Below are 1,153,433 nucleotides of genomic sequence, written 5' to 3'. Positions count from 1 at the left end.
TTAATCTGGAGCGTTATAGTCAACAGTTATTTTGCTTTTTAGCCACCAGATACCTCTGAAAAAAGTGTCCTCCATTGGAGGAATTTCCTACCCTTAGCTTCACCTCCCTTGGGCACAGGCCAGCCTCCTCTTTCGCAGCCTCCCTTGCTGCTAAAGCCAAGGGATACGACCCAGGCTTCACAATTCAGATGCACCGAGATGAACCTATGATTTAGAAGAGGGCAGGGTGGAACCGATCCTGGCATGGGGGGTATGTGCCGTTGGCCTTTTGGAGGCAGTAGACACAGGGTTCCTAGTGATGACATCCCCGCTTGGCATCCCAAAGAGAACAGCAGCACCGCTGCTAAGGGCTGCCACAGCGGGCTCCCACCGGGGCAATCTGACGTGTCCGTGGACCTGTTTCCGTACTGTGGGCTTCCAAATCTGCCTCTTTGCCCTGTCTTGAGATTCTATTCGACTCAGAACCCTCTCATAGCTCCCTGTTATGCATGTCTAAACCAGCTAGGACAGAGTCCATATTTTTGCAACTAAGAACACCAAGAAAGTTCAAGGAAGTGTTGGGTTCTGTCCTTCACTCTCTGATGATCAGAGGCTCCTCTGAGTGTCTTGGTCCATTTGGATCGCTGTCAGAAAATATCATAGACAGGGGGCTAAACAAAAAACACTTATTTCTCGCAATTCTGAAAGTTGGGAAGTCCAGGACTGCGGTGCTAACAGATTTAATGTCTGCAGCAAGCCCTCGTCCTTCTTCAAGGGGCCACCTTCTTGACATATTCTCATGTGGCAGAGAGAGAGAGAGGGACAGAGAGATGGTCTCTTCCGCTTCTCATAAGGGCACTAATCCTATCACGGGGGCTCTCCCCTCACAACCTCATCCAAACCTAATCACCTCCCAAAGACCCCGCCTCCACAGAACATCGCCCTGGGAACTAGGACTTCAGCATATGAATTTGGGGGATGGACACAAATAGTCGGTCCATAACACTAAGGAAAGTTTTGCACTTTTGTGAACAAAAAGACATACTAAGATGTTCACGGCAAGCAGAGAATGGAAAAATTAACTGTGTCATACTTACAAAATGGAATTCTATACAGAGGTTAGAATGAATGAGATATATATGTATTGACATAGATAAGTCTGAAAATAGAATGGTGCATAAAAAAATAGCAAGTCTTTTTGTACCATTTGAAAAAGGTTCAGACATGCAATGCAAGATTCTTTTTGTTTGCTAGGTAGCAATAATAGTCTTAACATATACACACTAAAGATACGTACCAAGTCCGGGCAAATGGCTACCTGTGGGGAGGGAAGACAGAATAGGATTAGGAAAGTGTCTTAGGGGAACCTTACTCTGTTTATAGACAAACCTTGTTTTATTGGGCTTCACTTTATGGGGCTTTTCAGATACTGTGTGTGTGTGTGTGTGTGTGTGTGTGTGTGTGTGTGTGTGTGTTTTAATAAATTGAAGGTCTGTGGCAGCCCTGTGTGGAGCACGTCTATTGGGACCATTTTCCCATTTGCTCACTTAGCGTCTCTGTGTCACATTTTGATAATTCTTGCAATATTTCAAACTTTTTCATTATTATTATTATATTTGGTATAGTGATCTGTGATCAGTGATTATGACTTGCTGGAAGCGCAGATGATGGTTGACATTTTCAGTATAAAAATACAGCATTTTAAAAAAAGATTTTATTTATTTATTTGACAGAGAGAGCACAAGCAGGCGGAATGGCAGAGGGAAAGGGAGAAGCAGGCCCCCTGCCGAGCCGGGAGCCCAATGCAGGGCTCGATCCCAGGACCCCAGGATCATGACTTCAGCTGGAGGCAGACGCTTGACCGACTGAGCCACGCAGGTGCCCCCAAAATAAAGCATTTTTTAATAAGGCAAGTACTTCGTTTTTTAGCCATAATGTTATTGCACATGTAATAGACTGCAGCACAGAATAAACATGAATTTTATATGCACTGGGAAACCAAAAAGTTCATTTGATTAGCTCATTTTCCTTATTGCTGTGGTCTGGAACCAAACCCATATATCTTGGAGGTGTGCTTCTATGTGGAGCTTTATTTCTTTTTTTTCCAACCATAGATAGTTGAGATAACGTTGGGTAAGTTAAGACGTACAATGTAATGATTTGATACACATGTATTGCATTATTTATTTATTTTTAAAGATTTTAAAGTAATCTCTACACCCAAGGTGGGGCTCGAACCCACAACCCTGAGATCATGATACACATAGATTTGCAAAATGAGCACTACAGTAGGCTTGGTTAACACCTCCATCACCGCACATAATTACCATTTTTCTGGTGAAAACATTTAAGATATACCCTCTTAGCAATTTCCAATTATACGGTATCATTAGGCATAGTCACCATGCTGTACATTAGATCCCCGGAGCTTATTCCTCTTGTAACTGGAAGCTTTTACCCTTTGACGACATGTCTCCAGCCACTCTCCTCCTCTTCACCCCAGCAACCACTGTTCTACTCCGGTTTCTATGATTTTTAGAGTTCTGTGATTTTTTTAGAATTCATATGCAAGGGATATCATACAGTGTTTGTCTTTTTCTGTCTAACTTACCTCACATAGCATAATGTCTTCAAGATCCATCCATACTGTTGCAAATGACTGAATAATAGCCATATATATGATATATACTATATAGTGCATATATGATATGTACCACATATATTACATATGATATGTAATATATGACATAATATTATATGTAATATTATATATGCTAGATCATATTACACATATGTGATATATAATATATAGTACACATGTATGGTATATAATATATTATATATGTATATCACATCTTCTTCATCCATTCATCCATAGACAGACACTTAGGTTGTTTACCTATCTTGGCTATTGTGAATAAGGCTGCAGTGAACACAGGAGTACAGATGTCTCAAGATCCTGATTTCGTTTCCTCTGGATTTATAACCAGAAGTGGGATTGACAAATCATCAATTAGTTCTATTTTTAATTTTTGAGGAACCTCCATATTGTTTTCTATAGCGGCTGCACCAGCTTGCGCTCCCAACAGTGCATGGGGATTCTCTTTTCTCCACACCCTCACCAACACTTGTTCTTTTCTTTGCCTTTTTTTTTTTTAAAGATTTTATTTATTTATTTGACAGAGATAGAGACAGCCAGCGAGAGAGGGAACACAAGCAGGGGGAGTGGGAGAGGAAGAAGCAGGCTCATAGCGGAGGAGCCTGATGTGGGGCTCGATCCCACAACGCCGGGATCACGCCCTGAGCCAAAGGCAGACGCTTAACCGCTGTGCCACCCAGGCACCCCTTCTTTACCTTTTTTTAAAGTTAGAACCATTGTAACAAGTGTGAGATGGTATCTCCTTGTAGCTTTCACTTGCATTTCCCTGATGAGGAGTGGTGTTGAGCGTCTTTTCATACACCTGGTGGCTATTTGTATGTCTTCTTTAGAAAAATGTCTATTCAAGATCTCTGCCTGTTTTTAAATTAGATTGCTTGGTTTTCCTGAAATTGAGTTGTTTAAGTTCCTTATGTATTTTGCATATTAACCCCTTATCAGATGGTTGGTTTGTAATTATTTTGTCCCATTTGGTAGGTTGCCTTTTCATTTTGTTGATTCTTTCACGGTGCAGAAACCTTTTAGTTTGATATAGTCCCATTTATTTACTTTTGCTTTTGTTGGTGGTGCTTTTGGTGTCATATGCAAAAAAATGATCGCCAAGACTAATGTCAGGGACCTTTTCCTCTATATTCTGTTCCAGGAATTTTACCATTTCAGATCTTGTGTTTAAGTCTGTAATCCACGATGAGTTAATTTTTGTGAGGTGTGTAAAATAAGGCTCCAATTTCATTCTTCTGCAAGTGAATATCCAGTTTTCCCAACACCATTTATTGAAAAACTATACTTTCCCCATTGAGTATTCTTGGCTCCCTTGTCAAACATTAGTTCACATATATTCGAGGGTTTATTTCTAGAGTCTTGATTCTGTTCCATTGGTCTATGCGTCTATTTTTATTTTAGTACTATACTGTTTTGAAATCAGAAGTGTGATGCCTCCAGCTTTGTTCTTCAACTATCTTGACCTGGCTATATTCTTGCCCTTTGGATCTCAGCTTAGAAATAACCTCCTCGGGGCGCCTGGGTGTTTCAGTCGGTTAAGTGTCTGACTCTTGATTTCAGCTTAGGTCATGATCTCAAATAAGGTCATGATCCCAACTCAGGTCATGATCCCAGGGTCATGGGACAGAGCCCCGCATCTGGTCCATACTCAGCGGGGAGTCTGCTTGAGATTCTCTCTTTCTTCCTCTCCCTCTGTCCCTCCCACACTCATGCTCTCTCTCTAATAAATAAATAAATCTTAAAAAAAAGATAATAAATCGTTGAACACTACATCAAAAACTAGTGATGTACTATATGTTGGCTAATTGAACATAATAATGAAAGAAAGAACCTCCTCTATGAAGCCTTCCATAATGCCCTCTAGTATGTTTAAATTTACTGTCATGCATCATACTGTATGTACTTGCCTACATAACCCCTCTGTTTCCTTGAGGGCAAGATTTATTACTTACTCATTATTAAATGCCTGGATCCTGGAAGAATGCTGAGCATATAGTAGATAATTGTTAAATGAATGACTCTGGCTCAGTCTTTTATAATGCCTGAGTATTATTTTATGTTTGCTTTACGAGGCACTCACCACTCCACAAGACATCTTATGCCAGATTTAGAGGGTTCTAAATATCAGAGAAATAAGTCTTTCTTAAAATGGACTCGCAGCTGCCTTCGTGTAATTTCCACACATTGGCCCTACTTCTGCCTTGCAAAGCTGCACAGAATAAGCCCAATGCCTGTTTCATCAATCACTCCATGAATGTTAGGAGTCATACTCTCCCTTTCCAGACAAATCACTTCTTTAGTCTTTAGATCAAGCATCTGGATACTTATCAACACATATGAAGTACGTATTTTCCTAGCCAATGCTGCTTATAGGAAACCAAATAGATTTCAGACCCAAAAGAAGTACGACATTTCTCAAGGCCAAGAACTTTAGATCTTTATATCCACTGCCAGCACTCGGTAGATGCTCCAATTAAACTATTTTGGCTATTCTTGTCCTTCCCAGTACAAAAGTGAAAAGATAAGCATGGCTTCACGATGTCTTCCCTAACACCACGCTTCCTCTTCCCCACCCCCAGCACTGACCCTACGTGTACTTCCGCAACACTTCCTACAAACCTATCTAAAAGCACCGCTAGAGATGTGTATTACAGTGAAGTTTCTGTGTCTGTTTCCCCACTGGACCATGAACCCCTGGGGGAAGGGAGGGTCTCATTTGTTATTATTGTATCACAACATCCAGCACAGTGCCTGGCACAGAAGAGATAGTCAACGTACGTTGTGAGTAAATGCAATAAAGTATCTAAAACAAAATCACCTTCTTTGTACACAGGATTCTTATCCTTTCCATTTCTCCTCAGGGACAAAGTTCTGCTTTCCTGGGTCATTTTGTGGCAAGAAATGATGACTGTACCCCTATTATACTGTTCGGATAATTCGGGGATATCAGAAGGGTGTATCAGGAAAAAAGATACATGTTTCATGCTTCTGCGTAGTAAATTTGCAGAGCGCAGGGCGTCCCCGGAGCTGAGTTTAATTGCAAGATTGCTTCCTCGAGGGCACTCTGAGGTTCCAAGGCCCAGGCCTAGAGAATGAAAATAATCCACGTCCCTTCAGAACAATTTCCACGGAGAAACAGGCGTCTGAGCCAATAGTCTCCCAAACCTACCCCTGGGGCGTGAAAGCTTTAGAAGTCAACCTTTACAATGAAATTTTTTCTTTCTTTTTTTAAAAATTAATCTCCATCATCCCTTTAATCCTCTTTGGGGACCTAATGGATTGGCGGGTTAGAAGTCAATAGCCATGACAGAATTTTCCCAGGAGGTATCTTCATCAGCTGTTATGAACTGGGAAGTGTGTGTGCTGCGTGTGGGAGTGGCAGACATGCCGGGGGTGACTTTGGTTCAAACAGAACCAGAGCTACTGGAATTTTGTGGAGATGCCCCCAAGGACAGACACTCAATCTACAAAAGTGGAGTGCAGAGTCCATGGCAACCATCGCTAGGAGGTAAGTGTATAGTGAGAGAGAAGGCAGCGAGGAGCTACTGATCGGTTTTTAGCTTGTAGCTATTGCAAAGCACGGAACTGGGAACTGTTCTTTTCCCTTTGGCTGTTAAGGGAACCAGATCTCCCCCCCCCAAAGCCACCGTGCATTGACATTTTGTGCCTCTTTGCCGACCCCATTTTACATCTCTACCTTATTCTTTTTAAGTCCTCAAAAATTAGTTTGGAAACCAAGTGACAAATAACGGAAACTCTGTGTACCCAAGGTTTGTTGCCTGGTGGGTTTCTCTGGTAGGAGATCAGTCTAGAGATCATTAATTCTTTTCCCTTGAGATGCTTCGTTTTACCAAGCGGGTGAGAGGGAGAGAGCGAGAGCGAGAGAGCTCACACTGTGCTTGGGGTCTGGGTCTCTTTTATTGACAGCTGTTAACAAGGGGGAGGAATATTCATTAGTTTGGAGAAGTGCTGGGAGCAGGGTTTCCAGCTTTTCCTTCCTTGTCGGGCCAGGGTTTTCCGGCCTACTTTGTCAGCCATCTTGGGCTTGCCTGGTTTGATCTGGCTTCTCGTGGCTTCTTTCTAGAGTGCTGCCAGGACAGGCCTTGGACTTTCCCGAGAGCCGACCGGCTGGCCTCCAGGCACCCTGTTAGAGCCTAACTAACTGCCCCTAACAGTTTGGGAAGCTGGGAAGGTTTGGACAGGCAGTCCATTCTGTGCTAGGCACTGTGCTACACGCTGGGCATACCACAGGCAAGAAAATGGGGAAAATCCCTGCCCTCGTGGATCCTACATTCTAGTGGGAATGACTTAGAGCTTAAATTTAAAGGCAGTAAGACCAATTTTAGGAAAAATATACCTGCTCGTTCTAAATTGATAAGAAGTGATTCATTTAGGCTTTTAAATCTTAAGAACCTCAAAAAGGAACAGAAAAGGAGACAAACCATCAGACTCTCTTACTCTAGGAAACAAACCGAGGGTTGCTGGAGGGGAGGTGGGGGAGGGGATGGGGTAACTGGGTGATGGGCATTAAGGAGGGCACTTGAAGGCATGAGCTCCAGGTGTTATATGCAACTGATGAATCACTTAATTCTATCTCTGAAATTAATAATACAGTATGTGTTAATTACATTGAATTTAAATAAAAAACTTTTAAAAAGAAAAAAAGATTCTCAGAAAGAGTACAGGCAACGGAGCCCTGGGAGCAGAATGGTGGGTTAGTGGCCTAGCAAGATTAGGCAATGTTTTCTGACCCCCCTTGAGGTCTGGAGTAGATGTCCCTCCACACCCATTGCAGAGCTGGGAATCTAACATCCTAATTTCTAATGTCTGCGTTTTCTCCATTAGACACAGAAACACATGTAAAGTGCTGAACACAATGCTTCAGTGCTGACAGGGTAGCTGCTGTAATTAACTGTCTGCCTTTCTACCTTTTGTTGTTCGAGGCTGACAGTATGCGTGTACGTTCCCACAAACATCCTTCTCGTCTGAGACTTGATTCTCCAAAGCACTTGGATTTACACTCTAGATAACATTTCTCATACAACCCTGAGCAAAAACACTGGGAAACTTGAGCTCTCCTTTTACTATTTAGGGAATTATAGACCTCTTTCGTTATCTTAACGTGAAGGGTTTGGGTTAGGGTTAGGGTTAGGGTTAGGGATTGGGCAGGACTGGTAATGGACATTTGTTGATTTGGGGTCATCCAGTGTCCACTCGAGCTGCTTCCATGAGCAGGCTCTGTTCTCCTTGACTTTTAGGAATCCATTCTCCCTCGTTCTTATGGGGCTCAGATGCACACTGCCCCTCTCTTCCCCCAACCCATCATCCCCCTCAAGTCCCCAGTCACCAAGGATGAAACGCGTGACTTCAGCCAAGCAGCTCATTCAAACTCCCCACAGCGGTTGGTCTGAGGTTTCAGCATGTTCTAATTCGAACCAGGGAAACACAATGAGACCTTTCGCAAAAATGCTAAGAAGAAGCAAGAGCTCTTTCCTGGTGAATTTGAAGCTTAGACATCAGAAGGTCTAGGGCCACAGCCATCTTTGAACCTGGTGGGCAGGAAACAGAACTACAACTGAGGGGAATGAAGCTGAGCGAGAGACACAAAGGACATAAAAGGAAAGAAGGAAGAGATTTGGGAATTTGGTAATATTATTTGAACCCTCGATCAAACCGTGCTAGCAGCTGAAGTTTTCAACCAGGTGAAGCAAACATCTCCCATTTCTGCTTAAGCCGGTTTGCATTATATGTACCGTCAAGTTTCGAAGAAAGAAGCCAAGTTGATGAGCTGACATGGCTACCACCCGGAGGAGGGGGTACGGACGCCTCGCCCACGTGACTTGAAGGAAAACGGGCCCCGGACAGCAGATCTGATGGGAGACAAGTGCAAAGCAGCAGACCCTCCTGGTCGTGCTCCGCAGTGGGGAGCGCTGAGAGCTTGGGGGGAGGATACCGCTGTCTGTGTCAAGCACAACCGCTCCTACACATCTGTAAGTAAGGGGAGGACATGTGATTGGAGAGATGCCATTAGAACAAACTGCTTACTGGGGTGGATTTCCTGGATCTCTCAGATTTCAGAAAGGAAATGACTCTCTTGGGGCGCCTGGGTGGCGCAGTCGTTAAGCGTCTGCCTTCGGCTCAGGGCATGATCCCAGCGTTCTGGGATCGAGCCCCACATCAGGCTCCTCCGCTAGGAGCCTGCTTCTTCCTCTCCCACTCCCCCTGCTTGTGTTCCCTCTCTGCTGGCTGTCCCTGTCAAATGAATAAATAAAATCTTTAAAAAAAAAGAAAGGAAATGACTCTCATAGGGTTCTAACATACGGAGTCATCAAAAGATCATTGAGTCAAGAGACAGCACCCAGTGTCTGCATTCTAAACCCAGAACACCTCTTTTTAAACAGAAGTGCAGAGTAAACCACTGTCAGCTCGGGCTGTTGGATCAAAACAGCACAGACCGGGCAGCTTAAATGCACATATATCTCTCACAGTTCTGGAAGCTGAGAGGTCTCAGATCAGGGTGCCAGCACGGTGGGGTCTGAGAGCCCTCGTCCTGGCTTGCAGACGGCTGGCTGCCTTCTTACTGGGTCCTCACTGGATGGAGAAGGGGGCAACTCTGGAGTCCCTTCCTCTCCTTACAAAGACACTACTTCCATCAGGGGGGGCTCTACCCTCATGACCTCACCTAAACCTAATTCCCTCCCCCAGGCCCTAGCTCTTGCTACCATTACTTTGGGGCTTCAGGCTCCCGCATAAGGTGGGTGGGGACAAACACAGGCTGTAACGGCCCCGCGGTGCTGCTGAGTTTCGGAGGGCTCCTGACATGCTCTTTACCTTTCTTCCGGTTTTTCAGAGGCTGCCGTGGTGATTGTAATTGCCGAGATTCCTGGCCTAGCATCCCAAACCAACGTGCCCCAGTTCTCATGGGGGGACGGCAGGCTTCCTCTTGTGTTTTCCTGCATTTCCGAGTTTGGGCCAGGTTTCTAAAATGTGGTTGATTATGGTGACCTTCTAAAGGCGCTTAGCCAACAGAGGAATCCTTGCCGTTATGTAAGCCCCCTGCTGGGAAAGCTTAACTTAAACCACATTCCGCAAATCACAGCCCCCCACCCCCAAAAGCCTCCATTCTAAGGAGATGATTGCGCTTTAAAGTAGACTCGAGCTCCTGTACATTTCGTCGGGGATTCTCCATGGATAACGAGATTTGGGAATAGGATTAATACCAGAGTATGTATCCCCAAAGTTTCTCAGAATTACTATTATTCAGATCCTGTTTTTCATTTTGCTAGAAAATGACATTAAAGGGACAGCAAATTACTTGTTGGTTGGTGTGTTAATTAAAACAATACGGAGCAAGAATGCCAGCTTTGGTCAGCTCGGACAAAGCAGTCTCTATCCAACGGATGGACCCCTCCAATTCCAGAGTGTGATTTCTATCTGGTCTGAGCCAAAAGGTATAAATAAATAAATAAATAAATGAGAAGGAAACTAGGCAAACATTCTCATCATCTCTATTATAGAGGGCACACTCACTATTGCAACAAAGAACCCTAATCTTCGTGACTATCACATGAGACAATTTTATTTCTTACTCATGCAAGGCTCAAGTGGCTGCTGGACAGGCAGCCTAGTGGGGGCCACCATCTTCTAGGCAAGCCTTAGGGTCACCCCTGGACCCTCTGCAGCTGGCCAGCAGACAAGGAGGGAAAGAGAGCAAGGAAAAGCATGCACGACGATTTAGTGGCAGAAGTCTCTCTAACAGCAAAGGAGGCTGGGCAATGCAGATTCAGTCTGTCCCCAGGAAGAGGAGGCATGGGTTTGGGGAGCCCTAGTTGGTTTCCACCACTCCTGTTATGCCCGTCCCTCTAAGTCAGTATGACAGCTTGTCTTCTCCTTCCCTCCGTCTTCCATGTAATCCTTGTCAAAATCACAGTATTTGCATAATACTCTACACTGTATAAATCCCTTGCCTGTGCATTCTTTCAACGAATCCTCCCAACCACTCTAGAAGGAGCAATCATTAATCTCCATGGGTTTTGAACCCAGGTCTTGTGGCTCCCACTGCTCTAGTTCCCTGGGGAGGCAGCACAGCCGTGAGGCTGAGGGTCCCGGCTCCGGTGCCAACTGCCTGGCTGACGTCTGCGCTCTGCCGCTGGTGCCCCCTGGATCCGGGGCACAGTGTGGACCTCTCCGGCGCCAGTCTGCAACACGGGACAACGGAGCAGGGCCTCCCTCCCAGGGCTCTCGGGGGGGTTATGGCTGGTGATGGCCACGAAGTCAGCAAAGCACCAGACTTCTAAGAAACATCCACGGTGACTTGCCAACGGCAGCCGTGGGAAGAAGACTGAAAGCGTGCAGACTCCGCCGTGGGGCCCCTGCTTAGACCCGCAGGGTCTCCGAGTGCTGAACATCGTCACACAGTTCATTTTAACCTAAAGAAAAAGCTTTTCTGGGGCGCCTGGGTGGCACAGCGGTTAAGCGTCTGCCTTCGGCTCAGGGCATGATCCCGGCGTGATGGGATCGAGCCCCACATCAGGCTCTTCTGCTATGAACCTGCTTCTTCCTCTCCCACTCCCCCTGCTTGTGTTCCCTCTCTCGCTGGCTGTCTCTATCTCTGTCGAATAAATAAATAAAATCTTAAAAAAAAAGAAAAAAAAAGAAAAAAAAAAAGAAAAAGCTTTTCTGGGGTGCCTGGGTGGTTCAGTCAGTTAAACATCTGCCTTTGGCTCAGGTCATGATCCTGGGGTCCTGGGATGGAGCCCCAAGTCAGGCTCCCTGCTCAGTAGGGAGTCTGCTTCTCCCTCTGCCTGCTGTTCTCTCTTTCTTTCTCCGATAAATAAAATCTTAAATAAATAAATAAATAGATAAATAAATAAATAAATAAATAAATAAATAAATAAATAAAGCATATCTGGCTGCATTTTCTTTTTTCCTCACCACAAAGGGGTGCCCCCTGTCACTTGGTGAGGGCCCCGGGGGGGGGGGGGGAGGGGCTAGGATCCTCTCTCCAGAGCGTCAGTCACGTCCATCCCTCAGCAAGCGCCAGGAGGCGCTCCACTGAGAGAGACAGGCTGCAAACCTGCAGACTGCTTCTGAGGGTCCAATGACAAGGATTGTCATCAAGGGGCCCCCAGGGGGCCTTTGAACTTGGGGTGTGCAAACACTTCAGCTGTTCCAACACCACAGGTCATTTCTGATTCTACCAAGGCTCCGCAAGTTTCTGGGGACTCTATCACTCACAAAGGCGTTTCTCATCGGCTTGCCCCACGCGTCCCCCGAGAGGGAGACCCGGCAGCTGTTATCACTCCCCGTTTCGAAGACTAAGGAAACCGAACTTCACCGAAATCACTTTTCCCAAGGTGATGTGGCTATTGAAGGCAAGGTTAGTACTGGAATGTGCCAGAATGTGAAGTGTTACTGCCTTTCTCAGGATGGAATCCTCAGAAGCAGACTCTTGAGACAAGGTTTCGAAGGCAAGCAGTTAATTTTAGAGGCGATCCCAGGAAGGGGAGAAATGAGGGACAGAAGGGAAGGAGGCCCGTGAAGTGTCCCCCGTGGTGCAGCGCTGGGAAGCTCTGGGAGGCCGTGTAACACCTGCCACCGAGGGATGTCCCTGGCTGAGGGATCCTCCGAGGGCATTAAGTCCCTGGCCTGTCAGCCTACCTCCCGCCCAGACGGAGAGCAAACCTCTGCGTGGACAAGCCCCGCGGCTGGCGGTAGGACACTTCTGCCGTGTGTCTGGGTGCGGAGGGCGGGGGGGACGTGGGTCGGCACCAACAGCACCTGCCAGGCTCCCGTGTGAAGCTGAGGCTCCTGCCCCCTGCCCGTGCCCCTCCCTCACCCAGCCTATCGCCACCTAGACCAGGTGGGGGGGGGGTTGTTTGCTGCCACCTGCGACCTTCCCAAGGGCAGCACATGTAGCCTGAGAAGGAGGGGATCAGAAATAGCTTATGATAGGGATGTTGGTTAAAGAGTGACTCCAGCTCTGCCATTTCCTGAGGTAAATAGCCCTAACCTATTAGAGCCTGTTTCTCTACCAGAAAAATAATATATATTGCAGTGGTTTGTTGGGAGGATTAAGGATGTCAACACTAAAGGGTGAGCCCAATGACAACAGGAATCGCGCGTGTCTTAATCATCAGTACGTTCCCAGTGCTTAACACAGTGCTGGAGAGGGAACGGAAGGGAGGAAGAGTGGGGGGCAGGGAGAGAGGGGGGAAAGAGAGAGAAAGAGGAAGGAGGGAAGGAAGGAAGGAATAGAGAGAGGGAGGGTAAGAAAGAGAAAGAGGAAGGAAGGAGGGAAGGAAGGGAGGAAGGAAGGAAGCAAGCAAGGAACTGACAAATGTCAGCAGCACAGAACCTGGTCCACTGAACGCTCTCAAGAAGTGTCAATTCCCATCCTGCCTTGCACTTTCTTGGCCTGGTGATATACTAAACATCACAATAGCCAAATCAGGGAGAAAATGAAACTTAAGTACTGCTAAATATTGTTTCCTTTTCAGGGGAACCATGAAGTTTAGAGTTAGAAAAATATTTCCCAAAAAGAGGCTCACTGTCTCTCTAGCTCGCCGTCTGTGAAGCATGGTGTGGACTTGCCCTCTCTCCTCCCTCTGACTCCATCTTGTTGTTCCCTCTCCTACTGGGACTGGGAGTTTATCTGCCCAGGACTGCCGGGTGCAAAAGGCAGGGGCAAGACCAAAGCCCTAATGTTCTTGCTGCTTTTTGTACCTTTCCTCTTACGCCCCTCTCCCCTGCCACATCCCACCTCTGCTTCTCCCCACCCCAGCTCATCATACACCAGCAGAGAGCCCACAGGAGATCTCGTATCAGATAGAATCTTCCACCCATGTTGGGTTTCAGTGAATGTTACTGTGAATGCCCATATATCATGAACCGCAAAGCCAGAAACATGCTGTGCCCTTTAATATGGTCATAATGAAAATGCGGAGACACCACAAGGCAAATCCTTCGTCCCACAAATCTTAATGGAGCAATTGCTATGTGCCGGGCACTGTGCCCAGCTCTGGGGATACGGCGGGAAATACGGTAGAACCTATCTACCCTCTTATGGAACTGGAATCATTGTGGGTAGGTAGACACCAAACACGTGATCACCCAATAAATATATACAGTTGACCTTTGAGTAATGCAGGGGTTGGGGCACCAGCCTGCTGTGGAGTCAAAAACCCACATTTAACTCTTGACATACCCAAAATTTAACTGCTAATAGCCTAGTGTTGACTGGAAGACTTACCAATAGTATAAATAGTCCATTAACACGTATTTTATATGTTACATGTATTATAAGCTGTATTCTGACAATAAAGTATGCTAGAGAAAAGAATATGTTATTAAGAAAATCACAAGGCAGAGAAAATACATTTATAGTTCTATACCGTATTAATGGGAAAAAAAAATCTGCATCTAAGTGGACCCACATGTTTCAAGGTCAACTGTAATTACAGCCATATGCGAGGTAAAGGAAATGCATAAAGTCCTCTGAGATTCTATAATGAGATGTCACCTCAACTGGGAAGTGTCACCGAGGACGTGGCATTTTGTGTGTAGATGCTGCGTAAGAGAAGAGGTCTGAGAAGGAGGCGCGGCTGCCCAGCAAAAACCCTTCGGGAAGAAAGCAAGCCACCATATGCAAAGACCTGAGAGGTCCAGTGTGGCTCAGGCAGGTTGAGCAAGGGAGAGCAGGACCCTGGATGAAGCCTGAGGACTTCAGTGATTCTCCCCAAAGTCACACACATGGGGGGACTGGATTAGATCCGAGCTAGAGTAGGCGAGTTTTGCTTAAGTCATTCATTCCAGGGACATGTATTGAGCCCCTGTCATGGCCATGCACTCTTTTAGTCATCTAAGTAGAGAAGAGAAGAAAAAGAAGTCTCTTCTCTCAAGGAGTTTGATCTTCGTGATGGTGGAGCCCTGGACACCTGTGGAAGAATTTTCGGCAGGAGGTAGCATACTTGGGCATGGCGAGCACAGTGGGTTGCCTGCGGTGCAGTGAGCGGGTGTGCAGAGGGCACTTGGAGGCTGCTGCAGTAGGGTGGGGGTGGAACCAGAGCGTGACAGAGGGCTGGCAAGAAGTGGTACGTTCAAGAGGTATTTCGAAGATAATGTCTATGGCCCGTGAGCTTAACTGGATGTCAGGGTGAGCGTGATGGGGACATCACAGGCAACTTTCAGACCTCTCCAAGGATGCAGGGCCTTCTGCATCGTCAATGAATGAATAGTTTATGTGCAACGCAGTTCACATATCTGGATTCCTTAAAAACATGGGTATTGCTGTGGGACACCATCGTTAACCAGAACCTGCCCTTTTCCCAACTATGTGTGACTTCGGATAAATAAAGGGCGAGGGTGTGAGGGAGGGGTGTCATTTGTACTGGCAGAAGTAGAAGATCTAGGTCTACACTGTGACTTTTTTCAGTTTCTGATTTAAAATTATTCGGAATGTTTTTTATTATCATAAGTGTTATAGGGGTTTCCTAATAGAGCCACAACAAATTATCACAAATGTGGCAGCTTAAAACAAGAGAAATTTATTCTCTCACAGTTACAGAAGCCAGAAGTCTGAAATCAAAGTGTGGGCAGGGTTGGTTCTTTCTGGAAGTTCTGAGAGAATCCATGCCCCATGCCCCTCTCCTAGGTTCTGGAAATCTCTGCTGTTCTCTAACTTGGTGACACATCTCTCCAAGCTCTACCTCAGTCTTCACTGGCTTTCCCCTTGTGCCTGTGTCTCCTTTTCTCTCTTATAAGGACCAGCCCTTGGATTTAGGGCCCACCGTACATCCTGGATGATCTCATCTCTAGCTCCTTGGCTGATTATACCTGCTAAGACCCTATTTCCAAGGAAGTTCACATTCACAGATACCAGAGGGTTAGAACTCAGACACTTCTTTTTGGGAGATACATTCAACTGTCTACCACTTATTTATATTAGAATATATATATTCTATTGGAATAACCACTTACTTATATTAGAAAATATGATTGCAGGAAACTGATTTAGAGAGTTTTTTGGGTTTTAAGGATGTACATAGAAAGACACCAGCTTTCTCTTTGCTGCTAAAAATTAATTACTGTACTCTTTTTTCCCTTCCTGAAATGCCATAGAGAAGAGGAGAGATTTCAATAGTTACAACCCACAGTTTATATATAAACAGAGGAAACAAAGGATTTGTTTCATTGTGCCTGGCCTTGGAGATACATTCAAATTCCTTCAAGCTAGGACTAATTGTTTAGTTTAAAGGTTGGTAATTTATTTGCCAAGGAGTCAGAAAATAACCAGAGATTAAAGAACAGCTGTGGATGAATTAATTTTATCCCCAATCACATGAACGAGATCTGGAAATGTACCAGGAGGAAAGGGAAATAAATGAGTTGAAAACCCTCGCCATGTACATCAGACTTAAGCTGATCATTTTCAATCTATTTCCCACTGCAAAGAATAATAACAGCTCAAAACATTGGACATTTACTTTGTGCTTGCCGGCCACTGTTCAAAGCACTCTGCGGGTATTAGCTCATGTGATCCCCGCAACAGTCCAATGACAGTTCTCACCCCCACAGTGCAGAAAAGAATATTGAGGCAGCAGGGAAGTCAGTAGCTTGCTCAAGGTCACAAAGTCACTAAGCAGTAGAGACGCCAGGATTTGAACCCAGGCACACATCGGAGCACCTATTTTTAATCAATATGCAATTTTGAAAGTCTTTTTTATTTCAAAACTATACATATCATAGTGGTTATTTTTCTACTAAAGGCAAAATGTTGGGTAAAACCCTGCCAGTCTCTACCAAGCACCCACACTTCTAGTTGACCCTCATCTTCCTACCTTCCAAAATGATCATTGGAGTGTATTTAATGTCTTTCTCCAAAAAATGATAGGTGTAAAAATGTCTCTTAGGGCAGGTTGTCTCTATTCGCATAGCTAGCCAGGATATCCGGGACTCCAGGCATTGGGGCAAGGTCACATGAAGGACACCCTCCAAGATCAAAACCAAGAAAATCCAGATTGTGGATTTTGTTGGGGGCGGGGGGTGGGGGGGAGAAGGATAAGACAAAACTTTAGATTAAAAGAGCCTGGAAAGACACAACCATTTTTTAAATGATGAAGAAGAAATAAACCATAATGCCCAAGGATACACACCGGGTAATAAAACGATTGTAAAAGCACAAGAAAGTAATAGCAGGAAAAGCCAGCAGAGAGGCTCCCTCTGGGAAAGGAGGGACAATGATAAGGATGGGGCACATGGAGGCGTGTCTGGGGTGTCTCAGAGAGTTCTGTTCCTTGTTTTGGGTACAATTACAGGAGGTCTGGCTCACTGTACCCCATTACTGTGCTCATTGACTTCGTGTGATGCTTTGTACTGGTACTTTATTTTACCTTAAACACATTTTTAAAATTTTAATAATCATTAAGCATATTATTTACAAATATAGAGGCGAACACCAAGAGAAATGGCTAGAACAGGTGAGGGGCGATTGCTTCTGGGGGGTTGCATGACTTAAGGGTGATGAGCGCCTAGATTTCATTATAAATCTTTTGACACTGAGTTCTGCTTAAAACAATAATTTTTTACAAGATTTTATTTATTCATTTAAGAGAGAGAGACAGAGGGGCGCCTGGGTAGCGCAGTCGTTAAAGCATCTGCCTTCGGCTCAGGGCGTGATCCCGGCGTGCCGGGATCGAGTCCCACATCGGGCTCCTCTGCTGGGAGCCTGCTTCTTCCTCTCTCACTCCCCTGCTGTGTTCCCTCTCTCGCTGGCTGTCTCTCTGTCACATAAATAAATAAAATCTTTAAAAAAAAAAAAAGAGAGAGAGACAGAGAGAGCAAAGCAGGGAGAGAGGGAGAGGGAGAGGGAAAAGCAGACTCTCCGCCGAGCTGGGAGCCTGACACAGGGCTTGATCCCGGGACCTGGAGGTCATGACCTGAGCCCAAGGCTGATGCTTAATCACCTGAGCCACCCAGGCGCCCGAATAAATTAATTTTTAAAAGGAAATAAACCAAGGGTAGTAAAACCTTACTCACCGGACTGTCCAAAGATTTAATTATGAATCCGGAGCACCCAGAACCCAGCGTCTAGGCTGCGACAGGCAGTCAGCAGGTGGGTGTGGTTATACTGACTCTCCGGTGCCAAACTGCAGGCTGCTGAAATGCGTGCATGAATCCCCAGCCCTGCCTGGCACGTAGTATGCCCTCGCTAAATATCTACTTATTAAATGAGTATGTGGATATAGAGGTTTCTTTAAAAAATTAAAAATATTTCAATATAAACCTCTTGGCAAAACCTTCCTAGTTCTGGTTATGAACCAGCTGGGAAATGCCACATCATATTAAGGCATTTGCAATTAGCATTAGGGAAGTATTGAAGCAGGGTCTGATTACAACACTTCAAAAGAACATAGCCCCTCTGCCCCCAGAAGTAGTTGAAAGGAAAAAAAAAATTAAATTCTAAATTGCAAAACGAGCGTGTACACTGAAGTTTTTAAAGCTGCTTTTGTCTCCCCACCCCCAGATGTGAGCTGGATATAGTGACTTGTTTCCAAAGAATGGAGTATGGGATGGGAAAAATAATGTTACAGGGGCGAAGTCTGCAGATACGACCTTAACCAAGAGACCAAGATTCACACGACAGTGATAAGTCCTGGGGTAGCATGCACCCACTGACTGCATGCAATGAGAGGACACCTCACCTCTGAGGACTTCTTTCCAAAAATTCATATCCTCAATCCAAGTATGAGAAAAGCATCGGACAAACTGAAATCGAAGGACATTCTAGAAATTCTCTGACCAGTCCTCCTCAAAACTGTCAAGATCATGAAAAATGTGATGACTAATTTGATTGTGGTAATTCTTTCACAATGTCAATATACATTAAGTCACTATGTTGTACACCTTAAAAAATAAAAATAAAAGTTTGTTGAATGATAAAAAATAATAATAATAATAATGAAAAACAAGGAAGAAAGGAAAAAGTGCTCCAGACCAGTGTGGACTTCGGACACATGATGACTAAACGCGATGCTGTATCCCAGATGGGATCCGGGGACAGAAGAAGAACGGAAGTGGGAAAAGAGGCAAAATTGGAATAAAGTCAGGAGGTTGGTTAATAATAATATGCCAGTCTTGACTTCTTAGCTTTGACAAATGTGCCAACGTCATGTGAGATGTTAACATCAGAGGGAAGAGAGGAGGGACTTTACAGGAACTCCGGAATATCATTGCCACCTTTTCTGTAAATATAAAGTAGTCTACAATTAAAAGTTGCTTTTAAAATGCTGCCTTTTAGATTCTCATGTTAAAAAAAAAAATCTTGAAAAAACCCAAAACACCCAAACTGAAGCCTGTCCCTTGGAATTCGGGTGGCACATCAGAGTAGCCAAGTCCCAGCTCTAGCTCGCCCTGCCTTTGGGGCAATCCGGCGTGACAAGATGAAGCAAAGAGAGCAAAAGACAGGTGGCCTTAGGCAGGTGAAATGTTTTTAACAAAAATCATTTTGCAGTGACTTCCATTTTCAAAATAATGGCAATTCCTTAGTCTAGGGCTCTTTTGTAGCTGAGCTCCTGGATCGTCCAGACGGGCCAGCTGCAAGTGGAATGGGTGGGAAGAGCTTCCCAGGGACCGGGTTGACCAGCTGGAGGAACTGAAAGAAGCCCCGTGTGGCCAGAGCGCAGGGAGAGGAGGAAGAGTGGGTGGGAGGAGGTAAGGTTGAGAGAAGCAGCCGCCAGGATGTGCCTGGCTTAGCAGTCAGGGTGTGGAAAGGCTTATTCAGTGAGATGCCCCTGGAAGGTGACTAACCCCACAGTAGCACCATCTGACTTATGGTCCCTCGGGCCCCTGATGTGATGCTCGGAGGAGGAACCCACCAAAAATGAATCACCTGCATTTACTCGTGAAGAAACCTCAGACAAACCCAAAGGGAGGGGGGTGTTCTGTAAATGACTGGCCTGCACTCTTCAAAAACCCCAATTTATGAAAGACAAATACAGTCTGAAGTTAAAAAAGGCTAAAGATAGGACCACTAAATGTATGTAAATGAATCCAATCCAAATCTAAGAAAAAAAAATTATGAAGGATATTTTGGGGACAAGTGGTGAAATTTAAATACGGACCGTTCATTAATCAAAGCGTTGAATCAACGTCAAATTTCCCGAATTTGATCATTGTACTGTAGTTAGTATGTAAGAAGATGATCTTGTCCTTAGAGGATACAGATGGAAGTATTTATGAGTGAAGGGCCATGATGTCTCCAGTATGCTCTCAAGTGGATCAGCAAAAATAGTAATAATAATAATAGTCATAGCGACAGTAGTAAGACATACATATATAAAGAGAGAAAGCAAATGGGGCAAAAAAAATACAATCAGTAAATCTAGGTAAAGGTATACAGGTGCTTATTATTCTATTCTTGCAACTTTTCTGTAGTTTTGCGGTTTTTCAAAATAAAAAGGTAAAAGAAATCCCTCAGGCTGCTGTGCCATGAATAGATTGGAGAGAGCAATCAAGAAGGTTGGTGCAGGCAAGACAGAAAAGTGGCTTGAACAAGGCATTTGACAATGGACACGAAACGACGCCTCTGTGGTTGACGTATGTCTCGGAGGTGAAGGACTGGGGCTGGGGCATGAAAAGACAGAGGTATCAGATTTACATTTGTCATTGTCACAAGTCTATATGTCAGTTTCTTTCAGGTTGGTCTATTAGCATAATATTGTCTTTCAATATATTACGATCATCATTCAAATCACCATAAGTGTAAATGGAGTGTTTTCGTTAATGTAATTATTACAGACTACGTACTAATAACTTGTTTCCACTGATGTAACAAATGTTCGTGGAGGAACTTTAACCACTCCAGAAGGTGTGAGTAGTTCAACGTGGGCTACGTGGGGGTGACTGTGCCACGGAAAGCTTCCGCGGGCTCCGAGGCATGGTCAGGTGGGAGAGCCACTGCTCCGGCGTAGTCTGGGTTTGGATTCCTGTCTCTGACTCCTGGTGCCTTTGCCTCTGTCAGTATTTTGAAGCAACCCTCCCCTCAGGCTAGGTTTATTAATCACCGTCCCAGTGACTGTCTGACAGACAAACAAGATTATTCAGGAGACTTTAAAGTCAAGGTAAGGAGTGAGGGCATCACTTTCACGAAGACTTTAAAACAGTCGCTTCTGAAGTCCTACCTGCTCCTTTCCAAGTCCTACCCTTCAAATTTCACATCTCTACATTTTATCTCAAGACTAGCAGCAGGAGAATACGTTTTTGTGGCATTTGCAATTTAAATCATGTGACTTTGGCAACTGTTAAAAAACAATCCCAAATCAAGGGAAAAACACTTCAGCAAAAAGGCAAGTTTCACAACTGAACTGATTGGAAATTCGAGACCCTGGTGAAAGGGTAACAATGGAAAAACACACATTATCAACTTCTAAGCCTCTCTTGGCTCTAGGATACTTGAAAGAATCCCAAACACTAGACGAGGATAGACATCCAGTGCATTTTGCACTGTCTTCCAGCAAATTTAAAATCATGTCTCCAATTACTCCCCTTAGGTGATGGCTCCAGGGTCTGTGTGTGTTAAACACACGTGAAGCTAAAAAAATCTCTTTGGGCGTTCGTAAGCCCAAGGAGTTCTGAAGTTCAGTGTCAGCTCTTGTCCGAAAGGTTTAACAAAGGGCACCTCTCTGGCTCCGTCGGTCGAGCATGCAGTGCTTGATCGTGGGGGTCTGAGTTCGAGCCCCATGTGGGGCATGGAGATTTCTTAAAAAAAAAAAAGTTTCATGAGTCCCTTGCAAAGACACTTACTACAAGGTTGCTTATAATAGCGAGTAAAGAACCTCAATGTTCTTTAAATAAGTTTATGGTATAAGTACGTTTATAATCCATGTTATAGAATTATATGCAATGATTTTTTTTTTAGTGAAGTAGCCGTGGTATAGAAAGATCTTCAAGACAACTGAGTTGGCGGGAAGCAAGCTCCAGAATAACATTTAATAACATTTTTAAGTTTTAAAAATCAAAAGTAAACACCCGTGCGTGTTTACCCGTCTACATGTAATGCAAGAAAAGGTCTGGAAGGGCCTTCTACAACTTTTCATTACTAGTTACCTTTGGGGAAGGAAATGCAGTTGGGAGAAAGGGAAAGGGGACTTTCGGTTTTTACCCTATTTTCAGGGGTAGTTTCGAATTTTTAACTACAATCGTAACCTGTGTATCACTTACGTAAGTTGAATGTGCAAAAAATAAATGTCAAATGCTCTTTATTTTGAAAATAATGCAAAGTATTTTTTCAAAGAAAATATAAACACGTTGTCTGACTGGGGCTAGGGAAAGCCTGGTGCTTCTGGAAAACAAACCCTCCAACCCAGGCGGCGATCCCTACGGGGCTCAGGAAAGGGGCTGGAAACTGCTACAAATCTGCAGCCGCTGGGCTGCTGGGCCAGTCTTCAGCGGCCGGGCAGGCAGCGAGAAGCTGTCGCCGCGGGCCCCGCGACTGTCCCTTTGGGCCCAGGAGAGGCTGCAGCGTCTGTGAGTCGGGCCACCGTCAGGCCTGCCGAGCCCACGTGTGCGTGCGAGGCAGGCCAGCAGCTGGCAAGCCCCTTGTCCTTCCGTCCTTTTGCAAGGGCGGAAACCGCGCTTTTGGAGAAAATGCTGACTGATTTAGACCTCAGCAGCAGGAACGGCTCCCAGGGGGCACAATTTGTCCCAAAGCTGCTTAGGGAAGAAGTTCACTCAAAGTGCAGGGAAGATGACTTGATGGTCTCAGCTCCTGCTCTTTCACTGGTTGGCAGGAATAGCGCACACCTATGCCAGCCCCTGATCTGCTCACTTCGTGGCCCTAAAGCAAAAGAAGATATGAGGCACTCATCTTATGTTCTCTGACGGGAAGTCTCTGCTCTTGAGGCTTAAAATACAAGGGGCTGGGGAAGGCGGGAGTGGGGGTTGGAGGGGGCACGAATTCCTGCCCTCAGTAGTAGCTTCGCTGTTAATCTGTTTGGGCCTAGAAGTGTTCCTCATCTGTAAATGCAACTTAAAATCTAAGCCATGAATGTTCTGTTTATTAAAACAAAAGTTTTCCATGAAAAACAAAACCAACACACATACACTAACCTTAGAACCAGGTCACAGCAGACACCCAACATGAGCTAGTGTCTCTCAGAGAATCAATCGGACCTCAAAAGCATAAAAGAATTAATCTAAATGGTGTTGGGGTGCTTGGGTGGCTCAGTCGGTTAAGCATCTGCCTTCGGGGCAGGTTAGGATCTCAGGATCTTGGGATCGAGCCCCGTATCAGTGTCCGTGCTCAGAGGGGAGCCTGCTTCTCCCTCTCTCTCCGCCTCTGCCCCCCTCAACTCATGCTCTCTATCTCAAATAAATCAATAAAATCTTAAAAAAAAAATAATCTAAATGGTGTTAGCATAGTCTTACTTCTTATCTTAAATTAATCCAGGCAGCTTCATTTGTTCCTATTCTAAATAGGTAAGTGGAAGATTTGACTGGTACCGTTGTGTTCAGCTAGTCCAGACCTATTAATGAATTAATAATGACAAAATAACAACTAATAATTTCTGAACACTTATAGCATCGCATGTATTGAATGCACTGAACACAGAGGCGAGAGTTGTGCTACATGTCTGATATACTTCATCTCATTTAATCCTTATAACACTTACACGTAAGTACTGTTATCATCGTCATCCCCATTTTACAGATAAGGAAACTGAGACTGACCAAGAACACACCACGGGTAAACGACAGAGCCTATATTCTAGTTCATGTTCATTTGATTTCAAAGCCTGTGTTCTTAACTGCTGTGCTACTTATGGAAAATCTATTCTTTCTATGAACAAAAGCGGGGTTCTAAACCCCCTCGTCATTTGTGCCTGGAATTCAACCCAGGTAGCTTTGGTGGTACCAGTACAAAGAGCTTCAGAACAGCAAGCTTCATAAGTGCCAGCCTCCGTTTCCCCATCTGATAATACTAGACCCCATCTCACAGGGTTGTTACAGGAACCCAAGGAGATAACTCATGTAATGTGCTTAGCGTAGTATTTCGCACACAGCAATTGCTCAATAAATATGTAAAACAAATAACTAGTACTTGCAAAAGACTACGAGTAGGTATAGCAGCTGAACTGGTTTACCAGTATAGCCAGCAAACACCTTGCAGAAATAGGTTCTGAGTCATGGGATCCCGAACAGAGAGGAGGAAATCTTGATGGAAGGACTGAAGAAGCCATGAGAATTAAGCCCACATACTTGATCATTTTACTTGGCACTGGAGCCCCCCCAGGCAGAACGGGCTGGCTACTTTATCCTCCGTTCTATCCTCTGACCAACAGTGCCATCTTAGTGAAACAGAGTTAAAATGAGCTCCACCTTATTTGAAATTTGCTAAAAGAGTAGATCTTAAAAATTTTCGCAACAAAAAACCAAAACACTCTATCTGAGGTGACGGATGTTAACTAAGGTAATTGTGGTAATTATTTTGCCACATACATGCATATCATATCATTACCTTGTACACTTTAAATGGATACAATGTTATATATCAATTATACCTCCAGAAAGATGGCAAAAAAAATCAGCTCAATGTGCTCTCTAAAGGGGGAGAAAGCCATGAAAAGGGCAGCATTAAAGGATGAAAGATGTTTGGGTAAGGAAATAAAGGAAGCCTTACTTTTGAGATTTATTTATTTTAAAGAGAAAATGAGAGCTCGAGCATGAGGTGGGGGGGGGGCAGAGAGAGAGGGAAAGAGAGAATCTCAAACAGACACCCCATTGAGCTTGGAGCCCGACACTATCCCAAGACCTTGAGATCATGACCGGAGCCAAAAGCAAGAGTCTGATGCTTAACTGACTGAGCCACCCAGGTGCCCCATGGAAGCCTTACCTTTTGAATACCAGATTGGTAGTTTTCAAACTGTGTTCCATGGAACCCTGCTTCAGGGGTTCCAGAAATGTTTTCATTAGGATTTCACTTTTTAAATGTAACTTGGTTTAATAACCAACAGACATACTCAAGTGTGTTATAAATCAAATTTAAATTCATTGGAGACTTCCAACTGAGTTAACTTGGGAGGTTAACTTACTTTTATGAAGATTTCAAAAATAAAAGATTCCCCACTCTCTTTCTGTACTGAAAAGAATCCCAGAATATATAAGACAGTTTTTTAAAAAACAAACAAAAAAGTATTATTTATAATCATATATATATAGATCCGTGTGAACTTGGATTTTCTTAATCCTATGTGAGCAAAACAAAATTCATAAAGCTGGGTGCTGAAACCAATAAAACACTGTCACTTCCAAAAATATCATGGTCATCAAGTAGCCTCATTGTTCTCATTAACTTTATAAAGTTAGCTTATAAAAAGAATGTATATTAATAAAATGTGACATCAAACACTGTATACACCCACAGTAAGGTTCTACATAAGATTTTGTTTTTCAAAAAAAGATTGTGCTACTAAATGAAAAATTTGAAATCCTAAGCCTTAGCTCATTTGGACGATGGGGTGGGGAGGGTGAAGTCCCATGTGTAAGACCCTCAGGTTTCTGCTCTACTCCCGATTGCTAAAACCACCTGTTTCTCTGTCCCTGCCCAGACCCCTGCAGTTCTGAGTCCCCGACAGGGGACAGAGGTGGAGATGAGATTTGGAGAGCTAACACGGAGCCTGCAGCCCTTTCCTGCCACAAGGATCCACCACACACACTGGTGGCCCTGCTTCAATGCCAAGGCGACCTCTGCCAGCCCCTCCTTCCTTACTCTAGGTCATACCAGCTTGGAAAGCAAAGCAAACAAGTCTTGCTAAGATCTCAGGGCTTCCGGTTCCTTGTCTCAGCTTTGGGAAATTTGTACTGTTACCTGGGACCTTCCTCTCTGCTTTGGCATTCTTCAATTTCATCTATTAATCAGTGAAATCTGTTCATGACATGCCAGGAGGGAAAATACCAACAGGAAAGGGTGGAGACAAACAGAGATATTGAGCCTGGCCCCATCCCTCTGGGAAAATTCCAGAAAGATAAGGGGTACATGGAAAGGTGAAGATCTAGAAGAGAAGACATGTGAGACAAATATGAGCAGTAAAACATTGCACTTTTCAAAAAATTTTTTTAAGGTAGGCTCCACACCCAGCATGGAGCCCAACTCGGGATTTGAACTCACGACCCTGAGATCAAGGCCTGATCTGAGATCAAGAGGCAGATGATGCTTAACCGACTGAGCCACCCAGGTGTCCCAGAACTTTGCACTCTTGCCTAACCATTTTTTTTTAAAGATTTTATTTATTCATTTGACAGAGATAGAGACAGCCAGCGAGAGAGGGAACACAAGCAGGGGGAGTGGGAGAGGAAGAAGCAGGCTCCCAGTGGAAGAGCCCAACGTGGGGCTCGATCCCAGAACTCCAGGATCACGCCCTGAGCCGAAGGCAGACGCTTAACGACTGAGCCACGCAGGCGCACCTGCCTAACCATTTGTTAAGACTATATTCTATAATCTACATTAGCTTATAACTGATAGAAGAGCCATTATTTTCATTATAATTTTCCAAATAAATGTGGTCACCCTCAAACCCTGCAGCTTCAGTTTCATATATTTCATGTTATTTAGCCAGTATGCAAGTTAAGCCTGCTTCAACTGTAAAACCTCTGTATTGCAAAATGTTTCCACATTTATGCAGAAGCATTTCAGGTTCAAGGAATGACACATTATTTCAAGTTAGAAGAATGACAAAATAGACAGGTAATCCCTTGGAACGGGTTGTTCATCCGAACTGTGCTAACACCTCATATATTTCGCCTTTATGTATTTAGATACACAGAAGAGTTGGAGGCTTATGAGTTTTGGTAACTTTCCAGTGCAATCCCCCGAAGATTCTATCAACCTAAAACAAGACCAGCCGTAATTAACTGTTGAAGACGAGTCATGGGTTCATGGAGGTTCAATACTCTATTCTCTCTACTATCTTATAATAAAGTTTAAATATGTACATGTGTATCTATTTACATAATCTGCTCTCCCCGAAATCTATTTTAGAATAGATCCCATCAGTCCGCTTCATCTAAATCTTAGTGTGACAGAAGTTATGCACTAACCAGCCATCCCTGAGAAGAATAACCGCAATTTCTCTCTGTTCCCTTCGGCTCCGCTTTGCAACTTTTCTTCGTGGATGTCCTTCTCACACGTACCTCATTCCATCATTCCCAGTTCCTGTTCTCGAATGTCACTATAGACTTTCTGTCCGTACATCACTCCCTCACATATCGAAATGGAGAAGAGAATAATCCTGAGCCTCATGTAATTAAAATTCTGTGATATATCCTATAGTTTGGAGTCAGCAGACATGATTACAAATAAACGCCTCTAGCAAGAATAATGTTAAGACTGCTCCAAAATGCAAAATGATTTTCCAGAAATTCAAAAACAATAAATGAATCCCTACCCCCATATCAGTCTTGCAGAAGTCTTACAGTCTGTGTGCACAAAAACTAACAGCTTGCAAAGAATTTTAACCAAATTGTGGGGGCGCCTGGGTGGCTCGGTTAAGCACGTGCCTTTGGCTCAGGTCATGATCCCGGGGTCCTGGGATCGAGCCCCACCTCGTCGGGCTCCCTGCTGAGTGGGGAGTCTCCTCCCTCTCCCTCTGCCCTTCCCCCTGCTCCTCTGCATCCACGATCTCTCTCTCTCTCAAGTATACATATAAAATCTTTCAGAATTTTAACCAAATTATGAATAGCAGGGCGAGGGTGGGGGTGGGGAACGACAGTATGTTTGCCCTTGGGCAAAACTGTAAGGATTAAAATTATGCCTTGTCATCTTAGCTGGCTTGCTGTGGGGCACTCTCCCTGTTACCTTCCAAAATAGCAAAGTAGCTGTCAGATGTTTCTCTTAACTTCCCTTTATAACAGTTCCTCGGTGATGCCATTCCCCCCCCCCTTTCTTCTTCTGTTCTTCTCTTCTTGCCTGTAACACTACAAGCTAAATGGGACCAGTAATCAATTGTCCTCTCCTCTTAGGCTCTTCCCCTTATGCTCTAGCCTCATCTGCAGCACGTGGTTTTCCTCGAAGACCTCTTCCAGGCATGAAGCTTCAGACAGGAAAGGGACAAAGGAGAGAAGAAAATGATCACTTTGAAGACAGACAGTATGGCTTTCCCGTCTGAAGCTTCATGCCTAGAAGAGGTCTTCGTTAATGTTACAAGACCTCCCATACTTTCCAGCAGTTTCTGCATATCGCAGTCCAGCTCTAACTTCATTTTACAGGTCAGGAAAACCTGAGTCCAGATTTAGCCGAAGTTACTTGTAAGAAGCCTCTCTCTGCATCTAGACCAACACCACCATCCCTTCTGGGCAGGAGTTCCTGTGGACCAGCTAGGTACCGGGACACTAACGACAACCTTGAACGCGTGTGGCTCATTTCCCTTGCAGCCACGAGAACAGCCCATCCAGGCTGACCCCGGGAAGTGGCTGCTCTCGGTCTAGCACACTCCTCTGCGGCTCTCTCCAGCCGGACGGAACAGGAACACAGCTGTGGCTGAACGATCGCGTCTGATGCTCGCAGCAGCCAGACCGCACACGGTGGGGAAGCGGGGGGCAGCTCAGTAGGAGCGTGTGAAAGAACCTATGGGAGTGGGGCTTCGGTTGGGTCATTTGGGGGAGGGTCCAAGGAACAGGGGTTCACTCTGGCTTGGGTGCTGTCCAGAAGTGGGGACGATTCTTGGATCGTGGACGACGCTCAGTCTCACCTGGGACAGACGGCAGCACGGTGAAGGCCGTGGCTAGTGAGGCGGCAGCCGTGAGTCAGGTTCATGGGACGGAGGAATGTCTGGCAGCTTGTGGCTTGCAGTGACCTTGTTTTTGCCTGTGCTTAGATAAAACTACGAAGGGGTCTTGTTTTTGTGTCACTTCATCATGGTCACAGCGTGACCCTGACTGAGGCTGGTGTTCTGTGACACTGTTTATGTCCAACCAGACAACGCCGAGGCCCCGCTGGAGCACCGGGTCAGCTCCTACCAGAGCCGAAACGTGCCTGTCGGGCGCTACTTCCTGCCTGTCGGGCTGTGCTGCTCGCTCTCCGCTGTCTGGTCTTGCCTCTCGGGCCTGGAAGATGCGGTGAGGATTCGATCAAAGGAAGCAGCCTAGCATGGTGCCCCACGACGTCTTCCTCATTGACACCAGCTCCTCTAGACCCTCCAGTTTTCGACGGTTGTGTTTTTATGCCCCTCGCGGCCCTGGGCAGAAGGGCCCCTTTGCCAAATACCATTCGTGAGCCCGCTAACCCCAACATCATGTCCAAGATCCGACCGAGGCGACAGACCTCTAGCGCCCTTGGACCAGCTGCCCCGTGAGGACTCGAACGCAGATCTGGCCGCTCCCGAGCCGTTGCTTTCCCCACGTGCTCTGCTGAGAGCACCTGCGAGTGGCCGGTCCCTGTCCTGGAACCCGAGCTGAGCCCAAGTGCAGCGGGCTTTTCCACACTATCTCTGAACGGAGACCGAAGCTGTCCCGCCAGCGATCCGGCTCGGGGCCGTGACGGAACTGGCACGGCAGCTGTAGGCTGTCCCTCGGCTGGAGGGGCGTCCGGGGGTCGCTGGGCTTCACCTAACCCTGCACGGCGCTCCGAGGTTGGGCCCCGTGCAGCAGCGCCACCCAGGCTAGAAGCGGAGCGGTGACGTTAGAAGGGTCTTAACCCGATCCCCCGCCCTTGTTCTTCCACATTCTGTACAAATTGCCACTTGAGGGCAGATTCTGAGGGAAGCTCGTTCCTCATAAACTTTTCGACTTCTCACAGGACATAACTGAAAGCCGGGTCAATCAGTGAACACCCAGGAAGAGGGATCCTCTCCACTCCGCAGCCTTCACCCCTGCTTCTGCTGAAGCCTCGAGAGTCCAGACGACCTACACAGGCTGGCAGCTCATCCTCACCTTTGTTCTCCGGGCTTGGGGCTTGCAGGGGTGGACAAATAGGCAGAAGCATGTTTGCAGCATTTTTCAAACAATTTATTCTGGGGGAGGGGGAGGCAGAATGAGTCTTCACACCGGTTTCATAAGCATTAGAAAATATTTTTCTACCCCTCAGCATGGGATACAGGCAATTCTCAATCTGGAGACGAGCTCTCTAGTGAAGAGACTTCGCTTGCTTCCGGAGGGATGAAGGCTCATTCTTCAACGGTTCCTGTGTTTATTTTCAGTTATCTTAGCACAGAATGTTCTCTCAGGCAAGGTCAACTAAGAGACTCTTTAATACAAACACGTTTGAGTTGGATCACAGGAGACCTTGGTTAAATACACAAAACGGTGGCTTCAACTATCAAATTATTTTGCCTCCTGCCAAGTCAAATCTACAGCTCTGTTTTCTTCTCCAAGTTCCGTACTACGAGGCGGAGGTAAGAACAAAATAGGGTTTCAACCCACCACACAGGTGCCCAACCCTCCCACGGAGAGCCTCGGTGGAACCTCGCACCGTCTCACGAGAACCCGTGTGCTCACTCGAGGCCGGGGAGAAAGTGAAGGCCGCGGAACTCACAACATGAACAGGAGACCCCGGGGTCGTTAATAAAGACTTTATTATGAATCATCATGTGGGAAATGAGCACAAAATTAGGAATTCGTTTTACAACATTTAATGTCATTTCTGATTCTGGTGTCTCACAACCAAAATGAAGATGAAGCTTCTCGTTTGTAAGCTCCTCGCGTGCTTTGTTCAAAGCACTTTTAAAACACAAGGGAACTCATAAAGGGGAACACAGGTTGATAAGTCAATGAAGTCATTTAGTCACATAACTTAGAAAGGCTCATGCCGATTGGTTTTGCTAACGTTTGGACAGGCTGTTAATTATTTGGTAATAATGTAAAAGGACTGATTATTTTATTCATAAAACCCTCTGTTAAGACTTTCAATATTCTGGCTCCTATGACATGAAATTAAGAGGCAAAATGCTCAAGGCCATTTCTACAATATAACAGATTTACAGTTTTTAAAAACGTGTTGTCCCTTGGAAGAGCAGGCAGGGAGGCAAGTGGGGCTCCAAGAGGGGGCCCCAGGGAAGAAAGGAACCGGCCTGCTTTATCTAACTGCCCATCTGCTCCCTGAGACCTAGACCCAGGCCAAAGGCCAAACTGTGCTCAACTGTGAATTCCCCTCAGGTGCATTATTTCCACAATTTAAATTTCTTTTCCACGGACTTTTTTTTTTTTTTCCTGAGGTAAACAATGAGAAAGGGGGTCCTCTCTGCTCCCCTTCGTTGTCCCCTGACTCCCAAAAAATCTGGTGTGTAATAGGTGCTAAAGGATCCCTTCTTTAGAAATCTCTCCACTTGGGGCATCTCTAGGACAAGGCTAAGTGGTTTGTCTTTAGTACCATCCCCATAGCCAAAATCTTCCCTCAGGGGGAAAAATGACTTCACAAGGATTTTTATCTTTATGTAAATAGAAGAAAGGAAGGCTTCGCTCTGTCGAAGGTGTTTAGGTATCAATGTACAGAAATGGAGGATAAATGCAGAACACATCTCATTCCCCAGAAACGGGGTTCTGCTGGTGGGGACCCACCTATGCTGTATACCCCATTTAACAGATGGACAAAACCAGGCCTAGAAAAGAAAAAGACTTTCCTAAGGTCTTCCCCTCCTACAACTCTCATGGCGGCTCCAGGTGACTTCCCAGTTCAGTCAGGTTCAGCTGACTTGCCCCGAGAGAAGATGGATGGAAACTGGTCTGTGGATTTTTATTTCCCATAACTGGGCCCAGGCAAAGGCATTCAGATGACAATCTCCTGCCCACACACAGACCCCTTGAAGGGACTGGCTTGGGGCGGGGGGAGAGCGAGCCTTGAGCACCTTACCAGCAAGCCTGAGTCTTGGGAAGGAGGTCACATGCTGCTCCCACCCAGGCAGGTCTCTGTAGGGAGTGGTGTGCGCCCTGCTGGGGGCGGGGGTGGCCCACAGCTCAGAAACCACCGGAAGCCTAGGGCCGGCTGTCAGTACAGGGGGGCCAGGATCACATTCCTGCTCAGGCCTAGAAACCAGATGCTGGAAGCCACAGTCTTATTTGGGGAATGGATCTTTTCTTTCATAACTGGTAAAAGGAGATTTTTATACGCAGAGTCCCAGCTAAGGAATTGACTGTGATATCTAATATACCTGACCCGAATTTTTAATTTTTTCCCCCCACTGATAGCCTCAATTTGCTATTCCCCAAATATAGGACTCTGGATCACTTCTGTTGATCTATTTTGTAAACCCAAAAATAGGACTGGGTTACCTTCAGAACACTGACTTTATCAACCTTCACAGCAGCCCCACATTTATCTATCACAATGACCAGGAGGTTCTTGACATTTCCACTGCTTCAAAATTAAGTTTGGAGTGATGACCCGGACGTGAGACTGGCCCTAACTCACATTTTATAAAAAGGATTTTAAGTCCATGTGTGTAACATTACCAAGATATAATTCTCTAGGAAGAGAATTCCTATTTTATTTATTTATTTATTTTTTGCAAACAATTTTAGAGGCAGGGTATTAAACTGATTGAACTTTCACAAGATTGACGTTATTGCTTAAAGTGCTTGAACTGGTTACATTAAAAGAAAATTAAGGTACAGATTAATTTAAACAAAAACTAAACTTTTTTTTTTTTTTTTTTAGCAACAAAACCAAATGAATGCCACACAAATACAGTAACTATTTTGGTTACAAAGAAATGGAAGCCAAAAATAAATTAATGTAATACTGGAAAACAAATTTAATTAGGCAGAAAAGTAGGAAATAGTTTTCCCTGACCCATGCCATTTACATGAGTTATTCACAATAGTGCTGATAAATGCCTTGACCGTATGAGAGCAAATGAGGGCAAAACATTTAGTGCACGATATTTTAATACACGTGAATATACAAAGTTGATCAAAATGCAATGTTTAAAGATAAAATCCATCTGTAATAAAGCTACACTCCAATATCTAAAATAAGTCCTAAGCTCCAGTTAGAACATAGTTCATTGTTAGGCATGCCCATGAAATTAAGCATATCCATGAAAATAAATGCATAGGGACCAGTCCTGTCATTTCTTCCCCATTTCATCTGAAATCCAAAATATGCCAGGCCGTAAATCCAAATACGACTGGCTTCCAATCCACACCAACACCCTCTCGTATTGTTCCTTGGCTCTCTGCGAACCAGCCCACTTCACGCTGCCTTGGAGTGGAAAATGCATCCATGTAACAGGACTGGATGTTAGCATTTTGCCAAAATTGGCTTTAAACAAATGCCTTTTCAGCAAACTGTACCCTAATCTAGGTGCTCAGCTAGTAAGTAACGAATAAAGTAAATAGATCTTCTCTCTTTTAAGTGTAAAACACTGTACCTTAGTGTAAAACCCGCAGCAGTTAAAGGAATACAGCAGGTCTCCTCACTCCTGCCAGAAATAGACACGCAAAACCCCTGCGATCGGAGGGAATATTGCCGAGCCTTTGTGCTATCGTTGACCTCAGAACGGTCTCACACGTCTCACACCATTCTCTGCTTTACAAGATGAATGAGGGATGAAAAATCAAGTGTTTGCGTGCTACTGTCTTTACAAAAGTGAAATGATTCAGGGGAAATGTAGCTGCCTTGTGTCTGTTTCATTTATCGAAGAGGAAAGAAATGACCAGATAGCTCTAACGTTTAAAAATCTGATGAAGAGCATGTTGGTGGATATGTGTGTTTTAGTCTTTCTCCAATCTTCTCTTCCTGCATCACACAACCAGTTTAACGCCTTTGCGTTACCTTTCATACTTGGTCTTTATTCCTAACCTCTATCCAGGAATACTGATTTTTAACTGACCCTTTCGATTTCTTCTGTTAAGTCACTGGGAAAAACTCTTTACACATACAAAAAAATAATATTAGTAATAATAAAGAAAATGCACTGAATCTATGACTTAGCATTTAGATATTACTTCTGTAGGCTTCCAATTGAAACTTTTTTTTCTAATAAATTAGCTTCAAGAGTCATTTCAAAGATAATTTTAATAGTTTTTCTTATGAATCAGTTCCAAATATATTAGATAAGAACCATTATTCTTTTTTTAAGCTTTGCAACCTGCAGTCAAATATATGGGTTATATATAGTACAAACAGTTCCTTGTATCAGTCACCTTCAATTGCAAAGTGTCTCTCCTTAAAAACAGAATAAATACTCACCTTCCAGGTAAGTGATTACTGCATGTTTCATGGAGGAAAAAAAAAGACAAAATATTTATAAATATGAATTTGCCTCTAAACAAGGCAAGGTATATTTTCGTCACTTGTATAAAACAATAACGTGAAGATCACCCTGTTTTTGTCTTCTCCAGTGAAAAGTAAAACATTTCACTTCAAGCATGAACAAATGAAGTGTTGGCATGTATTTAAGTTCTGAGCAATAAACAGTTCAAGATATCTCAAAGACAAGAAATCCAGTTTTCATCTAGATAAAGTGCTATGCTCTTCATTGTTACAAAATGGCCGCTAACATTTTCAATTTCAATTTTAGTTCACATTATGCCAAACATCTGCATGTTCATTTGCTGATTTATTAGGTAACAAAATAATACGTTCACAGTATATTATAGTGTATGGAAGTCAGCTGACTTCCCAAAGGAAGCCAAGATCTAGGACTCATAGTTATTTGTAAGAATCCAAAAACCAGCTCAACAGCAAAACACCAAATTGACCCTTTTAATAAAAGGTACCAATACTCAAATGATCTAATAAATACATATATAACAAAAGTGAAAAAGGTAAAAGTAACTCTAGTGAGATGAGGTTCTTCCAAAAAACTCTCTTGTCAAGCATTCTGGGAGTCTGAGCCAAAGAGACGCCACCATTTTGTTCATTCCTCCGCCCACCCACTCACACTTCCTCTGACCCACCTTCACACCCAGCTAACTCCAGTAATCCCTCTACGGAAGGTTCTCCATGAGCCCCGGGGCTCGCCAGTGCCTCCGCGAACACACGGAAATGTGAAAAAACCAACAGCTGTAGAACGCGGCCGATGGTGGTGAGGGCGCAGCGCCACTGTCCCTCCTGATAGAGGAGGATGTGGGTGCTAACCGGCCAAGGACAGCTGGGCCGCAACAGTCACCGCAGTGTCCCAGCCCTGCGACCACAGACCGCCAAACACCAGCAGGCCTGGCATCACCCCTGGGAAAGCTCAGCAGTGCCAGACAGAGGACAGGGACAACTCGCGGGACCTTGTGGAAGTAGAGGGTCACTACAAACAGCATAGGGTTCTTTTCCTGACACGTGGTTTTGGTAGAAAGATAAGAAAAGTAACTTGTCGCGGTCCACGCAAGCTTCCTCCTCTTGGCTTCGCCTGCCCTGAGCTGCCTGCCTTCCTAGCCTCGGGGGGATTCTCAAGGCTGGGAGAGCACAGCCCGGGGCAGGCCCGAGCCCCCAGGAACAGCTTCTCTTCACCCTGTTCCACCTGGACGATGGTTTCAGTATTGAGGTTACTCACTTTTACACGTTTTCACTTGCACACACTTAAAGCTATAGTTGCAGCCCTAAAAGGTGAACATCTACCCAATTCTTCTGTCCTTCTGGCAGAAAAGACGCAGAGCAGCAAAACCGGGGTAGCAGTGCTTCCAGGGACAGGTTAAAGGAATGCACTGAGCCGCGATCCCGGGAGGCATTTAGGCCGTTCAGCAGAGACCCAAAACAGACTGTAGACATTCGCAGGAAACGTCACTCGGATTCGGCCAGACACAACCAGTGCTGGAGCGCTTACCCGATCCTAAAATTAGCAACTGTTACTCATATAAATCTTACTACAATCTGATTGCAGTTAACTCTACCTCAGACTCAAATAAAACCACAAGTAGTGCTGCATGTAAAAAAAAAAACGAAACAAAAACCAAAGGGGGAGAAAGTCTAACACAGCCAGACCATCGGACTTGGCGTCATACCACTGGTGGGCCGCTGGGGAGGAAAGTCTGCAGGGAAACCGCGGAAGAGTGCTTGGAACATTTCCCCCCATCTGAATTAGTCCCGCAGGTCTTTAAGTTATTCTCTTGACTGATAGAATAAAATATATCCAGATTCTGAATTTTTTGATATGTCTGACGTCAGGCCATAGAATTCCTCAATAGCTTGGGCATCTATTTTCTGCAACAAAAGAGAGACGGAACAACAGCACTGTTTAACATGAGGACCGAGAGAAGGAAAGAAAAAGGAACGGACTACAGTAAGAAACACTGTTCTAAAATCACAACCGGGAACTCTGAACAGCAACCGAGCAATGCCCCAGCCCTGACAAAGGGGCACGAAAGCCACCCTTTAATCGACGAGGCCACCGTATGTGGGCACTTTTTGAAGAAGCCAGGGCTTCTGTCTTTCAAATGGTAAACTGGGGGGTCTTGGGAAAAACCTTAATTCTTTCTGGTCATCAGAGTTCATTCCCTTTAGTGTCACCCTATGAGTTAAAATGGACATTGTGTGAGAGTGGAATTCTCTCCAGCTAGTATTTCTTTACAACAAAATCAATACACGGAATGCTTGAGTGTGATAGAACGATTTTCAGGTCCAACAGACTGAGAAAGTATTTTTAACAATCAATACAAGGAAAATTTGGTATAATGAAAGAATTCTAATAGAACTTTTTAAATTTAAGTTAATTATTTGGTCTGTACCAGAGATGGCTTCAGTCGTAGTGGAACACAGGACTGACATATAAATATGATTTCAGGTGACACAGAGATCCCGAATCTATGGCTGATCGGTTAACAAGAACACGGTATTAATGAGCCCCCATCACACTCCTTTCTCCCTTTCACAGAGAGGGAAGAGCAGCAGAGTTGAGCTTTGAGAGAAATGTAAATTGTTTTCAAGCCAGACTCCAGGGAAACAGGCCTGTTTTAGGAAAGGTCCACACACACACATTCCCCAAAATACAGTCTGTGCCCCGCCCTCTGGTAGAGTAATCTGCACACCAACCTCTACAATGTCATCGTCAAACAAAAGCCAGAAGCCATGACTCTTCACGATAGTAATATAATGGCCACGGTTAGGACCACTGGAAAAGAGCAAACAACAGTTACCAAGTTAACATCTACTTCTTTAAAAAAAATAAAGAGGTAGCTCTTTATAAGCAGTGAATTACCAGAACAAAGGCTCTCGTCAGGACAGAGAACTGGCAGAGGTCCTGTCTATGCCCACATTAGTTTGGCCACACGTATGGAGGAAGACCCGCATGGCGGTGTTGTGCGGAACAAAGACGCAAACGCGTCAGTCTCCTACAGACCCCGTGCGGCAAGCAGATGTTCGCACCCAACAAACACAAACAGCGCCCGCGCACCTACTAAGCGCCAGGCTCTCCTCCGGCTGTCAGACCAAAAAGCAGTGACCACAACAAAGTTCCCGCTTTCCCGGGGGGAAGGCCTGGATGGGCAATGAACACGCTAAAATACAAATACATTTCAGGGGGTAACAAGTGCCATGAAGAATCCAGCCGGGGTGAGCATGGGGAGAGAACACAGACCCGTGCCACCTGAGCGGGGGATTACCAACAGGTGCATTTTCAGGGGGCTTTTCTACGCTTCTAATTACAGCTATGGAATAAAAAACGACTTGCTCAAAAGGACTTCCAGCAAAACACTACGCATCTCTGTATCTAGGGGCCTTCTCTCTTACTCTCTTTTTTCTGATTGGGTAAAGACGAAAAACGGCATGAAGAATATTTTTAAGAGTACATTAAAAAAAAATTTTTTTTAAAAAAAGAGTATATTTTAGATTTACTTTATGATGATAAATAAGAGCTTGGGAGACATTCTCAAAAGCACCATGACCAGCGAGTCTCGCGGCCCAGGAAAGGCGCGGCTGGGTCTCCTCGGGCACGACCCCGCTTCCCCGCCAGCCTCACCTGCCGCAGTGCACCACCACGGCCACCAGGTCGTACATGCGGTCCAGGTTCACGGCGTCGCTGGACGTGTTGAAGAGCCGGAGCTCCAGCGGGAAGACCACCCGGTAAGACAGCTTGGTGTATCTGTGCAGCTGCTCCATGTACTTGAACCGCTTCAGGTGCAGGGCCAAGATCATGGGCAGCTTTTTCACTCTCATCCTAAGAAACCACAGACAGACCATCAGTTGTCCCCCGCGGCTGTCAGGGGGAGAGAACACGCTGCCGCCACGCGAACGGACAGCAGAAGGGCTCGGACGGGCTTCAACCCAGCCTACCACACACCGCTCGCAAGCCTGAAGGGGGGCGTGCTTGCGGAGAGCTGGCTTCACCGACTTTCTCGGACAACAGGGGGCACAGCCAGCGAGAGCCAAGTGCCACCGCAGGGCGCTGTTTTGGTTTGGTCAAAGGAGACCGTCCCGAATTTCTGTACCTATAAAAAATAGGACGTGCAATTGCTCTCCATGACCGCCTGCTGCCTTCTGGAAAGGAAGAGTGTTTGGACAACCACACCCCCTCCATCCCACCTGGAGATAGGGGAGAAGAGGGCTGACAGCTTTTGAGAAAAGGAAGCTGGAGGGGGGACAAGCAGAAGGCTGAAGGTTGCGCTTCCAGGTTCCGAGGCCCGGCGGGGACGCTTCCCACACCGCAGTGCTGGCAGTCGGGGAGCCAGGCACGCCAGGCTCCCGCTCGCTCACTCCGGGTGAGGCATTCCCCGGGTGTGGCTCTCCGTTTGGTCGTTGGGAAAATGCAGGGGTTGGCTCACGGCTACCCTCCCCACACTGGGCTCGCTGGAGCACTGGCAGTGTTAACAGAGCCGGGGTTTCTGGGGCCCGTTTGGACAGGGTTACTCTCTATTCTGAAGTTCCTCCCTGCGCACTTGGCACACTGAAGGTTTTGAGAAATCCTACGGTGAAGGAACCATTCATTCTCTTTTGTCGGATGCAGCCTTTCCCAAACTCACATGAACACAGAAAGCTTTTTTTCACTAGGTGACCATTAATATTCCTCGGTAAAAAATTCCCCAAAACAACAGTTCATGTAGGTAATTCTGCTAGAATAGAGGGTCTTTAGTCACCTTCCAGGACCCTCACCCTGAGTCAGGGTCACTGCTGTGCAGCTTGTACACGTTTTCAATGCATATTATTTGAAAACGACAAATTTTAAGAGACTATTGTTCAGGAATCTATGGAGGTAAAACCCTGTTCATAAAAATAACCAAAATAGCAATGTCAGCAGAAACATAAGAATCATGGGGGAGCCCCATATTTTACAATTTCTCAAGAATTGTGGGGAACCCCATATTTTATATTAGTTATTGTGTGGGAACCCCATACAATATTTTAATCAATAAAACCTCCAGGGCGGAACAAACATTCATGCCACCCAGGAAGGCCTGGGCTGGCCTTGGGCAGGCTGAGATTCTAAGGACAGGGAGCAGAAATGAGCTCCCCTGATCACTCACAACAGTTAACCACCTCTGCCCTCTACTCCCATCTGCCAGATTGACTAACCTTTTATGAGTTTTGATGCAGTGAGGGAAGATGTACATGTCTGGGGCAGGCGGGGAGGAGAGCTGGGGAGGCTGGGCAGGGGAACTATTTCCACCTCCCAGATCCAGACCCCGGAAGGTTTCAGACGGCAGTAATGAGCTGCTGTGAGTTATTCTGAATATTATACAACCATGGGCAGGGTGAGTTAAACTCACAGTAAGGCCTCACGGCATAATTAAAATGTCAGTTTCTTGATTTCTGGGGCAGAAAGCAGAGAATCCCTGATTATCGCACCCTGTCCAGAGGCTGTAACCGGCTAGAGCTGGTAAAAAGATAGGCAAGCATGGATCCCGTATCAATTCAGAATGTGGTGACTTCTTATCACCCACCCATATAACTGATGTGTTATTGAGTTCCTCGTGTTTCCGAATCAAATTATTAACTTTTTTAACCTCTTGTGTCTCTGAATAAGAGGTTCCAATATTTAGGCAATACCAACAATATTACTAGATATCTACTATGTGTTATATGCTACATCCTTTTTATAATTTGCCTTTCATCCCAAGAGGACAGTAATTATATCTGATCACCACTCGTTTACCCAGCAAAGTATCTGGCACGGCACGCAGCATGCAATAAATATGTGTTGAATGAATGAACGAACAAATGACCCAACAATCAGAGAAATGGACAAGTCTCCAAGGCAGGCATTCTTATCCTCATTTCTCCAGGAAGGAAGGCAACTGACTTCTCCAAAGCTACTTGGCCAAGAGCCCATGGAACTGAGATTCAAAAGCAGACATGGTTCTTTCCTTCAACACAAAGCCACCCTCTGGGCTAAATCCTGGACGCACCTTTTCTGGGCCTCCTGTTTGCTGCAGCATGTTTCACAATAATATTTCTGTTCACTACACAGTGTTTCTGTGTTGCTGAAGTCTCTGCAGAGAAAAATATTTTCAACTCAAAACACAGTCCAAAATGTATTGCTATACCATGTTTTAAACCCTTTATTACCTATAGGGTAATTTTAAAAATTATTTCAGAGAGAGAGAGAGAAAGAACACAGAGGAGAGAGAGAAGCAGATTCCCCCGCTAAGCAGAGAGCCTGGCTCAGGACTCAATCCCAGGACTCTGAGATCAAGATCCGAGCCAAAGGCAGACACTCAACCGACTGAGCCACCCAGGCGACCTGCAGGGTAATTTTTAAGTGAATGTGGGGGAAAATGTAATGAGAAGAGATCTCTCTCATGAGTAGGTGCTATGACTGCCATTAGTCCACGTCTGCTGGCCTGGGCTATGACTTCACCACTGGAGATTTTCAAGGAGGGAGAACTTCATTTCATGGGACACAGATATAAATTAGGGTTTCCAATGGATTCAAAAAACAAATCTCAAGGTTTAACAAGACTACCTGTACCCTGGAGATTAAAAATTGGAACAGAAAAATACTCAATTATTGTAACAGCCCATTGTTACACTATAAGTCAGGTCCAAAAAAAGTCAAGCACAGAAGATGCAAGGTAACGTTACCCTGTAATGAAAACCAGTGTCCCTCAGGTGGTCTGTATTTTCATAGGGCACAAAGGTAAAGACAATGAAATTTCAATCATATACCATTGCCCTTAGATTGAACTAAGAAAATCCCTCATGACCAGGAGATGCCTGCTTCCTACTATCCCCTGCTCCCCACCCTGCACCTTGGCTCCTTTTGAGAACAAATGCCATTGTGATGTTCTATCTGTATTCACCCCTCTCATGAGGTTTTACTGCACTACTTACAGAGTTTCCATTTTTTAAATGTCACAGCTTTTCATTCTTTCCTGGTCATTGAGATTCTACTTAACATTCCTGCGGTACTGCTTCAAAGGCTAAGAAGAACATCCAGAATATAATACCCTAGAGTTTGGAGAGAGCCTGTGATATTTTTTTATTCATAGGGAGTGTCCTAGCACCAGAATGATCAGATTTTTATTAAACAGAAAATGTTATTTACATGGTGTTATTGACTCACACACTCAAACAGAGCTTATCAAAACAAAACGTAGATTGTTCATTCATTCACTACTCAACCGTTAACCGACAGTCCACTGGGTTTGGTGCTGGGGGTTCATTCACAGAAGCACCTGCCCTCACGCTGCCCCCGGTCTAAGAGACCCGGGCAAGTGAGCCATTTACAACAGGCAGTGTTCCGTGCAGTTAAAAAAATCATTTCACGCAATTCTCACACCTAAAACCCTCCAACCGTTCCCCAGTATGCTTAGGAATAAAACCAAATACCTTGCCAAGGCCGACAGGCCCTCGGTCCTCAGAGCCTTGACTGTTCTGACCTCACCTCCTACCCTCCCTCCGGAGTGCCACCCAGCCTTTCTGCCTCAGCACTTCTGCATGTGCAGCTTCCCAAAACAGCACCTTTCCAGATGCTTTCATGGCTGGCTCCGCTCACTGTTCAGAACTCAGCATAAATGTCACCTGCTGGGAGAAGACTTCTCTGTCCACCTTCCGCAAATCCACCCAGCCTCTATCCTGTTTGCTGTCTTGTTTTCTGCTGAGCACTCAGCACTAGCTGAAACCATCCTCCTATTTGATTACTTGCCTCCTCTCTCTGTGGGCAGTGGTTCCGTCTATCTCACTCACTGCCACATCCCCAGCTCTGAGAACAGGCCCAGTGCAGCATGGCACTCCATTTGTTGGCTGCATGAAGACAGAAGCAGGTGTATCAAGTCCAGGGGAAAGCACAGAGGAAGGAGAAATGAACTTGAACTGGGGTAATGCACATCATTTCCAAGGGCTGATGCTGAAGTCAGGTGCTCAAAGAGGGAAAGTGCGCCAGGTGGGTAAGAGTCAAGGATTCCAGACAGAGGGACTGCTGCAGCACAGGGACATGGAGGCAAGGGAGGGAGTGTGTCTTAGAAGCTGGCATGGACCCTTTGCCTCTAGAATCCCACTAACAGGTCTCAGCAAGGAAAAGACATAATTAGACAGTGCTTTTGAGAAATACCATTTTTGGTGGCACTATGGAGAAAGGATTGGAGGGACCGAGAGGCAAGAATACAATTCAGAAGGTGATTATACTCAACTCTCAGATCTCAGGTGCTTGGTGCATAACACAGACCCAGACTTAGCTGAATGAACACAGGCTAACTCTTTAACGAAGTAACTGACGTGAACGCTTTTCTTGGCCTACGCAAGACTGGGGTGGAACTGGTGGGGGGGGGGGCGGGAAGAGGGGGAGGAGAGTCTGGGTGACGATGGAGATTCACATCGTTGGCATGCCCACCACAGATGCACCTCTTCATCCGGCTGAAGAACGACAATGGTCAAGGCAAGCACAGCAGTGGAAAAGGATTGAAACACTTTCTACTCTTGTTTTTCTGAAGTATTTGCAGACCCAGATAGGTGGAAATATACCAAAGTTAGTGCTTAATTTAAAGGCCCAATTTATAAGTAGCCACCATCCTGCCCCGCCCCTGCTGGCTGAAGGCTCATCCCCCGCCCCCACCAAGGGACATGGTAATGCTTCCAGCGCCTCTGTGGGTGGAGAATGGACAATGCGGCTAGTTTAGGAGAAGGGGCTGACCCCAGCGTGCAACTAAGGTACAGCAGGTCTGTCGGGAGATACTGCACAGAGGCCCTGCGCCGCCTCCTAGGAGCCCGGGGACCCACACACACCTGTAACCTCTCCCCTGTGGCACACCAGTTGGGAAGCTTTGTTCTAAGGATGACATCAGCATCACTGGCAGTTCTCCAGGCCGCCCATTAGAATTACCTGGGGAGCTTTCAAAACAATCGCAGTGCCTAATCCCTCCCCTTGGTCCCCCCTCAGTTACATCAGAATCTCTCCAGGTAGAGCAGGTGGTTCCAATAGGCTTGGAAGTCTGAGAGCCACTGCTCCCAGGGCTTTGTCGACCTTAGCACGCATTTGCATCACCTAGAGATCTTGTCAAAATGCAGATTCTGGTTTGCTCTTTCGTTCTTGGGGGAGACCTAAGATACTGTTCTAATGAGCTCCCAGGTGATGTCAATGGTGCCAGCCCATGCACCACCGTCTGAACAGCGAAGATCCAGAGCAGTGGATCTCCAACGTTGGTGGTATTAGAATCACCTAGAAAATTAACTAAAAAGAGAGGCCCAGGCTCACTCAAGTTAGATATGGCCAGGGCCAAATCATGGAAGCAGCCCAAGTGTCCATTGATACATGAATGGGTAAAGAAGATGTGGGGTGTGTGTGTGCGTGTGTATTATTCAGTCATAAATATTACTCATCCATAAAAAAGAATGAAATCTTGCCATTTCCAACAACATGGATGGAGCTAGAGAGTATTATGCTAAGCAAAATAAATCAGTCAGAGAAAGACAAGTACCATATGATTTCACTCATATGTAGAATCTAAGAAACAAAACAAAGGGATAAAGGAAAAAAGGAAGCAAACCCAGAAAAGACTCCAGAAACTACAGAGAACAAACAGATGGTCACCAGAGGGGAGGTGTGTGGGGGGAGGGGTGAACTGGTGAAGGGAGTTAAGAGAACATCCACCATGAATGAGCACTGAGTAATGATGTACAAAATTGTTAAATCACTATGCTGTAAACCTGAAGCTACTATAACACTGCACGTTAACTATACTGGAATTAAAATGAAAAACTTAGAAAAAAAAAAGAATATGATATCCAAAACAAATAAATCATTGTTGGGCTCTGGAAAGAAAAAAAAAACAACGAGGCCGAGGCTCACTGAGGTCGACTATGGGCTAGGCCCCTATTTTTGCCAACTTCTGCAAGGTGATTTTCATACACACCAAAATTTGAGAACCACTGAGAGTATTAGAGAAGACTGAAAAAAGAAATGCATGAGAAACACGTGTCAAATATTAGAAAATACTACACATCAGTAATAAGCAAACACAGGTCAGAGAAATAGAAGAGAGAAACCAATAGATAAGCATGTGGCAATGGATGGGTGGTGGTGGGGGCATATGAACTTTGTATACAGAAGTTTCTCAGGGGGGCGCCTGGGTGGCACAGCGGTTAGGCGTCTGCCTTCGGCTCGGGGCGTGGTCCCGGCGTTATGGGATCGAGCCCCACATCGGGCTCCTCCGCTATGAGCCTGCTTCTTCCTCTCCCACTCCCCCTGCTTGTGTTCCCTCTCTCGCTAGCTGTCTCTCTGTCGAATAAATAAATAAAATCTTAAAAAAAAAAAAAGAAGTTTCTCAGGGACGCCTGGCTGGCTCAGTCAGTAGAGCACGAGACTCTTGACCTCGGGGTTATGAGTTCGAGCCCCACATTGCGTGTACAGATGACTTAAAAGAGGTTTCTTAACATAAGTAGAAAAGGAATTCATTTTACGGAAGATAAATTTTAAAAACAGAGCTGCGGGAGAATGACAAGCTACTTCCCTTCCAGCTGACCTCCCCAGCACCGGGAGAACGGGCATTTTGAATGAGAGGAAGGCAGCACAAGGGAAAGTGGTTTCAGAACGTGGAGCTTAAGGTGAAGGTTTCTGTGAAGGAGCCACGGGGAGGGACTCAGGCACTGAAGTGAAAGGCAAAAAAATACCCAAAAGACCATAGAAGGATAATTAAGATAAACTTCACGTATTTGAAGTTTTTGCCTGAGGCCATCCCTGAGCTTTTCAAAAGAAGAAAAGAAAAAACTTTCCCGGTCTTCACTTGTGATACAGACGGCTCACCCTGCCTGAGACGCAGGACTGACGTTTGAAATGTGAGGATTCTAGTTCAGTTACAGTATGGATTTAATGGTTTCTGTAGCCTGGTATCCTGAATGTAACCACTACTTATTTCATCATTCCTCTGGGACAAAAGCCGTAAAACAAGACTGGAATTAATCATCTGGAAGGAGGTGGCAGAGACCTTACATTCAAATCCCACAATTTTAGCTTGATCTGTAACTTCTTTTTGGTCATCAAAATGAAAGAAAGATAACATATCGCATCAGAAGACAGATGCAGACACGGTAAGAAGAAAACCCAGAGTTCTAATTTTAAAAACAAACCCTTAAGAATGCAAACCGACCTGAACGATGAAAGGGGCCCAAAAGATTGTAATCATTCCTTCTCTTTAGCCTCAGATGGGAAACGCTAATGGATTAGCTGGCATCATTGATTCCCTGGGCCTTTCTCTGGCACTTCGTTCTTTCGGGATAGGTTCAAAAGCTGCCACTCCCAGCCCAGAACTCTGGGAGCGTGAGGGTGAGTGGCAACAGCCAGCACAGGCCTGTCTTCCTGGTGGAGAGGTGCGATCTCAGGCACGTGTGAGGGCAGGGATGGGTAAGTCAGTCAACGTCTATTTTAGGGATGATGTAAAATGGGGGGTAGGGCAGGCAACGTGGAATCATCAGCCCAGTCAGTCCAATCAGATGCAAATCTAATGTTTAAAGGCATCCAGGGGCACCTGGATAGCTTAGTCCGTTGAATGTTCAACTCTTGGTTTTGGCTCAGGTCATGATCTCAGGGCCATGAGATCAAGTCCCTTGTCTGCACTTGGGGGAACTCTATGAGATTCTCTCTCTCTCTCTGCCCCTCCCCCTGCTCAAATGTGCATGCACTCTCTCGCTGGAATAAATGAATAAATCCTTAAAAAAATAAAAAATTTTAAAAATAAAAGGCATTCCAAAGCTCTTTCATACTCTCCCATCCCAACTTTAACATCTCCAAATGCCCTCCAGCCTGCCTTCCTCAGGTATGCATGACCAATACATGTATTTCTCAAGTCAATCAATCAATCAATACGGGTAACATAAATCTGAGTTATATTTCTTCATAAGTTTCCCCCAAAGATTAAAATCATAACTCACCAGTAAGCCCTCTACCTGGCTGACTGAGATCTCAAGGCTACAGCCACTGCCATTTGCCCTTTTGAGCAGCCCAGGAATTTCTTAGAAGGGAGGAGAAGCAGTCAACCTAACCCAAATCTCCCTAACTCCAAATCATGAAAAAAAAAAAAAAAAAAAAAAAGGTAGGGGAATAGGCAAGTAATATCTTTCCTCCTATTCCTTCATCTGTAACTAAAGTTGGCAAAACCATAACTTTTTCCACTCCCTGTGATCATTAGACCTTGGGGAAATCAAATATGGCTTCTTGTCACAGGAATATTAGGAACCCATTCCATACACAGAACCATTCAGAAGAACACCCTGGCCTACAAAACACTTTGCAAACAAAGAATTAACACACTCGTCCTACGCACCTGGACCTGGGGCACTTGGACGCACGGGCTGGTGCGCCAAACCAACAGGAAGTGCTGTGTAACTAATTCATCAGTGCGGGGAGCGGAGGGGGACCCGGGGCCCTGGGAAACCAGAAAGCAGTCAGCGCCCTCACCACCCACTCACACAACACACGACAGCTCTTTCATGCTGGCGTTGGTGCTGCCCCCGCCAGATGACTTTCTAACAGCCAACCACCACCGCCAGTCCCCTTAATCTCTTTTTTTTTTTAAAGATTTTATTTACTTATTTGACAGAGAGAGAGACAGCCAGCGAGAGAGGGAACACAAGCAGGGGGAGTGGGAGAGCAAGAAGCAGGCTACCAGCCCAGGAGCCTGATGGGGGGCTCGAACCCAGAACACTGGGATCACGCCCTGAGCCATAGGCAGACGCTTAACGACTGTGCCACCTAGGTGCCCCTTAATCTCTCCTTCTAAAAGGTTCCAAGTAATCTGAACTGAAATAACACTTCTGTCACCCAATCGCCCTTGACAAATATGCACGCTGCCTTGTTAGACACTGTAAAATGTCTCTGAGCTATGGTACCCTAAACAACGGGAGGCCTGCCCTGACCATGAGGTCCACACTGGCATCCCCACAACCAACTACTCTGGAGACCTATCTAATTTCCTTCAAAGCACCAACCGTTGCCTGTGGATTCCCCCCAGAATGTAAGTGCTGTGAGAGATGGACTGTGTCTGATGTTCCCTCTCCACACTCAGTGTCTACAGCAGCACTGGGCTGTTTCTAAGCCCTCACGACCCACTGAAAGCAGGAGGGGGAAGAAGGGTAAAGGGAATCGTGTCTGTGTGTGGACTCCCAGGCACATTTTCAACGTTCAAGTCAATACACAATATGCCTGGAATCCCAGGCATGTGCTGTTCTGCGCTCCGGGCTCCTTACCTTCGCTCAACCCTAACAAGGAGGAATTTCTTTCCACCACTCATCTCCACAGAACGCTGAAAGATGGAGGAACAGACGGTTCCTCACTGGCTCTCAACTCAAAAGTACATAATTTTTCAAATTAGCTTAGACAAAGAGTAATGTTAGGAAAGGGTAGCGTGTATTAACCATGTGTGTCAGAGAGAGAGAGATGAGAGAGAGAGAGACTGATGAAAGCCAAAGCTCACATCTGTATGAAAGATTAAAACTTATTTTTCAACTTAATGACTAATGACTTCCACTTGATCCTCTTTCTTCTCAGCAGGATCCTTCTTCTCTAGACCACATACACTTATTTTTAATCTCTCTTGGGAAAGAAGAAATAGAAAATAATAGGATTATATGGGTTTAACAGAAAGGAAGATTACCTCCTGAGGAAATACAGTATCCCCCCCCCACTTACTCACTAGCCTGATCAAAAGCTCAGATCATTGTCAGAATTCACGAGGTTACCTCAGACAGTGGGTAATAGATGTATTCTGCTCCACATCGACAGAAAGGTCAAGAAAATCTTCATCTTTGCTACTAACCTGAAGCAAAGAAAAAAAGAAAAAAGTATTAGGTACAAAATACATAACAGACATAGGAGATAAAATCTTGAACACTCACCGGTAACCAAAACCCCAAACTGCGGTCATGTGCGGTTTTGTATACTCGCTGACAACGAGTCACACCAAAACCACCCCAGTCTAGGGAAAATCCCAAATTCTCAGTTTACCTGAATTCCCATTCCAGCTTTAATTCAGAACTTTTAATAATTAACACGCAATCAGATTTCCCTTCCTCTTCACTCATTCTCCCCCTCCTTTCAAAGTAGGAAGCATCAGACAAAACACCCATCTAGCCCAAACTGGCAGAATGAGAAAAATGGAAAAAAGACAAGAGACTTCTAAAACTCACTACTCAGCTGGCCAACCTCTGGGGGGCCGCCTGCATCTTCTGCCAGTCCCCTGACCTCACTCGCTCCTGTGCCTCCTCATCCAAACTGTGCCCGGGGCCAGGGCGATACTGGGTGCTGGGCTGGAGGGTTACACGAACCGCACGTGCACCTGTCCCTGAGCTGGGGAAACGGCCATCATTGGCAGAGGCCTGGGCTGTCTGTGATCAGCTGGGCCTGGAGCTGGCCTGCAGCCCTGGCTCACACAGACCCCCATGCCGGCGGACTGCTCTCAGGAGCTGGCTCTCTGGCCCAGCTGTTTCTCGGCCCCTGCCGTTCATACCACACCAGTCCTGGCTCTCGTACTTAGTGAGGTTCATGGAGTGAAACTGCTTGCATTCCAGCAGTTCGCGGGCAAGCCTGGCATTTTACTCTTGTGCAGTGGGAGGGACAAACTAGCTCCGCAAACACCTTGACGTGTCCAGTCAATTGGCAGCAAAATGAGAAAACACTCCTTTAAGTGGGACAACTACCCTATGACCCAATACTCCACCACTAGGCCATTATCTGAAGAAATATTCAGAATGTGGACACAATCTTTTACACTTTTATTAGTATACACCAGAAAGGGTGTGGAGACAGACTTTCCAGTTCCAGATCCTGTCTCTGCCACTTACGCAGTGGATGACTGCAGGCCGGTTACTCAGCCTTGGTGTACCTCAGTTTCCTCATCTATAAAGTGGGGACAGTAAGAGTATCTATTTCATCAGGCTGTTACAAAGATAAAATAATACATGTAAGGCGCTTTCAAAAGTAAACACCCAGTAAGTCGGGGAGGGGTATAAAAATTGTAAATGGCCTAGGGGCGCCTGGGTGGCACAGCGGTTAAGCGTCTGCCTTTGGCTCAGCGCGTGATCCCGGCGTTCTGGGATCGAGCCCCACATCAGGCTCCTCCGCTATGAGTCTGCTTCTTCCTCTCCCATTCTCCCTGCTTGTGTTCCCTCTCTTGCTGGCTGTCTCTATCTCTGTCAAATAAATAAATAAAATCTTTAAAAAAAAAATTGTAAATGGCCTAAAATGAGCAAAGAGCTGGGAATGGTTTACTACACGGTGGGTATCATATCATATTAAATGAATGAGAAGGCTACACATCCTTATATAAGTGAATTCCAGTTTTGTATAAAAAAGGCATGTATATATTTACACACATACACATGCCCTTACACATATACACACACTCCACCATTCTGCCTTTTTTTTTTTAAATGGCACTTGTTACTGCTATGGTAAAATGCAGGAAAGGCCCAGATCTTCACCACTGCCCACACTGGCTTCTTTGCTGTATGACTTTACAGATCCTCTCATCAAGAGATATGCTTCTCATCCTTGATTCTGAATCCAGCCATCCGACTTGCTTTGGCCAATGGGATGTTAGAGGACATGTCATAAGCAGAAGCTTGAACAAGCACTTATGAAATTACTCTCTTGCATTTCTGTCATCACCATAAGAAGGATAAGCGCAGGCTAGTCCACTATTTTTTTTTTAAAGATTTTACATATTTGAGAGAGAGAGAGCATGCGTGAGAGGGGGGAGAGGCAGAAGGAGAGGTAGAAGCAGACTCCCCACTGAGCAGGGAGCCCTATTTGGAGCTCAATCCCAGGACCCCGAGATCATGACCTGAGCCAAAGGCAGCCGCTTAACCGACTAAGCCCCCAGGGGCCCCCAGGCTAGTCCACTATTCCCAGGAAGAAGATGAGAGACCCATGAAAGAAAGCTGTTCTCACTAAGGTGCCCCAGCCAAGCCCAATCTAGAGCAAAATGCCTAGCCAGCCTGCAGATACAGGAGTGAGCCAGCTGAAATACAAACACACGAGCTCAGCCAGGTCCAGCCTAGATCACGTGACCCTCAGCCACCCCAGAGTTGAATGAATTATAATAAATGATAGTTGATTTGAGTCTCAGAGTTTTGGGGTGGTTTATAACAAAGCAATAGATAACCAATACAATGACTTCATATTATAAATGTTTTATTTGCATTTTTTTATTGTCTGACTCTCCCTCACTAAAATGAAAGACTGGCTCCAGGAATGACTAAGATCTTGCCATTCCTACACTCCTCCAGAAAACTATAAAACTCAGCTAACTATGTCCCCCCCAATGTCCATCACCCACTTAATGGGAGACATTCTTAAGACAACTGAACCAATCCTCAGATGATGCAGATATTGAAATTAGCAGACAAGATTTTTTTTTTAGCAGGTAAGAAATCTCAGCAAATAGGAAAAAAAAAAAAAAAAAGGAAGAAGAAGAATCAAATGGAAATTCCAGAACTGAAAAATTAATACACCAGATGGACCTAACAACAAACTGGAGATGACAAAGGAAAGAAAAAGGGGATTGGAAGACAATTCAACAGAAAATTATCCAATGAGAAGAATAAAGAAAAAGAAAAGATGAAATAAAAATTAACAGATACTCAGAAAACTGTTAGAAAATATCATACATATAATTGGAGTCTCAGAAGGGGAGAGAGAATAGAGCAGAAAAGCTATTTGAAAAATAATGGTGAAATATTTCCTCATTTGGTGAAAAACATAATTTATCGATTTATCGATTCAAAATGCTCAACAGACACCAAGTAAGATAAATACAAAGATGGTTAGCCAAGGCACAGCATAATCCAACTGTAACAAGTCGAACGTAAAAAGCAAATCTTAAAAACATGGAGATAAATGACATATTACAAAAGAATGGTTCAGTTGGAAGCTGATGTCTCATCAGAAATTATGGAGGGCAGAGACAGTAGAACAACATCTTTAATGTGCTAAAAAAAAACAAAAACAAAAACAAAACCCCAACCTGTCAATAGCCCATAAATAGATCCTTCAAGAATGAAGGCAAAATAAAGAGAATTCATTATTAACAGACCTGCACTGCAAAAAAGAAAAAAAAAAAAAAAAGGTTAAAGGAAGTTCTTCAAGCCAGAGGGAAATAATACCAGATGGAAATCCAGATCCTCAAGAAAGAATGAAGAGCATCAAGAATAGTGACTTTGACATTGCCCTGTGGGGTTTATGATATACGTAAATGTAATCCACACGACAACGACAGCATAAGGACAAGGCAAGGTGGGGGCAGGCAGAAGGAATACGCACCTGGACAGTTACAAGCCTTCTGTTTTATATGAAACAGTGACATTATTAACTGTACGTGGACTGTGAACAATAATTAATGTATATTATGATCTCTAGAGAAACAGCCAAACAACAACATACACACAAATACATACTAAGATGAAGATTAAAATGGAATCGTTTATACAAATATATATGTACATATAACTATATATATATATATATTAAAATAATTTTTTCAATAAAAGCAAAGGAGGAGGAACATAAAAACAAAAAACTGAGGGGAAATAAATAGAAAACAAATAATAAAGTGGGAGCCCCAAACCCACCCCTACCAGTAATTACATTAAACATTAATGGAATAAACATTCATTAGTGGTGGCCTGAGGCTGGCAACAGAGATTAATTGCTGGGTACAAGGGATCTTACTGGTGTAATAAAAATGTTTTAAAACTGGATTATGGATTCCAATAAAAATTAGGAAAAAAAACTGGATTATGATGATAGCTGCACAACTCAGGAAATTACTTTAAAAATTACTGAAAGGATAAACTTGATGGCATATAAGCTATACATCAATAAAGTTGTTTTTTAAAAAGTAAACAAGGGGCGCCCAGGTGGCTCAGTCAGTTGAGCGACTGACTCATGATTTTGGCTCAGGTGCTGATCTCATGGGTTGTGAGACTGAGCCCTGCGTTGCCTTGTTAGGCCCCACACTCAGAAGGGAGTCTGTTTGAGATCCTCTTTCTCCTTCTCCCTCTGCCCCTCCCCCCAATTCATGCTCTAAGATAAATAAATCTTAAAAAAAAAAAAAAAAGTGGGGCGCCTGGGTGGCTCATCAGTTGAGCAGCTGAGTCTTGATTTTGGCTCAGGTCATGATCTCAGGGTCTCGGGATCAAGCCCTGCATTGGGCTCTGTGCTCAGCAGAGAGTCTGCTTGAGGATTCTCTCTCCCTCTCTCTGCCCCTCCCCCTACTCTCTCTCTCAAATAAATCTTTAAAAAAAAAAGTAAAAGTTTCATGAAGCAAAAACTGACAGAATTAGAGGAAGAAAATAAAATTATCCCACAATTAAAGTTAAGATTTTTTTTAAAAAAGATTTATTTATTTGAGAGAGAGAGACACGGAGAGCATGCACAAGCAGGAAGGGCAGAGGGAGAGAGAATCTCAAGCAGACCCCCTGCTGAGCACAGAGCCCAACAACAGGGGCTCAATCTCAGGACCTGAGCCGAAACCAAGAGTTGGATGCATAACTGACTGCACCACCCCAGTGCCGCTACAATCGTAGTTAGGTATTCTAACACCCCTTTCTCAGCAGCTAATAGAAAGACTGTGGGGAAATCAAGGAAAACATAGAAAATCTGAAGAACTCTATAACTACAAAATATATATTCTGTTCCACCAGTGGTTCTCAGCAAGGGGAACTTTTCCTTCCAAGGGATATCTGGCCATGTCTGGACACGAGTTCGCTGTCACCTGCTGGGGGCTGCCACTGGTATCTAGTAGGTAGAAGCCAGGGAGGCTGCTAAACATCCCATGATGCACAGGGGGCAGCCCCCACAACCAAGAATTATCTGACTTTAAATATTAATAGTTCCAAGGTTGAGAGACCTTGTTTTAAAGTACATTTACTGGGATAAACCATGTGTTAGGATATAAAACATGTCCCAGTAAATTTTAAAAGACTGAAATAACACAGAATATATTCCCTAACCACACAGAATTAAATCTGAAATCAATAAAATTAAGGCATCTAGGGAAATCTAAATAATTGCAAGTTGAACAACTTACTTCTAAGTAATACATGGATCAAAGGGAAAAAAGCACAAGAGAAATTAGAGAATATTTTAAACTAATGACAAAGAAAAATCAGAATTTGTGGGATGCGGCTAATGCAGTGCTTAAAGGGAAAAGTATAGCTTCAAATGTGTATATTTAGTAAACAAAAGAGCGGGGACTATCTTTTCTGTCTGTTTTAAATGCTATATCCTTAGTACATAAAATAATTTGCAGCATTTAGTGGGGACCCCATAAATATTTCTTAAATGCATGAATATATAACTGAACAAATGATTTCTAATAGCCAGTGGTGGCATCTGGATAGCAGAATTATAAATGATTTTCTTTTTATACATTCCCGTGTCTGATTTGTAAAAAATAATCCATAGGTATTATATCTTTTAATTAGTAAAACTTTTTAAACCTAAATGGTCCTTCTCTAGGGGAAAATAAAACGATCAGAGCCAACTGAGATCGTATATAATTTAGAGAGGGAGTATCAGATCTAGGAAAGCTTTTACTTGAAGGGTGCAAAGACAAAGAAATATTGTCTCCTGCTGGATGCAAATCATTTCTTAATTATTTTAGGGAGGGGAGAAAGGTACAAACCTAATTAACTAAATGAAAAAAGTTACTGTAACTTCCCCAATTCCCAGTGTAAACTGCTTCCAGAATTTAGAGTGTGAGAAAACACTACTCAGATAGATCAACCCTTTGGGGGATCTGAATACACATTGCTCTAAACCCTTCCATTAGGGTTTTTCTCTCCCCCGACTCAGAATGAAACAGTCAAAAGCAATGGGTGATCAAACAATTTTTTTCCCTATTTTTTTTGCCTTCCTGTCTCCCCAGAAAGCTGCCAGATAATGAAACCATTTTCTTCCCACACGCAAGGATCGCATTTTGGTCTAAGTGAAAATACAGCTTGTCTCCAAGGAAACATATATGTCACTGAGACTCCAATACTCCCAGCAAGCACAGGCTACATCTTATTCTTTCTTCTCCCCAGTTCTGGGCATGGAGTTACCCCAAAACTGGCTTAAAAGATATCTAGGAAAATTAAGTGACCCTACCTGCTCTTCTGTTTAATTGATTACAAATCAACTAACAGGACAAATTAATATGTAGGCATACATATAAATCATGAGCTTTCCAAAGGTCCTGAGTAATTAACATCATACTCAGATGTGCTTCGAACCCCCCGACTCCTTTCCTTGGCTTAGCAGAAAAGGTGGCCAGGCGGCTCTTCTGCAATGATCAGCCAGGAACTGAAAATGTGCTGTCTCAGGGCAGTGACAGAGCCGCGGGCTTAGGACAGGTGGTAACGACAGCCCACCCCGAGGGACTCAGAATCATGGCTCAGTGATCTCACCTGGCCACATCTCCCATCCCCACTCCTCCTCTGTAAAGGGCTCAGAATCTCTACTGAATCAATTTTAACCTCTGCAAATGAAGCAAGAAGGAGCCGTGCAATTGGTACTTAATAAAGCAGTTCTTTAGACAACCTTTTGGCTCCAGTGACAGATATAAATGTGCCTTAAAGCCCCCAGGAAGCACTAAAAACCACAGGTTTGCAAAGCAAAAACTCAACTTAAATGGAAAGGGGGGAAATTAACAACAACAACAAAATTAAGCTCCAAGTGGCCCCGCAGATCTTATGAACCAAGCAAAGAATAACCAAAGGAGCCCTAAGGCTAGGCTGGAAAATCCCCAGGCCGCAGTTCTGAAGTGCCTCGATCAAGGTTATACGGGAAAGTGTGCACTGAATTACCCCCCTTAAAATAGTCTCTCCAAGTGTATTGCAGGGTGAAACTGTTTGTCTCCATAAATCTCTCAGTTGACATTTGCACTGCAATCACAAGCAACATTTACAACGGGTGAGACCAAGGGGGGAAAAATCATATTTTCTGAAAGCCAGAAGGAGGGCACAAAGCGTTTTGCGCAACTGGAGGAACCAGCGGCTGGGGTGGCTACAATGGCAAGGCTCCCCGCTCCCCCGGGGGCTAATTTGCAGCAGAGGATCTAGCAGAGCTGAATCCCACTGTGAGCTTTCACAACGGTGACTGAAGCACCATCTAAAGGCTGCTCGCCTGCCTCGGGCAGAGGACAGTACTCAAAGGGGGCCCCATATTTCTCATCCTGGGAAAGAAAACTTAAATGGTAGGTCTTCTTTTACACTAAGTCCTCAAAAACAGCCTGCAGGCTATGGATTTTCTTAGAAAGTAGAGGGCTTTTCTAACAATTAGAGCTTTCTAAAAATGGAATGCATCGCCCAGAGAGATTGAGTTCCCCATCTCTGGTCAGAGGCCAGCAGATGCTGGTGACCAACTGGCTAGGATGTCACAGAAGGGACGCGGGCACTGGCAGGGAAGGATTGGATGACTCCTAGGATCCCATCCAGTTAAAGGATCTAAGAAATGGAGGTGATTACCTAAGTAACACCAGAGAAAACTCCTGCCTCAAGTCTAATCACTTTAAGAAATAAAAAATACAGGGATGCCTGGGTGGCTGAGTCGGTTAGGCATCTGCCTTCAACTCAGGTCATGATCTCGGGGTCCTGGATCGAGCCCCACATTAGGCTCCCTGCTCAGCGGGGAGTCTGCTTCTCCCTCTGCCTCCCCTCGCTCGTGCTCTCTCTCTCAAATATATAAAATCTTAAAAAAAAAGAAATAAAAAATACAGGTTTTTCAGAGCATGCCATCCTCCATAAAGACAGACTCATACATTCAGCTTTTACTTCCACAAACCAAGTATAATGGTTGGAATCCTGTTATAACAAACTATGGCATCACCCAAAAGTTTTTTTTTTTTTTAATATTTTATTTATTTATTTGATAGAGAGCAAGACAGGACAAGCAGAGGGACCAGCAGAGGGAGAGGGAGAAGCAGGCTCCTCACTGAGCAAGGAGCCCAACACGGGGCTCGATCCCAGGACCCTGGGATCATGACCTAAGCTGAAGGCAGATGCTTAACCAATTGAGCCACCCAGGCATCCTGCCATCATCCAGAAGTTTTGAAGGGGATCTCTGGGTACAGGCGTCACATCTAATGGTAACCCTCCAGGAAAGTAACAGGCTAGGTGATAGTTTCTGCCATACAAATATTTGAGGGTGCATTATTTGCATTTTTTGGGATCGAATAACCCGTTCATAGATAAAGAAACTACAAATGTGACTAAGCCTATCATCTGAGCCTTCCTGAAAACTCCTACCGAGTTTTCCACAGGATGGTTTTAGTAACTGTGTTAATTTCAAAGATAACCAAAAGGACCAGCCCAGCTACACCGTCTGCTGCAGGTTTCCCGGCTAACCGTAGAAATGCACCACCCCACTGTTCTGGTTCCTGTGTCATAAGCTCATAGGGTACTCTGTACTTCTCCTTCATAGCATTTTACAATTGTCATGACAAAACTCATTATACACTTTGTTACTAATGTCTGTCTCCCATGTGAAAGTTCCAGAAAGGCAAGGCTCTCACTGTATCCTCAGTATCTGTGCCTTTACACAGCAGGTGTGAGGCAGGGGGAGGTATTTACGGAATAAAATAATACTCAGTTACACAGCCACTATATTACCCAAAGTGAAGCCATCTAGGAAGAGTAAGTATAGACAGCAATGTGGAGAAACGAGAATGATCATACACTGCATGTGTAAAATGGGACAAGCACTTCGGGGATTTGAAATTTTCTGATAAGCATACCATAGGACCTAAAAAAATATAGAGAAAAAATATATATAGATAGATTTATGTACACTTGATTGCATGCATTGGAATGGTCACAGCAGCATTGCTCATAGTTGCGCCAAACTGGAAACAACCAAATATCCACCAACAGTGAAATAAACTAGTGAACTGTCACGTATTCACGCATGGAATACTATACGGCAATGAAAAAAATGAAAGCATCATGCAACAACACAAATGAATCTCACAAGGGATACTCAACAAAAAAGCAAAACCAAAACACAGTACACAGAGGAATACACATTGTATTATTTCATTCATATAAAGACAAAAGACAAGCCAAACTGAACAATGTGTTTTAGGGATACAAAAATAAGTTGCAAAAACTACCAAACAGTCAAAGAACAGACAGATTGCTATTAGTTGGACCGGATAGTAACATGGAAGAGGCAAGCGAAAGGGCAGAAAATCCAGTAAGAAGTTACTGCAATTTAGCAGAGATTGCTAGTCAAGAGCTGAGGGGCGCCCTGAGCCAGGGTGTGAGCAGTGGGAACTGAGAGAAGTAGAGGATGAAAAAGAGATACGACAGACAGAACTTTGTGACAGAACAGATGCAAGAGGAAGATGAGGATGGTGCCAGGAATACTCCCTTATTAAAAAGAGGGAAGAAAGAAAAAAAAAAAAGACTATAAATCTGCAAATTATAATATTTACAATATGGCCCTGATTTTGATGTTTAAAAGGGAATTAAGTTATTCTAAAAATACATTTGGTATCAAGAAGAATAAAAAACTGCAATGGATTTAAAACATCTGAAATGTTAAAAATTACGAGTTTATCACAAAACAATAACACAAAAGAAGGAAAAGGAGATGAAGTATTCCATAAGTTCCAGCAATGTTGGGAAAGTGGTAAAAAATTAACTAAGGCAAAGATGTATATTGCAGTCTCCAGAGTAACCTCTAAGAGAATTTGAAACTAACAATACAGTAGATGCAAAATATTAAAAAATTATTTCATTGGGGCGCCTGGGTGGCACAGCGGTTAAGCGTCTGCCTTTGGCTCAGGGCGTGATCCCGGCGTTATGGGATCGAGCCCCACATCGGGCTCCTCCGCTATGAGCCTGCTTCTTCCTCTCCCACTCCCCCTACTTGTGTTCCCTCTCTCGCTGGCTGTCTCTATCTCTGTCGAATGAATAAATAAATAAAATCTTTAAAAAAAAATTATTTCATTGATACAAAAGAAGGCAAGAAAGAAAAAAGAATAGAAAATAGGGTTAAATAAAGACAGAGTAGGATGGCAGAAACATACTGCCATTTTACTGTACCTGTTAACAACACAGGATGCTTCCAGAATGTGGGAAATTCTACAGGACAAACATGATTTCTTCAATAACGAAATTGCAAGGAAAAAAGGAAGGGAGGGGGAGCAGTGGGTGGTAACTTATAGACTGAGACATAACTGGTTAAAGGCAGTCTGTGGATGATGTTTAGATCCTTACGTGAATTAACCAACTGCTAAAAAAAAATATGACATAATCAGAGAAACCTGAACACTAAGTGAATAATGATTTAAAGGAATTATTTTTAGGTGTGATAATGGTACTGTACTTTTGTTTAAAAAAAAAAAGATGTCCTACCTTTTAGAGATATGTAACAAAGTGATGAAGAAACTATAAATGAAATGATAAGTTATTTGAGATTTGCTTAAAAATGACCAGGTTGGCAAGGGTGGGGGAGAAGGCATGAAACAAGAAATGATCGAGATGGGCCGACGTGTTAACAAGCATAGTAATACCCATATGGGATTTACTCTACTCTTCTACTTCTGTATTCATTCGGATTTTACCGGAATATAAAATATAAAGGGACAGAAGGAGAAAGGGAGGGAGGAAAGATCTCTAGATAGAAAAGTATGTGTAGAGAATGTTTTGGCAGGATATATTTCAAAATGTTCAAGTGGTTCTCTCTGGGCAAATGTGATCACAATTTTTAGAAAATGTTTCAAATTTATCATCTCTGGGTGGGGAGATCACTGGTAACTTTTACTCTTTTTTCTCTTTTTGCTTAGCTATATTTTCTAGTTGTTTCTACAATGAACAAATCAGAATGTTGATTTGAAAACTGTTTAAAAGGACAGGAGAAAGACTGCCAAAAAACAAAGAGCCTCCCACTTATATCCACATCTTAATCATTTCTGGGTCCTAGTTCCTTTGCAAAAACTAATGAGAGGTACTCGCTCTCTCTTCCAGAAAAATGCACAATCCTACAGAATTTTTCCTATGATGTAAAGAAACTCTGAGACTGCTAATGAACTCAGAGATTTGCTATGTTGTTAGTAGTTATAGTAAACAGTAATAGCTGACATTTATTGCATATTTGCTACGTGCCAAGCACGGCTCTGTGTGCTTTCCAACTGTTAACTCATTTCATCCTCCCAAACGACTCTATGACATAGGTGCTCTCATCGATCCAATTTACAGATGAGGAGAGTGAAGACAGAGAGGTTGAATAATATGCCCAGTCACCCATAACTAAGGCACAGGAGAACCGGCATACAAACTCAGCAGCCTGGTTCTAAAGCTGGGCTTTTTTTTTTTTTCTTTTTTTAATAAAGATTTTATTTATTTGACAGAGAGAGAGAGAGACAGCCAGCAAGAGAGGGAACACAAGCAGGGGGAGTGGGAGAGGAAGAAGAAGGCTCCCAGCGGAGGAGCCTGATGTGGGGCTCCATCCCAGAACACCAGGATCACGCCCTGAGCCAAAGGCAGACGCTTAACGACTGAGCCACCCAGACGCCCCTAAAGCTGGGCTTTTAAGCACCAAATTATGAGGCCACTCACAGAGTTAAATCAAATATACCAAGCAAACGCGACATCCTGAGTCATGCTCCAGAGACCACGTCTTCGAATTCAACTATAGTAAGTGCCTACTGTGTGCCAGACTCATCCAAACACATGAGCCCGCCCAGCCCTGGCAACAGCACCGTAAGGGACTCGCCAAACGCCCAGCTAACTGCAGTGGAATCAAAAGCCAAGCCCGACTTCCAACTTCAAGTTCACCAACCCACAGCTGATTCCTTTAAGTTGGGGAGACGGTCTATTCTACGTCTCGCATGAGCAAAATCCAAGACAACTGGTGGAGTCCAGTTTAACAGTTCAATTTGTGGACCTTCAAATTTGCCCATGACTCAAAGCAATCCAGTTTTTGAGACTTTCCCCTCATCTGTCTGCTTTAGCCAGCAGAGACACCTTGGATGGAGACATGCTTCCAAAAGTTTGCCCCTGGGGCTCCTATACATCAACAGAATCATCCGCATATACCGTGGACGACTGCTGGGCGCTGCAGACCACAGCACACTCATGCAAAACAGAGCCTGTACAAGTACGCACAAGCAAATCACACGAAAGCCCTCTCAGTGCTTACAGTTTCACAGTTCAAGCATCGAGTTTCATTGGTCAGCGTTCCCTGAAAAATCTCATGGACCCAGGTGAGTTCTGGTTTGTTATTCTCTGCAGGTTCATTCATGTTGCCATTTTTTAATTTTCCGTTTTGTTTTTCCTGTTTCTTCTCTTCCTGCAGGATGTCCGCAATAGTGTTTAGCAAATAATTTAAAAACTCGTGAGCATCCTGCTGCATGTAGTTATCAAAGAGATCTGGAAAAGAGAAGGTCATTATTTCAACCTCTGGTTCTTGAAAAGCAAAGAAAATGCTGAATTCTACGTGCCCACTTCAATTTTTATATTGAAATGTCAAGTGGACAGGTAGCACAGATAATATTCATCTCTATTTTGCAACTTTAATGGGTACACTGTAGAAGAATTTTTGTTCATTATCCTTTTCTCTACCACTCACCAAGAACTACACTTACCCTATCTCCCTAAAGTCATCACGTATATAAAATGCAACCAAAATTTTTATTTATCCTACAGAACACCCCAGAAATGATTTCACGGGTTCGCTGATAAAATATCAATATTTAATATGACGTGACTGCCAACGATCAATTATTCATTCTGCAATTTATCTAGAGCAACTGGGGTCTCTTCCCAAAGATCATATTAAACCCCGGACCAGACTGGAAGCAGTTTAGATGAAACACACCTGGGAGATGGGGGATACGTGTATCTATCTGATGGTGTTCTGAAACCAAATACAAACGACTCCAGAAGCCTACTGCTGTTCCCTGCCATAAGGACAAACCATCAAGAGATGCGTGCAGCTGTGAAACGTCATTATTAATCATGTTCGCCACGAGGCTCGGGAGTGCTCTGCTTCCCGCTCACATTATTTTTATTCTGGTACGTATAAACTACAACAACTTTAAAAGACAGCAATCAAATTAAATGAGACTTTATAAAACAAACATCTGATTAACTGTGCAAGTCTGCTGGAGTAAGGCGGAAATCTAGGATAAACACAAGTTGCCATATCAACTACTTCTAGTCGTAGAAATTACCAACGCAAAGCTTCTGGAATAACTGAGTCTCTACTATCACTTTTCCCGAAAAAGAAGATAGGAAAACCAGAAATGGAAAAAAAAAAAAATCAGGTGACAGCAGGGCATTTTTATAATATAAAGATATCAATTTAATATCTTTCAATGGTCGTAGGCAAAAGTCAGAGGTATTACTCTTAAAACAGCAAAGGCTCTGATTAGAGAATATACATTTACTTTAATCACTTATGACAAGTTTGTAAGAGTACTATTTTATTCCATTATTGCACCAACCTATTTATTCCAATCAGCGTTCTGCTTAGAAGGCTGCCTTGGGCAATTTCTCTCGCGCAACGGTCCTACCCAGAAAAAACTCCTCCCAATGTGGGGCAAATAAAAGACCATTCCAAAATGGAATGATAAATCTGAATTGATAAGCATGTTTTTTACCCAGCTTTATTTTATGTTTATGAGGTGGGAAAGGAGAATTACAATTTCTTTTTAAAAAAAGTGATTTTCGAGTAGTTGGCCAAACTCTTTACCCCTTTAAAAAAAAAAAAAAAAGGAAGAGGGGAGAGTCATGTGGCGCAGCCACGGAACTGTGCATTCTTACTGCAGACCCTTACACACATTGCTCACCGTTCTCCTTTCTCAGCCGCGAAATGAACTTCTTTGGTGGGATCACGCCAACCTTCTTCTTCTGTGTGGCGATGCTGTGGAAGAGGTCTGCCAGGCACGTCAGTAAGTTTTCCTTCTTTTTTTGCTGGGCCTTGTATGCCAGCACATTCTCCCGGAACGGCCGGCAGAAGTACAAGGCCTGAAGCACAGAGTTACAGTAGCACGTATTTCCGAACTGCCAAAGGACAACAGGGATGTTTCAGCTCGTGGTCCGGAGACGTCCAGCCCCCAGGAACCGGCCCAGATTTCCCAGTAGCAGCATCCTGCCATGTTAGAGACTAGTAAACCACTTGCAACGCCAGGGACTATCCGAGCAACAGGGAAATGAATACAAGTTTACATCAGCCAGGGGCCTCTCCGGCCCAATAAAAGTCCCTAAAATGATAAGCACTGAGCCTTGATTTAAAAAAAAAAAATCTAAGGAGACCTTCTGGTGGTTAAAAAAGAGAGAGAAAGGAGAAAAATGGACATAATATGGCGTCCCAGGAAAGTAGCTGTCTAAGAGAGGTCACAATGCAACACATGGAAACTCCTACAACAGAAAATAAAAATCCAAATCAGAAAGAAATCCAGGAACCAGGAACCACTTGCCTTAACTACACAGGAACTTGTTTTAGTTTTTCTCTTTCGAGATTAGCTAGTGCCCCTGCGCGTTGCTTCAGAACGCATGTCCTCACTTTCTCCAGGGCAACGGAGGCAAAGAGATGCCCCCCCGAGGTCATCCCACCGGCTTCTTCCCCTCAAACTCCTCAGTCACCCTCCATCTCGTTTCTGCCAAGATGGCAAGCGTCCCAACACAACAGCGCTCAGTTCCTGGTCTCCTACATAATCCCATTAGGGCCCACACCATATTTTGTTCCTCTCAAAAACCATGGATACTCAGATTATGATGAAAGAGATGTCATCATCTCACTGGTTTCCAACCAACTGTGACACCAACTCTGGGGAAGAACACAGCTGCGACGATCCCTATCCCTTTAGAATTTTCCACACACACGAAAATGAAAAGGAAAAAATTTAAAGAAATCACAAGATTAATAACATAGCTTTCAAAATGCTGTGTAAGATTAAAATAGAACCTGAACATCTTCTCAAGACTGGGTGTTGGCTTGTGTGTCATTTTCCCAAGAGTGAGACAGATGCTCCGCCATACTTAATGTGACATTTCTACGCATGCTAAGACAGAACATTTCCTATTTTTACATATTTTAATCTACTTTGACACAATTATGTAATAGGAGACAAACCTCTTTTTAAAGAGAAGCTGGAACTTTCATGAATTACCATTGGAAGTGAACATAAATGAAGCTATTAATAAATTTAATCTCACAATGCTTCCACAAACTAGGAAATAGCCTTAATTCTTTTTTCTCCCCATTTGTATTTTCCCTAGCTCAAGCAGAATTTCTCACAACTTGAGTGACTATCTTCATAGAGCTAAGCAGAGACCTGTGCATAATGGCTAAAAAAACTATTAAAATTAGAAGTCAGTATTTTGCCAACACAATGCCCTATATTCTAGTACTTTAGACTTCCTTCTTATAGCCTTTTCCCTTGGACTCAGTGTCTCCACCTTTACCTAGACACCCTTTAGTAATGCCTGGCCTCGATCCAGGGAGTGACTCCTGGGAAAGAAAAGGAACCAACATTCACTGAGTGTCCACAGTGTGCTTCAGCCTCACGTCAGGATCTTCAACAGGAGCTCTCACAGATCCTTCACTATAACCCAAGAGATAGATGTCGTACTGTCTCCATTTTACAGATGGGGAAACGAAGGCTCAGTGAGGCCAAGTGACTTGCTCCAGATTACACACAGCTAGTAAACAGCACGGGCACAATTCAGACTTAGGTCTGCATTACTTTAAGGCCAATGTTTTTTCCATTAGCCACAAGTGGCATTCACTCGCTGCAAATATTTTTCTAGCTTCCCCAGTGGAAATTACTCCCTGTTACACTTGGGTACGGACAGATTCTGCTCAGAGCAGTTATTCCAGAAAACCCGGTACTTATGAGTTAACACCTGATGCGTGGAAAACCTTCGTGCCAGAGGGAAAGGATCAGGTGAGGAAGAAAGCGCGCAACAGTACTGGATAATACTTCCTTACTACTTAGTCATAGCCAACTTACCAAGGAAGCAGAGCCTGCTTAGTGTGGCCATACACAGGGGAGCCACTGCTGAGCACAGATAAAATGAGGCCAAGGAATTCTGAGATACACTGGTCCTGGTTTTCCCCCCACAACCCACCCGTTTTAAGCACCACTGTCAAGTTATATTGTTAAAGAGTTGCTGGTGATGAGCTGGTAACACTGTTGAAGTGTACTGGTTGTACTGATGCATACTGAAACAAAGAATGCCCAAGGAGCTCGTCCAGATGATACAAGCAGATCTGGCCATAAAGTCTAATAAAACTGCTCCAAAAGTTATATGTACAAAGGATATCTCATAAGCAGAGAGGGGCAAGTGAGAATCCGACCCAACAATGCAGTAATTAAATCCTTTTTTCTGGGACAACTGACACTTTTAAAAACTGGACTAAACTTCTCCCTCCCCAACATTTGCCATTCCTAGGAACTAAGGCACGTGAACAATTACTTAAAAATCGGTAATAAGGAAAACTGTCATGGAGTTGCTTCAAGTATTCTAAAACATTCGATAAAAATAATACATTTTTGAATACTTACGTTGACCAATCCAAAGTAGTGTTCATTGATTGGAAACTGCTCTGGACCAATGTCTTTTTCCAGAGCAGAGGCATTGGTGCCCTAAAAGAGAAAAATAAAAGTTCTGTTGTAGGTGAAATGGACAACAGACTCTTAGGAGAGTCCACTATTGATCCCCCCGGTCCTCATGGTGGTTGGTGATGTTCGTGCTAGGAAAAAGGTGTCAGAAGTAAATCAGTAACTGAGTTAATAATGTCAGCCTTATTCTTCTCCTCATCCACCTTAATCATCCCTTCAAACCTGTTCTACTTGGCTTCGATTATCTTCTACTAGGAAAGCTGGTTTGAGATACGCAAATAAGCAAACTATCATTAAGAACTTGTGAATAAAACATGTATAAGCTCGGCAGATTTTGTAACAGTGGTATAAAGATTCATGCCCCCACTCTCTAAGTCAATTTTCTCATCTGATGAAGATTTCTTGTGTACCCACTATGTGCCAGGCACCGTTCTAGGCACGACACTGTAACAGTGAACGAAACAGACAAGGAAGCCCACTCTCATGGAGCTCACAATGCGGCAGATGAAGATGGCTGGAAAGAAAAAGCAAATACGCCAGACAGTACACTGGAAAGTGGTAAGTGCTGCGACGAAAAATAAAGTAGGAAATGAGGGTGTGGACCTCAGGGAGAAGGGGTGGAGGAGAGGCATGGGCGGGCTGGAGAGTAGATAGTTAAAGCTTTAAATGGGATAGTCAGAGAAAAGCCTACCCGGGAAAGTGAAATGTCCAAGGAATATTGTGAATGAGGGAGCAATACGCTTTAAAACCCAACACTTCCCAAATGCATCAAATTGGTAAGTCATGTGAAGCCAAGTTTAATGCTCCAACAAGATGGGGGAAGTTACTGGGTAGTCCCACTACGTGCCGGGGACTGCACTGTTTATTCTCACAACAATCCTACAGGTAAGTACTATTATAATCCCCATTTAACAAACAGGAACATAAGGTTTACGACAGTTAAAAATTTGCCCAAGAACCACAGTCAGTAAGTGGCAGAGCTAGGACTTAAACCCAGGAGTCACAGTTGGGAGCGCACGATCTTAACAAATGCTATGCACAGCAACCGTATCGAATAAACCGCTAAAGGCCAAGTGGCCACAGCAATACTATACCGATCACCACTGCTCCCCAAAGGCCCAGACAAGTCTGCTGGGATGAGGAAAAGTGACCAAAGTTCAGTCCAACAAGGTCAGCAGTTTGGGCAGGGGGGAGGTCAGGCTCCACATCAACCCATGGCTCTGCCACCATTCCACAGCCTTCTCACATCCTCAGGCTATCACAGAAGACCCAGTTCACAGAATCTCAAAGATGAGGGGACAGGTATTATAGAAAGGAAGAGACACCACTATGTTTTATAAAATATAAATCTGTTGCTGCTACTTATTCTTGATTCGTATAACTGGCATCTCCTCTCACAGGAAGAGAGGGCCGAGAACCAGTCAAAATGGTCACTTGTCAACAAGAAAATGTTAAATAGAAAATGACCCAATTTTAAGTAAACAGAACCACAGCAGAAATGGCAGTTCCATCCCCTTGTCATAATATCCTGCTTTCCCGTGTCTTCTACGCCCATTAGACGGCCCACCAAGCTGAACTCCTTTTCCTGTCGTCTGAGACTTTGAGTCCAGTGGTCACCTGTGCGTTCGACAGTTTCACTATCTTTTCGTGTGTGTGTGTGGTTTTCATCAACAATAACGCAACCCCATACACAACACTGAATCTTTTAAATAATACTTACCATATTATAGCAGGATTTTATGGTATAGACACAAATCACTAAAATCTTCCAAAAAAGCTACATCTCAATCATCAATCAATATAAATAATGCATATTAAATACACCCACAGCCATATCTGAAGCAACATTAGAATATATGGCTTAGAGCCCAGGAGGAATGTCAGATATAAAAGTATAGCACATGGAGACAGAGCTCATTAAATCTCTCTTTATGAGGTAGCCATATATTCAAGTTAATCCATGATTTTTGCTATTCAGGAATTCTTGGATCGAGTCTGCTTTTTTCTACCTATCTGAATACGTTCCCACTGGAGGGGGAGTTGGGGACGTGATTACTCATATGAAAGGCAATGTTTAAGAGAAATAACCTGTTCAAAACACCTGCCCTTCTGAGGCCCACGTCTAGCAGTGCTTGCAAGGCCCTTCCTGTCTCCTCTTCTTGGCTGCCCTCCAGTCACAGAAGTCCTACCTTTATTCCCCATCTCCTGCCATCATCTGGGGTGGTCTCCATCCCCATGTGGAAGAGCAGTCCCACAGCCTGCTCTCTCAGTAGCTGGATGTCCTATTTTCCAGCTGTCTTTTACTCCACTCCACTCTAGTGCCTCACTCCCAAAGACGTACTCTGCATCTGGTACTGCCCTGAAGTCGATCCAGGCTCAGCCCTGCCTGCTGGATTCCTGAAGCATCCCAACACCCCAGCTCCATTCACTCCCCAGAACCTCTCACTCCTTTCTTATTCAGCTTAAGAGTCCAGGGATCATGATTTCCGCTGCTCTTACAAACAACCCTAACCTTGTCCTTTGGGCACACCACCTAGCAAAAAACCAACCCAGTAGGAACCAAATTGTCCACTTTCTCTGAACATATACACCCACACAGATGTGCAATGCTAAATGGAAGTCACACAACCAAGTGGACTGGATTCACCCGAATTCACCGAAGTAGACCTGAATGTGTCTTGCTCCCGACAATGTCTCTCCAGGGCACTCATGCACTCATTCTCCATGCCATGATGACTATTTCCAACTTCCCCGGAGCTCATCAAAACTTCCAGTCCCCTAGATCTCCTTTGTGTCTCTCACTGGCATCTGACTCAAAAGGGAAAATTTTTTTTTTAATTGAATGAAATTAAACCAGCAGAGAAGAACTCCCTTCATTTCACTCCCAAACCTTCCAACCTATGTCCCTCTGTTAAGGAGACCCCTCTCTCGTCCAAACCGATCTCTCCTCTATGGTTAGATCCTTCCCATCAGAATTGAACGTACCTGTCGTGAAGGCTTGTGGCAGGTGCTGACACCATGTCATTTCTGCCCAGTGCTCTGACTGTCAAAGTGAAGAATTTAGCATGCCTTAGTGCCCCTCCCACTAAAAATACATATGTGCACACTCTCCCACACCTCTCCCCCAGTGACCTCCCCCAGTGTCACTGTCCCATCATAGCTCAACTTCTTTAAAGAACTCTCTACTCTGAAACAACTACATGTGAGTCAGATAACTTCTAAACTTTGTTTTAAATAATCCAGTGGTGAGGGGCACCTGGGTGACTCGGTTAAGTATCTGCCTTTGGCTCAGGTCATAACCCCAGGGTCCTAGGATCGAGCCCTGCTCAGCGGGGAGCCTGCTTCTCCCTCTCCCTCTGCCACTCCACCCTGCTTGTGCTCTCTCGTGTGCCTGCACGCTCTCTCAATCAAATAAATAAATAAATATCTTTAAAAAAAATAATCCAGTGGTGAGTTGGGGAGAAGTGAGGACACAATTGCGTTGTTGAAGCTGAATGCTTGGTACATGGGGCTCCTTAAACCATTCTGTTTACATTTTAACACGTTCGTGTAGAGGCAGGGTAATGGTCCTCCAAAGATGTCCATGTTCTAATCTCCAGAATTTGGGGATTACCTTGCATGGCAAAGGGAGATTCAGGTTGTAGATGGGATTAATTTGCCAATCAGCCGAGCTTAAAATAGGGGGACTGTTCCGGGTTCTCTTGGTGGGTCCAATGTTATCACAAGCATCCTTAAAAGTGGGAGACAGAAGCAGAATGACAGATCAGAGTGATGACGTGTGTGAAGGACGTACCCGGCCTTTGCCAATTTCGAAGATGAAGGAAAGGGGTCAGGAGCCAAGGAACACAGGCAACCTCTAGAAACTGGAAAAGGCAAGACAGTCTCTGCTAGAGCGTCCAGGAAGAACACAGCCCTGTACTGCCTTCATGTTAGCTCAGGGAGGCCCATTTCAGATCTCTGACCTCCAGAACTGTAAAATGATAAATCTGGATGGGTAAGGCACAGAGTGAATGGTAACATGTTATAGCAGCAATAGGAAACTAATACAATTTGCTAGAGATTGTCCATGACACTCTGTAAGACTTGTCTCTCTTTCTTCACCTTCACATCTCTCACCTGAATTCTACCCCCACTTCATCCCTGATGTGCTCCAAACACTGCCAACTCCAGGGGGCACCTTGAGCTGCTGGCCTTCTCCAGGCACTGAGGCCCTCATCCCTCTTCTCCATGCTTCTCTAGGGTCCAGGCAATAACCACTCATGGGGCCTCAAGCAGCAGCTACCATTTCCAACTTCATCTTCATCCCAGAAAACTTACTTCTGAGCTCATTCAGACTGGATGAGTATTAACATGGCTTCTCTCACAGGCCCCCAAAACCAGTCTATTCCAAACTAGAGCATTCCCTTCTCCTTCCCCCCAAATCCAACCTTTTCCTGGTGTTTCCCCACAGAGTAAATGACAATGCTGCCTCCTTCCTGGCCAACACTAGATCTAGCTTGGGGGTCCTGCCCAACCCACCCACCACCATGTCTTTGGGTTCACTCTCCTTCAATCTCTCAGGGCCATTCGCTTCTCTTTAATCTCCTGTCACCACCAGCAAGGCCAGGCCACTGGCATCTCTCACCTGAATTATGACAGCCTCCTAAGTGGCCTCTAAAACCCATGTGCCCACCTCTAACCCCACGTCAACATGTCAGCACAAGTCAGCTGTCAACATGGCAGCACAAATATTCTTTGTAAATACAAATCTACTCTAAAACCACCAGCGACTCCCCCTGCTGTCTCCATAGTCACCTCTTGCCACCCACTGCTTGGCCTGTCACAGTGGCCTTCGTGCCATTCCTCACACACCCAGGCACACCTCAAATTCCATCCCACCCACTACCTGAAGGCTCTCCCCCAGCTTCTTCACCTAGCTGTACCCCATCATCCTTCTCAGCGAATTCCTCACTGACCACCCTGAGGCTCCGGGCGTGCCTGTCACAGAAAGAATAATGGCCCCTCAAAGATGTCCGCACCCTAATCCCTGGAGCCTGTGAATCTCTGACCTTACATGGCAAACAGGACTGTGCAGGTACGATTAATTTAAGGATCTTGAGATGGGGAGATGACACTGGATTATCTGGGTGGGCCCGGTGTAACCACAAGGGTCCACACGGGAAGGAGGCAAGAAGCAGGAGTCAGTGAGGAGACGGGCCAACAGAAGCAGAGTTCCAAGGGGATGTGAAGGTGGAGGAAGGGCCCTGGGCTGTGGAATGTAGGCAGCCTCCAGAAACTGGAAAAGGCAAGGGAATGCATTCTCCCCTAGAGCCTCTGGAAGGTGTGCAGCCTAGCTGACACCTTGATTTTAGGACTTCTGACATCTGGAGCTCTAAGAGAATGAATGTGTCATTGGAAGCTACTAAGTATGTGGTTATGTTTTTACAGCAGCAATAGGAAACTTCACCCACACAACCCCCGCCTCCCACCCAGGGCACTTGTACGGCATCTATACCTAGCTGCAAGGGAGCCTGGCAAGTGCGGTCTTCACCCGAGCAGCTATGACTACCGAACATTAGAAATGGAAAATGGAGGGGCGCCTGGGTGACTCAGTCAGTTAAGCATCTGCCTTTGGCTCAGGTCATGATCCCAGAGACCTGGGATCGAGCCTCCTCCCCTGCTCGACGGGGAGTCTGCTTCTCCCTCTCCCTTTGCCATTCCCCCTGCTGTTCTCTGTGTGTGTGTGTGTGTGTGTGTGTGTGTCAAACAAATAAATAAAATCTTTAAAAGAATAGAAATGGAAAATGGATATTGAGAGAACAACCAGCAGTCAATGTCTCAGAGGGTCCTCACGGCAAGGTTTGTAACAGAAAAAAAGTTAGAAACAACTTGAATTGGTTAAAACGTTATAGTAATCCATATGATGGAATACCATGCAGCTATTTAAAAAAGTAAAGTTGCGGGGAGCCTGGGTGGCTCAGTTGGTTAAGTGTCCAACTCTTGCTTTCAGTTCAGGTCGTGATCTTGAGGTTGTGGGATCAAGCCCCACGTCGGGCTCTGCCCTGAGCTCATAATCTGCTTCAGATTCTCTCTCTCCCTGTCTCTGCCCCCCTCCTGCTCCCTCATGCGTGCTCACAAATAAATAAATCTTTAAAAAAAAAATAGTAAAGTTGCCACACAGGTACTGCTATGAAAATCTGTCCAAGATACAGTAATAAGTTAAAACATGTGAGAGAATGACAGTGCGTAGGCCAATACTGGAAATGTCATTCATTAATCAACAGACAGTGAGCCCTGCTTTGTGCCCAGCACTTGACCCTGGGACCCACGTGGGAACACAGCAGACCAGGCCTGCCTGCATTCACTGCCTCCCTGCTCACGGAAGCCCCTTCAAGAATCCCAGAGAAATTATTAACACTATCACTAGGGTCTAGAAGTGGGGCTGGGAGATGAGGAGGTCACCAAGGGGCTTCTCATCTTCTCTTCCCAACATTTATGTGTTTTACTCTGAGCATATATTATTTTTGTCATATAAAAAGTTTAGTAAAAATTAGCCAACTAATATCCTGCAGACCAGTTATCTAAAGCCCACAGCATGTAATTCAGACTGTATTTGGCCATTTTCTTCCTCCCAGTAGGACTTTGCCTTTGGTTCTGGTCACTCCCCTCTCTTGGCCTTGGTTTCCTGGCTGCGAGGGGAGGGTAGCTGGTATCCAGCCAACCTACTGCTCGCAGGGGGCGGGGAGAATGAAGCAAAACCCAGAATGTCATCAGCACGATGTAAATTGCAAGGTACACTACAAACCCGAGAGCCTACACTTCTGCTCGCCCCCCGCACAGAAGCACAAAAGGCGAAGTGGAGGGCACAGAGCATAACTGCTCCATGACCAGATGCTGAACAAAAAACTCCTCTGTGGTGGTAAATCACAGGGTCTGGAGGTATAGAAACACAGAGATCTTATTTCCATCAGTAAAAAATTTGGTAACCTTTGAAAAACAATGTGCCACGCTTTATTAAAAATAGAATCTGGGCTGGGACAAGTTCCAACAAGAAGACTGTAATGTTAGCTCTTCAAAGCCCTTCTGAGAGCAATTCTGTGACTGCCGAGGGGGGCTACAAAATCACCAAATAAACAACAACAACCGGGAATGATGAATCATAAATGCCTCCGATGGATAGAAAAAGGCAGTTCTTTTTAAAGCGATTTTAAAAGCAGTTTATAAGGAAAGCATATTAGAATTTCTTCCATGGGGGGATAAAAAGGACGTAGAATCTTGCTCAAGAGGATGATATAATCAGAACAAGAGCACTGCAAGGTCTATAAAAGCCGATGAGAATATTGCCATAATATGGAAGTCCCTGCAGAGACCAGGAAGCGTCCCTGGAGATCCGCTAGACCCATTTCACAGACAAAAAACACCAAGGCCCAGAGAAGTAAGCCTCCTTGCCCAAGATAACCTCAGGACAGCCCATTTTTTCACATCCTAGGAGAGGCAGCCTCTCTTTCGAGTTTGTACAAAGAAGGGACACACACAAAAAAGGCCGAAAACGACATGTAAGGATTCCTAAGTACACAGAGAACGGGTCATTAGTTATAAACCAGGAATTAAAATATATGACAGGCGAAGTGAATGTTGTTGCTGAAAACACATTTTTAGGTCTACGTTCAAAAGCCCATTCTACTTATCAAGTTAAGTTTTCAAAGTACAAACATACATAAAGACCTAGCTTTCACAAGGACTACTATTCCCTGGCTTCTGATGATTCAAGGGCATTCCTACAGCCTTACAGAGAGAGTGAAACACAAATGAGGTGATGCAGCCCAAGATCTCAGGATGAGTCAGGAGCCACTTACCAGAATTCAAGGATGGTTGAGGAGGAGTTACGGCCACCCATCCCCCAGCTGTAATTAGTGATGATAACAACAATAGATAACACAAGTCATCCTTACTGGGTCCAGTCACTGACACAAGGACGTGATGTGTATTTTACTCCTTTAATCCTCACCTCACAATTTAACTCTCTGAAGTGAATGCCATTATTGTCCCCATTTTAAAGGTAAGAGAACTGGGACCCAGACAGGGTATGTAACTTTATCCAAGTTCACACAGCCAAGTGGTGGAACTGGGTTTGAACTCACGCCAGTATGCTCCCGACCACAAAACCATACTGACTCTCAAGGAGGGTTGGGAGAATTCCATAATGGCAGAAATTGAAAACTTGAAGAGGTCACAAAGGTGTACAAGCAAACCCCTTACTCCAAGGCACCCCTTGAAATAGCCACAGTGAGCAGCACACCTGTCCTTTTCTGTAAAATATAGGACACTGAAACCTGTTTAAAGGAAATGTAAAATTGAGGCTGGAAGTCAGGAATAACTCAGGATGTAGTCAATAGGAAAATGGATTTTTCCTCCCCAAATGGTTTTAAGCTCTATGAATCTTTAACCAAACAGGAAAAGAAAGTAATATTAACTTTAACAAGGCAAAAAGAGAAAACAGTATCAAAAAGCAGAAATGAGGGCACCTGGGTGGCTCAGTTGGTCAAGCATCTGCTCAGGTCATGATCTGAGGGTCGTGGGATCGAGTCCTGCATCTAGCTCCCTGCTTAGCGGGGATCCTGCTTCTCCCTCTGCCCCTCTCCCCTGCTCGTGCTCTCTCTCTCTCTCTCAAAAATAAATAAATAAAATCTTTAAAATAAAGTAGAAATGAGTTCTAAGGGATAAAACATTTTATACCTAATAATGAAATAATGTGCAATCTTACTGCTCTAATTTCTAAATTTTTAGATATTGACAGTAATATAAGGAAAACAATGTAATAGAATAAGAACCTACCAGAAGAATGCATAATAAAATATATTTTTTTAGATTTTTTAAAAATTATTAAGTAATCTCTCACACCCAACATGGGGCTCAAACCCACAACCCTGAGCCAAGAGTCACATGCTCCAGGGACGCCTGGGTGGCTGAGTCAGTTAAGCATCCAACTCATGATTTTGGCTCACGTCATGATCTCAGGGTTGTGAGACTGAGCCCCCCATCGGGCTCCGTGCTCAGTGCAGAATCTGCTCGGGATTCTCCCTCTCCCTTTGCCCCTTCCCCACTCATGCTCACCCGCTCTCTCTCTCTCTCTCTCCCGGAAAAAAAAAAAAAAAAGTTACATGCTCCACTGACTGAGCCAACCAGACACCCCAAAATGTGTTATTAATACAGCTCACTCAATTCTTAGTGTTAAGATTATAACACGGGTGAGGGGGATGGGGAAGGGGGAGAGAATTGGTATGAATTATATAACAAGAGAAATTTTCTATTATTTTTAATCTAAAGCAAGCTGCAAACTATCTGTTATACCTCTAAAAAATAGAAATGCAGGCTGTAATTCTGAGCAAACTATCTGTTGTACCTCTGAAAGATAGAAATGCAAGCTGAGAACTAGTGTGGCCAGCTCCCTGGCTCCGTGAGCTAGCCCTCCCCCCCCCCGCCCCCACCTTTCTTTCTCCGGCTACCTTCTCACCATTTTGCTTCAATGCCACTTCTTCAAAGCTCCCTTTCTTGACCTTTTTCTCTCACAGAATCCTGTATGTAACTTCATAAAACCTACCATGATTTGTAATAATATACTTGTGATTATTTAACATGTTTTTTCCCACTGAACCACAGGTTGGCAAGTGATGGTCCATGGACCAAATCTGACACAACTACTTTGTAAATAAAGTTTTATTGGAACGTGGTCACAATCATCCATTGATTTATTGTAGCTACTTTCACAATAGTAGAGTAGTTGTGACAGAAACATCATGGCCCAGAAAGCCCGATATATTTACCATCTAGCCCTGGACTGGAAAGCTTGCTAATCTCTACACCAGACCATAAACTCTATAAGGACACACTCTATTAAGTCTGATTGGTTTGCCAGGACCTAGCAGAGCATCTGGCATATAATAAGGCACTTACCTAAATTTGCTAATTGAATATTTGGCAAACAGGGGGGAAGGGTAAGTGGTATGTGGCACTCACTCAGAGACTTCATGTGTCTATCTTCACTTCACCTTGTCCACTAGCCCACACCAGATCACACTTATTATCCCCGTCCTACTCGTGAAGAAATGCAGGGAACCTGCCCACAGTCGCTCAGCCTGTACAGGCAAAGACAGGACTCAAATATAGGTCATTCAGATTCAGAGCCCAGACTCCTGACCACCAGTCCGGGGAGATGAACTTTTCATTCATATTTTTAGTAATTCCAGAGCTGCTTCTGAGCGTGTGCTCTTGGCTCTCGGTCACACATCACTTCATCACCTAACCACCAGGTGCGTGATACCCCAAGGTGGCTATGAATGCCCGTTCCACTCAGATAGCAGAGGGGTCACCCAGTCCCAGTGAGCAACACTAAACAAAACTCTCCCTCCAGAAAAAAATCACTCCCAGGGACTCACTAGCCCCAGTTCACAGCTAAAGGAAATGAGGTGAATGGGGGTTAAGGACCTTGCCAAGGTCAGGTGTTCCTACGAAGCAGAGGTCTGTTGTGAACCCGCGATCTAAATGCCATCACACTGCAAGCCCAACTCCGGGTGCAAGAGCACTCACCCGCCTCCCGGGCCTCCCCAGGCTTTCCCCGGGGGCCGTCATCCACAAGAAGGCACTTCAAGTACATTTCCATTCTGCACCATGGTAGCGTGTCATTTCCATGCCTTATAGGATATTGGGTAGGGAGAAATAAGCGAGAAAAAAATCTCAACATGACTTCATTTAATGATCATAACATAGAAACAAAAATGTCTGCTACTGAAGAAAGATGACCCTGGGATACATAATGATTCCAAGTCATCACGGGAAGGGACATTAAAGAGCAGCTAGAGACTCTGGTTTGTAAAACAGCTCTCCACACGTCTAGCGACAGCGTAACAAAGTCCTCATGCAAAGAGAAAATTTCAACTCAAAAGCAGAACAAAAGATCCTGCTCTGTGTCTATCTTCTGGCTGAGGGGGTTCGAGAAAAAGGAAATTTCACCCCCAGTCACTGAACTCAGGGCACTAGAAGCAAAAACTCCTTCCCAATCCAACGTTCTGCAAAGCCACCAAGAATGCCGCCTTGCTTATGAGGTCTCTTAAGCTCCTACTGTACCCGGGAACCCCTCCCATCACATCACGTACCAGAAAAGCAGCGCAGGTGGCACGGGATCCTGGCAAAGCCCCACGTCAAAGAGGACAATCTGCAACTTTGACTGATAGGGGCGTTTTCCACCCACCCAACCCCCACTAGTAATTCAAGCTCGAGGTCTTCCTCAATGAAACACCAGGACACCAGCATGCCATCACAGCACGGGAGAACGGAAGGTGTCCGTGTACCCGGGTGGGTCTGCATGGCACCCCTGCCCTCTGGATCAGTCCTGCACCATCAGACATATTTTACCTTAATGGAATGAAAGCATCCAGTACTGTGAAATAGAAAATATAAAATTCTGTACTTTCTTCTCTCATCCCCAAACAGGGTGGCAAGGAGAGAAAAGAGACGAGTAAGGAGTTCTTTACAGCAATATTACTCAAGGTGTTAATTCTGCCATGAGCTAAGTTCAGAAACTAAGAACGGGCAAGATCAATGGATAGAGTAATTTTGTATCTGTCAAGTTTAATTATAAAAAAATAGGGGTTTGTGTGCTTACGTATCTTTGGAGTTTTTAACTTCATTTTGCTAATAATTCTTTTTTACTGTATTTTACAAAAATACCAGTCTGTGACAGATTGAAAAGAAAAGTAAAACTGGTCCTTCCCTACAGACTTGGAAAATAATTGCCAACAACCAAAACAGTTAAATGAAATTGAGCTTGTTTTCCTGAACATGTGAATAGCTGTTCAAGATCACTTTTTTTTTTTTAAAGATTTTATTTATTTATGTGACAGAGAGACAGCCAGCGAGAGAGGGAACACAGCAGGGGGAGTGGGAGAGGAAGAAGCAGGTCCCAGCGGAGGAGCCCGATGTGGGGCTCGATCCCGGAATACCGGGATCACGCCCTGAGCCGAAGGCAGACGCTTAACGACTGCGCTACCCAGGCGCCCCTCAAGATCACTTTTAACAAGAGAAACGCAAACTAAAAATATACTAGGACACCATTTCCCCCTCCCCCCACGACTGGCAAAGACCACAAGGTTTCTGGAGAGCACAGTGCTTTGGCAAGGCTGTGGGTAACAAGAGTCGCACATATTGCTGGTGGAGGGCAATTTGGAAAAATCCATCAAAATTACAAATGCAAATCCATTTCTAAGAAGTGAGCCGACAGCTATATTGCCACACATGCAAAATGATACATGGACATACGGACATATGTTCCCTACAGCCTTGTTTGTAAAAACCAAAGACTGGAAAACTACCTTTACGCCCATTAGCAGGGGCCTGGTTAAGTGAATGCAGTACATTCAAGCAACTGAATACTCTGCAAGCCATTAAAAAAGAATGAGGATGCTCTTCACAGACCAGCACCCGCCCACCTCCAAGGCACAAAAAGCAAGGGGCAGATCAGGAGAGATCAGCACATGCTGAAAGTACTATCTGTGTTTTTAAAAACTACAAGAGAAATAAACATATCTGCTTGTACATGCATAAGATACCTCTGAACGGAAGCAGAAGAAACCGTGAAGGGTAACCATGCCAGAGACAAGAATCGGACGGTGCGTATGTTGTCAATATTATATCCTTTTGTACAACTGGAAATTGCTACCATGTGAACTCATATTATCTTTCCGAAAACTTAAAGTTTTTTAAAACTTTTAAAACTTAAAGTTCTTTTTTTTTTTATTAAAAAGAAGCGGAGCTTAGGGCTGCCTGGATGGCTCAGCTGGTTAAGCATCTGCCTTTGGCTCAGGTCTGACCCCAGGGTTCTGGGATCGAGTCCTGCGGTGGGGGGAGCAGGTGAGTCCCTTCTCAGCACCTTCTCAGTGGGGAGTCTGCTTCTCCCTCTGCTCTCTCTCAAATAAATAAATAAAATCTAAAAAAAAAACAAAAACAAAAAAACCCAAAAACCTGAGCTTTGCTACTTCACGTATTTCTCAGCTAGGAACACCAAACCTTGTACGCCAGGTAATACAAAAGAGTTTGTTAGATGCCTATTAGATGGCGAAAAGTCTTTGACTACATGCTGTGCCCTCATTATCAGGAAAGGGAAAAACACTGTATCCTATACAGATGATTACAAAAGTTTTGCCACACATCATTAGCACCATGTCTACCATAGACATTTCGGTGGGAAATCCCAGCTTCTTCCTCCTTTTGTCCCCTCTGGGCTTGCCCCATCCTAGTCTTGTCTCTCATTGGCAGCCAGGCTATTTTGCAATGTGGCGCTCCTCTTCTCACCACTGCTCACCAGCAGGAATGGTTCTTAACATCTCAGACCCGGAGAGGCCTAAGTCACCTGCCTGATTGATGTCTGGAAAGCTACAAAGTGGCAGGGTCAACAACTGGCACCTGAGACCCTGGATACCAGGGCACTTCCCATTACATTGTTTGGACTCCAGGCTAGTGGAAAAACCAGGGGCACTAGAAGAAAACAGTAAAATGGTCAGGCCCTGGGCTAAGCTCTAGACATTAATGATTCCATTTCAGCCCCACAAGGCCCCAGGGAGGGAAGTTCTCTGGTCACCCCCATGTTATGCGTGACAAGCAGCGTCTCTGAGAGTGGGAACAATGGCAACTCTCACACCCAACCAACAGCTGTGTGGAACGTCCAACCAGATCTCCTCCACGAGCTAACCTGCCTCCCAAGGAAGCCGACCAACCTGTAATCTCCAAACTCTACAAACCAGTTTAACAATGTTCCTCCAGGGGCGCCTGGCAGGCTCAGTCAGTAGAGCATGCAACTCTTGATCTTGGGGTCGTGAGTTCAAGGCCCACAGTGGACATAGAGATTACTTAAAAAAAAAAAAAAAGTGTTCCTCTAATAGCCAGTTATTTGAACCACCATAAAGAACCTCTTATCTGAGCTAATGCCCAACCAAAACTGTAACCATGAATCCCCGAGGGAGGTGAGGTCATCTTAGGTGGCACAAGTATGAACACTTTCAACTCTAGCAATTACGTGGTTTTTTAATTGAGGTATAATTGACATACAGCATTATATTAGTTTCAGATGTACAACATAATGATTTGATATTTGCATCTATAGCAATTATGTTTTTGATATGCATTAGAAAAGCATATAACTAGCTCATCAAACCCATTACTTCACAGATGTCTTCACACAAAACGAGGCCAAATTAAAAGAAGTTGAACAGATTTAAGGAAAAATACTACATTCAAGTGGTTCAAAGACATAGGGAAAACTTGGGAATAAAAAGACAGAGTGAAGGTTGGGAATAAAAGAAACTGTAGCATACAATACACACTAGTTCTGAATGTCGCGTTTTAATTTTATTTTTACTTGCCCTCCTCTCTGTATACCACACTGCCTCTCTCAGGTGGATAAGGCAGTGTCCCCAATAAATAAAGTACCCTGAAATGCTGCATTTAAATGGCAGTGTCCTTTGGTGGCTTAACCCTGGGTTGACCACAGGCCTGGTCTGTCCTGAATAACTCTGATTATACCTACAGTAGATCAGTAATACCCAATAACTATTTAGAGCACATCCCCCCACATTTTAAGAAGTGCCTGACTTGGGAAATAAATCAGAGAGCCTCCCTACTGTCCCATCATCTGCTACAGTGCAGAGCGGAGTGGGAGAGCGCTATGGGCCTCTCTCTAGCCCCATTCCTTCCCTTCCTCCCCCTGCCACAAACCAGTGAGAAGGGAACCCCCACTTCCCAGCACCTGCAGTCAGAACCACACCACGAGGTGAATTTTGCCTCTGCTCTTGCCCAACCTCCCCTCCCATTCCACTCCTCCCAAAATGCCCACGAAATGTAGACAGCAAGTCAAAATGAACGCAGAATTCCAATAAACCAGTGATTCTCAGATGTCAATGCGCTCTCCCTCGTGGTGTTTGGTTTATCTGTAAACTACCTGAACTTATTAGTAGCTTTCCCTAAATCTGTTCAATTTTTTTAAACAATAGCTCTGTGCTTTGAGCAAACTGAAGGAAACCATTAATTCCCTAAAAGAATGAGAATTACAAACCGTAATGTGTGTGAGAGCATCACAGTTCACAAAACGCTCCCACAGGCAGCAAGATCGCCTTTGATTCTCCCCAAAACTGCTGTGAGAAAGGTATTTTATCATCTGCCTCTTCGTGTTATATAGAGAGGAGGAAGCAGGCTTCGAGATCTACCAAGCAGGATTCCAAATCCCAAACTGGGTTCACTTTAAAGCTGTACGGAAGAAAGAACTTGCTTTCTTTTCCCCGCCTAGGGACGTGCTGTTCTAGGTGTGCTGCCCAACCCAGGAGAACCTGGCCAGGCTGGCAATGCAGAATCTCGGCCCCACTCCAGACCTACTGAATCAGACTCTGCATTTTAACAAGATCCCCGGGTAATTCCTGCGGACAATGAAATCTGAGGCGCACTGCCTTCTGCCACGGCACTTCTTCCATTCCAGCAAGCTACAGCTCTTCTCTCAGTTCTCCAATAATCGTTTGTTGAGCACCTCGCACAGATGTGCCGGGCCCTGTGCTGAATGCTGAGCAATCAGCAGCGAAGAGGTTAAACAGCTCCTGTCCTTGCGGAGCTGTCCATCTAACACTGTGGTTTTTCAGCTTTGGAGGCTTATCAAAATCAGTTGTGGAACCAAAAAAAAAAAAAATTACAGGTGCCTAAAACCCACCCCAGACCTACCTATACCTCCGTCCGGTCAGAAACTCTGGGACTAGGGCCACAGAAGCTAAACATCAAAAAAGGTCCGTGTCATGCAACCATGCTGGGGAGCCACTTGGCAACATCCAGGAAAGCTGCAGACAGGCACATCCTCGGAGCAGCTTTTCCATTTCAAGGCCTGCATTCTGGAGAAATGAAGGCACGTGTGCAAAGAAGACAGGAGCAGGAACATTCACTGCAGCACCATTTCCAGAGAAACACACTGCCTTTCTAAAAGAACTTCAAAAAGCAACTGGGTAAACAGGAAAACTCCTGAAGTCCGGTCTTGTGGGTGCTCTCAACAGATGAGGCCCCGGACACGATGTTCACCAAAGCCAATTCCAATTCAACAAAGCACGAACAATGTAACTGCAGCGGAGAGACCTGGCCAGCACAATAATGTATCCCAAATTTACTCTCAACATTCAGTAAATGTATCTTCTCACTTCTAGTCTGTAATCTTTTCGCTACACCTTTTCACCTCCTTGTTATCATTCTCTCAAACTCTAGCTTCCATTCCTTCTCTACAGTTCCGGACTTGTTCTTTGGTCTCCCCAGTTTTCCCCCCCGCATCCTCCCTTTCCCTATTTTCTGACAAAACCAACACTGCCATCCTGACTCTCAAGCCCTAGAAAACTGCCCCAGAGTCCCTGGATTAAACACAACCCAGCCCCATAAACACACGAAAAGATGTCCCACTTCGTTAGTAAACAGGAAAGTAAACATTTTAAATCACCGAGATACCATTTCACACCCATCACTCTGGCAAAACATCAAGACTAACAGTATCAGGTGTCTGCAAGCCTGTGGAGCACCTGGAACTCCCCAACGCCGCTGGTGGGAATGCAAATTGGCACAACTGCTCTGGGGAGCAATCCGGCAATATATTCAGAGTTGAAGATGCCCATTTCCTTTGATCCAGCAATTTCTCCTCAAGGTGTATACCACACAGAAACTTTAAACATAGGCATGGGGAGACAAGTTCAAAACTGTCACGACAAACACAGAACGTGATAAACCCATGTGCTAATCAACAATAAAATGAATACGTGGTAGCATATTTGTGATGGAATATTATACAGCAGCGAATAACCTAGAAGTACAAAGCCATAATTTAAACAAAAACAAACTGCGAAGGAGCTGTTCAGTTTCAGCATGTCTAAAACACAAGAAAATGATAATATATCTGGCTGATGGATATATACATATCTAGTAAAAGTCTATAAACACAGGATAAACGTCAAATTCGGAATAGCAGTCACTGTCTGGAGGAAGGGGGAGTGAGATGAGGAAGGGTTCGCTTGTATTTGTAGTATTTTATTTCTTCACTGGGTGGTGGATGGAAGCACACAGGTATTCCATTATTCTCCATATTCCTCTGTGTGCCTGAAATTTACCACCACCCAGAAAAAGAGTCCCAAGTCTAAACTACTTTAAAGCATCATCAGGCTCTGAAAGTGGCATCAGAACTGGATGGACAGGAGAAGACTGGACCAACAGGTGGAAAGTGAAGCTTTGAGAACCAACGGGGTTTCTTCTACACTCTTACAAACATCCAGCACAAACAACCATTCTTAAAATTGTAGTAAAATTTCATGTCGAGGACTTACGACATACCCCAAATTCCTGGCAACGATCTCAGAACAGAAACATTCCAAAAAGCCTTTAATGCCAGGATTGATTGTTGACACAGAATTTATCTGTCTTAAAAAAGTATTTGCTCCTTCATTCTGGGGTGGCTTTTTCTCTTAAAAGATCAACAAGGCCTTTCAAACCCTAGATCAGATTTGGTTTCACCACAGTTGAAGATATGTTATAAGAATGTGCATTAAAATATTTAGGCCAGAAGCACTGACTACACTCAAAGACACCAAACTCTTCCAGTCCATTTGCTTCAGGCTGGCTCCGTGAGTAGGCTAGAGATAAAACCACCAGGAGATACCTTTCTGATGATACCACAGAATCACACACTACCATAAAGCCTCAAGTGATTTAAAGGAACTAGACACACCAGGCTGGGAAAGAGGGATATGTGAACTACAGAAATCTCTCTTAATTGCTAAGAGGACCAAAATTGAAAGTTACTTTCAATTACAAACCCAAAATACCAAAATTCCACATTCGTTAAAAAATAAATAGGTTTTATTGTATGGGTGAACTGGAACAAAAATTTAATATCTAGCAAATAATATTACAATCTTTCATGCTAACTAAATATTGGCATTCAACTTTGTGTTCCTCTAGGAGTCCAAGAAAAAACAGAGAAAAATCTATAGGCCTAATTGTCAGGTCCTGACCCAATACAAACATCTACATATTACACCAAGAGACCAGAAGAGAATTTTTCTTTAAACATTAGCCCACCCCACTCCAGGCTGCAATTTTTAAAATCTGACAACTATCACAGTAGACCCTGACACATGACTTTAACCACTCCCAGTCTCCAATTATCTTTAAGAATGGAAAGCAACAGTAACAATATTAGAGGAAGAGACAATTATGTCTTCTCTGGAATTATAAGATGTACATTTTTTTAAATAGTTTTAAAGAATTTTTCCAACTAGTCTCAAAATACTGCCTCAGGTGATTGACTTAGCAAGATAAAACTATCTATAAAATCCTCTAGCTTTGTTTCAAATTTTTATTAATTCTGTTCCTTCATATCAGAGAGACTTCATTTATTTAAAACAATTCAAATATGGCACTCACTGCAGTGTCCAATAATACCCCAGGACTGTTCAAAGAATACTAAAATGCAAATATTGGTAAATTCAACAGTTTTAAATAAGGTAGTTAGGTCCTTAAATGGTTGAGAGCCAATTAAGAAAAGGATTTTTATTTACTTTTTTACACTTTAAATATGTGCCAAGTACATATGTCAATAAAGCAATTAAAAAAAATAAAATTATAGTGCTTGGTTCATAACATACTGTGTTGAGGGGTTTCAAAGTGAAGTAGTGACAGGTCAGTCCCCATCTAGGGGCTGGTACTTCTCCCGCGGTTTGCGGTGCTGGTGAGGCCAAGGCCCACCCCTCCGTCCCCACAGGACATTTTGCCTTCCACAAGACTTCCCATCTGTGTGCTGGAATCTTTGGTCAGTCAACGGTAGGTAGGTGCCACTGGCCCAAAGAAGACTGAGAAAGAAAGTGAACCCACTGGCCATAGACCAGCCCTTTGCCCCACCCAAGGTAGACCCTCTTTTGTGGAATTCTCAAAGCGTATATCCTTCCATGAGCTTCTGACAGCAGCATTCTCAGTGATGCACTGTAGATCAGCTTGTTGACCTCTGCAAAACCTGGTCCCTCCCTCTTCATCAGACTTTCCACAAACTGCCTTGAACTGATCTTTCAGAGGCTTGCCCCATCTTGGGAAATAGATTTTTTTTTTTTATAAAGACTCTAAGAAATACTGTTCACTAAGAAACTTTGGACAACCCCCCAAAAATGTATCAGCTTTACAAGGTGAGAAAGACTAGGGTCCCAAGAAATACAATTTATCAAAAGTTACCATGACACTCATGCTTAACTGCAGAGACAACCACTGGGACAGATGCCAGTTCTAAGTATGATGACTAGAATCATGTCCTCACATAAAACAAAAAATAATCAAACTTTGGTCAACTGCAAATTATATTAAAGAAACATCCTGCTGTGTTCATCAGTCTTTTCCTTGTATTGCTTCTGAGATTCTGTTCAACCTTTATCTGTGCATATAACACACCATATTGAAATTGTTCAGTCTTTACCAATGTTACGCCCACAAAATAAGAAACTGCTGAGCTCCTTAGGCACAGGGACTCACCCCATTTGTTTATGAAGCACCTACACACAGTACATGCCAACGTGAACACAGCAGGTCCTCAACAAACGGGTGCTTATGGGAATGAAAACGCAGTCTGACACACAGCATTTTCTCTAGGGTACATCTTACAGCGCTATTAACAAATGAAATAAAGATTCGATGATTCAGACCAATTTGCATGGTACAGGTCACATTTCTAGAGGACACATTTGGTTTCTCCCAACAAATGCTTGCCCTTCAGAAAATTCCTCAAGCTCTTCAAACCCAAATCTTACTGGGAAGGCGGGGGGGGGGGGGGCACTTTGTATTTGTAGGGCCATAAAAATACACAGGAAGTTAAATACATTGATCTGGACAAAATCAGAGGATTATCAACAAGGGACATTTCCTCGTGCTTGGTAGCAGCTAGTGTATTTTAAAAATTACAACACACCAGCCCGACAAGCTTTCCTCTCTCTGAAGCAGCCACGGTGTGCGGCGAAGCTGACACAAGCAGGCTGATCAAGAATCACTGTGGCAGGAGTTCACAGGAACATAGAAGTCAAACAAAGAGGAACTAGCATTCAACTTCCAGGGGACAATAAAACCTCAGTGCGTAAGGAGGCAAGCAGAGGGATGTGGACAGTCTCTAACACCCTCGTCTCTAAAGCACGCAGAAGGGTGAGGGAAAGAGAAGGTGTTCATTCCTCAATCACCTAAAGGATTTGCTACAAGTTCTGTAAATTCTGCTCTGCTAGGTCCTTTCTTCTCCGGTAGAGGAAACAAGTCTGCTTTTCAATGCTAGGTCGTGTCTTGTTCAAGTCTTACCTGGGAGGATGGTGTCTTTTATCACCCTTTCTGGACATTTTAAACAGTTTAAATATGCCAAACAAGCTGCTTAAAAGAAAATGGAATTCCCACTTGCTCTTACTACAGCTATGGAAACCAGCGAGGACCTGATCATGTAAGGAGCGGAAAGATCCATTAGAGCCCCAGAGAGAAACTGAACAGTAAACGGAGATTCAGAGAAGACCTACCTGGAAACAATTCATGATTCAGTGAAGACTCTAAAGAGGGGTCTGGTGAAAATGTACATCTGATCAGGTGAAAAGACAGCAGTCTCCTCATCACCAAGCCTTCTCGAGTGGGAAGTGAGACTGGGCGGGACACGGGTGACCTGAGCAGTCTTTTATAAGGGGCGGGGTTAAGAATTCCCAGCCCAGCCTTTGTATACTGCCTCCCTCTTGGCTGGGTTTGCATAAATGAACTTTGCATAAATGAACGTGGGCTTGTTTACATTAGTGGCTGCTTCTAAGAGCAGATCATCTTCATTGTTCTTTAAACCACTGGAAGGTGACATAATAATGAGAAAGATGTTAATAATAACAGCTGGCTCTCACTGAGTGCTTGCTATGTACTAGGCCCTGGAGTGCAGGAGCTCATTGAATACAACAGCCTAATGAGGTAGGAACCCCTGTCATCCCCCTTTCCTAGGTAAGGAAAGTAAGACAGCAACTTGTTCAAGGACAAAAAGCTGGTACGTGTTGAACGAGAACCCGCACTTGCTCAAGACACAGCGTCCAAACAGGAACAGAAAACTCCCAACTTAGGAATTATGAGCTCCTTACTTCACCTGCGTGATGGGCCTACCTTTGGTGCCTTTTCAGGGACTCCACGTGAGGTGTCAACTCTGCAGACACGGTACTGATGACTGCCCTGCAGCCTGCCTGTGTGTTACTGGAACCTGGTTGTGACATTCTGCCCAGGTGTGCCAAGAAGCCCTAGCCGCCCTGAGGGCCGGCGGGGGGGGGGGAGGGCGCGGAGCTGGACGCTGGCTTCCTCTTGGGACATGTTAGCTCTCAAGTTCCCAGGCTAATTCACCACAGCGAGGCATCACCACACACAGGCAGGAGGGGAACACCACCAAGAGCTGGGACCGTGCCTCACTGCCCTGTCAGCCTGAGGCCACACAGCAGGCGTGAGGGAGTATTAGAGCTGCTCTGGTCTCACGGTGCCCCTCAGGGACCGGTCTTAGCAGAGAGAGAAACCCAGAAGAAAGGCATCACCTTTTCGCTGCACCAAGCCAACGTGAATGCCACTGGACAGGAAGGAGCAGGAGACCTGTCTCTGCGTGGAGAAGGAAGGAAAGGAGAGGAAATGGAACTGCTCCAGGAGCCACCCACCCCCTCTAACTGGTCCTGCGCCAATACCTTTGCCGCTCTCACTCTGGGAAGCCTCAGCATTTGCTCCTCGGGCCACCGCGGCAGCAGGCGGCAAGGGCCAACAGTGCTGAAAACTGAAGCCAGCGCTGGTGGGTCTTGATTCCACTCCTGAGCTAACACATGGCTCCTTAATGCTCCTTTGCCGGGTGTGTTAATCTTGCAGGAGAATGTGGGACAGAAGATTTTAAAAGCTGTGTGCTGGGGGAAGGGTAGTCAGATCACCTTACCCCAAGGCTTCTCAATCAAGCCTGCTCAGATTCCCTTCAGGGGCCTGTATTATTAGCTTCGAGGGAGGTTTTCCCCAAACTGGCATTAAATGAACACATGTTCCAGCTGAGGGAGGGGCCCTTTGATGGAGCGGAAGGGGACCCTGGAGAGTGAAGGCAAAGCACACACTCTCTCACCCTGCAGAGGAAGGCAATTGCCTTATTCCGGGGGCAAGCTGAGCTTCCCAGAGCTCTGACAAGTGGGGGTGCCAGCGGGGTGCACCCTGGGAACCCAAGGGCTGGAGGCTGTTCCTGTAAAAACTGAAAAGGAAGGAAGAGCAATGGGAGAAACCCAAGTTAAAGTGAGCACTACATCATGGACCCTGCCCCACCAGAACCCAAAGATGTCCCCTTGCTGCCACCACGCTCACCAGCCTCTGAGAGGTCTACAGTAGATCAGGCAAGGTAACTCACCTCCTCCACGCCCAAAGACTGCCCCACCCTCAGGGCCTCCAAACGTTACTGCCAAATAACCCTGTCCCTCTTTCACAGGTGGGGAAACTGAGGCATCCAGAACAAATTACCGTGCTTCCCAAACCAGGTAGAAGTTCACTTCTCTAACCACAATTTTGCACTTCTTTACAGCTTTATTACATTTCAAATTTCTCCAGATACTCCGATTGCCTTTGCAAAGTGAATTTTAAATATAGTTTAAGGAGTGAACTCAAAATGAGGCGAGGGCGGTCAGGCAGACCGGTAGGGCTTTATCTACCGCAAGGACAGGATGGGTGCCCCCCATCCCCAGCTTATCCCCCACCCCCTCCTCCGCCAAGACGCTTCCACCGCAGCCCGAGGGCGGAGGCACCGCGGCGCGGCCGGGCACCGGCGGGCGGGCTCCCGGGTCCCGGGTCCGGGAGGGGGGCGGGGGATCGGGCCCCTCCTCCGGCCGCCCCGGGGGCTGCGGCCCGCACGCCAAGCGCGGGGGCCGGGAACTTCTGGCCGCGCGGCGCGAACCCCGCCGCCCGCCGCCGCCCGCCCCCACCCCGGCGCCCGGCGGGTGTGCGGCTCGGGCGTCCCTTTCTTCGCCTCGCCGCGCCTCGGTCGCGACCCCCGAGGCGGCGGGAGCCGCCACTCACCATATTACAGATGGAGGCGATGTTTCGGACAGTCATTAGTCTAAAGGTTGCAGCGATCCCGCACCGCCATCTTTATAAGGTGAAAACAGGACTGTCCATGGTGGAGAGCTCGCGGGGAGGCCGGGCGGCGGCGGGGCGGCGGCGGCGGGGAGGCGGCCTGGGGTCCGGCTTGCAGTTTGGCTGGGAGAGGGAGGCCGGGAGGGAGGGAGGAGGAGGAGGAGGTGGAGGAGGAGGAGGCGGGGAGGGCGGGGAAGGCGGGGAGGCGGGAGGGAGAGCGGAGGGGCGGGGAGTGGCGGAGCGAGGGAGCCTGGGCCGCGGCCGGCGGCGCGGGGAGGAGGGGCGGCCCGGGCGCGCCGCGTGCAGCCAGCGCTCCGAGCCCTCCCGCCGCGCGCCCGGCCCCGGCCCGGGCCCCCGCCCCGCCTCCGCCCGCGCCCGCGCCCACCCGGCCATCCGGCCTTTCTCGTCGCCTCTTTATTTCCTGCTTCACCCTCTTTGGGCTGGAGCGCGGGGCCAGGCCCTCGCTCGCGTGGCTGCAGCAGCCGCCCCTCGGGGGTCCCCCGGACCGACCCCGACGCGGCGGCCACTGCCGCCAGAGGCTGGCGGAGAGCCAGGGACGGCCTTGGGCGCTGGGCGACTGGAAGGGCCGCGCCTCGTTCGGCCCGCGGGTTGGGGAAGGCGGGCGCGGCGGAGAGGGCCGGCGGGGACCCGAGGCCGCTTCCCGTCTAAGCTCTTTCCTTCTTGCCGCTCGTTCCCCAACGGCCCCGGGTTTTTCGTTTGCGGCGAGTGAAGAAGGCAAGGGGCAGGGATGACTACATCCAACTTTTAGTTTCTCCCCGTGGTTCCAGCCAGATGGCACCGGCGGGGACGCAAGAAGTAAATGGGGTCAGGACATGGGGTTGTCGGAAAGCCCTGGCCGGCAGCGGGCCGACTGCCTGGTAGAGGGCGCCGGGAGGAGAGCGGAATCTGGGTCTGGGTGGACGCCAGCAACGGCGCGCTCGGGCAATTTGTGACATTAGCAGGTACAAAAGACAAGTCTGGGTTCTGGGTGAGGGCTAGAGACTGTCCAAGGAGCGATTTGAATCCGAAGAGACGGAGAACCAAACTTTTCCGCATCAAGAAAACAGACCTCTCTCTCGGGGACCCAACCTCTTTGGGTTTGGAGAAGGGTGCTGCGTCGGTGTATACACATTTCCTAAAAGGTCGTGGCTTCTGGCTCAAAGCGCGCATCTACACGGTTTAGCCGATTTGATCACCTGAAATGGAGAAGCCCATTTCCGAACGTGAAACAATTCTACAAAGTTGCAGTTCAGTGCTTTCAACAGAGGTTGTACAAGTAGAACCCGTGATAATTCTTAAACCGATGTATTTAATGACAAATTGAATTAGAAGAGAAACTAATGTAATTGAAGGTAGCTTTTTTCTAACCAAGGCTCACATACTGGGAAAATATCATGCTTCCTATCCTCCCATGTTTAGAAGTGTTACTCGTGTCAGGTGTGCGAGCCATAGATCGCTGATATCTCCAGAACCTGGGGTGTAAAGAAAGAAAAGACAACTGCTGAGTGATGTTCTCTGGGATCATGGTGGCTCTGTATATTTCAATGGATTTAGGGAATAATACTCCTGCTTACCTTAAGTCATTCAGACAACATCTTCTTTCCAAAAAGAAACTGATGGATAATAATTATTAACTATGATTTCTTACCATTGTCAGTCGTGATATTCTTTACATTCATGACCTTCAATCTCCACCATAACATCAGATGATTATTTTTGTCTTTTGCAGATGGGTAAAAGACACACACACCCCCCCTTGGAGGGTCAGGCGTCCTACCTCCACTGTGTGACCCACATGTCACAAATGAAGTGGGTCTGCTAAGCTGGCAGCGCACCGAGGGAGAGTAGAGCACAGCAAGACACCCAATATGGCCGGTGGGATAAGAGGCCTAGAGAGGTTTTAACACTTGAAGAAAGTCACAAAACAAGCTCAGGAGCAAACTTGAGTCCACAGCTCAGGCCTCAGGACTCAATTTCACAGACATTCCATTTTAAAGGCATTAATCCAAAGCTTTCAATGATATGGAAATGTTATACCATAATAGAGTTCAGTATTTCTGCCAGTATCGGCACAGTGGCTTGCAAAGTCCACAAGACCGAAAACACCACTGACACGATGAAAATTGAACACCATCTGATTACTGAGTGCTATATCAGCATGTTCAAAGGATCTTTTGCATGTCTTCTAACAGCCTATAGCCTAAAACTGAAGTGTTCAATATAGACAAACATCCAGATTGAAACCCAGGCAGTGAATTACATACACAACAAATCAATGAACACAGCAGATCTTGTCAGATTCATGAATAATTAAATACATTTTTACCCTACCACAAGGTTAGTATTCACAGGTCTAAACTGGAAAAGGCATCAGTTGAAGAAGAAGCAGCCTAACCTCAGCTTCACTCCGTGAGGAAACATTTGGAGGAGATAAGAGGTAAAGTCATAAAAACGTTGACAAGTTAATGACAGGACTTGGAGGGAAAATATCTCACACATACGGGCCAGCTAGTATAAAGGTATAGAGTCAAAACTGAGAAAAGTAGGCAAAGGGAGGGATGCGATACAGGCTAGCACTAAACAGCCTAAATAAATTTGAGGGAGGCAGTCACTCCAGGTGGTATGCCCCTTGATCCACAAAGTGTGGTCCATGAACCAGTAGCGTTGGCCTCACCTGGGAGGCTGTTAGGAGTGCAGACTCTAAGGTCCCCCCCCTCCCGCCCCGACCTACTAAAGGAGACTCTGCCTGTCACATGTGGGGAGCACTGCCCCAGCCGAATACTTGTGGTGGCGTTCCCAGTTTTTGCCTGCCCAGTTTCCAGATTCTTCTTTGAGCAACTTTCCCATTTTCAGAACTTAGGGTTCAAGTATGGCTGATCCTGCCCTCTCATTCCAGAGGAAGGCACATGATCCAGGCCTGGCCAATGAGAGCACCTCTCATGGACCAGCGACAGTGATTGGTTCAACAAGGAGAACGTAATATAAGCTGAGCCAATGAGAATCCACGCGGGGCCTTTAGAAAAACAAGTACACCCCCGCCCCCGGTCCTGAGTTTGCAGAAGTGATAGGAGAAAATCTAGAGCTTCCATATTTCCACGGCCTGAGACCCAAGCCAACATAGAAAAATGGAATTGAGGAATGGAAGAGAGATCCTAACAACATCATTTAGCTAGTTGCTGCCAGATCTATATTCTGGACTTTTCAGCAACTCAAGCCAGGAAAGTCGGTGTTTTCTCTGACCAGTTCAAATTGAGTGCCTGCTACTCGCAATTGAAAGAATCCTAATAACCAGTGTCTTCCTGTGCCCCAAATTAATTAGGAGTCTGAGTTCATGATGTTTCCTTTTCCTATCTTCTCTACAAACTAAACCAATATTTCAAGGTCTTCCCTCAAATCTGCTTTCTCTATGAGCCGTTCCAGATTCCTTCCCCTACCCCCCACCACTACCAATGAACCACTGTATCCAGGTAGTTCCATACACTCCCCTCCGTTGCTACCAGTTTTCATGTCTTTCCCTCTCCCACTACCCCTCTTTGCTTGGTTGACACTCCTCAGCCTTCAGACAAACCAAGAAAAACTGAGACGCCCTCGTTAGATGTTCCTATAGCACCATCCAGCCTCCCTTCATGGACCTCATAAATATATCTATGCCACGGAGCACACAGCATGGAGTCTGGTTTTAAAAATGAACCCTGGATCCAGACTGCCTGGACCAGCTGTATGACCTTGGGCAAGTTTCTTAACCTCTTTGTGCTTCAATTTCTGTCTCTATAACATGAAGATGGTAAGAGCACCCCTCATAGAATGTGACTGCATTAATTCATGTAAAGTACTAAAAATATGCCTGGCACCTACTAGCCACTCTGTAGAATAGCTGCTATTATTATGCATCTGATTATTTGATTAATGTCTAATTCTCAACCCTTATCAGACATAACAAGACTGAGAGCCAGTCCTGTTTTCACTCACAATTTTACGCCTAAAGAAAGGCACAGTGCCTTATCCAGAGGAGGAGCCAAGAGAGTGAATATTACATTTTTGGACAATTGCCTCTCTCCAAGTGGCCTGGAAGCTCCTGGAGGGAAAGAAGCTTGTCTTGTGCATTTGTAAAAAATCTCATCCGGTCTCAGGCACTGTGCCTGGCACATTCTTTCCTTTCTTTTTTTCCTCATTGCCAAATAGGTTATTGCAGCTCATTTGATATGCAAATGCTAGTAAACATTTGGCTGTCCATGGGGAAAATATTTTGCTGGCTGTAGAGTTTGCAACCAAAGTGGTTTCTCTGGATTATATTTCAATTCTGTAAGGAACTTTATGGCAGCATTTTTCCTTTTCATCATGTATCAGACACCTGTTTACTAAAGACATACCTTGTGTCAAAAGCTGTGTGAGTCCCTGGTGATCCTTGGATAAAAGACGGCAGTCCCAGTATCTGTACTGCTTGATTTCTAATGCAGTATTCATGGGCATTGTTTATGGATATCTTTGCTACTTTTTGCATGCAATTAGTATAACATGAGGATAAGCTAACTTTGGACTGAACATCAAATTAGAGTTCCTACAAAAGGGAAACTACATCAAAGATCGTGAGTGTATTTATGGGTGGTTAAGATTCCCTAAGCCTTCGGAACAATTGGCTTATTTTGAAGTGCCAATTGAAATGCCATGGACAGATTTTTAAGCTAGGTTGGAACATGATTAGATTGTTATTTGCTTATACATTTTGATTAATTGAAAGAAAGCTGGCTACCATCCGGGGAAAGAAGGTTGAAGGAGCAAAAGCACTCTTTGTGAGGCCAGTTAGAAATCTGTGGTGAGAGAGTCCCAGAGTTGTCAGTAGCCTGGGTTTACTTAAGAAGCAGCTGTGGGAAAACAGAAGTGGACAGATTGAAGACTTTTGGGGGATATTCAGCTGAATTTGGTGATTGACAAGGAGAAGCCGAAGATGAATCCCAGGTTTCCAACTGGAATGAGAAAGAATGTCCTTTTTTTTTTATGGGGGGGGGAGGGGCAGAGGGAGAGGAAGAGAGACAATCTTAAGCAGGCCCCATGCCCAGAGTAGAGCCCCAGATGGGGCTCAACCTCACAACCCTGAGATCATGACCTGAGCCAAAATCAAGACTCCGATGCTTCATGGACTAAGCTACCCAGGCTTCCTAAGAATGTTATTTTTTACCATAGGGAATGCTGAAGGAAGAGGTTCCGGGGTAGATGGTTGGAAAGAAGTGAGACTGATTTCACAGGTGTTGAGTTTCAGATAACCATGAAGAACCTGAACAGTTACATCAAGTACAAATCAGGGGCTCAGAAGAAATGTCGGATTGGAGATACATCTCAAATTAATTAATATATAGGAGATAATGCAGGACGTGCAGTTGTGGATGGAATTGCCTAGGGAGAGGGTGTAGAGTGGGAATGGACAAGGGGAAAGTCATGAAGAGCTCCACCGTGGAAGGATCAGGTGGAGGAAGAAGATCCAAAGAAAACTAATACAAAGCTTCTAAAGTGGTAGAGGAAACGCAAACAAATGTGCAGCATTGCAAAAGCCAAAGAGCAGTCCACGTCGGAGGGGGTGGTCAAATGCATCACGTACAGCTAAGAGGTCAAGGAAGATAAATAATAATAGTAACAACGTTCAGTTCTTGAGCAAGGCTTTAAGATGTATTTAATCCTTCTGACAACCCTTTGAGGAAGGCAATATTATAATCCCCATTTCAGAGACAACTGAGGCTCAGAATATTAAGTAATTTGCCCTGATTCCTGTAAGTATCGTCTCAGCAGAGCCTATTACTCAGGGGTCCTTCGAATTCTCTCTAGGGCAGGTCGCAGGGGATGGTTAGGATAGGACGCCTATGGGGACAGTTAGGATAGGACGCCTATGGGGACAGGTGGGTAAGTCAAAGGGAAGGGAGAAGACAGAGTAAAGATGTTTGGCTTTGAAGAGAAAGCGATGGGGTGGTTGAGGATAGAAGAGCTCCAAAGTACCTTTATTTTTTTTTTTAAAGATTTTATTTATTTGACAGAGATAGAGACAGCCAGCGAGAGAGGGAACACAAGCAGGGGGAGTGGGAGAGGAAGAAGCAGGCTCATAGCGGAGGAGCCTGATGTGGGGCTCGATCCCATAACGCCGGGATCACGCCCTGAGCCGAAGGCAGACGCTCAACCGCTGTGCCAGCCAGGCGCCCCTCCGAAGTACCTTTAATGGCTGCCTCTCTGCCTGGTTTGCAAGGACATGACTAATCTGGCTCCGCCCCGCCTCTTCCAAATTTTAAACCAAATGAGTACATCATTCTCATTTCATGCTTCCGGGTCCTCAGGCTCGTGACTCCCCTCCACCCACCCTCAACCAGTTCTTCTTCCTTGTATTTCAAGTCCACTCATTCCTCAAAACTCAGCTCAAACCTTACTTCCAGGGGAAGTCTTCTGAGTCTCATCTTCCCTTGCTAAGTTTTTATCAAAGGTCACTTTCCGTATTTCCCTAGAAACCTCAAATTCCTGGCACAATGCCAAGCACACAATAGGAGGCTCTCGATTAGCAGGTAATGATTTTACCTGAAACACTTGGCTCACTTGCTCAGAACCATTTTACTCACCATCCTGCTTTCCTGGTGGTTTTCTCTCTTCTCCCAGGTCTGATCTGAATTCTATAGAACTAGCAGCTTTCATGGGTAAGGGGAGGGCAGGGCTTGAAGGGAAGTGCACTGTAAGGAAGTTGAAGCAAATGAGCCCCCCTTCGAAATGAGATTTTTCTAGAGAAGGGCGCCTGGGTGGCTCAGTCGGGTAAGCATTTGCCTTCAGTTCAGGTCATGATCTCAGGGTCCTGGGATCGAGTCCTGCATCGGGGTCCTGCACAGGGGACATCCTGCTTCTCCCTCTCCCCTCCACTTGTTCTCTCTCTCAAATAAATAAATAAGATCTTTAAAAATTAGAAAAAAAGAAATGAGATTTTCTAAAGAGATTTGGTGATAAAGAGAGATCTCAGCAGCTTAAGGGAGGCAAGAGAATCAGTGGAAAGTTTTGGTCATTTATTTGTCCCTTTTATCGTGACTATTAGAGTGAGGAGACACTGAGTATGTTTGTCATCTAAAAATGAGGGGCTAGTGAACCTAGCAGTGAGGCTCGCTGAAGATAGATATTAGTAGGGTAGAGGGACAGAGCAGGAGCCCTAGAGCTTTGGGAAGGAAGAAGTCCATCCATTAGGTTGAGCAAATTAACACAAAATAGCATCTATCTTCTCAGTAAAGTAGGCAGGAAAGAATATAATTTCCACGGTCACTCCTAAGAGGTTTCGACTGCTTTGTTCACTACTATATCCCTCAGAATAGTAAGATATGTAGTAGGTGCTCAATAAATACTTATTGAATGGGGATATGATTGAAAGTGTTTGAAAGAAGATTGGAAGACCTCCAAGTACAGACTCTAGGTAAAGTGAGTAGTTGTTCTATGGCCTGATCAGCAATAGAACAGGCTTTCCTTGGGGGCTTTTACATTCCTTCCATATCCATAAACACTATTTTCAATAAAGGGAAAGTAGGTCTTTTTGCTAAATTATACCCTCATGCCCTAGCAGCCCATACGTGATCATCTCCATAGCTTTAATAAACCCCATTGCCACCTGGTGGGAGGGCAGGGATTCACATGTGGTGCCTGGAATGAGTTCTCCTTCAGAGCGCAGTACCTATAATTCTCCTCTTTGGTCCTGCCCTTCTAGAAAGTCGGCAACCATTGAAAACAAGATACGACTGTCCTGAACTCTCTAACTGTTCAGCTTTGTCCCCAGTTGGGGGGGAGGGGTTGTTAAGGCTCTACTCTTCCATTTCTTCTTAGGAAACAGAATCAGGCCAGATTAAGGATGCCACTGACAAGGCCACTTGACTGGCATCCTCCTGGTGGTGGCCGTGATGCTCTGTACCTTGTAAAGCTCTATACACATCCTATCCATCACTCACCATCAGGATAATCAAAAAGAGGTAGACTGTAAGCAACTGACTGGCTTAGAATGCTGTATTCATTGACTAAGCCTTTTAAGATCTGCATGAACTAGGCAAACAGATTCAAAAGTTTCAAGAGTAGGCAGAGGCTGCTGGGAAGATGGCAGAGTAGGAGGACCCTGGGCTCACTTCTCGCCCTGTGGCCGCCTAGAGAACACCCACACCGGTATAAATAACCCAGAAAGCAACCGGAAAACTGGCAGAACAGACTCTCCACAGCCTGACATAGACAAGAGGCCACAGCAAAGCAGATCCACCCCCCCCCTCCGATTGCTCTTGGCAAGATCCCATCAAAGCAGTGCCACAAGCCTGGCGGTGTGCACGCAACCCAGACAAGGGCCAACACCACTCCAAAGTGAGTCCTGCCCCAGGGAGAGGGGAAGATAACCACACACACCAGTCTGACTGTGACCCCAGCAATGGGCTGGGGGCAGGCAGCTGGTCTGACTGCAGGCCGCACCCACCAACAAAAGCTTCTCAGGAGACAACCCAGGGAAAGTGCCAGCAGTTTGGTGCTACTTTGTCTCTGGCAAACACCTGGTCTGATTCAACTCGAGCACAAGGCAGCCCCCGACTGGCCCCCTAATGCTGCAGGCACCAGACTCTGCCCACAACAGGCAGAGAGTCATCACAGACTGGACTGAAGGCAAACACAGGTCCACCACAACAGTAGGACAACCTTGTAGCAACACACGGAGGAAACACCCCTGAAGCACCATTTTCTGGTGAAAAGGAGACCTTGCACTGCAGGACCTCTTCCTCATAAAGCCACTACTTTCACGTGAGGAGACATAACTGACTTTCCTAACACAGAGAAACAGACAATAATAGACAAAATGAGAAGGCAGAGGAATATGTCCCAAACGAAAGAGCAAAACAAAATCAGAGCAAGAGACCTAAACAAAATGGAGATAAGTAATATGTCTGATAATGAACTTAAAGTAATGCTCATAAAGATACTCGCTAGAACTGAGAAAGGAGTGCAGAACCTCCATGAGACCCTCCACCAAGAGATAGGAGACGTAAAAAAGAACCAGTTAGAGCTACTGGACTCACTAAATGGAAATAAAAATAGACCACCTGGAATAAATAGCAAACGAGAGAAAGTAGAAGAACAGATCAGCCACCTGGAGGACAGAGTAATGGAAAGTAATCAAGCTGAGCAGATGAGAGGGGAAAAAATACACAAAATGAGAACAAATCCTGGAACTCAGTGACACTGTCAAGCATAACAGTCGCATGATAGGGATCCCAGAAGGAGAAGAGTGATTAAAGGGGGCAGAAAATCTGTCTGAAGAAATAATAGCTGAAAACTTCCTGAATTTCGGTAAGGAAAGAGAAATCCAGATCCAGGAGGCACAGAGAGCCCCCAACAAAGCCACCCCAAAGCAGTCTGCACCAAGACACAAAGTAAGTAAGAGGGCCAAAAGTGGTGATAAAGAGAGAATTTTAAAAGCAGCAAGAGAAAAGAAAGCAGTGACATATGAGGGAAACCCCATAAGGCTATCAGTAGGTTTTTCAGCAGAAACTTTGCAGGCCAGACAGGAGTGGCATGATAAATTCCAAGTGCTAAAAGGAAAAAAAAAATCTGTAGCCAAGAATACTCTATCCAGCAAGGCTTTCATTTAGAATAGAAGGAGAGATAGAGTTTCCCAGAAAAACAAAAGTTAGACGCAAAACCAGTCACATCCCTGTCACACACGATGGGCTGTGGGTCCCAAATTCACAGTCCAGCCACCCTCCTGCCCAAGTCAGCATGCATAGCCTGCCACCTCCTCAATGCCAAGTCAACACGCCTGGCGGTGCCTCAGATTGCCAAGGGCTCAGACTGACACTCTTCCCCTCAAATTCCAGCCCCTGTGCTCAAGTCTGTGCACAAAAGTGGGCATAATTATAACAGCAGAATGAAGCAACCCTAACAGTGACACTAATTCCGTGGAATATATAATGGATAAAAGGAGTGTGACAGACTGAGCACATCTCCAACAGGCATATCGAAGGACAATACATACAGCATGATTCTGGTTAGTAAGATAAACCCGGGAAAAATAAAACAAGATGAAATCAGAGAGGGAGACAAACTAAGAGACTCTTAATCATAAGAAACAAACTGAGGATTGCTGGAGGGGATAGCGGTGGGGGGATGGGGTAACTGGGTGATGGGCATGAAAGAGGGCACGTGATGTAATGAGCACTGGGTGTTCTAAGCAACCGATGAATCACTGAACTCTACCTCTGAAACTAATAATACACTATATGTTAATTAATTGAATTTAAATTAAAAAAAGGACCCCCCCAAAAAAGTTTCAAGAGTACTACTTAATTCAAATAATTACAAATGGTTTATGCTGTTTCATTGGTTTTCTGGTTCAACTGGAACCTTTGTAACAATGATACTGTAGATGTTTTCATTTTAGGCACACTACACTCATTGCTGTGTGGACTTTTTAAAAAAATAAGGACAATTCAAGATAGCTTACCTCCCCTACCCCCCAGGGAGAATTATGAGCCATTTGGTCAAAGTCAGTGTTATAAAATAATGAGTTTCAGCAGCAGCTGTTACTGAGTCCTATAGATTATTATAACTTTTTAAAGAGCTATTATTATTTTGACTCAGCACAAAGCATCAAATTTTTCTGTTTTTAATATTTTTAATTAAAACATACATTCAGAAAGGTGGAGAAGTCTTAAGTGAATTGTCACAAAGCAGACACACCTGTGCAACCAGCACCCAGGTGAAGGACTAGAACATTACCAGCATCCTTGAGCCCGTCCCCACGCTCCTCCAGATCCCTGACCTCTCTTCACCAGGCGTAAGCCCTATCGTGACTTCTAACACCGTAGCTTAGTTTCGCCTGGGTCTTTTGTATGTGTGTGTTATGTAACCTTTTTGCCTGGTTTCTTTTGCTCAATATTATGTGTATGAGACTCAGCCCCGTTGCTCGGATTAGCTGTAGTTCATTAGTTTTTGTGGCTGTATAGTATTCCATCATCTGAAGAGCCAACAATCTGTTTACAAACACAACGCCAGCAGATACTTGGTTTTTCTCTAGCCTAAAGCTATTACCAAAAATGCTCCTGTGAGCATTCTTGTCTGTGTTCTTTGGTGTAACATACACACATTTCCGCCAAGCATATATTAAGCCACAAAATGTTCAGTCATGGAGCTTGCACATGTTCGACCTGGGGAGATAATGCCAAACACGTTTTCTTTTCCTTTCTTCTTTTTTTTTAAAGATTTTATTTATTTATTTATTTGTCAGAGAGAGAGAGAGAGCACGAGCAGGAGAAGCAGCAGGCAGAGGGAGAAGCAGGCTCCTCTTTGAGCAAGGAGCCCGATAAGGGAGTCAATCCCAGGACCCTGGGATCATGATCTGAGCCGAAGGCAGATGCTTGACCGACTGAGCCACCCGGCTGCTCCCCACTAGGTCTTGTTAAAGAACACAGTTCAGCTGAGTAAATTGAAAGATCTGATTGGCTTTATTTAAGACTTAGGAGTCAGCAGCATCCCATCTAACAAATAGGAGGCTAGTCCAAGGAGCTGTGTAAAATGGACGGCTTTGATAGGCAGAACGGGGTGGGACAGGGAAGTTAACTAGCAGAAGAAAAGAAAGGATGGTTTCAGGCAAGGTCACCTTCCCTTTGGGGGGAAGGGCAAGGGGTCTTAGGCAGATTACCTCACCTGAGCTGATCTGGAAATTCCAGCCCAATGTGTTTAAAACCTAGAGAGGCTGAAACTGCAGTTAGGTTAGACACGAAGTCTTGGTTACTCCATTTGGGGCCTGTTGTTTCTTTTATAGCAGTTCCCCTCTTTTAATCCAACTCTCAGCCTAACTGAGAGATGTGATCGAAATTCAAGGCATTAGCACCACTCTCAGCTACCGCTCTAGTTCTCGAAGCTTTCATTCAACCTGGGTTTTGCTGACTCTCTGTGGCACTCCTGGGTCATGACTTAAGGCTCACAATTTTTTAGTTGGTTATTCTCTTTGTTCCTTTTTTGTCGTTCCAGCCTTAGGGAGATCATTTGCTTGATATTTAGTGGCTGTAAACATGCATTTAAAGCTCTCAGGGGAATACAGCACACCAGGGAGATTACTGTACCTATAAGCAGGATGATTCCCAACATTTGGAGTGCACTTCAGAGCCATGGTCCCCAAGACCAAACCAATCAAAGAATGACCCCATTGAAGGAGTCACCCTTTTAAGCCAAGTGCCTTGCTCGGAAATCTTAGGTAACTGAGTTGCAGCCTCCCCAGAAGCATTCATCCATGTGAAACAGATTCTGTTGGGCACAGCACAGACATCTCCTCACTCCGAACAGCTTTGGCCAGAGAGTCTTAGGATCTTTGCTGGGCAGCTGGTGTCTTAGCAACAGAATCTGCAGTGTCTCCAAGAGTTGAGAGGTTTCTAATCATATTCTTATTTGTGTTTACTCCTAAACCAGGGGTCAGTTAGGGTTTCAGCATGTGCAGGAAGAGAATCTCCAAACCTGAATTGAAAGTCATCTTAATTGCCTTACAAAGATGGGTGCTGATGGTGAGCTCTCTCAGTGAGTGGGGGCAGGTCTGGTCTAGATAATCATGGGAACAGTAGGGTCCGATTGTGGTAAGATTCACATTGGTAAATGTGTCTAACTGGGTACGTACTTCTAAGTGGGGGATGGGTGGGGGATTTGACATTGAGATTTAAAGAGAAATTGGTCCCAGGGAGGCTCTCTTGCATCATGACAAATCTAGCAATCTGAGAGTTTACCCCCCACCCCACCGCCCCACACCCTTAGCGATGGCCTCAGGGATACAAGTGATGGCATTATCTCTCCAGGCCAATGCCAGAGTAAAGAAAAGAAAGGAGAAACGGTTTCATGTTTAGTTATAGTATGAGGTCTTGATACAGCATCTTGGGTGAAGGCAGTCTACTTCGCTGTCAGCTACTTCTCTTCCTTGTCAATCGGATTTGTAGGTCTGCATCATCTGCCGGGGCCACATGTCAGGTGGAGCCTTCTTTATCCGTGAGACATGTACCCAAGGGTCAAAGTGTTCTAGTTTTGCAGTAGGGTGTGGTCAGGAGCACTTGGGAAGGTCCCTTCCAATGAATCCCAGTCCTCCTCTGATGACACTTCCAGAAGACCTGGATACTAGGCTCTAGACTGCAACCAACAGGATTCCTTGAAATGGGATCCAGAAAAGCTTCTTTAATCTGCTGATGATATGCTTAAGCAGAAGACATCAGCAGAAGACTTCCTGTAGCTGGTCATCCTAGCCTGAAAGTTGTGTCTTCAGCAGAAGATTATATACCAATCAATAGACATTGATCTGCCAGCGACTATCTTGTATAGAGTGACTTTCCCAAAGGGAATATTGTGAACAGTCAGCAAGACCAAAGATAGTACTGTGAGGCATGGAAATCCAGTGGTTTCTGCAAGTTTTGATATTTTAAGTTTAAGGATCTCGTTAGTTCCCTCAACTTCGCCTGATGATTGAGGGTGATAGGGACAGTGGTAATCCCAAGAGGTTAGCAAGGTGTTCATTAAGGCTCATATGATTTGCCCAGTGAAGCGGGTGCCTTGATCACTGGAGATTATAGAAGGGTATACCCCAAGTGGGAAACACATTTTCTTTCCAACAGTTTCTTGGCCATTGTGAGGACATCAGCCTTGTGGCAGGGGAGGCCTTCAGCACACCTAGAAAATACGCATTTGGTAACAAGAACATATTGATAACCCATATACCAGTGGTAGTTGAATGAAGTCCAGCTGCAGGCATTCAAAGGGTCCCAAGGGAGGAGATCTGAGGCTTCTCGGGACAAAAATAGTTTGCCAGGATTATGGCTTTGGCAGGTCAGACATGGCTGGTAGACTGTTTTTGCAATTTTACAGAAGTGTCCCCACCAGTATCTATTTATAATTTGGGTCATCTTAAATGCCTTAAGGTAGGGGAAGGAATACGGAAACCGAAAAATGAAGTTAGGTTTAGGTCCAGCTCTTTGTTTCATTTACAGCCATTGTTCACCCATCTTAATTTCTCTGACTCAGGAGCAGATTGTTGCCATGTCACCAGGATATCAGGATAGCAAACAGCTGGCAATGAAGCGCCATTTTTCGCAGAAGCAGAATGGACTTCGTCCACGTGTGCCACAGTCTATAGAATCCGTTGCTTCCACCTTTGCAGGAGAGTCAGCCGGGACACCCCTGGGACTCCGTGCTTTCAGGGTGAGCCTTCATTTTGATGATAGCAATTTCAGAAGAGAAGAGCCATAAGATCATTTACTTGTTGCCCATTTTTGATTGGGGTCCCAGAGGATGCAAGAAAACCCCTTGGTCTCCATAACATTCTAAAATCATAGATGACTCCAGGGGCGCCTGGGTGGCTCAGTCGGTTAAGCATCTGCCTTGGGCTCAGGTCATGATCCCAGGGTCCTGGGATGGAGCCCCTTATTGGACTCCCTTGTCGGTGGGGAGTCTGCTTCTCTCTCTTCCTCTCCCTCTGACCCTCTTCCCCCGCTCATGTTCTCTGTCTCTGTGTGTCTCAAATAAATAAAATCTTTAAAAAAAATCAATTTAAAAAATAAAATAAAATCATAGATGACTCCAAAGGCATCCCAGCCATCCGTATCGATATTAACAGTATGTGTTTCTGATAACTGGCACGCTCAGGTAAAGCATGGAGCTCTGCGCGTTGTGTAGATTGAGCTTGTGAGAGGTTTCCCCTTTCCAGCATGTCATTCAGAGTAATATCAGCACAACCAGCCTGAAAATTTCCTTTTTCACCTCTGCTGTATGACCCATCAACAAATCAGAGTAGAGCGGGATTGGTTAAAGGGGTATCTCCTAAGTCGGGATGCGGTGTCGTGGAACGGAACTCCCTACCTCGGCTCTGAGGCTCAGCTTCATCAGCGAGAGGTAGTAACAGAGCCAGATCAAGGGTGTCGCAACATTTAAGATGTAGATTAGGCGGTGAAAGCAGAAGGATCTCAGGAAGTTAGTCTACTTGCCGAGAAATGTGGCGTCCGTTCAGAGTGAAGACGACTTGGGACAAAGTGTGAAGTTTCCAAGTAAACGCCGTTCCCTAGGGTCAGATCCGCAGACACTTGGGCTCACTCCACAGCTGTGGCTCTGGCTTGAAGACAGCTGGGCGAGGCACGAGCCGCTGAGTCACGCTGCACGCTGGCGTCAGCGCGTGCGCACAACGTTCCGGCGTGAGCATTCCCAGGGCTTGATTATCCCCGCCCCGCACAAATAAGGTGAAAGGTTTTCAATAGTTAGGTGGCCCTGAGGCAGGTGGCTCTTCCAGCGCCTGTTTTACAGTCTTACAAAAATCTGCTCATGTTTATCTTTCTAAGCAAAGCATTCGGGGATTGAGATTTTAGTAAGTTTACCGACTGGAGAAGTTAATAGAGAAAAATTAGGAACCCATAGTCTGCAATAAATCCACAAAGCTGTCCATCGCTTGTAGGTCTCAGAAATTCCTGAATTCGCTTAATTCTTTTTGGAGACAGCTGAACTGCTTCGCTCATGACCCAGGTACTGAACAATGTCTGGAGATTGTTGTAGTTCTGCCTTAGGACTCAGTGTCCCTTTTCAGCTAACTGTTAGAGCAAATAGAGGACCCCTCTTTTGTAACTAAGCTCAGCAAAAGGTCATCTACATGTTACAAAAGGTTCGGTTTTGGAACTGGAAGATACTTAAATCTCCGTGAAGTTACTTGAGAGAAGTAAGAGGGGGTCTCGGTGACCCTTTGAGGCATAACTAGGTACAGTGGCGATCGTTTCAGGTAAAGGCAGATAGATATTGCTGATGATGTCTCCACTGAACATAGGTGCACAGCAGTGACATGTGGGTCGAGTGGAACTTATGACATAAGGGTGTTCGGGTTGGGAATGACTGGGAAACCGGAATAACCATCTTATTCATAGCTCTCAAATCTGGAGCAAACTGCCCTCCCTGCCCATTAGGTACCAGGATTAACAAAATCGATAGGGACTAGCTCAGGGAATAATTAGACCCCGGGCAGTAAGGTCATCTACTGTGTATGAGTATGAGGCCTTGTATGGCCTCAGGCTGGAAGAGCCATTGAGGTAATGTAGGGAAACGGTTACTTGTATCTGTCTGAATCTTTATGGAGTCTGTACTTCTTATTCTTCCAAAGTAAATATTAGAAGCCCACAGATTTCCGAGCTCCTCCATTAAATTCAGGGACTTTTGTTGGAATTCTTCCTCTTCTGTGTCAAGGACAGACTCTAAGGAACATAAAAGATCAGGTTCAGGTTGGTCAGGAAATTCTAAGGTGAAGTCTCCATTGGAGGCAAAATGTATTAGCCCTTTTAATTCAGAAAGGGAAGCCCTACCTAATAGATGGACTGGAACTGACACAACAAAAAGGAATGTTTTTCCGTAAAAGGCCTGAGTCATTTGTACTGGTAGAGAGAAAAATTCTCTCTGAACTTTATCAGACAGCCCCCACCCCCAACAATGGAAACCTCCTATTTACTTTGAGGGATTTGTCATCTTGAGGGTGGGGTGTAAGGTAGAATGTGTAACCTCGGTATCTATTAAAATTTGCCAAGGTTTCCCATTAATTTTAACTTTAGCTTTTCTCTTGGCAATTTAAGGGAGTTTCTAGTAATAGTCTAGCAGAGAAGCCCTCAGGGTCCCTGCCACTGTGTGAGGGGCTCTCCTTTGCAAGTAAGTGGAGGGCATTTGAGAAGAATTTACATAGGACCTTTGAGGACGACCTCTTTCCCGGTGCCCCAGTTGATGACAGCTGCGACCTTGATCTTTGGACCAGCGTTTTGATAATGGACCCCTAGGAAGGTGTAGCGCTGGAGGCCCAGGTGTTGTTTTGGGTCTCTGGCCTTGGAGCTGTAAAGCTAATAGCTTGGCAGATTTTTGTTTGCAATCTTGCTCCAGGGTCCTTTCAAAATGCTCAGCTTTAGTCACGAGTTCAGTTAGACTAGTGGCCTCCCATCCTATTTTCTGCCTTTTTATTGATCCGCTAATCTCGGGAGATAATCCATGTACAAAGAGGGCAGCCAGAGCAGGCTGGGTGACCTTATTTATTGCGTGGAACCCCAAATGCCGCAGAGAAAGGACTATACACAGGCTTTAAAGTCCGCCAGAGAGTCATCTTTCGTTTGCAAGTTTGTATAACAGACCAATAAGGACCGGCAGGGAAGACTCTAGGAGGGGCTTATAAAAGTTTGGCTGCTATTTTGTGAGCTTTTGCTAGTTCCCGAGATGTTGAAGGCCAAGATCTCAAATATCATCTTTGGGAGTTTGCCATCTTGCTTCCTGCATCCAGTTTTGAGCTTCACCGGTCGTACCAACATCTATACAAGCTGGTAGAGAAACAGGTAGCCTCGGGGCACAGACCCTAATAATGACTCTAAATTCTTCAAAAAAATGTTGGGTTCCTCCTTAGGTGTCGGGCATTCTTTAACTCTGGCCCTGAGTTTCATCTTTGGCCAAGGTGTGAAGGGTGCCTGAGGACGTTCACCTGCAACCTCAAAGTTTTCTTTTAAAAGGAAACTGTCTCTTGGTGTCTTCAGCATGGAAGGGCAGTTCAGACAGACCATCAGTAAAATGTGGGTACTCAGATAAAAAAGGACGGGGGAGTGGTAGGAGTCACGTCAGTCTTATTATTTTTTTGTTTAAGGTACCTCTTGTGTCTTTAATTTTTTATTAGCCTTTTGTAACTAGTCTTTTAATGAATCTACTTTGGAATCTTAAAACCTTCTGGAAGCTTCTGCCCACCAATTAAAGTAGGCATCCCATTCCACGTGTCCAGCTTGGGATCGCTTGCTCTCAAATGTGTTTCTTAAGTGAGCAATCTTGCCTAATCAGAACATTCCCCGTCACAGCCGTTGTAGTTCTAGGTTATCTTTAGTAAGTGTTTGCCACTGTGCTAGATATGTGCAGCTCCCAAACTATAGATTTTATTTATTTATTTGTGAGAGAGAGCTCCCACGAGAAGGGGGGGAGGGGCAGAGGGAGAGGGAGGAGCAGACTCCCTACTGAGCAGGGAGCCCGCTGCCGGACTCGATCCCAGGACCCTGGGGTCATGACCTAAGCTGAAGGCAGCCGCCTAACTGACTGAGACGCCCAGGCGTCCCCGGACTAGAGCTTGTAAACATGAAAGTATCAGGTGTGCCAGAAGGTGGCGTGCTCAATTCTTTGGATACAAAGGATCCCATTTCTTAATTTAGCTAGGTCTTTGGATTTGCCGGAGCCAAACTAATCCCAAAGAGGTCCTATCATGGGAGTCTTCTTGCAGTGGTGCACCTACAACACCCTTTAAGTGCTCTAACTGTGCCACCAACTCTTTTGACTTCTGAGATTCCCATTAGCAGCTGGCCCTTATGTAATATTCACCCAAGGCCTTCCACTAGACCCTGTCTAGCCCAAACTGGACCCAGTCTGACCCTGGACCCAGTTCAACAACCACCAATACTGGGTGGAGTCTGGGGACTGGTGAAAGATTTGATACCCCAAAGAACTGCAGACTGATTGCAGACAGCTGCCACCAGCAGTCCTCAGTGTGGGGTCTGGGGACGGAGCCACAGGCCCGGGTTTCTAGTCAAATAGGGAACTGTGGAGAGTCAGATCAAGAGCTCAAAGCAAAGAGAAAGGAGCTCAGAACTGAGAACATATCAACAGCCCTTGGGAACAGGATGAGAGAACACGAAGGGTTCATGGGTGCCACGCCTGTGTTTCTTGTTCCTAAAGCTTCCAGAAGTTCTCTTCAATTCACCACTGCCACCAAATCTGTTAAACAACAAAAATTCAACTGAGTAAATGAAAACATCCGATTGGATTTATTCAGTGTTTCATGAACCAATGCAGCATCCAACAGAAGGATGTTCCAAGAGACTGTAGAAAATGGAGTGCAAACTGAAGGCTTCAGAGGGGAGGGGGTGGAGGAATGGGATAGGCTGGTGATGGGTATTAAGGAGGGCACATATTGCATGGTGCACTGGGTGTTATACGCAAGTAATGAATCATGGAACTTTACATCAAAAACTAGAGATGTACTGTATGGTGACTAACATAATAAAAAATTATTAAAAAATGTATATAAAGAAGATAGGCTTTTTCAGATTTTACCTTAAAAAAAAAAAAAAGAAAAGAAAATGGAGTTCTTGGATATGCACAACTAGGACAGGACAAGAGAGTTATTTGCAAAAGAAAAAAAAGGATTGTTTCAGTCAAGGTTACCTTCCCTTAGGGGGAGGAGCAGGGGGTCTTAAGCAGGTTACCTCACAATTGCTGATCAGGAAATTCCAGACTGAGGAATTTAAAATTCCAGTCATAGGAGAGGCCAAAACTGCAGTAGGTATTAAGGTATTAAGTCTTTGTGGGGCTTAACATAAGTGACTCCATTTTGGACCTGTTGTTTCTTTTGAACAGTCCATATGCTGTAATTAGATAGCCATGCTTTCTGTCTCGGACTAATTAGCAGACAACTTGACACTGAAATCTAATCCCAGCAGAACATGTTATCTGGCTATCACTCCTCAGAAAAACAAAAGCAGTCTGTCTCAATTCCTACCACCTTCTTTTCCTGCACGTCAAGCCTTAGAGTTTTCATAAAGCAATCCACATAAATACTCAACTCTGTTTTCCTCTGAGGATTCGAGAAGGGGGGCTAGCTCTGTAATGTGATAGCTTCCCTGTAGGAAGATGTCACCATTGACCCGTAATCAATAGAGCGTGAAGTTTGAGTTATGGCTCTGCGCTGAACCACACGCATCCATCCCGAGCTTCTAGGTGACCAATGGCACCCAACTGCAAACTTCTAGCCTCTGGCCAGTGACCAGAATAGAGCTAACTTATCCCTGTAAGGTTTATGGCTTGAGTCTCTGCTAATGGCATCAGCAAACTGGCTTTAGACTCTAGCTTTTACTCATCTTGACCTGGGAAATATAAGATCTCTTCCATTTCGTTGTGGTATTAATTTACAGTACAGGATCCCCTAAATCAGAAGCCCCAAAATGGTGGTCCCCAGACATATTTAGTTTAATAATCACTGTGTTTAAAATCCGTTTGAATTAATGCCCACATTTGAAATCTAGAGAGTTCGCATACGAATTCAGATTGTTGGCCTCTCTTGGAATGTCAAAAGCTCTCTCCATTCACGGTCCACATTCCTGGCCACAGCCAGAAGGGACTGAATGGAGGAACTTGCTTCAGTAGAGATCTGGCTCCCTCACTCACCAGTCTCCTACCCTGGCCTCTTCACTCCTTTATGCTACCTTCCTCGCCCCCACAGACATTGGAGTTTATGACCGCCTGTTCTAATCAAATGGCCTCAAGCCCGGGTTTCTGCCCGGAGGCAACAATTCCAGACAGGGGCAACAACTGGAAGAATGCACATCTGGCTCCCTGCGGGGTTGCTCAACCGGGTCTTCTGCCATGCCCTTTCCGTTGGCTGGATACTGGCACAGCACAGGGCTTCGCTGGCATACACTGCGAATTTCATTCATCCAGAGAGATCTGGGATTTGTGTCATGTTCTAGGACCCTGAATCCCATTCTCTCCTCCCAGGTACATGGGCAAAAAATGCCGAATGATAGCCTTTAACTTTCTCTGACCTGCAAAAAATTCCAATTGACAGGCAAGTTTGTTTCATCTTTCAAGCACCTGTATTTTTCTCCCCGTGTGTGTCAGTGCATTCGACAATGCTATTTAAAACTCATAAATAAAGGCAAATGAAATTATAAAAATGGATCATCATTTTTATGGAAAACCAGTTAAAAAATGTTTGGCTTAAAATGTCAGGCATTAGGGGACTTTAATAAAATACTGAAAGTGAGTTCCCTAGAGGAGATGAGCAATTCAAAAATAGAACATATGAGAACAGTGCTAATTGATACTTAAAATACGAATGGCACTCCGTGTCCTAACGGTTGAGGAACCATGTTACCTGATCAGATGACACAGATCATGCGGTGGGAGTCTCTGGGGCCCCGTGAACAGCAGCTGTGTGGGATCTGAGGCTGTGGATGTGAACAGCACTGGTCCATGAGAATCCACAGGAGAAATTAGTTCAATGCCATGTAGAACCACACCGTGCAGGTTTTAGGGTTGTTAAAGTTTCCCAGAATTCTAATAACAAGTTGTCGTCAGAACCTAGACCGTCTCAACCACGGTATAGCACTGCAGAGAAGCCGGTGGTCTATAGCACTGCTCTTGTCTGCCGGGCCCTTCTTGTAGGACCTACGTGTTTGTTTGTTTGTTTTTGTTTTTTAAAGATTTTATTTATTTATTTAACAGAGAGAGAGAGCAGAGGGAGCAGCAGGCAGTGGGAGAGGGAGAAGCAGACACCCCGCTGAGCAGGGAGCCCCACGTGGGGCTCGATTCCAGGGCCCTGAGATCATGACCTGAGCTGAAGGCAGGCACTTAACAGACTTAGCTACCCAGGCGTCCCTTGAAGAGCCTAGTTTATCCACCTTCCCTTCTCCTGAATTATCAGTGGTTAATCTCATGCTCTTAATTTACAGTAACTGCTTAGATGTGTCCCCACTTGATGCTTTGTCCTCAAGCTCAGACGAGGTGGTCCCCAAAGGCTCTCCATTCCAAAGCTGTTTGAGAAATCCCTGGAGGGAGTTTCTTACACATGCCGATTTCAGGGCTTATTCCCAAAGACTTGAGCCTGTAGGTCTTGGTGGGGACCAGGAATTCACTACGTATCAACCAATGTTCCAGGGGATTCTGATGTATGTGTGGCCATGGCTGTACCTTAAGGAATTTGTTATCTCAGAAGGCTGATGCTAACATTTCACGATTCCATCTTCAGCAACAATTTAAAAACTTACTTTTGATGAAATGTAAAACATATAAACGTTCTGAATTCATAATAATATGAAACCTCCCTGTCATTATTGGAGGTTGTATTACTCTGAAATTTGAAAAATAAAGGAAAAGTATGAATTGTTCCAGAGGTAACCAAATCATGTTTGAGGGAAAGTTGTTCTTTTTTTTTTTTTTTTAAGATTTTATTTATTTATTTGAGAGAGGGAGGGAGAGAGCACACAAGCAAGGGGAGAAGGAGAGGGAGAAGCAGGCTCCCTGCTGCGCAGGGAGCCCGATGTGGGGCCCCTGAGATCATGACCTGAGCCGAAGTCAGATGCTTAAACGACTGAGCCACCTCAGTGCCCCAAGGGAAAGTTGTTCTTTATAGAAGTCCAGCTAATAAATGTAGAAGAAATGATTTTTAAAGAATTTCTAATTGCTATTTTATAGCTACTAATGGGATGAAGAGTATAAGAAATGAACGTAAGTGGAAGCCGAAAACATTCAGTAAAGGCTGACGGCTAACTTCATAATGCAGGGAACACAGGGACACCACCGGACCCACTAAGGAAGCCTAGAACAACGGCACACTTGTGCCATTATGTGCCTCGCGATGTGATGCACTAGCAAGTATGACGTTTTCTTGCTCCCAACATTCAATTCAAATCTCATCAAGCCCGCTTATAGAAAATAAAGAACCAAGCTGAGTGACTCCAAAGGGAAGCAAGAAGACAAATCCAGAATGTAGGTCATTTTCCAGGACAAATGACCCAATTTCTGTAACAAATCAGTGGTCAGGTGAGTAAGAGGATTGTTCTAGAATAAAAGAGACTTAAAGACATAACCAAATGGATCATGTTTGGATTCTGAATAGAAGAAGCTAAGCGTAGGGCACTTGGGTGGCTCAGTTGGTTAAGCGACCAACTCTTGATTTTGGCTCAGGTCATGATCCCAGGGTCATGAGCCCCCTTGGAGTCAGGCTCCATCCTGGGAGCAAATACCGTAAGATTCTCTCTCTCCCTCTCCCTCTGCTCCTCCTACCATACCCCTGTCTCCCTCTCTTAAAAAAAAATGCTAACCATGAAAAGACTGCTCTGAGACAATTGGGGAAATCTGAGTATGGACCTGGTATTAGATGACAAAGAAGAATATTGCTAAGTGTGGTGGTGGCATTGTTCTGTTCAAAATGTTTTTATTGAATAGAAATGCATATTGAAATTTTTTACAAGTGAAATAACACAATGTCTGGAATTTCCCGGAAAATGCTTGAGAAAAGCTAGATCCATTCAGGTGAATGAAATGAGATTGGCAAAAAATGGCCAATTGCTGAAGCTTGATGTTGGGTATGTGGAGCTTTATAATATTCTTCTCCTTGTTTGGGGGTGTGCTTGAAAATTTTCCATAATACAAAGTAAAAAAAAAAAAAAACAACCTTTTGCTGTAGGCACTCACTCCTTAGTCAGGCTAAGAAGTCGAGAAGCTGAGGTTATTATTACTGGGGAATTAACATGCCTTTCAAATGATAGCTCCCCTATAAACACCCCAGGAAGGGCATTTGAAAGTCAAAAGTCTGTTTTCATCTCCAGAAATCTTTTTTTTTTTTTCCTGCTCAAGGCCCAGAAATCACCGGTGGTTTTTCGTCGGCCACATTACCCTTTCTATAATAGCTTAATGAGATGCACAGAGTAAATGGAACTCCATTTGCTGCTTTGGCTGCTTGAGAACCATTAAAAGACCCTTAAAAGCATCACTCATGTATTAAGTGAAAGAAAACTCGTCATTAAATTAAGGGAAAACATCTCTTCCCACTCAGGAGTTTTTGGTGTTGTAAAATACACTAGATAATGAACAGCGTTGAAGCAGAAATGGTTATGCTGTGTCGCAGCGTATTTCTAGAGCACGGGGAGAGTCCCCTCCTCTTTGCCACCTCCCCCCCATGGCTTCAGATTAAGAATTAAAATTTCCTGAATCAAAAAGTACTCTAATTAATGATCTGGGCATACTTGTCCATTTTGAGCTCAATACTGTAAGGACCTGTGCAGTCCTTTAATTTGGCTCTCCGTACTTTTAAAGCTAAATTTGGCAGCTTCCCTCACTCTGGGGTAGCTAATTAACACCCACAACACAATTCTCTTGGCCAGGATTCCTTCAAATGCCTATCTCCAACCCACCAACATCGGCTAGGATATTAACCTAGGCTGTTTTGAATAATTCTATAATACTTCCAACTTTATTTTTAAAAAGTCTTAGCCAGTCACCGACCATTGCTTTTATGGCTTTCCTGTGGAACGTCAAGTGCCATTGAAGTCAAGGTCGAAGGACACCCAGCAGAGTTTCTCAGAATAGGTTCTGGTAATACCCTCAGCAGAATCACCTGGTGCGTTAAAAATACAGATTCCTGGGCCCCCCCTCAAGTCTACTAAGTCAGACTCTCTGCTGATAGGGCCTAGATTTCTGCACCTTAAGCAAGAGCGCCAGGTGGTTCTTCCACACACAATTTGACAACCAAGTTTTCGAGAATGGGGGTTTCTCTCAAGTCTATGAGAAAAACAGGATGGAGCAACAAGTGAACCAGCATTAGGAGGAAGCAGTGAGCCAGCGTGTGGAACAATCTGCAAGACAATGGGCCTGGTTTCTTCAAAAAGTCAATGGCATATCCATCAGCTGATAAAATAAAAAAATGTGGTATATTCAATCAATGCCGTATTACTCAGCCCTCAAAAGGAATGAAGGAATCCAGCACTATATAGCACTACCCTTGTCCACTGGGCCTTGAAAACATTATGCTAAGTAAAAGAAGCCAGACACCAAAGACCACATGTTGTGTCATTCCATTTACATGAAATGTCCTAAATAGGCAAATCCATAGAGACAGGAAGTTGATTGGCGGTTGCCAGAAGACATGGGGGTGGGGTGTGGGGGAGTGACTGCTAATAGATCAGTTTCATCTTGGAGTGATGAAAATGCTCTGGAATTAGATAACGGTGATGATTGCCCAAGTTTATGAATATACAAAACCCCACTGAATTGTGTACCTTAAAAGGCTGAATGTTACGGTATCTGAATTGTATCTCAAACACTGTTAATAGAAAAGTTGAAGTTGATAAAGTTAATTCCCGTATCAGGACTCACAGAATGGAGGCCACCCCAATGGCCTGGCCCTCGTCACGAATCGAAACCTAGGTCAACCTGTACATACAGGAAGCACCTGTCGAAGAAACCTTACCCCAGCATACACTCAAAATACACCCACTGCTTATGAGACATTGTACTCCCCCAATCCGTGGACTGTTTTTCCTTGAATAGAGGACATCGATCCTGTTACTCAAGTGTTTGGGTTTACTCATTTGATAAAGGTGTTGGGAAAAAAAAAGGGCATTTTTTTCTTGACTAAAAGAGGCTTAAAAGAAATGGGAAATATAACCAAATAGAGGCGTTAGATCTTGTTTGGATCTTGATCCAAACTGTAAACTAAACAATTTTAGGCAATGGGAAAAGTTGAATATGGATTGGAATTATTGTTTCTTTTCTTAGCAATCATACTGGCATTGTTAGGTATGATTATATCTTTTCTTTTGAGATGAATACTGAAATATTTAGGGGTGAAATAACATGATATCTGGGTTTTCTTTAAAATAATTTGACAAAATAGTCTGCACAATAAATGTTTTTGGTTGATAGTTGTGGGCTGAAAAATAAATACACAGGGATGTGTTGAATTTTATCTTGGTGCATAGTTGGATATTTTCATGATGAAAGTTAAGAATAAAGGGACTCTAGGGGCGCCTGGGTGGCACAGCGGTTAAGCATCTGCCTTCAGCTCAGGGCGTGATCCCGGCGTTCTGGGATCGAGCCCCACATCAGGCTCCTCCGCTATGAGCCTGCTTCTTCCTCCCCCACTCCCCCTGCTTGTGTTCCCCGTCTCGCTGGCTGTCTCTATCTCTGTCAAATAAATAAATAAAATCTTAAAAAAAAAAAAAAAAGAAGAAAGGGACTCTAAATTATCTTCATTTATTTTGATTCCAAAAATTTCAGTTCCATTTGTATGCTTAAACACTACAAGTGTTAGGATGCGATTGAAGGGCAAATATTAGAGGTAGGTCTTTAGTTTTGAGCTTTTCAGCAGGAAAAGGCCAGAGGGAGAATTTTGAATACTTCCTTGAATTCAGAGAAATGAAATGGACAAAACAGAAAGGCACTGGGCTCAAAGTTCCTTGGTCTTAGGAAAAAAAGAAAAAACCTATTCAAAGTCTCTCCTCAAAAGCATCTTGAAGTTCTAAGAGGATGACATTATTGCTAACTAAATATGCAGTTGATACATTAAGCAACGAATTAATTTCACATCAAAATACATTTGTGTCTAATATATCGGGCTCACCATTTTATTGTGTAGGACTTCCTGTGGTGATCTGTTGCTTCAGAACTGAATTTTACTCTTATCATCTTACTAGAGACATTAACTTGCCTTAAAGATCTGCGACTGTACACACACACAACTTAATATTATATAAACTTATATATGTATGCTGAATCTTTGACCAGGGAATTCACCCAAATTATCACATCTTTCTTAGAGGAGTGTGCCGTCTGACTTCAGCTATTGATTCTGCTTCAAAATCCGAATCCCATAGTCTTCTCCAATGTCCTCTGGCTTGACTGATCACCCTCTTGCCTCATGATAATGAGGATTTGGAAAAAACATTGACTAGGAAACATTCTACCTGGACGTCAAAAATCTTGTGGACGCATAAACATTTGAGAGATTCTTTTCAGGATATTGATACTGAGGAGGTTGGTGGCAGGGCGCTCTTTATGAAGATCCATGGAAGAGTTTCTTAGAATATTTGTGTTTCCCTTGAGCATCTGATTGGTTTCTATTTTCTAATTTTTGCATCAACTGCCAGGCAGCTCTGAGCAAGATTCTTGGTCTTCTTCCAGCAAGTGTATAGAACCTCCAGGATTATATTTTGTGTACTTGCCCCCCCGGCTCCAATTTCCTGTCTTCTTAAAACTCATTGCAATGTATTTTTATAGACTATATTTAAGTCCTCTTTGAACTAAAATGGAGGTATAAACAATAAATAAATAAACAATAAGTTATAAATAAGCAAACACAAAAACAAATACATTAAGAGTTGCTTTCAAGTACTTGGTTAAACCATTTCACTTTTAACACATACTACTTCCTTCTTCCTCTGTGCATGGGTGTCTGGCTCTCTTCTGACATTTATCACCTGTGAACAAGCTGGGTTTACCACAAAACATGAGGAAGGGAGAGAGGGCAAGCCTCAGAGGGCTTTGGTGTGTCATTAGGACGTTCCTACATTGGAGAGCAAAAAATGTGGCTTCAGAGATGGTCTGAGAATAATGCGTTTGTGCGCAAGATGGGAAAAAAGCAGACCATGTGAGATATGGTCCATCCCAAACAGGGTGGAGAAAAGCAGTGTCAGACTGTTGCCTGATCATTCCTAGCAGCCTTTTTATCAGAGGGCTTGGTGGCTTTTCAGAGAGGGCAGGCAATTGACCTTCTTCTTTTTTTTAATAGATTTTTGTCTTTTCTAAAAGATTTTATTTATTTCATTTAGAGAGAGACAGCAAGCAGGGGAGGGGCAGAGGGAGAGGAAGAGAATCACAAGCAGACTCCCCACTGAGCAGGGAGCCCAATACAGGGCTCGATCTCACAACCCTGAGATCATGACCTGAGCCAAAATGAAGAGTCAGATGCCTCGTGACTGAGCCACCCAGATGCCACTAGCAATCGACCATTTTTATGTTTGAGGTTGTGGCTCTCAGGGAACCTTTCTGTAGGTTGACCCATCATTTCTGAGTCTCTAAAACCAATCTCATTCTCTAAAGGGGAGATTCCTGGGTCTCAAAACCAAGCTTCTCCACACCTGCCCTCCAAACTTGGCTGAGACCTTCTGCCCAGTTCTGATAACTGGGTCCATCTTCTAGTGACCTCTCTGGTCACTTATAGTCCTGCTCATTCTTACCAAGCTCTTCCTAGAGCCACCGTCACGTGGTGGGTCCCGGCACGGTGACCAGGCCCCGCTCTCCTCCACCAGTCGTAGAGTCGGGCAGAAAAAGCACTGTGGCAGGAATTCAAGAGCTGGAAACCTGCTTCCGCCTCTCCCTGGGTTTCATCTTCTGGGGCAAGTTCTCACCTGTCCGGGTCTCAGTTTCTACATGTGTAAAATAATATCATAACATTACATATCTCTCAGCATTAGTTAGTATGAGGATTCAAGGAGCCAACACATGTTAAAAACTCAGAACGTCGCCCGACACATAATAATGGGCGTGCAGTGAAAGCCCACCATTATTCTGATGAGTCAGCAAGAAGGCTTTGCTGTCTGAATACGGAATTTTCTCCTTAGCTATGCTGTGCTGGAGATGTTACTGACCTTTCCCCCAGCCACCCAAGCAGCACGACGGATTTATAATGCAGCTGCTGGAGTCCAGTGTAGGTTCCAGGCCTGGGAGCGGTTCTACAGCGCGTTCACATGGTTGCGTATTTTTGTTCGATACATAAAAGTAAGATGTTTTTGCATTCTTTTTCAGAAGAACGAGCACTCAGATCAGCTGAGCTGAAACCTCCCAAAGTCTGGCCATACCTGGTAGCAAGTCATTACATCTCTGGTGCCCCCCACAGGGCCAGACGGGTGCTGGCAGCAGGTAGGTTGATTGGCGTACAGTCATACGTATGACTGTACACGTTACAGAGGCTGATTTAAAACACTGTCATTTGCTGAGATGAGCCACCTTTTCTCTAAAAGAAAGAATATAAGTGTTCTGATCTGTCTTTAGAACTGCATGAATGCTTACATCATACCCTGAAGGGGTAGCTTCTCTCCAAAAAAACGCCTTCACCTTGCTGCCTAATCAAATTGCACACCACTCCCTGCTTTTGTAGATAAATTGCTGTGCGGAATGTTTTGGCCCCGGGCTATGTTGCCTCCTCTGTGTGCGATGGTGGCCTTTTGTGGCCCTACCTTACAAGGACCCACGGGTTCCGAGGGCTGAGCCCACTAAGTCTTTGCAGAAATTGCATTCCACGGCTCAGCGGAACACATTTTGCCACGGATTTAAAATAGCCTCTATAGGTAACTGTCATGCTTTCTTTGGTGAGGAAAAAAATTGCCAAACCTTAGAAAAGAATGGAAGGCAACAGCCAATATACAAAAACACTGGTTCTTTATAGAGCAAATCCTTGATGCTTAGGGCCAACTGAGACACCACCCAAGGCGTCCGAATGCCTCTGCAGTTACCTCTGATGAGTCTCGGTGACCCTCTTAGTACACCTAACCCCCCTTTTAGTCTACAGCTATAGAGAGGAACCCAGACAGGGGATGGAGAGCAGATTGTCAACAGTGTTAGGATCTTGTCTGTCGGGGGCACAGGGTAGACATGAAAGAGAGCACCAAAGGCATCACAAGGGAGATCATGATGTTTTCTTCATCTGATTTCAGTCAGTGGTGGCCAATGCCCAGGCTGCCCCTAGCCCTTAATGCAATGAGTGTCCCTAACTGTGGGAAGTGTCAGCTCTCCTTTTTGAAAAGCGCTATACAGTTGTCCCTTGACCAACACTGGTTTGAGCTGCCCAGGTCTGCTTGTATGTGGATTTTTTTTTTTTAAATATAGTACAATATTATGACTCTATTTTCTCTTCGTTATGATTCTCTTAATAACATTGTTTCTCTAGCTTTATTTTGAGAATACAGTATATTAACATATAACATACGAAATGTACATTGACTATTTATGTTATTGGTAAGCATCCAGTCAACAGGAAGCTGTTAGTAAAGTTTTGGGGGAATCAAAAGTTATATGTGGATTTTTGACTGTGCCGGGGTCAGTGCCTCTAACCCCCATGCTGTTCAAGGGTCACCTGTACTTTGTTCTGATATCATGTTCATACAACTATTTACAGAAGGGTAAAAATAGGCTTTCTTCTAGTTTCTGTAATGAAAGTGACTATTATTTTATTTTCTGATTATAAATAATATAGACTCATTGTAAAGAATTTGAATGATAATTCAGAAATATTTAAAAGAAGTAAATACATGAAGTCCTACCACCTTGAGAGAACCACCATTAACAGTAACCATCTTTGCATGTAGACACACAGACTATAATATGTATATATATATGGATATAGATACAGTATACAGATACAGAGAGACTTGGGATTACAAGATACATATGGTTTTATCATAAACATCTTCTCTCTCCTTCTCACTCCTCCCCACCCACCCTCTGTCCTCCAGATAATCATACGAAGACTATGTTTTGCTCGTAGATGCTGAGTCTTGAGGGATAAACACGAGTTGAGGAGCAAAGGCAGAGAGGTGACAGGCAGTCCAGACAAGGAAAACAGCACATGCAAAGGCAAGGAAGCAAGAGCTCTCTGAGCAGTGCTTCCTGAAACCTCAATGTGCATACAAGTTACGTTGGCTGACATGCAGCTTATGAATCAGCAGATCAGGGGTGGGGCTGAGATTCTTTACTTCTAACAGGCTTTCAGGTGAGGTCCCTGCTGCTGGCTCACACTTGGAGATAAAAATTGCTGTGCTATGCAGTATGGTATCTACCAGTCACTTGTGACTATTGAAATTTAAATTAAAGGTAAATAAAAATTAAAGATCAGTTCCCTTGTTGTATTAGTCACATGTCAAGTACTGACTAGCCACATGTGGCAGCCATATTGGACAGCACAGTTACAGAACGTTCCCATTATCACAGGGAGTTATATGGGACAGCGCTAGACAGAGCATTCGGGGAGCTACAAATAGTACAGTATGGCTGGATCATAATAGGTGTGTGGGGTGGGAGGAAGTAGAAAGATAGGGAATTGGTGTTGGTCTGGGTGGCAGTGAGGAGCCACTTAAAGATTTCCAATGGAGATGACAGCAGTGAGGAGGTTGTACTAGGGGAGGGAAGGCTGGAGGCAGGGAGGCTGAGTGGAGGCTGCCGCAGTTGGCCAGAAAGTAGATGATGTGAGTTAGAACTAAAGTAACAGGGAATGAGGAGGAGAGGGAAGACCCACGGGATGCTCTATGGAAAGAACTGACCAAATAGAAGGAGGTGAGGAAGCAGGATGTTGAGAATGGGAGGAGGAGGCAGAGAGAGGACATCATCTGGGCTGAGTTCTGGACAGCTGGGCTGAGGAATTGTTGTTAATCATCAAGAGGACACAGAAATGTGGGGTTGGAAGAAGAGCATGAACTGTGCCGAGACAAGCTGATTTTGTGATGTCTCTGGGTCTTCCAGATGAGGACACGTGCAGGACTTGTGGGGATTTGGTACTTAAAGCCAGGGAGAGTGGTTTAGGCTGAGGGAGCCCCTCTGCCTGGGAGGGGGGCGCGGTGGGAGAAGGAAGGCAGGCTGGGAGTCCAGCGTGGGCGTAAGTTGTGCAGTCTGGAATAGTCATTCAGACTTTCTCGGCCTCAGTTTATGATCTCTAAAGGGATGATAATGGTATTTTTATGTAAAAGACTAAATTCTATGACTGGTTCATAAGTGCTCATTCAGTGTTACTAATGATATTCCTGTTATCTGCCTTGCAGAATTATCTTATTTTTTTTAAGATTATTTATTTATTGGACAGAGAGAGAGAGAGAGAATAAGCAGGTGGGGCAGCAGAGGGAGAGGGAGAAGCAGACTCCCTGATGAGCAGATAGCCCGATGCAGAATTTGATCCCAGGACCTTGGGATCATGACCTGAGCTGAAGGCAGACGCTTAACCTACTGAGCCACCCAGGCGCCCCACAGAACTGTCTTATGAATTAGGGATGGCCTGTGTAAAGTGTCTGGTACTCAACAAATGACTTTTATTATTGTCATTCCTGGGAAGTTGGTCAGCCAGAGTGTACAGAGTAAAAAGAGAAGAGAGTTGAGAAAAAATGTCACCAGAACCAGCACTTGAAGGGGAGGACAAAAGAGGAAGAAGAAAGGGCCACGGGTGTAGGAGGAAAAGCAGGGATGAGCGGAGACTCAGAAACCAGAGGGAAGGAGGAATCAAGGAGGGACTGGTCAGTTATGTCAGAGAAGCTAGGGAAGATCAGGAGTGTTGGATTTGAGAGATTGCCGGTGGCCTCGGAGAGTAGTTTCAGGGGAATGGGGAAGAGGAAAGTCAGACTATAATGACCCGAGGGCTGAATAACACTGACGCAATGGAGGCCTATGTCCGCATGGTCTTTCCAAAGGTCTGTTAGGAAGGGGAGGACAGTGTGGTATCTGGGGATTGGGGCACATCTGATGGAGGGAAGGTTTATTCAGGTTGAAATTGAGACAGTATATATAGAGAAGCTAAGAGCCAGAGAGAAGAAGTGAGAGACAAGACAGAGAGGGAAAAATACCCCCAAATAATGGATAACTTGTGAGGCTGAGGGAGGCTGGTAGGAATGGAGCCTGGAGCCCAGGGGCTGGGATTTATTTACTGGTGGTCCAGGGGAGACGTACCTGTGTACAGAGGCAGGGGGTTTGGGGAAATAGGAAGACAGTACCTGCCTAGCAGTTGTCCTGTGCTTTTTCACCCGGCTCTCTGGTCCTCTAGGTCGAGCTAAATTCTCTCGTGCTAGACAGATTTCTCTCAAATAATCATTCTATTTTCTTTAAACTGAATTATAAGCATTCTTCATACCAAATACAGATTACCCTGAATTTAACTCAAAAAACAGTTATACAATGGGTTAATTTCACTCCATCATCTCTGTATTAATTTTAATTATTTTTTTAATAGTTGAGAAGACATTTTTCCTCTACCCCAGACAAATGGTTTTTACCATTTCAAATGAACGGCAGTTGTCATTTGCCCAGAGGCCTGATGTCTTCAGATTGAGGCAGATTTCTCCTGAGTTCAAGTGAAACCCTACTGTAATTCTTTCATAAACTTGTTCTGTTTTTATCACCTGGTTCAGGAGGAAAACATTCTGCACAACTACTTCCAACCCTACTAGGTCGCCGCTGAATTCCTACATTAGTCTCTTGGCTGAGGTTTACATCTCCGTCCTAAGATTCTTCCCGAGCAAATTATCCACATTCATTGACATAACTGAACGAAAGGTAATACTGTCAGCTATCCAGAGGGACTGTAACAAGAACAGATTCAAAACTAGAGACATGTCTAGAAGATTCTGAGGTAAGAAAGGTAAAGGGACAGCAAAGTGGTGTTCCCTCTGTCACTTTAACCCATTTTACATTCATCTTATGAATATCTACAAAGTAGTGAGTGGCTGGCTTCCAGGATTTATTAATAAAATTTACTCCGTTTCTTCTTCTCAGCAAAAGCATCTTAATGACTCCCAAACCATGCCGTACGTCAGATCCTATCATTTCCTCTCCTAAAAACTGTTTGAAGAGTTTTGCATTGTTCTTAGCATAAAATACACACTCTACCAGGGCCTCTGGCTTGGTCTGGCCCCGTCCACCCTCATCTCAGGCCACTCTGTTCCTACATCCTTAAATTCTACTTACACTTTTGGGTCCTAAAAGGGGTCAAGTGCTTTCCTGTTCTTTGGGCCTGTTGACCCCCAATCAGCTGGGAGATGGCCTAGCTTGATCAGACAATCAAATATAAATGCTATTTGTTTCCCTTCCCACCCCACACACGTGAGGGGGGGCGGTGTGGGATAGTGTTTTGAGGGGCTATACTTTCAGACTTTTGGGGTTGAAATCCCGGGTCCACCACTTGCTAGCCACTCTGTCACCTTGGAAAGTTACTCCACGTGTCTGTTTCCCCACTTACAACGTGGGGCTGATAAAAGGTACTTAAAGACTAAATTTGTTAACAGATGGTAAACTCTCAGGGCTGTAATACAAGTCCTCACTTTAGCATATTCTCCGATTTTACTCCACTTGTGTATCAAGTTTGAGTCTGTCACCTAGGGAGGGTTTACGGTGCTCCCCAAGCCCCTGCCGATTATGGTCAACTTACTGAACTCGGCTAATGAATGAACAGCGGTCCTCTCAGAATCAGGAGGGGCCCTGGGTGAGCGTGGTCAGAGAGACGAGGGCCGGCTTCGCTTTGAGCTTACAGTTTAGCAGGTCGGACTCAAACACACGCCGGACCGGTCTAGTTGGAGGAACGGGAAGCTCTGGGTTGCAGCCCAGCCCTAGAGGAACCGCGACCCCGCCCAGGAGGGGCCCCGAGGAAGGCACGTTGCCTGCGAGAACCAGAACCACAAGGGCCAAGGGGAGGCGCCAGAGCTCCGGAGGTTCCCAGAAGGATGCTCAGCGCAGGCCTAGCTCGTCCTCCTGCCGCGGAAGAGCCAGAAGGACCTGGGCGGGCCGAAGACCGCGGGCGCCAATGGCCGGGCCCGCCCCGCCCCCGGCCGGAGGCTTCCCGGGATAGGCTGCCCGCCGCACCGCCCCCTTGTCGCGTCGCCGCGCCGCCGTCCTTCTCGCCGCGCCGCCGTCCCGATCTCTGCGCCGGAGTCCCGCGGAGGTGAGCCGCCTGCGTGGGTGGGTGCGGCGGCGAGGGCGCCCGGCCTGCGGGCCCGGCTGGGGCTGCGCTCGCCCCGCGTCCCCTCGAGCTTTGCCCGCGCGGAGCTGCGCTGCTCCCGGCGGCCAGAACGGAGGGGTAGAGCAGTCCTCGGAGGCCCGGGGGGCGGGCGGCCCAGCTCGTCCCGGGGCCGCGCGAGGCACAGACATAGCGCCGAGCCGCCCGGTGGCTTCCCCGCGCCCAGGCCCGGGCGCCCTAACAATCTCGCGCTTTGCTCCCCCAGGGCGCCGCCGCCGCGACTTTGTAGCGGGTTCAGGGCCCGCCCGCCGGCGGCTGCGCAAACCCCGCCCGGCCCGACCCGGCACCCGGGGAGTGTATCTCCGACGTGTGCGGGGCTGCTGCGGCCCGAGCTCTACGCGCAGGTAGGTCCCCGTCCCGGAGTGAAATGCGAGGACCTAGGCCCGGAGCACGTGGCCGGTGGCGACCGGGGTTCCCACGTGCTGGGTTCTAAGGGCCCCAGATTGTCTGGCCCTCATAGGGAATGCACGTTCCCGGGCTCCCCCCGCACAACAGCTGCTTCGGGTGGGTTTTCGGACTCGTGCAAGAAAGCGCTGAGATCCAGGGGATATTGACGAGGGAGGCGTCAGGGATCCTAGAGAAGCCTGTCAAAATCCCAGACCGCCCTTTCCTGTGCCCTTTTAAGGCTGACGCGGTGCCTTGAGAGGCTAACACAGAAGGGTAAAGGAAGTCTCCATAAAACCCAGGGAAGAGATTGTAAAACTCCTCTTTGGATCCTGTCTGGAGTCACAGCTGAACCAGAGGAAATTTTTCTTTTGGTTCAAGCACCTTGTGATATTTTTTAAAGATTTTATTAGAGAGAGAGCACGTGCACAGGATAGAGAGCATGGGTGGGGGGGAGGGGCAGAGGGAGAAGCAGACTCCCCACAGAGCAGGGAGCCCAACTCGGGGCTCCATCCCAGGACCCCCTTTGTGATATTTTTTTTTTTTTTTAAAGATTTTATTTATTTATGTGACAGAGAGACAGCCAGCGAGAGAGGGAACACAGCAGGGGGAGTGGGAGAGGAAGAAGCAGGCTCACAACGGAGGAGCCTGATGTGGGACTCGATCCCGGTACGCCGGGATCACGCCCTGAGCCGAAGGCAGACGCTTTAACGACTGCGCTACCCAGGCGCCCCCCCCCTTTGTGATATTTTTATACAGTTCCTAGCCCAGTGACAAATTTAAACCTAGCCTTAGTTTTGATGATACCTTATCTTTGAGGGAGGGGAAAAAACACAGGTATACACTGTCCACGAGGCGTTTTGTGGACATCCTTTGAGACAAACTGAAAAGAATATACCTCAAAATTGTTTTCTGTTTGAAAGGTCATTTGGAAATGTTTCTTTTTTATAGGTTGAAAACTACAGGCACAAGCGGTGGAAGCTGGGCTATCGCAGTGCGGGTACTTTTACGGGCTTCCACCCCCTCTACGGTTTACAGTACCCACAAGCCTCTGAGGGGGAGATATTCTTCCTTAACTTGTAGCAGCCGTGTGTCCAGCGTGCCCTTCACAGGCGTTAGCGGGACAGTGCTGGTGGTGACAGGGCGGCATAGCAGGTATTTTATTTTTCATCCTGTCGTTTAGTTCTGACAGCTCTCTGAGGTCGGTACTATTCTCTCATTTTACAGATGAAGCAACAAACAGGTCAGGTACTGACTGAAGGTCCCATCACATGTGTAGCCCTGAACAAGGCTCCTCATGTAACTTTCTGGCCATGTGACCATGGAAAGTCACTTCTCTCTCTTGGCATTTCATGTTCTAGTGGAACCGTAGTAATATTGAAACAGGTGAGGCCGTTTGGTCAGGGGGACCACAGCAGAGCTATTAAGAATGGAAGGTCTTCATAGTATTTAATTATATGGAACCTAAAGAAGTTACCCCAAATTTGGCACCAAGGGGGCATCTGTCAGCATGTTAGGTGTTTTTGATGAATGAGCATAACGAGCTGTGAAAGGGGATTTAAAGGATACAGTGGTGCTAGATTGTTAGAATATGAAAATCTTGAAGGTGATGGGGAGGTTTTCCTATGGGAAGAAACAATACAGTGTAGCAAGAAGAACAGAGCCTCGTATGTGCTAGTTTTTCATGCTGACCAGCCCCAAATGTCTGCAAATAACCTCATTTTCCAGAAGTTCTCAATAAAGATATTTAAATAATATTCGCCTTGGAATCACACTGAATGCTTGTTTCATAACATTGTTCCAGCCTTTCCTTCTAAACTTCATTTTACACTTGCATATTACACTGTAAAATCCAGCCTCATCGTTTTTTTGATAATTTATTCAACAAATATGTGAGAAGGCCCTAATTGCTAGAGGGGAGAAAAGAAGGGAAGGGGAAGGGGAAGCACATGTGTATGCACTGTGAGTAGAGGACATAAGCTTAGATAGGGCTGGCCAGGAGGACCGGGGACGAGACCAGGACATGCTGTGGTTCTATATGTATTTGGGTGAAGAACGTTTCAGGCAGAGTGAAAACAAAAAGCCCCGAGGAAGAAGCATGTGAAGGTTTGGGGGAAAGCAAAGTGAAGGTGCAGAGAAATGACCGCTTGTATGTGGGGCTAAGGTGGATATTTTGCACTTTCTGGCCTCCCAGATCTCTGAATGCTGTAGTTTACCTAGGAACGCTCCCTAGCACCCGGAGTGTTTCCTGCTCTTACCCAACTTTCCTGTGGCCACTATCATCCCTCCCCTCAATCCCCATAAGTGCTGTTGTTCTGGAATTCTCTAGCATCCTGTAGTATGCCTTGTCATACTTAGAAGTCTCATTTGTGGTTGCCTGACTGCCCTGCCCCTACTTCACTACAGTAAAGTCCGTCTTGGTTTCCACCATATTCCTAGGGGCTAATCAAGCTCCTGGAATAATATTGATTCTGGTATATTTGAGCCCTAAATCCACCATGACTGTGATACAAGGAGCACTATCATTTATAATGAAGCATAATATCAGTAATACGGGGTTGATTTCTATATGGCGTCCAAGGGAATGGCTTACAGCCATCTATTCTTAGAAGCAGGAGAACACTAGGTTCGAACCCCCACCCTTCCATGTGATCTGAGACCAATTACTTCTTAGCTTCAGTCTCTGGCTAATCATAGTTACTAAAGTTGAGTCTATACATAGTAATTACCTGGTGAGTAGTGAGCACTCAGTAAATGTCATTCATTGGTAGTACCATAGGGTCATTTTTATAATACTGTGTGGTCCTTGTAATATTAAAATGACAATGCTGGTGTTCAGTATTTATATACGAAAAATGCTGGCTTTAATTTTCATTCAATAAATGGAGCGTGTATTACGGACCAAGTACTGCTCTAGGTATTGTGACCACATCAGTGAAAAAAACCCACAAAAATCCACGTATATGGTTGCAACTGATTCACTGATAGTCTTCCATTGTAAAGACCTGTGAGGCTTCCTTGCTCAGTGTTGGAACCAGTTAGCAAGGTGGAGGGTAGGGGGTGGTTTGTAGAACAAAAGTTCCGTATGAGGTGACTCCAAAAGCTAGGTAAAGGGAAAGAAAAATGGAGAGTCCTAAAGCCGACAGGCTGCAGCAAGTCCTGGCAGAACAAGGAATTCATTAAACACTGCAACAGCGGTCCGGTGATCGTAGGCCAGGAGAACGACTTCTCTAGCTACTGTGTCAAGTGTAAAACTACAAGTGTTCAGGTCTGAAGGCGGCAGCAAACAGTTGCCAAGAATAACCCCTGGTCTCAAATGGCTCTGCTGCACTGAGTCCTAGCGGTGGTTTCTTGGCCCTAGAAGTTACCTGGGCTGGGTGAACAGGTGGGGACCCTGGGCCTGGCATGGATCCTCCTCCCTCTCCCACCACTGAACCTCAACCAGGACAGCCCAATTTATACTTCGGTTTTCCAATTTTTTTTTTTTTTAAGATTTTATTTGTCAGAGAGAGCATGAGCAGAGAGCAGCAGGCAGAGGCAGAGGGAGAAGCAGCCTCCCTGCTGAGCAAGGAGCTTGAAGTGGGACTCGATCCCAGGGCTCTGAGATCAGAACCTGAGCCGAAGGCAGCTGCTTAACTGACTGAGCCACCCAGGTGTCCCTGTAGAAAGGGTTTTGATGCTAAAAAGTTTGAAGCGCACTAGACTGAACAATAGCCGGTGAAAGATGGGAGCAGTCTGAGGCAGTGAAACATGCGGGGGGAAAAACGTGAACGTTTTTGTTTGTTGTTGTTTTTGTTTTTAAGGGGCCTCAGAGTCCAGAATTTAGAACTATAGACACTGGAACTGCACTGCCCAGTATGACAGTCACCAGTCACATGAGGCTATTTAAGGTTAAATCAAAACTGAATAAAATGAAAAATTCAGCTCCTCAGTTGGATTAACCACGTTTCAAACGCTCATTAGTCACATGTGGCTCGAAGCTACTGTCCTAGACAACAGATAGAGAATATCTCCATTACTACAGAAAGTTTCGTTGGCAGTACTGTTCCAGAGATTATGTGGGGTTTTGCAGAAGAGAAAAATCTATGGTATAGTAGACTGAATAATGACTCCCAAATCTAGTCAAGTCCTAATTTCAAACCCATGTTACCTTATTTGGAAAAGGGTCTTTGCAGATGTCAAGGTTCTTGAGATGGGAAGATTATCCTGCATAATCTGAGCCCTAACGCTAATCACAAGGGCCTTTAATTAATCTATTAATTGGCTCTACGCCCAGCTTGAAGCCCAGGATGAAACCCAGCACGGGCTTGAGCTCAAAACTCAGATTGAGACCTGAGCTGAGATCGAGAGTCCGACGCTCAACGAACTGAGCCACTCAGGCGCCCCCACAAGGGCCTTTATAAGAGGGGAGCAGAAGGAGACTCCATGCTCAAGGGAGGCGGCCATGAGAAGACAAGCAGAAAGAGATCTGGTTTTGGCCTTGAAGATTATGGAGCAATATGACTTCAGGCTGGGGGAAGCTGGCAGCCTCCGGCTCTGGCTCTGGAAGATTCCAGAAATAGAACCCCCATCCCCACCTTGAGAGTGTGCACTTGTTTGACCCCAGGAAACTGATTTCTGATTTCTGGCCTCCAAAATTGTGAGAGAATAAATTTCTGTTTTAAGCCACCAAGTTTGTAGTAATTTGTTGCAGAGCCTGGTAACTAATCCAGATGGAAAGCTTAAGATCACAGATGTAGCTGGAGCTGGAACCCCACCACACTGCCTCCTACACTGTTTTTATTAGTGCGTTATGGGTGTGGGGGCGGGGGTAGATCTTATCTGTTCATTAGTCAATTTTTAAAAATTTCAGAGGTATGGCAATGAAGTTAAACTTCATTTAGATTTAAATCATGAGTGACATGAGCATGTGGCTAAAATACAGAGGATTAGCACATTCCTCATAAAACAACACAGATGATCAAAACTAATATAAAAAAATCAACTTATGGTTTATTGGGATGTCAGTTTATGGTTTATGTATGTATACTTCCAGTAAATTTCATTTACACAGTACAAAGCATCTCCAAAAATTAAGTTGTAAAAATTGAGTAATGAAAACAAATTGAGACAATATGAACACCATTATTCTAATTACAATGTTTGCCTTGTGGGCCATACAGCTTTGACCAGCAGGGTCCCAGAGGTAATACAGACCATTAAAATGAGACAATTTTTCCATAACAACCTCAATTAGTTTTGGCTCATGTTCCACAAAATGTAAACTTGGATTTCTGGGAGTCTTTTAAAATAACAACAAAAAACCTTAAGAGTAGAACTAATAAAACTAGTCTTTTCAGAGACACCACCATAGGGCTCTGACTTAAGTCCTATGCAGTAATTTTCGTGTGTCTAAGTTGCAACGTACCAATACTGAATGATGACAGCATCCTACTGCAGACTGGGAAGGAACCTGGGGCAAAAACACAAGTTTCTGAATGAGAAGTTCATTCTGCAAATTTCTTATGGGAAGGCACATGATTCAACTAGCTCCTTAAGCTAAAATGCTAATATTCATGGACAAAAATATCTGAAATTGTTTTCTAGGTTTACCAAAATTTATGTGAAATAATCTTTTACCTATTATTTCTGTATCTCAACTGTGACATGAATTACCAATGCTTTTTTATTAGTGTTTCGGCAAAACTACCAGTTGCCTTGACCATAATGTGCTTAAAGCAGTTGGTGGCCAGCTGAGTATGCACGGTAATGCCTTCCCTTTGATGAATGCTTATTAGAACTGAAGCTTAGGATAGGACCGCCACGTTCAGTCAGTAGTACACATGGAAAAGGTGAAGGTCAAAACTCAGCTCCTTGCTCTTGATGAAAAGATTGTGTCTGTTCATGTTTTGCTAATGGCAGTAATGCCTTCCAAAACTCTCTCAATGCATGGGACCTTATTCTCCTGATGAAAGAACATAGGAACAAAATTGAGCTCTATTTGTCTACCCTTTGTACCAAATTCCAGACCCAAACAGTTTACATATAAAAATCTATTGAAAATTGAGATTTAGGGGATGCCTGGCTGGCTCAGTCAGCTAAGTGATACTTCGGCTCAGATCATGATCCTAGGGTCCTGGGATCGAGTCCCACATCAGGCTCCCCGCTCTCTCTCAAATAAATAAATAAATAAATAAATAAATAAATAAATAAGATCTTTAAAAAAATTGAAATTTAGATTATGTAAAGACTAGAAAGTTTTGTGGGCTTTGACCAAAATCAGGTTCTTATTTGGGGAACTGGAGTGGTGGTGGAAGGGAAGAGTATATTTTTACTGAAACTGCCCACTATTCCTTACAGCCTGTTCTGTTTCTTTCTTGATGACAGATTTGAACACCTATTTCCAATGTCTGAGCTCAATTTCCCACTACAAAAGTCTCATTATTACAAGTCTGAGTATCTCTGCCTAAAGATGGCCATTCTTCTCTGTTTTGAAATATCTCCATATAGAGTAACGTTGAACTCTAGCGTACTCTTGAAAGTTTAACTGCCCAGCCTGTAGGTAACCTAGTATTTATTCAAATGAGCTCACCCTGAAGAAACGAGGTAGAAATTTAAGTCCTGTGGTAAGTTTGCTGGGTTCCTAATAAACCTCGAGCTCCAGGCTCTCTACTTTGTCACACTCAACTCGACGGGCTTGACTCTGCTCAACTCATATACCTACAAAGCCAACGCAACATGTCTGAAGACGCTCAGCTCATTCTCGATTCAGACAGAAGTTACTCCAAGACCAGTGAAACTGAACTGTAGGATTGTGCCCTGAATATACACCCAAGTGGCAGATTCCCGAGCAGCTCTGTTTTTGTTTGGCCTCTGCAGGACCATCAACCACAACGGAATGAGATATAATCCTCCTAGAAACTTTCCTAATGTGCAAGTTTACTTTCAGCATGAGTCGGTTTGTCTAAATTTAACTTTTCGGCCATTTTTCATAAGTTAATTGGCTGTGTGAGCAAACCAAATTTCTGACCCTCTCATTGTTTTCATGTGTTCTGTGGCTAACGGGACGGCCACTTCCCACATCATCATGGATATCACCTCTGCCTTCTTTAAACTTCTTGTGCCAGTCAAAAACTCTTGCTCTTGACATTACTTCTTCACCATAAACTACTGTTAACATCTCAAGTGTCTCACTTGCAGATTTATTTAACTTTACAAAAAGCTTAATATGACCTCATTGCTCTAAATAACAGTCACTCATTTTTATGGTGGAAAAAAGAATAATTCTACTCACATCTACTCAAAGTTAGCTGGCAACCTTGAAAGCACCGTTGTGGGCAGCTAAACATATTATAATTGGGCAACAATCACTCCTCCTCTGATTTCACAAGCCACACATGAAAAATTAGTTAAAATTAAAACAGAAGAGTGCCAACAATCTTTGGAGGAGTTGCTGAAGGTTTCAGCATCATACCACCTCAGCTTGAATGTCTTCTATTTTCTCATCTACAAAAGGGGAGAAAATAAATCAGCATTTTCTTCCTTGTCGAATGGCTAAGAAAATGATCTTTGAAATACATGAACTATATGCAATAAACATTTACCCTCCTCATCTCCCCCAAACCTCCCCCCCCAAGATAAAATCCATCCTAATAACCATATGGAAGCTGCCATCTATTTTGGCTGTATGTTTAGAAAGAGCTAGTTTGAGATTATATTTTTTTTCTAATGAGGTTTATGGATAAGGAGCCCAAATGCAAGATACCAAAATAGTTTATTTCCAAATATATAACAAGAGAATGGATGCTGTTGTCTCCAGTCTATATAATACAATGTATGCAGTTGGGTGTCTAGGAGTTCCAGACACATACTACCTAGTGTATTCAGAGCTTAAAACAAACACACATACAGTGAAAAATAGCATCTTGTAAGCTTTGAACATGAATTTCTTTCATCTAGTTTTCAAATCAAAATTTGAATAGTTTTTCACAAATTATGTTTGTACAATGCAGATTCTGGAATTAAAACAAGGCTTTCCCGTGACTGGTTGCAACTTTAGGTTGTATTTATTGATGAGTTTTGCTTCTTGTGTGTGTGGTGAAATATACATACCATAAATGATTTTTAAGTGTATAATTCAGAGGCACTACTTACATTCCCAATGTTGTGCAACCATCACATTTCCAGAACTTTTCCATCATCCCAAACAAATTCTGTACCTATTAAACAGTAACTTTCCATTCTCTCCTCTCCCTAGACCCTGGTAATTACCCTCTATTACTTTTTGTCTCTATGAATTTGACTAAGTACCTCATATCAGTGGAATCATACAGTATTTGTCTTTGATTCTGGTTTACTTCACTTAGCACGTTTCAAGGCTCCCCTATGTCGTACCAGGGACAACAACACCCCATTGCACGTATATACCACATTTTGTTTATCCACTCATCTCTACAGTTATTTGGGCTGCTTCCACCTTTTGGCTATTGGGAATAATATTACTATGAACACGGGTGTAAAAGTAACTGTGTCCCTGCTTTCAACTTTCTGGAGTATAAGAAGTGGAATTGATGGATCATATGGTAACTCTGTGTTTAATTTTTTGAGAAACCCATCCCACTGTTTTCCACAGCAGCTAAACCATTTTGCATGCCTACCAGCAATGCACAAGGGTTCCAGTCTCTCCACACATATCCTCGCCAACACTTGTCATTTTCTACGTGAAAATTCAGGTATCTACAGGATGAGGTATTTGCTTCGGGATTCTCCTTTGCCTCCCCCACCTCCCCCTCCCCCTTACTTTTCTGGCAGTGCTTTTTCCTTCAGTGAAAACACAGACTCGGGCTCAAGACTTTTTGTATTAAGTATAAAGTACTTGAAGCTAATTTTGTGGTTTTTGACAAGTGCAAGAATTCAGTGTATATCGACATGCCCCCTTACCGGAGGAATCTGCATTACCTTTTTAGGAGGTGAAAAGGGCAGCTTTAAGGGTCTGCATCAGAAACGGAGTTCAAAATGTAACTGTGGCGCCACTTGAACGCTCTGTAAATCAGCACAGTAAGCACGTGCCCCAAACGGGCTGGCACCCTTCGGTAAGGCGGTTAATCCCTTGCAAGCATGGTATACTGTAGGTACTGCACGCACTCAAGGCATGTTCGCAATAGAACCGCCAAGTTCACTATTTTTAATCCAAAGGTTCACTTCAAGGTTGCATACAACACAGGAGTGCGCGTCAGTACCTGGCAGGGCCTAACCAGGTCGCGCTTTCCTACCCCAGGGTCCTGCCAAGTGACAGCAGAGCCGCTCCGCCGGCCAGTCTCCGCTGCTGCGGAGGAGAAGGCGGGTGAAGGCGAGGTCCTGCCCGAGAACCCCAAGCCCGGGCCGCGCCTTACCTCCGCCTGGGGCACGGCGGCTGCAGGGTGGTCCGGAGCGGCTGGACGCTCCGGGTGTCGAAGGAGCCCGGCCACCTAACCACCTAACCACCTAACCAAGCACCCTTGAAACCCGCACCCTCCTGAGACACGGGAGAAGCTCCGACAAAGCGCGAGAAGACGGGGAGACGCGTTGTGCCAATCAGAGGATGGAGGCGGGCCCGAGCGCATTCAATTGGTTAAACACGGGAAACCTCGAGCCGCACTGGCATCTTTTGTGGCCCCAGCTCCACCTCCTTGGCCTGGATCCCCGCCCCCTTCAGTGGCCCCACCTCTGAGCCGAGGCGGTAGGGAGGAGGCGCTGGGTTTGGGTGCTGGAGCTCCAGCCCCCCAGTAGCCTTAACCTCTTCCCCGTGGCCCCGTAGGAACAGACCACGCTCAGGTTCTGACATGTTCTGTCGTGTTCGTAACCGTGGCCATTTACTGTGTGATCCACAGCACCCAGTCTTGGGCAGGGAGGTGATTTTACCTGTGCTTGAAACAAGGCAGGGTTGCGTGGGCCTTGCCAAGTTAAGATGTTTCCTTGAAAGCTTCCTAATCTGAATACTTTATATCTTGCTTTGCATCGTATGCAATGAGCATTGACTTTTTGTTGTTTGTTTGATTTGGAACAAATCATTAAGTCATGGAAATAGCCAATGAAGTAGCTACTGTTACTTCCAGTTTTTTCAGTGAAGAAAGGAGGCACAGGGGGATTTAGTGACCTGTCCAAGTTCTGTCTGTTTGTTTCCTAAATATCAACTATACTCTGTCCTTGTCAGCCCTATTGCCCTACTTTATTTCAGGCCTTCATAATCGCTTGCATGGATTACTTCTGTAAACACCCCCTTAGCTCCTCTCCTTGCTATCCTCTCCAAAGCCAAGGATTAATCTTTCTAATGCAAATCTAATCCTGTCTCTCAAATCCTTCTCAAGTTCTGTGTCCCTGTATTGCCCATAGGTTCTGGCAGAAGCTGCTTTTTATTGAAATATTACATACTTCCAGATAAGTACATAAATCATAAATGAAATGTCACAAATGGATCACACCAGCAACTAGGTCAAGATACAGAACATAGCCAGATCCCCAAAGTGTTTCCTTCCAATCACTAACCACTTCTCTCCCACCCCAGGATTATCCACTATCCTTAGAATTCTGAGTAGTAAGTAGAGTAGCAGCGTTTGTACATGATGAATGGGACCATCATAGCACATACTCTTTTCTGTCTAGTTTCTTTAACTCACTGTTACGTTCGTTAGGTTCGTCCATATGTCGACTCCATTCATAGCTTGTTCATGAGGATGCTGTACCGCATTCCACCGTGTGAATGCGCCATGTTTTATTTATGCAGTCAATTGTAGATAGACATTGAAATAGTGTATATTTTGGACCTATTAAAATATTGTTATGAACATTGTAATAGAGATCTTTTGATCAACATGATGAATGATAAATGCATTTCTCTTGGATATATACCTGGAAATGGAATTGCTGGGTCATAGGTGGTGCCATGTTCAAATTTGGTATTTCAATAAGTTTTCCAGAGTGCACCAGTTACACTATCAGCAAAATACGACGGTTCCGGTTGTTCCATAGTCTCATCAATACTTGGCGTTTTCCATCTTTTTTCATTTTGGCCATTTTGGTGGGTGATAATTGTGTCTCTTGTTATTTTAATTTGCATCTCCCTGATGATTAATGAAGTTAATTAATTGAGCGCCTTTTCACATGTTTATTAGTTGTTTAGAAATAACTTCATGAAGTGTCTGTTAAAGTTTTGCCCATTTTTGTGAGCTGTTTTTTCATTTGTAGTTTTCTTAACATGTGATTATAATAATTTTCAAATATTTAGCAAAGTATTTTAAAGATTTTATTTATTTATTTTAGAGAGAGAGAGAGCGTGAGCATAGGGAGGGGCCGAGGGAGAGGAAGAGGGAGAAAGAATCTGAAGCAGACTCCACACGGAGTGCAGAGCCCAACGTGGGGCTGGACCCAGGGCTCAACCCCACAACTGAGCTGCACAACTGTGAGTTCATGACCGGAGCCGAAACCGAGCTGGATGCTTAACCAACTGAGCCACCCAGCTGCCTCAAATATTTAGCAAAGTTTAGAGAATTTTACAGTAAACACACATAATCTACCATATAGATTGTATGAATACATTTTATAAAACTTGCTGTTATATTTCTATTCCTTCATCCATCTTAATATTGTTGCATTTCAAAGTATACTGCAGATAGCAATACATGTCCTATGAGTAATTTAGCCTGCATATCACTAACTAAAATTCAATGTCTAAGGTTTCTTTTGATGTACAACTTCAATGAAATTAAATCCACAAATCTTCATTGTACATCGGCTGAGTTTTGAGCATGGGAGTCTTGAGTTCCATGCCTCCTCCCAGTCAGCCTTCATTTCCACTTTTCTGGGGGCTACCCCCGTTCTAATTTGTTCTCCACTGTCTAGCTTTATGTGTTTCAAAATTTCATATTCCTGGAGTTATACAGAATGTTCTCTTTCGTGTGAGCCTGCTTTCACTCACATACTGTGTTTCTGATTCCATGTTTCTGCATGTGTCAGCAATCCACTTTTTTATTGCTGAGTTGTGTTCCAGTGGGTAAATCGCTCAGTCTGTTTATGTATTACAAGAGGGTTGCTTTTTTTTTTTTTTTTAATGTGCATCCTTTGTCAGGTCTATATGTGGCAAATATCTTCTCCTATTTTGGGTTTCTTTTCAATCTTTGAATGAATGAAGTCTTTTAAGGAAAAAAAATCTTAATTTTAATATTCCAATGTGTCCATTTTTATGGCGAGTGTTTCTGATTTAAGAAGTCTCTGTTTACTCCAGGTTATTAAGATTTCTCTTCTGTTTTCTTCTAAAAGTTTTAAGAACAGTAATCCATTTGGAGTTGGTTGTTGGAAACGGTGGGATATAGAAGTGGACCCAGATGCCGTTTTTTCCATGTGGATATCCAATTAACCCAACATGTTAATTTAAAAGATCATTTCCCCCATTTACAGTTATCATAAACCAGGTGGCCGTATATGTGTAGACCTAGCTCCCAACTCTATTCTGTTTGATAGATTGGTTTGGTCTATCTCTGCGTCAATACCAGTCTTCATTACTATTTGTTTTATAATAACCCTTGATAGTGCATCACTGAACTGGATTTTGAATTTCATTCCATTTGAATCTAAGAAGTCATTAGCTAGTGGCCACCAAATTAGACGGCACAGATGTAAAACATTTCCATCCTCACGGGAAGCTGGTTGACAGCACTGCTTTAGAAGACATCTAGAGGCCAATGCCAGATACTTCGTATCACAGCTACAGGCCAACTTGAGTTTATCGCTGGGCTGCTCTTCAAAAATATCTGTGTAAAATCTCGTTTTAGAAATTCAAAACACACCTTCCCACGCATACGTAAGACACCCAGTTCTTTTGACCTTACACTGTTAGCAATGAAACTATTATTTCAGGTGTGGGAGAGCTTAATGCTTCGGGAGACATTTCCTATGATCAGACGCCATAAAATACGTAGCCCCAAATCACATGAAAAGATTCCTGCTGTAGGACCATTACATGGAGTTTATTATCTGTTCTGGTCCAAGTTCACACCGAATTCTCTTTTAGAGGCCTTTCCTGGGGTGTCACTCGCTGTGTTTGAGCGAGTTTGCACTCAGACCTGCGGTCAGAAGGCTCAGTCGGATCTGGCTCCTGTGCGTAAGGAATTCTTCAAACCATTTAGTCCTGTTTATTCCATCAGAGACATTGAAGTCTTGTGCCATAAAATGACACATATTATTATATACTTATTATTACGATGTACTTCAGGGGTTACATATTATCAGTATTATTATTATTATGTACTTCACATTACTATGTATTGTATGTATACTTTTTACATTAGATGTATTTCTCCCTATCATACTTGAATTTGATAACTGTTTCTTTTTTAATGTCTTGTGTTTTATAGTATTGCGATGGCTATTTTAATTTATCATTAATTTCTAGACTTGAGTATAGCACAGGGCTTTTTAGCTGTGATCTAAATTTCCACTGGGGCAATAGATATGTATTGAGCACCGACGCTGCAAGGTGCCCTGAGCTGGGCCCTGGAGACACCCCAGTTCAAATCGCAGAAAATACTCACCACTGAGTAGCTACTGTAGCCTGCACGCTCGCACTTGTTAGTTTTTAATGATCATAACGACACTACAAGGTAAATATTGTTACCTCATTTTTCAAGTGATAAAGCTAAAGTTTTTTTTTGGGGGGGGGATCAAATTTCTACAGCTAATAAGTGCTGGAGCTGAGATTTAAGCTTTGAATCCCCAACCTCCCGCCCACCTCTGTGAGACCCATCAGACCTCAAAGGGGCTTTGTTTCCTCTCAAGGAACACCTTGTCTAGTAAAGGAGATAAACACACAGTGACCACAACCCACGGGAGAACAGACACTACAAAAGGGAAAGGGAGGTAGGTGAAGCTAACCTGTGGGAAATGAGCCACATTGCCCAGCAACTTGGTCTTGTGAACGAGCACTGCAATCCCTTATTCTTCCCGAAGTCTTTCTAGAATGATCTGGAAAGCAAAAGCCTTCCCTCTCCCTGTCCTCATTTCCTCTGACCCTAGGTCTGAGAAGGAGGCATTGCTAACCTGTGGTCAGTGCCCTCTTTAGCCATACAATGCTCCAATGATCACCTCAGAACCAGCATCTGTTAGCACCTCCAGAGCAAACAGCTGAGTCCATGTGGAAGAAGGACCTCCAAGGATGGGCCCTTTAAGGAGACTGAATGTAAACGTGGTGACTGGGTCTCTATAGCGGTTTTGGCCCATAAGGATAAGGACCACATCCTACATGTTATGGTTGAATTCTGTCCACCCTCTGCCCCAAAAACGTATATGTTGAACTCCAAACCTCCAGTATCTTAGAATGTGACCTTCTTTGGAATGTGATCTTATAGGGTCACTGTGGAAGTAAATGGGTTAAGATGAGGTCATACTGAAGTAGAGGAAGCCCCTCATCTAATACGATTGATGGCTTTACAGAAAGGGGAAATTTGGACCCAGAGCCACACGCAGGGAGACACTACAGGACATCAAGGTGAAGAGATCCCTCTATAAACCAAAAAATGCCAAAGACTTCTAGAAACCTACCAGAAGCTGTGGGAAAGGCCTGGAACAGATTTAGCCTTACAGTCCTCAGAAGAAACCAGTCCTGTCAACTCCCTCATCTTGGATGGCCGGCCACCAGAACTGTGAGACACTGAATTTCTGTTGTTCAAGCCGCCCAGTTTGTGGTACTCGGTATGGCAGCCCTAGCAAAGGGATATACTAGAGATGGAAAGGGAATGAGGTGACAGGAATCTGCACCCCCGAGGGCTTTATGGAGCACAACTTTCCCATCAGCCTTGGTGCAGATACAGATAAACATCTGCCTTGTTTTAGACACTCACACTGGCCCTCTGTCATCTGCATTCAAACCAATCCTAATTGACACTCGGGATAAAGTCCAAACTCCTTATCATGACATACTCTGCCCATCAGGATTTGGCCCCTGCCTTTTTTCTGCCTTGCCCCTTCTGATCCCACAGAATTCAGTCATATAACACGACTCCCAGACCCCTCTCTTAACCTCTTTCTTCAGAGCACGCTTCTCCCTCTCCTGATACTTTCTTACCCCCTTCTCTCTGCCTATATTCTTTCTTACCCTTCGTGGCTTGGCCATCGCTTACTTTGGATTTTACGTCCTCCAGAATTCCTTCCCCCTAGGGTCAGTTTAATCTCGTGCTCCCACTGCTTCCTGTTATCATGTGTATTCATGACGTTGCAGACTGTGACCTACTTTTAGAGTTCAGTGCCTGGCCCGTCAAAAATACTCATTAAATCTTTGCTCAATGGTGAAGAATCACTAGGAGTTTTCCTCATGCTATCTATGGGGTGATAGGTTCCAAATCTCTAAAAAACAAATTTATGTAGTTTTTTTTTTTTTTTTTTTTTTGAAGAGCAACAATAAACTCAAAATGGCTACAAAATGAAGCATCTGCTTTTGGCTTTTTCTTTCCTTTTTAGTCATGAGTAGCTTTAAACATCTTTTTTATTATTTAAGCATAGTTGACATACAATGTTGTATTAGTTTCAGGTGCACGTGTAGTGATTCAACAATTCTATACCTTACACGGTGCTCACCGTGATCAGTGTACTTACCATCTCTCACTTCAAATGTTATTCACATTACTACAATAATAGTGACTATAGTCCCTGTGCTGTACTTTCCATCTCTGTGACTTACTTATTTTATAACTGGTATTGGCTTTTAGACCACCCTAAAGCAGTGTGGTCTATAGAAGCTCCTGTGAATTTGAAAATCTTCTGTGTCTCTACCGTCCAAAATGGTAGCCACTAGCCACATGGTTATTTAAATTCAAATTTCATTCCATTCAAAATGCAGTTCCTCAGTAAGGTAGCTTGAATAATGGCCTCCAAATATATCCACATCCTAATCTCCAGAACCCGTGAATTTTAACTTATATTGCAGATGTGATTAAACGAAAGATCTCGAGATGGAGAAATCCTGGACTATGTGAGTGGACTGTAATTGTAGTCGCAGGTGTCCTTACAAGAAGAAGACCAAGAGCGGTTGGACAGCAGAACAGAAGAAGCAGTGCTGCAGCTGAGGCTATGCTGCTGGCTTTGAAGACGGAGGAGGAAGGCATGGAATGAAGCTCTGGAAGCAGGAAGAGGCAAAGAAATGGGTTGTTTCTGGGGCATCTGGGTGGTTCAGTCGGGTAAGTGGCTGCCTTTGGCTTGGTTCATAATCCCAGGGTCCTGGGATCAAGTCCCACATTGGGCTCCCTGCTCAGTGGGGAGCCTGCTTCTCTGGCTACCCCCGAAACTCATGCTCTCTCTCTCTCTCCTCTAAGTAAATAAATAAAATCTGAAAAAAAAAAAAAAGAAGAAGAAGAAGAAGAAGAAGAAATGGGTTGTTCCCTAGAGCCTACAAAAGAAGCAGGGGCCTGCAGACACCTTAATGTCTTCCCAGGGAAACTGGTTTCAAACTGTAAGACAGTAAACATGTGTAGTTTTAAGTTACCAAGTTTGTGGTCATTTGCGACAGCGGTCCTAGGAAATTCATACACACAGTAGCGCTGGCTGCATTTCAGGAGCACACTTCTAGACAGCGCAGGTCTAGAATCCTCTGCTTGGGGAGCAAGTATATGTGACAGATCTCCTAGCCACTACATCTTTCAAAATCGAGAAAAATTCTAAATATGAGCAGTTTGCTACCTGCCTCCAATATGAATTTATGATACAATTCTCTTGCATAGGAAAACCAAGCCAAGAAAGCTTACCTAGCTTGTGCTAAAGCAGGTGATCACAGCAACAGTCACTCAGAGCCTTCCTCCGATCCTGTGATCCATTTCTCGCAGTTGAGACAGTTTTTAAACGGCCTCATTCACTTCATGAAAATTGATACCAAACAGAGATGCTTCCATTCAATTTATCTTTCTCTTTGGAACACCAAAAGCATTAGGAAGTCAGATACAAATGATACCTCTCTGGATAAATGTCATTTCATCATTGTCACGTAATGACAATGGTGATTTTGGTGTCTCAGTTTTGTCTGGTGTGTCCATGGGCGGCCCAGGCAGGAGCACGTCAAAGGTGCGAGGCGGAAGGAGGCACATGTCTGATCCCTGCTTCCGAAGGCCCCACACGATGGGCTTCCCAGTGCTGCGCTGCCCACGGCGGCTTCGTGTCTCCGCCTGTCTGCACAGGGGGGAAGGTTTTAGGACAGCCAATCGTTAGGAAGGGAAAAGAGCAACCTTCTTTGCAAATGGCGCAGGGGGAAAGAACCACTACCAGGCAAACTCTATTAAAGCAATTACGAAACCACCCTGTCTTCCTTCACAGCAACGCTCCAAACCTAGTTGGAGACGGCGCTTCACAGCCCACCGCGGCAACCGTTTTTGTTTGACTTATTTTATTGTTGTAAAACATACATAACACAAAATTTGACCATGTTAACTGTTTTCAGCATCAGGACCATTCACGACGTTGTACAAGCATCACCACCAACCCTTTCCAGAAATTTTTCATCTTCCCACACTGAAACTCTGTACCCATGAAACAGTAACTCCCCATCCACTTTCCTCCCAGCCCCTGGGAACCTCTGTTCTACTTTCTGTCTCTATGAATTAGACTATTGAAGAACTTCATACAAGTGGACTCATGCAGTGTTTGTCCTTTTGTGTCTGGCTTACTTCACTCAGCATGATGTTTTCTAGGTTCATGTGTGCTGTGGTATCTATCGGACTGCCATTCCTTGTTCAGGCTGAATAATAGTCCATTGTGCGTATGCAGCACATTTTCTTTGTCCACTCACATTCATCAGTGGGCACTGGGTTGTTTCCATCTTTTCACTACTGTGAGTAATACTGCTATGAAAGTTGGTGTGCACAACTGATACACACACACACATATACACCTATACATTTATGGTATATAGATACCTATACATATATGATAAAATAGTTCATTTTTTTCAGAAAAAAATATATAGATTGATGTGAAAAGTTGGGGTTTGGGAACAAATGGTCAAGAAAGAATTCTTGAGACGCCTTTGGTGTAAAAAGGTGGTTTTATTACACCACACGGACAGGATCCTTGGGCAGAAAGAGCTGCATGGGGTTGTGAGAAGTGGCTGATTTTTTACCTTCAAGTTGAGAGGGGGTTAGGGATGGCGTAAGTCTCTAAGGAATTTGGAAGCAAAGTTTCCAGGACCTTTAGAGGCTAGCTGTTGTTAGGAAAAGATCATTTATTACTGTCTAGTAAAACCTTAGTCATGAGACCCTTCAGATGTGTATCAGTGGGCCATATGCTTGGAGAATGATTGCTAAAATTTATCTTGGTGGGGGGTTGAGATAAAGAAGTTTCCGAAGGGATTTTTACAGGATCCTGGAGGTTGGGCTAATGTCAAGCTAAGGTGGCCTTTTGCCTCTAGGAAAGTAGTAACAGTGGGCAGCTAAGCTCGCTGGGGAAGGTCACTCAGCCTGTCCCAAGTACTTGTCAATGGGCTGTAAGTTATAAGGAAGTTTCATTTTTTCTGTATTTCTTTTGCCTTTGTGCTCCACATCATAAATGCGTTGGGGAAATCGGTATGATCTAATTTATTTTACTATATCTAGACATAGAAATATAGGTATGGGTGTGTACACGGATTCATGTCCACAGCTTTCCTAGCTTTGTCCACCAAGGGTGGACACCCTAGTAGCAGTGCCAATGAGCACATTTTGTGCCAATTTTGGTCTCTAAATAACATTATCAGTAAAAGGAACCATGGTTCCTTAGAAAATGACTCATTCTAAGATTGTGCAGGAAAGATATAAGATGAGGCTGGAACATCTCTATGTTCCAGAAAGGAAGTGTTAAAAAGAAGTCAAAGGATGGGCCTATGTCAAAAGGTTGTAGGAGCCAACTTCAAAGAGCTCTCAGGGGCCCAAGCCGGGACAATTTGAGCACTAGTCGAAATGACACATCGCGTTACAGCCAAAGAATACTGTGTATGTCTATGCATCCATACTCATAAAAATGATTGAAATCAATCTTCCATACAGTAGAATTCAAAGTAATAAATGGAGAAGTAGAAAATCACCATTTAAAGACCATGGTAATAATTGCAACGGGCAAGGTCTACTGTTGAATGCTACAATTTTGTGAGTTAAACTTTCATGAGAAACAGGACATTTGCATAATACTTCAATTTTGCTGTTTTTCATTCATTATATCAAAACTTCTAAAATGGTATCAATTTGCAAACAAAACACTTAAAAAACAATGTCTTTTGGAGAGCCATCATAATCCTATTTGTAGGTTAAGATGTTCAAATCACTTGCCATTGTTAACAATCATTCAAAGGATTACTCTTAATTCAAAAAGAATTGATTACAACGGCCCTTGATTTGCGGCATTTTTCATTGCGTCTCAGTAAATGTTGATAAATAATTCAGTGATTTGCTAAAACACCCAGTGGGCCTTTCGAGCTGGCTAATGAATAATAAACACTTTTCCCAACCAGTGTATTGTGCTCTGTTGAATAAGGACAAAGATATTTTTCCCGTAAGTTTCAAATATAGAAAATGTCTTTGTGTCCATCATTAGTAACTTGAAACTATTTTCTAGGACTTTCCATCCCTTACAAACTTTACATATGGAAGCAGAAAATCTTCTTATCCTTTAATCTAATACTGTAGGCCTTAACATATCTCAAAACCACTCATGCTCTTTGATAAGAATTCATCCTCCCAATAGGCATCTCCTAACATTCCAATGACTGCACTCTCATTTCACTTTTCCTCATAACTTTGTTCATACTTGACATCGTGGAATTATGGGCTCAATAAATATATCTGCATGTATGTGTGAGGTATCTGATAGACCTGAATACTTGGAAGGGAAACAAAGTAAGCCAGGACAAGAACTCCCAAATCTTTTTTTTTTTTTTTAAAGATTTTTTGAAATTTATGTGTTTGACACAGAGAGAGAGAGAGAGAGTGCGAGCGCACAAGCAGGGGGAACAGCAGAGGGAGAAGCAGGCTCCCCACTGAGCAAGGAGCCCGATGTGGGGCTCGATCCCAGGACCCTGGGATCATGACCTGAGCCAAAGGCAGACACTTAACTGACTGAGCCACCCAGGTACCCCAAGAACTCCCAAATCTAATTATCAACTTTATTCAAAAGTTTTCAAATTCACACCTGACAAGAGTCAATGCAAAAGTTCCAATCTGCCAGAGATTCACATTGGCTATGGGTGAACCCCATCTTACCTGGAGCTAAGCAATGCCAATGGTCAACCGTGAGGGCTTGACCTGCATTCTTTCATCTTTACCGCACCCTATTCATTGTGATTCAACAAATACATCTGTCTTTGTGAAGCTTACATTCTAGCAGGGAACAGACAACAGGCACACAACAGATAATCGAGTTTGTCTTAAACCTCTTTAGCAGTGACCGTGAGCACTGAATCCATGGGCCAGTGGCTATCGACCTTCTAAAATGAAATTAATAAGACTCATTTTTATGGCCAAAAAAGAGGAGTAAGCCGTATTGGCCCTACCCACCCTTTACTGCTTATGTCCATTTTACAGAAGAAAGTGGAGGTTATCATGAATCCAGATGTCTTTCCCAGCATTTTCCCTCAACGGCGTTACCCTTCTGCACTCTAACACAGCAGCACCCTGCACCCTCATCGACCATATGACCCGCACACCACACTCAACACCCAAAGCTGCGCGCTTTCTTTAATGGCTTCTCCAGTTTCAATGCCGAGGGTTCAGCTGCATTTGGTTTGACATACACAGGAAAGCAACTGATGCGGGTCTTATGCCCAGGAGGTTTTATTATGCTCTGAACCACTGGACTAGTCTGTTTCTTCACTCTTTTGACCACATTACTACGGGCAATAATCCCACCTCTGAGGGCGTACCCAGAATTACTGGATTATTTTTGCATAACTTGGAAGAACCATTTTCTCTATGTAAGTTGTTAGTTTGCTAAAAGGTTCATCAGTTTGTTTATATTCAACTTTTAAAAAGGGGGTGGGACTCTCACTGCCCGTGCCCCTTAACATAATCACTTCCATTAGCTTCTGGCCTACCCTTCCTGAGCTGTCTGTTTGCAAAACGGAGTAACCACACGTACGTAGACATACACGTTCTTGCCTCTGCTTTATGAAAGGCGGCACACCAGACACTCTGTTCTGCATCGTGCTCTTGTTTTTAGTAATGATGTAATCTTCAGCAGTTATCTACCCTTTGAGTTTATTCACCGGCCAAATGGGAAGGATTCAATAGAAAAATGGAAGGACCTCACCACGGGCCTGGGGAGATGACGTGCTCAGTACAATAAGTGCTACCTCGTCCCTACAACCCTACCCCTCCCTGCTGCTGCCCATGGGGCATCAGATGGCCACGCCTCACACCCGACACACTTCCCCCTTAGACTGGAGATGACATGCATACAAATGAGCAGAGCACGCCAAACCCTCCGGCTTCAGTGGTTTATAGCTTTCTCCGGAAGGGAAGTAAAGAGAGTCTTCAGTTATCAAACATACATACAGGGTCTTAGGTTCAAGTGGTTGGGGGCCTGTGAATGAACAGATTAATTGGAGGAAAGTTTATTATATATGTATGTGGGAGTAGGCTATCAAGGGCAGCTGTCGGAACAGCCGGGGATTCGGTTTTATCTACCAGCTTAACGGCAGAGGGGACGGGGTAGTAAGGCTTCAGTGGGGAAGTATGGAAGGAGCAGATGGGACTTACTGACGCAGCTCTTCGGGATGCCCTGATACCAGGTCAGTCTCCTCCCTTACAAAAGGCTCCCTCGGGGAGGGGTTCATGACAGCTGAATTCTCAGGAAGGCCTGCTTTACTCATCAAAGAGAAGTTTAAAGCAGGCCTCATTCCGCAGCTGCTGTTTGTTCAGATGTTCTCAATTTAAAGGGGTCTTTACGCCCTCCTGGTGGGGCTCGCCCCGAGCTCCTTGTCTGAAACCTGACATGAAGCTTCACAGGCAAGCAGCCCGGCGTACTGCTGTGAAGAGGAGACTCGGGCTGGAGGAGGTCTGTGAATGGAAACACAGATCAGGACGAGGATGAATAAGCAGAGAACAAATCCAAACACACGGCCCCATGGGCCACTGGACCAGTCTCCCACGCCTGAGAACAGGTCCGCCCAATTAAATGCTCATTTACTCCTTCGATGTAGATTGTTGCCAGGCTCCTGCACACGGCTCGGACGAAACACAACTTCTTCTGAGTTACATACAGGCAGCGCTGTTTGCCAGTGATTGTACGTGTCCTTCCCTGTTGAGCAGCCCGTACATCAGACGGCGACCCTGGAGTGCAGAGAGTAAACGGCTAACTCTCGACTGGTGAGCTTCCAGGTCTACACCACAGCAGCGAATCCTTGTTCTGGTACTTCGGAAATGTTTCGTAGAATTGTTTCTTCTAGGTGGGAAGTTCGCCGACTTGGAGAAGGGTCCTTGTTGAATTGGTGTTGTGATAAATGGGAGATTGTCTATGATGTGGTGCTACTTTACGTATTAAGGAGCTTGTGTCTGTGACTTGGCTAGCGTAGAAAGTGGGATACCTGGTGACGGCAGGTGCCCCGTAGCCAAGTCCACATCGCCCTGACCATTTCGGTGGGAACTCCTCATACGCCTTACTACCGCCTAAGATAAAAACACCAGAGTTGTCCATGGACAAGGTCAGAGTGGAACGTGTGACCCACCGGGCTGGCATCTGGTGCCCATCATGACCTCTGTTGCTAGTTATGTTGGCAGCTGCACATCTCCATTTACCATGTGCCTCTGTCAGGCTGGAAGAGCAAAACCGGTTGCGGAGTACTTGCTACAGAAGACCTTTGGTTTGATTTTGGCAGCTGTAGAGATGGGTGTCATTACCTAAGCAGGTCATTTCAGAGTTTTGGGCCACCCATAGGTAGTCTTGGGTATTGGGCAGACCAACCAGGGGAAAAGCCAAGCTATTCCAGGTCCCACTTGTGTGGCCTGCAAATCAGGAATGTTGTCCAGTGACTAGGCAAACATCTGCATCATAATAATCAGTCTTGGACTCATTTACAACAGCTATAGAAGGTCTGAAGGTGCCATCTGTGGAATCAAACCGTAGTGCTGGAATACAGTATTGTTTGGGTACGTTACCTAGGAAGGGTCCAGTGCCATTTTTATTTTCAGTGCAAAGAGGAAAATTTCCCTCCAAAACCTTCACCTGAGTAAATGATAGACATTGAGCTTCTGTAGAAGTTTCCTAATGCCAAGAAGAGTGATTTTGTCCTCTTGTTTGTGGATACCGTTCCCTTTTACACAGCCACTGTACAGAATGGGTCCAGCAGGTACTTCCCTGGGCAGGAACAAAAACTGGTTCAAGTTCTTGTGTGTTATATAGATGTTGCTTAACCAGCAATCAGATAAATTAGCTAAGGGGCCAGGGTTTGGAAGAGTGGTGGGAGTGGGTAATGGGGTTTTGCCATTCAACAAATAGAATTGTTGAAAGAGCACCAAGGGTTAGTTGAAGCAAGACACTGTTTTTGGAAGGGAGACCATAGTGGGGGGACAGAGGGAGAATAGGTTAAACAAGCAACCTCCAGCCAATCTTTCCATAAAGAAAAGAGGAAGCGTTTTTTAAAAAAGATCTCTAGGTCAGAGAATTTTCCAGGTCAGGGAGAAAGGTTTCAAGGGAAGATAAATGAAGACAACATTCTTGATTCAAGATCTTGCACAAAGCTGCTTACTTCACAGTGTCATCTGCTTCTGGAGCCTGAGTAGATCACTCATAGGGACAGCCTTCTAACTGTTACGGGGTGACGGTCTGGAGCTAGCTTGGGTGTGTCTCATGTGAATCCTGGAAGATTTTTATTTTGATGACAGTGTAGATGGTTAACAGTATTGAAGCCTTTCCCAGTGAGCTTTCCCAGATGCATATTTTCTTCTAAAAACTGATATATGCTCCATCTCCTGGTAGAAAGGTATGGCAAGGCTTGTTAGTAGCTGAAGATCATGGATTTTTTTCACCTGTTCATGATATGCTCCAATAGTTCTTATATATAACTAGTCAACATATTGAATTGTTCACTCCAGGGCCCATATGCTCACCCAATCCAGGAATGGAAGGTTTAGAGATGTCAGCAGCCATGGGGTGACCAAAAACTATTTCCGAATGGCTCAGTTTCATGTATTCTGGATCTGCTGTTTCTACCCAGGGAAGTCTGGCTCCAGAGGCTTTATGACCTTTGTCAGCCAGTGCCTTCAGATGTTCTCAATTCACAGTCTTTATAGAGTCATTCTCGTAGGTTGTTTCCGCCTTCAGTGACAAATGCCAACACTTTCACTGAATGTACCATCAATGCTAAGGTTAAGTTTGATTTCATCACGTGTGCTCTGAGCCGTATTAAAATATCACAAGGTGCTTGAACCAAAAGAAAAATTTCCTCTGGTTCAGCTGTGACTCCAGACAGGATCCAAAGAGGAGTTTTACAATCTCTTCCCTGGGTTTTATGGAGACTTCCTTTACCCTTCTGTGTTAGCCTCTCAAGGCACCGCGTCAGCCTTAAAAGGGCACAGGAAAGGGCGGTCTGGGATTTTGACAGGCTTCTCTAGGATCCCTGACGCCTCCCTCGTCAATATCCCCTGGATCTCAGCGCTTTCTCGCACGAGTCCGAAAACCCACCCGAAGCAGCTGTTGTGCGGGGGGAGCCCGGGAACGTGCATTCCCTCTGAGGGCCAGACAATCTGGGGCCCTTAGAACCCAGCCACCGGCCACGTGCTCCGGGCCTAGGTCCTCGCATTTCACTCCGGGACGGACACCTACCTGCGCGTAGAGCTCCGGCCGCGGCAGCCCCGCACACGTCGGAGACACACTCCCTGGGTGCCGGGTCGGGCCGGGCGGGGTTTGCGCAGCCGCGGGCGGGCGGGCCCCGAACCCGCTACAAAGTCGCGGCGGCGGCGCCCTGGGGGAGGAAAGCGCGAGATTGTTAGGGCGCCCGGGCCTGGGCGCGGGGAAGCCACCGGGCGGCTCGGCGCTATGTCTGTGCCTCGCGCGGCCCCGGGACGAGCTGGGCCGCCCGCCCCCCGGGCCTCCGAGGACTGCTCTACCCCTCCGTTCTGGCCGCCGGGAGCAGCGCAGCTCCGCGCGGGCAAAGCTCGAGGGGACGCGGGGCGAGCGCAGCCCCAGCCGGGCCCGCAGGCCGGGCGCCCTTGCCGCCCCAAGGGACCTGAGAGCTGAGCCACACTCACCGCCCAGATCTGCGAGACAAAGAGGTTCGAGACGCCCGCCCCCCTCCGACACCTCCCTCCTCCTCCATCCTCAGACCCCCCGGACCCCGCCAACGGCGCGGGGCTGCAAAGTGGGTTGGGAGGGTGGCCAATCCCGGGGAAGGGGGCGGGGCGGGGCGAACAGCCAATCCTTGTAAAGGCAGGGGCGGGCGGCGGGGAGAGCAGCCAATCCTCGGGAAGGGGGTGGATGGGGGCGGGGCCAGCCGTGGGCTCTCAAGGTTTCAGCTCCAGGGGCTTTTGGCTCTTGCTTTGGTGGGAAGACTAGTCCAGTTGAGCAGGGCATCATTTTTGGAGCCTGAGGGCCCAGGCGGGATAATGGCGTCCCTCAGGACCCTCTTGGATCTGGTTCTTTCAGGCCAGCGTTCAGGCCAGCGTTCCTTCCTCGGGGACTCCCCTGGCGAGGATTCGCTGTTATGTCTCCCCAGCTCAGCACTGGGCCACAGCTCTAGGTCATACAGCCCCCTAAAATGCGGAGCTGTTCCTTCCCGTGCCACATTTTTATTCACATTTGAGTACCTTTCTAATCCTGAAATGGATGAAACAAAGGCCTTAGTCTGACATTCTAGTGGAGAAGAAAAATCAAGGCGTAAATAACCAGTATGTTTTATGCTAAGGAGAAAAACATAAGTATTTATTACAACTTGAAAAACTGAAGGTAGCAAATAGTCATTCCCGTGAACAGTCATCCCCTCTGACTCTAAGAAACAAAGAAACAAAATTCATCATAACTGGTGGTAGTGGGCTCTTTTGGAAATCTATTTCACTGCAGAGATAACTAAATATGATAAAAGACTCTTTAAGGAGTGATGCTTGGTTGGCACCCTGCACACCGGTAGGGTCCTATTTTGGTCACTATTTGATAACGCAGAGGAGACCAGGATGGACAAGGGCCATTGCCCTGGGGCACACAGTTCTAGTGGAAGTCACTAGTAAGAGGAAACTTATGAAGAAGATTAACTGTAGTAGGGATGGGATAGGGTCTTCAAACCCTTCAGCTTCCCAGTCCTTCCGAGCCCCAGAACAGGCCTGCAGTAGTGGCTTACCCACTACTCATACTGCTCCTTGCTAATGTTGGCTCCCCGCCCCATTTCTAACTATGTTTATTTCATTGATCTCTCTTTTCTTCCCTCTCTTCTTAAACTGAATCTTGCATTTTATTTTTCCCATGCTATTTTAACCTACTAAAATATGTGTATTTTCATAGCATAGCTAATACCAGGTGTGAGGGGAACAGGGATTATGAAATAAAGTGGAAAGAGAGAAATGCTCAGTCCTTGAGAGTCATAGCCTCATACTGGGCTATGCTTTTGTGTCTATAGAACCTATATGTATTGAGAACCTAGCATATGCCAAACACTGTGGTAGACATGGAGGGATATAGGTAGTGAGAAAAAAGCCCAAAACATGGACCTTGCCCTGTTGGAACCTTTAGTCTAGTGGGTAAAGCAGACATGAATACAAGAATCACATCAAAAATACAAAATTAGCACTTAAGAAGTGTTTTACAATGGAGGTCAAAGACTCAGCTTTCTGATTAAGCAGAAAACTGCAGATGAGTTTATGGGGCAAAGGAGAAGACCCTGGAGTACATACAGTTCCACATAGAGGGGAGTGCATGTGCGGGGTGGGTATTCTAGGAAGGAGCTCAATGCTTTCATGGACATGCAGGAAGGCTGCCACGACTTCTGCACAAAAAACCAAGGGGTGGGGCATGGAGAGAGATATAGAGTGGGCTGTAGTGGGGGATGTGGCAGGGGATGCTGGTGGCTGCCAGACCACGCCAGACCTTGAAGACCATGTTAAAAATGTCCATAAATGATGCTTATTGATAATGTGTTATATAAATGCATGTCAGTAAAATGTTGCTGTTTGCAAGGCTGGCATGTGTCAGGCCAGTGTGTTACAGATAGAAAGCGCTAACCTTTATGGAGCACTTACTACCTGCTCTGTGCTTACGTTGCTCTGTGCAGATGATCTCATTTAATCCTTTCGGCTACCCACTGGGTCCAGTAGGCATGATGAAATTCCTCCTTTTGGTCCTGAGGATCCCCATTTTGCTAAGATTTTGTGAGAACTATTCTATTCCCAATCTAGTAGTATAGATGGCTGGTGGTCATGTTAGGGTTTCTAAGCACATTGAAACACTGTAGCACAATGACTCAAGTTCCGCCCCAATACTTGTACATAAATGCACAAACGTAGGGAAGGAAACTGAAATCATAGCTGCAGTGGCCAGATGGTGGACACAGGATGGCAGCATGGAATTCTCAATTTCTGAAACTTTGAAGGTGCTTTTCCTTAACAGTGATTGTGGGATTGAATTTAGAACCCTTTAAAATCCAGAATTATATTAAGGCAGCCATATTAGAGTCCCATGTTGACCAGTTGACCCTAAACAACAGTTCGCTCTCCTATAATTGTTGATTATATTGGATTTTAAATATTGCTCTTTCTTAGAAGAATTCCTTAAAATGATTACATGCTACCTATTATGTTTAGCATCCAATGTATTCTATGAAATTACTGTATAAATGATACTTGGTTGGTCGGTTAAATGAATTAGCATAAGGTATCCAGTTGAAAGCATAGCCAAAATGAGCCACTTACTTCCATTAAGGAAAATTGAGTGAAGAGGTAGACCTGCGTCTTCTGTAGCACAATTTTAATGAGATTGCTTGAGTTGAGTCCTGTTCTATATCAAAAAAGGAACATGAATGCGTTCAGGTTCTATTTCTGGCTCTACCACAGGCTTTGCTATTATACCCAGTGCAAGATGAAACCTGTTAACTTCTTTTCCATTTGCAAAATGTAGGCAGCGCTTTTAGCCTTTTTCACAGGAGTGGCAGAATTAATGAGCGCCACAAATGACCTTGACCTGTTTTGTAACTGCAAATGCATTTATATTGCCATATTTTCATGAAAAATGAAAATCTGCTAGCTTTTTGTTTCCCTGCAGAGTTGATACTAAGTTAAAACTTTAAAGTCTGGAATATGTGCTTTATCAGCTGCTCAACATTCCAGTTTCCAAATTTAAACAAAACGAGAATAAGATAAATCTTGCAAGTGATAATCAAAACAGTAGAAAGGAAGGGAAAGAGTTGCCTTGTAAATGGAAGTCTATTTGTTTTTTCCAAATTGCACTCTTTATTTTCATTAAGATAGGGGTCAGTGCAAGATGGTGGAGGAGTAAGGAACCCTAGTTTCGTCTGGTCCCAGGAATTCAGCTAGACAGCTATCAAATCATTCTAAACACCTGTGAACCCAACTGGAGACCTAAGAAAAGAATAGCTGCAAGTCTACAAATAGAAAAGCGACCTCTTTCCACAAGGTAGGCGGTGCAGTGAAGAGAATCCCAGGTGTTAATATGGGAAGATAAAGGGCAGGGAGAGGGAACCTCTGTAAGCTGGCACCAGAAAGTGATACAGTAGTGGACGCACAATCAGAACTTTGAGAAGTCTGCTCTGGTGAGGGACGTCCCTGTCTGAAAGGTGCTCAGGTGGCGAAGTGGGGTGGAATCCTAGGGAGGACAGTGTGGTCTCAGTATCCTCCAGGGTGCCGGGGTGTGGCAGAGCTCCCAGGCATCAGCGCCTGGAAGCGGGCTGCAATCAGCAAGCCCGGGAGTAGCCTCCCAGCTCGGGGTTGCCAAATACTGCAAACCGTGGGGCGGTCAGGTGACCACTGTCTGAGCAGGGGCCCAGCAAGCAGCAGAATTGGGGAGACCCCCACTTCCTCCCCTGTTAGGAGTGGCTTTGGAGACTGGAAATGGGGTTGCTTGCCTGGTATACAAATGCTTGGTCACCGGCCGGGTGAGCACAGAGTGCAGATGGAGACCAGGGAGACAGGAATGATTGACTGCTTTTCTCTGAGGGCTCACAGAGGAGTGGGGGCCCAAACTTTCCACCCTGGGGCCAGAGACTGGGAGGCAGCCATTTTTAGTCTTACCCTCTAAAGCAGCTTGGAAAACGTTGGGGAAGGAAAACCACAGAGAGCAAACCAGAGCAGATTACTTAGCCAGGCCCCTTGGCAAGGGCGGTGCAATTCTGCCTGAGCCAAAGACACCTGAGAATCAGTACAACAGGCACCTCCCCCCAGAAGATCGGCAAGGACGTCTGCCCGAGACCACGTTGACCAATCATGGAGAACAGCAAAACTCCAGAACTAGGGGAAAATAGTATATAGAATTCATGGTTTTCTCCCCATGATTCTTTAGTTTTTCAATTTTAATTTTTTCTTTCCTTTTTCAACCAATTTCTTATTTTATCAACTCTTTATAAAAATCTTTTTTAATTTTCATTTTCAACACTTACATTCTATCCTTTCATTGTATTTAATTTTTGTATATATATAAGTTTTTCTTTCTTTACAATTTTAGGATGCAGTTTCTTCTAACAAACAGACCAAAATACACCCAGAATCTTGTGTATTGCTCTGCGCTCTTCAGCTGTCTGATTGTATTCTTTCTCTCTCTTTTCTTCTTCTTTTCTCTTTTTATTAAAGTCTTTTTTAATTTTCTCTTCACAGTTACATTCTATCCTTTCAATGTATTTAATTTTATTTTTATGTATACATATGTTTTCCTTTCTTTACAATTTTTGGGTGTAGTTTCTTCCAACAACAGATCAAAATACACCCAGGATATAGTGAATTGCTCTGTTCTGTTCACTTGTCTGATTATATTCTCTCTCTTTTTCTTAATTTTTCTTTTTTCTTTTTTCAGTTTTGGGCCTCTTCTGATATGTTTGGTGTATATTTCCGTGGGGTCATTGTTGCTATTTTAGTATTTTGTTCTCTTGTTCATCTATTCTTCTCTGGACAGAATGACAAGGGACCTAATCAGTATGCATATAAGTAAGATGTCAGAACTAGAATTCAGAATAACGATTATAAAGATACCAGCTGGGCTTGCAAAAAAGCATAGAAGACACTAGAGGATCCCTTTCTGGAGAAATAAATAACCAAAATCTAATCAAGTCAAAATAAAAAAAGGCTATTAATGAGATGCAATAAAAAACGGAGGCTCAAACTGCTAGGATAAATGAGGCAGAAGAGAGAGTTAGTGACACAGAAGACCAAATGATGGAGAATAAAGAAGCTGAGATAAAGAGAGATAAACAACTACTAGATTACAAGGGGAGAATTCAAGAGATAAGTGATACCATAAAGCAAAACAGTATTAGAATAATTGGGATCCCAGAAGAAAAGGAGAGAGAGGGGCGCAAGGTATATTGGAGCAAATTATAGCGGGGAACTTCTCTAATCCAGGAAAGGAAACAGGCATTCGAGTCCAGGAGTCATAGAGAACCCTCCTCCCCAAATCAATAAAAATAGGTTAACACCTCGACATGTAAGAGTGAAACTTGCAAATCTCAGAGACAAAGAGAAAACCCTGAAAACGGCTCGGGGGATAAGAGGTCTGTAACCTACAAGGGTAGAAACTTTAGACTGGCAGCAGACCTATCCATGGAGACCTGGCAAGCCAGAAAGGATGGGCATGACATATTCAGGGTACTAAATGAGAAAAACACACAGCCAAGAATACTTTATCCAGCTAGGCGGTCATTCAAAATAGAAGGAGAGCTAAAAAGCTTCCAGGACAAATGGAAACTAAAAGAATTCGTGATCACTACACTAGCCCTGCAATAAATATTAAAGGGGATCCTTTAAGTGAAGAGAGAGCCCTAAAGTAACAGACCAGAAAGGAACAGAGAGAAAATACAGAAACAGTGACTTTATAGGTAATACAATGGCACTAAGTTCATATCTTTCAGTAATTACTCTGAATGTAAATGGGCTAAATGCCCCAATCAAAAGACACAGGGTATCAGATTGGATAAAAAAGCAAGACCCATAGACATGCTGTCTGCAAGGGACTCATTTTAGACCCAAAGACACCTCCAGATTGAAAGTGAGGGGGTGGAAAACCATTTATCACGCTAATGGACTTCAAAAGAAACCTGAGGTAGCATCCATATATGAGAAAAATTAGATTTTTAACCAAAGACTGTAATAAGAGATGAGGAAGGACACTATATCATACTTAAAGGGTCTATCCAACAAGAAGATCTAGCAATTGTAAACATTTATTCCCCTAACATGGGAGCAGCCAATTATATAAACCAATTAATAACAAAATTAAAGAAACACATTGATAACATACAATAATAGTAGGAGACTTTAACACCCCACTCACTGCAATGGAAGGATCATCTAAGCAGAAGATCAACAAAGGAAACAAGGGCTTTGAATGACACACTGGACCAGATGGACTTCACAGATATATTCTGAACATTCCATCCTAGGGGCGCCTGGGTCGTTCAGTTGGTTAAGTGTCTGCCTTCAGCTCAGGTCATGATCCCAGGGTCCCGGGATCAAGTCCTGCACTGGGCTCCCTGCCCAGCAGGGAGTTTGCTTCTCCCTCTGCCCCTTCCCCCTGCTCTTGTTTTCTCTCTTGCTCTCTCTCGCAAAAATAAATAAAATCTTAAAAGAAGAACATTCCATCCTAAAGCAATAGAATACACATTCTTCTCAAGTGCACATGGAACATTCTCCAGAATAGATCACATCCTGGGTCACAAATCAGGTTTCAACTGGTACCAAAAGATTGGGATCATTCCCTGCATATTTTCAGACCACAGTGCTTTGAAACTTGAACTCAGTCATAAGAGGAAATTTGGAAAGAACTCAAATACATGGAGGCTAAAGAGCTTCCTACTAAAGAATGAGTGGTCAACCAGGATTTTAAAGAAGAATTAAAAAAATTCATGGAAACAAATGAAAATGAAAACACAACTGTTCAAAACCTCTGGGATGCAGCAAAGGTGGTCCTAAGAGGGAAGTATATAGCAATACAAGCCTTTATCAAGAAACAAGAAAGGTCTCAAATACACAACCTAAACTTACACCTAAAGGAGCTGGAGAACAAGCAGCAAATAAAGCCTAAACCCAGCAGGAGAAGAGAATTAGTAAAGATTAGAGCAGAAATCAATGAACTAGAAGCCAAAAGAATAGTAGGACAGATCAAAGAAACCAGGAGCTGGTTCTTTGAAAGAATTAATAAGATTGATAAAACCCTGGCCAGATTTACCAAAAAGAAAAGAGAAAGGATCCAAATAAATAAAATAATGAATTTAAGAGACGAGATCACAACCAACACTGAAGAAATACAATTATAAGAACATATTATGAGCAACGATATGCCAACAAATTAGGCAATCTGGAAGAAATGGATGCATTCCTAGAGATGTATAAACTACCAAAACTGGGCTCCTGGGAGGTGCAGTCAGTTTAGGATCTGCCTTCAGCTCAGGTCATGATCCCAGGGTCTTAGAATTGAGCCCCACATTGGGCTCCCTGCTTGGCAGGAGGCCTCTTCTCCCTCTCCCTCTGCCATTCCCCCTGCTTGTGATCTCTCTCTCTGTCAAATAAATAGATAAAATCTTTTAAAAAAATAAAATAAACTATCAGAACTGAAACAGGAAGAAATAGAAAACCTGAACAGACCCATAACCAGCAAGGAAATTGAAGCAGTAATCAGAAATCTCCCAACAAACAAGAGTCCAGGGCCAGAAGGCTTCCCAGGGGAATTTGACCAAACAATGAAAGAAGAATTAATACCTATTCTTCTGAAGTTGTTTCAAAAAATAGAAACGGAAGGAAAACTTCCAACCTCGTTCTATGAGGCCAGCATTACCTTGATCCCAAAACCAGACAAAGACCGTGCCAAAAAGGAGAATTATAGACCAATATCCATGATGAACAGGGATGGCAAAATTCTGACCAACATACTAGCCAATAGGATCCAACAGTACATTAAAAGGATTATTCACCACAACCAAGTGGGATTTATTCCTGGGCTGCAAGTGTGGTTCAACATCCATAAATCAATCAATGTGATACACCACATTATTAAAAGAAAGGACAAGAACCATGCAATCCTCTTAATAAATGCAGAAAAAGCATTTGACGAAGTACAGCATTCTTTCTTGATTAAAACTCTTCACAGTGTGGTGATAGAGGGAACACATCTGAATATCATAAAAGCCGTATACAAAAAGATCAAGGTGAAGATCATTCTCATTGGGGGAAAACTGAGCACTTTTCTCCTAAGATCAGGAACACGGCAGGGATGTTCACTACCACCACTGCTGTTCAACATGGTACTAGTAATCCTACCCTCAGCAATCAGACAACAAAAAGAAACAAAAGGCATTTGAATCGGCAAAGAAGTCAAACTCTCACTCTTTGCAGGTGACGTGATACTCTATGTGGAAAATCCAAAACACCCCACCCCAAAATTGCTAGATCTTAGGCAGGAATTCAGTGGAGTGGAAGGATATAAAATCAATGCACAGAAATCAGTTGCATTTCTATACATTAACAATGGGACAGAAGAAAGAGAAATTAAGGAATCAGTCCTATTTACAATTGCACCAAAAACCATAAGTTCCCTAGGAATAAACCTAACCAAAGAGGCAAAGGGTCTGTACTCAGAAAACTACAGAACACTCAGGAAAGAAATTGAGGAAGACACAAAGAAATGGAAAAATGTTCCATGCTCATGGATTGGAAGAACAAATATTGTTAAAATGTCTATGCTACCTAGAGCAATCTATACATTCAATGAAATCCCTATCAAAATACCATCACCTTTTTTCACAGAGCTGGAACAATCTTAAAATTTGTATGGAACCAGAAAAGACCCCGAATAGCCAAAGGAATATTGAAAAAGAAAAACCAAGCTGGTGGCATCACAATGTCAGACTTCAAGCTCTATTACAAAGCTGTAATCATCAAGACAGTATGGTACTGGCACAAAGATACATAGATCAATGGAACAGAATAGAGAACCTAGAAAGGGACCCTCAACTCTATGGTCAACTAATCTTTAACAAAGCAGGAAAGAATATCCACTGGAAAAAAGATAGTCTCTTCAACAAATGGTGTCAGGAAAATTGACAGCCACATGCAGAAGAATGAAACTGGACCATTTCCTTACACCATAAACAAAAATAGACTCAAAATGGATGAAAGGAAATGTGAGACAGGAATCCATCAAAATCCTAGAGAACAGAGGCAGTAACCTTTTTGACCTCAGCCGCAGCAACATCTTGCTAGATATGTCTCCAAAGACAACGGAAGCAAAGGCAAAAATGAACTATTGGAACTTCATCAAGATAAAAAGCTTTTGCACAACAAAGTAAACAGTCGACAAAACCAAAAGACAACCGACAGAATGGGAGAAGATATTTGCAAATGTCTTATCAGATAAAGGGCTACTATCCGAAACCTATAAAGAACTTATCAAACTCAACACCCAAGGAACAAATAATCCAATCAAGAAATGGGCAGAAGACAGGAACAGATATTTCTCCAAAGAAGATATACAAATGGCCAACAGACACATGAGAAAAGTCTCAATGTCACTCGGGCATCAGGGAAATACAAATCAAAACCACAATGAGATACCACCTCACAGCAGTCAGAATGGATAAAATGAACAAGTCAGGAAATGACAGATGTTGGTGATGATGCAGAGAAGGGGGAACCCTCTTGCACCGTTGGTGGGAATGCAAGCTGGAGCAGCCAGTCTGGATAACAGTATGGAGGTTCCTCAAGAAGTTGAAAATAGAGCTACCTTATGACCCAGCAATTGTACTACTGGGGATTTACCCCAAAGATATAAATGTAGTGATCCAAAGGGGCACCTGCACCCCAATGTTTATAGCAGCAATGTCCACAGTAGCCAAACTATGGAAAGAGCCCAGATGTTTATTGACAGGTGAATAGATAAAGAAGCTTTGGTATATATATATACAATGGAATACTACTCAACCATCAAAAAACGAAATCTTGCCATTTACAATGATGTGGATGGAACTAGAGGGTATTATGCTAAGTGAAATAAGTCAATCAGAGAAAGACAATTACCATATGATCTCACTGATATGTGAAATTTGAGAAACAAGGCAGAGGATCATAGGGGAAGAGAGGAAAAAATAGAACAAGATGAAACCAGAGAGGGAGATAAACCATAAGAGCCTCTTAATCATAGGAAACAAATTGAGGGTTGCTGGAGGAGAGGGGGTGTGGAGGGATGGACTGGCCCAGTGGTAGACATTGGGGAGAGTATGTGTTGTGTTGTAATGAGCACTGGGTATTGTATAAGACTGATGAATCACAGACCTGTATCCCCGAAGCAAATAATATATTATATGCTAATTAATTGAATTTATTTATTTATTTTTTAAAGATTTTATTTATTCATTTTTGAGAGAGAGAGAGAGAGACAGCCAGCGAGAGAGGGAACACAAGCAGGAAGAGGAAGAAGCAGGCTCCCAGCGGAGGAGCCTGATGTGGGGCTCCATCCCAGAACGCTGGGATCACACCGTAAGCCAAAGGCAGATGCTTAACAACTGAGCCACCCAGGCGCCCTGCTAATTAATTGAATTTAAATAAAAAATTTAAAAACCAGTAAGTTGGTATATCAGGATGTGGTATCCACCTGAGTTTACCAGTTGAGAAGTTTGTGATAATATGCTTTAGAGTGATTGCTGACCCCTCTGCGATCGATCTTTCCATCAAGTCCAAAACCGATGTTGCAGGCCTGGGGCTGACGGTACGAAAGTAAGAAAACACTCCTACCCAGAGCTCCACCTGCTCAGAAGACTCCGGTATCCTTCCTAGGCAGCTCTTACGGGTCTACATGCTGTGGGCGGGGGTGGTTCTTAACCGCAGCCATAAGGTCAGACACACATGTGATTTACTTGTTTTTGAAAGACAGAATCTAGGTCAGAATTGCAAGAAATGAAATAGATTACTTCGAAATACTGAGCAGGTTAGTGGGAAGAGCTCGAGTCCCCACTCCTATAGATTCCAGGTAGAGGTATTTCCAGTAGGAGAACGTGCCTGGCTGTCTCTGCTCCCTTCCTCACTCTTCTGCAGGGAGGAAGGAGCTGCTTCTGTCACTGGTGAAGAAGGACCAGAGCCAGGGAGCGGCAGCCTCTCTCTACCCCCATGCCTCTGAGCCTGGCGGACTTGCAAGAGATGATGTGAATTCTGTTTTCTGTAACTGAGTCCATCTAATATATTTGCTTCGTGTTTTGGCTGTGTGGATAGTAGTGTTTGTTATTTGGACTCTGGCATGAATTTTACATGAAAAATGAAAATAAGCTCTATTCATAAAATTCTTCCCAATCAACTCTCACTTCATTTCAGTGACTCAGAGGAGGACGTGCCCTTTTAATCTCTGCTGGAATTGAGATGAAATTGGAAATAGTGAATTTTCTGTCTCTTGCTCTTGCTCACATTCCTCTGTGGCTGTAGAAGCAGAGTGATGTGAAAAGGGTGATGTTTTTAGATTTGACCAAGGCTACTCTTATTTTAATTAAGACTGTGACTATTATCCTTGGACCTAGTGCCATCGCCAACATGTTGTCGAAACTTGACACATGTTTGTTGACTAACGAACTACTAAATTCAGGGTATTTTGATCGAAAATGTTTAAAAACCATTCTAAGGTATCTCATAATGCCCCGAGTCCAATCCGACAGCATAGCAGGTTGCTCACAGATGATCTTTCCCAGCTGGGGGTGTTGTCAAGCTCCCACTGGGATGTGCTGTTCATGGAGGACAGGGGTGTGCAGAGCCGAGGAGGCTGTTCAGCACTTGTCCCACAAATGAGGGCACTGCCACGTTAGCCTGGACTTCACCTAAATGCATAATAAGTAAATACAAAGTCCCAGCCAAACCCTTCTGCATGGGAAGAGTTAAAAAGGATAGAGTCCATCTGGACACTGATCACATGGAAGATACTGTCAGCCCTCTGGGGCCCAACGCTGGAGCCCAGACCCCACAATGGCTGTATTATCATCTCTGTCACCTTTAGCTTGTGCCTAATGCACTCCTTTCTAGTAAGTGTACTTCCTCTGACTCCCTGGACCTTTCCACATCCCATACTCCCACTGCCCATCCTTTTTCCAGTTGACCTGTCCCCACCATTCTCATTTGAAGGGTGGTCTGTACTTCCATCCATGCACTTACTATGTGTTGGGCACTGGGCTATGTGTCTGGGATGCAAAGAAGATCCAAACAGGGCCCTGGCTCTCTAAGAGCTCATAGATGGTGCCATACAGTAAGTGACGTGGTTGAGGAGGTTGTCCTGCGCGCTGTGGGACACCAAAATGAGGCATCGGACCAGCCTGGGAAGCGTGCCAGGAGCAAGGCCTCCTTCCTCAGGTCGCCATGTTCCTGAAGAGGTGGAGGTAGAAGCGAGAATTTCAAGTAAGCCCCAGACCCAGATCAAAAGGCTCTGTGAATTTCAGCATGTGTACTCAGGAGAGGAGGATGGAAAGGAAAACTGCACACAGCTCAGAAGACGTTAGGTCTTTAGATCCCCGGCTTAGAAAGAACACCATCGCTCTTTATGATGGGGCTCTGTCGACACCCTTTTAAAATTGGTGTTGGAGGGTCAGGGCTAAGAGGTAAAAAGAGTCCATTTGCTAAATTCTCTTATAATACATCGGGGCACATCGTGTGTGTCCTGTAGGTAGTTTTACTGCCGGTTTAGAGGAGCTTTATTGTTTCCTAACACGCTTCATTCATTATAATGCGCACACGCGTATCAACAAGTTGAGGAACAACCCGATTGACATGAATCTCAAAGGTGTTGCTAGGAAGGTTTTTTGTCTGCTCGTCTTTGAAGTGCAGATCAGAGGCGATTCTTTGCCGCCCACAAAACTTTGATGTTTTCCTGCACTACCGCTCACAGCCAGGACGTAAACACCAACATACGCAGGCAACATCCATAATCATTTTATGACCACGTAAGAAATTTGTGGAGGGAAATGTAATTTGTTACTGCTCAGTGTGACTTTGAAATGTTCCTGGGTATTCTGGAGGGAAAGCTAGTTCTAGAACAGAAGTGTTAACGTCCATTAAGAAGGTCTGCATAAAAACCGGTTTAACTGACGACAAATGAATATACCAGAGTGGCAAAGAAAAGCCTTATGTAGGACAGCTGGTGTGGGAGCAAAGTAGGCTGTGGGTCCCACTGCTGGGTTATTGGACACAGCTGAGGTTTTGGAGCTGGACGGGCTCGGCTTGGACTCCTGGCTTTGTTATTTACTAGCTGTGTGCCCTCAAGAGAAGTACACCCTCCCCGCTTCCTCATACACAAAAGGGGGATAGTAACCTTGTCAGGATTAAGTGCAATTACATAGTTAAGGTGCTTAGTATGTAAGTATGACTCAAAATTGTAGATATGTGGATCGTGAGCAAAATAGTCCTTTCGCACAATTTTAACTCTGAAGTCTCAAAGGATATGCCTTAGTTTTCCATGTACTAAATGCCCTGCTTGCTTAGGTCTTCTTGGTGTGATATTGGCTTATGTCTTTCCTCGTGGCCCTAGAAGGCTGAAGGTGCCAGACATGACTCATCAGAGGATATGGACGAGACCTGGTAGAGAATCTGAGGACCTGTGTATTCACACATGTAACTACAATGATTCTACATGTTAGAGTAACCGAGGCATAGATGATTAATGCTCTCTGTTATAAATATTATCCTCTCCTTAATTTAATTTGTCCTCTCTTTGATTTACACATAGAAGGAGGTGAAAGTATGGTCCTCCAATCTCTGGGGAAGCCCCACTGTGCCTTAAAGCCTCAGGAGAAGAGAGTAGGGGATTGAAAAGGGGAGGAACTCTGTGTGGCCCGTCAGAACCACCAGATTCATCCCTGCACCCATCAGCGCAGCTACCCATGCATCCATCCATCTCTCCATCCACTGCCAAGTTCAGACGCTTGCCCAGCATCAGAACTACCTTCCTGTTTGGGGAATTCCCTAGTGTATGCATCTTGGCTGAAGGCAGGACCTGTCTTCCATTGTAACAGTTCACATGCTCAAACATACACTTTCCCCCGCCCTTCAGCACCTAGGACATGGGAATATGCTATAGGCTCAGCTAATGGGGCTCTTCGGCCCAGGAGTTTAAGTCTGGAGCAAATCAGCAAAGAACCAAGGATGAGAGAGAGAGAGAGAGAGTGAATGCTATGAGAAACAGCATCAAATGCCCACAAATAGCAGTGTCTGTTGGTATGGTGTCCCCTCTAGTTATGGCGTGATTTTGCCTTGGTCTGCTCAACTCCTCCCCTCCCCCAACTTTGAGGTGAGTCCTGTCTTGGCTTGCCGATTTCTGGGTCTTTGGCATTTGACATGGAGAGAATGTGTATGAGTGACAGGGCAGGACACAAGGGAGGCAAGAGTACAGAATAAAGCTTTTAGGAAAGAGGGAAACATTGAGATTCTGAAGCAGTGTAAGAATATGTACGAGTACAGCCCTGAGATGAAAAGGAAGTGTTGCCGCAGTATCCGACTCGGGCTCCTGTACTGGCCTTTGAACATACAGCTAGTGGCTATGGTTACTTTGATGATGATGACGATGTCCAATTAGCCAACATAGAGTGCGTCGGCGGTTCTTAATGTAGTGTTCTATGATGCATCAGTTGCATACAGCTACTTTTTAATTACTTTCTGGTTTCTAGACTTTCTCTTTGTGTTCAATATTCAGTTTGGCAGGATGAGCCCCAGCAGACAGGCTACACTTGAACGATCCCCCCTTTCGTTGACTTGGATCATTGACTCTCCTCTGTGACTAGTTGAGTCTGTTCCTTCTTGCCCAGGGGAACCGGCCAGCATCTTGTCACAGGTTGAGGATGAAGCTGACACAGAGGAAGGCAAAACCAGTCAAGCCACAAGCAGACAGCATCACAGCCATTGAATTCAGATAATCCTGAATGGGTTCTGCCTCTGGACTTTCCAAGGAAGTGTGCCATTCAATTTCCCTGTGATCTTAGTAAGATCAGATTGGACTTTCTGACTTGCAGTTGAAAGCATTTTAAACTGATATGGCCACATGGTGGAAAGAAGGCCTCAACATGCAGCAGAATACTTGGTTTACTCCCAGCGTGCTCCCAACTGGCTGTGTGACCATAAGTAAGTCACTTCACCTTCCTCATCTGAAAAGGGGAAGCTTTTAAACTAGATCAGTGGTCTTCAACCATGGGTGGGTCTGCTCCAAAGGAGATATTTGGGAAAATGTGGGGCATTTTTCATGATCACAGTAATTGTGGAGATACTATGGATATTTGACAGGCAGGGGACAGGGTTACAAAATGTCTGCAACGCTTGGGATGATCCCATGCAATGAAAATTTGTCTCACCCAGATTGCCTCTTGAGATACTGCTCTAAATATTCTTCTTATCTCCTACTTCTTTTCTGACTCTGCGGTCATTTATTTATTTCTCTTAATTTTCTGCTTTTTTACTCTCTGAAATTTGCCAGCCTCTTTTTGGCTGTCTAGATAGAGCCTACATATCAGTGTTTCTCAGTTTTGGTCCCAAGGACAGTATGAATCACCCTAGGGAAATTGCTAAAAATTCAGATTCATGGTCTCACTTGAAAACGACTGATTCAACACCACGATCTCCAGGTGAGGTGTGTGAGGTCTCTAATTTGCTTTACTTGCTTGTCCATCTCACTAGGCCATAAAATGCTGACAATATAAAAGTTTTCTTATAAAACTGTTAAATCACAGATACAGAGAAGAGATTGGTTGGTGCCAGAGGTGGTGTGGGGGGTGGGGAGGTGGGTGAAAAGGCTGAAGGTGGTCGAAAGTTACAAACTTCCAGTTATAAGTCCTGGGATGTAATATATAGCATGGTGACTATAATCAATAATACTCTATTATATTTGAAAGTTGCTACAAAAGTAGATGATTGAAGTTCTTCTCACAAGGAAAAAACTGTAGCTACTTGTGGTATGGATGTTAACTAGACATTGTGGTGATCGTTTCACAGCTTATACGAATATCAAGGCATCACATTGTACACCTGAAACTAATATAACTAATATACTGTTATGTCAACTATATCTCAATAAAAACCTTATACATCTTATAAAGTCATTTATCATATTTAAAACATGTAGTCATCATCCATCTTGGTATTTGAGTGCCTTACATAAATTATTTTACTAACCCTCACAGAAACCTAATACAAAAGGTAACTGTCCTCATCTTACAGATAGAAACACCGAACTTCCTATCGCCATTTTGCAGATTAAGGAAAGCGCTTCCTTATCATCACAAGCTAGCAAGTACAAGGGATAGGATGTGAGCCCAGAAATGCTTGACCCCAAAGCCTGAACTCATGCCCCCCCATACTACGCAGTCTCATGCTGGTCCCTGTCTTTGTGATATTAGCTACCAAATAGACACACCAGAAACGCATTGGCTGCTACTTGCAGCCATGCTCTGTTCACACAAATGATGTGCATCTAAAACACACGTGACAGGTGTATGAGTCGATATATTGTTAATGAAAAAAATCCAGTTAATAGAACAGTATGTATAGTATTTCTTGGCTCTATTCCAAAATGTTAATAGGAGTCTTTACAGAATATACTTTTTGATGTAACTGCATTACTCAAGCATGGCAGAGATGGCCAGCTAACACTCAGGTTACCCCTTTCCTTAGCTTAGAGTTATCACTTGGACACAGCTCCCCACAGGGAACTACATTTCCCAGACTCCTTTGCATCCAGAGCAGGACATATGGTTAATTCTCACCGATGGGCTGTGAACAGAGTGGTGTGTCACTTCTAAATTGGGACTTTTAAGAAATGGGTTTTTTTCTGCTCGCCTCCACCATCTGGTAGCCAGGTTCAGAGGAGTCTGAATTTACGGGCTATTGAACCCACAGTTTGGAGGGAGTCCAGGTCCAACCCCAGCTAGTGGTTGAGCAAGACACCTACACTGAACCGTTACATGAGCAAGAAATAAACTTCTGTTATGCTATGTCACGGGAATTTGGGGTTTATTTGTTCCAGCATCCTACCTAATTCAAGCAACAGAGTTAGCCTATGTAATACAAGTCACACATACTCATCAATAATTATAATTTTGCTCTCTTCTTTTACACATGTGTGATGAAAACTATAACACTTCTGGGATTCAAAGATCTACTTATGGGATTGAGCCTCCTCACAGGATTTTTAAAATTTATTTTTTATTTTTTTGAGAGAGAGAGAGAGAGAGCATGAATGGGGAGGGACGGAGGGAGAAGGAGAGAAAGAATCCTAAGCAGGCTCCATGCCCAGTACAGTTCGATCTCACAATCCTGAGATCCTGATCTGAGCTGAAACCAAGAACTGGCCACTTAACTGACCGAGCCCCCCAGGGCCCCCTGTCCTCACTGATTTTTACCGCTCTAAACTCATATCATACAAAGGATATTGTAGGAACCATAGTGGAAGGAGTAAGAAGCCAGCAGATTGACTAGCTGCCTCTGAACAGTTTCTCTCATATGGAATCTGACCATATACAGAAAGTCACTGAAACATGTTTGAGTTATTACTACACCAGACGGGTGAACAGGTATCACAGATTCTGTAACCAGTCATTGAGAAGTTTGCTTTTCCTTGATTTGAAGGGCATTTCTTACATGATAAGTATGTATAAACATGGGACCACAGATTGCAAAGTGCTATTAAGGGCATAAAGAAAAATAGATAAAAGATCTGCCTATCTTTTATCGTGATACCTTGAATAAATAAAGGAAGCTGAATTTAATACCTAATTGACTACAAAGAATCAGGGGCTTTTTGAAAAAGCTCAACAGGACGTTGGATTTGGTTTCCAGGGGGTCACGCTGCAGCATCTTACCCAACGACTCATAATGAACTGTGGTGACATAATCCAAAGGCAATAAAGGCCAAGTGGACTTCGCCACGAGGCCTGATAAGAACCTGAACAGTACATGTTGGCCGCAGTGTGGAAGGGTTTTAATATGTTTAAGATTTCATCAAACATTTGACAGATGAGCGGAAGATGTAATTTCTTGAGTTAACAGGAGAAATCAAAATAGTTTAGCTGCTTAGAATGAGAATTGAAGCACAGAATGAAGATTTGGTGAAAGAGTTTACCCCTAAGTACATGGGAATATTTATTTTCATGGACAATATCAAGGTCAAATGGCGATGACATTTTGTTTCGTGCGGTTCCACGATTACTATATTCTTTCCCTAGTAAGGGCTTCCATGAGGATGGAAACAGTCCTTTTTGGACAGAGGCTTGATTTCAAATGGGTCATTCCCACTGCCTGGCTCTGTCTACACAAAACCAAAATACCTAGATAAGGAGTAAAAGCTTTTCAAATGCCAAATGATGCCAAGGTTTCTGAGGTTTCCAAATATCCAAGTGTTTGTCCAGATGTTTCCAAATATGTAGATGTTGATGTCGGCTGCTTAGTTGACAAACTTCAGATAAGGGCTGGGACTTTTTATTTTTAGCACAACTATTTTTAGCAGGAGTTTCTATCAGTGTTCAGTAATGGATAATAGGGTAACTGCTGCAAATTCTTGACCCCAGGAAGGGCCCATGTAGTCAGGCAAGGCTTTGGAAAGATGCTTACACTTCAGGCTTCTATGGGGATCATTACCCTTGTCATTTGAAACCCTGTAAGTCCACTAAACATTCCTGAGTGTTTCGGAGAGGGGAGGCATGCCAATAATTGAAGAACCTGGTAAAACGACCTGACGAACAACCTAGTGCCGGACACCCAGTAGATGCTCGATAAGTACTGAGAGAGCGTGGCAGCAGGAAGAGAGTGTTCACGGACTGCCTCTGCCACTTACCAGAGCCCAAAGCCACGTGTTAGTGTAGATGAATTTCCTATGTGTCAATCTAACGTGGATTTTTCCACCTTCCATTCACTCTTACCTACTCAACATGTTGTCTCAGCCGTTCTGCTCTCTCCCACGTCAGAAAGTTTTCTCTCTCTTTTCAGGACCCTTTCCATTAACTTGCACACATGCCCTTATCTTTCCCATTCGGAAACACACACACACACACACACACACACACACACACACACACACCACCTTCATTTCATTATACTTCCTCAACCAGCTACTGCCACATTTATTTTAGAGCCAAACTCCTCAAAATTTTGTCTGTACTCGCTAACTCCAAGTCTTCTCTCATTTTTTCTGAAACCTACTCTGATCAGGCTTTTTATTCTGCCTGCTGCCTCAAATCAGCTCTCAGCCAAGCTGCTGACAAACCCACAGATTCTCAGTCCTTGTATTAAAGATTTTATTTATTTATTTGACACGGAGAGAGCGAGTGAGAGAGAGAGCGAGCGAGAGAGAGAGAGCTCACATAAGCAGGGGGAGCGGCAGGCAGAGGGAGAGGGAGAAGCAGGCTCCCTGCTGAGCAGGGAGCCTGATGAGGGACTTGATCATGACCTGAGCCAAAGGCCGACGCTTAACCCACTGAGCCACCCAGGCGCCCCTCGGTCCTGTGTTAACTTGATCCCTCCCTCCGTGGCTGTTGACACTCGGATCTCTCCTTCTTTCTTCCTCCTCCTTCTTGCACATGGCTTCCAGAACATCAGACTGACCCAGTTTTCTGCCTACCTTGCTGCTCACCTCTTCTCAGTCCCTTTGGCTGTTTTTCTCTCTTTCTCTCATCTTTTAAAGTTGGAACTCCCACAGGGCTCAGTCCTTGATCCTTCCCTCTTTTCTATCTAAATACATACCCTCGGAGATTTTATTTAATCTTGTGGCTTTAAAATCCCCAGGCATATGCCGATGACTCCTGAATGTAGATCTCCATTCTAGCCCTCCCTCCCAGACTCCAGACTTTCATGTCTCCGGCTGCCTTCTCAGTATCTCCACTCGGATGTCTGGCACACTCCTCAAACTTAGCACCTCCGGAGCTCAACTCCTGATCTTCCCTCCTCCCCACCAAAGGCCACTTCATCCTCCAGGTGCTCGGGTCAAAGCCATGGACTACATCCTCGACTCCTATTTCTCTCCTACCCCACACTCAAGTCACAACCCGCGGGAAATCCTACAGGTGTGATCTTCATGACATGTCTAGAATCGGACCCCTTTGGTCACCTTCATGACTCCCACCCTGGTCAGAGTCACTATGACCAGGATCCCACTGCAGAGACCCCTCACCAGGGTCCCTGTTTCCACACTTGACCCTTGTCGTCTATTCTCAACACAGCAGCCTGAGTGATTTTTACAAAATGTGAGGCATCCTGTCACTGCCCTGCTCAGAGCTCTGCCATGGCTGCTCACTCCACACAGAGAAAAAGGCCCGGCCTGCTCGGCTCCCCCACCCCCTGCAAGACCTACATGGTCTGCCCCTGCCACCTCGCTGATGTCACCCTCTTCTGTCCTGCCTCTCAAGCCCTTGGTGCCACCCACGCCGCCCCTTGCTTGTGACGGAGGCTCCAGGCATGCTCCTGTTCGAGCCGTTCTTGGTTATCTGCTGCTCTAACCCTCTCCCCCACTTCAAGTCTTTGCTCAACTGACACCTTCTCACAGGCGCCTATTCTGATTACCCTTCTTAAAATTCCAGCCTGAGCCCTCCGAATTCCTGGAAATCCTTACTCGGCTCTGCTGTCTTCCCCAAACCGTGCTCATTGCCTTCTTACCAGGCTATATAATGACTTTTTTTTTTTTAAGTCTGTTTGTTTTTATGTAGTTTATTGTCTGTCTCTTCCCTCCCCGGACTAGAATGTGAGCCCCACGAGGGCGGTGATCTTCCTCTGTTTGTGTGCCCCGAGGGCCGGCCACGGAGCCGGGCAGCCAGAGGAGCTCCGAAGTGTTCGCTGAGAGCATTGCATCACAAGCGGAAGAATCTGGACAAGAATCCTGAATGGCCTTTTGCAGGCCAAAGCCCTTTATCTCATTTAATCCTCAAAACAGCCACATGACATACACTAGCTCCTCCACGTTTCCGAAGTCTGAGGACTGTCACGTGACTGGAGGGGCGCGGAGCCAAGCTGTGAACCCAGAGCCTGCACGTTCAGCTTCCCCACTGATCTCAGACGTTCGTGGAGTATGAACTGGTGCAGCTTTTCTGCGGGTAGTTCAGCCTTGTATAGGAACAGCTTTACGAACATTCATACCCTTAATTCCAGAGAGCGGATCACAGATATGCCCAAAGGCCTATCTACACCATTGTTCGTACAGCGATGCATAGTGGGGAACTGATTTTAAAAAATCATGGTATATTCATTCAATGGCAGACTAGGTAGCCAATGCTGGTGATAGTTTGGAGAGAGCATGATGACATGGGAAAACCTCCCCAGCCCAGGTTCAGAAGAAACAACAAGGACAACACACCGGGACATACAATTGTAGACACATGATGATGCCCCAATTTTTAAAAATTACATTATTTATGCAGAGAAAAGGCTGGAAGGATGACACCAGAATGTTAATAGTGGTTCTCCCTAAAGGTGTGACTATGGGTGATTTTTATTTTCTCTGGACATTTCTGTGTAACTTTGTATGTGCGTATGTGTGTGTGTGTGACTTTTTATAATAAAAGTTACTTTTAAAAGGAACCTCTTTCTCAACATTTAAATGGGCTTTTCTATTTATAGGACACATTAATAAATTGTACGACAAAATTAAACATACCTGAATAGCTGAAATGAAGGCAAGGACCCTGTGAAACACAGAATGGGTTCTGAGAAGTCAGAATGTTACAACTGTATTTCATATATCCAAGATAAAGTAGTTTCATTGTATTGTGATATCTTTATCTAGATCAGCCGTACGGAGCCATTTCATTTAAATATACTAGATTTTCCACGTTTTAGTAAGGCTTAGTTTTTCTTTTCCTTTCTTTTGGAGCTATCCCCCCAAATAGGCGTTATGTTCTCTCCTTGCAGCACTTGGATCTCTTGACTTGGAGAGAAGTATCTCATTCCATAGCACAAAGTACCTTGATAAGCTGTTTCAAGATCACTGCAAGTAAACCGAATTTGGACTGTGTCATCGCATTAAGAAATTACTGTACTGAAGTGCATTCCAAAGCAATTACTAGGTAATGTAAGTTTCTCTCTTAACTCCATTCCTGGAGAACTGTATTCTTTAAAGTCTATCTTGGAGAATATAATTTTTTTTTTCTGATTGCAAGCTGTTTTAAGAGCTGTCAGAAAGCTACATAATGCAAGGAAGTACAGTGGGGGTTTCTTAGCATCAAAAATAAGGACAAGGCCAGAATGATTAGTTAACTTACTACACAGAGAGCGAAAAGGACACATTTAGATTTGCTCATGAAACAACTTGAAAGATTCAAAAAGGGTAATGTTCCCAGATTAATGATCATGCAATTCGAAGTGACTTTTTAAATATATAAATCCTGAGGCCCAGATAGAATCTTAACATTCTTGTGGGTTTAAAGATGAAACGTTTCAAAGGATTGGGGATCACCGTATTTAAAGAGAGGCTAGGCATAGAGTGGAAGAGCTAACAGAAAGAGCCACACTGGGTGGGAACACGCATGCACAGGCGTGCACACATATCCATTTCTGCACAGATGCGTGCACGCACGTCCACACGCACACGAGCATGTGTGCACACACGCCCAAGTATTCACACAGCCCCTACAGCAAACTGAGCTCAGTTCTGAGAACTTGAATATGAGCCAAATTCCCACTCAAGAGAGTGAGTTCAGCACAGGCCGACATAAGCTAAGAGAGAGGGACAGCTATTGAAGAAAGAACATAAGTGCCATCAACTTCAAAACTGGGGACACAGGTGCCTGGCTGGCTCAGTCAGTAGAGCATGGGACTCTTGATCTCGGGGTCATGAGTTGGAGCCCCATGTTGGGCATAGAGATTACTTTAAAAAAAAAAACAAACAAAACCAAACGGGCTGCAGAGCTCCATGCCAGGAATATAGGATATAAATGCGTGGAGAGGTGCATTGTTTTCCAGACTATCACAGAGCTATCCACAGGGATAAGAGAAGAAAAGTAATTAATATGTGAGAACCCAGTGGACCAGGGATCATCAATGAAATGCCTGTCCAGAGCCAGAAGCCTGATGGTCGCCTACCGCAGCTCGATTTCCACCCACACTTCACCCACACGGTCTTACTACTTCCTGTGCTGTCAGCCTGGCTGTTCTCACCTTCACCAGCCCTCCCCCTGGGCTTCAGCAGCTAGAACTGCCTTCCTCGGAGACCTCTCTCACCGGGTGACTGTAGGGAGCAGTCTGGCCAGGCCATCAGGTTTTCTGATCCCGCAAGGGAAGGAAAGGCCCACCAGGGTCCTCTCAGAGCCCCTGCCTGCAACCCACAGACCCAGGCATTTTCGCCTGCACGAGGGTATTTTCATACCCATTGCACTCAGGAGGAAACAGACTTATCCTAGGTCACCCAGCTAAGAAGCAGTAGCAGTAGGATTTTAAATTAATTTTGCTTTCCTCCAAGACTGAAATGCTTTAAATCACACCATCTTGGAACACAGGAGTTCTCGTCCTAATGGTAAATGTTGACAATTTTTCATAGAATGTGGATTTTTAACAAATGGTGGCAAGAATTTCTGACAGAAGCTGATTAGAAACCCTGGTTCTCAACTTTTCTTTTTCTTTCTCTCCCTTTTGTCCATTCATTCTTTTCCTCCCCCTCTCCCTTGATCTTTTCTTTCTTCTAACCTCAAAGGAAGCCTGCAGCTCCTTCCTCATCACGCTCAGGCTGCCATCTTTTTTTTTTTTTTTATAAGATTTTATTTATTTGAGAGCGAGACAGCCAGCGAGAGAGGGAACACAAGCAGGGGGAGTGGGAGAGGAAGAAGCAGGCTCCCAGCGGAGGAGCCCGATGTGGGGCTCGATCCCATAACGCCGGGATCACGCCCTGAGCCGAAGTCAGACGCTCAACGACTGAGCCACCCAGGCGCCCCTCAGGCTGCCATCTTTGACAGCCACCAGTGATGGTTCCGCTGAACGTCAAGTGCAGCCTCCCAGCAAGTCCTCTTGCCACGCCCCTTCCGTGCAGCCGGGCACCACTGCCGCCCACTGCGCACGTTCTGTGCCGGGCCCCTGTTCTAGTAAGTACTAGCTGAATATCCAGAATACCACACCTCTCAGGACGCCAGGCCAGGGACCCGGGCCGTCTCTGGTTGTTCCTGGGTAACCTTTCTGGATCTTACCTTCTTGCAACGGGCTGGAGTCCCGGGCTTTTCATTTTTCTTATCTTTCATTTTTCTTACCCCTGTGAGAAAAAAAAGAGAAAGAATATTCAGACGGGTGGATGCAGGACATGGACACGTCCATGTGAGGACCCTCAAAAAAGCAATGGAAAATTGAACACATGCTTTCTTTCTTTCTTTTTTTTTTTTTTTCTGTTGCAAGGCTTGTGTTTTTCAACAGAACAAAATGCTCTCCATGGAAACAATGTTTGTGGGGATAAAAGATGAGAATGAAGGTCATAACTGGCCCGTGGTAAGGAAGTGTGAGCAGAAGAAAGGATGACCTGGATCACACCAGGGAGGGGTGGGGCAGGGGCAGAGGTGGGCCTGGCCTCTGTCATCCTCTGAACTCTTAGGTGAGGCTGCCTTTTGCTCTAAAATCTGCTGGAACCTAAAGTGAAACACCTGAGCCATAAAATAGGTGGGCTGAATTTCAGGTAAGCCCCCCGCCCCCACGCCATCCTAACTAGTGGTAACTGCAGCTCTGTTTGTAAATAAATTAGGAGGATCAAACTGATGGATCAAAAGGAAGTAATTCTAAAGCAGTATGTGTGTGTGTGTGTGTGTGTGTGTGTGTGTGTGTGTGTGGCACGTATACTTTTTCAGACACATTCAAGGGTGTTTGAATTGGAGACATCAGACTCAGTTCGGGGGTTGCCTCCTCCGGGAGCCTTCCCTGATTGCTTCTGGCATGGCCTCCAGGGTGGGTTAGGCTTTCCTCCCATGTATGTGACAACCACTCAGCATACCCAGCAACATGTCTACCCCGTGTGCCTCTTCCCCAGCTTGTGAACGCCTTGTGAATTCGGACTGTGTCTTTTTTGTTTCTACGATAGCAACACCCAGTCCAGAGCCTGGCACATAGGAGACCTTTAAGACCTGTGTGCTGCATTGGAAGCGAGGCATCTTAAGACTTTGGGTAGTTGGAGGCAGGGTAATTACTGGTTTCCATTCAAGGGTTACAGAGCCAGACTTCTGGGGGCAGATCCTGCCGTTAGCCTGGAGTCACTGTGGCTTCTTGGACCCCAGTTTCCTCATCTGGAAAATGGAGGTGTGATTGGTGCCCGCCTCTTTGGACCGTGGAGTGTTGAATGAGGGAATTATTTGAAGAGCTTAGCCTAGAGCTGGCGCTAGCTTAGTAGGCTATTCACACACAATAGCTAATCTTATTATATTATTGGGTAGTGGGAGCTTTTCAGCACGAGAACAAATGGACCCTCGTTCTGTCTCTACTTCGCCTCTAATCCAGATCTTAGAGACTAACTCATCCAAAATCCTGCTTCTCTCTCTGTGACATGTGAACACATCCGGCTTTACTGGAAACTATATTCTGGTCATTTATTTCAGGAATCTGAGCTCTGTGACCAGAGGCTCATGGCTGCCATCTGCTCAGGGAGCCGGTCGGGTTAACTTTGGCATTTCTGAGGAAGCTGGTGACATCAGCCCAGTTCTGTGCATTTAAGGACTTCTCGCTGGTTGCCAGGTTACAGGATGAACATCGGAAAGATGGAGGTTTGTTTATTTCCAAACCTTTAAATAGTTTGTAGATGAGATAAAATGAAGATCCTCCCTAAAGCTGATGACTTCCATCCCTGCTAAGCCCTGTTATTATTACAGCCTCATTAATTAACATAACACTTTTATGGGCCATGGAGAGGATAACCTCCCTTTGCAGATGAAGATTGAAGGACCAGAGAAGTTAAAGGAATTCTCAAGATCACCAGAGAAGAGTTGTGTGGGTTGGAGGGGCCCTGTAGAACTTGGGACCCTTGACAATGAAACCAGTGTCCTATTTTGTGACACGTCTTGGCAGAGAAGAGACTGCTGTTCATCCATTCTCCCTGTCTGGCTTTATAATAAAGTATCCAATTTTTAACTAGGCACATAGACACCTTCCCTGCACTAGTCTCCCCAGCAGACAAGTTTGGTCACATGATTAAGTGATTCAGTTCTGGCCAGGGGGAGTTGATGGAAATGATGTGTATCCTGAAAGGGAGAAAAACATCCTCCTCCTTTCCGTCCACTGCCATGTGGGTGTGATGGCTGGAGTTCAAGCCGCCGTCTTGAACCATGAGGTTTAGGGATAAATTGTGTTCTGAGCTTGGCAGATGGAAGATAGAAGGCACTAGTCCCTGAAACTGTGGACAGGCATCCTCGCCTCTGACGGATTACACACAACTTGGTACATGTGAGAGAGATATATTTTTGCCTGGTTTAATAGATTGTTATTTTGGGTTTCCGTCACTTGCAGCTGAACTTAACCTAAACAAAACAAGTGTTTTCCTTTTGTACCAAGAAACAAAATCCCAGATTACTCAGCGAGGGCTGCCAGGCCCTACAGGATCCATCCCTGGCTTACGTCTTCAACCTCATTTTGCACCCATCTTCCTCTTGCTCCCTACACTTTAACCCCACTCATTTCTCACATGCTGCTCCTTCGCTTAAAACGTTACTCACCTGGATGACTCCTGCTCGCCCCTGGGGTCTCAGTCCATGTGTTCCATTTTTAGAGGAACATTCCTTGACAAAACTCCTTTTATTCTTTTCCTTTCTCATTGTTCCTTTCCCCGATAGCTTTTCAATGGAAATATATATTTTATTGTACGGTGATTCGTTTACTGTCTTCTTTGCTTACTAGATGCTAGCTCTAAGGACTAAGGAGCCCTCAGCACTATCCCCTGGCTGTACATAGCGCTCACCTGTGGCAGACCATTGTTTCCAAAGATGTTGGCAACAGTATTTCCCATCCCACACCCCCCTTTGCAGTGTGGCTTGCCACTCTCCCATCAAGAGGTGGAGTCTATTTCTCTGCCTCTTGGAATCTGGGTAGGCCTTTTGAAAGCTTTCACTCATAGAATGTGCCAGAAGTGACATAGTACCTGTTCTAAATGTGGCCCTTACCTAGCCCAGCCCCCTTGCTTTCCACCTTCGGAAGCTGGTTGCCGTGTAAGAAGTGCATGGACCCTGAGGACACCATGCTGGCCAAAGCCCAAGCCACGTGGAGAAGCCTTAGGGGGTAAAAGAGTACATGAAGAGAGGGAGAAAGTCCATGGAGCACCAAGGCTCTTGCAGTGGGAGGCAGCCCCTGGGGGTTCAGCCCACATGAGCCTTTGGATGATTCCAGGCCCAGCCACCGTCCACTGGCAACCGTAAGAATCTCGAAGCAAGAACCTCCCAGCTAGCAATCGATAATGTGAACACTGGCAAGGAGTTGGCAGTCGGTAAATATTTGTTGAATGGATGATGGCTGGGTTTCATTCTTTTCATTATTTGATTGTGGGAACGAAACATCCGCAGTAATTCTGCAGAATATCTTCCAGGGTGGAGCTCTGGCAGTGGCCGGCGCCGTCCTCCCTGGAGGCTTGCCATTTTTATTTATTTATTTTTTATTTAATTTTTTTAAAGATTTTATTTATTTATTTGACAGAGACAGCGAGCGAGAGAGGGAACACAAGCAGGGGGAGTGGGAGAGGAAGAAGGAGGCTCCCAGCGGAGGAGCCCAATGTGGGACTCCATCCCAGAATGCCAGGATCATGCCCTGAGCCGAAGGCAGACGCTTTAACGACTGCGCTACCCAGGCGCCCCTGGAGGCTTGCCATTTAATCCTTGCAAGACAAATGCAAGCAGAAGATGACTTGTCCTGCAGGAGCAGAGCCGGGAGTGGAGGACACAGCATGAGAGAAGAGTCAGGGAGTCGGCAGGCTGTCACTGGTTTGTTTGCTCACTGTGGCATGTGCTGTCTTTAAATCCCCATCAACACAGCTGAAATACCTGAACAAAGAGTAAGCTGGGCAGGAAGTGAGGAAGGTCACGAGATGCAAAAAGATGGAGGTGGGACACAGCATGAGAGATGTCCACAGCTGTCTCTGGGCAGTGGGGTTATAGGCAATTCGAAACACTTTCTTCCCGGTGGGTGCCTGGCTGGCTCAGCCGGTGGAACATGCGACTCTTGAGCTTGGAGTCAAAAAACCTAAAACCCAACCCACTTTTTTCTCTTTGCTTATCCAAATTTTCTTTCTTTCTTCTTTCTTTCTTTCTTTCTTTCTTTCTTTCTTCTTTCTTTCTTTCTTTCTTTCTTTCTTTCTTTCTTTCTTCTTTCTTTCTTTCTTTCTTTCTTTCTTTCTTTCTTTCTTTCTTTCTTTCTTTCTTTCTTTCTGATTTTATTTATTTATTTGACAGAGAGTGAGACAGCCAGCAAGAGAGGAAACACAGGCAGGGGGAGTGGGAGAGGAAGAAGCAGGCTCCTAGCAGGGAGCCCGACGCGGGGCTCGATCCCAGGACCCTGGGATCACACCCTGAGCCGAAGGCGGACGCTTAACGACTGAGCCACCCAGGCGCCCCACATCCAAATTTTCTAAACATCCTTCAAAACATTTCCTATTTCTTTATTGAAAATAAGAAATAAGCTTTTATTTGAAGTCTTCATTTGTGGGGTGCCTGGGTGGCTCAGTCAGTTAAGCATCTGCCTTCAGCTCTAGTCGTGATCCCAGTGTCCTGGGATCCAGCCCCACGTGGGGCTCCCTGCTCAGCTGGGAGAATGCTTCTCCCTTTCCCTCCATCGCTCCCCCTACTTGTGCTCTCTCGCTCTCTCTCTCAAATAAATAAATAAAATCTTAAAAAAAATTAAGTCTTCAGTTGTGCTGTGAACTTTATAGAAGGTGAAAATAATCAAACCAAATTGAAATAAAATAATGCAACCAAACAAAAACCTAAGCTCCCAAACTGCATTCTTAGCAGCCACTAATTTTATTTTTTTAGTCTTAAAGGCCATTATTTCAGGAAATAAATACGCACATCTCAGAGTAGCTTATAGAGGACAATGAGGGTGAGCAGGAGTGGGCTGCCAAGGGGGTGGCAGTGGTCCAGAAACCAGGCACAGAGCATGCTCCCATCTCTAGCGTCCCCTGGAATATTTGATTTGCTCCACTTGGGTCATCGATGCCTCAGCCAGCAGCATCTTGGATTCATCAAACCCTCTGATTTATAATTATCCAGCATTAAGTTGTTCTTTGGAAACTATTTTTGGTCAATATGCTCATTGGTGTAATTAATTACCTCTTATTAAGAGACCAGAATTTATTCTCTGGAAGTGTAACCTTTTCTAATTTGGGGGGAGTAATTTTCAGCTCAGCCGGCTCAGAACTACTTAACACTGACTCACCAGTAGAGAATCATGGCTCCTAAAGGGGGCAGCTCAGGATTTGGAAATCTGATGAAGAAAAAAAGTTAAAAACTACGTAAGTAAACTTGGGAAGGGGATAACTCTGTTTTTCCAGTTAGGATCTCCCAGGGTTCTCCTAAGGACATTCATTCAGTAGGTGTTTGTTGACCTCCGCTTGTATGCCAGTAGCTAGTTGGGCCACTGGTTTCCCATAACATGTGGCATTCATTCATTTATTCAGTAAGAGTTTAGTGAGCACCTACTATGTGCCAAGCATCACTGTAGGTCTAGATTCTTGTGTTACATCGATGAACAAAACTTATATTCTAGTGGTAGATTACATTCTAGTGGGAGGGGAGAATAACAATAAACCTATACATAAGCAAATGATATCATATGTTAGAAGGTTTCAAGTCACTAGAAAGTAAGAACAGGAAAGAAGCATCAGAAGGACCATTTGTGTGGTTCTGCAATATGGAATCTATAGGATTCCAGAATCTATAGGAATAACTTTGCAGTTATTAAATAAAGTGGTATAGTGGGTTAAATAATGGTCCCCCAAGAGGTTTGTCTGAGTCCCAACCTCTGGAATTTGTGAAAGTCACCATACTTGATAAAAGGGTCTTTGCAGTTAAGGGTCTTTCAGTTAAGGGTCTTGTATTAGGATTCTCCAGAGAAACAGAACCAGAAGGATGGATGGATGGATAGATAGATAGATAGATAGATAGATAGATAGATAGATAGGAGATTTATTGTAGGAATTGGCCCACGCAATTATGGAGGCCAAGAAGTTCCATGATCTCTATCTGCAAGCTGGAGAACCAGGAAAGCTGGCGGTGTAATTCAGTCTAAGTCCAAAGGCCTGAGAATCAAGGGGCTAATGGTGTAAATCCTGACGTGAGTCCAGAAAACCAAGCACCAGAAGCACAAAGCTCAAGGGCAGAAGTTGGATGTCTCAGCTCAAGCAGAGAAAAAACAAATCTGCCCTTTCTCTGCATTTTTGTTCTATTTGGGCTTTCAGTGGATTGGAGGATGCTCACTGGTGTTGGGGAGGGCCCCCTGCTTTTTTCAGTCCACCAACACAAATGCTAATCTCTTCCAGAGACACCCTCATGGACACGCCCAGAAATGATGTTTTACCAGCTTTCTGAGCATCCCTGAGCCCAAACAAGTTGACACAAAAAATTAACTATCACAGGTCTTGGGATGAGATCATCCTGAATTATCCAGGTGGGCCGTAAATCCAATGACAGATGTGCTTAGAAGAGGAAAGACAGAGGGAGGTATGAGATACACAGACAGATACAAAGTCCACAGTGGAGGTTGGCAGCCCCAAGCCAAGGAATTCTTGCAGCCAACAGAAGCTGGAAGACATGAGGAAGGATTCTTCTCTACAGCCTGTGGAGGAAATGTGAACCAGTCAACACCTTGACTTTGGACTTCTGGACCCACAGACTATTAGAAAATAGATGTTTGTTGTTTTTAAGCCACCCAGGTTGTGGTAATTTGTAGTCCTAGGAAATGAACATAGATGGTCAGAGTGGTTTTCATGGGGTAGTGGCGTTTGAGGAAGTCTTAAAGGCAATAGGAAATCAGTTGTGTGAATACTGAGGGGGAGAGCTATTTGGACATAGGGAATGGCCCACTATCAGGGGAGGGTGCCTGGTGTGGGGAGTGACATGGAGGCCAGTTGGCTGAGGCAGGAGAGGTGAAAGGGAGAGGAGTAGGGGGAGACAAGGATAAAGAAGTAACAGAGAAACCAAAGGAGGCTGACAGAGCATGCAGGGCCTCTTAGGATGCTGTAAAACAAACCTTTGGAATAATGGTGCATGTGGAATTAGCCACAGAACACGACTACTGAGCATCTTTTACATGACTAGTATGTAGCAGGATCTTCAGGGACACAATCTCAGCTATTCCTCACAAGGCCCTTGTGAGGCAGGTTTCATTACCTTAACTCCACGGATGGAAAACTCTACTCCACCATATACTGTTCCATAACTGGAGAGTGGTCAAGCTGAACCCCAGAGCCAGTCTCCTCTGCCTCAAAACCCACACTCTTTCTGCCCCTTCACACAGCCTTACAAGCACATGCAAAATAAAGGAATAGAAAGAAAATTCTTCAGTCTGTTAAAGGCCATCCACAAAAAACCAAACCAAACCAAAACAAACAAACAAAAACTACAGCTAGCATCATACTTAATGATGAAAGACCAAATACTTTCCTTTCAGGATTGAGACCAAGGCAAGGTTTTTCAACCTCTATATTCTCTCCTCCCCACCTCTATATTCTGGTTCAGCATCACATTGGAAGTCCTAGCCAGTGCATTAAGGCAAGAAAAAGAAATGAAGACATACAGATTGGAAAGGAAGAAATAAAATTATCCCTGTTTGCAGATTACATGAAAATCCAAGGAATCTGATTTTTTTAAAAAAATTCAAAAACTCAGAAGTGAGTTTGGGGCAACCCTATAGGGACCCCTATCACTCCTGAGAACTTTTTCTGTTTCTTCACTTAATAAACTTCTATCACTTTACACACACACACACACACACACACACACACACACACACACAGAGAAGTGAGTTTGGTAAGATTGCAGGATACAAAGTCAACACCAAACTTCATTTGTATTTCCATATACTATCAATAAACAATTGAAAACCAAAATTTAAAACAAAATAGCACTTATAATAGCTCCCAAATTAAATACTTAGTTATAAATCTAACAAGACATATATAAGATTTGTATGATGAACACTAATGGGTGAAAAAGAAAATTAAAGAAAACAAAACAAAACAAAAAACCCAGGGAGATATATCATGTTCATGGATTGGAAGGCTTTCCAATTGTAAAGATGTCAATTTTCCCCAGATTGATTTAATGCAACTCCAATCAAAATCCTAACTGAATTTTAAACATAGATATAGATAAGCTGATTTTAGATTTTATATGGAGAAGTGAAGGAATAATATAATCAAAATAATTTTGGAAAAAAGGAGAATAAATTTGGAGGAATCATACTACACAATTTTAAGACTTATTCTAAAGTTTATAATCCTCAAAGCAGTGAAGCAAATAGCAACGTGTCTATTTCCAAAGTGAAGGACACATAGGTCAACAGAACAGAATAGAAAGTCTAGAACTAGGCCCCCACAAATACGGCCAATTGATATTTTGCAAAGCTAATTCAGTGGAGAAAGAATAGTCTTTCAACAAATGTGGTTTAGACAAGTGGACATCTATATGTCCCCCCAAAATAAAAATAAAGTGAAATTCAACCTAACCCTTACAGCTTATACAAAAATTAACCCAAAATGGATCACAGATGTAAATGTAAAACATATGACTATTAAGTTAGACTTCAGTGAAACGAAGTCACAGAATGAACTGGAAATTGGGTCCTTTCTGGTCACTACATTAAAAAAAACCCCAGAAATTTAACAAAAAGGCAATATCTCCTTTAATTTGGAAGGACAAAAGGGAGTGGAAGAAAAGATGCTAGGAAAGAAATTGGTGCCTCACATGAAGGAATGGTCTGAAGGATCTGCTAGGGAACACAATCCCCCAGAAGAGCAATGTCTTGACAGTCAGGCTTTGAACCCAGGCTCATTCATTCATTTGTTCAACTGCTAATTATTGAGCACCTCCTATATCTGAGATGCCACATATACAATGGCCAACAAAATAGACACCATGTTCTGTAGGTCATGAAGATTACACTGAAGGGGGAAAAATAGACTTGAAACCAATAAACACGCTAATAAGTATATAACAATAATTTGTGATAAATGGTATGGAAGAAAACAACAGGGCATCCTGCTATAGAATAGAAGAAGGGAGACCTACTTTAGGCTGGGTGTGGGTCAAGGCAGATCTTTCCAAGGAAGAGTCAGAAGATGAAGAAAGAGCCAGGACAGGACTGATGGGGAAAGGACCCCAGGCAGGGGAAGGCTCATACCAGGCCTCATGAGGAAGCAGCTGGGTGAACATCAGGAACAGAAAGAAGGCTGGGTGGATGGTGGAGAGTAAGGGAGAGAGTGGCATGAAATGGTTCTGGAAAGCACATTGAAGAGTTTTTTTTTATGCAAGGGAGTGACATGCTTCAGGGCACATTCAAAAAAATGACGGTGGTCATGTAGAAAAGTGGTCTGGTCCTGGTAGGGAGGAAAGCAGGATAAATAGCTGGAGAGTCTTTATAGTGGCCCATGGTAGCCTAAAAGGTAGGATGTCAGCAGAGAGGAAAAAAGTGAACAGGTTTGAGAGAGATTTTGAAAGTATTAGGGTGAACTCTATGAAAATTTCAATATTTGGTTGTTTTTTACTTATAAAAGTAGCAATTTCATATGGCTTGGTCTAAAAGAATTGACAGGACTTGGTAATGGATTAGATTTAGAGGGTGAGGAAGAGGGAGATGTCAAGAGTGACACCCATGTTTCTGCTTTTAACAACAGTATATGGAAGTTCCCTTTACCCAGATGGGGAAGTTGGAGGAACGATAGGGATTGGGGTTATGGACTTGAGTAGAAGAAGTTCAGTTTAGAGATGTGGGGTTGGAGATATCTGTGTGATCTCCAAAGAGAGATGTCACCATGGCAGTACGATTTGAGTAATCAGGAGAGTTCTGGCTGAGATACATTTGTAGGATTTCAGCATATTAGATGATGATGATACTTAAAGACACGGACGTGGATATGCTCTGGGAGAAAGTTCAGAGTGAGAAGAGAAGGGCCCAGGACTGCTAATATTTAGAGACTAGGGAAAGGAGGAGGAGCAGTAAGAACGTGGAGAAGAGGTCAGAGGCACAGCAGGAAAACCAGGAGAGTTCATGGCTGGCTGCCAAGAGAGGAGCAGGTAAACAAAAAAGAAAGAATGATCAGTTGTGCTCAGTGCTGTTGGGGGCTGTCTAGCAAGATGAGATATTGATTATTCATAGTTTAAAATCCAGGTTGAGAAAATGTGTCAGCTTTTTCCAAAGAATAATTTCAAAACCAGATCTCAGTGCACATAAAAAACCAGAATCATTACCACCACGGAGCTGGAGCCCTGCAGCTGGTGTAAAGGGATATAACAATATGAACACATACAAAGTCTTCGCTTTGTGCCAGGCACTGGTCTAAGTATTTATATATTCACTCATGTAGTCTTCATAACCGCCACGGAGGTAGGCAGCATTACCCCCAATTCATAAACAGGGCAAAGGTGAACTTACCTCAAACTATGGGACTAAATGTGGGAAAGCTGGATTTGAATCTGGGGATTCTGGCTCTGAGGTTAGTGCTGTCAAGTACCATACTCTCATCCATGGTTGACGATGGCAGATGGACAGAGATTCCTCAACAAACCTGAGAGCTCTTAGTTGAAAAGAATTAAAGAGTATCACAGTTGATGTAAACAGCTGCTGAAGGTGAAACAGATTTCAGTTGTGAATTAGTGCATTGTGTGTGTGTCTAAATTTCTTTAATCTTGAGCAGATCTTCTGCCATATGTGGCAACTTGTTTCCATGATGGCTACAACAATATCTCCCATCCAGCCTGCCCTTTCCGTCCCTTTGAATCTGGGCTGCACTTGGCAACTTGCTCCAGCCCATTAGAAGATGATGGAAACAACATCTAGAACTTCCAAGGCCAGGCCTTAAGGTGCTTTAGCTTTTGCTTTCACTTGGGGAAAGCAACCGTCGTACAGGGAGCTCGGGGCTATTCTGCTGGAGGGAGAGGCGTCCTGGAGAGAGAGGCCCTGGAGAACCAGACAGAATGAACCCAGAGAAGCCAGAGGGAGAAAAACCAGGGCACTCCAGCTGAGAGGCAGCACTGAGGTCCCAAACAGCTGGGTGGCGCCATTTTGGACCTTCCAGCCCAGATGCAACATCAGCTGAATGCAGCTGCAAGAAGGAACTAGCTAACACCGTGGGAAGAAGAGTCTTCACGCTGAGCCCTGCCCAGATTCCTGACCTACAGTATCACCAGCTATAATGAAGAGTTGTTGTGGTAAGTAACTAAGTTCTGGGTGGTTATGCAGCAATACATAACCGATAAACTATCCAAATTCTCTCTCTCTTCCTGAGGAGTGTTAGAGGTCAAGATAGAGCCTCGTACTTTGACTCACAAATCTATGACAGACCTGGAATCTTCGGTTGAGGACCCTCTCTGTCTCTACTTGGCCTCAGGTACCCAGGAAAGGAGATCTAGTTCCAGTAAAAGCTACTTGTGACACTATTCGTGTCACACTCGTGACACTATTCTTTGGATAATGTAGTTATAGGTAATTTCCTTCATTTGTTCAAATTTTCCTAGAATGAGTAAAAACTGCTTCAGTAATGAGGAAAGATACAGTATATAGTTCTCTTCTGTAACTGCGGAAGCCACCGTTTCTCCTGGGGCATCCTCTCCCTCCAGCAGAATAGCCTTGAGTTCTCCACATGGCAGCTGCTTTCTCCAAGGGAAAGTAGCCAGTTTGGTGGGCTGCACAGCAGCCACTCTCAATCCTTTTCATCTTTTCTGTTGTGTCTTAAAGAGACAGATACTCATTGGGGCGCCTGGGTGGCACAGCGGTTGGGCGTTTGCCTTTGGCTCAGGGCGTGCTCCCGGCGTTATGGGATCGAGCCCCACATCAGGCTCCTCCGCTATAAGCCTGCTTCTTCCTCTCCCACTCCCCCTGCTTGTGTTCCCTCTCTTGCTGGCTGTCTCTCTCTCTGTCAAATGAATAAATAAAATCTTAAAAAAAAAAAAAAGAGACAGATACTCATTTTCCTTGTTCCATTGCAGCTGGAGGGAGCAGGCAACAAAGTGCCATCCGGTAAGATACACAGGCAAGTGTGCTGAGGGGATTTGGGGCAAGAGTTTTCCTTTCTGGGAAGGAAGGAAAGAAAGAAGGAGAGAAGGAGAGAAAGAGAGAAAGAGAAAGAGAGAGGGAGAGAGGGTGAGTGGAAGGAAGGAAGGAAGGGAGGGAGGGAGGGAGACAGGGAGGGAGGGAAGGAGGAAGGGGGGAGTGGAAGAAAGAAAGGAAGGAAGGGAGGAAGGAAGAGAGAAAGAGCTACACAAGAGATCATTTCTTTCCCCCCCCCTCTCCTCCCTCTGTTTCCTGCTTTCGGACATGGTCACATGAAACTGTGATGTTCTGGAGGTCCTGCAGCCATTTTGTAACCATGAGGCAACATGGTCACAGTTTAAAAAAAAAGTCTGCTTAAAAAAACAAAAACAAGGAATAAGGCACCTGGCTTCTTGATGTCATCATTGGCTGCAGAACCAACCCGGAGACCAACTGTTGACTACTTGTTAACTAATGACAAATGTATTTATGGCAGCTGAAAGCATTCTTAGATCACACAATAACCCTGTGGGTATTTAACATTTTCTTATTAGTACTTAGTTTTTCCATGCAGCTAAATCCAATTTCTTCCACTGTAAATTAATCCTTTTCCCTTTTATTTTGTCTTAGTGGAGATGAAGACTTGTTGGTTACGCATCTTTGCATAATTAGGCCTGTTAGACATGTGATGGCTGTTGTAAAGTCCCTCACAATCCAGTTTATTGAATCTGCCTATCTTCAGCTGTGATGGTGATAATGTCGCTACTCTGCCAAATCCTGGTGGTTTGGGCAGAAGTGGGTGGGTGGCATGTGTCCTGGTGCTTTTCTTCTTGGCCTCAGGCCATCATATCCTCACTAGCCACCATATCCCACCATAGCAGAAGACGCACGCGGGAAGGCTGTGGGTCTGCACAATTCTATCAAAAGCAAAGATAAGGTAAAATTCAGGTCAGTCTCAGCCACATGACCTAAACCAGTTTTCTGTTTTTATTTTAACTTTGTATTATGGCAATTTAAAACATATGCAAAAATGGAACAGTATTACAAACCCCCATGTACCTAGCCCTCGGCTTTAACAATGAATAATTCATGACCTTTTCTTATGCTATGCTCCTACCCACTTAGCTAGCCCCATATTATTTTGAAGTAACTCCAGACATCGTATCATCTACATACATTTCAGCTTGCATCTCTGAAAGCTAATGAGGCTTTTAAAAGTATGACAACAATATTTACTAGCATATTTAATAATTCCTTAATGTCATCAAATATTCAGTGTTCATATTTCCACCAATTACCTTTTAAAAATTGGTTGTATGCTATATCATTTTTTTTCAACTTGGCACAAAAGTAGCACAACCTCATGGAAGAACTTTTGCAAAACATGAAAAAGCACAAAGAAGAATATTTAGGCTCACGCATGATCCCTGGAGCCGATGTCAATCTATTGGTGTCATGCATGATTAGAAAGTGATGGGCCTTCCCGGCAGGCACAGCCCTGTGCCAAGATGTCAGCCACGGCTTGTTCTCTCAAGGGGATGCCCTTGTGCCTTGCGGAACCAGGCCATTGCACTCCCACAGCCCTGAGTAGATCATCGGTGTCTACATTTTGGAGTAGAGCCTTCCAGATTTTCTATGGATAGATGCGTAATTTTTACATAATTGTTTTCATACTGTACATTCTGTTTTGTATGCAGCTTTTTTCACTTAATAGAAGACCGTAAACATTTCCCCGTGTCATTAAATTTGCTTCCAAAGCATGACTTTCTGTGACTGCACGGGGTACCATAATTGATCTAAGCAGCGGCCAATTGTTGAGGCCAATGGGCCTTGGAGTGTGGTGCCTGCCTTTGGTAGATAAAACTCAGGCAAGAACATGATGTCCTTCTTGGGAGAGACATTTAAACACAGGGGAGTTTCTGCACATGCATTACAAGGGCTTGAGGTTTTAAATTGGTTCCACCTGTTGGTTTGGGAAGAAAGCAAAGGTATGGTTCCACTTAGTTCAACTCGTGCCTTGAGGGGCAGGGAGAACTGTCCCTTGACGTGTTTTGATTCCGAGGCATTCCGTAGTAAACAAGAAGCTTCAGGGAAGAGCAGTGAGGCAATTAAACGGAACGTGTTTGCTAGGCTGGTCACTCCCAAAGTTATGCAACTAGGACATTTGGGTTTGGGCAACCAACCCCAGCCAAAGTCTGAGGTTCACTGAAGGCAGCAGGCGGCAGGGCTCTCTGGATCGGTTTTGTTGGGTTTCCGGGCGTGAACACAGCTATCCTTGGATGCAAACCTCCGGGGGACGCCTCGTGAGCAGTAACTCCACAGGCTCCAGGAGTTGGCCGGTGGTTCTCAGAAAATTGCCAGTTCATCATCTCCATCTCCTGAGAATCAGGATAAACATGAAGGTTAATTGCAAAGCATCCGTTTGCCCGAACCCACAACCCACAGTCAGCCCTAAGCTGGAGCCACAGTATTTTCTACACTAGTTCTTATCTTTCCTGAAGCCACGGAACTAAATGACTCAGTTTAATGGAGTCATTGGGGCAGGGTGAGGTCAGAGGGCAGATGTAAACCAGACATTCCTAACCCCAGAGGCCACTCCCCGTGGGTCGTGGGTCGCAGAGTTTGGTAAGTGGCTTGAAATTCCTCAGATGAGTAGGCCACTTAAATGCAAATGATCTGTATTATATGTTGGGCGGCCTAGAGAAGGATTTAGAAGGAAGGTCCCTCTGATTTTAAAGCAACTCATAAAGCTTAAACATTGATAAGGAGCGCGTATCATTGGGCCTTGAGGGAGGGCCTGTCTCAGGATAAGAGAAGGCACGGAGTCTGGAGTCCTCCCGAAAGATGCCGGGCACGCGACACGTGACCTGCTAGGTATTCTGAAGTTCTAAACCCGTAATTGAGCCAGCTCTCGTTAGCTTCCAGAATTTCACCCAGTTCTCATATCAGAAATGTTCTGCTGGGAGGTGTGTTACTTTCCTGGGGCTACGATGACCGCGTAGCATAGACCGGATGACTTAGAACAATAGCCATGTGTGCTCGCAGAGCCCTAGAGTTTGGCAGGGTGAAATCAAGGTGCTGGCGGGGCTCTCCCAACTCGAAGCCTCGCAGGAGGCCCCTTTCCTGCCCTTCCCAGCTTGGGGTGCCTTCCTGCTGGTGTTCCTTGGCCTTGACTGCTTACCTCTGAGCTCTGTCTCGTCTTCACGTGGCCATCTTCCCTCTGCGTGTGGCCCGGTCCACACTTCCCTCCTCTTATAGGAAACCGGTCGTACTGAATTAGGGTCCACCCTAATCACCTCCTCTCCACTCGATTACATCAGCAAAGATTCTATTTCCAAATAAGGTCATATTCATAGGTGTCAGGGGCTAGGACTTCAACGTATCTTTTCGGGGACACGATTCAACCCATAATGGATAGATAGTCAAAGGTCTGCGATCATAGACCCAGTTTTATCACCAATGGCTGTGTGACCCTGAGCAGGTCACGTAGCATCCCTGGGCCCCAGCTGCCCTCGTCTTTCCCCCATGAACCCTTGTGGCCGCAGATCCGATGTAGTTTGAGCAAGAGCCTACTTTGTTCCCTATTAGTCAGAGAATACACTCACGGTGGAAAGGGTCTGCCAGCGAGGAAGGAGCATCACAAGTCAGGGGCAGTGCCAGGACCGGGGTAGTGTGTCATGGGCTTCCTGTCCTGGCAGGTGGGGTATGTTGAATGGGGAACGAAGGGCGCAGGATCCCGCAGGCAGTCCCTGGCAGGGCCTCTGTAGTGCCAGCAGCCAGGCCCCGAACTAAAGAGCAATCAGTCAAATGGCCCTGCTCCTTCCCCCAAGTGCCACAGCCTGCCAACCCCCTGGGGACAGCACTGGTGATCATTGGTCCTACAACCCAAGAAGCACAGTCGGTGGCCCTCGGCTTCCCAAGCCCATCATGAGGCCAGCACTACCAGGTGAGACCGTCTGGGCTCAGACTCAGCGGAAGGCGTTCCGCGGAAACACGGCTTAGCCCAGCTTCAGTGTGCAGACGGCTGCGTGCCTGCGTGCTCGCGGCCAAGCCTGGGAGTAGGTGCGAGCATTTTAGCCCTGGTGAGACTGAAGGAACTTGACATGTTATTGAATTGCCAGCCGCAGAAGGTGAGGCTACACATTCCAGGAATGCGGATGTGGCGCTCACAGTGTGTATCTGAGGCTGACAGGGTTTGACAGTCTGCATCTGGGGACAATAACCTGGGTCCGCGGAGCAGGCCGGGAGGAGGAGGGCTGCTCTGCCTCCCGCCTCTGCCCCCTCTTCTTTCCCTCTGCTCGGAGCTCTCAGGGAGCCAGGGGGGTGGTGGGGAAGTGCTTGTCCCCCCAGTTTCAGCTGCACTCAGGAATCTTGGAGAAGGCAGGCCTGGGGGGTCGGCTCACCGAATGCTTGCAATTCCAGGAGCAGCAGGCTGAGGACAGAATCCATTTCCCCCCCTCCGGGAGACCCGGGTGGAATGCCATGGGGGGAAGGCAATTGGGGTTGCCAGCCGATCACCCAGCCGGCTGCCTGGGGCCCGCGGTGGGGCCCGGAGGTGGGGGGGGCAATGTGTTTATGTCACGTTTAATACCTCGGGATTGCTTTGTGCGAATGGGGGAGGGGGCTTTCATCTGTGAAGTTCAAAGCACCCTCGCAAACTTCCTCTGCTAATCCTCACTCTGATCTGAATTTTGTTGTGTAGCTGAACTGATTACAAGAATTTGGTGACTCAGGCTAGGGCCGTGCGGCCGGGACAGACTTCCTCATGCTTTGCCCCCACATGGCTTGCTGGCCCTGGGGCGAGGCGGTGAGGCCTGTGAAGCTAGTTTATGGCACAGAGAATGTTGGGGGCAGAGAGGTGGCTCAGGGACCACATCACACAGCCTAGCACTGTCCTGTTCTATACACCTGACCCTGAGGGCGGAAATGGACAAGACATACCTGTGAATCCCACTCTCTTCCGTGGCCCACAAGGACATCTACATCTCTGACTGCCTTCTGCTCACGTCCCCATGTCCCTCAAGCACAGCCTGCCCAGAACTCAGCCCAGGATTTTCCCCACCTGACTCCTTCCCTGCAGTGCTGTCCTTAGACTGTCCTGGGCTCTTGCCCTAGGGACACTTGGAGCCCTTCCCTCCGCTGTCTTCTGGCTAGGCCCTTTCCCGCAGGAACGTAACCACCCAAAGCCCATGCTAACTCCTGAACCATGCTTACCTTCCAGGACCCCAGATTTCCCTGCCCGAACAGCTCTGAGCTGCTCCCAGGGCTGTGCAGGCCTCGGGTGCTGGTCAGTCCCGTGGAGGGCACGCTCCATGGCAGGGGCTAGAGGCCGCCGTTCCTGCGGGAGGGCATGGGGGAGCCGGGCTGTGCGGGCGGGGCTCCTCATGCTGCAGCTGGCCTTCAGTGGTCCTGACCTGGCCCCCCGTGCTCTGGAGCTCCAGGACACCTCACCATCCGGAGTTTCTGAAGCCAGACACCCGCCATCATGTTTGAACCCCCCCTCCAATCCCCAGCTGATCCTCCCCATCAACCAGTCACCAAGTTTTCTGGGTGCCATCTCCAAAATCTCTTGCATGCCTCCCCTTCTCTCCACCCAGCTGTCTCTGCCTCTCTTCTGCTCTCCTGGATGAAGCTCCAGCCTCATCTCATTATGGGTCTCTGCCTCTCCACTGGCCCCTCTCCAGTTCACGCTCTGCATTCTGGCTAGAAGGACCTTTCATTCTCTGATCTTGTGACTTCTTTATTATTCACACTCTGAAAAACCTCTGCTTGACCTTTGGCTCTCAGCTTGGAGGTCAGCTCTATAGAAGCTTCTGTGACTCTCCCAGGTAGGGTCAAGGATGTTGTCAGTGAACTACCCACAAGCCTCACACTTGGCACCTCAGCACATCCCCACCATACATTATAGGTGCCTATGAATTTTCTAGAAGCCCCACGAGACTGTGAGCACTGGAAGGGCAGCAACATTGCATCCATCGGTTCTGGGGTCCACAGGACCTAGCACAAAGTCTCAGGTGAGTTAAATGTTCAGCAAATATTTGGTGAATGAACGAGGGGTCCAGACAGACAGCGTCATTGCTAGGACTAGGACCTATGTCTTCTGAGACTTTGGAGCACGCCTGCCAGGTAACTGAGACCACTGGTTTTTGAAGAGAGTTTCAACATTGCTGTTAAGCTAAAGCACCCTTGGAAATGTAACAACATGGAGCAAACTCAATTTACTAGAATTCCTCTGGAGGAGAGTACAGTCTAACACGGTTGGAAACGATCTTTTGACATTCTCTAGGGGATGTTTGAGTAACAAGTAGCTATGATGCTTCACGATGTGTTTTTTTGCTAGGTGGGCGTGCAAGTTTGGGGCCAGAGAAGAATTGCCTAGGACAGGAAACTGGAGGCGAGCAACTAATAACAGTCCTCATTCTCCTCCTTCCGGCAAACCACTCTCAGAGTCTTCACGTGTAACACGGCCTCCTCTGTGGTCAGGAGCGGCTGTGCGGCTGGGCTCTGGCCATTGAGATGTAATCAGAGTTGCTGTACGGGACTTCTGGGAAGGTTCTGTAAAAAGCAGAGGGTGTGCATACTCTTTTTTCCTTTCCTTGGTTCCTCCTTCCTGTTGCCTGGAATGGGAATGTGATGGCTGGAGCTCCCAGCAGCCATGTTGGATCATGAGGCAAACTTGAACGATACAAGCAATTTACTAGGACAGTGGAGCAGAAAGCTGCAAGGAGCTTGGGTCCCTAATGAGCTTGTGGAGCCACTATAGAAACTGTCTAGACTGTCATGTGAGAGAGGAATAAACCTCTTGCTCAAGGTGTCATGGTCAGGTCTCTGACACTGGCAGCTAAATATTATTTCTAATTCAGTCAGGGGCCAAATGATTAGCTTGCCTGGATTGCTGTCTGCCTCAACTGGGTCTGCTCCTGGCCCTTCGCCCAGAACTCTCCTTACTCCTCCTTCCTCTGCTTCCTCTTGGTTCCCAATGGTTCCCGTGGCTGCCCCTGAACAATTCCCTCCTAGCTTGGCAAGGTACGCCCAGTCTCAGGTAAAGCGTCTGCATGCAACAGGAGACTGGAGTGCCAAGGGAAAATTTAACCATGAGAAAGACCCTAAAACGTTGTAAACAGAGACTCTCAGAAGGCTGGGCCTTTTTGTTTATCATGGAACCTGTTTTCTGGAAGAAATTGATGAGATGCGATTGTTTTCTTGAAATTATGGACAGGAACAACCGCAGGATAGGCTGGTCAGAGCACTTTTTACAGCTCTTCCAGGGATCCAGGGTGCAAGGGGAAACACAGAAGATACCCTTCTTCCAGGGGGAAAGGAAGACAGAGCAAGAGATGGCAGGCGCGCCGGTTCCCAAATCCCTGGCCTTGTGACGGCGCCTTCCTGTCGCCCACACACGCACCTCATCACCACTGGCCCGCCCACATGTGCCCAGAGGGTTTGCCCCGGTCTCAGACCCTGGAAGGGTGCCCTTCGCCTCCTGCTGTGGGACCCGTGAGCGCCCGAGAGGGCGGGAGCCCAGGGCGTGGAGAAGGGGATCACAGAGCGATTTGACACAGTCAGCTCCAGAACAAGAACAAGAAAGTCGACAGCACTAAGAATAACTAAGGGCTATGCTGTTAACGCACAGTAAAACAAGACCTCATTTTGTGACATCCGTCTTTGTCCTTTAATCCGCAGAACAACGGCACGGGACATCCCGAGTCCCCTGTCATGGGTGAGGGGACCAAGATACAAGGAGGTTCAGCACACTCCCAAAGCCACCCGGCCGGGTCATGGCAGCACCCGGGCGAAGGGCCCTTCGGTGCGGTGCTCTTTCCATCACGCACAGGTGCTTTAAAAAAGGTTTCCAGCGTAGAACAAGTTTGGAAAAGGTACTTCTTTTCTTTAGTGTCTTCCTGCAGCAGCGTGTTTCCATCAGCGTGTGACCGGAAGGGAGAGGCTGCGGGGACAGGCTGGAGTCCGCATGGTGCTGGGGGACAGACGGGGGGATGGCAGCAGGGAAAGCTCTGCTTCCTCTGTCCCTGCTCTGTCCTCATTTTCTTCCCAGGCAGGGAGGGCCTTGACGGGTGGCTTGGCAAGTGGCATTCCCCAGGGGTGGTGTGAGCAGGTGACCTTTGCGTATCTACACCTGGGGACAGGTGACACTTCAAGCAACAGGTGCACTGATAAAAGGCTGGTGCGTTATTTTTACAGGCAGGAGCCTGTTTGAAATGCTTGAGAGGGCTGTGTGTGCAGCTTGACCGAGAGCCGCTCAGTGGTGACTCATTTACAAAACCTATTATCAACTGCCAACCTCTCCTTTATCTTTCTTGAAAATGTAAGATTTGGATAAAAGTATTGTTTAAATTTGAAAATCTCTGTCTGTATGATTCTGAAACATTTTCTGATGCTCCAAGGGTAAGGGCTTCTGGGGACCGGGAACACACCTCGTGACGTCAGCACACGTGGGTGTTCTGGGGACATGAACGCGGATGGGGCCTAGGCCGATGGCGACACACTCCTGTGTCTGGCGGGATGACCACGCTCTGCTGTGCTCATTCAGCACACGCTAGTGGGTGATTTTTCCGTTTCGTTTCTGCTTGCTCCCTGTGTGATCTCCCTGCTTTGGTAGCATCTTTTGGCTTCTGACTCCCACACTGATGTCCAATTGTCATCCACTCAGCATCTCGCCGTGGATGTGCAGTGGACACATGGAGCTCGACATGTCCAAACAGAACTTCCAATCACCCCCTTTCTCGGTGAGCTCTCCCTGTCCAACCTATCTAGAATTTTGCCTTCCCGCACCCATTCCTGTCCCCTCCCCCTGAGGTAGGTGCCACTGTTGCCTCACCCAGATTCTTCTAGCCCATGCTCCCACCCCACGTTGCTGTGAACATGGGCTGCCAGGGGCTCCCAGATGTCCTGCTTCTCCGGCGAACTGCCCTCGAGGCACAGGGGCGGCCCTGGCTGTGAAGTTGCAGCCCCTTCCTCCCTTGCCCCTGGGCAGCCCAGAGCCAGGAATGCCCTCCTGAGCAGCAGTCTTAAGCATTTGCTGTTACTGAAACCAAAGAACATGCACTGACCAGAAACCAAGCCCAGGGAGGTAACTATGTCATTGACTGCTCCCTGATCTGAGCACCCCCTGGACGGTCTGACTCCGAAGCATCAGCCCTGTCGTTCCCCCCCCCCCCCCCAGGGCTGACAGCAGCGCTGCCTTGCTGGAACACACCCCGGGCACCCCCTGCGAAGTTGTGCCCGAATGGACCTGCAGAATGAGTTAGGCACCGGCTCTCAGCCTGCTTTGGCACGGTGACAGCCCAGAAAATCGGGAGCTTCCCCCTTGCCTTTGGCCATTTCCATCTCTATCACACATTCTGGTCGCTCACCTCACAAGGAAGAACAGCCTCGCCTGGATGCCTTCTGCCTCTTTCCCTTCCTCCTCCATTGAGTTTTCAAATCGCACCTGCACGTGGGCGGATGGGTTTCTCTTGTTTATCATCTGAGCGAGCCAGGAGCGGGGAGACTGTGAGAGATGTAGTCAGTCCCCAGAGGAGCTGCCCATGACTTTGGACACACAAGCAGGGGTCTGGGTCCTGGGAAATCCCCCCGATGGGGAAGAGGAGACCCCTGGGATCAGAAGCCATCTTTACGAGGACGGAGGAAAAGTAGATGAGAAAGTGGGCAGAGGTTGTGGGCAACAGTAGGAGTCCAGGACCCCAGCGTGATCAGCGAGCGCGGCGTTTGTGCAAGTCTCAGACACGTGGAGGAATGCGGACTCAGCGTTCTTTCAGCTCACGGTTACTGAGCACCGACTGCAGCTCTACACCGGGCACTGTTTCGGCTCCTGAGGCTGTAACAGCGAAAAGAGCAGACACAGCGACCGCCCTCCCGGCCTGACAGTGAGTGAGACAGATGGGTGAGGTGACACATACAGTATGTGGGGTGAGCACTAGGAAAGAAAAAACAACAACAAAAACTCTTAAGTTGAGCTTCCCAGAAGCAGAGACCGAGACAGGGATTTGGTGCAGACGGGTGCCTTTTTTTTTTTTTTTTTTTTTTTGGAGGGAGAGCTCTCTCAAATGAAGGGCAATGAAGGAAACAGGTAGTGAATGGGAAGAAGTCAAGTGAGAATGGGGTCTTAGGTCTGATCCATAAGAGACTCTGAAGTATCCATGCAACACGGCAGAACTGGCTTCACCTTGAGGCGAGGAACACAGCCTTTTGTGTCCCCATATCTTTTAGTCATTGGGGAGATGAGTGTGGGGGAAGGTAAAATTCTAGATAGGATGGACAGGGAGAGCTCACCGAGAAAGCACCCAAAGGAAGTGAGGGAGCTGGTTGTGTGGCCAAGGCAGTGAAGGGAGCAATGGGTTGGGGAGAGATTCAGGAAGAGGATAGTTTCAGTCAGTGCAAGGGCTCTGGTGTGGTCGTGGCCCCAGGGTGCTGAAGGAGAAGCAAGGAGGCTGGAGCAGAGCAGCGTTGGGGGCTGGGAGCGGATGAGGTCTGCCACGTCATGGAGAGGAGGGGGCAGATTGTAGGGATGCTTGTGGATCCTGGCAAGGACTTTGGCTCCCTTCTGAGGGTGAGGAAGCCACTGAGGCCCAGTTTTCCTGGCTTTCCGTCAATTCTGTGAGCACCCAATATCCTTTAAGAAATTTCCTTTTGCTTCAGTTAAGTACAAATTCTGGAGTAAAAAAACCGGATCCAAATCCTAGTTTCACCACCGGCTAGTTCTGCAATCCTGGGCCAGCAGCTAAAGTATTCTGTAGCCCTATTTTCTCTGTTAATATGCGTGTAATAATAGTGCATACTAGTACCTACTTGACAGGATTATTGGGAGGATTAAGTATGTTAATATATACCAAGCACTCAGAGTAGGACAGCCTTATTCCATGTGGGTAAGGACTACAAGAGATGGGACTGTCAGAAGTTGACGCTCAATGGGGCCATCTTGCAAACCAGTTACTAGATTCCTCATGAAGAATCCGGAGTGTGGTTAGGAAGGGGTAACAGACTCTGTAAAGCCACAACACAACACAACACAACACAAAACAAAATACTGCTACCACCACCACTACCACACACACACACACACACACACACACACACACACACACACACTCCCCAGGTAATCTACTAGTTTCCTACAAGTCAAATGGGGAAAGACTAGCATTTTCTTCCCAGGGTTCTCCAGAGAATTAACGCTGTGCTGGATACTTGGCACATGGTAAGCAATAAGCAGATGTTAGTTGGTGTGGGGGTGGTGGCTTGTTATAGTTACTAACTTGCTGGTCACTTTCTAGCCTACGGAGCCACCCAGTCAACTTTCCGCTGTGCCTTTGCCCTGACCGGCAGTGTCTTTATTCACTTTTCCTTGGCTTCTGACCCCTGGGCTCTCTGCACCTACTGAAGCCTGGTGTCGGGTTCTCTCGCCCACTCCCCCCGCACCTCCTCTTTCCTGAGAATGTGTGAGCTGCCCCATGCTGTCTTGTCTTTTCTCTCTTTGAATCTCTCTCTACACTATTTCTCATCTTCCCCTTCATTATTTCTTCTTGTGACTGAATGGTTTAAACCATCACCTGGAAATTCTATCTGTGCGCAGATGTTAACAGGTCTTAAAAACACGGAACCCTGGGGCACCTGGGTGGCTCAGTTGTTAAGCGTCTGCCTTCGGCTCAGGGTGTGATCCCAGGGTCCTGGGATCGAGCCCCACATCGGGCTCCTCTGCTATGAGCCTGCTTCTTCCTCTCCCCCTCCCCCTGCCTGTGTTCCCTCTCTCGGTGGCTGTGTCTCTCTCTGTCAAATAAATAAAATCTTAAAAAAAAAAAAATAGAACCCTAGGGGTGCCTGGGTGGCCCAGTCGGTTGAGTGTCTGACTCCTGGTTTTGTCTCAGGTTATGATCTCAGGGTCATGGGATCGAGCCCCCAGCCTGCTTGAGACTTCCTCTCTCCCTCTGCCCCTCCCCCACTACTTGTATCGCATGCGCGGACATTCTTTCTCTAAAATAAATAAATAAATAAAATCTTTTAAAAAACTCACACAGGGGGCGCCTGGGTGGCACAGCGGTTAAGCGTCTGCCTTCGGCTCAGGGCATGATCCCGGCGTTATGGGATCGAGCCCCACATCAGGCTCCCCTGCTATGAGCCTGCTTCTTCCTCTCCCACTCCCCCTGCTTATGTTCCCTCTCTCGCTGTCTCTATCTCTGTCAAATAAATACTTTAAAAAAAAAACAACTCACACAGAACCCTATGTGATAATCATTACTATGATGTCTAACATTAATACGTCACTTTATGGTTGATGAAATAACTTCAAATTTATCAAGGGGCAAAACCCTGTCCTGGTAACACAGTAAAATCAGTTTAAATTCTAAAATCCTACCAAAGTTGTGTGAGCTTGAGCTCTCGGAGGCCAGCCTAAGGGGTCGGGTGGGGTAGACCTCACAGAGGTGAGGGGAGCAACGTGCTACTGGCCCTAGTTCTAAAATCCTACGTGCTGTGCTCTGGGAATGTGTGGCTTGCAAGACGGGCAGGGCGCATCAAGTAATTCATTTGATTATTTTTAACAAATATTTTCAAGAATCAACTATGAATCACTTCCTACGCGGGTGCTGGCGATTCGACAGTGACGAAGGCCACTCCCCCCCTGCCCTCATGGAGCTCAGAGTCTGGGGGGCTGGGGTGTGGTGGGGGAAGGAGAAAGAGACGTAAATGGATAATCATACAAATATTTCATTCTGTGGTTTGATTCTGGTTGTCGCAGAGGGAAGAGCACAGGAGCCAAGGAGAAGGTTCTACAGACTATCTGACCCTATTATTCTGCCCCACTTGCCCTCCCTCTGTTCTCTATATGGCAAGGGGCTGACTCCGGCAGGCTGTATCCCAGGAGGAGAAGGAAGGCTGGGCAAAAGGAGAAAATCTGAGACACTTCTGTTCCCTTTCCCTCCCTGCCTGGGCAGCGTCTTCCCCACGGCTCCTCCATGGCCCCGGGTCCCAGGAGACAGGTCTGCCTGGGTTATGGCTCCCATCTCAGGCCTCCCGCCTAGGCTCTGGTTGTACCATCTCCCTTCATCTCCCTCCCCCCGCCCCCCACGCAGGTGCAGCAACGTCCTGCGGTTGCCAATTTTCTGACCTCTCACCACCCCCTGTTTGGCTTCTCGGCTCTTCCATCATCTGTACAACCAATTCCCTGTTTTCAAACCAGAGTCGTTTCCCTTTTTCTAGTGGGACTCAGACTAATGTAATGACTCCTTATTTTTCAGCCCCCGCTCCGGCGTGTGCTGTAGTGTCAGCTTCTGACAGGGAGCTGAGCTCTTTCTCCCAGACCCAGCCGGCTGCCCCCTGACTTAGGTCACAGCCTAAGCATGCAGCCCAGGGCTGAAGGCAGTGACAGCCAACAGAGAGAACTCTGTGGGGATAGCAACGGACGGGGATAGCAAGGGTAACATCCTCACCTAGAACCCCAAGTTGCCTGATTTGAGTACATTCCTTTTTTTATTTTATTTTTAAAGATGTATTTATTGCTTTAGAGAGAGAGAGAGAGAGAGAGAGATGAGTGGGAGGGGCAAAGGGAGAGAATCTTAAGCAGACTCCCTGCCCACTGAGCGTGAAGCCTGACCTGGGGCTCAGTCTCACGACCCCGAGATCATGGCCTGAGCTGAAACCAAGAGTCGGACGCTCCACCGACTGAGCCGCCCAGATGCTCCTGAGTCCCTTCCGTTTAGAACCCACTCGTCACCTCCGGAGTTGCCTCCCATTACCCAAGCCCACGTGATCATTCCACACACACCCCAAGTTCACCTGGCTTCATCCCCACCCCAGCAGGAATTATGTGCCCACCCCACGATCCATACCTCCCAGCCCACAGCGCGTGGTGCCTGTGGTCTCCCGGGCTGGTGGGGGGACACGAGGTGGGCTGTTACTGAAGCGCAGGGAGCGCAGGAGGCCAGGAGAACAGGGCGTCTGCTAGCATCGTGGTGGGAGGCAGGCTGGGGCTGACGATGAAGGGCAGAAACAGGGTGAGATTTCCAGGGGTGACCGTCTTCGTCTCTTTGCCCCAGATCCCCCCGGACGAGCTGGCCCGCCCCAAGCAGCGGCAGGTTTAAATCTACTCACGCAGCCTCTTTGTCCCGAATTGGCGGCTGGAGCCCAAGGGAGGGTGAGGACCAGTCAGCATTTTCTCCCACAGACAAATGTTTCTCTCATCCAGCCCTTTGCGCAGAAAGCCTGACCTCCTCAGAAATAGCAGCCAGAAAAATCCACACTCCTCATAATCCTACAATTTCCCACTAATCAGATGTCTAGACAAGAATGGGCCCTGCCCCCTTTCCTGCTTGCAAATCTGCTTTGACAGGTCATATCCTCCTGACGGTCCCATTAAAATGTTCTTTATTTGCTCTGTGGGCCTTCTGAGACTCGGTTGCTGGAAATGCTATCAGTCTCTGGATCAGCTCACTTCTCTTGAAATCACGTTCTGATATTCCTCTGCTTAAATTCCACTCTCTTGAGAGGAGCTCTGTTAACAAGGCAATTAGTGCTGCTTTGAGTCTAAGTAGAGTACTGTGGGCTTTGCGGCCAGATGGCCTGCCGGCTGGGCTTGATTCAGGGCTGTGGTGACTTTGGAGAGAATGCCATTCTCACCACCGCCAGGACCCGGTTAGACGGCACAACGTGCTTCTTTACTGCGGCGGGGAATGCGGTGGTGGGTTTCAACTTCCATCCATCCATGTGAGACCACGAGAGGCTCTCCTTTCATTTCCTTCTCTTGGTAGGCTAACATAATGGAGGCTTAAAGCAAAACCTAATTTATGTATTTTTAAATAAGCAAAAGAATAATGGGAATCAAAGGCTGTGAAAGAATGAATCCCCAGCTGCTTCTCCGAGGAGCCGGGGAATCTGGGTCCTGGGTTCACAGTCCTTACCGCTCCCACCTCCTTCCAAGACCCACCCAGCCCTCCCTCTACCTGTTGCTGGGAACTGGACCTGGCGGTCACGGACGAGGAATAACATCACCCCCGAGGTCAGAAATGGCTGCAGCAACTCCTGCTGACATTTAAAAAACGAGTGTCTTGACTATTTTTCAAAAGCAGTACATTGGGGGGCGCCCGGGTGGCTCAATCGGTTAAGCATCTGCCTTCAGCTCAGGTCATGATCCCAGCGTTCTGGGATCGAGTCCCACATCGGGCTCCTTGCTCAGCGGGGAGCCTGCTTCTCCCTTTGCCTGCCCCTTCCCCTGCTTGTGCTCTCTCTCTCTCTCTTTGACAAATAAATAACTAAAATCTTAAAAAAAAAAAAGGCAGTGCATTGGGAATTTGCGGTACCTATGGTATTTGGAGCCTCTCTACTTGGGATCAGATGACAGCTCTACCACATACTAGAGGTAGAATCTCTCTGTACCTGTCTCCTAGTCTGTAAAATGATCATAACAACAGTTCCTATCTCTTAGGGTAGAGTGAGGATCAAACGAGTTTATACATGTGAAGCGCTTAGAATAGTATCTGGTATGTAATACGTGCCAAATCTATGTTAGCGATGGGAAAAATATTTTTAAAAAGCTTTGCAATTCAAATATTATAAATGGGTATAGAGCAAAAACAAATTTTTTTGACCTCTAAGCTGCAGGCCTCTAGTTTCTCTCTCTAGAAACAACCATCATTGCCAGCTTATGTCCATCAAGAGATAGTCAAAGCACGTGCATGTGTATAGATATTAACATAGATACACGCAAATGGAGAGAGAGAGAGCTATAGATACGGACAACTTCCAATTAAAAAAAACAATAGATACTACATATTGGTCTGTACTTTAAAAAAATATACAATAGAGGGGCACCTGGGTGGCTCAGTCTGTTAAGCCTCTGACTCTTGGTTTTGGCTCAGGTCGTAGGATTGAATCCTGAGTCGGGCTCTGTGCTCAGGGTGGAGTCTGTTTGAAATTCTCTCTCCCTCTTCCTCTGCCCCTCGCTGCTGCTCTAATGCATGTGCTCTGTCTCTTAAAAAAAAAAAAAAAATATATATATATATATATATATATATATACCCACACTAGAAAGATGTGTTGTAAACTGAAAAACAATCAGAAGATGGTTCTTCATTAATCCTTGTAGAATTAGCTCCTATACAGTGGAATAGCCTCCTGTGTCCGAAGTGCAGGGGTTTCTTTAATGGGGCTCTGGCTGGGGGGCATTTGCGTTGTTCTGCTCCCTGTATTTTGACTGCTTTTGCTCTTCTGCTCTTTTCCTCCTCTTTTCCCAGTTAAGCATGAGACTCCTTCATGAATCTTTTTTTTATTTTAAATTTATTTATTTATTGTAGAGACAATGTGAGCAGGGGGAGGGGCAGAGGGAGAGAATCCTCAAGCAGACTTCCCACTGAGCTTGGAGCCCAACGCAGGACTCGATCCCACGACCCCAAGACCATGACCCAAGCCAAAATCAAGAGAAAGACGCTCAACAACTGAGCCACCCAGGCACCCCCATGAATCTTTTCTTTTCTTTTTTTGTTTTTAAAGATTTTGTTTATTTATTTGACAGAGAGAGAGACAGCAAGAGAGGGAACACAAGCAGGGGGAGTGGGAGAGGAAGAAGCAGGCTCCCAGCGGAGGAGCCTAATGTGGGCCTTGATCTCAGGACTCTGGGATCACGCCCTGAGCCAAAGGCAGACGCTTAAGGACTGAGCCACCTAGGCACCCCCTCCTATGAATCTTTTCATGAAGAAGTTGAAGCAGATCCTTGTGTCCCCCGAAATGGTCCAGGCAGCAGGCTCCCTCTCTGGGTGGCAGGCCCCTGAAATCCATGAGAAAGAAATTCAGGACGCCTGGGGCTTGTCAGTGTTCTACAAGTTTGTTAAGTTTTAAAATAGTTTTAGGCTATTTTCAAGACACCATCGCAAGAAGATATATTTGGATGTATAATTAAGTGTAGATTACAGACCGATTATAGTCCGCATATGTATTCGCACATCAAGCCTGTGTTTCTGGTGTTTGGGAATCCGAACAACAAGCCATTAACCTTACACAGCCGTTTATCTCACTTTCTGATTTAATTGTATTTTCTCTCCCTGTTGTTCTGAAAGAACATTTAATTTTAGCACCGCATAATGATAGCTCCAAGAAATAGTCTCCCTTCCATCCCAGTGGACTTTGCAGTGCAGTAACTTCAGGTAGAAATAACAATGGGCAGGGGCGCCTGGGTGGCACAGCGGTTAAGCGTCTGCCTTTGGCTCAGGGCGTGATCCCGGCGTTATGGGATCGAGCCCCACATCGGGCTCCTCCGCTGGGAGCCTGCTTCTTCCTCTCCCACTCCCCCTGCTTGTGTTCCCTCTCTCGCTGGTTGTCTCTAATAAATAAATAAAATCTTAAAAAAAAAAAAGAAATAACAATGGCATATTAGAGTATTATCCAAGGATTAGTAAGACCGAAAGAAAAAATTATGTCTCAGTTTCTCTCTGGAACAGGAAACAGCTTTTTCTGAAAGCTAAGCCTTGAGGCAACATTTTGAAGGGTAGTAAATTTGTGTGAAACAACCGAGAGGTCGTCTGGGCCCAGCTCTGAATAATGGAAGGACGAGCTCTCCAGCCAGAGGGGCCTGCGTGGGACCCCCAGCTGGCCGCCGGCCACGTCTTGGCCCTGTAACCTTGGTTGTGTGACCTGCACACCTCCCAGTCCTCAGCCTGAAGCGGGAGTAAGATGGAGCGTAAGGATCCGGGGAGGGGAACTGGAACCACTGGGGGTGAGCCTGGCAGGCCCCGCGCCGCCCGGACACTGCGGTCCTTTAGAGAGCCCGACGCCACCCGTGGAGCAGAGATGAGGGACAAGAGTCTGGCAGCCTTTCTTGTTTCTCTTTCCTTTTTAATTATGTCTTTGCGGAAGGGGAGCGAGGGAGCCAGGGCCCCCCGACCTCACTAAGGGCCAATGTCTGTGGGCTCGGGCCGTCTGGAAAAGCCCATTAGGCTGATGCGGGGCTCCGCCAAGGTCTCATATGGTTTTCATATTACGGGGCGGAGCTGGTTTCTTCGTGCCTCCTCACCACCGTCCCTCTGCGATTCCGGCAGAAGGGAAGGAAGGGCAGGTCGTCTGCAGGGAGGCCAAAGGTATGGGGAGGAAGGGGAACTGCTGGGGTCGGTGCAGAGCCTCTGAGAGCAGGTGCCCCCAGGGAGCCCCTGCTTCGCCCCTTCCCACCCCCCGGCCTCTGGCACACCTTGTCTTCCCCAGGACTCCCGCAGGCCTCGTCTGCTCCTTTCCCAGAGGAGCTCTGGTGGGGGACCTGGCAGGTGAACAAAAGCCGTTTGCGGTGTCTGGTCGGCCGGAGCGGCGGTCCGAGGGCTCTGCGGGCAGATGGGGGCTGCTCCCGCCGCAGCCGCCCCCCGACAGCTGCTCCCCAGGTCAGCTCCGAGCAGCAGCAGTCATCCAGGCCCCCCGGCTGCTGTGCACAGGGAGCGGGTTGGGACACAGCGTGTGAGTCCCGTGCGAAGTCCACGATTGTCCTGACAGTCGTTAACGACCAAGTCCACAAATGCTTACGGAGCTTTCTATTTCCTGAGCTCCAACTACAGACGCGGCGTCGCGCTAGTACAAAGAGCCGAAGGACATCAGTAAGAGCCCGGCTTCCCGCGTCGGCCTGGGTGAGGAGCACTTTCTACATGTCCCCGTAGTTGGTCCGCTCAGTAGCCTCACGAAGCGGATGTTGTTACGAGTCGAGTTCTTCAGATGGAGAAACTGAGCCTCCGAGAGATAAAGCCGCATCAGTGGAACAGAAGCCACAGGTAAGGTGGTGATGAACCCGGGACCCTGGACCCTGGACCCTGACAAGCGTGCAGTGACCGTGACCATGCGGGGTAGACCCCCTGGAAGGTTCACCTGGAGACTTCTGTGCAGCCGCATCTAACTGTAACCGCTTCCCCCCCAGAAAAGCTCCTTCCAGGCCCGGAGTCCTGCTTAGGAACACAACGCCCCACCCACCCCACCCTTTACGGCCAGACACAGCTGGACCCCAGCCAGCTTCCCCACCACTCGGACTCGGGTCGCTCCCCAGCCTGAGCGACAGGTGGGAGTCTCAGCCCTGGAGAACACCCCCAGCCTGGGAGGCCTGGCTCCCCCTCATCTTGCAACTGCTTCTGGCTCCTGAGCCCTCACCTTGTTCTGACACTAAGCCTCCGTTTCGGTCAGGACCACCCTGCCCTCCGGAGCTCCTCCGCACCCAAGGCCCTGTCCTGCCGCTCTTTCTCAGGCTGGGTTCCTCTCATGCCAGGCTCCTGCTGCGAGCTCGCCAGTGACCAGGGAAAGGGAGGAAAGAAGAAAGGTTGAGTTTTTTGCCTGCGTGTTTGGACAGGGGACACTGCATTTTATGGTATTCTGGTTGAGACCAGCAATGGTACCTCCTTCTTCATCTGCATTTCAAGTCCCCCCTCTGGCTACCTCCTTCTACTTTTCTTGCTCCGTTCCTCGAACAGCTTATGTCAAACTGTTCTCTGTTAAGTCTAGAAGCAGTTTACTGCCCCCACATACCTCCTTTTCCTAATTTCCTCCATCTCTAGCTCAGTACCCACGGTCCGTGTTTAGAGTCACTTCCTGTAAAACCCCTCAGCCCCTTTCCTTCTCTCTTTTCACTGTACTTTCCCAGCAACACACGAACCCTACTGAAATCCTGTTCCACGTCGGGATGCAGGCCAATGAACAAGGCTGGAGAAAAGCACTCCTCCACGTGGGCTACCTTCAGTGTTCTTGACCACTAACCTCAAGTCAGCCCTGAGTCTGCTCAGTCATCCGAGGATGTGTCGCTAGGACCTCCCCCTGCTGCCCCATGACTCACACCGTCTCCCCCCTCCTCCATTCCCCAAGGCCTCCTTCCCTGTCCTCACTCTCAGGTGATGGCCTTGCTTCCCTCCTCACTGCAGGAATGGAGCCATCCGAAGAGCACTTCTCCAGGCCAAGACGAGGGGTGCATTATTTCAGGCCTTGACTTCCCAACCTCAGCTCGACCTTATCGACACTCTAACTACTTCTTTATCAATCTCTCCGTCCCTACGACCCAAACACGAGTGAGTGGTGGAGTTTTGTTTATGTTTCTTTCCTCAAGATTTGTAGATATTTCCTCTTATTCCTTCAACTCCTTATTTATGTTGGGAATTAAGATTGGTTTATAAAAAAAGAACAAAATGCGTTGAAACAGTGAACTGATTAAAGCAATGACGAGAGAACAAAGGCTTAGCAAGGAAGGTGTGAAATAGTTACACCGGTACATCCAGAAGAAGGAATATGCATTCAGTGAACCCCGAATCTCACAGCTGAGCTTCCTAAGAAATCTAATCTCTAATCGTGTGTGGTTGTCATTAAAGAACGAAAGGGTGTCTCACCAGTCCATGGACGTGGTTCAGAAAATAAGTTTTGAGATCCGTGTCTTCGAGATCCTTTCTGTCATGGAAACCCCCGAAGAAGGGTCGTGGCGGTGTCTACTCTAATTGCTGTCATGATCAAGTCATGGGGCTCAGAGGCGCCTCACTGGAGACCTGAGGTAGGAGGTGATGAAGGGAGTGTGTGGAACCATTCTGAACAATAGGGAATGTTCCTTAGGTGTTAGAAGAGGCAAACACCAGGCACCCCAGGGACATTGTATTTGTCACAATGCCAGTGTGGAAGAAGAGAGAGCAGGCACGCCCGCACCAAGGTGGGTGGGCAGAGCCCCTCTGGGTGTGCCAGAGAGGCCTGTCTCAAAGAAGACGCTCAAAGGCCCATTGACCTGCACCAAAGGTCTTTGGTCAAGGAAGATACTGAAGAACCCCTCTCATGAGTTTATTTTGAGCAGTATAAAAGGATCAAATAATTAAAGTCAGAGAGATGCACAGGTTTGGTAGCCTTCAGTGACCATTATTCCGTCAATCCAATTACTACTCAGAAGGACCACACCGTGAATGGCCACGGAAGTACCACAGCTGTGAAGTGAGGGGGCATTGTCTGAGGGATGGCCAATGCTCCGTCCAGCCCAACGGGGACACTTCAGTGGTGTTTGAGTTTTGGTTTTGATGGAACCCACCGTGTTGATAGGCAAAAGCTTCAGTCGTTATGGTGGATTTTGTTTTCGTTTTTATTATCATCTTTATTTTATTTTTTTAAAAGTTTTTATTTAAATTCCAGTATAGTTAACATACAGTGTAATATTAGGTTCGTGTTACGATACAGGGATTCCATACTTCCATACATGACCCGCTGCTCATTTCAGTGGTGACGGTTGTTTGAATGGCTGCCGTGGGGAGACAGGATATGGGGGTGGTAGAGGAGGTATATGGACGTGGAAATGATGGAGGTGGCAAAAGCTACAATGTCTCTGGCAGTTACAATTAATCTTCCACGTTTTTTTTTTCAGGAAAGGCCCAGGATGTTAGAGGCAGAAACCCTGGCTCTTAGGGTTGCGGAGATCTTTCTACTGGCAAACCACATGACCAGGTTGGTCTGGTGGCTCCAGGCAGTGGCAGTAGCTAGAGTGGGGGCAAGAGATTTTAATCCGTGCTGCAAAACAGTCCTTGGCAAGAGTGGAGCCGGGAGAAGTAACAGAGAGGCTGCCCTTCAGTCAGGACTGACAACCATCCCGTGTGCACCGTGTGGCCGCCACGGTCCCTTCTGACAGGTCACTCTGCTGGCTCAGGTGTTGTGCTGTAAGGCACGTGAATATTTTCAATATCACTCCTGGTTAACTCATTGCCACTGAGTTGTCTTTTTATCCTTGTGCTTACTGCCTTCTGATCACAAAATGGTTGCCACAGCCCTGAGCGTTTTGTCATCACGTCAGTATTTCAAGCAGAAAAGAATGGGGTGGGAGGGGGCAGGAAGCAAAACTATATTTCTTTCATCTAGCTAGAAGGCGATTCCAAAAAGCTCCCTCAGAAGACTTCCCGTTGTCTCTCATTGGCCATTCTTTGCAGCAAGGGAGCCTGGGAAAGTACATCGCTTGCAGACAGAAATGGGATAGTTACGGTTGGGCTAGAAGAATCATGATGCACTCTTTCAAGTTGGGCACATTTCTACTCAGAATAAAATAGGATCTTGTTGGTCAGGAAGAAAGGATGGTGCGGGAAGAAGATCCTGTTTAGAAACAACCTACAGCATCTGCCACAGGACCATTGAGCATGGTGGAGGGAATGTAGGCTTTGGGGTAAAAAGACCTGGGTTCAAATCCTAGCTCTGCTGCTTACCAGCAGGGTGACTGTGGCTAACTCATTTTTCTGTCAGTTGCAGGCACTGTAACTCATGTAGGTATTGTCTGACACATGGCAGGGGCTCAGTCAATGGCGGCTATTGTTGTTATTACTAATAATCCATCCAGTATTTCTCATAACTTCAAGTGTTTATGTTCTCACCGGTCTTTGGGGTAGGGAGTCTACAGTAATTCCTAGACTAAGCTAAGATTGCATGGGGAGCAGGTGGTAGGGGGCCAGCTTAGAGCTGGAGGTGTGAACAGCTCCACCCTCTCACTGGCCCCTGCAGTTTTGATTGTCCTGGAAACGTGGGCCAGCCATTAGAAATGCCCTCTAATTCCCTTTTTCTGTCTTTCAGAGACACAGCTGAATGCCAGCCAGAGAGGCCTAAAGCTCACTGAGGGCTCCGGGGCAGCATTTTCTGGCCTGGGCAGGCCCCGTTCTGTTTCACCATCGTGAGCCAGGCCCCATGTGGGTCAAGACCCCAGCAGAGATTATTCATTTATATGTAGAGGAGGGCTTACCTTGGCGATCTGCTCTTTTACCCGTCTGGTCCATCCGCCGTACCATTTATGACCAGCAGCGTTCTCACCCCTGATGGTGCGAGTAGTTCAGGGGGGCTGACCCTACCCACAATGCTCCAGGGCTGGCGGGTGATCTAGACTTGGTCAGACAGCGTTTTCCATCCTCTTGAGCAAGACGATTGACTTTAGGTTGGGCACGTAACCTGAGGCAGGCCAAATAGACTCCGTTCTGGAAGTTTTGCCAGAGTTCCTGGGACAGAGGTCTTCTCTTTTGGCTGAGAGTTGCTAGCTATGTGGCTGATGGAAGCCTGGAGCTTCCAGGGACAAAACCTTGGCCAGAGCCTGCCTGGGAAGGAAGACAGGCAAGAGAGAAGCGGACCGGACACCTGTGGGCCCATGGATGTTGTTGGAGCCTATAAACCCAGCCGTGCTTGAAACCACCGAATCTCCTTTTGGATTTTCCAGTTACATAAGCCCAGAAATTCCATTTTGATCCTTTAGCCCGTTTGAATTAAGTTTCTGTCATTTTTTTCTGCAGGAAGTATCCTGACTACTTTGAAAAGAGACATTCTTTACCTATCCTCCCTAGACAAAATGAAAACCACTCCAACTAGCTTCGTTGCTCCTCTGCTCCCTGGCTGAGACCAGTCCTACTCTCTTAGCTAATGGCATCCTGGATTATTCTTCAGCATCAAAGGTTGACACTGTGACTGACCCCATCTCCAACAATGACCCAAGGATTGAGGGATTTCGGTTTGAGTAAGAGACAGCTGTGAGCACAGGCTCTCTGTGGAAAACACTCAGGCTTTCTATTGCTTTGCTGACTCGGGATTTCTATAGAAATCTCTTTTCATCGTTTCAAGCAATTAGACATCTGCCGTGACATTACGGCCAGTTTACTGCTATATTAGCCGTCAACGTGACATTAGTATCGACTTCCTGAAAGCATCCCTGTGCTCGTGGGTACCCGGCTCGTGACCGTTAGCTCGTGTTCAGGCAGGCAGCCAATGAGAATGCGAAGTTGAAGAGCTGCAGAAATGAGGGCAAGGCGGCCCCTAATGTTTACCGACTTCACCTTTCTCAGTCAAGCAAGTGTTTAATGGGGTAGAGAGAAAGGTGTCATCACAGGTCTGAAGTGACTCTCCCCCAGCAGCCTTCCAGAGGGAGTAAAGCCATTTCTCTACCCCACGGCACAGGCTGGAGAATGGAGGCCTCTCAGGCGTCTGGTCTGTCTCTGACCTGTCTGCACACATGCTGACCTGTCGTCATGGAAGGAAGGCTGCCCCGGCTGGAGGCTCTGCAGCCGAGAGCTTAAGAATCGGGCATCTGGCTATAAATACTCTTCACTTTTCACCTCTTCCTTAGGCGCCTCCCTGCCTTGGCTTTCTTCACCTCTCCTCTCAGGGGGAGGACAGGAGTGAGTGGGCACAGACAAGAGCTGGCCCAGTGCTGGGGTCTGGTGGGATTGGCCTGGGGGGCCTTGTGCATGTGTACCGTGCTCTGTTGTCTATCTGCGCCCTTCCGACCTCCGACCTTGGCTCGTTGGCTTCTTCGTCTTTTCGGACTTACTCCTGAACCCAGATTTCTCTGCATCGACAACAGGGCCAGGCACACAGTAGGTATACAACCCAGCCTCCCCGGTGCATAGCGCCAAAGTCACCATTCCTGTCTCCTCTGCATGGTGCCCCACGGGTGCCAATTACATGGAAAACAACGTGAAAGGGGACTAGAATTGGGCAACTCAGCAACTGTACTTAATCTATTTTGTTAACGAACAGAAGGATGAACGAATGATCGAACGAAAGAAATCCTGGCTGGTATGCTTTGGCTTCCCCGTTTGGATACCCAGGACTCTCCTTTTTACCAGCTTGCCTTTCCCTTCTGTTTGTAAATAGTGGCTACATGGTATCAGCCTCTGGATTAATTCTGTTCCCATATCTAACTGCTTTGCAGGTGAGTAATCTCACAGCTTATTCCAGCTTCTGAACAAGTTCTGCTCAAGCAGCCTATTCTTTAGGTTCCTGGTCCTCATCATCCTCCTTCTCCAGATTTGTGGCCACTCTTTACCCCCCTCCCCCATCTTCCTTTTACTCCTGCTTGGAACATCTAGGCACCAGGATGAGCAGCGTTAGCTGCTTTGTTTCTCGTGGAAAAACACATGTCAGAAATGGACCATGATTCAAGTCAAACACTGAATTGGGTCCATTTCTGACATTAGCCTGGTCACAGTGTTTCTTTTCTTAATTCCTTTGGTCCCTCAAACCCCTTGATTTTAGCAGCCTCTGGAGCCCACCTCTCTTGCCCGTGGGCTCCAGAGAGGGGGGAGCTGGCTACTATGAGAGCCCCTTGTGCCTGCTGGAAGCTTGGAGTTCCCCATTGAGTTCGGGTCTTCCCAAGTACCAAGCACCAAGACTCCAGTGTAAAGGCCTTGCTTTCCAGCTTCCAAATCTTTCCATAATCTGGTGAGATCTTCTGCGTCCATCTGAGTTCCCAGTCCATCATCACACAATTCGTTCTGTCCGTGTAGCCTCTTCCGCCCTTGCCCGATGCCATATTGATTCCTCCATCAAATGCACTTCCTCGTCCATCCCTACTTCTCCTTCAAGGTCCATCTCAACTTCCAGCTCCTCCAAGGAGCCTCCTATGGCCACTCCATCCTTATTGATTTTCCTCTTTTTCCTTAGGTACAATTTGGCATGATTTTAATGCACCGTAATATACCGTCTCTTCTGCCCTCTGTAGATCTTGCCTTCCTAACTAGACTGGACATTCCTTGGGGGAGGCGGGGATCAGCCATCTTCACATGGCCTCACACACATGTGCCGGGTAAACAAATCCGCTGGACTAACCCTCCTTCATAGTTAAATACCTAGCATCTCTGGAGTACCTTATTGTTATTATTTCTTAAATGTTTGCAAAAGCACCAACTTCTGCAACTTTTTAGTGTCATGTTGATAAGGACAATTGAAGGTAAGTAAGTTTGCCGGGGAAGCAGAATGAACTTCCTGTCCGAGACAGAAATAGAATCCTCTCCTCCAAACCCCTGCTGGAACTCGTGTCCTATACATAATGGTCACATGGGCAGAGCAGAGGAAGCAATCGAAGGTTTTGTGGATCATTAAATGCGCAAGTGGAGCTGTGGCATTTGTCAACAGCCACCAGCGTTCAGCAGATGTGCTGCTGGTCACGGCGCCAGGCCTACTGTGAAGCATTATCCTTGCTCTGAATGGGGCTGGTGTTATGTAACAGAAACACAGAAGGTGGAAAAGCAAAACACTGAGACACAGACCAATGCCACGTTCCCTTTCTTTTTTTTTCAAAGCACTTTGCAGAGTACTTTGCTTATGGGTGGGGTTAAATTGAACTCTACGCCACAGACTCAATTCCGAGTGATTTCTTTTTCAGGCCTTGAGACTTCTGGGCAACATGAAGAGGTGATTGAATGGAATGCTTCAGTTAAATTCAGGAAGTGATATTCTTTTCTCCTCCCCCACTGGGAATAAGCTGACAGTCTTGGTTTTAGCATTGCTTTCCTGGGTAACTTGTCCTAAACTTCCTATACTCACCTATTGACATAGGTGACATCCTGGTCAAACCATGGTCCTGTAGCTGTGATCCACACGGCTCTGGGGGGAACGGCTCTTACCCTGACAGGTTATATGCAGGGTCACTTTTAACCAACGCAGCCCCTACACCCCCCAGCCTGCCCCCTCCACACAGAGCTGGGGACTCCTGTCTCCCCCCGACGCAACCTGCTGCCGTCTTCATCCTTGCATTGCACACATTCCCTTCCAAGGACCACCTGCTCCACCGGCCAGTTGCACACAAGACTAAAAGGTGAGATAAGGGCTGAAGATCGCCAAGGCTTTGCCCAGCGTCGCTAGAGAAGTGGGCAGCGGGTTGTCAGCTGTGGGGCTCTGGAGCCAGACTGTGTGGGTTCAAACGCTCCCTTTCCCTCTTCCCACCTGTGTCATCTCGAGCAAACTGCCTACCTTTCCTGGGTCTGGTTCCACATCTGTGAGCGGGGATGACAGCAGTATTGGCCTTGTCTTGTAGGTTCGTGGTAACGATGAAATGAGTCCGTATGTACGGCGCACGTGGAACAGTGCCTGGGACACTGTGTGTGCTTAGGGGAAGGCACGCAAGTCCCCTAAGAGTCCGGAGAAGACCCATGTGAGACGGTGAACCATAGAAAACCATGTCTGCCAGTTTGTACCCGGAATCTGCTCTGTTCATTTATTTTATTCAACAACTACTTATGGAGAGCGAGGATACAGCAGGTACCCGCTAGACGCAGAGATGCAGGGGTGGAAAAAAATCATAGCACTGGCCCTTGTGAGCTGCCAGTCCAGCCTGTTTGTCCATTTACAGATGGTCTTGGCGTGCGCTGCACAGCCACGGGTTGCTTGCTGTGAGCACGGTGCTGGCCCACAGGAAGCTTCGGGAATGACTTCCCAGCGCTCTCCCTCCAGGTGGGCTCCCCATGGACATCCTTGATTCCCTCCCCACTTAGATTCCAGAATCAGCCATTCTCCCAAATTCTGGATGAAGTCACCCCCTTGGCTTTCTGAGACACCACCCCCTTTCTCTTCTCTTCCCCAAAGAGAATGTGGGTACCTCAAGCCCCTTCCATATTCCTGTCCCATCATTTCAGCTAGCGCTTAGCTTCTCCAAAGCATCTTTAGTGGATGTAACCTGCCTGTTTGGTTCTCCCCAAGCCTTCCCCTCTCCCACTCTGCGTCTTCCTAGTCCTACCCCCCATTCTGTGCTGGTGACCTAATTCTACTCCCCTGACACCCGAGCCAGCTGTCAGCAGCACTCTGTCCACCTTCACCTCGAAATCACCTAACTGCAAAGCCAGCCTCTCGGTCCGTTTCCCGGCATCTGTGGCAGGAGTGAGGCAAGAGTGAGCCAGTGCCCAGAGGAGCCTGAGATCCTGTCTCACCTCCGTGTTCTCATCCCCACCCCTCCGTCCCCTGGTCCTTCCCTTCCACGCTTCCAGCTTTCTCAGGCTCTCAGCTCTACTGCCTTTCTCGAGGCATAGGAAATGCACACATTCATTCATTCATGTTTGCACAAACCCCTAGTAACTGCTGTTATGTGCCCTGCGCTAAGGACTTCTCTAGGTTCTGGAGCTAGAGCAGAGAAGGAAACATAACCTCTACTCTCACGGAGCTTACACACGAGCGTGGAGAGGCGGAGAGTGAAGGAACAAACAATGCCGCCTGTCAAATGGGGAAGAAAACAATGAGCTTGAAGCACACATCCACGTGGGCTGGGCCTGGGGGTGAACTGAAGAGGAAGGAGGGAGGGAAAGAGCAAGGGGGCCCAGGCTACGAAAGGGGCTTCCTAAGGGCCAGGCTGGGTCATCATGGGGAGGGAGAAGCTGCTAAGGGTCTTAACGCTTGGCCAAGTTGTTGAGAAACTCCTTGAGCCTGAGGTGGCACGGCGGAACAGTCTGGACGTTGTTCTCCTCCGTGTTCCTGGGCCCCCGCGGTGGGGCTGCTTCATAACGCAGTGCCATAGCCCGTCGGGAAGAGATCATTCCGTCTCTTGCCTGCGGACGGCGGGCAGCCGAAGGCCCTGGCTCTCGGCTCTCCTGCGTGTTTTGGCAAATGAACACCAGAAAGGCTCCAGCTCAGTCTTTCCAGCCAAGCTCTGCATCTAGGCCCAGGTAAGGAAGAATTTGGGAGAGGACTGGACTGAGTTATAAATACACGACTTCCCATAACTGATTAAGGGACAATCCCGGCTGGAGAAATAACTCTTCACTTCGTTCTCATACCGAAGATATCAAAGCTGTACAATTTACAGGGCATTTTCATATGCCTGATGTCATTAGATAGTTAACATATCGTATGTCACAACATCTGTTAGAATTCACTCACCCTCGAGCTAAATATATTTCCAGTTAGCACGGACGTACACATTCTGTGCAAAAGAAAAAAAAATGCTACGTTTTTGTTGTTGTTTGCTTTTCGAGCCAGTTAGGAAATATCTCAAAGTACACTGGGGTTTTCCTATCTTGAAAAACGTAAGGTCCTGGATCGGACAGCTTTACATTCCAAATGAATCATTAACGGGCTTCACGGAACGCCCCCAGCAGAGATGCCCCCGCATACCGACCTTCACGTTCCTCGTGCTTGGGATGGACAAACAACTCCTCTACGAGCCACATTCTGCTGTGTGCAGCTTCTATTTTGGGGCGAAGTTGTTTCTTTATATAGAAACCTTGTCAAATCAAGCAAGTGCATGAGTCATTTCCTAAAAGCCATCCCATCAAATTTTTCTCATCTGCTATCCATTTTCTTTTTTACTCGAAAGGCAACTGCATTAACAACACAGATATCTTGACGAAAATCCTAAACTTCCGTAGACTACAGTTAGAATGGGCACGCTTTTTGGTGGTGGCTGAATTTCATTTTCCTCTAGGAAATGATCACATCGCTATCTATAGTTTCACTAACCAAGTAACTTGCAGACCTCTGCCGACTTGGGACTTCACTTCTGTACTGCACACCAGGGCCTGCGATGCTTCAGACACTAGGGAACGGCCTGATACAGCGGTGCTAATTAGAGCTTAGAAAGAACTGGATGGTCGCTGTAATTTTGAAAGGTAGATAAAGAATGAGAATCAGTGGCTTTGCCTTAATTCCTCTTAACTCCGCTGTCCAGGGGGTTTGAGGAATGGAAGGGTAGTGAAGCTCGTGGTCTCCTCGTAACACAGGTGGACAGTTATGAAGAATTGTGATCTCCTCTGAGTTTTTGTATATTATGCTAAGGAGAGAGGCTGTGGGGAGAGGCTCTGCCCTCTCTGCATAGACAAATAAGGATGCCTAGAGTGTCCTTTGGTGACCTTTAAGGCACCCTTAGGGGAAGTTAGAGGGCAAATATTAGGTGTGTCCAATCTACTTAGGAATTTGAAACCCCAGGTTCTGTCAAACAATTGGCTCAATCGTCTGAATCTTTCTGAACCTTTCTGCTTGGCTTATTTCCTGATCATAGGACCTTGTCGTGTACCCCAAGAGCACTCATTCCTGGGGAACCAGGCCTGATACTTATTTCTCTCTGTTCTTTGTCTTCTGCACAGACAATGAGTGAGGAAGGGCAGGGGTAGACGGCCATGCTTGAAGGAGTCTTCCCACTGGAGGAAAGAAGAAGGAAATTACCTCCAAGAACATTAGCACTATCAGGTTGCAATGTTTTTCGACTTTCCATTTAACCGAGGGAATCCCTAACAATGGGTTTATTAATAGTGCAGTAATGTCCATTCCTAATGTGTTCCCTGTTCTTTGGGACAACAGGCACTGTGAGCTTTCCTCCTCTCCGTGAAAACAAGAGGAAATTCACTCGTTGTTCCAAGTAATGTTTAAAACTCGAATTTAGTCTGAGTTCTGCTCATCAAATTGCTTATCAAATTCATCATCCGTATTTCCAGAAAAATGACTTGGGTTGTGAGAGGACTTGAATCACTGAGAGGAGAAGAAAATATCAGATTTTGCCCTGAATGAAAAAGAATTATTTTCACCTTTTCTTTTACCTTCTCTTTATACCTTGCATTGAAAACAAGAGAGAGGGTGGAGAAAACCTTCCAGAATAAGAGAGATAAAAATCTGATAGAGAAGCAAAGGGACGTAATTGTAGAACACTAGTGCCTCTTTTTCCCTGAGTGTGGAAAGGGGGAAATGTGGGCCATTTGCTACCATAGAAACCAACCAAAGTATGTGGGAGGGGGAGGGAAGGCCCGTTCCAGGAACTTAAAGATCTTACTTTTGTCAAAATTAAAGTGTGCTGGTTAATAGGTGATCTTTGTCACGGCAAGAGGGGTGTGTGTGTGTGTGTGTGTGTATCCTTTTTATTTAATTGAGTTCCAACTCGCCTTCCCTCCTACTTTGCCTTTTGAACCCAGTGATTCTGTCTTTCAGTACAGCTTCGACTAAAAGGAAAGTTGACAAAAAAAAAAAAAGCCATCGAACACCCACCGTGTCCCAGCTCTATGTCGTGGAGACACCTAACACACATTGCAGAGAGCCCTTGGGCGAAAACCTCACGTTATGCAGATAGTTCTGAATATTCCCATTTTCACACTCCGAGATCTCTTAGAAAATGAGTAGTTTAAAATTAATTTCCACCCCCTTGAATCCAGTTCTTTTTAATTTTTACAATCGAATGCTGAAAACACTAGTCATCCTCAACATGGATGCAGGACACATGCCCCTGTGTTTGCAGTTTCTTTACAATTCCGGGTCACAGGCAACCCCCTTTCCTTTCCCCTTCCCGGTCCTTTAGTCCTTTCCAAACTACCATGAATGACAAGGGAGCAGCAGCCCCGGTGTTTGGAGAGCTGCGGAGTGGATCGCCGTCCGTCTTCCTGCTAGGGTCAGCCTAAATGGGCTGCTGTGGATGGTGGGGCGTCCCCGTCACTGAAGTATTCTTGAGTAGGTGGGCAATCTCTTAGCAGGAATATTATAAAATGGAGTTGGATTACAAGCCCTATTTTATATATGTATAGTTTTAGGATCACAGCAGAATTGAACAGAAGGTGCAGGTTTCCCATACGTAGCTCCTGCCCGCACGTGGGCACGGCCTTCCCACCATCACCACCCCCACCAGCGTGTTACGTGTTTCCATTGACGAACCTATATCGACACATCGCTATCACCCAAAGCCCAAAGTCTCTATTAATAGGGGTTCACTCTGGGTGTACATTCTGTGGGTTTGGACAAACGCACAGTACCCCACAGAGTAGCTTCACGGCCTTAGACATCCCCAGTGCTCCGCCTGTCCATTCCTCCATCGCTCCCCTCCTCTGACGACCGCTGATCTCTTTACTGTCTCTTTCGTTCTGCCTTTTCCACAATGTCATATAGTCCGAATGTACGGCATGCAGCCTTTTCAGATCGGCTTCTTTCACTTGGTAATATGTGGTTAAGCTCTTCCATGTCTTTTCATGTCGTGATAGCGCCTTTCTTTTTAGTGCCGACTGTTCCATTGTCTGGATGTACTGATATCCTTTTCAATCACGTGTTTGTTTCCATCGGTCGCAGGACAGCACTGACAGGGTAGCCGCAAAGTGAGATGAAAAGGAAGGGACGGTTTGACAGCCATGACTTCCCGTGCTGGAGGGACTGCTGGGCTTCAGAGTTCTGCACGAGAGATGCTGCTGATGCCAGGGGCCAATCGCAGTGCGGCCAGGGCAGAGCCCAGGACTCCACACCAACAGGATGTGTGTGGGTTTGTCCAGTACGAGGGACAGAGATCCAACTCAAACCAGCTTAATCTCAAAAGTGACGGTGTTGACTCTTGTGACTGGGAATTTCAAGGGGGTAAGTCTGGATTTTCGGGCATGGCTTAATGCACGGCTGGAAAAGATGCCGTCAGGGTCCTGGTCCTCTCTGCCTCTCAGCTTGGCTTTCTCCTCGGTTGGCGTCATTCTGAAGCAGACTCCCCCACAGGGCTGCCTCGCGATGGCTACTTGGAGCTCCAGGCTTACTCTCTACCAGCTGATCACACTGGGGCAAATGAAACCTCCTTTTGCCAGCAAAACTCTCAGGGGGGAATTTCACTGGCCCAGCCCTGAATGAATCGCAGGGACTTACTGGTATCCACTCCTGGAATTAGGGACTGGTATCCCCCCCACTACCATTACCTGAGCAACAGGGGAGTGGAGGAGGGGATGTATCCAGGGGAATATTGGGGTGTTCTCACTAAAGAATGGAAACGGATTCTGTGCAAGTGAAATTAATAGACATTCCCTGTGCCAGAATAGAGGAAAACAGTTCTAAGAAGCAGAGCTGGTGTCGACACATTACAGAGATGCAAGGAAAATAATGGTCTTACACAACGGTTTCGAAGCAATCCATCGAAAACTTCATTTTATTCTTCTATAATTGAAAATTAAATGTCTGGTGGGGCCTGATCTCTCCTTTTCTGGGCCTACATGTTCTTTGGGCTGTTGGAGAAGTAGGGAGGCAATGCTGGGCTCACGGCTTCATTTCTATCCTCTCAGCCGAGACTAGAGAGCTAAGCACATTTCCCAGGCTCCCTTGCACCTAGGGTAACAGATACAAATTAATTCCGTTAACTAGATGTACTCCGATAAGATTTGCAAGGCAGAAACAGGGAGGACTCCATCTTTCTGTAACTTGGTTGCTTTCGGCTGTCGGGCTCCATTGTGGAGATACTGGGCTTTTCCGCCATGTCCGTCTCAAGCTTTGTGGGTTTTGAGGGACGGCAGAGTGGAAGAGGGACAGCTCCATGGGTGGACCAGTTCTACAGCTCTGGGAGTCATTTCTGCATTTCCACAAACACGCATGCCTGTACGCAATTCACAACATTTTCAACCACTTGAATGTTTTCACATTCTTCCTTGACTCCCGTAATCCAGGTTTTTCAATCTATCATGTAGTCCTCTGGCTCCTGAATTTTCCCTATCAAAGCGTTTTCCCGCACTGTATTGAAATTGCTCATTTATTTCTATTTCCCACGCTACATGGAACGGTGAAGACTGTGTCTGTCCTGTTTGCCAGTGTAGACCCAGGACCTAGCACAGTGCCTGTGATACCCCTGGCCCAGACATTCAATGTTGAATTCATATTCTGCTACCTTAAGGGCTTCCAGAAACTGGGTTGTCTCCGGAATTTCTCAGATCAAAGATTAGCTCTAAAGATCAAAGGACGTGATAGAAACGCCAGGGGCTGAGGCAAAATCGGGACTTGGCAAAATATTTTTTTTTTCCTCTCCAAGTCTCTCATGTTCCCCACCCTTGTCCGCATCTCTTTTAGCTCAACAACAACAACAAAAACAGCAAAAATAGAGGGAGAGAGAGCAGTTCAAACCACTTTTGCGGCATGGTATCACAGGACACCATCTCATTGTGAACCTCCTGGCTGTTTTCTATGCTCTTCGTCCTTCTCGGACTTTGGTCCTGTCCCTTATAGCATCTGTAACCTGGGAGGAATTTTTAACCTAAGTCTTTGTTTTCTCATTTACGAAATGGAAGTGTGGTGCATTACAGATGGCCACAAATTCTTTCATGCTATTCCCATCACAGGGTGGGATCTGTGTCTCTGAGCCTTGACTGTTCCTCTGGGGGGGCTCTGTGATTGCCTGACCGACGTCAGAAGTCATGCTGTGTGCATTTCCACACACAGGCCTTAAGAGGTTGGCAGCTTCTGCTTCCTGTCTTAGAATACCCACTCTAAGGGGAGCTGCCCGCCATGCTGCGGGGGGAGCCTGAGCAAACCACAGAGAGAAGTTGGAGAGTGAGAGAGATGCTGGCTAGTCGCAGCTGTCCCAGCCTTTCCAGCTGAAAGGCAGACATGTGGACAAAGAAGCCATCTTGGATGTCCAGCCCTGATGAGCCCTCCGATGACTCCCGCTGAAGCTGCTGTCTGACTACAACATGAGAGGCCCCAGGCGAGAACCACCCAGCAGAGCACAGTCAGCCCACGGAACTGGGAGCCTCCAAGGTCTGCGGTGGTTCACTGAGCACAATATATCACTGCAGCTGCAAGGAACGGTCATATCTGCCTCACAGGACTGCGGCGAGGGTAAAATGAGATTCTTGTATGCTGAATCCCCAGTCAGCAGCCTGGACTAAAACAAGCTTTCCGTATATATCAAGTCCCCTGCCCCTTCCCCTTCTTCTTCTTCTTTTTTTTAATTGTATGCATTTCCAAGAAGGGGTAACTCTCAGTGTTATCATCCAAAGCAGGTGGGGTGGAGGTGGGCTATTTGCTAGGTGTTTTGAATTTAAAGAGCTCCCTTTTCTTTTTTCAACTTTCTCTTGTGTCTTTCTTTTCTGTGTTCTTTAAAGCACAGCCAGATCATTTAGACCTAAAATAGTAATACCAAATTCAGCTTTTGTGTGTGATTTTTCAGACAGAAAAATCATAGGCTTAGTACAGGCTCATGGTCATGAAAATCAAGCTCCAGAAATGAAAATGATTCCAGGCAAAATTCCCCTGACAACTTTGTCATGTCTGAGTCTGAGTCTGAGTCTGAGTGTGTGTGTGTGTGTGTGTGTGTGTGTGTGTGTAAAAAGCAGTTAAAAACTTTAGACCGCATAATTATTTTACTATGTAAGCATCATGGAATTACAGGCTTGTTTGGGGGGGGAGGGTTAAAAAGAACATGATTACCTGTAATTACAGTCTTGCTTAGTTTGATTTTATAGAACAACAAAATTCAAGTTTGATTTGATCCATGCAGAAAGACACGGTGCATGTTGGAAATGCTCTTTTTTTGTTCTGACTCAAATGGCTAAATTTATTTCATTCTTGTGATCTTCCTAGAAGTCAACCTTTTATTATGCTTATTGCCAAGGTTGTTTGTATGTCTTGCTAGTTATGTTTCCCCACCTAGACTTGCTACCAAGTGTCAAAGCTTGAGATTACCCTTCTATTTCCCCTTTAGTTCCTGTGGATACCTAAACTGATAGGCAAGAGGGTTCATCTCAGAGTCTGAAGTGGGTCAGCCTCCTAAATTCTGTCAGATACCCAGTCAGTTAAGTTCAGAGCATCAGGGGGAGCCAAACTAGATGCCTGACACGCGTAGATAAGGGAATTGGTTTATTTTACCTTTTCATACATCCATGTTTGATGTGGATGTGGACACAAAGCCACAGTATTGATTGCCATTCGCCCCCAGGATAAAAGCCTCTGGAACACGTGGGTGACCACAGGGTTAGAAGGTTGGGGAGGAGAGTGGTTGGGCAGTGAGGAGTTGGTCAGCCCCAGTGTCCAGTGACACTCTGCAGTCAGTTCCAGCTACGGGATGTTGCTTGGATGGGGCCTGCCGCTGAAGCCTTTCCCCAATGAGAACCTAAGGGGCAGGAGCTTGGGATTTCGTGAAGTGCATGCCCATGTCTTCCTTGGCATCAAGTCACGTAACTAAGTCTTGCCATTCCTTAGAACCAGAAACTAAGTGTTGCGGACCCTTTCCGGTTTCTGACTCCCAATCAAGTCAGCATCCAGAGACAGCTGGGGTAACTGTTTTCTTTCCAGTTCACAGCTCTCGGAGGAGGTGTGACTGTGAGGCGCTAGAAAGCTTGTTCTATAATTACCTCGCGATTTGCCTCTGAGTGTGCAGTACACCCACCCGACCTTCTGTGTGTTCATGTGAGCTAGTCACTAGAGGCTGAGTGATCTGCTGCCCTGGGTACCGGAGTCAGAGTAAGTGCGTCTAGAACAACATGGGTGACATTATTTTGCCCCAAAGGTAATTATCACATCTCAGGGGAGGGGATATGGGGTCTTTGTAACTGACTGCCAAATCTATGATCGGTCGCACTCAAGTCAGTGCAATCACATCCCAAATGAAGCAGCTGGGCATGAAGCCAGGCAGCGGGACGCGCGCTCCCGAGCCTGGGTGTTCACACCCTCGAGGCCGTGGCCGGCAAGTCCCCCGAGCGTGGGCGTGGGCAGTCAGGGCGCAGGCCGAGCCGTCAGGGTGCCGCGGGGAGCAGGCGCACGGGATGCGGACCCAGAAGGCCCACGGCCGGGGACCGCTCTTGGAGGGCCGCCGCCGCCTCTGCCACGCTCGCCCCGAGGCCGAGCCCCGCTTCCCGGACCCCGAGCCGCCTCCAACCCCGCGGCCACAGCATCGGCCGCGTGCCCCCGCAGCGGGACCCCGGGCGGCACCCTCGCCTGCCATTGGCTGCGCTTTCGGCTCGCGCTCTCACGTTGCCCCTCTCGGGCAGGTAGCCCCACTTTCCCTGCGCTTCACGGGGCCCAGCACTGCCTCCGGGCGCCCCCAGGGGCGCGGCGCGCGCCGAGCGGCGCCGGGGGCGGAGCCTCTCGCGGGGCGCCTCGGGATTGGTCGCGGGAGGGAAGGGGCGGGGCCAGCCCCGGAGAAAACAGCGCGCGCGCAGCCCGGCTGCAGTCCCAGTCCCGAGCCTGAGCTAGTTTAGGTTACCGCGCAGCCGCGCTCCCGTGCCTTTTTACCGCGGATCTCTCCGGCCGCGTTCTCCAGCTCGCTCCCGCGCAGCACGAGAGTGGTGCCGCCCCGCAGGTCCCGTCCCGCGTGGTGCAGCTCGGGCTGGAGCGGCGATGCGCCTCATTCAGAACATGTGCACCATCGCCGAGTACCCCGCCCCGGGCAGCGCCGCGGCTTCCGCCGACTGCTGCCTGGGGGCGGCGGGCCGCCGCCTGGTCAAGATCGCCGTGGTGGGGGCCAGTGGCGTGGGCAAGACCGGTGAGTCTTCGCGCTCGGGCGAGAACCGGCTAGTCTCTGGGGCTGGACGTGGACGCCCCCCCCCCCCGGGAGTTGCGTATGAGCGAGGCGTGGGGGAGAGGATGGGAGGGCAGCTGACCGCCCATCCCCTCCTACTGATCTGGTGCCCCTCCGCGAGGACCTGAGCCAGCATCGCCTTAACCCCCTTCTTCAACAGATGAAGGAAACTGGGATCCAGGATGGCCAGGCCTCCTTCAGGGCACCGCCGGCGCAACTGGGATTAGAACTTTGGGGTTCTTGAGCCTGTCTGGCGGTGCCTGGACCCGAAGGGGAACTTAGGGAACGGAACCCCTCCTGGAGGTCTTTAAGGGTAGGAAAGACCTTTGTCTCCTGGAAGGTTTAGGTGCGGCTCAGCCGGGCTCAGGAGGCGGGTGGGCCAAATGACCCTTCCAGCTGGACAGAGCCATAATTCACGAGGCCTTCTACCCCCTCTCCCTTGTGTCTGGAAGAAGGGTCAAGAAGCTGCAGGCTAGGAATTTCACTTGGTGGCCGCCCGGCTTGCTTCCTCTGTGAGAGCGGTTTCCCAGGCTGGGGGTGGGGTGGACACCAATTTAACTTCTTATGCCAGAGTTAACTCTCTTTCCTTTCTCTTCTCTGACCTGCAGCTCTGGTGGTCCGGTTCCTCACCAAACGATTCATTGGTGACTATGAAAGAAACGCAGGTGAGGAGGCGCATTTGGGGAGTGCCCTCAGCTTGCACAGTACTGCTCTTAACCATTTTTCAGTGTCTCCAGGGGAGCCTGCTTCACAGTGACAGTCTGAGTATCAGGATCCTGCCACTTCCAATTTTACTTGCCCCCTCCCCAGCTCCCCCCTCCCATAACTGCCATCTGGCCTCATTCCATTCCAAGCCCCATTCATCATTTTATCAAGTGCCTGAAAGTATTCTCCTTGGTATGTTTTAACTATAGGGACCCCAGTTGGAAGCACCCTTTGTATTCAAGAGCCTCTCCCTTCAAAACACTCCTGCAAAAGTCATAAAAAAAAAAAAAAGATGGCCAGCTCCTCCCCCCACCCCTCTGCCTCTCTGTTGGCAGCCTTTCAGAGGTGACCTTTTAAAGCAAAGGCCAAAGGAGAGCCGTTGTAAACCTAAAGTTCTCTTTTCTTAACAAAGAAAAAATAACTAGATGGTAGAATTTGAGGAGGGGAGCTCCCAAATAAATGAGAGGACACTATTTCAATCTCTGTGATTAAAGATGGCCACGGGGGAGGCTTAAGGGCTTTCTACCTATGCTCTGTTAGCAAATTGCTTAAATCCTCAGACCATATTTAGTACCTAAGGGGATTATTTGAAATGTGCTATATAAACCATCCCAAGATAAGGCATGACAGCCTTCTGCTTTGATGTAGATTCGGCTACCATTATGTCACATTTTTATTCCAACTGATAATGTTGGCTGTGCATTTACTAACAATAGTTGCCTACCAAGTTTTTTACACCGAATCACTAAACTGATGTCAGAGAGTAATGAAGTACTAAATTAAAACACATGCTGAACAAGAAAATTTACTTCAAGGAAATACTCTAAATATGGGAGAGCCATTTAAAATGAGAGAAGTCAGTTTCCAAAAACTTGCAATCCTTGCCTTGGTTTTAATAAATCCCCTAATCTGGGGTTAGAATTGCAGTTGTTTAAGAAAACAGCCGAAATACGCTCATTAAATAGAATAAACCATAGTTTATTTGTGTGTATTGGTTCAGGTTATATATTTTTTCTTACTTAAAATCCCACCATGTTTTAAAAGTTGTATAAGAAGGAAAAACATAATTTCTCTCTCGCTCTCTCTCTCTTTTTTTTTTTTTGCCTTTATAGGTAATCTCTATACCAGACAAGTGCAAATAGAAGGTGAAACCCTGGCTATACAGGTTCAAGACACGCCAGGTGTTCAGGTACGAAGCTCTGAGATTTGTGACTAAGTCAAGGGGAGCCTACTTGGCTTTGGAATTGTTCAGTTGTTCTCAGAATAATACCTTAGGCTGAAGAGGAGAGAAATTTGGGGGGAGTCAAAACTGGGCTATTACACGTTACTTGTCACTTCAGTTGTCTTTGGCTGTTGGTCAGTCTTTCCTGGCTTTGTTTGGGAGATTGGGCTGAGGGGCAGACATTTTAGGAGGATTCTATCCGGCAGGAAAGACCAAACCAAACACACGTGGGATTAGCACAGTTGCCTTGCCATGGTTAAAAAGATCAGTTTTTACCTTAGTGTATTTGGCATTGAAAATCAAACATTTAGGTATAGTCATTAAATCCGTGGGCTCACTTTAATATCGTGGAAAGTTACTCTATAGACAAAAGAGCCCCGCTGGTGTGTGTGTGTTTTTTCCCTCTTGAACTGGGCGGTTATCCAGGTTTAAATGCTTCCAGCTCCTATCTTTACTTCCCCAGACTTACTGTCTAGCCAGTTAATTTCCCATTTTGTGCAACTACAAAGTCTCTCTGCGTGGAGTTCTCTGCAGGTCAATTTTCCACTTGAGTGTGGTGAGCTGCACTGTTATTTATTCCAACTCCGTGCAGCTGGGTCAACATATTGTCCAGAAAGCTGAAGCGTGTGGGGAGCTGGCTTGTGTATGGCCTGCAACCTGGCGTTACCGTCCAGGGCTCCTTGGACCTCGCGGTCCGGCCGAGCCAGGGGCTCCCTGCGCCCCCCCACCCCCGGTGCTCCCCTCACCCTCATCCCCCTTCTCTGGCAGGTCCGCGAGAACGGCCTGAGCTGCGGCGAACCGCTGAACCGGTGCATTCGCTGGGCCGACGCCGTGGTGATCGTGTTCTCCGTCACCGACTACCAGAGCTACGAACTCATTGGCCAGCTCCACCAGCACGTCCAGCAGCTGCACCTGGGCAGCCGGCTGCCGGTGGTGGTCGTGGCCAACAAAGCGGACCTGCTGCACGTGAAGCAGGTTGACCCGCAGCTGGGACTGCAGCTGGCCGGCATGCTGGGCTGCTCGTTCTACGAAGTGTCCGTCAGCGAAAACTACAACGACGTCTACAACGCCTTCCACGTGCTGTGCAAGGAGGTGAGCCACAAACAGCAGCCCAGCGGCACGCCGGAGAAGCGGAGAACCTCCCTCATCCCCAGGCCCAAGTCCCCCAACATGCAGGACCTGAAGAGGAGGTTCAAGCAAGCCCTGTCGGCCAAAGTGAGGACGGTCACCTCCGTCTGAAGCGGGGACGCCCACGGGGGGTTTGGTCTTCCCAGGAAGGGGGCCCGAGGTTCTTCCCGGGCAGGAACGTTGAATGCTGGCAGGAGTTCATGGTTCCAGAAAGGGCCGGAGCCGAGGGGCCAGGAGGGCCTGTGGAACTGCTGCAGAGAAGGACGTGTTCTGAGCAGGGGGACAGAACTGAGGCTGGAGAGCCGGCCCACTGGCTGAGCCGCTCTGGACGCGTGACCCGGACTCGGCGTCTTTTCCCCTGGAGTGGGCAGGGCGGCAGAACCGCTCGGGATTTTGTTCCTTCCCTTGTAAATGACAGTCAGTGGTAGTAGTTTCAGCAACTTGGTGGGTGTGGTTGACAGCGGGAACGAAAGAACAGATTAAGCACCCACAGGCTGTCCCCTTTTTCTCTCTCTCTCTTTTCCCCTTTCTCCCCCCAAGAGGAAAAATTGCTTTTTCTCTTACACGTCTGATTTGCGTCTCCGGAACACTGGTCCTGACAGAATGCCTTTCTAACCTGAAGGATACCCAGATTTCTTCTTTAAGGAACAGGGACGAAAGGACTCCCCCCCACCCCCCAATAGAGGGTGGGGTTTATGGGCCAGATGTTCTGTAGCTGGATGGACATCTGTAAGCTTCTGGGGCCTGACCCAGGACGAGGACGCTTAGTCGAGCATGTGTTAAAGGGCTGAGAACTCAAACTCTTTAGCCCCAGACTTTGAATAATTGTGAGACTATAATTTTTTTTTCACTGTTGCATCAGGTACAGAAAAAAAAGATGTGTTCATTGACTTTGGTGTGATTTGTATAAATGGCTCACAGCAATGACGTCGGGTCGTTTCCTCGGCCTGGCCGAGTCGTGGCTTCAATACGAAAACCCTGTCTGACAGCGAGCAAACAGGTCCGGGGCGCCCGCCAAGTCTCCGACACAGATGCACTTTAAAAAGCCACTCATGCTTTGGCTTAAACTGTAATTAATTTATTTTATGTACAATAAACCTCATTTTAAAAGAGCAGACCCCTGACTTGGTCTTTATTGAAATGTTCACATTCTGTCCTTCACACAAGTGTCGCTCGGTGTCTGGTACTTCTCGGTCGCTTGGCGTCAGGCGCGGTGCCTTCCTGGGGTAAGTCTCGGAGCAAGCCGACGAGGTCCAGCCTCTTAGCCCCGTTTTACCGATGAGACAGGCTCACAGACAAGCTAACTCACTTGTCAAGGGCCCCCGCCTGTGAGCTCTGTGAATTGTAATTCGCCCCTTTACGTTCAAGAATAGTGCATCTCCTGTCCACTCCCTTCGGGATCCTCCAGGTGAAGCCAAGACAAATGTCCGGCTCTGTGTTTTCTGCTGTTAAGACATCTCTCAGCTGAGCTTTGAAGATATGCTTCCGTCCGAGATTGCTGCTTCTCTCTGTACACGGGGCTTTGGCACGCCTCTTCTTTGGGTATGCTGCTTTCAAAAAGTGTGCTCCATTCTCATGTAGAGCTGGGGGCTGGTGACCGGGGGCCGTCCAGGAGCCCCTCCCACGTAGCTGCTGCCGCCAATGTGTGTTCAAAGTGCCAGGCCTCCCGCATCTGCTTCCAGGAGAGACCTTCCCTGCAGGCCACGTGAGCCACCGTCTTCACGGGCAAACAACGACGCCTTAGAGTAGGGCTTTCACGGAGAGATCTCCTTTAGTCCTCAGGATAACCCTGTGAGGAGGGCAGGGGAGGAAATCCAGCCACTTACAGGTGAGAAAAACAGACTCTGAGTTGGAGTGAGGGCCTCAAGTTCACACGAAGGACAGGAATCCACGTCTTTTTTTTTTTTTTTTTTTAAAGATTTTTTATTTATTTATGTGACAGAGAGACAGCCAGCGAGAGAGGGAACACAAGCAGGGGGAGTGGGAGAGGAAGAAGCAGGCTCCTAGCCAAGGAGCCCGATGTGGGACTCGATCCCGGAACGCCGGGATCACGCCCTGAGCCGAAGGCAGATGCTTAACCGCTGTGCCACCCAGGCGCCCCAGGAATCCACGTCTTCTGACCACACTGTTATTTCTTTCTAATGTTTCGTATACGGGTACCGCTTGCTGCACACGCAGGGCCGCGGGACCAGGGAAGCAGGCCGATGACCGGCTACTGATGGCTGCTGTGGGACGGTGCCACGCTCCAAGTCTGTTTTCCCACAGGGTAGATATCCTGCCTGCGCTTGACAGGGCTCCTGGGGATGTCCCAAACCCTCCTTATATGGAGGGCAGTTTTCTACGCTTACGCCTGACCTAACCTCTGAGAAGCGCATGCTCGCGTGCGTGCGTGTGTGTTGGGGGCAGGGAGGGAAATGGTATTCACATGAGAGTCTCAAAACATCTCAGTTCAAAGGCACTAGCAAGTTTCTCCAACTAATTTCTGCTCGTTTTTAGTTTTATTCATTCTGTGTGGTTATATAAACAATGTCCAGTGAATATGAGGTTAAATTTTATGTGCTTAACAGTAGTCTTCGACCCATGTTCTGGAATTAGAGAAGACACCGAGTTTTCCTGGGGACTTTATCTCGGAAAGGTGCTGAGCCGTGCTCTACCTCCATTAATGACTGGTAAAGGCGCACTCGTTCGCTCCCCTCCAGTCCATCTGCTCTCCAAGCCCGCAGACCCCCGGGCAGGCCTCCCCTCTCCCTTGTGAGCCTCACTTCCTCACCTCCTGGCACTTCATGGTTGCCCCTCACTTTCCCACTGTGCTGGACCTGCTCTCTCCTACTTCGCCTCAGAAGTTTACGTGGGTAGGGGGCTCAGAGCTCTCATCCAGCCAGTGGAATAAAGTGTCTGTGGGGGGGGGGGGGGCCCTGCTGGAAACCCCCCAGGTCCCAGTTCTGTCCAGAGTCTCAGGCTAATTTAAATATTTATAGTTCTGGAATCCACCATATTTTCTTCTCACGAATTTAGCTTCATGTTTCATTACCTTTGCTCACTCTTTCATTATTAGTATAGCTTAATCCCTGTGTGTTTGTTTTAAAATTTCTGAACTGCAACCATAGGGTACAGAGAAACAGCCCTCTCTGGCCTAGGTAGGGGCACGCCTCCTTTACCACCAGGGGAAGGAAGGGGGGGGTGGAGAGAGGAAAGGAATTAGAATTTACAGAACATTTATAATGTGTCAGATTGTGCACGATCTCCTTTAATCTTTGAAGAATCCTATGAGGAAGGTAATACTACCACTCCCATTTGAAAGATGAGAAAACTGAGGCTCGGATCACATCACCTGCTTAGGGCCACACAGGAACAGTGACTGTTTCTGTTTATTGAAACTTGTCTGGCTGTACGGGGTATTTGAAATAATGATGTTCTCCACACCAACCCCACAGTCCGTTTTTAGTCCCTTCTACAGACAGGGAGAAGGGAGGCTCCAAAGAATTAGGGAGCTGATCTGCCTCCTAAGAGACAGATTTAGTCCCCCTGCCCCCACGCCCAGGCCTGTCTGAAGCCACAGCCTAGTCCCTGGGCAGCCTGCCGCAGCGGCCCAGCTCCCCTCCTCCAAGCCAGGCGCCCCTGGGTGCTCTTCTCTGTCTTGCAGACGCTGGTCCCCCAGGCCCTGGCCCCCCGCGCCCTGGCCCTCCGCGCCCTGGCCCTCTTTCCTCCATCCCACCGTGGCATCCGGGGGTTGTGGCTCCTCCCTGGCCCCAGGTCTCCTGGCCTCCACATCTGCTGTTGCCGTCAGCCTCGCTCACTGGCCTCCGGTCCCAGCTCTGTAATAAAGGTGCAGGCAGGGGCGGGGGCCCGCATAGCCCACAACCCATAGGCCTCACAAGCGGATCCAACTCTGTCTTGGTGTCTGGCTTTCCAGTTTCCTCCCAGCTGCAAATCAAAACCATTCGCAGTGCTCTGCAGCCTGCCCGGCTGTGTGGTGTGCAGGGGTGGGGGAGCCTTCCCGCTGGGCTCCTGCTAGCCCCAGGCCGCTTGGAAGCTGGGCGTGTTCACAGTGTGCCCCTTGTTCTGGAGACACAGGAGATTTCAACATTCGCTTTACACCCCAAGAGGGAGAAAACAAGTGTGTTTTCCGAGCAAGCTTGGGGACAAATCCCTCACAGATGAGCAGTTGGGTAACTCCGGGTCCTGCCTCTGCAGGGGTGGGGGGGCATGGGGGCTGCCCTGCAGAGTCTCTGCCTGTAAGTCAACACAGGGCCCTCAGGGGATGGCCCAGAAGGAATTATAGGGCTTTATTTATGACAATGAATACATCAGGAACACTGATGTTTTCTGCACTCCCTTTAGAGTCTAAAAAGAGAAGTTTCCAGAAAGTTCTCACTATCCTCATTACTTTACTAATTTGGTGCGAAGAGAACAGGATTAGGGTTATTACTGATTGTGGCAAGATCCCAGCCACCCCACCTCCCTTCTCAAATACCCTCCATCATCTGGTTTTGTCTTTTAAAATCCCCTTAAAAGACAGATGGAGTCTCTTAATGTTTCTTAGCAGGGATGGCGGACAACATTCATAATACTGGCTTATTTGTTATTGAGACTCTGTTTCTGGTAACCAGAGTAAAATAAATAGTAGTGGTCTTGAGGGGAGCTTGATGGAATTCTTTGTTGTTGGGATAACATCGTATTGGTCGGGGCCCTGGTGTAAACAGAGCCAGTTCCATTGCCCTGGCCCTCCGGGGACAACCCTTGGCCCACGCAGCTCCGGAGCACCTCCAACCACTTTGCTGTGCCCGCTCTGTTTGCCGGGATGCGGGCTCCGGGAGGAGGGTTTACAAAGGCAGAAGTCAACCGCACAGTATTTACACCTCTATCGACCGTGTTCATAGAGAGTGGCCTGTGAGGGCCTTGGCACAGGGCTGGCATGTGTGTGTGCCTGTTTCGGCTCTCGGGCCGGCCAGAGTTCAGGTGGTAAACACCCAGAGCCAGGCCCGAGAGACGAAACCAGCACGAGCACTCAGTCCCTCGGCCTTTCAAGCCACCTGCAGGTAGCCAGACTCCCTTCAGAACTGGCCTGTGGTGGAAACAGGTGTCAGTCTCAGGAGGCCCATCTCAGAATCCACACAAACTGCTTCGTGGTCAGCATTAGTGGCGGCGAAATGTTTCATAGACACAAGGCCCTGCGTGAGCAATCATCAGACAGTTACCACCGAGAAAGGTGATTCCTATACTCCCTTGGCCAGCTTGCCCTGTGCCGTGTTCGAAGGACTTTACGCGGATTTATCATTTTCACTCTCACAGCAGCCCAATGAGGTAGGCCCTGTGATTGTCCAACTCCGCAGCCCACCGAGCCCAGAAGAAGGGAGCTGCTGGGTGGAAGAGCTGGGGCTGGATCCCAGGCCACTGGCTCGGGCTCCGGGCCCTACCGTGGGCGTCTGGGCTGTGCTGCCTTGGAAGTCTGTGGGACCGAGGTGTTTCCCCTCCCCTATCTTCTCCTCTCCTTGTGGACCCCAGGAATGCCTCTGAATTTTCTCTTCATTTGGCATTATTCTCCAGTTGAGGCTTGATTGTTTTGGAGGGTGACCTGCGTGGCACCCTGGCTCGTCAAAAGCCACAGCCCTTGGCGTCACACGCTAGCCACTGTGTTAGGGATGGCGGCCCCCTGCAGCAACGTCTCGCATGAGGTTTCCAGATGGAGGCACTGAGGCCTGATGAGACCCACGCTGCCGTCTGGAGCGCCGTTCACACCTTCACAGGAGGTCAAGAGCGTGATCGGTTTCTCCCTCATCCTCTCCGGCTCCTGGGCAGTGAGCACAAGAAGGAGACAACAGCACGGAGGGTTTAGGAGGCCCCATCAGGGGGCCAACATGCCACTTCCCGAGTCCCTTCTTTTTCCTTATCTCAGGAAGGCCCTTTGTAGGATTTATACCAAGTTTCCATTATGCTCCTGCTTTTAATTCAAGGAGCAGTGCTCTGTCCTGTGTCTCCTACCTCTACTTCAAAACGAACTCCAGTCATTGTGAACCTTTTCTTTTGTCCAAAGCCTTCTGCTCCCTGATTGTCTGCCTAGCTCAGCTCCTCCTGCCAGCGACCACGGAGATGGAAGAAAGATGATTATAAGCCTAACTTGTGACTTTCCCCCCACCACACAGAGACCACCTTCGGGGGCCCAGTAACTGCTAGATGACAACATTTACAAGCAGGGACTTCTTGTGTAATTCCAGATTAGAAGCTTTGGAGTATTCTTTTTTAAAAGAAAAAAATTAACTTGTAAAAATACATAAAGCCACAAAAGTAATACACAAGTACAGGTTTGCCGCGGAGAAAATTCAAACAACACAAAAGTCTCTCGAGAGCAAGACTCCCCCTTCTCTGAGCCCTCCCACCTACACTCCTTCCCAGAGGTCACTACTTGTTAGCAGTTTGGTTTTTACATTTCCAGAGAGTTTCCTATGCATAAGACTTTACCTTGAGCAGTCACACAGGGCCAGAGCACCGGAAGAAGCCCCAGCTACTTAGGGAGGGAGCCAGAGTCAGGGCCGCATCCGGCTCCCTCACCAGCGTGGCCAGAACCTAGCACCGTGCCCGGAACGTGCCACTCATTATGTGGAAATGAATGAATGCACTTTCACACAAGTAATGGGTTATTATTATTATTATTTTTATTTTTAATTTTAGAAAAGGTGATCTCTGCTTTAATTAGCATTTCTTTTGGGCTATCACCATTTCTTCCCTTACTCACATTCGAACTTCCAGATTAGGGGAATGAAAGTAGCACGTGGGCTCTCCAGTGTCAGCTCCCCTGGTGTTAGGTGGAAAACATACTCGGACCCCCCCAAAAAAAAAGGAACATTGGTGTCTATAAAACCTGCTTTGATTGTGTCTCAGAATGATTTCCAGCTTCACGGTTTTTTCATAAAATAACATTATATTATAGGGAACTAAAATCCAAGACACAGGACTGTTTTGATTTACATTTTACTTCCCCACCTGTTTAATCCACTCTAGAACTGTTTTTCAGCTTGCTTTCTTCATTACACACATCTTGTAGAGATGCTAGAAATTTCCACAAACCATATACCTATAAATGTGTGGGTTCCAAGCACTTCATTTTTGCCAGAGTTCTTAAATGATTTCACTAGTTGGGTCTAGGTTTTTCTGCTATAACCAGAAGAAAAAGTGAGACAAACTGAAAAGAGGGCTTTTTATTTCAATAGAAATGCTAACTCATAAAAGTCCCAGGACTTGGGGTTCCCATCTAGACTCCCTGGACCAGACACCTTTACAAGGCCTTCCTTTGGGAGGGGAGGAAAGCTTTTATGGGCAGAGACAGCCCTCCAATCAACCTCTCTCCCACTACTGTTGCAAGTAGACTGGGGGCCCTGCCTGGTGAGCTCGAGGGGACAATGCCACCCTTTGTAATGACAGGACGAGTTACGAGGCAGGCGGGCTACCAGCACGGCCCTAACTGCTAACCCTTTCCTTCCTTGCCTTTTCAGCAAACTCTCAGATCCAATTTGCAATGTTCCCTCCCCAGTTACATAATCTTAAGGAAAACCAAACTTTCTTCACACTCATAATTCTAAAGCATGTCTAATTTCTTGAGCAACTGTAGATCAGATAGCTTGTAATCTGCCAACACTTGCCAACAGGCGTTTATGCAGAATTCATGAGCTTGAGGTTGGAATTGGGAAGATCACAAACAGAGGGTTAAGGAGAAATGAAAATTATGTCGAATGGAGCCAGCTGAAAGAAAGTTTGATACCTTCAGAAAAATGAATTTTTTTTTTTTTTTTTTTTTAAGAATCGTGGGCAATCCAAGCAAAGGACTTCACTACATGGTTGCCAAGACCTTTGGGGCGGAATTCCGTCCTCCCCACAATGAGCAAGAGGACACTGGGTTTGGAGGCGTATCTTGAAGGGTGGCAGGCAACAGGATGCGTATTTCCACCTCGGGCAGGTCTCTTCTTAGCAGCCGCTCAGAAGCCAAGGTCTGGATGCAGTCGGTCAGTGGCAAATAACAGCTCAGGAATGTTAAGTGGCTTCAGGAGTCGCGTGGACAGCACGATGACCTACCAGCAGGAGGGGATAAACACACCGCCGACAATTAGGGAAGCCGATCCCAGGTTGTCGGAGGACAAGAAATAATATGCACTGTGTTTCTCTGGGGGAAGGCACAGAGTGGGGCACTGGCGAGAAAAGGCAGAAGGTGGCAGCTTGAATGCCACCAGATGCTAAGGGTCCTGGGTGGAAGGAGGGGTGCACAGGCGGGGAGGGATGGCCTGTGGGACAGCGGGGCTCATTGAACTCCTGAACCGTTAACCAGTTGGCACTGAGAATGGCCGCGCCCAGCCACCGCCTGGCTGCTGAACTGAATCCCATCATACTGTAGCTTTGGGATCCAGTAATTTGACCTCAACCTCTTCGCCAGGGAGCCTTTGCTCCTTCGGGGAGCATGAGAAGTCACACCCAAGAGGCAGATGGCATCGTGGGTAATGATAAGGATGACTGTGTTAATTTCCTAGTACCCAGAACTGGGCGGTTTAAATAACAGAAATTTATTGTCTTCTAGTTCTGAGTGCCACAAGTCCAAGATCAAGCTGTCGGCAGGGTTGTGAGGGAAAATCAGTTCCACGCTTTCCTCTCAGTTTCCTTGTGTCCTCACACTGTCTTCCATTGATGCATGTCTGTCTCTCTGTCCAAATTTCCCCTTTTTATAAGGACACAGTCATATCAGATTAGAGCTCACCCTAATGACCTCATCTTAATGTGATCATCTGCAAAGACCTATTTCCAATAGGGTCACATTCACAGGTACTAGGGATTCAGATTTTAGCATCTTTTGGGAGGGGGTACAATTCAACCTGTAACGATGATGGGGTAAGGATGGTATTGGCTAACATTTATTGGCTCCTATGATGTGCCAGGCGCTGACGATGATCTTACTTAAAATCCATGTAATCTTCATCACAACCTTATGAAATGGGTATATTTATTATTCCTATTTTGTAGATAAGGAAAATAAAGTACAGAAAGGTTAAATAATGTGTCCAGGGACACACAGGAGATAGCTGAGTTAGGATTCCAACCCAGGCAGGCTGACTCCAGCATCCAAGTGCCTATCTGGTCACTTCAGTCATGTCAAGGGGCCTGGGCAAGGCTGCTTTATTCCCCTAGTCCACGGAGAACTTTGGGCCTCTCTGGCCTATTGCTGTGGTGACCCTTCCTGCTTCCTTCAGTCTGGACCTTTCCTCTGGGTTAGATTTCTCTTTGTAGCACCAGAACAATTTGTTCCCTGGGTCTGGGCTGGGTCTGTGATGTGCTGGGTAAGGGCTAAGGGCTGGTGAGGTTTTGCACAGAAGCTAGGTGAGAAGCTGACTCTGGGAATGGAGAAGGAGGTCCTAGAGCCAGAATTCCGCAGCCCAGAGCCCGGCAGGGGCGACCGCAAGGCAGGCAGCAGGACCGGGCTTCCCCTGGCCATACTGCTCGGGAACGTGCATGCTGACACCGCACACTTCACCGTCTCCTCCTTCTGCAACTTCCCCCACTGCTCCCGCCCCGGCCACATGGTTCCAGGTGTACCCAAGCCAATGATGTAACCACCTCCCAGCTCCCAGGTCAGAAACAAGAGTCCACACTCCAACGTGGAGGAAAGGCAGATGGGGCCGAAGTCGAAGGAGGACGGAAAGAAGAAAGCAATTTTATAATTTTCTCCTCCTCCTCCTTCTTCTTGTTAAAGAAGTTGGGGTTATTAAAAAGTTTTCTGTCTCAAGCAAAAATTAGCCCTCGCAAGCAGCTATTTTACTTTTTCTCAAAAGAGAACGATCTTAAACAACATATGGCTAATGTCAGCCAAGTTATATTTTTGGAAGAAAAAGAAATACTACAATCTGTGCTCACAGTGGTCCTTGAATGCCAGGGGATGAGAGTTTGAGGGCAGCAAGTGAATATTAGCATCCCCTTATCATCTGCACACACTGCATAGACATCGTTTGAACACATGGCTCTGGAGAAGGTCTCCCACGCCAAGCCTAACGGTTGGCTAAGAATGGTGGCACCCAGGCCAGCACACTGTTGGGAGCCCTGCAGAGCCCAGCTCCACTGCAGACCGGCTACGGGCCCCAGGGCAAGCCACTCCCCTTGGAGCCTTATTCTGCGTGTCCCAGAAGGAGCACGACAGCCCCGGGCTGGCAGCCTTGTGGCAAGCACTACATAAAGTCAGGTGCGTAGAGCACAGGAGGCGCTCAGCCATCGTGAGCTGCTATTTTATTGCGGTTTTGTGATGGGGTCACAGGTCTCCTTTTGAATGTTATAAAAGCTAAGAACTCTCTAGAAAAATGTATGTCTGTTCACACACACAAGATTCTGAATATAGTTTTAGATGAGGTTTGTGTTCAACTAGGAATCATAGACCACAAGGTAAGAAACCCTTATTCAGATATTTTTTAAAATGCGTGCATAGGAACAGAAATCCTTCACATACTTTCTAGCAGTTGACTCTTGTGAGGCAGTAGAGACCATGTAGCTCCTGTGCCCCAGGCTCCTCTCCTGCCCTTGTGACCTGCGGGTCCCTGCCACCACTGCCGGCCCTTGTGCTCCTTCCTGAGTCAAAATGGCAGATTCCTCCCTGGCTGAGGTGAGGGCAAGCATGAGGGCTAGTGGGAGCCTCCAGGATGTGTAAGTTTTGTTGGCAGGACTGAGGAACTTGGAAAGAAAAGGCTGTAGACTCAGTTGATGTCAACACTTCTAGAACAGGGAAAACTGAGCCAAAAGAATCCATCCCTCAGATTGTGTGCTGGGCTTCCCGCCACGGCCGACAGAGACAGTGAGTTCCATGACCTCCACTGAACTGGAACCAAAGACCAGGCCCGTCCCGTCTAAACAGGCGGGTATTTAGCAGGAGGGCTGAACCGGAGGGTGCCTGGGACATGCGTGGAGGGCTGAGAAGCAGCAGATGGGGAACCAGGGCAGTGTGTGGAGGGAGCTAGGGGGTCTCTGAAGAGGCGAGAAAGCAGAGACCAAGGACTTTTGCCCGATGGTGCAGTGGGTAAGAACACAGACTCAGGAGTGTCTGATCCGAGCTGGACCCCAGCTGGGCTTCACTTTCCTCATCTGGAAAGTGGGAATAAGGATCTCCACCTGGCATGATTCTTATGACGCTCACACATGAACATGTAAATAAAATACTGAGCACAGCTGATAGGCTTTTGAGGGGCTGCAAATGGTACTTGTATTACTGGCTTCGTTATCATCCCCGTCCCGACTATTTTCACCCTCTGCTGCGCTCCCTCTGCCCAGCTCACGGCAGTCCCGCGGCCAGCGCAGGGGGGCTAGGGTCACCAGAGCCTCTGCCCCAAGTGGAAATCTGACTGTATCACTCCTTGGTTAAAATCCTGACTGCCTCCTCCCCGCCCTTTAATAAACCCAACCCTCCTGAGAGAGCATTCTAGGACTTCAGAATCCAATGGCTGCTCAGCACTCCACACCCCGCCCCCTTGCCACCACACCCCCTTCACCAGCAGTTGCACACTCTGGCCCCTCTAAACTATTTGCACTTTCACTTTGGGGATGCTTCTTTACCCGGAACATGAGTTCCCCTACTCTTTGCCTGAAGACCTTCAACAATCTGCTCGGGCATCACCACCTCCAGGAAGCCTTCCAAGCGCACCCCTCGCAAAGTTGGAGTGTGTTCCCATGGCTGTTGGTATCACACTATATTCCTTGTTGCCTTCCCTGAGTCCGTCCGCTGTTTCTAAGCACAGTGCCTGAAATACAGCAGATCCTTGATATCGTGAGTCAGTGAATGATGAAAGAGTGAACAAAAATGGTCAGACAAGAAAGAAGGCAGTGAGTTTAGCAATGGTCAGCAGGAAGTTTTTCACACCGGGAGGCTCTAATAAAAGATGGCTCAAATAGCTTCGGGAAAATTTTTTCAAATCAGTTCAAAGATTTGTCTAAATTTCCTGCTGGGAAGCATGAGCAGGACTGCAGGGCTAACACTTCATTTACACTGTGCGACTTGAGGGTCCTTGAGCATTTTCACACCTTAGGCGTCTTTTGGTCTTCAGACTCACCTGAGCATTTTTAGAGGTTTTTAGCCCATTCAACTAAGGCATTTCTGCATTATTTGACTAATATAGTTCTAAAAACTCTAAAAAATTTGCCAAATGGAGGACAAAAAGGTGGTCAAAAATGAGAAAGAAAATGTTTGAAAGCGTCTGAGATTGGCCTGTTAGATATAAAATGATGATTTTATGAATAGCCATCAAGTGTGTGCTAGTAGGCAAATCCAGCACGGGAGAACTCCTTTTAGGGAACTGGTCTCCGTCCAGGCAGCCGAGGGCACTGATGAAGACTTCCATCTGTGAGCCAGGGGTGGAGGACACCCCGCTCCCCTGGGTTCCCCAGAGCCTCTGAACAGGCCTGGAAGCGGCCTGGGGGCTTGGGGCTGGCCCTGCGTGCCAGCAGGACGAGGGACGGCTCCGTGTCTGCTGTCAGCCGTCCCAGGGCTCCTGCAGGAGCAGGTCAGGCTCGGACAGCGGCCCAGCCCTCTTGCCTTCTTCCCACGTCCGGCCTCTGCAGGCCATCGCTATAATTTGTAGGTGCCAGCATCTTGCTGTTCTATTTCTGCCGAACGCAGAGGAAGCAGGCCAGTCCAGGATTTAGATTCCAGATCCATCTGATTTCTAACATTGTGAACTGAAAGGAGCAGGGGACAAAAATGGTTTTTCTCCTTTTTTCTATTAAACTTGCAAGATTCTTCCCAGTGAAAGTAGCTATTCAGAGGTATCGACATGCATATTCCCCCACTTGGTGACCGGGTTCGGGAACACATCTATTCGAGGCTGTGCCCCGAATATGTACACACACACTCATACGTGTGTGTTAAACGTGGAAGGTTTGTACTGCAGGCCAGTGGGATCGTGGATGGATTACAGGGACTGGGAAGCTCGCTGTGAACTGTCTGACTTGCTTTCACATCGCCTCAGGTCGGTGGACGGTGCTACCAGGGTCTCCCAAAGAACCATAAGTGGGACATTTCAGATCACTTCCTCACCTTTGTCCCTCTGGGGGTTGTTTAATAAGAAGTCACCAGGAGAAAGAAGAATGAAACCTCACCCTGTCCTGACACAGGAGTGAAGGACAGAGCAAACGAGAATACTCGGAACACATGGGCTGCCATCCAATACCCTGATCTGTATTTTCTCTAGAGTTTCTAGTTCAGATTATAAGGCTCTAAGCTAACTCAGGCAAAAAGATAAATTTAAAACCCCCTTGATGTTTTCCTCAGAATAAGAAACTTCAGAATAAAATAAATCTAGGGGCACCTGGGTGGCTCAGTGCGTTAAGCATCCGACTCTCAGTTTCAGCTCAGGTCATGATCTCACGGTCGTGAGATCGAGCCCTGCATGGAGCTCCACGCACAGCGTAGAGTCTGCTGGAGATTCTCTGCCTCTCCCTCTGCCCCTCCCCTGCTCATTCTCTCTTTCTCTCTCAAATAAATAAGTACATCTAAAAAAAAAGAATAAAATAAATCTAGACTGAAAAGAGAAAAAAAGGAAGTCACTGGACTCCTCTCCTTGGGCCTTTCAGTCAATTTTAGAGTAAACTGGAGCCAGGATTTAAGTATCCTGAACCCTTAAAGTTATGCAAAACTGTGTGTGTACGAGCATATTTCTTGGTCTACTTTGTTTTTTCTATTACATTCTCACTAAATATTCAGCTCCAGAAACGCAGAACTGCTAGAAAGTGTGGGTGGGAACATGAACCCGCCTATGAAAAGTGGTGGATGTCCGGGCCAACTTGCCCACATGGCCTTCCTCTGTTTCCTGAGCTGGCCTTTCCCTGTGTTCTCTGGGAGGGTCCCTCCCTGCTATTTTCCTCCCACAATCTCAGGCTTCTGCAGGCCGCTTGGCCCCCATCCAGCCACAGAGTTGAACCTGCAGAGCCATCTGGGCATGGGGCCCCACTACAGGCAGCAAGTGAGACAGGGGCTAGTGCCAGGCACACACCCTCCAGAGCGAGGGGAAGCCTACAAAGCTTCCTGCCTCATGGTTGGGGCAGTTTGGGGTGGGGTGGGGGGAGCTGCCTCTTCGATCCCTTTTCTTGTAGTTGGGACAAAGGGCCTTGTCCAGCTGCCCACTTTTTCTCATGGGCACATTGGCCAACAACCATGGGCAGAGAGTGGAGGAACACGCCCGTTTTAGAGTATGACAACAGTCCTATGAGACTAGCGGGTGTGGAGGTGGTTTCTGGATTCCATGTTTCATGCTACCCTTGTCACTCTCCGTGGAAGAGAATTCATTTCTGGATGGGCCTTAAATGGGTTCTCTGATTTGCCTTTCAAGAGCTGGTCCCTGAATGCTTTTCCAATTCGTCTCGTCTGTGAGCAGCCCGTGCCATCTGAAGGGATGTCTCCTCCACTTATTGCCACCATAGTGCCGTCTGTGTTCCTGGCACACTTCTCTCTGGCTGCAGTTTTCATGCCTAACGTCAGTCATTCACGATTAGAATGTAAGCTCCACGAAAGCAGGCACGAGTCTGGCTCGCTCACTACTCTATCCTTAGCACAAGAACAGTGCTTGGCATACAGCGGATATTCAACAAACATTTACTGAATAATCAACGAATCCAATTATAGTAGAAATGATTGCAGGCTCCTGTACTTGGGTCTCAAAAGCACCCATGTGGATACAGAGAAGATGTGGATTAATAGGAACTGATACACAAGTCAGGCTGGTTTTCGTTGCCCATAATCTCAGGAATGAATCAACAGGTTGGGGGATTCTCCAAAAGAGCTACTTTTATCTTATGCTACAATAATATAAGTAAAGTTCCTAGTGTTCAGTATTCAACATTCAATGAACATTTATGACACCCAGCAATCCTGACCCTACTTGAAGGGCTGGGCGGGTCTTTTTTTTAAATTTATTTTTAGAGACGTGGGGGAAGGGCAGAGGGAGAGGGAGAGAGTCTTTGCAGACTCCGTGCTCTGCACAGAGCCCGGCGCAGGGCTCGATCTCACAACCCTGAGATCAACCGCTTAACCAACTTAACTGCTTAACCAACTGCACCACCCAGGCGTCCCGAAGGGCTGGGAATAAAAGAGTAAAAAAAGCCCAAAGTCCTGAGGGTGGAGGGGAGCAAGCAAGCAGAAAAGACCCGAAGGCAGCAGTTGACTCTTGTGAGGCAGTAGAGGCCATGTAGCTCCTGTGCCCCAGGCCCCTCTCCTGCCCTCGTGACCTGCGGGTCCCCGCCACCACTGCCGGCCCTTGTGCTCCTTCCTGAGTCAAAATGGCAGATTCCTCCCTGGCTGGGGTGAGGGCAAGCATGAGGGCTAGTGGGAGCCTCCCAGGATGCATAAGTGTTGTTGGCAGGACCACGGAACTTGGAGAAAAAAGGCTGTAGACTCAGTCAATGTCGACTCTTCTAGAGCAGCAAAAACTGAGCCAAAAGAACCCGTCCCAGACGGTGTGCTGGGCCTTGTGGGCCGCGGTGGGGATGAGGAGGAGGGGGCTGCCTCTGCACTGGCCAGTCCGCCCCGAGCTGTGGCTCTCCGTTCCAGCTGAGCGCCAGACGGAGAGACAGAGTGGGGCTGAGGAGAGCCACCACCCCCGTCACTCTCAGACACATGTCATGGGACTGACGTAGCGGGAATGACTCGGTTTGGAGAGGAGCAGACCCAGGAGAACACGCGGGAGAGGGACGAGCCTGGTTTGCCCGTAAATTCTGTGGGGCCCAGCAGCTGGAACAGCACTAATGAGCGAGGCTCCAAGGAGGCAGATCTGGACCCTTCTAGGGGAGACAGTGGTAAGAGTAGGGCCCTCCCAGGCTCAGGGAGGCTGCCGGGGGAGGCGCGAGGCCTCCCCAGAGGAGATGTCCCCGAGGAGGCCTGCTAGCGAAGACAGAATGCAAGGGTTAGTCCCCGTACTGCCGCCGGTCACATCAGCCGTCTCGTCGGAGTCCGCTTCTTGGTTGAGGGTTTGCTGGGTACACAGTCAGAACCTCTGCCTTTCAGTTAGTCCCCCTGTGGCCTCCAACACATGTGGCAGTCTCAGCCAGTCACGGAACCGGTACGCGTGCCATTTCGTGGCCCGCGAGAGCAGCAAGGCCCGCGGCCCGCTGCCTGGGGCAAGAGCAGCAGCTGCTCCCGTCCCGGGTTTGCGCACAGGCGGCTGCAGACCCCGGGCAGTGTGTCTGCTGAGGCCTGAGAAAGGGAGCTCGGCCTCCGCAGGTGCCACTCCACCAACATCCGGGGAATCCACCTCCTTTCAGAAGCTTGGAGATGAAGGGCACTATGGTCAATAACTCCTCCACTGTTCTTCCCTGCTGCCTTTGGGGTCTTCCAGGGGCCCGTTCGCTCTTCGGGAGAACTTTCTGCACCATGGACACATAGCAGTTATGGCTGCTCCTTAAGCCCCCAAATTCTCTGAGCAGCTCCCTCTGCAGATGACCGAGCACAGGGTCGGGTTGTAGCAAAGCCGCTGCAGATCCCAGGTCTGTGTTGTCAAACTCCGGTCACGCAGCTTTGAAATGTCTGCAGTTTGTCGTTTCAGAGTGGGGATTAACATGTCTGTCGGGGTGGCACAATGCAGCACTGTTCCAGAGAGCTAAGAATTTGGTTCACCTTGTTAGGGGCAGCGAGAACTGTGCTTTCTGATTAAAAAAAACTGTCTTGCTCAAAAAGGCGACTGCCCACTGAACAGATCCTTGACACTGCTGAGAGGGTGTTAGAGGAGGCAGAATTTACCACTGTCAGAAATTTCACCAGCTATGGCCATGACAGGTGGTAGTAAGAGCAGAAATGGTCACAGCCAATGACTGGTCATTCTCCTGTCCAAGAGCTCACAGCAGCTGCCTAGACACTCACGTCCATTCCTCGGCTGGGAGTCTGGAGACCACCAGGACCCAGGCCTTCTCTGCCGCGCCAGGCCAGACTAGCTAATCAAGCCAGCAGACCAGGCTCACAGAGCTCCTGCCACGTGCTCAGGCCAGGGGAGCCCCAGCCTTTGTCCTTATGGACTCCGTGTCTGCTTGAGGAGAGCGGGCAGCGAACAGAGGCAGTGGGCAGGCAGTCTAGGGTCGCACAGCCAAGTGCAGAGTTTGGATGCCAGCAGAGAGGTGGAAGGCCAGAAACAGGCCGAACTTCCCCGAGGAGGCGACAGAGGCCCCCTGGGCTGACGGAGCAGGGACACGCACAGTTGCGAGTAGAGGTGGGAGCCAAAGCACCAGCGCCCCCCACCCCAGGCCTGGGCTGGAATCCCTCTGCTCGCTGTGCAGCTCCAGGGCACGGTCTCCCGCGTGAGCCTGCGTTCCACCCAAGGCCCTGCAGCTGCCTCCTTTTGCTTTCTCCACACCATGGAAACTCGCTCAGCGGTCTGCAGAAGCCGGAGATAAGCCCCAGAGGCAAGCCTCCAGTGGGGGCGCGGGGTGAGAGTCCATGGGAAGATGTATCAGGCCCCCCACCCTGTCTCCCAGCAGGACAATTCTGAGGCATGTCGTCCGGGCTCCTCAGGCCCCCAGAGCACAGAGCCTCGGCTGCCTGCAACAAGGCACTCTTTTCCGACTTTTCTCTCTCTCCTGTCTGTCTTCTCAGGTTCCCTCACTTCTGCTTCTTCAGCTCATCTCCAGGTCAACCGCCTGCTCCCATGTCCCTGTCCAATGGCCTGTTTTGGGAGCCTGCTCAGGCAAGGACTTCAGGTCTTACTGCGTTACAGGCTCTGCGTCCCCACCCGGATTAGAACTTGACGAGACAGGGGCTCTCCTTCTCTGAAGTCCCTGCTCCCCTTGGGCTCCTGCTGCCTCATGCCAGCAGCTAAAACCCTCTGGCAGAGCAGGGCGCTGACCACCCAGATACGGCCGACACTAAGGGTGGCCACCATGTATGGAGCGCTATGGGGCAGGCCGGGTGCTAGAAGTACATTCTCTCCCCTTATCTGATCTAGAACTCACAGCCACCCTAGCCCCGTTCCCTGAGAAAACTGAAGGCTTTGCTCTCCCGGAACGGCGGGGTAGTAAATGACAGAAGTAGGGTTCAAAGACAGACCCACACAGTCGAGAGGTCTGTGTTCTCGACCACCGGGCCCCTTCCAAAGGGAATGAACGGGCGCTGGCAGGAGGCGACAAAGGAGAGAGATACTAGTCTGTCATTGTCCTGACGACGTGCCTTCCCAAATTCCTGCAGCCCTCGAACTGCCACGGTGGGGGCATGGTCCCTGGGAGTCACCCTCAGTTATCTGGAGCCTGGAGAGCCCGGAAAACTCTTGAGTAGCTAAGAGCTGACCGGACACAAGAGAATATATGCCCTTCAGGAACTGGGACAAGAGCAGCTTAGCCCTTGAAGCCCAGAGGCAGGCAAGGACTGTAAGGAACAGCTCTCCTCCCTGCATCCCCAACAAGAGGACAGCTGGTCCGGGAGCAGCTGGAGGGGGAATGGGACAGGGCAGGAGTGGGTGGGAGAAGGAAGGCGGGATGGAGACCGGGAGAGGCGCTGGCAAGCCGAATGGAGGGTCCCCAGCCACCCCCCCACTTGTGTGTCAGGACCCTCCTTCACCCTTCACACAGGCTGAGTACCTGGGTTCCTGGCTTCAGGGACGGCACGAGGTCTTTGATCATCTTGGCTTCCGAGACTGTCACCCCGCCCACCACGAAGAGGATCAGGAGAGGGTGGTCGCTGGGATGGGGCCGGCTCACCTGCAAAACAAACCACCGTGGGCTCAAGCGGCTGGTGTCGGGACAGAGCACCGTGCAGCTGGGCACCTGCTCCCTTGCCCTCCATGGGGACCCCGGGGCCGCCGCCTCTTAGTGCAGGTGGCATACACAACCCTTAGAGAGACGGTGATTCGTTAAGGATCGGATGTGTTAGTGGGCTATAAACCCACTGACCAGGAAAACCCATACCATATCATCTTGTACCCCTCTGAATATTTTACTGAAGGAAAAGTTAAGGTAGTGGGGTTATCAGATAGGAAGAGAAGGCTGAGGGGCAACTTATTTACTCCTTCCCTTGCAGCCTTCGGGTCTGAGCATACACATGCCCCTTATTCATTACAGAGCTCTGTTTATTTCCTTCAGAGAGCTTGCCGCAGCCTGTGGTCATCGGATTTATTCTTTTGTTTCCTTATTGGCTGTCTCCTCTTCTTCTAGAACCAGGGATCTGGCTCACTGCTGAATTCTCAGCTTAGCTAGTGCAGTTTCTGGCAGCTAGCAGGTGCTCGGTAAATACCTGTGGAATGGCTAGCTGGTCAGAGCCCCAGGGAGCTGGTGCGGGAGGGGTAAAAGATGCAGGAGCCCAGCACGTGCCCTGGGAGCTCATAGCCTAGTGCAGACTTCATGCCCTTATCTTCTGCGAGCAGCCTTAGCTGAGCACCTACTCTACGTGGAACGGCCACTTGATGTCCTGGGGAATCATCCTGATGCCTTATGATTTCACCAATAGGCAAAATCTTACATACCAAAATGAGAATGACTCACAGAGCCCCTCAGGAAATGCAAAATGACCCCCACACAGTGACGAATTGAAGGGCACAAGAGGGAGTTTGTGAAGACAGGATGTTTTGAGCCCTACCTGGAAGCGAGAGCAGGTTTGGAGAGGAGTGGGCAGGAGAAGAGGTGTGACCCAAGTTCTAGAGGCAAGTTCTCCCCTGGGTGGAACAGGCTGGGGGAAGGGGATGCAGGACACAGCACACATCGCATCACTGCAGGAAGCATGCTGCCAGCTCGCCGAGTGGCTGCCTCAGCCAGAGGTGGGAGAAACAGGCTTTGACTCCGGGGGGTCCACAAAGGCAGGGAAGGCGCTCACTCATTCACACTAACTCCCAAACCATCTTCCACGCAGACAGTCTCCAGGAGCAGCAGGGTGGGCAGCAGGCCCACAGGAAGCCCTTTCTCCTGCCCCTGTGCCACCCCCTTTCCCAACTGGCTGCTTCCAGCTTCCTTGCCTGAATATACCCACTTCTCAACATCTTATTTTAAAAACGCTTAAAAAGGTAATACATTCAGTGTTCCCAGTTATATAAATTACTCTTTGGCTTCTGGAGAAGAAACTCAGAATGGAAAAAAGGAAGGAAGGGAGAGAAGGAAAGAGACAGGGAGGGAGAAGGAGAGAGAGAGAGAGAGAGAGAGAGAGAGAGGGAGATATCTAACCTTTTCCAAAACAATCGGTGGTAAATACTGGAAACTCTGATCTTCAGGAAAAGACTGACTCCTCATTCTCCTCTAGCTTCTTGCCCTGGATGCATTTGTCAGCTGCTTTCTTCCAAGTCACGTAATACATACCCAGGACAATCCTGCTTGTGTCCCACTATCCCCTGGATTTGCTCTCACTGAAGTCCCCGTGGCCATCATAGGTAGGAGTCAATGACCACTACTTTGTCTTCATTTAGCGGATCATTTCTGTGACACCTGTCACTGTTGATGACACCCTGCTTGGCTCCAATAGCACTCTTGTTCCTTCTACCTTTTCTGATCACTTCTCAAATTTCTTCACAGGTTCCTTTTCTTGGTCTGCCCCTTTACATGTCCATGTTACTTTGGGCTCCATCTTTGGCCCCTGGCTCTTCTCACTCAATAATCATTCCCGAAGGATCTCACCTACTCATTTGTCTTCAACAAGTTTTTACATCCTTCCCAAATCTATGTTCTTAGCTGGACCACCTCTACCGAGTCCCTGTGGACAGGCCCACCTGGGTGTCTCCCAGGACCTCTAAACTCAACAGATTCCAAATTTGATGCATGATCTTGCCAGGTTTATTCCTCATGTCAACTTTCTAACAGCATCACCATCTTCACGGTGCCCCGAGCCAGATATCTGACAGTCACCTTGGACTTTGCTCTCTTTCATTTCCCAAATCAAGCCTCTTAACTCTACCCCCTCAAATTTGTGGGTCTTTCCTTGATTTCCACTGTCCCTACTCTGGTCAGGCTCTCGTTCTGTCTTCCCTAGATCACTGCCACAGCCTTCTGGTTCGTCTTCCCGTGCCAGTCTGGCCCATCCCCCGTCTGCCTGCCTCCTTCCTGCCTGAGGAAGCTTTCTAAAATGCAAACATTTATTGTTGACTCTAGTGAGCACTCTGCAAAATGTTTCTGTGCGCTATCCTGTTCAATCCTCAAAATAGCTTTCAGGGGAAAATGCAATCATGGCTGCATTTTGCAGGTGGAGAGTTTTAAGTTTACACCCAGTAACTCAATTGTGGCATGAGGGGCCAAGCTTCAGACGACGTGCTCTGAAATGCCCCTCAGCTCCATGGCATGCTTGCTCGCTCCACGAGACTTTGAAGATGAAGTTCAAACTCCTTAATTCAGCATAGAGGGCTCTTTCAGTGTGGCTTTGCTTCATGTCTCTATTTCCATCTTCTACGCCCACTATTTGCTGGAGCCATTCATGAGAATTTGAGCCATGCTCGACTACAGGGTATTTGAGGTTTTTTGAAGATTTTGGTAAACATACGACGCTTGATTGAACATTTGCATGGAAAATTATATTTATTACAGCATTTGGTTTGATATACTTTCACGAAGTAAATAAAGCCATCAAGAAACAGAAAGCTGGCACCCTGGAGCCCCGCTCGCACCCCACTCCTGTCACAACCTCACCAAGGGTAACTACCACCTTGACTTCTGATACTCGACACTGTACTTTGCTTTTTCTACTTGTCTCTAAGCCCTGGAGATTCTCCACACGAGTAGGAAAGATCTGTGGCCCACAGGCATTGGTTGGGACCACACCGGTGTGCTTTGGTCTCTGCCCGTGCCCTGGCTCTACAGTTATTCAATAGTTAAGGACCCTCTCCTTCACTTCTTTACCTCCTTCCCTCTTATTCTCTTTAAAAAGCATCCTCTCCTCTGGAAAGTTGTCTCTCCCTGTCTCTTGACTCCTGCCCTGTGACCCGAATCTGATCACACCTTGCCAAGGGCTTGTCAAACCGGACTGCCGCCTGGGTACCTGTCTCCTCTTCTAGACTGAGAGCTACTGGAGGGGAAGGATGGATCATATTTATCTGGGGATTTTGGTATTTCAGGCTTTGAGCACAGACCTTGCTCATGGTAAACATTCCACAAATGTTACATGAATAAAATGAACGGGTGGATGAATGAAGAAGACCCACAGGCTAACTGGAGGTGCCCTTCTTTTCTTAGAGTTCTTTTAGAAACTCTTTCTTCGCTGCAAGTGTGATTTTTCCTGGCTGAGTAGCTAACCTGAGGTTCCTTCCAGCCCTGCAAATAACTGCTTCTCACTTGATCCTGGAACAGAAATACAACTGGCTCCAGAACTTCAAGTGGTACAGTATGTTCTCCAAGACATATGCTTTCCATAAGGGAGGCTGGGCTCTGAAGTACACAGCGCGAATCTTGGAAGGATGTAGCGAAAGATGAAAGGGAGACAGAGAACAGTACCAACAGAGAACGATACCCTGGGACCAAGGAGGTGAGGGTCCCATTAATGCACGTTGCAGTTTGCTATTTTGGTTTCTGTTTAGATTTACATTTTGATACCAGACTTTCCTTCTAGAACATGTCCAGAGGGAAAGCTTTGGGAGGTGGAGTCTTTTAAAGTCTTTTCCATCAGAACAACACATTCCTTATAATCAGCCCCACACGCTGCATCGCGGGGTCTGTGAACTTCCGGTGTAAGGCGTGTTGAGGATGAAAGAGGTAAGCATCCTGACCGCCGTCGCAAATACACAGATCAACAAAGCGAGTCAGACTCACTGCTCTTTCACTTCCCAAGGTTTCATTGGCTGAGATTTCAGACACGGGTTCTGGTCAGAGAAGACAGTTTCCCTGCGGGAACCTTCTCTGCGGCTGTGGGCCCCGAGCACTCGTTGATGTCCTGATGGGTTTCGATGAGCAGGGTCTCCTCTGCTTCTGGTGTCTCTGGCACCCTCCAGGAGTCCTGGGAATCCTGCTGCCGATTCTCCTCCGCTCCGTTTCTCTGCATGGTGACCCCTTGTCCCCAGCCCAGGCAAGGGTCAGGCCCCCATTCTCCACCCACAGCAGAGCCTTGCAGAAAGGAGAGAGTGCAACAGGAACTTTGGCCACAAAGGGCACTCGGCCCTGAGAGCAGTGGTGCCGACTCTGAAGACAGTTTGGCAATGGCTTTTCTCCTGACAGAAATTAGCAAGAGCACTGCCACCGCCACCAAACACTGCGTGTCGAGCATGGTGCTTTTTACTCAGTTATTCGTCCAGTCAACAAATATTTAGCGAGCAACTACTACAGGGCCCAGCGCCGCTCTAGGCTTCAAGGATGTCAGGAAGGCAGCAATGAGCAGACCAGAGCAGACTCCCTGCTGGTGTCAGGTTTCTGTTGCAGTCAGGGAGGATGACAAAGTATGTGAGCAAACTGGTAAGGAGGCAAGGTGGGAAGTGCTCTGGAGAAAAAGAAAGCAGGGGATGGCGTGGCGTGAGCAGGACACGACGTGACACGGAGAATCTGCGAAGTGGGTCAAAGCTCTGTTTTACAGTGAGAGACAGGAGGCTGGAAGGGCTGAGTAACTCGCCCCCAGTGTCCCAGTCAGTGAGCTGGAGGGTGGGGACTGAAATCCAAGTCGATCTCACTGGACGGCGAGATGCATTCCACTCTCCCCCCCTTACAAACAGACTCTTCAAACTGAAAGCATTTTGCTGGCTGTCACCTCTTAAGGCCGAGCTTCTCATCCATTAGCAGTACCGGTCAATTAGGATGCTCCTGGGGGAACCTCCTCACTGAATCCCATCGTAGAAGGTCTCCACTTGGCCAGTGCCACTCTGTTGTTTAGCTTGAGCTCCCTGCCACAGCTGCTGCAGTAGATGGTTTCTTCTTTCTGGAAACTTCCCCCACTCCCTCAGTTTCTCTCCTGTGTCCCTGGACTCTCCTTAGAGGGCTCGGCCTGCCTGACCTGCTCCATGACAGGCTGTGTCCCCGACTGCTCAGGCCTCTGCCCCTGCTCTGCTCCCAGACACCCTTCCGGGGTGACCCAGCCCCTGCCCACGGTTCATGGCTCACCTGCCCCCGTGGCCCCAGACTGCTCCCCCTGGCCCTGGCTCTATAGAGCCGCAAAGCTAAACTCTCCAACACAAGGTCTCTTGCTCTCCATTTCTGTTTCTCAGAGAGAATGTTAACACCATTCATGCAGTCACCCCACACCAGGCCAATGACCCCAGGTCAGAGCAACATCCCGTCCTGTGGAGCGCACCAGCACTGCACCCCTGCCCTCACGCCCCAGCCCTGCTTGAGCTCTGGATCTCCTCCTCTGCTGGCCGTCCCGTCTCTCTGCAGCCCGATGTGGGTTTGGCCACATTACCCGCCCCCACACACACTTGCCACTGCCGGGGCCACCTTTGTAACACATAAACTGCTTATAGATTCCCAACGACCATTCGATGGCGCCTCCATGCTCTGGCCAAATTTCACACCGCTAGCCCGTCCTGATCTGGCTTTTGCTTATCTCGATGTCCTCACATCTTCCACCCCCGACAGGTGCCCTCAGCTCCAGCCACCGGGAACCACCTGTAACACCTTGGACCATGGCATGGTCACTCTGTTCCGCACTCCCGCAGCTCTGACAGCACTCCCCTCTTCTGGAAAGCTCTCTCTGACTCCCAGCCTGGCTCCCCCTTCTCCATGCCCTTGCATTCCGTCTGGCACACCACTTCTCTCTCCTCCCCGCAGTCCCCCGTTTTCCCGTCCATCTCCATCACCAGCTGCAGGCTGCACGAGGTGAGCTGGGCCAGGGCAGGTGGGGATCTAGTTTGTCTCTCTGTCCTCTCTGCCCACGACAGTGGCGAGCACCCACGAGAGGCTCTCAGTAATAGCGCACAGGCAAAGTTCATAGACTGCCCAAACCAAGTTTTTGTTTTTGTTTAATGATTCCAACCGTGAGACTCCCTCTCACTAGAACCAACGGATCATTTTTAGCTGGTGGTAGACACAAATCAAGCCTCACCTCAGGGGATGGAGCAGAGTTAAGAAGAAGAAAATCGAAACAATGGTGATAAATAGTGTTGCAACAGGAACTCCAGGACGTGTGCTGAGCGAATCAACAAACGCCAAATGCTGACCTGTTTTCTTCTTGTCAGAAATGCCATTAAGTAGAACGGGCCACGCCAACAGATCTCTCTCCATCTTGTTTGCTTGTGAACAATGATGAGCTGGACTCGATGACCCACAGGCGTGTCCAGCTCTTACAGTCCAAGGATCTGACCTCAAATCTCCCCTGAGGCTCGCCATTTTTGCCCTTCCTCCCCACGGCAGCTTCACCCCTGCTCTATGTGCATCCAACCCACATGTGCACGCGGCAGTGTGATCCTGCCCCTTAGCCACGGTCGACCGGTTCGGGAATGGGCCGCTGACCTCAGGTGCGCCAACTCCAGATCCTTCCCTGGGAATCAAGACTTGACCCAAGACAGATGAGCCTCCGTCAAAGCTGAGCTCTTAAGCAGAACCAAAGGCTGTGACATCACGACCTAGCTGTTCATTCAAGGGTACTTACGAGCACCCGCGCTGTCCTGGCCACAGGTTTGCATCTTCTGCAGGCCAGGGTGAGTCCCGGAGACCAGTCTGGTTTCCCGATGGCTTTTCCACTTCCCCGTCCCCATCCTTCCTGAGGCCCACCACACGGCTGCCCCAAGTTCCCCGGGACCCTCCTTGTGTCCCCCAGAAATGATTCACGAGAAACGATTATGTCGTGCCCTTTGTCGGCATGTTCACTGCAAATGAGAGAGTTTCAGTTCCGATCTCCTCTCACTGCCAGCTTCTCAGGGCCTGCCGAGCAGCTCGTCCATCTCCCCTGCTGGACCCAAGGCGAGGGGTCCAATACCAATTCATACCAATTCAGAGAAGGGCCCAGAGGCGAGCACTGGGTATTCTTGACTCTTTTTCACCAATCTTTGATTTTTTTCCAATTAAGCATGGCCACATGGGAAATAGAACAATAACAACAAAAACCTTCTTAAAACATATACATACAAGGGGGTAAGAGGGCCTCATGCAATTTCATTAGATAAAACCCACCCTCCTCATGCCAATTCCAGCAGAGAAAACATCTTGACAAATCATGTCCTTTAGTCAAAACAAGTTGGGGGCCAAACACATGGAGTAGATATAAAATATATTATTTTCAGGAGACTGAAATCCAAACCACAAATTCCAGAAATGCATTTTAAAAGTGCTGCCTATTAGACATGCTAGTTTTAAATTAAATTAACGTTGAAGCGAGAGGGGTAAGGTATGTTTCAATTTCTTTATTAGATCACTATCAAGCTTTCCTGTAAGGAGATCAAGGTGCTCCGTGCACAAGCATCTTGGAGACATGCTTGGTTGTTTGAAGAATGTCAGGTTCTGCCAAAGCTGCTTCCCCCAGTTTGATAGCCCCCTCTCCCCCCAGGGCATTGCCCTTTGAAGCCCACAGCTTTATGTGGCTAACCACAAGTCTACCCTCTGCTTGAGGAGTGCACGTAGCTGACTCGAAACACTGCCTCAGAACCATCCGAAGAATGGTCTTGTGAGTACACTTGCTCTTCTCCCCAGCTTGTCTGCTTTACCTTCCAGGGCCTGACAACAGTGAACCTGGGAGAGGAAAGTCCTGTGGTGTCTTACCATGCAGGAAGGTTTTGTTTTTGTTTGTTTGTTTGGTTGGTTTGAGATTATATTATGAAAAAAAATGACGGCAAACAGGCAGGTCTTTCATTATCCAAGCTTGTCTGGGAGCACTTATTTTGAAACCAGGTCAAGATTATGGGTGGATTTTCTGTCCTCTAGACTGGAGGGAAAACCCTTAGAATTTGCCATACGCTGCCCTGTCAGGCTGGACAGCCAAGGGCATATTCAGGCCGAGTGCAGATTGTGTTTTCCAAAAGTGGCCACAATAGTCATTTCTGCTTCTCATGTTCCTGCTCCTTTTCCAAGAGGAAGGGAGTAAGTCCCCTCTCCTGGAACCAGGTGGGTATGGGGGTCTGCCTCGATGAACACTGCACCATGGAGAGGATGCCACATGACTTCTGAGGTTTCCATCTGGCTCTCTCTTAGGACGCTTGCCCTTGAACGCAGCCGCCATGCTGTGAGGAAGCTCAGGGCGATGGAGAGAACTGCGTCCCTTAGCTCACGGGCCAGGCTGGGCTATCAGCTGACGGACAGCATCAACGTGCTGACATGTACGGGTGCCATTTTGAAGGCGAATTGCTCTCTGTTGAGCTCTGCCCACAGATTCAGGAATAAAATCAGTGATCAACAGTATGTTAAGTCAGTGTTTTGGGATGGCTTCCTTCACAGCCAGAGATAACCAGAACAGATGGGGATGGAAGACTTCTCTGGACAGTCTTTATAGAGGAAAGCACACGAAAGCAATGTGGGAAGGAGATGGCAACAGGTTGCCGTAGGCTGCAGATGAGGTTCTGGCTTTAGTAAGGGCAAACTCCAGTGGCCTTGGCTTCCCTCTCACAGAGCTCTGGTTTGATGCGGAGAATCTTAGATATGCATCTTGCATCCTCTTCTCTCCATGGGCCTTAAAGCAGAGTAGAAGACGCTTTCTCCCGATGGCCTCCCTCCATCTCAAAGACATAGCTCCTTGGGAAATTGCAGTTATTCCTCAGAGCCCTACTGACTGTTCTTCTCTACATTTATCCCATTTATTTTGTTCAAGCCCCAAACACATGAGCCAGAGGTAATGTTCCTTTTCAAGTTCTACGGTGTTGTGGGAAGAGACAGCCATGGAAGCCCATATAGAAACAGAACAAAATGACTCTCCATTGGGGTGGTGGGGTGGGGAGGGCTTTGTGGCCAGCCCGCTGAGACTCTTCCCACCCCCTGCAGCAAATGACATCTCCTGGCAACTGAGAGCAGACGCCTGGCAGCTGGGGGCTGAGGAATGGATTCTGACAGCTGCTGGGAAAACACAAATTTCCCCTTTTTCTGAAATGCATTACTTGGAAACCTCCCTTTGAGATCGGTCTTAAGGGGCCAGAGCATCTTTTCATGAGTCCTAACCCCAGGGATACAAAGGCAGAGAAACACAGCAGCCCAGGATGGCCCCAAACATCTTCCTAGGCAAAATCCTCCTTCAGACAGTGAAGCTTCTGATCACAGAAAGAGCTGCAGAAAACACTCTGCAGAGTGCAAAAGGGTAGTTTAAAAATGTGATGTGTCACGGTTCATGAAACAGTAGTGGAAAACGCAAGCCGATCGTCTCTCACAAGGGAGGCTCCATATTGGCCTGACGCTTGCCAAGTCCATCAGCATATTGAAGGCACCGTGCCCTCGGAAGCAATTTAATTTGTTGTTTCATCCAGTGTTTCCCAAATGTATTTGGTCACAGGATCCTTTTGCTAAGGAACAGTTGTTTCTGGGGGACATCGCTGGACAAGAGTGAGACAGAGTCCTTGTCTTGCCTGCCCTGTGTCTCTGCAAACTGGAAATGCATCCGGTGCGCAGAGAGCAGGCAGGCTGGAGCCTTCACTGTGCCCCCAGTCAACCACGGAGGCAGCGGCCTGCCTGGGGAAGTGCACAGGGCCTGTGGGGCCGGCCTTAGACCTCACCAACCTGGGCCTGAAAGCCCACACTTGTTATTTTAGCCCCTCCTTAGGGCGACGTCCAAGCTGGTGAAGGAAGGGAGTGCTCAAGTGGAGAAGGTTTTGGAGACCACGTCTAGTCTGGAAGTTTCTACGCAAACTAGCCATTGTGAAGGGCTTCTGGGTAACCTTAGGCTTACATTCAACAGAGGAGCCCCCCCCCACACACTTTTAAGAAGCTGATCTGTAATACTTTATTAAAAAAATAAAGAGGGGGAAAATCCAGCAGCCACACGGAATCAGACAGTGCTAAGCGGAGGCAGCAGGAAGGAGACCCCGGGCGGCCCCTCCAGCCCATTTACTGCTTTGTCTAGAGTCTGTCTGGCTTCTGTCCTCTGGCTGTCCGAGTGGACCAGTTTTCCTGGCATATGCATTTACTGAACTCTGAAAGGCCAGATCTTCTATGTAGATTAATTCGTGATTTCAAAGAGGCTTTGAAGTGGGCAAAACATTCTGTTATTTCCAAGAGTTATTACAACTGAAATCCTGGCACAGACCGGGAGGCCGGTCTGTAATTTTGTTTAGATCCTTTTAAATTTAGAAACTTTATAGTGCGTTAAAAATAGATCTCATTTGTGTACTTTTCCTCCTTTCATCCCCATGGCAAAGGCTGTTCGGTCATTTTGACCTCTCTTTGATATTAGCCAGAGAAAGTCAAGCACTTGAACCTGGGAGTCCACTAGGCTAAAATGAAAGTCATTTTCAAATAGATTTGGGGTGATGCTAGTCATGTGACTGAGCGGAATTATTCTTTATTCTACATAAGTTCTAGAATTAAGAGCAAGAGACCATCATTAAGACACGTGAATAGTATCTGGATTAAGTGAAAATGTGGGCCAAGGAGGAGAAAAGTTTTCACTCGTGTTGTCCTGGGGGGCTTGTATCCTCACATATCGATCGAAAAAAAGACCATAGTGCTTAGGTCAAAAGAAGGTGGATAAGGCTGGAAGGTCAGGCTGCTTATAACCAAAGTTAAATAAAGATTACACCTGATTTCAGAAAAGCCAAAATCCCGGGTGTTATCTTACGTGGCCCTCCCCAGGGTGAACGGAGTGCCGGCATTTTCATGCCCAACAAAGAGGGCAGTACAATCAGGATTACCTCTTCATGGTTACTTTACCTTCATAAACATGCTAAATCCAGTTTTAAGGAGATCAGTGAGGCCTGAAGACATGTGTTCAATATCCACAGGATCTGGCCTCTCGGGATTAAATATTTCTTCCACAACCTGCTTCAACAATGGCTTATAGCATGCCTGGAAAGACAAAATATTGTGCTGTAAGTTACAGGGTTTGTTTGGTTTGTCTGGAGAGACGATAGCTTTATCTGCACCGAATGAAGCAAAAACAAGTTTCTTTTGACACTGAGCAATGGCTATAATTTTGTGTGTCTGAAAAGACAACTGTAACAACATTGTTTTTTGGGGTAAATTTCACCCTAATACCCTAACGCTATTTTTTGTTCTTACCCCCTTCTACCAGCAAATACCTCTTACTGGAGCTGTAATCCTAGTAGGACTAGTTTTTAAAATCTGGGTTTAAAGCGACAATTTTATATAGAAAGAATACTGGAAAGCAAAGTATTGTCATTTGAGACAGACATGAAGATGGTCTCCAGTTTTCCTGAACATTCTTAGACTTATGCTTCCCTCCACTAGGAACTGGAATGTTTTCATACGATGTACTGTCACGATCCAAGCCTGAAGCATTCCCTTCTTCCTCTATAGAGCTCAACTCCAAGTAGGGCTTGGCCAGAACACAAAGCCAAGATGCCAAACAGGAATGTGACCAGGTCAGGGCTTAGAGAAAGCAGGCCCCATGGTACCATAAGAATTCCAGTAGAATGAAGCTGATGTTGACCTGCTGCAGTGTGATAAATGGCACATCTATGCCTGTTCAGATAGTATTTGGAGGCAGCTGTTTCTGACCAGTGCACTTTCTAAGCATGTTCCCCACTCCTCTTGCCTTGTTCTCTTTCCTACCAAGTTCTTCCTCGTCCTCTGCTCTTCCCTTCCCACCAGCTGACCACCTTTCTCCCAGGCCTGTTGCTGTCTCTGCTCCCCAGTCCCACAGGGCACATGAGTTTGGAGCGTGATCGCTGAGAGGAGAATGAATGTCTCCTCTATGCATGCTCTGGCGATTAGTACAGACTTGGAGAAGCCAGGTTCCGACACAGTCCTGCCCAGGTGTTTTGAACTCTTTGGCTTTTTGCATTGGCCGAGTCTGTGACCTGCCTCCAGCAAGTGCTGAGCTATTGGGTGGACTAACTTCATCTCTGGCTTCATCTTGCTTTCCTTACAGTCATTTTTTGACTCTTTGCTCCAACTTCCTTACTTAAAATATTTTAGAAATAGGGGCGCCTGGGTGGCACAGCGGTTGAGCGTCTGCCTTCGGCTCAGGGCGTGATCCCAGCGTTATGGGACCCACATCAGGCTCCTCTGCTATGAGCCTGCTTCTTCCTCTCCCACTCCCCCTGCTTGTGTTCCCTCTCTCGCCGGCTGTCTCTATCTCTGTCAAATAAATAAATAAAATCTTAAAAAAAATATATTTTAGAAATAAAGCAGGGTACAAACCATCAAAAGAATAAGCAATTATTTAGGGGTCCCTGGCTGTCTCAGTCATGAGGCTCTTGATCTTGGGGTTGTAGGTTCGAGCCTCATGTTGTGTGTAGGGATTGCTTAAAAATAAAATCTTAAAAAACACAATTGTTTAGCTAGAATGTAATGTGCATTGTATGCAAGTTACAAGGGATAGGAGAAACAGCAACTGTTCAGCTGAGGGGTGTAGCTTTCCTGTTGATGAGTCCAACCGACTACTGCATACCCAGAGATCTCACAGGGAAATACTCAGGAAAGGTAGAGCACTGGGCAGGGATACCATTAAGGCAGAAATTTAAAAAACAAATAAAAACACAAAAAACAAAAGCAAACACTATGATTCAAACTTCCCCATTCTAAAGCTATATTAAGATAGATTTTAAAAATCTATCATACAGGCAAAAACGGAGAGGTTTGAAAATATGCACTTTTGATGAGGCTGTGGGGAAACACACTCATATATTGCTGGTGGGCGTGCAAATTGTGCAATCAGTGTGAAGAGCCATTTGGCAGCTCCTATCACAATTACAAGTGCATTTGACCTGACAATTTGGCCTCTAGGGATTTATCCTATAAATATGTTAACATATGCAAATGAGACCTATAAAAGGCTGCTATTGTTTGTAATAGCAGAAGACGGGAAACAACTTAAGTGCCCATCAGAAGGAGCTGGTTAATAAGCGGGATACCGCCACCACCGGAAGAAATGGCATGGAAGGGAAGAGAGAGGAAGGAAGAGAGAAGCTCTTGTGTTGATCTGGCCAAAAGCAGAATAAAGTGTGGGTGGAAACAGCAAGGTGAGGAACACTGTGTGTGCGGGGCTGACATTTATGTAAAATGTGTCAAGGGGATTTGGAAGTCTGTAGCTGCTGAAATGTATAAAAGATCAATTGTGAGGTGATTTACAGAGAGCCGTGAGCAGTGATCCTGGACGGGAGAGCAGGACAAGGGACAAAGGCCGGGGGGGGGGGGGGAGGAGACTTTTCAATATATTGCTTTTCCAAAAACAGTTAAAACGCCACTACAAACAGCAAGAATGATCTATTTTTTTTAATTTGTTAAAAATTAACAAATTATTTATGCACGGAAGAGACTGAAGTATAGTACACCAGAATGTAATTAGGGCTATCTCTAGGTTCTAGGAGTAGGGGACATTATTTTTTCTTTTTCCACATGTTCTAAAGTTCACAGGTATACTTCTGGAATCATAACATAATCCAACAAATATTATCAATGTTAAAGAAAAATGAGGTCATGGAATGGCCTCTGGAGTTTGCACATCATCTCCTCTTAAGTAAACTGTCTCGAGAGCCCTTCTGTCATCTCAGCGTTTCTGGACATTGACTCTCAACTTAAACTTTAATCTCTTTAAATTGCTCTCCAAAGAGAAGTCCTTTGATCAATATTCTGCATTATCAGCATTTCATCAATATTCATTGACTTCTTCCTTAGTAATAGAATCTAGTTTTTAGCAGGCACATTATCTGCTGGCTAAAAGAGTCCATTCTCCAGCCTTCCTTGCAGCCAGGTACAGCCACGTAACTAAGTTCTGGACAGTGAGATGCAGGTAGGAGGGTAGTGGGTCTTGCAAATGCTCCTTTTTCAAAAGGGAAGGGTCTGCTCTTTCCCTTTCTCTGTTCTGCTGCTCAGAACATGGAAGTGGTACCCGAAGCACGGCGGCCACGGTGGGAAACAGGGCCGTTCCTTAGAGATGCTGGAGCTGAGAGCTGGAAGCAACCTTGGCTGGTGATGGCTGGTGGGGCCGCCAGCACCCTAACAAGAAGAGACTAAAGCCATCTACTTGACATGACAATACAAACCCTCCTATGTTTAAGCCACTAGCTCTCAGATCTTTGTGACTTGCAACTGAATGAAATTCTAAGGATACAAAGTGCAAAGGGAAGATAAAGAAATTGAGGGAGCTGGGGGGTTCAGTCGGTTGAGCATCCAACTCTCCATCTCAGCTCAGGTCTTTTTTTTTTTTAAGATTTTATTTATTTATTTAACACAGATAGAGACAGCCAGCGAGAGAGGGAACACAAGCAGGGGGAGTGGGAGAGGAAGAGCAGGCTCATAGCGGAGGAGCCTGATGCGGGGCTCGATCCCATAACGCTGGGATCACGCCCTGAGCCGAAGGCAGACGCCCAACCGCTGTGCCACCCAGGCGCCCCTCAGCTCAGGTCTTGATCTCAGGGTCGTGAGTTCACGCCCCGTGCTGGGCTCCATGCTGGCCATGGAGCTATGTTAAATAAATAAATAAAGGGCCATGCCTTCCTTCCAGGAGCTTACATTTATTTATTTTATTAGCCTCTATATGGTTATATAGAATAACTTGAAGCAGAAGCCCAGAGAAATACACTTAGGCTGTCATGATTAAGGGAGGAGAGAGTATGTCCCCCAACCTACAATAAAATACAACAAGGTCGTTGCTCTCTGAAGGATGCACTTCCTGCAAAGAGGAAGAGTGGTGGTGGTCGAAGGAGCTCAGACACAGAAGTCTGTCATCCAGCTAAAATGCTCGACTCTGACCTCCTCAGGAGTGCAGGGGGCTGTGGGCCGGGGGTGATGGTTCTCTCCAGCGTGGTCTGGGGGAGCAGGGGAAAGAAGGAAGTGTGGAGGGACTGGGGATCTTGTCCTCCCCCCTGCTCCACTTTCAGCTAAGCTCTGGGCAATGAAGCACCCAGGACAAAATACCCACTGAGCTGGGGTTCCCCTTGGGTGTGAGCAGAGCTTTGGAAGGGCTAGTCCCTTAATACCTTCATTCTTGGGATTTTGTAATCCTTGTATGCCATTGCGGAAGGCTGCAAATCTTTTCATTTTTTTAAGTATGTAGGTAATGTTTATTGAGAGTGAGAGTAACAGATAAACACATCACGTAATCTAGAACAATAATATAAATGCTTTCATTAATTAACTGCCTGACTTAGCTCCGTGATACTCATTTCTTAGATTTCTTGGCTGCGTTCTTTCTGATTATCTTTTCGTTTGACAGCAATTTGGAAAAAATCATTTTCTATTGAGATGTGATTGTCATTAAGCTGTTCTCTCAACTCCAAAGCCTGTCTTCTGTACTTAGTTATGCCACGTTGGCCTGAGACTCTGCCATCTAGACCTGCTAGACTCTGCCAACAGGGGGCACTAGAGGGATAGTGGAGGCAGGAAGCGCAAGGGAGAATGTGCTCTTCCCCGTTGATTTGCTGTTCCCACCAGCATCACCCTAGCAATGGCTCCTCACCACTGGACACTGTCCCTTCTCTTGACTTTTAAGTCATGGGATCCAATAAATTACTTTCCTTGCTTAAGCCAGTTTGAATTTTTTCTTTTATTTCTGTTTTTACGTTTAACCCAAAGCACACTAAACCATATATTTTACTGAAGAGATGTTGATATGTTTTCCCACTTAAATATATAGAAGAAGACCTCTAATTCTTTACTAAAACAGCTAAGCACAGAATGACGAAATGACACTGTCCATTTAAAAAGCACAATTTGGGAAAGACTTTCTCAGGCATTAAAGCAGTACTGGCCTCATGACTTCTTAGCAAACACATTTCTTAGTTTTTACAATTAGGGTTTTTAATGTCGAGAACCTTTGGCTCCTTCCTCTCAGCCACTTAGGTTGGATTGCTTTGTGTCCCAAATCATGTCACTGAAATCTGACTGGAATGCCCGGCTTCAGCAATGGCTTCTTAGATGAGAAGCCTCTGACTGTCATGGAATTTTCTATTTAGCCAGAAGCCACCCATTTCTCAGTAAAGAACCACATAGAAGGTGGTGATAGGGGAGAGAGATGTCTTCCCCTAGTGCTCTGCTCAAAGTTTTCCTCACATGTTAGGGTGGGCTGGAGGGGAGATCAGTTGTGTGGTCTGCTCCGACATTAAGAGAGTTGGGCAGAGTAATTTAATTTTCCTGATCAAACCTACTCTGTCAGTTCACCTTTGGAGGGTGGGGAGGAGAGGAATCAAAAACACAGACAAACTGCTCTTCCCTTTCCTTGCTGGTCATTTATTTCTTGTTTATATCACGTCCTGTGTGTGCTGACACTAGGAGGTCTCTGCCCCACACAACCGTACAGGTACCCAGGCTCCTTCTATCAGTGTCGCCGCACTCCCCAGGGCACTGGCATCCCACTCGGAAGATTTACATCTCATCAGCGGATGAAAGAGAGTGAGCATGGAGGATTTCCAGAGAGATTTTATGGCCTCAGCCTGAAAACGATCTCTATCACTTCTACCCATTGTTCATTGGCCAGAATTAGTCACCAACCTACATTTACTCACAAGGGAATCTGGAAATTGTGGTCTAAGTGTGCCTGGGAGGAAAAGGAAATGGACTTTGGGGAACATACATTGTCTCTGCCACAGACACACGGTAAAGTCCGTATTGAAACATTAATATAATCATGTCTTTAACTGGCAAGTTGCAATGTTATAGGCAAAGGATTATTAAACCCTTTCCCCCTCTTCTGCATAAGAATTTGACCTTTGGTTAACTTTCTAGCTCTGTTTCCCTGGAAACCTGATAAGAGAAGAATGTCAAACTGTAGCCAGGCAAGATGGCTTATGATAAAAACGACCCCTGCTTAGTAAATTGCATTAGACTGGAGAGAGCTCGAAATACCGGCCAGAGAACCAGAGCTTTGGGCTTCTCTGAGCACGATGACTCTTGTATAACTGGGCATGTCCCTTGGAGGAACGCTGGAAGCTATGTCCGTGGACTTGTTCCGGAGAAACTGGCTCCTAGAGGATATGAGGAGACTCCTTCCCCCACCCCTCCCCCCATGTGAGTCTAGTTCCCTCACTTCTGAGCTGTTACTTTGGGACCAAACTGAGTAGCTCCTGGGTGAGTGCATCACGAATGATCTCAAGGACTACTCCAGAGAAGAGACACGCCTGCGGCTCCCTCATGGCTAGCTGCGTTCCTGTCCTAGGCAGACTGGTGCCAAGTGGGGGCTTTGACCCCACAGCCGATTAATCCATTAGGCACAGAAGGCACAGTGCCCAGAGCCCGCAAGACTTTTAGGGGCCCATGGAAATGTATTAGTTTAAAATCAGAAGGAAAAAAATGAACTTTGAGGTCAAAGATAATGTTTTGATATATAATATTGTCTCTGTACCAATGTAATTGTACAATATAATTTTTAATAGTTTTTATAAAGGAAGAGGTCCATAAAGGCAAAAGTGAGTAGAACTATGAAAACCATCACGTGGCCCTTTACGACAGTTTCATGAGGACAGAGCCTAATGAGATCCCCAATTGGCATTAAATGTGAAAAAGCTGAAGTTTCAAAAAAATTGATCTTATACCAGAAACGTTCTCTTTTTCCTTTAAATGGCCAGTATCTCTTCTAAAACAAACTAGACTTAAAATACTATATTTAATCAAAATATGAAGAATAAAATATTTATGTCTATGTCTCTGGTTACTTGTTTGTGGTGGATAAAATGGGAGTAGGTCTAGAAGATTCTTTTACTGACCTGACTCTAGTTCTTGAACAAAGGTATTGAGTATAGCAGCAGTTTCTGGCATTATACATAAGACAGGGACAATTTCTAGAAACTAGTCTAACTCCAACATCTTCCTGAATTTGGTGCACCTTAAAGATGGTCCAAGATAATCAGTTTCCAAGAAAACCTGAGTTGTTGCCACCATCACATCCCCATCAGTCAGTGCTGCCACCCGTGGCTTTGCTGATGGGTGTTGGTGCAGCCACGGGCCCTCTCAGTCCTAGATGCTTCTCCCTTTTCCGCAAAATTGATTCTAATACTCTAGTCGAGAGAGTATTCATTTTGTCTCAATCCATGACTGTACAGAAAAACATCTGTTCAAAACTGCTGACGGCTTGGACTGTTCCACGGCTCATTTCTGTTTATTTTTTGCTTTACTATCACTGATTTTTTTCCCCTTTCATCTTCTTAAAGGAAATGGTTTGCCCTGCTGATTAAAAAGTGGTTCATTTGCCTATCTGTTCATCCATCCATCTATCCATCCATCCTTCCATCCACCCATCCTTCCTTCAAACCAGAAGCAGATTACTTTGTAACATTTTAAGTGTAGTCCCTTCAACTTCAATATGAAAAAACCCCCCCAACAACCTAAGCCCAAAGCTATAACTAATTTGCTTGAGTTGACACAGGCAGTTAGAGGCGGACTCCAGGACAGAGCCAAGTCTCCTAGCCCCAGTTTAGTCCCATCTTGTGTCACTGCTTTCAAAAATGGCACTAGCAGGTCGGGAGTGAGGAAGATAGAATCAGGAGGAAGGAGAAGAAGAGAGCTTAGCACTTGGAAAAGAACAGCCAGGGCTGGGGATTGTCGACAAGGGCACTGGGGCTGCAGACTGTTCAGAGAGCCGTGTTTCACCAGGCGCCGGTTGAGTCAGGCCTCCTTGGGCTAAGTACTCTTGTGCAGCCTGCCGGAGGCACAAGACAGTACGCATGTGTGCGAGGTTCTCCCCAGCAAGCGCAGCACTTTCAGACTTCTGCCAAAGCAGGTCATGCAAGAGTCATACAGTACTTTGTCTGAAAGGGCACAGAAGCTCTTCGCCCTGAGACATCGGCCTAACCGCCTCCTGATGCTGCCGCTGAGCAAGAGCAGTAAGAGCGGCACATCCAACATGGCGGCGTTTAGGGACGAGGGTAAGCCTCCCATTAAACTGGAACATTCGCAGGAAGAAACAAAAGCATAGGAAGACTTGCTGCACAGGCAAAACTGGGGGCTTAGGTTTCCACTCAACAGAGTCTATGAGCAAACACAACCTTTCCAAGCCAACGGACGTCAGCAATAAACTCTTACCATGCACAGCAGCTAACGGTACAGTCAGCTTGAGAATGACTCCCCTTCCATGTGGCCCCTCTCCTAGCAGAAGAAAAGGTAAAATGCTACAAAAAAGGACCAAAAAAAAGGCCTATTTTGTCCTTCACTGCAACTGTTACCGCAAATGCTTACATAGTGCTGTCTTTGACGGCTCCTGTCCTAAGAGCTTTGCATGTATTAACTCACCTAATCATTTGAGCATCTTTACGAGGGAGGAACTATTATTATTAGCTCCTTTGTACAGTGGAGGAAGTAGGTACAGAGAGGTGAAGTAACCTGCTTAAGGTCACACAGTTGGTAGGGCTCTGGACCTATGAACTCAATGCTGCTATGCTGGGCTCGAACCCACGATACTGCTATTTAGCTCCGGGCTAACCTCGGTCTCACTAAAAATTACTAGCATAAGAAATGCCATTGTGGATAAGACTCACCGCCCAGAATCCTTTAATTCATCCATCCACCCATGCATCCACCCATGCATCCATCCACCTAGCCATCTACCCACCCACCCTCTAGGAGGCGAGCACGGAGCGAGGCTCTGCAGACACACCACAGAGAGCACACAAGGATGTGCTGTCCGGCTTCGGCAGTAGGTTCTGGAAGTCAAGAGCTTCGATGGCAGCTCGTGATCCCCATGATGGCACTCGCCTGGCTGCAGCGGGGCTGGTTCCCTTGGACGGCCAGGTGTGTGAGATCTGGATCATTTCTAGAAATGCAGTCTAGATCCCAGTCCTCCAGCCCTTCCAGAGATTTTATATGTGGTTGATTTCTTGTATGAAATCATGTTCTCCTTGAAATGATGACAGTGATGTCTGCTTTCTGGGCTGAGGCTGACACACTTTCCCAAAGGGCTAAAGGATGGAGGTTAAAGAAGAAATGCCTCAGACGCTAGCAGGGGTAAGAGGAGTGGCTCTGAGAGGCAGCCTGTGCTCCAGAGTAGGAAAGAGGGGTGCAGGAGGGAGTGTGGGGCAGGCAGGTAGGGGCCCTGGGATCCAGGGGAGAGAGCCTAAACTCATAGCACTGGTCAGAGCTGGCACAGGAATCTGGAGCTGGACCAGGTCTAATGCTTTCCTGGGTATCCCAGGGAGCCCAGAACATGGCGACTAGATGCTGTGTAGAAACAGCACGGAGCTAGATAGAAAGCATGGTCCCCACCCCCAACCCGACCCCACCACCCAGGGCCTCAGGGCTGAGGACCCAGTTGAGAGAAGAGATGACAGAAAGTTGCCCGGTCAAGGCCCATCTTCAAAACTAGACACAGGGGACTCTGAATCTAGTCTCGACATTTGTCTTTTTCTCATGATACATACTTTGCATGCCACCAAATCCTCCGATATATGATAAAGCTATGTGTATTGCATTCAAGATACCCCCAACAAATACTCATTAAGCATTCACTATATGGAAAAAACCACTCTAGACACTGAGGATATGGCAGTGAACAAACCAGGTCAAAATTCCTGTCCTCACTGGGCTTACACCTATGATTGAAAACTTTAAATTAAAAAATTACCAAAAAACCTGAACAGGTAAAAATCACCCATAATCCCATCAAAAACTCTCTGTCCACATAAGTATAAAGTAGGAAGTCAGAGTTCCTCCTTGTCCAACCAACCCTGCCCGTCCCCCACAAGGCAACCATTATAAAGTTTTCCTTAATTTTTAAGGACTTATTAAATATACATACCCATATACTTTTTATTTTATTTTCTAAACAAAAATAGAAAAATGCTTGACGGATTCATCTACAGGTGGTTTTTTTTTTTTTTTCTTAACCTAACAAATCAGAAACGTCTGTTTCAGTTTGAGTTCTCTGAGAAGCAAAGCCTGAGCCAAGGATTCACACACAGGCCTGCTAAGCACATTTGGAGTTGTCTCAACCATTTTCATGGTTGTACAACATTTCAGAGCATGTGTCTGTATCATTACTTACTAAATCACCGCAAGATACACATACTCCCCACCTTGCCCCTACTTCCTGCTTACTGACATTCAGGATTTTCAGTGCATGGGTCAATGTTATTGACTCACTGTAAGAGAGTATATACTACAAAGGAAAGTTCATTTTCTGAAGGCAATGGCCGCAGGACAGGGTTCGGAGGTCTGGAGAAATGACAGTGTTGGCAGCAGGGAGATAAAGCCTAGGAGATAAAGCCATTTATCACTGTGCTTATCATGCCCAGGATTTATAGCTAATGCATGTTTATGTGAATTTGGCTAAATTAGTCACAATGATGATCATAAAACTGAAACGAGCTTATTAACTTAGTGGTTTATTTGCACTTTGTAACTATAGCAGCCACTTGCATCTTGACATTCTTTGGTCTAAAGCTCATCATAAATCACCAGTTCTATGTCTTCTAGAACTAGTCCATACTGCTGTATTTAAGATTGGTGATTTTTTTAATGACCAAACTACATACGATGAATGATCTGAGGGCCTTTATCTGTATTTTGTGGTGGTGGTGTTCTCAGGACATTGACCAAGGGATGGGAATTTGCGTACTAAGTGGAGAGCCAGCTTCCAAGGTCTTTCATATGTTGGTGGGTGATTGCAGCCGCCCAGCAGCACCATCAGTCAGTACTTCCAGAGCCTCACGAGATCCATGGTAATAGTGGGGAGGAGGTTTGTAGCGGCAGCCAAAACCTGGCATCTGGCCCTGACCACCTTTGGCAAGTCACGTGGCCTTCCTGGATCTCAGGGTAAAAATGCTTCCCTGGCTTACTTCCTGTGAGGATCAAAGGACAAGCCCAATGTGGGAGCACTCTTCAAGTATCAGCTACTATCAGAATACATGGGAGAAAGAGTCTGGATTTGGCCAGGCTACTATCGCAGATAACCTTAGCTCTTGTCTACCTGCCCACCTTAAAGGGTCAGCATTCTGACACTGAACCCCTCACTATGGCAGAGTCCCTACTAACCGCCCATTCAACTCCCCAAGCAGCCATAGCAAATAGAGTGGATTTTACTGAGATTTCAGGGGGAGACGAAGGAGAAGATGCTTGCACATACTCCGCTAATGATCTTTCCTGTAGAAACATCCGTTCTTCCCTCAAAGCTATCTTTGGCCACCAGGAACCTTAGTTGTGTCTCCATCCTTGTCCAACAGAGACAGCCCAGCCTCCATGACTCCAGCCTTTCTTCAGTCCTTAAGCTTCCTTTTGGGTCTCTCGGGGGGCCTCTCTCTCAATGAGTTTATAATCTTGGATTCCCATACTATCTTCCTACTCACTATTCAAAACACCCTTCTAAAGTCCCCCACTGCCCTTAGGAGGTGGTGGGGGAATTTTAAATAACAAAGGTTTTGTTGTCACAAACTTCTTTTTTCCTTGCCATAGTATTATTCGGTAATTCTGTTCTAATTGTTCAGAATGATTAGGGACTGCTTAGATCTCAAAGCTTGGGAATCACAGAAGGCCAGCCCCTCCCCTGCACCCACAGAAAGTAGGGCCCAGTGAAGTAAAGGGATTTGCCTAAGGTTACAGCATATGGGACAGCTATAGAGCAGTGGCTGGCCCCCAGGCCAGTGCTCATCTCCCTGCATCAAGCCTGTAAGTGCAAACGAATCAAGAGGCTTTCAGATTCAGGGGTACCCAGAACTCTGAACCGGAAGGGGGCTTGGACTTCATCTAGAACAAATCCCTCGTTTTAGAGAGGCTAAAATGGACATTTCTTTTTGCAGTCTCTGAATCCTAAAAATACAACACAGATTAGATGGTTACTTTAAAACATATGTACTTGCCTGGTGGGTATGATTTCCAGGAACATACACAGACTTAAACTGTTTCATGAGATTCCGAGCTCCAGCGATATCCCGAAGCGAGGTGAAGAGCTCATCTGCAGCAATTTTGGATTTGGGAAATGTCAGCTTAATTGAAGAGTCACAGCCTGAAACAATCCAGAGAGATTTTCTTGGGTGAACACATCTTTAAATTAAGTTTTAATCATGACGGCTTGAGCTTGATGTAACACGGTTGGATTTTTTTTTTTAACCCTATCTTACCCTGGCTGTTCCCCAATTGGGCAGTTTTAACCATCCATGAGCAATGAAACATACCAAGTGTAAATGTCTTTGACAGAATTAGAACTCAGAGTCACCTGGAATGGCAGCCACTGGCTTCAGTCCCCACACTGTAGAAGCTTCACGGAAAGAAAGCTCCCCAGCGTCTACTATGCTCAGAACATAGCTTTGGGAAAACAGGGGGAGACACAAAGAAAAGTACCAGACAGTGCTGTGATGAACCTCTCTTGCTTGAATCCCAGCAACAGTTTCCGGAAAGCAGAAGAGCAAGACTGAGAGATGATAGAGCTGCTCCGGGAACAGATCTTGCTGGGATGGGCATCTGCCTAATGTGCTCACAAAGCATATGGTGCCTTTCAAAAGGCAGCTATTCAAAGCTGGTAACACACAAAGAGGGCCTAATAAGAAGACTATTCTCGGCAATGATTCTATTTTTCTTTGACACTTATAATAGCTGGATTTCTTCTCTATCTTGTTAGAAGCCCATTCAGAAGAGAAATGATCATGGATAAGTCAGAAGTTTAAAAAACAAAGATCCAAGATGTGATTTTTTGGCTGTCTCGAATACTCAGATACGTTAACTCATTCATCCGCACCGCACCCTTATGAGACAGGAGCTATTATGTTCCCCATTCTAAGGAGGCAGGCAGCAAGGTACAGAGTGGTTTGGGAACATCCGCTGGGAACAGACGCTGGCAATGCTTGCCCACATCTGCTCAGTCACCCTGGACATCACTGTAGGTTTGGGGAACAGTTCTTGTGTTCTCTGCTTCCGACCTCAAGTACCTGCAGCCTATCTCCTGTTTGTCTCTGTGTTTCTGTCTCTGTCTCTCTTCTTGTCTGTGGGCTTCCTCTGGTTGTACGAGCACACTTGGCCTTTGTGTGGGGCAGGCTGGGTGTCCTAGGAAGTTGGCATTTGTAGGAACAACCTAGCTTTCTCATTCCCTGAGGGCACAATTCCGAAGTGTGGTCTCCAAAGCCTTTGCTCAGTCCCAGAAGGATGGAGCCCCAGCTGCCCACAACAATAACAAACTCCTTAATGCCCCTTTATTGGCTTTCCTTCCTTCCCTGGCTCACTCTTCTACTTCCTGACTATGCTTCCAGAAATATCTTTCCAAATACAGTACTTGCACCCAAATCCCTGTCACTGGACACCAGAACTTCCACAGGCGTTCAAACACAGACGTCCTGGATCCAGAGCCTGCATTCCTTTTTGGGAATAGCTTTATTGAGATATAATTCATATACCATACAAATTAACTACCATATGATTAAAGTGTACAATCCAATAGCTGTTGGTATATTCACCTAGTTGTACGGCCATCATCACCACAATCCATTTTAGAATATTTTTATCACCGCAGTAAGAAACTCCAGACTTGTGAACTGTCACTCCACTTTCTACCCTCCTCCCAGTCCCTGGCACCACTAAGCTGCTTTCTGTCTCTATGGATTTACCATTCCTGCACATTGCATATAAATGGACCCATAGAACATAGGATTGCTTGGGAATGGCTTCTTTTACTTAGCATAATGTTTTCAAGGTTCCATCCAAGTTGTAGTATACATCACTACCTCATTTCTTTTTATTGCTGACAAAATTCACTGTATGGATATACCACATTTTATAGATGTGTTCATCAGTTGATGGGTATTTGGGTTATTTTTACATTTTGGGTTCTATGAATAATGCTGCTAAGTTTTATAAATTTTTATGTAGACATATGTTTTCATTTCTCTTGGATATCTATCTGTCTACGTATTATCTAGCTAGCTAGCTAGCTGGCTATATCTGGGAGTAGAGTTGTTGCTGTAGAGTTGGCAACTCTGTGTTTAACCTTTTGAGGAACTGCCAGGCTGTTTGCCAACGGGACCCCGCCATTTGACACTTTCCAGCACCTAGAGGTGTTCACTAACCCAGAAGCTCTTCCACCCCTATTGTTTAAGAGTTTTTATGGAGGTTCCATTACATAGGCATGATTGATTAAATTACTGGCCATTGGTGATTAACCCAACTTTTAGCCCCTCTCCCTTCCCTGGAGGTTGGGGGGTGGGGCTGAAATCTCAACTCTCTAAACATGTCCTTGTTTTTCTGGCAACCAGCCCTCCATCCTGAAGCTGATAGGGGTCCCAACCACTAGTCATCCCACTAGCCTACGAGACACTCTCATCACTCTGGAAATTCCAAGGGCTCTAATAGCTGTATGCCAGGAACTGGGGACAAAGACCAGTATGTATATTGCTCACTGTATCATAAAAATTCTCTGACTAGTCTTTAACTCCTGGTTTCCAGAAATATCCAACTTGAGTCATTAAAAAAAAATCAGTGTGGTCAAGCACAGTGAGAGGAAGCCTCCACATTCAGTGAGCTGTGGTGGGGGGGGCATGGAGGGAAGTCAGGACCTCCTGTGACTCCCCAGAATTCTATGTCACACTTTGTGGACGGGAGAAAGTGTGTCATTTTCTGAGGGCCCTGTCCATAACTGTGTCTTGATTCTTGCAGAGGCTCATAACCCAAAAGAGTGAAGATCCACAGGTACAGGGTATGTGCTGATCTCACGCCATGCTTACCCTTGGCATTGCAGCCCTAGCTGACAGACCAGCTTGTGCGTTAGTCAATAACCAACTGGAAGAAACCCCGGAAGGTTATGGCTTCTCACTCATTCGTGTAGTTTCTTTCTTTAAACTCTCAGCCTGAGCCATTTAAAATACGGGAAATCATATCAATTATATCTAAATGTTGGACATTCTGTACTAGTCTTTCAAGTAAAAAAAGGCATGAAAATAAGAAGACATCGCTGGTTCTAATACCACGCACGATGTTTCAATTCCTCTAAAACGGGATTCAGCTAATAGGCTAAACATTTTTTTTGAGAGAGAGAGTGTGTGTGAGCATAAGCAATGTTGGGGGGTTGGGGCAGAGGGAGAGAGAGAATCTTTTTTTTTTTTTCTTAAAGACTTATTTATTTGAGAGAGAGAGAGAGAGAGAGCATGTGAGCTTGAGCAGGGGGAGGGACAAAAGGAGAGGGAGAGAGAGAATCCCAAGCAGACTCCCTGCTGAGCGTGGAGCTGGAGGTAGGACTTGATCTCAGGACCCTGAGATCATGACCTGAGCCGAAATCAAGAGTCAGCTACCTAACCGATGAAGCCACCCAGCTGCCACTAGGCTGAATTTTTTATTTAATCTAATTCATTTTCTATCAAATAGAAAGAGTCATCCAATCTTTCATATGGTCTATTTCAATTTTTTGGAAAGTAACATGACATTCATCCATTAGACTGAGTGGAACAGAATCATCTACTGGATTGTAGATTACTGAAAATTATAGATAATTCATGGAAATTGTGGATTATGCATAGAAATTAATGTGTAATTGCAGAGAGTTAGGTCAACTGTGGAGCAGACTGTTTGACGGAAACGTTTACAGATTACCGGTAAATTAAACTCAAAGGAACCCAACAGAAAAATAAGGCTATCACATTGTTGGAAGGAAAATTAAAAGTCCTAAATTCACAAATAAAGTAAAACTTTCCTGAAAAATAGTCAATTATTTTCATTGTTCAAATAAACTGCACGTGAGCAACTTCTGTCCAAAGCATCACCTCTTTCCACCATGTCTGATATCCTCAAAGCCAGTGTTCCACAGTGTACATGGTTCTGGGACACCAGGCCGGTCTCTGAGCATTATTCGTATTTACATAGATCTTTACCAAAAGCAGGATTTACATTCACTTACCCAAATCCTATAATGAAAGTTTCGCTCCCCCCGCCACCACACACTTTAGAAATGTGGATCAGAGAAGATAAATGACCTGTGCAAGATCATATCACCATCCTTGGCAAAGTCAGGGTTCCAAATGTCCTGCTGATCACAGACCTGAGCTCCTCCATGTCCACTGCCCCCCACCATCCAGAGTCTCCTCGGTGAATGTGGCCCAGTCCAGATTCATACTGCAATTAATAGCTAAAGCTGATGTGGGCCCAAAAGCTCTGAAATGGGATGAATGTTTTCTGCAACGAGAGTAGTAGCTCTGATCACTGAACGCTCAGTAGACCATCACCTTGCCGGGGGCTATGCTAAGACGTGTGTACGTCTCAGCTTATTGAATCTCCACAGAAATACAGTGAGGTCGCTACTAATAGCAGTCCCACTTTGCAGATGGGGAAACTGAGCCCTTAGGAAGTCAACCAACACAGTGCCACTCAACGAATATAAGTGGCAAAGCTAAGGGTCAAACCCTTGCAGTCTAACTCCAAAGATGGTCCTGTTAGCCACCCCACTCTGCTGTCTTTCAAATGTGCTGAGACCACATATATAAAATATCAATGAAACTCTTAATTCAGCCTTCATATTGAAGAAATGCTTTTAAAATGGAGTAAGTAGCAAATGCCTTTCTTCTTGGGAAGACCTGCGCCTGTCCCTCGGGGTAGATGCTAACATTGCGGTTTGCAGTCATACTCCAGGCCTGTCTTTCGCAGCCACAGAAGCTGTGAGGTCTCCCAGCCAGGCTGTATACCCTTCTTTGGATCTTTGCTCTGTAAGGCGCTGTATTCAGTTACTTCTAATAAGCCCCTGACAGCCTGTTCCATTAAGCCAGCTTATGAGATAACAGTGTTTTGTAAGGGAACTCTAAGTGTACAATTCCAGTCAATTCTCATTTAATCCACTTAGTTAAATAGATAATAAACCAGAAGCTGATCCTAGCCTTTAGTCAAGCACGATCTGTGTACTTCAGTTGCCTACGCCTTGATAAGGGAGGCCCCCAATCCCCAGGGCACCCCTGTGTTCTTCTGAAATGGGGGATGACTCATACCCCTGCAATTTCTTTCTCTGGAGGGCTCGGGGATCTCTCGGGCAGGGGTCCAGTTACTCCTCAGAGCAACAGAATAGAGCTCTTGTGCCCGCACCTCCCCTCCCTCTGCTCTCCTCTCCCCCGTCTCCACTTACTGAAGTCCCTTAACTTCAGCAGGGAGAGAGAGAACAGTGGTTTCCGTGGCTCTGTACCCGGCAGGGAGCCACGTTTCCAGCCACAACAAAGCGCAAATGGAGTAAGGCTGAAGAGCTGCCCATCCTCCTGGGATGGCTGGAATGAAGCCACCCTCCTTACTCCAGGCTGCCGAGCTCTCCTCTGTTGCTCTCTCGGGGAACAGGCTGGAAAATTTCTGGTGCTTCGGAACCTTTTCAAAATAACCTATTTTTCCATAAGTTTGGTTTTGTTCCTTAGGGACTAAGGAAACTAAAGTGTCTCCTATCAGGAGGCTGCTGTGTCCAAGGCCTTTGCCTGGATTGGAGCTGAAGCAGCCCTCACAGGAGGCCTTCCGAAACACACACGTGAGCGTGCGCGCACACACACGTGCACAAGCTTGTGCACACATACTCACTTAAGCAGAAGCATGCCATTTGTGTGGCTCGATACTGGGCGGCAGGGCTAAAATAGGATTTGAAATGTTCCCCTTTCAGCAGTATTATTCTCCTCCCAGGTTGAAAGGCCCTTCGCATCTGACTGGGAAGAGCTAGGGTCAAAAAATATTTGAGCCTCGTCAAGAGGCCCTTTTCTCATCCAAGTTATCCAGGGCTTGCCTCCTCATCCTTCTGCTGGTCCCGAGTTTGGGAACATCAGGCCGCTTCCCAGCTTCCATCCCTGGCCCCCTGCCGCTCAGCAGAGCCCCGGAGCAGGGGTCGCCGCTGCAGTGAGAGAAAAGGTCCGCTGGGAGTGTGACTGTCCAGAAAGGACGGAGTTCTGGGAGGTCATGACCTCCCTCATCCATCCAGCAGTCTGACGTTGCCCTTTCTCTCTCTCCAAACCATTGTTTCTAAACTAGGCTCTTTTCTCATGGCTCTCAATACATGTTTGACAAATGAAAACAAAACCAAGCAAAATAAAAAACCAAATAAACCTTAGCAAGTGCCATCACACCTGAAACCTTTCAGGGAGGTTGGCTGACGGTATAGAGACCACCCTTGAGTAGGGCCGTCCTGTAAGCGTGTAAGCACAACAATAATAGAAGTCTCTTTTACAAACGCGCTGGGGACCCAGAGGTGACTGTGCGTCCTTCAGAGATGGGGGATCGTGAAAAATCAATCTCTCACACACATAATTTACATTATATGTTATATATTCATATATATGTATATATAATTTTGTTTAAAATTAAATCATAAATGTCCCTTTATTCACTAATCTTCGAGGAAAGGCCAAGGTCTTCTCTGTGAGTCTTGTCTGCTATAATGACTTTAAAAAAAACCCATGATGTACCATGTACAATTTCCAACTTGCATCCATTTCAAGTAGAACGAGATGCTAAAGCCATCTGTAGCAATCTGAGAGCAGAATTCTTCTAGATTTTAACTTTTTTCCTTCAATCTTCTACAGTCACCTTGTTCATACCTAACTCAAAAGCATTTTTAAAGTGACTCATCTTGACTGAGTCTTTCAAAAGCATTCCATCTGGTTTTTACAAAAATGATTTTCTTTTTGAATTCATATTTCATCAAAACGCGGAACGTTTAATTAAAGTGTGCAACTTAATAATAAGCACCACTGGCATAAGCAGGCTGATGACTCCTGGGAATCACACAGGCAACCAGGACGAGCAGATGTGCCCGGCACGTGGAGACTGCCCTAGAGCTTCGAGGGGTCAGAGTGTTGGCATTAGTCCTTGTATTTTATAGAGGGACTGAAGAACGTCAGTCATTCTGGTGAATGGGTCCTGTGGAAGCTGGTCGAGGAAACATGAATGATACGTATATTATTTGTACTCTTTAATTTATGTTATATCATATATAAATCAAAAAAGTATATCTATAAACATATCTCTGAGGCCCCATGTTTATACACAGGCAGCTGTATCAGTGGCGTCTAATGCTTGATGGCCTCGTGGAACTTTTCAGTCCTTCTACCATAAAGTCACAGTCTGGGTTGTCAGAGTCTAGCACCTACCGGGCTCATTTCCTCTCTCCTCATGGAGTCCTGGATCTATATATATACCACATGGCAGGGCCTCCTCCGCCGGTGTGGAGCGAATGGCATAACTCTGCTGGCAAGACTGTGTTGGGGAGGCTGGCCTCACAAAGAGATCTAGAGGCAGAAATATCCAGGTGAGGCCACAGAGAGCCCAGGACAGGGCCCAGGGAGGCTGACCACTTTCTGGAGTCCTTCCATAAGCCTCCCTCCTCGGGCTCCCAGCCCTCACTGATCCCATGGCCTCTCTGTTCACTGAATCCTGCTCAAGGGCCTGGAATCTCCTAGCCTGTGGCCTAAGTTATGGCTCACATGGTACAGGAGGAAAGGAGAGGAGAACTGGCCATAAATCCCCAGTGGGGACATGGGCTCTGCTTGGTCTACTGCTGAGCCCTAGCAGAGCGCCGGGCTCCGAGAAGGCACCCACTACCTATTTTTAAATGGGTGGGGGAAATAGAGAGGGGAGAGGAAAAAGAGAGTTGGATCAGGCCACACGTGGCTGCAAAGCGACAGCGCTGATTCTTGAGGTGATAATAAAGGAGCTCTGGTGGAAATTTCAAACAAAGAGCTCCCTGATGGTCTTGAGCAATTGCAGGCCACACGCCTAAGTGGCTCAAGTCCCAGAAGGGCTACTTCAGAAGAGCCACCTCAATTGGCCACATAAATTCTGAACGTTGAACAAGCAAGACTAAACTCGACATGGTTGAGATACATGCAGAGGAGAGAAAATTGTTTTAAAGAGAACAAGAATGATAAATACAAACTTCAGAGAAGTGGGGGGTGGGGGTAGGCAAGGAAGCAGGGGGGTGGGTTCATGGGTGTTATCATATAATTACGCTTTATACCATCTATCATACAATCTCTTAAATGGATCCACTATCATCTTAAAAAGTCTAGCAAAACAAAAACCAGTCACACCACTTTTTCAGCCTCTGGCAAATTGGGTTTTTTAAAACTGTTGACAAAAGGAAGGAGTGACAGCTGCGATCTTTGATCCTCAGGCAGGTTTGGGATGTGTCGTGGACCGGGAAGGACTTGTACAGTCACGAGAGGATGTGAGCGTCCAGGATTCTAGCCTGAGTACTTAGGCTGTCCCAGGAGAAAGCACGAGGTGGGGAAGCCTGCAGGAAGAACTGTCCGGAATATGCTTTGGAACTGGCATTTTTAATGGCAGGGTGCAAGGTCAAGTTGGCAGTGAGGCCCAGAGAGCAGGATGCAGGCCGTGGGTCAAGGAGCCCTTGACGCTGAACCTAAAGGCTGCTGCAGGAAAGGCCAAGGAGGCAGCGAAACAGACCATCCTGGTTCATCGCTGAAAGAGGAAACGGCCCCTCCTGTTTTGAAACATTCCCTCTAAGCTGCCTCTGAAACATCTCTCCAAGGCAGTTTTTCTGACTGCCTCACTATAATCATAGATTCTTCATCTTAAGATTATGTGGTTCCGTGAGGGAGGCACGGACTTCGTAAAAACCATGTGATGCTGTCTCATATTAAATTACACAATTTCATAGGCTGGGAACATAGGATCCTATTAAATCGAGCCAAGTCACCTTGGACAAAGAGATCCTGAAGTTTGGCACTCAGAGTAATGGAAATACCCAATGTGCGAGGCTGTTCCTTTAAACTGGCAGGCATAGATCGGTTAATCTCCTATGATCAGGCTTATCACCACAGGAAAATCAGATCTCTCTCATATCACTTTGACTTTGGGCTCCTTTTCCAGGAACAAAACCTGCCATAAGACCCAGAAATGCCCACAGAGCCACTTTCACCAGAGTTCGTGTTCACAAACCTTCCCATTTCCGAGGAGGACGGCACACGGGCTCCTCAGTGATCACAGACAAGCTCTCAAACGGCATATCTCACCGTGAGTGTCTCCCAACAGGTCATTGTTTTTAACCTGTAGAATCTGTTCTAGTGAATGATAAACTTGCCATTTCTACTATAAGTCCCCTTTCAAAGTGTTGATGTTTCTGGTGGTTTTGAATGGCTCAAATGGCTTGTTGGACTCCCAGAGGGGACGAGAGATTATCTGCATCTGGTCGTTTTCAGAATCTGTCAGGTGGCAGAGAGTATCTGGGAGCCACGCTGCACCTTACAGGACACTGTGACAAAGGACTACAGTTGATCTCGTTTTCTGAACCAGGAGGAAAACGAGTCTATATTACACGTATGCAAAGGTGTCATCAAAGCACACCCGTGGGTTACGCACAGTTGACAGTGTTTGTGTTAATATTTGCTTGCCTCCTGTTTGTTCTCTTTGGGCGCTACAAAGCCGAAGCAGCAACAGAGGTAAGAAAACACAGGGATATAAACCAACTGTGGGGAAAATTTGATCTGCTTCGTTTTTCTTTGCATTGGGAAAAGACTGCCATGATTTTATTTTAGCAGTAAAGTGCATAGTTTTGGAACCAATGGGCCAATCTGACATTTCAGAAATAAAGGGAAAGAGAAGTCCAGAGCCTTCTTCCGTGGATGGTCTCTCCAAGACCCACAAGAGGCTGAGCCATCTGTTCTCCAAGAAGCATGCCTAATGTGCCACCACCTGTGGCCAGCCCTGTCCCTTGTTACCCTCCACACTCCGTCCCTCCCTATGCTTCAGCGCAGAGATGTGTGTATGTGTATGTGCTGGGGGGGAGGGGCTGCTCTGATGGACCTGATGTGGAGGCAGCTGATCACCCGGAAGGCTTCCTGGAGGAGCAGACCAAGAAGGAAGCGCTGGCAGACCATGCTGCAGTGCGCTATTTCTCTCCTTTCTGAATCTTAGCCCAGGTCCAGTCTTGTTGCTGGTTTTAAAAACAGTACCACAAGAGACTATGGACTCTGGGAAACAAACTGAGGGCTTCAGAGAGGAGGGGGGTGGGGGATTGGGATAGGCCGGTGATGGGTATTAAGGAGGGCACGTATTGCATGGAGTACTGGGTGGTATACGCAAGTAATGAATCATGGAACACTACATCAAAAACTAAGGATGTACTTTAGGGTGACTAACATAACATAAAAAAAGTTATTATTTAAAAAAAATAAATAACCCAATTATGTGCTGTCTACAGAAAATAATTAAAAAATAAAAAAAATAAAAACAGTACCAGAAGTCTGTTTCCCATGAAGGATTTTTAAGAGATAAGGTTGTACTTTATTTTAGGAATGCTAATAAGATTGAGAGTGTGGGAATAATGGGGTGTCATTTCTGGCTGTAATGTGTCACTGGGAAACGCTCTCTTATCCAAGTTATGATGAATAAATCACTCAGGGTTTGGCTTGCCTGCTAATTACACAAACCTGTTCTATGGCTAATTGTCCATTTGTAGGAGAGGATGAAATCAAAAGTCGAAATCATGGCGCATTTAAAAGCTTTTCCAATTACTATCTGACCCTCCTTGCCTCTGTTCTCATCGTCATTCAGAGGAGTTTTTTAAAAACCTACGTCTTTTCTTTTCCATTCTGTTTCTTGAGCTCCAGCCTTGCTGAGCATGTTATCATGAGATTTTAAGTAGGGAAGAACACTGGTGTTCTTTTAATTTATATTTTAAGGGAAGGTTAGGTGGTTGATAATGTGGGATCATTTTCTGATCTATTTGAGAAAAAGGGAAGAATAAAAGGGAAGCTTATTGGCCTAAAGTTTCTTTCATCTCTTTTGTTTCTTAAAAGAATAGCAGAGCAAATGGAGTTTAGTTTTCTTCCAGTAGCAGGCAGATCAAATGAGCCCCCTACCTCTCCCCTCCCCCAACACACAAAATCCTTCTCTGCCTCAGTCTCAGCTTCCCCTGCACCTGCTGTTGTAAATCTCCATTGAACCGAGCCAGCATCCCCACGCCTGAAATTTAAGCTCCCGCTAAATGAGGCCTCTGATCTATCGCTTCTCTGTACTTTCTTTTGGAGGCGGTGTGGATTAGCGTGTGGGTTAGCCGCGCCCGATTCAGAGATGGGACAAAGTCCAGAGAGGGCTGCCAGCAGTCCCGTGGCATCAGGGAGAAGGGGAAGTATCATCTCTCTTGGAGGCAAGGAAAAACCTCGAGGGTGGACCCCAGAAACACATGCAGGAACTCAGGCAAGTTGACAGGCAGATGTCCGCCTTCTGAAACTCGGGGTTCAGGTCACACTGAAGTTTGAGGGATCTTGGAAGGAGCTGCAGAGAAGGCGGCTGCTACTCCTCGCTTCCTTGACCCTGAGGATGGGGCCAGGCTTCCTGCATGGTGGAGTGGGCCACCGTCTGCGGCCTTCTGGGGCCTTTGTACCTGTCCCAAGCCCAATCCGGTATGAGGCTCCCACAGTGTCTGTCCGCCATCCCCTCCAGCATCTGAGGGAGACAGCGCAGCTCGACTGCAAGTCTACAGGGCAGCAAAAATGAATGATCACCAAGTCTCAGGGTTTCTGGGCTTTCACTTCCTTCTGGGCAGGGACATTCTTGAGTCCGCAGCCGTTTTCACAGTGACTCTATGTCCACCACGTGTCATGGAGGGTGAGGGAGGAGGGGCTGGGCTCAGAGGCGGTGCTCTCTCCCCCTGAAGCGTGGGGATGGGGAGGGGCTGAAGAGCTAGTGAGCTAAGCCATGGCCAGCTCTGTGATCTGAAGGCAGAGTGTGTCAGCTTCCCCAGCCTCGAAACAGCAGGGGAGTTGGGAGTTAGTGTAGAAAGAAAACTCCAAAATGGTTACCATTTCTTTGGGCCTCCACTGGGGAAACAAAAAGCAAGCAACCCAGATCGTCCAGCTTGGTAACGTCTGAATGCGGCCTTCCACACCACCTCACAACTGCCTTCATTTCTACACCGACGCTGGCCTCTCTCCAGGTGAAAAAACAAACAAAACAGAACTGTGTGGATAGCTCCGAACCAGGTTTAATGAGCAGTCACGTTGTCACAAAGGTTTCATTGTGAGCTCATAAGACGAGACGGTTCTCAGAACTCAACGGGCTTTACGCCTCATGCAGAGCCAGGTACCCAGGAGGTGGTCAGTAAGTGCGACATGTGACATGTGGCTAGATCCAAAATGTGTAATTCTTTTGATGAGAACAGCAAAACCTAAACAACAAAACCGAAACTCTATGGAGGATTGTTGGCTATGGCCTCAGGGCATCGCATTTCCGCACTATTGGCTGTGAAAAGCCTCAGGGCCTGATCTCAGGGAGCAGCAGCAGCTCCTGGAAAAGGCCACCGCAGGGCCTTCTGCAAAGCCTGGCGCAGTCACACCTGCGAGGAGCGCTCACCGGGTGCTCTGCATGCCGCGTGAATTGTCTCAGTCCACCTCGCGGGATTTATGTTAACAAAGGGTTGCGGAAATGTACACGGATGTAAGTTCCAAGGGTGGTCACAGTTATATGGCTTATGGTAGTGAAAAACTGAAACTAAACATCTATCACTATGAGGATGGAAACTGATGCGTTTGCTCTGTTATTCACTGATAAAGGAAGATGCCCATAGTAGATTATTAAGGGCGAAGAGTAGGTTTTGGAACAGTAGGTACAGCACATATGCTATATAATACATACACTGCCATGGGGTGCTGGGTGGCGCAGCTCATTAAGCGTCTGACTCTTGGTTTTGGCTCAGGTCATGATCTCAGGGTCATGAGATCCAGGCTCATGGAGGGCTCCATGCTCAGCGCAGAGTCTGCTTGAGATTTTTTCTCCCTCTCCCTGTGCCCCTCCTGCTTGTGCTGTCTCTCCAAATAAATAAATGAATCTTCAATATATATATTAATATGTAATATATATACACACAATCATATACCTAGATATGTTTATATATATATACACACATGCATACATGTATACACATAAATACATATACACACACGTGTATACATACACACACACAAGTATTTTTATAAATATATACCCACACAGGCATACATATATACATAGGTACACACATACATACACACATGCATTTACACACACACAAGTATGCATACGCATGTATACATACATGTACACATATGTGTACACACGGGATATATATACATGCATACGTATATACACATGCTTATATATACACGTGCATATAAACACAAGTGTATATATGCATGTGTACATATACACATATGCACACACACACACATCTATGTATTTGTGTATACAGGTCCAGAATAATATACAACAAACTGTTAACAGTCACTAGTCCTCTAGGTTATCATTGTCCAATAAAACTTTCTGCAGTGATGGAATGTTCTATATCTGTGTTGTTCAGTAAGGTGGCCACTAGCTACATACAGCTATGGAGCACTTGAAATGTGGCTGGTCTGGCTGGGGAATCTTAATGGTTAAGTTGTATTTGCTTTTAATTAATTTAATTGCTCCATGCGGGGAGCGGCTACTGTATCGGACAGCACAGCTCTGCGATGTAAGCCCAATAAGGACAAAGATCTTTGTTTTAATTATGGAGCATGTGAACCTCCTAAGACAGTGCCTGTGCTGCCATTCGGTAGGTCTCAGGAAGCAGCTGTCGAATGACACAATTTCCTGTCAGGAGTTGTTACCCACGGGGGCCCTTGACTTCCCACTTTGTGTACTTCGGTATCATTTTGATTTTTCAAAGAAGCATATAATTTAAGTTTCAAATTAGCAAAACAATAAAGATATTCCAGTTCTGAAGAGCAGCACACATCAGTTCCATCCTTTTCTTTTTCTTGGCTGCCCAGAGCACCGCTCTCTTTGGCTGGTGAGGAGGAAGGCTGGCCCCTGGGCGGTGGTGTAATTTATTCCCGGCTACCTGAACTGACCTCCTCTGAAAGAACATTCCTGGGCTCCATAGCTCTACCCGCCTAACCTCGCCCCCTTGTCCCTGACGCCTGGTAGAAATCATATGCTTAATTTCATTTTTCACCCTTCAACGCAGTCTTCAGGGTTACCCTATCTCTGATGAGGTCAAGAGCAGGGTCTCTATTTCTACTGGGGAAGAAAACCTGACAGACAAGACCGTCTCTGCCAATAAATGTGGGCTCCGGCACATTCTTCTTTGCTCTTTACAGGCTCCGCCATAGCCCTGATTCAGACTACCTTTCTGTCAATGGACATCTTAGAAAAAGACCCTAAGATACTTCTTTTCTTCCCCTGGGCACAATCAGGTCTAGCTGCCTTTCCGGGTCCCTCCTGCCAAGACCCACTCGGTTCTCTCTACAAGCTGTGCTGAATGCCGCTACCTGGCTCCCGTGTCAGGCTGGCCCCTTCAGTCCACGCCCTGCGGGTTCTTCTGCGAAGTCTGACTCGACAGAGCGACTGAAGACCACTCTGCTCGTCGGCCTCCCTCGGCTCACAGGCCCTGGGTCTGTGGCCCCCTGTTTCCTGAGTGCCAGCCAGTCCTTTGTCACCTTCACTTCTGCTGCTGCTGTGTGCCGCCTGTTCTGTTAGTCACTGTCTTTTCTCATGAGTTAACTTGACTTTGTTCTTTTTAAAAAGATTTATTCATCTATTTTAGACAGAGAGTGTGTGAGTAGGAGTGGGAGAGGGAGAGAGAGAGAGAGAGAGAGCAAACCCTCAAGCAGACTCCCTGCTGAGCGCAGAGCCCGACGTGGGGCCTGATCCCAGGACCCCGAGATCATGACCTGAGCCGAAGTCAAGAGTCAGGCGCTTCACTTACTGAACAACCCAGACGCCCCACTTGTGAGTTCACTTTAAATCAACTTCTTTATTCATTCTAGGTAAGCTGATCTGATGTGCGAACATTTACTTATTTTAACATGCATCAGAGAATATGTAACTATGAAAAAAAATGTCCATCTGCATCCCTCTGAATTCCTCTTGCAGACGCACGCGCCCTTTGGATACACTGCCCCGGACGGGTGGCGCCCACAGGCGTGCTGTGGACAGTCCTCTCACGGGGCTCAGGAGCACATGTCCTTCCGTCAGACGCTCCTATGAGACTCAGAGGCAGGGTCCTCTCCTCCTTCTGCTCCCACCACAGCACCTGCACTGAGCACTGCGTGTGGGAAATTTAGAGCCCCCCCCCCGTGGTAATGAGGCGGCTCCCAGTGCTGGGGACGGTGCTGACGACAACCAGAGTAGGTGTCGTCATGTTCCCTGTTCAGACGACAGAACGGAACCTGCGATGGCTTGAGGAAGGCTTATTTAGTGAATAACCAACACAAAGGAGCCCCAGAAATAACCTCGTGGTCTCCGAAGTCCACGGAGGCAGGGGCCTTCTTTGCAGTCTTGTTCTGCTTTCCCAAGTCTTCTTCATGACCACCCGGCCCCTGAAAAGTCCTGCTTTGCCACAGACTAGCCTCATCAGGGCTGTCACCTTGTTACATAACCGTGATCAGGCCCAGGCCTCCCCAGCCCACTTCTCCGTGGGGTTCCAGCTACTCTGGCCTTCTTGTGCCCCAGCAGACCTCAAGCTCGGGGGTCCCTGCACATTCTCTTACCTCTACCTGCTCTGGTCTTTACCCTATATTAAGTCTCAGCTTTAAACAGCATCTCCTCAAAGAAGGCTTTTCCATCTCCCCATCTATATTAGGTTTACCTTTGGTCTCTCTTAAAGTACTTTATCAACATTTATAAGTACATATAAATTTATTCCGTTTTTGTTTGGTTTTTCTCCCTCTTTCCCTCCCTTCCTCTTCCCTTCCCTCTTTCCCCTTCTCCCTTCCCTTCTATTCCCTTCCCTTCCCTTCCCTTCCCTTCCCTCCCTCCCTCCCTCTCTTCCCTACCTCCCTCCTTCCTTCCCTCCCTCCTTCCCTCCCTCCCTCTCTTCCCTCCCTTCCTCCCTCCTTCCTTCCCTCCCTCCCTCCCTCTCTTCCCTCCCTCCCTCCCTCCCTCTCTTCCCTTCCTTCCTTCCTTCCTTCCTTCCTTCCTTCCTTCCTTCCTTCCTTCCGTCAATAAATACTAATTGAGTGCTAACGACTTGCCAGGTACTCGAGATTCAGTGTCTGTTCTCATACAGCCTACATTTCAATGGGGGAGACAGATGATATATAAGTAAATATGCAAGTAAACAAATCATAACATGTCATTAGAGATAAATGCTCAGAAAGAAAATGGAGATAGGAGCTATTTTAGACATGGTCAAGAAGGGCTTCTTGGAGGACGAGGCATTTTAGCAGAAACCTTTCTGAAGTGAGTGGGCCGGCACTGCAGGGACCTGAGAAAGAGCTTTCTAGGCACAGAAGCAGCAAGTGCAAAAGGCAGACATGTGCTTGGGGGTGGGGGGTTCCAGGAGAACAAGAAGACTGAGTGGCTGGAGTAAAGAACCAAGAGGAAAAGGGAAGCAGAGGAAGTCAGAGAAAGGAAAGGTCGGAGAGGCAGGCAGAGCCGGAGCATGTGTGGCCTTCTCCGGACTCTGGAGCCCATGGTAGAAGGGGGAAGAGGAGACAGCATAGGCACATATGAAGATTAGGAAGGAAGGTCCGTATTTACAAGCCTGGATACCTTTCTTGGGCTGATGAGTGGATTTGGGTGGACTGCGTGGGCCTGGGGAGCGGTAGGTCATCTGGAAGGGCTGCTGGCTGGGGGTCGAGAGCACACAGCTTTGAACTTGACGCACCCAAACACTTTCACTGTCCCCTCCATTCCTTCTTCTTTTAAGATTTTATTTTTTTATTTGTCAGAGAGAGAGGGAGAGAAGTTATCACAAGCAGAGGGAGCAGCAGGCAAAGGGAGAAGCAGGCTCCCCGCTGACAGGGAGCCTGATGCGGGACTTGATCCCAGGACCCCAGGACCATGACCCAAGCCGAAGGCAGATGCTTAACCGACAGAGCCACCCAGGCGTCCCCCTCCGCCCCAATTCCTTCTTGACAGTAAGGACACATGAACGTCGGTGGGGCAAGCAGTTACATTAAATAACATCACAATTGTCCAAACTGCCATAGCAGGAAGGTGACACGTTTGCGTCGCCTCATCGGCACCAGCTTCTGCAAGGAGAGGCTCAATATTTGATGCCAGTGTCACCAGTTGAGGGTGTGAAAAAAGTCAGCAACACTCGAGATTGGCCTTACCGCCACAATGCATTTGAGTGAGTCGGCAAGTGAAGGGGAGGTTCAGACCCTCAGTCAGGGAGGTCAGGGCTTGGTTCCGACTAAAAGCTCAAGGCTGGTCAAGATAGTTTTATGAGAAGGGAGTTCTCTTATTATCCAAGAAAGGAATTAGGCTGGCTTTTCAATTTCATGAGGTTAGAGCCCATTCATTGATTCACTCAGTAAATACTGAGCGCCTGAGATGTGACTGTTCTAAGCATGGGATACAACAGCAAACAAAACATAGAAAGTTCTGGCTTCATCAAACTTCCTTTGCGTTTCTCCACTGTGCCTAAAAATGATGCTAATAGTTAACATTTATCAAGTGCTTACTATGTGGTATCAAATGCTTTTCTAAGTATTATATGTATTAATTGATTTAATCCTCAGAACTATCCTATGAGGTATGTGCTGCCATCATCCCCATTTCACAGATGAGAAAAATGAGGCACAGAGAGTTGAGTCACTTGCCCAAGGCCACAAGCCAATGGCAGAACTGTAATTTGAACCCACGCAGTTTGGACCCAGAGCCTAGACTCTTTAATGTCGCATTTTTACCATAGCAAGCAATCAATAAACAACTGAGTGATTATGATAAAAAAGTATGACATAAACGTAGTAAAATAGCCCAAAGTTAAGTAAATAACAAGGAGAAAACTCAGTTTAAATTACGAGCTTACGCTCCAGGTTATTTGGAAAGAAATGTACTTTTATTACCTACAAGTGCCTCGCGACACCAGGCTAATTGGCAATCCAGTAACAAGCAGAGAGCTCGCGCCCGCTGGGATGAACAGTTAAGACTGGATTGCAACTCAGTGCCCCTCCTCATAATGAACACTTAATATCCTGAAAGAAGCTTGTTCTCTCAAGAAGGCATCACCGTCGCCATGACAATCTTACTGATTTGACTCATTTGCTCAAAAGTTCTTACTTTCAAACTAGGTCAAAGTAACTTGAGATTTCATTGTCCTTTGAAGTCAACTCATCTGAGATATTTTTGGGGTCATCAGTGGTGTTCAACAACATGCCAGTTCTCCTCTGTCTGGCACGTGGTGGGATTACGTGCTTTCCTAAGTGAGATGCGAACACGGGCTTCACTGCGGGCAGGAGAATGTGAGTGGCGGAAACATCTGCCATTTCCCCGCAGAAGCCTTCAAAAGCCAGGATGTAATTTACCACTGCCCCTTCCTCAGTGACCCGGGATGGCTGTGTCAAGAGGAGGGCTTTGGCTGTTGGGCAGAGCCCCCACAGACCTGAAGTGGACACAAAGCCCAGAGAAGAATCTAACCATTGGTGTTTTAAGCCACAGAGATATCTGGGGTGGTTTGTTTTTAGCTCAACCTGGTTCAAATACCAACTCTCCAAATTTTGGGTGAAAAAGAGGAAAATAAATAAAGAATCTATATAACCCATCAGAAGGGAAAGGAAATCAAACACTGACCATTACTATAGTTTAGATATTTACATGTTACCACAACAATCCTCTTGGCAACACTAAGAAGTAGGTTTTGTCTTCACTTTGCAGACATGGAAATTGAGGGTCAGAGAGGGAAGGGACTTAGCCAAGGTTATATGGCAAAAAGTGACAGAGGTGATTTCAAATTCAAGTCTGTCTGAATGGTGTGATTACGTTATGCTGTCTATAAAAAGCACACACAACTGTATCACTCTAAGAATGGCCAAAATAAAAAAAAAAACAAACACAAGAAATAACAAGTGTTGGAGAGGATGTGGAGAAAAAGGAACCCCCGTGCACTGTTGGTGGGAATGCAACTTAGTGCAGTCACTGTGGGAAACAGTATGGGAGTTCCTCAGAAAATTAAAATAGAACTACCATACGATACAGTAAATTCATTACTCAGCATTTACCCCGACAAGACAAAATGCTAATTTAAAAAGATATATATGCCCCTGTGTTTACTGTAGCACTATTTACAATAGCCAGGATATGGAAGCAGCCCAAGTGCCCATCCACAGATGATGTATAAAGAAGAGGTGATACACGTGCGTGCACGCACACACACACACACACACACACACACACACACACACACACACACTGGAATATTACCCAGCCATAAAAAAGAATAAAATCTTGCCATTTGCAACATGGATGGACCTAGAGAGTATAATGCTAAGTAAAATAACTTAGAGCAAGACAAATACCGTATGATTTTACTCGTATGTGGAATTTAAGAAACAAAACAAATGAACAAAGAAAAAAGAGACAGACAAAAAGCCCAGACTCCTAAATATAGACAACAAACTGGTGGTTGCCATGCGGCGGGGGGATGGGTGAAATAGATAGGAGGGATTAAGAGTACATTTATCTTTTCTTTTTTTCTGAGAGGCGGGGAGGGGCAGAAGGAGAGAGAAAGAATCTGAAGCAGGCTCCACGCCCGGTGTGGAGCCTGACGTGCAGGGCTTGATCTCAAGACTCTGAGGTCATGACCTGAGCTGAAATCAAGAGTTGGGCACTCAGCTGACTGAGCCACCCAGGCGCCCCAAGAGGACACTTACCTTGATGAGCACCGAGCAACGCATAGAACTGCTGAATCATTATATTGTACACCTGAAACTAACATAACACTGTATGCTAATTATACTTCAATTAAAAAAAATAAAAGCCACGCATAGGAACAGTCGGTGGGAAAGGCATTCAGCCATTCGCCGAACATAGACAGCATGTGGACGTACTGCGGGCCAGGCACTGTGGCAGGACCCTCGGAATGAATGAGACAGTGATGGCCTCTTCTGCCCTTGAGGAGCTGACAGGGTAGTTTCAATCTGTGTAACAAGAGCCATTTGGCTAGGGTAAAAATGGGTGGGGTTTGGGGGTATGCTTGAAGCCATGGAAGGAAAAAGAAATTGGGGGAGGGAAACAGCAGAGAAGGGAAAGCAAATGAGTAATAATGGCCAAACAGAGAAGTGTCATTAACGCAATCCCAGTCCTGCTCAGGTTGGCACACATTTGGTAAGAACATGCCAGATGCCTCATGCTGGCACATGCGACTATGGCGGCACGCTGTCACTGGCTGGTGACAGCAAAGCATCCTGGAAAGCCAAGACAGGCAGCTCCTCCTTGCTGGTAATCCCAGCCCCCTCCCCCTCAGCTGGCTCAGGAATTCAAACCCAAATAGGCAACACACATTCCCGGGGTGGCCGCAGCCCAGCTCCGGAGGACGGAGGTCAGTTTGCTCCTCTGTGACACGTGGTCAGGGTCACCAGACCTAGTACCGTGCCTGACAGGCAACAGTCGCTCTGTCAGTGCTGATCGGGCGCCTGACAGAATGAACAGAAGCAATGGAGGTGAACAGGCCTTTAAGGAAACCGAGAGGCCACTGAGCACCAACAGGTCTGAGGCCCTTGACAACCAGTTACCGACGTCAGAACGGCTCAGGCGCCTCCTGCCCATCTTGGCAACACAGGTCTGAATTCGGAGCCTGAGAAGGCGGTCTCTCCCATTTGGAAATGAAGATGTCAGTGGCTCTCCTGGGTGCTACATGTCAGGGTGGAGACTGCGAGGCCACAGTCCAGGCCCACGGGACTGAGGGAGAGAAATAAACCCTCCTGTGGAAGTTAACAGTATGGTCTCTGTCTTTGGGCAATTTAAAAATCCAACTAGGGAGGGGTTAATGCACTGAGAAGGAGACTAAAGAGAACCTGGGAGGGCTCTTACAATGTGGAGATTCTAGCTGCCGTTCGAAGAGGAGACATGATGCTCTGCTCCTGGGAGTTTAAATTTCAGAAGGGCACCTTCGTGTCCCCAAGCCTCATGATCTCTGAGGTCTCAGACGGGGGGCTGTCTGTCCTGAGGCAATGGGCAAGAAGCTTCTTGCTGCAGGACAGAAGACTAAGGAGAAGAAAACATACACTGATAGAAAATTCGGGAAGAAAGGGCACTCACATGGTAGCAAGAGTACACGGGTAAGGATGAGCACATTATAGTGGAGCTTTAGGCATCCTCTTCCTCTATTAGAAATGTCCTTCTGAATCCTGTGCCTGGTTAACTCATCTTTTCCTTGATGTCCTGGCTCGGATGTCACTCTGCCCATGCAATTTCCCTTGATTCCCCCCAAGACTGGGACCACAATTTTATAGTCTGGGTACTGAGACCCTCTCTCCAAGCCCAGAAAGGACATTGCTGCAACCTGGCTTTTTATCCCTGCGGAAGTGGGAAGTAGCCTCATACCCCTTCTTACCACAATTCCAGAAAGCCACTTGCCAGTGACCAAAATTCAACACGTGTTTCTCTAGTATTACGTACTGGGACAGTTTCTAGGAGATGCAGCTATGAATACGCACAGCACTCCTGCTTCATGGAGTGCTCTTACATTCTGGTTAACATTCTGTTCGGTTACGTTCTGCCACATGTTAGAATAGAGTAAGTGCCGTGAATACAACACAGCAGCGCCCAGCAGACAGGGTGGGTTGCTTTTCTGACCCCTCTTCCCACTTCCTTTGCTGGATTTTTCTCTAGAGTAGAGGCTGGAAACCTAAAGGTTCCACTTCACAGGCTTCTTTCCCAGTAGCTTAGATGCTCCCCCAGGAGCTCAAAGCTCCCAGAAATGCTCTGTTGGAACGTTATCCCACGGTGCGGAACCCAACTGTTTCCATCACCGGACGTAGAGTTTCTGGAAGTCAGGCTCTCACACTGGTTTGCTTATCTGGCACAAAGAAGGCACACACCAAATGCTTGTTGAGTAAATGGCTTGACAGACTGCTGGCTTAACCAGATGACCTGCCTTGGTAGGGATGAGGGAAACTCAGAAAGTTATGTCACAAGAACAAGTTACCCACTGGATGGTGAATGCTAGGAGGCCGTGCCAACACTACGGATTAAAGAGAAGCTACTGCTCATTCTTTGGCGGGGTGGTGGTGGTGGTGGTGATGAAAATAGTATGTGACAGGAGATATTTCCTAGTGTGTCTGTGTGGAAGGACTAGAGTACACAGAAAGTGGAGGTGAAAGGTTAGCATACTGATTCTAGATGGTAGAAAGTTGGTAGCCAAAGAAAAAGGAAAGCTGCAGATTTGCAAGAAGACTGGCTTCCAAGCTCTCTCCCTCAGGGGCAGGAGGGAGACGGAGGGGCTGCAGAGCCTGACGGAGAGGTTGCAAAGTGCGTGCTAGTTTGAGGGAGGGTGGGAGTTCTGATTGCAGTGCTGAGGTTATCTGAGAGTCGCTGGGAGCTGATGTGGAGAGACAGCACCCTCTGGACGAGACGTGCTGAATTAGGAGAGGTGGGACTGTGGGGCTGCTGGGAGCAGGTGCTCCAGTGCCAGGGAGGCCAGTGTGATTCCTGGGTCTGCTCAGCGCTAGCAGCGTGGGCCTGGACGGATTACCTGACCTCTCTGGGCTTCATCAACCAAACGTGGGCAATCATGGCGCCTCCTTTGGAGGGCTGTGGAGGGGAGTGAATGAGTGAATATACTGAAGGTCTTGGAACAGTGCCTGATGCTCAGCGAAAGGTAGCTGGCTATTGGTAATGTCTTTAGGCGGTCCTCAGTGAGTGATGCCACAGTTCCAGAAAGCTACTCAAAGGTGAGCAGCATGGAAGGGAGAGGGCTGAGGTGCAGGGAGAAAGCATTTCACACTGTTAATGACCACTCAGAACAAGTGGGCCAGTGGTGTGGCCTTGGAAATACCGTAGCTCTCCTGAGCACTTTGATGGGAGAATATTCCTCATCAGAATGAGATGTGCCTGTATAGCATAGCTTATGGACAGCTCAACATACGACATATAAATCTACCATGGGAGGGAAAAGCCAAAAAAGGAAAGCATGAAGCAGAAGGGAATTTGGCATTATTTGAATTTGAGAGTAACCTGCTGCTCCTAAAGAAAATCTTCTAAAGGAGTGAAAAATAATTAAAACAAAACAAAGGTGTGGGAATAGCTCAATGATTTTAGATGGTGCGCCTAACACGAGAAGGCAAGCTGCCGCCCCGGCTTCTCTGGCAGTGATCTGGGGTGTGCCTGATGGAATGTGCTGAATTCTAAACATCGGATATGAAAGCAACCATGCTAGTCACTCACAGTTTTCTTTTTTAAAAAATCCCTGTTGAAGATAGGCTTTGGGTTTATTCACTAGCCCAAACCTAGCGTCATAGGGCGGGGGTGAAGAGGCACCGGGGCTCACAAGGCAACAGCTCTGCATGACCCCTCTCAGCTTCCTGGATCTTTCCAACCCTTCCTCGTGCCCAAAATAGAACCACGAGGGAGGGGTGAATTCAGACACATGGTACACCCTTATTTTTAGCCTACCGAGGACATTTTATTTACTAAACAATATAATGAAATGAGAGCTTAAACATCAAAATTCCAGGATGGCAAGATGTCAGTGGTGCAGACAATTTTTCAGCAGACGAACCCTAGACACTGACAGAGATCATGCGCACTAAAAATATTCTGGAAGCACGTTATTGAGTGACAGATAACACTTGCCATTTTAGACACACTCTGTCTCTTTTAGTGGTATCTGGGTTAATGTAACTAAGCATGAGACCTCTCAATACTTATTTTATGTCCGTGGAGACCAAGACTGAGAATTCTTTTCTTTCTTTATTCATACAAATGATATATTACTATGTATCTCATTTTTAAAAGATTTCTATGCTGCAACAGTGTTCCAGAACTCAACACCCAGAAGGCCAGTGGGGGAGGGCATTGAGAATACTGCTTTATAAAAACCATGTCTTGAAGATGCTAAGCTCGCTCTCATGCCACATACAGCTGGGATTTAAGAGTAGAGCCTTGACAAATAGGGTCAAACTCTGAAGGAAGAGACCATAAAGCAAAAAGAATACCACCAACCTGCATTCTTCCTATCTTTCAGGGTCTGTGCCAGAGAACCCTGTAACTCTGGAAAGAAATAGATGCTGTGACTCTTCAGTAAAAGAAAGTCTAATTGCCTATATCTGTTGCTCTAATGACACATTTCTCATCTACATTTTTCTCCAGTGACATCATTTGCTGGCCTCACTTCTCAGGTGTCGTAACTGCCAACACAGAAGAGTTCTTTCGGCACCTCCAAGATACATTTTAGCTGATCAGCTGGGTGGTGTCACCTAGTGCTTGACCAGGTGCACCCCGCTGAGCAGAGCTACAGGCAGGGGAGGGAACGTCCAGGTCGAGCGGTGGACAGGGCCAGATGTCCTCCTGCTGGTGTTCCTCGCTGAAGTTACTCCACGCCTTTGAGCGACCCAAAGCTCATCAAACCTTGTGTCTGCCCCAGCTGTAGATATTTGCTGATCGCATCCTCCCTCCTCCGTCCCACTCCCTCAAAGCTTCGCATATTCCCAGCAACTGGCTAATGTCAAAGAGGAATCATAGAGCTTTAGAGCTGAGAGGGACTGGGGACGCCATCCAGTACTCTCACATCGCAAACCAACTCCTTTCTGTTTTACAAAGGGTCAGTGCTAAAGGGACCTGTTTTCTTAAAGAAATTTCCAGGCATCGATTTGCATCAGCAGAAAGGATATTTTCTAGAGGCCACTGTTGCCTCCCCTCTCATCATGGAATGGTCACCCCTTATTGCAAGCATCTAGCATGAAGCTGGTTTCCATAGTAGATACCTACTCTGTCTTCAAATTGGGCTCTGGAGGCAGTACTGACCTCAGGCTCTAACAAGACATATTTACAGTGAAGTGAAACATGAGCATATGGGCAAAGAGTTCCTCTGTGTGTGTATGTAAATTTATTAAAATGACAATATTTACAAAGCATTAAATACTAAATCTCATGAAGTCGGAATACAATATAGTTTTTTTTCCTTCACCATGAATCCCAAACATTTTATTTTTATTTTTTTATTTTTTATTTTTTTGCTATTCTTTTTTTTTTTTAATGATTTTTTATTATATTATGTTAGTCACCATACAGTACATCCCCGGTTTCCGATGATGAATCCCAAACATTTTAAAGCTTGATAATATCAAGCATTGATGGCATGGGGCAGGGTTGGTGGAAATGAAGATTAGTAAAGTCACTTTGGAGGACGATAGAGTGGCACCTACTAAAATTACAAATATGCAGGCCCTTTGACCCACTGACTCTACTTTTAGGAATCTACCCTAGAAATAATCTTTTTTGGGTACAAAGAAGCAGGTAGAAGTGTGGTCATTATGCAAGAGACTATAAAAGAGAATAATTAGAAACAATTATTTAATATGAACATCTGTGGATTATGAGTAAATTAATAACATGGAATATTATACAACCATCTAAAAGAGAATGAGGCAGATGTATGTGTGGTGGCCTGGAAAGAACCCTAAGACATATTAAGTGGAAAGGGAAAGTTGCAGAACAGTATGTACACTACAACACTGTGTGTACTTAAATAGCCTATAAACTTCTAGGTATACCACTGTACATATACTTGTATGTGAATACTTGGAAAAGTGTAGAAGATTGTATCTAAACTGATGTCAAGGGCTATTGATGGGAAGATGAGTGGAATCAGAAAAAAGGGTCATCAAGGGGGCGCCTGGGTGGCACAGTGGTTAAGCGTCTGCCTTCGGCTCAGGGCGTGATCCCGGCGTTATGGGATCGAGCCCCACATCAGGCTCCTCCGCTATGAGCCTGCTTCTTCCTCTCCCACTCCCCCTGCTTGTGTTCCCTCTCTTGCTGGCTGTCTCTATCTCTGTCGAATAAATAAATAAAATCTTAAAAAAAAAAAAGAAAAAGAAAAAAAGGGTCATCAAGAAGAACTTCTACTTTTATCTATATTTAACTTTTGTTCAATGAGACTGATTCATACATCACAGTGTTATGAATGTTATTTAATTATACACTTAGCGTATCTTTCTTTAGAGAACTAAAGGCCTCACCCAGAAAAATCTGGTTGCCTCCTTATTTCGATAGCCTGAGACCCCACTTAAGATTTTCTTACTTAAATCCTCTTCCCACCTCACCCCTGCAACACATACATTTGCAACTTAGCAAAATCATCCTGTATCCCTGTCATGGAAATAAATATGAGGATGTAACACTGAGCTTTTCATAAATGCTTCTTTTTTCATCGGTTTTTAGTGTTAATCCATGAGAAAATGAGTTGTGTTTCCGCTAAAGGCAAGGGCAAAAATCTCAAATCCAAATACACCATCACCAATAAAAACAAAACCGAGCGGACAGAATTCTTTATCAACAGAAAGTCACAGCTCCCACTAGAACATGGCCTTCTTACAGGCTTCAGGAATCAGATATTCCTGGGCATACTTTCCAAGAAATCTATGATTACACAGGTTTCAAATGGAGTGATTCCTTAACTGACTTTAACTCTCGGGGCCCCTGGGTGGCTCAGTCGTTAAGTGTCTGCCTTCGGCTCAGGTCATGATCCCAGGGTCCTGGGACTGAGCCCTGTACTGGGCTCCCCGCTTGGCGGGAAGCCTGCTTCTTCCTCTCCCACTCCCCCTGCTTGTGTTCCCTCTCTCACTGTCTCTCTCTCTCTGTCAAATAAATAAATAAAATCTTTTAAAAAAATAATAAACAAATTTAACTCTCTCTCTCTCTCTTTTTTTCCCTCCAATCTTCCCCTTATAGAAAGACTCATGAGAATTGTAATATTCTTTTCTCTCTTTTCCGGAAAGAAGAATGACTCTGGGATTTATGCATCAAAGATTTTTTGTTTTATTCCTCTCTTATCATTGAATTAACTGGATTTCGAAAGCAAATACTGCATCTTTTAAAATCATCTTCCAGATCTCATATTTAAGGAAAAAAATAAAAGCCTGTGACTTGGAATGACTAATTATAGTGGAAAAATGGAATATGTTACTTGTAAGAAGTTGAGAGAATAAGAGGCTTGCTTCAAAAGCATAGAAAATTGTCCTAGATTGCCTGCAGAATCTCTTGGAGTGGGGCTTGGGGACCTGTACTTTAGAGCTGCAGTGGGTTCTGATGGTCAGCTCGGTATGTTTTCCTTCTTGGTATAAAACACATCTTCCAAAGCAGTCATGATCACCCATGGATACCGTAGGTTATCTCAGAAGGATTCCAAAAATACACTCACAATCTCATAGCAAAATATTTAAAATTTTTCCATTTAAAAAATAAATATATTCTGGGGCACCTGGGGGGCTCAGTCAGTTCAGCAGTCGACTCTTGATTTTGGCTCAGGTCATAATCTCATGGTCCTGAGACCAAGCCCCCATCAGGCTCCATGCTTGGTGGGGAGTCTGTTTGAGATTCTCTCTCTCTCTCTACCACACCCCTACTCTCTCTCTTTAAAATAAATAAATAAGATCTTTGAAAAATAAACATATTCTATTGAGTACTTTCAGAAGGACAGGGAATGCCATGTCTCAAATCAACAAAGGCTGCAGTATTCCAACTCTAAAGAGGCTGGAAATGTCTGCCTCCCCTTACTTTTCCTAAAAAAAATTTGATGTCCAAACCTCAAATTTGTTATTCCTTCCTGAACAAAGAGAAGGCAGTTATTACAGTTCTTATGGGATTTGGAACTATAAATCATTTACTGTGACAGGGACTAGGATGAAAGTTATGAGCAATCAGTTTTTATCCTCACGTTAGAAATACTACGTGTGTTTCTGTAGTTTCACATAATACAGCTACTTATTTGATTTTTGTGAACATCTTAAGATAAAAAGAAATAGGCTCTCATCCTTTAAAAATCCCCATGCAACAGTATGAGAGCCTTCCAGAATAGAGGATCGGCATTCCTCCTCTTCAGAATTCAGAGACTGTTTTTCTTTCTATCTTAGGTATTTATGGTAGGAAGGCTGGGAGGAACAGAACAGTACTCATCAGGGGAAAAAGGGTAATAATCTTTGGAAGGAAATTGGCTGGGACATGAGAAACTCAGCAGGCTTGAAGACACCGTTCTTGTTTCCCAGAGTTCTATTATGAATCCCTGTCTTGCTGGCAGAGTTGGCAGCCTGCGAGGCCTGTTTGCTGTGCCCTGGTGTATGTGAGCGCTCTCTTGCGAACCACCACGGGGGTTCCGCTATCACACAGATCCCTGCACTGTTCTTCTGCACTCCCTTCTCCCTAATTACATATATTTGATCACTCAGCTAGAAAAAAATCTTGGCAAATTGCACTAGAATAATCATTCCCCACCTTAGTTCACCATGGAGAAAAATATCTGTTGTAATGCACCCAAAGTTCAGGCAAGGATGGCCATTTGGAAAGGACTCTCCATTCATAGGGAAACTGCCAGACAGAAACCAGGCATCGTTTCATTATTCAGAACGAGCTCTGGCCTTCCTGTACCTGTGGCAGACCAAACTCAAGTTCCAGTAGGGATTAAGACTGTAAAAATACCACTTCTCTCCAAATTAATCTATTAATTCAGTACACTTTCAATGAGAATCAAAAAAAAGTGAGTGTGTGTATGAAATTTAATAATTTGATTCTAAAACTACTATGGGAGAGCAAAGGGTTAAGAGAACTAAGGCAAATTTGAAGACTAACAAGGCTCATTACGCATACATAGTAATTTAAACAGTGTGGTCCCTGCACAGGGAGAGACAGGAATGAGACAGAAGAGGGAGCCATTAACAGTGCCACACAGGTACGGACGCCTGGTGAACAGCCAAGGTGATGCTGAAATCTAGTGCGGAAAGAATGAACTACTCAAAGTGGTGTTTGGATGTAATCCATGTAAAATTTGATCCCTAGCATAAATTGTATGGGAAAAAAAAAATCCCACAGTATTAAAGACCTAAATGTGAAAAAACAATTTAAAAAAATTTTTACAAACATTGAAAGATACTATAAAAGCAAGGTGAAAAGACAAGCCTTAGGCTAGAAGATATTTGTAACATATACAACCAACAAAGGATTACAGAGACAAATGACGAAATCAATAAGAAAACCAATGGGAAAAAGGCAAACAAGTAGAAAAATAGGCGAAGAATCCAAACAGGCATATGACGAGAGGAAGTCATGCGAACCATGAACAACGTGCCCACATAGGCAACTTTCCGCAGCATCAGGGCAAGAAGAAGGAGAGACTGAAAAGCCTGGTACAGGCCAGGTCCATGCAGGAAGCCACAGAGGCTGTGCAGTGCTCTGCACACAGAAGAGAGATCAGAGGGTATCAGCGCACTGGACACAGGACGCAACGAGGGCTCCGGACATGCCCTCCCCCCGCTCTCACTCCTGCCTCCCTGGCGCTCTCATGCAGCACTGTCATCCCTAAAAGACTGAAGCCACCACAGAGGCAGCCACAGTGCCACCAAGGAAACGAGGGGCTTTGAGCAGAGGACCTGGACTCACTGTGGACCTTGGTACAGCTTCTCTAACTCTGCATCTGTTTCCTCTTCTGCAGCGAGGAAACTACAGTGACCTTGACGATGCCAATGAGCTAGTAGAAGTGCTGCTTACACTGGACCGAGGCATGCAAAAGTGAGTCAGCACAAATGCCCCACAGGTGGGGGGCTCATGCCAGGTCTCCTCATTGTAACCAATGGTTCCTGCCCGGAAATAGCATCAGCCTTTCCAACCCCTGCTTACACGGAGGAAGTTAGGACCCCACCAGCACAAGCAACCGACAGGAGAAAATGGAGCTCCATTCTTCTTCCTGCCAGTGTGTAAGCTTCCTGGGGGTGGACAGGCTAGGTTTCAAACAATGGGCGGGTTGATTCTTTCTACGTGCCTATTTCCAGAGTTGTAATGTATATTCTCTTTCTCCCACATCCTGCCTTCTATTTTCTTCTTGCTACAAGGCATTTTTAATACCGATTTATTAAAAACAGGCATTTTAAGATACGGCTTAAAAAGATTCTCTTGCATCATCAGGCTTAGTTAAAATTCTGAGCATAAAGGCTTCTGGAGGAGAAACACAGGACAAGCAGCCAAAGGACTGGACTTTGCTAGATGCTGCTGAGCCAACAACTCCCTGTGGGACCTGAGGCAAAGCCACATGACCTTGGGGCTCCACGTTCTCATGATAAGTTCTTACAGGACACGGAAATACCCTCAGAACACTAGTTCACTGTACACACACACATGTTTATATTTAACACTTGCATTTATGTGTTTACATTTTAACAGTGGGATCTTTGCCAGTATGTGCATTATGAAACTCTGGTGCAGGCTCGAGAACCAGGGGACCCGGGAGTGTGCAGGGCTGCTCTTTATGGATGCACTGTCTCCAGTCTCCAGCCACCACCTGCATCATCAGCTGCTTCCCAAATAAGCCGCTTTCCCTTTTGATGTGTGAGACCTATTACTTTCCCTTTTGACTTAACCAACAGGTGTTCTCAGACTCTTTTCATGATGGGCTGTCTTCCCTCGGGGTTCCAGGCAGATGGAGTTTTTCCTAAAAGATGACGGAGAAGCCCAGAGAAATATTATTTCCCCTGATCCACTGTCAGAGCTGCAGTTTGTTGGGACTGCTCTGACGTCTTCACCTTTCCTACTTCTTAGAAGATGCAGGAATACATGGGCAAACCATAAGGGCCAGATCTCTGTATTCCACAGAAACAATGAAAGTACAAATCTTTCATCCTTTGATTTAGGGCCTAAGTATGCAGGTCTGTGCCAAAATGTCAGAATGGGCAGAGATGTCTTTGAACCTTGGTGCCGAGTCCCGGAGAGCAGAGCAAAGTCTAGCTGAAGGCCTCAACTAACACATCTATACACCCAACAGGATAGCAGGCACCAGTGGACAGTATATGGGACAAGACTGAAGATACCCCTAGATTACACATGCGGACAGAAGAAGGGGATTACCCTGAGAGTGCCATTAGCATGGCAAGATAATATTTTAAAATACTAATAGATTTCATATACTTGCATAAAATCACAGTTCTTTTGACCTTCAAGCCATCTCCTCTCAGTCAGCTGGGTGTTGAGTTTTCAGAGTTAGGCCTGAGAATATCAGGGAATTGAAAAAGACAGAGGTAGGCTTCTAGCTCCCAAGACCACAGAATGGTCCCTGGGTCAGGGATATCCTGGGAAAGAGTGAGAGAACGCTTGGACACATTTGTAGGTTTAGAGGACAAAGGGCATCTGTGTTTCACATCTTGAATGGAGCCCACGAAAGCAGAAGATCCAGAACAGAAATGGCTCTGTCATGTGTCAGAGTGTTCCATGGCCCAGCGCCACATGTGGCCCAGAGCGGCATGGCTATAGACGAAGCCTCCACCAGACTCTCAGGGTTCCTTGGGCCCTTGCTCAAGGACAGCAGAAAGCTTTCAGCCACATGCCCGGGCCTTGTGAACTGACTGTGGAGATGCAGTGGGATGAAGGATGTTGCTGGGACACCTTCAGGGACAGAGAGTACCTCTGGAACACCTGTGGAACGGGCACAAGCTCCTCACAGCCTTGGTCCCCAGAACTTAGACACGGCCCTGGGGAAGACAGGCTGGAATGGCCAGACAGTAAGTTTCCACCACCAGGGGAATGGGAACGCAATGTACAAATTAAAAGTTAGAGAAAAAAATTTCAAGTTGCATTTATTGTATACCTAAACATTTATCCTAATATTGGTGTCTAGTGCATTGGTAATAATCAACCCAGAAGAGATGAGTCCAGTTTATGACTAACTCATTCTAGGAGGTGACTTCATTTCCTTCCTTCCTCCCTCCCTCCCTCCCTCCCTCCCTCCCTCCCTCCCTCCCTCCCTCCCTCTCTTCCTCCCTTCCTTCCTTCCTTCCTTCCTTCCTTCCTTCCTTCCTTCCTTCCTTCCTCCCTCCCTCCCTCCCTCCCTTCCTTCCCTTTCTCCCTCTCTCCCTGACCCACCAGATAGCCAGGTACTCGGCTAAATATTAGCAATGCTCCCTTTGTTTTTTTTTTTAACCCAAACACCTGTTTCCTACTGTCAAGATTTGGTAATTTAGCTAGGAGTGGGTGGGGGAGGGAGGGCCAGAAATGGAGACACTGACAACTAAATCTGAGGCATGCGCTGAGGGCTGGAATGGAAGTGCATACTAAGTGGTTTACGAGCAGGAGGAGAGTTTGCTAATCTGAGACGGGGATGTCTTTGCAACCTGACAGCTCCTACCTATCCAATCAGTACCTGTAGAAAAACTAAACTGTGATCAGAAAGCTCTAATCCACTCAGTTGTCTAGAAAACTTAGGGGGATGGATTGTGGCAGAGACATATCTGCATATGAAATATCCACCTCATTTTCCAGCCCCCTTGCTATTCAGAGGGGCCACATGACTGGTTTTGGACAATACCCTGTAAGAAGGGCTACTCCAAGAGCTTATGCTACTCTCTGGCTCAGCCCCTCTCTCTCCTCGCCAACATGTCTGCCCGGCCTCTCCCTCCAGGTGAGGGTAGCTTCAAGATGTCTGAGCCTCCATCAGTCTGGGTCTTTGAGAAGATGTGTGGAACAGAGACACCACCAAGCCCCAGTGAGCATGTGACATGAGCAAGAAGTAAGTTCCCAACTGAATTCACTCTCTGAACTTTGGGGTTATTTTGTTCCCACAGCAAAACAGAATATCCTGACTTGGCGCTCATGATGATGGATGAGAAGGGGGAGCTGGTTATTAAAATGCATTCTGACGCATCGGGAAACAAGGTGCTCTGCTTTCTGGGGACTGGTATTTTGAGAACAACCTCCTGAAAGATGGCGGAATGAAGGCAGCTGTGTGATATCTGTACGTAGAAAGAGTACGGGGACATGGGAGCAGTGGCCAGGTTGGTAAAAAGAAGCGGGGCGGGGGGGGGGGCAGAAAACCCGAGGAAGGCAGGGAAGCCACATCTCCGCTTTCTTTGTCTCCCTGTCTGAGCAGAGGCCCAAAGCTGCTCCCTCCCCTCCGTGTCCCCCCCCCCAGGCAATCCCCTGTGGGGCCCAGGTGAGAACACAGCACAGTCAGGGATCTCTCTGGAGGGCGGGGGCAAGCTAAAAGTAGCTGTTTTCCTGTCCGCAGCCCCCTGGAGTCCACTCCAAAGGAATGCCTAGCTTCAGACCTGGCGCCTTTGAAGGGGAACAACCCGGACAGAGAAACAGCAAATAAGCAAAACAAGGCCAGTTTAATTTTACTCCAGAATGAAGTTTATCTTCTCCTCCCCCACCCCAATAGGACACATGGACTTGAAAATATTTCCATCATTACTGCAACCGTTCATTTGAAACTAGCGTTTGAAGTGAGTCGGACCCACATCGGCATCTAGGTGCAGCAAGCATCAGGGAGCTGCCGGCAGCCGGCTCGGGCGGTTTCCTTTCCTGATGGGGTACTCATGACTCAGTGCGCCGGGAAGGTGTGCGGCCTTCCAGCCTGTTAGTGATAAGCCGACACGTGCTGGAAACAGGTCCATTCGAAAAAATGATAATCCTTTCATTCCCTAGAACGTTACTTATGTCCCCCCCTGCTTTTTCCCAGATAAGAATAGAAATCTTCATGGGACCAAACTATTCCCTGGGAAAGGCAAATAGCGGAGAACCCATGAGACAATGACAACTGGCATTCTGAAATCTAGTCAAGTCTCTGTTTAGGAGCCCTAGAAGAGCAGAACAGTGTTGACAACTTCACAGGGTCCCCCAGGACTAGCAACGTACCCTGCTGGTCAGGCTGACTCCACGGGCCTGTTGGAAAAGCACCAGCACCACAAATCACAGCAACAATGACAACAGCTACAACGACAAGGACCACAACAGCTACGTCAGCCCAGCGCTCGCTCGGAAAGCGCCAGACCCTGAGCTCCACCCACCATCTCCTTCAACCCTCAGCAGGAACCCCGAGGGAGTTATTATTACAATTGTCCCCCCCTGGCAAATGAAAAGCTCTAAGAGAAGTCATTTCATAATAATAGTCTGCAACCACAGAGTAGGAGAGAATGTGCATCTGGGTTGGTTTGTTTTATACCCTATGGACTTGGTGTCACTTCATAGATTGTGACTTCAGTATCAGGGCAGCCAGACTAGAGTAGAGCGCAAAAGAAGGAAACCTCTAGAATATCTACTACATAAAGAAGTTCCTGACAGTGTTGGATGCCAATCCTGCCGGGTATTAATACCTCCGATCTTTCTAAAAATGCACAAATAGAAGTCTGATCCTCTTATCAAACTCACGAGGCCTAAGCAGTGGACTGGGTGGGGGGAGGGGGTGTTTCGCATGCCTTCAATAATACCAAGTGAGTTCTGGGGAGAGCTTCACAGGGAATCACGGCCAATGCTTGTCTGCAGAGGGGAGTCATGTGTGTGACCGGGAGAGGTCCTCTCCACCTTCAGGGCATCGGGTTCTTGCTCCAGGAGATGGGGATGTGAGGGGGTGAATGAGAAGATGAATATGGAAAGGCTCTGTGAAGTCTAAGGAGCTACACAGGTGAAGATATGAAATGGGGTGTGGGAGGCTGGCAGTCAAATACCAAATAAAAACAAAATCTGCAAGTAGGTAATTCCTAATGGATTTATATTAGAGTTTATGCAGAAAAAGGACTTGAAGCCAACAACAATACCAGGATATCTGAAAACTGTAAAGGCTGGGCAGGAAAATTTGATGAATCATAACAGTAGCAGTCTACAGCAATAGCCAGACGAGCACCACTGCCTACGGACTGGTCAAATGTTCAGTAGTGTAGTGGTTAAGACCGATGAGGCGCAGCCAGGCTGTCTGGGTTCGAATCCCCGTTCTGCCCCCTACTGGCTGTGTCACTGTGGACAAGCCCCCTCACCTCTCCGTGCTTCTGCCTCCTGATTGTCGATGCAGATGCTCTGGGTCCCTGCGCTCTGGGGTTGATGGGAGTATTCTGAGCATGAACACATGAATGTCACTGTCTAATGGGAGCTGGTCTCATGTCCGGTCTTTGATCTTGACACTTAGCCAGCTTTCTGTCACGTCAGGCTACACTTTGGTGAAGGTACTCAGTGCGGGGGGCTCTGGTCCTGCTCCTTGGGAAACTTACAGTTAGAACCTAAACTTGGAAGAATTCAGTTGAACCATATGAAACTGCCGTTCTGTAGGCCAAATATGGAGGGAAATCAGCAGTTTCATCCATTTCAACCTAATACATATGGGCAAACAGATCCAAGGCTCAAAAAGGCAACAAAAAAGAAAGAAAAAAGAAAAAAAAAGGAGCAAGCAGTCCAGCAAAAATCATAAAGGAAGAGTCTGAAGAAATGTAAATAAGATAACCACGGCTTACACAGCTGCAACGGTATCAAAGGAGTGCGTAAATTAAGTCCAGGATCTAATCATGTCCTTTAAGCACAAACATTAGCTCAAGGGGCTGGTGGGTTTGCAGATGTACATATCTGACTAAGAAGTGGGAAGAGGAGGGATTTTTTTTTCTTTTTTCTTTTTTTTTTAGGGCCATAAAAGAGACACAGAAGGGGCTCTCTCTTCCCCTGAGGAGCCAGCTCCTATCTGCATGGTCCACACACTCGTCTTTCATCTGCTGCTTTTCTTCCCAGCTCCTTTTGATCCACAAAAGAGACTCTCAGCCCACCCTCTTCACCCACCCCTCCTGCTCCTGACGTCAAGCCTTCTCCCACGCTGTACCCTCTTCTTGAGACATCCTCGCTCCATCTGTCGGCTACTTTCCTCCCACCACCGAGGTTCACCTTCCATCCCCTCTCTCCCACAAAGGCAGCCCTGTTGAGGAGGAAGCAGTGAGCAGATACATGGCCAGGCTTTCCACAGCTGGCAGCTGGCATTCAAGGATTTTCCCTTTGTACTTGTGTGTCCCTGGACAGGAGGGCTTCGGGTGGTGGGTTTCAACACAAGTGAGAGATCATGACAGTACCTTTCTCTTCCTACGCCCCACTGGTCTTCTCTCTGCCAATTTTGCCACGCCCATTCCCAGAAATAAAATATATGGTCATCATCTAGGCAACCAGTTTCTACAGGCCCTATGTGAAACAACTATTGCTATTATTGCTACTATTTTTGAATGATTACTAATGTGACAGAACCTACGCGAAGCCCTTTAAGTCTTCTAGAAATTTTGCCCTTCACCATGGTCCTATAAAACAGATGTTATTATTATCCCCATTTTTCATATGTGGGAACTGAGCCACAGAAGGGTTAAACGACCTGCTTAAGGGGCCATTCGTCCGTGACAGAGCTGGAAACCCTCCGAGGCAGCTGGACTCCAGAGCCCATGCTCTGAGCCTTCCTCTGAATACCATTTGAGAATCAGTCTTGTTTTGCCATTACCTTGTAGGATATTCATGAAAAGACTGGCAGCAGAATCTACCTCAAGATTTGGAACAGGAAACATAACATCCTTACACAGAAGTAGAAAACCATACGCCTTTTCCATGATAGTACTTTGGGACAAAGGCGGTGGTCAAACATAATGATTTGGGGCTGAGGAAAATATTCCTTATATTGCCTGAAATAGGATGTGGTATTCAAGGAAAGGCAGCTATTCGGCTGTGGGAACACTTCCCAAGGATGGAAGGTAAATGAGTAGATCACCCTGGTGTCCCACAATAGGTTGATATCTGCTGCTATGGTCAGCCATGCTATGGGGACTGTAGATTTGTTGGTGAGGTGAAGGTTATAGGGGTCCTGATCTCCTTCCCGGCCTCAGGGTCTCTGAGACATCATATGAGGGGCCTATAAATATTCTCCACAGCCAGAGCTCTAAATCTGAAAGAAGCCCAAGACTACCTTTAGGAGCTCAAAGAACCATCATGTCTGGAAACAGTGGCTGTCTCCCCAATGGCCTGTCAGAATCATCTGTCACGCCTAGAAGGAAAACCTCCTTCTCTTGTAGACTAGAAGGGGAAATGCTGCTGAGGATCCAGAGGAGGGTGGAGTGATGGTCTCGGAGAGATCAAGGGGCCTACAGTAATTAGGACTCGTTGTCGCAAGCGACGTTAATCCAACATAGATATATTATGGCAAAGAGGGGAATTTATTGGCTCAAGTAACCAAGCCAAAGGAAGATGGCCAGCTGGGTCCTGGGACAGTGAAACCAGGACCCGGAGCCCCCATGCCCTTTCTGTCCCTTGTCTCTCCTCTCTGATGTTTAGCTTCATTCACTGCAGACTGGCATCATCTATGAAACATGAAAATGTGGCTGCCAGCAGCTGTCATGAGCACATCTTCCCAGCTTCACGGCTAAGAAAGTAGGCTCGTCCTTTCATTTCAATGAGTGAACTCCTAGACAAGATATCCAACTGGCTTGCTTCCATGGCCAATGCTGTGAAGTAGTGGGATAGACTGTCCCCCCTAAAAGCAATATAGGAAGAGGAAGAGCAGTTCTTCATGAAGGATTCTCAGGAGGACTGGAACAGGGCAATCACCGATGTCTACCAAGGGATCTTGCAGCCCCGGGCCCTCAGGCCTCTGCAGTACTGGAGCTGCTCCAGGACACGCAGCCAGAGGAGCGGCCAAGGGGGAGGCCACAAAGGGAGGGAGTTGCAGAAATCCTAGCAAAACTGGCTTGGAGAATGGGCGCCTGGCTGGCCCAGTCAGTAGAGCATAAGACTCTTGATCTCAGGGTTGTGAGTTTGAGCCCTGCGTTTTAGGTAGGGTTTACTTGAAAGAAAAAAAAAAGGGACTCCTGGGTGGTTCAGTCAGTTAAGCATCTGCCTTTGGCTCAGGTCATGATCCCAGGACCAGTCCCGCATGGGGCTCCTTGCTTGGCGGGGAACCCGTGTCACCCTCTGCCTCTGTAGCTCCCCCTGCTTGTTCTCTCTTTCTCACTCTCTGACAAATAAATAAAATCTTTAAAAATAAATAAATGAAAAGAAAAAAACTGCCTCGGAGGTCAGAATGAAACACTTCTGCATAACTCCGATCTTTGATGGTCTGGGGAGCTCGCCCCGCCTGGGAGACTTAAGTTAGATGAGGGAGAAGGGCAAGAGGGCCAGAGTTCGCCCACAATTCCAGCAACCATACTGGGACTCAAGGGCAAACGTCACCCTTCCAGAGGAGCGGGTTGCACTCATCATAGGGCAGGAGGGTGGGCAAATGTGAGGGACTCCGCCCCTCCCCCTGCGCGGTGCAGAGCCCACTCGGACCACCGCCAGCCCGGGCAGTGCGCCCCCTGCGTCCATGCGCTCTGGCCGCGCAATTCCCGCGACATAAATAACGCGGGCACAGCGTAGAAACATCAGACGAACATGAAAGCTGCAACGTCTGGAGAGCTGTCACCGTCTGCGGCTCCGAGAGGAGCACGGAGAGGACCAGCAGGAGAGCACCAGTATGGGGCCTGGGTTTAAAGCCAACAGCGTGGGCAGCAGTGGTCCCTCCTGACCCGGCAGTTTATAGGCTCTCACAAAGCCCCGCTGACCCGTCACAAAGGCCGAGGCCCCCCCCCCCCCCCCCCACCGAGCGGCTCCGATGGCCCCCGCCCCCCGACCGCGTCTACGAGGCGTTGTCGCATCCCTTCTGCAGCCTCACGATGCAGGCGCACCCCAGGGCCCACAAGCAGGGAGAATGCGAGAAGGCCGCGGGTGGAGACCTCAGTAAAGGTATTCTCCTTGCGCCTGACTTGTTTGACTCAATCCTCGTTTGACTGTGTCCGCAGCGAGGAGACTTCCAGGCGCAGCGCTGAGTGCTGCCCAGGCGCCCGAGGAGGAGCTGAACACGCAGGCCCGGGAAGAGGTACGTGCTTACATCGGACCAGGCTTAGACCGGCGTGCTCCCAAGTGTGAATACCAGGCGAAGGTAACCAGCCCAAGCAGGACTCGGCCGGGCTGCTTTTTATGAACCGGCTGGTCGTTGCTGTTTTTAAGAGAGCACCATTAAACCTGACAGATGGCCTCTTTGTGCAGTTGAACAGTAAATGTGATTGTTACGGTCCCAATTGCCATCTCCAGGCCCTCCTCGAAACATAAGTTCTTTGTACAGAGAAAGTCAGACACAAAGGGGGGAAAAGGCCTATTTTTTCCTATTGCATCAAAATTGATCCTTTAGACTTTAAAAAGGGCTATTTTTGCTCCCCAAGGTGGGGAAGCAAAGCAGTGACACCCTGAGAGCAATTAGAAAATACACCCATGCATAGACACTTCATCCTGGTCTTTATTACAAGGTTATGAACTTGGGCTTACATATTAAACTCTGGCAGGGCTGTGAGGCCCTTTTGTTAATATTACAAGCCAGGTACTACGTGTTTGTTTCTTTTGGTCAGGAAGGGAATTGACTGGGCTCTTATCCCAGCTCTGTCTCGAACCAGGTACTTTTCTCACTTATTAATCGAGGAGGGAAGGGTGCTGGGCAAGATGTTTGCTGAGGTTCCTTTCAGGACTAACAATTCTGTAAAGCGGTGCCATTTTTTACGTGCATCAGAAGTTCTCATTACTGACCTTTCATTGGTGTTTCGCCCTCACCCCAGCAACTGACTTTTGTCCGCTCACCACCTGATCCAAAATCTCTATGTCTATGACGGACCACCTCCCTCCACAGCCACCACAGGACAAAGGAGAAGCTCCCAGGAGGGTGGCCTTAACTTGGGAGATAGTTAAATCCTATATCAGTCAGCCAGAGTCAGAACTAAGGGAGGACATGGGGCTAGCGCTGAGCAAGTGTCTCTCCGTGCAGCTCTGGAGAGCCTCTCTTGTTCACCAGAGATGCCTTGCAGTCCATCCCAAATGGCCCTTGTACCTTTTGGCAAGTGCTACTGGTAAATGCAGTTGAAGCAGGAAACGAATTTACCAGAAATAATAGCAACAAGCTGATCATCATCTTTAAGCATTAACCTGAACTTACTATGCATTAGAAATTATACCAAGTGCCTTACGTGTATTATCATAGGTAATCCTCCTAGGACCCCTTGGAAATAGATACTCCTCCGGCTTTCCTGAGTAAGGGACTGAGACTGACGGAGGACAAGGCTGTAACGGAGGTGTGACACCCAGCCGGTCACATCATAACTACTGGCTGAAGTCTGTTCATGCCTAAAAGAAGGAGTTTGGTCTGGGTCAGTATTTCCTGAAGTGTGGTCTGTGGTCCACTCTGGGCAATCACCTGGGGATGCTCGCTCAAATGCAGACCCCTGGCTCCGCCCCAGATCTACAAAATCAGGATTCCTGGGGGCGAGGCCCAAGATTCTATCTGCTGACCCAGAACCCCAGGTGATTCTTAAGCATATGAAAGTCTGAGAATGCCAGGTATAGGATTCCCAAGTCTCTGCCAGCTCTATTACAATGGCCCATGCTTTCCCTTTGTTAGAAACTCTTCAAGAATGCAAGCTTTTCCCTTTCCCTGGACCCAAAGTTAGCCCCCAAATATCCTGAACATCATCTTTAGATCAGCTTTACACAACACAAGATCTTGTTTCACATATGACACAGGCAAATTTTCCATTCTCTGAAATGTTTAAACCATACCAAACAAATTCCTCCCATTTAGAAGGAATGCAAGAACAAGATGACATGACCTTAGTTAATTAAGGTATTTTACAAATAGAAGTCAATAAACATATGGAACTAGTTATGGAGGAAGGGGTCACTGGATCAGAGAACACGGACAGTAAATGAGAGAGAGGGGAGGAAGAGAGAGGGAGACAGAGACGTTGCTAAATTGAAACATACACTCAGATCATACACACAGAAGAAAAACAGGTAAAATTAGGCTATAAGCAAAGAGTGTAAGAACAAATAGGCCTTATTTTCACTGAGAACAAGTAGGTCTTGTCACCTTTGGCCAGGGTCTTGACTATGTCCTTATTTCCCCTAAAAATGCCTCTCTTACCCCTTTGTCCTCATTCTTTCCTCCAATTTGCCTTTTGGTCTATTTATTTTTGTCCTTTCCTGCTGAAACTGAGGTCAGAGTGACAACATGGTCTGCGTTCAGCGCACCTTGTCATTTCCTCATCTTACTATAATGACACAGCAAATTCCCTCAGTGGAGGTCTCAACCCTGGCTTCCAAGATGGCCAAATACCCACATAACCATGTGGCCACCAGACCCAGGGGCTGCCTGCCGAGACGTTTCCATGGAGATGCACATCTGCTTTTCCCATGCACCTCAGCCCACTTTCTGACACACACACACACACAGGCACATGCACACTAATATTAGCCAAAATCACCAGCACAACAAAAATCTATTATGCATCAATTGTGCAAAGCACATAGAAAACTATGATGTAAAGATACATAAGATGTGGTCTCAGCCTTCCAGGGCCTTAGCACCTTATAGAGACTTAGAATGCTCCAGAAAGCAGATACGGTAGGAGTTCAGAGGTCATGGTACGGAGGCTGGTTACAAAATGGCCTCATGGTAGAAGTGGCACCTGGGCTGGGCCATGGAGAAGCTGAAGAGGGTACTCAGGGCATTTTGGGTAGAAGGAATGACTGCAGTCTCTATTCCTAATTTTTTGGATAATAGCACCCTGATTTTCTTTACATCTACCCTTAGCTCTTGTGACTCAGGTGGGACTGAACTTGAACTTGCTAATCAAAGCACCCTAGGCACCTGGCCACTCTGAGGGTTCAGAATGGGTACACGATCCAGATCAGTCCAGCGAGACTTGATCCGGAGACTTTTGCAGGAACCATGGATAAAGAGAAGCTCTCCTTTCCCTGTGCTTGTTTGCTCAGAGAACGTAACCCTGGAGCTAGTGGTGGTCATTTTACTACTACCTGGAGGGGGTGACCTGGGAGTGAAACCAACATGGAGGAAAGCAGAACCAAGATAGAGACAGACTCCTGAGGGCAAAAATTGAGCAAAACCAGCTCTATCTCTAAACTATTTATGTAAGGTAAGCTGATTTTATTTTTGTTTTTTAAAGCAGTTATGGTCGATTTTAATTGTCATTAGTAACTTGGAGGCAGAATTGTGTAAGGGTGTTCGTGGAAGAGTGGGAAAACCAGCCTTGCTGGTTGATGTTGGTGAAAGAGCAGCTGCAAGGCTGAACTGCAGGCAGACTTGGAGGGAGACGGGAAGAGAGGCATGAACACAACGCCAAGGCATAAGAACTTGATATCCTACAGGCAAGACAAGCCACTGAGGACCTCTGAGAAAGGGAAGGCTGAGGAAAGAGGGACTGTTTCAGTGATGGATCATGCACGAGAGAGGCGGCAGAACAAGATGGATCTTCTGGTTTCTTCCAACCTTGAGATGGTGTGTGGATGGTAGTAGCTGGGGATAGTTTGCGGCATGGCTCGGAGGGGGTGGGGCTGGAATCAGGGAGGTCCCCAAGGCAGTTATGGACAGGGCTGGAGGAGAGACTGCAGTTGCACTGGTGGGAATGAGGGAAGGGGGCCTGGAATGACGCTGTGAAACAGCTTTGGTGACTAGCTGTGCATGGTAAAGGAAAGAGAAGGCAGAAGGAGTGTCTGTACCTCTGAGTTGGGAGAATGGTGGTTCCACTGATGGAAAGTAGGGGTGGAGCTGGTTTGAAAGGGGGGATGAATTCTCTCCCTGAGACTTAAGGGGGCAGCATTCAAAGGGGTGAGACTAGAACTCAAGGGGGGCCATGGCACTCCCTTAACCTCTCTGTATGGGGTTGGATAAGCTTGTCTCCAAAGTCATGGACAATTCTACAGCTCCCTGATTCCAGGAGGGAGGTCAGGGCAGCAAGTGCAGATGTGGCAGTGAGGGAAACTCACAGTTCTTAGTGACCTCAGAGGGTCCCCAGCATAAGCTCTGACCCAAAGCAGGAATCTCCTTTGCAGAAATTCTGACAGACGGCCATTCACCTTGAACACTTTTGACTCCTGGCACCTTACAAATTCTTAAGGCCATCAACTTGGTTGTCGGGTGGCTTTAACATTCAATGATTCCTTTTAGTGAGCTGAAGAGGACCCTCCCATAGATTCAATCCACAGGTTGTAGTATTTCCACTGAAGGTGACGCAGCTCAGAAGAACACACTGGGCTGGAGAGTAGCATGGCAGAGGTGATTTTCCTTGGCCACACTCTCAAAAAGTGGCCATCCTCCTGCCTATTTCTTCTTTTTTAAGTAATATTTTTTTAATGATTTTTTATTATATTATGTTAGTCACCATACAGTACATCCCCAGTTTCCGATGTAAAGCTCGATGATTCATTCGTTGCGTATAATCAAGTAATACGTTAAAATGACAGCTGCGTTAAGACTGATGAAACAGTTTAGGGGAACCAGCATGACCATGAGACGGAGTAAGAAAGGAGTCAAAAGTTGTATATTCTTGCCTCCTCTTCCCTATTCTTTATTCGGTGGTAGGAGACTTGCCCCTTCCCCAGGCTGGCTTCCCAGATGATGGAATTGGGCTGTCTCTGAAATGAAGCCTAATCCCTTTTACCCAGAGCAGACTATCCAATATTTTACTATCATGGTCATTATGAACCTTACTTTTCCAAATTAATTATCTCCACGGATGACATAGCTGTTAAAGTCTCGAGCTTAGATGAGATCCCAAATGGAGACCGAATAAAAAGCAGGGCCCAGGCCTCAAAATCACATAAAAATGAGTTGTTTATACATAAGCTCATTGATTTCCTTCTTCCTCCTCCTCCTCCAGCACCTCGCGTGTGCACGCACACACACACACCCATGCACACACACCCATACACACAGAGGCTTTGTTAAATCAAGAAGTTACTAAACAAACACAGGTTTGACCAAGTTTAAATCTCCAAAAGTACTCCATTGGCTGCTGAAGCATTTTAGTTACCCTCCCTTAAAAAGAGCAAATATATTTTCCTCAGTTTGCGACTTATTATCAGAAACGCCCTGGTCACTAATCAAGAAAAAAAAACTACAAGTGAGATTACTACTGAGATCATATGAGTTCATCTGCTTATTGGATTGAAAAAAGAAAATATTTCTCTCCATCATCATTTTTGCTCTTGTTGTTTTCTTCCGATGCAACATAAGGTCAGAGGAGCGGCAGGAATATTTGGGGTCACTCACCCTACTGCTTTAAAAATGTTTATATACGCTTAATTCTTTTGCATTAAGAACGTGCTGTAAGGGCCTTGAGCTGCCTTCTCCTCCTCGTTTCTTGGAGCCAGGTTCTAAAAGGCACTCTGTCTCTCTGAGAGTACCCACGATCTTGACCTGACATTTAATTTTTGTGATTCCACCCCCCTGCCCGATGTTCCTTGTCCTAAATTGAACTACACCAGATACAACAACCAAGGTACAGTTACAAACTCCACTGTGTTCACAAGTCTGTCCATCCAGTGGGCTCAAGTCCTCTCTCTCCTGGCCATGACTATGTGATTTTCTTAGGAAGAGGGGAAAGGGGCTTCTCTGACATAGGTGTCTCTTGTGTAAGCCCAATGAGCAGCTGTCTGTTTCTTTCTCAGGCTTAGTTCTGCCCTCTACCAGATATGCTATTGATAAGAGCAGAGGTGGTGGTCAGGAGAAAATGTTGCTTTCTGAGTTTGTAATTTGGATAAGAGAAGAAGCAATAACGAGGAACTTTAAAGTCCTATGTTTTGTAGTTATCTGACTGGTTAATCTAATACATGGTAATCAAAAGCAGCATAAGAAAAATTAGACATGGGAGTGAGGGGTTAGTCATACTTTTGTTTTTCTCAAATTACATTATTCTTTTGTGATTAATTGGGAGAAAGAATAATACAAAGCTTTTATTGAATTATTTCCATTGAAAAACTCAACGATGGGTTAATTAAAATTAATACATTTTTCCCTAAAGCAAAGCACTTAGCAATGTTCTGGGCACCAAATTTAGAAATGGAAAGCTTCCAAGCTGCTGGGTTCCAAGACTTTTCAGTTAATTAGTGCAGAGAAATTATTTTTATCTATGCATCATGTAAAGATTCAAAAACTAGGTCAGGAATTTTTTTGCCTTTTGTTATTTAAGCTCAGGCCTGGTCGAGGGAACAAGAAAATAGTAGAAGGATGAAGATGTATGTAATTTGGATTTGATCAGCACTAAGTCATTAGAAGTGACTACTAATTGCTTTAGCCGAGAGGCCCTACATTTCCAAAATATTAAAGAAAGACATTTCACTATGCTAAGAGGAGGCTTATACTTTCTTAAAACCAAAGCCTTTTCCAGTGGTCCCTGAAGCAGCCTGCTTATCTCCACCCACGTTCCCAGCATATTCTAGAAGAGTTGTAACTGAGTGGCTTGATTTTCATGTCATCCAGTGAATGGTTCAGGCTAAACAATACTGGTTTGCAATGTGAAGACAAGGTACTCAAGTACTACATATTGCAAAGAGAATGTTGACTTTGGAAGACTTGGGGGTCACAGAAAAATGGGCTCAGGGTCAGAAGGGGTCCTTGAATCTTTTAATCCCAGCTCCCATCCAATGTACAGTCATCCCCGTTACCCACGGGGGATCTGTTACAAGATCCCCAGTGGATGCCTGAAAGCACGAATAGTGTCAGACCCTATATGTACTATGTTTTTTCCCATATATACATACCTATGATAAAGTTTAATTTATGAATTAGGCACAGTAAGGGATTACAACAAAAACTAATAACAGAGCAATTATAACAACACACTGTAAAAAAGTTGTGTGAATGTGGTCTCTCTCTCTCTCCAAAGATCTTATTGTACGGTACTCACCCTTCTTCCTCTCGTGATGATGGGAGGTGATAAGGTGCCTATGTGCTGAGACGCAGCGAGGTGGATAATGCGGGCACTGTGATACAGTGTCGGGCTACTGCTGACCTGACGATACATCAGAAGGAGGATCATCTGCTTCTGGAGCGCAGTTCCCTGCGGTGACTGGACTACAGAAGGCGAACTGCAGATAAGAAGGGGCTACTAGAGTTGGTCAGCCAGCCTTCGCTCCGGTGCTTCTAACGATGGGCCAGCATGAAATAGGATGGTCTAAGATAAGCATTTTAAATAAAATAACACCATGTGAACTAAGTCTGTAATTTAGCAAACTGTATCAGTTAGATTCCATCCCACAATGGAAAAAGCCTCACAGAAGCTGTTAATACTTACAAAGATGACGTTAATGACAGGATTCTTGACCTCAAAAGCAGGACATAGGTGGTAAATAGATGCATTTAAAACAAAAAAACCTCACAAAGTAACTCAAGTTGCACAAAGGTACACACACACACACACACACACGAGTATTAATGCCATTTATTCCGTGTTGCAACCATTCAAACAGCATTTAGTGACGCCCTCCTACGTGCCATAACCATCATGAGTGGCAGAGGCCAAGCTGGAGAAGACTAGGTTTTGTGCTAATCTTTCCACATGATTTTCGCATCCCGCTGTATGTCTTCCCTTTTCTGGGGGCCCCACTAAAAGTATCCCAGGAAATGACATGGACTATGGAAGGTCAAAAATACGAGGGGTCTGATGTTGACATTTTCACAGCATATTACTGACTTTGAAAGCTTTCTTCATTTATAGCATAGACATTATTTCCTGATTTGGCTGGGCCCCAGGCCCTGGGTCCTTCTGGCAGCCCTGGCCTAGGGCTCATTTTCCTCCTGCTGCTGAGGGCCTGTTCCCTTTACTCTGTCCCCGTCACACCAGGCCCCCCTCACTTCCCCGTCGTTCTGCCCACAGCACGATGCATTTTCTGGCACTCTTGACAGCTTCCTCACCCTCTTCCCATGTTGACGGGTCAGAATCGGTACCTGCCCAATTATTCAAGATGACGCCCGTGCTGCCCACATTCCAGTACCGGGCGCTGGTGGGGGAGGAGCAGGCACATGGTCTGTAAGAAGGGCTGTTCTGGGCCCACTTCTGCTCTTCAGTGCCGCCTCCAGCCCCTCCTTCTGCAGCCAGGAAGTCGGGCTGGATCGGGCCTCAAGGCAAGCACCTCACCACCATACATGATCTGATTTCATTTGGTTTGAGAGTGTTACAGAGGGAGCTTAGAAACTCACAGTTCATTCGTTCATAGTTATGGTGAGAAGATCTTGGTCTGAGTCCTTCTTTTATCACTTATTATTGAAACGATGTGATTCTACATTTTTCCATATAATTCTCTATGGCAATAATACTATTAGTTATGAGAATTAAAACGAGATGGATAAACATGCCAAATACAGAACTTCATGGGTGCTAAAAATGTGTTGAATTGGGATCTGATTCATAAAGACTTTTTAGGAACTTCTAGAGACAAGAATTTAAGACAGTAAATCTTATTTTTGAAATGACATCTAATTCCTACTCTCGACACTTGACAGTTCAGTCCCGACGTGCTTATATACTTAGGTTTATTTAGACCCATCCGACCAGCTGGACTCTGGGGCCGATGCCTCATGCCCTGCTCTACACCGTTCCGTGCATTCCGAATCGTCCACTTGTGGTTTCACTTTATGGAAATGTCCAAGAACGCAGGTTTAGTGACCTTCCTTATTTGGAATTTAAAACCTGTTCAACTGATTAGATGTGTCTTCAGATGGCTTTCCCCTGCATATGTGCAAAGGGGGCTCAGTGTGAGCACAAGCCCGTTTGATGACCTGAATCCCTTCCCAGTAATCATCATGGTCATCTGTCCAGCGGACACTGTGAGCAATCATTCCATCTTAGGTACTTTTCCTCCTTACACAGTACCTTCAAAACCACACTTACAATCTGTTTTTAGACTCCTAATGATCATTCCAGTAATCTCCGTTATCTCTTACTCTAGCCAAAGCAGCTCTCAATCTGGTTCTTCCCATCTTTTATAGCTACTTTGTTGAAAAAAAACCTTAATTTTATAGAACAGTTTTTTAGATTTACCAGAAAATTATGAAGATAGTATAGAGATTTCTCATATACCCCCGAACCAGTTTCCCCTAGTCCTGACATCTTATGTTAGTATTATAGAGTTGTTGCTATTCATGAACCAAAATTGACACATTATCATTACTGAAGTCCATATTTTATGCAGACTTCCTTAGTTTTTAAAAAATTGTGATAAAATACACATAACATATAATTTACCATCTTAACGATTTTTATTTATTTATTTATTTTTTTCAAGATTTTATTTATTTATGTGATAGAGAGACAGCCAGCAAGAGAGGGAACACAAACAGGGGAGTGGGAGAGGAAGAAGCAGGCTCCCAGCGGAGGAGCCTGATGTGGGGCTCGATCCCAGGACGCTGGGATCACGCCCTGAGCCGAAGGCAGACGCTTAACAACTGCGCTACCCAGGCGACCCTATTTTGTTTTATTTTAATGATTTTTTATTATATTATGTTAGTCACCATACAGTACATCCCCGGTTTCCGATGTAAGGCTCGATGATTCATTAGTTGCGTATAACACCCAGTGCATCATGCAATACGTGCCCTCCTTACTACCCATCACCAGCCTATCCCATTCCCCCCCCCCCCGAAGCCCTCAGTTTGTTTCTCAGAGGCCACAGTCTCTCATGCTTCCTTCCCCCTTCTGGTCACCCCCCCTTTCTTCTTCCCTTTCTTAACGATTTTTAAAGTGCACAGTTAAATGCCAATAAGTGCATTCCGTTCACACTGCTCTGCAACTATCACTTCCATCCATCTCCAGAACTCTTTCCATCTTGCAAAACTGAAACTCTGTGCCCATTTAACAATGACTCTCCATTCTCCCCTTCCCCGCCCCCTTGACAATTACCATTCTACTTTCCGTCTCTATGAATCTGACTGTGCTAGATACGTCATATAAGTGCAATCATCCTGTATTTGTACTTTTGTGACTGGTTCATTTCACTTAGCATAATGTCTTCAAGGCTCGTCTAATGCCCATCATCTCCATCTTCAACCGACTTCAGAAGGATGTTCCTGCACATTCTACATCTTTCTACCATGGCTTATCTACGTCCTGATTCTCATGTGTGGAGTTGGCCCTCTTCTACAAGGAACCCAGCTTGCCTCTATTTCTGGGACTTTGTCCTAAAATCTATTTAGCATTTGGGGCCCAAGAACCCCTGCAAGAACTAACATTTTTAAAGCACTTAGTATGCTTCAGCTCTTATTCTAACAACCCCTCTGAGAACTGACTTATTTATTTATTTAAAAGATTTTATTTCTTTGAGAGAGAGAGAGCGAGAGAGATCACAGAGGGAGAGGAAGAGGGAGAAGCAGGCTCTCTGTTGAGCAGGGAGCCCGAAGTGGGGCTCTATCCCAAGACCCTGAGATCACGACCTGAGCTGAAGGCAGATGCTTAATCAACTGAGCCACCCAGGTGACCTGAGAACTAACATTTTTAAAGCACTTATTATGCTTCAGCTCTTATTCTAAGCAATATACACAACATATACACTATAATATGTATAATATTACATATAACATACATACACAATATGTATAATAATAAGATACACATACTCTTTTGTTGAATCTTCACAATAGCCCCATGAGGTAGGTATTATTATTAATCCCATTCTACAGATTAGGAAACAAGCATAGGGAGGTTAAGTAACTTGCCAAAGGAATACAGTTAACAAGGCAACAGTCTCAGAATTAGAAGCTGGGTAGCCCCACACACCTCTACTGTTTCTCACTTCCTGCCAATCCTGGCTTCCCTTCCATCAGGGAAGTGGCTTGGTTCTCCGTGCTCCTGCTATGCCCACAGATGGCCATATGTCCTCATCAAACTACAGCTGCTGCTGACTTTTCTTGGAATCTCTCTCTGTTGCCCTGTTTGCCAGTTTGGGCCTGATGGTACCCCTGTTTTCCTGAGCCTGGTCTGAGCTTCTGAGGCCCTCTGGCCCCATGCTCTGCGCCCTTCTGTCTCTTCCCCTTCCTATCTGACTCCCATGGGTGTTGAGTTGCTTTCAATTCTGACAGAATCTCAGCCAGGTCCTCTCAGTCACTACATTTTTTTTTTTAAAAGATTTTATTTATTTATTTGACAGAGATAGAGACAGCCAGCGAGAGAGGGAACACAAACAGGGGGAGTGGGAGAGGAAGAAGAAGGCTCACAGCAGAGGAGCCTGATGTGGGGCTCGATCCCATAATGCCGGGATCACGCCCTGAGCCGAAGGCAGACGCTTAACCGCTGTGCCACCCAGGCGCCCCACTACATTTTTTAAAATTAAATGTAAGTATTCAACGACAGGGCAGGTGGCTCTAGTGTCTCACTAACATTTTACTTTATAATCTGAAAGGCTGGCAATATGCAATAATTCAGTTCAAAAGCCACAGTGGTCCTATGACCCGGATTCATAGACGACACTTTATCACTGGGGAGTGGTACCATCTTCAAGGGGCACCACAAGCTTCCCGGTGCCCTTGTTTCACATCTAAAGTCATCTCCGTTCTCATTTGGACATGACTGCTGTGTGGCCGGCACTGTGCTAGGGCCGAGGGTACAGCCTGCTGTCATTCGGCTGTGCAGACAGAGCCCTTGCTGGACATTTTAAATGCTAGGCCCAAAAGGCATTCTTGGGAAAAGCCACAGAGTCCGAGGCTGCGGCGGGGAGGAGACAAGGTACTTATGACAACAACCTGGGTTTAAATGGGAACAAATCAGAACATGCAGGCACATTGGGGTGTACTGCTGAGCTAAGCTTTGTACGTGTCTGATCCTCCAATTTGTGGCCTCAGGGCAAACAGGTGATCAGATGTGTGTGTATGTGAGTGTGTGCATGTGTGTGTGTTGAGTATTTGTGCAGCTGGCTGGCATGGAGGATAGATACTGCTACAAATTCTTTCACACAAAAGAGGAAGGCCGCGCAGAGGTGGTCAAGAACCCAGGAGCAGGAAAGTGGGTATGACAGGACCTCTGATTTATTTCTCTTGCCGCAAAACGTAACCCGAGAGTGGTGGGGAGGAAGCTGCCGGTGCGGGGATCAGTGGCCTGCCACGTGTGTGTCTGGTGCCCGTGCGTGTGTGGGGATGTGTGTGCACACGTACAAGGGACCTCATATATGGGCAGCCAGATGTTACTTGGGGATGGTGACATAGAACACATTCGAATTCATATTCTAAAATCATATATAAAGTCATTGCTTCTGGCCTAAATATTTAACAGTAGAAAAGCAGTAAATGATAGTTCATGGTAGAACATAATACAGTTATGGAGTTCATAAGGGCTGTTCTCTAACATTCCATTTCCTGTTCTTCTAGGCACGTAGCGTATGGGTACGTCCATCCTCCCTGAAGCTGCCTTGGCTATGGGCCTTCTTTGGCTAGTGGGAAGGGGCTGCGGCAATGGACGCTACTTCCGCAGAGCGTTAAGGGCCTGTCTGCATCTGCTGCTTCTCCTTCCTCTGCCTCACGGGAGGGTGCAAGTGTGTGTCTTCATCCTGCTGCTGGGTGCCCGAGGGACCGTGATAAGCAGAGCCCTCTGCTGACCTCAGCTAGAGATGCAGAGTGAGAGTGCCTCTGAGTCCCGTTAAGCCCCTGAGTTTCAGGGATCGTGTCACTGGAGTTGTTCTACTACCGTGAGCTGCAAGGACGTTACGGAAACACAGGAATAATCGGAGCCTAGGATGGAAGACAACATGCAAAAATGAAAATCATTGTGCGTTTTTCTGAAAGGGACTATTTTCTTTAATACGGTTTCTTTTTTTTCACTTATAAAAAACATAGAAAGCTCAAGAAATATGAAAGAAACAATTGCTTGTTTCTAAGATTCTATTCTCCTACAAATTGAATTTATAGCTGAAGACTGTGAAAGCAAGCACCGGGAATACATTTCAGCTCTTCTGCCGAAGGGTGCTACTGTATTTAAATTAAGTAACACTTACCTAGCAGCTTCAGTAAAGGGAATTTGTTAGGGGAAGCATTTCCCTCGTCTTCCAGAGTCAGGTAGAAAATTATTTCCTCCTTTAAAGTCATAGGAAATTGTTGCTTCCTTCCCCCCAGCCTTCTCTTAAATCAGAAATATTGTCTCCAAACTCAGATCTCCCTCCCAGGACTTAACCTCCTCCTGAAAGGTGGAAAAGTCTGGTGGAGGGGAAGGGGCTGCCTACAAAGCTTGATGAGCTGGAGACGAAGTGGGCCCCTGGCCCTGAAGGAGCTCACCTTTTAGGGACCCAAACGCCTAGGACATGCGACAATGTGCCCCTTGACGGAAGCAGGGATTTGAATGCCAGGCACCAACGGCAGGTATGGGAGCTCCACTCACAGTGAGGGAGCCCAGCCAAGCACTCTGGACCTACAGCTCATCCCAGCTTTATTCTTCGTTCATGTTGAGGAGATGACAGACTGGAGATTTTGGCATTGATTCCGGGGACAGGCAGCCTGGATCTGTATCCTTATTCTACTACTTACTAGCTGGGGAACCTTGGGTGAGTTACTCAACCTCTCTGTGCCTTCGTTTTCTTGTCTGAGAAATGGGGAAAATAATCGCATCCACCTTGCGAGTTGTTGGAGGATTAGAGTTCTATATGGAGAGCACGGAGCCGCACACACAGAGGGCACTGAGCCCGTGTTTATTACCGTCCTGCTGTTATCACTCTGCCTGCAGTCCCTGGAACTCCCTGGCCGAGGCTACTGCCCCACAGGAGTTAACGCCTTAGACAGCTGCTGCAAGTGGAGAGGAGCATGGGTTGTATGCATCTGACAATTCTTAGAAGAAATTCGAATATTTTTGTACAATATTTATAGTGTCATTAAGAGGGCCCTTCCACCTGACTGCACTTTACGGGAGAAGTTATGTGCTATTACAGCATCGTTTCGGAACCTGAACGCTGGCTAAGGGCTTAGGATTAGTTCCGAAGAATATTAAGGGTCTACTATATTCCACCCTAAGGTAGAGAGGTATTCACACCCCCTTCCCCCCCCCCCGCAAGGCTAAGGAGGTGAGAATTGTGTGGGAAGGGTGCCAGTCCAGTATCATCAAAGGGTAACAGTAGCAGGGGGTGCCTTGGGGTCTATGGAGTTCAAGGGGCCAGACCCCAGGCCAGAAGAAAGATGCAGACATCTGGCAAGGAAGGACTAAAAGAGAAGGCAACAGGTTTCCTTCTAGATTATTCCACGCAGTTAAAGATGGACAGATCAGAAGCAGACACTTAGTTCAGGAATAAAGATGGTATGACTGGCTAGTTTCTCTAATAGCTACTGGGAGGCTGAACCCACAATAAAGAGGAGTTTGATCGGGAGGAATTAGACCAACACAGCCTTGCTCATGAATCAGGCTCGTGAGTAAGGCTCACTGGGGCTGGGCTATCCCTTCCGTGAATTCTGACAGCCTACGAAGGAGAAACAGACTGCCTATTGCAGATGAGAAAAAACCCCTGCAAGGGTTTTTGGTCAGAAGCCTAGAGTCATGTATGAGATGGAAGGGGGTTTGATTTCAAAGTCAGATTCAGGGTGGTTTCTGATTTCTTCACTTGTTTATTTTCTGTCTGTGCCCAATAAGGTAAGATGCACAGAACAGAGCTCCACACGAAACCGTGGGTTCTGCTTACTGCTGTCTGTCTAGTCCTTAGATCAGTGCTTGGCACATAGGAAGTGCTAGTGGGGACCCGTAGAGAGGACCTGAGGGCGTGAAAGGAGCACTGGGGAGAGGGCGGCAGGGTCAAGCACGCGGCCCTCGTACCTGAGGAGGAACGGAACCTCGAGCCTCAAGGCCAACAGGACTCATACTGCGGTCTGCTCCAGAAGCCCTCAAGGATCAGGCCGGGGCAACATGGGCCACCGCATGCCCGGCCACTGTGCTCCCTGGTGTCTTCCCGACTCTCAGGCCTATCGGCATTTCCAACATACCCTCCATTCCGTGTCTGGGAGTCCGGCTCTTTGCGCCCAGCCTCCTCAAGTGTGCCCCGAAAGTAATGCGTCTCCCATAGTGGTTGTGAGGAGTAAATGGAGTGATGCATATAGTGGATGTAGCACTTACATATGACCAGGACTCAACAAACGCTAGCTATTATTATTATTATTATTTTATTACTATTATAAAACCATCAAATTGTACAAATGGTTTATTTCTTTAAAGTTTGTTTTTACATGTTTTGCCCTAATTATTGGATGTTTATTATGAGTAATTGTTTTGAAAAATACAAGGGAATATTTGGTTTAAAACGAACAAACAAAAGGAAGGAGCAGCAGATAAAGGGTCAACAGTGTGACATCAGTCTCAGCTCAAACGTGTACTTTACGGAGGGGACCTGGGAAGATGATCAAAGCATCGACAGCACTCTGGTTCTGGCCCCCCTGGGAGTGAAGAAGCTACATGTAAAATGTGGCCTGAGAGGTATCGCATTTGAGTCAAACAGGGGCAAAAATAAAATCCCGTCTAAATATGCGTTTCGGCTAAATGCGAGCTATTAAACTAACTCTGTTTTTCTTTGAAAGTAGTTCATAGTCAGGTAAACTAGGAAGATAATTTGGGACCCAACAGGGGGCACAGGAAAGACCCCTGCAGCCCTCCCTTGCCTGCTCTGGGAGCCAGAGCGCCCCCAGCCTGCTGGTGTGAACATTAGACCTGGCGCAGGCTTGCCCCGGGGCCAAGCCCGTGACACAGCCAGTGTTCTTTCTGTCTCATTGTCAGCATGTTCTGAGGTTGTCTTTACAAAAGGATACACAGATTTTTCTTCTTCTGTGTCATTAAAACTCCACATTCCCAAACCCTGTGATGAGGTACGTTTAAACATACATTAGCAAAATGAAGAACTTTCCCGCAACGACCAGGAGGTTTCTGCGATATGTACCTCATTTCACCGAAAAAGTGCCTTGGGTGATGGAAATCATTAATTCAGGAATAGCACAGCCAGTCTTGCTAGAAAGAGGACCGCTACGACAGCAAATCACAAGATCCTGCCGTGTGTCCCGGCATGGTGCCTCCCTGGGATATGTTATTGAGCACACAGTCAATCCCAGTTATTTATAGTCCTAAGAGGAGGAGACACACTTCATAGGAAAAGATGGCTAGTCTAAAATCAGGTTTATTTTGCCTTTGGGAAGAAGTTGGAGACACAGATTCAGAAACAGGCCCTGCTCTGAGCTGATCCCCATGGCCCGCATCTTCCCTCGGCACACCCAGAAGCCTGGCCTTATTGATCAAGACGGCTCGCACTTCCTGACTCTCCCTACCTGTTCCATCACCAGTCTCTACGAACCTCCCACCGTCCCCTTTCCCCGCTCCCCCCACTGCAGCTTTCATGGTCTTGGATTGCTTCCTGTCTTGTTCTTCTCAGAGCCATTGCCCAGCCCGGGTCCGAGGGGCACATTTATATTGACTGCAAAGGGAATGGCGGGCGTTCCCTGGAGCTGGCGATATGGGGGCTCGGCTGGTTAGACACCGTTCCCATGCAAATATGGTTAGGTCGTTCCATTTCTGAATCCGATCTTAAAAATGGATGATGATGATGGGGTTGAAGATGATTATGACAGCAGGTGCACACCACGTGCTAGGCACGGTGCTCACTAAGCCTTTTACATTTCTTCACTTGGTTAGTTCTCGCAACAACCCAGTTATCCCCATTTTACAGATGATGAAGGGAAGTTCAAGGGGTTGAGGGATCTGCCCAGGGTCACACAGTTTTAAGTCTCCTTTTCTCGACACAGTGGCACCCAGCAGGGATAAAGAGATGGCCCATGTCTCAGCTACAAAGTATTACGTGAGTTATTTCAGGGAAAGTGGCATTTTGTGAGGTCTCCATATGCTACCTAATATGGTTATTATTAGTAGCATGTCAGGATGCAGTTCAAACTTTATGGAGAGCACGTGGGTCATACCAGCCTCTTCAACACAGTGCCTGCCTCTCTTTCCAGCTTCATCTGTGGCCACAGACCCTCTTGCACCCTGGCTGTTCCCCCAAAGCACACTGTTGCTGCAGTCCTATTTGTCCGCCTACCTGACTCCCTGTCCTGGAATACTGTTTTCTTCTTTGACAGGTAGATACTATTGGTCCATCACACTTTCTCTGATCCCTCCACACTGAGAGGAGCACTTTGTTGCCCCAGAGATGACAGCCTCTCCTCCATTCTTTCACCAGACCTCCGACATGATCTGTTTGTGTCTGGGGGCCTAACGCACCGTGAGGCCTCTGTGGGCTGGGCCCCCGATCTCCTTATTGCAGCCTGGAGCTTGGCAGGTGCCTGGCATCTAACAGAAACTCAACAAAGCTTACAGAACTGGATTGACCTGGGGTGAGGTTGGCTCGGTTTACAGGAAATTTGGCCCTGGATTCTGGTTTGGGTGCCTGACAACAGGAAATTGGAAACCTGACAATACTGTCCTGTTGATGAGAATAGTATAAACCTTGAGGACCTTGAAAATGCACTTTTAATAAAGCATGGTTAGAATGCCAATTTAGATATGTACCCACATGTAACTGGTGCATTCAGACAGAACCTAACCCAGTAAGAGAGCAGTGAATTTCCTTTCTGAGGATTAAGTCTCCTATCCTGCTGCAATTTAAGCTTTATGGCTTCTCATATGGTATAAACATCCCTCTATTAATTGAAAACACTGCTTGTTAACATATACATCTCAATTTCAAAGTGTTTGATATTCTGTACTATACGTGGAAAATATTTTCCAATGGGCATGTGGCTAACTTCTCATATTATTTCAGGATCAGTGCTTGGTAGAATTTCTTAAAAGATAAGTTCAAGAGAACTTTTGTCTTTTCAAAGAAAACAGGAAGGTCACTGTTGGAAAAAGACCAAGCTCCCTCTTTTATGGAGGAGAAAAACCAAGGCCCAGAAGGTTAGCTGACTTCCCCAAATCAAACAGACTTCAGGCAGAGGCAACATCATGTGGGAAGGGCCTGTGTCAGAGATCTTGGAGTGGGTGCAGCGTGAGGTGGGGGTGGGGATGGTCAGGGCATGGTGGGCCAACATAAAGGATTTGGATTGCATTCCAAGTTCAATGGGCAACAGTTGAAGGGTTTCATGCAGGGAAATGCCAGGACCTGATCCATATTTTCTAATAAAGACCAAACTTCTGCTGGAAGGAGAAAGAACAGCTCAAGGCTTTCGCTGTGGTGCAAGTGTGAGATGATAGGATCGAGGTGAAGGTGTGCCGGTGGCGTTGGAAAGATGGGAATGGGGGTGAAGTATGTTTTAGGATCGGAATCCAGAGGACTTGTTGTGGGAAGTAAGGAAGAAGGAAGGATCAGGGGTGACCATTACGTTCCCGGCTTGGGTGGATGGGGGTTCTGTTTAGCAGATGGGCACCAGGAATTCAGTTTTGGACACGTGGTAGAGTCAGGTTTGAAATGGAAACAGCGTAACAGATGTGAATTGTCCGGTGTCCGGCACAGAGTAAGCCTGGTGGCGGGGATACTGCTGTTCTCATCACCGGCGTTTTCGCTACCACACCAGTGGGGTTCCTAAGGCCAAGGAGAAAAGAGAGGTGTACTGTAAATTATGGTGTCGTTTGTACACAGGCTCGTTGGCTACGTAGTGGGTGACAGACACATTTACTGGTAAATTGATGCAAGTGTCATGAATGTTCAGGAGAAAATGGCCTTCATGGAAACGACACTGATTTTGGTGATTCTCCTGCATGACTGGTGTGAGACCCGCTCTAGGTTATAGTTACTAACGATGATCTGAAGCTTGTGCAGAACGTGTTACTGAATTTTTCCACTCTTCCGAAGTAAAGAGCTTTAACTTGTAGTAAACACCTTATCAGAATAGATATCAGCATTCCTGTTGGAGAGCTTATTGTTTGGATGTTTGTTATCCATTCTCTGAAAATGGATACATTTATAACATAGTTCAAAAACGTCTTTCCCTGTCCGGAGAAACTGAACATCATTTCAAGAGAACATGCCTTTAGTTTCTTTTCCAGTATCTTCATTTTTGGCCAGCTCCGCGCTCTGACACTCCTCTACTGCTCTCTACTGTTCAGAATGGTTCAGTAGCCAGCTAACCGCGCGCACGGCCAGCCACTGGGGCAGAAGTAGCAACCTTTATTCTCTATCTCCACTTCATCCCAACTTATTTTAGGGAGGCTTATAGGACAGAGATAGTCAAAATAATGATCCATGTGGGGCAACAAATGCTTTTTAGACAATCGATTTTCAAGGATTTCCATTGGGCACTATTTATGATCATTATTCCCTGTTCTCTCTTAAAGAAGGTATTTTCATTGAGTTCCAGCGTGAACTCCTTGATCCTTTGCTTTATTATAAAGGCTTTGAGAACGTTAAACCTATACAAGGTATTGTTTCAATGCCTTTAACGTAAGACCTGGATGCTTGCCAGACAAGAGTCTACAAAAGTTCACAAGAAACCAAAGGGCATGACAACTGTGCCTCGCCACTTATGGGCATCACATCCTATAAAACTAAATTCAGATGTTCAATAGATGCAACGAGCCTGTGTACAATATATGGTCATTTTCAATGCCTATAAAATTACTTTCAAAGGTAGATACAACTAAAATCACAGTACAGCAGAGATTTGCCATAAGTAATATTTATGACGCTTCTTTTGGGTTAAATACCCTAAATGGGAGAAAAGCCATATTTTAAAGCAGCGAAAATAATTTTAAAATCATGGTTGTATGTGTGCACAAATGCTCAAAAGAGATGTATTTCGTTTCAGAGAGACTTATCTCAAATACCAAGATCTACATTACACTGCTTGAATGACCTCCATTTTCTGAATAATTGCTATTTTTCTTTCTCTACACAATATAGTGGCTTCTAGAGGGTCTGTTCTGCGTTCCAGAAACCGAGGGCTCCTTTCAATAATTTGTCGATTGTGATTTATGGAACTAACCTGCTTGAGACTTGGAAACGCATCTACATTGTGAAAGTGGTGACCTCTGCTGGGAAAATCCAAAAGGACCTGGAGGTCCCAAACCCTCTCCTTTTCCCTGGTTTGGTTCCATGGCTTGCAACACGGAAAAGTAAAATTCCTATTTGCTTCAGGACTGAACTTGCTAACCTGCTACCGAATAGGCACTCGTTAAGACTGATAGCCCATCTGACCTCTGCCCTGGAGAATTGAGGCTCTTTTGTTGGACATCTGCTTTCCTAAGAGGAAGTCTCTCTCCAAATACGGACGCCACCCAGCACTGAGACTGCATAAATGGGGTAATTACCACTGCTTTGCAAAGAGGCTGCTGGAGTGCCTTGTGGTACAGGAAGGAGGGGAACACGGACCCTTTGGAAGTGTGTCTGAGGCCTACTCATTGTTGCCTCGCCAGGGCCCCAAACAGGAAGCCAGTGAAATACGTTGTAAATATGACCCCAGTTGGTGACTTACTTCAAAGGCACTTTTGTAAAACCCTTACTTTGGGAGAGGCAGAGGCTGTGTAGGGTATATTCATATTGAAACAAAAGGAAGGAACGTGTATAAAATTAAAATCACTGACATAGCCAGTTGAAGAATTTGAGTGTTGGCTTGTCTCAAAGAGCATTTTTTTGTGCAGCTTTATAAAACGATGACCTCAACACCGTGCCACAAAGCCACTATTGTCAGAGCCCTGCAAACACTGCCATGAGGATCCCAACTGCTTTTCACTCTTTATCAGGGAAACAAAAGAGCCACAAGGTGATTGTCCCTGGAATCTGATGCTTTCCAATGGGACTAGCCTCATAAAAGAGCTTCCAAAGGTTTAAGTTGCTCTGAAATCAGGGTCCTTTGGGAGCACGTACGAACTAAAAGTGGCCACCATTTGATAGATGAACGGGAAATTGCTTACAATTACTGAACAGGTCTAAAGAGTTCTGGTGAATCATCAGTGACAAACCCTTAGGTCAGCAGAGGCTTAACGTGGTCTAGCATCTGCTAGAGGGGGAGAGGCACAGAGAACCATGTACAATGTGTAACCTCAGGGGCCAAGGACTGACTTTCGAGTCCTGTTTTCCTCATGCGCTGTCTTGGACTTTCCAAGATCGCTTTAATGAAATGCAGCTGGATTTTGTACTCTTCCAACCATGCAGAAGATGGGAAAAATGATTTTGCTTACTGGCCTACATCGTTTATAAGCTAAAGTGTGAATGAACTATCAAAACCTTCTGAAACTTATTAAGGTGAATTCTGTCGCCAGAAACACATTTTATAGCTTTTTAAAAAAGCTATGGGGAATTTTCAGCAGGACATGGGTATTTAAAAACACAACTCGCTCAGTTAATTGGGAGCCATAGAGCTAAGCCTCAGACAATTTAAGTTTTAAAATTTCTCTTGGGGTTTTAAGGGTATTGATCACAACATGCTTATTTAATATTGTTCGACTCTGTGACTGCTCCCTCGCATTAGGGGTAATCCTTGCCCTGCTCCTACCCGGCTCTGGAGAGCTGGACATAATATTCAGCATGTGTTTGTGAAAACATAGGAACATATTCAGCATTCCTCCGAGTATGGTTTTAGGACTCTACTGCAGCAACGTTGTTTTAGTTATTTCCAATAAATACTTATTTCATTTGGCATGATACTTAGCTCCATATTTTACTAATTAAGCCTATGTTTCATCCGAAATACAAAAATAGAAGCCTTTCAAGTTACGGAGGATCCCAAATGCATTTATAATGAAATGCTAATATGGGCTTTGTGACTTCGGGGATTTTGGTGTTGATAAATTTGAGGGTGTTTTGGAGTGGTGTCTAATGCCTTATAGAAGCATTTTGCAAAACGATGGTGGTTTTATTCTATTAAGAAATTACACCCCCAAAGGTGTCTGAAAAACTTCCTTTGGAAGATTTCAAAATGCCAGATGCAAATAGTTTTTCACTAAAACAATAATTCAGGAACACAAACATCAAGTGAGTTTTGATTTTTTTTTTAGAAGACTTTATGATTTTAGAAGACCCAAATATCTGATTGAAATTCTAGGTCAGAGTTAGTTAGCAGGTTAATGTTGAGTTAAGTGTTAGAAAGTTTCTCCAAATATGCAACAGATGACACTCTGCAATTCCAACTATGTTCACCATTCTAGAACAAAGCCCTAAACACACTTGGGAATTTCCAATCAGATCAGAAAAACACCAGAGAGAGCGGGCTGGGGCTGGGATCTTTAAAAATGCCAAAACAACTGCCAAGAAATAATTTCTCCTTAGACACTGAGTGGGCAGAAGTGGCGTATGATTCCTCTCAACGTTCTGCTTCTGTTCTTGTCCCTGCCTGATATCAGGGGAGGAGCACAGGCAGACCAGCTTGTCCTGGCTGCCTCCTTGGATTGGGTAGGTGTCTGCAGCTGGAGGCTGAACCCAATCTCTTCCCTCCAGAGCTGACCCTCTTTGCATCCTGGAGGACACACCACCTTTTCCTGTCCTTCTCCTTTCCCTGGGCAGTTGAGAGGTGAAAAAATTACAAAGTTTTCTTGAAGTTGCTGATCACATGTAAGGTTTTTAAGCTTCTTGTACCTTCCACTTTGTGTATCAAGGGAAAGATGAGTGATTAGAATCTAATTGTCCCATTTGGTGGCTAATAATTTGATGGTTCAAGTCTAAGCATGGCTCTGAGTTTGTATGTGAGTTAAGGAGTATTCCCTCAGCAACTGTTGCGTGCTGGGTACTGCAGGGAATGCAAAAATAAGTAAGTCACCATTCCTCATCGCAAGAAGTTTAGGATCTGGTTGTGGGATTACAGATGTACTTAATCTAAGTTTTACAGTTTCTAAACTACAAAGTGGAATTCAGTATTAGAGATAAGAGGTCAAGAAAAGTCTGAACCAGATGAAACTGTCCACATTTGAACATTTAAAAAATCTATAAAATTGCAATTTCTTATGGCTCAACCTAGTACTTGATGAGAATTTAGAGCTTGATACATAATGCTTTATAACTTAGATGCAAACTCACAATAGTTTGAAATGATTTTAAAATGAATGAGTGCATCACTCCTTTTTCCCTTCATTATATTGTGACTTGTTTTCCTAAAATACAGATGCGCTAACTCATTTTCAGTGACCATCTCTTTCTTCACAAACGTTTGCCTCTTCAAGACAACCCTTTTCTAGATCTTGCTCTCCTTTTTCTAGAGATTCCCCAGACCACAGGTTTCTATAGGATTTCCCTTTGTTTTTATTTATTTATTTTTACTGAAGTAAAGCTGACGCACAACTTGACATTGGTTTCAGGTGGGCTAGTGATTCACCGTGAGGCCATGCTTGCCACAGGCGTAGCCGCCATCTGTCACCACACGCGGCTATTTCGATACCATGGACTATACTCTCTGTGTTGTTCTACAGGATTTCTCTTTAAAGAGAACTCACAGGGCAATGGGCCGTCCCATCTGAGAAGGGGGAGCCTATCACACTGGGGACCGGCAATCTGTCAATATCATCAGAGCCTCTTGTAAACTGGAGTAAGGTGTAAGTTCCTCACCGAACCAACTCCAAGCCGTAGCATTTCTGCTCAGATTTCCTTACCTCCACCTTTTCATTTACCCGAATTACCCTTCATGGTTTTTACATTGCCAACTGAGGAGGCGAGGGCTCACAACTACCTGATCTTATCAAAATAAAAAATAAGCACCACAATGCAATTAATCCCCTCTCATCAAACCAGCCAATAGCTAGAATGGCATTTCCACACACAGAGAAAAGTGCAGAGGTGTCAGTGATGTGGGTATCTCAAAAGACCCCGCCAAAGTGCGTATAAGAGAACAAGCAGGTCGAGACATCTACTATGACCAGAGAGTGTCCTGCTGGCTTTCTATGGTGTCAGGATAGTGAGGACTTTCCTCCCCCTTGCTCCTCTCCCTTTGCTCTGAACTCTAACCTTGCAGGGGGTGAAAACTGTGGTTTATCAGCTCTGGGAGGGGGAGGGGGAGCGGAGGAGGGGGGAGGAGAGAAAGAAAATAAGGGGGAGGGAGGAGGGGGAGGAAAAAGGGGAGGGGGGAGGAAGAGGAGGAGGAGGAACCTCACAGGAGGGAAGAGAGGCAGCCAGTCACATGTCCCTTCTTCAGCTGCAGCAGGCTGAAGCTGGGAGAGAGAAAATGCCTTAACGTGACTTCAAGCATGAAGCTGTGACAATTACACGGGGTTGGACATACCAATTACTAAATTAAGACAGCACTTCCTAAGGGTGACCAGAAAAGTTATGAATTTGCCCAAATAGTCACTCAGGGATAGGGGAAGAACGAGACCCCTACTGCATAAAGGAACACTTTTGGGAAACAAAACGGGTTGCTTTATGACTGGACTTGATGAGCCATGTTATCCAACGTACTAGCTCCCAACATGCTGCAGGAGGCCTGTGGGTCCTGGGGCTCTAGGCAGGATTGAAGTTCAGACCATCAAGTCCAGGAGGGTCTGGCTGCCACTGATTCTCAGGTTTTTTAACTAAATCAGAAAACCAGGCTTCTATCTGTGTAATACTTGTTTTTATAGTTTGGTTTTAGCTTATCTCATTACCTTAATCTTAAAGTACATATAAAAATATCTTGTGAGGGATGCCAAGCCCCCGTTTTAATAGCAGTTCATGAAGTCTGCGCTGAATTTACTCCATTTCTGTACTTATTTCCACTTAGGCACACTGACCCAGAGACAAGAAAGGAATACATTTCCCTTCACCATATAATAAATTGACACCAGCATGCTTTTTTCATGTGATCATTTTTTTCTCTTCCTTGATTTAATTTTGCCACTCTATTTCCCCTCCTTTTTTGCTAATCCAATGATGCCTTTTCTTGACTCTAAAGATGTATATTACTATCTTCGGTTGCATGAAAATGATAGCTAAAATCTGTTGACCATCTACTTGTTCCAAATGCTTTATATATTTTACCTACAGTTGTTACAATAATCCTGGGGAAAAGTAGCAGTAGCTCCATTTTGCAGGAGGAAATGGAACCTCAGAGGGGCCACTTTGTAAAGTTAACACATCAGGGAGCCCGGACTCTCACCTGAGTGGATCTAATCCCTCGGGCCGTTTGCTTCTGAAGGATGAACAGAAGGGGCAGGCCTTGTAAGAATGGACCAGGGAACTGGTTCTGCAAATGACTTACGGATTATTCGGTTAGTCCTTGAATCTTTTTCAGTGAAATAAAAACCACACTACATCCATCTATTTATCTTAAAGGGTTATGATATGAAACAGATATGCCATTATTGATCAAACATACCAAGGATAGGTGATGTAAATTGTCTTAGAAACACAGTATGACTTCCGTTTTGTCTTCATTCATACTATAGTTTCCTTTATAGGATTATTATCATATTATTATTTCTGTATTTGAAATGCTATGACTTAGAAGTTCAACTTACGATGAAGACACTCTAGAAGTTTCCCTAGTGTGCCCATTTCAAATATAATGTAAAAAAAAAAAAAAGGTGTGGGAGGGGATCAAACCACCATGGAATGTTTACAGTAGTGACTTCAGAGGAGCTCAGTAATTTCTATCAGGCAAAACTTTTGCTCCTTTGTTTACGTAAAATAGACACAATCTAATGTATGTTTTCCATTTCTGCACTGAATTATCTTCCTCCTGAGTTTCTTTTTCCATTTCTTTTATTTCACCTTCTTCCCAACCTGCCTGATGCATTTTGTTTTTTCTAACTTCAGCCTTTTCTGTCGGTTGACAATGACCTCTCCTTCCCTGTGTGCTCCTTTCCCCTCACCCCCTGGTGCCCCTGTCCTGTCCTCCCTGCTTGCGTGTTTCCGGTCCAGCTGTTCGCCTCCCTTTATGTTCTCCTTCTCTGACTCTCCTCCACTGCCCTTGCTGTTAACGTTCTGGCATCAGCTCCCTTTTTTCCCTCCCGCTCATCCTTCATGCCTCCTTCAACGTCTCCTCATTATTGCTGCATTTATAAATTGCCTCCAAGTAATCTGTCATCTATCCCAGCGCTCTCAGATAATCTCTTGACACAGCTCACGGACAGTAGTTACCAGCAGCAGGAAAATTTACCATGCTCATTTATCATCCCCTTGGAAGGAGTGCTGAAGCAGGGGTCAAAATGGAGAGAAGCATCCTACCTGATTCAGCAGCTCCTGAAGAAGGAACTGGCAACAGTTAGTAAGAAAGCAGGCTTCTTTGTCTAAGGAGGCCACAAATACGTTTCTACAGAGACACAGCCGCTGCAAACATACGGGAGGCGCTGAGTGATAGGGACCCCGTACACTCCGCGTGTTTTGCTAGCCTGTCCTACCGTGACAAGGAACTTGGTCTTGTGCACCTACAAGGTGCCGGCCTAGTTTAACTACTTAAAGTGAATTGTTTAACTCAGGGCTCTTCAAGCAAGTTGTACAATGTGTGCCTTATGGGGTCCAGCGGAGGGGTGAGCTGAAGCTGCCTGTCAAACCGCAGGGAGAGACTCTCATGATGCCGTTTTTCAGATGAAGAAAAACGAGGCTCAGAGGAGTGAAGCAACTTGCCTACGTGGAGGAACCATGCAAATCTGACAAATGTAGCCTCTAACACCTGTAGACGATTCCTTTCCTAAATGGTGAATAGACTGAGGGCAGGCACCGGGTCCACCTTGCTCACCCTTGTATGAATGAAAAAATCTAGGGTACGAGTCAGTAAGCACCCCAAGGATTGGTTTTTCCAACAAAGGAGACATACAGTGATCTTGACGGAAAAGCATTACTTCCTCCTTCCCTTCCATCAGAACAGGGCTGAGGTGGGGGTGGGGGAGAGTGTGGGAGAGCCTGGACACACCCATGTGACCATGGGGCAGAGGTGGGTGTAGGTAACCCATGCAAGGCAGAATCAGGCCATCATACTGATAAGGGGCAGAGAGTGGGCTGGAGGAAGGAGGAAGGTTCAGTAAGGGGTCCTGGAGGGCATCTGGGCCGACTGAGTAGATCTGGCCTGCAGGAAGCTTGTTTACCTGCAATACTGAGGGTTCAGGAGGTCGGCGGTTGATGTCCAGTGTGCACGGGGAGACACAGGGCAACAACAGTGGCAGCCAGGCATTAATACCTATGTGTCAGGCTTGGTGTGTCGTGGGTGTTCTCTCATTTCACCCTCACTAAAGCCTCTGCGGCAGCTACTATGATCCCTCCCATTTCAAAGTATGGGAATCAAAGCTAGGGAAGTTGTCGAGGTTGTAAGGATAGCAAAAGGCAGATTCTAGATTCAATCCCTGATCCGTTGATTTCCAAATCCATATCCTTGCCCTTCTACCTTAGGAGGAGAGACTGGGGTTCAAGGGGAGACCCTCAGGGTTCAAGGTTTAAGGGAGAGCCCCTTCCACCAAGACAACGAGGGAGAGGATGGAAGGTTTCAGAGCCTGGAGGATGAGGAAAATCACCTAGGTTTTTGAGGAAGGACTCAGCTTCAGTGAACAGTGGCACGGAGATAGAGCTTTGACTAAGGCCAGGCAAAAGGAGCAGATCACTGGAGACGGACTAAGGGCCTGCTTACCACCACCCGACATCTGAGCAGAACCAGCCTCAAGGGGACCTGGCATTGCTCCTCCACCCAGCTGCCCTGTGAGGGAGGCACCTGTAATTCTCTCTGGTTCCAGAACCTGGGGTGGTGTTGTAGCTGTGGAAATGGGAGTCTTGCGCAGGCAGGAAATCACACTGGCATTACAATGTGGAGTTCAGATCGTACTGCCCAACAGTATGTGACCCGAAGCTATCTTAAATCCTTTTGGCATGAGGTAGGGTACAAACTTAAAAAAACGTACATGTCTGTCCAGTGGATACATTTCCCCAAGCAGCCTTAAAAAGTATGTGTGTATTTTTCTTATGTATTTTTTTTCTTTAATCAGATCTTTTATTTACATGCTGCAACTAAATCATCAAAATGCTTTCAGGGACTCAGTAGAATGCATGTCTAAAAGCAGCTCGATGTTTTGGCCTTAAGTGTGTTTACAGGCTTCATGTAATTTTTTACATATGCTGTTTCTCTCCTCAAAATGACTGCTTCCAGAATACTGAAGGAACAAGGACAGTGGCAAAGGGCTGGGACACACGGGTTGTTTGGTGAAAACAAAATAAAATGCTACGCCATTTTAATGAAGACAGGTACTTTTTTTTTCTTGACATTGAAATTATTCATAGACTGCTTCGTACTTGACAGAAAAAGAGCTGTGCCCTCAGAAAAAGAGCTGGGGACAGAAGGAAGTGTGGGAGAGAAGTGGGGTTGTCAAGAAGATGACGAGTGGCCCAAACTGGGGGTCCGCTGGCCATGCCGTGGTGAGGGAGCTGGGGGTACCCATGTGCCTTGCCCGGCCCCCCATCTGTGTCCCTGTCCTGAGGCTGGCCCGACTCTAGACAACTGGGTTTGGAGCGGGCAGTCTTGGAGGCCTCTCCTGGGGATGGGGGAGGGGGGCACCCTCAGGCAGGTGATTCCCCTGAACGGCTGCGAGAGAAATGACAAATACTGGGAGGGCTGTGGATTACCTCAGGATGTACCAGAAAGCCTGGTGTTCCAGACACATTTTGGAAGGACTGTGACCAAAGTCAGAGGACCCCTACTTTTTCTTCCCACTGCCTTGCTACTTTACTTTTCTGCAAAGCCCTAGCATTTCACCACCTTCTGGCTCTGTGGTACGGACCTTGCATGAGGTGATTAAACTCTCTGGCAACAGAGTCCTTATCTGCCAGAGGTGGAGGATGGGCTGCAAGGCCCAGGGTTCGGTGAGCAACTTAGAGGTGATGTGGCCCATTCGACACAGGGACCCATCTTGAGAGCCGAGTAAGCACGGATCAGCCACGCACTCCCCTGGAACCTCGGGTGGTGGGGCCTGCACTCTGTCTCCACAGCTCTCCCCCCTCCTCCTCACTCTCCACGCATACATGCCCCCCGCCCGGCGGAGTCCTGTCTGCCTGTGAGACTCTACAGAGCCATGTAAACTGACATCCTTTCTGCCCTCACTGTTGACAATGCAAAGGAATTCACCTCATTAACACTAGTAAAGAATGGGAGTATCTGCGTAATATCAGAAAGCATATTTATCATTGTCATCAACATTTAAAAAAAACCTTTACAAATATCCACTGTTAATGATCGTACCAACATCTGTTGCTGGAGAAGAAGTTAACTTACCCCTAAATAATATCTATTGTAAGAGAGGAAGCAAACTGAGGCAACAGAGTGACTACTGTGTTTCCTGTGTCTCCCTTCTAGGTGCTTCTTAAAAGCAAGAAGCAGATCGAGTCACTGCTGTTTGAGAAGCTCTTGTTTAGTTAGCATCACGCCTGACCTCAGTAAAATGGGAAGCGAAATACAGGTCATGGATAATCCCTAAACCTTTCATCTCCTTCAGCCTTTCCCAACAAACCTTTGTTGAAAGCTGCCAAGTACTGCCCTCTTTGAGGGACGGACCCCTCTCTTGACTCCATCTCCAAGGGAGGGGCAAAGAGAGCGAGCCAGAGGGGAGAAAGGACAAACTGGAAGCCTGAGGTGGAAAGGGTAAACAAAAGTAGGATTTCCAGTGCATTCCACTGCTGTCCCATCATCTCCCTCACACACACCTCCTGAGGTCGCCCGTGCCCCCTGCTTTTGGGCTCAGAAGGCGGGAGAGTCAGCAGCGAGCTCAGAGGCCCTGCGGATGGCAGTGAAGACATTGAACTGCCCCCCCCCCCCCCGCCAGATCTAGCCAAAGTGGCACTCTGGTCCCATTTAGCCACTACTCTGTGCCTCAACAACATTAAACAGAAGACCGAGGTCTGCCTTTTGAGTCGCTCTCTTCCTCAATATCTGGTTAAAAGAGAGTAAGTCCCAAAGAAAAGGTCACTCCGGACTTAGGAAGCCCTTGTTCCCACATTTGCGAGTCGGACCAGGCTCATTGTTTGAATTTTTAAATGCGAATGAGACAGCGGGACCCACAGGGTCACGCTGACATGACTTAGGATCCCCTGTCTCCTGGAGCTGGAGCACAAAGGTCTTGGGGCCCTGATGCGCCGCTGGTCCCAGAGCGATGAGAAGAGACTCCCCTGAGCGGCATGGGAGCCTCCTTCCTGTTTCCTATGCGGTCCATACTGGAAACACATTGGAGCCATTTTCCCTTTTAAAAACGCTGTTTTATGTTTCGGCTTTCAAGATGTCCTAGTTTCGGCATCACAGCATCTTCACATACCAGCTCAATGTGTTTTATGTTCATCTGGAGAGAGCTCTCCTCCCTTCCCTTCTAAGGCATAAAAGGGGGCGATGGGGGCGATGCTGGCTTAGGGGATAAGCAGCCACAGGAGGGGATGGGGTTTGGGGAGAACAAAATGAAATTCTGGCTAATTTGACCCATCTCCTCTCCGAAAACCAGACCCCTATGAATTATTTATGATTCTCCTGACCCCACAGAAATGCAGATTGTGGCTCTTGCCAAGAACAAATTAGGCCTGTCTGCATCTGTTACTCTTCCCAATCAAGCAACTGCCTCGTGCGAGGAAGGAGAAAGGTCAGCAGCCAGGACAAAAGAGCAGTCCAAGAGCAGGGGAAGATAAGGCTGCATTCCAGAGCTTCTACTGGAAAAGCAACCCTTTGGAAGCACCATCAAGTCTCTCTTCGAAACCCAGAACCAGCACGGGGCTGCATCTGTGTGTCTAAAACATCAGAATAGCAGTGTCACTGGGGACACTGCAAATGTTTAACTGCTATCTTGCTTCGGGGGCATGCATCACTTCAGGCCAAGTACTGACTAGGTTTGGCTCAGGGGACCGTGATCTTCTTTCCCCAAACCAAGGACCGCTCTATGCTGCAGCGCCGGAGACATTTAGGACTGTATCCCTCTGAGCCCGCTCTGGAACTTTTCCCTCGTGCCCCTGCCTGTGTATTGCAGGTTGTTATTCTTGGCTCCAAATGAGCTTTTGAAGACAGCTCCAGGCTCCCCTCCCTCCCACCCAACCCCCGAGATAGGGGCCCCCTGGAGTGGGATCAAGGAATAAAAGAGCTTTGGGAAAACACGGGTGGGCCCTGGTGGTAGGGGCAATTGGAACTTTCCATGGTAAAAAATAAAAAGACAAAAAGCCTTTTGTGGTGTGTTCTCTGGCCTTTCCCAGGAGCAGGTGTGGAGAGACAAGGCTCCTGCTTCTGTGGGGCCCGCTTTGGAGCAGAACCAAGAGGAGGAGGTCTGGAGTGGACCATGAAGGCAAGCGCCCTATAGCCTTCAGAGAAATGCTCTCTGACATCACTTTTTCATTTTCCTCCTGGTCTTGGGCATGGTGAAAGGTAGAAAAGGCTAAGCCCGGGGTTTTGGCTTGGGGAAAAGACATCCCTTCACTTTCCTGGGAAATAGGCCTTAAGCAGAAAGAGACCCAGAGATTCCTGTATCGTGTAACAGGGTCACCAGTGTAGATGATCAGATAAGAAATTGTAGCCAAAGGGGCGCCTGGGTGGCTCAGTTTTTAAGCGTCTGCCTTCGGCTCAGGGCGTGATCCCGGCATTCTGGGATCGAGCCCCACATCGGGCTCCTCCGCTGGAAGCCTGCTTCTTCCTCTCCCACTCCCCCTGCTTGTGTTCTCTCTCGCTGGCTGTCTCTGTCAAATAAATAAATAAAATCTTAAAAAAAAAAAAAAAAAGAAATTGTAGCCAAAGTCCAACTATTTCAGGAGGAGAATGCCTTTGCCTAGAGGATTTTCTATGCCTGGATTCCTGGCAGCTCTTGGATTCTGAGAGCTGGGATGCTGGTAAATTCTCTTTTCAAGAGAGACATAACTAAAAGTCAAGACAATATCTTGGTCTGACTGTTAATCAAGAGTAGCAATGAATGGGGCACCTGGGTGGCTCAGTTGGTTGGGGGTCCAACTCTTGATTTCGGCTCAGGTCATGATCTCAGGGTCATGGGATAGAGCCCCGTATCAGGCTCCGGGCTCAACAGGGAGTCTGCTTAAGATTCTCTCTCTCCCTCTCCCCCTCATCCGACTCACGTTCTCTCTCTAAAATAAATAAAATCTTAAAAAAAGAGTAGCAATAAATAATGTCATTTTTCCTAAATTTTTCATTAGATGATGTGATCCCTTTAAATACTCAATAAAATATTGGTATAAATCCAAGGGACTTTTGAGTTGATGAAACTCAATTTCTTCATTTTAGAGATAAATCAGTTTAGGATCCAGAGAGATTATCTAGCCAGGTCACATTGTTAGTTCATAGTGAAACTGGGACTAGTGTACAAAGAAAGCTATGGTTATTAGCAAGGGCTGTGATCATCAGAAAGTACTTAACACCGAAGAGGTAAAGTCTTAGCAATCAATCATCAGATACTGAGCCAGGGCCTCCTATGTGCCAGGCACTGCGGGGCTGCCGTTTGGAGTCAGACAGACATGGCGTCTGACCTCGCAGGAGAAAGTAGGTGTTATTATTTTTAAGATAGAACACTACAAAATGTTACTAAACAATGGGAAAATGGCAGCAAGACTAGTTGTACTTCAAGAAAGAGTCAATTTATCTGCAGGGTGTCCCCCTGAGCACTTTACATCACGAGAAAGTTGTAGTTACTAGGCCGAAGTCAAACTCGGCTATTGGAGGCTCTCTGTGATAAGAGATTAAATCCCTCTCCTCGTTCTCAAATGCATATTCCCATATCCATGAACATCAAAGGGAATAATCATTTCAAAAGCGCTAGCTCCGCTTTCCTGGGGCCTGCCACTCCATCCCCAGCCAAGGAAATAACTGTAGATGGGAGCCACCCTTCTCCACAGTCAGGAATCCCTTTCTGGCTGGATCCCACAAAAAAACTGACAGATGCTCGGTCATCACTGACATGAGCAAGGAAGTCACAAATGTGCCGCGCGTTTATTTTTGATTCTGCTATAACTGAAAATCTAGATGTTGTAAAGTACTACTTGATTATTTCATTGATTATTGACTAATGTTTTAAAATACTATTTGAAATGTCTTTGAATAATACGTAATAATAATGATGATGATGATGATGATGATGGAATGTTAAAAATATTGTTTAGCCAAAACACATTCTGGGCATCATAACCCATTCCAACTGTCCCTGAGTCATAGGGCTGGAACAGAAGGTGTCTGGAGGACAAATCCTAATCTGGGGCAAAAGGTACCTTCTCCTCCTCTGTAAATCCAACTATGCATATCTTCCTACAGTTTCCCTCTGAAATGTAATTTGAATGGAAACGTGAATTAGCAATAAAGGGATAATAATCAGCAATTGATGTCTAAAGAATTAAATGATTATTACTTTCAAGAACATCAGAGGACCCTTCCAAGTTGACAAGAATGTTGGACTTGCTGAGTTGACAAGGACTACATGTAATTAGCATCTCAATCACCTGTGTCCTAAAACTTTGTTTACACTGTTTGTTTTGAATCCCTTCCTTCAAAGAACAAAGGAAAATTCAGTCCATTACTAGTAAGAATTACCACAGTCTCAAAATTAATAGATTATGAATTAACTCATTTGTATTCCGTTTAACAATTCTCATCAAATTGAAGGGTAATTCTATTCCTCCTCCCCAGAGGCAGAGCATTAATAAAATGGCTAGGCCAGGGGAGGTAACACCAGTCTGAAGGAATTGGGGGAAGTCTATTCATGAGATGGGGCCATTATTTTTCTTCACTTTGGTTTCTACCTTGATGAAGTATTTGTAAAAACAAATAGAACTAAGACTTACATTCCGTATTCAATATAGCTGATTTCATATACAGATGTGTGTCTGATAGACCCAGAACATTTTTCTCCCTGGGTCCTGACACACAGGGTGACATGATGCTTTAATGAGGAAGAGGTCATTTCCCCTACTAACCCCTCACCATGTACTGGCACTTGTGCTCTGTTCCTATTCAAAGAGAGGGTGGGAGACCTCGGGGTGAACTCTTCACGGTCTGCCCCTTGCTTACCCACTCAGCCTTACCTCTCATTACCCTCTAACCTGTGTTCAAGCCGTGGCCAGCTTTGAGCTTTGTCTCCTCAGAGGGCCTTTGCTATGCTATTTCCACTACCCAGAACATTCTTTTCTTTCTACTCTGCATCTGGCTAACTCCTACTCACCCATCGAGTTCCGTTTTGAGGTCGCTGCTTCCAGGAAGCCTTCCATGGACCCCAGGTCTTATTAAATTTTTGAATACAGCTGAAGCCACTGGAAAGATCTAAACCAGAGTTGTACCAGCCATTCCCATAGATACTGTGCTAAGCAAGTACATTGTTCCTTAATGGTGCACCACCTCGACCACCAACTGCTGATTTTGACTTACTCTGCGGGGAAGCCCCAAGTGCCAGGGCTGTGTGGGGAACCGCATACCTAATTCTTGCTCTGGAGAGGAGAACTGACATTTTGCAGAGCATGCAAACCAACAGAGAGTAGAGAGGGATTCTATTTTTTAAAGTTTGGTATACTCAGATGACAGGAAAATGAAAAAGCCTCCTTTTCTCTCTGCAAAGTAGTCCCACTTTGTGTACTGATGTGGCCGAGAGTAGCTGGCTTATATGTTTGCATTTATCACCCTCACCCCAGGTGTTAGGCTGGATTCCCCTTGTCCATCATATCTGGCTTTCACTGTGTGAAGCCTAAGCCAAAGCCTCTGGTAGAAATGTTATGATGAACCTGGCATTTGGGTAAAAAGGGGAGCCTTAAAGTAATTCTGCAGTAGCTTTTGCCTCCAAGCCCCTCACACACATAGCAAAAGAAAACTTTATTTTACAGAAGGCATCAGAAATGCAAATGAGGCCCCTTATTTATTTTATTGCCATCTAAAATGGGAAGAGTCTCCATGTCATAGTCTCATCCTTTTGACCTTCGGCTTTATACTATCTGTCTGCTTCTAGAACTCTTGAGGTAATGATGCCTTTCTGAAATCATCTGAAGGCCATCTGCTGCTGATGGATCAGCATGACTCAGTCGGGTCACCGTGGACAGTCTGAAAAGGTATCGAAGATGAATTCCTCACTGTCCTCTCTGGTCCCTGCTGACCTGTTCCAGGCAGTGCAGACATGGCAGCCTTAGAACCTCCGGGACACTGCATACCCGACTTTGGTCAGCGTGACACAGTCTGTTTACCTGCGTGTTTCACACAAGCAGGAGCTCCTTAGGGACTGCGTTTTCCATATCTTTGCCCTTTCCCTCAGCAGCAAGCCCCCAGCACAGAGCTTGGAACCTAGCAGAGCCTCCAGGAATGCTGGGAATGCCGGGGTGGGGGGCGGTGGGACCTCTGAATGCACGCACTCTCATGGGGTGCCCCCTATAATCCCAGTGTGAGGAGAGCGCGGGATGGGAAAGGCCAGAAGAGGTCCATACCTGGACGGCCTATGAGGCAGTCAGGTGATAAATACTTGAGTTCTATCAGGGGTCACGAACAGATTTTGCCTCCAATATTTAAAAAAAAAAATCAAAAGATTTCATATACAAATAGGGATTTCCATCTTCTTGTGAGAAATCAGATCTTGCAACATGGGGCCCAATTGTGGCTTGGCGACCATTGGCTAGAGCCGACCAGCAATGACTCCTTCAGGTGGGACACCATCCCCGATCACCCACCTCCTGTGTTCATACTACCTGTGTGGCCTCTGAGGCATCTGGGTGCACCTGTCCTACTGCAGGCCAGCTTAGACGCCTGACTGGATTGTGCACAGGGGGGCAGGGGGACTGGAAGCCGAAGCCTGAGTCCTGGAGTTCCCAGGTTCAACCCGGTCCCGGCCATCTGTATCCCCGGAGCGGTGTTGGTGGGCAGCTAGTCATTGTAGGACCATTATACTAACCCAGTATATGCATATAGGAACCACTCAACATAGCTTTCTTGAATGATCTATCCCTGCTCGTGTTCTCAAATAGAACAAATACGCACATTGAATCCTATTCTCGTTGATTTTCTTACATGGGAGAGATGCTTCTACATTGGGGAAATGATCGTTAAGATTTAGTAAAATCGCACACAGGGTGACAGAGAAGAATTCGGAGCCCTATCCCCGAAGAAGTAGTGCTTCTCTTTGAGTAGTGTGGCTGTGAGCACAAAAAGCCAAAGTGGATAAATTCTAAAAAGAAAAGTTCTACCTTCAATGAGGCCCCAAGAATCCAATCAGGCTGCTCCTCTTATTTAAGCCTTCAGCAGCTCTATACTGCTTCCAGAATAAAGCCCTCGCTTTGACAGTATAAGGCCTTTTGTGACAGTCATACCTTCTGTCTCTCTCTCTTTCTCTTGCACACGTGCACATGCACACACACACACATACACGAACGCGCGCGCGCGCACAGACGCAAGCACACCCATGAGCGAGAAGACCACATTGCCACTTAGCAACATGTAATGCCCGAACATGCGGTGGCCTCCAACAGCACCATGCCCTGTGCACCTGGACAACTGTACTCAATCATCAAGCCTCCTCTCACTCCAGAGACCACTGCGGACTTCACAGGCAAAAGCAGGTGGTCCTGGGCTCTGGGGCACTTTGTCTATCTCTTGTTCTGGCCTTGGAGGCCCTGTGGACAGGGCTGTGGTCTTACCTTCTTAAACTCTGCACTGCTCGGCATCTTGCTTAGGAAGCAGAGGGAATGTCATACGTATTTATTATATGAATAAACTTTGCAATGTCATTAAAGTTCTAAAAAGAAAAAGGGGAACATGAAAATAATTCTCCATCCCAAGATGAAGATTCTCCATCTCCTTGTTTCCTATGCCTGTAAACAGACTGGAACCCCTAAACTACATCTCAATCCGAAGGCTGAAGTGGTCTAATAACCTACTCTGTATCAGTTACACATATTTTTAAAAAGCATCCCCAGGTGATCTACGCCATAACTGCACACACTGAGCAGCTCTGGCGGAGTGTCACGAATAGATGTCAAGGGAGAGATCACATAGAATAGCCACGCTCCCTGCCTCCTCAGTTGACAGATGAGGAACCTGAAGCTTCGAGAACCTATTCTAGGTCACGCAGCTAATTGAGGGCAGAACTGAGACTAGAATTGAGCCTATCCAGCATTGATCGGGAAGGATCTATAGTTCTTCCAGCATTGCAGTCATTAATTCTCAGGTGTTGCACTAAATGCCATGACATTGGCTACCTCCAATGTAAAAACAAACAAACAAAACCCACCACCAACAATAACAACAACTAGCATTTTTGATACTCCTCAAATATAATCTTGCAATACAGTAATCAAAGCTAACTGCAGTGGTGTGGCCTGGTGTGGCTTCCTCCTTAAGGACTAAGTTTGCTGAAGGGCTGTTTGCTGTTCATGCTCTTTTCGGGGCGGGGAGGGAGCACAGGGTAGCCATGGAGAACCACAGGTGTCTCCCTGGAAGGGCTGCTCTGCAGTGATCGTTTATGTGAGTAAATTGTTGCTCCTTCTACCAAGACAGTCCAGACAGTACACAGCGGAATGGAAATTAACCCTAATTACCTACTTCCCTGCCTTTTACTGAATGGTTTTCCATTGTTTTATTCCCCTTTCTCTGCATATTTGGCTTAATTACATGGTTTGCTTGATTTGCAATGGAGAAAAAAGATGAAACTTTGACTTTTATTTACTTGTAAATGGGGTTTCTACTGTGCTGCACTAAGACCAGGCTTACCTTTATTATAATAATTAAACCAGTTTTCCAGATGAAGGGTAAACTAGTTAGATTGTTATTTTGGTAATTCAATCTTTTTTTTTTTAATAGTGGAAAAGGTATGTAGGATAATAAAAAAGGGTGAAGTGTAATTAAAATGTGAACACCCCAATTGGCTTTAAAGTCCTATGTATTTACATGTTTAGGAATAGGTGTATGGAGGCATATGCACAGAGGGAAGAGGGCTAACAGCTGAGCACAAGCACTGTGCTAGATACTCTATGTACAACGACTCACTTAATCTTCATAGTAAATTTATGAGAAATGCATTATTAAGCCATTTTATAGGTGAGGAAACTGACGGTCTAATAAGAGTTTTGTAACTGGCGCAAGTCCACAAAGTAGTAGGCTGTAAAGCTAATATTTGAATCTAGGGGGTCTCACTCTGAAGTTAGCGTTCTTCCCGCTACATGCTATGAAGTGGTGGTGCAGATAATGAGACCACTGACTAATCTCCAGCCAGTTTGGAAGCCCAGAAGGGAAGGAGAGGCAGAGAAAGGCCAACATGGTATGGTACGACCAAGGAGGCATCAGAGCAGGGACAGGCACCAAGAGAGGCCATTAGCAAGAAACTCACAGTTAAGGGGAAGAAGGAGAAGCTTGAGGGCAGTAAAACGAGTATTATGACTTTCCCCTTTCTCTCCATAAAGGTTTAACTGGTATGTAGCTGGATGTCCAAGTCAAGCAGGGAACCAAAGGGGAGGACACGTCAGAAAATCAGATTTGCCTGCTGGCTTAGAAGGTCTGGCGGGGATGCGACAACCAGACAGCACCAACACTGCCTGTCAGACAGAGCAACAGCTGCTGTAACTTTTCCTCCTGTTACCAGCACTAACCGCTACTATGATTGGTAGTACCACCATTGCCAAGCTTGCAATTTTTCAGCATCCGATTCAATGGAACTTACATTTCTTGAGCATCTCCCATGGCCGTGGCATGGGTCTAGACAACGGGTCTAAGGGTGTAGGCAAAGAAAAGACAATCCCTGCTTTCTGGTCTTCAAGATATGTAAACAAATAGGTCCCTACTATATCTTGAGCTCTACAAGGACAGAGACCTTGCCTCTCTCCCTCTCTCCCTTCCATCCCCCACCTCTCCGGCCTCCTTCCTTCACACCGCATGCCAGGCATTGTTCTTGGTGCTGGGAGCACAGTGACAAGCAGAAGAGAGAGAAAGATCTCTGTTCTTATGAGGCTTCTGATCTAGAGCCATGCTGTCCAACAGAGTAGTCACTGGTCACGTGTAACTATTTACACATCTGGTTCCTCAGTTGCACTAGCCGTATATACATCAAGGCACAAGAGCCACATGTGTCAAGTGGCTACCACAGTGGACAGTGCAGACATAGACCATTCCCATCACCACCAAGAGATCTGTTAGATAGCACCGCTCCAGAATCCCATTTGTGGTTAGATCTTTAGAATCTAGCACTGTGCCTGGCATATAATGGGTGCTATCAAGTAGACGTTAAATGTTAAAGCAATAAGCACAACAATAAAGGTATGAGCCAGTGTAGAAATAGCATGGATGAGGAAAGATTTTACATGATAGGATGGGGACAAGGAATACCTCCCAGCGGAGGGAGGCATCAGTGATGGGATTTGAAATGCATTAAAGGTTTTGATACACATTTTGTCAACAAAGGTTGCTTGCTACAATTCTAATGGGAGAGTGGAAGAGAATTCCTTTCAAAGTTAAATGCCGACTTTAATGATAGCACTGGTCAGCTGCCTCTCGGACAGGGAGAGCTGTAATGTGGGGGAAGATAGGGGGGCACAATAACAGCTTTCAAACTCCTGAGGAATTCTCATTAGGGGGGAAGTAAACAGAAAGCGTGCCCTCCTTATTTTAGGAAATAAACAGTTTGCAGTAAATGCCTGAAATAGTCCTGGTCCTTAAGTATTACTATGCTCTTCAAAATGAATGTTCTGTGAGGCCTCCCTTTTAATCAGCAAATATGCTAGTCAGAGCCTTCTATAAAAAGAAGCAGTACTTAGGTGTCCATTCCTTAGCCACAAAAGGAAAGTGAATAACAACATACACACGATACGTGGTCAGTGATGGAGACCTCTGGGGTCTGATTCAGACTCGCTCCGGTCTAGAGCTGTCCGATCCAGTGGGTATCTCAGCTACCCGAGAACCAGAAGATTGGAGAGCGCAGCAAGAGATGTAAACGAGCACTGTGCAGAGGCCAGCTCAGCTGACTTCAGCTGCCGACATCTGCTTACGGACAAGCATGAGGCTAAACCTGGCTATATCTTACTTAACGGTGACCTGGCGGCTGGCCGGACCCCCAATGTCCTTGTCATCTGAATAAGTCCCATAACTAACACTTCACATAGCTCTTATGAAATGCCAGGTGTTAATTCATTTCATCCCTACAACAGCCCTACGAGATGGGTACTATTAGGATTCCTTTTGACGGATGCAGGGGATTAAGGCATAGAGAGGGGATGTAACTTGCCCAAGGTCACACAACTAACTAGTAAGGGGTAGAGCTGGCATTTGAGAGCACTGGTCATATGCCAAGTGCGGGTGGAGACAGAAAGGCCAAAGTGGGGGCACGGTGGTGAGAAGGTTTCACACTTGCTTAAGCTTTTGGGGGCATCCTGGAAACTTTTCAAGGTGACTCCTCTTCCTAACACCCTGGAGCACCTCTGGAAGTGAGAAGGGTGGACAGCCAGGGGCACTGCTCACTGTTGGGGTATTTTCAGGGTTTAAGTATCTTTTTTTTCCTCCCTGAAAGCTCCCTGCTCTTGGGAGATGGGGATTTCTACTCCTAACTTCCGTTATGACTCCACTCTCCAAATCCATAGAGGCCAATGCAAGAGATGTTGAAGAGATCTTCAAATTCTGTACTTTTCCATGAAGCTCCAAGGGGAGGGAATAAGCATGACCCCCCACAGTTGGCCTCTGCCGATGGGAAAGTCCCTGGCTTGCCTGCCCAAGGGCACGCATTTGACCCCACTCGGCAAGGACCAAGAGCCCCAAGTCTTGGCTAACTCTGGGCCCCCAACCACCTATGGTTTTTCTTACTCATGAGGAAGAGCTTGTGAGCCCCCTGCCCCCGTACATTAAACTGAAGAGACCGCTGCAAGCACGATAGGGATTTTGGGTTCTTTATTGGCAGGTATGTCGATTATACCATTACAAATACACCAGCCCCCTGGTCTTCGGAAAGAGGAATCATTTTCTTAAATTGGCATCTATTTCTTGAAGTCCTTTGGTTCCATAAGGACAGATCAAACTCTAATAAGATGCAATAATAAAACTTGCAATCAAAGAGACCCAAAGAGTATCACATTGAAAAAAAGTAACACTCACGTGCTCTTCACATGACCAAAGCAAGCTTTTTAGCTGTGTTTTATATGAACATCCAAATTCTACTGAAACCTTCCAGATTTTGTGTGCATTCACAAATGTAAAAGGCATCATCCTGCACAAGGCCTTCCACAGTGACACCCGCCTCTGAATAAGTACGGGGGTACGTCATGCACAGCACCACCCACTCCAAGAGGAAAGAGAAATGAAGAGGGGTCCAGAGCTCTGGGTGCTTCTGACAAAACCTTTCCCTTCCCCCACACCTGCCTCTCCTGCAGCATGCACTGTCTCACCACAACAATCTGCCTCGCACATCATCAGGACTAAGTCCAACATGTCCTGTACGCCTTGTCATGTCTGTCACCCGAAGCTCCCAGGCATTCCCCATCACTCCTGCTCTCAAGAGCTCTGCAGATCCCTCCTTGGCCTCCACATCCCCCTGACCAACTTCCAAATCTCTGTGCCTCCTGGAACTCAGGTCCATTAGCACTAAGATCCTCTGTATTCGCAACTTCTTTGAAACCTCCCTTTACCTTCTTGCTCTGCCCTCCCTGACAGCTCTCTCAAGTAGTGGCTGCTTTGCCTCCCACGAACTTCGCAGCGCTGGGCCTGGGGGTGAGGTCCGTAGGCCTTAGTCAGCAGTACTAGCAATACTGCCATCAGCAGCTCTATTGTAGGAATTGGATCGATTTCACTCGTTAGGCTTTATAGGTAGACTGCTTTAAGGGGTTCACCCCAATCCAATGCAAGGATATCTGCCATGTCCTTGCTGAATGACCTTGCTTAGCTAACTTAGTGAATTTGAACAAGCTGTTTTCTCCAAATTCACAGGTTTTTATCAAATACAGCCTCCTCTGTGCTAAGTGATTTAGAATACAGATTCTACCCTCCTCAAACTTACCTACCTGGGGGACTAGGAGTTGGTGTGAGATAAAGACTAAGGGCATATAAGTGGTTTCCAAAAGCCCATGTATAAAAATTGCTCACATGCAGTCATTGGGAAGGAACGTAAATGCAGGACCAGGTTGGTGCAGACCCCTACCCAAACAGGGTTGCTCCCACTTACCTCTGGCCCATTCTTGCAATGGCCTATCAGTCCTAATAGCTAGATGGTCCATTTTTTCAAGAGACACTAAAAATGCAGATTTTAAAGTGAAATCTGAATTTAATTTATTATTATTATTGTTAATATTATTTATTTTAAGTAGGCTCCATGCCCAATATGAGGCTCAAACTCATGACCCTGAGATCAAGAGTTACACACTCTACCCACTGAGCCAGCCAGGCACCCCGAAATCTGAATTTTAGATAACTGACAGTTCAAAAAAATTTGAAAAACACTTAGAGAGGTACAGCCTAGTGGAGTGCTAAGAGCATGGATTCTGGAGCTAGACCACCTAGGTTCAAATTTTAGCTCCAGAATTCATTATGGGTGTGTCCTGGGCCTGCTAGCAAACTTTTCTGTGTCAGCATCTGTATTTATAAAATGGACATAATAATAGCACCCACCTCTTAACTCTATAACCTGCCTGATAGTGTCTGGAAGCACTCTATAAAAGTTTGGTAACTGCCTGAGAATACCCAGCCTTCTTGCACACCCATGAAAGATCAGTTCTACGCATCACGAGCATGAGTCTCAGTGCATTTAAGTCAATACACAAGAGAGCATTTTTAGGTGCTTATAAATAGGGTGGAGTGTAAGATCGGACAGTGCAAGAGGAGATTCATGTGGGATGGAGAGGCTTCTTGAAGGTGAACCTGAGCTGGGCTCCACAGGACAGTGCTACTGGCTGGCCAGCAACAAGACAGAGAAGGTTACAGGCAGGTGGGTGTTTCAGGCAGCGTCTCTGTGGGAAACAGAGGACACAGTCAAACTGGGCAATGGGAGGAGAGTTTCATAAAAGGGCTATTTACAAAGACGTGGGCAGGGCTTAAGGAAACGAACCGGTGGAGGTAGAGCAGCCCTAGCACAACGGAGGCCAGGCCCAGGCCTGAAGAGGCAAGGGAAGGAAGCAGGGTCCAGAACATGAGAAAGGAGCGCTGTGGGAGGCTGGCCTGCCAGGAGGCGAGGCAATGAATACCCAAACATCAGTCTCCTCCTGAAATCACCAGCTGATGCTTCTCCATTAGCCAGTGCCAACCAGAAGCCAGCGGCGCTGAAGCCCACTGACATAGGCCATGTGGGATGACCCTCCCTCCCCGCCCCTTCCCCAACCCTGCACAAAGCAGAGTGAGGAGTGAGGAGAACCGCTAGCACAATGGGAAAGATGAAGCAAAAGGAACAGAGGCTAAAATGTGTTAGAGAGCAAGAAAGCTCCTCAAGGCTTAGTTTTTCTATCATATTCATTTGTTGTCCCTGAAGTCCAATAAATAACAGGAAAACGTTTTACAGTGTTGGAAGGACACCGTGGCTATACACATGTGCTTGGTGAGGTGGGGAAGTGAGAGAGAAGAGGAGAAGAGGAGAAGTCAGCCAGCGGCTCAGGGGACGGGGAGGTACATGTATAAAACACTTTTCAAAATAGTGAAAGGTTTCTAGAGAAAGAAAAAACACGCACACATGTCTACAAAACTGTTGAACTTGAATGCTTAGCCAGGTTTTTGGAGATAAGCTATAGAAAGCAGACGATATTGTCTTCATGGACATGACCTCGAAATTTAAATAATGGAAGGTACTGCCCAAAAAGCCCCAGAGAAGTGTTTCCAAATTGTCTATAATTAAAAAAAAGAAAAAATCATGCAGAACTATCTACTTGGTTCAGCCAAAACTTAAATGAGCGGCTCTAGGTAGTTTTTCACGTGATGGTGCATATTACGTCCTGCTCTGACAATCTAACCCCTGGCGTGGAGACCTGAGTCTCAGTAGCAGCTCTGGAAAGCATAGTGTGGACTACAGGGCCTTTCCTTTGTGAGCCTTGCCTCCCAATTACCTTTGATAAACGCCATCGTTCATAAATGGCCATAAACTCCTACAAACTATGACTTTCTTCCTGTAGGGACTCTAGAAGTAACAAGTTCCACACTGCCAGGGAGCACTTCCTCTGGTTGGAACTAATGGCCTTCTAGGACCTCCAAGATCTTGGAATCCAGTCTTCCCAAAAACATTTTCCAAACGTCCCCGTAGGCACTAAATGAACAAAGGATTCCACGGTCAAATGAGTTTGGGAAACGCTGGTTGAGATCCACAAAAGTTAAATAGGTTTTCCTTAAGGATAAACCTCTGAGAGCCTCTAATATCAAATGCAAACGGCAAACCTCCTGGAGGAAGCTAGGGCATGCAGATTTCCAAGCTTACTTGGTGAGAGAATACCTTTCCTCCAGCAAGCAGCTTGCAGAACAGGTGTGCTACTTAACACACTTGGGAATGTGGGTCACAAAAGAAGAAACTGGGGTCCTAAGAAGGAAAAGGTCATGCTCAAGGCTTCCCCACTGATTGGCTCTCCAGTTGTAGCAATACTGAGATGCAGTGTAGACCTTGCGTGTAACCTTCCTTTATAGCTTATGGCTAACCTCCACTTAGATGAAAAAGTCTCCTCCGTTTTGTCTTTTCCTAATAAGGCATGTGTCCTCTCTTGCCATCACCTTTTGCTCCCCTTTATCATTTTAATTGCATTTCTCTGAATCTTGCCCCATCCTAAACTGTCTTTCTTGAGGAACAAGGCCAGGAACATTGTATACATTCCAGGTAGGAACACACGATGGCTCTGTCCATGTGTTAAGCCTGGTTTCCTGTAACTTTGCCGAGGACCCAACATGTCGTTGGCCCTCTGGCCTACAGGAGCTCGGTGTCCACTGTACTTTCTGGGGCTGTGCCGATAGCTTGAAGCACACCATCTTCTAAGTCAAGGGCTTATGTCTCATTTCCTGCCCTAGATTAGGCCAGAGGTCATCTCTCCTATCTCAGATCTCCCACAGTGTCCAGCCTCCCACATGATTGCTGGCTCCCCAAAAGTCTTGCATTTGCTTTGCTGAGTTGATATTTTAGAAGTTTCTTCCCTAATTATTATTCTGTTCTTGCCCCAAAGGAAACACATTTACTACATGTCTACAGCTTTGCAGGATCTTCTTGATATTTATCCCCGACAGCTAACTTCAGAATAATGCCAAATCTATAATTATTTTCTTTAAATGACTTAAAAATATTTTCTATGAAAAATATTTTCTATAAACTGTTTCTTAGGGCCTTGTACTGCTTCTTCTAGATATGACAAAGGTTTATGTCCGGTTGGGAGATAGCCTTTAAAAAAAATGGCTTTCACAAAAAAGCAAAGATGCTGGTAATTAAAAGAACAGCCAAGCAAACAGGTTTGTGCTTTTAACTGGATAAGGTATGGAATTGTTGAATCATTATATTTTACACCTGAAACACTGTATGTTAATTATACTTGAATTTAAAAAACCAGGTTTGTTTTTAGATGCAGACACGTTGAGTTCTGCTGAATGTCAAGGCTGAACTGGGGAGTCCAGCTGCTTCTTATACAACAGCAATGAGGACAGAACATTCTTGGCCGAAAGCCTTGTCCTTGTGGGCAAGTTGCCTTTGAATTAGGCTTCCCAGTACCTGGCAGAGTTCTGGGCTCAGAGTAGATGCTCAATAAACACTGTTGAAAGGAACGAATGATTGGATAAAGGAATGAATAAATGAACAAAGACACATTCTGGAAAAGAAATGTCTTAGGCACGGTGTTGGTCTCAGCAGCCAAGCATAAGTTTTCAGTGTCCTTTGTTCTTTTTCTCATTCCTTGCAATTCAGCCCCTGCAACACATCCTTTGTATTCTGAGACATTTCTCAGATCCCCACACAGCAGGAGCTGATCTAGTCAGCCACATCTTTTGATAATGAAAATTTTAAATTTCCAACGAGAATTAAGGCTGTAAAACCATTAGCGGCAAACCCTTCAAAATGCCTTTAGGAACTAAAGGTGACATTTGTGTCCATAGAATCAAATAGAAAAGCATTCAGTTCAAACACTGTTCTAAAGCAGCACATATGTCTAATTTTATACTGTACATTTGGATTCTATTTTTCCCTCTAAAAAAGGCACAAAGATAGCAAAATATTATGTTTGCCAATTCATGGAACAATTGTTACTATTCTGTATCTATTTCTATGAGGACATTGTTATGGAGCTGTGCTCATAATAGAACCTTCATTCTATATCTCTGTGCACCTTATGAATTTCACCCCGTCTTAGCTTTTTCTCCCCAAAGAAGTCACTCAGGTTCCTTTAATAATACCAGTTATGAGCTCCAGTCTTCCACAGCTGCAGACGTTTACCGTCCTGGGAGATTTTCAACATTACAATTCATGCTTCCAATGAAAACAGTGACAGAGTTGACATGATTTACGGGGCAGGAGGACTGATTAGGGACTAGTACACTACCGAGCAAATACTAAACAACTATGGGGAACTTTTAATATGCAATGCTCTCCCTGTTCATAACAAAAACAAGCCAGAAACAATTTCCTGTGCTACAGTTAAGTGAAATGGAAACTTGTTTTTAAGGTTCCTTGTCGTGTGTTGTACACATTTCAGCGAGGCAGCCTTCACCGATGAGAGGCACTGGCTCCTTCAAGGACTCCATGCTTTCCATTTCAAATGGAAACCAGCTGTACCTCTCAACTGTTACAAGAACACCTATGCAGGAGGTCAATGCTGAGCTGGAAGACACCTCCCTGTGAAATGCATCAAGCTTCTTTATCTCAGCTAAAGTTTCTCCGCAGTGAATTGTCAGTGACAACCTGAAGTTCCTTGAAGTTTTCAGGGCATTATTATCTCTTCCTCTCTGGAGATATAAATAAGCACATGATATACTATGAATTGGCAGCTGAAATAGACATTGATTTGGAGAGACAGAAAAGGTTCTGAAAAGATAAATCTATGGATTTTCCATTAAGAATACGTATTTTTTTCTTTTCTTTTTTAAGACAGAGGGAGAATACGTAATTTTGAAAAACCAGTTTTAGATTTTTTTTCCTTAATGATTTAACTCCCGGATGGTTTAAGAACACCCCATGCCTCAACTCTCAGCCCCCAAATTTCTGAAAACAACAGTAAAAAAGATCCTGGCAGAAGTCAAAGAGTCAATGGATCCGAACTAGCTTTCAGGCTCAAGAATGCACCTTCAGCAATGAGAAAGGTGGAGCCACGTTATGAGTCACCCCTTGACAAGAGGTTCCAGACCATTAAAATGAACAACTGCATATTTAGTGCTATGAACTGCATAACTTATAAATCTCAAGAGGGTAAATTTGAAATTGGGAAAGACTGAGATATCTTATTAGTCTAAAATCACACACACACACACACACACACACACACACACAAGCACACACCCAGCAAAGGTGGGGGTGAGGGTAGAAGCAGAGACTGCTCTACCATCCTGGCCCTGTAACTTGTCCTTGGTGATGTGCTCCATAATTCCAGAGCAACCCAGGGCTATTCGTCTGGCCTGGGGGCCACTCTGATAGACTTTCTGATACAATTCTTGAAACAAGATTCAAAAAAGAATATTCTTTGTCTCTCTTTGTGTCTTTGTTCACATGGGATAAAATTTGTACAAACTTCATTTTCCTAGCTTTTCAGAAGGGACGAACTAGCACCTTTCTGGTACTGCTCACTAGCTCGTTTCCAGCCAGTCAGCACAATATCCATCTGCATTTATGGAGTTAATTGATGTCTATTAATTTTGCTCAGATTCTCTGTCCTCCTTCCACCTCCCTATCCCTTGCTTTTTTTTTTTCTTTCTGTTTTAAAGAGAGAAAGCTAATGAAAACCATGTTTATGTGCTCAAAGGCACAGAGGAAATTCATTACTCTGAGGAATAGCACACTCCACAAGTGAAATGAAAGTAATCTTATTTATGACAGGAAGGGGCCCTAGCTAGACTGAACTGCACCACACTTAGACTGTTACGTAGAAAAGACTCAGCCGAGCTCCTGCACCAATTCCAAATGGCGGCCTCGCTGACAACAAATACGTTTGCGGTTCTGTGTTTGGAAACTCTTAGACGCCCCAGAAGCACAGCCATCTAATAGAGACAAGAAAAGAAACCTGTTTAGAAGAAACCATTCTTCGTTCACACCTCCCGGTACCTTGCTGGGACTCCATATTACTAAATTTCAAAAGACACTTCACCAAGTCATTAGTCCACGACGTTTATCAAGTACTGGCCTGTAAATAGAGCTATGCTAGTTTCATGGCCTAATTCCCTTATTATAAGGGTTTTTCACTGTAGATTCGTGGGCCATTTCCCATGTAAATAAATAATGGGACTGTTTAAATGACATGTTTTCACAATAAATGTTCACTTGTGCCCTGGCAGACGGTTCCTCCTCTCCTTCTTGAAAATCCCATCAACAGTAAGTATACTTCTCATGTAACTATTGCATCTTTTGGTCCCATATGTCTTTTTCCCCCTCATTCCTTTAGTCAACAAAAATCGCTTAGGTCTTGTGTAGTAGATAGGAGCTACTGGAGGGCGAGTCTCTTCTAAACCACTCATGAGTACTCTACAAAATCTTAATAAACATTATGTGGAATTTTGGCAGGAATAAGATGGTTTTTACAGTATTTACGGTGTGGCTTCCTAGAACAACTTTTGCTGGAAGATCCTCTGAGATCATCAGGCTGAACCCCTTGTTTATGGATAAAGAAAGAGGCTCAATGGTAAATCCTTTTTATTTAAAAAAACATACTTCCCAATACTTTAAGCAACTTCCCCTGTTTACCATTGAAGGAAAGGATATTATTGCTTGGATTCTATGCAGGGAGGGATTTTATATTCCCCTCATCTATATGAGAAGGGCTTGTCTCTTCTTCCAGCATAAAATGAAAAGGGTCAACTAAAAAATACTTGGTCTTCTGAAGTCCCAAACAGAGATCCAGCACTGGAGAGTCACTGGGAATTCATCAATCAACTATTTTGATCAATATAGGTTTCTGAAGCCTTGTGCCAAATCAGTGGTAGGAGAAAAGCAGGGCACACACTTTTCTTCGTGTGGCTCCAGGTTGTGCGGGGAGGCGGACAGGGACACAGGTGAATGCGTTTCCATTATTGCTGGTGGGGAAGGTGCTCCGAGGTAGGAGCACGGAGCGCTCAGAGAGAAGGGAGGCTCCTCCAGGATGAAGGGGAGGCTTGCTCTGGAGACAGGGGCAGTGCCTTTTCCAGGCAGAAGGAACAACTTTTATAAAAGTCTGGAAAAGGAAGTCTCAAGAGTTTTTGGTGAGCCAATGTGAGTGGTATACGCTGGCGGGGACGTAAGAAAGGGCTGAGAGAGCAACAGCTCGAATCCAAGCGCTCCTCACTTGCCGTGCCCAAGTTCCACGTTTTCAGGTGTGGTGGGTAACACTATTTGCCTGGCTATTTTCCCTGCAGTCCAAGAGTCTATTCTCCATTCGGCTTCACAACACACAAAGGTGTTTCTGATTCCCTTAAAAAAGGCCCTGAATTCAATCCCTCCGGCATTTACCAAGCACCTCCTATGCACTACTCTCTCCACTGTGCTTCCTCAGCCCTCCGTGTGCACATCGTTCGACTAGAGTGCAGATCACCCTGCACTGGGCTCCTCGGCCTTCCCCTGAGGTCTAGGGAGCCCAGGCTCTAAAGTCCTAGCACAATGCCAAACACAGAGTAGGAAATCAACAAACGTTTGTGAACGATACCTGTGATTGGTGGGACCCAGCTCAATTCTCAAATAGTTAAGTGCACCCAAAAAAAAAAAAAAAAAAAAAAGTCAATTTCTTGCATAGCATCTTTCAATGCAAATGGCAAGTGGACAATCAAAAAATGGTTAGTGGTCCCTGTTCTCTGCAAACTAGCATAACTCAGCATCCTTTAGGGTACATGGCACAATTTTTTGCTCTGAGCCTATAGCCTCCACTAGAAAATGTTACTGGTGTGGTACCATACCGGGTGGCAGATGTTTTGAATAAAAAGTAGACATTACAAGCTAATGATTTAGCAAAACAAACCCAAAGCCAGCAATTCGGGAGGGAGAACAGGAACTATGTCAAAATGTCCAGCATTATTATAGGGCCTACTATTTGCTACCTCAGTTTTTCATTAAGCAAAAGTCACTCTATTTAAGGCAATTTTGAAAGAGTAAGTACAGACAGACACAGTAATAAAGACTAACCATATACTCAGATGGTCAGGACACAGACCAAGATCGTGCATTTTATGGCTCTGATCCACTATGGTTGGTCCTTAAACACCTACCATTCACTTGGTGTTTATTGAGGACCTACTATGTGCCAGGCACTGTACTGTGCCCTGGGAATACAGAGGTGAGGAACATAACAGCTCTGCCTTGAGGGAATTTATAACCCAGTAAGGGATACAGAAAAGTAAGTTGAAAAAAATTGCAACTAACACAACCTTTGGAGGAAGCAGCAGGAGAGTCACGGCTGGCTTCCCAGGAGAAGCTAAATCTTTCAAATGCATGTTGTCAATCTTCAGGCAGTTCAGATAAGACTTTGAAAAGGGATCAGCACATGTTTTCCATCACTATTGGAAAAATAACTCAAGTCAGAGTGCTCACTAACACTGGCTTATCTTCCAAGATGGTAATGCAGGTCTGCGTGTTCTCAGCAGCTTTGTAGCCCGAGTACTTCATCAAATAATATACTCATTAAAATACATTTGCCTTTAAAAAGGCATTAAGTTTGGGGGAGGTGGGGAAATGAAGAGCAACATGGTAAACAGTTCGGAGTCTTTCATCTTCCTCCTGTAGTAACTTGTTCCGGCCACAAAGAGGCACTCTGGGCTAAAGAATGAGAGGGCTTTTCTCTCCCACTCCACATTCTCTTCTCTGGGAGGGGCTTTCACAGAGCACGGGGTGGGGGGTGGGGGGTGCGCGCGCGCGCGCTCACCGAGCATCGGGAGGACCAGCAGCTCTGGTAGGAAGGCCGATGTTTGTCCGGCACTCGCACCGAGGACAGATGTTTTTGACTGCAGGGCCAAAATAAATCTTACTTGTGCAGATAGAATTAAATGAAGGTGGAGACTGCTTCTTAAGAGAGGGGCTTCTATTACTAAAAATAGCCATTTTTCCACCCAGTCACCTCTAGGGGACGAGGGGAATAAATCCGTAATGAACAAAATTAAAACGTTAAACAGTAACGACAACAAAAACCCTTGTAAAATAAAACCAAGCTCTCGGGATAATGAGAACATTGTTGAAAAGGCTGCAGGGCTGGAAGCAGCTCTGATGATATCCCCTCTGGTCCCGGCTTTGGATGACCCTGTTCAAACAGGAATCTTCCTTATTAACCTTCATCCTGAACCAGTCGATAATCCAATATTTGTGATACTACAGTCAGTTGTCATGGAAATAAATTTAATGCTGCCAAGTTAGCTCTTTGGTTATCATCCGGGATGATAACATTTTCATTTCTTAGGGGTCAAGCAGGTTCAGAAATATTGGACAAACTCTATACTCTGATACCATGATTCCTTAAAAAGTATTCAAATCTTTATGTAGATTTTCAAAACTCTAGTGCTTCACTGAACAGAATTTTTGTCTAGCTAAAACTCCTGAGGTCTTTAGCCATGAGTGAGCATTCTAAATTTTCTTTGAACCAAAATAAACGAATTGTGTTAGAAATGAGTAAGAGGTTCTAATTAGAAGATAACTGAATGAAAACATATACCTGTTACTTTTTGAGACATTTAGTTTTAAATCGGGTTTGTGTGGATTTTTTTTTTTAACTGTCTTAGGGAACCTGAAAAACCACGAACCTTTCCCAAGATGGTATTTCAGAACATTAAAAAATGATCAAAATCTTATCCTCCCTCCTGCTTCCATCCCCATTCCCTAAAAGAGAAAAGAAGCAAAAGTTCTTGCATAATACTCATGTTTGGGTGGGCACCATTGACTAATTATAACACAATAGACTATTTTTTGCTTCCTAAAAATAAGAAGGGCGATTATCCAGGGGTAGGGGTGGTTATGCAATGGGACCACATGGACCACACTTCACCCACTGGAAATAAATGTGGAAAACATTTCAATCACATGTAAAAAACAAGGAGAGAGAGGATGAATAGGAAGTAGTTCAATAAAACCATGCTGTGTACCGTCGCGAAGTAACTCGCCCAAATTCCTGATGACGGAGCTGCTGCTGCTATCTGTGTTAGATCTGTATTTAACATGAAACATGGAATAGTAAGTGTTGTACGGGCTTTACAAACCTCAATCCAATTGTTACAAAGTATTTGCCCTAACTTTCCTTTATCTTTTAAAGTTAAACTAGTTAGGGTCCATCAGAATCAGGACTTGAAAACACCCAACATGGGTAAGATTAAGTTCTTTTAAAATTAATTTTTGGGAAACATTCAGGGCATTGTGTTGCAGTATAAAAGGCGCTGGGCTGGGAATCGGGAGACAGGATTTGAGGTCAGCTCTGCAACACAGGAGTTCTGTGCCTTGGGCAGGTCGCTTTTCTCACTGGTGGGTTTTCTCTGCAAAACGAAGGGCTTGGCCTACTTGACTTTTGAGGCCCTTTCCAGCTCTATCAGTCTCGGATGTTAGCTCTTCTAACAAACTCTCAGAGCTGGGATGTACCCCGATTGGCAAAGACAATCAGCCCAGGCTGCTGGCTGAAGGCTGGAGAGGCAGCCGGCTGAAGGAAAATCTGAAAACAATTAAAAAAAAAAATGATACAACTGGTCCTTTACTCAAGTTATTAATAGTCATGGTGCTCATGCCGTATCAATTCTCACTCCTCCTACACTTCTCCGTTCGCTTTTCCACCCTCCCCAACCTTAACCTTAACTTCAAACCCTCTCCTTTCCTCAGCGCTCCTGGGCTTCCTCCCTCAGCCCTGCCGCTGGCTGGCGGCCTGACTTCCTACTTGACGGAGGAGCTGAAGCCATGAGCGAGGCCTTCCACGGGGGCCCGCCTCCCACCCGGCGAGCCCTGCACCTGCGCCCACAGAACGCTGGCTTTCCTCCTGCTTCGGTGAATAAATCACCTCTGCTGCCAGCAAAAACTGAAGTCCAATCGTGTCACTTCTCGACTCAAAGCCCCCTGGCTCACGCAGAGCCCAAGCCAAAGCCTCCCTGAAGGCCGACTAGGTCCTCCTTGCTCTGCACTCTGCCGTCCCTCCTCCTGCCCCCACTCACTCGTTCCAGCCTTCGGGCTCTTGGGCCTGGAATGGACCAAGCGAGCTGCTGCTTCAGGGCCTTTGCTTTTACAAGTTCCCCTACCTGGTACGGCATCCCCCCAAATAGCAAAAAATATCAAAAGGCTCACCCTGCCTTGCTCTCTTTAGGTCTGCTCATATGTCTCCATTTCAGGGGGCCTTTCCTGACCATGCCCTGTACAAGGGCATACCCACAGCCTCCTCAGTGCCCTCCTGCTCCCCTTCGCTGCTTTTTCTCCAAACCTACGATCAGCATGCGACATGCTCTGTATTTGTTTATTGTCTTCCCACACCACATCGTAAGCTCTAGGATGGCAGAGATTTGCTGGATTTATTCGCTGTGCTAATCCCAGGGAGTGTAAGAGGGCCAGGCCCTCACATTCACTGAATGATTTATTGATTTATAGGACACTGTTAAGCATTTAAGGAAAAACAGGCAAAATTTTGATATTGTTACGGAATAAACCAAGCATTAAAAAACTAAAATGAACTATCATAAATCTATTATTCATAGCTGACTAAACTGGAAAAGGAAATATGTAGAACGTGCACACCTACAGAAAGGTAGGTCTAAGTCGTACTCCGCTCCAACGGTGCTCTGAATAACACGAGAGGCAAGATAAGGCGAAAATGCAGTGCTCCTGACAAGCATTGCTCCTGACGGCAATAATCCAATGTTCTCACACTTCAGAGGCCAATTTCCTTCTGGTGATTTCTCCCCAATTCATCCTGAGTGGACAGAATCACTCAAGTCAGAGTGATTTATATTCAGTCAATCAATTCTTTGTCAGCAGGAAAACTCCACTGGGCCCATGATGTGCAGTTTTCATGCTTCTAGTCTCCGTTATTGCTGGACAGACATTTCTGGGGAAGAGTCCCAGCATATTGACTTTGGAGACCAGACACAACCCTCTCATAGGATGCTTAGGACAAGCAAGTATAACAAAACTCACACCAGCCTGACTTTGCTCATTAAGAACTATGCAATGCATGTGCTCGTGCTGGACACGGCTCAGACGGTCTGGTCCGTTCTTATTAGGCTTTAGACTAATGGCAGCCATAATAAGGCTTGTTGTAACAGCCTCTCGCAGTATGTACTCACTCTGTTATTAAGCAGAGCAGCTTATAAAGCTACAGATATGATAGTCCAGTGGAATGTTCCAACTCTCACTTGAGGAGTAAAGTACTACTCAATGCAGAAACGATTTTACTCAGACAGGCTCTCTCATACCCAGATGAAACAAATAAACTGCGGCAAATTTCCTGGGGTGCAACGTGACTCATATTCGTCAGGAGTCTTAAAAAGAATTGTGCCCTTTGACCTAGTAATTCCATTTCTATGACTTTAGCCTAAGGAAGTAATCAAAGATAAGGACAAAGATTTATGCACAAGGATGTTCAAAATCTGGAAACAACTGAAATGTCCAAAAATAGGAAATGCTTCAATAAATAATAGTAGCTCTTAAAATATAATGCAACTATTAAAGAGGAATTTTTGAAAATAACTTGGTAAGTACTCCTGATATCAAGGTTAATTTGTATTTAAGCTTTATTTATATAGGCATATACATACTTATATATACACATGCCTATGAATTGAAAGAAACTTACCAAATATTTACAGTGATTATCTCTGGTGATGGGATTAAAGTTGATTTAAAATTTTTGGCTTCATAGTTTTCTACCATAAACCGATATTTCTTAATTTTGAAAAATACCATTGGACTGACTATTGAGTGACATCATCAGGAGAAGAAATAAGGTGGAAAAATCCCACTTGGATTTAAAGAGACTGGAGAACACTGGCTCTTGAGAAGATTGTGATCATGTCCGTGTTGAGGAAATTCTCATTCTCTCAGACATAACACTCTTGTAGAAAATTACCTCCAAACAGGCTTCCAAATGAACGAAATACAAAGGTATAGAGTGCTGCAACTCAGCTGCCCACCCCCATCTTCCCAGCGGCTTCTCACTGATTTAATTTAGATTAATATGGTAGGTCTTAGGTGGCTACTCTGCTTTGGATCCCAAGCAATGCTAATTATTATCATCAAGGACAAGCAACTCGGGAGGTTTAAAGTTCAGGCGCAGAGACTGCCGTCTACATTTCTGCCATTTGGCTGACCAAATTACAAGAGTCTGGTGAGTCAATATGAAAGATTCCAAACACAAAGGTCAACGCTGGGCTACTGACCTTCCTGACCCCACCTCAGAGCCAAGAATTGCAAGGCAGTTTTTCCTCCCACGCCAAAACCATTAGCGACCAGCTTGTCTTGGTTGATTCTTCTCTTTTACAACTATTTTTGAAAAGATAATAGTTTTTCCGGGGCCCACACACTAAATTAGCCTGTCATTTCATGACTTTTCCTCACTGTAAAGGCCTTGAACGTGTTTGTAACAGTACTGTACTTGCTAATGTTAATTCACATTAATTCAATGATATTCTCTTTCGAATCAGGGTATGGTCCCACTAAACATGCATATGGTCTAGAGGGGATGGGAAAAGCCAGTTTATACTATATATCTTGTGAGTTAACAGGTCACTGATGCAGAACTAAATAACAGACAACCTATCCAGAGCCCTGTCTGGTCACTTTTTAGAAATAACTTTCAGAGAGCCTGAAGACACACAGGACAGACACAGGAGGAAGTTAGGAAACTATCATTCTTGCTTTCCTCCTTCCCTATGCAGTCAGTCACCAACTCCTAGTGATTCCTGGCCAAATCGCTCCGGTGTTTGGGTCTCCCAGTCCTTCCTCACTCTGCTATGCCAGGGTCTAGGTTTCTAAAGAGATGAATTCAGATCTCAGAGGAGGAGCAGAGCTGTTCCCCTTCCTCCTGGGCACAAGTGGTGTGTGTCACTTCCACACTTGGCCCATAAAGAGCTGCTGGATGTGGCCAGCGTAAGCAGGCATTGAAGAAGATGGAGCCTGGGTGTCTAGGTTACTATTCAGGTGAGGGCCAGTCATGAATACTTGGCTCTGTCCTTCGATGACAAGTTGGTGTGCAGGGTCTTCGGCCAGGGTGGATGGTTTGGCTGATGTTTGAGTCGAAATTTTGTCTCAGACATTCCTCCATCCGGAATTGCTTCCAGAATCTTTCCCTAAACTTGAAACCACCATTAACGTGATACATTAAAAAAGCCTTCTAGGGACATCTGGGTGGCTCAGTCAGTTAGGTATCTGCCTCGGACTCAGGTCATGATCCCAGGGTCGTGGGATCGAGTCCCATGTTGGGCTCCCGGCTCACTGGGGAGCCTGCTTCTCCCTCTGCCTTTGCCCCTCTCCCTCGACTCATGGTCTCTCTTTCTCATAAATAAATAAAATCTTTTAAAAAATTTTAAAAAAGGATATCTTAAAACCACAACACTGAATTTCTATTCCTAACTTTTTATAGAAGGGAAAAAGGTTTTAACTAATTCATTTTTTATAATGGCAACTTTGACCATATTTTATTCCTGTAGATTCAGTTGAAAGCTAACAGATTACCATTTTTTTCTCTAAACTTGTAAATCATACCCTGAATGGAAACATAGTGTATGGTATGAACTTTAAAAGATACAGCGCCTGTTCTCTTTTGAAGAGTTTACAGTCTAGTGGGAGAGAAAGAAATACAAATAAATAATGGTGACACAATGCAGGATGAAATAAGTCCTCCAGGGGCACATGGGGGTTGAGGGTGTTGGGAACAGCTCCTCAGAGAAGGTGACACTGGAGATCTGTCAGAGTCTGAAGATGTGCGGGAGAGGAAAAGAAGAGAGATGGTGGGGAAACGCTTTTCAGGCCTTTTTGACTAGACTTTTCCTTTCCAGTAAATTTCTTTTATATACTTCAGCAAAATCTTGTTTTGTTCACAAAGAGTAAACAGTGCTGACAGATGAATAAGGTAGTTGTTCTTCTGTAGTGCCTCTAGCCTGGGCCCTAGAGACCGTAAGACAGAACCCAGGTGACACTCTGTGACGACTGGTGCCAAGCCGGCAGATGGAAAACATTACTGGGCCAATTCTAATCCAACGACTGGATGCCAGCATCCCAACATGAAAAATGAGGAGGGGCCACAGGTCCATGTATCATGAAGCATGATGGTTAACGCCACTGGGGATGTCGTCAAGTGATTTGTGGTGCTGTCGGAAGCACTTCTACCATCGTGTCTTGTTCTTGAACTTTGGGGGGTAGGAAACATTATCTCTGGTAGGACGGGAAAGGAGGTTGGACAGCAAAATGATGTCAAATGCAGGTTAACTACTGAGAGATGCATATAAAAAAGAACAAGTATTGAAAAACGTTATTTTCTCTTCCTGGGGCCTGAATTTTTGCAACTGACAGTGACAAGGCATAAGAACACAGTATCTTTCTGTCTTTACCTATAAGGCAGCCCTGGAAATATGCCTGAGCTGGCCCGGCCAGTGCGTCTGAGGCTCTCAGAGGCGGACATTAAATCAGCCAGCAAATCAAAGAAGCCCCGTGTTCTGATGATTGCTTCTTTTTTTTTTTTTTTTAAGATTTATTTATTTATTTATTTGACAGAGAGAGAGACAGCCAGTGGGAGAGGGAACACAAGCAGGGGAAATGGGAGAGGAAGCAGCAGGCTTCCAGCGGAGGAGCCTGATGCGGGACTCGATCCCAGAACGCTGGGATCACGCCCTGAGCCGAAGGCAGACGCTTAATGACTGCGCACCCAGGTGCCCCCTGATGATTGCTTCTGATCTGCTTGGTTTTCTGAGAAATGTGCCTGTCTGCATCTAGAGTATTACAAAGAGCTGGTTATCTTTTTTTCATCCAGCAAATTGGAGGTCAGGAGGCAAAGGGAAAATACCTAATCGGGAGAATGGTGTATTTGAGAAAGGTTAGGCGTTAGAGCAGAGAGAACTGGTTTGGAATCCCAGTTCTGTGTGACTTTGGCAAGTTTCAACTTTTTCCTGATCTCTAAAAGGGGGATTAATTCTTGCCAAACTACCTCACAGGGTAATTTAGAGATCAAAATAGAAATGAGATAATACTTAAGAGACAGATTGGTCAGCTAGAAAAAAATGCAAGAGTAAACTATTTCTTCTTAACATTAAGTAACAACAGCAAAATAATAATTATAAACTACGTGTGTGGAGATTTTGACATTTTTACTCTGCTTTATCCCCTGCGCCTGGCACAGGGCCTGGCACAAAGCTGCAGTGTAAGACTTCTTTATTGTATAAGTGAAAAAATGGGGCCAGGTAAGACTATAGATGAAGCGGAGCTTAATACACAAAAGGGTATAGAAATACACATTAAACTTCTGTAGCACAACGTCGGCAACTGATCTAATTTACGGTGCATGTGGGTAGTTGTGTCTTCTTGAGACCTTTGTACATAGAGAGCCCAGTAAATATTTAGACTCATGACTACACGGGTCTAAATGTAAAATTAAACGCCGGGGAGGAAAAAATCCTTTCCTGTGATACTACACCTTATTTTAAACAACTAGTTCACGTCCCTAAATTCCCATTCCTTCCTTCTTTCTTTTTTTAAAGATTTTATTTATTTGAGAGACAGAGAGAGAGAACTACATGAGCAGGGGAAGGGGCAGAGGGGGAGGGAGAAGCAGACTCCCTGCTGAGCAGGGAGCCCTACACAGGCCTCATCCCAGGACCCTGGGATCATGACCTGACTTAACTGACTGAGCCCCCCAGGAGCCCCGCATTCCTTCTTTATGATTTGAATTGTCTCCCCCAAAGATGAGTATTGCTGAGATGAGAAACTGAAATCCGCAGCTGTGTCTCCAGTTCATCGAACTCCTGACCCAACAGTACCTTGGGGACATCAGGATACCAGCTTCCCAAAGCATACTTCGGAAAAAGGAATCACAGACCCATGTGAACCTGGCCCTGAAAATGATGGCGTGGCTACAGGCCGGTCTAGGAATCCACCAGATGTAGCTCTTACTGAGAAGGTGGAGTCTGGGCGGGCGGAATGCTGTGACATCAGTCCCCTCTTCCAAATTCTAACTAACCTGAGTTCTCTCTCTTTTCTTTGGCTGCTAGGAAGCTCTGTGCCAAATCTAGACCAAAATCAATGATACAGGACCCTGTGGCTTTTATGTTTTGTAATTGTATCAGTGATTTTCTTTATCTTACCTTCAATTTCATTTTATTTTTGACTCTTATTTTCTTTTTGCCCTGGCATCATCACTGTTTTTATAGCCGGTTTCTCTGGAAACACTCTGGATCTCTTTTGGCATGATGTTAACAAAGGCAACTCCGGGGGCCGATCTGGAGTGCCACCTGAGGAGTGGAGGTGTGTGTGCTCTGTCACCACTGGCCTGTGGCACCACCCTCGCCATGTGAAATTAGACACTCAAGGGCAAACTTCATCCCCAACATGGAGAACATCTCTCTGTCCGGGTGGGAGACTGCAGGTGGTGGGGGAAGCCCAGCTGACAAGTCAGAGTTCTAGAGATGTGGTCCCCGCCTCCCCCCGTGAACCTGAGGCTGACTTGGAACGTAAACTTCACAGTCAGCAGCAGCTCTGTTCTTGGGCATGTGGAAATAACCAACCAATGGAAACCTCCTGTTTTCAAGATGTCTGCTTTCATTAAATACTTGTGGCTGTGTTTCTAAAACCATAATGGCCAGTCCTAGCCTTCACAAGGAAACCTGAAGACTTGAAGATTCATTAATCTCCCCAATATGAAGGGCTCTGGGCTACATTTTGGCGCCAGAAGAGTTCTCTAGAGTGGTGATGGCTGGCTCAATTCTTTTCTTATTAAGCTCAAACAGGCTAACACACACTGAAAACCAAAGGCTTTTTACCCAGCATATTCCAGGGTAACAGGATTTAAAGCCCTATTTTTTAAAATGGCATGATTGACTTGGAGTAATATATCTAAGGAAAAGATGGAGGAGGGGAGGAAGTTTGAGGAAAAGTGACATAAAGTAGCCAATTAATAGATATTTGATGAATAAAAGTTTGAATGAATAAATGGTAGGCTAGGACCCTATGGTTCTTTATAAACTCTTAGTTTGGCCTGTTTTCAAGACCAGCTATCTACTGCCAAATTGGGATGTTTACTTTCTGCCAAAATTTTATAAATTTTGTTATAAAAATAAAATATCCCATTTTCCCCCAGTAATCACTGATAGTATTTTTTTAATGTTTTTTTTATTATATTATGTTAGTCACCATACAGTACATCCCTGGTTTCTGATGCAAGGTTCCATGATTCATTAGTTGCGTATAATACCCAGTGCACCATGCAATACGTGCCCTCCTTACTACCCATCACCGGTCTATCCCATTCCCCCAACCTCCTCCCCTCTGAAGCCCTCAGTTTGTTTCTCAGAGTCCATAGTCTCTCATGCATGAGACACTGATAGTATTGTTATTACGAGGTTATTTTTAATGCCTTCAGCCATCTTCCTTTCCTGCAACCACTCCAAGTAAGCTTCTTAGCTGACCTGGGGGATTATGTTACTGCAGAAGGATTCCAGTATCCCTCTGTCTCTGTCCTGTCCCCACTTCAACAGTCACACAGTGGCCCAGATTATCCTAAGCCCAAGCAGTCTGAAGAAGGCAGTCCTTGTAACCCAGAGGCATTAATATAGCTTCTAAAATTGTGGGGTTTCCCCCCATCTCAGAATATCCACTGAGACTCTGTATCTGCTACATTGGGTCCACTGGCTATGCTGGAGCTCATCTATTCACGGCCCAACAGGGCACGTGTGATTGAGCCATCCCGTGAGCATCTCCACCGCCCTGCTGCGTTTGCTCTGCTGAGAGCTTCTATTATGATAGTTAGGAATCAGAGGAATGGAATGAAAAGGAGAAGGAGGGTAAAACACAGGGGAAGGTGGCGTAGCCCTTCTGGGTGGCCACCTCTGAAATAGGAATCTATACTTGCTCATATAAACACCACACTAAGTTTTTCAAATTCTCAAATCGCATTTATGCACTTAAAAATATCTTTATTTCCAAGTTGTCCTGGATGAGACACAGATGGGGAGATCTATTTTAAAACAAAATTAGAAAATCAACACTAAAGCAAACATTTTTGTTAATCCACGAGAAAACATTTTTTAGTTTAATTGATGCCAAACGGCATTGATACTTCCAAACCCAGAAATACATCAAAGAAAACGGAATACTCTCTGTGCTGCTGATAGAAAATGCCTAGGAAGTACAATGTAGAGCTTACCTTCTGGGAGGGAGACAGCTCCCTCCACCAAGTTTGCACTTCCAAAGCCTTCACAGCATGTTGTATGGTGCAATCACATCTCCCATCCCCCTCCTGATATGGCCAAGGTCATCGTATTTCCATTATAAATGCTAAAGACTCAAGTATAAAAAAAACCCAGAATTTAAAAAAGCTACTCAGTCCCTGCTGGAGAAACTACACACTGTGAGCTCTTTGAAGACAAGGATTGTGCCTTCTCACTCCCCTCTGATGGCCCATGTGGCCTGCTGGGCTGTCCCCCAGGAGACTCAGAATTTGTTCATTGGAGTATGATTATTGAGTTCATGGATTTAATTTTTAAATAACGGTTTGTCAAAATCTCACTTTGTTAAATATAAGGGTAAAACAAATTTGATTTGCACAAGGACAATTCCATATATTAAAAGTTTCAAGAGATTTTTTTACCTAGACTGAATTAAATTATGTTCTCAACACCTACTTGAATTAAGAAGGCAGGTATAAACTTCTAAAGTTTTTCCTTTTCTTCTTTCCTCTTCTCAGAAAAACTCCATAAAATTTTCCCCAAAAGCTATCACAACTAAAACAAAATACACCCCCCCCCATTCTTAGTGTTAAATTGTTACACTAGGAGTTTTTTCCCCTACTGCTTAATTGTACTTCAGTTCCCCTAAGAGATACTGGGGATGCTCTGCTTTCAGGAGTAGAATATTCTGGTTGTAAAGGACCTTGCGAGAACATGCAGTCCAGGTCCTTCATTTACAGAAGAGGAGAACTTGCCCAATTCTGCTAATTTGAGGTGTAACGGAGCTCCACAAGGGTGGGAACTAACACTTCATTTCCAATGTCTCGCACAATGCCTGGCACACAGTAGACATTCAGTAGGTACTTGCTGGATAAACAGATGACTTAACAGGAGCTAAAGATGCCATCTCTGAGTTCCCTGACCAGTCCCTCTACAGCACTGTGGCCAAGCCACAGCCCAGTTTTACAGCGATACACTAAGTGGGAAATAGGGATAGCAGGGCCCATGCTTGGAGAGGGGCATCTCCAGGGTTGAATTAATCTCCTGTCAGTGGTGGATCCCAGGATGAAGTTATTTTGAGAATCCTACAAATCCATACTGGCTTGCCATTGTATTGCTACTTCCTAACCTCTAATTTTTGGGCAGTCCTTCTAGGAACCGGATCCTTCTGGTTGTCTGAACCACTCCATAACTTCCAGGCAACCAGAGCAGTGACAATAGCTTCTTCAAGGTCACTGGAATAGGGTGTGGTCTGTGTCAATAGAAGAAGCTTAATGAGATGCAAACTTTCTAACTTAAACAATTAAAAAAAAGAGAGAGAGAGAAAGAAAAAGGAAAAAGCAAGGACTGGAGAATGACAAATTCCAAAGTTGAAAATTGTTACTAAACTCTTCCAGATTTTCCCTACTAGTAAAAGTGTGAAGTTATAACTGCTCTGACCAAATGAGATGTGCACGCTTCACTCTTTTGAAACAGCAGTGCATTATTAATTCACTCTGAGGACCTGACAGAATCAATACACGCCTGCATAATAGACGCTCTTGAGTTCCCATTGACTAGAGCAGCAGTTAGTGGGCCTGTCTCATCCAGAACCATGGACTTGTTTGCCTGGAGTGCTCCGAACTCGAGAGCTCTGCAAACATAATCAGTGGCCTACCCAGTACCCTCCACCCCTTCCTGCTGCCGTTGTCTGCTCTGTCTTGGGGCCTGCTCCATCGTCACTCAGGCCCACCCTCTTCTCCAAGACCGGCTGAGGTACTCTTTGTGCAGTTATTCACAGGAAGGCACTGATCCAGCTCTGCAGTGTCCTGGCAGTATCTTTGGTAAAAATGGGTGAGGCTGTTCAGTGTGGGTTTCCTGACCAGCTTGGATAAGGTGATTAGAGGGATCCCTCTCAGGCCCCAGTGTCTATAATCCCAAGTACTCTTTCCATTCATCACTTTGGTAATTCTTTTCATTCTTTACCTGGAAATCTGGGGATCTGTAGAAGAGTATGAGCAATTAATATATGTATATTTAATGAAAAATAACTAAATTTTTGTGCTAATTCAGATTCCATTATTTTTTCTAAGATAGACTTTTTTGGGGGGCTAATTAGACAAAGGCGGCCACTATTTTATTTTATTGGTAAAAAAAATACATCAGTGCACTGTAGTAAAACTCAGTTTTGCAGAATTCTTTGTGAATTGTACTATATTACTTATATGTTCTGCAAATATGTGTTCCTTGTCCAACTAAATTATCAGGGAGAAACTGGCATATTCCTTCCTGACATGGCTCAGTGCCACCTATTCAATATGGATAGAAGAAAAAAAGGGAGAGAAGGATAGAGGAAGGGAAAAAGAAGGAGAAGAAAGATCTTCCCTAGTGTTCTGAGTTTTCCCTGGTCAAGCATTTAACGGGTTAAGTATAGAGAGGGAGCGCCTGTCTGGATCTTTTTAAGTTTGCTAAAGAATTTTTTTTTTTTTTAATTTCCCTACCACAGTGTTGGTTCAGTTGCTTGATGAAAAGTCCTCAGGGCTTTTAAGGGTTAGGTAGGCCAGAATATAGTAAGCTAGTAATCCAAAAAGGAGAGATAGATGGGAGGGGGTTGTTTTCTGACCCATGTCATTGATAAAGGCATGTTATGTATATTTTATACCTTGCTTTAGGATCCTGTTGGTTGAAACCCCCCCAAAAAAGTCAGTTTCTAATACTCTGTCCCAATACAAGAAGAAAGTCAAGATTTTAGTAATAAAAAGATTCTATTATTTTCAGTTTACACAAATAGCAAATGTTTTTGAACTATAAAATTTTCCTTTTGGTATGTGGTATATATGTGTGTGTGCACATGTGTGTGTGCACATGAGTGTAAGGGGGAATCATTTTGGAATTTCACACTTTCCCTATTAGGAAGAATCTGGAAATTTTAGCTCCAATCTTTACCTTTCGAAAAATCCCACTAAAAGTATTTAAACCAAAGGTGCACACATTATTTCTCATTGACTTTGTTCTCCCCATGCCCAACTCTGCCTTAAACAATGCAAGTGTTTAATGACATGAGCTTAAGTATAAAATGTGCTCACCTTGACTTCATTAAGCTATATACAAATGCGTAGTCTAACTGGGATTTGGTAGCTTCATTTCTCAGAATGGATTTAGTAGCAATATGGCAGACCTTAAAAATTCATAACTTTGGAATAGAATAAAGTATCTAAAAATATAACCACATACATATGATTACTTGATTTTGGTAAATGCGCAAGACAGTTCAATAGACAAAAGTTAATCTTTTCAATGAATGGTGCTGAAACTATTGAACATTCTTAAGTAAAAAGATGAACCTCAATATCTTATCTTTTATATGAAAACTAACTCTACATGGATCAAAGATCTGAATGTAAGAGATAAAACTATAAAACTTTTGGAAGAAAACAAAGGAGAAAAGTGTTGATGTCTTAGGTTAGGGCAAGATTTAGATATGACAACAGAATTAAAATCCATTTTAAAAAGATAAATTGGATATCAAAATGTAAAGTTTCTGATCTGCAAAAAGATACAGTTTGCAAAGACAAATATGATCTGGGAGAAATATTTGCAAAACACATCCAATAAAGAACTTGGATCCAGAAAATACAAAGCATGCTTAAAACTCGATAAGAAAATACTCCAATGAGAAAATGGGAAAAGATTTGGACCGACACTTTACCTAAGAAGATACATGAAGGCAAATAAGTATATGAAAAGATACCAAATATCATTAGTCACCAGGGAAATGCAAATTCGAACCACAACAAGACACCACCACACACCTATTGGAATGGTTCAAAAAACAAAAAAGCTGACAATACCACACACTGATGAGAGTACATAAAACTAGAACACTCACACGTTGCTGGTGGGAATACAAAATGGTACAGGCACTTTGGAAACAATCTGTCAGTTTCTTGTAAAGTTAAACATACACTTATCATGTGAGCCAGTAATCTCACTCTTGGACATTTACCCAAATGAAATTAAAGCTTACATTAACACAAAAACCTATACATGAATATTTATCGTAGCTTTTTTCAAAATTTCAAAAACTGGAAACAACCCAAATGTCCTTCAGCTGCTGAAGGGACAAAGGAACTGGCACCTCCACACAACAGAAGACTATTCAACAATAAAAATAAATGAACTATAGGTACATACAGTAACACTGATAGATACAGACACATTATGCTAAGTGCAAGAAGCCATATGCAAAAGGCTACATGCTGCATGATTCCATTTTTATGTTATTCTAGAAATACTAAGATTATGGGGACAGAAAATAGCTCGGTGATTGCCAAGGGCTGGTGGTGGGAGAAGGGGCTGACCACAAAGGAACAGTATAGTGAAAGCGTTAGACTGATGAACTCTGCATTTGCATTGTCGTGGTAGTTACATGACTGCATTCACTCATCAAAACTCATAGAACTTTATACTGCTTGCACATACAGTGAATTTCCTTGTATGTAAATTAAAAAGTAAATGAACAATGTCTCATGTAAATGTCCATCAACAGAAGTAAATTATGGGCCACTTCACAAAGGAATAAAATATTTCTGTTAAAAAAGAATAAGGTAGGTTTGTATATAACAGCAGAAAACATGTGTAAGGGAGAAAAGTAAGTTGTAGAAGTAGAGGCATATGGTGAACCCAAACCATTTTAATGAATATATGCGTGTGTACATTAGTAACTCTACAGAAAAAAAATATGGAGAAATATTCTCCAAAAAAGTAACAGAAAGATATTTTGAAAGGTTGGATGATAAAGGACTTTCATTTTCTATGATTTCCATATTATAATAATGTATGGAGTTTTTAAACAAATAGTTTTTTTTTCATAATGCAAAATTATAAAGATATAAAATCTGATGGCTTGAGCTGAAGCTATGCATGTATTTCCCCATAAAAGCACAGCATTTAAGTGAGTTTTCTGCGGGGCACTTAAAAATAGGTTTTCGCAATATTTGAAGTGGAAGCTCTACTCTGAATTTCGAGTCAGATTTGAAGGTAAGATTGGCAATTTCCCTTTGAGACAGAATTTGTGTTGCCAATCAGCAACTGTTTGCCAGGTTTCAAAGAACATTTTATGTAACCAAATGAAAGAGGCAAACCAATACAAGACATATCCTCTGAGCACTGGTGCATGGAAAATCAAAGCTTTTTACAGTCTCCAAACCTTAGGACTTTTAAACATTTAATGTTCTCTCAGATATAAAGTTGTCTTTTCACAGAAAAATGTCTAATCACTTTAAAACCACATCTATCTGCTACAGGCCAGAGAACTCACCCTGGCCAAGCAAGACAAGAAAATCTATGATAAACATGAGAACAATCCAACAATGAACACAGTGTCACAGTTCAACCAAACCCTGGGATCTTGGATATTTTCTTGGAACATATCACTTCCATGTAAGCCAGAATATGGAAGTTTTTATTACGATTGCATTCAGTGAAAATAAAATGGCGGTACTACACAAATTTTAAGAGTGTTGGCCGATGTTGGGCTGTAAGTGCAATAGTTTTTGAAAATGTTAATTGGAAGCACAAATTGACTCGTCAAGAGTCACACAGTTCCCAGAATTTTCCTTAATGAGAACAGCATGTTGAAGAGATACTTTTGAAAAGAAAAATGAATACAAGTCTAGAAAAATTCCTGCTTTCTGATCTACCGAGTTATTTATTGGGATTCACTGGAATCCAGTATGAGAACTCTGTAGATACAGTTGTGGTTGCTCCGCCCACCCCCAACTTTGCTCCCCCCTCCCAGGGCTGGCAAATCTCTATGTGAGTCTGAAGGGAATTCCATCGATGAGGGAGTCTGCCAAAATGGAGTCACCTTTCCTTGGATCACCCTCCACTGTAAAGGCAATTGAATTTTTTTTGGATACAACTTTTCAGATTGATAATTGGGCTCCTGTATATTTCCCTACAGATGTTCAAATGTTCACAGAAGAGCTTGTTTTAAATAGCCTCCATTTTAATACAGTTTGGTTTTAATGAATATGGATTTGAATGGAGAAATCATGCTTTTCGTCTGAAGCCTCTGAACCTTCTCCATTATGATTTTTACTTGAAGTACAAAAGGATAGGGGAAGAGAAAATAGAAAACACCCAGTTGTTATTAAAAAAAAATTCATACTATTTTAATACTGACAAAAATATTCCTTCAAAAATTTTGCATCCTACAATTTCCTTCTGTGAGCACCATGGTTCTCTCTCATTCCACTATAGATGGTAGTTTGGTTGCTCTAGTCTACTTCCCTCAGAATTCTGAAAAGCTCATCTATGCTTTTACCTTCCAATCATTAAAGAGGAAGAGAAACTGATTGATTCTTCCTTAGTGGAGAATCCATTCGGGATCAGAGATTTGATTTCAGGCCATGGTTTAAAACATACACCACAGGTGTTCAATAAACGTTTATTCTCCCTCTCTGTCTCCCACTTCTAATCCAGGTTGCATATCTAATTATCAGATCTATCAAAATAAGAGCCTTAAAATACCAATTTCATCCAGCAACTACCTTGGTCAATATTTTCCAGTGGTTCCCAACCGCCAATGCAATGTAGTCTGAACTTCTCTTCCTGGCATTCAAGGCCCTCTGTAATCTGACTCCAAGCTGACTCTAGCCCATTTTTAAGACAAATTACTACTAGACCAGCCTTCTCACTGATTCCTGTCTTTTTTTTTTTTTTATTCCTGTCTTTAAATGGCAGGTCCTAAGCAAATCCTTCACTGTCCTTGAGTTAAAGCATATCTTTTGCATGAGGACTGACTACCCCACTCTTGCCTCTGCTAGGTCACAATAGCCATAGGAATAGCTGCCATGTAATTGGTGCCTCCTGCACAATCATGCACTTTCCATACATTATCTCATTTGATCATCATAACAGCTTGTAAAGAAGGCATTTTGATCTCTATTTTATAGACAAGGAAATTGGAGCTCAGTTATATTGACTTAAGACCATGTTGCTGTTACAGAATGGTGAAAACAAGATTCTCTCTTAAGACTATCCGATCCTAGAGCCACTTCTCTTTCCCTGGCTCTATGTTACCTTCATTTATTTCTTCTGCTCAGAACCTTCTCCAGATTTATCTTGGCATCACTTATTTGGTGCTTAATCTCATACTGTCTTGAGTTGCTAATGACATGTTCACTTGTGCTTATCTTCCCGATGGGGCTGTTAGAGGACAGTGACCTCACCCTACTAACAAACCACCTCCACCAGCATCTAGCACAGTGCTGTGGACATATAACAAGGATGTGGTGGGTGCCATGGCCTGAAACCCTACATATATATTCCTTTTTGAACTGGATTCTCCCCTGGCTTCCAATTTCTGTTAATTGCACTCTTCGCTGGGGCACCTGGGTGGCTCAGTCGGTTGAGTATCTGACTTGGGATTTTGGCTGAGGTTGTGGTCTCATGGGTCATGGGGTCACGCTTTGCATTAGACTCCATGCTCGGCAGGGAGTCCGCTTGAGATTCCCTCTCCATTTCCCTCTGCCCCTCCTCCTGCTTGTGTGCATTTGAGCTCTAAAGTAAATAAATAAATAAGTAAATAAATCTTTAAAAAAAATAGCACTCTTTGCTGAGTTACTATTATCAAATGAATTAATATATCTTTCAATCCTTAGCCCATGTATCTACCAGAGAGTATGATTCATAAAGGATATTATGAGAGAGATGAGTTTTACTCTAATATCAATTTTCTAGAATTAATGAAGTATTGAGTGAATGCACAGAGTTAAGTAATTCATCTGAAGAAGGATCTTTCTTTATAAACAGTCCACACTGGAATTTGATATTTTTTTCTCTAATCACACCTCAATTTCATAATATAGGGTTCATTCAAACCAAAATTTAATTTTCTACAATGCAATAAAAATGAAGTAATTTGAGATTTAAAATGTTTCATTATGGAAGCTTGCTAGTGTGAAAAATGGAAAACACATAGTTTAGTACAGATACTCTGCTCTGACTACTCTGGCTGAAAATTTCTTTAAAATGCTCTAAATTGCATTGCTTCTTGGCCTTTTGGCTAAGATCAAGTGTAAAATGCTCTAAACTGTGCAATGGTAAGTATCTCTGTTCTTTGCGTTTCTGCCTTTTCTGCAAACCGCATTAAGTCCTTCCAATGTACACTTCTTGCACGTTACCTCTTAGTAGCAAGTTCATTATGGAACTTCCAGCATTGCCAACAAGCACCGTGCTTTTTCAATGTCTCATATCTTACTGATGAACTTTGTAAAGGATCTTTACCAAGAATGAAGATAAATAATTTTGAAAAGAGAGGTTAAGATTTTAAACTTGTTGATATGAGAATGAGTAAATGAGATAAAACCCTCGCTGAACCTAAATATTTGCTCAGGTTTGGCATATTTATTCATTTTCCTTATTTGGTGAAAAGAGAGAGAGCCACAGGGGGACTATTTCATCTTATTATAAATCTGCTACTAGACATATGCTGTGCGTATTTTCATAAAGACTTTTATTATGTGATCCTTAAGCAGCATATCTGAGCCAGCTGGTGGGCTGGAATATAAAACACATCTCTCAAAAGACACTATTATTGGGTCAATAATATGCTAATTAAAAGGGCTTGTGCAACCATCTGTGGGATCCCCAATAGTAGAGGCTTGTTTCTAGAACCCTCAGCATTGCGGCATCTTATGTTGCCTCTAATAGTGACATTCACACTGATGATGATGGGAACAACAGTGTCAGTGAGCCTAGTGGATCCTCAGCTATGTTTTACGCATAATACAGATTTACAATCATTGCACCCAACTTGGTAAACTTCAGGAGTTTCTACAGAGTCAAGTTACTTTAACGTTAATTCTATGCAGACTATGTCAACATCACATTACGTTTACCTACTTACAACACTTGTGCACAGTCAAATGGCATTTAGGTCAGGAGATGAGATATCTGGTGTAAGTAATTAAGTGAATAATTGTGCACCTTGGGCCAGCACTTTGGGAAGTATAAGAATTTCATTTTGCAACGGGAAGTATTGGGTGAAGATGAGAGAACAAAGAGAATGAGACACTGTCTCTGATTTTGAAAATGGAAGAGGCCACTTTGTACATGGGTTGATTCTACATGGCTCTTGAGAAATGCACAAATTTCACTATTTCCATGGTAATAAAATTATTTGGAACTGGTGGTGCCAGAATACTTAAGTTTTATTCTTTTTTTTTTTTAAGATTTTATTTATTTATTTGACAGAGAAAGAGACAGCCAGCGAGAGAGGGAACACAAGCAGGGGGAGTGGGAGAGGAAGAAGCAGGCTCATAGTGGAGGAGCCTGATGTGGGGCTCGATCCCAGAACGCCGGGATGATCACACCCTGAGCCGAAGGCAGACGCTTAACCACTGTGCCACCCAGGCGCCCCGCTTAAGTTTTATTCTTGTCAAGTATTCCACAGCATAGCTCTATTTCCCTGGCCTTACCCAGCTCTTTATTTCTGTCATCCACTGCCCTCAACAGTTTTCTTCTTTCTATATTTGTCCTCTTTCAATATAACAGCACCGAGCCCAGAACACTCCACTTTGCTAAGGTAAGCTGAGGGACAGACTATGTCAAAAAGATAAAATGTCTCTCAAATATACAAAGAGTCAATCCCTGGTCTCATAGGTCTAATTAAGGGCAGACTTTTCTCAGCAGAGCCGTGTAGTACTTCTGATGACTTCTAGGCCCTTTGGTAATTGATAACCTTGACATGCTTTATTAAGCTGGTCTTGGTTGGACTGTTAAAAGATTTTCTCTGGTTCTCTAATATGCCATGGCAGTAGAATGGCCATCAGTTCCCCAACCCAAATTTGCAAGTGCACAAAATCACTGCTTTGGTTTCAACAACCTGATATTAGAGACATTTACTTCTATGTAGGTAGTATAAGGTTTCTCTAACAACAACACCACCACCAAACAACAGCAAAGACCCCCCCTCCCCCGCCAAGGCCAGGATCTGAGAACACTGGGCTCTGACTTCCACATGGACACTATCAGTTAGAGCTGAGCAGGAATGCCCAGTCCCCATGGCATGACTCAGTTCTCCTTATCACACTTCATTACCTGTCTGGTACCTGCAAACATTTGACTTTGTAATTTCTGTAGAATTTGGGTAAGATACATTGCACAAGGCCTCGTACTCTTATGATTTCCATATTTGTATAAATCAAATCAAACTTGGCTTCTGCCAAGATATATGACTAATTTTAGGATGCCATTGAATGCATAAATGTGTTTGAGAGCTGATGGGGATAGAGCAGAGGAAAAAGCACAAGACAGACTGAGAAACCAACTTCTTGTCTTGGTTCCATTAGTCTCGTTTCTAAGCCTCAGTCTTCAAGTAGTCCATAAGTATCTGATTTATGTCATAAAAAAATAAGTCCGAAAAAACCAAGATGCATACTTACATGTACTAACTGGAGTTCACCAAAGCACCAGTATGTGCCACACAGATAACAGAGTTAGTCCTAATGTTTAGTTGAAGAGTATTCAGGTATTGCAAGGCAAGCCACTTAAAAAGCAAACAAACAACAACATATATATATATATATATATATATATATATATATATATATATATATATATCAATATCAGTGCTTTGGCAATATTTTGCAAATTTAGCAGAAATTGGTGCTTTTCAACAGTACTGACACACTCTTCTACATTTCCTAACCTCCCTTGAGTTAGGTTGGCCACATGACTAATTCTGACCCCAAATTAGTGAAGGTTATTTGTGTAATTTCTTAGCTAATATGGTTAAGAGTATGTGTTCCTTCTTCACTTTCTGTCTCCCTTGCTCCCCACTCCTTCTACCTCATTTGCCTGCTTCAGGTATAAGTTGGCAGAGCCTCAAGATGGCAGCACTGGGGTTCCTAAGTCATTAATTAGAGGAAGGTGCCTGACCACATCAGATTTTGATGAGAGTGAGAAATAAGCTTCTGTTACAGTAAGCCACAGCACTTTCAGGATTCTTTGGTTATCATAGTGTAATTTAGCTTTTAACGTAATAACTAACACAAGATAGCAAGGTAAATTGTCTGCCAAAGCTGACAGAAGACTGCAACTGTCATCTATAATCCATAATTTTTGTATTTATCAAGATGCCTTAATTCACTACAAGCATCATATTAAGCTTATATTAAACTTATGAATTCTTAAAGGCCTCATCGCTGTTACTGATAGTTTTTGTAATATATTCATGTTTCAAATTATAAAATATACTAATAAAACACTAATCAATTCTGTTCCAGGTATTAGGGCTCCGTGGAAAATTCATGTGGAATAAAAAGGATTCCACTTCTAAAAGTGTTGGGAGATCAACTAGACTAGATGATACGAAAGGTTCCATAAAATAATAAAATTCAGTAACAAGTTCCATATTACCCTTGGCCCAACAAAAGGAACACCACTGCCTTGAAGCCACAAAGAAGTAGAAATCATTTCTGAGAAATTCATGCGATTTCATTGGTTTCATATCCCCCAGGTATAATAGATACGAATTCCCAGGAGCTGTAGGAAATCCTAAAAGGATGGATGAATCCTGTTATTCTTTAAATTCAGTTTTTAGAAAAGGAAGATGAGGCTATGAATAATAGAACTCACAATCACGTATGAGGCTAAAACATGGATTTAGAACATGGGGCTACACTTCCACGGCTCAACTCCATATGTCAGGATTTTGATATTGTCTGTGTTAGTTATCTATTTCTAACTAATAAATTCCCTCACATTGAGAGGCTTATATAATGACAAATGTTTTATTGCACCGTTTCTAGGGGTCAAGAATTCAGGAGTGGCTTAGCTGGAGAGTTTTTGGGGGTCAAAAATTCAGGAGTGGCTTAGCCGGAGAGTTCTGGCCCGGCAGGTTCACACTGCTGGCAAATTGGTGCTGAGCGTGGCAGGAGACGTTTCTGATCCCCTCCATGTGGACCTCATGACTGACTGTCCTCATGATATGATGGCTGGCTTCCTCTTCCCCGACAGAGAGCAAGGTGGAAGTCATATTTTTTATGACTTAGCCTCGGAATCACACTGTCATTTCTACAATATCCTATTAGCTACACAGGTCTGTCCTCTTCAGCGTGGGAGAACACTACACAAGGGTGTGGATACCAGGAAGTGGGAATCACTGGGCACCATCTTGAAGGCTGGCTCCTACCTAGTTCTCATTAAAGAGGAAAGCCTTATCCACAATTAAGCATGCAGAGTGGACACTGTTCAAATTGTATTTATCAGTAAGGAGTGAAATGTCTCTCCAAATATGTTCACCTTAATCATGCTTTTCAAGAAATGTCACATTTTAAGGAAAACACTGGAGAATTTTCAGGAGAATTTTGTTGGCCTCCAAACAATAGACTTTCTACTGGAACAAAAATAGTTAAAAGGAACCAGAAACATCTTGTTGACATAGTAAGTCTGTTATTAATCTTCTTATGTACTGATATCCAATTAAAACAAAGAAACTTTTCAGCTTGGCTGAACACATTATGTACTTTGCTGTTCTCATTCCAACAGAAAAAAAAGGCAGCATGTACTGAATTTCCTAGAGATTGGAACTTTAAGGCAGGATCTAAATATCACAATAAATAAACAAAATAATGTACCCAGGAAAGTATATAAAAAAGTTCTAGTTTAAGACAAAATATTCTTTTGGGGAAAAAACATAATCAAAGTAGTTTCCTCTTTACTTTTTCCCAACCATTTTTTTTTCAGCTGAATATTACCATTTTTTCCTAACTTCATCCATTTATGGGGGTATTAGATTTCCAAACACAGGAACCTAATGGGACCCCAGAATCATTCTGAGCTGACCATCTTTCTTAGAGCAGCTTCCTGCAGCCTCTTCTTAGGACTACATGATTGCTATCCAAATGCTATCTCTGGTTTGTCATGGAGCAAGGTTAGGCTGAGTCTTCACAACTGGAGGTATTAGGACTTATTCTGTCCTTCTGGACAGAGAAACCAGAAAGCACCTGGACTTCATCAGGGGGCCATGGGCGCTACCTCTGAAAATAAATATCATCTCACCACTTCTGACCATGGCAGTGGGCTTAGCTATCAACAGAAACCCAATTTTATTATAAATTAATCAACTGATTTCCTATTAAAGAAAAAGGGCTGAGAGGGAAGGAAGCTAGGAAAACATCTCTGTAAAGCTCTGCTTCAAGATGCTGAGGCCAAGAGCAGATCAGATGGAACCAGGAAAGGCACTGTGGGGAAATCAGATGAAGCCCATACCAGTGAGGAGGGAAGTAAAAGTGGTGGCTTCAAGCCAAAAAGAGGCTGAAAACAGATGGCAGAAAATTAAAGCATCTGATTAGGCTGGAGATCTTAGGTGGCTGTCAACTAACAAATATAAATGAATTAGAGCGACTTGGCATATAAGAAATAGTGTTGAGAAAAGAAACCAGTCGTGCTTAAACTCTAAATAATTGTTGACCATATTGTGTGAAATTTCATGCATTTGTAAATAAAGATTAATTACACTAAAGAAATATAAAGTGGAAAATAATAATAATTATCTGGAAGAAAATTTCTAGGTAATTGTAACAAAACAGGGGTTAGGGCAGAGGAAAGATGTGAAAGTGTACTAGAGATATTATCTTGTTGAATAAAGAAAGCAATCTGTAAAACAGTATTACTTTTAATATTGTTCCACTTTTGTATATACAAAGTATCTAAATATATAAGGCAGAAAAAAACTTGCTAGGACACACGCCAGATTTTTGAAGTGGTAACTGAGAGTACATTTGTGCACTTCCATATTATTTAAATTTTAAAAAATTCCCCTTTTAAAACATACCCTTTGTAAATAAAAACTTTAAAGAACAGCATTTCTGCCCATGGGTCCTGTCCCTGTGCTTTAATAAAAGCAGCTTTTTGTACCTCCCAAAATTAAATAAATAAAAAATGCAAATTTCCCCAAATATATTTTTAAAGTATGGAATCTCTTATTTTTTGACATTGATATGCTGATTATATGCTTCCTGCATTTTGTAAGTAAAACATGTCACAGTTAATATCAGACATTGCGGCTGCCCTGGAGTCCGCTGTGATCCCCCTTCAAGAGGAACTGGCCTTTGAGCTACAAGGAGTACAATTAATGGGCAGCCTTCAGCTGTTACCTCATTGGCGACCTCCTTGGTCTGAGCCAAGGCCAAGCACCTTCCTCTTGGGCAGTACCAGCCCATGACTGAGGATGGTGCAGGCATGATCATCTAGGGCCTTGCCATTTCCTTCTAGAAAGGCAATCTTTGCTCCCAAACTTCCTCTTGGGTTTGTCTCACCTTTCTCAGACCTGCATCATGGTTTGAGGGCTCTCCCTCCCTAGACCTGCTTCCCCTTCTTTTCTTTCAGTTTTCAGATCTACATACTAGTCAAAGACTTTTCCTGCTCCTTCTGGCTCCCTTCTCTATCTTTTAAAGTTATTACCCCCTACCCCATAAGACTCTTGCATTTCTAACTCTGTCTCAGCACCTACTTCCTGGAAGATCCAATCAACAGAGACATCTTTTGGGGGTTCTATACACTTTACAGGGACTCTTCTTTTTTTCTGAGAACTCCTCTCTCCATCCCTACCCCATAATCCCTTGCCAAGCTTTGTTTTCACCATATAGGTTTGTCCTGACCTTACTGTTGGTGTCGGGAACAGACACACAAGCCAAGCCACACCAGTTACTATAGCAACGTACAACAAATTCTTCCTGGCTTCCCCTTTATGTTGTGTATGCTGGCTCGAGTAGCTTTCTATTACTTAGAACCACAATTCTTAACTAATATATTCAATAATTAGGTCCCTCATTTCTAGAATACTTGTGCACTTTTATGGAGGTTCCTGAAAAGCAGGCTGAAAAGTATGTATAAAAAATATCATTTGCCCAGTCACAGTCATCATAAAATGACAAGTCTAGGTCTTTAAGAAGTTTGACCCCAAGAAATGAGAACAGTATGATGCAGGAGAATGAGCACTGCTTTTGAGTCTGAAGACCGAGTTTTGAATTCCAGCTTTGCCATTGACTGGTTTTGTGATACTTGTCAAGACACTTCACATTTCTGGGGCTTGGTTTTGTGATTTATAAAATAGAGTGATTTTAGACTGGCTTATTTCTAAGGTCCTTTGCAACTCTATAATTCTATAATGTGCCTCACACGGTTTCTCTGGAGACTATGACAGTGTCTAGCATGTGATACGCGCTCAACAAATATTTTCTGAATTGAATAAATTAATAAGAAAGAACCGTAAAGGAGTCTTTAGAAGCAAGTAAATGAAAATGTGTAATCATGTAGGCAAAGGAGTCTGATTTATTTTTCTTTCTTCTTTAAACTTGTTTGTAGTTTCTAAGACTTTGCTTTCTTCGTTCTCCAGCCCAAGCCTCATCATGCAGTATTGTAGCTCTTCTTGCAAGCACTCTCATCCCTGTCACTACCTTCTCCGGCTAAATCTGAACTTGAGTCCCTTCTCCTATCCTCCTGTCCTATATCAGGTTTGTTGAGCAAGTGACATAGAAAGTACCATGCAGTAGTTATATTCCACGTACTTGTTCATTATCGGGCTCCCCCAGTTAGAGTGTTTCTCCACCAGGGCATCGATATTTGTTGTGTTCACTGCTGCATCTCCAGTGCTTACAATAGTGCTCTGCACTTAGTAGGTCCTTAATACAAATTTGTTGATTGAATAAATGAATGAATGAGTAGTAATTCTAAATATGGTTTTGTCTTTCAGAAAGCTATTTAGCTTGAAGATTTAAATATGAAAATTTTGGTATAGTGAGTACTAGGAGAGGGGCATTTGAATTTTAAATAAGGCAGGAGACATTCTAGCAGAGCCCTGGAACAAGTAAGGGAAAGAGCCATTCTTTCACTTACTAAGTTCCCAGTTCCTGTTTTGGGCTTCAACATAGTCCAGAACAACATCAAGTGCAAAGGCCCTGAGGCAGGAGCAGTCCTGGTCCTTTTGAGGGACAGTATGGAGGTCTATGTAGCTAAAATGAAGTGAGTAAGGTAAGATTAGAAGGTGAGGTCATGGGGAACATGGCAGATGGGGCCTGTAGGCTATGCGGAGACTGGCTTTTACTTAGTGAGGTGAGAAGCTGCTACAAGATCTTTTGTGCAGAGGAATGACATGGTCTGAATTATGTTTTTAAAAGGCAATTTTGGCTGCTGTGCTAAGGAAAGATGACGCAGGAGCAAAGGCAGGAGCAGGGAGACCAGTTTGGAGATAATACCATTACTCCTGTTAGATAAATGTTCTACAGTCGTTCCAAAGCCACTTAGCCACTATCTCCTTCTCACACTGGGTTACTTTACGTTTTCTTTCCTTCTTAACACCTAGTTGGGAATCTTGACACTGAGGTGTCTAATGCAGAAACTTTTTTTTACAACTCATGGCAGAGCCCGTTGACTTTCCCCTCCAGCACCTTTCGAAGCTGTTGCCCTTTCTCCATCTCACAGCCACGGCTCGTTTATCACTAGGCCAGTATCCTCCTGACGGGCCTTGCTTCCAGTCTCACCCCTCCCAACAGGAATTTTTTCCAGAACCAATGTGATCACGTTCATCATCAGCTTCTCTGTTTCCCCACGGAAGTCTCTTCTGCTTGGCAGGGCACACAAGGCTCTTCCCCAAGTAGCTTCTGCTTAGCCGTTCGGGTTTGGCCCTCACCGTGGCACACATGTGTCCGTCCTATTGCCCAGCCTCAGGGGAAGCCTTGCTCAAAATACCCTCCCTGCTAAAACTGTGATTTCGTAGGCCTTCGACTTCATTTCCCCTTCTCCCTTTTCCTCCTCCTCCTTTTGAACGTTACAAAGCTCCCTCCGACACTTGGCGTAGCCAGGGTTAGAGTGGGCAGTTTTCACATTATATGTTCACAGTTCTGACCCCATCCTAGATGGGAGTTCATTAGGAGGCAAGAATATTTCTTATGGCCACGTTTTTGTTTCGTTTTTGCCAGCCCATAAGTTGTATCCAGCTACGTCCCCACACCAACTTCTATCTCCGCTCCCGACAAAGGCAGACCTGCCTTGGGTCTGGAGTCAGCTGCATTAACTTAGAGCCCACCTAGTATGAAACTACGCTCCTAAAACTGAGCAAAGCGACCTCAGTAGAAAATTCAACTATTAAGTGTGCCATCCGAAGCCAGGGGATAGTGGCAGGAGAACAGCCACCAGCTCCCGGTGGCAAAGTGTGTGCCCATGTATCACAGCAGAGTGGTGAGTTTCACAAACAGGTTCCCTGGAGAAGCATTCGGGCACATTTACAGCATGTTACTGTTTCCTCTGTACTAGATCTTACTAACATTGTTGCTTTGCCTGCGCACAGCCTCCTGGAGTTCATTCATACTTGTTTTACAGTGTGGCTTTTTAGTTATTAGTATTCAGTGAGGTGTAGTAGTGACATTTGCTTTTCTAGACCCGTTAGTATGGTATGGGCACTTCATTTATCAGTGCAGTTTGTCTTTTATTGTCTGCTATATGCTAGCATTCCATGGCCAATATATTTATTAGATATGTAATTGAGCTTTAAAAGTACAATTTCAAGGGTTAGTAACGTATTACCATATATCTAGAACTTATGATTTCATATATTATGTAAATATATATATGAATAAAATAATACCTTTGTTCACTCTCTGAATAATCAAACATACTAAAAATTTTATTTTCCCCAAAATTTCTTTGTAAAATTAGATTGCATCATATACATGTACATATCTTATATTCTGCCAAATAAGATATTTTCTTTGTGCACTTGCATATAATATCTGGCATATATAGACCAGGTATTCAAAATGCTTATTGAATGAGTAAACAAATTAACTACTATTTATATATTTTGTAAAATAAAAAATGGTCTCTGGTTATTTCAACTTAAGTTCCTAGCAACTAAGAAAAACTAATATGCTTTGAAATGTTCTTCAGAGATTAACTTCCTCATTGTTTTACTTTAACTTCTTAAAATATAAATGTTTACTGACTATTCATGGATTAAAAAAAATCATAGCTTTGTAGAACTGGCATGTCGCCCAGAGATCATTGAGCTAACTATTCCATTTTAAAGAAGAGAAAACTAAAGATCAGAGAGGTCACTTAACTATCCAAGGTCACACAGCTAAGGGGGTAGAAGTGGCGCCAGAATCCAGTTTTCCATATTTTCAACTCAGTTCTTACTTCTATTCCAAGGTTGAAAAATACATACTGAAAAATCTTTTCAGAACAAATTTTCATTACTTATAGTAATAGAGTCAGCGTGGCAAAGATGATATTAAATTATATATCATTTTTTAAAGAGCATACAATTTTTTTGTAATATCTAGATCATTAAATAAGAAAATGGAAAGTAGTATTTTATTATACTTCTAAAGATTTGCTTATTTGTTTGAGAGAGAGCGAGCATGAGTGTGGGGAGGGGGAGAAGGAGAAGGAGAAAATCTCAGGCAGACTTCTCACTGAGTGTGGGGCTCTACCGCATGACCCTGAGATCATGACCTGAGTCCAAACTAAGAGTCAGATGTTTAACCGACTGTGCCCCTGGAAAATAACATTTTAAAAGGAACTAGAAAGTTCTGGTTTTAATGGTACCCAACACTCCTGCTTCACCAATGTAATGGGTGCCTGCAATGATGTGTATGGTAATTATTCCCCAAGTTTTTATTTCTTTTCATATTTCATATTCAGCAAATATTTGTTGAATGCCTACTGCATTTCAAGAATTGTTCTAGGACTTGAGGATAGTGAAGCTTTTAAAAAGCCAAATTTCCTGCTCCCATGGATTTTATTACTCAGTGCTTTTTGCAAAGTAAGACCCACCCAATATGAATGTATCACTACACCTCTTCCTTGTTATTCTCAAAAGAGTAAAAACACAATGCTCTTCCAAGCATTTTCCTTATAGGTTATGTTTCGTCCTGACCCCTTAACCATCTGTTCTGCACCCTATCCCTTCATTTGTTCACATGCACACACACACACCCAATGCACACCCACATGCATACATATGCACACACTCGCACCAGGGGACAGACTTTTACACCTTCTGACAATTTTGAAATTGAGAATGACTAAAACCTTCTCCCATCTTTAGACTTTGGGATTCTACTTAGGTTGTTGATATCCAAAAAAAGCCATGAGAGACATTTATTTCTTCCCAAGGATGTTATAGAATGTTGTTGCTATTTTGTTTCCTCAGAGAAATGAGGTTGAAATTTTCTCTGAAATGGGCATCTCAGGTGGGTAACCTCCTGGGTTTAAACCGATACTATTTTACAGGTGTCCAATTCTGTCCAGCCCTCACAGGCCTCCTGCTCTGAATGGCCTCATTCAAGGAAGAATACACACTGGCTGGTGATTACTGAATGTGGGCCAGGCAGGTAGCCAGTGTACAAGACCCAGGGCTTTTGGGGCAAGGTGGCTTGAAATTATTCCAATTAAATAGTCTAATTAAAACTTAGTGGCTTACTTTAACCTTTGTGGTGTTGTCTTGACCTTAAAAAAAAAAAGGGAAGCCATCATAACAATCTTGGGGACTACTTTGAGCTTGCAGAGTGATCCAGATGAACAGCTGAGTAAGAATTAGACTACATGTCCCAAGGGGTGCCTGGCTGGCTCAGTCAGTAGAGCATGCAACTCCTGATCTTGGGGTTGTGAGTTCAAGCCTCACATTGGGCATAGAGGTTACTTAAAAAAAAAAAAAAGTCCCAAAGAATGAGCCCAAAGGAACAGAGTACCTGCTTTTATCCCAGTTTAGTATATCTAGCCCAAGAGACTTCACATGTTTATTTCCACGCAGAAAGTGACAAATTTCAACCTTTGTGAATCTGGAATTTACCAGTAAGGGCAAAAACACATCCATGCTTTCATGAATATCTACCCAGCACTGCCATTAGAAACCTTATGCCATGAAACTCTGACTCACCCATAATGTTTTTTTTTTTTTTAAGATTTATTTATTTGTGTGTGAGAGAGAGAGAGAGAGAGAGAGAGAGAGAAAGAGCAGGCACACGACTCACGGGAGGGGCAGAGGAAGAGGTTGAAGCAGACTCCCTACTGAGCACTGAGCCCAAGGCAGGGCTCAATCCCAGGAACCCAGGATCCTGACCTCAGTGAAAGGCAGATGCTGAACCGACCAGGCCCTCAGGGTGCTGCACCCATAATCTCCATGTAGGTAGAGGACCATGAGGAGTGTACAGTGACCTGGATGTAGATTGTTGGTAGTAGTAACAGCAACAATAACAACAAACACGTGGTGCATATACCACTTGCCACACATGTGCCATGCACTCTTCATATCCTGTGTTCACTTTTTCAATCCTCAGGACAGCCGGAAGTGGTGGGTGTCCAGAGGTGAAGTACCCTGTGCAAGCTCCCACAGGGAAGCTGGGGTTGAAATCCAGGCAGTCTGGCTTCCTGGTACTCTAAACCACTACGTGTCACTGCCATTAGCCACCTCCCCCTCCTCATTTTGTTCCCAAGTGACAGGATGACATACAAGAGTAAACAGAGAGGCACAGGGCACGGCGAGTGGAAGGAATGTGTCATTTGGAATCAGGGGGCCTTTCCTGGCTGTGCCCTTGCACCCCGCCATCTAATCTGAGTCTGAGTTTATCTTTGTCACATTTCTGATAATGGTAATCTGCTCTACCTCATGTCAGAAAATTATATAAAATATTTTAGGAGAAAGGCCATTAAAATGTTTCTTTAGAAAAGCAGGATACAAAATGGTCCATTAAAACGGCATAAAAATGCAAAAGCAAAATCTGTCTTTCAGGGGAGGGATTATGGGTTCTTTTGTTGTTGTTGTTGAGTTTATTTTAGATCATTCTAATTTTTTTCTTGTAGTTTTTCAGCTTTTTAAAAAATTTCTTCAATTAACATGTACTCATTCATCTGTTCTTTGACTCAGCCAACAAGTATTTATTTACTTCTGCTATAGACCAGAAGATACTGTTTTGAGGTTAAAAAAAAAAAAGAAAAAAGAAAAAAAAACCCAACAAAATATTTTGATATATGCACACAAGTCCACAAATACTATCATGTGATACTCAAAAGTAAAAATGTCACATGGTGGAGTTAAGGGAATTTTTTCCTTTAAAGCTCTGTCTTTAACAATGTTTCTATGTTCACTTTTGAAATCAGAAAAAAATTTAAAGTCTTAAAAACAACTCCAAGTAGTTAAGAGAAGCAAGATCTTATGGGGGATAGCTTTTCCCCAACAACACTGGACAAATGATGTGTTGCTTAGATATTTTCAAAATGGCAGACAGAGAAGTCACCCGCACAGCTTTCTACCAACTCCAGATTAAGTGGCGGCAAACCTCGCCGGCAACAGTCTGGCTACATAGCTGACATGATTAACTGAATCGAGCAGACACTAGAGGCCATGAGGAATATTTCAAGATGACAAAGAGCTCAGAATTGGATTAGATTATTCTACTTCAATAATATAGATAACATCTCCATGTCTGGAACTGAAAATTACAGCCCTCCCATTGGAGCCTGATAGTTTTACATACAGTGGTGGGAGGCTTGAAGGAAGAACAGAAACCAGGAAAAAGCCACACAGATAATGCTCCTGATTGCCAACACCATCTCTGGCCTCACTCCAGTCCATTCTCCACATTGAGGCCGGTGTTTTACAAAACACAGATATGATCATGTTATTCCGAGGCTGAAAATCCTTCAATGGCTTCCTACTGCTTTATTTCCCCAGCTGTTTTCTTTTCATGGCCCACAAGGACCTGAATCATCTGGCTCCTATCTCTCCATTCTCTTTGGGCTTCAGCTATGCCTCCTTCAGTTCCTGGAACTGCCAGCGCCCCTTCCTGCTCCCTCTGAAACCTGCCCATTTTTTCCTCTCTCTCCACTTCCTGTCATTTGCCAGGTGGCCCCTTAACTTCCTCCTCCTTGGAGGGGCCCTCTCCAAACTCTCCTCGACTAGGGCACGTCTCTTCCAGTATGTGCTCTCTCATAACATCAGGCTATTTTCCTTCACAGCCCTTATTACAATGTTATAATTAAATACCCATTTGTGTGATTGTTTTATTTCTGTCTGTCTCTTGGTTAAACCACTAGCCCCACGAAGCAGAAACCACCAGCCATCCTGCTCCCCAGTGTATTCCTAGAGCCTGGCACAGTGCAGTACTCATGACACTTGGCGACTAAAAGGATGAATAAATGTTATTTACAAAAAGTGGCAAAATTTCTACCACTGTAGCAGACTGGCTAGATGCTGACTTCTTATATCTTGCCTTCCTGGCACTCGGGGGCATTTCTCAGCCTCCCTTCCTGCTAGCTGGGTTCTGGGGGCCTGTGACCATGCTCTGGCCAATGTACGTGTGCAGACAGATGGTTGCCCCTTTCAGGACTAGCAACATCACATCCCACACAATCTTCTGGAGCACTCTTTTCCCCAGCAGTGTGGATGGAAGCTAAGGACTCTGTCTGAGACTCCGGGGAATCACCTAGGGGAAGGAAGCCAGGGCTCCGAGTTTCTTCTTGGATGAGGGGGACCACCACTATACTGGGCCTGGCTTGAGTGAGAAAATGAATACTTAGCTTATGCCACTCTGATTTGGGTTTTTACATTTTTTATTTTTTAAAAATTGGTTTCATTTGAGTATAGTTGACACACAATGTTACATTGGCTTCAGGTGTACAACACGGTGATTCAACTCCATATAGTATGTATGCTCACCAGACCTGTAGCTACCCCGTCACCAGACGATGCTATTACAATACCACTGACTACATCCCCTAATGAATAAGTCATGGGAATGTGTTTCGGGTTTGTTTGTTTTTAATTACAGTGGCAAGGGTTAATGACTCTGATGAATACAATTGCTTACATCACTAAACTGTTCCTCAGTCCAGATATGGAGTAAAGCTAATGACACTGATGTGGACTAGTGATGTAGCAGAGTGTTCTCCCCACTAAAGTTAAGATCCTGAAGTGCCACCTTTGAAAGAAGATGTCAATGAAAGAAGAAGTAAGGAGTTTAAAATTAGTGCTGCTGAGCACTTCCCCTCACATCTAGGTCAAAGGAAGGCAGTTCGGGAAGTCTAGGATGCAAGGAAGAAAAAAACACAGAAGAGACCTAAATGTGTTGGAAATGGGAAGAGGCCATCAAAGAACAGTGACTGGTCCCTCCATTACAACTAATTGTCCTATAGGGCCTGGACCTATAAGTCAGGTAGACACTTGGCAGTAGGCCCCCTTTCTTTTTATGAAAGTGTTCCAGGAATCTAATTATTTAAAAAATGCAAAAACAGAGCTCATATCACCGCCCTTCTTAAAACCTTTCAAAGGCTTTACATTGCCTTTATAATAACATCCAAGATCCTTAAGGGACCACAAGCTCCCACAGGATTGGGTCACTATATATATCTCCCGCTCCAAGTCTGTCGCCCTTTCCCCCTTCCCTCTTCATGCCAGGTACGCCAGCCTTCTTTTAGATTCTGGGACTCTGAGAGTTTCTTCCCATGTTAGGGTCTTTGCATATGCTGCTCCCCCTCCTTTCTCCTGGCTAACTCCTGCTCTTCCTTCAGTTCTCAGATCAACTGTCATTTCTTTAGGAAAGCGCTTTCCAACCCTCCAGATTAGGGTAGAATCTTAACTGATCGCTCATTAGAAACTTCTAGTGTACTTCACGTACAACTCCACGTGTACTGATGGCTGGCACATAGTAAGTTCTCAATCATCAGTTGTTAACTGATGAGGTGGAAGGTCATGGGAGGCAATAAAGAGTAAAGAGAAAATAAAGACCATGCATTATGAACTAGAACCCATTTGAGCCAATGCTCATTTGAGATGTTCAAGGTCTTACTGTTCCAGCTACGGACAGATCCTTGGTCCTTCAGGTGGGATAGTGGGACGGCCCCAAGTTAAAGGCCAACTGGTAATTAAGACTTTTGTAAATGATCATTTTGTAAAAAGGGCAAAATGAAAGTGGAGAAGGAGTTCATTCTTGGTCCATTTTCAGGTGATTTTTTTCAGGAACAAAATCAGTAGTCACAAATGACTGCACAGGCATTTCCGTACCATGCAACACCACACAGCATTCAAACGGGAACAGACAACTGCTGTACGCAACAGCACGGACGGCTCTCGCCCACACAGTGCTGACTGAGGGGCTCTAGACACAAGAGAGCGCGTACTGTGCGAATCCAGCTATGCGAAGCTCAACAGCAGCCAAACTGACGTATGGTGGAAGATGCCAGAATGCTGGTTACCTCTCGGAGGACTGAGGGAAAGCCGTGCGAGGCCGAGGCGGCTGCTGGACCCGCTGTGTGGACCTGCAGGTGCACACACATGCAAAATTCATGAGGCCACGGACCTCCGGCTCATGCACTCTACTCTATGCAAGTAGTACTGGAACGACAAATAAAACAGGGAGCTCACTGCTGAAAACCCCACACCGGCTCCACCACCATCTCTAGGACCAGGTCTACACTCTTCAGGAAGAGATACAGAGCTCTTTGTCGTCTCGCCCTCCCCCACACCTGCAGACGCTCTTGTCTCAGTCCCAGTGCTCCACATGGGGCTGTGGCAGGATGTGCTCTGGTCACATGGTTCTCCTGAAACTCCCCCTAAATGTACCATTCGACTGCTCACTGCCAGGCTTCTGCCTCTGCTGTTCCCCTGCCCAGAGAGGAATCAGCCAGCTATCTACCCGGCATCCCCCTCTTCCCCCTTGGCGAAGACTCCCTGGCCGTCCTGGGGCTGAGTCAGCAGCATCTGCTCTGTGGTACCCTATTTTTCATCTCTACTGTAAGTTCTGACAAATAATCATTTTGTATTTTAGTTGACTTTTTACATGTCTGTTGACCCACTAAATTTAAGGCCCCTCGAGGGCAAGAATCATGCCTTCATCAGTTCTGCCTCCTGACCTCCTGGCGTGGCGCCTGTCACACGGAAGCTCCCTCGTAAGTATTTGTTGAGCTTGAACTGAAAAATATACAGTAATGCCTCTAATGGGTAGCAAAGAACAAGAGGACGTTTAACCAATGCTATTTCAAAGAAACAAAAGCCTTTTAGGGTGTAAGAAGCCAGAGATAGGTGGAGTCACGGATCACAAGGAACAGCTTGGTCATCAAAAATGAGGCCTTTTGTTTAAGTCCAACATTAAAAAGTTAAACCTAACAGACTAAGGGGAGAAAAGTGGCAATGATGATAATTTAGGGGCTTCTGTTCGTGGGCATAGGGCATGGGTTAAGGTCAGGATATTCAGAGTCATAGCAGCAATAACACCTAATTATGGGATCTCACATTTGTTTTTATTTTTTTTTAAAGATTTTCTTCATTTATTTGAGAGAGAGAGAAAGCACAAGCAAGGGGAGTGGCAGGGAGAGGGAGAAGCAGGCTCCCCACTAAGCGGAGAGCCCAATGCAGGGCTCAATCCCAGGACCCTGGAATCATGACCTGAGCCGAAGGCAGACGCTTAACTGACTGAGCCACCCAGGCGCCCCAGTATCTCCTATTTATTGAACACTCACCATCTATGAGGCACTTTGCATTCATGATCTGATTTAATCTTTGAAGCAAGATTTTCAAAGATTAATCTTTGAACCTTCAAGAACCCTTGAAGGTCTACTGCTAACCTCCATTTTACATATCAGGAAGCTGATGGTCCGAGATGTCAAGTAGCTTGCTGGTGGTCACACAGCAGGATGTGGCAGAGTTCAGATTCTAATTGATGCCTGCAAAATCCAGAGCCTGTGGCAGTGGACTGGGATCAATGACACTCTGAATAATAGCACCTCAGAGGCCACACCATGGCATGGTGATTGACAGAAAAGTGACAAGGCCTCTCTCCACTGGGTCACTTGTAGCATTGAAACATCCACAGCTGGAGACTGACCCTTGGGAAAGAATAGCTGGGAGTCCCAGAGGTTTGGAAAGTAGCCTAAAAATACGCCTGTTACAAAACCACATATGAAACCGGGTGGCAATTTCCTGTAAGGTATTCAACTCAATACCTACTAGGATAAAACAGAACCACCCTAGAAGAACCCACAAGAAGACCTATCTAAAGAAATGGCTACCGATGTCTCCGTGCCAAGAAGCAAAAGGCAGCAGGGGGGGGGTTGGGGGAGGAAAAAGAAAACACCAGGACTCAACAGAATCTTCTGACAGACACATGCGTCCTGCAACAATCCACAACAAAGTATGCCAAATGCCTCAGCAAGTCGAATGCCATCTGCTTTATTTTGGGTAAATGTTGGGCACAGTATATTTAGTGTGGTTTCCTAGGGTTCTGGATATCGGAGCATGTGCCCCTTTGCTTGGCTGGCTATGGTGAAAATGACTTATCCAGCCAGAGCAGACCACCATCAGAAGAACCACCAGCCTCTTAGAGACTCTTAATGTGGTTCACTCCTAGTCCTGGTACTTAACTAAAAAGAAAGGGTAATGAAGTACCCCCAAATGAACATGTGTATCCCTGGCACCTTTATCAAATTATGTTGCCAGATTTTTTATGTTATTCTTCAAGGTACCTTCCAAAACCAACATTTCCAGGGTGTCCTGCTACTCTGTAATATAGCTAAAAAATTTTTTTTTCTTCAGGTCATAAGGGAAGGCAAACAGACACATTTTTTACATTGACAGGCCTAGAAAAACAACAATGCACTGCCTGTCTTACACAAAGGGGCCTTGTATTTTTACAGCTAAGCTGCATTAAAATACAACCAGTGGGCCTAGACTAAATCAATTTAATGACCTCAGGTGAGGACCCAGGGGATGTCCATTCTTATGGCAAATCCTGAGCATTCAGCCTCAGCCACAGTTTAGAATGGACCCCATCGACATCTCTAAAATGTTAACGTGAAATGTATTTTTTGGCCCTCAGAGAATGACAGCTTTGGACTTAAGCAAAGGAAAAAGAGCAGATTTTATAGAAAAGTGCTGATTCTGTTTTATCCACAACGCAGAGGCTGATATTTAATACTTTTTTCTAAATATTATTCAGTTAAACTGCACAATCACACATGAAATGCAATTTGAACACTCCCAAGTAGTGTGAACTATCATGACTCCCTCCAAGAGAGACGATCTTCCATAATACACTGTGTTTCTAATTGTTCAGCTGCTCTAGTAAAGAACTCTCGTTAGCCACTAATAATTAACGTTTCTATACATCCCTCTGTCTCCTTTAGTTCTAGATCCTTGCATTTATTGGAACACAGTGAAGAAAGGGGAAGAGGAATTAAAGCAGAATTAAAGCTTGTTAAAGCAGGAACAAGGCATGGGCCATTCAAGGCTGAGAGGGACGTACTTGAGGCCTCTCGTTAGTTTCCCAATGTGGTAGAGCATAAAAATGACGTCATATATACCTTGTGTTGTGTTTGCAGCCAGAAAGTCATCAACACTAATAAACAGCAGCTGAGTGGCAGTGCAGAGACTAGCAGGAACTTGAGCCCAGCGTGCAGAGTGGAGGCAGCTTAGCGGGTCGAGATGTACTCAGCGCTCCCTACAAGCCATCTCTGAAATTCAAGCAAAGGGCTTCTCTTCCCCACCCTCAGCACCTAACTGCCCAGTGTCACTAATGCGATCACACATAATCTGACTCTTCAACGGGCAGTTGAATTTATCACTAGCTTAGTTAACTACAAATCTAGTTACAAATATGATTAATCTTAAGTTTACTTTAAATAATGCTAAGACAGAGTAGTTTTAGTATTCCATGCTATTAAATAGATTATTTAAATAATAGAGACTTATTTCGTTTATAAGTAATCTTTATTAGTATGTTTTCACATAATTTTGGAGGGTAGAGGAGATTCATTTATCTTAAGAAAAGATATGAATTGCCCTTACATTTAGTAAAGCAAAAATAATGTATGTTTTTAATATTCGAGTCAGTCAGACAACCACATAGAGAGCTGTGTCTTCAGTTCAAATACACATAATGTCCCAGGGAAAATGGCTTTTTTAAATATATGCAGGATTTCAGGACCAAAGCCTGTATTAACGGTGGACTGGCTGCACATTACCGTCACCTGGAGAGTTTTAAAAATTGTTATTCCCAGGCCGTGCCCTAGGCTTACATTAGAATCTCTCAAGGTGGGATCAGGCACCAAGAGTTTAAAAATTCCTCAGGTGATTCCAATTTGCAGTCCAAGTTCAAAACTATTGTCAAAAAGGAACACAAGATTGCCCCTCACACGCTGCCCTTCACGAATTCTTTGGCTCGGATCTCTGAGTCTGCACTCTTTATCAGTTGCTTAAGAAACAACTGTTGAGAACTTTCAGTTAAATGTGGAAGATTGAATATACAAGTTTATATTGGCCTGTGCCATGAGCTTCCAAAACTGACAGGAAACCACTAAAGAAGGTACTAACCCACCAGGACAAGAAAATAGGACAGGAGATGAACCTGATGCAAGATCAAAAAGCACATGGTGAGAAGACCTTTGAGTAACGTGCCATTCGGCCACAACACCTCAGAAACACTCTGGAGTTGGGGTACCAGGAGCTGCTGCAAGTGTAGAGTGGAGGTAAGTGGTAGTGGAGGTTAAGTGTCTGAAAGTTAAGACTATCAGCTATCTTCCACAGATCAACCCCAGCTAGGTGATGGATCTCTCCCTTGCCTCCAAGGAGAAGGAGCTTAATCTTGGATAAAATGAAATGGAGAACCCCCAAAACCCGGGACACCAAAAATAGCAAAGGGTGAGGCTCTCACTGAAAGGTGATACTCAGCTCACCCCTCTTTCTCTCAGCAGCTCTGGGAATGCTAGCAGTGAGGCTGAAATCTTCGGAAAGGCAACTGAAAGAAAATCCGGTTTCTTTTCTTTTCTTTTCTTTTCTTTTCTTTTCTTTTCTTTTCTTTTCTTTTCTTTTCTTTTCTTTTCTTTCCTTTCCTTCCTTTCCCTTCCTTCCTTCCTTCCTTTCTTTCTCTTTCTTTCTTTCTTCCTTCCTTCCCTCCTTCCTTCCTTCCTTCCTTCCTTCCTTTCTTTCTTTCTTTCTTTCTTTCTTTCTCTCTCTCTCTCTCTCTCTCTCTCTCTTTCTTTCTTTCTTTCTTTCTTTCTTTCTTTCTTTCTTTCTTTCTTTCTTTCTTTCTTTCTTTCTTTCTTTCTTTCTTTCTTTCTTTCTTTCTTTCTTTCTGCTACAAGGGAATTCTCGACCATTCTGGGTGTGTCTGTGTGCCACAGGCACCTCCGGCAGTCTGGGGAAGCCTATGGAACCATTTGCAGAATGATGTTTTTGAATGCACAAAATAAAATACATAAGATTGCTAAGAAAACTAATTATATTGAAATACAATTCCCCAAATGGACAAAAATTGTGATAGATGTGTTTTTTTATTGTCATATAAAATAGTAAGATCTGGTGTTAGGTCCCAAAGTGCTGTATTTCAAGTTAGTGGTGAGTATAAATAATCCCTCAAGACACCTGCAACAGCAATAACATGATTAAACATACCTGGATTGCTCTTGGTAAAAAAAAAAAAACATTATAAATACAAAAAAGTAGGTCTTAGACTACAGACCTAAGAAGTCTTGGGCTGGCAGAGTCCTCTCTGGAGAAACGGACCAACCCGAGAGAAAAGGCCCACAGATACTGGTATTTAGGTGGAGGGGCTTGTTTGCTACGTGGTGAGGCCCACCGGGTACGACGAGCAGTCCCACCCATGCACAGATCCATCTAGTGCGTCACTCTTAAAGATGGATAAGGTCACCAGACACCTAAGACAAGCCTCCAACATAAAAACAGAGATCAAAAAAACAGAATCAAGAAATTCAGAGGATATACAAATGATGCAGGGGATTACCAAAATGGTAAGAATTACCTTCAGAGAGAGAATTGAATCAATGTAATAAGAACAGGATGCCTTAAAACATTCAGAGAATAAGAAAGAGCTCTCCTAAGTTCAAAATGATAACAGAAATAATTTGAAAAACCAAAAGAAGTGTTGAAAGATAAAGTTGAAGTAATCTTACACCTAGAAAAAAAAGGGAAATGAAGTGGAAAATAGCAAAGAAAAAAATCCTTAGAGAATCATTTCAGGTTCAATACGTGAACAGTTAAGAGGTCCCCCCCAAAACATGTGCCAAGTATCAAAGCAATAATATAAGAACATTTCCTAGAACGAAGGACACCAGTTTCCAGATTGTTACCATAGAAATACATAGTTTATTGGATGAAAACAGAACTCCCTAAGCAATCCTGAGGAAGATTTTGTTCAATCAATTGAATTGGTGGGTCTTTTTTTGTTAATTTGTTTTAACATTTCCAGAACAGAGTAAAGGATATACTCCTTTGGCAAAATGTCGTCCCAATGTCTTTACATGTCATTCACCTACTGTTGAATAAATTATTCACATGGTAACAACTGCAAAATATTTGCCACTATAAAGAATTTCTAGGTAATCTTGTTGAGCATTCACTTGGTAGGCAGATGGAGCAGAATGAAGACTTGAGGTACTTCTGGAGGTGAGTGGGAGGTGAGTGGAGAAAGAGTGGGGGGAAGTAGTGCCTAGTAGATAGCCACAGACAGGAAGGCAGCGGGTGGGGGTGGGGCACACAAGGGAGAAGACAGATGTTCCTTTTTCTCAAGGAAACCAAACAGTCAATCCATGACCAGCCTCAGCTCCCTGCAGGAAAATGCAGCTGAGCAGCAACAGATACTTGGAGGGGACTGTCCAGCCTTGAGAGTCCACTAGACCACCCTGGGACCTATATTATAGCTTTACCTTCTCTTAGCCCATGTCTGGAATCTCATCTACCACCAGTTTGGGGATTCACCTGCCCAAACACACACACACACAAACTGGTAAATAAAATGTCTTTTGTACAGTACACGATAGTATAACAGATGTTTCAGAATACTTGTATAAATAGAGTAATAATAATATATAATTATGTATTATAGAAATTATAGGAATTCTAATACAATTTATGTAATTTTAATTATATAATATAAAATCCATTATACAATTTATATACTATTACATAATAATAAATTATGTATTATTATTATCAATTGAACTCTTAGTATATGCTAGGCCTTGTGCTGGTTAAATCCTCCCACAACTGTGAAAGGAAGGTGTCATCAGCTCCATTCTACAGATGAAGAAACCCAGTAAAGAACAGAGCCACCATTTGGAACAACCATGGGCCTAGCACAACAGTGTCTTCTCTCGTCCAATCTTCACGGCAATCACATGAAGTAGGCATTTTAGAGATGAGGAAACGGAGGCTCAGAGATGGGAACTCTCAGAGGTCCTGTGAGTACCAAGTGGCTGAGTGGGAGTTCATGTGGGTCCTGGTTGTGTCAGACTTCAGAGCCTGCCTGATCACTTACACACTAACTTATAAACCAAGCAGAGCCCCGTTGGCTCACCTCCAGTTTGCAAATGCCTTTTGGTAAAATCTCGCTTTCTTTTTCCTGATGGGCCAGGAGGGTGTAATCCGCAAGCCCCTTCTTCCATATAGCCGAGTTTCAAAAAACCAATTCAGTGCAATGTAACTCAGTTCAAGACTCCTTGACATGGCAGAGGACTGAGTGTGATCACTGCAGGAATTCTCAGAACAAACTTATTGCTCCTTGCAGTTTGGTAAGCTGAAATTGTATGCAGTAAGAAATCCCTAGGTCTATAGTAACGAGACACATAAAGCAAACTCTTTCTTCCACTTTAATGAAAATCTTTTTTACTTTAAGTGAGAAAAACAGAACATCACACCAAAAGGATTCTTGGGCTCACTTAGCCCAATTTTCTCATTTGTTTACAAATGGGGACACTGAGGTCCAGAAAAATAATTATTTCAAATGAGTTTCTGGGGCGTCTGGGTGGCTCAGTAGGTTAGGCATCTGCCTTCGGCTCAGGTCATGATCTCAGGGTCCTGGGATCGAGCCCCATGTAGGGCTCCCTGCTCAGCGGGGTGTTCTCCCTCTCCCTCTGCCCCTCCAGCTCTCACTCTCTCCCACTCTCAAATAAATAAGATCTTTAAAAAAAATGAGCCCCATTTCCCCCCATAATACTAAGACCAAGACAATATGCCCTGTTCAGTGAATTAATGAAGAACAAATTTTTTAAATTAAAAAAAAATGTTGTAGAGTTAGGTCAGAGTATAAGGAAATAGAAGCCCAGGTAATTTCACTTCCTCTGTGAAAAAATTACTGTGCTCTGTATTATCCAAAGCTGTCGCAGGGCTACTTGGAGGGCCATTTGGTGCAGCCTCTGAGCTATGAAGGGCCTCAAAATGTGGATATGTGGCATGATACGTAATTTATCTTTTTAATTTTCATTGTCTTATGAGTGCACAGTGGCTACCTGATGTGATAATGCAACAGAATGAACATGAAAGGAGATAGGAGAACCGACTTGCTTTTTATTGAGCAAGACATCAAAATAAATCTGTAAAAATTTAAAATAATGCCATTCATTATTTATATACAATTTGTTATTGAAAATATAGTTATTTTTATAAAGATATGTTATGTGTTAACAGGTAATGGGTTTATTATTGTCCAGTTTAATTTCTAACAGATAAAACTTATATAAACAAAGCTCTTTGGGGTTTCTGAATTATTTATAAGAATGTAAAAAGGTCCTGAAAGACCATAAAGTTCAAGAATTGCTGCCTTATTGGGTCATAACACCTAGAGTAAACTATGAATTCAGAATTTATCCTGTAATGATTTTGGGAGTAGCAAAAATACACTGCATTATATTTTGGGTTAAAAACATTAACTGTTTCCTAATAAAATATAATAGAAATATCAATATTTAAAACATGCCATCATTTTTATAGGACTGTTTTGACACTTCTCTATTTTAAATGTGCTAAAAGCTTATAAAACATTCGGCCTTTCTTGACTTCTGAACATCCACCAGTGAGGAAAACACAAAGGTCAACTCCCACACTTTGGCACTGCCAGTACTGATGGCTAATATTTATTGAGCTCCTACTCTCTGCCCGTTTCTAAGAGTTTTCCGCTTGTTTTCTGAGCAAGTTCTCACGATGATACATGGAATGACTTGTCCAAGGTTAGACTTCTGGTATGTGGGAGAGCTGGGATTTGGACCCAGGTTGTCTGTCTCCAGAGCCCCTGCTCTAAACCACTAGGAATACCAGTCCGCTCCTGTCTTAGGAACCTTCTACTTTATAGAATAGAAGGCATTTTAGGCGCAAATGAGGAATGGGAAATACACATCAGTGAGGCTGTTAAGAGGATGATGGGATGTGGATGAGAGCCCGTGGTTCTGCCTTCTGTTGTCTTTACATTGTGGGCTCCTTTAGGGCAGGCTTCTGCTCACTGGGGTTGTGTTATTTATTCATTTGGAAAATAACCTCTATGTGTGAAGTGCTTCGGGGCTGGGAGATCAGATGGTAGTTTTTAAGGACTTCTTCCCTGGGGAGGTGTGTCACACAAAATTCTCATAAAGGCAATATGGCCTCCTATTTCCATTATGCAAATCTGATTGCTTTACTCAGTCCTTCCTCTACACTCAGAAAGGAAATGCGATACTAGTAGACAAGGATACAAGAGAAACCATCAGTCACTTTTGCCAAACCCACAGTGGGACAGATGGGTGACAGAGCCAGCTGGCCTGATGTTATTACATCCAGATGTGGCGTAAGCCTTTAGTCCAGGGACGTTTGCTATTAGGAGACTTAAAAAATACATATTATTATTGTAATTATAAGATATGACACATGACATAATAATGATGGTAGTAGTAGTAGTAGCAGGAGTAGTTCTCTCTCATGGAAGAATTATCTTGGCTTCTATTAGCCCACTTAGTTCTATTGTACACAGTAGCTGATTTGGAAATTTTCCTCTGCATTTCTCTTTCAACTCAAATCCTAGTTATCAGAGAACCATACAAGGAATGGTAGGTATTTTTTGTGTATTATAACATGTATATCTAGTAGCAAAAATATAATTTCTAATCAGTTGGGGAACTGAGGAACAGGAAGAAGGGTATTCCGATTGATACCCAAAATCAAGAGCTCTTCCTACCTATTTTTTTTTAAGATTTTATTTATTTATTTGAGAGACGGGGGTGGGGAGAGAGAGAGAGAGAGCACATGAGTTGGGGGGAGAGGTAGAGAGAGAGGGAGAAGCAGACTCCCCGCTAAGCAGGGAGCTTGATACGGGATTCGATCCCAGGACCCTGAGATCATGACCTGAGCCAAAGGCAGATTCTTAACCAAGTGAACCACCCACGTGCCCCTCTACCTATGTTTTAAAAAACTTATTAAAATATATCAGCTTTTCTCCTACCACGATATAAATGTAATAGCAGGGAAAAAATGATGATTCAACTGGGACACACAGTAAAAGAAAGTATTCTCGTTTCAAGCGAGAGGAGATGTATGATTAGACACAAGGAAACCTGGTTTTTGAGTACACTCCGGGAACTTAGTCTCTTGAGTAACAAGACTGCTAATCATCACATGGAACACACATCATATAACAGACGCGTGGTGATATGAAAACACCATTACAAATGTGCAAGGAGTTTGGCCTACCAAAACGAACCATTCATCTAGTAGTATTCCGAGTGCTTTACACATTGAGATGACAAAATGGAAGCTTCGTTTATAAAAATACATGTTCACACTTAAAAGACGTAAGACAAAGTCCTGCATATAATCATAGGAGCTTAACACATACTTCTTAATAAGACAGTGAGAATTAATTCAGAAATTTCATCTTCTAGACAACTGGAAATAGTATTTGGAATAATGTTTTTGTTAGACTTTACTCATAACTTATTTATAAATACTGATTTTATGACTTTCAACTTTCAAAGTATAAAACTGCAAAATCAATCTTTGTATTAGAAGCCCTAATTTAACAAAAGCTCAGAGCAATTATTCTGTATGCAATTTCTCCCCCAGTGCAATGATTCTTCAGAGCTAGAAAGAGAGGCATAGTTTCTTAGAGAAAAGGTACTGTACAATACATTTAAAATAATTCCCATTTTATAAAGAAACAAACAAACAAACAAAACAAAGGAGAGGGGTCTGATCTCATGTTCATAAATCCACTTCATGATCCTTATCCTTTAACAGATTAAAAAAAAAAAAAGTAAAGTTCAGAGAGGTGAAATTATTTGCCCAAAGTCTCAAACCTGATCAACAGGGAAGTTAGGCTCCAAATCCAAGTCTGTCTCATTCTAGGACATTACCGCTTATCTCTCAAGGGGAGACCACTACATAACTTAAATAAGATTCGCTGTTATTTGATGAAGGTGCTCAGAATTTATTCAAGGTCTCTTCATCCCAAATGACTTCCTTAATCACTAAAATTAGATTTACTTGATTAAATTAACCTCTATGACCACCCCAGATGAATAGAAATCGTTCTTGGACAAGGGCGCCTGTGGCAAATTCTCTGCTTATCAAAATTTTATTTTAGCTAAGCTCAAGGCATCGGCAATCTATCCTGGACCTTCTACCATTTGTGGCTAATTCTGAGGCAAATTGCAATCGCATCCTCCCTTTCCCTCCTTCCTTAAGAAGTTCTTTAGATAAAACATCAGTGTTAGCTCAAGTTTACCTTCTTTCGGCAATAGCTCCCAACACATCCGTTTTTGATCAAAGATTTGAATGCAATGGAAAGCTGTTATTAAAGAAACTTCTAACAATATCCTGGTAATACAAATGAACTTTTAGAAATTATAAATGGAGGGAGGGATTTATTACTTGGACAGATATCCTAAAGACATAATTGAGCCCATTTATGCCTCATCTTCAAAACTACAAGCAACACTGTTTACTTCCTATCCCAATCTCAGAAAATTCTGAGGATAATTCAGGAGAAAGTCCTGAGTAATGAATCATTGAACACTTCATCAAAAACTAATGATGTACTGTATGGTGGCTAACTTAACATAATTAAAAAAAGAAAAAAAGAAAGTCCTAGATCGCTGAAGTCTTTGAAAGCAGACATGAGACAGCGGGGTGTAATGGTTGGGGGTGAGGACTCTGTTATTGAATAAGCTCACTTTCAGAAGATATCTTAATGCAATGAAGTGTGACATTATTCATGTGGAAAAGAAACAACCACAGGGTTAAAATATGCCCCTATGAGGTTTGAATTTTTTTCAAACCTGGTGTCTTTCAAACTTTTGGGCAAGTTTCTTAAGTTACTTGAGCTTCAATTTCCTCATTTGAAAAGTAGGCACAAAAAAGGCACTGATTTCATAGGTTTAACTAGATAATCATGTAAAGTAGTTAACTTATTGCCTGGCACATAGAAAGTGCTCAATAAATTATAATTTAGAATATTATTAATATATTCTTGGGCATCATCTACAATTTTCCACTAGGATGAGTGTTTCTAGAGGCTTACTTACGTAAACATGTTTCTTTTTTAGAAAATAACCAATTAGTTTTCCCAATAGATATAAAAGGCAAAAAGGGGGGGGAGAGCAAAAAGAAAAACACAGAGAAAGGGAGAGAAGAGAACCCTAGTTATGGCAGCAGATACCTTGAGAGTGGCAAGAAACTTCTAGCAGCCACTCATCTCAGTAAAATAATTATTACACAAAAGACAGGGCACCTGGGTGGCCCGGTCAGTTAAGCATCTGCCTTCTGCTCAGGTCATGATTCCAGGATCCTGGGATCGAGTCCCACATCAGGCTCCCTGCTCAGCAAGGAGTCTGCTTCTGCCCCTCCCCCAGCTCATGCACACTCTCTCTCTCTCTCTCTCATAAATAAAATCTTTAAAACAAATAAATAAACAAAAAGAAAACAAATGACAGGCACATAACCAGAGGTGGTCATAGGTTGCTTATACCAGTTGGCACAATAAATTCAATATGGCTCTAATGAGCTGGGATTATTTATACTGTATATAAATTAATTCAAGGATATAGATCAGGGAAGTGACCTGGGGAAAAGGATAACAGAGACAAACTTGGGTCTAACTACAAAAGGGAAGTCTGGAAAGAAAATGAATACTCCTACTGTAAGAACACTTACAGTACGAATAAGTCAGATGTCATATGTGGAGAAAGCACGGAAAATCTTTGCAATCCTGCTGAGAAACTGTCCTAGCAAACCATCAATAATACTGTGGGTCATCTAACAGAGTTTATTATTTTTCTTCAACTACACTTGGCCACATTTAAAGACATTAAGTGTTATTCTGCATTTATATTAATAATAGCATACTTCGAACTATGTCACACTATCTTTTAGGCCAACATTATTCAAAAACATTACCATTCTATTCCAAATTCTTTTTGTCTTAAAAAGCTATTTTATAATAATTTCCTCTCTCTCCATTTGGTTTCTGTTACCATATCTTATCAAGACAGAGTTTGGTGTCTTTCTAACTCAAAAAATTAAATACACATAACGCTTCTTGTTGCCATTCCATTACCATACTGTATGTTTTGTCATTTTTCAAAAGTTTTAACTCAGGCACAGTACCATCCTACACACTGGAGAAATGAATAAGGTTACTGACTGAAGGTTTAAAGAAAGAAAATGACCAACCAAGCCCTTGAACAAGAACGCCATATGTTTTTCATCCATTTTCTTCCTACTGTATTCATTGAACAGCTCTTAGAAGAATAAAACCTTAAGGAACATGAACTTGTGGCAAGACCAGACAGAATATTCTGGAACTGTGCTTTGAAGTAAAATCATTCCCTTAACATCAGGAGATTTAATACTACCATTTCACCATGAAAATAATCACAGATGAATGTTGTGACCAGGACTAATTGTCTTTGAAGTTCTCTAAATTCAAGCATTAAAAACAGTGCTTGACAAAACTCTTTACCTTATCAAAAAATTACAAAGAAAACAACTTGCAGGCAAAGCTCAATCTAATTTAGCTTGGACCTAAAATTAAAGCTACGATGTTAAGCAAAATTAAGAAGTGTATGAGAATCATGTTATTAAGACAGACTAAATTTGAGGGCTTGACCTTTGGTGCTTATTTTATAGTTATCAAGGTGACGAAATAACTGCTGGGTGACAGCGGCCATTTAGCAATCAGAATCCGAACAATCAGTATGTGTGCTCTTTCCTTGCGGCTGTTTTATGACATGTGTTCAAATTCTGTACCAGAAAGTGCAGCTGTAAAAACAAATTTTATAGCTGAAGCAAAACACAAAAAAATGAATATCATAGGTTTAGAAGAACATTCACTCGCACCTGAATGAGTCCCTTGGGGTGTTCAGGAGTCAGAATATGAAAAATTGAAGGCCTTTCTCAGGGCTCTCGTAGCGCCTACCAAACAGCCACATTAGGTAGGGCTTCAGCACATGCTGTTCATTCTGGCTGGAAAACCCTTCCCTCTCCCTGCCTCACACCCACTCAACTCATCCTTCAGATCTCAGCTGAAGTGTTACCTCCTTGTGGCTATCTTGCCTGACTGCCTAGATTCACCTCCCTCCCTCCCCCCGACCCCAATAAACGCACCTCTCCTCCATATCACTTGTCACAGCTGCAGCTTTGCATTTTCATGTGTGGTTATTTGACCAGTTCTCCCCCCTTAGACTGTAAGCTTCATAAGGGAAAGGGGTCATTAATGTTTGTTCTCACCATGTTAGCCCCAGAACCTAGCACAGAGCTGGGCACAGAGTACATAGCTAATGTGTGTTTATGAAATGATGAAAGGGAAAGGGATGAAGTAATTACAGTTAGTTGGTAAGGTCATCACTACTGGTTGTTTAGGTAAAAACCATGACCAGGTTTCTACTCCAAGCCAAGCACAGGATAGTGGTATCCCCCACACCAATGTCACTTGGTTTCCTTCTTCCTTCTCCCTGTAGCATGAGGCTACAGGGAACATGGAGCAAGATATACAGGATTGGGATGGAGATCTCAGTCCTATGTGTCTTGGCTTTCTTGCTCTTATACTCATCTCAAACACGCTTTACTCATCCTTGACCTCACACGTTGCTTTTGGTCAAATACAGTTACTATTCATACTTACATTTCTTTTTTTTTTTCTTCTTAAAGATTTTATTTATTTATTTGACAGAGACAGCCAGCGAGAGAGGGAACACAAGCAGGGGAGTGGGAAAGGAAGAAGCAGGCTCCTAGCGGAGGAGCCTGACGTGGGGCTCGATCCCAGAATGCTGGGGTCACGCCCTGAGCCGAAGGCAGATGCTTAACGACTGCGCCACCCAGGCACCCCCATACTTACATTTCAATAAAGGTTTTCTGGAGGCTGGATCATAACCAAAAAAGGGAGTTGTAATGGCACTGTGGCAACCTTTTGGAACCCACGTGTGCACCGAACTGATTTTTCAGTAAAGCCACAGTGATGGGGCCAAGGACAGGAGTCATCACCACCTCATATGCTAATCCAGGGGGTAAAGAGTCTGCTTTGGTCTATGACAAGGATGGGGAGGAGGTTGACAGAGTGTGAGGTTCAAGAGGCCAGGAGGAATCAGTCAGAGGGAGAAATCCACAGTACCAGGTCTACCAGTCTTCAGAGGGCTCAGTGAGCTCTCATTGCTTTCCAGACTCCAGCCAGGACAATCTTGCTCATAAACACTGCCCTATGGCTAGTTAAAACTCAAGTATTAATGTAACATGTGCTAGCTGACATAACCTGTAAAGGTGAGAAAATAAAAGATGGCCAAGTAGTGCAAGTATAAAGGGGATTTTTAAATTTTAATGAATACATTTTATTTTGGAGAAGTTTTAGGGTTAGAGGCAAATCAAAGACAAAGTATGGAGTTCCTGTACCACTCCTGTCTCCCCTCCACAGTTTCTAAACTTATCTTTTTTAAAATATAAAGTTAAATGCCAGAAATAAAACACTCTAAAATCTGTCCCCGTTGTTTCATGTTAATTGGCAAACTTTCTATTTTAGATAAGGATCAACACTAATTAACTTATTTTAAACAGTTTATTTCAACAGTAGAAAATTTAAATACTGACGTAAGACAGAAAGAAGGAGGGAAAGAATGAAGGAAAGAAAAGGAAAAGGTAAAGGAAAGGAAAAAGGGAAGGAAAAGAAACGAAAGGAAAGGAAGAAGGAAAGGAAAGGAAAGGAAAGGAAAGGAAGAAGGAAAGGAAAATTCAAACATAATCCCTTCACTCAACAGTAACTACAGAAAGTATATTGGTGTATATCTTTCTATATTTTTTCCTGTGTATATATTTTTAATTTAAAAAACTGGAATAATATTCTACATATTATTTTAGTTATTTAGTCAAACACATCCATACAATGGAATATCTCGGACATATTGGCATTTTTATTAAATGTTCTTCAACATTGGCGTGCCTGTGTGGCTGAGTCAGTTAAGTGTCTGCCTTCAGCTCAGGTCATGATCTCAGGGTCCTGGGATTGAGCCCCACATCAGGCTCCCTGCTCCGCAGGGAGTCTGCTTCTCCCTCTCTCTATCCCTCCCCACCACTCATGTTCCCTTTCTCTCTCTCAAATAAATAAAAAAAATCTTTAAAAAAATATTCTTCAACATTATTTTTAGTGGTAGCATAATATTCCGTTTTATGAATAACCATCATCTATTTAACCAAAGCCTCCTAGTTTTGGACGTTCAATATTTGTTTGTGAAACTGCTAGCATCTATTTCCCCAAATTCACTCTCTTACACATCTTTAAAGAATGGCACTTTGTAGGGTGGGAAAACCAATGCAGTGAAACATTAGACAATTTATTTTAATCTTTATACAAGATACTAGTGTTGGCAAGGCAGGACAGAAGAAAAGCTCTTCCTATGACCCTTGTTCAACTTTGGACGGATGTGCACGGTTCAAGGCCAGCAAAGTGATAAATAGGTTTTGGCAGCTCATTCTCCCTACCTTGAGTAGTATTACAGTGTGTCATTGGAGTGGATCATTTAGAACAGGAAGCCAAGGACACTGTGTGGTGTTCTCCCAGGGTAAATTCACAGATACCTCATAGAAGGCTTTGGCAAGATTCTCAGTATGCACAGAGAAGCACAGAAAGTGGCTTTATTTTTAAGGCTCAGATTCAGCTGAAGGATCCGCTAGGGAATCCAGCGAAGGGAATGCCTGGGCTTGGGTTAAAATAGCTGGCTTATTCTTGCTTTCACAGTGCACAAAAGCTTTACTCATTTGCCCAGCAGTCATCTGCTAATCTCACACCTTGAGATAAGTAATACGTATGCATCCTCATTAACACTGAGTCAGTGACTCTGAAGGGAAGGATATTGAGGAGACTGAATTTCTAATTCACACGGAGTTACTATATTTTCATAGCTCATTGCAATTCAGTGCAGCTATCAGCCCACCACAGGCAATGCAAAGAAGCTTCTTCAACAGAAGTAGCAATATATGAAATTTCCTGGGAAATTTCCCAAATGCTATGCTTCAAAATTGCAGTAGTAAGTCATGGGTATATAATTTTACCTTCTAAGTGACTATTTTACTTTTAAAGATAAAGCTCTGTGGTGAAAAAAATGCTAACTAGTTTATTCATTTTATTATAACTAACTTTTCTCCAAAATTGGAAAAGCTTGCTTGTTAGTTTCCCCTCCCCTGGAAATAAAAATATTGCAACATGATATTATAAAAATCCATACAATACAGAAAGGAATCCTCTAGAAAGTAAAAATCACCTTTAATCCCATCATCCAAAGGTAGATGCCATGAAATGGTTGGATAGCTGGTAGATACTGTTAGAGGTAGTTTTCTCCCTGACACTTAAATATTTTAAAAAACATATTAGACATACTTGCTTTGCAACTTTCCATTCTACTTCAGCGATATAAATGTACATCTTTCTGTGTCGGTCAAGATTAATGTTTTTATAGCTGTATAATTAACTATTTTTAATCCTTTTAAAAATCCTGTCGTATTTTTACTTTGACGATTAAGCTAATAAGAGTGTTTTTGGTCATGCGTTTAACGTTGACATCTGACTTATTTCTAAGGAGAGAAACTTCTTAGTAGACATTAATTAAAATAAATAACCCAATCATTTATGGCCACAAATGACTGCATAAGCAAAGACTATGCACAAAAAAAAAAAACAAAAATAAAACTATTAAAATGTCTAAAAACTGTTTATTTCCTTAGAGTTGATTTTATCAGTTGTTTACTTTTGAAATGAATTAAATCAGAATTTTTGACATTTTATGTGTTGCTCAATATGTGCTACTTAAAATGAGGTAAAAATAAAAAGATGGAATGATTTGTACAAAGCAAAGGCACTAAAAGCAAAAATTCAATTAAACTAAGAAAGGCTTTACTAATTTGAAATTAAATTAATTATGAAAAACAAAAGTCAATTAATTCTCAAAAAGAATCCTGATTAGTATCTGAAATGATGAAAGAAGAAGAGTACAGATAAAATTTTATATTGTTTAAAAATCTTTTAAGTAATATAGCAGAATTTATGAAAAAGAAGTCACTGACATATCAGTGACCATGATTCAGATTACCTTAAAAAGGAGCTACAACTATTGATAATTCCTAGTTATATATGAAAATCTATTTGGTGAAGATTAAATTCATTGTAAGAATCCCAGTAAAATACTCACATAAAAGATTTTTGCCAATAAATAGTGAAAAGCATATATGACACAAGGGGAATCATGTTTTTACCCGGTAATTAACAATTTTTTTCACATCCATTATCTTTCTTGATTTTCACAATCATCCTGTGAAGTAAATATTGTTTTGAATCCCATCGGTGTATAGATTTTAAAACAAACAACAAAAACCCACAGAATTGATTTAAAAGGAAGAATAAACAAACAAAACTGAGGCTCAACGTGTATCTCTAGCTCCGAGTTAATAATAGAGTAAAAAGTATAACCAAGGAGAATATTTCCAAAGCCCACGCCCTTATCACTGTTCCAATGACTATATTACATGTACAGGCATCCCCTGCTTTTGTAAAAAAATTATTCTTAAAAATATAGAGGGAAATTAAGTATATATATGAATATATAACTTAAGAGTAAGAGTTATGTTCTAAAAGGCTGATTCTCTTCTCATAAAACTAAACAAAATTTTAGACATTATAAGGTTCTTAATTCTGTTAAAATTGTTTCTACATTTTTTAGCACCAGACAGTAATACAATTTGCAATGATTATTTAAAATACAAAAAACAAAACAAAAAAATCTTTGTTTAATGTGCAATGCTTCCCTAACACCACTGGCTCCCTTCCTTCTGGTGATAAATGTTTTCCTCAATGGTATGAAACCTCAGGCAGACCAATCCAAGTGCTCCCATAACAACTTTATTTATTTATTTTTTTACAGATTTATTTATTTATTTTAGGGAGAAAAAGAGCATGTGTGTGCAAGCAGTGGGGGGGAGGAGGGGTGGGAGGACAGAGGAAGAGGAATAGAGAGAGAATCTCCAGCAGACTCCCCACTGAGTTCAGAGCCCAACGTGGGGCTCGATCTCACCACCCTGCGATCGTGACCTGAGCCAAAATCAAGAGTCAGACACTTATCTGACTGAGCCACCCAGGTGTCCCTCCCATAACAACTTTAAAAGTGGAGCTCGTGGGACAAAATTTCTTCTCCGGTGGGTGAGTTGCTAGGATGTAAGTCCAGGGACTCAGATATTTAAAGAAAACCTCATGTAAGAAGAGACAAAGAGCAAAGAATGAGAGAGAGATGGAGAGGGAGAGAGAAAGAGAATTTCCTGCCAGCAATCCAGACCAGAGTTTGGATTTGGAACACCTGAGGTGTTCAGGCTGCCCTGGCTTCTGTAGTCTTTGATTGGACTGAGTCTCCTCCTAATAAGACCATCTTCTTCATGTAGTTGGTCTGAGTTGGGTTTCTTTGGTTGGGGGTCTGTGTCGGGTTTCTGTCACTTGCCACCAAAAGGATACCATAAAAACATTAAACATAATATTGTAAGTTAAATTCCTAAGTGTTCATTCTTGCACTCATTTGACATTTATTAGGCACCAACTATATGCCAGGCACTGGGCTAGGAGATGAAGATACCATAGTAAGCCAAACAGACATGATGCCTGACCTTGTGAAGATAAACAATTTCAAGGACAAAACAGTAACAAAATAACTAAGAAAAGAACAATTTTAATATTGAGACTTAGGACTTGCTGATGGGAATTTTGTGATGCTAGCTCTAATAATCTTCACCTTCTCTAAAATTTTGTCATGAAAAAGTTAAATTACCTTCCTTTCTTTTCAGAAGATTTTATAGTGGACCACATCCCTATCAACATACAACGAATTTCTTTCAGCATTGAAACACTATAGTGACACAGTGAATCCACAACTTAGAGCTCTCTCAACCACCATTTCTTCAATATCATCTTTCTAGCACTTTCTGTATCTTTTTTCTTTCCTTTCCTTTTCTTTTCTTTTCTTTAACAAATGAACACATGGGTAATCAATTAAGGATAGTATCTAATTGAGCCTAAAATTAACTATTCTTAGTGCTTCTAATCATTTCAAATTTGCCTCAATGAAAATTCATTCATTGACTGTTTTCATTCATTCAACAAATATGTACTGAGAGCCTATTATATGTCACATACTCTTTTAGATGCCAGGAATAAAGCAGAGAATAAAAAAGACAAAATCCCCAGTTCTCAAGGATTTCATATTCTATTAAATTGTAGCAGCAATCTCACTAACGGCAAAACTTTCATTTTTTTCATTGCTCATTAATATTTATAAATAAAGAAACAATAAAATATTCAAATAATTGTCAAAACATGGCTGAACAAATCTGGTGACATTGTCAAAATAGGATTACTCAGTATGAGGCAATGCCATCAAGAGTTAGAGATCTTTATCAACTAAAATATGAATCGAACTATAAATTTTCTTTAAGGGTTTTATTTCATAATGTATAAAAACACAGATTTATAGCAATTTCAATTTTGGGGACCCATCCTATTGAAATAACAGTGCAAGTACACAGCATCTAAGTACAAGCATGTTACTATAGCATTGTCTGTAATGGCAAGAAAACAGATGAAAATAACTTGAGTATCTGTCAATAAGAGATGGCTGTGGCCATGTGACTGAATTCTGTGACATAGGAGAATAAAGGCAATGATTGTAATTTCTGGCTGTGGCCATTAAAGGGAAGGGTCATACCTTCCCCTGCCCTAGTCCCCCTTCTAACTGGTTAGAATGTGATGTGCTCGTGGGCCATCCTGAAGCAGAAGGATGAAGATAACACCCCAGGAATGGCAAAGCAATGAATCAGAAGAAGCCTGGGTCCCAAACATGCTGGGCCTGGTGTCCAACCCTGACTGCTCTTCTGAACTGTTCACTGAAAGAGAAGTTTCTATGATAGTGAAAGCCACTATAAAAGAAATCAAACTTATATCCCCATTCATACATAGACAATGGAATATTTTGCAGCTATTTTTAAGAACAAGTTAGATCCATGCCTATTTATTGGGAGATGTCCTTGATATGTTATGGTAATTAAGTGATAAATAAGTAGCCCAAATTTTGTAAAACAAAACAAAACAAAACAAAACAAACAAAAACAAATCAAAGCCTATGTTGTACATAAATGTTCATATGACCACAGGAAAAAAGGTGTGGAAAGATAACCTGATTAGTGTAGGAACAGTGAGAATTTGGGGAAGGGGATGGTGGAGGTCAATATTATTTCTAGTTATCTCACATTACATATATAATTAAAAAATATCAGTTGCATAAACCTCAAAGACAAGTTGTATGAGCTAAATATTTCAGAGCAAACACTGGCTAAGAGTTATGTTATTCAAATTGGCAGAATAAAAAAAAATCAGAGTTGGGAAGTCTTCTGTGATCTTATTCCAATTTACTTGTTTCTTTATTATGGAAAACTTCTGTTAGAATGGCTAAAATCAACAACACAAACAACAACAGGTGTTGGTGAGAGGATGTGGAGAAAGGGGAACACTCTTACACTCTTGGTGGGAATGCAGACTGGTGGAGCCACTCTGAAAAACAGTATGGAGACTCCTCAAAAAGTTAAAAATAGAACCACCCTATGACGCAGCAATTGCACTACTAGGTATTTACCCAAAGAATACAAAAATGCAAATTCAAAGGGACATGGACCCTGATGTTTATAGCAGCATTACCTACAATAGCCAAATTATGGAAACAGCCCAAGTGTCCACTGACTGATGAATGGGTAAAGAAGATGTGGTATATATATATACAATAGGACATAATGCAGCCGTAAAAAAGAATGAAATCTTGCCATTTGCAATGACGTGGATAGAACTAGAGAGTATAATGCTAAGCGAAATAAGTCAGTCAGAGAAAGACAAATACCATATGATTTCACTCATATGTGGAATTTAAGAAACAAAACACGATCACAGGGAAAAGAGAGAGAGAGGCAAACCAAGAAACACTTAACCAAGACTCTTAACTATAGAGAACAGACTGATGGTTACCAGAGGGGAGGTGGGTGGGGGGATGGGTGAATAGGTGATGGGGATTAAGGAGGGTACTTATTGTGATGAGCACTGGGGTGGTATATGGAAGTGTTGAGTCACTAAATTTTACACCTGAAACTAATATTACACTGTATGTTAACTAACTGGTATTTAAGTTAAAAACCTTAAAAAAAGTAAAAAAAAAAAAAAAAAAAGTCCTGGGGTGCCTGGGTGGCTCAGTCGTTAAGCATCTGCCTTCAGCTCAGGTCATGATCCCAGCATTCTGGGATGAGCCCTGCCTCCGGGCTCCCTGCTCAGCGGGAAGCCTGCTTCTCCCTCTCCCACTCCCCCTGCTGGTGTTCCTTCTCTCGCTGCCTCTCTCTCTGTCAAATAAATAAATAAAATCTTTTTTAAAAAAGTCTCAAGCCTATATAAAAATAGAAAGAATAGTATAATAAAATCTCTGACAAGGTTTCAAAAATTATAACTCATGGCCAATCTTTTCCATCTCAAACCAATCCCCCTCATTATTTTGAAGTAAATTCCAGGTATCATGATGTTATCCACAAATATTTCAATACATTTCCTTAAAAGGACTTTCAAAACCACAGTCATAATACCACTATGATACTTAAAAAAATTAATAATTTCTTATATTCTGATGAAGTAGAAACCGATGAGTTTAGAGACTTAGTTGCTGGCAAAAATCACAATAAGAGCCCAGGTCCTCAGAGCTTTAATTCAGCAAGACTTCATTCATTCCTACCACTTTGATTGTTAGATAATGTTAATGAAGCCCTTATTAATGAAGACCACATTCTGTGAAATGTACTGTGTCGTCATACACCATCTCATTTTGCTTCCCCAAGAACCACGTGAGGTACCTATTTATGCAGGACTAAATGAGAAGCTGCGGATGGAATGGTTGAGAATTACATGAGATAGGACGGACCTATAGAGTGTTTAGCCCAGAACCCAGCTCAGGAAAGCTACTCAATACACAGTGATTTTTTGGCATAAGGTGGATCCAAGGCCAACAAGTTGATAGGCCATGCTAGTAAGTGTCTCTTTCTTGGGAATTTGATATTGGAAGGCCAACAAGTTGATAGGCCATGCTAGTAAGTGTCTCTTTCTTGGGAATTTGATATTGGAAGGCCAACAAGTTGATAGGCCACGCTAGTAAGTGTCTCTTTCTTGGGAATTTGATATTGGAATGCAAAAATTGAGTTAGTTAGCTATGGAGAAGTAAACTGTAAGACTGTGTAGACCACAGCCAGAGAGTCCTACATGGCAAATCAAGGCTCTGCATTGATTAAGCTTATAGAGAAGCAGAAACCAAGAGCAGAGCGAAAGATAATGATTTGTCAGGAAGAGGACAGGAAGATGGTGTGCAGAGAAGCAAGACAAGAGACTGCCAGAGCAAGGCTGTCTGGATAAGACTGCACACTCAGAGATGCTTTAGCTCATCTTAACTTGGCTGTACTTCCTGCAATCGGATTCCATCTTTCCCATCTTTCCTTATAATCAATCCCCTTTTCACGTGATCTAGTTCCGGTGGGTTTTGCTTCTTGCTACCAACTCTTCCTTCCCCTCTGATTGGCAGTAACTCCACCGCAGCTACTCTCCATCACTGGCTTGCAGCTGAGTGCTCCTAGTGTAGGAGCTGTGGCACAGGACATGCTCGACGAGTGCCTACTCAGGACTTAGGCTTCTCATCCCTTCTGCTGAATATTCAAACACAAGAGCAACAAAAATCCACCCCTGAGGTGACCACCGTTGCCTTCCTTGATGGTTTCATGTCAGAGATACACAATGGGTCCCTCTCAGGCCAGTCAGACAGGCACAGCATCGAGATGGGTTTCCTGGTGGTCATCAGAGCACCACTGTAGAGAGAGAGATGTCTGTCTTTGCTTCAAAAATTACACGTGAATCATATTTTAATGAATGGGGTTATATTTTCCCTCAGATTTATTTGGCCTTAAAATTTCAGAGGGACTTCTGCTGTCAAAAACCACAACAACATCAGACATTTCTTTCTGCTTGTGTTACACATTCTTACTGTATCATACAGCCATTCCTTGAACATTTATACATGGAACTGTCTCTAGGGACTCTTTAACAGTTTGCCGTGTATTCTCTTTGGCAAGTAATAATAATCTGAATGTAAATGTAGAAGGATATATGATCACTGTCTACTTTGTATGCTTTTACCGTGTCTATGTTTACAGATTAGAGTTCCTTAAAGGAGGACACACTCGTGTTTCTACTACATGGACATCCCAGAAATATGTTATTTTTCTCTCTGGAGATGTACCAAGTTTTGAAATGTCTTCACTTTCCGCTGCTTGGATAAAGCTCACTTTATGGGTTTAATAAGGTTGATCGGTCCCTATAATTTACCTGAGCCATGTTTTGCCCCTAGCAGTAAATACCATAGGAATGAGGCTAGCATACCAAGCATTCCCAATTCTGCTCACCCTATGAACACCACACTTGGATCATCCCTCTGAAAATGAGATCAAGATGCTTAAAAGAAAAGGTGAAGACATTATTTTTCCTGCCAAAAGATTTGTAGACATGAGCAGGGCAAAATGACATATATGTTCAGGGATTGTGTACAAAAAAAATAAGGCAAAGCAGTTTTATAGCAAAAGGTTTAATGTCTTAATGGCATTTAATGAAATCTGAGCCTGGAAAAGGTTGTTTTCCTCAGTCTTAATTTTCAGGCATTACAAAAACAAAAAAACAACAACAAAAAAAGCCACACCAAAAACCTTCTATCACAGTTACAACTTTTCACTTGGACATCTGGGCTCCTTACTCCACCCCCTTTTAATCTTTTCTGAAGAAACTTTTATATCCAAAAACATTCAGTTATTTTCTTTTAGCTAAAAAAAAAATATCCAATCTTATAAAGAAGGTGTTCTCTACAGCATCAAGGTTGATGAAAACCATACCCTTGAACAGGAAGTTCAAAAGACAGAATGGCAGGCAAGAGCTGACCCATCTGCTATGGAAACATGTTAGCATCCTCCCGGGGCCCAAACCACTGACAAGAATACAGCATTATTCACGCAAAGCCTCTGCACCCTGCTCTGGTCAGACTCCTTCCAGAGCTGCTGTCGGGCTAAGCAAGCCTGCTGATATCTGGCTGGCGTTGGGTCCTCATAACTGTCAGGGGCAGAGGTGCTAGTGAAATATTAGGAGGAAAATGAGGTGGATGGACCAATCAGTGGCAAAAGAAGTAACTTTAAAAGCTGTGAGGAAAAAGGACCTGCCAACTCGAAGCATTTAAATATAATTTTCCATCAAATTTGATGAACCTTTTAATGGTGACAAACAAGGGCTCTTTAGCAGTGCTTCTCTATGCAGACCCAGAGCAGACTGCTGGAATGCTTGGGGTTATCCAATGGGGCTTATTTTCCCTATTTGCTTTTTTTTTTTTTTTTTTTTTTTTTTTTGAGGACAAATTGATTCTTCTTTCAGCATCAGAGTAGAACCTGGAGACACAGGCTTGGTAATTACCCTAATTTAAATGCACCAGAAGACATTTCATATATTGCTCAAACTTTGCCAAGACAAGGTTTAAGACTATAATTTAGCTACAACATGGATATTGTTCTAGCATCCAATGGAATCATCATGGAACTTATGCCAGATTTTCTTCCTGTAAGAAAGAACCTTCACTTTTTCTCCTGAGAAAATCTAGCATTGGATGGGTATGTATATAGGTAATCACCCTAAGTGTGATCACATTTAATTTTAAGATAATGCAATATGACAGTAAAAATAACATAAAAATAGAAGTTTTTCCACATGTAGTTATTTCAATGTTAGATCAGTGCTTTTAAAACTTTATTCATATGATTCCTTTAAGTGTTTGACTATTTCACAGTTTAGATTCAGTTTTAAGATCTAATTTTCACTCCTCCCTTCCCCATACCCACAAGTTTTCTGAAAAAAATCATGGCAAACTCCAGTAATATTTATATTCTCATTTGATAAACGTTCAACCATCTCTAAGGTATTAAAGCTTATTCTATCATTCCTGAATTTGTGGACATTTATTTCTCAAAAGTCATCTAGGCCAATCATCTCATATCAAGAATGAGGTATAGAATAATTAAATAACTTACACAAGTTCATATAATTAGCGGTCATTATTAGTTTACATCTAAAATATATACCAATTTTCTTTGTGATATACTTTGTCTCTCTTTTCAGGCCAATATTCTACACGGGAGCTTGTGTACATCAGGTTTAGTCAGATGTACCATGATCATTGTTAAACACCAGCATGTCTAGGAGCATTGTAAAATCAAGATCACTACCACTGGAATTACTGGGTAAGTATCCACTGAGGGGTATTTACCTGAAGAAAACAAAACCAAAAATTCAAAAAAAATACATGCACCCTTATGCTTATTTCAGTATTATTTACAATAGCCAAGATATGGAAGCAACTCAAGTGTCCATCAATAAATGAATGGATAAAGAAGATGCAGTGTACACACACACACACACACACACACACACACACACACATACACACACACGGAATATTATTCAGCCATAAAAAAGAAAGGAATCTTGCCATTTGTGACACCATGAATGGACCTATAGAGTATTATGCTAAGTGAAATAAGTCAGACAGGAAAAGCCAAGTACCAGATGCTTTCACTTATATGTGGAATCTAAAAAACAAATAAAAACAGGAATAGAGTCATAAATACAGAGAACAAACTGGTGGTTGTCAGAGGGGAAGGAGTGGGGATGTGGGTGAAATAGGTGAAGAGAATTAAGAAGTACAGCTACCCTATGACCCAGCCATTGCACTACTGGGTATTTACCCCAAAGATACAGACGTAGTGAAGAGAAGGGCCATATGCACCCCAATGTTCATAGCAGCATTGTCCACAATAGCTAAATCGTGGAAGGAACCGAGATGCCCTTCAACAGATGACTGGATTAAGAAGTTGTGGTCCATATATACAATGGAATATTACTCAGCTATCAGAAAGAACAAGTTCTCAACATTTGCTGCAACATGGACGGCACTGGAGGAGATAATGCTAAGTGAAATAAGTCAAGCAGAGAAAGACAATTATCATCTGATTTCTCTCATCTATGGAACATAAGAACTAGGAAGATCGGTAGGGGAAGAAAGGGATAAAGAAAGGGGGTAATCAGAAGGCGGAATGAAGCATGAGAGACTATGGACTCTGAGAAACAAACTGAGGGCTTCAGGGGGGGGTGGGGGAATGGGATAGACCGGTGATGGGTAGTAAGAAGGGCATGTATTGCATGGTGCACTGGGTGTTATACGCAACTAATGAATCATCGAACTTTACATCAAAAACCAGGGATGTACTGTATGGTGACTAACATAATATAATAAAAAAAACACTAAAAAAAAAAGTACAAACTTCCAACTATAAAATAAGCAAGTCTAAGAATAAGTACAGTATAGGGAATATCGTCAATAATACTGTACTAACTTTGTATGGTGACAGAGGTAACTACACTTATCACGATGAGCATTTCATAACACACATAATTGCCAAATGACTATATTGTACACCTGAAGTTAATATAATATTGTATATGAACTCTCCTTCAGTAATAAAAAAAAGATCATCACCACTGGAACTGTCATAAGACTTCGTTGATTTTTCAAAATCTTTTGCATGGTTAATAGGAACTAGTTATTGGTTCCTATTTCCTGAATTATAGGAGCCTTTTTCTGAGCACCACCTTTTGCCTTGAACTATGATAGACCAAATGCCTTATTAGTGTTATTTTACAATCTGGGAACTGAGGCTCAGAGAAGTTAAGTGCTTGTTTGGGATCACAGAGCAATACGTGGTGAAGTTGAATTTTACAACCAGGTCTTTATATCTCCCAAGCTCATATGCTTCCTTCTGAACTAAATTACCTTTAGTCTTACTTATCTTTTATTTGATAGCAAATAATTCAAATTACCAAAGCATTCATGGTCAGAAATCTATTTTAGTTCTAGAAATGGAAAGTGAGCAGTCATAATTTGTTAATTAACAAACATTTTTTGGCAAGGCCTGATTTTAAAAGTCCCATTTTTAAAAAGAGACAATTTATTATTTTGTAAGTCATATTTTTAAAATTTGAGTGAGAAAATACTCCTAAGGTTTCCATTTTTATTCTGCACATTGTGTGCTTCTCTGAACAATAAGGTCTATATTAGAAGTCCTATTTTCTATAGCAAATCAAGAAGCAATTTACTCTGTGTGCTGGTAATGTTCTAAGTGGTTTCATATATAAACTCACTTCATTATGACGACACTGCTATATCGCACATGCTATTGCTAGCCACGTGTTACCGATAAGAATACTAAGGTACCGAGAGGTTAAATAACTCTCCCAAAGTCACATAGCTAGGAAATAGGAGAATCAGAATATGAACCCATATGATCTGATCCTATAGTCCATGGTCTTATCTAATACATGGGCTGTATTGCCCAATGTAATAAAACAATCTGTCAAATGGCTACAACCTGTGCCTTTATTTGTACTCGGTGAGTAATGATGGAACACAGAATGAGGTAAATCAGGCAAGGACACTGCCTTGTCTTGGGTCTGAAATGAGTTTTCATAAGATATCCTGCAATTAGTGATGTGCCATCACTGGCTCCAATGCCTATGCAGGTAGCTAGGTAGACACAGAACTGAGCGTTTATTGACCTTTTATGGTTGTCCCTTCTCTCTAAAAGCTACTTCCCTTTCACCAGGAGGGGTTTGAACAATGTTGGAAGGAAAATGGGAGAGGAGAGATTGTCCAGTACCTTGCTCATCCAAGCACCCAAAAGATTTTTTAACAAGAATCCAAACTGAAAAGAGTATTCAAAGCACCCAGTAATTACTCTTATAAATGCTTCTTCTCCCCTCACGTTACACTTTATAACTTGGACTTACTATCCAATTTCAAATCCTCAACCAAGAGCATGAGAAATTCACCCTCTGCATTACAAAGCACCATTGAGCTAAGACCCCAGAGGATATTTGATGGCTATATGGCATACATAGATACATATCTATGCTATATAGAAAGCATACATGAAGATATATGTGCATAAATATACATTTTAATATATACATAAAGAAATTCCTTTCTTCACTATGGGAATAATTAGGTATTCCTGTTGTATAACACATATAAACAGATGGTTAGGATTAATATACTTGTTTCAAGGTAACGCCAGCAAAGCTTTGCCTTTGTAAATGGATACTATCACACAGAACCAAGTGTTCTAATAATGAAAATATCCCCTCCCTCTCTACTCCCCTTGACAACTGCTTCTTAGGCTAAGTATGCTCTGAATTTTCATCTCATGTTTATATTTTTAAGAAGTATCGCCATTTGTAATTATCAGGTTCTCTTTGTGTTTAGGGGTAAAACAAACATTTCATAAACTACGGATTAACAATATCCTCTCAATCGCCACTCAGGAATCCCAAACCTTCTGGATCCAAAGGCCTTAGAGACGACACTTGGGCAAAAGTTGAACTATCTTCTATGGTAGGGTGTTATGGTATGTTATGTTACAGCAACTTTTAAAAAAACTATTACATTATGGTCAATTGTAGAAACTTTGAAGACTTTATTCTCAAAGTTTCAAATCCAAATATCACATGTAGAAATAGGATTTTTTAAATGTCTTATTAATTCAAGTTTTCACTTCCTTTAAATGGCCCAACGTGACAGAAGGGAATAAAGAAGGCAGGACAACTTGAGAGGCCTTTCTCCTTCTATTTCATAAAGCAACAAAGGAGGGAAATCATTCTTAGTACTTGTAATACAAAAAGATAGGGAGGGGGTGTGGGAAGCTTTCATTTAACCTCTGAGAACTATTTTTTATGTAATTAGGAGATATGTCAACAACTGGGTTTCAAAGCCTCAAAATAAACATACCACTGGGGGTGCTCTGGCAGTGATATTTTAATATAAATAGGCCTTTAGGGAACAGCAAAGTTAATCTTGTATGGCTAACCACTCTAGAGACGTATTAAAAGCAAACACACACAATCCAAAACTGCCATCTTTCATCAAATCCAAGACGCCATCAATTGTTAGATACGTCCCAAAGATGTTAACATTTGAAAAAAAATGTACATCTTAGAATAGATGATATACAATAAGTATGTGATAGTGCCAGCTTCAGGGGTTATCCAGTGTCTTATTTCAATTAGTATTGCAAACTACAATCTACCTCCTAGTGCCCTGTAAATGCAACACATGCTGAAATCTACCCCTGACCACACTGAAGGCAGAATTTCAGGCAATTATCTTAGTGTGTGGGTTAACAGGGTCTAGATGATTTCTGTAAAATGTATCCTTTATAACCTGGGAGGGTTATTTGTTGTCATAAACAATTTTTTAATAAGACCTCAAAGAGAAAATCACAACTTTAGATGACTGTATTTCCATATCAAGATGATTTTTAATTTGTTAGGCGATTTTTAACAGGTTTTCTGAGCTGTTTTAGGAGTTGGGACACAGTTCACATGCCATAGAGTCACCATTTTAAAGCATGCAATCCAGTGGAGTTTAGCATATTCACAAGGTTATGTAACTGTCACCACTATCTAATTCCAGAACATTTTCATCACTCCATAAAGAAATCCAGACTCTTTAGCAGTCACTCCCTATCCTCTACCCTCCTCCCTTTTCCCCACTCCACCAGCCCCTGGCAACCACTAATCTACTTTCTATCTCTAAAGATTTGCCTATTACAAATATTCCCTATAAATGGAATCATACAGTATGTGGCCTTTTGTGTTTGCCTTCTTTCCTTTAGCATAATGTCTCCAGGGTTTATCCAGGTTGTAGTGTGTGTAGGTACTTCATCTATTTATAAGACTGAATCGTAGTTCATTGCCTGGATGCATCCCATTTTGTTAAACCAATCATCAGGTGATGAACATTTGGGTTGCTTCTACTTTGGGGCAATTATGAGTGTTATTACTGACAAAAGTTGCATGCAATGTTTGTGTGAATGTATGCCCTCAATTCTCTTGGATATAAGAGTGGAATTTCTGGGTCATATGATGACTTTATGTTTATCTTTTCCAAAGAGGCTGCACCATTTTACATTTCCACCAGCAAGGTATCAAGGTTCCAATTTCTCCACATCCCCAGCATTTGCTATTGTATCTTATTTAGGACAATAGCAGTGGTGTCTCAGGATGGTTTGATTTGCACTTCCCTAATGGCTGATGAAGTTGAGCATCTTCTGATATGCTTACTGGTCATCTGCTTTGCAGAAATGTCTAATAAAATCTTTTGCCCATATTTTGATTAGGTTGTCTTTTTTATTATTGAATTGTAAGAGTCCTTTATATATCCTGAATTCTATACTATTATCAAATGTATGATTTGCGAGCATTTTCTCCAATTCTGTGGACTGTCTTTTCATTTTCTTGATTTGAAGCAAACAAGGTTTTAATTTTGACTAGGTCCAATTGTGCTGATATTCAATTAAGAGATATGCCAATGACTAGGTTTCTAGTTCAATTTATTTTTCTGTTTAATCCTATAGTTACAAAAGTGACAGTACCTATGAAGTAGACAAATTAAAGATGGCATAGTCAGAAGACACCAGATTCATTCAGAGACACGGAAATTTAAAAAAAAATGTTTTTCTATACAAGTTAGGGCAAAATTGCTTGGCATCAAAATAAATTGCTTGACATCAAAATAAATCTAAGCAACTTCTTTTTTTTTTAAGGTTTTATTCATTCAATTATTTGACACAGAGAGAGAGAGAGCACAAGCAGGGGGAGGGGCAGGGGGAGAGGGAGAAGCAGGCTTCCTGCTTAGCGGGGAGCCCGATGTGGGACTTGATCCCAGGACCCTGGGATCATGACCTGAGCCGAAGGCAGATGCTTAACCAACTGAGCCACCCAGGCGACCCTGAGCAACTTCTTTGACCATGGTTAGAAGTTAGGACCATCTCTAGATGGCCTATCTGCCTGTAGAATTTCTGTATTTTTAAACGTTTTGGAGTCTATATCTAGACTACATGCTGATTTTATTAATTCACACAACATCTTTGCTTGGCATCATTTCTGAAGATGTGGAGTTATACAAACATATTTCCCCTGTGACATTTCAAAACATTCTCAATCATTAGAAGAAAATTAACTTTAAGGACATCTGTGCCAATATGTATGATATATTCGCTTCTTCTACAGAGGGCTGCAATAGCCAGAACTTCACTAGGGTAATAACAAACTATGCTACGGTGACTTGCATGCACTGTATAGTTCTGCAATGGAAAACAAGCTGGAGAAGCTTTGAAGGTTTGTCAGAAACTGCAGTGCCTGGGTGGCAAGTGGGATTTCACTAGGCCCAGGGGACATTGTGAAACCCTCTTTCCAGCCATCTGTTGCTTTGTATCTGAAATTCTCCTGGAAGCCAGTCAAAAGAGGATAACAAGTGAAAACTATTTTGGCAACAAAACAAAAAATAAGAAACCCAAAACAAACATCTCCCCATAAACAGTTAGATTTTCTGTTGGATTCAAATCATACGTGACAACGATGTTTAGAAAATGCACATGCTAACCTCACTAAAAGTGCCAAAGGGATAGAATGAAGAATGGAAGGAAACCAGGAGGGGACACCTTTTCAGAAAGCAGCTCATCTGTTTACTTGTGCTTCCTCGTAAGGGCAGAATTTCCCTGAGGGCAGAGACCGTCTTCTTCACTCTGTAGTCTTAGAAAGTCAGGGCTGGTGAAGTATGTTAAGGGAAGGTGTAGAAAAGGATGGTTCGGTCCAGATAGGAGAGAAATGTGCTTGAATGAAAATACCTACGGTCTACGATTAGAGAGTAAGGAAGAATCCTTACAGTGAAAGTGGTATTCTAGAGTGAGGTCTTTAATGACCATTCCTTCACTCATTCAGCACCTATTTCTGAAGAACTTATTCATGGGGACTGTCTGAGGTGCTGGGGATAACGGCTATAAACAAAACAGGACAAATCTCCACCCTCGTGGAGCTTACAATTAAAAGCTAATACTTATAAGGCATGGAACTGTGCCAAGCATTGTATTCAGAGCTCGTACGTATTACCTCCTTGGATCTTCACACCAATCCTATTGTCTCATTTTGAGACAACAGAGGTTTAGGCTAAGAGACTTGCCGAGAACCAGGAACCGGTGGCTCAGAAACAGTTCTGCCTCACCTCTGAATCTTCCCTCCATCACAGGTTCGCCATGTGACTCTAAGACCACAATCGTAGAGTTGCTATGCCTTGCTTAATTTGGGAAGGCAATCAGACAAATGAGTGCTATACCATTGTGCCCTATGTTAGAGCGTTACAGTCATTTATAGATGAGAGAGAAAGCCTCAAGATTTGTAAAGTTTCAATCCATGGACTCCAAAAAGGGAACTTTGTGTCTCTGATGGTTGTTGAAAGGAGAGAGGAGGGAGTTTGGAGATATAAAGAGATGCTCATGTGAGAGGGAGTAACGCTGAGTTTTTCTAAGATGGAAAGGTGCTGTCTCTCATTAGGGATAAAGAATTGACCTTTAGTGCCCAGGGAAAAGAGGAAAAGAGGTGAAAGAAGAAATGTGGCAGACTCTGTGCTAGGGAGGGATGTAAGTCACAAAGTGATTATTAACAAGAGGTTGAGGGTGTAAAAAAACTGAAAAACCACCCAACTATACATTATTTCTGATGGTCTTTCAGTTCAGACTCTGGAAAATGCCTTATATTACCATAATCCTCCAGGAAGATCTACAGAAATCTGATTGCTAAATAAAGGCTAATTATGACTTATTGTCCCATCTGATGTCAGTTTAGTTCAACCTTCGATGGTTCAAATTTAGAACACCGGAAGTCCCTCCGGAGGCTCACGGCCACAACTTCCATAAACACTGCTTAGGTGACCTGTGATAGAGCACAGCAGACTGAGGACTCCTGGGAGAAAAAATACACTGCAGGATACGGCTATGGGGTCTGCGACTTTGTAGTCCATTTTAGCAATGTTGCATCTTCACTATTAAGACACAGTAGGTCATGCTTCCCCCCCCCCCAATTCTAATAATTTATGGTTTTTCTCTTAAACTCACTTTTTAGTTTATATTCTATGGGGATATCAAGTCTCAAAAGATGTAATGATTCAATAATTGAAGAAATATAAATCCTTGAGTCAAAGTCAACATCACTTCAGGTTTTTAGTATGTGTGGCAGAAAAGGAGACATCAAAATTATGACAGAATGTTATAATGCACAATAATCCTAGGGATTCAAAAGCTAAATTAGAAATTGCCATGTGATGTATTGTGTAAATTGCAACCCATATTTGTGCTTCGTTTCATTCAACAAATATTTCCAGAGTGCAATATGCCAGGTTTTGTGTGACAAGCCTGTATACAGAGACAGAATGCCACAGTTCCAACCTTTGATGGACTTACACTACAGTCTGTCTGATAAAACACATAATAATACAATACATAGTAAAAGTTTCCATGTATTTTCTACATCTCAAAAAGGAAATAACCTTGCATTAGTAGTGGAAATGTAAAATGGTACAGTCACTCCGGAAAACAGTTTGACAATTTATTTTAAAACTAAATACACGCATGCGCACATAAACACACACACAAATGAATAAAATAAACAAAATAAAACTCAATCTACACTTACCATACAACCTAGAAATGATACTTGGAGGCATGGATCCTAGAGAAATGAAAATTTACACCCACAGAAAAACCTGTACATGAATATTCATAACAGCTTTACTTATAATAGCCCCAAACTAGAAACCACCCATCCGTCCATCCACTGGTGAGACATATATGCCAGAGAATACCACTCAGCAACAAAACGGAATGAACGACTGATTCATGCCACAACTTAGATGTCAAGGCCATTTGAGCAAAAAAAGCCAATCTCAAAGTTCCTTACTATATGATGCCATTTATATAACATTCTTGAAATGATAAAATTATAGAGGTGGAGAACAGATGGATGGTTGACATGAGGTAGAGATGGTAAAAGTAAGACTATACTCTGTCAGATGAGTGCAGTGGAAAGAATAAAGCAGAGGGCCCACTTGGGGAGAGGGCTATTGCTACTTTTTATAGGACGGTCAGAAAGGCCGCTCTGGAGGAAATCAGAGCAGGCCGAGTGGGTATCTGAGGACAAGAGGACGGAAGAGCCAGTCCCTGGGCAGGAGCATGCTCAGTGTATTTGAACCAGTGAGGTGGAATCAGGGAGGGTAGAGGGGCAAGAGATATTGCTGAAAGGTTGAGAAGGATGAGAAGACAAGGAGGACAGACCATGAAGGGCCTTGTAGGAAGCTGCATGGCTTTGGCTTTTTTTTTTTTTTCCCTGACTGACACCCAGAACTCTTAGCCTTTACTTCTGCTAAGTGGCTACTTCTGTGGTGGTTAAAGAGCCCAGGAAGTAAATTACCAATACTTACTACCTGGGTGAGTTGGCCTCAGTTTCCACATTTGTTCAGTGCAGGATGATAATAGCAACAACTGAATAGGGCTCTTCTGAGGAATAAATACATTGTTTGGAATAGTGCCTGGCACAGATGTGTACAACAAATATTATCTATTATTATTTATTACATTCTAAAAAGATTAGCATTTCTGGTGATGGCCCTGAGGTTAAGGATCAGAAATTCCATCATGCTTGTGAAAGACTAAATAAATTATGTATAAAAAGAAACAAATGTATGCACATGCATGTGTGTATATGTGAAAAGAGAGAAATGGTTTCTTAATCTGATTATTTCGTTAGTCATAATAGCCATTATTTATCCCGCTAGATAGCAAAATTTAATTGGCTTCATTAAATTAGGTGTTGAAAGGTCATTAGGACTACATTACAAATTGCTATTATTAAAAGATGCCTTAATAGGCATTCTGACAAAGTATCCTGTGAGAATCAGATTTGGACGAGAGATGAATAGTGTAGGTGAACAAACACACGAGGTTCCCTATGGAATCACATATGGCCTCAACCCAAACTCCACAAGTATCAAGAGGTTACAGAAATTGAACTTTAGCTTTCATTTCAGCATTATTCTCGGTCCTAAAAATGTGCTTTCTTTTTTAGTATTTTCTAGTATCTATGTTTTCCAGTGAGTATAAAGTATATCCACGTTGGAAGTAATTTGTAAAAAATGGTTTGTAAGTTTCCATTAAAATCTCATGATGATGCAAATGTTCAGAACTCCAGCATAAATAATCCCTCCCCCCCAAACTGTGTTGTAGAATGAATCACGAAAACCCACAGCTGTGAGATGAAGTGAAGGAAAGACAGAGCTCCACTTCTGGCACGACTTCAAATGCCTCAGTGGAGACCGAAAAATGTCAGGCGCAAAGTTCCCACTGACGCGCTGCAGCTCCCAGGGCAAGCGAGAGACCGCCGACATGTTCTACATGGTAACATACTTCCCACACGTCACCCTTCGTGCACTGTAGAAAGAACTGGCTTGCAGAAACTCAGGATGGCTTTACGGGGCTGCGCTAGTCCCTCCTATGTTTGTAGCACAGAAACCAGTGGAAGAGCTGCGCATCCAAATGCTGATGTTTCAATAAGACCTGGTGCTGATCTCTGGTCCTGTTCTTCTTCTTCTTTTTTTTTTTTTTTTTGACCGTGGTTATAACATTTCTGTTGTACTAATCAAAAGTGCAACTCACAGAGCTCCCAGAATCATAGTCCCCTTTTGATAACAACTGATCTTCTAAATTCTGGATGGTGACGGTTCCAGTGGGTGCTAGTCCACATTACATGTGTAAAGTTTTAAACTTTTTTGCTGACACAGAAGGGAATTACTCATGGAATAATTATCTTTGATCCATAGCACACAGTCTGGCTGTGCTGAGATAGTGGTTTAAAATGAAATAAAAAATGTGTTAAGCAGTGCTTTTAAACAGGATTTTTAAAAACACTGGTTGAAATTAAAAGGTATGATGGTAGAGAAAATATTATTATAATATTTTAATATTGTAATATTAGAAAATATTATATTATTATAATAACAATGAAAAGATACAAAACTTAGAAAAAAACTTAAAAAGTTTAAAACTTATATGGAAAACACTGTTCCCAAACACTTCTGTAAAACACGGTTGTAGACTTGAGCAAATGGAAAAACATGCCCAGCTCTTGTATCATCAAAGATGTCTGTGCTCTCTAAGACAACTTCTAAATTTTGTGAGATCCCAATAAAAATACCAATAAACCTTTTTTTTCTGGAAATATATAAATTGAGCCTACTAAATGCTAAAGTTCATATAAAAAAAAAACAACACAACATTATCTAAGAAAAACAAGTAAAGGAAGAGCTGTGAGAGAGGAATAGCTAAACAAAATATTAAAACCTACTACAAAACCTTTATAACTAAAAGAGTGTGATTGTGGAACATGAAAAGACAGATCAATGAAACAGAACAGCAAGTCCAGAAAGAGACCTGACCACAGATGGAAATTAGTATATGAAATGGGTGCTTCTCAATATGTGGGGGCAAAGGTGGACTTTTAAAAAATTATTAATAAATTTTTATTTTATTTTATTTTTTATTTAAATTCAATAGTCAACATATAGTACATCATTAGTTTTTGGTGTAGTGTTCAATGATTCATTAGTTGTGTACAACACCTAGTGCTCATCACATCTCATGCCCTCCTTAATTTAATATATGGTGTAGGACAACTGGACAGTCATTTGAGAATTGATAAATTTTGAACCATTCTTCATGCTATTCATAAGCACAAAGTCCAAACTGATGAGATATTTAAAGAATAAAATTAAATAATTTTTAAACGGGTAAATTCCTCTATAATTCTTCTACTGGAAGTTAAAAAGGCTTTGCAACTATGACTCAAAAACCCAAATGCTCAAAAAAAGGATTGATATATTTGACCATCTTTTAAAAAAGTGTATGGAAAAAACACTGTATGCAAAATCAAATGAGAACAAATTAGAAAACATGTGCAAATATCTCCTAAAGAACTAATGTCCCTAATTTATAAAGAACTTTAAAAAAATTGTTGAAAAAGAATCCAAAAATACTATAGAAAGATGTGTAAAAGATATGAGTTAAAAATTCCCACATAAGATATAAATGACATTAAAATAGAATAAAATGTTCAATTTCACTTAAAAGAGAAATGCATATTAAAATAATATTAATGTACAATTTCTCACTCATTAGATAAGCAAAAATCAAAAGCTTGACAATACAGTCTGTTGTGAGGCTGAAAGCAAACAGGCCCTCTCCAACATGGCTGGTAGGAAGGCAAAAGAGTACTACCCCTCTGGAGGGGAATTTGGTAATATCTAGAGCTAGATGCATCTGTCTCCATGCCAGCAAGACCATGACTACAGTGACACAACGAGGAATATACCCTGATCGTGTATCTCTAACACATACACACCAGGTTATCCATTGCATTATTATATGTAACCACAAAATATTGGAAACTACCTAAATTTCCAAACACAGGATATGGTTGGATAAAGTATGGTGCATTCACACAATGAAATACTAGGTAAATGTAATAAAGAACAAGAAAGCTCTCTATGAACTGAAAGAGAATAATTTCAAGGCTATATTGTTAAGTAAATAAAGCACTGGACAAGAGCACATATCGTATGCTGCCTTTGAGTAAGAAAAAGGGAAAAATAAGAAACCAGACATTTCCCAATTTATTTTTGCAAGAGAAAACACAGGAAGAATAAATCAGAAACCAATGAAATTGTTTGCCTACAAAGGGGTAAATGAGGCATGAGGAAAAAGGGGTGGAAAGGACAGAGGAGTAACATTTCTGAATACAACTTTTTGTATAATTTTAAATTTGGAAGAATGTTAATGTTGCATATATTCAAAAACACAATTAAATTAATAAGCATAGGAAATAAACCTAAAGTTGAATGCAAACAGAAACGATCCCAACTGAATAATAGAACCACATGGGGGTGGGGAGAGGCTAGGGAAGAACTGATCCCAGTAACTTTAGAACACAATGCTTTGATAAATACCCTTGGTTTAGGAAAAAAGAACTGTAAGTAAATCCTGAACTATTTTTAGTGGGTGTCTTTTTCATAGTGGAATGACTACAGCAATTGTGCAACTACTTTGTTTGTGTACTGTAGGATTAAGCAAATGGAACACATATGGAGACATTGCTGAGAGCCAAGGCTCTCACTGTGAAAAAGTGAAATAAAATATCATATATATAGCATAGATATGTGTGTGTGTGTGTGTGTGTGTGTATGCAGTGACACCCAGTAATAATGAGTATACCTAGTAACTAGATCTTGGTTTCTCTACACCACTCTCCACTAAAAGGAACCAGGGAATTTTGAAAAATGGCTGATTCCAGGGATGAAGTAAGAAAGGTGTTAAGATGAGCCTGGACCATCTGTTGTGTCAGAAAGTAAGAAAGTTATCCACAAATAGTGGCTAACACTGGCTAGATCTGAGTCAACTGAGCACCAAAATTGGTAAACTATAGCACATTTAATTAAATAGGAATCCATAAGTCCATACTGATAATAAATAAACATATACATAGACAGCTATGGGAGAAGAGAGCTTTTCTTTCTAACAGATGTCAACTGATGAGTAGTGGACTTGAAAAACATCCTTTTACAACCATCATTGTAAGACTGGTTTGGGCAAGAATCAATGGGTGAAAGTTTATGTGGAGTAGGATATTTGTATGGTCTCAAAATAAATGACCATAATTTGCTCCTTAGTTGCAAAGAAGAACATTATATTATAGGAAGAAGCCAGACAATACCTTGACATGGTGATCAAAATTAACATCACAACCGAAGAAGGATGGCTCTGGATATGCTACCCTCAGAATGTTCCACCTTCACTTACGTAGTATTCTGGTTGGAGGGAGAGGTGTGTAAACTGAATTTAAGCAATTAAATGAATGGACGCTTAGGAGTCAGGTTTGTAACTATTGGTGTGGAAAGTATAGATAAATAAGGGAGTGAAGCTAGAATGATCCATGTGGCAATGGATTAGAGCTGGAGACATCAGTGTAAACTAATGTCTAGCTTACTCTGAACACTGATGGTCTCATAATAGAAATATTTATAAATATATATATTTACAGGGATTTATATATGTACACACATTTCCTTACTCTGTCAACCAAGAGGTCTAGAAGACCAATGGCGTCCCAGTAGCAATGAGCTTATCTAACATCATTCCAGTGAAGAGAACCAGGGCTCTTTGAAGAAACAGCTGAATCCAGGACTAAGGCATGAAATATAAAGATGAGTCTGTATAATCTAGTGTCAGAAAATAAGGAAGAGCTCAGAAAACAAAACAAAACAAATCTCATAAGGGTATACCAGGGAACCAACTGAGAGAGCTCCCAAAGACCAAACTGGAACAATATGAGCAACAACAAAAAAAATGCAGTAGTATTGGAACATAGTCCCCAGTGTAAAATATTTCATTAGTACATATCAATATAAATAAATAATTGAATAAATTAACAAATGGAGGAGAAATGAAAATCTCTTGTATAGAAGAATTTAAAGTAATTTATGTAGATACTTTGCCCTCAAGGAGGTGGAATATAACTCCTCACTCTTGCATATAGGACTTCTTTTCAAAGAGGTCAGTATGTAAAGGGTTGAAAAAGAGTAACTATTGTTGAGAAACCTGACAAATACTATCTCAGCCACCTGGTCAACATCATGTTGATAGTATGCGCCCTTGATACCATGTGATGAAAATGGCACTGTATCTTTATGGTCTTCCTCCTCAAAACACATAATGCCAGTGTAATCATCAGAAAGACATCAGAAAAATTCCACTAGAGGTACATCCTATAAAATATCTCAGCAGTACTTAAGACTGTCAAGGTCGTCAAAAATTCCGAAAGTCTGAAAAATTGTCCCAGCCAAGAGAAACCTAAGGAAATGTGATGACTAAATGTAATATGGTATCCTGGATGGGATCTTGGAACAGAAAAAGGATACTAGGTAATATTGGTAATTTTACCACTTAAAAATTTTCATATTTAAATATATTATTTTGGTTTCTGGTTTGTATTATATGAAATTCTATTACTGATTATATCTCAAGACCACTTGTGTTTCACAGCTTATGTTCAAAAGCCAGCCCCATATAAAGATTCAGATAAAACATCATTCATTCTTCTATTTTTGAGGGCATCTGGAAGTAACTGTATACCTAGCACCGTGATGAGCACATTTGGGAAAGTGAAAGAAGTATAAAGAATGAGCTCCTCATTCTCAAGGGGAACAGACTACAGAGAGCAGTAGAGAGTTAGTCTAAGATAAATTGTACTTAATTACAAGTGAAAGTCTTTTCAAAACTGGTTGGCAGAGGCTGAAAGGCTTCATGGACTGGTGGATATTGAGTTTGACCTAGAATTCTGACGTCAGTGGAAAGTTGGGAAAGGGTTTTTACAGAAGGACCTTAGGATCCACATTGTGAATCACTTTGCTGTATTGCCTGCAATAAATATCACTCAAAAAATGACTGATGGCCACATGAATGGATGAAAGAAAGAAAAAGGGAACACAGAATGGAAGAAGGGAGGGGTAGGGAAAGGTAGAACTTAGGATACATTAAAATCTCTAAGGCACCTCAACCAACTTCAAAACATCGCACCCCTAGCTTTAATGCATATATTAATTTAAATGAAAGCATTTACATTAGAGTCTAAATTTTGACTTTAACATCACATAGATACAAACCCAACTGGGACTTACTGCATAGCTAGCTGGGCTCAGGGCCCCAAGTCTATAAGGTGAGTAGAGAACAGTAAGGCAATAAAGCATCTGCCCTCAGAGGGCCTGCACGCTCCACTGGGACAAGTGGGAAACCTGAAAATTTGCACTGTAGGTTCTCCCATCCTTTCTCCATTACAGGGACATAAAATGTTGTCAATACATTCCCCTGAAGTAGCATGACATGGTGGTTAAGAGTACAAGTTTTGGAATCAGGACAGATTTGAACTCTTGGTTTGCCACTCACTAGCAAAGTTTTGTTATTTCTCCAAGCTTTAGTTTCCTCACATAGAAAATGGAAATAATAGTAGATTCCTCGGGGGATCTTGGAGGATTAACCCATTAGTCTACAAGCCCTGTTTCTCCAATCCACCCACTTCTGTCAATTGCTACTGCCTAAACCAAGTGACCATCTTCTCTAGCCCATAGGACAGCAGCTTCTCCATGGTTTATCCTTACTCATCTTTCATCTCCTCCCATTCCATCCATTCTCCACACCAGTCATGGGATCCCATCTAAAATACAAATATGATTATCTGCACCCAAAATGTTGGCTTCCCATAGCTTTTAGGATAAAATCCCAAGCCCTTAAACTAGCTTTCTAGGCCTTGTGTAATCCTATTTACTTTCATCACTTTGGTCACATTTGCCCAACCCCAATCCCTTTGCCTTTTGCCTCAGAATTCAACTCAAACATCATCTCCTAAGGAAATTCCCCTGACCTCAAGACCAGCCTGGCAGATCTTAGTGCTGCTTCCCAAATATTTGTGGGTTTCCTTCTTCTAGGTACACGGTAGGACTGCATTTTTCCTAGTTCCTGTAAGTTAGGAGTCACCCATACCCTTGACCAAGTCTGACCAATGAAATGTGAGTGGAAACTACTGTGTTATTTCTTGGTAAGGGGTCAATAGCCAGTCTTGTTTACTATGCTAGTTTCCTCTTCTTCTAAGAATGGCCATGTGATTGTGGATGTTCTGTCAGCCTGTGTCTTGGATTGAGGCAGACAAAAAAAAAAAAAATGATGTAGGAAGAGCCTTCAGTCCACTTCTGATGGATATATAGTATAAGCAAGAAATAAATCTTCATTGCTTTCTGCCACTAAAATTTTGAGGCTGTCTGTTATTTCAGAAAAATCTATCTTATCTTTACTGGTAGATTTGTTAGAAATCCCACTAGAATGCTCTCCTTACTAACAATCTCCTCGGTGACAATTTTCACAACCACAATCACATAATTATATGGGAGTCATTGGTTTCATGACCCTCCTCCTGCTAGACTATAACCTCCACTAGGGCAGGGAACTGTTTTCTTATTCACTTTTGGTGCCCACACACCTAGCATAGTATCGAACATAACTCTCAATAAAAATTGGAATGATGAACAAATTAATTCAAGAGATAATGTGTAGAAATTATTAGTATAGAACAAAGATATATGAAATGTTCAATAATGATGATCTATTATTTCTTCTTTTCCTCTTGTTTTTATTTATTATTTTATTATATAATTATAACAGTTTAATTAGAGACAGTATAATGGTTAAGATTTGAACTCTAAACTCCCTGGGGATCTGAATCATGGCTCCTTCAGTTACTAGCTTATGTGACCTTGGACAATTAACTTAAACTTTCTGCCCCTCAATTTCCTTATCTGTAAAGTATGGGACAAAACTGTACATACCTCACAGGACTGTCATAAGGATTAAATAAATTAATTTGTAATACAACTAAAACTATGCTTGGCACATAATAAATAATATATGTTTGATAAACACATATGTATATGCATACATACTACACACAACTTATTAATATAAAAAGGGGTTTAGCAGCTCCCAATGAACTATATATCCAGTCTTCCCCAAAAGAGATGCATAGAGAGGCTCTGGGTGAGATGAAGTAAACACACTCTATTATTTCTCTCCCACTATATGCAACTACAAACCCTGCATAGAATACATGAAACCAGAATGTGAGAGACTAGACTTTGAAATCCTACCAGACTGATGGTAAGCATTCCCTCCTCCAGCTTGAATTCAACACAGTCTCAAACCCAGAACTTAAATTAGAATGATGGTAGATTCCTCATCAGAAACCATGGAGGCCAGAAAGAAGTGAAATAACATTTTTTAAGTGCCAAAAGAACTATATTCAGTGAAAATATTCTTCAGGATTGAAGGTGAAATCAATATTATTAGATGAAAGAAAAGTAAGAGAATTCCTTTCTGCTAGATCTATTTTTAATGGTTAAAGAAAGTTTTCAGACAGAAGAAAACTTGGTATCAGAAGGAAATGATAGTCAAAAGGAAACTTAGAACATTAGAAATAAAGGAAGACCAATGGAAATGGTAAATATCTTGGTAGATATAATAGATTATTCTATTCCTGTCGAGCTCTTTAAAATATATTTGATGCTTGAAATATAAAATTAAAATACCTGATGACGTTTTTAGTGTGCATAGATGTAATATATAAGAGAACTAAAACATAAAAGAACTTAGATATATGAACAGTATTTCTACACTCTATTTGTAGTAAAATATTGATAGTAATTAGATATGTTAAGCATGTATATTACAATCCCTAGAGCAACCTCTAACAACACTATACAAATAAATTATTAAAAAATGTTCAAACCACCTAAAAGGAAGGAAAGGGAAAACTGTAGAATGAAAAACACAAGGAAGGAACAGAAAACAAATAATAAAGGGGTAGACTATACCTAAACATTTCAAGAATTACAATAAATCTAAATGGTCTAAACACACTAAATTAAAAGAGATTACAGAACAGATTAAAAAATAAAAGGAAAATGGGTACATAGACAAATTGGAACATAAGAAAAAGAAAACAGTCAGTATAGTTAGGAGACTTAGAAGCATGCCATTCAAAGAAAAACTGAAAACATATAAGAGCAACTCAAAAAAGTAAAGACTGGGACAGGGTATCTTTAAATTTTTAAGAAAGCTACAGTAAGAGTCTGTTCTTTATTCTATACCAGGTCCATGCTAGGAGCTTCCACATATGTGGAAGTGGTATAAGATTTGCTTTCATCTTGACTTCCAGAGGCCAGAATGAATGAGTGTCAATTGAGGTAGAGAGATCATCAGTCATTGTAAGAAACCAAAGAAAGACCAAGAGAGAGCCCAAGACCTGTCCTCTCATTGGTGGTGTTTGTACTAGAGCTGGACAAATACTGAAAGTGGGTAATACTATAGAAGGAACTTACAGAAATGAATGGCAATTACATTAATATTTAAATCTTTTATTTTATTACAACACCTGGATATGAGGCTGACAAGTTTTTTCCACTTTAGGCTTGCTGATTTACCTTTTTTCCTTGATATATCTATTTATAGTATGGAAAATGAATCATCGAACTTTACATCAAAAACCAGGGATGTACTGTATGGTGACTAACATAATATAATAAAAAAACATTAAAAAAAAAAGATGATGCAAAACTCTCTTCAGCAGGCTTGTGAGACACCTGCCTTCTAAAGGTCAAATGGGATCCTTGCTTCAGAATAAAAAGAAAATGTTAGAGGAATTTTTTATTACTTCTCATAGAGGACACATTTAGTTTTAATCTACCTAGCATTCATCCTCCATTTTCTTCTTCTTTTTTTTAAATTATATTTACTTATTTGAGAGAGAGAGAGAGAGAGAGAGAGAAAGAGCAGGAGTGGGGGAGGGGGCAAAGAGAAAGAAGCAGACTCCCCACTGAGCAGGGAAACTGAGGCAGGGCTCGATCCCAGGACCCTGAGATCATCATCTTCCATTTTCTGATACCTCTACCTCCTTCACTCTGTTCATGAGCACTGGGTGGCTAGCTGTCTCTCTGACTCAAGGGTAAAGACGAAACCCTGGCCTGGCCACTCAGAGCACTGCATTCCTAGGCCACAGGATGGATTCGGAGATGGGTACATCATCAACTATAGTTATTCAGAGCAAGTAACTAAGACTCTTATTTGAGAAAACAGGATAGAAATACCTTTTGTTTTTCCATGTATATGTATATACATGGAGGATGCATATTGGTTAGGATAGGATAGATTATGTCATAATAAAATGCATAAACCTCAGTGACTTAAAAGCTCTCCCTCACACACACACATCCATCATAAATTAACAGAAGAGCCTTGCTCATTGAAGTCACTTAGGGACCTAAGCTGATGGAGGCCCCATCTTGACACATGCTTCAGTAATCACCATGGTAAGGAGAAAGGTACATAGTGAATAATGGAATGGTTCTTAAAAGCTTCTGTCTAGAAGTTACACATGCCTCTTAGGTTCACATTTTATTGGTCAAAGCAAATCACACTGCCACATCTAACTTCAGGGGACAGAACAGCATAATCTTATTATGTACCCAGATGAAGGAAACCTGGAAATATTTAGTGAACAACTAACAATTTTACAGAATATAAGCCTGGAGTTGCCAAGCTTGTGAAGAACACTGGTAGAGGCAGGGAAAGACAAGGTCTCAATGATACAGTTAAAGTTTCTGGATCTAGCTGTGCCTGAAGGAGGATGGCCTTGGACTGTTCATTTATATGAAACAATAAACCCCCTTTTTTGCTTAGTTCAGTTGGGTTTTCTTCTATAACTAACCAACAGAGGCATCCTGAGCCACATGCTCAGAGTAAAAAAAAACCCAACAGAGTCAGACTTTGGGTTTTGATGGATATGGTAGAAGGTGGAAGGATGTTAACCTATCCTTGAAATACCAACAGGTTTTAAGCAACCCCAGAGCCTCCAGGGGCCACCGGCCTTTCAGAGATAACTCAGATTCTGTGTGGAATAAAAGTTGAAAACTCTATTAGAGAAAGGAAACCAAAGGTGCATTAATTTTTATTGTACCTAGACAAAACTTCTGCATCTTATCTTGCTAGACTCTGAAAAACAGACCAAGGAGAGGAAAGTTTTTATTTTCTACAGGAGACTGGCACTCTGTATAACTAAAGCCCGCCCTAGCACCAAAACCATGGAACCTTGAGAGAATTCCAGGCCATGACGGCTCCTCTTGAGTCTGTGTGTCCCAGCCAAAGGAAAGCTGAACACAAAAACACACTCCAACTTACTACGCCCTGTGATCTGTCTCCCCAACCCACAGCAGCTTTGAGGAAGACAGTCTTGACTTCGGGAAGACTTAGCCAAGAATATCAATCAGGTAGAGAAGGCGTGTGGCCTTGTCATAGACAGCACCTTTGGGTAGGCAAGCCTGGGCTCAAATCTTGCCTCTGCCATCTCCCACGGGGTGTCCTTGGAAGCTTTTTAGCCTCTGAGCCTCAGGTTCCTCATTTGTATCAGGCAGAATGGGGAGAGCATCTACCTCAGAGGTAAGAGGTGATTTTAAGCAAACAAAAAGCATTCTATACAAGGCCAAGCACTGGAGAGGCCCTCCCCTGCTACCTTCTTCCCACCCTACAGCCTACTGTCTTTGTTCTTTATTTGCAAGTGTAGAAGGGGAGGCTGCTGGTGTGCAGGCAGACTAGGAGTTTCATGTACATTAGAGAAAGAGCTCTTGTCAAGCTTTGCAAATTCTGGTAACATTCAAGAGCCACTCTGCCACCTTGGTCTGTATTTCTGTTAAACCTCCTTTATGCATTTCCTTACACATACAAACACCACAGGTAATTTTACAAAAATAAGATCATAGTGAAGAGCTTCTTCAAATAGCAAGAAGACAGTAATCAGCGAGATCAATTTTTCCGTCTAACCATACTGAAGGAGATTTTTAATAAATATAATAACATAAGGACAAGGTGGCTCTTTCATGGAAAAAATTCTTAAAGATACTTTTCCAGAAAGAGCACATTGGACTTCCATTTCAGTAAGTCACACCCAAGTCACCAAACAAACCCACACTTACTGAGTACTTGCTGTGTGCCAGGTACTCTGTGGTATGAGTAGGACATAAATATGAGTAAAAAGTAATGTTGCTGGGGCGCCTGGGTGGCACAGCGGTTAAGCGTCTGCCTTTGGCTCAGGGCGTGATCCCGGCGTTATGGGATCGAGCCCCACATCAGGCTCCTCCGCTATGAGCCTGCTTCTTCCTCTCCCACTCCCCCTGCTTGTGTTCCCTCTCTCGCTGGCTGTCTCTCTCTAATAAATAAACAAATCTTAAAAAAAAAAAAAAAAGTAATGTTGCTGCTAAAACACAAGCTCTTTTAGGGCATGGGCTTTCTCTTCTTCACCGTCATGTCCCCAGAGCCCACTCCTACCTGGCATATAGTAGGCACTCAGGAAATAGGTGAGGACTGTTGAAATGATTGGCCCAAGCAGCTCGAGGTCTACCAGGAGTTAGAAGTAAATAACGTTAGTCAGTCGTATAGGTGACTGCATTTCTCCATCTGTGTCTAGTTAATGATTAGATCAAGAGGCTTGGTAATTAATAAAATCTGAAATGAGATATGATCACAAAGAGAGAGCTAATTCAAGTATTTCTATCAGAAAAAGATAGTGTTTAGAAATGCTTTGACAACTTAAGATCTCCTAATTTGAATAAGTGGAATTTTCTTCCAGGCTTAGTCTAGAGCAAGTCATGGTAACAGTAATGATGATAATGGCCACACACTATTTACTGAGCGCTCCCCACACTGTATGAGGGTGGTAATTGTGATTCCCAGCTTCACAGAGGCAGAAACTGACAGATAAGAACTAGCCAAGGTCACAGGCCTAATTGGCAGGAACACTCTCAATTCTGACTCTCAAAAACATCCTTCCACACCTTCCTCCTCTCTCTTGTAATCATTATACTATATTTATTTCCTCTTATAATCTGCCAGGGATCCACTTTTTTTTTTTTTTTTTTCCCTAATGGAAGGCTTTTTTTTAGTGGCATCCATAGCATCTGGGGTTCAAAAGCCGCTTTGGGAACCAACTATAACTGATAGAATTCACTTCCTCTTGGTGTGGACCTGAAAGGAATCTTCAAGTAAGTGGGGAAAAAAAAAAAAAAAGCCCAACATGAGCATTTACTTTACAACGCTCCCCCCTGAAATCAAGTTTCTGTCCAAAGTAAGTAAGGGGGCAGACTAGAGGTAGAGATAAATAAAGCCAGTTTAAAAGTCCTGTAGTTTGAAATGGCTAAGAAAAAGAGTTCCTTAAGGTAGACACACACAGTTAACCTTCTGAGGACCGCCAGTGTTTGCAATAGGCATGTCTTACCCCTGAAGGATACTTTCATTCCAGAACTTTCCAAAACCCCTGAAGAGTGCTGTAATCCCCTGTAGAAAGCAGATAAACTGAGATATTCCAACAACATAGATGAAACCCACATCCCTGTGGCAAATCAGCAGTGACATCACAGCACATTCCAAAGGCAGACTTTACGACAAGGAGCTCCTGGGGAAACCAGAGTCTTGTTTTTCCCCAGTAATCAGGGCTGAGAATGTGGTGGGTTTTACAGAATACTGATTGCTATGGAAAGATAATTACCTTTCCTCACATAGGCCTCATCTGCCTTGCATGACCAGGAAAGTTGTGCGCAGCTGAAATGTTCTTGTTTTATCAAATTGAACTTGCTCATACATTAAAGGGGGAGAAAAGACTCTGATACTTTTATAGCCTGGCCACAAAAGGACTTTGTAATTCTTGAAGTAGTAAATGCATTTAAGACAAAACTAAAACATACAAAAGTTCTTAGTAGCTACATTCTTATAATTTAAGACAGACACTACTGCCACTGTCCCTGCCACCTCCAAAACAGCAGCTCTTGTTTCACTGAGCACTCATAATGAGCCAGGTACCATTCTAAGAATATCATGATGGAGGTGCTACCAGGACACCCATTTTGCAGATGGGAAAATTAAGACACAGAAATGACATATACCTTGCAGGGCCACACAATGAATAAGGAGTAGAACCAGGATTCAAACTCAGGCAATCTTTTGGAATCCTAGTCCCAAAGTACTGTGACAGTGTGGCATTAATAATGTCTATTTGACCTGGTAGGGCAGAGCCTGCATGTTATTAACAAAACAAGAATTCATGGTTAACTCCCAATGTCTCTGGAGCAGAGAGACAAGAGAGATGTGGAATGCAGTCCCTATCTCATAGCCCACACTGGGAGAGAGGCAGTATCAGGTTAGGGAGACTGTCAGACTCAACTGAACCCAAGAAGACTTTTTTGCTTGCATGAGAAGAAAGAAAATTTATTGAAATTTTATAAGGTCACTAAAGTTTAATGTCCCCACAAGGGCTTAAGTATAAAGTGGCCAAGGTATTCCATCACAAAATAAAAATAAAGTGCTGTATTTCATGGAAACTGAAAAATTGCTAGCTGTCATCCAAGCTTTGCTTGTATTTTAAGAGTGCCATTAATATCCCCAAGCTGCCCCGTGATGTCTCCTCTTCCAGCCAAACAAATGACCCTGAGTCCCCAAGCACCTGTGGCTTGTAGTACAGATTCAGTCATTCAACAGATGTTTACTAAGGGGCTACTATGTGCCACAGTCTGTGCTTGATATGTTTCTAGGCCCCTAAAGACACTCAGAAATGTGTGCATCTTGAGTTTCTGTTCATAAAAAAGTGACACAATGATAAGCAAACCTTCTGCAAACTGCTGTTCTTTTTGTTCTTTCGTTCTATGAACAGGGAGGTGGAGAAAGGACAAAGCAGTGATGGTAAGGTGGAGGCCATGAGCTCCCCTGCATCTGGGGGCTGCAGGTATTACCAGAGAACGAAGCAAGGGATGGATGCTAGGGGCATCTGGAGAACACAGGCTCCTTCTAAGGGGCAGCCATGACTCAGTTCCAACCAATTCCTGCCATTCTTTACATTTTTCAAAGAGAAATTAAAATATAGTTTCAAAGAGAAACTAAACAATATAAAAAGCTAATGATGTACTATATGTTGGTTAATTAAACATAATATAATGAAAATAAATAAATAAATAAAATGTATTTATCTCCAGCAATGTGAAGACTCTCTAGGGTTCTAATTTGGCTTTCATTTGAAAATTTTCACAAACACTGAGTAGGCCAAACACAACAGTACCACAGAACAGCTAAGCCTTGCTGGTTATGAATCTGCAATCCGGTTTGCTTCTGAAGTGTAGTAGGAAAGACGCAGCCTAACTGGGAAGAATGCTGTCATGGGTAATTCCTTGGGGTCCCTTACAAGTCCACAAAAGAGCCAACTGTGACTTACTGGCCGAGCTGAGCGAATGCTCTGCTGTGACCTGGTCACAACCAGGATGGTGGGCTGCAAGATGAGGTATGGAGAGAAGGAGCAAGACATGTAATCTTGACTCCCTTCGTGGAAGAAAGTGACATTCCAACCAGGCCTGCCTGTGTACTGTGTAATATTACAGAAATACAACTAACTGGCTATGACTGGTACAGTGATTAGAGATGCATTAGCAATTTGATTCTTTTAGAAGCAGACATTAATCAAGAACACTAATATAAGTAGCTACCAAGATTGGTCTCATTTTTCTTATCCTCTTTTCCAAAATGCGTTGTTGCTTTTAATATTTCAGCTGCCATCATCACATCATATTATCCATTTAAACCAGGTTCTGACCTAATGGGATCACCCAAGGAATAACTTCTCAAGACTCACTTACTTTGGTGCCAAATAAAAAAATTTGCAGGAAAAAGAATCCTGGACTGTGACTTCGGAACCTTGACATGCTGACAAGCTCCAGCTCACTCACCATAAACAGGAAGAAAGAGTCCCAGCAAAACTCTGTCCTGGCAAGAACTTCAGCCATCAAATGGAACAGCTATGTCACAGTAAACAATGAAAAAGAAACAGAATAAATAGGTGGGAAGGAGTGGCTGGAGCAGCCTAGTCTGGAATTGGTAGGCAACACAGTGCAGACATGAAGACATCTGGCCTTGACCCCAGAGGGGCCGAGGTCTGAATTCTAGCTCTTTCACTTAATAACTGTGTGATGTGCACTGACGGACACCATCAGTTGAGTGCCTGTAGGAAGTGATGCTTGCTTATATGCAAGACTGAAGCAACTGACCACTCCAAGTAGCCACATCCCACCCCATTTGATGACCCCAGACCACGTTTAAGTACTCAGAGTAGAGGGTGAAGTCCTAGATATCTCGAGCGGGATGATATCTCAAGGTAAAACCTCTCCTGATGCCTGATCGAGGGGTCTCCAGATAGAACACACTGCTCCAGTTCCATTCAGATCCCCAGAGCTGATCACTCAGCTTTCTGATACAGTAGGTCTGGGGTAGGACCTGCAAAGCTATATATTGAACAATTCTCTCAGGTGATTCTAACATAGCTGGTTTGCAGACCTGCTTGGACACTACTCTAGAGAAGAATTCAAATAGATCTTCACAGGCACATCTATGGTAACAACAATCTAAGAATTCCCATCCCAGGGAGCAGGAGACCAAAGGCCTGTGTGCGTCAATGATAAGCCTACTGGAATAGAATATTGCTGGAGTAGGGCTCTGTCTTATTAGGGGGCCTAACATCTTACTGTATTATATAGACGGTGAGCCCAGGTAGCCAGATTATCCCACAAGATAGTTTTGGTGTTGTATCTAGACATTTTTGGTGTAAAATAAACATTAATTCCTATTTGTGCTGGTTTGTGTGCTAGGAACATGGGACCAAGTATTTGAGAAAGAGAGACCAACTCTATCAGTCCTCTTTTGCTCATGTAGGCAAATGCACTGGTGTCTGATAGTCCAAGTACACCTGTCTGGGCCAACGAAAGCTGAGGGTCAGGTGATTATAACCCAGCCATAAGGTTTTCTTCAGAAAAAAGAAGTGTAAGAAAGTAAGTTCAAGCATAACTATGCATTGGTTAAATATTTTTTCCTTATGAAATTAAAAAAATATTTCAGTACCAAATATATATTTGTGAAACAAAAACAAGAGAATCAATTTTAGATGAACAAAGTGGCTTTGGGGAAGAATATCTAGATTTACTGCCAAGAAGATGATATATTGTTTATAGTTTTTGGCTTATCAGTAATAAAAGGGAAATTCTTCTGCAATACAGCAAATAGAGTTCTTTAAAGTAAGATATTTACAAAAATAGGCACCCTTATGAAATACTTCTATCACCACCTATACATCTCAGAACCAGTTCTAGACCCCAAAGGGTGAGCTGTCAGTATAGTCTCCATTTAGTTTGAACCAAGTTAAGTGTAGGACTGGAGGAAAGTGGGGAGCATCATGAAAATGTCAAAACCCAGTATTTATCCATTTCTTCATTCAGCACCACCATTTTAAAATGGGATCTAAAATGCAAGGGTTACTGCCCTCAGTAAGCTTAATGCAATAGAGATAACATTAGCTCAATAGGCTAAGTGCTATAGAAAGCACTCTCATGAGACAGGTATTATTATATCCCCATTTTAAAGATGGAGCAGTGGAGGTAAAGAGAGATTAAGTAACTTGGCCAAAATCACCAGGTAGGAAGAACACACATGTACAAATAGCAACCGTATAAGGCAAAACAAATTGAAGTGTCCTAGGATTGTCATCAACTAGTAATGAGGGGCAAGGGTCACTGCGGGTTGGGAAGATTAGGGGAGGGATAAGAATACGATGATGTGTTACACCTTAAAGAATAGACGGGAGGGGTGCCTGAGTGTCTCAGCTGGTTAAGCGTCTGCCTTTGGGCTCAGGTCATGATCTCAGGCTCCTGGGATTGAGCCCCGTGGGCTCCCTGCTCAGTGGGGAGTCTGCTTCTTCCTCTCCCTCTGCCCCTCCCCCCATGCTCTCTCTCTTGCTCACTCTCTCTGTCTCAAATGAATAAAATCTTAAAAAAGAAATTATAGGTGGGAGATTTACAGGTAAGAATAGGGGCAGGGGATGCATTTTACGTATAGGAAATGGTATGAAAATATAGCACAGTTGGAAAACACTTTGTTGTAGAGATGGAAATAAAGTTACTTAAACCCTGAAGAGAGAAAAAGAAGGGTTCATATTTTTTATCTCCATCTAAAACCTTTCTCATTCTCATTCACCCTCACTAGCATTTTGCAATTTCCCAATTCATTGTAGGCAACAGAAAGTTGTCACATATCCTCCTGTATATACGAAAAAAGCCAAAGGTGGTGCCCAGGCTAGTTGGCCCCTGCTGTTGAAAAGCTAAACTCAGAAGCCAGGATGCATGTTCATGGTTCTATCAATGGGTATACATGCCTGATAATGGGGCCCCAGGTTACACATAAGGAGACAAACAGATACATGGGGTTGGGGGCAAAAACTCCCTCCTCCACTTTAGATTAAACATATACTCTAAGCCTCTTCCTTATCACTGAATACCTAATATAATACTGTGATTTAGGAATGCTGATTTCATGACTGACTCCCATGGTTTAGGGCCTGATTACTGGTGGGGCTGGGGGTGCAGAGGTTATACAAAAAGAAGATGTTTTAGAAAACATTTCTGGAAAAATGGTTCCATCCAGGTTGGGAGGGTTTGGCAGAGCAGCTAGGAGGGACCACAGAAGCTGGATGAGAACAGATATGCTAAGAAATGTTAGCTAAGAGAGACTACAACTGGGCACTCTCCACAGATATTCCTACTGTTGGGGATAAAGGGATGAGAAGCATGTCGAGGGGGTCTGAGGGAAAACTGAGAGGTTAAGTCAAAACTAAGGAGTATCTGTGGCATAGAAGAGAGACACTCCTCATGTAAAACAAACCCCAGGATAGCACACACCTTGCCTTCCCTGTCCCCTTCTTATACTCAGCACCCCTCAGATGCACAGCCACTCCTGCTCGTAGCTGGGTTAAAGAAGAGAGGAAAGAAGAGAGAAGGGGGTGAAGGTGGAAGAACTGCCCATTTAAAAAGCCAGACTATGTTAGATGACATCCTACTGGTTCTCAAGAAATGGCGCATATGGAATTTACTTTCCTTCATATAACGGGTCCTTTGAAGCTGCCTTATGTGGTAAGACAAGTAATTTGCCCACCTCACTACAGAGTATGAGCTGCATGGAAGAGAAAGTGGGGTTCCCAAGAAACACCATTTTAAGAGGAAGCTCTACTACCCCTCAAGGTTTCTTCCACAGGCCAAGAACTGCCACAGAAGTTCATCTTTGTTATGTTCAGGTTGGAGAAGAACTGTCAGAGACCCAGAGGTTGAAAAGTTAAGGTTAAAAACATTTTGGGGGTGCCCAGGTGGCTCAGTCGGTTAAGCATCTCCCTTCGGCTCAGGTTACGATCCCAGGGTCCTGGGATCGAGTCCCGCATTGGGCTCCCTCCTCAGCGGGGAGCCTGCTTCTCCCTCTGCCTGCTGTTCCCCCTGCTTGTGCACGCTCTCTTTCTCTTTGTCAAATAAATAAATAAATAAAATCTTAAAAAAATAAAAACAATTTGCACCCCAGGTGTGGCTGAATGGTGTGCTCAGGAGCTGGACAGGAAAACAAGACGAGGAGATGAGAAAGAAGAGCAAAGCAACAAAGATGAAAAAAATAAGGAGAAATGGGGAAAGCAACAATTTAACCAAAACCCTCCACGTTTTAAAATCTGGTAGCATAAAGATATTAAAACACAAAACAACAGTTCCTTATTAATGGCTGATATCTGTTCTCACTGCGTGAAATATTTTCTTCCCTGTATTTCAAACGATGGGATTTCAGAACTCTCATTTCTGTGTCCTGGCTTCTTAGGATGTTCCATTGTCTCCTTCAGCCAACCTTTCTACTCTCCAAAGCTGAGCTCCTCCGGTAGAGCTGCATGTTTGCCGTGTCGCGCAGTGTCACACGAAACACTGCAGGTGAGTCAGAGCATCTTTCTTATTCCCTGATTCATTCAATAAATACTCAAGCGCCTTCCACATGCCCCAAGCACAGCCAGCACTTGAGAAACAATGGTGAGCAAAACCGATGCAGGTTATCGCCTGGGAGGGGAGGCGGACGCTAATCAAATTACCGTACAAATATATAACAAACCGTTCACTTCAGACACAGACAGCGGTGAGGAGCGCTGGGCTAGTAGTATGGGGAGTCAGAGGAGGCTGACCCTGGGCCTTCAGGCTGAACCAAGCTCCAAAGGGGGTAACTGGGCTTGGAGTGGGGAGTCAGTTGGAGAGAACTGCTCTTGCAAGGACCTCAAATCTAGAGGGATTGTAATGCATTTAAGGAACTGAAAAGCCTGTGGCTGGAACAAAGGGTACAAAAGAATAAAACAGCCTCCAGGGTGAGAAGGTGATCACAGAAAAATGACATTCTATCGCTCTGGAAAGCCCAGTGCAGAGGGCGTGTCGCTTTGGTCCAGACACAGAGAACATCGTGGGTGTAACACACTATATGGCAATCGTTTCTAGCTCCTCCCTACCCTGGAGAGTAATGACCCAGATTTTTTCAGCCTGATCATGTCCATTTTTCGCTATTCTATTATTTTAAGCAAAATACTGACTTTGTCAGTGCCAAATCACAAAACAAGAGCCATGTCCTTAAAAAAAAAAAATCAAAACACACATACACACACAAATATTCCCAGATTTTTATCACTGATTTTTCATGTTGAATCTGAATTTAAAATAAATGTAGGCATAAATTAGCTCAAGAAAAAACTGCAAAGATTATATCAGTAAGGAAGTAATAGGGATTTGATATTTTGATGTTAATTTGCACATACCCTACCAAAAAGTTCCAACAAATATGCCCTGGTGGCTTTTGTTCTATTCTAAACTCTGTAGATAGCTGCCCTGATATATAACGGCTTCAACACTTGCATTCTAATATCTGGAAGGGCTGCTGCTCTGAAATGCTAACATCTCTCGAATGTCAAAAGCCATTACATATCCTTTAATAAAATAAAAGGCAATCCTCACCTTAGATGATGTCATTTTGTCTGGGCTCTGCATTCTCAAGGAGAACAATGTGAAATAATCAGGAATATAGTGTACAGACTCCCAAGGTGACCAGTTTTCTGATTTCTCTCCTACAAGTGTGAGATTAGGAGGGAGGAAGGAAGCAGGGGGATGGTAAGTAGAAGATTAAAGTTTAATAATAAAGATACAATTACAGAATCAATTCGTGCCTTGAAATCTGTTTCTGGGAACAAAATCCTAAGCACTCTAAGAAAGCATTGTAAGCTTTTTAAATAGATGAAAACATATGTTTCACTTCTCGTACATCAAAGAAATGTCCGAACTACTGTGAACTATAACTAAAGTGTTATTGTTTACTTCATGCATTGTTTCTATATTTTGACAGAAAGGGTCTGCATTCCCAGTTAGAAAGTATCCAACCACATCTTAACTCTGAAGAAACCTTTCTTGGCCAAAGATTGAATTCTTTGCAAACTGGTGTTCTGTATAGTGAAGAAACCCCAAATCCTACAATACGGTATGAAAAGAACAAGCCAGATTTAACTGTTTTTCTTCACTACCACAACAAAAATAAGGAAATAAAGAGCCCAATTATATTAGAGTATCGTTTGGACAAAACCACAGCTTCTAAAATTAAAACCCCAAACCATTTGCATGTTAGAAAATGTAAATTGTTAATGAGCACTGTGTCGTATCAGTTTCCTGTTCCAGATGGCTCTCTGTTGGGTTGGCAACAAGTCAAGAGCCTGACGAAGAGGTGCAGGCATATGTCTCGTGTTTAAAATGAAAGGAAAAAAAGGAGAAGGGGGTTTCATTTTATAAACACTTCAGTGAAAATTACCATTCCTTTTGGGACCAATTCAGTGCAGGTGCTAAAGACAGAATAAACAGGCAACACATGAAGGCAGAAAGTCAGGCTTCTACGGGAATTACATTCCTGGTTACATTTAAGCCTAAATTTCAAAATACAAACCACTATCACCATGGTTGTACACATATGTTCTCCCTCTGGTTTTTAAAATATTAATCTTTTATTCTCACATAATAAACTAATACAAGTCAAAGCCCACAGCCGGTTGTGTCCCTTTTTAATTTTCTTCTGCTGCAATTTTAGGCTGAACTGCTTGTACCTAAATGTTTTTATTTTTACCCAAGGTTCTTAAGAACCACCTTTTGGGCTTACAGGGTCTTCCTTTATATTGTGATTAGAGGTAATTTTACTTTTGAGGGACATTGTTTCCTAGGACTTGGGGCAGGGATTCAGCACTCATATTCCCAACAACTTCCTTTCCAATGTTGGTTTTACAAACGTTATGTTGACAATACACCTGCACCTTCCTTATTCTAGGCACTGTGACCTGAATAGAGAAACTGTCCAAAAGGTTTAAAACAAAATCCTACCTGATACCTTTACTTGTGAAGCATATGTGGGATCTGAATTTCTACTTAGCAGTAGAACATCAAATACATGTCGAGATACTAATAGTAGTTTTCTCTGGGTAGTGGGTTTATGGGTAATTTTTAATTTTATTCTGTATTTCTTAAAGTACTCTATGAACAAATGATTTCTGTAATCAGAAAAAAATCCAATTATAGATATTTTAAGAACATATAACATGAATGGAGCTTTGCGATTCATCCAAATGACAATCCCTACCCTTCTAAAGTTCATATTCTAAGAATTATAAGTAATTACACAGCGATGCATGACAGGCACAATTACTGCTACTTGAGTTTTGAGGGGCAATCACATGGTGAAAGCAGCTTTAGTTCTAAGAATTACTTTAGTTGACAGTTGCTCTGATACTGTTTTCTAAGGCACTAGTGAAAATTCTGGACAATTATTTTTAGGTATACAAATTCTTACTCTCGAAGCCATTATTCAGGTGTCAATGACATATTGGTCCACTTACAGGTAAAATATCAAACTCAAGAGATGGGAGACAAGATAATTGTATTTGTCTAATCATAAAGATGAAAAACTGGCTTATTAGTGAATGTTCTCAAGATGCATATATCAGTATGTCAGGACTGTATGCTAGTATCCCTTCCTTTGTGGAGTCACTCCAAAGCCCATTCTAAGAGCTAATGATGGACTGTCAATCACAGTCTACTGTCCATTTCTCCAGATCCCTGCCCCTGCCTCCCTCCCTCCTGCTTCCCAACACAGTTATGACCACATGACTCAGCACGGCCAGAGGAAACCCCATTCTGCTGGCAACAGTGGTCGAAAGTCAGTCAACTTTGTTTCCTAGGATTGATCAGAAAAGCGCTCTCTCTCTCTCTCTCTCTTTTTCCTGGGTTGCTATTCTGGAATGACATAAGCCAGAAATGGCTGGGAGGGAGGAGAAGTCCACAGAGGCAGTTATAATTTGAAAAAATGAGGCCGATACTTTAAAGGAAGAAAAGCTTAGAAGATGCAAAGAGTCCTGATCACACTGTTGGAGCCCCTACCCCAACTCTCCTAAATATAGTTCTATCTCTGGGCTTCCCGGATAAGCCAATATGAAAGGCAAATACTAACTCAGAAAACATATTAGCAAAACATATGACTAAGTGTTAATAACCTTAATATTCCAAATGCTCTAATTTTTAAATCGTTAAGAATAAAATGAATAATACAGTAGGAAAAAAGGAAAAGACAATGAACAGGCAATTCACAGAAGAGTAAATACAAATGGCAAAATCTGTTTTTCATCAGTACTCAATGAAATGAAAATTATATGTGGCCTCTACACTGTTCTTTCCATTTCCAAATTTAATACAATGAGAAAGTCTGACTGTAATAGCGGAAGAAAAACTATAAAGTAAAGGTATTAAGATATAAAATTAAATTTAAGAATATTAGCCTGGCATCAGTTGGTGTGATGAATGGGTGGGGAGACAAGGAGAGAGGGCCATGGCCAATATGGGCCTGGAGTAAGGGAGCATCTTTGCAGAGATGTAAACAGCGTCTCAAAGACAATAGAGATGGGCTGCAGGGAGTAGCCAACTGCTATATGGGGTGAAGTTGAGTCAGTGACTCCACTGTTTCCCTCCTGAGATGATAATGGTATCCTGAAAAAGACAGAATGTATTGAGGAGAAGCTGATTAAGAAGTAGGGAAGGGAGTATACTGATTCACATAAAAATAAAAAGCATATAAAGCTAGAACCATAGAATGATGGAGAAAGAAGAGACCTTAGATTTACCTAATAAGGCTCTCATTTTATGATGAGGATCCTGAGTTCAAAGCAAGATAAGTGACTTACTTTTGGGTTACGTACCTATGAACATATTTAGGAGTAAAAATTAGGCTCCCTCCCTGCTAAGCTATTTTTCTTCTTTTTTTCATTTTTTACCTTTTGACCCCCTTCACCCATTTCTCCTACCTCTTAACCTTCACCTCTGGCAACCGTCAATCTCTATATCTATAAGCTTGTTTTATTGTGTGTTTGTTTATTTAGGTTCCATATGTAAGAGAGATCATATGGTATGTCTTTCTCTGTCTGACTTCTTGCACTTAGCATAATGCCCATAATGTCCATCCACGTTGTCACAAATGACAAGATTTCATACCTTTATAGCTGAATAATATTCCATTATACACACACACAATTTCTTTATTCATTCATCTGCCAATGAACACTTAAGTTGCTTCTAAATCCTCATGATTTTGAATAATGCTGCAATGACCACAGGGGTACATACACCTTTTCGAGTCAGTGTTTTCATTTTCTTTGGGTAAATACCCAAAAGTGGAATTGCTGTTCATACTATAGTTCTATTTTCAATTTTTTGAGGAACCTCCATACTGTTTTCCATAGTGGCTACACCATTACCTACCACCAGCAAGGCATAGAAATTCTCTTATTCCCTTTCTTTTTATTTCTTGTCTTTTTGATGATAGCCATCCCAAAATGTGTGAGATGGTATCTCATTGTGGTTTTGATTTGCATTGCCCCGATGATAAATGACATTGAACATTATTTCAAGAACCTACTGGCCATCTGCATGTTTTCTTTGGAAAAATGTCTATTCAGATATTCTGCCCTTATTGCCCTTTAAAAAAATATTTTATTTAGGGGCGCCTGGGTGGCACAGCGGTTGAGCGTCTGCCTTCGGCTCAAGGCGTGATCCCGACGTTCTGGGATCGAGCCCCACATCAGGCTCCTCCGCTATGAGCCTGCTTCTTCCTCTCCCACTCCCCCTGCTGTGTTCCCTCTCTCGCTGGCTGTCTCTATCTCTGTCGAATAAATAAATAAAATCTTTAAAAAAATATTTTATTTAAATTCAATGATTTAACATATAGTGTATCATTAGTTTAAGAGGTAGAGTTCAGTTACTCATTAGTTGTATATAACACCCAGTGCTCATTACATTATATGCCCTCCTTAATGCCTATCACCCAGCTACCCCATCCCCCCACCCAACTCCCCTCCAACAACCCTCAGTTTGTTTCCTAGGTTAAGAGTCTCTTATGGTTTGTCTCCCTCTCTGATTTCATCTTATTTTATTTTTTCCTCCCTTCCCTTTGATCCTCTGTTTTGTTTTTTAAATTCCACAAAGGAGTGAAATCATATGATAATTGTCTTTCTCTAATTGACTTATTTCACTTAGCATAATACCCTCTTGTTCCATCCACATTGTTGCAAAAGGTAAGATTTCAATTTTTTGATGGCTGAGTAATATTCCATTGTATATATATACCACATCTTTATCTATTCATCTGTTGATGGACATCTGGTCTGCCCATTGTTTAATGTGATTTTTTTTTTTTTGGTACTGAGGTGTATAAGTTCTATATATATCTATTAGCCCTTTTCATATACTTGATTTGAAATATTTTCTCCCATTCAATAAATCATCTTTTCATTTTGTTGATGATTTCCTTTGCTGTGAAGAAGCTTTTCAGTATGACGTAGTCCTACTTATTTATTTTTGCTTTTGTTGCATTTGGTGTCAGATTAAAAAAATCATCACCAACATTTATGTCAAGAATCCTCTGCCTATGTTTTCCTCTAGGAGTTTTATGGTTTCAGGTCTAAAATTCAAATTTTTAATCTATTTTGAGTTAATTTTTGTGTATGGTGTATGACAGTGGTCAAGTTTCATTCTTTTGCATGTGGCAGTTCAGTTTTCCCAATACCATTTATTAAAGAGGCTGTCCTTTACTCAGTGTATATTCTTGGTTCCTCTGTTGTAAATGAATTGACTATATATGCATAGGTCTATTTCTGGGCTCTCTATTCTATTCCATTGACCTATGTGTCTGTTTTTATGCCAATACCATACTGTTTTAATTACTAGAGCTTGTAATATAGTTTGAAATAATAAAGCATGATATATATAGCTTTGTTTTTTCTCTAGATTGCTTTCGCTATTCTGGTTTTATTGTGTTTCTGTACAAATTTTAGGGTTATTTATTCTATTTCTTTGAAAAATGCCTTTGGAATTCTATTAGGGGTTACCCTGAATTTATAAATTGTTTGGGGGTAGTATGGACATATTAACAATATTGATTCTTCCAAGCAATGAGCATGAATATCTTTCCATTTATTTGTGTCTTCTTCGATCTTTCATTAATGTCTTATAGTTTTCAATATACAAATCTTTCACCTCCTTAGTTAAATTTATTCCTACATATTTTATTCTTTTTGATGCAATTGTAAATGGGATTATTTTCTTAAGTTCTCTTTCTGATACAGTGTTTTTAGTGTATAGAAACATAACATTGGTTGTTTGTGTCTTGATTTGGTACCCTGCAACTTTGTTTAATTTGTTTATTAGTTCTAACAGTTTTTTGATGGAGTCTTTTAGGATTTTCCATATATAATACATTACCTGCAAATAGTGACAGCTTTACTTCTTCATTTCTAGTTTGGATTCCTTTTTTCTTTCTTTTCTCTTTGTTTTTTGTTTGTTTGTTTGTTTGTTTTTTGCCTAATTGTTCTGGCTAGGACTTCCAATATTATGTATAATGAAAGTGGTGAGAGCCGGCATCCTTGTCTTGTTCTTGATCTTAAAGGAAAGCTTTCAGCTTTTCACTATTAAGTATAATGTTAGCTGCAGACTTGTCATATATGGCCTTTATTATGTTGAGGTACATTCCTTCTCCACCCCCTTCGTTGAGAATTTTTATCATAAATGGGAGTTGAATTATGTCAAATACTTTTTCTGCATCTATTGAGATGATGGTAACAATTTTTATCCTTCATTTTGTTAATGTGGTATATCACCTTGACTACTTGTGGATGTTGAGCCATCCTCGCATTCCTGGAATAAATTCACCTGATAATGATGTGCGATCCTTTTAATGTATTGTGAATTCAGTTTGCTAACATTCTGTTGAGAATTTTTACATCTAAGTTTATCAGGGATATTGGCCTTTAATTTTTTTTTTTTTCTTGTGGTGTCCTTGTCTGCTTTTGGTATCAGGGCAATGCTTACCTTGAAAATGAGTTTTGAAGAGTTCCTTCCTCTTCTATGTGTGTGTGTGTGTGTGTGTGTGTGTGTGTGTGTGTATATATATATATATATATATATATATATATATTTTTTTTTTAAGAGTTTGAGAAGGATTAGTATTAATTCTCAATGTTTGGTAGAATTCAACTGTCTGGTCCTAGACTCTTGTTTTTGGGGGAGGTTTTTGATTACTGATTCAATCTCCTCCTAGTAGTTGGTCTGTCCCAATTTTCTATTTCATCATGATTCAGTCTTGATAAAGTGTATGTTTCTAGGAATTCATCTATTTCTTCTAGGTTCTGAAATTTTTTTGGCATATAGTTGTTCATAGTGGTCTCATAATCCTTTCTATTTCTATAATATCAGTTGTAACATCTTCTTTATCATTTCTTATTTTATTTGAGTCCTCTCTTTTTCTCCGTGAGTTTAGGTAAAGGCTTGTCAAATATGTTTATCTTTTCAAAGAACCAGCTCTTCTCTAATGCCTTTTTAATCTCTATTTATTTTCACCCTAATCTTTATAATTTCCCTGTTCTACTAACTTTGGACTTCATTTGTTCTTCTTTTTCTAGTTCCTTGAGGTGTGAAACTTGGTTGTTTGAGACTTTTCTTATTTCTTGAAGCATATACCATAATGAATTTGCCGCTTAGAACTGTTTTTGCTATAGCTCATAAATTCTGATATACTATTTTCATTTGTCTCTATTATTTTCTTTCTCCTTTGGTTTTTTTTTTTTTAATTTCTCCCTTGATTCATTGACTCACTGGTTGTTGGTTGCATGTTGTTTAATCTCTACATATTTATTATTTTTTTTTAGTTTTCTTCTTATAATTGATTTCATATGTTGTTTCATACCATTGTGATTGGAAAAGATGTTTGATATGATTTGATCCTTTTAAATTTATTAAAACTTGTTTTGTGGCTTAACATGTGATCTACCCTGAAAAGTGTTCCATAAGCACTTGAGAAGAATGTGTATTCTGTTGCTTTAGGATGGAATGTTCTGTATATATATGTTAAATCCATCTGTTCTAAAGTGTCCCTTAATGCTGATATTATTGAATTTCTGTCTGGATAATCTGTTGATGTAAGTACCGTATTAAAATTCCCTACTACTGTCTTGCTATCTACTTCTGCCTATTTAGGTCTGTTAATATTTGCTTTATATATTTAGGTGCATCTATATCAGGTGCATAAATATTTACAAATATTACATTCTCTTGTTGGATTGACCTATTTATCATTATGTAAGTCCATTTTTTTGTCTTTAAAGTTTATTCTAAAGTCTATTTTGTTTGATATAAATGCAGTTACTCTAGCTTTCTTTTGGTTCCCATTTGCATGGAGTATCTTTTTCCATCTCTTCATGTCCAGTCTGTGTATTTCCTTACATCTAAAGTGAGTCTCTTATAGGCAGCATATAGATGGGTCACTTTTTTTAAAAATCCATTCAGCCACTCCACGTCTTTTTTTTTTTTTGAATTGATCATATTATTTTTATTCTTTAGTTAGTTAATACAGTAAATTATATTGACTTTTTATTTTTATTTTTTATTATTTTTAATAATAATTTTTTATTATGTTATGTTGTTAGTCACCATACAATACATCCCAAGTTTTGATGTACTGTTCCATGATTCATTACTTGTGTATAACACCCAGTGCACCATGCAATACGTGCCCTCCTTAATACCCATCACCGGCCTATCCCAATCTCCCACTCTGAAACCTTCAGTTTGTTTCCCATGTCTTTTAATTGGAGAATTTAGTCCATTTACATTTAAAGTACGTATTGACAGGTATTACTGATTGCCATTTTGTTCATTGTTTGTTGGCTATTTTTGTAGCTCCTCTTTGTTCCTTTCATCTTCTCTTGGTGTATTCCTTTGTTGTTTGGTGACTTTCTTTAGAGGTATGTTTATATTCCTTTCACTTCATCTTCTATGTATTTACTATAGGTTTTGCTCTGCAGTTACCATGAGGCTTACATATAACAGCTCATATCTTTAGCAGTCTATTTTAAGTTGATATCAACTTAAGTTCGATCCTATTCTAAACATTTTTACTCTCCCTGCCTCCATTTTATGTTTTTGATGTCACATTTAAATCTTTTTATCTTGAGTATCCCTTAATTAATCATTATGATCATATTTAGTTTTACTATTTTTGTCTTTTAACCTTCATACTAGCTTTATGATATGAGCATATTTAGGGGTAAAAATTAGCACCCTCTCCCCCACAGCTGCACCCTTTTCAACCACAGCACCCCATCTCTCCTATTTCATTCATAGCTACATGTTCAAGAAAACTATTCTTGTATTCCATGTACTCCATTTTTCCTTCTCATGATTGAGAAATTTATACCACATGTAATGTGCAATAAGAATCAGCAATAATTAATATCCATCCATAACATTAACAATCATTATTACTGACATCATGTGCAGACAAAAATTAGTGATATGGACAGTATGTCTTACACATTTGTGCATACATAAATACCAATGCAAGAATATCTGTTTCAGTGTCTTAGTTAAGAATGATTGTTTTTATGATGTGACATGGAAAAATTAAGTACTTGAGAAAGTAATTTGTAGTGATCCCTTAATATGCTAGCAAAATGCTTAACTAGTTAGCTACCTTAATAGACAGATCTAAATATCTTTCTACACAGCTTGTGATATATTTTAAATATGAAATAAACATTTTAAACTTCACTTGATATAGCTTTTTTGTAATAAGTGCTGTGGTTAACTATTTTAATATGTTGGACAGTAAAACTAAATGTAACAGTTCCAACATTTCTCATGGGAGAGATTTAGGGCAGACATATGTTCTTCATCAGAGTTTCCAGCAGAAATCTTAGAAATCAAGAGGAAAAATAGACCTTATTATACCAAACTGTGTTGCAAACCATAATGGGAAACAACAGTCTTAAAATTGTTTTTCATTTTGTTTTTTTCTGGCAGCCCTGAAACAAAAAATCTGAAACATTAGAAAGGAAGGTGTATTCCTTAATGAAAAGTCCAATATTGGAATGCCACAATAACTGAAAATCCATAAATTAGAACCAAGAAATAAGGTAGAATCCTTTCTAAAATAAATTTTACCCTACTTCCTGAACTTTTCCAGCTGAGTGGGTGGATTCCATAATCATGGTTTTGTACACTGTCACCTACTGTAATGAGCTAAAGTTTTCATTCAAGTGTGGGTAACATGAAGGTTGGTAATGAGTTTTTAGGATCACTCTTCCAGTTGCCACAGCAACAGCCTTGTCATTGCCAAACCAGGAGGGATACTTAAGATTTAAGGAACAACTTCTCAAGGGAAAGAGTTTTGAAATTTTGAAAACTGTTTTTCAATTGGAATAGTGCCCTCAGGAGCAATAATCTGCAGAAATGCACAGTCTGAAATTTGATTAATTACTGAGGCAAACCTGTGAGATGAGGAAAGAATGCAGAGGTGCTACAGTAAAGGAAGCATAAGAGGAGAACTTCTTATTGGCTCCTCATCTTTTACAGTTTTCTGTTTGGAAGTATTTCATATTTTACTAAGAAGACTAACTTTCTACAAGGATGGGAAAAGCACTTGGCCAACTATGAAAAATGCTTTGTTTGAAAGACATATCTCTACTAACATAATAAAACATCCATGCCTTGTGGTAACAGAGACGAAAGTTTTTATAATAAAGTGGCAGACACGAATAGCAATAATAATTTTATATAGTCTATGTTTACCTGAGCTTTTCAAAAGAGGAAAGCTGTCATAAATCATTGCAACTAGATTTCTACTGTTGGCTGTAGAATGTGGCTTTGTTTCACTACGGATAAGGGCACAAAAATGCTTTTCGTTTGGAAAGTAGACCCGAAAGTACCATGAGGTACCTTCCACAACCCACTGAAAAACGAACTGCTTCCTCATTCAGAGTTGATGAAGAGACTCTCCTCTATTAGGTTTCCTCTAGGGAATGCAAGAGAACTACTCGAGAACTCACTATCTTCCCAGTGTCCTTAAGAACAGTGCTTTCCAAACTGGACCTGCCTTTCCTCATTTGTTATATGTGATCGACCTTAAAAAGGGCATTGGACAAATGAGAACGGATGGAGAGAAAAAAACCTTAGGAAACAAGATCCCATAAAATGAAACTTTAATGAAGCTGAAGATGATTTAAAAAATCATGGTCCATCATGAAGACAATTTATGCATTTTATCCAAATCAATGTGCAGTTCTGATTATTCCAGTTAGAGTAACAGGAATCCTGCCATTATTTTATGTAAAAGTACTGGGAATTCTGTGGCAAAGGAAGCACAACTACACATCTAGCAAAAAAAATACATCTTCACATGAGAAGAACTTAAGCAACATTCCTTCTACAATATTCACTCTTCATATTTCATTAAAAAATAATATTCCTGGTTTCTTGAGAGATTAGAGTATCAGATTCACGCTCTCCTGGTAACAATCAGAGGATCCCCAGTTTGACACAGTCCCTGCCGTTCCCTATCACTCTCTCTATTAAGACTGAATATCCTTGGGCGTCTGGGTGGCTCAGTCTGTTGAGCATCTGCCTTTGGTTCAGGTCATGATTCCAGGGTTCTGGGATCGAGTCCTGCATCAGGCTCCCTGTTTATCAGGGAGCCTGCTTCTCCCTCTCCCTCTCCCTCTGCCCTTCCCCCCCCCCATTCATGCTCTTTCTCTTTCGCTCACTCTTTCTGAAATAAATTAAAAGAATCTAAAAACAAACAAACAAAAAAGACTGAATATCCTTTGCTAATTGTCATCACATTTTCAATATTGTTTTTCTAAAACTTAACCCATTTTACTTATTTATATTACTTGCTGGCCCCTGTAAACATTTGAGTTTGAGACTCCTATTGTAACACATGGTTTCAAACATATTTAAAGTATGAGGATACCATATAATCATGCTTTTGGTATCTCTTAATTGAAAGATACAAGGGAAAAAATTCTATAACCCCAGTAATCTCTTTAAATGAATTTATATTTTATAAATCATGATATCCACAAATACTTGCATATTTATATGTGAAGAGTAATACTTAGTTTATGGATAATGCATATAGCACACATGGATCCATGAACCTTTTGCTCTATGTCCAATTTTTTTTTTTTTTCCTAGGGATACATAGGCCAAAAGCTGGGAATCTCTAATCAGGTAAAAAGAATTCTACACTGGAAATTAGGAGATGTGGTCCCATCCATGTCCCATCCTTGACCAAGCTGTTGGTTGGTGATTTGAGGCAAGTCAGTCAACCTTTCAGGATCTTGATTTTCTCAATTGCAAAATGAATACATTGGATAATTGTTAAGAACCTTTCTATCTGTAAAACATAATAATTCATGTCAGATGAGTCTTTACACTTATAAAAACCCTGGCAACGATGGGACCTACCAAAAGTGTGCCTGGGTTTTGCCTAAAAAGATTTATTAAGAAGGGAATCACCATGGAAAAATGGTAACATAGTGACAACCGCAACTCTACTATTTTTAAATTTAGATACAATTTTAGACTCTTTGTCACAAACCATATTTGAAACATTAGCAGTTGATTTTGTGAATAAATTATCTCAAACGGAACTCAGCACCATAGATATTATTTCATCTGGGCTCAAGTGTTTAGGGTATATTTTTTGACATGTAAGCTTATTGGCTCAAACTTATATATTTGTTTCAGATCGAAGGAGATACTGGGTATAAAAGTGCTTTAAACACTATAGTATTAATCAGAATTACCAGATACTATAATAATGCTATTACCTGTTATTTTCCCAATCCTTTTCTATACAGGATTCTATCTGGTCAAACCCCAACACGGTAGCTTGAAGTTCTTTGTTCATAGATGTCATTTAAAACCAAGTCATCAGAGCATCCAAATTCACAGATTTTGGGTGTTTAATTATATATGGGATAACATGTTGTTCTGCAGTGTCTTGTGTGTTCGTCTGATATCTAAAATGACTGTAAGCTCTTTGAGGAGAGCCAGTGCCTGATGACGATAATGATGATGGCAACAAAATAACAATGATGATAAAAATAATGATAACGATGTGAAGAGCACACACTGACAGCACATGCACCAGGGTCCACACCAAGCACTTTGACTAGTTTATCTCATGAGTCTGGTACTATCATTACTATCTCCACTTGATTTATGAGGAAACTGAGAGTAAATGAAGTTAAATGATTGGCACCACTACTAAGATCCAGAGTCAGAACTAAAACCTAGACACACGACTCCTAATCCTGTTCTGAGAGCCTTTACATTCCACCACCACTGCCCCCAGGGATTTGGTGCTTCAAGTGCTTGGAATAACGCCAGGTATGTAGACATATTCAACAAACACTGATAGGGTTAAAATATTCGTGATGTAAGTCCAGTGATACTAGCACACAATAGCACATTATTCCAGTATATACTGTAAAAGAAACTTCAATATTATAACTGTACCAAGGATTAAAGTACCTTGGGCATCACTCCACCTCACAGTATATTATCTTCCCTTACAATTTTTCCTATCAGGGAAGCCTAAAATGATAACTGCAGCAAATACAAGTTCTTTACTTACTGTCCATTCTCACCTCCTTTCTTGTAACAGAACTATGACTTTGGTCATGACAAAGAGATGCCCAGAAAAATACTCTAGGAGCCAGAGGTGGTCATGAAACCCAGTTCTAGCCAACGATACACGTAGGACAGGAGAAATGTTATTGTGTTCCTAATATGAAAAAGGGCAGCCTCTGTTAATACATGCCTCTTACTTCCAATCTTCTTCCTTTATCAGCTAAAGCATGGACATAATAAGTCAAGGAGGAGTGACCACCTCGTGACCATGAAAACAAAACCAGAAAGAAAGGAAAGAAGGAAAGAAGGAAAGAAGGAAGGAAGGAAGGAAGGAAGGAAGGAACCAGAAAGAACATGACTTCTGTTGCCTATCTCTGAAATTCCTGCTGAGAAAAAATAAATCCCTATTTGTTAAGCTAATCTGGTAAATCTCCCACTACACATACCCAGGTGTAATCCTTATTAATGATATAATACGTGATAATCCCAAATTACCAACAGGAAGAAGAGTAAGAGTATAATAAATATAAACACCGTTTCCATGGTATTATCATGCCTCTATCTTGAACTATAGTTTTGCTTTTTTAAAAAATACTTTGAATCACTCATTCCCTAGCTTTACACTAAACTCAAGAGATCTAGCCCTTATTGACCTTTCCTTTAAAGATACTATAAAAACCCAGGGACATAAATCAATAAGTAACATAAAAGTTGTTCACCAAAAAGAAATTTTTCCAAAATAGTTTTGGGTGTCAAAAACTATACACAAGTTCTGTTTTCCTTTTTTTCTGGTTCCAGAACCTTCTGACCAACATACCCTTGGAGTACTGATTTGCTCCTAATAGGTTAGGTTACATGTGCGTCAAGCTGCTTCACTTCAGTTCACAGGTTAGGTAAGAAGGGCTTGGACAGGTCAAAGGCCCAGGGCTGGTTGCCCGTGACCAAAAAGTTCTGTCCACTTACCTGAGTACACTATGCAAGCATACTCGTGTGTGTCTGTGTGTGTCACAATGTGATTAAGGTTGGGAAGTACTGCCCTACATGATAGCTAGAAGCTATCGAAATAACAACACCCATGGGAGAAGATTACTTATTTACATTGTACATGACTGGAAATTAGCTCACACATATCACATCATTTTATTTTTAGTAAAATCATTGAGTGGTCATCAATACAGCACTTACATTTATTATCAAGGTTCAAAGATGGACGATTCGGTGACTAACACACATCGCTAGGAAATGACAGAGCCAGGACTTTTGAATAAAGAATTTCTACATCTAAGCTCTATGCTTTATCTGATACACCTCCCTCTATGATGACATTCCAAGTTTACACAGATCTTTAAAATTAGAACTTTGACTTCATTCTCTGAAGAAAGTTCAAATAGTTTTCCTTTGTTTTCTCTTGTGACTGCCAGGCAAACACTAACATACACGGAAACTGATAATCTCTTTGAACTTAGCAAGGCTGAGAAAGCACAGTAAATGACATTTTCAGGCGGTACCAATTTTCTTTTTACAGCTCCTATCCCTGACACCCAGGGAGCCAGTCCTTGTTATTTTGTGTGAGTAGAAAAGAGTTTTTGCCCACCATTCTCCCTAAAAGTAGCTATCAAAAGGAAAATAGTATGCTGCCATTGACCAAGCTTAAGTTTTGGTATGTTTTGCCAATTACAATTTTTTATTGTGCTTTCCAAAAAAGGGAAGAATAAGGAGAAATGAAAGAAATGGCCAAAAGTAAATTACATATTCAACAAATAAAGAGGAAATATGAATTTTAAACACAGGGCAATTATTGTCAAGAGATATCATTGAAATAAAAAGAATTTAAGTTTGCTACTCCTATTTTAGAAAGCTAGACAACCAACAGATTTCAATGACTAGAAATAATATTTTAATTTCTTAATAGCAACGCAGAAACAAAGAGAATACATGCACAAAAACAGGAGGGCATGAGGAAGCACCTGTAAGTATATTATAGACGGAGTAAAAAGAACAGGTGATATCTACAATATTAACCAGATATTAATTCACTGTAAAATAAGAACGTGATGGAATGGCTAAGCACACATGGCATAAAACAGTAAGTGTAAGCAAGCGTGAGTTACAAACTATCATAAATGCAATGGTTATGGAAGTGAGCTTGTAGCAGGTGTAGAATCTCTTGTTTAAAGACCTGGGCTCCAGATCCAGAACACCTGGGTTCAAATTCTGATCCTTTCACTTTTGGGTGATGATCACATGCTTGAGTATTCAGTACAGAAAAAGTATTGTTTTCTTGATTCTAACAATGTTAAGATTAGTAAAATTATAATATAAAAAGTGGAAATCTACTGATTAATTGCTTGCTTTCAATAATAGTTTCAAACCAAATTTCACCAACCCCAAAATGTGCACAAACCATAAAAGAAATCCTGCCACCCAGGAACAAGTAAGCCAAGACTACAAGCTGGGATAACATCAACGTAACACAGCGCGAGTTCCCGGGAAAGCCAGGCCAACCTAGTGCCACGACTGGCCAAGCATTTGGAAGGCGATTTGGAAGGCGATTCAATTCTTTCACTATATAATGGGATATCCCACCTTGTTCTACGAGATTGGGTCACTGCTACCCCAACGCCATCCTAGTGCTTTTTTTCCTGAGATGTAAACGGTTGCCTCAGCACCTAATTGTAAACATAAATCCTACGTCTCAGAACATTTGACTCTCCAACGTACTTAATAGGGGTAAGTCTATGGCCAAGTAAAAGTCTATCTTCAGAAATAAAGTCCTTTCGGAGTCCATAGAGGTGGAGCAATGCATACGTATTCCACTGGTAAGTTCACTAATGGCAAATTTAAGTAGCACATCTTACCCGCCCTGTTTACACTGTACATCCAAAGTTAGTCTAGGTAGGAATGAATACTTCGTATTACAAAATAAGATGTCTCTAAAATTTTTTAAAATACCAAAATTTCCACAAATTCTTATTTTTAAGCTTCATTTGCTAAACTTATTAATTTCCTGATATAAAGATGAATATACAAAAGTGTTTTTAAATGTGAAATCACATTTAAAAGCAAGAGAAAAAACACGAGAATGCAATATCTTCAGCAATCATAAAGAGAGAAAGTAATAAAGAGTGAAATGCTGGGTCAATAAACACCTTGGGCGGGTATTAAACGAATGCTCTTCCAGCATGACTTCAATTCCCAAAATAATACAGCAACATACTAATGTTACAGAAAAGCCTTCCAAAGAACCTCAGTTAAAACAAACCATCTTTGTTGTCTGTTTCTGAAATTATGCATTTTAAGAATAACTTCCAATTAAATTCTTCTGGCATTCAAATTTACTTTGAATCAAATTACTGTTCGAAGCACTGTATAAATCATATTAAACCTTTCTAAGTCAATATTCATTTATAGCCAAACAAACACATGTAGTCGCATATAGAGCTGCAACTTAATGAAATCCCAGCAAATTCCACAAGTTTCCCTTAAGTAGATTTTAAGTTGGCAAGGAAATGTTTCATTTTTGTGGAAACTTCATTCGGTTTCCATCTTGTCAGGGTTTCATTTTCCATAACCAGACATAGAAAAGGTCAGCTGTGGGCACGAAGGCCAGCAACATGCATGGGGCACTTCGGTGGACAGCTACACGGCCTCTTTCGGAGCGGTCTGGACGCTCCCCTCAGTGAGACGCGACGGGTGACAGGAGGAGGAGTTGGGAAATACATAACGTGCCTCAGTGGAGCCCTTCTGAATGCAGAGGTCTACACATGCCTACATACGCATACACACACACACACACACACACACACACACGAGTGTGCGGGAAACTAGGTATGTTTTTTTCATGAGTGAAGGGAAACGAGGTATGTTTTTAGACTATTTAAGTTTTGTGCGTAGCTTTAACAATTTCCACTCTTAAACAGACCCAGGCTCCATTCATACTAATGGAAATAAGCTTTGTACAAAATAGACAAAATAGTGAATTTGATAAGAAAAACACAAATGAATGTCTCTGTGAGTTATGTCACAGTTCTTTCTAAAAGTAAAAATGGTTAGAGCGTATGATACTTAACTATATCTTTTTCCCGAATCAGCATAGCCTTCTTTACTGGGATGTTTGGATATTATTTTGGATACTACCAATTAATTCAGATTCAAAATGAAATATGAGAAGCAAAAAGTATAAAAGTACTCTTGAAAATTACAAGTTTCAATCTTATGACGTTGCATAACATCTGAGGGAAACTTGTGTGTGTGTGTGTGTGTGTGTGTGTGTGCTTTAAGTCTGAAATGACAATCTCAAAGAAAATATGTCAACAGAAACCCTTTGAATAGGCTGCACATGTTATTTTTTCTTAAAGATATTACACCCTGTGAAAATTTTGCTATTTTAACAAGGCTCTAAAATAGGAGTTCTGACGGGCAATCAGAAGACAATTTCACTACAGCTGGAACAAAAATACTGCAATGCAAACCTCTAATCCTAAAGGCTGGCTGGTATTCATCAGGCCTCATAAAATTCCAAACAACTCCAATGAAGACAGTTTCATCCTCCTCCTAAACTGCCTTTATTTTTAAACCCTTCTCTGTATCAGTGATGTTTATTGCCTCTATTTTTTTATTAAACACTCACCTGTGATTTTTTGTAGCAAAGGAGACAATTCGGACTCTTCACAAAAGACCTGAGCCAATGCTTTCTTCACTTTTTCTTCAGCTTCCCCCAGGTCTTTGTCCACCGTGAACTCTCCACTGACAGAGTAAATATATATCAGGAGAATCAACAGCTCTTCAGGGCTGTAGTCATCGTTGGTCCTCTGGTTCAAAGGCTTAATCATGGGCAGCAGCTGATTTAACACAACAGACATTGTCGACTCCCCAATGCTCTGAAATAAAAGGTGGTAATAAGAAAAGATGTCATTCTTACACACGGACGTAATTACGGCACTGCATCAGTCCAAAGATGGCTGCAACAAGTTTGTGATGCTCACTGACTAGATTGCTTCTTGTTTGTCTGTTTCTTGTCCTGGAGAGAACGCTGCAAGAAATTTGGCATTAGGTTGATTGGTATGATCTAGTTTATAGCATAGCTAGTGAAGTTGCAGGCCCTTTTATACGACCTTATATATCGCATATACAAGTAAGAGTCCACTAGTTTTATAAGCATTAAGTACTTCAGATACCAGAAGTTTTAAATTAAAAAATGTATTTGTAAAGCGATATGAAAGAACATGTCAGCATCTATATATCCTAAATGAATGCTGACATTCTTTCAGAGTTACCTCGAATGTTATAGTATATTCTTTTTAATATTCTCTATATTAGCAAATATTAGTCAGAATAGATTTTTTTAATTCCAAAAGCAAAGTTTATTTTTATTTTCATTTATTTTTTAAATTTTTAAAATTTCAATTCCAATATAGTTCACATACAGTGTTATATTAGTTTCAGGCGTACAATATAGTGAGATTCAACAATTCTATACATTACTCAGTGCTCATCATGGTAAATGTATTCTTTTTTTTTTTTTTAAGATTTTATTTATTTATTTAACAGAGATAGAGACAGCCAGTGAGAGAGGGAACACAAGCAGGGGGAGTGGGAGAGGAAGAAGCAGGCTCCCAGGGGAGGAGCCTGATGTGGGGCTCGATCCCATAATGCCGGGATCACGCCCTGAGCCGAAGGCAGACGCTTAACCGCTGTGCCACCCAGGTGCCCCATCATCATGGTAAATGTATTCTTAATCCCCTTCACCTATTTCAGCCATCCCCCGACCCACCAGCCCTCTGGTGACCATCTGTTTGTTCTCTAGTAAAGTGTCTGTGTTTTGTTTTATCTCTTTTCTTTCTTTGTTCATTTGTTTTGTTTCTTAAATTCCACATACGAGTGAAATCATATGGTATTTGTCTTTCTCCGACTGACTTATTTCACTTAGCATTATACTCTCTAGGTCCATCCGTGTTGTTTCAAATGGCAAGATTTGATTTTTTTTATGGCTGAGTAATATTCCCTTGTATATGCATACCACTTCTTTATTCATTTATCAATGGACATTTGGGCTGCTTCCATAATTTAGCTATTGTAAATAATGCTGCAGTAAACATAGGGGTGCATATATCCTTTCACATTAGTGTTTTTGTATTCTTTTGGTTAATACCCAGTAGTGCGATTACTGAATCACAGGATTTTTTATTTTATTTTATTTTACTTTTAAAGATTATATTTATTTATTTTACATACAGAGAGAGAGAGAGCGAGCACAAGCAGGAGGAGCAGCAGAGGGAGAGGGAGAAGCAGGCTCCCCACTGAGCAGGGAGAACAATGTGGGGCTCAATCTCAGGACCCTGAGATCATGACCTGAGCTGAAGGCAGCTGCTTAACTGACTGAGCCACCCAAGCACCCTGAGAATCATAGGATTTTTTTTTATAACAATGAACAGTCATTTTCTGCTAAACTTGGTGAGTAGAATGAGGTATCAAACTGGACAATGTCACTTAGGGTTCAAGATATCTTTGGGTGAATCTGAAGGTAATTCACTTTAAAACAAAACATTTTTTTCCTTTTAGCTCTTCCACTAATTTCAAGAGTGACATTTAGCAGAGAATTTCAAAATTCCTTGCATGTGATAACAGCATTGCATTTCTGGAGTAACCACCTAACTTCTAAGTAACTATACCACGTCTCGTACAAATTATGAGATTTCTGGTGAATAGATAAATCCCCAGCTTAAATAATATGTTTTATTTCACTTATATTATAAAATAATCCCATAAAATAAAATTCAGCTATTTGTATGTATATTAAAATCAGGGGCCAGATGATCACAACTTGCAACTTTCATGTCATTCATTCAGAAGGGTTCATTGAGTATCTACTATGTTCCAGGTATTATGCTGGGTCTAGGGATACAGCGGTGAACGAAACGAATCCCTTGCTCTCATAGAGTTTACATTCTAGTTGGGTGAAACAGACAATTAAGAAGCAAAATAAGTAAAATATATAGTATACTACATGATGGTGAGGACTATGGAGAAGGACAAAGCACGAAAGAAGGAAGATGCAACTTCAGGGTAAATGTATGTTTATGTGTATGAAAATACACTATTTTAAAGAGGAAAGGCCAGGTTAAGAAGGGAGTTTTGGAATTAAATAAATGGCCTATAGAAATGTTCTCTCTTTGAATGAAGTTGATGGCAAGCAGCTGGATGTGATTCTGTATTGGGATGACTACCCCAAAACGAACTTTTCTAGTCAAGTCATTTCCACACCTGGAGAAATTTGGACATATCATCTCAAGGTTAAGGTTCACAATTATATTATTTGGTACATGAAAAACAGCTGTTACCATTTATTTCCACTAAAAATCTTGGATGTTCACAACACACTAAACAAAAACAAAATGATAAGTCTTGGGAATGAATAGGTACGGATGGAAAAGAACAGGTAGATTTTACTGTTATATGGTGACAAGACATGATTTACCCAGTGTAAACATAGCCACTTCTCAAAGGAAATGGCTGAAACATTTGAAGCCATCCTAGGACTGTCCTATAGCCTCAGGAGTCTCTGGAGACAAACATTCAAGTATTCTCTGCTTTACAAGCTGCCAAGAGCAATTTAAAATAAAGGAGCTCTGTGGCTGGCCTGTTAGAAGTGGGGCTGTGGGCACTACAGCATTCATTTTTCCTTTTTACCCCATCACCAACATTTTGGGTGACGTTAAGCAGATTCCTTCATTGCTTTATATCCCATTTCTAAAAAGCAGGTATATGCATCAAGTATCTATACTTGATATATCCTATAGGAGCCCTATGATTCTCTTCCCAGAGCAAAAGGAATTTTTAAAAGACAGATACAAAAAGTAAAACAAGGTAGAATAATCACCATAATCATTTAGAAAGATCCACCCACTAACATCTGGCCATGAGAGCGTCATTTTCAAGTTGTTGATCTAAGATATATTGCTGGAGAACAAACTCCCTCATTAGTAATACTCTGGCGGACTTCTGTTAGCTGGTAATACCTGTGCACATCAATTTATAACATTACACCCTAATCTGCTTAAAGCATTCCCAAAAGCTAATTACTGAGTTGAATACAAAGTGAAGAATACTGATTAGTCTTAAAGAGGCATGAGATATAGTGGAAATAAAAAGACTCCATTTCAAACACCCAGATTCCAAACCTGACTGTACCACTTAGTAGCTCCTTAACCTCGTAGGATCCCAATAAACTTCTCAGGATATCTTCATCTCTAAAATGACATGATCCAACTAAAAGATGGCTCAGTTCTTAAGCCATATTTATGCCAAGGTTGTGCCGGAAAGTAAGGAAGTCCTTAAAAAACAAACGGATGGGGCATGTCAAAAAGACACAGGAGACAACTGGAAGGCCTCCCAGGGGCCAAAGCTGAAACAATTTGGGTAAGAAAATAAAGTAGTAATAGATTATAACCCCAAGCACAAAAAAATGTTCTTCACTCCATACTCACCTTAATAAGTGATTGCATAAATAAATAAATAAATAAATAAATAAATAAATAAATAATAAGAGATAAATGTTCCTTTCAGAAGAATTCCAAATAACTTATGTAGATGCCACCCCCCAGGAGGTAGAGAGAGCTGAATCCCCCCACTTCTTGCTTCTAAATGACTTGCTTCTAAAAAATTGTGTATGGGAAGAGGAGGGAGGAGAACTTTACCTTAGAAGATCAAGGTTAACATCACCAGTGATAAGTCAAATGACATCATGTGTCCCTAATATGATGTGATGAGAATGGCACTTCACTTTTGCAGTATTTTTCTCCCAAACCCATAACCACACAACAAAAACAACAGATAAATCCTAATTAAGGAACATTCTACAAAATGCCTAGATAGTACTCCTCCAAACTGTCAAGTTATGAAAAACAAGGAAAGACTAAAAATCTATCACACACCAGATGAGACTAATGACAAAATGTGATGGGATCCTGGAACAGAGAAAGAGCAGGGGGGCGGGGTGGGGGAGACTAGTGAAATCACAATAAAGTCTGAAGTTCATAGTTAATAGTAATGTACCAATGTTGGCTTCTTAGTTTTGCCAAATACACTACAGTACTGTAAGATTTTCACAATAAGATGAGAGATATACAGAACTTTCTGTACTATCTTGACAACTTTTCTATACATCTAAAAATAGTCTAAAATAAAAAAAAAATTTCTGGCAAGGGGAGGAGAGGGGAGGGGGAGAGATGGAAGGGGGCGTTGAGGGAAGGGAAGATAGTAAGAGACAAATCCAGGTACTTTTGAATCTCCTTCTGTCAGAATGAAAATTCCAGGAAAGACAATTTCAGCTGAGAATAAGAACTCCTCAAACAGCCTAGGCCAAGGTAAGGGATGGACTTGGGACAATGAACCTCCCATCAATGGCAAAGGGAGGCAGGGAGATCAACTGGCACAGATGAATGAGAGGGAATCCTATACACATTGGCTTAGAAGGCCAACTAGACCCTCTCAGTACTATCCATAAAAGCATGACTCCAGATTGGACGTATAACCATTTTCCGATACTCTCTTCTCTGAGAATGAAACCTCAACAAGAAGAAGGAAAAGATCAGTGAGACTCCAGGTTGAAACCTTTCTAAATCTGAAAGAATCTAAGCAGGGTTAATAATGAGGTTATGGGGGGGCGCCTGGGTGGTGCAGTCGTTGAGCGTCTGCCTTCGGCTCAGGGCGTGATCCCGGCGTTCCAGGATCGAGCCCCACATCAGGCTCCTCCGCTGGGAGCCTGCTTCTTCCTCTCCCACTCCCCCTGCTTGTGCTCTCTCTTGCTGGCTGTCTGTCTCTGTCAAATAAATAAATAAAATCTTTAAAAAAATGAGGTTACGGAGGGGCACCTGGGAGGCTCAGTCCTTAAGCGTCTGCCTTCAGCTCAGGGCATGATTCCAGAGTCCTGGGATCGAGCCCCACATCAGGCTCCTCCACTGGGAGCCTGCTTCTTCCTCTCCCACTCCCCCTGCCTGTGTTCCCTCTCACTGGCTGTCTCTGTCAAATAAATAAATCTTTTAAAAAAATAATAATGAGGTTATGGGAGTAAAATTATACACCTGGGAACTGGCTATAGCACTTACGAGCTGTGTGGCCTTGGGCAACTTAAATTAACTTTTCTGAGTCTCAGTTTCCTCACCTGTAAAATGGACAAAATACCACAAATGTCTGAATATTAATCACCACTCAGGCTCCCATTTTCATACTGGGACGAATACTTGAACTACCTTGTGGTTTAAAATACGGTAATCCCCACGAAGGGTCAGTCTTTGTAAGGACCCAAACATAAAAAGACACCCTCTTTTCTGAGGGTGGATTTGGGGGAAAATACCTTACCTTCCATTTGAGGCCAGACAACAATAGCTTTCACTTCGTAAGGTTGTTCTCAAGATCTAGTAACAGAAGTAAATCACAAAGCACAGTGCCTGGCGCAGAGCCTCTGCTCAATCTGAGATGCCTAGCACTGCTATCCCCTACTACCCCATGGACCCCTTGCTTGCCCGGGAGGAGTCACTAGGAGGACTGGTAGGGAACGAAGAACCTTCTAGGAATAAGAAGTTCATGGTCTCCAAGGAGGGAGACAGTATTGGATGTGACATCACATCTGGGAACTTCACTGCAAAGTCAGTCAAAGGTTAAAGGCAATATAAACATTATTAAACACTGCCATTTAAAAAGCACACGCAGAGCAAACCACAACCAAAGCAAAAAAAAAAAAAGTTTCTTTATAAAGTACCAGAGTTTAAATTTCTCATTCGTTTTGATATAAATGGGCCAACTAGTAGGAGGTGGAAGACTAGAGCTGTGTCTAGAGTGACAGAACCTTTTTTTAAAATTCTGCAGTCTGGAGCTCCTGTTATTTTTGAATGAGTCCCCAGTAACTCCATACAAAAGGCTCTCTGTAAAATGCATGTTGTCTTTAGAAAAGCCATTTTTGGGGGGTGCTGAGTTAAAACACCTTTGCGAAGTCAAAGTCAGGCCCCTGCTGGCTCCGTCCGTGGGCCTGAGGAGCGAATGGGCCATATTCCTCATGGCTGTAGAGCAGGCAGGGCGGGCTCCACACCTGCTCCTTGGTGGTGCCGCCTGCAGACCCCCCAGGAAAGTCAAAGCCGCTCTCACGGGCTGCTGGAGAACCCATCTCTGCAGCTCGGTCACAGGGTGCAGGCTCATGGGATGCTGCCAGGGAGGGCCTGAGGGAGTGCCTAAGGCCTTCTGCCCCCAAACGTCACTTGCCACCCTTGCACTAATACCTGTTGCAGGCTTTAGATTCCCATGATTAAAGCCACTCTGCTTCTTTGGGAGATGGGCTTCTGTATACGCCCCAGGCAAAATGCAAAAATGGAACTTGGTGTATGTGATGATAATTCATTGATGCACTCATGAATTCTTCAACAAATGTGTACGGTGTACACACGAAGGGCCAGGCACTGTGCTACACTCTGGGCATGCAAAGAACAAGGCAAGACACAAGATTCCAGGAGCTTACTGGTGAGTGGGGGTAGGAGTAAACTGTAGAGGAGATGCAGTAAGGAAGTGCTTCAGTGGGAGTTTTCGTCCATGTGGAGATACAACAGAGGAGCACCAAGTCCTGGAAGGGACGGGACCTCAACTGAGTCTCCCACAATCGACTACCATCTCAGGGAGGAGCACAGCTCCGAGAAATGACCAACGGCCTAAGATCCTTCCTTCATTCCCTCAGCAAATGTTAACACACACTTACTAAGAGTGTGTGGTAGGCAGAATCATGACCCCTGAAAATGGCCCACACTCTAATCCCCAGAATATGTCACAAGCAAATAGGGCAGAAGGGACTTGGCCAGTGTGACTAAGGTTACAGATCTGGCGATGGAGATGGGCCTGCCTGATCTGCTCGGGACCAGTCCACTCACAGGAGTCCCTCAAGTAGAGAAACTTCCTAACTACGGTCAGTCAGAGAGAGATGCGACACTGCCAGCTTTGAAGGAGGAGGAAGAGGCCACAAGCCAAGAAACGCAGGGGCCCCTAGACTGGAAAAGTGAGGAGACGGATGCTCCCCTAGAGCCTCCAGAAAGGAATGCAGTGCTGTCAACACCTTGATTTTTATTTATTGGAGAAAGAGAGAGAGAGAGCGAGCGAGCGTGCACATAAGCAGGGGGGAGGGGCAGAGGGAGAGGGAGAAGCAGACTCCATGCTGAGCAGGGAGCCCAACATGGGGCTTGATCCCAGGACCCTGAGATAATGACCTGAGTCGAAGATAGACGCTTAACCAACTGAGGCACCCAGGCACCCTGCCAGCACGTCAGTTTTTATCTGGTGAGACCAGTGTTGGACTTCTGACCTACAGAGTTGTAAGATAGTAAATCTATGTTGTTTGAAGCCTCTAGGTTTGTTCTGATTTGCTACAACATCAATAGGAAATTAATACAAGTGGTTTTGTGAGGTAGGGCATGACAAGCTCTGCATCAGGGCCCAGAGTCCAGACAAAGAACCTAGTACATGGTAGGGCTCTCTCAATACTTGCCAAATGACTGACTAAACAAACAAGAGCAAGCACGAATAGGCACCTCAGTGGTACTCACGCCAGCTGTCCCACTAGGGTGCTAGGGAGTGCCTTCAGGGCTGTCACAAAAAGGGAAAGCATAGAGACACACCAAATCTAAATTTGCTACTTAACAATTTTTTTCTAGAACTGGTCAGTCCAAAACCATGCAATCTCATATAAGCTAATATTCATCAAGGTCAGAATAATCACATAAGACAGTGGTTTTGAAAATGTGTTCCATAGACCCAAGATCCCAGTGAGATTTTCAGGATGTCCAAACTATTTTTATCATGATACTAGGATATTCTTTGCCTTTTTTACTATGTTGACATTTGTGCTAATAGTACAAAAATAATGGTGGGTAAAATTGCTGGTATCTTAACGGAACAAGAATGGTTCCAAACGATGCTAATGGCCACTGTACTCTTTACCACTACACTATGTACTCACAGATAGAATTTTTTAAAAGTCAGTTTCACTTAAGAATGCCATTGATGAAGCAGTAAAAATTATTAATCTTACAAAACTCAACCCTTAAATAAGTGTCTCTTTAATATTTTGTGTAACAAAGTAGGAACTATGCATAAAGCATTTCTCCTGTATGCTAAAGCACGATGCTTATCTCAAGGAAAAACATCTAGGCAATTATCTGGGTTGTGAACTGAACTAATTATTTCTGTCACCTAAAACCACTGTACTTGAAAGAATGACAGAGAAATGATGATTATTAAGATGCAGGTGCAAACATTTTCTCAAAAATGAGCAAAGTAATCTTGTTCCTTCAAGAAAAACAATGGACATATTTATTGCCAATGATAAAATTCTGGCTTTTAACCAAAAATTCAAATTTTGGAAAACTTGTATCTGCCACTGGCAGATTCTCTGTACTTAAACATTTTTCTGATGAGATCAATGGTGACATTAAAAATGTGATTATTTTCAATTGCATAATGAATTATGTCAACATTTGGAAGATCTGCATAACTTAGTGTGCCAATATTTGGAAATGACCAATGTATGATGTAAGAAAATCAGGAACAGACAAAAGATCTATCCAAAATACAAGGTAGACCAGCAGATTTTAATGTAAAAGAGTACAAACAATGCACTGATATGGTTTCAGATTCCACATTACAATTTACCCTTAAGAAATCACTGCTTGTAGAGTCTAGGTATGTATCAAAAAAGAGTATCTGAAAAGGCTATCAAAATATTCCTCCTTTTTCCAACTATGTATTTGCATGAGACTGGATTTTCTTCATAAACTCCAACCAAAACAATGTATGGCAGCACACTGAATGAGGAGGCAAATGTGAGAATCCAGCTGTTTTCTACTCAGTGAGACATTAAAGAGATTTGCGAAAATATAAACCAATGCCATTCTTACTTACTCTTTTTTGTTTGGGAAGTGTAATTGCTTTTCATAAAAATATTTATGCTAGCATCTAACAGGTTTTTTTTTAAAGGAATTAGAAATAAGTTAAAATTTTCTCAGTTTTAATTTCTAATACAGTAAATACCAGTAATTACCAATTTAAGGATATCTATCATATCCTAGAAAGAAGGCTCATTATTTTCTACTCTCTTTTTCCCCATCTTATGGCTGAAGTGCAGATAAAGTAGTGGCAAGATTGCTTCAACTACGTTCTTCGAGCGGAAAGCAGAGCAACATGCTTCTTTAAATCAGAGCTTCTCAAAATGTGCTGTGCCTGTGATTACTGTGCCTGTGATTACCTGTTGAACGCAGATGCTGATTCATTAGGTTTGGGATAGAGCCTAAAGATTCTGCACTTTGTATGAGTTCTCAGGTGATACCAACGCTGCTGGTCAGTGGACCATGTTTGCGTGGCATCTGGACAGGACCACCGAACAATCTCTAGACAGCTGCGTGGATGGGAAATGAAATATCCTCTTCGGGTCACTGTATTTGTGGATTTCTTTGGTATCTCACCTTAACCTGGATGCTAACTAATAGAACTCATAAACCTGCATCTCCAGCCAAATTTCTCTCCTTTGCTCCCTACCAACAGAGTCCATTGTCTATTGGACTTCTCCACTTATATATCTCACCTGCAAATTTTTAAAAGATTTATTTCCTTATTTTAGAAAGAGAGAGCACAAGTGGGAGGGGCAGAGGGAGAGAAGAGAGAGTCTTAAGCAGACTCCGCACTGAGCATGGAGCCTGACACAGGGCTCAATCTCATGACCCTGAGATCACGACCTGAGCTGAAACCAAGTCAGATGGTTAACTGACTGCACCACCCAGTGGCCCCTCATCTGCAGATTTAACTCAACGTATCTAAAACTGAAATGAAGTGTTTTACTGCCAAATCTGCTCTTCATTCCGTGTACCCTCCACTGTTTTGTGGTACTGCTACTCTTCCACTTGACCACGATGGAATCCTGGGCTCTGCCGCGGCTCTCTCTTGTCCCTGCCACATCCAATCAGTCACCAAGTCTTCATGACTTTATATCTCCATCTCTTCTTTATTCTTTCCTTGATGTCCCTAAATTGTAACTACCAATATCTCTAGCCATGATTTATCTCATTTTAAACCAAAAATTTAATCTCTCTAAAATTACTTTATGGTTTCTACTGCCTTCAAGATAAAGCCTTTAATATGACATGTGCAGTTTTGTTTTGTTTTTTTTTTTGACCTTCATAGCCCACATAACTGTTTAGCCTCATCTATCATGAATTCTTTTCTTATGAGTGATATTTCAGCTTTGCTGAACTACTTGCATTTGCCTCTGTGCTTATCTCTCTGCCGAGAATGTTCTTTTCCCTGTTCTCCACCTGGTTTCATGATTCAACCCAAGTGTTCTCTTCTCAGAACTTCCCTAGATGTGTTAAATGTGCCTACTTGGTGATCCTGGAGAAGCCTCTATTTTCCTCTACCATGGCTCTATCACCCTGAATTGAATTATTCATGTCTAGCTCCCTTCTAAGACTGAAAAATCCTTGGTGACAAGAATCACATCTTATTTCTAAAGCTATCTCCAGTACCTTTGAACATAGTATCAAAAGTACACTTACCTCTATAATGAAGCTGCTGACACCAGAATAAGAGAAATGAACACTTACAAAGATATAATTATAGATTATCTCATTTAATCTTCCGGATTACCCTGTAACACAGGTATTATTATTTCAGAGGCAGAAACTGAGGATGAGAAAGGTTACTTGTCAAGGACAGCAGCTAGTGAATGGTTGAACTAGGATCCGACTCAGGACTGTCTTTCGCCAGCACCTATATCTGGCTACTATGCATTTCTTCTCCAGTGCTTCCTGGTCAGAGGGAATCTAGAGTTTATGGGGAAGGGAAATCCAGACCCTTGAGATAGAGTGTGATGCTAGGATTCTGACTAGAACAAATCATCAAGGAAACGCAGCAGATGAGATAAATCACAGGTGATCTGCTGACTTGCAACTCCTTAGAATCCCCCAAAAAGGTACACAACAGGCTCTAGAACCTCATTAAACACCTCTGGTAGAGGGATATGTAGTTCCAGCCACAAATATTAAGGCAGAATTTCCCATCGAGGGTGTCACCATGCCACGTTTACCTCCCATCCCAAGCCTTAGTGACAGCTGGCTGGGACCTAGGGCAGCCAGACTACTGGGCGAGTGGCCTCCAGTTCTGTGTATCCAGTGTATCCTGCACAAACAGCATAGCTTTCTATGTGTATCTGCAACTATGTGAAGAAAGGGATAGGATGCACTGAAGAGATATGCACAAAAAGAAGGCAGATGCTGAAGTCATCAAAGATGGCAGAAATGGTCTCCAGGAGGAGCAGCTGATTGAAAGAGAGTAGCTCGGGACTACAGCACGGGCTGCAGATGAGAAGCAGCAGAAAGAGACTGGTGGATTAATGATGTGGAAGTTGTATGGACAGGCTCAATTCCCCTTGCAAGAGAAATGGGAAGGTGGTAAGATGAGGCAGAGAAGAATGCAGGTGATTCAGGGCCACATGGCCTACTGTTAGAACTTTTGCTTTCCTTCCCAGATGAAAGGGGTTTGGGGCAAAGGAATGGTATGATCAGATATATGTTGGAAAAGGCTATCATGCAGGGTGTGGTGAAGAGAACAGACTATGGAGGGGCAAGGGTAGTAGCAGGGAGATAGTTAGGAAGCAATCAGTAAGCCAAGCGAAACTAGGGGCCTTGGTCTGCAGTAGGCACATTGCAGGTAGTGTGAAGTGGCTGAATTTTGAAATATTCTGAAGCTAAAGCCAGCACAGTTTGCTGATGGATTGGATACACAGTGTGAGAGAAGAGACGAATCTAGAATTATTTCAAAGTTTTTGGAAGGAGGTTCAGAGAACAGGAGGTGATTCAAAGGAGACAACAGAGAGGGCAGGATTGGAGGAAAATGTGAGAATGGCACAGATGTAAGTATTTCAGAAAGCAGGATGTCTAAGCTCAGGACGGTGAGAAAGGGGACCAGAATGAATGGAAGGATTCTGGAGTGAGCAAAATAATGGCATGAGTGATACACGAGAAAGTTAGAAGAATGTATCGGGAAGGCTTACTAGAAAGAATATGCACTGTAAAGTAGCCCAGAGAGTCTAATTTCAAAGTATGAATGTGTTTCCCCAAATTTATCCCTGTAAGGGGCACTTGAAAGTAGTTGGCATTCTGCGTCTGTGGGGCAAATGATTCCTTGGCAATGAAAAATGGTGAAGTCCTCAATGACAGTGAAAACAGATTCTACAAGCATTCTCTCCCACTAAAAATGCCATTAGAGAAAAATTATGGTATCGTCACACAATGGAAGACTACCTAGCAACTATAAAGAATGACCCATACTCCCCTAAAACAACAATATGGTTGAATCTCACAATTACAACGTTGAATGAAAAAGGCCATAGAAAAAGAACATATTAAATGATTCCATTTATGTAAAATACAAAAACCAGGGAAAACTAATCTATGTTTTTAGAAGTCCCTATCCACTGGAAGGAGGGAGTAACTGGGAGGCAGCAAAAGTGGGGCTCCCACAGTTGCTGGTAATATTCTGTTTCTTGATCTGGATGCTGATTACACAGATGTCTTCAGTTAGTAAAAATTTGTTGAGCTGTACTTTTCTATATTCTAAAATATATTATATTTTACTTCAATAAAATCTTTTCAAAATGCCATTGCACTGGGCCACATTTCCTGTGTCCTGGGAAGAACAGAGCTATCTACTTAGAGTTCTTATTACAGATTAGCATTTACCCAAAGCAAGAACAGGAACATATAAGAAGCTTAGAGGAGTTATCAAATCATCTAATTTGGTTACACTTAACTTCAGCTAGAAGAAAAGGCTAAAGCCTTGATTTCAGAGGAAGACAAAAAGAACAGCTTTCAATGGCTATTCAGTTTAAAACACACATGTTTTAGGAGGGATATAAACTTTTTTTTGTTATGTTTTTCCCCCATCTCCTGGGAAATGATGTTACACTGTGCTTCAAACAGAACTGCCAAATTTAAGAGGCTGTTTTCTGTAAACAGGCCAGCTGGGCCATAAGTTGCATGAAACGAGGGACAAACTACTTCTTCAGAAAGCAGAGCAGAGCACCACAGGGAGTTGGGAACTGTGCATCCAACAAAATCCCCAGCCATTTGTCTTTATCGGGCCACCTTTAATGATTTAAGAGCTCTCCTTGCCATGTTATCATCAATCAATTACAATGATTGAGCAGCCTCTAAAAACTGGAGTTTTTAAAATGCAACTATCCGTGACCTAAATTTCCTGCTGGCTCTGTTGGCCCCAGGTTAGGGCAGTTTGTCTATCATCAAGGGAGCCAATAAAAATAATAAAAACAGGTCAACGCTGGGCTTTCCGAAGCTTGTATAAAAATATTCACACTCCTCCAATCAGCACCAACTCAACGTGTCCATTCTTTTCTTGAGCTCTCAGTAAATTCTGCCTCTAATAACAAAATATTTTAGAGAATGTATATATTATCTAAGAACCCCTTTTTTTCTTCCCCCTTTTCTTCCTTGCTTGCTTGCTTTCTTTTCAGTTTGGCTAAGCAACGGTTTTGCAACTCTTAGCAGACAACTGAAATGATGTCATTTTGCTGACTCCAGCAAAGGAGTAACATTTTGGCAAATTAGGGGATATATGAGAAGACGAAAACATAAATTTTAGCCATTTTAATGGAGAATGCGATACTGCACCTCCAAGCCTGTGATCGAATTTGACTTTCAGGATCCACAGAGCCAAGCAAAGACTACCGAATGGGGAGGAGGAAGAGAAAAGTGGTGAAGTAAAACAGGTCAGTTTAAAGGTTGTCTGTGAAAACCAGAACAGTTATCTTAAGTACTGTTTCAAAACATGTCATATCACTTGATAAGAAGTAAGAAAAAGAAGGGTGTTGTGCTGTCCAAGGCTTCAAGCTCCTTCATGAGCGTGACCAGCAACATGGAAATTCTATTCAGTAACAAAGCAGCGTTGCTTACATCTGTGACCTGCCTGCAGAAATGTGCAAGCTCGGTGGATCTGGGACAAGGTCCCAGAGCCCCCTCTCCTTGAAGCATCCCAGCCAGAATCTCAGCAGGCTGGACCATCTTATTCAGAAGCAATTCTGGAACACTCTCTGCTCTGGAGGGGAAGTTTGGACAAACTCCAAAGAAGGCCGAATGCCAGAGTGGGGACCCAGAGGCACCATCATGAAGGCAGCAAATTTGACTTCAGTGGTCTCTCCTTTCTCTGACTTTGCCCCTCCCTTGCCTCCACCAAGTATCAGAACTCAGTGGCCTCCTGCCAGCACCAGTCAATGAGGCACTCCTCCTCTATGAAATGAAGGACTGAATGGCCAAATTCTTCCAAGAGAATTCTGCATTTTAAAAGAGAAGAGAGAATCTAAGAGGAAGTGAGGTTAAATTTCAGGTTCAGTAGTAGTTAGGTAGAAATTTGTCGTAGAAAGCCCTTCTGGAGCTCCTCCAATCCCATTTTACAGAAATTAATGGAAAGATAGTACTATTTTTTCCTCCTCTTTTGAAAATGCAGTAGTATAGTTCAGAAAGTAAACATCTCATTTCCTTAAAGGCACGAGATGACAGGCTGTAATTTTAGCCTCACCTTACCGCTTTACTGTAGCAAGGCATTGGACATTTCTGGGTCTCAAGTTCTTGATAAAAAGGAGGATAGTACCACATATCTCACCTCAGATTTTCAGCTCATGTCTCAGACTTTCATGTAATATAAATGAGAGATCACTTCATAAACTATAACGTAGTCTGTATTTGCTCCGTAGTCTATATTTATTACGATTTTATTAACTTCCTCTCCAAAACTATGCTTCTATTTAGAAAAAGGCCTGGCATACCGGATATATTTATACACTTCCAAAGACTCAGCTACCCGCTGAGACTTGGCCACATGCTGAATGCGAGGGTCTGGCCACTGCTGCCCTGCCTCAGCCCCACGCTGCCAACTCTTCCAGACTTCCCTGGGGCAGCACTGATATGGCTCCATCATACCCACCGCAGTGGAAGCCACCCCCCACAGGCCTAGGTCCAACCAGCTAGTCTCATAGAGGCTCTGGCTTTTCTCGTGTTTACCCAGAGGACCCACCCGAAAGTAAGGGTAGTAGCACCCCTTATAATAAACGTTAAGGCCAATGAAAGGCAGGGAGACTGGGAAGAAGACAGATAAATTCTTAGCCCAGCTTCTCCCCTAGGAACAATTCAGGTTGCAGTAGTGTTAGTTAAAGTCTTTTCAGAGCTACCTCCCCTGACTGAGCAACCACTGGGTTTCTTAAGGGGCCATGGCCCGCTCGGTAATGTGTCCCCTTGTATTTGCTTTACCTCCTTCCTTGACTCATTTCCCCTTTCCCTCACTCTCAGATTCCACCTCCTTCCCCTTTAAAGGAATTGTCATGCCGATTTTGCCTCAAACTCTGTTTCCCAGGAAGACAGGACAAGGGTTATTAGAGAGGCCACAAAGAAGAATCAGGCAAGGAGAAGGGTCTTGGTTTCACTCAGCTGTTTGAGAGTGTATGTGTTGTTACTACAAGTATACACTTGCAAAATTTGGGGGATAGAAAGTCCTGAAGAAAGGAGAAATCTCTGCCTGTGCTTACGTAACCCACGAAAAACAAACACTAAGCAGTGTGATGAAAAAAAGAATCTAAAAGCGGGTGAAGTTTTGTTCCCAGTGATCTATGGAGCACAATGACATTCACGTGACTTGCACTGACCTGCACAACCCTATGTGATTACGGGCCTCCCTCTTACCCCCACCCCCACTCTTCCCTCCCTTCCTTCAGTTTTCTCCGCCCACACTGATCACCATTCAGCATCTCAATTACTCAGTGCCATTCTGTATCATCGGAGGCCTTCGCACTTGGCCTTAATCCCCATGCTCCAAATGTTCTTTAGGTCTTTCCATGGTGGAAATTCATTGCGCGAATGCCACATCATTCAGGTTTCAGCTCAGCTGTCCCCTTCTCAGAACTTTTTTTGCTGTCTGAAGTGGCATCTTTCTGTCCCATTTTTAGTCCTAGTCACTCTTTAAACCACTGTATTATATTCACAGCCTTTATCACCAGCTAAAATTTTCTGAGTTATTTGCTGCAAAGGTGGTCAATAAGCTTGTAAATGAATAAACTCCTTTACTTGGACCTTTCAAGCGTCAGATCTGTCTGTGAACACTCTGAGTGGAAGAATTCGTGTTGGACAAGTGCTGTGAAGTACTTGTTACCCAAGGAAATGACAGTGATTCTACTAGACGTGCACTGGCCCATATGGTAGCTGTTAGCCACATATAGCTGGTGAATACTTGAAATGTGACTAGTCTAAATCGAGCTGCATTCCACATGTAAAACACATGCCATATTTTGAAGACTTAGTGCAAAAAATATATAACTCATTGATAATTTTTATTGTATCTTTTTGAAATGATAGTATTTCAGATATTTTGGATATACTTGGTAAAATAAAATATATCGTTAACAGTATTTCACTCATTCCCTTTTATCTTTTAATGTAGCTCTTAACAAATTTAAAATAATATGTGCGGCTTACATTGTAGCCCATGTTCGATTTCTATTGGATAGTGCTGCTCCAGAGTTAGGACTTTCACCAAACTCCACGTTCAAAACCAGCACCAGGGATGCAACACTTATTGAATTAGATATAATACATATTTTCACATCTCATTTTAATTCCTAACAGTAAGATATTATTATCTTTATTTTACTGGCAAGGAAACTAAGGTTTAGAGATGGCACAAATTACCCAAAATAGAGAAGACCATCCAGACCACAGAATAATGGACCCCCAAAGATGTCCTGGTCCTGATCCCCAGAACTTATGACTATGTTATCTTACATGGCAAGAGGAATTTGAGATGGGGAGATTATCCTGGATTATTCATGTAGGCCCAATGTAATCACAAGGGTTCTTACAAGAGGGAGGCAAAAGGGTCAAAGTTAGAGAAAACATATGACAAGAGAAGCAGAGGTTGGAGTGATGTGCTTTCAAGATGGAGAAAGGGGCCATGAACCAAGGAATGCAGGCAGCCTCTAAAAGCTGGAAAAGTCAGGGAAATGTTTTCTTTCCTGGAGACTTCAAGAAGAATACAGCTCTGCCAACACCTTCATTTTGGCTCTTCAAGACCCATTTTCAACCTCCAGAACCGTAAGATAATACATTTTTGTTGTTTGAAGCCACTAACTTTGTGTTAATTTGCTATAGCGGCAATAGGAAACTGACGCAGAATATAATCACTGATAATGAGTTAGGGATTTGGAACTTGGTGAGCATGAGACTGCAACCATGGTCCAGGACGAATAGTTAAAATAATCATAATCATAATCATGATTTTAGTATATAAATTTATCCCCATATTAAATGAGACTTGCCTAATGAGTCTATTTTAACATAAAAAATAAAGTATGCTTGGGACACCTGGGTGGCTCAGTGGGTTAAGTGTCTGACTCTTAATTTCAGCTCAGGTCATAATCTCACGGTCGTGAGATCGATCCCTGAGTCACACTCCATGCTGGGCAGGGAGCCTACTTAAGATTCTCTCTCTCCCTCTGCTCCGCCCTCTAAAAAAATATGTTTATGTGATTTTTTTTAAGGATGATCCCTTAAGAGCAGTTTTAGGTTTACAACAAAATTGAGAAGAAGGTACAGAGATTTCCCATATACCCCCTACCCCCACACACGAATAGCCTTCCCCATTATCAATATCACTTATCAGAGTGGTACTTCCTTTTACCAAGAATGAACCTACATGGACACATCATAATCATCCAAAGCCCACAGTTTACCTTAGGGTTCACTTTGGGTTTGGACAAAACTATAAATACATGTATCCATCATTACGATATCATACAGGTGTTTTCACTGTCCTAAAAATCACTGTGCTCCACCTCTTCATCTCTCCCCCAACTAGAGAAGTGATATAATTTCTTCCTGAAGGGTTTGGTAGAATTCACCAGTCAACCCATCTAGGCATGGCACTGTTTTGGAAAGTTATTAATTATTAATTAAATTTCTTTAATAGGTATAGGCCTATTCAGATCATCCATTTTTTATTGTGTGAATTTTGGTAGAATGTATCTTTCAAGGAATTGGTCCATTTCAACCCAGGTTATCAAATTTGTAGGCATAGAGTTATTCATAGTATTCCTTTATTATCCTTTTAATTTCCATGGAAGCTGTGTAGTGTTGTCTCCCTATCATTTCTGATATTAGTAATTTGTGTCCTATGTCTTTTTCTTAGGCTGGCTATAGCCTTATCACTTTTATTGATCTTTTCAAAGAATCAGCTTTGGTTCCATTGATTTTTCTCTATTGCTTTCTTATTTTCAATTTCATTGGTTTTTGTTCTCATTATTATTTTCTTCTGTTTACTTTGGATTTAATTTGCTCTTCTTTTTCTAGTTTCCTAAAATGGAAACTTAGATTATTGATCTTGGATCTTTCTTCTTTTCTAATATATGCCTTCAATGCTATAAATTCCTCCTAAGCCCTGCTTTTGTTGCATCTCACAAATTTTAATAAGTTGTGCTTTATTCTTCAATTTGTCTTGAGATTTCTTCTTTAACCCATGTGTTATTTAGAATTGTGTTCTTTACTCTCCATGTATTAGGGGATTTTCCATTTATCTTTCTGTTATTGATTTCTAGTTTCATTCCACTGTGGTTTGAAAGCAGACATTATATGATTTCTATTGTTTTAAATTTATTAAGATACATTTATGGCCCAGATTGTGGTCTAACACTTACATGTGTGAATTTTCCACGTAAGTTAGGGAAAAATGTGGTTTTTGCTGTTGTTGGATAAAGTAGTCTACAGATGATAATTATATTCTGTTGACTGATAGTATTGTAGTTCTGTAGTATTGATGTTCTGCCAGCTGGATCTGTCTGTTTCTGAGAGAAGGGTGTTGAGGTCTCCAACTATAATAGTGAATTCATATATTTCTCCTTCTAGTTCTATCAGTTTTGCCTTATGTAGTTTAATGCTCTGTTGTTAGCATATACACATTAAGAATTGTTATGTTTTCTTGGAGAACTGATCCCTTTATCATGATGTAATCACCTTTATACTTGATAACTTCCCTTACTTTGAATTCTGCTCTGTCTGAAATTAATATAGCTACTGCTACTTTCTTTTGCTTAGTGTTAGCATGATATATTTTCCCCCACCCACTTATTTTAATCTACATGGGTCTTTATATTTAAATTGGGCTTCTTGTAAACAACATATGATTGAGTCAGATGCTTTTTGATTCACTCTGACAATCTCTCTTAATTGGTGCATTGAGACCATTGACATTCAGAGTGATTGTTGATACAGTTGGATTAATATTTACCATATTCATTACTGTTTTCTATTTGATGCCTTTCTTCTTTGTTCCTATTTTGTCTTCCAATCTTTTTCTGCCATCTGTGCTTTTAATTCAACATTTTACATGATTCGATTTTTCTCTTTTATTAGCATATCAGTTGTCCTTTCTTTAACCTTTTTTAGTGGTTGCCTTAGAATTTGCAATATAAATTTACAACTAATACAAGTCCACTTTCGAGTAGCACTTTACCACTTCACGGGTTGCATGAGTACCTTATAACAAAATAATCCTAATTCTTCTGTCTTTTCCTCCCATTACTTGTATCATTGCTATCATTCATCTCACTTTATATAAGCATACATAAGCATAATTATGCATAAGCATACATAATTTAATATATTGCTACCCTTATTTTGAAAAATACATCAATTAAGAACAAAAAATATAAAAGCTTCTATTTTACCTTGACTTATTCCTTCTTCGAAGCTTTTCTTTTACGGAACTGACTTTCTGACCTACATTATTTTCCTTCTCCCTAAACAAATTCTTTTATCATTTCTTTCAAGGTAGTCTATAGAGAAATTCCCTCAGTTTTTGTTTGTCTGAAAAAAAGTCTTTATTTCTCCTTCACTTTTGAAGGAAAATTTCACAGAGTTACAAATTCTAGGTTGATGGGCCTTTTTCTCTCAGCGCTTTAAATATTTCATTCCACTCACTCCTTGTTTGCATGGTTTCTGAGGAAAACTTGGATATAATTCTTATCTTTATTCCTCTACAGGTAAGGTGTTTTTTTCTCCTCTGACTTCTTTCAGGATTGTATTTTCTTTATCCTCAATTTTCTATAATTTGAAAATGCTATGTCCAGGGTTTTTTTGTTTTGTTTTGTTTTTGCATTTATCCTTCATGGTGATCTCTGAGCTTCCCGGATCTGTGCCTTGGTGTCAGACATTAATTTGGTGAAATTCTCAGTCATTACTGTTTCAAATATTTCTTCTGTTCTTTTCTCTCTTTCTTCTCCTTCTGTTCCAGTTGCACATATGTTTTACCTTTTGTAGTTATCCCACAGTCCTTGGATATTCTCTTGTGGTTTTTTGGTGGGTTTTTTTTTTTCATTCTTTTTTCTCTTCATTTTTCAGTTTTCAAGGATTTTATTGATATATCCTCTAGCTCAGAGATTTCTTTCCTCAGTCATGTCCAGTCTACTAATAAGCCCATCAAAGAAATTCTTTATTTTTGTTACAATATTTTTTTATCTCTAGCATTTTAGCATTTCCATCTCTCTGCTTACACTGCCTATCTGTTCTTTCTTTCTTTCTTTCTTTCTTTTAATAATATTTATTTTGTTATATTAGTCACCATATAGTACATCCCCAGTTCTTGATGCAATGTTCCATGAGTCATTACTTGCATATAACATCCAGTGTACCATGCAATATGTGCCCTCCTTAATACCCATCACTGGCCTATCTCAATCCCCCACCCCCCTCCCTCTGAAGCCCTCAGTTTGTTTCCCAGAACCATAAGAGACTGTGGACTCTGGGAAACAAACTGCCCATCTGTTCTTGCACGCTGTCTACTTTACCATTAGAGCCCTTAGCATATTCATCATAGTTGTTTTAAATTCCTGATCTGATAATTCCAACATCCCTGCCATGTCTGGTTCTGATGCTTGCTCTGTCTCTTCAAATTGTATTTTTTACCTTTTGGCATGCTTGTAATTTTTTTGATAGCCAATATGAAGTACTTGGTACAAGGAACTGCTATAAATTAGATTGACCTTTAAAGTAATGTGATAGTGAGGAGTGGGGTTTGGAAAAGTATTCTATAATCCTGCAGGTCTCAGGGTTTTAGTGAGCCTGTGCCTCTGAACTGTGAATTTCACAAGTGTTTCTCAGGGTTTTTTTCTCCCCTCTTAGTGGGGACAGGATGGATGAAGTGGGCTGGAGTTGCGTATTTCACTTCCCCAGGTCAGTTAGACTCTGATAATACCCCAGCAGGTTAGGCTCTGGTTAACTAGTTTCCCCTGAGGTTAGGCCTTGTTGAGAAGAAGAGTACTCTGGCATATTTCAAAATAGTTCCTTTTCCCTCCCAGAAGCCTGAGGGGATTTTTCTCCTGTATTTGCCGTGCGAATGTAGTCAAGTTCACCTGGAGGTGAGTCTCACAATACTGTGGGGCCTCCCCCTCTAACTGGGTCCCCCTGGAGTTCTTAACTCTCAGAGTTGTTTGCACTGAGCCTCCAGCAGTTCATCAATTACAGTTCAGGTTTCCCTACCTGAACTGGTTCTTGCAGCAATTTCCACTGTGAGTCTCTGCCCGGAGAGGCTGGGACTCCCTGTATTTGTCTCTCTGTCTCTCCAATCTTAGGGACACGGTTTGCCCTGTGTCCTCTCCTCTCTTGTGGATCCAAGAAGAGTTGATTTTTCAGTCTGTTCAGCTTCTTGTTAGGACAAGGTGGCAATTTCCAAGTTCCTTACTTGTAAAAACAGAAACTGGAAGTCTGTTTGTATGATTTTTATTATCCTTATCACAAACTATAATTTAAAAGAGCCCATATGATATTCTAAGGGAATGCTTTGAAATGCTGAGCAACTCATTCACTGGGGACACCCAATTAATTTTGTTACCTTTGTGCCATAGAAGGCTATATGGAAACACAGAAAGACAGAGATATTGAGTCAGACAGACATGGTTGCAAATTCCTGCTTTGCCACATGCTGACTAAGTGAACTTGTACAAGGTGTGTTAACTTCCATGAACTTCAATAGCCACATCTGGAAAATAAGACCTACTTGCAGAATTGTTTTAAAGATTAATAGTAAACTATATAAAACTAGTGTCCAAATGAAATCTATTATTATTACTCAAAGTTCATCTCAGGGCCTCTGTCCTCAATTGTTCTTTCTGTCTGGACTGCTTTTCCCTCAGATAGCCATCTGGCTGATCCCACGCTTGTTTCGGGTCTTAAATGCCACTTCTCAGAGAGAACTAACCTGACAAATTTTAACAGTGCTCACCTAATCCCAACTCACCCTATCCTTCTCAGTTTTAGATTTCTCCACACAACTTTTCACTACATGTTCACTACATTTTCTTAAATTGATTTACTTTGTTTACTGTCTGTTTCACCTCACTAAAATGCTCAGTGAGGCTAGAATTGTTGTCTGTTTTGTTCATTGCTGTGTCCCTAGTATCTATAACATACGTGATACATAGTAGGAACTCAGTATTTGTTGAATGGATGAATGACTGAATCAATGAAGTCTCTGAAATAATGACCTCCGACACAATATGATTTTCTCCAAGTCACCTTTTCTCAGATATACTTTTTTTTTTATTGTGACAAAATATCCATGACATGAAATTAACATTTTTAACTGTACAGCTCAAAGACATTGAATACATTCACACTGTTGTGCAACCATCACCACTATCCATCTCCAGAACTTTTCCATCTTCCCAAACAGAAACTATACCCTTTAAACAATAACTCTCCATTCCCCCAGTCTAAGCCCTAGAAACCACAATTCTACTGTCTTTATGAATTTGACTACTTTATGCACCTCATAAAGTACCTCATATGGGTGAAACCATACAATATGTGCCCTTTTGTGTCTGGCTTATTTCACTTAGCATAGAGTCTTTAATGTTCATCCATGCTGCAGCACGTGTCAGAATTCCCTTCCTTTTTGAGGCTGGGTAATATTCCACTGCATGTATATACCACATTTAAAAATCTGTTCATCTGTTGATAGACATTTGGGTTGTTTCCACCTTTTGGTGAGTTTGAATAATGCTACTATGAACATTGGTGTATCAGATGCACTTTTCATAACAAATAAACAGGATGAGGTCTTAGAAGTCAATGTGCCAATACCTTTCCTTGCCTTTGCAGCAAAAAGAAAAAAATCTGTGAAGCAAACTAAGCTACTTGAAAAACAGAAACTATTAATTTTTCATTGGTAATGGCAGATATACTTTTCCCCTTCAAGCTTGTGAAACAGGCCTATTCTATGACAAGTTTTACAGAATGGTATGAAAGCTTAGAGGACATAATGGAAAGAGAAAAATTTTGAAGTCATGGGCAAATAAACTCAGACAAAAATAAAGTCATTCTTTAGTTTGAAAAAGGCAAAGTTTCTAAAAATGAGGGGGAAAAAAGGATTATGGTAACCTGTGGTGAAGCAAAGTATCTTCCCCACTCCTGCTGCAAACAGCAATATATGAACAAAAGATACAAGGTGGAGCCCACTCACAACAAAGGCAGCCAGCAATCAAGATCTGGCTTGAAGATGCTGGAAGGACCAGAGATCCTATCCTAAGGAATGGAAAATGCTATAATATCAAAGATGCCCACAAAGAAATGATCTCTACGTAGTGGATTCTTTATAATCTAGGTTCACATAAAAAAATGAAGTATTTAGTGATATTTGGGAAAAGGAGGTAGGGGGTGAATATGAGGAATAAAAGAGCTATGCTGTTGTAAAAGACGAAGTCAATGGCTTTTACTCCCTGTAAGAAGACGAATGTTTTATACTCATCTCTTTAAGCATCTTTTCCTCCTCATCTGACAAACCTTTCCAACCTACTCTATCTAATAACAACCCCTTTGTTTGGAATTTGTCATCCCCCCTCTTCTCTACCTGGTAATTCCTACTTATTCTTTAATACCCAACTTATATGTGTCCTCATCTGTGAAGTCTTTCCAGATTGGTCAGATCTTCTGCACACAGGCATAGATGCTCCCTCTTAGGGATGCCTATAATACTTTGTATCCTTCTACTCTAGAGCTTATCCTACTGTGCTGTAATTATTTGTGTACACAACTTTCCTATTTGACTTCCACGTACAAGGCCCATGTTTCATTTATATATAGGTTACCATTTAATGGTAACTGGTCCAGCAGAACTTAAAGAATGATAGGAAAGGCAAAACTAACTTACAGAGAATCAATCAAATATTCAGCAGGAACACTGACATGACCAAATAACAGGTCAAAAAATTCCACCCCTGAAACAGTCTCATCTCAAGATATCCAGCTGGCCAGTTGCTCCCAGGCATTTCTAAATGCTACTTCGTGAGCAAATGCATAGTTGTACTCTTGTAAGTGAACCAAAAACACTTGATTTAGGTGTTTATTTTGTTTAAAAATCATGTCAAAATACCTGTTGACCTAGGATAAAGACAGTGCCAAAGGCCAAGATTTTTTTTTTTAAGATTTTTTATTTATTTATTTGACAGATAGAGACAGCCAGCAAGAGAGGGAACACAAGCAGGGGGAGTGGGAGAGGAAGAAGCAGGCTCCCAGCAGAGAAGCCTGATGTGGGGCTCGATCCCAGAATGCTGGGATCACGCCCTGAGCCGAAGGCAGACGCTTAACGACTGCGCCACCCAGGCGCCCCCAAAGGCCAATATTTTGCATTGATTACACTGTCCAACAAAAATCAAGAGGAGAGAAGAGTTCTTTCTTCATATGGGACTAATCTCTATAACTTACAAGGTTTCCCCACATGAAAGTGCCTCAATATTCACATTTCTCAGGATTAATTATGTCATTTGTTTTATTTTCTTAACAACACAGATTATTGGTGGGCCAAAATTAGAGGTGTATTACAGTGTCCTGGAGTTACACGAGGCTAAATACTATGATAAGCCCTCTTGCTACAATAACACATACATGCAATAAAATCACATAAAAATGACAACAAACTTTCTTCTTAATTCATTCTTGGCTTACAAGAAAGTAAAGAAAACCTGTACAGACAAAAACACTAAAACACAAATCAACCAGTGAGCTGAAACTAGACTTTGGATAACAAGCCAACAGAAAGCTGCTGTTGCCTTGGGGGTATTGCATTGGCTTCTGTGTGGGAATCTAAACATTTGGCCTTGGGAACCCTTCAAGGTGAGAGAGTTGAACCTGCAACTTCTATATTAATTCAGGACATTGAAGCAGGCTAAACCAGTCACGGATTGGTAGCATCCCTAGTGACCCCTAGCTCTAGAGGAAGAGTCTAGCCAAATTATCTCTGAAAGAACATAGCCCTCATTTATACCTGCAGAGTTACAAAAGATTATTCTGCCAGATATGAGTTCACAACCAAAAACTACAAAACATACAAGGAAGCAAGCAATGGATGAATCAGCAGACATACCATATAGCAGATTCAGATCCCAGTGACTTCAACAGTGGAATTATTAATTAAGGAATATAAACTGATAATATACAAAATGTTCAAAGAAACAAAAGATGAAAATGAAAAAAATAAAGTGGGAATAATAAATTATCAAAAATAACCTGAAGTCTTTTTTAAACAACAACAACAACAATATATTGAATTGAATTGAATGGAATAGTTGGAGAGGATGTGGAGAAAGGGGAACCCTCCTACATTGTTGGTGGGAATGCAAGTTGGTACAGCCACTCTGGAAAACAGTGTGGAGGTCCCTTAAAAAGTTAAAAATTGAGCTACCCTATGATCCAGCCATTGCACTACTGGGTATTTACCCCAAAGATACAGACGTAGTGAAGAGAAGGGCCATATGCACCCCAATGTTCATAGCAGCATTGTCCACAATAGCTAAATCGTGGAAGGAGCCGAGATGCCCTTCAACAGACGACTGGATTAAGAAGTTGTGGTCCATATATACAATGGAATATTACTCAGCTATCAAAAAGAATGATTTCTCAACATTTGCTGCAACATGGACGGCATTGGAGGAGATAATGCTAAGTGAAATAAGTCAAGCAGAGAAAGACAATTATCATATGGTTTCTCTTATCTATGGAACATAAGAACAAGGAAGATTGGTAGGAGAAGAAAGAGATAAAGAAAGGGGGGGTAATCAGAAGGGGGAATGAAGCATGAGAGACCGTGGACTCTGAGAAACAAACTGAGGGCTTCAGAGGGGAGGGGGGTGGGGGAACGGGATAGACTGGTGATGGGTAGTAAGGAGGGCACGTATTGCATGGTGCACTGGGTGTTATACGCAACTAATGAGTCATCAAACTTTACATCAAAAAAAAAATTAAAAAAAAAAACACAACAATAAGGGGCACCTGGGTGGCTCAGTTGGTTAAGCATCCAATTCTTGATTTTGGCTCAGGTCATGATCTCAGGGTTGTGAGATCAAGCCCTGCATCATGCAGCATGCTGGGGATTCTCTGTCTTCCTCTCCTTCTGCCCCTCCCTAACCTCTTTCTCTCTTAAAAAAATAAATATAAACATAGAAATAAAATAAAAAATAAAAAAAAGACTGAGTTTTTAAAAGTGAAAAACTAATATTTGAAAGTAAAAACTCAAATGCTGACTTCAAATGCTAAAGATAAAAATAATGAAACAGAGGATAGATCTGAAGATATTATCAAAAACATGGCAAAGAAAGAAAAGACCAAAAATAGGAAAAGAATATTGAATGAGGAAGTCTAAGATATATTTAAGTGGAGTTTCAGAATGAAAAAAACAGAAAAGAAAGAATACAGACAGTCCCCAGCTTACGATGGTTCAACTTACTAAACATTTTTTTGACTTTACAAAGGTGTAAAATTCATGCCCCTTCAGTAGAAACTGTACTTTGAATTCTGATCTTTTCCTGGGGTGGTGACATGAGGTAAAGTTTCTTTCTTTCTTTCTTTTCTTTCTTTTCTTTCTTTTCTTTCTTTTCTTTCTTTCTTTCTTTCTTTCTTTCTTTCTTTCTTTCTTTCTTTCTTTCTTTCTTTCTTTCTTTCTTTCAGATTTTTATTTATTTATTTGACAGAGACAGACAGCCAGCAAGAGAGGGAACACAAGCAGGGGGAGTGGGAGAGGAAGAAGCAGGCTCCCAGCAGAGGAGCCTGATGTGGGGCTTGACCCCAGAACTCCAGGATCACGCCCTGAGCCGAAGGCAGACACTTAACGACTGAGCCACCCAGGCGCCCCGAGGTAAAGTACTTTCTAGTGATGCTGGGCAAGGGCATAGCACTGCAGCTCGCAGTCGGTCGCACGATCACAAGGGTAAACCATCAATATGCTTACAAACACTCTGTACCCACATGACCGTTCTGTTTATACCTTTAGTACAAAAGTCAATAAATTATGTGGGATATTCAACACTTTATTATAAAATGGGCTTTGTGTTAGAAGGTTTTGCCCAACTATAGGTTAATTAAAGTGTTCAGAGCACATAGATAGGCTAGCATTGGATATGACGTTTGGTGGGTTAAACATATGAAAATACATTTTGATTTATGACATCTTCAATTTATGACGGGTTTCTTGGGGCATAACTCTAGCATAAGCTGAGGAAGATCTGTACTAGAGAGATAATATATGGGAATTATCCAGAGCTGAAGAAACACATAAATCCATAGACGTAGGAAATGCAATGTATACCAAGCAGGACAAATGAAAAGAAATCCAAAATTAGACACCGTACATTGCAATGAAATTGTAAAACAAATACACACAGGTACACACATCTGAAAAGCAGCCAAAGAAAAGTGGATCACATTCAAAGGAATTATATTACAGAGACTACAGATGTCTCAATGGCAAAAATAGTAGCTGGATATGGTAGAACAAAAAATGTTGTTGAAGTCCTGAGTACCAGTCATCTCTGTGCACTTAGCTCCTATCACATCGCCAAGCACATCCTAAAGTGTTTGGGAAATGCTGGTTGAATAAATCAACTCTATTTTCCATCCCTACTCCAATTAAATGATTAGTCACTACAAAGAGTGAAACAAGACTCACTGTACTGAAATCTGAAATTGGCTTATTTCTTCATTTTGTTAGAACCTTGGGGTGGGAGAATACAACAATAAATTCACCACAAAGTGAGAAACATCTGCTAATATGAAACAGTGAGTCCCTACACCCCCACATCTCACCCCTGTTCTCAGTCAAGAGAAATGCCTTTTATTCAGTCTAACTGGCGTGGAACGTTGTTTATAGTAAAGATTCATCTCATCCATGCAAATGTTGCTGCCTAGGCTGGGCAGCACAGATGACTGCTTTGCATGTTTGCGACAGGCCACTGCACCGTACTGACTAGAAAAAGTCTCCTTACTCCACTCTAATTTCAGTTGACTTTGGGGTTTCATATTCTGCTGACTGCAGATCAAACTTTCTTCCCCAACAATGGCTGCGTATACTTAGCTATCCCCAAAGAATTGCACAGGAATTTGAACTGAAATTCAGGAACTCATAAGGTAACTAACACTTAGCAAAAACTTGAAATCCCTTTTAGAGTTAATATATTTTCCACTGAAGTAAAAAGCAAATATTATTAGTACAGAAATAAATTTTATTTCTTAAAACAAAGCCATGTGTTGTGATATATTTGAGCTGGGTTTGAATTTTTGAATTTCCTGTTTTTAGGGATGAAGAAATTGGATGTGCAAATCCACTTGAGACAAATTTGTAATATTTTCCGAATTATTCAAATGTAACCCCCCAAAATCTTACTAAATTTAAATTTTCATTTGCACGTGAAGTGAGACTAATTGGTTTAATCTGCAAGTAGTTCAGTGAGTTATATGATAACTATGTTCTTACAAAATCATTCCATTTTCTTTAGCATTCACTGTAGATTGAAATTAACTCCAAAGTTGACTGAAATACTAACACGAATCAGATTTATACTTACTATTAGTCTGTGTATTTTTTTATTTTTATTTATTTTTATTTTTTTTAAAGATTTTATTTATTTATTCGACAGAGAGAGACAGCCAGCGAGACAGGGAACACAAGCAGGGGGAGTGGGAGAGGAAGAAGCAGGCTCATAGCGGAAGAGCCTGATGTGGGACTTGATCCCGGAACGCCGGGATCACGCCCTGAGCCGAAGGCAGACGCTTAACCGCTCTGCCACCCAGGCGCCCCATGTGTATTTTTTTAAAAAGAGCTTTTCTTCCCCAAAAAAGATAAATGAAAAAAGAGCAATGATTTAGAAGAGTTTGGCATCTTTAAATTTGCCCCTATGGAATATTTCATCAGGCCACATGATTACAGGCCATGAGAGTTTTAAATAACTAGCAAGAAAGACAAAAGCCACTTTCAGTGACTTTGAATATGTGACTTGGGCTCTCTCCTCATCTGTAAAATGGGAGCACTGCACAAGAGGATTTCAAGGTTCCTGGTTCCAGCTTTACAATCCCACAATACAAAGTCCCAGCTTCTTTAATTATTAATTAAGAATCCATCACCAAGGGGTGCCTGAGTGGCGCAGTCATTAAGCGTCTGCCTTCGGCTCAGGGCGTGATCCCGGCGTTCTGGGATTGAGCCCCACATCAGGCTCCTCTGCTAGGAACGCGCTTCTTCCTCTCCCACTCCCCCTGCTTGTGTTCCCTCTCTCGCTGGCTGTCTCTCTGTCAAATAAATAAATAAAATCTTAAAAAAACAAAAAAACAAAACAACAACAAAAAAACGAATCCATCACCAAGGCTGTGAATTTATAACCATAGCAATGGTTTTCTACCCATCCCATTCTGCATATTTCTCTACCCTCCACAAAATGCCCCACTTTCAATTATTTTTATCTATTCAAATTATTTTTTTTCACTTTATTTTACAGAGCAGGCATATTAAACTGGGAAAGAGCTCTCAATTTTGAAGATAATAATGGAATGCACTATAATAAAATGTATCATTGAATGTCTAGATTTAAATTAAATACACAGTCAAATTCAGTCAAATGCACACACACACACAAACCTTTCAAAAGTCTGCAGGGCGCCTGGGTGACTCAGTCAGTTAAGTGTCTGCCTTCAGTTCAGGTTCTGATCCTGGGATGGAGCCCTGCATCAGGCTCCCTACTCAGCAGGAAGCCTGCTACTCCCTCTCCTCCCCACTTGTGCTCTCTCTCGCTATCTCTGTTGCTATCTCGGTCTCTCTCTCTCAAATAAACAAATAAAATCTTTTTTTTAAAAAGTCTGCCACTTAAAGCATAAATAGAATGTGTTTTGTTAAGTCTGCGAATACTAGATAGATTTTTAAATTAGAAATGTTTGAAGATACAGATAACAGCTAAAGGAAATTTATATTTGTGAACTGGTAGAATATACTACATGGTTGAAATACTCCATGAATTACTCAAACACTCCTTAAGCCTTCTGGAGCTCCCTGGGAATGAACTGATGAGATGCCTTGGGGAGGAAGCGGAACTCTTACCTTGGCCAGCAGGCCAGTGAGCCAACACAGAAATGCTCTCACTCCCACCACACCCTATATTGTCTCTGCTTCCTCCCATAAGCTTAAAGGAGGGGCGAATGGGCATCTGATGGATAAAGCCTTCTAGACTACTGGTCTCACTGCTCTGTGAGGAGGCTGACAGCAGATTTTTTAGACAGAAATTATTTTCAAACATGGCAACATAAACGAAATCAAATGTATTTCCTCCTATTTCTTCTTCCCTTTTTGTTAGCTTTTCCTCTCTCTTCTTTCTTTTCTTTGTCCATTAGTTCTTACCTTTATTTGACAAATGTGTGTCGAGGCACTGTGTGCTAGACAGAAGAGAAATGCTGCTAAATGAACAACAAGATCCATCCCTTGCATAGTGTAGAGTCTAGTGGGGGATAATAACATAGGAGCAGACAATTACAATACAGAGGGTTGGTCTGTAGACAGTAAATGGGATTCCCGGTGTTATGGTAGAAGACATTTGGGGCACTCAATCCAGAATTCAGAGATCAAGTAAAGTTTCCCAGGAAAATCAAGACCACACAAAATCTGTAGGAGAGAGTGAACTAAGAGAGGGCAGAGGGGATTAGGAATTTCTTTTTTCAAAGTCAAAGTAAATTGAGCAAAAACAAAAAAACCAAAATCTTAAAAAATGAAAACTAACATTTGATAGAATTATAATAAGAATGTGCCTAAACTTTGGGACTCATGAAATCTTCCATCTCCCTTGCATTTTGGTTATTAAGATGATGAAGACTACTTAGTAGGGAGAATACCTTTAAGAATACCTTTAAGAACAAAGTTGTACTAGCCTCCATTTCTACAGCCACGGGTGGCCTGAGAGTATGGCAGGCTGCCTGCTTCTGGCTTCCCATTCATACAACATAGACACACGCAACAGTTAATCTGAGCAAGCACAAGCGTTGATCTAGCAAAGACAATGATGTGGCCAATTCCATCAACAAATGCCTTTCAAAGATTATGAAATGAGCTAGGAAAAGGTTTCTACTCCAAAGAAATATTTCATCAAAATATGTAATTCATTTCACTGACTTTCAGTACTATAACTAATCGCAAGAACCATTTTAACAGACCTTGTTTCTTGTGCCCCAGTAGTCAATTTCCTCACTTCATTTGGTTACATGACCACCTCTTAAGCCTGGCACATAGCCACCCAGAAAAAAGACTACATTTCTCAGCCTCCCCTGCAACTAGGTATGGCCATGCCACTAAGATCTGACAGGTGGGATGCTGAGCTGTGGTGCTAAGTGGGTCATGATTTTCAAGGGATCATGTTGTACTCATCACTTTCTGTCCCTATTTTTGATCTGTGGAATAAGGAAATGCTTGCAAGAGTTGGAGCAGCTCTGTGAGACCACAAAATGAAAGTGTGTACGGCAAAACAACCAAATTGAGGGTGCCTGGGTCCCCAGCATCAGGAAGCTGCTTTACTAGCCCTTGAACACCGATGGGGACTTTTACATAAGAATGAATGAAAGGGAACATTGGGTGTTACACGCAAACAATGAATCATGAAACACTACATCAAAAGCTAATGAGGTACTGTACGGTGACTAACATAACATAATAATAAAAAAATTTTTAAAAAGAATGAATGAAATTTCTATCTTGCCTGTGTCTACTATATTTTAAAGTCTATTTACTATAGCAACCTAGGGTGTATCTTAACTAACTGAACTGTTGTCGGCCTTGTGTGTCCAAAGACCTTTCTAGACGGCTGGTGCACTACCCCTAAGCAAATTTTGGCAACAGAGAACTCAAATCACTGATGCCTCACTTGTGTACTTATTATTTGTTTCTTGTCAAATGGCAATAGTGCTAAGCAGAAAGAACAGCCTTTGTTTGTTATTATGAGTCCTTGCAGAACCTTGGGAACTTTTTTCTTACTCGAAGATATCTTGGCCATCCATGAAACAATCTTTATAGCAGCTATAAGAAATTGAATTTCCTGATGAGCAAGCATTCTTTTTATAGAGGGATTTATTGTGATGAATTTGACCTGTGTCTTGCTAGGAAAAAAATTATTGAAGACAAATCAAATGAAATATAAAAATGCCCTCCCCAAACTGAAGCCAGTGAACATTACCCATAGTTAACTGACTCTCACACACCACAGAGTGATAAGAGAGAAAAATATTCTTCACTTACTTCAGGCCCCAGGGGCTGACTCAGTGGAACTCTCAACACAAATGGAAGTATGGACAGTGATAAAATTCTCTGGAAATGAGAATCCTTTGCAATATTAAGTTTAAGACTCACTTACACAGGAACCATGTCACAAAAGATCTATCTTCATTAAGTGGTACAGAACCATGGCAACTTTGACCTAGAATAATATTTTACACTAGCATTAATAGTTCAGCAGACCTGAAAATCCTGGTCTGAATAGGAAACTAACATTTCAGATATATTACAGAAGCAATTCCCCAATACTTTGAGTTATAACACATTATGCCTTTATTTGGTTGATTTCAAGAGGTACTTCATTAAGCAAAATGTTTTCACAAATTAGAATAAGTTATTGAGATTTTAAAATTTTAGTTGACCTGGTAGAGAAAGGAGAAGAAAAGCTTCCCAAGAAGACAAGAAACTGTGCTAGACTCTGGATACCAGGGTGACAACATTATCCCCAACTTCATATTGTTCAAAGTCTAATGGATGGACAGAGATAGGCCCCCAAACCCAACCACAATGTAGTCGGTATTCGCCCTAACAGGTGTCAGTATAAGGGGCTATGTGGGAGCACGGAGTGGGGGATCATTTCTGTCTAGACAGAAAACTGGAAATATTCATAGAGGAGGTGACGTGAAGGGTAAGCATGTATACATGGCATTCTGGAGAACGAAGGGTTAGTACTGGGAGGCCACGGCAGAGGTTCTCGACTTGAATAATACTGTCTCTCTAGGGGCATCTAGAAACGGAAGCGGGTGTTTTGGGCTGACACGGTAACATGGGAGCAGTGCAGGCATCTAGTGTAGAAAGTGGAAAAGGGGGCCAGGGGCACATCATGTCCTTCAGTGCCCAAAGCAGTTGTGCACAACAAAGAACTGTGCAGTCCACAAGGTCAACGGCGCCTCTACTGGGGGACACAGGAGGCAACGGTACACCGTAAGATAGAAGACTCCAGGGATAAAGCAGCTCCAAACGGCCCTTATCATTTTCCCTCCCTTCTTTCTAACATGCAGGCTTTACTTCCAGGGTAATACCACATGGTTGTACACTATACACCTAAAGGGATGCAATTCAAATCATAAACATCATAGATTTGTATATTGATTATGACAATTTTCCATAGCTTTGTATATTGATTATGACAACTTTCCTGTCTTAAGGAAGAACAGCCTTTTCTTATTCCTATAAAAGTACCATTATGGGCTGGTGGTAGTCTGTGTTTTTCTCCCCACATCCACACACGTACGACAACAATTAGTCCCAGTGAGGAAGGGATGGTTCCGAGAGCATGGATAGGAAGAAGAGAAGAAGGGAGATGGTCTGGTTTTTCACTGGGTCCCACTGAGGTGCTCCATAAATGTTAAAGATCATTAAGAACTGCAACTAACTCTTGGTCCATCCACATTGGACTTCTGCCTAGAGCCTGTCCTCAGGCCGTGGGGGACTGGCTTCTGTTCTCAAGGTAAGATAGAGATGGGATTAGCAGTCATCTATTTGACATGGTCCTGGTCCCAGGGTTCAGACTGCATACAGTGCTGCCCCCAAGATTCCTTTCTGAGCTTCGAGCTTCCTGCTTTGTAACCTCTGATGGTGACTGTTGCTTCCTGGCAAGGGCCAAACTCCAATCAGGAGAGTCCCCCAAGCACCCAAATGACCCAAAAGCAAAAGTATCAAACACGGTTTTTTAAAACTCTATTCACTGTCTGACTTAAACTTAAATGATTCCAGTATATTATTTTAAGCTATTGTTTTAGTTTCTTTGATAATATAAAGCACATGCACACACACACACGAACACACACAACTGTTTGAAGATACTCAGATTGTGATCACAATCTTTAAGTGAGACCATCAGACTCTTAATTAAACAGAAGTCTATGGTTAATTTGTAACAAAAGCATGATATATAAAAGTTAATAAAACTGGCTCCAAGCTAATTAAACTTATTTTTCTTTAGAAACAGCCTGCTCTCCTCCAAATGCAACGTGACTAGCTTTGTGAAAGCACGGTATAAAATCATGAAACATACAAGCCAGCAACTACTAACACAAAAAAATCAAGAGGGACACTAGGATACATAAATAGACATCTAGAAGGTAGGACTTATTCTACGATCAGCATTTTCCCAGGTTTTGCTTCCAGTCATGATCAAGACTATGTTCAACATTGACTCAGCTCTAATCGCCTGCCGGATACTGTTTTACACACTTTCATACATTAACTCATTTGATCTTTACAGTAGCCCTATGAGATGATTCTATGATCAGCCTTGTGTTATAGTCTGAGTCTTCCCCATCCTTCAAGGTCTGATTTAAATTTCACTTCCTCACAAGTCCTTCCTTAATTATTCCTTCCTTCTTCACCAATTCAAATTATTTTCTACCTCTCCCTCTCCCACTATTTTGTGTGTATCTCTTTTATAAGACTTACCATAGTTTTTTTATTATTATGTTCAGTTAGCCAATACATAGTACATCATTAGTTTTTGATGTAGTGTTCAACGATTCATTAGTTGTGTATAACACCCAGTGCTCGTCACAACACATGCCCTCCTTAATACCCATCACCTGGTTACCTTAAAATTCTTCATGTATGTTTCTCTTTCTTATCATTACAAAACAAGCTATGGAGAGGTAGATTTTGTCTTATTCATTTTTGTATCCCTACCTTGACTAAGAGATTTTGGCACAACGTACATGCCCAGCTAATGTTTGTTGAACTAACACTGGCATTAACAACAGAAGAAAGGAGAAGGGAATTAAGCGGTAGCTTTAAAAACAAAGAGAGTCCTGAATGAGAAAGCAACAAGAAATTATTCTCTGTGCCTGCAGGTGAGAGAACAAAAGAGATCCAGAGATTAGGGGATAAAAAACATTTAAATAAATAATAGGTAAATATTAAACCATAATTATACTGAAAGAAAATACAGATGAATGTTTACATAATCTTGAGAAGCAGAGGCATTTCTAAACATGACACAAAGAGCAAAATCAAGAATTAGATAAATGGTCAAGAGAGCCAGCTCTGAGTCAGGCTGCATGGATCCAGTTCCCAACTGCCATTTGTGGAGTCAATTTTCTTACTGTAAAGCAGGGGTGATAATAATAATACATGACTCATACAATTTGTGGGGTGGATTGAATAAGATAATGACTGTAGAGTTCTTGTGATAATGTCTGATACTATGTCTTCCATAAATGTTTAAAAATGAGATAAGGAAGGAAAAGATAGACAGACTTGATTGCATAAAAATAGTCATTGTATTCTTTAAAATACAAATAAATAAATATCAAATAATAAATGGCATGAAAAAAGATGGATATCATAAATATATGAAGAACTTTTATAAACTGACAAGATGAAAACCCCAGTAGAAAATTGGAAAGTGTAACTGAACACTTCACAAAATATGAATACAACAAACTAGCACACATGAAAAAAATCTGCGTTAATTGATTAGAAGGTACTTGTTAAAATGAAAGAAAAATATTGCACATTAAATCAGCAATACTGATGATGGTATGGAACAATGGGCATGCTTATAGAGCTTTGTGGAGAGTTTAAATTGCCATATTTCTAAAAGGTATTGTCAGGAAGCATCAAAAGCCTTAAAATGTAAAAACCTTTTGACCTGGGAAATCTAGGTATTTATACCAAGGAAATAATCATTGATATGCACAAATACATAAACTGCAGCTTGTTTATAAGAGTGTAAAACTGGACATAACCTAGTATTCAACAACAAAGTGGTTAGTAAAGTACAATACCTTTACAACACTGTGACTACTATGATCTCATGGACGATATTTAGGGCCATGAATGAAAATATGAATGATAGAACAACATTATTACATGATTCTATTTTCAGTAAAAAGCAACAATAGAGTAAAAAGATCTGAAAGGAAACATACAAAATGCTAACATTGTTTACCTCTAGATAATTAAATTACATGTGACTTTGGGAAGCTGCAATATAATCTAATTTTTGTGATAAATATATTTTTGTAATTAAGAAAATAATAAAAACTATTTTTTCCAACAGCAAAAATTAAACAGAAGGAGATAGTTCTGCCCCATTGTTCAGGATACCCCCGACACTAGAACGTATCCTCAACAGTGGCTGCACTCTGCTCTCAGAAGAGGCATACAATAAAGAGCACCAACCCTCAGGTTCTATGGGTATGCAAGCAGTTCAAGCAGCTCAGTGGAAAAGTTCAATTAAATACCAAAGCAACTCAAAGGAACCTCATATGCTTAGTGGTTGGATAGCATTAGGGGGGACAAAAACAAAACTAAGCAGTACTGGATAAAACTAAAAGCTTAATCTCATGCTTACTCAGCAGCAAAAAGAAAAAACAAAAACAAACATTAATTATGGAAGATTTAGTGATCTGTATGGTTATAATTCTAGAAATACTTCCAGTGTGTGTTTATCTATGCTATAACTCATTGCTTTCTGCAAATTTAAAGGGGCCTCTTAGGTGACAATTCAAATTCTTGGTCATAGTTAAGGTGGAAAAATCTGTTTAACCAGTTTGTAATAGGCAAGAGGAGAAAGTCCTCATGCTTCAAAAATGGTGTGTGTGTGTGTGTGTGTGTGTGTGTGTGTATTTAATGGCTTTCCAGCTTCATAATAAATCTAAGAAAGGTCCAACCTCATAATGAAGCCAGTCTGAATACAAATACATTTAGCCCCATCTCTCCATCTGCCATGGAAAAGAGGGAGCAGGCCGAGCGCTGTGTTTCTAGACTGTATGTTGAGTAATTCTCACAACTATTACTGAACAAAGATCCTAATAGTTAACAGTACAGCCATAGTATTACAGGGTTGAAAACAGCCTATTGACTTGTGACTCTTTAAAACCAATGAGAGAATAGACCCAACTGAACTTTCTTCATTTCATCTAGTAAATATTAAACACAAAAGTACTAAAAAAACAAAAACAAAAAATGGGGATAAGTAAGTAACTGCTTAAGTTGCTATACATTATCTACCCCCAGATATGGTCGCTTGTTTTTTTCCTGCCCAGCATCCACTCCCCTTCTCTGGTTAACAACACCCAGTTTTCCTTTGAGCTCACATTTTGGCTCATATGGGTGGAGTTGACCTCATTTGCTAACTTTAGGAACTGAAGGGTAACCCAGGAATGGTCATGCAATATGTTCATCCCCCTAGATAGAATGAATATTCAGCAGTCACATGGCCCAAGTCAGGTTCTTTGAGGGCAAAGATCATCAGCTTTGAAAATTTTCTTTAAGTTCCTGGGAAGGACGCACATTCTTTCTTCTTTAGTTCCATACCAAGAGAATATAAGCCTATTGCTGCTGGAAACATCTTTGCTATCAGTTGGGAAGAATCTAGCTAAACATTAGTAAAGAAAGGAGAAGAACCAAGAAACAGAAACAGTCTCCTGATAAACTATTTTTAAAAGCTAGATCCAACCATGCCTGAAACCATTCATCAGCATTTGATTTAAATTTGTCACATGAAACCAAAAGGAGACAATAAATACAGTGAAAGGTTAGATGGTTGTCTACCTAGCTTAGCTGGGGCTGTTTTAACAAAATACCATGGGCTGACTGGCCTCAACAGCAGACATTTATTTCTCATTTCAGAGGCCAGGAGTCTATGGTCAGGGTGCTAGCATGGTCAGGTTACAATAGGGTCCTTTTCCTGGCTTGCAGACTTTTCTGACTTCTTGCCATGTCCTCACATGGTGTGAGGTCTCTTATCGTAAGGGAACTAATCCCATGAGAAGGGTGTCACGATCATGATCTCATCCAAGTCTAATCGCCTCCAAGAGGCCCCATCTCCAAGTGCTATCACATTGCGGGTTTTAGGTCTTCACCATATGAATGGAGGTAGGGGGGACGCAAATATTCGGTCCATAACGCTATTTAAATTGCTTTTGGACACACAAAAAAGTAGATGGAGGAGACGATCTATGCTACCTCCAAGCACATCTGTGTAACCTTCATTGTACTAGAATCTGTCACTAGAATGTAGGCTATGTCCTTAAGTGCACACCACTTCTTACCCCAAAGACTAGCTCAGTACCTGGCACATAACATCACTCAATAAATATTTGCTGGAAAATGAATATGCAAATTAACTAATCCCTCAGGAACTTATTTTCAATATAACCAATAAAATGAATGCTATAATAAAGGTATCAGCAACATGATATGAAAATACACAGGTGGGTTCTAATTCTGAGAAACTAGAGATTCTGGAGTCACATCCCAACCCTTAATTAATCTGAATTGCTCCTAATACAGTCAACCTATTTCTTCATCTTCTCTTTAGCCAAATGTTCAACAGGCACAGAATACCTTAATAATGGAAAAGAACCCCCAAACGCTGGCCTTTACCATTTAATCAACAGGGGAATCGGCTATGAAATTTTAGTGGAGACAGATGATTGTGTGTGTGTGTGTGTGTGTGTGTGTGTGCGCGCGCGTGCGCGCACACGCGCGCGCGCTGTGTATGTGTCCTTATCATGGCCTATAAGGTCCTACAGGCTCTGTCTGATCTTATCTCCTCCCTATGCCTGTTTTGCTCTAGCCAGACAGGCCGCCTTCTTCTTCTTTGAAAACAGCTGGCACCTCTCGCCTCAGGACCTTTGCTTTGGCTATAACTTCTGCCTGCAGATGATCTACATGGCTTACCTCTTTTCTCTTCGTTCTTTGCCTAAATGTCACCTTCTCAGTGAGGCCTTCTTGAACGTTCTATTTACAGTTATAAACTTCTCCACCACTATTACTTCCTATTCCGTAGCATTTGACCTTTTAATGCACTACATGTTTAACTTCTTTATTTTCTTTATCATCTCTCTCTCTCTCCACACTAGAAGATTAACTCAAGGAAAACAGAGATTTCTGTGTTTTTTGTTCTCTGTTCAACCCCCAATGTCAGGGAAATAATCGGTACTAAATAAATGAGTGAAGACATATGAACCAATATAACCACAACTGGATTATTAAGTCCTCTGATTCAAATTAAATTAAAGAAGAATATTTTCCAATCCAATAAACCATAGCAGGTTATGCCTGTGAACTCTTCCAGAAGTTGAGATTGGAGAGTTGCTATAAATATTTTAAAAACCAGAGTTGCTATAAAAAGGTCCCCAACATAACAAAAATAGACAAAATTATTTAAGAACAAAACTATGTTATCACAGAAAAACTATACCAATAACCAAAAAAGTATAAGGTTTGCATTTACTTTTCTTTGGATCTAGGACAATATTAAAGTTGACCCGTATTTACCAGCAGAAAAATCAAGCTTGAAAATATTAATGAATTATTTTTTCCTAGATACACCAAAAATGAACATTGTTATGTGGCCTTTTAACATAAATAAATATCTAGAAAACAATAGGCTCATGCTTTATCACTCCAAAAAGGTTTTCCATAGGATAATTGGAAAATACAAATTAGAAAGGGCTTTCCTTCATGCAACAAGGTCCCAGGTCTATAACCTGCAGCCTCTTCTGTCCCAAGAGTACCCTTGTCATGGTCTCCTCACAAAGCAAGATCACCCCTGGTGCAAGGAAAGATGAACGCAGCCCCTGGAGTGGCCTCAGCACAGGCTGCCTTTAAGTGCCTAAGCAGAGAATAGTAACATTTAGGTCAGGGGTCCTAAGCTACAGGCCTGAGAGTGAAATAATTTGTTTAGCAAGAAGAGTGTGTGAAAATTGGGTAATTACCCATTAAAAAAAATCAGACTTTCTAACTTCTCTTAAAAATCTTCAAGTTTAAGCCATACTGAGGCTAAACTGCTGAATAAAAGGAAGATCTGAAGCTCTGTTGCCCCCTCTGGGCACCTGCTGTCAGCGTCACTAGTGTCCCTGAAACTCCCCATTGTCTTACACCTCATTTGTATTACCTGCCTGGTTCCTGGAGAGCTTGAAAGCCCTGCTCTGCATAGCCCAACACAACTGCTTATAGCTCTTAAACATGAACTCTGATTGCTGTGTGCTGCTGCTTATTTCATTAAACCCTTGGCTCCTGCACTAGATTTAAATCCTGCTGCAGCGTAACATGAAATCAAGTTCAGAGCACTGAATTGTTGTTCTACCGCTAACTGTGGGACTGCCTGCCAGTCACTCACCTTCTCCTCTCCCAGTCTATGAGATGGGGATGATGAGTCCTCCCTGGCCTACATCACAGGCCTGCTGTGATAACTAAACAGGATAAGGATGTAAAAGTGCTCTACAGAAAAAAAAGGTGTCACCATATAGTCAATATTAATCTTTTGATAGGATAGTACATTTTTAAAAATATTATAAAACAACAGTATCTTATGGGAAACTTTAAGGATGGTACACTGAGAAAGTTTGATTTTCTATTTACAATTAATGATATATACACACATCCACACACACACACACACACACACACACACACATTAACACTCACACACACATACCCCTGAAAAACATCTCCTTATTTTAAAAACCTATAAGCATAAATAAAATCTAACTTGTCAGATTGCTAAACTGGGAAATGACTAAATTTCCTGAGAACTAAAGATAAGTTTAAGGTCAAACAAGTTCAGCCAAATAAGGTTTTCAGGAACAATATATATGATAAAGAAAAAAAAAAGTCTATCTAGGAATGATGATGTTAAAAAATGAGCAAAAATGGTCTGCAAAGGAAACTAAGACAAATGCTGATATGAAAAAGTATGTAATGAGCTAGGATTACCAACCACCTCCAAAGAGAGCATAGCAGGATTTCCTAAGTGGTTAACCAGCTTTAAGATTCCAGACAGTCAAGGTTACTGTGATTATCTGTTACAAAGAAGCAGACCTACAGAACACAAGTAACATTCCGGTAATGGCAACGAAAGGCAAAGATAATCTAAGAAGTCCTTGAGGCATCATGGCACTACATCCATCACTTAAATCTATGGACCTCGGTAATTTGGGATCAAAAATTAATCAAGTGGTCCACAGGTCATTGGTCAGGTTTATTTAGTCATCAAAAAAGCTGGCCTAATTAACCAAACAGTTTTGAAAAATGTCTTCTCTGGAAACCTTCACCTTACCAACAAAGGGAACTTTCAAGACTAAACAAAACCAAGAACAATTACTTATATGTTGTATTCTACTGAATTTTTCAGATCCCTGCTTAGAGGGGGAAAGGAAAGTACAATGGGGTACGTGAAGAGATTTTTCTTCTTTTCGGCCTTTTTAAAGGAGAACCTTGATTGTTATATTGTTTCTCCCACTATTGTCTTAAAAACAGGTTTATTCTGATCAAAGTAAAACATGAACATGGTTCATATACTACAGAAGAGTCTGTAACAGAAAGCGACAATCTTCCTCCTCACCCCCTGCCCAAACCGGCTCCTACTTCTCAGAGCAAACCACTTGGGGTTGATTTTTGGTTTCAGTTTTTCTGGGGATCATTATCAAGTAATTTAATAATGAGTTATAATTATACCACTTCTTTTATATATCTGCTTTTTGACATTAACTATCGGCTTCCTACTATGATAGACTAGGAAGAATCATCCTTTATCATAATCCTTCCATACAGAGCACTAGGCCCCCCTGACCAGAGTTCCTTTCATCACTATCTGAGAGTCTTGGGCACAAATTATCCTGTATCCCTTTTGGCTCCATCCAAGTTCACAACACCAAAGAGTCTGTTATCATGCTCAGGGCCACTGATCTGAGTCTTATGGCTATGGGTACAGATATAGTTGTTAATAAAAACTCCATGAATCTAAACTGGACAAGGTTTTAAGTTAAAGTATGGAAATCCCAGGTATCTTTAAAAACAAGAAAAATTCATGGTAAAAGGCTAAGAGCATGGCTCTAGATCAGAATGCCTGGTTTCAATGACCAGTTTTGTGCCCCAAGCATGTGACTCAAGCCTTTGTGACCTGGGTTCCTCATTTAAGAGATCAAGTCATTGAAAAAACAAACAAATAAACAAAAGGAAATCAAGTTTTTGCAAAGATGAAAAAGAATGATATGCATGATTAGCATGGTGCATGGCATATAATAAGAGCTTAACAAACCAGACCCACTAACATTATTCTTATTACTGTTGTTGTTGTTGTTGTTGTTGTTGTTGTTGTTGTTGTTGTTAGCCAGAGAGCTAATTTTATGTTGGACCTAATCACATCTTCCATTTCTGTACAGCTGGGGAAGTCAAACGAACGTTCTTCCTTTTCAGAAATCTGCCTTTATCTTCAATTGCAGTCACAGTTAATAGCCCTGGTGGGCAAACAGCCCCGCCCACCTTCTTGGACAGAGCTCTCTGAGATGTGAATCCCCGCACTCCTGCACGTCCTGGTTTTGTGTTATGTCCTTCAAGTGCTTTCACCATGTCACCTCTTAGAGTCAGCCCTGATTTTTAAGATGCATTTGAAATAACCTTATGTTTGGAACCAGCTAAGAATGCTAGAAATGCATGTGCTATCTTTCAGACAGACCAAAGAAATCCCATGAAAAACAGATTCGGTACAGCCCAGATTGTAACTAAGACCCATCAAATAGCAGCTATCACTAACAAGACTAAAGAAAAAAGATAACTTAGTCTTAGTAAGCATTCGGCATATTTGTGGCAAAGGAAAGTATATTTCTATGGCAATTTTCAAGATATTAAAAATGAGGTTAAAAACAAATGAGAGGAAAACAGAAATTTAGCTCATGGACCTAAAATCACCACATGTGAAATATCAAATAAATAGCTACTCTAATCTCAAATGGTAATCTTTCCTTGCAGCCTTTCTCATTTTATTAGAACAAATATTTCAAGCCTCATCTGTGTTCTATTATAATCCTAAAGATAACATGATATCTCAGATAGTGTTTATACATAAAAATCATTTTAAATCAGGAGATGATATAAACTGACATTTAGATTCCCCTTACCCCAACACTTTAGATAATTATATTGTCTTTTTTTTTTAATCCCCAAATGACAATTTTCTCCTTTGGCACAGAGTTTGTTGGCTCTACTTTTGATGCCAACGTGCTCTCGTCATGAAAATAAATTAAAAGTAGGTGGTCTGGTTAGTCTTCACAATGCTACATTTTAATCAGGCAAAGCAGTGAAAAGGATGATTGTCGAAATGCTGGCGTATCTTCAAACAACAGTGCGAGCTGTCCATTTTACTCACAATGAAAAAGCTCTTCAAGAGATTTCGATAAAGGTTTCCCTCCTACTTGCAGTCCACATTTGTAATGTTTATATAAGTGGGGGATATAAATCTTTCTCCAATGAACCCCATGGTTTTTAAAGCAGACTTCTTGTTATAAACTGCCTGTTTCCGTTTTGCCTGCCTAAGCAAGCCAGGCAAAGCCCATTCGCGAGAGACTGGAACTAATTTAATGTGCTCCAGGTTTAAGCCCCCAGCCTCTGAGTCTTTACGGGGAGATTTTACACAGTGGATTACTGCTGACTTTAACAATGATTCATATGATAAGTGGTTTTTGATTTGTTTTTTAATGTCAGAAAAAATGCACTGGCAAAAGAAATGTCATCAAAATCATTTTGTTAAAGCAATACCCATAAAAAAGGGGAAAAGATTTCAACTAAAAAAAAAAAAGGTAGTCTAAATCTTATTTATGCCAAAGTCTGTTCACATGAATTTGTAGTTTTGCTCAACACAAAAGAACACAAAGTTGTTTACAGACAGTTAGATTTAAGACTGGATGAATTCCAAGATATGATTTGTTGAGTTGATATACTTTACCACAAGACTTGTTCCTATTATTAAAAATACCAAAGCTACACTGAAGATAGACAAAAGCATCATTCTTCATCCAGCCTCAAAGATACCCTGTGTGCTTTTTTCAAAGAAGCAAAATTCCTTGAAACCAGCACTAATTAAAACAAAAACACACTCACAAAACCCGAATAAGATCCATCATCTCAAAGTATGTCAGGGGAGGGAAGTTTCCTCTGTTTAACTCAAAGGAGCAGAGTAGCAATGACATTAATTCAAAAGAAAACAAACTGAGAAACAAAAGTATAGATTGTACTGTTATTCTAGATTTCTGCATTTAAGGGGCCTGAACTATTCATCAGAATACACTTTTAAAATGCCAAATGTAGTAAGATAAACTTGTCCCAGTCTCCTGTTGGATTCTATTTTTCTCTTGATGTTCCTTTGAAAGGGCCAGGCAAAATCTTACAGTAGGGGGCACTATTGTAACATCATGCTTCCACTTGAACCACTCAAGACCTGACCAGAGCAGGAAAAAGACCATTATTCTTCGTTAAGGTTTAACCATGTTGGCATAATTTCCTAATTTATTACAAAATTCTAGATTTTTCCCCCTGAAATCCAACTTGCTTTTGTACCACCTACCTATAATATTAAAATGCCTTAAATGATACAAAAAGCAAATGCTTTTTATTGAAAACCTACCCAAATGTCTGAGACGTGCTGATGGCTACTTAACAGTGAAAGGAGAACTATTTATTGAATGTCATAGTTCAAAAGCATGAAGACTTCTCCAATTGCAAATATCCAGATGTTCTTTATTGTAAATATAATATCACATTGGGAGATGGTAAAAAAGAATGAATATTTCATCTTAGTCTAAAATGAAATGCAGAGCTGGTTTATAACACAAGTCAATGTGACCCATGCTAATTGATGTTAATATAAAAAATATGGGATAAGAAAATATTTACAAGTACAAGAATGTATTCGCGTTTTCCTGAAATAAACTTTTTCTTTCCATTTGCCTAGGATGGCTCTTGGCTGGACTGATAGGAAATATGGAAACTGAAACTGTTTGTACTGAATGGCTCAACTTCCAATGACTTACAATGTTTTGGGAGTTTGAAGAGGGAAAAGCAAATTCTTTGCCAGATCCCAGGGAAAAAACCTATAGATACATAATAGGATTTTCTTTTACCACGCATAATGATAATCCATATGACTTTCTCTAAGTTCTGTAAATTTGAGGGATTATAACTTTAATACTTGAAAGCCTCACCATCACTAAACAATAACTAATTATTTGACTTTGAAAGAATCAAGCCTCACACAGTCTTGATAAGTTCTTATACTTATCTTTGTTTTTAATTTCAGGTTTGTTTGTTTGCTTGCTTTAAGAGAGTGAGGTGCTATGGATTCCAACAAGAATTTATTTCCAATCTACTGAAAAACTCAATTTTAGAACTATTCCTTTATGTAATATAAGCTAATAATTTAAATGAACAAAAAGAGATTCTATAAAGCAAAACACTGTTGAGAAATCATAAGAGGCCAGCAAGAATTCATACAACCAATGTTTAAATGCTATAAATTTTTTAAAATGCTATAGATTTTAAATTTTAGTACTTTAAGTTATGTTATAGCTTATTCTTTACTCTCTCCATTTCTGCTTAAATTGTTTTGGAGTTGGGGCTTTTTTGGTTTTATGTTGTCAGTAAGTGTCTGTGTGTGCTCCTGAGAAAGAGTATGTGTGTATGTGAGAGAGAGTGTGGGAGTGTGTGAGAGAGAGAGAGAGAAGTGTGTGTGTGTGTGTACACACACACGCATGATTCTACAAGACTACTAGGTAAGCTTCTCACAGAATGGGGTCTGTCTATGCCTTTTCATCAAAGTCTTCTCAACTGTTGTGATAGTTTCGTTTCAAGACTTAACACAAAAACTGGGCCTATAATTACCACCAAATTTCCCTCAAATTGAGCTAAACAACGTACATTTGAGTTGCCAGTTGGGACATAATTCTTCGTAATTGTTGTACAAAAGAGCCTGTGACAGTTGCAACACAGTAATTGGATAATGGAAGAGCACCAGGTATGCATTTCCCTGAAACATCTGTTGAAACTCTGGGTCATTTCAGGAGTATGTAAAATGGTCCCATCTTCTAATTAGTTTCTTACCAGCCAAAAAATATCACTGCCAAAGTTGTTTTAAGCAGTATGCCGGGGCCAAAGTTCTTCTGTGGCAAAGCTGATGTACCCACTCAGTTCCTCCAAAGGCGAGCATCATTTTACCTCTAAATGCTGGCATTTGTGGCAGAGAAGGGCACAGCATTTTTGTCCTAATAGCATATTTTCCCTATTATTTAAGCCATTTCTGTGTCACCTCTAGTTTAAAAGTATCCTGACACACCACGTAAGTGGTCTACTTGCTTTTTTGCCTCCCTTCTTCCTTCTTAACATACCTGATGAACAACTGAGGAGCTGACCCACAAACAACAAGGTATGACCTTTGAAATGTGAAATATAATAAAGAATTATACTTGGGCTCCGTCCCAGGTTCCTGACACAGAGCTTCCACAACCCTAGGAATTTTCTGAGTGACAAAAGTGTCTTTTGCTATTCAGAACAAGCCCTTTTGCAGGGTCACACCTGAGTTTCTATTAATGCGGTGACTTAGGGTAGGGCCCTTAGACAGGCTCACAATGGGGCTGGTCACCAGAAAGACCAAGGGATAAAGAGGGTTGAAACTTTCTGCCCCACCCCCTGGCCTAAAGGAAGGGGAGAGGGCTGGAGAATGAGCTCTATAAAAATTCTTCAACAGCAAGGTTTGATGATCTGATGGGTGTCTGGGTTGGTGAACACATCCACTTGCTGGAAGGGTGGTGCACTGGAGAGAGCATAGAAGCTCTGTGTCATCCCAAGCCCTCCACGCTTTTCCCTACTCAGCTCTTCCACTTGCTGTTCCTGAGTTGTATTCTTTATATTAAATTGGTAAATGTAAAACAAGGTTTTCCTAATGTTAGATAGAAGCTAGATATGGGCAGTGGAAGGAACGCCCTGTGGAACTGGAACTTCATCCCTTGACCTGAAAGATTAGAGAGTCCCAAGTCCTGTAGTGGAGAATGAAAGAGTAGGCAGTCAGCTAGACCTGAGCTGGAAGCAAGGATTCTGATAATTACACATTAGAAGCCTGACAGCACAACATCCTGACTTCATGGCTTCCAAGACCCTGGGGCTAACTGACCACGAGCCACAGCTGCAGAGCATGAGCTCTCCTCTTCCACCTCTGACTCAGGGTACCCCTAGACTCATTATAATGCATTTGCTTTGCAGTTATAGCCCCCTCCCCCATGGAGGAAGGTTGCCATGATGGTTCCGGTGTCAACCTTGTAGGGTCAAAAAGTCCCCCTCCCAAGCTGTGGGAGGAGTTCCCCAAATGATTGGAAGCAGCCACCTTTAGAAACCACCCCATCCATGACACAAGATCCTGCTCACATAAAAGGAAAGGACCCTTATGCCCTCAAGGAAGTTGTTACCTCTGGGCCTGCCCAGGCTCCTACCTTGAGAGTCTACTGTCCTTAATAAAGTTTATTGCTTTCACTTTGGGTGGCAATCTTTAATTCTTTACTGTGTAGGTGCCAGGCAAGACACAATGTTTTTGCACTGACACTAAGTTCTATAAGCCATTCTAGCAAATTACTGAACCTGAAAAGGGGTCATGGGAACATTGATTTATAACTAGTTGGTCAGAAGTATGGTTGGCCTGCCACTTGCAACTAGCATCTGCAATGGGGGCAGTCTGTAGGACTAAGCCCCTATAACTTGGGGAATCTGTTGGCAACTCCAGGTAGAGAGTGTCAGAATTGAACCGAATTACTGAACAACCAACTGGTATGTAGAGAATTAAAGAATTGGTTGGTGTTAGAAAACATCCTCAGCTATATATCCAGAGTAGGGATGAGTTGAAGCCAGGTATCTCCCATATGACTAATAACAGAATTTCCAAATGTATTGTCAGCCTGGGCTGCCATAATAAAATACCGTAGACTAGATTGCTTTTACAGAAATTATTTTCTCACAGTTCTAAAGGCTGGAAGTCCAAGATCAGAGTGCCAGCATAGTTGGGTTTTGGTGAGGACTCTCTTCCTGGCTTGCATGTGGCTGCCTTCTCATTGTGTCCTCAAGTGGCAGACAGAAAGACAGCATGCCCTCTGTTTTCTCTTCTTATAAGAGCACTAATCCCATCCTAAGGTCCCACCCTCATGATCTCATATAAACTTAATTATCTCCCAAGCGCCCCATCTCCAAATACCATCACATTGGGGGTTGGAGGGCTTTAACATATAAATTTTAGGGGGACACAATTCAGTCTATAGAACTGAGCCAAAACCAGAAATACAGTTTATAATTGTGTAATATTTCTTTGTATGAGTGGGTGACTATTCTGCATGTAAAACCTTTAAACCAGGATATAAAACACTCTGTCAACTCTAGATTCATTGTAATGAAGGTTCATCTAATTTCTACCTAGCAATTTCTCCTGTTCCTCTTTCCACCTCTCCAACTCCACACTCACCCTCCACAAAACACTCGCTGTAGGATGTAGAAAGTATTTATATGTAAATATACATATATATACACATATACACATATATAGTTACAAAATTTTTCTTATAATAACTTTTAAGATTTACTTTTAGCAACTTTCAAATACGCAATACAATATTATTAACAATAGTTGCCATGCTGTTCATTACACCCCCATGACTTATTTATTTTATAGCGGGAAGTCTGTGTCTCTTGACTTAACTTCACCCATTTTGCCAGTCTCCCCCAAGCCCCTACCTTCTGGTGACCACTAATCTGTTCTCTATTATCTATGACTTTTATTGTTTGTTCATTTGTTTTGCTTTTTAGACTCCACATGTAAGTGAAATCATATGCTATTTACCTTTGTCTGACTTATTTCACTTAGCATAATACCCTCAAAATCCATCCATGTTGTCACAAATGGCAAGATTTCATTCTTTTGTATGGTTGAATATCCCATTGTAGATACACCCATTTCTTTATCTATTCATATATCAATGGACACTTAGGTTGCTTTCATATATTCACTATTCTGAATAATGCTACAGTGAACATAGTGTTTTCATTTTCTTCAAAAAAATACCCAGAAGTGAAATTACTGAATCATATGGTAATTTGACTTTTAATTTTTAAGGAATCTCCATACTGTTTTCCAGAGTGGATACACCAATTTCCATTCCTACTAGCAATATACAAGGATTTCCTTTTCTCCACAATCTCACAAACATTTGTTACTTCTAGTCTTTTTTCATAATATCCATACTAACAGGTATGAGGCGATATCTCATTGTGGTTTTGATTTGCATTTTCCTGATGATTGGTGATGTTGAGCATCTTTTCATGCACTGGTTGGCCATCTGTATGTCTTCTTTGGAAAAATGCCTCTTCAGGTCCTCTCCCCATTTTTTAATCAGATTTTTTTTTTTTTGGTGTTGAGTTGTACAAGTTCTTTATATATTTTAGATATTAACCCCTTATCAGACATATCATTTGCAAATCTCCTCTCCTATTCAGTAGGTTGCTTTTTTGTTTTGTTGATGGTTTCGTTTACTGGGCAAAAGCTTTTTACTTTGGTGTAGTCTCATTTGTTTACTTTTGCTTTTGTTGCCTTTACTTTTGGAGTCAGATCCAATAAAAAAAAAAATCATTTCCAAGACTGACGATGCCAAGAAGCTTACCACCTATATTTTCTCCTAAGAGTCTTATGATTTTGGGTCTTACATTCAAATCTTCAATCAATTTTGAGTTAATTTTGGGGTATGGGATAAGATAGCGGTCTAGTTTCATTCTTTCGCATTTAGCTGTCCAGTTTTTCTCAACACCATTTATCCAAGAGACTGTCCTTTCCCCATTGTATTTTCTTCTTCCTTTGTGGTGAATTAATTGACCATATTTGTGTGGGTTTGTTTCTGGGCCTATTGATTATGTGTCTGTTTTTATGCCAATAACATACTGTTTTGACTACTATAGCTTTATAATATAGTTTGAAATTAGGAAGTTTAATGCTTCCAGTTTTGTTCTCCTTTCTCGAGATTGCTTTGGTTATTTGAAGTCTTTTGTGGTTCCACACAAATTTTAGGATTCTTTTTTCTATTTCTGTGACAAACGCCACAGGAATTCTGTTGGAGACTGCATTCAATCTGTAGATTGCTTCGGGTAATAGAGCATTTTAACAATATTAATTATTCTAATCCACGAGCACAGAGTATCTTTCTGTTTATTTGTGTATTCTTCAATTTCTTTCATCAATGTCGTATAGCTCTTAGTATATAGGTCTTTCACCTCCTTGGTTAAATTTATTTCTAGATTTAGAATTCTGGGATTTAAAATTCCTAAATTTTATTCTTTTGGATGCAGTTGGAAATAGGATTGTTTTAATTTCTCTTTCTGATAGTTTGCTTTTAGTGTATAGGAACACAACTGATTTTTGTATACTGATTTTGTATCCTGCAACTTTACTGAATTAATTTATTAGTTCTAACAGTTTCTTTGGTGTAGCCTTCAGGGTTTCTCTATATGATATCATTTCATCTGCAAAAAGTGGCAGCCTTACTTCTTCCTTTCCAATTTGAATACTTTTTTTTTTCTTGCCTAACTGCTCCAGCTAGAAATTCTAATACGATGTTGAATAAAAGTGATGAGAGTGGGCATCCTTGCCTTGTTCCTGATGTTAGAGGAAAAGCTTTCAGCTCTTCACCATTGAGTATAATGTTAGCTGTGGGCTTGTCATATAGGGGCTTTATTATTTTTGAGGTCCATTCCCTTCTTGAGAGTTTTTGTCATAGATGGATGTCAGACTTTGTCAAATACTTTTTCTGCATCTATTGAGATGATCATATGATTTTTATCTTTCATTTTGTTAATGTGGTAGATCACACTAATTTGTGAATGTTGAGCCATCCTTGCATCACTGAAATAAATCCCACTTGTCTGTTGTGTATGACACTTTTAATGTATTGTTGATTCAGTTTGCTAATATTTTGTTGAGCATTTTTACATCTATGTTCACCAGGGATATTGGCCTATAATTTTGTTTTTGTGGCATCCTTGTCTGCTTTTGGTGTCAGGGTAATACTGGTTTCATAAATTGAATTTGGAAGAGTTACATTTTCTTCCATTTTGGGGGGTAGTTTAAGAAGAATAGATATTAAATCTTCTTTGAATGTTTTGTAGAATTCACCAGTGAAGATGTCTGGTTCTGAATTTTTGTTTGTTGGGATGTTTTTGATCACTCATTCAATCTCCTTACTTGTAATCACTCTATTCAGATTTTCCATTCATGATTTAGTCTTAGAAGATTATATGTTTCTAGGAATTTATCCATTACTTCTAGGTTGTCCAATTTTTGGTGTAGGATTGTTCATTATGATCTACAAGATCCTTTGTATTTCTGTAATATGAGTTGTAACCAACTCTTCCATTTCCAATTTTATTTACTTGAGCCTTCTCTCTTTTTTTCTTATTGAGTCAAGTAAAAGTTTGCCAGTTTTGTTTATCTTTTCAAAGAACCAGCTCTTAGTTTCATTGATCTTTTTTATTGTCCTTTAGTCTCTACTTAATTTATTTCCACCCTGATTTATTATTTCCTTCCCTCAACTAATTTTGGGCTTAGTTTGTTCTCCTTTTTCTAGTTCTTGTAGATGTAAAGTTAGATTGTTTTATTTGAGGTTTTCCTTATTTGTTGAGGTAGGCCTGTATTAATAAGAACTTCTTTCTTAGAACTGCTTTTGCCATATCCCATAGATTTGTAGTATTTCCCATAGTATGCTGTATTTCCATTTTTTTTTATCTCAAGGTATTTTTAATTTATCTTTTGATTCTTTGTTGACCCACTGGTTTTTCAGTCGCATGTCATTTAACAACCTATCCAGTTTTTTTCTTGTAATTGATTTCTAGCGTCATACCATTTTGGTTGTAAGGATCCCTGATATAATTTCAATCTTCTTAAATTTACTGAAACTTGTTTTATGGCCTAACATATGATCTGTCCTGGAGCATGTTCATGTGCACTTGAGAAGAATGTGTATTCTGTTGTTTTTGAATGGAATACTCTTGTGTATATCTATAAAGTCTATCTGGTCTAATATTTCTATTAAGGCTGATGTTTCTTTATTGATTTTCTGCCTAGGTAATCTATTATTTGATGTAAGTGGGGAATTAAAGTATCCTACTATTGTTGTATTGTTGTCAGTTTCTCTCTTTAGTTTTATTAATATTTGTTTAGATATTTAGGTGCCTCGATGTTGGGTGCACAATGACAAATCTTATATCTTTCTTCTTGGACTGACCCTTTGATCATTATGTAATGTCCATCTTTGTCCTTTATTACAGCTTTTTTTTTTAAAGTCTAGTTTGTCTGATATAAGTTTAGCTATTTCAGATTTCTTCTAGTTTCCGTTCGTGTGGAACATCTTTTTCTAGTCTATATATAGTCTATTATTTTATACACACACACACACACACACATACTTTAAATTGATAGCAAGTTAAGTTTGAATGCATCCTAAAACTCTACATTTTTATTCCCACCTCCCAGATTTTGTTTTTGATGTCACATTTTTCAGATTTTGTGTATCCCTTAACTAATTACTATAGTTATAGTTCTTTTTACACTTGTGTATTTAAATCTTTATACTAGCCTTATAAATAATTAATCCACTACCTTTGCTCCATATTTACCTTTACTATGCGACTTTTACTTTCATATATTTTCTCATTGCTAGTTGGGGCCTTTCTTTTCAGCTTAAAGAAGTTCCTTTAACATTTCTTGTAAGGCTGGTTTAATGGTGATAAACACCTTTAATTTTCCCTTATCTGGAAAACTCTCTCTCTCCCTCAATTCTGAATGATAATTTTGTTCAGTAGAGTATACTTGATTGGAAGTTTTTTCCTTTTTAGTACTTTGAATATATATATCATGCCACTCTCTTATGGCCTGCAAGGTTTCTGCTGAAAAATCAACTGATAGTCTTACGGGGGTTCCCTTATATGTAACAAGTTGTTTTTCTCTTGCTGATTTAAGATTCTCTTTGGCTTTCTTAGTTTCTTCTATGTCCCTTAACACTTAAGCATTGACTTTCAAGCTTCCTATCTAGTTTTCTTTGTATTTGTGGGTTTATTTATTTAAAAAGAAAAAACAAACTTTTTTACTTATAAATGATAATATCAACTATATTTTCCAGCAAATACTCAAACCTTACTAAATTTTTTAATTTTTGATTTTGAGAATGGAATTTATATGTCTCTGATGAATATCAGGGAAATATGCAGAGATGAGTGACTGAAATGAATGCACTGAGTATGTGTTTGTATGTGTGTGATGACATTAAGTTTATTAGAAGCTACAAATATCATAATACAGGTTAAATTTATGCTCTTATGACAAAATATAATTTTATCTACATTTATCTCTCACAAGTAAATATATTGTCAGAATTTGACCTGAACACATTTTGCTGAAACCAGAGACTCTATTTCATGCAGGAAAATTTCTTTCGGTTATTAGCAGAGCACTTAAACTATCTTCCCAAACTTTCCTAACCCAACTTTCCAAACAGGAAACCCTCTCAATCTTCTTTCCACATACAGATTATTGCTTTCACCTTAAACAGAGAAAAAACTCTGTGATTAGTCCAAGAGTCAGTGCTTACATTTTCCTTTCAAATCTTATTATTATATTGGGATTCTGTGGTAATTATCATTTATAAGTAATAGAAACACAGATTTTTAAAAAAGAAAATACGGTCAGATATTCTGTTTAGTCTGTATTCGACTCTACTTAGAGCAGATGGTGAATATACACCAAAAGCCAGATACTGACACTACCCACCAGCTATGGTCTGAATGTTTGTGTTCCCCCAAAACTCATATGTTGAGATTCTAACCTCTAATGATGATGATACTAGGAGGTGAGAACCCTTGGGAGATGCTTAAGTCACAAGGGTAAGCCTTCACATATGGGACTAGTGCTCCAGAAAGATCCCTAACCCTTTCTACTGTGTGCAGACACATACAAAAGGTGCCACCTATGAACAAGGAAGAAAGCCTTCACAAGAATATAACGACACTGGCACCCTGATCTTGGACTTCCCGGCCTTCAGAATTATGAGAAACAAATTTGTGTTGTTTATAAGCTTCCCAGTATGTGGCATTTTGTTAAAGCCTTCCAGGTAGGCTAAGGCACCACCCCTTCTTTTACACAGCTCTCATCCAGACCTCTTCCATTTCATGCAAGCAATTGGAAGGGTGCTCTTTTGGGGAATACCTCTAGCTCAAGACAAAAGACCTAATACTGATTTTGATGGTTCACCAGCAAACAACTCATCTGATCACCTATAGTTAACCTCAAATCTACAAGCCCATCTTAGGTGCACCATATCAAATCAGCATTTTAGACATCTACTCTTAATCCTTATAACCAGGAATTATCCAACATCTGAGGAAAGCATCTAACATAGAACATGGAGGAAAAGAAACTTTTTTAAAAAGGCAACTTGGAAAAACCATGCAGGGAGAACATACTATAGCCTAAACAGAACGGGGAATGAACCATGAGAGACTGTGGACTCTGGGAAACAAACTGAGGGCTTCAGAGGGGAGGGGGGTGGGGGATTGGGATAGGCCGGTGATGGGTATTAAGGAGGGCACATATTGCATGGTGCACTGGGTGTTATATGCAAACAACGAATCATGGAACACTACATCAAAAACTGGGGTTGTACTGTATGGTGACTAATATAACAAAATAAAAATTATTAAAAAAAAACAAGAACAAAATACTATTTTTAAAATAATAACATACAGAATACATACAAGTACACATATAAACACACAAAGAACTCTTGAAATTAAAAATATGATAGCAAAAATTTTAAAACTCAATAAAAAGTTTGGATGGTAAAGTTGAGCTATCTCCCAGAAAACAAAAAAGAAAACAAACACAAGAAATAGAAAACAAGGAAAAAAATATTTTAAATTGAAAAGACTAGTTAAAGAGGGTCAACATCCAAATGATAGGAATTCCAGAAAGAAAACATGGAAAAAATGAAGAAATGGAATCATCAAAACATAAACAAACAAAAAACAAAAACAAAAAACATGAAAATTTCCCAGAGCTGAAGGACAGGCAAAGTAGAGTACCAGGCAAAATAGATACCACACCATTGTGAAATTTCAGAATACTAATAATAAAGATAAGATCGTGTACATTTCCATAGAGGAAAAAAGAGTTATAATGAATTAGGAATCAAAACAGTCTCAAATATCTCAAACGCAACACCAGAAGCAAGAAAACAATAGAGCAATACGTTAAAAATTCCAAAAGAAAATGACTTCTAAACTGGAACTCTACATCTAGTCAAATTATCAATATAATGGTAGCACACAGGCATTTTCAGCTATCTGAGGTCTGAAGAGATATACCTCATGTCCTCTTTCTCAGCAAATCACCGGACTACGTACTCTACAAAATGGAGAGGAGGGGGAAGAGTGAAGGCATGGGACAGAGAAAAAATCAGGAGATTCCAAAGAGAGAAGAAGAAAAGCGAATCTGCTGATGGTATAGAAAGAACTTAGGATCACACTGTGCACTAGGCATATATGATAAGCCACCCAGATTGGAGCAGTATGACTCAGGAGACAAGCATGGTGAAGGCTGTCATCAACATGCTTTTGCCACTGAACAATCTTTTTTACCTGACAAAATACTGGAGGATGTGCCTCACCAAATGAAGGAAGTAAACCAAGACAGATAAAGAGAAGAGATCCAAGAAGAAGTGACTCCATTCTGGGAAAAAAGCAAATGAAATTAAAACGAGGATAGCAAAGAATGATGATGCCAGGATGAGAACTGGGCATACCAAGAAAGAAAAATTAAGGTTTAAAAAACAAAACAAAACAAAACAAAACAAAACAAAAACCCACTGCTTAAAACCCTGACTCTGATATGATTAATCTGATGGAAAATTATAGAACCCTCCCCCCCAAAAAAGGTTCTGAAGTATGTGCAAGAATTAGTAATAGGTACAAAGCAAATTTAACAAATAAAAAAAATAGTTATTTCTTAACTCCAGAACACGGAAAGTGAACATAATCCTAATACATTACAAGGCCCGGCTGTGAACAATATTTGTCTAGGCATTATTAACATCAATTGTTAACACCAGTTCCCCAAAACGCAGCTCGAATTTCAGTTTCCTTAGTATATTAACTGTGAGTAACTGTATAAAGTACAAACTTTATTGTTTGCTCCTCAGTCCACAAATCACGACATAAATAACAGACGTGCATCATGATCAGTGACCAATCACATCACTTCTTACAAAGTCTGTTGGTGATTGGTCACTACATATCTGTCATTCAATTCACACGCAGAGGACAAAGTATGTAGTTATGATGCCTCCTTGTCTCCCAGTGATGAACTCACAGGAATTTTACAAAAATGAAAAACAGAAACTAGCCACACATAAAAAAAAAATGCAGCAAATAAAAAGTGGTAATACTACGAGCGAAATTCAAACAGAGTGCAAACGTCATTATAGAAGAAATATCTAACTGTGAGAATGTTGACACTGCCGCCATTCAAGAGATTCTACTTAAACAGCCAGAAGATCTTAGTGAGGGTGAACTTATCCACATAAATGAGGAAAGTGGTTGTGATGAGGAGGTGAAGATGTTCCAGATAAAGAGATGTAGGAACTCCCACATAGTCATGACATTCAAAGTGCAAAGGATAAAACACTAGAAGTTGATCCAAACTTAGAGTATGACAGTTCTCCCACGGTGCTTGCTCCATATAGTAAGTTATAAAACGAGGAGAAGGCAAGCAATATTCCAACAGTTAGTCTTGATAAATGTTTTATTAAAATAAGAAACCCACTTTAATTCTCAATATTTCTCATATTTTAAATTATAGTGTGCTAAGGGAAACAAGAGCAAAAATAAATTATTGGGACTACATCAAAATAAAAAGCTTCTGCACAGTCAAGGAAACAATCAGCAAAACTAAAATGCAACCTATGGAATGGGAAAATATATTTGCAAATGACATATTCAATAAAGGGCTAGTATAAGTTCTTTATAAAACTTATAAAGAACTTATAAAATTCAACACCCAAAACCCAAATAAACCAACTAAAAAATGAGCAGAAGGCATGAACGGACATTTCTCTACTACTTCATCCATTCATGGATGTGTGCCCTCACTATGTTCTCAACTAATAACCATTCAGTATCTACTACAGTCAGGCACTGTATTATGACTAGGAAAAAGATGACAAAACAGTCTCTATCTTTAAGAAACTACACTTAGAGAAGTGACAGACCAGTGCTCATAAAGTTTTGCAAGTGACTTTAAGTTCTGACTCCATTTTTAAAAAAAAAACACAAAATTGGAAATAGGAGATGATGCATCTTGAGTGTGGTTTATGCAAAAAAGATGGGAAACTCCAATTAGCAAATCCATACTCAAGAAGAGACCTGGCACTACATCAAAAGATTGGATAAATGGATATACTATATATGTGAAAAATAAATGTTGATACGTGTATGTATCATTTTTTAAATGTTTTTTTTTATTATATTATGTTAGTCACCATACAGTACATCCCTGGTTTCTGATGTAAAGTTCGATGATTCATTAGTTGCGTGTAACACCCAGTGCACCATGCAATACGTGCCATCCTTACTACCCATCACCAGTCTATCCCATTCCCCCACCCCCCTCCCCTCCGAAGCCCTCAGTTTGTTTCTCAGAGTCCATAGTCTCTCATGCTTCATTCCCCCTTCTGATTACCCCCTTTCTTTATCCCTTTCTTCCCCTACCGATATTCCTAGTTCTTATGTTCCATAGATGAGAGAAATCATATGATAATTGTCTTTCTCTGCTTGACTTATTTCACTTAGCATTAACTCCTCCAGTGCCGTCCATGTTGCAGCAATTGTTGAGAACTCGTTCTTTCTCATTTTTTTTACTCTATTTTGAACTGCTTTTTCGATTAACCTTCTCAGTCATCGTCAGGGCCTGTTCCACGGATAAGACTTCAATTATAGTTTTAACTTCAGAAAGTGGGTTCGCTCATTCTCAATTAACCCTCTTGTTATTTTCTTAATACCTTGAGTTGAACACTTCCATGATACTCATCTGTAGTAGGTAGACTCTACTCAATGCTTTCGCTTCTGGTCTCTAAACTGTGGGCAGCTAGGAAAACAAATGGGTTGGGGTGGGGAGAATAGGCTCAAGTATTGATACTAAGAGGCTGCACGGGGGCTGACAGAAGAGTGTGACAGGAAAGATGTATTTAGGCCAACAGTTCTCAAACTGTGGTCAAGAGACCCCTAGGGAACTTTTTCAGGGGATCCACAAGTCAAAATTATTTTCATAATAATACTGAGACATCATTTGCCTTTTTTCACTCTCATTCTCTCAGGAGCATACAGTGAAGTTTTCCAGAAGCTATGTAATGTGTGATATGACAACAGATTGAATGCAGAAGCAGATAGGAGAGTCCAGCTGTCTTCTATTAAGCCAGACATTTTAAAGAGATTCACAAAATGTAAAACAATGCCACTCTTCTCACAAAATGTTTCTGTTTTGAAAAAATTTTTTAATTAAAAAAGGTATTATTCATATTAACATGCAATGAATTTATTATTGTTATTTTTAACAAATTAAGTATTTTTATAATTTCACAGGCTTAATTTCTAAGATGGTTAATATCAACAGATATAACTTATATAAACAAAAGTTCCTTGGGGTCCATAATAAATTATTCTCAAGAATGTGAAAGGGTCCTATGACCAAAAAGTTTGAGATCTACTGGTTTAAACTACATGCTAAAAATTCAAAACTGCCAACTAAGGAGTTTGAGTTTTAGGCTTAATGAGGCTATTTTCTACATTCTATTGCTACTTCACCTACAGTTTTTCTTCCCCCCTTCAGTTCCATGATAATATTGGTTGGGTGGTATACTCCCAAGATAAATTTCCTCTGGCTGAATTTTAAAGTATCAGGAATGGCATCTCTGCCTCCTGCAGGGAAGAAGTTTCCAGAACTCAACAGAATTTACTGTTGGGAAGACATGCTCCTTCCCTCAAAACCAAATACTCCTTTCCTTCCCCCAAATTGGTAAAGTCAACCACATATCATAGCTTAAAAAGGACCAAGACTTGCAGGAGACAAGGCAATAGAAAATGTGGGAAGAATCTTTAGGTTGGTGTCAGTGCACCCAAGTTGACACAACCATAGTGCAAGCAAATCCCCTGTCAGCAAGTTATTCGCCCATCTCATTCCCAAACCAACAACACAGTCCAGGAGAGGCTCAAGAGACTATCCAAATCAAAAGAAAGCATAAAGCAATTTGCCCGTTAACAGAGAGGAGAATAAAGCATTAAGGAGATGAGGAGGGAGGGAGAGAGACAGTGTTGGGGTGAGAGAGAGGAGGTGAATTATGGACAAATGACTAATATTCATTAAGGTACAAGGAGAATGGTTCATATTATACATGGGGTTTTAGAGAAGTTATTTTTATACAGCTGCTACATGGGCTCACTTTTTCTCTTGAAATGATGTCAGTTTTTAAAAGGAAACCAATTGAACCATTCAAATTCTGCTTCACAAGTGAACCTTAACTCATTTGCCATGACTACATCACCAATTTTTTTAACCAGTATATTCTACTTTTTCTATCTTGTTAGCATATATAGTTAATATTTAAAAAAATACTACCTGGGTGCAGGTGGACAGTGGGCCAAAGAAAATATTCAGCTTGTATGTATCAGTATGGCTATTCCAGTTGTTAAAATGCTGAAACACTTCTGTAATAATGATAAATGAAGTATGTGTAAACACATATGGTACACATACTTTTTAGTAATGATGATTACACAAGAATTATTTGCCTTTGTGTAAAAAGCACTACCTTTTTACAAAGTTTAATGCCTAAGACAACCCAAATGCATATTAAGACTTTAGATATAATAGTCTCTAGCATAAATGTGTATAGGACTTAAGATCACTATCCTCTTATATTTCACTGCTATAGATGTATGGGGAAAAAATTCCTCTTGGAGATGTGCAATGCCAAAACAAAAACTCCAAAATCTTCACTGGATTAGAATAAAAAAATTTTAAAAGCCTCTGACTTAATTCATTTCTCTTTAGGGACCTGACTTTTACTACAAAGAGGAGGCTGAAATTAAAACCAGAATGAGCAGGACCTCCTTCTGAGTCTACCCGCTTTCAGTCATGCCTGTAAAAATATCTCTTTTGTCACAACTCTTAAGAAGAACTCATACAAAAAAACTGCATGCTAGTTCAAGCAAAAAGAAAATTCAAAAATTAAGAGATGTGACCAAATAATCAGCATAGAAGAATACCAGTGGAATTGTGCTTCAAAACATACTTAAAATGTTTCCATTCATCCAAATAAAAATACCATATTTTTTTCAATGCTTAACATTATTATAAGACATACTAAGATCAAAATACCAAATGATAATAATAATGGTTACTTCCAGGGCTTATAAGGCCGCTAACTCTGCCCCCCATCCTCCCTACCACAGCTCTCTGAGCTCACTCCCCCTCCTACCTGATCCTCACAAACCCAGCAGTGGCATCCAACCTGCCTCAGGGTTTTGGCCCTTCCCACTGCCTCTGCCTAGAACACTCTCCCTAGATGACCTAGATTCACTTCTTCTCTTCATTCAAGTCTCCCCTCAAATGTCACATCTTTAGAAATGTCCAACCCTCTCAGCTGGTTAAACCTCCAACTCTTGGTTTTGGCTCAGGTCATGATCTCATGGTTGTGAGGTCCAGCTCCATGCTCAAGGTGGCCTGCTTGAAGATGCTCTCCCCCACTCCCACCTCTCCCCACATGTGCACTCGTGCTCTCCCTCTCTCTCCCAAATAAATAAATAAAATCTTAAAAAAAAAAAAAAAAGTCCAACCCTAACCACAACGTATATGGTAACTCTCCTACCTCTCCCCTCATTTATTATCTCCATGACCCGGCTTTTGTTTTCGTCACAGCCCTTATCACCAACAGTGATACTCAAATTATTTAGGAGCCACTACAGCAAAGGCACTGGTCCATGGAACAGATGCTATAGAAAACTTGATCAGTTTCCAAGCTCATTATCATCCATGCTATTACCCGGACATGCTTCATACATTTGTTTGTTTACTATCTAACTAGAATGTAAATTTTATGAGGGAAGGGACTTTATAATATTCACTGCTCTATTCCTATCACATGGAACATGACTATAGGTCACATAGTAGATACTCAATAATTATTTGGATTTTTTGTGGAAGTATAATTGACATACATTTTGTTAGTATCAGGTGTAACGACATACTAATTTGATATTTGTATGCATTGTAATATGATAACCACAATAATTCTAACATCTGTCACCATACATAGTTATAAAATTTCTTGTTCTTGTGATGAAAACTTTTAAACTCTATCCCTTAGCAACTTTCAAATATGCAACACAGTATTATTAAGTACAGTTGCCAATAACTATTTGTTGACATAAGTAACTGAGTACTTCCTGTGTGTCTATGTGTTAATATAGTCTAACATTATCAGAAATGCAAAGAATTTCTTATATTAAATGTGGCATTGAATTATTCAAAGACTATATAAATGTACACACATGTACAATTTTATAGCATTAGATACAATCAAGCAGTTAGTAATAACATCTTACTAACCATAATTCAATATCTTTGATGATTAAAAGGTCAGTTTCAGGCCTTCACATCCAAAAAGAGCCCCAAAGACTCCATCCAGTTCTGACTGTTTCTGCTGTTGAGAGTCTAGGGGCAAATCTCTCTAAGAAAACAAATACGCTTTACTGAAATAAAAAATTTTGAAAGCCTAATTTAAATTACATGCAGGGATATTTGAAAAGCTTAACTTCTCTTTCCTTTCAATACAGCAAAACAAAATTTTGAATGCTGGAAGTGGTAGAAATGAATCTCAGCTGTACCCTGATGCTTATTTTAAGCATAGGAAAGTTTTAGTATTGATACAGGACTGGCAAAGAAGTAGGGAACCATAGTACTAGTAACAGCAGCAGGATAGCAAAAGTCACAGTAGTAACTACAATGGCCAAACCTATCTTTTTAGTACCCATACCTAGCAGGCACTGTGCATAGTACAATGCATACATCATTTCTAATGCCCGGAACCACACCAAAGTCAGCCCCTTTACAAGTGGCTTAGAAAAATCAAGCAACTCCCCTTGGAGACTTGAGAGTAAGGTAGTACCGACCATCACAGAATCTCCTCAAGAAAAGAAGAGAAGAAAATATCCCCGTTTGAATGATGAAGAAGCTGAGAAACTAAGGATTTTAAAGACTGAAAGTCAGGTGTGTGGTCTTTCAATTACAGGAGTCTTCGGTAAAGGAGACAAAATTACCCCATGCATTCTTAGTTTTGTCAAGACGCTGCCTTGTAATAAAAATTGTAAAATTAACTCAAAGCCCCACCCAATCCAAATCTTAGGAATTAAACAGCCCTTGCTGGTAGCTGTCTCTTCTCAGCAGTACTAGCATGGCTTGGAACGCTTATGCCTCTCATCTCTGACTCCGTCTCCAGTGGTGACTTAGGGTATGCATTCCCACCTAATGGATATTATCCAGATTTTTAATACAATTTTTAGAATATGATTGCCTGGATGGCTTGCTTACTTTTTTCTTATTTCTTGTTACTCACATGAACTTCAAATCAAGACTATTGCGCTAGAAAAGCAAAATTAAGTGAAGATTAAAGTGGCATTGCCAGGAGACAGCTTAGAGGAAGGTGGAACAGGATTCACATCGCCAGAGGATGCTGATCAGGAGCTGAGGAAGAGGGAAAACCCGGCAGCCCTCCTGCGCGGGCGGCATTTGCAGCCCCTGAACACCAGCCCCACCGTGAAAGGCTGTAAGAGGCAGCGAAGGAACAGAACAACAAAAAAAAAAAAACCCTGAGTTCAACAACACATGGGACTGATTCGGCTTATTGTGTTCCTTTGTTCCCGGTACCTGACACTACTTTGAAAGAGTTAAATTTCAGTATTGACGGGTTTCCTGACCACATTGTTTTCCCATTAGGCTTATTACTAAAACAGCTTTTCACAACATCAGTTAACACTTTGAAAATCTGTTCCTACACTACCATCTTATGTGGACTGCGTCTTTCCTTGCTTTGTTTCTTTAATGCAGGAAAAACGGTACAAATTTTAATCATGTTCTCAAACAGTGAGAAAAGCAACGATGACTCAACGAGTTAAGAAGAGAATAAAACCCTCGGTGTTGAAACACAGAACCCTGATGTATCACTAACACAGTACTGTACACGTGTGCGCTCCAACATTCTTCTTGGAGCTTTGATTGAAGAAATGAGTGGTTGCCCAGAAGCTTAATTGTCATTTTTATCCACGGTACAATGGAAATCAGTCTCAAATAAATTTTAAAATATTAAGTGATAAACATTTGCTAATAATAGTTTCAACTTACTTTTTTATTTCAAGTTTTTATTGGGTGTAATAACTTGTTGAGATAACTACTTTAATGACAGGCCTGGAGGGGGAAAAAAAAGACTTAGAACATCAGCACAAATTAAATTCATTGAAAGTAGAAGAGCTATTCCAAATAGCATATTTTCTCCCCTATAATATTGATTCCGAATGGCTTGCCCAGTACAATAAGTCAGTACTAGTTCTGGTTACCATATTTAATCGTGATTTCAGAGATATGTCAAAACATCAAAGGGATATCAACGCAAGTAATATGCTGGAAGAGAAGAACTGGTGCCAAAAAGTTTAAAGCCCTAATTTGTAGTGTGTCTTTTTTAATTACTGTTATCTTTGAAAAGTAATATAATTTCAGCTTTATGCATTGAATTTGGGACCCAGATATTTGCAGACGTGGGCAGTAGCAGATTGTACAGAAATGTATTTATGTAGTACCTCAAAGGAAATTTTGTTTTTTCCCCCCAAAAGAGCCTGGACTGGTGACCAGATGTGGAGGCCATATGGCACATGAACGTGAGAGCCCTGGGACAATAAGAATGGAGCTAATAAGCTCAACAGGCAGAAGAAACCATTCTGAGATGATGGACAAATGTTTGGTTCTGTTGACTTTTTGAAAAAAAGGATCCATATAAATCACTTTGTTTTAAACGTAGCGAAACAGCGTGGCCAGTCATTTTCTCCAACTCTTTATTTTTGGAGATTGACAGGAAATTTATCCATGTGTAGTTTATTACCTGGTCTGAATTCTGTCCTTTTCACATACAATTCATGTTGAAATGAAAAGAACGGAAACTGAATCGGGAGCAGATAGCGTGAGTGCTTTAGTGAACAGATAAATTTTATTTTCTGGAACTCTCAAGGAATTATTATAGCTCGTCAGTTACTAAGACCCCTATATTCTGTTTCTGGAGTATCTCTTGAATTTAATCCTTGCTCCCCAAGCTTCAGCCCTTTTTCCACAAAGGTGCATCTTCTGTCTGAACGCTGCCACACTAGCAGGTCCTGCAACATGCCATGCGTTGTCAGAACTTCCCGTCTGTGAATATGCAGCTCCCGCTACTTTCAGTCTTTCTTGCCCTTTCCTAGTTGGTAAATTCCCTTTCACCTTTCAAAACATAGTTTAATTATCAACAGCTCATGAAATCTTGTTTGGCTTACCCAGGCAAAACTGTGCCTCTTTAACGCCTTTTTGAACAAGCCCCTGCAAATAAACCCACCAATACATTTCTATTCTAATGAGAAAAGAATAAAGATAATACTAATGGCAGGGGACATTAATACAGGGCTCTATTTATGCCAGCACCATGTTCAGTACTTTATGCAAACTATCTAATCCAAGGTTTATATATAAACAGCTCTTATAAATGTATAAAGAATAATACATTTGCATTATAGACTTTGCAGAAACACATAAAATAAAAATCACCCAATCCAACTGAGGCAGACTAAAGATGGTTACAAATTATTTGCTTCTCCTGCTTTTGAGAAGTGGAGTCTAATTTTTTCCCCTTGATTCCCAGCTCGTCAGTAGAATTGATGTTCTGGGACTTCTGAGGCTAGGTTCTCAGAATAAGAAGTCTTGCAGCTTCCACCAGCTCCTCTAGAGAACTTTCTCTGGAACACCTGAGTCTCCACCTCTGAGACTGTCATGCTGGAGAGGCCATGGGTAGACACTGTAACTGAGCCCATTGTTCCAGCTATACCCTACAGGGCCTCGACTGACTCCATCTTGGGTCCTTCAGATCAGCCCCTCTACCAGCTGAATGCCACCAAGTCGTCTCACCACCTCCGGTGTAGAGCTGATGAACTGCTCAGCTGAGCACTGCTTGAATTCCTGCCACACAAAATTATAACCTAGCCACTAAGCTTTGAGGTAATTTTCTGTGCAGCAATAGATAACTGGAAAACCCACTACTCAGAGAAAACAATGATAATTATTTTCATACGTTTTCCCACTGTTTTTTCCTAATTTTGTCTAAGTACCTAACCTCCCTTTACTCTTTATCTTTTTTCTTGTTATTTAACAGAGTTAAATGCACTATAAATGCAGTTTTTTTTTTTAAGATTTTATTTATTTATTTGACAGAGAGAGAGAGACAGCCAGAGAGAGAGGGAACACAAGCAGGGGGAGTGGGAAAGGAAGAAGCAGGCTCCCAGTGGAGGAGCCCGATGCGGGGCTCGATCCCATAACACTGGGATCACTCCCTCAGCCGAAGGCGGACGCTTAACGACTGAGCCACCCAGGTGCCCCGCAGTTTTTTCATATCCACATAAACAAACTTTTTCTACTAACATTACAGGATTAACATTTCCAGACCTTGTTAAAAATATTTATTACCAGGAAAAGTATAAACCTTTTCAAGGGTCTCATCATATATTGCCAAAGTGCCATGATAAAATTCATTCTCCCAAGAGTAGTATTTCTTGACCATGCCATTAAGCTATGCCCAACACTAAATTATCACTTGTCAAGTTTTGCTAATTTGAAGTGGTATATTGCTTCTCAGTGTAGTTTGAGGTTATATTTGTTATTACTAGGAAAAGTAAACATTTTTTTTCATATCCTTTTAGCCACTGTTGTTTCTTTGTCTATAAAATGACTGGCCACATTTTTTTCTAACCATTTCTGTTGAACAATTATGCTTTTCTTATCCATATAAATGGATTCTTCATATGTCATGTATATCAATCTTTGTCTTTATGGCAATACTTTTGCTATTTTGTTTGCCTTTTATAGGGGTTTTGATTTATGAGTATCCCATGTAAAAATGTTAAAGGTAATAATAATGGCTATTGTGTTTTTTATGTGATTGGCAAAGGCCAGGTCCTTTACATAAGTTTTTGTATTCTAAAGGCATAATGAGTTCGCTATTATTATTATCCCCTCTAGTCTACAGATGAAGAAACTAAGGCTTAATGAGTAAATAAGTTCCCATAAGATCACTCAATAAGTGTTGGGGGGGGCAAAATTCCGATCCAGAACCATGTGATCTTAAAGTTATTTCTCTTAACTTCTAAGCCCTATTGTTACCATATCTGGTGATTTTTCCCCCTTTGTGATTAATTCCATGGTTTTTATGTCTGGAATGTTCTTCCCTATTTCAGGATAAATCATATGCTTGCCAGTATTTTATAGATTTCTTTTGAATTTTAATTTACCCTTTTAATACAGCAATAACTCCCCATTTATCTCTGATTTTATTAAATACACTGAATTTAATAAATTACCAAAATACTCTTGTATCTCTGAACTATTTTATAGCAATAATACATTATTAATAAGTATTTTTGATGGGAAGGATGGTGGTTATCATTGAATTAAAAGGGTAAGTAGAAAAATCAAAACCATTAAAAAACCCTAGAAAATATTCATAAGCATTACTGATATATATTTGATATATGTTGATACATAATACTGATAAATATCATAGTGTGGGTTAATTGAACAAGCTTTTCACTCAACATTATTGTTATTGGGGTTCTTTGGATATATTTTAGAATAACTTCATCAAATTCTAAAAATGATTTTTTTAGTATTCTGGAATTCTGATTGACATTGCATTAAACTTGTAACTTGAGAGGAAATTTTTATTTAACATCTACTATGTGTCAGCTGGAAAACAGTGATAAACAAGACATACTGGATCCCCACATTCAGAGAGCTGAGGAGATACAACTAACTCAGGCAATAAAAACAAAGGGTGATCAGTGCAAGATGATGGGAAGCATCCAGGAAAAGCAGCTAATTTGGATAGGCAGGATGAAGGAAAGCAATCTGGATAGGTAAAGAAAGCGATCCAATTAAAGAAAACAACATGTACAAACACAAAGGACAATGAAATAATCAGATTTCCAAATTAAGGTCACTATGGCTAAATATCTCATTAAAACAGTCACCTCTACCAGAAACCAACCAATCTACAAAAACCACTCTATCACTAAATTATTTTTAACACTCAGTGCAGTTGTTACGCGGTTCCATCTTGCTGTAGGTTATTTACTACTAATCACTCTAATCAAAAACCAGAGGCCCTGACAGAGGTACATTTCAGAGAGCTCCTAGCTGTTAAGGAGGCGCCTGGATGGCTGGGTTGGTTAAGCGTTTGCCTTTGGCTCAGTCATGATCCCAGAGTGTCAGGATGGAGTCCTGCATTGGGCTCCCCACTCAGCAGGGAGTCTGCTTCTCCCTCTGACCCTTCCCCTTCTTGTGCTTTCTCTCTCTCACTCTCTCCCTCCCAAATAAATAAATAAAATGTTTAAAAAAAAATGTCTTGGATCTCCTCATGTTTCTTCACCATTCTGTCTTCCTAAGGAAGTGATGGGACACCTGGCTGCCAGAATGAAGAAATGGCAGGAATGGGGGACCTGTGAGCACTGATTCTGGCCTTTTTGTTGAACATTCCCTGTCCTTCAATTATACACAGATCCTTCCTATCACCACTCAATAATTTTGTAAGAAAAGAACACCAACTGTCATTTCAGCCATGGAAAGATGACACAATTAAGTACAAAAGTTTGGTAAAGAAAGCAATCCAATCAAAGAACACCATATATGAGGAATACAAATATACATTTTTAAATAAAGAGGTTAAAAAAAAAAAGCAAATAGTCCACTGTCTGGATTATGTTTCCCCTCAAAGCAAAGAATAAAATTCACTTGTGTGTCAAGTGTTCAGAAAGAAATGTAGGTCTGCAACAGACCCACACAAGCTGTCTATAGAGAAGATGTGCCATAAAAAGGATTCTTTTTTTTTATAATAATATTTTTTATTGTATTATGTTAGTCACCATACAGTACATCCCTGGTTTTTGATGTAAAGTTTGATGATTCATTAGTTGCGTATAACACCCAGTGCACCATGCAATACGTGCCCTCCTTACTACCCATCACCAGACTATCCCATTCCCCCACACCCCTCCCCTCTGCAGCCCTCAGTTTGTTTCTCAGAGTCCATAGTCTCTCATGCTTCATTCCCCCTTCTGATCACTCCCCCCCCCCCCGTTTTCTTACAAAGATGACTGTGAAAGCACTTCCCAACAATGAGAATCTATGGTTAGTATGTGTAAACATGGCTGAGATTTCTGAAGAAAATGCAAATAACAATACAAAGCCCTTGCAAGAACTCAAAACCTGTGTTTGTTGTCTGGGTCAAACCTTACTACACTAGAATATTCAGCCTTTGGAACTTGCACTGGGGAGCCTAAATCCTCTATTCCTAGATGCATTACTGGCTGAAAAGTGGCAAATGAAATAAATTAGATGTACTGGAAGAGCTTGCTCCCTGGAAATCATTCAAAGGTGTATTATTTATTCATAAAGCAAAAGTAAAGCATCATTTTTGCCAAAAATAAAAAATCATGACCCTGACCTTATATTTCCTGATAAACTGATGTACAGATGATTTTCTTATAAATAAGAAGAGCTGCTTCTCCTCTACTAAATACGTAGCGTGACAATGACTTTTATTTCACTTATTTTTCAAATAAGCCTTTTAAGACAGGGGATAATTACTGAGTACACAGACTCTGGGGTCAGGCAGAGTCAGGATGGAAGCCAGGCTCCACCATTCCTATGTTACCTTAGGCAGATACTTAACTCCTCCAAGATTCTGTTTCCTTATCTGGAAAATGGTTCCCAGAATTGTAAGGTTCGAAGAAGACAACACATGTAAAGCACATAAGCTACGTAGGCTACGTAAAGCTGCTACGTAGCTCTGGCACTAGCAAGAGCTCTGTGGGGGTAGATGAGACGGCAGTGAGGAGCAACTATCTTATAACTTCAGTCCTATCATCTTGTACAAACTTAAATATAAAAGTGGGAGTGGTTTGGCAAAAGAAAGACAATTAAAGTTTTTGGTGAGATTCATAGAGAAGATGAAACCCAAGTTACAGACATGATCAGTTGCACCCTCCTCTATGACCTTTCGCAACAAGGGAAATCTGAGGTCAAATTCGTGTTCTTAAAGCGGGTTTACCTATGACCCACGGCTGTCTCCCAGGTACATTAAAAACATATGTATTCCTCCTTCCTGATCATCAATAGTCACTTAAACTCTTTCATCTTTCTATGCTTCTACTATAAAATTATTCCTTTATATGGGTGTGGTGTAGCTCAATTTGAGATAAACCAGATGAAAATACCTCACTAACCGTAAGGTAGAACACATTCACTGAACTAATACGCACTGTTTCTTATGTCAGCATATTCCCGTGAAGGGAAAGCATGCATAAATAAATGATAAGACGCTGCTCTGTCAGTATGGGTGCAGCTGTGGCAGAGGGAGATGGACACAAAGAACTGTAAGCCACACCACGGCTGACATGTGTTATCACAGATGCATGTGTGCGGGGCTATGGCACACTAAAAAAGAAACCATTCCTGTGTTAAGACATACATCCTTTATCAGTTGAAAAGCCCTTTTTAACATTTAACTGGCTGCTTCACACCCAACAGGTGCTCAGGATTTGTGCTGACTACAGTCCTTATTATTTAACTATTCAGAGCTTCTCTACTCACTATATAACGTCAACTCCGCAATAGAAGAGACCTTGTTTTTCTCGCTTACAAAATGCAGCCCCAGTGCCGAAGAATGGTGTGTGGCGTCTAGTAGAGGCTCAGTAAATATCTGTTGGCTGGCAGGATGGCTTTTATGTTGTGGCTACGTAAGAAATAATCCCCATTTAGAGATCGTTTCATTAGCAATCTTACAAAAATGAAATACTTGCTTCTAAACTTTGGTCTGTATTTTCCTTTTTTTGTTTTTTTTTTTTTTGTTTTTTTTTTTACTCTCTTCTTTTGTCATGCTCAGAAGGAACACACTGAATTAGTCTATTTCCTAATCAGTAAATTATTCGTAAGAAGAATTTAAAGCTGCTGCATGCCACTAGGAACTATTCTGGTCAGTAAAGAGTGCTGATGACAAATGCCTTTGTCAGTGTACTTATCATATTTAAATGGGCAGCTTTCCTCTAAAGAGTTAGAGTTACGGGATTACTGTTAATATACCTTTTTCTCATTTAGACTATGATCTTTTAAAAAATCTCTACAGGAGTAAAAGAAAACGAATCCATCAAAAAAAGTTACCTATAAAAAAACCCAACTAACAATATTACATGTATATTACAGAGGCGTGCAAGGATTTTCCTTCTACTCCCAAAACACCTTAATATACTCTACACGTATAAGTTTTGTAATGTTTTCATATTTTGTTTTTCTACCAAAACTAAAGTTAAAGAATACAAAATAAAAAAGAAAGAAGAAAAATTCTATATTTTTCAGTAGAGTTAATAACCAGAAATGCCAAACCCAAATTTTTCCAATTTTATTTCCTCATTTTTTTCTATTTAAAAATTATGAATCCAAAATGGTGTGAGAAAAACACTTCGTAATATATCAAACAAACAAAACAGCGACACTAAACCAAACAAAACCATCACTAAAAAAAGAAAATACTGTACCAATTTTACAAGGACTAAGTACAAAAAGGAATCGTCTGTGTTCTTGTCAAACCACAATAAAGATTTTAAAAACAAAATCACATGAGAGGATAATAATAGAAATAGCTCCATGTGGCCGGGTGGTAATATCAATTTTTAACAAGTATTTTCCCTTAGACTTTTTCGCAATTCTGTTTTGCTCACTTGTTCCTTTTTTAAGAGCTCAAAATCAAGATATTGAAAAAAATAAGAATAGTGTTTCCACATATGGTCAGAAAATATTCCTACCGAAAACATAGGGTATGACCTGTATGTAATTGGCCAGCTGCGGATTTTTTTTTTCCTGCACAGACACAAAATGACAAAAATTAGGAGAAATATTTACATAATATTTGTAAAACGACACTGCAACACTATTCTGCAAGTTATAAGCTAGCACTGTCCCTACTGGAAAACACCGAGGAAAGAGAGTGCTGAAGACAACCACATACAGTGCTCCCCCTAAAGAATGTGTGACTGTAGGATATTCAGATCATGCGGCATTCCTCATTCAACATTCCTCACTTCCAGTGCCAACACATTCTGGAGAAAAAGAGACAGATGATTGATCAGCTTCCATTCAGCACTATCCCACCCTGCTTTGAGTCCCTTAGTTCAGAAGTAAGGAGTGGGAGGAACAGAGGGGGTACCAAGGCACAGATATTCAGTCAAGGTGCCCAAGTTGGCCAAACCCTCATAGTGCCCCTCGCTAGAAAAAACCTGATATCCTGAACTAATATTTCTCTTACTGTTGAGGATTAGCAGCTTCTGGACAAAGAGAGAGAGAGAGAGAAGGAAAAAAAAGCTGGAGGAGAAATCCACACCCAGGCCAAAGCCTACCATCTAATATCAGGTACCCACTAACGTCAAGCTAACCTCTAGCACTCTCAAAATCCTTAAGTCACAAGTAAAGTGGTAAGTAAGGTCCTGTAGATATTCAGCCAACCTCGGCACAGGCTTCCTTCAGAAAGACCTGCCCTTAAGTTATACCCAAGATTTCCTGTGAATGAGCATAAACAAGACTTGGTTTCTTTAAGGCTGACTAACATTTAAAAAAAAAATCAATTAAACAGTGTTATTTCCTTCCATTCTTAGGAGCCCAGATGTTGAAAAAAGAAAAAAAAATTCCAGCAACTACTGAGGGAGACAGCTTAGTACAAACAGAGAGAGGGAGTGGCTAGGGACAGAAGAATCAGTCAGCGCAGGGAAGCACAAACCATTATTATTTTCCTTTTGGTCAAGCAAACCAGAATGGTTGTAGCCCTTGTTTTTCACAAAACAAAGACCCACCCAGATGTGCCTTTGGCCACTGGCATAACTCTATACTTGCAATTTTTTTGGTAGACCCACAAAATGGTAAGAACCAAAATTGTTAGCCTTAAGCTTACTTTGCCTGATTACTAACTCTGGCTTCCAGCTGGAATAACACATGATATCATTGCTTCAAAGCAAGCCCAGTTTAAAAGCGATCGTTTTCTTAGCCTATATATTTGACTCTCACTTTCTAATCAGATGGTTGGCACAAATTCACCTAACTCCAAAACCTGGCGAAGTGCTCTCCCTAGGCAAAGAAACAAGAGATTCGTGGGTGGTTTTTTTTTTCCCCTGTTTTCCATTTGTCTCTCTCTTTTATTATTCAAAAATACAATACTTTAATGTGATAGAGGAGAAGAATGACATCAAAATAAAATATTCTGCAAGAGAAAAGTGAAATGAAGATGATGTATCCTTATGGAGAAAAGTACAAGTCTCGTAAGATTTCAATAAAAGGTTTGCTGGGGAATAAAACTTGAGATGAAAATCTGACCTGGTTGCCAAATTCATAGATATATCAAGGAAAAACAAATTAGTGGCCAAGGAAGCATTTTAATGATTTCAGTACTCACAGATGAAGTTATCAAATAAATGCACATAAAGTTATCAAATAAATTCATATAAACTGAACGTTTAATTAATGGGCTACATAGACTCTACTATGTTTTGAAAACTTTTTTATCCAGATGCCTGAGAACAAGAATGAGTGGAATGTGAGACAGAAGTGGCCAAGAGTCATTTTGCCGTTTTGCCCCAGGACACATATTCCAGCAATTCATAGCAGTGAAGGGCATGGCTTCAATCAGACACATCTAGGTCTTACCCTGGCTCCAATACCTAGTAGCAGTAAGACCACAGTCAATTCATCACTGTCCAATCTCTACTATATGGTGCTCAAATCTGAATCAGCAGTTCCAAAAGTTTATTTATAAATTGCTTGATGAGAATCTAGGACTTATTTTTTTCACCGAAGCAACACTATTAAGTGCAGTACTCAGGTATTCAGACCAGCCCAGATCTGGGACCAGCTGGTCCCAGATCCCTGAAAATGGCACAAACAGTCCTAATGTACTGATAGCTACTCCACAGTACAATATAAACTGTATGCACATCCAAGAAGCCATAAATGGCTCGGTTGCATCCAGCAGACAGCACAGGCTCAAAGATTGCTATTACATGGAATGAAAAGAGTATTTTCTTATGAAAAAGCCTTTTCGGATGATTTTCCCTCCACCACTCAGAAGTGAAACCTCTCTCGGCAGAGAACTAGAAGGCAGGGGCTTCCCTGGGAGAAGACAGAGAGTGATGAAGAGATGGTTTATATTTCTGAGATGCACAAAAGCTTCTTCTAGTTACAGTGTCTCACCAGGTGTTCTGAATTGTGGGGGGAAAGAGGGGTAGAAGTCTTGTCAATTAATAAAAGAGTCTAATCATGTGAGCCCCTGAGGGACCGACATGTTAGTCTATTCAGATCTCTTTTAACTCCAAAGGTTTTTCATCTGGGACTTTTTCACCAAATTTGTTTGGAGATTTTTTAAACTCTAACAATTTATTGTTGCATTAAAATGAGCTAAATCTCATACACTATTTCCAAATACTCCAGAGTCACGATATTTAAGAGGACAGGCATCGAGACAATTCATTATTTTGACTACTTTCTCATGAGGTCATAAAATGATCAGAATGCCAAGGCTCACAGAACAAACTGCTGTGATGAAAATGGCAGCAAAAGATGTCCGTGTTAACCAGAATGTAGCTTAGTGAGTGTCACAAAGACCCAAAATTATAGTGGCTTAGGCAAGATAGCAATGTATTTCTCAGTTACGTAAAGTCCTGGTAGGTGGCCCAGGGCTGGTACGATATTTACCTTCCATCATTCGTTCAAACATCTCCAACACACAGCTTCCTCTCATGACCCAAGATGGCCACCCCTGCTCCTGCCATCCTGGTTGCATTTCCGCACGCGGGAGAAAAGGGTAAAAGGTGTGTACCTACCCTTTCCATGCACAGCCTGAAAGTGGCTCATATCACTTCTGCCTGTGTCTCATTCACTAGAACTTAGCTGCAAAGGTGCCTGGGAAGCACAGTTATTATTTTGGGTGGCCATGTGCTCCATAAGAAGTCAGAACAGGTGTTAACATAAAGAAGGCTCTGTCCTATGTCCATATAAGGCATCATTCTTGACGCTAGTAAACCTCTTAAGTATTTGTTCATGTGCAGGTGCTAATTTGTGGCAAGTAAACTCCATGTTTATAACAAATTTCTCAAATTCCCACAGGCAGGCAGTTAAGCCTGCTATCACAAGCATGAAAATGAGGCGTGTTCATTCTGGGACATACTCGCAGACAAGGTCAATAGAGTCCCTATCCTCACTTGTCATATAGTTTAGCAAGGGAGACAGTGGATGTCTAACCAAAAAATGTCAGTGAAGGAGAAGCAAAATTAAAACAAAGTGACGCACAAAGCTACTCAGGGAAGGCTTGGCTTCCCTGAGGAGATGGCATTTAAGTTTTGATCTGGGTCAGCCATGACAAAAGCTGGGGAAAACAGCCTTAACATTTGAAAGCCTCAAGGTTCCCTATTTACGAGAATCAAAGTTGCTTCAGCTCTGGTTTTCTTTATTTAAGCCTATTATGCATGGAAGAGGAAAAATGTGTGTGCACGTGCGTGTGTGTACACGTGCACGTGGTCACGTGTGTGAGAGGATGTGCCTGGGAAGAGATGTACCTATGACTCAATACTGAAGTTAATACTTAAGAGCCAGGAACGATGTGGAGCAAAACAAAGCAAATGGTTAGGAGAGTTGAGAGACCATACAACCTTTGTATTCAGAAGTTACTTTTTTCCCTTGTTCTAAATAGTGCTTCTTGGTGTTTATAGTTCTTAAAGTTAGCTAATTTCAGGTCTGTTGTTCTAACTAAATTTTAGTTCAAAACGAGTAATCAGCACTTGTGAATAAAATGTCTCACGTGTTTTTAATCAAAATGAGTTACATGCAAAACAGGTAAAAAATAAGCAAATTCAATAATTAAACTTTGTATTAGTAAATTAGTATTGCTTTATTTTTTATTATGTGATGTTAGTCACCATACAGTACATCCTTAGTTTTTGATGTAGTGATCCATGATTCATTGTTTGCGTGTAACACCCAGTGCTCCATGCAGTAGGTGCCGTCCTTACTACCCCTCACCGGGCTAGCCCGTCCCCATGTTAATCAGGAATGGGGGAGACTTGCTGCTCTCTAATACTTGCCTCAGGAATGGGGGAGACTTGTTGCTCTCTAATACTTGCCTCAGGAATGGGGGAAACCTGTTGCTCTCTAATACTTGCCTTTGTAGTCATTTTGATGTAATACTGTGAAAAACACAGTGACATAATAAGAAATATATTTTTAGTCTCTGCCCCCAGTTCCTGGCATACAGCTTCCAAAACCCTTGTATTTTTCTGAGCGATAGGGGTGCTAGAAGCATCATTTGTTCTAATATTTGGTCTTTGACCCTGGTTCCTGGTACACAGAAATCCTAAATCCCTTGGAATTTCCTGGGTAATAGGAGCATCTTTTGTTCTAATGAGGTAACTCTTGGTGGATTCCTAGATAGCTCCTGGGGACTGGTCACCAGAAAGACCAAGCCATGAGTAGAAGCTTGGAACTTTCAGCCTCACCCCCCCCATCCTCCGGGCGGGAGGGGTTAGAGACTGAGTGAGTCAATCAATCATGTTGATGTGATGAAGCCTCATAAAAATCCCTAAAGTGTACAGCTTTTGGGTTGGTAAACACATCCATGTGCAGGGAGGGTGGCACATCCCAACTGCATGGGGACAGAAGCTCCTGCACTAACGACCCTTCCAGACCCCACCCTATGTACCTCTTAATCTGAGTCTTCATCTTTATCCTTTGTAATATCCTTTATAATAAACCGGTAAACTTAAATAAATGCATCCCTCGGTTTCGTGAGCCACTACAGCAAATTATCAAACCCAAGGAGGGGGTCACAGAACACCCAATATATAACCGGTTGGTCAGATGTATGAGAGGCCCAGACCTGCAACTGGTATTTGAAGTGGAGGGGGGCAGTCTTGTGGGGACTGAGCTACAACCGGGGGTGGGGGGAGTCTGCACTAGCCCCATGTAGTTACTGTCATGACTGAAATGTAGGACACCCAGCTGGAGTCTAGAATTGGAGAACTGGTTGGTGTAGGAAAAGCCCTACATGTTTGGTGTCAGAACTGTTGAGAGTAGTGTATAAAAGAAATAAGAGGTTTTCTTTTAAATATGCTTCATAATTTTCCTTCTCAGGAAAAACCCTATGAAAAATCGGCTTCATCTATAAACGACACTCAGGTCTGACTTTGGGGATCATCTTTTTCTGCCTCTTACCTCACTCTTTACCCAAATGATGTCACTAGTACTTTTGCAAGTGACAAATCATAACAAAACAGGACCTCCCAGGGTGTCGGTGAGGTCAGGCATGGAACTGAAATGAGGCATGACGCTTCCAAGCCGTGCCACAAGGCTGGGGACCTCACAGAAGCTCTAGAGGACCGGGAAGGTAAACCCCTAATTTGTTCCAGCACAGGCAGACACACTTACTTAGCTCAGGGAAATCTGATTTGTTATAGAAGCGATAATCTGAAATTTAGTATATTATAAAAGGAACTCACTCCACCCATTAAAAACTTCTTTGACAATAGAAAATGGGATGCCTACTTTTCATTGCAAAGACAGGTGGAATTTAAAACTAAAGCAACACGTACCTGGGTTATCTTGAATAGCTTGATAACTCATTTGTATTTTATTTAAAAATCACTTTCCAAGTTGGATTTTTAAATTTAGAAAAATAAATTCTGCCTAAAGAAATAACTGGAGATAGAGAACACATATGTACAAGGCTGGTTTTTAGATAGTATAAACCCAGCTCCCTCTTCTACACAGAATTTGCTACTGTTTCATAGCCATGATAAATTATGGTCGATAAAGTTTTTCTTTGTGACAATAGGCATAAAAACATCAGATTTGCATTGTAGACACTGGGTGTTATACGCAACTAATGAATTATTGAAGACTACATTAAAAACTAATGATGTACTCTATGTTGGCTAATTGAACTTAATAAAAAAAAAGAAATAAAGATATGCATTGTAGAAACAATGGGATTTACATCTAGATTTATAAAGAAAAATGCTGTGAAACATTACCAAACAGTAAGTACAAAAAGGGAACAACAACTTTCTAAGTAACTCATTTTTCCTTAACAAATTTTAAGTTAGAAAAACAAAGTCCAGGTGAGAGTATGTTAAAGGCATTGCTCACAGAACATAAATTGACATTTGTAATATTTCTGGTTCCACTGAAAGAATAAATAACTACTATTTACTGAGCACTTACTTCTTGCCAACCCTGTACTTACTGATGCACATACATAATGCTATTCAGTCCTAACAATACCAAACACTAGGAGGCAGGCCTTCTAATCCTAATTAGAGGAGGTGACTAAATCAAACTTCCTTGCTATACTATAGAAAGAGAATTCTTTGTAGGCTACCACCCAAATTAAGTAAATCCATACTATGATTTAAAAAAAAAAAAAAGCAAAGCTACTCTTACAAGTGAATATATTCACTAATAGAATCATAAATGTATCCATGTTCAGGTTAAATGTGCTCTTTTCTACATTTTAAACTTGAAACAGAAACAACTGTCTCTTAATGAGCACACATGTACCAAACGCCTAAAACAGACTGTGATTTTGGACCTTGGAGATAAGGGAGAGGAAAAGGAGTTGAGAAGATATTTTATCTCCTTCGGTTTTTAAAAGCATAGTCACTGCTGATAAACATTAGATTTTTCCCAACAACACTCAAAATAGTTTCCCTTTTGAGCCTATAACATTATCTTTCTGTCATCTTCAGAAGCCTGAGGCAAACAAAAGTCTTATGAATTGTACTCAGATCTGTTGCTGACCTGTCATAAAATTGCCAAAGCCACCGAACTGAGGGATGGTAGTGTAGAGGAAATGCAGTAACCTGTGTTTCATTACAGATTTCCAGGATCAATGTCTTTTCCTTAACCAAGATTGTCTATAATGTTAGTTACAAAGTCAACACTGAGGTCCCGGTGCAGAGGCCTGGTAGAGAGTGGTGGAAACGAGTCTCCGAGGAAATAAACAACTCTCAATGCTGGCCGAGATTTGCATCTAGGTGGTTCTCAAGCTCTTTGGGAACAGCTAGGAGTCACTCTCATCTTCAAAATAAACTTAGATGCTCTACTTTCAAACCAAAGTCTGTAAAAGGGACAGCTCACCATATACGAGGACTCGTTACACTAATGGCTAAGTGTATACTGTCTAAAGTAAGCATGTCCATAAACAAAGAGCAGTTAGGATGGCCAGTGTACGAGTTAGCTTATGCTAAGCACTGATTTGCAAGGACCCAGAAATGACTGAGAGCACAGTGCTAGCCTGCATAATGTGCAATTATGATAAAAGTAGGGTTTTGGCATTTTAAATGCTTACTTCTTTTTCCCAGTGTTTTTGTTCCTTTCCCCTTGCTGAAAGAACCACACCAAGTGCTGTGGTCACGTCTGAGGCAGTCTAATAGGGAACAGGATTCTAAAAATTAATTACAAATATTGGCTGGCTGAGAATTATTAATACTGTGTCCAGTTTCTTCAGAAACCTCTAGTGAGTTGAAAGATTATCATTCCTGAGAGAAAACGGCTCTCCCTTGTTTTGAAACACTTGTGTTTGATTTTGGAGCTGTGGGCGAGGGTGAGGGCAGAGGGTGAGGGCATTGTCTGTGTGGCAGGGCAGTGAGGAGGGCAGGACTTGGAGAAGAGGCCTAGAGCAGGTTATCAGAGCCCAAAGGAATGAAAAGGGTATCCATGGAGGGGAAAGTGACAGTGCAGGCTGTCACCATCAAAGGAGGGGGAGGAGGGCTTCTTTACATGGTGGGTGGCAGAATCCAGCACTGTTGGAACCCCAAGAGAATAGAGAGGACATCCACGTGGAAGCTGGAGGCAGTGAGGGCCCAGTGCAGGGTATCGGAACCTGAGCAAGGTGGGGTGGGAGTGGGGGAGGGTGGGGAGGTACAAAAATCTATCAAGGCCCCCGTGGAGTGAGGAGGGCATGGGGGGGGGGGGCACGGGCTGTGGGAGGGACTGAAGCAGCAAGGAGGTGAGAAAAGCATTCATTGGAGGTTGGAGGAGTGTCATATCCCAAGACCTTGTCAGAGCCTGAGCAGGGAGGTGAGAGCATCTAAACGGGGGAGTGGCCGGGAGCCAGAGCCTGCAGAGGGAGGAGGTTTCTGTGAGCAGCAGTGGGGCCTGCTGAGGGGGGGGTCGTGGAGCCTGAGAGGAGTGAGGAGGGCACCCATGCATGAGGGCGAGGCGGGGGAGCACGGCGCAAGATGTCAGAGCTCAAGTGACGTGAGAAGGGCATCCGTGTGGGGGTTTCAGCAGGGCCGCCTCGGTGTGAGGTGAAAGAGACTATCTATGTGGACTTGGCCATGGCCTGCAGCAGGAAGACAGAACCCAGGTGAGGTGTGGAGGGTGTGAGAGGGGCAGTACCTCTTATGGAAGACTGGCTACGTATGGGGGGAATTTATCACCTCTTTAAATATGTTGAGGGTAATGGGAGACAGGTTCTTCGCTGTCAGAGAGGGAAGTTACACATATGGGAAGGGAAAACGCTACAATAACCTTGTGGTATTCTATTAGAATTGTGGCATTCGTATGAACTCCTGGCCTTCAATAGATAGGTATAGACACAGGTATAGATGAGATCAACAAATGCAGAGATAGCTGAATTTTTAGAGTGATTCATAAAATTCCGCTAATACTGACCAAAATAAGACCAAAGTGAGCACAATAAAAATATTACGTGTTTAAAAATGGAATATAACTATGTATTCAAAGGAGATTTAAATTCTTTTTTTTTTTATTAATAATGATTTTTTATTATATTATGTTAGTCACCATACAGTACATCCCCGGTTTTCGATGTAAGGCTCGATGATTCATTAGTTGTGTATAACACCCAGTGCACCATGCAATATGTGCCCTCCTTACTACCCATCACCGGTCTATCCCATTCCCCCACCCCCCCTCCCCTCTGTAGCCCTCAGTTTGTTTCTCATAGTCCATAGTCTCTCATGTTTCATTCCCCCTTCTGATTACCCCCCCTTTCTTTATCCCTTTCTTCCCCTACCGATCATTCTAGTTCTTATGTTCCATAGATGAGAGAAATCATATGATAGTTGTCTTTCTCTGCTTGACTTATTTCACTAAGCATTATCTCCTCCAGTGCCGTCCATGTTGTAGCAAATGTTGAGAACTCATTCTTTCTGATTGCTGAGTAATATTCCATTGTATATATGGACCACAACTTCTTAATCCAGTCATCTGTTGCAGGGCATCTCGGCTCCTTCCACAATTTAGCTATTGTGGACATTGCTGCTATGAACATTGGGGTGCATATGGCCCTTCTCTTCACTACGTCTGTATCTTTGGGGTAAACACCCAGTAGTGCAATGGCTGGATCATAGGGTAGCTCAATTTTTAACTTTTTAAGGGACCTCCACACGGTTTTCCAGAGTGGCTGTACCAACTTGCATTCCCACCAACAATGTAGGAGGGATCCCCTTTCAGCATGGTACTGGCACAAAAACAGACACATAGACCAATGGAACAGAATAGAGAGCCCAGAAATGGACCCTCAACTCTTTGGGCAACTAATATTTGATAAAGCAGGAAAAAACATCCGGTGGGAAAAAGACAGTCTCTTCAATAAATGGTGCTGGGAAAATTGGACAGCTACATGCAAAAGAATGAAACTTGACCACTATCTCACACCATACACAAAAATAAACTCCAAATGGATGAAAGACCTCGATGTGAGACAGGAATCCATCAAAATTCTAGAGGAGAACATAGGCAGCAACCTCTACGACATCAGCCAAAGCAACCTTTTTCATGACACATCCCCAAAGGCAAGAGAAACAAAAGATAAAATGAATTTATGGGACTTCATCAAGATTAAAAGTTTCTGCACATCCAAGGAAACAGTCAGAAAAACTAAGAGGCAGCCCACGGAATGGGAGAATATATTTGCAAATGACACTACAGATAAAGGACTGGTATCCAAGATCTACAAAGAACTTCTCAAACTCAATACACGAGAAACAAATAAACAAATCAAAAAATGGGCAGAAGATATGAACAGACACTTTTCCAATGAAGACATACAAATGGCTAACAGACACATGAAAAAATGTTCAAAATCATTAGCCATCAAGGAAATTCAAATCAAAACCACACTGAGATACCACCTTACGCCAGTTAGAATGGCAAAAATAGACAAGGCAAGGAGATTTAAATTCTTAAGAGAATTCTATGAATAAACTTATGCCAATAAATTTGAAAAATAAAAATGAATAGCCGACTTAAGCTAATATAAACTACCAAAATAATCTCAAGAAGAAACAGAAGATGAGCACTGGGTGTTATACGCAACTGATAAATCATTGATCACTACATCAAAAACTAATGCTGTCTGTATGTTGTCTAACTGAACATAATTAAAAAAAGAAGAAACAAAAATTAAATAGATCTAGAAACATTTAAATAAATTGGAAATAAAAATCTAAATCTAACAACAAAGATATGTTGAGATGATTCCTTAGAGATATTTCACTGTTGAGCAACTGTGATTCCTTTCTTATACAAACAGCTCCAGAAAATACAAAAATGAAACTCACCCTGATTTTAAAAAACTACCATAACCTTTGTTTCAAAACCAGACAACAGCAGCACAATAAATTATATGCTAATGTCACCTATGAGCATAAATGCAAATAGCTAAGTATTAGCAAATTAAGTCCAGCTGTGTGTGTGTGTGTGTGTGTGTGTGTGTGTGTGTAGGACCAAGCTGAACTTATCCAGGAATGCAATAATGATTACTGAACATTAACAAATTATAAATACAATTCACCACACTAACAATTAAAGGAGAAAAAACCCTAACAGTCATTTAAAAAAATTCATAATGAATTTAGAAATGAAACTCAACACTCATGCAAGATAAAACAACAACAACAACAAAACAACGACTCAGTAAACTAGGTTTAGGAAGGAACTTTCTTAGCCTGATTTAAAAAAAAAAAACCCAGCAAACATAATATTTAATGGTAAAATTTTAGAACATTTTCTTTAAAGTCAGGAATAAGATGAAGATGACTCTTTTCACTGCCTCTATTGAACAGTGTCCTAGTATCTGGTTAGAGCACTAAAAAAGAAAGTGGTATCAAGAAAGTGTAGAAAGGAAGAAACAAATACAAATACAAATGCAAATGCAAAGTTGATGGACATGTGATTACCAGGCAAAAGTGAAGAGTATCCCTGTATGTCAGCAATGGACAGTCAGAAAATTGAATCTTAAAAAATTCAATTCACAATGGTATTAAAATCTTTAAAATACACATAAATAAATCTAGTAATTCCCTCTTACAAAGAAAAGCATAAAACTGGACATGTTGATTTTAAAACACTGTGGTATTAATTCTGTGATAGATAAACTGGCCACTGGAACAGACTGGAAACTGAGAAATAAACCCACTATTATATGGGATTTTAGCATATTACGTATCAGTAGGAAAAAGATGAATATCTTTTGGCTCCAAATAAGAGAAAACCAACATTTTTTTAAAGATTTTATTTATTTGAGAGAGAGAGAAAGCACAAGCAAGAAGGAGAAGCAGGCTCCCCACTGAGCAGGGAGCCCAAGGTGGGGCTCAATCCCAGGGCCCTGGGATCATGACCTGAGCCAAAGGCAGACTCTTAACCCACTGCGCCAAGCAGGCACCCCGAGAAAACCAACATTTTTTTAAGTGGCTCGAACAGTGAGAAGAATTATTATCTCACAAAACAAGATATTTGAGCTAAGGTTCAAAGTCATTAAAGATCCAGGTTCTGTCTGTCTTCCTTAGGATCTCAGTGACTTCTCTTCATTATCACAAAATGCTCATGTCGTCAACATACGTCAAGAAGCAGAAAAAGGATAGCTTTCTTCATTATGTATATTCCGTCACAATATTAAAGTTAAAAGACAAACCATAGCTTCAGAGACATATTTGCGTGATATAAGACAGTTTTTCTGTTACCCAATAGATTAAAATGGGCACTATAAGAATGAGCAATTGGCAGAAGAGGAAAACTGAGGAGTCAATAAATACTGTAAAAGATGTTCAACCTCATCAGTAGTCAGAGAACTGCAAACTTATATAAAGAAATAGCACTGATCTACTATTTTTTAAATGTTCTAATTTGAAAATACTGAGTACTGGACACTATGTAGGGAAAAAATATGTCATCTATGCCTAGCAGAAGGGTCAACTAGGTCAACCTCTTTGGTGATCACTTTGTTGATATTTAGTAAATTCAACAATATGCATGCTCCAACAATCTAACATCCTTTCCAAAATACATATTCTAGAGAAACTCTTTCACATGTACATCAAAACACATGGTCTAGGATATTCACATTATTTCTTCTTTCTTCTCTCTCTCTCCCTCTCCACCCACACACCCACCCTTCCACACACACACATGAATATGGAATGGCCTAATTATAAACCAATATGAACTGGACAAATAAAGTGTTGTATATTCATATAATCAAATAGTATGGTATAGTTTAAATAAACGAACAAGATCTATATACGTCAACTCGAATTATCTTAAAAATACAATGTTGAGAGGGAAACACAAGTTGTTTAGGAATATTTATAGTACAATATTACCTACATAAAAAGCAAAACCCAGAGCACAATACTCCGTATTATTTACGGGTAAATAAGTATTTAACTAAAACACAAAAACAAGGAATCGAGTTTGTGATTACCTCTGGGAAAGGAAAAAGGAGAATCATAGCAAGGAAGGGTACAAGTATCAGAACGTTTCAACTTTATTTCTAGTTTTATTTCTTTAATGAAAAAGGATATAAAATATATATTAAAAATTGGTATATTACCCAGAACTTAAAGCCCAAAAAAATAAAAAAAAAAAAAAATAAAAATAAAAATTGGTAAATTATATTGAGTCTGTAGAGAGTACATATAGACATGTCATATTATTTTATTTCCATTTGAAATGCTTTATAATTTTTTAAGTTTTCCATGAAAATATTTCATCAATCATGAAAAGGTCCTAACCCCATATCAATCACTTCAAATTCACTACATTCACAAATGTAGTTTGCCTTCCTTCATCTTTTACTAAGCACCATTTTAAGCAACATGCTATATGTTGTTTGAGGATTACAGACTACTTAATGTCAGAAGAAATGTAAATAGTAGTAATATTCTGCAAGGAAAGTAGCAAGGATTGAATGAAGATATCACGAAGATCAAGAGAAGTCAAACGCCATAAAATTGAAAAGAGGTTAATCAAATGCTCAAAAAACATTCTTGGTATTGAGGGAGAAGCCAAAGATGTCACTGTCAAAAAAACAAATATAAACAAAACGAAAAACAAACAAAAAATAGGTATGGAAAATTTCTACTATAATTTTAATTTGGAGGCTCTTAGAGAATATGATATAGAGCATATGTCAACACTATGACTTATTACTAAGACTACAATAAACATCAAAGTTTTTTCCCGGAAGCGAGCATTTTAATTATCAATATCCCAAGAAACTCCCATAGCAACATACCTGGAGAAGGAGTCTTTCAAAAGCCAGGAAGTTGTCCCACTTGGCAGTCTGCGGGTGTTTCAGAGTTTGAACTGTGGCCAGCCCAAGCTGTAGGAGCCCACAGTGATTCACTAAAGCTTTGAGGTTGTTCTTGAAGAGCTGAATATAGGACATGAGCTGCCCCGGAGTGACTCTCCCTGGAGAAACATAATAATTTATCAGTAGTAAAATCATGAGAAGAATGCCGTTAATAATAGTATTGTACTGCTTCATATTGGCACAGAACTTCAGAGCTGGCTGCAAGCTTTCCTAAGCTATTATGATTCTTACAACAATGTGGTGACAGTAGCAAATTTGAAACTATTACCTGCTTTTTACAAGTAAAGAAACAGGGGCCACTTGAGTGGCTCAGCTGGTTAAGCATCCAACTCTTGATCTCAGCTCGGGTCTTGATCTCAGGGTCATGAGTTCAAGCCCTGCATTGGGCTCCACACTGGGCATGGAGCCCACTTAAAAAAAACAAAACAAAACTGGGGCACGTGGGTAGCACAGTTGGTTAAGTGTCTGACTCTTGGTTTTGCTTCAGGTCGCGATCTCAGGGTCATGAGATCAAGCCCCGCATTAGGCTCCACACTCAGCAAGGAGTATGCTTGAGATTCTCTCTCCCTCTGCCCCTCCCACTCATGCTCTCTCTCTAAAAATAAATGAATAAATCTTTAAAACGTAAATAAATAAAAATTAAAAGATTAAAAAAAACACATAGAGATATTAAGTAAAGAAACAGATATTAAGTGATCTGGCCAAGGCCATATTACTCGTAGAACTAATTTTATAATTCTGCAATGCCCCACAAATAAGTTCCCAAAGTCATATAAATAAGAATTTGTTGAGCTCAACATAGAGTGCCTCTCCAAGCAGAGTACATAGCGATCTAAGAAGCAAAAAGGCAAAATTTCTAGTGGTGTGTGTATGTATAGAAAGTAAGAAGAGAAATCTGTTACAACCGTGGCTAAAATCTTATCACTGATTATCAGTGGGTTCATGACAACATTCATGAGGATCAAAGCTGGCTGTTACATGAAATAAAAATCTATGGAGAACTGGGGTGGCAAAAACACTGGAAGATGAGGCGTCAGAAGAAAACACTGGGCATGAGTGATACAGCACATTGACTGAAATGGTCACCTAGACTAAAAAAAGAGCCCATCTCACAAAAAACTAGAGATAGTACAGAAAAACAAAATGTCTGTTGAAGATTCACTCCTTCAGAGCCTCTAACTCCAACATTTGCCTGTTGCAGTCCTTTGACTGAGTCCTTCACATTGTGCAATGTGTCAAACTGCATTCCTGCCATTCATGGGTGCTATGGACAAAACTCCTGAATGCCAGATTCTCTCCATTGGACAAGGAGGCAGCAATGGGGCCAAACACAGATGCAAGTCAGATGAATCTTCCCTACAATCCTATCCATACCATGTTTGTGGGTTGCTCTCCAATGCCTGAAATCCAAGTTTGTTTATTATATCTTGGTTTAATATTTGGCAATGAGATCACCTATATTTATTTAGCACCTTACAGTATACACAGTGCAAGCATGCCACCTTTGATTCTCATAGCAACTCTTAGGGTGGCAAACAAGGCATGTGCTGGATCTATCAGACCCACCTGAAGCACTGGGAGTTGGGTGTCTTACACAATGCTAAATATCAGGTATCACATAATAAACGTTTTTTTTTTTTATCACAATACACAAAAACTAAAGACCTTGCCATGAGAAACTTATAAGCCTGCGACAAGAAGAATAAGAAGAGTGCGATGATAAGTAACGAAGCAAGTCTCACTTATTTCTTTGGTTCCTTGGTAAAGTCTGAGTTCCTTCCTGATTCTCAGGGCAGCAAGCTAATCATCTACTTGCTTAACTACTTACAGAGAAGAGCCTCATCAACTCCTTCTTTTTTTTTTAAAGATTTTATTTATTTATTCGACAGAGATAGAGACAGCCAGCGAGAGAGGGAACACAAGCAGGGGGAGTGGGAGAGGAAGAAGCAGGCTCATAGCAGAGGAGCCTGATGTGGGGCTCGATCCCTTAACGCCGGGATCACGCCCTGAGCTGAAGACAGACGCTCAACCGTTGTGCCACCCAGGCGCCCCTCATCAACTCCTTCTTTGTCTGGTTTTTGAGTCAGGTTTATTAAGGTATAATTTACATACAGTAAAATTCACCCTTCTATTGTACAGCTCTATGAATTGTGACAAATGCATACAGTTGGGTAAGCACTATCACAGTCAAGATAGAGAACATTTCCATCATTCCAAAGAGTTCCCCCTCTTGGTAGTCAATTTTCCTTCTCCACCCCAGCCCTTGCTAAGCACTTTGCTGTGTTTATCTGATCTCTGTCCCGCAGTTTAGCTTTTCCAGATGTTATATAAATGGAATTATACAGTATGGAGCCGTTTGATTCTGGCTTCTTTCACTTTAGCATAATGCATTTGATATGCATCCATATTGTTGCTTGTATTAATAGTATGCTCCCCTTTTCTTGCTGAATAATATTCCATTGTATGAATATGTCACAGTTTATTTAGCCATTTATTTATCCATTCACCATTTAGTGATCGTTTGAACTATTTCCAATTTTTAGAAATTATGAATAAAGCCTTCACAAACATCCGTGTTCAGGTTTTCATGTAAGTATGGGTATATGGATATATGGTTTCATTTTTCTTGGGTAAATTTCTAGGCCTGAGGTTGCCGGGTCATATGCTAAATGTATGTTTGGTTAACTTTATAAGAAACTGACAAACTGATTTCCAAAGCATCCTGTCCTGCCAGCAACCTATGAGAGTTCTAGTACCTCACATCCTCACCAGCACCGGTTACTGCCAGTTATTTTTTTTTTTTAAGATTTTATTTATTTATTCAACAGAGATAGAGACAGCCAGCGAGAGAGGGAACACAAGCAGGGGGAGTGGGAGAGGAAGAAGCAGGCTCCTAGCGGAAGAGCCTGATGTGGGGCTCGATCCCATAATGCCAGGATCACGCCCTGAGCCAAAGGCAGATGCTTAACCGCTGTGCCACCCAGGCGCCCCTTCTGCCAGTTATTTTTATGTTAGTCATTCTAATATGTGTGTAGAAACACCTCACTGTAGTTTTAATTTGTATTTTTCTAATGTTGAGTAATGTTGATCATCTTTTTACGTGCTTATGTGCCATCCTATATGTTTTTTGGTGAAGTGTCTGTTCAAATCTTTTGCCCATTTTTTATTAGGTTGTTTACTTTCTTATTATTAAATTGTGCCATTACTTTAACTAAGTCATTGATTCAATACATATTTCTGTAACAAACACTCTTCTTGCTGCCAGAAATAAACCTGTGAACAAATCAGACAAAACTCTTTTTCCTCACAGTGAACAAATATAGAAGACAAATAGTTCCTTGATGCCCTCCTAATTAATTCAGTCTATAACATATCATTTTCATTTAAGGATGGAGGCCTTTTGTGCAAATGATAACATGTTTATTTACACAATGACATCTTCTAATGCCAATTAAATATTAACACTAAATACGTGAAAAAAATGTTCAAGTGAAATGGGTTCAATCCACGATTGCCATGACCTCCATGTATTTGTTTACACATTGTACTGCTGGTGATGGCAACTTGGTTCTTGGACACATAGGGCTTAGTCAACCAAGAGAGATATTCATTGAACAATTATACAAATAATTACTTAATCATGATTGCAGTAAAACTGCTAAGGAAAAATACAAAATGTCTTGAAAGCGTGAAAGGCCTTTTAAGACTCAAAACTGCCGAACTGTCCAACCCTATCTCCTTAACTAAGGAGGAGGAATTAAGCTCAAAATACATACAACCCATTTGTAATTTCACTGTCTTTTAGAGAGACCACAAGAAATGGAAATCATCGGAGAAAGTCATCAGAAGGTCTGTTTAGATTTCTATTGTAATAACCATATGTTCAATTTAAAGAGAAGAGGTTTTTTTCATTCAAAAACACAGTTGAACTTTTTATCCAGTCAGCACTTCCTAGCTCAGCTTCTAGTCATCATATTTACGTAACACTGTCTGCCCACATAAGGCGTGTGAGCCAAAGAAACAAATGAGTATAGAGAATTAGGTAATTGGAAATGCAACAAAACACTACATTGTGAATTTAGTAATTATTTGCCTTTGATGCCTATTCTGTTCCCCTCTATAATAGCTTTTTCTTACATACAAATGCCAGTAACACTTCATTAAGTACATCTTGATAGCAGATTTCTTTTAACTCCATAACATGCTACTTGGAATTCAGTAAAAAAGTACGTCACACAGATGACGTAGCCTTAAAAAATAGGCTAGTGAGATTTTCAAAATTTTAAATTTAATCACAACCTTACATAAAACAATGGACATCAACTAATCGACTACCAAAAATGCTACAGTGAGACTGATGACTCAAGAAAGCTGCTCGGTTCACACCGACTAAAACAGCAAGCAACCAGAGGCAGGTGCTAAAAAAGTAGTAGCAGGACATGTCTTCATGTCTCACACCACAAAACAACAACAACAAAAGCTTGTCATGCAGACTTACATGGTGATTTTAAAATGTCCATTCAGAGGGCCTTGCAACATACTTTTTGAAGTCATAAAAACAAAGGTTATTTGAAATCAAGACTGCATAATATATAGCAACTTTTTGAAAGATGATGATTTGAAATCTAAAAAATAGTTTTCAAGTAAGAAAAGCTATTGGGCTTTTTTTTTTAAGAGTTTTTAAGAAAGAGAAATAGGCTTCTTACTTAGATTTAGCTAAGAGAAAAACATCGACCATCAAGTCACTCTATATTTTTAAATCCTTATTAAAATATAATTATCTCGAGGGAAAGTGGACAGATTTGGAAAATAAAAGGATTTAACATTTTGATATTGTTTGCAATCCTTACAATATTGAATTCAACTGAATTCAAATGCATCGTGGAGCCTATTTTTCCATTTACTACACACACTTGATAAATTATAATTTTCTCAACCTGTTTTGTGGCTTGTTAAAATATAATTAAAATATCTACACATACATACACATATATGATTCTTTGTTGATATGCTTAAAATAAAGAATATTCTGTCAGTGCTGGGTTTGATTTAATCATAAAACCGTGTCTTATGGTAGAAAGTAACCACCATCAGAAATTTTGTCTAAAATAGCATATTTAGCTACTACATTTTTTTAAAAGCTCTTGGCATGAGAAATGATAATACTGTCATTGCAAGTTTTTTATTCATCATTTTCATGAAAAGCCAGTGTATGAAATTTGAATAAACAAACTTAGGTATTTTAAGTCTTGCATTCCCAGAAATCAGCATTTCATTTGTCTCCTTTTCAATCATTTTTCCAATATAATAAAGGTGCAATAGATTAAAATATTTAAATCTAAGATGTCCTGCTAAAACTCTGGTTTATTTGTTCATACACAATTGGCAAACAGAATAGTTTCAATATTACACAAAAGTCACATCTGTTCATTTTTTCCCCTCATTATTTCAACATTTTGTGCCACCTAATAACAGCAGCTGAACACAAAGTAAACAAACACAGCTGAACACTGCAAGCCGCGAGAAGAGCTGAGCACTGTATGCAGTGCCCATGCAGCTCGAGCTCTTTCTCCTGGCTCTGCCTGGCCACGTGCCACCTTGGAAGTGCTTCCTGTTTGAGTCTCCCTGATCTTCAGTGCAACTAAATAGCTTTAGTCCTCTTCACATCCCCTTCCAGTGAGCTGCCTTCAACTCTTTTGTTCACATAAAGTCCTGTATAAGCTGTAACATCTCTTTATTTCTAGAAATTGAGCATATCTTTTTAACTATGCTGGTATTTTATCAAGATTCTTCCTGGTTTGGTCAGTGCTCCGATTATTAATTTGCAAAGATTTTTGAATGGGCCTCTGCTAATGGTACTTTTTTTTATCATGAACCCTGATTCCTAGTATGTGATTTTGCAAAACCACTTTTCAAGGAATGTATACACATCATAGCAAAAACACCCACAATGATATATATATCAAAGGTGGCAACTCTACTAAAATTAAACTTTTGATTGGTAGGCAGCACCATCAGAGAAAATTCCAAATGTTAATGCAAGAGTTGACATAAGAGAGCCAGAATCTTGTGCATGAAAGATGGTTTAGGAGTTTTGTGAACAGCATACAAAAGGCTCAGAGGTGCCTGGGTGGCTCAGTCGGTTAAGTGTCTGCCTTCGGCTCAGGTCATGATCTCAGGGTCCTGGGATCGAGCCCCACATTGGGCTCTCTGCTCAGTGGGGAGTCTGCTTCTCCCTCTCCCTCTGTGCTCTCTCTCTCTCTAAAATGAATAAATAAAATCTTTAAAACAAACAAAACATACAAAAGGCTCAGAGAGTAGACCGAGTATATATATCCTCTCCTTACTCCAGCAGAATGACAGAAAAAAATAAGAAGGGCTAGGAACACACAACAAAGAGATTGTGAGATAGTCTATAAGCAGACAAAAGATTTCAAACATTTTGCCCCATCTGTTGGTTATCTTTGTAACCTACATTATATACTAAAACTTTCTTTTTTGTTCTGTCAAATACAGATGGTATCCTTCAGCTTTTCATTTTCTAAGAAGAGAATAATAGCCCCCCTTACACTTCCCCCGTACTTTTTATTTCCCCCTTTCATCTTGCAAATCATTTGTACTTTTATTTTTATCTTGTCATGACGACTGGCATTTATATGTTGTTCTGTAACCATAATTTAGTCTTATGCACTTTTTTTTATGGTTTCATTAAAAAAGTTCATTATCTCCTCCAGTGAAATAAGTCAAGCAGAGAAAGACAATTATCATATGATTTCTCTCATCTATGGAACATAAGAACTAGGAAGATCGGTAGGGGAAGAAAGGGATAAAGAAAGGGGGGGTAATCAGAAGGGGGAATGAAGCATGAGAGACTATGGACTCTGAGAAACAAACTGAGGGCTTCAGAGGGGAGGAGGGTGGGGGAATGGGATAGGCTGGTGATGGGTAGTAAGGAGGGCACGTATTGCATGGTGCACTGGGTGTTATACACAACTAATGAATCATCGAACTTTACATCAGAAACCAGAGATATACTGTATGGTGACTAACATAATATAATAAAAAAACATTAAAAAAAGTTCAAAAGCAATCAATAGTTATAAACTACATAACTATTAATGAGAGTCAAATTATGTGCTATGATTACATTTCCTTATGCATATAATACACTTTGTTCCTAGAATGCTTCGTGGCATATTTCCTTCCTCCCTCCCTCCCTCCTTTCCTTCCGTCCTTTGCATTATCTGCCTTAACCAAAGCTTTAAAGTATTCTAACCTCAAATACAGTATCCTATCTTTGAAGTCTGTAGGTTTTTCCCTCCCTGAATACTGTCAAACCTTTAACTCTCCAATGCCAACCTGGGCAGATTGTTTTCTAGGCCTTTCTGCATAGCCAGCAACCTGGAACTCCTTTTATTGCTCTCCTCTGTTGGAATGGTTTCATTAAATCTCTAACTTTTCTTTCTTGGTATACTGCCTTTTCTTGCTGGACATCCTTAAGTAACCTCAGAAAAGGAATTCTGAAGAAAGCAGAGTTTTCATATCCCTGAAAAGGTGCTTTCTTGTCCTCAAAGTTTCATGATAGTTTATTGAGGTCTGGAATTCCAGGTGGCCACTAATGCATTATACATTATCTTCTGGTTTTCAGGGTTGCTGATAAAGAATGTGTGCTAGTCTCATTCCTGTTCCTTTGTAGATGAGCTTCTTTTTTCCATCTGGGAGCCTTTAGGATCTTATTCTCTTGTACTCTAAGGACTCACAGTGATTATGACTACTTTAGAGGTCTTTTGATTCTTTCCAATTTCTTCTCAGTAAGCCTATTCAATTTGACTATGTCTTTCTTCACATCTGGGAAAGTCTCACATTCTTCTTTTGCTAATTTCTTATTTTCTGCTTTCTCCTTCTTTCTGAAACTTCTAATATAGTTCTGGGATATTATGGATTTTTTCTCGCTGTCTTTTATTTTTTCTTTCATCTTTTCAGTGTCCTGTTCTTTCTACATTTTAGGAGAGTTTCTCAATTTATGTTTAAACTTTGGCTGAATTTTGTTTTGTTACATACCATAAGATTTACCCTTAAAGTGTACAATTGAGAGGTTTTTAGTATATTTACAGAGTTGTATAATTATCACCACCATACAACTTAAGACATTTTCATCAAGCCAAGAAAGAGCCCATACCCAAATTTCTTCAGTTATGAAAAAGATATACTGCTATAAATCCACATTTATAGGAATATAACCTGAATGAAATTTTCCATTGGGAGACGCAACAATGCTTAGTCATACCTAGTTACAACTGAGAAAAGCAGAAATGAGAATATTCAAGTAATTATAAGTGAACCCTAACTTTTTAAATATAATAATACTATTGTCATTTTTATCATTTTTAAAAAGAAATTTAAAGTATAAATGCCTGGAAGATGAAAGAGGAATGGAAGAGAACTAAATAATGGAGCAAAACAAACAATAAAAATAAACCTCCTGCCCTCGGCCACCCAAAAAGGCTTTGCCTAGAATACATGAAAAGGTAGTACAGCAGAGGGAGCCACCTCCCCAGAAGGTACCAGCAACTGCAGACTCAGGAGCCTCAGGTATGACGGAGGTGGAAAGTGAGGAGTATAACATAAAGAAAAGTACACGAATATTAAGTACACAGTTCAATTAATTTTTACATATGTATTTACCCATGTAACCACCATCCAGATCAACCTACAGAATATATCCAATACTCTAGAAGAGTCCTCCATATACTTATACTTATCCAGTCAATAATCCCACAAAGGTAGACTATTACTTCTATCTCTACCACCACATATCATCTTTTATCTGTTTTTGAACAACATATAAATGAAGTCTTTTGTTTCTAGCTTTTGTTCAACATTATCCAGAATCTCAATCTTTTTTACTTTTTAACCATGCTTTATTGCTCTGTATTACTATACCAGTTTCTTCATCTATTCTGATTTGAAGGACACAGGTTTTACACTTTGGGGCCATTATAAATAATGATGCTATGAACATTCTATTACATGTATTTTGGTGGGCATAAGCACTCATTTCTACTGGTTCTATGTCCACATGTTTGCTGGGTGGCTGTACATTTCGCTTTAGTTGATACTGTCAAACAGTTTTCCATGGTAGTATCAATATCTTCATACATTTTAAATTTGATTAAATTTAACAATTCAACATAATTTTAAAAGTATACATGTAATGTTTAAAATAAAGCACTACTGTATCACTAAGTTTCCTTCTGGTATACTATGTTGTGTAGCTAAAACACACAAAGACAGCATGGTACTGGCACAAAAACAGACACATAGACCAATGGAACAGAAGAGAGAACCCAGAAATGGACCCTTGGCTCTTTGGACAACTAATCTTTGACAAAACAGGAAAAAACATCCAGTGGGAAAAAGACAGTCTCTTCAATAAATGGTGCTGGGAAAATTGAACAGCTACATGCAAAAGAATGAAACTTGACCACTCTCTCACACTGTACACAAAGATAAAAATCCAAATGGATGAAAGACCTTGATGTGAGACAGGAATCCATCAAAATACTAAAGGAGAACATAGGCTGCAACCTCTTTGACATCGGCCACAGCAACTTTTTTCATGACACATCTCCAAAGGCAAGAGAAACAAAAGAAAAAATGAACTTGTGGGACTTCATCAAGATAAAAAGCTCCTGCACAGCCAAGGAAACAGTCAAAAAAATGAAGAGGCGGCCCACAGAATGGGAGAAGATATTTGCAAATGACACTACAGATAAAAGACTGGTATCCAAGATCTACAAAGAACTTCTCAAACTCAATACATGAGAAACAAATAAATCAAAAAACGGTCAGAAGATATGAACAGACACTTTTCCAGTGAAGACATACAAATGGCTAACAGATACATGAAAAAATGTTCAAAATCATTAGCCATCAGGGAAATTCAAATCAAAAACACACTGAGATACCACCTTATGCCGGTTAGAATGGCAAAAACGGACAAGGCACGAAACAACAATTGTTAGGATGTGGAGAAAGGGGATCCCTCCTACATTGTTGGTGGGAATGGAAGTTGGTACAGCCACTCTGGAAAACAGTGTGGAGGTCCCTTAAAAAGTTAAATACTGAGCTACCCTATGACCCAGCAATTGCACTATTGGGTATTTACCCCAAAGATACAGACATAGTGAAGAGAAGGGCCATATGCACCCCAATGTTCATAGCAGCATTGTCCACAATAGCTAAATTGCGGAAGGAGCTGAGATGTCCTTCAACAGACAAATGGATTAAGATGTGGTCCATATATACAATGGAATATTACTCAGCCATGAGAAAGAACGATTTCTCAACATTTGCAGCAACATGGACGGGACTGGAGGAGATAATGCTAACTGAAATAAGTCAAGCAGAGAAAGACAATTATCATAGGGTTTCACTCATTTATGGAACATAAGAAGTAGGAAGATCGGTAGGAGAAGAAAGGGAAGAAGAAAGGAGGGGTAAACAGAAGGGGGAATGAAGCATGAGAGACTATGGACTCTGGGAAACAAACTGAGGGCTTCAGAGGGGTGGGGGGTGGGGGAATGGGATAGGCTAGTGATGGGTAGTAAGGAGGGCACGTATTGCATGGTGCACTGGGTGTTATATGCAAGTAATGAATCATGGAACTTTACATCAAAAACTAGGGATGTACTGTATGGTGACTAACATAATATAATAAAAAAATATTATTATAAAAAAATAAATAAAACATTACTAAGAATGGCCGAAAAGAATCACAATGGAAATCACATTGACATATGATTAGTATGCATCTTTATTTTCTTGTTCTCATAATATTTTTATATATTTATTTACTTACTTACCTAGTTACATAGAAAAAGGCCTGGAAAGCAAGATACTAATTTAGGAACAAAGATTATGTTGAAGAGCAAGATGGTGGGGAGGGACGATATGCCTTCACTTTTTTATTTCATGTACATTATGATTTGAATTTTCTAGAAGCATGTGCTAGTATTACTTTTTAAATAGTCTCTTGATTCTGAAACAAAACCATGTCTGTCTCAGGCAGAATAAACAGATATGTACAGTGGATGAAGCATTGTCTTTCAACAGATTAAAGAGTTAGAAGAGTAATAATAACTGCCTGCTTCCCACCTCTTTTGAGGTCAAAGGGCAAAGAAATACATTTAACATGCAGGTAGAGAGATTTAAGTCAGAAATGAGAAACAAATTTCATGATTGCGATGACTATTAGATGCTGAAACAAGTTATTAAAGGAGGAAGAAGGAAGACGTTATAAATCTTCTCCCGTAGAGATCTGAAGGGCAGTATATACAGCCATCTGTACAGTGAAACCTGGATAAAGTACAGCTGGGAATTGATGTCCATTTTTATGACACCATATATACTAAAGGTTTCCTGGAATATCCTTTAAATTGTGTATGTTTCCCATTACACAAATTTTGAGCTCTATGACTTTACAAAGATAGAATAAGAAACTAATGTGAAAAGAGCATTTTAATTATACAAATCAATTCAAATGTTTCCAAAATTTATAAGTTTATTGTAAAATGTATTTTCAGGATAGCATGGGATAAAGTATAACTGCCGAGGGACCAGGGGTCACAACAGAAAATAAACAGCTCTCCCTGAAAGTTATACAAAACACTGAAATATAAAACCACCAGAAACATTTATGGTTTGGTTTTCCTTGGAAATGCAGTCTTCCTGAGGCTAACTTAAACACTGCATCAACATTTATAAACTCAGGAGAGAGCATGGAAAGGAACATATAGATTACCCTGTTATCTAGAAGGCATTATCTGAGGCTGCCGGGGAGGGAGCATTTCCTCGGTGGGTCCACTCTGACTTGGAAAGGAATTTCTACTCTTAGGGAAGCCTCTAGGTAAAGAAACTCCCACCCTGTAGCCACAGGCCTCTCACCATATTATTCTCTTTGGTTTTTAAACTCCTAGCCCATATTCTCATATTGAAGATTCCTTATGTTGAGGAAACATAAAAATGGGGAAGAAGAGGAAGAAGAAGAGGAGGAGGAAGAGGTGGATGAGGAAAAAAGAAGAGAAAAAAGATGCACCAATTTAAGTTAAAAAGATAGGGCTTGTTATACGCAACTAATGAATCATCGAACTTTACATCAGAAACCAGGGATGTACTGTATGGTGACTAACATAATATAATAAAAAAAAACCATTAAGATAAAAAAAAATATAGGGCTTGAAGGGTAGATGCTTGAAGAAGGGATGTTAGAAATTCAGATTCCCATTTTGTAGATGAGGAAAACAGAGAAACAGAGGCAACTTGACTTCTGTTTTAGGTGATGGAGTGTAAAAGGGAAGCATTTGTTTAGTGACCTTAAAGATTTCAGGCATTATTAATTCAATGAAAACTCTTTCTGTTTCTCTAGATTCTCTATCTTCATACCCCTAAGTAGAGGTGTTCTTTAGGGCTCTGTCCTCAGCCTTTCTTCTCAACCACTACACCTTCTCTCTCTAATTGATCAACCTTATATTTCCTTCAGAAATTTACTTCAGTTTCAACATAATCACTAGGTAACTAAATCCCAAATCTCTACTTTCACTTCTGGAAACCATTACTCTAGCCACTCATTTTCCAACTGAGATCATCAGGCAACAAATCCTTTACACAGAATAATTCCATCCCCACATGTGGCAGTTGTATGACCACTGGTCATTATGTCTATAATGTGTCTTACCTGCCCAGGAGACAATAAAGAACTCCATCATACTATACCCTGCTTATACAGAATACCTTGAATTTTACAAACACTATGTTTCATGTAAATTACCTCATCTAATTATCAGATTACCAGACAATTTGTTAACCCCCCATTTTGCAGATGGAGAAACAGGCTCAGAAAAGTTAAATGACTTATTCATTTGAAGACAAAATAATATTTTATACATTTCTTATCCCCTATAAGACCTTAATATATAATATGTGCAGATAATAAGTATCTTTTAAAGGAATAAAAATGATTGCCTATTACCTATAGATCTGGATAATATCTAGAAAAAAATTTCAGTGGGCTTTTTCCCCTTCTATTTTGACACCCAACTATTATTCCAATGATCTCTAGGAAATTGTGCCAATCTTATACCCCAGGGAATGTGGAACTCTTTTAAATGATGGTTCTCAAAGACACTCCACAGACCTCTGGGTTCCTGAGACACTACTGGGTACTCAAAAAAGTCAAAGTTATTTTCATAATACTAAGATATTACTGGATTTTGTTACTGTGCTGTGTTTACACATGGTACAGAAACACTGGTGGGTAAAAGTGCTAGGGCCATCACACCAACACAGGCAGTGGTGCTGAATTACACAAGTAGTCAGTTTCACTTCAGAATGGTCATGATGAAACTGTAAATGTTGTTAATTTTATCAAATCTCAACCCTTGAGAAAAAAATCAATATCCTTTGTAAAGAAATGGGAAATATACAAAAAGCATTTCTGGTACAAACTGAAGTACAATGATTGGCTTGAGGAAAAGCACAACGTGATTACTTGAGTTGTGAACTGAACTAGCCCGTTTTCATGGCACACAATTTTTACTGCTAAAGACAAATGAAAAACTCTGGTTCTTTATATATTTTTTTCAAAAAAATGAATGAAATGGGCCTGTCACTCCAAGGACAATGGTGGTTTGTATTGCCAAGAGCAAAAGTCAAGTTTTCATGTGAAAATTATAATTTTGGAAAACTTGTAGCTGCCCCTCTATCCTTACATTCCAAATAAGTAAACATTTTCTAATGATCTAATTGGATATCAACATATATGTTTTTTTCATATAATATGGGTCAACATCCGGAAGATCTGCATAATTTAGAGAACCAATATTTTTCAAGTGACTAATATACATGGTATAAATAATGTGTGTTTAAAAGATCCACTTAAAGCACAAGAGAGATCAATGGCTTTTAATGTAACACAGTATGGAAAATCCAATGATACAGTTTCATATTCCACAATGTAATTAAATGTAAGAAATTGCCTCTTGTAAAGATGGTGTAGTATCAAAGAAGAATATCTTCAATTTTCTGAAAAGGTATTAAAATAGTCCTCCTTTTTCCAACTATATATCTTTCTAAGGCCACTTATTTTTATACACTTCATCCAAAATACTACATAACAGATTAAATGAAGAAGCAAACATGAGAACACAGCTGCCTTCTATTAAACCAGACATTAGAGGTGCACAAAAATGCAAAACAGTGCTACTGTACATTATTTTGTTTTAGAAAACCATTATTTTTCATAAAAACATTACTCATGTTCACATGTAATAGGTTTACCATATTTTAATATTAATTAATAAATATTTTTAAAAATTGTCCCTGCTTGAATTTCTAATATAATATATTTTTTTAAATTATATTATGTTAGTCACCATACAGTACATCCCTGGTTTCCGATGTAAGGCTCGATGATTCATTAGTTGTGTATAACACCCACTGCACCATGCAATACGTGCCCTCCTTACTACCCATCACCAGCCTATCCAATTCCCCCACCCTCCTCCCCTCTGAGGCCCTCAGTTTGTTTCTCATAGTCCATAGTCTCTCATGTTTCATTCCCCCTTCTGATTACCCCCCCTTTCTTTATCCCTTTTTTCCCTACCGATCATCCTAGTTCTTATGTTCCATAGATGAGAGAAATCATATGATAGTTGTCTTTCTCTGTCTGACTTATTTCAGTTAGCATTATCTCCTCCAGTGCCGTCCATGTTGTAGCAAATGTTGAGAACTCATTCTTTCTGATAGCTGAGTAATATTCCATTGTATATCTGGACCACAACTTCTTAATCCAGTCACCTGTTGAAGGGCATCTCGGCTCCTTCCACGATTTAACTATTGTGGACATTGCTGCTATGAACATTGGGGTGCATCTGGCCCTTCTCTTCACTAAATCTGTATCTTTGGGGTAAACACCCAGTAGTGCAATGGCTGGATCATAGGGTAGCTCAATTTTTAACTTTTTAAGGGACCTCCACACTGTTTTCCAGAGTGGCTGTACCAACTTGCATTCCTACCAACAATGTAGGAGGGTTCCCTTTCTCCACATCCTCTCCAACAATTGTTGTTTCTTGCCTTGTCTATTTTTGCCATTCTAACTGGCGTAAGGTGGTATCTCAGTGTGGTTTTGATTTGAATTTCCCTGATGGCTAATGATTTTGAACATTTTTTCATGTGTGTGTTAGCCATTTGTATGTCTTCATTGGAAAAGTGTCTGTTCATATCTTCTGCCCATTTTTTGATTTGTTTATTTGTTTCTCATGTATTGAGTTTGAGAAGTTCTTTGTAGATCTTGGATACCAGTCCTTTATCTGTAGTGTCATTTGCAAATATATTCTCCCATTCCGTGGTCTTCCTCTTAGTTTTTCTGACTGTTTCCTTGGCTGTGCAGAAACTTTTAATCTTGATGAAGTCCCATAAATTCATTTTATCTTTTGTTTCTCTTGCCTTTGGGGATGTGTCATGAAAAAGGTTGCTTTGGCCAATGTCGTAGAGGTTGCTGCCTATGTTCTCCTCTAGGATTTTGATGGATTCCTGTCTCACATCGAGGTCTTTCATCCATTTGGAGTTTATTTTTGTGTATGGTGTGAGAGAGTGGTCAAGTTTCATTCTTTAGCATGTAGCTGTCCAATTTTCCCAGCACCATTTATTGAAGAGACTGTCTTTTTCCCACCGGATGTTTTTTCCTGCTTTATCAAATATTAGTTGCCCAAAGAGCCGAGGGTCCATTTCTGGGCTCTGTATTCTGTTCCGTTGGTCTATGTGTCTGTTTTTGTGCCAGTACCATGCTGTCTTTGTGATCACAGCTTTGTAGTACAGCTCGAAATCCGGCATTGTGATGCCCCCAGCTTTGTTTTTCCTTTTCAACAGTTCCTTGGAGATTCGGGGCCTTTTCTGGTTCCATACAAATTTAAGGACTATTTGTTCCAGTTCTTTGAAAAATGTCCTCGGTATTTTGATCGGGATAGCATTGAAAGTGTAGATTGCTCTGGGTAGCATGGACATTTTAACTATGTTAATTTTTCCGATCCATGAGCATGGAATATCTTTCCATCTTTTTATGTCTTCCTCAATGTCTTTCAAGAGTGATTTATAGTTTCTAGAATATAGGTCCTTTACGTCTCTGGTTAAGGTAATTCAAGGTAACGTACGGTTTTTGGTGCTATTGTAAATGGGATGGATTCCCTAATTTCTCTTTCTTCGGTCTCGTTATTCGTGTATAGAAATGCAACTGATTTCTGAGCATTGATTTTGTATCCCGCCACATTACTGAATTGCTCTATAACTTCTAATAGTTTGGGAGTGGCTTCTTTTGGGTTTTCCATATAGAGTATCATGTCATCTGCGAAGAGAGACATTTTGATTTCTTCTTTGCCAATTTGAATACCTTTGATCCCTTTTTGTCGTCTGATTGCTGTTGCAAGGACTTCTAGTACTATGTTGAATAATAGTGGCGAGAGTGGGCATCCTTGTCGAGTTCCTGATCTTAAGGGAAAGGCTTCCAGCTTTTCCCCATTGAGAATAATATTTGCAGTAGGCTTTTCATAGATGGCTTTTATGAGATTGAGAAATGTACCTTCTATTCCTACACTCTGAAGGGTTTTAATCAGGAAAGGATGCTGTATTTTGTCAAATGCTTTTTCGGCATCGATTGAGAGGATCATATGGTTCCTGAGTCTTTTCTTGTTGATATGATGTATCACGCTGATTGATTTGTAAATATTGAACCACGCTTGCATCCCAGGTATGAATCCCACTTGATCGTGATGGATAATCCTTTTAATGTACTGTTGGATTCTATTAGCAAGTATCTTGTTGAGGATTTTGGCGTCCATATTCATTAGGGAGACTGGTCTGTAATTCTCCTTTTTGAGGGGGTCTTTGCCTGGTTTGGGGATCAAGGTAATATTGGCCTCATAGAATGAGTTTGGTAGCTTTCCTTCTGTTTCTATTTTTTGAAATAGCTTTAGGAGAATAGGTATTATTTCTTCTTTGAATGCTTGGTAGAATTCCCCAGGAAAACCGTCCGGGCCTGGAGTTTTGTTATTTGGAAGGTTGTTTATCACTGACTCAATTTCTTCATAATTTATTGGCCTGTTTAAGAAATCAATTTCTTCCGGTTTCAATCTTGGTAGTTTATAGGTTTCCAGGAAGGCCTCCATCTCTTCCAGATTGCTTAGTTTATTGGCATATAGCTGTTGATAAAAATTTCTAATAATCCTTCCAATTTCAATGGTGTTCATCGTGACCTCTCCTTTTTCATTCATAATTTTAATAATCTGGGTCCTTTCTCTTTTCTTTTGGATAAGTCTTGCCAGTGGTCTGTCAATTTTATTGATTCTCTCAAAGAACCAGCTTCTAGTCCTGTTGATCTGCTCTACTGTACTTCTGGTTTCTGCTTGATTGATTTCAGCTCTAATTTTGGTCAACTGCTTCCTCGTGCGTGGATTAGGCCTGTCCCTCTGTTGCTGTTCCAGCTTCTTGAGGTGAGAATATAAAAACTGCATTTTAGATTTTTCTATTCTTTTGAGTGAGGCTTGGATGGCTATGTATTTCCCCCTTAGGACTGCCTTTGCAGTATCCCATAGGTTTTGGACTGTTGTATTTTCATTCTCATTGGTCTCCATAAATTGTTTAATTTGATTTTTGATTTCCTGGCTTATCGAGTCATTCCTGAGCAGGATGGTTCTTAGTTTCCAAGTGTTTGAGTTTCTTCCAAATTTTTCCTTGTGGTTGAGTTCCAATTTCAGAGCGTTGTGGTCTGAGAATATGCAGGGGATAATTTCAATCTTTTGGTATCCGTTGAGACCTGTTTTGTGTCCCAGAACATGGTCTATTCTTGAGAATGTTCCATGGGCATTAGAATAGAATGAGTATTCTTTGGTTCTGGGGTGTAGTGTTCTGTATATATCTATGAGGCCCAACTCGTCGAGTATGGCATTCAAAGCCTTTGATTCTTTGCTTAGTTTTTGCCAGGGTGTTCTATTTCTGATAGTGGAGTGTTGAGGTCCCCTACTATTAATGTATTTTTATTTATATGTCTCTTTATTCTGGTTAAGAGTTGGCTTGTGTATCTTGCTGCTCCCCTGTTGGGGGCATATATATTTATAATTGTCATATCCACTTGTTGAATACTTCCCTTAAGAATAATATAGTGCCCTTCTGCGTCTCTAACTATAGTCTGTAGTTTAAAATCCAATTTATCTGATATGAGTATTGCTACCCCAGCTTTCTTTTGAGGTCCATTGCGTGAAAGATGGTACTCCATCCCCTTACTCTCAGTCTGAATGCATCTTTGGGTTCGAAATGAGTCTCTTGTAGACAGCAAATGGATGGGTCATTTCTTTTTATCCAATCTGCAACCCTGTGGCGTTTCATGGATGGTTCAAACCATTTACATTAAGACTGATTACTGAGAGATATGATTTTAATGATGCCATGTTGCCGGTAAAGTCTTTGTTTGTATTGGCTGTGACTTTCTGTTCTGTATCACTCTTGGGGCCTTTTTATTTGTATAGAACCCCCCGTAATATCTCCTGTAGGGCTGGTTTCGTGGTTACGAAATTGGTTAGTGACTGTCGATTCTGGCATGTCTTTATTTCTCCATCAATTCTGAATGACAGCCTTGCTGGATAAAGGATCCTTGGCTGCATGTTTTTCTCTGAAAGAGCTTTAAATATGCTCCCCCAACCCTTTCTCTCATTCCAGGTCTGTGTAGACAGGTCTGATGTAATTCTGATGCCTTTGCCTTGGTACGTGAGAAATTTCTTTGCCCTGGCCGCTTTCAATACTGTATCCTTGGATCTAATATTTGCGAATTGCACTATGACGTGACGTGGTGTAGGTTTGTCGTGGTTGAGCTTGGGAGGGGTCCTCTCTGCCTCTTGGACACGAATGTTTGTTTCCCTCGCTAGATTAGGGAAGTTTTCAGCTACAATTTGTTCAAATATCTCTTCTAGACCTCTGTTTTTCTCCACCCCCTCGGGGATGCCGATGATTCTAACATTGGATCGTTTCATTGAGTCAGTAATCTCCCGTAACCTACATTCGTGGGCTTGGATTTTTTTAAGAGCAGCTTCTATTTTCGTTTTTTCCTCTATTAACCCATCCTCCAATTCACTAACCCGTTCCTCTGCTTCTGTGACCCTGGCCATCAGAGCCTCTAGTTTTGCCTGCATTTGGCTCATAGAATTTTTAATTTCTGTCAGATTCGCTCTCATTTCTGTCCTTAGGGATTCTATATTCTCAGTAACCTTTTCGTTAATAGTTTTTTTCAATTCTACTCATCATTTTGACCATTGTTACTCTGAATTCCATTTCTGATACTTTGGTTACATCCATATCCATTATTTCTGTGGCAGAGGCCACAGACTCACTGTCTTTTCTTTGCTGGGGGGGGCTTCTCCTTCTTGTCATTCTGATGAGGAGAGGTTGCGGGGTTGTCCAGAGCCCAAATTATTGACTGGGTCCCAGGCCGTGCCCCTTGTTTTATAGGGATCTTAGGGATGTGGGCTTCTTCTTTAAAGATTTTATTTATTTATTTATGTGGCAGCCAACCAGCGAGAGAGGGAACAGAAGCAGGGGAGTGGGAGAGGAAGAAGCAGGCTCCCAGCGGAGGAGCCCGATGAGGGACTCCTTTCTGGAACGCCGGGATCACGCCCTAAGCCGAAGACAGGCGCTCAATGACTGCGCCACCCAGGCGCCCGGGTTGTGGGCTTCTTGATTTTTCAGCCTGCCTTCTGGGGGAGGGGCCTGCCACACCGATACTCAGGCAACCCTGTTTGGGTAGAGTCTCGGCGTCCCCTGCGAGGGGGGATGGGGATGGGGATGGGCACGCTCTGAGCCGGTATTTCCAGGCTTTTGTTCTCTGGCGGCTTTCCCTGGCAGTTTGCTGTGCCTCCTCTGAGAGTCAGAGAAGCAGCAGCTGAATTTCAGCCTCTGTCACGGAACAGAGGGATTGCGGCCCGTTCTCTACTAATGTTCTGGCCACTTTAACTCTGTTACTGTTGGTGCTGCTCAACCCTGCAGCGTCCCGGGATGTGCGCCCCACACCCGGCGTCCCAGCCCTCACTTCCAGGGCCGGCGCGTCTCTGTCCTTTGTGTTTCTAACACCGCCAGCCGCCCGGCGCGCGCTCCCGGATCTCCCGGTCTCAGTCTGGATCCCGTGAGCGCACCGGGATTCCGGGGTTCCGCGAGATGCCTGGTGGCGCGCGCACCCAGCTCACGGTCTCAGTCTGCTGTTTTGCGGGTGCCGTCCGCGAGCCCCGCCCGCTCTCCCGTGCAAGTGGCTACCGCTTCCCAGCGCCCGAACGCGGCGGCTCCCTCCCCCTTCCGTTTATCTTCCGATATCTGTGCACGGTTTCATGGCTCCCCGCTTCGTACCTCAATACTCAGCGCTGGAGATGTTCATTTGTAGAGATCCAGATGCGTCTTCCTGCGTGTCAGCCTGGTTCCATGGTTGTTTAGGCTGGTCTGGTACCTATCCAGCTCGACTCAGGGGACCGGCTGAAAAAGGTGTCTCCTACTCCTCCGCCATCTTAACCGAAGTCCTGAATTTCTAATATAATATTGTCTACCTATCAAAGAGTCAATAGATATAATCCACATAAACAAAGCTTGTGGGGTCCTCAACAATTTTAAGAATGTAAAGGGGTTCTAAGACCAAGAAGTTTGAGAACTAGTGTTCTAAATCAACGTCACCCTTGGATTCCGTAAGAGAGTGATAGAAAAAGCAATCCATTAAACAAGTATATAACAAATACCAACTGATAGTATTAATTCAAAATGTACTTATTAATTTCATAAACATTTATTGGTATAGAATAAGTTCAAGGTCTTGTGTTAGGTGTGGGGAATACTAAGAAGCACAGGCAAGAGTTCTGAGCCCCAACTACTCAGAGTCTGCTAGTAACTGCTGCAATAGATAGCAATATGAACACAAACAGTACCAACAGGAATATAAGATGCTGTCTATTAGAGAGGATGGGAGGGGACAAGAGATACACTGGAGAAAGTGTTAGATAAGATGAAGCCAAGAGACTGAAAGGGTATTTCAGTTTTTTGGAGGAGGAGGGAGGGATAGAAGTAGGCTTTAAGATTAGTAGCTGAACATTATATCAAAAACTAATGATATACTATGTGCTGGCTAACTGTACATTATAAAAAATAAATTTAAAAATTAAAAAAAAATTTAAAAGAATAGTAGCAATCATTAACTGAGTATCTATGTACAAGGCACAACAGGGGATACAAAAATATCTACAGTCTTCTAGGAAACTAGAAGTAAGGAACAGAAAGCGTAAAACAATTACCAGAAAAAGGAAGATAATCAGGGATGGCCTCCCAGCAGAATTCTACCAATATTTAAAGAAGCAATAATACCTATTCTTCTGAAACTCTTTCCAAAAATTGAAATGGAAGGAAAACTTCCAAATTCACTCTATGATGCCAGCATGACTTTGATCCCAAAACCAGACAAAGACCCCACCAAAAAGGAGAATTACAGACTAATATCCATGATGAACAAGATGCAAAAATTCTCACCAAGATACTAGCTAATAGGATCCAACAGTACATTAAAAGGATTATTCACCACAACCAAGTGGGATTTATTCCTGGGCTGCAAGAGTGGTTTAGCATCCGCAAATCAATCAATGTGATACACCACATTATTAAAAGAAAGGACAAGAACCATATGATGCTCTCAATAGATGTAGAAAAAGCATTTGATAAAATATAGCAACTTTTCATGATAAAACTCTCTGTAGTGTAGGGATAGAAGGAACATACCTCAATATCATAAAAGCCATATATATATATATATATGATATATATATATATATATATATATATATCATATATATATATATATATATATATATATATATATATATATATATATATCTCACAGCAAATATCATCCTCAACGGGGAAAAACAGATCTTTTCCCCAAAGGTCAGGAACACAACAGGGATGTCTACTCTCACCACTGTTGTTCAATATAGTACTGGAAGTCCTAGTCTCACCAATCAGACAGCAAAAAGAAATAAAAGGCATCCAAATCAGCAAGGAAGAGGTAAGCTTTCACTCTTTGCAGATGACATGACACTCTATGTAGAAAACCCAAAAGACTTCACTAAAAAAATTGCTAGAACTAATATAGAATTCAGCAAAGTCACAAGATACAAAATCAATGCACAAAAGTCAGGTGTATTTCTATACACAAACAATGAGGCAGAAGAAAGAGAAATCAAGGAATCGATCCCATTTACAATTGTACCAAAAGCCATAAGATACCTAGGAATAAACCTAACCAAAGAGGCAAAGGATCCCTTCTCTGAAGACTATAGAACAACCATGAAAGAAATTGAGGAAAAAGAAACAGAAAAACATTCCATGTTCATGGATTGGAAGAAAAAATATTGTTAAAGCAATCTACACATTCAATGCAATCCCTATCAAAATACCATTAACTTTTTTTCAGAGAACTAGAACGAATAACCCTAAAATTTGTATGGAACCAGAAGAGACCCTGAATAGCCAAAGGACTGTTGAAAAAGAAAAACAAAACTGGTGGTATCACAATTTTGGACTTCAAGCTCTATTACAAAGTTGTAATCATCAAGACAGAATGGTATTGGCATAAAAAAAGACACAAAGATCAATGGAACAGAATAGAGAACCCAGAAATGGACCCTCAACTCTATGGTCAACTAATCGACAAAGTAAGAAAGAATATCCAATGGAAAAAAGACAGTCTCCTCAACAAATGGTGTTGGGAAAATTGGACAGCCACATACAGAAGAATGAAACTGGACCACTTTCTTATACCATACACAAGAACAGACTCAAAATGGATGAAAGGAATGAGAGATAGGAATCCACCAAAATCCTAGAGGAGAAGGTAGGCAGCAATCTCTTTGACCTTGGCCACAGCAACTTCTTGCTAAACATGTCTCCAAAGTCAAGAGAAACAAAAGCAAAAATGAACTATTGGGACTTCAGCAAGATAAAAAGCTTTTGCCAGCAAAGGAAACAGCCAACAAAACTAAAAGGCAACCTATGGAATGGGAGAAGATATCGGCAAATGTCTTACCAGATAAAGGGCTAGTATCCAAAATCAATAAAGAACTTATCAAACTCAACACCTAAAGAACAAATAATCCAATCAAGAATGGGCAGAAGACATGAACAGACATTTCTCCAAAGAAGACATACAAATGGCCAACAGACACATGAAAAAAGGCTCAACGTCACTTGGCATCAGGGAAATACAAATCAAAACCACAATGATAAATACCTAGTCATGCAATTGCTGGTATTTACCCAAAGGATACAAACAATATAGTGATCCAAAGGGGCACCTGCACTCCTATGTTTATACCAGCAATGTCTACAATAGCCAAACTATGGAAAGAGCCCAGATGTCTATAGACAGATGAATGGATAAAGAAGGTGTGGCATATATATATATATATATATATATATATATATATATATATATATATACATACACACACACACACACATATATATACATAATACACACACAATGGAATATTACTTAGCCATCAAAAAAATGAAATCTAACCATTTACAATGACGTGGATGAAACTAAAGGGTAGTATGCTATGCAAAATCAGAGAAGAACAATTATCATATGATTTCACTCATATGTGGAATATAAGAAACAAAACAGGATCACAGGGAAATGGATAGAAAAATAAAATAAGATGAAATCAGAGAAGGAGAAAAATGATAAAAGACTCTTAACTGTAGGAAACAAACTGAGGGTTGCTGGAGGGGAGGTAGATAGAGGGATGAGGTATCTGGATGATGGGTATTAAGGAGGGCACTTGATGTAATGAGTACTGATGTTATATGTAACTGATGAATCACTAAATCCTACCTCCGAAACTAACTGGGGGAAAAAAAAAGAGGAAGATAATCAGAAGAGCAGAGTGACATGAAGACCAAGGGAAAAGAACCCAAGGAGGGCACCTGGGCGGCTCAGTCAGTTAAGTGTCTGAGTTCAGCTAGGGTCATGATCTCAGGGTCTTGGGATCAAGTCCTGCATCAGGATCCCTGCTCAGTGGGGAGTCTGCTTGTCCGTCTTCCTCTGTCCTTCCCCCCACTCATGCACACACACATACTCTCTCTCTCCAGTAAATAAATAAAATCTTAAAAAAGAGAAAAAAACAAAAGAACCCAAGGGAGAATACATGATTGGATGTTACACAAACATCAAGAAGAACAAGAAATATCAGAAATTTGTAAATAAAAATATTAATGTATGTAAGAGAAAGTGGAAATAATCATTATCCCTCTATTACTCAACCACACTCATCAAGCAATTCAGTCCCAAGTACTAAGCCGTTCACTATGTACCAAGCTAAACAGCCAGGGAAGAATATGATATGGAAACTACCTAGCAAGGTTTCAGATCCACACACATTTAACCACAATGCACTGTGGTAAGTTCAACAAGAAAAACAGCTGTGGGTGCTCAGAAGCCAGAGCAATCAATTCAGCCTGCTGAGGAAGGGTGGAGGAAGATGAGTAGAAGGAGATTAGATACGGTTTCACAGAGAAAGTGACTTCTACATTAGATCCTGAAAAGTAAGATGAGCTTGGACAAGAAAGATGTGTGTGTGTGTGTGTGTGTATGCTTGCACACCGTGTGCACTGGAAAGTGAGTGGTTATATTAGTCAAGGGCCTGGCAAGAAAGAGATGGCACACTCAAACAAGGAAAATAAGGTAAGCTTAATGATGGGACTTTTTATAAGAATGCAGGCTAAGGAAATCAACAAGGGTTGAGTAGAGGGATGCAACCAATCGCATCCCGGCAAGGAAGAAGCCAGGTAAACAACACCCTAAGGACACTCTCGCCTCACCCTCTAAAACCCCTACCACGCCTCCCATTGGCCGAATCTACCTGAGAGGTCAAGGACAGGGAAGCCTGTTGAAGTAGTCCAAAACGTTAGTCTCCAGAAGCACAGGTAGAGAAGGGGGCAGTGGATCTGCAGGGACAATCAAATGGGAATATTCCAGGCGAAGACAAGAAAGATCCAGCTCTGCAGCAGCTCCTGCCGGAGTATGGGGAGAAGTGAAGGCAGTGGGAAAGGATCGGGGAAGCACCCAGCCAGAAGGCAGAGGAATTTTATAATCAGCCGGCTGAGGAGGTTGGACACTCTCTTGAGGCAGTGGGGACCCACCCAAGGGTTTTAAGTTCCAGGATGGCACAATCATCTCTGTGTTCCAGTAGTTTGATTCCTCTCTCTAGAAAAAGGCCTGATACAGAAGTCAGCAGACCCAGGTTTGTATCCTGGCTCACTTGCTGCAAGGCTATCAGTCTGGGCCCAGACAGGCACAAAACACAGCAGTTATCTGAAGAGAGAAAATGTAACATGCAAAACTGTTAACTGCATCGCTGAAAGGGTAAAAAGAGAACTCCAAGGTATTGTGGCCGAGGCAACTGTTGGAAGCAGAGACCACTCCTGGATGGAGGAAACAAAGGGAAGAGGTTGGACTTATTAAAACTGAGAAACGTAAGAACCTGTGACTGAATCTCAGATGTCTAAAAAGGGGCGCTGGTCGGCTGCATGGGCACCCCTGAGGGGGCGGGCCCACAAACTGCAGAAAGAATTCAGCCGCTACCACCAGGTGCCCTGGTGCTGCTGGGGTGCGGTAGTGCCGGCCTGAACCTGCCAAGCAGAAGGAAAGGTCGCAGGAAGCAGAGAGGAAGGGGCACATGGCTCCTTCCTTACCAGCCTCACCCTCTCCCTCTAGCAGAGAGCCAGCTGGAAGAGCAGAAGTGTGGTCTGCAGAGTCCCAGCGCTACAGAGTGGAAGGGCAAAGTGAGATCTGAGAGACAATAACCCACAACTGGCACAGAATCCTGGAAAAGAAACATCACCTTTTTGGGTCTCAGTTTTCCTTGTCTGCGAAATGGGAGTAACAAAAAAGTACCAAATTCATAAGATTATTGAAAGGCTTGCAAGAAACAAATCGTGTAAAACTCCATTAAAGTAAAAATCAATTCCCTTCCCCAATCCTCAAATTGTGGTAACAGCTTCTATATGAAGACAAGGAAGTGTGAGAGTTAATAATCAGTGTATGTGTCCTACAAGGCAGCCAGATTTTTTCATCTTTTGTAAATTACCGTATATCACATGGTATGTGGGTCTTATTGGGTTTTAAGCTATCCCTTTTGCTGTTTGACAATTTCCCCACTCATTTCACACACAGACATGGACACAGACACAAACACATGGATATGTATGCACACATACTCCCCTTAATCCCAGATAAAATTCTCCAAAATGAAGGCAAAAGATATAAATGTGATCGAAACGTAGTTGTTATCCAGTCAGAACTGGAAGAACTCAAATACCAATATAGTAAACACAGTATCCTCAATGCTGTTGGAAAAAGTATAGATTGAGTAAAATTGTAGAGTGCTTTGATTTATTGCTGCTTTTTAAAGCCAGTAGTAGGAAGTAGTAAAGGAGGAAATGATAGTGAGTGTGGCATTGGTGGGAAGCAAAACTCACTAATCTCATTCGGAGCTTCATTAGAAGTAGAGTACCTAAAAAGAGGTGAAGACCAAGACATCATTCTTCAGCTCTGGACATCACACTTTTGGAGGGACGTTAACAAACTAGGGCTCTGTCTGTGGCTCCAAACTAGAGGCAGTTGCGATGGTAAAGGTGGGAAAGGCTCGTCTTTTCACAAATGGTTGAAAGAACTCATTCCATGTAATAGTGAGTATATGAAGCAGACACTACAGTGCCCAGAACTTGGAGAGTAAAGTAAGACATATCTCAATGTAATAGATCAGATTATTATCTGGAAATTAGCTCAAGAGATTTTTCTACAAAACTGACCACAAAAGCTTGTAAATTCCAAATACAAGCAAGGTAATTTGGGGGATTAACAGACTCAGGAACAAAGCGACCGAAAGTAATCATAACTAAGCTGAAAATGGGAAAACCATTTAGAATTCTGCATAAAGAAAGAACGCATTATCAAAAGGGAGATTAAAGACTAGAAAAGGACAAGTGAATGGGAAAAAGTGAGTAAGCATATTTCCCAGAAAGGGGAAAATCACTGAACTCGGTTTGTTTGCTTTGATTTCCCTCTTGTCAAACAACCTTCTCATAATCTGGTTTCCCAGGTAGATTCCTTCTCCCAGACTTCTGCTTCTAGGCCCACAATACATCAATCCCAGTCTGCTTCAGTTAGAAACTTCATTCTGCTCTGAGCTTTCTTTCTCCTTCAATATTGCAGGAAATAGATATTTTCCCTATTTTTATGGACAGAGAAGTTGAAGTCTGGCTCTTCGGTGACAGAACCAGACATAGCTGGTTTTGCATCCCATCACAATCACGTGCACAAGGCAGCAGCAAGTCTAGAAGTGAATGCTGCAAAGAGGTCAAGAAGGATGAGGACTGAGAAAAACGAACTTATATTTAGTGGTCTGGGAGACTTTTCAGTAAAAAAAGTGTCAGAAGCCAGACTGCACTAGATTAATAAGCAAGAAAATAATGAAGCAACAGAGGAATCAAGAGAATATTCTTGCCAAGAGATCTGGCTGCAAAAGAAAGAACGATGTCATAGAGATCTGTTTTCCTTCAGCTCCTATAGGATCTTCCAGCCACCCATTAAACACTGGGAAGTATGTCCATTCTGCAGAGCGCAAGAGGACAAATCGGTGAAGATCCTCCAACCGCATAAGGACTCCAGGGAGACAGAGGCTGCGTAAAATGTAGAAACTGAGACAGGCATCTTCTACTCATTTCTTCTGTAAGTGCACATTTTGGATCCAAACAAATGGGTTTCTCAGAGTCTATTTCTTTTGTACTTTCAGGATACATTTTTCATCTTGAAAGCCAGTGGGAAAAATTCAATTCGGTTTACAATGTTTTAAAAATCACTTCTCTGGAATACATTTATTTAGCTAACTGACAATTTAATAACAAGCTCTTAGAAAGATGGCATGTGTTTATATGTGAAATGATAAAATGAATTTTATTCTTTGTTTTAGCAATTAAACGTTTTTCCTTTCACAGAATGATGTTTCCTTCTATTGGTGTTCGTAATGTTTTAATATGACTTTACCCTGTACTGAGAAATGTTATATTTAAGATCTGAGGTTAGAATCATGGGATCCCTCTCAGTCAATTTAAATACAAGAGAATCCTCAATCTCGAAATTAAAATTTCTCTTTAATGTCTCAAAATTATTAGAAACCTCTATCACAGAAAAATGTATACCTCAGTAGAATTTACAGTAGGGGTTGGGAGAATAGCACACAGTTTAAAGCATATTTCATAGTTTTAAATGGTGCTAGAAAAAGCATTCCAGCCATCTAAGAGACCACAGCATGAATTTTTTTATGATAAGCTATGTGATAAGGAATTTTCAAATACCAATGTTTTATTATGTTTAAGCACCAGATCTTTCCCTTACTGTTCATGGTGATATATTTGTTGGTATATGAAAATGAGACACACCAGAAATTCTGACTAGTGATACGAAGCAGAAACGGGGAGCTGCACTGTTAAGCTTTTACCAAATTATAGTTGGCACATGGCTAAAGTGTGATTTGGACCAATGTTTTCAGTCCTTCTTACAAACAAAGTTTGCTAACAATTGTCTGTATCTTTCCTTCTTTTTTCTCTCCCCATGTCTGGAGTTTGGGGAGAATGCAGATCATTTCATCTGAGGCTTTTTTTTCCCTCCTTTGGTCAACAGAAAACTCAAAGATTTAACTTGAACACATGGGGTTGCCTGTCTTTTTTAACAATTTATTTCTGGCTTTGATATTTTTAAAAAGATACAGTCCTTTAGAAAAGTAGAGTGTGTTGATCTTTCAAGAGTCCCATACTGAGCAATAAAAATTGATTTCTGCTCTGTGATAGCATCATAAGGGTACATCATTGAACTGCAATATAAATTAACCTTATCAACCAAATCTTTGTGCAATCCTACTTTTCTTGATTCACAATACGAATCTGTCCTTGTTTCACCATGCTTATGGATAAGGAACTCCATACAGTAAGCACACTTGTTATTAATGTGTATCTAGAACTGTGGAAAGAAAGAGAAAGAGGGAAAGAGAAAATGGATGGGAAGGGAGGGGGGAGGGAGGGAGGGAGGGAGGAAGGAAGTTAGTTAGTTAGTTAGTTCCTAAAGTTGAGTCTAAAAAGGGAGGTCATTGCTGAACCCTGAGGGCAGTGCGTCCCTATTCCCTGCCTACTGTTTCAACAGTTTACAAATGTCTTTTTTTTTTATTATATTATGTTAGTCGCCATACAGTACATCCCTGGTTTCTGATGTAAAGTTCAATGATTCATTAGTTGCATATAACACCCAGTGCACCATGCAATACGTGCCCTCCTTACTACCCATCACCAGTCTATCCCATTCCCCCACCCCCTCCCCTCTGAGGCCCTCAGTTTGTTTCTCAGAGTCCATACTTTCACTGAGATGCCTTGTTGGTTGGATTGTCCCACGGTTCAGAGAAACTCAAATCAACTTCCTCATAGCCTATGGTCACTGTCCTAGCAGCAGACGTGCTTACCCATACTCATCTTGATTGGCAGGTTTTCTCTGCTTGCTGCTTCCACTAGATGTCTCCGGACTTCCATCACTGCCTCTTTGTGCTTGGTGCTCAGTAAGGCTTCCCACAGAGCTCTGGCAGCTGGGTCACTGCAATAAAACCACCAAAGAACTTTAGAATAACTGTCAACTGGATAAAGAGAAGAGTCGAAAGCAGAATAATGTCTTAAATATCCTTTCTGAGCACTAATATAGCCTCTCCTACTGATAGGCTTTAAATATTAAGAATATCTAATCCACTTTACTCAGCACAAAATATTGAGAAATTAAAGAGATGATAAAATCAACCCCCCCTTTTTTGGGGAGGGAGAGGGCAGGAAGAAGAGCTACATCGTGCTATGAGAAGTGTGAAAAATTGCATGATAAATTGTTTTGAGATTTGCATTCAATGATATTTCAGAGTATAATTCAACATTGCTAGAGTAACATATAAATGGTTATAAGCCAAAATTAAAAACATGTCTAAAAATGATTTATCAGTGATTATAAGCGTTATCTGTTTGAGATAGCATTCTTGTCAGGGAAACACAAAGCAATCAGGAATGAGAATTCCTGTTCAAAAGCTACTCAATAGACTTCCCAATGAATGGGTTTTGTACTGAATGAAAGTCAGGAATTAGGCTAAGTGACCATGGCGTTAAGTAGCCTACTTTGCCCCTCGGTTTAAGGATAGCACTTCTGAAGCCTTTACAATTAACCGTTGATCCAGCACGAAGCACTGCATTATTCAGGGTCTCATCTGGGCTCACTTTTCCAACAGCCCTCTGTCTCACCCACCATGCCATGTCCAAATTATAAATGAGAACAGTGTTCTTTCCGGAAGAGCTCTGCATGTAGCCAAGTATACACATTTGTAGTAACGCTTTAAAAACTGAGTATAAAAAAACAAAGATGACGTCTGTCCCTTTCTAAGGACATTTCCCTTCCACTTAAAGCCCCACTAACACCTCCCACTATCCAGTGAGCAATAGTTTGAAAATGAATGCATTTTTTACAGTTTAGTTTTAAAAGTTATATCTAATATGACAATTTAACTTTAAAGTGATACCTAATAAGGTGTATCTTTCAGGTTTGAATTTCATTTAGAATAATGGAATGATGTGTTTCAGCACTAAGTTTAATATCTGGCACACAATAATCTTTCATTAAATAGCACTGTTTTTATTACCATCTATTTTTTCTGAGTGAACTAATATCACTGCTCAACCAATTCTACTTGTTTTGCTCTGATCAAACCTGTCATCATTATAACTCAGCATCCAATATCCTAAGTTTAATTTAAATGAGCTGATAAACTACGCCGAGTGCTCCTCTCAGTGGCTGCAACACAGATCAAAGCGAGGCACCAGCTCTCAATGACTTAGAGTCTGAAAGAAGAGGCTGAAAAATTACCCCCCCAAAAACGTGATAAGAGGCAGATCCATGTTGCATAGATTTTTCCGGTAGCACAGAGCAAGGGCTCTAATCCTGGCTAGGAGGACAGGGACTCAAAGAATGATTTCCACTGGAAATGATGAGCAAGTACAGAGATATGTGAGCTCTGAAAGCAGCCCCAGCAAGAAGTTGTAACTCAGTCTGGGAAAGAAAGTGGTAAAGTCTTCAAGGAGGATATAAAATCTTCATCACAAAACAAGAAAACAAGAGGGAGAAGGACATTTCAGACATTTCGTTTCAGTACAAAGTCCCATGTACATGGCACTGAAGAGTACTGTTTTGTTCCATGCTGGGATGCAAGGGAGGGGCAGCAGACGTAAGGGTAACGCGGGAGGAAGGAGCTCCTCTACGTAGGGCCTTGTGCTCCCTGCCAAGGCTTTTCATTCTGTAGGTTACAGGAAGCCAAGGAGTATGCAATGGATTTCACATTCTGAAAAGAGCAGCATAGCTTAGCAGTAATGAAAATGGTCTTTTTCATCATTCAAAACTAGGTCTATGTCCTATGAGGCTGTGGGAAAGCTACATAATGTCTCCCAAACTCTGAAGGCCGTAGAGAACCACTAAAGTATTCTGAGCAGGGGAGGTATGTACTATACTCCCAGGGTCCCCAATTTATGGTCCACGATTGTTCCCTACCTTTTGTTCTCCGAAGCACCTCTCCCGAAACTGAATGGATTTATCACATATTCTCAACTCGACACACAACTTCTAGAGTAGAACTTCGTTGTCCTCCTCTTTTCTATGACAGTATGCATTTTGCTAATACAAAGGGTCTCCAAAATCACAGTAGGTTATGTAATACTGTGCCCCATCGGATTAGTGTAGTGGTTAAAATGTGGGCTTTGGGGTCCGATAAAATCTGGGTTCAAACTCTGACTGACCATTCTCCCCTTCACCCCTAACAACTATACAGTCTCTCTGATCTTCCTCAGGCACTCCAAGCACAGGGACCTCTTCTCCTCCTTTGCCAGGAATGCTTTTTCTCTACAAATATCCCTCTCTCTCTTCCAGTGTCTGCTGAAAGGTCGCCTTATCAGAGAGGTCTCCCCTACTATCCCATATAAAGAAGCAACAACAGTCTACCTTACCCTGGCACTCCTCCCCCTTCCTGGCTCTTATTGTTCTACATAATCTTTATTACCACCTGACTGAGGATGCTTCCACGTTTATCTGCTTGTTTTCTATCTCCCTCCTAGAAGGTAAAGTCCTTCTAGGAAAGTAGGGGTTTTGTTTTACTCATTGCTAAGTCCCCACTCCCTAGAACAGTGCCAGGCCCCAAGGTAGGTATACTCAATAAATACTGAGTAAGTGAATGAATAATGCTTGCTAGTTGTATAACCTTGCACATGTAACTAACTCTGCTTTCCTCCATTTTCTCATCTGCGAGAGGGTGAGATATGATGACACACAGAAAGCACTTTCCTGATTCACAATAAATGTAAGTAGATGCATTTGTCGTGATGGTTGTGACTACCGCTATGATATCGTCAATGTGTTCAAGGGTTTATAATATATTCAGGTACTTCACTTAATGACACTGAGTATTTTTTTCATACGATCCTGATTTGTTCATCTGTAATAAGTCACCTGGGGCTTGTACTCTCTGGCTCCTTTCTATTGAAACATTTTACAAGAAATACATAAGGTTTCCAGGGTCTCTACACCAATGCAGAGTCAGATCATGTTTCCTTGAAAACTGTTTTGCTGATATAAACAATTCTGATTGTCTAGACATGTATGACAGTTTCTAATGTTTCTTCCTGAACAAAACAGTTTCCTAAACACACCAAACTGACCCCCACATCATACACGGTCATTTTAAGTTTACCAAGTTAACATGCATGAGCTAATTCTGGCTCTCTGAATGACTGGCACTAAAGAAGAGCAAACTGTACTTACTGGCAGCTCTGCTGTGTCCTGCACCCACTTCTTCTCCAAGTCACTCTATTACCACTGGGTGGTAGTTTACACACTTAATCCTGTATCAGCATCTGGGTTGAGTGTGGGAATTAATCACCGCCTTTCTCTAATATGCTCATAAAAATTGACCCCATAGTCATTTCACACGATTGAAGTTTCATATGAAATCAATTCCTGATGTCAAATTTTATAAGTCAAGAGAAGTTCATTAAAATCCACACTATAATCATAAGTGTATTTTGTGCAATTCCTTATCCTTTCCAACTATGAAAATACTCTATTTTCCTAATGATGGAATAAGCAATACACAGAGTGCTATCACAACAGGGACAGTGTAATAGACTAGTGGTAGGCACTACTGCAGAAGCATGTGTTCTGGAACCAAACATTAAAGGGTCTGGTTCTGCTACTTAGCCCAGGAGAGTTATTTAACCTCTCTGTACACGTTTCCTCCTCTGTTAACTTGGGGATGGTAATACTACCTAGTCAGCAGATTATTATGAGAATTGAAGGTGTTAATATATCTAGAGCACCTAGAACAATGCCTGGCACATACTAAGTATTCAATTGAAATAACAGTAGCAGCAGCAGTGGTAGTAATAAGAAAGAATCAAAGGTCAGAATTTTCTCATAAGATACAGAGGAAAGCCTGTTTTAGAAGTACATTAGTCTTTTCCATCTATTTGCGAACATGTATGGATAAACACTGCCAGTAGCTTCATTTTCTAATATGAAAAGGTCAATAACAGATAATACAGAACTCATGATACACACTGAAATACTGAAAACTCCAACTCAAACAAACCTCCTGCATATGACATGCTAGTGTAAAGAATTTTCATTTTCAGGAATAAAATAAGAAACTTTTTTATAGATTACCTCAAGACTTACAGCTATAGGAAGGAAAAATTTTTAAAACAAATAATCCAGTTAAAAAATAGGTGGAAACAGGAATAGATGTTTTTCCAAAGAAGATATATGGATAGCCAACGGACACGTGAAAAGAGGACCAACATCACTCATCATCAGGGAAATACAAATCAAAACTATGATGAGATACCACCTTATACCTGTCAGAACGGCTAAAATTAAGAGGGGTTTTTAAGCAATGACTTCTGTGCCAGCTTCTTGCCTCATTAATTATATTGAAATTCTGCAAACTGCACATAACAGGATATTTTAAAACTAGAATTGTTACTTTTATGAGGAGTTCAGATTCCATAAATATTTCCAGAATGACTTACAAAGTGGATGTATGACTTTTGGGGTAGAAGTGAACATTAGAGGTGGTAGTAAATTAATCATCTTTACATCTTCAGCAGGAAACTAACTCACCTAACACAAACACATGAAAATCTATTTTTAGTTTTTGAAGGCACCTAAAGAACATTTTATAGCAGCATTGTCCACAATAGCTAAATCGTGGAAAGAGCCAAGATGCCCTTCACAGATGACTGGATTAAGAAGATGTGGTCCATATATACAATGGAATATTACTCAGCTATCAAAAAGAACAATTTCTCAACATTTGCTGCAATGTGGACGGCACTGGAGGAGATAATGCTAAGTGAAATAAGTCAAGCAGAGAAAGACAATTATCATATGGTCTCTCCCATCTATGGAACATAAGAAGTAGGAAGATCGGTAGGAGAAGAAAGGGGGGTAATCACAAGGGGGAATGAAGCATGAGAGACTATGGACTCTGAAAACAAACTGAGGGCTTCAGAGGGGAGGGGGGGTGGGGAAATGGGATAGGCTGGTGATGGGTAGTAAGGAGGGCACGTATTGCATGGTGCACTGGGTGTTATACGCAACTAATGAATCATCGAACTTTACATCAAAAAAATAAAATTAAATTAAATTTTAAAAAAAGAATCTAACTATGTAAATGGAAAGATGAAATAAATGTGTGATTGCCCAGGAAAAAAAAATAAATAAAAAAATTTAAAAAGTAATAATAATATGCCTGAGAAAAACACTACAGCTTCAAACAAATCAAACTGCTATTAGATCCTAGTCCTACCTAATCTAAACCCTTTGTTCTCGACTATAAACCTACCTCATCTTGCTTAGTCTTTTGTCTTAAAGTCAGGAACAGCTGGGCAACATCGTTTTAATAATCAGACCCACCCCGAAACAGCTTGTTTATTTCATGACTAACTTAAAACAGATTTTTGAAAGGTAAATAAAATTTAATATTTAAAAATACTTTGAAACACCACCACTATCTTCTTCTTTGGAGGCATTTAGGAATTTACAAAACAACTTCTTAGGTCTCATTTGATCCTCACGTCATGAGCTAAGCCATGATCACTGCCCCAATTTAAAGAGCTTCAGAGAAGCCAAGTGACCTACTTAAGTACACTCAACCTGTAAGTGGCAAAACCAGGACTCACCCCCAGACAACTGGCTTCTGAGCCTGTCATCTCTCTACTAAACCTTTCCATGTCCATATTATGCAAAATATCAAAGAGAATCGATTGCATAGAATGTCAGTAATTTTAAAGTCTTCATGTTGGTTTTCTTTATTAATCCTTAATATATCCTCTATTCTCCTTTTAAGTTTATGTATGGGCCTCACATAAGATAGAATGGAATAGAGTGAAGAGTGAAGTAGATCCATATTACCTCATGAAGCACGAAAAGCTTGCTCTCGGGATTTGGCACTTTTTGTTTTAAGCAGTATCCTAGGAGGAAGAGGAAGACGGAGGAGGAGTAGGGGACCCTAGTTTCGTCTGGTCCCTGAATTCTGATAGAGAGCTATCAAATCATTCTGAATACCTGTGAACTCAACCACAGATCTAAGAAAAGAACTTCTGCAATTCTACAAATAGAAAAGCGACCCCTTTTGGCAAGGTAGGAGGTGTGGAGAAGTGAACCCAAGGTGATATTTCAGAAGGTAAACCAGGGCAGGAAGAAGCCTCCCTAAGCGGCTACCCAAAGTGATATAACAGCGGAGTGCAAAATCAGAACTCCCAGAAATCTGCTCTGGTGAGGGACGTCCCTGCCTGAAAGACACTCAGGTGGTGAAGGGGGGCAGAATTCTAGGTGGGACAGTGTAGTCTCAGGATCCCCGGGGTTACAGAAAGAACAGGATTGCCTGAGTACAGCAGAGTTCGCAGGCACCAGAGCAGGGAAGCTGGCTGCAATCAGCGAGCCCAGGAGTGGACTCTCAGCTCGGTGTTGCCATAAACAGGCCGGCTACCACTCTCCAAGCAGGGGCCCAGCAAGCAGCAGAACCAAGGTGAGACCTTCCTTCCTAGCCCCCGGGAGGAGTGGCATGGGTGTATGCCAGCGCAGGAGGCTGCAAAGTTTGCAGACTGCAAACAGGGTTAGGTGCCTGAGATAAAAACGCCTGGTCACTGGCTGGGTGAACACAGTGCAGAGGGAAACCAGGGAAACAGGAGTGACTGACTGCTTTTCCCTAAAGGTACACTGAGGATTGGGGCCGTGATCTTTCAGCTCTGGGGCTGGAGATTGGGGATGCAGCCATTTTTATTTTTATCCTCTAAAGCAGCATAGAAAGCCTTCAGGGAACAAAAGCCACATAGAGCAATCTGGAGCTGCTTACTTAGCCTGACCCCCTGGCAAGGGCTGTGCAATTCTGCCTGGGGCAAAGAAACCTGAGATTCAGCACAACAGGCCCCTGCCCCAGAAGAACAGCTGGAACATCTGGCTAAGACCAAGTTTACCGATCAATGAGAACACAAAACTCCAGCACTAAGGGAAAATAGAATATAGAATTTGGGTTTTTTTTTTTATGATTCATTAGTTTTTCAATTTTTTTCTTTTTCCTTTTCAACAAATTTCTTATTTTACCAACCTTTTTTTAACTCTTTCATTTTTAAAATTACATTCTATTCTTTCATTGTATTTAACTTTATTTTTGTATAGGCATAAGCTTTTCTTTCTTTGTAATTTTGGGATGTAGTTTCCTCTAACAAACAGGACAAAATACACCCAGAATCAAGTGTATTGCTTTTATATATATATATATATATATATATATATATATATATATATATATACACACACACATACATATATATATACATATATATATACATACATATATATATACATGCTCTTATATATATATAATATATATATTGCTCTTATATATACTTATATATGTATACATATATACATATAAGTTTGTATTGCTCTTATATATATATATACTCATATACTTATATATATGTATATATATGTATACATACATAAGTATACATATGTATACATACATAAGTGTGTATGTATATATGTATATACATATGTGTGTGTGTATATATATACACACACACATATATATATATATACACACTTACATATACATACATAAGTTTTTCTTTCTTTACAATTTTGGGATCTAATTTTCTAACAAACAGACCAAAATACACCCCAGATCTAGTATATTGCTTTGTTCTGTGCACCTGTCAGATCATATTCTTTCCTTTTTTTTTTTTTTTTTCTCCTCGGTTTCTGGTCTCTTCTGATTTGTTTAGTGCATAATTCTGTGGGGTCATTGTTGCTATTTTAGTATTTTCTTCTCTCGTTCATCTATTCTTCCCTGGACAGAATGATAAGATGGAAAAACTCCCCTCAAAAAAGAGAACAAGAGGAAGTACTGACTGGCAGACACCTAATCAGTATGAATATAAGATGATGGAACTAGAGTTCAGATTAATGATTATAAATATACTAGTTGGGTTTGAAAAAGCATAGAAGATACTACAGAATCCCTTTCTTGAGAAATAAAAGAACTAAAATCTAATCAGGTCAAAATCAAAAAAGCTATTAATGAGATGCAATAAAAATGGAGGCTCTAACTGCAGGGTAAATGAGGCAGAAGAGAGAATTAGTGATATAGAAGACAAAATGATGGAGAATAAAGAAGCTGAGAAAAAGAGAGATAACTAGTGGATCACAAGGGTAGAATTTGAGAGATAAGTGATACCATAAAGTGAAACAATATTAGAGTAATTGAGGTCCCAGAAGAAGAGGAAAGAGTGAGTTGGGGGGGGGGTATATTGGAGCATATTATAGCTAACAACTTGCTTAATCTGGGGGAATGAAACAGGCATTAAAGTCTAGGGGGCACAGAGAACGCCCCTCAAAATCAATAAAAATTTAAAAAATCAATAAAAATAGGTCGAACACTTCTACATATAATAGTGGAGTTTGCAAATTTCACAGACAAAGAGTAAATCCTGAAAGCAGCTCAGGACAAGAGGTCCTTAACCTACAAGGGTAGAAACATAAGACTGGCAGCACACCTATCCACAGAGACCTAGCAGGCCAGAAAAGACCTGCATGATACATTCAGGGTGCTAAATGAGAAAAATATGCAGCCAAGAATACTTTACCCAAGAAGGCTGTCATTCAGGATAGAAGGAGATATAATGACCTTCCAGGACAAATGGAAACTACAAGAATTTTGCTCACTAAAGCAGCCCTGCAAGAAATATTAAAGGGGATGCTTTAAGCGAAGAGAGAGCCCAAAGGTAACACAGACCAGAAAGGAACAGAGACAATATACAAAAACAGTGACTAATGATACTAAATTCGTATCTTTCAATAGTTACTCTGAATGTAAATGGGATAAATGCCCCAATCAAAAGACACAGAGTATCAGATTGGATAAAAAAGCAAGACCCATCAATATGCTGTCAGCAAGAGATTCATTTTAGACCCAAAGACACCTCCAGATTGAAAGGGAGGGGGTGGAAAACCATTTATCATGCTAATGGACATCAAAAGAAAGCTGGGGTAGCAATCCTTATATTAGATACATTAGATTATAAACAAAAAACTGTGATAAGAGATGAGGGAGGACACTATATCATAATTAAAGGTTCTATCCAACAAGAAGATTTAACAATTGTAAATATGTATGCCCTTGACATGTAATCAGCTGATTATATAAACTTATTAATAACAAAACTAAAAAACATATTGATAACAACACAAAAATAATAGGGGACTTTCACACTCCACTCACAGCAATGAACAGATCATCTAAGTAGAAGATCACAAAGAAACAAGGGCTTTGAATGACACACTGACCAGACGGACTTTACAGATATATTCAGAGCATTCCATCTTAAAGCAACAGAACACACATTCTTCTCAAATGCACATGGAACATTCTCCAGAACAAATCACATACTGGGTCAGAAATCAGGTCTCAACCAGTACCAAAAGATTAGGATCACTCGCTACATATTTTCAGACCACAGTGCTTTGAAACTTGAACTCAATCACAAGAGGAAATTTGGAAAGAACTCACAACTTGAACTCAATCACAAGAGGAAATTTGGAAAGAACCTTCCCTGGAGGTTAAAGAGCTTCCTACTAAAGAATGAATGGGTCAACCAGGAAATAAAAGAAGAATTAAAAAAATTCATGGAAACAAATGAAAATGAAAACACAACTGTTCAAACCCTTTGGGAGGCAGCAAAGGTGGTCCTAAGAAGGAAGTATATAGCAATACAAGTCTTTTTCAAGAAACAAGAAAGGTTTCAAATACACAACCTAACTTTACACCTTAAGGAGCTGGAGAAAGAACAGCCAATAAAGCCTAATTGCAGCAGAAAAGAGTATTAGTAAAGATTAGAGCAGAAATCAATGAAATAGAAACCAAAAGAACACAACAGATCAATGAAACTAGGAGCTGGCTCTTTGAAAGAATTAATAATAAGATCCATAAACCCCAGGTCAGACATATCAAAAAGAAAAGACAAAGGACCCAAATAAATAAAATCATGAATGAAAGAGGAGAGATCACAACCAACACCAGAGAAACACAATTATAAGAACATATTATGAGCAACTACATGCCAAGAAATTAGGCAATCATTAAGAAATGGGTGCATTCCTAGAAATGTAAAAGCTACTAAAACTAAAACAGGAAGAAACAAAACCTGAACAGACCCATAACCAGCAAGGACATTAAAGCACTAATCAAAAACCTCTCAACAAAGAAGAGTCCAAGGCAGATGGCTTCCCAGGGGAATTCTACCAAACATTTAAAGAACTGATACCTAGTCCTCTGAAGCTGTTTCAAAAAATAGAAATGGAAGGAAAACTTTCCAACTCTTCCTATGAGGCCACCATTACCTTGGTCTCAAAACCAGACAAAGACCCCACCAAAAGGGAGAATTATAGACCAATATCCATGATGAACATGGATGCCAAAATTCTCACCAAGATACTAGCCAATAGGATCCAACAGTACATTAAAGGATTATTCACCACAACCAAGTGGGATTTATTCCTGGGCTGCAAGGGTGGTTCAACATCCACAAATCAATAAACATGATACACCACATTATTAAAAGAAAGGACAAGAACCATATGATCCTCTCAATAGATATAGAAAAAGCATCTGAAAAGTACAGCATCCTTTCTTGATTAAAACTCTTTACAGGGGCGCCTGGGTGGCACAGCGGTTAAGCGTCTGCCTTCGGCTCAGGGCGTGATCCCAGCATTGTGGGATCGAGCCCCACATCAGGCTCTTCCGCTAGGAGCCTGCTTCTTCCTCTCCCACTCCCCCTGCTTGTGTTCCCTCTCTTGCTGGCTGTCTCTATCTCTGTCGAATAAATAAATAAAATCTTAAAAAAAAACCAAAAACTCTTTACAGTGTAGGGATGGAGGGAACATACCCCAATATCATAAAAGCCATATATGAAAAGCCCACAGTGAATATCAATGTCAATGGGGAGAAACTGAGAGCTTTTCCCTGAAGGTCAGGAACATGGCACGGACATCCACTATCACCAGGGCTGTTCAACATAGGAAGTCCTAGCCTCAGCAATCAGACAACAAAAAAGAAATAAAAGGCATCTGAATCAGCAAAGGAGAAGTCAAACTCTCACTCTCTGTAGATGACATGATACTCTATGTAGAAAACCCAAAAGACCCCACCCCAAAATTGCTAGAACTCATACAGGAATTCAGCAAAGTGGCAGGATATACAATCAATGCACAGAAATCAGTTGCATTTTATACACTAACAGTGAGACAGAAGAAAGAGAAATTAAGGAGTTGATGCCATTTACAAACGCACCAAAAACCATAATATACCTAGGAATATACCTAACCAAAGAAGTAAAGGATCTCTCCTCTGAAAACTATAGAACACTCATGAAAAAAACTGAGGAAGACACAAAGAAATGGAAAACATTCTATGCTCATGAATTGGAAGAACAAATATTGTTAAAATGTCTGTGCTACCTAGAGCAATCTATACAGTCAATGCAATCTCTATCAAAATACCATCAACTTTTTTTAGAGAGCTGGAACAAATAATCCTAAAATTTGTATGGAACCAGAAAAGACCCTGAATAGCCAAAGGACCGTTGAAAAAGAAAACCAAAGCAGGTGGCATCACAATTGCAGATTTCAAGCTCTATTACAAAGCTGTAATCATCAAGACAGTATGGTATTGGCACAAAAACAGACACATAGATCAATAGAACAGAATAGAGAACCCAGAAATGGACTCTCAACTCTATGGTCAACTAATCTTCGACAAAGTAGGAAAGAATATCCAATGGAAAAAAGACAGTCTCTTCAACAAATGGTGTTGGCGAAATTGGACAGCCGCATGAAAAGAATGAAACTAGGCCATTTCCTTACACCATACACAAAAGTAGATTCAAAATGAATGAAAGACCTAAATGTGAGACAGGAAGCTATCAAAATCCTAGAGGAAAAGGCAGACAGCAACCTCTTCGACATTGGCCACAGCAACTTCTTGCCAGACATATCTCTACAGGCAAGGGGAACAAAGGCAAAAATGAACTATTAGGACTTCATCAAGATAAAAAGTTTTTGCACAGCAATGGAAACAGTCAATAAAACCAAAAGACAACCAATAGAATGAGAGAAGATATTTGCAAATGACATATTAGATAAAGGGCTAGTATCCAAAATCTATAATGAATTTATTAAACTCAATACCCAAAGAACAAATAATCCAATCAAGAAATGGGCAGAAGACATGAACAGATATTTCTCCAAAGAAGATATACAAATGGCCAACAGACACATGAAAAAATGCTCAATGTCACTCAGCATTAGGGAAATACAAATTAAAACCACAATGAGATACCACCTCACACTGGTCAGAATGGCTAAAACTGACCACTCAGGAAACGACAGATGCTGTTGAGGATGTGGAGAAAGGGGAACCCTCTTACACTGTTGGTAGGAATGCAAACAGATGCCGCCACTCTGGAAAACAGTATGGAGGTTCCTCAAAAGGTTGAAAATACAACTACCCTATCATCCAGCAATTGTACTACTGGGTATTTACCCCAAAGATACAAATGCAGTGATTCAAAGGGGCACATGCACCCCAATGTTCATAGCAGGAATGTCCACAATAGCAAAATATGGGAAGAGCCCAGCTGTCCTTCAACAGATGAATGGATAAAGAAGATGTGGTATATATAGACCATGGAATACTACTCAGCCACCAAAGAAAATGAAATCTTGGAGGTGCCTGGGTGGCTCAGTCGGTTAAGTAGCTGCCTTCAGCTCAGGTCATGATCCCAAGGTCCTAGGAGCGAGCCCCGCATGCAGCTCCCTGCTCAGAGGAGAGGCTGCTTCTGCCTCTCCCCCTGCTCGTGCTCTCTCTTTCTGTCTTAAATAAATTAATAAAATCTTTTTTAAAAAATGAAATATTGCCATTTGCAACGACGTGAATGGAACTAGAGGGTGTTATGCTAAGCAAAATAAGTCAATTAGAGAAAGACAAGGATGCTGATGTGTGCGCTTTAAGAAACAGAACAAAGGATCATAGGGGAAGAAAGAAAAAAATAAAACAAGATGAAATCTGAGAGGGAGACAAACCAGAAGAGACTCTTGAGCATGGGAAACAAACTGAGAGTTGCTGGAGGGGAGAGGGGTGGGGAGATGGGGTAACTGGGTGATGGGCATTAAGGAGAGCATGTGATGTAATGAGCACGGGGTGTTATATAAGACTGATGAATCACACCTCTACTTCTGAAACTGGTTATACATTATATGCTAATTGAAGTTAAATAAAAAGAAATAAATTTTAAAAAAAGACTGATGAATCACTGAACTCTACCTCTGAAACTAATACACTATATGTTAATTAACTCAATTTAAATTTTAAAAATTGAAAAAAAAAATATCCTATTATTCCCCTTGCAGGTCACCTATAGCGATTGAGAGTCACTTTGCTACACAATTGCAGTGATTTTCCAATTTTATTCAGCTTTCTTTAAACGTTTCCCTCCGTGACTTTGTTGAATTTTAAATCATTCTGCATAAATATCATTTATATAACTGAAAAGGCAAAAAACCAAAGTCTAAATTGCGCTGAGGTATTACTGTTATCTAGCTCTTATCTGCTGTTCATTAAATCCTTGAGAAAGAAAGAAGGAGAAATGGCCTCTAGCTATTTGACCACTGATAAAAACTGAGACAAAAGGTAGCCACTTGCCTAACATCCATTGTTAATAAGAAAGGAGGCAAGGTTTAGAGCTTACAGCCACTACTCAAAAGGCTATGGGTTGCTTCTGTGACCTTGGGTGATTCAATTAATCTTTCTTATTATTTTCATTTGTTGAGAACTCACTATGTCATAGGCAATATGACTATATTATCTCATTGAATAACAACTCTCCAGGATAAGTATCATTGCCTCATTTCGTAAGTAAGAAAGCTGATTCTTAGAGATGAAATAACTTGCCCAAATCACATAGTCAATAAGTGAAGATTTGAACCCAGGTCCCTATGAACTTCAAAATCCATTTACTAACCATGCACGATTTTTATACACCGTTCTGTAAAATAAAAGCCTTGAACTAGAATGCTAATTTCTGAGATTCCTTGGATTTCTAACAAGCTAATATTTATATGGTTTCCATTATGCCCTGGGGCTCCAAGTTCACAGATACCAATTTGTTTAAAGTTTTATTTATTTATTTGAGAGAGATTGAGAGAGAGAGAGAGAGTGAGCAGGGGAAGGGGCAGAAAGAGAGAGAATCCTCAAGCAGACTCCCCACTGAGTGTGGAGCCCCATTTGGGGCTCTATCCCAGACCCTGAGATTGTGAACTGAGACAAAATCCAGCATTGTCTATTTAACTGACTAAGCCACCCAAGGACCCCCACTAGTATCAATTTGATTAACTTTGTGACACTCAATAAAAGATAGGTGAATGTCCCATGCTGTTATTTCTTTTCTTAAAACCCTTTTCTTTCTCCCAAATCCAGTGATAGTAATAAAAAGTTAACAAAAGAACATTCCCAACAGCTTGTAGAATTTATTAAACAATCTCTACCCTTTTCTCTATTTTTAAAATCAAGTTTTCCAATGAGATAAATTTTATTTCATTGTAGCTACTAGAAAACAATTTCAATAGATTCCTTGAAATATACAATATAAGGGAAGACATTTGTCCTATGAAAAGATCCACTTTATTATCATGAAATTTAGTTTCAATATTGTCAGTAACTACATAAAATGTCAAATACATTCAAAATGTATGCTCTTTTTTGATAAACTGATTATCTTGTATCTTCTATTATCTTAAATATTGAACTATTTGTCAAGTTTGAAGAAGACTACAAGCCAACAATATACACATAATAATAACCTGCTAGAATTACCTTTTCTAAGTGTCAGGAGACTTCTGTACATGAAGATATGTTCCTTTCAGTTAATTCCTGGCTCTTTATTCACCAGAATTACTCAACTGTAAATGAAATCTTAGAAGCTGCCTTGGTTTGGCATGTATAAAATGTCAAATGCAGTCTGCTAGAACCTAACAGGAAATATTCATCACCAGATAAAATATAAAGAGGACAGCATTAATTTTTAAGAGATAGCTGAATGTTGAATCATGGTGCTACTTCAATCAAGGGGAAGGCGTGCAATTAGGAGACTAACGGTGAAATGTGAATGTACACCATTATCTTGTGACTAAACTCAGAGAAATGGCTTCTTCGTGGCATGCATGGAAGTTATGTTCACTCGCAGGATTTGCAGTGATAGTCACAGTATTCCAACAGAAATACAATGATAACAGCTACAACAACCACAAAGCATTATCAACTAAATTTAAACATAGAGCAATCTGAGTCATAGTTCTCCACAGCAGGGAATAATGGCTTCCATCAGTGGTGAGCTTAATGAGCTCTGAAGGTAGGTTTGTTCATTAAATTATTCCCAGAGCTTTCAACAGTCATCTTTCCTCTTGACTACTTTTTTAAACAATTACCTCACATTTAACAAAATTATCTGTTAACATTCATCTCAACAGGAGAAAAAATAGTAAAACACAGAAAGATGTATGAGGTAGACCCTTGGCACCAGAAAGCAGTCCTTCACCCATTCTTTCTTTCAGAATAGAAGCCCTTCCTGTGGGCCAACCTCAGCTGCAAGCGGGCCTCCAGGGCCCTGCCCTTCTGGAGCTAACATTCTAGCTGGATCTGAGCATGCTCCTGCAGGGGTGACAAAGTAGAGAACAGGAGCTCTGGGAGAGTACAGCACCTAACCTGGTCTGGATGTGGAGGTGGCAGTCAGAGGGTGGCTGAGGATGTGATAGCGAACCCCAAAAGAGGAGTAGGGGTTAAAGACTGGAGCCAGAGCAGTCCCAGAAGGAGCAACAGTATGGTCAGGAGTCCTAAGAAGAGAATTTGAGAACTTTTCAAGGACATGAGACATATGAATGGAGCATAAATATCTAATCTGCCACTGTCCTCTGCTTATGTCAAATCTTACCCAAGGCCTGGTAGCCCACATTTGGATTGTAGACTTTCTTCCAAGGGCAACTGAAGGGAACTCAGCAACAGACTGACCTGATCATATCTGCATTAAAAAGATCACTCACTGTAGAGAATGGATCTGAGTTTTGGATGAGAGGCTATTACACAGTTCAAGCAAGAACTGAGGATGGCTTGAACTAGAGGGATTTCCTAGAACTATCAGATCATATCATTCCCCTTCTCAAAACCTTTTCCACGCTTCCCACCACCATTACACTAAAATCCAAGTTCCTTATTTATGTACAACTTCATCTCTTACCGTCTCAGCTTCACCCATGAGGCTTTAGTCACACTGGCCTGATTTCAGCCCCTTGAATGGGTCAAAATGTATTCCCAACTCAGGCCTTTGTATTTGCTATTCCTTTGCCTACAACCTTCTTCTTCCAGATGCTTACTAATAAGGTCTCATTCATTAAAAACAGACATTTATTAAACACCTACCAAATGCTAGTTCTGTTCTAGGTACCACTCAAGCGTCCTCTTCTTGACCACTCTGGCTAATGTACCACTTTTTTTTTTTAAGATTTTATTTTTAAGTAATCTCCACACCCAACATGGGGCTCAAACTCACAACTCCAAGATCAAGAGTTGCCTGCTCCACCGACTGACCCAGCCAGGTACCCTGCTAATGTGGCACTTCTTATTCCAAATCCCACTTGCCCCCATTTATTTTATTTATAACAGTTGTCACCAACTCAATTATGTGTTATTAAAGAGAATTTGTTTTCATGAATTGGAAGAGGTCACAGGGTATTAAGAACAAAAGCATTCTGGCTTTATCAGAATGTCAGCATCCTGGGCCCATGGGCGGCAGTGCACTCAGACCACCAACACCTCACAGGCCATAGACTGTGCCAGGCACTAGAGGTGCAATAGTGTGCAAGGGTGAACAAGTCAGGCACAGACCTTCTCTTAGCAAGCTTCCTAAGTCTGACTGGAGAAGTAGACATTAAACTAGTAATTTTAAGATAATACACTATGAGCTGATATAGGAAATAAAAGTACTATCGTTGGAAGCAAAGATAAAAATGAGGGTGGGTAAAAGAAAGAGCAACATGTGGAATAACCAAAAGGTGGGCCAGCATTAGTCTGAAGATCTGAAAGAAGTCTAGTGTAGCTGCAGCCAAGAGTGTGAGCATATAGGAAGGGAAGGGAAGGAAGGAACAGGAAAAGATAGAAAAGATGAAGGCTGAAAAATTCGCAGGGAGCAGATCTAAGAAGGCTTTCTAAAACAAATGAAAAGCGGTAATCTTTACCCAAAGGGCAATGGAGAGCCATTAAAGAATTTTTACCAGGGGAGGGTTAGAAGCAGATGTACTATTACTTACATGGCTGAATAAGAACATACATATGGTGCCAGTCATAAAAACAATCCCCCACTTGACTCTAAACCATAAGGCTTTCAAAGTGTGATGATAAAATACAATTTTAATGGAAATATAATTCTTCCATTTCTTCTTATTAGAGGTTCTTACATTGGGTTTCATTCTTTTTTTTTTAACAAGTGTGAGTTCCTACTATGCACAAGCCCTATTCTTGTGTAACAGGATAGAGCAGTGAACAAAACAGACATAAAGCCACTGTCCTCATGTAATTCCTGTTCTGGACTTTATTTTCTGAACACAGCACATGGAAATCATAAAGGAAAAGGAATTCAAATCAAAGGTTTCTTAGAAATCACCCAGTATGCTTCACTTTTACAGAGAAGGAAGCTGTGACTGTGAGACATTAAGTACCTTGTTCAAGGTCAGGAGGTTTTGGTGGAAAAGCAGCTATGCCACAATAGTGACTAGAAAATAAAAACTGCACAGAAGGTGCTCAAGGACACCAAAAAAAAAAAAAAAAAAAAATCCCGTCAACAGAAAGAGTTTCTTGTGGTTTAACAACTGAAAGGAGGAGTTCATTTTAATGAATCTTTGTATCTGCTGTTACATTTGTTAAATAATATTCTCATAACTACCAAACACATTATTGAAAAAGATAAGATTACTTCAAAAATGTTTAACTCAAATCTCACCTTGGAGTACATTTGGGGGAAGAAGCAGAATAGAATGGAAAGAACATGAACCCTGATGCAGCTCGCACTTGGAGCAAGTCCCTGGTATTTACCCCTCAAGTCTCACTGATACCATGTTCTTATACTACAGAAAACTGATTTTCATTATTTGCTCAACAAGAATTAAAGTACCATACAAATTTAGTTTTTATTGTTCTGAAGAAAAAGCTGTCATTTTAAAAGCATGAATAAAAGTATTGTCTCTTATAAACTTTTCATTAACATAATAATCTTGTTGTGACTTATATACTTTTGGTTTGGTATTCAAAAACAACAAATATCCTAAAAAAATGCAAGCTCCTTCTGTATCAATCCACAGCTAACAGAAAATCTATCTGTGTGTTTGTTTCCAGACTATGAATGTACTGGAAAATTTTTAACAGTGTTATCACAACCACGTGTTTAGGAAACTAAATAAAATCCAGGATAAAATGTTCTTTAATTCCATGATGAACAATTGCACACAAGCTTTATAATGTTCAGAATAATAAAAGAACAATCTCCAACTGATACATAATCAAAGTTTCATCTCTTTCCAAGGAATACTCTAGTTCATCATTTTGTCCTTCATTGTGATGCTGTCATTCAGCACTTCAATAGGCACATACGAAACCTCTTGAAAAATGGACCAGAACTGATGGGGACTAAAAAGCGCACTTGTCATGATGAGCACCAGGTGATTAAAATAAAAATTTTTTAAAAACCCCGCAAAATTGGAAAACAGTATTTTTTAAAAACCGGGTATTTTTTTTAAAAGATTTTATTTATTTAAGAGAGAGAGAGAACAAGCACTGGGGAGGGATAGAAGGTGGGGAGAGACAGAGAGACAGAGAGAGAGAAGCAGACTACCTGCTGAGCCACCCAGGCGCCCTGGAAAACAGTATTTAAACATCAATGTCAAAAATAAATAAATAGGGGCACCTAGGTGGCTCAACTGGTTAAGCGTCTGCCTTTGGCTAAGGTCATGATCCCAGGGTCCTGGGATCGAGTCCCACATCAGGCTCCGTGCTCCTCAGGGAGCCTGCTTCTCTCTCTCCCTCTGCCCCTCCCCATGCTCGTTCTCTCTCACTCTTTTCCTCTCTCTCTCTAATAAATAAATAAATAAATAAAATATTTAAAATAAATACGTAAGTAAAGGTCATAACAGAAGTGGGCAAGGGGAGGAATGGACCAGAACATATAAACTGTTTAACCATCATATAAAATATGTGGGGGTAATTGAACTTCATCTCAATGCAGATAAACATTTTTTATTAATATCTATATCAGCTCACTGATGATAATACCATAATTAACACAAACTTATTCAAAATTTCTTCATAGCGAACAAGAAAGCACAGGAAAGACTTTTTCAAATGGATTCCTAATACATAAACAGTTTAACTCAACATGAGGATTTTATTTATTTATTTTTATTTTTTTTAATCATTTTTTAAAGATTCGATTGATTGCTTTAAGGGAGAGAGAGAGTGTGAGAGAAAGAGAGCAAGCAGGGAGAAGGGCAAAGGGAGAGGGAGAGAGAATCTCAAGCAGACTCTGCACTGAGTGCGGAGCCCCATGCAGGGTTTGATGCCACCATCCTGAGATCATGACCTGAGCTGAAATTAAAAAGTCGGATGCTTTACCAACTGAGCCACCCAGGCACCCCTCACTATGAGGATTTTAAATTCCTAACACAATTAGATTACTTAAAAACCAAACACACATCCCCTCTATGCACATTTTTCTGACTCTGAGGATATACTTCAAGTTCCTGTAGGTTACTTCCTTGACACATTCTACAGGCCAGCACTTGGCTCCACGGGGGAACCTACCTTGGGCTGGACCACATTTGTCTGTCCGGCTTGAATTCAAACTTGGAAAGCTAAAGATTAGTTCATGTGGCAAGAAACTCTAAGATAATTAGAGTTAGTGACAGTTTTATAGACGCTCTTAGAAGCAAACTCATCTGGTCACTTTACTCCGCTCCATGAAGAAGGGTCATTTCAAAATCAGCATAACCTTTTATTCTATTATTATACAGTGATTCTGGAATTTATTACTCTTCACCATGAGCAACACCATTTAATCTATACATACATAGGTGTGAAGTTTCAAAGACACTAAATTGGGAAAACTTGATTTGTTAATATTATTATAGTCATATTTTATTCTTCACTGGTTTTGAGTTGTGGCTCAGGTGGAATGTGAATTTATGTAGCTTGTATTATTTACCATTTTAACTCCCATGTAATTCCCATCTCCCTTGACACCTTAGAAATACAGAACAGTGCTGAAGCGTTAATAGGGATGCAACTCTGAGGAGAGCAGGACATATACTAGTTCTTTTCATTGAAGGGGTTTAGTGGCTGCCATCTGTTTTGGGGTTGAAAAGAGGACTTATTTTAAAGTTGCATTTGCACAGCAAGCACATTATTTTTACTTATAAGGATGTGGTAGTTTCTCATAAAGCTAAATTATTTGACCTAAAGTGTTTTCAATATTGTAGGATAAATAATCTTGTGTGTGCGTGTGCGCGCTGCATGGCAAAACTAGAGGACCTCACTTGACTAATAAAGAGTAGAAGCTCTATGTTGTTTAATTTCTCTGTTCCATGAAATCCAAAAATTGGGGAACCACTTCACAAAGCTTCATACCTAAGGAACAGAGTAAAAAGGAATCTTCAGGTTTTCTTCTAGAATTGGCAGCCAAAATTACCCTGTTAGAAAAGGAGGTAGGAATTCAGGAATCTCTTCAGAATGAAGGGATTAAGAGTATAGGTGTCTGAAACACACCCCAAAAGGAACAGCCATCATGGAAATAATTCAGCCAAGAAATACTAATAGATGCTAAAGCCGTTGGGTTAATGTTTGATGAAGAAAAGCATATTTACATAATCTCAAAATGTCTCCTTTAATCAAGTGATCAAAGTTATCACCATGAGTGGACAAGGTTAAATTGTGTGTCACCTGACAGGATGCAGTGAAGAGAACACATCATCACTGGTTTGATATTCTTGCCAAAAATGTATAATCTCAATCTAATCATGAGGAAACATGAGGCAGGTCTAAACTGAGGGGCATTCTACAAGATAACTGGCCTGTACCCTTCAAAAGTATTAAGGTCATGAATGTTAAGGAAAGATGGAGGAACTGTCATAGATTAAAAGAGACGCAAGAGACATAGCAAATAAATGCAATGTGTGATTCTAACCAATATCCCTTTGTTTTTATAAAGGATATGGAGATAGGTGGCAAAACCTTGTGTATCAGATAGTAGTAGTGTACCAGTGTTAATTTCATGATTGTGATATATTGGAGAATATCCCTTTGAAAGATACAGATGCTAAAATATTTGGAAGTGATGGACATAGGCAAATTATTCTTAACTGGTTCAAGGAGGGAAAATGTTTCTTGTACTATTCTTGCCACTTTTTGGATGCTTGAAATTATTTGAAAAAAAATTTAAGAAGGTCTGAATCAATTCAAAGAAAGATGTCAAGCAGCTTAAAAAATTCAGTATATGAATATGGTGCTCTCCAATTAACAAAGTTTGGAAACACTGTTCTAAGTAAATGCAAGAAGAAAACTCAGTAATACCAAGCACCTAAATGCTCACAACCCTTCTCCTAAGTTAAAAATTATGCTTGGAGCTGCTGGAACAATTTAAATTCAAAACGCTCAGAGTAATCTTTGTATCAAATGTAGGCTCTGAGGACCTGTGGCTTCTTCCATGTGACGCCTAACATTTTTTAAAGCATGGGAATCCTTAAAACAAAGAAAATCCTAAATTATAAGCAAAGCCAAACTCTGGATTGTGAAAGCCCTCAGAGACTACATTGTGCTCCTCAGAGCAAAGGAGAAATTTAGTCACAGACTAGTGCTGGGTGTGAATAGATTTTGGTTGCATTCTGAAAATCCTTTTTCTCATGCCATTATTAATATGGTTCATAAAGCAATTATCCAAATTTAATTCTAATATTGGAAAAGTTATAATTGAAATAGTTATACAACAGTACTCAATGATAAAATCCCAGGGGGAAGAAAAGCATAATCCTGGCAGAAAAAGAAAGTGGTATTATTCTACATAGAAAGTGGCAGCCTTCTGTAAATAAAGTACAAATACAGAGACAGCCTTTAATGTAAAAGAAAAAAGGATGAGTTGTGTAAGGAGAACCTGGGCTCAAGATACAGAGTACTCTTACTGGTTCTATAACCTTCAAAAAGGTAACTAACTTCTTTGAGCCTCAGTTTTTTCCTTCCTAACATAAAAATAATGATACTTACTTTAAGGATTGTTTGGGTGATTATATTAAGTGCATAAATAAAGTAGCCAATCCCTAATGCATACTAAACCCTTATAAAGTATTCTTTGCTCTTCCACAGAAGAGCAAAATATTTAAGTTGTGAAAAACTACAGAGATCTAAATTTGGGGGTCAGTGTTTTTTCCAAAGAGTATAATTTAATAATCGGCTACAAAAATGGGCAAAATGTTAGAGAAGGTCTTGCCCAGCTATATCAAAGTTTTGGAAAATACTTGATAAACTGAGTCATTAAGAAAACTAAATGTTCTAGGGGCACCTGGATGGCTCAGTTGAAAGAGTGTGCGACTCTTGATCTTGGAGTTGTGAGTTCAAGTCCCATGTTGGGTGTTAGAGGTTACTTAAAACAAACAAACAAACTTTAAAAAAACCCTAAATATTCTAAAGTGATATTATTATGAAAAAAGAATTTGGAATTATAAATAGAGATAGTCATAATTAAAAACTTAGGAGTGGTGAGGGTAATACATTTAATCCATAAAATAATATTTCTACTCTCTGTGAGTTCATTGTTATAAGTAAGAACATCATTAACACGTTATGGAAGATTACTAGCAATAAATATTGCCCCTAATTATTTTGCACCTTTTAAAATATTTTTTCACAATGAAAATAATTTTTTCTGAATGTATAAAGTATATGTGTTATTTTTAAAGAATTTGAATAAAAATAAAAGGAAATAAAAAGTCACCTGAAATTCTACCATCCTGGGATTTTGTCACCTGATATATATATTAATCAAGATAGGCTAGGTTATATTGTGGTAATAAATGACTCCAAAAATCTCAGTGCTTTATCACAACAAAGATGTATTTACCACTCATGTTTCAGGTTTACTAAGCTCTGCCTCATCTCCACCCCAGGATCCAGGCTTAACATTGCCAGCTATTAAGGCAAAGACAAAAGAGATGTACTGTCTCTTAACACTTAACTCTTAACATTCAACCACTTATACATGGATTTTTTTTTCAATAAATTTACATAGTACTGTAAATATTTTTTTCGTTATGATTTTCTTAATAACACTTTCCTTTCTCTAGCTTACTTTATTGTAAGACTATAGTATATAATACATATACAAAATATTGTTAATCTACTGTGTATGTTAAAAGTTAGGTTTCTGGTCAACAGTAGGTTATTAGTAGTTAAGTTTTGGGGGAGTCGAAAGTTATACACAGATTTCCAACTGAACAGGTCAATGCCCCTAACTCCCACCTTGTTTAAGGGTCATTGGTTATCTAGGGATGGAATTGCTAAATCATATATTAGTCTATGTTTAACTTTTTGAGGAACTCCAAAACTGTTTTTCACAGTTGCCGCACGATTTTATATTCCTACCAGCAATGTATCGGGGTTCCAATTTCTCCACACAATAAGTACACAAAAAAGTGCTCAATATCATCAGTCATCAGGGAAATGCAAATTCAAAGCACAATGAGACACTACTTCACACCCCCAAGAATGACTGAAATTAAAATGATATATTAGTCTGCTCAGACTGCCATAAGAAAATACCACAGACTATTGGCTTTTTTTGTGTGTGTGTGGAGGATGACTCTATTTCTCTTCGAATGTTATACATATCATAAATTATTTATACATATGTGTATGTATACATACATACATACACATAAATACACACACAGAAGGACTTAGATACACATTTTTTTTGATGTAAAGTTCGATGATTCATTAGTTGTGTATAACACCCAGTGCATCATGCAATACGTGCCCTTCTTACTACCCATCACCAGCCTATCCCATTCCCCCACCCCCCCTCCCCTCTGAAGCCCTCAGTTTGTTTCTCAGAGTCCATAGTCTATTGGCTTAAACAACAGAAATTAAGTTTTTCACAGCTTTGGAGGCTGAAAGTCCAAGATCAACAAATCAGGAGGTCTGGTTTCTCCTGAGGCCTCTCTCTTTGGCTTGCAGATGGCTACCTTCTAACTGTGTCTCCACAAGGCCTTTTCTCTGTCTGGTGTCTCTTGGTAAGTCCTAATCTTTTCCTTTTGTAAGATTAATCTTTTTATTGGATTAATGCCTATCCTAAGGGACTCATTTTAACTTAATTACCTATGTAAAGGCCTTATCTCCAAATAAAGTCACATTTTTGAACAGAAACACATGAATTTGGGATGAGGACACAATTCAGTCCATAACAATGGATAATACCAAATATCAGCAAGAATGTGGGTCAACCAGAATGTATATACATTGTTGGTGAAAGAGTAAAATAGTGCAACCACTTTAGAAAACCATCTAGTAGGTTTTTTTTAAACTAAATATATACCAACCCTATGACATAGCAATTCTACTGAAATGAAAGAATAACCCAAAAATTCCACTGAAAGGAAAAAGAAATGACAGTATATCTCCCCCAAAACACTTGTTCGATGATGTTCACAGTAATTTTATTCATAATAGTAAAAAACTGGAAACAGACCAGGTTTCTATCAACAGGAAAACAGCTGAACAAAATGTGATATATTTATGCAATGGAGTATTACTATTCAGCATTAAAAAGGGATAAAATAATGTGAAGAAAATTAAAATCATTACACTTAATGAATGAAGCCTGACACAAGAGTATGTACTATATGATTCTATTTGTGCATTTCAAAATTTCAGAAATTTTCCTCCCAAATCCATCCAGGTGGACCCAATGTAATCATAATTATCATTATAAGAGGACACAAGAGGAGTCAGGGTCAGAAGAAAAGGCAATGTGAGAATGGAAGTTAAGATTAGAATGATGCAGCTAAAGGCACATCATCAGAAGCAGGAAGAGGCAAGAAACAGAAACTACCCTGTAGTCTCCAGAATGAACCAGCCCTGCCAAGAGCTTGATTTTAGGGATTCTAGACTGATTCTAGACTTCCAACCTCCAGAACACTAGAGAATAAATCCGTGTTATTTTTAAACCACTAAGTTTATGGTAATTTCGTACAGCAGCAATACAAAACTCATGCACCTATCACTGGCATCCCAGAAGAGAAGAAAGTGGATAGGGCTGAAAAGGTACTAGAAGAAATGATGAATGAAAAATTCCCAAATAGCAAAAGACATAAACCTACAGATAAATAAGCTGAGTGAACCCAAACAAGATAATCTCAAAGAAATACACACCAGAACACAATGTAATTAAAGTTCTAAAGACTAAAAACAAAGGGAACAACTTGAAAGTGGTAAGAGAGAAATGATTTCTTAGCTTCAGAGGAAAACAATTCAAATGACAGTGGATTTCTCGTCAGGAACCAGGGAGGCCAGAAGAAAGTAGCACCTTTTTCAAATATTGAAAGAAAAGAACAGACTACTATATCCAGTAAAAATATCTTTCAACTGTGAGGGGAAATAAAAATATTCTCAGACAAGTGACAACAAAGAGATTTTATTCACCAGCAAACCTAGTATTCTAAAAGAATGGCAAAAGGAAATTCTCTTAAAAGAAAAAAAAATCTTGAAACATCAGGAAGGAAGAATGAACACAGTAAGCAAAAATATAGGTAAATACAGTAAACATTCCTTCCTGTCTTGAGTTTTCTACACTATGTTTGATGGTAGAAACAAAAATTATAAGTGTCTGATGTGGTTATAAATGTATATAGAGGAAAGTTTAAGATGATTTTATAAGTGTGGGGGGGGCACTTGGGTGGCTCAGTCAGTTCAGCATCTGTTTTTGGTCCACGGTCCTGGGATCAAGCCCCATGTCAGGCTCCCTGCTCAGCAGAGAGCCTGCTTCTCCCTGTTCCTCTGCCACTCTTCCTGCTTGTGCTCTATGTCTCTGTCAAATAAGTAAATAAAATCTTTAAAAAAAAAAGATGATTATAAGTATGGAAAGGTAAAGGGAAGTAATGGGAGGCAAGCTTTCCATACTTCACTCAAAACAGGTAAAATAACACCACCAGTGTATTGTAATAAACTATGTACATATAAAATGCAGTAATTAGTGCAACCACTGAAAAAAACCATACAAAAAGATACAATCAAAAACAATGCAGATAAATCACATGAAATTCTGAAAAAAAATGTTCAAATAAATGACAGGAAGGCTGAATAAAAGAAATAGGGAAATGAAAAATAGAGATAACAAACAGAAAACAAAAATGAAATTGGTAAACTCAAGCTCCAACATATCAATAATTCCATCAAATGGAAACAGTCGAAAAATACCAATTAAAGACAGAAGTTCACAGAGTAGATTTAAAAACATGACTCAGCCATATGCTTTCTATAACAAATTAACTTCAAATAGAATGATATTGCAAGTTGAAAGTAAAAAGAAGTAAAATGATACATCATGCAAACATTAATCAAAGGAAAGCAGGAGTAGTTACATTAATATCAGATAAAGTATACTACAGAGCAAAGAATATTACCTGAGATAGAGAAGAACATCATATTATGAAAAAAGGATAAATGCACAAAGACAGAGCAGTCCTAAAATGTATGCACTAAATAACAGAGCTGAGAAATATGAGAAGCAAACCTGATAGAACTGAAAGGAAAAATAGAAAAATTTAAAATTGTTAAGTATATTTCATCATCCATCTCTGAACAACTGATAGAAAAACTAGACAAAATCAGAAAAAAACATAAGACATCACCAACCAAGAGGATATAATCAACATTTATAGAACACTCCACCCAACAATAGCATTATACACTTTATTTTCAAGTGCCCATGAAACCCATATAAAGACAGACAATATCTGAGCCATAAAGCAAACCCCAACAAATTAAAGTAGTTGAAACCCACAATGGAAAAAAAAAAAAAAACCTCAAAAATCAACGACAACAATATAATAGGAAAATCTCCAAAGATTTGGAAATTTTAAAAAACATACTTCTAAGTAATCCATCAATCAAACAGAAAGTCTCAAGATATATCATAAAATAGATTGAATTAAAAAAACCCAAAATCTATTAAAATTTGTGGAACACAACTAAAGCAGTACTGAGAGGAAATTTTATAGCACTAAGCATGCATACCTTTAGTGTTTAGAAATATTTAGTATTTAGAAAAATCTCAAGCCAACAATCTAAGCTTCCACCCCAATAACCTAGCAAAAGAGGGGCAAAATAAACTCAAAACAAGCAGAAAAAAGGAAATAATAAAGAGCATAAATCAATGAAACTGAAATAAAAACACAATACATAAAATCACTGAAACAACTGTTTCTTTGAAAAATATCAATAAATTGACAAATTTCTAGCAAGATTAACAAAAGAAAAAAGAGAACACATAAATTACTAATGCAGGAATGAAACAAAATATAAGTATAGAATCTAATACATCAAAAGGAAAATAAGGGAACACTAGGAATAATTCTACATATATAAATTTGATATTTTAGATGAATAGACCAATTCCTCAAAAAGATTATTACAATTCATCCAATATGAAATAGATAATGTGAATAGTCTTATAACTATTGAAAAAGTTAAACTTGTAATTTAAAACCACCAAAATAAAAACCTCCAGTCCCAGACTGTTCCACTAGAGAACTCTACCAAAGATTTAAGAATTAATAACATTTATACACAAATTTTGTCTAGAAACTAAAAGAGGAGGGAACGCTTCTCAAATAATTTTATGAGGCTAGTATTACCCTGATACAAAAGTCAGTACAAAAAAAAAAAATTGACCAATATCCCTCATAAATACAGATGCAAAAATCTCTAACAAAATATTAGGAATATTAGAACACTATATATAAAATATTAGAAAACAGAATTCAACAATAAGTAAAAAGACTTATACACCATGACCAAGTGGAGTTTATTCCAGGGATGTGAGGCTGGTTTAAATATTTAAAAACCCATCAACATAAAAACAGTATGGAGTTTCCTCAAAAAGTTAAAAATAGAACTACCCCAAAATCCAGCATTGTACTACTAGATATTTACCCAAAGAATACAAAAATACTAATTTGATGGAATACATGCACCCTGATGTTTATGAAAATGTTATGAACAATACCCAAATTATGAAAAGAGCCAAAAGTCCACTTACCTATGAATGGATAAAGAAGATGTGGTATATGTATACAATGGAATATTACTAAGCCATAAAAAAAGAATGAGATCTTGCCATTTGCAATGATGTGGATGGATCTAGAGAGTAATATGCTAAGCAAAATAAGTCAAAGAAAGACAAATGCCATATGATTTCACTCACCTGTGGAATTTAAGAGACAAAACAAACATAGGGAAAAGAAGAGACAAAGAGGCAAACTAAGAAACAGACTCTTAACTAAAAGAACATATGGTTAGCAGAGGGGAGGTGGGTAAGCAGATTGGTTAAATATGTGATGGGGATTAAGAAGTGCACTTGTGATGAGCTCAGGGCATTGTGTGTGAGTGCTGAATAACTAAATTCTATACCCGAAACTAATATTACACTATATGTTAACTAACTGGAATTTAAATAAAAACTTAAAAAAAAAGAAACTTAAAAAAAAATCCATCAATGTGATCCAGCACATTGACAGGTTAAAAAATTACATAGTTATATCACATTGACACAGAAAAAAACCATTGAAAAAGGTTAATACCCATTCATGATTTAAATTAAAAAACTCTCAGAGAAATAGATATAGAGAGACACCTCCTTAGTGGATAAAGAGCATTATCAAATAAAATCTACAGAGAGCATTATACTTGTGTGAGAGAGTAAAAGACTGAATGTCTTCCCCCTAAGACTGGGAACAAGGCTAGGATGTATGTTTTCACCATTCTTATTCCAAATAAATCTGGAAGTACTAGCCGGGGCAAAAAGGGGCAAAAGGAAATAAAAGGGTCATGAATGAATAAATAAAACTATCCCTATTTGCAGATGACATGCTTATCTACCCAGAAAATTCAAAGGAATCGAACAGAAAAATGCCTAGAACCAATGAATAAATTCAGCAAAGTTTAAAGATTTAAGATACGCATACAAAAATCACTGTATTTCTATATATATCAAAAACGTGGACATAGATATAAAATCACAATATCATTATAATCACTCAAAAAAGGAAATATTTAATATGTAAATCTAACAAAACACGTAGAAGACTTTCATGCTGTGAGTGTTATATGCAAGTAATGAATCATGGAACATTGCATCAAAAACTGGGGATGTACTGTATGGTGACTAATATAACAAAATAAATATTATTAAAAAATAATAAAATTTTTAAAAAGTATAAAAGACTGATGAAAAATAATCAAAGATAATCTAAATAAATGGAGAGACATACTGAGTTCATTGGTGCAAGACTCAGTGTCGTAAGGATGTCAATTCTCCCCAAATTGTTATCAGCTTAATGTAATTTCTATAAAAATCCAAGCAATATTTTTTATAAACACAGATGAGATTATTCTAAATTTTACACAGAAAGGCAAAGGCAAAGGAACTAAAAGAGCAAAAACAATTTTGAAAAAGAAGTTAAAATGAGATGAATCAGTCCACCTGACTTTGAGACTTATTGTATAGCTATATTTATCAAGACTGTGTGGTACCGGTAAAGGGACAGACTTACAGATCAATGGAACGAAATAGGTCCAGGTAAATGTGCTCAACTGATTTTTGTCAAAGGTGCTAAAAGTGATTCAATGGAGGGAAAATAAATGGTATTGTAACAACTGGACATGTATAGGCCAAAAACAAACAAAAAGAAAATAAAACAAAAGAAAGAAAGAAACTCGATCTGTCTTATACCTTATAAAAAACTTAACTCAAAACTAATCACAGACTTGACTGGAGGAAGATGGTGTAGGAGATTCCTAAGCTCACTTCATTCTACGAATACACCTGGAAAACAGTCATGTCGGTGTAACTAACCAGAAAACAAACCAAAGACTGGCAGAACAGCCTCTTCTCAGTTAAACATAGAGAGAAGGCCACAACAAAAAAATGGTTAAAAAAAAAAAAAAAAGCAGAGTCTTAGCTGGGAACCAAACTAACCAGCCAGACTTACCACAAATGGGAGGGACAAAACAAGCACAAAGAAAGGAGAGAAACAATGGGCAAAAATATGAACAGACACTTTTCCAATGAAGACATACAAATGGCTAACAGACACATGAAAAAATGTTCAAAATCATTAGCCATCAGGGAAATTCAAATCAAAACCACACTGAGATACCACTTTACGCCAGTTAGAATGGCAAAAATAGACAAGGCAAGAAACAACAATTGTTGGAGAGGATGTGGAGAAAGGGAACCCTCCTACATTGTTGGTAGGAATGCAAGTTGGTACAGCCACTCTGGAAAACAGTGTGGAGGTCCCTTAAAAAGTTAAAAATTGAGCTACCCTATGATCCAGCCATTGCACTACTGGGTGTTTACCCCAAAGATACAGACGTAGTGAAGAGAAGGGCCATATGCACCCCAATGTTCATAGCAGCAATGTCCACAATAGCTAAATCGTGGAAGGAACTGAGATGCCCTTCAACAGATGACTGGATTAAGAAGTTGTGGTCCATATATACAATGGAATATTACTCAGCTATCAGAAGGAACGAATTCTCAACATTTGCTGCAACGTGGATGGCACTGGAGGAGATAATGCTAAGTGAAATAAGTCAAGCAGAGAAAGACAACTATCATATGATTTCTCTCATCTATGGAACATAAGAACTAGGATGATCGGTAGGGGAAGAAAGGGATAAAGAAAGGGGGGGTAATCAGAAGGGGGAATGAAACATGAGAGACTATGGACTATGAGAAACAAACTGAGGGCCTCAGAGGAGAGGGGGGTGGGGGAATGGGATAGACTGGTGATGGGTAGTAAGGAGGGCACGTATTGTATGGTGCACTGGGTGTTATACGCAACTAATGAATCATGGAACTTTATATCGGAAACCGGGGATGTACTGTATGGTGACTAACATAATATAATAAAAAATCATTGAAAGAAAGAAAGAAAGAAAGAAAGAAAGAAAGAAAGAAAGAAAGGAAGGAAGGAAGAAAGAAAGGAGAGAAACAGGAGGGCACGTATTGCATAGAGCACTGGGTGTTATATGCAAACAATGAATCATGGAACACTACATCAAAAACTAATGATGTACTGTATGGTGAATAACATAACATAATAAAAAATTTAAAAAAAGAAAAAAGAAAGAAAGGAAAGGAAAGGAAAGGAAAGGAAAGGAAAGGAAAGGAAAGGAACAGACACCAAACCTATCACTCCATACCCAGGGACCTGCACTTGGAAGATGAGTCCCTATAATATTTTGAAAATCAGAGGGGCTTAACTTCATGAATTTTTATAATCAGTGGGGCTTAACATTGGGAAGTTTAAAAATCAGTGGGCTTGGCTTTGGGAGAGCCAGAAGGCTATAGGAAACTGGTTCGCAACCCTTAAAAAGACAACATAAGAAACACCCCACTGAGATACAGCATAGAAGCAGAAATTTGAAAAGTGACTGGGGTATTTGGGAAGATTTATCTAATAATCTCAGAATGTGTGCAGGAAGGACAGGGATCTCTGGGGGGACTTCAAGAACAAAAGAGGTGGCAGGCATAATTTCTCCCCCCGACCCCCAGCCTAGATACTTAGACACCTCCAGGAACCAGTATAAACATTCAACACCTAGCTTACTAACATTGTACACTTTGCCCTGGCATTCTCCTGTGGATCTGCTCCATCCAATATAACCCACTCTGCAGGAGTCCCTCCAAAGTAGCTCCTGAAGTGTCTCATTCTGCAAGCAGTCCCAACAGTGGCCAGCACCACTCTAATGTGACTCTTGCCCTGGAAAGAGGGGAAGAAAACCACACACACCAGTTCAACTGCAGCTCCAACAGTGGATTGGGGACAGACATCTGATCTGACAGCTGGACCTACCCACCAACAGAAACCTCACAGGGTGTAGCACAAAGGGAAGACCATGTAGTTTGGGGTCACTGCAACCCTAATAGACTGGAAGCAGACTTTTTTCTGACTGCTGGCAAGGGACAATGCAGGGAGAAAACCCTGAAGTTTAGTGTAACTGTAGTTCTCGCAAATAGGCTGAGGGCAGGCATCTGGTCTGACCCAACACAAGCTCAAGGCAACCCCAGACTGTCCCCCTAACAGAACAGAGACCAAATCCTGCCCATAATGGGCAAAGAGGGCCATTGCAGCTAACTGGACTGAAAGGAAACATGGCTCAACCACAACAGTAGGGTGGATACAACATACCAACACAGATAGGAGACATCTCTGAAGTACCATGTTCTGGAGAACAGGAGACATTGCACAACAGACACTACTTTCAAGATCAGGAGATGCTGTTGACTTTCCTAGCACATAGGAACAGACACAGAGAGTTAGACAAAATTAGGAAATAGAGGAATATATCCCAAATGAAAGAAGAGGACAAAATCACAGGAAAAGAGCTAAATGAAACAAGATGAATAATATGCCTGATAGAGAATTCAAAGAAATGGTCACAAACATACTTGCTGGACTTGAGAAAAAGTGGGGGATCACAGTGAGATTGTCAACAAAGCAATATAAAATACAAAAAAGAACCAATCAGAGTTGAGAAACTCAATAACTAAAATTAAAAATACACTAGAGAGAATAAATAGTACACTAAAGGAAGCAGAGGCATGGATCAGCAAGCTATAAGACAAAGCAATGGAAAGCAAAAAAGCGGAAGAACAAAAAGAAAAAAAGAATACAAAATGAAAACAGGTACGGGAACTCAATGACATTACCAAGCATAATAACATTTGCATTATAAGGATCACGGAAAAAGAAGATAAAGAAAAGGGGGCAGAACACTGGCTTGAAGAAATAATAGCTGAAAATTTCCCAAATCAGAAGAAATAGACATCCAATTCCAACAGGCATAGAAAGATCCCAACAAAATCAACTCACCAAGACACATAATTAAAATGGAAAGAGTAGTGATAAAAATATTTTATTTTTTCTAATTTTTTTTCAAAGAGAGAATTTTAAAACCAGCAAGAGAAAATAAAATAGTTACATAAAAGAAAACGCCATAAGGCTGTAGGTTGATTTTTCAACAGAAACTTTACAAGCCGGAAGAAAGTGGCATGATATATTCAAAGTGCCGAAAAGAAAAAAATTTACAACCAAGAATACTCTATCCAGCAAGGCTATCATTCAAAATAGAAGGACAGATAGAGTTTCCCAGACAAACAAAAGCTAAAGGAATTCATCACCACTAAACTAGCCTTATAAAAAACATTAAAGAGAATTCTTGGAGTAGAAAGGCTATAATCAGGAGTAAGAAAATTAACAAAGGAAAAAAATTCACAGGTCCATACAAACATAATAAAAGTAGTAGATTAATCGCTTACCCTGATTCCAAAACCAGACAAAGACACTACAAAAAAAAAAAAAGAAAGAAAAGAAAACTACAAGCAATATCTCTGATGAACCCAGATGCAAACATCCCCAACCAAATATTAGCAAACTGAATCCAACAATGTGTTAAAAAAAATCATTCACCATGATCAAGTGGGATGGATACCAGAGATGCAAGGGTGGTTCAATAATCACAAATCAATGTGATACATCATATTAACAAAGGAAAGGATAAAAACCATATGATGATTTCAATAGATGCAGAAAAAGTATCTGACAAAGTATAACATCCATTCATAATAAAAACCCTCAACAAAATAAGAAAGGCCATATACAAAAAACCAACAGCTAATACCATATTCATTGGTGAAAAACTGAGCTTTCCCCCTACGATTAGGAACAAGACATGGATGTCTATGCTCAGCACTTTTATTCAACATGGTACTGATAGTTCTAGCCACCGCAATTAGACAATGAAAAGAAAAGGCATCTAAATCGATAAGGAAGAAGTAAAACTGTCACTATTTGCAGATGACATGATACTCTATATATAAAACCCTAAAGACTCCACCAAAAAACTACTAGAACTAATGAAAGAATTCAGTAAAGTCATGGATATAAAATTAATACACAGAAATTAGGTGCCTTTCTATACACTAATAATAAAGCAGTAGAAAGATATTAGAAAACAATCCCATTGCCAACTGCACCAAAATAAAATACCTGGGAATAAACTTAACCAAGTAGGTGAAAGACCTGTACTCCAAAAACTATAAAACACTGATGAAGGGTACCTGGCTGGCTCAGTCAGTGGAGGATGCAACTCTTGATCTCAGGGTCATGAGTTCATGCCCCATATTGGGCACAGAACTTACTTAAAATAATAATGTTATTCTTAGTTAATAAATAAATTTGTTTAAAGAAAAAACACTGATGAAAGAAATTGAAAACACAAACAAATGGAAACATATTCTATGTTCATGATTTGGGAGAATCAATATTGTTAAAATGTCCATACTACCCAAAGCAATCTCCAGATATAATGCAATCCCTATCAAAATAACAACAGCATTTTCACACAGCTAGAATAAATAATCCTAAAATGCGTATGGAAACACAAAAGACCCTGCTCCAATCCCAGATTTCAAGATATACTACAAAGCTGTAATAATCAAAACAGCATGGTGCTCGCATAAAAATAGACACATACATCAATAGAACAGAACAGAGAACCCAGAAATAAACCCACAGTCTTGTGGTCAATTAATCTACAACAAATGAGGCAAGAATATACAATGGGAAAAAGTCTCTTCAACAAATGGTATTGGGAAAACTGGACAGCTACATGCAAAAGAAAAAAACTGGACCACTTTCTTATACCATATACAAAAATAAACTCTAAATGGATTAAAGATCTAAATATGATACCTGAAACAATAAAATTCCTGGAAGAAAACATAGGCAATAATCTCTTTGACGTCAGCCAAAGGAACATTTTTCTAGATATGTCTCCTTTGGCAAGGGAAACAAAAGCAAAATTAAACTATTGGGACTACAACAAAATAAAAAGCTTTTGCATAATGAAGGAAGCAATTAACAAAATGAAAAGTCAATCTACTAAATAGGATAAGATACTTGCAAATGACATATCCAATCAGGGATTAATATCCAAAATATATAAAGAACTTATACAACTAAACATCATAGAAACAATCCAATTAAAATATGGGCACAGGACATGAATAGACATTTTTCCAAAGAAGATATACAGATGGCCAACAGACACATGAAAAGATGCTCTTTATCACTAATCATCAGAGAAATGCAAATCCAAAACCACAATGAGATACTACCTCGCACCTGTCAGAATGGCTAAAATCAAAACCATAAAAAAATAATAACTATTGGCAAGGATGTGGAGAAACAGGAACCTTCGTGCACTGTTGGTGGGAATGCCAAGTGGTAAAGCCACTATGGAAAACAGTATGGACATTCCTCCAAAATTTAAAAATAGAATTGCCATATGATCCAGTAATTCTGCTACTGGGTAATTATCCAAATAAAATAAAAACACTAATTCAAAAACACACATGTGCTCTTATGTTTTTGCTGCATTAATATAATAATCAAGTTATGGAAGCAACCCAAGCGTCCATCAACAGGTAAATAGATAAGAAAAGGTGGTATATATGTACAACAGAAGACTACTCAGCCAGGTCTTTTTTCTCCTGGTATTTGCCAGGATCAGAGTCTGACCTCCATTTGTGGTCAGAATTTTGGGAATGACTAAGAAATTACACTCATGTATGACATTCACTTCTGGATGACTTGTGAATGATAAATATTATAACTGCATGTGGATACTCAAATGACATCTATTAAAGAACATTTTGCAAAATATTTTTTATTCTTTTAAGAGAGGACAATTATTTGTTTAGAACCTGTCTCCAGTGTTTATAGCAGCACTATCAACAATACCTAAGTTATGGAAAGAGCCCAATGCCCATTGACTAATGAATGGATAAAGACATGGTGCATATATATATATACAATGGAATATTACTCAGCCATTGAAAAGAATGAAATCTTTTTGCAATGATGTGGATGGAGCTAGAGAGCATTATGCAAAGAGAAATAAGTCAGAGAAAAACAAATACCATATGACTTCACTCATGTGTAGAATTAAAACAAACGTACATCGGGGGGAAAAAAGAGAGGCAAACCATGAAACAGACTCTTAACTACAGAGAACAAACTGAGGGTCCCTGGTGGGGAGGTGGGGAGGGAGATGGGTTAAATAGATGATGGGGATTAAGGAGGGCACTTGTGATGAGCACTGAGTATTGTATGTAAGTATTGAATCACTAAATTCTACACCGGAAACTAATACATACATTGTATATTATCTAACTGGAATTTAAATAAAAATTTGGAAAGAAAAAAATATTTTAAAAAATTTTTAAAAAGAATACTACTCAGCCATAAGAAAGAATAAATCTTGCCCTTTGCAACAACATAGATGGATCTACAAACTATAATGCTAAGTGAAATAAGTCAGTAAGAGAAAGACAAATACTACATGATTTCACTCATATGTGGAATTTAAAAAACAAAACCAATGAACAGAAACAGAGAGAGAGAGAGACATTTTTAAAAAATGGACTCAAATATAAAGAACAAACTGGTGGTAACCAAAGGGGAGTAGGTGGAGGGATGGGCAAAGCCAGTGAAGGGAATTAAGAATACACTTATCATAATGAGCACCAATTAACATACAGAATTGTTGGAATCATTATATTGTACATCTGAAACTAATTTAACACTGTATGTTAATTATACTTGAATAAAGAATGTCCAAAAAAGTAATCATAGACTTAAATGTAAAACATAAACTATAAAACTTTTAGAAAAAAGAATTGTAGATAATCTTCAGAATCTAAGGTTAGGCAGAGTTCTTAAACGTGACACCAAAAGCACAATCCGTAACAAGAAAACCTGATAAGCTGAACTTCATACATTTTCTTTAAGAGTATATGCAGATGGGAGGGGAGCTAAGATAGTGGCATAGTAGGAGGACCTTAGGCAAGTCTTGCCCCTGGAACACAACTAGAGCCCTGAGTGTACTGCTCTACACCTGGAGAGAAGGCACTCGAGCAACCCAGGGACAGACGGCACCATCTGGGGATTACCTAAAGTGCATAGGGAGAGACTGTTTGCTCTTCTTGGAATGCATCTGTGAGAGGTGGGATTCACAGAGATGTCTCCTCAGAGACAAAAGAGCTGGTGGGCACCATTTCCCTCCCTGCCCCTCAAGCATAGGCCCAGAGACACCTGCTGAGGGCATCTCGGCCCCAACACTGGCTGCCTAACCTGCTTGCTCCAAGTTCCACACCCTGCACTCTGGCATGACTGTCCTTCTCGGTCAAACCTGTATCAGTCCCAGTACAGTGGGACCCTCCACCAGAAGTCCAATGAAGCTCCCTGCCACACCAGGTCCCTAGAGTTTGGAGTTTTGAAAGTCAGCAGGCTTGGCTGAGACAGAGTCTGGAGGGCACTGAGCTGCTCCTGGAGAGAAGGCAGGCAAACAACCTAGAGACAGACAGTGTGAAAATGGTGATCTGAAAAATGCCTGGGATGCACAGTGGGGGAGATTATTCACTCTTCTGGGAGTGCTTCTCTGAGAGGAACAAGCACAGAGACCCTTCTCTGGGGAAAAAGGAGCTGGCTGGCACTACTGCCCTCCCCTACCCCTCAGCATAAACCAACTTCAGTAAACAGCACAGTGCCAACACTGGCTGCCTAACTTGCTTACACTAAGTCCCACCCAACTCCACCCCCATGCTCTGCTGGTACTGCTTTTCTTGGGCAACTGTGCCTAAGAACCAGCACAGCTGTCCCCTTCCCTAGAAGACCAGCAGAAACCCCCACCAAACCACATATTCTGACCAGAGATTTCTGCAAGGCTTCAGTTCTAGTGGAAGTAGAATCAGGTCCCATTTAACAAGCAGAGAAGAGCACACATAGTTAAAACTCGCCACATTCTGGCCAACGTCCAAACACTGCCCACTGCATGCAAGGAGAGCCTCTACACATGACTGTCTTGAAAGATAGAACAGCCAAAATATAACAGGAGAGCACACTCAGCACACACCAGAGACACTCCCTGAAGTGCCAGACCCTGGACACTCTTCATAAGAAGACCTCTTCTTCATAAGGTCATTACACTTAGGAGCAGGAAACATAACAGGATTTTCTAAGACAGAGAGGAAAACAAAATACCAAGACAGAGGAATTCATCTAAAATGAAAGAATAAGATAAGGTCACAGCTAGAGATCTAATTGAAACAGATATAAGAAATATGCCTGCTGGAGAATTTAAAGCAACAATCATAAGGATACTTGCTGGACTAGAGAAAAACATGGAAGATTTCAGGGAGGCCCTTACTGCAGAGATAAAAGAGTTATAAAACAATCAGTTAGAAATGAAAAAATGCAATAATAGAGATTCAAAATAGACTGGATGTAAAGACAACAAAATGGAAGAAGCAAAGGAAAGAATAAGTGATATTAAAGAGAGAATTGTGGAAAATAATGAAGCTGAACAAAGAGAAAGAATTACAGAACACAAGATAGACTTAGGGAACTCAATGACTCCATCAAATGTAATAACATTCATATCATAGGAGTACCAGATGAAGAGAGAGAAAAGGGGGCAGAAAATTGAGGAAATACATAGTTGAAAACTTCCCTACTTCAGGGAAGGAAATCAACATCCAGATCTGGAAGACACAGAGAACACCCATCAAAATCAACAAAAGCAGGCCAACACCAAGACACATTGTAATGAAATTTGCAAAATATGGTGATAAAGAAAAAAATCCTAAAAGCAGCAAGAAGTCTCTAACTTACAAGGGAAGACCCATAAGGCCAGCTGCAGATCTCTCCACAGAAACTTAGCAAGCCTGAAGAGAGTGAAATGGGGGAAATGTGCAGCCAAGAATACTCTAACCAGTAAGGCTGTCATTTCGAATAGGAAGACAGATAAGGAATGTTCCAGACAAACAAAAACTAGAGAAGTTCATGACAACTAAATCAGCCCTGCACGAAATATTAAATGGCACTCTTTATAATTATTTTTTATTATATTATGTTAGTCACCATACAGTCCATCCCCGGTTTCCGATGTAAGGCTCAATGATTCATTAGTTGTGTATAACACCCAGTGCACCATGCAATATGTGCCCTCCTTACTACCCATCACCGGCCTATCCCATTCCCCCACCCCCCTCCCCTCTGTAGCCCTCAGTTTGTTTCTCATAGTCCATAGTCTCTCATGTTTCATTCCCCCTTCTGATTACCCCCCCTTTCTTTATCCCTTTCTTCCCCTACTGATCATTCTAGTTCTTATGTTCCATAGATGAGAGAAATCATATGATAGTTGTCTTTCTCTGCTTGACTTATTTCACTTAGCATTATCTCCTCCAGTGCCTAAAAGGCACTCTTTAAGTAGGAAAGAAAGACCAAAAGCAAGAAAGGCTAGAAAGGAACAGAAAAAAAAAAAATCTCCAGAAACAGTAATAAAACATGTAATAAAATGGCACTAAATACATATCTATCAATAATTACTCTGAATGTAAATGGACTAAACACACCAATCAAAAGATATAGGATGTCAAAATGGATACAAAAAACAAGACCCATCTATATGCTGCCTACAAGAGACTCATTTTCGACCTAAAAACACCTGCATATTGAAAGTGAGGGGATGGAGAAACATTTATCAGGCAAATGGACGTCAAAAGAAAGCCAGAGTAGTAATACTTACATCAGACAAACTAGATTTTAAACTAAAGACTGTAACAAGAGATTTTTAAAAAAGATACTGTATCATAATAAAGGGGACTCTCCAACAAGAATATCTAACAATTGTAATATTTACACTCCAACCATGGGACCACCAAAATACAAAAAACAATTAATAAAACCATAAAGAATCTCATTGATGATAATACAATAATAGTCGGGGACTTTAACATCCTACTTACAGCAATGGACAGATCATCTAAGCAGAAGATCAACAAGGAAACAAAAGCTTTGAATGACACACTGTACCAGATGGAGTCAATAGATATATGCCGAACATTTCATCCTAAAGCAGCAGAATACACATTCTTTTCAAGTGCACATGGGACATTCTCTAGAATAGATCACGTACTGGCTTAGGCCTCAACAAGTACAAAAAGATTGAGATCATACCAAACATACTTTCTATTCACAATGCTATGAAACTAGAAGTCAACCATAAATAAATAAATAAATAAATAAATAAACAAATAAATAAATAAATAAATAAATAAATAAATAAAAATTAGAAAGACCACAAATACAGGTAGGTTAAACAACACGCAACTAAAGAATGAATGGATCAACCAGGAAATCAAGGAAGAAATTAAAACATACATAGAAGCATATGAAAATGAACACACAACAGACCAAAATGTTTGGGATGCAGCAAAAGCAGTCCTAAGTAAACAGCAATACATGCCTACCTTAAGAAACAAGAAAAATCTCAAACAACCCAACCTTACACCCAAAGGAGCTAGAAAAAGAAAAACAAACAAAGGCTAAAGCCAGCAGAAGCAGCTAACTTCTTTCTTAGAGCAGAAATAAATGATATAGAAACTAAAAAACAATAGAACAGATCCATGAAACCAGGAGTTGGTTTATTTTTTGAAAAAAAAAAATAATAAAATTGATAAACACTTCCCCATACTTAAAAAAAAGAAGAGAGAAAGGGCCCAAACAATTAAGTCACAAATGAGAGAGGAGAAATAACAACCAACACCGTAATAATACAAACAATTAAAAGTGAATATTATGAAAAGCGATATACCAACAAATTGGACGACTGGAAGAAATGGATAAATTCCTAGAAACAGAAACCACCGAAACTGAAACAGAAGAAATAAAAAACTTGAACAGACTAATAACCAGCAAAGAAATTGAATCAGTAATCAAAAATCTCCCAACAAACAGAAGTCGAGGGCCGGATGGGTTCACAGATGAATTCTACCAAACATTTAAAGAAAAGTTAACACTTATTGTTCTCAAACTGTTCCAAAAAATAGAAATGAAAGCTTCCAAACTCATTCTATGAGGCTAGCATTACCCTGATTGTAAAACCAGACAAAGATTCCACTAAAAAAGAGAATTACAGGCCAATATCCCTGATGAACATGGATGCAGAAACTCAACAGAATACTAAAAAAACAAATCCGAAAATACATTTAAAAAATCATTCACCACAATCAAGTGGGATTTATTCCTGGGCTGCAAGGGTGGTTTGATATTTGCAAATCAATCAGCATGATACACCAGATTAATAAAAGAAAGGATAAGAACTCTATAATCCTTTCAATAGATGCAGAAAAAGCATTTGACAAAATACAACATCCATTCATGAAAAAAGTCCTCAAGAAAGTATGGATATAGGAAACATACCTCAAAATAATAAAGGCCATATGTGAAAAACCCACAGCTAATATCATTCTCAATGAGGAAAAACAGAGCTTTTCCTCTATGGGTAGGAAAAAGATAGGGATGCCCACTCTCATCACTGCTATTTAAAGTAGTACTGGAAGTCCTAGCCTCACCAATTAAACAATAAAGAAATAAAAGGCATCCAAATCAGCAAGGAAGAATTCAAACTTCCACTATTTGCAGATGACATGACACTCTATGTAGAAAACCCAAAACAGTCCACCAAAAAAATTGTTAGAACTGATACATGAATTCAGCAAAGTCACAGGATAAAAAACCAACATAGAGAAATCTGTTGCATTTCTTCACACCAGTAATAAAGAAGCAGAAAGATAAAACAAGGAATCAATCCTATTTACAAACGCACCAGAAACCACAAGATACCTAGGAATAAACCTAACCAAAGAGATAAAAGATCTGTATTTTGAAAACTATAAAACGCTCATGAAAGAAATTGAAGATGATACAAGGAAATGGAAAAACATTCCATGCTCATAGATTGGAAGAACAAATATTGTTAAGATGTCTATACTGCCCAGGGAGGAGTAGGGGACCCCTTTTTCAGCCGGTCCCCAGAGTCGAGCTGGATAGGTACCAGACCAGCCTAAATAACCACGGAATCAGCCTGAGACGCAGGATGATGCATCTGGATCTCTACAAATGAACAGCTCCAGCGCTGAGTATTGAGGTACGAAGAGGGGAGCTGTAAACCGTGCACAGATATCGGAAGATAAACGGAAGGGGGAGGGAGCCGCCGCGTTTGGGCGCCGGGAAATGGCAGCCACCTGCACGGGGGAGCGGGCGGACACATAGAGGGCACCCTCGAGAGAGCAGACTGAGACCGGTGAGCCGTGAACGCGCGCCACCAGGCATCTCTCGGAACACCGGAATCCCGGTGTGCTCACGGGATCCAGACTGAGACCGGGAACTCCCGGAGTGCGCGCGGGGCGGCTGGCGGGCCACCTGCACGGGGGAGCAGGCGGACTCGCGGTCGGCACCCGCGAAACAGCAGACTGAGACCCTGAACCGGGTGCGCGCGCCACCAGGCTTCTCACGAAACTCCGGAATCGAGGTGTGCTCACCGGGCATAGACTGAGACCGGGAGACCCGGGAGCGTGCGGGGCGGCCGGTGGCTGGCGGCATTAGAAACACAAAGGACAGAGACGCGCCGGCCCTGGAAGTGAGGGCAGGGACGCCGGGTTGGTGCGCACATCCCGGGACGCTGCAGGGTTGAGCAGCACCAACAGTAATAGAGTTAAAGTGGCCAGAACATCAGTGGAGAACAGTCCGCGATCCCTCTGTTCTGTGACAATGCAGCCTCTGCTGCTCTGACTCTCAGAAGAGGCACAGCAAACCGCCAGGGAAAGCCGCCAGAGAACAAAAGCCTGGAAATACCGGCTCAGAGAGTGCCCATCCCCATCCCCCCTCGCAGGGGACACCGAGACTCTAACCAAACAGGGTTGCCTGAGTATCGGCGTGGCAGGCCCCTCCCCCAGAACACAGAAGGCAGGCTGAACAATCAAGAAGCCCACAACCCGAGGCGCCTGGGTGGCGCAGTCATTGAGTGCCTGTCTCCGGCTTAGGGCGTGATCCCGGCGTTCCAGAAAGGAGTCCCTCATCGGGCTCCTCCGCTGGGAGCCTGCTTCTTCCTCTCTCACTCCCCTGCTTCTGTTCCGTTCTTGCTGACTGTCTGTCTCCCTCTCTCAGATAAGTAAATAAATAAAATCTTTAAAGAAGAAGCCCCACATCTCTAAGATCCCTATAAAACAAGGGGCACGGCCAGGGACCCAGTCAATAATTTGGGCTCTGGACAACCCCGCAACCTCTCCTCATCAGAATGACAAGAAGGAGAAGCCCCCCCCAGCAAAGAAAAGACAGTGAGTCTGTGGCCTCTGCCACAGAAATAACGGATATGGATGTAACCAAATTATCAGAAATGGAATTCAGAGTAACAATGGTCAAGATAATGAGTAGACTTGAAAAAAATATTAAGGAAAATGTTACTGAGAATATAGAATCCCTAAGGGCGGAAATGAGAGCGAATTTGACAGAAATTAAAAATTCTATGAGCCAAATGCAGGCAAAACTAGAGGCTCTGACGGCCAGGGTCACCGAAGCAGAAGCAAGGGTTAGTGAATTGGAGGATGGGTTAATAGAGGAAAAAATAAAAATAGAAGAGGGTCTTAAAAAAATCAACGCCCACGAATGTAGGTTACGGGAGATTACTGACTCAATGAAACGATCCAATGTTAGAATCATCAGCATCCGCGAGGGGGTGGAGAAAAACAGAGGTCTAGAAGAGATATTTGAACAAATTGTAGCTGAAAACTTCCCTAATCTAGCAAGGGAAACAAACATTCGTGTCCAAGAGGCAGAGAGGACCACTCCCAAGCTCAACCATGACAGACCTACACCACGTCACGTAATAGTGCAATTCGCAAATATTAGATCCAAGGATACAGTATTGAAAGCGGCCAGGGCAAAGAAATTTCTCACGTACCAAGGCAAAGGCATCAGAATTACGTCAGACCTGTCTACACAGACCTGGAATGAGAGAAAGGGTTGGGGGAGCATATTTAAAGCTCTTTCAGAGAAAAACATGCAGCCAAGGATCCTTTATCCAGCAAGGCTGTCATTCAGAATTGATGGAGAAATAAAGACATTTCAGAATCGACAGTCACTAGCCAATTTCGTAACCACGAAACCAGCCCTACAGGAGGTATTACGGGGGGTTCTATAAAAGTAAAAAGGCCCCAAGAGTGATACAAAACAGAAAGTCACAGCCAATACAAAGACTTTACTGACAACATGGCAGAATTAAAAGCATATCTCTCAGTACTCAGTCTTAACATTAATGGTTTAAATTCTTGCTTTAACGCCACAGGGTTGCAGATTGGATAAAAAGAAATGACCCATCCATTTGCTGTCTACAAGAGACTCATTTCGAACCCAAAGATGCATTCAGACTGAGAGTAAGGGGATGGAGTACCATCTTTCACGCAAATGGACCTCAAAAGAAAGCTGGGGTAGCAATTCTCATATCAGATAAACTGGATTTTAAACTACAGACTATAGTTAGAGACGCAGAAGGGCACTATATTATTCTTAAAGGAAGTATTCAACAAGTGGATATGACAATTATAAATATATATGCCCCCAACAGGGGAGCAGCAAGATACACAAGCCAACTCTTAACCAGAATAAAGAGACATATAAATAAAAATACATTAATAGTAGGGGACCTCAACACTCCACTATCAGAAATAGACAGAACACCCTGGCAAAAACTAAGCAAAGAATCAAAGGCTTTGAATGCCATACTCGACGAGTTGGACCTCTTAGATATATATAGAACACTACACCCCAGAACCAAAGAATACTCATTCTATTCTAATGCCCATGGAACATTTTCAAGAATAGACCATGTTCTGGGACACAAAACAGGTCTCAACCGATACCAAAAGATTGAAATTATCCCCTGCATATTCTCAGACCACAACGCTCTGAAATTGGAACTCAACCACAAGGAAAAATTTGGAAGAAACTCAAACACTTGGAGACTAAGAACCATCCTGCTCAGGAATGACTCGATAAACCAGGAAATCAAAAATCAAATTAAACAATTTATGGAGACCAATGAGAATGAAAATACAACAGTCCAAAACCTATGGGATACTGCAAAGGCGGTCCTAACGGGGAAATACATAGCCATCCAAGCCTCACTCAAAAGAATAGAAAAATCTAAAATGCAGTTTTTATATTCTCACCTCAAGAAGCTGGAACAGCAACAGAGGGACAGGCCTAATCCACGCACGAGGAAGCAGTTGACCAAAATTAAAGCTGAAATCAATCAAGCAGAAACCAGAAGTACAGTAGAGCAGATCAACAGGACTAGAAGCTGGTTCTTGGAGAGAATCAATAAAATTGACAGACCACTGGCAAGACTTATCCAAAAGAAAAGAGAAAGGACCCAGATTATTAAAATTATGAATGAAAAAGGAGAGGTCATGACGAATACCATTGAAATTGGAAGAATTATTAGAAATTTTTATCAACAGCTATATGCCAATAAACTAAGCAATCTGGAAGAGATGAAATCCTTCCTGGAAACCTATAAACTACCAAGATTGAAACAGGAAGAAATTGATTTCTTAAACAGGCCAATAAATTATGAAGAAATTGAGTCAGTGATAAACAACCTTCCAAATAACAAAACTCCAGGCCCGGACGGTTTTCCTGGGGAATTCTACCAAACATTCAAAGAAGAAATAATACCTATTCTCCGAAAGCTATTTCAAAAAATAGAAACAGAAGGAAAGCTACCAAACTCATTCTATGAGGCCAATATTACCTTGATCCCCAAACCAGGCAAAGACCCCCTCAAAAAGGAGAATTACAGACCGATTTCCCTAATGAATATGGACGCCAAAATCCTCAACAAGATACTTGCTAATAGAATCCAACAGTTCATTAAAAGGATTATCCACCACGATCAAGTGGGATTCATACCTGGGATGCAAGCGTGGTTCAATATTTACAAATCAATCAGCGTGATACATCATATCAACAAGAAAAGACTCAGGAACCATATGATCCTCTCAATCGATGCCAAAAAAGCATTTGACAAAATACAGCATCCTTTCCTGATTAAAACCCTTCAGAGTGTAGGAATAGAAGGTACATTTCTCAATCTCATAAAAGCCATCTATGAAAAGCCTACTGCAAATATTATTCTCAATGGGGAAAAGCTGGAAGCCTTTCCCTTAAGATCAGGAACTCGACAAGGATGCCCACTCTCGCCACTATTATTCAACATAGTACTAGAAGTCCTTGCAACAGCAATCAGACAACAAAAAGGGATCAAAGGTATTCAAATCGGCAAAGAAGTCAAAATGTCTCTCTTCGCAGATGACATGATACTCTATATGGAAAACCCAAAAGAAGCCACTCCCAAACTATTAGAAGTTATAGAGCAATTCAGTAACGTGGCGGGATACAAAATCAATGCTCAGAAATCAGTTGCATTTCTGTACACGAATAACGAGAACGAAGAAAGAGAAATTAGAGAATCCATCCCATTTACAATAGCAACAAAAACCATACGTTACCTTGGAATTACCTTAACCAGAGACGTAAAGGACCTTTATTCTAGAAACTATAAATCACTCTTAAAAGACATTGAGGAAGACATAAAAAGATGGAAAGATATTCCATGCTCATGGATCGGAAGAATTAACATAGTTAAAATGTCCATGCTACCCAGAGCAATCTACACTTTCAATGCTATCCCGATCAAAATACCGAGAACGTTTTTCAAAGAACTGGAACAAATAGTCCTTAAATTTGTATGGAACCAGAAAAGGCCCCGAATCTCCAAGGAACTGTTGAAAAGGAAAAACAAAGTTGGGGGCATCACAATGCCGGATTTCGAGCTGTACTACAAAGCTGTGATCACAAAGACAGCATGGTACTGGCACAAAAACAGACACATAGACCAATGGAACAGAATAGAGAGCCCAGAAATGGACCCTCAGCTCTTTGGGCAACTAATATTTGATAAAGCAGGAAAAAACATCCGGTGGGAAAAAGACAGTCTCTTCAATAAATGGTGCTGGGAAAATTGGACAGCTACATGCAAAAGAATGAAACTTGACCACTATCTCACACCATACACAAAAATAAACTCCAAATGGATGAAAGACCTCGATGTGAGACAGGAATCCATCAAAATTCTAGAGGAGAACATAGGCAACAACCTCTACGACATCGGCCAAAGCAACCTTTTTCATGATACATCCCCAAAGGCAAAAGAAACAAAAGATAAAATGAATTTATGGGACTTCATCAAGATTAAAAGTTTCTGCACAGCTAAGGAAACAGTCAGAAAAACTAAGAGGCAGCCCACGGAATGGGAGAAGATATTTGCAAATGACACTACAGATAAAGGACTGGTATCCAAGATCTACAAAGAACTTCTCAAACTCAATACACAAGAAACAAATAAACAAATCAAAAAATGGGCAGAAGATATGAACAGACACTTTTCCAATGAAGACATACAAATGGCTAACAGACACATGAAAAAAATGTTCAAAATCATTAGCCATCAAGGAAATTCAAATCAAAACCACACTGAGATACCACCTTACGCCAGTTAGAATGGCAAAAATCGACAAGACTAGAAACAACAATTGTTGGAGAGGATGTGGAGAAAGGGGATCCCTCCTACATTGTTGGTGGGAATGCAAGTTGGTACAGCCACTCTGGAAAACAGTGTGGAGGTCCCTTAAAAAGTTAAAAATTGAGCTACCCTATGATCCAGCCATTGCACTACTGGGTGTTTACCCCAAAGATACAGACGTAGTGAAGAGAAGGGCCATATGCACCCCAATGTTCATAGCAGCAATGTCCACAATAGCTAAATCGTGGAAGGAGCCGAGATGCCCTGCAACAGATGACTGGATTAAGAAGTTGTGGTCCATATATACAATGGAATATTACTCAGCTATCAGAAAGAACGAGTTCTCAACATTTGCTACAACATGGACAGCACTGGAGGAGATAATGCTAAGTGAAATAAGTCAAGCAGAGAAAGACAACTATCATATGATTTCTCTCATCTATGGAACATAAGAACTAGGATGATCAGTAGGGGAAGAAAGGGATAAAGAAAGGGGGGGGTAATCAGAAGGGGGAATGAAACATGAGAGACTATGGACTATGAGAAACAAACTGAGGACTTCAGAGGGGAGGGGGGTGGGGGAATGGGATAGACCGGTGATGGGTAGTAAGGAGGGCACGTATTGCATGGTGCACTGGGTGTTATACACAACTAATGAATCATCGAGCCTTACATCGGAAACCGGGGATGTACTGTATGGTGACTAACATAATATAATAAAAAATCATTATAAAAAAAAAAAGATGTCTATACTGCCCAAAGCAATCTACACATTTAATGTAATCCCTCTCAAAACACCATCAGCATTTTTCACAGAGCTAAAACAAATAATCCTAAAATTTGCACGGAACCAGAAAAGACCCTGAATAGCCAAAGCAATCCTGAAAAAAGAAAAAGCTGGAGGCATCATAATTCCAGACTTCAAGTTATATTACAAAGTTGTAGTGATCAAGACAATATGTTACTGGCTCAAAAACAGGCACATAGGTCACTGGAACAGAACAGAGAACCCAGAAATGGACCCACAACTAATCTTCAACAATCTTCAACAAAGCAGGAAAGAATATCCAATGGAAAAAAGACAGTCTCTTCACCAAATGGTGTTGGGAAAATTGGACAGCGACATGCAGAAGAATGAAACTGGACCACTTTCTTACACCATACACAAAAATAAATTCAAAATGGATTTAAAGACCTAAATGTGAGACAGGAAACCATTAAAATCCTAGAGAAGAACACAGGCAGCAACCTCTTTGATGTCGGCCATATTAAGTTCTTGCTAGATATGTTTCCTGAGACAAGGAAAACAAAACCAAAAATGAACTACTGGGACTTCATCAAGAGAAAAACTTCAGCACAGTAAAAGAAACAATCAATAAAACTAAAAGGCAACCTACAGAATGAGAGAAGATATTTGCAAGTGACATATCTGATAAATGGTTAGTATCCAAAATATATAAAGAACTTACAATATTCAACACCCAAAAAACAAATAATCCAGTTTAAAAATGGGCAAAAGACATGAATAGACATTTTTCCAAAGAAGACTTATAGTTGGCTAACAGACACATGAAAAGATGCTCAACATCACTCATCATCATGGAAATACAAATCAAAACTATAGTGAAATACCACCTCGCACCAGTCATAATGGCTAAAATTAACAACACAAGAAACAACACGTGTTGGCAAGGATGAGAAGGGGAACCCTCTTGCACTGTAGGAACGCAAACTGGTGCAGCCACTCTGGAAAACAGTATGGAGGTTCCTCAAAAAGTTAAAAGTAGAACTACCCTACAATCCAGCAATTGCACCACTAGGTATTTACCCAACAGACACAAAAATACTAATTCAAAGGGATACATGCTCCCTGATATTTATAGCAGCATTATCAGCAGTAGCCAAAATTATGGTAAGAACCCAAATGTCCATCAACTGATGAATGGATAAAGAGGATGTGGTGTGTATATATTTATACATATATGGTCACACACATGAAATATTACTCAGCCATCAAAAAGAATGAAATCTTACCATTTGCAATGATGTGGATGGAGCTAAAGAGTATTATGCTAAGCTAATAAATAAGTCAGAGAAAGACAAATACCATATGATTTCACTCATATGTGGAATTTAAGAAACAAAACAAATTAACATAAGGGGAAAAAAGGGAAAGAAACACAAACCAAGAAACAGACTCTCAACTATACAGAACAAACTGAGGATTGCTGGAGGGGAGGTTTGGGGATAAATAGCTGATGGGTAGTAAGGAGGGCAGTTATTGTGATGAGCTCTGGGTGGTTTATTTAAGTGATGAATCACTAAATTCTACACCTGAAACTAATATACTGTATGTTAACTAATTGGAATTTATTTTTTTTAAGATTTTCATTTATTTCTCAGAGAGGGGGAGAGAGAGAGAACAAGCACAAGCAGGGGGAGCGGCAGGCAGAGGGAGAAAGAAGCAGGCTACCTGCTAAGCAAGGAGCCCAATGTGGGACTCGATACCAGGACCCAGGGACTGTGACCTGAGCCAAACGTAGATGCTTAACCAACTGAGCCACCCAGGCATTCCAAATAACTGGAATTTAAATAAAAACTTGGAAAGAAAAAAAACCTATATCTTTTTATTAATTATACTATTATATGTAATATGATAGAAATATAGAGAGAAAAATACAGTACTTTGATTACTTGTCAAAAAAATAGAGAATATGCAGACGGAACAGAAGTACAGGAAAAGATGTTCAACATCATTAGTCACGAGGGGAAAACAAATTAACATCACAAGTTATCTTTGAACAACTAATCCTTTCCTTAGAATGGAATGTTCTAGATCTATATACCTACAAGGCTTATAATTTATTTCCCTGAAGTCTCTGTTTGAAAGACATCTCAGAAAGACCTTTTCTATGTCCTCCATACACTTCCTCACCACCCCAAATCCTTAGTTGCTCTTGATCCCCTTGCCTTGCTTTATTTGCTTCATAGCACTTATCCCTGGCTGACACTATATATCCACTTGTTTATCCATTTGTTGTCTCCCCCCTCTTAGAAAAAATTCCATGACAACAGAGATCTTGTCTTCATAAGTGCCTATCACACAGTAATCAATTAATAAACATTGTAAATAAACTACAACACACATTTACATGCTTAGACAATTCACTTTCCTATTTTCATCTATGATGAACTTCCTGAATTTTTACCCAAATGAGCTTCCTCGATTTCAGACCTCTCCTGCCTTGGACCCCAAAATGCCTTCTTTATGCTAAAACCATCTCATTCTTATTTTCTTCTTCCTAGAAGAAGGGCAACTACCCCTACCCTGTTGATCCCAGCCACCCTACCACCAGTCACTATCCCTGTGTGACATGGTCATTAGAAGGCAAAAGTAAAAGAAAAGAAAGGTACCCTCAGGCAAGAATACCAGCCGGCAACAGAGTAGAGAAGCTGTAGCCAGAAGTGTAGGAAAGTTCTGCCATGCTACTGAATACACTCTAGTCTACACAACCTAAGATTTAGAAGCACCCCAATAATGGCTGTGATTGGTTAACTCATGAGGAGTTAGGTGTTTTGACTTGTCGACTTTTGCTTGGCAGTAAACATCAACCTAATCAGGAATTTGTCATTCAAATGTAATCAGTCTTTCCATTCCTCCTTCTCTGTTTTAACTGACTTCAGAGAATTCTTAGCTTTTTCTAAAGGAGACATAGTTTCCATTTAAATTATGGATTGCAAGACCACAATGACCCAGAGTTCAGTGTTCTCACAACACAGAGACCACAAAGCCACTTTAAATTTTTCAATATGAAAAAGATTCTGGGGATTGCCTGCACATTCCTTAACTAACAGATACCATGACAGAGTTGCAATATGTCAGCAATTATAGAAAAATAATTTCTACCTTCAAAAATTCTTTTTTTAAAATACACATTAAAACAGAAGAATTCTCAAAAACGTAACTACTAAACATAATTCTTTATCACGAAATATAACTTAAATGTCTCTGGTATATTAAATTATTTAACTATTTCTTAGGAGATACATTTATCCTCTCATTTTCAGAAAAGAACCGTGCTTTATTTCACCCCACTATCTACAAATTTTTCATTAATTCTTTTTTCTAAACCTGTAACTAAGACCAGATGATCTTTAGAATTCCCCAAAAGAAGTTAAATATAGCAAGTTGTATGCTAAGAAGAGGTAGGTCTTTCTCCTAGTCAATCTGCAATGTTTACTTGAACAGTTTATTGTGTTTGGGGGGGGAGTGTTTGTCTTTGTTTTAAAAGTAGGCTCCATGCCCAATGTGGGGCTTGAATTCACGACATTGAGATCAAGAGTCAGATGCTCTACCAACTGAGCCAGCCAGGCACCCTGAATAGTGTTTTTTCGTAACATTTATTTTTTGGTACAGGCTAAGGAGATGCCCATAGTCTGTCCCAGTGCCTAGGTCATTCACAACACTGCTATGTGGTAACACAACCTCTTGTGTGCTGGCTCTCCACCTCAACCTCGACACTAAATATACTTTACATAATATTCACATACAAGTTCAGTCATTCTATCTGAAGGTAAACTTAAAATCAGACTAGTACCGCTGCCTCTGCTCTAAGAAAAATTACCTTTACTCCCTCTGAAAATGTGGTCTCTAATAGTAATGTTTAATTGGTACTTGCAAACCAAGGAAAGAGGAGATAAACGTATGGCTATTAAGAGGTGATTTAACAATTTTTGACTTAAAGGGCCTAGTGAATTTGATATACATCATTATCACGTTACTTGACATTGCAAAAGTTAACAACGAATTGGCTCATCATTGCTTAGGCTGAAACCACTGTGTCATTTGTCTCTTATTCCATAAAATCTACTCCATTTTTTTCATTGTTGTATAGTCTAGGGGAAAAAATCCCTACCTCCAAAATAAAAACTAACAAGAAAACGGGACTTAAAATATTGCTTTTTATAAACTAGAATACCAAATATTTCCAAATTTATGGTTTATTTATACATCCATTCAAGTAAGCATGTATCAGAGTCACAATACATTGGAAAAGAAATATGCCCTGGAATTAAAAAATAATTTTGTTAAATGACCTAATTCAATCACTTAGGGAAACTTGGGCTTAGGGCAAGTTACTTAAGTCTCTTTCTTAAAACTTCTATTGAAATAAAAAATAATAATAATATCCACCTTGTAGAGCTGCTTTCAGAATTGTTAAAAGAAAAACTACAGGCCCAAAATGGCATCATTTAGGTTAATGTCTTAAGTCAGTAAATCAAGACTTAATACCAAACTTAACTGCAGTTCCAACCCCTCAGAAATATAACCTTTAATCAGTCAACATGGAAATTTCCTAGTGAGCACTAGGAAATACTGATAGACCTCTTCTTTTCCCCTTAGGAGGGTGACCTCACCTAAATCAATGGATTCTTTGCTAATAATTTCCTTTTCCTACTCCCTCTCTACCTTTTAAAATCTTTCCTTTTCTGTAGCCCTTTGGAGCTCCCCTCCACTTGCTAGACAGGATGTTGCCCAATTCATGAATCCATAATAAAATCAATAGTTCTTTAAAGGGTGCCTCGGTGGCTTAATCGGTTAAGAGTCCAACTCTTAATTTCAGCTCACATCATGATCTCCTGATCACAGAGTTGTGAGATCAAGCCCCGCATCAGGCTCCAAGCTGGGTGTGGAGCCTGCTTAAGATTCTCTCTCACACCCTCTCCCTCTGCCCGTCGTGCCTTAAAAAATAGTTCTTTAAAATTTACTTATTGAAGTTTTGCTATTTAACAGAATTAAGTGAAATAACACATTTTAAAATACCTAGCATAATGCCTAACAAAATTCATGCCCTCAGTGTTACCCTCCTTCCTTCTCAGTGACCTAGACAATGAGGTAAATTTGGAGTAAAGTACAAAGAAGAAACTAAAAGGAAGAAATAAAATAGATTAGATAGATATCAATCAACAATGCTAGACAGTGGCTTAAGTGCTAAAGTTAAGTAGATAAGGCTTTTCATGGATTGACATAATCATTTTTAAACTTGGTCTCAACCTATTATTAAGACTTATTCATAGGGTGCCTGGGTGGCTCAGTCAGTTAGGAGTCTGCCTTTGGCTCAGGTCATGATCTCCAGGTCCTGGGATCGAGTCCCATGTCAGGCTCCCTGCTCAGCAGGGAGTCTGCTTCTCCCTTTGCCTCTGCCTGTGTGTACTCTCTCCCTCTCTCTCACAATACTTAAAAAAAAAAAAAAGACATTCATTTATTCATTTTTTATTCAATTTACTAATACCTCTTAAGAGTTCCAGCACAGTTACTACCTTCAAGGAATTTACAATCTACTAGGGGAGACAGAACATGTAACAAATAATTACAGTGCAGGGTTTTGGAATTTTTTTAAAGATTTTATTTATTTATTTGATAGAAATAAAGAACACAAGCAGGGGGAGTGTCAGACAGAGGGAGAGAGAAAAGCAGGTTCCCTGCTGAGCAGGGAACCCAATGCAAGACTTGATCTCGGGACCCTGGGATCATGACCTGAGCTGAAGGCAGACACTTAACCGACTGAGCCACCCAGGCACCCCAGGTTTTGGCATTTTAATAAGAAGTTTTAAAGGAAAGGATGGTTTGTTGAGGAGGGAAGACAACGTAGAAGGAGAAAAGCATTGCAGAGGTTCCAAAATAAGAGACAGCTACTTTCCTCCCTAGGAGCACAGAATCCCATCTTAAATTAGCTTAAGAAGAAAATAGTGATTTTATTTACATCTAGTTTCTATTTATTTTTAATAGGAAATACATTCACAGGATTGAAAATTCAAAGCACACAAACTGGTATACAGAGTAGGATATGTCCCTCCTTCCTCGGTCTTTATTCATTTCTCTAACTCCTCGGTGTGCCCCCAGACCACAGTATCAGCCTACAGAGATAGCCAGCATCATCAGTTCCCTATACATGTGTATATTTCACCCTTTTGTACAAATAGGCATGTTATGCCTCAAGTTTTTTCATTTGAAATATGTCATCAAGCTCACTGCTTATCAGTATATAAACAACTTCGTTCTTCATTCTATTTCAACAGATATTTGAAATTCCATCACATGTGTAACACAATTTACTGAACTGACAGTGCAATCATTTCCATTTGCAATTACAAATTAGTGATGAATGAATGTAATATATCATTCTACATGTGTGCAGAATACATCCATGAAAGAAGTCCTACAAGTAGAATTGCCTGGCCAATTTTGCTATGTTTTGCCAAAACAATGAGAGCATTTCATATATTCAATAATTAGAATCTAGACATCTGCAAACTAATCTCTCCTATGCTCGGATTTGGCTTCACCCTCTCTTAATTCAGCAGCCTCATTCCATACACGGATCCTGCCCTTATCACTTCAACAAATATCCCTTGAGTGCCAGGTATCGTTCTAGGCACTGGGGACATCACAGTGAATAAAACAGACAAATATCCCTCCTCTGGGGGAACTTTCTAGCAGTGGGTTTTCTTTATAGCCCTTTAGGAAAGGAAGACACAAAAATACAACATAAATACATATATTAGAAAGTGCAAAGGAGAAAATCAGTAAAACAGGGAAGGGAAATAGGAAGTGCTAAGATGGGAGAAAGACCTGAAGGCATATGGGGAGATTTGGGAGAAGTGGGCACTGGACTGAGCAGAACCAGCAGTGATGTGGGTGCTGGGTTAGGCCAGAGTCAGGGGCAGCAAGCCAGACATAGCAAATGCAGCTGGGGCATCAGGTGTAGTGTACTCGTGGAACGGAAAGAGTAATAAGCTAGAGAGAATGGAGCCTGGGCGAGAATAGAAACCCATTTCAACAGAAGGAAAACATAAGAACAGAAAAGATTCTGTCTCCTTCTTGGACAAAAGATTCCACGTAATCCAGGGACCAACGGACAAGGACTGGAAAGCCAAGTTATAATGCATTTAAAGTTATCAATTTCTCATTGCATTGGCAGTAACTTTAATTGCTAGGATTATACACTGCCTTTTATAAAAATTATATTAGCAGTAAATTTTGATTATCAAAGATTATATCATAGTTAGAGGCTTGCTTTCTAAAGATTATCCCATTGTAGGCACATTGTTTATTGCCAAGCACTCATCTGTTTTCATTTTAGTACTAATTTTTTTATCCTCACATTCCTTTCCCTGAGAAGGTTTGGGGGGTGCTGTAGGAGGTAGTAGTGTTTGTTATTATCTTGATGGAAGTACAGTTTATACTACAAAAGTTGTAATTTATTTCAATTCCCCTTTTGCAGAGAAATTGATCGGCACAATTCTCTCAGTATTCCAAGCAATTGTAAAGAAACTACCTAATTTTTTTCTTTATTGCTTTATTTTTTATAATCATATTTTTTAATTATATTATGTTAGTCACCATACGATACATCCCTGGTTTTTGATGTAAAGTTTGATGATTCATTAGTTGCGTATAAAACCTTTATTTGCTTGTCACTTTCTCACCACCTATCTCTCCAACCTGACTCCTAGTCCTCCTATGTCACCAAACCTGCTCTCGTGAACGTTTTCTTTATTCAGATCCTGCTAGAATTCATCAATACCTTTGACATTTATGACCACACCCTCATACTTCGATGGCTCTCAAAACTCATATTCTATGACAATACTCACAAATAAGAAGAAAAGGCATCCAATGAAAGTAAAGACTGGGGGGTTAATATATACATATATTAATATAAATATTATATATATATTAATATAAATATTATATATATATTAATATAAATGTTATATATATTAATATAAATGTTATATATATATATAAAATACACACACACACAAATGAATTTGATTGTAAGTGCTCAGAAGCAGAGCTGAGTTATAGCAAGGACTCAGTTAGGAAGAACTTTTATTGGGCGCCTGGGTGGCTCAGTCGGTTAATCGGCAGCCTTTGGGTCAGGTCATCATCCCAGGATCCCAGGATCCCAGGATCGAGTCCCACATCAGTCTCCCTGCTCAGCGGGGAGTCTCCTTCTCCCTCTGCCCCTTACCCCACTTGTGCTTGCTCTCTCTCTCTCTCTCTCAAATAAATAAAATCTTTAAAAAAAATTAAAATTTTTTTTAAAAAGGAAGAATTTTTATTTTAAAAACCAAGAGCCTTGGAGGAAGTCATTTAGGCCAATGCCCTTATTTTATAGATGAAATAATGAGGTACAGAAAAGATATCAGTTAGGATGCCTTCGATTGCAAGTAATAGAAAAGAGACTCGATTTGGCTTGAACAATGAGGAAGTATACTCTCCTACATAACATGGGATCCAGGCATATTATCCCATCACTGCTCTCCCCTGGGGCACCTGTGGCCATGCCACCTTCCACGTATCAGCTTCAACTTCAGGTTGTAAGCAGAATGCCTCAGCACTTTCAGGACTTAATCAGTCCTGGGAGTTGGAGGAAGAGGGGAAAGCACGTCTCTTTCTTGAGTCTCTTTTCAGAAGCAAAGAAACCTGATCAAGAAGCCCTAAGATGACTTTCTCTCTCGTCACCTCCCCATTTCTAAACCATCACTGGCAAGGGAAATGGGATTCTAAGGCTGGTTTGGTTCAAGCTTTGGACTAAACTTGGGGTAGAATGAGTGCTGGGGAATCAAAGTTAAATAAATTGGTCATAATCACAATATAACTTGTAGATCTAAGAGATTCTTTACATTTGTCCTGCTACACTTGTCAGAATTTGTTTTGTCCCTGCTCATTAATGCTGGATTCAACTCTTTTCTCTTCTTGCAAATTTCTCTGGGGGGCTCACTTGGTTTTTCTGTAAGTACCTTGGCTTCTGAGGAGTCAGCATAGAGTAACAGTAAGCACTGACTTTACAGCCAGACTGCTGGGTTCAAATACAAGCCCCGCCCCTTCCAACTGTCTGTGCCACCTTAGGCATGTCACTCAATCTCCTTCCTTCTCTATAAAAGGGGATGGTAATAGAACCCCCTCACAGAGAAGTCACTATATAGAAAGTGATCAGAACAACGCCTGTTACACAGTAAGTGCTATGTAAGTGTGTGTTATAATTATTAAAGGGCATCTATTGCTTCTGCCTGCCCAGCAGCCCTTTGACCTTCTTTTGATAAATGTTTCCATTTTCTTTTGAAGGACTACCCCTCCACCAGGGCATACAGTCTTGGCACAATTCTCAACCAGTATGAACTGCTCCCAATCCCCACTGGGCAGAGGGTTGGCACAAGGCCCAAGTGAGGCCAATCTCACATTTTCCCTTAGAATCTAAAGCTTAAACAGAATGACTCATGACCAAAAACAGTTAAAATTCAGTCTCTCTGATGTGAAGGCCTTGAAGAGGCTTTTCCTAAGTTCTAGACCCTTGGAACTGTGTGGTCCTTTCCAAAATCTGATTAAGAGTTCTTCCTTGAGAAAAAAAAAAGAGTTCTTCCTTTGATCGTGTTAATGTTCAATCTCTTTAATAAACGCTTTTTTTTGCTCAAATTAGCCAAAATTGATCTGTGTTGCCAGTGTAACTGCTATGTTGAATGAATAGGACTCTTGAAATTAAATCATCAAGTAACTTCATTTTTGTCTCTGTCTCTTTAAATTTATGCATAAGCCTAGCTCCTCTCTGGCCCCGACACAGATAGCACTGAAATTAAGACCGCAGCTCTGAAGCCAAACACTCTGGGCTCAAATTCTAGGTCCACCTCCTACTAACTATGTTACTTATGGTCTCTTTGCCTCAGTTTCCTTACTGGTAAAATGGGGGAATAACAACACCTACCTCGCTAGGTTATCATAAAACTTAAATGACTTCCCAAATGTAAAATGCCCGGAAGTGCCCTTGGCATGTGGTAAGTCCTGAAAAACATTAGTTTTTTGCTGATGGCACTGGGGGTCTAGTGTGGTGGTCTTTCTTCCTCACACCCCATCCTATCAGGCCCTGACCATTCTCTTTTCCATACCTATACTCATGTTAGCCCTTTTCTTTTTCTAAATTCTTCAAGACATAATTAAGTCAAGTATCACCACTTCCAGAAGGCCTACATTGATCTACAGAGACCTTGTGGACCTGACACTTTGTAGGATTTATAATCTGTAACAGACACCTGAGTCTTGAGTTCACATAATTTCTATTGTATTTTAATTGAACCAGTGTGTAAAAAGGACTACCCCAATAAGAAAAGTAGTCGCTGAAGGCAAAAATTATACTTTCAATTATTTTATGTCTTTCATATTACTTAGTCCAGAGAAGGTTCATAGTAAGTCCTTGATAAGTAACTTTTGAATGGCCCTCTGAACAGCTAAAACTATCTCCAATCACAACTACCTCTGGGTTTGTATAGCTGCAAACCCATAGGCCTATGTTTTAGTATATGTGCTATGAAAGTGAGCACATGGCCTATGCTTTTATTGTGTGTATAAGTAAACAAAAAAGACGGTACGGAACTGTCCATTTTCATCCCACACTGGCCCATACACTCTGGGCACCCAATAAATGTTATGAACTACCCCCCCCCCCAAAAAAAGATGAAAAATTCAAGAGCTGAAAACTAATTCCAGATATGATAGGAAATTCCAAATGTATCTGTTACTATTAAGATTTGAAAGTATAATGCAAAAGATCCTGTTTTGTTTAAAAATTAAAAACAGAGAGATAAGAGAAACAGATACTCAGATACTTTTCCATCTTCTAATACTTTCTTTTTTTCCTCACAAGAATTACTGATGATGGACAAAGTAGAGGAGGTAACTATTGTTAGCTTTTCATTATCATGTTTCTGGAGAAATGTTCTTCTATTTTTGAAACTCTGCATAACACGAAGTATACCATCTTCTTTTTATGGCTTCTCTAAGCATGTGAAAAATATACACAGAAATGAAAACTTCTCTCATTGATGTCCCAGAGCATATTGTTTACACACAGAAAGATGGCACTGGTTCATAGCTTTGTGGGCGATTATTTAGTCATGTGAAAAAGCCCACTGGGAAAAGAAATTGAGTAAGCCTGGACTCGAATCCATGTGAAACCATCTGTGGAATGGAGATGTATAAATTGACTCACTTAACTGATTCTCAGAACAAACTTATATTACATCTAAATAATACCCCTATAAATGACACTTCCATACTTTTTGGCTTATTGTTGTTTAATGGGTCTGGTTATCTCAAAGTTAGGGAGAAAAATTGCTTTTTTCTAAATGTTATCCACTGAATTTTTCAACCGGACCAACTCTTCATTGCTTCCTTCCTATAAAAAGAGCTGGCCTCAGAGTAAAAGAAAAGGGAAGAGAGAGAAGGATGAGAGAAGGAAAAAAACCTGTATATCTTACTTGGATTGTGCAAGACAGCCTGGTGCAACCATACTCTGATTTTTCTCCTCATTCTGGAGTGCTGTAAGCTCCACCATGTTAACCATCACATCGTTGGTGTGACCTGGAAGCTGGGGAAGCACTGAAATGATCTTCTCTAACAAGTTGTCTCCGTGATGTCCAACTGCTCCTGTTTAAGCAGACAAGACAATATAAACACAAAATAGGAGGAAAAAAATCTGGATTAATGTTTTATAATGGCCCTTCTATCAAGAGTAATATATATATATTTTGTTTCTGTTACATAAATCAATAACACAAGCCTAGCATTTTACCCTCTGTAACACTAATCAAGCTCACAATTATCTAGTCAACCTGTGCCTTGTGCTTTGGACTTAATGTTCCGTGAGGGCAGATGCTGTGTCTGCTCCGGTTACTACTATATTCCTAGCACCTAGCAGTGCCTATATATGGTAGGTATCAATAAAAATTTAATATATAAATAAACAATCAGCATATATTCAGCCAGGAAAATAGTGTCATTGGACGATACTATTGTAAAATTTTACAGCCAAACTTTAATTTACTGATGAAGACATTAAGACCCAGAAGGGCTTAGAGACCTGACCAAGAATAGCAGATGTCCTCTCTGCTAGAACCTTATCTTCAAAATGGCAACTGTTTATCTAGTTCATCCTGCATCCGGCATGTCTAGCAGGCAACTTGGCAGCAAATCGGCTCTCACTAAATATTTGTTAGATTACGGAAAAACTAAATGAGTGAATAACAGTTTGTAATGACAGAAACATCTACAGAGTACCTTCTGTGTACCAGGCACTGTTCTAGGTACTTCACATGTATTAATTCTTTTAATAACAAATGACTTAGAAACTCAAACTGAAATTCAAAACTAATGACACAGTGTGATATTTTTTCCATGAAACCAAGTTATCTTTCCAAAAGCCATCATTGCTCGGGAGACCTCCTTCCAACAATGGGTGGGACAATGGCACATCTTGTTTTGATCCCACCCACTCCAAACCAATCAACCTTTTGTTTCCTGGTGTCTCTCTATCTCTGTCTGCTGTTTTTGCCATGCCACATTAATTGAACAGAAAACACCAAATCCAGAATCCAAGGAATCCTTATCACCGCTACCACCATCTTCACCACAATAGCTAATATTTATTGAAAGCTTGTGATGAACCAGGTATTAAGTTTCATATTGCACATTTATTATCCACTTAATTCTTACAACAACTTTAATAGATGGGTATAATTAAGCTCATTTATAGAGTAGAAGATTCAATTTAACTAACTCCCTCAGGATGGCATAACTTTGTAAGTTACAGAGCAAGAATTCAAACTCAAAAGGCAGAAATTGCCAAAACCACACTGTTAACAACAACAAAAATCAAGCCGGTAAAAGTGACTTAAGACAGAGCCAACAGGGGCACCTGGGTGGCTCAGTCGGTTAAGCATCTGCCTTCAGCTCAGGTCGTGATCCCGGGGTCCTGGGATCGAGTCCCACAGCTTCTCTCTGCCCTCTCCCTTTGCCCCTCCCTCTGCTCCTGCTTGTTCTCTCTCTCTCTCACAAAAATAAATAAAATATTTAAAAATTAATTAATTAACTTTTTAAAAAAGAGCCAACACGAGTGCATCTAAGATGACTTCTACTATGAGAGACTATGGACTCTGGGAAACAAACTGAGAGCTTCAGAGGGGAGGGGGGTGGGGGACTGGGATAGGCCGGTGATGGGTATTAAGGAGGGCACATATTGCATGGTACACTGGATGTTATATGCAAATAACGAATCATGGAACACTACATCAAAAACTAAGGATATACTGTATAGTGACTAACATAACATAATAAAAAACTATTATAAAAAAAAATAAGATGACTTCAGTGGTAAAGATGAAAGAGTTCTTGTACCACCAGTAGAGTATTCATTTATTAGGCCTGGAAGGAACCACACATTTTATTTCTGCTATGTGTGGTTTATGGTTGTCTCCTCAGCACTCAGACTTATGAGCTGCTCTTTAAATACTTGCTGAGTGAAAGCCTAGTGACTGAAGCACCCTGAGATCCAAATGAGGGTCAGAAGTCCCTCAGTGAGTTATATCTTTAAACTACGCCGAGAATGGAGATACTGGGATTACCTCATAGTATCTGAATTTCTCTACCAGTTCCCTCACCACTCACTAAAAATTTTCATAAATATCCACTCATCACTAAAATAATGTTTCTTTGAACTGGGCGCCCAAATTCTGAACCCTGCTCCAAACTCTTTTTAGTTTTCGACTGCTGTTTGTTGGCACATGGTACACACAAGTGATCTATACATGCTACCATTTTTCCCTAACTTCGGTAGCCCCTATAGTCTGGCTGTTTCTCACTTCTCCTGCTATGCAAAACTCAGGGGTCCTTCCTAAGTTACGGTTCATTAAACCCTCTGCAAATTGTTGACTAATCCAGTCTTCCCGAAACTCTCCCAATATGAGAAGTCAAAACATAGCGTACTTATTTTTTCTTATGGTTTAAACCTGATAGTTATTTTTACAGAACCAAAGAATAATTCATACGCTTAAAATATTATGTACTAATATCCTAAGTGTTCAAAGGTAGAGGAATAATTTTTTTTCTAATTATGGTATATTTATTGAAGTGGTTCTCAAATTGTGATCTTCATTTTCTTCTAATTATTTATATCCTCTAAACATGCTATGATGAACACACATTCTTATTGTAATAAGAATAAAAAATGTTATACACACACACACAAATATCCCAACATTTTAACAAGGGTTATCTTTGGATAGTAGGATATTTTGGTTGATATAAACCCTACACAAACTTCATTTTTTTCTCAATATTTTCTAGAAGGAATACATGATACCTACCTAATTGGAAAAATAATTAACATTCCATCAGGAACTGTTTCTAATATTTTTTTAAGATTTTTATTTATTTATTTGACAGAGATAGAGACAGCCAGAGAGAGAGGGAACACAAGCAGGGGGAGTGGGAGAGGAAGAAGCAGGCTCATAGCAGAAGAGCCTGATGTGGGGCTCGATCCCATAACGCCGGGATCACACCCTGAGCTGAAGGCAGACGCTTAACCACTGTGCCACCCAGGCGCCCTAGGAACTGTTTTTAATATTGTATCAGAGAATTATGCCAAATTTATATGAACACAATTATTCAATGTTTTAGATTTAGTCAAAGGATATGTATATCTAACATGTTTTATAATGACAGATAAAGCAGATATGGGCTTTCAACTAAATGTCCTGCTCTTCTGAACAGTTTCTCCCATCTCTGGCTTTAGAGGGTTCAATCTTCATTTTTTAAATCTAGTTAGTGCCATTTATAGGACTCAAAAATAGACTAAGATTTGGGGCCTCTCAATGTCACAATAACTTCAGAATCTTTTATGAAATAAATAAAATGCTGAAATTTGTATCAGTTAAATTTTCAGAGAGCTTAATTTTTCCTTTATTACAGAAATTTTAAAATATTATTTTAAAGCTTAAGAGTGAAAATCAACCAGAACTCAGTTATTTTGGCCAACAGGAATGTGATCTAGTATGATAAGAGAATGGTTTATTTCCCAATGCCGTCTTTTACAAGGTGGGTATGGGAAAAAGAAACTGGAGACATGGGTCCTAGTGGTCCCATCCTCCACTAGTTCCTTGTGTGATCTAAGATAACTTCCATAAATGTGGTGCTATTTTATCATGTTAAAAACTCAGACTTGGTCCAAATGACACCTACACATCTTTGAACCTTAAGATTTGAAATCCTAAGTCAATTGCTTCAAGAGCTAAACTTGTTTAGTTAACAGCATGTGAAAAGTACCAATCCTGCCTTACTCTGTGGCTCATATGTGAATGTATATGCTAGTACCATTATCATAAGGCAAGTAACATCTTCACTTGCCTCTACTCACATAGAATAAAGTCAGAAGCAAGAATGTAGGAGCCCTCATTAATACTGTATGTTAACTATACTGAAATTAAATTAAAATAAAATAAATATACATATATATAAAAAAAGGATATGGGTTGAGATGGCAGAGCAGTAGGGGACCCTATAATTGCCTCGTCCCTAGAACATAGCTAGATAAATATCAAATCATTCCAAACACCCAAAAAATAGATCGGAATGCTGAGAGAACAAATTGCAGAACTAGAAGCAAAATAGAAGCCATATGGTAGAAGGTAGGAGCTGCATTATGTGATTCTGGGGAGAAAAGAATCTCGGATGCTGTGGAGAAGTGGGAGTCTTGATCTCGGAGAGAGAGAGAGAGAAATAGAAAGCAGTGTGCAGGGGATTGCACAAAAGAAACACTTCCCTAAAACCACTGACTGGGAAAACTAGATCAGCTGATTACTGCAAGTTTTTACAACCAGTGGAGCTCAAAGTCTGAAGTTTTAGAAGTCAGGTAGACGCTGGTGGGCCCGGGTGAACCCTGGTGGGCATCACAGTGCTCCTGTGGGGAAGGAGGGCAGAGGCCCAGAAGCGGACAGCGTGGTTTGAGGATCACTTGGGTTGCATTGGAAGATACAGTTCCCCTTCTCAGAATGCATTTGAGAGAGGTGGCATGGCTTCTCAGGGGACAAAAGAGCTGGCAGGTGCCAACATGCTGCACTGTTCATTAGCATAGGAACAGAAACACCTACTGAAGGCAGCAAAGCTTGGTGCCAATTTTTTGCTGCACGTTATCATAAACTCTGAGCCCCTGTGCAATCCTGTGGCTCCTTTTTCTGGGACAAATTGGCACCAGCTGCAGCACAGCAAGACCCTCCCACAGAAGATCAGTACAGGTCCACACCTCAGCTGCATGCCGGAAGTAAAACACAGGAGTACTGCACTGCCTGGCAGAGAGACAGCTCAGACACAGGCAGGGTGAAGTCAGGGCTCTGACAGAAGCCACAAGAGGGGAGACTGTTTGCTCTTCTGTGAGGGTTTCCTGAACAGTGGCACGCATGAACTCCCTGCTCTGGGGATGAAAGAGCTGTGTATCGCCATTCCCCCCCCACCCCCACCCATTGACACTGACAGACACGGTGCCCCCCGTGGAGGCTGGAGCCACTCACACCAAGCCCCACCCCCCTGCATTCTGCAGGTGCACCCTTACTAGAGCAAGTCAGCCTGAGAACCAGAATAGGATGCCCTTCCCCAGAAGGCCAGCACAAACCCCTCGCATGCACCAAGTCCACTGATCATAGAGTGCTGCAAAGCTTCAGCTCTAGTGGAAATAGGACCAGGCTTATTTTAATAAGCAAACCAAAGCACACCTAGTTAAAATGCCACACACTGGACAAGGTCCAAACACTCCCCACTGCAGGCAAGGAGAAACTCTGCAGAGGACTGACTTGAGGGAAAGAGCAGCCAAAACACAACAGCAGAGTGCACATTTGAAACACTTCCTGAAGCACCAGGTCCTGGACAGTATAGGACCTCCTCTTAATATAGCCATTACTCTCAGAAGCAGGAACTATAACAGGCTTTCCTAACACATGCACTCACACACACAAACACTGACCTAGAAAAAATGATAAGATGGAGGAATTCACCCCCCAAAAAAAATAACGAGAAGAGGCAATGGCCAGGAATCTAATCAAAACATATACAAGTAATATGCCTGAACCAGATTTTAAAACAGCAATCATAAATATGCTGGCTGGCCTTGAGAAAACCATAGAAGACACACTAGAGACTCCCATAGAGATAAAAGAAATAAAAACTAGTCAGGCCGAAATAAAAAAATGCCATAGCCAAGATGCAAAACCAACTAGATATAATGACAACAAAGATGAATGAAGCAGAGGAGTGAATCGGTGATACAGAAGACAAAATTATGGAATATAATGAAGCTGACAAGAAGAGGGAAAGAAAAAGTATTGGATCATGAACGTAGACTTTGGGAACTCAACGACCACATAAAGCATAATAACATTCACATCATAAGAGTTCCAGAAGGAGAAAAAAGAGAAAAGGGCCAGAAGGTTAATTTGAGCAAACTGTAGCTGAAAACTTCCCTAATCTGCAGAAGGAAACAGACTTCAAAGTCCAAGAGGCAAACAGAACTCCCATAAAAATCAACAACAGCCAGCCAACACCAAGACATATGTATTAAAATTTACAAAATACACAGACAAGGAAAGAATCCTGAAAGCAGCAAGGGAAAAATGTCCTTAACCTACAAGGTACTATGAAGCAGGTTCACAGCAGATCTCTCCACAGAAACTTGGCAGGCCAGAAGCAAGTGACATGATATATTCAATGTGCTGAATGGGAAAAACATGCATCCAAGAATACTCTATCCAGCAAGGCTGTCATTCAGAATAGAAGGAAAGATAAAGAGTTTCCCAGACAAACAAAAACTAAAGGAGTCTGTAACCACTAAACCAGCCCTGCAAGAAATATTCCCTTTGAGTGGGAAAGAAAGATCAAAAGCAACAAAGACTAGAAAAAGTAACAACATCACCAGAAACATCAACTTTACAGGTAACACAAAGGCACTAAATTCATATCTATCAATAATCACTCTGAATGTAAATGGACAAAATGCTCCAATCACACTGCGTGCTATATGCAAATAATGAATCATGGAACATTACATCAAAAACTAAGGATATGCTGTATGGTGACTAACATAAGAAAAAATTATTATTTAAAAAAATGGTCCCATCAAAAGGCATAGGGTATCAGAACAGACTTTAAAAAAATAAGATCCATCCATATGCTGCCCACAACAGGCTCGTTTTAGACCTAAAGACACCTGCAGATTGAAAGTTAGAAGATACAGAACCATCTATCACGCTAATGGACAGCAAAAGAAAGCCAGGGTAGCCATACTTATATCAGACAAACTAGCTTTTAAGCCAAAGACTGTTATAAGAGATGAAAAAGGGCACCATATCATAATTAAGCATTCTATCCAACAAGACGATCTAACAATTACAAATATTTATACCCCAAGTTGGGGCATATATACAAATCAATAAATAAATCAATAAATAACAAACATAAAGAAACTCACTGGTAATAATAATAGTAGGGAACTTTTTTTTTTTAAAGATTTTATTTATTTATGTGACAGAGAGACAGCCAGCGAGAGAGGGAACACAGCAGGGGAGTGGGAGAGGAAGAAGCAGGCTCCTAGCCAAGGAGCCCGATGTGGGACTCGATCCCAGAACGCCGGGATCACGCCCTGAGCCGAAGGCAGACGCTTAACGACTGCGCTACCCAGGCTGCCCCAATAGTAGGGAACTTTAACACCCACTTATAGCAATGGACAGATCATCTAAGCAGAAGATCGAAAGGGAAACATCTGGTCCAGTGCTCTGAATGATGCACAGGACCAGATGGACTTAACAGATAACTACAGAACATTTCACCCTAAAGCAGCAGAATACACGTTCTTTTCGAGTGCACATGAAACATGCTCCAGAGTAGGTCACATACTTGGTGACAAATCAGGCCTCAACAAGTACAAAAAGATGAGATACCATGCACATTTTTAGACCACAATACAATGAAACTTGAAGTCAATCACACACACACACAAAATTTGGAAAGACCACAAATACATGGAGTTAAAGAACACCCTACCAAAGAATGAATGGGTTAACCAGGAAATTAAAGAAGAAATTTAAAAATACATGGAAGCAAATGAAAATGAAAACATGACAGCTCAAAAGCTTTGGGATGCAGCAAAGGCATTTCTAAGAGGGAAGTATATAGCAATACAGGCCTACCTCAAGAAGCAAGAAAAGTCTCCAGGACACAACCTAACCTTACACCTAGAGGAGCTAGAAAAGGAACAACAAATAAAGGCTAAAACTAGCAGAAGAGAAATAATAAAAATGAGAGCAGAAATAAATGATATAGAAACAAACAAATAAAAAACAACAATAGAACAGAAAATGAAACTAAGAACTGATTCTTTGGAAGAATTAATAAAATGATAAACCCCTAGCCAGACTTATCAAAAATAAAAGAGAAAGGACCAAAATAAATAAAATCATGGATGAAAGAGGAGAGACCACAACTAACACCACAGAAATATAAACAATTATAGGAGAATATATGAAAAATTATATGCCAACAAATAATCTTGGCAATCTGGAAGAAATAGATAAATCCCTAGAAACATACAACTGCCAAAACTGAAACAGGAAAAAATAGTAAGTTTGAACAGACCTAGAACTAGCAAAGAAATTGAATCAATCAAAAATCTCCCAACAAACGAAAGTCTAGGGCCAGATGGCTTCCCATGGGAATTCTACCAGACATTTAAAGAAGAGTTAATACCTATTCTTCTCAAACTGTTCCAAAAAATAAAAATGGAAGGAAAACTTCCAAACTCATTCTATGAGGTCAGCATTACCTTGATTCCAAAACCAGACAAAGATGCCACTAAACAGGACAATTACAGGCCAATATCCCTAATGAACATATAAAAATTCTCAACAACATAGTAGCAAATCAAGTCCAACAGTACATTAAAAGAATTATTCACCACGATCAAGGGGATTTATTTCTGGGTTGCAGGGGTGGTTTAATATCCACAAATCAATCAATGTGATACACCACATTAATAAAAGAAAGGATAAGAACCATACGATCCTCTCAACAGATGCAGAAAAAGCATTTAACAAAATACAGCATCCATTCTTGATAAAAACCCTCAACAAAATAGAGATAGAGGAAATATACCTCAACATCATAAAGGCCATATACAAAAGACCCACAGCTAATATCATCCTCAACGGAGAAAAACTGAGAGCTTTTTCTCCACAGTCAGGAACAAGACAGGGATGTAACGTTGAAAAAGAAAAACAAAGCTGGAGACATCACAATGCCAGACTTCAAGCTGTATTACAAAGACATAAAACAAAGCTGAAGACATCACAATTCCAGACTTCAAGCTGTAGTCATCAAGACAATATGATACTGACACAAAAACAGACACATAGATCAATGGAACAGAACAGAAAACCCAGAAATGGACCCACAGCTATATGGTCAACTGATCTTCAACAAAGCAGAAAAGAATACACAATGGAAAAAGGACAGTCTCTTCAACAAATGGTGTTGGGAAAACTGGACAGCAGCATGCAGAAGAATGTAACTGGACCATTTTCTTACACCATACACAAAAGTAAATTCAAAATGGATGAGAGACCTAAATGTGAGATAGGAAACCATCAAAATCCCAGAGGAGGGGTACCTGGGTGGCTTAGTCGATTAAGCATCTGACTCCTGATTTCCACTCAGGTCATAATCTCCAGATCCTGAGATCGAGTTCCGAGTTGGGCTCTGTGCTAAGCATGGAGCCTGCTTAAGATTCTCTCTCTCTCTCTCTCTCTCCCTCTGCCCCACCCCACTGCTTGCATATGCAAGCTCTCTCTCTCTCTCTCTCTCTTAAAAAAAAATTCTAGAGGAGAACAGAGGCAGCAACATCTTTGACCTCAGCCATAGCAAATTCTTTGTAGACACGTCACCAGAGACAAGGGGGAAAAAAAGCAAAAATGAACTATTGGGACTTCATCAAGAGAAAACTTCAGCATAGTAAAAGAAACAATCAATAAAACTAAAAGGCAACCTACAGAATGGGAGAAGATATTTGCAAATGACATGTCTGATAAAGGGTTAGTGTCCAAAATATATAAAGAACTTATAAAATTCAATACCCAAAAAATAAATAATCCAGTTAAGAAATGGTCAGAGGACATGAACCGACATTTTACCAAAGAAGACTTACAGTTGGCTAACAGACACATGAAAAGATGCTCAACATCATTCATCATCAAGGAAATACAAATCAAAACCATGGTGAGATACCACCTCATACCTGTCAGAATGGGTAGAATTAACAACAGAGGAAACAACAGGTGTCAGTGAGGATGTAGAGGAAGGGGAACCATCTTACACTGTTGGCAGGAATGTAAGCTGATACAGCCATTCTGGAAAACAGTATGGAGGTTCCTCAAAAGGTAAAAATAGAATGACCCTACGACCCAGCAATTGTACTACTAGGTATTTACCCAAAGGATACAAAAATACAGATATGAAGGGGCACAAATACCCCAATGTTTATAGCAGCATTATCAACAATAGCCAAACTATGGAAAGAGCCCAGATGTCCATGGACAGATAAATGGATAAAGAAGATGTGGTGTATATATACAACGGAATATTACTCAGCCAACAAAAAGAATGAAATCTCACCATTTGCAATGATGTGGATGGAGCTAAAGAGTCTTATGCTAAGCAAAACATGTCAGTCAGAGAAAGGCAAATACCATATGATTTCACTCATATGCAGAATTTAAGAAACAAACAGATGAATTTACAGGAAGGAAAACAGAAGAGAGAGAGGGGGAAGCAAACCATAAGAGACTCAACTATGGAGAATAAACTGACGGTTGAAGGAGGGAAGGAGGTAGGATATGGGGTAAATGGATGATGGGGATTAAGGGCGCTTGTTGTGATGAGCACTGGGAATTATATATAAGTGATGAATCACTAAATTCTACACCTGAAACCAATTTTACCATATACGGTAACTAACTAGAATTTAAATAAAAACTTGAGAAGAGGGGCACTTGGGTGGCTCAGTCAGTTAAGCAACTGCCTTCACCTCAGGTCATGATCCCAGGGTCCTGGGATTGAGTCCCGTGTCAGGCTCCCTGCTCAGTGGGGAGTCTGCTTCTCCGTTGTGCTCTCTCCCTCTCCCTCTCTCTCAAATCAATCAATAAATAAAATCTTTAAAAAAAAAACTTGTAAAGAAAAAAAATTTAGGAGCCCTCACAAGAACTTAGTCATACTGTAGTATGGCTAAAAAGATAGAAATGCAACAATAGCATTTTCTGCATTTCACAGACAATGTTTTTGGGTTGTGCATATTGTCTCTCTGTGTTGAGATAGAGCTACTGGACTCCTGGAATTAGTATATTCGAAAAAATCACTTCCCTTCTGATTCCCCATTATTCCTTCTGAAATATCTGTGACTGTCTTTCATTAGCTTGAGATGTTTCAGTATTTGATTATATTTCTGTCTTGTAAGAACAGGATACTTATTATTCCTAATGTTCCCTTCTACGTAGATGAACAACAATTAGTATAACACTCCTGAAATTGCTTTACCTCCTTCAATCAATCACTTTTCCCCTGGACTATCAGGTTCTGCTCTACTTACTCTTCCTAGGATAGGCTCTTCTGCCCTTGGGAAAAGGGAAAAAGACTCGCTCTGGTTCAGTCTTCCTGCTGTGTGGGTAAACCTTTCAACTCTGGAATTCGGTATTAGGAAGCTCACTTGTCCATATATATAAGCCACATTCCTTAATGTTCACCATATCCATAATATAGCAAGTATTCTGGCCTCCATCTGACAACTTTTTTTATCTCATATTCAATTGATTCAGACTCTGGATGGGGAAAGGAGCATTAGATATTAGATCTCTAATACTACTCTTACTAGTACTACTAACACTACTATTTCTAAAACCACCTACAGCTGCCTCATATCAGTCAAAGCTAGTACAAAGGGTGTATATTAGATACTGCATATCAGTCAAATCCTGCTTAAGAATGCCATTTACCAGGTAGGACTTTGCAGGGGGAGGCTTTGGGGGTAGGATAATCATAAGGCACTACATATACAAGTTTACTCAATAATTACCTTCCCCCACCCAAGATTTTAGATAAGAGAATCACATAACATTCATTATATTGCACCTAATGTGAATCTACTCCTACTTTCCCCATCGCAGTACATGGATTCTCAAATGGCCCAAACTAGAAAACTTGGCATGTCTTCCCTTAATCCTCTACCATTATATCAGTCACCACTCTGTTAATTCTCTCACCTAAATACTCAACTACTCCTTTCTTCATTCTGCTATCGATTCAATTTAAACTCACATCATTTCCCACCTAGATATTACAGTAGCCTTCCGATCAATTTCCACAATGTCCTGATTGTGGGTGTTGGTTTCACAACTGTATGTTGTTTGAGAAAATTATGCACTAAAATTATGAATATTACTGTATGTAAATTATGCTTTAATAAACTGGACTAGAGGGAACAAAAGCAAGCAAAACAACAACAAAAAAACCATCCCACCAGAGTCTGTCTCACCTCTCAGGTCCCACTTTGGATCAATACACGTATCAACCGCATTGTCCACCAGAGAACTCATTCAATAGGAAATGTGTGCATGCACTTTGCCTGCCTAAAAATTTGTTGAGACTCCTCACCGAGCATGAAATTTAAGGCTTTTGGAACATGGCCCCTACCTCCTTCCTCATCATCCCCATCAGCCTTCCTCATCTCTTACCACTCCTTCACGCATCCCAACCCTCATGCACCTTAAGCCCTAATAAAAAAATGATCTAAAAAAAATCCCCAAACAACCTATACTCCTTCTTACATCTTTGCACATGTGGGGAGCTTAAAAGAATTCTGATTCTAGCCTCTGACCAGACCCATTTTCAGACTTTCTGGGGTGGTTCAAATGTGAAACCAGGTTGAGAACAACTGATCTAGAAATGGCCACCCCTTAAAGGAGAATTTTGTACCTAAACCCTGTAAAGGCACATATCATTCATAATCTAATTTGCTGAGCTTTGTGCTTCTTCATTTGACTCTGAGTTCCTCATGGACAAGAGCCTTGACTGTCCCTACTCCTCTGTTTATACCAGCACCTCTCAAACTTTACTGTACCCTCAAATCACCTAAACATGTTAAAATACAAATTCTGATTCATAAGTCTGTGGTGAGGCCTGAGGGGCCACATTTTTAATTAGCTTCAGCTGAGCTAAGGCTTCCAGTCCCCAGGACGTACTGAGTGGTGAGGTTTTATGTCACTATCATCTAGCACAGAAACTGCACTTAAAAGTTGCTCAAAAAACCTTTATGAAATGAATAGGTATCATCATACCATTCTTCACACTTTCTTAAGTAACGAACATTGTAGTGATCCTGCAGGATCAGACAAGAGGAATTTCACTTATTCTTTTTTTTCCCCTCTAGGTATGACAGAACATAGTTCCTGACAAATGGTTAATTCTAACCAACTCTCATTTCCTTTAGTGGCAGGTAAGAGGTCAGGTAAGAGAATTCTTCTGGGTTACATGTATGGCAAATAATTTTTGTATTTATGCTCTTCATCTTATACTTAGAAAATATACAGTTGAAATAATAAAACTTCAGTAATTTTAAATGCATATCATTAATTAATAAAAGAAAGAAACATTTCCCAGTGCCCATTACATACCAGGAACTGTTTTAGGAGCTAGACATGTTAACTTATGTTTCCATCTCAACAACTCTGTGAATGGGTATCTTGATTTTACAGATCAGGAAACAGACCTTTAAGGTAAGCACTTGCCCAAGGACTTGTGACTAGAAAGGGGCAGAGCTAAGATTACCATAACCAACTACTCATGCCTATTACACATCCTAGATAGTCGTGGCAGCTACCATACACTGAGGATCTACCTCAATCCACTCACTTCATGTATGATCCCGTATAACATAAGTCTGATCATGTCATATCACAGCTCAAAACTCCCCAAGTTTCCTATCACACTTTGGCTTTTACATAAGTCCTTATTTCGCCCTACAGTGCATTGCCTCTGCCTATCTGTCTGACTTCATCTCCTCCTGGGGCAAGCTGAAGGGACCCATGCTGGCCTCCTCAAATATGTCAAACATATTCCCACCTCAGATCCTTTGCACCTGCTGCTGGATCTTTATGTTCTATACCAAGACAGCTATACGGCCTGCTTCCTCTCTTCTTTCCATCTCTGCTCAAATGTCACATCCTCAGAAAGGCCTTCCCCAACTATGCTATCTAATATGGAAACCCTATCACTTTTTAATCTTACCCACTATATTAGCTATATATTGAATGAATGAATAATTTCATATCCTTCCAACAGCACTTTAAGGTCACTATTTTACCCTGTCCACAAATGAGAAAACCCTCAAAAGGCTCAATGAAGATCAAACAACAACTAACTTACTAAGCCAGGACTTGAAATTATTATCCTGGCCTGGATCTAACACCAGCCATCTAATCAGAGCTGTAAAGGGCTTCTAAATCGTGTCTCACACTTATGTTTATTTTAAACAGTATCCACCAAACTCTAAAATGAAGATATTAGTTGATTATTTTGTATTTTGTGGAAAATCAGATTGGGGAAGAATAAGTCACTTTTCTGAATGCTATGGCAGCACCAGGGCCCATCAACTGTGTTTAGTCTCTGAAGCTGCTAGCTTCTGGACACCCTAGCAGGAGCATCTGTACTATCTAGGACAAGGCTTCTCACACTTTTCTCTATAGTAACATATATAAGATGGGTTATGAGCGTAGGCTCTGGAGTAAACTGCCAAGGTTCAAATCCTGACTGCCACTTACTAGCTGCGTGGTCTTGGGCAAGTTACTTAACTCCTCAATTTCTCTGTTTCCTCATCTGTAAAATGGGGATAATTATAATACAGCAAAGAACTATTGTGAAAATTAAAAGTGCTTAGATATGTAGAGTGCTGAGAAAAGTAATATGCTCTCAAATGTTAACTATTAATAGTCTCAAGTTTCAATACTTTAACAAATACTCTACACACCTTAAAGCAAATATAAATGCATCAGAGTATCATAATCCCAGGAATAGGAACCACCCTTTGTATTGGAAGTTAATCTTGAATTGAATTGATTTAACTGAAAAGTTTACATGAAACTAAAATTCAGAAGAATTGAACCAGGAGAGGAAATTTAATTCCCAGAGTTACTGCCACCTCCTATCTTTTGGTTTTGGACTTGAAGCACGCTAGTCAACCCTAAGAGCCAAAAAAAGAATGGAAAGGAAACCAGACTCAAACCTTTTAGAGATTCATAAATCACATCTACCTTTTTAATTCTCCCCTGAAACAAATCAGAAGCCAGAAGAGTCCATAGAATGTTGTAGTTAAATCCCCTATGCAAATATGCCTGGTGCACTCTGCAGAGACACAAGCTTCTGGGTGGTCTGCACATGGTAAGAGTAAGCCGAAGTCATAGCAAACAGACATCAGCAACCCTTTACTTCTCTAATAATGACAACAAACTTTCTATGTTTTTAGTGCCGAGAGCTTATCAACTGCTTCAGGAGAGCAAGGAAATTGTCCATCTTGTTCATCATTGTTTCCCTTGACCTGGAACAATACTTGGCAAACAGGCCTTCAATAAATGTTTACTAAAAAAATAAGCCAAATATTAGACAAATTAATATTACTTTCAGCAAAGATGATGACAAAAAAAATGAGAAAGAAACTTGTCTGTACTGTAAGCAGGATATTAAGAATGTTGGATATTTGTGAATTATTGGAGGTTATTTTTGGTAGTGCTAATTTTACACCTAATAAGATACATAAGCATGTAAATCTTCTAGAGGTAAATTACCAAGGATGTTATCCAAAATATTTAACAACTAATAATAAAAGTTAACATATGGCTATGGAAATTAACACCTAAAACAAAACCTTAAAAATGTATTTCTTTTTGATCTCTACATTAAAACAGCTGTCAAGTAATTTAAATTGAAATTCAGACCATTCGAGTCATTCCAATAATTTCCAAATCAGCTTTTAATTTTTAGAAATTGTTAGTGTAATCTTTTGTATGCTGCATCTATCACTGGCTAAACAATGCACTAATCTAAGTCACGGTTTGATGTAAGAATCCACACCAAACTCTTGTAACAGCTTCTCCATTAAATTCATTGTTATGACTCCCCAGCTCCTTATGCTTGTCACATTCAAGACAGATCAGAAAAAAAATTGAGCATGGTGATCAGGTATGTTCCTGGATACCAGAGTCTGGACTAAGGACCGAGAGAACCCATGACAACAATAAGGCCACCAAACCACCTACCTACCACCCCATTCAGTTCAGGGTCACCATGGAGCAGAGGGCAAATGCTGCATCTCCACAACCATCACGACCACCCTCTGTGCTTCAGTACCCTCAGCAGCTCTGGAGGACCAGCTGTGTCCACACCAGCACTCTCCTAGGCCCTATCGCTCTTTTCCACCAGTATTGGGTGGTTTGGGTCCTAATAATTAGAGGATTTCTCTTTACTCATAGTACAGAATTTTAATGTTTAAAAAACAGGTTTTACAACACAGCTATGTACCAACTGAAAATCAGCCCTGAATATTACCAACATGGGATCATAACACTATGTTGAAACATCTTTGACACAAATGAATCATTAGTCTGTTCATCTGGAAGATAGTTGGAGTGATTATTCAAAAGGTATCCGTTAAAAAGACTTTAATTTATAAGTTACTAGGACCACAGGAACAAATTAATCCCAATTAGGGTTACAGAGTAGCCAAGGAAGGTAGTCAGGGAAGGCTTGTCTGAGAAGCAGAAATCTGAACAGAGATTCAAAAGAAGTGAACAAGAAAGCCATGTAGATACCTGAAGGAAGAACATTCCAAGCTGAGCTGCAGACGAACTCCAAAGGCCCTGAGGCTGGGACGTACTTGGCATGTTGAGGGACACATGGCCATACAGGACCTGCCTGTGTGTAGCTTTCCTACCTCGTCTCCCACTGATCTCCCCTCACACATCACTTTCCTGCGACACTGCCCAGTATATACCACACACTCAAAAATTCATCAAGCCTAAACCCCTCAGGCAATTTTAATCCTCTAAGAGTTCTGAGATGTCACAATTTTTACTCATACTTAAATCACAATGACAGACTAGACACCTGTTTTGCCGGTCACATAATTAAGCTTACATCTCAGTATTACCACTTAGTTTATTTTCTATTCTATGATCTGAAAATATAAGGTCAAAAACTCAAATACAGCTATTGTGGTTTTTATAACTTCATTCTACCTTTTTTCCCGATCTACTAAGGAGAATGTTTACCTATATCAGTTTCCTGATGACTCTCCCTGAATTGGGGTGTGGCCAGACTATACTACCAGCAGCATTATATCTACCTAATTAGAGAACAATAAAGTTGACCTTTGAAAATATGCACATGTCACTATCAGAAAGTGTTTTTTCTTCATCTATTTTAAGAGTTACATTTGTTCTCTATGCATATAAATAATTGATACATTATTAAAATTTGAGATGATCTACCCAATCTTCAATAGAATGACAGCTAAGAATAAATCAATAAACATTTGAAAATATTTTCTACAATTGTATTTATTCTCAATTTCTGGTAATACTTCAAGTTTATTTATTAACACTCATTTAAAAAAACCTAAAACTAAACTGTCTGTGATAATTTCATGTATTGTCATACAGTTTTTCTCCCACTAGTTCATCTGTCAACACCTAACATATTAAAGCCCTCTTATGAAGGATTACTGTAAATACTGGCATCTGCATATTTCTAGAAAGTTCCCAGGTGTACAGTTCTCTTCAATGTCAGCATAATTTCTCCAATATCTTTGGTTAGACGTAGTTAACAAGATAGCGCATGTTGAAGATGTATTTACCCATTACAGCATCTAACAAATTGACTGTAAGTGCTAATTTCCTTGTCTGTATTCCCCTCTAGAAGACAAACTCTGTGAGATCAGGGACTGTGTCCATCTAGTTCAACTTGACATATAGTAAGTCAATAAAATATATGCTGAATCAGTGAAAGTCCCAGAACCTTGGAGAGTGGTTAGGAAGACCCACAGCAATCCCACTTACCCGTGAGATCCAGAGTTCTGTCCACAAAAACCACTGATGCCCTGCCTGTGGCAGTCTTCCTCCTGTTCTTGGCAGGGCCATAATTAGCCAGATCTGCAGCGATGATCCGACTGAGGGAACCTACTGCAAAACACTCCTCACGCACCCCTAAATGCTCACACAGGGAACTGAGGCCTGACACCAGGCACCTGATCTGCAGAAGCAGCTCAGGGGGCAGGGCGCTGGCATCCACCTCATTCAGGCTTCCTAGCCTCCTCTTGTCTGGTCGGGCACTGTTAAGAAGATGCACATCCTGGGGTAGCAGTGGAAAAAGGGAAGCAAAGGCTGGAGTCAAGGCAAGGTGGGGAGCAACAGGTGCGAACAACAACGGGACGTGCAGCACCTCGGCGGTGTAGTTCATATTGCCCATCCACTCACACAGTTTCTCCTCCAGTTGCTCGAATACTGGCTGCCCTTCCAGCTCAGCAGCTGCAGCCGCCGGCACGTGATTAGCGGTGAGGTGGACAGCATGATTCACGGCTGTGACCACCACACAATACTGGAAGTGACTGCGGCAGATGATATCCCGCAGGGTCTCCACGGTCCGGCCTTTCAGCAGGCAGCTCAGCACAAACACCGCCTTAGGCTGCTCGGCTCCACCACCGACAGCTGCGGGCTCGAACTCCCGCAGGTGACACGCAGGACCTCCCACCGCCTCCAGGAGCCGCGTGGATCCGCAGCCCCAGTGCAAGCTCTCCGCGCAGGCGGCGTCCAGATAGACCAGAGCCCATTTGACTTTGGCCAGCACCTGCTCCCAGCCTTGCTGCGTAAAGGACAGCACTCCCGGGGCGCTCATGATTGGGGGTTCGCAGCGTCGGGGCACTGGAGTACAGGAACTTCTTTTAGAACTCACGCTTCCGGGAATTGGGCTCCTTGAAGCTTTGACAGTCAACACAGTACACGTGGTGCCGCCTCTGACTTGTCCAATCTCGGCGCACATTGATGACGTAGACGGAACGTGATTGGCTAGCGAGGGGAACTCACGGAAGGATGGTGGGGCTGTGAAGAGGTGGGCGGGGCTCCGTGGCTTCCGGCTGAGAGGAAGGGACTGTGAATAGCTGAACTGGCTTCTTTCCCTCTGTGCTCGGATTACGTTTCCTTGCATCTGAGAAATCTCGTTAATAATAAATGCTAATCCGAAATTTGACATTTTCCTTGGATCTGAACACATCTCTAAAATTCGCTCTGCCAAGAGCCCCAGAGACGCTAAGAGAAAATAAACTAAGAGATGCCGGAGAAGATAAAAACAACCAAGTGATGTATAATGTTCTGTCGTTTATAGATGGCTGTTTCATACGCTAGAGCGCTAAGCCTCATGAAAAACCTACTGGTCTCGTCTTCACTTTCTCCGTCTTCCCTCATCTCATTGGCACTAAATCTTGATCTACTTCAAGAATCCTAGAATCCAGCCCCTTCGGCCTATCCGTCCTTGCCCGCACTGGCTTAATCCACCATCATCATTCAACTGGACAATAGCAACGATCCCCTACCATTTCCCAGTCTTACATCTCTTCTCCCACCAATTCAGTTTTCTTCCTAATGAACTAAGGTGGCCCTACCATTTTCCTGCTTAAAAGCCTCTCTTGGCCCAGTTGCCTGCAGGATACAGCCAGACTCCTTACAATGGCACCAAAATCCTTCATGATTTCTCAATTTCTCTCCATCTACTCCCTGCCTAGAACATTATATACCTGCGCTATTAAGTCAACAGATTGAGCCCAGAATGTTTCACAGGTTTAGTTCAACTCAACCACTATTTATTAAACACTTACTAAGTATAATCACTGATGTAGGCTCCAAAGACACAATGGTTAATAAATTCCCTGATCCATAAAGAGTTTTCTCCTCTGCTAAGTACTTGCCACATCATGAGGTAAGTTTTAGCATACCTGTTTTCCTACAAGATTGTGCACTAGAGGCCTGGTCTCCCCAACACTAGAAAATACACAAGTATTCAATAAATGTTGACTAAGTGATCAATAAATGTTCAATTTATATCCATATAAAAAGTGATATATTCAACCAACTTTTAATGTGCATGTACAATATTGCAGACACTGTGTTTGGCATTGAGAATATAAATAGAAATAAGGCACAATCTTGCCTTCAAGAGGATCTGAAATATAGGACCCACACATGTAAAGAAAGCAAATGCAATATAATGTTACGGAAGCAATGATTTGTTTAGTGGATAAAAGTTACAAAGGAGGAAAAATAAATTCTGATTGAGTGAAGGAAAAAGGGAAGTGGTCAGAAGAAGTTTCATATAAGGCGTGAGTTTTGAGTTGTCTTCCAAGAAAACCAGGTGTTCACCAGGTGGACAGGATGGGGAGGAACATTCCTGAAAGCTCAAACAGAGAGTGCAACATGGGCAAAGGTATAGAGGCATACAGTACGTTCTCTGGAACTACAAAGAGTTTAGTATGGCTGAAGAGTGTTGTGTAAAGAGAGGCCCAAACTGAAAAAGGAGCTCCACACTAGAAAAAAAGGACTAGATCAGAGGGAGTCTTATTTTTTATTCTAAACAGTAGAAGCTTATGGAGTACATTTAAAGTATTGTTAGGAATGAGTACAATTTGTTCACATCTGGAGTTTGGCGGGGGAAGTATTCTAAATGGAAAATGGCTTGAATAAGCAAGATTTAGGATAGGGAGTGTATTTAGAAAGCAGTCACAGCAGCAACTCTGGGTGAAAACAGATAAGGATATCCACAAAGGACCTAGACAGTGTGGGGTATATAAAGAGATGTTAAGAAAATGGTGCCAAAAAGCCTGGTGACTGGATTGACAAATCTAGAGGGAGAATTTCAGGTTCATACCCAGTTTTCTGCCTAGATGACTGGTAAGTAGCTGTCCTTGAAGTTTGGAAAAACCAGAAGAGAAGCAGGTTGAGTAATAAATGTACTGAGTTCAGTTAGGACATGTTTTTGTTTGTTTGTTTGTTTGTTTTTAATTATGGCAAAATACATAAAATTTACCATCTTAACCATTTTTAAGTGCACAGTTCAGTAAAGTATTTGCACAATGTTGTACAACCAATCTCCAAAATTTTCGTCTTGTGAAACTGAAACTTTATATCCATTAAACAACAACTCCCCGTTTCCTCTTCCCACTAGCTGGCTTTCTCACTTAACATAATATCATCAATTTTCATCTAACATATGTGTCAGAATTTTCTTTCTTTCTAAGGCTGAATTATATTCCATTGTATATATCATTGTGTATACCACATTTTGTTTATCCATTCATCTGTCAATGGACATTTGGATTGCTTTCACATTTTGGCTATTGTGAATAGTGCTGCTAGTTACATGGGTATACAAATAACTTTTTGAGACCCTGATTTCAGTTCTGTTAATTATGTACCCAGAAGCAGCGTTGCTAAATCATATACTAATTCTATTTTTAATTTTTTTGAGGACCCTCTTTTCCATAGCTGCTGTACCATTTTAGATTCCCACCAACAGGGCATAGGGGTTCTATTTTCTCTACATTCTCACCAGCATTTGTTATTTTCTGTTGTTGTTTTGATATTAGCCATCCTAACTCATGTGGGGATTCGTTGTTTTGAAGGTACTGTAGGACATCCAGGTGGAAACATCTAGTAAGCAGTTGGATGTATAATTGTAGATGGCAGAAGAGAAGTCTGATAATTTGGGATTCACCAGCAAACAGGTGTGCTTGCGATTGCTTAAAGAGAGCACGAAAAAGAAAGACAATGAGAGTGACAGATGGATCTCTGAGTGACATTTCCAGGTCTGCTGAAGAGGTGAAACCAGTGAGGAGACTTATGGGAAAACAAGTTTCAAAGCGGACAGAGTGAGCGAAGTGGCAAGTGTCAGAAAAGTGAAAAATGAGATGGAATGTGAAAAGGGGGGAAAGAACATGAAATTGGGGTCAAAGAAAATAGCTTGGCCCCTAAAATTCAAGGAAGGAACCGTTTTGTGATGTAATAAGATCCAGAGCATGGCCTTGAATGTGGACTGATGAAGTGGAGTAAATGGAAGTTGCTAAGTAATCAGATTCTAGGAGGTCAAAAAATATGAGACAAGCAGGATGTGCAAGTCACTCATGATGCTAAGTGGTAGAGAAAAGGAAGATTGTGGATCAGACTCCAACACTATATCTGTGAATGAGGGGACATGAAGAGAGAAAGGTAGAGGTAGTAAACAAGGGTGCTAAGTATTGGCAAGGAGGAGGATTTTCACAGGAAGATGGAACCATAGTGGTCCAGTGGTGGCCCACAAGAGCCAGGGAAATGGCAATGCTACCTCCCGGTTTATAGTACAATAGGGTGAAGAGAAATGGTGGGCATTCAGTATAGGAAGAGTAGGAGAAGTGCTGTCCCTGGAGGGAAGTTAGATTTCAGTTTCAGTGAATGAGTAAAGGCATCCTTCTGCTAAAATATTGAGAATACTGGACGTGTATGGAACAAAGGTAAGGACCAAGAGGTAAATGAAGAGTTGGGATGCCGGCCTGAAGAAATGGGGAGGGGGGTGGAAATAAGCACAGAGAATGTGAGAGAATGACACTAAAAGGGTTGACAAAGAGTAACTAAGAATGAGGAAATGTGGAGGACCCTAAAAAGTTGTGTACTGTATGACCTATATGGCCACATGCAACCTCAGGGCTACCAGATTATGAAGGGACTTATAGGTCACATGGTAGGAAGTTTGGATTTTACTTTATGTGTAACAGGAAGCCACTGAAAGGTTTGTGTTACTTGAAATGCAGTGTGGCAGTAGAGATGGAGGGAATTAGACAGATTTGGGGTATATTTTACAAGAAGAACTAATGAGTCTTGCTAATGGACTGTCTTTGGTGTGAGAGGGACTCATAAGGGAAAGAGAGGAATCAAGGGTCATTCTTTGGGTTTTGGCTGGAATAATGTTGGATAATGGTTATTGATACTAAGAGGGACTATGGGAGTGGATAGGACAGATTTGGGAGGGCAATTCACAAGTTCTGTTTGGGGCATAAATTTCACATGTCCATTAAATATCCAAGGGAGCTATCAGTGAAGCATCAGAGTGAGCTCAAGGAAAAGTTGAGACTGTAGATGGAAAGCTGGGAGTCATTGGCTGTCAATGACACATACCACATAGATAGTATTAAAAGTCATGGTACTAGGGGTGCCTGGGTGGCATAGTCTGTTAAGCATCTGGCTCTTGATTTCAGCTCAGGTTGTGATTTCAGAGTCATGATCTCAAGGTCTTAAGATCGAGCCCCATGAGGAGCCTGTGTCAGGCCCCATGCTCAGTGGGGAGTCTGCCTGAGATTCCCTCCCTCCCCCTGGACCCCTCCCCCTGCTCATGTGCTCCTTCTCTCTCTTAAATAAATAAATAAAGCTTTAAAAAAAATCATAGGACTGGATGAAATGACCCTGGGAGATAGGGTAGAGAGAAAAGAGGAGAGAATCCAGGAAAAACCCATTTCTTGCTCTCAGATATTATGGTGGAGTCAAATGGCTTCCTGCTCAAAGTGCATGCTTAAGATCATCAGATTTACCTTATTTCAATGTGATTTGTACTTCTTTGCTCAAAATAACTAGCAATTATTTCCTATTCCTCATAAAATCAAGCATATCTCCCTTCGCCTCATTTCTAAGTCCTTCAAGCGCATGATCAATATTTAGCTTAAGGATTTACTAAGCACTTATCTGGTGAATACAGAAATAAATTTGTTTTCACTCTTAAAGAGTGTGCAGTTTATGTAATAGTATAGATGTGAATAAGCCATGACACAATTTTCCAGAAACAACTAGCAATATAAAATTTTGTATTAGAATATGTCAGAATGCAGAGGAAGATGGACAATTCGGGTTTAATTCCCCCACTGAATTATCTAGAAAGGAAGGAAAACTTTACATATGTGCACTTATTCAGGTCGTTCAAAGGACAAAAGGCCTAAAACATAGCATACCACCATTTTGCCTCTAACTTGTCAAATGCTTTGACATTTGAAACCTCATTTTTGCTTTGTTATCCTTCCAGGAAGCAGGTGTAATATGTTATTTTAATATATCAATTTACTGATGAAGAAACTGAAGAACCTTGAGATTTAAGTGGCATAACTAAAGTTGGTAGTAAATAACACAGTTGGGCCTAAATGCCACATTCATGCAAAACACATTTATGAGTACTCACTATCTACTAGACAATGAGCAAGGCACTTTTATTTGATCTTTACCTCTGGCCATCAATTTAATCATCATCTATTAAGCAACCCCTTTCAGTACTTCCCAGAGATAGATACATTACAACTGATGCTTTGTTGTTGTTTTTGTTTTCGCTTTTGTTTGTTTGTTTTGCCAAGAACCAACAAACCACACACACACACACACGCATGCAAAATGATAAAGTGGAAAACAAATAAATATAAACAGAATATATGGAGTATAATAGTTCTATAAGTTCATAAGTTTATATAATATCTTCAAACTATCTATCTTTAAACCCTTGCCTGATGAGTAAGGAGAAAAAGACATCTTTAAGAAAGCTTATCCAGGCAAGGCACTCAGTTTAAAAGCAAGGAAGGAAGAGGCCTTTTCAGAGTGGTTATTAGTGATTTATAGGCTTCTCTGCTTGTGAAGATTATTTTCAAAGCTTAGCTGCAGTGCTACCTCCACCATTAAGGTGATTCTGATGCCTCAGTAAATATTCATCAACTCTTCGGTTTAAGTAGAGTCTTGAAAGACAAGCTTATTTTAGGCAGCTGAAAGGAGAAAAATGATCCACAGCAGAAGGCAGTTGGTTCTTCCATGGAACCATCAAAGTTCATTATAAACTCATGGAATAACAGACAGAACTATGAGTGATTGCTTTATGATACTCCTAAGCAGAACGTAAAATCTTCATTCCATTACTGTCGGTACAGGCCAAGAGCTACTGAATGTTAGGCATCATATCATGAATAAGTGACATGTAAGAAGATGCCCTGTTTGTGGGAGGACTTCTTCTAGTGAAGAGTCCTAGGAAAACAGAAATGTAGTCAAATAATTACTATAGGATGTGATAGACACATGCCATAGAAGCAGCAGAGTCTAAAAGGGTATGATTAGCTCTGCCCTACCCACCCTCCAAAAACTCTGATCTCTTCTATATCCTCTTTCTCACTCCCTCCACTCCGGCTCATTTTGGGTTCCTTGAATGTATCAAGTATGCTGCTGCCTCAGGGCCTTTGCACTTCCTATTCTTTCTGATAGGACTTCACCCAGAAATCCATGATGGCTTACTTCTTTTCTCCATTCAGCTCTCTACTCTTATGTCACCTTATTAGAATAGCTTTCCCTGACCTCTTGATATAAAATTGCACCTAATCCCTATTTATCACTCTGTTCTAGGTCCCCCTATCCTGCTTACTCTTATGTATAATTCTTATCACGGCTTGACATGCTATATATTTATATGTTTATTGTCTGCCTTCCTTCACTAGAATGAAAGCTTCATAAAAGTAAGGACTTTATTTCACTCACTGCTGAATCTACATAGCCTAGAAGAGCCCCTGGCACTTGGTAGACCCTTCATAAATATTTATAGAACAAAGAAATGGAAGGAGGTAAAGTTGAATTCAGGAAAGTTTTCACAATGTTGGCTATACCAGAACAGAGTTTAGAACTACTCAAGGGATTATCCTAAACAGGTAAGTGAGACTGGGAATAGAGTTGAGTTTTCAGAGGTAAGGGGGGGATTAAAACGACAGTATTTGTTTAAATGGGAGATAGTGTGGCACTGTTAGGATGTAAACATTTTCTGTGTGTTTCTATTAAAGCATATCCACCTTCTTCTCTTGTAGGGAAGTTAATTAAGACCCTTCTGACTTTCTCAATAAATTGATAGCTCTTTAAGGGCAAGGACTATGCTTTACTCATAATCTTTGTTTTCCAAGTTCTTAAACAGCAAATATTCAATAATCGTTAAATAAAGAACAGTATTTAGTGACCAGATGGCAAGTAAACCCATTGATTCATTTGTAAACTAGAATGAATTTCTGTTGAAAAGCGAAAGTCCTGTTTGAAAACTTTTGGACCAAAAGAAACTTTAGAGATCATCAAATTCAGCTTTCCCATTTTATAGATGAAAAAACTGAAGCAAAGAGAGGTTAATTACCTGAGGTCATGCAAGTAGGCAGTAGAACACCAATTTTAACCCATCTATCATTTTCTCCCTGAAAGATGTGTTCAAAGTAGCCTGAAAATGTGGCATTATCTACTAAAATAAAACTACACGTACTTTATGATCTTGGAGAAATACTTGTACAAATCTGCAAGAAGTAATTTACAAGGCTCTTCATTGTAGTGTTTTGTTTTTTTGGTTAAAGTGAAAAGTTGAAAGCAATCTAAATGTGCTTCACTAGGGAAATAACCCTATTCCTTTTGTGATAGCCATGCTATGGAATATTGGGAAGCACTTAAAAATGAATACAGTTTTATGTATACTAACATGGAAAGGCTCTCCAAGACACTGTTATTAAAAAAAAAAAAGAAAAGAAAAAGCAATCCGCAGAATGAAATACAGTATTGTACCCTTTAAGACTCGTTAACCTCAGGTTCTTCCACCAACACAATACGATACACGTGAAGTAAATATATAGAATATTTGAGGATTCACACCAAACAGCAAACAAGGTATACTTCTGCAAAGGAGGGTAGTGGATGAGGGGGTCTTCGACCTTAACTGCAATGTTTTATTTTAACAAAGAGATTGCATCATTCATTTATTAGCTTGGCTTTCATTTGCTGTTAAAATTCAATTTTCAATAAAGTAGGCATTAATTATATTTTCTTTTCTAATGAGAAACGGGAATGATAAGGTAACAATTCTCTATCTAGGCTGATACAACACGTGAAGAACGAAACAAGACCTTTCATAAGGTTAAAAAACAAAACAATAGTTGAGAAGAGAAAGCATCAAAGGGATAAGGGAACAATGGTGCACTGGCCGGCAAAGGCAATACGGGTTATTAGAAGAAAGGCTGGGGGAGGGGAACCCTTGCCAACGCCAGACGCCACCAGAGAAAGCCACGCTAAAAAAGCAAAGCGGGATTCCACAGAGGCGGAGCCAACCACGGCGCGCATGCGCAACCAGGCCCAGGTGGACGCCGCCGCGGAAGCGAAGCCTCCTAAAGACGCCGCGCCGTTCGGCTGCTGCTGCGCGTGCGCAGGCGGACCGCCGCCGGAGCCGTCTTGTTTGCAGCCTCCAACGCCGCGGCCGCCTCTCTGGGATTTGAGTCTCGCGCTTTCTTCGTTCGCTTGCCGGCGGGTTCGCGCCCCTCTCGCGCCCCCGGGCAGCGAGGCTGGGCAGGGGTTGGAGGGGGCTGTTGATCGCCGCCTTTAAGTTGTGCTCGGGGCGGCCATGTCGGCCGGCGAGGTCGAGCGCCTAGTGTCGGAGCTGAGCGGCGGGACCGGAGGGGATGAGGAGGAAGAGTGGCTCTATGGCGGTACGGAACTTCCTGTCCCTTCTCTCACTCCCGGGTTCTCTCAGGCCTCCCGTCCCGGCCGCAAACGGCGGGCTTCCTGGGTCCCTCTCGCTGCCGCTGAGGCCTCTCATATGGAGCCTCCACCGGCCTGAGTTAGGCCGAGCAAGGCGTGCGCGTTGCCCGGCCTCCCCCTTGGCCTCCTCCCCCCTTGCCCCGCGCAGCCCACGCCCCCACCAGGCAGCCACCCCGGGGCCGCCAGGCTGGGCCGGGGGTTCGGTGCGGGGCCGGGTCCCTAGCCTCGCCCTCCTCCCCGCCGGAGCTTCCCGGCCGCCTCGTCTCCGCGCTCTTTCCCCTACTCGTTTATCTCCATTCTGAGCTCTGTTGGTGTCTCTTCTTGCCCCTGGCTGTAGGATGCCCTCCCTGTCCCTTTCAGAAACAGTTTTTCTGTAATAATAGCTAAATAAAGTTGATGCTGTAAAACTAACGTCTTGTTTCTTGATGGTCAGTTTGTATGGAATGCACCTGCAAGGGTACCTCCTTGTCTGAAAGTCGTGCTTTAAAAATAATTAATAGAGAATGAGATGGAATACATTATGGCCCATAAAGAAAACCCCGAATGTCTCCTGTATTAAGGTGAAGTTTTTCATTTTTAAGAGAGTGCTCTATAACCCACATCATTAGAAGTATCTCATGTCCCTTAGGCTTATAGTTTAGAGTTATTTCGTATGTATCTTTTTCCCAAAATAAGCAGTGCACTTTGTACTTCCCTCTTGAAAGGGATTTGTCATCTGGTTTTTAACTTTTTATTAAGTCACAGTCTCTTGTCTGTTAATGATAACTAGATTTGAAAGTTAATATGTGTTCCTTGCCTAAAATGTTATCTTCTTTAGTGTGGTAAAAGTGCACGTTTGGGCACCATGCAGCTCCTTGACGCTGTGACTTTGACAAACTGATTTTGACAAACTTGTAAAATTCATTAGTTTTGGTGGCAAGATTTAGCATTAGTAATATTCTTTGAAATGTAAATGTGTAGGGTTTCCTTAATAAAGATCTAGAATCTTTAATGCCTCTCAAATTAAGCTTACTTTTATAGAAGTCTGATTTTTTTTTTCATAAAAGACATATCTTGTTAAGTCATTATAAGGTGATCTAACTTTGGATGTGCTTATAGGCCCATGGGACGTGCATGTGCACAGTGATTTGGCAAAGGACCTAGGTTAGTGCTTGTGATGATCACTTCAGATTTTCATAATACTGGTTTCTTTAAGAGTGGTTTGTTAATTTTATTTATTTATTTATGTATTTTTTTTGGTAGATGAAAATGAAGTTGAAAGGCCAGAAGAAGAAAATGCCAGGTTAGTGGAATTTGTTGTTGATACTTCTACAGATTGTATGATACAGTGGTTCTATCAATGGTTGTCAAAATTATTTTATTTTAATCATTGGCTTGGATACAGCATATTGACTGGAGGTTCAAAGACATCAAATCCTTTAGCGTTTATTTCTATTTCAGGACCTAATCAGTTCTGTTTATTTGCTAGTAGCTTAGGGGACAAAGTTTTTGAAGTAAGGGTTTGAATATTCTTCACTATTAAGTAACTTTGTACTCTTAAGTGATCTTAGTAGTGGAGTATACCTTAGTACATTAGACTAATAAAATTAAAAAAATTTTTTTGATTAAAAAACGAATCCTTTAAATTACTGTTTTTTCAATTTATTAATACCTTTGGTATAGTGTGCTTGGGTTATAGTTTCAGTGTTTTGTATTTAAATTCAAAGTGGAATTAATCTGTTACAAGGTTGATTCCCTTTGTTAGAGTAAAGGGAGCTTGAAACTTCTTGATTTCAGAATAACTCAGACAAGTACATGTATATGCTGACATTACTCATTAAATCTAGTATCAATGCCTTAGTGTCCCCTAATGGGGAAGGGGTGGTTAAAAAAAAGAACTTTTAAAGAATATTTGGGTTTACAAAGTGGAGGAAGTACTACTTTACACCCATTAGGTTGGGATGGCTACCATCAAAAAGAAAGTAACGTGTTGATGAAGATATGCAGAAATTGGAACTCGAGTACATTGATGGTGGGATTGTAAAAAGGTGAAGCTACTTTAGAAAATAGGCAGTTCCTCAAAAGGCTAAACATGGTTACTAGATGATCCAGGAATTCCACTTCTACATATATGTCTTAGAGAAATGACACATATCCACACAAAAACTTGTACGTGAATGTTCATAGTAGCGTTGTTTATAATAGCCAAAAAATGGGAGTAAGAGTCCATCAAATGGTGAATGGATGGATAAAATATGGTATATCCATATAGCGGAATACTAAGTGGCAGTAAAAAGAAATGAAGTATTGATATTTGTTACAACACGGATGAACCTTGAAAACATTATGCTAAGTTAAAGAAGCCACTCTCAAAGAACTACATATTGTATAATCAATTAAAATAAAAGTGAATTTATAGAGACAGAGTGGTTGCCAGGACTGAGTTCAGGGGAAAATGGGGAGTGATTACTAATCTATACAAGGCTTTTTTGCGGGTGATGAAAATGTCCTGAAATTGGGTAGTTGTAATGGTTGCACTATCCTGTAAACGTGAAAGCCATTCAGTTGTACGCTTCAAATGGGTGGTTTTTGTGGTATATGATTTCAAAGCTCGCAGGGGTACACCGTAGATACTGTGCGTTCAGTTTCACACCAATAAAGTGAGTCAAATGAATTTTTTGGTTTCCTGGTGCATATAAAAGTTTTGTTTATACTGTAGTCTCTTAAGTGTGCAATAGTATTATGTCTAAAAAAACAATGTATATACCTTAATTAAAAAGTACTTTCACACTAAAAAAAATCCTAACCATCGTCTGAGCTTTCAGCAAGTCATAATGTTTTTGCTGGTTGCAGGGTCTCACTTCGAAATTGAACGCTGCTGCTGATCAGGGTGGTGGTTGCTGAAGGTTGGGGTGGCTGTGGCACTTATTAAAATAAGACAGCCCTGAAGCTTGCCACATTGAATCGACTTTTCCTTTCATGAATGATTTCTCTGTAGCAGTGATACTGTTTGATAGCATTTTACTCACAGTGGAACTTCCTTCCAAATTGACGTCAGTCTTCTTAAACCCTGCTGCTGCTTTATCAACTAAGTCTAGGTAATATTCTAAATCCTTTTTTTGCCATTTCAACAGTCTTCCCAGCATCTTCACCAGGAGTAAGTTCCACGACAAGAAACCACTTTTGGTCATGTCTTCAGGCTCCACGTCTCATTCTAGTTCTCTTGTTATTTCCAACACATCTGTAGTTACTTCCTCCCCTGAAGTCTTGAACTCCTTAAAGTCTTCCACAAGGTTTAGAATCCACTTCTTCCAAACTTCTGTTAATGTTGATATTTGGATCTTTCTGCATGAATCATGAACGTTCTTAATGGCATCTTGAGTGATGAAGCCTTTCCAGAAGGTTTTCAATTTGCTTTTTGCCCAGATCCATTAGAGGAGTCACTATCTGTGGCAGCTATAGTCTTATGAAATGTATTTCTTCAATAATAAGACTTGAAAGTCAAAATGACTCCTTGATCCATGGGCTGCAGGATGGATATTTTGTTATGAGGCATGAAAACATTAATCTCATTATATGTCTCCACCAGAGAGAGAGCTCTTAGATGACCAGGTGCATTGTCGATGGGCAGTAATATTTTGAAAGGAATCTTTTTTTCTGAGCAGTAGTCTCAGCAGTGGGCTTAAAATCGTCAGTAAACCATGTTGTAAACAGATGTGCTGTCATCCCGGCTTTGTTGTTCCGTTTATAGAGCACAGGCACAGTGGATTTGGCCTAATTCTTAAGGGCCCTAGGACTTTCAGGATGGTGAGCATTAGCTTCAACTTAAAGTCACCAGCTGCATTAGCCCCTCAGAAGAGATTCAGCCTGCCCTTTGAAACTTTGAAGCCAGGCCTTGACTTCTTTTCAGCTGTGAAAGTCCCCGATGGCATCTCCTTCCAACAGGAGGTTGTTTTGTCTACATGAAGATCTTTGGTTTAGTGTGGCCACCTTTATGAGTGGTCTTGGCTGGGTCTCCTGGGGAACTTGCAGCTTCTCTCTCAGCACTTGCTGCTTCACCTCACACTTTATGTTATGGAGATGGCTTCTTTCCTTAAACCTCATGAACTGGCCTCTGATAGGTTCACACTTTTTTTCTACAGCTTCCTCACCTCTGTCAGCCTTCACAGAGTAGAAGAGGGTTATAGGGGCCTTGCTCTGGATTAGCCTTCAGCTTAGGGAGTACTGTGGCTGGTTTGGTCTTCTCTCCAGACCACTCAGGCTTTCTCCATATCAGCAGTAAGGTGTTTTTACTTTCTTGCCATTCATGTGTTCACTAGAGTTTAGCACTTTTAATCTTCAGGAACTTTTCTTCTGTATTTACTCCTTGGCCAACTGGTGCCAAAGGCCTAGCTTTCGACATGCTTTCCCCACTAAATCGTTCCTAGCTTTTGAATTAAAGTGAGAGACATGTGGACTCTTTCACTTGAACACTTAGACGCATTAGAGGGTTATAAATTGACCTAATTTCAATATTGTGTTTAGGGAATAGGGAGCCTGAGAAGAGGGGTTGGTCAGTGGAGCAGTCAGAACACACACAATATTTAGTGATTAAGTTCACCATCTTTTTTTTTTCTTTTTTTTAAAGATTTTATTTATTTGATAGAGGGACAGGCAGGGAGAGGCAGAGGGAGAAGCAGACTCACCACCGATCAGGGAGCCTGATGTGGAGTTCAATCCCAGGACCCTGCGATCATGACCTGAGCCGAAGGCAGGCAATTAACTGACTGAGGCACCCAGGTGCCCCTAAGTTCACCATCTTAAGTGGTTGCAATTCAGATACACAGAACAGTTATAGTGGTAACATAAAGGAGATCACCATAACGAATACAAAATGAAAAAATTTGAAATATTGCAAGAATTACCAAAATGTGGCAGACACACAAAGTGAACAAATGCTATTGAAAAAATGGCACTGATAGGTAATACACTGTTAACACACACCTTCAATTTGTAAAAAGCTTAGCTGGGAAGTATAATAAAGCAAAGCATGACAGCATGAGGTATGTCTGCATTTTTAAAAAAGTAAATGGATTAAAGAAGTGAGACATGGAATTAGAAGTAACTTAAGGGATGCTGAAATTATTTTTCCTCACTTAAAAATATTCCCTAAATTGGAAGAATTTTTTTCCCACTCTTTGCTATATCGTGAAATTTTATCATTTAAATTCATATATCAACCCAGTTCGTAACCCTAATCTCAGTTACTCAAAAAGTTGTGATTTGTGTAGCTTATAGTTATAAAAGTAATTACAGTTGTTTCATACCCTGTTTTTTAATTGGTCAAGAATCAATGGGTAATGTTACAGATTCACAGTTAAATACAATTTTTTTTGTGAGCCAATCTATTCCATTAATTTTGTTGGTATAAGTCATTGGTTACAATTCTTAAAGCTTATTTTCTGATCGAGCGTTCTGTAATTTTAATTTTTCTATACTCAGCTTGACTAAATGTATTGGAGGGAAGTCTACCTTCCCTGAGCGTTACTGTCAAAATGTCTTCATATTCTTTCTTAAAATTTTATTTGGAGAGGCATTAAGTTTATTTCATCCTGTGGAAAATTTCTGCCCTTAAAGCTTAATTTTTCTAGAGAAAGCTTATAGTTTTATGTTTCCAGCATTTTAATTTTGATAGAGAATTAAAACTTTTATAAGTATTGAGAAGGTATGTTCACCAAACCTGTGTTCTAGTATTCAGCATGGTACATCATCACATTGCTCTAAAACTGAGCAGAGTCCTTGCTATTAGTGTTCTCCCCAGCTTCTTTGTGACTGGTTCATTGTTAAAACTTCTTAACCATTGCATTATGCTGTCTCCAATTTTGTCATATTTTTTTGGTCCAAATTTTGGCTAAATATACTTTTTTTGTGGCAAACCAAACTTGTTTCTGGCTACCTAAAAATTAAGCACGAGCTAAATATATTGAAGAATTATAGTTGTATATTTGTTTTCTTGGGTCAAGCAGTAACGCAAGGAAAACTTAACACTTAAATTTTCAGTTTTTATCCTTTATTTTGCTTTATGTGAGGATTGTATTGTAAAATACCACTCTAGAGATTAAACTGATGTATATAAAAACTGCTTGGCCGAAAGTAAAGTGTAGATGAGATAAGCAGAAATCTAATGAAAAGAGGTTTGAACTGTGTGAACATCTGGATGTTTTTCTTAGAATTCCTACTAAATGTGAGTTAGTTGATTTGTACTTGGATTCCTTTACTTATGAAGTGAGGTTAATGGTTAGTTCCCAGTATCAAAATCATAATTATTAAAATATAAGAAGCCAATTACACTACAGTACTACAAGTTTTATTTGGTGATTAATGACCATATGCTTGAGTATCATGAGAAAAGAAGGGTTTATTGTTTTATATCAGTTTTGCTTTGATAGGGCAAATTCAGGTATTAATTGGCCTTCAAAAAGTAATTTATTTTTAAATGCATCAAAATTAGGTCTGGAGCTCCTTTTTTTTTTTTTTTAAAGATTTTATTTAGTTATTTGACAGAGATAGACAGCCAGCGAGAGAGGGAACACAAGCAGGGGGAGTGGGAGAGGAAGAAGCAGGCTCATAGCGGAGGAGCCTGATGTGGGGCTCCATCCCATAACGCCGGGATCACGCCCTGAGCCGAAGGCAGACGCTTAACGACTGCGCCACCCAGGCAACCCTGGAGCTCCTTATTGGAATCAAATGGGAAGGCAGTCTTAACATGGAGATAAACTTTTTTTTTAATCTTAAAATGTATCTTTTATGAAATAAAGAACGTATGTCCAATAAGATAGGTGAAACAGAAAACCAGGAAGAAGGATGTATGTTAACTGAGGACTAGAGGAGTTAATGTGATTTTATGACAAATATTGAGTTCTTGGGCATCAGGAAAAGAGAAGACTGTGTGTTATATAGCCTTTGGCAATTACAGTAGTACCTGGCACATAGTGGATGCTCAATGAAGAGTTAAGCTAAGTACAATTAAGTGTGATGCATATTTTTAAAATAATAAAAAACTTGAATTACACCCCATTATTTGACATCATTAACAAATTGTGGAAGCAGTTCTATTCTACTTTGAATGTTGAGTACAGGTGTTATGCAAGGCAGTAGGAATAGCAGAATGACAGAGACAGTTTTTGCCATCCTTTTACTTTTCCACTGGAGACCATAATTTTAGGAAACTATCATATATAGCTTAAAATACTAGTATACTCTGTCTCTACTTCTGAAAAGTAATACCAGACTTGTGCACTTATTTCTGTTGTTTGTAGTGCTAATCCTCCGTCTGGAATTGAAGATGAAACTGCTGAAAACGGCGTACCTAAACCGGTAACATAAGGCTTTGAAATTTAGTTACTTCCCTGTTTAAAGTCTTTATCAGTAGTTTCCCGTTCACTTAGGAAGAAAGCCAAAAATTTAACATGACACTCAGTGTCTGGCATGATCTGGTCCACTGTTATATCCCAGCCTCATCCGGTGCCATTAAAGCACAGTGAGATGAGAAGCAGTAGTGGGAAGAGACTTTCCATGAAATGGAGCGTGTGCAAAGGCTTGAAGTTGACTAATTTCAAAGAATTGAATGATGGTAGCTCAACTAAAGAGATCATAGTGAACCTCATTTTCAAGGAAAACAGTAAGTCCCATAGCCCAAGTTTGATTATCATAATTTTTGGAAAAATTTATTTTTATATAAATATGTGTTAATCTCTAACCTCATTCATACCTCTTAAAAGTGTTATTTTTGGGGGTGAACATGTATAATTGGTTTTATGACTATTTTAACATTCTGATTCTGTGAAAAGGAAATCATTATTCTACAGGCTTGAACTTATATACAAAAAAATATTTTGCCTAGGTGATCTCCTTCTTTGTTTACTGTGATGTAACTAACCATAAAACTGCCTTTTAGAGCCAAAATAAAACCTTTGAAAATGGTCCCACTTTATACTCATAGAAACAAGGTATTCCCTCAATCATTTGCATCCAGGGACTCTTCTAACTGTAAATGAATGACAGGAATAAGTGAACTGTCCCTTAACTATTAGGTGCTTTTTAACCATGACTCTTAGAGTTAATTGTGGTCATATTCTTGACAAAAATTCCTCAAATACTTATTTTTTATAATTTATGTTTTAGATATCTTAGTATAATGCCTTAGATTCTTTTTGCAGAGAAGCACTTAAAAATCGTAGGAAAAAAATACATGAGGTGTTATTTACAAAAAGATGATGCTAAGATTTTATTTTACATTCTTATCCCTTTTTATCATGTATAACATAAGTTATAAATGAGGTAACCGTGCTATGAAATTGTAATTTTTTCTCTAAAACTCTGATTCAAAAAAACACAAAATGATTTTCAGTTATTCATACTAGATGTTGAGATGAATATTAAATGTATTTTATAACTGTTTATGTTGGTATAGAAAGTGACGGAGACTGAAGATGATAGTGATAGTGACAGTGATGATGATGAGGATGATGTTCATGTCACTATAGGAGACATTAAAACGGGAGCACCACAGTATGGGTAAGTTTTGTTGTTTTTTTTTTTTTTTAAGATTTATTTATTTGAGAGAGAGCATGCACACGCAGGCGGGAGGGGCAGAGAGAGAGGGAGACAGTCTCAAGCAGCCTCCCTGCTGAGTGTGAAGTGCTTACGTGGGTCTTGATCTCATGACCCTGAGATCATGACCTGAACTGAAACCAAGAGTTGGATACTCAACTGACTGAGCCACCCAGGTGGTAAGTTATTTTTAAGTAACGACCGTGTGCTTAAATCAAAGGTAGCATGCGTATATCAAACCAGTGGTGGTTGATTCCAGTGTTTTTAAATTTTTCCATCTTACCATGATATGAAAGAACTTTGTTAAAATTTCACCCCGAGTTTCTGGAAGAGTAGATCTTAAAAGTTCTTATCACAAGAAAAAATACAGAACTGTGTGGTGATGGATGATAACTAACTGTAATCATTTTTCAGTTTATAGATATATCAAATCATTATGTTGTACACCTTAAATTAATACTTTTATGTCAGTTCTGTCTCATGATAAAAAGGGATTTCACCATGAAAATGTTTCTTTCTTAGAGATAAAGTTAGTTTATTAAAGTGACATGGAAGCAACTTTTTGATTTATGAAATTAAGGTGTTTTTATAAATTCACTACTACAAATTCTGTAGTTAGAGTTGGAAAACCTTAAATTACAGATTTTGTCTACATTGTTCTTCCTTTGTATTATCCAAAACTGAGTTTAGATTTTTAATTTTTTGTCCAATAAAAACAGTATCAAAAGTATTTCTTTTCGCTCTTCATAGTGTATTTTTGAAGTTGTTGATTATCCTATCGGTTGCTTAAGACAATATGTTATCTCAAGTTTAATAGTCTATAAAACTGGATTGAGTCAATCGACTGTCATTAGTTCATTGAGCACATAAAGAATCTTACAGAAAGTCTAGAAGGGAATATATTAAAGTACAGGATGTCATTTTGTTATGGTGGTAGAATAAGAGTCAATATTTTTTCTGTGTTTTATCATATTAGATGTATAATGTGGTACTGTGCATTGGGAACATAAACTTTTCATCGATAGCACTATAATTCGTTGTGCAGCCTTTTCTGGAATCAAGCAATATATATATAAATATTTTTGAATGTTTTATTTCTATAATAGAGCCATTTTTTTCCAGAAGCTATTTTAGGAGCTTAAAGGTAACTCAGTTATTGTCATGGTCTATTTTGCATTATAATAAGGACTGCCTGTGTAATTTTAAAATTCTAGGGATCAGGGTTGAGAAGAGACATGATGTACAAAGTGAATAGATAACTCTTGGTGTTCTCTTCTCCACTTAAAAAAGCTTACATATAATGCTAGTAGACCTTTATGCTAATAGGCCTTTGCCATCTGCATTATGCAAAAGGAACACTGTAATCTTTGTGTATGTAGTAAATACTCCTCTGTGGTTGCAAGAACAATTTTATACAACAGTTAAAGCAAATGTTGGGTTTTTTTATTAATATGACCAAATTTTTGGTAGGATTTGCATTCAGATATTAAAGGTACATAGACTCCTATAGTACTTTTTTCTGAACTCTTGTTTTTTTTTAACAGAAATATGTTAATAGTTTATTATAATTTGTTTAACAGTCTAGGAAGTTCACAGCCATCAGCAGTTCTAGTGCAATTTCAGGTGCAATTGGGAATTCAGGAATCTCTGTGGAGCTGTTAGTGTAGCGAACCTTGTAGGTAAAATACATGCATACTTTTGATAGCACATGTGAAGGGATCTTTCGAAAATCGACTTCATTACTTTCGTTCTCAGCAAACTGACCTGGGTCACTCAACATGGCTTTTATTGTTCCGGATGTTAGTGCATGTTCTCTTTTTACAATAAATTCATGACCCTCCAAAGATACCAATTTGACATATACATGGCATCAGGGCCTTCACAGCCACCATAGGTTTTCTCTTCTCCATCTGTTATGTTCTTAGGAAGTTCTGCTTTACTTCCACAGGAACTTTAGTACTAGCTTTTTGTCAGTTCTGCAGCCATTGTAGCCCTGAACTTTATCTCTTATAGCTATTTCCAGTTTCATGAAATGTAGTTATGTTGTTCATGTTTATCACCTTTAGACTTTAAATTCTTTGAGTAGAAACCATAGTTTATGAATTTCCCTATTCCTCACATTGCTTGATATATAGTAAATATTCAGTAAATGTGTACTGACTAAACAGTCTGAATGTTAAGAACTCATTTGTCTTTCAGTCTTTTTTCCTCAATATTTCAATATGAAAATTTTCAAATTATCCAGAAAGTTGAAAGAACTGTATCAACACCCATTTACCCATCATCTAGATTATACAATTTACATTTTGCTAGGTTTGCTTTACCATATATATGTGTAAATGTATGTATCTCTGTCCATGCTTCTACCCTTCAATTGATCTGTTTATGGTGGGTTTTTTGTTTTGTTTTGGTTTTTTGTTTTTGTTTTTTTTGGCATTTCAAAGTAACTTTTATAGATCTTTCTGAAGGGTAGAGAACTTATTTAATCTTGATATTTCAAGATACATCTCTTGAAAACTGAAAGAGCCTATGAGAAAATTAAATTTGGTGAATACTTAACTGTGCACAGAATTTTCAGAAGCAAATTTTAAAAGCAAATTGTATTCAAGGAACAGTATTAGATGGGTTTTTTGTAAGCTGTTAGAATGTGCAAAATAGCGTTTTTGTTAGGTAACACACTTTTGTTACAATGTTCATTTTATTTATAAGGTGATGAAGAAAAGCAAATTTTAAAGTAGGAATAATTTAGCTTGTACAGAGAAATGGTTTCTTACCTTTGAGATTCATCCATGTTTATTGGCACTACGTTAATTGATGATGAGAATGAAAAATAATAAAGTCATTATTTACTAGAAGTAGTGAGGAAGACAGACGTGAGCAAATACTTTCAGTGCAGTTTATGTGCTAGAATAGAAATGTATAAAGTGAATTGAAAACTTTGAGAGGAGAGTTGCTAAAAGCCTATACATGTTGAAGAAAAGGTCCTAGAGGAGGTAATACATGAACTTGTTTGAGTAATTCTGGGGTCAGAAGGAAGAGGCCTGATGATTTAGCAGAGGACACTACTGAGATGTAGTAGAAGCATGGCTTAGAGGAACTGCGTGGCTGGAGAATACGGTAGATGGGAAAAGGTGGTTGAAACCACTTGAGGGAGTTAGTACATTTAAAGGTTTTTAAGCAGGTTAGTTTATTTGAAAAGATAACTAGCAGCAGTAGTTGAGGTGTACTAAATATAAATTAGTTAATATATTTGAATTGTCCACATGAGATGATAATCCGGACTAAGCCAGTGGCAGCAGTAAAGGGATGGATGGAAAAAGATGCATTCTAGTGCATAATCAATAGAAATAACATAGGGTAACTGGTTGTGGATGCAGAGTGAGATAAAGGACTCTATGACTAGAGCTTTCTAGAGCACTTAATTGACTAACAGTATATTAACATGTATGGGTAATGTAGGAGGAGTAGGTTAAAAAACATTTTTTTGGATGCATTTATTTTGAAGTTCCTTAAATACCCAAGTATGTAAGATATGGCCCCCAGAGAAGCCTGAGACCTCATGGGGGTCTAATGGAAGGTATCAGATTAGCTTCAGTGTGATTTTCCAAACAGCTAATAAGCTTCTGTACACACAATGAATACAAAGCCTTAGTAGTTTTAAAAAGAAAAGTGATGGCATTTTAATTTTAATTTTTTTAGATTTTATTTATTTTTTAGAGACAGCAAGTGAGCAGGGTTGGGGTAGGAGAGGGGGGAGACAGAGAGAGAGAGAGAGAGAGAATATCCCAGGCAGACTCTGCACTGAGCATGAAGCCCGACACGGGGCTTGATCTCATGATTCTGAGATCATGACCTGAGCTGAAATCAAGAGTTGGACACTTAGCTGACTGAGCCATGCAGGCGCCTGGAAAAGTGGTGTTTTAAAGGTAAAACATGGAAGGGAAGGTAGCTGGGTGGGAGCAAAGAAGTTCATTTATTGAACTTATGGCTAAACCTTTCGTGAATACTATTTTGTTTTATCCTTTAGCAATTCTGTAAGAGGACCATTTAGAGACTACTTGATTTTTGTACATTTGTCTTTTTTAAAAAAAATTTTTTATTTTATTATTTGAGAGAGAGTGAGAGTGAGCAGGAAGAGGAGGGAGAGGGGAGGAAGAAGCAGACTCCCCTCTGAGCAGGGAGCCCTACCTGGAGCTCGATCCCAGGACCCAGAGATCATGACCTGAGTCGAAGGCAGACACTTAACTGACTGAGCCACCCAGGTGCCCCTGTACATATGACTTTTAAACAGCTAGAACTTTCTGTACATCAGATATAGATAACCCAAAAGTGCTTTTGCTATGCTGGATTTAGGTTGTTGAAATGTAAGCATCATGGGGCAGGAACCATGTTTATTCAGTTCCTCATTCTTGTTCCTTAGCCTAAAAGTATATCTGATGCATTGTTGGTGTTTAAGCATTTACTAATGAATTAATGTCATTGAGATGATTTAAACACTTCAAGATTGTATGATAGTACTACCTGGCAGTAACAGTTTAATTTGGACTATTTCATAGTTTCTGCATTTATAGCAGTGGAGCTTTATACAATTATTTGAATATTTTATTTATTTATAATTTTTTTAAAAGATTTTTTATTTATTTATTCGACAGAGATAGAGACAGCCAGCGAGAGAGGGAACACAAGCAGGGGGAGAGGAAGAAGCAGGCTCATAGCGGAGGAGCCTGATGTGGGGCTCGATCCCACAACGCCGGGATCACGCCCTGAGCCGAAGGCAGACGCTTAACCGCTGTGCCACCCAGGCGCCCCTTATTTATCATTTTTTATATATAATTTTTTAAGCAGAAGACTGAAAAATGATAGTGCTAACGTAAATAACCTAAATCTCATAATTTTAGTACATTGTAGATAAAAAAAATGGAAATTATTAGCCAGATCAGAAACAGTGAATCTTCGCAAGTCCAGTTGCCTGAACTTGTGAGAGTAAAGAAGCAAATTACATAACATGAATATAATGTGCTAAATATATCCTTGAAAACATTGAGGTCTTACTATGCTTTAGTCTATTTTGGTTAGTATGTTTGATTTTCCTCTTCATACACAAGAATGCATTATATGGAGAAAAGAGAACTATCTGTAAACCCATAATTACAGAAAATTTATATAAATTCCAGAGGTCTTAAGTGACTTGGCCAAGGCTACACAACTGGTAATTGACAAAACTTGTATTTGAACCCGGGTCTGACTCCAGATTTTGTATTTTCCCCCCTTGTCATGTGTATATCATATTACATTTAAAAAGTACAGCTCAGTAATTTTTTCATATGTATACATTCATATAACCACCACCCAGGTCAAGATATGGGACATTACTAGCATTCTAGAAATTTCCCTCTTATTTCCTCAGTCATTAACCATGGACTACCACCAGACACTGTTCTGCTTTCACCCTAGATTTATTTTTAAATTTAATATAAATGAATTCATTGTATGGATAAAAATACTCCATGGGTATTTGAGAGAGGATTTATCAACGGTAAGCAATGTAGTAAGGATTACAAGGAGGTCGCTGGACTTGGAAACAAGGGGGAAAAATTTCTTGCAGGATTGCTGCATGTTGAATAACGAGGAGGTGAGGAAATGAGGACAAGGTGTGTAGACTTAATTTCCTCTTCGCCAAATTTCTTATGAAGGTTGTTACAGTGAGATACTGACTTAGTAGCAGGTAGGTTTTTCAGATGGAAAACAAGTTAGACTTTTAAAAAATAATTGTTTTTTTAAAATTAGAACATTTTCTAAAATGTTTGAGTCATTGTTTATATAGTTACTATGTGGGTGTGTAATTTATTTGTACGTGTTGAATATATTGCTGTTTTAAGTTTCTCAGGATAATTTTTATTTTGTTTTTAGGAGTTATGGTACAGCACCTGTAAATCTTAACATCAAAACAGGGGGAAGAGTTTATGGAACTACAGGTAAAACTTGTATTTGCAGCTGTATAAATAGGAAAATAAGGCGTAAATATTAATAGGTCATAAATAGGTTGAACTAGTACAGCTCAGTTAAAAAGAGTGGTTTTTGACCATACATCATGGAGATGGGCAAAATTTTTTTTTTTAAAGATTTTGTTTATTAGACCGTGCATGTGTGAGCGCACAAAGGGAGAGGGAGAAGCAGACCCCTGCTGAGCCTGATGTCAGGTCAATCCCAGGACCCTGGAATCATGACCTGAGGTGAGGGCGGATGCTTAACCGACTGAGCCACCCAGGTGCCCCTGGACAAACTTTTTCTGTAAAGATCTGCATAATAAATATTTTAGGCTGTGTGGGTCACAAGGTTCCTGTCACATGGTTGGTTTTCTTGTTTGTTTTACAACCCTTTAAAAAGGTAAAGACTCTTAGCTCACGGGCTGTTGAAAAAAGTGATTTTAAAACACGGAAGTTAGCAGCTTATTGTTGGTACAGGAATTCCTTGTAAGTAACAAGTTCTTAAACTCTTAGTCCAGTTTATTTTACAGCTACTCCATAAAGTTTGATCTCACCTTTTATTTATGGTAAATATAACTCTAATGCTTTGTTTGGAACCTTTGCGTATTTAGTGCTATAGGTAGTAAAAAGGTATTAATGGTTTCTGTTTATCTGTGGTATCTCTCAGCTTTTTGCTGATAACAGCTCCTTCACCATTTTGTAATTTTATACAATAGGAACAAAAGTCAAAGGGGTGGACCTTGATGCACCTGGAAGCATTAATGGAGTTCCACTCTTGGAGGTAGATTTGGATTCTTTTGAAGATAAACCATGGCGTAAACCTGGTAAGATTATTGTGGATTGTATCTGTTTCAAAAGATTTTTAGTACAGTCATTAAAAAGTATTTTTTTAAAGCATCCATTTAGAATATTATTTTTTTAATATAACTTTTCTTAAGTAAATGAGGAGTAAGAATGGCCTATTATTAAATCTGACTGCATTATACCAAAGTAGACTTGCATATTGTTTTATTATAATGCCATTTCTAAAGGAAATACTTTTTTATCCCCTATGTTTGTTTGTTTTGGTTCTTAAATTCCACATGAGTGAAATCATATGGTGTTTGTCTTTCTCTGACTTATTTCGCTTAGCATAATACTCTGGCTTAAAGGAAATACTTTTCATCAAAAGTTTTTATAGTCCTGTTGCTTTATGGTAGTAATTGAGGGAATTGTGAAAATTAGAAGGGTAATAAAACTGATAGAACACTAAATTTATATTTTTTAATTTATTTTATATACTGCATAAAAATAGGATTGAAATACTTGTACACTAACCCTGTGCTTTATCTTTAGGTGCTGATCTTTCTGATTATTTTAATTATGGGTTTAATGAAGATACCTGGAAAGCTTACTGTGAAAAACAAAAGAGGATACGAATGGGACTTGAAGTTATACCAGTTACCTCTACTACAAATAAAATTACGGTAATTAGTAAATATTCCAGAATACCCCAGCCTTTTTTACAGTCCCAAATTTTACTCCCCAGATAAATCACTTTTCCCATTAAGGTGGTTAAATGCTATAAGATAGCTTAAAATTTTCATTCTCTTTACCATGTTTGTTTTTTTCCCTTCCTTCCCTTTCAGTTTCATATTAATGATTATCTGATGTTCTTAGTTTCAAGTCACAGACTGGCCACAGCTAGTTTGTCATTATATGGCCTATCAATTAAAAATTATGTGGTATCTTAATGGGGAATATGTTATTTAACTTAGGCCGAAGACTGTACTATGGAAGTTACACCAGGTGCAGAGATCCAAGATGGCAGATTCAATCTTTTTAAGGTGAATTTTAGTAAATTATCCTTGGTTGCTCTCATTTTTTGTTCTTGAGTCTGCTCCCATACCACTACTCAAGGGATGAGATTAAAGTGGAAATAGCTACCTTTTTTCCAAACCTTCAGCTTCCTGGTGACTTACAAATTTGCTGATTGTTGTTTTATCTCCACTTTTGCAAGCATGTGAATTTATAGCCTATTATACTAACAAATGCCAAGTAAAACTATTCTTGCTATATGTTGTGATTTTATTTTGAATTATAGTATATGTTTGTTTGTAGGACATAAAAGTTCACGCCAATAGGCTAAGCTCTCATTTTAGCTCATGCTATAATCTTTATCAGAATTGGAGACTTATTTTTCCCAATTTTCTTTTAAAAAAATGGTAAGGAAGATGGCATACTGCTTATTATCTATGACAGTAAAATCATTGGTGTAATGTGTCTTAGAGTTTAAGATGTCTCCAAAAGCTTATGCATTTTTAGGAGTCTCTAAGAAAGACTCAACAAAATAGGATCAAGCCATTGATTTTTAAAATTAATAACTTAAAAGGATTAGGCTTAGGTAGGGACTTGCAAGTTGATATTCCCACTTGGAAATCAAGTTTGGCTTCTGGCTTCTCCATTCCATATAATCATAGACCCAATCCAAAGAATTATGTCATATTTTCATACTTCTGCAATACACAACAACCTACAAACTTTTCTCGAAACCTGATTGTGTACTCTTTTTCCTTTACCTTATTACTTCTTAGTTCTTAATTCTTGTAATGAAGGACACTGGAATGAAGACTGGGAGTGGCTTTTAGATTGGGTTATATACTAAGGGAACTTCTGCGGGCAGGCACTTTCCTGTGACCCTTTTGGGACTGCAGCCCTGTCCACCGCAATACTGCCTTATGCAATACGTGTGCTATAGCCGCGGATGTAGCCGCTCTGCTGGACACGGTTCTGGGTAGAGAATTTAATTTTAATTTACATCCTACTTTGGGTAAGTATTTGGTTCTTGTTCTGTCAATCTTTTGAAAGTGTGTAATGATGTCTGTTCTATTTTAACTGGTCATCAGGTGCTTTTTGGTGCTATCTTTTGGAAGGAGTGAATATATTGTTACACCTGATTATAGTGAATAGGTAGAAAAGTTGTCTTGATGATGAAATTGTTTGCAGTGGTCCTTATTTCTTCTAACAAATGAAAACAAGGTGCTTTGTAAACTGCCAGGTTCTGTGTATTTTGTCTTTTTGCAGTAGACTTCTGAAACTAAAGAATAAAAAGAAACTCTTAGGGGCTGGTCTCTTGTTGAAAATGGTCACCATGAATGAGTTTTTTTATATGCATACTGTGTATCAAAATTATTTTGGTTTCTTTTGGTTATATGAGAAGAGGTATTGTTCCATTCTGGTTTATTTGGTTCTGAATGAATAAGGATTTGAATTTGATGGATGTAGTCTAATGGTTTTTCTTGCCTTGATAATGCACATTAAATATTACTCTTCTGGTACAACTATTGATTTGGAAACAGGGTGTGTATTTTATTTTATTATTTTTTAAATATTTATTTGAGTGTATGTGAGTTGGGGGAGGGGCAGAGGGGGAGAATCTCAAGCAGATTCCCTGCTGAGCTGGGATGCGAGTGGGTGGGGTGCTCTTGACCGATGAGATCATGAGCTGAACCAAAATCACGAATCGGATGCTTAACTGACTGAGCCACCCAGGTGCCTCTAGGGTGTGTATTTTAATAATGTGTGTGGCTCAAACTTTTTATGTATATTGTGGTCTGTAGGATATGCTTTATTGATGTTGCTCAAAATCTGCAACTACTGGTTGTATGGGAGTGTTGGGCATTTTCAGGTTGCAGTTTGACATAAAATTTCAGACCAGTTTCTGTCACCATAAATAAATATCCTTGTTCAAATTTCTCTAGTACTATTCTTTGAAAAAGTCTGAATTGTCTTTTATTATCTATCCTGCAACTCTGGAGAATACAAATAATATTTTAAGAATGTAATGGGTACCCCAAATATGCAGAGTTAAATTTCTTAGGTAGTATTAGGTACCAAAATGTTTATTTTAGATGGAATGCTATAGAAATTGGAGAAGGGAGTTGATGAGAAATTACCCTGGAGAAATACAAATGAAAACCACAATGAGATACTACCTCACACGAGTCAGAATGGCTAAAAATTAACAAGTGAGGAAATGACAGATGTTGATGAGGATGCAGAGAAAGGGGAACCCTCTTCCACTGTTGGTGGGAATTCAAGCTGGTGCAGCCAGTCTGGGAAACAGTATGGAGGTTCCTCAAGAAGTTGAAAACAGAGCTACCCTATGACCCAGCAATTGCACTACTGGGTATTTACCCCAAAGATACAAATGTAGTGATCCAGAGGGGCAACTGCACTCCAATGTTTGTACCAGCAATGCCCATAATAGCCAGACTATGGGAAGAGCCCAGATATCCATTGACAGATGAATGGATAAAGAAGAGGTGGTGTGTGTGTGTGCGTGTGTGTGTGTGTGTATACATATATATGTATAGGTACCATATACATATACATATATATGTATACACACACGCACACACAATGGAATATTACTCAGCCATCAAAACAATGAAATCTTGCCATTTGCAACAACACGGATGGAACTAGAGGGTGTTATGCTAAGCAAAATAAGTCAGAGAAAGACCGTTACAATGATTTCACTTGTGGAATCTAAGAAACAGGATCGTAGGGGAAGGGAGGGAAAAATAAAACAAGCAAAATCAGAGGAAGACAAACTATGAGAGACTTAATTTTAGGAAACAAAAGTGAGGGTTGCTGGAGTGGGGGGGTGGGGTAACTGGGTGACTGGTGTTAAGGAGGGCATGTGATGTAATGAGCACAGGGTGTTATATAAGACTGAATCACTGACCTCCACCTCTGAAAGAAATACATTATATGTTAGTTAATTGAATTTAAATTAAAAAAATAAATTTAAAAGAGGCAAAAAAAAGAAACTACACTGGGATTAGAAATAACAGTGTTATATATAGTTCCTTTCTATGTCTGTATTTTTTTTTTAAGTCTGAAGGTACAATATTAGAGAAGCATATGCCATTTTAATCAGAAATTTGAGTGTGGAGAACAGAAGAAAAAGTCTTATAGATTAGGAAGTGGCTTGGGCAAAGAAAGAAACTCAGCTTAATTGAGTAAATAGTAGATGAGAGTATTATTTAAGAAATTCGCCTTATGGGGACACCTGGGTGGCTCAGTGGGTTAAGCTTCTGCCTTTGGCTCAGGTCGTGATCCCAGTGTCCTGGAATTGGGGCTCCTTGCTCAATAGGGAGCCTGCTTCTTCCTCTGCCTGCTGCTCCCCTTGCTTGTGCTCGCATGCGCACGTGCTCTCTCATAAATAAATAAATCTATCTTTAAAATAGCCTTATTGGAGGAGTTCCTTTGGAAAGGAGTAGAAGACAGGTGGCTTTGTAGCGTTCAATACTAGAAAGTCTTAGACAATTTGGAGGATTTATTTCAAGAAAGTAAGAAAGTGCCCAGTAAGTAACATAATTCTGAAAGTGCCTTATAAGTAATATAATTCTGGCAGCAGTGTAAGGTGTGGTTGGAAAAACAAAGTCTAAGCTCTTATCTACTAATCCGTTGTTTGAATTATGATTATTAGGATTTTTGAGACAGATAGAAGGAAAAGGACTTCCCCAATTTTCCTGTTATATCTGAGCACCACTTATGTGCATAGCACTGTACTAGATACTGTAGTAAGACCAGGGTCTCTGTATTCAAGGAGCTCATGATCTGAGTGACGTATATATATGAACTAACTATGATATATTGTGAGAAATGTTAGGTTAGTGCTATTAGCAAAGTGCAGTAGGGAATTCAGAGGATAGAGTGGGTTATCCTAAGGTGCAGAGTCTAGAAGCATTCAAACATAATAACTGAAAGATTAGTGAGTTTTCATTAGTAGAAAAGAGGGGAGTATAGAGCATAATAGGCAGAGAAAGCAGTATGAGCAAAACCAGATAGCATGAAAGGAGAGTTGGGGTGAATGAGAGATATTATAGGAGAGAAGCCTGGAAATGGTAGATGTGGGGCCACGATGGAGAAGACCTTAATCTTAAACTAGCCTGTAGACATTTGCGTAGGCCACAGGAAGCCATTTGAAAGTCCTCAAGTAGGAGAATAGCATGAGCAAATTTGGTGTTTAGAAAAAGAACTGACAAGTGTTCTTTAGAAGTGTAGGCTTTAGAATATAAGGAAGAGAAAAGCAAGTAAGAGACCAGATAAGGAGCTGTTGCAGGACTGTAGGGATGAAATGAATGAGGATCTCATCTTAAACTAGTGAATGGAAGAAGGAGCAGATTTAAGAATCATAATTTAAGTTCTTTTTATGTCTACTGCAAAGATACTTTAACTCCTCAATCGAGAGACAAGCCACCTACCAGCCTCTTTAAAATAACTTTTTTACTTTTTTTAAAGTAAATTTTCAAACATACTAAGCAGTAGATAAAATAGTACAAATGAACCCCTATGTGTTTACACTATAATGCCTCAATGATTGTCAACATTTTGACATTCTTACAGTCTTTTATATACTTCAATATAAATAAGGTTTTTGATTTGTTTTATTTTCGTTTTAGTGAACTGAAAGGAGATGAAGTTTAATAGGTATAAAAAATAAAATCACTTATTTGGGTGCAAAAACAATTGTGTAATTATATAATTTGGACTGAGGGGCAAGGAAAGAGTGACTAGTGGGAATGGGTAACATGTGAAAGAAAAAAATTGACCCACAACCTCTCTGAAAATATTTTTGTATCTATACGTGTACACACATGCAAAGATGATTTTGTTTTCCTCCATGGATGAGTATAAGCTTTGTCACTATGTTTTGAAATTTCACAGCTGCATGTCTTGGTCTATTATCATCTGTTGCACCAAGCGTTCATTTGTACCCTCTTAAGCTGGAAGCACATATCCTTCATTTCTGGGATATTTTCTTCTATTATGTTTTTACTTTTTCTCTGCTTTCTAATGTCTTCTGGACCTCCTATTCAGGTATTGGACCTCTAATGCTAGTCCTTAAGTTTCTTTTCTCATATTTTCTACCTCTTTGTCCTCTGTTATCTGGGAGATTTCTTCAGTCTTACAACTCTTCTATCCATTTTTTCATTTCTGTGGTTATATTGTTAGTATCCAAGTTTTCTTCAGTATTTAATGGTAGCATCCTGTTCATGCATGCAATAATACAGTATTTTCTTCTCATCTGTATCTCAGAGGATATTTATATTAATGATAGGTTGTTCGTTTCATTTAGGTTTAATTTTCCTGCACAGTATGTTTGTTGTTTTTGGCTTCTTACTGACTTTCATCAAATGTTTATTGATCCTCGGCCATTCACTCATAAGGGAATGGGCCTCTAAAAAGGTGATTGGAAACTCTGAATATAAGTAAAATTTGCTGTTGTCTTTACTGTAGGGCTTTTTTTTTTAACAGTCCCACATGTCCGTATCGTTGGGTTATTTTATTTTTTCTTTTTGTGGCGATTTGATTTTTCAGGGAATAGATTCCAGTGGCCTGCCTAGAGGGTTCGTACTTGGCTGATTAAAATGTTCTGGGAGCTAGAGTTGTCAATTCCTGAACCTTTTGGCGTCCTGCCATGAAAATCATAGCATCTTTGTTTTCTTTTTGCAGACTTATAATTCAGGTTTCTGTAGTATGCTCAGTTACTATTTTTTAATTTGCTTTCAGAGTCCCAAATTTTATTGTTTTGTCAGTCTCTTTGTTCTTGTGGGTTGAAACAAAATTATAATTTATGTGGTTTGCTACTTTTCCTTTTCTTACCTTAACATTATGTGGCAAATGTTTTCCTAGTTTAAGTTTTTTGATAAATAACATTTTAAATAATTGCATAATGTATTACTTGGGTGTACCACACTCAACAAATTTCTTTTTAGATATTATTTTGTTTGTAAGGTTAACCTTTTATAAATAATGCTGTGAAGGGCAGCTGAAGGAAATTTCACAAAGTTTTGGTACACTGGTGGCATAATTTGGGTAAATATTTAACTTCTCAAGGTTACAGACTTCATTCAACTTTTGTTTGGATATGTAAGACCTCACATGACTTTGTTTTTAGAAAATCTGTCATGGTGGGGTGGCTGGGTGGCTCAGTCGGTTAAGTGTCTGCCTTTGGCTCAGGTCGTGATCCCGGAATCCTGGGACGGAGACCCGCATTGGCCTCCTGTTCAGCCGAGAGCCTGCTTCTCCCTCTCCCTCTGCCTACTGCTGCTCCCCCTGCTTGTGCGCTCTCTCTCTAACAAATAAATAAAATCTCAAAAAAAAAAAAGAGAAAGAAAGAAAAGAAAGAAAGAAAGAAAGAAAGAAAGAAAGAAAGAAAGAAAGAAAGAAAGAAAGAAAAATCTGTCATGGTATCTTATAGTCATTTCTCAAAATATTATGTTTAAAAAAATAGTCTCATTCTGGTTAACAAGTTTGAGTCTGTAATTCTGAGTGCAATATCTAAAGACAAATAGGTGGATGCAAGTTGATTAGGAGAGTTGCTAAAATGGAGAAGATTTTCAGAATTAGAGTATTTTACAAAGAAATAAAGGAGAAAAGAAAACTGAGGGGACAGAAGCAATTTTTACATGTTTTAAGTATGTACTGTGTCTTCCTGATGCCTTTTCTTGCTTTTCCCCCTATTAAAATAATTTTTCATTTGTGCTTTCTTCTCTCCCTTTCTCTTTCCCCTCTTCTGCTTCTCCAACTCTAACCCTTCCTAGTTTTTAATTGAGTGTTGACTGTGCCAGGAAGCATCTCTGGCTTGAGTAGGGAGGGGAAGTGAGCATTATAGACCTTGACTTCATAATTTAGAGTTTTTCTGAGTTAATGGGAAAAGTAGTCATTAATTAGATAACTGGGCCAAAAATTATATAGTTATAAACTCCAAGTCTTATGAAAGACTTTAATGTGCCATTTAAGCTGAGTCCCAAAATCAATAAAAAAATATATCACTTATTGCATGCGGGGCGCTGTTTTTAGGTACTTGGGATATAGATTTGAATAAAACCTAAATGCAGTGTAAATCCTTATAGGCCATGATAAATTTAGGTTTTATTTTGTTTGCATTGGGAAGCTATTGGAGAATTTTGAGAAGGGGAGACATGAGTTGATTTACACTTTTAATAAGATTGCTTGGCTATATACAGAGAATGGGTTTTCCAGAGGTAAGACTAAAGCAGAGAGAAAATTTTAGCAGAAGAGTTAAGAAGTGGTAGTAGGTTTAACCTGCTGGGGTGGACATAATCAATGGTTGAATTTGGTATTATCATAAAGGTAAAGTTGACATAGGATGGTCGTATCTATTGGATAATTGTTAGGATTTCTTTTTTTTCCTTAAGCAACTCAGTAGATGATGGTGCTATTTACTTTTGGGGAAGTCTTGGATCAGATTGGGGGATAGTGGAAAATCAGTAGCTTTGTTTTGACCACAGTAAGTTTGAGTTGCTTATTAGATACATAAGACATTGGATATAAATTACTGAAGCTCAGGGGAACAGTTGAGACCATACTGTCAACTCTCAATATTCCTGACATTTGCAGGAAGAATATTGCATTTCTTTTTCTGTGTTCTCATAGCATCTTTTATCCCACAGTTACTTTTTTTCATAGCATTTATTGTATTGCTCTGATTGTTCATGTGTCTTGTCCCATGGTCAAGATTTTGTTGTATTTCTCTCTCTAGTCTCAGCGTCTGGTAACAGATTTTTAGATAATAGATGATAGCTATTTCATGTTTGATGAGTGAACCATGTTTATTTCCCCCGTCATCACATTCTGTCAGTTTACCTTTCAAGTGTCTATCAAATCCATTTCTTACTTTCTATCCTCATTTTCTTAGTGCTGATCCTCCATTATCCCTCACTAGGATCTGGACCTTTTAAATGGATTTTTTAAAGGAGTGGAACTCTAAAATGTCAATGTTAAGCCCTAATTATATGAAGACACCCATTAAGGATTGTGTTCAGCAGTACTAATAAGAGATCTGACTTTAATGGCTTAAATATATTCTTTTTCTCACACAATGATTATGTGGAAGGTAGATGGTTTCTGGAATTGAATCAGTGGTTTGAATGTATCAGAGTCAAGGTGTCTGAGATTTTCTTGGCCTTTGCCTCATAGGGAAAGAGAATGATGCTGAATTTAGATTGAACAGTAGAATTTAAGTAGGACATAAAATATGGTGTGGCATTACTCAAGTGTAGGGCAACTTAGTTTAAATTTAATAAATTAATGATTTAAGATAGGAAGGTGAGTGTAAAAGTAAAAGAGCACAAAGAAGAATTTCACCAGTGTAAAGGAGTATGACTGGACCATACTGAAAAGCTCTGCTAGGAGCAGAAAGGGTGGCTAAATCTGAGGGAGATTATGGAGTAAGTAGATAACTGGTTTGAAAGTGAATATAAAGAGGGAAAAGAAGTTATTAAGGAGACCGATAACTACCTTCAAGCTTCTAGGTGTACTGAACTGGCAGAACGGTGGTACTATTGATGATGAGGGAGAAACAAATGGTATGAAAGTGCAGGAATAGGTAATTAATACTCATGTTGGAGCATATCCCAGTCTGAATAGAAAATGGTCAGAATGGCTGAAATGGCCACTAGTGGTTTTTTCTGAATGGTAGTAAACATAGAAGGGGAAAATTCTTCAAGGCTTTCTTGAACTCTGAAACATGGAGTCATAACCAAGTATCTTGGACTTATTTGTGGCAATTTAAGGGAATTTATGAAAGGACTAAAGAGTTATAGCTTATTGGACTTTTCAGTGACATTAGTGTGAACTTTTTTAATAGTTGGGAACATTTTGATCCCCTAATCCATCTTTGGTGCCTTTCACCTAATGCTGTTCTAAAATAGGGTAATTTTATTAAATATTCAGCAACAAAACAGTCTTCATGTTTAAAATCAAATCAAATGTTATAAATTTATTTTAACATGTTTAGTGTATTATGTTTGAGTGTTCTATTAAATAAGCTAATAACCCTTTTTTTTAAGGTACAGCAGGGAAGAACTGGAAATTCAGAGAAGGAAGCTGCACTTCCATCTACAAAAGCTGAGTTTACTTCTCCTCCTTCTTTGTTCAAGACTGGACTCCCACCAAGCAGGTTAGTTAGACAATTATAGCTCCATATATTGAAGGCATTGGTATCTTTATTTTGTATTAGGACTGTAAAGTATAAGAGTGCTGAATGTTTTGGCAGAAAAACTGGAACATTCTATGCTGTTTCAGTACCAAATGAATTCTCTGTGAAAAACTCTTCTGGGTACCTTCCCATTTAAAAAAAAAAAAAAAAAATCTAGGTAAGCAATAAATGAAGCATGGTATGTAGTCACACGTATATAAAAAGTCAATCTTAAATTTAGGAGAGATGGTGATAACAATGGTCTTGCTGTTTTCTGTGCTTATTATTATTCTTACATAAAGAATTATTGGACTTTCTAGGTCTAGATCTATTGACCTAAATGTGTTTTACTAATTTTAGTAAAAGAGACTGTAGAGATTTCAGACTGGACAATCTTTCAGATTAAAACCATTTTCTTTTCCTTTGGTTTGTTTTGATAATACCTAACTTTGAGTTCCACAAGGTACCAATTGTAAGAGGCAGATGCGCTGGCAAGTGGTTAGCCTGTTACTAGGAAAACAGTAAAGGGTAAGCTAAAACTAGGGAAGTTGGATGTTAGTTTAATTTTGAGTTAGATAAAGATGATTTATCAGGTATTTCTCTGGGCCTGAAATAAGTCAGTAACCCACCTGTTACTAGTGCTCAGCTGGATCTTTTACCTTTTGTGGTATTGCTTAAGTTTGTTTTACGCAGTTTTCTGGTTTCATTATTCTGCAATTTTGAATTGCTATAAGAGATATTTCATAATATACAAATGCAGGAAGAGACAGTATGGGAACATGTGGTTTAGCCCTAAGATAAAGATTCCTGAAACTTTCACCCAAAATTAAATGTCACAAAGCCATCTTGGATTTTGACTGTCTCTTCTCATCCTAACAATTACTAGTCATGGACATGTCCAAATATTATTTAAACTAAATGAAATCTCATCAAATGTTTGGCTAAGAAGTTACGATAGCGGAGGAATACTGATCCTTTTCATATGTAGTCTTCTTTTGTTTTTTTCATATTTTAAAGGAGGCCACTCTCATTCATTGAGTTTATCATGTTCTGCAGTACAGAATGATATGAAGAGCTTTGACTCTGGAGCTAGACTTCAGGGTTCGAATTCTGGCTCTTTAACTTACTAGCTCTGTGTCCTTGAGCACATCCCCTGACCTTATTCTTTCATTTCCTGATCTGTAAAATGTAGTAATAATAATCCATCCCTCACAAAGTAGTTACGTATATTAAATAATTTATGTGAAATGTTTTAGAACAGTAATACATACATAGGTAATACTCTATAGATGTCTGCTAATTAAACTATTTAAAAATCAGTAGCAGGTTTTCTGTTATTTTGCCTGCCCCCTCCTTTTTTTTTTTTTTTTAAAACAAAACAAAACTAAACGACCTTGGGGAAGATTATGTAGGGCATTGTACCACTATTAGAATTTGGCTTTTTCTGTAAGTAAAATAAAAGGGGTGTCACTGTCAGAGTTTGTGCAGAGGAATGAAATAATCTGTGATAGGTTTTTTAAGTCTTAATTGCTTTATTAAGATCAGACCACAGAGAGATTACGGGCAGAAACTGGAGGCCGGTTAGGAGGTTGTAACAGTTATCTAGGCAAGAGATCACTTGGACCAAAGTGGTTGTGGTGCAGGATCTTTTACGTCTGAGATGAAAGAGACTGCAGGAGGAATGCTTTTCGGGGGAAGAAGACCAAGAGTTCAGTTCAGGACATAATAAAATTGAGATGTCTATTAGACCTATAAGTAGAAATTTTGCATAGGAAGTGGATATATGGATCTGGAGTTGTGGGGAAAGGTATGGGCTGGGTATAGAAATTTGGGAGCAATCAGTGTTTAAGTAGTATTTAAATGAAGTAGTAAAAATGAATTAGATTGTTAAGGAGTAAGTATTGTTAGAGAAGTGGTAAGAGGGACAGAGCCTTGGGGTGCTTCCTTCCAGGTCAGAAAAATAAGGAGGAAGGAGGAGGAGGAGATCCATAGAGAAGAGTGACTACTGACATAGGAAGAACACCCAGTGTATGTCTTGAAAAAGATGTGTTTCAAAGTAGAGGAACAATTAACTACCAAATAATACTGATTGGCCAAGAAGAAGAGGACTGAGAATTACTTTTTAGATTTTATTTATTTTTAAGATTTTATTTAATTTCTACACCCAGGATGGGGCTTGAACTCATAACCCCAAGATCAGTAGTCATATGTTCTACTGACTGAGCCAGCTAGGTGCCCCGACTTTTGAATTTTATAATATATAGGTTGCTGTTGTTCCTGATCAGGATCATTTTTAGTGGTATTAAGGTGAAGTTTGAAAAAAAGACGTTTTGGAATGAATTCAAGAGAGAATGGAAGGAGAGGAAGTAGAATGAGAAAATATAGACACCTTTTTTGAGGATTTTTTTCTTTTGAGGGGCAAAGAAATAGAACAGTATATGAAGGGAAATGTGGGGTCGGGAGAATGTTTTTTCTAAAATGATAGAAATTACAGCATGTTTGTAGACTTAGGAGTATGAGTTACTAGAGGGGATATTGATGATGCAAGAAGCAAGAAAGGACAGTTGTGAGAGCAATGTCCTTAAAAGTCAGAGGGACAGGATGTAATAGGCAAGGGGGGTGGGGTTAGGCTTAAAAAGGAGATGGATAGTTCACTTATGGTAACAGGAGAGAAGGCAGGACACAGTGAAGGGTGGTGGGTAAGATAATATTGATAGGAGCAACTGACCGCTCTCTTCTGATAGCTTCAGTTTTTCCCAGCACACAGGATGCCAACTTATTGGTGAATGTGAGGATATGTGGAAGTGGGTGTTGAATGTTTGAGAAGAGAAGAGAAATTCTGAAATACTCATTTAGAGGTGTGTGAATGAAATAGGGGGAAAGGAGTAGGATGGCTAGGCACCACTGGGAGAGAAACGTGCCATCGAGAGAAGGCTTTTTTTCAAAATGGGAGAAATTACAGCATTTTTATGTTGTTGGGAATGAATTAGTAGAGTGAAATATTGACACAGGGAGAGAGACGGTACATTTCCAACGTTTTGGAGGTTAATGGCTATGGGTTTAAAATGAGACCAATCAGCTTGCTTGGGTATGTTTCTCCTGCCCTTGTCAGGTGTTCATATGTTTGTGAAGATTAGCTAGAGTTGGATTTAACAGGGGTTACAGTTATACCAGGGAAATATGACAAAGGAGCAAGAAAGGTGAGAGGGTCCTTGAAGTGATTATAATGATGGATGACCATGGATTGAAAGAGATGGAGATGGAGAATACTGGCTTCTAGGGGACAGTAAAAAGGAAGTAAAGAAATGATAGAAATGTTAGCAGATCTACCACTACTACCAAAAAAGTGGATTAATTGCCACCATAATCTATAGAAACACACCCAACATGTCAATATTGTCACTTTTTGATATAAAGAGTAATATAACCCATTGCTCATTAGGAAACTTTGTTTTCTGGGTTCATCTTTTTTTTTTTTTTTTTTTAAAGATTTTATTTATTTATTCGACAGAGATAGAGACAGCCAGCGAGAGAGGGAACACAAGCAGGGGGAGTGGGAGAGGAAGAAGCAGGCTCACAGCGGAGGAGCCTGACGTGGGGCTCGATCCCACAACGATGGGATCACGCCCTGAGCCGAAAGCAGACGCTTAACCGCTGTGCCACCCAGGAGCCCCTTCTGGGTTCATCTTGATCAAAAGCATACTTTTGTTCATTGTGAAGTATTTCCCCTAAATAATTATTTGTGTTTTTTCTGTTTTAGTCTTTGTATTTATGGAGGTTAGAGAGACATGTTTGAAAGTAAAATTTTTTGACTTTAGGGAAAAGACAGGAATGTCACTTAAGACATAATAGAAACTACACAACAAATAGTAATGAGCTGTACTACTGACCTTACCACTGTATTTCCTTTGTTTAAAAATCTTAGATTGCCTTATTAATGTGTAGATGACTGTTGGTATTTTTGCACAGAACTTTTTTTATTGGTTCTTTGTACTTTATCAGTAGAAATGCTAGGTTTCTAACTTTCTTTATTGCCAAGCAAATTGGCATACTTGAGTAAAATGTTAATGTTTAATATATCAATGTTTTGCTTAATCTTTAAAAGTTTTTGTATTATGTCAAGAATGTACAGCTTGATACATTTTCACAAGCTGAACACTTATGTATATTTCATCCAAATTCTCCAGTTGTTAACATTTGGCCATGTTTGCTTTATAATTTCCCAAAAATATTTTCCTTTTTGAACCATTTATTAATTGTGAACATCGTGCCCCTTCAACCTCTAAATACTTCAAGTAAGAACAAGGACATTCTGTTATGTAATCATAGGACATAGTTATCAAAGTGAGAAAATCTAATGAGCCAGTACATTAATACACAAACCATAAATATAGCTAATTATTTCAGTAATGTCTTTCATGGAAGTTCTTTTCTTGATTTAGGATTCAGTCCAGGATCATCCATTATAATTAACTCTTTTATCTCTTTATTCTTTAATCTGAGACAGTTTCTCAGACATTCTTTGTATTGTCTTTGTATTGGATTTTGATGAGTACAGTCCATTTGTTTTGTAAATCATCCCTCAGTTGGAGTTTGCCTGATGTTTCCTCTTTGTTGGATTCAGGTTCTGCTTTTTAGGCAGGAGACTACATTAGTGATGTTGTGTCCTCAGTGCATCAGCCTGAAGGTAGATGATGTCATTTTGCCCCATTATTAGTGATGGTAACTTTAGTCATTTAGTTGTGATGGTGTTCTTTGGGTTTCTGTACTGCAGAGTTTACTATTTTTACTCTTTGTATTTAATAAGTAATCTGTGAGGAAACTGTATCTATCCTATTTCTTCTTAAACTTCCCAAGAATTTTAGTATCCATTGATGATTTTGGCTTTCTCCCGTTACTACTATAATGGCTGTAAAATAGTGATTATCTAACTCTGTTATTTTTCTTACATTAATTAGTTGGCATTCTCCTTTAAAAATGAGCTTTCCACCTCCTCCACTTATTTATTATCAGCTAGACTCATTAGTTTTTATTTTATTTGTGGGATTATGGCTTATAAATATGGTTTATTTGTATATGTAGTATATAAGCTATATCTGCATGACTTATATATACTGTAATTCATATCGATGCTCAGAGTGTTCCAGACTTGCTCTGTGGCAGTCTCTTCAGAGTGGCTCCTGTGACCTTTTAATTTTTCCCCATCGTGTTTTTTTTGTTGTTGTTGTTTTTGAGGATTTTTTTTTTTTACTTTCTAGCTTTACCAGATGTTCCTGGCTTATCTTGTGCTTTCTCTGCCCCTCCCTGGAAGCAACCGTTTCTCGAAAGCACCTTGATGCCTTTTAGTGGGAAATGATGATTAGAAACCAAGATCTTGGCACCAGTTAGCTCATTGCTGTTGGAGTGCCACTGTTTCTAGGCTTTTTCAGCTGGGAGAAAACAATTTCAATATGAAATTGTCTTATGTATAATTTTAATCATGCAGTCATCATGTTTCTTTTATTTCACATTTGACACTACAGGTTTCTACTTACATTTCCTTTTTCCATCTTGCATCTTTTACCGTTTTACCGCATTGAGAACCTAGTTCCCAACAACTTCAGTGTATGTACTTGTTTAATCCTAAAAATACACATAGAATAGATTAGGACTTCACCTGCCATTATGAAAACCAAACCTATTAAGTAGAATTCAAGATTTCTTTGGAATTATTTTTTTCTTTTCCTTTTTTTCCCCAGGCTGAGGGTATATAGTCATCATACTCAGAAGTTTCCTTCAGAGTGGTTATATTAATCATTAAAAGTATAATTTGATCCATTGTTTCTGTTTGTGTTCAGCTTTTCTTTTCCTCCATGTTTATTGATTTATTTTTTGCACATATAAAACATTTAACAGAGTTCCAAGTATACTCAGATTTGTCACTCTTCCCCCAATTTCTTTCACTCCTGTTAATAACTAACTTCATTTTATCTAGTTTCTAGCTTATTCTTCCATCTTTTTTTTTTTTTTACATAAATAAGCAGACACATAAACATATATATTTTTCCTATAGAAAAATTTTCCCATCGAAAAAGTGTCTTATTAGTCCTTTAAAGGACTGGCAAGAGTGTAAATAGCTGAACTTTTTATGGAGTATGTCACTATGAATAAAATTAACTTTCTTTCGAATTTTATTTTGAAGGAGTTATTTTGAAATGGAATTTTTATGAAATATATATAGTGTAGGTTTTACAAAACACATCAGAGTGTTACTGTTAGCTGGTACACTGTTTGTACCTGTTATTGAAAGAATATAGGAGAGAAATACCAAAGTTTTGAATAAGGTTTTGTGAAACCACAAAAGTTAATGTTACTCATAAAAGCACAGAAAGTTATTTCTTGATAATATATTATAACCTGATAAGCCCTTGGTTCTTATTGTGCATTTTGACATCATATTGAAAAAGATTTCTAAAAATATTCTGGAGTTAATAAAATGTTGATGACACATTTATATTTAAATACCTACTAGCAGTTTTAGTACCACAGAGACTTGAAGAGAATGATATAATAGGAACATGCTAAAGGACTTTAGACAAAGTATGTCAAAGAAAAGAAAAAAAAGACAGAACAAGGGGGGTCAGAGACAACAATATGTAAGAAAAAACATAGAAAATTTATCTCACCAGAAACAGCACCTCTTCTCAGTCTCAGACAAGTACTGCCTCCAGAAAAGCCAATTCCAGCGTTGGGAAGTGGCAGGACCGGTATGGGAGGGCCGAATCACCCGACCTAAGGTAAGGCTGTTTTTAAACATTGGCTACTCCCTGATGTTTAGATCATCAGTGTTGTTTTGTCTAGTAATAAGATAATAAATTTTGATTAGATTGTACCATATTTTTACCCCCTCAATTATGCTTTTTCATTATAGAAATGAGGGTTTTAAAAATCATGAGTCAGGCCCTGTCACCTCACACCTTGCCTATCATTTCTCTGGCTTTTTATACTACATTATAAATTGCATGGAACCATGCTAATGGGACCTCGATAAACGTTTTTTCCTCCCTACTGCTGCAGGTTTAATTCTTTTTTCTCATATCACACCCTATTAAATCCCTGGGTGTTTCTCATTATTTGTTGAATAAAATTTAGCCTTCTGAGTTAGTATTTAGAACCTATATAAAATTGAACTACACTGAATCTTTCGAAATGTTTTATCTCAAGTACAGTGCATAAAGCAGCCATTTCATTGAGTCTACCAGCTGTCTTGGGAAGTTCCATCTCCTTTGTTGTTACTGTGCTTTTACTTCTGATTCACCTCTGCAGAATTATGGTTTGTGTTCTGAATCTTAGAGTTACAAAGCATGCAGCCTTGGGTGGGTACTGTATACTCTCTGAGCCTGTAACATGGGAATAATAATTTCTACCCCAAGGGATGTAATGAGAAGCAGATAGATTAGATAGGATAGTGCATTGCAAATAGTAATCAGTCTGAGCAATTAACAGGTTGCTTGACTTGGACATGTAGACTTAGGTACCTCCCTAATCTGCCATTTAAAGTTTTAAACAGTGATGGTATGGGGGTGATATTTTGTTTGCGTTCGTTACAGCATTTTAAGCTTTCTTCCTGGGCAGGTTGATGCTAAATTATGTGCTTTTAAATATTTTCATTTAGATGTGTAAGTTATGATCAGATATCTTTGATCATAACAACTAAGAGAAAGGCAAAGGAAGGAAACACTATCAAAATTTTATTTTCTTAAATTTCCTTTTCTTTGGGGTCTTTATTATATATTCTCCACGGATAGTAAGGATTTCTAGTCAAGTTGGCTTTGATAGGATCTCTTACTAGGAGAGAATAAGCTTAGTCATTCTCAAAAGTGGCTATTCATCTCAAAGTTAAAAATATCTTGACTTTTTTAAAGAATATCCAAACTAGAAATACAGTAATTAATGCAGATAGAAATATATTATCTATATTCTTAGAATAGTCTCAGTTGCATGTGTTGCTTTAACAGGGTATAGAATGAAAATTTGCATATCTTACTATTTTAAAAGTGTACTCATTGACGTTTTTCATAATATTGTACGATATTGATCTTAGTTTTTAAAACTACAATTCCTGAAGCACCTGTAGAAATTTCAAGAGTTATTTTAAATAAAGTTAGATCTGAAAGTGCGGAATGGAGTCTGTGAATCTTTTCATGTTTAATATTTCTGTGAAACCCTAAAGTTTAACAGGAGTGCTAATAATGTAATTTCTGTATAATAATTAGCTTGGTTATTATAGCATACAGTGCATAGAGAAACTCTTAGATTTATATTTAACCTGGCCAGCAATCTGGACAGCCTGTTTATTGATCCCAAAAGGGCCAGATGATAAGAACTTTCATTTTCATTGTTCTGTTGTTGAAATGTATCAGTAGCCATTTTTGTAGATAAAGAATAACTACTTTTTTAAACTTACAGCAGTTTCATGGCATAAGTACTAGATTTGAACACTAGGTTTGGTTTTGTGCCTGTGTGAATTTAGGATAGTTCCCTAAAATCTCTAGGCGTCTGTACATTTTTAACATGACAGGCTGGACTGTGTTATCAGGAAGGCCCTTTCAATCATGAGAGTCTTTATTTTCTGGCTAGTCCCTAGTTTACATGGAAAAGGAGATCTGAGAAAGTAGGGCATTTATTCCAGATTCTCTGCCTGTTAGTACCTGCAGTTAAGGCAAATTGATTTTCATAAGCAAAGGCGCAGAAATACTTGAATCACTTATTTTTAATGCAATTTAAAACTTTATATATGGTTCTTTTGCTACTATGTCAATATCTGAAATTCCTTTTTATATCAATCATTTGACAGAATTTTTTTACTTAAAATAGTTGTGCTTTTGATATAATGGTTTATTTCTCGAAATAGGATAATTAGCTTATAGAGACCATATTAGTTGTCATAACTGAAAATGATCTATCTCAGTGTTTATACTATTACTCCCCCACCTCCTAAATTTTGCTTCGGAAACACAGAAAGCTCCCATTCTGACATTGTGATTGGTCTCGGAATGTAAGTAGTAGGAAATTTGACACTATTTTCAGTATATATTTTGTGCTTTTGAAAATTCAAAAGAAAAAACTCTAGATAAAAGCTATTGTTCTCCTTTCGAATGGTGTATGTGTGCGTGTATATATGTGGTCACATACATACATACCCTTACAGGATAAAAAATGAGATGCTAGCTTTTGTAGTTAACAGAAATGTAGGTAGGGGTTTTTTTGGAAGATGGCTTAAATCTCTTTGTAAAGAGCAATTAAACAGTGGTTGCAATCCTTATTGTAAGTTATTTGGAGACTCAGACTTCTTATCTCATGTGTGTTCCTATTAATTTATATAATATAGTGTTCTTCCAACTTTTGATAAATAGTACTCTTCAAGCTAACTATATGTGTGTAACAAGGACATTTTATTGATACAAGTTTGTTTCATAAATTCAGATTTGTGATACTAAGCCAATTAGTAGAAGAATAAAGCAGTTTTAATGAACACAGAAAATTGAAGTTGGCAATGTGGATGATTGCTGTAATCTTATCCTAATGTCCAGTTTGTGTGTTTTGTTTCCATTTTATAAGATTGAATTTTGTCAGGTAATTAGTTTCAAATTCTAGGTTGTCCCACTAAGCTTGTTTTTTAGTATTAATGCTTTTTAACCAGACTCTTGAAAGACGAATAGTGAAAATTGCTTAATGTAGAATCGCTAAAATATTTAAACCTGCTTGCATTTCTTATAACAGATTGGATGTTAAATGGACATTCAATCTAAGATTGACCTCTTCATTTGTTCTTTCACTACTTATTATTATGTCTTGATGAAGTAATATACTGAAAAGATGTACCTGTACCTTCATGGCATTTGACCGAGCACTCTGAATGTGGGTTGCTGTATTATGTAAGATTTTATGTGATTGGACATATGAAGGCCTTTATTTTAAAAGATTCCCTGTAGAATGGTATCTTTTCCTGTATTTAAAACATGAAATTAAACAAAAGTATGGCAGGTTATCCTTTATCTCAAGCTCTGCACAAAAGTGAGTAAATTTGGCTTCCCTAATGAACACATTTATGTCCTCTAGTGAGTCAAATTTTAGCATAGTTCACCTTTAAGCCTTCAAGATAGTTTTAAAAAGTAACAACATTTAAAAAATTCAGGCCCCAGAGAATTAGCATGGAAAACACTTTGTAAAAGAAGTAAACTTTATAGTCATACCTGAGCCTGAATCTTGGTACTGGCACTTTACGTCACAAAAGAGCCTTTTTCTATATCTGTGAAAATGAAACTAATTGGACTTACACTAAGTACTTGTGGATTAAATGGCTTCTACGGCTGCAAAAGCACCTGTTGCAGGGTACCCAGTAAGAGTTCCCTTTGGATCTCTGCTCCCACCGTAGTCTCTTTAATAGTAGTACTGATAGACAATAAATTACATGCTCTGAAAACAGTTTTAAATTCTGTGATTTTTATTTTGGACATTTATTATTTTTTAAGACCGCATTTTTTATTGATCTTCACTTGAAAAATAGAATACATTAAGTTGTCTTTATAAACTGTTCATCATAGAAAAAAGTATTCTTGTGCTTGTGAAGGTAAAAGAAAAAGTATTAGAGGCAGTCCTGTGTGACTCCACAAAACTCAGAATTTATCAGTATAAAAATATATATGCAGTGAATGACATTACCTTAGTTATCAGGCCTTGGTAGGTATGACTATATTTGTTGAGTAATAAGGAGTTAAGTATTAATTTTTATCAACTACTTCAAATTCCTTCTAGAAGAAAATACAATATAAGTGTCTTCCTTGGGCGTGCCTTTAGTTGTAGTCCTCAACTTTGGCTATGTATTGGAATTACCTGGGAAGCTTCAAAAAATTACGGATACTTAGGCCCTGGACACTGAATTAAATAATCTGGTGTATACTCTGGGCATTGGGATTCTTAAAAGCTCTCAGATGATTCTGATGTGTAGGAAGCTTTGAGAACCACTGATTGAGAGGTGGAATTCTGGCTTGGCATAAAGATTATCAATTGGTTATTAATCAAATATTTAGTGATCACCTTGGAATATGAGGTAAAAATGATAAATTTAGTAGGATGGAACTGATGTTTGCATAGCATTTTATAACCTTATAGAGCTTTTTCTTCTGTGTGAGTCTCATTTAATTTATATTTTCTGCTTCTTTGAAAGTCTTTTTGTTGGTAGCCAATATCAAAGGTGTATCATGCTGTTTCTGTTGCATACAGATTGGTGGTTAGTATATTTGCCAAACTGGAAATTAGAATCCTGCACATGTTATTTTCCTTACATACTTTCTCTGCTCATGTTCTTCCCTCCATTTAAAATGTACTCCCTCCCTGTCCTACATGGCTAAATCCATTTTACATGTCTTTCAAGGCTTATCTCTTTCCTACAGTAACTTAAAAGATGTTATACCGATGTCCTTGGCAGAATTGTTACAGGCATCTACTTAGCTGTATGACCTGAGTTAGACAGTGATCCTAGTGCATCTGTCTTAACTTGGGAATATTTAATAGTTACCTCTAGATTTTTCCCTAGAGATTGAATCCTTGAACTGTTGCTGTTGCTGTGCAGTTCTTATTAGGAGCTCTTTTGTGAGAAACATGCATAGATTTCTTCAAGGATATGTGATTCATTCATTCTTTCAGAATAGTGATTGAGAATTTTGAAGCAGTAACCCCTTTGAAAATTTGCTGCCAACTATGGTCTCTTATGCCTGAAAAATACATGTATACACATGCATATATTGAAGTTGAGGAACCTCCTGACCCCTCAGTATCCCATGTATGCTAGTTAAGGATTCTTGCTCAAAAGTATAGTTGAACCCAGGAGCTTGGGTGGCTCAGTCAGTTAAGCGTCTGCCTTCAGCTCCCGTCATGTTCTGGGATCCAGTCCCATGTTGGGCTCCTTGCTCATCAAGGAGTCTGATTTTCCCTCTCCCTCTTCCCCCAGTCATGCCCGCTCGCTCTCTCTGTCTCTCTCAAAAATAAATAAATAAAATCTTTTTTAAAAAAAAAGTTAAATCTTGAGATCAAGTCTTTATCAAGAGGGCATGTACTCAGTGTTGTTTTGCTCGCTTGATTAAATTACTTTTATTGAATTGTGCATTGTTACAGTTCACCCAATATCGAGGAACATTTTGAGAAACAGCTCTGTGAAATTCACTTACACTTTCGTTGTAGTAATATTGGAGACTTTGTCCCTATTTCAGTGTTTTTCACAGCGTGAGATTGCAGTCCCTTAGTGATGGGTGTGAAATTAATTTCATGGTCTCAGCCACCACATATTTCATGGTTTTGTATTGTTTATTTTGCTTTTTTGTGTGTGATATTGAATACTAATAAATCATGTTTGATTTTAACGTTACTCTTTCCTTTATAATAAGTGTAAGTATTGTTTCATGAAGCTTTCAGTTGTTTATATATGTTTACTGGATTGCTGTGCAAAATGTGTTTCTTAAATAACTGTATTTTGAGGTCAAAAGTGTTTGAAAACTGTATCCTACTTTGTCTTAACATGGACTCAGGAGAAATTTTTTTCTCTTTATTTTCATCTGGAAAATGGGAATAATAGTTGCTACCTAATAGGGTTATTATGAAGAGTAAATGCATATAAAGTGCTTAGAATAGTGCTTTCCTAGCACATAGTAGGTGCTCAGTAAACACTAGCTATTATTACCAGGAAATGCCATCTTTAGAGCTAATGCTTTGTTTTTATCTTACACACATCAAGACTTTTGTTATTAATGGTGTCCTTTATTTTGGCTGTTAAAAAATGAGAAGCTCAGTAATAAATTTGTGACAAAAGATTAGTAACTAATTCTTTCTCTTCCCTTGGTCCTAATTTTGTCACTTTTAAAGTTTTTGTTGTATCTTTGTAAGCGGCTTACATCAGAATCACCAAAATATATCATTTTAATTTAATTCTGTTATAATTTCAGAGATATTTTCATATTCATGAAAGGTAGAGGCTCTTGTGAACATCCACTGCCTGTATTAAGCTTGTAGATTAATGAGACTTCAGATATCCATTGTGGTTAGTTTCTGTCTCTTCAGCTTTTTACCGTCCAGTATAGAGAAGAGAATCTTGATAGCTACATTAGCTATCTGCCTTACTGAACAAATGTGTAAGCAAGTCCAGGTAAACTTGTGCTATGTGGAAACTCAGGGTACAGTAGATCCTTATAGTGAAGCTCTATTAAATCTTTTTATGCATTGAAATAAAAAGTGGTTCGTTAAAAATTTTCAGAATAATATGGTTCAACATCATTTTACATAATGTGGCATCAGAATAACAGATTGTTAATTACTTATCTCTTAATTATTATGTACTTTTTGTTACTTTGGTATATGCTTATGTATCTTGTCATATATTTCTGAACAAAATGGTAAAGTTCACATTTCTGATTAAGGTAAATCAGTTTGTGTGGTGAAAATCCCTGGACAAAGAGGTGTTGTTATTGTGGAAATTGCATTTTCTGTATTCCCTCTACTGATGCACATTTGTTAAGGCTGGTTTTTCATGTGTATATTTTTAGAAGCTTAGTATTTGCCACTTGAATCTTCAGTGAGTAATCCATTTAAAGTTGAAAAATTAGACTTCTCTGACCATATTTAAGATAAACTTTAAGGAATGAGTACTCTCATGTGTCCCAGAATATTTGAAAGCAGAAGTCTTTAGAAATCCAGGGTATATAGAAATCTTTCGTTTGGGCACAGACATTAGAGTGTTAGATCTAGATTTAAGTTTTGCTACTTTAACAATTTGGAGAAATTACAAATCCAAATACATTTGCGAGAATTTGTTCCTGAGGAGAATAAATTTTAAAAGATGGAGAGGGGAGAATGCAGCAGTCAGGAACAGAAAAGAGTGGAAAAGGAAATAGAGGTAAAGATTTTCACAGTGAAGTCTAAGTAGCAGTAAAAGGTGAGGGGAAATTGTGGCCTCAGAATATACACCTATAGCTAGCTGTCAGGATGTTGGAATCTGAGATATGTGTAGATATCTGAGGACCGATGGCATCTGCTTTGATATGAAGTTACCGTGGTCATAGCTTTGTAATTGTTTTAAGTTTTAGGGGAAAAATTGGAGCAATATTTGTTTTATGTCTGAGGTATTTGGATTTTTCTCATGTGTGAATGTTAGGATAGTTGCCATCTATATCGAAGGGCACGAGTTAAGTTAAAAATCATCTTTTCTCTTTGAGATCATGAGAAAATCTGGGAAGTCACTGACCTGGGGATAAAATTAGAAAAGCGTGAACTTTTAAAAAAATTCTATTAGAATTATATAGAACAGAAGTCTAAAGTGGGCAAGGTGATAAGTAGGAATGGACTATGTAGTTGAAGACATTTCAAATGCTATTATGTACTTTTATAGGGCTGTCTTTGTTTTTGTGAACATAAAATTATGGGGTTTCTCAAGGTTCACTTGAGGCAAACTTTCACTAGTTCTTGATTTTTAAGAGTCTTAAATGTCTCAAAAGCAAGTTATCTTGTTAGGAGGCGGCGTAGCTCGAGGGAAGGGTTCTGTAGGCTTTGGAATCGGAAAGACTTGGATTTGAAAGTTAGTTTTGCCATTTAATTATTACCGATGTCAGTTACATCACTATGAGCCGTTGCTTTAACATCTCTAACAAGTATATAGTAGTTTGTTAAGTGAAGGCTTCTTACGAGGTTTAGGTATAATATTTCTCTGAAGTTTTTAAAGGCAGAAGTGTTCTGAACTAAGAGATGAAGAGAAATACATTTAATTTGCATCCATTTTTTCATTGCCTCTTCCTTCAGGTGACTTCTTTATCTCGTTAAGCATATATACTTTCATAAAATCCTTAACTACTAACTGGCTTTTAACATTATTTTTTAAAATTTAACTTACTAGTTTCTCTAATTAAATTTGCAGCATTTTGTGGTAGACTATTTTTCCGTCTACTCATATAATTAAACTTTAATGGATTATAAATACAATTGGAGTGGGGCAGGCTTTTAAATATTTAAAATTTTCTATTTAAAGGCAAGTTATCAGAAATGGAAAACTGGATCCCATTTTATGCTTTCTAATGCTTGGAATAAAACACTAAGTAAAATACAGTGTGTATCAAAATGAGCATTATTTCTTTTCAAGTCTTTTGGGGGAATTTTTTAAGTTTCTGTAATAGAACTAATATGTTTTGTAATTATAGCTGCCAAAATTTTTATTTCCATTTGCTTAGCATTTGCTACCTGATTCAGTTCCACAAAGATAAATTTAATTGGAGACTATTAAAAATAGTAAATTTAAAAGAAAAACCTATAAAATACTGAAATTTAACATGATCATTATTGGATACATTGGTTCCAGCTCACTAATAAAGCTTAGCTTTTATGACTGTACAAAGTAGTGAGATCTAACTTAGTGAATTTTTTTTTTAAGTGTGTGTTGTTATCTGGTTTTATTTTAAAGTACATTGCAAAAGGTCTTAGATTTCATTTCTCACCTAATATTTGTGTTATTTTTCAAACATCTAATTAGGTGAAACTGAATTGATTCAATTTCTATTTACAGGAGATTACCTGGGGCAATTGATGTTATTGGTCAGACTATAACAATTAGCCGAGTTGAAGGAAGGCGACGGGCAAATGAAAACAGCAACATACAGGTTTTGTATTTTAAGAATTATTAATTTTTAAACTAAAGGATTACATCCATATTCTAACTTAATTTATTCAATATGCATTTATAGTGCTATGCTATATGCTTGGTATTTTAGGTGCTACAAAGAGATTTAAAATATGGAATCAATCACCCTTTTATTATAAAAGCTATTCCAATTAGAATTTATCATCTCTGGATCTTTTTTAGTAAGATTTCTTTTCCTTTGCTGTAAACATAATATGTAGGTTAATTGGACCAAAAAAAGGGAAAATATGAAAAAAGTGTAAAGAAGAAAATAAAACCACCAGTACTAACATCTAAAGATAACCACTCTTAACACTCTGGTACATCTCTTCCTTGTCACCAAACAAGATTAATATACTTTATGATTTTTTGTGTATCTTTTTTTTAAATTATCATTTTCATTATCCATATTCTTAAAAATATTTAAAATTCCTTCATGATAGTTTCATTATATGGATATACCATAATTTAACATGTCATTTTTGGAGGAAGTAGATTTGCTTTTTTTCAAGTGAAAGAATGAAGGAGATATTAGTAACTTGGATTCAAGTTAGAACTTTAGTAACTGAGACTTTTCAGTTCTTAACTTGATCATTACTATTTTTTATTATTACCTCTTCCTGAGTACCTTAAAAAAATGTCAAAGTGTTTTGATTCTCATTACTTTTAATAAATTAATCTTTTTTTCTTTTTAGCATGTGTAAGGGTAAATCATTTCTAAACTGGAAGGTAGCCCTCTTTTCTTTCCCCCAGCATTAAAATGCCATAATTTCTTAAAATAATTCTGTTCCCTACTTTAAAAAATAGCTTATCAGCATAAGCATTACAAAAATCACTTAAATGTAGGAAAAGTTGATTAAAACAGGGATTATATGTTTAAATATAATCATATTTAACCAGCGAAGAATTTAGAAGTATACATTAAATGTACAACATTATGTTGCCTGTTTCTGCTGTTTCCTAAATGTGTTTGTACATCAGAATCCCTGAGGGAGCCTTAACAAAAATCCAGATTTCTATGTGTCACTCCTGTAGGTTTGCTCCCTGCCCCTTACCTGTTTACACAGATCAGAATTTGTAAACACATTTACTTTTCAAGTATAAACCCTTGTTAAAGTTACAAGACTCACATGAAAAAGTTATTTATATATCTGGCTGCCTGTTTACTTGCACGCTGTTAATGCATGCAACCTGATGATGACAAGGCCTAGTACAGTGGATGCCTGTTTCTGCTGCCATGTTAATTTCTTAATGCTGGTATTTGTGACTAATGATTACATTGCCTTAATTTGAGTACTGTAACTTGGTTGGGTAACAAAGATAATACTCATTATATTGTATTTATGTTTAGAAGTACTCTTGTTTAGAATGTTTTTATTATTTCTTACTACTTTTTTTGGGTAATGATTCAGTCATTTTTTCTAGGCTTTGTATATGGACATCTTAAAGAGTGTGTATGAGTATATACTCACATCTGTAAATATACACACATATCACACACATGGAAAAAATTACTTCTACCGCCCCAAAATATGTGTATGCAAATAAAGCTTTTTATTTCATTTCTTAAATGAATTTACTGAGCTTTTAATTTATTCATTTTTTAAAATTAACTATGCTTTAATTTTAGGTCCTTTCTGAAAGATCTGCTACTGAAGTAGACAACAATTTTAGCAAACCACCTCCATTTTTCCCCCCAGGAGCTCCTCCCACTCACCTTCCACCTCCTCCATTTCTTCCACCTCCTCCAACTGTCAGCACTGCTCCACCTCTGATTCCACCACCAGGTAAATAGTAAATAAGACATTTGATTTTGGAAAAAAAAAAATAATCGTGAGTTTATTTTTAATTATAACAATTAAAATACGTATTTGAAAATAAAATCTGCATTGATTATACTGCATTAAAATTAATAGGTAGGAAACTTACTATGTTAAATCTTCAGTAGATTCACAGTGAAACAACTATATGTACATTTCAGCATAGCAAAGAGAATATACTAAAATAGAGAAGAATGGACAGATATTAACATTGTGATCTAAGAGTATGATAGTGATCACTGAAGTTGCTAATTGTATACATATAAATCCATATTGAATTGTAAACCATGTTAACTTGGTTTGAAAAATGTTTTAGAGATACTTTTAGAATTGGAGTAGGTTTAAAAAAATAGAACCTGTGAAGTGAAAATCTCAGTCTGGTCATCTTTGCATACTGGTTTCCTTTTAGGAGACTGCTTCTGGGTGCCAGGTACCTGGTACTTAAACTTCTTTTAAACAACACAGAAAATTAAATTTCTATCATATTTTGAGCCACTTTTGATTATTTATTATTTTATTGGTGGCAATAGAAAAAATTTACAAGTAATCCCTAAATTTTATATTTTCAATCTTACACCCAGTGGCCTTTGTTACTTTATTCGCAGTAAGCTTCCAATATTTATTCCCCTTAATCAGTTTTTAATGAAACTAACAAGATTGATTGAGATAATAATTACTTTCTTCCTACAGAGACTGCCAATAATAAATGATAAAAACTAGCTCCTGGTCCTAATTATAACTACATGTGTGTGATATGCTAAAATTTGCTTTCTTTTAATGAAATCAGTTCATACTAAAGGGCCATGTTCACTCAGTCATTTTGAGAAAGCCGTGCTTGTTTTAAGATGCCAATTGTGATCAGAGTACCTAGGCAAATAAAGGGTCTGAGTGGTCTTTCCCTCTAGTATTCATCCTTGGTCTCTAAATGTCAACTGTTGCATTGGCCCTGTAGCCACAACACCTTTGATTCCCTTCCATTTGTCACTTTTATCTTCAAAAAGGATAAGAATTATTATGAAAAACAACTGGTTTTAGAAACTATTGTCTCAAAAACAGAGGAAAGAGAAGACTGGATAGGTTGGAGGTGCTTACTACAGACAACATTATTTCTAAAATTCGACAAATTTCTTGTTCTGGAGCATAAACCGTTGTGATTGGACCTACGACTCTTGGGTCTTTCATATAGTGAGAATTAACCAAAGGAAAAGGGAAGGGAATGAAGACTTACTGATTCATAGATGAGTCCTTTGTCTACTGAACATGATAAACTGTAGAAGTAGTTAATTCTGAACGAATTTAATGACACTAAAGATAATCAATGTATGTGATAATAGTCTTACGCTAGATTGCTTGGTAATCTTATTTTAACTAGGTATTAAAGGTGATTTAAAATAATTTTTTTTTATTACTAGCATAGTATATCACCAGATTGCTAAAAGTTTACATAATCAGCACTAGCTGTTGTGAGAGAGTAAGTGGTATGAGTGAGTGAGAGAGAGAGGGTATGAAAAATGGTGAAGAAATAAATACCTTTTTGGTATATAAGAATATTTAGAAGCTCTATAGGATATTGCTTAGAGGCACTGGCATTATCTGGAAGTATGCTTTTTTCCAGAGTGACAAGACTACGCCATTTCTTTGCCACATAACTTCTGTTTTTAAGGATAATATCTTTTAATAATGTTCATATATCCATGGCATTATACCATAGAGTAACACTCCTTATTTTTTTGTTGTTTATTATTTATGGGCTTACCTCAGAGATACTACAGTTCTAGACTACTGCAATAAAAAGAATCCAATGAAATTTTGGTTTCTCAGTGCATATAAAAGTTATGTTTATACTCTCCCACAGTGTATTGAGTGTGCAGTAGCATTATGTCTAAAAAATAATACCTTAATACCTTAACTAAAAAGTACTTTGTTGCTAAAAAATGCTTACCATCATCTGAGCTTTAAGTGAGTCATAATCTTTTTGCTGACCTTGGGGTTTTGCCTTGATGTTGGTGGCTGCTGACTGATCAGGGTGGTGGTTGCAGAAGGTTGGGGTGGCTGTGGCAGTTTCTTGTAATAAGACAGCAGTGTACTTTGCCACACAGGTTGACTCTTCCTTTCACGAACAATTGATTTCTCTGTAGCAGTGATGTTGTTTGATAGCATCTTATCCACCGAACTTCCTTCCAAATTGAAGTTAGTCCTCTCAGACTCTGCTGCTGCTTTATCAACTAAGTCTAGGTAATATTCTAAATCCTTTTTTTTGCCATTTCAACAGTCTTCCCAGCATCTTCACCAGGAGTAGGTTCCATGTCAAGAAACCACCTTCTTTGCTTACCCTTCATCTGTCCTAGTTTTATCATGAACCTGCAACAATTCAGTCATGCCTTCAGGCTCCAAATCTCATTCTAGTTCTCTTGTTATTTCCAACACATCTGTAGTTACTTCCTCCACTGAAGTCTTGAACTCCTTAAAGTCTTCCACGAGGTTTAGAATCCACTTCTTCCAAACTTCTGTTAATGTTGATATTTGGATCTTTCTCCATGAATCATGAACATTCTTAATGACATCTTGAGTGATGAAGCCTTTCCAGAAGGTTTTCAATTTGCTTTTTGCCCAGATCCATTAGAGGAGTCACTATCTGTGGCAGCTGTAGTCTTATGAAATGTATTTCTTCAATAATAAGACTTGAAAGTCAAAATGACTCCTTGATCCATGGGCTGCAGGATGGATATTTTGTTATGAGGCATGAAAACATTAATCTCATTATATGTCTCCACCAGAGAGAGAGCTCTTAGGTGACCAGGTGCATTGTCGATGGGCAGTAATATTTTGAAAGGAATCTTTTTTTCTGAGCAGTAGTCTCAGCAGTGGGCTTAAAATCGTCAGTAAACCATGTTGTAAACAGATGTGCTGTCATCCCGGCTTTGTTGTTCCGTTTATAGAGCACAGGCACAGTGGATTTGGCCTAATTCTTAAGGGCCCTAGGACTTTCAGGATGGTGAGCATTAGCTTCAACTTAAAGTCACCAGCTGCATTAGCCCCTCAGAAGAGATTCAGCCTGCCCTTTGAAACTTTGAAGCCAGGCCTTGACTTCTTTTCAGCTGTGAAAGTCCCCGATGGCATCTCCTTCCAACAGGAGGTTGTTCTGTCTACATGAAGATCTGTTGTTTAGTGTGGCCACCTTTATGAGTGGTCTTGGCTGGGTCTCCTGGGGAACTTGGAGCTTCTCTGTCAGCACTCGCTGCTTCACCTCGCACTTTATGTTATGGAGATGGCTTCTTTCCTTAAACCTCATGAACCGGCCTCTGATAGGTTCACACTTTTTTTCTACAGCTTCCTCACCTCTGTCAGCCTTCACAGAATAGAAGAGGGTTATAGGGGCCTTGCTCTGGATTAGCCTTTGGCTTAAGGGGATATTGTGGCTGGTTTGGTCTTCTCTCCAGACCACTCAGACTTTCTGTATTTGCAGTAAGGCTGTTTTGCTTTCTTAACAGTTGTGTGTTTACTGGAGTAGCACTTTTAATTTCCTTCAAGAACTTTTCCTTTGCATTCACTATTTGACTGTCGCAAGAGGCCTACCGTACAGCCAGTCGGCTTTTGGCATGCCTTCCTTACTAAACTTAGTCATTTCTAGTTTTTGATTTAAAGTGAGAGATGTGTGACTCTTCCTTTCACTTGAACACTTAGAGGCCAGTGCCGGGTTATTAATTGACCTAATTTCGTTATTGTGTCTCCAGAGAAGGAGACGGGGCAGTGGTCGGTTAGTCAAGCAATCAGAATACAAACAACATATATCAATTAAGTTTGCCGTCTTATATATGATTAGAGTTTGTGGTGTCCCAAACCAGTTACAACAGTACCACCAAAAGATCACTGATCACAAATCACCGTAACAAATAAAATAGGGAAAAAGTTCGAAATACTGTGACAGTTTACCTTAATTGTGACACAAAGACATGAAATTACAAACACTTGGGAAATGACTCTAATGGACTTGCTGAAGTAGTGTTGCCACAAACCTTCAATTTGTTAAAAAACAAAAACACAGTAACCATGGAGCGCAGTAAAGTGGGCGCAATAAAATGAGGTAGGCCTGTACTGTCAACTGTGAACTAACTACTTGCTTTTCATATTTTAAATACCTATCCAAATCTCTTTTGATGGCCTGTTCTTAGAATTTCCATGCTGTCCTGTCAGCATTTAAGGATACTGATTCAGATGAATTCTGATTCTGGTTTAAGCAGTATCTAACTGTGGTATATTGGCTGGTGGCAGGGAGATCCAGTTCATACTAAAACCAGCTATTTGTAAATTGAGACAATCTGAATTACTCCTTACTTTTACTGTGAGCTGTTGGGAGAGAAGGTAGTCTGTATTTCCATCAGTGTTTCCCAACAATGCTAATCACAAAGATCTTTTGTATACTTGACATTCCCTAAATAAGATAGCTGCTTGAGTTAACATGTTTCTGTGTCCATAACACCAGAGAGACTTTCAGATTGACAGCTGGTACAGCCACACAGTTATAATCAGAGTGGTCCTCAGCTTTTCCGTAACAGTATGGCTACATAGATCCTTACCCACTGAATATAGGCCTTGATTAAAGCCACGTTTTCAGTTACCATTTACCACAGAACCACATGATTACAGTATGTTCTATGGAGTTCACTGTAATTTAGATCACCTTAAGAATCATAAGCAGCTAATGAAAGAAAGCTGTGGCTCAGGAGTCTTTTAGAAGTTTGCCTTAAAAAGTATTCCATTTTTCTTAGAGAAACCTTAGGTTTTCTTTTTGCTTTCTTGAGAAATACTAAAAGAATTTAATGCTGTCTTTGTTAACATTTGCTTTCAAATGCCTACACTTCAAGACTATAGGCCTGTATATGATGAGATAAATAGAGTAATGATGTATTACACCCATGTTTTGGGGTGCTAATTTTTTCATAAATAGGATTGTTTCACCAATAGGACCATATGTCCAGATTTGCCTGGAACCTCCTTTATACCTTCTATCCCAGCATAACTATTATTATTCATTCTCAGAAATGCCTTGACTTGGAGAACAAAATTTATGGTCAACTCTTAGAGGTTTCCAGGTATGACTCATTGCATAAGTAGATAGTTACTCCATAACCTCCTTAACATGATGAGGGGATGGAGATTGCATGCATTCAAGGGACTTTTACTGTCAAATAGCAGACAAGGAGAGGTGTATTTCCTCCTACCCCCCCCCAACCACACATCTACAAATGTACATAAAATTTGTTAGTAATGGAACAAAATATTTGCCACGATTGATTTGTATCAAGAGCGGAGAAGGTTTTATGTTGGAGAATACAGCAAACACGTAAAGGATCTCTGGTCCTAAGTTTATTTTTGTGACATTTGGAGTAGCTTTTTTAAATGAAGAGGTATTTAATGTGGTTTTCTGTTACCATACTAACAGTAGCTTGAAAACACCGATTATTCAACATCTTTCTTAATTTTCAGAAAATTTGGTATTTTCATCGCCTAATGAACCACTCAGTAGTTTCTATTGTGTTAAGTTTTTCAGAAATACATTAGTACGGCTTCATGCTTTCGATGAGTAATAGTAGAAATTCAGTTGACCCTTGAAAAACACCAGGGCTAGGGGCAGCAACCCCCCAAGCAGTCAAAAATCTACACATGCCTTGACCTTCCAGAAACTTTCTACTGATAGCGCATTGTTGACTGGAAGCCTAATAACATAAACAGTTAACATATTTTTTATGTTATGTGTATTATATACTATATTCTTAGAATAAAGTAATCTAGAAAAAAAATGTTAATATAAAGAAGAGAAAATGCATTTATAGGTCTGTACTATAAGAAAATCCACATATAAGTGGACCTGTGCAGTTCAAACCCCTGTTGTTCAAGGGTCACTTATACTAGCTAATAATAGCTAATATTTATTGAATGCTTACTTATTGTTGAAGGCACTGTTCTGAGCACATTCCATATATTAACTCAATGTGATCCTTGACAACAACTGAAATAGACATTATTCTAATTACAGAAGAGAAACTGGGACTTAAAAGAGTTTAAGCAATAGCTGGAAAATAGGAGAGCCAGCAGGCGGTTTTGTCCAAAAGCCTGTTTTGTTAACTATGTTGAATTGAGTCATGGCATTATGTGTATATTCACCCCAATAACGTGTCTTTTAAAAGTTGTTGTTTTTTTGTAACTCTTTCCCTCATGTTGAAGTGTATGCATATGTACTTCTGGGTAGAGAAGTTTTGGAGCTTATAAAGAGCAGGAACCAGATTTTTTTTAAAAAACATCCAGTTAGCTGAGAATTTGCTGTTTGCCTGATTTGTGTTAAGTCTGTTTACTGAATAAACCAGTTGTGATATACATGTTTATTGGAAGAAGAATTGTAAAATTGGAAGATTCATGTTAAAGTGCAGTTGATTTTATAGTACTTTTTTATTGTGGTAAAATATACATAATATTTATTGTTCTAACCATCTGTAAGTCTACAGTTCACTGGCATTAACTACATTGACAAAGTTGTGTAACCATCACTATGATCTATACCTAAAACTTTATTATCCATAATGAAACTCTGCTCATTAAACAGTAACCCTAACCCTGTCCCCCAGCTCCTGTAGCCTCTATCCTTTCTTTATGAATTTGCCTATTGTAGGTACTTCATATAAGTGAAATCATTACATTATTTGTCCTGTGTCTGGCTTATCTTACTTGTTTTTTAAATAATTTAATGTTTGTGAACTATTTTTTTAAACTATGTTCAAACTATATAATATTTTATTATAGACTTTTAATTTAGATTTTTAAATGTTAATTTACTTTAGTGTTATCCTATTTTATCTTCATTTTTTATAATAGAGTTTATTGAAAGAGAGAAGGCCAGATTTATTTTTAGCTCATTTTTTGTTATATTAATCAAAATTAAGGCTCATGTGACTATGGTTCTGTAAGTCTTCAGAACAATTAAAATCTAGCTCAGGATTCGGTTAAGTTGAGGAAGGGTCTTTGCTTTACTGAGATACTATAGTCCAGTTAGTTCAGACCACAGAGAACAGTGATCCCTGCTTTTAAAGTTGGATATAGGGTTTAGCTGTTTATAGAGCTTAAAATGTGTAGGGTTCTGCATTTTAGAAGGAATTCCTAAAGTCATTCCTAAAGACTATTATCAAGGACATTAGTGTCTCATTCGTCATGTAGTACTATGAGTTAGATGAACTTAAAAGTTGTGTTCATTCCTTACATATCTTGATGATTTTGGGTTGTAGCAGTGACACGTGGGGTTAGGGAGAAAGGCAGCTCACATCTGGAGTCTTTCTGCATTTCCTCTAAGGCCTACATTGTCTGTGGATTAGTTTTCTGTTAGCAGTCAGGTTCCAGCACAGTGGCTCTTAAACGTTTTGGTCAGAGACCACTTTATACACTAAAAAAAAAAAAATTACTACAATCTCCCAAAGAGCTTTTATTTATGCATGGTATATCTTATTTTTTTTTTGTATTAGAAATGAAAACTGAGAAGTTAAAATGTTACGTAAAAGATACTCATAATAAACCCATTACATATTAGCATTAAGATATTTGTGTGAAAAATAACTTTTTCTAAAAGAACAAAAAATGTTTAGTGCGGTCTTGTTTTACACTTCTGCAAATTTTTTTTTTTTTTTTTTACTGTGTGGCTTAATAGAAAAAAAACTGGATTCTCCTGTTTGTTCCTGCATTAAATCTTTTGTGATTTCACATGTCGTGTAGCCTCTAGAAAACTTTCTTGGACACTTGAAAGAGAATGAACATGAAAGTGGCAAATAACATCTTAGTATTTTTATGAAAGTAGTTTTAACCTTGCAGATTCCTTAAAAGGGTATTAGAGACCCCCTCGAATCTCCACATAACACTTTAAGAACTGCTGCTTTGTCAAAAGCTTAGCCTATTCTGAATGAATATTATCCGCACCCTTGAGAAAATACAATTTTGAGAAGCTATTTTATGAATATAATATTTATTAAGCTAATTTTTATAGTTCTGTAAGATTTTTGTTCTTGTTCAGCAAATCTGCTTATTAGTGGATGCTTTTTGCCAAAAATATATTTTCCAGAAGTACCTTTAAAAAATAATTCCTAGAAGTTTTTGAGAACTGTTCTCATTTTCTCTTTTGTTTTTTTATATTAAAAAAAAAAAGTGGCCTATGAGTATTTTCAGTAAACTCAAAACAGGATGCTATTTTTAAAGGGTAGGTGTTAGACAATATGTGTGTGTATATAATTTTAGAAATATTGATGCACAGAAAAGCATGTAGTAGAAGGTAATATTTAAAGATTTTTATAAACCTTGACTTTACTCGATTTCTTTGTGCAGAATTTACTTACAAGCTTGATGACTTTGAAGTAGAAATCAGTGAGAATTAAAGTGATCAAGCTTATCCATTTGTAACATAATAGTGCTGATGAAATTTAGAAGTTACTAGTAAGAACTTGGAAGCATAATTTGCATTATTCTGCCATGCTTTTTTCTTTCACTCGAACTTAATAGAGAAATGATAGGTAGTTGTTATACGTATTTGTTAGCTGAGTAACAAATCACTCTAGAACATAGTGACTTAAAACAACATATATTTATTATTGAGCAGTTTTTCTGGGTTAAGAATGTGGGGACTGCTTATTTAGGTCCTCTGCTTCAGTCTGCCACAGATTTTGGGATGGTCCTCTCAAAGGCTTGACTGAGAAAGTACTCTTTTTCAAGATCAAGATTCACTTCCTCTCCTGCATGGCAGCTTGCTTCAGGAAAGCATGCATGCCAAGAAAACTGTAGAGGATACCAGCAAAATAGAAGTCACTGTCTTTTGTAATCTAGTCACAGAAGTGACATCCCATCATTTTGCTGGATTTTGTTAGAAATAAATCATTATATCCAGCCCATACTAGGGGGAGGGTATAAATACCAAAGGTATAAAAAGGCATAAATACCTTGCAATCAGGGATCATTAGAGGCTATATCAGAGGCTACCTAGCATATATGAACTCTTTTCTGCCTTAGAAAAACAATCATGGGCTATATTGAGAATGAGTTCATACACAATTTTTATTGTTTTTTTGTTGACTGCAGAGCCGTTATTAATTTTGTGCAAATTTAAAAAATATAGTTAAATACCTTTCAGTAAGTCTCACAGGGCTGCTGCCTTTCTATTTCTTTGCTTCAGTTCCTTCAGTTCCCAAATAGGATTTCAGGTCCTCCCCACCCACATGCTTTCCACTGAAGAGTGTGCATTACAGGAAAAAGTAAATCTGGTTCTCTTTCTTTGGGGATGCCAGATAGATAGCGTAGGCTATCATAGAGCTCTGTTGTTTTACTTCAAGGTGTCACATGCTTTGTTAGTTCATAAAAATTTGGAATGGATGCTCAGCAACATCATCTCCTTGTTAGGAATGCAGATTCTCTGGCCCCGTTCCCGACCTACTGAATCAGAAATTATAGGGGAGGGATCCAGCAATCTGTGTTTTAACCAACTCTCTGGGTGATTCTGGTGGTCACTAACGCTTCAAAACTACTATCTATCCACTAATATCCAGATATTATAATATTAGAGCTTGAATATTACTTTTCCAAAAGCTTTGGCCTATAGTACTAGAAATCTTAACTCTTTTTACTGTTAGGCAAAGCTTTCCAGGGAAATAAACATTTTTATCCTACTCATTTTATAGATAAAGGAACAGTAAAACACAGTACTTGCCTTGTGTAATTTCAGTCTGTTAGTTAAGCAGCACGTGTGTTGGTCAGGAAGGTGGGAGTGTTGTGGGTGAGGACAGTAATTTTTGAGACCAGTTTTCTCTTATGCTGTTTCTCTTTTGTTAACAAAAGTCAAATACTAAATCGTGATTTTTGTACAAGTATATTAAACTTCCATAGTTGCATTTTGAAAATACATCTGATAATACTAAAGAATTGATTTGTATTGTGTTTCATCAACTTTGTGGTTCTCATTCGGTGAACATTTACCAGTAAAGATTTATATTGAAATATCTTAGATGAAATAGAGGCCTCACAAGAAGGGCCTTTTCTAGTTCTCATGCTGTGTGATGAGTAGATAGTGACTGGAAAGACATCTTTACGTATAGCATGAGTTTTCTTTTTGTTCTTAATTCTTTCCAGTTGATTTTTTAAAAACCTGTCCTATGATACTCCTGTAGTGAAATTAAAATTAAAAGCAGGCTGTAATTTTAACAACCTTCATAACGTATTTAATACTTTGCTTATAAGTCTTTTTATATTTTCTGAAAATGTGACAACTTAGATGTTTTTGAAGGCTGAATTTTGAGAGGGCTGACTAGTAATTTCTTAGTTATTTTGTGTGAATTCAGATTTTAGTAAGCTGTAGTTAACTTTAGGTAGAGTGATACATGTTGCTCATGTGTTGATTTAAGTAGTTTATTAGGATTACAGGGTGGTTTGCTGAATTTCCTACAGTTCTTTATCTTATACAGTAGTCCCCCCCCCACCCTTTATCTGCAAGGGATATGTTCCAGGACCCCCAGTGCGCACCTGAAATGGTAGATAGCATTAAACCTTACATGTGCTGTGTGTTTTTCCCATTCATACATAACCTATGATAAAGCTTAATTTATAAATTCAACACAGTAAGGGATTAACGATAATAAAATAGAACAATTATAACAATGTACTGTAATAAAAGTAATTTGAATGTGATCGTTCCCTCTGTCTCTGAAAGTATCTCAAATGTACTGTGCTCACCTTTCTTGTGACAGTGTAAGTTGATAAAATGCCTATGTCCTGAAATGAAGTGAGGTGAATGGCATAGGCCCTGTGACTTACATAGCATTAGGCTACTTACTGTTGACCTTCTGACAATACATAAGAAGGAGGATCACCTGCTTCCAGAATGTGGTTGACTGCGGATAACTAAAACTGTGGAAAGCGTGGCTAAGAAGGAACTACTATACACCTAAAAAAATAAATAAATAGAAAATCATGTATTTACATGTAAAAACTAGATCACATGGTGAAGTTAAGTTAAACAGTGCTCTATAAGGCTTTATACTGTTCTAAAGAAAATTAGGTAATAGTAGATATTAAGGATGATTAACATGCTCTGCCTTTCTTACTTTTCCCATTTAGTACAGTGTCTGGGACTCTGCTAGCTTGTATTGTTTGCTGGATTCTTTTAGTTTAGTAATTTAGGATGCAGCAAGGTAACTTCAGGATGGATGAGAATTGCCATTAAGTATAGATTTAGTTAGTAGACATTTGGAGGTCTAATGATTTTTTAAAAATAATGGCTTACATGTCTCTTACTATCTTTTTCAGTCTTGTTGGTTTTGTAAGTTTAGCATATCCTCTTATTGTATGGGTAGTTAAATCAGGTGTTTCATTCTCCATTTTAAAGCCACTGGCTGCCTTAAGATTTTTTTATATAAACCTCTTATTCTGGTAAAATATTCACAGAAAAATTTCAAATTATTAGCAGATGTTTCCATTGACAAAAAACATTTGAAACTAATTGTTTTCATTATTTTTTCCCCATGCATTTAATTAATGAATTTGACTTTTGCCCCCTATTTTGGACTAATTTTGATGCAGTTTTTAAGATAGGACTTAGTAAACCATTCTATGTTGAAGTTATGGTATAAAATTTTTCATGAAAACATTTTTTTTTCTATTTTCCTACCTAGAAATGTCATTTTTCTTTAAACAAAAAGTAGAATTTGTCACATAACCTCTACATTAGGATTTAAGGGCACATTTGACCAATGTAAATTGAGAATGTTTATTTATACATAGTTTATTTCTTAAAAGTTTATAATGTGTGCAAATGAATGAGAGTCACTCAAATTAGTATTTACTGACTCCTATAGACATAAATTGTCCACATTTATCTTAATGTGCCCGGGGAGTATATATATATGAATTGGCTATACCCCCCTTTTCTACTCCCACAAATCAGGGGAAATAATAGCCTTTCCCCAGTGCTATTGACAATATTAAAACGATCCAAATCAACATTTGAACGTCCCACAAAGCTTTACTAAAGTGAGAAGTCATCATCTTCAGAGTTACCTTGTATTACCTGCAGTATTAAAAAGCCCATTGATAATTTCCCTATTAAAATATTAAATAACAAGATCAGATGTTGATTATCAAACTTAGTGTTAATTTCATGGAGTTTGATATTTATGCACAAAAAATGCACAAGTGTGCTTTTTTAACTGATGTCTAACTTTGTTTGTGATTACACCTAGTAGGGGAAATTTGTTACCAAGTTGTTAGACTGGGTTTTTATCAGGAGGTTGGATGTTATACTGGAATTGTTGGTCTTCTGCAAGAAAACAGAATGCTTCTTTTGAGTGAATAAGCCAGGAAAATGAGGCAAGGGGTTCTATTTCAAAGGTTTTTTTTTTTTTTTTGGTGATGGCATAAATACATAACAGGTTATAAAATCCAATTACTATATTAAATTTCATCACTTGTTTTTTAGGTATTCCAATAACTGTACCACCTCCAGGTAAAACTTTTTTCATGTTTTCTCCATCATTGTTAATAAACATGAAATTTCAAGCTTATAGTTACAGGAGGGACAGTGTTGATGTGGTTAGACTATAGAATAGGCTATTGGGATTTCAAGGTCCTATTTTCAGCTCTGCCTTTGCTTCATTCCAGTTTTGATTAAGATACATAGTTTTCTTATACCTGTCTTACCCATTTTTGTAGAAATAGCGATTCTGAGAAAATTCTCACTGTTATCAATTTGTTGAAGAAAACAGTATGGAATATAAAATAAAATTTTTATGAAAAAAAGTTTTTTCAGACCAGTGAATTTTTTATATGATAAAGCGACTGCAAAAGAAGAAAAAGATCATTTATCTTGACTTTATCATGGTTTCTGATTTTTCTTTTTTACCTTGCTGGCAAAACTCAGTATTGTGAGAAAATACATTCTGAACCATACTATTAGATAGATTGACAACTGGTTAGATGGTTGTTCTTAGAGTGGTGGTTGTTGATTGTTGTAATGGTGTGATCAATAGCTTATATGTGACCAGGGGTGGTTTTTAACACTTTTTCAGTGTTTTGTTTTTTAAATGTTTTTAGAGTGTGATGCAAATATGGTAGCAAGTGTGTTTGTTACTGAGTTCAGTATTCAGAGCCAAGGAATATGAAGAGAAAGAAAGGTGACCATGCTTGGAAAGGTGGGTCTGTATTCAAAATGACCTCTATAAAGAGAAATAACGGAGTTTAGGTAGCATGAGATAGTATACATATTTAGTTGTGGAATAGTTAGTCACTGAATGTGTATCATTGTGGCTGAAAAAGGCTTATCAGGACAAGTCATAAAGGAATCATTGGTGTGTCTAGTTTAAAAGGAAATGTGGTTGAAAAGCTGTATAAGATAGGATTGTGGTCATTGCTAAACTTCACAGTTCTGAGATGTTTAGTAGAGGAGTTACAAATCTTGAAATTGGGTATAGTGAAGATAAGCATGGTGAATTTGAAACAACTTGTAGCAGGGCCAAAAATTGATTTAAATGGACTTCGAGAAGGGTTAAGAGAACTGGGATTCATTTTTACATAGAATACTAAAGAAGGAGGCTAGTGGAAGTGTTTTCAAATATGCGGAGGGTGATAGAGAATATGATAATGGATTGCTTCTTGTTCTCATTCAGGATAGCATATGAATTGTAGTGTGAGAAATTTAAATTACAGAATTGAATTCATTTCCTAATAGTAAAGTTTGTTAAAACTTGGGAAGGAATTGGTATCATAAGTTATTTAAGTTGAATTTTAAAGTCTTTTGTTGGGATGCTTTACTGCCTATCTGAATTTGAAAGTGCAGAGTAGATAAACTGTTAAGGTCCCTTTTAGCCATACTCTGTGGTATTTCATTTAGGTATTGTGAATTATTGAGGATACAGACCTCATGATATAAAGGTGTACATTATTCTCTCTCCAAACTAATCCAAAAACTATGTTACATGCCCTTCTTTATAAAATAGTTCTTTTAGGGTTGTGTATTTAAGATGTATTTTATGATGGATATTCTCAGCCTTAAACATTTATATATTTACTGGTAAGATTTTATTTATAATTATATATTTTAAGGAAATTTCTATACATTAAAATATTTTTTGAAAGAGGTAAATGCTATTTTATTTGCTTTTCTTCAAAAGTATTTCAAGTATAACATATCTGGTGGCAATACTACTGTTTTATATATGGATAAGGTAAGGCATTGAGATTAACTTTCTCATACTCACAAAATGGGCTGTGTGTGGTGCTGAAAATAAGACCGGGTGTCCTGACTCCCAGTTTGTGCTCTGTGTGTTAGACCAGACTGTTCATTTAAAGTTTTATTGCTCAAAAAATCTTTTTATAAGTTTAAGCTCCGTTTTTTTTCTGTCCATGGTAACATAGAGAAGCACGTTATGTCCCCAGAGAAATTTAGTGATACGCAGCAACTTTATTTCACACTTGACATTAAATGTACATTCTGTTAACATTTTTTATCTTATGATTGACTGTTTCAGGTTTTCCTCCTCCACCAGGCGCTCCACCTCCATCTCTTATACCAACAATAGAAAGGTAAATCAGTATGGATAGGGTAGAACTTCTCATCATTGGTAGACTTTTGACAGAAAAGTCATATACATATCTTGGTAATATTTTCAAAGATTTAATTTTGTAAAGATTAAGTAGTGCCTGCCTTTCAATTCATGAGTCTAGATCTGTGCTAGTTACTTTTATATAAGATGTTGGACCTATAGTTTGGTAACAAAACAGGACGGAGAAAACCAAATGACGGTATTTTGAAATACCTTGCTTTGATTTATGACACACTGATCAAAGAAACCCCTAGATTGGTAAAAACTTGGCTATAGTAATTTTTGTGGGATATCCAAACAGATGACTGCTAATCATGAATAATGCATGTCTGTTTTAGGATTAAGTAAGGACAGTTATTATCAGGAACCAAGTAAAGAAAAGCTGCCTTACTCCTTATGGCCTGCTGAAACTCACCTTCCACAAAGGAAGATAGGATCCATTCTACATGGCAACAGCCTTCTCTTTTATACCCTGCGTTTCTGGTTTATGTTAGTTGGAATGCCGTACTAAAGAGTATTTACCTCATAGATGTCAGGAAGCGTGGTGGTTAACAACATAGGGCTTTGGCAATTGCACAGATCTGACTCAAATTTTTGCTTCAGAATTCCCTAGCTTTGTGTTGCTGGGTAAGGTTCATAACTACTCTTTGAGACTCAGTTTCCTTTTACCAAATGGGGTTGATAGATTTGTGAAGATTACAACAGCTGGTGAATATAACACATCAGCACAATTCTTGGCAGATAGAGATCACTAAAAAATGGTAGCCAAACTATTTCCTCTTAAGTAGCAAGTAAACTCTATAAAAATAATGTATTTCTGAGAAGGTGATCCAAATTATATTAATAGATGGAAAAATTGTGAGAACATTACATCAGTAGAATCAAACCATGCAAAATTTTCAAACAGGAAATGATAAAGCTCAGAACCGTCTTAATTGTGAGAGTATAACGATTTAATTATTAAGTTCTTGTTGAATATATATTTTTCTCGATCAAAAAGTATTATTTCTTTATCCTGTCACTGGGGCTGAATTTCTGAATCATTAAAATCTGTTTTTTTAGTACTGTATTTTGGTGAAATCTCAAGTACTCTGTTAGCCTCAAAGTTTCTGTTATCTTGGGAGTCAAGCTGAATTGATTGGATTATTCACATTAAATAGTACTAGCAAGCTAGGTTTTTCTTTATAAGTGGGTATTAGGTTTAAAATATGTTTTGAGGTTAAAAGCCTGTTTTTTTTTATTAAAAGATAAAATTACACAATTAAAATTTATCATTATATGATGGTTAAATGAAAGTCCTAATTCTACCTTGATGTTTTGCATTTGTACCAAAATATTAAAATTTAGAACTTACTTGCAACACATAAAAATACATTTTTCTTCAACAGTGGACATTCCTCTGGTTATGATAGTCGTTCTGCACGTGCTTTTCCATATGGCAATGGTAAGTATTATTTTTAGTTGCCCAGATTCAATTCGAATCAGTACTTAAATATTTTTAAAACAATGAAAGCGTACTTCCATGGTTTAAAATGCTGTCTTATGGAGCAATTAAAAATATTAACTAACGGAATAACTAGGTCTTACATTCCATTCCAGGTTACTTAACAGAATCATTTTCATTTTTTATCAACTGTACTTTTAAAAATTAAGAAATGGTGGTACAGCAGGGTTATTTTTACCTTGCCTTTTCCTAAAAGGATTTAAGATTTGTCAGCCAGTTGTCTCCGTCTTCTTCGTTGTAATCTTTTTGTTTCTTGACTTACGACATCCAGCTAACGTTGTTCTCCTCTTCTACCCTCACTGTTTTTTCTTGCAGATCATTTGGCTAGGTGCTCTTTCCTGTTCACTCTTGACAACATAATTCATTCTAAGGGCTTCTGATACCACTTTCTGCTTAGATCTCTTGATCATTCATTTTAAAAATGCTATGCATTGTACTAGGTTTAGGGGTACAGTAAACTAAACGTAAGTTTGCCATTACCAAATTTATGGACCAGTGAGGAATAGCCAGGTGACAGAAGAAGGTGTCATGGGAGCATAGTGGAGGGGTCCCCCACTCCAGAAGGGGAAGGGGTAAAGAGGTAGATGATGTGATTTGAGGTTCAGATCATGTCCAGAGATATGCGGGTGAGAGAGAACCTGGTAGGCTTTATGAACTGAAAGGTGGTGTGGCTGGAGTGTAGAGCTTTGCATGATGAATGTTTCAAGATGAGAAAGGAGATTATACAGGGTGTTGTAGCTGTCCTATTTAGATTTTCAGCTTTATTCAGAAAGCTCTGAGGAGCCATTTCGTTCTATGCTGAGCTGTGAAATTGCTAGACTTGATTTGGAAAAGGTCCATTCTGGCTGCTTACTTTGAGGAAATTATGGATTTATAGGGTGGGTAGAAAGATAGGACTAACAGAAATGCTCGATTTGGGGAACAAGAAGCTGTTGGAGTAATCCAGGGGGAGAAATGATGGTATTTTGTATTCAGGTAGTACCACTGGGGATGGAGAACACTGAATGGCTCCAAAAGCATTTACACCCCAGAAGTTCTAAATCTTGGTGGTAGCTCAAGTACCAGTTGTATGCTTCCATTTCCCTTCTAGGCATCTATCTCAGGGTGTGGTACTGTTCTTCAGACCCACATTGTTCCAACTAGATATATGCCATTCATTCACATCAAAAGGTGATCTGTTGCCTTCAGTGATTATACAGCCTTTTAATATTTGGCTGGTTGGTTATTTATTCATCATTGCTGGGCTTCCAGGAAGTCCTGCTCCTTGGGTGGAATCTTGCTTTTCCCTCTCATCATTTATGTGACTTTCATAGGTCTTCAGCTATTAAATAGCATAAATCTTCTGCATAAGGTTGGGGTTCAGTGAGACTACATTAAAATGCCGTAGTCCTGCTATTTAATAAACACTCAAATATTAGCTGTTATTTTTATGATTTTCCCCACCATCTCCAATAAGCTCCAAATTCTCTCCCTTTTCTGCGCTCTGAGGTAGGGTAGCATGATTGTTACAGCATAGGCCCTGCCGTTAGCCTGGGGGTAGATTCTGGGTGTGTATTATCCTGGTAACTTGGGATAAGTTAACCGAAATCATTTTCCCTCTCTGCAAAATAAAGTTTGAACCTTAAGTGCTTAGCACAGTGAAATGTAATATGTAAGTGCCTGTAATATGTAAGTACGCATTAATTGTTAAATTATTTAGATTTTTATTTTTACCTTTTTTATTGCACTCGTCATTTTCTGCCATGTCCTAAGTTTCCTTGTGTATTTGTTTGAATACACATGAACAAATAGCCCATATCAGAAAGAGTAAGACTTCATTCCTAAGATGACCTACACAATTTCCTTGTAGAAGATTTCATTTTTTTAAATATTGACTAAGCATTTAGTTTTTTCTCAAAGTAATATATGCAAATTTTTAATAAGCAAGAGTTTTTTGCTCACTCTTTACCAACCCCAACTGTCCCAAAGAGGAGCATTTTTCTTAATGAAGGAATTCTTTAGTATTAACAATTATAAAGCATATTGCAAGAATTAATGAGAAGAAAGTTAGGAATTTTCTTCATCCTAATCAAACAAAACCTTGGAATGAAGGTGATGGACGTTAAGGAGGGCACGTGGTATAATGAGCACTGCGTACTACATAAGACTGATGAATCACCTCTGCCTCTGAAACCAATAATACATTATATGTTAATTAATTGAATTTAAATAAAAAATAGTTCTTTTATGCTGAAAAAAGAATTAGGTCAACACAATTTCTCCTATATATAAGGAATATTTTAAGTACCATGAATCTGCTTATATAGGGATTTTTTTTAACATCTCTTGAATAATCAAAGTTAATTATTCCCACCACAAAAGAGAGGTAATAATTATGTGACTTGATAGAGATGCTATGACTATCACCACAATGGCAATTGTATTATAATAATAATTATAATTTACAAATAACGAACATGTTGCATGCCTTAAATTTTCACAATATTATGTGTCAAATATATTTCAGTTAAAAAAACTGAATTAAATTTTTAAAAATTTTGGGGGTGCCTGGGTGGCTCAGTAGGTTAAGCATCTGCCTTCAGCTCAGGTCGTGATCCCAGGGTCCTGGAATCAAGTGCCACATCGGGCTCCCTGCTCAGCGGAGAGCCTGCTTCTCCCTCCCGCTCCCACTCCCCTGCTTGTGCATGTGCGAGCGAGCTCTCTCTGTCAAATAAATAAAATCTTAAAAAAAATTTTTTTAAAGAAAAAAAAGGTTATAAATACATCTTCCTCTTTGTTGGTAATTCTGTTTTACCTTTGTTAATTTATTTTAGAACTTTGTAATTTATCCTCAAACACTATGAAGTAATTGTAGATGGAAACACTGATTTTTCTTGATGTGCATATTAAGGTTGTGTTTATAAAGTAAGACCTAGTTGAAAAGTAGTCTTTGTAGAAATACCAAAGAACTGCAGAGACAAGCGTTTTTTTATGGTTTTTAGTTCTTCCGATGGTCTGCATGGCATTTATACATAAGCTTATCACCCTGTTCCTTGCTTTATATAACTGTGGATACCATCTGTTCTCCTCCTCGTCTAATAGATGTGTATTTTCTCACTTACCTTCACTACCTCTTTTTTTTTTCCCCCACCAGTGAAATTATATCACTTTTTTTGTTCTTTTTTTATATACATGCCCTTGGTTTCATGTACTATATCTATTACTGTGCAAATTTCCAAGCCTTCACCTCTTCTTACCCCTCTGCCTTCCAGCTTCGGTGAACCATACTTCTCCTTAGAAACATTTATATTCAGGGCACCTGGGTGGCTCAGTTGGTTAAGCATCTGACTCTTGGTTTTGACTTAGGTCATGATCTCAGGGTCCTGAGATCGATACCCACATCAGGCTCTGCAATCAGCTCCAAGTCTACTTGTCTCTCTCCCTCTGCTCCTCCCCCCCCACCCCACTCACTCTCTCTCTCTCGTAATTAAATAAATTTCTAGAGAAAAAAGAAACGTTTATATTCTGTCCTATAACCAAAACTCTGTGCCCAGTTAAATTTTTTATTCTAAAAGCTAAACAACAAGCTATATTTCCATTGTTGTGACCATGTAAATATTGTATACAATAGAGATAATTCTAGTACTCGAATCCTGGAAAGGAAAAGGTTCCTATGGCAAATAAATTGAAAATACTATTTTTTTCTTGTACTTCATCAACCATGTAAAGTCGTATTACATTTTAATTGGGTTCATATCTGGACTAGGACCTTATCAAGTTTTTTTCCCCAAAAATGTTTTCACATTTTGTTTTTCATGTGTTAAGCCATCTGGAATTCATTTTTGCCTGTGTTGTAAAGTAAAGATGTAATTGTCACAGTGTCATCTGTTGAATAGTCTGTTCTTTCTGAGGAATCTACAGTGCCCTGTCCGTTCATGAACAGGTTTCCGAGTATGCCTGAATCTGACTCTTGGCTTCCTAGACTATTCATTTGTTGAACTTTCCTTGTGCTAATGCCACACGATTTAAATTATGAATTTTATAGTAAATCTAATATCTGCAAAGTCTGTCTACTTAGTCGGCTTCAGAAGTATTCTTGGGCCATTGTTCTTACATATCCATTCTAAAATCAACTTTGGAAGTTCCATGAAAAGCTGTTTTGAGATTTTGATTAATAACTAACATTCATATTATGCTTACTTTAGACAAAACACTGTTAACTCATGTGGTCTTGACAGCCTTATAAAGTAGGCATACTGTTACTATTCCCAATTTATGGACGAGGTAATTGAAGAACAGCCCAATTCAGTGGTCTTCCCAGTATCACACAGGAAGTGGCAGAATGAGGAGTTGAAACCATGCAGCCTGGCTGCAGAGCCCTTGCGCTAATGAAATCATATTGGAATTACGTTGATGCTTAGATCAGTTTGTGTGGAAATCCTCTCTTACAGCATTGAGTCCATCTATGAACAAGGACTCTCTTCAGTTATGGAGATGTTCTTTAATATATTTCTATTAAGTGCTATAATTATCTCCAAGCACTTCTTGCATATCTTTGGTTAGATTTTATCATTGGTATCTAATGTTTTTGTTGCTGTTTTAAGTGATATATTCACTTGAACTTCCTGTTCTATTTGTATTTACTTGTATTTAGAAGTAGGATTGGTTTTTGTTTTATTTGTACGTATATATGCTAGTCAAAAAAACTTTTTTTTTTTTCTTCACATTTTACTACTAGGCTTTTGCTGTTTGGTTTTTGATGGAGTCCTATATCAGATCAAAGAAAGTTTCCAAGAGCTTTTAAATCGTGAATGGATATTGAGTTTTATCAAATGCTTTTCTGAGATAGTCATATTGTTTTTCCTCTCTAATCTGTCAATGTGACAAACTTCTAAGTTTTTCTAACATTAAGCCCTTGTTTATTTGCTGAGATAAACCTAACATGGTCATGATTCATTATCTTTTAAAAAAACGATAAGCACTGATTTATTTAGGATTTTGACATCTACCTTCATATGTAAGATTAGCTTATGCTTTTTCTTTATTTGTACTGTCTTTAACTGGTTTTGGTATTCAAGTTGTATGAGCCACATGGAATAAGTTAGGGAATAATCTTTTTTTTTTTATTCTTTGAAGGTTTTATAATAATTAGAATGGTCTGTACTTTAAAAGTTAGTAAAAAGTCACCTGTAAAAACCATCTAGTCTCTTGGGAAGGTTTTAAATTACTGATGAGTGTCTTTCATAGTTAGGGGAGTAGTCAAGATTTCTTTTCATTCTGAGTCACTTCTTGGTAAGTTATTGATTGATTATATGGAATTAGTCCATTTCAGCTAAGTTTTAAAATGCATTGGTATAAAGTGTATTTTCTGTATTCTTTCATCTCTGCAGCATCTGTAGTTACGGTTTCTTTTTGGTTCTGATTGTTTATGTGGCCTCTTTCTTTCTTAATCTTGCAGAATATTGTTGTTTTATTTGTCTGATCTTCAAAAACCACCTTTCAGCTTTTTTTAATTTTATGGTTCTTTTCTGTTTACTTCCACTTTTATCTTCATTATCTCCTTTCTGTTGGATTATTCTGTTTGTGTCTAAGTTCTTAAGTTTTGGAAACTTTAGCTCATTAATTTTCCATCTTTTCTAATGTAGTGTTTTTTAAGATTAAATTTCTCTCCAGAACAGTTAGCATCCCTACACTTTTGATATATTTTTATGTTTATTCCTAAATGATTTAAAATTTATTGGTTTTTTTTTACCCCTGATTTTTCAGAAATGTATCTTTAATTTGAAATATATGGAGATTATGGTGTCTGTAATACTTATTGTATAAAAGTACATATTATAAGTGTTTCATACGTGCTTGAGAAGAATGATTATTAACTGTTATGGGCAGTATTCTATGTTATGTCCATTAAGTCAACCCTGTTCAGGTAGGTTCAGTGGTTCAAGTGGCAATAATTGGGAGTATGTTAATCTTCCATTATCATGGTGGTTTTTTCTATTTCTACCTATATTCATGTTAGTTTTTACTCTCTAAAAGTTAAAGCTTGTGTTGCTAGCCACCTGGAAGTTCGGTTTGTTCTGTCTGCGTGGTGAGCTGCATCTTCCATTCCCTGTCCTCATCCCTTCTGTCCCAGGTAACCTTTTGGTGTGAGTCTGCTTTGTCATTAATCAAGCTTCTCCTGTGGACTTGGTGGGATTGGTATTTTCCTGTTCCTCCCTTCCTTTTACTTTCAGTCATTCTGTGTGTTTATATGTCTCTTGTATTCAGAATATAGTTAGAGGGTTTTTTGTTGTTGCTGTTTAGAGTTTAAAAGTACAAATCAACAAACTCTATCATTTAACTGGCGAATTCAGTCTCTTGAATTATTGTGATGATTGAACTAATGAAACTTGTCTCCTCTAACCCCTATCTTTTCCAAGTCTTTTTGAACTGAGTTTTTCAGGTGATTTTTTTAAATTCTGTTTTTCCTTAAATTGTTTTGAAATGATAACATTTTGTTTCTATTATTTTAGTGGTTACTCTTGGAATGTATTATGTATATCTCATAGAAGTTCTTTTGGTCAAGTCTGTTAAAACTTTTGCTCATGTTTTAATCTATGAATGCCTTTGTTTTATTTTTATTCTTTAGATTTAATATTGTTGAGTACACATTTCTAGGTTGGCCATTACTTTCTCTCAATACTTTCAAGATGTCTGGTTTATGTTTTTGGTTGAAAAGTTTGTGATGTATCTAATTCTGGTTTCTGTTCATCTTCACGAATGAAGAGTCTTTATATATTAGGTCTTTAAGGTTTGCTTTTGGATATTACCACAAACTGTAGATATTCACTGTATGTTATTTCTCTTTTCTATTTATAAAATATGTTTCGGTTACAATCTAATGAAGCATTTTTGGTGGGAGTTTTGTCCTTTTCAGTAGGTTTGTTTTGTTTTGTGTGTTTGTTTTTTTTTTTAAGTGCTTTACTTGTTTTTAATTGTTTTCTTTAGTTGCCTTTCCCCACCTTCCTGGTTCTGCTCCTTCGTGGCCTAGTCTTGTGGATACCAGCAAGCAGTGGGACTATTATTCAAGAAGAGAGAAAGATCGAGATAGAGACAGAGACAGAGACCGGGAACGAGACCGTGATCGGGACAGAGAAAGAGAACGCACCAGAGAGAGAGAGCGGGAGCGTGATCACAGTCCTACACCAAGTGTTTTTAACAGGTTTGTTGAGTGTGCGGGAATTTGTACACATGTGTTTCATATGCACAGAGTATATTTGGTGCAAGGATGGAAAATACAATTCACCTGGGAAAGGATTACTTTAAGAGTAGTTGGGAGATAACCATTTTATTTTTTTATTTTTAAAAAAGTTTTACTGAGATAATGCCATCCTAAGTAAAATCTCAGGAGGTAACCATTTTAAAAGTGTCATGGCTTATTTAATTCATAGAGGCTTTCCATTTTGTAAAGCAGCAGTCTTCAATTTGTTTACTTCTTCCTTAAAAGAATTTGAAAATATTATTATCTTTCCATCTGAAGTTTTTCGTCTTAAGTTTAAATAGTTGGCAATAGAGATATAATTTCCCGTGTATTATAAACATTACCATTTTAAAATAAAATCATCACTCTTTTAAACATACCAGTGGGTTAAGAACATAATAGTGACTTGCTAAACAACAACATCCATTTTTTAAAATGCGTATAACAGGCTCTCTTTAACAGTCAGAAATCGTACATTTCTCTGTGCTTGAATTCTTATTTCTGAGCCATTTACCCCAAAGAATGTTTTTCTACTGTAAAATATTTTTATTCTTAAATAAGTTTTTTTTAGTTGTCATTCTATCTTTCCTGAGCGTATCTATATAAGTTTAAATGTGTAAAAAAATTTGTGAACGTAAGATTAAGTATTTTTAAAATTTTTTTCCTGATTTTAATTATTACTTATAATTATATATAAAGATAATGCAACTTCTGAAAATAATTTAGTGAACTACATCCCTTAATGTTACAGAGAACCTTCTGTCTATCCCCAATTAATATATGTATCCATGAGTGAATATTACTATTGTTAGGAAAAAACAGACTTTACCATTAATTACATTTCTTCTAAAAAATATATATATAGCAGTGTAAATACTGAGAAACCTTGTTCACATAAAATACTTAAATGAGGATTGATGAAATTTTGGTGTGGCTCTGTCATTTAATTATTTGAGCACCTTCAGATTCAGTGATATGCCAAAATTACATAGTTGACTATCATCAGAATTATTTTTAAGGATCTGTTGAGCCCTATCAGCCATGACTCAACTTTTTTGAAAGCAGAGAATTGGAAACCTCCTGATCTGTAAAAGTATTTGTTACTCGGTATAACTGCTTCCTAGGGCCGCCGTAACAAAGTACCACAGACTGGCAGCCTGGAGCAGCAGATGTTTACTCTCTGCAGTTCTGCAGGCTAGAAGTCTGATGTCAGGGTGTCAGCAGAGTTAGTTCATTTTCATAGGCTCTGACAGATAATCTGTCCCCTGCCGTTCTTGTAGCTTCTCATGGTTGTTAGCAGTCCTTGGTGTTCCTTGGTTCACAGATGCATCACCCTTGTCTGTGTTGGTCTTCATATTGCGTCTTCACTTCTGTGTCTGTCCAAATTTTTCTGTTTATAAGGATGTCAGTCATTAGGGTGCAGCCAAATCCAGTATGATCTCCTCCTTAATTACAGCTGCAAAGACCCTGTGTCCAAAATAAAGTTACATTCACAGGTATAGGGGTTAGGACTTGAACATGTCTTTTGTTGGGGGATACAGTTCAACCCAGTACATTCAGGAATTAAAATCTAGTTTTCTCTGTTTCATGGAAGAACACCAGAAGGCCTTTACCAAGACTTAACAAAAGACTTCTAACTTGTTACTGTTTCTTTTAGATGCATCTTATTTAACTGAATACACTCGAAAAGGATTGTTAATTTTAGTACATCTTTGCAAAAAGTCCTTAGAAAAATGAAACGTCTTTATATGTGTTTTTATTTTCATGAGTTGCAGTTTTTCCCCCATTCCATTTATGGAAAATAGCTACCATATAACTTAGTTGGTAAAAGACAGCCCTGGTCAAGCCTGATAGCCAAATCACACTCCATTTTTATCAGAGAAGGCTGACTTTATTATTCTGCTCGCTTAAATGAAGATAAGGTGCTGCCCCTCAACACTTTGATTTGCTTTCCTTCAAAGGGACTTGTGTGGGGTTTTTTGTTTTCTTTTTGTTTGTTTGTTTTAACTAGGTCAAAGAAATTGTTGGGACTTCCACTACACTACTTAAAATATATCTGAAGATAGAACGTCCCAGAGTACAGAATTCTTCCATTTCTTACTCCATAGTTTATCTCTGAGAGAAAAATGTATAGGATAGGAAGACCTAAAGCCTTATAGAAGCTTTATTGTTCCTTGAATAAATTAGATCTGACATTAATATTTTAAATTAGACATTTTTAGTACCATGATGGTTTTCACACCCTGAGTCAATGAATCATAGTAAACTTGGTGAAGGAATGCCTTGTGTAAAGGGCTAGGAAGTTGATGATGAGAGAAGAGGTTGGCTGGAGAAGTGGCATGATGTTTTACCTATCATTAAGAAGTTTAGATTTAAGAAAGAATAAATACGGAAGTTGTAGATCTGGAAGTTAATTCCCTAAAACTTTTTGTGCCACTGGAAAGAATTCATACACTGCTGTGGTACTGGCACACACCGCTGGCCTAGACAATAATTCAGAGTTCTTATGATCCACAAGTCCCAGGTCACTACACCCTCCTGCATTTTTTTTTAAAGGTTTATTTATTTTAGAGCAAGAGAGCATGAGCAGGAGGGACAGAGGGAGAGAGAACCCAAGCGGACTCCACGCCGAGCTTGCACCTTCCTACATGTTAACCCCAGTTCTCTCTCAAGCCAGTATGCCCCATGTTTTAGTTGTGCTCAGCTGGTTGCACTTCTGAAAATTCCTTATCGTTTCATACTTCCTTGTTCATATTGTTCTTCTCCTCTCTGCTTCACAGACTTCATTCTTCAGGGTCCAGCTCATGTCTGTCTGCTGTGAGCTCTTCTGAACCCAAAAGAAAGTTGAATTATTTCCTTCACATGCTCCCTTGTATCATCTTTAAAGCATGTGTTTCTTAGCAAGCCTGTGCAAGGGCATTGACCACCATGTCCCGTTCTGTATTCTTAGCACTTTGTACAGTAATGCCTGGCATGCAGTGAATAAGATGACTTACTTACACATTGCAAGGGAAGAAGATGAATATAGTAGAGAAGAAACAGTTTTGAAAGTTATTGAATAAAACTGTTAGCTAGGCAGGTTTTGAAATTAATAAAAATCAACCTTTATGACTGTCAAAGCAATAATTTTGGCGTCTCGTTAACATATCAGTCTTGGTACCATCACAATATAAAATGAAATGCATCAAAGAGAACTTTTTTTATACCAGCTATTTTAATGGATGAGATAAATATAAGGCACATACAGACAGTTTTCTGATTTTGCTAGATGAGATGAATAATGTATCAGTTCAGGATATGAGCATGTACTTGATTCAGGCAGCTTTTGTTTTGTTAGATGTGATCTTGCAATTATAGACTTCTTAATCCAAAAAGGTCTTTAGGGATTATCTAATCTAAATTTTGACTTGGCAGATGAGAAAATGGACACGAAAAGAAATGAAGATGGTAGTAGAGAGCCATTCTGTCTACTGAAAATGTAGTTGAGATATTACTTAAAATCTTTTCTTTCTAGTCTTGAAATTAGGTAGTTTAAAAATTCTGTTACTTTTCATTTTCTTTATTACTCTATGCAGTTTATTTCTTACGGGTGAGGGGAGGCAATTCATTCATGTAACTGACGTTTTCTGATCCTTGTTATGTACCGGGTACAGAGTTGTGTGCTAAGGATACAGAAATATTCATATGCAATTATTACCGATTTAAGCATATAATATTATCAAGGTGACTAGGAGTGGTTAGTAGTTTGAAACTACCTAAAAAAAAAAAAGTACCATAAGAAACAATAGGATTAATGTTTTTCCTTCCTATAGCTGCTAATAATGACTTATACATTGTAGGCACCTGATAAGATTTTATTGACTATAAATAACGGTATGATAGATACATAAGTGTGTATGTGTATTGTTAATTTTGGATATTATGTGTGGTAGGATATGTGCTGATAACTTCAGCCACATAGTGCAGGATCCTGTTAAATTCAGGAGCATTACTTTCAGAAAGTTGAATTGTTTCTAACGTAGTTCAAGTGGATATATTTGAGATAGCACTGCTATTTCTAGAATGTATGTGTTCACAAGTTAAGGTGCTGAATGTAAACTTGATAGGAAAGAAGACTAAAATGAATTGCTTTGCTAGGGTTCATAAATTTTCTTCACATAAATAATATAACGTTTGTAGAATATTTGAGGCTGAATTCTGATTGTTCAGCTGCAAACACAAGTGCTACTCAATTTTTATGGAAACTATAAGTGTTAGTGATTAAACCATATTTGATTTTCAGATTGCTAAGCTGTAGGGCATCAGGAATCAAAAAGTGCAAGGCCTGGGAGGCAAAAGGTAGAGGAATTTTCTGTTGTTCTGAATTACCCCAGGAATAGTGTCCTCTGGGAAATCCCAGTGAACTATAAGGGCCATTTTTTCCTAAAGACTGGCATTTTGCAATATGGCATATAGTACGTGTTGTGTTACAAATTACAGGGTCATTGTTTTGAAAATCATAGACCTGTATCAACATCTGGTTTTTAGGCCGCTTAAGTGTGGGCCAGAAAGAAGGCTGGTCATTGTAGGGTGTTTGAAATGAGCTGTAATGATTCCCAGGCCCAGAGAAACCTTTGTGCTGCAGCTGCTATCAGAGAAGGCAATGGAAGGATGGGTCTTCATATGTTCTGTGAATGAGGCCAAACGAATCTTCTATCATCACCTCTCTAGTATGGTTATCATCATATGGCTGTCTTAAAAGAATCTTAGAGGCCTCACAGCTAACAAGAATTGGTGTTAGGGTGAGAGGAGAAGGAGGGTTACAAATGACAAATTGAGATAATAACCTTAGTTATTGTTATGTAATTCCAACTTGTAAATCCATTACAAAGAGGGCCTCTTTTTTTTAAAGGATACTATTCAGGATATTGTCATGGTAATTCTACTTCAGAAACATTATTACAGAGTCAGTCACCTTTACAAAAAGGTTCTGCTTCTAAAAACAATTTAGCTTTCACTGAAGATGAGGAGCCTGCATGTTAGCTGCCACTTTTTGAGGGCCCACTGTTGTGCTAAGGGCCTTATAAATGTTACTGCCAATTCTCCGACAACCTTGAAAATGATTGTTGCTAGTTTACAGGTGAGAAAGCGGAGGTTCAGAAAGGTTAAGTAATTTACCCCAGGTCACACATTTAGTAGTCACTAGCGGAATCAGGATGTGATCCCCGGTCTACTCTGCCCTGCCAACACACTGCATTTCAGGTGATATGCTTCCAGTGTCCAAATGCAAAAGTATGTATTTATGGTTAGAAAAATGTGTATATACACAGCTAAACACACACATGTATGTGTGTGTATGTATATGTAGGCATACTGTAAAATTTGTAGAATGTATAATATATTTCAGGCAATAAGAACTTGGTCAGCAATAATTGTTAGGTGTAGCACTGCTGAATCATTACTTTTGGTGGGAGACCATAATTAAGCTTTTTCTTTTATATCGCTTATACTTTCACCCATATGCCTTAACAGCTTGATGTTAAGCAGATTAATGATGTGTATTAGACATTTCTAGAAACCAAAGCCCTTTAGTACATAGTGCTCTAAAAGATATTTATTTTAAGGGAGTTACTGATAATAGGTTATAGAAGGTGTTGACTTCTGTGCTGAACCAAAAAAGGCTTGGATTGAGATAAAGATGGAGAGAATATAAGTGAAGAGACACAAAACAAGGACAAGTCTAGGGAGGTGAAAAAAAAGAATAACTAACTCTAGTCCTCTCCAAAATCAGGAAATGGAGGTGCAGCCTAGGTATGCACTTGCTGCTGTCAGCCGTGTGAATCCCCCCATCCCCAGCCGCACACACGTACCTGTAGTATTAAGTAATTGGGATGTCAGACTGTAGTATGTCCACAGGTAGTGTTCTGCCTGCATTTTGTGTGGACATTGTAGAAGTTGCTGTCCCTCTGTTAATGTTGCCACCTCTTCATGCCATGTACTCTTTATGTAATTGGAAAACTTAAGAACCTTTATCTACTTTCCACTATATAGCCATTGTGAACCAAATATTTTTATTTATAAAACCTTGGGCACACAAAGATTCTAAAAGAATTTTGGTTGGAAATCTAAGATATGCTTTTAATTTTCAAAGGAACAAAAGAAAATGAAGCTGATTAAAACTTAAATCTGTTACAGCTCCCAATTCTTGAAGGAAAAAAAATTGTTACATAAAACTTCTACACAGTCACAACTGTGAAAGCACAAAATTGGACCTTAATGTGTAAAGATTGTTTTATATTAGATGTAGTACTAATTTGGGAATGGCATTGTTTTCCTCTCCAAATATTTTGCACCTATTCTGTATAAGATGCCAATAAGAACAACATGGAGGCTTCTGGTTTGGACTCGGATCACATCTCTCATAGTTGGAAGTCGTCAGAATTAACAGTCCAGTTGTCATGAAAGGTTTTATTCCAATTTCAGTGACGAAGAACGTTACAGATACAGGGAGTATGCAGAAAGAGGCTACGAGCGCCACAGAGCAAGCCGAGAGAAAGAAGAACGACACAGAGAAAGACGACACAGAGAGAAAGAGGAAACCAGACACAAGTCATCTCGAAGGTTTGCTCTTTTATACTGAATCCCTCTGAAGCTGAGATAAATTGATTTGACCTCAAAGTAAAAACATTTCCAAATAACTAGTAGAGCGTATGTGTTCCTAATTGGAAGATTAAGAATAATGTGTTGAAATAGTTGGTTCCTTATAGGCTCAACAAAGATTTTTAAATCTAACAAGACTGCATTTAGTACTCAGACTTCTTACATTATCTTGTTGGGAGAGGGGTTTGTTTAAATATTAGTATTAATTACTGGTTCATATGCTAAAGAAAAATCAGGGCCCCATAGTCAAATAAATGGTATGCCTATTTTTTGTTTGCCTAAAAATCAACCCTAGAAAGTATTTTCTGTTTCTAGTGCTTCAGTTTCTAATTTGTAGTTCTTCAGAATAAAGTCTGTGGGCTCTGAGAAGCTAGGATAATATCGGTGAAGAAGGTGAGACTGTAATGTAGATACTATCTCCGTGTAAAAGTCACATGAAAAACTGGTTACTCCTCAAAATGTGTTTGTTTGGATTACTTCTAACCCAGTATTATATTGAGAATTCACCTAGACACAGTGGGTTGATTTTTGTCACTACGTGTATACTTAAACATTAAGAACAAACTTTTTTTTCTTCAGTAATAGTAGACGTCGCCATGAAAGTGAAGAAGGAGACAGTCACAGGAGACACAAGCACAAAAAATCTAAGAGAAGCAAAGAAGGAAAAGAAGCTGGCAGTGAGCCTGCCCCTGAACAGGAGAGCACTGAAGCTGCACCTGCCGAATAGGCAGGGCTCTGGCCTTTTGTGTGTATTAGGGCCAGAAATGTACCATAAATCTTGTTATTTTTCTGGATAATGTTTAAGAAATTTACCTTTAATCTTGTTCTGTTAGTATGAAAAGTTAACTTTTTTCTCAAATAAAAGAGTGAATTTTTCATGTTAAGTTAAAACTCTTTGTCTTGTAATATTTAAAAAAATAAAAACAGCAATGACTTTATATCCAATAACGTAATGTGATGAGTCACTCAGCAGGGAATTTTAAAGAGCTATGTACATAGTATCTGATTGATTGATATAGGTCAAGGTTCCACCTTGGCCCTAGTTTTCTTGAGTTAATCAAATACCAGTCTCAAGAGGTTGCACTGCAAAAGGCACCTCTGAGTCTTGAAATTAAAAGTAGTCTTTTGTCACAGTACTGCTGTGGCACTCTGGCTTAGCATAGTAAAGAACAGTTTTGCTATCACAACTTTTTGATGATAGGATTTCAGCGTTCTCAATTTGGGTTCATGGCATAACTAGGCAACTTTTGTATCCTAATAATAAGTAAAATCTAAAGGCGTTTGGCTGGTGTCTGTGAAATAACTTACTTGCCCTGAGGGTAGTTTCTGTAGCAGGCACACGGACAAACCCTCATCACTGTGACACGGATTTGAATGGCCTCATGGATGTCTGCGAGCGGGGGGTCAAGCTAACCGGTTTGGCTTTCTTGATGCTTTTTCCAAAGCTCATAGGTTGAGCAGCATGTGGAGTTTTGATACCGTTACTAGCTAATTGTGAATGAAAAGACAAGAGCTTTAGATTAGTCATTTCCTGGTAAATCTAAGAATACAAGTTTATAATTCTGTGAGCATTTTTAGGGATAAGCCTTAGGATGTATTTGTCGGTAACAACACGGTGTTGAAAGAATTACTAGGATCCTTTAAATAGTGATAATAGAAATGAATTTAATATCACATACTAAAAGGCAACTATAATTTGAAAAATATTTCTCATTTGATGAACATTTTTCAGCCGTGCACTTTAAAAAAACGATTTACAGCCAGATTTTAAAATGCCCATAATATACCCTTTACAGACCTCAGCATATACCAAATTTTTAATTGTAGGATTTGAATTAAGTGGGGCATACAAATGATCTCAGCCATTTGAGAGCTTTTTAATGAATAGAAAAATATAAACTTAAAGTTGTGGAGTAATGAGAAATCCTCCACACTGAATAAAAACTATTAGGATTTATGTTTTGAGAATTACGTTTTCTGAGGTGTAATTGGCTTTCAATAGATCATACTTTTCCTGACAGTTTACATTTTTACAGTGTATATCCTTTAAATAAAAAAAATTGACAAGATAAATACATTGTTTCAACATAGTTTTCTGTTTTCCTATGACCCATCATTGATCCTATAAAAAAGTGCCGGGCCAAGAAACAATAGTAAGAGTAATCTTTCCTTTAAGTTCTTTCAGCATCCTTGCCAAGCAAGCGTGTATCATTCCTGATGTGCTTCTACCATTGACAGCCAGAAGAATATCACCACATCTAAAAAACAAACACGTGATTAACATTTTGGCCCGTAGCTGAAGTCAATGCAAGTGTATTTGGTGGTCCTAGTTTTTGCTTCATCTGTCAATTTTAATTACATAAAATTCTAATTAAGAATACCTAATATTAAGGCTCCCCCTGCCCCCACTTAAATTCTGCAAACTCTCCAGTCGGCTTCTGTTAGAAGGGACGCTAAAAGCATAAGAAGTCGCTGTACGGGACCAAGGAATTCTTAGAAATTGTAAATATTTTTCTTGCCAATAAAACAAGGAATAAAGTACATGCATTATTTCTAATGGGGCCAAGCCTTTGCATATATAAAACAATATTGGTAATAAGTAGTCATTATTACCTAATTCTTCCATCATTGTATGCTGGTGTTCCTTCAACAATGGACTTAATAAAAAAAGGTTTGTTCCCATTATATTCTTCGTAACCTCCTACAATGCAGAAGCCCAGACTTCCAGCTGTGTTTCTTCGTAATATAACATCTTTACAGTTATACAGATACCTGAAATAGAATGTGTAAGCAGTAAATCTGCACAGTTAGGTTGAACTCTTAATGAATAATTATTATGATTCATCTCCCATTCCCTTTATTGACATTTTTTCAGGCTAAATAGCATTGGATGGGTTTCACTCAAAATTGTCACAGCCCAGTGACCTTTGGGCTATTAGCGGCTTTTTCTAGTTGAATTGTTTTCCACTGCTACACACCCTTTAAAAAATATTATGTTTATATTAAACAGATTGGATAGACTTAAATCCTTACTGATGAACCAAATTCAAGCATACTTAGCAATATCCAATTTTTATTTAGTTGTGAATATAATTTTAATGAAGGCAAAAACCCTTTAAATGAGTAATCTCAGTGGGGAAAAAAAAAGAAAAAGAAACCTAACCCTAATAATGAATACATTTGCCAAAGTTTAGACTTTTGAAAAATACCATTTTAAATGTAGTTCTACATGTTTGGTAGGTTACAGAGAAGCATGCAGGAATACAGTGAATGGAAACTGAGGTACATTTAAAGATTGTGAGAATGATTCGTAATGGAGAAAAAGAATAGTAAACTGAATAGGAAAATACAGAAGGAATGGGAGGAGAGGCCACAGGTCTTCTGTGAGTAGAATCCTCACCTAAAATAGAAGATTAGATGGAAGAAATTCTTAATATTCAGTGGCAGCTGGAGCAGGAAACAAGGTGCAGGCCAAGTGTAAGCTGTGTTACAGTTGTCACAGTGTTGTCAGGAACTGGATTGGACTAAAGTCCCCCAGTACAGGAACTGGTTTGAAAGAAAATTAGCATTTTCATATTGGTAAAAATGAAAATAATGATTGTTCTGTTTATAAGCTGTACCTTAAAATATTAACTGCTTTTTGAAAAACCAATAAAACGTCTCTTGTGAAAGGTTTTGTTAAGTGATGAAGTTGGTTGTTACATTTCTCACCAAACTCGCTAATCTGTGTAATGTGACTTTTCGTAGTGTTGCCGATTCCAACTTGAAACAAGCTTTGGCTTTGTTTGGGGGGTAACTTTAGAATGTAGGGGTAAAATTCAGTTCGTTTTGTATCTGTTGTCACATAATTTACAATAATCTCTTCCACTGATAGCTGAAAAATGATTTTCATTAAATAAAACAACTATATTTTGATTGTAACATATTCATCATCTGTATTTCACAGACTTGATGTCAATAGTGAGTTCCTCCTGTAGGAGCCGTTGTAGGTCAGATAGCACATTTACATAATGGCTCATTCACTGCTCATATGCAAAGCAGGTAATTGGCAGTTCTCCAAATACCAGAGCATTACATTCCTTCCTGTGCCGAAAATTTGAGGGAAAGCACAGGAAGAATCCGGTGATTCTTACCCAAGGTCATGAGCAAATAGCTATCTTAACACTTCCCAGCTATGATTCCTTAAAACATTTCAACAGGTACATAGAGCAATACTTGAAACAAGTATTCTTACTCCTTTGACCACTGGGTTTTTTTTCATTAAGTTATCACCTTGGACCTTACATTGATTCTTATTATTTCATGTGGACAAGCTGTAAACCTCAGCATCTAAAATTTATGCTCTAGTATAAAGTTTTCAACGTAACATTAAGTCACAAATTGTGTCTATTTTCCTAGATTCTTGTTTTGATATTGGAGAGAAAACATCTACTCGGATCATCTTTCAGCAGACGTTTACTGAGTGTACCCTACTCTGGGCACTTGGGAGATCAGTGGACAGAACAGACAAAAACCCTGCCCTCTGTGCCAGGCATTCAAGCAGATGCCGGCGTGACTAGTAGGCTTTTCACTAAGTACTTTCCTTCCTCTGTGTGGAGTATTTCAACTTCATTGTAGCAGCAAGAACTCAGGATGTTAAACCCTTTCAAAGTCAGTTGGAACCGATGAGTACTGGGCATTTGTTTCTCAAGTTGAATTACTTCACTCCCCGTTGGGAAATGTGGAACCTGGCCTTGATCAATGATGTTGAGGATTTACCGTTGAAATATTAAGTGACTGTAAATTCTATGAGCTTTTTTCCTATTCTGAACTCATTCTCTAAATTTAGGCCTCATTGAAGAAGAGTTGGCATTGTTTAAAGAATAGCAAGGAGTTTAGTAATTTTTCCCAATGAGAAAATTACGGTTACTTCAAAAAAATCAACTCCATGTTAGGGACTACGGTGAAGTCTTGGGTTCTCAAGAAGCCGTATATTTTTGTTTCACTGGTTGTCTTCTCAGTCTCCTTTAAGGATCCCCCTTTTCTCAGAGGACCTCAAAACTTCACTGAGCCTCTATACTACCAAAGTGTGGTTCTTGAAGTATGTGCCTTTCAGGGAGTTTAAAGGCCAAAAAATACTTTTATCAGAATAGTGAGACTATTTGCCTTTAAAAAAAAAAAAAATTTCTAATAAGCATTTAAGCTCAGAGGACACATGATAGGTGATCTGACTGAATGCAGAAGTAGATGTGAGAGTCCAGTTATCTTTTGTTCAAGCCAAACATTAAAGAGGTTTGTAAAAAAAAAAAAAAAAAATGTTGCCACTCTTCTAATTCACTCCAGCATCTTTTCTGGGTTCCCAAAGCACACTCTGCCTGCACAATAGTAATACATCTTAACTCATTTCTCCTCTATTGTACTAGTCCAGATGACAGCATGTTTTGAAAGACTTCCAGATGTGGAATTTGGGCCTGAAAGTCAACAGAAAATAAAGCAGAAGGTCTTCAGTGATTTCTGCATCCCCCTTCAGCTGAATCTGATCATTGGGAGAGCGTAGACACAGCATCTGGAGCTGCTGCCCCGGTCCCTCCTGGCCCACAAGGCACCACTGGTAAGGGTGAGATGTATATGCATTGTCCTGCATCACCCGCTTTCACTCTGCTATTGCTTGTATCAGACACCAACTGGTTCAGAACAGGCAACTGCCGGGTCAGTGTATGAACATTCTCTTCTTCGTGATTATTCATTCTGTGTGTTGGACTGTACCTGAGGGCATGATTACAATGTCCTAGAAAAGGTTTGCCCGTTTCTAGACCTGCTGGCATATCATTTTTCTTCATTGGTAGAGAACCTTAGGTAACTGTCTGGATCATACTTGAGGGCAAATAGGTTTCCTCAAAATCAGTGAAATTGTAAGGGGAAAATGGTTTTGAGTAAATGTATAACTTGGAGGGAAATGCCCTTGTGAATTTTTTTAAAAATATCTATTTTCAGCTTGAGTCTGTAGCAGTTCAGACAAATAACTTGCTGAGGTTGACAAATAGCCTGAAATTCTTAGGGCATCAATCATGGCAAATGACTTGAGACGTTTAAGCCAATGGTATTGCATCAGTTGGGGAGAAGCTGGGGTCTTTGAAGCTCTCTGCAGGCAAGATTAGAGATGTGAAGAGATACCCCATCCATAAAAATTGTAGCAGTGTTATGACTAGAGGCTCGTATCCTGAAACTAGCGGAGAGCCTGATAAAGGAATATAATAGAGTACTAAAGACATCTGAAAAATGCCAGGATGGACAGACTTCTAGTTTCTAAATGTCAGAGTGAAGATTATGTTTCCCCTTCTGTGTTTTTTTTTTTTTTTTAAGATTTTATTTACTTACTTGACAGAGAGAGAGCCAGCAAGAGAGGGAACACAAGCAGGGGGAGTGGGAGAGGAAGAAGCAGGCTCATAGCAGAGGAGCCTGATGTGGGGCTCGATCCCAGAACGCCGGGATCACACCCTGAGCTAAAGGCAGACGCTTAACCGCTGTGCCACCCAGGCGACCCTCCCCTTCTGCTTTTAAACATTACCATAACGGCAGCTAGGAGACTTGGAAACGGAAATGCAAACTCCAGCTGAAATAAAACTGGGTCACTACAGACGAGGGAGAACTAACCGCCGAAGGCAGTGAAAGGGGGAAGACGAAGAGAGGGTGCCCGCAGCTGGGGCCGACTCTGACGGGCAAAACACCCCTCCACAGCGGAACACCAGGAACAGGCAGGCTGGCTGCTCGCAGAGCTTCCCTGAGCCCAGACTGACAGAGAGGAAGGGCACGCGGGAGGCCGTGAGAAAACAGACCGATAACCCGACCGTCCAGGGAGTAGCCTGGGTGGAAGGGAGAGACGCAGGCTGCTGCTCTTGGTTTGAGAAGTGAAGCACCACAGCCCGGTGTCATCAAAAGGCTCTTCTACCACTTGGAAGGTGGCCCTGGTTCCTTCCCCTCATGAACCTCCAGCCCATAGCGGCTCCAGGAAAAATTTACCTAGCTCAAGGATTACAAAAGCACTAGCATGCAGACACACAGGACAACAGAAAAGAGGGAAAGTAACAGTAAAAACAGTAACACAGAAACCAGTCACCCGAAAAATGCTGCCACAGAAATGAAACGCTACTATAGAAAATGAAATTTGTAACCAACCACATTACTGTGAATTTAAAATATTCCTGAAACAATCCCTCTATAAACAAGAGATCCACGCAGAGACATAAGATTTCCAGGAAGACATGAGACGAGAGAAGAAATGAGCTGACAGAGGAAAGACATGGAAGGGAAGAATAAAACCACCACCGAAATGAAAGCAGAAGCTGGAAAGGATAAGCTACAGGAAGGAATATGACGGGCAGAGCATAAGAAGCAAAGGGAACACCAGGAAATGGACACAGTTGAAAGGATTCAAAAGAAAATGCAAGATGTGAAACATAAAAGATAAATACATATCTGGACTCCCTAGAAGAACCCAAAAAAAACAGTTATTTCGAAAATCAGGTGGAAAGGACAGGCCACGCACACAGAAGAAGAGATGAGGTGGGCCTCCCGCTTGCCCACACCACCACTCAGTGCTCACTAACAGTGATGCGAAGTCTACCCAGTCTAGAAGAGTGTGATCCGATAATTTTCTATCCAGGCAGCCTGTCCCCTGCCGGGCAGACGCTCTGTGGTTTCTGTAACCCGCTCTGTGGCGAGCGGACAGCACACTAGTGCAGTGGCTACAAGTGTTCGCTGCTCATAGGAACTCGTTCAGTAATTACGGTTACCTGTGTACAACAGAATTCTAGCAGCCAAGGAGGAGAACGACACAGCTGGGTATGTACTCGTGCGAAATGACACCCAAAGTATATTCTTAAGATTAAAAAAAAAAAAATCATGGTACACAATAGTGTGTGTGCTGCCACTGTGTGTGTTTGTGTACATAGATACGTAGACCAGGGGCCAGCAAACTGCAGCCCAGTCCATCGCCCGTCTTGGTGACCCAACAGCCAAGTCTGTTCACGTGCATACTGTCAATGGCTACATTCATGCTACGGCAGCAGAACTGAGTCTCTGCAACACAGAGTGTGACCCTCAAACCCTCAACGCCGGCCCTTTACAGAGAAAGTTTGCCACCCCGACACAGACCTTCCCTGCAAAAACGCACGAGGAATTGGTAACAGTGCTCGCCTCTGTTGAGTGGTTCTGGGAGGATAGATCTGAGGGCACCCCTCTCCCCGGTGGTGCCTTGGGATTCTACTGGGATTATATTACTGCGAGGAGATGAGGGGCCGAAGGAAACTGAAGACTGGTGTTGTCAGGGTGACTGAAGACCAGTGTTGTCTGCGCTGGCATCATTTCACACTTTCTGTCTACTGATTTCAGAGGAAATGAACCCAGTCCAGGCTATCCTTCTGGCCAGAGCAGAGAATTGCTGCCAAAGGCCAAGTGACAAAAAGTGGAGGGAGAGAAAGCCATTCACGTGGTTGTATTTGGAGTTAAAAGCATCTCATATTTGTCCTGTCTTACACGAATGCACAGTGAGGAACTCTGAATACATGACGAATAGCCTTCAAGCGCACACACACACGTGTGCGCACACACACACACAGGCACACAAATATGACCTACTTTCATAGATTCCAGTTTCAGAAAGATTTTAAAAAAAAATTTTAAAGTAGCACTCTTCTTCCACTCAGTCTTGGTTCTAAAATGCTTGAAGGTTTTCAAACAGCCTCAATGCTTAATTTTCAACTGTTTAAAAATACACTTACTTTAAAAATAATTTATCAACTAGGAAAGGCTCAAAAAGGAATCTAGGTCAGTGTATTCAAGACAGGGATGTTTTTTAAAACCTCGTTAAAAAAAAACCAGACCATCCTATCTCCACCCTCAAGAAAAATGCACTAAAACCAACATCCTACTTTCATTCATTTAATCCTACGGCACTTCATCTTCAGTGTCTCCAATATTTAACAAGAAGTCATGCATTTGGAATTTGTAAGGCAATCCTTTGAAGGCCAAGAATTTATGCTCTGATGCAGGTGTGCAAACCCCATTTATCTGTCCTTTGAATATTTAATTTCTGTATATAACCATTTAGTAAGTCTTCCCTTAAAAATTTTCCTGAAGTGTCTGAGACAATTTAATGACTTCACCATAAAGCTCTAGTTACATCTCACTAAAATGATGACCCAGCTGCTTCCTAAACTTTTATACAAGCACTTCGCGAGAGGAGGAACTAGGAGAGAGGGTCTGAGACATACCCTCAAACAGCACATGCTCAAACATCTGGGTACAGGCAAAATGTTCTGCTTTATGTTCAGCCAGGGCTCCATACACGCCAAAGAGGTGAAGCCAACGCAGGGTTTTACCTTCATGCAAGTTCTGAGGATTGCCACTATCAAGCTAGGGACAGGTAATCCTTCCCCTGACTCCAGGGTGGGTTCTAGAAGGCTGGAGTTTAGCCTTCTCTCCCTGTCGCCCAAGCTCTCTGCTGAATGAGCAACCGACACAACCACACAGGCAGTCCCCAGATTCTCAACATGAGTGTATAGCCATGTTTCCACCGCCAGGCTTTCCCCTGGGCTTACTGCATGCATTTTCCGTAACAGCAGACAGAATTATTTCAAGCAGTCTTACAATCAAACTGGGGCTCATGACGATGTTAGTGCCACGGATCAGCCCGAGAGAGTAACTGTTTTCCTCCCACACCTCTCCAAGGATGTCGCGTTGGAACTCACCGTGGTAATTCCAGCCACATGACCCAGGAGGGGGACCAGTCTCCGGCCGGGGCCATGTTGTGGTTGGAGTCCAGGGCTGCTGGGCTGCTGCAGGCTTCCTGGGGCTCACGTTCTTTGACTTCCAAAGCTTTAAGAACCACCAAGGAGGATGTGCTTTTCAATAATGCAACTGCCTCACTCCGGCTGACTTCTGTTAGTTCGATCCCATTCACATTTAACAAAATGTCACCTAATGGCCAGAGAAGCAGAAGCTGTCCTTAGTAAGAGTGCAAACAGGAACTTCTGTAGAAGTGCCAAGAGGCAGGGACTGAGAGGGATGCGGGGAAGTGAGCAGGGTGAGGGAGCATGTCATTCGCCTCCTCCGTTGACATGAAGCGGAGCTCTTGAACAGCAAACGGTTAGTGTGCGCACGTTTCAAGGCATTGGTAAGTTATGTTTGGGGGTTTCTAAAGCATACCCATTAGTGTTTGGCTCTTGCCTTAAAAAAAAAAAGGTTTAGGTAAATTAGCCTTGTTTACTATTTAATCAAAGGAAACCTACTTCTTCACGTTTGTTTCTTGTTTTTAGCACAAAGGGAGGGCATTTGGCAAAAGCTCCAAGTGCTTGCAGGGAGCCTGGCGTGTGGCAGTCACCCAATAAATACGGATTGCTCGCGTGCGTCAGAGACTACCCTGAAACGGTCTGGCAGAGGAGTCTATAGCAGTTGAGAAAGAGGAGTTGAAACTACGCTCTTGACGAGGAGAAAAAGGAGTTACCATTGTGGTTCACTGCAAAGGTGATATACTTACTGTTGGGTAAGCACCTACCATGTGCAAGGCCATTTCCACACGCAATATTACACAATACCCTGCTCACATTCTCTTGCGAACAAGTCACTTCTTGGTGAACCTCATCGTTCTCCAAGCAGGTGCTTGGGTGAAAAGGAAGGGCAAGACAAACCAAAACATATGCTCTCCTACCTCTAATTTCTATACTTTAACTCTCTCATCTTCTGCCTCCTTTGAATATCATCTTTTCACACAGAATAACCGTGGCAAGAGTAAAAAGATAGGAAGAGAGAGATGGGAAAGGCTTGGAGTCCTGCCTGACCCCAAAAGAGGCACTGTTAGGTTGGCCAAAGAAATCCCTTACCATCCCACCACCCTGTGGCTCAGGCCAAGCAACTGTACTTCAGAAACTTCACATTTAACTCCTGAATCTGAGTCCTTCAATGACACAGTTGCTCAACCATCTGAGCTACCCCTTTGTGGAAATTGACAGTATTAAGGATACATAGGTGACATCCCCTTCCCTCATTCAACGTAGCCCAGGACACGTAAGATTAGTGAAGCATTTTTACCAGTGGGAAAGAACCTAGCATGGTACTTTCACTTGATATTCATTGACTCAAAATCTATGAAAGTATTTCTCCCACCCAACCCATAAAATAGAACAATTCACGAATAGGTTCATCATGGGATCAACCCAGCAAAGAATCACCTAGAAAGAATGGAACCAAATTATGCTGTTTAGTTGAGGCCACTTGCTCATTACTGCAGAAGTTCCCCATTACTTCTTGGCATATTTTGCAGGTATTTGCAAGCCATGTGGCCCACATCAACCCACACAAACCGAGAGAGGTGGAACCCAGTCCAGCAGCTCTACTCAAACCAATCATGGTCAATGGGGAACAGAGGTCCTGGGCAGCTCAGCATCTCACTCTCTGATTCTGGAGGCAGTGACCTATCCCGGCAAGCTGCTAACTCCTTGTAACACCCCACTGCCCCAGTACCTTAAGTGTCTTTTTACCTGTTTTTATTCTTCCATCTCTACTTATGACTCCTCCCGGCTCAACACTGATGACGTAGACGGGCAAATCCCATTCCCTGTGGGACGCTCCGCCTGCAACGGTCATGCCGAGAGATTCGCTGGGGTCTTTTCGGACACTTACCACCTTCTCATGGCAAGTGACCACAGGATGCAGGGGCTAAAGGCACAGACAGAAAAACAAATATAGCACATCTGCTCGCAAGAGGGTTCGCATTTCCTACATACGAAAACTACCCAAGTTGGATAAAGGACGGTAGTCCTTGGTCTCACAGAGAAAGACACGCGCAGAGAGAATGCTGGCTTTGTCTCCCACCCTCCGCAGAGCTGCATCACCCCAGATTCTGCAGGCTGATTCAGAGAGAGTTTACATTTCCAATGGGAATGCACAAAATGGAAGAGGAGCAGGTTGGAAGCCACTGGAGAAACAGTAAGCACACAAAGTGAACTGCACCCAAAAGTTTTCAAGTGACTCATTTATTCCTGATAGTATTTCATAAAACTCTTCTCATTCATGAGTATCAGGAATCTTTTTCTAAGTTAAAAAAAAAAAAGTAACGATATTTTAATTACATAGTCTCCGTTTAATTTAGGTAGGGATTCAATTATAGAACTCCTTAAGGAAAAATAATGGATTTCATAGCTATTCCACTCTAAAAACTCTCTACTAACTAGGTTCTCTCCAATTAGCATCTTCAGCATTTCTAAATAATATGCAGTTCTACTTTAATTTTATTATGTAAAAATATAGTATACACATTGTATAGAATACACTGAGGACCAACTTTTGAAAAGCAAATTAAGAGAGCTGTGATTTTGGTCCAGCAACTAGTCTATACTAAAAGCATTCAAAGCTACATGCAGTGTTATCCTGAAGGAATAAGACAGTCAAGGGCACTGTTTATAAATGAATACATATCAACATATAATTTTCTGAAAATGTATTCTCCCTGCTTGTGCAATGACCTAGGGGTATAAGTGGGAGTGTGCACTGCAAATAAATATTTATAATACTTGATCAGACCTCAGAGAAGTCTATAGCTCAAAACAGAGCTTACAGTTGTAGCTAAAGAAAGAAAATTAAAAAATACATCTGGTAAAAAAACAAAAACCAGGGTACAAAAGAAAGTGTAATTATACTGTCTTTTGTTTAAAAAGGGGGAGGAGAATTTGTATTAATATTTGCATTTTCATGAAGACACTCTGAAAACAAGAAAGTGGCTTTATGGACATGGAGGTGGGAACCGGACAGATCAGGCATGATAATTAAACTTCTGTCAAGTTGGTGGTTAACATCATATGGAACTATCGCTTGCATGCACAAGAGTCCATTTTAACACTTCATTATGAAGATAAGCCTAGGCTTTTTGTGCATTTATATCTCATGATTTTCTATGGTATAAAATTACCCATGCCTGTTTTAATAGGCTTATTGTATCCAGTAATAACCTGTTACTATAGCCCCAGCACTGAACATAGCATTTAGCACACGAAAGATGGTAACTATGTTTGTCAAATAAATGAATGGTTAAACTACAAGTTGCCACAAACTGGTTTTGGTAGTAACAGAATACTAAATCAGGAACTGCAAATGATTATGGCAAGGTGTATGTTACAATTAGTACTTGTAAGGTCTCGGTCTCTATAAACCCCGGAAACTTGAAGATACTAGTTATCAGAAGTGAGTTATAAAACAGAAATGGGATCTTCTTCAGGGCAAAGTTTCAAAATAAGACAAATAAGTGAGAGTATGAACACAGTGGTCCTAGCCCTCCAAGTAGTTCTGGAGGTGCTCTCCAGATCATTCTTAGTCCATGACTTTCCTCTTCCACAAAGCAGTTAGTGCAGCATGTCTCTGACTTGAGTCACAGACATCTCTCAGAAGGGCCCTACTTGGAGATGCAGGCAGTTCTGAAAATGCCCCCAGCTCGTGGCAAAGTTCTAAACCTAGAGACTCCTGCTGGCTGTTGCGTTGCTTCAGCTCGTTCCTGGGGACATTCGTAAAGCATTTACTCCTGGTCCTCCCAAAGAAGGGTTTTCCTCCGTTATTTCCACATGGAAGCCAGGGATATTATAGGGGTAGCCGACCAATCTCCCAGGTGATGTCTAAAACACAGTATGGAATGCTCGGGAAAACAAGGACATCTTTTCACATTAAAAAATACATGTGTACACACACGCGCGCGCACACACACACACGCACACTCTATTGCATTCTTGAGCAGCTGCCTAGTACTTCATTGTGTGGATATGTCATATCCCCCCACTGATGACCATTTTGGTGGTTTATAAGTCTCTTGCAAAATTAAACAGAGTCACTGTGAACATCCTTAGACACATATCTTGTGCACTTGTGTAAATATTTCTTGGGGCTAATGTCCTACAAGTACAACTGCTTAATCAAAGAGCCTGGGCATTTTACATTTTGATACATATGAAACAGTTCAATCACCTATAATCTCGCCAATACACTGTGAACGTGCCGATTTCCTGCAATTCTTGGGTTTTATCAATGTTTACAATATTTGCCTGGAGGAAAAGAAGATTCCAATAATGTAATGGCCTTTCTAGGTAGTAAGTTTAAACACATTTTATTGTTATTTGGATTTCTAATAGTAATATCATTTGAGATCTTGTAATACCGTCATCAAAGCTCCCCTGACCTCATTTATGAAGTCGGGAAGAATGCCCACGTAGGGCACACCTGTGACTGAAGAAACGCCTTTGATCTGAGAATACTTCTTTTAAAAAATGTGTCACTAAATTCATTTGAAAGTAGCAAAATTGCATAGCTTATGAAATATTCCACAAATGGCTTCTCACCTGCCAGACCAGTTAATAGAAATTAGTGAGGCCCTAATTATTTTGTTGTGAATAAATATTCCTTGAATAATGTACACATTGGCCAGATACTCTTTGAGGCAAGGGAAAGAAATATTATTTGTTATTTACTTAAATGTGTCCAGGCAGAAAAACTGAGACTCAACATTAAAATGAATCTCATCAGTGAAGCACAGCTGGCCGGGGGGTGGGGGTAGGATTGGCAACTGAAACCCCAGATATCTGACTCTCCCCACCACACCACTCTGCTCTCACAGGTCATGTTTTAACACGTGATAAAAATTAACCTATCAATTTTCAGAGAACTGTCAGAAAAAGCACGTGAAAGAATCAGTTACCCAATTTTTCCAGGAATGGTTTATCTCATTGACTAAAGAACTCAACTCAAACCCAATTATGCTGAATAAAATACATGACAAATAAGATTCGGACACTGAAACCTACGTTCTCCTGGCTGCAGAGCTCGCTTATTTATGCCTGTAGCTACAAGTTCCTGGAAAGCGGAGTCTTCCTCCGCACTTACTCAGAGCTTACCCAACAGCCTTGCTATGCTGAGCAAGGAGGAGTTTCAAGCACCTATGGGCTCGACACAAATCACTGGGCTACCCTAAATAGGAAACATGTCCTTTGTCCTATGTTTCTGACAACTGTCTGCCTTCCCCACCAGAGAAAGTCCATGTTAGCAATGGGAAACCCAAGTACCGCCATGAACCCTTCCTGTGCAGAGTGGCGGTACTCTGGTTGAGGAGAAAGAGAGTTAAGTACCACAGATCTTTTCCATCCATGTTTTCTCCTAACCCCCTTCCCTACTTCAGAGACTGCAGTGTGTTCCCTAATGTTCAAAAACACATATTGTATGAACTAATTCAAGCTGATTCAAAAACATCAGGGCACCAGTCTACTTATCACTCAGCTATAAAAATGCGTACTTTATAGAATATTGAGATTTTTAAAATAAAACATTTTAGATTTATTTTTTAAAAAGTATGAAGATGAACATAATGACCTACCCATGTACCTTACAACCCAGCGTCAGAAATACAGGTGCCCTAGAGGTGAAGTCCCCCTATGACTTCTCTCTGGTCACTTTCCCTTTCCTCTCCCACACAGGTAGCCGCACGTCTACATTTTATCAGTCTTTAACTTTTCAGTTGGCTACAAACTTTTCTGTCTCACAAGTCTTGGTTTGCCTTCTTTGGTATTTCTCTGACTCATTTAAGCTCCTACTTTCAAAAAGCCGTGTTGTTTCCTAGACAAAACAAAGCTTAGTAGGATCATAAAAATCTAAATCATCAAAGAGCCATATATGTCTTCGTTTTATTTTAAATAGGCCGTGTGTGTGTGTGTGTGTGTGTGTGTGCGTGCGTGTGTGTGTGTGAGGGCATCTCAGAAGGCAGACAGAACTGTAAATTAAAATGAAAATATTACAATTTCCCACTAGGCCAGTTTGTTCTGTATGTTTTCCAGGAATTAGATACATGATAGAGATTGCAGCAAAAATTTGAACAGCCCATCCCAGCTGTTTCCATGATTCACGGTAGCTAGGTAGAAGGGATTATAGACCCACCGTGCTGGTGGAAGCCTCATGCTTAGTGGCTTAATGAGCTAGAATACAATATGGCCTACTTAATCCAACTGTAAGTGTTAATTACATTAATTAAATTAAGCTAATAAACTAGTTTTCCATTAATAAATACCATTAGTTTAATTGAAACACACTAGTGGTATTTACTAGTGAAAGACACCAGGGAGTCCTTATCCATAAAATATTTTAGCAGGAGTTACCTTGTCTGTCTAGGTTGCTTACTGTAAATAAGCCTGGAATTTATGGATTTATGGGACACGGCTGGCTAGCTGGCTGGGGAAAGGGGTGGGGGTGTGGCCTTGTAGGCTGTGTCATTAACATCATGTCTCAAAATCAAAATTTTGAGTCTTGTTCTGCATCCATTACTCAAAAACCCAAACTTGTGAGTTATTCCAAACTGAAACACAGCCTGATATGTTCTGATTGCTCTGATAGGCATTCCTTAATCTCTTTTGCAAGATGAATGGGCTACCTATAGATTTCTTTTTAGTTACAAGTAATTTAATGAAATCAGATCTTAGGAGAACCAGCTACAAACTCATTGCCATCCCAACAGGATGCCAAGCCAAGGCTATGGGACTCAATTTGGACTAAGCAAGATCTGTGTGGTTTTAGATACCCATCCAATGGAGAGATTATGGCATTGCCTCTAATAGAAGTACAAATTGGGCTAAGTCACCTCATTGAAAGAGAGGCTGCAAATTGCTGGCCTGAAGGATGCCTTCAGGCTATAGATGCATTCTGCTTAATCCACATTATTTTACATTATTTCTGAATTTAAACGCTGTAAGACAGGGCAACTGCTTTCTGATTTGCCCCATTCCCTACGACTCCCTAATTTTATATGAACTTCAAGTGTTTATATTATTTTCCTGGGTTCTTCTGCGAAACAAACATACTAGAATTAGCAGAGGAATTTATTTTAGTTTTTAATTGAAATATTTTAAACTTATATTAAATATAGTATATAATATATAATTATAATAATTTAATTTTTAATAAAATAATTTTCAGGCAGATTGGGAACTCAAAAGTCAAAAACCAAGCAAATCCCATTTCATTTCAAAATGAATGAAAACAGTCCTTAAGCAAAATGACTGTTGGAAAAACATGACATCTATTTGGCTTTGACTTGAAATTATGTCCCCATATGAAGTCTGTAAGATCAAGTTTCAACACTCTCCTGCACCTTCTTCCCTCTTGCTTGGATGGGAGACACCTGTTATCTCACCAGGTCCTGAGGATGGGACTTCAGCCTTTTTGTTTTACACGACAAGTCAAACAGCGTTCAAGTGATGAAGTCCAGAGGTTACACTTAGAAATGTTAAAGTGTGCAGCCTTCGCAAGAAATAGCTTCCTGCAAGAGAAGTAGACATACCCTGGCTGGGGCTCACCTTTGGAGTGCTGCTCCTGTCCCCTGGCCCTGGGGACCGGCTGCCGTTGCAGTTCCAGCCAGCTTCCTGAAAGATGTCAGGACTCTGCAGACGAGCCTGGCGGGACACGACGAGGTGAACACGCCTTTCACTGGCCTGCGTGAGAAGACACAGACATTAGCCATTCTCAGAGCTTCCACGCAAAGTGTCCAGCACCAGGGGCTTAACAAGATAAGAGTTTTATTCTACATTTTTTTAATGGGAAAAAAAATGGTGTCTAGTATTTCTCATGGCAGTGCCCGTTTTGTAATTTGGCAAGCACATGAGAATTATTTCCTTTATCTTTAAATCAGGAAATGAAACCTGTTTCAAAGGGAAAAACTACAAAGGTCTGACTTATGCAACAGCTTTTGCAAAGGCATCATCAAACACTGTTGTTTTTAAGGGATGGCTCCATTGCACACAAGCCACGTCTGAAGGACTTTTCAGAGAGAACAGAGTATACAGTGTAACGTCTAAAACACAGATCGAAGGTAAACAGTACAGAAAAAGGATCAGAGTTGGTGGCAGGAAGAGAAATCGTGCATCTGCAGTGCTAAACCCACAGGCGTGGGAAAGGATGAACGCTTTAGGAATACAGGGATGACTTAATAGGTTCCAATACAGCCTGATTAAAGGCCTTTGCCTTGATCCTTTATTTTTTATGTGATTATCACTAATTCTGACTCCTCTTCCTCTCTGCTATATACATTGATGCTTGCATAGAACATTCCAAACAGCAAATATATTGCTTACTGGGGAGGTCCATTCCACACCATAAACTTGCAAATTGGCTTTCTGCCACAGATGAATTTCATGTCTGTTCGAGAGCATTACTCGTTTTTCCAGAACTGCTCACCGAGGCACCAGATCCCCAAGGCAGGCAGAGGAGACCTTAGCCCTGTGAAATGTACATCAACAAAGCTCCCTAATGGCCCAGAGTTGACTAGAAAGGTCCCTAAGAAAGACTAGATTTGGGGACAAGTGGAGAAGGGAGGAATAAGTTTCTGGGGTTCCTCTCTTCACCCCATCCCCTGACCACTCACCACAACAGCAGAGATGGACACTGGCCTGCCTGCCTTCTTCCTTTACAGGTATGGCTACCAGACCATGGAAAAATCTGGTCATGAAGACTGACCTTGTTTTCAATACTTTAAGCAATCAGAACCCCATCAATGAAATCAGATCTCCATGGCTGTCCAACAATAACCGGCCCAAACCTTCATGGTTTCGCATCCTTATATTAATAAACATTTCTTCTCAGAGCTCTCTTGAAACTTACGGGTCATCAACTGGGTAGCTGTAAATCAGATGAAATTTTAAAATACAACCTCTAAAGTACATTAAGAGGGTCTATTGGTGGATGGTGGTCCAGTCAAGTGGATTTGTCTCTGTAATTACAAAAATCCTCCTGAACAGGGCCCGAAAAGCAAGTTCAAGTCCTTCACTCAAGTTCCTTCACATAAGGCCCAGTTGTCCCTTTTGCTGGTCTACCCAGTCCTCATTTACATGCCTTCTTCCCTCTGTTCGTTCGCCTATCATGAATTCCTTGGTGTTTTTTTTTTTAATAATATTTTTTATTATATTATATTAGCCACCATACAGTACATCCCCGGTTTCTGATGTAAAGTTCCATAATTCATTACTTGCGTATAACACCCAGTGCACCATGCAATACGTGCCCTCCTTACTACCCATCACCAGCCTATCCCACTCCCCCACCCCTCCCCTCTGAAGCCCTCAGTTTGGTGTTTCTTATCACCTATAGAGCTTGCATCATTAGAAAACTAACAGGCTCAGAAAACAATGAAGCACTACGGTATGAGCCAGCCAAACTCAACTCTTAGAGGAGTATTTTGTCATAATGTTTCTTCCTTTATACTGTAAGCCTCACTTATCCTAATGAGGTTATCACTAGGAACTTTCTGAAGCAAAAATGACTAAGAGAGAAGGGGCAAACACTCCAGTCAAAATTCCAACTGCCAAGCCCAAATTTGCTCCTTATCTTCAGGGAAACCCCGATGTTTTGAAGGATCTCAGCAGTGGGTTTGTCTTTGGCCCACATATTGTTATCACTGTCACTTGGCCCAGGAGCAATCACGTGGCCTAGGCACCTCATGACAACTGAGGAAAATCTGAGACTTATATATTGAATCCGCCTCCCAGGCAAAATTCAGAATGCCAAGGAGCAGCCCGCGAGAGCCGTTTAATTCACATTTTTAAACACAAACTTCTCACTGGATTTTCAAATGCTGACTTGGGTAGTAAGTTGTTGGCAGGAACAACAACAGTGTTGTTCCTGGTATCAAATCACTTGAAAACAAATTCTCCACAAGGCCGGGTCTGCGGCTCTTACCAGCCACCTTACAAACTGTTCTCAGGGAGACTCCATCAGATTCGCTTTCTTTCCTAGTGTTTGAAGTTGTAAGGTGGAAAATAGGCTAATGTGTTTGTACTGGCTTAGCCCTCAGAAGCAGCTGGATTCCGCATCGAGAAACAGCCCTTAGAACCAGCAAGCCTTTCTTTCCGTGGGTGTGAATCTGGTCTGAGGGTGAAGTGTGAGAAGGGGGGTGAGGGGAGGCAGAAGAGCAGAAAATTTTTTATTGCGATACCCCCATCATATGTGCCAGAAAGATGGGTGCAGCAGGTCCGTCGGCTTCCATGCCACACTCAAAGGAAGAGCATGCCACAAGACAGGGGTAGGAGAGCCTCTGTCTTGTGTGTCTTGGAAAGTTGCAACTTGGGCAAGAGGAGCGTGTCACAGTTGTAGCTTCTCGAGTAGCAGACAAGGCTAGAGGACAATCCTTTTTGGGTGAGGTTTCTTCTCTCTCCTTTAAACAGCCTCAATTTTTGAGGCAAACGCTGGACATGGTGATTACAGGTTGCATAGGCTGACTGCTTAACCTATTTCTCCTTCCTCTTCCAAGAGCAAAGGCATTCAATTCCCTCTCTCCGTTCTATAGGTTAAGGGAAGTGCTTCCGATGGCCTTTGTGTTCTCCCCTGGGGGCCTCAGCTTGTTGGTAGCCGTTCTGTCCCCACGGCTTCGTGTGCCTGCTCTGGGCCAGGCACTTCACCAAGAGCCTTGGGGACATGGCTCCTGTCCTCCGTTTGTCCTACTTCAGGGACAGTCAGAAGCAGGTGCCGTGAAAGAGAGATGAGTTATGCACGTAAGACTCTCTACGGTGGAACCGATTACTTCTAGCCAAGGAAATAGGAAAAATCTAATATTCAGAGAAAAACAAAGGGTTAAAACTGAGCAGCATTTATCATGATAAGGCTTGTCTTTTTTGGTGATGGTTTAAGGATTATTTTTCTCTGCTCTTTTGAGATTTGACTCAAGACTGCCAATAATATTTATATGACAGAACCAAGCAGGGGCCACAGTAGCATACCATAGTCTGGGAGCCTCATTTAGATGGAGCCCATTTAAAAATAATAAAATCCCATCTCTTGTAACTGGAGGGAGGAGTCTGGAAGCGCTACACTGATGTCTTGCAAGGCAAGCATCTTGTACGGTCATGTTCAGCCTGGGAATGGCTCTTTTCCCTGCAAAAGCCACTGTGGCTGATAGGAAACGTTCACCACATCAGGATACCACACAGATCAGCAACTTCACAGAGCAGAGAAATGGAAAATCAAAGGCACCACCGCACAAAGCAGGAGAGGCATTTTGCGGAGCTGTAACATTGGAGCAGGGGGCGTCTTTCTACTATTCTAGCACCGCACAGGGCCCGCAAGGGTGGAGGCAGCCATGATAACTAGGGCAGACCGAGAGGGGATAGTGCGCCTGCACTTCAAGGTGTGACCTTCTCACCTAACCCAGGGCTTCTTCACCTGTTCACTGTGAAGGATTGACTCAAACCAAATACATGACACCATTTGCTGCTTTAAAAAAATATATATGTATATGCTTAAATAAAACGGTTTTTTACATTCTAAAGACCTGAAACAGGGAACTTCCAAGAGGACTGTTAGGCATCCAAACTATTACTCAGAGCAGGGAGACCATATATACACAAGCCTTGTAACACCAGTATGGGTCCACAGACCACCCACTTGACCCTGGAGCCCTCGTTACAGAGACAAGTGAGAGCTACCGTTGCATTTATAATAACATAAGTTTGTCTTTCCTTAGTGTTCCACCAACAAAGGTTTTAATAAGCATTTTCAAAATAACTCATCCTGCATCTGCACTCCCTACTCATTTCTTTTCCCGGGATCCCAGAGTGAGACAGTCTAAGTTTGATTTTCAACGTATAGTTGTAGGGATGGTTTTTTCTCTACTGTTTGGGGTTGCCCCATGTTAGCTTCCCTTCCACCAGCTGCTCAGCTATCTTTGTCAATCTGTCTATCTTGTGCTCACAGCGCCCTGGGAAATTGTGGAGCACTGGTTCCAGATCATTAAAAAGTCACATATAGGGAAGAAATGTCAGACATCGTCTAATTCAACATTCTCTCTGTAACCCAGGCTTCAGTTCCCCTACAAAATCCTTCCAAGTTGTCACCAGCTCATGCTTCAGTGCCCCCAATGACCGTGAACTCACTGTGTCCCAAGGCAGGGTGTGCCATTCTTAGATAGCACTAATTAGAAAGTTTGTCCTTGGGCTGAGCTAAATGTGCCATTTTCTTGCTTAGCCATTGGCTCCAGTCATGCCCTCTCAGGCAGCCCCAAATCAATTTCCACATGACAATCTTATTTGAAGATAAGGCTCACTGTTCTCCCTTAGCTCTTCTCCTTTCCAGGTCAAATATTTCTACTTTCTTTGATATTTCCTATGTTTTCAAGTCATCTCAAAAGCTTGATGAACTCTGGACTCTCTCTAATAAAGTTGAGTGGGTTGGGGGTGTGTATAGAATCGGACCTGGGAGACCCAATACAGAGTAGTCTCTTCGCGGATGGACCAGCTGTACCCAGGACCTCAGTGATGGGGTTCCCGTTTTCCCACATCATACATCCATAGGGGATTAGCTCTGTGAAGCCGAGAGCTCCATAGATGTCTGTCTTCACTACTACTAATTAAAAGATGACAGGGAGTTCCCAGAACCTCACTAAGGGACACATTCTATCAGCACAGGCTAGCTCTGAGATCACGCATGGCCCATAAACCCTACATGGCAATTCAGACCACAGGAGGTGTCAGAACCATCACCAGTTGAGAGACTATAAAAATACCAAAATCATTGGTCATTCATTGACCTGGCAACGTTTCATGCAATGAGGTGCAGAAACAAAGTCCATGCCCTACCCCTCTCTTCCAGTGAGCAAGAGAAATTCTGAGAAAAATACTCAGAATACTCTCTCAGAATACTCAGAATTGCTCTCACTGAGCAATAAGTTGGGGGCTCCAGAAATAGAATTCCAGAGCAAGCTAACAGTGCAGTGTAAGTGGAGAGTTTCTAGAAAATGAGCTTGGCACAAGCAAACCTGGGGCGCACGGATTTGTTTACCGTTGAAACATGGGCACCTAGCACAGCGCCTGGCACATTTTGTAAAGAACATCTTCTGCTGGGGAGGCAGCAGCTACTTCAGTGAGCAAAGAGCAACCAAAGACTGGCCAAGGAAAAGGAAAATAAAGAGGCTTTGAGGAAAAGTGGTGAAGAGGACCTTAGGATTTGACCAGGGTAGAAAAAGATTTGAGACAGAAATTTGGTCTACTTTCCCTCTTGACTGTAGCTCCATATTCATCCTTCTGCTCCCGGAAGCACATCTTTTAAGTTAATTAAGTTAACACCAAGATGTTAATGATGACAGCCTGATGTACACAGGGCCATACAGATGTCAATGACAAGGTCAAAATGAGAATTTAGCTCTTGAGCTCTCTGGTTGTTGATCGCTGAGTCAGCAGAATGACCTAAGCCTTTTGCCTCTCTCTCTCTCTCTTTTTTTATGGTATCTAGAAGTTACTCTCCTAGTTAATTCTGTTCCCTGGTGTTAAAAAAAAAATGCACGTGGGGGGATATTTTGAGTTGGAGGAAGGGCAGTGAAGCTTCAACATTCCCTAATATTAAAAAAAAAGATAGATTCCCTAATATTCGCAGTGTGTAGCTGTGTGGGAGATTCCCTCACAAAATTCGAAGCCGAAAAGCTGTACAATTCACCAAGTCATGCTTTATCATGAGCGCATGAAATGTGGAGCCCTGTATAAAAATCACCTGGACTTTCAGAATCCAGCTCAAGAAGATGGTTTTTACATTTATGCATTCTTTCGCCTTTGTATTAAATTTATTTCGATGCCAGGTTAAGAAAATGCGTTAAATGGGGACTTGAGTCTGCATTAGCTGCGCTGGTCCGTACAAAGCACATTGAACTATCAGATCTTATTTCACTGGCAGTTCCTACTGGCTCCAGGGGACGAAAGTTCGGTCTTTTTTCCAGTTGTGCTGAACTCATGAGCTAGAATCACGTCTTCAGAACAAATATAGGTAATACGAGTAGTTCATTATTTACTTTCTGGCTCTGTCTAGAGGCCGCTCACATTCTTTTGAAAAGTCTGAAGAGCCTGGTTGTTGGTTGTTCTTTGATAACATAACTTCTCATTTAAATATTAATTCATGCAAAGGAAACAAAAATTCACACATCTGTAAGTATTAATGAAAGCCTAGAGGTTATCATCACCTCTACAAATGGCCCGGAATTTTTTTTTCGGCTTCTGCCTCAAGTCTGGGAGTTGCCTAGGAAAAAAAAAGGCATAGGAGGGAGACTCCAATTTGAAATCCAAAATTACTTTCTTCATTTCTTAATTGTATATATTTGAACTCCCAAATACACTGGAACTCACTGCCCCAGAACTGCGGATAGATGAGAGCATCTCAGAATAGGCATAGTATTGTCAGCATAAATCATTTGCACCTGATCACTAGGGAGAGAAGCAATCTTTTTTTTAAATTTCATTTGTCAGAGAAAGAGAGAGAGAGCAAGCGCCCAAGCAGGGGGAGCAGCAGAGGGAGAGGGAGAAGCAGGCTCCCCACTGAGCAGAGGGCCTGACACGGGGACCCTGGAATCATGACCTGAGCCAAAGGCGGACGCTTAACTGACTGAGCCACCCAGGTGCCCCATCTACAATGATTCTAGACAGGCTGCTCAAAAAATTAAGAAATTGACAATGGAGAAAAATAAAGTTGTCCTAAGTTTATTGCCATCAACTGTTCCATATTTGAACCTTCTGTCTCCTTAGGGCTTCTTCTCCTAAAGGAGTCCGACTCACTCCTGGGTTCTGGAACCCAGGGTTGATGAGTAAGTGGGGGTTAGGACACTACATATGTAAGTTGGTCAAATTTAAAACAGTTGTGGCTTCTCTGTAATAACTTTTCCCTGAAATAATGGAGAAAAAGGCAAAAGTGTGGTACTGTGGGAGAGAACATGACCAAAAGGACATGTTGTCTGGGAATTTCTTTCTAAAGCAAGTGTGATTCATGGAGCAAGTACACGAAGGCCAGCAGCCCAGGATTGGTTGGTAACTTGCGTCTCCACCTTTGAAGGGTATTAAGTTTAATCCCCAGCCTGGTGTGTGTTACAAGTATCACATAAATAAAATCCACTCTTGAGATTGCTTAACTGGATTTCCCCAGCACTCTACTTTTTCCATTTCTTTTCCAACTAGCTTTGCCCAAGCCCTTAAAAGAATTTTTTTTTTCCTTTTCCCCTGCTTATAAAGCACGTTGGCTTTGTTTAGTAAGCAGAAGACTCTTTTAGGAAGTCCCACTGTTAGGCAAGATTTTACTTCATAAATTTACTTTCTCAGGGAAAAAAATTTTCCCTCTTCTGTTATTAATCTACAAAAGTAGAATGCCACATGTAATCAAAATTTTTCCAAATGGCACGAGTAAGGGAGTTTTTCGTGTGCCTGTTGTGAAGTGTGGTTGGCGGATTAGCTCTAGAGCGTGAGCTGCACAGACCAACCTGCAGAGGGAGTTGACAAATACAACACGAAAAAAAAACTGATGATCACCTGAATGTGTAGTTCCAAAGGTGGGGGGCGGGGGGGGTCATGCTTAGAGTGCAGTTTGTTCATGACGAGAAAAATGATTCTTTTCCATGGGTTAATGCTTCCATAAACGTTGTCTATTTTCCATTCTCACCCGTTGATACATACGGCCTAGAAGCACCTGCGAAATGCTGACTTCACTGTATCTGAGATCAGGGACAGGAATACACCCCAACTCTACAAGGCCAGCAACTGCGTCAGTCTGGTTTGCCCCTGTACCGCACACTCGTCGGCACCCAGAAGGCACTCAACCAATCACAACCGAACAAATTCAAGAAGGAAAAAGGTAGAAATTCCATCTTGGGGACAAATAGCATGTAAAAGTAGATTTGGTGTTTGTTCTTTGGTCAATGGTTTGATGAAAAATCCCTAAGGGGTGAAATTAATGTATAAATTCTATCTTCTGTATATTTACATTTTTATAACGTGACTCAATTTATTCATTCAGCAGATAGTTATCGAGTGTCTCTTCTTGCCAGGCATTTCTCTAAGTGCTTGAGATACAATACTCTATTGTATTATTTTATACTAGGCCAACAGGTAATAAAGTAATTAGTTGGTAGGAAAAAATAAAGCAGATTAAATAAAGGATATAGAGCTGGGGGTGGGAGAAGCTATTTTAAGTGGGATTGTCAGTGAAGGCCTCTCTGAGGTGATATTTGAGGAGAGACCTGAATGAAGCATGGCGGTTAGACAGACATTCGGAAGATTCTTCCAGTCAGAGAGATAGCGAGAACGTCAGCCTTGAGGTGAAAAAGGACTTGCAATGTTTGAGGAGTAGTAGCAAGAAGACGATGTGACTGAGCATGGTAAGGCAAGGGTGAGAATACTAGAAATCCTCTACTTTGCTTGAGAAAGAAAAGGTAACTAAAGGCCAAATTACATACAGCTGTAAAGGCTATTGTTAAGATTTGGAAATTTTACTCCAAATGTCTTGGGAAACATCAGAGAGCTGAGCACAGGAGTGACACGAAGGGACGGACTGTGTCAAGTGGCCGTCTAACTGCCATGTAGAGAGCAGAGGTAGAGAATCAGGTGTGGAGGCCAGAAGGCCAGGTGGGAGGTCTCTCACAGAGACCCAGTGCTGATGGTAGCATGGCTGAGGGACTGTGGAGGTAGTGAGAAATGGAATAGAGAGCGAGCATATTGAAGGGCATAAGAGATCCTTCTGGCCCAAATAACTGGACCAATGGTGCCATTTCTAGAGACTGGAAAAGGCTGAGGAAAGAACAAGTTTGACAAGGAGTAGAGAGAAGTCAAAGATTTGGTTTTAGACATGAAGTTTGAGGTGCCTTTTAGATATTCACATGGAGATGGCAAGTAGCCAGTTGGTTATGTAAGTGTGGTGTTCAGAGAAGTTGAAGCGGGGCATATGGACTTGGGAACAGATGGCATAAACTCCAGAGGGGAAATGCCACTTGTAACTCTGATCTTCTTTCTCCACCTGCTCCACAGACTGTGGCCTCAGGGCCCTAGGCAGATAAACATCCATCACGTTGAGAATCACCTTGAAAGTGGGACACCACCAAGAGCCACAGCTCAGAGGCCAAGACACCACATGTGCTTCCTATCCTCATGGACAGAGCAAGTGGGGTAAGTCCCCTTGCATCTTTGCCTCAGGCTGTCCACACCTAAAAAGCAGTATCATACACTGTTTCGTTCTCCTTGAGGAAGAGGGAGAAGATACCACACATGTGACAGTGCAGAGAGTTGTCAACACCTGGAAGAACTCCATGGCTGGAACCCAGGGTAGGGAGACTTGTGTGTGCTTAGGTGATCTAGTTCTAGAAAGCAGGCTCTGTTTTCTGATTATCATCCTCAGCAGAACTTGGTACAAGGTTCAGTCAACTACTGCTGCTGACTCGCTGTCTTCTCTTGAAGTATCAATACTTCAGTCACTGAGTGCAAGCTGACACAGTGTGCCAGGTAATTGCAAATGCTTCAGAAGATAAGGCCTCAAATCTGGCCCCTCTCCTATCAGCTCTCCAGTACCTCAAGAGAGATCTAGAAAATCATGTCACTTCCTTTCTTAAACCCTTCCAATGACACCCCATGGCCTTAATGATAAAGTCTGAACTTCTTAAAACTCCACAGGATCTGGTCCTTGCCTCCCAAACCCACCTTGTCTATGGCTGCTTTTTTAAATATACACCATGTTCCAGGTATTAACGCTTTTCCTAACCAGCTTTCAGGAAAATGTCCTTTTGTGGTGTATCCCCTTAAAATGACCCTCACTGCCTTATCTACCTAGAGAATTTCTACTGATTCCTCAAAGCCCCAGTTCAAGATCTTCTCTGTAAAGAATTCCTAGGCCCATGCAAGCAAAACTCTCTCCTTCATCTGAAACAGCACTGTACTTAATTTCTCCATTATGGTACCAACACACCATATGGCAATTATTTACAGAAAGTCCATGCCCTGTGCTACATTGTGGGCTCCTTTGAGAGAACAGCCTCAGAGGCCATCATCTCTGTGTTCTCTGTACCTGACACATGGCGAGGTAAGCAGCAGAAGCTTAATACATCTTGGCCAATTGAAGTGAATAAATGGGTTAGAGTACAGGAGTCCAGAACAAAGCCTGTCCTAAGAATAAAGATGGCAGCTTATTAAACAGTAGAAAAACATGGCGACACAGCCAAAGGCAACAAGATACATGTTAGGGCTTGATCATGCTATGCCAGTCAAAAGTGAATTAATTTGAACGAATATTAGGCTATTGGGAGCATAATTTGTATGCCTCTCTTCTTAGGAGCCTTCTCCTAGACTCGTACTTGAGTTTCCATGGGCTTTCCAAGGAGGTTGGACTCAGCCATGGAGACTGGCTTAGCCTTAGCTGGTCCCATAGTGAGGATTCCTGGAGGGTAGCTTCCTATGGGAGTTAGTACATCTAGACGTCTTGGATACGTCCAGAATGTATCTCAATGACCCCTGGGTCTTCGAATAGCACAGTGGGTACAGGGAAGACACAACCCTGCTGATCTGCAGTGATCTTAACCTGGTCAGGTTGCAGCATATAACCCCGAGTGTCTACGGGCAGTCAGACAGGATGGCTGCCACCCCTTAAGGAATGTCCGTGAACCTGAGACACATCATTTGCTTATGGAATGTTCTTACCTGGCCCGTCGATCTTGACTCCTGGAAAGGGGGGCACCGCATGTCACACATGGTAGTAACAGGGCGGGTGGGTCAGGGTAATGAACGTCCCACTCACACCGGCAGTTTCTAGCCAGGGACCCGGGACTCACCTGAATCAGATGGGCTGCACTTTCTGGGCTGCCGTACCGAAGGTCGTGTCCATTGATGGCTAACACGCGATCGTTCTCCTCCAGCTGACCGTGTCGGTCTGCCACACCACCATTCAACACGTTAAAGATGAAAACCCCGGGCTCATCCACCCTGCGCACCAGTTTTATTCCAAGCTGCTCCTCAGGGCTGCTTTTGTGGAGAATCACGTGGAAACTGTCGTCGCGGGGCGCGTAGGCATCCGGCGCCTGGCCGCTGCCCCTGCCTTGGAACTTGCGCTCACGCAGCACGGTGAGCCGCAGCACCCGGCACGGCTGCCGCAGGAGGCGCAGGGCGTAGTTGTGAGGCACGTTGCTGATGTCCATCCCGTTGACCTGGGCGGGGACCGGAAGCTAGAGCGGATCGGCCAGCTCCCCCTGCCACAACCCTTCCTAGAAGGCCCAGGCTCACAGCATCAGCAGGACCCTTCCTTAAAGCCTGCTCTGGTCTGTCACCTCTCCTCTGTCCGAATCTGCAGATACCCCATCTTCCAACCTTACTCCCAGCTCCACTTTCCTTCTGTGCTACCCGTGCCACCTGTTCAGCTCACTCTCGGTGCATGCCATCTCTCTTCCACCCGTCCCTGCACAGGCCCCCAGGGTTATTCACACAGTCCCAGCCCTCATTCCTGTTGCTTGCCAAACTCAGTGTCCAGATCAAGGGGTGGGTGGGGGCAGAGGGCACAGGGAGAAAAAAAGAAGAAAAAATAGGAAAAGGCAAAAGAAGAAAATTTCTCATTTAAGTTCAAATGATTACACTAAACTGCTGCTGAGATTAAACTAAGCAGACATGGTCCTTCCAATGATCTCCAGGGGAATTTTTCTCCCTGGGTCATGCATCCTAGAACGTCCAGGCCCCGCCACTGCACATGCGTGTGCGTGCATGCGTGCAAGTCTGTGGCCTTCAGGTGGTCGCTGCCTGCAAGGTGTTTTGCCCATGTTCTCAACAAAAGGAAAAAAAAAAAATCTCTGTATAGTTTCAAATAAACTGATGTGAATGAGTTTCTAGGCTCTCTTACTGAAAGCCTGGATCACTTTATCATGCTACTCGAACGTCCTCAAGCTCGGCCCTCTCATTCGTGCCTCATTATCTGCAGGGCTGATGCTGCTTGGGGCTTTCCGGTTTTCATTACCCTGGCTAATAAGCTGGCCCAGCCGGAAGGCTGCAGCCCCTAGTGGTGGTCACTGCTTCGCAAGGAAACATCACAGGAGCACAGTACCCTTGCAGGGTCTAAGGACAGGGGCCCTGAAGAAGAGAGACAACATTCTTGAATTTCTGTGGTTGGGTAGGGTTTCTTGTCCTTGCAGCCAATGGTTAGAGGAGGCTCAGGTGAAATTTTAAGAGGTCTTCCTGCAGCCCTCCATCCCCGTTTTTTTTGCAGCCTCTCCAGGGATGGATGGAGGTTCCCGTGCACAGAGCCGCTCACCACCTTTGTCCAAGCCCGGGGCGGGGGGAGCTCACAACCCTTGCTCTGCTCGGTCACTTGTCCTGCGTCTGGTTCCCCCCATCGCACCCAGGCCAGGAGAAGGCCAGGGCATCTGCTAGACAGTCCTGGCAGCCCTTTGCCTGCCGAGGCCACATGAAGGTCCTAAGAGGCCAGCGGGAGTTCCAGGATTGTTGTGACAACTGCTTTAAATTCTTTCTCCTCTTATTCCAAAAAAAAAAAGAATTTCTTTGCCAGAGAAATAGCTCATGATGTGTCAGGAGCTGGCCCCTCAACCACCTGGAAGGAATGGGGTGAAACTCTCCTCTGGGTATCAGACAGGGAATACATGACCAGGGAGGGATTTCTTATCACTCTTGGCACATGTCTGACTTCTGTCTGATCAACAATTCTCCCTTCATCCTTTCTCTTCTTCTCAAAGTTCTTCCCTCGCGTCCTTCCTCACACCCAAGCCTCAGAGCACAGAAATGCACAAGGCGTGCTGTTCCACCCACCTGCCTGCCCCGGAAGGTCTGTGGCTTGGTGGGAATAGCTTAGGATTTCTTTTTGGGTTTTCTCGCAGAGGGCCATTAAGCCACCAGAAATTTTCCGTGGAGGGGTGTGTGAATGGGAGTGACTAGATAAAATACAAAATGTTCCATTAATCTGCTCTAAAAACATATGAGCTCCAGTTTTATGTTATTTTATGTTATTGTTACTTAAAGTAGGAGGAGAGGGTAGAGAGGAGGAGGGAGGGACTAGGGACAGAAGCTGGAGGGGAGAGGAGAAAGGAGGGGAGGACAGACAAAATGATACAGAGGGATGAATACTCTTCTACAGAAAGAGGGAGAGACTAGAAGAACAAGATGGAAGGGGACAAAGATCTGTCTCAGTTACAAGTCTCAGATGAAGGGTCCTCTCGACAGAGTAACTACGGAAAGGGACGGCTTCACATTTATTTAGCATTTCCTCCATCTATCCACTGACTGGCTCTGAAGGATTTTTCTTGAGCGCCTTTCCAGGGCCCCACAGCGACCGCGTCTACCTTCAGGATGATGTCCCCTGGCAGTAGCCGGCCATCCCTGGCAATCACGCCGTCCCGGTAAATGTGCTGGATGATGATATGGACCAGCGGGGTTTCGCTGCCTCCCACAAGCCTAATGGAGAGGCTTTCGTTGGGATCCACTCGATTGATCCTGACGCTTGTAATTTCACCATCTGGAATCAGGTGATACAACCTTGGAAAGACTAAAATGGACAAAGACAGTATTTATTTAAGACACCCACCCAACGGACATTTCCAACCACTCTTCTTCTTGCCAAACTTTGGTTTCAGCCAAACTAAACTATGCATCGTTCCTTGTACATGTTTTCCATTTTCCTGCCTCTGTGCCAGCAACAGTTTCTCTGCCTGGAATGTTTTTCATTCTAGGCCTAGACCCAATTTTTTCTTCAAGACTCGCATGAAATGATCCCTTTCAATTACACTCTACCTTGATCCCTCTCTTTCCAGGCTCTGTCTAAACATCCCATCTCCCCCCTAAAGCTTCTAGTGCTCCCAGCACTGAGCGTTCCGTTATCATCCACGCCATTTCTTGCATCCTCCCCTGACTCTAAGGTCTTTGAGGACATCGTTTCTGGCTGTTCCGTGGCTGTGTGCACAGATCCCAAGTGTCGGCCAAAGCCTCCTGAGGGTGGAGGAGAACGAAGGGTCATGAGGAATAGACTACAGTTTCAGCACTCACTTATCAAGGAACAAAACAACACACCCGCTCTTCTGCCTTCTCAGGCCATTTTGAAGATTTCTCCCTGGAAGACCCTGCTTTTGCAGGCTTAGGGAATTCCCAGGCCTCTCAGACACTGTTGTCAATAAAGGGAAGTCACACAGCCTGATTCGTGACCAAGGAGAGGTGGTGGCTTCCAGAGGCTCATCCCTGATCGGGCTGCACTGCTGAATTCAGAGCTCACAGGAGATCCATAGACCGAGTCGGGTGCCTCAAACTTTATCTTTTACCTGAAGACTCTTCTTTCCACATGAAATCTTTCACGGGTCCCCACCAGCCCCCACCCCACCCTGCACCCACATGCAGAAGAGCTTCCTTTATTGTCTGGTTTGATAGCGACGGAGACAGCTGAATGGCTTTATTTTACACGTGAGCACGTTTGAGCTTAGAGCGGGGAAGTGACAGGGTTGGCAGGAGGCTGCAAAGTCAGGTGGCCCTCAGAGCCAGTCACAGCCTGGGGCTCCAGGTGACCTGCCATCCTGTCACCTCTCTCGGGTTTCTGTGGAGCCGGGGACGCACAGCAGTCCCACAGGGGACTTGCCCTATAGACCTATAAGCCAGCAATGCCAACTGGAGCCATCCTCTGCCTCAGTCTGGGTAAAAGCGTGCAGAAGGGACGCCACTAAACGCCAGGCGAGCTACACCTAGTCTGGGGGCGGCGGCAGCTCCCCCCGCCCCCACTGTTGCTTGAGTGTGGGTGTGGAGGAAGGAGATGCTTTCGTCTCCTGTAGCTGCCGACAGCTGCCTTTGCCCTGCGAGTCTCTCTTTATGAAGTCATCTGGGAGGAGGAAAACTGCCGCTCTGGCTCTGCCTAATGTGCTTTGTTTTCAAAACCCATGACCCTAGTCCATTTTCCCTAATGAACTATGAGTTCATTAAGAAGGGCTCAACTCTCCAGGAACAATACAGAAAGAATTCAAATTACTTCAAAGTGTTGTAGAACATGATAAACAAAGCAATTCAGCAGCCAGAGGAAGCCTGAGAGGTTGCAAACGTGGGTCCTTAACCTCCACCGGGATGTAATTTAACGAAAGCCATGGGCTTTGCTGAAGGCTGTGGGCAGCAGCCTTAATCTGTCAGTTCCTGGTGCTAACAGTACTTGGGCGATTGAGTTCAGTTAATGTTTAAACTGCTTTGATTACATTAAGTAGGCGTTACCATAAGCACCTGTTGGAACAGGTCTGTGACTGGGAATGGTGATTTTTAAAAAAATCACTTTGAACAAAGAAAGATTTAGAAGTAATCATCAAAGCTGCTGGTTCTTGTTCCCCTCCCCCTGTCTGTCTACCCCCCTCCCCCCACCAACAGATTTACAAAAACCATCCTCCCAAACCGAAACTACTCAGGGCATTTGATTTGAGTCTGAGAGGACACCCCCAGTTGCATTTGTACATAATGTTCATTAGAACCATGCCAGGGAGACCCTAGTGACCTTGAAGAGTTAAAATAAGTTTTCGGTGTGTCTCAGTGGCTCTGCCAGTTGGGCATCCTTCTCCTGATTTTGGCTGAGGTTGTGATCTCGGGGTTGTGGGATGGAGCCCCATGTCAGGCTCCCTGCTCAGCAGGTAGTCTGCTTGGGATTCTCTCTCTTCCTCGCCCTTTCCCCCCAGCTCTCTCTCTCTCTCTCTCTCTCAAGTCAATAAATAAATCTAAATTTTTTTTTTCAACTGCCGAACTTCTGCTGGTCTGGAATAAAATAGAGTTGTCCAATATGGTGTCCTCACCGAAGGACTAGGGATATGATGTTATTTACTGAGTGTTTGCTATGTGCCAGGCATTGAGCTAGCCAGTTGCATGCATATTTTGGGGGTTTAGTCCTTACAACAACCCTATGAAGATTATTATCATCCCTGCTTTTTAGAGGACAGAATGCTGGAGCTCAGAGAAGTTAAATAATCTGGCCAGGGTCACACAGCCAATAAACAGCAGGGCCTCTTTACCCACATAAAAAGGATGGATAAACTATGCCAGGGGACTTCACGGGACCAACCACAGGTTGCTGAAGCAGTGAGACTCGAAGGCCATTTTTTGAAAGCTTTGTTGCCTCACAAATCCTGAAAAGACCATCATTACCGGCCTTGCCGAGTCCTAACACCTCACCCCATTCTGGAGTCATAGCTTCCTGGAGCATCTGAAGAAACCCATTCTCTCCCACTCTAAGCCCCCTGCACATGTAACATGGCGGCCGTCTTCCGGGAACGTCGCGCAGTTCCTGCAATAGCGCTCTGCGAAGCTTTCAGTGTGTTCACTGCCCCAAACCAAGACTCCCAAATGCCATCCAGGACCCTTCTAATCTAGCCTTAACCTCGTCTCCCACTACTTTCTAACACAGAGTCAAGATCCCAATGCCCATCCAGGTCATAAACCGGCCCCGTAGACCCAGGTTACACTGCCTGCTTGGAAGTGATGCTCCTTTCCCTGGGGCTGCCACTGCCATTTATTTATAGCTCACTCCTACGGTATTTTATTTTCTCTCAGTCATGAATGAGCCTCTTGGAGCTAGGAACTGGATTTGATAATCTTTATATAAAGTTATAGAGCCTAGGCCAGCATCTTTCACACAGGAATCTCTTACTTAAAAGGTTTCTGCAATACACATGCAAATAAATCTTATGCAGAAAGAAAACTTTACATAGAGGAGAATCCAGGACGCTTTCATAAGAGGGAGGAGTGGCAGAAAGGGAGTTGTAATCCCATATTCACTGCACACTCAGCAAAATATGCTTCACCCTGAGGACACACTCACGAGAGAACCCCTGTTCTTACAGACGCAGTGACAGTGAAAGCTGGCACTGCTATAATAAAGATGCAGGTGCTTAGGAACACAATGGAAAGAGGACTGAGGGAGGCAGGGAGGGCTTCTAGGAGGAGGCAGGGCCTGGAAGGAGGAATGAGAATGGCAGCTGAAGGAGCGTGGGAGTGAAAGTTGAACAGCAGCCTGGAAGGGAGAGAGAGACACAGTATTCCCAGGATGTAACGAGCTCAGAGTAGTGAGAGCATGTAGTGTGTGTGTGTGTGTGTGTGTGTGTGTGTGTGTGTGTGTATGTGTGCGCACGCGCATGCGTGCACGCACAGAGGGGAGAGGTGACAAGCTAGAGGGATTTTCTGGACTGTTCATGGATTCTCTGACGGTGTGATGAAGCCAGTGGTTTGGAATCTACCTCTCAAGCCCCTAGGAGGGGAGGGCACTTAACCCAGGGGTTGCTGGCGCGGGCTCTGGAGCGGGAGAACCCGAGCTAAGGTCCTAGGTCTGTCATTTTCTAGCCGGGTGACTTGGGCGAGTTCCTCTCTGGGTCTCTGTTTCCTCATCTGTAAAATGAGAATCACCATCATCCCTACCCTTAGCACTGTGACATCTAGCGGACTTAGGACAAACACTACCTGGCACACAAGAAAGCTCCATTTTTTAAAAAAGCTATTGTTGCTGCTCTGAAGTTCTAACGTAAGATAAAAAGAAAGTATTTCCTAGCCGCATTTATAAACACAAAGGATCTAAGATCCAACAGAAGCCTGGATTCCAGAGCCACGTTGCCTGAATTCAAACGTTAAGCAAGGTAATTTGGGGCAAGCTAAGTAATCTCCCTGTGTCTCCATTTTCTTATCTGTAAAAGAGGGATAATAATAGTAGCCACTTCATAGGTTTGTTGTGAGCATTAAATAAGTTAATGCATGAAAAACATGCTCAGAACCCCACATTATATGCAGTCGTAATAAGAAAAAAATACTTACATAGCATTTACTGCTGCCAGCCATGTTGTAAATGCTTTTCACTTAATTTTTATTATTTCTTATACGTGTTAAGCTAGCATCTGAAAGTGAGGGCTCCAAAACCTATTTGCTCAATCTCTGTGAAAAGAGAACAATCATTTCTGCCTTTGGTTACTTACGTAAGAAGTAGGCTAATCAAGGCAAAAAATATTTTATGCCCTTGTGAAGAGAGGTGTCCTAGAAAATGGGTGGTGGTCTGGTCCTCATCACCTCTGAGGCCATTCTGGAAGCCCAGCCCATGTCCAGACTCACGGGGGAGGTCACTTACCCTCAGGGCCAGTGGTGTCTTCAGAATTTTCTCTGCCCTGGTCAGCTTGGTTGGCAACCGCACTCCCACTCTTTGTCCTTCGAAGAACACTCAAAGCTCGGTTTATTTTTTTAAAAGATCTGCTTCTGATAGTGGATCGCTCAAAGGGCCGTGCTGAGATAAAAGAAAAGGAAGAAACAGTAGCTACACATTCACAGAAACCCTCTTTAATGTGCATGTTTGGTCAGATATACACAGGAACATAAGAATTACCTGCTTACTTCTAGGTGGTAGGATGATGCAGTTTGCCTCTCTGTACTGTCTCCATTTTCTACAGTGAAATACGTATGGTCTAAAAGCCTGCTTTTCTGTTTTGCTGGGCTGGACTGAAGGTAGTGGCACCCTTCTTGAGCAGCATGGATGGGAAGGTGCCATCACTGTGGGGTGGTGAATCATCAGGCCCAACTTTGCCCCTTCCACTAAGTTCGATTACATGTTTTTAATGATCTGAGGTACTTGTGGTTTCATTTCACTTTGGAGAATTGGACATTGGATTGCTGCCGAAACTACCAGAATGATTTTGCCCTTAAAAAAATATTTCTAGAACTTTCTACAGTAAATATCCCACAGAGGGTAATCTCAAGGCGAGGAGCCCATTCCCAGGAAACCACCCATTTGACTCACCCCTAGTTCGGTTGCTCCGGCCAGAGTCCAATGGGCTGTCTGCTGGCTGACCATCCTCCACTGCGGACACGTAGGCAGGGTTGTCTAGGCCAGGCTCATTTGTCACCAAGGAGACAGTGGCAGCTGCAGAGACCTCTGCGGAGAGTGCTGTTGCCGTGAGGCTCACACAGCCATCTGGGCAGCCATCTTGAGAGCGCCTCTTCTTGTCTTTTGTCAGGCCATAATGGGAAGCACCTTTACAGCTGTAACAAAACCAGTGGGAGGTCAGAAAAGGCTTTGGCTTTGCTCATTGTTCAACCCAGCTTCTTTGAGTACTCATGCTTGCCGCACTTGGAACAGGAGTTGTTCATTCCTATGTTCCCCCCCATCACATGTAGGTACTCAATATACACTTACCAACTAAATGATTTGGTGACTTGAGAAAACAATTTTTAAAAGATGCTTTTTTGCATTCTCTTAAAGCACTCTCGACACTGGCCCCTGGCATGCACATTTATACAGTTGTCATGGTGTCTACAAGTCTAGAACTTGAGGCGGGCAGTCTTCAACTGTTTGGACTTGGTAATTCCCTCTTGTTGGTGTTTATTTTGACCACAAAAGCCCTTAGTCACACTCAGTCCTTTCTTTTGGGGTTGGTTCCCAAAGCACTGAACATAAGTACAAAGCTCCTCCCAGATTCCATATTTAACCGTCCGCAGAAACAGAATCGCCATCACCACAAAGCCACAGGGGTATTCTCTAGAGGCAAACTTGCTGGCTTCCATGCTCTACCTCTGGGCTGCTGGCCAGAACCAGGGGCCGGGGGCTCCTGTGCCCTGAAGTCCCATGTGTTGTCATGTCCTCTAACATTGGGAAAGTAAAACTACATTCATGGTCTATAAAAAGAAAACCATCATTGTCCATAACCATTCACTCTCTATGTTGAAGAGCCGGCTCAAGGGGCAGGAGGCCAAGGTGTAAGCTGATCTAGGCCCATAGTTTGCAGAGAACGTACGTCCATGTATCACTGAGAAAGTCATTTCAGCCCTTAGGTAGGGTTTTGGTCAGAAGACGGGGATGAGTTGACGATCTCATTGTACCGTGGTGAGCAGGTGGCTGCAGATGGCCACACCAGCTCCCACAGTGGCTGTGAAGGCAGCAGTCACGAGGGTGAGCCCCTTTAAGAACTGGCCATTTGCTTATAATGGATGTGCTAATTATAAATTATTTTTATCAATTCATTACAGAAAATCTTATGCAGTTGAGCTTTTTTAAATAACCCTCTGAGAGCCTATTTGGAGTGATGCTTTGCATTCTTGAAAGTGAAAGGAACTCAGCAGCAATCTACGGTTGATGTGCACACAATTTACATGGCCTGTAGAAACACAGAGCTGGTGGACAGAATGGCTTATTGTCTGGATCTGAATCCTTGCTCTGAAATTAGCCTGTGTAGTCTGGGGCAACTCTGCTAACCTGGTTAAACTTCCTAATCTACACATACATTTGGGGCTGCTGTGAGGTCAGGTCGATATTAAGTCAAGATTTTAGTACCCTGCCGGAGAGAACAGTAAGTTATCAGGAGATTGTAGCTACTTCCATAGTTGATCCATTCTGGGATCCTTGTTCGTTCACACTCTAACATCCCTGAGATTAGAATGCATGGGTGATGGAGGGAGTCATGCAGCTTCTACTGCCAAGCTGTAGTCATGATGCAGATGCCTTTATCTGAGCAGGGCAAACACAGTCTCAGGGGGGCCATCTTGTAACTTCCATTGAGTTACGTCCATTCTTGGGACTACGCCATTGAATTGAATTGCCATTCAAGGTCTTAGAAAAGATTACATTATGATTCAGCACTGAAATGAAAAGTTACTGTATACATAAAAAGTCTCGAAAACAGAGCAGTGGCACGTAAGTTTGATGTTGCTGAAGCAAATCGTCATTGTTAGGAGGAGAGCAATTCCATGTTTTCTTGCAAAGAGACAAGTAAAAGCTTTATTTGCTTAGAAAGAAAGATGCCCCCAAGGCGTTAAAAAGCGGTGTTATATTTCATTACTGAGGTCATTCAGTAGGATTAGACTATTTCATGCCAAACAATACAACTAGAGGGCAGGAAAGGTCACCAAATTTGTCTGAATGGATTTCAAAGCCACAGGAGTCCGATGTGACCAATCCACTCACTGCAGGGAAATCTTTAAAGGTGTTTTGGAATAATTTAACCCGTGGAAATATTTAAAACTGTTGGTACATAAAATATGTTTTATATGATCAATGACATCTTAGATTTGATGAAATGTGGTTTTAATATTAGTAGAAAAGGATTTTGATTATACAATCCTATACCCTTATCTTATAGAAGATGAAACAGGCCTCCTGTTTTTAATGCTAGTCTTTCCCTCACCAAAGGAGTTCAGTCTCCTTGCATGAACTGGTAAGGTTTTACTGTTCTGATTAGCTCCTTTGGCTTGAAATTGTTCTGCTTAAAAATAGCAAAGTGGTTGATATGGGAAACTAAAAAATTGGAAGAACCACTGTGTGATGGAAAAAATAAAAGCCAGCATGCATTTGAACAGCTCCAAAGTCATAAAACAGGAGGGGAACACTTCTGCATAAGCCAGCAATATTTGGTTAGCAATGCATGGGAAGGAAGTTCCTACACTATTTAGTTGGACTGGAAACAGTCTTCCTTTTTCTCAGGGCAGCAGTGCCCTTGACCATGTGGCCTGCCAGAGCAGGAAATGAATTTTCCAGTTGGACAAATGGCTGGTAAGGGCACAAGCCATGGCTTCCTGGGAGGATATAGCATATCTCAGTGGAACAAAGGGACATCTTATTTCGTTGTTACATCCATGTGGAGGATTAAAGTATTTAAAATATCTGAAGACTATACCCTTAAGAAACCGTTGCTGTGCTAAGTCCTGGAGGTTCCAGAGTCACATTTTTTAGTCTAGGAAAGGAAAACCTTATAAAATGGGGAAGTTACTTTCCCTTTGGCCTCATATCGTGGCTATCCTTACAACAGTTTGGGTGGGGGGAGTGGGTACAGAATCTAGATTTAAACATTCAGACTCATGTGCCTTGTATAAAAAATGCTCTGCTAAAGCAACTCATAATTGTGTGATGTTTGCTCCAGTTTCTTGGCTTAGCTTGAATCCAAGGCACAGAATGATCTATGAAGGTAGCAGCTTGTACTCACTAATTATCTCTTTTTTGGTGACTAATACCGAGGCCTCTTGATTTATAAGCACAAAGAGGGGAGGAGTGGGGAAGAGCTGATTAGCATTGGCCAGTACAGGAACATACAGTGAACCCTGAGCTGTGTTCAAAGCAAGCAGGATTTATTCTCCCTTTTAGTTATCCCGAGCACTAAGTACTCTCAGGTGCTGATGGGTGATGGCCATGAACTTGAAGGATGAGCACAAGGAACATAAAAAAACCATTTTTCAAACAAACTATGCACTTTGGATATGCCATCTGTTCAACAAAGCAACTCTGAAAATCAAAATATTTTTTTTTTTTTTTGGTAATAATTGTGTTGGGATCCTGAGCTCCTATACCAAAGTTAGCAGAGGCAAATCAGTCTTAATATAAGAAGTGGACAACAGATGTGCCATGGAATTTTTGTTTTTTTCTTTTTGTTTGTTTTGTTTTTTTTGCAAGAGGATGGGGAGCAAGAAGAGAAAATGAACTCCCTTCTTGCAAAAATTCCCAAGTCCATGAGTTTGCTACTAACAGGAGTTGACCTGAAGCAGGATAGACCCCAACATAATTCACAGAGGCTCTGATGGGGTGTCCTGCTGAATTCAGCCCACCAGGAAGCATGAACTATTTTGGAGTGGAGGGGTCCCTTCTGACAGTGAACTTAGCCGCTTAGGATAGAAGAATATACATTGTCTGTAAGAAAGAGCCTCAATACCTCACCGTAATAGTCTGGCTGACTACACAACCTCCCTTTGCTCTAACTTCCCTCACATTCTTTCCCTCTTTGTTCACTTCTGAACTAGGTAAACATCAAGTCTGTTCTTCATGTTGAGTTCATTAATTGCCCAGTCTGATCCTACTTTAAACCAAGTCTTGTAAACTCATACGCTACTGAAGGGAGGAAATGAGGATGGCAAGGCCAGGTGGGGACCATGGTGAGGTGTGCTGCTCCATTTCAAGGGTCCAGCAGCTGCTACAGGCCTTCACTGGTCCTTGTCTCCAGAAGACCAGCCTAAGAGAAGTTAGTTAAGAAAAAGAAATAAGATAGATCCAAACTGGACAGGAAGAAGTAAACCTGTTACAATTGGCAAATAACATGATATTATAGAAAACCCTAAAGGTTCCACCAAAAGACTATTAGAACTAAGCAATGAATTCAGTAAAGTTGCAGGATATAAAATCAATATACAAACTCTGTTGTGATTCTATATACTAACAATCTCTGATAATTAAGAAAACCGTTCCACTTACAACTGCATCAAAATAAAATACCTCAGAATAAATTTAACCAAAGAGGTGAAAGATCTGTACACTGAAAACTGTAAGACACTGATGAAAGAAATTGGAGATGGTACAAATAAATGGAAAGATACTCTGTGCTCATGGATTAGAAGAATTAATATTGTTCAAGTGTCCATACCATCCACAACAATCTAGACTCAATGCAATGCCTACTAAACTTCCAAAGCTATTTTTCACAGAAATAGAATAATCTAAAATTTGTGTGGAACCACAAGAGACTTCCAACAGCCAAAGCAGTCTTGCGAAAGAACAAAGCTGTAGGCATTGCCTGATTTCAAACTATTTTACAAAGCCATAACAATCAAAACATTATAGATTGGCATAAAAAGAGATGTATGGATCTATGGGAGAGAATAGAGTTCAGATATAAACCCACGCATATACGATCAATTAATTTATGACAAAAGCAGCAAGAATATAATGAGAAAAGGGCAGTCTCTTCAATAAATGGTGCTGGAACACTGGACAGCCACATGCAAAAGAATGAAGCTGGACCACTGTTTTACACCATATCCAAAAATTAGCTCAAAATGGACTAAAGACTTGAAGGTAAGACCTGAAACCATACAACTAGAAGAAAACATAAGCAGTAAGCTTCTTGACATCGGTCTTGGTGATGACTTTTTGGACCTGACACCGAAAGCAAAGGCAACAGAAGCAAAAATCAATAAGGGGGATGACATCAAGCTAAGAAACTTCTGCACAGCACAGGAAACCATCACCAAAATGAAAAGGCAAACTACAAAATGGAAGAAAATATTTGCAAATCATATATCTGATAAAGGGTTACTGTCCAAAATACACAAAGAATTCATGCAATAACAGAAAACAATCAGATTAAAAATGGGCACATACAGATGACCAACAGGTACAAGAAAACATGCTCAACATCACTAATCGTCAGGGAAATGCAAATGAAAGCCACGATGAGATATCACTGAGATATCACCTGTTACAATGGCTATTACTAAAGACCAAGAAATAAGTTTTGGTGAGGATATGGAGAAAAGGTAACCCTTGTGTGCTGCTCATGGGAACGTAAATTGAAGCAGCCACTCTGGAAAACAGTATGGAGGTTCCTCAAAAAAACTAAAAATAGAAATATCCTATGATCCAGCAATTCACTTCTAGGTATTTATCTGAAAAAACAAAGCACCAGTTCAAAAAAACATCCACATGCTGCAATGTTCACTGCAGCATTATTCACAAAAGCCAAGAAATGGAAACAATGTAAGTGTCCATCGATAAAGGAATGGATAAAGAAAATATGGTATATATACAATAAAATATTATTGAACCATAAAAAAAAGGAAATCTTGCCATTTGTGACAACATGGGCGGACCTTGAGGGCATTATGCTAAGTGCCGGAAGTCAGAGAAAGACAAGTATGGTATGATCACACTTGGACGTGGAATCTAAAACAGCAGCAGCAAAAACAAAACAAAAAAACCCCAAAGCTGATAGAAACGCATTGTGGGTTGCCAGAGAGGGAATGTAGAGGTAGGTAAAATAGGCAAAGGGGACCAAAAAGATAAACATCAGTTACAAAATAAAAAAGTCGTAGGGATGTAACGTATAGCATAGTGACGATAGTTAATAATACTGGATTGCATAGTTGAAAGTTGGGAGGAGAGTATATCTTAAAATTTCTCCCCAAAATAAAAATTTGTAACTATGCAATTGATGATGTTAATTACACTTACTGTGGTGATCATTTCACAATATCAAATCATTATGTTGTATACCTGAAATTAATCACTAATATAGTTCTATGTCAGTTACACCTCAAGAAAAAAAAAAACAGCCTAGTGTTGATGGAATGAAAATTTTATAAGCTGAAATCCAGTGTCTAATGTGCAGTGTTTTGATTTTTAAAAGTTAACAACAAATTCAACATTTTAAAACCCATGGCATGGGCCAAACAAAACCCACATCTGTAGGCCAGATCTACCTCAAGGGATGACAATTTCCACCTCTGGGAATTAAAACAAACAAACCCTGCCAGTGAGTGGGTCTGACCCATTTCTCTCCTTTCAGTCCTCTTTGAGGCAGTGCTACCCTTTTTACTCTTTCCCCAATCTCCTTCTGTCCGCACTTGAGTGAGGGTGTGTGTACCTATGCGTAGGGGAGATGGCTCCAAAAGGGGCTTCCCTTTCATGATTTGCCCCAGCCCTATTGTTTTATATGTACAGAAATTATTTAATAAAATTCAACATTATATGTATATACCTCTCAGCAAAGTAGGGATTAGAAGGAAATTCTTCAACTGGGGAATATCTATAAGACATTCACAGCTAACATGTCTAATATTGAAAGATGAGTGCTTTTTCACTGAAATTAGGAACAAGACAGAGAGATCCTTTCTCACTATTCCTTTTCAGTACTGCACTAGAGGTTCTTACCAGTGCAATATGACAAGAAAAAGTAGTAAACAGCATACTGATTGGAAAGGGAGAAATAAAACTGTTTCTAGTCACAGAAGACATAACTGTCAAGAACATATTTTAATTTCAGTTTCCATTTGTTCTTTGCAAGTAGTGAGACATGCAATTGACTTTTGTAAGTTAACCTTGTGTCCTGCAACCTTGTTAAATGTACTTGTCAGTTCTGCTTGCATTTTAATATTTTATTTGGGATTTTCTACTCAGCCCTATTTCTAGTCAGAGAAGTCAGAGGAGGAGACTGAATTCTCAACTGTTTGGTCTTTCACTGCTAAGAGAGCTAATTACTTGCCCTGAGCTATTACATAATGAGAAAGGGAGCCATTCAACCCTAATGAATGTATTTGTTCTTTCAGGCGAAGAGAATCAAGATCGGGGGTTCTGGAGGGAAGTGAGTTCCCCTGCCAATGGATGAGTCTTAGGCTTCAGCTGCTCCACTGAACAGGAAGAGTTACTCAAATTTTGTTCAAGGTCCTCGGGGCGAGGCCAGGGGACTGCTGCAAGAGACATGGTCACCATGAGATAGAAATAGGCTCTTGTTTGTGTCCTTGGACAAGGCAACAGGGGGACAGGCCATTGAGATTCTCAGGAACCCATGGTGATTTGGCTCCAAGAAAGTTTTTTCAAGATGCTGATGACCCTACAGACTCAAATGTATGTGTTCCATCTCCTGTGCCACCACCCTGGCCCTCCTGGCCCTGTACCTCCCTTGCTTTGCAACACAACCCAGCCCGTCTCTCATTCCTGGTCTTTCTCCCCATCCAATCCATCCTAACCTCGCCAACACAATTTATTTTACTCAATTTCCACTGCTTATCAGATAGTCCCAATTCCTCGCGCTGACATTCTAGACTTTGCCCGATATGTTTGGATTGTGGGCTCCCTACAGGGTCTGGAAACCCAGAAGGGGGTTGGGAAGAAGACAGCCATTACCTATTGATCTACTATGTACTGTGTTATGCTTTACATATGTGGTCTTCTTTAACTCTCCCAACTGTCCTGTGATAGTCATGACACCACCTCCACTTCAAAGATGAGGATAGGGAAGTCAGCAGGGAAGAAAGCCTTGTCTAGGTTCACAGAGTGGAGCTGGGATTGGAATCCAGGCTGTGGGATTCCATGCTTTCTCCCCTCCCATGGCCTGGCCTCCAGCCCAGAACTTCCCCTGTGCCCCAGGATCATATATCAACCTGCTTCCTCCATGTCTTCCCTTCCACATCTCATAGGCACCTTGAACTTAACATAGCCAAACACCCTCAGCTTCCCTGCCAAACCAGCTCTTCCCACATCTTACCAGCTTTATTGAACAGCACCTTACATCCTTCCTGTTGTTCAGGCCCAAAACCTCAGAGTCAGCCCCAATTCCTTTCTTTAACACTCCAAATACAACCAAGAAGATAATAGCCAGAATCCAACTACTTCTCATCACTTCCACTGCCACCATCCTGGTCCAAGCGACCATCATCAATGCCTGGATTATTGCAACAGCGTCCTAAGAGGCTTCCCTGCTTCTACACTGGTCTCCCTTCCCCATCTATTCTCCACAGAGCATAAAGCACTCACAACGGCTCGCAAGGTCCGGTGTTCTCTGTCCCATTGCTTCTGCCTTCATCCCCACCCCTCACGCATTCACCTCCTGCTGGTTCTCACAGGGCCCAGAACATTCCTGCTTTGGGGGCTTTGCATTCTGCTGTTGCCCATCTGGAACTCTCTCTCCAGGTTCCCACCTGGTCTGCTCCCTCATCTTCAGTCTGTGATTAAAATCCACCTTCCCTGACCACCCTCTTTAAAGCAACTTGTTTTTTTTCTGGCACGTTCTATCTCCACTCCCTCCCCCCTGCTTATTTTTTCTCTACAGAATGTAAGCTCCAAAGGAAGGCTGGGGAAGAGTCTGGTTCCATAATTTAGCCAATAGAACCAAACTGTAAAATCTTGATCCTTCTAGGAACGTGATGACTTCCTCGTTTGTGCTCGTATTGGTGCTGGGGGAAGAGTCAGCTTGTGGAGTCCCATGTCACTCCCCACCTACGTTTGAGGCACATTAGCTCTGCCCCAGCCAACCAGTTAGCTCTGGGCAAGTCTATAAAGGGCCAAAGTCTTGCTTCCCCAGGTGCCTCTTAGAGGGTCTGAATAGCATGTACATTCGCTCCGGCAGGCACTCAGTCAACATTTGTTGAGTTGAACTAAGCAACAGTCACCCTTCTGGTGTCCACTTTATTGAAATTATCAAACAGGGAATGGATGGATTCACCCCCATGATCCCACAACACAGTTATCATGATTGTCCTGGGATGCCTGTCTCCCTTTTTCCCCCTCAGCAAGCTCATGATGTTCCTTTAATTTCCCCCACTCCAACTCTAGAGGAGAAAGATGAGAGGGAAGAGGGAAGACATTTTTTTTTTTATTCCCCTTCCCCTTTTCACATACTTCCCTAGTAACTTTTTTTTAAATCCGTCCTTAAAGCCCAATAGGATTTTATTTGATCTGGGTTCCAAAACTAGTACACACATAGAACTAAGTAATAGTTACCATACATCTTTTGATGGATTATGCTGGTAGAGCAGGGCGAGTGATTTTAAAATACTTTGTTTTTCATTCAATATACACGTATGGAGCGCTTCCTGAGAAAGATTGCACAGTGAAGTGGAAACGGGCTTTCAAGTTTAAAACATCTGGGTGGGAATCCTAAGTCGGCCACCTTCCTGCTCTGTGACTTTGAACAAGTTCTTTAATCCCTAAGCCTCATTTCCCAGATATAAAATAGGCACAATAATGTTTACCATAAGATTTAAAGATCCATGCAAAGTGCCTAACAGTACCTGGAATATAGGAGCACTGAGCGGTAATTAGCATAGTTATTGTATATCAGGCATGATGTTAGACACTATGGGTGCAAAAAACCCCACAAAACTCTACACAGTGTATGCACTCAAGGAGACGAACATGAAAACAAAAAATCACCATGCCACATTATCTGAAAGAGATAGAGGTATGAGCCAAGTGTCGAGAGTTCAGAGGAAGGGGACACTCCCTCTGCTTGGAGGTAACCAGGGAAGGCTTCCCAGAGGCCATGAAACTAGAGCCAAGTCTAGAAAAATGAAGGATGTTGGTGTGGCAGTCTAGATATGAATGCTACATTCAAAGGCCCCAAGGATGCAAGTATGTGGCAGGGACCAGCATTATTGGGTTCAGTGTGGACTTTGTCCCAAAGGACATTGATGGGAGGGAGAAAACAGAGCTGAAGAGAGACCAGAGAGGAGGACAGATGCTGGGAGTGTGTAGGGGTTAAAACCCAAGACACCTGACTACCAGTCCATAATCCACTTCCGAGCTTCAGCAGGATTAAGCCATGCCCATGGGGGCAGGAGATAATTGGGCATTGAGAAATCGGACGCCAACACTTGAGAGGGGAGGAGGGAGCCTGAGGGATGAAGTTGACAGTGGAAGTCTCAAAGTCACCTCCTCAGAGACTGACTGTCCATCTAAAAGGGACCGCCTCTCCCACCAGCACCTGATTCCACTTCCTGGCACTAAACATGTTTGGAAATTATTTTGTAGGTTTACTTGCTTCCCTTGTAAATACATGTCTCCCCTGAAAAGAACACAGCTTCCGTGAGATTGAAAGTCCAGCTTGTCTCGCTCACCACGAAATTCTCAGCACTGTGCTCACAGCACTCATGGACATGGGTATGTCAGCAGCCTAAGACATTCGGGAAACAGCTCTTTTTTCTTATTCCTTTTATTAGATGCTTTCTGTTTATACTTTTAATTGTGCTGGCCCAGATAGCTTTTTTCCTTTTGATGGATTTTATTGAAATATAATTGACATATGACATTATTCATTTCAGGTATACATCAAGTCAGCATGATTTGATGTTTGTATGTGTTACCAAAGGATGGCAGTAAGTCCCCCTAGCAGCCTCATGTGACCTATGCAGTCACATTTGCCTTGTAACGAGAACTTTCAAGACCTCCTTTCAGCAACTTTCAAACACGCAATACGGTATTATTAACTATAGTCACCATGCTGTGCGTTAAGCTCCATGGCTTATCTTATAACTGGACAGTTGTCCCTTTTTACACCCTTCACGCATCTCACACCCCCAGCCCCCTCCCGCCCACCACCAATCTGTTCTCTGTATCTAGGAACTTGGTTTTTTCATAGTCCTCATTTAAGTGAGATCACACGCGGTTTGTCTCTGACTTACTTCACTTAGCGTAATGCCCTGTGCTATGTTTTCCCTTGCTCCTTTCATTAGATGCTTTCTGTTGATACTTTTAATTGTGCTGGCCCAGACGGGTTTTATTTGTTGCAGGCTGCCTTGCCCCGCCCCGAAGAAGGCAGGCTCTATATTTTAAATATATGATGACATGATCCTTTTGATGCACAGTACTAGAAATTCTTGTGTTTAAGATAAAAATAAATCATCATCTCCCAAAACAGTCCCATTTGAGCTCCCTGAGCCCACCCTTGAGCAGGACCCACCCTTGTGAATTAATCCTGATCATGTTACTTGGATAAGACTCAAGTAACAGTAACACCACTCCTATTCATAGGATTCCTCTGGTTCTCAGGCAGCCTGGTTCTGAGTTCCCTTAGGGAACTTCCTGAGTTCACATTGGATAGTTTCTATAATTCACTCACTATACCTGCAACTTCTTCAATAATCTCTTTGGTCGAAGAATGTTAGGTAAAGTCATTCCTCCTTGTCTGGACTCCTTTTTCTTCTCCTCTAAGTTAAAACCCACGTTCCCTGGGATCGAATTACATGACCGCTCACGAAGCTACTAGAAACCATACGTGAAAAAAAGTCATTAGCACTTTTGTGTAGTCACAAGTGAAGTAAACATCAGTTAATAAGTAAGAGAGGTCATCAGTTGGTCAAGCCCACCCTCTGGGAATTCGTTTAGACCTGGAGTATGAACTTGAGCCTGAAAGGCTCTCCCCCTAGGGAGCCCATGGACTTCTTACATCACCACCGACCACATACTCCTTCCTCTCATTAGTCCCTTTCTTCTGCCTCCAAACCACTAGGGAAAATGTCCCCAGCAATTCCAACCACCCCTGCCTCACTCGTTAATGAATACCAGAAAAGGAAAATTAAAAACACGCTGGAAAGCAACGGGGAAACGCAGGCCAAGCTTTGGGCAGCTGTAACGCCAGCCTCTTGACTCAGGCACGGTGAGGTGGGAGAGAGGTGCAGGCTGCACTTTAGGAAGAATCGGCTCAGGAAACGAATGGGTCCGACGGACAACCTAAGCAAGCACATGTGACTTGGTTTCCCCAACATGCTGATCTGTTCCTACGGCGATCTACGGGACAGATCACCCACTGCCGTGCACACGTTAGAAACAGTTGGCCCAATCTCCGCGGGGTGTCAGTCTTTTGCAGGAGGCAGGGAAGAAGTAGATATTCTTTAACCTAACGTGAACGACTCTCCTTTTCTATTTTTTTCTATTTGTTTACAGAGTTAGGTCTGTAAGACAATCTATGCCTACATCTTTTTATCCTTCAGATCTCAACTCATGAGTTAATAACGTATAATTACAGCCAGCACGGACAGTGTACTTACTACAGACCAGGTGCTATTCCACCCGCTTTACACAGGTTAACCCGTTCGCCTCACGTCCGCTATCACCATTTGCTAGTGAGAAATTCAGGCCCAGAGAGAGTAAGTAGATTTCCTAAGGTCACACAGCTGGTAAGTAGCGGCACTAAGATTTGAACTCAAGACTTTTAGTTGAGGCATGCACTTTAGGACTGTAAGATACCATGCACCCTGGTCGCGGAGGATTCAGAGCTGACTGCAATGTAGGAGGCAGGGAAAAAGCAAAGAACCTTAGAAGCAGTTATTTATAACTTTATATTCTTTTTTTTTTTTTTTAAGATTTTAGAGAGAGAGAGTGGGGGTTGGGGAGAGGACAGAGGCAGAGGGAGAGGGAGAGAGAGAATCTCAAGCAGACTGCCGGCTGAGCGTGGAGCCCAATGCAGGGCTCGATCCTACGACCCCAAGATCATGCCCTGAGCTGAAATCAAGAACCGGATGCTTAACCGACTGAGCCACAGGAACCCCATATAACCTTATACTCTTTCCTACAGATAGGGCCGCCGTCAGGTACCGAGTGGTGCTCGGAAGAATGCAAACCCAGGAGCCGCCAAGCGGGGCCCGTTGGCGTGTTCAGGCTTGCAGCTGACAGGTGTGATCAGGGAGCTGGGCGCTGTCTATGCCTTCACTTGTGCCACATCAACAGGGCCATGTCTGTAGAGCCTGCTGGGGGGTCGGTGGGTGGGGGAGGCAGGTACAGTGGGCCCTGAATGCCCTTGGACTCGCTGTGTCCCTGCCATTCTTCCTCCTAAGAGGCAGAGGCTTCAGATGACCCTCTCGGGGTGCATGGGCATCTCCAAGTGGTCTGTTCCTCTTCCACAGGGCGCCCCTCAGTCCAGGCATTCGTATTTGAACACACAGGATAAATCACAGCATTTGGGGGGAAACCAGGATTTACAGTATCCCCCCCCCCTTATCTACGGTCTAGCTCTCCATGGAAGCAGAAGATTCTCCTTCTGACCTATAGTTGTCAGTAGTGGCCTCCTGCTACACCATACCTGTCACTCACCCCTACTCATGCCACAGCGTTTCGTCTCACTTTGTCACAGGAAGAACAAGGGTGAGTACCGTACAATAAGATTTTGAGAGAGATCATTCACATATACTATAGTATGGCATTAGAATTATTCTATTGTATTATTAATGTCTCACTGTGCCTAATTTATAAATTAAGCTTTATCACAAGTATGCATGTATAGGAGAACACAGTACATAGAGGGTTGGGTAATCAGCAGTTTCAGGCATCTCCTCGGGGCCTGGGGACGTGTGCCCTGTGGAGAAGGGGCTCCTACTGTGTCGGTGGGAGAAGAGGGGCAGACGCGCCTGCCCCGCACTGGCGTGGATACGTGGTCTCTCCCGCTAATAGCAAGTCCGAACAGTAACCACCCGAGCTCTCCTTTGCTCTGGGCTTGGTCTTTATCACCAGGCACAGTATTCGTGGTGTATCGGACCAAACACTGCCCCAGCGAGTTCTAGTATTCCCATTTTACAAATGGGGCAAACGAGGCTGAGAGAAGTCACTCACCCAAGAGGCTGCAACAGTGAGCAAAGACGCTGAGAGTCAACCATCCGTCCTCAGCCTGGGGTTTTGTTGTCAGTTGAAACCATGTAACTGTCAAGTATTCTCATGGTAAACGCACACATGTAGTCCTTAACATGGGTAACGCAGGTCTAAGCCCTTCACCCTCTTTCATTTAATCCTCCCACCAACATGAGGTAGATAATATCATCCCTGTTGTGCAGACGGAGAAACTTAATACAAAAGTTCACGTGCCCAGGGTTACACAGTTAACATCCCAGGTGACCAAACATTCCGGTTTGCCTAGGACTGACTGGGGTCCTGGAATGAGCATTCCCAGTTTTGTTTCTAAGATTTATTTGAGAGCGAGAGAATGAGAGAGCAAGAGAGCGAGGGGAGGAGCAGAGGGAGAGGGACAAGCAGACTCCTCGCTGAATACAGAGCCCAACTCAGGGCTCAATCCCACGACTCTGAGATCATGATCTGAGCTGAAATCAACAGTCCGCCCCTTAACCAAATGAACCACCCAGATGCCCTGAGGGATTTGCAGGTCAGCCCCAGGTAAACCAGGATGAGCTGGTCACCCCGTAAGCCGCAGAGATGGAATTCCAAGTCAGAGTTCTGACTCCAAATAATATGCCCTTCACCACGACGCCCACAATGTCTTTTTCCTTTTCATAGATTTTTGCCACGATGCAAGAGAACCAGAAACAAGCTGGGTGGGGGCCCGGGGGTTTCAGGGGCCTGCCGGCATGTGCTCGCACCACACCCTCCTCGAAGGGCGCCCAGAGGCCACCTTCGAGCTTGGCGCAGCACCTTGCAGGCCGCACCGCGCGGACTCCAGGGCTCCGAGCAGCCAGAAGAGCGGCCTGCGCTGTTCAGTTAGGAGGAGGCCAGCTGGTAGGCGGCAGCGCGGGGCGAGCACCAGTGCTGCTCCCTGGGGTGACCGCGGGGCTCCGAAGCCGCAGCCAGATGTGAAGTTGACAGCGGTTAATGAGGGACGGCTGAGGGCTCGGGCACGGCCCAGATGCCATGTCCATTCTTCACAGAGACGTCAGGATGGTTTATCCGTTCTGAGGCTCCGGCCTCTTCAGGGTCTCGGAGCTGTTTTCCTGGACACTCTGGGGGGGGGGGGTGCAGACAATTCTCATGCCACAGAGGATTTGAGTTTTCCATCCACTGTCCATGAATTTAGGGGGCGTGTGTGTGGTGGTGGCGGCGGTGGGGGGGTGGTCTTTCTGGTTAACCTCGGGTCTCCGCAATTCTTGGTTCCATTCAGAATTGTCATCTCTACCTTTAAAACACTTGGAAATAACCAACGTTTAGCTTTTCATTTTCGGGAAACCGGGCTGTGGGTCAACTGTACTTTCTATTTCAGGACTGACTAGGAAATGTTTTTTAGGAGAACTGGGAAAGGGTGGATCTCGTGGTGGTGGGGGGTTAAATATCGGACTGCTGCCCAGGGAGGTTTCCTGACTGGCTTTGAAAGCAGCCTAGCTCCCCATCAGCTCAGGAAGTCTTTTCTGAGTGTCCGCACAACCCCAGGGGCTGTCCAGAGGTGATGCCTTGACATGGAGCTGGGGGTGAGGGGGGAGGACGGCAGTAGGGCATTTGAGTTGAAATCATTCCCAAATGACATTTTAAAGCATTTCCTTCATTCCTCAAAGTGCATTCCACTCCAGCTCTTAGGACAACTGTGAAATGCTGGACTTTCTCTGGGCCCTTTCTGAGCTGGGTGTCAGGAGCTCTCCTGGACAGAATACCCGACACTCAGATGGTGAGAAAGTGTGTTCTTCCTCACTCTGTCTGAGAATGTGTCATGCAAAGATATTTGCCTCTTCTGTGTCAAATCTTTCTGCATGAAACAAACAAAAATCCTATTTTATCAGCCCGTTTCTACTTGCTAAAGAAACCTCCTCTTCCCTTTCACTATAGTGAAAGGAAACCACCTTTTCCCTTCTGTGAATCCTATTTCCTTTCCCCCAAATCGTGTTATGCAAATGGAGGGAGGGAACGCTTCTATGCACAGGGAAAGTGAGGGACGCTGCTATGTACTTCTTGGATACCTGGAAGCCTCTCCTTCTCCATCTCTCTCACCAGGCCCACCTTCTGCCTATCCCTCTGCTTGATTCCTTTGGTTTGGCATAGCTGCCGCTCCAGAGAAGGGTCTCTGCAGTTGAGCAGTCTACAAACTGTTCCTCCTCACGTCACGCCCGCCTCCACCCCAGCTTTTTGTCCAAGCTGGCTCCTCACGTGCAGTGGTCACCGTCCAAACGAATCCAACTCATTCCCGCAAAGCCTGCCCCTAATCTCATTTTCTCCTTTGGAGTGTCAGAGGAATCTCTCTTCGCTCATTCATTCATTCATTCCACAAATATTTGAGTGTGGCTAAAGTCCACCAAATGTAAGGCACAACGCTGGGTGCTCCTAAGACTCTTCCCTCTTATTACATCAGAAACCAGGGATGTACTGTATGGTGACTAACATAATATAATAAAAAAATTATTAAAATAAAAGACTCTTCCCTCTTAGGAATCTAGCACAGAGGAAAGACAGGCAGACAGGCAAGGACAGTATGAGCCACACTTGTTTTACCCCAAGACCTTGGTGTTTACCACGGACCAACACGGAATGCTGATGGACATTGGTGTATGTCTTTGACTAGTCAAAACTCCCTGAGACTGTGTCTTGCATAAAGCAGTGAAGACATGATGTATTTGTGAAATGTTTCCTAGTTTTATTAGAGTCCAATATAAATGGTCTTTTTAAATTTCAAAGCAACAGAGGTTCAGGAAAGAAATTTTTGAAAATACATAAAAACGAAAATAACCTATAAAATAACCTTTGGACAATAACCTTTTCCAAAGAAAAGCCACGCAAATACTTCCAACTTCTTTTCAATGCAGAGACAAGTAAATACATATATATTTCAGTTTTGTGTTGCTTTTCCATAACTGGACCAAGTGAATACACATTTTTAAGGTTTTTGAGATATATTGTGAAATAACACTGCTATCAGTGTATCAACATGCTTGTTACACTATCCAGTGGTTCTCAACTTGGCTGAACAATAGATGACCCGGGAAGATTTTTAAGATCCAGCCTATCAGGCACTCCAGACCAACTAAATCAGAATCTCTGGGGTCCGTCTACTAAATATTGGGGTTTTCATAAAGCTCTCCAAGGCAATCCTAAAGTGTGGCCATGGGTGAGAACTACCCTAATCCTTTCCATCTCACAGATTTTAATTGGTCAAATTACACAATCTTCTTTGCACAATCTGCCCACTGACCGATCACTGCTGTGTGAATTCTTGAAATCATTTCATTATTGAGGTCTGGGTGACCAGGTGTCTTTGCTTTCAGGGTAGCTGAGTCATCTTCCCCATCCTTCCTTAAATGCTGTGCAGAGAATGGCCTGGAATAAAGTCTGGGGTGCTGGAACCTAGTTATGCCAATGCCCCCCGGGACAGACGTGGAATAAGCTTTCTTTCTCTGCTAAAATCACATGGACTTGGATAAGGGGAGAAATTAAGACTCATTGCCATCTCCTCCACTGGACAGTAACCACTTAACCTGATCTTCCACAGTGTGTGTGGGAGGCTATAATGTGCTGCACGAATCCATTTCATCTAAAATGCAATTGAATTCTTAGTTTTGTTCACTGGCATGCTATAATGAAGATATAACCAGGCAAACAACCTATCAAAGGATAGCCAAACTATTCCCAAAACTCATATATAGTGCAAGGGGTAAGTTGAAATACCACCTCAATAAACACAATGATGGATTCCTATGGATAACAGTAAGCATATCGAAGGTTTTTTTTTTTTTCTTCCTATTACCTTAAGTGGTTAAAACCTTTAAGTAGAACCTATTGGATTCTCTTTTAGCTCTAACTATAGGCCTAAAATGATAAATCCCTACTGGGAGCCATGCTGAGTATTTGGTATACAGGAGGCTCTTAATGAACACCTGAATTATGATGCAGGAATATTTCAATAATTAAATTCTTGATTCCAACTACCTATGTAAAAATGTCACCCTATTCCCTGGGTTTTATAGTCTGATTCTGGTGGTTCATTGAAGAATGAAGTTTGAAAATTGTATACTGTTAATGATTATCTGACCATGTCCTTCCTGAAATACCATGATTGTTTATGACAAGTATCTTTAATAAAGCTGGGTGGATACATTTTGGCTTGACACTCTTATGTAAAAATTGAAATAATTTCAATAACACCCCTTTACTTTATCATCCATTTCCACACCTGCTTCTCCAAAACACACACACACACACACACACACACACAATGAATGCTAAAATTATAAGATCCTTGGAGGTGGGTCAATGTCTTAAGTTACTACTTGCCCATCATGTGCTCTTAATGATTTTCGACTGAGTTTAGGGTTTGCCTACATGTTAAAGGCTCTGTCTTTACTATCAACCCTTCAAAGCTTCAGTGTTTAGTTTTGACTCCTATTATCCTGGCTGAATCCTGAACCTGGCCCCAGCTCCTACTTTCTATCACTTGTGGGCTCTAAGGTTGCCTTTTAGGTTTCAATCCATTTGATTCTTATTCTTTTTACTTCTCTAGAAATTCAGCAGTCCCTAGGGAAGAGAAAGCAAAGAAAGGGAACAAAAAAAAATTAAGTGAAACTTGAACTTTGGCCACTTGCCAGCCATCCAATTTATCACTCAACCTATTCATGACTAAAATCTATCACCAGAGAACCACACTGAAATCACTGGGGTCAAACATTTTAATCTGTCCAATTATTCCCGAGGGAATAAACACAGTCTCCAGATTTATTAGAGCAATGTGGACTCCAAGTTGTTCAAATCAAGCTTTTACCCTGCCAAAAATAGACAAGAGACTCGGAAGTGGAGCTGCAGAGTATTAGCACAAACTGCAAGGACCCACATCTTTATAGGATGGAATCTGGTGCTAACATCCTTCGGATCTGAATTGGTCTAGAATTTCACATTTGTATTAAGATGCTAAGCATTTCATTTATCAGCTGTTTATCATAATATAAATGCAGATAAATAATCAAGTAGACCTCCATCCAAACTGAACAACAGGACCTTCTAGAAAGCTTCCAAGGAAATACCCACCTGGGCATGGGTTTATATTCCCGTCAAAGAAAAAGTATTGTTACAGAGGAAGACCCCTGTATTTTGAACTTTGAAAATTATCTCAAGCTGTGTACAGTGAGTTTTCAAATATGAATATACACATCTCATAAAATCAGCTGGTGGCCTACTAGGAGGAGGCCATTAATTTTCTGCTTTATAGGTGACCTTGGAAGCTCAGTTTTGGCCTTTTTGAGTGAAGATAGACCCAAATACATTGTAGAAATCACTGTGGATTCAGGTATAGCTCAGACTCTTGAAACAATTAGTAGCTCTCCTTACTCTGCCAACTGTCCCGAAATACCCTATGAGGGCTCCATCCACAGTCTCCCCCATTCTCCTATTCATCCCTCAATGATAGAGGATTTGGTTAATTATATTAGAGGATTTTGGAAAATTAGGATACCGAGAACTGATCTTCAGAGGACAACTTTTTCTATTAACTTCATTGTACTCTGGCGGCCAGCCTATTCTTAAATTGACCATCAACTGGGTTATATAAAACTGACGTTTTTGGATAAGGGTCTTTGTTCCACTGAAAACAAAAACAGATTGGGCTGATATTTACTCTCTTAACGTTAATAGTATTGATTTGTTTTTAGAAGACATGGTTTGATAAGAAATAGTCCTTTGGTTTAAACTACAGTGTGTGTGTTTTTTCCCCCATTTTGAAGTTACAGTCAACAAAGCTTTCCTTGGACCTTGTTAGCGTTAAAGTCATTATCTTGAAGTTGTGATCTGAAGAACTAGTTATAAAGAGTAAGGATTCCTGTCCCAGGGAAAACCAAAGAGCCAGGTTTGGAGACAGCAGCAGAAGTGGCACTCGAGGAAATGAATGCTTATTGAGTCCTATACTACCCTCCCAGACACGGTATCCCACATTTAATACCACCGACCCTGGGGGTGAACAGGTTGGTGTTCTCCCTTGTACAAATAAAGAAACATATCTGGAGATGCTAAGTCACTCACCCAAGGTCACATAACAAGACCACCAAGATGCTTTCCTTTGAAGTCATTCATTCTAACACAATTAGTAAATGGCGGATCAAAACATGAAAAATGTGTTTCACTTCAATCCCATGTCTTTCTAGCAGAAAACGTTACTTCTAGAACCAAATTCCTGGAAAGTTAACTGCATTTCTGAGGAGATTATAGGGTTTAGGGGAAATAAACATAGTTTGGCTACTGCACAAAGGGGGCCGACTGAGGGCTTCAGGGGGCTGACTCTCAGCTAGTGCTCTGCCTTCCCAGCCAAGTGCCAGCGCAGGATGCATCTGCCAATAGGAAGGGACCCTTTCTTCAAAAAATAGAAAGGAAGAAAGAAAGAGAAAGAAAGAAAGAAAAAAAGAAAGAGAAAGAAAAAAAAGAAAAAGAGAAAGGGAAAGAAAAAAAGAAAAAAGAAAGCAAAAGAAAGCAAGAAAGAGAAAGGAAAAGAAAAAGAAAAAAAAGAAAAAGAAAGGGAAAGAAAAAGAAAAAAGAGAAAGCAAAAGAAAGAAAGGAAGAGAAAGAAAAAAGAAAAAGAGAAAGAGAAAGAGACAGAAAAAAAAGAAAAAGAGAAAGGGAAAGAAAAAGAAAAAGAAAAAGAAAAAAGAAAGCAAAAGAAAGCAAGAAAGAGAAAGGAAGAGAAAGAAAAAGAAAAAAAAAGAAAAAGAAAGGGAAAGAAAAAGAAAAAAGAGAAAGCGAAAGAAAGCAAGAAAGAGAAAGGAAGAGAAAGAAAAAAGAGAAAAACAAAAGAAAGGGAAAAAAAGGGAAAAAAAAAACCTAACTCTGCCCACTTGCCAAGGGGGCACTTTCTTCTAATTGATACATGCTCTGAAGGTCTCATGTGGAGGGACTCAGAGTGTACAGGTGGGGATTTGTGCTGGAGTTGGGAACTTCCAGAAAGCACTCATGTGTTGCACAAATAGTGGTCTACGTTTTATAGCTGTTCGCAGCCGCAGGGCCTTCACATGCCTCACATGCCCTCACTCTTCTTTCACTCTCATTTAGAACTCCCAAAGCCACTCAATGCGGGCTACAGTCCCTTTTGTTACACATTTAAGAAGAGGAATTAAAGCTCTGCCTCTTTCCCAAAACCATACAGCTGGTAAACCAAGAAGATTCAAACTGAATTCTTCAATCTCCTATTTCTGCAGTTCCATGTTTTCAGCCCAAATTAGCTTATCCAGCCAGCCACAACGATGCTGGTTTCCTGCAATTTCAGCTCTAATCTGACCTCAGAAAAATCACAGAAATGTTTCTGACCCTCAGTCAAAGTTCACTGGCCATCACCACCATGGGGAGAGAATGATCACTTAGGCTAGCGAATAGAGATAGCTCAATTGTTCAAAACTTCTTAATGGTGGAATCAGGAAGTTTCTTGAATCAAAAACATGGTAGGCAACGCTATCATCCTGTGGCTGAGAACTTGTCCCTCTCAGGCTAAGTACTCAGGATGCCAGGAAAGGGGTGTGTCTGGGGAAGACAACGGCAATTTGGGCTGATGGTTAAAATAATGAAGTTCTTTGTTAGCTCAGTCACATTTTTAGGAAATACCACGTGATCAGGGCTAGCCTGTACCCTGTCATCTAATAAAATGGGTACAGGGGTAATTTGCAAATTGGACGTTGCAAATTGCCAGTATCTAATTATTGTTTAATCAAAATAATTGCTTGGCTATTGACATTTGATTTTTTAAAAATAGAGACCATTTGTTTGGAAGTTGCCTCAAGGAAATGCATTATAGTATGTCTGGGGACTTTTTAGGGAACAAAAAATTTAATAAAGATTCCAGGATACTTTAAGTCCTGTTGGACGAGAAACTTCTAATCAATGGTAATATGAACAAACAAAAAACCCAATCACAGGACACATTCTTCAATGTCCATCCCCATGTTTACATCAGAAATTCAGTTTGGGGAATTTATAAATATTGATGTAAAATGATGAGTTCTGGTTACTATGTAAACAACACACAACAGCTACTTGTGAACGGTTTCCATTTTCCTGAATTCTTGGGCCGAATTACCAACCAATCAGCCCACCAATCCCTGGCTCTAAGTGGGAAAACCAAAAGTTGCAACTTCATACTATAAGGACTACTTTTGGAATGACATTTAAAGCCTAATGAAAACTGCTGGCCAAGCGGCCGGTAAAGATACGGTACAAACTGGCCCCCAGCTTTCACAATCACAGCGGCGAGCGGCTCTTCCCTCCGGCCACGCCAAACACTGTCCTGCTCTGGACAGGAATTGCAACCATCCCAGTGCCTTTCTGTCTGCTCTGGTGTCTGCTTAAAATTCCCTGTCCCCACGTTCTTTGCCCAACAAAACTCTACTCTGAGCTCAAGACCCAGCTTAAGGGGCATTTCTTAAAAGGCTTTCTTAAGCCCCAGGATAAAATCAGTCTTTTCTTTTGAGCCTTTGTAACCTCCAGCACTTTCCAGTTGGAAATTCCTGTCTCCCCGGTTAAGTCATGAGCTTTTTACTGGTAGAGAGTGCGGCTTAAAATCTTTACCCCCCCAGCAGATGGCTCCATAGAAGTCTCACAATCTTTGTAGAATAAAATAAAATCCAGAGCAAATGCCTTTTTGCAAGCTGGACACTCATCATTCTACAGTAATAGAAAATGAAACCTAGCTGGGGGCGGGATCCAGATGGCAGAGGAAGCAGCTCCCGAGCTCACCTCCTCTGGTCGACAAACCAGAACTATCTCGGAAAATGACCTGAGGACTAGCAGAAAAGATATTACACGACTAAGGATACAAAGACAATACCACCCTGAGATTTGTAGGAGGGGGAGAGATACAGTCTCGTCAGGACCACACTCCAGACCCAGTGACCCATGCGTGGCAGGGGTGGGGGGTGTCCAACCATACAGGCTTTCCCTGAGGAATGAAGAGTCTGGGCCACACATTGGGCTCCCCACCCTGGGAAGATGAGCCCCCATAACGTCTGGCTTTGGAAACCAGTGGTGCTTAGGTCTGAGAGCCAGAAGGCAGTAGGAAAGGGAGACTCTGGTTTTAAAGGGCACATGCACAACCTCCCTTGCTCCAGTCCCAGCACAGAGGCAGCAGCTTGAAAAGCACCTGGGGTACATGTGAAGGAAATCCACTAATTTTAGGGCATACTGGAACATTCTCTGGTGAGTGAAGTGTTGAAGGGCATCACTTTTTTTTTTAAATTGACTTCCCTTCTACCTAGCTGGCCTGACACTGGCACGGCCATTTCTGATGCCCTCTACTGTGTTAGCACCACCTACCCTACCCTAGTGTTCCCCCTGAGAACTCGTCCTGCCCAACCCACCTGCCCCAGCCAGAGCCTCTCCTGAGTGATCCTCTCCCCACCATACCTGGCGTGCAGCCTCAGCCATCACTGGCACCCCCTCCAAGCAGCCCTTTCCAGGGGTGGGAAGGGTGGACAGCCCCCCACACTACAGCACTTACAACAGTCACAGCCAGACCTCAGAGCCAGCTGTACTAGAGGGCTGCCTGTCTGCCAGCATGCCTGCAGCAATCACAGCTGGGTCTCTCAACCAGATGGGCTGGGGTCAGCCCAGCTCACTAGTGCACACATGACAGTTGTGGCCCAACCACAGCAGAAGAGGGCATGCGGACTGCAGAGGGGAAACCTGGGAGCACCTGGCTTGGACGGCTAGGAGGATTTGCACCACCGGGCCCCACAGGAGGCTTTCTACAGAAAGCCACCTCTTCAAGACTGGAAGACATAACTGATCTACCTAATACATGGAAGCTCAGAGAGTTCAGTAAAATGAGACGGAAGCACATGTTCCAAATGAAAGAACGAGACAACACCTCAGAAAAGAACAAAACAGCAGAGATAAGCAATCTACTGGATCGAGAGTTCAAAGTAATGGTCATAAAATGTTCTCTGAACTCAGAAGAGTAATGGATGAATACAGTCAGGACTTCAACAGAATGATAGGAAATATAAAAAAAAAACGATCAGAGCTGAAGAATGCAATCACGGAAATGAAAAATACACTAGAGGGAATCAACAACAGATTAGATGATGAAAGGATTGGTGGTCTGGAAGACAAGTGTAATCAATATATTTCACATAATCAAAACAGAAAAAGGAAAAAAGAATTTTAAAAAATAGTCTAAAGGACCTCTGGGACAACATCAAACATACTAACATTTCTGAGACATTGGGTCTCAAAGAAGAGAGAGAGAAAGGGGCAGAAAATCTATCTGAAGAAATAATGGTTGAAAACTTCTCTAACCTGGTGAAAGAAACAGACATCCACGTCTGGGAAGCACAGAGTCTACCAAATAAGATAAACCCGAAAAGGCTCACACTGAACACATTATAATCAAAGTGTCACCAGTGAAAGAGAATCTCAAAAGCAGCAACAGAAAAACCAGTTATAGACAAGGGAAGCCCCAAAGACTGTTAGCGGACTTTTAGCAGAAACTTTACAGACCAGAAGAGAGTGGTACAATATATTTAAAGTGCCAAAAGGGAAACAAAAACTTACCCAGACAAGTAAAAGATAAAGGAGTCCATCACTATATTGGCCTTACAAGAAACCTTAAAGGGACTTCTAAAAATGGAAAAGAACACACCATACATAGAAATAAGAAAATTATGAAAAAGAAATCACTGGTAAAGGTAAGCATACAGTGAAGGGAGTAGATCAACCATTTACACAGCTAATCTGAAGCTTAAAGATAAAAGTGGTGAAGTCATCTAGACCTACAGTAATTAGTCAAGGGATACACAAAATAAGATGTAAAATATGACATCAAAAACAAGTCATGGGGGTGTAGTAAAAATACAGTGCTTTTATAACGCATTTGAACTTAAACACCCACCAACTTAAACTGCTCTATACATAGGACATTACATAGGAATCTTACAGTAACCAAAAACAAATTCCTAGAACAGATACACAGAAAATAAAGAGAAAAAAATACAAACGTAACACTAAGGAAAGTCACCAAGTCACAAGGGAAGAGAGCAAGAGAAGAAGAAAGGAACAGCAAAGAACTACAAAGCTACAAGAACACTAGAAAACAATAAACAAAATGGCAGTATATGCATAGCTATCAATAATTACTTTAAACGTAAACGGACTAAATGTTCCAATCTAAAGACATAGGTGACTGAATGCGTAAAAATACAAGACCCACCTATATGCTTCCTACAAGGCACTCACTTTAGACCTAAAGACACATACAGACTGAAAGTGAAGGGATGGAAAAAGATAGTCCATGTACATGGAAGCAAAACAAAAACCAAAACTCCAAAAGAAATGGGATTAGCAACTCTTGTATTACACAAAATAGACTATGTATGTATGTATGTTTGTATGTATGTATTTATTTATTTATTTTAGTAGGCTCTTCACCCAACATGGGGCTTGAACATGTCATAACCCCTAGATCAAGGGTCACATGCTCTACCAACTGAGCCAGCCAGGTGCCCTCCTAAAAAAATAGACTTTAAAACAAAGACTGTAATAAGAGAGAAAGAAGGGCATTGCATGATGATAAAGGGATCAACCCAACAAAAGGACTGAACAATTGCAATACTCAACATAGGGGCACCTAAATGCATAAAGCAAATGTTAGCAGATATAAAAGGAGAATTGACAGTAATAGTTTAATATTAATAACAACCCCCTTATATCAATGGAGAGACCATCTAGATAGCAAATAAATAAGGAAACACTGGCCTTAAATAACACATTAGACCAGATGGACTTAACAGATATATAGAGCATTCTATCCAGAAACAGCAGAATACAAATTCTTCAAGTGCACAAAGAACATCCCCCAGGATAGATCACGTTAGGACACAAAACAAGTCTCAGTATAAGAAGACTGAAATCACATCAAGCATCTTTTCCCAGCCCAACAGTATAAAACTAGAAATAGTTTTATCCACACACACAAAATCAATATGATAAACATTAAAAACAAAAAAGGATAAAAAATTATATAATCTTGGTAGATATAGAAAAAGCATCTGATTGGGGTGCCTGGGTGGCACAGTGGTTAAGCGTCTGCCTTCAGCTCAGGGTGTGATCCCGGCGTTCTGGGATCGAGCCCCACATCAGGCTCCTCTGCTATGAGCCTGCTTCTTCCTCTCCCACTCCCCCTGCTTGTGTTCCCTCTCTCGCTGGCTGTCTTTCTCTGTCGAATAAATAAATAAAATATTTAAAAAAAAAAAAAGAAAAAGCATCTGATAAAAGTTCAATATCCAATTACGATAAAAACTCTCAACGATGTGAATATAGAAGTAACATACCTCAATATGATAAAGGCCATACAGGACCAACCCACGGCTAACATCATACTCAATGGTGAGAAGCTGAATGTGTTTCCTCAAAGATCAGGAATAAGACAAGGATCCCTCTTCTCATCACTTTTATTCAACATAGTATTGGAAATCCTAGCCAAAGCAATCAGACAACAAATGAAAGACATCTGAATTGGTAAAGAAGTAAAGCCGTCACTATGCGCAGATGATAGGATACCCTAAAGACTCCACCCAGAAACTATTAGAATCAAAGAATTCAGTAAAGTTGCAGGAATCAAAATTAATATACATAAACCCGTTGCATTTTTATACACTAATAATGAACTCTCAGACAAACTAAGGAAATATTCCCATTTATAATTGCATTAAAAAGAATAAAATACCTGGGAATAAGTTTAACCAAGGAGGTGAAAGACTTGCACTCTGAAAACTGTAAGACGCTGATGAAAGAAATTGAAGACAACACAAATGGGAAGATAGTTGGTGCTCATGGATTGGAAGAATTATTATCACTGAAATGTTCATACTACCCAAAACAATCCACAGATTCAATACAATCCCCTTCAAAATACCAATGGCATTTTTCACAGAACTAGAACAAATTCTAAAACCGAGACAAAACCACAAAAGATCTCAAACAGCAAAAGCAATCTTGAGAAAGAACAATGCTGGAGGTTTCAGGATCCCTGATTTCAAACAATACTACAAACCATAGTAATCAAAACAGTATGGTACTAGTACAAAAATAGACACATAGATCCATGTAACAAAACGGAGAGCTCAGAAATAAACCTGGGCTATTATATTCAATTAATCTTTGACAAAGGAGGGAAGAGTGGACAATGGAGAAAAGACGCTTCAATAAATGGTGCTGGGAAAACTAAACAGCTTGTGCAAAAGAATGAATCTGGACCACTTTCTTACACCATATACAAGAGTAGACTCAAAATGAATTAAAAACTTGCATGTAAGACTGTAAACCATAAAACTCTTACAAGAAAACATAGGCAGTGAGCTGTTTGATGTTAGTCTTCGATGTCATATTTTTGGGGGTCTGTCTCCTCAGGCAAGGGTAACAAAAGCAAAAATAAATGAGACGACATCAGACTAAACTTTTGCATAGCAAAGGAAGCAATCAACAACACATAAAGGCAACCTACTAAGGGGGAGAAAATATTCGCAAATAATGTAACTGATAAGGGATTAATGTTCGAAATATATAAAGAATACTAAACAACATCAAAAAAAATCCAATTTTTAAAAAATGAGGGGCACCTGGATGGCTCAGTTGGTTAAGTGTCTGTTTTCAGCTCAGGTCATGATCCCAGGGTGCTGGGATGGAGCCCTGTGCTGGGCTCCCTGCTCAGTGGGCAGCCTGCTTCTCCCTCCTCCCCTCCCTCACTCATGCTCTCACCTGTGCTCTCCCCCTCAAATAAATAAAATCCTTAAAAAGCAAAACCAAAAAAAGGGGGGGGGGAGGCAGAAGACCTGAATACACATTTTTCTGAAGAAGACATACAGATGGCCAACTGACACATGAAAAGATGGTCAATTCACTAATCAGGAAAATGCAAATCAAAACCACAATGAAATATCACCTCACGCCTGTCAGAATGGCTATTATCAAACACAAGAAATAAGTGTTACTGAGGATACAGAGAAAAGGAACCCTCGTGCTGTTGGTGGGAATGCAAAATGTTGCAGCCACTATGAAAAACAGTAAGGAGCATCCTCAAAAAATTAAAACTAGAACTACCATATGATCCAGCAATTCCATTTCTGGGTATTGATCTGAACAAAACAAAGACAGTAGTTCAAAAAAATATATGCCCCCCTATGTTCATGCAACACTATTTACAACAGCCAAGATGTGAAAGCACTCTAAGTGTCCATCAACAGATGAATGGATAGAGAAGATGTTTTATATGTATGTGTATGTATATATACAAAAAATAGTACCCAGCCATAAAAATGGGCAAATCTTGCCATTGTGGCAACATGGATGGACCTAGAGAATATTATACTAAGTAAAGCAAGTGAAAAGAAGACAACCTATGATTTCATTTATACATGAAATCTAAAAAAACCTAATGAACAAAAACAGATTTATAGATTCAGAGAACAATCTGGTGGTTGCCAGAGGGGAGGGGGTCCCCAGGGATTGGCGAAATAGGGGAAGGGGGTTATAAAGTACAAAGTTCCAATTATGAAATAAATCATGCAGGTGTAATGTGCAGCATAGGGAATGTAACTAATATCCTAACAACTTTGTATGGTGTCAGGTAGAAGTTAAATTTATCATGGTGATCATTTCACAATGTATGCTGAAACTCTAGTTGTACACCTGAAACTAATATTGTAGGTCAACTAAAAAAAGAAAAAAAAGAAAGCTAAATGAGGGGTAGGGAATGCATGAATTAGAGGTCAAATATGTGCTGAGTCAAATGAGGTTTCAGACTCTTCTTTCTGCGCCCTGACTTCCCTTCCTGCCCCTCCCCCACAAAAATCCAAGGTTGTGCTTATAGACATTAGCTGCAACTGAAATAGATCTTTGGGAATTAAAAAATCCAGGTCTATAGTCTCAGCACCAAGGTCATTTCATCTTCATAACTTGAGGTCGAATTTCGGTGAATGGATATAGTTTTAATACTATATGTTCAACACACTCGCTAATTCTCAGGTTCATGGTACAAATAATCTGACTTAGGAAAATAGCTTATTGAATTATCCACTGTAACTAACTTCCTTCTCTTTTAGGAATTTACCACTTAAATATGTTTTCCTAATTTGCTGTGGTGCTGTCTGATGGCGTCAAAATCTTTTCGAGAGCGATCTGCGTGACTTCCCCACGCCCAGAATCCGTTTCCGCAAGGCGGGGGCTGGCTCAGTTATTACAGGGGTTCTTAGCTCCAGAGCAGTTGTCGGTTCCGTCTGGTCAGCCTGCGCCCTCTCACCACTTCGTTCCGCATAGGAAGTGCTTGGACTCCTCTGGACATATCTGGGTTTTTCTGTTCATCAGCATGGTTCCCTCTTCTCGGTGAGCCTGACTTCGGATTCCTCACGGGACCAGTGGTACAGCCCACGCCCACAGATCCACAGTGGAGGGGATGCGGTGCAACGGGGAGCCTCAGCAGGGGAAGGGGGCACCCCAGGACTGTCAGCTACCTGACTTTGCGAAGACAGAAACCTTGTGAAAGCTCCGCTCCCAACACTGACAGAGTTAGTGTCTTCCCCAGTACTAAAGAGAGGAAGTGGGGGGCTTCTAATCCCATTATAGGAGCAAGATTCCACCTGCAGCTAAGTGAGGCTTATGCTCGAATATAGTTTACTTTTTTCTTCATTCACTGATTTCCCCAAGAAATATTTTGAGGCCACTATGTGCCAGGTCCTGGGAAGAAAGTCTTATGTTTTCTAAGTTTATCTAAACTTCGTACCCATGTTCAATTGTCTTTCCATTCTGTCTCCTAAAATTCCTTAGAACACAAAAGTTGTTGCCTAACCTGTTGTGTCTGTTCAGCACTCGGTAAGGCATGAAGCTCGGGGCAGACGGTTGCAGGGAGACCTGGGGAACAGGGCGAGCTGGCATTGGACGGGCCCATGTCCGTCGTGGGCTGCCAGGGTGCGAGAGGCCAGGGGCGGCGGTTGCACAGGCTCCCCACCAGAGCACAGCAGGGCATCCTTGCGGACAGACCTTACTACCGGGCAGGGATGGCCCTGGGCCGAGCTTCCTCAGGACCTGTGCTTAGCAGAGAGCATTGGCCTAGCTGCCAAGTGCACAGCGACCAGAGCCAAGAGAAATGCACACCCACTGTCCAGGCCAACACCGACTCTTGGAAGAGCATCCCTCACCCGAGGCCGGGTAAGAAGAAAGTAGTTAACACAGGGCTGTGAGAAATGCCTCAAAGCCTAGAAGATGATGAAAATGCTTTTCAGACCTCAATATGAAGAACTTTCTCTACTGCAGAGAAATGGAAGAGGCAAAGATGGATATGTTTAAACAAGTAAAAATTAAACACTCAGTCAACAACTATTCGAAGCTGATTAGAATCATGCCAAAACACCTGTCTTCACATGCAATGCAATAGCAATGGTTGCATCAGAACAGGCTATAAATGTGTTCTCTATTTCCCCAATTTTTTTTTTACCTTTGTCTATGTATTTGTAAACAGGACTCAAAGGATAAATATAAAGACTAATAGAATAATTGCAACATATATAATCAAAGGATATCTTTAATGTACAGAAAGTATAGTAAAATCACTGAAAATTCCACCCAAAATGGCTAATATTGAAATGTACATGGCAAATGAAACATAAGAAAAAATTGTTCAGCCTCAGCTGTAATAAAAGAAGTAAAACATTCCAATTAAAGAAACACCAAGGGGCGCCTAGGTGGTTCAGTCAGTTAAGCATCTGCCTTCGCTGAGGTCATGATCCCAGGGTCCTGGGATCGAGCCCTGGATGGGGCTCTCTGCTCAACAGGGAGCCTGCTTCTCCCTCTGTCTGCCGCTCCCCCTGCTTGTGCACTCATGTGCTGTCAAAATAAAATCTAAGGAAAAAAAAAAAAAGAAAGAAAAAAAAAAGATAAGAAACACTGAGACTGTATTTGATGCATGCAAGTAGCACAATTACATCCAGTGCTGGTAGACGTGTTTACAGTGAAACATGGAGATAAAAGACAGGGGTGTGCATGTTTCAGAAAGCAATTTGGCTTATGCATCCAATATTTTAAAAAAAATCTACTTTGAATAAGAAATTCAAAATCTAAGAATTCAGCCTTAAAAAGATTTATGTTAAAGAACGTTCATCACAGATTACTTAGGAGAGAGAAAATTTATGTTGAAGAAAAAATGTCCCTTTGTCTAGAGAATCTTTCCATCAGTTAGGACATGCCAGAAGTCAGAATAGTGGACAGTCCGTGAAAAACATTTTGTGGAGGTATTTGAATAAAATTACGTAATGTCTAGAATTTTAAAATATTCCAGCAAAAACAAACAAACAAACAAACGTGGGGTGAGGTTGGAGATGTAGTAAAACTATAAAATGTTTGTAATTGTTAAAATTGGGAGATGCGCCTAGGAGAGTTATTCTGCTATTCTCTCTACTCCTGTGTAGGTTCTGTTTCCCTGTATGTTGACGATCATATTTGCGAAGAGCAGCAAATAAAAGAGAAACGGGATTATGAATATAAATGCAAGATAGAAAACTGTACGTACCTATATATACACATATTCATATAGTTCCTAACCTTTCAAAATAGTGCCAGCCTAATTCCATCGCAGTTTTTCCCCAAGCACGGTTTCGAGCATACAGCGGTCCAATAGATAACTTGGTAAGAGCTACATAGGTAGAGCTTTCTAGTAACCAGATTATATAAAGTAAAATTTTAAAAGCGGGTATATCTTAATATGCTTTATTTAACCCAGTATATTAAAATATTACTATTTCCACACCTAAGCAAAAATTGAGATCGTCTACATTCTTCTCTTATCCTAAGTCCTTGAAATCTAACGTGCGCCTTACGTTTGTAGCACATCGAATCTAGAAGCAGCGCGTCTCAAGTGCTCGGCAGCCACACGAGGCTAGCGGCTACCATGATGGACAGACAGTGCAGAGCTAGCCCTCTGAATCCCCTCTGCCTCTGTAGCGGACTCCTGGGCAGTCTAGTTTCGCACAAAGCCGCCCTAACCCCCAGCCTGATCCCTCGGAAGACGGACAGCACCAAGCTCAAGTCAGCAGGCCCTATGAGACGATGACAGGAAGTTCTGAGGGTCCAGGGGTCTGGCCAGCAAGAAGCTCCAGCTTCTACTCCGTTCTCATTCTTCTTCTTCTCTTTCTCCAATCTCCTGCCACGGTCTTGGCATGAAAGGATTATGCCTCCTCAGCAGGCCTGAGGGACTCTTATTCGAGTTCATATTTTCTCTCTATTGCTCTTTTTCTATTTTGCTCAAAAATGTGCATGCACAGACACCCCATGGGGGACTAAATTGTGTCCCCCCACCCCAAAATTCATGTGAAAGTCCTAACCCTCAGTACCTCAGAGTATGACTCTATGTGGAGATCGGGCCTTTAAAGAGATAGTTAAAGGAGGTCAGTCAGGTGTCTCTAATCCAATCTGACTGGTGCCCTTATAAGAAGGGAAACTTAGGACACAGAAGGGACAGAGGGAAGACCGTGTGAAGCCACAGAAAGAAGGTGGCCATCTACAAGCCAATAGAGAAACCCGGAATAAATCCTTCCCTCATAACCCTCAGAAGAAGCCAAGCTTGCCTACAGTTTGATCATGGACTTCTAGCTTCCAGAACTGTGAGGAAATACATTTCCGTTATTTACTCCCCCTAGTCTGTGGTACTAAGTTACGGCCAACCTGCTGCCCAGCCCCTCCCCCGTTCACAGAGCTGTCAGCCTTCTTACTCTTTCTTCCAATAAGGTAAGCTCGACCGGCACTAGGCAAGAATTCGTCTACTCTGTCCAGCAAGGAAGTGCTGTGGACAGTAGTTAGGGAACACGTCATGGGCAAGAGAATTTGGTCGTTGGCAGAAAACTGGCTTAGAAATTGATATGCCACCTGTCTTTCTTCTGCCTCAGCTCGTTTTTTTTCTCCGAAGCAAACCACTTAACTTTGCGGGGCATCTTCTCCTCTATACAGTGAGAGGCTTCAACGGGCCAATCTTTAATGCCCCTAATCTTAAAATTCTGGGGCTCGGGCTGGCTCAGACACGGGCTCCGTCTCACATTCTACACCCGCAGCTCCCTGGATGAGGCACCCAGAAACAGACAGGGGTTGGGATAATATTTAGTTTTCAAATTTGTTTTTAGTATAAATTATTTTAGCTCGAAGCTAGTTGTTTAGTTTTGCCTGCTCTGATGTTTCCATGCCGTGTAAACATATGAGCGGGGGGAGAATGTAAAGGGAGGTGAACGAACTCCTAATTGTCGTGTAAACTGTGAGCAAGGGTTAAACGTGAGGCTGAAATGCCCCACATTTGTAATACGTTTGAACCAAGCTGCTGGTAAACCACAATTTCTGCACTTCATTTTTCTTGATGTTGGACCATAATGAATGCTTGGAGTTCTAAGAGATCTTAGGACAAGCCCTTCCAGACACGGGTGTTACTGCTCTTTGTTCTAATGCAACAACGTGCTGGTGATGTATTTATTTCTCTCTCTTCAGGAATGTGTAGGGGACAGACAGTGCAGCCTCTTCGGGGACTGGACACCACTTTCTACCTCAGTTGTTCTTTTTTTTTTCTGAAAAGGAGTTATAGAGCGCTGCTGCCGTCTGAGGAAAGAGAAAACCATGAGCTGACGCCCCCACCAGCTAGAGAGGGCTTCCAGTGAGAAAAAAGGCGACGTTATTGTTAAATATAACTGTGCAATGAATGGCTTAGGAAAGGGATGGATGAAGGATACGAATCCCGCGAACACAGCGTGCCCTTCAAGAAAGCACTGTTGGCGCAAAGCCATCAGCTCCAATAGCTGAAAGCCCCAGGAAACTCACAGACCAGGGGCTCTGGAGCGGCCAGACAGCAACCAGCCTTCTTTTTAAACAAAATGTTTGCTTTCCATAAAGATCCCCGCAGAAGGGCCCCTGTTCCAGAGCATAGCCCTTTGACAGTCCCCATAGGAAATTCTCCTCATGCCAGCTGGAGAATAACATCCCCAATAAGACCATTTAGGGAGGAAGTTCCAACCACAGGGGACAGAACACACAGACTTCTTGAAAGCACCCACATCATTCATGCTGCAACAAAGGCATCAGAGGCGGAGTCCCAAGCTTGTGCCGGACTGCGGCCCGGCTGATGGGTCTCTGCTGAGGCGCCCTCCCCCACAGGCAAGATTAGGTCCAGCCTTCCCCCAGGGAAGGTTCCAGGCGGCCCTGGAAGTTGCTGCCGAACATTTCACCCTCCAGGAGCCTACTACACTGATGTTCTCTTCTCCCTTTTGCCTCTAAAGGGACCATCAGGGAAGCTCACAGATTGTTTTCCAGGGTTACAGAAGAACAGCAGGGACGTTCTCTCCCAAAGACTCTGTTAAGTACATATGCTCCCTGGATGCGAAAAGGGCCACACAAGAGCACAGAGCAGGATTTTGTTTATTTAGCGCATTGCCTTCTGGGTAGCACAGTTGGCCTGGCAAAGGAAGAACTGAGCTTTACCTTTCATCCTCTAAGTGGCCATGGAAGCAGGGCCTGAAGGGCATGGGGTGTTGAAAGGGAAGATAGGGCCCAATAGACCACAACCAGGAAACAGATTTGCCTGAGGAGCTTGTTAAAGCTAGAACCTGGGCCCCACCCTCCCCTTAGGAATTCGAGTCCCTAAGAGTAATTCTCAACCAGGGGTAATATTATGCCCCAAGAGACATTTGGCAATATCTAAAGACACTTCTGATTGGCACACCTGGGGAGTTTGCTTCTGGCATCGAGGGGGTAGGAGCCAGGAGTGCTACTGAACGTCCTACAATGCGCAGGACAGTTCCCCACAGCAAAGAACAGTCTCATTCAAAATATCAATAGCGCCGAGACTGGGAACCCTCACTGTATTGGTTAGGGGATGCCAAGTACCTATGTGGTTCAACAAGCTCTCCAGGTGATTCCAGTGCACGCCGTGCATGCCTTGGAAGCCAGCTGACAACATCAGGTTGCCAGTGCATACGGGTGGGGGAGGCAGACATGGGAGTCCAGGGAACACGCCCTCATCGGTAGCGCCGAAGACAATCACAGCCTACTGGAGGATTGTTTTTCTAAGACAGTCCCATGGAAGCCTTCACCATAAGACTTATAACGGGACTGCGGGCATAAGTCCAGTGACCCTGAGCAGGAAGGCAAGGGTAGGAGCAGTTGTGCCCCTGAAATACCAGCCTCACTGCCAGTTTCCCCATGGTTCCCTTCACGCCTTTGTTGATTCTTTGAGAGGGTTTGCAAATCCTTTCCCGAGTGTGCTAGGCTTCTGGGTAAGGTCCTATCCTCAACCTTAAGTGTGTCAGAAGTTGGTAGAAGGGGAGAATAGGCTTTGGATTTTGGTTACTTTGTATGCAGAGAAGGCTAAGAGAACCTGTCTTTAAGGAAAGATGGGAACAAGTTCAGGTGAAACAGCTCAACGGTCTTCTAGAGCTCAAGAGAGTAACGTATCAAGAGTCAAATGATTTGTGCTCTGTTTGTCTCTCTACTCAGTGGCCATAGCCTTCTGGCCAGGCTGCTATCTTTAGGGGCCTCGGTGTCCTTGCCCAGGATGATGGCTGCAACACCGTAGGGTTGCTAAGCAAATGACCAAGCCATGGCCTTTTACAAAGTTACTGTAGAAAAAATGACCATGCTTGAGTGTGGAAGGGTGGAAACCAGTAGCGTTAAGCTGTGTAAATGACAGTGTTTTTCTATTAAGTCATGGAATTGATGGAAAAGGTGTTTGCCAATCTTGGAATAATTATGAATCTTCATGGCTGAATCAGAAGAGAAATAAAGTTTTATTTCTGCAAATTTAAAGGTTTAGACTTTAAGGAACACAAAGGATAGAACTCAAGTTATAGGAGACCCACCAATGTTGCAGTTTCCCTTACAAACTAAGCCTGTTTCATTAGGTTATTGAGACTCCATAAACAACAGACCAGACTTTGTGGTTTGGTTAAGGCAGGATTCTTTTTGTCCTTTTTGCAAATTCTACTGCAATCATGTTTCTCCTGAAATACTATTTCCATGACATAAACCCCGCATCCTGATGTAGCCACAAGTGAAATATTTCCCCACTCCATCCAGAACAGCAAACTTGAATTCTGATTACCTGCAGTTCTGGAGGAGAAATCCATCCTCTGAAACAAACTGGCCCATTGCATTGTAACTGAAACTGAACATTAATTTTTCTTGATTAGTGTCGCTATTCTATTCACAAATTTAAAACACTATATTAACGTTCTCAGAGGTAAATGTTACCATTAGTTATAACAAACAAAACCTACCAAAAACGCAGACATTGGAGTGGAAGGACAGGAGCCAAGGAAGTAGGAGCTGACTCAGTGATCAGTCCTAGATCCTGAACCGGCTGCCCATACCCGCTGCCATGAGGATGCCAGGGACTCCCTAGTCAATGTCCCCTCTTTATGCGCTCTCTCTCCTGCTTTCATTTTCTCCGTTATTTCTCCTTCATCTCTTGGCTTAATTCATGAGCACACAGGGCTGGGACTATCTTACCTCTTAGATTTGGTATAGTGTCTGATAACAGTTGACAAAAGCACCATCACCCCCATTTTACAGGTGGAGAAGCTCAAATGCCAAAGTATTGGACTTCATCAAGGTCACTACTTCTGAGAGGTCTTCACCAGTGTAAGCCTTGGGGGTTAATCACTTGACCCTGGCCTGAAGTCTTTCCACCAATTTATACACACACATTTTATACACACACATTATAAACACACACAACACCCTGTCACCATCTTATTGTTTTCTTTGGTGTTCTGCATAATAAGGTAGCATGATTTTCTTTAACCATGAAGAAATGGGTAAGGATAACTACATAAATGCAATGCCCTCCCTCTGCGAATGCACCTCCTGTATTCAAGTCCGAGTCAGACACTCAGGGGAGCTCATGGGACATGCCTCCTAGATTTCCTCCGGTCACTGCAGCTATCCATCACCCGGGGGAGGAGACGGCCGGCTTGCCTCCTTCGGAAGATGGTCCTGACACAAAGGACACAGCCCCCAAGGCGTCCCCTGAGGAACTCTTCCTGTGGACGACAAGCCCCAAAACGGCCACAGTAAAGTGTCTAGAAAGGTTACTGAGTGGAATGGTGCCCAGACCACAAGCAGCTCCTGACCTCGGGTTTCCCTGCTCTCCTACGCCTTTGTCTAAAAACACAGTGTGTTCTCCAAATGTGCCTTAGAAAAACTTGTTCAGCAGTACTGATTAGCAGCAGCTCTGGGTTAGCTCTCAGAGCCACTCCATTCCCAGTCTAGTGCTTCTATTCCCACATCACTTCTTTACGAAGAGTTCCACAGACACTGATGTGACACAGTTTCTCTAAAGCCCCTCAAGAGCCTTTGATGACACTGAGCCCAATGTGCTCATGAGAAATCACTCCTTTGGTTTTTTTTTTTTTTTTTTTTTAATGAGTAGCTGGTTCTCTTCCCCTTCTTGCTTCTGCACCTGACGATGCACTGACTTGGTGAAAAACAGCACCACAAAAGGCGTGCTAGACTGCATTTATTATACGAGGATATAAATAGTAGCATTGACACGATTTCTGCTCCAACCCAGGGGTCATTCCTTTCACTGGTGGTAGCAAAATCTAACTCTCTCTCACATGGTTTTAGCAGTGATAATTTCCTAGGAAACTCTACTTTTTTGTTTTTTTGCTTTATTCATAGCCCAAGCCAGTCATGATTCTGGCATGCCATTAGGTGAAGAAACTCACCTCCAGGCTTATTTTCTATGCATTTTAAGATGGTGGTGGGGAAAGTAGATGGGCTTTCCTGTCGAAGGTAATTTGCCTGAAAACAGGTGAAAAGAGTGTATAATTTTTTTTTTTAAAGGCAGCCAACTTGCATGAATACCTGGAGCTTTTCAGTAGCGTCCAACAGCCAGCAAACAACACAGGGATTCCGAGTAGGATTGTAAAAGCTTTGAAATGGTAACCACCGCCCTTGAAGTCCTATGTGTACAATAGCCTGAGGTCCACCCTTTCTTAATCGACTGAATCATTTGTCCAAAGGCGGAGTTCTAGTCCTCCTTCTGTCCAGCCTTGTTCCTGGGTGGAGAAGGGAGGCAAGCTGCAGTGTTTCTATCAGCAGGTAGCCAGTAGCTGCACGCGGGCATGTGCAAACACACACACACACACACACACACACACACACACACACACACACACACACACAGAGTGAGTAGTTACAAAGGATGGGGATGTGGCCACTTTTTAGGTTCCTTTAGGTTCTCCCACCCTCTCTATTTACTCTAACCCAACGCTTTGCACCAAACACTGGCTCTGCCATCAGACTCCTGGGCCTCTCAGGACTGCCTGAGCCCCCCGCCGGTGGACAGCCCTGGGTGCTTTCCTTTGCACTACTCCCCATCTGACAGGAGTCTAGGACCACACCCTCTCACTTGGCCAAAGAAGAGGTCTTTGAAAAAACAGGAGGGGGAGGGGAGCTTTCAATGAGCAGCACTCTTTCTTCCTCTTTAAATATACAATCTGGCCCATCTAGTTCCTTCTTTCTGGATGATGGTGTGGGGAAGTCAGTGACCCACGGAGACAGAGTATCCTAAGGCTGGGTGGGGCTTGCCTACTGTTAGTAACTGCTTCTCTAATCACTCTCACTTGGAATGTGAAATATTAGGGAAGCAAAGTAAAGAAATTTGCATAGCAACTGGTTTCAATCCACTATTGGCTAAATATAAATGTCTCCTAAAAACCCACCACCACTGCCTCATCCGCCATGTCCACCACCGCAAAAAATCCCATCAAGAACCCACTTCCAAGCCTGGCACTCAGAACACATAGTAAGAGAACACGCTTAACACACAAGCCTGAAGGGTGAGTGTCTGGATTGCCCCTGGGTGGGACACCACTGTGCCTGTTTTATCTGTAGCCCTTTCCACTAGACTGCCCACAAAACCACTAGATTGAGTGGGACCTTGTCTTTAAGCCTAAGGACCAAGATCAGCAGTGACAGAAAATACTTCTGCCAGCCCTGCCTTTTGCTACCCAGAACAGCACTTCCTTATAGTTCTGCTGCTCTGGGGGCTCCTGCTAACTCCAGGGGAATGCAGGGAGGAAGCACACATGTATCTGGAGGTGGGGGTAAGAGAGCAGAACCCCTATACGTCTTTTCTGAATGGATTAGGATTCATCTCTGGAAAACCACTAAATTGCAACCCAGGTCCAATGGATCTAAGTCTTCCATTTTAGAAAAATCCATCAATCTGCTTGCTCTGCCAGATGGCTCAAGCCTAGTATCCCGGCATGTGTTTGGTTAAAATCTCTCCCCCACATCATCCATGTCTTACGTGATGCATCTGGGATTCAAAGGCTGTGATTGAAAGAGCCTTCAAACTCGCAGGTGTGCAGCTCACCGGGGACACTACACACAAATTTAAAATGCAGCAGCCATTAGTGTCCAGTCTCGTTACTTTCATGGCCGGGAGAGGCTGAACATGAATGCACGGACACAGAGGCCCTTTTGGGGTGGAGGGGTGGGGAAGGTAACTGAAGACCCTCAACAGGGACAAGATGTTCTGCAACTTCTGGAAGTAATCAGAGCGAGCAAAGCCAAACAGCCCATTAACATTCATGCACAGACAGCTCTACCTGGCCAAGTCTGGGACATCCGAGTGGTTGAAGCGGATCCAGAAAGTGGACTAAATCAACTCAGTCCCACTGAAAGTGGAGTCAGTTCCAAGGACTTAATCGGTCTTGAAGGTTGGTTTGTTTTGTTTGTTTGTTTTTTTAAACCACACTTTAAATAAGGTAGATTTCCTAACATCAGATCAGCCATGTAACCATCCTGCTCCATCAGAGGAGCTCTTGGTGCTTTACAGAGACCAAGGGCTCCCTCTGGCACAAATAAGACCACAAGAGCCCTCTGCCAGTGGGAGCTGCCAGAAGCTTGAGGCCAGGGTCTGGACTAGAGAAATGTCCATTGTTCCTTTTCCAGAAGGTCCCCAGCAATATTTCCTCCCCTTCTGGTCCTCTAATCCTGCAGAATCCCGACAAGTAGGGGAGTTACTTTCTTCTCTGGGGACAGTGGTAGAGTATACAGGTATTTACTTACTGAGTAGTCTGGGTTGACAAAAATCCTTGAATGTTTTCTAGTCCCCCTTTTTTTTTTTTAAATGAGAGAGAGAGAGAGAGCATGCGTACACACAAGCAGCAGGAGGGGCAGAGGGAGAAACAGGCTCCTTGCTGAGCAAGGAGCCTGATGTGGGGCTCGAGTCCAGGACCTTAGGATCATGACCTGAGCTGAAGGCAGACACTTAACCAGCTGAGCCACCCTGGCATCCCTAGTCCCTTCTTTTCCAATGGCTCTTAATATTTGAGAACTTTTGAAATTATCTTCTTGTAGGATAGGAGTCACACAAACATTCTTTCACTTACGGGAAACAATTCCTTTCCAGCTGGTTTAATTTCTGCTCTGAGCTCTTTAGAGTAAATGTATACGTAAGTCACCACATACCAGGGCTGCTGTTACCTAAACTGATGCTATCAAAAAAACCGCTGACTGCAGGTTTTAAGATTAAAAGTAGGCTTTCAGAAAACAGCAACAAAAGGGTCCTGGAAGCTGCGGGGGTAGGCCCCCACTGCAAGCTGCTCCCTTTTTGCAACGCCTGCAAATTGTATTTAATTTCTGCCATCCTTGCGTGGGGCATCCATGACAAAGGTCCGCTTGGTCGTGTGGTGAAGACTAGAAATTTAGTTTTCAGATGCTCCAGTTATTTTTGCTCAGGTTATTAATCAATTCCAAATCTAATGCCATTTGAATAAAGTCGGCGCAGCAAATACACTGTTCTTGCTAACAGATCCACATGACAATGGGGCTTCGCTTGAATGTATTTCAATACCTACTTCAAAGTCAAGTGGCACACCAGCTTGTAAAGTTTGTTAAGAATAAGGGTTACTGCTTGTAAAGCTTGTTAAGAGTAAGGGTTATTGCATGATAAACAGAGCTTTCTGTTGGAGTAATCACTGGCAGAGAGTGGTTGCAGACTTACATGTCCTTGATTATTGGGGTCAAACATTTGTCTTTAGTAAAGTAAGGATGTTGGATTATATTCTAAAAATAAATGGCAGGAATGTGTGCTGTGACTTCAGGATTCTCTAGTGGGTGGGTGGAGGGATCAACCCAAGTTGGGATACGGATAGTCACTGAGTAAATTCAGAAGAATGCTCTCTAAAATCATGTTGATTTGGCAAGGTTATCTTACAAAGATAGGTTGGGTTGAATAAAATTATTTCCCGGGGGGGAAAGAGGGAATAATTAGTGCCAAACTATTCATGTAGTGGAAAGTTCTACACTTTGGGAAGTTGAGAGACTTGGTGGTTTCTAAAAAGCAGATCAACATAGTGCATGGCTTTTTCCCCCTGAAATTTATGGTTCATAATTCTTTAATTCCAGTCTCTAGATCAAATGGAAAAAGTGGACACCCATTCAGTCATGTCAGAGACTTAGGGTCACCAAACAGTTCTGAATACTTAAGAATAAGATGCCCAGATAGTGGACTGTATCAATTCAGCTCAGAGAAAAAAAAAATACACAAGTTAAAACAGAAGAACTGAGCAATAGCTTGAGAATCTGTAAGCTCACCCTGAGTCATAAAGAACAGGCCAAGAAGCTTAAAAGAACACTGATCTACTGGTTTTTAAAAGAGGCCGACACCAAAATAAAAACGTTAAGACATGAAATGCTAAACTCCTTTAAAAATGGAAGCATAAATAAGTGAAATTGAGAGTTACAAACTCACATGGATCAGTTTGGACAAAAAAAATAGGAAGAAGAGGATTTGGCAAACACAAACATACATAAATCAGCTGCTCCAGATGACACACGTCCTCAGGGGATAAGAGAATTTGACTAACATGCTTACTGAACAATGGTGCAGTAAAGATGAATAATTATTTCTGAAAAATTACCTTGCACACAAGGGGATGTCAGAAGATTGGAAAAAGACCAACAGCATGTGATAGTGATATAGAAAGAAAAGAGAAAAGGTAGTGAGAAATCAGCGTAGGATACATGCAGTTGTTGGTTGTGGAGTAAGTATTAGGGGAGCAAGATTTAGAAGGCTCAGGATACCAGGCATGAATAAACAAAGAGCGATCTGCATTTAAGGTATCATAGACAAGTTCATGGGATTATCTTGAGGACTTTAATACTGCTCTTGTGGTAGTCAAGAATATAAGGTATGGGGAGGAGGGCACTGAGCCAAATGTGTGCTGGGTCTTGGGAAAGATTTTCTCTATCGGTCCAAAGATTCAAAATGGAGGCTTGAAAATGGATGGAAACCCCAAACAAAAGAGGTATTAAGCCCACTCATGGAGAGGTGTTTCAGAGGGGGATCTTACCCTGCCAACACATCAATACCCTGACCACTACCCTGATGACACCCCAGGACAGGGTGTCATGAAATTTATGGAGGACGCTCAGGTGGGGGAGTACCACAGAAGACCTGAGACAGGAGGTAGGAAGAAAACCGGGTCAGACAGACACACCTGCAAACAGAATCCACCGAAAACAGGTATGAACAAGCTGGAGAAATACAGAAGGCAAAATAATTTAGGGATGGGAAAATTAAACGTGAATTCACACTGGAGCAAGGGCGGGGGGCATTGTGTGGAGAGGGAGGCCATTGGTAGCAGAGACTCGTTTAGAACTACATTGGGAACATGTGACCCAGAGTGATGTTTAACCAGGTGAAAATCCTCCCCCAACCTCCTTCAGAAATAATCCAGCCAAGGCAAAAGAGGAAGTAGCAGGAACTCCCCTTCAGCCAGCCTGCCCAGGCACCAGCTCCTTTTCTGGAGGAAATTCTGCAGGAATCCTCATTCACACTCTACAGATGACACAACAGAGGAGAGAGGTTAAGGCCACATAAGGAGACGTGGAGCAAGACAGTGTCAGATCTAGTGTGTGCAAACAGGTCAGCCTTACTCCACAGTCAAGTTCTCCCGTACCAGACGTCCTCACAGCCTTCCCTCTGTCCCTTTCTGCGCAAACGCCACTTTCTCAGAGGCCTTATATAAATAAACCAGGGTCAGGAGATGCTGTCTTACTTCATAACACTTATTTCCATCTGATATGCCAGATGGTTGTTTACCGGCCTCTCATTGGAACATACGTACTGCAGGGTTCTCAGAGCCTTAGAACATGGCTGATGTTTCATAGGTACTTGATAAATGCCTGATATTAAATTATGCACTTTCCAGGAAAGAGTACTTTGTTTTTGCTAATTCATCTACTTGTAGGTTGCCTAGTTTGGAAAAAAAAAATCACTTATAAAACAAAACACTTGGGGAAGAATTTTAAGAAGTGGGAAAAGTCTTGCTGGATTTTTTTCAGAACATTGATTTACTTCTACTGGACAAAGCAGTCAATCTGTTTCTGCATCGTACCGATTTTATGAATAGAAACGCCCTGCCTTCGTTAAATAGCAGACGAAGAATCTGAAGGAGAACCAAGCCACTAAACTCCTTTGGGGTCCACATGTCTCATTCCAAGCCCACCCACCACACCGAGAAAGACGAGATAGATATACGTACAAAGAAACCGATGGAAAAGTTGAGAAGTCAACTGGTCACCCTGTTGCTTTCTTTTTATTTATTTATTTTTTTTATTATATGTTAGTCACCATACAGTACAGCTTTCTTAATGATACTAAGCAACTGATGAGGGATGTAAAAGAAAAACCAAATTGACCACATTTTCTCACAGAATAACTTATCTGGTTATTTTGTCATTGAAGAAACAATGCCTAAGTTAAAGCACTCTTTCCTTAGCCCCATTGACCCTCCCCTGTTCTATCTTTGAGCCCTAGACACCACGCCTGTTTAGCTGCCATTTGGGGTTTTAAATTCTCTAAAGCAGGTCATAAGCGTTTGGGGGCTTTTTATGGAGAGTCAGCATCTCTCAAGTGTTTAATCATTCTTTTGTGATGTAAAAGGAATTATAATTCTCTGATGAGGCTGGGCTGCTGTCCTGAGTAGAATCAGAGGCGGCCAAAAGGGGGGAGACTTCCGGAAAGAGCCTCCAGTAACCGGACACCACCACCACCACTGCCTAATACCACATGGGTCTCTTTTCTAAAGAGAAAAAGTATGCAGGGAACAGAGAAAGGAAGTTGGCTTGTAGAGTAGCAAAGGGAGAAGCAAAAATAGCTACCATTGGTCGCTAATGTTCATGGCCAGGCATGGTGCGGGGGCTGTCTCTGCAGGAGCCCATGGAGCCCTTACAAACACCCCGAGGCCGCGCTCAGAGACGTTAAGGCAGCAAGCGACACAGCCAGCGTCTGGCTGGCTCTGGAGTCCACGCTCACGATCACCAGGCTACACGGCCTGCACTTCCCTGATGACCCCTCAGATCCTCACAGAGTTTGTGTCATCGGGGAACGGGCTTCTGCTTTTGAGGGCTGCCCAGATGTTATTTTCTTTTTTTATAAAAAAATGCAGCATTTTGGAGAAAAGGGCTCTTGCAGACGCATTCACAGCAGAATCCCTCGGATAGCCTCTTCGTTCATCGAGAAGCTCATGAGGCCAAAGAGGTTTTATGCTGAGCCCCTTACGCCTATTTCAGTGGAAAAAGTAATTCTACCTGCTGGAAAGCTGCACCTTCAGCGTAATTTTAACTGGCCAGAGAAACTACACAAATATTTTGCCCAGAAAAATTTCTTCTATAAAGCAATTTACTTTTCTGGTTAGGAATCCATCGCAGTCCCCCAACCCGGGCCTAGGGAATTATGAAGACCCGCGGCAACGGGACCCCCACCCCCAGTAACGCCATCTTCACAGCAACAGGGCAGATGCAGTGGGGGGAGGAGGGGCTGGGGACAGCCCTGGTCCGAGAATCAGGACGCCTGTGTCCCAGGCTGGCTGGCTCCTCTAGGGGAGCTACCCCAACCTCAAGCAGTCTTAGCGCTCTCATCAGGAGGATGGGGATTTGCTGCGTTCGCCGTGAGGTTCAAGTAAGGCCATTTATCTTCCATTACCACAGCTAATGCTTACAGCGCACATAGGACACTCCAGGCGTCCACTAAGTGCCCCATGCGTGTATTCCATGCTGACCCCGTGAGGCAGGTGCCACCGTTAAGAGCTCTGATTGAAGGATGGGGAACTCGTGGCCCAGCTGAGGTGAGTTAATCTGAGGTTCCGTAGCTCTCGTAAGGGACACGCCAGCATTTGAACTCAGATCGGAGTGGCTTCAGAGGCTCTGTTTTTAATTACTACAAGCTGAAGCTTATAACTGCTTCATGGTTGGGTTCAGCCCTGTCTCTCCGCTGCCATCCGTTGAGGAAACCCTTGGATGCCATGTTCAAATGTAAAGCCTTATTACTGTCAAAGGGCCCCAGTTTGCAAATTGGTCAAGGAATTCCTGAGAGAACGTTCTGAGCATGCGCATCCATCCGGTCAGATCCCCTCCAAGGACACTCAATTCCTCACAGGTGATGGAGGCCATCACTGCAGCACATCTAGGCCATTGCTTTGCCCGAAGCAGTTTAAAATTTTAATAACTAGCTACAGCTTTATGGTTGCCTGAGGCTAGATTAAAATAACGAACCCATTATTTTTTCCCCAAAACTGTTATGACGTGTTTGAGGTCACATAGTTTGTTACTGACAGGGCTGAGTCATTCGGGTAAATTACTGTGCCTCAGGTTCTTCTATATAAATGGGAATATTGGACCAGATCATCTCCAAGGCCTCCTCCGGCTCTAACAAAAGGATGGTCTGGGCCACAGACTCCACCAGCCAAATAATATGCTGGATCGGGCCTTCCTCTTCACATTGAGGAAGGGGGACAGGAAAGAGGAAGTAGGAGCTTCAGTGTCAAGGTAACAAGGAAGAGAGCTAAGTGGCTGAGGGAGACTCCGGGGAGAGAAGGGACTGTGGTAAGGGACCCACCCATGGGAGTGGACCCACATGGAAGGAGTGGCCCTTGCCCACCGACCAATGGCTCCGTGCTCATTCGGCTTCACCTTGAGACACTGGACACCCTCTCTCAGCTCAGCCACTTACCAGTCTCTTCAGTGAGGGAGGGAAGGAAAAAAAAAGGGGGGGGGCCTGTACGGATCCAGCAATCCACTTTTCTTGATTTCAGCCCATCTGTGCTCCTTGTGGATGGAGCTTTATGGTCAAATTTCACGACAAAGACTTCCATCTATTGTAGGATGTCCCATTATTTTACAGATTATCAAGAAAGCAAAATCCTGCCCATTAACCTCGTACAGTGTCATTGATAAGATACAGCCTGCTCTCAGAGATAGTAACGATTTTAGAATTGATGAAGTATGTTTTCGTAGCTACTACTATTATTAAAATCTATACTTAAAGGGCTTGCCAGGTACTGGGAACTGTATTACGTGCTTTACATAATCTCCTTCAGTACTTATCACAACCCATGAGGTAGGTGTTGTTATCCCCATTTATAGAGAAGAAAAGCTCAGAGAGGCTAAGTAACTTGCCCAAGGTTGCCCAGCTGGCAGAGACCAAATAGGAACCTGAGTCAGTCTGACTCCAGAGCACGTGCCTTTAGTCACCAAGTTCTCTCACCACCAACCTTCACGGTGGTGGGCCATCTGATTACGGTCCTCAGGATGACAAAGGGACTTAGTCATTGTCTTGGGGCCCTGGCTTCTCCTTCTCTTACTCTAGGTAGAAATGCTAATGAAGAGGATGGAGAAAGGGCCACAGGTACCTCCTTGGCCCACGGGGAATTGGGGAAAAACACTTCTTAGCTCTGGATATGCAAGAGTTAAACACAAAAGCCGGCACCAGAATTCCCAGGGCTGGCTCTATACGGAAATAAAAAAGTGGGGGGGGGGGGCAGGTGGGGGGACACAGACTGTAGGTCATTGCTCACACAGGAGGGGGTTACCGTAAGACTGATGATTACATCTCAAGGCATGCAGGAGCCTTCCAAGAACTTGGGGACCTAGCAAGTATGAATTCATGATTGCATCTTAAAAAGAGGACTCCTCCAACTCTAAATCCTTCCGTTTTCACAACCCTGGTCCCTCTCCAGCCCCACTCTTGGTGGTGGGGTGGGGGTGAGGGAGGTTTATGAAAACAGGTATGGTTGAGAGTAGAGGAAGCTGGGACAGTAGGGTCCACATGAGCCACATGAAGAAGTGATGGTCCAAAAAAAGGGAAAAGTGACTAAGAAAAGATGTCTGGTTCTTTGGCCCACAAGTTTTCGTTGGCCTGCAAAAATGGGCCATTTCCTGCCCTATTCCTTCCAAGGCCAATCCCACAGGCAGGCAATGGGACATTTACTGTTTACTTTGAAGGGGTGGTGTTCTAATGCAAGACGAGTCCTGAGAGCCCGTAACTCTGTGGTGGTCTCCTAAGTGCAGACACCCATGAGGAATGTGGGGAGGATGTAACAGAACTCTTACACAGACTTCATCTTTTACCGGTATTTGTGCTAGATGCTAGGTTTCTGGTGGGTAGAATATAGTAACACAGGTGTAAGCAGATAGCTATAGACTGGATAGACATATGGACCAATTTCCTTATTCATACAAGTCTGTGACCAAAGAGTTGGAAGACTATCACCTTCAGAAGATACTCCCGCATTCTCTAAGTTCCCCGCGAAGCTCTGGATGGCAAAAAAAAAAAAACAAAAACCAAAAAAAAAAAAAACCAAAAAAAAAAAAAACACCAAAAAAACCCCCCAAAAAAAAAACAAAAACAAAAAAACCAACTAAAAAAAAAACCAAAAAGAAAAACCCACTCATTCTAGTTAAATTCATAAGATTGTTTTGAAGATCTTGCCTTTACATTTCCCTCAATTTGGTAGTAAATTAATAGAATTACTTTTTCTCTTTTTCAAGCTACTAGCCTAGTATTTGGAGTTTGCCAAAACTATATTACTCAAAATTACCTAAATAACTCCTTTATTGCATTGATAGAGGGGGACGGGAGGGTGTAATTAAGAGATATGGCAACTAATTGCAAAGTGTAGACCTTATTTAGCTGATTCAAACAACCTGTAGGATAGACAAACGGGGAAAATGTGAGCTGAATGGACATTTGATATTAAGGAATTAAAGTTAATTGTTTCTGCTGTGATATTAGTGTTATGGTTAAGACTCCTTACCCTTTAGAGATAAATACTAAAAGGTCTACCAATCAAATATGGTGTTTGAGATTTGCTTCAAAACAATGCAAAGATCTAGATGAAACGAGAGACCAACGAATTGTTATTTAAGGTGGGGGATAGGGTACATGGGGATTTAGGATACTTTTCTACTTTTGCGTTGAGGTTTTCATTATAAGAAGTTAAAAAGAAAATAAAGTCAAGCAAACATGGAGCAATCGGTGAGGGAGTCCTGCCGTGAAAGAAATCCTCACTCTGTTGGTCATGCACCTGACTGAGTCAGGTGACCCAAAGAAAGGCAAACACAATCGGCCAAGCATTTGAGTGGGATCTTGACACTCCCAGGGTTTGCACTGTACACCAGAAAGCGAATGGTTTGGGACTGGAGTTGCTTTACTGCTGGCAAAAGAGAACTTACTGATTCTCAGTGGAAAAAAAATAAAATAAAATAAGACCGTTAAGTTGGATCCCTGTGAAATTTGGACATCAAAGAATGATTGCAAAGCAACATTTTGATGAGTTAAGTATAAATGAACCAGGAACATGCGGCTTCAATTTCCTTCCAAATACACACGTTTGTAGATTTAAGGAAAAACGCTCTATTAAACATGTGCTAAACGGCAATGCTTCGAAAGACATAAAGAGAGTCACTGAACCCGAATGGGCCCTGGCTCTGATCCCCCAGACTGGACCCTGTTCCTCTCCGTTGGAAAAGGATTTCTCCACCTCACCCCATTTCCTCTGTAAACTCTACCTCCTTCCTTCCGGGTCTAATCCAAACTTGACTTCAGATTCTCAAAACATAGGACAAGAAAAATCCAGAGGTCAGCAATTTTTTTCTTTTCCGTTTTGATGAGAAAGAAGCAAATTCTTGGAGACCCAACTTGGAAAGTGTTTACTGGCAAATTCATAAAGCTCACGCCGTTGGTTTAAACTTGGAAAGTGTCGGGAGTAGTTAACACAGTGAAGTGCAGAGGAAATGGCAGCTGAGGGGATCCCACTGTGCTCCCTCCCCTCCTCCTTCATGCCAGAAAGAGCCCAACTGAAACCACCTAGACGGCCCTCATGCTGAGCTCCACGTGGTACGAAGCTTTTGAAGAGCGTGCTCTCCCACCCCCAGCCCACGTCTAGCTGAAGTCCGCAGGGAGCAGAGAACTTACTAAGGCCAGGGCTGCTGCAGAGCCTTGACCTGGGGCAAGGGAACTCGAAAAGCTGGACCAGGCCCCAGTGACCGGCCACGTAAGATGAAGGCAAGCAATCTTCACTTGAGTGCCCCGAATGCCCAGCTAGGTGTGATTTAAGATACTCTTTGGCCTGCAAGCCCCAAAGCGAATGTTTCTGCTTCAGGAAGATGGTGCAGTTTGTCAGAAAGTGTGTTTTGCAGGTTGGCTGGAGAAAGTTCTGGTAGGGAGATGGTGGGTGGTTGGAGTCCTTGGACCTAAGACACTCGGTGGGTGTTCTGTGTCTCTGAAGCCTAGGCCCTACCCCACCTCCCAGGGAGGACACACGCAAGGCTGCCATAGAACTCCTGCTGCTCTTGGCAGCTTCTCCAGAGGGCCTCATCTGTCCACAGCCCTCAGTGGTTCAAGTTACGAAATCGGAGTCACTCATCTTAATTTCCCCACGCAGGGAATTCCAGGGGGAATAAACCTTCCCTGCTTGGAACTGCTGTTTCTACAGGGGTCAGAGTGGAGTTTCTCCCTCCAGATACTGGCACGAACACGGTTCACAGATATGCCACTTACAAACCAAAAATATTTGGCCACAGCCTGTAACGACAACCATTTCCTGACTTCCCGAGAAGTCACACTAATGACAGCAGCACCAGCTTGGGGGACTGGCCACCCTGCGGTGACCATGCCTCCCTGGCTTCCGGCTACCTGCAGCTCTAAAACAGAGGGCGGTTGCCTACTTTGACAAGTGGGACTCGGGTGCACTCGCACTTCCACCACGGGCGTGAACGCAGCCTCGGGCAGCGCGCGACGTGGAAGTGAGAAGTACCGGAGTGTGACAGGAGCTAGAAACGGTAAGGGTGGGGAAAGAGGACAAACTCTGCAGTTTTCTGTACGTGACTCTTGAGAGTTGGGCGCGTACCATAAAACGCATCTCACCAGACTCTAAGGTTTTTCCCTGGCATTCTTGCAAAACAAAGTACATAAAGAGACATTACCAAAGCCACACAGACCAAGGCCATTGTTTTCTGCAACACCAGAGATGAGGCTAGCTTGCATCATTAGAATCAAGATCAACGCTCCCTTCCACAGAAACCAAACTAGGACCGTCTTTATCCGACCTTGCAAGATGCAGCAATCGGCCAAGATAGGAGCCAACTTCACGTCGCTCAGTTTAATCGAAGCGTGAAACATGTAGACGCTGGGGGTGCCGAAATGAACATCTCTCAGGCTCTCCCTCAGGACTCACCAGGTAGAGGAGGCAGACGGGAAAGCCGCTGACGGTACAGAGCAGACCGGGAGCGCTGGTGCTCCTCGGGGCAAGTCCGGGCGAGCTGACGGGCGAGCTGGAGCTGAGAGCTCTCGTACCGCAGGGCTCCTAAGGATCACCTGGGGAGCTTGTTGAGCATGAAGACCGTGGGCCCATGAGGATCACCTGGGGAGCTTGTTAAGCATGAAGACCGTGGGCCCATGAGGATCACCTGGGGAGCTTGAAAACATGCCCCCTGCCGAATATTTTTGTTTTAGCAGGTTTTAGAGCCCAAATATCTGCACTGAAAAATACAAACCTAGCCTTCAGTTCTCCCCTGAGTGGTCCTCAGAACGCATGCTGCTCTAAAGACTTCACCTGTATGTCTCCTCAGTTGTAGGGCGGCAAGTCGGCCCCGAAGGACGAGAAGGCCATAACCACGCTCTTGTCTATGAGACTGAGAATCCATTTCCTATATTTGCTTTGGGGTGTAGGAAATTCAGAGAGTTTGTGGAAGGGTGGGGCGTGAGGGCACATGGGGGAAGAGAGCATGGCCCTTTATGGTCATGGGGTGCTCTTTGCAGGCCCTGAGAGCAGTCCTAGATATCCTGCCTCTAACCTATGGACTGGGATTCCACATCAAATGCTCTGGTTTTAGGCTGCTTCTGTGGAATTCACTGTCCTCTGCATCGAGGCAATAGGTGACCATGGACACACATGTTTAAAGATGGAGCTGCCCAGGGTCATCAACTGTTGAGTCTGAAGGCCAAACTGGGCAGGCAGAAGTGATCTGCTGGATTGGACAAAGTGTTTTTGTTTTGTTTTAAAATGAATCTGAATGCTTTTAGACATTATACTATTATATATGTATATGATATTTTACATACATATAATATCTTATATATCTTATATAATTGTATAATACGTATCATACACTTATACAATATATATTAAATTATGTCTAAAACCATTTGAATTACACACACGCACACACACACACACACACACACTGCAGTTATTCAGAGGCCTCACCACTTCCTTTTGTCTTACACCTGAATGATTCACATTCCGAAATATCTCCTGCCCTGTTCCCGTAGGCATTTGAGTTTGTGGCCCCCCAGGGCCACACGCTATAACTGACACTGTTTACAGGACTAATTCCAGTTTTCCAGCTGGCTCTGAGGGAACAGGACTCAGACCGAGGGAGCCTTTGCCTTAGAGAGGAAGGAAAATCCAGGAGGGTCTCTGCAGCTTGAAGTATGGTAGACACAGGTCAGACCCACCCAAAACCAAGACGCCAAAGCTCAGATGAGGGGGGCAGGAGGAAGTGTGGCTTCCCAGTGCTTTCCAGTGATTCCACCCAGCTCTGCCTGCCTTCGAGATCCCAGTGGCCTATGGTAGTGAGAGAAGTGTCTCTTCATCTCAGGAACACGCAGCCACCATCCCATGGCCCTAGCTTCCAAGAACGGTGAAGGGTCCCAGCAGTTCCATTTACTGCTCTCCATTGTCATTTCTCAAAGCTTTGGTGACAACCACAGCCACCTTGCAACCTCTGTGAGTGCCCTTCACCCTGTCTGAAGTGCTTTCTCTTCCCATCGTGATTCTGCCTGATCCTTCCCTAATGACTTCAAAATCCAGCTCACACCCCCAATTTCCCTAGAAACATTCCCTGACCAATTTCATGGAAATGGGCAAACTCTACCTCCTCTCAACTTACTGCCTACCCTACTTTTTAAAGAGGTACCCCCTTATGCCTTGGCTCATTGTTAATATTTCTGAGGTGTATAAATTTCATCTTCTCAATTGGATTGTCAGCTCCTTGACGGTGGGTACCGTACCAAATTTTTTACTGCCTCTACTGCTCAAAGCACTGCCACCGTACCTGAAATGTGTCATTAATTTGCTGATTAGTTCATTATCACACTGGTAGCCTCAGGTGACAGCTACATGGAATTCTCTCATCAATCACGCCCAGTGCTTGGAAGCTTCCAGAGAGTTCTGGCAAATTAGTCTGGGAATGCCGTCCTGGCAATTTCCTGGCATTAGGCTTCTTGGATTGTTTCACATTTTGGCAAGAAGGGCCTGTTTGTGTCCCCTACTCAAAAGTTGCCTTGGTTCATGTACTTGTAGAAAACTGATAAGCCAGTGTGAAGAGACTTCCTTTAATTAGACTGTAAAACTGAAGGTAACTTAGTGGAAAGGCTCCTCAGGAGCACCTGCAGTGGGTTGAGCGGTGGTCCCTCCAAAAAGATGTCCAGCTGGAACTTGTGAATGTGACCTTATTGAGAAAAAGATGTAAAGCAGTTAAAGATCTCAAGAGGATCATCCTGGATGATGTAGGTGGGCCCTAAATCCAATGCCAAGTGTCCTTATAAGAAGAGGAAAAGACAGAGAATTGGAAAGGACACAAGTGAGAGGTCATATGGTGACAAAAGCAGAGATTGGAGCAAGGTGGCCAGGAGCCAAGATGCGCCTGGAGCCACCAGGAACTGATGGAGGCAAGGGAGGATTCTCCCTGACAGCCTTCCTGGGGAGTGTGGCCCTGCCCACACCTTGACTTCAAGACCCTGGCCTCCAGAACCATGAGGGAAGAGATTTTTGTTGTTTGAACTTACCAACTACATGGTCACTGCTACAGCAGCCCTAGGAAAGAGCGTGGCAACCAACAAGGACAGCAGGTGGGGGCGAGGGTACGGAGGAGGACTGCTTTGGCCCCAGATTTCAGAGACACCATCAAAGGAGGAGGAGACGTGCCACAATCCCCAGCAGCTCTGCCCTTGTATATTTTCCTAGAAAAGCTTTCATATGCCATTATTACCCCAGAGATGCTCACCAGTCAGTCTTAAGCCAGATACGTCCCCTTTGAACCTTCTTATCTGAGAAGGACTGGGGTTACATTCCAAAAAGGTGGGACCAGCTCATCCTGAAATGCAGGTTCTCAAAAGGAATCGTCTGCCTCCAAGGACCTAGGTCATTTGTTCTCTCTTCCGTTTATCAAGAATTTATTGAGCATTTGCTGTGCTATACAAATTGGCTGGTCTGGCTGATTATAAAAGACACCCTGGTTATCACCGCACATTCGGGGGCTTACCTCTATCTATGACCCACTGAGCTTTTCTAGTCTGGACTCTATGAAGTCTATTTAGAACCCTTCTCACTTGCCCAGCGACTGGAATTTGCACATAAGCCAGCCCTTGCGATGTTTCCCGTCCGAAAGGTTAGGAGGAGGAACACACTCTTATAAATGCTCCCAACAGCGAGGCAAGCACACCTCAGCACTTTTTCCTCCGTTTGCCAGAAGCTATTCACATTCACCCGCAATACCCTTTGCAAGCTTACTAACAAAAGGAGCCAGAAAACTATCACTGTAGAGTTTGAGTGTGTGAGTCATTTCCTTTTGTAAAATGGACATAGGTCGTGTAGGAAAATGTCTTTATTTTTTTAGAGACGCACGGTGAAGCATTTAGGGGCGAAATGTCATGACTGCAATTTACTCCAAACCACCTGAATAAAATCCACGAAGCAAATGTGGCAAAGCCATGGCGGTGAGACTGAGGTGATGGGATGTGGGGGCTCGCTGCATGGTTCTCTCCGCTCGCCATACGTTTAAAAGTGATCAAACCCCAAACACCAGCGGACGTACATTTTTTTACACACAGGGTGATCTCTGTGCTGTGCTGATGGTGTATGTGTTCTCAGGCACGAAACATGGGTGTCTCAATAAAAGGAGTTGTCTTCTCCCAACTAGAAATGCCTGACAGGGGCTGCAGATCTGTGTCTGCAAGCTCGGATCTTAATTGCTCTTTGGTTCTATTTATGGAAGGAAGAGAAGACACATCTATTGAGAAAAAGTAGAGTACAAAAAAAAAAAAAAAAAAAGAGACAGGCAGCGTTGGCACAGAAGCAAGAAGAAAATGCCTCGCTGGGAAAGCAGGGCATCCGTAAGATGGTGTCTTTTGTGTTTTTTTTGTTTTTCTTAAGTCACAGACCTAAGCATGCTGGCTGGCTGGGTGCTTTGTCGAGTGCATGGGATTGATTCCTCTAAACAGACACACCAGCCAGGGAACGGACTCCGGTTCCACCCCCAACACACCCGACACACAAACACAGGCAGGCAGCGTTCTCGCGGGACTCACAGTTCTGAATACAGGAAGTGCAGGTTGCCCACATTGTCAATGTAGTTGGCAGGGCTGAGCCAAGGCAGGACCAGCAGCAGAAGTGCCTTCATTTTCCGACCAGGAGGCTGCTTTCTTCCTGGCCACCTTCTCTCTGTGAGCTGCTGGGGCCCAGCCCAGCTCAGTTCCCTGAAGCAAACCTGGCCACAGCCCCACCATCAGCAGATAGAAGGCATCTGATGGGGAGCCCTGGGGTGGAGCCACGCTGATAAATCACAGGCCTGGGAGAGGGTCGTGCCCTCTGCTTCTCGGGTGGGGAGACAGACCAGAGCGACCCACCATGGTCGGCAAGAGGGCTCGGGCTGAGAGCAGGCAGGCTGATGCCCGGGAAGGGACCTGCCCCTCCTGCAGGATGCCGACTGGTTCTTGGGAAGCAGCTGGTACATTGACATCACCGGCTGGGAGCAGATGGGCTGGAGGCTGAGTTGCGTGGGGAGAGGGCACGGGCATGGCACATTCAGACCCCACAGTGCGGACAGGCAAACCACCAAACGCTGTCCCCCAGCTTGCTAGAGGAAGACACTGTAAGAAATCAGCATCCTTGGAACACAGCCTGGAGATCAGAGCTCGAAGTGAGTCTCCAGAGATTGCGACAGAGGAGGGTTCACCATGAACCAGCTCCGCGTCCGAGTGTATATTTAGAACATGCCTTTAGGGTGTTTTACCTATCCCTGTCCTGACTACGGGGGCGGCTGTAGGAGAAGTGACAACTTCTCTACTCATTTGGACAACTGGCCCTTTACGAGATTAGGCTGTGTCGCTCTCTTTGAGACTAGCAGAGAGCCTGGACAGACAGACCTAGCGTTCTGTCCGAACCAGGTACCGGCTCTGGTTCGGCAAGGAGAGAAGTCCCTCCGTTCCTCTTCCTGCCCTGAGCCGCTGACCTAAGCTCTGGCACCAGCTGTAGGATGCCGGACATTTCATGCGATCCCCGAGCCTCAGCCACCTCATCTCCGAAGTGGAGCTCTCCTCATGCCCGACCCACTGGGTCCCAGCACTTCCAGCCTTCAGGTCTGTGACTCTAGCCCATTAGGACTTCTTTGCATGACTCTGCTCCATCATGCCCCCAGAAGCCCCTGGGACTCCCCTCCTTCTACCCCATCTTCAAGAGGACTAGAATCTGGGATGCCTGGGTGGCTCAGTCAGTTAAGCAACTGCCTTCGGCACAGGTCGTGATTCCAGGGTCCTGGGATCGAGTCCCACATCAGGCTCCTTGCTCAGCGGGGAGCTGGCTTCTCCGTCTGCGTCCTGCTCCCCCTGTTTGTGCTCTCTCTCTCTGGCAAATAAATAAATAAGATCTTTAAAAAAAAAAAAAGAGGACTAGAATCCATTTGGGTCTTTGCAGCTTGAGGCCTCAATCTTAACAGAAGTGGCTTAAAGGGATAGTTCCACTAATGGCACCCAAGAGATTCCAGCAAACTAGCCTGGCCAGGACGAAGAGCAGGGAGAAGTCGGCGAGGCGAGACCAATCGCAGTGAGCTGTAGCAAACAGGAATTTGGCCTCAGAGCCGTGCTTTTACCTGGGGCGGGGCTGAAAGAGTGTGAGCACAGTAGAACCTTGGAATGTACGGGTTTAACTGCCGCAATTTCAGTCAGAGATAAGCCATCTTGATAAAGCATGACATGTATTCATTTATAGCTCTGTCGAGGCTCTCATTTGAATTCCATTCCCTGTAAGCCTGGTACGCGAGTGAGTCAGGGCTGGTGAAAAGGAAGTAAAATGAAAAGCAGTACCAAGGAAGTTAGGTTTGGTATTTGGCTGCTGGAGTCAAACAGACGACTTGGAACCCTAGTTCTGCCGCATACTAGCTGTGTGACACGGGGTATGTTGTTTAACCTCCCTGAACCGCTGTCTCTTCCTCTGTAAAAGAAAGACAATAATAATAGTGCTTACTCATAGTGCTGGTAGGAAGGTGGAATGAGACAATGCCTATAAAGAGCAAAAGGCTCAATGAGTGTTAGCTATCGTTATAAAAATTGTTATTAATAATAATAATAATGAATAATAACCACTCGTAACAGTGAATGAGCCCAGCCGACAGCTCAGCACCGATCTCCAAGAGGCTTTGTTATTCTCTTTTCTTTCCTCCTGCACTGTTAGGGACATGAAAGGTTACAGCCTTTTCCTGAACATGGAGTTTCACGGAGTCCTGGGACATGCTCTTCTCAAGTGTCCAGGATCTGCTGGATAGATCATGGCTCAGGAAGAGCATGGTGTCTAAAAAAAGGCTGTGGGTTTCATGGTGTGCTAGATTGTATTTCCGATAATCTTGGACATGTCAGAGTGCTTCTCCAAGTCTCCATGACAAAAGAAGGATGTTTGCCCTTTTACCCCCTTGCATAAAATTCTTTGATGGATATGAATGTGATATAAAAATGAAGGAACGTTTTGTTGCTGCTTATGTTGTTTGCTAGAGGCTGCAAAAACTGCTGGTTGCCTATGCAAGATCTGATCTTCTCTTCTTCCTTTTAACAGAACCTAGGTTTAGTTCGAGGGGGTAATGTGCTTTAGCCTCTCTCACGGATGGCTGGCCATATAACACAATACTGGCCAAAGAGGTATAAGCAGAAATTACTGGGTGAGGCATCCCAGAAAGTTTTTTAAAGCAAAAGTCTCAGTTTGCACATTTGTCAGTTTGCCGTTCCTGCCAGTACCTCCTACCTGGTTATTTCTGCCTGGAGCTTGGATGTGATGCTGGAGTTTGAGCACCCATTTTGGAAGCGAGAGGTGACAAAATTGAGGATGAAAGCTAATCTGCAAAGCAGAAAGGCCTGGATTCCTGATGGCATCATGATAACATTATACTAGTCATGGACTTCCTACCCCCATAGTTTCTGTTATATAAGACAAATGAAACTTTTGCAAAGTTAAACCAATATAATTTGAATTTTCTCATATCTCCCATCAGATGTAATCCTAATAAAATCCCTTGGGGACAGAATCCCACCTTCAAATGGTCATATTCTGTAGCTACAGTGCCAGTAAATAGCCTTAACCCTAACCCTTGTACCTTTTGCCTAAGTTCTACCTAACCATAAATGTAATTTCAGATATTACCTATGACCTCCTGTTTTTTTGTCTCTCTTCATTAAACAGGGAACTCCTTGCAGGCAGGAGCTCTACTGATTTTGTTCTGTGCTGTATCCTCACCATAGTGCCTAGAACACAGTAAATGCTCAATAAATACTTGTTGAAGGAACTAGAATTCAACTTGGTTCAAGAGTCAAATTTTTGGACCAATCTTCCTTGATCAGATGCAAATTAGCAAAACAAAACAAAACAAAAGGACTTCAGGACTTCCAACGAGGGAAGAGCCATGGCAGAGGTCAAGCATTCATACAGATGGAAAACAAATGTCCAGGAAGAGAGAGAAAAGGTAAGGAAGATTTCAGGGCATGAGTGCCCCGGAGAATGTTGTTTCTTTAGCAAATTGCTTGGAGCATGATTGAAACTCAATGATTCTCCCGGAAAGTTAAGAGAGGACAACTGCCTCATTTCTTCCGTGCCCAGGAGTGTGCAAAGAGCAGCTCTCAGCCAGGTAGGAACCAGGAAAAAGCTGGGTTCAGGATTGGAATGTCACTTGAAGAATGTATGTCAAAACACAGTTATAGGGAAAATGTGGAGACTGGCTGACGTGACCAACAAGACTTGTAACCCATCCATCTTTCCACAGGGCACTGCCCCCCAGACCTTTCCTCCGGCAGCAGAATCCTCCCTGCACTTCAGACTGTAACTGTGTCTGTGTTGTACAGAACACACTACCGAAAGGGCCACCTGCTGGAAGTAAAGGTCAAGAAAGGTTCCGGGGCAGGTCTTTGGAGAAGAAACTCCCAGGACTTGGGGTGCAAAGTTAATTTAAAAAACAAAACCCCAGGAGCCTTCAGTCAGATGTGTCTTGGGCCAATTATATACACATTTTCATTCAGGGCTGTTTTCAAAACCCTGAACAATGATCTCTTTATTCTGGCTAGTAGCTTAAGGGTCAGCTTTATTATCCCCCATAGTTATTGTCTTCCATAAGACAGAAACTGAAGGGCAAAGGGACTTATCCTATGAAACAATTCACTGTGCATGTGATTTCAACTTCTCCACTCTTCAAAGGTCATTTCCTCAGGGGCAGAAATCATGGTGCATATAGATTTTTCTTTCATTCTATCAGAAACCGGGGATGTACTGTATGGTGACTAACATAATATAATAAAAAATCATTAAAAAAAAGATTTTTCTTTCATTCTGGGCAGGGCCTATTGTAGATCCTTGATAAATATCATACACGTGGATGATGCTATTACACAAGGAAGATGTAGTCGTGAGCCTAAGACAACTCCCACTGAGGATCAGGGAAGTAAAGGCTTTCCTCCCACACACTGCTCTGGGTCAAGAGAGATGCGCCAGACCGGCCCTGGCACCAGCCCCGGCACCAGCCCTGCCATGTCTCCTGGCAATGTCCTTTGGTTAGGAAGGCTGTCTGTCTCTCGACTCCATGAGCCTGTCACCCTCGTGGGAATTCTTTGCAGGAGACCTGTTCGATGGGAGTCCACTAGCATCTAAGAGGACAGAGGCCAATGGAAGTAGCCAGAAGATTCCAAACATTAGCTCACATGCTCAGGCACATTCTCATGGAGGAACCCGCTCATCCGACGTCAGAAACAGTTGTCCAAGGAGCTGCTGGTCCAGCCAGTCATGCACAACCACAATCAGTCCTAAATGTGGCACTGAAGGATTTACATTCAACTCAGGGTCTCAAGAGGCCAGATAACAATGTTTACAGCAGTGTTTACAAACGACATGAATTCTGGAGAACACAGGCAGTGTTTGTTTAAAGACGTGATGCTGCCGGCCCGGGTCTCTGGCTCGAGTCAACGGTTAGGATGAGCGTGGACCTATGGCTAGGTCATGACCAGAGACCTCGGCTGAGGGGGGAAATATTTCTCTACCACGTCGTCTTTTCCCAGAACATTCGAAATGTGATTCATTTCTCTCTTTCTTTTTTAAGATTTAATTTATTTGAGAGAGAGGGAGAAATCAAGAGAGTGCGAGCAGGGGGGAGGGGCAGAGGGACAAGCAGACTCCCCCTGAGCAGGGAGCCCAATGGGAGGCTCAATGCTGGGCTCGATCCCAGGACCCTGGGATCATGACCTGAGCTGAAGGCAGAGGTTTAACCGACTGAGCCACCCAGATGCCCCTCATTTCTGAAGAGCTTCGTATTCAAGGCGCCCAACCGAAATAAGTTCCCATTCTACAGGTGGAGAATCCTAAGCCTGAAGTTCCCCATGAAGCCCGGGACTGTTCGGCTACTGGGATCTGCTGGACGGGAGTGTGTGGACCCACTCGGTCACACAGAGATCTTCAACCAGCATCGTAGTTAAGTCTCCTTAGTAGATAGACCCTGAGCCGGCCTAGTTTATATTCATTCCAATGCCACAAGCCAGATAATATTTTTTAAAAACTCATTACATTTTAAATACCGAAACTGAGATGCAAAATTTACAAAGAAAGCTATCTTCTAGTACCAATGTGTGACCGCGCTCTGGTGTGTGCGGCCACCGACCTGGAGGTCTCTTATGGAAACGTAAGGAACACACTTGCTTCCTGGTCACCTCTTGGGGGCTCCCAGTTAAAGGCACTCTAGAGCAGTAACAATTTAATCTTCATATCCACTCTGAGGGATAGGGGAGGAGATGGACCCCTGGCCCGTTGCTGGCCCGACACCTAACAGGGCTCCAGAGTCAGGTCCTGGATTAGCTCCAAGTTTTGAATCCTTGCCAATCAAACGCCCACAGAGCGGGAGGGGAGGGAGTGTATATTAAGCATTTGATGACTAATATCTACAACATATTTTTGGAAATGTTGGTTTCAACCTACTTAGGAGGCTGACGTGTGGGGCGGATCAAGAGCGGGTGTTGAGGCCCGCACCTCCCTTACGTGGGAGTTTTCCCCTCCGCAGGGAGCTGCTGACGGGTGCCTGTGAAAACTTCTGAGGCCTCAGTGTGAAGAGGTGATTTCAATTAGTTTTGGGTTCTTTCCTCACTGTTGTTTTTCAATTGTGCATATCATTATCAGCTGAGGATTCATCCAGACTTTTCCCTGGGCTTCCTTGAGGTGTGTGGGACACAGCGCCTGGGTGGGCGGGAGAATGACCTTCCTACTCTGGGCAGCTGAGGGGCGCCAGTGTCCTCTCTCCCCTGGAGACCCCAGAGGACCCAACTGTTTCTTTCTGGCCCTTCTCCTGCCCCACTGCCGTGGTGAACTCACCCTCCGATCCATATGCCATCTTACCCCTAGTATTTGGGACAATCTTGACCCCAGTCAGTGGTTGATGAGGAGGTGAGGAGAAGCTGCTATGTTCACATTGTCTCCAGAGACCACCCCCATTTCTTTCCTTTGCTCTCCCCTCTCTTATCCCTCCCCTGCGGAGCTCCTGTGACAGGCAGAACAACGCCTGCCCCCACAGACAGCCACCTCCTAGTCCCAAGAGCCTGTGGTTATGTCACCTTACAGGGCAAAAGGGACTTTGCAGATGTGACTAAATTAAGGATCTTCAGATGAGGAAATGCTTGTAGATTATCTAGCTGGGTCCAATGTAATCACCAAGTGGGCGGCAGGAAGGCCAGAGCCATGGGGAGAGATGCGATGATGGAAGCAGAGCTGACAGAGAGACAAACAGAAGGAGAGAGGGGTGCCTGGGTGGCTTGGTCGGTTGGCATCTGCCTTCGGCTCAGGTCATGATCTCGGAGTCTCGGGATCGAGCCCCACATCTTGCTCTGCTTGGTGTGGAGTCTGTTTCTCCCACTTACCCCACTCATGCTCTCTCTCTCTCTCAAATAATAAAAATGCATAAAATCTTAAAAAAGAGAGAGAGAGAAAGAGAGACAGAGAGAGATAAAGAGATTGACAAACAGAAAGAGAGAGACACAGAGAGAGAGAGAGACAGAGACAGACAGGCAGAGAGACTGGCTTTGACGATGGGGAATGAGGCCACAAGCCGGGGAAGGCAGGCAGCGTCCAGAAGCTAGGCAAGGCAAGGAAGGGGATTCTCTCCCAGGACCAGAGGGAATCAGCCCTCCCAACCCCTTGATGTCAGTCCAGCGCACCCCACGTTGGACTTCTAACCCTCTGAGCTGTAAGATCACGCAGTTGCGTGGTTTGAAGCCCCTGAGTTGACCTCACTTGCTACAGCAGCAATAGGAAACTCGTACAGCCCCCGAACTGTATGATGGTGCGCTGTCGGGAGCATGGACTGTGATGCGGAAGGGGGGGGGGCGGGGGGGGCGGAGGGAAGCTCTACCAGGACCTATGTCCTCCACCGCTCCCCGCCTGCCCTAGCCACTGCGGCCCCGGCCTTGGCCCTCTGTACCAGCAACTGTCAGCAACTGCCTCACTCTGACCTGCCCCCGACCTACTTCTCTGCAGACGGTGCCTCTCCCTGCCGGGCCAAACTTCCAGCAAAGGTCGCGAGGAGCCTCCCTCACCCCCTTCTCCTCTGGCCACACCTCCTTCTGGGCAGTGAGAAGAGGGGTACCCTAGTTTAGATGCCAGCAACAGAGGGTCAGAGGCAACCCACAAACCCAAGTTAGATGCCTTTCACTCAATTTCCTGGGGGCAAAAAGCAAGTTCAAGGATGTAATTAGGATGGAAAACAAGTGCTAAGCTTTACCGCCCGGCCATTGCCCTGGATGCAAACTTCTATGTCAGAGAACCTGCGTGTCCTAAAAAACAAAGCCTCAGATTCACAACCTAAGGTATGTGACCTTTAGAAAAAACACCTACACTTACCTCTTGCCCTTGTCATGACAGGAACCAAGGTAAACACTAGCTTCCACATTTCCTCTTACGAATAAGTGTGGTATTATTGCTCAGCCTCTCTTAAGCGCCTTAAATGCCCTAAGAGAGTGCCTCATGCGAAACGAGATCCAGGGCTGCCCTGAGGCCGTGCACACGGGAAAGCCCAGGAACATGACTGCGTAAGTAGACAACGTAAGAGGCGGACAGGTGGAGTGGGTGATGCCGGCCACCAGGGGAGGTGGTCACACCATCACTCTGCCACCCGTGTGTACCTTGGCCAAAAACTTCCCAGAAGACAACAGTTTCTCCCTTGAAAGCTTAGTTGACAATACCTCGCATCTCCTCAAAGAAGAGTTGGGCTTTGTCAAATCCCATACAGAGGACATTTTAATGATCATGGATTAATCATTAACAGTAATGGTTTTAATAATCATTTTCTGATGTGAAAAGATAAGCAATGCCCACCAGGAAATCTTTTGGGGGCCACGAGCCCCAGAGAAATCTGCTCCTCAGATCGTTGCAGGATCTTTGGCATTTCAGAATGCACACGCATGAAATGAGCCAGTCACAAAAGGACAAATACGGTATGATTCCTCTTCCATTAGGTTCCTAGAGCAATTCACGGAGGCAGAAAGTAGCATGGGGGTTACCAGGGGCCAGACAGGAGGGAAAGGCGCATTTTGGTTTAATAAGCATGGTTTCAGTCCCGGAAGATGAAGAAAGTTCTGGAGAAAGGACAGTGGTGATGGCTGCACAACAGGGTGAATGTACTTAATGCCCCTCAACTGTCCTCTTAAAAATGGTTAAAGTGGCAAATTTTATGTTACCATCAAAAGATGAACCTCTCCCGACACCGATACCCCACAACTCTACCGCGTGCCGCGTTCTCACACCGAACCCCAGCGAGAAAATCATTCCTTCGGGTGAATGCTTTCATCGGCTGCAAAGAAGGCAGAGGAAAGACATCTCGTGGGGCGCCCGGCCCCGAGGACAGCACTGGCCCCGGGAGGCCGGCGAGCCCGGCTGTCCCCGAGAGGACAGGGCTGCGCGGGGCCGGCCCCCAAGGAGCCCCTACCTTGTCTGGAAGTGCCGCTCTAGATCGCAGCGCTGCAGGACCTCGGCGCAGTAGTCCGAGAATGGGCAGGTCACCAGCAGCTTGTTGAGCAGCTTGTTGACCAGGATGCTGGACCTCTTGCAGTGTTGCAGCACCACGGGCTTGCGGTCCACGGGGCAGAAGTCCTTCTCCACCAGGAAGTTGGTGAGGCACAGGGTGCAATACGTGTGTCCGCAGGGCGTGTCCAGAGGGTCCAGCAAAGCTTGCAAGCAGATGTGGCATATGAGGTCATCGTCCACATCTTCGGTGTAGGTGTAGAAGTGGTTCTCCTCGGGGGAGTGGGCTTGGCCGCATACCACACACAGGGGAGCAGGGCTGGGATCAGGGGGACAGGCGGGGTCTGGCTGGCTCATGGTCAACTGGGGAGACGGTCCGACAGGAAACTGACCCAGGAAAACAGGATGTCCTCAGGAGAAAATTAAGATCTTCTAGGAGCCATCCACAGACCTGAAAGAGAGCAAGAGAGCTCATCTTGGTTTTCACGGTCGCCGAAGACTCCACTTGCAGTGGACATGAGACCTTGTGGCCAGTGGGCAGGGAACTGAGCTGTCATTGGGCCAGGGCTCACTACCCACTCTGGTGACCGACATGACCTTGGGCAAGGGGCCTTGTCTCCTTAGGCCTCAGTTTACCACCCATCCTAGTGGCAGTAATGTTTACCTTTAACATCCTCACGTTGGGGTGGGAAAAACCATTGGGTACTATCTGGGAAATGCCTAGAGTCACTCAAAAGAAATATGGCCTAAGAAATATAAATTGTTAATAAAATTCAATTAGACCAGTGATTTATAAAATGCTCTGTCAGAGGGCGCCTGGGTGGCTTAGTCAGTTAAGCGTCTGCCTTCAGCTCAAGTCATGATCCCAGGGTCCTGAGATGGAGCCCTGTGTCCAGCTCCCTGCTCAGCGGGGAGTGTGCTTCTCCCTCTCCCTCTGCCTGCCACTCCCCCTGCTCGTGTTTTCTCTCTCTCTCTCTTGTTCTGTCAAATAAACATAAAATCTTTTTAAAAAATAAAATGCTCTGATCAGGACAAGAAGAAAAACAGTTAACACTCTAATGGCTTTCTCTTATCTTTCTTCCCAACTTTCTCTAAAACTCAGAAAATGTAGGACAACAGAGCCTTCGACTAAATCATCTGAGAAGAAATGAGAGCTGCTGAGTCTGTTGTATGTTCACTGTGGTGAGAGAACACTTTCTTCCGTATGCACTTCATCCACTCAGTCAGTCACTTAGTGGTTATGTGGGCTCTGGGGCTGCACTGCCTGGGTTCGAATCCCACCGCCGCTGAGGGCCAGAGATTTAATCCATGTCTGTAAAAGGAGAATAACAACAGCCTACCTCCTAGGATTGCTGTGAGGATGAAATGAGATATGAGGCATAAAGCTCGAACAGTTGTACCTGGAATATAGTAAGTACTCCGTCAATATCAGCTACTATTTCTACATGTATTTGTTACCGAATTCATTTGGTCTCCCGACTAGCCTAATCGACCTAGGAAATGAAAGCTATAATTCTTATAACCGGTCTTTTTTTGCTTTGTTTTAATAGTATTTTTACTTAATTATATATATATTTCAAACCAGTCGAATACTATCACACTATGTGTTTTCCTTTGCGATAGGAGTCCAAATAATGGAGATTTTAACATTCCTGATTAATATCTAGAAGTGTCTTGCATGGTGCACTGGGTGTTATACGCAAGTAATGAATCATGGAACTTTACATCAAAAACTAGGGAAGTACTGTATGGTGACTAACATAATAAAAAATATTATTTAAAAAATATCTAGAAGTGTCTTAGAATCATTCAATAGATACGTTTTGAGCACCGCCTCTGAGCTAGGTAGTAAGCTGGGTGTGGAGACCTTCAGGCGAGCTTTCAAGGACACGCCCTTGCTCTCGCGGAGTCCCCAGTCCAGGGGAGGCAGGCGTGAGCACAGGTAACTGGCAGCCCGCATGACCAGTGCGAAGAGAAGCAGGCCTAGGTGACTCTGGGTTGACTTTCGTGAGGAGTAAGAATCCTGCACCCTCCCTCACCTACTGCCCCCTCAACTTCCTTCATTTTGGAAAGTAAACAAAAAGACTTTAGGCATTCCAGAAGAACATAAAAACACACGAAGAACCTAACAGAAAACCCACCGCATTTGGAAATGGCACGGCATTCCTAAACCACGTTCCATCTTTTTTCTTAACCAAATGAAGTCCAAGGTTGTTTGTAGGAGCATAGCCTTATCTCAAAAAGAAAATACATTGACTCCAATCTCTCTCTGGGTCAGCTTCGTGTTTACATTTCTGGACTGCGCTCATATGCCTGAAAGAACACTCTGGTCAAGAGGTTGAAGTAAAATTCCTGAATGCAAAAACATTCAGAAATCATAGCATTTTGTTTAGCATCAGAAGAGATCATGGAAGGCTAAGGTAGAGAGTGCAGAAGGGGGTGAAGTTGTTTCTAGTCAAATTTCATGGAAACATACACAGCTGCTTTGTGTCCTCAAGGCTGATGGAAGGTACTGGAACTACACAGGAAATGCTTTAAGTGGCATGGAGAACAGTCCAAAAGTCAACATGAAAATGGAAATGGGCCACCCAAAAATGATCATCCACTACAGGGAAAAAGTGCACATATTTTGAACTTTGACAAGAGTTTGGCCAAACACTCCCACATGTTTGGGTCCTGTCCGTTCTTTCTCATTGTGCCGTACTGACAAGCAACGGGAATGCACTTGTAGCTCTGGTCGTGCCACCGAAAAAACAACCTCACATTTCTGGCCCTTATGGGTGAGATGGTGGAGTTGGAGCAGATGTTTGGCTTTTCAGACTGTGTTCTGGAAAGTGGCAGATGCCTCCGAGTCTTCCAGGGGAGAGAAGATGGGAAGGCAGTTTGGATAGAGCTGTGCCCACTTCTCCACCCCACCCAGTCCCAACCCCATTTTTATGTCTCTGACACATCAGTTTCCTTATACTATTCTGTTGGAAGAACCCTAGCTTTAAAAAAAAGGAAAAAAAAAAAAAAGCAAGCCACCAAACCAATACTAGAAAGTTCCTTTCTGAAACAGAGTTCTAGGATTCTGTGCTCATAAAGCAGAGGGTTTTCCTTTGTTTTGGGTGATCAGCTTTTGGGAAAATATTTTTTTATTTGCTCTCTAACAGTTTTCGAGCATTTACCACGTGCCCAGCACTGTACCGAGGGGCCTTCTATAGACTATATTATTTAATCCATGCAAATCCTTAGGGTTGTTGGGGTTTGTTTGTTTTCATTTAACAGATGAAGAAGCTGACATGTGACATGGAAGTAACTTGCCAGTTTCACCAAAAGAGAAACAAACCAAAGAGTGGTTTGACTCCAGCTTCTGTTCCTACCCATTTCACTATGTTATGTCCCAGCATCTTTCCTGATCACGACTAGTCGGAATGAAACCGGCCGGACATAAGAGTCCCAGGAAATTAGGTTTAAAATCTCTTTAGGCCCATTGCTAGTAGCCTTTTCCAAGGCTCTGATTAAAAATATTCTTTGTCTTTACTGACCACTAGAATGCCCAAGACCGAGTGAATGGAATGGGCAAGCAAAGATGGCGGGTTCTAGCTCCAACCCCAATTTCTTTTTTGTTTTTCTAAGGGAAATTTGAATTCCCTGGTGCTTGTCCATGTGAGTAGACCATACTCTTCACATTATATTAACGTAAACACTCCTGTATATATTTTCCAACTTTGCTTTAGACTAAATAAAACCTATATGAATAGACACAGATTATGAGAGAATTGGCCAAAAAAAGCAGTTTGGGCGCTAAAAAAAGAACTAGGTAGATTTTTTAAAATATGGTTAATATTATTTGAAGTTTCTTTTTTTAAGATTTTATTATTATTATTATTATTGATTTATTTGACAGAGAGAGAGACAGCCAGCAAGAGAGGGAACACAAGCAGGGTGAGAGGGAGAGGAAGAAGCAGGCTCCCAGCAGAGTAGGGAGCCTGATGTAGGGCTTGATCCCAGGACTCTGGGATCATGCCCTGAGCCAAAGGCAGGTGTTTAACAACTGAACCACCCAGGCACCCCTATTTGAAATTTCTTATTTCTAGTTTACATCTCATAAACATGTATGATGTATCATGTTTTTAAGACATAGGTGTGCCTTGCTGAACTGATAAAAAATCACCAAAAATCATTATGGCTTAAAAGGTAAACTATTTGTTCTTCTGCAAGTAAGTGAGAGGGCCCGCCAGCTTTGAGTCCACTCGTGCCCCTCAGTGTGCCAGCCCTCAGCACTTCTGGCCCTGGCGGAGGTAAGGAGACAGAGCTGCAATATGGCTTTCTTGCAGTTTGGAGAAAGAGAACGGAAGTCAGTTCCCTCCTGGGGTGTCTGTCTGGGGCACGAGGCTGAAAATCGGACACTTCCTTCGTAGAAACCTACTGTGGTTTAGGAATGATCTTTCCTGTTTCTCCTGTGATTTGGGGTGCAATAGAAGTCCAAGGTGACTTTGAGAGGTACATGCAGTCCACCAATGTAGTGGTGAGAAGTGCCCAGAAAAATAAAAATCTCCATCTAGGTCCTAATCCCTGCTTCCTTTCCGCGAGTTTATGGTCACACCTAGAATTTGTACAGAAGTTCTTCTACCTAACTTTCAAATTCTAAACTTCTCTGCTGACAACAAAGACACGTTCCAGAGCAAACAGTGAGTCCGCACCGTCTGCAAGGTCGTCAGAGGTCCTATGTATCCTGTCACCTGCACAAAAATCCAAGAGTCTTAAGAACAGCCTTTGGGATATAACCCGTTTGGAAGTGGGAAAATGTCTGCGTGACATAACCGACCAGAATGACGGGGTCCCTGGTGTGCTTGTGCCCCGCTCATTCTCCTTTAAATGCGCACTGGCTTTGCAGAAAATGGTTACCCCAGGATAAACCATGCGCTGTGCTGGAAAGACAACGGATAAACATATCGTTTGGCAGGCTGCCCTGACAATTTCACATTTTCCTCCTCCTGCAAGGACAAGGCTTGACTCCACAGCTCCTCCCGAATGGCTGTGTGAGTCACAGTTTCACAACAACAGTAATAGGATGTCACATTATTAAAAAGAATTCATCCTCACAGTCAGTGGCAGTGTGGCCTGCATTGGGACTTAGACCTTGACAAAGACGAAACATTGAGCCATAGACTCTTTGTGTTGAAAGGGACCTTGAGGGAAGGTCCCTACACGAACAGCCTTTTACCACCTTCTAAAATAGACCATCCTGCTTTGGAGAGCTCCACTTGGAGGACAGTCTGTAGACAGAACAAAATTTCCTTCTCTAGAACTCACCTGCCCCCTCCGAGGGTGTCAGTATTCTCCTAGGAGCTATTCAGAATATGTCACATTCAAAAAAAAAAAAAAAAGAATATGTCAAATTCCTTAAGTCCTTTAATTATTGGAAGACACCCCATTTCCCGCCCCCAGCCTCCAGGTCCGGCAGCCTTAGGCTCTCTGGCGTTCCCTCCAGTTTCCATATACTCCATGAGGCTGACCACTCTCCTCTGCACACTCCCCGATAATTCAGTGTCCTTCCTATAGTTAGTGGGGTAGAATGCTCCCCCAAACTCAGGGACAGAGTGAAATGCACTGACTTCACGCAGAGCTAGGAAGCGTCTGCTTCCTCGGTCCGCCGCTGTCACTGCGGTCCTGGCCTGCTCTGAGCCAGACGCTGCCCTGAGGCCTGGGGAACGCTATTAGCAATTCTTGAGCACCGAGGGGGAAAAAAATCAAGGGTAATAAAGTAGAAAAGTAGCGGCTAGGAACACAGTTTAGAAAACGCAAAGATATTTGGTGGCATTAGGCGGATTTATCTAAACAGAAATTCCTCAGTGGCTGAACAGTTGAGTATTAGAATCCGCAGTGCATAACCGATCCCAAGAATGAGTGGTATTTGGGGCTCTGGACTCTCCCATGTGTCTGTAAGCGTTCCTGTATTTTGAAAACTCTTGCTGTTCTAAAATGTACTGACAGGGGCGCCTGGGTGGCTCAGTCGTTAAGTGTCTGCCTTCGGCTCAGGGTGTGATCCTGGTGTTCCTGGGATCGAGTCCCACATCGGGCTCCTCCGCTGGGAGCCTGCTTCTCCCTCTCCCACTCCCCCTGCTTGTGTTCCCTCTCTCGCTGGCTGTCTCTGTCAAATAAATAAATAAAATCTTTTAAAAAAATAAAAAATAAAAAAAATAAAATGTACTGACAAACTGAACAACAGGAGAAAAGAGAAATGGAAACCATGTAAACACATGGCAAATCAGAGATCTTTTTTTTTTTCATCCGAGCACAAACCTTGATTAACACGCACTGACGTCCCTAACAAATGAAAAAGTTAAAAAAGTGAGGCCACGGGCAGCCGACGGGAGGCCAATGAGATGAACCGGAAGTCCTGCAGGTCTGGATGTTCCTCAAAAAAAAAAGAAAAAGATAAAGAAAAAAAAGACAAAGACAAAGACAAAGACAAAAAGCTGCACGAGGGCTGGAAAGGAAAGTGTCTGAGGAGGGGGCCCTAGTCACTGGCCCGTTAGGTGAGCAGGTCGCCGAAGGGCTCATGAGCCGGAGGAAGAACTGGCTTCACGCAGAGGAGAGAAGTGTCGTCTAAAGCCAGGCCCCAAGGTGAGCACGAGATGACTGGATCCCGAAAGAGCTTCGTTTTGAGAGCGTGTCCGTTAAGTGACAAACATTCCCTGCAGCCGGGACTCCGTGACCGTGTAAGCGGCTGCTTCCGAAGTTCTGCGGACTTACTTAATGTTGTTCGAAATCTCCTAATCCCTTCCACCAACCCCGGTGCTTCCCATAAACACAAACCCACAAAGAACCGCTATGCTAGAGGGTTTCGGAGGGAACTTTAATCTTCAAGAAGCCATGCCTGAGGATTTTGGTACTTGATGATTCTTTGAAATTTGGACAAAGCTACGCAGGGCAGAAGGGTGGCAGAACTGGGCTCAAACTGGTCATGGAGGCCCCACCACTGTGCAGAGATCCCAGTCAGTCAGCAACACCGTCCCGGACCGTGAAGACCAGAAACACACTCCTGCAGGAATCGAATAGAATAGTGCTGGGAAAGTCTTCACACTGGTGGCCTCATTCCTCCTTCCAAAATAATGATCACCTGGCGTGTTTGTCTACCCACTGCCTGGCCTGGGGGGAACTCCTAAATTAGATTATGGGGTGGGGGGAGTGATTGCCAAAGTTAGGGCAAGCTCTATTTTTCTCTATCAAACGAAATAAATTTATAATTACATTTTAAATTATAGATAAATTGTGTGAAAGTTGGAGGTATCAATAATGTGCCATCAATTTTTATAAATACCAACTGTGAACTAAGGGACATAAGAGGGTAGACAGTGCTCTGTGGAATATTCCTTAGCTTCTAGACCCATCAGTAATAGAGAGGAATTAAGTGCTTTAGTGACCTGAATAAAAATTGCCACACGTGGGTTAAAAACTGTCTTTTAACCAAGAGGGTTTGAAATGGGGGCTGAGGAGGCAGGGGTGCCAACTGCATTGCCAGAGGCAAAGGAGAGAGAACACAAAAAAGGCAGGTGCAAAGGTCAGGGTTAGCTCTGATCCTACTTCATATCTAAATCCCTGATCTCAGAGAGGGAGCAAGCAATTCACTCATTGCATCTGTGAATGACACTAGCCTGCATAGTGTTGCCAACACTAGAAGGGACAGAAAAAAATATATCTAAATGGTCTTTAGAGAGGTCACAATACCTTCAGGAAATTAATGGTGAATTTAACCAAAAGGAGACAATGTCTGGAGTCAACAACCGAGAACACAGACAGAAAGTGGGAAGAACAAGGGAAGTGCTTAAGTGAAAAGAGTCCCAAGTGGCGAGCAGATCAGATACAAGTTTTAGTAGCCCACGGAAGATCTTTCACAAGCTGCCTGGGGAGGAGCTTTGCCTCTCTTGACTGAAGATTTACTGCCTTTCGCCTGCGTATCATGGCACCCCTTTCCTACTTGGGTTTGCTTGTAAGACCTCTGTCCCAGAAAAAAAAATGTCTTTCCATCTCCTGGTCTACCAACATGGTGGAATGGAGCTGACCCCCTGCCAACAACAATATGAAGACAGAGTATTTTGCGTTGACCAAGGGCTCTGTTCACGCACATACTAGCCATAGGATCTTGGGAAGCGCTAATGTCAGAGAAGAAGCATGGAAAAGCAGGCTGACATTCTTCCACCCAAGGCTGAGAAACAGAATGAGGAAATGCTTTTTTTTTTAAACAGATAACCAAATTCTATAGAGGGAAAGACAAGGTGAAAGAAGAAATTTGAGTTCTCAACATTGTTTCTGCTGTTTTAATTCTATATATGTTCATTGATCACCTATGTCAAATCTGGCATTTGTCTTAAAATCTGTGGGAGCTCCCATAGGGAATTCAATTTTATCTTCAGTGAGCTTAAGTCTAATTCAAACAATGGAGCTTACATATAGGAAAAAAATGTTAAAGCGCTACAAAAAAAAATACACGATAAGTATGGCAAGGAATATGACCCACCAATCCCCATTCCCCCAAATAGGAGCCAGAGCCAGGGACAAGATTTGGAGGAAAAGAGGTAACCCAGAATGGTCAGGAAAGCTCATGGAATAGTTGGGCCTCAGAGCAGATCATCAAAGATTAATGGTATTTGGACAAGTGGGAAGAAATTAAGGTAGGGAAAGACCCTGAGCAAATCCCCCAGTCAAGGAAGAGAAATATGCATACTAGTGTGGTCACATGATGACTTGTATTTGAGATTCTAAAATGATTTATTAAGAAATCACAGGATTTTGAGTTGGGTAAGAATCTTAGGTTCTCCCCAAATGCAGGGATTCTCTTCACAACAGCCCTACAGGATGGCCCACCAGCTTCTGCTTGAAACACCTACAATGATGGGGAGCTCGTTAGTTTTCCAACAGCTGAATGCTTTCCTTTTGTTACTTTGACCTTTCAGTGTGACGGAGATCACATTTGCTCCCTCAAAACATGACAATCCCCCCACTCCAAATTAAAGAGAGAATTGGTGGTCTCTCTCTTGTCTTTTCTTTTTGTCTCTGGTTCTTCCAGTTGTCTTCCTTGGAGCTGAGGTGGTAGTAAAGGGTCTACCCAGGATGTTCTCTAGTTTGTTAAGGTCCCTTCGAAAACATGGCACCCAGAAGTAGACACTTATCCAATTGTGGTTTGATGGTTCAGTGGATTGGTTGCTTCCTTAACCAAGATACTACTTGTCTTTTAAAGCAATGCAAGACGGGGGCGCCTGGGTGGCGCAGTCGTTAAGCGTCTGCCTTCGGCTCAGGGCGTGATCCCGGCATTCTGGGATTGAGCCCCACATCAGGCTCCTCCGCTAGGAGCCTGCTTCTTCCTCTCCCACTCCCCCTGCTTGTGTTCCCTCTCTCGCTGGCTGTCTCTGTCAAATAAATGAATAAAATCTTAAAAAAAAAAAAAAAAAAAAGCAATGCAAGATGGCCTTTACTGACTTGCTTTTGTACATACATCAAAAACTGAAAAACTCTGACTGAAAAAACTCAACAGGTTTTCAGATCATAAGACACTTACTATTGTGCCTTGAACATAGAAATACATGATGGTAGTGGTGAAGGCTGCTGATTATAACTCCCTTTCCCAAATTTTGACCAATATCCAGCCTCCACGTGGACAAGGAATCTCTCTATAAGTAGTGGGAGGAGCCTATATGTATGAGTGTCAGCTGGGGAGGGGTGTAGCAGGCAGAATGTTGGCCCCCTAAAATATCTTGCCCTGTCCTAATCCCCAGAACCTGTGAATGTGACCTTATTAGAAAAAAGGTCTTGGAAGATGAATTAAGGATCTTGAGATGAGGTCATCCTGGATTATCTAATTTACCTTAAATCCTATGACAAGTGTCTTCATAAGACACAGAAGAAGAGAACACACACGCATAGGAGAAGGTGACAGGAAGACAGAGGCCAAGGTTGGAGTGATGTGGCCACAGGCCTAGGAATCCTCAGAGGCACCAGAAGCAGAAAGAGGCAAGGAAGGATTCTCTCCTGCAGCATTTTGAGGAAGTGAGGTCCTGCTAATACCTTGATTTCAAACTTCTGGCCTCCAGAAATGGGAGAGAATAATTTTGTTGTTTTAAGCCACCCGGTTTATGGTGATTTGTTACAGCGGTCTTGGGAAACTAACACAGAGGGCTGTGTATTTTCAGGGGCATCCCCCCAGGAATGGGGTAAACATCCCCAGTGAGCCACACCAGCACCTCTCAACATGGGATATGGAAACTATGTTGGGAATGGCAGCCACTTAGACCGCCCCGTTCTTAAGGAGGCAGTTCTGCCCTCGTGTAAAAATGTAATGATTTTCTTTTATTCCATTAAGTTAGAATACAGATGTTTTCGGTGACGACTGGTAAGCCAAGTGTGCTAGGGACCCCCCGGGGCAAAAGACTACAGATAGACCAGCTGAGTGTGTGTGTGTTGTAGAGAACACAATACACATCTAACCAGATTACCGAGTGAGGAGTTTGAAAACACTAGGTGACTCACGTATTAATGTGAGCGCGCAGGAACGTAAACATGCAGCGTTCTCTTCAAAGACGGCCACGTGACTGACAGAAGCAGTCATAGGCAAGTTATGCAAATCATCTCCCAGGTGGCAATGACATATTTACGCCTCACCATCATGCATGTGCTGTTGCCATGCACTGTGCCAAGAGGCTATTAAAGAAAATTCTTGGAGAGTTTCCACTCTGCTGTTGGTGAAGTCTTTCGTGTGCCTGTGACAAATGCATCAAACGTAAGAAGCAAATAAGTCACCGGAAAATAATGGTGGAATTTAAATCCACACATTCCGAGGCACAAATGAGTGATGTAAAACAACAACAACAACAGCGTCCCTGGTGAACTGGGCCGGAACCTACTGCCACGGCAGCACTAGTTCACTAGTCAATCTACCATATCAAAGAGCATGGTTCCCACAGGAAGGGGAAGAGCTTCTTGCAGAAAGGCAGAGGAAGAAGGGCAGGGATGAAAAGAATAGAAATGAAGAGATTCTCTTAAAAACTCTAAATCTCAAATTTGGAGGTCATCTTGTCTACCATCCCTACCTGAAGCAGGAATCTCTTCTTCCTCCTCCTTTTCAGAAGACAGTAGAAAATAAAGCATAATAATTATTACTATTTAATGAGTAATTCACTAGGTGCAAGATACTGTGCTGGGTACTTTACATGTATTTTCTCATTTAGTCATTATAATACTGCTATGAGATCAATATAAGCTCCCTTTTACAGATGAATATGGTTCACTAAAGAAACACAAATTGGTATTCATTCATTCATTTAGCCGTACATACCGGGCACATACAAATAGACCAAATAAATATACCAAATATACCAAAAACCAATCACTTTCAGTGACAGGAAAGTCAATACCCCAAAAAGCAATCTACTGGATTTTTGGACAGCTCTCATTCTTAGAAAGCTCTTTCTTATATTGATCTGAGAGGCATTGCCCTGTAACGAAGCAATAGGTCACTGTGGGGTCTTTGTCCACTTAGAACAAAATGAGATAAGAGGAAATGGTGAGTGTTAGGGGTTTACAGGAGGCAACTGACATTCTTGGTTTCTGATTTCAGCTAAGTGCAGTTTTTATACTAAACAACTTGTCTGGTTTTCATGTTAACCCTTATTCTTTGGGGATCACAGATGGCTAAATCCCATTAACCCAGAAAGAGAGATGTAGTCTTCCTTCCAAATAGTTTTGAAAAGCCCTTGATAGTTTGGAGGCACTGTCAGAGGACCATAAATGTGCCGCCCACATAAAAGTGAGTCTACGTGATGCCAGCACATAAATATCAGGAATAGTTATGTGTCACCGCCAGGAGGTCCATGAATACTGAGGCGATGAGGAGGACACATTTCAGAGCCTCCCTCGTATGTCCTCTCTTGGCAGCCTCTTACAAGAACGGCCTTCCAAGTCTTCAGAATCCCAGCAGCAGACCCTATTTTTTCCACTCCAAAAGGGAGACACTGGAAGCCAGGAGGCTGGGGATCGTGGCTCTGGGAGGATCCACTGTTTATTTATATCATAGAATCCTCCTGCCACAGGTCTGCAGAAGCCCGGGCCTTTCGCCGGGCAGCCACCCTACCCTGGAGCTCTGAGATAAACAAGATCATCCTTGTTAACAGGTTTTCTTTCTAAACCTTTGGGGGCCTTTCGGGAAATCTGTTTTTCTCAAAGAGTCTTTGGCCCTCCCCTGACTACTGTTTCCATCATTACTATGTCCAAACTGTAGCATGACCTGAGAAGTCGAACGGTAACCGATAGAATAATTGTTTCTGCTACAGGTTCACCTCGGAGACAGTTTGGGGTCAGTTCCAGACCACCCCAATAAAGCGGGTATCGCAAGAAAGCGGCTATGATAATCAAGTGAGTCAGGTGACTGTTTTGGTTCCCCGGTGTGTATAAAAGTTTACACGCTACTGGGGGCGCCTGGGGGCGCAGTCGTTAAGCGTCTGCCTTCGGCTCAGGGCGTGATCCCGGCGTTCTGGGATCCAGCCCCGCATCAGGCTCCTCCGCTGGGAGCCTGCTTCTTCCTCTCCCACTCCCCCTGCTTGTGTTCCCTCTCTCGCTGGCTGTCTCTCTCTCTGTCAAATAAATAAATAAAATCTAAAAAAAAAAAAAAAAAAAAAAAAACAAAGTCTACACACTCCCGCAGTCTATTAAGTGTGCCATAGCATCATGTCTAAGCAAGTGAGGTACGTGCCTAATTTAAAAATCCCCTATTGCTAAAAAATGCTAACCATCCTCTGAGCTTCCGGTGAGTCATCATCACTGAGCACAGATCACCGTAACACATACAAGAGTAATGAAAAGTTTGAAATACTGTGAGGATTGCCAAAATGTGACACGGTGACATGAAGGAACAAATGCTGTGGGGTAAATGGCATTGATTGACAGACGTGCTGGAGGCAGGCTCGCCACACTCTTCGGTTTGTAAAAAATGCAGTGTCTGCAAAATGCCATTAGGCCAAGTATGCCCGCACGTAACAAGAGCTGTGCCTGTACTAGTCTAACAAGGGTCACCCTTATTGAACACCTGCTCTATCGTATACCAGGCACCTTCCATGAAACCATTCCAGTGATTCCTCAGAACGGCACGGGTTTGGGAAGTCGTCCACGTTGCAGATGACGCCAAGTGAGACAAAGAGGCACTAAGAGACTTATGTCAATTACATGGCGGAACCGGGTCTCGACCCCAGATCTGTCTGATTCTACCCTCCTTCAAAAAAATACTACTAGCAAGAGCTCGCATTGTACCCGGTCATATTCTAAGCACTTTAGACATTTCACTCATTTCCTCCTCATAATAAGCCTATTTTACAGCTGAGGCAAAGCGGGGTTCAATCGCCTCTACAGGTCACGCTGCTAGCATAAGGGAGCGCTGGCTTTTGAACCCAGGCAATCTGATGGCAGAGGCCAAACCGCTAGTCTAAAGCACTAGCACTATTCCACTGCGAACTCAGTAAGACCAGTATTTCCCAGTGAGGCATCGTCCGCTCCCCTGCAGGCAGTCCGACTTACTCCCCTCGGTCTGCAGCCCACCTAGCTTCTGCTAGAGGACCAGGCTGGGTGTGCACACTGCTGTAGCATCCCTCTTTTGGGAAAAAGTAAATAAATAAGGAAACTGATGGGCAGGGAGGCTGAGGTTCTTCCCCAGGACCCCCTAAGCACGCAGTAGTAGGGTCGAGGTTACGAACCCCTGTCCTCAATCTGCTCGTGAATGATGAAAACTTCCCTTAGCTTTTCCGGGTAGGGTGAGACTTAGAGGAGCCTGGGAACACTTCTGCTCTTACGCAATGACTCAAGGTCATCCAACGGCGCGGGACAGTCCATGAGTGAGGCAACCGTCTCTAAGGAAGCCACAGGCCCCCTTCCCTAGTGCAGTGCGGGCTCCCAGCCTCCTCCTCGTCCTGGTGACTTGGCGTGGCAGCTCACCAGGCTGAGGCCAAGGGTGTTTATCTTCAAGATTGGAGGAAACCAAGCACCCCGTCCGCAGTTGAAAGCAGAAAGGGCCGCCTGCCAAGTCAAATTACGGCAAAGGACAACGGGACATTTCCCCCACAGGCCTGCAGAGGACCACATTCGGAGGGTCTGCTGTGGCCTGAGGGCTTCGCAGCAGGAACGGCAGGACAAAGAGCAGCGGCCAGCAGCTCCTACGCAGGTCTGGGACCTGGCAGAGACCAATCTGCCTGGCTTGTGTGACATAGTTTAAGCATTCTCCTGCCTCCTGCCTGTTTTCGTTCTCTAAACTGTTCACGTTGGAGTTACTTATGTACAATTAATAACCATCACAAGGACTATCAGGGTTCCTAATGATGACAACCACAGAAGATCTTTTATCTCGGTAGGGTCAGACCATCTCTGCCAAGCACGCAGGAAAACTCCTTCAAGAACGACGGCGCCTTTCTTTGGCGCCCATGTAGCCCCAGACACTGGCCGCCTGATGCTCTCAACATGCTACCTCGTTTACCTCTCATGATCACTCTGTATCATAGGGACTGTCTCCTGTTTCACTGATGAAGACACTGAAGGTCTGAGAGGTTGAGTAACTTGCTCATGAATGTAAATGGAAGACGTTGTATGTTTTCCAACCAGGCCATATTTATTGCCGCTTGAACCAAGAGGTGAAGTTACTACAGGCAGGGAACCACTGTGGGTCTTTCAGCCCTTTGGACAAGACTTGGGTGTAAATTATCCAAGAGACCAAATACATTCCACGGAACCTGACTCTGGGTTCCAGTCTCTGTAATTTCTTTCCTTTCTTCTATCTGGGGGCACAGCATCCACGGCTTTGTTCCTTTAGTAACAAGGGACCCTGACATACAGTGATGAAATGATACATTTGATCCTAGCTTCGCTACTGTGCAAAGAGCTAACAGACCGTGGTAATCCAGAGGGAATGCTTCTTGTGGAGAGGTTTGTGACTTTAAAGACACATTTCTCTCCAGAAAGATTCAGGATCAAAGAGATCTTTTTCTTTCTTCTGCTGACAAAGCTCTGAATCGAGTGAGAAAACTAGTAAAGGACAGCTTCATAGCCACCATCCAAACACACCACTCGGGGGAAAAGAACAGACAAAGGTCAGGGAGAGAACACTACAAGCCTCCAAGGAGGGAGAGAGAAATTGGCAACATGGCCAGGGCAGATTCCCAGTGGTGAGAAGCACCGGTCTGAGACAAAACTTTTCTCAGCTTGTTTCAATTTTTCCTCATTGACATGCACCTTGAATTTCCGGGTGGATGAATGCGAGTGTAACTCCTAACAGGCTATTCCTTTGCAAAGATGTTTGCGAACTGCCATCTCAGAAAAGTAACTGATGAGGGAATCCGGATTGAAATGTCCCCTGGCTGGTTCATTTCTCCCTCCACGGTTTCCAGCTCATCCCAGCAGGGGACTGGGTTTATTTTCTTTTCCCTAACGACCATGCTGGCTGTAGAGTATGGCTCTTGGGCTGTCAAGAACAGAAGTAGTACAGGCTGGGGGATCAGGATTAAGAAAACACAAATGGATCCTAGAGGTAAAATTACTTCCAAAAAAAAAAAAAGTCAGGTCCTGGCAGAACAATCTCTTCAGTATATTTGCTATTAAAAGAGAAAAAAAAAAAGTGGAAGAATTGGGAAAAAAAAGTCAGACCCAAAGTTACATTCATTCTTGTGAAGCACGGAGGAAATAATCTTTACTTTAACCAAAGGTCAGCAGGCAGCCGGTCCAGGTCTGGATGTAAACAGTTCTAATCCGAACTGCAAAGTGGTTTTTAAGAGTGTCAACAAAGAACAAAGAAAACAGTAGACTTTTTCAGGGAAGAAGGAGAGAAGAAAATGAGAGCAAGGCTTCCGAGGAGGGCAGCAGAAGTTACCCGTCTGAGAACCAGACTTCTGGGGGGAAAAATGCAAGGTCATCTCACAGATTCAGATGGAAATGGGCTCTGATGAGACAAACGCAGAGAAGTAAGGCCAAATAAGGCAAATGAGGCGAAAATAAGGCAACTCTGAATTCATTCGGCGCTGGCCTCCCAACCCCCATTAAACGGGCTGAACAGGTCTGAACCTTTCAGTTTCAAAAAAGTCTCCCCTGCACTCCACTCCAGGGTTAAAAAAAAAAAAATCAGATCAACTTCCCAGACAAGCAGAGGCTGGCTTAATGATTAAGAGAAACAAAAAGGATTAAATATCTGGCCTGGGAGAATTTTCCTGTGCAACCAAATGTCAAAGGCATCTCTCTGCTCTTCCCTCTCAAAAGGGCTTCTTCCTATGGGAAAAACACCCGGGCTAAGCCATTCAGTTTTTATTTTCTCATTCAAATTCCTCATTCAGGTCCCTTAGAGGCCAGGGGTCTACATGCCAAAAGAGAAAAATGGAGGGTTTCAACTCACCTTTTCCAGTGTGTGTCCGGGTCTCTCAAGGCAGCCGCAGCCCCAAAGTTCCCATGCCTTGTGGGTGAATCCAGCGGCTCCTGGGGCTGCTGGAGCAGTGACCAGGCTCGACCTTGGTGCACAGGTGCCTAAGGAAGGAGGAGGGCATTGGTTGGTCGAGAGCAGGAAACGTGTGACATCACAGGAGCCTCATAGATAAAACATTTCTGGGACCTTAGCTATTGAAAGAGTCAGTATAGGTCCCGCCCACCTGTCATTTACCTGAATACCTGCGAGCAGGTAGGTGGCGTCTCTGTGCGGACAAATGAATCAGTTAGAGCAATTTGCCCGTTGGAATTTACTTTCTTTCCTGAGCACAGCACGTGTCCAGCCCCGTGGACAGATCTGAACCTACAAGCCGGGTGGCTTTGGCGGCCCCCTCCTCCCACCCCTTCCCAAATAGCTGCCTATAAAAGAGTTAAAAAGGAAATTTAAACACGGAGACAGTGTTTGGGGGGCGTAAGAAAAAAGGAGTGTGAAGATCTATCGACTGCTTGGAAAATATTGGAGAGTTCCCCTCAAATGCCGCTCTGAATGGCATCCCTTTGAATGCCAAGTGCTTCTCTGTTCCGATATTAAAAATTGGAGGTGATGTTTCAAATTTATTAATTTTTTAAAAATCTAAGCAGGATACTGGTTGGCAGTTTCAAAGTCGAGTTTTCACATACTTTTTCCCTACACCCCCCCCAACCGGGTGGGAGGACAGCGTTTTAATTCCATATTGAGGAGTTTGTAAAACTCCGGCTGTTCCTTCCACGGCTTGCGGGGCAGTTAGTCACATGGCGCTGACAGTTCCCTCTAAGCCTGCAATTAGGAGCAATTTAAATGATTCAGATTTGAATGATCGTACAGTAATAAGGTGGCTTTGTCTGCTGAGTTACAGCCAGGAAGAAGGAGTCAGAATTATTTCTGTCCCAAGCGTGGTGTGTGACCCTGGACAAGTCACGGCGCTGCTTCAGCTCTTCCCGCAGGAAAAGTCGGTAACGCCAGAGTTCAGCAGCTGGGAGCTATTATGACTGACTCTTAAACCCTTTGGCATCTTCCAGAGGATTGTAAACAACTCCCTTCATTGTATTTAAAAGCTGTGTATTTCTGTGGTCCCCGTCCAGCATCTCCCGACCATTCATTCATTCTCTGGAATGTGCTACCTGGGGAAATTGTGGGTTCTTCCTCCCAGGAGATGGCCTGCTTGCCCAGAGACACATTTTTTTTCCCTTGAAGAAAAAAAAATGTGGATATTCCTATACCCGCCGCCCCGCTATTCTGTGTCCCTCTTCTGATCCAGGAAACCCTTTTGTTCCACGCGTTCTAACTTTGTACTGCTTTAGCGGGTTTTGGTCGGTGCGTGGGTAGGTAGGTTGGCGTCTTGGTTGGGGGAGGGGTGGAGGGAGGGGACTCAATGAGAGGGGGAGGGGGAGAAGAGGGAAGGAAGGAAGTCTTGATTCTGTTCTCTTGGCCTCACCTTTGGGCGCAGCCAGTCATCCTATACCTTCTAAAACGGCCGGGGAGGGAAGGAGGAGAAATTGTAGTCAAGGGCATGGGGTGCAGGGCCCGCTCTGGACACCTCACTAGGAGGAGGGCTGGCTCCTTTCCCCCAGCCGTCTCAGACGGCTCTATACCACCTTCCCCACCTGGGATCTGGGTGTACTTTGAAGAGAATGAAAAGCTTTAAAAAAAAAATCCCCATTCACGTTTTCATGCAATAGAAACTAAGGTTGGCTGGCGTCTCCTTTAGTATTAGCAACAGAAGAGGCAAACCCTTTTCCATGCGGGTCATTCAGCAAAAGGACTAGTCCCCAGCTTATACTCAACTGAGAAACATCAGCAAAGCAAAGGCTTCTCCTTCATTTGGACAGGGTGTCCCCTGGGCCCTGAGAAGGGCAGGGCAAGCAACCAACCTGCTGAATCATCTAGAAGGCCGAGCCTCCATCCGTCTTGAGGCCACCTGCCTTCTGTATGTGTCAGTCATGCCTCATCTTTTTCTAGGGCCTCCAAGTCTGTCCTGGGAGGGTGGAATCACAGACAGATTTTGGTTGGTTGGTTGGTTGGTCGGTTGGTTTTTTGGTGGGGGAGCTGTGAGGTGGGTTTAAGAATTGGTAGGAAGTGACAGTGCATAAGCTTTATCCAAAGGCCTCCAGGCCATGGGGCTTCACTTGGTGTATTCACAGACACTCGGCCTTCTGCATATATGGCCTGATGAATAAAAAATTAAGAACAAGAGTTGAAGCAGGAGTGGAATTCACTCCCTGGTGTGGTTGTATAAATGAAGAGAAAGAGAACAACAGTAGATGTAGTTCACACAGTCAGCCATCCTACGTGAGACACATCCTGGCACTCCTAGATTTAGAACAATCTCTAAAGGTTAACAAAGATCAGTACGGGCTTCTGCCCCATTAGGCTGTTGCATTATTAAGGAAGTGATATTTCTCAAGTATTGGTGAAAAGATAAAAGTAATAAACACAAAGGCTGACATTGAATAAGTGCTTGGTGGTGGCTCCAAGTACCGTGTACAACAGCCCTAAACACTAGGTACCATTTGCACTTAAAGTGAGAAAACTAGGGCATAGGGAGGCTGAGAATTTACTTAAGGGCAGCCCAGCCAGCAAGCAGCAGGCCCAGAGTAGTTTTAACCAGTGGAAAGAAGGGGAGGAGGGTTTCTGATCTCATGCTCCCCAGGCAACTTCTGGGACACTAATGAAACTTCTTACCCATCCTCTATTAGGAAGGAAGTATCTTGTGGAAGTAGCCCTGCGGGGTGTAAGTTTCTGGGAAGGAGTGTCTTCAGTTGCAAATGAATTGTTAATCTGGTTTATACATAGACTATATATGTATAGAACATATGCACAGATGCATATATTTATACATACAGTTATGAGAAAACACACCCTGAATACATCACTTAAAATCATCTTTTGGAATCCCGTCAAACCAACCCCAGGAATGGAAGATCAACTTGAGGGGCCCCTTTAGAATGATCAGTTGTAAGTCTCAATGACATCTTTTATGGTTATTTCTCTCTGTAACTTCAACAGTCTATCCCTTCAAAATCTGAACCTCTATTAGGACAGCCATAAGAACACGGAACTCCCTACAATTGGATAATATGAGACAATGTAAAATTGAGTTCCAGTACAAACCACGGCCATGATGGACAGTTGAGACTGGGTTGGCAAATACTAAATACACACCGTTCCATTCTTTCCCCCCACACCAGACAGGGGAGGCACTAGTCCTTGCTGAAGGGCCATGGCGCCCTTTAGCTGAGAGGTAACCTCAGAATCTTCAAGATGGAAGTCCAAAGACAGTGTAGTTTCTATGCCTCGTTTCACAGAAGATGGAGGGATAATCAGGAAAGGAAAAGAGTGGTGTTGACAGGTTGGGGAAGACTTCATGGAGCATGTATGGGACCTTGATGGGTTGGCGAGATGGTGGGAAGGGCACATGGTTCCAGACGGGGTGGCAGTGTAGATGGAGGCAGGGATGATCACAGCCTGTGTGTGTTGGGGAGGAAGGGGTGGTGGGGGGCAGGGGGAGGCCCAGGAAGGGGATCCACAGCATGCTACGTTTAGACGGGTAAGGTGGGATCAGATCATGAAGACTCTCAAGGGCTGACTGTCTTACGTCTTCACGGTGCCGCTGGCTACTACTCTCATGATGGATACACAGCTTTTTTAATTGTGGGAAAAAAAACAGGAAGAAGGAAATTCAGCATCTTGAGCACAGAGTAATTTATTAAGAGCGACAGTGTTTTAAGAGACCAACCGAAAAATAGACTCTTATATACAGCACACAGACTGGAGGTTGCCAGAGGGGAGGTGTGTGTGTGTCGGGGGTGAAGGAGGTGAAACAGATAAAGGGGATCAGAAGTACACTTCTCTAGAAAAAACAGAGTGACCATGTTTTCAGCGTGGAGCTGAATTTCCAGGAGATGCCATTTCGGCTACCTTCCGATCATCGCTCTCTTTAGAGGCACGCCTCCTTCGCAGTCGGTGTATCCCGTAAGCATGGTCGTCTGGAGGGACAGGTGGAACGCATTAGAAATCTCTCTGAGCTCAAGGTTGGGCCTGTCCTCGTTAACCAGCCGGCTCACTTGGGCTTTTTGATTAGTTTGAATTCTTTTATGTATCTTGACAGGGAAATCTAAAGGGGGAAAGGAGATCTGTTTTCAAAGCTCTTTCCTTCTAGATCGACACAATGAACGTTGGCGTTCTCAAGGATTCCTCCTGGCAATGAACCTATTGCTAAGACCGTGCCTCGTGATTTGTCAGAATTACTTTGCCCCTGTTTGCTTCCTTTTTTTTTTATGGCATATTTGTAGAGTTGTCTCAGATGACTAAATGCCACAACAAAACATAGTCCACATGATTTTAATAAACACATCTCGAGACAAAGCCACTTTGGCTGAAAGTACTCAGCATTATGAGATAGAATTGCTGTATACATTCCATCATCTTGGCCTCAGTTTTCTTTTTAAACTAGCTTAGCCCCAAATCTTTCATTGGTTAATGACAAGTGCTTAGCATGATGCAAATAAGCAGATCGCACAAGGGCAATTATGGAAAATAATAGTAATAATCACAACTCTCAGCTGCTGTGATAGATGCCGTCTGGCTCTGTGTATGGGGAGGAGATTCTGGTTCTCTCAAGAAACTCATGGCCTGTGTATTGCCTGGTGTGCAGACGAGCTTCTAGGAGCAGACACTTCTCTCCTTTGTGCGCTCTTTGGGGGAGAGGGAGTACCTCAGTTATTGGACTTGGCACCTGTTTTGTGAACCTGGCACATACTTGTGGCCGGCACACTCTGCTTTTGTGCACACACAGAAGGGCTCACTGCTGCGGTCTCTGTAATTATCACAAGGCAGGTATTCCACAAATGTAAATATCTTTATGTTCACATGACTCCACTCCTGCATAAACCAGGTGGGTTAATACATGTTTTGGGGACAGTTGTCACTATTTTGGAGGTTGTCATGTCTTTGTTTCTTTATTGGTTCCTTCTTATGCAGCTATAACGATTGACCCGATGCCATACACCAAAGATATAAAATATCTCTTTTCCTTGTTAACTTTGGCCTCATGCTAAGGGCTTCCACGTCCTTGTAGATGACCCCTCCAGCATCCTCGACCTCCTCAACTAAGAGCATATTTACCTCTGCTCCTCTTAAGCTGCTGGTTCTTTTTCTTTTTTTAAGATTTTGTTTATTCATTTGAGACAGAGAGAGAGAGAGAGAGAGAGAGCGAGCATGAGCAGGGGGAGAGGCAGAAGCTGACTCCCCACTGAGCTTGGAACCGTTGAGCCGGGAACCCAACATGGGGCTCCATCCCAGGCCCTGGATATCATGACCTGAGCTGAAGGCAGACACTTAACCATCTGAGCCACCCAGGCCCCCCTAAGTTGCCGGGTCTGAGGGTCATGCCTTGGATCTTCTTATCACCTCCAAATCTTCCATTGCAAAAATATCCGAGGAAGCCATTCTCTGCTGTGTTCTCAACCATTCTGGTTTTTCACTGCCTTCCTCAAACTTTGCCTTCTTCTCTGCATTGACTGTGGTCCTTGGGGCCTGGAGGCTGCCCCAGAATACCTGACCCATACTGTTTTCACTTCCAGCTTACCTGGCCCCGATTCCACTTCCTTGCCAGCATCTTCGACTGCCTAGTGACCTGCTGGGACTGTGGTGCTAGCCTTCTCTCTTCCCATAAGCCTGAAGCCTGGTGCCACTATTTAGGGATGTCCTACAGTGCCTGCTGTACTCGTCACTCTCCTTGGCACTCCTGGTTGGTGTCTCTTCCTTCCCTCTCGGTGGTGACCCCACCTTCAGTTCATTCTCCTTGCCTGGCCCTCAGGCTGTTCATGATCTAGCCCCTGTCTGCCTATCAAAACTCATCAACATCTTATCTTTCCCATCCATAGAACACCGTCCACCTTCCAGACCTGGGGTTCCCCGAGTCCCTGTGTCAAAGAGGAGCACTGCCTCACACCCCCATTTCCACAGGAAAGTAGTTTCCAAAGCAAGCCCTGACCAGCTCTATACTTTACTCACTCCACCTCTGGGAGTCCTGACTGGAAAGTGGGAAAGAACAACCAGGTAAGCTCAGCTTTCTCACCCCTTTCCTGTCTTGGGAGTGAGCCAGACTTTCCCTTGCTCTGAGTCTTTTCTGGGCAGATTTCTGTCTAAGAAACTGCAACACCCAAGTCTGCCCTGTCCCAGGGTCTTCAAGCTCTGTTTTCCCTTGTTCCAGCTGTTGGTCTCCACATTAGCCATTACCATTTAAAAGCTGGTATCTTTGACTCCATAATTATTCTTTTGAATTTTTCTCAAATTATCCCAAACCCAGATGGGAAAGAGGCACTGTTTACCATGGTTCTCCTTAGATACTCAAATACCTGACTGCCTCTGGTTCTCATAGCAATCAGCGTCTCTCACTTCCAGGCTCTTACCATGTGATGCCCCCCCCCCCAACACTTACTGTGCATTGACTGACAGTATGCACTTTATCTGTGTTCTCTTACAGGATCCTGGCAGAAATCTCAGGAACTAACTCTACTTAACAGATGAAGAAACTAAGTCTCTGAGAGGTGATGTAACTTGTCTGACATGCCCAGCTGACTACAGGCAGACCTGAGACTCAGGTACGACTCCTCCCTCAGCCTGGGAAACTCCTCCTCCATCTGCAGGGCTCAGCTCAAACGCCATCTCCTTCACAGAACCTTCCGTGACCTCCCCGGGTCTGTGCCTGCCTCGTGCTCGCCACACACTCTACTTCAGCAAGTATTTCACGGATTGCCATTTTTAAAAGACCATCTCCTCTCTAGACAGCCAGGTAGGGAACACAGATTTTCGTAGACCCTCAGGACTCAGCCCAGTGCCAGGAAGGAACTTAGCCCAATGCCTGTGATAAATATTAGTTAAAAGAACTAAAGATGAATACAAGACAAGGGGAGGCAGAGGCGATGGAGAAACTCAGGTCAAGTTAAATCTTGAGGTTCCCCTTCCCTCTCCCAGCACTCTGGGCCTGTTGACTTGGGAAAGGGAGCTGATTTTATCCCATTGAATGTTACAGTAATGCTACATTCTAGATATTCATTACTCACTCATTTATTCTTTCACTCACTTATTCAACAAATTTATTAAATACCACTAATATGCAAGTCGATATCAAGGATAAGAAGTATCTATTTTCAGGAACTCATAGTCAAAGGAAAAGTAGGGTTTAAGACCAATGATTAAACAATCAAAGGTGGAAATTGCCATAATAGAGGAGTGGCACAGGTGCAAGTGCATGAAGGATGGGATGGGCTTGTTTCTTCTTGTTTAAAGGCTCCAAGTTGTTAAAAACACTTGCCTGAGTTTGCCCAGCTAGTAAATGGCAGGGCCAATACTGGAGTGTAGTCTTCTTGATTTTAGGGCTCATCATCTTCCCAGGTGCCTGCACAGCCTCATCCTGGCCCTTAGCTATGTAGGGGACCTGTAAGAACAGGATCCTAACCTGCTTCTAGATTCTAAGTGTGTCACCCCAGAGAATCTGTGGCCTCTTACATCTTACAGCTCTACGGTCTTCACATTGTAGGGGTAGGTTCTCTGAGAGGGTAGAAAGACTAAGTACTTCTCACTTGCGGTCTCAGAGTTTCATGACCACAGTCAGAATTGCTGGCACCTTGGGAAGAATCTGAAAAAGACCCATTCTCTGCAGGTGACGGAAACATCTGTAGATATTGACATCTGTAGAATTGAAATTCCTTGAAGGTGGAGTTAATCTACTTCAGTAAACTATTCTTAAAGATCCCCACCTCAAACCTCATAAGCTTTTGAAGCATCTGGTGTAATTTAATTTCCTTTTAATTCCATTTTCTGTGCCGTCAGACCTCAGTGGAAAACAAATTACCATTTCCTCACCACAACCTTCCAATATATTTGCTGTCTTTTCTGCTGTCATATAGAGTCCAGGCCCAAGGGCCTGACCTTTTCAAACTTTTTCCTGAGAGAGTTGAAAATTCATAATAACTAATAACATAAAGTGACTTACAGATACACACACAAAAAAATGTCCCAGCGAGATGGAGTGGAAAAGGCAAAATCAAGAGGGGAGTCATGTTGCTGGGCTCCTCAGGTGTGATAAGTGCAGAAGAAGCCAACTTTCTCGGTGGGGAAGTACTTCGCTTCTTAATGAACTTTCGCTTCCGTCCAAGAAAGGACAGGTCCTCAAAAATGGGGACCATTGCCAAGAAGCCTGTCCTTCAGTTCTCCTAAGTCAAAGAATATAGGAAAGAGAATATCATGAAGACCACTCACCATTAAAGAGGAGACAGCCTCTTGGTCAGATTCTGACTAACAGAGTCTCAGCAAAGGAAAGTTCATTTGACTTTTCTCGAATCATTAACAGATGAAGGCACTCCTTTTCAACTTGGATGATGAACCTGGATGGGTGCTTCTCAGGCCTTTCTTAGAGCTGAGTTCCATGGCGACCTGTCACTCTTCCATGACAAGGTGCCTGGAGTAAACAAGGGTAGACTTCTTGGTGGTCATGAAGCCACAGTGAGGTGGAGCAGTGGACCTGGGTTTGGACGATGTGGAGGGAGGGCTTCCCCATGTCCAGTTCTGGGGACTCTGCCCCACGAGCAGCCATCTCCTCCCAAAGTCAGCGTGGAAGCTGTACTTCCAGTCCAAAGTTTGCATAATCACAGAGTAATGAATACTTTAACCTAGTTCCTTTGCCAATTATGAGACCGTGGGGTGGTTATCATCATAGACCTTTTGTGGAGCCCCCATTACTGAGTAGCTCAACTAATCCTGAGTTGGAAATGTGGACTTCAGCTGCAGCTGAGGGGCCAAAGTAGAGGTAAGAGAGCAGGAAATCACTCCCCCTGGGACGTGAGAATGTCTGAGAAGAGGTCTGCATTTTGCATTCAAATCCATTCAGGCCAGTTCACTGAGCATTTATGGAGAGTTAAGAGCCAGGAGCAGTGTTATTAACCAGTCTGGGTAATAGAGGCCCTAGATTTCCAAGTTCCTTGTTTGTACTGTCTTAATTTGAGGCTTTGTCAATATCAGTGCTGGCCATCAGCTCAGGTGGCCGGGCTGGTTCTTCTGGTTCAGGTTGTCCCCCTGAAGTGGTGCAGTCCGTTTGGCAAGAGGAGAGGCCACCCTTCCAGTCCAATCCCACTTTCTCTGAGTTGCCCCAGGAGGTGGACTGGAAGTGCAGCTTTAACATGCCCTGCCACAGGCATATTCACACCCCCATGTTAGGTGACTCTCACTAAGGTGTCTCCGCAGGGTGGCCAGTCCTTCTTGGTGATCTGGCCGCACCTGGATCAACACTGTTCATGTTCCGTCTGCCCATTACACTTGCAGCTGGACTACAGTGTGAGTGTGGCAGCAAGCCAGGTGTACTGGGAGCTGCTCTTCAGTGTCAGGGAGCTGCGAAGTTTTAGCAGAGGGACAGCAGTGGTGCCAGGATGTCCCTTCCCCATCTCTGCCCCTAGGGCCTGCTGCATGCACCAACTCATTTGAACTTGAAGTTAGAAGATCTGTGATGTTCCTGGTCTACCTTCAACCCGTTTCAAGGCAGCAAGGTATCTCCTCCAGGATAAAGAAACCAGCAATCACATGCCAGGGGTCACTGACAGGTCAGTCCCAAGTGTCAGTCATCTCAAAGCCAAACTCTTTAAACTCATTACCATTATTTCTCCCTGTACCCCATCCTCTCCCCCACAAATCTACCCATTCTGTAGAATCTGTACCCCACCTATCCTCTTTACCCCTGCTTAAATGGCTGACTTCTGTTAGCACCATTGTCCTCCTCTAGAAATGATCACATGAGATTTCATAGACAAGCAAAAGTGGATCCTCATCAGGAAGTCTTAGGATTCTGCTAGTTGATGGAAAGAGGGACAGAATGAGAAACAAAAATCAGGGTCTGCCAATGTACATGCCAAAAGTTGGAAATGAAATTAACCTCTGCAGTGATCAGGGATAAATCCAAAGGTAACAAGTGATCTCTGCTGTCTATGATCTTTTTTTTTTTTTAAAGATTTTATTTATTTATTCGACGGAGATAGAGACAGCCAGCAAGAGAGGGAACACAAGCAGGGGGAGTGGGAGAGGAAGAAGCAGGCTCACAGCAGAAGAGCCTGATGTGGGGCTCGATCCCATAACACCGGGATCACGCCCTGAGCCGAAGGCAGACGCTCAACCGCTGTGCCACCCAGGCGCACCCTCTGCTGTCTATGATCTTGATACAGCCATTAGGGAGTTTGTCTGGGTCCTGGGAGAAACAGATGCCAAGATATGATGAAACATGCAAAGACTTTATTAGGGATAATACCTGTGTGGGTGACATAGGGCAGGAGCTGGAGAAAGGTTGGGTGAGCACATGAAGAAGTATAATAATGTCTTTGTTGAATGAATGCATGATGAACAAGGTTCAGTTTGGAAAGGGAAAGAGAAAAGAAACATTTGGACACAAAATGATGTGAATTAGCAAAGTTGCTACTGGGTTATAGGTAAGGCAGCTCTTCAGCTGGTATCCACCATGTGGCTGTACCAGGTATTTACTCCTGACATCTTGTCTGACTGGTCTGGTCTATTATTGGTTGATGCCTGTGCTGTACTGATTTTTAATATTTTGAAAATGACCTCTGGTTGCATGGGTTATCATACTGCCTGGAGTATTTGGCAATGGTTTCACAAATGGAAAATTTATTTCTGATGGCCTTTTCATTACAACCCAGGGCTATCATATGTATTAACAATTCTTATAGATGGTGGTGGTGCAGAAACAAAGGAACTGCCAAAATTCATTTGTTGTTCTGTGAATTTGTTGAAGGGCAGTTTACCAAATTTGTGGTATATTCATTCAAAGTTGCCAGTGAGCTGCTGGGTTTTGTTCTATTCTTCCTGGGAAAGAATGAATGTTACTCTTTCCCCATTGCCCCACTAAAAATATACTAGCAACTAAAGCTGGTGCACTTCTTATTTATTCTTTTATCATAAGCACAGTATCCCCTCTTTAAATAGGAAAATGTTTGAAGAAAAAATGAACTAAGACCATGAAAAGTGACTGGTCATTAAAGTTTTTACACTCACAAAATGCTGAACTAATGAGGAGTTTTTACACTCACAAAATGCTGACCTAATGAGGGAAAACTGGTGAAATTTCTAGACTTAAAAGCCTGGTAGACAAGAGACAGAACCAGCAGAGCCCATGCCAATATGGAGTGTGGAGGCGGGAAGAAGCAAGAGAAAGTGACCCAGGAACTCAACAGAGATTGGTGAGGACTGAATTCCCACAGGCAGTGGTATTGGGGTTCAGGCCAAGTTTAACTAGATCTCCAAAGAACACCTGATATCTGGAATATACTTAGACTATCTGGATTTGTTTGGTTTTTATAACAAAAAGTGAACGAAGAATATCAGTCTGAAGTCTGAGACAGAGTTAACTTGTCTTTCATATAATGAACTAGAAAGTAAATTCTCCTGGACTAAGGATTTATGCTCATGTCTGGGACGAGGTTGAACCTCTTGGGTGGGGATGGCAGGCTGTGGTCATCCCTTCTAAGAAAGAGTGATGCAAGGACAGGAAACTAGAAACAATGACACTATGAATGTATAGCATTGCAGGAGAAGTGACATGCTATCGTGTGTGCATTTAAATTCCCCTTCCAGGGGGCTCCTGGGTAGCTCAGTTGGTTAAGCATCCGACTCTTGATTTTGGCTCAGGTCATGATCTTGGGGTTGTGAGATCGAGCCCTGAGTGGGGGGGGGGGTCTCTGCTTGAGATTCTCTCTCTCCACCTCCCTCTGCCCCTCCCCCTGCTCTCTCTCTCAAAAAAAATAAATAAATAAATATTTAAAATAACAATAAACTCCCCTTCCAGATTAATGAAGTGGCTAATTTTCCAACATAGGGCACAAACTCTCTCTCAGAGTTCTAGTCATTGCTTCCATTCTCCTATGTGATAATGGCTCCACCCCTCCCATTGAAACACACACTATTACTAGCACTGAGTATTGCACTATCTCTGTGCTCACCTTTGGAATGGCCCCTTTAGGAAGCTGTTTTCGATGACCTGATATGACCATGACACCTGTTTTCTGCCCAGACTGCCACAGTGGCCCAAAGTCACACACAGCCCTCTTCCTTCTTCCGTGCACAGGGCCTGCAGGAAAGAATGGCTAAAATTCCCTGCCTCTTCTTGTGGCAGGCAAAGACAGAAATGAGATTAGGCTAGAGACCAGAAAATGCAAGAAATTCAGACTGGAATATCCTGCTTCTGAGAATGGTCAAACTTTTGAAAATTAGGAAAAAGAAAAAGTTTTAAAAAAATCAAATCCATAATAAGCAAATTAGAGAGAAGAAATAAGACTAAGTATGTCCACCATCATGTTAAATGAAGAACACGGCATTTCCTTCCCATTTCTTCAAAACTGTGCATCCTCAGCCAAGTTACCAGTGATGTCCCTATTGCCTGATCCATGATGAGTCTCAACCCTAATCTCCTGCTTCCCCCTTTTACCTCACTCCTACCACACTGGCTTCCTTGCTTTCCCTTGTACACGCCAACTATACATCTATCTTACAACTTGGTATTGGCTATTCTTTCTTTCTGAAATACTCTTTCTCCAGATGTCCACATGGCCGGCTCCTTCCCTCCTTTAATTTTTACTCAGATGTCACCTTCTCAATAAGACCTATCATGACCACTCTATTTATAGTGACAAACCTCCCTGTTGCACTCCCAATCCTACCTACACTGCTCTTCTAGTTTATTCCATGGCATTTAGGACCTCCAAAATGCTTTGTTAATTGCTTATTCATTATGCATATTGTTTATTATCTGTCTGCTCCCATAGACTTTCTTGAGGGCAGGGATCTTTGTTTTATACACCAATGTCTAGAACCGAGTCTAGGCCATAGTAAGGTGCTCAATAAATATTTGCTGAATAAGTAAACACCAAGGCTTTCAAACAAAAAATTCAACTGAATGCTATTAAAGTGATGAAATAAGGGCAAAGTAGGGCGAATGCAGAGATGAAAAGGTCAGAAATAGGATACTAACATCAGCAAAAATGGAATTGAAATTTAAAATCATTAAACAAGGCAAAAAAAAAAAAAGACATTCCGTCATGATAAAAGACACTTTTTATAAGAAGATATTACAGTCCGAAGCTACTTTGAATTAAACACCAAAGCATGCATCAAATATCAGACATCTAACTATGTAAAACAAGCATTATGAGAAACAGAACAACAACTTGATTTTTTTAAAAAATACAATTCCGGTGGGTAACTTCAGGATGTCAGTAGAATGACTTTGGAATTGTGGCCACAAAATCAGACCAAAAGAGATATGCAAAATTAATGAGAGGTAATTTAATGATCTATTAAGAGTTGTTGAAAGAATATTAAAATAATTGAGAATAGAGCCAAACAACAACAAAGGTGAGCTGACTGTTAACCAGTGCTAAAATAACTTCTCCCTCCTCACAACCTCTGGCTGGTTTGCATTACTCAGCAGAGAGTTAAGGGAGAATCCAGGGAACCTGGATTATAAAATCACCGCAAGACTCGGGAGTCGCCATTAACTAGTGAAGTGGAAGCTGACGAGAGTGAAGGGCTATGTCCAGAACTGGATTAGCAAAACTCCTCCCATATTCTAGTGGTAGGTGGAGTCACAAGGCCCACTCAAATTTAAAGGGATGGAAAATTAGTTTCTAACTCTTGATGGAAAGTAGCAAGCTCACACTGAAAGCATACGGGATGGGAATTGGGTATGGTAGCCATTTTGGAAAATACAATCTACTTCAATAGATAGTTGGAATACTTAAGAAGAAAACTTAATATGTTATCTTTATACCACATAATTTATAGTGCAGTTGGAGATTTTAAGGAAATTTAATAAATTAAGTTATAAAAGTACCATAAAAAGGAACTGTATTTTTTGCTAGATTTACAGATTAAATAATAATATTTGTCAATTAAACTCAAAATTTCAGTTAATGGATTTCTCTTAAAATGTTAAAATCTGGAAAGAGCATCACTCACACCCTAAGAAAAAGAAAAAGTAGAATAATCTACATAATTATAACTGTTCTGGGGTCCATTAAAGAGCTGAGGTTGTAGGGCAACCAACTAGCCTGAAATCGAAGAAAAAACAGGCACCTCCAAGGAGAAATATAATACGAGTACTAGCTAATGTGAAGCAGAGTATGAAAGTAAGACAGATTTTCCATAAAAGCAGGTAAGAAGCCTCCTGCTAAAATTTGCAAAGAATTTCTAAAGTTAAGTTTGGGCTATCATGAAAGCATAGACATCCTGGCAGCAGCAGATTAAAGAGAATTCACATGCAATCACAGACCATACCAGGTGCTCATGAAAAATATTGGGGCAGCATAGAAGATGAGAGAAAGCCTTCCTAATGGTTCAGACCTGTGGAAGGAAGATGAAAAAGCAGACTTCTCAACAGAAACTATGAAAGCCACAGGGTATGGAGGAACACCTTTCAAATAATGAAAAGGAAACACTATAAACCCCCATTTCTATACTCAGTGAAAAGCCTTTCAAATGAAGGGAAATTAAGATTTTTTCCAATAATCAAAGACTGAAAGCATTCATTACCAATAGACAGGAACTACAGGAACTCTAAAAGGAAATTCTTTAGGCAGAAGCAATATGAGACAAAAACTTGGATTTACACATAAAAAAAAAAGGCAGGGTGCCTGGGTGGCTCAGTCCTTAAGCGTCTGCCTTCGGCTCAGGGCGTGATCCTGGAGTCCTGGATCCAGCCCCACATCAGGCTCCTCCGCTAGGAGCCTGCTTCTTCCTCTCCCACTCCCCCTGCTTGTGTTCCCTCTCTCGCTGGCTGTCTCTCTTTCTGTCAAATAAATAAATAAAATCTTAAAAAAAAAAAAAAAGGCACCAGAAATGGCAAAAATAAATGGACTGTGGAAATCGGTATACTTAACACAATTTTGGGAGCACACAGACCTCTAATCTAATCTGATTTCACAGGCTACTTTATCTTGCCCAAACTGCCCTGAAGAAAACTTAGCATTCCAAAATATAAGAATGGTTATTTATGTGTTATCTGGGGGAAAAGGCAACTTAGCTAAGGAAGAATGAGATTGGGACCAAGGTTATAAAAGGGCAAAATTTTTTATTTAAGTGTGGTCAAGTGTAAAAAAGTAAGTAGTGAGGATAAGAAAAACCCAAAAAAATGAGATGAATATTGAAAGTATACAGTTAGGGGCACCTGGATGGCTCAGTTGGTTAAACGTCCAACCCTTGGTTTTGGCTCAGGTCATGATCTCAGGGTCCTGGGATCGAGCCCCACACTGGGCTCCAGGCTCAGTGCTGAGTCTGCTTCAGATTCTCTCTCCCTCTGCCCACCCCCCACCCCCACTTCACTTGCTCTCTCTCAAATAAATAAATAAAATCTTTAAAAATTAAAAAAAAATTTAAAAAAGAATATACACAGTTTTAAAAAGCTAAGGAAGTATTTTAAAACTTAACACTTTAATAATTTAAAATTTAGTTAATAAGAAAGTAGCCCCAGAATAATGTTTTAACCCACAAGCCACCCTCAAAAGCACCAAAAATTTTATATAAACTTGATATATCTCTTTGGACTGTTTTGGAAAATTCTGCAGAAAGAAAGCAGTAAGGACATAGATGAATTAAATAATTATTTTTATTTTTATAACAAGTTATATAGCACTTGCTATGTGCTAATTTTTATTTTAAATACTTTACAAATATAAAATAATGTAATCTTCATAAAAGCTCTATGAAGTAGACACCATTATCATTCATATCTTACAGATGTGCTCACAGTCATATGGTAAAGTGAAGATTTGGAAGTAGACGTATATTCTCTGAAGTCTTTGCTTTCAAGCTCTATGCCACGCTGCCTCCCAATGCCATCATTGGGCAAAACCCTACATTTCTGAATCCAGAGAATTTTCATATGTCTGTGAAACATTTATAAACCCTTAAACCTGGCTACAAAGAAAACTTCAGCTAGTTCAAAGAGTAAAAATATTAATGATTATGTGGTCTGATCCTAATTCACTGAATAAGAAAGAAAATGACCAAAAAATTGACTACTTGGAAATTAAGAAATACTTAGATGACATTTGGCTCAAAGAAGAAATTAAAGGGAAATCACTGACCATCTTGAAAGCTACGAAAAGGGGAACTTTATAATATACTCAAGGCTCTACGAAGATTGTATCAAAAATTTTATGGTCAAAATGTCCTTGTGAAAGAATGAAGATGAGAAATAAAGAAATTAAAACCACATTCTAAAAAATTATTTAAAAAAAAACCCGAGTGATTAATAAAGTCAAAATCTTAAATTAATGAAGTAGAAAGAAAAACAGAATATGTAAATAAATTTAAAATCTTGTTATGTTAAAAATGTACACATTTACTAAATAAGCTTGATTTTTAAAAAGAAGAAAAAGCAAAATTATAAAAGTTCAGGAAGTAGAAAGAACAGATTAAAATGACCAAAAGTATTAAAAGGGAACATAATATGAAACTTTATGGCAGCAAATTTTAAAACTGGAAAAAACATTGGAAAAGAAGAGGAAAAACTATTTTTTTTGCAGATGACATGATTGTAAACCTAGAAAACCCAAAGGAATCTAGTAAAAAACTCCCAGAATTAAGAAGAGAATTTGGTAAAGGAGATGGATCTAAAACTACAAAAAACCAAAACAAAACATCAGTAGCTTTTCGTTACTCTGGCAATAAGAACAGGAAGGGAAGAGATCCATTTAAAACAGTGAAAAAGAAACCCTTGTGAAATATTTAGAAATAGATACAACAAAAAAAGAGGAAATAAACAACAAAGTCACACTAAAGTATGTAAAAGGAGAAATGAAGAAATGGAAAGACGTACCAAATTCTTGGATGAGAAGACTGAATGCCATAAAAATTACCCCAAATTTCAACAGTGTGGGTATTTTTTGTGTTTGTTTTTGGCAATTGGGTAAAGTGAGCCTAAAGTTTCTACAGAAAAATAAATACCAAAGACGAGACAAGTAATTTGGGAAAAATAGAGATAGGGCAGGCTACTTCCTCCCCAGTTATTCAAACTATCTATGAGGCCATTATATTTAAGCCAGCAGCTTCCTGGATCCCAGTTCTGTAGCACATGCAAGAACACAGTACAAAAATATGAATGACAAAGACAAAGAAAAGCAAAACTCTTATAAGAAAATCTGGTAGATTATACATATGATATTGTACAAGAAAACTTTTCTGATAAAAACTGAGAAGTCAGAAGTTACAAGAGAAAAGACAGATGTATTTAACAATAATAATTATAATTTTTAAGGCAAAAGTATTAAAATATCATTGTGACAGATTTGCAGAAATATATATAATGCAGATAATATATTTAATTTTCATAATATACAAAGATTGTAATTTGACAAGAGAAGCAAGAATAAGCCAATAGGAAAATGGGTAAAGAATATGAATGGGTATTACACAGAAAAGCACGTCCAAATGCCAAGAAACGTGCCAATAGCCTCAAATTCACCACAAGGGAAAGGATTGCAAACTGAACTAACAATGAGATGTAAGACTGCCTAAAATTTAAAAGATCTGCAACACTTATCACTGGCAGGGCTGTAGGAAAGGGAGTATTTCATGCAGTGTGAATGGAATGAGAAAATGTTATAGCCGGAACGCTGGGTTGGTTCAGTCAGTTAAGCACCCTACTCTTGATTTCAGCTCAGGTCGTGATCTCGGGGTTGTGGAATTGAGCCCTGCATTGGGCTCTGTGCTGGGCATGGAGCCTGCTTGAGATTCTCTCTCTTCCTCTCTCTCTGCCCCTCTGCCCACCCCCTCTTAAAAAATTAATTTTTAAAAAATGCTATAACCTCTTGGGGAAGCAGTATGGTGATGTGTATTGAAATTTAAAATATTATACTCTTCAGGCCGGCTGTCCTTTTCCTGAGAACCTCTCAAGGAGAAACAAAGTCACCAGAACAAAAGGGTTCCTAGAAAGGTGTTTTTTGGAGGGTGAGGAGTTATTTTAGGTTTTTGGAGGGGTTTTGTTTGTTTGTTTGTTTGGGGTTGTTTTTTGTTTGTGTTTTTGTTTTTTGTTTTTGCAAATTATTTGTAAAAGCTACAATGTGTTTCTAGGAATAGGGGAATGGCTAATAAACTATGGAATAGCCATATGATGGAACCATGTAGCCATTCTTCTAGAAGAATGATTCAGAGATGTGCTGGGTGACAGGAAGAACTTCAGAAGGTGTTGTTGACGAGTAAAGCACAATGCAGGGGAAAAAATGTGTACCATGCGTACTATGGTTCTATTTTTGTAAAATAAACAATGATCAGAAAGCACTTGTATGTGTACGTGTGTGTATGCATGGGTATACTACTATACAGCTGTCGGTAAAAATGGGAAAGATACATATTAGACTATTAATATGAGTTATCTGGGTAGATGGGTGGGTTGGGAATCAGTGTGTGTGGAAGAGAAAAAGAGGCACCAAGCCAAAAAGGAGAAAACAAAAAGACCACCCACACATGACCACACACTTGTACCTATGCTGGAACTGAATCACATACGTGCATTTGTGAAAATGTATGTGTGCTGTTCAGATATAAAGAACTCATCGGGTCACTTTGAGGGTTTCTGCCTCACAGGTAACGTCTTCCAAGCCAGGAAAATTTGCCATTCCATTCGTATTTCTGCACCAACACATTCTCCAGGCAAGAGTTTCTGATTCTGGGATTCTCATATTTAATTCTAAGACTTCCCCTACATCACTTAGTATTCTTCTCAGAAATAGCACTCAGAAAGTCTCCAGCAACCTTCTGGAAATGGATATCCTTTGGTATTTCTACCTCTATCCTTTCTTGACTGCTGGGTTAACCTTTCTAAGTAACTCGGATCACACAATTCTGGGCAGAAGGTGAAGGGTTCCACCACGGGTACCTGGGAAAATGACCAATTCTTTAGATCATACATCTTCAAGTTATAGACTTGTCTAAACCGTGAACTTCCTCAGGAGCCAATGTGAAGTAAGATACAAGAAGCCAAAGGCTAACTTGAGATACCTTTAGTCAGCCCACGCTGTTCACTGCTCACGACGCCCTCGTCCCCTTGTGTTTATAGAATGTTTACTGGTGTACATTCCACGCTCACATCTGTCTGCCTCCTTCAGCCTCCTTGTGGTGGGGCAATTTCCTTCATTTCAAAGGAAGCTCCAGGTGCAGGGAGGACTCTAGGGGTGTGGCCCCGCCTCGGAATCTGGCTCTTTGCTCTCCTAAAACATGTACTCTCTTCATCTTATCCCAAGTTGACTTTGGGAGCCATTCCTAAATTCATTCGTCTGTTTTGGACTCTGAGAGTGAGCCAGAAATGGAGTTCTCCTTTTTCTTCAAATCACTGACCCTAGTTTTGTCAAGACACTTCACACTGATTAACTGCAGAGAGAAACGGGAGGGATCAACAGGCCGCTGCAGAGAAAACGCCGCAATTTCAAGAGCAGTAAACAGGCTGCGGTAAGGCTTCTGTGATGATGGCCTCCAGTGAATTACGGAGAAATCTAAAAACTATTGTTTCAAGCTATTAGTATAGGTTTTTGAAAATTCAGCAGCAGTTCACTGATGCTGTGCAATGTGATACGCTTCTCCCAACACGAAGTAGGGACCATTTCTCTGAACCTGGCGGGGCTGGCCCTGGCCTCTGTGGGAGTTCCAGAGCCGAGGCACTGCGAGCCTCCGCAGCTTCCCCTCTTGCTCTCTTGGAACCTTGAGATGGCCGTGCCGCAAAGAAGCTCTGGCCAGCCTACGGGTGGATGAGAGGCCTCAGGAAGGGAAGGGGCTCTTGCCAATAGCCGGCCCCAACTCCCGGACACCTGAGTGAGGCTATCTCGGACCTTCCAGCTCAGGGAAGTCTCACAAGTGATCCCAGACAAAACCTGCAGAGGAATAGCTCGGCCAACCCCCAGAATTTCGAGAAATAATAAATGGTGGTTGTTTCAGTCACTGGGTTTGAAGTGGTTCATCATCTAGCAACGGTGGAAGCATATGGGGCCTGGACATTTTAATTCAGTATCTATCCTTTCTCTTTTCTAGTGTTCTGTGTATAGCAAGCCTCCTTCTCTTTTTTCTTACCCCCCCCCCCCGCTAGAGATCTAGGAAAACACATTCCCTATATGGACACAAGAAATTCCTAAGTACTACACGCTTTACAAAGTTCGCAGGAGACAAGACTGCAAAGGCAGGCCCTGGGTCTTCCGCCTCCTCTTCAGGACCCTGCAGCCAGGACAGCACCGTAGGGCCAGTGGAAGATCAGCATATGTTGACCAAATTAAGTATCTCGTGGGACACCTATTGCTGCTTTCATCTCATTTTCTTAGCACTTGCATGTGTCACAAAACGAATGGCTGGTTGGTTTGGCTTACCTGGCCAGAGCCTCAGATGTTCCTCTGTTGCCTCGCTTTTCCAAATAATAGTTCTCAAAGCTCCAAGCCTGGAAGTAGAGAGTATCTCCCCAGTGGGTGGAAGACTGGGTGTACTGGTCAAGAGGGTAGTGATTACAGATATATCAGTGGCAGGGGCGGCCAGAGCAGCAGCTAATCGCTACGGCAGTCATTATAATAATCACTTTCCATGAATTAACTAATTTAGTCCATTAGTCATCACTTCCATAAGGAAACCGAGGCACAAATGTGTTCATTGATCTGCCCAAGCTAAGAGTTAAATGGCAGAGCCTTAGCTCTTAGCAAACACTCTGGCTCTAAAAGTGGCTAATTGTATAGTTACAGCTAAGGAATAGTTAAGGTTCAAATAGTCATTTAGACAAGTTACCTAACAAGAAATCACCTATAAATTATAATCTCCCAAGCTTTTAAATATCACTTGTTCTTCTCATTAGTCAAGAAACAAGTATTACTGAGAGCGTAATAGACGTCTGTGCTTGTACACGGAAAGTCATAAAACTATGAACCAATAAAAAAACATCAGATAAGAATCTTGGCTCTAAAGGTACTTACACTAAAGAAACCAGACTTATTCAATGGAATAACCAAAGAGTAGGACAAGATTAAAAAAAGAGAGAGAGAGCACGCACACAAAGGAGTTCTGAGACCTCACCTCTTACAAGCAAGAATCTGAATCATATTTCAAATCGTCCTCTCCCCTCAAAGCAAAACCACAGCTTTCTTTTTGGATGTCACAGCACTAAAAGCGGTTTAATAGGCCAGACTAACCTGTGTTAACAACTAGAATAATCTCAAAAAAGAAAATTTACTTTGGGATTTAAGATAATCAAAACTGATTACTTCTCAAGAGGCTTAGAAACCCAAAGCTGTAAACACAGCTGGGGAAACACTTGAATGTGGGTCCATAAAAACTCCAGTGAATAATCCATCCTTCTGCCTCATGACGTGGACACTACACCACACACGTGAACCTATAGGAGAGCAGTAAATATTTTTATACAACCTTGTTGGCGAATAGGAAAAAAAATGTCTAGAGCTGTGCCCACCCACATCTTCTACATGTGTAATGTAACTATCTTTCTTGTTTTATTGAAGTAAGGGCTGAAGGATTACATTCAGCCCAGGCACTAAATAGTAACACAGGGATGTGGTACGCCAAACCTACACAGACTGGACTTTTCTTCTGAAAATTTAGAGTGCCAATAGAATTATTTTTGATCGGTTGAAAAATAAATGTTCTACTATTGGTCATCCAATAGTCAACAGCAGCATTTGCTCTAATGTTCTCTATTAGAATAATTTTGACTTATCAAGACCTTTTTCTCCCAATGGAAGGACAGACATTTATATATTAACAATGATTATCTCTGGCAGTGAGCTTAGGAGTGTTGGTTATTTATTTCTGTTTTTTGGCATTTGTGAAATTTTTCAAAATAACATAGTTTTTGTAATAAAAAGATATGATTTTTTTAAAAAAGCAATCAACCTACTTAACTTCCTCACGGCGGATATTCCTACACTATTTACATAATTTGCCCTTAACTACTGTGCTCGGTGCATTTAAAAACAATTTCCCTTCTAGGAGCATTCCTATGATCCGTTTTCACTTAAATCCAGAAATGCATGTCAAGGCTAAGAATATTTTGACACAGAACTTGAGTCTTGGAAAAAAGTCACTCTGAGCAGGAAAGAAATGATATCTTAAAAATTCCTTTTTCAGATGACTTGCTGTGTAGTTCATTAGCAAGAGACACAAAAAGTACTTTCTAAAATAATAATGACCCAGAACCTTGCTCTTTGACATAACAAGGCTCTGTTTTTGCAGGTGGCCTTCTAGTCAAAGAACAGAAACTGGAAGCATCCATTGAATTGTCCTGTTTACATGTGTTGAGTCATGCTAATGGAACAGAACTAATCAAGCCCAGGGTACAAAGCCCTTTATGTGAAGGAAAAGGACCGGCCTCAGATTCACTAACGTCCAGATGCAAACACTTTCACGGGCCTCTGCAAAGACACCGACCTGCTGTGGGTGACCTCGAAGGCAGAGCTGGACACGACATAGCGAGTGTGCGCCACAGACAGAATTTTAAGTTTTCTAGTGGCCACAGTTTAAAAAGTAAAAATAAATAGGTAAGTTCATTTTAACATTATATTTAACTATACATATCCCAAATAGTATCATTTCAATATTAAAAATGTGTTTAGGTAATATATGTTCTTTTTTTTTTTTTTTTTTTAACTAAGTTTTGAATTCCAGTCTGTATTTTCACTTACATCATAGCTCTCTTTGGACCAACTGCATTTCAAGAGCTCAAGAGCCACATGTGGCTAGTGGCTACTGTATTAAGGCAACTCTAAGATGAAAATGTTATTCTTACCAAGTAGGATTCTAGGGTCTTAAATTTTTTTTTTTTACGTTGAGATATAACTTACATACTATGAAATTCACGTTTTAAAGTGCACAGTTTAGTGATGTTTAGTGTATTCACAAGACTGTCACTCTCTAATTCTGGAATATTTCATCATCCCCAAAAGAAATCCCATACCTCCATCAGTCACTCTCTATTCCCTTCTTTCCCCAGCTCTGGCAACCACTAACCTGCTTTCTGTCCCTATGGATTTGCCTATTTTGGACATTTCATATAAACAGAGTCATACAATACGTGGCCTTTGTATCAGACACCTTGCACTTAGCAAAATGTTTCCAAGTTTCCGCCATGTGGTAGCATGTATCATTCGTTCCTCCTTGGGGTTGAGCGCTATTCCATGGTGTGGATATATACCACATTTGGTTCGGCTATTCACCGACTGATGCACCTTTGGGCTCTTTCCACATTTGGCTACTATGAGTGGGGCTGCTAGGAACATTCATGTAAAAGTTTTTGTAAGAACACACGTTTTCGATTCTCTTGGGGATCCCACCTGGAAGTGGGATCACTAGGTCAGATGGTAACTCCATGTTTAAGTTTTTTAAGGAACTGCCCAACTGCTTTCTCAAGTGGTCGCACTATTTTACATTCCCAACAGCGATGCACGAAGGTTCCAACTTCTCCAACATTTGTTGTTGCTGTCTTTTTCATTATAGCCATCCCAAGGGATGTGAAGTGTAAAACTTGTTAACAAACCCAGGAGTCAGCTAATGTTTTTATCAATAAAGAAAATATAAAAACTGTGGTCACAGAAATGCAAAGGGGTCTGTGATAGTCCCACAGATTTAAAAAGTTAGGGATTAAGCTTACATTTGCCACATTTCCTTATAAGGAAACACACTGTGGCTTTGTTAAGAAGCTGTTTTCTTCTGGGCATTCAGCAAGTGAAGGGAGTTCCTTTAGCAGTAACAATTAATACATATTTGCAATTCCTGATTGTTTTCTTTCTTTTTTTAAAATTTTATTTTATTTAAATTCAATTCATTAACATATAGTATATTATTAGTTTCAGAGGTAGAGTTCAGTGATTCATCAGTTATGTATAACACCCAGTGCTCATTACATCAACTGAGTGTTTTCTAGGTAGTTGCTCATGTGAACCCTCACGTTGGCCCTAGTAGGTGGGCACTGTCACCATCTTCATCACAGATGAGCACTCTGATGCCTGGAGGGGTTAACTAATTTGCCCATGATTCTACCACTTTGAGGGCATGCTCTTAGTCCTTAACTTACTTGATCTTACTTGTTAACACCATCTGGTAGGAAGTAATCAGGGATCTCCTCTAGACCAGTGGTTCTCAAAGAGTGGTCCCCAGACCAGCGGCATCTGTATCACCTGTAAGCATGTTGGAAACGCAAACTCAGGCTCCATCCCAGACTTACTGAATCACTAGCTCTGGGAGTGGGATCCAGCAATCTGTCTTAAAAGCCGTCCAGGTGATTCTGACATATGCTAACATCTGAAAATCACTAATCTAGAGCAAACATATCACGGGACCGAAGTTCACGGAAAAAACTCGCATAGGTCAGATACAGCGGTAGGTGTTGGGTGCACGCACTTTGTGGAGTCAATGCTGAAAAAGACATAGCTGTCCTTCCAGTGCTTCGAGTCAAATGGATCTGATAGGTGGGTGAAGCAGCATCCCCTCACAGTGCAACAGGCTCTAAATTAAGGTAGGCACGTGAGGCTCCACCCAGCGACGGTGAGAAAGCTGTCTGGTGGAAATGACTTTCAAGCTTCCAATAAACTTAGAAAGCCAACATCGGTTTCAAGTTATCCAAGTATATTTGTTACTCCTGTTATTTTTTTGGAAAGAATCCCTATTCAAGAGCATGACCTTCAAAACACTTGATTAACCAGCTCCTGCTTATGACCCCTACCTTCATCTCCTCCTTAGCTCCTTGCTACTCAAAGTGGGGACCACAGAGTACACTGACATCACCCGGGCGCTCGCTAGCAATGCAGAGTTTCGGAGCTCACGCCCGACCTGCAGAATTAGAATGAGCATCTTAACAAGATCCCTAGGTGGTTTGCATGCATCTTAAAGTTTCAGAAGCACGGCTTCAGCTACTGCGAAGGACCTAGCAATTTCCCCAAACTGCCAAATTATGTTCTCTATGCGGTACCCTCTGCCCAGAGTGCCCTTCCCTCCTTTGCCTTCTCCGCCCCCCAGAGAAGCTGGACACACTTTCAAGGCAGCACGCTGGTTGTGGGGTGTTTAATGACCTACTGGTTTTCAGTACCGGTTTGTGAGCTTCTTCAGGACAGGGAGACCGTTTTATTTTCTATATAATTTGCAGGGATTCAGGACCTACTTGCTGCCTTGCATATAATGGACGCCCAGTCGATGTTCATCTGAGAAAACATTGTGTGGAAGAGGGAGATGCGCCAACTACTGGCGGTAGATGCCACGTCACACAGTTCTAGTCAGTTGGGAGGCTCATTGGTGTTCGAGAGGATCAGACAAAGCTAGGGAAAAGGAGGTGGGGAAGTGGCCAGAGGTGAAAAAGAAAATCTAGTTTCTAATTTTAAAAAGTTTACATTATGATTTCTCATAATTTTTATTTCCCAGATCCCACCTCAGAAGACAGAGGCAGTGAGGTGAAATGAAATGATGAGCGCTGGGCTGCGGGCCGGGTGCCGAATTCATTCCCTGCTGCCTTGCTTTGGGCCTCGCATTTCACCTCCCTGGGCTCTGGCTCCTCACTAATAAATGAGGGAGTTGGACAAGCAATCCCATAGGTCTCCCCCCAACCCCACCATAGATCTTCTTAAGCACTAGAATTCTACTATTTGTGGGTATGGAGGCAAGGTTTGGAAATTAGGGTTTTAGTCAAACAGGCCTCTGGAGGCTAATAATGTTTTCAAAATCTCTTTTACAGGCAAGTTCCACTCAGTGTATGTTTCTCCTCTTTCCCTAGATATTTTTTAAAACATTATTTATTGTATATTTAGTTTTGCACGAGAAGGCAGCTATTGAATGCAATCTGCTTCAGAAAGACGTAGGTACGTCATAAGCCAGGAAGAGCGGATTTTGATCCCAGAAGTTGGCATCTGCAATAAATCCAACTTTGTTCTGAGTGGCTGAGTTCCTTAGAAAACCTACTGACGTTTCAAAGAGTGCATCGATTAGAAAATACTGACAATTTTCAAAACACTAGCCTTGCATGTTAATGCCCCGGTGTCGTGAGCGTGAACAGTAAAGCACTGTTGGCGCACACTGGGCCCCTCTCACGCATGAAGTATGTCAACCTGACGGGCCTGTGGAGACTACAGCTCTCCTTGTTTCTCCGTCATCCCCTACCCCAGGGCCAGCAATGGACCATTATCCCTCAGTCTGACATCTGAGGCGAGAATCTGAATGCCAGGAAGGAAGTTTTCCAAATCGATGGAAAAACAAAATCCTCTTATTACAACAGGATACAGTAAAGAAAACAAAAAAGGAAGCTCATGTGAGGGAAAAGGTTTAAGTGGAAACAAAAAATATTCTGAGGAAAACAAGATACCATAGTCACAGTTACTTGTATTTACTGGGGAAAATCCAGCATTGCTGGAGAGACTAGGGGAAGGGAGAGAGGCGTCGCCTCTGTCACCGGCAAGATGGCTCATCATTGTCTGTGTCACAGGGCTGGAAACTGGAAGTCAGTAGCATGTTCTTTCACAATTTTGTCTCTCTTAGACATAAAATATTATTCTTTGGGAGGGGAGTGTTAATGAGTTTTGCCCAGAATAATTTCGGTTGCACAAGAGCTTGTCTTTTTATCACCTGGAGATTAGGAAAATATCGTATGGAGCTATTCAGTCATCAGGGGCTTTAATCACTTATCCTAGCTCGGAACTGGAGATTTCAAAATGGTGCGCTGATGTCATCCCCCAGGACTCGTCATCCTAGACGGGGTTCACGGAGCTGCGTACCTAGTATGGCTAGAGTACATCCAAGTCAGTCAGTGTGAATGGCTGGGCCAAAATGCACGCTAACTTCATCTCAGTTGCACCAGAGGGTGGGAGGGGAAGAGATTCAACTCCACATAACAGGAGGAAGATGAGTCACGAACAATTCTTGTACAAACCATATGTGCTTCTCAGTTATTTGTCAAGAGTATTGTGACGAAGTGGTAGGAAGAGGGTTATGATGGAACACAATATAATTTTAACCAATTGAGTTCTCAGTCACAGGACTATGAATGTGTTTTATTTTTGTTAGAGCTACTGAGAATTTGTAACCACCAAGAGATTTACATGTAGTTCTCATATAATCCTCACTCAGTATACGGGTCTATTACTGTTGCCGCCTTACAGAAGAGGACTGCGAAGCACAGACGAGTTACACGGCTTGCCCAAGGTTGCACGGCCACTGAGAAGCAAGGCCAGAATTTAAACCCAGGTCTACCTGCACCTGGAGCTCAGGTTCTAGGTTTTGAACTTCTTTTAGTTTCGACTACAGTCTTGCAATGAAAGATCTCTAGATAGGTAGTTATTCCTCAAAGGAATATAGGTTTTTCTGATTTCCAAGTTCCTTGTGTAACCTGTGCTCTTAACGTCATCCTTTCTGCTCACCTCAGAACCGGGTCTGTTCCTCCTTTTCTTGGGCTCCTCCAGGCTCTCCTTATGTTCTCTCTTCTCAGTACACACACGCTCAGTTTCCCTTATATTGGGTAATTTGTTCCTTTTTTGTACCTTTTAATGATTAACCTATTTCTCTCCTTTCCGTAACAGCCTCTGAGCAGCGACTTCACAGTTTGTAATACTGTATTGTATACTTGAAAGTTGCTAAGAGTAGATTTTAAAAGTACTCATCACAAGGAAAAAAGTTGTAACTATGAGTGGTGATAAATGTTAATGAAACTTTTTCTGGTAATCATTTTGCAATATATATGCATATCAAATCATTATGCTATATACCTAAAATTAAAATACTGTTATATGTTAATTATAAGTCAGTAGAAAAGGGATGGTTGGCCTAAATGCAAGAACAAAAGCTATAAAACTCTTAGAAGAAAACATAACAGTCATTCTTCATGACCTTGAATTAGGCAATAGTTCCTTAGAAATGACACCAAAAGTAAAAGCAACAGAAGAAAAAAAATAAAATGGTCTTCATCAAAATTAAAAACTTCTGTGCTTAAAAGGACATCATCAAGAAAATGAAAAGACACCCATGTGAGACAATGTTGGTAAATCACATATTAGATGAGGGACTTGTATTCAGAATATATAAGGAATTCTTATAACCCGACATTAAAAAGACAAGGAAGCCAACGAAAAACTGGGCAAATGATTTGAATAGACATTTCTCTAAAGAAAATACAAAAATGGTCAACAGCACATGAAAAGATGTTCAGCATTATTATCAGAGAAATTCAAATGAAAACCATGATAAACCACTTCACACTAGCTAAAATTAAAAAGACAATACAAATGTTGGTCCACAATGAGATCTCACTTCACATCAATGACGAATGGTTATTATTTTTAAAAAGATGGTTATTATTTTAAAAAAACAGAAAATAACTAGTATTGCCTAGGATGCGGCAAAATTAGAACCCTCGTGCATTGCTGATGGGAACATAAACTGCTGTGGCTGCAGTGGAGAACAGTATGGCAGTTCCTCCAAAAAATTAAACATTGAATTACCATATGATCCAGGAAATCCACTTCAGAGTATATTTTTAAAAGCATTTCTATACGCGAATAATGAGACTGAAGAAAGAGAAATTAGGGAATCCATCCCATTTACAATAGCACCAAAAACCATACATTACCTTGGAACTAACTTAACCGGAGACGTAAAGGACCTATATTCTAGAAACTATAAATCACTCTTGAAAGACATTGAGGAAGACATAAAAAGATGGAAAGATATTCCATGCTCATGGATCGGAAGAATTAACATAGTTAAAATGTCCATGCTACCCAGAGCAATCTACACTTTCAATGCTATCCCGATCAAAATACCGAGGACATTTTTCAAAGAACTGGAACAAATAGTCCTTAAATTTGTATGGAACCAGAAAAGGCCCCGAATCGCCAAAGAACTGTTGAAAAGGAAAAACAAAGCTGGGGGCATCACAATGCCGGATTTCGAGCTGTACTACAAAGCTGTGATCACAAAGACAGCATGGTACTGGCACAAAAACAGACACATAGACCAATGGAACAGAATAGAGAACCCAGAAATGGACCCTTGGCTCTTTGGGCAACTAATCTTTGATAAAGCAGGAAAAAACATCCGGTGGGAAAAAGACAGTCTCTTCAATAAATGGTGCTGGGAAAATTGGACAGCTACATGCAAAAGAATGAAACTTGACCATTCTCTCACACCATACACAAAGATAAACTTCAAATGGATGAAAGACCTCGATGTGAGACAGGAATCCATCAAAATCCTAGAGGAGAACATAGGCAGCAACCTCTACGACATCAGCCAAAGCAACCTTTTTCATGACACATCTCCAAAAGCAAGAGAAACAAAAGATAAAATGAACTTGTGGGACTTCATCAAGATAAAAAGCTTCTGCACAGCCAAGGAAACAGTCAAAAAAACTAAGAGGCAGCCCACGGAACAGGAGAAGATATTTGCAAATGACACTACAGATAAAAGACTGGTATCCAAGATCTACAAAGAACTTCTCAAACTCAATACGCGAGAAACAAATAAATCATAAAATGGGCAGAAGATATGAACAGACACTTTTCCAATGATGACATACAAATGGCTAACAGCCACATGAAAAAAATGTTCAAAATCATTAGCCATCAGGGAAATTCAAATCAAAACCACACTAAGATACCACCTTACGCCAGTTAGAGTGGCAAAAATTGACAAGGCAAGAAACAACAATTGCTGGAGAGGATGTGGAGAAAGGGGATCCCTCCTACATTGTTGGTGGGAATGCAAGTTGGTACAGCCACTCTGGAAAACAGTGTGGAGGTCCCTTAAAAAGTTAAAAATTGAGCTACCCTATGACCCAGCAATTGCACTACTGGGTATTTACCCCAAAGATACAGACGTAGTGAAGAGAAGGGCCATATGCACCCCAATGTTCATAGCAGCAATGTCCACAATAGCTAAATCGTGGAAGGAGCCGAGATGTCCTTCAATAGATGACTGGATTAAGAAGTTGTGGTCCATATATACAATGGAATATTACTCAGCTATCAGAAAGAACGAATTCTCAACATTTGCTGCAACATGGATGGCACTGGAGGAGATAATGCTAAGTGAAATGAGTCAAGCAGAGAAAGACAATTATCATATGATTTCTCTCATCTATGGAACATAAGAACTAGGAAGATCGGTAGGGGAAGAAAGGGATAAAGAAAGGGGGGATAATCAGAAGGGGGAATGAAGCATGAGAGACTATGGACTCTGAGAAACAAACTGAGGGCTTCAGAGGGGAGGAGGGTGGGGGAATGGGATAGACCAGTGATGGGTAGTAAGGCGGGCATGTATTGCATGGTGCACTGGGTGTTATACGCAACTAATGAATCATCGAACTTTACATCAGAAACCAGGGATGTACTGTATGGTGACTAACATGATATAATAAAAAAAACATTTAAAAAAATAGAAGAATTGAACTCAGTGACTCAAACAGTTATTTGTGCATCCATCTTCATAGCAGCATTATTCACAATTACCAAAAGGTGGGAGCAACCCAAGTGTCCATCAGTGGATGAATGGATAAACACAATGTTGTATAGCCATGGAATGGAATATTCACCCTTCAAAAGGAAGGACATTCTGACACATACTATAACATGAATCAACCTTGAAGACATTACGCTAAATGAAATAAGCCAGTCACAAAAAAACAAATCCTGTGTGGTTCCACTTATGTGTGGTCTCTAGAGTAGTCAAATTCATAGAGGTAGAATGTAGAATGGTGGTCTCCAAGGGCTGAGGGAGGGAGGAATGGGAAGGTATTGTTTAATGAGTAAAGAACTTCAGTTTGGGGAGATGAGAATATTCTGGACAGGGATGGTGGTGGTTACACAACTAGTTGATGTACTTAATGCCACTGAACTGTACACTTAGAAATGGTAGAAAAAATATGTATTAAAAATAAACAGGGGTGCCTGGGTGGCTCAGTCAGTTAGGCATCTCCTTTTGGCTCTGGTCATGATCTCAGGGTCCTGGGATGGAGCCCTGCTTGGGGCTCCCTGCTCAGTGGGGAGTGTGCTTCTCCCTCTGCCCCTCCCCCCACTTGTGCGGGCACCTGCTCTCTCTCTCTCAAATAAATAAATAAAATCTTAAAAACAAACAAATGAACAAATAAACAAAACCAACCAAGCAAACTAACAAACAAAATGTTGGTGAGGATATAGAGAAATTGGAACCCTTATATATTACTGAGTTTGTAAAATAGTGCAGCCATTTATGAGTTCAGCAGTTCCTCAAAATGTTAAATAAAGTTACCATATGACCCAGCTATTCCACTCCTAGATATACATACCCCAAGAGAACTGAAAATATATGTCTACGTAAAACTTTGCACAGATGTTCATGGCAGCATTCTAATTAATAGCCAAAAAATGGAAATAGCTCAAATTTCCATGAACTGATGAATGGATAAACAGTGTGGTGTATAGCCACAAAACGGAATATTATTTGCCAATAAAGAAGAATGAAGCACTGACCTGTGCTACAAAATGGATGACCCTTGAAAACGTGATGCTAAGTGTAAGACATGTGACACAGAAGGCCACATATCATATGATCCATTTAAAAGAAATGTCCAGAATAGGCACATCCATAGAGATAGAAGACAGCTTAGTAGTTTCCAACAACTGAGCAGAGAGGGGAATAGAGAGCGACTGGTTCTGGGGTTTCATTTTGGGGCAACGAAGATGATCCACAATTTGATGGTAATGGTCGTACAACCTTGTAAATGCACTAAAATCCACTGAATCACACACTTCAGAAGGGTGAGTGTTATGAGATGTGAATTATAACTCAATAGAGCTTCTATTTGTTCAAAATCTTTAAAAGATTTTATTTATTTGTCAGAGAAAGAGAGAGAGAGAGAGAGAGAGCACGTGCACAAGCAAGGGGAGCGGGTAGGCAGAGGGAGAAGCAGGCTCCCTGCTGAGCAAGGAGCCTGATGGAAGGATTCAATCCCAGGATCCCAGGATCACGATCTGAACCGAAGGCAGACGCCTAACCGACTGAGCGACCCAGGCATCCCTCAATAAAGCTTTTAAAAAATAAGTAGAAATTAGCTACTGGAAAGATAGTATTCACTTCCTCACTCATTTATTCATCAACCCTGTATGGAACACGCTGCAAGCCAGGGACAGTGTTAGGTGCTGGGCATAACAACATTTTGAAAAGATCAGTCAACTTTGGCGCGGAGACAAGATTGAAAGGGCACCAGAAGCCATGTGGACAGTGGACAAAATTGGGAGCTAGCCCATAGAATCACATCTCTTCTCAGTTAAAAGTCCTTTCTTTCCATTCTTTTCACCATAAATAGGCACACCAAAGAAAGGAGACAAGCTCTTCTTCAGCTCATTTGTGATCCAAAGAAGCTCTGAGGTTTCTTAAGGGCTTCAGAAAAGAGCTTTAGAATCATAAAAACCAAAGACTTGAGTGTTAATTCTACTTTTGAAATCTAATGAAAAACATACCATATGCCCATCTTTGCCAAGAGTCTGAAATGGACAGTGAAGCTAGAATCGCAGCTAGTAGTCTGGAAGACCGAGCTTTCATTCTTCAGACGTCTTTGACAAAGAAACACTATATAAACATCAGCCAAGGATCCGAGGCCAGTTTGGTTGGACAGGAGTGAGGGGTAGGAGCACCACAGACTCCAACAGGAGCTCTTCAAATCGGCTACATTTGCCCCACGTACACACACTGGGTTTTGAGGGGGCCTCGGCATGGGACAGCTTAAGCTTTGCACCTGGCCTTTGTCTCATAGGCCAGGGGTGTCTTCAGGGAGGAGGAAAGTTTTGCTAGTGGGATAAGCATCCCCTGGATGCTGTGAAGGAGACCAGGTCTGGAGTTTTGATTACCTGGGAGCTTCCCCATCTTCTTGACTCTCTTATTGCGGTCCTTGATGGCACAGGAAAAAAAAAAAAAAAAGTTGAATTCCCTTCCAGATAACTTTGAGTTGACTCTCACATTAGCATTTCCATGAGAATTCCTTCTAATTATGAATGCTTATTTTGAAAGTAACAATCACAAATCAACAAGATTTCTTGCTTTGAATTGATGCACCTTGACTCTAATGAATGAAATAATCCCAAACTAAATTCCCCCATGCTAAAGAAAATAAAATTCAAATAGAAAACAGCCAAATAATTGTTGAATGAATACATGAAAGTGAAGTAATTTATTTCTCTTCTTTATCTGTGCTTATGGTTAGGTCAGTCTTGAATCCACCCATCTCTGAAGATGGCTGCCATAATCTGTTCAGATTTACTGCTCTGAACTGCTGTTGCTGCTTCTCTCAAGGATCTGGAGGTCCTTCATTGAGAAGTCCTGCACCCTCTTCATGAGCCAGTCCTCTCCCTGCCCTTTCCACTTGATTATCCCAGGATGGGTGTTCAGTGGGAGCACTTAGCTCTGGTCAGTTGGCCTGTGGTTTACATCATCCTGACTCCACAAGTCTCTGAGGAAATCTGCATTTAGGAAGCAATGAAGACAGATCAGGGTATCAGTTGACAGCTCTCCAACTTGAAGGTTTTCTATAGCACCTCTTCAAGTTTTCAAGTGGAAGTGAAAATTAAACTCACTGGGAACAGGATCATCTCCAGGATTTCTGTCAGGCAAAGCTTGAAGGCAGCCATGTAGTGGGAAGAATGGGGGCAATAGAAGACTTTTCTTGAAGTTGTGGCCACATGGCAAGCATGTAGGTAGAGAATGTTTGGGCTGACTAGGGGGCTACTTGAAATGGGAGGGTGGGCCAAGGCCCCTTCTCCTTGCCTCTAACCCCCCCCCCCCACCGCCCCTCGGTGCATCCACAAACAGAATCAGGACCGGAAGCTGTCCCTAGCAGGAGCCTGAATAATGGCTGCAAGGTCCTCCCTACCGAGAAACAGACCAAATTCATGCCAACTGTAGCAGAGGAGCCATTTCAGTGCTGAGAGCTCCCTCTGGCTCCTTCTGCCCTTGCTTTGGCCCATCCTTTCAAAACTGTCTCCGGCAGTGCCAAAGCATGGGTGCCCTCCAAGACCTGGCAAGAAGCGTGTTGTAAATGACAAAGTCCACCTTCCAAATGGTTTGTCAGCACATAGGCGCCCACGGCGACTCTGAACCAGTGGCAAAGTTGTGTGCCCTGGGCACGTAGCAATAAAGCTAGACGGTAGGTGAGAGACGGGCTCAGACCTGGGAGCTGGGAGAAAAGACACCCGTTCTCTGTGTTTGCTCAATCTGTGGGGCGATTCGAGTGGCAGTGCTTGGTCTGTGCCCCTCCCCCGCGATCGCAGCTACACAGCACTGAGGCCGCACCCCTGGCTTGGATAGAGCTTTTCGTTTTGTTTCACATTATAGGCACACCTTAATTTTTTAAATGGATGATACCATTTTTGAAAAAAAGGGGAAAAAATCCTCTTTATGTATCCACAATAAAGACCACAAATATGTCTGTTTTTCTCATTCCTCCGAAATACTGTCCTATTGAAAAGCCAGAATCTACACAGTGCACATAGTCTCATGTCTGTTATGTTCCATTGGTCCAGAAAATAAAACAAAGAAGAATCTTCAATTATCTTTGGAAACATGAATATTTTCTCATGAAAATAGTTACTTGGTTAAAAAAGGGGGGGTAACAACACTGTGCTTCAGCTATATAGTATTTTAGGAGAGCGAGCTTAAAATAGAGGCTTTTGAATTAATTAGCAAGCCATTCAAACATCCTGTCACTCGGACCTGGATGCTTCTATGGTCAATCGTCATTATTTGTGGATTCCATAGTTGTAAATTTCCCCACTTACTACAATTTATTTGTAACCCAAACTCAGTATTTGTGGTACCCCCATACTCTTCCATGCACATGCTCAGCTATGTCTTCCTTCCTGTTTCAGCTCAACAAATGTACTTTTCATGGTCTATTTAGTGCCACGGTTTTTGTGCTATCTGTTGGTAATTTTGCTGTCTAAAATGGCCCCTAAGCATTGTGAAGTGCTGTCCAATGTCCCTTAGTACAAGGAAGCTGTCATGCGTCTTCCAAAGAACATAGGTTTCTTAGATAAGCTTTGTTCTGGCATGAGTGATAGTGTGTTAGCTGTGAGCCCAATGTTAAAGAATCAATAATATATATTAAATAAGGTGTCTGAAGCATGAAACAAGGTTGTTTATTGATTGCTGAAAATGTGACCAGAAACTAGCAGGAATCCAACCCTGTATTTCGTCTAGGAGCAATGGTTCAGTATTTGCTAATTTAGTGTTTTCAGTGACTTTATAGGACATAATTGCTAGTAATACCAAGAATCAACTGGATCGGCTTTTAGATCTTGGAAGGGGGCATTGAGACAGGGTATGGGAACCAAAAACTAGGATGGCTCAGGGCCCACCTGGCTGCTACGTTTGGGCAAATCAGTCCAGGTGAGCCAGCAAGGGGAACTATGAGAACTTTGCAGTAAGTTCCACTGGGCTAGAAGTGCAGCCCAAGGGGTTAGGTCAACACAGAGAAGTGTGTGTGTGTGCGTGTGTGTGTGTGTGTGTGTGTGTGTGATGTGTGGGGGGAGGAAGTCAGAGGGCCAAGAATGTGGGGAGTACAAGTACTGGGAAATAATGTCAGTATTAAATGGCTGGTCTTCATGGGACCTATGTGCCTGGTGAGGGGAAGGATCAGAGTGAGATGGGATGATGCCTGAGCTGTCTTCACCGGGTAAATTAATTCTGAGTTTAATCTCAGGTACAGTAATCTCTTTTCCACCCACCAGTTTCGGGAGGAGCCTTCTAGATCTCCAACAGAGCTGCTAAGGAACACCTGAAGAAACAAAAACATTCCTGGAAATTCTAGTTCCACTTACATTTGATGGGAAATGTGATCATTAGCTGTCAAAGCAATAGTGAGAATCTCTTCTCTCACCTCCGCTGCTACTGTCCATGGAGGCTCCCTGTCCCCTTATTAGGACTCTGATCCCAACACAGTTCCAAATCTCCCTATCCTGACATGTGTCTCCGTGGATCAAGTTTTTAAAAAAATCCCCAAGCCACTGTCCCTCCTCCTTGGCTGCACATGAAAAGCATCTGGGGAACTTAAAAAAACCCCAAAGTCAGACCCCCACTTATGACCCATCAAATCAGAATTTCTGGGGGATGGGATTTGAGCATGGTTATTTTTTTAAATGCCCTAGGTGATTCTAACCTACAGGCCCAAAATGACTGAGGAATGCCTAAAATAGTAATTCTCAATCCTGCAATTAGAATCACCCAGGGACTTAAAAGAAATCCCAGGTTAATAGATTCAGAATCCCTGTGGAGGCAGAGGGAGGCTAGGCATCGGTATATACATATTTAAAAGTCCTTGAGAATCCTTGGCTTAGCGAGATGCGGCAGTTATGTGTTTGGAATTTTAAAATAAAATCCCCTGGAGAAAGAAGAGAAAACAGGAGAGTGGAGAGAGAATTGGTGATAAATATATGAATGTGGTAAAGGTGAAGCCAAGGATCCTGGGTTCTCCGATTCTTCTAAACCATTGACTCTTGACCTGGGAGGGAGGAAGGGACCCACTGAAGGGAGCAGTATGGTTTGGGGGCAGATACAGGGCCACATTATCACAGAAACTGCCCTAAGTGAGGTCTGCTTCCTGCAGATTGGCTGAGAGACTGGCTACCACAGTGGCCAGGCCTTCAGAACTGGCATGGCACTCAGAATGGGCTCTTCGGTGACCTCGGGGGCAGTGGCTACTTCTCTTCTGGACTCCCCTTCTCCCTCCCCTTGCGCAGTCAGAGCCTGGTAGCAGAGTGCAGAGAAGATGCTGTTGCCCAGTGTGGATCACGCAGAGAAGATGCTGTTGCCCGGTGTGGATCACCGTCCCTGGGCTGCTCTACCTGTCCTCCAGCTGTTAACGACGTACAGCCCCCTGCTTCTCCAGAGACCCGCCTTCTTCTACACAGTCACTGCTGAGAGGTGACACCTCTCACGTCCCCCCTCAGCAAGAGGGATGGCCACAGATAATGACTGACAGGCATGGGTGCCGAAGTCTGACTCCCTTGCCTCAGGGTGGGATGAATTCTGAAAGGGATTTCATGTTTCCCACTGGATCAGCTCAAGCTGGAGTAACTGAATAATATCCTTGCTTAGAGTTTTCCCTGCCTTCTCCCACTTCCCTCACTCCCATCCTGAGAACGCTTCCTCGGGAAATCCTTCGTATAAGAATCCTTGTCTCAGGTTCTGCTTCTAGATAACCTGTCCTAAAACAAGGAGTGATTATATAGTATGTGGACGATGGGGAGAGAGGGGTGGAAAGAATCTCAACTTGGGGGTCAGATATGTCTGGGTTCAGCCCCAACTTCATCACTTCTTAGCTGCATGAATCCATCAAGTGACCTGAACACCACGATCTTCTGTTTCCTTCTCTATAGACCATGGGACAGCCACACATGGCTTGTAAGGATGTCACGATGATGGCATTAAGTACAGGAGAGTGGATGTGAATGTCCACCTCACACAGCAGGGATTTAGTCATGTCAGTTTCCCTTCCCTCTTGGAACTTTTGCACCACCTTCCTCTGAACTTGGCTCTCCACTGTCCTCTTTGGTCGCCCTTGCACTAAGGTTTTCTTAGGCTCTCCTTACTCTTTCTCCCCTTTTATATCTTCTTTTTACTCTCTCCTTTTTCCCAAGGTCTCCACCTCTTGTTTTTTGCTGCACTTTTCACATCCCCCAGCCACAATAAATGAAGAAAGATGCGCGGCGATGTCCAGAAATACAGACCCTTGTCCTGTGGACCACGGCCAGGGAAGCTGAAGTGAGGTTATCAGTTTTTGCCAGCTCGGCAGAGTGAGGTTGGGCTTAGTTTTGTAAACAGGACTCAGGGGGCTGCTTTGTGGCTTTTCCTGAAATAGTATTTAGCCAGAGAAGGATATGTTATTTTCCTTCTAAGATGAAAATAAAGACCATTAAAAACCAATCACACTAGTGCTTGACATAAGAACCCTCATCACCATCAATCTTCCTCATCTGGGCCAAATGGTGGACCAGAAGGGAACTAATCCCTGCAGTTCGGACATAAGGCAAGAGTTTACTGGCTCAGCCACAAACTGGTCGTGGGACCTTGGGGAGATTGCATAACCTCCTTAGGGCCCAGTTTCTCCATCACCAGAAAGGTTATACAGCAAAATATATGCCAGCTACATCACATGGGACCTCCTAGAATTCATGAAATATTATGTGGGAAACCCTGGAACCCTGTGCAGAAACTGATTGAGAACAACGTATTTTGTTGTTAATATTCTTATTAATAACACTGAAACCATTGCGAATCAACTCAGTAGGGCATGGAGGGTACTGTAAATCACGTGTGTCACAATAACATTCTACATTGAGGATGGTGGGAAATCTGAAAGTCCTATGTCAGCTTTGAGTATTATTAGCTGGTCAACTAGATTTTTATAATAATAATTATTATCATAAGCCTCGTGGAACAGGCTGAGCTCATTAATACTTTTTTGTCTGCCCAGCTTATTTTTCTATTCTTCTGGCATTGGTATGTCCTTCCCTCCGGGAGCTCCTTCTCCGCTGCCTTGTCCTCGTGGGGCTGCAATCTTAGCCTGTCATTGCCTAATAGATTCACTACTACACCCCGTAGGAAGGGCGGGCACGTGACCCAGCCTCGGTGGCTGATTCATCAAGTCAATCAGAGTCTTTCACCAGCGTTTTGGAATGGGGGTTGGGCGCAGAAAGGTAGCACCCTCCACCATTCTGAAAAGAAGCAGTTAGTTCGAGGCCTGCCATCTATCTTTCTTGTCACTTGGGGTGGGGGTAGACAGAACGCTGGCAATCCACTGTGTGGGCGGGAAGTGCAAAGGCAGCTGTGGGAGAGAAACAGGGCGCCGACACTGTTTCAGCTGGAGCCCCACTCTGGACTTCTCCGTTTTGTGAGCCAAAGAAATGCCTCTTTTTTCTCACGTAAGTTTGAACTGGGGTTATTTTATGTAACTCACTACTATGTTTAAAAGAATTCATTTGATTAAGAAACATAAATTTCCATTTAGGAAAGTGTTTTCCTTCCTAAATATCTTATAGTAAGGAATATGTGTGATGAGAATAGATGGAGTCCATTCGGTGCACATATATTGCAATTCTTACAATATTATCATAAAGAGAAAAATAATATCTCGGCAGACATTATGTATGATTTAATATAAAACATGTCTATTGGGAAGTAAGTGCGTGATTTGACCAATATTCTATCCAATGCATTAAAAACAAGCCTTCTTGTAACAGGCTTTTCCTACCGCTTCCCGCAGGGTGTTTCAGAACACCACGAGCTTGGGAAAGTCGTCACAGTGAAGGTTGTCCCCGTTCTCTCTCACCAGTGCGCTTCTAAGCGGCCACAGACCTGAGATCCTTTAGTCTGGCTTGTATTCTCTGCCCAGAACATTAAAGAACCCCCAAGAGACTGAAAACCAAAGTAGAAGTCTTCAATCTTGGGTCTCACGGTTTTAGTCTAGCACTTGAACTATCAGGGGTGTCGTGTCCATTTCATTCAAGTTCACATTCCTCACATCTGTTTTAAACACAAATATATGTACTTCGTGTCCCAACCGTGGCTGGGAAGATGTTAAAGCTGTAACTATTTATTAAGTGTGCATAAGACGGCAGTGTGGGCCTATAGGGGAACTAGAGTATTGGGCCCCACTTCTGGCTCCACGGCTCATTCCTGTGTGAGTTTGGGCAAGTCCATTAAAATCTCTGTGTTCCCGAGTGACATTTAAGAAAAGGAGACGTCAGTCTTTATTGGCCAGCGCCCCACAAGTAATAATGACTGGGGACAATACCTGCTATTCAGAGCGGAAATCAAAGGGGAATCTCACCGAGACCACACATCTATTCCTTTTTCTCTTTCTCTCTTTTTATTTTTGTAAGGGAGGAGGCATGGTGGAGCAGGAGGGGTGTATCCTTGCCTGGCTTGGGGGAAAACAGAACTTCATTGTCTCAAAAACAATATCAGCCAGCACCTGTTCATGCATGTCACTGTGGTAAGAAGACAACAGTGTGAATAAAGTGGCCCCGTTTGCCATTCCTCTCAAAGATCCCAGGAAAAGTGATGGCAAAGCAACTGTACCAGCATCTCCGAGACATCGACGGGCCCCTCTTGCACCTTAGAATACAATGAGCAGGGCTTTGAGGCAGGACTTGGGTGCTAAGGTGATTCTCTTCCCTACTCCTGCGGCCTTAAATGAATTATTTCACCTCGTGAGTCAGGTGTCAATAAGAGTAAAACGGAAATGGTCATGCCCGTACGTATGTGTGTGGAAACACTCGCACGCAAGCACCTAACAAAATGGCGCATAGAAGCAGCCTAATGAATTCCAGTTTTCTCCCCTCTTTCATTTACTCACTTACTTTGCTAGGAATTTGGCAGTAAGATAGTAAGTAAAGCAACCTCCGTACTTGGCTATCAGGGAGGCAGGCCTTCGGCCCTATACGCACAATTAGCTGTTCCCATCACACGTCCATATTCAGACTCCAGAGATAGTTCTTGGATTTATATTGACCCTTTGCATCAAGGAACGAACAAACATATATGAGAAAACATGGTCAAAATCTCTATTTAAAGCATCTGTTTGAAGTGAAGGTATTATAAGCTTTTTCTTGTAACCTCCCCTCCCCACAAAAAAAGAGCAACTGAGGTGATAACACAGACGACCCAGACAGAAGCAGTTTGGGTTATATTAATGACTTCGGACTGAATTATCGTCTCAATGTGCTCACTTTCATTACTGGGAGGACAGAACATATGCTAAAGCAGTTAAGTGAGAGGAAGTCCAACTTGTACTGTCAAGGAACCTCATGATGCAAATAAGAGAATCCCAATAATCAGATTCCATGCACCCTCACAGCTGCAATGTCGTAAATATGCGACAAGGACTGCTCTAGCCCCCATGAAATTCGTGTTTTGTTTTCCTCAAAGCAGTAGTTCTCAAACTCTTTTTGGAAGCTATTTCCAACAGCAAAAAAATTTAATAACCCCCTAAACCAAAATGTTTGTACCACCATTGCATGAAAAATATAACCTGCGTCGTAGGAGTCATGGTACGACTTTGATGAAATTTCCTGAGGAACTGCCAAAGTAAGAAGATTGATCTATTCCGGGAGCAAGGCATGATAATCGTTCCCTAATTTGCAAGGGGTGGCACCGTACATGTCCTGTCACACACGCTTTGTCACAACAAGCGTGCGACATGGCGGCATTGCTCAAGCCCTAGAAAACCAGGAAGCAGGCGTCATTATTGCTGCATCTCATCATTTCTCTGATGCCAAAGGGTGGACTACGTTCCTTTCTTTGATGTACCACCCAGAAAGAAAACAAAATGCTGTCAATTAAACCACAACACATCATCAGCGATAAAGAGACTGCTTGAGATATGTTACGATGTGAAAGAATGAGTGTCTTAGACCTGATGAACTATGGACTTTCCCTTCTACAGACGAGGGAACACATGCCTCACTCAAGGTCAGGCTGCTGACGGAGACAGAAGCCTGAAGCCCCACTCAAACTCAGACCTCCTGACTTCAACCTGAATGGGCTCCACGCAAACACCCCTATGGTTCTGAAGATGATCTTGGAAGCGAGACAGAAGGTTCCTACCAGGTATTCCTGAACATGCCACTTAAGAAAGAAAGCATCTGTCATGATAGCTTGCAGCCATCATGGGGGCATTTTTAACCAGAAATGACAAATTACTTTCAAAAGGGAAGGATGAATGGCCAACCACCTTCTGTCTTCACAATATCTGGCATTAATATAACGGAGGTACAGTCAATCCTATTCTTGGATTCCATATTTGCCAATTCATCTACTCACTAAAATTTATTTGTGAGCCCCAAATCAATACTCATGGCACTGTCACAGTCTTGTGAGGACAGTGAAAAATACGAGTGACCAGCTGAGGTCCGACAAAATGCCTTATTCCAGTACTTGTACTGAACCTTTTCAGGGTCCACTGAGTGCCACATTTTTTGCATTTTTTGCTTTTTTTTTGGTGATTTTGGTATTCAAAATGGTCCCCAGATGTACATTTGATGAGCTGTCCAGTGTTCCTACACGCGAGAAGGCCGTTTTGGCCTTATAAAGAACATAGGCGTGTTCGACATGCTTCGTTCAGGCCCGTGTTCTTTGTGCTGCTGGCCATGAGTTCAATGTTAATAAGTGAGCAATACATATTAAATAACATATCTTTATACAGAAACACACATAGGACAAGGTTATGTATTGGTCAATCGATGAAACTGTTGGAACCAGAGGCTCACAGAAACCTGACTCTGCATTTCCCCTAGGAGTGCTTAGTATTTAATGAGAATTGACTGTTTTGAGGTATTAAAGTGTCAAAAGGACTGTTTCTTCTGTTGCTAACTTTCCAACCATTCATATCTCATGACTGCAAATACAGTGGAGAAGTCAAGTTACAGGAATAATCAGGAGTTTTTACATATATGCATGTATGTGTGTATACATATATACACATACATATATACACACATACATGCATATATATAAATACACACACATATTAAGTAAACAAAAAATTATGCGCAGTGACAAGATCTGGAGGGAAACAGAGAATAAAAGTATGACATGGTGGGAATATAGGTTTTTAAACATTCAGGCCCAAACAGAGGCTGGTGGGGTGACAAAGCAGCCCAGAAAGCAGCACCTGGGAGGTGATGCCTGCTGAGATTTTCTTCTCCTTTGGAGTGCTTCCTTGGCTGTGGAATAAGACTTGATTACAGCGGAAGCACGGAATTCTGTATAAGCTTCTCGAAATTTCTAGCCTTCTTTTTAAAAAGTCAGTAAAAAAAAAAAACACGAGGAGGGAGAGGAAGAGGAGGAGGATGGAGAAAATGAGTCTGGGATCTTGGTGTTTTTCTCCTGAGGATAGAGTGCTGGCAAGCACGTCAAACACACACTTCTTTGCTAAAAATGAGGGTTCAAGTCTTTTGTTTTATCCCTTGATGTGATATAAATGATAAAGAGCCTTCAGTTACAGAGGGACCGCCCTGCATCTGTAATCCTGAAAGATGTATCAGTTCAGGGGGAGCTGCTGTCAACGGTGCGGACAACCAACAAGACTGCACCATTATGGAAATACTGCGCCTCCCCGGTCTGCAAAAGAGGACTCCCCACATTCACTTAAGGAGGAAGGAGAGTGGAGGGCCTTGGTAGGCCGTTTGCTTCCTTGTGGCTGGTGACTGATTTTCCACAAAATTGTGCATTGGCTAATTCTCACAAGAGGTTTTAAAAATGAAGCTAGGGTTTCAGGTTCGACTCACATGAGCTGCCTTTATTCGGACAGTCTTTGTTTTCCCCAGTCTGGTTGGCCGTCCTTCCGGGGGGCCTTCCTCAATCCCTGGCGGGGGCTGAGGCCCAGCCGTTGTTCGGGATGAAAAGGTATTGGAAGGCCGTTTGCTTTAATTGGAGCCTGCACCTGCAGACCCCAGCCTCAGAGGCAGCTCGCTCTGCTGCTGCTGTTGCTGTGTGAGTGTGTGTGTGTGTGTGTGTGCATTTGATTTCCTCAATGAACACTGGGATACGGCTCAGCTTTTTGGCCTGAAAATGCTGGAGGGGATCCAAGCTGCTTGGTCACGGTCACTTTCTCTGCTCTGGGCGGGGAGGCACTCTCTTTTCTCTCCTCTGTAAGAAGAAGGGATTTTGCCATGCAAATATATCCAGTGTGCTTTGACCTAATCTCTTCTGGCTCTAAGAGGCCTTACCCAGATGAAGGGGGCCTTCAGGTTGTCTGAGGGGTGCCGAGGCAGGGCTCTCTCCCACCCGTGAGTTGCTGCATTTTTTATGAGTTTCTCACACTTCACTCCAGTAACACTATCCAGGCAGTGACTACAACCTCTGTGCTCAGCCTGACGAGAGGGAAATGGAGAAATCAGCCCAGTGGGTCTCATGAATGACTGTGCCTCTGTCCCCCTCCTGACACCCTGGCTCCAGAGCTCCTTCCTAAGGCGCATATTCAGTGTGGACTATCTGACCGACTTTGGCATCTGGAGGTGGCCACGCCATCATCACCACCACTGAGATAATGAACATGTCCGTCACCCCCAGAGGGTTCCCAATGCCCCTCGGTAATCTCCACCCCCCACTTCCTCCCCCACCAGCAACCTGAGGCAAACATTGATTCGCTTTCAGTACCTATCGATTAGTTGCATTCTCTAGAATTCTATATAAGTGGAATCAGATAGTAAGTATTCTGTTTGGTTCTTTCCACTCAGCATAAAGAATGTGAGATTCATTTCTATTGTGTGTATCAACAGTTCCTTCCTTCTTACTGCTGAATAGTATTCCACTGTGGGGACGTACTAATCTGTCTATTCAGTCACCCGTTGATGGGCATTTGGGTGGTTTCTAGTTCTGGATGATTACAAATAAAACTACTAGGAATACATGGGCACGAGTCTTTGTATGGATATAGGCTTTCTTGTCTCCGAGGGTGCAATGGCTGGATCGTATGGTAGATGTACACTGAACTTTTTATGAGCTGCCTACGTGTTTTCCAAAGTGGTTGTACCAGTTTGCCTTCCCATTAGTACTTCCGCTTCCTACATATCCTTACCCGTATTTGGTATGGTCAGTCTTTTTCGGTTTAGCCATTCTAATAGATATGTAATGATATCTCATTCTGGTTTTAATTTGCTCTTTTCCTAATGACTAATGATATCGAGCATCATTTCCATGTGTTTACTTGTTATTTCTATGTCTTCTTTTGGCTAAGTGACTGTTGAAATCTTTTGAGCCTTTCTTAAATTGGCTCCTCTATTTTTCTCATGGTTGAGTTTGGAGAGGTCATTATACTATTTCTCCCAGGGATATTTTTTTATTTCAAGAATTATCCTGGAATAGAAGACACTACAAAGAAAAGTTTCATAGAATTTTTAGCACTAATCAGAGCATGTGCGGAATAATTTGGGGGCCCAGGGCCTTCTAGTCCCTGGAGATAACACTCCATATGTGCCATTATAATGATGAAAGCAGGCCTCGCCAGAAGTCCAGACAGGTCGAGGCCACATCCATTTTTGGAGGCTCTTGGGGTGTTAAACATGGAAGAAATTCCAAAATAGACATATGAAAAGTGTGATATATTTTAAATGTATGTATTGAGTACATTAATGCTTTTGACCAAATGCAAAAATTCAACATGTATATAACATTGGAGATGATGTCAAGATTTTAAATTTGAGGCCCAAAGTGGGGCCTGAGACAAAGGGCTTTCCTGGACACTGGAACTTCTGATAGGCCATGAGAGACCAGCACAGCTTGGGGCACTTCTGATGTACCCCATATACCCTTGGGGTCACATCCGGCATGGCTACTCTAACCATTTATGCTTGGGGTCAAATGAATGCTACAGAGATGGCTATACAAGAAAGGACCATTTCCCAGATACACACAAATCTCTTGTCACAGTGGTGGCATGGGGAAGGCAAATCATGGCTCTTTAGGGCCCTTTGGAGGGATCCCTTGCTCCACCCACCTGAGAGCCTGAGCGGCCTGAGCGGCCTGAGAAAGCCAAAGCAGCTTTCTTTGGGGGAGGTTAGAGCCTTAGCCTTTTCCACTTTGTTTGAGTCCTAATGGTGCTGTGACTATGAGAGGCGTTGCTTCACTCCAAGGATCCCAGAGACCTTCTAGACGGATGCATAGAAGCTCCCACCCTCTGGGCTTGTTCACCATCACTTCTGTGACCTCAATGTCCCTTCACCTCTGGGTGGACCCAGTGCAGCGGCTCCACATGGGGCGGTCTCGTCCTCCAGGGGACATGTGGCATCATCTGGAGACATCTATGATTGTCAAAACTTGGGAGGTATTACTGGCATCCGGTGGGTTGAAGCCGGGGACGCTGCTACATACCCTACGATATGCAAGACAGCTCCCCACAGCCAAGAATAAGCCAGCCCCAAATGCCAGTGTTGGGCAGGCGGGGACCCCCTGATCGCGATGACTTCACCAGGCGCTGACCAGACGGACAAGGGATAGGACTGTTGCAAGCTCTGGGAAAGCGGTTCTTTGCGCATGAAGCAGATGAGCGCTGCAGTACCGACGTGCAGCCTTGGTCCAGAAGCTTGAGGGGGTATGAAGAGCGGGCTGCCAGGCCCCTCATGCTCTCAGCCTTCCTCCCCGTTCCTTCTCCCTCCAGGAACTCTGGAGGATCGTGGACGTGCTTGCAAACCCAGTGCTGCCGCACGGTGACTCTAGACAAGTTACTTAATCTCTCTAAGCCTCTGAGAAATGGAATAACCTTAGTATTTTTTAGAATTATGAAAGAAGATAAGCCAAGCCACGTAGGGTTGGACGGGGGCTGGCGCAGGAGAGGAACCCAGTAGGAGGCTGTGATTGTTACTATTTCAAGAATTGAGCACCTGCTGAACACAAAGCCCCTTGCCAGGGGTGCTGCCCAGCCACTCAGCTCCAGTTGGCGACAAAGTTTTGTTAGTCTACGGAAAAACATTTACTCGAAAAGCCTTAACGATAGCCCTCACCCCTCAGAAACACAACCTGATGGATATGTTGAACTCACTGTGTTTTCACTTCACTTTAGTGATGAAAGAAATGAATGAAAAGGGATTCAAGTGAAAAAATGTGTCAAATATTGAAGTATTTGTGAATGTGTGTAAATATATACCTACAAATTTGTTTACAGCCCGTGGCAAGACATGTCCATGATGTGCTTTGTCAGAAAACACAGCACTAGCTGGGACTCTCCTAGCAAGTCCTGGGGAACTCGAAGGCTGTCGCATTCCAGGACGGAGCAGGACTCCATGTCAAGTGACTTGGATAACATCTCAGTTAGGGTCGGTTACCCAGCACCAGAAGGGCCTCATTGCCAGATGGCCAAGCAGAGACTGTGAGGCTCATGCCAGTCTGAACTCGGGGTGTTTCTGGAAGGTCACTGTTGCAAACCCAGAGAACCAGTTCTGTGAGGTTGGCTCAAAGGGGATATTTAGTCAGAGTAACAGAGAGGTGTGGTAATGGAGGGGAGGAAGTCTGGGTAAGGATTACAACCGGCAGTCAAAATGCTCTTCTCGGTTTTCAAAAAGAGTGAGGGAGAAGTAATGTTTTGGTTCTGGCCCTCAGACAACACCTCGTTTCTTGCCAAGTACAGGAGAGCGAGCCCACAAAATCGCCAGTGAGCCAAGAGATAATCCAGGTGATAAGGACTGAGCCTGGTGGCATCTGGGCCAAAAAAATAAGGACAGAAAATGTGGCTCGGCTGCACATGTTTTCTCACGGGACAGGAGACACATTTAGAAGTATAGATATGCTTTGCACTTGGGAAGTCACAGTGGAGCTAACACAAATTAAGAAGCCTTTGGGCTCCTTGGGCAAGGGAACGCTTATGACACTCTGTTCATGGACACTGGAGCCATGAAAAATCTCCCTAGGAACATTCTAGAAGACAGGCTAGATCTCCCGCCAGCCCAGGAATGTGGCAGAATCTTCTAGTGCAGAGAGTGAATGGATTTAGGAATTTCCTTCCTTCAGGTGGGCTGTTCTCCGCCTTAAGGAGTCAGTGTGCATAACCATCCATGTTGTACATGGATAGGCTATTCCAGAAGAGGGAAGGAGATTTACCTACTTATATCAAAAGGCCCAAAGGCCACAGAAATTGCTTTTTAGTAATAAGGATGGCTGTCACCGAGCAATGTCACAAAGAGCAGTTAATTCTATTCTTTCTTTTTTAATAACCACCTGAGAGAAGATAGATTTATGGAAGGAAAATAGTTTGGGTGACAGGCATTCTGTCCATGCTGCTGACCACTCTGTGAATTGAGATCAGCAGGAACGAGGCGCTGCATGGCATTATCTTGACCTTCACTGAGTTTAGCTTAGATGAAGTACTCCTCATCCGTTATCTATGGCCACTAGGGGAAAAGGAAAGAAAACAACAGGCCTTTCTGCGTCTCTAGTGCTTATGTTAGTGTCTCAGTCACGGTGTTTTGAATGGATGACAGTGGAAAATGCTCTCCTTCTGCGCCTGTGTTGGTGAGACTATTGATTATCACTCAGAGTTCCCTTTAGACAGCCTAACGTGATCAACTTCTTCTCCAAGTTCAGGTGATGAAAGCTCTGTACCCATAAAGGAATGGCTTTATTTCTGTCTTTCTGAAGCTGAGAATGATGTCGTTGGACATACCTCCCTGGGCTCTGAGTTCCAGGCAGCTTAGGGTTCAATCTGATGCTCAACTATACCACTCATGTAGGCTCTCGTGGCATCCATCCTTGGTTCCTACTTCTTCTGCTCTTGTCATTCTATTCTTATTTATATTTCCCCTGTTCCTAATTTAAATTCTTGATTATATTTTCCATCATTCTATTGCAGAGCTCACAACCTCAGATGACTCCAGCTGCCAAGCAGGCAGCAGTAAATGGAAGTAAGTAGGGCTATAGGGCATGGTGTGGACTGTGGCAAACTGGAAAACTTCTTCCCTGGCCACTCCACTGAAAGGCATTGTTCCTTTACCCCACTCTCAGTCTCTATCCTGTGACCCTGCTTTATTGGTTGCATTTACCATTTTCTGTAATTATTTATCTGTTTGCTTAATGATAGCCTGCCTCCCCTCTATGTCCCAGCACCCAGAAGATTGCCTGACACAGAATTCTCACCCAGTCCGCATTGGCTGAGTGAGTGAATTTGCAGATAAACATGCGACCTGCATGGCCAGATGTTCCTATATTTTAATAGAATTTGAAATTTGGATTTTTACATGAAATCATCTGATTTTTAGATGCTGGTGGCTAATGTGAAAAACTAAAAACACCATGCTGGCCGGAAACAAGCTAGTGTGTGGTACTCTTCTACTCCCTATTATCTGCTTATTGGCTGCACAGTTTCTTTGTAGAATGAAGTAGTATACAAATAAATAAAAACACACACCCAGGGGGCCTGGGTGGCTCAGCTGGTTAAGCATTTGCCTTCAGCTCAGGTCACGGTCTCAGGGTCCTGGGATCGAGCCCCACATCAGGCTCCCTGCTCAGTGGGGAGCCTGCTTCTCGCTCTCCTTCTACTTCTCCCCCTGCTTGTGCTCTCTCACTCTGTCAAATAAATAAAATCTTTAAAAAAAAAGCAACACATATCCGTTTTATGGCTTACAAAGCACTGTTACCTGCTAGTATTTCATTATTGTTCCGATTTTAGGTATGAGTAAATTAAGGCCCCACAGAGGGGAAGTAAGCCTGCGAGATTAGAAGTGGAGGAAGCAGTGAAGGCAGGAACCACCCCGGGGGCAGAGCCGGCCTCCTGGTCAGGTATTCAGGAAAGAGGGAGGAAAAGCCCTTCTTGCTCTATTTCCTCTCGTCTTGCTGACCCAGAACCAGAGGTTAGGCGGATGCTTCACCCGACACAGGCTACGACCTCAAATTCACATTCAGCCTCACACTGGGTCTGTTTCTGTACCTTTCAGTGCAGAAGGAACCAGCACAAGAGAGCGGGGCAGATGTCTTTCCAAACCTTCTCACGTAGCACCTGGGGCTCACCTGCCAGCCGTCAAGAGCTGAGAGCGTTAGATGTGTTAGCAGCACACACGTAATTGAACAATCAACATCTTGAACAGTCTCTTTCATGTCTGTATCTTCAAAATGATGCTGATCTTACTTGTTTTAGGAGGTGATCTCCTTACATCCCGGGAAGACCAGCAGGTTGTGATATAGCAGAGACTATCTCAGGACGTTTTTGAATTTGACCAAGTTCTGAGCAAGATTTATTTTCTTACTTCTTTTCCCAGAGAAGTACTTTAAAATACAATTTGAGTATTGAAGTTGCAGACCCTGACATTTCTTAGGAAACTCTGAGATGTGAATAATTTCTCCATAAATTATAGAATTATTTTCCTTCTACAGTTCCCCTAAACACATTTTCCTAGAAACCCCTTGCTAAGGAAAAAAAGTCCAGCTTGATTGGCATTTCTTAATTATTATTATTTTTAATTGGGGTAAGTACCAAAAACATATAATTTACCATTTTAACCATGTTAAAGTGTACAGTTCAGTGGCATAAAGCACATTGACGCTGCCGGGCGGCGCAACATCGCCAGCGTCCATCTCCAGAACTCTTTTCATCTGCCCAACCTGAAACTCTGTGCCCAGTAGACACTAATTCCCCAATCCCCCTCCTCCCAGTGCCTGGCTACTCTAGGTTCCTCAGATAAGTGGGATTATACAGTATTTATCCTATTGTGATTGGCTTATTTCACTTAACTAATGTCTTCAGGCTCATCCATACTGCAGCATGGGTCAGAATTTCCCTCCTTCTGAATGCTGGAAAGTATTCCCTTTCATGTATATACCACATTCTGTTTGTTCATTCATTTGTTCATGGACTTTTTTAAAAATTCACGTTAGTTAACATATAGTGTATTGTTAGTTTCAGGATAGAGTTTAGTGGTTCATCAGTTGCACATAACACCCAGTGCTCATTACATCACATGCCCTCCTTCATGCCCATCACCCAGTTACCCCATTCCCCCCCCCTTCCCTCCAGCAACCCTCAGTTGGTTTCCTATAGTTTAGAGTCTTTTATGGTTTGCCTCTCTATTTTTATTTTATTTTCTTTGTCCTTCCCTTCCCCTATGTTCATCTGTTCATGGACTTTTGAGTTTCTTCCATCCCTTGGCTATTATGAATAAAGCTGCTATGAATATGGGTGTACAAATATCTGTTTGAGTCCCTGCTTTCAATTCTTTTGGGTAAGTACCCAGAAGTGGAATCACTGGATCATAAGGTAGTTCTATTTTTAATTTTTGAGGAACCTCCATACTGTTTTCCATAGCAGCTGCACCATTCCACATTTCCACCAATGGTGCACAAGGTTCTTACTAATACTTGTTATTTTGTGGGTTTGGCTTTTTTTTTTTTTTTTTTGATAGCAGTACCCTAATGGGTATGAGGTAGTATTTCATCGTGGTTTTGATTTGCATTCCCCTAATGATTAGTGACGTTGAGCATCTTTTCATGTGCTTATTGCCATTTGTATATCTTCCTTGGAGGGTTGTTGTTTTTTTATTGTTGAGTTGTAGGAGTTCTCTATATAATTTGGACAGTAATCCCTTATCAGATACATGGTTGCAACTATTTTCTTCCATCCCACAGGTTGCCTTTCACTGTGTTCATTGTGTCTGATGCATAGAAGCGTTTAATTTTGATGCACCGTGTGCACTTCTGAGCTTCCGTTTCTGGTTCCCCTGCCTCTCAGGAGATGTGGGATGCGGGAAAGGAGGACTGCCCCACAGCTCCAATGGCAGGGGGCTAGAAGGCAGCTGCTGAAAGGCTGCCAACTCCTACCTCAAAAAGACTTTAGGATGGGTTTCAAGAATGCCCCCACTCTCTGACAGTGGAGCAGTCAGGGTGCATAAGTGCTTCAGCAATAATTGAGCTTTAAGATGGCCTCTCTTCAGCTTTGGGGTAGCCTTGGTTGGTGCTGGTGTCAGAACAATCATAACCAATCCTATTGTCCTGGGACTCAATGAGTGTGTACAAGGGCCACTCCTAATGGATCTCTGTGCCCGGGAAACCAATAAACAGAGGTCTCCATAGCATGTCTCCTTCCTAACACTGGGACCTTCAGAAGCCAAAACGATGAAAAGATTCCCAGTGGACTTCCATCCCCCAAAATATGTCAAAAGAAAACAACAGTAAGCCATAAAATAAGCTTACAGAAGTGCACAAAAGTTCTGATTTTTCTCAAGAGAATGACTTCAGAGTTTCAGTTGAAATGCCCAAATCCATTCTTGTAAAATTATCTGTTTTAATTAAGAGTGTTTTCGGTGTCTCTGCTTTGCCACTGCCTTAATCCCTTTGTGATCCACCTACTGGGAAATAATAATAACATCTAATACTTGTTAGATGCTTTATATACACTGCACGTTCGTCTATGTACTCGGTAAAAGAACTAATTTAACAACTGCCCCAGTCTCATGAGGTAAATGCTATGATAATCTCCAGTTTTACAGTCAAGACAACTAAAGCACAGAGCAGTAACTTGCCTAAGATCACACAGCTAGTAAGTGGCAGAGCCAGGGTGTGAACCCAGAAAACCCAGCTCCAGAGCCTCTTTTCCTCTATTCTAAAATCCAGCTCTATGGGTCTTTCTGTGGGCATCGGCCTGCACCTGCATTTTCAGCTCCGCCCTTGCCTCTGGCCCTTCACACGGGGCTCCCGGTGCCTCTCCCCAGCCCTCCTCACCTTGCCGATCCTGCACAGTCAGGCTTCCCCTCGGGCATCTGCTCTCTGCTGCCCTGTCCCCTGACAGGCTGTTGAGACAGCTAGCACTGCACTTAGTCAAATAGAAATGTAACTGTCTGACTCTTCCCACAGTGGACTCAGAGTTTCTGGAAGGTGGACCCCAAGGTTCAAAGCTCTATGTCCTGACCTAGCCAAGGACCTGGTACCTAGAAAGTGCTTAAATATTTCGTTTTGAGGAAGTAAATGAGGAAGAGCCTAGACAGGGACTTGGAGTAGGAAAAGGAGCAGTGATTGCCCAAATAGTAGTTTTCACCCTGGAAATATTGTTAGGACCCTAGCAGACAGTCAGCCGCCATGTCCACACATAGATTAGCACAATACTGAATGGAATAGAATGAATGATGTGAACCTCAGTCCCTTAGCCCTGATACTGAAGACATGGGCCTCTCTGCTCTCCACAAATTAAAGAGTAACAACAAATATATGCGTGCAAATGTACGTCATGGGTCACAGAGTGACTTCCGAGTTTCTCGAAAATGTCAAAATTGAATACATGTCTTCTTTCCCTTCCTTTCTCTTTCTAAATAATTCAGTCTTTCAAGCTATGCCATGGGGCCAAGTAAGGTAGTCACCCATACAGGGGGTGGAGGAGGTATGGTGCCCAGACAGGGTGTCAGAGCCTAAACAGGGTGAGGAGTTAGCCACATAGAAGGGCTGCCTCATACAGATGCCAGAGTCTGGATAAGCAGAGGAAGGTATCCCTGCGGAGGGCAGCCTGACACAGAATTTCAGAATCCAAGCGAGATGAGGAAGGCAGCTGCGTGGGGAAGGGGGAGGGGGCAGTGGTCGTGACAGCAGTTGGTCACAAACAAGGGGACTGATCAAATGTACTAAGGATGTTGGGGCCAGCTCAGACCAGTGTTAGAGAAGAGACTTACAAACCGTGAAAGGGAGAAAACTGGAATAAAGCCGGTGGTGTCGGATTAGAATTAGAAGTGGCAATATGAATTTACGGTTTTCAGTGCTTATAGGCCAATATAGAAACACACACACAGTCCTAGCTCTGTCCACTGAGAGAGTCTGAGAACAGCAACATTCCAATTCGCAACAAACACATCTAGCAGTCAGACTTGAGATTCTAAAATGCTACTAAAAGGAACTAGAGCTCCTTGAAATAATCGCTGGTTTTAAGGCTGGAACATATCATTATACCAAGGAGTCAGGACGTGCTCAAAGAATGACGGGAACATGTCAGAAGGGCACATGGAACTTTGGATTAAGAATGAGACACTTACGTAACTTCAAGTACTCTGCAGAACACTTACGAATTAAAATGGAAAGAAGAGTAACTTTACAGTGGAGAGCCCTGGCAGACGCAACTTTCGTCATTTCAGTGAAGTTTAAAATCACCGGCCACCTGACAGGACACAATGAGAGGAACACAGCATCATTTCTGTGATGTTATTTGCCAAGGTATTAAAACTTGAATCGGAGCACAAGGAGACTCAGACAGACCCAGATTAAGGAACATTCTGCAGAATAACTGGCCTATATTTTTTTAAATGTCAAGGTCATGAAAGTGAAGTAAATCCTGAAGAAGGTTTGCTCTTGGAGCAAAGAAGTTGGTGACAGCAAATACAACCCTTGATTCTGAAAACTTGGTCTGAGGATTAAGGGGCAACTGATGGGAGTGCGTGAGTAGCTCAGTCGGCTGGGTGTCCAACTCTTGGTTTTGGCTCAGGTCGTGATCTCATGGGTCGTGGGATGGAGCCCCACATCGAGCTCTGTGTTCAGCGCAGAGTCTGCTTGGGACTCTCTCATTCTCCCTCTGCCCCTCCCCTTGCTTGTGCTGCATGCGTGTGCGTGCGCGCTCTCTCAAATACATATTTTTTAAAAATAATTAACAAAAGTGGCAACTGATGAAAACTTGCTGGGGTCTGAGGATGAGATAATAGGAATATATCAACATTGATTTCCTGACTTTGTGGTCATGTGGGAGAAGGTCCTTGTGTATAGAAAACGTGCACTAACGTACATGGGGAGAGGAGGCGCTGTTTTGGCAGCTTACTCTCAAAGGATTCAGGGAAGATACAGGGTAGAATTCTTCGTACTATACTATACCTGCGACTTTTCTAGAAGTCTGAGGTTTTTCTACACACATACATACGTACCTACGTCTATTCTGCATCTCTATCTGTAGCTACAGCTACCTGTAATGAACACGTTAGGTTGGAATGATAACGTTTTCCAAACTTTCCAGAGCACAAGCACCCAGAAGCAGGATCAGGGTCTGTCTGTACGTGTTGGTTCTCTGACAAGGTCCAAAAAAGAAGTATTCTCATCCCACTCATGTAGTGAAGAACGGAGAGATTCCTGAATAACTAGAGACATGTGCAAGGCTGATCACACCGGCCATTTGACTTATCTGATGAGGGGCTCATCTGCCAGAACCAAGAAGTAGAAATACTGAGGCTCCTCTGTCCTCTTAGAAAGCCCATGGCATAACTAACTAGAGGCCAGTTCTTCAGTGTTTATCTGGAATGTGGATTGTGCAGGGGACTCCACATTCATTTGGGGTTTGGCCCACAGTGCTAATAATGACAACCACAGCCTGTCAGGCATCCCCCGTGGGCCCGAGACTGGGATGTGTATCCTTTTATGGGTCCTTTTAATAATCTTCACAATGGTTCTCCTTGATAACTATTGTCCCCATTTTATAGATAAGGAAATAGAGATTCAGGGGCGCCTGGGTGGCTCAGTCGTTAAGTGTCTGCCTTCGGCTCAGGGCGTGATCCCAGTGTTCTGGGATCAAGCCCCACATTGGGCTCCTCCGCTATGAGCCTGCTTCTTCCTCTCCCACTCCCCCTGCCTGTGTTCCCTCTCTCGCTGGCTGTCTCTCTCTCTCTGTCAAATAAATAAATAAAATCTTTAAAAAAAAAAAAAGGAAATAGAGATTCAGAGAGGTTTGTTACTTGATCATTGCTGTGGGCTGAACTGTGTCCTCCCAAATTCACACGTTGAAATCCTGATCCCCAGTATCTCAGACTGTGACTGCATTTGGAGACAGAACCTTTAGAGGTTATTAAGTTCAAATAAGGCCATCAGGGTGGGGCCTAATCCAATCTGACAGGTGTCCTTACGAGAAGAAATTTGAACACAGAGAGAGACCAAGGGGTGCACACCCACAGAGGAACGACCACATGAGGACACAGCAAGAAGACGACCAACTGCAAGCCAAGAAGAATGGCCTAAAAGGAGCCTACAAAGCTGTGATCACAAAGACAGCATGGTACTGGCACAAAAACAGACACATAGACCAATGGAACAGAATAGAGAGCCCAGAAATGGACCCTTGGCTCTTTGGGCAACTAATCTTTGATAAAGTAGGAAAAAACATCCAGTGGAAAAAAGACAGTCTCTTCAATAAATGGTGCTGGGAAAATTGGACAGCTACATGCAAAAGAATGAAACTTGACCACTCTCTCACACCATACACAAAGATAAACTCCAAATGGATGAAAGACCTCGATGTGAGACAGGAATCCATCAAAATCCTAGAGGAGAGCATAGGCAGCAACCTCTATGACATCGGCCACAGCAACCTTTTTCATGACACATCTCCAAAGGCAAGAGAAACAAAAGACAAAATGAACTTGTGGGACTTCATCAAGATAAAAAGCTTCTGCACAGCCAAGGAAACAGTCAAAAAAACTAAGAGGCAGCCCATGGAATGGGAGAATATATTTGCAAATGACACTACAGATAAAGGACTGGTATCCAAGATCTACAAAGAACTTCTCAAACTCAATACACAAGAAACAAATAAACAAATCATAAAATGGGCAGAAGATATGAACAGACACTTTTCCATGAAGACATACAAATGGCTAACAGACACATGAAAAAAATGTTCAAAATCATTAGCCATCAGGGAAATTCAAATCAAAACCACACTAAGATACCACCTTACGCCAGTTGGAATGGCAAAAATTGACAAGGCAAGAAACAACAATTGCTGGAGAGGATGTGGAGAAAGGGGATCCCTCCTACATTGTTGGTGGGAATGCAAGCTGGTACAGCCACTCTGGAAAACGGTGTGGAGGTCCCTTAAAAAGTTAAAAATTGAGCTACCCTATGATCCAGCCATTGCACTGCTGGTTATTTACCCCGAAGATATAGACGTAGTGAAGAGAAGGGCCATATGCACCCCAATGTTCATAGCAGCAATGTCCACAATAGCTAAATCGTGGCAGGAGCTGAGATGCCCTTCAACAGATGACTGGATTAAGAAGTTGTGGTCCATATATACAATGGAATATTACTCAGCTATCAGAAAGAACGATTTCTCAACATTTGCTGCAACATGGATGGCACTGGAGGAGATAATGCTAAGTGAAATAAGTCAAGCAGAGAAAGACAATTATCATATGGTTTCACTCATCTATGGAACATAAGAAGTAGGAAGATCGGTAGGAGAAGAAAGGGGGGTAATCAGAAGCGGGAATGAAGCATGAGAGACTATGGACTCTGAGAAACAAACTGAGGGCCTCAGAGGGGAGGGGGGTGGGGGAACGGGATAGGCTGGTGATGGGTAGTAAGGAGGGCACGTATTGCATGGTGCACTGGGTGTTATACGCAACTAATGAATCATCGAGCCTTACATCCGAAACTGGGGATGTACTGTATGGTGACTAACATAATATAATAAAAAATCATTAAAAAAAAAACTAGGGATGTACTGTATGGTGACTAACATAACAAAAAAATATATTATTATAATAAAAAAAAAAAGAAAATCCAAAAAAATAATAATAAAAAAAATAAATAAAAGGAGCCAAACCTGCCAACACCTTGATCCTGGACTTCCAGCCTCCAGAACTGTGAGAAAATAACTTCGTTGTGTAAGCCACCTGGGCTGTGGTGTTTGGTTACGGCAGCCCCAGCGCACGAAGACAGTTGTGCTATGTGCGTCTGTGGCTGAGGATGAAGCTGGGATTCAAAATCACATCTGTGCAGCTCTTTTCACTATCTCCTGCTACCTCCCTACACACAGGGCCTCTACTGGGAAGCCGTTTTCTGCCTCCCCCAACAGGTTGCCCAGAACACCCACCCAACACATCACAGATCCTTCCATCCATGGTCCCAGGGCACTTACTGCACTGCAGATAGTTGGCTGCACACAACAGAGTCACGATGTTTGATCAGATTGAGAGTAGAGCTCCTCTTATCCGCATTCTAGTGTCTCCCATGGAACCGGGCACAGGGTAATTACAATAGCACTTATTGAGCGCTTCTTATGTGCCAGCAAAGGCTTTACACGCCTTATCTCATTTAAACCTTAAGACAACTCCATGAACTAGGTGTTACCATTATTCTCATTTTACATATCAGAAAACTGAGGTCACAAGGGTTAACTGAATTACTCCAGGGCACAGAGCAAGTAGGTAGTAAAACCAGGATTCAAGCCTAATTCCCAGAATGTGCTCTTCACCCCCGGCTCTGTTGCCGCCATCTTGCTATAATTGCTCCCTGAGCAACTTCCGTGAGGAGTTGTACCAATCTGAAATGCTCTGCCTCAAAGTCCCCTCTTTATGCCAAGCTCAACTGTGAAGTTCCTGTCCTGTGGAGGGTCTTCCCACATACATCCTCCGCCCTCATCCCCACACTGCCCTCCTTCAGCACTCCTCGGAAACATGGCCTGCATCAGGCGCTGACATGAGAACCAGCGCTGGGCACCAAGGATGTAGTTTATCAACATTTCCCGAACTGGACCATTCAATGCCCAGGGATGGATGTAAACAGTGATAAATAACAAGGTGGCATATGGCACTGGATACTCTATCTCTAGATTTTCTAGGAGAGTTTCAATTTCTAAAATCCTATCCTCTCATCACATCATTTGCCAGAATACATGGCAGAGAATATAGTCTGGTATTTGGTTTAAAAAGTAGAGTCACCAGGACCCCCGGGGGCTCAGTCAGTTGAGTGTCCAACTCCTGATTTCAGCTCAGGTCATGATCTTGGGGTCCTGGGATTGAACCCCAAGTCTGGCTCTACGTACAACAGAGAGCCTGCTTGAGGATTCTCTCTCCCTCTCCCCCCTGCTCATGCTCTTTAAAGAAACAAACAAACAAACTGAAAAATCAGAAGGTAGAGTCACCATTCTACTGCAAAGAGGCAGGAAAGGAGGTCAGATGTGCTCTCTGTTACTTACCTACCCACAGGCTAACAGGCAAGTCAAATTTCTCTGGACCTAAATGTCCTCGTGAGTCACACTGCAATGGCAATGCCTGTTTCTACTACAGAAATGAAACGAAATATGTGGATGTGTTCTGAATCGGTAAAAAATAAAATAAAAAGGCAGTTTTTATTTCTGCAAATATAGGAAGAAGTTTCTTATGAAGACTGGTGCAAAACAAAAGAAAGAAAGAAAGAAAGAAAGAAAGAAAGAAAGAAAGAAAGAAAGAAAGAAAGAAATCCGACATTAAAAGTGTAAATATCCTGAGGGCCTTTCTGGAATGTCTCGAAAAAGACATGAACAAACCTTTCTAAGTTCTCTTCAACAACCTGGGGTGTGTGTGTGTGTGTGTGTGTGTGTGTGTGTGTGTGTGTCGTAGAGCTACGGGTGGGACAGTCAGAAGCCAGGTTTCTCAAATTGCTTGAGATATGAGATGTTACCTGGTGGGGGAACCAGGCCTCTTACCTTTGCTGCATTGTGAATCAGTCCCCAAATGTGTGAGGCCTCAGAGGACAGTCCGTTTGGGAGCTGAGCTTTTCTGACTCAGTAGTAGACCAGGGAAATTTTCTTTTCTTTTCCTGTGTCTCCTCTTCCAGACATGTGTGAAAACCACTGGCCTTGGACTTAATCAGCTCACCTCGGGCCCCTTCTCCAAGGCTTTGTATCATGCTAATCCATGAACCCGAGAGCAGCCTCTGAGGGGCTTCGAGGGAGAGCAGCCCCCCACGGAGCAGCACTCATTAGCATCAGTGACAGATCTGTTCTGGTCTGGATGCTTGCAGCTGAGGCTCCCTTGAACTTCCTTCTGCTCTCTCTAAAGCCAGGATCCTTTTGTTCACCTTAGGCCTGCCAAGTCAGTCCTACCGCACCCCTGGATGTTGTTTTCCTGCAGGCAATGGGAAAATGAGCTCGGAGCCAGGGAAGGGAAATCAGCAAGGAAGTAAACACAGGGTCACTGCACCTTGAGGTCATCATTAGGCCTGGGACATCATCATGCTGGGACCAGTTCCTAAATAGGCAGGGGCTACTGCCTGGATAGGCCTCAGAACCCTGGCCATCTTTTTATTTTTAATTATGTAGAGAAGCATGCACTGAAATTGATATTAGACAAATCAAGCAATCCCGACTCGTTCCAATGCCTTGCCAAAACTTTCAACGATTTTCCATAGGCAGTGTCTCTTATAACTGAACACTGACTAATGTTTGTAGACAAAAAAAAAAAAAAAAAAAATGAGCAAGTTTATGGCTGATACTAGTTCAAACTTTTAACTCTAAAGATACAGGACTATTGTTCAAGTAAAGATTTCTTCTACTCCCTCTTCAACGTCTCGGTCAGTAACAGCAGCAGCAGCAGCTTTGCTAACATCTATCGAGGGCTTGCTGTCGGCCAGGTCCCATGCTAATGCCCTGACCTGCACTATTTCATTTAATTCTCAACATAATCCCACAGTTATCATTCCCATTTTATAGATGAAGAAACTGAGGATTAGAGAGCAAAGTGCTCCTGCAAAGCTCTCCAGAGAGTTAGAAATGTCAAAATTGCCTTTCTGGAAGTGTGCTTTTCTGGGTCTTGCTTTTCCTACCGATCCGTTTGAGCCCCTTCTGTGGACTGACATCTCTGGTGATGAGCTTGCTTAAATAAACCCTTAGCCCCAGGGATAGAATCTAAACAGAAACACAGAGCATTGCTTAGTTAAGTGGTCTCTCCCTGGGGCTGTGAGTTTGGCACCATCTTTATATAACTTGTATGTAGGACACACATAGGCTGGGCAACCTCCCTTCTCTCATCCACAGGGGGTCTGCTGGCCACTGAACACCTGGTTCTCCACCGGGTTTCTGATTACCAACAGGGAAGTGTCCTGCAAATCTCTTGGCCCCTCTGTGTGCTTTGATCATGGTCTGTGAGCTTGTCCTTTTGATTTGAGGAGCCTAACAGTTACGAACTTCTTTTAATCAGGACTCTAAGGGATGAATGACAAGAAGTTCATAGCCTGGAAACTTCTGCTTGGTGAAAAAAAGCCAACACATGTGCTCCCAGTCCTCAGGTCACACTGCAACGTGTTTCGGTTTTATTGGCCTCCTCTTTACTTCCAATTGTTAGCATTTAGCTCTCCTGTGCCATGGCGGTTACCTGGGGCAGCTGGCCACCAATCAAAGGCAAGTAAAACCATTAATTAGGAGACAAGGAGATGCCTCCCAGCGGGGTCCAAGTTGTCCATTCTTGTAAATATAGGAGTTGCGACATCAGCACTGTTGCTCACCCTTGTTACCCTTGGATTTGGGTGGAGTTTCGGGGTGTTTTGCTCTGGGGCCACATAGGCCTTGTCACTTGAGGTTGGTCAGCTTTTCGTTCTCAGCAGAGACTAAAGATTTATTTATTGGAGTTACCGTAATAAAATTGGAAAGGGGCTGGGCCTTGATTTGAGATATCCTTTCCTTCGTCTTTCCCAGTGGTTTACAACTAAACACGTGTCCAGATATGTTTATAGACTCTGATCTGGGAGTTCTTTGATGAGGAAAGGCGATTTATAACAGTCAAATGGGCCTTTTCAACCTTATCGTATGAAACAAAAAAAATCAAAATGTGGGAAGGGAGCTGATGTCACAGAGTCTTTCATGTTCCTCATCTGCTTGCCAGCTTTTCCCCACCAGGGAATAAAGACAACAGATTTGGGGACTGTCAGAAGCTTCGGGGTTTTCCATTCTGAAAGGTGAAGTCGATGGATCTTATCTCACCTTCGTCTCCTGTGCGCATCTGGATCAGTGCTGACTGAACGACTTCCAATAGTTAAGTCCCTTCTGGGATTAACGATAAACACACATACCTCCAAAACATTTTTTTGCCTGGTCATGTAACCAAGGCAGCTCACTGTTTCAAACTGGAAATGCAGCGAAGTCACAGATGAAAAACAGGACATATTAATTTAGCTTTACAAATGTGCCCTTTCCAAAGCCAGAATTACTCACTCCCTGGCAGCGCACAGCGCGGAGCCCTGGGTCTGCTCAAACCCCGTGGCTTTAGTGTCCTTTCCATTTGGTGTGGGACATTCCAGCTGAGTGACAGGATCCAACTCAGCAGAAATGTCCAGATGCAGTTAAAACCCTGATCATCACTGGAAGGCAAACATAACTGCACTGCGTGAGGAAAGGGGCCCATTTTTAGAGTGTCCCCAGGAAGTCACCTGTCTAGTTATCCAGAGACAAAATGTTTTCATGTTTGGTGCATTTGAAGGGAAGGATATGACATCGGAGAAATGTAAAATTGGAGAACTTTTTCAGTATTCTGTGATAAAGAAGTCAGAACCTGAGCTAGGTTTCCCTCAGGCCTGCTTCACTCTTGCAAGATGGTAGGCTGAACGTGGGTTTAGCATAACAGGAGAGAGAAAAATGGCTTCTCTGAACTGTTATGAACTGGCTGCTTTCCTTTCCCTCCTCTCAGCACACAACTGGTAGTTTTCCCACCGGCGCCTACCATTGGGGGAGGCAGTGAAGAATCCAAAGCCCTGCCCCCCCCTCCGGAGCCTTTACCTGCCACCTCCATGTCAACACCTCCATATTTGTATCTCTGCCTCAAACCAATCTTCTGAGCTTCCACCTGCCTTCTCAGTGTCACACGGCCATCTTACACTCCCCCCCGTCCAAGCCAGCTCTTTTTTTTTTTTTAAAGATTTTATTTATTTATTTGACAGAGAGAGAGAGAGAGAGAGAGCTAGTGAGAGAGGGAACACAAGCAGGGGGAGTGGGAGAGGAAGAAGCAGGCTCCCAGCAGGGCAGGGAGCCCGATGCGGGGCTCGATCCCAGAACGCTGGGATCACGCCCTGAGCCGAAGGCAGACGCTTAACGACTGAGCCACACAGGCGCCCCCAAGCCAACTCTTAAGCCCTTCTTGCCCTTCCTTCTGTGTCCATCTCCAGCAAATGCCCCTTTCCTCCCCCCAAGCGCCCTAGCCTGGGAGTCAACCCTTACTCAGCCTGTCCTCCCATCCCACATCAAATCCATGAGTGCGTTCTGTGAACACCCCGCCCAGAATTTCTATCAGCAGCAACCATGGCCTCCTGTTTCCACTACCACAACTGCTGACCCTCCACCAGCTCTCCCCTGGATTACTGTAGGAATCTTCTAGCTGGCCTCCCTGGCTGGCCTCCCTGCTTCCCTTCTCGCCCCAGTCTCTCCACCAAATCTATACTCCACATTCCAGCCAGCCTAGACTTTGAAAAATGTGATTCAGATTATGCTACTAGCCTGTCTAAAGGCCTCAAGGCTTTTCAGCGCACCAAGGGGGAAATACAGAATCCTTCACCCGGCCAGCTAGGTTTGGCATCATTTGGTCCCTGCTCACCTCTCCAGTGTTCCCTCAGCGACACCCCTTCTTTGGCACACTCCAGCCATACTAGCTTGCTGTCAGTTTCTTGAACATTCCAAGATTTTCTCCATTTCACAGCTTTGCTGTTTCCGGACTGGCTCGTACTGACCTACAGGCTTCTCCTGCCACCTCTTCCCCCCAAAATAATTTCCATGCCAACTCCCTCTCTCTCCCTGCCTCTTTCTCATTCTTCATGTCTCAGCTCAAGTGTCCTTTCTTAGAGACACCTGCAACACACACACCCCCATTTCCTTTGTAGTACAGTATTTACCCCCTTACACCCACCCCTCCACCTACAACTTGGTTTCCTTCCATGAAAGCAGGAACTGTGTCTGTGTTGCTCACAACCACATGGCCAGTTGAATGAAGGAATGAGTAGTTAAATAAGAAAATATTTTCTCCCTTAACTCTAGAGAACAGACAGACAGTCACAGGGGGTTGGGGGGAGGTGGGTGAAATAGGTGATGCGGATTAAGAGGACACTTACCATGAGGAGAACTGAGTAATGTCTAGAATGGCTGAGTCACTAGATAGTACACCTGAAACTAACATCAAGTGCATGTTAACTACACTGGAATTAAGATAAAAAAACTAATAAAAAATATAATTAAAAAAAATTTTTTTCCTCTCAACTCGCATCACCTAAAGAAGAGTTTCTTAAATAGCTAAGAAGCCCTTGCTTCTTTTCAGAAACAGATACAGTTTTCCCTGTGTACAGATAACTAGCAAATAACTAGCAAATAATTCTAACCAGGTCCTCCCTTCCGTGGAAGCACTTTCTATTGCTTCTGGGACGGCTGTTCCACAGCCCGGAGAAACAGGCGGGGGCGGGGGGCAGACTGCTGTGGACCTGGGGCTAATGTGTGTCTCGCTTCCGGTGTCACATTTTGTAATTCATTCCCCATGAAAACAGAGGGCAGAGTGGAAACCGTTCTGTTATAAAACTGCGTGGGGGCCAGCTTTGGGAAACGAAATACCATTTAGATTTAGAACATCAGAGAGAGCCTGGATGTAAAGTGCTTCTGAAATTGGCCACAAAATTTCTTCCATTTTCGATGAAGCGGTGCTGTGGAAATTCCTTTTAAAATGCTCATATTTTGGGGCGCCTGGGTGGCTCAGCTGGTTAAGCGTCTGCCCTCAGCTCAGGTCATGACTGAGCCCTACATGGGGCTCCCCGCTCAGGAGGAAGTCTGCTTCTCCCTCCACCCCTCCCTCCGCTTCTGTTCCCTCGCTCCCTCTCACTCTCTCCCTAGTAAATAAATAAAATCTTAAAAAAAAAAAAAAGATTTAGAACATCAGTTTATGGGGAAAATGTGTTCCAGATTCAAACAACATACCAAACAAACAAACAAAACAACAAAAAAACCTCTGTCAGAACAAAATTTTCTAAGTGAGAGTTGCCTGTTGTGTGTTTTATGTGAATTCAGAAATATGGTGACTCATCACCAGCCACACCTTCCCTGACTTCTCGTCTTAGGCCCTGGGGAGCGTGCGCTGGACAACACTGGGAATGCCTAGGGGACCATTTATTCGGCCGGGGGTTGTATTTATTTGTGTTGAGGCAGAGCCAGGAAACATTTATATTCCTGTCCGTATTTTGGAAGGAATTTCCCACTCATTCCCCCAGAAAGGAGCAAGATGGCACTTCCAGGTGCCTCCCCAGCTCCCATCTTCCTCCTCCCCAGAGGAGGAGTAATGACCGATCTGATTGGTGAGACAGGAGAGCGCGTCTTTCCCTGGGCCCCCTTATTCAAGGGGGTTGGGCCGCTGCATTGAAAGCAAGGGCCTCTTTCCCTTTGCCTCTTGGATTTCGCATGGTGAGCCCTGGATGAATGGAGGGGCTGCCCATGCAGCATAGGCCGCCCTGTTTTAGGCAGGCCATATGGGGGTGCCAGGCCAGCTGACATAGGTCTCTGCTTTCCTGCCTCGCTTTCTTCCTCTCCCTGGTTGGAGGAGTGGGACTGCTGTGTCTCTCACAGTTCAGGGAAGGTGGCATGAAACTCTGCACAGTTCTCAGTCCAGCTTCTCAGAAGGTAGATACGATATTAAGCTCTGTTTTTGGCTCTTTATTTCTGTCCTCAATGAGAAAGGGACACCCGTTCCCCCCCAGGGTCAGCCCTTTGTGTTTTATTTGAATCCGTTCCTTTTATAAACAACTTTTCTATACCTGGGCATAAAGTGCGTGTGAAAATAAACCTCACGCTGGAATGAGAAAGTGTGTAAATCGGGCATTCTCCTTGTCTACAAAGCCAGTCTTTCTATATCCTAGAGTTTTCAGTGAAACCCAGGCCAACTCCCTGAGGAATTTTATATTAAGTGGCTTTGCCCTTGGGTCAACCCAATCGAACGCACGGCCATGCAACCTAGCTCCCTATCTAGGGTCTCTCTTCTACACTTTTGCCATCCGTAGAATAGTTTTGCAATGCTTTGCTCACCAATAGCTATCGCATCGTGGAAGGGAACAGGCCTTGAAGGGTGTAGAGGGATGCTCAAAACCACAGAGAGTCCTGGAGCTGGGCAGACAGAGCGGCCAAACCTGTACACCGTAAATTCCAGATTACTTGGCAGTGGCTGTAGTACTTCTTAACTGCTTCCCATGAAAACTCAGTTTGCAATCTCTGGGAAATTCTGTCTTTTCACATTTATAGCCATTAGGTACCCCAGATTACTGCCTTGAAGGGGACTTGGGGACAGAGGTTGGACTAAAAGCAGTCAGGATAAACAAAGTGAGTTGTTACATCAAGAAAAATCAAATTTCATTTGCAACGCCTCTGAGTTTTTAATCAGAGTAGGAAAAACATGTAAGTTCAGACTCTTCCACTAAATCACAAATATTAGAAATTTGGAGCAATCTGCTTACGATCCCCAGGGATTAGGAAGATGTCAGCTTTATGTGTATATTTCTTTATTTGATGCTTATTTGAAATTAGGGATATTTCCCTTTGAGGTGAAACTATCTTTCAGGGCTCTGAAATGCCACGAGACTAAATATTGTACGTTCTGGGACTGTCAGGAAGAAGGAACCAAACTGTCACGATTAGGCAAAGACTCCAGTCTCCTCAAGGATTTTGTTTCCAGCCCTGAGGATACTGTCAACACTTAATAAATAAATGAAAATAGCAATAATAATTATTATGAGTAGAAATAACAATGTGAGGTGCACTCCGATTTCTTACAATCCAGGAAGAAATTTGTGGAGTTATCGCAGACTTTGGGAAAAATCCCAAGATTCTGTGACTCTTACCTCTATTTTCAGGAAACAAAAGCCTGTAGATTCCTTATTTTGAAAAGGCCTGGTTGGGTGCACTGACTAATTGATTGGGGTGTTTGATTTTTAAAGCCACACTGCAAATGAAAAAGCGATTGGAAAACATATAGGAGCATTTGTTTTTAAATGCGGCGTTCTCTAAACTGGTCCAGACAGCTGGACCCCATTTTGTGTTTGTTTTTTCAAACAGATTCTTAGTGTTCTAAACTAGATCCATCTGTATGTACTAATTGCATTCCACCGACTAGGTTGGATGTTGTCTTTTTGGGAAAATCTCATTTAAAAGGAACATGGATGCTTAAATCTCATTGCTTCATTACTGGAGTCTCCGTGCTCTACTTTGCCGGAGAGCATTCATCCCGGTACAGCAAGCCTGTGCTTGCTCGCCGCCGGGTCACGTTGTGCAGTTACCAGACCTTAAATGTCCGGAGCAAGCATACCACATGGCCTCTGAACGCTCTCAAATGGATTGGTGCCTCCTTCTTCACCCCAGTCACTCATATACATGTGTACATAAAAATGCTTTGAAAAACCAAGATAAATTCTTTTTTGTTTAAAAAAATCACAGAAGTCAACATTCTGCATGAAAAAACTCAAACAACTACAAAAAAAAGGCGCCTCAAGTAAAGTGTTAAGTCCGCCTGCCCTTTGGCACTTATCATCAACAGCACGCACGCACCCACACCCACACACCCACACACACAGACCCTTATTCCCGGTCTCAAGGGATAATCAATATATATATAGACATAGAGATGGATTTGTGTGTGTGCGCATGTGTTTGTGTGTGTGTGCGAGCGCACACACAGGTCATAAATTATTTGCATCTCTCATTCATTATCTCATGTTGCATGACAAAGCACTAAAACTTAGTGGCTTAAAATAACATGAATCATTTCTTCTCTCTCAGTTTCTACGGATCAGGAAAGAGGGAGCCGCTTGACTGAGTGGTGCTGGGCTCTGGGGGGCTCGAGGGCTGTCAAGAGGTGGCAGCCAGAGATTGGCTGGGCCCGCAGTCATTCGAAGACTTGCCTGGGGCTGGAGGGTCTGCTCTCGAGGTCACTCACTCCCATAATGACAGATTGATGGCAGCTGTTGGCAGGAGGCCTGGGTCCCTCTTCAGGAGGGCCTCTCCACAGGCTGCTTGGATTTCCTCAGGGAATGGCACCGCACTTTCCCCACAGGGAGAGGTCCAGGAGGGAGGGCGGAAGACGCCATGCTGGTTACAATCTCGCCTCAGAAATCACACACAACCACAGACTGGAGTGCAGCCCAGGCTCAAAATGGACTACACCCAGGCGTGAACCCAAGGAAGTGAGGACAATGGGGGGGGGGGTTGGCATTTTGGAGGGTGTGTATGAGCCAGCAACCCCCATGAAGAGGCAGAGTCTACCCCTTCACCCCTTCACTCCTTGATTCTGATGTAGCACCACAATTTGTTATGACCAGTGGAAACAGAGAAATGAGCTCGTGGGGATTCTGAGCCAAAGCTGCAAGATTTGCCTTTTCGGCCGCCACCACCCTCTTGGAATGCCTCTGCTGCGCGAACAGCCTCACTAGCCCTCCTCCAGGATGGCCGGTCCCGGCGCCCTTGTTTCGGCCTCAGATGTGAGCGAGCCCAGCCACCACGACATAGAGCAAAGACGAGCTGTCCCAGCAGAGCCCAGCCCAAATTGCCAAACCAAATCACGAATAAATACATGATTGTTGTTTGAAGGCACTAAAGCTTTTGGGATGGTTTGTTATACAGCAATAGGAAACGGATACAATACGAGAAACAAGTCTACATTTTCTCATTTGTGAACTCAAGGATATATTATAGACATCCATTCATCTAAGTAGGTACAGACCTTCCTCATGTTTTAAAAACAGTTCCAGTAGGGAAATTTCATAATATAGAAATGCCAGCATGATTTAACGTACTATTTGTGGACATTCAGGTTGTTGACAACATTTTTGCTAATGCATACAACGCTTTATGAACTTTATTGCTTACATTCGCAGACGTGGAATTGCTGGATTAAGGGAATATATGCTTAAATATTTGATGGGCCACATTGTACTTCAGAATGGTTGTGCCAATTTCCATCCCACTAACAGTGTATCAAATTTTAAAGGAAAGTCCTAATAGCTAGTTTATGCCCTCTTCCTAAATTTGCTTAAATTCAAAGCCAGGGGATTGGGAAACAGAGCTGAGGTAAGGTACAGAACTATGTGAAACTAGTACTTTTTCTCAAGCTTGTACTGAGAAGAGACCAAGAAACAGAATGTGAAAATTCCGAAGGTATGTGAGAGAGAAGTAGATGGACTTTTGGCGGCAGCTGGCTCCTCCCACAGGCCCCAAAGATACTTTTTCTATCTCTGAAAGCTTTTTTGGAAATAAATTAAATACAGAAGGCTGCCAACTAAAAGCTTTTAAAAAAAATTATGACAATAATAGGCACTAAGTCTGAAGTATTAAAGTTAACAATAGTGGTTAGAGTCCTGTGAAAGTCAAACATTCACGAAACTTAAATCCAACTTGTCAGTCAAATTTTTAGACATAGCTTTTGGATGAACCTCAAGTCCCAGGAGATTCTCTGTGATCCTAGCTACACAATTAATGACGCTTAACATATAGTATGTGACCGGTACTATCCAAAGGGATGTACATACATTGTTGCATTTAATTCACACAGAAGAGAAAGAAACTAAGGCACTGAGTAAATAAGTAACTTATTCAAGTTTATGGTAGTAATAAGCAGAGAAGATGGCATTCTAATCAGTTTGATTCCAGAGGCTGTGATATGTCAACTTCTGCATGGTAGACCTGTTAGCTGCCCATTCCCAGCATTCCTCCTTCCTGGAAGAAGCTGGAGATGTGTTCCCTTCCCAGCTTTCCCTGCAGCTAGAACACATTACCCAATATTGGCCAATGGAACCTTAGGAAAAGTCAGCTGGAAGACTTCTGAGGAAGACTTTACCCCCTAATAAAAGAAAATGTAGAGAAAGTAACCCCTCTCTCCCCCCCAGCTCTGTCCCAGATATTGTGGGGTGTAAATGTGTTTCCTATAAATGTGTTGCCTCAATGTGAGGTGTAAATGTAGCAGGCTTTTTGTACCGATGCTGCCAACCTGGAAGATGGCAAAGTAGAGAGATGAAAAGAGCCTGTATCCTTGATGATATGATATGAGAAATTGGAGAAGAAAGCCATGATAAGCCAAGGAAAATGGCCTTCAACGGATCCTTCCCTCATGACTCCCAGAGGACACCAACTCTGCTCACACCTTGATCTTGAACTTCTAGCCTCTGGAAACCAGTAGGAAATAAATTTCTGTTGTGGAAGCCCACCGGGCTGTGGTATTTGTTACAGAGGCCCTAGCAGACTCATACAATGCACCACCCAGCTCTCCCTCAAGACAGCCTGCCGTGGGCGCCGTCACTGACTGACAGCCTCCTGCTGCCCCAGCACAGCCATGGCAGCTCACGCCTCGGCCGCGCCCCCCTGGGCTGCTTCCTTCTGATGACGGAGTGGGGGGGGGGGCTGGAGCTGGGTTATTCTAGCCCAACGTGGACTCTGCCGAGGGGCTGTCTTTGCACAAAGACGCCCCATTGACCTGGCAGGGATGTTCTCAAAGCGGCACTGCAGGATGAAGCGCTTCCTACCCAATCCTGCTTCGGTGCAGCCCTTCCTTCACGGGTTTTCCACTGTAATCGTGCTGAGGCTCTCTTCACCTTCCCCAGCAACCTCCCCCTCTTCATTCTTTATGGCTATGACATGGTTTACACGTATATGTAGGCATATTCTCTATCTATTTATTCTCCACCCCCTAAGTCTATTTACTGAAAAACAAATCTAAGTTTCCCAGCTAATGTGTATAGAATATTATAATTCATCCAAAGCCAAATGCAAATGGAAGTTCATACATAATTGAATAAACATTTCAAAACATTTTTCTGAGCTTAATGACACCATGTATTTCCTTTAAATAAAAAAAGAAAATTGACAACTGGACCAAGAGAATGATAAAACCTATAGGCATATCGCTAGAAGTTAGTGCAGAATGTGCTAGTGAAACTTCACAGGGTAGACCATTGCAATGTCTATTGACCATAGTGATTAAAAAAAAAAAATCAGCATCTCAGTGATTTTTAACCTCTATGTAAAACCAAGAGTTAGTCTTTGAATGCAGGGAAGGTCACCAGACAAAGCAAAGAACTCACATCTCGGCCCCTCCAGCATTTGAGGATGAGGAAAGGGAAAGTTCCCAGCTAGCCTTGTGCTAATTTTTGAATCGCAGAGCTCAGGACATAAGCCAACCAAAGTCACGCAAACATTGTGGGTAAACAGTGCCACGCCAGCCACTTCGGACCAGGCCAAACATATGGCAGGTGAAAGCGGATAACGTTTCCTCCCAAACATTTGTTTATTATTCTTTACAATCTTTGTTCTTAGAGAAGAAAAATGAGATTGGCTAGAATTGTGGATCCGTGTGTTTTTTTGCTTGCTTATTGTTTTTTATGTCTCTTTATTAGTTTTCTCACATTAAAAATTAAAGCATCCTCAGCAAAGAAAAAAAAATCTCAACAACCCAGAAGTGGATAAAGGAACAAGTGAAAGCCTCTTGGCCTTTCCTTCCTACCTCTGCCCTCCCCTTCTGCCTATGGCCATTCTGTCTCACTTGTAGATGGATAGTCCCCACCCCCCAACCTTTGGCTCACTGTTAGTCATTTGGCATGTATCCTTCTGAACTTTTTTCTGTGCACATGAAAAGAAAATAAACGATTTTAAAAGAAAATCCACTGCCACATGTTCTTGAGGGGACTAATACGTCTGTTCCCATTCTCGAACATCTCAGAAAGATGAAAGGTAGCAGATGGTCCTGTGCTCAGGACTCCCTGTCTGTATCCATGTATTCTCCAGAGACTTCCATGCCTAATTTAATTAACTGAAATTTACATAGCCGCATATGGCTGGTGGCTACCATATCGACAATGCAGGTCTACAGAAAGTCATATTTCTCCAAAGAAGATCCAATTCCCCAAAATGGAAGGAATCTGACCCATGTTCCCCTGCTCCCTCTCCCTGGGCTCCTTTTCAGTGATCCAACCCTGATCCACTTATAACTCGGTCTCTGAAAACAATAACCTCTAGATACAGGCGATAAATTTTAGAGCTGCCACGTTCATTGGAAGTGAGAATAGAGAGGGAGAATTGGGTTGTTCACCAGTTGCTGTTTCCCTTTTTGAATAAAGTAAAATATGAACTCTCCACAATCATAGTTTGTGAAATCCATGGAGTCCATTTCTATGCCTTTATGAGGACGATCACATAAACAAGTCTTGTTAGATGTTCGCACAGTAATTGCTAAGAGGCCTCCAAAGAAGGAAATCCTCAGCCTGCCTCAGTATCCCAGTCCAACGTTTAATTGGTCTCACTCTAAAACACTCAGGGGGGTATTTTGATCCTTGTCTACTTTGAGTCTTGTCTGCTTCCTGGTATTCCCTGTGGAGGGGTCACCATCTTTCTTCTTGGATTCCAATTTAGAAAAACTTCACTCAGTTTCCCTATTTGTTTTGTAAGCTTCTCATACTAGATCCTGGGTAATCGTAATAAGTTGTAAACAGCAACCTTTGCCCAAAGGGGCAGTGAGCAAATAGCTGGAAAGGTTGAAGGTGATGCTTCGTGGAGACATGTGATATCACACAGCCTGTTCTTGGAACCAGAAAGGGTATGATCTGTGACTGGTATAACACAGATGCACTCTCCCATTCAAAACTGGGTATGTGTCTTATTTTCTTCTATGTCTTCTCAACTTGTTTGTGCAGCCAGAGGCTGCTGTTTTGCACATAGGGTCATTTTGAAACTTCCAAGCGTTCTTGACGCTGCAATCATATTCAGAGTTAGTGGGTACATGTGCTAGTTTCTTTGCTTCCCAAATGACAGAAAAAAGTAAAAAAAAAAAATCGTATTTTTTTTCTGATTAACAAATTTTAGTTATTTTTTAAAATACAGAAAGTAGAAAGAAGAAATAAAAATCAGCTAACTCTTCCACTCAGAGATCACAACTAGTAAATTTTTTGGTATTATTTCAGATATTTTTCCCTGCAAGTATACACAAATATATTACCCCATTCTAAGGCTAGCAGAATCTGGAAGGTTGTGATGGCAAAACCCATTTCCATCAAGAAAGCAATCAGAAGATGGTACAAAATGTTGCATTTCTCCTGAAATCCCATTTCAGGCCAAACAGAGCCATCTAGGTGGGCACCTGGCCCTGAGCACTTTCTCTGATCTGCCTCTCCCTTCTCTCCTCCCCCATACAATCCTCGCAGTCTTTCCTAGCCCCTGCTTTCTCCCAGCGGACTCAGATCCATTCTGGAGGTTCAGTGCCTGGTGCTGCCTCATCCCTAAAGAGCTCTTTCTCCCATACAGGAAGGAGCACAGGCCTCCACGCTGCATGGAGAGATCAGCTACGAGGGCCAGCACGCTCCACCAAGTTCATCTTGTCCACCTAAATGCCCCTGCTTCCCACACTTACATCATTCTGCTTTGGGAAGCTCCACAAAGAAGGGAGCATGACTTAGTCTAGTGCTTCGAGGATAGAAAGAAACATCAATAAAACATAATTCCATCACGATCTTATGGCAATCGGGCCAGATTCCTACCCTACTCTTTAAGCCTGGATATTTTCAACTGTCAAATGGGGACAGTGCTATCTACCTCATAGGATTGTTGGGAAGATAAAATGAGCTACATGGAGAAGTTTAAATAAGGCCAACAGGAAGAGAGACCCCTAGATATCTGGCTGATTGTTCTCCAAGAGTTCCTGCAAAGTAGCAGCGCCTTTATGTTCCAGGATCTGGCCCTTAGCTTTATAGGTCCAGAATTTGGATGATTAGTTCATCCATTAGGGCTCCGGGGTGGGAGGAGCCATTGTGCATAATTTAATTGTTTAGTTAAAATATTTTTAAGGGAATTCTCACAGAATAATCTTACTAAGTGCTTTGAGGTATAATACAATTTGCATAACATTCTGAACACACGAGGTGTGGCTCAGAGGAGGCGCCATATTATTCCGTATGCTTTCCTTCATCTTCCCAGTCAAAGCATAAATTCTAATAAGAACAGGACATGGTAAAATTTGGTAGGTTATTCTTCTAAACAGCCTCATGACCCTGAGGGCAAGTTGTTCATTGTTTGGACCTCGGTTTCCTCATTCGGACAATGAGTGGTTATCTGTAAGGTGCTTTCCAGACTTCAGAGTCAGTTGTGTCTATACAGGATCTAGAATGGCACTGGAGCAAAGACAGCGCTCAGTAAATACTTGTTGATTGAAATGGGGCCAAGGTAACAAGATGCATTTTTTAAAAGCTGTTCTTCCGTGAGTGCCAGAACAAAGTGTTCCCACAAGGGTGTGGAAGAGCAGGAGACTAATGGAAGGTTTTTGGGAAACCTTCAAGCAACAGGGGAGAGTCCCCCAAACAGAACTTGGCTAGATTACCATAGAGGAAATTGCACAATTTTGGAGGAACCAGATTAAAAATGCTAACGGAAGGAGACATTCCACTTTCAAAAGACATGAAGCAGGAGGCAAGATCCATTTGTTGCTCAGAGCAAAATAATGTAGGAAGTCAAACAGCTCTAAATGTCCTCTCCCCCACAAAAGGTCTGCTCTTATTAGAGATATTTAAAAATAAGACAAAGCGTTGTCACTCCCACCAGCAGACAAAGTGCTCTAATGTTCCCATTTAAGTTCTCTTCCTTGACCCTGCATTTTCCCTTAATTGCCCTCACAGGACTAGTTGCATCACCCTTCCCCCTCCCATTTTATCTCCTTGTCCCTGAAGGGAAAAGGGTCTTTTGATATAACAATGCATGAAAGTCTCCACTGGATGAGTAAAGAAGCCCTCAGCTGTAAGGATGCACTGTGCTCCTCCCAGGTTGCACTGAGGGGAATCAATACTCTGGAGGGGAAACCGAGAGATACAACAGGAAGTGGTCGGAGAGAGAAGGCACGACAAAATGGAGATACCTATATGTTTATACTATGCAACGGGACATTTCCAACAGTGGCTGAGACTGCTAGTTGTCTCCTAACATCTATTCTCCTCTTCAGAATAGAAATTTAAGCTAGGCACATGGAAGTTCCATAAAAGAATTGATTTCCCAGCCTCCTTTGCAGTTAGATGTGGTCATGTGACCAGGATCTGGCTGGCGAAATTTGAGTGGAAGTGACGTGCATAGATTTCTTGCCATGTCTTAAAGGGAAGAACTGTGTCCTCCCTTCTCCCCTCCGCACTTCGGCTGGAATGTGGATATTAAGGTGTGAGCTACAGCAGCTATCTTGGGCCATCTTATGAACTGAACTCCATCCTCTTCAAACTCATATGTTGAAGGCTTAACTTCCAATGTGACTGTATTTGAAGATAAGGCCTTGAAGGAGGCAATTAAGGTTAAGCAAGTCATAGGGTGGGGCCCTAATCCAACAGGACTGGTGTCCTTATAAGAAGAAGAGACACCAAGGGCAGGCATACACAGAGCAAAGGTTATATGAGGCCACAATGAGAAGACAGCTATCTGCAACTCAGGAAGACAGTCCTCACCAGAAACCAACATTGCTGGCACCTTAACCTTGGACTTCCAGCTTCCAAAACTGTGAGGAAATAAATTTCTGTTGTTTAAGCCCCCCAGTCTGTGATATTTTTTTTTATGGCAGCACTAGGAGACCAAAACAGGTCATGAGACAAAAGTCACCTGTTGAGGATGACAGAACAATAAGATTCAAAGGAGCCAGGTTCATGGTGGTTGTGAAGTTGCCGTACCAGCCCTGGGTCACCTTCCTGATCTTCTAAATGAGAGCAAACTTCTATGAAATCACTGTAATTTGGGGGTCTTTGTTAAAACATCAAAGTTTGTTCCCAAACTAATATAGCAACCCTCTTAGGTAAAGAAGGATTGATAGTCCAAGAGAAACAGTCCTCTGTTGTATGTTTGTAGTTAGTTATAATGTTTAACTTAACTGAATGGTAATGTCCGTTAATACGTCATTTATAGTGAGTAAAATCATTCTCAAACGTATGCTTTTGTCTTACAACCTGATTAAAGTCCCTAACTGAATATTTTTTTAAAAGATTTATTTATTTATTTGAAAGAGAGAGAGAGAGAATGAATGAGCAGGGGCAGAGGGAGAGGGAGAGAATCTCAAGCAGACTCCCCGCTGAGCTTGGAGCCTGACACAGGGCTCACTCTCATGACCCCGGGATCATGACCTGAGCTGAAATCAAGAGTTAGACGCTTAACCAACTGAACCACCCAAGAGCCCCCTTAACTGAATATTGATTGAAAACAATTATTTGCACCAAGATGATCTCCACTAATGTAGGCTCTGCAAACTGCTATCCCTACAGGCGTGCTCTGATACCTCTTTGTAGCTGCCCTGCTCTGCCGTCTTCCATTAGATACAAAAGGAGGTGGCACTGGAGATTCAGGATAAGGACAGGCACTCATTGTGTCTGTTACACTTCTGACTTGTAGTCTCATGCACCCTCAGAGAGGGTACAGAGAGATGAAAGCAGAGAGATAAAAGCAGAGATGAAGCAGAGAGATGAAAATTATATTCCGCAACTGTTGCCATCAGAAATGTCAGAACAAGAATTTATTATTATGGAAATGATTTTGTGGTGAACTTACATTGATTATACTGGTTGGTTATTATTTTTAAAGAGCTCAGAGCTTAAATCAGTTCCTCCTTTGATTAGACTATGCATTCACAGACTTTAAAACTCATCCTTTAGAATTTCTTAAAAGCAACAAAGTTAATATTCTTGAAATAACTTTGCAAAGCAGATAGAAGGGGTGTGTTAAGCTCATTTGTTTTGGTGTATGGAAACCTCTCCTATATCATGATTCTGAAGGCTGGCTGTATGGCCGGTGAGCTATGTATACAGTGCACATGTGTGTATATACAATACACTTACACACTCTGTATGCTCTTTGTCCTCTACCTCTCAAAAGTCCTCTTCAGCATTCAGGCTACCTCTGCATTTGCCTATTTCCTGCTACATGTGCTATTTCTCTGTATCTGGCCCAGTTTCTTTCCTCTCAGTTTACAATAACCATCCCACCCACTACGGATACAGAAGGACAGCCTCCCCCCCTCACTGTTGATACAGCGCTCTTAAAATGTTAATACTGCTCTTAAAATGGATGGCAATATCTTCGCTGAGGATGTTAAGGATGCATGAAATCAAGTATAAACTTTCAGTTTGTCAATCTTGTAGTGTGGGAACCTGACCTCTGAAATACAGGCCAGCTCCTATCCTTCCATCTCAAAAAAGTTCCCTTTCTCCAGCTTTTTAAAAAACATACAGTTACTGAGCATCTATTATGTGCCAGATGTCATATGAGCTTCTTTCGCACACCCTGTCTCAATGAATTTTCATAGACCGTTGATATTGTCTGTATAATATCACGTATTATTTTCTTCCTTGCTAACAGAACCTGGATTTTGTTTGCAGAGGAAATAGACCCAGACAAAGCTTGCTTTCCCACATTCCTCGGCTGCTAGCGGTGACCATGTGACTAGCTGGCCAATGACATAAGTATACTGAGGAAGAGAGGTGGTTCTGGAACTGTAATACAGAGACAGCTGGCAGTACCCCACCGTCTTCCATCTGCCTGAAACTCAGATGTGATGGCTGGAGTTGTGGCAATTATCTTGCAATGGTGAAGATGTCAGTCCTAACATTACTGAGGTGCTGAACCAATGTCAGCAACTGTCAACTTCCAGATTTTGTGTTATGTGAGAAAAAACAAACAACCCCTTGTCTGAGCCAGTAAAGTCTTCAGTTGTTTGCAGTGCTGTAATCCTAACTGACTCCGCTCACGAGGATACTGAAGTTGGTTTTAATTGTTGCCTTTTTTCCTTTTCTTCATTTTTACGATATTTTCAGTCCATTTGTTTTTCCTTCCGGCTTTTTATCCTGATCCTTTTCCCATCCAGTGTTTCTGCTTGACTTTATTTTCTTTTTGGCTTTTTTCCTCCACTGCTTTTCTTCCTGGAGTGTTAAGGCCGATCTGCTATATGAGGAGGTGTGATTCAGTCCAGGAAAAAAGTGATGTGGCTTTGGTATCACTGTGGCCATCCCTACTTACCTAACTCTAACCTACTCACACACCCAAACACACACACGCACGCACACACAGACCCCTTGAAGGTTGTGGGAAGGAAAGAACACAGAGTTTGCCTTCAGTCTTAGGTGTCCTGTAAAGAGTAGTGATTTTTATGCCCTATAAGGGCCTTTGCATTGTTGCTGCTGGTGGCTTACATCATAATCGTTTCCTCATTCTCCCTTCCCCATCCTTCCGCATAACCTTGATAGTTTTCAGTTTACAGGAAGGGCTATTCATGCTTATAGAATATAGACACCCTCCTCACCTCTCTGCCACAAATCACCAGGAATCACCTGAAACTGTTCAAAGGATCATCCTAATTCCATTCCTCCTTGCCTGTGAACGGTCAGTTCCCATCTGTTCATGCACACAGTTCGGCTCTTCCAGTAGTGTCCTTAATATATTAATCATGATCATGTTAAAGATACTTTGCGGTATTTCAGCATCTCTAAGCAGTTCTGTTGCTTCCTTTGTCTCTCAACAATGGGTCTCATAGAAATAGAGAACAGATTGGTTGCCAGAGGTTGGGGGTGGAGGAGTGGGGGAAGTAGGTGAAGGTGGTTAAAAGGTACAAACTTCCAATTCTAAGACTAATAAGGTCTGAGGATGGGCTGGACAGCACAGTGACTATAGTTAACAGTACTGTAGTTTATATCTGAAAGTTGCTAAGAGAGTAAATCTTAAAAGTTCTCATAAGAAAAAATCTGTGACAAGACTAAGCTATGTGGTAATCATTTCATAATCCATACATTATCAAATGATTGCATTGCATACTTTCTATTTATACAATGTTATATGTCAATTACATCTCAATAAAACTGGGGGAAACACAATTTTAAAAAACAATGGGTTTCTTTTTTCCCTTTGCTTTTTTGTATCTCTTTATTTTTCAGGGACTGGCAGGCATTACGCTTGAAGAACAGTAGAGACTGAGATCAACGATATTCACTCCCAGAAACGGGCATGCCTCTTCTTCTGTCTGGCCAGTAGTGTGGGGAAACTGAGTCAATCTGCTCAGCAGCTCAGCTGGGTTTATTTTCATTACCGCTCTCATTACCTTCACTGCACTACTGACTTCAAATGCCTCTCACGGTATGCTGTCTACATTTTGCTTAGTGAAGCGCCTTGAATTCTAGAATAATTTTGTCTGTGTTTCTGCTCCGCCTTCAGACTTCAGCTGTGCCTGCTTGCTGACACCACCGAGGGCTCTCCTTCCCTGCTCTTGTTCCTCCTCCAGTAGTAGAAAATTGGTGCTTGTTGCTTGGTGCCAGGCTCCTGACTGGGGAGCAGGAGGGGCTTCTCAGGTCTCCTGGATCAGCTTCAGTTTTAGGCAACGACTGTGCCCTTAACCTTAGAGGTACAGCCTCTCTGTATCCTGCTCGTCCACCTCCCCCCAGCCCACAGGGCCACATACAATGTGACTGCTGGGGCAAGAGACATGTTTCTGTCCCTGCGGCAGCAGGAGCAGACCCCTGCTTTGTATCAGTGCAAGATCTGGGCGCCGAGAGGTTTTCCTGCCCCTCCTCCAGGGCGGATGGGTTTTGCCTCTATTCTTCCTCCAGGAGCAATGGAGTTTCTCCTGGTTCCTTTGGTGGGGGCCTGCAGGGCAGGCAGGAAGGAGGCTTTTATACCCCCCCCATCCAAAGTCAGAGGGGTGCTCTTTCTACCTCTCTCGCAGGAGCCCTGAGGGTAAGATGTTCATACTGCATTTCCCCCAGTAGCTTAAGACTTTGCATCGGATGACAGAAAGGTCGACAGTGATTTTTGCCTGTTCTCCAATGACATCTTATCATCTCCTACACACCTGGGCCACTGAGGGGTGCTCTCTCTGTCTTGCTCCGCCCTCTATCTTTGTGAACACCTGTGAGAGGCCCAAGGAGAAGAGGTGGAGAGTAAGAACCCCCCTTGTGTCTGTAGCTTGCCCTTTAACTACACTGGTACGTCGGCACATACTAGGTCTTTAGGAATTTGCTAAAATGTTAGCTTGTTTCTTCTTACTTCTTTGGCAGCGACCTCTTCTCTCTGTGCCTTGCCACAAGCAAAACAGGCTGTGCATCTCATTTCTCCTGGGAGAATCTTGTCACTTTTTTTGAGCTCCATTTCTTTGGTTGCCTTGAGACCTCAGCTCTCTGATGAGCTTAAGAAAAGTTATAATTTTATAGATTATCCAGATTTTTCTCACTGTTAGCATGGGAACAATGTACTCTTGTGGTTTTCTACATCCTAAGTAGAAGCAGAACTTTGAGGAATTATATCAGTTTTAAGTTTAAAATGTGTCCCAAATCTGACCACCTCTCACCATCTTTACTGTTTCCTCTCTGGTCTCTCTATCATCAGCCCTCACTCATATTATTACAAAAGTCTTCTAACCAGAACCCCTGCTTTTGCCCTTACTTTGCATACAGTCTTTTCTCAATGTGTCATCCAAGGTGATCTTTTTAAGCCTTAAATCAGATCATGGCACTTTGCTCAAATGTCTCCAAAGGTTCCGTACTTAAAATAAAAATCAAAGTCCTTGAAATGACCTCCAGGGCCTTGCATGAGCTGTCCTCATTTCCTACTGCCCTCTCCCTTGCTCGTTCTGCTCCAGTCACTTTGGCCTGCTTGCTGTGCCTTGAACATGTCAGGCATGTATTACCCTGAATGCTTTGCAATGGCTGTTCCCTCTCCCTGAATCTCTCTTCCCCCAGCTATCTGCATGATCATCCCCTTGTCTCCTTCAAGTCTCTGCTTAAATGACTTCCTTGACAAAACTATTTAAATTGCTTCCCCTCCCCTCCCTATAAGGCTAATCTTGCTAACCCTGACCTCCCTCTTACTCTATATCACACTGACCACCTTCTAACATGCTATGTAATTTACTTATTACCTTCTTGTTTCTTTTCTGTCTTTCTCTGCCAGATTGTAAACTCTGAAAGTAGGAAGAATTTTTATCTTTTTGCTTTCTGACCCATCCTAGGTAGCTAAGGCCACGCCTACAAGGTCGGAGTTGCTTATATAAATATTTGTTGAATAAGTGACTTCATGGCAGCAGCATATCATGGATTGAAATGGTGAAGGAGCTCTGCACACCCACCACTGTCGCAGCAGACGAGTAATGTTGAGGCTGTGAACCATAAGATATGGAACACAGCACAGCATGCAGAAGGTAGAACATACCCGCACAAGGGCACACCATTCATTTGCAAGCACTCATACACAATACGTATGAAACATACTGGAGTGGGTGCTGGTACTGATGGGAGATAAAAGGGAAGAAGAAAGAAAGAACAATGGAAAGAAGGAAAGAAAAGAATTGAAGGGATTTCCCAAGGACAAATGATAAAAATGCATCATGAAATGAGGAATGTGAATTAATTTGACACTAGGTATGTGAGGTTAAAAAAAATGCATTTCAGCACTTTTACTAACTCAAATTGTTCTTCCCTTCCATGAGTCAGAACAGAAAGGGTTTATGTACTGTAAATGTTTATGTGCCCAACACGGGAGCACCCAAATACATAAAACAGTTAATAACAAATATAAAATAATTGATAATAATACAATAATATATATATCTGTAAAACTATAAAGCACTTAGGAAGGCAATTAGATAAAATGAGAGTGGGAGACAAACCATAAGGGACTCTTAACTCTAGGAAACAAACTGAGGGTTGCCAGAGGGGAGGTGGGTGGGGCGATGGGGTAATTGGGCGATGGGCATTAAGGAGGGCACTTGATGTAACGAGCACTGGGTGTTACATGCAACTGATGAATCACTAAATTCTACCTCTGAAACTAATAATACACAATATGTTAACTACATTGAATTTAAATAAAACATTTTAAAAAGAAAAAGTAATAAGTAAAAAGAGGTTCAGGATACTTGTGATGTTTGGCGCCACTGAAAAATCTGCAAATACAGTTAAGCATGTATTTCCAATACTATAATTGCCATTAATAAAAGTTGAAATCAAATTGTAAAAAAAAAAAAGATCCCATTTACAATTGCCCCAAAACAATAACATATCTACGCATAAACTTAACCAAAGAGGTGAAAGGCCTGTACTCTACAAACTATGAAACGCTGATGAAAGAAATTCAAGTTGATGCAAAGAAATGGAAAGATATTCCACGCTCCTGGATTGGAAGAACAAATATTGTTAAAATGTCTATACTACCCAAAGCAGTCTACACATTGAATGCAATCTCTATCAAAATACCAACAGTATATTTTTCACAGAATAGAACAAACCATCTTAAAACTGGTATGGAACCACAAAAGACCTTGGATAGCCAAAGCAACCTTGAAAAAGAAAATCAAAACTGTAGGTATCACAATTCCAGATTTCAAGTTATATTACAAAGTGGCAGTAATTAAAACAGTATGGTGCCTGGTTAACAATAGACACATCAATGGACTAGAATAGAAAACCCAGAAAAAAATTCACAATTTTATGGTCAATTAATCTTCAACAAAGGAGGAATTAATATACAATGGAAAAAAGACACTCTCTTCAACAAATGGTGTTGGGAAAACTGGACGGTCACATGCAAAAGAAAATGGACCACTTTCTTTTGCCATACACAAAAATAAACTCAAAATGGATTAAAGACTTAAATGTGAGTCCTGAAACCATAAAAATCCTAGAAGAGAGCACAGAGTATAATCTCTCTGACTTTGGCCATAGCAACAGTTTTCTAGACATGTCTCCTGAAGCAAGAGAAACAAAAGCAAAAATAAACTATTGGGACTACGTCAACATAAAAAGCTTCTGCACAGAGGAAGCAATCAACAAAACTAAAAGACAACCTACAGAATGGAAGAAGATATTTGCAAATGACATATCTGATAAAGGATTAGTATCCAAAATATAGAAAGAACTGATACAACTCAATACCCAAAAAACAAATAATCCAATTTAAAAATTGGCAGAAGATAAGAACAGGCATTTCACCAAAGAGGACATCCAGATGGCCAACAGACACATGAAAAGATGCTTAACATCCCTCATCATCAGGGAAATGCACATCAAAACCACAATGAGATGCCACCACACACCAGTCCGAATGGTTAGATAAAAAAACACAAGAAACAACAGATATTGGCAAGAACGTGGAGAAAAAAGGAACCCTCTTGTGTTACTGGTGGGAATGCAAACTGGTGTAGCCATTGTGGAAAACAATATGGAAGTTCCTCAAAAAGTTAAAAATAGAATTACCCTACAATTCAGTAATTGCACTACTGGATATTTACCCAAAAAATACAAAAACACTAATTCAAAAGATATAAGCTCCCCTATATTTATTGTAGCATTATTTATAATAGCCAAACTATGGAAGCCATCTAAATGTCCATCGATAGATGAATGGTTAAAGAAGATGTGGCATATACACACAATGGAATATTACTCAGCCTAATAAAGAACAAAATCTTGCCATTTGCAACAATACGATGGTTCTACAGGGTATAATGCTGAGTGAAATAAGTCGGTCAGAGAAGGACAAATACCATAGGATTTCACTCATATGTGGCATTTAAGAAACAAAACAAATAAGCAAAGGGGGGAAAAAAGAGAGAGAAAAATCCAGAAACAGACTCTTAACTATAGAGAACAAACTCATGGTAACCAGAGGGGAGGTGGGTGGGAGGATGGGGGAAATAGGTGATGGGGATTAAGGAGGGCACTTAACACAATGAAAAAAAAAAAGAATGAAAAAAATGCACTTTAGCACTTGTACTAACTGAAACTGTTCTTCCCTCCATGAATCAGAACAGAGAGTGACTATTTACCGTGATTTCACTGCTCAGTTAGGGAACCTGTAGTTCAGGTGAATAAATGATGCAGGAGTTAAGACCAAGAAGATCTAAGGCCGCCGCGCTCGGTGTCTCTGTAAGTGGTGTGACGTCACTCAGAGACGCAGCTGTCAGCCAGCTCTGCAATTTATGTCTTCAAGTTCTCGTCCCAAGACTGATAGATTTCCTGTCCCTAGCATTAACTGTTTCTCCCCCTCTCCTATCTTTTACCAAAATGTTTTCAAAGACAAATTCTCCTTTAACTATTTGTTGTTGTTGTTGTTAAGAACAATAATGTGCTTTTTGAGTTTATGAAGTTACCTACCTACATACGACAGTAAACAACTGAGTAAAAGAAATCCTAAAGTAAAGAGGCCAGTTGTAAGCAACATCAAATGGAGGGGCTCAGTCCCATATGGCTCATACATTCTGGAATTTTCCTAGGACAGAGGAGCATCACGCTTCTCTGAACAGGAGACACATATGCATTTATTATGAAACTTTCCTATTCTGACCTGCACAGGACCAACATTTTGTTCCTACTAAACCGAGCAAGTCCTTACTTTGTCCAATTCTTAGATGTCTGTGTTTTACATGATTTTTTTTATACCCCAAACTCGAAAAGAAATGACCTACCACCTTCCATGAAGAGATGTATCCGGAGAAAGGGTGAGGGGGTAAGGCAATGGCAGCGTGGCCAGGGCCTGGGGCTGTGCAGCCCGTGGGAGCCTCATTCCGGGCGTGTCTGGGGACTGGCAGACATCTGTGCTCTGAAACAGAAACCACCAGAAAAGTCACTGGTGAAGCTGCACTGGTCGGTTGAGAAACAGGTTAGGACAGAATCCAAGGACATCGCGAGTGAAGCTGGCGAAAGGAAATGCAGCTCGTTGGAAGAGAATGGGTTGACAACTCTCCAGCATTTCTTCTCCCTCACGTGCTGCTTACAAAGCAAGTTTTCCCGGGGTTTTCAGGATAAATGGGCCAGAGACATATGGATTCTATTTTCCCAGAAACTCAGATGTCTTCCACAATGAAGTGGAAAACTGCTCAGAAAATACACACCAGAGGTTACCCCAGGTCCTCAAACCTTCTAAACATATTTTACACTATTTTGCTGATTTTTAAAAACTAAGTCAATCTCTAGACATGAATAAGTTCTTAACTCGAATAATGAATAATAGTAAATGGTCATTTTTCACCCCTCCCAGGGCCTGGCCAAGACCTGGGCACCCGCAGCCTGGGGAGAATTTCTGGAACTGTAGGCTGTTGCTGGCTGCTTCCTCCTCCTGCTCTCGGACCCCTCAATCCCCTCTTCTGTTCTCCAGTAGCGTGTGACGTGTGCAGCTGACAACAGAGGGAGAATTCCTGGGGAGAGCAGGTGAGAGCTCATTCATTCATTCAAAATGGCTTCGCGTGCATCCACGTATGCATCCAGCAAATGTTTACTGTTGCTGAGCGCTGCTCAGGTCGGCCGTGTGACACAGACTGCATCAGCCTGCAGCAGCTGCTGTAACGAAAGCACCACAGACCGGACGGCTGAAATCACCAAGATGTGCTGCCTCCCAGCTCTGGACGCCGGAAGCCTGAGGTCCAGGTACTGGCAGGGCTGGCTGCTTCTGTGGGCTGTGTTCCATGTGTCTCTCAGTTTCTCGAGCTGTTTCCGGCGATCTTGTGGTTCCTTACCCTACCCTCTGCCTTCATCCTCACGTGACATGCTCCCTGCAGGTGTGTCTGTCTCCAAATTTCCCTTTTCTGAAGGACTCCAGTTGTACTGGAAAAGGTCCTCAGTGATGGCTGCATTTTAACTTGATTACCCCTGTAAAGACCCTATCTCCAACCAAGATCCCATTCCACGGTACTTAAAGAAATGAATTTGGGAGAGGGCACAAAATGTAACTCATCACGTGGACTGAACCCTCTCTGACCTGCTGCTTCAGCCCCTTGTATGAGTCCCTTGTAGCTACAGACGTGTGGCATCTTCACAGAGCCGTGCTCCCTTCAACCTGGGGTCCAAGCATGCCCAGTCTTTCCAGGAAGTAGGAAATCTGCCTAGGAGGTGCTCCCTGCAGGAGCTTCCTTAAAAGAACATGAGAAAGAACCTGAATCCCCATTTAATCCAGAAAGCGAATGGGTTGCATGGATTCCCTTTTCTGAGACAGAAGACAGCGCATGGTGGTATTGCCTCAATGCCCTAAGCTAGCATCATTTATTTTTTGCATTATGTAAAATATACTTTGAATATAATTCTTTTTCTTTCTTGTTTTGGGGGGTGAGGGGAGGGACAGAGGGAGAGAGAGAAAGAAAATCTTAAGCAGGCTCCATGCCTACTGCAGAGCCTGACGTGCGCCTCAAACTCACAACCCTGAGATTGAGACCTGAGCTGAAATCAAGAGTCACACACTTAACCGACTGAGCCACCCAGGTGCCCCTCTCTTTTTCTTTAACCAATGAATCATTACGATTTTGTCTGGGGGAGTAAAGGAGAATTTCACAATATTATATAGCAACATGTTACCTAACAGAAAGAAAACCACTCTAAAATATTATTTTCAGATTTCTTCAGTCAGCATTAAACATTTGCATTATACTCATAGAATCAGGGAATTTTAAGGCTAAACACGTCTTTGGAAACCAACTCATTTAACTAAGAAAGCTTTACATTTAGCTAAGAAGAGAAGGTTAATTTGAGGGGACGGTTCAGCTAATATTCACCATGTGCCAGGCATGGGCTAAGCACTCTCCGTGGAATATTATCTGGTTTTCCCGCGTGGCTAGGAAGTGTTGGAGCTGAGATGGGAACAGAGGGACCATGACTCCAGAGCCAAACTCTTAACCACTACACAGTTGTTGCTTAGTGGCGGACCTGGCGTTTGCAGCCAGGCCTCCTGAACCCAATCCAGTGGTTTTCCACTGTCCCAGCCCACTTTCTACCTTGCCTTACTCCATTCACACCATGCACACAACTGCTGGAACAATTTCTGGTAAGTACGACCGCCATCATAACATTCTGCACACACACCTTCAATCTCTTGCCTACCGAGACAGAAATTTTTAGTATTGTTTTTTAGACTTCCTTTGTGTGCATTCCTGGACTCTTCAGCCAAACTTGGCTCTAAGCTCTTCTCTAAAAGAGGCCTGTTTGTTCTGCCCTTGCCCAAACCGTTTTCTGTGCCTTGACTACCCTCCCCAACTTTGCTTTAGGACAGTCTAAATCTTTCCTCTCTATGCACTTTTTTTTGTTCTAACAGTTGCAATTTTCAGTGCCAGATATTTTCAATATCCATTTCCCCTTTTCTTCTTTTAGAAATAGAATTTCTGAGGTTTAGCTAGGCACATGGCTCCCTGGAAAGAAGACAGTCCCCAGCTTCCCTCATAACTCGGTGTGGCCATGTGATTAGTTTCGGACAAGGGTCTGTGAGCAGAAGCAGGGGGTGCAATGACGGGTCACACCTAGAGGACCCAGGCGCTCCCTTCTCCCTCTTTCGCTTCCTACTGCAGGAAATGCAGACCCAGTGGATGTGTGGGGAGTGATACCATCTCCAACCGTGGAGATAAAGGCAACACTTTTAGTGACGGCAGAGCCAAGAGCTAGAAGGATTCTGGTCCCCAGCACAATGGACCTGTTGCATCAATGGCCTATGCCCAGACCATTATGTGAAAGAGAAATATTTCCGCCTTGTTTAAACCACTGTTTGGTCTTGGTAATTCTTAGTTCTCTTTGTTGCAGCAGCCTACCTGTATCCTCGGGAATGCATTCTTGCTTCTTTGACCACCTGTGGTCCTTTGTGTTTTTCCTAAAGCATTTCTTCAATTTACCACGTAACAGAGAAAATCTTGGATTTTTTATTAAGTTTATATTTTAATTCCAGTTAGTTAACCTACAGTGTTATATAAGTTTCGGGTGTACAATATAGTGATTCAACACGTCCACACAGCAAGTGCGCTCCTTTACCCCCAACACCTGCTTCACCCGTCCCCCACCCACCTTCCCTCTAGTAACCATCAGATCGTTCTCTACAGTTAAAGGTCTGTGTCTTGGCTTGTCGCTCTTTTTGTTCCCTTTGCTCATTTGTTTTGTTTCTTAAATTCCACATATGAGTGAAAACATATAGAAAACATGGGATTTTAAGTTAAATAATGCTGTCTTTGAATTACTGCTCCCCCACTTACCAGCTGGGGAAGCTGACTTAGCCTCTCTGAGCTTCGGAGTCCTAACCTGAAAACACTGGTGCTAATGATATGTGGAGTAACTTTCCACTACTCGGAGCTCCCTCTCTAGCATGATTTTCATCAGCCTGTGGGGACCCTGTGAGTCACTCTTCTCCACTATAGGAAAATACCAACCACAGAAACCAAAACGTTCACATCTGCTCCTCAGGCACCCTCTCCCACGATGTGAGCTGGAAATGCTGACACATTCTCCAGCTCGCCCTGTGCTACAATCTGGGCAGACATCACCCCTCTGTTTGTCAATGCAAGGCTATGATTCACCCTTCCTCTATCCAACTCCTTGCATAAAGAAATTATTATAATTCCAACTTCACAGCTCATTCTCCACACACCCGTCGATGCTTGCTGTTCCAGCTCATGGAGGGTCGCGTGGATCGAGCTTCTCTGTCAGATCAGCAGGGTCCCACAAGGACCACACTCCTCCGTGGCCTGCCTCGCCAGCCTGACCTTGCCTCTGCCCAGTGTCCGCTTGCTCTGGTTTTCAACAGCACAATCATGATAAAGCTCTCCTTGGCATTCTTATCCTGTCCCGTTTATAGAAGGCTCATCACTTAGGGATTTTCATTCCCAGCACAGGATGGGAAAACTCAGGGCTGTGCCCTGCAGAAAGCCCATCTCCCTCCTTATATGTATCCTCAGCCGTGTCAGGACTAGGGGTGCCTCACCACAATCTTTCTCTGCTGTCTCGCATGTGGCTAGCGGTTTGCAGATGTTTTCCATCAAGCATCTCCATCTGTAAATAATGCTGGGCATGCATCTCCCAACATACACATATTTAGTATGTAATAATATAGGTACTACTCTGCCAACATCAAATTAATAAGACACCTATGAGGATAGATATGAAAGAGCATAAGAAATACCCAAGTGGCAGTTCAAATATTTCCCATCCACACACCCAAGATTCGTCTTGCACATCTCTGAGCTGCGTATCCCCCTCTCTGGAAACGTCTGAGCTACACACGCTAAGTTTCCTCACCGGCATGCAAGCTCTGTATGAGGATGGAGATTCTGTCACGTCTTTGCTCCTGCATCCCAGGGTTTCTGCATCCCTCCATCTGTCTCACGGGACACACTGTGTGTAAATATCAGTGCGTGAGTCCCAAACTTTTATTTGCCGCATGACTCCTCACCTCTGTCTACCAGCTTTACCTGTCTCTCCTAAGATATTTGAAACTGAACACACACCAGACTGAGCTCTCTGTCTTCCCACCCTGCAACACGTTCCCCCCCCGCAAAGCAACTTCATTTGCTCTTCTCTACTTCACACCTGCCCTCCTGTGGCTAAACCGGCTGAAGTTAAACACACAACCAGACTGCCTGATCACACTTTAAATTAAGCACCATGTTATTCGGCCATGAGGAAGAAGGAAATGCCGCCATTTGCAACAACATGGATGGATCTTGAGGACATTGTGTTAAGTCAGACAGAGAAATACAAATGCTGTATGGTCTCACTTATATGTGGAATCTAAAAGAGCCAAGCTCATGGAAACAGTGTGGAGCTCCGGAGAGCTGTTGGTGGTGAGAATATGATGAGCACTGGGTGTTAGATGCAACTGATGAATTACATCTGAAACTAATAATATAGTATATGTTAGCTAGTTGGATTTAAATTTAAAAAAATTAAAAAAACACTTGTCAATATCTTCTGGCTCTTAAATTTACACTCTCTGCAATTTGTGGAAGATGATCAGAAATGGAAAAAAAATAGGAAGGTATATAGGACTATGTGAATATGGAATAACAATCTTTTTTTTTTTTAAGGAAACCAGAATGTATCTAGTTGAAGCTGTCCTTCCCCATAGTTGTCTCGTTACATTATCCACTTAATTTATTGTTGATGCTGACAATAAATGTTTTTGGAGGTAATTTGGAACTACCAATTTGCAAGTCACATAATAAAATATTTCATTAAAAAGAAAAGAAAAGAAAAGAAAAGAAAAGAAAAGAAAAGAAAAGAAAAGAAAAGAAAAGAAAAGAAACAGAGTAGGATGCTGGTTGCCAGCGCTGGGGGCGGGGGAGATGGGGATATGTCCATCAAAGAGGGCAAACTTCCAGTTATAAGATGAGTAAGTTCTGGCGATCTATTGTACAGCTTGGTGACTGTAGTTAACAATTCTGTTATATACTTGAAAGTGGCTAAGAGAGTAGCTTTTAGAGGCTCTCATCACAAAAAAGAAATGGTAATTATATGACATGATGGTGGTGTTAACTAACACTACTGTGATAATCACTTCACAACATGTAAGTGTATCAAATCGACGCATCGTACACCTTAAACTTATACAATATCATATGTCAGTTATCTCTCAATAAAGCTGGATAAAATTTAAGGATAAAGATAAAAATCTCTTAGGTGAGCACTCACCGTGGTCTGGCAATCCTATTATATCTGCTATCCAACTTACTCTCTCCTGACTTTGTGGCTTCTCAAATTTCCAACATTCCTCCCACTTCCTCACTCTGAGCTGAATATTTTCCCGAGAACAGAAAAACAGCTGGGGAGGACTCCTGGAAGGACCAGCACCTGTGCCTGTATGCCCCGCCACTCCTCCTCCTCCAGCAAGGGGGAAGTACCTGTTCCTAAGACCACACCCTCCACTCGTGCACTGTTTCATCCCTCCCGCTTAGGCAAGTCTTCCACTCCCACAATTCACCCCCCCTTCTCCTGTATTGTTAGCTTTCCTTTCTCTATTAAATAATTTCCATCTGTACATAAATAAGTTGCAGAAACAAAACAAAATAAATCTCCTTGGCCTCCTGTCCCCATCCAGCTCTTACTCCATCTCCCTGTAGCCTTGTAACACAAAGATGCTTGTAAGAGCCACCTATAGTCCTTATGTTCACTTTCTCACTTCCCAGTCTCCTTGTGTTCTGTCACCACCAACTTTTGCCAAAACAACCCTTGTCAAGGTTGCCAATGACCTCCATCTTACCATGTCCAATAGTCAATTCTCAGGTCTCGTCTTAGGAGAATTCTCAGCAGCACTGGGCATGGAAGATCACTCCTTCATGAAACAATTTCTTCAGTTGGTATTTGGAATACCATCCTCTCAAAGATATCTCACCAACATTTCTTTCTCTTTCATTGGCTGCTCTTCCTTCTCCACTCAACCACTATTATCTTGAGTGAACAAGAATCAATCCCAGGACGTTTCTCTTGGAGTGGTGATCTCATTCAAAGTCATGACATCAAACACCTTGACATTTTTATCAATTTATCTCAACCCAAGCCTTCCCTATGAGCTCGGACCTGTGTATCTAGCTGTCTCCCCAAACTTCCTCTTGGATGTTGAATAGGTTTTCCAAGTGAAATATGCCTGAAACTTTTGATTTCCTCTTCAATGGCCTTAAAACCTAATCCTGCGCAATGCTTCTCAACCTCAGTAAAGAGCACTAACATTCACAGATTTCCTCAGGTGAAGAATCTAGGAGTGATTCTTGATTTCCATCAGCAAATCCTGATTTTTCCACCCTCAAACAGAACAAAAGGCTATCTACTTCTCAACACTTTCACTGCTACAACCTGACTTGCTACCATCTTTTTTTTCTTTCTTTCTTTCTTTTTTTTTTTTTTTTTTTTTTTTGCTTAGACAACTGCTTTCATTCTTGTATCCCTGAAATTCACTCCGTACTCCACAACCAGAATGATTTCAATGACAACATCAACAATGGTCAAACTGTGTTGCCCCCCTTGCTCAAAGTCATCCCATGGCTTCCCAACACACTTTGAATAAAATCCATGCTCACCATCATGGTGGAAGTTGTAAGGATCTAGCCCCTGCCTACCCCCTCCTTTATCCCATTAATTAACTTACTGACCTTCAGCCACACTGACCTTCTCCTTGTTTGTCAAACAAGCGTCCCTTGTTTCAGTCACAGCTTCTTTATGCTCATTATTCCCTCTGCCAGAGGGTATCTTTTCCTCTGGGTCTTTACATAGCTTTCCTGGGTTCTAACATCACCTCCTCAGAGAATTGTCCCCTGACTCCTTCATAAAATTAACATTGTGCTCATCTTTTTACCATGCTTTATGTTTTGTCATAAGACTTTTTACAATCTGAAATAATACTATCTCTTTGTTTACTTACTGACAGTCTCTTTCACCTGGGCTTTCTCTGCTTTGCTCAAAGCTGTATTACCAGTGCCTAGATTCATGCCTGGTACTTAGATTCTTAGTAGTCGAATCTAAGTAGTAGTACTAGAATCTTAGTAGTAGATTCTTAATAAATATTTGTTGTGAACTTATATATTTACCTCAATTGCCCAAAAGACACTTGGGGGAGTCATTCCAGTCCGTTTCTGCTCAAGCCAGGCCCCTCTCCTCCTTGACCACAGGTCATTAAGTCCTCTAGAATCTGCTACTTGATCTCTTTTTTTAAATTCTTTATTTAAATTCAGTGTAGTTAACGTATACTGTATTATTAGTTTCAGAGGTAGAATTTCGTGACTCGTCAGTTCATATAACACCCAGTGCCCGTTACGTTAAGTGCTCCCTTTAATGCCCACCCATGTCCCCTCCAGCAACTCTCAGTTTATTTCCCAGAGTTCAGCATCTTTTATGGTTTGCTTCCCTCTCTGGTTTTATCTTATTTTGTTTTTTGTTCCCTTCCCCTGTATATTCATCTGTTTTGTTTCTTAAATGCCACATATGAGTGAGATCATATGGTATTTGTCTTTTTCTGATTGACTTATTTTGCTTAGCCTAATACCCTCTAGTTCTATCCACATTGTTGCAAATGGCAAGATTTCATTCTTTTTGATGGCTGAGCAATATTTCAGTGTGTGTGTGTGTGTGTGAGAGAGAGAGAGAGAGAGAGAGAGACATCTTCTTTATCCATTCATCTGTCAATGGACATCTGGCTTTTCCCATATTTTGGCTATTATGGACACTGCTGCTATAAACACTGGGGTGCGTGTGCCCCTTTGAATCACTATGTTCTTATCCTTTGAATAAATAGTAGCGCAATTGCTGGGTGATAGGGTAGTTCTATTTTTAACTTTTTGAGGAACCTCCATACTGTTTTCCAGAGTGACTACACCAGTTTGCATTCCCACCAATAGCATAAGAGGGTTTCTCTTTCTCTGCATCCTTGCCAATATCTGTTGTTTCCTGAGTTGCTTAATTTTAGCCATTCTGACTGGTGTGAGGTGGTATCTCACTGTGGTTTTGATTTGTATTTCCCTGATGCTGAGTAATATTGAGCATTTTTCCATTTGTCTTTTAGCCATTTTTTATGTCTTCTTTGGAGAAATGTCTGTTCGTGACTTCTGCCCATTTCTTGACTGGATTATTTGTTTTTTGGGTGTTGAGTTTGATAAGTTTTTTTAATAGATTTTGGTTACTAGCCCTTAAAATTGCTGGAACTGATATAAGAATTCAGCAAAGTCACAATATATAAAATAAATACACAGAAGTCAGTTGCATTTCTACACACTAACAATGAGGCAGAAGAAAGAGAAATCAAGAAATCAATCCCATTCACAATTGCACCAAAAATCATAAGATACCTAAGAATCAACCTAACCAAAGAGGTAAAGGATCTGTATGTTGAAAACTATAGAACATTTATGAAAGAAATTGAAGATGACACAAAGACATGGAAAAACATTAAATGCTCATGGCTTGAATGATCAAATATTGTTAAAATGTCTTTGGTACTCAAAGCAATCTACACGTTCAATGCAATCCCTGTCAAAATATCATCAGCATTTTTCACAGAGCTGGAATAAGACATCCTAAAATTTGTATGGAACAAGAAAAGACCCCGAATGGCCAAAGGAATGTTGAAAAAGAAAACTGAAGCTGGAGGCATCACAATTCCAGACTTCAAGCTCTATTACAAAACTACAATCATCAAGACAGCATGGTACTGGCACAAAAATAGACACATAGACCAATGGAACAGAATAGAGAACCCAGAAATGGACCCTCAACTCTATGGTCAACTAATCTTTGACAAAGCTGGAAAGAATATCCAATGGAAAAAAGACAGTCTCTTCAACAAATGGTGTTGGGAAAATTGGACAGTCGCGTGCAGAAGAATGAAACTGGACCACTTTCTTACACCATACACAAAAACAGACTCAAAATGGATGAAAGACCTAAATGTAGGACAGGAATCCATCTAAATCCTGGAGGAGAACACAGGCAGCAATCTCTGTGACCTTGGCTGCTGCAACTTCTTGCTAGACACGTCTCCAGAGGAAGGGAAACAAAAACAAACACGAACTATTGGGACTTCATCAAGATAAAAAGCTTCTGCACAGCAAAGGAAACAGTCGACAAAACTAAAGGACAACTGACAGAATGGGAAAAGATATTTGAAAATGTCTACCTGACATATCTCTCAAATCCCTCCTCTTACCGCCCCCGGTCACGGCTGCATGGCTCCGCCATGTTCAGCAGTTCTACTGCAGCAACCTCCGAAGCCCTTCTTCCCAGCTTCCCCCCAGTTCTTTCCCCATAGGGATTTCCGAGAGGTCTTTTTAAAACATAAATCCAGGGGCATCTGGGTGGCTCCGTCAGTTAAGCGGTTGCCTTTGGCTCAGGTCATGATCCTGAGGTCCTGGGATTGAGCCCTGCGTTGGTCTCTCTGCTGAACAGGGAGCTTGCTTATCCTTCTCCCTCTGACCTTCCTGCCCCACTCGCCCTACTCATGTTCTCTCTCTCTCTCTCTCAAATAAAAAAAACAAAATGAAACATAAATCCAATCATGTCTCTCTTCTGCTTAATAGCCTTCAATAGCTCCCATCACCAAAAGGAGGAAGTCAACATTCCTTAGCTGGACATGAGCTGGAGTTGGTTACATTCCCAACTTTATTTCATGACACCACCCCTTCCATATGCATCTTATGCTCCTGTTGTACCAAATCTACTTGCAGTTCCCAAACAGGCACATTCTTTTCCTTACACTGTTCCCTCGACTTGAGTACCATCCCTTTTTCTTCACCTAGTTACATGCTACTTATCCTTTGAGATTAAACATACTCTTTGAATGAGTTTCTGATTTCTACAGGATTTTCCTTGGTGCTCTCAAAACACCATACCTATGTAACATTTGTTTCTTTGCTTTCCATGAATGTCTCATTTTGTCAGAAAATAAACTAATTCTTATTGAGCAACTACGTAAGCTAGGCACTATTCCAGGGACTAGGGATACAGTTGGGTATAAGACAGACAATGAAAGTAAGTAAAACACACAGTATAGTTCGATTATGGGAAATGCAATGGAATAAAATAATTCCAGGAAGAGGCAAATGGAGGCAGCAGTCTCAAATAGGGCAACCAGGGAGGGCATCATTGAAATGACGTCTGAATAAAGCCTTGATGGGGGAGTGAGCCATGTGGACCTCTGGTAGATGAGCATTCCCAGCCCGTAGGATAGCAAGTGAGGAGCCATGAACGTGGGAGTGGGCTTGGCCTGCTTTAGAAAAAGCAAGAAGGCCAGTATGCTCACTGCACCATCCCCAAGGGGAAAAGAAGGAGGAGACAGGTCAGAGAGGAACAACAGAGTGCTCCCCAGAGAAAGAGCACTGCTGACATGTGTCTGAAGGGATTCCTCTGTCTGGTATGTGCAGAACAGAGGACAAGGGTAGATACCTGGGGACCAGTCAGGAGGCCTCTGGAACCGTCCGAACAAAAGGCTGTGGTGGCGTGGCCCAGGATGGTTGTCTCCACTAGACTGGAGTGACTTGAGAGCTGGGACTAACTCCCATGTATGCTTTAATCCCCAGCTGCTAGCACAGCGCCCAACACAGAACACAGCAGGCACTCAAAGGCATTGAATAAACGAATGAACCAAGTTGTCCAATCAAGAAATTAGAGCTCCTGAAGCACTGTTTGTTTTCCAGGGCCAGATTTTGTAGGATTTTGTTTCCAGTGGGCAAGCTTTGTTTGCTGTTTTTCCTAATTAAATGGCCCGTAGGCCACATTTTGAAGACAGCGTGGGTGTTTGCATGGGGGCCAACACAACCAAAATCTGATTGTGAAATTGTTTTTTAAATTATGTTTGGGCATTTGAAGCATGTTTTCTTTAAAAAACTGGAAAAAAAAAACCCAACCACTATACAATCTCAAGGCGGGCCGCCTCAGGTAATCAAGCACCCCCTGGGCCTCGGTGCATTTTGAATACAGCCAAAACTTGTTCAGAAGCCCGGTTAGACCTTTGACTGTCGAAACTCATCTTTCTGGTTCTAATTTAAAGATCAAAAAGGAAAAGGCATTTTAGAAAAGATCCCAAAACAATATTTAGATAAGCTAATTGAGAAGGATTTGTGAATACATGAATTAATTTCTTTAAGAAAGGAAAAGACACAGAGAGATGTTGGGGACCAGGTAGTGAGTGGTGTCTTAAGCTCACTGTAAAACTGGGTGATTATTTGACCTTCCAGAGTTGGAAGACCTCAGTGAGAAAATGTACTGAAAACGCCCAATACCAAGCTTACCGTAAAGTGGCACTCAAGAAATGTTTTTCCCAGCCTGCCTTTTTCCTTTAAAATTCCCCTGGTTCATTTATCACAGCTCAAATGTACCTTATCCATCAGACCTTTCATGAATGACAAGATCATTTTTCTAGTCTGGTAACAAGCAAGGTCGGGAACATGACTTTTGTGGGCCTCTTCCTTGTATAATACCCCAAATTAAAAACTGTTTTTGGTTATAACTTTAAATCAACATTCTAGTCATTTGTTAGTTTAGGCGGAATGTAATCAATTTTCCTAAACACTAGAATTTTCTGGGTCTTTTTTTTTTCCTGCTGTGAGAATAAAATAAAGGCATTTTTATCCCTGAAAGTCTATTTTTCTCCTTCTGATTTTAAAAGTAATGAAAACATTTTGCCAGCCCTGAAAAGTATTGTGGGCCCCAGGTGCCGTTCCTAATAGGTGAGTGGTCCGGGGAGAAAAAGCGGCAGCAGCCAGAAGCTGCTTGAGAAAGCAGTCTCCACTCTAGGGGAAGTTGACTTGTCCCCCAAATGGGTTTCCTCAGCTCCCTGACCCTTCAATCCCTTCTCAAGGGCTGGCAAGAGAAGGGACAATATAAGATCTGTCCCTTGAAACTGACGGGAAACAAAGAGGCAGTCTGTCACAGGGTCGGCATACGCTAGCTAATGTGAACCAGAGCACGGGCTCCGTCTAACAAGGAAATTAACTATTCCCAGGCACGCATGCGCAGGCCCGCTGGAAGTCGTGCCCCCAGGCCAGGAGTAATGAATGCCAAGCAGCCCCTCCAGAATGGCCAGGAAACCACCCACCCCCGGCCCCAATTCAGGGGGCTCCAGGTCACTGCTCAGGAGGGCCAACGCAGAGACTGGCAAACAAAACTGAAAGACCCGGCCTGCTTTTGGGGACAGGTGATTCCTGGCGCACTGCGGAGTGTTGAAAAGAGATTAATTGACCAAGGGGTGGGAGGGTGGGGGGGGGGCCCTCTACCCACTTTGCCTGCAAGTCTGGGCTACTCTCGACATCTCCAAGGAATGTCATCAATTAGTGCTTCGGTGGAGAGACAGTTTGCACAGAAGGTTCCGGCACTGAGCTAGCCATAGTAACCATCCCAAAGGTCTCCGCAGGTCTCTTATTACCCTGGAGGATGAGCCCTGGTGACCCACTAACATTCTTCTTAACTAGGCTCTTTTCCCAGTGTCCAGCAGATGGAACAGTGAAGAAATAACGAAACTAGGTTGTTCTAATAACTCATCTTGTCTTTTAATTTCAGCTTGTTTTATTATCAGTTTATTAATAGCAGGCCCAACACAGTATTTATTCATTCATTCAACAAATGTTCACTGAGGACCGACTTCAAACCAGGTACTATTCTAGGCACTTAAAATATGGTAGCAAACAAAATAAAGACTCCTACCCTCCCGGAGCTCGTGTTTTAGAGGGGGAAACAGACAAGAAACAGTAACATAACACTGTAGCTTATCACCTCTAAGATGGTTACCATGGAAGACACGCCACGATTCCATGAGCCACTGGAGACAGGTAGAAAGAATTCTACTCATTGCTATCAGTCATAAAACACTTCCTGATTTCATGTATGTTAAAGTGTGAAAACAATCACACAACTTTGAATAGATTAGATACAGTGAATAAATTATATCGCATATCAGAAGGTGATTATGAGGGGGAAAATGGAACAGGCAAAAGAAGTTTGGGAGGGGAGCAGGGACATTGAACAGACTTGAAAGAGATGCGGTCCTTAAGTTTTTTTTTAAGACTTCATTTTTCATAGCAATTTCAGGCTTACAATAGAATTGAGAGGAAGATACAGAAATTTCCCCCGTACCTCCTGTCCCCACACATGTGGAACTCCCCAGTTACTCACCAGACCGGTACATTTGTTACGAGGATGAGCCTACGTTCGATACGTCATGATTGCCCCAAGTCCACCGTTCACCTTAGGGCTCACTCTTGATGTTGTACATTCTGTGGGTTTTGACAAATGTAAAATGGCCCATATCCACCACTATCAAACAGAGTAGTTCCACTGCCCTAGAAATCCCTTATGCCCCATCTATTTATCCCTACTCTCTGTCCCACCGCTGGCAACCTCCATCGTTTTGCCTTTTCCAGAAGGTCATTTAGTTAAAATCATATAGGATGTAGCCTTTCAGATTGCCTTCTTTCACTTAGGAATATGCATTTAAGGTTCCTCCCTAAGTTTTCATGATAGTTCATTTCTTTTTAACGCTGAATAATAGTCCACAGGCAGTTTTTTAAAAACAGCTTTATCAAGGTATCATTTACATACCATAAAATGCAATGACTTTTAATAAATTTAAATTCACAGTTATGCAAACATTACTATAGTCCACATTTCTTTCTTTTTTCTTCTTTTTTTATTGTGGTAGGAACACTTAGGATGAGATTGACGCCATGAACAACTTTCACATGCACCGTACAGTATTGTTAACTGTAGCTACCACGTTGTATGGCAAATCTCCAGAACGTATTCCTCTTGTGTGAAGTGAAATTTTATATTTATTGAATTGCAACTCCCTGTTTCCACCTCTCCTCAGCCCCTGGATTCACCATTCTCCTCTCTCTATGAGTTTGACTCCTTCGATACTTCGTAGTCATGGTAGCAGGTAGCGTTTGCCCTTCTGTGCTGGCTTATTTCACTTAGCATAGTGTCCTCAAGGTTCATTCATGTAGTTGCAGATGGTAGGATTGCCTTCTTTTTTAAGCCTGAATAATATTCCATTGTGTGCATAAACCACATTTTCTTTATCCACTCCTCCATCAGTGAGTATTTAGATTGTTCTGGCTATTGCCTGAATAATATTCCATTGTGTGCATAAACCACATTTTCTTTATCCACTCCTCCATCAGTGAGTATTTAGATTGTTCTGGCTATTGCCTGAATAATATTCCATTGTGTGCATAAACCACATTTTCTTTATCCACTCCTCCATCAGTGAGTATTTAGATTGTTCTGGCTATTGCCTGAATAATATTCCATTGTGTGCATAAACCACATTTTCTTTATCCACTCCTCCATCAGTGAGTATTTAGATTGTTCCCACATTCTGGCTATTGCCAATACTGCTGCAATGGACATGGGAGTACGAATATCTCTTCAAGATCCCAATTTCAACTCTTTTGAATAATACCCAGAAGTGAGATTGCGGGATCACGTGGTAGTGCTATTGTTAATTTTCTGAGGACCTGCCGTCTTCCATAGCGGCTGCATCAGTTTACATTCCCACCAGTGCTGCACAGGAATCCCAGTTTCTTCCCATTCCTACCAACAGGTGTGAGTTGGTAGTTCATCACGGTTTTCATGTGCATCTCCTTGACAACTAGTGGTATGGAGCATCTTTTCATGTACCAGTTGGAATAGTGGCTCTTTACTGAACAACTTTGAGCTCTGTGAGGGCAGAGATCATTGTGTTCACCATTCTGTTCCCACTGTTAAAGTTTCTGATACATGGTCAATAAATATTACAAGCAAAGAAATTTTTTGAGTGAATAAACTATTATATGCCAGGCACTCCACAGGTATTATTTCTAAATTCTTATCAATGCTCAGAGGTAGGCATTGTCATCCCCACTTTATGGATGATGACACTTTGACTTGGAAAGGTTAAGTAAGCTGCCTGAGCTCACACGGCCAGGCAGGGAGGATGCAGGACTCAAACCCGGGTCTCTCCGATGTTAACATGCAGACCCTTCCTCTTGACTTCACTGACTTCTCTGCTTTTGTCCATTTTAATATCCTTCTAGTACAAAAAAAAAAAAAACAGAGGCAAATTGGGACATCAGACGAGCAAGATCTGTGGGTAAAAACCAGACTCACAGAAACCAGAATGAAACCTCCAGGAGCAGGGCACCTGGTGGCGCAGAGAGCTGAGTATCTGGCTCTTAGTTTTGGCTCAGGTCACGATCTCAGGGTCATGGAATCGCGCCGCACGTCAGGCTCTGTTCTCAGCATGGAATCTGCTTAAGACTCTCTCTCAGGGCACCTGGGTGGGTCAGTCGGTTAGGTGTCTGCCTTTGGCTTGGGTCATGATCCCGGAGTCCCAGGATCGAGCCCCGCATTGGGCTCCCTGCTCAGCGGTGCGTCTGCTTTTGCCTCTCCCTCTGCCCCTCCCTCTCCCTGTGCTCTGTTTCTCTCTTTCAAATAGATTAATAAAATCCTTAAAAAAACTCTCTCTCTCCCTCTCTTTCTGCCCTTCCCCACCACTCTCTCTCACTTTCTCTCAAATAAATAAATAAATCTTAAAAACAAAAAACAACCTCTGGGAGCAAAGAACCCCACCTACGGCCTGCGAGCCACTGCATTTTGCAGAAATGCGAGCTGTGTGGCTTGTTATCTCAAACTTCAAGTCCTAGCTTCCTTCACTTCAAAATCTATTATTTGAGTGAATTAGAACTCCTTGCCTAAAAAGAGATAATTTTTATAAAAACCCTTTCGCCTATTAGTCTAACCCAAACTGGCAGCACAACTGTTAAAAATAAACTTCCTTTGCTATTTTATGAAGCACAAGGCCAAATAATAATGGATGTGGAAATCTACCACAATCTTTCTAGGACTTAGCGCGACATCCTATGTATAGAAAAATATCTTGGGTAAAATCTGTTAAGCCAATATTGGCTTAATGCAAAATTACAACTAATTTGAAACAACTGCTTTTTCCTTAGCCAACTGGCTAACCTAGTGTTCTTCAACGAAAACAACAGAAAATCCAAATTCAAGGTCAATTTCTCCCCCAAGAAAGCTATGTTTCATATTAACAAGGCTCTACTGGAAACCACTCAGGCTGTGAGCTGGAGTCTTCATCACCACCCCAAAGTGGGAGGATTGTCTGTGTTTAAGCAAAGTCCTGAAAGACTTGAAATTTTGTTTTCAAACATGGGGGGATAATTAATTTGGTCTGAATGAACCAACCATTGGGAAAGCCCAGGCAGAGATCAGGATTTGCAAGTGCTTTGTCATTTTATTTCATTCATGACTTGCACAGAGGAATACTCAGAACAGGTCCTATGTATCAGGAGCCCACTCTTTTTCTGTGCAGTGTAGTATTCCATTGTATTAGCATACCAAAGTCCGCTTATCCATTTTTGTGCTGACGGGCGTTTAGGTTGCTTCTGGTTTTGAGGTTTCATAAGTGAACTAGTAGCTACCAGCCAGGGTGTGGTGGTCGTGCCATGGACTGGATGGCATTCCCCCCAAATTCACGTGTTAAAGCCCTAACCTCCAATGGGGCTGCATTTGGAGACAGAGACTTAATAGAAGACTTTAAGATTAAGTGAGTTCGTAAGGGCAGGGCCCTGACCTGATAGGCCTAGCATTCAGGTAAGAAGAGACGCAAGAGCACTTGCTCTCTCTCTCTCTCTCTAGATGTGCACAAGGAGTGTGCGAACACACAGCGAGACGGCAACCATATGCAAGCCCGGAAAAGTACTATCACCACCACCCGACCATGCTGACACCATCTCAGGCCCCCAGCCCCCAGAATGGTGAGAAATCAAGTTTTGTTGTTTAAGCCAGCCAATGGGTGGTGTTTCATTCTCCCAGCGCTAGCCGACTAAGACAGGGAGATGAGGTGTCAGCCAGTTCGAGACTAGAAAGGGACACAAAGAGACTTTTCACCCCAGGGTGATGGAAATACCCAGTATCTTGATCCAAATCATTACCTGGGTGGACACATAGGGTGGATACATGTAAAACTTTCCATTTAAGATTTGTACATTTTTGTGCATATAAATTTTACTTAAACTGAAAAAAAGGCCTTCTTCCCCTTCCCAATTGTCTTAGTCCATTCAGGCTGCTGCGCAAAATCACAGGCTGGGTGGCTTATAAACAGCAGAAAGCTAATTCTCACAGTTCTAGAGACTGGAATTCTGAGACCAGGCCCCGTGAGGGCCCTCTTCAGCAGTGTCCTCACACAGTGGAAGAGGCCAGGATCTCCCGGGAGCCTCTTGTACAAGGGCACTAATCCCGTTCATAGGGGCCCCACCCTCCCTCTGACTGATGCATCTCCCAAAGTCCCCACCTCCCATACCATCACCTTTGGGGGTTAGGATTTCAACACATGGATGTTGGAGGGACACAAACATTTAGACCATAGCACTGAGGGAATCTGTGTTTCAAAAAGATAACCATATAGTCTTAAAACCTTTGAGCAAGCCCAGAATGAGGGGAATGAACACATATGATTCATCTCTCATGTATTTACATACATGTTTGCACGTAATAAACCGCCCCGGGAATTTTGCAACTTGCCCTGGACCAAGGGACTGTCAAATGACAGACCTGGATTCAGACCCATGCGCGGCTGACATCAGGCCACGCGCCTTTCCCTCATCACACTAGATCTGAAAGTGAAGCCGCTCAGCTAGGGGGTGTGCACCAAGGACACCCTGAGGGGTGGGCGTGGGCGGCTCTCCGGGCCCAGAGGCCGAGTCACCAGCTCTGGGGAGCAATCCCGCTGCACTGCTCCGTGGGAAGGGAGCTGAGGAAAAGCGCAGGCAGCACGGAAGCCAAGGGCTCCGAGACAGGAGCCGAACAAACAGCTGGGCAGCCTGGCCAAGAACAACAGGAAGCTCGCAGCCGCACCCCTGCTCGCTCTAGCCGGGCCTGCAGACCCGGGGTTATTTTCTCCAAAGGGCCTTGTGCACATGTTACATAAACAAAACCTCCATTGACTCCAGTTCTGGGCCTGGCCTAAAATAGCCCACAGGCTTCCCCCACCCACCCACCCCACCCCTGACTGCAGATTCTCTGCCCAGCGTTCCCCAGTGTGGGTGAGCTGTGTCCCTCTGTGACCATACCTGCACACCTCACGCTACTGTGTCCCCAGGACTGTCCCCCCAGGGTTTACTTTCCCTGACAGGCCAGACACAAGGTGTCCCTCTAAGACCTTTGATGGCTCCTAGGCCAAAGGACACGTCTCCTCTCACCAGCCAGGCAGGAAGCAGGTTCTGTTTTTTGTTTTTTGGGGTTTTTTTATAATAATATTTTATTATGTTAGTCACCATACAGTACATCCCTGGCTTTGGATGTAAAGTTCCATGATTCATTAGTTGCGTATAACACCCAGTGCACCATGCAGTACGAAGCAGGTTCTGAGGGCCTGCCGGGCGGCCAGCAGGAGGCAAGAGAAGGGGCCAGATGGCTGTCTCTTTCTCTCCTGTTCTGTGTAGGACAGAGTTTGAGTGAGATCCCAAGAGCGAATTTACGAGGAAAGAGCACAAGTTTCCTTTGTCAGGGTTTCTTCTTGAGCTGGGTTTGGTGATCGAACACCCTGCTTCTAGCTCTTTCCGTGATGCCCTAAGAGTTTCCTTGACCCCTCATTTACACCTCGTCTGCATTTTACAGAAATCCATTCCACTTGTGAACATCTGGAGATTCACAGATCTGTGACACAGCACGGGGTCACCCTGCCTGGGCTGTACCCCTCCCACACAGGCCCCGGAAAACCTATTATAAAATCTGCCCCCCCACACACACACCACCGGCCGCCTGCACTGCCCCAGAATCTTAACTCATAAAAATAACAAAAACAACATCTACAGTTTAGAAAAATATTTATGTTAAAAAATTACTATGTGCCTGATAGCATGCTAAGCATTTTATGTTCTATTTTATCTAATTCGCATTGAACAGTCCTCTGAGCTAGATACGAGTATTATCTCCAGATTACAGAATGGTAAACTACAGTCTGGAGAAGTCAGAGGAGCCATCAAGGGTGCGACAGAGGCGAACACGGGCACCAGTCTTAGCTTACCCTCTGTGTCACGTATCCCAGGAAAAAACTCTGTAGGTCTGATGGAACCTCTTTTCCACAGTCTTCCTTCTTTTGAAGTCTAAGCTACGGTGCCTGTTATCAATGTAAACAGAAGATACTGATCAATTCATTATCCAACCAGGATTTTCCAGACCAGATGCTATTTAATTCTAGACCAGCCCCCCCAAAAAAGTGTGGTATGTAATATGTGACTATTTAGCTCTCATTTTATTAACTATTAGCTCTTCTAATTATTAGCTCTTAATTTATTATTTACTGTACTTCAGCCTCGAGAGAGTCTTATACTCCCCCAAGCTGGAGATCCCCAAACCAGGTCTCCAGCCAGAATCTAGGCGGCCTGCAGTCTAGAGGAGCGAGGGCGGGAAGCAGGGGGCATGTAAGGAGAGCTAAGAGAGACCGCACAGGACCCACAGGAGAGGTCTGCCCTGGGGCTGAGGGGCCCCGAGCCAGGCTGTGGAGATCCGCTGGAGGGGCTGATGGACCTGCCAAATGTTCTGAGGAATCTGATTTGGATCCAATTCTCTGCCCTCTAAGGTAACCCCCAGGCCTGAGGCCACCTTGTCCACGAACCAAGTCAAAGACTTCGTTTATTTCTAGGAAAAAGCCCGACATCTCTGGATTCCCACAATTTTATTCACTATTCATTAGTTTTATCCATCCGTCCATCCCAGAAACATTTCTTGAGTATTTACTATGTACAAGGCACTAGGGACACAGAGACGCATTGAGAAATATTGCAATACCGTCTTGCCTTTCAGGAGTTCAAGCTCGAATGCAGGAGATGAAAAGAAGAATAATCCTGGTACAGCATAAGGGAAGCCGTAGATGTAACCGCAAGCTTCGAAAGCCCCGGCGGTGGGGGAGCTCCTGACTCCCTTGGGGGAGGTCCTGGCTGTGTGGGTGAGCGTGCCCATGTGTGCCCGTGGGGACTGCCCAGAGGGAGGGCAAGGATTTACAGGGGTTTCCAGAGGAGATTGGTGGGGGGCACTTTCTCTCTCTCAATGGTTCTCTCGCTGTGGAGACCTTCACTAGAATAGCACTCCTGGGCTCTGGCCAGCCCTTTATTCATCTCCCCAGGGGAGGAGGGATGACTTATCTGATCACGGAGTTCAGGAGAGGGAATTGTGACAGTGTGACTCAGTCATTTCCTGGTAGAGACCCTCCCGTTCTGCTCCTCCGTGCCATAAACTTTACAGAGGCAGGCCTTTGCCGGGAAGGTGCTGCTTGTAGCTGGGTGAGTGAGTTCAGCACGGGAGGAGAAACTGGAAAGTCTACTTGGCTTCCATATTTAAAGCTACACTCTCCAGCCCGGCCTCCACTACTATTGTCATTTTGACCTCCATTTGCCTGAGTCCTGGGACAGAGAAGAAAGGGGCTATTTATTGCATATTCCCTCAAACCGTAACACAGGCGATGCTGATATTAAGACGTGGACATAAAGAGGTGTGCGACGGCGTGGGCTCGCCATTGTGGCTCATCTGACGGCACTCTTCCCTCCACGTGCTGACCGGGGACCAGGATGACCCTGAACTCTGCAGACGGGAGGCTCTTTTTCAGGGATTTCACCACCTCATCCCCTGCTTTGCAGCTTCCTGTTGACCCACATCTGCAGCAAGAGCCGAAGAAGAGCGTGGGGATGAAATCCGGATTGCCCTTCTCTAAGAATATGTGGCAGTTCTGCAAGGGTCACAACAGCCTTTGGTCCAAGCCCGGAGGTCCCACTGAGGTCCCAGATGAGACTATTGGTCTGTCCGTATTTTGGAAGGGCCGCTTTTGTGAATATGTTTTGGCTTGCCTTTCTGGAACACTTTTGCCCTGTTGTTCCTCATGCTTGCCTGCTTCCCGTGGAACTAAACTTGGGATCCTACTTGTCCCTAGAAGAAAATGCTGTAACCATATTATCCCTCGCCTCTTGGAAGACCAGTCAGAATTACAGCCCCTTCTTTCTCATGACAAGTTACTGAAATGCAAAGAGGGATCTAGATGGCAGACCGCTTGAAAAGGATTGGCAAAATCCCAGAGAGTCCCATGTAGGCGCCCTCAGTACTCTCACACCAGACAATGCCAATTCCTTCTGGATTCTATCAGCTGGTTCCTCAGTTGGTAGCTGAGGTGGCTCTTTTCTCCTACAGTTTTAGGACACTGAAAACTCCAGAGCGACTAACAGCCCAGTAGAGGGAGCTGTTTTAAACAAATTCTCCAAGCTGAACAGTAAAATACTTGCAATGAGCCAAGCAGGTGGCCCTGTGTGTACTTTGGAAACTCCTTCTATCAGTGGAGCGGTTGCCCATTCAAAAGCTCTGAGCCAGAGCAAAACTTTTGCAAGGTGGTATCTTGGGTTTTCCGGGCTGCCCGGGGCTAGGCGTCTTGCTTCCATCAGCAGACCTTGCTTTTGGCTCAATATGACAGTTGCCACAATTAGACAAGCTTGTAGATTCCACAAGCAGGCCCTGGCCCCAGCGTGGTAAGGGAGGTGCACAATTCTGCCGACCTGGTGCTCACACGCCAGGCAGGGCGACTCGTGCTCACAGTCTCCAGAGACAGATTTGTCAGAGAAACCTGTCACGCGCGGGTTTGTTAGTGACAGGCTTTGAGGCCAGAGGCTGAGAAGCGACGCAGTCATAAGAGAATCTTGCAAAAATCTTTGGAGCTTGTGTTCACCCGACGCACCTCGCTCCCTGCGGGGCCTAGGAGTAGGCTAAATTTAAATCCGGGGCAGCCCTTGGGGAAGACTTTTAAATAAACCTCTGCAACCACACCAATTGCCAAGTGTGGAAAATACCAGGCGAAAGCACCACGGGTGGGTTCGGAGTCACAGGAGAGGCACCAAAACTGACTTCAGGTCATGAAAGATCCCCACGGCAGAGACAAAGCCGCGGGAACTGGCATCTTTGAGGACCCAGAGTTGCTCACAGGTTAAAAGTACAAGCAAATCTTTCCGGAAATAAGAAGGAAACGGGATAATACAGGAGGGCTCTACATGAGAAGACCTGCCCGTGTGTGTTGGTTTGCTCGGGCTGCCAGAACACAACACTACAAACTGGGTGGTTTAAAACAACAACAACAACACAGAAATGTATTAAAAAATAAAAATAATAAAAAGTAAAAATATAATTTAAAAGTGTATTGTTTCATAATTCTGGAAACTGAAAGTCCGAGATCCAGGTGTTGGCAGGGTTGGTTTCCTCAGAGACCTCTTGCCTTGGCCGGCAGAGGACCGCCCTGTGGCCGTCTCTGCACAGTCACCCCTCTGTAGACTACACCCCTCGTGTATTGCTCCGCTTAGAAGAACACGAGTCCTGTTAGATTAGGGCCCAGCTTCACAGCCTCATTTTAACCTCGTGAGTCACCTTTTTAAAGACCTTACCTCCAACTATGGTTATAGTCTGAGGTACTGAGGTTTGGGGCTTCAACACATAAATTTGGGAGGTGGGGGGGGGGACATAATTCAGCTCCTAACACCCTGAAGGTCTGTGACAAAGATTACCATAAATGATGCTGGTTGTTATAATAGATGAATCTGGATGAAGTCTGAAGGGTTAAACAAAACATTTATTTCTCAACTCACATCAGAGTTCATTTCAGAGGCCGTGGGATGACTGGACAACATGCGGTCATTTAGGGATCTAGCTGCCATCTTCAACACATGCTGTGTCCAAGGACATTTCCAGGAGAGAAGGTAAGAGCAAATATGGCTCTTGGTGGCCTTGACCCAGAAGTGACACACCACTTCCACTGACAGTCCACCAATAAGAGCTGGTCTTACACCCCCACCCAATGAAAGGGGCCTGAGAAATGTGGTTTGTGTCTAAGCCCAGGAGGGGAGTCAGCTGGGTGAATATCTAGTCAGTCGCTACCACAGGAAAAAACAAGTCTAAAGTACAGAGATGGGCCAGTTGTTCTGGGGACCAGTTACCAGGTACTAGAGAGTCAAGCAAATGTGTCTGAGGATAAAAGTAGTAAAGGACCCCTTGAGGTCCCCAAGACCATGACGAACCTTGGTCCAGAGTGGTACTCCCCAGCCTTTTCATGTCATGGCACACAGAGAAAGTGAGGATTCTTACACTGTGTATTAGACTATGGGTGAGGCTATTCAAGCCAGACGTTCAGAAGGCTCCAACCACTCCAGGAGGCCACGTGGCCATTGTAATGTCTGAGGACCATATACCGGTCACCTATCTGCAACACAGCCATGTGCTGTGCCTTTCTAGGGGGGATGCTGTGGCTTAGAGAACAAGCATGTGAAATGTACACCCAAATGTACCAAAACCTACTATCACCATCACGGGATAAAACCAGAGAGTGAAGCCAGGTGCTGTCAAAGCCAGGGGACACAGAATCATCCTGAAAGACTCTATGGGATGATCAAGTGCTGGGACCATGGACTGTCCCTTCATCTGAGATCCACATTCAGAGTGGGGGGGTCCCTCCTAGTGAGGAGGGCCTGTGACTCGGACTATCGATTATGTTACATTTATAGCAACTTTTCTTTCCCTCTTCTGAAGTAATTAACTGGGGTAACATTACAAAAGAAACCCAGACGTGGACATTAATTCCCGTCAGGAGGACAATGGAACAAGGTAGAGAGCTCAGAAATAAACCCATGCATATGTGGTCAATTAATTTATGATAAAGAAACCAATAATAAACAGTGGGGAAAGGACAGTCTCTTCAATTAATGGTGTTAGAAAACCAGAGCGCCACGTGCAAAAGTATACAACTGGACCTCTATCTTATACCATACACAAAAATCAACTCAAAATGAGTGAAAGAATTCAGTATAAACATGAAACCATAAAACTCCTAAAAGAAAACATGGAGGGTAAGATCCTTGACATTGGTTTTAGTGACGATTTTTTTTTTTAATTTGACACCAAAAGCAAAGACAACAAAAGCAAAACTAAACAAGTGGGACTACATCAAACTAAAAAGTTTCTGCACAGCAAAGGAAACCACCCACAAAATGAAAAGGTAACCTGTCCAATGGGAAAAAAGTATTTGCAAATCATTTATCTGATACTGGATTAATACTTAAAATATATAGAACTCATACAACTCAATAGCAGCAACCACCACCAATCCCATAAAACATTGGCAGAGAAACTGAACAGACACTTTTCCGAAGGAGACATACAGATGACCAACAGATGCAATGAGATATCACTTCACACCTGCCAGGATGGCTATCATCAAAAAGAAAGAGATAACAAGTGTTGACGAGGATGTGGGGGAAAGGCAACCCTCATGCATTGTTGGTGGGAAGGTAAAATGGCTCAGCCGCTGTGAAAACCATGTAGAGGTTCCTCAAAAATTTTAAAATAGGATTGTCATATGAGCCAGCAATTCCAGTTCTGGGTATATATCCAAAGGAAGTGAAAACAGGATATCAAAGACATATCTATGCTCCCATGTTCACTGCAGCATTGTGCACAATAGCCAGGATATGGAAACTACGGTGTCCATAACGGCTGAAAGGATAAAGAAGAGGTGGTACATATAGACAATGGAATATTATTCAGCTATGAGAAAGGAGAACATTCTGCCCCTTGCAACAACATGGAGGGACCTTGAGAGCATTATGCTAAGTGAAATAAGCCAGACAAAGACAAATATTGCCTTGCTGCACGTTATCACTTATATGTGGAATCTAAAAAGAAAAGTCAAACTCATAGAAACAGAATAAAAAAGTGGTTGCCAGGGACTGGTGGCGGGGGGCGGGGGTGGGGGGATAGGAAGAAATTGGTAAAAGCGTACAAACTTTCAGCTATAAGATAAATAAGGTCTGAGCATCTAGCATAAAACATGGTGACTCTAGTTGATAACACTGTATTGTACAATTGAAATTTGCTAGGAGAGAACTTAATTGTTCTCACACACACAAAAAGATAAATCTGTGAGGTGATGGTTGTGTTAATTGACTAGATGGGGTAATGCTTCCATTATCTTGAAATATGCCTTAAATATTATGCTTTTAAAAATTATGCTTTAAATATCTCAGAATTTTATTTGTCAATTACACCTCAATAAAGCTGAAATGTTTTAAAAAGGTGTGGGGGGAGGTAAGGGTACACAGCAAAGGAGAAGAAAACAGAGCATAGATTCCTGAATATTGAGCATAATTTGAATGTTAATAAAACTTATGCATGTGGTCTTTGGTTTGGTTTAAATCATCTCCACTTTCAACTAACAAATATCTAGCTTTGTCTAGAAAAAATTCAGCTAAGTTCTACAAATTATGGGAAAATGCAGTCAGATCACTTCATGGCAGAGAGGCTGGAGGCCAGTTTAGAAGCTCATGTGTTTTTAGGGGACATCCCACCGAAGGAAATCAATTTGCATCCTTGCGATTATTGTTCCATCAAAGAATCTTTGCAATGTTATCAACCCTGGACATCTTGAAATACAAATGCCAGGTAGCACTTAAAACTGATTTACAGTAAAGATTACATGGTGTTTTTGCCTAAAAACCAGCTCTTTCACTGAAATTATTCTTGCTTTCCACAGAGTCATGAAAAATAAATTGGAGAAAAGTTTTATTAAGATTTTTTTAAAGCAAACAACTAGCTTTCAGGGTAATATCCAAATCATTTGTCATTTCCTGTCTCCATGTTCATCCAATATGGGAACATTAACCACACAGGAAGAAGTTGGTGGATTTGGAAAGTTGCTGAATTCTCTTTTTTGGATCAATCCACATTAAACACGAGCTGCTTCTTTATTAGCAAGTAAAGGATAAACATAGCTAATGCTGAGTAGAATAGGGAAGAAGCCCCTCTGAGCCCAGTGATCTCGGAACAAATGAATGATTCCAGCAGAAACCCAAGGAGAGCAGGGGTTCCTGGGATCTGGTCAGGCCAAACCATCCACATAGCAAATCCCTGACGTCCACAAAACCCAGCCTCCGAGGATCACCGACCCCTGAGGTGTGTGCACCCCAGGAGGGCTGAGGTGATCTGGGGAGGTAGAAAGGCCAACAATTTCATTTTAACAGGCATGTACTGAAATTAACGTCTACTAGAAAAAAATACATCCTGCCCAATTAAACCATGATTTCCTCAATACTACTCAGTGGGATGAAAGTAAATATTGAGATAAGAAAGAATATTTAAATTAAAAAGATACTAAGTACAATTGATCGTCAATATTCATGGATTCTGAATCTGTGAACTTGCCTCCTGGCTGAAATGTACCTGTGACCCGCAAGTGGATACTCACAGGGCTTTGGCGGTCATTTGCAGACGTGCAGAGTGACAAGAAATTGGTGTTGCCCAACACACGTTCCCAGCGGGGGTTGAAGAAGGCGGCGGTCTTTCTTCAGCTTCCCTACTTAAAACCAGTGTCCTTTTCATGGTCTCTTTAGTGCCACATTTTTGGCATTTTTGTGCTTTCCTTTATTTGCAGTTTTAAATGGCCCCGGGGCATGGTGCCGACAGGCCAGCTAGCGCCCCTCGGGGCAAGAAGGCTGCTGCAGGGGGGTCTTACAGAGAAAACCCGTGCTGTAGATAAGCTTTGCTCAGGTCCCAAGGGTAGCGTCCTCGGTCACGAGTTCAATGTTAATGAATCAACAGCATATATTTTGAGAGGTGTCTTTAAAAAAGAAACACACATAAAATAGCGTCATACCCTGATCTGTGGCTGAACATGTCGTGGAGGCCAACCCTCCGTTTCCCCCAAGGAGCACTGTTTCAGTATTTGCTAATTCAGTGCCGGGGGGCTGTGACCAGCAGAAGAGGTGGTTGAGGTAGAGCCAGGCTGCAGCCCCCAGATCTCTCCAGAAAGACTGCTTGCCGCCCCGCAGCCGGGAGTGTGGTCCGCAGATCGCCTGCAGCTGAAGGCTCCTTCAGGACGAGCCGCAGCTGAAGGGAGCCGCCCTCTAACCCCAGGTCATGCCCTTTCCCATCAGCCCAAGTTTCGTGGGGGCAGAGAGGCTCCCACCGTCTTGGACCCTCTGACAGGCAGCACCTGCTCCAGACCCTCAGTTCCACCCCACCCCCAGCGCGGGCCAGGCTCTGTCAAGCTTGCACTGTCCTCGGCCCCTCCCTCCGCGGGACCCTGCCTCTGCCCCCTTGCCCTCACAGGTGCCGATTCCTAACGTCTCCCATCCCAACCTTTATTTCCGCTTCAGTTTCTGAGGGGCCTGGCCTGCAGTGCCAGCTCCCACAGAGGGCGAAGGAGAGAAATGCTCTGCTGAAATCCCGCCTTCTTCCTCTCCAGGCCCTCCACAGATCCCAGCCTCTCTGCTCTACCCTTCCTGGTTCTGGACTCTTGGGCCGGACCCAGACACGGACGCCCATGCTCTGCCCGGGGCCAGTGCTTATGGCTGTGAAGTCTGGATCCTGCTCGGGGGTGCACTGGAGGCCACGAGTGGGGCCGGTGGGGGATTGAAATGCAGCTGGAGCTCCACACCCCGAGCCATGGGTCCTGGTGAGGGCTGCGTTGTTTGGGAGAAGGGAAGCCTGTTCCTAACTGGCTCCCAGGAGGCATGTGGCTAGCAGGGGCCAAGACTGCTCCCCCATCTTACCCCCTGGCTAGATCTGCCCTCGCCCCACTCCTCTTTTCTGAAGTGAAGACTTCCCCTCTTGCCTCGGCGTCTGCCATTCCTTGAACTGCTTACTAGGGCCCAACCTCTAATCCAGTCCTCCGCCAAGAGGAGGAGATCTGATGAGCCAAAAACAAAAACATGTCATTTCTAAGCCTCCTGACAGCTTTTCCCTTTCAGATGCAGTGCTCATGAGAGAAAGCACCTAGGAGAGCTAGCTTGCGGTATTATTCCCTTCCAGCCTCTCTAAGCAACATGCATGCTCAGCAGGCTGAAATAAAGACCGTATCATATCTCACTGGGGTGCACTTGCAAATATCTGAGAGACGTTTATGAAAGCAATAGCCCACGTTTACTGGGACCCGCTACGTGTCAAACACTCTGCTGAGCGCTTTGTGTGTTTCAGCTCATCGACTCCTTCTAACAGCCCTGAGAGGTTGGCCTTAATATTCCCATTTAACAAGGCTCGGGGAGGTTCATTTGCCTTGCACCTGGGAATTGGCAGCGCAGGGTTTCAGACATGCTTTTGTCTGAAGACTGAGCTAGAGAAACTCTCTCCGCTATAACGTCAGAGAAGATTCGGCTCAGTCTGAGGCAAAGGCTCCTGCTGACAGAAACAGCAGAAACAGAGCAAAAGCCAGGCAGACGGACAGCCCGTCCTGTCCCTTCAGAATGAGGGGAGAATGATGATCTCTTCTTACCTTGAAAGAATTCAATTCAAGCCTAAAATTGAACCAGGATGAAGATCTGAGCATTTGAGCTTAGCTGGCTTCATTTTAACCATGTGCCTAATCATTCATCATCATCCATAGACCATTTCCTCTGCACCTGCATCCAGAATGTATCCAGAGTCTGGCATTTCAGGGAAGAATTACTCAGATCCTCTATTTCGCTTCTTAACCCACCCAGCCGCTTCTAAGCTGGATCACAGTTCGTGGATAGCAAGCCCTCTCGAAACCAGGAGAAATGAGGCTGGTAACTCCTGACCATTTGGCTTCTTCAAATACCAGGGTAGGAAGTGAAACAAATAGTTGAAATGAGACTGAAGACTGAACTGTGGATTTCAGCCATAATTTATGTCATTTCTTCCAGGGAAAATGAAAATCGACAACCTTTGACAGATTTCTGTTTGGATGCTTTGGCACTCTTTGGAAAGTCTTCAGAAATAAGTGAATCTCACCCCCAGATTCTTGCTATGGAGACACAGTGATGGGCAAGGTGACTCTTATTTCTCCCAGATTCAGCAAGACCACCAGTTTCTGTTGGTGAATATTCTGATTTATTAGCCCACCAATTAGAGACCCAAAAAGCCATGTTGGTGGCATTCCAAGCTTCAATCAGACACCCCAACCTATTTGCCCAACTGGTATGCTGGAAGTTCTGGGGTCACTCTCCTCATAGACCGTGGGATTCCTGGGGCCCTACATGTCCAGCCACCACTCACTGCTACTCAGCTCAATGATGAGCTATCCTGCATTTCACAGACCCCTCTCACCCAAGTCCCGCCCTTAGGGAAGTGCCTTACTGTTAAAACATCTTTGCAATGTGCTTTTTCCTGTTTAAGGGACTGGAAGGGGCAGCAAAATCAGAACTCGTCCTTAAGGATTCCGACAGTAGAGCTGGGAGGGTTACGATCTCTGGCTTTGGAATCAAATGGCTCTGTATTGAAACCCTGCTGTATCGCTTATTCGCTATCTGACCTTGGACAAGTTACTTGGCTTTTCTAAAGTCCCCAGTCCTCATGGTAAAGTGGATATAATTGTATACGCCTCATTCCACTGTTGTGAGGACGACGTGAGATTATGAATGTAAAGCACTTCAACATAGAAACACACTATTAGAAGAGAAATTCAAATTATCCTCAAAAACTCTCATCCAGAATCTTAAAAGTATTAAGTGAAAGAAACCAGACCCAAAAGGCCACGTGTTGCACAATGCCGTGTACGTGCAATGTCAAGAATAGGTAAATCCATAGAGACGGAAAGCAAAGTCGTGATTGCCTACGGCTGAGGGGTTGGAGGAATGGGGATTAACTGTTGGCGGGTATGGGGTTTCTTTTGGGGTAATAAAAATGTTCTGGAAATAGACAATAGGGATGGTTGTGGAGATTTGTGAGTATGCTAACATCCACTGAAGAGTACACTTTAAAGGGATGAATTTTAAGTATGTAAAATGTATCTCAAAAGTAGTTAAACTTTTTAAGAAGAACTATTATGAGCTAAAACCATGGATTTTGAAGCCAGTTTGTTTCAGGAACTCTCCCTACCTCTTTAGCCCTGGAAGTAAAATGAACTGTCATCTCACTGGAAGACTGTGTTTCTTTCTAGGTAAATCATTTGTTGTATGATGACCACACAATAATGTCAGCCCACTGCAATTTGGGCGTTTGCAGGGGTCAGCAGCACACAGTTCTCTTAGCCCTCTGTGAGAGACTGCTGAGCAGCCTGGATTTATGGGCGCAAAGAGCCAACCTACCACCTTAGATTGGGAGATTCTCTGCAGCTCAGTTTATCTGGGAGGTATTCCAGGTGGTAAATTAGATTTTTTCCATCCATCTGGGATGGAAAAACAGAGGCAGGAAACAGAAATGAAACTCTATTGGTTTAACTGTAAATATTTTGATGTATTATGGTCATTGGTTCTAACTGTAAATGTGTGTGTGTGTGTGTGTGTGTGTGTGTGTGTGTGTGTGTGTGTGTGTTGGGTGGAGGGAAGAATGGACTTTGCCAAAAAGAAAGAGGGGAGGAGTTTTGGATGAGTCAGTGCCTATTGCAAAACTGGAATGGATTAATTCTGGAATTTCATTGAGTACATTTAATGCTTCCAAAGTATAATTTTAAAAATACACAATTTTTTCAGATTCATGTCTCAGACAGGGCTGTCAGCACTGCTTAGGGACAATTTCTTTTGGCATAAGTAAGGTTACAAGATTTTGATAAAAATTATTTCTTTACTGTTTGGAATGTCTGAATAGATTTGTGGTCTTTCATTTTGCTTTAGAACATGATTAAATATGCTTGAAAAATCGAAGACTTCTGTCTGGTTTTTGAATTTCTTCCAGATTTATAGCTGGTTAATATTATATATGTCATGCTGCTTTTTATTTTTTTATTTTTTGGTTCAATAATGTCAAGTGAGAGTCTTTCACAAAGAAAAAGGTTTACAAAAGAGAAGGAATAATTTTTTATACCACATTAAGGCATTAAGAAATTTACCAAAATCTATCAGGGACATTTAATTTTTTAAATCTTTTCTCAAAACTTCTAGGTCAAGTATATAGCCAGTGGGAGAAGTGGAGAGAGATCTCAGGGCAGGAATAGAATCAGCGTGAAGATAAACTTAAATAGGTTCTTCTTGGACTAGCAGGGACACACTGGGCTCTTTTATTCCCTTTGTTATTACTGAGAACGTACTGTGTATTGAGATTTTCTTGAAACTGAAGTTCCTGCACTCTGTGCTATGTACTGACAACCTTTAAGAGACTAAGTAGGGTATCTTAGCAGCTCGGGCTGCTGAAACGAAGTACCATAAACTTAAACAACAGAAAATGTTCACAGTTCTGGAGGCTGGGAGGTCCAAGTTCAAGGTGCCAGGCAACTGGGTTCCCGGTGAGAGCCCTCTTCCTGGTTTGCAGATGGCCATGTTCTCATTGTATTGCCACAGGATGGAGAGAGCGAGAGGGAGCATGCTCAAGTCTCCTCTTCTTCTTGTAAGAGCATTAATCCCATCTTGGGGGCCCCACCCTCGTAACTTCATCAAAACCTAACTACCTCCCAAAAGCCCCGCCTCCAAACACCATCACACTGACTTCCACTTAGACTTATGAATGTGGGAGGAACACAATAGCACAGGGGAAGGAAAAATACTCCCACGTGAGCGACCTGAATATTTAACAGGCAGTCAATAACAGCCACCACATATTGACCGGGGACTCTACTAGGGATTTCACTTGTTCTTCACAAAATCCAGTGAGGTCTTTGTGATCGTGTCTTTTTATAAACAAAGGAGCTGAAGGTGCGGGAGGTTAAATAAATGGGTGCTTGGTTGAGCAGCATGGGCGTGGTCTGTCCAAAATTTGAACCAAATCTGTTTGGCTCAGGTTTTTGACTGCCGAAAAACCTGACATAGGAGCTGGCGACCATAAAACTGCATTAACGCTCTATTTCAGGAACCTGCAACTGCCTAGTTTCCATTCCCTTGGGGTTAGTCTCCCTTCTTCAGCCCGGGGAACAACTCCTTCTGTTGTCTTCAGCTCCTGAGTGATACAGTTGCCCGAGTCAGAAACCTGGAAGTGAGGAAGGTGGTTCCCTGTCCTCAGCCAGCGCATCCATACGTTGAGTTCTGGAGGTAGGTTTTCGCCCTCTATTTGCTTGCAATCTATCTTCTCTGGCGCTACATTTGTTACCGTGGGTCAGAAAGTCACCATCTCATTGCATAACTTACAGCAGCCTCCTGCCTACATCCCTGACTCTCGTCTCTCAGCTCTAGTCCGTGCTTCCTGAAGATGTTTCCACTCCCAAGAGTAATTTTTCAAAAATTATAAATCTAATCTTCTTCATCTACTATTAAAAACACTCTCTTTTCATTGCTTCAGAAAGAAGTTCAAGTTTCTTAATATTCCTTATAATGACTTCACTATTTTGGCTTTATCATTCCAGCCTCGTTTAGTATATAGTACTCCCTGGATCAGGATTATATTTGGTTGCAAGTGACAAAAAACTAAAAATAACAGTGGTATAAACTATAAAAAGCTGATTTCCCCCCCTTTCCATATGGCAGGTGTGTTTTTCCAATTATCCCAAACCCAAGTTCTTTCTACATTAGTGTTCCGCTTTCTCCATCACGTACCTTCCATAGCACTGGCCAACATGGCTACTTGAGGTCCAGCTCTCAGATTCACATTTTAGCCCACGAGAAGGAAGAAGCACCAAAGACAGTTGTGCCCTTCCCTTGATAGTCCCTTCCAAAAAGTTCCATTTAGGAACTTCCAATTAGGTCTCACACAACTTTGTCAAATGGCCACATTTGTTGCAAAAGAGATCAGGAAATGGAGTCATTGTTTTTGGTGGTCATATGCCCAGCAAAAAAAAAAAAAGACTCATATTTTCACTCTCAATTATTTGCAGTAGCCTTTACAGAAACAGTTCTTTCTGCCCTTGGTGTTCCTCTCACCCTCGTAGCTCCCTAAGAGCACTTATAATACACTCTATACATGGATTTTCTCGCGTGTCTCTCCATTAGTTGGAGAGTTCCTTGAGGGCATGGGTGACTGGCCCTCAAGTTCCAGGTTTTGGGTTGTGGTTTTTTTTTTTTTTTTTCTTTCACCAGACCATTTCAGTTAGCTTCAATGTAAAAACATAACCATAAATGTCTGAGAATGTGGACTTAGGCATAATCCCGCACAGGGAACATGCATTGCAACCCAATGACTGATACAGAGGCCTCTTTGAAGAGATGATATTTGAACTGAGAGCAGAATTAGGAGAAGGAGCTAGTCATGCAACAGAGGGAAGAGCCTTCTAGGCAGAGAGATCCCCTAGGACAGAGGCCTTGAGTTGAGGCAAGAAGGGATTTGGCATTTTCAAGAACAAGAGGAAGCAGTGTGGCTGGAGGGCAACGCATAGAGGGAGGGAGAGTGGGCAGCAATGGTAGGAACAGACCACAGGCCAGGTGAAGGTGGCACAACATAGAGGTGACTCACCGGTATGGGCTCCTGAGCAGGCCGTTCAGATAGCCCATGCTTCTACCACTTCCTAGCTGGGAGACCTTGATCGGTGACTTGGTCTCTCTGCGCCATAGCTTTCCCATCTTTAAAACGGTCATAGAACAGAATCTTTACATTGTTGATGGGAATGCAAGTTGGTACAGCCACTTTGGAAAACAGTGTGGAGGTCCCTTAAAAAGTTAAAAATAGAGCTACCCTATGATCCAGCAATTGCACTACTGGATATTTACCCCAAAGATACAGACGTAGTGAAGAGAAGGGCCATATGCACCCCAATGTTCATAGCAGCCTTGTCCATAATAGCTAAATTGTGGACGGAGCCGAGATGCCCTTCGACAGATGAATGGATTAAGAAAATGTGGTCCATATATACAATGGAATATTACTCAGCCATCGGAAAGAATGATTACCCAACATTTGCAGCAACATGGACGGGACTGGAGGAGATAATGCTAAGTGAAATAAGTCAAGCAGAGAAAGACAATTATCATATGGTTTCACTCATTTGTGGAACATAAGAAACAGAAAGATCGGTAGGAGAAGGAAGGGAAGAATGAAGGGGGGTAAACAGAAGGGGGAATGAACCACGAGAGATTATGGACTCTGGGAAACAAACTGAGGGCTTCAGAGGGGAGGCGGGTGGGGGATTGGGATAGGCCGGTGAAGAGTATTAAGGACGGCACGTATTGCATGGAGCACTGGGTGTTATACGCAAACAATGAATCATGGAACATTGCATCAAAAACTAATGATATACTCTATGGTGACTAACATAACATAATAAAAGATTATTATTTTAAAAAAAAAGAACAGCATCTTTATAGAGTGGTTTAAACAACAGAAATTTACTTCTCACAGTTCTGAAGCACTGTGAGCACTTGATCATCATTTACACACCTACACACCTGCTCTTTCAAAGGTGGGTCTAGCTTCCTGCCACTCCCGTCTTTCCAATATCTTATACCCAAACCTCGGCTCCTGCCACCCTCCTGCTCTCTAACTCAGTTGCTTTCTCAGCTGGAATTAGGCTTGACACCAACATAAAGCAGGTTAGACATAGAAAACTTCTTTTTTTTTCAAGGAGAAATCCTGAGGTGGATAAGCCCCAGCTGAGATGGTGGCTCCGCAGATATTAGAGACCCTACTCTTTGCATCTTTCTTCTCCATCATCAACTCTGGCTTCAGATAGTTGCTGGGGTTTCCACCATCGTCATGTCCATTTCCCAGAAGGATAAAAGGTGGAAGTAAGGGGTGCTGAGTGGCTCAGTGCTTAAGCATCTGACTTTGGCTTGGGGCATGATCTCAGAGTCCTGAGATTGAGCCCTGCGTTCAGCAGCCCCCCACCCACATCCAGCCCCATGCTGAGCAGGAGTCTGCTTTTTCCTCTCCCTCTGCCCCTCCCCCTGCTTGTGCACCCTCTCTCTCTCTCTCAAATAAATAATTAAAATTCTTTAAAAAAAAAAAAACAACAGGTGGGAGGAAGAAAGGTCAAAAAGGCACACTCCTTAAAAAAAAAAAAAAAAGGCACACTCCTTTTTAAAAACTATTCCTGAGGGGCGCCTGGGTGGCTCAGACGGTTAAGCATCAGCTTTCAGCTGGGGTCATGATCTCCAGGTCCTGAGATCCAGCCCCACCTCGGGCTCCCAGCTCAGCAGGGAGTCTACTTCTCCCTCTGCCTCTCCCTTTACTTGTGCTCTCTCTGTCTCTCTCTCTCTCAAATGAATAAATAAAATCTTAAATTAAAAAAAAAAAAAACTATTCCTGAAGCCCTATCCAACAGCCTACTGTCATTTCATTGGCCAGAATTATTCACGTGACCACACCCAGCTGGAAGAGAGGCTGGCGCCTGTTTTTTCCAGCCTGGCACGTTATACAGGGTCCAATTACTGTGAAAGAATCCTATTGGGATAGACCATCTTCTTTCTTGTTGCCCAAATTCTAATCCAGACTCCTATTCTTTGTCCCTTAGGCCACTTCCCATGGGCATTCTGACTAAAAATCCCCATCTTCAACCCGTTTTACACATGTGCAGTCTTCAGTGGCTTTCATTTGCATCAAGCAGAGCCCACAAACTAGTATCTTGCAAACTGAATCCAGCCTACAGTCATATTCTGAGTGACCTTCATGGTACTTTCAAAACCAAATGAATTACTTACCACTGAATTGAATTACTTACCAAAGTTTAACAAACCAAAATTCTCTCTAATATCCTGCATTTCCTTCTTTTGATAGCAGAGGTTCTGGGCCCACATCCCTGAATAGCAATAATTAGCTGTGGTTGAGTAATCACTCACTGCTTTGGATAGCGTTTGGGATTTCCAGTTTGCCCCAATCCCGGCTCTCCCTCTTGCCTCTTCCCAGACCATCCCCAGACCACTTCCCCAGTTTACATTTTCTGACTATCCCCTGAAAGCATTTGAGTTTATGAATCTTGGCTGAAAGAGTGAAAACTAAAACTTCTTATCTTCTCTTCAAGACCCTTCCATGCTCTGGCCTAGCTCACTCTTCCAGCTATTCTCTTCATGGGCTGTCTGCTCCAAACACTCCCCACACGGCGCCTCCTGACTGTAGGCGTCATGAAGGCAGAGACCATGTTTGTTTTGCTCCTCAGTCGATTCCCAGCACCTACAATAGTGCCTAGCTCATAAGGAATGCTCAATAATTAATTGTTCGATGAATCAATACTTGTATTTTGTCACCTCCTTGTTTATGCTCATGGTCGCACTTCCTCCAATGACCTTCTCTCGCATCCACATGATAGGAGCTCAAACACCCTTCAGAGTCAAACACCCCTCCTTTGTGAAGACTTCCCCGACACACTTGCTGGCAGTAACTTCTCTGAACTCCTACAAAATCCTAGTGCTTTTAGGAATCATGGCGCTCCCAGGACATATCCCATAGTGCCCAAGGCTTCCATACTCTGGAAGGAAACCAGGTTGGAGAGGACTCAACAGGCCTGAGAAGTTATATGCCTGATTATATGAGACATAACATGCCTCTGGTGGTGAGCTTTGGAACAGAGTGAGAGAAAAAGAAGATGGGAGGCTCCTGCAGTAGTCTAAGTAAGACATGATGGTAGCTTGGGCTTGGGGATTGGCAGAAAGAAAGAACTGAATGGGTCTGAGAGATTATCAACACATTAGAATGTCAGGACTTGACAGTATAATAAAAAGATAGTAAAGGCAAAGGAAGGAGAGGGTTTCAAAGGTGACTCTTTGATAGCTGGCTCATGTAAGAAATGAATAGTACTACCATTCCCTGAAAAATAAAATACTTAGAGAGAACCAGGTCTTGGGGACTAGTTTTGGACTTGCTGATTTTAAAGATCTTTGAGACATTCAACTTAAGATGTCAAGGTAAAGGTTAGATCTATGGGTTCGGAGGTCAGAAAAGCATTCTGGGTTGAGGATAGAAATTTGAAAATTTACATCAAAAACCAGGGATGTACTGTATGGTGACTAACATAATTTAAAAAATATTATTATTATAATAAATAAATAAATAAATAAATAAATAAAATATTTTTGCTTGTTCATTTTCAAACAAACAAACAAAAAAGAAATTTGAAAATTATCAGAATTATCAGCTGTTGAAACTCTGGATGTGGTTATGGTTGCTAATTGCTGAGGGAGGTAGTATAGAAGAAGAGAATAAGGCTTATGGCCAAGTCTTGGGAAGCTGACATTTAATACTTAGGCCAAAGAAATTGAGCCTACAAAGGAGATAGAGAGGGTTGTCCAAAGATCTCAGAGCCGATCAGATAGGGATTGCATTGGAAAGCCAAGGAAGAGAGTCTCAAAATGGAAGGAGTGATATGCTGGTGAAAGGTGAAGAAAGAGGAGAACTGAAAAACACTCATTAATGCAGCACTGTGTATGTCACAGGTGGCCTCTGAAGGAGCCATTTGGAAGACTGCAGGGCCTGGTGGGAGGAAGCCTACTGAAGAGTGTTGGTTGGGAGTCGTAGCAAGGGAGGGAGTGAGCGCAGTTGGGGCACCCTGGGCCAATGTGGGATTATGTGACCTGGGATATGACTAACAGTATCTAACGGATCTAGCAACATGGAGGTCATGGGCGTCCTTAGAGAGAGGCAGCCATTGTACGAGAGTATTAGGATTGGGAGACAAGGTTGGGGATTGGACGAGAAGGCAATGGAGACTATGAAAATGATGTGATCTCATAATGAAAACTGTCTTCGCCCTCCTTTGCCTCTCTGCCTCTACCTGCCGAAGTGCTTAATGAGAACGTCATTTACCCCTCTGCCTCCCCCAGCAGATGCAACCACAGATGGCAGCAAGGAAGAGGAGACACAATGCATGGATAAATGCCCCAGCCCTTTCCTGAATCCCAAAGACAGAGAGTGCATTGGATTTTTTTTTTTTTATAGAGGCCATACATCCTGTATCGGGTTTCCTCATTTGTATGTGTGTTTAAATGATTTTAATATCAAACCCAAGGTCTACAGCTGATTTGGAGTTCAAACAAATCTCCTCTATAGTCTGGAACATTCCTGTGTCGTTTCTAGGGTGAAGGTGCTGTCACTCATAAAGAGAAAACAAATTCACAGCACAATCCAGGAGGGGCAGAGAACACAGCTTGTGGCTGAGCTTCTGGACTCTGTCCCTCAGAAGCGAGACAGAGGCAGCTCTTGAACCTTCACACGTACTCATAAGGTTAGAGGACAGGGGATTCAGATTACACAGATGGTGGTGAAATGCAAAACAAGGAAATGTTGACAACTGGACGTCCTTCCCATCAAAGACATTTAACCTAATCTCTAATGATTAAGTACCTAACCCTACTTTCAAAGCACCATTGTATTTGAGGCAACTAGATCTTTATAGCAAAAGATGAAAAAAACTGAAATATTTCATGGATCACCTGGGCTTTAGAGAGGCCTTGCAATTTAATTTCGTCATTTCTCTGGACCAGTAACTGTCCAATAGCAGTACGAGGTGAGCCGCAAATCTAAATTCAAATTTTAGAGTAGCCATGTCATAAAATTAAAAAGAAACAGGTAAGATTGCTAAAGACTATATTTTATTCATCTTAACATATGCAAAATATTATCATTTAAATATGCAATTAATATACACATGTATTAATGGAATATTTTATGTTCCTTAGTTCGTAATAAGTCTTTGAAACCTGCTATATATTTAACACAGCACATTCCAATTCTGACTAGCTACGTTTCAAGTGCACAATAGCCACATGTGACTAGTGGCTTCTTGGACAAGCCCATCTAAACAATCATCAAACCAAAGAATCCATCTCATCTAATTAGAAAATAGGCAACTCCTATTTACTGAGCACCTAGCATTTTCATATAATTAGGCACCTAGTAATTTCATATATTCAAATTCAAATTATCATATCAAATTCAAATTATCATATATTCAAATTCAAAATAAAGCACCTAGTAATTTCATATACAACATGTTGTTTACTCCTCACCATGATTCTGCCACATAGACATCATTATCTTCTTTCTATGGAGGGGAAACTGAGGCTCAGGGCAGTTAAATGAACTGTGCTTCGCTAAGTGGATCAGGATCAGGTTTTAAACTCAAGCCTGTGCTTTTCTTAACACTCAACCTTTGGTCACATAGTCAATTAAAGTCCCCGAGTCTTTGATATAATCATGAGGCTCTCTCAAGACACACATTCGCAGTAAGCAGCACAGCTGTAAGGCCACCAAATATTAAACACTCAGGAGAGGAGCAAGAAAGGAAAGGGACAGCCCATCAAATCCCAATGCTTATTAAATAGTAGATGTTCACTCATCTGAGAACAAATTTCATTGAGTACCTTCGTTTTTGTTTTATTTTAAAGACTGTATCTTTAAGTAATCTCTACACCCAACATGGGGCTTAATTTATAACCCTGAGATCCAGAGTCACGTGCTCCTCTGACTGAGCCAGCCCGGTGCCCTGAGCACTTTCTTGTATAACAGGCATTATGGAGAAAAAAAGACATATACAAAATTAGCTGGCTCTGACCCACCTCTGCGCCCTCTGCCTCCTTACTCTCTCTCACGGGAAATTTCCTATTTCCTGACATGTCTTTTCCTGACTCACATTTGTGCATCTCCCCGTTTCCTCTGGTGGAAGATTCTCCCTTCTCCAGTCGAAGCGATTAACTCCTTCTCATCCCTCAAGATCTGGCTCTAACGTCACTTCCTACAGGAAGTCCTCCCTGATACTGCAGGCAGAGTAAATCACTTTGCCCTTCATGGGCTCACAGCATCTTTCTATCAGAGCCCTTACTACACATTTGTTTCTGAGTCTTTTCCCAGAGGGTGAGCTCCTGAAAGCAAGAAGAATGCTTGCTCAGCAAGCTGAGAATGCTGCTCAGCACTCGTTGAGTAAGTGCCTAACTCAGTTATCCGCTAGGGTCTCCGGGTCCCTAAATTCTAGGTCAGATTGATTCAAGTCCCAATTCTATACATTAGGGAAACCTAAAGCACTTCCTCACGATTCTCCAAATCTGGGAGACGTTCTCACAGTCTTACGGTTAATTCTATTATTATGCCCTGACTTTGTCAGAATTGCTCTGCTCTAGGTCTCATAGCCATGTCTTCAGTTCTGCTCTGGCATCAGCCCCCATACAACATACAGCTTCTCTCTTCCTCTCTCCCCACCCCCCATGTAACCATGTAACCATGTAAACAAGGCATTTTACTAAAGACCAAATGATCATAGGGATGGGTGATGTGGCATACAACAGAGGAAAGAACCTCAAAACCATGTATTAGATCTTTCTGCAACCCTGCTGTTCAACCCCCCACCCCCCCACCCCAGGCCTGTTACATTCCCACGTCTCAAAAACTTTCCAGCTCCTCTCTCCAATCTTTTTTCTGCCACCCACTCTGCTTCCCCCTCCTTTTTTTTTTTTTTTTTTTTTTTTTTTTTTAGGAGCCAAAACCCCAAATCCCTCTCATTTTCTCATGTAGAATGGTGTCTTTTCCTTTCTGCTTGGGCTCCTTCAAATACCTATATATTGGCCATTCTCAAAACCCAAAGCCTTCACAAGTATTTTCCTCAGCAAAGGTAGTTTCCCTCTTAAGAAAAATCTCAGACAACAATTAAAGGAATAATAACTTCCGTCTAGAGAAAGTGCTGGCAAACCTCTTCTGGAAAGGTCCACAGGGCAAATATTATTTTGGGTTTGTAGGCCATAGGATCTCTGCCGCAATTACTTCTGCCCCTGTAGCACAAAAGCAGCTGATACATAAATCAATGAGTCGGGCTATGTTCCAATAAAAATGTATTGATAAGAACTGGGGAGGGGGCAGGATTGGCCCCCAGGCCCCAGGTGTGCAAAAGGGCAGGATTTGACTCTGAGATGATAGTTCCTGACCCCTCATCTGGAGAATGAATGAACAACACTGGCTCTTAAAGAGCTTCCAGTCAAGTCTGGGAATCAGGGCAGAAACATGAAAAGATCACTAATATTTTTAAGAGATAGTAAATGATAAATTCCAGATCAATGGTTTAGGTCATCCAAGTTGACATTTTAATGAAATTTCTGAATGCGATATTGCATGAAGCCCGGGTAACTTCTGGGTAGTGCTGGAGAGGAGGAGCTCCTTGCAGAGAGGCTCATTTGCCTGTCCAGGGTCCTCTCAGCGTCAACATCTACAGCCCCCAGGCCAAATCCTGCCCGCCACCTGCTTTTGTAAATAACTTTGTTTAAGGAACAGCCAGCCTGTCCATTTACATATTGTCTGTGGCCGTTTTCCCTCTGCAGTCAATGCTGTTTTGACAGACTATAGCCCACAAAGCCGAAAATATTTACTATCTGGCCCTTTACAGAAAAAGTTTGCTGACCTCTGATCTGGGACATTTGCAATGTGGGGTTGTAACAGAGCACAGACTTTGGAGCCAAACCAAACTTAGATCCAAGCAGCAGGCCTGTCACTTTCTAAGTGTGGCGTTGGACTAGCAGCCTCACCTCTGAGTCTAGTTTTCTCACCTATGAAATGAGCGGTTGTGTCTATTTCACCAAGCTGCTGTGTCTCTTCAGTGAGACAACACATAAAACATTCAGGACAGTGCTCAACACGTACAGAAATACTATTGGCCTTTCTCTTCTTTTTCCCTCCACATAGCAACCGATTATGAAATACTATTACATTCATTTGGTTTTGAGTCATTCCTGAACAAAGTGATTGCAGTCTAGGTATTACTGAAGCGGGCTATCACACACAGCGGACGCAGGGATTCTTTTAAAGTGAGCTTCAAGTGCACGACTAAATGTGTGTGCTGCTCTTTCGTTTCCAAGTGGCCTGAAACCAAGGCAAAGTGGCTTTTTAAAAAGGAACATTTATTGGTTCACATAACTAAAAGTTTCTGGGTTGGATCTTTGTACATGGTGGGTCCAGATACTAAAACATGTCATCGAAAATCTGTGTTCTGTCTCTCCTCCTCCCGGCGAGGCCTCCTTCTGAGCAATCTCACTCTCGGCAGACTCTCCCTATGCAATGGAAAATGCCCATGAGCAGCTCCAGATTTACGGCTTGCCACAGGGGTCCGCGACTCTAGCCCCGTGGCCAAATCCCGCCCGATGCCTGTTTTTGTACAGCCTGTGAGCTAAGGAGCGCTTTTACACTTTGAAAGGGCTGTAAAAAATGCAAAGAAGGTCTACGTGACAGAGACATATGGCTGAGCCGACAAAACCAAAAATAATTATTATCTGGCTCTTTCCAGCAAGCATTCGCCAACATAGCAGCTCCACTACAAAAAACCATTCCTGCCCATTGCTTCCAGTAGAAGACCCCAGACTGCCTTCCTGGGACCGTCTAGTTTTCCTGCACTGCCTTGTGGAAAGTTTTCTCATTTCTGTCTCCCATGGCAGAGAGAGCTGGGTTAAGGGCTCCACTGACGTTCTCTTGAGCCCTGGAGTTTGTAACTTTGTTCATTTCTCAAAATTTTATGTAACACAATCTGCTGGTCTTTCTGATGGTTTCTTTTTTCTCTTTTCTCTAGTTACTTCCTTCTTACCTTTAATCACTTTAAAGTTTCTTATTTTATAGTCTGTATCTGATATCTGAGTTTCAGAAAGATTTATATCTTCTATTCATATGCCTGCTGGCGTGGGTTCATGTGTTTGAGGTTTTTAAAAATCTTGGATTGTGAATTCATCTTAAGTGGTGTTTGAGCCTCAGGAATCCTGGAGCTCCAGGTTTGGGGGCGTCTCTCCAGTGGGGCTTCACCTCAGCTTTTGCCAGGAACTTTGGGAGCATCTAAGAACTGTTTCTATGCTAATGTAACATCCAAAGGTCCCCAGCACCCTAAGGGCATCTTTGAACCCCAAATCTAGTGAGGGCAGGCCTGAGGTTTCAAATCCCCACCACCGCCTCCCCCCACCCCCCACCACCAAAGATCACTCCAAGAAATGCAAGCTCGCCTGTCATTTCCCTTGGTCTTTTGAGGGTCTTTTTTCTCTTCACCCTTTTACGAAGGGTAGCAGCTTCATGTGGGATATCAATTTTTCCTTCTGTCCCAGAGTAACCATTAAATCCTGAGCTCCCTGGTTTCTGAGATCATCAAATACCCCCAGGCAGCCCCAGCTTTAGTGTGCAGATTGTACTCCGGTTTTTAGTTTCCATTTCATTTTTGGTTCCTGGGATTTCCTTTTCTTTCTTTGAGCCCAGGTGGACATTTAAAGGGATGCTAGTTCTAGTTTATACTGCATTTCCAGGTGTCTCATAGCAGGAGGGTTTCGAGTAACGCAATCCACCACGTTGCCGGAAAGGGATCTCCCGTGAGGCCCGTGAGCCTGTGTGCGACTGTGCCAGGGTCATATGCCACCTGCAGGTACCGTCCTCTGCCACTTTTATCACCTCGAATAGCACCTGGGGAGGTGCTCCCGAGAGGTTTACTGGAGGCGATCCCTTGAGTGAGTCACCCCAGGGTAGAGCAGAGCCTGCCGGCCACGAGCTTTCTGCGTAGGCGCTCCCATACTCGCGTAGAACGGCAGCCTTGTGGCAGGCTGAAGAGGACGAGCTCTAGAATCAGACTGTCTAGATTTAAATCTGAGTTCCACTTCTAAGATGGGTAACCTTGAGCAAGTCATTCAACCTCTCTGCCCCTTCGTGTCCCAGCACGTGAAGGAGGAATAAGATAGAACCTACCTCGGGGGTTCTAAGAGCGCTCAGTGACCCACTGGATGCCAAGGGCCCGGCACGTGGCAGCTTCTCTGACAAGGGAAGGTGAGCCTCCGTTAGGTTAAGGGAGAGCCCCTGTGCTGGGGAAGACATCGTCTTCTCTGAGCTCTCACACACAAGGTCAGTGATGGGGGGACGAGAGCTCTTAGGAGAGACTGGCCCCTTCCCAGAAATAAAAAACGAAAGAAGGACGTGGAGAATGCCTGAGGTCATCACCTTTGTAACTGAAGAGAATTTGACCCAGTGCTCAGGAAAAAAAAATTAAGATTGTAAGAAATGATCTCAGAAAATGTGGAATTGGATGACAATTACCTGGTTTGTATACACTGATCTAAAACTGAAACTCCACCAAAGGGTCTCAAGGGCTTCTCCAGCCCCAGAGATGTCACCCTTCATTATGGAGGCTGCGGGAAGAATGCGCAAAGCCTATCTGCCTTCAGTGCAGGCAGGGGTGGGGCTGGAGAGAGTCAGGGGTCTCCAGACCTTTGCCACTCTGGGTCTCTACACCACCCCTGCACCTCCATCTGCTTCTCATCTAATCCCTAAGTCATCAGGATGGAAGCGCCATGCAAATTCCTGAGGAACATTTACTCTCTAAAGGAGAACAAAAGACCACCAGAACCCCCTAAGCTTTTTTAAGGGAAACTGCAGCTAATGAAAATGCAAACAAGAGTGTAAAATATAAATGCATTTCTGCCACAGACGAGAATCGGCATTGTTGAAAAGGTTTTTCTTTAAGTATTTTTACAACGTTTGGCTACAGGAACAGTGATTCAACCAAACGACTTTTCAAATGGGTCGTTTGGCGCTGCCACGTGGAAGTGTGTCGATTAGGAAGCGGTCCGTTTCCTCCTGAGAAGTGGCCTGGATGCTGGGAAATGTGCTTCTCATTCAGCAAGGGCTTAGTCAGCAGCCTGAGAGGCAGAGAGAGGCAAGAGTGGCCAGATATCAGCAGCACTCCTTTTCTTTCCTTTTTTTTAAGGTTGTGCGAGCAACTCTCCATGAACTTTGCACAACATTTTGTAGGTTTCGGTGAAATCCAGATAAAAACTTGCTACAAAGTTCATCTGGCATTTTTACATTTAAAATCATTCTTTCTGCTGTGCTTTGGGGTACAAATAGAATTCAGTTCACACAAACTCTGTGATCTGTGTTGTTCCCGTAGAAGCACATAAATCTCATTGTTACTTTTCCTTTTCAGTATATCGGTGTCTCTGCATTGTGACAACTTCGAATGCTGTCCGGCCTGCCACCTGCGAAGCAGAGCAGAACTAGCAGCTATAGGTTGAAGTTCAGGAAAGCACACTTTGCCTTAAGAGAGGGCGATAATTTCAAATTCTGAGAGCTGTCCATCCCAGAATAAGCCAAGAAGTGAGTTCCCTCTCAGAGGGCCGCAGAAGCCATCACCAGCAACGCTGTTGGCAGGTGTCTGAATTGGGTGTGGGATAAAACACAAGACCTTAGGTCTATAAGATGCCATGATTTCACCAGGTAAAAATAACATTCGCATAGTACTTCAAAGTTTTTAATGAGCCTCACAATCTCATTGATTAAAATGAAGATGACCTTTTCTGACTTTATAGTGAGAGTAAGTAAATATAAACAGTGTAGACCTTTGAAGGAAGATGAACAGAACAAAAGCAAAATAGAGATTCTCCTCCCTTGATATCTAAAATATGAAGAGAAATAATGAAAATCAGCGAAAAAAGAAAATTGGCAGCTGCCAGCAAACAAGGAAATGTGGACCACCTGATGTCACGTACTTCAAAAAGTGAAGGACAAGAAGAAAGGGGAGATTTTCAAATAGTGTAGCTTCTAACACTGTGCTCACCCTAGAAACTCGCGTTATTAAAAATCTTAAGAATTTTCATCATAAGCTCCAAATCTAAGAAGCAAACTAGTGGAGTATATTGTTTCCCCTGAGTGTTTTGAGTTAGAGAACAGGTGAATAAGACTATGAATTCAATATACTGGGGCCCAGAGAGAAAATGATACAATGAGAGAATGATCTGGGAGAAGAAATGGAGATTTCAGTTCCATGGAAACAATTAAAAACCAAAACAACATTACCGTGGAACTAATAAATATGTAAAAATAACAAAAAAACTAAATAGACACAGCTCAAAATAAAATCACAGATGCAGAAAAAACACTTGAGATAAACATAATGAATGCATATAAAAAGCGTAAACAATTTGAGCCTCTTTGTGTCTAAAGCAGAGAACCCACAAATAGGACAGAGTAAATATACCAAGATATGAAACGAGAAAATTGCTCCGACAAAGGAAAAAATGAATCTGAAAGAGCCCACGAAGACCCAGGAAAACAGATCCCGAATGATCAGCACTGAGACATAGCCTTAACTTGCTGAACTAGAAGGACTTAAGAAAAAGAAAAGTCTTTTGGCATACTGACATAGAAAGTCAGGGAAGTCAGCTAGATCGGCCTCTATCTTTGATAACCTATCTTCAATGCCAGATTATAATGAGGCGCCATCTGGAATTTCCAAAGGAAAGTGTGACTCAAGACGATCTCATCCATCCGAGATAAGTCCCAGCATGAAGGCCACAGACAGATACCCCGACACATGAAGAGACTCCGAGAATATGCACCCATGGGTCTTCTTTGAAGAAATCCTTTAGTGATGAAGCCCGCTCAATTTAGAGATGAGTCAAAATAAAGTGTTTGAGGAAGGACAGGCTGGGGTGAAAAGGATTTGTCATGAACACACAATTCATTTGAACATAGAACCCACGATATTAAGTGATCGTGGTGGTGGTATTTCCACAACAGAACGTGAATAATACAAACGATGATACTGTACACACAGTGAGAGAGCCAACATTGGGAGGTGAGGGGCAGGGAGATGGGAGGAAGCACACGTCTAAAGATTTACTCATCTTTCATATCCGTGAGTCATTTAATACTGCCTGAAATTGAAACCTACGGCTAAAAAAATAATGACTCCAACCTCTTAACATTTTTCATTGCTTTTCTTAACCTTCTTTTCCCAAGAGAAACTGTTAAGGAAATAATATCTCTTGTGGTAAAGATGCATTTAATGAAAGGGCAGCAAATCGTTCAGTTTTACTTCAGCTTTACTTTTCTAATGCTAAATTCCGGTGATATTAAATATTATTTTATTTTAAAACAGAGTGTATAATATACTCCTATTTTTGCAAAAAAATATCTGCCTGTGTTTGCTTCTCTTTCAATCTGTCTTTAGCCTACATTCCCCCTTCTACTCTTCTTTCTTCCACACAGGACTTGGACTTCCATTCAGATACCCGCCTTGCTGCCAGGCCAGCTGTGTGCTCCGGGGCACTCAGAACCCAGCTCCGGTGCCAGCCCTGGGGTGTGCGGTTTGTCCCAGGGTAATGCCAGTTCTCCTCACCCCATGCAATGTGCAGCAAAGGCAAGCAGAGTGTAAGATATTCCTGCCACAGAATCTGGCATGGGCTTGTCACCCAGCTAAGGCCAGCAAAACTGGAGGGAAGGTTCATCAGGGATTTCTGGGTAAAGAGGCTTCCTAGCTTTAAGAGAACACTGACCACAGGAGGCTCCCCCTCTCCCTCTGGACTTGGTGGTGGGAAGGTGCAAAGCCTGTTGCTGCTATAGCGATTTTTATCACGAGTAAAGCTACCCCGGAGAACATAGGCAGCAACCTCTTTGACATCGGCCACAGCAACCTTTTTCATGACACATCTCCAAAGGCAAGAGAAACAAAAGAAAAAATGAACTTGTGGGACTTCATCAAGATAAAAACTTCTGCACAGCCAAGGAAACAGTCAAAAAAACTAAGAGGCAGCCCACGGAATGGGAGAAGATATTTGCAAATGACACTACAGATAAAAGACTGGTATCCAAGATCTACAAAGAACTTCTCAAACTCAATACATGAGAAACAAATAATCAAATCAAAAAATGGGCAGAAGATATGAACAGACACTTTTCCAATGTAGACATACAAATGGCTAACAGACACATGAAAAAAAATGTTCAAAATCATTAGCCATCAGGGAAATTCAAATCAAAACCACATTGAGATACCACCTAATGCCAGTTAGAATGGCAAATATTGGCAAGGCAGGAAACAACAAATCTTGGAGAGGATGTGGAGAAAAGGGATCCCTCTTACACTGTTGGTGGGAGTGCAAGTTGGTACAGCCGCTCTGGAAAACAGTATGGAGGTCCCTTAAAAAGTTAAAAATTGAGCTACCCTATGACCCAGCCATTGCACTACTGGGTATTTACCCCAAAGATACAGACGTAGTGAAGGGAAGGGCCATATACACCCCAATGTTCATAGCAGCAACGTCCACAATAGCCAAACTATGGAAGGAGCTGAGATGCCCTTCAACAGAGGAATGGATTAAGAAGATGTGGTCCATATATACAATGGATTATTACTCAGCCACCAGAAAGAATGATTACCCAACATTTGTAGCAATATGGACGGGACTGGAGGAGATTATGCTAAGTGAAATAAGTCAAGCAGAAAAAGACAATTATCATATGGTTTCACTCATTTATGGAACATAAGAAATAGCAGGAAGATCGGTAGGAGAAGGAAGGGAAGAAGAAAGGGGGAGGTAAACAGAAGGGGGGAATGAACCATGAGAGACTATGGACTCTAGGGTACAAACTGAGGGCTTCGGGGGGGGGGTGGGGGATTGGGATAGGCCAGTGATGGGTAGTAAGGAGGGCACATATTGCATGGTGCACTGGGTGTTATATGCAAATAATGAATCATGGAACATTACATCAAAAACTAAGGATATACTGTATGGTGACTAACATAACATAATAAAAAAATTATTAAAAAAAAAACAAAAACGAGTAAAGCTACCCTAAGACCCCCACCCACAGAGGGCAGAGTCACACAGAAATGAAGCTGGGTCAGCCCACCCTGTCTCTGAATGTCAATTATGGAAATCAACACATCTCCATGTGTGTTAGGCCAATTAGAATCAGATTTCATATTCTTTTAATGCTGAAAACATTGTAACAAACTATAGAAATGATCCCTGAAACATCTATTTAGAAAGTTGTGAGATATCATTTACCTAATGATAATCATTTGAAGTTATTATCAAAAATATACATTTTTCCATTGTCTAACAACTTTATAATAAGCATGTCTTACTTTTACAAACATAAAAGTCATTCTTCTTGAATATGAAATTGTTAAATACAAAAGCAATATATATTCACTGTAAAAAAAAAAAAAGCCAATAACAAACAAAATCCAGTTTCTCTACCAGCTGCCCCTAATAGAATTAGAGAAAGAATGTTCTCTGATCAGAAAACGTAATAAACATGATTTTAGAAATAGCATCTTTACTAAACTAAGCAGTTTACATGTGTTATCTCATTTAATTTTCACAACACATCTATGAAGCAGGTAACATTAACATCTCCATTTTATAGAGAAAGACGTATCTTTTTCATCTTTCCGCAATTGCCTAGAATTCCCTTCAAAAGAGACAAAATCTGTAGGAGCGCATTAAAGATCAATCGTTTATACCATACACATGGTAGAGAAAAATAATACGCACATGTGAGTAATGTTACTCAAAATGGACATAAAAGCACCAGATCTCGTCCTGGTTTAGTAGGTGCGGAATGAGAAGATTGCAAGACTTGGGGCTTTTGGAAGCTGGGGGTGACTGGGCTTTCTTGACCTTGTAAAAATGAAGCCCCAGATCACTCTGAGAGCTGCCACCACCTAAAATTGGACTTCTCTCATTTTTAATAAACTACTCAGAGGCATAAGCTTCAGGAAGTTGAGAACTGAGTCTGTCCCATTCAATGTGGTTCCCTCAGCCCTCAACACAGTACCTGGTACATAGTGCTCAGTGAAGGAAAGAAGATGGAAAGAAGGGAGGAGGGGAGGAAGGAAGGAGAGGAGGGAGGGAGGGAGGGAGGAACAGAGAGAGGGAGAGAGGGATTTATTTCCACTTCACTTCTTTTTTTTTTTTAAGATTTTATTTATTTATTTGACAGAGACAGCCAGCGAGAGAGGGAACACAAGCAGGGGGAGTGGGAGAGGAGGCAAGCTTTCAGCAGAGGAGCCAGATGTGGGGCTCGATCCCAGAATGCTGGGATCACGCCCTGAGCCAAAGGCAGACGCTTAACGACTGTGCCACCCAGGCGCCCCTCCACTTCACTTCTGATCCACCCACCTGCCCCTTTGTCCAAGCTGATGGTGCCTTTCAAGGGACATATATGTCTTCCTCTTCCTCCTTTTCTCTTCCTACTGGCAGGAAGACCAATGATGACAGGAAGCTCCAAGGCTGCCTGGGACCATGAGAGCATGAAGCTACAGTTTGGGAGTGACAAAGTAACAAACAGAATCCTAGTTGAGCCGCAGTTACAGCCCTGGACTGCCCTCCAGACTTCTGATGCGAGAAAAAAAAAATGTATCTTATTTAAGTTGCTGTATTTTGGGGGTCTCTTAAAAATAGCAGACTGATTCTTTACTCATGTTAGTCAAGTACAGATACATTCTAATAGAAACCACAGTTGCCAGGATGGTTAAATCATTGACATTTCCTTAATTCAGTTCTTTTATCTTAATATTAGATTCCTAGAAACTCCGTTGGCTTAAGGGAATTTATTGGGTCATGGGGTTAATACCTCTAGCAGACTTTGGACCCCAGGTATAGTTGGATCCAGGGGTTAAACAATGTTCATAGAAGTCAATCTTTCTCTATCTCTTGGCTCTGCTTTTCTCTCTATCAGGTTAACTCCCAGCTACGACCTCTCTGTGAAATGAAGGCTGAAAGCTCCTGGCTCACGGTATCCTTCAAGATAGCAGTTACAGTGGGGAAAAAACTCCTTCTCCCCAGATTTCCCATAAAATCCTGAAGACTGACTCTCATTGGATTGTCATTGGATCATGTGCTCCTATGAACCAATCACTGTGGACCGTGGTTCAGGCCTGGGACCTGGGCCCACCCCTGGAGCTGGAGATGGTTCAGCTCTACCTGAACCAGGTGCATGGATAGTGGTAAATATGAGGGTCTTCAAAGAAGCGTCCAAGTGCTCTTACCAGAACGAAAGGAATGAATGCAAACAGGTAACAAGTGCTGATGTCCACTATAACTTATTTACTTCTTGATTCACAAGTATTTATCGAAACAACTAAGAATGTTCCTGGCCTTGTCGCAGATGATGGGGACATGGAGTGAGGAAAACAGACAAAAATCGCTGCCCTCCTGAATAATGATGAAGCAATTTCTTGTGACCTCTTAAAAAGTCTCTGTGCATCTTCTGGGATATTACCAAACTCACCAAGGGGCTCTAGAATAACCTCTAGGTTCATAAAAAAGCAATTTGGGACTTTCACATTATGGAGAAGATGCAAAGGCTGGGTGGGGTTTTCCTTGTGAGAAAGGGACTAAGAGAGGGGCCAAGAAAAAGTAAAGGTAATATCTAAACAGTTTATGGGTGGAGTCTGGGCATTTTCGGGTGAAGTCACCTCGTTCTCCAGAGAACTCAATCACTCTTGCCCCGCCCTCCCATCCGAATCTTGCAGCAGAGTATAAAGAGCTGGAAGAAATATTAGTCTGACATGTGGGCACCAATTCGGTTTTTACAGGTCCAGGAAATAAAACACTGACTTCTATGGTTGCTGCTGGTGAAAATGGCAAAGTAATTTGTCTCCTGAAGAAGCATGAAAGCACGTCAGCAGTTTCCTGTTTTGCCTGCTGTCTCCCACTGTGGCAGTTGGTTGTCCCAACAAATTTATTTTCAGTTGTCGTAGGACATATGCTTTCAGTTTTAGGAATGGAGCCACTTGAGATAAGGTGGAATTTGTCACTGAGAAACGAACTCCAGTAAAGTTGCTTCCTTGCCCGTATTTCGGGATACGTTGATTATCCTCCAAAAGGTGCCCGAATCATCACACTGATTCAGAGCTTTGTGCAAACTTCTGACAGAGGCACAGACCATATTTTCAATGACACAGAAACAACTTGCCGTGCACCCCTTCTCCTCAGTGCACCCCCCCCCCCCCGGCCACCCAGCCACCACAACTTGGCAAATACTGCTGGCCATAAGGTTTTTATTTACTTAAACAAATATCTGGTGAAGAAAGAGAAGGGAAATAATCATATTTTGGTGGTGGTTGGGGGTGGCGAGGATGGGGAAAGAATTGAAAAAAGACCAGCAAGGAATTTCTTTCTTCTCCACTATTCACTAGAGTGTTTCGGATGACCTGTTATGTCCTTGCCAAAAACAAAACAAAAGGGCAGTCTGGATATAGGTGAAGACAGTTTAGGGGTATACACTTTGACTCAAATTCTTTAAAAACCGGTCTCTTATAAATGCGTCTACCAGTTACTTTCTCTCTCTGAGTCTCAGTCTTCCTCATCTGTGAAATGGGGTTAAGAACATGGAGCTCCTAGGGGAATTGGGGGGTTCGGTGGTAGGTCCTAAGGTCCTATGGAAAGCAGCAAGCATGCCCGCAGGACAGAGGGAGTGTCCCCTGAAAGGCAGTCATGCACACACAAGCCCCATGTCGTGTTTATGGAGTTGTTGATGGCATGTTAGGCCTGGGACTACAGTCCTCCCACACACAGGTAATCCAAGTCTGCAGCCTCAACTCGGGAGCCCCCAGGCGTCTGGGCGGCAGCATGCTCAGAGCAACTCCAAGCCCAAAGACAGCTCTCCTTGATGGCTCCAGCGTCTGCCTCCCAGTCCCCAACAGGCCATTTAGATAACAAAGGCAAGTCTGAGATGTGAAATGGCTGATAGCAACCCCAAAATAGAGCCCATGGGAGGTGGAATAAAGGCCCTCTGTGGCCCATCAGTGTCAGCGGCACCTACGTGTGAAAGGTGGGTGCCGCGGAGTCAGAGCGCTGCAAGCTGCCCATATAAGGCAGGAGAGGGCTCCCCGGGAGACAAGGGAGGGGCTGGCCAAAGGCGGGCTGGAGAAGGTCATGGCTCAGGCCATCGAGATGACATAGACCCCAGAAGAAACCTTCCCTCCAGCCTCATCTCCCAAAGAAACGACACTCAGAGACCTTACATGAGTTCCCCGAGGCCGTACTATGAGGGGCAGGCAGAACTGAGAAGGACCCAGGTCTCCCACCGCTCTGCGCAGCGGGGGCCCTTCCCCGCCCCCCGGGGCGTCATACCGGGGTTGAGCTTGAGCTGACCGTTCTAGGAAGCAATCAGAACGCTGGAGAAGGAAGCTGCCCTGAAGCAGGGGTCACCGAGGGAAGAGGAAAGGAAGATGCTTCTTTAAAAAGGGGGAATGGAGGGAGAAGAAAAAGAAATATGTTTTTCCAACACAAAATTGACACATGTTCACTAAAACGACAAGTGTATGAAATAAAATGTGAAAATCTCATGCTCCTTGTCAGGCACAGCGTCCCCATCTCACTCCCCACAAGTCAAAACTGTTCACAATTCTAAGCGTGTCTTCCAGACCTTTTCTATACACATATATGTATATACTTTTTTTTTTTAACATAAGTGAGATTATTTCATACATCCGGTTTGGCAATTTGCTTTTTTTTTTTTTTTTTTGCTTAGTAATATACTACGTGGGTCTTTCTGCGTCAATGCTTATAGATCTAGCTTGTTGTTTTAAATGGCCTTGCCGTGTCTTATCATTAGCGTGGAACATGATTTATTTGACCAGTTCTCTAACGATGGGCATTCGGATTGTTCCCAGCATTCTCCTCACTAAAACAAACAAGCCAGCGATAAGTATCTTGTGCACCTGTGTGAGTGTCTCTCTCATAAATATTTTAGAGTTGGGTCAAAGGGCATATACATTTTAAATTTTGATAGATTTGACTAGCTACACTTTCAGAAACTGAATCGATTTGTATTTCCACCAAGAGTGTGGGCCGGTTCCCCTTCATCTCTACCTTCATCCACACTGGCTATCATCCATCTTCGTGCTGTTTCCTTGTGCTGTTTTCACATATATTCTTGAATTCTGAATAGAGTTAGACACCCATTTGTATTGTGAATAGCTATTTGTATTTATTTTATATGTACTGGGTTTTTTATTTTTTCCATTTTTTCTTTCTGTTTGGCTTTCACCTATTTTTTCTTATTGGATTACAGCAGTTCTTTGTAAATTAAGCAAGTGGATCTTAGTCTGCAAAATGGGTAGCAGTTATAGTTTGTTGTCTCTTGGTTTCGTGCGTGTTGGTATTTAAAACTCATGTGTGTGGTCATGCTTTGAAAGATCTTCACTACTCCAAGGGGATCTAATTCTACCTTTACTCTAAAGTTTTTATGGATTTTTTTTTATGTATTAGTGATAATAGACCAAAATGGAATTTCCTTTAGGTAAAGAATGGTATAGGAACTCAGCTTCCTCTTTTCTCCCTTCCTCCTCTCGTTTCCCCCCCAAATCACTAGTCTCTGGTCTTAACACTATTGATTGGTTGGTTGGTTGGTTTGTTCTTTGACCATTTCTATGAAATACCACTGTTTTTTTTATTTTTATTTTTTTTTAATAATGATTTTTTATTATATTATGTTAGTCACCATACAGTACATCCCCGGTTTTCGATGTAAGGCTCGATGATTCATTAGTTGTGTATAACACCCAGTGCACCATGCAATATGTGCCCTCCTTACTACCCATCACCGGTCTATCCCATTCCCCCACCCCCCTCCCCTCTGTAGCCCTCAGTTTGTTTCTCATAGTCCATAGTCTCTCATGTTTCATTCCCCCTTCTGATTACCCCCCCTTTCTTTATCCCTTTCTTCCCCTACTGATCATTCTAGTTCTTATGTTCCATAGATGAGAGAAATCATATGATAGTTGTCTTTCTCTGCTTGACTTATTTCACTAAGCATTATCTCCTCCAGTGCCGTCCATGTTGTAGCAAATGTTGAGAACTCATTCTTTCTGATTGCTGAGTAATATTCCATTGTATATATGGACCACAACTTCTTAATCCAGTCATCTGTTGCAGGGCATCTCGGCTCCTTCCACGATTTAGCTATTGTGGACATTGCTGCTATGAACATCGGGGTGCATATGGCCCTTCTCTTCACTACGTCTGTATCTTTGGGGTAAACACCCAGTAGTGCAATGGCTGGATCATAGGGTAGCTCAATTTTTAACTTTTTAAGGGACCTCCACACGGTTTTCCAGAGTGGCTGTACCAACTTGCATTCCCACCAACAATGTAGGAGGGATCCCCTTTCTCCACATCCTCTCCAACAATTGTTGTTTCTTGCCTTGTCTATTTTTGCCATTCTAACTGGCGTAAGGTGGTATCTCAGTGTGGTTTTGATTTGAATTTCCTTGATGGCTAATGATTTTGAACATTTTTTCATGTGTCTGTTAGCCATTTGTATGTCTTCATTGGAAAAGTGTCTGTTCATATCTTCTGCCCATTTTTTGATTTGTTTATTTGTTTCTCGTGTATTGAGTTTGAGAAGTTCTTTGTAGATCTTGGATACCAGTCCTTTATCTGTAGTGTCATTTGCAAATATATTCTCCCATTCCGTGGGCTGCCTCTTAGTTTTTTTGACTGTTTCCTTGGCTCTGCAGAAGCTTTTTATCTTGATGAAGTCCCATAAATTCATTTTATCTTTTGTTTCTCTTGCCTTTGGGGATGTGTCATGAAAAAGGTTGCTTTGGCCGATGTCGTAGAGGTTGCTGCCTATGTTCTCCTCTAGGATTTTGATGGATTCCTGTCTCACATCGAGGTCTTTCATCCATTTGGAGTTTATTTTTGTGTATGGTGTGAGAGAGTGGTCAAGTTTCATTCTTTTGCATGTAGCTGTCCAATTTTCCCAGCACCATTTATTGAAGAGACTGTCTTTTTCCCACCGGATGTTTTTTCCTGCTTTATCAAATATTAGTTGCCCAACGAGCTGAGGGTCCATTTCTGGGCTCTCTATTCTGTTCCATTGGTCTATGTGTCTGTTTTTGTGCCAGTACCATGCTGTCTTTGTGATCACAGCTTTGTAGTACAGCTCGAAATCCGGCATTGTGATGCCCCCAGCTTTGTTTTTCCTTTTCAACAGTTCCTTGGAGATTCGGGGTCTTTTCTGGTTCCATACAAATTTAAGGACTATTTGTTCCAGTTCTTTGAAAAACGTTCTCGGTATTTTGATCGGGATAGCATTGAAAGTGTAGATTGCTCTGGGTAGCATGGACATTTTAACTATGTTAATTCTTCCGATCCATGAGCATGGAATATCTTTCCATCTTTTTATGTCTTCCTCAATGTCTTTTAAGAGTGATTTATAGTTTCTAGAATAAAGGTCCTTTACGTCTCTGGTTAAGTTAATTCCAAGGTAACGCATGGTTTTTGGTGCTATTGTAAATGGGATGGATTCCCTGATTTCTCTTTCTTCCTTCTCGTTATTCGTGTACAGAAATGCAACTGATTTCTGAGCATTGATTTTGTATCCCGCCACGTTACTGAATTGCTCTATAACTTCTAATAGTTTGGGAGTGGCTTCTTTTGGATTTTCCATATAGAGTATCATGTCGTCTGCGAAGAGAGACATTTTGACTTCTTCTTTGCCGATTTGAATACCTTTGATCCCTTTTTGTCGTCTGATTGCTGTTGCAAGGACTTCTAGTACTATGTTGAATAATAGTGGCGAGAGTGGGCATCCTTGTCGTGTTCCTGATCTTAAGGGAAAGGCTTCCAGCTTTTCCCCATTGAGAATAATATTTGCAGTAGGCTTTTCATAGATGGCTTTTATGAGACTGAGAAATGTACCTTCTATTCCTACACTCTGAAGGGTTTTAATCAGGAAAGGATGCTGTATTTTGTCAAATGCTTTTTCGGCATCGATTGAGAGGATCATATGGTTCTTGAGTCTTTTCTTGTTGATATGATGTATCACGCTGATTGATTTGCGAATATTGAACCACGCTTGCATCCCAGGTATGAATCCCACTTGATCGTGGTGGATAATCCTTTTAATGAACTGTTGGATTCTATTAGCAAGTATCTTGTTGAGGATTTTGGCGTCCATATTCCTTAGGGAAATCGGTCTGTAATTCTCCTTTTTGAGGGGGTCTTTGCCTGGTTTGGGGATCAAGGTAATATTGGCCTCATAGAATGAGTTTGGTAGCTTTCCTTCTGTTTCTATTTTTTGAAATAGCTTTAGGAGAATAGGTATTATTTCTTCTTTGAATGTTTGGTAGAATTCCCCAGGAAAACCGTCCGGGCCTGGAGTTTTGTTATTTGGAAGGTTGTTTATCACTGACTCAATTTCTTCATAATTAATTGGCCTGTTTAGGAAATCAATTTCTTCCTTTTTCAATCTTGGTAGTTTATAGGTTTCCAGGAAGGATTCCATCTCTTCCAGATTGCTTAGTTTATTGGCATATAGCTGTTGATAAAAATTTCTAATAATCCTTCCAATTTCAATGGTGTTCGTCGTGACCTCTCCTTTTTCATTCATAATTTTAATAATCTGGGTCCTTTCTCTTTTCTTTTGGATAAGTCTTGCCAGTGGTCTGTCAATTTTATTGATTCTCTCCAAGAACCAGCTTCTAGTCTGTTTTTTTTAATCATTATTATGTTATGTTAGTCACCATACAGCACATCATTAGTTTTTTGTTTTTTTTTTTGGTTTACCTTAAAATTTATTCTTGATGTATATTTCATGGGTTTGAACAAATGTATAATGACATGTATTCATTATAATATCATACTCTGGTTTTTAAACTGTCCTAAAAATCCTCTAGCACATCATTAGTTTTTGATGTAGTGTTCCACTGTTTTCGTAAATCAAATGACTATTCATACTTGGGTATTTCTCTGGACTCTATCCAGCCGATTGTTCTGTTCACTCAAGTACTGGCATCATTCTGCTTCAAATACTGTAGCTTTATGATACCTTCTCAGTTTCTAGGGAGGCTAATCTCCCCATAACTCTTCCATAAAATGTTTGTTTTTTTAAAAAGGACTCTTGATTATGCTCCAAAGAAAAGACATAGTATTATATTTTACAAAATCCATTCCCACACACACTCTACAGGTTTCTGCCATTATATCTTAGTAAAACCTTGCATGTGTATTAGCTACTTCCTCCTCAGACGTTCCTGACCCTGGGGCATGTTCAGATTTGACCTTAGTCATTGGTCTAGTAGCAACAAAGCGTAGCTGTGGTGTGTCTGGAAGAGAATGAGCGCCCCTTGCAAGGCTTCTGTCCTGGGTGACGTTACCACGGGGTTTTCAACCAAAGAAAGGCTAGTCTGCTCAGACACAGGAGGAATGCACGTCCAGTGACAAGGGAGGCCCAGAGTGACTTGGCCATGTTGGGAGTGTCACATCCCCCTTTCAGGTCTCAGCGTCTCCTTCCTTCTCAACCAGTTCGCTAACTTTTCCGTGAGAAACTTGGTAAGGCTGTGAATCCAACTGGCCTTGTAATTCTGCAACCCTCCCGATCACGTTTGGTGTTTGACGTTTAGTAATGTGAGCTTGTGACTACAACAAACAAAAGATTCTCTTAGGTCTGCCGTGGCAACTTTCTGGTCCTCAGAGCATGGCTTGAACTGAGAATTAAAGGGCCTTCGCTTGTCATTTGCTTTCTGTAAATGCTCTGCTGCACCTCGGAGAACCCATCGAACCCTCCAGGCCTCGCTCCAGCTCACACTTCACCAGTCATCTTAGTCTGATTAATGGTCAAGCCACTGAAGGCCGTGATCAGCACCTCTTTCCCACTGGCAAGGAGCTCCTCACTGCACTCAAGCCCGTGAGTGTGTATGCGTGCATGGCTGTATGGATGTGTGGGTATATGTATGTAGAGAAAGAAAGAGATTATGAGAAATTGGCTCATGTGATCAGAGAGGCTGAGAAATCCCATGATTGTCTGCAAGCTGGAGACCCAGAAAAGCTGATGGTAAAGCTCAAAAACTATGAGTCTGAGTCTGATGGCCAAAGAAGATGAGATGTGTCCCAGTTAAGCAGCTTGGCAAGGGAAAAAGGGGTGACTTTTTTTCTTTCTATACCTTTTATTTATTTGGGCCCTCAAAGGATTGGCTGATGCCCACCCATGCTGGGAAGAACAATGGACTTTACCAAATCCACCAATTCAAATGCTTATTTCATCCAGAAACACAAACACACCCAGAAATAACATTGAATCTGCGTACCCCATGGCCCAGTCAAATTAACATATAAGATTAACTGTCACACCCCTTTACCAAACTGATGCCTGATTGTCTCCTGTGCCTCTCCACGTAGTGGCATTTGAAACCTACAATGTCAACATCTCTAGAGCTCAGAATCATGATTCCTTTGCAGGAAAAGCTCTGTAAAAAATGATCTTTGTGGGAAAAGACAAATTAATAAAATAACACAAATCTAAACAAGGAGACGAGCCTAACCAGAGCATGGGATGTAGGTGAAAGTCTGTTTCCTTGAACACTAGCTTGAAACCACTAGCTCGTAAGTAAGATTTTGAGCTGGAGTGTCCTGGAACAGTATCAGTGGGATGATGAATGTAAAATGTTCCTTCTATTTCTCTGATAAAAAATATGACTTTGCTTAAGAGTTTTTAGCAAAATTCAAGACACCAATTAAAGAATTAAGCCTTCTAAGGATAAACCAGTGCCTACCACTAGTACAGGGGACCTCAAAATATGACCGCAGACCAGCGGTGTCAACATCACCTGGGAGTTTACTAGAAATGATAATTCTCAGACCCCCACCCCAGACTCACCCGGAATCAGAGATTTGCTGGGTATAGGCTGCATGGGGCCCAGGAATCTGTGTTTTAATAAGCCCCCCAGGTGACTTGATGCTTTTTCATGTTTGAGAATCACAGGTTTAAACAAACCTGAATTCAAGTCCTGACTCCTCCACTTAGAACTGAGCTGACTTTGGCAAGACATTTAACCTACACCTCAGTTTTCTCATCTATGGCAGCTGGACCTTAGTGGTAGGTAATATAGGCTTGTTGTGAAAATTAAATAATAAAATAGGTGTACAGAATGCATGAAAGATCCTGCCACAGAGCACTTAAAAACTTAGCTTTTCGACTATCTTTTAAGGCTGTAATGGGGACTAAAAGGACTAAGGTTTTTGGAGTTTAGTATAGCAAACACCAGGCACATAATAAACAGTCCATGCTCAGGGCTCCTGGGTGGCTCGGTCGGTTAAGCATTTGACTCTTGATTTCAGCTCAGGTCATGACTTCAGGGTCATGAGATCGAAACCTGTGTTGGGTTCCTCTCTCAGTGGGGAATCTGCTTGAGATTCTCTCTCTTCCTCGCCCTCTGCCCCTCCCCCCACTCATGCGCAAGGGTGCGGTGCGCGCTCTCTCTCTCTCCAAAATAAATAAATAAATCTTTTTTAAAAAAACAGTGTATGCTCAATGATGGTAGCCAGTAGGAGCCTATTTCAGTGGTGGTGGTGTTAGTAGTAATGGTAATAATATAACCCTTAACACCTATTGTACTTAAACCTTGTATGTCCTTGCTTGTTTAAGTACTTACATGCTACGTTTAACACTCCAAATAACCCTACAGGATAGGTGTAGCATAATTATCACCACTAGTGAGATGAGGGAATCGAGTACAGAAGGGTGAAGTTTCTCCCCCAAGATTACGTAGCTCTTAAGTGATGGAACAATCCAAACCCAGGTTGCCTAACTCCAGAGTCTGTGCACTTAAGCACTAATCTGCGGAGATACAGAAGAAATGCTGAGAGAGGGGGAGGGAGAGAGAAAGGAAAATGGAGAGGGAGGAGAGGGAGTGAGAAAAAGGGAGAGAGAAAATGCCATTTTATATTTACTCCATTTCGTTCTCTGGAAATGGAATCCATCTTCTTGCACAATTTTCAGCCAAAGACGTGATAAATAGTGCTGCCTCCCACCTAAGGCTCCAAGGAAGGGAAGGAAAATGTTCAGCAGGAGCCCCCAGGGGTGGGGGGTTGGCCAGTGTTTACAACTGTTTCACTGGTAATGACCTGGGAAACAGAAAAGCATCACCTGTCAGAGTCATTGGAGTTGGTGCTGGTGGGAAAGGCCCCAGTGGGACATGCAACAGGATCCGATAGAGAGAACTTAGACATTTTGGCAAACTCGGGCCAAGACATCTGTAGAAAAATAATCCCAATGGAATTTGGGAGAGGGGCAGGGGAGAGGCAGGTGAAAGTACAGGGTCCTTTCAGTTCACTGTCACAAAGGATAGAAAAGCCTAGGCTCCTCCATTGAGCCACGGCCACAGTAGGCAGAAATAGGAGACAAGCCCCCTTCCCTCCCTGCCTTGCAGCCAACAGAGACACATCTGAAAGATGGCCTTTTGTAGGTGCAGGGAGACCTCAAAGATAGCATTCAGTTTCTAAAGATGATAGGGAAGAGCAACCCCAGAAGACTAGGAACAGAAGAAATGAATTCTTAAATTTGAGAAATACAGGGGCGCCTGGATGGCTCAGTCATTAAGTGTCTGCCTTCAGCTCAGGTCATGATCCCAGTGTTCTGGGATCGAGCCCCGTATCGGGCTCCCTGCTCAGCAGGAAGCCTGCTTCTTCCTCTCCCACTCCCCCTGCTTGTGTTCCCTCTCTTGTTGCATCTCTCTCTGTCATATAAATAAATAAAATCTTAAAAAAAAAAAAGTTTGAGAAATACAGAGGCTGGGAACAACTGAAAGGCAGTGAGACCCATTGGCTAGTGTATGAAAGGTGAGCAGGAGAGTTTCAATTTGGTTGATCTGGTATTTATTACATACTTACTATGTGTCAATCACTCTCTAGGTTCTGCTAAAGTAGAAATAAGTGAAACACAAGCTTGCCCTGCGAAGTTCCCAGTCTAACACTAAAGGAGAATTATAAACAGATAATTACATGCAGTACAAAAAAAAAAAAAAGAGGCCATTAAGAGGATGACGTAAGAACACAGAAGTTGGGGTATATAATCTAGTCCAGGCCCAGAAGGGAGTACACATCAAGGAAGACTTCCTAGAGAAGGTGATGCTGGAGTTGAGTATTAAAAGATAAGGACCATATCAAGCCAGGATGATTTTGGCTGCGTGTAACCAAAAAATCCAAACCTAATTGACTCACATGATAAGGGAACTTATTATGTCACCTAATACCGGGTCTAGAGATTAGTTAATTCAACAGCTGGACAATGTTATCAAGGACCCAGCTTCTTTCCACGTCTCTGTTTTGCACTCCTCAATGCGTTAGCAATGTTTCCAGACCACTACCCTTCATGGTCACAAGATGGCTGCACAGACTCCAGACATCACATCTGGACATGCCCATGTCAAAAGGAAGAAAAAAAAAAAATACCCTCTTTTTATTTCTGTTTGTCTTTACAAGGAAATAAACCATTCACAGAAGCCTCCCTACAGATTTTCCCTCTGGACTTATTTCCAGAATGGCTATTCATGCCCATACCTAATCTAATCCCTGGAAAAAGAGAAAAAAAGAGTAGAGCCACCTTAATTAACTTCAGCCCTCTGGGATCCACCCGTCAGGAGCAGAGTGGCTATCTCAGTAAAGGCAACGGGGCCCAGACTGTGGAGGACGCTGCATGAACTGTAATCAAGGCAGTTATTCACAATAACCCCATTTTCTTTCACAGCTTCATGAAGGTAAAAGACATATTTCAAGTGTGCAATTTGACGTTTTGGCATGTAAATACTTCTAAAACATCACCACAGTCGATATAATGAACACCACCAGCGCCCCCAAAAGTTGCGTCCTGCCCTTTTGTAATACTTCCCACCCACCCACCCGCCTCTGCCCCCGCAACCACTAATTGACTTGCTGCTCCCTAGATCAGTTTGTATTTTCCAGAATTTTTAATGCTATCATTTTCGATGACCATGCAGTGTGTACTTCTTCCTTCTGGTTGCTGCCACTCAATGAAATCACTTTGAAATTTGCCATTCATGTTATGTGTATCCATAGCTTCGTTCCTTTTTATTACTTAGTATTCATCCATTGTATGGATACACTGCTAGCTGGTCGTCCATGTATCTGTTGAGAGGCGTTTGGGTGGTTTCCAGCTTGGGCTATGACAAGTAAAGCGCTACGAACACTCAGGCAGAGGTCACCATATGAACAAACGCTTTTAAAGACAACGGCTGGATCCTATGGTAGGTGGATGTTTAACTTGTGAAGAAAACGTCATACTGTTTTCCAAAGTGGTTGTACGATTTTACATTCCCACCAGCGGGTGTGAGCGGTCCGGTGGTTCCACGTGTTCACCAACACTCGGTATGGTCAGTCTTTCTAATTTTAGACATTCTGATAGTGGTCAGTAACTCCTTTTTATAATAAATGCTTCACGGCTCTTCCTCCGTGGCCTCCCATAGCTGACCAATAAGTGGGCATAAGCTGGAAGCCATGATAACATAGTCAAAGGCTTACACCTGCTTGTGACAATCCCAGTGACAAATGCAGATAGGAGCAGACACGTCCTCTCGTAGCCCACACCCCATAGGCAGCATTGCCAACAGGGAAGTGATTTTCTAAAGTGCTGAACAACTTCAACTAAATTCCCAGACAGAACAAAGTACATTCTTCCTTAACGTACCCAGTAATTGCATTTGTGTTAGATTCAATGTTTATTAAAATTATAGAAAATTGTTTTGTGTTTACTCATAAAGTTAGATTCTAGGCTCAGATACAAAGAGATTGATTGATTGATTGACTGATTGATTTTTACCCACATGGACACTCAGTGGACATTAGAAATCCATGTGGGCAAGATCTTTGTATTCTGGATTTTTTTTTTATGCTCAGATTTAGGTCATGATTTTATTTATTTTATTTTTTATTTTTTATAAAAGTTTTGGTTTCTGGAGTAGAATTCAGTGATTTATCACTTATATACAAGTGCCCACATCACAAGTGCCCTCTTCATTTTTTTAAAAGATTTATTTATTTTAGGGGGGAGGGGCAAAGGGAGGTGGAGAGAAAGAAAATCCCAAGCAGACTCTATACCCAGCTCAGAGCCTGACATGGAGCTCAAACCCATGACCCTGAGACATGAGATCCTGACCCAAGCTGAAATCAAGAGTCAGTTGCTCAACGAACTGAGCCACCCAGGTGCCCCAACAAGTGCCCTTTTCAGTACTCATCACCCATCTAAATGCATCCCCCATCAACTGCCCTCCATCAACCTCAGTTTGTTCTCTATCATTAAGAGTCATTTATGTTTTGTTTCCCTCTCTCCTTTTTTCTTTTCCTCCCTTCCATATGTTCATCTGTTTTCCTTCTTAAATTCTACATATGAGTGAGATCATATGGTATTTGTCTTTCTCTAACGGACTTATTTCACTTAGCATAATACACTCTAGCTCTACCCATCTTGTTGCAAATGACAAGATTTCATTCTTTTTGATGGCTGAGTAATACTCCGTTGTATATATACCACATCTTCTTTATGCATTAATTAGTCAATGGGCATTTAGGCTCTCTCCGTAGTTTGGCTCTTGTTGATAATGCTGCTATAAGCATCGGGGTTCCTTTACCCCTTCGAATCTATATTTTTGTATACTTTGGGTGAATACCTAGTAGTACAATTGCTGGGTTGTAAGGTAGCTCTATTTTTAACTTTTTGAGGAACCTCCAAACTGTTCTCCAGAGTGGCTGCACTCTTTTTTTTTTTTTCTGTTTGCATTCCCAACAGCGTAAGAGGGTTCCCCTTTCTCCATATCCTTGCCAACATCTGTTGTTTCCTATGTTGTTGCTTTTAGCCATCCTGACAGGTGTGACTTTTTTAAATTTTTTTTATTTAAAAAAATTTTTAATGGTAAGTTTATGTATTTTTTATTTTTATTATGTGAGATTTTTAAAGGGACATTATTGGTACAATTAGGGAAATTTATAACTATGAACCATAAATTATTAATGTAAAGTTGTATCAGTTATAAATATCCTGAATATAATATCTGTACTTGTGCAAGAGAATGCCTTGGTAATTAGGGAAGACAAGCTGAAATATTTAGGAGTAAAGTATTATGATGTTTGTAATTAAATCTCACATGATTTAGCTGGGGGGGTATATACATTCACAGAGAAAATAATATGGCAAATGTGCCAAAATATTACCACTTGGAGAATATAGGTGAAAGGGACTCAGGTGCTCCTGAACTACTCTTGCATCTTTTCTGTAGTGGTGAATATTTTCCAAAATAAAAAGTTCAAGAAGAAGGGACAAGCTTTTTGTTAGCTGCAGAGCTTATATAAAAGGAAGCTATGTAGAATACGGGACAATTCTTTGCCATGCGGGACAGCCCCACGCTTTCCAGCACATCTAGCCCTTCCCGAGCGGCAGCCAACGCTGAGCTTCCTCACCGGGAAGCCCGACAGGCCCATACAGATTTCTATAGAGAGACACACAGAGAGGCAGAGAGCGAGTTGTGCTTGGTATCTCCCCACTCCATTGAGAACCATCACGAGGGGACCCCATGCAGTGATGTGCACGAAGTTAGAGGGCAAAAGAACGTGTCGGCTTTTAGAGCTAAACAGAGAGTATCTCATTCTCAGAACGTAGTTCATTGACCAAAAGTACCAGCTTACCCTGCGGGATTGACTGAAAGACAGAGTCCCAGCTCCTACCCACCCAAGCCCTCCACGCTCTCCACCCCTCACCTTCCGCGCTCCGGAACTTCTGAATCAGAATCTGTTTTAATGGGATCCAGGGGATGTTAATGCATGTGAAAATGTGAGAAGCACTGCTTTAAACTGTGGGTTTTGAGCTGTGCTCTCTGAGTTAGTCTCCCGGGTGGGATGGGACGTGGAGAGGAAGCCATCTTGATGCTTGCTCCAACCAAAGAGCTCAGCTCCATGAGCTTCCATGGAAGCTTTGGGCCAAAGGAGAGGGTAGACAGCTAAAAACACCTGGAAAGCCCTCTCCACTTCTCAATCTACCAGTGAAGACACAGAGACCCTGAAGGTTACACGCAGGATGCATTTATGATGGTCAGGACTCAAATCCACTCTCTCACCCCTGAGCACAGTGCTCTCCCCATAAGCACTATCGGCCTGTTTCCCCCAGCGACCCAGTCTGCGGCTGGACGAGATGGTTGCTGCTGTCCCCGAGCACCGACAGACCCCAGCCGGCGCCCCTTCCACGCTGGAAGCTGGGCAGCAGACTCCTGCAGCCTAACCGACCCCAGGCCTACAGACTGACCTGCTTTGCTTTCCATAGTGCTCGGCACGGACTCTGGCCCTCCGTGCACACCTGCTATGTCAGCCAGACCACTACGGATTTTGTCAGAAGCATGAAACAGTCCCCCAGCCCCGCCTAAACTCCGTGTGGGTCAAAGGGAACAGTCCTTCTAATCTAAACCGGAGTCGGCTCTGAGATCAGAGATTGATTTGTTTTACTTCTCACAGTAATAAGCACCTGGTCCCTTTTTGCCAACAGCCCACAGCTTCCCACCCCCCCACTCAGGGCAGGATGGGAGCCAAGATACCGAGATACTCAGCACTCACAAGCTTAGTCAGTACTAACACTGCCCCCCACACACACTTACTGGCTGGGGGCTATTGACCAAGTCACTTCACCAATGAAAACTTCAATCCCTTTAGCTGGAGAATGGGTTATAACACATGACCTACAATCTTGTCGAGCAGCCAGGGAACAGTGGGCGCTGAGCATCCCTGGTTCCTACCCTCTTTCCTGTCCTCTCCCTAGCCCACCTTCTCTAATTCACCACGTTACAATGCCCTTTACATACCATTATGAAGATGCGGGTGGAAGGCGGGAGTGAGAGGGCAGATAAGAAAGAGGGCAGGAAGGTGGGGAGGCTGCCCTGAGCAGCTCCAGGCTTGTAGAGGCAACTGGACCAGCCTCAGACTCAGCAGCCGCTGATGGGTGTGTCCCATTTGTCCCCGTCCTTAGATTTCTGCCACACCCTCAGCCGGGCCTTCAGAGCCCCTGGAGTTGCTCCTTACAGGGGCCTCCAAATGGGCCTGGAAGGAACAGATCATGTGTGGTTTGGGTCCTCCCAGAAGCTGTGGTCCAGCCCCTCTCCCCCAACTCCCCAAGCCCTCCGTGCATGCCCTCCCCAAGAAAGGTCCAACTATGAGGATTAAAGAGAGATGCTTCCTAGGGCTAATGCTGCTAAGAGCGGAAAGAACAGATCTTGAATGGCCTCTGTTCAGGAATTGGGAGGGCAGTGAGTGAGCTAACTTTGTACCATTACAGGCAGATTTTATCAGTCTCTGATTGATTTCCTTAGGAAAATCCTATAGAGCCCTTACCATGTGCCAGGCATGTGCTAAGGGCATCGCAAATACTACCTCATTAAACCTCATAACAACCAGAGCAGCGACCGGGGCACAGAGAGGTTAAGAGTTTGGGAGGAGGACAGATCGACCTCAGGCAGTGAGCAGCGGTAAGAATGTGATGGGCGTCTCAGGGTGGGGCCTCTTTGACCAGGAGCAGGCTGCCGGGACAGGATGCTCCCAGGGGAGGGGCCAGAGGGGTTGAGCCCCGTGCCCATGAGTCCGACGCCCTGCAGGCTCCTGGGAGGTGGTACAGATCCGCAGCGTGGCCTCCACTCCCCCACTGGAAGCACAGCAGCAGACCCATAACCGACCTCCTGGCCTGACAGCCTCCTACCTGCTTGATTTCCCATGATGCTCATCTGCAGACTGCTGGGACGTCAGTGAACACTTGGTATGTTAGCCCAGACCACTAACGTTTTTGTTGGAACTCTTCACCACCATCTCCCCAACATCACCATGAAATAGCCCCCCCCATCCCTCCCCAAGGTGTGCAGGTCAAAAGAAACAGTCTTCTTTATCATCTAAGCTGGAATTCGCTCTGGGACCTGAGACTGATTTGTTAAATTTCTTACAGTAATAAGCAGGGGCTGTCACAGTGCATGTTATTCACGATTGTTTTATCTCCTAAGGGCTGTCTGAGACATTTTGCCTGCACAGGCCTTTACAAATTATCATCTGCCTTTTAGGCAAGCTGTCTTTATTAACTCACGATCTGAGGCATTATTAATTTATTACTTGACTAGTGGCTGGCCTTAAAAAGGCCAGCAATTAATCACATCTCCCCACTCAAGGAGTCTTGACTGAACTTCCTTTTATGTTTTCACACTTATGCATGAGTTTGAAACAGCAAAACGACCCTAAAGTGTATATGAAACCCCAAATTGCTCTTTTACACAATCAAAAATCGCAGCAAAACCAATTTAAAGGAAATATTTCCGTCTAATTGGAAAAGATGAGGGCTCAAGCCTTATTTATTTGGATCCTGTCTTTCCTCAGCAGGACTGGCCACGAGCCCTGGAGTAAGACAAGCTAACCTGCCACTCCACTCGCACTAAATCAGTATCTAGGCTGATCCAGTTTTCCAGTTCCAGCTGACTGACCAACACAAACTAAACAAGACCAGGAAAGCTAAAGAGCAAATTAGAAACTGAATATTCTCTTGCTTTTATATCTTCTGCTATTGTTTGCCAACTTAGGGGAAGAGAAACCATTGAAATGCTCACTCACCTTTCTATCTTTCATGACATTGTAACCAATATATTCTTTGAGCTGTGAGTAGAGCCTCGATCAATGCTGAGATCATTCAAAGCAGCTAGATGAAGAACCATGCAGACTGATCGCTACTGCCTTGAGCTTGGCCCCAGTAGTCTCACTGGGGGTCCGCACCGTGGCCCAACACATGCCCTTCGCAAGTCCTTTGTCCCAGAGGCATGCGGTGAGGCCAGAAGTCGAGGAACTCCAGGGTTTTGACTTCTTCTCTTATTGATATCTTGGTTGCCCGGTGTGATGGGCTGAACTATGTTCCCCCCAAATCCATATGTTGCAGTTCTAACCCCTAGTACCCCAAAATGTGACTATATTTAGAGAGAGTGACTTTAAAGAGGTAATTATGTTAAAATGAAGTCATTAGAATGATCCCTAATTCAATATGACTAGTGTTAAATAAGAGGAAATTTGGACAGAGACACGGACAGAGGGAAGGCCAGGAAAAGACACAAGGAGGGCGCCTGGGTGGCTCAGTCGTTAAGTGTCTGCCTTCAGCTCAGGTCATGGTCCCAGGGTCCTGGGATCGAGCCCTGCACCAGGTTCCCTGCTCAGTGGGAAACCTGCTTCTCCCCCTGCCACTCCCCCTGCTTGTGTTCCCTCTCTCTCTCTGTGTCTCTCTCTGTCAAATAAATAAAATCTTAAAAAAAAAAAAAAAAAAAGACACAAGGAGAAGGTGGCCATCTATAAGCCAAGGAGAGAGGCCACAGGAGAAACCAACCCTACCCTACTGACACCTTGGTCTTGGACTCCCAGCCTCCAGAACTGTGAGAAAATAAACTTCCGTTGTGTAAGTCACCCAGTCTGCGGTGCTTTGTTATAGCGGTTGTAGGAAACTAACACCCCAGCTTTCATCTGGGTCTTTAATTTACTATTTAAGCTAAACAAATAATAATACATTTGGCCATGGAAAGTTATACATGCTTGCAGTGAGTAGAAACAATCTGAGAAAAGAGGTTGGAAGTCTTGTCAGGTCACAGAGCAAACGCAGCCATCAGGTCGGCGGATTCTCCCCGGGGACTTGTAACTGCATGGTTGGAAGTCATATATTCAAATGAGTTTCTCCTCCTATGAGTCGGGAGGAGGCAAATTATTCATGAGCTAGAAAGCCTTCCCTGAATTTCCTACCTACAGGAACGGAGGTAGCTCCCTGAACATGGGCTCCTAGTAGAAGAAAGGGGATTTGAGGGTTTGAATGAAAGCGCATAATGTCTCTCAATCACTAGCTGTGTTCAGCTAATTAACAAAAGCTACCACACAATCCTTAAAACCTCCGTGCATTTCTATGAAAAAGTTTGATGTGTCTTTATAAGAAAACTTGATGTGGCTCAGCAGGAGTTCTCCTCTGAGTGATGACTCACAGGGATCCAGGATGCCTCTGTCCTGTGATGCTGCCATCTCAACATGGAGCTTCCATGATGACTGTGGTGGGGGGCGGAGACAAAGGAGGATACACACCAGCTTTTCCCTGCCTCAACCCAACAGGACACATATGCTCATGGTCCATTTGTTCCAACTAATGTCAAGGAAAGCTGGGAAATACAGTATAGTGTCTTGCTGCATTCCTTTTTATACATGTGGAAACTGAGACTTACAGAGGTTAAGTTGCCCAAGGTCATTTGAACCTAAATGGTAGAACCCACGTGGGGATTCAGGTATGTCTCTTGCCAGAAGTCCATAGCCTCTAGGCTATACCAATGGGAAAGTTTTTACTAAAAATGTCACAGCCCTTATCTTTCTATTTGTCTCCTTAATCACTCTGAAAACTGAGGGGGAAGTGAGAGGTCAAAATCCAGAAATATTTGAATAACTGTCTATACTGTCCAAACTATCTGGGTGACTTGAGGGTATAGAGACTTGGTTTAAGACTGATGATACTCTCATTGCTCTTACAAGTTTTGAGCACAGCATTTTATTTTTAATGTTAAATTATTTCACCAAGTAGTATTTCCTCACAGTATGCTTTACTTTATTTAAAAAGGAAGATATTATGATGTTTCATACACTTTGGACAGATTGTCCCTGAAAAGTCAAAGAAAGAGATTGTAAAGATGATGGCACTCAGTTTACATGGTTGAATTTTCATACAGACCCCAAGAAAAGGAGACGTTGCCCTCAAGACGACCTGTGACTCATAAACTAAGAACTGTGTAATGTTGAATGGTCAAAAAAGGTCTGAAAAAAAATGCCAGAGCAGGGCAAGGTCACTGGCCCCAAACAAACCAGACCCGACCAAACACTGATCAGAGTCTTCCCTTCCTTATAGCTGCAGTAAATTCTCTTTGTCCATTTGTACTGTGATGGATTATCATTTTAAAATCATTGGTCATCTTTCAAATAATGGTTTTCGGTTGAAACCCACGACTCACTCACCTATTTGGTTTGAAAACTAAATAACTTCAGTAACACAGTGATTTTATTTTCAAAGAATTACTTAAAGACACATTTATATGGCTCAAAACAGAATAGTCTGACCTGTGAGACTTACCCTTAATTTGACCTTGTCTCCGAGCACCTTCCTTGGAGACAATAGGGAAACCTCAAATATTCAGACTAATTGTGTGGTGGAAAAGGATAGAAACCAGATGAAGCTAGTGGGAAGCCTGAGTTCCAAAAGATTATAAGAAACACCATCCTATTTTTCATCCCAGCTAGATTCAAACTCAACGTGTTGTTAATAAACTGCCCGGGGATAGCTCCTCCCAGTATCCATTCTCGCCCTGGTGCCAGTCAGCAGGGTGGGGACCTTGTGTTCACTGGTTTGAAACAAAATGAAAAAAAAAACAAGAACCATGCAGTGATTTGTTCGTGGGGTTCAATTTATTCACCTTCTAAATTCTGAGATCAGTTAATGCTTAATTTTTTGATTTTTAAATTTTCTTTCTCTAATGAGACGATGAAAGGGGCTTTAAAAAAAAAAGAAGTTACTTATTTAGCAAAGCAAATATTTGACACCCCTTTGTCAAATGCGCAAATATTTTAAAAATGTTATTCATCTGTAAAATCTAGCAACATTGGGCTCACGGTCTTTAGAGACCTCCCTTTCTTAATGAAGAAGCAAGAGGTTGATAAATACTTGGATATGACTAACTTCTACCATGGAGGCAATAGAGAGAAGTGTTTGAGAGCACGGGCTTTGTGATGAGGCTGACCTCAGTTCCACCCCAGGCTGTACCACTGACAGTGGTGAGAACCCAGGCAATTTCTAGACCTCTGATTCCTCATCTGTAAAATGGGGATAATAGTACAGTATCTATTTCTTAGAATTAATGTGGGAAGTAAATGAGAAAATAAACACGAGGCAATTAGCACATAGCAAATGCTATAGGAATGTGACTACTGTTATTAACAGTGTTCATAGATAAATGACTGCTTGAAACATGTGCTCTTAGCAGTTTGGATTGCACTCTTTATTTTATGAATTTGCCAAGCAAATCCTGTCTTGTGGGATGTTTCCAAAACGAATTGATTCAATCCCCATTAAATGAAGCCAGCTTTCAGATTTAGTATATAAAGTGTTGAGACTTTTCTGTCTGATTCTTTTCCCTTCAAGAACAAAGAAAGTCCTCTCTGTTCTCCTTCTCCCTCATCTTGGACCCCCTGGTGCTAACTGCCTTTGCCACCATGTTGCCTTCCAGATGCCCCGCATGTCACTCAGGTTCCACAGAGACTCCAGGAAAATGGAAGACCGACAGTGGCGGCTGCCCTCTGGGCTCCTGCCATAGCCACACAGACTCTCAAGAGAGATCAGAAGACAGTGTTTGACCTTATCATATTCTCTACGAAGCAACTACAGTCAAGGTTATTAAAGTGTCTAAGAAGTAAAGTTAGGGAGAAAAGAGTCAAGACTGAATGCATGGTCAGTCATTGTTTCTTTCCCTCTAAATAACAGCACACTGTATGACCACAATAACTTCCCCACAGGGCTAAAGCAGTTTGCACATATATGTACTTCTCTATCATCAAATGTTAAGGGAGAGTTAACTTGGAGATCACACTGAATATTGGTGAGCATTCAGCACCATTCGCCATGCTGAGCCCCCTCGCTGCCTCTCTTTTGGCTTCTCTTTCTCCTCCCCTCCCAACATACAGTGCCCTCAGATCATTCTATTCCAGCCTTATGTTATCTGTTCTCATAGCATCTTGTCCCTCTCTTTCTCAGATCTCATCACAGTTCAATTTTTACCTCTCCCCTTCTAGACTGAACTCTCAGAAGGACTTGATCTATTTCTGCTCAACATTGTATCCCAGCTTTTGCCATGATGCCTAGAATATCACAGGCCTTCAATAAATATCTTTTAAATATGGATGGATATATGTATGGATGGATGGATGGATGCATGCATGCAAGGATGGTTGGATGCATGGATGGATAGATGGGTGGATGGATGCATGGGTGGGTGGGTGGATGGATGGATGGATGGATGGATGTTTGGATGGGGTACCCAGACTACTCTCATCCCATGGAATTCTAGGATTAGGATCTCTTACTACTTCTCACTTCATCAAAATACACTGTCCTGTTTTCCATTGTTCTGCTCTGAGTCTTTTTAATTTATTAAACACATCTGAATAAATGTTCTCCATAGCAAAACACATGCATTTTAACAGGAGCCTTTGTGAAAACAACATGCCTAAGGAACAACTGTAATGGTCAGACTCCAGGCCTCGTGGACCTGGGGGAAAGTAAGAGATCAAGACAGGAAGACTCTTTTTGCAACCTCCCAATTCAGCAGTTTCTAGTCCATTCAAGTCAGTCAGGGAGCCAGAGTAGTGAATGGTAAAGAGCAAGGCTTCTGGAATCACACTTCACGGAGCTGGACTCCAACTGTCCCTCTCAATAGCTGCGTAACATTGGACACGTTACTCTACTTCTCTGTACCTCAGTTTCCTTGTCTGTAAAACAGAGATGAACTCTCCAAGCCAGGAGTTTATTGTGACAAGTAAACAAGGTATGCTATCCAGAACACTCAGAATAGTACCCGGCCTGCCTCAGTAAACATCAGCTATTATTTTATACAAACTTGTGCCTGGTTTTTCCACTCCACGTAACTGGATTGACCACATGCTACATTTATCAGATTTCAGCATCTGTCTCAAGATCCAAGCCAAAGCTTGACTTGCCACCGATAAGAAAGCTCACCAGACTTTGTCTTCGTTTGTAGGCCTGTTCAAAGCAGCATTCCAGGGAGACCCTGGTGAGCAAGAGGACATCCCCATGGCATGGCGACTTTGAGGAAGGCAACCACCATTTGGAACTGTGTGTTTTTAATTCTGGAATGTGTGCTTTTTAAAAAGTCAGCTGTACAAAGAGGTGGGCTTTGCTTGGCCGAGAGCATATGTCGGGAGCCCAGATGTAGCAGATGAGGACACACAGACCCCACGTTCTTCCTAGGTTTGGGGTACGGACGCCTGTTCCTAAGGCGACACTGGCATTACACCTCTGTCTGTTGGCCCCAGGATGCTGTACCTTGGGCCTCCCCCCTGCTGATAAGCCTCTCTCAGGGTCCTCTTTGCAATGTTCCCATTTCAGAGTTTGTTTACCTTTACGACAAATGCACATCCCATTATTAATGGAGGTTCAGAGGGCGTGAGCAGCTGTTGTTTCTCACTTTGCTTTACAGACTTCAGAAGCCTCCATTAAACCCCTCGGACTAAAGTGTCCAAGAGGCCACGGCTCACACGCCGCCCACCCCATCCCCCTGAAGGCCTTGTTTATGTGAAAAGTAGAGGAAAATGGAAAACAGCCTTAAAAAGGTGAAATTCAAGGAACCAGACACCGACACCTTGATTAGAAGCCATAAGAAACACAGAGGGGCACCTTCTGCCCTTTTACTGAGGCCTGGGTGCATTAAAATCTAGAAGGAGAGAACCCGTCATAAACTGGTGGGCCTGGAAATTAAAAAAAAAAAAAAGAATGTGGCCAAATCCCAAATTTCCAGGGAGAATGATCTTAGACCTTTTCAAAAAAAATTGTGTGTGAGATAAGCCAGTCACAACTATATGATTCTCATTGTGTGAAGTACTTAGAGTAATCAAAATCACAGAGACGGTAGGTAGAATGCCTGTGGCCAGGGTTGGGGAGGGGGGGGCATGGGGAGTTCGTATTCAGTGGGCACAGAGTTTTACATGATGGAAAGAGTTCTGGAGGTGGAAGGTGGTGATGCTAGAACAACGTAATGAATGTACTTAATACCATTGAACTGTACATTTTAAAATGATTGAGATGGTAAATTTATGTTATGTGTATTTTGCCATAATTATATATACGTATGTCCTGCTCCTCGGGGAGTGACTTGCATTAACGCCAAGCCATGGGCACGATGTGTGGAAATGGGCTCTCTCCCCGGCTGTTTAGAAACACTTGCCCAACTTAACTTCCATGGGGACTGGCTTGAAGACTAGCTCACATTATGGCGGACTCCGGGTTGGCCACACAGAGAAAGGGTTCAGGAAAACTGTGTGGAATTAGCCCGTTGCAAAAACGTAAAGAAGGTGAAGTTGGTCTTTCCCTCATCAGCCATTTCTTATTTTTTTCCCTGGTTTTATGTGGCTTTCGTGCTCTCTTCTGAACTTCTTCCCTCACAGAGCTGGACTCACCACCTACTTAAAGATAGAGCTGTATTTGGGTCCTTGCAGGGAGCAGACGCTTGGTAAAAAGTAGTTGAATGAAGAAACTCTTTTCCCCTACTAGTGCTGATTATTTGTAAAGTCCATGTACTCTTTCCAAGCCTCTTTTTTCATTTCTATTAGCTCATTGTATCCTCAAACACTCATCTCGGGTTTGCCACCACCAGGAGCTTGGCATGAGGGGCGTCAGTGCTGCCGTTTATCAGACGAGGAAAATCTAAGTGCTGTCGGTCAATGCCCCTCAGACAGCGTTTGGAGAAGCAGCCTTGGCATCAGGGCTCCTGGCTGGTCTCTCATGACCTTTGCACACAGCCAGGATGCCGCCCTCTCGGGATAACAGTTGGCATTTACTGAGCACATCCTACATGCCAGGCACTGTGCGAAGAGCCTTATATGTGTTAGCTTCTTTAATCCCACAAAAACCCTCCCGGGTTATTACTATTATCCCCATTTACATGGGGGGAAAAGAAAGTACAGAAAGAGAGAGGTCAAGTAAAGAGAGATAAAGGCACATAGCTTCCAAATGGTGGAGCAACACTTAACCCCAAGCTTTCAGGCTTAAATTCATGCATTTAACTGCCATAAAATTACTGTCTTAAGATAAAAGCCATGTAATGTTATTCTGCAAAGAAGCTTTTTCAAGGAAAACCAGAGAGGGGCACCTGGGTGGCACAGTCGTTAAGCGTCTGCCTTTGGCTCAGGGCGTGATCCTGGTGCTCTAGGATGGAGCCCCACATCAGGCTCCTCCGCTAGGAGCCTGCTTCTTCCTCTTCCACTCCCGCTGCTTGTGTTCCCTCTCTCGCTGGCTGTCTCTATCTCTATTAAATAAATAAAATCTTAAAAAAAAAAAAAAAAGGAAAACCAGAGAAAGAGGGAATGTTTAATCCAACAGTATGGCTCCCTAAAGGTGGACACTTGGGCATTTGGGGACCAAAGAAAGCATAGGGGGTGAATAGGAATCTATGGGAACCTCCCTGCCCCAGAGCCCTAAGTCTTTGAAATCTATTGGCTTGGATAGATTTTATAAGAAAACACTCAACTGCATTCTGGTTTAAAGGGAAATTCTAGAATATTGACCAAATTTTTACCAATCCTGGTTAAATCTTTTGTGTTGCCCAAGGGAGCTACTTCAATTAGGAGTGTATTTTTATGCTCAGATCTGGTGGATTTCACTAGTCGTATGCAAGTCGCATCTCTGCTCTTTTCATTCTGTTTTGATTACAATAGGGAGTATAAAGTGAATTTTTTGAGTTCCTACTTTCCTCTCTAATGACACCCTATTCCATAGTATGACTTACTTAAAAATATGTAGAGCATGGATGCCTGGGTGGCTCAGTTGGTTAAGCATCTGCCTTTGACTCAGGTCATGATCCCAGGGTCCTGGGATCAAGTCCCACATTGGGTTCAGCGCTCAGTGGGGAGCCTGCTTCTCCCTCTGCCTGCCACTCCCTCTGCTTGTACTCTTTCTTTCTGACAAATAAATAAATAAATAAAATCTTTAAAAAAATACATAGAGCAATATTCTCGCTATGAGTATGTAAAGAATCACAGTTATTTTCCTTCATAATATTATAGGTATGACGCATACTATTATTAAAAGTAAATCTGGAATGGATATAATTTTGTTAAGAAAAAGGAAAAAGAATATTTTTTGTATGTGCCAGTATTTTCTTTATTTTACGTATTTATTTTTGCGAGAGAGAGAGCGTACGTGCCATGAGTTGGGGGGAGGGGCAGAAGGAGAAGCAGACTCCTGTATATGTCCATATTTTTAAGCTAATAAATGAAAAAAACTCAAAACCACCCTAAATAATGCAGGAAATTTATTGGTTCATATAACTAGGAAATTCAGCAGTCAAGAGGGCCTGAAAATTTCTAAGACTCAAATGATGTCATTTCCCCTCAGTTTCTCCCTCTGTCCTTTTCTGTCCCCATTGCCAGTCTCCGCTTTTGCTATGTTTGGGCCTCAGTTCCTCTCATTATGTTTGAACGTCCTCCTTGGGCAGGGACAGGGTGAAGAGAAACATGGACTCACACAGCTTCAAGCATAACCACTCCTCATGAAAATTTCCAGAGGAAACAGAGATTTGCTCTCTGAGCGTATAAACATTAATCCCAAGGAAGGACCCTCCTTGGTTCTTGTTTGGTCAAACGTTTAATGCTGGGCCCATTGTCGCTGTAGCCACTGGAGAGGTTTAAGATTGGCCAGACGAGAACATGTGCTCATTTCCGTGGTCAAGGCATGAGCGCTGTGATTAGCAGCCCTTCTAGAACCACCAGGAGTGGGAGTAGGCACCGTTCCCCAAAGAGAGTTGGAAGCTATCAGTGGAAACTGGCTGTAGTGTTCTCCGCCGGGGCGTTCTGTGACTCTGGCAGACCATAAACCTCAGGCAGGGTTAAAGCCAATCTAGCCTTAATCATTTGAGCTAAAAAGGGGATTCAGGTTAGAAATAGAATAACTTTATTATGTTGCCAGAACCTACTGTCCCAATGACTCATACAAAAACCCACGGACCCACGCACACAAACACTTACTGAGCGCCTACAACACACTAGAAAGACGCACAATGTCGTATTTAATGAAGCGCCATACCACTTACCAAATGTGTGACTTTGGGTATGTTACTATTGCTTTTCTTACTTCAATTTCCTTATCTTTAGTGGGAATAACAATATTCAATAGCTCATAAGGTTATTGGGAGTTTAAATATGTTAATATAGGTAAGGCAATCGATAGTCCCTGGCTCACGGTAAATGCTATACGGATGATGCTTGTTGGTTATATTCACATTCGTGTTAGAATTCCACGACCCTGGGCAGGCTGCTTCACATCTCTGTGCTTTCGGATGCCCTTCTATCAAATGGGAATGTTACACCAACTTCAAAGTGTGAGGTTTAGGTAAAATGACACGCATAGAGCATCAAGCATATTGCAAACAAACAAGCCTGGCCATCGTCAGGTGGGAAATGGACCACTTTACAACCCCTGACCCCTCTCGCGCGCCCTCACCATGGAGAGAGGAAACCACGATCTGGTGGTAGAGCAGAGCTTTGCTGTTGATTGCTCTCCCAGTGAGCGTAATCCAGTGTTACTCTTGAAAAGTCACTCCTCCAAGTGCCTTGCTGGTCTGTGCCCCCATGGTCTGTTCCCGGTCTACGAACAGGTTTTTTTTTTCCCCTGTCTATGAACAGTTTTAACATTTGATCTAAGTAATTGAGCAAAATCAATGTACTTTTGATACTGAAAGAGAAAAGGCAATTTCTCACCATTTAGATGATAGTTGACTCTTCTCTCTTCCTGCTTCGTGCTTCCTGTTCCAATCCACAGAGCCTTGTTTGAAATGTTAGCCTTAAAAATGACCAATAAATACTGCCTAAATCACCATCCACGAGAAGGGCGAGAAGTTAACCATATGATAACAATTACAATCACCCGAGCTCTGGCTAGAAATGTTAAAGGTTGTTTAAGAGCAGATTCCCAGCTGTCTCCTGTATCCAGCTTTGTCCTAAATAATTTCTGGTAGAACTTTATCATTTTTCCTTCCTTCTGATGGCATCTTACCCTTAAAACTCTTCCCAGAAATAGAATCTTGCTTTAAGTTCTCTTAGATTCTGAAAGTAGGCAAAATGGTTGGATAAAATAAGACACCGGGCCGCTTTAAAAAGGTTTGCCTGTGCCAACCTTATTTCCTCGTGGAAATATCTCTCTCGTTTTCTTAACGAGACACCTGTTTACTAGTAACTGTACAAGGCTGTATAGCTGACTCGGCCCAGGAAATGGGGAATGTTGGACGTCTAATTGACACACGATAAACTATACACATTTAAAGCGTCAACTTTGATGGGGCGCCTGGGTGACTCAGTTGGTGAAGCATCTGACTCTTGATTTCAGCTCAGGTCATGATATCAAGGTTGTGAGATCGAGCCCCATGTTGGGCTCCACGCTGGACAAGGAGTCTGCTTAAGATTCTCTCTCTCAAAGAAAAAAAAAAAAAGATTCTCTCTCTCCTTCTGTCCCCTCCACCCCCTGCACACACCCTCTTTCTCTCTCCCTTTCTCTCTCTCTCTAAAATAAAATAAAATAAAATAATAAAGTGTCAGCTTGGTAAGTTTTGACATATATATACACCTGTGAAGCCATCGCCACAATCAAGAAAAATACCATATAAATCACCCCCAGAAATTCCATAAGGAGTTTGGATGTCTCGTCCTTAATTCTAACATGTGTCCATTTTTTTTCCAGGGTAATGAAAAACACTATTTGCTTACCATTAGAAGCAAAGATTTTAATACATGTGGGAACATAGACAGAAGCTGGGGGTGGGACAACACCATTACAAACTGGCTTTTAGAACCGGGAGAGGTACCGGTTACCCCATTACATAGAGTATCTGCTTCCTAGCTACAGGTCTGCTAACTATGAAAAGACTTTGGGGGGAAGGAGTTATCCTTGGGGGATTTCAAACTAGGCTCATCCAGCCTGATGGGACTCTCTGAGGTCTTATTATAAACAGATGGGAAAGAAAGCACATTGTCTCCCCTCGACCTTTTTGGAGTCACTGAAAAAGTCACCAGTGAGGTGGATGGCCGTGAAGACGTCATCCCCTGATTTCTGAAGCAGAACTCAATCCACAAGACCCAAAAGTCCCAGGTAGAGACATGTACTAAGAAACTAAAAGAAAAAAAAAAAGATAAGACCAGAGGAAACATCCGTCCTCCCTGAGTCACTGCAGCTTCTGAGCTGGATCCTCTCGGGAAGGACTGAAGAATTATGAAACGTTTTGGCTCAGCAGGAGGAAGGAGTGTTCACCAGATTGTCCTGCAAAGTGCATGCAGGAAATTATCCATCAGGTGGGAGAGGATAACCCTGCAATTCCATCCAGATGAGACATGATCAGAACAATGAAGGGTCTACATTGAAAAATGAAACAAAACCAAATGAAATCAAATGAGATGAGACGAGGTGAGAGGAGGAGCTGGGAAGAGCAGCAGCATTTGAAAATGCGGCATGCCAGTTCATTATACTCCTGGACCTTAGAACTTCTTTTTCCTACCATTCCATCCCAGAGCTCTGATTCCCATCTCTTAAATTCCTTGGAAGTCCAGGAGTGGGCCTAAGGGGAGGGGGAAAAGGGAGCATCCATTGTTCGGGGGCAGGGGGTGGTAATATGTAATTGTTGAAATGGATTCAATATGACTGAATCTAAATAAACATACAGCTTTATCAGCCAGAGATGAAAGGGTCTGACCAGCTCTGAGCCTCTTTCCCTGAAAAGCATAGAGATACTAAAAGGGAATCTTATCAAGGGGTTTTAGAATCCAGAAGGAGATAGGAAGTAGCAGACTTAAAACATACACAAGATAGGATCTGGAGACAAGTTGAGCCAACTGAATTCCCTTTGTCTCTCCTTCCATGTTTCTTCTTTGGGAAAAGCTGATAAATATCTGTGTGCAAAGGCACTGGGGAATTCAAGAAACAGATATTTCTAAAATAAAAGAAAAACTCACCCAAGTATATGCGAAAAAGCCCCTTTCCTTCTTCACATTGGCATGGTGAACAAGTCCAAGGTGGCTAGCCTTGGACTCGCTTGTCTAGGCATTAAGTTCTAGAGGCTTCTGTGTTGGCCAGACTTGTTTACTGCTGCTCTAGGGGCTCCCTCAAACCCAGGGGGACCCAGGCATGAATACCCACCATGAAATCAGAAGCCTCTCTGAGCAGGGCAAATCGGTGTTTTGGTTCTATCTTCCTGAGGGATTTGTAGGGCCACCCCAGGAAGGAAGCAGAAGTTTCTATGCCTCTTCCAGCAGGGAGCAGGGTGCCTAAGGAAGGGTCGCTATTAAACAAGCAATTTAGAGAAAGAAATAATAATTTGATATTTAATATAATTTGAAATTAGGATTTTCATTTGTGTTCATTTAAGATTGAAAGTACAGATGGGCAAAAAAGAAAACCACTATTAACATTCTCTCAAGTATGCTTCAAAACCTTCATAAAACCAAATGGAAGATGACACTAACTCCTTTTTTATAATTTGCTTGCCCCTCCCACTTAGCTATACATGCAATGACTATGTCCTCATACGTTTATCGAATTCCCCTGTATTCGATAGCTTGGTTGTTTCCAGTATTTTGTTATTATAAACGACCTGCAGCTAAATCTTTGTGCAAATTTCTAATTCATTTCCTTAGGATAAATTCCTAGACGTGTTGAGTCAGTGCTGTGTACGTTCTGTGGCTTCTTACAATGGTCATTGTCAAACTGCAACCTTCCCAACACCTACCCCTGCTCCAAGTTTTATCAATTTTCATGCCCATCTGTGATACTTGTGGCTACCTCTGGTTAATGTCAATCTTCAGCTAATCTGGTAATGTAAAAAAGGTCGCACTCTTGTTTTATTTTTTCAGTAGACTTGAAACGATGGCTTATTGAATGCATCCACCCTCCATTGCCTCCCTGGAGCTTCTGGGCTTGGCTGATCTCAGGCTCACGGAGACACTAACCTCTAGGACCAGGGCAACCGTCTCCAGCTGTTTTGTTCCTTTCATTACCAGTAAGGTGAAGTATTGTTCATTTAGGTATTGTCCATTTGTTTTTCTTTTACTAACTTACAATTTATCCCCTTAGCCCCTTTTTCTATTGTAATATTCATCTTTTTGTTCATAAGAAACTTTTATGTGTAAAAGATATTCTTTATCAGATATTAATACAAGTTATGTATTTCTTCCAAGTTTGTCATTTGCCCTTTAACTTTTTAATAGTGTTTTTCAAATACTCAAAAAAAGTTTTGTTCAGATTTAAAAAAAAAAAAAAAAGATTTCTGCCTGGGGATCATGCCTACAAAGTTCTCCATTGATCTCTGCTCTCTGAGGGAAGATGGTGGCTTTTAGACAATGCTTCCTCAAACCTCCATGGCTATGCTTTATTTATTTTTGACCAAAAAGAACAGATGCAGTGAATAGATCAATGAGATTTATATCATAATGGAATAAAATCTTATATATTTTTGTTTACTGGAGTTGGCTTGCTTTTGCTCATTTATCACAGAGCAGGAAAAGTCCATTGAAAGCCCCAAATACAAAATGATGTCCAAAGGCACGCTGCCTCTTTGTTTGCTCAGATTCGGTCGGAACCTTGTTTCTTTGGGGGGAATTCTGAGCAGACACATTCACCTTACCTCAAGTTCCTTCTTTGCCCCTGAGCACCTTACCTGCTAAATACTCAGTTTGTTGAACCAGTTGGAATGACTGCCTCTCAAGCAGAGCCAAGAGGAGAGCCTCTTTGTTAAGAGAGTGTTTCCCAGAGAATTGCTCAGATAGAAAAGTGATCAATCCATGGGGGTGGGACAGGATGGGGTGGCATAGTCCTTTACTCAGGATGACCTTAAATATTCTTCAAAACCCTAGGATCCAGCAATTGCACTACTGGGTATTTACCCCAAAGATACAGACGTAGTGAAGGGAAGGGCCATATGCACCCCAATGTTCATAGCAGCATTGTCCACAATAGCTAAATCATGGAAGGAACCGAGATGCCCTTCAACAGATGACTGGATTAAGAAGTTGTGGTCCATATATACAATGGAATATTACTCAGTTATCAAAAAGAACGATTTCTCAACATTTGCTGCATCATGGATGGCACCGGAGGAGATAATGCTAAGTGAAATAAGTCAAGCAGAGAAAGACAATTATCATATGGTTTCTCTCATCTATGGAACATAAGAAGTAGGAAGATCAGTAGAAGAAAGGGGTAAAGAAAGGGGAGTAATCAGAAGGGGTAATGAAGCATGAGAGACTATGGACTCTGAGAAACAAACTGAGGACTTCAGAGGGGAGGGGGGTGGGGGAATGGGATAGACTGGTGATGGGTAGTAAGGAGGGCACATATTGCATGGTGCACTGGGTGTTATACGCAACTAATGAATCATGGAACTTTACATCAAAAACCAGGGATGTACTGTATGGTGACTAACATAATATAATAAAAAATATTATAATAAAAAAACTTTATAAAACCACAGACTTGAAGCTGGAGAAACAATTGGCTTCTCTGAATTTCATGGTGGGCACATGTACTTTGCACATGAGAAATTCATTTTACGGAAAGGGGTAATAGCCAACAGGAAAATCTCACCCGTATTATCTAGAAATCCACCCTGTTACATGACCTAAGTCTCAGTGGCTAGAGTACATCTCAGTTTTGTGCCTGCCCAGCAGCACATATCCTCTCTTCTTGGGTTGCTGGAACTTTGGCTTTCCTTGGAGGAATCTTACTGCCCTCACTCTCCAAATAAACAATTTGACAATGGGGGTGCTGAGTCCATTCCCTGATGCTATGTAAGCATAGGGTCAGACCTAGCCAATCAGTGTCCCATTTCCTTTGGCTACAGTGATTGGTTCAAGGACAAGCACATGACTCAAGCTGACCAGTAAAATTCAATGCCTAGACTTTCTTTGAGATTAATGGGAAAGAGCTGTGTTCTTTTCACCAGCAATATTGATCAGACAGGTTGTGAGCCTGAACCTTAGTCGCCACCTTGTCCTATCACAGGAGGAACCTGTCAGAAGGCAGCCTGCCTGCTCAGAGGAAAGCAGAGCCAAGAAATAGAAGGGGACTGAGTCCTGACTCCTGCAGTGAGCCCCTAGTCGGACCATGCCGGAAATTGGAATCTCCCCTAAACTGTTTCTTGAACCAACAAACTCCCTTTTCTGCTTACGTTCATGCGAGATGACATTTTTGTCACCTGAGCACTATTTCTCAGTAATAAAATAGAAAAAAAAAGTGGCATCTTCTTGTTAGTTCCACACCCCTTGGCAATGAAGTCGAGTGTGAAAGGAGTGTTGGTCTGGGAGTCTGGGGTGTAACCCTACCTTCACTACTTTCAAATCCTTGGGCTAGTTCCTTCGTTTGTGTGGGCTTGCTTTTCTCATCTGTGAAAGAGGTTGTTGGAAGAGAGAAACTCTAAATGTATCTTCTGAGGCCATAAGGTTTAGCTCTGTGGTAACATTATGTCAACACTTCAAGTTAATCTGAGGTTCTGTCTCTAACTGCCACCTCCACATCCAATGACAGATGACACATTTATTTAGAAGTTGAAAATCAAATCAGAAGGACCACATATTCTCTAAGGAACTAGGGGGTAGAGCAAGACTATCTCTAAACCCTTGCTAGGATCTAGATTCCTCTGGAAGTGTGTTAATGAGGTGAGTAATATATTAATACATTAACTATTGTAACTATTGTATAGATTAGCAATAAATATTTTGCTTTAAAAAGGTTTTACTGCTCCAGTGTTGCTGAGCTAAAGTAAACGAAGACCCTAGTATGTCAACAGATGACACAAGTGTTCAGAAGTGATGCTGTCTGCTCCAAGCACAGGCACCGAGAAGGCAGGAAGAGAAGCTGGTCACACTCCCAAGTAGCCTGAGTCATATCTCCATTATTTACTTTGGTGAATTAGCAATGCTCAGAACTTCAGACAGAGTCACAGAATGAATGAGCTTTGAGAAATACAAATCAAATTATGTAATTTCTCTGCTTCCAGTCTCTCATTGATTCCCCAGTGCCTTCAGAAGTACGTCGAAAACTCTTGGTATGGCATAAAGCTCTTTGTGATGTAAGCCTTGCTTTTGATTCTATTTTGCAGCACCATGTCCTGCCGTTGCTCCCTCCGTCCCTGACCTACTTTAACAGGGTAATGCAGGTAATGCATACAGAACACTTCGCGTTCTTCCCAGCACTTCGTAAATGCTTCTAAATGTCGGCGATCATTATTGCACGTGAGTGACACTCACGGTTACCCGAAGAGGCATTACTCGTCCTGGGCCTCTTTGCCCTGAATCCAGCCCCACCCTTTCCCTGCTCTGTTTTTACCCATCACGAGTGCCCCTTGCAGGCTGCGTTGATTCAGATGCCCAGGTGGTTGGGTGGAGCCGCTGAGAGGCATGGGTGAAATCACGGAGGATAGGAAGAAGGGAGAAGGGGGGGTATGTCCCTCCTTGCTGCCTTGGTGGCTTCTAAAGCAGTAGGTACCTGTCTTCTGTAGTTCCAGCTCTCCCCAGACAGGCCTACTGTGGTTTTAGCTCTGGGTTTCAGCCCTTCTTTCTCCCTCTAGCAGAGGTGACGGTGGCTTCCTGCTGATGCCAATTTCCACATCGCCTCATCAGCCAGTGTTCAGCTCTCAGCATCTCTCTCTGTCATAGAGCCACTCCCCTGCTTTCGAGTCCCTCTGTTGTATAAACTTGAAGAGGTGTCTGCTTTCTGGGGGAGACCCAGACTGATTCACAGAACCTTCTCTCCCACTACAGGCCTTTGCTTCCTCTCTCCTTCTGCCTGCTCACCCTCTAAGCCAGCTCTTAGTCATCCTTCGAGACTTTGCTCTACCATCACCTTCTCTTTGAAGCTGTCCCAATGCTTCCACCCACTTCTTCCTGAAGAGTGAATTAGGTATCCCTCTCCTACACATCTCTCTCAAAAAAAGTGGTTTATTTTTGGAAACCATCATAGACCTGATTTTCTTAAAAGCAAGTACACTGTCGTATTCAACAGGGTATCTCAAATCTACCGTATAGAAGATGTGTTTATTGAATGAATGACTAAATGCATAATAAAGAAACACTTTTCAAATCCAGATAAAAATCATTGTAAACTGTCATGTCTCCTTTTTTCTTGCTAACAGAACCCCAGTTCTGTTTGGAACGGCAATGTTCCCAGCCCTAGGAAGGACTCACGTTTCCAGCCTCCCTTGCCACTCACGCGGTCTATCCATTGAAACAAGTGGAAGGCTGCTGAGGCGGTTTCTGGAAAAGCTCTGCTTTTCTAACAGAGGGGAAAGCCACAGCCCACATGCCCTGTCCTCCCCCCTGCTTTTTCTGTGCCTTGAACACTCGTGTGCCACCTGGAGCTAACATGAAACAATGAGCATAAGGGGAAAAAATCCCAACACATTTAAGGCAGCAAAGCAAAGGACAGAAAGAATATGGGTCTCCTATGGCATCGCCGGATTTCTGGATATGAGAGAAAAATTAACTCTTCTTTTGAGCTACTGTCCGTCTAGTTCTGCATCACTTACAGTCAAATGTGTATCTAATGGATAGAATCTGCCATTTGGGGATAACGTCTAATTTTGCTCCCTTCTCTCATCCCAGAAAATAACATATGGCACAGTCACAATTAGACTATCCAGTACCTGTGGCTAATTTGGGGAGTCCAAAGAAAAAGTAGGATGATGGATGCGATGGTTAATTTCATGTGTCAACGTGGCTAGGCTACTGTGCCCAACTATCTGGTCAAACACCAGCCTAAATGTTGCTGTGAAGGTATTTTTAGAAGAGATTGACATTTAAATCAGTGACCTTTGAGTAAGGCAGATCACCCGCCATCAGGCAGTGGGCCTCATCCAGTTGGCTAAAGGTCTTAAGAGAGAAAGACTGAAGTTTCTCAAGGAAGGGGGAATTCTGCCTGCAGACTGTCTTTGAACTTGAACTACAAGCTGAACTCTTCCCAGGGTTACTAGCCTGTGGCCTGCCCTACAGAGTTGGATTTGCCAGCCCCCACAATTGTGTGAGCCAGTTCCTTAAAATAAATCTCTCTCTCTCTCTCTCTCTCTCTCTCTCTCTCTCTCACACACACACACACACACACACACACCATATTCTATTGGTTCTGTTGCTCTGGAGAAACATGACAAATACATTGGGTATAAAGAAACTCAGGGAACAAACGAACTTTTATTGGAAACAAAGACCCCTTGAAATACACACCTTAGTGGAAACCGTTAAGAATTATTATTCCAAATTCTGTGGACCATGTTTATAATTTTTTTCTTTTTGAAATTTTGGATAAAGAAAAACTTAATCTAGCGCCATTTCTCTTTTGATCAGAGAAGCGCTTACATTCCCTCCAGGCTCAATCTCATCCATCTCTAGCATTCTTCTTTTTTGCTCTGTGAACCTGCATCCGTTCGAACCTGGCTCGATGGCCGCTGATTCACCAGCCAGTTTTCTACCAAATGCAGAGGAAGCCTCCTGTCCCTGGGGTTCACATTTACAAGCTCATTTTATAATCCAGAGAGTTTCTTTGTTGCTGTCAGAGTCCAGACTATAGGCCCATCTTCTGCTGCCTGGAATGAAAACTTACGAGATGAGGAGAACCTATCAACAGGAGTGAATTATTTATGAAATCAGATTTTAGCATTTTAACCTCTGAGCGTCTTCCTGGGTTAGACTGCTGAAAAATGACAGCATTTCTGGGTAGTGGGATGAAAGCCATATTGAAGCACAGATGTTAGTCTGGTTCTCACCTGTTCCTCACTGATGGCTGAATAGTCTGAAACAGGCTGGCCCCGAGCGGAATCAGGCAGTGTAGACATGACCCCACCTTCCTGTCTACTTTACATCCTTCAGCCAGCTAATCTCTGTGATGGGCCCCTTCCCTCTGTGGCCACCATTGTCCTCTCCTCCTCTCCTGACAGAGAGAGAGACAGAGAGAAGGCAAAGAGACCCTTTCCCTGTTAGATATCTTCCATGGCCCCATTTATGCAGATGGACAATTTAATCAGACAAACTCCAGGTTTCTTTAAGCCTTCATCGAGCAGGGGTCTGTAAACCCTGGCCCTTGGGCCAAATCCAGCCTACATAGTCCTCCCAAGTTAAAAATGTAAAAAAGAAGACTACATGACAGAGATCACGTGTCACCTACAAAGCCTATGATATTTGCTCTCTGGCTCTCACCGGGTAGTTGGCTGACCCCTCTGGATTCTAGAGGAGTAAAGCCCTTACTGTAGAATGGTACGCAGGAGGAAGGGAATGGAGGAATTTTGTGGTATGAGGCTTGGGCCAGCTCTGTTTAAAAACAAACAAACAAAAAAAGATACAAACAGAAGTCCTTGAAAGTTTGGGGTTGTACGACTTGTCCACAGGAAACAGATGTATTGTTGATAGGTTTTTTTTTTATTATTTAGATTTTTTATTTATTCATTTCAGAGAGAGAGAGCGAGCAAGCAAGAGCAGCAGGGAGGGGCAGAGGGAGAGGGAGAAGCAGACTCCCAGCTGAGCAGGGAGCCCGATGTGGGACTCACTCCCAGGACCCTGGGATCATGACCTGAGCCGAAGGCAGACACTTACTAAATTGAGCCACCCGGGCTCCCCTTTCGATAGGTTTCTAAGACTGGAAAAGCCTCGTGCCTTTAGAGTCACGGATTCTGTTGAAAATTAAGCACTGTCTCTATTAATACTCTGTACTTCCCTTGCACCAGGTACTTCCAAAACACTTTTCATGCGTTTATTCTACTTAATCCCCACAGAAACTCGAAGAGGGAGGTGCAGTTACTAGCCCCATTTTTGTGGATAAGTAAAACAAATCTTACAGACTGAATTGGTCCAGGATACACAGCTGGTTAGAAAAAGCACCTGGACTCAAATTCATGATCTACGGCAACGTGCAACCACACATTACGTTGTTTTCCAGTTCTGAGAAAGCTAGTGCGACAGCTCTTCTTTCCAGAGCCGGTTGGAAGGTTCTTGATTCTCGGGCGTGCTTCCCCATGCTTCGCTGCCCTTCTGTTTCCCATCCTCCAGCCCCGGTCTTCTCCAGCCTACTTGCTCTCCTAACACTGGTCCGGCGTGGGGGTGGAGGGCGACTCGAGCAGTGCAGTCGTGTAGCTGCATTATGCAACCTTATAATATATCCCAGCCCTTCAGGAAGTTTGACAAACTGGACTGTGTGTTTAGATTTCTAAACTCAGAGACATTTCAGAGCAAAGAGGGTCTGGCTGTGTCCTCCAGATGGTTCCAAATGGTTTTACTCTTCTGTGCATGGTAGGGTTGCCGCTGCCACTGGAATACAGCTGTTTATAGAGTCTGTGAAGGGGAATATGCAGGGAATGTCTATGGTGTAGGCCTGCTTCTTCCTCCCTTAGGAAGGGCGAGCCGCCTGGCCCACGAGTTTCCGTGTGCGAACAGACCTATTGGGTTCAAGAAGGATTGAAGGGTTGCAAAGGATTCATGGCCCCAGCCCCGCACAAGGGGAGCAGGCCTGAGGCGCAGTGTGCTGGGGGGTCTGTATGAGTTCTCTGTGGCTGCCGTGACGAATCATCACGAACTGGGTGGCTCACGACAGCAGAACTGTCTTCTGTCACAGTGCTGAAGCCCAGAGCCAAGGTGGCAGCAGGGCCACGCTCCCGCTGGAGGTCTGGGGAACAATCTGGTCTTTGCCTCCTCCAGCTTCTGCTGGCTGTGGGCTTAGCCTGACTCATGGCTGCATCACGGTGTCTCTGCCTCTGTGGTCACATAACCCCTCCTCTTCTGTCTGTCTTCTTCTCTGTGTGTCTCTCATACGGACACCTGGCCCTGGATTTAGGACTCACCCAGAGAATCCAGGATGATCTCTTCTCAAGATCCTTAACTTAATTATGTCTCTTTTTCCAAATAAGGTGACCTTCATAGGTTCTGGAGATTAGGGCATGGACATATCTTTTTTGAGTCCGTTAATCAGCCCATTGCAGGAACTAGCAAGAGCGAGAGAAAAAGGGAGAAGCCAGGGCATGGAAGGAACCAGTCGCCTACCCGAGAATTCTGGCATCAGTCCAACCGGCTCTAGCCCCTAATCACATTTTGTGGCCAAGGGGAAATGCACCATTTCCAATTTGCAATTAGTGGTGAGTATCACAGATACAGGGACTTAAACAGTATAGGGGTTTATGTTTATCATGTAAAGAGAAGTTAAGAGACAGACAGTTTAAGACCATTGTGCTGTTCTATCATCTTCTGGGCCCCAAGCACTACCTATCCATCTGTTCCTTGTCTCTCCATCCAGCCTTAGTCCAAGGTTTCCATCCTTAAGACCAATGCATGGTTCAACCAGGCTGCTGAAGCCTCAGCCATCTCATCTAGATTCCAGGCAGGAAGAAGGAGGAAGAGTACGAAGGGTAGAGTGGTGTGTGCTTGTTGAGTCAGCTCACTTAGAGACCTTCATAGAGGGTACACCCGTGCTGGCAGCTCTTTGGCCAGAACCTGGTAACTTGCAGCTGCAAGGGAAGCCAGGAAAAACAGGTGTATGTGCATATATATGTGTGTTTAATCTGGGCACGCTGCTACATTGGATAAAATGGAAGGTCAGTTAGTTAGTTAGGAGGGAGAGAAGAGATAGTGGGTGGGCAGCTAGAGCGCTCTACCATGGGGGCCTTATGAGCCATGCAAGTCTTAGCACTCATGTGGCAAGTACAGAGAACCCTGTCAGCTCCTCTAACTTGTAGTAATAATGGAAGTAGCTAACATTTGCTGAGTGCCCATCATGCACCAGATGCTGAACTTGGTTCATTCCAGGTTCATTAACCCTTACAACAACCTTCTGAGGTCCATACTATCATGGGATTCTTATTTATGAATGAGAAAACGAAGGCCCAGGGAGGTCAAGTAATTTGCCAAGTGTCACATGGTTAGAAAGTGGCAGAGCCAGGATCTGAACCAGATGTGCCTGTCTGTAGGCCAGGCTCCAGGATGGCTACCCCACATGGCCAGGCTGCTGTGAGACCTTGAAGATGCTCAAGGGGAGGCTCCAGGTTACTCTGTCGTACAGTGACTATGTGAGCAAGGCAGCAGGGCCTCCTTGTCTTTCATTTTGCTACGTTAACTACACGTGCACTACTAAGTTAACAAATGTGTTATACTCACTACTCCTTTAAAAACATTTCCTTCATCTTCCCACCTTCTGCTTAGCTCACAGCTTCATATATATATATATATATATATATATATATATATATATAGTAAGTAGACTCATGCAGGCATGGCTCCCACCCAGCGCATGAAAGCAAGGCTCCTTCCCTGTGCCTGAACACTGTGTCCACTTCCCCACCTCCATGCCTTTGTACCCACCAGTTCTTCCTTCTGGAATGTTCTCCCTTCTCTCTGCTGACCCTAAATTTAAGCTCTGCCTCTAAGACCCAGATCAAGTGTCCTCTCATCATGATACCTTCCTTCTCAGACTGTCCTTATTGGCGGCATTCTCCCCTCCCATTTCCTATCCCTTTCTCTCTCTCTGCCCCTCAATTCTCAGTACCTCTTTTCTGTGTCACTCACTAGGCCTTGAGTTGTCTCATGTTTGTACCTTTTGGGCCCACCTTGAGCTGTCTGTATTTTAGGCTATATGTGTTTTGAACCCCAAGGGTGCATCTCATACTTGCTGTGTTCCCCGAGTCCCCCAGCAGCCCGATCCCTTCATGCCCCACCCCTCTCCCTCGCCCATAGTGCAGTCGCAGTGCCTTACAGCACCGGCTCGGTGAGCTAGGTCTCAGTGAAGGGCTCTCTGCAGGCGGCACGTGGGCATGTTCGTGCTACAGTCCTGTTTAATTAGCCAAGATACAGCGCATAAGGGAAGGGAAGTGGCCACACCGGGCAGGAGCAGGTGCAATGTATCTGATGGGACTCCTCCTTTGCTCCTGGGTTCCTTCACAACGCACAGCTGCTGGCTGCACTCTGCAGATGGGACTCTGCCAGAGCTGAGAAAACATCCCAGGCCTCACTCAACCACTGTCCTTTCGGCCTCCGGCTCATCCCACCCCAGGAAGAACTTCCACTAACAATCTGTGTACTTGCATTTACAGAGCTGTTTACAAGCATCAAGCCCTCTGGGATGTGACCTGTACTCAGCAGCACTGAGACCACATCCTCGTCCGCAGGAAGAAGACAGGATCGTGCCCAGTAGACCCTGGACAACATCTCTGCCTCCAGTCCTCCAGCATTCCTGAGAGCCCATTTTCCTGAACTTGCCGAGGTAGCCGACATTTCTGCATCTCGTGATCTATCACCAAGGGAAAGAACCCCATCCCAGTGGAGCTCAGGTGCCTTAGGAAGGACATGAGGCCAGTGGTAGAGCACGGCCACGCGCATCGTGCTTCCCTGGCTCTTCTGATGCTGCCTGGGAGAGGCGAAGCTCTATGCCCGTGGTGGGCTTGCTGCATCTCCCTCCTATCCAACCTGGATAGGGAGGAACAGGCCCTTCGTTGTGTTGCTTTGTGAACTCATGGGATCGACGCCCGTAATTCACAGTGGCATCAGCTCCATTGTGAGCGACTGCATGTAACAGACTGCAAACCCCAAATCCTGTTTCATTCAATCTTATCAAGGATGAGATTGATGTTAAACTGAAATATTCCCTGAGATATTTGCTATTTGCTTATACTCCAAATGCTCCGTCAGCTGGAACCAGCAGCAAAATAATACCGCCACAAGACCGAGTGCCACGAATGACATGTGTACTCACGCTCCATAAATGGATGCGCCCCTGGCAGGTGAGTCAACGACTGTCTCTTGGACACGGTAGCGTCTCAGGCCCACATCTAGGTTCTGGGCCTCCGGAGCGTCTTAGCCTACGTCGTCTTACTCGGATGCCCCCTCTGCTCCACACTCAGTTACCAACTCTTGTAGATGATTCCTTTGCAGAACCCATCCCTGTCTTCCCATCCCCATCCTGCTCGCCGCTCCAGGTGAAGCACTTCTCTGCTCACACCTGGATGGGTGAGGAGTCAGAAGCAATACTGCCCTTTGTCTTCACTGTCCCCTAAAGTCCCCACGTGCTGACACCTTCCCCCTGCTCTGCTCCGGTCTTCTCATCTACCTCTTTGCCCAACTTCTCTCTCTCTCTCTCTCTCTCTCTCTGTCTCCCTCAAGGAATAAATTACATGAAGTGCACAGTTCTTACATGTAGAGTGCAATAAGTTTTTACATAGGTATACACCTGCGCTATCACCCCCCGCAGTCAGGCTGGGGAACATTTCCAGCGCCCCCAGCAGGCTGCTTCATGGTCCTCGCCGGCTAGTACCCTCCTTCCAGTAACCACTCTTCTGAGCGCCTTCGCCACCGACTAGTTATGCCTAACTTTGACCTTCACATCAGCGCAGTCACGCAATAGGAGCTCTCCTGTGTCCGCACGAGCTCAGCTTTCCGCGTCTTTCCCTCAGCATTGCGTCTGTGAGATTCACCCGTGTTGTTCCTAAAAGACGAGTTTTTCACCTTCGCCTTGCTGGGCAGCATTCCATTGTGTGAGTGCGTCTGGCACGAGGGGCTGAACCAGTCCCCTGGGGGGGGGACAGCTGCGCTCCCCTTCGGGGCTGTGAAGATAAAGCTGCCGTGGGCGCTCCTGCCGGCGCCTTCCAGGGCTCTTCCCGCCGTCCCCTGTGCTTCCTCCGCCCAGCCTTCCCCTGCCTCTGCCCCTGCCTCTCCGCCTCGGCCTACACACAGTGCCACAGCTCTCCTGACAGAAGAAAAGAAACAGACAGTTTTAAGAACTAGACCATGGACTATTACTGAGCCAACGGAAGGGATGAATACCCACCATTTGCGTGGGCACGGGCGGGACTGGAGGGGATTATGCTAAGTGCAGTGAGTCGAGCCCAGAAAGACAATTCGCACATGGCTTCACTCAGGTGCGGAACATAAGCAGTAGCTTGGAGAGAAGGAGAAGGGAGGGAGATCTGAAGGGGGGGAAATCAGAGAGGGAGATGAAGCATGAGAGACATGGACCCTGGGAAACAGACTGGGGGTCTCAGAAGGAAGGGGGTAACCGGGTGGTGGGTATTTAGGAGGGCACGTGCGGTGGGGAGCCCTGGGTGTTACACGTAACTAATGGATCACTGAACACGGCATCGAAAACTAATGATGTGCTATACGGCGGCTAACTGAACAACAACAACGACGACGACAGAAAACGAAAGAAAGAAAAGAAAAGAAACCTTCCAACCCGAGTCCGGCTCTCCAGCGCTTCCCTCTCCTTCCTCTCCTGCCCGGGTCTCCTCCGGGAAGCAAGGAGCGCTGGCCTGTCCACTCCCGGCAGCGCCTGCTCTGGGCCTGCCCTTGCTGGGGCTGTCCTGACTGCCTCCTCTCCCTCAGACCCTCTCCGGGCCCGCCCCTCACACTCACAAGGCAGCCGTGTCTCCTCCGCCGGAACTGGCGTTCAAGTGGCCCCTAGGATGCTTTGTCCTCCCATCTGTCCGTCTGCAGACCCAGCCCTGCCTCCCTGATGGCTAATAGCGCTAATATTACCTCCTCCATTGCCTCAGCTGGAAGTCATCCCCACTCCTCCCTCCGAGCCCCTGCTGCTTGTCATTGGCGCTGCCCTCAGACGTTAACCACTGTCTGTCTGCCTCACGTCCCTGTGACTTAGAAGTTCGTCCCATCAGGTGCCTGGGCTGGGAGTATCTGGGTGTATGATCTGTGCCTGAGTTTTCTCTGGTTTGTCCCACCACCCAGCACTGTGGCTGGTACTGGTAAGGCTTATAATGAAATGAACAATATCATCCATTTATTACTTTACATGATTTATTACTTACTATAAATAAACTATTAAGTGATTTATTATTAAATCACTTCCTAACTCTACCTATGTTATGAAGATTCTACCTCTGAAACACATCTGAAAAGTTTAAAGCTTTTAAACATTAAAGAACAAGATGAGGAAGTCTATTTTGCGTGTGTGTGTGTGTGTGTGTGTGTGTGTGTGTGTGTGTGTTCGTCAGAATTGTCAGGTTAGGGTGGCCTTGAGTTGCAAGCATGTCAGTCCCTGACGGTGCAGAGGCCGTCTGAGGCCACTCAGGCCTTGAGAGGCCAGGCTATTCCCAAGCACCCAGATGGTCTCAAAGATTCTTTAGCCCTGACTCTACCTTCCTGAGGATCGGACTACTTAGCAGAGAGCAGAGAGAGGAAGTGCTCCGTGGGCATGCAACAGACTTGGTGGCTGACTGGAGCTAACCCAGACTTGCAGAATTTCCTTGTGATGCCTCACTGTCTATTTCTTGTCCCAATATTTTCACTACTTGACGACAGCTGGCTTTTCTATTTGATTTCTGTCTGTGTGCACCAGGGTGTGATCAAAAGGAACCAACATTATCCTCAATTTTTCCTCTTAGTCTTGAAATTCAACCAATCTAACCAAACCCATGATTTACCGAAAGTTAGGTGGGTATGACATCACTTTTGGATACCAAACACTCAAGTTTTGTCACTATAGAATAAGCCTGTAGGACTCTGCCTCCCAGCCTGGGGAATGAAACCCTAGAGGGGAACACAGCCTTCTTTGTAACCCCCACGGCCAGGCATTTCCCTCCCTCTGTGCGATCTCCTCAGAGATGGCCGTGAAATTACCCTCTCCTGTCCAACGAACACTCCCAAAAGGGCAGCATTCTCAGTTGTCCAGAACTAACATTTCAGAAGAGATGCTGGTTCAATGACTTCTTAGTCTCAAATTTGTATCCAAAAATATTATTTATCTAATGGTCTGAATATCAAACTTGGGTTTTATCCTCCAGGGGGAAAAGATAAGATAGCAAAAATCTGCTTGAGAGAGTTTCCAGAATGAGACTTGTACTTATGAATCACCAACATTTCTGGAAGGAGGAAAAAAAGATGGTTGATTTTTTTTAAAATATATGGGCTTTATTTTTTGGAGCAGTTTTAGTCTCATAGCAAAGTTGAGGGGAAACTACAAAACTCCCATTTACCCCATTCTCTCCACATACATCCCCGTTATCAACATCCCCCACCAGAGTGGTACTTTTGTGACAATCAGTGAGCCAACATGACACGTGATGGTCACCAAAATCCACATTTTCCATTACAGCTCACTGTTGGTGTTGACAATTTTATGGATTTGGACAAATGAATAATGACGTATAGTCACCATTATAATAGTTGTACTGCCCTAAAAATTCCATGCATCTACCTAGCCATCCCTCCCCCCCTCCCTCCCTCATCACCTGGCAACCCCTGATCTTTTTGCCATCTCCATAGTTTTGTCTTTTCCAGAATGTCACATAGCTGGAATCACACAATATTTAGCCTTTTCAGATTAGCTTCTTTCACTTAGTAATATGCATTTAAGATTCCTCCATGTCTTTTGATGGCTTGACAGCTCATTTCTTTCAGGGCTGACTACTATTCCATCATCTGGTTGTGGGACAGTTGGTTTATCCATTCACCTGTTACAGGACATCTTGGTTGCTTCCAAGCACAGGTATCCCCTGCTTTCCAAAAGTTTGTGTTATGCCATTTTGCTCTTACAGAAGACCTACCTTAGTACCTGTTTTTACTCACTGAAAGAAATCTGAAGAGAATTTTCACTTTACAAAAAAAGACCAAAAGTAAAAACAGCGTTCAGCCTTTGTTTTGCAGCGAGAGCAGATCTAGAGGCAGCTGTACCCTGAGCAGTGAGAGGGGTGCCTCCAAGCCCCTTCCCCGGGACCACACTTGGCGTCTCAGCACCCAGCCGCCGGAGCCTGGAACTGTGTCTGTGAGCATCTGTGCTTTATCTCCCTTTATTCTGTGCCTTCTTTAGCACGATGTGTCCTAAGGTATCAGAAGAGCCTTAGAGAGGTTATTTTTTGGGTCTGGGAATGATCAAAAATTTTCCAAAAAATTAATGATACTTGCTTCTTCACTTTATGCCATTTGAGCTTATAAAAGCGTTCATAGGAACTCTGCTTTCAGATAGTGGGGGAAACCCATATTGGCAATTATGAAAAAAACTGCTGTAAATGTCTGTGTGCAGGGTTTTTGTGGACTTAAGTTTTCAACTGAATTGGGTAAATAAAGGTGATTGTTTTTTGAAACAACCCGACAGACACCATCTCTGAGTTCCACCCTTAAACAAAGTTTCACCACAACTTGAGGGATTCTATACTGGGAAGAGGGTTGTTCTAGGTGCTATACGGGAGGAGACAGGAAAGAATGAGGTGTTTCTGCCCTTATTTCACGGTGTGGAAGTTAAGGTCAACATGCAAACTCATTGAGAAACGTGACATGTAATATGTGCTAAAAGAGAAACTCTAAAAGGGACAAGTTATAGTTACAAAGCTGTAACAAGCACATTCAAAACAACAGAGAAGGAGAGAAGAAGTGGGACCTACTCTGCAAGTTAGTCCCCGTTTCCACAGTATTCAGATTTACACTGTAAGAGAGGTCAGTGTCCTTGTGTCCTCCCACCCCTTTCAGTGTCTTTCCCTCCCCAACAGCCTCCTCAGTCTACTGGGGACACACTGTCTTCCCCAAACAGCACCAACAAAGAGTGGAAATGGCCTGCTGTCCCAACTCACATAGAGGAGGGAAGGAACCTATGTCTAAATGAATGTATTGCCTTCTGTACTGGGCTGAATCATGGCCCCCAAAAGATGTACCGGTGTCCTAATCACGAGAAGCTGTGAATGCTGCTTTATTTGGAAAAGGATTTTGAGGATGTAATTAAGGATCTTGAGAGGAGATCATCCTGGATGATGGGTCTTAAGTCCAGTGACAAGTGTCCCCATAAGAGACACACGGAGAAGACAGTCAGAAGGGGAGGAGGCATTGTGACCACAGAGGCAGAGACACATCCATGCAGACATGAGTCAGGCTAAGCTCACAGCCGCCAGAAGCTGGAGGAGGCAAAGACCAGATTGTTCCCTAGACCTCCAGAGGGAGTGTGGCTCTGTGGGCACCTTGACTTTGGGTTCTGTGTTTCCCTCCACAACTGGGAGAGAATACATTTCTGCTGCTTTAAGCCACCCAGTTTGAGGTATTTGTTATAGTAGCCACAGGAAATGAATCCTCCTAAAGATATTTTTATTTTAACAAATATAACGTGCTGATTGATAATAATTGTACTGGACACTGTCAGTCTTTTGGGCCGTCTAGCATCCCTGTGTTTAGGAACGTGTCAGATATGTCACATATGATACAGTTTCATCTAAGTACAATTATTCAGTCTGTTCCAGACCTAGTCTTTCACCTTTGGTTGAAGACCTTGGTGAGCTCTGGAAGTTATCTGCGCCATGTTCTCCCATAAAGAAAACTCCCTGAACCCGTTCCCTACAATGTTTAGGAGCACACAGATATTAGGTGAGCATTTAGTATTATTTGATCATAAAAAAGAAAGTCTGAATGGCCTCCATGAATTAAAGAGACCAATGATACTCTTAGGAATATAAACTCCTGGGATGCCTGGGTGGTTTAGTTGGTTAAGTGTCTAATTCTTGATCTCAGCTCAGGTCTTGATCTCAGGGTCATGAGTTCAAGCCCCATGTTGTACTCCATGCTAGGCATGGAGCTGACTGAAAGAAAGAAAGAAAGAAAGAAAGAAAGAAAGAAAGAAAGAAAGAAAGAAAGAAAGAAAGAAAAAGAAAGAAAGAAAGAAAGAAAGAAAGAAAGAAAGAAAGAGAAAGAAAGAAAGAAAGAAAGAAAGAAAGAAAGAAAGAAAGAAAGAAAGAAAGGAAGAGGAAAGAAAGGAAAAAAGAAAAGAAATATAAATTCCTAACAAATCTCCCTTTTTCTAGCCTCTCCCTCTCATAACTACACTCCATACTGTAGACAGACTGACCTTTCTAATATGTAACTGGAATGATTCTTAAATATTTTCATGGGCTATCCAGTGTATAAAGCTCAGAGTTGAAAACCATTTGGAAGAGACAAGACATGGAAGGACATCACAATCTGGTTTCAAATGTCCTCTTAGGCTCACCTGTCTTGCCATCTTCCCATTCTCAGCCCGAATCTCTGACCAGACTCCTCCTACACCACAGCCACCCTCACATTCCGCATGTCTCAAAGGCATCATGTCATTTCAGGCTTCAACTCGAGTCAAACTGGAAAATTCAATAACCCCCCAACACATTAATCTGCTCGCTTTGTGTCCACAAGAGTCCACTGCCCTGTCAGGGGATGCTTCTCACAGCACATAGCCCACCTGACTGATGCACTCCTTGACTCTTCTGTGAAGCCTTTCCCAATTCTCCCAGCAATAGATGAAACCCACTAAGAAAGTATGGTTAGCATCCACCATTCCCAGAAACGGGAGAAAATGTTGTGACCTGCATGGCAGCCACTGGCCAGGACTTCTCTTACTAGAGTTCCTTTTGGCAGGCTGGCATTAGCTGGTGGCGGGGCCGAAGTAGATGAACTCCTGCGGGCTGGCAGCCGAAGTAAGACCAGCAGCCTTGCCGCTCCCAGGAGGCTGACCTCACACCAGCTGCTGCCAGAGAGGAAACGAGGGCTTTCTGTAAGGCCCCATTTCATGCAAAATGGTTTAAAATGGGGTATATTTTAAATGGACCATCTGGTAGAAATTCACATACTAAAAAGGGATAAATACCAAATCATCTCCCGTCCTCCTCAGAACATCAAAGTCGTCCTGTAGTCTTTTCTTCTACCCAGAAATAATGTAAACACCAAAGCAAAGTTCTTTTGTTCTCCTTCCTCATGGAATGTTCAGACCAGGACACCTCATTGTCAGTCCAGAAAAAAAGCAAAATTTACATGATACTTTGAAATGTTATTTTTATAAATTGATTCCTTTTTTCCTGGTAAATTGCGACCACTTGCTTATTGGCAAGCACTGGAAATTAAACCCGATAACATAACTGTAATATGTAAGTATCGAATACTTAAGGATTCTTTGGTGGTTGTGCTTCGGATGAGTTCTCTACAGCTCGTTTCTCTGCCACACAGTAAACAGGAAATACCTCTTACAGTTTCCGAAAAACTCAACGATGAAAAAAAAAAAAAAACAGTACAGGGTTACATGGGGGCAATCGAGAGGTTATTTTGTTGTTTGACCTTCATAAAGAGATGTCTGCCACTGTTGGGGTCCTTCCCCTTGGGGAATCATCTCTTGAAATTGAGAAAAAACTCAGCTCTTGAAGAGAGCCAGGGAGAAGTCAGATGGCACTTCATTCTCTTTCCTAAATGCCAGCCTGTGGTTTGTACAACAGCCTCGCTCAAAACACTTCGGTTACCGTCTTAGCTTCTCCAGGGCAGACAGCGCTCTGCCGAGCCACCGTTCTTTCTACTTCAGTTTCAGGCACTTTCTATAAACCCTATAACATGGAAGGACAAACAAGAAGTGCGTCCTTTAGTTCCTAGTCAGACATGATGAGATTTACTCCCCCAAATATTCGTGTTCTGATTCACAAGCTTTACAGGTCTGAGGGTCTGCTCTTCCCCTAGCCTGAAAGCATCTTGCAGAATGTTGGGCCTTGAGGAAATGGAAGAACTCCTCCGTGAGAGCCCAGAATCATTGATGTCAAGCTTTTCCAACTGAACCGAGAGACACTTAAAAGGGGCATCGAGGTGGAACACGGTAAGAAGCAGTAAATAGCTTTGGGGAAGAGGCAGGGTTATCTTGGATTTATAGGTCTTGCAAATATTTACGCAAGGTGCTAAAAAGTAGCATCTCTCCTTCTTAAAATTATTGGCCAACGTGGGCTTATGCCTTTACTTTGTAAGTAAATATTGCTGCAACATTCTAAACAGATTTATTAGGCCTGTCACCAGCAGCCAAATATTTATGTAAGCTCCATGGGTTGAAAAGGTAGTTTAAGGAGACCGTTTTCACCACAGCTTTGTAAATGTTTAAGGTAACATCCTGTCTCTTTGAAAGCGTCCCACCTAACCATATCATCATATTTATAATAAAAAGACAACATGTTCAAAGTGATGCATTATTTCCTGCTGTCCAAAGTTAGGCTTCTTGCCTTTTCATCACAGCCAAATGGAAAAAAAGAAATGACTTCAGGGAGATCCTTCTACCCAGTCCTGGGAAGAAGCCACTGAAAATGTTACTAGTGGGAGTAGGGAGAGAACAACATAACTGTTGTGGCAGTCCTCGAAAGGACTAATTTTAAATAATGTGATTAGGCCTTGCTTAGCATACACAGATGTATTTCATAGCTGTATTCATTTGTCAATCTACTTTGCCTTAGAAGTGCCCCAATAACTAGTAATGAAGTCTGCTCCCCACATCTGGTCTGGTTACCAGAATGCACTGTGTGTGTGTTTGTGTGTGTGTGTGTGTGTGTGTGTGTGGCTAGCTGAGTGGATTCTGGGCCTTGCTCAACTCTGATCAGTCTCATTTGCCTGTGGTACTATTGGTCACACTTCCAAGACTATGCTCTATCGGTCAGGAGTGAAAGCCACCAAACTCAAACTAGCTTAAACAACACAGGCCATGCATTGGCTTGCACCATGGAAAGGTCCAGAAGAGACATCTTCAGGCACAGTTAGATTCAGGTGCTCAGAGTTGTTCCTAAAATCCTTGGCTTGCATTCCTTTGTACTGACTTCACTCCCCAGCAGGCTTCAGCTACTGTGGTGGCCAAGATAAGAACCAGCACCTCCAGACTTTTTTCTACCAACTTAGCAAATGACAGACAGACTTGGGCCAGATTGTGCCTTCCTTTGGAGCCAGAGGGAGCCAGTGGGGGCAGGGGTCAGCTATGATGTAATGCCATTGATGAAAGAGGGGAAGGTGTGATTACTAGAAAACAATCAGAATGAATTGGCAGAAGAAAAAGAATGACTGCTGAATGAACAAAAATAATTGATCCCTTATAGATATCTTTGGGGGTTTGGTTTGGTTTATTTGGGGCTGACTCCCTTCCCGTACTGAAGACAGCGATTTGGAAAGTGAGCGGTTGCGATTTCACTAGGAGGAACCTGTCGGGGTGGTAGGTGGCCCTAGCTTTGTGGGAATCCAGACAAGGAGAAGATGAAACTTGCATTCATTGTCAGGACCATCGCCATCAATAACAACTCTGAGGGCGCCTCCCATAGGCCAGGTGCTGGGCAGGGATGAGGTGTAAGGGAGGGCCAGTGCTCTGGAAAAGTGATGATCGAGTTGCAGGCTGATATGTAATGACTCAGAGTGGCCGTATTTCTCTCGTAGTATGCTCATCGAGAAATAAGAACCCTACAGGAGAAAAAATTCTCCCTGCTTCTACCCACCATCCTACTCTCTTTTTTTTTAAGATTTTATTTATTTGACAGAGAAAGATAGCAAGAAAGGGAACACAAGCAAGGGGAGTGTGAGAGGGAGAAGCAGGCTTCCCGCCGAGCAGGGAGCCCAATGAGGGGCTCGATTCCAGGACCCTGGATCATGACCTGAGCCGAAGGCAGACGCTTAACGGCTGAGCCACCCACGCATCCCCAGCATCCTACTCTTTACGCTCAGTAAGACTCTATCAAAGAAGTTTCCAGGAAGCCAGGAGTTGAGTGGATTGACCGTCGGTAGTGAACTTGAGCAGTCCTTCCTCTCCAGCAGCTCCCGGAGAGTTTCGGGAGAACAAAACTGAAAGCTCACTACTGTCATCGAAATGCATTTCCTCCCTGATGCCTCTGTTCTTGCTTTCTGGCTGAGACTGCTACTCAGAACCCGCTACCTGATTCGCAGGGTTCGGCCCAAAACAAAAAGTGAAGGCCCATTCAAAAACTGCTCAGAATTTCAAGACGGTGACCATAGAACCCAAAACCAGGTCTGGACCTTTCTGAGTACGCGGCCCACTGTGACTGCACAGGTCTCACCCCTGTGAGCGAGGAAGCCAGTCCTGCTGCCGCCTGAAGGGGAGCTCAGAGAGCCAAAGTGTACATGTGTGTTAAAGGAAGCACCAGCAAAGGGTTCAGCCCTGGGTAGAACCAGAAGTGGACCCCATAGACTTTCATTCCACCAACGCTCGTGGTGCCGACCACCCCCAAACTGCCCATTAGGGGAAGTGCTTAAATTGAGTGAAGGCCAGCCCCACGAAAAAATCAGCTGCCTCCTCCCGCCCAGTCCCCCACTGCCACCCCTGGTGCTGAATGATGACAGTGGGCACAGCAGTGACCGGGACTGTTCTGCAATCCCAACACCCCTCCAGCTGCGCCTTTCCCCACCATCATTCCAAAAATACGTGCGTGTGAGCCCCCCAAAGTGCTTGCGATGCCATTCACACTTGCTGAGCCTCTGAGCCATCGAGGCTGTATGGCGAAGTTGCCTAAGAGGAGTGCAGCGCTTCTTCCGCTGGGCGCAGGGTCCCACCCGGGGCTCAGCACCGCATAGGAACGCTGGCGCAGGGCGCTGCCAAGGTAAGACAATTGTCCCAGAGGCCTCAGCCACTCTGGGGGCTCCCGATACTCTGTGACTGCTCAGCACGTGCAGACATTTGGCAAACAGACCTTCCTTTGAAGTTCCAGCAAAACTGGGCAAACTTTCCTGCCTGGGAACATGTGGCTGTCAGTGGGAGGAAGGGTAGGGTGGAGGCCCCTCCCCTCCTCCCCCAAAGTTTAGGAGCTGGCCCTTCTTTTTTTCCGGGTTAGAGCTTCTGCTATTCATGCGGACCTCTACAGGTGGATGCACTCCTCGTCTTTGAAAAACTCATTGCCGTGCCTAAGGTCAAGGTGAAGGTGCCCACTCCGTGTGCTCCTGACTTCACGTGAAAGGGATAAGAAAGGGGTTGATTTGGCTAAGGGTAGATAGAATCTAATCAGTGGTTCTCAAACTGAGGTTCCCAGACCAGCAGCATCCGTAACTGGGCAACCCAATAGAAATGCAAATTTCAAGGCCCACACCAGACCGACTAAATCAGGAACTCCCAAGACAGGAACCAGCAATCTTTTACAAGCCCTCGGGGTGACTCTGATGCACTGTTGGTCTAAATCATGGGCTCGTTACCTGAAACCATCACACCACTAATTTGCAACAGTAGGCATTTTAGTGACTTTCACAATGCTAATATGAATTCAGTGTTTCTGTTTGCTAGGTGCTGTGCTAAGTGCCTTTACATGCATGCTTAGCTTTATAAGCCACCCAGGCTGGGTATCTTGTTGTAGCAGCCTGAGCTAAGACAGTTGAGGATCCCTAAAATAATGCTGCTGGGTCTTTGTGGGACACAACTGGGGCGTAGTATGTTCACAGTCAGCACCTGTATCCAGCTTAACATGTACCGCACACACAACCGTGCTGGGCTCAGGGCATCCTTGACCCACGAAGCCAGCACAGGCCCAGAGCACCGCGGCATGACTGAGGTACTCAGCCATCTCCCACTTCGTTAGCACAGCTGACACGTGCCAGGCCCTGTTCTGAACGCTTTACGGATTATTCCCCTAACGGAACAGAAGAGGAAAGGGGAATGTACATCGGTTAATGCATATCTTGTTTGTTCCAGGTTCTACGACGAGTGCCAAATGGTGCCAGAGCTCAAACTCAGGCAGCCTGGCTCCCAGAGACTGGGTCCTTAACCACAACTCTCCCCCCACCTCAAAGGCAACCTGAATTGGACTTTGGCTGCAGAGAGACACGTGCCCTGAGTCCTCCCCAACAGAGAGCTGATCGGAAAAGAGCCACAGAAGTTCGTCTGGTTTGGCGCTCGACCACAACCCAGAAAGGGTGTCGTTATCAGCAGATGAAATCTCTAAAGATCTTAGGTTAAAACACACACACACACACACACACACACACACACACACACACACACAAACTCACCCAAGTTTATTTAGCCAATAAGTGGTGGCTGCATCAACAAGCATTTATTACGTGTATGTTCAGTTTGGTGGGAGTCTGGGGGACCATAAATCAGAACAAGCCCGAGGGGCTTAGTGGGCATGGCCTCCTCACTGAGCTCTTTGCACCACCCCAGGCCGGAGCCACTGTTTTCTGTGAGCCCCGCTGTGCCCTGCAGAGCTGCAGGGCCTGGCACATGGCTTGTCCTCTGGTGGTTGTGCTAACATACTGCCCTGTCCAGGGGGGCACCTGGGAGACCTCCCCTTACACATACCCAGCCCCTGCTCCTGCCCCTGGCCCCATGCAGCTCGCACAAGACTGCTGCCAAATGCCCATCTGCCGACCCACCACCAAAAGGAAGGGCTTTAGGGGAAAGGCTCTTGTGGACATGGCTGGGCCGGGTCAGAAATAAACCAAAGGGCCGGCCCTCACTAGACTTCGTGTGTAGTGGATTTAAGCTGGGAGAGAAGGTGCGGTGAGGGAGAAAAAAATGACCATGTCCTTGCCACTGCAGGCCCCTGGCCCAAGGCAGGTCGGAGCTGGAGGAGGAGAAATATTTTCATTATGTTGGAGTTCAGAGAGTCCATGCTGGGAGGGACTGGATTTGAAGATACGAAATGAAGCAAAATGGCTATTGGATCCATCTGAGATTTCACCTGATGGGAAGCAAAGAACAATTCAAACCTCAGAGTGTCAGATAGAAAATAGTAAGAATTTTTGATGTTCACAAAAACCAGGGATGTACTGTATGGTGACTAACATAATAAAAAAATATTATTATAATTTAAAGAAAGAATTTTTGATGTTCAGTTCATTCAGTTATGCATCTTCACACACACACACACACACACACACACACACACACACACCTCTTTGCATATGTGTTCACAAGCGTAAGGTGGGGTGGCGCCACACCATTTCAAGATGGTGCCACATAATAGTCGTAGGAGCCAGTCAGGTCTACAAAGGATGAAGCTAATGCCAAGAATCCTTCTTGGATCCTCAGAGACAAAACAAGACCATATGTCAAGAATTTATCATTAAGAAGTCAACACAGTGATATTGTAAGAGCAACATAGGCTGACAGATGGTAGTGTACACTCGTGGTGAGCACGGGAAGATGGAGAGATGCCCGATCACTGTGTTGTACACCTGCAACTGATGGAATATTGTGTCTCAACGATACTCAAAAAAAAAAAAAAAACTTTTTAAAAGTCAACACATGACGAATACACGGAAAATGTGGGGAGAGCATGGTATTTGGGAACAGATGCCAGGCTGAACAGTCAGGACAGTCAGTGCAGGGGCAAGTGTCCATTTTTATGTTATTTCATTACTTTTAGGGGACATTTTGTGGGTGCTCACAATGTCCTTAGGGAGGTACATGTGTTCTTTTCAGATAATAAGTATTCCCATCACCTCAGTGGAATTTCTTATAAACTCACAAATATAATCATGCTAGCTTCTTTTCTAAAAGACCTACCCTTCACAGAACACTCTGTGTAATCATAGAACCCTGATTTTCTCCCCCTTCTGATTACCCCCTAATTCTTATGTTCCATTGTCTTTCTCTGCTTGACTTATTTCACTTAGCATTATCTCCTCCAGTGCTGTCCATGTTGCAGCAAATGTTGAGAAATCATTCTTTTTGATAGCTGAGTAATATTCCATTGTATAAATGGACCACAACTTCTTAGCATGAGAGACTATGGACTCTGAGAAACAAACTGAGGGCTTCAAAGGGGAGGAGGATGGGGGAATGGGATAGGCTGGTGATGGGTAGTAAGGAGGGCATGGATTACATGGTGCACTGGGTGTTATACACAACTAATGAATCATGGAACTTTACATAAAAAACCAGGGATGCACTGTATGGTGACTAACATAATATAATTAAAAAATATTATTATAATAAAAAAATAATAAATAAATAAATAAATAAATAAATAAATAAATAAATAAATAAATAAATTTCCTAGGAGAATAAAAACTACCAACACTGACGAAATAAGACAGAAGATGGCAAAAAGCAATCCACCAAAATCAAAGATGAATAATAAACCAGGAGAAACTGCAAGAGATAAGGACAGAACATTAATGTCCCTAATGTACAAAGAGCTTTTCACAAATTCATATGAAAAAGACAATCTAATTAAAATATAATCAAAACACACTTGACAATCATGAAAAACGTGTTTTACCTCACTAGTCATTAAAGAAGTGCATATTAAAACAATAAAATTTTTTTACCAGCAGAAAAAAAAAAGAACCCTAATTTTCTAATAAAATCTCTATATGACAAAGTGGAAAGATATCTTAATGGAGGAAAATCAATGTCATGATCTATGGAAGGAGAAGCAGAATAGATCTCTACTGGGTGGTGGACTGTCCTTCACTCTATCTGGGGACCACCTTAGAGAACTTTTAGCAGCCAACTCAAAATGGTTCCTACATTTTAGGTTAAACGTTCTTAAAGTGTACACACAGTCTTAGAAGAAAGGAAAAGCTATTGGTTCAACAATGTCTTGAACTTGGTAATGATACATAACCTTATGTATTATTTAAGGTACAAACTAAGAGATCCCGAGTAAAAAGTCCTAAATAAGATGGAAATTTATTTCTCTCTCATGTAAAGGTCCCAAGTGAAGCAGGTGGTCTTGGGTGGAGACGGTTCTGATCCGTGAGCTCATGCGTGCACCTGAAGCCTCCGCCCTCCTCCATGTGTGGCCCCCATTTCCACATCTGATCATGCTGCCGCAATATCCGCCACCACCATTCCCCATGGCTAGCATGCCTCAGATGTCGCATGCCTCCCTTCCTTCCGCGTGCCATTGACCCAAATGTGGTCACAAAGCCACGAGTGATGCTGGATAATACCATCTGTTGATGGGCACCAACGTGCCCAGCGAAACCTACGGGTTCTGTTTCTAAATGAAAACTGAGGAAACCGATACAGGGAGTGACAGGTGGTGACAGAAGTCTCCTCTCTATGCATCAGTAATTACTGGAAAGAAACGGAGCCTGTAATTTCATTGATCGAACATCTATTGGATGCTTTCTGCATGCAGTATTCTATTTTACTGTGGAGATAATCTTCCAAGGAAAAGGATTTCGTTAGCATGATGCTTTTAGAAGGAAAATCCCACCATTTTTAAACTAAAGTCACAAGACCATCCCTTACATAGCCACTTATTTGTGGGGAATTATAGCAGAGACGAACCCTTTCTCTTCTCACCTGGCTTCAATGGAATGAAAATGTTTTGCACACCCATAGATGATACGGCACTGGAGGAGCTCATGGTGATGGAAAGAGCGGCATCTTACATCGAAAACCGGGGATGTACTGTATGGTGACTAACATAATATAATAAAAAATCATTATTAATAAAAGAAAAAAAAGAAAAAAAAAAAAAAGAAAGAGCGGCATCATACTCACCAGGGGCTAGAAATCAAACCATTTTGGTTTGACGGGGGAAAAATGCCAGGCCTGCAAGTGATCGTCATGAGCCTTTTGCTGTGTTTCATTCTCTCCTCATTTTCCTACCACGCATTTAGTCCTACCCAAAATCAGTACTTTAAGGTTGCCATGTAGAGTAGAGGGAGCTCTGAGCTGGGAGGCAGAAGCCCTGGGGTTGATAATGGTCTGCTGCTAAATTGTTGTGAGGCCCTGAAGAAATAACAGACCGGGCCTAGGTCTCTGGTTCATAAATCCCTTCAGCCAGCTGTCACCTGCACCTGTCACCTGCTGTGTATGCTCTGTGTCAGGTCCACGGAGTTGGCTTCCATCTCTCACCTTTTTTGGGTTCGTCACGATGTTCTATATATCCCAGCCTCTATGGACCACAGAGATGTGGCTATAACCCTATCATACACACAAAGCCAACGAAGATTTGTGGCATTGGTGTCTGTGGCAGAGACTGCTAATTACCCCCCAGTCCATTCCCCTCTTCTTCCATTGTAATCGGATCCCTGATTTTCACTTGGGCACAAGACCGCCCCTTCCATCCTGCCTGGTAGCTAAGCCATGCAGCTAAGTTCTGGCCAATGAGATGTGAGTGGAAGCGATGTGGGTAACTTCTGAATTATGCCCTGAAAAATCAGAGGCATGCCTTCCCATTCCCTTTTCCCCTTCCTGCCAGCTGCGATGTGAGCACACTGGTGAGTCGTCTTGGACCGTGTGAATGAGAGCGACACCCCAAAATGGCAAAGAAGCAAGATGGAAGAAGCCTGTATTAGCTGATTCTCTATAATAATTCGTCCCAAAATATAGTGGCTTAAACGACAAACATTTATGAGCTCCCAGTTTCTCTGGGTCAGGAGTCTGGGCATGGCTTTGCTGCGTCCTCTGGCTCAGGGGCTCTCACAAGGCTGCGGTCAAGGTGTTGGCCAGGGCTGCTGAATCTCAGAGCTCGACTGCCATGGAACCCACATCCAAGCTCACTCACGTGCTTACTGGCAGCCATCGCATCCCAGCTGGACGTTGATCGAAGGCATCACTTAGTCTGGGCCTCTCCATAGGGCAGCTCACAACACAGAGGTTGGCTTCTCCCAGAGTCAGCAAGAGAGGGAAAATGGAAAGCGGTCCTTTCCTATTCCAGCCTCAAAGCTGACAGCCCACCCCTTCTGTCATGTATTGTTTGTTAGAAGGGAGTCACTGGGTCCAGCCCACACTCCAGGGGATGTGATTACACAAGGGCATAAAAACCAGGAGGAGAGGATCATTAGGAACCATCTGCAAGGCTGCCTTCTCTAGATCGACACCATGGAGTTGCCCTCTCATTGTTGGTCTGTTCATGCCACAACCACTGTGGGAAAGTGAGGTTCTTACCCATTAGAGTAGCCGCACTAGTGTCTAATTTGTTTCAGCCTATGAAACATTTCTCCATTTAGTGAGGACCCTGCAGTGCCCATTTTCTGAAATAACTGCCCAGCTAAACCCCTGTCTCAGGAAATGGTCCTTCCTCTGCTTCTGCCCCACCTCTCCTGTCTGGGAACTTCTGTGCCATTTTTGTAATAAATAACCCTGGTCCTCCCTGGCTCTGTCTAATTAAAGAAGGGGTAAACAGTTGACCTGAGGTGGGCTAAATCTGCCACACAGGCATTTAGAATTGGGATCCAGAGCCCCTGGTCAGGGCCTCACAAGAACTGGACGCCAGGCGATGTTAGGAGTGCAGCTGCAGGGACCCTGGAAGGTGGGAAAGCCCGTGTGCAGAGAAAGAAGGGAGACACAGGTGGGCAAGAGAGGTCTTCGGAGTGGGCTCACCTCATGGCTTTCTGTTCCAGGCCCTGCTGAAGCCCAGCTCTCCACCCCCACCCACAACCCTGGGTGCGTGCGATGCCTCCGTAGCCTTCCAGCAGTACGTCCTCACCTTCCTCCACACCTTGTTTCTTTTTTCATTTAAACCAGTTTGAATGGTCTTCAGGTCTTTGAAATTAAACAATATCTGACTAGGAAAGGACCTCAGGTTTTTGCGAGTTTTCAACGCCTTACCTTCTTAACACTGTCTCAATGAGCTAATGACATCCTTGTGCGCTGTCCCCAGCCCCCTCCCCTGAAAACATAACGAAGGCTTGCTGGCAGTCACTGGGGTGCGGCCAACGGGGCCCACCGGGAAAGGGCGGCGCAAGGGAGCACACTGTACTGACCTACGTCTGTGATTTCATTCGTTCTTTAGCTGGAGGTCAGGGGAAGATAATTCAGTGTGGGGGGAGATATGCCAATGGGGGGGGACACTCTCTAAGTAACAAAGGATTAAAGGAGTCATCCTTCTCACCTTAACCCCGTGCACCCACGTGCTCCTTGTCTACACCAAAAACAAGCTCCTTTGCATCCTTGTGACCGAGTTAGAAAGAGCGTTGGTTCCTGTTCCTTTCCCTAACAGCACTCTGGAGGTGGTGTCTCTGCTCTGAGACGGCATCTCTCTCCACACATCCCTCAATGTGCTTCTCTCTGTCTGAATTGTTTACTGCGGAATCCAGGCCAGGGTGCTGGGGATGGGCTGTATTTCTCCAGTGGAATTCCGCACTCCCCTTCCTGAGTCACACTCTGCATTCCTTTGATGCCTCCTCTGAGCTGGAGGGTCATTTCGCAGCGAAGCTATTGGCTGCACAGCCCGTACAGGCTTGGACCCAACCTTGCCCTAGTAGTTGACCCTCTTGTGTGGAAGGAAGCAAAGTGGGATGTGGTAAACAGGAAGACAGCAAGCCCTGCTTGGCCTGGAGAGCAGGAAACATCAGCGACCATTGCTCAGCCCTGTGCCCAGATCACAACCTTCTGAGCTCGCAGCACTTCCCAGGCTGGTTCAAAGATTGTTCCAGCAGCTTGAGATTGTCAGTGCAGCAGGAAGAATTTGTCCTAAGACACTACCTCAAAAATTTCATGGTTTCTGAGTCTGGCGTGATAGCTGGATAAACAGATGGATGCAAGGAAAAGGGGGAGCTGGAGCAGTGAGTGATGAGCCTACCCCCCAGCACCTTGTTTTAACTGCTACCTGACTCTGTTCCACCCACTACCAACCCTTCCTTACCAGGCTGGATTTCGCTATTGCTGTAACTTAGAACATTCTATACTTTTATCATCTGTCTCCCCATGCTAGAATATAAGCTCCATGAATGTAGGGATCTTTGTCTGCACCCTGATGAATCCTATGAGTCTGCACGTTGCCTGGTATACGGGTGTTCAACAAATATTTGTTGAATGAATGAATGAATGAATGAATGAATGAATGAATGAATTTCCCTAAGGATGCTTTCAATGATTTTCTTACTACATTTCTTTTACTGCTTTCCTCCTGTTCTCCAAACTGGGATGCTCTTTCCCAGCTCTACCAGTCATGATCCCATTTGTCTTCCCAGGGGGCCAGCTTTAGTGCCACTTCTGCAGTGTGCCATTGTGGTTAAGAGCCAGGCTTCCAGAGTCCAAATCCCTACTCCACTGCTTGCGTACTATGGAAGCCTGATTAAGTTACTCCATCTCTCCAAGCCTCAGTTTCCTTACCTAATGGGGTTACTGTGAAGATGAAATAAGAGCTGAGACATGGTGAATTCACACATGCCCACTGCTGCTCCATAACGGGGTGCCTCTCACCCTCCTTTGAGCACCCATATTATGTTGAGTCTTTCTTAAGAACTCTTTGCGTATTCTCTTATATTCTAGTTATTCTTGCATGTAGGCTATTTTCCTTGACAGAAGGGTGCTTCTGACATGGTACCTTGCAAGTACCTACCCTTAAACACCTTCCTTAAGTACTTATATTTGCAGACCTTTGCATTCCTTGTTAACAAAGAAATAGCAGAGCACAGGAGTGAGCATTGCTGGGAAGGAGAAGTGGAATGAGAATGGTATTCAGAGGACGCATGAGGCACCATCTGGAAGGGTGTGAGGATGGGATATTGTGATGCAGAAACACACGATCAAAAAACCATTCACCCAGCACAGGAATTTCACATCATGAGCTGCAATTTCATACAAGTTTTGGGGCTAGAACCTATGAGTAGGAATCAACTGTCTCCTACAAATCAGAGACCCCAGTTCAAAGGGAGCTGGTGAAGGAGCAAGAATCAGGCCTGGACTTGAAGCAGTAATGCTTTGGCTTCTGAAGAAAAGGACCTGCCCCTTTCTGTTATAGGGATCCCCTGGAAAGTCACTCATGATAAACACTGGTGTGTTTCTGCAATCTGGCTTTCATCCCTTCAAAGGTTCCTGAACTGAGGGCAATTAACAGAGCTGGGGAAGCCAAGAAAATGCACTGTGAGTATAAACAGCTTGACAGGACATTTATACAGCAATGATCGGAGCAGAGCCCTCCTTCCCGGGTGTGGTGGAGGCTGGGAGGGGAGACTGGGAGAGCGAGATGCCCATCTTTTCTCTTCTTTCTGAGATGGGCTTCTTTTGTTGGTTATGAAAGATCCTGCCTGAGTTTCAGAAAGTGGGGATTGCAGGGACAGCAATGCTCCCATTCAGGACCACCAAAGCTCTTTTATAGGAAGCAGAAGAGAAAAAGTCACGATCTAACTTTCTTCCCCCAGCTTTATGGAGGTATAATTGACAGTCCCCAGTCCCTAGTAACCACCACTATACTCTCTGCTTTTACGAATTTGACTTTTAGATTCCACATGTAAGTGAGATCATACAGAATTTGTCTTTCTAGGTCTGGTTTATCTCACTGAGCATAATGCCCTCCAGGCTCATCCATGTTGTCACAAATGGAAGGATTTCCTTCTTTCTTAAAGCTGAAAAATAGGCCACTGTGTATGTGCGTGTGTGTATACACGCATACACACTCCTTACATTTTATTTATTGACTTATCCATTGGAAGACATTTAGGTTGTTGCCATATTTTTCACATCTTGGCCATTGTGAATAATGCTTAAATGGACATGGGAGTACTGATTAATCATCAGGGAAATGCAAAGCAAAGCCACAGTGAGGTATCCTCTCTCATCTCCCAGGATGGCTGTTACCAGAAAGACAAAAGGTAACAAGTGTTGGTGACGATGGGGAGCAAAGGAAGCCCTGTGCACTCTTGCAGGGAATATAACTTGATATTGTCTAACTTTTGAAAGCTGAATCAGCCAAACTGAGTTCACTGTATTACGCAAGGTCAGGATTCAATGATGATAGATCCAATCCTCAATATCTTCCTTCCCTGTGTGCAAGATGGAAGGATCTCTATACACCCAGAAAGGGTTTATAAAGGTCCCAGTGTGTGTGTGTGTGTGTGTCTGTGTCTGTGTGTGTCTGTGTGTATGCCTGAAAGGGAGACTGCCTTGAGATCCAGTAGTGGCCCTGCCACCTGTCAGCCCTGGGCAAGTGACTGATCTCCTATGGTTTGCTGCCTCAATCTCTGAAATGGGAATAGACTGAACACCTACCTCATTGGGATCGTCCTTGGGAATAATAGAGAAATAAGCACAACCCCAGGCTGCCAAATGTCCTCAATGAAGAGTGGCTCTTTTGATTCTTATTAAAACATGACATCTATGTTCTGTGGTGGAGAGGAAGGGGCTCCCATGTCAGAGAAGGAGAAGAATTGGCTTTCAGAATCTGAGTACAATGAGGGTCTTGAAGCCACATTTCTGGTTTCCTATTTGAAAAGATTACTACTTTTTAGGGGTGATGAACACATTCACTCCGCTGACTCTGGAGTTGTATTAGTATGTCAAAACATCAAATTATATACTTTCAACATGCACAATTTATTGCATTTCAATTGTAACTCAGCAAAGCTGTCTTAAAAATAAAAATAATTAACTTTTAGAGACTCTACAAAAAGATCATAGTAAGAATGATTTTCAGGCAGATGACGACAAGTGGATGGGCAGGGGGTAAATGAAAACTCCAATATGAAACCACACTGTTCACACCTGACTATTCCTTGCCGTTGTCTCAAGGCTCCTCCTTCTCCCACCCGCCCCTTCATCCAGCCAGATCCTTCATCCTTCAGCCTCAGCTCAAGTCCCACCCTCTCTGCAAAGCTCCAGGGGCCACTCTGCCCCCCTGCCCAACCACAGGTGGGCAGCCATACCCCAGACACACTAGCTGCTCAGAGAGTGCCTGTGACTTCTCTTGGGCTCTTGTTCTATTAGCTAAATCATTATTTGACTCGATATGTGTCTGTGGTGATGTTAAGGTTTTGAAGAATACAGTTTTCCTCAAAGTAAGTTTTGAAGAAGACACATCTTTCGTGACTTTGAGCACATAACGCTTGGTAAATATTTCCCTGTTGAATGATAAAATTCAGAGTTCTCCCCACCAGACTTGATTCTCATCGCCATGAACTCCCAGGCATGATCCCCAGGCTTCCACTGGATGGGAACCTTACGGTAACCAATACTGGAGGACTAACGAGGCAATCAGCCAGGCCTTGACTACCATTCATTTTCATGTGAGGAATCTGTTTTAACTCTACTGGTTATATTCTTTGTAATAGCTTTTCACCTAAAACTAAAGGCTCTCAGATTTGAGACACCCAAAGCCTAGTCTGACAGCAGCAGTGCTGCACAGACTGGTTCCAGCCCCTTCCACGATGCAGCAGCACAGTTCTCAATCCCAGCCACGCTTGGGTCCAGGAATGCAGGGTGCGTGGGTCCCAACTAAAGTGGCAACCCTGATCCTATTCCATTATCCTAAGCCCTTTCATTTTCTGTTTGTTTGTTTTTAGCCCTCCTGGAAGTCTAATGGCGTCAGATACCACATCTCCTAGAAAAGGAATGACATTTATAACCCCCTTCTGTGCCTGCAAATGGAGAGGTTATCTTGAGATGTCCCCCATCAGCATGCCTGAGTATCTCAGGCAGCTTCTCAGCCTGGTGCCCTCGGAGGCAGCTCCAAGGCTGGTGGCTTCAGCAGACCTGAGCCTCAGACCTGAGCAGAAGGCTCACGGCTGAGAATTAGCAGGACGGCTCTAAGTATCCTCTTCCTGTTGCAGAGGGTTGTTGGCAAGTTTCTGAAAACCTGCAACTTATTTATGTCTTTAATCCCGGGCTCCTTGCCACTGCTCATTTCAGGACGAGATGTAGCTCTGTTTAATATTAGGCCAGTCCTCCCGCCCTCACCGCCATCCTGATGAGAAAAGATGGGCTCCGTCATGTTTAGCTCTACCAGGGAAGGCAAGTCCCTGGGGCTGGTCACAGGGATGTCCCTGGAGAAGCAGCAAGGAGGGGTTTGTTTCTCTGGGGTCTAAGGGAAGACAAACAGGAATTAAAAATATGGAAATATTTAGGAGAGAATACTCTTTCCCCAAGACAGTCTTTGTTGTTTTGTTTTTCCTTTAAATAATATTTCGTTGCTGAATAATTGTTGACGTTAGCATTTCCTAAACTGAGTTCTATGGTGTCGATAGATATTTCTTTTAAAAAATGTAGGTGGAGAGTTCTATTATCAAAACAACAACAACAACAACTGGAAAACAAAGAGCTGGAGCATAAGGGCTCTAGGATCAACCATGGGAACTGGTGCGAGAGGGTTCAGCGGTCTTGGAGGCAGTGGGAAGTGAGCCAGGCCTGATTTAGACCAGGTAGGGAGGCGGCGTGTTCCAGGTAAAAGGGATCAACAACATTTACCTGAAATGAAAATGCTCAGGGAGAAAAGAGAGATCTCTGACTTGAAGGTTTGGGTGCAAACTCATTTTTATTGGTGTAATTCCAGGAAAGTTGTCTCCCTTCTCATTGCTTTCAGGAAAGACATTGCAAGCTGCCTGCTTGTGGCCAACCCTGTCGTCTGCTCTCCAAGAGCTCACACTGGCACGTATACACATGTGCACATATACGACTGCACATACGTGCGCACACGCACAGCCCCTCCCCTCACACACACATCCTCTTCCTTCTGGTAAAGCCTTGATTTTGTCTAGGTGCCCTCGCCCCCATGTGGTCAGGGAAAGTAACCCCTCATCCCGGTCCTGGTCCCACAAGGTATTGAATAGTGGTTATTATAGTAATTTCTTTGCCTTTCCATGGGCTGGTTTGGGCATGATCAGATAACCCAAGTCTGACCAATGGAACCTGAGAAGTACTCTTTTTGTGGCTTCTGGAAAGGTTTTTCTTCATACTAAGAAGAGACAGGTATATAGAAGGAAACACCCCTCATCTTTGCTGGATACAGAGCTTCTACAAGACATGTCAGGGACTATTGCAACCAGCACACGACTTGGCAGGAGTGAGGCAGAGGGGCTGTGACATTCTGCAAATGGCACAGCAGCGTGACATTGTCAATCGGCCGAATTAACGTCGGAAGCATTTTTTCTCTGGACTATGTATTCAGTGAGATAATAAAGCCCATTCTGTCTAGGCCACTTTGACTTGAGTCTTCAGTTCCTTGCACTGGACATTTCATGGTGTTCTTCCCCTCAACAGAACACCCCTGATGACAGGACCCATTAAGCTCCCACCTGATTCCTTGGCCAAACTCTTCATTTAGCCCCATCAGAGTACAAAGTGCGGCCTCCCAGGCTGCCCCTGGTTGATGACTTTCTCCACTCACTTCACTTCCTCCTCTATGGGGGTGCCCTGGCTCCCCCACGCCACCGACTCCGATCACTATGGTTTACTAGGAATTGATTGACAGTTTGCAGGACAGGTTTTAGATGAGACAGAACTGAGTGTAAGTCCTGGCTCTCCCCCATGGTCATCGTGGTCTTCGTACAAGCAGTGTAAGTTCCCTGAGCCTTAGTTTTCTTACCTGTAGAACAGGAATAATATCTCATTTGATGTAACTATTTTAAGAATTCAATGAGATGATAAGGAAAAGCCCTCAACAGTACCTGACATGCAGTAAATGTCTATAAGTCATAGTCTTAACAATGATAATTATTATTCTTTAATTAAAACTGATCACTGTTAGGGTGCCTGAGTGGCTCAGTCGGTTAAGCATCCAACTCTTGATCTCTGCTCAGGTCTTGATTTCAGGTCTGTAAGTTCAAGCCCTGTGATGGGCTCCACACTAGGCATGGAGCCTACTTTAAAAAAAAAAAGGAAAAAAAAAAACAACTGATCATTGTTTTGGATTGACTAAGCCTACCTAATTCAGGCTAGGTTGTTCAAATAGCAGTAGGGCATTGTTTTGTTGTTACTGAATGCAGTCTGGCCACAAGAAAAGGCAAAAATAACTAACATTGGTACCCTGCTTTCGAACCTGATGTTTTATTAAACATACTCAAATGTTTGTCTGCTCTCAAAAAGAGTCTTTGAAATGTCCATATTATTATTCCCATTTTACTGAAGCAACTGAGGTTAAGAGAGACTGGGTAAGTGTCTTAGGCTCACATAACTTGGGATAGAAATCCAAATCTTAATAAACCCCAAAATACATGTTCTTCCCACCAGGCTGCCTCACATTCACACTCACACAGCCACTGCAGTGCTCTCAGCTTCTGAAGCCTTGTGACTGGCCTCCAGGACTTCCTACACTGGTTGATTTCTTTCTGTCTAGCAACTTGCGTGTCAATATCCCTTGGTTCTGAGAGTGTTCTCCTGTTGGGGGAGGGAAGGAGAAGAGTGGCAAAGAGCCCAGTGTTCTAGCATCCTCCGTGGAAGACTGGGTTTGCTGCTGCACTTTGTATAAGCAGCTCCTGTTTTTGGCACTAAGTTGTGTATCCACACTACTTCTTAGCCTTTCTTTGTTTACCCAGGGGGTGCGACTCTGTGATAAGGAGTCTCTAATGAGGTTTATGTGACCAGGAGAGGACATGTGCTGTGAAAACTGTTTACCATCTACTGAGTGTCAAGAGGGTCCACTGGGCGGCTGTCAAGAAATGTTCATTCAAACAGAATGAGAGGGAGAGAGAGAGAGAGGAAGGAAAATTTCTATTTAGGGAAAATAGGGATGGCTTGGAAACTAAAAAAGAAAATCTTTTGAAAATTCAATGCCAAAGAAACAGCTCAGTTTAATGTTTGGCTTAATGGCTTGAGAATGTTTACCAAAGGCGGTTTTTACTGGTATTCTTGCAGATGATAGTCTAACTTGTTCTCTCTCAATAACTACCCACGCTTTTTGGATATCTCTTGTTACCTTCCTTCTTTTCTAGACTCTACCACTGTCAACCCAAGGTAGGTACTTAAACATGAAGGGTTGAGTTTCTTTGTATAGTCTGTTGTGTTTTGCAGTATTTGAATAGTCGCTGACCAGGGATCTTTAGAATGAGAAGCTCCAGGTCTAAGTGGAAAGTTGAACTAAATCACCACCTGAACCCTTTCCAGCTCCAAAATATAACTGTGTAAGCTGTTGGCTGTTGAGTTATCCTCATGTTCTGTGTGCCTGGGGTATTCTCCTTGTATATCTCTTGAGTTAATTCTACTTGCATGAAGTTCAGAGTAAGAGGATGACCTCTCTGAGATATATTATTCTTCAGGGAATATCTGGCCTGGGTTTCACCAGAGGCAAATATTTGAGTTCAAATATTTGATTTACGGGGTGACCATCGGAAACACTTGTAGGGAAATGGAGAAGTAGAACGGGACAGGGAAGGAAGCCTTGAAGGGTTACCGGGTGGGCAACTGGAATGGAATCCTGCTGGGGAGTTCTGGAAGATAGTGTAGACTATGCCTCAGAGTTACCCCAACTAACTAAGAGGGATTAGAAAGCTGGGAAATCTGCCCACCATTAACACACCCTTCCCCAGTCTGTCACTGATTCAAGGGTGATTCCCAAGGGCATTAACTTTGGTATTTCCAGCCTATGCACAAGCTGAGCTTGATCCTGCATCAGGTAAAAATTCTACAGGAATAGAGTTCCAGATGTTCACAGCGAGCGTCCTGGGGTGACTAGAAGTAAGGGCCAGGGCAGTGTGGGTAGAACACCAACAGCGTATGCTAGGAGATTATTTCTTTGTGGTTCCCAACTTTCGAAATTTCTTTCTCCTGATTATAAGCACTGGTCTTTTCACAATCTTCAGGAGTGGCGAAGGGGAAGCTGAAGGGGGGGAAATAACTTTGCATTTCACCACCACAGCTGTTTCTGATGCTGCAGTTCCGGTCAGCTCGTCAACACTGGAGCGAGCGTACCTTAGAAGCAGATGGTCAAAACACCGTCTCTCGCTAAGTGTCTGTAGCTTGAGGGAACTTAGATTAAGCATGTGAATTAGTGAATTAGTGAAATGTTAATGTGGAGTTTTTAATATGCTATTTCAAAAGTATTTTGTTGCAGAATGTCAGAATGGATTATTGCTTCTTTAACACATTAGAACAACCCTTTGTTGTGCTGTGAATATGTTTTTTCCCCAATTAGATAAGTTCTTTCAGTATCTAGCCTAATGTTGAGTATACAATGTTGCATAAATATTTAGCAAAAAATAAATGATTATTATGCCCCTGACATGAAGTACATATTAGAAAGAGGGTTGTGTTATGAGGACAATCCCTCCTGATGAAAAGACAAGCTCAACATGATTAAGATAAATAATAAGGAGCTGAGAAATTCCCTGGGAAATTTCTTTCCCTTGACAGAAAGATTACAAAATCCTGTTGGGGATTTCAATTAATGATGTTGAATTGAAAGTATGCCTTAATGTCTACTCCCTCCTGAAATTCCACTTAAATAACAGTAAAAGGATGAAAAAAAGGCATAAGTACTTAAAGACAAAGAATTCCAGAGAGGATACAACAGACAAAAAATTTTGGAAGTTAAAAAGCAGACGCATGAGTAGTTACTGATTAATGCACTCAGGAAAGATAAATCCTGAATGAGAGAAGTGGAGACACAATTTACAGTGAAGAACCACAAAAGTCTTAAGAATTGAAGGCATCAGGCACTTCTAGAAGTTGGGTGAGAGTTGAGGCTAAAACAGGTGGTACTGAAGGAAAGTCTGTTTAAGAAGCAATTAGACGCCGCCTGGGTGGCTCAGTCGTTAAGTGTCTGCCTTCGGCTCAGGTCATGATCCCAGCGTTCTGGGATCGAGCCCCACATCGGGCTCCCTGCTCGGCAGAAAGCCTGCTTCTCCCTCTCCCACTCACCTTGCTCATGTTCCCTCTCTCGTTGCCTCTCTTTGTCAAATAAATAAATAAAATCTTTTTAAAAAAAGAAAAAAAGCAATTAGACCCTTTGTATCCTTTCCCCTATCCCATGGAGCTAGATGACCAACCCCCCCCCCCAGAAGAAGACTGAGAGTAGGTATTCGGAAAAGGTAAATCATAGTCACTGGACTAGGAGACACTACCCACAGCTGAGGGTGGAGATGATGTAAAAGAAAAAAAAAAATAGGAGCACCAAATGAACATTTCCTGAATATTGAAACTCAACCATTTTTCTCCCCCTACTTGGCTCACCAAACACTGGAAATCAGGTTTATATCCTTCATGCAGAAGATTAGCAGAGCCTTCTCTGGGGAATCTGATCAACTCACCTAAAGATCTCTGGGTATCCCAGAAAATGGCCCATCCAGCTCACAGTTGATAACCCCAATGACTCAGAATTTCCAATTAGCTTTTGAGTGTCCTACTGTTAAGTATGAGTATACAGCCAAGAAGACACATTATGGGAATGCCTCGATTATAAAAGATTGGGGGGGGGGGATGATACACAAAGGAAAACAGCTTGGAGACAGAGACTGTGAAGGCAAAGAAACCTAAAAAAAAAAAACCCTATTATTAATATCTTCGGAAAAAGAAGATATTGCAACAAAAAGAATATGAAACAGAATCAAGACACAATCTAAAGATGAGATCTCAGAAATTAAAAATAAGATAACGAAAAGAAAGAAAGAACGAAAGATAAATGAACAAATTGAAGAAAAGAAAGGGAAATAGGAGAGGACAGGTAAGAAGATATCGAAGAACAATTTCAGAAGCTCCAGCATCTTTTTTTTTTTTTTTTTTTTTTTTAGTTGTGTGTACTTTTATTTTTTTTTTTTTAATTAATAATGATTTTTTATTATATTATGTTAGTCACCATACAGTACATCCCCGGTTTTCGATGTAAGGCTCGATGATTCATTAGTTGTGTATAACACCCAGTGCACCATGCAATATGTGCCCTCCTTACTACCCATCACCGGTCTATCCCATTCCCCCACCCCCCTCCCCTCTGTAGCCCTCAGTTTGTTTCTCATAGTCCATAGTCTTTCATGTTTCATTCCCCCTTCTGATTACCCCCCCTTCCTTTATCCCTTTCTTCCCCTACTGATCATTCTAGTTCTTATGTTCCATAGATGAGAGAAATCATATGATAGTTGTCTTTCTCTGCTTGACTTATTTCACTAAGCATTATCTCCTCCAGTGCCGTCCATGTTGTAGCAAATGTTGAGAACTCATTCTTTCTGATTGCTGAGTAATATTCCATTGTATATATGGACCACAACTTCTTAATCCAGTCATCTGTTGCAGGGCATCTCGGCTCCTTCCACGATTTAGCTATTGTGGACATTGCTGCTATGAACATTGGGGTGCATATGGCCCTTCTCTTCACTACGTCTGTATCTTTGGGGTAAACACCCAGTAGCGCAATGGCTGGATCATAGGGTAGCTCAATTTTTAACTTTTTAAGGGACCTCCACACGGTTTTCCAGAGTGGCTGTACCAACTTGCATTCCCACCAACAATGTAGGAGGGATCCCCTTTCTCCACATCCTCTCCAACAATTGTTGTTTCTTGCCTTGTCTATTTTTGCCATTCTAACTGGCGTAAGGTGGTATCTCAGTGTGGTTTTGATTTGAATTTCCTTGATGGCTAATGATTTTGAACATTTTTTCATGTGTCTGTTAGCCATTTGTATGTCTTCATTGGAAAAGTGTCTGTTCATATCTTCTGCCCATTTTTTGATTTGTTTATTTGTTTCTCGTGTATTGAGTTTGAGAAGTTCTTTGTAGATCTTGGATACCAGTCCTTTATCTGTAGTGTCATTTGCAAATATATTCTCCCATTCCGTGGGCTGCCTCTTAGTTTTTCTGACTGTTTCCTTGGATGTGCAGAAACTTTTAATCTTGATGAAGTCCCATAAATTCATTTTATCTTTTGTTTCTCTTGCCTTTGGGGATGTGTCATGAAAAAGGTTGCTTTGGCTGATGTCGTAGAGGTTGCTGCCTATGTTCTCCTCTAGAATTTTGATGGATTCCTGTCTCACATCGAGGTCTTTCATCCATTTGGAGTTTATTTTTGTGTATGGTGTGAGATAGTGGTCAAGTTTCATTCTTTTGCATGTAGCTGTCCAATTTTCCCAGCACCATTTATTGAAGAGACTGTCTTTTCCCCACCAGATGTTTTTCCTGCTTTATCAAATATTAGTTGCCCAAAGAGCTGAGGGTCCATTTCTGGGCTCTCTATTCTGTTCCATTGGTCTATGTGTCTGTTTTTGTGCCAGTACCATGCTGTCTTTGTGATCACAGCTTTGTAGTACAGCTCGAAGTCCGGCATTGTGATACCCCCAGCTTTGTTTTTCCTTTTCAACAGTTCCTTGGAGATTCGGGGTCTTTTCTGGTTCCATACAAATTTAAGGACTATTTGTTCCAGTTCTTTGAAAAACGTTCTCGGTATTTTGATCGGGATAGCATTGAAAGTGTAGATTGCTCTGGGTAGCATGGACATTTTAACTATGTTAATTCTTCCGATCCATGAGCATGGAATATCTTTCCATCTTTTTATGTCTTCCTCAATGTCTTTTAAGAGTGATTTATAGTTTCTAGAATAAAGGTCCTTTACGTCTCTGGTTAAGTTAATTCCAAGGTAACGTATGGTTTTTGGTGCTATTGTAAATGGGATGGATTCCCTGATTTCTCTTTCTTCGTTCTCGTTATTCGTGTACAGAAATGCAACTGATTTCTGAGCATTGATTTTGTATCCCGCCACGTTACTGAATTGCTCTATAACTTCTAATAGTTTGGGAGTGGCTTCTTTTGGGTTTTCCATATAGAGTATCATGTCGTCTGCGAAGAGAGACATTTTGACTTCTTCTTTGCCGATTTGAATACCTTTGATCCCTTTTTGTTGTCTGATTGCTGTTGCAAGGACTTCTAGTACTATGTTGAATAATAGTGGCGAGAGTGGGCATCCTTGTCGTGTTCCTGATCTTAAGGGAAAGGCTTCCAGCTTTTCCCCATTGAGAATAATATTTGCAGTAGGCTTTTCATAGATGGCTTTTATGAGATTGAGAAATGTACCTTCTATTCCTACACTCTGAAGGGTTTTAATCAGGAAAGGATGCTGTATTTTGTCAAATGCTTTTTCGGCATCAATTGAGAGGATCATATGGTTCTTGAGTCTTTTCTTGTTGATATGATGTATCACGCTGATTGATTTGCGAATATTGAACCACGCTTGCATCCCAGGTATGAATCCCACTTGATCGTGGTGGATAATCCTTTTAATGAACTGTTGGATTCTATTAGCAAGTATCTTGTTGAGGATTTTGGCGTCCATATTCATTAGGGAAATCGGTCTGTAATTCTCCTTTTTGAGGGGGTCTTTGCCTGGTTTGGGGATCAAGGTAATATTGGCCTCATAGAATGAGTTTGGTAGCTTTCCTTCTGTTTCTATTTTTTGAAATAGCTTTAGGAGAATAGGTATTATTTCCTCTTTGAATGTTTGGTAGAATTCCCCAGGAAAACCATCCGGGCCTGGAGTTTTGTTATTTGGAAGGTTGTTTATCACTGACTCAATTTCTTCATAATTAATTGGCCTGTTTAAGAAATCAATTTCTTCCTTTTTCAATCTTGGTAGTTTATAGGTTTCCAGGAAGGATTCCATCTCTTCCAGATTGCTTAGTTTATTGGCATATAGCTGTTGATAAAAATTTCTAATAATCCTTCCAATTTCAGTGGTGTTCGTCGTGACCTCTCCTTTTTCATTCATAATTTTAATAATCTGGGTCCTTTCTCTTTTCTTTTGGATAAGTCTTGCCAGTGGTCTGTCAATTTTATTGATTCTCTCCAAGAACCAGCTTCTAGTCCTGTTGATCTGCTCTACTGTACTTCTGGTTTCTGCTTGATTGATTTCAGCTCTAATTTTGGTCAACTGCTTCCTCGTGCGTGGATTAGGCCTGTCCCTCTGTTGCTGTTCCAGCTTCTTGAGGTGAGAATATAAAAACTGCATTTTAGATTTTTCTATTCTTTTGAGTGAGGCTTGGATGGCTATGTATTTCCCCCTTAGGACTGCCTTTGCAGTATCCCATAGGTTTTGGACTGTTGTATTTTCATTCTCATTGGTCTCCATAAATTGTTTAATTTGATTTTTGATTTCCTGGTTTATCGAGTCATTCCTGAGCAGGATGGTTCTTAGTCTCCAAGTGTTTGAGTTTCTTCCAAATTTTTCCTTGTGGTTGAGTTCCAATTTCAGAGCGTTGTGGTCTGAGAATATGCAGGGGATAATTTCAATCTTTTGGTATCGGCTGAGACCTGTTTTGTGTCCCAGAACATGGTCTATTCTTGAAAATGTTCCATGGGCATTAGAATAGAATGAGTATTCTTTGGTTCTGGGGTGTAGTGTTCTATATATATCTAAGAGGTCCAACTCGTCGAGTGTGGCATTCAAAGCCTTTGATTCTTTGCTTAGTTTTTGCCAGGGTGTTCTGTCTATTTCTGAGAGTGGAGTGTTGAGGTCCCCTACTATTAATGTATTTTTATCTATATGTCTCTTTATTCTGGTTAAGAGTTGGCTTGTGTATCTTGCTGCTCCCCTGTTGGGGGCATATATATTTATAATTGTCATATCCACTTGTTGAATACTTCCTTTAAGAATAATATAGTGCCCTTCTGCATCTCTAACTATAGTCTGTAGTTTAAAATCCAATTTATCTGATATGAGAATTGCTACCCCAGCTTTCTTTTGAGGTCCATTTGCGTGAAAGATGGTACTCCATCCCCTTACTCTCAGTCTGAATGCATCTTTGGGTTCGAAATGAGTCTCTTGAAGACAGCAAATGGATGGGTCATTTCTTTTTATCCAATCTGCAACCCTGTGGCGTTTGAAACCAGAATTCAAACCATTAATGTTCAGGCTGAGTACTGAGAGATATGCTTTTAATTCTGCCATGTTGTCAGTAAAGTCTTTGTTTGTATTGGCTGTGACTTTCTGTTTTGTATCACTCTTGGGGCCTTTTTACTTTTATAGAACCCCCCGTAATACCTCCTGTAGGGCTGGTTTCGTGGTTACGAAATTGGCTAGTGACTGTCGATTCTGAAATGTCTTTATTTCTCCATCAATTCTGAATGACAGCCTTGCTGGATAAAGGATCCTTGGCTGCATGTTTTTCTCTGAAAGAGAAGCTCCAGCATCTTAATAAAAATAGTTCCAGAGAAGATGATATTGTCGACAAAATAATTGAAGGAAATTCCCCAGAACTGAAGTATTTGAGTTCCTAGAGTGAAAGACAGTCACTGTGACCTTCAGAACACATGTCTGGAAGACATTGTTGGTGCCCTGTTAGGACACCTGTACTGGGCCAGCACATCCAACAGCTGTGAGTGTTGGCTCCCCGGGGCGCACAGCCCCCTCCTCCGGGGCACTGCCCTCAGCCAAGTGGTAGCTGTATCTCCTGGGAGCTTCACCCACCCCTCCAGTGGCTGCACAGGAGAGCTCACAACCAGTGATTGACTGGAAGGTTTGAAAGGTCAATAACCTTGCCTCAAAAGGGAAACTAAGTCTGTGGCACAACTTGTACTCCACGGTATCAGGTCAAAGCTAGACTCCAGTTGAGACCACATCCTTGGCTCTTTCCCCTGACGTATCTTCCTTCCCTCGTTTACCTTCTCCTGAGATTAATCCCTCAATTAATCCCATGCATTCAAAACCCTGCCTCAATCTCTGTTTCTAGGAAACCCAATCTTAGGTGATAGGAGACAAAGAAAGGATTCTAAAAGCTTCCAGAGAGAAAAACGAGGCTGCATACAAAGGATCAAGAACCAGAATGGCATCAACTTTCTCAATACTGGAAGACAGAAGACAATGGAGCAATTCCTTAAAGATACTGAAGGAAAGTGATTTCCAACATAGGACTTGATGTTGGGTATCCAACATAAATGAAGGGAAAGAGGAAATCCAAGACATTTTCAGAATCCAAGGTCTCAAAAATGCTGCCTCCTTAGCATCTTTCTTAGAAATATTTCACCAAAACAAAGAAGTCAGTCAAGGAAGAGGCAGACATAGAATGGAGGAATTAGGAGACCCAATGAAAAAGAGAGGTTAAGAGAACATGCAGGAAAATGATGAAGGCAGATCTAAGATGACACCCGTGAATAGGCCTACCAGTCGGGCTCCAGGAGAAATCCCTTTGGAGCATATGAAATTGAAAGAATATATAAGGGACGTGAAGATACTGAGTTACACAATGGGGGGACAGTTGAGGAATACAGTGGTAATGTTGGCACAGGAAACCAAGCAAATATAAACAGAAAACCATTATTAACTTTAAAGGACCACAAAAATTTGTGCCAGAGAAGTAATCATACATGGCATGCATACAAATAGGATTTACACGTCATCAAATGTGCTACATATCAATCTTACCCAAATTACAATATACCGGGAAGGCAGGGGACAAAAATGTATATGTGTGGCACAGTTTAGGGGGATGGGAAAGAGGGGCAAGTGAGCAAATGAAGCGCTCTGGTCATCTTCAATGGTTGGAAGTCAATAGATCATGTTTAACACCGAAAATTCCGTAAGTTACAGTAGGACCATGTTAAGGATATGAAGGTAAAGACCATAAGAAAGGCAAAGGGGGTTGAAAGTGGGAGCGTTAGAGGAGGGATAAAACAGGCGGGGAGAGGCTGCTCTATTTTAGGAATGCCTTGTAGATGCACTTGATTCTTTAAATGATGTGCGGTATAACTTTGATTTTCAAAACTGAATTAAAAATGTAAATGCCTCCAGGGACAGATATCAGAGGACACTGACTAGATTTTTGGATAGAATGCTGTGAGGAGGGCAAGTTTTGATCAGGTGCTGGCTGGGAGCCCAGGCTGAGGAAAACATTTTTCTCAAGGGAGCTTAGTTGCTGAGAGAAAAAGCTGACTATGGACCAGACGGTGCAAGTAGAGCGATGAAGCACCAGGATGAAAAATATCCTGGTCCCTGGGTCAGAGCTGGAGCTTGCTAGTTGGGAGGAAATTGAGAAGAGGCTGGAATATTTGGGGTTTCAGCAACTTGTGAACTCACATGTGGTCGCACGGATATTAATGCCAAATTAGGAGTTTCCATTTGCTTGTTTCCAGAACAAGAGTCCTTACCCCTCCACTCACTGTGGGAGTCTCCAAAGTGGTTTTTCACACAGGCTCACAAATCTGACAACTGCGGACAACACACCGAGGCCACCATGTTCTTTCTTTCTGACCCCCTCACTCTCTTGCCCAGGTTTTCTGGAGGCTCATCCTGTTACTGAGCCTTACTGAGCACTAAACACGGAGGCTGTGGGCCTACGTCTCTCTCACACTAGACTGGATGGTCTACATACCCAGAACCATGCTGATTGTCATGGCAATAGCTCCAAAAGGAGTACATGTAAAGCACAGATGCTAACCTCAACCCTGATATTTGAAGGTACCTTTTTGTCTTCCTAGGAGGTGGCCAAGGAAGTTATCCCGAAGGTGATAAATGTGGGACCACAACTGGGCAAAGCTCATGTCTAGTGGTGCGTCACTAGAGAATACTCAGGGGAGAAGAGAACCACCTAGCTGACCAAGTTTTTCAATTTAAACAAGACCATTGGCTTAAAATGCATATATACCTATATAGATAGACACATATACATATACACATATGTGTATATTAATTATATATATAATTATACATAATAATTCTGTATATAATAATTTATATATGTAATCAAAAAAATCCATTGGATTAACCAGAGAATTACTAGAAGATTCACTGACATGGTGAATTCCCCTACTTTCTACACATTCTGAGTCTAGATTTATTTTGGTTTAAATTATCTGCACCTTAAAGGGAGGCAACCATAGCAAAGATGGGAAAGATGGGTATATTTCCACAGATTTCTCAAGCTATTATACTTCTCATGAGAGGTGATATCCACAGATTACTCAATGCAGACACCAGATGCTGTTATAAACCAGCAGCCCCAGACCCCTGCCTGCTTGGAATCTTTCTACCCCAAATGGAAGGGAGTGGTTGGGCAGGCAAGAGCAGAACAAGAGAAAAACGGAGAAGCCAACAGACTGCCTGGCTTCGCGCACAGAGAACAAATGAAGAGCTCTGGTCAGGGAGCTTACACATGACCTCTGTGGCCAGGGCAGCTCATCAAGATTGATGGCCAGTGGATTCCACAGCCAACATTAAATTACCAAATGACACCCGAGAGGTCCAGTCTCCTCTTTCCCCTCAAGTAACCCTACCAACCTCCATGCAAACTCCCTAATCTCCTCCATCTACCCACATTTAAGTTTCTACCCTCTGATGGCAGCCCATCCCACTTCTCACTGCCCTAATCTGACAAGAGATCGAAGGTGTCAAATACCTCCCATCCCTTTCACTCCAGACCACTTTTGCAGCATCCCACTTAAACACCTCTCCCACCGTCAGGCCAGCCCCGGGCAAGAGAAAGTTGTCAGACTTCATAGAGAAAGGTATCTGTCCTTCAGTTCGTGCAACCACTCGTTGGGGTCAAGAAAGTTTCTTAAGCATGAGATTCACGGTCACAGGGGAGACAGCAACTATAATAGTGGGGTGGAAAGGGAATCTTGGAAGCTCCCCTGGGGCCTGCCTTGCAAAACCATATAAGGGTTAGTCCTGAGAAAGCCCTTTCCTCCAGGCCCCTGGACTGGTTTCCTTTATAAAGATTAAGTGCAAATAACACGACATCACATGATTAAGAAAATGGGAGGGAAATAAGTGTTTCTGGACCTACAGAAAGAGGATGCATATTCATGGGGATTTGGGGGCTGTTAGGGAAATGACCACCCTTACTAGCCCTGGAAGCAAAAGTACCAGGAGAGGGAGGTAAAATAACCTAGTGGCCCCAGTAGTGTTAGGAAGGACAAGTGTCAAGGTTAGAACTCATGTTCTAGAATCTGACAGATTAGGTTCAAATCCCAACTCCTTTTCCTCAGACCTGTGTAAGATTATTAGGAAAATCATCTACGTCCCCTGAGCCTCAACTTCATCATTAATCAAATTAGTAATTATCTCCCTTACAGAGCTGTAGTGAGGAGGCCATGCCGCATTCTCACAGTGTTGGCACATGGCGACAGGCCACTGGATGTCAGCGGGCATCATGAGGACAGGATCATCTTCTCCGTAGGGTTTGATCACTCTCGATGATGTCACTTCCATGTTAATTCCCAGGAGAGCAGCAATTCTCCCTCTTTTAGTGATTTACAGTGTTTCTTTTTATCAGTGAACATATATGTATACACAGAAATGTGTTTGCGAAGTTGCAATCTTAATAATTAGTGGTAGATCTAGGATTTGAACCTGTGCCTGACTCCTGAGCCCTAATGAAGAAGTCTCTTAGGGGAGAGTACCAAACCACAGGGATATTATGTTCAGAATACGCAAGTGCCAACCGCACAGAGGGAGAGCTCTTCATTCCCTTCTCCACACCTCTCTATTCACTTCCTTCCCACCCTCCCTCCAAAGAAGGGTTTTTTGCTAACAGGATTGGAGACAGACCACGACATTGGATAGGACACGCTGACTAGTAGGCACTGCTAGTGCACCATTTCTCACTCACTCTTTTGCTCCTACTTTTTCCCTTCAAGCAACTAAGTGGACAAGTCAAGCTACAGCCTACTCTGCCCCTTCAACTAAGGGCAGAAAGAATGTCAGTGGCTGAAGATGTAAGCTGAGACAGTGAACTTTTCTAAAGCGACTTTTTGATTGACTATGATCATGTTCAGAAGATCAGGCAAAGGGGCGCCTGGGTGGCTCAGTCGTTAAGCACCTGCCTTCGGCTCAGGGCGTGATCCCGCCGTTCTGGGATCGAGCCCCACATTGGGCTCCTCTGCTGGGAGCCTGCTTCTTCCTCTCCCACTCCCCCTGCTTGTGTTCCCTCTCTCACTGGCTGTCTCTCTCTCTGTCAAATAAAATAAATAAAATCTTTAAAAAAAAAAAAAAAAAAGACCAGGCAAAGCCTATCCGTGGCAGATTTGGCCTGGTTATTTCTGATATGGGTTGATGGGCATCAGTCCAATTAGTCCATGATTTCGATAACTCCTAAAATTCCAAATCAACATACCAGCCCTCCTGGTGGTGCCATTAATTCTGGGACTGCAGAAACTATAACTACTGATACAAGCAGAAATACTTACCCTGAATTATCCTCCTACCTAAAGTACCTGTGATGGTTCATCTTATGTGTTAACTAGACTGGGTCACAGGGGCCCAGGGATTTGGTTAAACATCATTTCTAAGTGTGTCTGCGAGGGTGTTTCCCTAATGAGACTAATATTTGAATCAACAGACTGAGTAAAGTGGATTGCCCTCCCAGTGTGGGTGGGCATCATCCAATCCTTGGAGGGCCTGAATAGAAGGAAAAAGTGGACGAGGGAGGATCTGCTCTCTGCCTGACTCCTGGAGCTGGGCAACTGGTCTCCTACTGGTCTGGACTGGGACCTATACCTGGTTCTCAGATCTTCAAACTCAGACTGGAGCTAAAAACCACCAGCTTTTCTGGGTTTCAGCTTCCAGAAGGCAGATAATAGAACTTCCCAGGCTTCATAATCATGTGAGCCAATTCTTTATAATAAATCATATATACCTAAATAGACATATATATATAGGTATGTCCTATTGGTTCTCTTTCTCTGGAGAACCATAATACCTCATCTTATCTTTAACTCGTCTGAAGCTGCATCCTATCCTAATTCTAGCTCCTTAAGGCCTCAAAGAACACAGTGGGTGTTGACTAATGTCTTCTGCTCAGACTTACTCCACTTACCGTCCTTTAGAAACTTCTGTGAAATGATCATATTTACAAATAGTATCATACAGCAGTTAAACATGAAGGATGTAACCTTATCAATCAAAATCAACTCCAAGTGGCTTAAAAATTCAATGTAAAAATTCAAACCGGGGCGCCTGGGTGGCACAACGGTTAAGCGTCTGCCTTCAGCTCAGGGCGTGATCCCGGCGTTCTGGGATCGAGCCCCACATCAGGCTCCTCCGCTATGAGCCTGCTTCTTCCTCTCCCACTCTCCCTGCTTGTGTTCCCTCTCTTGCTGGCTGTCTCTATCTCTGTCGAATAAATAAATAAAATCTTTAAAAAATAAAAATAAATAAAAAAAATTCAAACCACCTGTCAATGAAGAAAACGTAATATCGCAATTCTAATATAAGGATAATTTTCTAAGCATAGAAGGATAATAGAATAAATAGTAAGGGAAGAGATTGACTGGTTTCATTGCATTTTAGAATTTAGAACTACAGTTTAAAAACCATTCTAAAGAATAGGGTGGACAAGTGTTGAAAATATGTTTGAGAAAGAGCTAAAACATTTTTTTTTCAATCCAGAGCAGATAAAAATAGATACAAAAAGCCCTAAAATACTGGTAAAGACCATCAGAGGGACGAAATTTCTCAAAAGAAAGGGGAGAGTTCACATAAAAACCTGTTTGCAGATGTTTATAACCACCTTATTCATAATTGTCCAAAGATGAAATAACCCAAATGTCCATCAACTGGCAAATGGATAAACAAATATAGCACGTTCGTACGATAGAGGACCACTCTGCTAGAAGAAGGAGCAAACCACTGATACGTGCAACAACATAGCTAAATCTCAAGATCATTATGCTAAGTGATGGAAGCCAGACGCAAGAGAATCACACATATTATACGATTCCACTAATACGACATTCTGGAAAAAGAAAAACTGTAGGAACAAAAAACATACTCAAGGATGCACGGGCTGGCGACATGGGGAGGAGATTGACTACAAAGAGAACTTTGTAGGGTGAAGGAAAGATTTTGTATCCTGACTAAGGTGGTTGCAGGATTATAAACATTTGCCAAAATCATATACTTAAAAATGATGAATGTTACTGTATATAAGTTATACCTCAAAATACTTGGCTTTAAAAGCCAAATAGACCATGTTTCTTATTATTAGTAATCAAATAAATGAAAGTTAACATAAAAGGGTCATTTTTAACCTAATTAATTTACAAATACAATTGATAATATCCAATTCTGGCTAAGTTTTCAAAGAATTTGGTATTCTCATATAGTCATGTTGGTGATGTGAAGTGGAAAGACTCTTTCAGAAATCATTTTTTTAAGATTTTCTTTTTAAGTAATCTCTACACCCAACACAGGACTCAAACTTACAACCTTGAGATCAAGAGTCACATGGCTCTGATGACTGAGCCAGCCAAGTGTCCCTGGAAATCATTTTTGAAATATGTATCAAGAGTCACAAAAATGGGTTGCTGGAGGGAGGTCAGTTGGGGGGATGGGGTAACTGGGTGACAGGCATTAAGGAGGACACGTGATGTAATGAGCACTGGGTGTTACATACAACTGATGAATCACTGGACTCTACCACTGAAACTAAAATACACTCTATGTTAATTAATTGAATTTAAATTTTAAAAATTTTTTTAAAAATGAGTCACAAAAATGTTTACCCTTTGACCTGGAAAATGCCAGTTAAGAGACTCTATACCAAGGAAATTCTAAAAAATGGCTAGAAAACAATGATGTTCATAGAATAATTTATTACAGATTATTAATAATTTTAAACAGAGGATTTCAGTTCCTAAGAGTGGAGGAATGGTTAGTTGAACTATTATAGAAAATAATTGGGAAATATTATGCAATAATTCAAATGGTTGTTATAAGTCTATATAGCCACATATAAGTGGGAAGTATGTATGTGATATAATGTAACTGAAGAAAGCCAAATATAGACTTATGTGTGCTTTCTAGAAAGGTAGGTAGTGGTTAAGAGCATAAATTCCAGAGCCCAATGGCCTGGGCTCATATCCCAATACTGTCACCTGGAGCTGTGACCTTGGCCAGCTTACTTAACCTCTCAGATGCTCAGTTCCTCACTTGCAAAATAGGAAAAATAATGGTGGCTTTCTCATAGGTTTTTTTCAAGGGTTCAATGAGTTACTATGTCATATAAAACTCTTACTAAAACTACCTGGTACTAAGTAAGCACTTTTAAGTTTTTCTCTGCTCTTTTATCCCTACAAATGCAGGATTAGGCAAAAATAACACAAGAGTATTATTCTGGTATATGTGGCTGCAGAATGATTAGGTTAGCCTGGTTGCGACTGTGGTCATTTTTGCCTACTTCTTCCACCTCTGCATTTTAAAAAGTCACTTTGATTTTTAAAGGTTTGCATAGATCTCACTACAGATTTGTATTCAGATTTCATTGAATGGACATTTTCTTAGTTGGGTTTTTTGGGGGGGTTCTTTTTGGCTTGCTTGTTAATGGTTTTCCAAGTGATGGTGTGACTAAAGAGCTAACGGGGTGTGCAGACCAATGACTCATGCAGATCCCAGTAAAAGACACACTCTGGAAAATAGGAAACACCATAAAATGGCTTGAAGGCAATCATATCCACGGAATTGCTAATCACAGATTATTAATTGTGTTAAATAATTAGAAGGTGCTCCATTTCCAATAGCAAGGGAATGATGAATTAAATAAGATAGCTCCAAGAGGGAATATTAGCAACAATTTAAATTGTGACTATAAGGATTATATAACCACATATACACATGGAAATGTGTAGAATAAAGCACTATTAAGAAAGCCAAATATTTCTGTGTCTTCATGAGTGAGGGATGGATCCCTCTCTCCTGGGTGTCCATTCTCCTTAGTTTCTTGGTATTTCTCCTTCTGGTACTGGGAATGGATAGCATCTTCCAAAGCAGTCAACACCATGGCTTCGCTTTGTCTGTTTAGAGCTGGCTTTCACAGAAGATATATGCTGGGTGGCGCTCACATAAAGCCCTTTCACACGAAAGGTCGGTCACTACCTCTGCACCTACTCCATGTGTGTTCCGGGCTGCACCGCTAGCCAAGCCCAGACTCGAAACACATCTGGAGAAATTTATGCTGACACTCGGTTCCGCATCTGGAAATGCTGAGGGTCAGTTATGATTCTTAGCGTTGTGGTCATTCTCTTCTTGAGCAAAACTTTAACATACCTCGCAGGCAAGCACTCTTGTTTGCAGACGCCCAGGACATTCCAGAAAATGACTTTCAAAAATGGAATGGATTTCAATGCTCAGGCCACAAGATTAAGCTTTCTGATGTTTTCGGCCGGAAAAATCCAGACCTGTGTAGATCTAATAACACCTGTTAGGTTCGGGCCATAAGGAGACATATTTTAAATGATACTCCCTAGATGAAATATGCCATTTGAGAATAGTTTTCCCCAAAAACTTCATGTGTCTTGTAAGAGCAGATTAAACTTGGCATTTAGATCCTGTGCCTTAGACCTTTCTGAGGGGAAAATGGTAAAAAGAAACAAATGGAAATTTTTGTAGAGTTGGTAGACCAATGGAAAATAAAAGTAAGTTCAAGGAAGTTTTTATCATGTTTTTTTACATACAAGAAAATGGTCAGCCAAAGAAAACAGAAGCATCTACTTCACCATTTAAAGAGAACTGTATCTATATTTTTTCCCTATCTTTTGCTTTATAGTTCAATAAAGGCAAAAAAAAAAAAAAAAGATTTCTTTATGCTTTGACCTAGACACAGGAAAAGGAATTCGGTGGGAATATAGTAACGCCATGAAGTACTTTGTCCATCAGCAGACTGCTAGTCAGAAGGGCTGTGTTACATGCTACCACCGCCCTCCTTCTTTTCCAATGCCATAATTATTTATAGGGCCAGTTCAGCCTCGACTCTGCTACAACCATTTCTGGGAGGGCGCTCAGCCCTTATCCCAAGCGCAGCACCGCCCCACCAGGGCCTCCGCAGAGATGTTTGTTCATATGGATCGGGACAGAGCCGTGTGCGTGCGCGTGTGCGTGTGCTAGCAGTAATGAGGCTTACTCAATCTGGGTTTTGGGGGGGAACATCTCTGTGCATAATATGGCTAAACACTATAAATGATGGAATAATGTAAGGTGACTGTCTTCGTTACTCTGCCAATAGGACCGTCCCGACGCTGGAGGCGACACGAGCCCTCCACCCGCTGCCTACCAAAATGGGAAGCCGGCGGAGATCTGACTCACCATGGCCAACGAAATTAGACCACCCCTGAGAAGAGCACATGCAGGTTGTGCGGGGTCAAGAGATCCCATCAGATACAGACATCCAGACCTCATATTCCGTGACCTGGGAGTCTATGGGAAAGCTCTGAAAATCTGCTTTTGCCTCAAGTGCATCTGACAGTAGGGAAGTAAACCCATTGTAAACCCGCACATCGGAGCCGGCACCTAAGGTGGCCTTTCATTAGACTCAAGGACGCCAATCAAAGAAGCAACCTAACAGAGAGATTCAGAACATGGACTCTGGAGCCCGACCGCCCGGATTTGGTCTCTGCACTGCCATTTATTGACTGAGTAACCTTGAGCAAGTTACTTAGCCTGTTTATTTTTCTGTAAAAGGGAGATGTTAATTGTACCTATTTCGTAGAGTTATTAGGAGGTACCTATGTGGAAAGTGCTTAAACCAGCGCCAGGTAGGAGCTGTGTAAGTGTGTGCTGAATAAAATGAATAGATTTACAGAAATCATCTCATTCCTACTTTCACCTGCTTTTACCCAGGGATTCTACATGGTTTAAAAACAGCAGAACTGGGTAGGGGGATGGGGTAACTGGGTGCTGGGCATTAAGGAGGGCACGTGATGTAATGAGAACTGGGTGTTATATACAACTGATGAATCACTGACCTCTACCTCTGAAACCAATAATACATTATATATTAATGGAATTTAAATTTTTAAAAAATGAAAAAATTAAAATAAAATAAAAATAAAAACAGCAGAACTTTTCTTGCTTGTCCAGGATCTTTTATCCTTAACTTTCACATTGAATTTATTTAGGCAGGAATAACTTTGCCATTAGAAGCAGGAACACTGGGTAGAGATCAGGCATTCACTGCATGAGGCATCGCGGTTAAAATATGAATTCAATACTACAATAACTATATAATAAGAACTTGGGAAAGTTTCATGACTTCTCTGAACTCGATTTAGTCGTTAGTAAATTGGCAATAACATGAACCTTTCAGAGCTGTTATGAAATTAATAAAAGTTATTGTGGAAAGCACTTGGCACGTAGTCTAGTGGGAAAAAAAAGGTCCTCTTCCTGATAAGAACCAGGCTTTATCTTTTTGCTTTAACCTCCCTGCATTCAACTGGTTCTCTTACAATTTTTGAAAGCCTGGATCATTGGTTCACAATAGTTTGGGAGGTGGTCTTCTGATGTAAACAGTTGAAACTTTTATTCTTTGGGTATTGTCACTATTACTATGATTCTTCAGTCATGTTTATCTGTTCACTTTATCTGAATCACCCTTCCAATGATACTGCTGAGATCCAAGGAACTGGTAAAATTACATGGATTGGTAAGAATATTCTGAGAAAATACAGTTCAGGAAAATCCTACAGATCTGGTTTGTTTCTCTTTAAGATCTATCAACAAATGTGTCTCAGGAATTCTCTCACACTTTTGTTGTTTTCAAAACTTCACGCCATTAGGGAGATGTCACAGAGAGCTGCTTGCCTTTTTCAACAGGTTTCTTTTTTTTTTTTTTTTTTTTTTTTTGCAGCAGAGGTGGGGGAGGGGAGCTTTTTAAAAGACAGTTTTCTAAATCATTTTTTCAATTAAAATTAAAATTTAAATGTGTCAAAATTACCCATGATTTTCAGCTGCTCAACATTTGTCTCACATATGTTCTTTCTTAACACAGATTATTTTTTTCCTTCCCAATGTCAAGTTTAAGACCCCAAATCCTCCTTTAAAATCTATTTAAAATATTGAGCAAGTTGTTCTCTGTGGGGTTTGCTGACGCAGGGGCGCCTGTGTTTGTTTTGACAAAGGAATGGCTGTTCCTCGGGTCCTGTTACTTCGCTCTGTGAATAGTCCCTTGGAGAATTCACCAAACTGACAAACCGTCTCTCCTGGAAAGAAGAATCTAATAGCTGTTAGTGTGTTGGCCACACTGTGTTTCTGTCACAGATACACAGGCAAATCACAGGCTCCTGGGCCCCTGGGACCACCCTGTCCCCGAGTCACTTCCAGCCTTGGAGTTACCATGGCCTCTCCCGAGACTGCCTGCCATCAGCCCTGTGCTGCAGGAAGCTCCGTGAAAAAATAAAAAGATTTCTGCGGACAAGGAGGCTGGGAGAATCTCTGGAGAACAGTTTTAAATGTGTTGCAAATTGTGGTCCTTTCTCTGAGTCACAATGCACGTTAGCATATTAAATGTGCCTTAATTTCTTCGTAAAGAAATGACTTAACTATTTATTAAAAACAAATAACTTCATCCTATACTACCTAGAATTGTTTAAATGGGATCCCCAGGGCGCCTGGGTGGCTCAGTCGTTAAGCGTCTGCCTTTGGCTCAGGGCGTGATCCCGGTGTTCTGGGATCGAGCCCCATGTCAGGCTCCTCTGCTGGAAGCCTGCTTCTTCCTCTCCCACTCCCCCTGCTTGTGTTCCTTCTCTCACTGGCTGTCTCTATCTCTGTCAAATAAATAAATAAAATCTTAAAAAATAAATAAATAAATAAATAAATAAATAAATAAATAAATGGGATCCCCTTTTTCAACATTGTCTCCTGGAAGCCTGAGAAGTTGGGGTTCCCTGTAAGATAGTCTGGGAAACACGGTTTGACTCCCAAAGTTAGCAGGTGTCGAGCGAATGTGCCAGGAAATACCTGCCAATGCCTATTTTCCCATCTTCGTGACAACCACTCTCCATTTCCCTGGTACTGGCGTGGAGAACCCTACTTCTAAGCCTTGTGCCATGACAGCTTCGGAATGAGGACACGATGATAGAATAGTATGCAGCCATTAAAAAGAAGAAACTAGCCTTCTTGTGACAACATAGATGAACCTCAAAGCCATTGTGCTAAGTGAACTAAGCCAGACACAGGAGGACAGATGCTGCGTGATTCCACTTCTGTGTATCTAAAACAAGAGGACTCCCAGAAGCAGAGAGAACAGTGGTTGCCAGGGGCCAGGAGGGGAGATGAAGGGCTGCTGATCAATGCGTGTAAAGTTTCTGCTAGGCAAGGGGATGAAGTTCTAGGTGTCCGCTGTCCAGCATTGCACCTGCACTTACCAATATTGCACTGTGCGCCTCGACGTATGTTAAGAGAGTAGATCTCATGTTAAGTAAGTATTTTACATGACAACAAAGCAAGCAAACAAAGAAAACCAAAGAAGCACCAAAAAATGTGCAGAGGTGACAGATGTCTATTACCCGATTGTGGTAACAATTTCACGGGCATATGTTTATGTCCAGACTCATCAGACAGTTACGTTCAATATGTGCAGTTCCCTGGAGAGCGAGAATACTCACGAAAGCTGTTCTTAATAAAGGGCCTAGGCCGATGAGGAGTGTGCGTGTGTGCACACTCAACGCGTGTGACGGCTCATCTTCCCAAACCAAGTGAGACATCTAGAGTGTCTATCACTCTGCAGTACTTACTTCTCATCCCCACCTTGTTAGCACAGACCGTTGAGAGAAGTTAGATTTCTGGAGACTGTCAGAAATGGGACAAAAGTGGCACGTGGCAGAGGTTGGAAGAAAGCCACGCCGGCAAACAGGTCCTGAGACTCTGTAAGCCCAGAGGCTGTTCTGCTGCCACCAAACTCCCCGCTGTGTGGATTTGGGGAGACTCCCTGGTTTGTCCTTACCTCCCTCTTTCTCTTTCCTCTGCAGAAACAGGACAAATTAAGAATGCAAGCTAATGTAGCCTTGTTCAACAGCTCTCATCTCTCTCTTGAAATAAAGTCCAGCCTCTTTTAGAATGTTCCAGGAGGCTCAGTGAGATCTGACTTCTGTCTTCACCCAGATTTTGACTTTTCCTTCCTCACATGTTAGAAGCCAGTCACTTGTCACTTTCTCCTGCTACCCACACTATACTTCCAGTGATTCCCTCTGCCTAAAACTCTCTAGCCCACGCCCTTCCCTCACTAAATTCTCCCTGACCCCGACCCTGACCACTGCCCAGTGCCTAGCTGATTCCCCCTCATTGCTCATGTCACAGTCTAGACATCATTTCTTCCCAGAACACTTCCCTGACCGTTGCACAAAGCTGGGTTGGCTGACCCTGCTCTGCCTCCCTTAGCAATTCTACTACCCGCGGCAGAGCGTTCCCCACACCTCACTATAACTGAGTCTGTCTATTGATCTGTATCCCCCACTGGACTGTAAACTCCACAGAGACAGAAACTCTCTATATTTCTCGTTCCCGGGGCCTAGCTCAGAACCTCTACCATGGCAGCTGTTCAATAAATACATGTTGAGTGAATGAATCCATCAGCCAGTGGATCAATCTCAGCCTCGTTGCAAAATAGAACAGTAAGACTCCCTCACTGGATTCCCAAATCTCAAGTTCTCACTTCGGGATCTTTCGGATGAATGGCATACTACGATCCAACTACACAGTTTTTTGAAGTTATCTTATTCAAACACGTGGAAGGTGTGGGGCCCCGGGGGGAGGGGGCTCCGTCTAATTGGCAAAAGTGAAGTACAACTTCATGTTGCCTGTTCTGTGTTTGAAAAAGACAACCAGTTAGGTTATGATTCCTCCTCCTCACAGTTTAATTGGGCCTATAGTCAGCCTTGCCAGAAAACCTGCTTCCCGTTTTCATGACAAATCATGCATGTTCTAGGGCTCTGAGAATCTTGCTTATATTTTTTGTCTCATTGCATAATAAAAGACAGATACACATGGTCACACGCAGGCTCAACAACATCTTTATTCTCCACTGTTCTTCTGCAAACTGCAGTCTTACCCAGCTGCCAAATTCATATTCTACTAGGATGACAAGAAACTATTTTCCTAACACAATCATGAATCAGTCTGTGTCACCCAGGACTGTTCACCGCAACGCCCTTCCTGGTTGGAAAGCAGACCTTGTAAGCTGGATGGTTTCAGAGATACAAATTGCTTCTGGCTGCAGAATGAGATGACTGTAGAGTTGACCAAGAAAAACACAAAAACACGCAAAAACACCCCTAGGAGATGAATTACTTGAAATTAGGAGGCCTGCATTCCTGGGGCCAGATAGTAAAACTATTTTACCCCTTTAAGACATGATGCTAGAGTTAGTCAGACATTTCCAGGATTTGTGCTTTTGGAAAAATATGTTGACCCCATTTCAGAAAACTGCCCTAAGAGGGACATGTTGTAAGCATATCCATTGCAGAATAAAGCTCTTGAATAATACTAAGGGGGAGATTCTACAAGCTCTGCCACCACTTCAATAACCGGAATTATGAACAGAGCATTAAGGCAGGGGGGGGGGGGTGTGGCTCAGGAATAGAATTGTAAAATGACTCTCCGCCCAATGGCTGTAGAGTAATCCATGACCATATGCTTTACCCTTTTCAGTTCTCTGGGTTGTTCAAATCCCAGCAAGGTAATGAACTTTGTTCTGTACTATCAGTTGCCCAGCTGTCAAAGCTTGTTCTCTGTTCTTTGTACCATTGGTGTGTATTATAAGTTAAATGTCAAAAAATACGGGAGATGAGTTGCAGAGAATGCTGGTATAGAGATGGTATATATGTATATATAATTCTGGTATATTAATTAAGATAATACTAGCTACTGAAACAGAGAAAACTTGAAAATCTTGGCGACTTAATAAAGTGGAAGTTTATAAAGGCCAATCGGCTGAGAGTGGGCCGATGGGGAAGCCCCATGAAGTCATTCAGAGACCTTGACTGATGGTGGCTCTACCTTTAACCTAAGTTTTCCAAAGTCACCCTGGACAATGACATCCAGTTAGACCATGGATGAAGAGAAAACATGGAAGATCATGTGGGAGGTTTCCATGGACCAAGACTACAAATGGCACAAAGCACTTTACCCACAGAATTCAGACATTTGACCTCAAGTAACCACAAGGAAAGCTGAGCAAGGGGTCTGGCTGTGGGCTCAGGAAGTAAACAGGCTTAGGTGATCACATACTATTCTTGGCCACTGTCCAATACTTTAGTCACCAAATATCCATTTCATTTGTCTTCCCACATCCACAACAAACATCTTGGCTTCCCAAGGGAGAAAACCTGAACTCCCATCCAATGACTTCAGAGTCCTGGACCTCCAAGAGATGCAGATTCCTTCCTATTAATCACACCCACATGTGTGATCCAATCACCTGGGGACACACACACACACACACACACACACACACACACACAATGCAGTGACAAGCAGGGATAGAAAAACCACAATAAAAACTCCCATTCTCAAGTAAGAAGCATGGAGGATACTCAGCATGATTATAACCTAGCAATGATAGAATTTTGCTGGACAAGTATTATGAAAACCTCTAGTCTAGAAATAGGAAAGCTTTCTTGATTAGATCCTGATTTTGCTGTTTAAGATGAACATTAGAAGTCTATTATTCTCCAGGACTCATGGCTTTACCTTCTGGGACATACTTCCTTGTCCATCATGACCTCCTGGGCTACATCTGAAGTAGGCATTGGAAAGTATGCCCTTCTAGGGGTTTCTCAGCTGTCAAAGCTTATTCCAGAAGGTTCAAGTTGGGGATCCTAAATATTGTTTTAAGCTTCAAACAAGAGAAAGCTTTTACAGGCTAGCTTCATGATTTTTTCTTCATATTTCTTTGGTAAAAAAATTTCCTCTAAACTATAGTATGTTTCCCATCTATCTGCTTCCAGTCAGTTGCATGTCAGTTTTTAGATAGAATTCTCAAGCCTGATATATTTCTTTGCTTTCTTGCCCTCATAACTTTCTCCCAATTCGATGGCAATCAGCTTTGGGCCATCTGGATTGGATAGGAAAGCCATACACCTAATCCGATCTTTGCTATAAATCTGAATCTTAATGAACCATTTTTTCTCAAAGGGTTTCTCCATCTTACTTTCTACTGTTTGGCATCTAAAAGCGGATGGCTTTTCCAATCTTTCAATACCCAAACAATGGACTCCTTAGATTCCTTTTTATTTATGCTTTCAAATCAACAAATTCTTATCTGAACCATCTCTTCCTTCTGATAATTTCATAAATGCAGCCAGTCACAACCAACACATACTATTAGCATTCTATCTTCCAAACTTTTTACTAAATTTACAGGGCTGACAGCTGCTTGGTCTTCTTGCCACATGAGCTCAGACACAGTAGTAACAAATGTATTTCCCACAGCAATACATGGATCACTATCTTCCAACCTGCAATATCACTGTTTGCCATCTGACTACTAAAATTATGTCATTTCAAACCACGAGAGGCTCTGGACTCCAGGAACCAAACTGAGTTTATAGAAGGGAAGGGGGTGGGGGGATGGGGTAACTGGGTGATGGGTAATAAGGATGGCACCTGTGGTGATGAGCACTGGGTGTTATATGCAACTGATTAATCTTTGAACACCCATCAAAAACTAATGATGTGCTATATGCTGGCTAATTGAACATAATAATAAAAAATAAAAAATAAAATAAAATGATATCATTTAATTTCAGTATGGAATCCATTTATATTTAGTGTAGTTAATGTTATATTAAGGGTTTTATTACCATCTTACCGTTTATTTCATATGTGACCCACAGTCCCTTTTTCTCTTTTTCTGCCTTCTTTTGATTAATCAAAACCACTATTATGTCATTTTTCTTTTACACACATTTTACTACTAATTTAGTGTTTGCCTACAGGTTAAAAATGTTTCCTTAACTTATTATAATTTAAATTACTATTTTTACCATTTCCCATATAGCACTAAAACTTTAGAAAATTTTTAACTCCATTTATATCCTTCCCAAATTTTGCATTAATGTTGTCCTCCATTTTAATTCTATACATATATTACATCATTAATATTCAGTCGATATTCATTTATATTTATCCACATTTGGATAGCAACTTTTTTTAATAATAATTTTTTATTATGTTATGTTAGTCACCACACAGTACATCCTTAGTTTTTGATGTAGTATTCCATGATTCATTATTTGTGTATAACACTCAGTGCACCATGCAATACGTGCCCTCCTTAATACCCATCACCAGCCTATCCCAATCCCGCACCCCCCTCCTCTCTGAAGCCCTCAGTTTGTTTCCCAGAGTCCATAGTCTCTCGTGGTTCATTCCCCCTTCTGTTTAACCCCCCTTCATTCTTCCCTTCCTTCTCCTACTGATCTTCCTGCTATTTCTTATGTTCCATAAATGAGTGAAACCATATGATAATTGTCTTTTTCTGCTTGACTTATTTCACTTAGCATTATCTCCTCCAGTCCCGTCCATGTTGCTACAAATGTTGGGTAATCATTCTTTCCGATGGCTGAGTAATATTCCATTGTATATATGGACCACATCTTCTTAATCCAGTCATCTGTTGAAGGGCATCTCGGCTCCTTCCACAATTTAGCTATTGTGGACAATGCTGCTATGAACATTGGGGTGCATATGGCCCTTCTTTTCTCTACGTCTGTATCTTTGGGGTAAATACCCAGTAGTGCAATGGCTGGATCATAGGGTAGCTCAATTTTTAACTTTTTAAGGGACCTCCACACTGTTTTCCAGAGTGGCTGTACCAACTTGCATTCCCACCAACAGTGTAGGAGGGATCCCCTTTCTCCACATCCTCTCCAAAATTTGTTGTTTCTTGCCTTGTCTATTTTTGCCATTCTAATTGGCGTAAGGTGGTATCTCAATGTGGTTTTGATTTGAATTTCCCTGATGGCTAATGATTTTGAACACTTTTTCACGTGTCTGTTAGCCATTTGTATGTCTTCACTGGAAAAGTGTCTGTTCATATCTTCTGCCCATTTTTTGATTTGATTATTTGTTTCTCATGTATTGAGTTTGAGAAGTTCTTTGTAGATCTTGGATACCAGTCCTTTATCTGTAGCGTTATTTGCAAATATCTTCTCCCATTCCGTGGGCTGCGTCTTAGTTTTTTTGACTGTTTTCTTGGCTGTGGAAAGCAACATTTTGGTTGCTCTCTATTTCTTACAATTCTGGGTTTACCTCTGCAATCACTTTACAACTGTCTCAAAAATTCTTTATAGGATCTGTCTTATTGAGGATTTGCTGGCAATAAATCCTTTCATTTTTTGTCTAAAAATGTCTTTCCTCCTTTGATTTTTGAGCAATATTTTCACCAAGTATAGAATTCTGGGTTGACAGTTTTTTCTTCTGGCACTTTAAAGATGTCTTTTCATCATCTTGAAGTCAGTTATCAGACTACTTTTTGCTCCTTTGAGGATAGTATGTGGTTTTTTCTAGCTCCTTTTGATATTTTTCTCTTTGTCCTTAATTTTCAACAGTCTTACTATGGTCAATCTAGATGTAGTTTTCTTTGTATTAATTCCGCTTAGGGTTTGCAAAAACTTCTTGAATCTGTAGGTGAGTATCTTTTATCAATTCTAGAACTATTCTAAGCTATTATCTCTTTAAATATTCTTTTGTCTTATTATTTCTCTCTCTTCTTCTATTAAGACTTCAATCACACATATGCCCTCCATATCTCAATGATCTTTACTGCAGTATCATTCTTTCTTCTTTTTTTCCTCTCTGTGCCTCAGTTTGGTTATTTTCAATCAACCTGTTTTCTAGTTCACTAATCCCATATTCTGCTGTGCCTAATCTGCTGTTGTGTCTATCTAATGAGCTCTTAATTTCAGGTATTCTGCTTTGCTCCTAGACTTTGATTTGATTCTTTCTTGTAGATTCCTTTTAGTTGGTGAAATTCTCTTTCATCATTATAGTTTCTGTACCTTTTCCTCTATTTTCTTAAATACAGTAGTTATAATTATGTTAAAGTTCCTGTTAGCTAACTCCAATGTTGGCCCATTTCTATGATCTGTTTTATTGCTTGGATTTTATTCTTGTTATCCTGTCTTTGGCATGACTAGTGATTTTTTAATGAAGGACATTGTATATAAAAAAATGTAGAGGCTCCAGATGATGATAACTTCATTCAAAGAGAGTATACCCTACCTTCTCTTGGGCCAATAAATGTGGTGTTATATCACAGTTCTGTTTCAGCCCTCATGATCCTAATATGCATTTTGTTTCTTCCTGACCTTTAAGATTTTTAGTTGAGGACCAGGTGTATTATACATGGTTCCTCTCCCCGGCAGGTCCTCAACACTAACTTTTGCCTTGCACAATTGGCAAATTCTCTGATTTTCAAACGCTTGCTGCCTATATTTGTGGTCTCTCCAGTTCAGCCCTCAAATTATGCAAAAGTTCCAAGGGAAAAGTTGGTCATGTGCTTGAGGCCTTCAATTCTCATCTAAAAGAAGCAGCTCTCTTAAGGTACAAACCTGAGATCTTCACCTTCAACCTAAGCCCAGACATGGCACATCCTCCTAGGGTTAAATCTGATGAATAAGTCAGTTCACTTCTCTGAATTTATCAAACTCTGGAGTCTTAGCTATACAGTTCATATTGCCTCTTCTGTGCTTTAGACCTTCAAATTCTCTAGACGATCCTGATTAAAATGTGTATTCTGAGGCCATGCTCCTTAAAATGTAAGGCTGATGACCAGGGTCCAGAAATCTGCCCAGGTGATTTGATACAGCTAGACCAAGAATTACAGAGTGAGAAATACTGGCCTAGATCCTTGCCTACTATTCCCCCAGAGCACCATCTGTATCTGGGAATTTGCTTTGTATCTTCTGCAATTGCTGCTGTGAATGCAAGTGCTGTGCTAGCTGCCAAGGAGCTTCTGACACTGCCTCCAGGGGCCCTTCCCAGGAAGGGGTCTGACACCATGTGTCAGCTACTGCTCCAGGTACCAGTCTTAAACCACCCAATAGAGAGTATGTTCCTGCATTCCTTGCTTATCCAGTTGTCGTCCCACTGATATTACAGCCAAAAATCTCAGATGATGTCTGCCATATCACACAAGCTCATGGTTACTCCCTTCCTTAGACTGATGGATATCAATAAACTCGCAACATGATTTTTCTTCTCCCACCTGTGGCAGGAAAAAAACACTTAAGTACGATTTTTATCTGTAACATAGAACAGAGCTTTAGTGTTAGAGTATTCTTTTTCTATTTCTGAAGTTTTATTCTAGGTTCCTCCTATGGGTGCCGCTGGGAAATGTAGCTTGACCATCAGTAAAAACTTAAGCCCATGTTGGTATGAAAGAATTGAACCCACACCAGACATATTGATGAGGGAGCTAACAAAATACCTTTATCTGTCTTGCAGCCAAAAGCATTCTAATCAGGTAAATTTAAGCACACCACAGTAGCCATGATGGAAAACAACATCTTGGACACACATAACCAGAAGTACAGCTCTTTCTATTCAGAAAATAATGTGAGGACAATAATTAAGAGTTGGTGATCTCCTTAGTGTAGACCTAATTTCAATTGAACCAACCTGCCCCCTGCATCTAAGTGCTGTTTCATGGCCATAGACAGGATTACTTGTAACTGTACATCAAATTGTACCAAGCACCATTGCTCCAGATTCCCATGCTGTAGGTAATAGCCTGAGAAGAACCACAGGAAGACTTACAAAATAAGGAAGGCAAACAGAAAGTCACTAGAAGTCAAGTGTTTGAGGCCACATGTGTCTTGTTATGGGTCATGACTCATTAGACCAACTGCTGCTCTCCCTTGCCTCATTTTTTCCATAGGAGAATAGAGAAAGAGCAGCCAGAGAGCTGCTGGAGAATATCTGCACATCCTTTTTTATGGGATATTTCTTTCTTCTCTTGTATCTTTTCATTGCTAGCCAGATGCATTTCTGGTTAGCTCAATATTGGTTTACCTTGAAGTGATAAGGCACTTGGTGCTTCTGAAATTCTCAGCTCAGAAAGTGGATTGTTTGTTCTCAAATAATTCTTTAAAACTCCCAAATCCAGGCTGCTTTAAAATATTATTGACTTCAGGGGCGCCTGGGTGGCACAGCGGTTAAGCGTCTGCCTTCGGCTCAGGGCGTGATCCCGGCATTGTGGGATCGAGCCCCACATCAGGCTCCTCTGCTATGAGCCTGCTTCTTCCTCTCCCGCTCCCCCTGCTTGTGTTCCCTCTCTCGCTGGCTGTCTCTGTCTCTGTCAAATAAATAAATAAAATCTTTAAAAAAAAAAAATAAATAAAAATAAAAAAAATAAAATAAAATAAAATATTATTGACTTCAAAGAGGTCTTCATAGATAAAGTAAGGCAGAACATTTTTCTAAAGCATTGATTTGAATAATTTAGCTTCAAAACCAACAAGGGTCCACCAGAGGGATTTTACTGAGTGGGAGGCCTAAATTCATGTCTACAGTAAGATAATCAGTACCATTTGCTGAGCTGTTTTATTTTATTTGAGGGCTTATTTATTCAAATCATTAAAGCCTGGGCTTATTACCAGCCCCAGACTTATTTTTTTTTAATTGAGGTATAGTTGACATACAATATTATACTAGTTTTAAGTCAACAACTTAGTGATTTGGCAATTATATACAGTATGAATGCTTACCACTGTAAGTGTAGTTATCATCTGCCACCATACAAAGTTATTATGTATTGACTGTATTCCCTATGCTGTACTTTTCATCCGCATGACTTACTTATTTTATAACTGGAAGTTGAACCTCTTAATTCCCTTTGCCTATTTTGCCTATCCCTCTATCTCACTCCCCTCTGTCAACTACCAGTTTGTTCTCTGTATTTATAAGTCTATTTCTGTCTGTTTGTTTGTTTAGATTCCACATATAAATGAAATCATACAGTATTTGTCTGTCTGACTCATTTCACTTAGCATAACACCCTCCGGGTCCATCCCTGTTGTCTTGAATGACAGTATCTCATTCTTTTTTATGGCTGAACAATGCTGAACGTGTTTTATATACCAGGCACTATGCTAAACTCTTTATTTGCAGTATCTCTTGTAAAGATTGCAATGACCCTCCTAGGGTATTTCTGGTATCTACACCTACTGATGAAAACAATGAGATTCAAAAACTTTGGACGAAATAACTCACCCAAAACATGCATAAAGTGGGCTAGGAATAAATGAAACAACACCTCAAGCATAATGATAAGTGGCAATGGACACACAGTACATTTGGGAACACATGAAAAGAGATCTTGCCTCAATTTAGGGGAGCTACTTCTCTTCATCTTTAGCCCCTTTTGCTGGGAGGAAACACAAACCCAGTCTTTCAGGAGAATGCAGAAATCCAAATTTTCATGTGAAATTGAAATCTTATTGTTAAATGTTGGCAGCTATTAAAAAAGCTTTTAGCTCTCTGCAGCCAAACAAAATACAGCTGTGGGCTGGATTCAGCTTGTAGGCTTTGCAAACTCTGTCCTTTGTCCTGGGCGATTGGGAATCATCTTGGATTCTTTTGTTCTCTTAAAGAAACATGGCTCCTTCAACCAGAGGCCAGAGAGCTTTAAATGATCATTAATGGTTTCATACTGAGGCATAGCCATTGCCCACCCACCCACCCTTAGAAATACAAACATCCATGACATGACTCCTGGGAACATTCATGCGTAATTTGTGAAATCATTATCCTGTGTGACTTGAGGGATCTGAGTTGACATGGGGATGCCCAAGGAAGGACAAGATAGAAGAAAGAAAAGGAAAAACGAGTGCCTGGAGAAAGACACCGGAGCACCCTGCTGAGTACTGCCCACCCCCAATACTGGCCCCTGTCTGTTTTCATCATTCAGACCCCTGAAGCCAGCATTCAGAGCCTCAGTCCACCATTCTTCATTTCTGATTTCTCTCCTCTGAGGAGATAAGGACAACCCAAGGCCTCTTGGTATGTTTTACATCAAAGACCACTGAAGGGTCCTGACAGGCTGGATGTCAGTGCTGTAAATAAACCATTAATCACTCTGCCATTTCATGGACATACTTTTCCCAGAGGGCATGAACTTTCTCCAGGTCACTAATATAAACCACATCTTCCCTGAGCCAATGGGGGAGGCAGAGTGGGGTGTCAGAGCTCAGGGAGCAGGCTCCTTCATCGACACACCATTATTTTCCTCTTAACCCCCCAGGTCATTGCTATTGTCCCAGAAGATTGTAAATGGTCAGTTAAAGGGGAGTTGGTTGAAATGAATTAAACAAACAAAGTCACAGCTTCAGGGAAAATGGATACCACAGGGCAGCTGCTTCTTCTCCTCTTCGAGTACCAAGAGGAAGGTTACAGCGACACAACAGGACACTGATGATTTTGCCATTGACCCAAAGCAACCTACCTTTGGCAGACCCCCATAGTCTGAGTTCCAAGGATTAGAGCCCAGGGAAAAGCATAAAATAACTTTTTAGAACAGTTTCTCCTCTGCACGATGAAGTTAGGCTCACCCGACCAATGGTTCTAACTTGGCCAATGTTATCCACTGGAGACCAAGTCTTGGGTACGGATTCATTCATTCCCTGAGCTTTTCCTCTGGGCAGGCAACTGCTGTAGGCCCAGTGAAAAAACAGGTGAGGTCCTTGCTCTCTTGGCATTTACATTCTTGTTGGGGTAGGCAGCCAGGAAATAAACCAGACTAGTTTAGGTAGTGATAAAGCTATAAAAAACATAAAACAGGAAGGTAGTATCAGCGTTGAGGGAGGTGAGTGAAAAGATGGGAGCTTGAGTGAAAAGATGGGAGCTTGAGTGAAAAGATGGGAGCTTGAGTGAAAAGATGGGAGCTTTTATCCACTCAGCAACGAAACATGGTAGTAGGCAATGGAGGGTTACCAAAGAAATAAAAGGAGTGATATTTCTGTTTGAAGGACCTTATATTTAGCTGGAGAGATGAAGTAAGTACGTAAGGGTCAGAAGACATCATGAATATACAAAACCTACACACAGATCTGGAAGCCCAAAGATCAGGTACAGGAAACAAGGTGGTGATCGGGACAAGTTCAAGTGAGGTGGATGGGTTTCTCAGAGAAGATGAGTCTCAACAGTCGGGAATAAATTACATCCAGGCTATATCAGGGAAAGGTCCTTAGGTCCTTCCCACTGAGACACTGGGAACTGGAATCAGGATTTGGTTCATGGCTGACACGCCCACGCTGTGGTTGGATTCCGAAGGAAAGGTAGAGAGAGAAATAGTACCATGCTTCAGATAAATTCTTACTCTGGCCTGCAGAGCACACCACCTGCCTCCCTACCTCATCTCTTATGTGTCCCCCTCACTGCCTGCCTCCCTACCTCATCTCCCATGTTTCCCCCTCACCGCAGTCACACTGGCCTCTCACCCACACTCGGCCGGGCTCACACTTGTCCATGGGGACTTTGCATTTGCTGACTCCTCTGCTCAGAAAGTGCCTCTTTCACATCTTCACATGTCTGGCTCCTTCTTGTTAACTAGGTCTTGGCCCAATGATCTCCTCCTCTGTGAGGTCTTTGCTGAGTGTCCTTCCCAGAGAGTGCCCCCTTCCCATCATCCCAATTCCTTTCTCTCACCTCCCTTGATATACTCTCTTCAGAGCGCTTCAATATCTGACATATTTTGTTCCTTCATGTCCCTGCCTGTTGTCTAGACAGTGAGCACCACTTACTTACAAATCTTTGCTGTAGAAAATAGGTTTGATGTGAACAGGAAGCTGTGTTTTATTCCCCGCCTCATCCCCATTCCTAGAATGCCACCTGGAGGGTAGCAAAAGTGGAATAGATACTTGTTGGACTCATTAAGTGCGTACTCTGCACCAAGCACTGTGCCAGGCTCTTTCCATAATAACGTGACATTCAGGTAGTTCGAGAATTCTATACTTCTACGTGGGTGAATTATTTTACCATGCTATTGCTGGAGGATGTGACCAACGCTTGAGAGCTACTAACTTCATGTTGAGCTTTAAAGTCCGTAAATGGTGATGGCTATTAAGGAGGGCACGTATTGCATGGTGCACTAGGTGTTATACGCAGCTAATGAATCATGGAACATTACATCAAAAACTAGGGATGTACTGTGTGGTGACTAACATAATAAAAAATTATAATAAAAAATAAAATAAAAAAAATAAAGTCCGTAATTGTTATCTTCAGAAAATACTGTTTGACCTCCAGTACTTCTAAATCAATTTAACAAAATCACTTTATAACAGGAAAAAAAATGACATCACATTTAATCCTCATGACAGTGCTATGTGACAGGCTTTGTCATACCTAATTTACAGATAAGGAAACCAAAGTCCAGAGAAGCTAATCGACTCCCTCGATGGTTAGAAGGTAGTAAGCAGCAACCGGGCCCAAGTTTGTTTAACCCTGAAGTCTATGTTTGTTCTACTTTTCTACTTTCTTTCTATGGGCAACAGAGGAAGTGAAATCAGGACCATGAAGGATCCAAATCAGGTGAAGATTCTTATGCCACAGTTAGGAATCAAGGGAAATGAGTCCAATTGTTAAGTGAGGACCAGGATTCAAGATGAACACAGGTAAAGAGAGCACCCCTGTTCACATTCACCTGCTGGAACAGGGCAGGACTGGGTAAGGAGGTCACCAACAGAAAGAAGAGTGGTGGCCCTTTCAATGCCTCGCTGTGCCAAGAATTATACAGTTACGTACGCCTCTGACTGTGCCTGGGCTTGATGCCACCCTGATGCTGCTTACTCCCATGGAGCTCCAACAAATAAAGAATAAGGAAAGAGTAGGGGCAGTCGTGCTCAACACAGAGTTTGAATCTCCATGGGCATGAAGCCTTGCGTGAAAGGTAGAGAAAGAGGATTTCAGTTGCATGTAATAAATAGCCGTCTAACCCACGGCAGACTGCGCTGGCCTAGCCTGACGTATTTGAAAGAGGAATAGCAAATAAGCCTCACACCAGCAGAGCTCCATGGAAATGGCTCTTGAGAAAGACTCTGAAAGTCAGCGAGTGCTGGCAGCGAACAGTGGCATGTCACCGAGCCACACGTGCCGCGGCGAAGCTGGTGGCAGGCACGCCCCATGCGTTACGTATGTGCCAGCCCTGCCGCAGAGTCACACTTGGCCTCCACGTGACTTTGCTGCCAGGCAATGACCCAGCCGGCACTGGCCCTTGGAAGTCAGGCTTGTAGCAACCTCCCGCCTTACGCAGAAATAAATGTATCCACTCCGGCGACTCCTTGAACAGGAAGTGTGGCAACAGCTGCCATGTTCATTATGTACCCCATATTGCAAGGCAGTTTATATTATCCTATGCATTTATATTATTAGTATTTCCATTTTACAGACGAGGAAACTGAGCTCAAAGAGATTAAGGAAATTGTTCAAAGTCCCAAAGAATGAAACCAGGATTAAAACTCAGACCCCTCCGATTCCTTAGCCAGTGCTCTTGGTGCCACACCGGAAGTTTCTGACACCAGTCCACACCCCTCACACAGCTTTCACCAATTCATGACAAAATGATAAAAAATGAGGGTGATATTGTAATTTTCTTAATTCTGTGCCATCTTTAATAAAACAAAAGATTGTTTAATAATCAGGGGAGGAGAAAAGCATACATGTATATGTTGATTAGAGAAATTAAAATACATGGTGATTTCAAAATTGTTCATAGATGATCAAGATGTGTGTTAGAATTGAAGAAATAAAGGGATGTGTTGTGTAAAATTCTGTCATAACTCAAAAGCTGTGCATTTATTCTGAGTTCATGTTAACTAGTTCTGGGTGTTTAACTCTTTTAGAGAATTACAGATGATAGCTTTTTTAAGAAAAAATTCTTAGTTGGCAGAAATAAAAACGGATCGTCCTCTCTGAACTGTTCACAGTTTTTTCTTTGACTCTTTGAAAACTCCAAATGTTTGAGAACCAACGCACCTTCCGCCATGGCATCCCATTCCCGCTGACAGAGGTCACAGACTGAAGGCTTAATGAGTCAAATTCAGCCCACAGAGGATTGTAAAGGATTGTAGGGGATTGTGGTTTGGCCACAAAGGATTGTAAAATTCTAACTGACAATTAACTGACAAAATTTTAAATAGAAGAATGTAGATACAACTTTGGATTTCTGGCTTCTCCTTAAAATTCAGAAGATCTATAAAGGAAATCCTGCCCTTTGAGACAACATGGATGGCACTTAAGGACATTATGCTAAGTGAAATAAGTCAGAGAAAGACAAATACTGTATGATCTCACTTATATGTGGAATCTAAAAAAAAAAAAAATGCAAACTCAAAGAAACAGATTGAATGGTGGTTGTCAGGGGCTGGGGCCTGGGGGAAATGGGAAGATGTTTGTCAAAGGATATAAACGTCCAGTTAGAAATTATATTCTGGGGTTCTAATATTCAGCATAATGACAATAATTAACAATATTGTATTATATACTTGAAAAGTGCTAAGGGAATAGATCTCTTCACCACAAAAAAAAAAAAGTATGTGAGGAAATGGATGTGTTAACAAACTTTATTTGGGGAATCATTTTGTAATATATAGGTATGTTAAACAATCATCCCCTACGCCTTAAACTTACACAATGTCAATTATCTCCCGGTCAAGCTAAGAAAATAAGACAGAATTCCAGAGATCTGGCTACCCCAGCCTGCGTTCCCTGAGGGCAAGCGGAGCGGGCAGTGGCTGCTCACAGAGGGAGAGGCACGTGTCTAGGTGACAGTACTGCGGGCCCTTCCTACCATCTGGTACATCTGGACAGTAATGGCTGCAGGTGTCCATGCCTCTTGGCATCCATGCCCTGTCACCGTTATCTCCCACGCTCCCAGGACACTGAGCCTACCTGGGTGACTCCCTTTGGTCAACGGGACAATGGCAAATGCAAACACTAGCTGAAGCTTGAAAAGTGCTTGCAAGGGGAGCTTATCGTGTCTGGCTGCTGAGACCGGCAAGGCCGCCCTGGGAACAAACCAGGCTAGCCCGCTGGGAAGGCCCTGAGGGGGAGAACCGAAGCGCTCCGCCTGGCAACCCATGATCACCCCAGACAGGGAGGACCTTCCAGGCTCTGTGGCCCCAGCTGAGTCAGCAACTGAGGGCAGCCACATGAATGAGCCCAGGTGAGGCCAGAGGAGAAAGTGACCGGCGGAGCCCAACCCAGATTCTACTATTAAGTGACTGTTGTTTAAGCCACTAAATGTTGAGGTGTCTTGTAATGCTGATAGCGCACCCTTGGCCTTACTCATTTACCTTGGCTCCCGGATGATGAAAGCATGTGAGCCTGGACTCCTACCTGCGGACACCGCAGACCCTCTGCACATCCCTAGGCACATGCGTGCACACTCCCACATGCACGCACACACACACCCAGAGGCACTTGCTATTAAATGAGAGCAGGACATTGAAGTTGTTCGCTCCGGCCCGCAGAACAGCACCTGGCACACAGTTGGCCCTTAATAAATATCTTGCGAATGAATAAATGAATTTGCAGCTGTGTCCCCGAGTAGCTTAATTTAAGAGGGAGCCTGGAGGCGGTCACTACCCCCCAGGACTTCGGCACCAGAGGAATCTCGGGGATAATCCCCTGGTAGCATGAAGGATCGCTGGACACCCATTCCAGCCAGGCCCCCGGCCTCCCAGACACCCTGCTGGGTCTGCTAAACTAGTTTTGGGAAACCAACACATGTGAGCCTACTCAATGGGGATTGAGCTCTGACAAGACTGATAATAGCAACCTATTTGTCATTTGTGTTAGTTTTCCACGGGCGTTGACAGAGGTCTAAATGGCGGGGGGACTTTCCGACGAAGGCTGAAGGAAATATGATGTTGCCGCGGGTGTCAGCGAGGAACAGCCAAAATGAGAGCTGGATCTTATTTACCTACAGAGTGAATTGTGACTGTGATTTTTCAAGGGATTAAAAAAAAAATGAATGCCATGTGGAAGAAAACACTGGCTACCCTGATTACCCCGACGTGAACACATAGCGTTCTTGTTTCTCCAGCAGAAAATGCTCGGCAGCGTAAACAGTCTCCTGCCCTTTGCCATTTCTTTTTCTTGCTCATTCTCTCTCCTTACTCAAAAATAAGAGGATGTTCATTAAATTAATCACAGACACCCTTCTGGGGAGATGAATAACAACCTGGAAACCATAACAGTTGGAGAAATGGGAAGCCATTCAGAATCACAGAATTGGAAGTCCTAGATTTTAGAATAATAGCTGCTTCTTAATTGCTTTGTGTTCGAGCCAGCCAGTCTGTCTAGACCCCAGTTTGCTCGTCTACAAGATGGTGAAAATAGTGTCTGCTGGGCCGACTTCATCGGGGTTTTGAGATGAGATGAGAAAACATGACTGAAAATGTCAGCCCAGTGTTAATGATTGTAGAATAAAAATGGTAATGATCCATAGGCACGAACACAAAGAAGAGAAATAAAATCCGGGCGCGGCCCTCCCACCATGGCACTAAGGCTGAGCCGATGGTAAGCAGTGCGCGGTGGGGAGGGACAGGAGTGCCAACCCCAAACCATCAAGGTAGAAACAGAGAGGAATCAGGATGAGATAAACAGAGTGAAATCAGAAACAGACAGATGTGGGAGGTCGGACGGCAGGGAGTACAGGTGTTCAGCCATGGGGACAATGGGGCTCTGCCATGGAGGGCACGGGGCGTTGAGGGGACACCTGCTGGTTTTGCCTGCCCGGTATTTGTTCCTCCTTCCTGACTTCCCTCTGAGGGATCTCCATTCCTTCACCTCATGTACCGTGCCCACAGCCTGACCAACAGCCTTCCCTGTGAACGGCCCTATTCCAGTCAGCTTCCCTTTGCTGGGAATGAAATCTTTACTGGACTGACACAAGGGCAGGAAAGGTCTAGAGAGACTATATCCCTTAGAGGGACCCTTAAGAAACCATTCATGAATCCTACTACTGAAAACTTCCAAGCTACCCTCCTTCCAGTCCTTTCTAAGGCCTAATTGGCCAAATCAGTCAACCCTCCTTGATTCTTTGAGCCACCCAGAATCCTTCCAATATCTTCCCTTTTTCTTTTCCTTTTTTCTTTTTCTTTCTTTTTTTTCTTAACCAGAGTCCATTTCCACTGCTTATAAATAAACAAAAAACAAATGCAAACGATCAAGGCATCTGCCTGAGTTCTAGGTTCACAGACAGGGACGGGTATCTCCCACATCTTCCTGTTCTTGGTGGTGTCAGCCTTCTCCTCAGCCTGTCCCATGCTGTTTTCTCCTCTGGGTTTTCTGACACAGGCTGAGGAAACTGTGGGGCCTCTGAACAGGGAAGTATGGGAAAGAAAGGGGTATAGGGCAAATCCAAGATTTAAAGCAAAGCTGTCACCAGAATGTGTGAAAAAATGGGGTGAGTGTTGACTCTCCCCCATATCTAGTACAGGCGAAATCATCATTGGAGTGTCGTGAGTAATTTTACATTCCACAACCTAAAGAGAGTCTGAGGAAAGTCAGAGTGATAGAAATGGGCCAGCAAAGCGCATGGCAAAGGGACTGCCAGGGCTCAGAGCCTTGCTCTGCCTCTTATAAGCAGGGTGACCTTGGAAATGTCACCTAACCTCTCTGTCCCACTTTTACCGGTAAGATGGAGACCATAACAGTACAGGTGCCTCTCGTAGAGTTGTTAATGAGGATAAAATAGTTTGGTACTTGTGCCTCTAAGTACGCTCGGCATCTTTCAAGCTTACATATAAGCTACACATAACCCTACATAAGAGTTTATTAAAATAATCGTAAACGTTTCCCTGGAGAAAATGCTGGGAGCCTGAGGTGGTCTAGCCTGGAGAGGGAAAGCCTCAAAAAACCCCAAACTCTCAATAACAAGTATGAACTTTGCTGGGCTAACCACACACCATTTGACACTGAAGAAAGGATCAAAGGAAATCAGCAAACAGGGCCCTTGTGTCATGGTTGTTTGGGGTCAGTTATATCAATTGACCCTTATTTATTTTGTCTGGAAAGAGGAGGATAAGGCTCCCCCACTGAGCCCACTGCTCAATGAAGATGGATTGTAGCACGAGGCCAGAGAAAGGGAACACAAAAGGGCACCATCAGTGGTGATCTGAGAGCACAAGTGATTACTAGGGCTAGAACTGCTCTTGGCATCAGCTCTAATGAAATCGTTCCTCCCTGGCTAGACATGTTGGGGGTCCGAGCTGCCAGCAGTTACTTCTTGCTTCTCCATCTGATGGTGTCCCCTGCCCCACTTGCTAAACACCGCTCAGGCAGAGAATCGTTCTCTCCGGTGACTTCAGTGTTGAAGGGAGGGCTCTGCAGGTGAGAGGACCACCAGAGGGCTTCCATCAGTCCCCCGTCGTCCACACAATGCCTCCAGGACAGTCCCATTTCCTGGCCCTCCACAGCCTCACCAGTCACAGCACGCACACCCGCTCTGTCTCCAGTTCTTCCCATATTCCTCTCGTAAAGCCTCTTCCATTCGCTCTCCACAGCACATTCCAACCCACACTCCCCTGTCTTTGATAGGATTATTTTAAGACCTTCACACACCCTAAGCATTCTTACTCTTGAAGGCCCCACCCCACATCCAAAAAAACCATCATAAGCTGTCTCCACATCCATCATCAAAGAGAATTTCCATGTAATAATAGACGGATTGAGTTGCTGCTAACAAGTTGACATATGATTACTTTTTTTTAAGATTTATTTATTTATTTTAAAGAAAGACACAGAGAGAGAGAGAGAGCAAGCGAGTGAGTGCAGGAGAGCAGGGCAGAGGAAGAGGGAGAGAAAGTCCTAAGCGGACTGCACGGACTGCACGCTGTGCGTGTGGAGTGAGTCAGGGCTTGATCTCGTGACCCTGAGATCTCGACCTGAGCTGAAACCACAGGTCAGACGCTTAACCGACTGCACCACCCAGGCGCCCCACAATTACTTTTAATAGATATTTAATTAAACATTTTCATTAAAATTTTGTAGCTTTCTTTTTATATTTTGGAAAGGAATTCTCCAAACAAAATTTTTACTGGCTTTTGAAAATCTTGTAGGCCCTAGATATTGTGCCTGCAGTGCACAAAATCTCCCTGTCTTCCCACCAAGGCAGGTAGCTAGAAAGAAACCCAACCTCCTGCACCGCGAGAAACAAAGCAATGCATTTGGAGACGGAAGGTTGGACTTGCTATGAGATTGTAATGATCCGAGACTGAAGAAAACTGTGTCCGGGAGAGAGCACAGCTGAGAAGCGAAAGAGCACACACTGATGTGATTCATATCATCATAATCAGCATACATTATTATTATTAATCAGAATAGCCATCCCTTGTTAAGAATTTCCTGTTTACTTCCTGGAGGCTTTGCACGTATCATCTCAGCTAAACTTAGAATCTTAATGCAACACATATGATCTGCATTTTATTAACGAGACAGCAAAGACTGATGGAATAATGAGAGGCACACTTGAATTTGACCCTAGGTCCAACTGACTTCAAAGGACATATTTTCTGCCTCACCATTTGCCTGGCACTTTCCTGTATTAACTGAAATCATCAGACCAGGTAGGACTATACGTATCTGTGATGGTTCATTTTATATCCCAACTTGCCTGGGCCATGAGGTGCCCAGATATTTGATTAAACATTATTCTGGGTGTTTCCGTGAGGGTGTTTTTTGTGATGTTGTTTTTGGTTTTTTAATTCAATTTATTTAAACAAAAACAGTTCACCCCTTTCTTCCTCCCCACCCCCATAGCCACCAATCTGTTCTCTTTATCTGTGAGCTCAGTCGTGTGTGTGTGTGTGTGTGTGTGTGTGTGTGAAATTATATGGTATTTGTCTATCCGACTTATTTCACTTAGCATAATGCCCTCAAGACCCATGCATAGTGTCACAAATGGCAAGGCTGACATTTTGTAAAGCTGAATAATATTATTCTGTGCATGCATGTGCTTGCATGTGCGTGTGCGTGTGTGTGTGTCTACATACACCAAATCTTTATCCATTCATTCATCCGTGGACACTTAGGCTGTTTCCATATCTTGGCTTTGTAAATAATGCTGCTATGATCATAAAAGTGCACGTACCTTTTCAAATTAGTGTTTTCATTTTCTTCAGATAAATAGCCAAAAGTGGGATTGCTGGATCATATGGTAGTTCTATTTTTAATTTTTTGAGGAACCTCCATACTGTTTTCCATGGTGGCTTCACCAATTCACATTCCCATCAATAATAAACAAGGGTCCACTTTCCTCCACATCTGTGCCAACACTTACTATTTCTAGTCTTCTTGAGAATAGCCATTTTTGCAGGTGTGAGGTGATACCTCACTGCAGCTTTGATGAGCACTGTCTGATGGTTAATGATATCGAGCATCTTTTCATGGACCAGTTAGCCATCTGTATGTCTTCTTCAAAACATGTCTATTCTGACCTTCTGCCTATTTTTTAATCAGATTGTTTTTGTTGCCATGGAGTTGTGTGAATTCTTTCTACATTTTGAATATTAATCCTTTATCAGATATATGATTTGCAATTATCTTCTCCCATTCAGTAGGTTGTCTTTTCGTTTTGTTGATGGTTTCCTTTGCTGTGCAGAAGATTTTTAGTTTGATGTAGTCCCACTTGTTTATTTTTGCTTCCATTGCCCTTGCCTTTGGAGTCAGTTTGAAGAAGTCATTGCAAGACCATTGTCAAAGAGCTTACGGCCTATGTTTTTCTCCAGGAGTTTTATGGTATCAGGTCTTATGTTCAAGTCTTTAATGCATTTTGAGTTAATTTGGGGGCATGGTATAAGACAATGATCCAGTTTCATTATTTTGCATGTGGCAGTCCAATTTTTCCAACACCATTTATTGAGGAGACTATCTTTTCTTCATTGTATACCCTTGGCTCTATTATACATTAACCATATATATGTGGGTTCATTTCTAGGTTCTCCATTTTGTTCCACGGATCTATGTGTCTGTTTTTATGCCAATACCATACTGTTTTAATTACTAAAGCTTTATAACCTAGCTTGAAATCAGGGACCATGATGCCTCCAGCTTTGTTCTTTCTCAACATCGTTTTGACTATTCAGGGTCTTTTATGGTTCTGTACAAATTTTAGAATGTTTTATTTCCAAAAAAATTCCATTGAATTTTGATGGGGATTGCATTGAATCAGTAGATTACTTTGGGTAGAATATTCTTCCAATCCATGAGCATGAAATATCTCTCCTTTTATTTGTGTCTCCTTCAATTTCTTTCATTAATGTTTTATAGTTTTCAATATACAGGTCTGTCACCTCCTTGGTTAAATTTATTCCTAGGTGTTTTTGGGTTTTTTTTTTAAGATTTTATTTATTTATTTGACAGAGAGAGAGAGACAGTGAGAGCGGGAACACAAGCAGGGGGAGCGGGAGAAGGAGAAGCAGCATCCCCACTGAGCAGGGAACCCAACACGGGGCTCAATCTCAGGACCCTCAGATTATGACCTGAGCCGAAGGCAGGAGCTTAACAGCTGAGCCACCCAGGCACCCCTAGTCTTTTTATTTAATTGTAAATGGGATTGTTTTCTTAATTTATCCTTCTGATAGTTCATTATTAGTTTGTAGAAATGCACAAATTTTTGTGTATTGAGTTTGTATCCTGCAACTTAACTGAATTCATTTATTAGTTCTAATAGTTTATGTAGTCCCTATGGTTTTCTATATATATTGTCCACAAGTAGTGACAGTTTTACTTCTTCCTTTCCAATTTCAACGTCTGGGGTTTTGATTTGGTTTGGTTTTTTGCCTAATTGCTGTGGCTAGGACTTCCAATATTATGTCGAATAAAACTGTGAGACTGGGAATCCTTGTCTTGTTCCTGGTCTTAGAGGAAAAGCTTTCAGCTTCTCACCACTGAGTATGAGGTTAATAGTGGGCTTATCATGTAGGACTTTTATTATGTTGAGATACGTTCCCTCTATATCTGCTTTGTTGAGTTTTATCATAAATGGATGTTGAATTTTGTCAGGTGCTTTTTCTGCATCTACTGAGATGACCATATGATGTTTACCCCTCACTTTGTTAATGTGGTGTATCACATTGACTGACTTGTGAATGTTGAATCATTCTTGCATCCCTGGCATAAATCCCACCTGGTCATGGTTTATGATCCTTTTAATGTATTGTTGAATTCAATTTGCTATATTTTGTAATTTTTGCATCTATGTTCATCAGGGATATTGGCCAGTAATTTTCTTTTTTGTGGTGTCCTTGTCTGGTTTTTGTATCAGAGTAATGCTGGCTTCATAAAACAAGTTTGGAAGAATATCTTCCTCTTCTATTTCTTGGAAGTGTTTGAGAAGGATGGTTTTTCTTTTTTCTTTTTTTTTTTTTTTAATTTATTAAAAAAAAATTTAGGGGCGCCTGGGTGGCTCAGTCGTTGGGCGTCTGCCTTCGGCTCGGGGCGTGGTCCCGGCGTTCTGGGATCGAGCCCCACATCAGGCTCCTCCACTGGAAGCCTGCTTCTTTCTCTCCCACCCCCCCTGCTTGTGTTCCCTCTCTCGCTGCCTGTCTCTTTCTCTGTCAAATAAATAAATAAAATCTTTAAAAAAAAATTTTTTTAAGAGGTGAGGAAGTGGCAGAGGGGGAAGGAGAGAGAGAGAGAATCTTAAGCAGGGCTCAATTTCATGACCCTGAGGTCATGACCTGAGCTGAAATCAAGAGTTGGACTAAGCTGATTGAGCCACCCAGGCACCCCGAGAAAGATGGTTTTAATTATTCTTTGAATGTTTGGTAGAATTCACCAGTGAAACCATCTGGTCCCAGACTTGTTGGGAGATTTATGGTTACTGATTCAATCTCCTTACTAGTAATCAGTCTTCAGGTTTCTGATTTCATCACAATTCAGTCTTGGTAGACTGTATGTATCTAGGAATTTATCCATTTCTTCTAGGTTGTTCAATTTTTTAGCATATAATTGTTCATAATAATAGTCTCTTATGGTCCTTTGTATTTCTGTGATAACAGCTGTAACATTTCCTCTTTTGTTTCTGATTTTACTTGAGTCTTCTCTTCTTTTTCTTGGTGAGTCTAGCTAAAGGTTGTCAATTATGTTTATCTTTTCAAATAACCAGGTCCTAATTTCATTGTTTCCATTCCTTTGTCTTCTCGGTGTCTATTTCATTTATTTCTGTTCTAATCTTTGTTATTTCCTTCCTTCTACTAACTTTGTTCTTTTTCTAGTTCCTTGAGATGTAAAGTTAGGCTGTTTAAGACTTCTTGTTTCTTCTTCTTTTTTTTTTTAAGATTTTATTTATTTATTTGACAGAGACAGCCAGCGAGAGAGGGAACACAAGCAGGGGCAGTGGGAGAGGAAGAAGCAGACTCATAGTGGAGGAGCCTGATGTGGGGCTCGATCCCATAACGCCGGGATCATGCCCTGAGCCGAAGGCAGACGCTCAACCACTGTGCCACCCAGGTGCCCCAAGACTTCTTGTTTCTTAATGTAGGTGTTTATCACTATAAACTTTCCTCTTAGAACTGCTTTTGTTGCATCCCATAAATATTGGAATGTTGCATTTCTATTTTTATTTGTCTCAAGGTTTTTTTTTTATTTCTCTTTTGATCTCTTGGCTATTTAGTAACATGTTGTTTAGTCTCCACATATTTGTGAGTTTTCCAATTTTCTTTGTGTAATTAATTTCTAGTTTCGTACCACTGGGGTCAGAAAAGATGCTTGAGATGATTTCAATTCTTTTAAACGTATCAAGATTTGTTTTGTGGTTTAACATATGATCTATCCTGGAGAATGTTCCATATGCCCTTGAGAAGAAAGTGTATTCTGTTGCTTTTGGAAATGTACTATAAATATCCGTTAAGTCCATCTGTCCTAATGTGTCATTTAAGACCAATGATTCCTTATTGATTTTCTGCCTGGATGATCTACCCATTGACATAAGTGGGGGTTTAAAGTCCTCTGTTGGGGCGCCTGGGTGGCTCTGTCGTTAAGCGTCTGCCTTCGGCTCAGGGCGTGATCCCGGTGTTCTGGGATCAAGCCCCACATCAGGCTCCTCCGCTGGGAGCCTGCTTCTTCCTCTCCCACTCCCCCTGCTTGTGTTCCCTCTCTCGCTGCCTGTCTCTCTCTCTCTAATAAATAAATTAAATCTTTAAAATAAATAAATAAGTAGATTCCTCTGTTATTATATTTCTCCCTATTTCTCCCCTTAGATCTGTTACTATTTGCTTTATATATTTAAGTGCTCCTGTTTTGGGTGCATAAATGTTTACAAATATTATATCTTTTTGTTGGATTATCCTTTTTACCATTTTACCATTTTTACCTTCTTTGTCTCTTATTACGGTCTTTGTTTTAAAGTCTGCTTTGTCTGATATAAGTATAGCTACTGAAGCTTTTTGTTGTTGTTGTTTCCATTTGCTTGAAATATCTTCCTCCATTCCTTAACTTTCAGTCTGTGTGTGTCTTTACATTCAAAATGAGTCTCTTGTAGCATATAGATGGGTCTTGTTTTTGTTTGTTTGTTTTTTAATCCATTCAACCACATTATGTGTTTAAATTACATTTAAAGTAACTATTGAGAGGTATGTGCTTATTACCCTTTTTAAGTTGTTTTCTGGCTGTTTTTGTAGTTCCTCTCTGTTCCTTTCATCTCTGGCTCTCTTCCTTTGTGGTTTGATGACTTTCTTTAGTGATACGCTTAGATTCCTTTATCTCTTATGTATTTACAGTAAGTTTTTGCTTTGTGGTTACCATGAGGCTTGCATATAGCAACTTATATCTATAATAATCTATTTTAAGTTGATAACAACTTAAGTTTAATCCTATTGTATAACTCAGCATTATTATTCTTACCTTCCCACCCCATGTTTTTTTTTTTTTTAAGTCAAGGTAGTTTTTCTTTTAAGATCTTATTCATTTATTTGAGAAAGAAAGAGGGCTCACCTGAGCAGGAGAAGGGGCAGAGGGAGAGAATCTCAAGCAGACTCCCCACCAAGCACAGAGCCAACTTGGGGCTCAATCTCACAAGCTTGAGATCATGACCTGAGCTGAAACCAAGAGTCCTACACTTAAGCAACTGAGCCACCCAGGCATCCCACCAAGTTTTATGTTTTTGATGTCATGTTTTACATCTTTTTTATCTTGTGTATCCCTTACTTAATTATTGTAATTAATTATTTTTGCTTCTTTTGTCTTCATACTAGCTTTATACGTGATTAATCCACTGCCTTTACCATGTATTTACTTTTTCTGTGATATTTATTCTTTCATATGTGTTCTTATTGACTTATTAGCACCTTTTCTTTTTAGCTTAAAGAAGTCCCTTTCACATTTCTTATAAGGCTGGTTTAGTGGTAATGAACTCCTTTAGCTTTTGCTTATCTGGAAAACTTTTTATCTCTTCTTCACTTCTGAATAATGACTTTGCTATGTAGAGTATTCTTGGTTGAAAGAGTTGGCTTTTTTTTTTTTTTCTTTCAGCACTTTAAATATATCATGCTACTCTCTTCTGAGCTGCAAGGTTTCTGCTGCAAAATCTGCTGGTAGTCTTACCGGGGTTCGCTTGTATGTAACAATTTATTTGCTCTGGCTGATTTTAATATTCTTTCCTTGTCTTTAACTTTTGACTTTTTAATTATACTGTGTCTTGGTGTGAGTCTCTTTGCATTCCTCTTATTTGGAACTCCCTGGGATTCCTGGATCTGGATGTCTGCTTCCTTCCTCAGACTAAGGAATGTTTTCAGCCATTATTTCTTCAAGTAAGGTTTCTTCCCTTTTTCTCTTTCCTCTCCTCCTGGGATCCCTATGATGCAAATGTTAGTCCATTTCATGTTGTCCTATAAGCTATCTTCACTTTTCTTCATCCTTTTTTCTTTTTGCCTATCTAATTGATTGAATTCCACTGCCTTGTCTTCAAGTGGACTGATCCTTTCATCTGCTCATCTAGTCTGTTGCCAAAATTCTGTAGTGTATATTTTTAGTTCAGCTACTGTATTCTTCAACTCTGTGACTTCTACTTGGTACTTTCTTATATTTTTTATTTCTTTGTTGAAATCCTTTCTATAATTATCCATTCTTTTTCTGAGATCAGTAAGCATCTTTATGACCATTACTTTGAACTCTTTATCAGGTAAATTACTTATCTCTATTTCATCAAGGTTTTTTCCTGAGGTTTTATTGTATTCTTTCATTTGGAACATGTTCTGTTTCTTCATTTTGCTTGACTCTGTGTTGGCTTCTATACAGTAGATGAAACAACCACTTCTCCCAGTGTTGAAGGTGTGGCCTCATGTAGGAGATGACCCTTGCTCAACTCTGCCTCAGTTCTTGGCTGTCTCTCAAACCTCTGTGCTTATCCAGCAGCCTATTATATTTTAAATAGCTCCCAGTAGTTGAGGATGTGCCAAGACCTGTCAGTGTCCCAAAAGGGAGGATCTCAGCATTTAGATTCAGGCTGACTGAAAGCCAGACCCTCAGGCATCAGCTTTTAAAGTACGCAAATACAGTCCTATGGGACTGCAGGAATAAGACCACTGGCCACCAGAGCCAACCATCAGGACACATCTTCTGAGTGAAGTTACAGAAATTGGGGTTCCAGATGAGTGTATAAGCTCTTTTCTGGGTGATACCAGCAAGTTGGTGCAAAGCAGAGGGAGTGGGCCAAGACAGCATCCACAGCCTACGTTCCCTGAGAGCAGCTTCACGGGCCACTAACTGTGTGCCAAACCCAAAGCCTGCTCTTCAGGCTGATGCTCCAGAAGAAGCAAAGAAGGCTTCTTCACAGAAAGACTGACTGCACAGTATCCTGAAGCTGGTAACCTGCCAAGACCCAGCTCTTTGATTGTCACAGGCCTGTAGGAGCCAGGAATGCAAGCCCCCCTAGCACTAGAGTCAAGTGATCAAGGAGCATCCCCTGGGCAAATGATTAGCTAATAGGCTGCCTTCACAGAAAGACTGAGTTCCTGAGCCTGTTGCCTCTTGCTGTGCCCTCAGGGTTATAGCTGTTTAAGATCTCTTAAGAAGAACCCTCTTACAGGTGGTGGGAATGCAGCTGGTGCAGCCACTCTGGAAAACAGTATGGTCGTTCCTCAAAAAGTTGAAAATAGAGCTACCCTACAACCCAGCAATTGCTCTACTAGGTATCTACCCCAAAGATACAAACATAGTGATCTGAAGGGGCACCTGCACCCCAATGTTTATGGCAGCAATGTCCACAATAGCCAAACAATGGAAAGAGCCCAGATGTCCATCAATAGATGAATGGATAAAGAAGATGTGGGATATGGATACACACACACACACACACACACACACACACACAATGGAATACTACTCAGCCACCAAAAAATGAAATCTTGCCATTTGCAATGACATGGATGGAACTAGAGGGTATTATGCTAAGAAAAATAAGTCCATCAGAGAAAGATAATTATCATATGATCTCACTCATATGTGGAATTTAAGAAACAAAACAGAGGGTCATAGGGGAAGGTGGGGGGGGGAATAAAACAAGATGAAATCCGAGAGGGAGACAAGCCATAAGAGACTCTTAATCATAGGAAACAAACTGAGGGTTGCTGGAGGGGAGGGGGGTGGGGGGATGGTAACTGGGTGATGGACATTAAGGAGGGCATGTGATGTAATGAGTGCTGGGTATTATATAAGACTGATTAATCACTGAACTCTACCACTGAAGTTAATAATCACTATATGTGTATTGAATTTAAATTTTTAAAAAATGTTTACCAAAAAAAAAAAAAGAACTCTTTCTCCATTGGTTACAATCCTTGGGACCCACAAGCATAAACCCCACTGGCCAACAGAGCCAGGCGATAAAGAGGTGTCCCCTGACACCAGGTGTGAAAAATCAGGATGCCAGACTAGCGTATAAACTCCTTTCTGGATAATACTGATTATTACAATCCCATGTGACCAGGAGCACAAGCTCCCCTGTCCCCTAGGACCAGGTGAGCAAGAGGAGTCGCCTCAGCATCAGCCACAAGGACGGTGGCACCAGATGCCTGCAAAAGCTCCCACTAGAAACACCAGTGCTCCGGAGCATGGCAAAGAAAGTGTGAAGATAACACCCCCCGCCAAGTCTCCAGCCCTGGAGAGTGTTCCAGCACACTCCTAGATATGTGTGCTAAATTAGATGCCTGCCCCTCAGACTGGTGCTTTACTATAAGAAGGTGAGTCTCCTTCACTTTAGGTCTGGGCAGGATTGCTGCCTCTAAGCTGGGTCAGGGGCGGGCAAGTCTGGCCTCATAAGTTCTTTAAGAGCAACCTCTCAGATTGCTGGAGTCTTGTGGGTCTCAGGATGTGAGTCCTAAGGGTTTTCTAAAAGCCAGATGTTTAGGAAGCTTATCTAAGTGTACATCCCAGAAGTTGGGGTGCTCAATGTGCAGTCTGAACCCCTCACTTCTCAGAGAGAGGCTGCAGGTTCCAACGTCCTTCTCAGTTATGGGACACTGCCCCAGGGGTAGGGTTTATGGGGAGAGTGTGTCCCAGTCTCTACTACCCACCTCAAGATGGTTTTCTTCTTGTTCACCTAATGTATAGCCATCACTCAGACAGTCTTTAGGGGGTTTTTTGAAGAGAAAATTATTCCACATGTAGCTGTGGACTCAGTGGGTATGTGGGAGGAGGTAAGTTCAAGATCTTCCTATGTTGCCGCCTTGAACTAGGCTCCTATGAGGGTATTTTTGGATGAGTTTAACATTTAAATCCATAATCTGAATAAAGCAGACTGCCCTCCCAAACTGTATGGTACATGCCGGGTAGCTAGTTTGTGCAAGCACACGCTGAGTGTCCTGTTAATTGCTATCTTGAGAAAGTAGAGATCCCATCCTCCTACATTCCTACTGAGCAGAATGTGTAGAAGAACGTGCTGTTCAGTGTTCAAGGTTGGGTACTCTAGGACTGGCCAACCTGGAGCATTTCCCTGGTAACAAAGAATGTCCAGAGGGCAGGCCTTGATCTCCTTGGAATGCTGGCTGTGTAAGGAAGGGAAGAGCTTCGGATAGTTGCTAGGCTAAGTTGCTACACTGTAAGAGCTGGCTGCATGTAGATCCCAGCAGCAGATGCTTTGTCCAGTCGGCTGCTCCTGATTCCCTTTTTGTAGGTTCCCCCAATAAACCTATATCTTGATTGCTATCTCTGGTCTTTTCTTCAGTCTTGCTGGACCTTAACCCACCCTTGGCTTAGAGTCTGCTGTTCTGTGGCTAAATGCTAATATGGGTGGGCCTCATCTAATCAGTTAAAGTCCTAGAAAGAATGAAAAGATTGACCCTCTCCTGAATAAAAGGGAATTCCTCTTGCCTCACTGCCTTTCAGCTGGGACATTGGGTTTTTTTCTACCTTCGCACTTGTACCAAAACATTGACTCTTCTTCAGTCTTAACCTACTGGCTTTTGGACTGGATTCACACCATTGTCTCTCCTGGTTCTCAGGCCTTCAAACTTCTCTCAGGTCTCCAACTTGCTGGCTGCCAATCTTGGGATTTGTTAGCCTCCATGATCATATGAGCCAACTCCTTATAATAAATCTTTTTATTATGGGTTCTCTCTCTCTGAAGAATCCTGACTAATACAGCACCCTTAGCTTTTCGTCTCTCCTCACCAACATGTTCCTCTGTGGGACTTCTGCAGACACCCTGTCAGGAAGCAGTATGTGGAGGCAAGATTTCCAATGGCAACTCTTTTATACTTTTTAGGGAAATAAATGAGGCATTAACCACGGTCTTATTATATTATTTTTATCTTAAAAAACAAACAAATAGAGATGCCCAGCCCAAATTTTAGCTGACAAAATTAGAAGAGTTTCCACCCAATCCAGCAGAGGTGTGAAAAAAACAGGATAGTAAAGAGTGGAGAAGGGGATGATTAGATCTCTCACTTTGGAGTTTGGGACTGCTTTGAGCCTTGTTTTTATGTTTGTTGTTCAGGGAGTACGGTCCTATGGGGTCCTATGGGATTATAAGCAGGGTAACTACCATTGTTGGACAGGATTCCTTTGTAAATATCTTTAACTGCTCCTACACCCATTGCCAAAATCAAATATAATATATGTGAAATAATTACAAAATCAATCAGTTGAGTTACAATTGCCTAGTTGACATATTATTGCTTTTTATAGATACTTAATTAAATATATCTAATTGTGGCCACGTTCAGTTCTTCTAGTCAGACAGAGGATAGGTACATAGTTTGGGGCTGAGGAACTAGCTTGGTATGTGTGTAATACAGAAACCTGGCCTTGGCAACTTCACACTCAATCTCAGAAACAGCAAGTAACTAAAGCCACTTCCACCCCCTGCATGGAGGGGAAGGCAGTATTACATACTCCATAGGGGAAAGAGGATTCTGATCTAGTGACCAGTGTTATGCTCCTAATTTTTCTACCCAGGGACAAAATAAAACTAAACTAAGGGCAAAGGAAGAAGAAGACAGCTTGCCCAAAGCCATCCATGAGATAATGAGGAGAAGCAGCTGGAGGAGGAGGACCATTTTACCAATCCTGCTACATGGGAGGGATCTTATGTATGTTCATACAGTGTTCCTAGGCCTTACAACAGTCCCGTGATGTGCATATAATCCTCCTCTTCTTATGGTTGAGGAGATTGAGGCTCAGAAAAATTGGGTAATTTGATCTAGTCACGTAGTTTCCAGTGGTTGAGAAGAGATTTGAACTCAAATCTGTTTAACTCCAAAGTCTATATGCCTTCTTTTTGGCATACTGTTGTTAGATATTTTTTTTCTTTTTATCCTCCCTTAATAATAATAATGAGATGGATGAGCCAATCTGATTGACTGTCCAGCTGCCCACCTCTCTTGCATGGAGCTCTGGATTATATTACCCCAGAGTTATTGTTCAGGGGAGAAGCATTTTTTATAAGCTTCTGTTTTTGACTCTGTCAGGGTAGTTACCCTAGGCTGACATAATGCAGCTCTCATTGGTTTAATTGTCCAGGAGCCTTGAAATTACCGTCCACTCCTCTCCAAACCCATGTTCCATGGTCTTTAAATTGAAGACGTCTGCTCTAACTCCTACTCATGCCTTTCCAGTGCTGACTCCACCATTTCTGGCTGGGAGAGGCTATGTTTTTAAATATACTTCTGCATTCTAACTGCCTCTGCCTTGCCCTGTCTGATCAACCCAAGCTATGGTCACAGTTGTGTATAATTAGTTAACTTCACTCACTGACTCTTGTGTTTATGGTTCCCTGCTCAATTCCACATAACAAATGGCTATCCAAAGCCATGGGCTTGACCTCAGATGACCCTGTATTTGATTGCCTTCATCCCAGTGCATGGGTCAGTACTCAGTATCTCCCATAGCTCTTGCTCAGCTAATAATTGATTTCCATGTGAATTCATGGGCCAGTTGGCAGAACTGAGCCATTGGGGGGCGCCTGGGTGGCACAGCGGTTAGGCGTCTGCCTTCGGCTCAGGGCGTGATCCCGGCGTTATGGGATCGAGCCCCATATCAGGCTCCTCCGCTATGAGCCTGCTTCTTCCTCTCCCACTCCCCCTGCTTGTGTTCCCTCTCTCGCTGGCTGTCTCTATCTCTGTCGAATGAATAAATAAATAAAATCTTTAAAAAAAAAAAAAAAAGAACTGAGCCATTGGGCACATTGACAGCACAGGCAGGAGGCAGCCTACGGCAGCCACTATTTCTGGGAAAATTCACCAAAATATTCATGTCAAAAAAGTCCTATACTTAAGTGGCCTTCCCCATCCAGTGCCAGAAAGGTACAATGACCACTAAAAAGAATTCCTACCCAAGGTTCCCAGACTTCTCCTGAAAGCAGAAATTCAATGAACAATTCTCAAGCCACAAGACAGGAGTTCCCCAATTTTCTTTTCAACCTTTTGTTTGGCTTCCGTGCTGTCTGATGCCAATCAACCAGCAACACCTGAGGAATGGTGTCTGGGTCGCACTTCTGTTTTCTAACTAGTGGTCCGTTTATTTGTGAACCATTCATACCTTCACTTTAGGAGTTGTTAATGTTTCAAAGACAATGTTTGTTCAAGCTCAGTTAAGTGCAGTGAAGAAGGAAAGGTCCTAGATAAGAAGTGTGAAGATCTGAGTCTAAGACCCAGCTCTGCTTCTCACTGATGTGTGCCTCTGCAATTACTTTACGTCCGGACATGGTTTCTTCATTTGTGAAATAAGGAGGAGGAGAAGGAGAAGAAGGAAGATAGGAAGATAGGAAGATAGGAAGATAGGAAGGAAGGAAGGAAGGAAGGAAGGAAGGAAGGAAGGAAGGCTGGAAGGGAGGGGGGGGGAGGGAGGGAGGGAGGGAGGGAGGGAGGGAGGGAGGGAGGAAGCGAGAGAATTAGAGACAGAGAAAGCCGCTGGACTAGATAATTTATTTCAAAATTCCCCTCTGGCTTCCTGCATCATGTATTTCAAAGCTATGTTACTAGGTGAACAAACATTTAGAATTGTTATGTCCTATTGATGAATTGAGTCCTTTATCATTTTATCAGTTGATTTTCTTCACTACCGGAAATATTCTTTGTTCTGAAATCTATTAACTATTAATAAAACTATTCTAGCTTTCTTTTGATTAGTGTTAATACGGTATGTCTTCTTCTTCTTTTTTTTTTTACTTTTAATCTATTTTTTCTTCACATTTAAAGGGTATTCTTTGTAGTCAGCATATAGTTGGCTCCTGTTTTTCTTCTGCCTTCTAATTGGAGTATTTAAGTCATTTACATTTAATGTGATTACTGATATGGTTGGATTTAAATATATCTGTTTTTTGCTTCATTTTTTTAAAGTTTTTATTAAAATTCTAGTTAGTTAACACATACAGTAAAATTGGCTTCAGGAGTAGAATTCAGTGATTCATCACTTACATATAATATCCAGTGCTGATCACAACTAGTGCCCTCCTTAATGCCCACACTCATTTAGCCCATCCCCCATCCACCTCTCTCCAACAACCCTCCTTTGTTCCCTATAGTTACGAGTCTCTTATAGTTTGCTTCCCTCTCTTTTCCCCCCTTCCCCAATGTTTATCTGTTTTGTTTCTTAAATTCCACATATGTGAAATCATACAGTATTTGTCTCTCTCTGACTTATTTCACTTAGCATAATACACTCTAGCTCCATCCATGTTGTTGCAAATGGCAAGATCTCATTCTTTCTGATGGCTGAGTAATATTCCATTTTTTATAATATACCACCTCTTCTTTATCCATTCATCAGTCGATGTACATTTAGGCTCTTTCCATAATTTGGCTATTGTTGATAATGCTGCTATCAACATCAGGGTGCAGGTGCCACTTCAAATCAGTATTTTTGTATCCTAAGGGTAAATACCTAGTAGTGCAATTGCTGGGTTGTAGGGTAGTTCTATTTTTAATTTTTGAGGAAGCTCCATACTTTTTTTGCTTCATTTTTGGTCCTTTTCTTACTTCTTTTGGATTGATTCCATTTTATCTTTTCAGCTATAACTCTTTGTTTTTATTGTAATCATTGTATTAGTGTTTATGGTATACTATCTTTAAGTAATTTATATTCTTCCTTCAAGTAATATTATCCCACTTCACATATAGTGTAAAAACCTTATAATAGTATACTTTCATTTCTCCCTTCCTACCTTTAAACAATTGTTACTATTCATTATGCTTTTACTTTTGTCATAATCTCCACAAAACACTGTTAGTTTTTAAATAGTCAATTGTCTTTTAAAGAGATTTAAATAAGAGAAAAGTTCCTATATAATTGTCTATGTGGTTACCATTTCCAGTGCTCTTCATTCTTTTGTGCAGATCCTTTTTCCTTCTGCTACCATTTCCTTCTACCTGAGGACTTCCTTCGACATTTCTCATAGTGCTAGATCCACTGCTGATGCATTCTTTCAGCTTTTTTTGATTCTTTAAAATCCTGTATTTTATCTTTGTTTTTGAAAGTTTTGGGGGTTTGTTTTGGTTTGGTTTTTTTGCTGGGTATAGAATTCTGGGTTGGCAGGGTTTTCCTTTTTTCCTTTCAGTAATTTTAAATTACTGAATTGCTTCACTATCTTCTCCATAGCATTGTTTCCTTTTTTTTTTTTAAGATTTTATTTATTTATTCGACAGAGATAGAGACAGCCAGCGAGAGAGGGAACACAAGCAGGGGGAGTGGGAGAGGAAGAAGCAGGCTCATAGCAGAGGAGCCTGATGTGGGGCTCGATCCCATAACGCCGGGATCACACCCTGAGCCGAAGGCAGACGCTTTAACCGCTGTGCCACCCAGGCGCCCCCATAGCATTGTTTCTGATAAGATATCTGCTGTCATTTTTACCTTTGCTACTTTGTACATAATATTTCTTTTTTTCTCTGGCTATTTTTAATATGTTTTTGTTAAGGCTGGTTTTATTTAATTACATTCTGATGTCCTTTGGTGTCGTTTTCATCATGTTTCTTATGCCTGAGTTTTATTGATTTTCTTGGATCTGTGATTTCATTGCTGTCATCAAATTTGGAAATCCTTCAACCATGATTTCTTCAAATATCTTTTTTCTCCCTTCCCTGTCTCCTCTGAGGACTCTAATTACATATATATTAAGCCACTTAAATCTTTCCCACAGCTCATTGATGCTTTTTTTATTTTTAAGATTCTCTTATCTTTCAGTGTTTCACTGTCAATAGTTTCTATTACTATGTCTTCAAGTTCACAAATATTTTCTTCTGCAATATCAAATCTGTTAATCCCTGTGAATTTTTTATCATGCATTATAGTTTTCATTTCTAAATATTATATATGTATTTTTCTTATTCATGTCTCTACTTAACTTTTGAACATACATTTAAGGTTATCATTACTATTCTAAATTTGTGATCTGTTCATTCTAACATCTGTGTTAGTTCTGGGTCAATTGCAATTGACTGATTTTATTCTCTCCATTATGGGACATATTTCTCTGCTTCTTTGCATGCTGGTAATTTTGGAATGGATTCCAGACGTTACAAATTTTACCTTGTTGGTTGCCGAATACTCTCATATTCCTATACATATCTTGAGGTTTGTTCTGAGGCACAGTTAAATCAGTTGGAAAGAGTTTGATCTTTTGGGTTCTTGCTTTTAAGATTAGTTAATTGGGGGCCAAAAGTACTCATTCTAGGACTAATTATTTCCTATTGTAAAGGCAAGACTCTTCTGTGTACTAGAGAACATACAAAAATAAATAATAAGAAACAATCCAATTTTAAAAAGAGAAAAACATTTGAACAGATACTTCTTCAAAATTTCTTCAAAATTTGAATGGCAAATAGGCAAATAAAAATCCACACAAGACCATTAGTTATTAGGGAAGTGCAAATTAAAACCATGATGAGATGCAACTACAAATCTATTAGAATGACTAAAATTTTTAAAAACTAGCTATAACAAGTGTTGGTAAGGATGTGGAGGAATAGGAATTCTCACGCACCGCTAGGGGATGTAAAATGGTATAACCATTTTGCAAAATAGTTTGGCAGTTTCTTAAAATGTTAACCATACACCTAGCATAAGTTACAGCCATTCCACTCCTAGGTAATTACCAAGAGAAAATGAGTGCATGCGCCCCACAAAGATGTACACGTGAATGTTCACAGCAGTTTTATTTGTAAAAGCCCAAAATTGGAAACAAATGTCCATCCACAGGTGAATAAATAAGTTGTGGTTAGCCATTGAAAACTATTGTTGAAATACTGTCCAACAATAAAAAGGAATAAACTACAAATATACTCTACAATTTGAATGGACTTCAAAATAATTATGCTGAGTGAAAAAAAACAGACAAAATAAGAGTACATACTATATGATGCCATTTAGATCATGTTCAAGAATATGCAACCTACTGTATTATAAAAGAAAACAGATCTACATTTCCCTGAGAGCCTGGGGGAAGGGGGAAATCTGCAGGAAGAGGGAGGAATTGCAAAGGAGCACAAGGAAACTTTAGGGAGAGATGGATATGTTTATCATCTTGATTGTGATGATAATTTTATAGGTATATATATATGTCAAAATTTACCAAATTGTATACTTTAAATATGTGCAGTTTACTGTATTTCAGTTATACCACAATAAAACTATTTCTTTTTTAAAAAGAATACAGGAGTGATGGAGGGAGTAAAGATGGCGGAGGAGTAGGAGACACCGTTTTCAGCCGGTCCCCCTGAGTCGAGGTGGATAGGTACCAGACCAGCCTAAACAACCACGGAACCAGCCTGAGACGCAGGAAGACGCATCTGGATCTCTACAAATGAACATCTCCAGCGCTGAGTATTGAGGTACGAAGCGGGGAGCCATGAAACCGTGCACAGATATCGGAAGATAAACGGAAGGGGGAGGGAGCCGCCGCGTTCAGGTGCCGGGAAGCGGTAGCCACTTGCACGGGAGAGCGGGCGGACTCGCGGACGGCACCCGCAAAACAGCAGACTGAGACCGTGAGCCGGGTGCGCGCGCCACCAGGCATCTCGCGGAACCCCGGAATCCCGGTGCACTCACTGGATCCAGACTGACACCGGGAGCTCCCGGAGCGCGCGCGGGGCGGCTGGCGGCTGGCGGCGTTAGAAACACAAAGGACAGAGACGCCGGCCCTGGAAGTGAGGGCTGGGACGCCGCGTGTGGGGCGCACATCCCGGGACGCTGCAGGGTTGAGCAGCACCAACAGAAACACAGTTAAAGTGGCCAGAACATTAGTAGAGAACGGGCCGCAATCCTTCTGTTCCGTGACAGAGGCTGAAATTCGGCCGCCGCTGCTCTGACTCTCAGAAGAGGCACAGCAAACCGCCAGTAAAAGCCGCCAGAGAACAAAAGCCTGGAAATACCGGCTCAGGGAGTGCCCATCCCCATCCCTCCTCGCAGGGGACGCCGAGACTCTACCGAAACAGGGCTGCCTGAGTATCGGCACGGCAGGCCCCTCCCCCAGAAGGCAGGCTGAAAAATCAAGAAGCCCACAACCCGGGCGCCTGGGTGGCGCAGTCATGGAGCACCTGCCTTCGGCTTAGGGCGTGATCCCGGCGTTCCGGAAAGGAGTCCCTCATCGGGCTCCTCCGCTGGGAGCCTGCTTCTTCCTCTCCCACTCCCCTGCTTCTGTTCCCTCTCTCGCTGGTTGGCTGCCACATAAATAAATAAATAAAATCTTTAAAGAAGAAGCCCACATCCCTAAGATCCCTATAAAACAAGGGGCACGGCCTGGGACCCAGTCAATAATTTGGGCTCTGGAAACCCCACAACCTCTCTTCATCAGAATGACAAGAAGGAGAAGCCCCCCCCAGCAAAGAAAAGACAGTGAGTCTGTGGCCTCTGCCACAGAAATAATGGATATGGATGTAACCAAATTATCAGAAATGGAATTCAGAGTAACGATGGTCAAAATGATGAGTAGAATTGAAAAAACTATTAACGAAAAGGTTACTGAGAATATAGAATCCCTAAGGACAGAAATGAGAGCGAATCTGACAGAAATTAAAAATTCTATGAGCCAAATGCAGGCAAAACTAGAGGCTCTGACGGCCAGGGTCGCAGAAGCAGAGGAACGAGTTAGTGAATTGGAGGATGGGTTAATACAGGAAAAAATGAAAATAGAAGATGGTCTTAAAAAAATCCACGCCCACGAATGTAGGTTACGGGAGATTACTGACTCAATGAAACGATCCAATGTTAGAATCATCAGCATCCGCGAGGGGGTGGAGAAAAACAGAGGTCTAGAAGAGCTGAAATTGTAGCTGAAATTGTAGCTGAAAACTTCCCTAATCTAGCGAGGGAAACAAACATTCGTGTCCAAGAGGCAGAGAGGACCCCTCCCAAGCTCAACCACGACAAACCTACGCCACGTCACGTCATAGTGCATTTCGAAAATATTAGATGCAAGGATACAGTATTGAAAGCGGCCGGGGCAAAGAAATTTCTCACGTACCAAGGCAAAAGCATCAGAATTACGTCAGACCTGTCTACACAGACCTGGAATGAGAGAAAGGGTTGGGGGAGCATATTTAAAGCTCTTTCAGAGAAAAACATGCAGCCAAGGATCCTTTATCCAGCAAGGCTGTCATTCAGAATTGATGGAGAAATAAAGACATTTCAGAATCGCCAATCACTAACCAATTTTGTAACCACGAAACCAGCCCTACAGGAGATATTACGGTGGGTTCTATAAAAGTAAAAAGGCCCCAAGAGTGATACAGAACAGAAAGTCACAGCCAATACAAACAAAGACTTTACTGGCAACATGGCAACATTAAAATCATATCTCTCAGTAATCAGTCTTAATGTAAATGGTTTGAACCATCCATGAAACGCCACAGGGTTGCAGATTGGATAAAAAGAAATGACCCATCCATTTGCTGTCTACAAGAGACTCATTTCAAATCCAAAGATGCATTCAGACTGACAGTAAGGGGATGGAGTACCATCTTTCACGCAAATGGACCTCAAAAGAAAGCTGGGGTAGCAATTCTCATATCAGATAAATTGGATTTTAAACTACAGACTATAGTTAGAGACGCAGAAGGGCACTATATTATTCTTAAGGGAAGTATTCAACAAGTGGATATGACAATTATAAATATATATGCCCCCAACAGGGGAGCAGCAAGATACACAAGCCAACTCTTATCCAGAATAAAGAGACATATAAATGAAAATACATTAATAGTAGGGGACCTCAACACTCCACTATCAGAAATAGACAGAACACTCTGGCAAAAACTAAGCAAAGAATCAAAGGCTTTGAATGCCATACTCGACGAGTTGGACCTCATAGATATATATAGAACACTACACCCCAGAACCAAAGAATACTCATTCTATTCTAATGCCCATGGAACATTCTCAAGAATAGACCATGTTCTGGGACACAAAACAGGTCTCAACGGATACCAAAAGATTGAAATTATCCCCTGCATATTCTCAGACCACAACGCTCTGAAATTGGAACTCAACCACAAGGAAAAATTTGGAAGAAACTCAAACACTTGGAGACTAAGAACCATCCTGCTCAGGAATGACTCGATAAACCAGGAAATCAAAAATCAAATTAAACAATTTATGGAGACCAATGAGAATAAAAATACAACAGTCCAAAACCTATGGGATACTGCAAAGGCAGTCCTAAGGGGGAAATACATAGCCATCCAAGCCTCACTCAAAAGAATAGAAAAATCTAAAATGCAGTTTTTATATTCTCACCTCAAGAAGCTGGAACAGCAACAGAGGGACAGGCCTAATCCACGCACAAGGAAGCAGTTGACCAAAATTAGAGCTGAAATCAATCAAGCAGAAACCAGAAGTACAGTAGAGCAGATCAACAGGACTAGAAGCTGGTTCTTTGAGAGAATCAATAAAATTGACAGACCACTGGCAAGACTTACCCAAAAGAAAAGAGAAAGGACCCAGATTATTAAAATTATGAATGAAAAAGGAGAGGTCACGACGAGCACCATTGAAATTGGAAGGATTATTACAAATTTTTATCAACAGCTATATGCCAATAAACTAAGCAATCTGGAAGAGATGGAATCCTTCCTGGAAACCTATAAACTACCAAGATTGAAACCGGAAGAAACTGATTCCTTAAACAGGCCAATTAATTATGAAGAAATTGAGTCAGTGATAAACAACCTTCTAAATAACAAAACTCCAGGCCCGGATGGTTTTCCTGGGGAATTCTACCAAACATTCAAAGAAGAAATAATACCTATTCTCCTAAAGCTATTTCAAAAAATAGAAACAGAAGGAAAGCTACCAAACTCATTCTATGAGGCCAATATTACCTTGATCCCCAAACCAGGCAAAGACCCATCAAAAAGGAGAATTACAGACCAATCTCCCTAATGAATATGGACGCCAAAATCCTCAACAAGATACTTGCTAATAGAATCCAACAGTACATTAAAAGGATTATCCATCACGATCAAGTGGGATTCATACCTGGGATGCAAGCGTGGTTCAATATTCGCAAATCAATCAGCGTGATACATCATATCAACAAGAAAAGACTCAGGAACCATATGATCCTCTCAATCGATGCCGAAAAAGCATTTGACAAAATACAGCATCCTTTCCTGATTAAAACCCTTCAGAGTGTAGGAATAGAAGGTACATTTCTCAATCTCATAAAAGCCATCTATGAAAAGCCTACTGCAAATATTATTCTCAATGGGGAAAAGCTGGAAGCCTTTCCCTTAACTTAAGATCAGGAACTCGACAAGGATGCCCACTCTCGCCACTATTATTCAACATAGTACTAGAAGTCCTTGCAACAGCAATCGGACGACAAAAAGGGATCAAAGGTATTCAAATCGGCAAAGAAGAAGTCAAAATGTCTCTCTTTGCAGATGACATGATACTCTATATGGAAAACCCAAAAGAAGCCACTCCCAAATTATTAGAAGTTATAGAGCAATTCAGTAACGTGGCAGGATACAAAATCAATGCTCAGAAATCAGTTGCATTTCTATACACGAATAACGAGACCGAAGAAAGAGAAATTAGGGAATCCATCCCATTTACAATAGCACCAAAAACCATACGTTACCTTGGAATTAACTTAACCAGAGACGTAAAGGACCTTTATTCTAGAAACTATAAATCACTCTTGAAAGACATTGAGGAAGACATAAAAAGATGGAAAGATATTCCATGCTCATGGATCGGAAGAATTAACATAGTTAAAATGTCCATGCTACCCAGAGCAATCTACACTTTCAATGCTATCCCGATCAAAATACCAAGGACATTTTTCAAAGAACTGGAACAAACAGTCCTTAAATTTGTATGGAAACAGAAAAGGCCCCGAATCTCCAAGGAACTGTTGAAAAGGAAAAACAAAGCTGGGGGCATCACAATGCCGGATTTCGAGCTGTACTACAAAGCTGTGATCACAAAGACAGCATGGTACTGGCACAAAAACAGACACATAGACCAATGGAACAGAATAGAGAGCCCAGAAATGGACCCTCGGCTCTTTGGGCAACTAATATTTGATAAAGCAGGAAAAAACATCCGGTGGGAAAAAGACAGTCTCTTCAATAAATGGTGCTGGGAAAATTGGACAGCTACATGCAAGAGAATGAAACTTGACCACTATCTCACACCATACACAAAAATAAACTCCAAATGGATGAAAGACCTTGATGTGAGACAGGAATCCATCAAAATTCTAGAGGAGAACACAGGCAACAACCTCTACGACATCGGCCAAAGCAACCTTTTTCATGATACATCCCCAAAGGCAAGAGAAACAAAAGATAAAATGAATTTATGGGACTTCATCAAGATTAAAAGTTTCTGCACATCCAAGGAAACAGTCAAAAAAACTAAGAGGCAGCCCACGGAATGGGAGAAGATATTTGCAAATGACACTACAGATAAAGGACTGGTATCCAAGATCTACAAAGAATTTCTCAAACTCAATACACGAGAAACAAACAAATCAAAAAATGGGCAGAAGATATGAACAGACACTTTTCCAATGAAGACATACAAATGGCTAACAGACACATGAAAAAATGTTCAAAATCATTAGCCATCAAGGAAATTCAAATCAAAACCACACTGAGATACCACCTTACGCCAGTTAGAATGGCAAAAATAGACAAGGCAAGAAACAACAATTGTTGGAGAGGATGTGGAGAAAGGGGATCCCTCCTACATTGTTGGTGGGAATGCAAGTTGGTACAGCCACTCTGGAAAACAGTGTGGAGGTCCCTTAAAAAGTTAAAAATTGAGCTACCCTATGATCCAGCCATTGCACTACTGGGTATTTACCCCAAAGATACAGACGTAGTGAAGAGAAGGGCCATATGCACCCCAATGTTCATAGCAGCAATGTCCACAATAGCTAAATTGTGGGAGGAGCCGAGATGCCCTTCAACAGATGACTGGATTAAGAAGTTGTGGTCCATATATACGATGGAATATTACTCAGCTATCAGAAAGAACGAGTTCTCAACATTTGCTACAACATGGACAGCACTGGAGGAGATAATGCTAAGTGAAATAAGTCAAGCAGAGAAAGACAACTATCATATGATTTCTCTCATCTATGGAACATAAGAACTAGGATGATCGGTAGGGGAAGAAAGGGATAAAGAAAGGGGGGGTAATCAGAAGGGGGAATGAAACATGAGAGACTATGGACTATGAGAAACGAACTGAGGACTTCAGAGGGGAGGGGGGTGGGGGAATGGGATAGACCGGTGATGGGTAGTAAAGAGGGCACGTATTGCATGGTGCACTGGGTGTTATACACAACTAATGAATCATCGAGCCTTACATCGGAAACCGGGGATGTACTGTATGGTGACTAACATAATAAAAAATCATTAAAAAAAAAAAAAAAGAATACAGGAGTTGATTTAAAGTATGTTCTCACTGGCCAAATTCAGGACAAGTTGTGCATGGAAAAAAAATAATAATGGCAATTGATAGAATAAGGAAAATAATCCATGAATCCACAGTAACACTAAAAAAGAGAGGGAAAGAAAGAGAAAAAGAGAAGGAGGTGGGAGCATACGTGATGGGGCTCTTCTTTACAAAAGAATGCCAGCCAAAGAATATAGAAGGAATGACAAAATTAGAAAATCACTATTTATCAACTCCCAAATTAATAATCAACTCAGGTAGAGACAAACAATCGATACTAAAATGTTGGGTAAAAGCAGTTCCATATATTAGCTGACTCATTGAGATATGATGAGATTACACTCAACATACATTGCTCTTAAAAGCAGAAAAGTATATATTACTTCAGGAAGTTCCTATCAAAATGGTTAACAAAGGAGGGGAAACTGTGAATCTTTGGCATGGAGGTATCAGTTCTAGGTAACCGAAAATGTCATTACGTACAACATAATTCCCTAACCCTACCAGTTAAGTAAGAGTAATTTCTCTGTGCCCAATGAGCCCTGAATGTGTTTGGATAAGGTTTGCTGGGGATGGGAAAGGAAGAGATGCAGATGCTGATGGTTGGAAGTCAGCTGAGTGCATTGAACCAGTAAGTTCATGGAGGTGTGTCGGGCAAGGACAGTCCTGCCTTAGGTGTTCCTCAAGTAATTTATCTTGGTTTGTAATTATAGATTTGTTAGTATAATTACTTGATTCATGACTGAATTCCCCCCACTAGACTGTAAGGACCAAGAGAGAAGAGACCTAGTCTTTCTGGACTCACCAGAATTCTACAGGGTGACTGGTGTATAGTAGGAGCTTGCTAACTACTTCTGGAATGGGTAAGTGAATGAGTGAGTGGATGGAGAATGAGGACAGCAGGTACTTCTTTAACTGAACTGGCCTATGTTAAAGCTAGCTGTTGGCTGCACTTGTAAGCACCATGAGGGCAGAAGCCTGGCCTGTTCTTGTCACTGCTTTAGCCACAACACCTAGAACAGTGCCCGACATTTGCTGAACTAATGAATTAGAATAGCTGTCTCCATCAGACTATAAATTTTGTGAGGGCAAAGACAATTTTTGTAATCCCTCCAGTGATAAGCACAGAGACCTGCACATAGTAGGGGCTCAATAAGTATGTGAGAAGGAGCAAATGAATGACTGATGAATACTTGAATTCCCTCCGCATTGCCTTACTAAACAGTGAACATCGGGAACATTCTAAGGAGAAGTGGTTCAGAGAAGGCTGAGTGGAGAGGATTGTTGAGAAATGGCTCTGGATGGAAGGCCAGGTTGGTGGGGACTAGACTGTAAGCAGGGGAGGAGACCCTGTGGTCCTTTCCCCTTTGGTGCCCCTATAGCTGGACTCATTCTGACTTTGCCAGGAAAATGCTACCCACTAACTCCCACTACTCCCCCAGTGTCCATAGCCAACATTTCCTGTTCGGTAGCCAGGCTGGCTGAGCCCTTGGCCAGTGACCTCAAGGATGGCTCTCTGGAGTCTGGGCAGGCCGCGGCGGGGGGGGGGGGGGTCACCTTCACTTAGTCCATGAAAGGAACTGGTCCAGAGGAACAAAAACCATCATCCAGAAAAAAAAGACATCAATAACCCAAGATTATTTTCGAAGCTCTGGATCTGAAAGTGGTGGTTTTGTTAAAGCATCAACCAAATGTAAAGAACACACACACAAAAAACAAAGCAGAGGAAACCAGGCTAAACTTTTTGCTAATAAACATATCATTAAAGGGAGCATTACATTCTGAAATTGAGCTTGCTGAGAGAATCACACAACTGTATTGTTCATATGCTCTGTGACTTGTTTGGGACACAGTCCTGCCTGCCATTTAGGTCTCAAACCTCATTACAGCAAATGCTTCTAGGACAGAAGTTTCTCTGCAGTCAGAGCTACAGACAAAGGCTCACTCATTTAAGTTACACTTTCAACAACTAAATTCTAGCATGGTGAAAGCATTGTTTACCTAGAGTTTACAGTACTGGATTTGAACTGATCCAAGTTCTTAAGTTCAGAGCTTCCAACAAAAAGGGAAGGCAGCCCACTGCTATGCTCTAGCCCCACCTGGAACCCTGTGGGAGAGCCCTGACAGATTAAGGAAAACTCCAGTTTGATTCAGGCTGGATCAGAGTTGATCCACTAAGCCAGCCAAAGAGAACAGTGGCTTCTATTCCACCAGGTCATTGAAAAGAAAAAGAAATGCTTTAGCTTCTTGTTACCCAAACTGTGGATTTTGAACAAGCAGCATCAGAATTACCTGAGAATTTTTTTTAAAGATTTTATTAATTTATTTGAGACACAGAAAGAGAGAGAGAGCAAGGGAGCATGAGCAGGGAGGAGAGGGGGAAGCAGACTCCCCACTGAACAAGGAGCCCAGTGTGGAACTCAATCCCAGGACCTTGGGATCATGACCTGAGCTGAAGGCAAACGCTTAATCAACTGAGCCAGTCAGGCGCCTCCAGCCTAAGAATTTCTAAAAATGAAAAATCTTTGTGACCCTGGATTAGGCAATGTTTTTTTTAGATACTACACCACAAGTACAAACTACAAAAGGAAAAATAGATAAATTGGTCATCGTCAAGTTTGGGCTTCAAAGGGTACTATCACAAGAGTGAAAAGACAGCCTCTAAAGTGAGAGAAAATATTTGTAAATCATACATCTGATTAAAAAAAATCTAGTATCCAGAATATATTAAGAACACTTACAGTTCAACAATAAAAAGAGCACCCATTGTAAAATGTGCCCAGGGGGTACCTGGCTGGCTCAGTTCGTAGAGCATGCAACTCTTGATCTTGGGATCGTGAGTTTGAACCCCATTTGAGTACAGAGATTACTTTTTCAAAATGCATTTAAAATGTGTGAAGGATTGGGGCACCTGGGTGGCTCAGTAGGTTAAGTGTCCCCTTCTGCTCAGGTCATGATCTCAGGGTCCTGGGATCGAGCCCCATGGACTCCCTGCTCAGCAGGGAGTCTGCTTCTGTCCCCTGACTCTCCCCCCACTCATGCTCACTCTCTCTCTCTCTCTCTCAAATAAATAAGATCTTTAAAAATGAAATAAAATGTGCCAAGGATTTAAATAGACCTTTCCCTAAAGAACATATACTAATGGCCAAATTAGGACATGAAAAGATTCTCAACATTATTAGTCATTAGGGAAATGCAAGTCAAAAACACAATAAAATACCATTTCACACCCACTAGGATGACTATAATCAAAAAATCAGACAATAACAAGAGTTGGCAAGGATGTACAGAAACTGGAACTCTCTTACCCGTGGTGGGAATGTAAAATAGTGCAGCAATTTTGAAAACCAGTTTGGGAGTTCCTCAAAAAATGCTAACATAGAATTATTATGATTCTGCAATTCTACTCCTAGGTATATATCCACCAAAATTGAAAACATATGTCCACACAAAAACTTGTACACAAGGGTTTATATCAACGTTATTTATAACAGTCAAAAAGTGGAAGTAACCCATTTGTTCACCAATTGACAGACAGTTGCACAAAATGTGGTATGTCCATGCAGTGGAATCAGTCATCAAAAGAAATGCTGTACTTCAGGGATATACAAATCAAAACAACAATGAGATATCACCTCATACTGATCAGAATGGCTAAACTCCACAGTGCAAGAAACAACAGGTATTGGTGATGATGTGGAGAACAAAGAACCCTCGTGCACCATTGGTGGAAATGAAAACTGGTGTAGACACCGTGGAAAACATTATGGAGGTTCCTCAGAAAATTAGAAATCAAACTACTGGGGTACCTGGGTGGCTCAGTCAGTTAAGTGTCTGACTCTTGGTGTTTCAGCTCAAGTCATGATCTCAGGCTTGTGGGATCCAGGCCTGCATCGGGCTCTGTGCTCAGCAGGGAGTCTGCTTCTCTCCCTCTCCCTTTCCCTCTGCTCGTCCCCCCAGGCTCGTGTGCTCTCTCGCTCTCTCTCTCTCAAATAAATAAACAAATCTTTAAAAAAAATAGAACTGCCTACAATCCAATGATCTCACTACTGGGTATTTACCCAAAAAATACCAAAACACTAATCTGAAAGGATATATGCACCCCTGTGTTTAATAATTTTGCTGTTGCAGCAAAATTATGGAAGCAGCTCAATTTTCCATTGATAAATGAATGGATAAAGAAGATGTGATATATATACAATGGAATATTATTCAGCCATAAAAAGCACTGAAATCTTGCCATTTACGACAACACGGATGGAGTGAGAGAGTGTAAGTGAAATAAGTCATTCAGAAAAATACAAATACCAAAGGATTTCGTATGTGGAATTTAAGAAACAAAATAAATGAACAAAGAAAAAAGAGACAAATCAAGAAACAGACTCTCAACTACAGAGAACAAGTTGATGGTCACCAGAGCGGAGGTGGGTAGGGGAATGGGTGAAATAGGGGATGGGATTAAGGAGGGCACTTGTGATGAGCACTGGGTGATGGATGGAAGTGTTGAACCACTACATTGTACACCTGAAGCTAATATAACATTATGGTATTTTTATTATGTTCGATTAGCCAACATATTATAAATCATTACTTTTTGATGTAGTGTTTAATGATTCATTAGTTGCATGTAACACCCAGTGCTCATCACCACATGTGCCCTCCTTAATACCCATCACCCGGTTACCCCATCCTGTCTCTAAAGACAAAGGAAACAAAAGGAAAAATGAACTTTTGGGACTTCATCAAGATAAAAGTCTTCTGCACAGCAAAGGAAACAGTCAACAAAACTAAGAGGCAACCCATGAATGGGGGAAAATATTTGTAAATGACATTATGGATAAAGGGCCAGTATCCAAGGTCTATTAAGAACTTCTCAAACTCAACACCCAAAAAACAAATAATTGGGTCAAGAAATGGGCAGAAGACATGAACACTTCTCCAAGGAAGATATACAAATGGCCAACAGACATGAAAAAATGTTCAACATCCCTAGCCATCAAGGAAATTCAAATCAAAACCACAATGAGATACCACCTTACACCAGTTAGAATGGCCAAAATTAACAAGACAGGAAACAACAAATGTTGGCAAGGATGTGGAGAAAGGGGAACACTCTTACACTGTTGGTGAGAATGCAAGTTGGTACAGCCACTCTGGAAAACAGTATGGAGGGTCCCCAAGATGTTAAAAATAGAGCTACCCTATGACCCAGCAATTGCACTACTGGGCATTTACCCCAAAGATACAGATGTAGTGAAAAGAAGGGGCACTTGCACCCCAGTGTTCATAGTAGCTTTGTCCACAATAGCCAAACCGTGGAAGGAGCTGAGATGCCCTTCAACAGACTAATGGATAAAGAAGACGTGGTTCATATATACAATGGAACGTTACTCAGCCATCAGAAAGGATGAATACCCACCATTTGCATCGACATAGATGGGACTGGAGGAGATTATGCTAAGTGAAGTAAGTCAAGCAGAGAAAGACAATTACATGGTTTCACTCATATGTAGAACATAAGGAATAGCGCGGAGGACCACAGGAAAAGGGAGGGAAAACTGGGAAGAAATCAGAGAGGGAGACAAACCATGAAATATAACACTATGTTAATGATACTGGAATTAAAATAAAAATTTTATATTTTTATATAAAGAGATAATGATACTGGAATTAAAACTTAATTTAAAAAAGGAGGGGAAAAAGGAATGGTGTACTGATAAATGCCACAATATTCATGAGCCTTGAAAACACCATGCTTACTGAAAGAAACCTGACACAAAAGGCCACTTAGTGGACTATTCAATTTATATGAAATGTCCAAAATAGACAAATCTGTAGCGACAGAAAGTAGGTTAGAGTTTGTTAAACCGGGGGAGGGGAATCAAGCAATGACTGCCATTGGCCACTCGGTTTCTTTTTAGGGTGATGAAGATGTTCTGAAATTAGATGGTAGTGATGGTTGCACAACCTTGTGAATATATTAAAAATCACTGAATTTTACACTTTGAAATGGTGAATTTTATGGTAGGTTAATTATATCACATTAAAAAAAAAAAACTTAGGCTTCAATCCAGACTCACTGTCTCAACATCTGCATTTTAACAAGACTCTCAGTTACTATGAATGCACACGAAGGTCTGAGAAGCATTAATCTAACACACTGGTTCTTATACACTCGCATACGTGGCTGAAACTTTAAATTGGTGGGGGAGCTTCTAAAACTGCTCCCTGATTTAGTTATTTCTCTGTGTCTTGTCCGCCCAACTCACCTACCAGTGCCTGGGATGTCTGGGGTGGACTTCTTACCCCTTGACAGATCTCCGTGCCAGGCAGGCCCTGCTTCTCAAAAATACACCCTGCTTGATAGAAAAGCAGGGCCTCTGGGCCGGATTGCTTCGTTCCAATCACAGCTGCCACTGACCAGCTGTGAGACCTCAGACACTTAACCTCTCCTGCCTCAGTTTTCTCATTTGTAAAATAGGGATGGTAATAGCACCTACTTCATCAGGTTGCTGAAAGGAATAAATTCCTTAATAAAGCACTTGGAATAAGACCTGTTATACAGTAAGACCATATATGCAGGTATTAGATATCGTTGTTATTATTATATAAGCAAATATTATTCTTTTATAACATGTATTATATAGTAGTTATTACACACTGTATATTATCATATGATGGTAGCAACTCTTAGACCAGGACCACGTGCCCAGCACTATGCCGTGCTACAATCTTTAATACGGTTCTGGCAGTGATCCTAAGAGACAGCAATTCATCCAGCAAATATTTATTAAGCATTTGTCAACGATGTGCCTGACCCAGATGAGAAATTAAAGTCCAGGTATCTTAGTTCTGGCTGCGATAACAGAATATCATAGACTGGGCAGCTCATAATCAGCAGAAATTATTTCTCCAGTTCTGGAGGCAGGGAAGTCTGAGATCAAGGTGCCAGCAGGCTTGGTGTCTAGGGAGGGCCACTTCCTCTTCATAGAAAACCATCTTTTCTCTGTGTCCTCACATGGGGTGTCTTTTATAAGGGCACTAATCTCAGACCTCACCACCTCCCAAAGACCCCATCTCCCAATACCATCACATTAGAGATTGGGTTTCAACATAAGAACTGTAGGGAGACACAACCATTCAGTCCATAGCACCAAGGAAGTTAAGTGACCTGCCCACAGTCCCAGACCTAATGGGTAGGGAACCCCAGTCTGATTCCAGAAGATAGAGCTCTAGCCAGCCATCTTCTGTGGCCTACCTTCGAAAGGGTACAAACTTGCAAAAGCAAGTGGCCTGTTGGGTGCAGGTACGGAAGAAGGTCTGGGGATCCCCAGTATGAGTATGTGGGGTGGCCCTTTGGACCGAGGCACCTAGTCATCTGAAAGGGGAACGTGTTGCAGCCCAGCCTGGTGGGGGGTTGGTGCTCTGGGGGAGGGAGAGCAGAGGGTCTGCTGTGATCCCGTGGGAGCTTTCAGAGCCTGAACCCCAGCACAAGGTGGGGAGCACTGCTAGGACACGAAGAGAGCCTAAAGGCTTCTCCGTGAGCCCGGCAGACTCGGGGGCTCTGGAAGGCCTCACCTCTTCAGCGGCACACCCGCAGCCCACTGCCAGTGCAGCCCCAGCTCACAGAACTCATCGCCACCCTTCTCAGCCCCTCAGCCACCAAAGCCACAGATCCTTACCTCAGCGCACTTCCCCGAGGGTTAGTCTGCCTTTTTGGGTTTTTAGGCACTTTATGTTTTAAAGCTGCTGAACGCAGAAGAGAAACTTTGCCAAAATTCAACATGACTATAAATGAGTTGCTCGAACCCACTGTGTCCTACGTCCCCACAAAGCCCCCACACTCGACTCCAGATTCCTTCACCCGGTCAGACATTCTCTATGCCCACGTCCAAAAGCCTGAAAAATAAAGTCCCTCACCCATCTGGCCCCAACTCTTCCCATTATTCAAACACAAACAATGTTTAAATAAGTGCTATTATTGTATATTCGGGTTTCAAAGTGGGCTTGACCCCATCCAGATGTTACTGCTTACACGACTGTCCTCATTCGGGGAAATGGTGCAGAGGGCCCTGCGTTGGAGGCACTTCTCTGTAACTCACCACTTGGCTGTCCTCCTTCCAAAAGAAATTAAAGAAAAGAAAAGAAGAAGAAAGAAAAAGACTGTTTCTGATGCAAAACACTAGTTCACTTCAGAATTGTGGCTTTTTGCCTTGCTAAAATTTCTTCTCACTTCCTCCGCCCAGCCAGGAGTCTCGCTCCCATGGAAATGCTGGAACCACTTACCCTCCAGTCAGAAGCTAACCTGTTTCGGAGAGGAGGGAAAAAAGAGATATCCAAGTAATGGACTCAGAAAGAACGAAATATCGTGAAGGTATCTGTGTATGTCTCTGTGTGTGTGTGTGTGTGTGTGTGTGTGTGTGTACGCACAGATGCATGTGTTCGGGTAGTGGGCGAGAAGAGGTAGGAAGATTACACCCAGAATGATATTTACGACAGTGTTTTCACGAAGCAAAGAACCACCAGTCTAGCTGCTTAATTAGATCATAATCACATTTGGTTTTCATTCACTCTTGACTTTAAGAGTCTTGGATGGGCACCAGGACTGGAAGTCACTGGGACCTGGGTCTCTGCATATACCTCTTTTTTTAAAGTTTGTTATGACTTTTTTAAAAACAAAAATTTTCAAGTAAACACGAATCAATTCACCATCTCAAGGTAGCGACTCCTTTGACATCCTTGTGTCCTTTTCGTGTTGTCAAACATATTAACTGATTATGCTCTCTCTGGTCTGATTCCAGAACGTCGCCAGGCCTGCTTAGCCCCGAGGGGCGAGGGGCAAGGGGCATGGGCAGGGGGTGGGCAGCAGTCTGGTGGAAAGCTTGCAGGGTCAAAACATCTGGCTTCATAGCCCAGCTCCCTCACTTCCCAGGCCTTCCCACTGGGCCAAGTCATCCAACTGCTGAGAACGCCGGCTTTCTCGTCTCTGAAGGGAGCATTGCGCGCCTCACTGGCAGGGATGGTTAGAGGCCGTGCGTAAAAAGTATAGGTGCTTTTACAACGTATCGTTTCCCCTCCTTAGTGTTTGACTGAGACATGCAGTCTATCTGCTTTCTTTTCTCGTTCCATCTAGCCACGTCTTTCAATGTCCGTGCGGTCTCCCCACCAGTGCTTGTGCTGTGGCGGGCGTTCTTGCCCTGCAGAGGGAAAGGCTACACGACGTGTTCTTCCTGAGAGCAACCGAGGACACTCCCAGCTCTGACAGGGGCGCAGCTGCACCCGGATTAACAGCAACAACAAGGACCACAGTGACATTCCTGACGCCTCAAGCTGAGTGCATTCACGCCTTTCACCAGGATGCCTCACCCTCGGCACCACTGACCTGCCGGGCCAGAACATTCTCTGTGGTGGAGCTGTCCTGGGCACGCAGGCAGCACGTGTGGCCTCTGCCCACGGCACGCCAGGGGCAACCTCTCCCCACCTCGCTCGTATGTCCCCCCAAACATGTCTCTAGAGGTTGCCAGATGTCCCCTGGAACACAGAATTGTCCCCCATGGAGAACCACTGCCTTCAAGCATTTAGGGTTCCCAGCAGACGGGTGAGGCTGGCACAGCTCTCAGGGCCATCTTGAGGAAGCCATTAAGGGAACCCATTCACGGAGGCGAGAGCCAGACCCTCCTGTAACCACTCTGCCCACAGTGGGCCCTCATGGCGGCGGGCAAAGAGTTGCTCTGACCCTCTCTGGTCTCATTTGTAGAGCCTGAGGAACGGAGGGGAGGGCAGGGCAGGGAGAGCAGACATGGCTGTTTTCTGGGAAGGGGGCACCTGTCCCTGGGTCACTGCCTTCCCACACCCCCCTGGGGGAGCGGACTGGGGCTCCCCAGCAAGGGCAGCCGGTGAAGGAGGGGGACAGCAGGTGGAGTGGTGTCCTGGGAGCCATGAAAAGAAAGCGTGTGGGGAGAGAGTTATCTATGGCCACTGCTGCTCATTACATAATTTAGGGAAGCTTAGCCCAGAAAACTGGCCAGTAAGGAGGCCCTGGATGACCCCAAAAAGAGCGAAAAGAGCAGGTCAAGAGGTTCAAACTATTTGTATTAATATATCGTAAATTCCATGCATGCACTTTGTTTTTAGATAAAACATTCCATATGAAAGCCACAGTTACCATCATTCAGAGCACTTCTAATTCAAATTGTGCCATGAAATAGAGCAGCAGCTCAGGGTGAGTTTCAGCGAAGAGAATCGTGAGTTCTGGGCTCTCCTCCTTTGTAACAAGTTTGAGAACCCTATACCGGTGACTTAGATGATGAGGCAGACAGTCCCCTGAGGGAAGAGGCTCAGGTGAACCGGTCTCCGCTTCCCACACAAAGGAGACGCAGCCACCGCCAGCAAATCTCCAGAGGGGGAACCAGAACCAGGGGTGTCTGGGAGAGAGCCTCTGGTAGAAGGTCCCAAGGCAAGACTGCCCTGGAAAATTCCAAAGGCATTCCAGAGGCAGCCAGGGCGCACTCTCCATAAATGAAAGGGGAGAACGCGAACTCGAGCCGATTATAACACACCCTACCATGCTAACATGCTTGGTTTTGCCGTAGTCAATAGGGAGGTAACTTCCTTTCAGATTGCACGATGAAACTTGGAATTGCAAGGTCTTTATGAGCTTTGTGATACAAACTGTCCCTTGTAATACACAATGACCTCAAATGGGTTTTAGAAAGAAAGCCACAAGGAAAACCATAGACCTTGAGGCCACCACAGCGGGCCCCCTGAACACAGTAACAGTGTTACCCTTACAACTAGTACCTTCATGGGCTCCCAGGTACTCCCTGGAGTAGCACGTAAGCGCCTCTGGGCTTTCTGCACCAAAATTCTGACTCTGGACATCTCCATTTCTCCTAAAAACTGAAAACTAACTGTTCCTCCGAGGAAAGAAAGGCAACATCTAAAATAAGTTTTTCTTCATTGCTCTCACTTCGCCAGCTCTGTTTCCAGAATTGGAGGAGCCTGGAGCCGATGCTACCGGGGGGTGGGGCTGGGGGGTCAGGGGAAGGACCAATTCCTCAGAATCTCCTGTCCACTCTCCAATTTTCTCCCCTACCATCACCAAAGAACAGCCCTACTCTTTCCTCTTCCAATCTTGTTTCCAACATTGTCAGAGTGGTGCGTAGTTTAGGAGGGTGCTTTGGCATGCAGGGGGGTTTCCCACAAGTCAGGAGACCTCGGCCACTTCCTTTGACTGAGGCTGCCAGCATCCCCAAAGTGAAGAAAAGTCAGACCAAAAGATAGTTCTAAAAATCATGGGTCAGTTAAAACATTTATACTTAGCAAACTACTACTTAATAACACACATACACAATCAATGCAATGCAACTGTATTTCATTAATACATGTAAATGTTATGCGTATCATCTAAACGTGAGACAGTTTGTGAATATGAAGCCAAAGGGCCTCCCCGCCACCTTGCCCCACCCCCTTCCTGTACCCACCCAGCCCTGCTCACATCTATAGGATGGTTGTTCTTCACAATAACCCCCCACATACAGAGGAAGACTGTGTATCATTCGTATTTTCCCACTCAATGATGAAGGACACCAGAGCCTGGGAAGTTGTGTGAATTTCCCATGATTGCAAAGCTGAGTGGCCCGGCAAGGAACTGAACCTAGGTCTGTGTATTTCAAATCCAAAGTTCTTTCTGCTAACGACACCTTACATCACCTCTTCCAAAGTGTTTTCTTTCCCCAGATAATGAGAACTGGCTGTGATTCCCATTTTTAGGTAGATGCAGATATCACCTAGAGGCCCGCAATTCAAGAATAAATATGTGCTAAACTGCATGTGCTGGAGGAAATTCAAATGGAGGTGGAAGAGGCCAACAGACTTCATCCTAACCCCAGGACTACAGCCCGCCCAAGGCCAGCAACCTTTCTGTTCTGCACTTCTCAGCTCTATATGTCAGCCATAGCGTCTCCCAGGTCATCTGAGCTCAGTAAGAATTCACCATCTGGCCCCACCATTTATAGTGTTGACCATGTGCTGGGCACGGGGCAGCAGGCTGGGCACCAAGCTGGCTTGGGGATTCTCTCTGCCCTCTAGGCACTCAAGGCTCGTGGAAGAGACAAGAAAGAGATTGTGGCTACAAGCATGAAACCTTGGCCCATCGGGCAATAATTTAAAACTAAGTCCAACAATATAATAAGATTAAAGGTCCAACAATAAGAAAATGTTTGAATGAAAGAATCATCCATAAGTTGGAATTCCACGCAAACATTTGGAGAATGGTACCTCTCTTTTTCAATTGAGATATAATTGACGTATTGTATTAGTTTCAGGTGTATGACATAATGATTTGATATTTGTATGTATCGCCCAATGATCATTTGCAATAAGTCTAGTTACCATCCATGACCGCACAGAGTTACAAATTTTTTTCTTGTGATGAGAACTTTTAAGATCTACTCCCTTAGCTACTTTCAAATATACAACAGAGTAGTATTAACTATAGTCACCATCCTGTACGTTACATCCCCAGGACTTATTTATTTTGGAACTTTAAGTGTATGCCTTTTGGCCACCTTCACCCATTTCGTCCAACCCCACGACTGTGAGTCTTCATTTAAAAAGATGAGCCAAAGTCTTTTTAAGTGAATAACCCAAGTTAAAAAATGGTACATAGAATATGTTCCCTATGCAGATTTATAACACAGATCGTCTAAATACAGAAGGAAATGCACGCAAGTATTAGCAGAGGTTGTCTCTGAGTGGTGGGATTATGCATGGTTTTAATGGGTTTTTAGTTAAGTTTATCTGTGCTTTCAGATTTAATAAGTAACATGTTTTACTCTTGTAATATGCAAAAACCCAGTAAAGGTCATTTTGGCTATAGATACAAAGAATGCCACAAATCATGGAGGAAGGCTTATGATAATGTCCAGCAAAAAAGAATCAGTAAGGAAACTGTGTAAACATATGCTCTCTAGTTCATATTAAAAAAATAATAATAAAGGGGGAGAAAAGCACCTTGAGGGACTGGAAGGCCACACATTGAAATGTGATCGATGTTGTCTTTGGAGAGTGATTTCTTTATCTATGTTTTTCTTGCATTGTTTCAAGTTTCCTAGAATCAGCGTGAAAAGCTGCCATGCACCGGAGATGAAATGGTCCGTGATTAGGCACAAACAGGCTGCAGTACGGGAGTGAGGACAAGGGTAGATGGACGCTTGTGTTTCCGGCAAGTGTCACAGGCCACCCAAGAGGGGGAGTATTTCGGCCTCCGACTCCCACAAAAAGCGGATTTTTCCACTCAGAAGAGATTGAAATGCCCTCTCCATTACCAGAGCACACCAAAAATGCAATTCTAAAACGATCTTGGCAGAGGTGAGCAGCCTAAGAATGCAAGGATACAAAACAAGTCAGCGAGGGCCGAGGGACAGCTGTAGTAACAACAGCCATTTCTGCTCAGCAGCTAAGGCGAGAAGACAGCCCCGAGCAGGGCAGAGCGGGGAAACCAAGCCTTCCAAATAAAATGTCGATTAAAGCTTCCTTCTCAAAGACTGTCTTCTCAACAAATGCAAAATCAAAGCCTAAGAACTTTCTATCATGAGTATTGAAAGCCCTGATATTAGATGGAGCCATCCTTTTTTTTTTAATTTTATTTATTTTATTTGAGACAGAGAGTGAGCAAGAGAGCAGCAGAGGGAGAGGGAGAAAAAGACTCCCCGCCGAGCAAGGAGCCCGATGCAGGACTTGATCCCAGGACCCTAGGATCACGACCTGAGCCGGAGGCAGACTTAACCGACTGAGCCACCAGGTGCCCTAGACGGAGCCATCCTAATGCTACACTCTGGGACCCACCAGTGTGTCCCCAAAGCTGACAGATGAATCCAGGCTGGCCCAGAGCCAGTTTTTTGGAGGGTCATTTTGTTCCCTTGTGAGGGGCAAATGGAGAATCGTGCATCTTTTAAATTTCAGATTTTTAACACGACTTTGCCAGCTGTATCAAGTTCTTGAACGGAAGAGCCCCGTCAGGGATAGTAGGTTAGAGCTGCTGTACTTGGGTGCACGGTACTGGACGGTTACAGTCAAAATGCTAACGCCGAAGTGCACAAAACTAAATAATGACCAGAACTGCCGTATATTAAGTTTTATTTTGTGCCAAGCCCTTACTATACATTATCTCAGTTTATTCCCAAAACAACGCAGTGAGGTAGGTAACAATACAAACCCTATTTTACAGACAAATGGAGGCTTTAAAAGATTAAGTAATTTGGACTTCTGGTTTGGCACTTATTCAAACCGATTTTTGCTCAGATCAACTCTTAACATTAAAAACAATGAAGTAATGTGCTCAACTTATAACTGAGAAAACTGAAACTTAGGTTCAAATGTCTATGATCCCCTGTTTTAACCAGCAAACTATGCTAAAAGGAATTTTGTACACTGTAACTCCTTCCAGAAGTTAGTTGTAACATTATTTCTGTCTGGATACACTACATTCTGTACATCATTTACTCTTTATCATTAAAAAAAGATTCTAACTCAGTATCGAAAAAAAGTTACCTATTGTACCACTAGCGTATATGAATTTTTAAAGCACATTCTAAGCACTTCATAAAGACCAACTGAATTAAATCATCAAAACAAGCATGTAAAATCCTACTGTTAGCGCCATTTACAGTTGAGAAAACAGAGGCATGCAGAAGTTATATAACATCAAAATCACACGGGAAAAGGCTGAGCTGGGATTTGAACCCAGGCCTGTTTGTCTGTCTGACTCTAGAGCCCACACTCTTAACACAGACTCGGCAGCAAGTATATAGCAAAAATGCCCACGAACAGGGATGTAAGCAGAGACAAGACACACTGAGTGGTGAAAATACTTTCCCATCCCATCATTAAACTGAGTGCTTTATAGATAATAGTCACTGGTTCACTAATATCCATCTATCTTTCCCAAACTCAGTATGGGAAGTCCCAGGCACAAGATAGTGCTGTGTGTATTTCAACGACTTGTCAGATTGAAGGCATAAGCAATACACGATTGTGCTGTCTCCAAACCCTGTTTCTTCCTTACAGAATTTCCTTTTGAAGATTTTATTTATTTATCTATCTATCTATTTATTTAGAGAAAGAGAGAGTGTGAGCAGGGGTAGGGCCAGAGGGATAGAGAGAGAGAGAATCTCCAGCAGACTCCCCGCTGAGCACGCAGCCCGACACAGCGCTCAATCTCAAGACCCTGAGATCATGACCTGAGCCAAAGCCAAGAGGCAGACGCTTAACCAACTATGCCACCCAGGTACTCCTGAATTTTCTTTTAAAAAACTCCACTTGGGGCACCTGGGTGGTGCAGTCACTTAAGCATCTGACTCTTGTTTTCCACTCAGGTCATGATCTCAGGGTCATGGGATCGAGCCCTGCACTGGGCTCCAGGCTTAGCGTGGAGTCTGCTTGGGATTCTCTCTCCCCCTCCCTCAGTCTCTCCTGCTCATTCTCTCTTTCTCTCTCTCCCCTTCTCTCGGAAATAAATAAATCTTCAAACACACACACACACACAACTCCACTCATCTATCCATTCCATTAAAAACGACTTTTTGCCTTGAGCTATTGGTGTCACCAGGAAGATAAAAAAGTAAAGAGAAAGGAAGAGACCCCATGTTTCACCTCACTGAGGTGAAGAAGCAGAGCTCCCCTGAACTTGTCTCAGATCACAAGCGATGCCTCAGTAGAGCAAAGGCGAGAGCCCAGCCAGAGGAGACAATGATTACTGACCGACAGAACTCTATCCACGTGGGAAACCCTCTGTCATACGTCCGAGCATTTTGGAGATCCAGGCCAAATCTCAGGGGATTACATCTTCTCTTCAGTTTACTGGACCAAGAACTGTCAGGAAAACTTCCTACACTTACTCTTTAATTTCTGTTACTTTGGTGATTCAAATACACCGTGACAAGCCTTACATTGACCCCTGTGATAAAACCAACAACTAATTATAAAACCACAGTATTTTAAAGCGGGCAAGCGTTTACATCGTCATGTCAATGCCACCTAAGCTGCCTGAATATCAAAAAGCTAAACAGAGGAGAGACCCACTGCTGATAACGGTACAGGGAAACACACGTTGTTGGCGGGAACTTGAAGGGTTGCACCATTTTGAAAATGAATCTGGCTGTATCTTTTAAAATTTAAAACATACATTTTCTCTCATTTGGCATTTCTACTTCCGGAAATCCAACCTGTAGAAATAACCGTACATAGTACGTAGGATGTATGTGCAACACCTATACTGTGGAATATTAAACAGCGTTTCAAAAAGAAGGAGCTAGGTCCACATCTATTGATCTAGAAAAATGTCCACAATGCATGTATTAGATGAGAAAAACAAGCTGTGGGAAAATGGACATAGTATGAGGAGAAAGGAAGAAGAGGTTAAAGGGAAAAACGATTAGGTGGAGTGAATATTTGAGAAAAATATTATAATCCAAAGCCAAAATATAAACTAGACAATGGAAAATACTCCAATTCCTCATGCAAAGTTGATACAGGAATAATATCGTCTCAGAGGGCTGCTACGGTAAGAATGAAATGAATTCATGTTTTTAAAGGGCTTACGACAGAGCCTGGCGCATAGCAGAATGTTTCTGTTATTTTAAAATTCTGCCTCTAATATTTCTGCAAAGATGCACATGTGAGGTCTGCATCAAGTACACGTTAGACAACAATACAGGCACGTGAAACTCTGCTTTGACTGCACGGTCATGTTGCCAGCAACCCTTGTCTGGGATTTTGTTTTTAATGTTGCTTTTTTTTTTTAAGATTTTACTTATTTATCTGAGAGAGAGAGAGAGAGCGAGCATGAGCCAGGGGAGGGGCAGAGGCGGAGGGAGAAGCAGACTCCCACTGAGCAGGGAGCCCGATATCAGGCTCGATCCCAGGACCCTGAGATCATGGCCTGAGCCGAAGGCAGATGCTTAACTGACTGAACCACCCAGGTGCCCTTTAATGTTGCTTTTGCCATAAATTCACATAAGTGCTGGGGTGTGTGATTTCATCTCCAACTACGTCTCCTCACTTCAAGGCAGAACTACATCTCCCCCATTAAGATGAAGGGATATGGGGTTTTTCTTACCTATTTTTATTAACCATTTCTACTTATCAGTCTCAAATAACTGCCTTAAATATTGTATTCCAAAGTGTAATCCACTTTAGAGTGCTTTCGGCTGTAGTGACCATCTATTTAGACTCTAACATGGAGACACTTTATACGACAGAGGATTTTTTGAAAACTCTTGCAAAAAGGCATAAAACTTAAATCACACTTCTTTATACATGTAATAAACAAATGACTTCTATCGAAAAAAATTAACTTACACGAACTCAGAACTGGGCTGGACAGCCAAAGTAAAGAATGACCATCTGTCTAGGCAAACCCTCCTTGAAGTGCACACCCTCTCGTCTCAGTGGAGGCACTCGGGATCGTACTTTTCATAAATCTCAATATATTCGAGGACACCCTTCAACTTTATCTTTACACAGAGTGGGCCGCATTTTGCTGGATGCGGCCCAATCTCTCCAGAGACCAGCCGTGAACATAACATTTGGAAAAGATCCTGGCAGATGCCAAGTCTGGAGACAGATCATTTCCTGAGGCTTTCGTGTCATGTTCCTATTAATATAAATCGTTATCTCCATCTTGGTAGAGAGCCCAAACCCATCTGATCCTCTCTGAAAGGAATCTTTACATTCTAAAGAGCACAAGGAACTAAGGAGTTAAAGGTGTTTCTTTGCTAGTGGAAGGACTGGCTCTGGAGCTAGAAAGGTTAAATTATAAATCTTTGGCCAAACCGTTTTCTCTACGTCATTTTCCTCTGGGGCTAGATGAGAAACAGCTGGATGTTTGGACCAAGAAACCACTGGAAAAGCTCATGTTGGCTAACGGCTAAGGACGCTTCTCCCAGACCTTCACACACTGAATCCTTGTCATTCTCATCTCCACGCCATTATCACCTCCCTGCAGTCTCTCTCTCTGATGCTCAACCCTCCTATTACACGTATCACCCTCTTTCTCTGTGGCACTTATCGCTACCAGGAATTATCTTGCTTGTTTACATCTCCCTTCCCACCAAAATGTAAGTGTCGTGAGCACAGAGGTCTTGTCTGGTTTTCCGCTGTGATGTCCCCAGGGCCTGGAACAGTGCTGGCTCGCAGTAGGTGCTCGACAAATATTTGCTGAGTGAATTCGACATGAATGCATAAGCACTGTGCTTTTCCACTCCTATGTTCCTTGCCATTCTTTCTAATGAGTGTGGATTTTGCCTATGATAATCATGACAGCATTTATCTTTTGTAGGAGAAAACATCAGTCTACCCGAATTCAAACTCCATTTTAAATACGTAGGACATCTAATCAGTGCAAGTTCTTATGGATTCTGGAAGACGGGGAGTTTGCCTTGCTCATTTCTGTATCGGCGGCCCCGAGTGCACAACCCAGCACAGAGCTGACGCCCAGCGAATGAACAGACATGTACTGATTATGGGTCTGCCACTGTGCTAGTCATTTTCCTATTCATGACCTTTCCCATCTAATCATCACACAGTCCTATGAAGTTGGATTGTAATCCACATTTTCAGATGAAGAAGCAGGCTTAGTAAATTCAAGTTGGAAAATTTGCTGGAAAGAGGCCGAGCTGTGTTTGGATCTGGGTCTGCCGGACACTGACGTCACGTTAACCCCTGTACCTTCCAGTCTCCCAAATCCCCGTAATACAAAGTCACTGGGCAAGCATTTTCTTTTTTAGAAGGGGCGGTCAAATCAGTGATGGTCTTCTCCTAGATTCTACATGCTTGAATTGTAGCCAGACTACCATTATATCTAAGACTTGGCCAGACACAGAGCTGGTGTTCAGAAAGCACTTGCAGGAAGGAGGGAAAGGAGAGAGGGAGGAAGGAGGGCTTCTCAGAAGACCATCAAAGAGAGAGAGGTCAACAGTCCTTTGCCTTAGGAGATGGATGACTTTGGCACCGTGGAATCGGGGAATCAGCTTCCTGCCTTTGGGACGATCGCGACTGACATCCCAGGGAGCCCAAAATGGCTTTTCCTGACAAGAGAGTATTCTACCACACCCTACCTATGTCGGCATTTCTAGCTGACATGGGTGGTCTCTAGAGGAGGGCCAGCCCCCGGAAGGGTTGACACTGCGACCTGCTGGGGAGGCCTCCATGAGAATGGGCGAGAGAACCGACAGAGAAACAACGGAATCCCTCTCCTACCTGTGGTTCCATTATCACCCTAAGGAATACTTGAAGATCAGACTCCATGACAAAATCCATGGAGGAAGGGAAGGGTTAATAAGCTTCTTTCTCTGATGACTGTAAAAACTAGAGGTTTGCTCTCCTGAGTAGAGTGTCTCATTTGAAGTGGTGGTAAGTCATCGCTTAACCGCCTGTTTTCCCAGCAGGTCTGAGAGGGAAGCCAGCCTGTCTGTTTTATCCAATTGCTCTAGAGCCCGCCCTGCCACAGTGCCTGGGCACACAGGAGACACGCCATCCTATTTGCTAACGTATGCATCCAATATATATAATATCGACAATCCTTCACTTGCAATTCCAAACTCCAAAAAGCTCTAAAAACCAAAAGATTTTCTCTATGTTGACAGCAAGCTCATTTGACAAGGACTCCAGACCTGAACAGACCTGAGGCTGTTTAAAGTCCTTATCAGAGACGCCTGGGTGGCTCAGTCATTAAGCGTCTGCCTTCAGCTCAGGGCCTGGTTCCAGTGTCCTGGGATCGAGCCCCACATCGGGCTCCTCCGCTGGGAGCCTGCTTCTTCCTCTCCCACTCCCCCTGCCTGTGTTCCCTCTCTTGCTGGCTGTCTCTCTCTCTCTGTCAAATAAATAAATATTTAAAAAATAAAATAAAATAAAGTCCTTAGCGATCTCCCTGACTGTGAATATTCCTACATTCTGCATGTTCCACTGCAGATATGCAAATGTGTGTGATTATAGGTGTTGCCCCAGACTCTTGGGGGTGTTACATAACTTAGTGATATGCACCCGGTGACCGTCCCAAAATCCAAAAATTCTGGATTCCCAAAACGCCTGGGCTCTACAGGCTTCAGATGAGGAGTCTGGAACATGTACCTGAGTAAAGGTCTATCAGGGCCTCATTGCAGGTGCTATGAAAACCATGGTGGATGGAATACAAACGAGGTCCTCCCTTTCATGGAACTGACTTTCCAGCCACCAGGAAATGACAAGGAAGCAAATAAATAACTTCTGAGGGAGGTAAGTGTTCTGGAGAAATGGGACAGAGATATGATGGAGTGTCAGAGAAACCTCAGTAAAGAGAAGCAGCAGCCATGAGAAGGGCTGATGTCAGGGCCCCTTTGCTGCTTCATTCTTAGAATCGGGCCCAGCGGCCTGTGCCTATTCCAGCCTCGGGATCTTCTTTTTTTTTTTTTTAGATTTTATTCATTTGCCTATTTTAGGGAGAGAGATAGAGCAGGGGGAGGAGCAGAGGGAGAGGGAGAGGGACAAGCAAACTCAGTGCTGAGAGGGAGCCTGACACCAGGCTCAGTGCTCTAGGTGGGGCTCGACCTGGGGTTCCAGCTCCAGACCCAAAGACTACCCCCTGAGCCCAAACCAAGAATCAAACCCTCACCCGACTGAATCACCCAGGTGCCCCCTCCCTCAGGGTCTTTCCATTCGCAGTTTCTACTGCCCGGAGGAAGCAAGTCACTGAACTTTCTCAGGCCTTGGCATTCTCTGTGTTTGGCTCAGGATTGCATGTATCTATAAAGGGTCAGGGTTGGGACAAGAAATGAGGCTTTATGATTTAAAGTCACGTTTGTGGCTGATCAGGGAAGCACCCACCTTGAGAGGAGGCATGCGTGGAAGTTCTCAATAAGTTATCGTGTGCCACAGTATCCCAGTAACGAAGGCCCTGACCAGGGCAGGACCTCTCGGAGCCCGACACGTGGGCCGATCCGCTGCAAAGCTGGGGCCCAGCTAGCGGGTCTCCAAAACTGCTGCTTCCGAGGCCTATACTCCCTCCACGTGGGGCTTGGGTTTTTCATCAACAGACATAACATGGGGCCCCAGAGAATCCTCAGCATTGTCTCTCCAGCAACCACAATGCCAATGCAAAATACTCCTTCCCAGGAACCTGCCCCTAACTCACCCCAGACCAGCTCTCCCCAGAGGAAGGTGTTGAGAGGAGTGTCCAGTCTTAAATCGTCTTGTTGTTCTGGTTGCTGTTATGGCTGTTTCTCCCTCGGGCTTCTTGCTTAAGGGAGGGTAGAGGCTGCCCCAGGGGCAATGCTTATGTCTGGAACTAATGAGCCCTTGTTGTAGACAAGCTCTGTGAGCGGAGGCCTGCCCTGAGCCTGGGTGACAAAGATGGGCTGAGGCCAGGCAGGATACCCAAGAGCATGACCAATCAGCAAGTAGGGGTTTATTGGCTTGTACGTTTTATTGTGCCATAACATCCCCCCTTCCAGCTTTAGATGTCCACGGCCAGTGACAGGCTTAATGATCGATGCGGGACAGACAGCCTTGGACACCGTAGTTGCCCACTCCCGCAAGCTGCAACGGGCCACCGTTCCTTGGCCCAGCCCACACCGTCCCACCGGAGGGCAGCTACCAGGTTCCCCTTGGCGGAGCAGGACTATGTTTTCCCATTGCAAAGTGCAGTTGGTCTGCCCAAGAGAGGATGTAGAGAATAGCAAGAACTGTATGGGAGAGCATCTAACACAGTAAGGTCCCCTCCTTTATCTTTTACCATTTGTCATGGTCCTCTGCCTCTGTTTTCTAAATTATTGCAGTGTCTTCACGCTCGTAAGATCCCTGAAAACGAACATGCTGTCTTGTGTACCTAGAAAGGGCTCACTGTCTCTTTCGGGCTTCTGGCCCCTCTCCCCTGATGCTCTGATGAGGTCAGAAATGCATCAGAATAGTAATTGCCTTCATTGCGGCTTTATGAAGGACTCTACGGTTTATGAAATACTTCCATAAACACTGTCTTAAGGAAGGGCTCTGAAAAATCAAGGACCAATACCTTTATAAAGAGCACTTCTTAGTTAGTAAAATAGCCACCCTGCCCTCCCTTTTGTTTTTGTCTTTGTTAACTTAAGTTCAAAGTCAAACTAGCCAATCTGTTTTGTCGGATGGGAAACTCACTGCTAATGGTTCAGGGAGGCTCGGAGCACAGCTCACTGCATTCTCCCACTGCACAGAAGAGCCTGCTGTCTTCCAGAGACATTAGCAGCTTTGTGCTTTCATTTATTTATTTAATGCTGCAAAAGCTTAAGCCAGTCTGTGAAAAATGCCCTTGAACACTGAGACCTCAGGGTGCGGAGGGATTCCTAGCATAGCTCTAAACAAGCTGATTCTATATTCCCATGGTAAGGCCAGCTAAACAGTCATTGCGCTTAAAGGACACCGACCTGCTTGCCCTATATTATTTTGCAATACCGAGCAAGGCCTGGAAGTGTGGGACACCCGATCGATGCCCGCACATAGTAGTGGCTTGCAGCCCAGCCCTGATGATTCCGGTTTTTTAGGGCGGCTTTAGTAGGAGAAATGTGGTAACTCCCTGGTCCACGGCAGCACTTCCGAGAAGCGGCGGGCGAGAAGCAGCCCTGGGGACACTTTTAGCAAGTTCGTGGCAGGCTGGCCCTGCTGAAGCTGCTGGTGATGGAAATGTGTTCAAACTGTGGTCAGAGAAGCGTGGGGATGAAAAGAACAGAGAGAAACCCATCACCGTGCTGCTCTCCACTTGAATACCTCCCTGGACAATTTGCCAAACACCAGCCTGTTACTCAAATGAGGGAAAATAACATTCTTTCATTTCTGTTTCCAGTTTGCTTCATAAACTAACACCCTAGACTGGCTTCTCTCCTAACCTTACCCCCACAGCTCATCTCTACTGCTAAATGAATGGACCCAGGAGAAAGACCTTTGACAAGTAGAACAGTAGATCAATGTAAAAAAAAGAGTCTTCTGTATTTCATTCACATTTTAAATGAACTTACGAGGATATTATAAAAAGAAGATCCCCTTAGCTTTCGAGGCAAATGTACCTTTTCTTGTTAATAAACAGGCATTTCCTTCCCTCTGGCCCGCCTGTGTTGGAGGCAAGGCCTGAGACTTCGTAGTTTTTTCCTAAGGAAAGCCTATAAACCAGCACTGCTTTTCTCTGAAGCAAGTCATTGAAATGTTGTGTGTTCCAATCCATACCCAGGGACTGTAGAATTTTCTATAATGTCTTCCTTTTTGTTTTCTATATTAGAGAATGCTTTTTTTCAGAATAAAACCTTTTGGTGTCAGTACTTGCAAAATATTTCAACATAGTAACCGTTCCTAACCAAGCTACTGTGGGGCTCTACACCAGAAAGGTCCTGAAGACGGGACAGAGCCCTACGTGCCGGATTTCACCTCCCTGTACCTGAATGGAAGCCATCGCAAAGATGAAGCATTCTGGCAGCCACCTGGCTGAGAATTCCCCACTGTTATCTGGCTGCTTCTAGACACACGAGTGTGAGCCAATGCAAATGTGCCATCCAGAGCATTTAGCGGAAAGAAAACAATGAACTAGATCTGCTTCTTGACTTTGTTTTTCCATGGATGTTTTCTTACTCTTAAATTTACTCTACCCCTGATAATGAGGAGAACTACCATTGGTGCGAGAATATCACAGATCAGAAGAGTCTTGACATTGATTTTGCAAACGTAGTACTCCTGGATGGATGAGAGAGAAATTTGCAATAGTGTCTTTGCAGGGCTTTTCAAAGAGTAGTCAGAACGGAGAAAGTTATCTGGGCCCCATTCCCTGACGGCTCCATTTGTGCTGATTATGACTTTATCGGACTGTGTTTCCCAAGCTGCCCATTAAAGCACATGGTCTGAAAAGTACAAGTTCCTTTAGGAGCAGAATGGAGCCGAATATCCGTCCCCAGAACCATCCCAGGAAATAAAGGATACAAAGTTGCTATAACTCAAGCTAAAATTCAGGAACAAAATGATGGGATGCTGACTCCAAACTCTATCTCCTTGAAATAAAATCAGCCATTAAACCTCCCCCTTTCCGATCATAACACATCTTCACCCTTGTCGCACGCACCTTGACGCTTGGTTGGGTGCAGAGCAGACGCGTAAACACGCGAAGATTTATTGAACAAACACACTGAATCCTCATCACTACCACTTTTAAAGCTTTCATTCCAAGTTAAATAATTTGCACTGGGGCCCAGGAGCAAGAGGACACTGCATGCCTAGGTAGCTACCCTGCCCTGCCTCTTCCCCCTCCTGCTCCCCGCAGCCCCTCCTAACACATGCGCACTTCCACAGGAAGGAAAGTACTGTAAAGTGTCATTCGGGTCCACCAGAAAAGGTGGTCATATTAATTGTTAATTTCTAGTTATGCCTATAAAAATGTATAAATTGTCCCACAAACAGAAATGCCCTTCCCTAGCCAGTATTGCTTTGAGTCCATTCAAACGCTAGGACAGTATATTCACTTCCCCAAGTCCCTTCCTTTGTATCTCACACGACACCTAAGAACGTCATAGCCAATGTATTTGAGAAGAATTGCTCAAGCCGCTGGGACAAAAGCCTTCTCTTCCCAATGAGGGCTTACTCAACAGGAAAGGTCATCTTGCTCCATTCCTGCTGACAGTCGCTTTCTGCCGGTAATCCAAAGGGAGCAGGGAAAGCTCAGACAACAGGGCCTCTTTTCTGCTTTATACCTACTTTGGGGGGGGGGGGTCAGTCTGGAACCACCATCATTAAAGGGTGGCTGGTGCAAAGTGGCAGCCTTGAGTCAGCTAAGTCGTTTGTGACACAAAATAAAGATGTTCCACGCTGCTGACATTTTTCGGAGGCATGCAGAGAACAAACGCCCCAGAATTCCACGCCGGGGTTTCCTAAGCAGGATCGTTAACGCCTGTCGGCCTGCGGACCCGCACTCACCAGGCAGAAGCGGCAGGAACCCAGCGCGGACAAAAGAGGGCAGTGTTTGCTGCGTCTTTCATCCCCGCTCCCTGGTCTTTATCAGGACGCCGCTGAGCCAGGGGAAAACTATGCCCAGCATTTCATAACACAGGAAATGGGGGAAGAGATGAGATACTGCCTCTGCAGTCACCACAAAATAAGCAGTGTGAGTGTAAAAGTCGCTTTTCCCCCTCTACAAAAGCCTGGCCAAAGGCGGGTTTGGGCATTCTGGTGTTTGACCAGAACTTCTCAAAGAACATAAAGGAAGATGTACTTTTTTTTTTCCAACTATATAGAACCTATCAGAGAGCTTGCTGGGTTCAAACCCCTCCTTTGCAGACGAGGAGCAGGTCTGTACATTTCTCCTCCACACCTCTCTGTGCTCAGATTTGGTTATCAGCATGTGAGAAAGGGGAGTCGGATTTTCCTCTGGGGGTACTTAGAGAATGTTCAGTCATTTCAAAATAAGATCCATGGATGCCTTCTGCAGAAAACGCCAAGGTCCTAACAGAGGGCTCTTGTGGGCTGCTCCAGATGTCATCACACCCCGCTGGACCGGAGTCACATTCTTTCGGAAGGGTTTCTACACACCTGTCACTTTAGCCAATAAAGGGTTACAACCTGAGCACTCAAGCCAACGCAGCTGCCCGTTCTTAGTTACACACACCTACTGGCTTCTCTTGCTAGGGAAGGAGTCTTTAATTCCAGGCTAAGTCCCTCTTTGTTTCTGCACATATTTCTGAGCTCCTGCTAGGAATAAGGCTCTGTGTTAAACCCTCAGACGTAAGGAGGACACTGTTCGAGGCTTTAAGAGACGAAGCATTGAGAAGAATCAGACAAGCCTACCAATAACCGTCCTACAAGGCAGAACGGGGCCACTTAGAAGAATACCAACAAATAGCAAAGGACAGATTGTATTCATCTGGAGTGGGGGAGCTTCGTGAAGGAGAGACTCCGCAGTGGGCGTGAAGAATAGCTAAGTTTCCACAGGCACAGATGGTCGGAGAAGAGCAGCTCAGGCCTGAGTAAAGGCCAAGATGTAGAAGAGTGTGAGCCCAGTTCAAGAGCAGCCAACGGCCCGTGGCTTATACTTGCCAAGGGAGGAGATAGAAGCAAGGCTGGAAAAGCTGGCTGAAGCCACACTGTGGGGCGCTTCAACAGATCAGGCCAGCAGAGCAGATTCCAAGAGCAGTAAGAGGAAACCATTTTTGAGGCAAGCAAGACCATGATTGGACCTACTTTTAGGAAATTAGAAAATTTTGACATAGAGAAGCCAAGCAGATGAGGGAGAGGGGGCAGGGAGGCGGGGACAGAAAGTAGGGAGACCAGTGAAGGCACTATTATTGCCAAAACAGATGGGAATGCAGTTTTATGGTGGCCAGCACCCCTTTGAACCCCACCACGAGGCTGTGAGAAATCAATGTTAAGATCACAGACCGAGTGGAGTCAAGTCCCTGTTCCACCACTCGACAGCTGTGTGCCCCTGGACAGGCGCTTACCCTCTCTGTGCCTCAGCGCTGCCTCTGCAAAACAGAGCCAGCGGGAGTGAAACTGCCCACGAGTTATCGTGGAGCTGCAGGAGGATAACACAGCTAGGAGAGCTCCTAGACCACGAGCGGCCACTGCGAGTCCTCTATGGGTACCTTATTACCCACACTCTCCCAAGGAGAGAACTGAGGCCCAAAAAGGTCAGGCCCCCGCTCGACAGCACAGGCCCTCAATGACAAAGCTGGCGATCCCACTCAGAACTCGCACAAAACCCAACTGCATATAATAATCGGATGGAGAGAAAGCAGAATAAAGGCCTCCCTCTTGTATTAAGAATTTCCCTGTTAGAGCCTCCTCTGCCCGCTCCTTCCTCGCCTTCTCTCCTGTCTCCCCACCCCCCAGGAGATGGAAGGTCAGGTTCCACAGAAACTTTGTGTATTGGGATCAGGGTTAGGAAGGTTAGGCTCTGACCCTCCCTCCCCAGCCTGTCCTGTGGGGCTCCCCGGCCTTCAATCCAATTCTCTGCTAGCCTCGTGATTTCCATTCATCCGTTTAGCAAATACTAATTGAGTCAGCATCCTATTGGGCATTAGATGAAAAGATATGGTCCTACCCCATTAGGTGACAGTAGAGTCACTGTCTACCAGAAGCAGCGGAGTTACTAAAGGAAATTGTGGCATCTTCTTCTCTTTAAAAATAGGACAGTCTCTTCATCAGCTGCCCCTCTGGCTCCCATCTCCAGAGCACAAGAGAGCAAAGGCCTGGGAGAGATTCATATCAAGCGCGGGGGAGGGCTTGGTCTTTGCAGTTTGACTAACAGCTCAGAGGGGAGCTGAGACATTCTGGCCTCCTCCCCTAGGGTGCCTTCCAGGGAGGGCAGTGAGTCGCAAGGCCCAAGGCCGTCAAGAGTCCAGGCCTGGGTAGGGTCGGTGCGCTTTGCGTCCCCACGGTTCCACTTACGCATGGTGCCAGCTTGGGCCAGTTCCTGGGCTCCGCATCTCGCTTCCTTGTAAGACTCCTCCCGTAAGGCATACAGGAGAGGGACGTGCGTCTGCTCACCCTGGGGCCTGACACGTGGTAGGTGCTCAACAGTGACTTACAGTGTATATCACAGGCCAAGCCTTCACAGATTGCCCTTTGAAAGGGGGCTGCAGTGTGCTACCACAGCGTTCCAGAAGAGTCTGAGCCAGGCTTGTGACTGCTAAGTGATGGACCAGGACGCCCACCTCTAGATTGGTACCCAGATGTTAACGCTGTCAAGGGGCTAAGTCACCGTCCTTTGCAAAAGCTTCTACTTTGCCTCCCTTCTTCTGTCATTGCCCCCTTTTTTTCATCTTCTTCTTCTTTTCCCTTGGTGGGAACTTGTAGTTTATTCACTTCCACTTCCATGGAAATCACCTATTTACTGTGCTGAGGTTTCTGATATTATGAACAGAGCTGCCTGATAGACACGCTCGGTTTGTCCAAGGCATAGCCTGACAGGAGTTAAGTCACCAGGATATACGTGCATGTTCAGCTGTATCAGGCAGCCCCACATGGTTTGTGGGGTTTTTAAGATTTTATTTATTTATTTATTTGACAGAGAGAGAGAGATAGTGGGCACAAGCAGGATGAGTGGGAGAGGGAGAGCGGGCTCCCCATTGAGCAGGGAGCCTGATGCAGGGCTCGATCCCAGGACCCTGGGATCACGACCTGAGCCAAAGGCAGATGCTTAACTGACTGAGCCACCCAGGTGTCCCTCCGCATGGTTTTATTATGCAGCTTTAAAATTTCTGCTAATCTGGTGGATATGAACCAATAATTCATCATGGCCCTAATTTGCTTATCTGGGATTAATAATGAGGTTAAATATCTTTTTATTTTTTTAGACTTCCAACTCAGCCATGCACATACAAATGTTTATACCGCAGGACTGATTCTTTCTTTATGAAGCTTTCTGACCTATCCCTCAGCTTTCCCATTCCCTGGGAATCCGCATTTGCAGATGCTCTTCAGCCCCCAAGCACGCCCTGGACTTGATCACGTCCACCCATATCTTCAGCCTCACGGCTTCCATGCCACCAAAATCACATCGCTTAAGTTGGATGCTGCTGTTTTAAAGGGGTTTCATTCTGTTTGTTTCTTAGGGCTTTGCTCTTCATTTTCCCTCTCACTGATAGTTTTCTGTTTCCCCCTTTATCTTCTTTCTCCAGTCCCCACCTTGCCGTGGACTCTTGACAAACCTATTTCCAGATTGAAACATAATCGTGTGGATAGAATATTAAGGCTGTGTCTACACAGGCAAAATGGAGAGTTAGGGCAACTTTTTTTTTATATTTTGATCCCCTTCACCCATCTCTCCCACCGTCATCCCCATTTCTAGCAGCCACCAGTCTGTTCTCTGTATCTATGAGGTTGGTTTTTTGGGTTTGTTTGGTTTTTGGTGTGGTTTTTTTTTTAAGATTGCACACATAAGAGAGATCATATAGTATTTGTCTTTCTCTATCTGACTTACATGACTTAGCATAATGCCCTCAAAGTTTATCCATGTTGTCATAAAAGAAATGATTTCCTTTTTCATGGCTGAATAATATTCCATTGCAGAAACACACACGCTCACACACCTTCTTCATCCACCAATGGAAACTTAGTTTGTTTCCATACCTTGGCTATTGTAAATAGTGCTGCAGTAAATATCGGGGAATATATCTTTTCAAGTTAGTGTTTTTGTTTTCTTTGGATAAATAGCCAGAAATAGAATTGCTGGGTCATCACTCAAAAGAATAGAAAAATCTAAAATGCAGTTTTTATATTCCCACCTCAAGAAGCTGGAACAGCAACAGAGGGACAGGCCTAATCCACGTACGAGGAAGCAGTTGACCAAAATTAGAGCTGAAATCAATCAAGCAGAAACCAGAAGTACAGTAGAGCAGATCAACAGGACTAGAAGCTGGTTCTTTGAGAGAATCAATAAAATTGACAGACCACTGGCAAGACTTATCCAAAAGAAAAGAGAAAGGACCCAGATTATTAAAATTATGAATGAAAAAGGAGAGGTCACGACGAGCACCATTGAAATTGGAAGGATTATTAGAAATTTTTATCAACAGCTATATGCCAATAAACTAAGCAATCTGGAAGAGATGGAATCCTTCCTGGAAACCTATAAACTACCAAGATTGAAACCGGAAGAAATTGATTCCTTAAACAGGCCAATTAATTATGAAGAAATTGAGTCAGTGATAAACAACCTTCCAAATAACAAAACTCCAGGCCCAGATGGTTTTCCTGGGGAATTCTACCAAACATTCAAAGAAGAAATAATACCTATTCTCCTAAAGCTATTTCAAAAAATAGAAACAGAAGGAAAGCTACCAAACTCATTCTATGAGGCCAATATTACCTTGATCCCCAAACCAGGCAAAGACCCCCTCAAAAAGGAGAATTACAGACCGATTTCCCTAATGAATATGGACGCCAAAATCCTCAACAAGATACTTGCTAATAGAATCCAACAGTACATTAAAAGGATTATCCATCACAATCAAGTGGGATTCATACCTGGGATGCAAGCGTGGTTCAATATTCGCAAATCAATCAGCGTGATACATCATATCAACAAGAAAAGACTCAGGAACCATATGATCCTCTCAATCGATGCCGAAAAAGCATTTGACAAAATACAGCATCCTTTCCTGATTAAAACCCTTCAGAGTGTAGGAATAGAAGGTACATTTCTCAATCTCATAAAAGCCATCTATGAAAAGCCTACTGCAAATATTATTCTCAATGGAGAAAAGCTGGAAGCCTTTCCCTTAAGATCAGGAACTCGACAAGGATGCCCACTCTCGCCACTATTATTCAACATAGTACTAGAAGTCCTTGCAACAGCAATCAGACGACAAAAAGGGATCAAAGGTATTCAAATTGGCAAAGAAGAAGTCAAAATGTCTCTCTTTGCAGATGACATGATACTCTATATGGAAAACCCAAAAGAAGCCACTCCCAAATTATTAGAAGTTATAGAGCAATTCAGTAACATGGCAGGATACAAAATCAATGCTCAGAAATCAGTTGCATTTCTATACACGAATAACGAGACCGAAGAAAGAGAAATTAGGGAATCCATCCCATTTACAATAGCACCAAAAACCATACGTTACCTTGGAATTAACTTAACCAGAGACGTAAAGGACCTATATTCTAGAAACTATAAATCACTCTTGAAAGACATTGAGGAAGACATAAAAAGATGGAAAGATATTCCATGCTCATGGATCGGAAGAATTAACATAGTTAAAATGTCCATGCTACCCAGAGCAATCTACACTTTCAATGCTATCCCGATCAAAATACCAAGGACATTTTTCAAAGAACTGGAACAAACAGTCCTTAAATTTGTATGGAAACAGAAAAGGCCCCGAATCTCCAAGGAACTGTTGAAAAGGAAAAACAAAGCTGGGGGCATCACAATGCCGGATTTCGAGCTGTACTACAAAGCTGTGATCACAAAGACAGCATGGTACTGGCACAAAAACAGACACATAGACCAATGGAACAGAATAGAGAGCCCAGAAATGGACCCTCGGCTCTTTGGGCAACTAGTATTTGATAAAGCAGGAAAAAACATCCGGTGGGAAAAAGACAGTCTCTTCAATAAATGGTGCTGGGAAAATTGGACAGCTACATGCAAAAGAATGAAACTTGACCACTATCTCACACCATACACAAAAATAAACTCCAAATGGATGAAAGACCTCAATGTGAGACAGGAATCTATCAAAATTCTAGAGGAGAACATAGGCAACAACCTCTACGACGTCGGCCAAAGCAACCTTTTTCATGACACATCCCCAAAGGCAAGAGAAACAAAAGATAAAATGAATTTATGGGACTTCATCAAGATTAAAAGTTTCTGCACAGCCAAGGAAACAGTCAGAAAAACTAAGAGGCAGCCCACGGAATGGGAGAAGATATTTGCAAATGACACTACAGATAAAGGACTGGTATCCAAGATCTACAAAGAACTTCTCAAACTCAATACACGAGAAACAAATAAACAAATCAAAAAATGGGCAGAAGATATGAACAGACACTTTTCCAATGAAGACATACAAATGGCTAACAGACACATGAAAAAATGTTCAAAATCATTAGCCATCAAGGAAATTCAAATCAAAACCACACTGAGATACCACCTTACGCCAGTTAGAATGGCAAAAATAGACAAGGCAAGAAACAACAATTGTTGGAGAGGATGTGGAGAAAGGGGATCCCTCCTACATTGTTGGTGGGAATGCAAGTTGGTACAGCCACTCTGGAAAACAGTGTGGAGGTCCCTTAAAAAGTTAAAAATT

The 1,153,433-nt window shown here is 42.6% G+C and overlaps 6 protein-coding genes, 3 long non-coding RNA genes, 2 other non-coding genes and 2 pseudogenes across 47 annotated transcripts; 6 read left to right on the top strand and 7 right to left on the bottom strand.

The window, feature by feature from the left end:
* Positions 1-34,166: 34,166 nt before the first annotated feature.
* On the bottom strand, positions 34,167-87,824 carry USP46 (ubiquitin specific peptidase 46). 2 transcript variants are annotated; one of them, XM_045815900.2, is made up of 9 exons: positions 87,629-87,824; positions 64,475-64,555; positions 61,754-61,967; positions 60,103-60,332; positions 47,658-47,734; positions 39,896-39,979; positions 37,513-37,710; positions 36,588-36,666; positions 34,167-35,759 (listed from the first exon to the last, which is right to left on the bottom strand). In XM_045815900.2, the coding sequence occupies exons 1-9, from the start codon at positions 87,662-87,664 to the stop codon at positions 35,658-35,660; spliced, it is 1,101 nt and encodes a 366-aa protein (XP_045671856.1). In that variant the 5' UTR covers positions 87,665-87,824; the 3' UTR covers positions 34,167-35,657. The 2 variants fall into 2 exon arrangements, with proteins under 2 accessions (XP_045671856.1, XP_087720264.1); XM_087864138.1 differs by lacking the exon at positions 87,629-87,824 and adding an exon at positions 85,102-87,271.
* Positions 87,825-121,533: 33,709 nt separating this feature from the next.
* Positions 121,534-129,530, top strand: LOC123804045 (uncharacterized). 4 transcript variants are annotated; one of them, XR_015725470.1, is made up of 4 exons: positions 121,534-121,907; positions 122,188-122,326; positions 123,318-123,521; positions 128,733-129,530. XR_015725470.1 is itself a non-coding variant. In XM_045815945.2 (3 exons), the coding sequence occupies exons 1-3, from the start codon at positions 121,690-121,692 to the stop codon at positions 128,736-128,738; spliced, it is 363 nt and encodes a 120-aa protein (XP_045671901.1). In that variant the 5' UTR covers positions 121,534-121,689; the 3' UTR covers positions 128,739-129,530. The 4 variants fall into 4 exon arrangements, 2 of the variants coding, with proteins under 2 accessions (XP_045671901.1, XP_045671900.1); XR_015725471.1 differs by lacking the exon at positions 128,733-129,530 and adding an exon at positions 126,643-127,034; XM_045815945.2 differs by lacking the exon at positions 123,318-123,521.
* LOC123804118 (small nucleolar RNA SNORA26) lies at positions 122,595-122,716 on the top strand. The gene has a single exon (XR_006783083.1). It is a non-coding gene; the product is annotated as a small nucleolar RNA SNORA26 (small nucleolar RNA).
* A 15,784-nt stretch (positions 129,531-145,314) lies between the features above and the next one.
* LOC148109576 (uncharacterized) lies at positions 145,315-147,705 on the bottom strand. Of its 3 annotated transcripts, XR_015725473.1 has the most exons (4): positions 147,569-147,705; positions 147,144-147,282; positions 146,068-146,290; positions 145,315-145,676 (listed from the first exon to the last, which is right to left on the bottom strand). It is a non-coding gene; the product is annotated as an uncharacterized LOC148109576 (long non-coding RNA). The 3 variants fall into 3 exon arrangements; XR_015725472.1 differs by having other exon boundaries at positions 145,315-146,290; XR_015725474.1 differs by lacking the exon at positions 146,068-146,290.
* LOC123804119 (small nucleolar RNA SNORA26) lies at positions 146,773-146,894 on the bottom strand. Its single transcript, XR_006783084.1, has one exon. It is a non-coding gene; the product is annotated as a small nucleolar RNA SNORA26 (small nucleolar RNA).
* A 57,252-nt stretch (positions 147,706-204,957) lies between the features above and the next one.
* On the top strand, positions 204,958-210,163 carry LOC148109575 (uncharacterized). Its single transcript, XR_015725407.1, has 3 exons — positions 204,958-205,057; positions 206,869-208,283; positions 209,736-210,163. It is a non-coding gene; the product is annotated as an uncharacterized LOC148109575 (long non-coding RNA).
* A 3,264-nt stretch (positions 210,164-213,427) lies between these two features.
* On the top strand, positions 213,428-218,213 carry LOC148109574 (uncharacterized). Its single transcript, XR_015725406.1, has 3 exons — positions 213,428-213,523; positions 215,378-215,656; positions 217,484-218,213. It is a non-coding gene; the product is annotated as an uncharacterized LOC148109574 (long non-coding RNA).
* Positions 218,214-220,227: 2,014 nt separating this feature from the next.
* Positions 220,228-224,732, top strand: RASL11B (RAS like family 11 member B). Its single transcript, XM_045815982.2, has 4 exons — positions 220,228-220,526; positions 221,171-221,227; positions 222,380-222,456; positions 223,258-224,732. Exons 1-4 carry the CDS (start codon positions 220,382-220,384, stop codon positions 223,726-223,728), a joined length of 750 nt encoding a protein of 249 aa, XP_045671938.2. The 5' UTR covers positions 220,228-220,381; the 3' UTR covers positions 223,729-224,732.
* A 780-nt stretch (positions 224,733-225,512) lies between these two features.
* SCFD2 (sec1 family domain containing 2) lies at positions 225,513-658,325 on the bottom strand. Its single transcript, XM_045815929.2, has 9 exons — positions 657,360-658,325; positions 639,651-639,819; positions 579,249-579,376; positions 549,529-549,704; positions 463,671-463,920; positions 265,305-265,450; positions 253,273-253,407; positions 242,182-242,301; positions 225,513-231,680 (listed from the first exon to the last, which is right to left on the bottom strand). The coding sequence occupies exons 1-9, from the start codon at positions 658,192-658,194 to the stop codon at positions 231,588-231,590; spliced, it is 2,052 nt and encodes a 683-aa protein (XP_045671885.2). The 5' UTR covers positions 658,195-658,325; the 3' UTR covers positions 225,513-231,587.
* An 8,203-nt stretch (positions 658,326-666,528) lies between these two features.
* Positions 666,529-740,819, top strand: FIP1L1 (factor interacting with PAPOLA and CPSF1). 26 transcript variants are annotated; one of them, XM_045816010.2, is made up of 19 exons: positions 666,530-666,835; positions 667,986-668,030; positions 668,130-668,169; positions 674,165-674,222; positions 675,319-675,422; positions 681,369-681,433; positions 682,162-682,269; positions 682,781-682,911; positions 683,203-683,271; positions 692,320-692,423; positions 699,110-699,217; positions 708,025-708,118; positions 709,769-709,925; positions 722,452-722,478; positions 724,499-724,553; positions 725,962-726,017; positions 733,044-733,257; positions 739,759-739,896; positions 740,515-740,819. In XM_045816010.2, exons 1-19 carry the CDS (start codon positions 666,751-666,753, stop codon positions 740,660-740,662), a joined length of 1,806 nt encoding a protein of 601 aa, XP_045671966.1. In that variant the 5' UTR covers positions 666,530-666,750; the 3' UTR covers positions 740,663-740,819. The 26 variants fall into 26 exon arrangements, with proteins under 26 accessions (XP_045671976.1, XP_045671993.1, XP_045671966.1 ...); XM_045816009.2 differs by having other exon boundaries at positions 692,314-692,423; XM_045816020.2 differs by lacking the exon at positions 699,110-699,217 and having other exon boundaries at positions 666,529-666,835.
* LOC123804004 (elongin-C pseudogene) lies at positions 677,032-678,249 on the bottom strand (annotated as a pseudogene).
* A 761-nt stretch (positions 740,820-741,580) lies between the features above and the next one.
* On the bottom strand, positions 741,581-940,470 carry LNX1 (ligand of numb-protein X 1). 6 transcript variants are annotated; one of them, XM_087864135.1, is made up of 13 exons: positions 915,620-915,757; positions 858,549-858,652; positions 856,612-856,739; positions 840,178-840,663; positions 776,482-776,723; positions 775,819-775,971; positions 771,044-771,246; positions 768,539-768,910; positions 757,290-757,424; positions 751,452-751,629; positions 749,664-749,892; positions 742,549-742,707; positions 741,581-742,193 (listed from the first exon to the last, which is right to left on the bottom strand). In XM_087864135.1, the coding sequence occupies exons 4-13, from the start codon at positions 840,567-840,569 to the stop codon at positions 742,058-742,060; spliced, it is 2,199 nt and encodes a 732-aa protein (XP_087720261.1). In that variant the 5' UTR covers positions 840,570-840,663; positions 856,612-856,739; positions 858,549-858,652; positions 915,620-915,757; the 3' UTR covers positions 741,581-742,057. The 6 variants fall into 6 exon arrangements, with proteins under 6 accessions (XP_087720261.1, XP_087720260.1, XP_045671963.1 ...); XM_087864134.1 differs by lacking the exon at positions 858,549-858,652 and adding an exon at positions 910,242-910,333 and having other exon boundaries at positions 915,620-915,748; XM_045816007.2 differs by lacking the exons at positions 858,549-858,652; positions 915,620-915,757 and adding an exon at positions 940,353-940,470.
* On the bottom strand, positions 868,522-915,779 carry LOC148109573 (uncharacterized; annotated as a pseudogene).
* Positions 940,471-1,153,433: the final 212,963 nt, after the last annotated feature.

This window comes from Ursus americanus, chromosome 8 (assembly GCF_024610735.1).
Source record: "Ursus americanus isolate L20-20 chromosome 8, mUrsAme1.1.p, whole genome shotgun sequence".
NCBI lineage: Eukaryota > Metazoa > Chordata > Mammalia > Carnivora > Ursidae > Ursus > Ursus americanus.
Note: the sequence above shows the minus strand (reverse complement) of the source record. Positions and strands in the feature narration are given on the sequence as shown.

Coding starts and splice junctions, on each gene's coding strand:
- USP46 (XM_045815900.2), bottom strand. CDS start 87,664: ATGACTGTCCGAAACATCGCCTCCATCTGTAATATG. Junction 64,556..87,628: donor TCGCCTCCATCTGTAATATG/GTGAGTGGCGGC, acceptor TTTCTCTTTTAG/GGCACCAATGCCTCTGCTCT. Junction 60,333..61,753: donor GCGGCTGAGAAAGGAGAACG/GTGAGCAATGTG, acceptor TCTCTTTTCCAG/ATCTCTTTGATAACTACATG.
- LOC123804045 (XM_045815944.2), top strand. CDS start 121,690: ATGCTCAGCGCAGGCCTAGCTCGTCCTCCTGCCGCGGAAGAGCCAGAA. Junction 121,908..122,187: donor TGCGCCGGAGTCCCGCGGAG/GTGAGCCGCCTG, acceptor TTGCTCCCCCAG/GGCGCCGCCGCCGCGACTTT. Junction 122,327..123,317: donor GGCCCGAGCTCTACGCGCAG/GTAGGTCCCCGT, acceptor TCTTTTTTATAG/GTTGAAAACTACAGGCACAA.
- RASL11B (XM_045815982.2), top strand. CDS start 220,382: ATGCGCCTCATTCAGAACATGTGCACCATCGCCGAGTACCCCGCCCCG. Junction 220,527..221,170: donor CAGTGGCGTGGGCAAGACCG/GTGAGTCTTCGC, acceptor TCTGACCTGCAG/CTCTGGTGGTCCGGTTCCTC. Junction 221,228..222,379: donor TGACTATGAAAGAAACGCAG/GTGAGGAGGCGC, acceptor TTGCCTTTATAG/GTAATCTCTATACCAGACAA.
- SCFD2 (XM_045815929.2), bottom strand. CDS start 658,194: ATGAGCGCCCCGGGAGTGCTGTCCTTTACGCAGCAAGGCTGGGAGCAG. Junction 463,921..549,528: donor TTGAAAGACTCCTTCTCCAG/GTATGTTGCTAT, acceptor CTTTTATTTCAG/AGCATTGGGGAGTCGACAAT. Junction 231,681..242,181: donor CCCTGAAGCCAGGAACCCAG/GTACTCAGCCTG, acceptor TCCTGCTGGTAG/GTCATCGTGCTGTCCACGCG.
- FIP1L1 (XM_045816009.2), top strand. CDS start 666,751: ATGTCGGCCGGCGAGGTCGAGCGCCTAGTGTCGGAGCTGAGCGGCGGG. Junction 668,031..668,129: donor TGATTTGGCAAAGGACCTAG/GTTAGTGCTTGT, acceptor TTTTTTTGGTAG/ATGAAAATGAAGTTGAAAGG. Junction 674,223..675,318: donor AAAACGGCGTACCTAAACCG/GTAACATAAGGC, acceptor ATGTTGGTATAG/AAAGTGACGGAGACTGAAGA.
- LNX1 (XM_045816007.2), bottom strand. CDS start 840,569: ATGAGCCAGCCAGACCCCGCCTGTCCCCCTGATCCCAGCCCTGCTCCC. Junction 771,247..775,818: donor AGACACCACTGGCCCTGAGG/GTAAGTGACCTC, acceptor TGTCCATTTTAG/TCTTTCCAAGGTTGTATCAC. Junction 742,708..749,663: donor ATGTGGCTGGAATTACCACG/GTGAGTTCCAAC, acceptor ATTCTATTTCAG/GTATCTGTATAACTGTAAAG.